The sequence below is a fragment of the Mustela lutreola genome, chromosome 4, assembly GCF_030435805.1.
Source record: "Mustela lutreola isolate mMusLut2 chromosome 4, mMusLut2.pri, whole genome shotgun sequence".
Taxonomy (NCBI): Eukaryota; Metazoa; Chordata; class Mammalia; order Carnivora; family Mustelidae; genus Mustela; species Mustela lutreola.
In genome coordinates, this window is record NC_081293.1 from 30,679,220 (window position 1) to 31,645,001 (window position 965,782).

Consider the following 965,782-nt stretch of genomic DNA (forward strand, 5'->3'; position numbering starts at 1 on the left):
GATGGTTCGTGGAGCTACTCTCCCAAGCAGGCCACTGTGCCCTTTTCCAGCTGTCTCTGCTGTCTTTTGATGGCAGGAATGAATATTCCTTTGCACCTGCAGAAATGGGAGAATGCTGGTGCGAGTGGAAGAAGGTATTTGCTGGATTTCCAACCCCCACTGCTACTCTGCCAACCCCCTAACCCTGACCTGGGAAGCCAGTATAGCCGAATGGCAGAAATGACATCTCTCCACGGGGCAAATGTCCAAATCAGGGTCATTTTCTTCTCGGTACAGCTAGCTTCAGTCTTCTCCGACAAGTGGGGTTGTTGCCATCTTGGTGGCAGAGGGGAGAAGACTGTACTCGATTTAGGGCTTTTATACACTCCTCCCTCCCCACTCCCAAGCTCTGTCTTCCAGGTCCCAGGCTCAGTAAAGCAGGCGGCTTGGAGTCCTGGGGCAGGGGGCTTGTTTTCACCAAGTATTGACAAAACAAGTCTGGTGGGCTGGGGGAAAGGTTTCTGCCGTCGGGGGGGGGGGGGATGGCGGGGAGGGGGAAAGCAGGTCTTTGGCCCCAGGGAAGGGGTCCAGGTGGCCAAATAAGATCTCCCTCCCCACTCTGGCCCAACTGCCTGGGCCGGCGTTCTGAGTACGGGAGTCTCAGTGTGCACATACTCGTGGTGTGTGTGTGTGTGTGTGTGTGTGTGTGTTTGCAACCGGCCAGGGCCAAGACTGGGCAGGTCGGGCCGTGGCCATCCTCCCATCCCCCGCGCAGTCCCCTGCCCGCGCCTGGCGCCTCGAAGGTTCCACCTTTGAAACTGTACGCGACTCGCTGCAGCCGCCGAGGGGTCGTCGGGAGGCGGGGGAGGGGGATGCTGGGGAAGGGCGGGGAGGAGTCTGGCTCTGGATGTGTGCTTTTCGATTGATGGATGACTGCCGGGTGGGAGCGAGCGTGGGGGTGTGAGTGTGTGATTGTGCGTGTGTGTGTGTGTGTGTGTGTGTGTGCGCGGGGTGCGTGCGCGCGCGGGGCCTGCCCATTTTCCTCCTCGCAGCAGTCAGTTGGGAGCTGGAGGGAGGGAGTGAGGGAGTGAGGGAGACGCAGCCAGCGAGAAACCGGAGAGGAGCCCAGCGCCCTCCGCCCAAGGCGCCCTCCCTCGGTTCGCACACAAGCGCCGTCGCTTGGAGGAGCGAGGTGCCTCCCGGCTCGTAAGGGCGCCGCGCACGAGCCTGCTCGGCGGCGCTGCCCCGGGACTGCACCTGGAGGCCGCCCCGGACGGGGATGGTAAGCGGCTGCCGCCGTCTGGCACACGAGAGGGACGCGGTGAGGGCACCATGGCGCTGACGCCCCGGAGGGGGCCCTCGGCGGGGCTCGTCCGGCCCGAGCTCTGGCTGCTGCTGTGGGCAGCCGCGTGGCGCCTGGGTGCCACCGCGTGCCCCGCCCTCTGCACCTGCACCGGCACCACGGTGGACTGCCACGGCACGGGGCTGCAGGCCATCCCAAAGAACATCCCGCGGAACACCGAGCGCCTGTGAGTATGGCCCCGTCCCCAGTGCGCAAGGAGCCCCCGAGGTTGCCCTCCTACCCAGACGCAGTTCGGGGCTGGGGTGGGGGCAGGACCGTTGGGGCCCCGGGCTCTGCAGCCAATAGAGGGGTCAGTGCCTGCCAGGGGCCTTCCGGAGCCAGGAGCCTGCAGCATCACTGTTTCCCTCTGCTGAGATTCAGAGGGCCCTGGTGGGGCTGTCAGCTCCTAGCCTCACACCTGCACCCTGCACTCAGCCCTGACAGGTCGTTCCCACTGCGCCAGCACTTTATTCCTCCAGGGTGCTGTGTATTGGTGCCAGAAAGCCTTCCTGGCACCCAGGGTGGGGAAACTCCTCACACTGCCAGGCACCACATCTCCTTTCGGGGGCATGATCTTGGGCAGTGTTCTGAGCAGCGCTTGTGGACTGGACTCTGAGGGCCAGCAGGCAGGTGATGGGCAGCCAGATGGAATGGAGTTGAAGTTTCCAGTCTTCCCCTTCCTCCCCATTGTTTGCCCCAGAGCCTTAAGAATTCTTCTCTTGCAGGTGTCAGGCATTGGTCCCCCAACTCACATCCAGCCGTCCCCAACCCAGGCAGACAATGGGACCTGAGGGATTTGGGTTTGGGGCCTGGGTTATGTTACATGGACACCAGGAAGGGGTGGATGTGATCCTGCCTGGGAGCCCCAGGATCATGCCGAGCGGTCAGGAGCCTGGAGTGGAGACACTGACCATGAAAAGTCATTAAAAAATAATTTTTCTTCTCTTATTCTCTCCCACTTCTAAATTCTGGAGGAAACTCGGCTCTTTCCAGACCCTCCGAGCTTTGTAGGGTGTGTGTGTGTGTGTGTGTGTGTGTGTGTTTGCCGTGTGTGTGTGTGTGTGTGTGTGTGTGTGTGTGTGTTTATGGACCAATATAATTTGCCTTCCTAGATTCTCCTGCAGAATGTACATCTGTGTGAATTCCTAGTATCTGTGGTGTCACCTCAGTAATGGGAGGTTGTGCGAGTCCCTGTATGTGATTTTTGGTCACATGCTGGGCCTTTGTGCTGCCTGCAGAGGTGACTGCCTCAGGAGATTTTTGAACTGGACTTCGGAGAAGGCTGCCGGCTCCTTTGAAACCTGCATGCTCCTTCCCACACTCCTGGGCGACTGCAGTGGCTCTCAGGAAAGGCATACAGATTTCGATAACTTGAGCACATTTTCATGGCTCCCAGCTGGCCAGAGGCAGAAATTTGACCCTGGGGAGAGCTGTCTCTTGGATCAAACTCTGTACCAAGGTCAGCAATTAGTGAGCACACATTTGCCCCAGACTCTTCTTGGCTGAGTCTGAAAAATTCCCGTGGAGGTTTCAGAGAATTTGCAATCTAGATGCAATCTAGATGGGAACGTGTGTGTGTGTGTGTGTGTGTGTGTGTGAGTACACTGTGTGTTGTGGGGCTGGGGAGAGATGCTAGTGTGGAGAGAGGGTGGACCAAGTCACATTTCCTGTGCATTATGCTGTGTGGCTGTAGAGAGGGACTGAGGGTCTGAAATCTGCCCAGAGGACCCCTGAGGCTGCAGGGTCATTTTCTATACCTGTTCACTCTGGATCTATTCTCTGTTCCTTTGCCCACAGGGTGTTTCTCCTGCAGTTGTTACCCTGGTAGCAGCCTATGTCTGAGACACAGCAGCCCCTTGCCTTTGCTTTTGGATCTGAATCTTGAAGTCATCTCATGCCTTGCTCTTTCTCTCCATCTTTAATTCTGAGGACAGTGTCTATTTTGATGTTCAGGAACTCATGAGCTCTCTTGCAATCAGAGTGGAATGGAAGTTAAATTTCCTGGTGCAAAAGAAAGAGGTCCAGCTGCCTAGGTTGCTGTGTGACCTTGGGCAAGTTACTTAACTTCTCTGAGCCTTAGTTGCTTTCCATGCAGAAAATGGGGGTGCTGATACTAAAGTCTCTGGTACTTGTGAGGACCAAAGATAATGTGTGAAAAGTGCCTAGTTCATGATGATGCTTATTGAGTGAGAGGCAGCATTATACTAGGATCAGGAGAAGATCCCATTTAATTCAGCAAACATTTACAGAGCTGGGAGCTGCCCTCAGTGCTGAGGCTCCAGCAGGGAGTGAGCAAGTCCCTGCCCTCAAGGGATGTACAGTTGAGAGGCCCAGACAGGGGACACCTAACTGCAAGCTTTTGGGAGAGGGCAAGGCTGGCAATGTGATGGGGCTGTGGTGGGGAGCATTGGGGTGGGAAGCACTTTTCTTGGGGGAAAGGTGCTTCTCAGAGGATGGGTCATTTTTTAGCACAGTTGGGGACCCAACAGTGGTTGGTAGGAGTGTGCTAAGCGGAGAGGGCAGACAGCCCAAACAGAGGGAATACATGAGCGAAAGGCCGGCAGGTGTGCCTGAGCCTGTCTGATGGGTGAACGGGCCAGCTGGCCGGGGCCGCAGTGGGCCGGGCCCAGTCCGATGTGATGGGGCTTGAGGCTGGGAAGGTTGGGAAGAATCAGGCAGTCTTTGCTCACTGGATTTTCCCTTTGGGGACTTCAGGGATGGAATCCACGGGTGAGTTATTGTGGGGGAGTCAGCGGAGACCTGGTCTTTGCTGTGGGCAGAACTTCTTGGGTGGGGAAAGAATGGAGAAAGCCGGGGGAGGCTGCCTTTGCAGCAGGCAGGCCTCTAAAGAGCCATTTGAGGAAGAAAAGAACACCCCGAAAAGAGGCCTTAGGGAGAGCTCAGGCAGACTCAGAATCACCGTAGCAAACCTCTCTCTCATCGATGTGGACGTTGTGCTGTCCTGGGGCCCAGAACAGCAGCCTCTGAGGCCGTGATATTTGGAGAGACTGCAGCTGTGCTTTCGCCTTTTGTCTCATGGGCAGTTTCTATGGCAGCCTGGGAGGCCCGGCAACTTTATGATCCTCTATCCCATGACTCTGGGCTTGGGCCTATCCCCCCAAGTGGGAAGGAATTGGTGTGCTGTGGGGACTTCTGGGAAGAAGCTGTGTGGCCCCAGGGCTGTTGAGGAAATTGGCTGAGCCAGAGGGGCTGTGGGGCTGGTGGGCTGGGCTGAGGAAGGGTTGCTGAATAATTCACTGCAGTGGAACAATTAAAACACAGAGTGAGGGTTAGGGGTGTGGTGGAGGAGGCCTGGAAGCTTCCTCTCTTTGTAGAATTCAGCCTCAGAGGGACCCAGCCTTGGCCACTATTAATTGTCTTTTCTGTCACTCAAGGACTTTGACTTTCAGTTGGATTTTTTTTTTTTTTTTTAAATTAAAAAAGTCTTTTAGGCTAAAGTATCCAGGAGAGTGTGGTAAGAGAGTATATAGTGTTGGGGGGGGACACTGCTTTTCCCTTCTGTCTCAAGCACTTGTATTCTAGGCTTGTGGGCACAGGGTGCAGAGATGGGAGAGGCCTGAGGATGGTGGTTTGGCCAGGAAAGGCCTTGGGGAAGGATCCCTGGCTTCCATTTGCTCCCCCAGCCCAGGATGGTCTGCTGTTCATCAGTTTTGGGGGTCCCTCTCTTGCCCCCTGGCCAGTTGGTCCACTGCCATAGCCCGCTGCCTGCTGCAGAGGCCTGGAAGGCCCTTGCCTTTTCCCAACTTGGCCCCCGAAACTGGAGGCCACATTCAATGGAGCTGGGTGGTCAGGCTTGGGACTTCCCAGAGCACCCCAGATGGATTGCCTGGAAGCCTGTTTGGAAAGCCTAAAAAGCCAAATCATGACTGGGTGGTGGTCCTGGGGAAGGGTCAGGGAAGACAGAAGCCACGTGTGTACCGTGGTCTCCTAGGGCAGAGCCCTGCACTGTGCTGGGGAGGCTTCTTCTGGGTGGGGCTTGTGTCTCCAGTAGCACGTGCCCTGGGCTTATCGCTGGCTTCTGCATGACTGGTGGCAAGCCCCAGGTGCCATCTCTCCATCTGCTGTGAGACTCAGTTTCCCCATCTTAAAAGGGGAGGATGACTGTGTTGTAGGTTGGTGGCGAGGATTCAGGGAGCCAGTGCATGTAGAGGGCCTGGTGGCATGCTTGGCCCTGGGCTGGTGTGTGGAAATGCTTCGTGATAAAACTAGGTAATGATGTTATGATTATTTTTGTTATCTGAGAAGCTCAAGCGAAGGTTTGAGAGTTCAGTGGGGCAGCAGAGAGTTTGGGAGGTAAGTACGGGAGAGTTGGCCGAAGTGCAAGCCTGCTCTCCGGGCGTCTGGCTGTGCAAGGTTCCCTTCCTTGTCCCCGCGCATCTTTGTCTCGGTCTCCCGTGTTTGTAAGAAGGAGCCAGGGGTGGCAGGCAGGGATTCTCTGCAGGGTGGGTGGTGTGATGGCATGGTGCTTGAGCCAGCCTGCCTGTGTTGTTAGCACGCCTCTGCCCCCAGCGGCTGGGGGGACCTTGGGCAAATTGTGGGTTTAATGAATTCATTCAACAGATAGCTGTCTATTGACTGTCTGCATGGAGCTGAGGGAACGGGGCTGGTCACAAACCCAAACTGCTGTCCCTCCCTGAGTTTTAGTCCAGCAAGGGAGGAAGTGATGAATGGCACAGTATGAGAATAAACGCATAATTGTAAAGCGGGGTCAGTGCCCCGGACGAACGTGTGACATCTCAGCACCCCTGTTTCCTTGCCCCGAAAGTGGGGATGATGACAGGACCTGCTGGTTGAAAGGACAGGCTGGTCGTGAGGACTGCCTACAGGCAGGGCTGGGAGCTGCACTTTGCATGGGCTTGGGGAACAGCAGCAGCGAAGGCCCTGTGAGTGGTAGTATTATTATTGTTATTAAGATGAAAGAATTGCAGGGACAGGAAAGGGGCTGGGGCACCACTCAGGGATGGATCCAGCCTGGCTCTTCTCCCTCTTCCTCCCCGTGCAACCCTGGAGCTCTGGATCCCCAGCGAACCCTGCCCCTGCCTCTGTCCGGGCTCTGAGGCAGGGGGGTGGCTGGCTGTTGGCGGCCCCGGCTGCCCAAGGCTGCCAGCAGGGGCGGCCGTGCTCTTTGGGGCCGGGTGAAGGGCGGTGGGGACCGGCAGCTCCTGCATTATTGGAAGCAGACGGGAGCTTGGCGGAGTTGCCGCCTCCCGTTCTGTGCCGGCATTAGCAGCTCGGCAGGGCTCTTGCTTAATGGGATTTTCTCCCCAAATGCTGTAATTATCGCCATACAAATACTTATTACTCAGAGCAGATGACGGCCGGGCCTTGGGCAGTAGCCAGGGAGCTGGGCTGTGCTTGGGGTGGGGGGGTGGGGGGGTGGAGAATTGGCTCCTCTTTTTGATGGAGTTTGCGACCCCCTCCTCTGCTTTCTGGAACCCAGCCTGTGGCGGACAAACAGCTGTTGGGCACCTGCTGGGTGTGTAGTGCGGAGAGAGGTCCAGAGCGTGGACCCACTCCCCAGGGAGCCTGCAGGCTGGTGCTCGAGAAAGGTCTGTCTGCAGAACAAATGTGTCAAGATGTCTCTAGGGAGGGAAAGCACAGCGGCTGCCCGCGCAGGCTTTGGTGTGAAAGTGGCCTCTTTTGAATTCTGCCTCCATCAATGACCACCTGAAAGATCCCAGCTGGCTCCCTAGTGACTCAGTTTCTTCATCTGTAAAGTGGAGCCAGCGATAGCACTTAACCATGCCCGGCTGGGAGTTCGAATGAAATACTGGGTGTAGAGTGGTTAGAATAATGTTGGCGCACAGAAGGGGCTCTGTCGGTGTTAGAGATGAGGAGATGGGCGTCCGGGTGGCAAGGAAGGGCTGGACCCCTGCACTGATGAGGCTTGAGGCCTGGACATGACCTCAGGAGGCACAGAGCTAAAGCGAGGGTGGGGGAATCTGAGGCATCAGGAAGTGTGTGCCATGCATTTGGGGAGGAAAATGAGGAACAGAGCCAGCTGGTGGGGTGCGCTTTTGTGTTGGTGAGTTCCGAGAGAGGAGATTCAAGTGAAGGGTTGGTACCGGGTCATGGGGCTGGGAAATAGGGGGCCATCCGAGGGAGTGTATGTGTATTTTTATAATTTCTTTCTTTCTTTTTTTTTCTTACTATTCAGTGATTTTTTTTTTAATCTCCAAAGTTGTGCAAACATCACCACAATCTAATTTTAGAATATTTTTTTTTTTTTAAAGATTTTATTTATTTATTTATTCATTTGACAGACAGAGATCACAAGTAGGCAGAGAGAGAGAGAGAGAGAGAGAGAGAGGAGGAAGCAGGCTCTCCGCGGAGCAGACAGCCCGATGCGGGGCTCGATCCCAGGACCCTGGGATCACGACCTGAGCCGAAGGCAGAGGCTTCAACCCACTGAGCCACCCAGGCGCCCCTAGAATATTTTTTTAATCACCCCAAAAGAATCCTTTGTGCTAGTTGTAACTTTTTATTATATTACAATTACAAATTTATAGAAAAGTTGCAACAAAAGTATTAGGAACTCCTATATATCTGTTGTTCAGATTCAATTGTCTATATTTTTCCCCATTTGCTTTATCATGTATTATACACATGCACAATTTTTGGGGAACTGTTTAAGATTAGGTTGGAGGGGTGCCTGGCTGGCTAGGTTGGTAGCGTGTACAAATCTTGATCTCGGGGTCATGAGTTCAAGCCCCATATTGGGCATTGGCATAGTGTTTACTTAAAAAAAAATTAAAATGAAAATAATTAGGGGTGCCTGGGTGGTCCAGTTGGTTAAGCATCTGACTTGGTTTCTATTCAGGTCATGATCTCATGGGATGGAGCCCCCCCCCCACCCCCGTGTTGGGCTCCGACTCAACAGGGGGTCTGATGGAGATTCTCTCCCTCTGCTCCTCCCCCTCACTTGGGCATGCATGCTCTCTCTTTCTCAAATAAATAAATCTTTAAAAAAAAAAAAAAAGAAGATTACATTGAAGATGTAAGTTTTTTCCTCTAAATAGTTTGGTGTGTGTTTTTCTGAGAAGAATAAGGCTATCAAAATCAGAAAATTGAACCTTGATACAGTACTGTTCATGTCTGCGTTTCATCAATTGTCTCAACAGTGTCTTCTGTGGTGATCAGAGGGTGGGATCACACATGACATTGACTTGTCACGGCTCTTTAATCTGCTTTAATCTGGCCTAGTAACTTGGCCTTTCTTTGTTTTTCTTGACCTCTCCATTTTTGAAGAATACAGACCACTTACTCTGTAGAATGTTGCTCAGTTTGGCTTCATCAGGTCTTCTCACCATCGCATTGAGGTTATGTCCTTTTGGCAGGAATGCTAAGTTAGCGATGTTCTGCCCTTCTCAGTGGGTCGTGTCGGAAGACACCTGAGGTCAATTTGTCCCAGTACTGGTGATTTTCATTTTGATCACTCAGTAAGTGGGTGTCTGCCAGGTTTCTCTGCTGAAAAGTGACTATTTTCCCCTTTATCATTGATAAGCCATTTGTGGGGGCGGGTACTCTGGGGCTATGTAAATATCCTGTTCTTCATTAGACTTTCACTGGTGTTAATATGTATTGTTGAGACATTTCTAACTTCTTTTCTTCTTGGTTTATTAGTTGGCATTCTACTGTAAGAAAGAACTTTCCTTTCTCCTCCATCTGTTTGTTAGTTTATTACAATAGGGACTCATGGATTACTGTTTTATTCTTTGGGTTTTAATTCGTTACTATCGCTATTTATTTTGCTGTTCAGAATGTCCCACATTTGGCTGGTGGGAGCCCCTTCATGCTGTCCCTGTGTCCTTTTGAAAAGACCCTTTGAGCACTTAGGCACAGGGGTTTTGAGTGGAGGGTGACAAGTGTAAAATAGTGTTTTAAGACATTCTGTTGCCTGGCTTTGGTGTGGAGGATGAACGGAGCAGGAAACCAGCTGGCAGTGGGGAGACCAGTTGGTTATGGTGACCGTGACTGTGGTTTCTGGCGTGTCTGTGACAACGGTTTTGCTGCCATCGCTATATTTTTATTCTTCAAAAATTTTGAAAACTTGTATTTTAAAATAATTTTAGACTTGCAGAGAAGTTGCAAAAATAGTACCAAGAGATTTGCCATATACCCTTCACGCAGCTTCCCCTAGTGTTCACGTCTTTCTTATCCATCGTGCAATGATCAAAACTAAGAAATTAACACGAGTCCAAGACTATTAACTGAACTGTGGACTTTTTTGGGATTTTACCAGCTTCTCCACTAATGTCTTTCTTCTATTCCGGGACCCAGTCCAGGATTCCACATGGTGCTTAGTTGTCATTTCCTCTTAATCTCCTTTAGTCTGTGACAATTCCTTAGTCTCCTCTTGCTTTTCATGACATGGACGCTTTTGCAAAGTACTGGTGAGTTACTTTGTAGCGTGCTCCTCACTTTGGCTTTGTCTAGTGTTTTTCTCCTGATTGAATCGAGGTTATGGATTTTTGGCAGGAATGTATGGGGATGGTGTGCCCTTCTCGGGACATCCCACTGGGGGGTCGGTGACACTGATATCTCTCATTGCTGGTGTTGTTAACCTTGACCTCTTGGTTATGATGGTGTTGAGCCAGTTTTCTTCCCTGTGACATTCTTGAATTTGCATCCACAGTTAATAACTATCTAGGGGAGATACATTGAGACTGCCATAACTTTTTTGTCCTCAAATTCTCACCTACTAATTTTAGCACCCATTAATGGATCTTGCCTGCAACCATTATTATCCAATTTTGAATTTCTATTTCCTTCACTCCTTCTACATTTATTAATTGGAATTCTTCTGTAGGGAAGAGCACTTTATTGCTTTTTAAGAAGCTGGTTCTTTTGGTGAGTACCTTGGGTTTTGAGTTCCCTGAGGGCAGGGGCTGTGTCTCATGTATCTTTGTATTCCCATTGCCTGGTGCATGGTAGGTGCTCACAAAAGGTGTGTTCCAAGAGTTGGGTTTTTTTTTTAAACATTTGGTAAGACATGTTATGTTTCTGACCTTTGCTTTAGAAAATATAGTCATGGGCACCTGGGTGGCTCAGTGGGTTAAAGCCTCTGCCTTCAGCTCAGGTCATGATCCCAGGGTCCTGGGATCCAGCCCCGCATCGAGCTCTCTGCTCAGCAGGGAGTATGCTTCCATCTCTCTCTCTCTCTGCCTGCCTCTCTGCCTACTTGTGATTTCTCTCTGTCAAATAAATAAATAAATAATCTTAAAAAAAAAAAAAGAAAATATAGTCATTGTGGATTGAATCATGGTCCCCAAAGATGTCTATGTTCCAATCCTGGGAGCCTGGGATTGTGTTGCCTTACATGGCACAAGGGCTTTGAGATGCAGTTGAGGACCTTGAGATGAGATGACCTTGCGTTATTGGGGCAGGCATGACGTCATCCCCAGGGTGACGTAAGAGAGAGGCGGGAGGGTCAACACTGGAGAGGGAGATGGAAGCAGTAACAATGGAAGCAGGAGATGGGAGTGGTGGCAGGAGGAGCCACGGGCCAAGAGTGGCCTCCAGAGCTGTAAGAGAATACGTCTGTGTTGTTTGAAGCCCCTGAGCGAGTAATTTGTCACATCAGTGGTAGGCCGTGGCCACAGTCCTCATGGAGTTCGGCTGCAGACGCTGAAGCAGGAAGAAGCAGAGAGAGCAGGGTGATGGGGCCCCAAGCCTCCAGCCTGAGAGAATGATTTTGTGAGTGGAGTGAACTTGGGGAGGGCCATTGAGCCTGGAGGAGAAGCCGTGAAGCTGGCTTCTCTCTCTTTTGTTTGAGTGACCAGTAATCAGGTATGTGGAAAAGATGACCCTAAGGCTAGGGATAGGGAATGGTTACTCTGTAGAGTATGTGGGCTGGAGAGACAGTTGGGAGGGCGTCCTGGGGAAGAGTGGGAACAGAAACTTCTACGGGTATAAGAGTTTCCTGGGGGGAAGGCGGGGTACCTAACTGGCTTGGTTAGTACAATGTGTGACTCTTATTCTCAGCATTGTGGGTATAGACATTACTCAAAAAACAAAAAAAAACAAAAAAAACAAAAACCTCCTTTTTTTTTTTTCCAAGATTTTATTTATTTATCTGTCAGGGAGAGTGCACAAGTAGGCAGAGTGGCAGGGAGAGGCAGAGAGAGAAGCAGGCTCCCTGCTGAGCGAGGAGCCTGATGTAGGACTCGATCCCAGGACCCCAGGATTATGACCCGAGCCGAAGGCAGCAGCTTAACCCACTGAGCCACCCAGGCGCCCCCCAAAAATAAAATCTTTAAAAAAACGAGAGAGAAAACTTCGTGGGAAGCTAGTATAAATGCAGATTCCCAGGCCCATCCCAGAGATGCTGATTCGGCAGATTTTTGGCAAAGGCAATCCAAGTGATGTGGAAACAGGAGGTGCCCAGAATACCGTGTGAGAAACACTGCTTCTGGCTGGGGTTCCCTGGTGAGGAAGGCACATACTTCGTGGACCCATGAGGACCACCTTCAGTTTCTGCCCATAGTAAGGTGGTCGGGGTACTGACTTCCAGTTATAAAACCAGTGAGTCCTGGGGAGGTGATGTACAGCACGGAGACTGTGGTTAACCAGCCTGTTATTGTGTATTACTGTGTATTACTGTGTATTTGAAAGTTGCTAAAAGAGTATATCTTTCAAGTCCTCATCAAGAGGAAAAAAACATAACTATATGAAGTGACAGATGTTAACTAGACTTACTGAGCTGATCATTTTGCAATCTATGCGGACCTCCAATCAATCTGTTGTACATCTGGAGCTAATGTAATGTTGTATGTCAGCTGTGTATCTCAATTAAAAAAGAAAGAGGGCAGGCCATAAGGAGGAGAAGGCGGAGAGGCTGGAGGAGCTCCTGGCCGTCTGTGGATCAGAACTTGGCCGGGGAGTTATTGCCCGTGCCAGAGAAGGAGCTCGTTGATGGGGAGGAGGCCGAGCCTGGGAGAGCAGCCAGGCTGTCTGAGGACGAGGGCCGAGACAGCTTCTGGACCCGTGGTGGTGGTGATGGTGGGTGGGTCACTGGCCATGCTGGGCAGCCAGTTTCCTGAGAGAAGTGGGAGGCAAAGACAGATGGGTGGGAGCGAGCCGGTGGTGAGGAAGTCTGTGGCAGGAGAGAACACGCGGGAGCTCCGGGGGGAGCCGGTGGACAGGAGCACCGAGGGGAGGAGGGTGATTTGGAAAGGAGGAGCCAGACACGTGGGGGTGGGGGAGGTGGGTCAGAGAATGAGAGAGGCAGTGAGGAATTGGGGTGGTGCCCCCCATCCGGGCCAGGCTCAGAGCGATGCTTTACCCTCCTCTACCCTTTTACTGCTCACCACGGTCCTGGGAGGAAGGTATTATCACCAGTCTGCTGATGAGGAGATGGTCAGAGAGGCGTATCATGGGCTGGGGGGCAAGATGGCTGGTGAGAGGTGCCCAGGCTCTGGGTGCTCCTCGAGGCTCTGAGACGTGGACATGTTTAGTTTTTAATTCGGACTACCACACCGCATATCTTAATAAGCCCTGGCTTCTTTTGTCCATTCATTTATTAAACATCTATAAAACCCCCATCAGGGCCGAGCACTGGAGCATAAAGGCAAACTGGCCACGACCGAGCTCAACCTGCACACGTTTCCGGGGTGGACCCACATGCAGGCCAGCATGGGGAGGGCTGTCCTGCTTCTAGGTGGGGGTTGATGAGCAGAGTTGGGTGGGTGCAGGGAGGTGGTGTTACAGATGGAGGTCGGGGTCAGGGAATTAGCTGGTGGATGACTTCTCAGGGGTCTGGAGTGGGGAGTGGTGGGGAGGGGGTGACAGGCAGTGGACACAGAGGCTTGGTGGGTGGCAGTGGGGTGCAGGCTGCAGGGTTGTGGTTTAGGGGTGGGCGTCAGACCTGGGAAGAGCAAGGCCAGGCCTTGGTAATGAAGAGACCTGAGGACAGTCTGGACCTCAGAACAGAATACAGCACGGAGCTGGGGTTAACACCTGCGCCCTGACCCCCTCCTACCCATCAGGATGGCTGCTCTCAAGAAACAGGAAGTAACAGTTGGTGGTGAGGTTGTGGGGACATCGGCACCCAGGTGTGCTGTTTCTGGGAATGCAAAATGGGGCAGCTCCTCTGAAGAACATTCTGATCCCTCCAAAAATGAAACAGAATTACCATATGATCTGGCAAGTCTGCTTCTGGGTGTACACCCAAAAGACTGAAAACGGGGTCTCAAATATTTGTATACCTGTGTTCCTTGCAGCATTGTTCACAAGGGCTAGCGGGGGTGGGGGGTGGGGGGGCGGGAGCAGCACCTGTGTCCGCCTGCAGTAAAAGGGCTAAACCCAGGGGGATGTGTGCACACACAGTGGGATACAATTCAGTCTTAAAAGAGGAAGGACATCCCGTCATATGCTACAGTGTGGGTGAAACTTGAAGGCATTATGCTGAATGAAATAAGCCAGTCATAGACAAATCCTGTATGATTCCACTGATCCGAGGTATCTAAAATAGTCACAGGGCACCTGGGTGGCTCAGTGAGTTAAGCATCTGCCTTTGGCTCAGGTCTTGATCCCAGGGTCCTGGATTGAGTCCTGCCCCTCCACCCAGCTTGTGCTCTCTCTTTCTCTCTCAAATAAACAAATAAAATCTTGTAAGGGCCTATTCAGCCAGAGCAGCCCCACCCCGGTTGAACTGCCATTTTGCTATAAAGCTTAAATTGACCTTGCCCCACCACCCACCCGCCAGGGGAACTTATTTAAAAGCAAGTCCGGGAAACCAGTCCCATGTAGCAAAGTCCAAGTACAAGGGTGGGTCAGGCCAGGTGGAGGTATTCAATCAGTGCTGGCGCAGACTGACTCCTAGCTACCAAGGAGTATGGGCCCCCGCCCTTTGGGAGCCTTTTGGCACCAGTCCTAACCAAGGTGTGATAGGCTGGTTCAAATGTCTACTAGGGTAAATTGTAATTCAGTTTGTCACCTAGCATCACTGTGGAGTTTTCTGTGTGTGTTACAATCTCATTGGCCACCTGTGTGTGGCCAGGCCCAACCACATGGCCTTTGCTCTATAAAAGTTAGTCTGGAAAGCAGGGAGGGGTTGGCCTCTCGGTAGGGGAGGCCCTGACTGGTCTGTTTGGCGTTCGGTCTGATTCCTGATGCTTGGCGCGAAATAAAGCTTTGCTTGACCTTCACTTTACTGTATCAGTCTCGCTCCTTTAATCACGGACCCATTATTGGGGTACCCAATTTTGGGGGGACCCAACAATCTTAAAAAAATAGTCCAGTTCACAGAGACAGAAGCAGAATGGTGGTTACCTGGGTCAAGGGGGAGGAATGGAGAGCTATTGCTTAATAGAAACAGAGTTTCGGTTTTTCAGGATGAAAAAAAAAATCTCTGGAGATCTGTTGTACAACAATGTGAATGTGCTTAATACTACTGAACCTAAAATGGTTAAAGTGGTAAATTTTGTTCTGTGTATTTTCTTGGAATTAGAATTAAAAAGGTAGGAAAGAAAGAGCTAGGCGCTGGAGTCCGACATGCCTGGGCTTGCCTCCTCTACCGACTTACTGGTGGGCTAATCTCGAACAAGTCCTTTAAATGTTTCATGCCTCGGTCTCCTCATGATGTGAGTCCAGGCTGAAAATAAACCTTGGAATCAGGTGCTATCACGAGGCTTCAATGAGTCGGCTTGGTTGTGACAGTATAGGTATTGTTAGAATTTGAACCAAGGCAACAAGACGGGTCCCCAGGAGCCAGGGGCAGAGCGGGACCAGTGGCAAGTCTGCCCTGGCCTGGGGGTCCCTGGGCCTTCACGATTTATTCCATTCTGGAGGGCAGTCCCAGCGCTGGGGTTGGTCCCAGGCCTGTGGGCTCTGCTGGGGCTGGGGAGGTTGGGGGAGCTTCCAGATCATGACCCACTGAGGACTGTGGGCAAGGCTCTGCCCGCTGATGGGAGTGTGGGCCGCCCTCCGGCTGCGAGACGCCAGCAGCAGCTGGGCTCAGGGGGCAGGACGGCTCCTTCAGCCTGTGTTTACTCTACATGTTCACTGTGTTCACTCTTACTGGGTTAGAGTGTCGGCCGGGAGCCGGCCAGAGGTGGCCTCTTCCTTCCTAGCCTGGTGGGACAGAGACTAGCCTTTAACAAAGGACATCCTATTGCACACGGCTCCAAATTCCAGTCCCAGCTCTGGGAGAGGAGCTGCGTGAACACAGAGGGGAGGCTGGCCCGGCACGGATGTTTCCATTGAAGTCCTGAAGGACAGTTGGGGTCAGTCAGGTGTGTGTGTTGGTGGGCAGGTGAGGAGGAGAAGACTGTTCAGGGTAGTTCTGGGCTGAGAGAGCAGCATGGGCAAAGGCTCTGTGGCAGGAGTGCTAGTGTGTTGAAGGAGGTAGAGGAGCAGAGCTGCAGAAACTCTGCGGGCTGGTATTTTCCTGTGAGAGCTACTAAGGAAAAATCCGTGTTTTAACCTTGAGCTGTGTGAGAAGTCACTGGGAAGATTTTCTTGGCGGATGTCCATTTGGGGAGAGCATTTTCTTTTTAATTGTTTTTTAATTATTTTTAAATTTATTTATTTACTTAAATATTTTTTTTATTTGTCACTTTAAAAATATTTTATTTTTAAGTAATCTCTACACCCAGCGTGGGGCTCAAACACATAACCCTGAGATCAAGAGTTGCATGCTCTACTGAGCCGGACAGGTGCCTCCGGATTTATTTATTTTTAAGTCAAAATGTAATTGACATACAGTGATAGATTAGTTTCAAGTGTACAACATAATGATTTGATGAGGGAGAGCATTTCCCTCCGATTGTTCCTTCCTTCCTTCTAGTAGGTGCCACGCCCACGGTAGAACCCAACGTGGGGTTTGAACCCATGACACTGAGATCCAGACCTGAGCTGAGATCAAAAGTCAGATGCTAAACCAACTGAGCCACCCAGGTGCCCAAAGGGAGAACATTCCTTCAATAGTGTATTTCTTTGCTTTGGGGGTCAGGGAAACTCGGAAAACCCCCTCAGCTTGTGCTGTTTGGAATATGTCCATTTTAATGCAAGTCTGTTCATGCTTTCAAGGACTACGTCCTGCCACATCTCTGAGGTGCCATGTACCGTGTTAGACCCTGAGGATATGATAGAAGAAACCAACACAATCCATGTCCTCTGCAGGGGCGGAGATAGCAGTCAAGGAAGCCCCCAGACCATATGAAATGGCCTCTGGCTCCTGCTGCCGGGGAGAGGCTAGGAGTATTCTAGGCAGAGGGGATGGCCTTTCAAAAGCCCTGCGACAGGAGGGAGTGAATCAGAATGGGGGCATGTGGGACAGGCCACATGGGGCTTGTAGTTCTTGGTGAGAAGATTTTTGTCTCAATTCCAAGAGCAATGGGGATTCATTGAAGGGCTTAAGTGGGGAGTGACACGATCAGATCTGCACCTTGAAAGGTGTGGCTGTGGCTAGGAGATCAGATTGGAGGGAAGATGGGGGAATGTGGGGTACCCAGGGGGGTGGCTCTACGGGACTCCAGCCCCATGGTCATGGGCATGCAGCTGGGTGGCCTGCAGGCCGGGGTGTTCAACCTGCCGTCCAGGGGCCCTGGCTGGGTAGGGAAATTCTCCCTCCCCTCTGATCTCCCTTCTGACTCTGCAGGTGCTCCTTGCCACGGATTTGGCCAGTGTAGGATTTCAAAGGACAGAGCCGAGGTGTACATTTCCCCAGCCCAGAGGCTTGTCTCAGCCCCAGTCAGAGCTGTGTGTTGATTTTTTTGGCGATCTAGCAGGAAGGGATTTGGGGGGTGGCCTGAGCCTCTCCGCTGCCATTGCAGACTTGGGACACTGTGGGAAGGTTCTGGTTCTTAGGGAACTGGCGTTAGAAGTGATGGAGCTCTATGGCACGAAGGGCTCGTGAGGCCCATGGGACCCCCAGAACACACAGTGAGCGACCCAGGCTGTTTATTCCTGCAGCTCTAGGAGCTCTGAGGGGTTCTTTCAGTGTATCCCCAAACACCCAGGTGCTGGGGATCAGATTTTTGTTTCCTGACAGGATTCAAGAAATCCTTGTGTGCTTTTGTTTTTATCTTGGTTACTTGGCCTCAGAGAATTTTCTCCAAAATCTTCCACCACTGAGGTTTTTCCTTCAGGTTAGGACCACACAGAAGCTGATAGAAATCAGTGCCATCTGCCACTAGATTGTATTTTCTCCAGGGAGAGAAGGATGGAGGAACACTCCTCACTTTTGGAAGAGAGAGAACTGTCTTTTTTTTTTTTAAAGATTTTATTTATTTATTTGACAGAGAGAAATTACAAGTAAGCAGAGAGGCAGGCAGAGAGAGGAGGAAGCAGGCTCCCTGCTGAGCAGAGAGCCCGATGCGGGACTCGATCCCAGGACCCTGAGATCATGACCTGAGCCGAAGGCAGCGGCTTTACCCACTGAGCCACCCAGGCGCCCGAGAGAGAACTGTCTTAGGCCATCTTCTCTGGGTTTTCCCATCCCAGGACCTGCAGGCCACCAGCTGCTGCCGGCCCCTCACTGCTTAGCGGGGCCTGGCCCGTCCAACACCAGCCCGAGCTTAGCCTGGGTCACCACCCTCCCGGTGGAGCCATGTCGTTGAGGGAAACCGCAGCTAGAGCAGGAGCTGTAAACTAATCTCAGTACGTAACACTCATGTGGAGAGCCCTTGTGTGGGCTTGTGTGTACCAGGCATTGGTCTCAGTGTTTCAGACGTACTAAGTCATGGGGATGCCTGGGTGGCTCAGTTGGTTAAGCATCTGACTCTTGGTTTCGGCTTGGATCGTGATCTCGGGGCCTTGAGATCAAGCCCCGTGTTGGGCTCCAGGCTCAGGGGTGGGGGGAGACTGCTTGAGGTTCTCTCTCCCTCTCCCCGCCCCTCTCTAAAATAAATAAATAAATCTTAAAAAAGGAAAAAAGAAAGTAATATTAAGTCATTTACACCACACCACACTTTTAAGAGGTGGGTACTGTTGTTATCCTCATTTTACAAATGGGGATACTGAGGCATAGAGCATTTAAGCTAAGAGCTAGTGATGGTGGAGCAGGAATCTGAAGCCGGACAGTTTGGTTCCAAAGGCCAAGCTCTTAGCCACTAAGAACACACATGACGCAGCTGGCTGGGGACCTCCTGATATTGTTGCTTAAGCAGAGCACAGGGCCTTAGAACAGGGCCCCAGGGTTTCCTACTCAAAGCCTCCACGTTGTTTCTCATGAGCACTTGGGGTGAGGGGTGGGCTTGAGAGTGTCATTGGCAGGAGGCATCACGATGGTGGGGGGTGGGGGGAAAGAACATGGAATCATACGGGCCTGGGTTTGATCCTAGGCCTACCCCTAGTTAGCTGTGTGGCCCTGGGCAATGGCTTCATCAGTTCTGTGCCTTAGTTTCCTCCTCAGCAAGGCAGAGTGAATACAACTCAACTCACTGTGAGGGTCAGGGAGGAGTGAGGAGAAGCGTGCTTGGAGTTGGGCCCAGAGCCTGCACCCGGTGGGTGCACAGTAGGGAGGAGTGGCAGATGTGGGCTTCGGCGACAAGAACCTCAGGGAGCCTGGGGAGCTGGGGATCAGGGTTCTTCCTGGAAACCACGCCTTGGGACCCCCCTGGAGGCTCACCCCACTTGGCTGCTCTGGCTGCGAAGGTCTTAAGGTCACAGCAGCTTCTCCCAGCTTCTTTTTTCCGGGCGGCTTGCCGGAGAGAGTATTTCCATGGCAACACCCAAGGACCACCTGTTGGAGGAATTAGGTGTCGGAGAAAAATGACCTCCTTGCCTCATTCCAGTGGCCTCTGCTGAAGGTTTGAGGGGAAGCGGTTGGTCCAAGTTGGAAACGCGATCCTGGTGAGGGGCTGCCCTGCTGATGGGGCAAGGGTGGGCTGCCCAGGGGAGGTCATTCTCTGGGCCCAAGTGGCTGCCTCCCAGGCTGCCTCCAGAGGGCGCTCCCCTGAGAGGAGGCCCTGAGCTCCAGCTTAGAGACCGAGGCTGATGGGGAGAGGCGGGGGCCGGGTGGGCTTGGGTGTCCGTGGACATTCTTGTCCGGAAGCAGCAGGGCCTCCTGAGAGAGAGGCTGTATTTGCCGCATTGTTCACCTGCCTGTCCCAGGTCTTCTCGTGCATGGGGGGTGGAGTGGGGAGCAGGAAGTGAGGAGGAGGGCAGGGAGCCACCTGACCGGCCTAAGGAACCGGTCTGGGGTCTGAGCAGTGGGGCCTGCGCCAAAGGGTAAGAAGAGAGGCATGTGGCAATGATGTCACCAGAAGTCCTTGTGAGCCCTCAGCCCCCCACCACCTCATGGGAATTCCATCCTCAGGGATTCCTGATTTCCATGTTGGGCCCTGCCTTGTTCAGACAAGTCTAAACATTTTCGTTTGCCTCAGTTTTGCTGCCTGTGAAATGAATAGTTATTGAAGTCAATTGTCTTATAAACTGTGCTTGACCCGAGAAAGAATGGGCCAGTTACTGTAAAGCTCATCAGCTTTTTCATGACTTGTGGCTGCATAATCCGTATCGAGAAATATAGTCCTCCCAAATATCCATCAAGCTTTGCGGAGTGTTGTTTATAATTGAATGATATCAAAACAGTTCAGGTGTCCTGTAGCCAGGGTTCAGGGAATGCCCCAGTAACGTGATATATTCGAATGCAGGGATAACTGATGGCCATTCAAAAAATCATCAGTGGGGAACGAACAGGGCATAACATTGTGGAAGGAGTCCATACCATGTATGTCTTACTCGTCCCGGCATCTTCAGAACCTTGCAAAATGTTTTGCAAACAATAAGTCTTCAACCAATATTTATTAAATTATTTCAACTATATAAAGATTGTGTGCAAAGGAAACAGGCTTGGATGAAACTATTCTAGAATGTTAACAGGGCTTCGTTCCGGGTGATGAATTTATGTGTGATTTGAATTTTTTTTCTTTATTATTCAGATAACTGAAACAAATTAAACAATGTGCATGTATTACTCTTACTTTTATTTTTATTTATGTATTTTATTAGAGAGAGAGCATGCATAGGTGGGGAAGGGGCAGAGGGTAAGGGGAGAAAGAACCCCAAGCAGGCTCCACGCCCAGCACAGAGCCTGAAAGGAGGCCTGATCCCAGGCCCTCAAGATCCTGACCTGAGCCAAAATCAAAGGCCAGACACCCAACCAACTGAGCCACCCAGGTGCTCTGTATTACTCTAATTTTTAAATGCAATAACTTGACTATTATGTTGGCTTATAAAAATACTGATGTAATTTTAAAAATTCAAGCAAGGGCTCCTGGGTGGCTCAGAAGGTTGGGCAACTGCCTTCACCTTGGATTCTGATCTTGGGGTACAGGGATTGGGCCCCATGTTGGGTTCCCTGCTCAGCAGGGCGTCTGCTTCTCCCTCTCCCTCTGCCTCTCTCCCTTCGCTCAGGTGCTCCCTCTCTCTTTCTTCCAAATGAATAAATAAAATCTTTTAAAAATTTCAAGCAGTACAGAAAAGCATAAAAAGGAAACTAAAACCACCATTTAGCAATTTTAGGCATTACTGTGTGGCAAACAGCCCCCAGGGAGCTTGCTCGGTGCACAGACCAGGATGGACATGTGTATGGATTTTTCCTGAGCGGGCTCATAGAATACAAGCTGGCTTGTGACCCTTTCACCGCAGACTGTATCATGGACATCTTGCCCTGTTAGTACAAGATGATTTGTGGCCTTTTAAACGACTGCGAAGTATCTGGTTTCTCAGATGTGCTGGAAGGTCCACTAAACGTTGCTCTGGTGACGTCCATTGCAGCTTAACATTCTTGTTCTTGTCATCAGTGCCAATGTGCCGTTATAATAAAAAAAATTAAAACAACTAAAAACTCCATGTGGTTCTGGGTTTGGCGATGAAGGTTTCAACAGGCTGGCCCAAGGAAACCGGCCCTGCTTGCAGAGGGAACCAGTCTGAAGGGTTTGTTGGTGATGTTCTCGAAGCTTGAAGCATAGTTATCGGCAAGGAGCAGATTAGGGTGCAGTGCAGGTGAGGCTTACAGGTGGCGGTTTCAGGAAAGAATCCTTCGTTCAAGAGAAAAGACCCACACATTGGAAAGATCCTGTCTTGGGTGCCTGGGTGGCTCAGTTGGTTAAGCGAGGGCCTGCTGCTGAGGTCACGATCCCAGGGTCCTGCATCGAGTCCCGCATTGGGCTCCCTGCTCTGCAGGGAGTCAGCTTCTCCCTCTGTCCCTCCTCTTACTTATTCTTACATCTCGATCTCTTTCTCTCAAATAAATAAATAAAATCTTTAAAACAAAACAGGAAAAAAAGGAAAGAAAGAGAAGAGCCTGTCTGATGTGGAGAAGACCTCCTCACAGGATTTAGGGTGGGGAGTGGCTCAGCCTGGGGCTTTCATCAGGGGCCCCCTCACCTTAGAGAGGGCTCAATCCTCTCTCTTCAAACAGAGATCCCATTTGAAAGAGATGCACAGGGAATGAGTTTTTCAGCTGCTCCTTGGGATCAGGAGATAGGCTCAGGGGAAGGGCAGAGAGAGTGATGGGTAAATGTGTGTCCTGCGTGTCAGTGGCCCAGCCTGCTGGAAGGAGTGTGGGCCCTCGGATCAGACGGCCAGATCTCTGCTCTGTCGTGTCCCAGCTGGTGACCTCTGGAAGACAACTGACTGCTCTGAGGCACAATGTCCTCATCGGTAACATAGCTGCTGACACGACTTTCTAGCCCCTCATGACGGTGGCCCCAGAGTCCTGTGTCTGGAATGTGTGGAAACTAAAATATGGGGTTTGTAGTGGGTGCAACTCTAGAACACCGTCTAAGCCCAACATACTCCCCAAATGCTTACAGGAGAGGGATCTTGGTGTTTTTCAAAGCAGCTGGGATTTGGGTTGCCCGGGGCTCGTAAGTGAGGAAGCTGTGGGGGAACAGGGTGTGTGTGTGCGCATGTGCATTGGGATGGGGATGCTTAGGTTGTTGCCAAGACCCTGAGTGACTGTGAGGTGGTGAGAAAGAGGAGGAGATGGCGTGGATGTGAACATGGAGCTGCCACAGGGAGACAGATCAGATGCGGAGGTGACAGCTGGGTGTGGGGCCAGGCCTGACGGAGCTTCTGCTGTGTGTGGCTCAGTGGAAGAGCTTTCTGGGGAGTGCTGTAGCTGCCTCCTGGAAGGACCTGTTTATCTGAGGCTGCACCAGCTCCCTAGGAAGAGAAGCGGCCTGACAGAGGCGAGTGAGCTTCCCTGGGAGGCTCAGCAGGGGCCCTATGGCCTCTAATGTGGCTCCATGGCCAAGTCTGTGGTTGGGGAAGGCTGAGGAGGACCACATATAGCCTTGGAAGGGAGAAAGGGCCAGAGGCCAGGGTGGTGTGGGCAGAGGATCCCCTGAAGCTCAGGCTTGGCCCTGGGGTCCAGACAGCGGGCCCCCTCCCTTCCTTGGCCCTGCCATCCTTCCCCTCGATGGAGGACTGTCCTCGTGGTGCCCTCCTGCCTGCGGGCCACCTTGTCTCCCTGTCTTCCTCTGCTTGCTTTCTCAGCCCCCTGTGATCTGGATTCACATGCCCCCAACCCTGCTTCCTGCAGTTCCTGACTCCCAGCCTGTCTCCTCCCTCAGCCCCCAGATATTCCGGGTGTTATCTCCTGGAATGTCCACTCCATCCCTCTGGCTGGGCACATCTGCCTTGTCTTTTAGGCCTCAGCTTGAACCCCATGTCCTCAGCCTCCTTAAAATGCATGGCCCACCCTGCTCTCTCCTGCTCAGACTCCCGACAACATGTAGGAGCTTTGGTGTCTGCAACGGGGCCCGTTCCCGGCACAGGCCATGCTCTTTACTGTTTAGGCCCTGTGCTAACCCAAGGAGATAGTCGCAATTATTACCCCCACTTTATAGATGGGGGATCTACCTGAATAACCTCCAATGGCTGGTTTCCAAATTCTTCCCTGCAGGAATGTCTTGTCTCTCCAATCAGCCTGAGCTCTTTCTGGGCAAAAGCCATGACTTTGGCTCGCACAGCTCTCCCAGCAGCAAGCCCGGGCCCTGTACATTTCCCTGGCTGGCTGGGCATCTGTTGCAAAGATGGGCCTTGGCTTGTTGGGCCTTGACATGGACTTGGGGGTCCCAGGCTTGGCTGGGAAACACCTGGCCCCACTAGTGAGAAGACAGGCTGGAGTTCCGTGGAAGGGAGTATGGAGCTGAGCCCTGGCCTGGGGGCCTGCCCCTGGCGTTTTACCATTCCATTCTCCTTTCCTCCACCAGGGAACTCAACGGGAACAACATCACTCGGATCCACAAGAACGACTTCGCGGGGCTCAAGCAGCTGCGGGTGCTGTGAGTATGGGCTGCTGTCCACGCTCCTTGCCTCCTTCCTGCCCCTCCCAGGCAGTGGTCCTGGCTATGGGTTGTAGGGCTCCTGCCTCTGGAGTCAGTCTTCAGATGCCCTGAGGAGTCTGGGGTGGAAGTGATGGAGAGGCCTGAGTCGGATCAGCCGCCACCTTGCACAGGGCTGAGGAGCTGCGCGTGGTGTAGGCCCCAGTGGTCGCCACCTGGCAGGACCAGGGCTGGGCTTACAGGGTGTCCTATCCTGGAATGAGGGAAGCCTGACTGACCGTGAGGAAGCTTTAGGCCTCTGGATTGGTCTGCTGGGGCCATCAACACAAAAGACCGCAGACTGGGGGCTTAAACACAGAAGTGTATTTTCTCGCAGTTCTTGAGGCTGGAAGTCTGATGTCAAGGCGCCATCCAGGCTATTCGTAGTGAGGCCTCTCTTCTGGGCCACCTTCTGGCTGTGTCCTCATGTGTGCACAGAGAGAGGTCTCTGGTGTCTTTTGTTCTTCTATGAGGATACCAGTCCTATCAGATTAGGGACCTACCATTCTGACCTCATTAAACATCAATTACCTCCCTAGTCTCCATCTCCAAATCACATTGGAGGTTAGGACCTCAGTGTACGAATTTTGGGGATGCATTTTAGTCCATGACTGTCTCCATAGTTCTTTTGACTCTGTGCCTCAGACAAACTCCCCAGTGAGGCTACAGTTCCTGCTGACTCGAGAGGGTAGGTGAGTGGGGACTGTTGAGGACAGAGGTGGCTCTCCTTGGGTGTCTGACAGTGGCAGATATTGGAGGTGGCAGGTGTGGCTCTACTGGGGTCAGTTGCCAGCAAAGGAGCCATCTGTAGCATTTCCCTTGTCGAGCTGGGCAGGGGTGAGGTGTGAGGAGGGGAAAGAGTGGATCCCTTCACCTCTCTCTGCCCTGCGGCTCTCAGACACATGCATACATTCTGACACATTCTATATCAGACAATCATAGGATCCTTACCCCGTACTCCCAGGGTAGTGCAAGTGTCCTGGGGCCTCAATTCTTTCAGAACTATTTTTCAGCTTGGAGGACCTTTGGTGGGGCTGGGGACTTTGTGTCTCCATCTTCTCCGGGGTCCTAGCTCTCAGTTGCTGGGCAGGGGTCTCTGCTGCTCCAGAACCCACCGACCCTTGACTCCTTCCGAATCTCCAGGAGTGTCTTCTGAGTCTGGGGGAAACCCTCCTTCGCTCCTGGCATCCCTCACTCACCTTGTCCTCCAGTCTGAGCTCCTCAATAGCTCAGGCTTCTGGAAACAAAGTGGAGGAAGAGAAGTGTGCGGTAACAGCTTCTGCCTCCTTCCCTAGGAGGGTGTGGGGTCCACATGGAACCTCAAGCCACCTGCTTAGGAGTGGAAGGGGGGAAAGGCAGGGAGAAAAATACACTCGACCATCTCAGAAAGTACCACGCAACAAGCAAACTGCCTGCCAGGCGGATGTTCTGGGCTGTAGGGACGTACAGTCTCATGGAGCCAGGTGGCTGAGTTGGCAGCAGATGGGGCCAGGCAGTGCAGGGGTGCAGGCAGAGGGGGTGTTGTCTGCCAACTGAAGAGTGTGTTTGCTACATGTGTGGGCTATGCCCACTTGGCACAACCTCCCCTCCCTCTGCTGTGGGCCCGTCCCCCTGCTCTGCCCCATGGACACGCGCCCTCTGGGCCAAACGAGGGTATGTGCCAGCAGCCCCAAGTCGCTCCTGCTGCCTGGGTTCCCGGCTTCCCGGAGCAAGGATGCCTTTGGAGCTGTGGCCTGGTGCTCTGGTGTCCTGGTACCCCGTGGCCCTGGTGGCTGCAGCGAGCTCCGCACAGGCTCAGGGCCTGGATGTGTGTCTTGCTGTCAGGCCTGGGGGTGCTGAGGATACCTGTTGGGAATCTGCAAGGTTGTGGGGGCAGCTGAGGCTGGGACCTGGGTGTGTGAGCGCCTGGGACCCTGCTCTCATTTCACTGCCTGCTGCCGGCTGCTGCTGAGAGTCCCCATCCAGCATCTTCCAGCTGTCCTTGTGTCTTTGCTTCCCCAGGCAGCTGATGGAGAACCAGATTGGAGTGGTGGAGCGGGGGGCTTTTGACGACATGAAGGAGCTGGAGAGGCTGTGAGTATCCACAGGTGCAGGCTGAGGGTGGCGGGGTGGCACTGAGGGGACAGGACGGCTGAGCCCAGCAGCAAGGACAGGGTGCGGGGAGAGCCTGGCATGCCCCCCTCCACCCCACCGCCTCCTGCTGGATGATGGGCGCCAGGGGCAGCCACAGCTAGGGAAGTGGTCACAGTGTCATCACGAGGTGACAGTGAGGACGTGGCTGGAGGGTGTCTGCACCCCACACTCTAAATGCCAGTCTCTTTGTTGTCTTTCCCTGATAATGCATTGTGGCAAAGACCCCACGCAGTACAGAGGAAGTGAAATTGCCTCCTATAATCTCAGAGCCCAGGCGTGACCACTGTCTGTGCTTCTGTGTGTGTGCAGTGGGGAAGAATGGGTATGCCAAGGGGACTGTCAGGGAGACTCAGCAGCCACCTGAGAAGCTGGGTTTTGGACGTTCAGGGCCACAGCACAGACACTGGAAGGTGATGTTTCTGACTTACATGTTGTCTCTAAACCCAGGGGTTTTGCATTTGAGAGTGGGTCTTGATCAAGTTTTGCATTTCAGGTTGGCAAAAATGAAAAAAAAAAAAAAAGGATTGTGGTATGAATGAGGTGGGAGAGGGACACCCATTCACTGGGGTCACTGGTCTCACTGTTCCGCTTTGGTTTGGCTCTCAAGAGGTGTCAAGAGTCCTAGAGTTCATGCCCTCTGAACCAGAAAGTCCATTTTACTTTAAGGCAGTTATCAGAGATGTGGCGAAAAAATGTATATATCCAGGATATTTTTTGCACATCTCTTAAACACAGCAACAAAAAAATGGAGAAAGCCATTCTGGTGGAGACATGGGTTATCAAGTCACATTTTTGAAGAATAGTTAAGGCCATTGGAATGTGCTCACAATATAATATTAAATGAAAAAGGCAGGAAGTGATGTTTATGTAAATCACATCAACTTCTGTGTATATAGAACACAGGAGGAGGAAAGTAATTGGAAAGATTAACCCCCATTGCACTGAGTGGTGGGATATCAGGTAACTTTAATTTTACTCTTTGTGCTTATCGTTTTTATGGATTTTCTTACAATGAGTTTATAATTATAACTATAGCTACAGTTGATTGCCTTATTCTGTGCCAGACACCAAGATAAGCTCTTTGCCCTACAATATCTCATTTAATCCTTAAAACAACGCTGTGGTCAGTGGTATTTTACAGAAGAGAAACAGAAGGGCACTGAAGTTAAGGCACTTGCATTATTAAGCGATTAAGAGGGGATTAGAACCCGGATCATTTTGCCTCCGAAGCCTGAGCTCTTAACGACTATGACCTTATACCTCACTTTTCTCTTTCACTTCAAAGAAAGTAGGGTATTAAACAAAGGGAGAAGACTATGGTTGTCGCCTTGCCTTCCTGCAGCCTGGAAGAAAATCAAGGCATGTCTTCTGCGTTCTTCACCCAGGCCCCAGAGTGAGCGATAAGGGGCCTGCCGTGAGAACAGAGGACTGGAGCTGTTTGTTTTCTTCCAAAGGCTCAGGACAAAGTACACATTCTTGACCGGGCTGTGAGGGCCTGATTGGGACCCGGACCAAACCCGCTCCTGCAGCTTCAGCTCTGGGTGCTGGAGGAGGAAAGGTGTGGGCGGTTGGGGCGGGGTTGTCAACACCCGATGGGGGTGCCCGCCTCATGTCTGCCGCTGCCTTTGGGAGGGGGCAGGGCCCTCCTTTTTGAGTCCAGACTTGTCACTGCAGACTTTGTCCCTTCTGTCCTGCTCCTATACCTTCCTTCCTGTGCAGGTGCCCCACAAGTTCCCAGCAGGTGGTTCTTCTTGAGGGGTGTGACCGCTGTGTCCTGGGGGGTTGTCACTGAGGCCGGCCAGCACCCTCTCCTCTGACTTGCTGGAGACCAGTGGTGGATCCATTAATCCTACACGTTGTGTAAAGCGGGCAGTCATACACACTGCACGTACTCTAAACATTCCCTTTTGAGCACAGACATGGAAGTGTGCATTTATCGACCCTCTTCCCCACCTCCCTGCCCCCCCCCCCAGGCTTTTCTTCTCAGTATGAGACTGGAGTTCTGTATTGCTTCTGTCACCTACACTACACACAAGTGATTTGCTTATGATTTTTGGTTTCTTTAAGGTAGAGGGACATGTTTATTTTTTTAAAGATTTTAAAAAATTTTTTAATTTATTTGACAGAGAGAGATCACAAGTCGGCAGAGAGGGAGGTAGAGAGAGAGGGGGAAGCAGGCTCCCCGCTGAGCAGAGAGCCCGATGTGGGGCTTTATCCTATGACCCGAGCCGAAGGCAGAGGCTTTAACCCACTGAGCCACCCAGGCACCCCATGTAGAGGGAGATGTTTAAAATGCCCTTAGAAGCAATCTGGATTAAGAATTCCGAATTCCGGGGCACCTGGGTGGCTCAGTGGGTTAAAGCCTCTGCCTTTGGCCCAGGTCATGATCCCAGGGTCCTGGGATCGAGCCCCGCATAGGGCTCTCTGCTCAGCAGGGAGCCTGCTTCCTCCTCTCTCTGCCTGCCTCTCTGCCTACTTGTAATCTCTGTCTGTCAAATAAATAAATAAAATCTTAAAAAAAAAAAAAAGAATTCCGAATTCCATTTTTTAAAAAAATTTTTAAAGATTGTATTTATTTATTTGAGAGAGAGATAGCACAAGCAGGGGAGAGGGAGAAGCAGACTCCACTCTGAGCAGGGAGCCCGATCCAGGGCTCAAACCCAGGACCCACAGATCATGACCTGAGCCGAAGGCAGATGCTTAACCGACTGAGCTGCCCAGGTGCCTCCGAGTTTTTTGGTGACCCTCCTGTCCTTGGCCCAGTGTTTTACTTAATTCAACAGCCCTTCAACAAACAGCTTTTGGTTTATTGACATTCTCGAAAGCCTCCAATTTGGTTTTGCTAGAGATGACTCTTTTCACATGAGTATTCTGTTCTCCTCTGTCATAGTTAATTACCTTGTAAAATTATAAGCGCCTCTGGTATAGGTAGGTTTGGGAACAGACATTCTGGTTCTTGTAAGCAGTTCCTGTAGGCCCAAGTACAGAGGTGGAAGTGTGCAGTCGTGCTGGCCGTGGGAGTGGGCGTGCCATGGGCACGGAGCGGGAGTGGCACTCTCAGCCGCCCTGCGCTGGCCGTGGGGGGCTGCTGTGAATTGTGGGGGAAAAGCGCTCTTCAGAACCAGGCTCTCGTACGTGGCCGTGACAAGGGAGAGTCACTCACCTCTGGGCATCCTGGCTTCCTCAGCGATCACAGAGACAGCTCAGTGGACTCGGTTAACATCCTGAGCACCTATTAAGAGCCAAGCCATATGGCAAGACGGTAGAGGTAAAAATTTCCTGCAGGTTGTTGAGAGAAAGAAACGGGAGGGTAGGTGTGTGAATGTGAGCCCTTGTTGTCATGCTCGAGAGAAAGACACCCACCTGTGCGTTCTGCTTTCCCTCCGATGGAGAGGTAGCGCCCCTACAGCACTCGTCTCTGTGCCTGGCACATGTGGAGGGCTAAGGACCGGTCACCACTACTGCCGTCTGTTCTTAGCTACCTGCCCCTCCTTCACAATGCTCGGGCCCTCCTTTGGTGTTCTTTGATTTTCTACTTTATACTGGCTCTTGAATTTTTTTCCCCTCTCCAGTGTTTGCAGAAATTGAAGCTGGAAAAATGAGAAAGTCTTGGGGGAAAACAAAACAAAATAAAAACCCATGATTCCCAGGCAGTGTAAATACAGAATTAATTTACTGGACAAGGTTAAGGAACTTGGGGTAATCTGATGTCCACTCCTGTGCTTTAAGGATTCTATTGGTGGTCTTTTTTTTTTTTTTTTTTTCCCCAAGGCAGTGATGTGTTTCCCTAGGAGCCTGACCCTTTGAGTAAACTTCTTCCAGCTGGTCTCCTTGTCTGCACCGTGCTGGAAAACGATGCTTTTCTCACATATCAGATGAAGGGTGACCTCCTAGGAGATAACCACAGGCCAGTTACTATTGGCCACAAACAATTATGTTTCTTCCTCCCTCCCAGCACAAGAAAGCTTTTGCCGAGTTGGTTTATCCTCGTCCAGTGGTGTTAAAGGACACAGTTGTGCGAGATCTGAACTGTGCTGTAGTCTGTAGGGCCGAGGCTGGGTTTTATTTTTTTAATTTTTAAAAAGATTTTATTTATTTATTTGACAGACAGAGATCACAAGTAGGCAGAGAGGCAGGCAGAGAGAGAGAGGAGGAAGCGGCTCCCTGCTGAGCTGAGAGCCCGATGTGGGGCTCGATCCCAGGACCCTGGGATCATGACCTGGGCCAAAGGCAGAGGCTTTAACCCACTGAGCCATCCAGGCACCCCAAGGTTGGGTTTTACACCAGAGCTTCTCCAGCCCTCAGGAGTGCCTGGATCGCTTGGGGATCCTGCTGAAATGGAGTCTGACTCCACTGGTCTAGGGGAGAGGCTGCGATATCGCCGCTCTTAGCAACTCCCAGGCAAAGCCCGTGCAGATGCCTGTGGACCACAGCGTGAGCACCAAGCTTCCATACTTGCAGGGGTCCCACCCCCGGTGGGCGGGAGTTCCGTTTTACGGTGTCCAAGAAAGAGCTGCTGACGTGTGGTTAGGTGTGGCTGCTTTCCTAGGACGAGACTGGGTTCTTTCCACATTGTATCTTCCCGTCCAGGTCACATTGCAGAACCAGGCTTCCCACTCCTGCCTGTGTGTATAAAACTGAGTAGTTGTTCCGTCCCCCAGTCTAGCAATTAGAAACGATGGACATACCAGTCATTAAAATTAAAGGGGTTGTTCTGTTGTCTGATGTGGAGAGACATCCGCAGATGGTTGGGTGAGGAAAATGCAGGTGGCCGAATCCGTTTTCTTCGATTATTTGACGTTTGTAAAGAATTAAGCATGCACTTTCATAAATAATAAAAAAAATCAATAGCGCTCTTTTCATTTTGAGAAAAAGACCTAAAGCAAATAATAAAAGAAAGTTAAGTTGCCCCTGAGTTAAATGTGGGTGAAAGCAAGGAAGAATCAGAACCGTGGGGCTAGTCCCACCCCTGCTCCCGTTTCAAGTGGAGTCCGGTGTTCCAGCTCACAAAGCCAGCATAGTATTTCAGTCAGTGCCTTATGAATTACAACGGGTCTCGCGCATGTAACGTGATAACGAGAGGAGCTTGGGCAGAAATCCCGGGAGGGGTCGACTGCCCACCACACATCGGGTCCTTGGCGGGGAGCTTCCCCGGGTGCTCAGTGCCCATCCTCCCCAAGTGTCGATGCCGAACTCCCACTCATAGAAACCGAGGCCCAGGGAAGCTCATTTTCCTAGGGGTAACAACACAGCGACCCTCTTCGGATTTGGACCCCACGCCCTCCCACTCTGAACCCAGGGCTTTCTGAAAAGTTTTTGTGTTTCCTGGATTGCAAGGCACCTTCCAACCCTTCCTTTCTTCTCTCTTTTAGACGACTGAACCGGAACCAGCTGCACATGTTACCAGAACTGCTGTTCCAGAATAACCAGGCTCTGTCAAGGCTGTGAGTGATGCGGCGACTGATGCTCTGGCTGTGGTCTTGTCCCTCACCCCGTGGGAAGGGCCGTGTCTGGCCAGGCCTTCCTGTAGGAAGGTGCTTCGCGGGGCGTTTCTCAGTGGTCATGCCCGCTGGGATCCAAGGCTCATTCAGTTCTCTGTGCTGCCTTTGACAGTGCGGGTGTGAGAATGTTCTTGGGAGGGGGTTCTTGTCAGCCATGATGCCAGAGGCTTTCCAGCCCGCACATCTGTCTCAGCCTTTGGTGTTCTGCCTTGGGTTGAATATTGATTCATTCAATGAAGCCCTTCTTAGACCTCTTTCTATTATCAGATTGGAGTCACGAGATCGGGAAGCTTATCAACCATGGCATAAGGTCATACTTTTATTTGCTGTAAATGTACTTCTTTCAAGCTTCAAGGGTAGTGTCTAATTCTGCTGCTCTATGGTTTGTTAAATGTGGCTGTGATTGTTCTACCATTTATTCCATTTTGGGCGTCTTGCTTTGGGCAGGACTTTAGAGATTCCCTAAGGAATCTCCTTTGCTGTTCCTTAGCATGGGGTCCTTCATTCTTTGCTTGGTTACCTCTAATGATGGAGAGTTCACTCCCTCTCCAGATAGTCAGTTACATTAATGGACAGATCTGCATATTAGAAATATTAAGTTTGAGCCCTAAATCTGTTTCCCAACAATTTACGTTTTTCTTAGCTTTGCTTTCTGTAAGCATGTAGAACAACTGTGTACTCTTGTTAGAGTTTAAAAAAAAAAACCCAACCCATTTATTTATTATTTATGCCAGAGAGAGAGCGAGTGTGTTGGGGGGTGGAAGGGGCTTAGGGAGAGGGAGAGAGAATCCCAAGAAGATTCCATACCGAGCTCAGAGCCCAGTCCCACAACCCTGTGATCATGACCTGAGCTGAGACCAGGAGTCAGACACTTAACCGACTGCGCTACCCAGGGGCCCCTCTTGTTAGATTTTTGAAGGGCTGTCTGGATTATGAATTTTGACTTGGGAGGTTTTTGAGTCCTTTTAGTTGTTGCCATTTACAACCTGAAAGACCACTGGTTGGGACCTTCAGCGTGGCCAGCCGAGCACTGTGTGCATGGTAGTGAGCCTGCTGGTCTTGCCTGGAAAAGCTTGTAGGGCAGCATAAAGGTGGAGAAAGGGGCAGCAAGTGACTTTGACAGGCCTGAGGCTGTGGGGCTGGGAGGGAGGCGGTACCCCAGTACTGCCCGAGTGCTGATAACATGATTGTGGGTTCCTGGAATCTGGATTCAGCACAGCCAGTTCTTTGCACATGTGTCACGATTTCCAGAGCTCTTGATGAGCCTAGTGGTCCCCAGGCAGCCCCTGTGTCCTTGGACCCGCCTTCAAGTTTTGTCTTGAAGTTGGAGAGGTGAAGTGACCTTCTCAGGCTCAGAATTCAAGTCCCTTTCGGACTCCCCGCTCAGTGCTCTTCATGGTTTCGTATTTTACTGGAGAAAAGTACTTCTGTGCTTTAACAAATTTAAATGACTGGATTTTATGTGTAAAGCATGACACCAGGAACTCCATTCAAGGAGTGGAAAAGCCACTGACGAGGACAGGAGTCTGCCTCACTCCTGCTCTTGGCACCCTATGGCGCTGGGAACCAGGGGAGGCAGTGGCCTCCAGAAACACCAGATGTTCTCACACCTGTGACCTGGGGCTGGCTCTCTTGGGGAGGAGGCCAGTCAGCAGTCAACAGAGGGACTTCCAGAAGGGCACGCCTGAGAGAAGGCTTGGTGGTTCTTTGGGGAGTATTTCCAGGCTCTAGAGCAGAACATTTCCCCAGTCCTACTGCTTTTTCTTTTTAGGCAATGGGTCCCTAACTCTTGGCAGGAGATGTTTCTTATCCAGGAGCATAGCCAGACCTGGTGGAGGGAAACTATTTTCTTTAGCTCTCCTGTTAATATTTCTGGAGCTCGGCTGCAGGGACAAGTGTGGCAGCCCGCAGGACTTTGGGGAGGACTCCTGTGCAGTGCCCCTGCTCAGGTCAGGCTGGGACTTGAGTTTAGGGCTGGGCCCAACCTGTTTTAGTGCCACCGGACGCCACTCCAAGTCAGGCCATCTCAAAAGTGCACGTCCTGGGGGAAATGGTTAAACAGACCCTTTTATTGATCTGGTTGTTTGTTCCTGGGTTTTTTACCTTTGTTGTTGTGCTGAGGAAGGATGCAGGAGCACCGGGTGCTCAAAGATTTATTTGCTGATATTCTTTGTCACAACTGCACCCTCAGTCTATTGACTTGAGCATCCGGCATTGCAAACGTCTCTGGTAACTGTCGCAGTCTGCTTGGTCTGGCCGAGGAACGCTTGGACACTCTGGGCTCTGGAAACAGAAACCCCCACAGGCTGGTGATGGGAAGGGTGGTGGGGAGTTGCAAGGGCACAACCAGCAGACTTACACGTTCCCAGGACAGGAAGTGAAGTATTGCTGGGACCAGACGGAGAAGTGAAGGGTGTTTCTAGTTCTTTCTGAATTTCTCATTCTTTTCCTGCTTCTCCCTGCAGACCAGTGTCCTGGGCTTATGGGCAGCATCTCAGTTCCGCCATGACTTTGCTTAGCCCCAGTGCTGACTCCCCTCGTACTTCCTGTGGCCTTGGAGTTAATCCCCGTGTCTCAGGTCCCAACTCCAGATTTCTAGGAAAAGAATCTGATTGGCTCACCTTTGGTCATCAGGTCATTCCTGGGCCAGGGAGGTGGGTTGGGGGTTTGTGGGATCGCCTGGTGCTGTCTTACTGGGGAGCCCACTCCTTTAGGAACTGGAGGGGGGCCACATTCCCTTAGGAGGCAGGGCCTGGTGGTTCTGTTGACCTCCCCTCTGCTTTGAGGGATCCGTTGCTAATCCTTCCCACCTGGAGCAAATCATGGGCTTTTAGCAGAGGCCATTATGCTAAGTCAGCATGAAGCAGGTTTGAGAGAGACCAAATGTGTAGGTGAGGTGCTCACAGAGTGGGTCAGACGGCACAGTCCATATTTGGGTTGACTTTGTGTGTGTGGCTGTCAGGGGCTAAAATCCTGGTACTGGCTACTCTTCAGGAATATTTCCCCTTTGTTGGGTTGGTCTGTCCATTGTGTTCCATATGTGGGACCTGAGGCCCAGAGATGTGACTTGCCTTGGACCACAGAGTGGTTTGGTGATGGGGCTGGAATTAGATACCAGACCTTCAGGATCTTTCCTGAAATCTCACATTTAGGGATCTAGCCTAAGGAAATAATAAAACATGAGCACAAACATGTTCATTGCAGCATGATTTAGAATTTTGAAATGTAGGATATTTCTTTTTTTTTTTTTAAGATTTTATTTATTTATTAGACAGAGAGGGAGATAGTATGAGCATGGAGGAGAGGGAGAGGAAGAAAGCAGGCTCTTTGCTTAGGGAGGCTGATGTAGGGTTCAATCCCAGCACCCTGAGTTCAAGACCTGAGCTGAAGGCAGACACATAACCGACTGAGCCAGGTGCCCTGAAATGTAGAATATTCCTTTATTGAAATATAGAATACTGAATATTGAAATGTATGTTCAGTGTTGGGGCAACAGTTCAGTAAATTATGATATAGCTGCTTGAGGAAATATTTATATCACCATCAAATGTGGTCTTTATGGAGGGTGTAGAGTATTGTAGACAAATGTTTGCATTACCAAAAACCAGGATGCAAAACTGTACTGATGATAAAATCACTAAATAAATCACTGTAAAGAAGGCATGGAAAAAGACCCTAAAATGCCAACAGGGGTTGTCTCTGGGTGACTTATTTCTTTTCTGGTTTTCCCACATGTTCTGTAAGAAGCATGTGTGACTTTTATGGTAGGAGACCTCCCAGCTTTTACAAGTGCTGGAAAGCCTCTGTGGTTGGAGTTAAAATGAGTGCTGGCCATGTGATGTTGGAGGGCTTCCTCCAACCCCGGGGAAACCTGCTTTGCTCTTTTGTCAGATAAAGAGAATTCTGGCTACCTTGTAGGCTGTTGCGGGGATTGGAGAAAGATGTAACCTACTCTTGTGGCAGGTGTAAACTTTGTGGCCAGTGATAGATGCTCAGGGAATGTGGGATGAATCCACGTGAGGACTGATTTGGCGGTGGCATCATGGTCTTCAAGTTGACCTCGCACTTGAGCGTTTGTCCATCTGTCTGTTTTCGTGTAGAACCATCTCGTCCCATGGCAGGGATCTCTCCCAACAGGTTTAAATGTTTTTTTTTTTTTTTCCTCCACAAGAGGCTGTGTTTCATGAGGCACACCTGCAGAGACACACCTAGGGGTTGTGGAGGGGGTGTGGTGTGCTTTCCTGCAGCCACGGGGTGACCTGGGACCGGCGTCACTCAGGCCCAGGAACTGCCAAAGGGAATGTGCCTTTTGTACTCTCGGGTACTTTCCTGGGCAAGCATGGAGCTGGTAGGTGATGTTGCCCTGAAATGTTTCTTAGGGCCCTGGAATCACTTGTGTGCTCTTTGCTTTTTTGGGGAGGCCCCCCCTTAAGGGTGAGCCCTGAGTTCCCGCTCAGCACCCTCACTCCCTAACCTCTTTAGAAGAGAGCACCCACCTACCCCTTGTCTGCGGGTAGAGGGAGTCAAAGCCTCTGCAGAAGTATGCCTATCCTGTGACATCTTCTTGCCGCCTGGGTCTCCCAGGACAGTCATGAAAGGTCTCAGGAACAACAGTTGTTACAGTAACTGTTAGGACAAATGGAAGGTCATTCTGTTCCAGGCTCATGGTGGGGGGGGGAGGGGGACAATCTTCAAACATGATCTGATTTCGTCATCAGAACATCTCTGTGGTCAGCATTTCCCTCATTTGACAGATGCAGACATGTGAGCTCAGAGGGTTGGAGACATGCCCAGGGTGCTGAGTCAATTTCAAACCCTGGTCTCTCGGATGCTAAAGCTCATCCTTCCCTACTGGTCATCCACCTCCCTTTTCCATCCACCATCTCCTTACCACACATCCACTTCTTGTTCTCGTCTACCGACTCACCTACCCACCCACCTACCTATCCTCCAACCCCATCAATCTGTCACATACCCACCCCCCGCTCATCTGCACTCCTACTTACCTATCTACAATACACCAGTCAACCCATCCATCTGCCCATCTATCTCTATTCCCTCTACCATCCCTCCTTCCACCCATTCTTCCATCGAACACACTCCCACCCCCCTACTCCATCTGCTTTCCCATCGATTCTCCCACTCGCTTACCCACAACCATCACCATCCCCAGCCAGCGCTCCACCCATTCAACTTCTACGGACCCATGTACCAATCAATCTACCTATAATCCTACGCATCCCCTGCCCCCGCCCACCCATTCATTTAATGGTTACTCAGGCCCTCCTGTGGGCTAGGCGCTGTTCTAGGTGCTGAGAACACACGGAGGGGGCTGTGTAGGGCAGAGGGCAGGCGCTGTCTCTCCGGGAGGGGAGGGTTATCATCAGCGCTTTCTTAGAGCGAGATTGAGATCGGCTTGTGTCTGACCAGCAGCAGGACGCAGTGGGTGGGGCGGACTCTCCCCTGGCTAGATCGCTGTCCCCTGCGGGGGTGGCTCCACTCTGGGGGCAGGTGGCCTGGGTTTGGGGCATGCTTCATTCCCTGACAGTCGATCACAGGAGAAAATGGAGATGTTTTGTGGATGCGTACAGGGCTCAGGCACGCTTGAACCTCATGGCTCCTCTTATATCAGCAAAACCCAGTCTCCACGCGCATTTGGGATGGAGAACAGTGAGGGTCAGACTCTGTGCCTCTGTCCTTCTGGATGTGGGGCGGGGTCTGTGCCGTGCCTTGCCTTCCCTTCCTCGTCCAGAAGCCACTTTCGGCAGCCCAGTTCCTCGGGGTTTCTTTTTAGCCTTGAAACCAATATGCGTCCGGACAAGATCAACCTTTTGTGTCTCTGCTGGACCTGGAAGGGGTGGGGGTGGGTGATTGAGGGCAGCCCAGGGCGCTTCTTTCCCCTTATTTATATCCCTGCTGTAAGGAGGAGCAGGATAGCTCATTAACAGGGCCCTGGTGTCTGGAGAGGCGTGGAGGTGATTTCCTGCAGGAGTCCTGTTGAAGAATGCCTGACCCCTCCGACCCCGTCTGGAGCTGGGTTTAATTAAACTGTCAGCACTGGTCAGAAGAACAAAGACTCCCTTCCAGTCCTGGTCCCCAGCCCCCATCGGAGGCGGGAGGGCATTCTCTGCTGAAATGAAGAGCTGTTAAAAATGGATCTGTCTTGCCTCTGAGGGAAATTACCCGAAGCAGGAAGGTGACCTCGCTGTTGTGACATGTCCACTCCAGGCGGCAGGTCTGTGGAAAACTGAGCAAGCCATGCTGCCTAGGACCCTAGTTGCGGGATAAGGAGGGCTCCAGGGGCTGTCCCTCACGGGCTGGGGCCTCCTTCCTGCCAGAACCCCTGCCGTAAGGTGCTGTCCCTTACTCCCTAGGCTTCATGGTCCCCAGGAAGGACCTTCACGAGCTTTGTCTCATGAGATAGTAAGTCTGTGAGGTGATTCTGGCATTAGTGATGGATAGAAACTTCCTTGGTTAGACAGTTTGAGAAGTTCTGGGTCAAATAGGGCTCTTTGTAGAGGAACTGTTCAGCCTCTCTAACCTGCTGTGTGCCTTATGAAGCACACGTATGGGGGTGGGGGTGGGGGGGCGTGTTGTTGCCCAAACAAGATCTTACGAGCCTGTGGAGCTCTGACAGTGAGGGGCAAGACCAGCTCAAACCTAGGTCCTTCTGACCCCAAACCCGTGCCCCTACCTCTCCCCGTTAGTGCTCTAATTAGTGCGAATGAGAGTTGTCTAGGGGAGTTTATTAAAATACAGGTTATCTTCAGAGACCCTGAGTTAGTTGCTTTGGAAGGGCCCAAGAATCTGCATTCTTATCAAGCCCCTCTTTATCTGGTTCACACTTAGAGCAGCCTTGCTCTCGGCACACTTTGAAGAGCCTTAGGTAGACACTCCTCTACGGTCAGAGCCCCCTTTTGCCCCTGCCCGGCTGGGTTCTGCTGGGGGCAGGGGCATTCTAACAAAGGCCCTCCCGAGGGCAGACACTTTGCCTCCCGCAGCCATACGGAGAACAATTTGGGGATTATGAGTTAGCAATTATGGAGCACTCTGAATTCTCAAAGTGCTTTCCAATCATTAAATCTGTGCCTGCTGTCAAGACTCAAGTGAAAAAGGCAAGCGTCCCACTGGGCTGGCCGGGAGCCTCTGCAGAAGAGGGCAGCCAGCCCGAGACTGACGTTCTGAGTGCCAGAGAGGGCTGATGCGCCCAGCATGGTTTAATGTCCTAAACGCAGAGCTGGCCGCTGGCTCTGACCCCGCAGCTTCAGAACCACACAGGCCTTCACAAACACACACAGCCAGGGCCTAGAGGAGGGCTGGAGGGAAGAGCCACCGATGGGTCAGACCCCAGGAGAATGCCCTGTGAAGACAGAGTGCTCTGCTGGGGACATTTTCCGGGGGCTCAAAGGAATGAAAGGTCCTCTCTTACAGCATTTACAAAAATCATCATGGAACGAACTGAATCCATAAGCATCAAGAAGATTCTGAACAGAGAAGAGTGCACACAGGACGGGGCTATTGTGAATAACTTTTAGGAGAGTGAGGACTGTTTTTAAGCCATTTCAGAAATTATATAAATAATTTTGCCATTCCAATAAAGAAAGATATGTTTTTTAAATTAAATAAGATATTTAAAAATACTTGAGCTATCATTCAAATATTTTTTTAAAGATTTTATTTATTTATTTGACAGAGAGAGATCACAAATAGGCAGGGAGGCAGGCAGAGAGAGGAGGAAGTAGGCTCCCCGCTGAGCAGAGAGTCCGATGCAGGGCTCCATCCCAGGACTCTGGGATCATGACCTGAGCCGAAGGCAGAGGCTTTAACCCACTGATCCACCCAGGCGCCCCTCATTCAAATATTCTTTAAAATTAGTTTAATATCAAAGCAATATATAACTGTTACAATAACAGTAATTGCCATTTGTTAAGCTTTTGTGCACCGAACACTTTTTGTGAATTTTCTCATTTTAATTGTCAAAGTCCTATGCAACTATTATCCTGTTTTACAGTGGGGAGAACTGAGGTACAGAGAGGTGAAGTAATAGATTGTGTAGCTATTGTTGGCGGATCCAGGCTTTGAATGTGGGCCATACTTTAACCCTCGATGCTATCCTGCCTTTCGTGATAGGAAACAGAAAAATAGGAAGAGGAAAGAGATTGCTCAGGAGTCTTCTGGGGAGGCAAGAAGTTCTGAGTTGGGCGCCCGGGTGGCTCAGTCATTTAAGTGTCTGACTTGAGTTCAGGTCATGATCTCAAGGTCCTGGCCGGGATCCAGTCCCCTGTGGGGCTTCCTGCTCAGCGGGGAGTCTGCTTCTCTCTCTGCTTCTCCCCCTGCTCGTGCTCTCTCTCTCTCAGATAAAATCAGATAAAATCTTAAAAAAAAAAAAAAGTTTTGACTCTGGTGTTGAAGGCTGTGGGAGACACGGGTGGGTGGAGAGGATGGAGTTGGCCTCTGAGCAGGGACACCACAATCTAGAGTGTTGTGTGGATCTCAGCAGAAGGCAGTGTAGATGATCTCTGTTTCCTAGAGTGAAGAGTCTGGAAAGGGTGATAGAAGGGGCCACAGAGGGTTCTTATGAGCAGAGCAACTGAGTAGAGAGTAAATATGATCTTTCCTCAACACCCCATTGTCTCAATGAAGGCCTCCCCTCTCCCCTCCCAATCTCTGTTCCTGAGACGCGAGGCACAGATGGGCCTCCATCCCTTCCTTGGCTTGCCTGAAATGCCACCTCCCGGTCACAGCTCCTCTCGTCCCCCCTCCCCAGGCAGAACTGATTCTTGGCTCTTCAGAGCTTTCTATTTTGTTCCTTTATAACTTGTGTGTGTGTGTGTGTGTGTGTGTGTGTGTGTGTTAAAATAAACATAAACTAATACTTGCCATTTTAACCGTGTCTAAGTGCGCGGTTCAGTGACGTTAACGATATGCTCCTGTGTTGGGAGTCGGTGCTGTCTGTGCCCCCTGCTTCCTTGTCATCCCCAGCCCGCTGAACAGTAACTCCCCTTTCCTGGACCTCCGCCAGCCCTCGTCACCTCTCTTTTACTTTCCGTCTCCATGCATGTGCGTTTTCTGAGTTGATCACGCATGTGGAAGCAGACGACATTTGCCCGCTGGGGGTGGCTTACTCACCCAGCCTGCTGTTCTCGGGGATGAAGGCCTGCCCGTCCTCGCTACCCCAGCACATGTGGCTTTAGCAGGGCCGGCAAGCCGTGTCTTTCTGGTGGCAGACATTGTCCCAAAGGCTTCTGCTCTTTATAGGGGGCCCAGAACTTCCATGCTCCCTTCTCTGATCCCAGGACCCGTGGTTTCACACTTGTGTGTCGTGTGTCAGCTTCATGGATTTGATAGACTCAGTCCTTGCTGGCCGATCTCTGTTCTACTTGACCAGTGGTTGACCTTGACCTGTGGCCCAGAAATATGAAGCCAGTTGTTCAAGGGCCTAGTGATGGTTTGTAGGAGAAGTGAATTCTACTGAGGGTAGGCTGGATGGAGTCTCTGGAGAAGCAGGCAGGCGTATCCCTCTGTTTGAAATGGAGTAGTTAAAGGGAGCCCCTGTTTCTGAGAGGCCATGAGAACTCGAGGGCAGAGGGAACCAAGGTGGAGGTGGAGATGGACGCGAGTCAGCAAGAAACTGTCCCCAGGTGATGCCTGGCAGGGCTTGACTGACTCCATTTTTTGTTAGGTTGGGCCAGACCGACCCTTGCATGAGCTGCCGAGACCCTCCCCTCCATGGAACTCTGTGGCTTCTGTGGTTCTGTTTACTACTTGGGATTCTAGCCAGCTGCCCACAGGGCTTGAGAAGCTCAGAGAAGAAACCCTGGGGTTCCTCAAGCTCTTTGCCGTGTGTGCAGTCAGGCCAAATGAGCTAACTCAATTATATTTTCTTTGATTTTTGGTTGGAATCATATATCAGTTTGGAGTAACACTGGCCATCTTTTGCTAAAAAGAAGATCAACTGGCAGTTGATTAATTGGCTCTTGAGTAATAATAAAAATATGGCAAGATAGGGGTGCCTGGGTGGCTCAGTGGGTTAAACCCTCTGCCTTCGGCTCAGGTCATGATCTCAGGGTCCTGGGATCAAGCCCCACATCGGGCTCTCTGCTCAGTGGGAAGCCTGCTTCCTCCTCTCTCCCTCTGCCTGCCTCTCTGCCTGCTTGTGATCTATCTGTCTGTCAAATAATAAATAAAATCTTTAAAAAATATGGAAAGAGATATTATTATTAAAGATATTTTATTACTATTATTTTTTAAAGATATTTTAATGGCCCAGACATTTCAAATGTTTGGGGGGGTGTGAAGTAGAAGTAGCAAAAGGCATTCTTTTGGCAAATGGCTGGGAACCATTGGCTTATACGTTTGGACCTATTCCTACGCCCCACGCCCCCCCACCCCATGCTGAAGGGCAAGGAGCCCCTGGTTGTTCTTCTCCGTGGTCAGTGTGGCTTTGGCCCTAGTATTGATACGAAGCTTCTTGGCAGAGTTTCAGTCTTTGTCCCAGGACAGCTCTGGGTCTCTTGCTCTTGGTGGGGAGTGGGGTGAGTGGTGCGTGGTCAGTAAAGGAGAGGCCGGGAGCTGATAAACCCATCCCCAATCTTTCCCAAATCTCTGGCTCTGTTCCCCATAATTCTGTGGGTTCCAGAGCTTTGCTGAAGAGATGCAGGCCTCTACCTGGCCAGTTGCGGGCACTGAGAAGTGAGCCGGCATGAGCAGACCCCGGTGTAGACCCTGGGTGAGAGAGTGGACTCTGGCCGGGGAAGGAGGAGGGTCAGAATTGGTCCTGATGAGAGCCAGGAAAGGTGTGCACTAACCTGAAAGGAAACGCTGGTCTTTTATGAAAAGTGGGCATCATGAAATGGACGCTGTATATTCTTAGACCACTTAACACTTTGCCAAAAAACTTCTTAGCAAACCTCTTGGAGTTGGTATATGGCATATTTTTTCCACCCCTTAAGGAGGCAACTGGAGATTGGCTAAAGGTTGCTGGCTCCCTGAGCTGATAAAGAGCATGGGTCCCCTCTCACCGTACTGCCTCATGGGTTTAATGAAGCTGCAACCACTTTTGCCTTTAAGGACTTTGACTTGTTTTGGGGATTTGTCCTCCCCCAGCAGGGACGTGTGAGGGGACACAGGCACAGCCACAGGCAGCTCTGCTCTCCTGTCTGGATTTGTTTCCTATGCTGCTGGGACAAACTGTCACACACTCAGTGGCTTTGAACAACACAGATGTGTTATTACACAGCTCTGGAGGTCGGGAATCTGAAACAGGTCTCGATGTGAGGCTAAAGTCAAGGTGTGGGCAGAGTTGTGTTTCTTCCAGAGGCTGGGGGTGAATCTCTTCCTTTTCTTTTCCAGCTTCTAGAGGTCAGGCACGTTCTTTGGCCAGTGGCTGCATCATTCTCTCCAACGACTTCAGCTGCCATGTCTCCCTGTCTCTCTTGAACCTTCTTTCCCTTGTAAGGCCCTTGTGATTACATAGGGTCCACCTGGATAAGCCAGGATAACCTCCCCGTCTCAAGATTTGTAACAATGCCATGTCTACAAAACCCCTTTTGCCATGTAAGGTCACATTCGGGGGCCGTAGGGGTAAGGACAAGGACAGCTTCGGGTGACATTATTCAGAATACTGCGCTGAGGCTTCCCTTTGGAGGACAGTATCTCTCAGTGACCAGAAGCGTGGCATAGCTCCTCCCTGCCTGGGATTATGGGATCATGGGCACGTACCATCGTAGTTCCAGAAGCTCTCCAGAGAAGTGCACCTCTGGGCAGTCTTCCTGGCCCTTCCAGGTCATGGTTAGGTTCATCAACATTGAGCCCTCTCTTTCCCTCTGATGATCATTTGGTTCCGATTAGCTGTGGGACTCTGGGTGAGTTACTTAACCTCTCTGCCTCTATTGCATCATCTGTAAAACGGGGAGGGGGATATTGTGAGAATTAGGGGTGTTTTGTACAGACCACCCAGTTCAAGTGCTGTGAATGCCATCATCACCCACACCGTCATCCTGCAAGCAGTGGAGGTGGTGGGTATGCATGACCCCTCCAACCATCTTACTTGGATGTAGAGAACGATCTGCTGTTCTAGAAGTCTTCTTGGGTTGCTTCAGGCAAGTGGGCTTCTCTGGCTCCCCTTTCCTCGTGGCCTCAGCGGGAGGTTCCCGGCTAGGCTCGGTGCGAGTGTCCTGATTGCCTTCTTGCTTGTCTCCTTGGCTCAGAGCAGGGCCTGTTTCCGTTCCAGCACCTGTGCTCTCCATGTGGCCAGAGCTTCCCACCTCCCTCTGCATCTTGTCGAAACTCCCTCTGGGTCTGGCAGGCAGCTTAGCCTGTTGCCCGAGAGTTTTACTCACGCAGCCATTTCTTTTCTCGGTTTTATAGGCTGAAAATGAGAGTGACTTCATACCAATGGAAGAATTATTTCTACAGCCTCTTTCTCTGAATGCCTTCCCCAGGAGCTCAGCTAACGGAGAGCGCTTTAGTAGATGAACTTGGCATGACTATCAACACGAATGATAATTCATGATGTTTAAATCTGTGATCTGTGATAGCGCAGGATTGAGGAGGGAAATGCTGGATACTGTTCAGTACCGTTTTCGTGAATTCTTAACCGGTGGTGATCTCTGCTTCATCTGCTCTTAACTTCCCTAACGTTGAGCCTCTTAGCATCAGCTGTTTGCCCAAGAACACACACGTGGCTTTGTTACTTTGGGATGTGAAGCCATCTTGGCCCCAGAAGTCCACAGGGGCCGTAGAGGTTGTCACATGCGAATGAAGGGCCGGATATTCCAGAAGTCTCCTCAGCTTTCACTGACGTATCTGTAGCTCGGTTCTGCTTCATTAAATTCAGGCTCTCATCTGCCCTTCCCAGTTCTAGTCTGTCCCGTCTTTTGTCAATGTGGCTTAAAACAAAAAACAAAAAACCCACCAAAAAACTGTGACTAAAATCACATCATATAAGTTTTGCCAACTTTACCATGTTTACGTGTACAGCTCCGCAGTGGTAATTGTTTTTATACTGTTACGATGGGGAGCTCTGGAACTTTTGCATCCTGGGGGTCTGTACCCATTAGCCAAGTCCTCCATGCCCCTCCCCCCAGGCCCCCGCAAGCACCATTCTGCTTTCTGTCTATGGATGTGACCACTCTGGGGGTCTCGCGGGCACGGACTCGTGCGATGTCCATCTTTCTGTGACTGGCTCATTTCGCTCAGCTTCATGTCCTCAGGGCTCATCCATGCTCCCATATGCGACAGGATTTCTGATTTTTCGGGCTGAAAGGTGTTCTGTCTCGTGTATCCACTCGTGTGTTGATGGACATTTTAGTTGTTTCCAGCCTTAGCCATTGTGAATAGAGCTGCGGTGAACACGGGTGCACAGATATCTCAAGATCCCGCTTTCCATTCTTTCGAGTATATTCCAGGAGTGGGATTGCTGGATCCTCTGGTAGTTCTGTTGTCAATTTTTTGAGGGGCAGATGCTGTTTTCTATAGAGATTTCACCAGTTTGCCAACACTTGTTATTTTCTGGTTTGTTTGTTTTTTTTTGTTTTTTGGGGGGTTTTTGATAGTTGCCATTCTAGTGGGTGTGAGACAATAGATCATTGTGGGTTTGATTTGCATTCCCCTGATGATTAATGATGTCGAGTATCTTTCCGTATGCTTGCTGGCCACATGTATATCATTGTTGGAGAAATGTCTTTGTATGTTCTGGGTATTTAACCTTTCGTCAGATGTATGGATTGCAAATGTTTTTTCCCATTCCATACATTTTCTTTTTGCTCAGTTGATTGTGTCCTACAGGCACAGAAATTTTTGATGTAGTCCCACATTTCTGTTTTTGTTTTTCTTGTCTGTGCTTTTGGTGTTCTGTTGAAGAAATTGCCACGTACAATTTTGTGAAGCATTTTTCCTGTTTTTTTTTTTTTTTTTCCCCGCCCTAGGAGTTTTAGGTCTTACATTTAAGTCTTCAATCCATTTAAAAAAAAATACTTTATTTATTTGAGAGAGAGTGAGGGAGAGAGAGCACAAGCAGGGTAAGGGCAGAGAAAGGGGGAGAAGCACACTCCCCGCTGAGCAGAGAGCCTGATGTAGGACTTGATCCCAGGACCCCAGGACCATGATCTGAGCAGAAGGCAGATCCTTAACCATCTGAGCCACCCAACCACCCCAGTCTTTGATCCATTTTGAGTTAATTTTTATATATGGTGAAAGATAAGGGCCTGACTTCATTCTTTTGTGTGTGGCCATCCAGTTTTCTGAGTACAATTTGATGAAGACACTGTCCTTTCACCATTGGATGGTCTTGGCACCCTTGTTGAAGATCATTTGACCATACAAGTGAGGGTGTATTTCTGGGCTCTCCATTCTATTCCTTTGGTCTATTTGTCTGTCTTTATGCTAATACCACACCATTTGATCACCATGGCTTTTTTTTTTTTTTTTTAAAGATTTTATTTATTTATTTGACAGACAGAGATCACAAGTAGGCAGAGAGGCAGACAGAGAGAGAGGGTTAAGCAGACACCCTGCCAAGCAGAGAGCCTGATGTGGGGCTGGATCCCAGGACCCTGAGATCATGACCTGAGCCAAAGGCAGCGGCTTAACCCACTGAGCCACCCAGGCGCCCCAATCACTATGGCTTTATAATATGCTTTGAAATCAGGAAGTAAGAGTCCTTCAACTTTGTTCTTTTTCAAAATCACTTGGGGTCCAGTGATGGCTTTTTACTTGGAAGCACAAGGGACCTGTCACAACAGAAAAGAGGCTACAGAAACTTAGATCTCTGGATTCAAACAGGACAAAAATCATTTGCTCCAGCCTCCACTTAAACACTTCAGTGATGGGGCGCTCACAAGACAGTGGGTCTTGTGGCGAGTAGCTCTGATGATTCAGAATTCTCACACTAACCTTGACCTGTTTTCCTGGCATGTTCACCCAGTGACCTTGGTGTTGCTCTCTAGAGTTCTACTCAGAGCAGGGATGTAGGTTTATCTTCATTATCTTCAAGGGACCGTGCAAGACTTACATGAGAGGCTCTAGGGCTGAAGCTATCTTTAAGTGACAGTCTGTTATATAGAATCTTTCTAAAGTTCAGGGTGATTCTCAGAATCTTTGTTGGCCTCCTCGTTCTAACCCATTTTTCTCTCCTAGGACCTCCTCGTCTTCCTGGTCCTGTTTGAACTGGTCTGTTGGGTGGGCTACTCAGCAGCTCCCTTGAGAAGTTTAGGACCTTAGATGCTGGAAGCAGACATAATTTAACAAAGTAGGATCCTTTAGGGGGGCGTAATTTCCCCGTCTTCCTCTCAGGAAGCCAGCCCTTACCAGACCTTCCTGTCTGTAATCAGGGTTTCTTGGCATAGACCAGTAAGGAGGTGGGGGTACCAGAGGGCCGGAGAGAGAGTAGTCTGAGGGGGCCTGGGGACTTCTTGGCAGAGTGTGACAGAAACGAGCATTGGATTGAGAGCCAGGACGCTTGTGTTCTAGATCTGGGTCTGTCCCCCTCTGGCTGTGACACCTTGGACAAGTCATCAGCATCTCTGCACACTGCTGTTTGTCATGTTTATTAATGGACTGAGTGAGCACACAGAAGGGATGTTCAGCAGATGTGCTGGTGGCACAAAACAGCAAAGGGACAAGCGTTGTAGCCAAGGCGACAGAAGACTGAAAAAAGAACTCTATGAACGGGGCTGGAATCAATGAGGTGCAATTAAATACTGAGAAATATGAAGACAACTTTGAAAGTGCTAAAACGGGGAGACCTGGTTTGGGAGCACTTGTTAGGAAAAGGTGACTTTAAGATGTGGATGTGACTTTAAGATGAGGATGAGCTGAGTGTGGGAAGGTGGCCTTACGAGGGAATGTGGTCACAGGCTGAATTAATGGAGGCAAGGTGTCCTCTCTGGGGGAGGGGATAGACCTGTTCTAGTCTGTGCTGATGCGCACATGTGGAGAATGGGACCCGTACTGTAATCTGGAATCTCTCTGCAGGGAGAACACCACATGTGTTCTGGACAAGGTTGGCTAACACTGGGAGCCTCTGGAAAACATTTCACGGGAGATGTAGTCAAGCAGCCTGAGGCTATTTGGTGTGAAGAAAACAAATGTAGAGGAACTCAGAGCAATTTTCTAATCTATCTGGGCTGTTCTGAGAACAAGGGAGCTGACTGGTTGCAGAAGCAGAAGTGGGTCCAGTGGGTGGAAGGCGGGCAAGTGGATTTTGTTCTGGGCGAGGCAGGCTTGTCAAGAGCTGGCTGCAGACGGCTGGGCGACTCTGCTTTCTGCCTCATCCCTGGAAGAGTTTGAGGGAGAGCGGAATTGGCCTCTGCTAGGACCATGTGCCCAAGATGCCGTGAGCCTGGGTTTTGCAGTCGTGGCGGCTTGTGGATCTAGGGCCCTCGAACCAGCTTCACGGGGGTGGCCAGTGAGCGGGGGAGTGGCTGGCTCCAAGGGGTGCTTGGACAGGTGATCTGCTCGCAGACACGAAACTGGCCAGCGGTGGAGGCCTGGGAGTCTCCTAGCCTGAGCCTCGGTGCTGGGAGGCCATCCTTCGCAGCAAAGGGTTTCCAGCAAATTCCATAACAGAATATTTACCAGACCTCGGGTTCTAGCTGGCCCATATGTTGTAGTCAGTCCTGGCACAATACCTTTACCGCTTTGGAAACGGTATTGCCCTGTGAGAAGTCACAGAAAGGTTGCCCTCAGGAAGAGTCTGGTCCTGGTGGTGCTCAGAGGAGCCGCACTCCCGGTCCCCTCTGCCCAGCCAGATGAGCAGTGACTCATTCCCCCCTTTGAAGTCGGTGTGCTATCTCCAGAGCCCTGGTGTTTGCACCCTCTGCTCCTTCAACAAAGGCCCTTCTGTCAGCAGATCTCAGGGGCCAAGCAGGGAAGGGTCAGAAAAGGACAGTATTGACTGAATACCAATAAGGAGGGGAAGTGTGTTCATGGAGGATGAGGGGCGCCAGGCAACTGGGGGCAGGGGGTGGGGTGGGGGGCTTGTGCTGTGCAAACAGAGCCAGAATGCCCTTTGGTGGGTTTGTTTTACTCAAGGCCCTGGGGCAGGGGTGGTGGGGGAGGGGAGGGGAGCGAGGGAGGAAACAGTTCCCGATGCTCAGCCCCGGGCTGGGGAGGGGCCGGCCTGAGCGCCTCGGGCTAACAAAGAGGCAGTGTGGGCTGGTGACAGTTAGGGGAAAACTCGGGGCAACTAATGGGGTAGTAATGGCTGGGGAGGAACCTGGGAAAAGCTGGTACAAGGAGAGCTGGCCCATAAATTCTGGTGGCGTGACATCCCCCTTGGCAGGGAGACAGGGGCCACTCTTTCCCCTCCCCAGTGCCAACGCCAGAGATGTTCCTGCTCCCAGGGAGGAGGCCATAGTGAGGGATGGCTGGGAGGGGCCCAGCGAGCTGGGGTTTCATGGCCCAAGGGGGCCTTGGGAAAGGATGGACAGGAAGGGAAGAGCGTTCCCTGCGGAAGCCCAGGCCCCAGGCTGAGGGCCAGAAAGGAGTGCAAAGAAGAGAGGTCCGATGGCCACCTCTCTATGCGTGGTAGAGGGCGATGTACCCAGCCGAGGCTCCGCCCCGTATTGGTGCCACCCCAGGGCACCCACTTGTGGGTCCCCCAGGCAGATCCCCAGGAGTCCCCAGCTGGCCAGGGGGCACCACAGGCCCTTGTCTTTGGCCGACCTCTGCTGTGGAGGAGGACCCAAGACATCAGGGCCCTAGCTCACCAGCCCCATAACTCTGCCCGTCATTTCTAGAAGAATCTTTTGGATGCGTCCGCTCTCAAGGGGGCTTTTGGAGGAAGCCATATAGCAGTTGATATTTGGACTTTTAGGGTCTCCCTGAGGTTCCCCCAAACAACCAGGGCCATCCCGGAGTCCTGAATGGTGGCTCGCTGGTGGAGGTTTTAGTTCTTCGTCCGTCACACAGCAACCAGTTTTCAATCACATTAATATTCTTTTACTAGAAAACAAAACTTTTTAGCAAACTTTTTAGCAAAACTTTTTAGCAAGCAAAACTTTTTTGTTTGGATGTGTGACCAGCTCTGCTCTTCATAACACTTAGGAAATGTAGAAGAAAGAAGAGAGGGCCCTGGGTGGGGGGTGGGGGCGAATCTGCCCCAGGTGCGGGTCTGGGGCATTAGTAAAGGGGCATCACGTCGAGAGCCTCCCTTCCTTGGTGCTCGGCTGTGGGTAGGAATCCTTAATGCAAGTCCTGCTCGATGTTTGCAAAGCAACAACTGGTTCTCGGCTCCTGAGTGCTTGGTCTTGCTGCCTGGCTGAGAGGCAACCCTCCTTTTGAGTGTCACTTTGCCCAGCATGGCAGTGGGGATTCTGGGTCTAGCTTTCCTGGATGGATGGATGGATGGATGGATGGATGGATTCATTCACCCAAAGAACTTATTACAAATCTGCTGTGCACTGTGATTTGTTGGGCTCGAGGAATATCAGGGTGAATTATCTACGGTCTAGGGCTTGGCTGGAGCTTGACTGTTGGTTCTGTGTTTGCACATCAGGGCCCTAGTTCACCAGCCCCAAAACTCTGCCTGTGGGCTTAGCTGTGAGAGTTTGATGGTCAGTTTGTAGCCTGGCTTTTTTCCTCTCAGTGCTCATGAAATGGAAAAGAAAGAAAGAAAGGAAGAAAGAAAGAAAGAAAGGTGAAAGAAAACTAATAGAAGTGAAAAATCATATTTAGTGGGGACAAATGTACATGCATCAGTTATACCATTGTTCAGACATGAATTTCCCCACATTGTATTGAAATGTCACTACACCTGGGCATTTCCCATTTCCCTTCTTCTAAAGGCATCTGGAAGACACAACCCAGTTTCCTACAGTCATCAGCTCCACTGATAGGAAACAAGGGGTAAGAAATCATTGCTGATAGGTACTTACAGTAAACTGTGGAAGCAGAGGCTGGACCTCATTTATCGATGATTTTTAATAGCATCTTTCACAGCCAGATGGACACAGCACAAGACCTCTGCTGTCCCTACGGGAAAGCTGTGGTCTTTTGAACATTGACCACAGACTGCAAATGGCTCGGTCCCCCACGGTTCCCTGCAGGGGTGCGGCCCTTGCTGGTGAGCGCCATCTGTTGATGGAGGGGTGCACGGGCACTGGTGACCCAGGGCCCCTGTGAGAAGCCCTATGTGGCTTCCGTTTGCATGTGTATATATCCTCTGGCTGCCAAAATAACCAGAGCTGGGGGTCAGACATAACGTGGAAGTTAGGAGTTTGGACTCTGGAATCCAACAGCCCTGTTGCTACCGAACGGAACTGGGCAAATTGCTTCAGCTTGTGTGGACTCCGTTTTCTCCCCTGAGAAGAGGGCATAATAAAGACATCTCAGATTGCTGAGCAGGAATTAAATAAGATGATGCCAAGGGTGGGGCTGGGATTCTGGCCCACATTCTGCGTGTGGTGAACCACCACGAAACACTGAGCTTGTATTTTCCTTCATAGTTAAGCCCTAGCTCCTTGCCCAGTAGGAAAAGAAGGAAAAGTCACATTTCCATTACCCAGTAATCAGCCTCTTATTATCATTTTATTTTTATTTTTAAAAAAATTTATTTATTTATTTATTTATTTATTTGACAGAGATCACAAGTAGGCAGAGAGGCAGGGAGAGAGAGAAGGGGGAAAGCAGGCTCCCTGCTGAGCAGAGAGCCCAATGCGGGGGCTCGATCCCAGAACCCTGGGATCATGACCTGAGCCGAAGGCAGAGGCTTTAACCCACTGAGTCACCCAGGCACCCTTATCATTTTATACCTAGAATTTGTCAGAGCAAAATATTCCAAAGGTGTTTTGTTGTTGTTGTCTATTTGTAATTTGCTTTTTTTTTTTTTTCTCCCTAAACAAAGAAAACTGGGCAACCAAAGGTGGCTGAAATTCTGGAAATTCATTCTGGATGGTAAACATGTTGGAGTCTTTCAAGCAAGATGGCAGTGAGCCATGAAAACAGTCCCTCTCTCCAAAATGGTTCTGTTAATCACTAATGTTTCCTGACTGAGCTGTGTGGTAAAGAATTCCCTCTATTATTTAGGAGGAGAAAACCATTATTTTTAAAGAAATAAAATAGAAATGTGATGGTTTTTAATGCTGGCTCTGGGAACGGCAGCTTCACCAGCAAAATGGTTCCTTTTCCTCCTATGAGACTCCGCCGGCGTCCACGTGGCCCAGATGAACGGACGCCGCTCATCATAGCTCATTTAACTCGGAGAGCGTTGGGCGTGGTTGAGGTACAGGCCTGGGCAGGTGCCTGTTTGGGCTCTAACATGGAGGACTAGGCCCTGTTCAATGTGTTCCAGTCCTTGTCCCCGTTGTGAACATTAACTCACACCCAGGAGGTCCTGGGGTGACACGCGCCCCCCCCCCCATGTGACAGAGGCCACAGCCCCCAGGCATGTCCCAGCATGCCCTGAGGACACAGTGTTGCCTCTTTTTCACCAAGAATGTGCCTCCGAGTCTTGAAATTAGGGACTCTGTGAACATGGGAGCGTCATTCCTTTCTGCTCAGTTCGCAGCCTTGGCAGCCCTACAGGGCGAGCATCCTACCAGTCAGTGCTCCGCCGGAAGCCCCACAGAGATGGCTGGTTTGTATTTTCATCTGAGGGCGAGATGGGTTTTCTCAGAGCATGGTTTTACTAGTCAGTCCCTAGTCTTTATCACTAATGCGGAATACAGACACCGAGGCTTCAGGCTAGCAAGCCCTGGGGTCCCACCCAGCATGGGTGCCCCCGGGGAGCCCAGGAATTCAGGAGCCCACACGGGGGTCTGGAGTGTCCATCCTCTTCTTGAACCCCACCCAGGGCCTGCTGGGTCAGTTCATGAGGGGTTTTTCTGAAGGGTGGACGAAATAGGATTGCCTAAAGGGAACCTCTCTAGAGGAAGACCCATTCCCAAGTCATTGCCCTTATTTAGAAAGAGGGGGCCTTGGGGCGTCTGGGTGGCTCAGTTGTGAAGCGTCTGCCTTCATTTCAGGTCATGATCCCAGGGTCCTGGAACTGAGCCCCGCATCAGGCTCTCTGCTCAGTGGGAAGCCTGCTTCTCTCTCTCCCACTCCCCCTGCAGAGGCGCTCTGGATCCCAGGGTCTGGTGAGAGCTGCAGAGGCTGAAGGGGTCTTCAGCTGAGGTAACTGCGGCACCCCTCCTGGGTATACCTCTGCTCCAGTTTTGGGTTTGGGACCTCAGGGTTGCCCCGCAGGAGACTACCACCCCCTGGGCATCGACACTGTTGGTCCAGTTCCCAGGGTCTCATCCTTGCTGATTCCAGTTTGCCCCACGATCTCTGCTTTCTCACTCCCTGCCTCCTGAGGGGATCCTACGTCAAGGCTCAGGCTGTGGGGGTTGCCAGAGAGGGCTTTGGAGTCAAGTTCCCTGGCTGCCACTGGTAGCCACGTGGCTGTGGACCAGCGGTGTAACCGCCCAGCCTGTGTCCTCTGTGAGCTGGGGATATGAACAGGCCTCCAGTGTGGGGTGATGGGAAGATGAGGTGGCCGTGCCTGGGTCTCTGTGAATGGCAGCTCTGGTGTGAGCGGTGGCTGTTCCGTGGCCCTGGCCCTTCAGGTCCACTGCTGTCTTTGAGGGGTGTCCCTTCTAGGGCGGAGGCTGGAATGGGCTGGCCCCTTGTCTTGCTCTCCCAGGGAGAAGCTGATAGGGTCATACGGTGCGTGGCCACTGGCCTTCGTTTGCCAGAACAGCACGTCAGTGGGCTCACCTGTCATCTTCCATCTAGTGAAGACGCAGGGGCATACAGAAGGGCTGGGAAGGGAACAAAATCCAGAGTAAGTTATTTGGGCTGCATGCTCCCAGCATGCTTCGCCGTCCTGTGTAGCTGCTGTTCTGAGAAGTTCATGCCTGGGAGTCGGCACACCCCAGGGCCTCGTGCTGGCTCTTCTGGGGTCTGATCCTCAATCTTTCATTTGTAACCCTGGTCAAAGATTTCTCTGCTGGCCTCATTCCAGTCTCTGGGGAGCGGAGCCGTGAGAAAAGAAAGGAGGTGATCTCTGCTTTCTAGAGCTGATAGGTCCTGTTGGGGATGGGCGTCAGCAGGACCTGGAGAAAAAGAGTTTTATTCAGAACTTCTGCCTGTTGGCCGGCAGTGCGGGACAGAACTGCGCCACTGAGGGCTGAGACAGCCACCGGTCTGGCACTCCAGTTGGGAACGATGAGGGTGACGAAGGCAAGGGCTGTAGTTCGCTGGGAGCTAAAACGGGGGCCCTGGAGCTGAGGGCGGGCTGGGATGCTCGAGTCCAGCCCTTCGCCTTCCTGTTCACTCGAGCTGCACTGTCTGACTCTGTGTCTGGGGGCCCAGCCTCGGGAGGTCAGATCTGCAACACCTGAGATCTTGTCCCACCTTCCCCAGCACTTCAGGATGCCCAGAGCCCTCCTGCTTCGGGACGTCCTTGGCCGTGGCGTCTTCTGACTCTAGTGTTTGGCTGCTGCCTGTCTTCTCCCTGCATCTGTGGTTGGGAGTTGGTCTTGTTCCTCTGGCCTGCCCCACCCCCCCGCCCCTCCTCTAACATGTGCTCGGGGCTCCTGTCTCTGCTCCTGGCACTCTCTGCCAACAGGATGGCCGAGCCCGGTCCCAGCTGTGATGTTACCCAGCTGAGATGTTGCTGGCCTTGAGTGTCCTGTACTCTAGGATCCCCTGTGCGGAACAGGAGCCACACTGTTCCTCCCTCCCTGCCCTCTTGGGGATGGGCAACAACATCAAGCCCCAGAAGCCATGGCAGAATGGCTGGAGAGAAAAGACATTACTCCAAGTTCAGTGAGTTCATGTTGCAGAAGCTGCCTTGGGTTTCCATCAGAAGGAATTTTTTTTTTTTTTTTTAAAGATTTTATTTATTTATTTGTCAAAGAGAGAGCGAGAGGGAGCACAAGCAGACAGAGTGGAAGACAGAGTCAGAGGGAGAAGCAGGCTCCCTGCGGAGCAAGGAGCCCGATGTGGGACTCGATCCCAGGATGCTGGGATCATGACCTGAGCCGAAGGCAGCTGCTTAACCAACTGAGCCACCCAGGCGTCCCCAGAAGGAATTTTTTAGACGAGCAGGACTTGGGTGAATTTAAAACAAATTGTGATCTTCTTTTCCTAGCACGCAGGCAAGCGTTATTTCACAATTAGTAGTCTTTACAACACAGTAGAATTCACCAGAAAGTTCCTGGTTTTGAAAGAAGATCTCTGGGACCCTCATCAAAGCCCCTTGCATCTGTGGGGAGCCCGGGGGCTGTGATGCCATACCCAGGAAGTCCAGCCCCGCCCCGGATGTCTGTGCTTTGAGAGGTGGATGGTGAAGGGCCCGGGTCAGCCCCCGGACCTCCTCAGTCACTCGGTTCTCCATTTCCACTGGGACAGAGGGGTTACTCCAGAACCCAGAAAGTGGCCTTGATAGCAACTGCTGGGTACTGAGCTCCTGCCGTGTGCCTGTGCTGCTGTGAATCCTAACACTCTCTGAGGGCATTCAGAGGGGAAAGAGAATGTCACTTCTGCAGGCAAAAGGTGACATAGGGCTCACCAGAACAGAAGTCTGAATGCTTTGGGCCAGCTCCGGGAAGCAAGGACAACTGGGGACTAGCAAGGAGGGCTGCTCCGGGGAAAAGAGGGGCAGGGAGTCTGCTCAAAGGGGCTTTTGTCCCATGAAGAGGCAGCCCCAGGTGGGTGAGTTCCAGCTCACCTGGGAGACTTCCTGCAGCTCAGGGTTAGGGTGGGGAGGTGGGCATAGGAGGCCCAAATACCCTCATGGCTTGACTTTCCCTCCAGACTCTGCCTACAGAAGTGGGAGTTCCCTGTCCTACCCAGGGGCGCAGAGAAAAAAGGCTGCCCTTTCCCAATCTGTGTGTGCTTTTCCCAGGGGCCATTGTTCCCAGTTGCCAGGAAACTGGGGCCTTCAGGTGTCACCCGGGAGACTGGCGCCTGGGTATTTGGGTTTAGGTCAGGCACAATAACGCCTGCAGAATGAAATGGCGTCCCCGGGACCTCCTCAGTCATTTGTCACGCAATTGCGGTTCTCAACGACAGTGGAGACACGGGGGTTTGGGGGAGGAGGTGGGTGGGGTCTGGATGGGGCCAGGGGCACGAGATGGGGCAGGCTAATGATCCCCCCCCCAGAGCAGAGCAAACATACCCCTTTGAGGAGAGGAAGTGAGGCCGCCCCAGACTTCAGAAGGCCTGTGAAGGGTCTGATGAAGGTCCGGGACTGCCCGCTGGGAGCTGGGGGCTCGCCAGACCTCAGGCCTGATGATGCTCCCGGAAATCGTCAACAACTGAATGGGGGGACCTCTGCTCCCCGGCCCGGGTAGCCCAGGGGCACCGCTCAGCAAGAGACTATCCAAAGCCAATACCAAGGACACTAGGCTGTCCAAAAATGATAGCAAATCAGAGACCCAGCTGTGGGCAGGGGCCGTGGGAAACCTGGGGGTAGGACAGGGACATCACGTCATAGCAGGCCCACGACAGGCCAGATCCTCCCCCAACCCTCATGCACAGCTTCTCACAGAGGCGGTTTAGAGGGCCCAAAGAGGAGCTCTGATATGTGTGATCAGCTTGCCACATAGCCCTCTTCCCACTTTGATTTTATTGTATTTGTTTGGATTTTTAGTTGTGTCAAAATATACAGAACATAAAGCTTCCCGTCTTAACCATCTGAAAGCACGCAGCGGGGCGGGGTCTGGTGCATTCACACCGCCTTGCGACCAGTCTCTAGAGCTTTTTCATCTTAAAACTGACGCTCTGTCCCCACTAAACGACAACTCTCCATTTCCCCCACAGCCGTTGGCAACCGCCCCTCTACCTTCTGTTGCTGAGAATTTGACTACTTGCGATGCCTCCTAGAAGGGGACTCATGCAGAGCTTGGCTTTTCTGTGACTGGCTTCTCTCACTTTAGCATAAGGCCCATAAGGTTCACCCACATTGTAGTGGGTTGGTGGGTTGCTTCCATTCTTTGGCTCTTGTGAACTTGCTCCGAACTTACCTCTCCTTCATGTTGAAGCTCACTCTGACTTCTTTTTATGACTTAGGGACATTGGCAGGTGACTGTTGGCCTTGCTCCTTATCCAAATACTCCAGGCTTCCCGAAAGCAGGACCGCCAGTGATTCCTTTCATGCTTACCAAAGATACTTGTCTTTGGCTGTTTCCTTGTACTTGATGGCTTCATGTCTTCATTCAGGCAGGGAAGGGGGAGGAGGCCTGGGAGATGGAGTGCTGGCCCGGCCAAATGCTGGGGATGTTGGCAGGGGGACAAGGCCCAGCGTCTCAGGTGCATGGCTCCCCAGCATACTGGCAGGTACTGGGGAGCCTGGTAATAACTCAGCCCCCTTTAGGTAGGGGAATGCACAATGAACAGCTGAGTGTATGTCCAGTGAGGGAGGATTTGGTATTTTGCAGTTTTGTCCAATGATAGTTTGGAGTTTAAAGATAGGAACAGGGGAGGGGGGATGGGCTGGTTACTGGATTGGTAGCCTGGGGTGGGAGGCAAGGTGGAGCTCACATGGATAATTCAAGTACAAGGTCTTGCTTGGCTGTGGGACTGTGGCACAGGCATCTGTTGTAGGGTGGCAGCTGGGGAGGTGGCCCGAGGCTTAGGGAACCTACTCTCAGGAGTCCAGGCTGGGCTGGGGCATCCTGGGAAATGAGGGGGTCAGCTTCAGAACCCCTAAGAAGGCAACTAAAGAAGATGTGCTACAAATCTCAATCCTTTTGCTGTGGTGAAGGGAGGCACTGAGACTATAGGGGTGCCCTGAGACAGCTGCCTGAGAATTGGGTTTCCCCAAGTACACAGAGGGGCCCGACTGGAGTCTGCAGAAGGCAGGGAAGCCAGAGCCCCAGTTCACGGTGCTTAGAACCTGACCTATGAGGAGAGTGGATGCCCTGGGGGCCGGGGCCGGGAGCCAGGATGGGTATGCAGTCCTAGGGCTAAATGGAGCAATTATCCCGGGTTTCAATTTTGCTTAAAAGTTTGGGGGGGGTGGGCATTTAGGAGATTAAAAATGGTTTGGTGTATTACATTTAGATAATGGTTAAAGAAATGGCCTTATGGGCCAGGGTGGGCTCCGCATCCCTGCTCTGCCATTTGCAAGATGTGTGACTCCCAGGTGTGTTGCTTGACCTCTGTTGGCCTTCGAGCCCTCATCTGTGACCCCAGGGTGCTAACAGAGCCTTCCTCACAGGCTTCTTTCAGCCCGTGAGCTGATACCTATAAAGAGGTCAGAAAAGCACCTGTAACAAGGCAAGTTCTTCATAGATAGTGGCTGTTCTTATCCTGACCATTGGTAGAACCAAACCTGGGCCGTTAAGGAGAATGCAAAATGGACTGGAACGTGTGACATAGAGCAGAAGGCCTCCAAGAAGTTATGTGCTAGGAGCGGCTGTCCTTGGCTTTTGGGGTATTTGTGGGGAGCTGCTGGGGAAATGCCGCGGGCTCCCAGAGGGCAGAACTCGGTCCATTGTTCACAGGGGCTCTCCAGAGCCTGGCTCAGAGTGGGGTGGCCACAGATGCTTGCTACATACAGGGATGGTGCCATCGGCCTGCATCTGGCCCTACTGGCAGGGGCCTGGGCCTGCATGCCCAGGGCGGCTGCTCAGCTCTCCTGCCCCATGCAGGGTGAGGTGGGTGGCCAGGAGACACCTTGTTTGCATTTTCCTGGCCACCAGAGGCAATCAACACGCAGGTGGTACTGGCTGAGATTAGCCGCCTTAGTGTGCCTTCCTGGGAGGGCAGTGTGTGTGTGCTGAGAGGTGTTGGCAGAAGGAAAGAAGACAGCAATGTCCTTAGACACCCAGACTCTGGGTAGAATGACACTGCTGCCCCCACCGATCACAGTAACGTGCTGATGTGTTTCCATGCGCTCCCTGTGTTCCAAATGCTTGACATACATCGACTCATTTAATCCTCCCGATTGCCCTCCAAAGTAAACGCAGTTATCCTCGTTGTACAGGTGGGGAAACTGAGGCACAGAATGGTTAAGTAACCAGCTGAAGATCAAACAGCTAGAAAGTAGAAGAGCCAGAATTTGAACCCAGGCATCTGGCCCCAGGATTCCTGTTCCTTCCCATTATATTAGGTTTCTCTTTATTTCTTTAATCTTCTTAACACTTCTCTAAAGTTGGGATCATTTCCCCTGGTCTTTCTACTGAGAACAATAAGCCCACAGAGTAACTGGTAACTGGCCTCTGAGGTCCCCCAGGTGGGTGGGGTGTGGGCTCCAGCGTGGGCTCTTTCTGTGGGATTCCGGAGCCCTGTCTGCATGGCCCCTCCCGGTGGCACCCGGACCCCAGCACCCACGCCGCTTGCTCCGTGAGCAACATGCGATCACCCCCTTACCTCCTAGTCTCCCAGTCAGTGGCCAAGGAGACCCGTTTCCTGGTTCCAGCTACTCTGGAGAATGTGGGACTCAGTTGGGGCCAGGGGTTGGGTACTCTTTGAGCTTCATTCATGGGATGTTTTCTGGAAGTTTCCATCTCACAGGTGAGAACTCACCCTCTTGTATTTTCTGGGCTCTTCCCAAATGGCCTGTTATTTCAGTCTTTTCCAGAAGTGTACTGTGCTCAGTAAGCAGCTAAATGGGATTTGGTGGGAAACCTTTGCCAGACTGTTTTTGCACGTATGATAAAATGTGTATAACATAAAAGTGACCCTTTTAACTATGCTAAGTATACAGTTCAGTGACAGAAGTATCTTCACACTGGGGCAGCCGTCACCACTGTCCATCTCCAGGACTTACTCCACCTTCCCCAGGTGACATCTGTGCCCAGTACAGTCTAACTACTCCCCATTCCCCCCACACCCCCAGGTCCTGGCAGCCTCCATTCCACTGTGTGTGACTACCCCAGTGCCTCTCGGAAGTGGAATCGCCCGGTATTTGTGTTTCTGTGACTGGCTGATCTCACTCCGCATAGTGTCCTCCAGGTTTGTCCACGATGCCATGTGGGACACGACTGCCTCCCCTTAGGGCTGAGGAATATTCCGTCGTGTGCTTCTACCACGTTTTGCTTATCTGTCCGTCTGATGACGGGTACTTGGATTATGTCCACCTGCGCTGCTTGCATCACGCTGCTCTGAACATGGGTATACAGATCTGTGCGAGTCCCTGCTTTCAGTTGGTCTGTGTCTGTGCCCAGAAATGAAAGTGCTGGATCAAATGGTAATTCTGTGTTTCATTTTTTGAGGAACTGCCATACTGCCAGACTTTTTTATACATAAAAAACCCATGCATCGAGGACGTGTCCGATTTAGGATTTAGAAGCTTCACTTATCTGGCCCATTTGGGTGCTGTCCAGACACTCTCCCTTTTCCCCAGTGTCCCCTCTCCCTGGACCTGTGTCCTTGCGCAGGTGGGAGAGGGACACCTCTGCCAGGAGTTTGTTTCCTTCCGAATTTCCCTCTTGTTATCTTCCCCGCTTTGGGGATCTAGGGGCCAGGCCAGGTGGGTGTGCGTACTGGCCTCAGGGCCTGGGTGAGGAGAGAAATGGCCTTCTTCCTGGCTAAGGGTCTGCTTGGGGGACAGGGGGAAGTGTCTGGGCTGCCTCTGGTGGTAAAGGGATATGTGTGGGCTTCATAGGTGGGAATCTTGGGCATGGGGAGCAGAGCTCTGTTACCTTCTTCTTGTGCCGTGCCCAGTGCCTGAGGTGGTGCCAGCCGGGCAGAGATGAGGAGACGAAGAGGGCAGAGAAGGCTCCAGTGGCAGTGGCTCAGGGTTCCCTTTTCAGCAGGCTGGGGAGCTGGGCTGCTGCCTCTCCCAGGGAAGGGGAGAGAAGCGATGCTGGAGGGGCAGGGAGGCGGCCCTACCTTCCCCGAAACGCAGTATGAATCAGTCACAGGACTCCTGGTTTAGACCATTTTGCAGCTCACATGCTTCTGCTCAGAATAAGGATCCTGGAAGATTTAGCTCTGATAAGCCACGTTCAGTAAAAGTGAGCCTCTGTGGGTCTTATCTGAGAGCCAGGGGCTGTGCTAAGTACTTTTCAAGGGTTACTGGACTTAATCCTCACAACACTTGTATTAGTCCCATTTTATGTAAGTAAAAATTGAGGCACAGATGAGTTAAGCAGTTTTCCCAAAGACACACAGCTGGTAAGCAGAGAAGCTGGGACTGAATGGAGACCATTCAAGCCCATGGACTGGACTTGAAGCTACTTCCCTACAGCGCTGCACCTTGACAGATAGAACGGCTAGCTTTTATCCTCTCCCAGGATTTTGGGGGGGGGGGCGGGGCGGCAATGCTGAGTTATTTGGGGTATATATTTAAGGAATAGGGAAAGAATGGGGCTTTTAGCTTTTTCTGCTGCCAGAAGGCTAGAAAGACTGAACGTCATTGGGTATAATTTCAAGTGAGATCTCTTCTTCCTCTGGCAGGATCTGGTGGAGGCTGAAATTCATCACAGCAAACACATCTCTCCTTTCCTCTTCATCTTGCTCTTGCACAAACAAGAAACTGCAGTCACGGTTCCAGCTGGGCATCCTCTGTCTCTTAGCAACCGCCATCAGCCCTGGGCTCTGGGCTCCAGGCTCCAGGCGTGCCTTTCTTTGCTATAATACTTTCTGTGGATCCTGCACACATAATGCACGTTGTAGGCTCCCTCTTGGAGGCCGAGCGGGGAGGGGAGGGTCTGCTGGGAAGTTAGGAGGAAGAGGTGAGCTGGTGGACTCTCACTCCCGGCTCTTTGCTGAGGAGTGTGTGTGTGTGTGTGCACGTGTGCATGTGGAGCCCAAGCAGCCTGGGCTGCCGGAGGCCGGCATTGTGCCAGGTGAGAGGCAAACACTCCTGGTTCTCCTGCTGCGCCCATCTTTCCAATTACACATGTCTGTTCAAAAGGCTTGTTTCTTAAATGCGGTGAAGAGCTCCCTGGGATTCTGGCTCAGGCTTTGCGTGGAAGGGGAGCGCTGGGACCCTGGGACCGTAGAGGTCTTCAGAGAGAGGGAGGTGTGGACGAAGGACGGAGAAGAGATCCAAGGCCAAGGCTGAGGCTGTCTTCTCTGTGGGAGGTGGGAGGTGGAGGGCCTGGCCTCCTGCAGGGTGGACAGCACCTGACGTTCCATGGTGGCTTCCGAGGGCCTTATTTGCTGGCATTGTTTAGGAAGCTGGTATGGAGCTGTGTCTGTCCAGGGCCATTGCTTGTCAGTTCGTTGCAAATCTTTGTCTCTGGGTTTCCATCTCTCATCATGGAGGAGCTACTGCTTTAGTTCTTCGTGAGCTTGAAGGAACCCAAGAGAGGTTCTAATCCACAGTCCATGTATACAGATGCAGAAACAGAGGCCCATAGACGTGGCATGACTTATTCAATCTCTTAGCAGGCTGGGAACAGGGCTGGGAGCTGGACCCCAGACTCAGATTTCTACCTGGGTGCATGGTATTTTGTAAAGAGCCACTTGCAGACAGAAAAGGGAACCAGTAGAGCTCACTGGATTCGTCTTTGTACCCAGAGGACACCGTTTCTGATTAGTCCCCTGGTTTTCAGCCCTGCAGTGACCCTGCTGGGGAGAGACTGGAGTCTGCCTCTTAAAGACCGTGAGTTGCAGACGCTGGTATCTTGCAGGGTCTAGAATGACAGGGCCTAACGGGGGTGCTGCACGGGGCAGCGCTACGATTTCCCTGCCGGTGGGTCTGGATGCTTTACAAAAACCTCAGACCGGAGACCACCTTAAAAACCTCTAAAGCCTGAGGAGGGGGTAGAGGGAGGCAGCACATTGGATCTGGAACCAGGTGACTTCTGTGGACACTCAGGGAGCAAGCGGGCCAGGAAGCTTCAGGGAGGGTCGCAGACCTTGGGTCCCAGGCTTGCCTCTGTCCCATTTTGCCATGGGCCTTGAGCAAGTCTCACTTGTGCCTGGGACGCTGGGTCTTCCAGAAAGACCTTCCAGATCTAACCGTCTGTGAGCTCCCAGGCAGGCAGCCCACTCACAGGCACTCATTCTTCCGTTCCACAGATGTTTGCTGGGTGGGTGCCTGTGCCTGGCAGCAAGCCGGGTGTTGGGGGCCGGGGGAACACCCCCGCTCCGGCTGTGAGGTGGCATGCTCAGACAGCCTGGTGTCAGCGAGACAAAACCCTCAGGCATCTGTGTGCCCTGCATTGGGAGAGCCAGCCTCTGGCCCTAGGGTGTCTTCATCAGACAGAATCAGTTAGTCCCCATCCTCATCTGGAACCCGGTGACGGCCAGTTCACACCCTGTCGTTGTCAGTGGCTCCTGAAACCTCCCTGGGGATGAGTGAGCTGTGAGCGCGTGGAAGCAGTGAGCAGTCTATCCAAACTCATCGTTCCCCTAGACGTTCAGGTAGTGTCCTTCCCTCCGAGATGCCCATATCACACGTGGGACTTGATACGTGTGTGCCAACGAACAGCCCTTGGCACATCCATGGTCCTTTATGGTTTGAGAAACGACGCTCCCAGCAGGGGCACTGAATTTCTGCACCCATAAGACATTCCCCATCTAAGCGGAACAAAACCCTTGTGTCTTAAAGTTCTTGAAAATGTAAAACCTGGTTCAAAACATAGATTAGGACAAAGGCCTATACAATGAAAAGAAATCTGTCCCAGTCCAGACCTCCTGGTCCCCTTCCCAGATGCAGCTACTGAAACAGCCTCGTGGAGACGTCCAGAAATATTCTGTGCATGGAAAAACAGATGTACTTCTCTCCTACTTCTCTCTCTCTTTCCGCCCAGAGCTCGGGGGTGCTGAGTATCAGCGCATGTAGAGCTGCTGTTCTTTTCCTTGGCACTGTGAACTCTCATTGTGTATTCATGGAGGGTCACTGAACTGTGTTCTTTTTGCTTCGTAAACAAAACGAAAAGAAAAATCCTTGTCTGTCTGTCTGTTGCCCTTATGGATAGGTCTACAGGACACACTCCTAGCAGTGGAAGTGCTAATTCAAAATGCGTTTTATTTTATGATGGCTCTTGCCAAATTGCTATCCAGGAAGGCTGTACCATCGCCACAGTGCATGAGGATCTCTGATTTTTCATACTCTTTGGGTATCGTTAAGGTTTTCATTTTTGCCAGTTTGATGGGCTAAAAAAGTCTTGTTTTAATGTTTATTTCTTTAATTATAAGTGTGGTTGGACATCCTTTTTTCATGTTTTTAAGGCTGTTTGTATTTCTTTTCTGTTAAACCTCCTGTTTGAGTCCTTTGCCCATTTTTCTATTTTGACTGCCTTCTGTATAAGAGTACACTGAAGCTCAGAGAGGTTAATTCAATTATCTTAGGTCACACAGCAGGTGCATGGCAGAGCCGGGACCAGAACTCACACTTCTGATTTCAGATCTAGTGGTTCTTCTAGTGCCCAGGCTGTCTTCCTATGTGAGAGCTGGAGGAGCCTTACCCTGTGTCCCTGGGAGGGGGATGGATCTCATGCGGGGCCTTCTCAGGAATATCTTTGGCCCTGAGAGGAATGTGGGGGTCTTGGAGAGGGTTTCCAAGCATAAGCCCTCTCAGGTTGGACCTTGACTCTTAAAGTGCTTCTAGGTCCTGTTTCTCTCCAGTAGGCAGTGTGGGCGCATGTGTGGTTGTTCGCTTCCAGGCGGTTAAAGGTTTCTCCTGCCAGCCTCCTCAAAGGCCCCTCCCCGACCCGAAGACATCCAGCTGGCACTATTGTTTGTAGCCGTGAATTATTGATAAGGCATGAAATGGCCTCAGCCTTGGAATAGCAGGGCTCTTGGGGGAGGGCAGCCGCTGTGCTGAGGAGGAGCTCAGGGCTGAAAAGCCCCTGTCCCTAGGGCCCAACCTTCCCAAGGCCAGGGGTCCCTCCCAATGTCAAAAGACTTCGAAGACCTCTCCTGCCTCCACTGCCCTGCCTGGTCATGAGTGGATTTGGAGCCTGTGTCATTTCAGAAAATACAGGGGCAAAGCTACTGTGAGTTTAATATCATTTTAATTTAAGTTATTTAAAAATTCATGAAGGTCATACATACTCACTTTAAAAATGTAGAGATCCCAGAACTGTGTCATAGGGAAAGTGAGATCCTGTGTGGTCTCATCCCTGAGGCTTCCATTGCAGAAATGCTTTTAAGTGAGTTTGTTTTTACTCATCCTGCTGGAGTCTGTGTACATGGGGAAGGCGCACTGTTTATTTAGGCGACACCGTTTGACGGAGGGCTTCAGGCCTCCTTGGCGTGTGTCCTAGGCTGCCCGAGGGCTGGCAAACCTCTGGATGAGAACGAAGCTTTAGGGCTTTGCTTTGACGCGTAAGTATTTCTGGTGTTTTCATGGCCAGTGGTTAACTCCTCAGGAAGGGGACCTCAGGACTAAGTTTCTCCTGGAAACTGGGGTCGGCACGTAGTAGGTTCTTGTTGTGGATTGTCCAGGCATAGCTGTTCCAGAGGAATCTATTTGTCTCGTCTCCCCATGGGTTACATTCTTTGTCAAACGAAGGGAGAGCCCCTCGTTTCCGCTTTGCTGGGTGGGTGGCTCACAGATTACATTCCACAGAACTTTTGAAGGAATCCATTCCTTTTGCTAGAATGTGGCCTGCTGAAGAGTGATGTCAAGTTATTAGGGAGAAGGAGCCTCATGTCCCTGACTTTGCCACAGTCCCTTCAGGGAGGACAGACAGAACGTTGGTTTTGGAGGGTCATTTCTTTGGGAAAGAGGGAGCAAACAAGGCTGGGGAGAGACGACCAGCTCTGTGAGGTGGTGCAAACGTCACGCCATTCCCGGGCTCAATTTCTTCATCTGTGTAAAGGGAGATAACGGGCCTCCGAGGGGTGTAGTGTGGCTTTACCGGAGGGTGTCACACCAGGAGGTGTGACACCGGCTTCAGTAAACGTTATTAGCTGAGTTCCATTCCTGGATGAAGTGGCTGTAGCCCCTGTGGACAAGGACCAGCTTTGAAGTTCTAGGAGGTGCTAGAGGGGGTGACTCTTGAGACAGAGACAGATAAAATAGACTTTGGGGAGAGCTGTGAGCGGGTAAGATACAGACTGAGAGATGGTTTGAGGAGCCCCAAAATAAGGCAGCTCCAGGCCTGACCAGGTTTGCTGGGCTTGCAAAGCAGCTGTCAGACAAGGTGGTCCCAGGGAGTGTCTCCGGCAACGGGTCTGCATCTGTTGAATGAGGGGGCACCCCTGCTGCTGTGCGGGGTACCAGCCTCCCTGAGCTCCTCATGGATGCTGTCCTCGTGCTTCTCTGGGCTTGTTCCTGTTGTTCCCCTGGCCCAGAACATGTGCTCCCTGGAGAGGGGCACCATATACTCTTACAGACACACTGACACACATCATGTGACAGTTCCTGTCATCCTCTGGGCCTCATCGGAGACACTGCTTACTCAGCGAAGCCTTTTCTCATCACCTCATGGGCTGGGTGGGGGGGGTCCCCTGCCATGTGTTCCCTCAACACTCCTGACTTAACCTCTTTGCAACATGCATCAGGCTTGGACACTTGTCATCCTCTGTCCAGTGTCTGTGGCTCCTGAAGGATGGACTGAAGATCTATTGTCCTCAGTGTCCCCAACATCCAGTGTGGTCCTTGCTCTCTAATGGACATCCAGTAGATGTTTGTGGAATGAGTGTTCTGGGACTCTTCCCTGTCAGTAACTGTTCACCTGAAAACAGGGATTCACATGCCCACAGTGGAGTCGTGGGAGTCTGTCTGCACCTACCTTGTGACTGCTTAGACCCATTTTCCTTCTTTTTTTTTTTGTAAGATTAAAAAAATTTTTTTTGTTTGAGAGAGAGAGAGAAGGTTAGTGAGAGTGAGCATGAGCAGGGAGGAGGGGGAGCCTGACATTGGACTCCATCCCATGGGATTATGACCTGAGCTGAAGGCAGACGCTCAACCAACTGAGCCACCCAGGCGTCCCCAGACCCATTTTCCTTATTGATTAGGGTCCTTCCGTGTGTAGCGGCCTCTCAGGAATGTAGTCGGCTCTTTCCTTATGAGGGAGGATGGTTTAGAAGGCTCTGGAATCAGAGTACCTGGGTTCAAATCTCGGTTCCATAAGTTACTCCTGGGTGACCACGGCCAGGGCTTCATCTTACTCTCTCTGTCACATGGGTACGATAACCCCGCCCCCCATCACCTGTCTTACAAGAGTGTTGCGTAACTTAAATGAGGTAATCCAGGCATCTGGCAATTATCATGTAGTGAGTGCTTAATAAATAGAATTTATTCGTCATATCACTGCACGTGCATTCACCCTGTCAAGAATCTGGTGTCTGTGAGGCAGTAGCGTTGACCAGGGCTCTAGCTGATCAGGCAGGAATGGGTGTCAAAATGGAACTCAGGAGAGGGCTGCACACCCAGAAGGTCCTGTGCTAGAAGGCAGAAGGGAACGTGGATTTAGTGGAAAGGCAAGGGTGGCCCTGAAGGATCATACCACTTTCAGTCTGGGGGTATTCTGGTGTAGACCTAGGATTTGGATTCAAATCTCCACTACTTGAAAATTCAGCATTATTGGGGCAAGTAACTTCGTCATCTGAGCCTCAGTGTTCTCATCTGCAAATGGGTTGATGATAGTAACCTCCTAGAACAACAGGCACGTATGAAAGCACACGTAAGGATGCCTACACTGGCTGCAGTCCTGGGATGGGGTCAGTAAATGCTTAAGAGCAAGATGGCGGGGACTCCAGGAGCAGGGTGGACAGACCTGCCTTGTCCTGGCGAGAGATCGTGTAAGTCTGAAGAAAGGCGGGGTGAGCTGCGTGCGCTCAGCGTGGCTTTGCAGGGTGACACCACTTATTGTGTAATTATGGAGCAACTTGCATGAAAATGAAAATACGGGTCCAGATGGCAGGCCTTCCATGCTGTTGAGAGGCAGAGCTAATGAACTTAACAAATCACTGATAATTAATTTTCAAAAGCCAAAGGAAATGGGAGAGCGATGAATAGGTCTACAGAAGGAGAGAATGTAGAGCAGTGCCAACTGTCAGCCGGGAGAAAGGTGTGAGATGCTGGCACTCCCGGGCCGGTGACACAGATCTTGATGGCTCATAGATGCAGTGGGAAGGAGGGGAGAGGAGCCTTGCAGGTAATGAAGTTGGGACAACAAGCTACAAGCCAGGGACTGGATCGGCCCTGTTTCAGATACGCAGCTTCTCCCGTTGGGTGATGGTGGGAAGTTGGGAGGTCGGGCCAGAGTCAGGTGCTGGGAGGCTTTATGTTAGCACCAGGGAACAATGAAAGACAACTGTAATGCTACTTAGGATCTCCGGAGCACTTGTTGGGTGCCAGGCATTCAGAAGGACAAATGAACAGGTAGGGGCACAGCCTGTGAAAATGCCATGCCAGGGAAGCCTGTGCCTCTGTTTGGAGCTCCCCTTTGGACATGGTGTGGAGCACAAAGAATTGCAGATGTGGGTTCTGGCTCCGGTGCTCTGAGATGAGTCATTGCACGCTCCCAGATTTGTGTACCTTTCACTCTAAAATGTGAGTAGTGGATTTGAATCAGCAGGGGACGGATTTTAGAAGCAGCAACCTGTTCAGTCAAAATAAATCTCGCAGGGAACCCGAGATATATAGCAGACACTGGCGGGGAGGGCAGGGGCCCAGGCCACTCCCTTGCTGCCCCTCCGCCTCAGGCCCTGCTCCAACATCGCGTGGGATACAGCTGGACGGTCACCCATGATTTCTGGGGTTTCCTTGGCTCTCGTTGGCAGAGGTTCTGTGACTCCAGCATCTCCGTCCTTGGAGGTCACACTGAAATTGTAGATTAACAAGGGCCTGGCACGCAGTCCTGGGCTGGAGTCTGGCTCTGTACTTACTAGCTGTGCAACCCTAGGCAACTAGCTTAACCCCTCTGGGTCTCATTTGGCTCAACTGTAAAATGGAAATAAGACTTCATTACATTGGTTATAAGGATTTTAAAAGGATTAAAGGTCGTAATGTATGTAAAGCTCTTAGCTCCGTGTCTGGTGCCTAGTAAGGGATCGACTCCAAAAGGGTCTTACTGAGAAACGACTATGAAATGCTAAGTACTCTTGTATATACAGATGATTTTCTTTCTTTCTTTTTTTTCTTCCTTTTTTTTAACCTTTAAGACAAGAATTAGGACTGGGGAAGATAGAACAATGTGTGGGCGTCAGGCCAGGTGGGAACAAAACGACCTGTCTGGCCGATGGGGCTGAATGTTTGGGTCCCTTTGTCTGCCTCCCTGGCTGCCCACACAGAGCAGGCGGGGCGTCAGCCGGGCCCCTCCCAGCTGCTCCTGGGCCACCTCCAGCCGGTCCTCTGGGGGTCAGATGACAAAGCCAGGCGCCATCTCAGAGTCCTTCTGGCCACTCCCAGTGACCTCTGCACCCGCCTGCCGCACACCACCTTCTGTTCACGGCCCGTCAGCCGGCTTTCTCCCTGACTGCGCTTGGATTTGAGCCTTTGTCAATTCATGTTTCCAGATTAATTAGCGAGGCCCCATGTCAGATGCTCACTGAAACCCAGATGTCGGCTTGGTTCCTCTCATCAAATCATTTTGTACCAGTAATTGAAGAACACAGAGGCGGTGGTTAGGTTGGTCAGGAGCGGCTCCCTTCTCCCTCTCCTGTTTCAATTAAAAGATAAACAGACTTCCCCATCCCTCCGAGGATCACGAAAAGGGGATTTGCCTGCCATCTCGTGTAATAATAAAGATGGTGACGAGCGGATGCCCTGACCTTCACGTGGAAGGTCAGGTTCCCCAGAGAAGTTTCCTGTGGATTTACAAGAAGGTGGCAGGGGCAGTGGGGAAGGGGAGCTCTTTCTAATGTTAACTGGAGCCAGAAAGCCTTTCCCAGGTAGGAAACTGGTGCTCTAGCAGAGCAGATGTGGGTCTAGCCCAGTGCCTGCCCGTAACCAACACGGAGTGGCGTCCTTCCAGCCTCTGGGGGACTCTGTGTCTGTCTGGGAAGTGGGATTTATTTCCATTTCTCTCTGAGCCGTATGTTGTGAATGTGTGTGAATATTTTTTTTAAACTACCATTTATTGAGCACTTCCTGTATCCCAGTCATCATGGTAACGCCTTAGGTCTATTATCTCTTTGAATTTTTACAGCAACACTGAAGTCAGATTTTGTTTTCCTCATTTTTCCAATGAGGAAGCTGGTGCAGAGGAAGTCGCCCAAGGTCACAAGGTCACATAGCCAGTGTGCAACAGAGCTGGAGTTCAAATCCCTAAGCACATGGCTTCTAGCTGCAAAGTGTAGGTAGCTGTCGTAGCAAAGATTAGGCACCTTACCTTGCTCCTCAAGTAACGTGTGTTCTCCTGGCAGAAGAGAGGAGTGCAGGTTTTGGTCATAGCCTTGCCTTTCTAAGTTGAATGTCAAAACCCACAGTGATGGCTTTGGAGTGAGAGGAACGCTTTGAACGATGGCGCAGGATGACACGATCTTCTGTTAGCTTGGGGTGGGGTCTGATGTCCCACAAGGCTGCCGAGAGCTGTTGAGAGCTGGGAGCAGGCCCTGAGCTCCGTTGCTTTCTGGGAACCCCAGCCCCACTGCACTGAGAAACGGAGATTGGAGTCAAGAAGGTTTTGGATTCCTTGGCAAGTTGATGGATATTCGAAAAATGAAGTTTTAGACCCAGCTCACTCAGCTTGTGCTCTTGGCGATTTATGGTGCCTCTTTGAGCCTCAGTTTCTCCATCAGCAAAATGGGTCTAAAACTGGTTTACCCTATGGAGTCCTTATGAAACTGCACTGAGTGCTGTGTAATATTCAGGCCCTCAGGAAATGTTAGGGTACCATGATATGCCCAGGTACCTCAAAACTTCTAGATTTAACAAAGTGGCATCTTGAATATTACATGCAAGAACTTGGGGGTAGCCATTCTCAAACATTAAAGAGATAAGAGCCTGTTTGTTAAAAATGTGGATTTTAGAGCCTTTCCCCAGATATTATGATTTAGACTCTGAGGCTAGAACCAGACATCTGCATCTTCCTTTTTTTTTTTTTTTTTTTTTTTTTTTTAATTTGTCAGAGAGAGAGATTTTGTTTATTTGTCAGAGAGTGTGCATAAGCAGGGGGAGCACAGGCAGAGGGAGAAGCAGGCTCTCTGCTGAGCAAGGAGCCTGATGCAGGATCCCAGAGTCCTGGAATCATGACATGAGCCAAAGGAAAATCCTTAACTGAGCCACCCAGATGTCTCCAGAAATCTGCATTTTAACAGACACTCCTAGAGGTTCTGAAGTACATTTATAAAACTTCCAAATGTCAGAACCAGCAGAGGTCTTTAAGGTAGTCTCCCTTCATTTTTATAGATAAGAAAAAGAGTGACTTTTTTTTTCAAGGAGGGCTGGGAATGGAGCATGGTTTGGTGATTTTTCTTTTTAAGATTTTATTTATTTATTTATTTATTTATTTATTTATTTATAGCATGAGAGCGGGGGTGAGGTGGAGGGAGAGAAAGAGGGAGGGAGAGAATCCCAAGTACACCCCCGTGTGGAGCCTAATGTGGGGCCCGATCCCAAAATCAAGAGTTAGATGTTCAACCGTGTAAGGCACCCAGGTGCCCCAGTTTGCTGATTTTTCAAACTAATTGCTGGTAACTGAGGGGTGACATGCATGTGGGTGATATGACCAAAGCCTCATGGCTCTTTCTCAGATTCAGCCACTATAGGGATTTAATATACTTCTCAGATTCTGCCCCTCCAATTTAGGTGCCCTGCCACGAGGTGGCAGTAGTGTGCTCCAGCCCCTTGAAGGTTAAACTACTGGAAATAGTCACATCCTGTTTTTGTTGTTGTGGTTATTGTTAAACACAAAGATAAATAGTTTTATTAAATTAGCTCAGTGCAAGCAAACATCAATTAGCTATTGAAGTGGAAAGTATGTTGATAAGCAAGAAAATTGTTAGAGGTGAGAAGCTGTCTTTATGATTTTTAAATAGACGTTGTTCCCCATCTTTCCTCTCCCTGTATTTGATTCCTTTTGTGCCTAGTTTGTTTGTTTGTTCGTTTTTAAAGATTTTATTTATTTATTTGACAGACAGAGAACACAAGTAGACAGAGGCAGGCAGATAGAGAGGAAGGGAAGCAGGCCCCCTGCTGAGCAGAGAGCCCGATGTTGGGACTCGATCCCAGAACCCTGAGATCATGACCTGAGCCAAAGGCAGCGGCTCAACCCACTGAGCCACCCAGGCACCCCTGTGCCTATATAGTTTTTTGCACACTCTGTTTGTGTGTTTTATTCTCAGACCTGCCAGGGTGGGTTCCTTGGTATCAGAGCCTCTTTACTTTTCTTCATGCCAAGTGTTTTTCTTTCAAACTGGTCTCTCAGAGGCAGAGATAAAGTTGCTTCTCTGTGTGTGGCTCCAAGTTCATCTTCTCTCTCCCTGGGAAGCACGGCACTGGCGTGTGTCTGCTGCCTGCAAGGGGAGAGAGGACCCCGGCACCTCCCTGGGTGCTGACTGTGGACCAAGTTCCAAGCCTTGTGTCTTCATGTTACTCTGTGACAACATGAGGCAGAGTGTGCTGTCACTTTCCAGACGGGGGGGTAAGCTGGGGCCAGCCAGAATCCCAAGTCTGCTCATTCCAGAGGCCACCAATTCTCTTGTCTCCGTGGTACGCCTGTCACAGAAGGGACAAGGGTTTCGTGAGGCCCCCGTATGCTTACAGGGTAAGGCCAGGTGCCCTGGGGTGGGGCCTAGGCCTAGTGCAGGCTCTTGGCAGGCACCCTGCCTTCTCCACTCCTTGGCAGTGCTCGGGAACCCCCTAGCCTGCACCTGAGAGGAGGCAGGAACACCTGGGCCTTCCCCCCGCCCCCGCCCCGGGGAGTCCAGCTGCCACTGCAGCTGCGTTCTTGAGTGTTAATTGGGCAGGGTGCCCAGCCCCAGGTCCCACTGTCTCCAGAATGAGTGAGCCAGGGAGATACCCTCACTTGTAAGGGAGTGGGGGCAGGCTCCCGGTCAGCAACACTGCGGGGAGGGGCCAGGAGGCCATGCTGGGCCTGGGGGCAGTGGGTGCATGTTTGTGGGTGGTCTCCACTCTTCCAGGCTCTGTCAGGTGGGGAAGGGGTGTTGACCCAGGCCTCAGGACAGCTCGTGGCAGGGAGGAACCTGGAATGTTTGCAGTGGGCTTCCTTCCAGCAGTTCAGGAAGACATCCTCTCCGGTGGGGGTGGTGTGGTGATGAATGGTTATTTCTCCCCCTTCTCCTGGTTCTTCATCATCATCATAGTCGAAGACTTTTTTTAGTACTGGCCCTAACCCAGGCCAGCTAATGACTCTCTATACATCATCTAATTGTATTCTTACAACAGCCCTGTGAAGTATATTTTGTTGAGTCTTCTTTCACATTCAAGCTCAGAGAGGTCAGGCAACTTGCCCAAGGTCACACAGCAAGGGAGTTGACACAGCCAAGGCTTGAATGCAAATTTCATTCCAAAGTCTGTGCTAGGTCCACTCACCCTTGATACCCACACTCTCCTGACAAGGAGAGAGCCCGCTGCTCTCATTGGTAGGCAGCTTTCCCCAGCTGCCCAGCTCTCCTCAACTCCATAGTCCTTCTGGGAGGAGTAGATGTTTCTTCACAAACTTGGAATCTGACACAGGCTTCTTCTCTGAACCTGGCTCCTTAGAAGGAAGAGCAGAAAAATACTATTTCCATGGTGCTATGGGAGAATGGGGTGGTTCATAGGTGAATTAGATTTCTAGGGGAGAGGTCCCAGCACACCTGGGTGCCCAGTAATGGGTCTTGCTTATTGGCTCTCCCCTAATCAATGACCTGAATCACTGACATGACATTGACATGACACCCGCAGAAGGATAGGAGAGACTCCAGGGACAGGATTTGTAAAGGTTTTTCAGGCCCAGGACTGGGGGTCAGGGAGGCCATAGGGGAGCTGAGGAAGGAAGCCTCCTTCCCTAGCATGTGTTGCCAGGCTCCAAGCTCTCGCCTGGAAGGTTTGCCAGACCCACAGGCACCCGGCATCGGCCCGTGAAGGGTCAGTGAAGAAACTGGCGCGATGTCAGCCAATGACTAGTAGGCTGGGGGGTGGTCCCCAGAGCTGCTGAGAAAGGGGGTCATGACGATGAAGAACCGGGAGAAGGGGAGAAAGGAGGACGAGGCTTATTCTGCATTCTCCAGAAGGAGGATCAGCACTGGCAGGTCGGCGGAGGTCGAGTCCGGGGAAGAGCGGCCCGAGAGAGGATGCTGGGCCTCCTGCAGTATGGAGAACTCTGGCCCTGGGGGTGATCAGGCAGAGCCTGGTGGGTAGCCTGCCAGCGCCCCCCACCCCGCCGCCAGGAAAGCCAGGAAGGGGCTCCTGAGCCCGACTAGCCCCCACACCCTGTGATCCAGGTATTTCCTCCCAGTCTGAACAGCCTCTGATGGCCCGATGGGTCAGTCATTTGCTGTTTGCTGAGGACCTAGTCCGTATGCAGGCATTCAGTGGTGACGAGGTCCACACGGTCCCTGTTCCCAGGCCGTGTGCAGCTGACAAGCCTGCCTGTCAAGCAGAACGTCCGAACAGTAGGAAAATCCCCTGTGTCGGGGCCTCCTGGGTGCTAAGGGGTTTCGATGCCTTTTCTTATTTAATCTTCTCAAAAGTCTATGAGGTTGGAATTGTTTGTTAATATCTGCATCTCATAGAGGAGGAAACCGAGGCTCAGACTAGCCAGGGGTGGGGGAGGAGGCAGGGAGACCGAGCCTCTGTGGGCCTCTTTCTGGGCCAAGGCAGGACTCCTGGGGTCCAGGCTTAGTTCTCCCAGGGCCTTTGCTGTCCTTAGGGGAATATTTGGGACTGTCCAATAGTGATCCTTTCTCTGCTTCTGGGCTCTCTTGGGCCTCCGTTGGGCGGGCCCCAGAGTTGGAGGCCCTGGCCTTGGCCCAACGCACCCTGTGTCCAGCCCGCTTCGTTCTGTGGGGCACTTGTGGCCTTGGCTGCCCCCACGTTGACCCTGAAGAGTGTGGTGAATTGCTCTTCCTACCTGTCCCATTGGTCCCTGGCGTATAGTCATATTGCGAAGTGGTCAAGAATTCTCAGGGCAGGGGTGCCTGGGTGGCTCAGTGGGTTAAAGCCTCTGCCTTCAGCTCAGGTCATGATCCTGGGGTCCTGGAATCGAGCCCCACATCGGGCTCTTTGCTCAGTGGGGAGCCTGCTTCCTCCTCTCTCTCTGCCTGCTTCTCTGCCTACTTGTGATCTCTGTCTGTCAAATAAATAAATAAAATCTTTAAAAAAAAAAAAAAGAGGGACGCCTGGGTGGCTCAGTTGGTTGGACGACTGCCTTCGGCTCAGGTCATGATCCTGGAGTCCCGGGATCGAGTCCCGCATTGGACTCCCAGCTCCATGGGGAGTCTGCTTCTCTCTCTGACCTTCTCCTCGCTCATGCTCTCTCTCACTATCTCTCTCTCAAGTAAATAAATAAAATCTTGAAAAAATAAAAAAGAATTCTCGGGACAGATGGTGCTCCTCTTCTGGGTCACTCATCCTCCTCTCCTGTCCTGGGGGGAAGGTCCCTGGTGTCCTGAAGCCCTGGAGGGGTGGGTGTGGCTTCAGGCAGGGAGGGCCTAGAATGCTGGTGGGGGGTGGGGGGATCCTCCACCCCGCACTGGGCCTCACAGCCGTCCTCTGCCTCGCCCTGGTGGAGAGGGCAGGTAGCTAGTGAGTCTCTTCTTGTATCTGTGGCCAGGTCTCTGTATCGCCTTGTCCCACTGTTGGGATAACCCATAAAACCCACCTCAAAAGTCCTCAAAGGCAAATTTTCAGAGAAGCCGATTTAGATAGAAAATCCTTTGAAATTACAAAGCGGCACAAATCTCTAAGGTGTCCTCATTAGCCCTTTTTGCAGACGATTAAAAAATAAAAGACTCTCAGGGACCCAGAAGGGACAACTAAAAGTTGTTACTGCTTTCCCAAGATGCTTTTCAGGGCTTCCGTCCTCCGATTTCTGGATTCTGAGGGAATTCAGTTATTTATTCAAAGGTTACCCACAGATCACAGGCTCTGGAGTCTGACAGGCCTGGGCGGCTGGCTGCATGATTTTGTTCCCATCCCGGTGATGAAGTTCTAGAACCTAGGTGAGGTTTGGTGGGCTGAGGTCCGGAGCCGATGACCAAGAAAGAATTCTTGAGACATCTTTGGTGCAAAATGGTGGTTTATTAAAGCACGGGGACAGGCCCCGTGGGCAGGAAGAGCTGCTGCCCCGGGTTGTGAGGGATGGCAGGTTCTGTACCCTGCGGTTGGGGGAAGGTGAGGAGAAGGGAGGTGTCAGTGGAGTTTTCATATGCTAAAGAGGGCCTACAAAGTGCCAGGATGTTCCAGGCCTGCCGGAGGCCTTGCCCTTGCTGCTGGATCAATGTTGTCTTTAGACCAGCCATTAACATTAAGATAGTTGGGAGACTTTTTGGTGGGGTCTCACAATCCTGCTATCAATCGTCTTTGTTAGTGAGATTTAGAACATTTGTAAGCCAAGGGAGACTCCTGTCTAGCAGGATTGTGAGCTCTGCAAGTTAACTATTTGCTTATTGTTCATGGCAGTCAGGGCTGCCTGAGCAATGCTACACTTATGGAGGGGAAAGGGTGAAGAGGGGGTGCAAGGTGCCAGCTCCTGCTTTGTCCTCAGCCAGCCTCCTGCTCCCTCATCACCGGGACTTTTCTAAAGCTCGGTCTCCTCACTGGTGGAGTGGGGCTGGTGTGGCCTCACCGTGTGGCTGTGAGGACTGAAGGCAGATCACGCTGCCACAGCTCAACACAGGCTGGCACAGGCCCATTAACACGGATTGCATGTCCCAACCCCCTGTTGTGTCCTGTGGCCCGGGGGCAGGAGGCTCAGGTGACAGCATGGCTTCTGCTGAGCTCTGAATTCGTATCTGCCCAGCCTCGAGGCTGGGGATATAGAAAGGGGAGCTCAGGGTCTGTGGTGAAGGATGGACTAGAAAACTGCGAGCTGGTGCAGAGGGATGAGACCCAGGGGACACTTTGTGCAGGAGCGGTGGGGGCCCAGCTCCCTGGGGGAGGAGGATCCACTGCTGGGCTCTGAGCGCGGTGGGCGTGGGCTCGGCCTGCAGAGAGGTGAAGAAAAGGGGAAGGGCAGAAGGAATGGCCTGTGCAAGGACAGGTGGCAAGAGCGGAGCACGAGGCCTTCGAGAACCTACCACTGGAGCCCAGCCTTCCCTTCAGGGTGTGAGTGTGAGCTGTGAGCAGAAAGACATGAGTTCAGCCAGGACATGTCATTCTGCCGAGGCGTTTGGATTTCATTCCAAAAATGGTGGGGAGCCTCTGGCAGATTTTAGGCGGCAGAGAGGCATGAATTCCCTCACAAACACAGCATCCTGTGGTCCCAAAGCACCCGAATCTTCTTTTCATGGGGTGTTAAGTTGATTATGATGAGTAGCGGGGCGGAGGGCCATCTGTGTAGGATGTGAGCGCAGACGTAAGTGTGCGTTCATGGAAATGAGTTAACGTTCCCAGGTGAGCCACAGCCTGCTCCTGCGGAAAGAGCCCCGTGTGTCTGACGCCAGGCACTTCAGAGAATAGGCCTTATCAAAGCAAAACATTTGGTTATAAATATTTATAAATATGTGTTGGACTGAATTGCGCTTTGGTTCATTCACCATTTATGTCTATAAATATTTGAGAGGCTGCTTGGCATCGTGGAACGACGCAGTCTTTGCAGAGGCGGACAGATGGGGAGCATCTGCTTTCTCCCTCCGCGGCAGGACCAGCTGGATGACCCTGGCCTTGTCACTTCACCTCTCAGAGCCACATTTTCCACGGCAAGATTAGCACCCAGTGTCCACAAGTGGAAATTAGAGTCAACCCTGTGGCGAGCCCAGCATGTGCCGATGACGCGGCGGGCAGCTGCAGAAGCAGCGTATGATTGTACATTTGTCTCCAGTGTTTACAACCTGAACCCTCAGCTGGAGGGCTGTCAGTGATCGTCTGGTTCAGCTTCAGCATTCCTTGGGGTTTCAGTCCGTTTTGGCCTTCATGTGTCCCTACCGATATTACTGCCAGCCCTCTTTTTGAAAATGATTTTTAGGTGAATTTTTCATAATACAAAAAGAATATTTATAATGTGTTATAAATAATGTATACGTTAATGGCGAAGCATCCTAATAAAATGAGTATCCAAGAATTCACCAACTTATTTAAGCAGAAGAGCATTAGGATGCTGTTGGAAGGCCCCCTACTCCCCCCCACCCTGCCGCAGCCTCCCAGGACCAGAGGGGGAACCGCTCGCTGATTTTTGTGCTTGTAATTTTCTTGATTTTCTTTATATTATTAAGACATGTGTATATAAGCGTTACTTTAAGTTTTGCTGACTCTTTAAGTTTTTCTAAAAGGAACCCAGCGATGTACATTCTTCTACAATCAGGTTTTTCCTTTTTCTTTCTCTCTCTCTCTCTCTCCTTTTTTTTTTTTTAACTTAGCACTATGTCTCTGAAGTTCACCCATGATGGCATGGGCGGCTGCAGCTCATGCATTGTCACCACTGTATACATTTCCACAGCTCATCCATTTTCTTGCCAGTACATGTTTGACTTGTTTCCAGGTTTTTTGGCTGCAGAGAGTGCGGCTGACAAAGTCCTCACGTGTGCTTCCCGCTGCCCATTGGGGAGAGTTTCTCAGGTGAATTCCTGGGAGTGGGGTTGCTAGGATGCAGGCATAAGTCAACTTAACTGTCTCTTTGCAAATGGTTTTACAGAATGGTTGTACCAGTCTGTCTGTGCGTTTTCACCCTGTGTCATTCTCAGAGGAGTCTCCTGGGACTGTGACTGTTCTGACCACACACGAGTGAGGGGCTAAGCCATACCTTTGTCGGGTTGCCATAGAATATCCTCGGTGCCGGGGTGCCTGGGTGGCTCAGTGGATTGGGGCCTCTGCCTTGGCTCAGGTCATGATCCCAAGGTCCTGGGATCGAGAATCGGGCTTTCTGCTCAGCGGGGAGCCTGCTTCCTCCTCTTTGTGCCTGCCTCTCTCCTACTTGTGATCTCTGTCTGTCAAATGAATAAATAAAATCTTTAAAAAAAAAAAAAAGATTCTCGGTGCCTTCTCCCCAGGCATGATTCTCAGATGGGAAGAGAATGAGCCAGCAAATATCTTCTCGGTAAAATTTACTAGCAGGGGTTGTTGAATGGACAGCGGATCCACGAGCAAGCGATTGATGCTTTTCTGTGCTTCATTTGGGGCCGGTCTGGGAGGTCGATCACTGTCTGACCTGATGGCTGCTGGGGTGGGTATCTGAGCAGACTGGGCTGAGCACACTGCTCTCTTCCTCCCAGGTTCTGGCCCAGCCTATCTGACAGAGGTCTGCAGGCGGAGAGGAGGCCGGAGGTGTTTCCATGTCTTCCTGAGCAGAGAGGACAGAGCTGTGTTTGAAGCCTGGCTCATCTTGGCTGGGGAAGCTTTGTCAGTGATGTTTCTTGTTCATGTGTTGCGGAAGGAAAATGAAAGATGACTGATCAGGCACAAAAGCTGTGGGGACCGCACATGCCAGCTCCGCCCCTCCACCCTCCTCCGAGCTCTCGGGAAGCGGGAGGCAGAGCTCAGCCAACATTGACTTTGAAATGTTAATTTCCAGACTCCAACCTTTCACGCCTTCCTCTCAGTGTGACAAGGCTAACAGCGCAAAGAGGGAAAAAGGCAGAATTAGAGAAGAGATGCCGAGAACGGCAGGGGCCCACAGCTTCTCACTGGAAAGGGTGCCTGCCAGGATGCTTCCAGAACTTTCTTCTGATCTGGGCCCTCAGTAGGCAGTTCTCCTCCCCCAGCATCTCAGAGGCAGTCCTCTGTTCTGCTTTTTTCCTTTAAGTACCTCTTGAGAGAGTAGCTGTGGCTGCAAATGACCTCAGGCTAGTCAGTGTTCATTACCCATAGCAATCCAGCATTATTATTACCAAAGTGACAGAACCCATTACATTTATTGAGACTTACTATGAGCCAGGAACTGTGCTAAGTTCTTTAGAAACATCCTTTCATTTACTCCTTCCAGTAACCCTGTGAGCTTGTCATTTTTATCTCAGGTTTAAAGATGAGGACACTGAGGTTCAGAGGAGTAAAGGAACCTGCTCTCGTACTTGACCCAGGACCCACTCAGAGCAAGACCGCTAAGTTCAGTGCGGCTCTTAGTCATCGCCTGGGTCCCTTACTCCATTTTTGACCTTTCCTGATCACCCTGTGGAGTGGTTGTTCCGTGTTGTTACTGGGGAAGTGGATTTGGCTCTGTGCTGGGGACACGGGTGGGGGTGACCCAGAGCCCACACTCCTGAGGAGCTCTCCATTCCGTGGAGGAAAGGGATGAGTTAGAGATGCAAAAACTCAAGTTTATTGCATAAGCCAGGCTCTGAGCCAGATGCCTTCCATGAATGATTTCATTCACGCCTCAGTTCCATTCTCCCCATTTTACAGATGAGGCGAGGAGCTTTAGTGGCTTGGTTACAATGACGAAATTGGCAGAGCTGCGGTGTGAACCCAGGCAGCCAAGGAGAGCCTGCCTGCCTTCTTACCCCTACTTCCTCTGCTTCTTACCTTCCAGAAAGTGCTTCAGGCAGGTACCTGCCAGGTGCTGATCCAGTCCCAGGGGAGGGCACAGCCCCTGGTTGTGGAGAGGGGCTGGATGGAAAGAGGAGGAGGAGGGTGGACATCCCAGAGGACTTCCTGAAGGAGGGATCTCCTGGGCCTCTGTGGGAGGAGGGCAGGACCCCAGGGCGGGGAAGGCCCAGGCACAACTGTGCCTCACTTAGGATCTTGTTTCCTCCCAAACCTTCAGGCAACGGCCTCTAGCTCTGCCCTCCTATTAGCAATCTGCACTTCTTCCGTGTGGGTGAAACGTGAGTGGGGTACTCGGGGCTCCCTCTGCAGGGGTTGGGACCTCTCTGAGCCCAGCCTGGCTTCTGCTTTATTCTGAGTGCAGGCCCTGCTGGCGGGCTCCCTATCCGCCCTGGCTCACCCCACTCTTAGTTGGGATGGCAGCACAAGGGATAGGACAGGGCCTTCCAGTCTTGGAGGGGGAGCGTCAGCAGGACTGGGGTGGGGGGCAAGCTCTCCCAGCCAGCCCCTGGCAGAGGTGGCTTCCTCATCCTTTCCTTTGTTTCTTTAGTCTTTCCTGCAGCTCTTGATTGTTCCTCTTTGGGCAGTGAAGAGCTACGCTGTAGGGAATAAGATCTGGCCCAAGGCCAAATGGGCTTGAACATCAAGGGGAATCAGCAGCCCTGTAGGGGTTGTGTGGTATAGTTAGAGGTGAGGTATCCAGAGAGAGGAGACACCCAGGGAACAGAGGTGGCATCCTTGGCAAGCTGCCCTGCCCTCCCTGGGGAAAGGCTGTGGGGTCATCTTAACAAAGGAGGTTGAGTCTTCACAAACCAAGCAGAGTTAAAATAACCCACTGCCCTGCGTTTTACAGCACACTGTGGTGGAACACAGGCCCGTGTCATTCCCTGCTTCCCCACAGCCCGAGGTGGGCTGCTGGAGCAGCGGGTTCCCCGATGTGATGATGGGACGGTGAGGATGTGACGGGCTTTGTCTTTGTTGCTGACACCTTTCTGATGGTGTTTACTGCTTTGTGACTTCTGGCTTCGGTCTGTGTCCTTGGCAATCCCCACAGAAGACTCTGAGGGCTCCGTCTGGCCTTGCGACTGAGGGCTCCAAGTGGAGTCATTGTTGTTCAGGAAGTTTAGGTGATTGTCCCCCTCACCCCACCCCAGCCCGGCCCCAGTGCTAGGTGGACTGTGGGCATTGACATCGTCAGCAGCTCTTCTGCAGGCTTCTGCGGCCCTCAGAGATCTTTCTGGAGCGTGTTCCAGCAGACGTGGCATTTGTCTCCCAGAGAACATTATGCCTCATGGTTCCTCACGCAGGTGTTTCACTGGCAGCCCTCCTCTGGCTCGGTTCCCAAAATGTGAACTCCCCTGGGTCTGCAGCCCTCAGAGGAGCTCGTCAGGGCTCTGGCCTGGAGCCCTGGCCTGTTCGCCCAGGGGTGGAGCGGCACGGCTTGAAGATCACAGCCTTGGAGTTGAAGGACCCTCGGCTGTGGTTTCGCCTGTAGTGAATCGGTTGACCTGGGAGAGTTCAAAAAGCCTCTTTCCCCTCAGTTTCCCTGTTTATAAGTAAAGTAAGAGGGGAAAGAAGCCCCCCTGACAGCATTATTGTGAAGACTAAATGCAATGACACTTGCACCGTGTCCAGCAATAAATACTCACTACCCATTACCTTCCTTCCCTCGTTTGGAATCAAGCAGACCTGAGTTTAAATCAGATGAGGCCTGATCAGGGGCTTAAATGATGATACCAGGGTGTTTCATTCATTCATTCATTCACACATCTGTCCATCCATCTATCTCTTCTCTCTTTGTCTCTGTGCCCCTCCCCCCAAGTCTCTTCTACACTGTCCACCTTCTCAGCTCTCCCTGCATTCATGCTTCAAGGTGGCCACAGGAGCTCCAGCCTTCAGCTCCAATCCACCAGGAAAGAGTGTTAGCCTCTGTCCCAAAAGTCTCACACCATTCTCTTGGCTCTGATGGATTCTATGGCCATCTTGAACCAGCCACCGTGGCCAGAAAGATGATGGGGGCAGGGCTTGGAGCTGGGAGTGGAGTCACAGCTACCTGACCATGAGCGCAGAGCAGGGGGTGGCAGATCCCCCCCTCCCCAAAAATGGGTTTATCCCTGGGAAGTAGAGTGAGCCGATGCTGCAGAGGACAATAAGCAGAGCAAAACCAGTGGATGTCCATTATGGGTTCATTTACGGGACCGGGGATCCAACAGACTCTCCTTTGGTGGAGGCCTTCAGTACAGATTCTGGGTACCAGTTGCTTCTCTGGCTGGCTTTGTCTGGCTTTGTCTCTTGGGTTCTCGGCCATGGGCAGGGGCTAACCTGGTGCTATAGCTTAAGAGAGAGAAGCCAGAGCCTCCCCTAGGGGCCCGGGGAGCAACAGCTCAAGAGTCCTGGCCCCATTTTCACCTTGAGTTCGTTAATTCAGACCCTCTGGAGCTGCTCTGGGGTCCTGTGATTTATCTGCACCTGGTTAGTCAGTCATCTAGAAGATTCTGACCCCTGTTTGATCTACCGTTCTCTTCTGCCTGCTTTAGAAAACTGTGTGGGAGTTGAGAGTGCTTTAATATGTCTTCTGTAAAGACAGGTGGTAAGTCGTGTTCCCCGCTGTCATCACACCACAGTCCCTGGAGGCCTCTGTGATGGAGGGGAAGTGCTGCCTACCGCTGACTTTCCAAGGATGGCCTCAGTTCCTTTTCATCGGGTTTATGCCTGGTGGCTGCTCTGGGCCTTCCCAGACATGTGAAGGATGTCCCTTCTCCAGATGCAAGAGCTTAAACATGGCCATGTAGCTGTCCTAGACGTGTGTGTGTGTGTGTGTGTGTGTGTGTGTGTGTGTGTGTGGTGTTGGGCTGGGGTTTTGAACCCCTTCCTCTTCTTTATCATGGCTGTTCTTTGTCTTGGGAAATGCCTGCATCTGTGCTCATGGAGTGTGGGGCAAAGCCTTTAGGCTTCAGAGGTGAACAGTTCTGATCTGAGCAGTTGTTACATTTATTTTTGTCTGTTGACAAAAGTTTTATACTTGAAGGAAGAAGCAGCTCCCCTCCTATCTTTCCTATTTATAATTAACTGGCCCCTTGGGCAGCCCGGCAGCCTGGGAGAGCAGGCTGCCCCTCTCTGCTTGGTGGAGTCTTGGCCAGATCTTCGTCAAGTGGGTGGGGGTAGGCAGGGGCTGTGCATTTATTGTGTTATTCTGCTGATCGTCAAAGTGGCTCATCCAGTGCTTGGTCTAAGCCCGGCCGGGGAGCTTGGTAGGTTCCTTCCTCATGGATGGCGGCAGGGGCCAGAGGTGGGGTTTGGTGGGCGGATGAAATGGGCACCAAGGATAAGGAGTTCCAGGAGTGGCACAGCATGCTTGGCTAATGGTGGAGACTTGAAATCTATCTGGGGCTGAGGGAAGCCTTTATGGAGGAAGTAGCCTTTGAGATGGATGTGACATTCGGTACGCAAGGGCCTTCAGGAGGAAGGGAACTGTATAGGCAAAAGCAAAGAGGAGGAGAGGTATGCAGGTTCTAGAGAGAGTGAGTCTACATCTGGGCCTATGTTGGGCTTGTAAGTGCGCCTGGGGGCTTATGATAGCAGGGCTTGAATCTCAGACAGAAGGACCTGGAACACCTCAGTAGGGAGAGGGGTGTTACTGAAGGGCTTTGAGTGATATACGCATTTGCGTATGTGGGGTGCGTACATGGAAATTCAGGGGGTAAAGTCTAACAACAGCTAATATTAATAGAACACTGACTCCGTGCCACATATTGTTCTTAGTGACTTAGTTGTGCCATCTTATGAATCAAGTTGCTCTTCTGTTCAGAACCCTATAAGATGGCTTGCTGCTTCCTTCTGTGTGATATCCTAAATCCTTAGCTGGCTATCACTCTCCCCCTTTCTTACCCCAGCCTTCCTGACATCCTTGCTTTTCCGTGAACACTATGTAAACTTCAGCCTCAGGACATTTGCATGGGCTGTTCCCTCTGCCTAGAACAATCTTCCTTCCAGATATCCACGCATCTAGTTCCCTTCCTTTTAGCAGCCAGGAATGGCTGGGCCTGCCCTGCTCCCAGCTGTCTGCATAACTTGCTCTGGACACACCCTCTTGTCAGTTGGTTGTGACTGGGTGACAGACACTTAGGGACTGTGTGAGGTTTCTGGGGGCTTTGTGTTTAATGGCATCCTTGTTAGAAGGAACTCCGATCCTGGAGGGCTTGTTAACCCGGGACATGGCCCTCTGAAGAAATCACTGTCTAACTAGGTTTGGAATTTCCAGTGTTCTGTTCAGTTGTGCTAAAACGAACATTTCAAGGAGAAAAAGAAAAAGAGTACAGCTGTTGTAAAAATTAAGCAGCTGTGTGGAAGCTTGTTAAAATCATGACAGAGGGGCCCAGGAGGTGGTTTCTACGGAGTCCGGTGATGCCTTGGTTTTTGGTTCCCGGCCCCACAGGGAGAGTTGCTTGTCTGCTACAGACCGGGGCAGTGTTCTGGGGCCTCTAGGCCTGTCGGTCGCCTCTACCCCAGGGCAGCTCGATCCTCCCAGCCTTGTGTCCCGCTGCAGGCAGAGAGGATGTGCAGCTGCCTGTTTGTGTGTTGGGGGAGACAGAAAGGAGGAGAAAGGATGTCCCTCTCAGTCTCCCCTGGCCCCCCGTGTCCCCTGCTCCCTGTCCTGAACCCCAGCACACACCATGCTCCCTGTGGGAGAGCTCGCGGTTCCTGCTCTGCCCGTGTGCTTGGCACCAACTGCGGTCCTGGGACTTGCACCCACTATTCTCCGGCCCAGCGCTGCCCCCCCACGGTATGTGGAGTAGCAGTTAGTCTCCGTCGCTCCTGATCACAGTCAGAGCTGTCAGTGCTGGAGCTCCGATCAGGGACCGGGCCAGGGCCAGATTTTCACCTGCGGGCTCTCCCGGCATCTGTCCGTCATAGTGGACATGTAGGAACAAGTCCTGGAGCCCTGAGCAGACTGCAGCGGTCCCAGGGCTGGGGAATAAGGAGTGGGTGTACAGACCCAGGTTGGGGAGCCTGGAACCTGTACCCCCCCAGACACTGTGTAACGGTTTCCTGACTCAGTGGCTGGCCGCATTGCCATGCCTCCCACTGGAGCAGGCTTGCCATCCGCAGAAACTCAGAACCTCTCCACCTGAGCTCTTGCCGAGCTGGGCCTCTTCCGCCCTCCTGTTCGAGAGCAGAGGGACAGTGGCACCATGTCACACATGGTCTGTGATGGTCTCTGATGGTGCGGTGGGTGCCAGCCTGGCTCTGGGGCCCTCAGCTTTGGGTTTCCCCACAGTGTCCTAAACCAGGGCCTCCCAGGCTGGAAGGAGTGTCAAGTCCCCTGGGGGTCTCCTGTATATGCAGAGCTTGAACCAGCAGGTCCAGGAGGGGCTTGCTGCTCTGTCTTTCCCAGGCGATTGGACCCTCTTGCTCCAAGGACCACACATGGCGAGACAGCAGTTGAGCCCACAGTAAATAAACAGTTCAACCCAAGAGCATGGAAAGCACCTTGAGGGCAGGGTCGCAGCTGGGGCAGGTACAGTTAGTGTTTTCTAAGACCCTTGATGTCCCTGAGTTATGATAGTCCAGGACAGTTCCAACAGTTAGCAGACAGCATGAACTGAAGAGAGAGGCTTGGTTTTATTGGTTGTGACTCAAGCATCCCTGATATGCAAAGTCATAAACACCCTGAAGCAGGGCGGTGCTGTCCGGGCCTGGGGCCCTGCACAAAGGCTCACCGTGAGGCCAGCCACAAGTCCCGGCTACTACCCAAGGCTGGGCAGCGCTGGTGGTGTAGACCACATTACACGCCTGTAAGACGAGAGCAGGATCTGGACCTGAACGTTCTGACTGCAAAGGCCCTACGATGCCATAATGCTTCCTGGAGGCATGGCAGGTGGGGGTGTGGAAAGAGCACTAGCTAACCAGCTGGGTGACTTTGGAGAAGGCCCTTGACCTCTCTGAGTTTCTTACATTGGTCAGAGGAGAGAGTTGAACGAGGTCATGTTTAAATTCCCTTCAGGTCTTATTCTTTTGAGTATGCAGTCTCTGCTGGGGGTTTCCTTGGCTCGGATGGCAATCGGATGGCAAGAGAAAGTTCCAGAAGCAGAGACAGAGTCACAGCTTTGTGCTCTCTGAGAGCCTGTCCTGGGGTCGAGGGGGGAGCAGTGCTTGGGTTGTCCCAAGAGGAGAGCTCCAAACCAATAGCAGGAGGATGTGGGCAGTCTCCCTCTCTTTTATTTTCTGTGCCCCAAATGGGACCATTTGGGACTCCCTCCCACCTCAATCTGGTCACCCTGTAGAGACTTCTGTGTGTTCCTTTGGGGTTTACCCTCTGCTCGCAGCTCTGCATGGCCCTCAGAGCGCACCTAGGGATGCTGGTGACATTATGGCCCCTGCTGCCAGCAGGATGGGGTGCAGCTTCGGGGGACCATGCAGATATCACTGCCCCTCCTCATAGCCCATGAGGCTGCTGGCCCTCCCCTGTCCCCTGCCTCCCAGCTCAGTGAGTTGTACAGGGACATGTTCGTGTCAAGCCTGTTTCTGAGGGTGAGTCTCTCTGTGCCACATCGATCCACGGGCCTGGAGGAAGAGTCCCCCTGACGCTCAAACACTCTCGATACAAATCGTGTGACATGGTGTCACTTGTTGTCAGTGAGGGAGATGCTTGGATTCAATATTGTGTCTTGTAGGGTGACGGAAGTGAGAAAATGTGTTCTCTGGCCACACTCTAAGTATATATTGTCAGAGGAATTTCAGTACAGACAAGACATTTAATTATTAAATGGCTTTTCAACGTGAGGCTCAAATGGAGCTTTCTAATTAGCTGTCAGTGCTGTCAGAGCCAGGCCGGGGGTGCCTGGGGCCGCTTGTCTTCTGATTTCATGTATGATTTCCATCTCCTGGCAGGCAGCCGCTGTTGGGCCACTGCCTGGCTGTGTGGCTTCCCTCAGGCCAGACGCTTGCCAGAGTCTCCTTCTCCTCCTGGGGCTGCCTTTCCCCCTTCTGGGTCAGGGCAGCTGCTCAAGGGCCATTGAACTAAATTTGCTTGAAAAGGAAAAGCAGAACAAATGACTGACCGAAAGTGCCTCCGCCCTGAAGACCTAACACATGTATGCAGATAGAGGGCCAGGGCCTGGAGAAAAGGCAGGGGTGGAAAGGGGCCGAGCCAGCGGTCGCTGGGGGCAAACAGACGGACAGACACCTGAGTAGATGCACAACAGATCCGGTAACATTGGACCTCTGCCCCTGGAGAGTCTCATGACCTTTCTGCCATTCTTGCTTTTGGAAACTCTCCGGGGGCAGTGGCCGCATGCTGCTGTTGTTGAACCTGCTGCTCTGGGGGTCCCCTGGGCGCCTGGGAGATCTGACCCCTCCCGCCCTCCTCTGACTTCAGCCTTCCCCTTCCCGAGGTAACCTGCAAATCAAGACTGCTCACCCGGACCCCTGTCCCCAGCCCCACCTCTCACTCCCAACCGCCTGATGTAGGTTCAGTCCCAGCAGATCCCAGGACCTCCCTGCCAGCCTGTGTTTCTGTTAATGTCATAAGAGCCGATGACCTCGAGGTACTGCGAGCTGGGTGCTAGGCTAAGTGCGTCACGCACATGAGCTTATTCTGTCCTGTAGCAGCCCCACGTGAGGGGCTACGGTTGTTCCTGTTTCACTTCTCGGGAAATACGGGACCAGAGAGGCTAGCTGTCTTGTCCAGGGCCACACAGCTGGAGAGCTCCAGAGCCACACTGATCTGTTGCCCTAGACATTTCCACATCTGGGGGAAGCCAGATGGCCCCCCTCCCTCCTTGGCCCTCCCCTTTCGGGCGCCAGGCATCACCTGCCTGGCCATCACTCCAATCGGTCCATTCTTGGTTTTGAAACTTCAGTGGTTTTCTTTGCATTGGCTCAGGTCTACCTTCCTTTTGCTGGCTTTCAGGGGCCCCTTGGCACCAGGCCCCTTCCAGGCTTGTTTCTCGCCATACACCCCGACAGACCCACTTTTCAGCTCTGTCCCAACACACCCTCAGCACCATGGGCGTGGTTCATCTTCTGCCTGTCTGAATCCTCATGTTCCCCTCAACACTCACCTGACTTCCAGTCACCCTCCCAAGCCTCTCCAGCCCAGGGGCGTTCTTCTACATGACTTCCTTCCATAGTTAGCTCCTTTGTGTAGCCGTCCCTGTGGGGGCTGGGTGACTGTTACACGCTTGTCCCATTGACTCGGGGGCCTGTCTGTCTCTGAGGATCCCATCTTTCTCTCTCTGTGTCAGGGTCCTGACTCTGACCGTCAGGGCTCTGTCCCTCTCTCACTGAAGGTCCTGTCTCTTTCTCTGTCAGAGATCTGTCTTTCTCTCTCACTCAGGATTGTCTCTCTCTCTCTCAGAATCTAGTCTCTCTCTCTCTCTCAGGATCCTGTCTCTCTCTCTCTCTCTCTCTTTCTCAGGGTTCCCCCTCCCCCCGGGTTTTTTGTCACTCAGGGTCCTGTCTCAGTCAGGGTCTGAGGTGGTAGAATGGACTTCACGGTTAATACTTCAGCTCTGGAGTAAGAATATCAGAGTTGGAAACCCAGCCTCCACTTTCTAGCGGTGCAGCTTTCTCTGAGTTACCACATTCCTAAGTAAGCCTCATTTCCCCAGTTCTGAACTGAGGAGTGTGATAGCACTGCTCTACACTGTGGTGTAGAGCGCAGAGAGAGTTCCAGAACTCTCAGCTATCAGGATCACTCATCACTGTTAGTTTCGTCAGTGAGCTCCATGAGGACATGCCTGCTTGTACTCCTCACACAGTCCAGTCACTGTGTTAATGTGGAAAGCACTCTGGGAATAGTCGTTCATTCCAGCTGTCACAAGGCGACTGGATTTGCCAGACATTTGATAGCTGGTAGTGTGATCAGAATTTTGCAGATTGAACTATATAATCTGGGCTTCCTGGTTCACCTGAAATGGTAATATCAAAACAATAACTTAACAAAATTGTTATGCTGGTGATTGTAGAGGTATATGTGGGAATGGCAGAGATGACAAGGCCCATGGCTGCCTGTGGACAGTGTGTGGCTGGGGATGGGCTTCCCTGAATGCTGGAAACAAGGAGAAATTTAATGTTTTCCTGAGGTGCACTGGATTGCAGACAAGACCACATAGCCAAGTGCTAAAAGACTATAAAGTCGTCTTCAGTGTTCAGACTGGGGTAAATCAGGGAAGACTTCCTAGAGGGGTCTCCTTGAGATGCACAGGCTTTTTTTTTTTTAAGATACCCATTTATCATACATTTTAGACTGTTTTATTTTGTACCAGTACCCATATGCTTTTCACCTCCACAGTTTCAGTTACCCATGGTCAATTCTGGGCCAGAAGCAGGCGATCCTCTGAAGTATGGTCAGAAAGTCCGTGGCGACCTAACGCTATGTCCCAGTGCCTATGTGGTTCACTTCACTCCATCTCATGTCATCTCTGTGCTTTTAACAGCTCATTTCTCCTCCCAACAGAAGAGTCACCAAGATCCTAATTCTCGCCTCTAACCCTGACCCCACCCCCACAACCCTAATGAACTGACATTTTAGTGTACTGAGTTGGAAATGCTTTCTCTGAAAAATTATTGCCCTGGTGACCCAGGAGTAAATTATTTCGTGGTGAGTCCGACACACTCCCACGAACCCTGACCTTGCAGAGCAGATGTAAAACATGACCTTGAATTTCTTCAGAGACAGTGAAGTGTTGAGGCGCTCCTTGCTCGCCTGTCTCTTCTTTCTGAGGCTCAACAGGTCAGCAGCTTCAAGGACCAGAGGTGACCGTAGTATTTGATGTGTGAGGTGTGCATGAGGGATGCCCCTGAGGGAGAGGGCGGCCATGCAAGGTGGGGAGCTGGCGGAGCCCGACTGCAGGCACCTGCCTGTTCTCATTTCACGGTCCCAGTAGCCTGAAGAGTGGGGATGGCGATCCCCTTTTAGAGAGGAGAAAACGGAGCTTTGGATATTGCAGATCTCAAGAGAGGGGCAGGAAGGCTGTTAAGTTCAACAGAGTGATGGGTGGGTGGTTTACATGTGCCTAATGTCTAAATGGGGACAAAGCTGCCCAGGAGGGGCTCATTGGTGGCTCTCATTCAGTACAGTACTAAATGGGATTTAATTTTTCTGCTTCTATGAGTCTTTTCACATCGGTGCATTTCTAAATCATACCACGTGTCCTGAGGCTTGGAAGAGAAAATGTGTTCACAAGAACAAGACCCTGCTGGCCACCGGGCCGGGCTGGTGGGGGGCTGGTAGGGGGCTGGTGGTGGACCATGGCCACCGTAAGGTGGTGGGACAGCTCTGCAAGAGGCAGGAGGCACGGGTGTGGAGCTGCTGACATTTCATTCTGGCCCCTCCTGCTCTGTGAAGCCTTTTTAGCTTGGCTGCTGGAAGCTTGGAGCTGATAATGAGGAGGGAGTATAAATGGCAGCGGGATCCCAGCTTCAATCAGAGCTGTTAAAAATAAGCCTGGCGAGCCTCTGCCAGAGGTGAGCTCAGAGAGTGGAGGGGAGGGCCTGAGGAGTTGGGGGGATCCTGTCAGATAAGGGTGAGGGTGTGGGGGCTGGGAGAAGAGGACAGGAAGGTATCAAGGCTAGTTTCTGGCAAGTGGTAATTGGGGTTGGGAATCAGAGATGGAGAAGGAGGAAATACTTGTTTTCTTTCCTCGGCTGTTCTGTGATCGAGAAAAAAAAGTGACATCTCAAATTTTATTTGGAAAGGGAAATGCAGAAGGCAGCTGGCTAGCTCGCTGGGCTCTGTCCACAGCTCGCTGTTTTGTCTGCTGGGATAAAATCATAGAGGCTGGAGAGGGACCAGCTGCCAAGCTCACTCGGGGAGAGGCTTGCTTTCCCTGTGCGGCTGCTGAGAACGAGGCGAAGGGCCAGTGTTGTCAGAAAGGCAGACTTTCAGACCACCCTATGTTGTGAACCAGACCCCAGAGGACCTGTGTGCGCACTACAGCTTGAGCAACATTGCGTTAGATATAGCCCTGGTTTATTAGGTGGGGACACTGAGGCCCCGAGGGACCAAGGGACTTGCCCAAGGTCACACAGTGCAAGAAACAAAGCCTCTGCCTCAGGGTGCAGAGCATTACCCCCTGTCAGCTTCCCAACAGTGCCCCGTCCGTTAGAGTGCTGGGCACAAGTGCAAGTTCAACAAGGATGGCTGTCGTTTCTCTCCCTGCCGCAGTTGGGATGGCTTGTCTCTGTCCTGGGCACTAGTTCCAGGAACTATTTGGCATTGACGGGTGAACTCCAGCTCTTCTCATTAAGACTCTCACTGGCACTTAACTCAGCCCCTGCCCCTCTTCATCTGAGGCATGCTCACTTCTCCTCTCTTGTCTCAGAGCTGGCATCCGAAGATGTGAAGTGTGACAGGGGTGTGGTGGGCCTAGAGAGCCCCAAGCAGAGGGACCTTCCTTGGGAAACGTGGTTAGTGCAGGACTAGCATTAAGGTGTGATGACGCCAGCAGCTGGACCCCAGCTGGAAAGCACAGATGGAGTTTAATTCATTCTTGCTTGGTTTGGTTTGGGTTTGATTTGGTTTGGGTTTGGTTTGGGGGCTTTTTTGGTAGTTGGGGCAGGGGCAGAGAATTAAAGTTGGAATAATTTATTTCTTGAGATCATTTGCTTGTATTTATTTAAATTCCTTAAATTGTAAAAGTGCTTTCCTCCCTCCAAGGGGCTGGGGGCTGGACCAATAAAATGATTTAAACAAGCTTTAATTAATTCCATAAAATCCGGAGGTATCTGTGCCCCCTCTCATTTTGCCATACGTTCTTGCAGTCCACAAATTATTAGACTGTGATTTTCTACTTAAGCCGTGTGCTTGGTCTTTATCACACTTATGGACAAGAGATATAGTAACTTCTGATCTTAGTGTAACTGTTCCCTGCTCCACATAGCTGCATTTTCCTTCTGAAGGACATTGAACCAGGTGCTTGAACTTGACATTGCATCTTTTTTTAGGGTGGAAATATCTCCTGCCTTTTAAACCAGGGCCCACATGGCCTTATGCAATCGTCACTTAATAAGGCTGAGACATCATTAGGAGCACAGCATTCAGCCAGTTTTGGAGCTGTGCGGTTGATGCAGGTGTGGTGGAACCAGATGGATGTGCAAAGTCACTCTACAGTTGTGCAGGCTGTGCACTGTCCTAGGGCGTCATCTCTAAGGGATACCAGTCACATTATAAATGTAGACTTGTATATTTATTTTGATAGTTTCCAAGTAAATAAAAGTGTTTTGAGGAAGGGGCACCTTTCTCCAATTCCCACAAAGGTCCCCTGTGGCCTGGCAGTGGTCCTGAAGGTTCTGGCTTTAGGACTAGCCCCAGAACTTGCTGCCTACAGTTATTCCCACAGATTAACATGCTTTGGGAACTTTCTGAAAATCCTCATCTTTGGAGTTATCAGCTTCTCTGGCATTCACTCTCATTTTAACATCATTGTTTGTGTCTTCTCACCCTCCCTTGTTACCTGCGTTAAGAGAGAGTCTGGGATGTGAAGGAAGCTTATCCACTCCCCATCTCAAGACTATGCTTCCTGCTGTGGTCAAACCCAATGTCAAAGCCTACAGATCCTCCATCTGATGTTTCTGCAGATAGAATGCTGGGTGCTGCACAACTCTGCTGGTCTTCTCCCCCAAGGTGATTTCTGTGCCAGTTGGGAGGATTGAGTTTGAGTCTATATAAAGAAAACTAAAAAAAAAAAAAAAAAATTTTTTTTTATATTAAAAAGGGGGCTTAAACTAAGTATAGAAGTTTCTCTCTCACATCAAAGCATGGTAGTTCCAGAACCAGCTGGGATTCAAGGTCCCAAGGTCCTCCTACCTTTCGCTTCAACATCCTTAGGCTTTGTCTTCCCTCCTTAAGGTCACCTCATGGCTCGACGAGGCTGTTGGAGCTCCAGTCATCTCATATGGGTTCTAGGCAGAAAAAAGAAGGAAAGAGGGGAAGAAAGGATAAAAGGGGATCTCTAGCAATGAAAAGCTTCCAGAAAATCTCTTCATAGAGATTTTCTGGAAGCTTTTCATTTAGCAACCTCTGCTTACCTCTTCTTGACCATACCTACATGCAAGAGAAGCCAGAAATGTACTCTTTTATCTGGGCAAATTGTTAGCCAAATAAAATCACAGTTCTAGTAGAAGGGACAGGGAAAAATGGATGCTGGCAGCCTTTGTCACATCTTGCTGCTTCTCCTCTTTTCCTTTCCATGAGCCTCATAAGCACTGTCCCAGCAGCACAGGTCACATCTTCTGACTATTGCACTGTCCTCTTCTCACCTCACTTAATGCTTCCTTTCTCCCTGCTGTGGCTCTGTCCTCCGCCACCTCTCCCACGAATCGAGGGAGGCAGTGTTGTGTAGTTAAGACCTGGACTGAGACAGACATGGTCCAGGGGTCATTTTGGCTCCGCATCTCTGGGATCTTGGACAAGTATTTTTTGCTATCAATCTTATTTTTGGGTTGTGCCCTTGGCATGGCTTTTAGAGGTCTCATCAGTCAGTAACATATCTCTTTCCTCCTGGACAATTCTCATTTGGTCAGCAAACACTTATGGAACATCTAAGATGAACCAGGCTCCCTTCTAGTCTTGAAGTATTTGGCCAACAATGCCGACGAGGATCCCTACCTCCGGGAGCTGATGTTCCATTCTGCTGGGTGAGGCCCTGAGGCCTTTGGCTGCTCTTGTGCTCCTGGAAGTGGCATCTGAGTGGGTATATGTGTCCCTAGGCCTGGACCTTCCACAGGCAGTCCTATAGATTCTGGGCCTTTTAGGTACTTGACCAAGGAAATGACCCAATTAAAAACAATGACTTTCGAATGGTTTTGTTCTCATAGTCACGAATGGGCCCATTTGGACAGGCTGACCTATGCAAGTGCTCGGAGATGAATGTGTTTCTTTCTCAGGCAGCTCATTTGCTTCTGACAGGGGCTTTCTGCAGACAAGGCAGGATGCGTCATCTTTTCACAGTTGTATCCCTTTGAGAATCGGAGGCAATGGGCACAGAGGCCAAAACGTGCACACAATCCCAGGAGATGTGCAGATTTTGCACGGCCCCTCTTTGGTCCACTGGGGCCTCCGTGGCCTCTGGGTCAGAGGGTCAGAGCCCTGCTGACACTCTAAGAAGTGACTCCCTGCTGGAGATGGCTCACCTCTCCAGCAGGCAGGTGAGATTTCGTTGTGTGGCTGGCACTCTTTGCTCCTTGTGGGTGGCCTTGAACCAGCAAAGACCTGGGCTAAATGTCAGTAGACGAGGCAGTCATTAAGAGAGAAGTGTCTTTTCAGCTGTAGTTGTCCTATGCCCTTCACCAGCAAGCCTTCTCGCTCCCATCATCTCTGGGTCCGCTCCTATAACATAAAGGAGTTCAATCAAGTCATTCGAAGGCCCCCTGTGCACCCAGATGACCCGTGAGACCGGCAGGGGCACTGGGACTGTGGGCTCCGGCAGCAGACTGCGGGGCGTCCAGGTCCTGCCTATGCACCTGCTGGCTCTGTGCCCTTCAGCTGATTCATTGGCTTCTCTTAGCCCCACTCGTCTCGCCTGCAAGACGAAGATAAACGGCGGCCCCAGCATTACTGTAAAAAAGCTAGAAACTTGACTCTCCTACAAATAGAAAATAGTTGTGTGCCAAAGGTTTATTTACGTCATTAATGAGAAAGCCAGCAGGCTGGTAAAGTTGTCTCAAGGAGAATTTCAGGCACTGAGCGCTTATACGCAGTGAAAGAGAACGTGGAAGTAAAATGACAGCCAGAGATACAGAGCTGGTTAGTGTCCTACGGGGCAGTAACTAACCCTGGAGGTTATCTTCCCTGCCCGGCGGTAATAATTTGCTACTCTGCCACACAAAAGTCTCCCACGTCGCGGGTAACTTCACAGAGTAGAGTCCCTAATTGGTAGTAGTGAGATGAACAAAGGTTAAGTTCCCTAGGGAGCCTGGCAGGCTTCATGGGAAGATATCAAGAGAAGCTCCTTTCCAGGGAGAGGATGGTGGAAATGACGCAGGGGATGTGTCTGAACAGGCCCACAGTCATGGGTTTTCTGATGCAGCTGGCAAGTCCATGTTAAATGGGGAAAAAAAAATCAAAATAAATCCGTGCTTTGAATTTATAGTGTTTGCCTTCTGCAAGGGACAGATGCTGAGTTCTGGGGATAGGGGATAGAATCTCATCAAACTGGAGTGTCCTTTTGGGACCAAAGTAGGGGAGGTAGGTGTCTTCTCGGCTTAGGGAAATGACCTCAAACACATCATAAAGGGGTTTTCTGCCCCTTGCACCACCTCTGACATTGAACAGCCCTCCTCCCATCACAGCGAGTTATTTCCATCTATGATGGGGGCACATGTGCTGGGGTTGGAGCAGGAAAGAGCTCTGTGTTCAGAACCAGGGCCCCTGGGGGTCTTCTGCCCTTCCTCAGCACCAGCAGGGGGCCAGCCTCCATGGACAGGGGCTTTGGGGCCAGCCGTACTCCGGACCAACTGGATGACCCTGGGATCCCAACTGAACCTATTCTGTAAGTGGTAACAGAGAAGGCACCAAGTCGTGGGAGACGTAAGCACTCTGTGGAGAGTAGTGCTGTGGGCCTGTACTCCCCTCATCCTGGAGCTGCTGTCTGGGCCTCAGCTTCCTCATCCTAAAAACCCTCCCTCCCTGGTTGTTAAGAAGGTTCAACTCTTGCTTTCACTGCCCCCTGCCGCACCCCGTTCATAATTCATTCATCTCCCAGCAGCCGGTCTTGAAGGTGTCAGTGGGACCTGGCCTGTCTCCTACCTAACAGCTTCTAACCCACATAGAGTCCTGCTTCATGTCCTGCCACACTCTCGAGGCCCTTGTTGGCCGGTCCCTGCCTCCGTTCTAGCCACGCCTCCTCCCTTGCTCATGGCACACTGGCCACACTGGCCACACTGGGCTCCTTTCTGTCCCCTGACACTTCCTTCCTCTCTCATTGTCTTTCCCCTGCGGCTCCCTCTGCCCGGAATGCTCTTCCCCAGGACTGTCTGGCTCCCTCTTTCTCACCACTTGGCTTCCCTTTGGACAAACAGGGCAGCCCTCCCTGACCACACTGGCCACTAGAACCTCTTCCTTCCCAGTCACTCCTTAGCAGGGTGCCCTGTGCTAGTTCCCATGTGGCACTCATCCATCTTGGAAATCAGCCTGAAGGTCTTCGGTTGTGCTCTTTTTTTTTAGTATATGTGCTGCCGAAGCGAGCACTTCGGTTGTGCTCTTTAGCGTCTCTCTCTCCCCAACCCAAATGGAAAGCCATGGAATCATGGACCTCTTCTGTCTTGGTTGCTGCTCCGACAGAGCCCCCAGCCCACCGGCTGGCACTTCCAGGGGCTGTATGACTCTGGGATGCCGATGACTAACACACGCAGCAATTACCGAGGGCCGGTCGGGACCGATCTGAACACTTTACACATATTCATTCATCGGATCCTCAATGAAGCCCCTGAGCTCGATGGAATTATTATTTCTTATTCCCAGTCTAAGGAAGAAGAAAGTTAAGGCACAGAGAGGTTAGGCTACAAGGTCAGAGTCACCCAGCTAGTAAGGGGCAGAGTGAGGATTCAAACCCAGACAGTCTGGCTCCAGAGTCTCTGTTCTTAGCTTACATGGAAAGTGCTTGTTGGACTTGTGGTACGCAAGAGAGAACATGAAAGGTGCACCCAGCACGCCACTGTTTCCCAGAGGCCCCCCACCCTTCCACGACAATCTCCTCTCCCTACTGGCTCTGGCCCCCAGCCTACCACTAGCCCTCAGGTCCTTCTCTTTGTAAAAGCCTTCCCTCTCCAGCCACGAGTGAGGACAGCAGCGCCCCCCACATGTACACACACGTGCATGCGCGCATGCGCGCACACACACGCACACACCTGCATGCACACCCTGGGACTTGATTCTGTCTGGAAGAAGCGGAGGTAGCCCGGGCTCCATTCCCACCTCTGCAGGGTGATTACTCACACAGGGTGTGTCCCTGAGGGCGGGTCACCTGCAGGCTTCACACTCATCATTGGAGCCTCACACCTCCAGCCAGGGGCAAATTACCCCAGCAGCCCTGCTGGCCAAGGAGAGAGGCTGGGGTTTGGGGGGGGCAGGTGTTTGAGCCCAGAGCCTAGGGCCCCAGCAGGCTCACAGGCTGGTTCTTTTCATTTGCACCTCAGCGGCTGTCAGCCTTGACACAGGCTCGCCTCTGGCTACTGTGAAAAGCCAAGTCCCTGCCTCTGAGCCTCAGCCTCAGTCAGGGGGTCTCGGCCCCGCCATCTCTTTCTGTCTGGCTCTCTTTGTCTCCTTCTCTGAGCTGCTCTCTCCTCCATTCTCTTTTCGCCCATTTCTCTTTGTTGGTCTCTCATCTCCGTGTCTCTCATTCTGTGTCTGGGTTCCTTACCTTCCCACCAGGGGGTTTTGCCTTGTTCCTTGAGCCTGGGGGTGGGTTCTGCAGCTTTGGGGCTGTGGCCCATCAGGTCTCCTTGGGGTCTTCCTCTGGGGTGCCTCCCAAGGGTGTGCTGGTGGACTCAGAGGCGTTGCCTGGGATTCTGGCTTCGGTTCAAGCCTCTGCTGCTCATGTGTTAAATACACTTGGTCTGGCCTCTACCCTCCCTCAGTCTCTGGACCCTCCCCATGGCAGCTCCTGAGTCTGAGGGGAGTGTACTTGTGCAGAAACATTGGCACCAGAGTCACCACAAAGGTATGAGGGATGGGGCGCCTGGGTTGCTCAGTCGGTTAAGCGTATGCCTTTGGCTCAGAATGTGATCCCGGGGGCCTAGAATCAAGCCCCTGCTCAGCAGGGATCCTGCTTCTCCCTCTGACCCTCACCCACTCGTGCTCTCTCTCAATTTGTCTCACACACTCTCTCTCAAATAAATAAATAAAATCTTTTTAAAAAGTTATGATAGATGTGGTCACCATCTGATCCTGTCACCTATGGCATTGGCCTCCAGGCTCTGCTCCTGACTTCTGAAAGTACCCTCTTACCCCCTCCCCTTTCTTTCTTTCTTTCTCCCTCCCACCAAAAATGTCTCAGGACAGGCCCCCATCAGTAGGAGACAGAGTGGCACATACACACAGGTAAACAGGCAGGTGTCTTTGCTTAACCATGGAATTTAATAATAAACTTTTACCTATGCTATAAATAGCTCTTTTCCTGTATAGTAAGTTTAGCTGAATAGAAAAAGTAAATTCAAGAGACCAGAAAAGCCCTTTCTGCTACAAGCATCTTCTTTACATTCCTAAAATGGAGCAGATGTCACCAGGGATGAAGGAATCCTCCTCTTTTAAAAATACACATACTTCATGGACATCAAGGCTGTCAGTCATTCACACTCTAGTGTGAACTAATTTTTTTTCTTTTCTTTTTTTTTAAAAAAGATTTTGTTTATTTATATGACAGACAGAGATGACAAGTAGGCAGAGAGGCACACAGAGAGAGAGGGGAAACAGGCCCTCTGCTAAGCAGAGAGCCTGATGTGGGGCTCGATCCCAGGACCCTGGGATCATGAACAGAGCCGAAGACAGAGGCTTTAACCCACTGAGCCACCTAGGTGCCCCTGAACTACTTTTCTTGATACTCAACTAGTTTCAGTAATCCTGGTAGATTGGAAATCCTGAGAAAGAAGGGATTGGAGAAGCAAACAGCATCGTAAGGGGAGGTACACTGAGTGGAGGAGGACAAGACGAGTAGTCTGAGGGGAAGAGAGGACAGGGTTAAAGATCACATGTGTAGAAGGATGTTCTGTTGTGGCTACACACTGGAATGGGTAAGATGGTCTTTCAAAAATCCCAATGCCCAGGCTCTACCCCAACCAATGAAATCAGAATCTCTGAGATGGGGTCCAGGCATTAGTATTTTTTAAAGCTCCCCAGAGTCTAATGTGCAGCCAAGTTTAAGCAGTAGTGCTCTATCCAGTGCTTCACAACTTACCTGTGCATACAAGTCACCTTATTAAATGCAGAGTTCTGATTCTGTTCCTCTGAGGCACTTGTTCTCCAAAAAAGGGCAAAGGTCTGGGATGGGGTCTGAGATTCTGCCTTTCTTCCAATGCCAATATTGTGCATCTCTGAGCACACTGTGAGTAATAGGGCTGTAGTTTTTACTGCGTATTTTCCAATGTGGCTTTGTTCTCAAACAATGACAGATGAAAAATGGGAAATATTGGCTGTGTGCTGATCCACACAATCTCTCTGGCGCAGAGCTCTGGCAAACGTGGGTTGGAGCACAGGGTTGGGCTGGAGGCCCTGGGCTCTGCAAGCTGGGATGTTACTGTCTCCTGGCTAGATGCTCTACACAGGAACCAAAAGCCGTGATTGGCAAGCTCAGGCTGGCATGCAGTGAACTTGGCATTCCGTGGTGGCGTGGCTGTGGCCACTTGTAGATGTGACCTAAATGTTGGTCTGTCTCCTCATGTTAGTCTGCCTTTCTCCAGGGGTGAAGGCAGAGGACAGATGTGTCCTTCCCAACAGCTGTGCTGTCCTTACTGACAGCCAGAGACTCAAGATATGCAATGTGAAACAGCAGATGCCTTTGTGAAGCATGGAGGAATGGGTAGGTGATGAGGAGAGTGAAACAGGGGCAGGGTGAGAGGGCCGGGGACACACCTATCCGCACTGACTGTGACTGAAGCCCCTCATCACAGGATTCCAAAGTGTGCCTCCCTGTCTTTCAACCACAAGGGGGGTTGGAAGGAGTGACTTAGGAATCTAGTTGTAAGAAGTCCCTCAACCACGCTCATCCCAGCCTGAGGCTGACATTCTGCTCTCCCCACGGCATGACTGCTCAGGGAAAAATACTTGAACCTCCTGCCATTTGTAAAAATGAGATATGTCTAAAAGTTACTATGCAGGGGCGCCTGGGTGGCTCAGTCGTTAAGCATCTGCCTTCGGCTCAGGTCATGATCCCAGAGTCCTGGGATCTAGTCCCACACTGGGCTCCCTGCTCTACAGGAAGCCTGCTTCTCCCTCTCCACTCCTTCTGCTTGTGTTCCCTGTCTCGCTCTGTCTTTCTCTGTCAAATAAATAAATAAAATATTTAAAAAAAAAAAAAAAAGTTACTATGCAGTCATCTCAGTTCTAAAACAGAGGGCCCTGAACGTAATTTAACCTTTTTTTGATGACTCAATGTCAACATTATGAGTGTTCATTATCACACTCTGCTTTTTAGATTTTCACCTCCTTCCCCCAAGTTCATCAAATGTCACTGCTGACATGTATTTGCATCTAGATGCCTCCCGCCCACCTGTCCATCACTTTGATGATTCCAACGTGCTAAGCCAGTGTAACATAGTGGGAGAACTGTGGGGTCTGCAGTCGGAAAGTTACTTTGCCTCAGTTACATTGTCTGGAAAATAGGTATGGTGATAATTTTTTAAACTGACTTTATTTTTTAGAGCAGTTTTAGATATGTAGCAAAATTGACTAGAAAACACAGAGAGTTCCCATACCCTCTACACATGCCCAACCTCCCCACTGTCAACAGTCAGCACAGCCAAGTGGTGGGGGTATTTATCTTAGAAAGTTGCTTTAAAGATTGGGTAAAATAATATATATAAAACATATAAAATACCTACCACAGTGCCAGGCACATAGGAAATGTGCCCAATATATGTAGTTATCATTATCATCATTATCATTAATTATAATTGTGTGTTATACAAGAGTCAGTGATGACCGTTAGGGTCCTAAGGATTAAAGTTTGGTGGGAGGATCTGAGGGAAGGTGTTTGGGGACAGAGCCAGTTTTCAGCACCTCTCTGTGCTTAGGTTTGTGTCTGGGCAATGGGAGGTCTGACTTCTGGAGAAATGGGGCAGGATCAAACATAACCCCTATCTGGAAGTAGCTTCCCTGTGTGGATTGGGCTTAGCACATTCTCTAAGAGTGGGTCCCTTGCAACTCATAATGATGCTTACCTGACCCTCTCTGTGTATGCTAAAAGTCCTGTGGGCTTTTTGGGAAAAAAAGCTCAATAGACAAGGTCTAGTGTGTGGGCCAGATGGGTAAGGTTGAAATTGGATGGGACCAAAATGTGTCTTCAGTCCTGACCAGAAGAGCAGCCAAGAGGGGTCAGGACCATGGACAGCTCCTCCAGACCAGGGCTCCTAGGACCATAGACAGCTCTTCCGGGCGAGGGCTCCTCCTAGCTCCTGGGCTTTCCCTCCTGGTGGCCCCTTGTGGATAACTGTCAGCAACTAAAGACCATCCTCGCCCTGTAACCAGCCAGCGCTCTGTTTTTCTGCCTGCCTGGGAAGTGGTTAGGGGTCTTATATTCTTTGGGCGCCTCTGTGTGTCTATGTGGAAGGGACATTAGGGGAGGTTGACCTCTCTTTTGCCATCCCATTCCCTCAAGCTCCCCTTTTCTTCTGAACAACTCCAGAGGCCAAGACTTACAGTGCAGAGTATACTGCAAGAAATGGGGAGACATTGGGTGTTGCCTTTGGTTTAAAAAAAAAAAAAAAAAAAAAAAGGTGGTCAGGAAATAGAGGACTGGTAATGGCCCTGGGACTTGGTGAAACTCTGTTGGTTTCCTTCGTTCACTGCTCCTGCCACAGGCTTCAGATAGAATCAGGTATCTGTTGTGGCCTTAGCTCCGCATCACATTGGTCAGGGCCTCTATCTTCTCCATGGGGAAGCTCAGACTGGCCACTTGGTCATTGGCACCTAATGGAGTCCCCTCCCTCGGCACAGCCTGGATTCTAGTTGCCCCAGCCTTGTTGCCCCCTCCCTAGTTCTTCCCCTTCCCAAACCACACTCAATCCCACCCATCCCACTCCCAAGTCCTTACCTGGGAGAACCCAAAGAGTGTGCGCCTCAGGTTTTTGGTGAGCTTAACTGAGGAAAATGATACAGGGGAGGGATGGCCCGCATGTTGTGCCATGTGTGTATCCCTCAAAGTAGTCTAAATTCCACCTTGGGTTAGGCTAGTCCAGTGGAAGGCTTTGTATTAGATAGTGTGGGGCTAATTAGTCTGCAAAACGGCTTCTCCTAAGCTCTGGTACAAGACCGGGAGTGTAAGTAATTGTCCTGTGAAACACATCACTATGTCAGAAGCAGACCGATTTAAAACAAATGTCGTTTTGCTAAAAGCCAATTTGCCAAAAGTCAATTCACGGAATGGCCAATTTGTCAAATGACCAATTCATCACCTTGACTTACTTCCTTTAACTGTTTGGCGTGCGTTGACCGGTTTGCATTTTGTCATTATTAGAGTATGTGCAGGACTGCTCCATTTGTCTCTACCCCTGCTCCTGGTGTTTGAACTATGGTGAAACCTCCCCTAGTCTCTTCCTGTGGCTGCAGAGCAGGGAGGTGGGGCAGGGACAATCCAACTGATTCTAAGAGGCCGCTGGGAAGACAAATGGGAAACCACCCAGCTAAAACCACATTGATAAAGGAAACAGTGAAATTTAGCAAGCTGACCTCTTGGAGAATCGGCTGATCTGTAACTTGGCTTCTTGGGAAGTGATGGAGAAGCGAGTGACCTAGCACACTTGGGCCTCCTTTGGAGATGCTGATGAGGGTCTTGCTTTTCCATCCTTTGGCCACCTCTCTGGGGAGACTGGCGGGAGGCCTCGATGCTTGGTTTTGGAACCAGGAAAGGCCATGCCTCTCCCAAGCTTGTTTTCGTCTGCAGGTTCATAAAGTGCACAGCACTTCCGTCTCCACATTCCCCGCGGTCGGGGAAAGCCAGGGCCCCTGTGTAAGTAGATGCAAAGGCTTTTACAGAGTGTATTTCTCTCTTGTTTTATTTGTTTATTTATTTAAAAGATTTTATTTATTTATTTGACAGAGATCACAGGTAGGTAGAGAGGCAGGCAGAGAGAGAGGGAGGAAGCATGCTTCTCGCTGAGCAGAAAGCCTGATGCGGGGCTCAATCCCAGGACCCTGGGATCATGACCCGAGCCGAAGGCAGAGGTTTAACCCACTGAGCCACCCAGGCACCCCTCTCTCTCTTGTTTTATATATGTCTACCCATTTCTGTCTGTCTCTTTGTCCTTTTTTTTTTTTTTTCCACCTCTTCTGGTTTCTGTTACCTTACTCCATTTAATAATGTATCCTTCAAACTGCCTTAGCACCTTCTTGAAACAAGGCAGAAAAAGAATCCAGACCTGTTCTGAAGGCAGTTCTGTGGGTCCATTTCCCCCCACTCCTACCCTGAGCTCCCCAAGATCCTTGTTCCTCCAGAAGCAGCATCTTAGCTCACCTGAGGTCTGATCCTGGGGCAGATCACAGACCCCCTATCTTCAGGAAGATATGGAACCAAAACATGCATTGCTGTGTCTTCCTTGGGTGATGCAGCATCTTAGCCCAGCACAGACTCCTCACATGCCCACCGAGACTGCTTTCCCACGTCGGTGTCTGTTTGCAGTTAGTTCTAGTCCCTCCTCACTCTGGGGTGGGCATTGTTCCTGCCCCACCATCCCCTCAGTCTGCATATCCCCCCCACTTAGAATCATAAGCTCCAATTCTTCTGGAACTTGTCACCCTGGCAGCTTTTCTCCCCCAGTTGCCTCCTCCAGTGAGGGGTCAGGGATACCCTGCACTGGCGTCGGTTGTACGCCTACAAAGCACCAGGGACTGAGAGTGGCATTGCATATGTTATCTTGAAAACCTTGTCACTGAAGTGTAACATACAAACAGCAAGCTGCAGCTATCCATGTGTGTGTCACGTATTTTCATATCTATATTTCTATATATCATCTGTATATCATATCATATCTATATTTCATGTCTATGAAATAGCTTGAGCTTTCACAAGCAAAACACTTGAGCTTTCACAAGCAAACACACCTATGTGCCCAGCACAGGGTCAAGAACTAAAACATCTGGAGTCCCCAGAATCTTCCAGTCCCTCTTTCTGGTTGTTGATCTTCCCCACCCCCAAGGGTAACCATGATTCTGACTTCTAACAACATCGGCTAGTCTTGTGCTTTATATAAAAGGCATGTGTGGTTTATAATCCTTACCACAACTCAACAAGAGGGAGCTGTTTTTAACCCCCGTGCACTCATGAGCCACCAGGCTCAGAGAGGTGGAGTAACTTGTCTAGGAGCACACAGGCAGTAAATGGTGCCAGAGCTTGGAGTCGAGCCTAGGGTTGTCTGGCTCCAGACCTCACATTCTTTCTTCTAGATCTTGACTCTTTCTCCTGCACTTGTGCTCCCCCCCCCCCCACCACCACCACTGTGTGTCATGTCTGGGAATGCCTGAGGTTATTGGTTCTTCCAGCCTGTAGGTATCCAGGACAAGAGCTTTGTCTGCCCCATGCATCTCTGCTCGGGCTCAGTAGAATGCCTGGTGATTCCTTGGGGGTCAGTGTGTGATGGTTGTGTATAGGGAAGGCCTTGCCCTGGCATTCAGATTAGAAGGGGCCTGCATCCCCCTCGCCTTCTTTACCCTCTTGCCATTACTTTGTTCTTGCCTTGGTTGCTGGGACCCATGCCCGCTGGTTCTGTTTCCTGCTTGTCCCCAAGCTACTCACTTCTGAATGGGATGCCAGCCTCGGAGCAGCTTGTCCTTGGCAGGGCTCTGAGGTTGCTTTCTGGGGTGTGAGCATCTCATCCGAGATCTCTGTTGTGGGAATTGATTGCAGTGATGCTCAGCGGCTGCATAACAAACAGCCCGGTTGGAGGAGAAGTTACCCAGGCTGATTTTATGGTGCAGTCATCCAGGGCTGCATAATGTCTCTTCCTAATGAGGTTTCTGCAACATTAACTCTGCAGGGCTGGAGGGAGGGGCGCAGCCCCCAGAGAGTGTGTGGCTTCAGGGCTGACGGCACCTGGCCCGTAGTGTTCAGATCAGCCCATTTCTCCTGCAAAGCTCAAACCCCGCCATCCATGATGTCAGCCTTTAAAACCATCCACAGGAGTGTGGATATCAAGGGTTCCCTGGGAAGAACCTGGGTATTCAACGCTTGTTAAAAATCTCAAGACCTCACAGAGCATGTGTGAGCTTTAATTCTGTGAATCTTAAAACCAGCGTGGGAGGGGGACGGGGCGCCTGGGTGGCTCAGTCAGTTGAGCACCCGACTCTCGGTTTTGGCTCAGGTCCTGATCTCAGGGCTGTGGGATCCAGCCTGCTTCAGGCTCTGTGCTGGGTGTGGAGTCTGCTAAAGATTCTCTTCCTCTCCCTCCCTTCTGCCCCTTTCTCTTGGGAACACGTGCCTGTGTGTGCCTATGGCACTCTCTCTCAAATAAATAAAATCTTAAAAAAAAAAAAAAGGCTCAGGACGGGGAGAGGAGAGGTAGGAGAGGGGATCGCCCAGCAATAATTCCCAGGGCTGAAGCCTTGCCGGCGGTGCCATTGTCACCTACTGTGCGTGACACTCCTCTCGGTAATTTCACACACTTCTGTTTATTTACTCTTCTTACAAGCTTATGTTACAGATGAGAAAACTGAGGCACAAAGAAGTTTGTGTTTGAATCCAGGTCGCCTGGCTCTCTCCTCCCAGACTGGCTTCCGCCTGGCCAGCTCCTCACCATCACTGAGCGCCCCCAGAGCCCCGGGATACTGGTCTATCTCTTGGCCCTGCCCTTTGCTGGTTTGATTCTGCTGATTAGGAGAGTAGAGGAAAGAGGGGTCAGGAGGGCACACAAGGATTAGCAGGGGAACTGGCTACTTAGGAGGGCAGTCAGCCCACAAGCAGGAGGCAAAGGCAGCTCCCTTGGTCTTTTCTTTGTCTTGACAACAGCAGGGGCACTTGGCCAAGGCCAGAGGAAACTAGTTCCACCTTCACCCCCCTCCCCCACCGTGTGCCCCTTTGGCATTGGTCCCTGGTCACTTCTGCCCCGTCTTCTTTCCTCCTGTTCAAACTTGACTTCTGGAGACAATGAAACAAATTCATTCACATTGAGATCAGCCCTGAGAAAGTTTGCATCTCCTGGGAGTACCTGAGATTTCTAAGCAGACAAAGCCCTGCTCCCTATGTTGAGGTAGCTGAGGTCTTTGAGGTTGTTAAGGTCATCGAGGTCAGAGGATGAAGCAGCATAGTTTAGGTCCTTGCCACCAAATGCCTCTAAAAGACCGACCTTGAAGGTCAGCCAGAGATAGGTGCACACATAGGCAGACCACCTACCAGGTAGACCTGGGGCACCTGAATGTCATCCCAGGGGCTTGGGAGAGCCAACAGAGAGGGGCAATTGCAGGACTAACTTCCCTCCTGGTGGGGAGGGGTAGAGTTTGAGGGCAAGCTTGAAGGACAGGCAGAGACAAGGTGGGAGTTTCCTGCCAGATCCCAGGAGCACCTCAGAGGAGGGTGAGCACCCCAGTATCCCACCCAGGAGGCCCTGCCACCCTCTATCCTGACAGTATACACTGCAGTGGGTGCATCCTGCAGCGAGTGGGGTACAGAGGAGACCAGGGGGCTCAGTCTCCCAGGAGCAGCGACTCCTGTGCTGATTCCAGCCACAGCCCAGTTCTCCCCAAGGCCCCCAGGCAGTGTCCCCTTGCCCTGCAAACTCCACCAAGAAAGCAAGGAAGGCTGTGGGGCCGGGGTGGTTGACACTCTCCCCACTCCTGTGGGGGCCTCCTCTTGGCCCATGGTTAGAGCGGGCGGGGGCAAACCAAAAGGGATCAGCCAGAGGCTGCTGCTTTTCCCTCTGCTCACTGCAGGAAGGTCAAGTCCAAGTGCGGGGTGGGGGGCGGGGGAGTTGTGGTGGAGGGGGGTGGGAGGGGGCGTGCCCCAAGCATAGGGGCTGGTGCCTCTGCCCCTCGCTTTGAAATGCTGGCTGGGAGCAGGTTAGCCCTAGTTGAGGATTAGAGAATGTTCTCTGCGTCCTTCCAGGGGCTGCTCGAACTTGAATATGCATATGAATGACCTGGCCGGCTTGCTGAAATGCAGATTCTTGATGCCGTGGGGCCGGAAATCCCGGATTTCTAACAGAGTCCCTGGGGGCACAGCTGTGGCCAACCCAGGCACTGAGCTGCCCAGGGTGGGATGTGGGCATGAACCAGGGGGTAACGGGGGGACTCCTCACTAGCAGTAGCTGTGGGAGCCAGCCCCCACTCCCCAAGCCCCGCAGTCACACACCCATTTTGCTGGGAGGGTGGTGTTGTTGGATGGGGAGCCTGAGGGGCTGGGAGCTGACTGTAGGTCTCATCCCCAATTGCCAAGGGGGCTGAGGGCAGAACTGGTCTCAAGTCTCAGCCTCTGGATTTCCTGTCCTGGATTTTCCAACCCTGACCTCCCCACCCCTCCCTCCAGTGCCAGGTGTGGCAGCTGATGGCTCCAGGCCTGGCTGAGAGCCCTGCACACAGCCTCAGTGACGCCCCAAGCCCGTGATGACTCCTGCTTCACAGCCAAGGAGCCTCTAGGGGTTGGGAAACTTGTGTGAGTCCCCACAATGGGTCCATGGCTGGCTGTCCATTCCCAGGCTCAGGTCCTTCCCTGACAGTCTCCCAACAAGGAAGACCTGGGTGAGGTGACCTGTTTCCTTCCCCTCTAGGCTGCTAATTGGGTGGGCTTTGGGCCACCAGTCAGGCTCTGAGGGCAAGGGGACAGGCCCGGGCTGCCTGGAGCTTCCTTGTGGCTTGAGAGGCAGACAGAGCGGGTCCTAAGCTCTGCAGTGGGGTTGGCAAGCTGGCGGCAGGGATCTTGGGGCCGAGTCTGGCCTTGGCTGGTGCCCAGCAGTCCCCAACTGGGGAGGCCGGTCTGCCAGCAGGGCCCAATCTGGTTAGAGCGTGAAGGGGGATTAGCAACAAGAACATGGGGTCCTGACCTCGGCTTCCTAGGCCCTGCTTTCCCCAGCCCTGGCAGAAGCTGGAGGGATTGGCAGAGTATGTGGGAGGAGGAGGCCACTGGGATAGCACCCAAGTCAGGGTGTGGGCCTGGCTGACCCCTTCTCTTCACAGAAAGGGGCCAGGCCTGGGTCTCTGGGGGTGTTCCCAGACCGGGTGGTGCTGCAGTTGGCGGACGGTTGCCTCTCAGTGCCCTTGATATTGGGTGGTGGGGTTCAGACTGTGAGGCTCTTGGCCTCAGGACTCTCAACTGGAGCTCCCCACCCAGCCCAGGTGGACTCTTAGCGACTCCAGCTCCCTCTCTATCTTGTGGGGTCCCACCGGAGTCACCTTCCTCCAATGCTGCCCAGGCCTCCTGGCTCATGTTGCTGGCGCCAGCTCAGAACTAGCCAAGGGTGTTCAGTTACTAAGGCTCCATGAGGGTACGTGAAGGGAAGGACAGGGTTGATAGGAAAACAAGAGTGACCAGTGCTTCTCCAGCACCTCCTCTCTGTTTCTGAGCTCCTGCTAGGTCTGCTGAGGCCACGTTAGCCAGCTCCGCTCTCAGTCACTCTTCCTTGTTTTGGCCAGAAAAATGCAGATGGATCACAGTGAGAGAACATACATCTAATATGGGAAACAAAAACAGAAGAAAAATTATTAAATTTCTTTACTACCTAGAGCCCACTGATAAGTTCTAAAGCAGAGTGACATTCCTCTAAGGACTTAACCGCCTCGATGTTAAGACTTTGCAAAGGGCAAAAGGCAATCTTAGCCTGACCCCCACCCCCCTCAAGCTCCCGAAAGTCTACCTTAACTAAAAATTCCTTTGGAATCTTCCCAAGGTACATGTTGGCAACCATCCCCCAAGCATATGACCCACTGATATACATCTGAAGGGTTTCATGACCAAGGTTTTATTAAGACAGTAATAAATGACCTTTTCCCAACAATAGCTAGCCCCCTGAAAACCTTGTTTCCACAATTTCTTAGAGACTTACACCGTTCCTAAGCCCCTCACAACTTGAAAGTATATAATGGGTCACTCCTCATGACCCTGGGGCAGCTCTTCCTGCCCATGGGTCCTGTCCCCTTGCTTTAATAAAATCACTCTTTTCTCACCAAAGACATCTCAAGAATTCTTTCTTGGCTGTCAGCTTTGAACCCTAATAACATCTTTCCTACATCACATCCGCATTAGTTCAGTTCAGTTAAAAATTAGTGAGCTCCTGAAATGTTCTAGGTCCGGAGATACTGTAGGGAGCACAGGAGACAGTTCTTTCAAGAGAGAATGGTCTGGGGCAAAAAAGACAGAGAGAGAGAGAGATGATGATGATGGTCTGGAGTGAGAGAAAGATGTTAACCCAAAGTCAGTATTATTATTTGGTATACTAATATTTCATTATAAACCTGGATTAGAGCTAAGAAGGAAAAGCATGGGGTCTTAGGAGTCTGAAGCAGAGGGAGCAGTCAGGGGAAGTGTCTATAGACTGAGATATGAAGGATGAGTAGGAGTTTACTGGGTAAAGGGTAGAGGAAGAATATTCTAGGCAGAGGAGTAGCAACTGCAAAGGTCCTGTGGCAGGAGGGATTTGAGGAACTGAAGGAATGACCGCATAAGTGGAGTAATAGGCAGGGATGACAGACCACAGCACCTGTCACATCAGATCCTGCAAAGTCAGTGCCACTTCTCATCCCCACCCCATTTTGCAGATGAGAACACCAAGGCCAGAGAGTTTAAAGTGACTTGCCCGAGACCATGTGATTCAAGTGGCTAAGCCAGGGCTTACTGAACCCATCTCTATGATGACATTCTGCTGTGGGCTTTCTCCTGTCCACACGCTGCCTCTCAGTGTGTGCTTCCTGGGCCAGCAGTATCCGTATCGCCGGGGAGCTTGTCAAAGCCCAAGACCTCATCCTCACCCTTAGAATCTGGCCCCAGGCCTCTATTTATCTCCCCAGACTGACTCTTGTCTGGTTGCTATGTCCTTGCTCTCCAGTCTGCCTTTCACTGTCCTGCCTGGGACTTCCTTCCGTGCGCCTATCTGCCCCGTGGCTCTGCCCCCTCTGCTTCCCCCTGCCCAGGGTCCGGCCACCAGAGGCTCCCAGTCTGGGTTTGTCTCTCCAGCTCCGGCACCCTCCCTGTCTCAGTGTATCTCATTCTGCCCTGACCATGTTCACCTTTGGGTCTGTGACAAGGTCACCTGTGGGATGAAGGTAGAGCAAAAACACAAGATGTAGGCAAAATGGAGGGAGAAACATTACTTCAAAGAGGACTGGGAAAGACAAGACAATTTTTGACATAGGAGGTCAACTGGGGCAAAAAAACCTTGAGAATAGCTTTGTTTGGGTCTGAGCAGTGGCCAAGGCCTTGGAGGCCAGGGCAGGCTTCTGGTGCCCCCTAGTGAGCAAACTGGGGACAACAGTCAGACCCTCGGGAAAGGGACCGGCCCACTATGTTGGACCAGGGACAGAAGCCTGCTTTCTTAAGTACTGCCAGGGAGGTCCTAGGACAGAAGCGAAATCGCAAGAACTCATCTTCTCCAAACTCATGGGTGTTGTTTTTGGGCTTTTTTGGTTGTACTTTTTTAAAGATTTAAAAAATTTTTTATTTGACAGAGACCACAAGTAGGCAGAGAGCCAGGCAGAGAGAGAGGGGAAACAGGCTCCCCACTGAGCAGAGAGCCTGATGCCGGGCTCCATCCCAGGACCCTGGGATCATGACCTGAGCCAAAGACAGAGGCTTTAACCCACTGAGCCACCCAGGCGCCCCCACCACCATGTGATGTTTTTATCTCCGTTTTATAAGTAGAGACACTTAAGGACTCAGCACCTACCTTCCAGGGGCCCAGGTGATTAGTGGCACCAGTGGGCTTGGAACCCAGATCCACTCCTCCCAGAGTTCTGGCTCTTTCCAGCACCTCCTGTGCCTCAGGCATACTGCCTTTCCCCCAGGCTTTTAAGGCCCACCCTTTCCTCAGGTCTAGAGGCTGGCTTCTTCCGGGGTCCCAAGTTCCCTTAAGTTCCCTTTCTTTCCTGTGGGAGGGGCTTGCTCCTGGGGGCTGGCCCTGGGCCCCTCTGCACCCACCCCTGCACCTGCACCTGCACCCTCACCTCCTGGATGGGCTCTTGGTGTCACCTCTCCTACCTGCCCTGGGGGCAGCATGTTTCCTCCGTAAGCTCTGGGGCTCCCGAGCAGTGTCTAAAAGGCCATTGGATCAAATACCTCTCTGCTGGAAGCTGTCCCCTTCTCTGGCCTGTTGCTGGCACTTTCTACTCTAGGCAAACCTCCCCACTCCTGGGTGGTGCCAGCCTCGATTAGGCCTCCTGCCTTCGCACGGACTATTCTGCCCCTTCCTTCCCTACTTAGCTCCCTGTGTGAGTCCTTATAGAATTGCATTTCCTGAATTGTACTTTGATGCAATACTAATATAAGAACCAGACACTTGAAACCCATTTATTATAAGGGTCTAGTATCATTGATTAGGCCACACTGTCATTTTTTATAAGGATTCCTGGAGAATTCTTGTCTCATCTTAGTACCCTGAGCAGCTCTCCTCCTAAGAAACTGAATTTATACGTATACTGGGGACACTGCTAAGGGAGGAGTCCCCACCCCCTGTTCCATCAGCTCTCAGAGAGCCCAGAGCCCGTGCTCTGCCCCGGACCTGGCAGATGTGCATGGGTGACATCCTGCCTTGTTCTTCGTCTCTGCCATTGATTTTTCTTCTCTTTGCCCCACTTTTCACTCTTGCTTTCTTGCTGTTTTGTAAATCCCTATAAGCCACTTTAAAGCCTTTCTGAAACAAGGTTGGCTTAAATCAATAAACTAATCGATACAAATAAAAAACCTTCCTTGTAGGGTGGTGGTGGGGATTAAACAAGATAGTGGATGTGAGTAGCCAGCCCAGAGTTCCCTCCCAGGCTTGGCTGGAGGGTCAGCGGCCAGCTGGGGCCCAGATGACTGTCCCGCTGGAGTTGCCCACCTCCTGTGCGCCCTCCATAGTCCTGACTCTATAGAAGTCTCCAGGCCCCTGCCCCTCCCTGCCTTGTCTTGCCCTCACCATCCATGCTTTGTTCTCCCTGGCTCCCTGTGGGGAGGAGAAAGTGGATGGCTGTGTCTGTCTTCTCTTATCCTGCCTTTCTCAGAAAGTGTGCTGTCAGCGATGGGCTCCCCTTCCCTCCCGGGGATCTCAGATGCTCTAGGAACCAAATTTGCTGTGTGGGAGCAGTGTGGCTTGCCGTGGCTTGGGGTAGTCAGCATGTGGTGGGATTGTGTTGGGGGTGGGGGGAGGAAGAGATTTTCTGGCTCAGTCTGTGCGTTTGACAGACAAGAAAACTGAGGCCCAAAGTGCATAGCGATGGGGCCACATTGTGAGCATACTTGGGCTCATTCACATCAAGTCTGAGTGTGACCCTGCCTTCCTCAGAGGTTCTCAGGGGCCGTTGTCAGAGCAGTCAGAGCAGGCTCTCCAGCACCGCATCCAGGCCTCTCTTTTGGACCATCCCCCCAAAGTAGTCCTGCGTTAGTCATTGACTGTTGAACTTTGAAACACAGTGGCTGAAAAGAACAGCAAACATGTACTGTCTCACAGTTTCGGTAGGTGGCTGGAAGGTCTTGGACAAGGTTGCCGGTAAGACGTTGACTGGGGCTGTAGCTTAGTCAATTCCGGTTACTGTAACAGAAATACCATAAATTGAGTAGTTTATAAACAGGCACTATTTGTTCCTCACCGTCGTGGAGATTGGGAAGTCCCGGGTCGTGGTGCCTACAGGCTGGCGTTGGGGAGGTCCCACTTCCTGGCTCATTGCTGTGCCCTCCCGTCTCAGACCTCTCTGGGGAAGCCGTTCATCCTGTTCACGGGGGCTCCACCCCAGGACCTAAGCACTCCCCGAGGCCCCACTTCCCAACACCATCACACTGAGCGTTAGGATTTCAGGGTCTGAATTCGGGGGGGGGGGGGCGCGCATCAGTGCAGAGTCCAGAAGCTTGACTGGGGCTGGGTAATCTGTTTCCTTGATGACTGATGGACATTGCTGGAAGCCAGTGCTGGCCATTGGCAGGAGGCTGCTGGTTCTCTCCATGTGGTTTTCTCCAGAGAGCTGCTTGAGTGTCGTTGACACAGCGGCTGTCTTCTCAAGAGAGTGTGAGGAGGGAACCCGTGTGACTGTGTGCCTGCGAGCCCCTGCGAGCGATCTCTCATTTCCCTGTGTGGCCCGCGCAGCCCTTGCTCCCAAGTCAGAAGTTTATGCATCAGACCACCCTGCCTAGCGCGAACATCTACTTAAGAAGAGGGAGAGATCAAGGTCACGAAATAGGGGGACAGTAGGCCCAGGCCAGTACAGGGTGTACCTTCCTTGGAGCAATTACCTGCATGATGGAAACTGGGCAGGGGACAGAGCCACCAAGGTGCTGTCTCCAGGCAAGGAAGAGGTGACAACAGGATTAGCAGATAAGGAACGGCTCAAGAGCTCTCCTGTCCTCTCAAGACTGAGGAGCTGCTGGGAATTGTGGAGAAAGGGGGAAGCGGTTGTGCTGGCTGGGGGTGCTGGCAGCAGGGTGGCAGGTAGCACAGGGTGGGGACACCAGGGGCAGCTGGCCAGGTAATGTGGGGTGGGGGTGCGGGGGCAGTTCTGGGAGCAGCCTGTTGATAGAGTGTGGAGAGTGTCTCCGGGAACAGGGACAGACTAAACAGAGGTGCCTGAGATGCTTGCAGACAGCTGAGATCACAGCCCCTTGGAAGGAGCCAGAAGACCCACCTGTTGGGTGGGGGAAGGAGAGGAAGGTGGGCACCAGCGTCTCCCAAAACCCACTGCCACCTGGCCGGAGGTGGGAGTCCAGTGTGAAGTGACTGTTGCATTAAGGGACAGAGAAAGCCAGCTGTAGTGAAGTAGGGCCCGAGCTGTAATGGAAAATGATATCGTTTTGGAGGAGAAAGTGTCTGTGTCACAGGCTTGAGATGCTTTCCTTCCAGGAGGGAGAGAACAGGGCGCAGGCTGCTACTGCTGATGAAGGCTTCAGACCACAGGTGCCTGGGGCCACTTAGGGGCTGGGGGAAGAGGAGAGGCTAGGGTTTGCAGGGGAGAGAGATCACAGGCTATCCTGAGGGGACAGGGTTGGGGGACCTGGGAGACTGTCTTTGCCAGGCTCCTATCTGCACTTGGCTCACAAGGATGCTGTGGCTCAGGAGGGAAAGGGGCCCGACCTCCAGATGCACAGCCAGGAGGCCAGGGCGCTGGGATCAGAGTGGCCTTTCTGAGTTCAGGGACTGTGCACTCTGCTACATCGTGCTTCTGTTTCAGTCTCTCAACAGGAAGACCCGGATGGTGGGGTGGTGCCCTCACAGCCCAGGGTCTGTGTGCCGGGGGGCCCTGTAGGCCATGTTCTTGGGGCTGGCAGGGAAACCTAAGGCCTGTGGGGTGAATGGCTGAAAGGAAGGTCATGGTCAAAACCTTGTAGGCCTAGCCCAGTAAGGGCTGAGGGTCTGTGGAATTACCCAGCATTGGATCCCATGTCAGGTCAGCCCCCAGCTGTCCAGCTCAAGGACCCTGAGGGCACATTTGAGGTTGGCTCTCCTGTACACCGCCTGGGACCCATCCTGCTTTAACCTTGGGCGGATTAGCTCACTTCTTGGAGCTCAACGCTCTCCTCTGCAGAATAGGGGAGGGTGTCCATACCCCGACTTCTAGTTCCTGCTCCTGGGGCAGCTGTGCAAAGGGTTAGCTCTGTGACCTTCACTGCCTGGGTTCGGGTTCTGGAGCCACCACTCGCCAGCTGTGTTCCCTTGGATTTCTCTGGGCCTCCCTTTTCTCCTTCGGAAAAGGGGAAAGTAAGAGTATTTGCTCCGTGGTTAGTACCACAGTCAAGTGAGTTTCCGTATGTGACATGCTAGGCAGTGCTGGCCTGGGGGACATGCTTGGGACATAGTGACAGCTGAGCCCACCACTGTGGCAAGCAAAAGCTGCCCTGAAAAAGGGCCTTTGTGAAAGTCTATAGGAAGGATGTTGAGAGGGGAAGGGAGAGGCTGGTGGGCAGGTGCCTGAGGCCCTGTCTTCCCGTGGGGCCAGAGGAGGTGTCCAGAAGCTGCTCTGGGCTTGCAGGGGCCAGGAATTTTCAGTCCCTGCGGTTCATCCTCCCTCCCGTCAGGGCATTGATAATGTGGAGACTAATGTCCTCGGTGACCCCTGCTATCCGGGCTGTGGGACAGGGAGGCAGCCCCGTGACCCCCACCAGCATGAGGGAGAGGCTGCATGGGGCCGACTCCAGCGTGGGCTCAGACTCTCGGAGGTGGTTCGACAGACGGCAGGCCTGAGAGCACGGGACCCAGGCCGGACTTCATGACCTGATTCTGCCACATACTGGCCGGGTTCCCAGCGGTGCCTTCCTCCCAAGTCCTCGTTCCTTATCAGTGAAACAGAGAGTGGGTCATGGGTGGGTTACCGCAGGTGTCAGGTAGCTAGGAGCTCATCAAGGAACCCCTCCTGTGCCTGCTCCTTCCTAGCGCTGGTTGATGCCCTGGGAGCTGAGCTGGCCTCTGGGGGGGTCTGTGGGCAGGGCTGGGGTCTGGCGAAGTCAGTCATGGCTGCCCCAGGCTCGTCCCTCCAGCTGCAACCACCTCTGTGCAGAGAGGGGAGGTAGTGGGGGACAGACCTCCCTCCAGAGCAGGGTGCCTCTCTCCAGCTCCATCTTTCCCTCCTTCCTTCCTTCCTTCAACAGATGCTCCCCGAGCAGGCCTTTGGGTGCCCAGCACTCTTCTGGATGCGGGAGCACCATCGGGCCATCCCGGCCTCCCTGACTCATCGGGGGCACTCCAGAGAAATCTCTTCTGACCAGTGTTTTTCTCCCTCTGGCTTTATCCTCTCAGGGACCTGAGTGAGAACACAATCCAGGCCATCCCCAGAAAAGCTTTTCGTGGAGCTACAGACCTCAAAAATCTGTGAGTCCAGGCCTGGGAGGGACAAGGGTATCGGGGCTGGAGGGCTGCCCCTCGCAGGGTCCCCGTGCCTCTCCCCAAGCCCTGCGGTCCAGGCAGCTCAGGAGCTGGTATGGGCCCTGAGACGGCTGGTGCCAGCAGGGTCTTTTGGAACAGTCTGGGGTCGAAGGAAACAGGCAGCCTTTGGGGATTGGGTAGAAAGGAGTGCCATGAACTGTGGGTGTTTAGGTGAAGTTCATGGTCCATTTGAACAGCACAGTCCGCATGCACTTGCCCTTGAGTAGACTGAGAGAGAGCCAGGTGTGAGTTCCTCTTCCAGGTACGTACTGTGGAAGTGGCCGCCAGTCCGTTAACTTCCCTGAGCTTCAGTATATCATTCTGTAAAATGGGATGATCATATTTACCTCCCAGGCTTGTTCAAGTGCTATTTAAATGTGATGGTGTCTTCCTACTACTCACATTTATCCTGGTGCACGCTTATCACCTCCCCGAGCTCTGACTGCGGCAGGAATGGCAAATGCCCAGCATGCTTGTCACTGCCTGCCCCCACGTCTCTGGTAGACAACTGAGCACTGCCTTCTTTCCCAGGGACCCAGTCACAGCTTCAGTTTATTCCAAAAGTGGCATTCCAAGTGGCCACGGCTTGGCTACCGCTGCCCTTAGGAGACGTTGTCTCCTCGTCCAGGGGCCAGCACTTTCCGGTGGTCTCCAAAATGGGCCGGGGGGCAGGCGCCTGCTCCCCGGAGGATATCCAAAGTCAGGTGGAGGAATAGGATATAACTTTTTAAATATTGATTATTTTTTTTTAAGATTTTATTTATTTATTTAACAGAGGCGAGAAAGGGAACACAAGCACAAGCAGGGGGAGTGGGAGAGGAGAAGCAGGCTCCCCACTGAGCAGGGAGCCCCATACAGGGCTCGATCCCAGGACCCTGGGATCATGACACCCAGAGCCCCTATATTTATTGTTTTAACGAAATAAGAAAGAATATAAGCTTTTGTTAGTATTTGCTACTTAGATCTACGCCTATATCCTGAACAAAGGACTGGGTGGGGCCAGGGCTCTTTGTTTTAAATTAACGGAGCCCTTGATCAAAACGTGGGGACGCCCCTGCCCTAGGCAGCATGGTTTCCTGCACAACTTTCTTTTGCTTCACAGACAGCTGGACAAGAACCAGATCAACTGCATTGAGGAAGGGGCCTTCCGGGCCCTGCGGGGGCTGGAGGTGCTGTAAGTGAAACCAGGGAAGAGTGGAGGGGCTGGAGAGCCTGGCAACGCGGGAGCTGGGCTGGGCACCTGGATTGGGGCTGGGAGCAGCCCACGGGGTGGGAAACCCCCCCCCCCCCCCCCCCACCGATGCTGTGCCAGCCCCACAGCAGAGGCCACACTCTCTGCTCTCCTGGGCTCTGCACCCAGGGTGATGGGGACACCTGCTTACACTATAGGGTCATGCCTGTAGTGTAAGATCCAGGCTTACCCTGCTCATGACCAAGCCCAGGGCAGTGTCTGTGTCTTCCAGGACTTTCTGACACAAGAGGTATAAAGGCCTCCCTGCCTGCCTCTGTGCAAGCCCGCACTTGCGGGCAGGCAGCCTCTCCCTCCTCGCCCTCCTGCTCCCTGTCCCGGCTGCCTTATCACCACTGTCCCAGCTCAGGCCTTCCTCAGAGGGTAGCTCTGTGTTTCCCGCTCCTCCTGGGGTGGATTCCCCAGGATCCAGCCCGGTGCTGGCTCCCCTGGAAGGTGGACCATGGATCTGGGTGTGAGAGCCCGAGGGCTGGGCTGGCCTACTGCCCAGACGCCCGGTGACTCTGGTTTCCCCCCAACCAGGACCCTGAACAACAACAACATCACCACCATCCCTGTGTCCAGCTTCAACCACATGCCCAAGCTGCGGACCTTGTGAGTCAGCCCCTGGGCAGCTGAGTCGGGGCTGGGGGTGGCCGGGAAGGGGGTGGAGAAAGAGCTCCCTCTTCTTCTTTGTATTCTCAGAGGTGGGTCATCCACTCAGGCTGGGGGGGGGGGGGTGTCGGAGTCCAAGGGAGAGGGAAGTGACCTAAAATGGATGTTGAATGTCATTTCTACTTGATTTTTCCTCCGAAAACAAGTGACTTGTTTTTGTGTTTAAAAATGACTTATGTGCTTTTGGGCAGCGGGTCTGTGTGAGCTCAGGGAGATGAATCATTTCTGGTCACACTCAGGCCAGCGGCTGCCCCAAACAAGCTGGGAGGGAGGCAGTGGCCGCCGGAAGCATCTTGCTGCTGCCAGTGACCCCTCGTGAGCCTGAGCGGGCGGCTGGGGCTACATGTAGCACCCCTTCCCTGGCAGGGGGTTCCCACTGTGGGGCTGGGGCCCCAGGCGGGTGGGTTGCGAGCTGCCCTCTCCCCCGACAGCCGCCTGCACTCCAATCACCTGTTCTGCGACTGCCACCTGGCCTGGCTCTCACAGTGGCTGAGGCAGCGGCCAACCATCGGGCTCTTCACACAGTGCTCGGGGCCCGCCAGCCTGCGTGGCCTCAATGTGGCTGAGGTCCAGAAGAGCGAGTTCAGCTGCTCAGGTGGGTGCCAGCCCTGCTGGGACTCTCCACGGCCCAACCCCTGCCTTCTGCTCCCCACCCCACCCCACATGTCTTGCTCCCTCCCCTGACCGCCATCACCCTGCGCTAACATCTGGTCCACCCATGACCTCCTCTCTTGGCCCATCACTTTCTTTCTTTTTTTTTTTTTTTAAAGATTTTATTTATTTGACAGAGAGAGAGATCACAAGTTGACAGAGAGGCAGGCAGAGAGAGGGGGGAAGCAGGCTCCCCACTGAGCAGAGAGCCCGATGCGGGGCTCAATCCCAGGACCCTGGGACCATGACCTGAGCCGAAGGCAGCGGCTTAACCCACTGAGCCACCCAGGCGCCCCCGGCCCATCACTTTCTGCTCATCGCCTCCTGTCCTTACCCACCACCCCTGAACTGCCCACATCTCCTGTCCTCGCCCATCACCTCCTGTCCCCTTCCATCACCTCCCATCGCAAAAAACATGTCTGAGAATGTTCAAGACAGCCTTTTTTCATATTAGCCCAGAGTTGGCGACAACCCAAATGTCCACCAGCAAGGGACTAGATAGACTAATTACGGTCTGTCCGTACGACAGAATACTGCTCAGCAGTGACAGAGGCAAGCTGCTGAGATGCACAACAACGTGGGTTAATGTCAGAGTTTTTGCAGTGAGGCCTGCAAAGATCAGCAGGCCAGATCTTTGGTGGCAGGTCTCAGAATAGCAGCTGCCTTGGAATAGGGGTGTAAGGGAGCCCTCTTGGGGAATAGAAATGTTCTGTGTCTGGGGACAGTTTGGTGGGTGCACCTCTGAGAACTTCAGCCGCTGTACACTGAAGATGGTAACAAGTGTGTTATACTTCAATTTAAAAAACTTATATCAGCCTCTATGCTTTATCCTGGTTTTGTCACCTATCAGTGTTGTGTGGTTTTCCACAAACTAATTAATATCAAGGACTCAGTTTTCTTAGCTGTAAAATGGCCACGATGGGTTAAATGAGGTACTGCGTGTATAACCCTTCCCACAGCATGTGGCCCAGAACGATAAACGGGGTCCCTGCCATTCTCTGGTGACCAGTGAGGAGACTGAGGCTCCAGAGTGTTAGGTGACACAGACTAGAACCTGGAGCTTCAGAGCGTGGGCCAGGATTTCCTCAGGTGTGAACCACACTCTCAGGCAGCACAGTTAGGTTCAGATTCAAGCTTGGCAAACATTCAGCCAGCACGTGCTGTGTGCGGGGCGCCCGCAGAGTTGCATGGTCGTTCTCAGTGATCTCCTCCGGTTTATCGGGATGCAGAGAAACACTGTCTGCCCTGTCCCCACCCGTGACGCCATGTCTGGGGGTGGAGGCACGGGCATGGGATGCCCCCAGGTCACCGCCCACCGTTTTCTCAGGCCAAGGGGAGGCAGGCCGATCGCTTTCCTGCACCCTCTCCTCGGGCTCCTGCCCAGCCATGTGCACCTGCGGCAATGGCATTGTGGACTGTCGCGGCAAGGGCCTCACCGCCATCCCTGCCAACCTGCCTGAGACCATGACAGAAATGTGAGTATGGGCCAGGGCGGGTGCTGGGATGTGGGCCCTGGGGCCGGACTGGGCTCTGGTGGCCCAGTGAACAGCTCGCCTGACGCCCCTCCCTATACACGGAGGAGAGACAACTGGCCTCGGCTGGCCGGAGCCCTCCACCCAAAGCTGGGCAGCTCCAGAGAGTTGGGAGGGGGTGTCCCTCTGGGGTCCCATTTGTCCAGCCCCGCGGGGTGAGCCTGCTGGAGTCGGTTTCTCAGTAGTAGCCTGATTTGTGGGCTCCTTTCGATCACAAAATCTGGGGTCATGGGACTCAAATATAGCAGCTCCTTTCCTCTGCCCATGCCAACCTGTCTGCTCCAGATGGAGGATGGGAGCAGGGGCAACGGGTCTGGTTTGGGCAGGTAAGTCTGGGAGGTGACAGTCAGGACCCCGGGTTTCCTCTGTGTTCTCGCTCTGCAGCCGACTGGAGCTGAATGGGATCAAGTCCATCCCCCCAGGAGCCTTCTCTCCCTACAGAAAGCTGCGGAGGATGTGAGTGTCTCCTGCTGCTTCTTGGGAGTCAGCCTGGGGCAGGGGGCAGGGTCTAGGGCTGGCAGGCCACGGCCATGGCGCCATGGCGCAGGTCTTGACTCCGCCTCCAGCTTCTTCTGTGAGCATGGAGGGTGGTGGCGGCGTGACCTCCTCACAGTGTCAGCGTGAGGCCCACGCCGGGGTTAGGGGTGTGGGGGTGTGTGGGGGGGGGTTGTTGAGCCCGAATCCGGCAGGTGATCAGAGCTGACTGTCATCCTCCTATCTCAGCGGGGCACTCCTAGGAGCAGTTGCCGATGTGAGAGGAGATGTAGGGCACAGCTGGGGCGCGGGGTAAAGTTTCCTCAAGAACAGACCAAGGCTGGATGGCCCAGCCCGAGCACGAGCCTCAGCCTGCACAGGGAAACAGTGGCCAGGGGCTTTTCAGGTGGATGGCAGAACTGGCCTCTTATTTCTCTAATGTCAAAGAAATGCCTGCCCTCCTGTGGCACATGGGAGGAGGGGCCAAGCAGGGCTTGGTGGCTGCCAAGGGATTCAGCCATCTTCCCTCCTGCTCACCTTGTAGAGACCTGAGCAACAACCAGATTGCAGAGATCGCGCCCGACGCTTTCCAGGGCCTCCGCTCCCTGAACTCGCTGTGAGTAGCCATGCCAAGTCTCCCAGGGTCCAGGGTGCCCCCGCCCCTGTGCCAGGGCCCCTCTGGAGGGGGAGGCTGTGTCCAGCTCCCCCTTCCTCACTGGTGGACACTCTGCAACTGGGAAGAGGGAGAGGGAATCCAGGCAGAGCTGTTGCCCCTGGCAACTCTGATGGCCCTCCTGCCAGGAAAGGGATTTTCCCAGCATTCTTTGCAGCACTCACCTGTCATGGCCCAGCCTTCGTGTTGGCCCTGCCTCCCCACTGAGGCCCAGGGTTCTGTGCTCCTAAACCCTACTCAGCTTCCCGATAAGGGCTGCCACTCTCAGCTCCAGTTGTGACATCGGCCACACCTTGTGCCTTTCATCCCAAGTGTGCTCCCAAGTTGTGGCGGGAGACAAGAAAAAAGCATTTTCTTCCACCTCTCCCCATTTCCCTTCCCTGGAGGGTTTACTTGGGGGGCGGGTGTTGTCCATGAATCTACAAAATGCCACACAACGTCAAACATTCTCTTGGAAATGTTACTTCATCTCTTTTCCCAGTGCCCTTGCTCGCACCCTCCAGGTTCACCAAGCCCCTCGCTGTCTGAGGTGCACAGCACTTGTCTATACAGAGTACACTCAGGGCACCCTGTAGTTGGGTGAGCCCCCATTGTGAGGAGCCTTCTGTTACTCTGAGGAGTGAGTGTTTCTGCTTATCCCTGGCAGCACTGGACACATGCCTTGCATAGATTAGGGTTCTGGGAAGTGAAATAGGACAGAGCTTCCCCTTGGGGCCTGTAGGAGGCTGCCAGCTCAGTCCCTCTGTGTGTACCCTCTTCTCTTGGAGTGGAGCATGAGTTAGTGGGTGGGGCCAATTGTGAATGGCACTCCTTAAGTTGTGCAGTGCACAACCTACACAGCTGTACCTGACAGCTTGGTGATGGGTCTCTCTCATTGGCTGAGGAGATCAGATTTTGGAGGTAGCCTGCCAAAATGCAGGGCTCTTCATCTGAGAAGTGAATGACACCTTCCTAAATTGGAACATGACAATGACCCATTTAAGTGGGTTCCTGTTGCTCACAAAGACATCTCCCCACTATATGGGAACTTGTGTGCTAATAGACCTCACTGACAGTGTCCACCTTGGCAGAGACTGACCTGGTCTCCCTGCTTCAGCCCCTGCCCCCTCCACTCTGATCTTTCCAAATGCAAATCCGATCCTGTCTCAGAGGCTTCCTGGTGCTCCCTGCCCAGCAAAACCCAAGCTATTATTCCATTTGTTTCTTCTACTCAAGCCACACCGAGCCCCCCTCCAACACCACTTCCAGGCCAGCCAGGATCCCATTGTGGGGATTTTGCTTCTGCCATGCCCTCCTCCAGAAAGGATCTTGAAGCACATACTGTTTTTACACAGGCTGAGTTGTTTCCAGGGTGGCTTGTGGGGGCTGCTTGCAATATTGGAATTGGAGTACACCCTGTCCCCAAGCCCCGTTGATACTTCTCCCTCTGCCTGAACCCATTCCTGCCTGCATGGCTTTGTGGAACCTTTGCTTTTTTCCTAATCACACACGGAATTCCTGCTTAACACAGAGAACTAAGGTGAAGAAACCCACTTGCACCCCCACTGCCTAGACCTCTGCACAGCTAAACTTTGACCTGTTTTTTTCTGGTGTGTTATCTGTTGCTTGATGTCAGAGCTCATTCTGTGTATAATGTCTGGCACTCGTGGTTTTTTCTTGTAATTCTCTGGAAATATGCACATTATCCTTCCCATGGGATTGTCTCCTCTTTGAATGTCTCCTTTTATATCCAGGGCCAGATTATTCCTGTGAAGTTTCCCAAAGGGCTCCTTTGCAGGCTTCTGTGGGTTCCATGCATGAGACAGAGAGTGGGTATTGGGGGAATGCTCAGCAGTAGTGGGGGTCATGGCTGCCCCAACCCATAGGGTACCTTTCGGAAACTACAAAAGGAGGCTCCTATCTTAACACACTTTACTGCCACCTGCTGGCCACTTGTTAGAGCCGACCTAAACCCCTGCACTGTGCCCTGTGAATTGTTTAGAGGTGGTGCCATTATGTGGGGGCCCCTTGCAAAGTCATGCCCACCTGGTGGCTGTCCTCTTACTCTCTCTTTCTGCTGCCTTTTGTCTCCAGGGTCCTGTATGGGAACAAGATCACAGACCTCCCCCGGGGTGTGTTTGGAGGCCTGTACACCCTACAGCTCCTGTAAGGATCCATCCGCTGGTGACCTTGGGTGATGCGCAGGGAGGGGGCTGGTATTCCTCTGGCCTCTCAGACTAGCCTTGCCAGCCTCTTTGGGGTTTGGGACTCAATGAGGTGAGGAGCTTGGATGATGGCAGAGCTGGGGGTGCCACGAGGGACTTCGGGGCTCTGCGAGTCCAGGGAGGGAAGGGGGTCAGGTTCAGAGCTGATCGCAGGACGCTGGAGCTTAGAGGCTCCTGAGAGGCAGCCTGTGTTCCCGAAGAGATCAGCAGGCCTGGGGACAGGATTGTCTCCTACAGGGGGACACCCCAGCTCAGGCTCCGTGAAGCACGAGAGTTCAGGCAGGGGTTCCATCCCAGGATCCCAGAGGAGCAGAACCCAAATGGTCCATCTCAGATGCCTGGCAACCCAGCAGACTCTGGAAAGGAGGGGAGCCTCCAAAATGCCTTTGGGAGGTGGCTTGACCATTGTGCTCCCTGCTTCCCAAGAACCTTGTGAGCACTCGTAGCAGTTCCTTGAAAGGGAGAGGAGCAGGAGGGCAGGACAGTCCCTTGCACAGAGAGGGCAATTGATTGAAGTTCTCAGCTTCCTGTATGCAGTGGACATCTGGAGGGCTAGCCGCCCTGTGCCTGCTCCTGGGCACTTCTCCTCGACACAGTCATGCTTGGTGCCAGGGAGGTGCCCGAGGCAAGCTGATGCAGCCAATTCTGCACCTCTTCCCCCCACCACCACTTGGCCCTGGTCTGCCCACAGGCTCTTGAATGCCAACAAGATCAACTGTGTCCGGCCCGATGCCTTCCAGGATCTGCAGAACCTGTCACTTCTCTCCCTGTATGACAACAAGATCCAGAGCCTCGCCAAGGGCACCTTCACCTCCCTGCGGGCCATCCAGACCCTGTGAGTGCCCTCTTGCCCTCTCCCCTCAGGCCCAGCAGGAAGACCTAGGGAGAAGGGACAGACTCTGGGGACAGGCAGCTGTCTTGCCCTGTGCCTTTTGCTCACCAGGAGTGGTCTCTTATACAGGAAAGAGCACAGACTTAGGGTTGGATAGTCCCGAGTTCAACTCCTGACTGTGCCTCTTACTAGCTGTGTGACCCTGGTCAAGTTAATCAGCTTCTCTGGGCCTCAGTTCACTCATTTATAAAATGAGGATACTCTTTTCTTCGTAGGGTTGTTAGGAGACAAAAGGGGACGTTTGTACAGAGCTGAGTTCATTATAAGTGCTTCTTAAATGCATGCTTAATGGGCATTTATTATAAATTTTGTTGCAGCCATTGTTTATCTGCCAGATAGTGCTCTCCATCAGATAATATCCGCATCGGGGAGGCAGCACAGGTGTGAAACAGGTCAAATAAAAGGCACAGCTCCTACTCCCTGGGGACCCTGTGCATCAGCAAGGATGTGAGCCACAAAGACAAACTTGTTAAAGCCCACACACGCCCGTCTGCCGCCCCTCTCCTGCTAGTTAACTTATGGCAGGGAGAGGACGATGGAGCACAACAGGGAAATCTTGCCAAATATGTGAAATCAGAAGTTATAGGGAGACACGGGCAAGGTGGAAGGTTCTATACAGCTGGCGGGATGTCCAAGGGAAAAGCATGAAAGAGGTTTCGTTGCTGGGGACCGCCACACAGGAGAGCCTGGAGGGATAGGGACCAGGACGGAGGGTCTCCCTCTGTGGGTGGAAGCAGAGTGAACACATTGCATGGATGGCCTTCCTGGAGGTGGCTTCCGTCTTTGGTGGGATCTCAGAGAGCGCTTCTGCCTGCCAGACACCAGGCCTGAGATCCTGGCCACTGCCGGCGGGTACTAGTGGGGACAGAGCTGGGGCAGAACCTTGGAACAGGAAGTCTTCCTGCAGGCGAGACAGAAACAGTGGGACCCTGAGAACAACAGCAGTCGCTACTGATTGTCGAGCCCTGACCCAGTGCCAGGCTGCGGCTCACTCCATGTGTTATCTTCCTGAACTCTCACAGTGGCCGGTGGCCGGAGAGTCTGTCGTCCCAACTTTACTGCTGAGGAAACTGAGGCAGGAAGTCATGGGACTCACTCTAGGTCACACAACACTCACAGAGCAGGTATTTGGTCTCAGGTACCTCTTCACCATCCCTGAGAAGTTAGTTAGCTTTGCCCTCGACTGTGCTTTTTCCATCAGAATAGACCTCGTTAAGGCAGGAGAGCAGAACTGGACTTTCATGAACAACTATTACGTATTAACAACCAGAGTACAGTTTGGAAGAAGAATAAAGGAAACACAGACCCAGGAATAATCAGATACTCTAAATACAGGTTTGGAGGGTTAAACGCCCTGACTGAGTCACGGGGTCAGGCCTGAGTGGATTTAAACAACCCACACCCTGCTTGATCTCTCTGAGATCTGTGGCCGAGTGCCTGGGACCCACTCCTGACTTTGCTGCTGTTTTCCTTGTTCCAAGAGATTTTTCAAAGTGTTGTTCTTTTTTTTTTTTTTTAACAGCTTTAATGAGGTATAGCTTATATACCATAAAATCCACCTGTTCTAAGCATCCATGATTTTTTGTAGATTTCCAGTTGTCCCATGATCACCCCGGTCACATTTTAGAAAGTTTCCCTCACCACCCCCAACTCCCTTGTGTCCCTTTTACAGTCAGTCCCGAGTTGCTGCTGATCCCCTGGCAACCCATACTCTAATTTCTCTCTCTGTAGTTTGTTTTTACTGAACATTTCATAAAAACGGAGTCATCATGGGGCACATGGGTGGCTCAGTCAGTTGAATATCTGAAGATTGATTTCGGCTCAGGTCACGATCCCAAGGTCATGAGATCCAGCCCCAAGTTGGGCTCCGCAGTGGGTGTGGAGCCTGCTTAAGATTCTCTCTCTCTCGAGGCTCCTGGGTGGCTCAGTGGGTTTAACCTCTGCCTTCGGCTTGTGTCACGATCCCAGGGTTCTAGGATGGAGCCCTGCATCAGGCTCTCTGCTCAGCAGGGAGCCTGCTTCCCTCCTCCCTCTCTGCCTGCCTCTCTGCCTACTTGTGATCTCTGTCTGTGTCAAATAAATAAATAAATAAGGTCTTAAAAAAAAAAAAAGATTCTCTCTCTCCGTCTGCCCCTCCCTATCCCACCCATGCTAGCTCTCTCTCTCAAAAAAAAAAAAGGAATCATCATGATATGTCATGTTTTGTGACTGACTTCATATTTTTGAGGTCCATTTGCACCTCAGTGTAGGTATCAGTGCTTGGTTCCTTTTTATGGCCAAGTGATTTCCCACTGAATGGATCGACCACATTGTGTTTATCCTTCCTAGTTGATGGCTATTGGATTTGCACTTTGGGATCATTATGAGCAACGCTGCTGTGAATATTTGCTTACAAATCCTTATGTGGACAAATGTCTTCGTTTCTCTTGGCCTTTCTGGGTCTCATCGGAAATGTATGTTTCACTTTTTAAGAAATTGTCAGTTTTCCAAAGCGGAGGTAAATCCTATTTTACATCCCTACCAGCGGTGTTTTATGAGGATTTCAGTTTCTCTGCATCCTTGCCCATCCTTGGTATCACTTGTCTTTTTCATTATGGCCACTCTAATCGGTGTGAAGTGGTGTCTCATGGTGGGTCTAATTTGACTAGTGATGTTGAGCACTAGCCCCAGAAGGTTTCTAGCTGGGACGTCTTAATGCGTATTTCAATCTTCCCTTCTGCCTTCTACTCTCACAAATGGTCATGGAGGGAACAGCATGGCCCCACGTGCAGCTCATTTCTGGGTGTGCCTTTAGCATGATGCTATTTTCCCAGGCAGGTATTTTTTTCCTTCTTCCTGAGCATTTTCCCTTCTCAGCTCCCTGCTCTTTAGGATGGTTAAAAATTCCAATTTGTGTCAAATACCTAAGCCACTTGTCTCTGTGAGTGGTTCAAGTTTGTATAAATTGGCTTTGACACAAATAACCTGTTCTTAGAAAGGATATATTCTACCCCACACCCACTGAACATTTTAATACATGCCTGAACAACATAATTGCATTGATTTTAAACAGAGTTCTCTACTGAGATTGTGATAAAGGGAAGCAATTAGTTCAGGCAGAGGCCTGGCAGTGCGGCCTGAGCCAATGTGGCTGGGCGGCTGGGCGGATCCCGGAGCAGGGCACGAATCCTCATGTATTTTCAGTCATTAACGGACTTTGCCTTGGGGTGTCAGCAAACGTATCTTCTCTGTGCAAACTGACGGTTTAAATGGGGAGACAAATGTCCAGTGAGATGCAGAAGGGGTGGAGGTGGGGCTGGATTACCTGGCGATGCTGACAGGAGCCTGGACTCAGGCAGGAAAGTGAGGGCGAGCCCAGGGGAGTGGCAGGGACATCTGGGCAGAGAAGGCTCCGACCAGGTAGCCCAAGTAGGAAGCAGAGCCCAGGAGGCGACAAATAGGAGCAAGCACGGCCAGGTCAGAGCTGAGCTGGTGCAGACCCTGGGCAGAGCTCATGCCTCTGTTTGCACAGCCCTAGACCCCCATCAGGGCCCTGAGCTGAGGCCAATAAGTAGATGGCCTACCCTGGCGGCATTCAGTGGAGAAAAGCGGCCATCCATGGCGAGTCCTCGAGCTGGCCCCTGCTCTGTCTCTGTACTTGCACGCAGAAACGTTGGCTCTCAGGTACAGGTGCTAGAATATTATTTCCTGTGTCCGTTTAGAAAGCAGGGCCTGCCCAGGGCTGTGATGGCCACGACACAAGCCGGCAAGCGGGCTGCTGGCAGTTCAGATGTGGTTGGTCTGAGCCTTATTGCGGGGGGGAGGGCCCACGAATGGGAAAACCACCCATGTGGTCGCTGAGAGCACCCCGGGTTCCTACAGTCAGCATCGCCTGCCGGCTGTCCCCTCCCACATTTATCCTGCTGGTCGCACAGGCAGCCTGGCAGAATATGAGTGGTTGCCCAATAAGTAGCTGTTCAGCCATGTTTTGGGGCCCCATTCCCTTCCTGACAAAGGCTATGGAGAGAAGTTGCTGTTGCCCAAGGCTGCCGGGAGAGGACGACCCACGACAAAGTCCTCTGGGCACCGACAGTCCTGGACTCTAATACCCGTTCTGTCCCCTCACCCGTAGAAGGCTGGCGTGGTCCGGCCAGTCCCCAGGTCACTCTTGCCTCCGCTCGTGTCCGTGAAGTGTGCTGGGGGGTGGGTGCAGGTGGGTAGAGGGACAGAGGACAGAGTGAGGCTTGCGGGGGGTTCAGCAGGGACAGCGGGAAGCTCCAGAGCCTGTGGAGAGCCTTCCCCGCTGCCAGGTTCTGGCAAGGCTTCTCCGTAGTTGGTGGGCGAATCCAGGCGGTGGCCCAAGGCCATGCGTTTCAAGCCACCAGCGAGCAGCGACCTCCAGGCCGAGGTCAGCACGGTTTGCTGCCCTGTCTCTGATCCCCGCTCTGCCCCCCACCCCCGGGACAGGCACCTGGCGCAGAACCCTTTCATCTGTGACTGTAACCTCAAGTGGCTGGCGGACTTCCTGCGCACCAACCCCATCGAGACGAGCGGAGCCCGCTGCGCCAGCCCCCGGCGCCTCGCCAACAAGCGCATCGGGCAGATCAAGAGCAAGAAGTTCCGCTGCTCAGGTAGACGTCCGTCCACCCTGCCCCCTCCCCCCCCCCCCGCCCAGTCTCTCCACCGGCCGGCCTGTCTTCAGTCTGCTTAGGGACCCGTGATGATTTCTGAATGGCCCCAACGGTGTGTCCTTGGCCACTCCAGACCCTCGCTAGAGGGTCCCAAATCGTAGCCCCAGATCTGAGTGGTCGGCCAGCCCCACCCCATCTTGCACGGAGGCTTAGGGAAGACCAGGGCTGGCCGAAGGTCCCTGAGGGAGGCCTGCCCAGTCAAGGACCCGGGTTCCTCTGCTCCCAGGTCAATTTGCTTTCATGTACTGCTTTCAGACTCAGGAAGCCTGGGACCTCTCCTCGGTGAGAGAACTGCCTCCTCCAGGCTCTGGGGGCAGCAGAAACTGGCTGGGGGCAGTGTGGGTCAGCTTCTGAGCCTGGATCCTGGTCAGGGACATGGTGCCTCGCAGCCCCATCCTTGTCTTGGGCCACTGACCATGAACGTTCTTGTGTTTTTGGTGCTCCCTGAGAGGTTCAGCTGGGGCAGATACTGTCCCCAGCCTCAGCCCAGCCAGGGAGCATCCGTGCTCTTCTCCAGCTGGGGGCTGGGCAGGTGGGCTCTGGAGCCCAGATTTGGGACCCCAGTGTTTTTCCTGGGGTGCCCTCACCTGGACAGTGGGTTTGGAGCCTGGGCTCTTCTGCAAGTCCTAGAGGATGGCAGCTTCATGGTGTTTCTGCTTCTCTCCCCAGCCAAAGAGCAGTACTTCATTCCAGGTAGGAGAGTGGGGGGGACTGAGGCCAGTCAGGGGGGGCCGATGACAGTGGGTGGGCAGGGGCAGCAGGCTGGGGGGGGGCCGGGGAGGCCCTGCCCCGGGCTGCTCAGCCCCCAGCCCCTGCCCTGTCCCTGCAGGCACGGAGGACTACCAGCTGAACAGTGAGTGCAACAGCGATGCCGTCTGTCCCCACAAGTGCCGCTGTGAGGCCAGCCTGGCTGAGTGCTCCAGCCTGAAGCTCACCAAGATCCCCGAGCGCATCCCCCAGTCCACAGCTGAACTGTGAGGCCCCCTGCCCTCTGCACACCACCCCTGCCTGCCCCCAGCCCCACTAACCCCCCTGGATCTGCTCTGGGTTTCTCTCTGATCCAGCTCTGTCGGGGAGTGCGGAAGACCCCAGCGTGGCAGCTGTGGGTGTGGCAGGGAGTGGCTCCCCAACCCCCGCCGCCCCCCACAGCCCCTCTGCTCCCAATCACAGCCTCAGACCCTCAAAGAAATCTTGGGCCCACGGGCAGGTCGGGCAGGTTGGCAGCCTGAACTGGGGGAGCTATTCTCAGTCATGCTTTTGCCTTCTTCTGGGGGATAGGATTCCATCAGATCAAGTTGGCTCTCAAGCCATCCTTCAGCTGTTTTCTTTCTTTAAAAATGTAAATTTGTGCTCACGTGTGTGTGCACATCCGTGAATAGCTACACATGCCTGTCATTTGTGTAGGTACATTTTCATGGCATTTTTAACGTTAGAAATACTCCCCGAGTATGCCCATCCATCCTTCCTTTGAAATAGGATCCGTTTGCCTTGCCACATAAATTCTGGGAACCCTGTCTGAGTCCCAAATAGTCTCAATTTAGAAGATACTCTCATGTCTGTCATTTATGAATGTGTGAGTTCTCTTCATGGCCTCTTACAGACGATTAAACAACAATGAGATTTCCGTCCTGGAGGCCACCGGGATATTTAAAAAACTCACTCATCTGAAGAAGATGTGAGTTACCCATTGGCGGGAGATGGCAGTGAGGACTCCGGCTGGGGAGGGAGAAGGCGGATACTGGGTGTGGGGGTGCTCCCAGCGGGGAGGCAGGGCTCCTGCGCAGGGGGCCGGTGCTGGAAGGCGGGGCCGGGGGGCGGGGATCCCCAGCTCCATCATTGCACTGCTGCCTCCCGTCCAGCAATCTGAGCAACAACAAGGTGTCGGAAATCGAAGATGGGGCCTTTGAGGGCGCAGCCTCTGTGAGCGAGCTGCACCTGACCGCCAACCAGCTGGAGTCCATCCGGAGCGGCATGTTCCGAGGTCTGGATGGCCTGAGGACCCTGTGAGTGTGCAGTCCAGGGAGCAGGGCCGGTCTGCTCCAGGCAAACCAAAGCCAGAGTGTGGGCGTCTGCGCGGAGAGGATGAGAGACTCCCTCTTCCCCTAACCCCAGCTTGCAGCGGCCGAGGGACAGCTGGGGACCCTGCCTGCGGTGGGGCCGGTGATCAGATGTCACCTGGGGGGGGAGGGTCGATGCCCGGTGAAGGGGTGAGCGGCGGTGGGCCCCACTGGGGGTTCCCCTCTAGCTGCCCTCCAATTAGGCTGCAAGAGCTCCCCTGTGTGTTCGTTCAGGAGCGGACAGCAGGGATGGAGGTGAGAGGGCTGGGTGGCCCCAAGGGGCACATGGCTGAGGTGACTCAGCCAGCACAGATGGAGGAGCAGGGAGGGCCCATCATCTCTGAAATTCTAGGCTCCTGTGACCCAGAGCCTGGCCAGAGCTGACCAGACATTAGGACTCAGTAGGATCCTGGGGTCATCCCTCCCTCAGGGAGCACCCTCTCTCCACCCAGACAGCGCCAGCCCTTCTGTTGACCATGTAGACCTTCCGAGTGTGCAGCAGACTGTGCTGTCCGGTCGGGTTTCCTATGTTGACTGAAGTGTCCCACGTCCACACTATCCAGTCAGTAGCCACGGGTAGCTCTGGAGTTCCTGACGTGTGGCTAGCGCCACTAAGACACAAAATTCTGAATTTCATTTCATCTTAATCATCAACAGTTCCATGCGGCTAATGGCTACCACGCTGGGCAGCACATCTCCTGACGCCGCCTGGCTGGGTTTCCATCCCCCCCGGCCCGGCTGTAGGGCTAGCGATCTGTTTCCCGAGCACATACCGTGGGATTCATGTAAAGGAAATGAATACATGGAGGGATTTCCTGTGGCTTTCTGTGTTTTCCTGTTGGCTTGTTTTAAAAAATGGGGATTCCTTTTGTGTTGTGTTTCGCCACTTGCTTTCGTCACGTGTGAATCGGGTGGGGCTGCTTTCCCAGGCTGTGCTTCCAGGGCTGCCCCGCTTGTCCTCACCCTGGCCAGGTCGTCCTTGAATGAGGGTGTTGTGGGCTCTTCAGTGCTCGGGGTCCCCGTGAGGGAGGCTTGGAGGGGAACGGAGGAGAGGGGCAGAGGGGTGCTGGGGCAGAGCTGGGGCAGAGCAGCACACAGGAGCCACAGTGCAGGCACGGGAGAAAGGCCAGAACCCCGCCACCACACACAAATGACCGCTACCACCTTTCCGGTCTCAAGCACCCCTATGTACGATGGCATTCATACACACCCATACACCGCACACGGGATGCTTCCATGTAGCTATTTCTGAACAGAACCCTAGAATCCATTTTATTCAGTGACCTGCTTTGTCCTTAAACACAACGCGAGCACCTGTACGTATCATTAAAATTTCCTTGACAACATTATTTTAAAGGACTATATATTATGTAATTATTGGAAATTTGGGCTATTTTAATTTTTGTTATAAGCAATATTGTGATTGATATCTTTATCACGAAATTCTGTGCCCCTCCAAGATTCTTCCCTTTTTTTTTTTTTTTTAATTTATTTATTTGACAGAGAAGATCACAAGTAGGCAGAAAGGCAGGCAGAGAGAGAGGAAGGGAAGCAGGCTCCCTGCTTTTCAGAGAGCCTGATGCAGGGCTCGATCCCAGGACCCTGGGATCATGACCTGAGCCAAAGGCAGAGGCTTTAACCCACTGAGCCACCCAGACGCCCCAGGATTCTTCCCTTTTGATAAATTCCTAGAAGAAGCCTGGCTGGAAGAAAGCATGAAGGGCCCTTTCAGGGTCTTTGGTACCTGTCACTTCCAGGGAGGCCCCGAATCACTCTCCTGCCAGCCCAAGAGTCAAAGTGCCCGTTCCCCCACAATGACCCTGGGCATTATTATTATATTTTTTTTTATTTTGCTATTTGTCAGGCAAAGACTCAATGTGCTTATGTGTTCTTAATGACTTGTAAGTTTAAACATTTTTTATCAATCTTCATAAGCCATTTTAATTTCTTTTGTAAGTTACCTATCCTGGGTCAAGCTTGGTTTTGTTTGTGGGGGTGGGGGATTAAACCAGGTTTTTGAGGGTGAACAGGGACTTTCACAGACATACGTGAGGAAAGGAGTCATTCTAGAAGGAAACCGTAGCCAGGGAGGGGCATGGTGATGCAGGCCTGGATGGCACGCCCGCAGGCCAGACGAGTGCAGGTGTGTCGCTCTCTATGGAAGTGGGCAGATGCTTGTCCAAGGCTGTGTCAGACGGGCTCCCCCAGGTCACAGTAAAGAGAGGAGACGTTATTCTTTGGGCAGTCAGGGCACCCCTGGGGCTTCAGGCTGGACAGGAACACAACCAGGTGTAGGTTTTAAGCAAATGTCCCTGGAGGTGAATGTGGAGCTGGCCTGGGGGTGCCTTGGGCACCCAGGGAGTGAAGGCGGTGACAGGATGGACAGGGGAGCATCTGGGGGGGAGGGTCCGGAGGGGAGCACAGGTGCAGGGGGTCCTGGTGCTGCAGTCCTCCATCTGGGCTCACTGCCTTGAGAGGAGACTTTGTGGGGGGGGCTTGGTGGGGGGGCACAGTGCGGGCGCCTCGATGGCGGCAGGGCACAGTGGGGGCTGCCCCCTTCCCGCCCCCCAGGATGCTGAGGAACAACCGCATCAGCTGCATCCACAATGACAGCTTCACGGGCCTGCGCAACGTCCGCCTCCTCTCGCTCTATGACAACCAGATCGCCACCATCTCGCCCGGGGCCTTCGACACCCTCCAAGCCCTCTCCACGCTGTAAGTCCGGCAGGGAGGGAGGGCGGGCGGGCCTGGGGCTCTGGCAGCAGCGTCCGCTCCCTGGCGGCCACCCGCCCTCCTGATGGTTGTTACTCACTGAGGGCGGTGTCGGGCGCTTGTGGTCCCTGGGGTCCCACTGTGTCCGGGTGCCATGTCTTCATAAGTGCTGGCCATCTGGGAGGGATCCCCGGGTGGCTGCGTGGCTGCGTGGCCTGTCCGTGGAGGCGCGAGAGGGCTCTGCAGGGAAACCGTGCCTGGCAGGGTGTGTTGCTGGTCACACGGCCGCCTCTTCCAGAAACCTTCTGGCCAACCCTTTCAACTGCAACTGCCAGCTGGCCTGGCTGGGCGACTGGCTGCGGAGGAGGAAGATCGTGACCGGGAACCCGCGGTGCCAGAACCCAGACTTCCTGCGGCAGATCCCCCTACAGGACGTGGCCTTCCCGGACTTCAGGTGTGAGGAGGGTAAGCTGTGGGCTCCTGGGCAGGAGGGGAGAGGCGGACTGGCAGCCCTGGAGAGGAGGGCTCCAGTGTGTTGGTGGGGGGAGCAGGGAGACCCCCCCTCTTCATCCTGCACCAACCCCTGCCTGGCAGCGGCTTCGTGGGATCTTAAAAACAATAATATCCTTATTGTTTTAAAAATGGGGAACTATGGATAAAAGAAGAAAATAAACATTACCTATTATTCCATCACTCAGAAAAAAATCACAGTTCACCTGTTAGTGTGTTTTTTAATAGAAGTATGCCTCACGCAGGGACGATCTGCCTCCTGGCTGTGCCTCAGCGCTCCAGGCTCACAGCTTCCCCATGTCCGTGAGGGGCAGTGGGACGTTCCCGGGCCCACCTCCTCCCCGTGGGAAACCTGGTCACTTCTCACAGCCGTGTCTGGGTGAGCCTGGCGCGGGACTTGATCCTAGACTTGATCCTGGGGCTCTAGGATCATGACATGAGCCATGGGCAGACATTTAACCAATTGAGCTCCCCAGGTGGTCCCTCTTTTTACTTTTCTTATTACAAAGGGAGGCATCATCATTTCCTTCAAAAGCAACCACAGACAATCCAAAAGAGTAAAAAGATCACAAATATGTCCCCCCTCCTGCTTCCCAGCCCTGAATGACTCCTGTCACTATTCGCTGTGTGACCTTCCTGAGCTTTGCTCTGTGTGTGTGTGCGTGTGTGTGCAAACACACCTGACACACCTAGGGTCATATAGTGCCGTCTGTGCAGACATTTGTGACATGAAATTCGTTGTCTGGAGAGTGTCGGGATTTAACCACCCCTGCTGCTTGGTGTTCGGACAGAGCTCTGCTCTCATGCCGCACTCTGCCTGGTGGGACATCCTGACAGACAGCTCTCTTCAACTCACCCCCACAGGAGAACTTCCTCGAGGTGAAAGATGTGATGTTTTGCTGGGAGGTAGAACGAGGCCACTGAGCAGGCAGGCTCTGGTGGCGGCCGGCTTCCATTCCTGTCCTGTGCCACCGCTTCCAGGCTAGGGGGACATTGGGCACGTTACCTTACCCCTCTGCCCTCAGTTTCCTCATCTCTAAATTGGGTTCGTAGCACACCTGCCAGAGAGCTGGCTTGAGGACTCAGGGAATTCATCCTTATTGCACGGTGCCTGCCCACAGCCAGCCTCCCCACTGTCACGGTCACCTGGTGCCCTCAGCCACTCCTGCCGTGGTGTCCTTATTAGTCGTCCTGCCCCAGTCAGAAGAAGGGAAGGCAGGCAGAGGCCTCTCAGCAGTATTTCCCGAATGAATGGATGAATACATGAAGGACGTGTGACAGGAGCCTGTTCTGCATCGGCAGGATGTGGGGGTGGACCCTGCGATGCCTCTGAGCAGCCTTCAGAGGTGAGCAGGTTAGGGACCCTCTCCAGGCCTCAGTAAAGTACACATCCATTCATGTGTTCACTCAGCTGGTCTGCTTTGAGGGCCACTGTGGGCCAGGCTCTGCTCCAGGGGCTGGGCTCCTTCTGGGAGCAAAGAAAAGGAAAGAGACAAGCTTCTGTCCTTGGTACATGCGTTCTAGGGGAGTTAGTGGCCTGTTAGTGCATGTTAAAGAGATGATGGTCAGCATCGTGTCTGGCACACAGTAGGTGCTCAAGAAACGGTGTGTTGCCATCCTCCTTCTCTGCTGTGCCTTCGTCCACCTTGGATCTGAGGCAGGAGATTGACCCAAGACCCATCTCAACCTCAGAACAGGTCCGGGGGCTTTGTTCCTGGGGGGAAAGGGGTGTAGCTAAGAGGAGACTTCCTGGAGCCTGGGAGACTGTCGGAGAATGTCTTCCCAGGCACCGTGGAGCGGGGCTCCAGCCACACGAGGCCCTAAGAAGGCCTGTCCCCTCACTGACGTGGCTTCGGGCCTTCTTCCCCAGGCCAGGAGGAGGGGGGCTGCCTGCCCCGCCCCCAGTGCCCCCAGGAATGTTCCTGCCTGGACACGGTGGTCCGATGTAGCAACAAGCACCTCCAGGCCCTGCCCAAGGGCATCCCCAAGAACGTCACGGAACTGTGAGTAGCCCCAGGCCTGGCGTCGGGGGTACAAGATGACAGAGAATGGGGCGCCTGGGTGGCTCAGTGGGTTAAAGCCTCTGCCTTCGGCTCAGGTCATGATCCCAGCGTCCTGGGATCGAGCCCCGCATCGGGCTCTCTGCTCAGCAGGGAGCCTGCTTCCTCCTCTCTCTCTGCTTACTTGTAATCTCTGTCTGTCAAATAAATAAATAAAATCTTAAAAAAAAAAAAAAAAAAAAAAAAAAAAAAAAAAAAGATGACAGAGAATGGACAGTGGTTGACAAAGGCTTGGAGTTAGGGTGTTGCAGGAGACACGGGTTCCAAGAAGGCTATGAGCTTTGGGGTGACAGCCCCTGTAGTCACCCGCCAGCCTGAGTCACCCACAGTGGCTGCTTTCTCACTCTCAGCTGATGCCTGCTGTTCAAATAAGAAGTAACGTGTGTTTTCCCCTTCACATCACCTCTTCAGCGTCCCCTTCTGCGATGAAAGCTCCCACAGATGTGTATTTTTGCTGGCCATATGCTATTCTACCCTATGACTCTACTATGATCTACATAACAAACCCCCTTTGCTGGAGAGTTGTTTCCAATGTTTTACTAGATTGTATTATTATAAATAGTGCCAAGGCGACTATCACTTCAGTGAAGCTGCTAGTTAAAGAATAATGCATTGTTAGGACTCTTGCTGCCTTTTGCATTAACAGCCTTCCAGAAAAGTCCTTGCCTTTGCACCCCCTACTGGCCGGGTGTGGAAATAGCCTTCCTCCCACCACTACCTCCCCACCCCTACCCCATCAATTCTGGGCATCATGATGCTAAATTCTTTGTTGACTTGGATGTGGTATCTGACCTTGCGCGGGGGTATAGATGTCTGTGTGTGTGACACACAGAGATGGAGAACTGGGCTTCTTCAACAGACACCCGCAAATAAGAGGCTATGGTCCCTCCCCTGGGATTGGTCCCTCCAGGCTGTGCTTTTCTTCCCCTGCAGGGAGCATATGAGGTTCTCATTTGTGTTTCTGTCTTTACCAGTGGGGCAGGCTCTTTCCTCCCAAGCACATCAACCACTGCTGTCCTTGTCCTGTGGCCTGCCACCCTGTCCTTTGCCCAGTTTTCTATCATCCCGTTAGTGACCTGCTTTCTCCTTGGTGCCTCATAGCAACCTTGAGCATAATGGGACGGGGGGACAGCCTGCTTTCTTTGATAGAGGTTGCTGGAGTGCGGAGGCTGGGAAGGTCACTCGACTTCTCTAAGCCTTCATTTTCCCAGCTGTCAAATGGGGCCACTGGGATATATTGATAATGGGTGTATTGAGTCATTGAGAGGGTTGCATGAGATGGGTGGGAAGTCACTTGTATGACACAGTGATGGGTCAGAGAGCAGCATAACCAAGGCCCTGGTTTTGCTGCTCTCTGGATCTTTGGAGGTTGGGGGCAGGCCATCCTGAGGGCTGTGGTTGGTGGGGGTCCAGAGCAGGGAGCCCAGCTGTGAGTTCAGCTCCTGGTCTTTGGGCCGCTGCTTAGCAAGGATGGCTGGGGGCAGGTAGGTGACCTTCACAGCATCTTCAATCCCAAGCACCATCCCACAGACAAGGGGAAGCTTCAGGAGTGTTAGGATTTCTGGTGGCCTTGGCTTTGAGAACCACAACTTGGGAGGTGGTGTATATAGTGGGTCCCAGCAGGGAGACCAAGGTGGGGGGAACAGACAGAGACAGCTGCAGGAGCCCAGGCGTGGGCGATTGTGTGCAGTCAGGGGAGATGTGAGTCTGGAACACGGCAAATGAGCAGCGACCAGTAGGCGGGAGAGTCAGCGGCCCTGGGGCACTGTTGAGTGAGTTGGAGCATCACCATCAGGGTCCTGAGCCTAGGTGGGTAGGACATGGGTCTGATGCTGATGGAGTCAGAGGAGGCCAGTTTGGGTGGAAAAGCACTGAGCTCCGGTTTGGGCCTGTCTGGGTCTGGGGCTTCCATAGGACCAGCCTCACACACTTTGCCGGCAGGAGCAGAGGGGCCCTGCTAGCTGGTGAGGGGCCTGGCAAGTGGGCCTGGGAGGGACCAATGTGCAGATCAGGACTGTCTGGCCAGGAAAACCACGGGGCAGAGTGGGGATGGGTGAGGAGCCCAGCAGTGAGCCCCCGGGGGGTACCCACCAACAGGGAGGAGGCTGAGAGGGTGAGGCTGGGGAAGGAAGGAAGCCGAGGGAGGCTTTGTGTCTCAGGTCTTTTACCAAGTTCTTTGGCTGGCACCTACCCACGTGCTTAAGAGAGTGCATGTTTTCTCCGGATAGCGATTCTGGACCAGTTGTGTGGCCTGCGTGGAGGGGAGGAGCGGAGCAGAGTGGAGCGGAGCAGAGCCGGCAAGCCTGCTGGGGCAGGGAGGCTTCCCAGCGCCCACTAACGGTTGTGTTCTCTCCCGTAGCTACTTGGACGGGAATCAGTTCACACTGGTTCCGGGACAGCTGTCCACCTTCAAGTACCTGCAGCTTGTGTGAGTATCCAGGCCTCTCAAGGATCCCAGGCCTGCCTCAGAGGCCCCTGGTATCTAACCCTCTGGCTCCAGGTTTCCTGGGATTCCCTACCACCCAACTTTGGGCTGATCAGGTTTTGAATTTTGCCCCTTCCCGCCTAGAAGGTCCTTGCATAGAGCTGTGTTGCCACCTAGTGGTCATACTTGGGAATGGCATGTTCCCGGCTCCCTTGGGTTGGACCCTGTCCACTTCTACCCAGCGCATCACCCCAAGCCTCCCTCTGGGCTGAGAATGATTGCTAATGAGGGTCATCCTGGCAAAGGAGAGAGCCAAAGCAGAAGAGGCTGATGGGAAACTTCTCAGTTCCACCAAGGTCCCCAGGCCAAACATGAAATATGGCAGCTACAAATTCACAAATTCACATCTGTGACTCTTTTTCTTTAGGCTAACATCTTTTTCTGTTATTTCACCCCACGAAAGTACATGAGATAAGCCTCAGAATAACTTCAGTTCCTTTTAGCTTTCCAGCCTAATTAACACTTCATCTCAGTTGTCCTGGTCTGCTCATTGGCCAGATTCTCCCCCAAAAGAAGTCCAGAGAGATGGCCTTCCATCTCAGTCGGGCTTGGAGCGGAGCTCCGCAGGTGCAGTAAATAAACCAGGGGTCCCTAGAGGACTGTTTGTCACGGGTCCACAGCTAGATAAGAAACTTGCACCAGAAGGTAAATCAATGTCTTGCTTCCTTCACTGATAAAGTGTTACTGTGACAAACCTATTAGCTAAACTACATCGTGTGTTTCAGTGTCCTAAGTGATATGGGCTTTGGCAGAAGTTTCTGGTTGTAGGACATTTGGTTCAGGGACCGGCTACTCTGAGTAGCACTGTGGCTTCCAGGATCTTGAAGCTCTGGTGTATCTGTCTTTGCTAAAGACCTAGCAGATGTGTTTTGACTTTTCCCATGGTGGGAAGGAGACAGAGGGCAGTGGTTTGGTGGCTGGTGACAGAGTAGCAAAGACATAGACAACCTTTCTCTGCTCTGATTTGGGGCAGCTGCACTGGTGGCTCAGATACACCTGGGGGTAGGGAGGGAGAGAGGACCGATGTGCAACCAATCCTTGCCCATCACAAGGAGGGGCCCCCCAGTGTGCTGAGTGCTCAGGGGAAGAACCTCAGTGGTTCCTAAGAACAAGGGGCTGGTCTTGAATGAGATTAGCTAGAAGAACGTTCACGAAGGCAAGTTGAAGGCAGGGCATATGGTTTCATGTTACAAATATTTCCTGAACCAAGAGAGGCATGAAGTGAGGAGATATGAAGGCCCCTAAGCCATGGCCCTCCCCCTAAAAGTGGTAGTCTGGGGGGCATGCAGAGGGAGACTTGGGGCACACAAAGTCATGGGACTGATGAGTGTTCCAACAGAGGGAAATGCACATTAGGGCTGTGGCTCAAAGTGGTGGTGGAGGGGGGCGGCAGGTGGTGATGGACTCAGTGTGGGGGGCTGGGGCGGAGGCAGAGCTCACCAGTGGGCAGAGGAAACAGGGGCAAGAGAATTTCAGGAAGGGTAGCAAATCCACGCCAGGCACACGGGAGCCAGTGAGGGAGAGGTGGACCAGAACCCAGAGCACTTAGCAGGTGTCTGGGCCAATTTTTTAGGCAAGTGGGGGCCACTGCAGGATTTGGCAGGGAAGTGACTTAGTCAGACTTGTGTCTAGAAGGATGGTGGTGGTGCCCTTCCATGTGGAAGATGGGTTGAAAGGGGGGCAAAGCTGCAGGTACGAGAGGAGGTAGCACCTGAGCCAGAAGCTGGGAGAGAGATGGCTCAAGTGAGCAGAAGGGGAGAGGAGGCTGAGAGAGAGGGGGTAGTGGGGTTGCGGGGCTGGTGTTTCTGGGTGGGTGGGGGAAGACGCCAAGATGTGGACTGTACTTTGAGTGTCTCTGGAGGGGAGTTCACAAGCCAGGCTGCTGGCCCCACAGAGGAGAGCACTGTTGCCTGTGGTGGGGAGGGAAGCCTAGAGCATCCATCTCTGTCCCCTGAGGCTCCCAGAGTGGACTACCGGGAAAGGGTCTGAAGGCAGGGTTGGCTGGGAAAGAAGCTTCACTCAGAGACTGAGGAGGCGTGGCCAAGGAGGTGGAGGGAAGTGTGGGAAGTCCGGGGTCTGAGGAAGGAAAGATGGGGAGGCGAGAAGTTTGAGAAGAGGGGTGTCAGCTGTGACCCTGGACGGGCTTCATCTGAGACCGCGTGTCTTCATTTGAAAAACGGTGGTTACTGTCTCCCCACCGGATTGGGGCTGGGCTAGGAAGGAGCTAGCTAAGTACTAGCAAGAGGAGAAAGCACAGAACCCACTAGATCTGGTAGTTCAGAGGCAGCCCGTCTCCTCGGTGGGAGCATTTCCAGGAAGGAAGGGGGCAGAAGCCTGGGGTGGGGGTAAGGAAATGGAGACAGGCAGCCCTAGAGATGGAGTGGGTATTCAGGGAGCAGAACAGAGCGCTGTAGCTAGTTGTGCACCCAATGCCCCTCTCTACCACTCCTCAACACCCCCCCCAACCTGGCCGAGAGAGGGCCGCCATGGACAGAGTGGGGGAGGGGAGGAGCCCATAGCTGAGAGCAGGCTAGAATTCTTCCTTTCTAAACAATGTATTTTTGTCTTCCAGGGACTTGAGTAACAACAAGATCAGCTCCTTAAGCAATTCCTCCTTCACCAACATGAGCCAGCTCACCACCCTGTGAGTCCCAGGGCAGGGAGGTAGAGGGAGGGCACAAGCGCTCTGGCCACTGAGATGTCCCCCGAGCCCCACTGGCACCCATGGCATCATCCCCGGGGAGTGTGCCTGGGGCCTGCCAGCTGGAAAGAAATGAACTAAATTTTTTTATTTAAGGGAAATGTAGTATTTACACAGAAAAATGCAAAAAATATAAATGTACCATTTAACAAATAGTCATAAAGCTGGCCCATATGTGAATACCTAAGGCAAAAAAATAGAATGCAGCACCCCAAAATTTCCCCCATCCCTTCCTGATCCTTCCCCCTCTCTCCCATCTCCAGACTCTGCCTCGCCTGACCTTTATGGCAATCACTTTTTGATTTTCTTTACAGTCTTGCCATCTACCTATGTAGTCCATACAAGGAAGTTTCATTTTGCCCATTTTTGAACCTTATATGGAGCCAAGACCCAGGAAAAATGGACAGGGTCATGACCCAGCCAGACCCCCCCTGGAGCAGAATGTGGGCTCGAGGCCATGAAATGGTGGTTCTAGTTTCCGCACCTGTGCTTATTTGCCATGGGGTCTAACATCAACCGGGTGCCCTGTCAGAGCCTTCCTGAGCTGGTGCTGAAGCTGCTGTCAGCTGGGCTGATTCTGCCCCCTCGGGGACATTTGGTCACATTGGAAACACTTTGGGGGGGCGGGTCATGGCTGGAGGGGGCCAGGGAGAGCCACTGGCCAGGGTTTTGCTGCTAAACACCAACAAAGAGTTGTCCATAGTGCCGGGGCTGGACAGTCCTGCTCTCAGTGATTCCGGCCCTTGTAAGGGGACACAGAGCCCGTCCCTGGGACAGGAGCATCTCCTCACTCTCATTATTTTAGAAAAGCCAGTTATACGTACTGAAAGCCCCCAGGTGGCTACAGCCTGACTTATGTTCCCATCCATGGAACCATCACCGCAATCCATGCAGTGACCTCTTCCATCACCCCCAGAAGTCTCCTCACACCCTGTGACAGCCCTTCCTCTGCCGCTCCTTCCCCCAGCACTGCCCACCCAGACTTCTATGGACGAGTGTGAACCACCTGGAGTTTTACGTGAAGGGACTCCTCCCACAGTCCTCTCTCTTGTTTGGCTTCTCCAGCCAGCATAGTTCCTCTGACCTTCCTCCCTGTCCCTGCACGGGGTCGCTCCCTGCTCCTGGTCAGTGAGCGGTGGTCTCTCACTGTATGGTTTCATATCTGTCACACCGCTGACAGACATGTGGGGCTGTCGTGAGAGTTGTTTCCTTTACTGCTCTTTCGTTCATTTGGAAGCCTTGGGGGAGAGTGGTGTAGCCTGTGGACCCAGGAAGCTGAGAAGGCGACTTAAAAAGCCAGCTTAGGGACTTAATTTTAGCATCCTGGGGAAGTTCTCTCTCCCTGTAGGGCCTCAGTCCCCATATTTATGATGGAGGGGGTGCAGTCATAGCCCCTTGCCAACACCGTCACAAGTTCTTCTTTGTCCTTTTTTTTTTTTTTTTTTTTTAACACTTTATTTATTTATTTGAGAGAGGGAGAGGGAGAGAACAGAGGGAGAAACAGACTCCCTGCTGAGCAGGGAGCCTGATGCAGGGGTCCATCCCAGGGCCCTGAGATCAGGACCTGAGCCTAAGGCAGAGGCTTAACCCACTGAGCCACCCAGGTGCCCCCATCACAGCTTCTTAATAGCACATCACTAGGTGGGCCCGGACTTCACCTGTCTTCTCCAGGAGTGAGGCTGGGACTGGTCAGGGGACAACGTAACAGGGACACCAACTCCGGCCATCACTGGGGCAGCCTCGGCAGGGGAGTGTGCCCAGTGTCCTCACTGAAGGCTCATGGGGAGCCGGGCACAGCACGGTGAAGACTTCACCTGGGTCATTTCCCCTTACCCGCAGGAAAGCCCTACCAAGTTGTCATCGTTTTTGTCCCTGCTCTGCAGCTAAGGGAACTGAAGGAGGCATAGAAGGGCTGGGGCACGTGGCCAGGTCACAGGACTTACTAGCCTGGGGCTCAGCCTGTGCTCCCTCCCATGCTCAGGCCTCCCTTATTTTGCGGCTGAGCAACACCCCACCCCCTGCAGCCAGCCTGCAGGGGCCGGGTCCCTAAGTTGGCGCCGTCCCCTCCCTGTCCGGTCTCTCCTTCCTCACTCCCACCAACCCCTGGTCCCTCATCCTCCTCTTCTCACAGGATCCTGAGCTACAACGCCCTCCAGTGCATCCCTCCACTGGCCTTCCAGGGGCTGCGCTCCCTGCGCCTGCTGTGAGTCTCCCCGCTCTTCATTCTGCCATGAAAATCCAGCCCACGGTGGAGGGTGGGGAGGACTGTGACCCACTGGTGGGCAGACATGTCTCCATGTGTGTGGCCCCAGCAGGGCCGATAGTGTCCCGAGATAGCAGGCCTGCCCATGCTCATTCAAGCCCCTCGGAGGCTGAAGAACGAATGGGAAACTGAGAATTGGGGGGTTGTGATCTGCCCCACATTGTGTTTGGGGGAGCAGTGTGTGTGGGGAATGCCATCGAACATAAGGTGGCCCCTTGTTTGCCTGTGAGTTTCCGGTTCAGGTGGAGAATGTTCACAAGAGATTTGTGAACCTTTTCTAAGAATTCCCACTGGGAGGTTTTTGCCCTGTGATCAAAGTCCACCGTCATGCCTGTTAGGAGGGCCCCTTGACGATTCGTGCATGGGACCCACCCCCGGCAGCCGAGCCTGGGGCACGGGGACATTCTTTACCCTCAACCTGTGGCTGGCCATGGTAACCTGTTCACCCAGGAGGAGCCTACGCTTCAGGCTCGCCGGCCAAGGGTGGGCGGGCACGGGGCCGCGCACGTTCCATTGGCCGTGTAAACAGAAATAGAGCCTTGAGTTATTTCTGCTGGCAAAAATAAGCCCTCCAGGAGGGCTGGGCCATGGGGTCGTCACATTGGGTTATGAGGGGCTTCCTCTCCCTTGCCAGTGACTAGCGGGGCCAGGTCTCTGAGCTGAGGGCCGTCTCCCTCTGGCCATGACAGACCCATGGAGGAGCACGACACATGCCTCCATCGGTTCTCGGATCTCTGTCCCTGGGTGAGGCACCGACAGCCTCTTCTCTCCTCAGGTCCCTGCATGGCAATGACATCTCCACCCTCCAAGAGGGCATCTTCACAGACGTGACCTCCTTATCTCACCTGTAAGTAACTTCGGGCCAATTCTCGAGGCCTTTTTGGATTTCCACAGAGCTTGGATTCCGAGGGAGACCCCTCCCCCCACCTCCTGAGCTGGCAGAGTTGATGGCTTTTACCCTGAAGCTAGTCAAGCTCCTGAACTTCAAGCAGCCCCCATCTCAGACCCTTCCATGTTGTTTCCTCAGTCTCCGCAGAGGGTCTTGAGGACTCTTCTTCCTAAGCAGTCCTACGAGGAGTAATGCCCTTATGGACTGCGTCAGCTGACCTAATCCTCACAGCCTTCCCTCAACGTGGGTACAATGATCCCCATTTTACACATGAGGAAACAGGCCCAGAAAATGGAAGAAGTTTGCCCAAAGCTGCACAGCTGATAGGGGCCAGAGTCTTCTGGCTCGGAAGCCCGTGCTCTTAAGCATGGCTCCTCTCTGGAGCCTCTGACTTCCCAGGGTGGGGGAAGAGCTCTGGACGTTCACTACCCCCCAAGAAGTGCTTTATTCGATGGAGGATTGCTTCCAGAGCCATTTAGCGGGCAGGACCACGTGGGCTTGTAAAAGGCAGGATGTTCAGTTCCTCAAAAGGCTAAATGTGGAATTACCCTGTGACCCAGTAAATCCACTCCTAAGCGTCTTTCCCAGATAATCGGAAGCAGATTCTCACGACAGAAAACTCGTACACCCGGCACATAGCTGTATCCTTCACACGGTAGTCAAAAAGCAGAAGCAACTTGAGTTGTTGGACCAAAGGTGGTGTCCACATACAATGGGGTGTTTTCCAGCTGTAAGAAAGAAAGAGGGAAGGAAAGCCTGGCTCCATTACCAACACGGCCAGGCCTTAGTGACATGCTGAGGGAAGTAGGCCCGACATGAAAGGACAGATGTGGTCTGATTCTGCTGACGTGGGGTACAGAATGGTCGACTCCCCAGCTAGAGGCAGGGAAAGGAGGCTTCTGGGTGCCGGGAGCAGGAGCACGTGGCGAAGTCTTGTTCAGTGGGTAGGGAGTTCGTGACGAAGCACTTTAGAGCCTGAGAGTGGTGAGCGTTGCACAATATTGTGCTCATGGATGCCCCTGAACTGTACACTTAAAATGGCCCAAATGGCAAATTTTGCGTTGTGTGTATTTTTACCACAACTGAAAAAAAAAGAAAGAAAAAGTAGCGGGGCCATGATAGGCCCATCCTGCTTCTGGGGGTGGGTCTGGGTGCTGAGCTCTCGGTCCCAGGTCCCAGCTCCAGGCCGAGGCAGGGATCAGGCCAGGAGCACGGCAGCCAGGGCGCCGGGGGTTCCTGGGACCCAGACTCACGTGCACACTGGAGCCCTGACGCACTCCCTCAAAGAGCCCTCTGGAGCCCTCAGGCATTTAAGGCTCATTCTTCCCGTAATCTCACTGGGTTTTCTCCGTTGAGAAGACTCGCCTTTTCTTCATGCTCGTCTCTGAAATCGTAGTGTATCATAGTGTAGGGAATGAAACCATTACCTACAGTAAATGATCTATTTAAAATGATAATATTTCTTCTCACTTCCTGAAGCATTGTTACATCAGTAGTGCGTTAACCTTAGACTTGAGGAAATAAATAGTAATATGTACTGTTTATCGAGGGCCAGTACTTAACTGTGTGTAAATACTTTATCTGTGGTGTTTCATTTACTCCAAGACTGAAGTGAGAAGTAGGTATTGTGCTCACCAGTTCTACGAGTTTTGTTTATTTTTTAAAGATTTTATTTATTTATTTGACAGACAGAGATCACAAGTAGGCAGAGAGGCAGAGGAAGGGAAGCAGGCTCCCCGCTGAGCAGAGAGCCCTATGCGGGGCTCGATCCCAGCATCCTGGGACCATGACCTGAGCTGAAGACAGAGGCTTTAACCCACTGAGCTACCCAAGCGCCCCCAGTTCTGCGAGTTTGACGGGGACTGATTGAGCCCACAGCGAGGATTCCAGTGCCGGTCTGGACTCTGTGAGAAGAGTGCAGTGACTGACTTGTGATGTCTGCCATGGGATGAAAGGGAAAAAGGGCTCTAGGTTCTAGGTGGTAGGATTTATTATTTTCATTTTACATTTATTTACTTACATTTATTATTTGCATTTATTTACATATGTTGTTTATATTTTCCACTCAGGCCCAGGTTCAGAAAAATGAAGCAGCTTCCCTAGGTCATAAAGCTAGGAAATGACAGAGACAGGATTGGAACTTAGGTGAATCTGATTCCAAAGCTATTTATTTATTCTGTATTGCCTCAATAAATTATAACCTCAGTGAGCCAAGTGCTGAAGAATTTACTACCACCAACTTTCTGCCTTCTGTGACATTAGGGATATTATAAAGCACATTTAAAGGCAGCAGGGACTAACTTTGGGGAAGTCTGAGGAGCTTCACAGAGGGGGTGACATGGATGCCGCCATCAGAAAGGGACTAGCTAGGGATTTGCCATTGGAGAAAACAGGGAAAGACATTCTAGGAGGAGGGAACAGCATGTACAAGGGCAAGATGGCAAGAAAGTAGATGATCTATTCAGGGATGTGTCCAACATAGGATAATAGGGGGTTGGTTGGGAGAAGAGTGTGGGGTGGGAAGAGATGAATCTGGAAAGAGGCATTGGAATTCCATTGTGAAGGACCTTTTGTGCCATGCTAAGGAGCGTGGACTTTATGTTAAAAATAGAAGGAAATAGTGGAACAGTAGAGTTGTAGAAAGGTCCTGGAAAGCCATGGTGACGTGTGGGGGCCGGCTGGCATGGGACGAAGCAGGAGGGAGCCTGGCTAGAGACAGACGGTGGCTCTAGACAAAAGCCAGGCAGGGGCCACATTGGTCATTGCTCATGATGACTCCCGTTCAACAGGGCCTTGTTTCCATTAGTATTTGGTGGTTAGTGGTTAGCGGTTGCTCATTTTTTGCCGAAGTTTGGTATCCTGAGGACCTAAATTAGAGATGCTCCTCTCCAGAGTGTATCTATGCTTGTCCTAGCGGGCACCAGGGCAGGAGTCGCCCAAGAGGTGGCATCCAGTGTCCCTGGCTCCTGGAGGTGCCCTTTGTTCCTATTATGACTCTGGCCTGGGCCTCTCCTCTTGACTAGCTCTATGTGGTGGGGAGGGGCTGGTAGGCAGAGGGTGCGGTGGAGGCTCAGGTCCACCATATTTAAACCTCTTGAACTCAAGAAGATCAGGACTTATGGTGTTAGGGCCTTGTTTTGCCATCAACTTGCAGTGGGATCTCTGACAATTCATTCCTCTCTTTGGGCCTCTTTCCTCGTGTGTACAAAGGTTATTTCCAAGGTCCACTATGGTCCATATACCATAATGATTGTGAACGCTCATCACCATCCTGGGTTCCAATACCGTGCACACTTCTCTATTGTTGTTAACTTTTATCTTCACTTTGCAGTTAGCTCATCTTTCCTCCACTTGTCTGTCTATCCGTCCATCCATCCATCCAACCATCTCCTCATCAGTGAATATTTACTGTGTGCCAGTCCCTGAGCCAGTGCTCCCAACATCATTCTTCATCTCTCTAATCTGGCGTTTTGTTGTCTCTGATTTACTGTGTGTCAGGAAGCTAGATTCCGAATTCATTAAGAATTCAGTGTGAAGGGGTACCTAGGTGGCTCAGTGGGTTAAGCCTCTGCCTTCAGCTCAGGTCATGATCTCAGGGTCCTGGGATCAAGCCCTGCATCGGGCTCTCTGCTTAGTGGGGAGCCTGCTCTCCGCCCCCCGCCTGCCTCTCTGCCTACTTGTGCTCTCTGTCAAATAAATAAATAAAATCTTTAAAAAAAAAAAAAGAAGAATTCAGTGTGAAAAGTAAATACAGACTGATGAACTAGATCATGGCATGCCCACAGGACAGCATAGCAAGTAGAGCATTATGGCACTGTAATTTACTATTTGATGAAAACACAGCATAAGGAAGACCCGACACTCGGATTTCGTGGACACACATGTGTGACCTGGAAGGGAATACACAAAAATTAAATTAGTTACATTTATGGGACAATGGAGGATTCTTTTCTTTGTGAATTTGCTTTGAGAGCTCTGTGCATTCCTCATGCTTTGGGGCAGGGTCAGGGTTAGGCTGCTTCATGGACACTCCTGGGCTGCCTGCTGGTGTCAGGAAGCTTCAGGGCAGGAGAAGAAGACAGTGCAGGGCATGAGGAATTTGCCGGGGAAGAGAAAGGGCAGAGGAGGTATGGCTTGAGTGGAGACAATTCTGAAGTTCTAGTACGTGCTAAATCTGGGAAACAGCCATGGGACAGCTATTTTGGCCGCAGTTACGTTAGCCAAAGCCCAGCAGGGCCTTGGTGTGGACACACCGAGCATCTGCTGTTTCAGCGATTTCCAGGTTACACCGACGATCAACAACATGGGATTATTTATACCCTGGCGAGGGTGTAAACCTGAATCACAGCCCTTCTGGCTTGACAGGCAGCCCTGCCTACTGTCCCCACCACTGTGCCTCGGCTGGGCCAGTGTTTCTCCACTCCACCCTGAGTTCTCAGTCACTTTGGATGGGAAAAATAGCCCCGGGCGAAAGTGAAGGGGTCTCAAACCCCCAGCCTGCGGGTGGCGGAGAGGGTGAGTGGTTGAAACCAGGTGTGGTTCAGAGGTGCTCTGTAGACAAAGAAAACGCGGGTGTCAACCCTGACTTAACTTTTGGATAGCAGTATTGACTTCGGGAGTTTTTATTATTCTTCACTGTTATTTTTATGTAAAGAGTCAGAAGGGGACGCTTAGACTGGAGGTGCACATGGGGCGCCTGGCTGGCTCAGTGCATGGAGATCGTGACTCTTGATCCCGGGGCTGAGGGTTGAGCCCCACTTTGGCTGTGGAGATTACTTTATAAATAATGACAAACCTGAAGAAAAGATTTGTGGTGCACTTTTGCTGCCCTTTATGGGGGTAGGGTGGACATAGGGGGAATCGGCATTGTGACAATCCTGACCTGTCAAGGTCTCCACATTCACAGTGGCTTCAGTCTCTGGAGCATTTTCTCTAAATGAGCTAGCTACAGGACTGAAAGAAGAAGTCATTCGTAATAAACTTTCAGCTCATGGCTCATTAGCAGACCACACTCTTGCAAGTGCACTGCAAAAGAAATTTTTTTAAAGTCTGTATTGACATTTTGAATAACGTAATCACATTACTTTGCACTTTTTATGTTAAAAATATTAATCTGGTTAACATGAACATTTTAAATATAGCACAATTTTTGTATTCCTGTTATTCACAAAAAGTCTTTTTTTAAAATTTTAATCACACATAGCTTCAGAAAAATCAGAGCCTCTGAGCTTCCTCAACCTCTGGCAGCCCTGGCCCTGTTCAGTGGAGAGAGGAAGGTGTCACCCCTTGTCCCATTAGCCAGGATGGATGCTGTCAGCACATCAGGACAGAAAAAATGAAACACACGTCGAGGTTGAACTGGCCGTCTTTTCCATGCTGCGTTATTCCCTTGGTGCCCATCTTAGGTTATTTGTGCTTGTCTTCCTGCTCCCCTCCAGATTGCAAGCTCTTTATCGAGTCGTAAAGTGAGCCCCAGAGAGGGGACTTGGCTTGCATAAGGTCAGCGGGCAGGGAGCAGCCGCGCTGGGGCCCGAGGCCAAGTCTTGCCCAGCCGCCTTGTCACACTGTGCAGTCATCCGCTGGCCTATTTTGGAGGAATTCCTGCTCAGAGCTGCTGCTGTTTTCATCAGACCAAACACACCTCGGGGAGCCGCTTCCTCTCTATGACCCAGAAACAGGTGGAAAAGGGCAGTGCAGCTGTTATTTAATAATGTGCCCATTCTCATTATCATCCCACAGCCTTATACTTACAAAATAGTGTTGATATCAATGAACGGCAGGCCCAAAGCTCTGATTTTTCTCTTTGCTGGACCCAGGAGCTCTGGCCCCTGCATTCTCCCAAAGCCGGCTCTCGCTCCTCTCTAAATCTCCCACTGTTCGTCAGGGAGGTGTTGAGTGTGGCGGCTAGTTGGTGAACACTGCAGGGCTGGGGGTGCGGGGTTGGGTCGGGGTGAGGGGGCAGGCCTGGCCTGATGCTGCTGCCGGCCAGCACAAGCTGGTACTTGTTTGGGAGGCAGCTCTGAACATCCTGCCTGAGCTTCCTCTGTGACCCGAAGCCCACTTCTAGGCACCTGTTCTAGAGAAATGCTCACGCCATTGGAAACCACCAGAATGTCTGGCAGTAGGGAAATTGCTCAGTAAGCTGTGAGCTATCCATTCCTTTGGGATGCTATGAAGTGCTTTGATAAAATGAGGGGGGTCCCTTTGTGCCGACCTGGGAAGATCTCCAAGACGTGCCACTTAATGACAAGAAGCTGCCCGGTGATGATCCAGGAGGTGTATATACTTTGAGCCCTAGGTGTTGGGGGATGGGGATCCAGGAGGGCACGTGATGTAGTGAGCACTGGCTATTACAGAAGACTGATGAATCACAGACCGGGACCTCTGAAACCAATAACACATTATATGTTAATTAATTGAATTAAAATAATTTTTTTAAAAAGAACCCTAAGTGTAACTCTGGGAGAAACTGGAAGGCTACAGGCCTGGGTGTGGTGACCTTGTGACACGGGTCGTTCTGTGCTTTTGGTAGTGATGGGTTGGGGGGGTGGGTGGGCAGCCTTTCTTTGCATCGTGAATGTATTGTAGTTTCTTTCTATTGCAAACAGTGCCGTGATTAGTACCGCTGCGCAGATGACTTTACACATCCAGGCAGGTGTATCTGTGAGAGAAACTCCCAAAAACAGAATCGCTAGGTCAAAAGGCCATTGCATGGGTGATTTGACAGACATCACAAAACCCCCTGTGTCACAGTTAACGCCATTTTTCTCTTCCACCAGTCACAGGAATGGACCTTTTTGAAGAAAATTAAGGGGATGTTCACGTAAGATAAAATGAACCATTTTAATGTGTACAATTCAGTGGCATTTAGTACGTACACCACGAGGTGGGGACTTTGTTTGCAGTACTTGGAAGGGGCTTACACTGAGAATGCATTTGTGACTCCTTGTTTAATTAAAAATGAAAAGAAAAATGAGAGAGTATGGGCTTCAGAGTCAGAGGGCCCTGGGTCTGGAGCTGGGGGCTGCCCTTCACTGTTGTGTGACCCCAGGGAATTTACTCCACGTGAGGCTCCGTTCCCCCTGTTGGAGACGGAGAAGAAAGCTCACACCGTGGGGCTAATGAGAAGATTCGATGTGGGGGCCGTGGGAAGGCAGCTGGTTCCTCTCAGCAGGAAATGGTGGCTCCTCCCCCCCCCCCCCATGCAACTCTGGAGGTGGCCCTATTCTCAACAGCCCTGGTTCAAATCCCACCTCCCCCTTACCTCTGTGCCATTGTAGGCAAGTGCCCAACCTTTTTGAGCCTGTTTCAACATATGCCATGAGAAGAGCAGGCTGTGGGGAGGACTGAGAAGATAACACACACGGGGGCACCTGGGTGGCTCTGTCCGTTAGTTGTCTGCCTTGGGCTCGGGTCATGATCCCAAGATCCTAGGATCGAGTCCCGCCTCAGGCTCCCTACTCGGCAGGGATTCTGCTTCTCCCTCTCCCCCTGCTTGTGCTCTCTCTGTCAAAGAAATAAACGAAATCTTAAAAAAAAAAAAAAAAAGAAAAGAAAAAAGAAGAGAACACATAGGAAGTTTTTAGAGCAGCGCCGGCTGCGCAGTAAAGGCTCACGCCATGGGGACCATTAGGATTTTTGGCAGCCCCTGGCTGAGTGCCTGGCAAGCTCAGTGCCTGCTGGGTGAAGGACCCCATTCGGGATGACTGCTGCCCTCTGCTCTCTGATGCAGGGCCATTGGGGCCAACCCTCTGTACTGCGACTGCCACCTCCGCTGGTTGTCCGGCTGGGTGAAGACAGGCTATAAGGAACCGGGCATTGCCCGCTGTGCGGGGCCCCCAGACATGGAGGGCAAGCTGCTCCTCACCACGCCTGCCAAGAAGTTTGAATGCCAAGGTGAGCCCAGGAGCATGAGAGCAGGGGCTGGGGCGGGGCTGTAGGTACACGGTTGCGTCCCCACCACCTGCTGCCAGGGGCCTACAGGACCTGTCTAATTCTGGCAAGGCCTTCCAGGGTCTCCTGTGTCCCCATGGTGACCAGCTGAGTGGGGGGTCAGGTGGCAGGAATGATGGGCCTGCTGCTTGTTAGCATGGCTACCTTCTTTCTATTCTTGATGTCCAGCGAACGAGAAAAGCTGCGTCGAACAGCTCAGGCTGTGAGGGCCTTAATCCCTCTCCCTGGGGTTATGTAAGGAAAATAAAAATAGTAGCAGCGTTTCCCGACACTCCCAGCCTCTCAGCAGCAGGAGGGCTCAGGGCTCCCTTTGGTAGAAATTGTGCTTGGCCCTGATCCCCCCCCCCAAGCCACTGGACCCCACTGTCACTCTCCTGACATTTGCAGAAACACAGGGCCCGAGAGTGATTGGAGACTCCACACACTTTGCCCTGAAGCTGCCTCACCTGGGGTGTCTGGAAATTCTCCTTCAGAGGTGGATTGGCTGATTGACTGATGGCCCGGGAGCTCAGCTGAGCCGAGAGGGGGCTGAGGGCTGCCCCAGGTCCAGCTGTGTGCCCCGGGGGCCAGCAGGGGGCCCAGCCCCTGCGCTCTGCAAGCTCACAGCCCTCCATCGGAAATGAAACTGACAGCCCTGGGTTAATGGTCACCTGGCGTGCAGGCTGCTGTCACGGGGGTAACCTTTCAGAGGTCCCTGATCTGTGGCTTGGCTGTTGGCAGCAAAACATTGATTCAGTATTTAACTAATGGTTATTAGGTGGTATTGGTAAGTTAAGAACACTTTTTGTTGAAATATAACATTCATAACATCAAGGGACACACATCATAAGTGTGTGTGGGGGGGGTGTCCCTGGATTTTCTCAGACTGAACACACCAGGGAAATAGCACCCAGAGGAAGGAACAGAATCCCAGTACCTGGGAAATCCACTCATGCTTCCTTCCAGTGAAAAGTGTTTGTCTCTTAAGGCTCACGCCTCTTCAGCAGGACCAATATTTCTCCATTTCTAGAAAGAGACCGGAGTGGAAACCTGAGTTTTATTCTTGTGAGGTCCTCATTCCCCTCACAGGTGGTGCCCCTGGCAGCCTGGCTGCTGGCTCTTGGCCCACTTCCAAGTTCAGGGAAGAGGACCCGTGAGTCCTGCAGGGGCTGGAGAAGGTCCTGCCTGTGGTGTCGGGACAGTCTCTCCCACCCCCTTTCAGCCTTGGAGAGAAACAACTTGAAGGCAAATGTACTTTTTCCTCCTGAGCATAGTCCCTTGCAGACCCGTGCCCCTCCCTGCCGAGGTGGCGGCCTGCAGACTCCTGCTCCTTGGGATGGGGCTGGGGTGGGGAGCCAGAGCCCACCTCGGTCATTGTGATTGTGACGCCCTCACACTGATGGCTTTGCCCTGACCACTATGTGGGGGCTCCATGGGCATCCAGCACCCGCCCATTGAGTACATTCCAATTAGCATATTTAGTCCTCATGGCCCCCGAGGAAGGTGCTGCAACTAACCTCACTTTATAGAGGCTGAGGGGAGGCGGGCTGAGAAAGGAGGGCGTGAACGTGACCCAGAGGAAATAGAGAGAGGGCCCAACATTTCCCTGGGGAGAGGACTTCCGCCGCTCTCCCTGAGGGCTGTCCTGCCCTCCTCTCCCTTCTGCTCTAACACCTCCCCCCCCTCCCGCCTCAGGTCCCCCAACCCTGGCTGTCCAGGCCAAGTGTGATCCCTGCTTGTCCAGCCCGTGCCAGAACGAGGGCACCTGCCATAATGACCCCCTCGAGGGCTACAGGTGCGCCTGCTCCAGCGGCTATAAGGTGAGGGGAGGCTGGGCCCGGGGAGGAGGAGGGCTGTTCTTTCCAGGAAAGACGGGGTTGGGCTGGCTTGTTCACCGCTTTGCCCACCGTGTCCAGGGCAGGCGCATGAGGGAGTGTTTAATCAATGACTCAGCATGTGAACGAGTGAATGAATGAAGGAAGGAAGGAAGAGGTCACTCCTGGGCCAGGGTGGCTTGCTGCTGCGGGGCTGGCTGTTTCTGTTGGCTCACAGCAATCCCGGGGTCTTTCTGAGGTCCTCATCACTCACTTTGCCCCCCCCCCCCAGGGCCGAAACTGTGAGGTGTCCCTGGACAGCTGCTCCAGCAGCCCCTGTGGCAACGGAGGGACCTGCCACCCACAGGAGGACGACGATGCTGGCTTCATGTGAGTTGCCTGGGGGGCGGGGGGTGCCAGAACCTGGTGGGAGGGGTGCTGACGGTTCTAGCACCCAAGCCTGGGTGCCCTCCCTCCTCCAAGTGAGATGACCCCACGCTCCCTGTGTTAGAGGAGGAGGTGGGGCTGTGCTGGGGAGGGCAGCTAGAGACCCCTCCATGCCAGGCTGGACCCCTGTTGCCCGGAGAGATGGGGGCCTGCTGAGTCTCAGCAGCACGGAGGACTGGGGCTCAGAGCTGTGGGGCATGCCCATCCCTGCCCCAGGCCTCTCCCTGCTCATGCCAGGGGCCAGAGGGTCTTCTGATGGTCCTGGTAATCCGTGGCCAAGGGCATATGTGGTGGCAATGCTGACAGGCAGTGCAGGGGTGTTTTAAACCCCCTTAATCTCCACTAACTCCCAAGGCCTCTGACCTGGAGTCAAACAGCTGCTTGCTGTGCCCATGTTGCCTGAAGGCAGGGCCCCTCACCCACTGCTTGGTATTAGGCTGCCTGTAAGACAGGTGGGGAGGCCTTCCCAGAGGTGGGGCAAGTCCCAGGCCATCCGTGGCCTCTCCCCATGATCTGGGTCCCACTGGTCACACCTGGGTAGCCAATGCCCACCCTGCCTTGGACTTGGTGAAGGGCCAGCCCTCCTGACTCTTGTCTGACCTTCCCATGTAAGCGCCCCCACCACGGATTTCCCCCAGGCCCCTTCAAGGAGTCCCCCACCTCCCCAGAGCTCTCCTGGAGTTTTTCCAGAGGAATATATAGTGTTTAGTTGCTGAAAATAAACTGTCAAGTGAACAAATCTTCTCTCTGGAAAATGATATTGAATCTGCTTGGCAAGAATGGCCAGACCTGCCTTTGCAAACCCGAATGGCCAGATGTAAAAAATAAAACACTAAACAGGCTCTCACAGGTCGTCACCTTGGAAACAGCATCCTTACAACGGTCTCCCTCCTCCTCTGGGCTTTGGCAACTGCTCCATCCAGCCTACCCACCCCTCACACCCTCTAGACTCTTGGGGAGGGGTGTTCTATGGAGCTTGGGGGGCTGAGAGGACCCCTCTGCAGAGGGCGGGTGCAGCTGGGGTAGCCCCCTCCAAACTGGAACTCTGAGCTTCTTACCTTTGTGCACATTCACCCGCGCCAAACAGATGTTTAAACTACATCTCCTCTTGTATGTTCTTAGAGTGAGTGACAGCCAGCATTTTTCAGTGTTAGTTGAACTGTTTATTATAAAAGAGTTAATTTCCAGGATACTGTAAATATGAACCTTTAAAAATCTCCCTTTTTAGTTCACTTTTATCATTTTCCAGTGGAATCTGATAAACACAGCAATTTGATCTCATTTTTTAAAAAATCACCCCAACAAGCTCATTTAACAGCATAAACCCGTTATTTCCTTCCTTTCCTCCTCGAACTAGTATTTCGATTTTACTCCTCACCCCCACCTCCATTTCTCTTCCAATGTCTATGTTCTGATGCTCGAGTCTGTTCGTAAGCCCGCTGCCCTACTTCTTTGCCACCCATGTGGGGATATAAGTTTATAGATTTTTGTTTCTTGTCACCATCAACCTCTGAAAAGTATCCTTTGCAGAGTTGTCATTACAATTGTCAACAATTGTAATGACATTATTAGCAACAATGGAAACCCAACTCTACAAACTTTGGTAATTGTTACACATGAAGGAAAATGTTACAACTTGTAGTGAGCTAGGTGGGGCATTTTGTGTGTGCTTTTCTTCTAACTGGTTCCTGTGTCCCAGGGTGAATGGGACAGAATGAGAGAAGGCTCAGCATCCAACATGTTCCTTTTAAAATCTATGTAGACAGCTAGAAATGTTGGAAAGTTTGTGCACATAAATCACTGGGATTAGAAGTTTTATTGTAGCATGTCACTCAATTATTTGAAACCCTTCCGAGTTTATATGCCCAAACCCCAGACTGATCTGTCATCAAAAGTTATTTTTAATGCTCGATCAGCTGACCATTCAGTGATTTTTTTTTTTTTTCTTTTTTAAATACACAGAACTGGAAAGTCTTACAAAAGTGTTTGTCCAGTCGGGAAACCTCTGCCTTCTTAATTGTCCCTTTATTTGGTGCGTGGGGGTTTTAGGCTCCAGCAGTTCCAGCTCACACTCAGGCTGGGGAGGTGTGTGTGTGTTTCAGAAGCTCTGGAGTAGGTCTTTTCAGGCAACAGTTCAAGTTCTGTGCAGAACTTGAAGGATCTGGAAAATTCTCAGACCTCTCTGACCCACCTATCACTTGGAAGACCCCGGGTGCTCCCTGGGGGAAGTCTCCATGAGCCGACTCCTGCTCCCCCTCCAGCCCTGTTCTCACCTCATCCCTGATGTATGAGCTAAGTGTCCCTGGCCTCTGCCCACCCTTCCCAGCCTCCGTGTGGCACCATCCCAGGACTTCCCCACTCTCGTGTGGTTGCCTATCTCCTCGTTGTCTCTCCAACTAGATTGTGAGTAAGTTCTCAGAGTCCAGGGCTGTTTGATTCACTCTAACCTCAGCACCTAGTGAGGGCCTGGCCCGAGATGGGGACCAGAGCTCTGGGATGAGAATAGTCCCCAGGAGACACGGGCTTCCACCGGCGCCTCAGGAAGGCTGCTGGCCTGACTCGGGCCCACCTGGTGCGCTCTCCTCACCCGCTGCCCTCAGGTGTTCCTGTCCCACCGGCTTTGAAGGACCAACTTGTGAGGTGAATACGGACGACTGTGGGGAGCACACCTGTGCCAATGGGGGTGTGTGTGTGGACGGCGTGGGCAACCACAGCTGCAGGTGCCCCCTGCAGTACACCGGTAAGCGCGGTGGGTTTCACGTCCTGAGCCTGTTCCTGGCGGTGGAAGGGCCGCGGCAGGTTTCTGCTGGCCCAGCTGCCTGGCAGAGCATGGCAGCAGCTTCTCTCCTCCTTCCTCCTTCCCCAGGAAGGGCCTGTGAGCAGCTGGTGGACTTCTGCTCCCCAGATTTGAACCCATGTCAGCATGAGGCCCAGTGTGTGGCTACTCCAGACGGGCCCAGGTCAGTGTTGCCGGGTTTCAGGGCCAGACAAGGGCATGGGCCTTGAAGTCCCCTCATCTCTGTTCTCCCCGTTTTAGTTCCTTCCTTGTCAAGTGGGTTTGGTCCTGGCTACACAGGGTCCCTGTGAGTCAGTGTGGGGACAGGGTAGTGGTGGATGCCTTGACTGCTCTGAGCCTGTCTTCCCCTCTGCGAAGTGGGCCTCCCCCCAGCCCCGGTGGCTTCCTCCTGGGGTGGTTGTGAGGGACAGATGAGCAAACGCGTGGAAAGCGCTTCGCTCCAAGACTGACATCTGGTAGGTGCTCTGTAAAGGGCTCTTAGCTTTCCAGATCCACTATTTCTCCTCCCCCAAATACAAAATGCACAAAACTCTGAAAGGCAAAAGCCCACTTGATAGCAAAATCTGGTCTGACCAGAACATATTTGGTAATAAAACCTGACTCGCAGGGTTACAAAGCTACTTAGGGTCACTATTCTTGCCATGTAGTTTGAACGTACGTAGAATTTGCTGCAGAAATGTGAACATGTTTAACTAAGGAGCTGCCCCAGATCCCATCGCTGTGTTACATAATGCTTTAGGCCTTGTATAACCTTTCCCAAATCCCAAAACTTCAGAATTGCAAAACCTGTCTGGATAAGAGGTCTTTGACTGTTGTCACCTTCCTTGTTACTGGCTTACATGGAAGTGCATGGTCACAAGAAGAAGATTACATGAAGGTCATGGGCTTTTAAAATGTTTCCAGCTGCAGTTTTGTAAACACAGTCCCGTTTCTGGGACCCGTTCCACCAGTCAGGACAGCACAGGTGGCCAGGGTTGAAAGCCTGCGGCTGAGGGACCAAACCCCAGGGACTCAGGCGAGGGTGGGGAGTGGCGCCTCCCACGGAGCTCACGGTCCAGCAGGGGCCACCCACAGACAGGGGCAGGAAGCAAGAGAGCGGGGTTCCTGAGGCCTGGTCTGAGACCGAGGGGGTGCCCGGGAGCTGAAGCTGCCGCACTTGCCGGTGAGCTGCTGGGGTGGAGTTGGCACAGCAGACCGATCAGCAGTGGTAGACCAAGGGGTTCACCGGCTGCTCAGATGAGGGGCTGGACCTCAGGTAGTGGACTAAAGCAGGACTGACCCCCACCCTCCCCTTTGGAGGGAGGACGGGCCTCACTGCGCTGTGCCTGGGACTCAGCGGGCATTCAGTACACTCACTGAGTGAGTGAGTGGGCAGAGGCTTAGCTACCGCAGCATTGTTCAGACTGCAGCACAAGCCCTAGTCGTGGCCTGTGAGCCAAACAGTGGGTCAAGATGAACATTAAAAACTAAAATAGAGGGGTATCTGGTGGCTCAGGTTGTGATCTCGGGCTTAGTGCTCAGGGCGGAGTCTGCTTGTCCCTCTCCCTATGCTTTTCCCCCTGCTCGTGCTCTCTCTCAGGAATAAAAACAACAACAACCAACAACAACAAAAACTAAAATAGAGAAACTATCTGAAAATCATGCCATTTTATGTAGTAAGGAGTAGTATTATGGTGTAAACTGGCTTTAGGGGTGTGTGTGTGTGTGTGTGTGTGTGTGTGTGTACATATATGTACCCATATGTATTATTTGGGTAGAAAAGTATTTAAGAGCTTGAAAAACAGAATAAAAAATATTCAGGCAGGAGCAGAGCATCTGCCTGCCAGGTTGTGTGATTGAGCTGTGGATTTTGCAGTTTAGTTTGGAGGAGTTTCCCATAGGGATCTCTTGATGGCAGCTGGGAGGGCTTCCTGGAGGAGGTGTGGAGTTGCCCAGGTTGGACTGAGGCAGGGAGAGAGAAGAGGATGTGCGAGAATCAATAGGCATGAAAGCAGGGAAGTGCTGGTGGGGTGGGGATTGCTGCCAGTAGAGACAGGTCTGACCACAGGGTGGGCCTAATTGGGGGTGGGTGCAGAGCAGGGGGTGTCTTGCAAGGCTGTGACTGAAGTTAGGTGGAGTGTGCTCTGTCTGTGACAGGCAGATGGCTGCTTTCCAGGTGATGGGAGCAGCACAGTAGAGCTGGGGGCTGGGGACTGGCCTGGCATCCCTGAGCAGGGGTGCTAGGTTTGCTGGAGCAGGGCTAGGAGGCTGGTCCAGTGGATTCAGGGATGCTGAAGAGAGCTAGTTGAGCCCTACGATGCAGGGCCTTGTTCTGCTGAGCAGGTTGAGAGGGGCTGAACTTTGGCCTTGGATGTGCTGTCAGTGGTCAGGGTGGGTCCTCCGTGATGAGCTCCCCTTCTCCTGCCACTGGATAGCCAACCTCCCAGTCCAGAATCTGCCCCCACACAGAAGCCCACACAAGCTCTCTTCCTGTACCAGAAAAGGGTCCCAGGATGCGCTGGGGGACATCTTTCTCTCTAGGGCTCTGTTTGACCTCCTGGTTGTCCCACAAATGCATGGGCCTTAAGGTTCTCGGTCACACCCATGGCCCCCAGGCCCCACAGGCTTCTGAGGGACTGACTGCCCCCCTAATCCTCTCCCTCACCCGTTTGCCCCCCACTCCTGTTCACCCCTCCACCCATCCCCCCAACCCCGTTCGCCTCCCAGGTGTGAGTGTGCACCAGGTTATGCAGGTGACAGCTGCAGTGAGAACGAGGATGACTGCAGGGACCACCGCTGCCAGCACGGGGCCCAGTGTGTGGACGAAGTCAACAGCTACTCCTGCCTCTGTGCTGAGGGCTACAGGTGAGTGGCCCCAGGGCACCGTGAGCGACTGAGGCCTCCTAGCTTCCAGCCCCAGAGCTGGCCGGAGCGCCCAAGCACAGCTGGTGGGAGGGAGGAAGGGTCTGAGCCTGGAAGTTGGATCCTGGGGGTCTGACCGTGGCTATGCCTCCCCAGGTGTGTGACCTTGGGGAAGTTCCCCAGTCACTGAGATCATAAGCACAGGGTCCCTAAACTGTTTGGTGGAGGGACTGGGAAGTGGGTACAGAGTACTGGCCAGCGTCTGCCACATATCTGTCCAGTGAGCCAGTGAAGACCCGTCCTGGCATAAAGGTGGCTTCTCTGAAAGGTTGGGGTGGGGCATCCCTCCCCTCCTTCGGGCCAGCTACCTCCCATGCTCTCCTTGAGTCTTGTATTTTTTTTTTTAAAGGTTTTATTGAGCTATAATTCACTCAGTTTCTGTATATAATTCAGTGGCTTGTAGTATACTATCAGGATTGAGCATCTATTAACCATAATCAACACTTCCATTACTCCAGGAAGAAACTCTGTTCCTATCTGTCACCCTCCACCCCAGTCTCTGCTCCAGGCAGCCAATAATCTATTACTTGTGTCTATAGAGTTGCTTGTCTGGGATGTTTCCTGTAAGTGGGATCACACCATCTGTGGTCTTCTGTGACTGGCTTCTTTCCCTTGGCATCATGGTTTTGGGCTTCATCTGCGTGGCAGCATGCATTAGAACTGCATTCCTTTTTGTGGCCGACTAGTATTCCATTGTATGGACAGATCCGTTCCTCCACGGAGAGACCTTTCAGTCATTTCCGCTCTCCGAGGCCATGAGGCCTGGTGCTGGGGATGTAGCGTGGGTCAGAACTCCCTGCTGGTGGTCCTGTCCCCTTTTATTTCTTTAGTCATTTGAGTCTTCTCTTGCTTGTTTTTTCTCCTGTGGCAATAGTAAATTTGCTGGCAGACCTGACTGCCCTGAGCTGTGAGTGCTTCTCAAACTTTAATGTACACACGACCTTATTAAGCAGATTCAGGTTTTCTGTTCTGACAGATGCCCAAGGGAGAGCGATGATGCTGTTCCAGGGACCACCCTTGTTTCTCACCTTGTTCTCAGTATCCTTCTGGCTCCTAGTTCTCTTGGGAAAAGTGTTCGTTAGGAGCATCTTCTGTTTCCCATGAGGTTCAGTATTTCTCTCCAGGACCATGGGAGACCTTTTACTCGGCCTTCTCTGACCTGTATCTTTCCCCTTTCAGTGGGCAGTTCTGTGAGGTACCTTCCCCTGCTCCCGCCCCCAGAAGCCCCTGTGAGGGGACTGAGTGCCAGAATGGGGCCAACTGTGTGGACCAGGGCAGCGGGCCCGTGTGCCAGTGCCTCCCAGGCTTTGGCGGCCCTGAGTGTGAGAAGCTGCTCAGTGTCAACTTTGTGGATCGGGACACCTACCTGCAGTTCACGGACCTGCAGAACTGGCCCCGAGCCAACATCACGCTGCAGGTGCGTCGTGCCCAGGGTGCCCGGTCAGAGAAGGGAGTCGGGCAGGTCAGAGCAGTGAGGGGCATCCCTACCTGGGAGAACTGGGAGGAGCCTGTGTTAATTAAAACTCTTTGGATGTGGGTAAAGCAGATGTGGGAAGGTTACTGGGTCACAAAAGCAATCTCCGAGCAGGGAAGGAGGGAACAGGGGAAGGGGTCTCGGGGTCCTCTCCCGCCGCCCTGTCTCGCCTGCTCCTCAGCACCAGTCTCCAGCACTGCACACTCTCCATATGGCTGCAACACAGCCAGAGTTGGCTCTGGGCTTCAGCTCTGGCCTTGTATTTTTAGCCTCCTGGCCCTGGGGCCCTTACTTTGCCATTCCATGTCTTGAATTTCATCTCCCAAGGTCAGTTTGTGGAGGCCTAAAAGCACATCCCACTTGAACGGCACTGTTTGCCCAGCAGTTCTTGGGGACGGAGAAGAGGGAATGGTGCACGATGAAATGATCCAAGTCCACGTGTCCTCCTTGGCCAGCTCTCTTCCTCCAGCTGCACTCCCCACCCCAGCAGCCACGTCTTTCTCCTTTGCTCCCAGAGCCCCTAAGCCTCCCAACATGCTCACTGTGCTCCCCCATTTCATCACCTCGCTCACATCCCACCCACGTTCACTGTCTACACTACAAGAACACAGCTAGCCTAACTGCTTGATAAAATGAATTCCCCCACATCCTCCGGCACCTCCAGAGGTGGGTCTGCCCTGCTGCCCCGTTGTAGGCTCCGCCCTGCCAGCTGGTTGGACAGCAGTCACCGACCTCAGGGAAGATTCTGATTGGCCTGCCTTCAGTCACTTGCCTGTCTCTGGCCCAGCCATGAAGTCCAGCCAGATGGGGTGCTATGCTGGGTCCAGCCTGGGCCCTGTGCCAGCCCTATGCGACCAGGGAGTCGCTTTACCACTACACAGAGAAGTGGTGGGGGAAGCGGGACAAGGCAGGATCATGGCCCCTACAGCACTGTAGAGCTCTCCCTCCCAAGACAGCTCCAGCTTTTGCACACATGGCTCCGGAGACAGGTACTACCTCATGAATGGCTCCTTCCAGCTTGGGGTGGTCATGGCTGTTAAAAGCCTTCATTTACTTGTCCTCTTGGTGGCTCCCAGAGGTCCACAGAACGGGCTACCTCACGTCCATTGGACTTTCCTCTCTGGGCAGGTGCCCTTAGGTCTCTTACCTGCCCCTCCTAGCATAGTTTCCAGGCCTCAGCTGGTCCATCTGCCTCTCCTACTGGCAGTGGATGGCATGTGAACCAGGGGCTACTAGCTTCTGTCAGCATCCCTTGGAGGATGTGTCCCCTGGGTAGGCTGGGTTGTCAGGGGCCACCACTCTGCACATAGCACTCGTCTTCCAAATGTGGATCCCCCATCTGCCCCACCTCCCTGGGCCACTGCTATGTGGGAGAGAAAGTGCCCTTGCCCCATAGGTCTCCACGGCAGAGGACAACGGGATCTTGCTGTACAATGGGGACAATGACCACATTGCAGTGGAGCTATACCAGGGTCATGTGCGTGTCAGCTATGACCCAGGCAGCTACCCCAGCTCTGCCATCTACAGGTAAGGCTCCATCATGCCCAATGCCCTCCCTCAGGGTCTCCTGGTTCAAGAGAAGGCAGTTATTGGGACCACCAGAATTGTGCTGCTCCAGTGGGAAGGGCCTTTGAACCATCTAGTGCGGCCCCAGCTTGGAGCTGAGGCCTGAGCAGTGGGCTCACCCTTCCCTATCCCATCTCCTCCTCACTGGGGTTTCTTTAGAAGGGAGAGAGAGATGGTAAGTCGGAAACCCCTGTCCCAAACTGCTCAGCTTTGCCCAGGGAGTTCCAAGGAGGGAAGCAGGAGGGACTAGGCCCTAGGCCACAGTCTACACACCCTCCTCCTTTAGACATGTTATTCCTCGGGAAGCAGCTGTGTACCAGTGGCCTTTCTGGGGAAGGGCCCAGGCAGAGATGGGCCAAACTGAAGCCCATTACCTGGGGGGGGGGGGGCACCCCATCTTCTTCCAGTGCCGAGACAATCAATGATGGGCAGTTCCATACCGTTGAGCTGGTCACGTTTGACCAGATGGTGAATCTCTCCATCGATGGAGGCAGTCCCATGACCATGGACAATTTTGGCAAACACTACACGCTGAACAGCGAGGCCCCCCTCTATGTGGGAGGTAAGGACCTGGGGCCCAGGGAGAGGCTGAGGCTCACTTAGGTGATGGCGACAGCCATTCCAGGTGGGGCCTCCGTTGCTCTCTGGCCTAAGGCTTGCCAGGAGGGCTGGTGCCCAGGTCATTGGACTGGGGGGTATTCCAGCCCACTGGTGGATGGCCCTTCCCATCTGGAGTCTAGGCTGACCGAGGACAGGTACCTTGGGTTTGGCCTGAGGCCTGGCCTTAAGGGGAGCTGGAGCTTTCCCAGTTGTTTTAAAGAGGGAACCTTTCCTCTTGGCTTTGGACCAGCAGGAGCTTGTCAAGTGTTCAGGGTCCTCGGAGCTCTCCGCGGCCCAGAGCTGCTGCATGAGGCTCCAGCACAGAGTCCCCGCATCAGCTGGGGTGCTCCAGCTGGCTTTCCATGCTTTGTACCTGCAGACATTTCCAGGTCCAGACAAGTCAGGTTTCTGCAATAGTGGGGTTTTCTCAGTGCTGTGGAGGGCCTTGGTGAGACTCTTGAGCAGGAGGGGAGGAGAGAACTCTGAGTTCTTATTCCAGCTCTGTGGTTTATTAGTTGTACAACTTAGGGCAAGTCACTGAGTACCAGATGGGGTTTAGCCATTCTGACCTCAGAGGGTTGCTGTGACGACCACAAAAACAGGTGACAAAGCTCTAGACCCAGGTCCTCTGGCTGCTCTTTGAGTAAGGAGTAAGAGCTGGTGTCCCACAGTGCAGGAAGGAGCCTTGGGCGAGGGCAGCCTGAGCTTAGGCACCCGGGGCTCTTTGTCAGCTGGCTACTACAGGCTTGGCGCCCCTGGGCTCTAGTCATATAGGGCGCAGGTTTTCTTTTTCTTCTGGGAAAGGAGTCTGGACCCTCCAAGGTGGCAAAGGACCTTGGCCCAGGGTTGCAGAGACCGAAGGACAGAGGCTGAGGGCAGAGGGAACCCTGTGCAGATGCCCAGCGGACCTCAGTGGTGAGTGCCAGGCATGGTCTGAGCCTGCCTCAGCCCAGCTCTGTCCCCTCCTGCCCACCCCCGGCCCCCCAGGGATGCCCGTGGATGTGAACTCCGCCGCCTTCCGCCTGTGGCAGATCCTCAATGGCACCAGCTTCCATGGCTGCATCCGAAACCTCTACATCAACAACGAGCTGCAGGACTTCACCAAGACACGGATGAAGCCAGGCGTGGTGCCGGGCTGTGAGCCCTGCCGGAAGCTCTACTGCCTCCATGGCATCTGCCAGCCCAATGCCACCCCGGGGCCCGTGTGCCATTGTGAGGCTGGCTGGGGGGGCCTACACTGTGACCAACCAGCGGACGGGCCCTGCCATGGCCACAAGTGAGCCCTCACCCCCTGCCCCACCTGCAGGTTCCTTTCCCTTGCCCGCCAGCTCCTCTCCCCAGGGTGAGGGCTGCTGTATGGACTGTATTCTTAAACCCCTCCAAACTGGAACATGTGGCCCAACAAATGATTTTGATTTTTTCTAGTTTTCAGTTTTTATTAATAGGAAGAAGGCCCTAGGGGTGGCCAAGGGTGACAGAATCCCATTTTGCTCCCTTTTGTTCTTGGGTACAATATAACATCTCCTGACACCATGATTGGGATTGTGGGGTGCCCTAGGACTGGACTGGCTGCAACCTATTCTCATCGTACCTTTTCTCCATCCCCTCTAGGTGTGTCCACGGGAAGTGTGTGCCCCTCGACGCTCTTTCCTACAACTGCCAGTGCCAGGATGGGTACTCAGGGGCTCTGTGCAACCAGGCTGGGGCACTTGTGGACCCCTGTGGGGGCCTGCGGTGCCTCCACGGCCACTGCCAGGCCTCGGCCACCAAGGGGGCACACTGCGTGTGTGACCCTGGCTTTTCGGGCGAGCTATGTGAGCAAGGTCAGGGGCCCCCTCCTGACATGCCCTCTCCACAACTTGCAGTAGTGACTTGACTTTTCCTCCTCCAAACCTGGCATCCCCTTCTGTGCCCCCTCCCCTCTCCTGCACCCTGGACTGCTCTTGGGCTGTAGTACCTCTGGGCTTTGAGCCCCACCACCAGACACACGGCCCAGCTTGCCCTGAAGCCCCCTTACCCAGGGCATGTACCCCCTTACCCATGACCCCTGTAGCTGAGGGTCTCCTCTTACAGAAGAGACTGCCCAGGGTAACAGCTCCTGCCCAGACCTCCACATCTTGGCCCTGTTACCTTGGGCCCCTGGAAGCAGCAGAAGTCTGAGGGTTGGCAACTCTTTCCCAGGCCCTCCCTGGCCCCTATGACCAAGATGCTTCTGCTGGAATAGAGACTGCTGAGGCTGGGCAGAGGGAAGTCCAGAATGCAAGCACCTTCAGGGTCCTGCAGACCCCCTGCTCCTGGCACAGTTTCCTTCTCTATTTTTGCCTTCCCAGCTGCCAGCCTCCCCTTGCACGGAGCCCACTTACCTGGCAGCCCACGCTGTCCTGGAGGGTCCTGGCAGCTAGAAAGTTCTTCCTTCCGACTCACTGGACTGTGGGCCCAGGAGGAAGACCGTGCATGTGCATGTCTGGTGGGGATGGAGGTGGAGTCTGAGCGCTGGAGGATCTGGTCCTTGGAGGCTGCCTCTCCTCCTCCACTAGCCCTCCCCATGGGCCGGCCTTGGCCCACGGGTGGGCCCTGAGGCTCTCTCTTGGTGTCTGTCCTATCCAGAGTCCGAGTGCCGGGGGGACCCTGTCCGGGACTTTCACCAGGTCCAGAGGGGCTATGCCATCTGCCAGACCACGCGCCCGCTGTCGTGGGTGGAGTGCCGGGGCTCATGCCCAGGTCAGGGCTGCTGCCAGGGCCTGCGGCTGAAGCGGAGGAAGTTCACCTTTGAGTGCAGCGACGGGACCTCTTTTGCGGAGGAGGTGGAGAAGCCCACCAAGTGTGGCTGTGCTGTCTGCGCGTAGTGCCTGGCTGGACAGGGAGGGGTGAGGTGGGCAAGGGGACACGGCAGCAGCAGAGCCCCATGGCCTGCAGCCGGGCTGGGGGTGTGGTCCAGTGGAGCGGCTCCTGGGCTGACCTCCCAGAGTAACAGCACTGGGGGCGGGATGGGTGGGCGGGGCCCGGGCTGCAGGCTGCCCTCTCCAGAAGTGCCTTGCACAAATAGGCGCTTAATAAATATTTGTTGAATGAATGTGTGCTTGAGGTCAGGCCAAGAGTGCAGAATGATGACACCCCCTGCTTGCTTACTACTTGGGTCTGAAGAAGGGACCGGCCCCTTCCCAAACCAGCTTTTCCTTCTCACCTGTAGCCCATACTGGCCTCAGAAGGCCCTTGCCCCCTGCGGATGACCTTGAAGCCTCCCCTGGGGTAGCCAGCCTGGCTCTCTGCTCTGCTTGCTGCTGCAGCATTCGCTAGCAGTAGGCCAGGCGGCAGAGGGGAAGGGCCCCTCCTGCTGGCCAGGAAGGGACTGACCCTTGCCCCCTGGGCTGAGGAGCCCTGAAGCCACTGCTCCATGGGGAAGGAGGCTGGGGAGGAAGGTGGGTCTTAGGACCAGACTTCTAAATCCTAAAGTTAGGGGTTGACCACAGTAGCTTCAAGGAAGGTGGAGGCAGTTTCCCCTGGGTCTGTTTGGGGTGGTGATCCCACCAGAGAGAATGGGGGTGGGGAAGTGAAGGGGAGGTTAGTTCTTGGCTCCAACTGAATAACCACCCCATCCAGACACTGACCACCAAAGGGGTATTGGTGCTGTGCTCTCCCAGCCCCTAGCCAGGGAGGGGTCTGCTCTCATGGACACAGGGCTCAGATCCCTCACAGTGCAGACCAGTAGGGAGCAGCAGTCCAGGCACCATGAAACCTCTGCTGCCTCTGTGACTCTGGGCCTCCATCTCCTCAGCCATCAGATGGTGAGGTGGTTTGACTGAACATAGGTAGGAGCAATGTAGACCCTCCCACTGTGGCTCCAGAAGGGAGGCTGGAGGAGCCAGAAGATCCACTGTCATTAATCGCATCAACAGGTATTTACCTGCCTAAGGGCTGCTGGTACGGGGCTGCTCTACTGGACAGATACGAACGAATGTAGTGCATCCCAGGAGTAAACAGGATGCCTGGGAAGAGAGGAGCCAAAGGCTCCAACCACCAACCACAGACACTGGCCCAGGCTAGAGCTGCTCACCTAGGCATTTGCAAGGAAGGACTCTTTGAAGAGTCACTGAATGGCCACGTGACTACAAATCCTTCTTTTCCATGCAGAAAACACAAAAAGCTTATCTTTAAATAGCAAACTGCCTAGAAGATAGGTCACTCTCCTGCCCAGATGTCTCCCCAAGAGTGTGTGGCCCCAGGGGACCGCAGTGGGCAAGGGGAGTGAGCATGTCCCTTTCCTGACCCCTTCCCTCTATAACCAGAAGACAGGGTTGGGGGAGCAGGCTGTGGTGTGGCTGAGGTGGTCTTGTGCCCATATCCTCAGTCACCACGGGGCGGGGAGTGGGAGGGGAGGAGGGAGCTCTGGATGCTGAACAGCAGAGGGCTGGAGCCCCTTACAACTGGGGAAACCTGGCATGTTCCACTACACTGGGACTCTGGCCAGTGAGTTTGAGTTCCAGAAGTCCCCTAATGCAAAGGGGATCTGTCCTGCCCAAGTGCAGAGGTGTTCTCATGGCCAGCTCGGCTTTTCGCCAGGGACAGGGCTCTACTGTAGTTCTGAGCAAGGCTGCAGCGCCCCTCCCCTCCATGCACAGCAGTGGGGGCTTTGAGAGGCTTCTCCTAGGTCTGCATGTCATCCCTCTGTTACCTACAGTTTCTGGGCCCCTGGGGTACTGCGGCGAGCAGCTCTAGCACAAGGCAGGTGCTGATCTATGGATGAAAGCTCAAGTGTAGCTAGCTCACTTTGTGCGGAAGACAGGCATTCTGGGAGCACCGGCCCTGAGACACTTACCTGCCTTTGGCCATCACTGTTCCCCATCGACCTGGAGTAGATGAGGCTCCCTGGGCTTGAGGGGCACCGACCGACAGCAGCCTCTTCACCTGCAGATAGGTGATGGCTGCCAGGAGTCCTGCACTCCCACATGCCAGGGGGTTGGGGGGTCTGTTCACAGGGAGTACCTTGTGAGCTGGCCATGGCCCTCACCCACCCCGTGACACCCCACATCCCAGCCTGGCCCCATGCTCACCCTCTGTCAAGCTGGAAGGCTGGGCTCTGCCACAGGAGTGCAGGCAGCAGGGGGCCGAGCTCCATGGCCCAGATCCACATTCCCTCAGCTTACCCACCAACCTGCAAGTTGCTAAGGAGCCGGATCAGCACTCCACTTGCCTGTTCGCACTGAGGCCCAGAAGGCTCTGGCCAGATCATCTCTGCTAAACCACCTCCATACCTGGTCACCCCTTCAGTAAAGACCTTCGATCGCTTTGATGTCGCCACTGACTCTCTCCATTAAATACGCGCTGAAGAGACACAAGCAGGACAAGTCCTGGGGTTGCTGCTGCCACTGCTGGCCACAGCAGCCCTGGCTTCCTGTGAAGGTGTTAGGAAAAGGCCAGACTCGTCTCCTTTTTGCCTGCTATTAGCCTAACCATGAAAGTATCTCTTTATACAGAATACTTAACAGATTCTAATATATATATTTGTATTTCATTTTGTTACAGTATTTTTATATGTTAAAGTCAATATCTGGTGTCTCGTTTTGCTTTTCAGATGCGGTGTGGTTGTGACATTTTGTTTAGGGGTTTCTGCAGTCTTGTCACTCTTTTAGAGAGACAGGTTTAGAACAGGCCTGTGAGAGAGCCACACCCACCCTTTCCCTAGAATTGTTCTAGAACGTGCTGGATATTGTCTGTTGTCTTCCATGTGAACACGACATTGATTCACTCAGGTTCTGCCTTGTTGATCTCTTTTTCTGCACCACAGATGAGCCCGGGGCTGCTGACATGGCTGCCTCCCAGGGCTTGGGGGTTTCTGAGCTGTCCACACACTGGCCATAATCCAGAGATGGCCCTCAGATGTAGCACATATAGGACATCTGCCCTTGGAACTCTCTGGTCTTCCTGAAGTGGCAGAGGAGATGGGTTCCTCCTGAAGGAGGAAGGGGAGTCCCGGGGGATGGCTGGGTCAGAGCTCCCTGGGGATGTCAGGATAGGCAGACCCAGGCATGGCACAGCAGACACAGAGACGTGGAGAGGCTGCTCAGCCTTGTTTCCCACACCCATATTTTGTGTTTGCCAACAGAGCCACACCCACATTTGACCTGGCTCTGAAGGTTTCAGTTCATCAGGGCTACAGATTAGAAAGCAATGTGGCTTCTGAAACTGTCCTATAAGGTTAACCTGTCACCATGAACCAGGGGTTCACAGGGATCAGCAGAGAAAGAAGGCAAACATACTTCTATGGTAGTTCCACTATGATTTCAGACTGCAAAATTGCTATTAGGAGTTTTGTAGGATGTATGATATGAGCATCTAGGGGAGACCCAGCCCTGGTAGTCAGGTGGGGCAAGGCCCCTACCACCAAGGGAACCCAGCTGGCCCTCCTCTGTTGCCACAACTACAGACTGATTTCCCACTAGATCATCATGATGGTTGCCCAAGTCATACCTTAACAGCACGTGGTCACCTTGAAAGTGGGCAGTGATGGTTAACAGCAGTGCCTGCAAAGCAATTAGCCATTTGGGAAGCAATGTAATGACCTGGGTATAGGAGAGAAAATGGGTTAAAATACGGTTGTAAGCTCAAGTGTCTGGACAGTGGGTTACCTAAGTAAGTCAATCGGCTACATGCCTGTCTGGCCCATTGTTTGTATCACTTCTGATAAAGAGACCTATTTCCCTACTGTTAAAGAAAAAAGGGATTGTGGTGACCTTAAAGTCACACTTTCCAATCTACTGAGCTCCAGTGGATTCTTACCATGCACTAACCTTACCAGATCTTCACTATCATTTTCTAAAAGAGAAGCCAGAAACCCAAATTTTATGTCAACACCCATAGTGTATAATTTTTTAAACACTAGGCTAAGTAAAACACATCTGTGAGCCACCAGTTTACAACTTCTGAGTTAAAGTGAAGTAAGGAGCAAATTTAACAGTTCAAAGGAAATCCCCAGCCAAGGAAATGGGCATAGCAGGGCTTGGCTGGGGAGTGGAAGCAACAGAAAGAATGAATGACCATGCTTCCAACTAGCATTGCCTAGTTTTCCTGAGATCGGCGCTAATGCGTCCCTATTGTCCTGATGCCCTGCGCTCTCAAGAGAGAATTCTCCAGATGATCCCTCACCCCCAGCCAGTCAGTCTGCACCTCTGAGATACAGTCTAGATATTCTACCGTAGGATCAATATGGGAGGAAAAGAAGTCTCTTTTAACAATGGAAAGTCCTAACACGGAACAGGAGGTCTCTCCTAATCCAGGCTGAGAGGTAGCCCGATTGTCAGCTGCAGGGTTATGTTTACTGGATATAGTTCTGTGTGTCAGTGGCCACCATCCTCTAATTTATTAATGAAATCATGGCTGATTCCACAGGAATCACTGTCCCCTGGATGCTTACATGGACCCCGCTCAAGCAGAACTGAAAGAATACAGTGGAACAGGTCACAAGGCTAGGAAATGCAGGAATTTCCTGCCAGCTTTCTGCCAGGCCCCAAATGGACTCTAGAGAATGGGGGCAGCCCTCCTCGGGGGCTGTACGGATCACCCCCAAATTTAACAGTGGCTTACCTGGCTCAGCTGCTCTCTGCCCCTAGGATGAAGCACGGGCACCTTTCCAAGTCTGCGGTGGGAATTCCCAAGGATTCATCCATGGTGTTCTCTTGCCCCTGAAGTTAGGCATACCTCACAAAATGGCCACAGATCTACCAAACAGTGCTCCGTTAAGTCCCAACACCGGGGTTGAGGCAAAAGTACAAAGAAGTATTGCTTTTTGTTCCTTCTGGCAACTTCTCAACTTCGCCAGAGGCTGCAAGTGTAATACTGGGCTTCCATGCATTCTGTTCCCTCTCCAGTAACTACACAAACACACTTTAATATCAAAGAAGTTTAATACGCTGCAATAAAATAAGCGCCTAGAAAAAGCTCATGGAATAGATGTCAATGTTAGAGAAATCCCTCCCACACATCCTCTAGTTCCATACCCCATCCCTCAAACCCAAACAAGAAAATCTGAAACAACAAAGGAAATCCTTCCAAGCTTGGATTTCAGTGAGGGCCCCTTTACCAGTAACAAGAACACAGTTTCCTATATGGCCTAATAGGAAAGTAAAACACAGAAGCACAAAAAAATCCACAGATTCCAATATTTAAGAGACGTGGTACATATTCAAAGTTAAAATAACTCCAACTTTTATAGCTATACATATTGTTTTAAAGCAACTTAATATATTTTTAAATTTCATATATACACTCTCAAAGGTTCTTCAGGTGAGGTATGTAAACATTGTCTAATGAAAATTTTTCAATGTTTCAAACCAACAAATTCACAGCATACATTGAATTTTCATCCATTAAAGACACAGTATTTTCCTACACTCACTAACATCATGGAAATCCAGGCCCAAGAGATACACGCTGATCATCCAGATTACCATCTGCAGAGTTTCTCAATTCACTGCTTTTGGAAAGACCACCTTCGCATAGGTTAGGAGCACACGCTTGGTACTGGACAGGGGCTAGGCCCTCCGGAGACTCTCTCCTTGGGCATCTGGATCACTGGCTAAGACTCACAAGACAGCAAAAAGGAGCACATCTGAACAACTACAAGATTGACCTCGGCAATGACAACACTGGGAGGAACCAGAAAGACCTTAAAGGAACGGTAGAGATTCATCTTAGAGCTCCCTGGATCCACAGCCGGATCAGCAGCCCCTGCCCTAATCTCATTCTGAAGGGTTGTGGCCTAAAAAGAATAAAAACCCAACACGGCACCTGAGCTTCAGTTAAATTGCATGGGCCTCCTATGCCCCCCTGGCCCCTGAAAGGCATTGACTCTAGCCTGAAGTAGGACCCTGGGCTGTGCTTTTCATACAGGTTGGGGTTGAATTTCTTAGTATCATAATGCATATGGGAAAATAATGCCATGAGTTCACAAAGACGACCAGTGCCTCCACACAGGCACTGGCCAGTGACCTTGGAGGAGCTCAATTTTGAAAACTACTTGTTCCCTGAGGGTAAACAGCAGGCTTCTATTGAGATTAAGTGAGGCTAATAAGGGGATTATTTATTACAAGGTAATAATACTTGGGGAGCCTCAGGCCATAGTTCTATTTTACTCCCACATAATCTACAATGCCCCCTCCCCGCCCTCCCACCACCACGAGTAGTCACCTTCCCAATGACACAATATAGGTCAGTTTCTTTCCTCTTGCTTGCTTTCAGGCTCAGCAATGGAAAGTTTTATCCTAACGCACCCACTTCAATCTAAAAAAACACTAGTGAAAAATTCCAAACACCATCATAAATACAAAAGAGAAGACATATCCAAAAAGTCTAAAAAACTACATTATTCTATTCATGGTTATTTGGGTGTGGGGTATTTTTCATAAAGTTTAGGATGGTCACAGGAGAGGCTGCTAAACAGCTCAGAAAGCTGCGGAACTGGACACGCTGGAAGCCATGGAAGAGGGACTGCCTGCCTCGCTCAGCTCTAAAGGGTTTTTACCCCAGACATTTCAAACCCAGGCACAGAGGAGGACCCCAGGAAATGGGCTTAATCTTCAAAGGCAGGGCAGAAAGACTCAAAGGACTTTTAGCTGGCAATTTAAATTCCTAACATAAAAAATTCTTATGTTTACAGCCAAATGAGCTTTGCCTCAACTAGATTCTAGAAGCCCTACAAATTCATGGAAAAATGATCATTTTTCAATCTCCATGCCCAAATTTTGATGTGTCTGGTGCTGGCAGATTTCTCATCCATTGCTAGAGTTGTATGACAAGAAGCAGCGTGCAGACAAACAGAAGCAACAATTCAAGTATAGCCACCTCTCCGGCAAAGGCAAGAGGTCTTAGCAAGAGCTGTTCTACCCCCACCCTATCCTCTGAGACAAGGGCCAACGCAGAGCCCAGAATAAATGTTATTTCCTAGGATCTTATTGCTTATGCGCAACACATCAGAAAGAACACCTGGAAATCTGCTCTGCAGATCTGGGAACTGACCAGTTTATCATATATAATATACATACATATATGTATGTATGTATAATATATATAACATATAACATAACCAGAAGAGAAGAGGGGGCAGTTAAAGCTTGGATTGATATAGCATTACAGATCAAATGCCCCAAACAGCTCTCAACCTGCTGGTTTCTGTTCTTTCTCCATGTGTGAACTGTGTTATGAAAGTAAGTCCACTGCTCAAAATATATCCTTCTACAATACTACAGTGCAGACCAACACCACTCAGAACGTGAATCTGTATACAGCACACATAATAAATATTTTTAAAAACTATTTACAACATTACTTCTTGTGAACATTAGATGAGAGCAAAATCTATTTCCTCCTGCAAAGGTTAAAAAAGTGTTGACTGTTTAGTTCAGTGCTAAATTCCCTGGCACCTAGTTACCCTTTCACATTTCATCTTAAAATCAGATTTGCTTACAAATAGTAACTTAGAAAAAACATTCTCCAGCATTACTGTTCAAGTGTCCTCCTCATTTGTTAGAAAAAAGAGAGGCCATTAGAAAACATGCAAATTACAATTCAACTGGAGGACAAACCCCCCCGTGTGCCCAGTCCCAAGCACTCTGCGGTCCCAGAGCCTCGGTTCTCAGTCCAGCCGCTGGGCGGAACAAGAATCACAACTCAACAGAGGTGCCCAGGAATGGGGCACAGGGAAGAGGAACATGATCATAAAGCCATCAGTTCCTTTACATCTAGGGGTGCTGTGAATCACAGACCAAGACTCCTGAGAAGTAAAAAGCTGCACACATCTTAGAACAGACGGTCTCATTCTGTAACCACGGGTTGCGGGTGGGACTGGCCCACGTCTGCACAGATGCTTGCTGAGACAGGGAGGAGGAGAGTTGAGGTGCCCGTGAGTGCTGCCAAGGTGCAGAAGGAAACACGCTTATCTCCCATGGTTAATGACTGTGAATAGGTGTGTGTCTTTCACAAACATGAGAAAGACTAAAACCTATCTTAATGCTTTCTTTAGGCAGCCAGTGGTTTCTCCATATCCCACAGGTATGGGTTTGGATTTCCTTGGGGTTACAACTAAGGCTCATTTCCCTCTACAGGCTGTTGGACAGTCGGAAGATATTAACTGCGTATGCAAAATGTGGGCTGCTTCAGGCGAGCCCTGGTGCCATGCCTGGCACAGCCATACCGGTGGTAGGAGACCCACTTTGTTCTGGGATGGGATGGCAGTGGGGGGAAGCACTCAGGTTCCCAATCCACATTGCATATGCCCAAACAGAGGGAAGGTTTCAAGGCTGCACCCTCTGCCTTCACGATGTTGTTTGGGGGTTTAATGGATGAGCACGGTAATTGGGGAAGATGAGTGGCTAGAAAGAACACTTTTTTGGAAAGCCCTTTTGACAGTTAATTTTTTGTTGTTAAAATAAATATTTTCTATAGAAGCATTTGAACAGGAAAATATCACTATTTACACAGTGAAATAAATTCCACGGTGTGGTGTATAACTAACTATGTATTATATAACGTATTTGAAACCATAGTCCATATCACAGTCTCCTAGAACACTGGTGAAACTAATAGCCTTAAGCTACAGCGGCTCTAAAACAAATCCCTGTGGTATAAATATACAAAATTATGCGCATCTTGTCTGTAGAGCATCTTTCCCACACACACACCTCCCAAATACTACATACAGCTTCAGCAGTGAGAAGCATGAAGTGCAGATTGTAGAAAACAAGTGGGCTGAAAAGCTGATAAACTGAGGAGCATCCGGACCCAACCGCTAAATTCTAGAAGGAAAAAAAAGAGTTACGGAGAGAAAGACGCTTCTAGAATGACACGTCTGTGGTCAATGACGTGCTCAGGAGACGGGAGACCGTTTCCAAGAAGACACCTCCTGGAAGGGGGCTGGGTGGCCTAAGCAGAGAGGGAAGAGGTGAGATGTCTAGGACGGCTCCCCCAAATGAGCCGAGCCAGGCCGGAGGGCTCTGAGCTGCTTCAGGCTACAGCTGCTGGTGTGCCAACCAGGGCCATCAACATGCTGGTGTTTCTAGGAGAGCGAAGAACGGCTAGGCTGGATTCGAGGTTCAAACAGGCCCAGGCCGGCCAGTTATATTCACAAATAGTGACCGAAGCTTGGGGAGCGAGCTTGCAAATATACTGTACACAGAAAAGAAAAGGAGAGCGCTGGGGCTGAAAGGAGCCCACTAGGGCTGGCCAGGAGAGGCACTATTTCGGCTTCAGGTCCATTACTAAATTTGTTTGCCACAGAGGAAGACTTAAAAGACGTTGTACTTCTAGTTTTAACTACTTATCCTACTAGATGAGATCATGATTCAACAAATACTCAATCAACGAAGGGGAATATGTTTTCTTTAGCGCACAAGCATTGCTCACAAAGTAGCGTGCGAGAACGGCTGTGTGCCGAGACGGCGTGGCAAGATGCTCCCCGCCGTCTGAAAGGACAGAAACGGTGCGAGGCTGGAATGCAGGAAAAACGTTTGTGCCTAACTGCACAACTGACCTCAAATGACACACTACAAGGGCCAGGAAACCTTTTTTGTAAATAGCCAGGTGGTGGATATTTTATATTTTAGGCTGTGTCAGCTACACAGTAAGTCCCGGTTATTTATTTTTTTAACACAATCCTTTTTTTTAAAAAGGTAAAATGCATTCCTCCAACCTCTGGTATATTATAAAACCTTAAACACCTGTTTTTTGCTGCTGTTGTTGGCTGTTTCATAGGCAACCTGTTCTTTCACATACCTTGCCTACTGCTGAGTACCTTGTGTGACGTGGACTGGTCTCAGGTAGGGGAGAAAGCCTCTGTGCATCACTGTGCTTGCCAGGTGGGCATAACCACACAGCTGCCCCACTGAACCCCGAAGACAAGGATGTCACCTGAGCACCGAGCAGTACACCACCAGTGCTCTGGGAAAGGGAAGTTCAGGCAGATGGGAGGTAATGGAAGGAACTGACCAGTGCTGGCTCAATTCCAAGAGCAAAAGCATGAGCAAGCATACTATCTGCAGAAATGCCCCAGGTGGTCTTCTGGGTCCCCCGGCACAACAGGGCAAAGCCCGAAGTCGGAAGCAGCATCAGAGAGCTCTGGGTTTCTGCCTGAGTATGACTTAATATCGTTCAAGGAGAGAGGTCAGACCTTCAAGTCTTCCAATCTGTCCACTGTAGAACAGCAGTTTGTTCTGACATTTCAAGGGATGAACTTTATTGAAGGTTGCTTCAAAAGGCTTTCCACAATTCTGCTTGTTTTAAATACAATAATCTTTTGATTTTCATTTCTTCCCTGAAAAGGATTTGGGAGCAAGCTGGGGAAGAATGCTTACTGCTGAGCGTGTGAGGACTGCCTTCCCAATGAGATATACATAGACACGATTTCATACTTGTAGGAAAAAATTCCAGCATTTCAGTGGACATCAAGCCATAAGAAAACAAAAATTAATAGCTGAGAAGTCAAAATAATAATTAACCGTTTCAAAATAATTGAAATCATCACTGTTCTGGGGCCACTAACAGAAATTTTTTCACTAGCCCGATATTCAACTTAATTTGCAGAATAGTACAGAAGCTTGTCCTTGACTTGTTGGGGAGAGGAAAGACCAACAGCTTGGAGGCCGACTGGATTTTACCCAAAGACACAATGGACAATTTTGCAGTCATACTCAGGTTCTAATGTGCTCCAATTTCCTATTCTTTCCTAAAAGCATGTTCAAAGCAAGCCCCTATTTTTTTTTTATTTGTTGGTTTGCCTTTAATGAAGTTATTTTGAAAGGAGAGCATGTGACTAAAAAACTATCAGTACTGATACATTTTTATTCTCCTAGAAGTTGGTCAAAAACATTATATAATGAGTACTTTGGGTTAGTGACTGCACTTTGTTTTCCTTCTGTGAAAAGGCCTTTTCCGTATTTTCCCTAAACATGGGGCTCAGAAAACTGAGCCTCTAACTAAAGTATTCTCAATTAATTTTGAAAACAAACAAACAAACAAAACCCAAATCTTGGCTTGTCTGAGGAACACTCAAGATGTGAAGCCAGAGTCAGGTCTTAAGATAAGGACAGAGTGAAATGAGAGGCCTGGGCTGCAGGGAGAACTCTGAAGCCCTCCTCACCTGTGGGGCCTGACTCTGGAGGCTGCCGGAGGCCTCACTGTGGGCAGCTTGGACAAGGCAGATGTGAGGCTGCAGCAGCTCAGGTGTTAGGAGATGTATTCAGTGTGCTGTAACAACACACCATGTCTCTTTTGCAGCAAGGAGAAAGAAAGAAATATAAAAGGAAGAACAAAACTGAGGGAAGATAAGGAGGAAAAAGAAGAAAAGAAAAGAAGGACGGGGAGGCAAAAGAAAGATTGAAAGATCAACCATGCAAAGTTTGTTCTTGAAAAAGGATTATTTTCTTAAGCAAGGAAGGTTGGCAAATTTTTTTCTGAAAAGCCCAGACAGTAAATCTTTCCAGCTTTGCAGACCATATGGTCTCTGTTGTAGATACTCTGCTGTGCTGGAAAGCAGCTATGAAAGATACATAAACAAACGGGCATGGCTATGTTCCAATAAACTTTTATTTACAAAAGAGCGACCAGCCCATATTCTACAGACCCTTGATAGGGTGTCTGTAAAAAAGATGGCTTGTGTGGGCTGACAGGAAACCAAAAGGAACGGGGGTGGTTCCTGGACCCAGCACCCTGGGAAATTCCAAAATAGTCCCAGGTGTGGTGACAAGCCACCAGACTCATGGAGGGTGATGTCTGCATTGTGTCGCATGCTGTCCTTTCTTACTTAGCTCTCAGGTCCTTCAATCAGCAAGACACCGCCCAGAGAGGAAAGTAACAGCTACAGCCCTTACTACACAATCCATCACAAGGCAGGAAAGAGACCAAACTTCAGTTCAAAGCAACTGTCTTGAAGTGACATGTTCCACTGATATCCTACATGAACATTGAGAAGTGCACAGAGGAGCCCATCAGGAGCACCACATCTGTGAAGGGATGCGACATGCACCTCTCCTATCCATACTACCTCAAGAACCAAACCCACAGCCCAAGATTATTGTTTTCAGAGAAGGGTTGTGTAGAAATCTTTACTGAAATACAGATGTGACAGAACTGGCTTACCTATGGGCCCCAAGGATCTAGCAACTACAGACTGACAGACAGTAGTGACGTTCCTGTGCAGGAAGCCTTAAGAGCAGAATAAAGGGTGGCTGCCTCCATGTGTGCTGTAGCTTGCTTGGGGTCTGAGGGAGCGCTGTGGTGAGGCTCTGGGCCCTGACTAGGGAGGGTCTGCATGTTGTCCTCCCAAACCCAGGGAGCCTTAGGGGCCAGGAAGTGGGAGCCAGAAGATGGGATCTCCCAAAGAGAGCCCAGCTCTGGGGAGCTAAGGTAGAGCTTCTGAGACTGCTTCCCTGGAGCTCTCCCAGAAGCTCAGAGGTAATACCAGCGTTCTCTGGTCAGCAACTTCAGCTCTGGTGCTGGGTCAGTCATGGTGCTAGCCCCAGGAGCAGAATTCTTTTGTGATTTGGAATCTGGAATGTGGGACAGACTGCCTTTGCATCTGGTGGCCAGCCATACTGTGACGACAGCTATAAAGAGGACGTCTTTGCAAGACAGGGAAAACCAGGGGAGACTTGAGTCAGCTGCAGGTCTGGCTTGGAGGTGTCTAGGAGCAGCTAGACAACATCAGTTGTAAGTGTAAAAGGGCATTTCAGAGCCAGCCCTCAAGTTCATTTGTTCCCCCTTCTGCTATTAGCAAAATTAACTGACTCAGCAAAAATGAGATTCAACAAATATAAAAATACCTCTAAACTTTTAAGTGTTCTAATTATGTAGACTCTCAGTCTATTGAAGTGTTGTCACTACTCTAAAATGTTAAGCTGATTTTAAAGATGACCACTGCAGTGTATATATATATAAAAAAATGCATACACATTGATACCTTTTCTCAACTGCTGCCTAAAATGACAGAAAAGGCTATTATCTTGAAACACGCTTTTAAAAATGAAAAAGAACTTAGGAAGGTAATGGAATGTGTTATAAGCCTGGAACTGGATGGGTTGCAGCTGCTCACTGCCTCATACCTCTCCCGAACCTCATCCAAGCAGCGCTACAAGGCATCTATCTGCGTGCCGCTAAGGGGGGCACCTCGAGTCAGCACATGTGGCCTCAGCAAACCTCGGCTGTTGAAGTCACCACAAAAACAGGATCCAGTGACGACTATATGAGAATATTTCTTAATAACTTCAAAACCACTTTCAAAGATTAACCGAACCTACTCAAAACATACTAATGCTTCTGTGCAACTTAATGCTGAGAAAGGGCTGCCCAACATACACACTCAGCAGTTTCATTCATATAGGTAGCTCTTGAATGGCCAAAGTCAAAGATATTAAAACAAAAAGAAAAGAGACTCATGGGATAGAGGAGACATAAAGGGAAAGAAAGTCAAGGCTTCATTGAAGATAGTCTATGAAATTCAACACAATTCTCAATTTCCCATGAATCGAACTTTCTCTCCAGTCCTATCCAGTCAGCAGAAGTTCTCATTATATACAGCAAACCTTTAACAGAATGGGTAGAAGCCCTGTTTTATCATGAGTTGATGGAACTATGCATGAAAAAAGTCCATCTGGGTTTACCTAAACAATCTAAATGGAAACGTTTTAGTAAAAAGGACAGAGGAGCCCCTGTCCATACAAGCCTACTTCTGTGACAGAGCACAGCAGAGGAGCTTTCACAACCAAGCCTGTTTTGCAGAGTGGCCCAGTGGAAATGCTGAGCACACACTGCATTGTAATGGAGCAAAGTTACAGGCACCAAGGTAAAACTAATGCAACCACCTCAGGCGTCATTCGGGAAAGGCAAACAACATTAGTTACAAACACTGCAGCTCTCACCTTTGAGCCAAAGAACAGAACCTGCTGTGAGAGAGGCAAGAGTGATACTCCAAGTGTTAAGTACCAGTACGGTGCTCATCAGTCAGAATGCTAACACCCACTCGAAACACGAAACACGTACATTCACATTGGGACAAGCCAACTGAACATCAGCTCCAGGTGGGAGGAGGGATGTGGGCCCCGCTACAAGATGCTGAGCTGCTTCCTCCAACTGCAAGGTTGCTCTGACCTTCACGTGACTCTGTGCTGTTTAGACCTTTCTGAGTCTGGCGCCAAACTGGTGTTACGGATCCTCATGTAGAGACCCTGGGCCACATTTGAACCATCTGGCCTGTGCTACTTATGCAGCTCATGAACACCCTAGCACACTGCATGGGGAAGAAAGAATTTTACTGTACTGGGGCTGGGAAACATCTGTGGCTGATAACCACAGGCAAATGCACCCAAATGTACATGAACACAAACTCCTAAACTTTTCTATTACTGGAAATAACAACTTGGCTTTCTTCGAATATGGAAATATTCAGGGTAAGAAAGAAGATTAGAACAGTCACTCTCATCCTAATTGTCAAGTTACAGTTACAAGATGAAAAAAAAAAAATCCTACATTTCCCCCCTGCTGAAGTCAGGTAAAAGCCTTATTCGAATGTCAGCAAGCTTGCAAGGCCAAAAATGAAAAGGATGGTAAGAATCAGTAATGTAAATCACCTGGGGGATGTAAATAATTTTTAGAGGTCCTAACCCAATAGTAACACCTTGTGACCCATCTTTTGTCCCATGGGCGCATCATTTAGAATACATTTTTTTAAATGACATAAAGTCAAAAGTGGGAGGAGTGACCAATAATGAATCTGATTTTTTTAAAAAGGAGTAACAGAAATACTCATCTATCATAATAATTATAAATTCCCTCTGCAATCTCCACATACCATAAAAATGATTTGGTTTAGCTTTCGAATATCATTTAAACAAACAAACAAGACGGAGAGGGAAGTTCACTGCTTGGGTTTGCAAAGAGGAGCATCTGCTCATGGACAGACGCTGCAGGGCGGCTGCTGAAAAGCTACTTTTCTGTGCATGACGGTGATCTTCTTGGCTACAAGTGCTTGTGCATCAAGTATAAAATACAAGCCTTTATCACATAGATCAGCTTTTTAGCTTTCGTAAATTTAAAAACAAAAAGGATAAATAAGGCACTGTACTTTTAAAAACTAAAACTGCTTGGTTCCAAGTTTAAAACCCAAGGAACAATCAGAATATAATATATAACTTCCCTTACTCAGCCTCAGAGAAAGACTCTGCAAGTTCCCTTCCCCATCTGAGATGCATTTTCTGGCATCTTCAGTTGTGGTGTTCTCTGTTACCTGCAGCTTTGAAAGGCTGGATAAGCTTATAAAAGCAGAGTTAGTTAATGCACAATGCAGGGTTACTTCTGCAGGACAGTTTTAACTCGTGGCTGCCAGCCTTCCGATCACTTTGCATCCAGCCGTCTCCGTTTGCTGTGAGAAGAGTCCAGCTTTGCCTTTAGTTTTCGCTTTCTCTGGGCTGCACTGCTCTCCGGGGTTTTTGTCAAGGGTCTGGCCCGAGTCTTCCCGCTGCTCTGCTTCCTGCTGGCAGCTTTCTGCGGCCTGGAAGAGCACTCACCTGCCCCCTTTTGCTTTGCAGGTTTCATCCCTGCCTCCGAGGCAGGGGGCTGTGTGGGTCTTTTGTTTGTATTCTCTTTTTCCCTTCTAGAGGGAGGGCAGTTCTTCCCAGGAGACTTTTTAGGGATCTTCACTTTATTCTCTTTTAAGGATGTCTTTCTGGGCAGTTGGCTGATTCTGTCCCTTGCAGCTGGCTTCTTGGCAGCAGGCGTTTTGGTGGTTCCATCAGGATGCTTGTCTTTGCTGGCTTTCACCACCGGTCCCTTGTCCTTCCTGTCCTGAGTGCTGCCGCCTTCTGTCCTCTTGCGTTTATTCTGCACTTCTGCTTTCGGCAAGACTTCAGTCATCTGCTTCCCTTTCCTTCCCTTCATTCCGTCGGTGCTCTTGGGCTTAATAGGAAACCCATCCGCGTCCACCTGCAGAGCAAGCTTGGGGGACATCAGAGGGTTGATGCATACACTCTTACAACTCTGTTTACTTTCCACAGCCTGCCCAAACGGGCTTTCCATTTTCTCACTCTTGATCAAACATTGCTGGGCTCTCAGCTTTCCTCGAATATTGGAGTATTTTCTGAGGATCCGGGTACTGGCTGGGGTAGGTGAGTTTGTGGGAGGATGGCTACTTCGTCTTTCCTTGACTTCCTCTACGCTGTCTTCAGAACCGGGGCCGAGGCTGACATCACTGGTGTCCTCTGACTCCACCTGGTCAGGATTTTCTCGAAATTTGGCCCAGAGCTTCTGTGTTTTCCAATTGTTCCTAGCAGGAGTAGCTCCAGGAAATTTCTTCAAGTGCTTTTTTAAGCGCTCAGCCTGTAGTGAACTGGGGTACAGGCTGGAAGGAGAGTACTTCTGAAGAGGATGCTTGACAGGGGGGATGTCTCCTGGAAGACGAGTGTTGAGCTTCTTCACGATCACCAGAGACCGGGTTTCAGTAGTCTCTAAGAACCATTTGCAAACATTAGATAATTTAAAGTTTGTCATAAACAGCATCTGAACAGGAGAAAACTTTTGAACCTCCAATGAACCCCTACATTTCCGTGACCTTTTCTTGCTTTTCCAAATCTCCTTCAGTTTATCTGACTTGTTCCTTGATCTTGGTGTTGGCTGGGCTTCTTTCTCCAACTGGATCCAGCCCTTCTGAACTCTCATGTACTGGGCATTGAAGTTGGCAATAAGCTCTTGGTTCTCCTCCTCTGCACACCATTCCACAAACTTTGGCTGGTCGTCCACCACGGGGTCCACATCCTCCTCATCTAAGGGATCTCCACTCTCCGAAGCTTCATCTTCCTTTGGCATTGGGTTTCCTTGTGCTGCTTCCTTTTCTGAAGTCACTCTTGCAGTGTCTGAGGAGTCCAGAGAATGAGCATGTCTTAGGTTGTAGGTTGAAGAGGTCAGTCTTGTAAGCCTCGGTACCCATTTTGGGGGCCCAGCAGCATCACCACTTCCACTACCTGACAAGCCCAGTGCACTGGACGGCAGGTCACTTTCACCATCTTTACACTGGGTGTTTTCAGTGCCGACCTCATTCACAACCTCCTCCAGATCTTGTGTGGGAATTGGTTCTGGCTTCTCTTTTGATTGTTCTGGGAAAGTACAAGGAATACTTTCGGAGGGGTCATGAGCATTTTTCTCCCCTAACTTAGACTGAACATAGATTTCCAGTCTCTCTCCAGGCAGGGGTTGGCCCACTGTGGTTATGGGATCATTGCTGGGGAAAATATCTCCTTCTTCCCCCTTGACTTCTTTTGCCAGCATGTTTTTAAAAGTCTGCCTGGTGATGATCCCACCTCCTTCACCCTCCTGCTCAGTGTCTTTCTCAGAGGGATTTTCATCAACACCTGGGTTTTCAGTGTCCTCCAGACCTTTTGTATGGAAGCCGTCAGCCAGAAGGCCCTCAGATGCTGTCTCCCCAGGGCACCCTTCTTTTTTAGAACGTTTCATACCAGGATTTTTAGAAATCTTGATCTCAGGACAAGGAGAGGAAGAATCTGAACTTTGACTTCTCAGGCACCTATCCGCAGAGGGAGGATCTGAAAGCTGACTCCTTAGGCACCTGTCAGAGGCCTCAGGGAGTTTTTTACTTTTTTTCTTCTTGTCCACATTCTCTTCAGGTGAATCAATGTTTTGATCGGACGTATCTTTTTCTGAACAAAGTTTTACATCACTGCTCTGTCCCTCTGATTTTCCTGTACCAACTGCTGCCTCACTGTCCTCAATTTCTCTGGGGTTTTCATTAGTGAAAGTGCTGCTTTCCTTCAAGGGTGGGCAGGTATCCAGCTCCTGAGTGTCTTCTTCAGTCTTGGCCTCAGTACTGATGCTTTGGTTGTCTTCAGCTTTTCCCAGGCTCAGGGGAGGCTCCAAACCCACCGGCGGACTTTGACTTTCTAAGCCCAGAGGACCCTCCTCTCTGCTGACTATTTCAGGAGAAGAATGAGGCCTAGAAACCACATTGCCACTGCCTCCCTCAGAAATACTCTCAGCAGAGGAAACCAGGTGACCGTCTTGGATGACAGTCCCCTCCTTGATATCCAGCAGTTGGACTGGTTGCTGATCTTGTTCAGGGGAAGCCACCCCACTTGCTGTGGGAGTTGAGACCATGGAGCTACCTTCTGGCGTGTCCTCTTCGGGAAGATGAGCTGGGAGAGGCGATGCCAAGCTGGAGGCTGTCATTTCCTCTGACCTGGGAGAGCTGCTCGGATTTGGTTTATTTGTCATGGGGCAAACCTCAGGCTCCTGAGATTCCTTTTCAGAGGAAGCTTCTCTTTCTCCTTCCTTGAGGGAGGTTATTTCTTTACTTGGTTCTTCATGGTCGTCTTCTCTGGGACACTGCACATCCACAGCAGGTCCAGGGACGGAAAGTATGAGGGTCTGCTTGGCAGTGACCACTGCCTCTGGCTCCACTGTTGAACAGCTCGCTTTTTCTTGAGAGTGTAAATTTCTGGCCAGCGTGCGAACAGTTGGCAGCTCACAACAATCACCATTGAAGAAGTATCCTCGAGTACTCTTCCTGGCTGTTTTCCGAGAAGATAATATTGATCTTTGATTCTCCAAGTGGCACTCTGTTATCGGCTGACTGATATAAACGACATCACACTGGTTATCATAATCGTTTATCCTCAGTCCTGATGCCCTCTTACTCTTCCGAGCTGTCTTAATGGAGGTTGATATCATCTTGGTTCGCGAATGTCCATTAGATGCTTTGTGGACAGCTGGCATGGGGCTGGAAGCTAACCAACCATCTTTGGGATGATCAAACTGACCTTTATCACTGGGATGTAAATGATAACTCACCTTATTTCTTCCTAGTGAGTGAAGATGGTTCTCTTGCTTTGGCCTTGAATCTTGTTCACTGGACTCTAACTCCTGGCGCAGAGGTGTTTTTGAGCTACAGAGTAAAGCATTCTCTTTGTCAGCAGTTCTAGGTGAATTCCCAGTAAACCCTGAGTCCCAAGCCTCTTCTGATAAAGCTTTGAATGAATTTCTTTGAGAAACAATACAGCTGTTGCTCTCCTCACTATTCTCAGGTGCCACTTTCACTGCAATCAGACTTTCTACTAAAGCTGAGCTCTGCATATGGTCTTCCCCATCCTCACATATTTTCACATTTGTGTCTTGCTCCTGTCCAGTGGTTTGCCCCTCCAAGCTCTTAGAGGTGTGGTGGAAGCTTATCGAGGAAGAATTAGATGCGGCGAGGTATCCCAGAGTGGAACTATCCGTTGAACTACCAGAATTAGGTTTAGTGGTTGGATGTTCAGAGGAAGTTTTCTGGATAATAGTCAAGGCATTCTCTCTTCCATCTGCAGAGTTTATCTCAGGAGGAGGCTCCTTCAGGGCCTGTTCTGTTAAGTGTGGAGGGCTGTGCGGGTCTGATGAGTCTACGAACAAATCTACAGAAGGAGGAGACTTCCTATCGAGACACGCAGCATCCTTTTCCTTTTGTCTGGCGCCTAGCTGGGCACAGCCAGCGTTGCACGTGGATGCATCCATCGCTCCAGAATCAGGCCGCAGGTCCTCAGTGCCCGGCTGGGATTCAGTGTACAGATCGTTCAGGACGCGGATGAACTGCTTCTGGTGATGAGTGCACAGTTTTACCATAAACTTCTCCAGTGGGGACTTCGACTGATTGTTAGAATCTACTGCTATCGCCTCTGCTGAGTTCTCACTAGATGGACAAAGAGAAAGGAGAAATTAGTATGGTCATTTTCTGAAGAACATTTTTACATTATGAAATTCACCAGATGTTACTCATGCTATAAAGAGAGTGAACAGACACTCTAAAACTGCTTCTAAGCGCCCATACAAATTTCATTTAATAAGTATTTTCCTAATTAAAATATAAGGCCAGTCCTGATATATTCCCAAATTTTAGTAACATCCTTCATACTTTTAAAGTGATCATTCATAATAATTTTTATCTTATAGAGAAGAAATATCATTGATAAGAATTTTTCCGAAAATAAAATTTTGGCCACATTATTAACTCTAGTCAGTTAACATACATTTTCGTTTTAGTAGTCCTGTTATTAAATAGTCATTGATTTATAAGTCCACCACACTGACAAAAATTCAGACGCACTACATCGCAAACTTTGGACTTAAAGAAATTGTAGTTTTAACATGGTTTCTCAGCATGACTAATTGGCTGGACTTATAATTCTGCAAACAGTAATGCAGGAACTTTTCTGCCCCCTTCCTGGGGCAATGAGAATTAAGATCTGTAATTTCACATTTCAGACACAATGACAGATGGAGTTAGAAGCAATTGCTGATTCCTAGGCTCTAAACAAGGAAACCGGAAATCCCACTGTAAACTGCAAGGTTCTGTCACTGCAAGGAGGCAGCCGGATGTCTTCTCAGTCAAGCCCCGCCTGCTACATTCTCCTACCTTCAACAAGCATTTTACAGTACTTCACAAGACGTCATTCGACATCAGACAACCACTTCTGTAAGTTATGCAGGACAACTCTGAAGTTTAACCTGGACAGTGGGCGGTGGCGGGCAAGGATGATCCTACACTCAAAATAAGCTAAAAGCAAGTCCCACTCAGACAGCTGAGGGTTGTCAAGGGCTACTGAGTGTTTCTAGATGTCTTGGTTTTACTAAATTCAAGCAGTTGGAGAGCTCCAATTTTCTGGGGGTTTTTTGGTTTGTTGTTTTTTAAACAATTCATTTGAGAGAGAGTGCAAGCGAGCCCAAGCCAGGGAGAAGGACAGAGGGAGAGGGAAAAGTGGGTTCCTTACTGAGTAGGGAGCCTGACCCAGGGCTTGATCCCAGGACGCCAAGATCATGGACCAGAGCTGAAGGCAGAGGCTTAACTGACTGAGACACTCAGGGACGCCATCCAGTTTTCTGGAGTTTTATGCAACTTGTCAATCTCTATCTTCCTGAGTCTCCCTAAGGAGACGATTATCTGACTATGAAACCATCGGGGCACTGAGGGCAGTTTAGTAAACATGTGTTAAACAGATGTTACTTGATAGTATCTTCCAGCTAATTCTCCTTTTTCTTCAATCTCTGACTTTATCTCCCAGCCATGAGGTGACTTTCCAGGAAAGCTTACCTTAGACAGCCGTCCCTGGCCTCCTGCCTTCCTCATCCCCTGTTGCTATGTCTGTCAGATGGTACCAACAGCATAATATGTGTAACAGGATACAGTATTGTAAGACAGTAGCAAGTGTTCTGCCACTTACTAGTTGTGTAACCTTGGCCAGAACACTTAACTATTTTTGGTCTTAACAGAGGTGCCTCCTCTTCCACTTAGGATTAGTACAAAGGAAAACCTACAAAGTTATCAGTTACCATTGACCAATGTGTCAGCCAGTCACATTAAACATACTTGAATAAAAAATAACTCAGAGATGTGCATTAATGCTTTCTCACAACCTAAAGTGAATTTTCCACATAAAGTTTACACTTCAAGTACCAAACATTTAAAATTCTAAAAAGTGGGACGCCTGGGTGGCTCAGTTGGTTAAGCGGCTGCCTTCGGCTCAGGTCATGATCCCAGCCTCCTGGGATCGAGTCCCACATCGGGCTCCTTGCTCCGCGGGGAGCCTGCTTCTGCCTCTGCCTTCCACTCTACTCTGCCTTCCACTCTGTCTGCCTGTGCTCGCTCTCGCTCACTCTCTCTCTCTCTCTCTGACAAATAAATAAATAAATAAATCTTAAAAAAAAAAAAAAAAAAAGAAAATCTTAAAAAAAAATAAAATAAAATTCTAAAAAGTATTTTTGATGGAAGTCTTTTAAAATTATCCTCCTCTGTACATAGTTTTTTCTTTCTTAATGACTCAGGGTTTTTACCATGTTCACTATTATTAAAGTTTAGCTGTTGTGGTTTATTTATTTTTTTTGAGAGAGAAAGAGAGAGAGGGCATGTGTGAATGGGGTGGGGAGGGGGCAGTGTGAGAGAATTTTTTTTTTTAAAGATTTTATTTATTTATTTAACAGAGAGGGGGGGGGACACAGGCTTTATTTATTTATTTAACAGAGAGGGGGGGGGACACAGGCGAGGGGAGTGGGAGAGGGAGAGGTAGGCTTCCCGCTGAGCAGGAGCCTGATATGCGACTCAATCCCAGGACCCTGGGATCATGAACCGAGCCAAAGGCAGACGCTTAATGACTGAGCCACCCAGGCACCCCAAGAGAGAGAGAATCTTAAGCAGCCTCCACACCCAGTGTGGAGCTGGACACAGGGCTCGACCTCATGCCCTGAGATCATGACCTGAGCTGAAATCAAAACATGGATGCTTAACCTACTGAGCCACCTACATGTGCCATAGCTGTTAGTTTTATTATACTGAACTAAAATACATAGATAGCTTTGGGCGCTATTCGATTAAGTAAATCTGACTCCCTTAATACAAAAAAGTCACACTGGCAGTCTGTATGTTATTAAATCTTTCTTATAATTGGCTGCAAAATAGCAGCTGTGTTTCTTACTTCAAGTCCTAGACTGGTACTTTAGATAAAAATAAAGATTCTGAATGAAGGCTTCAGGAACAGTTTTATGAGTAAAGTACATGGATTTTCTAACAATTTCACTGCTCAATGCTCTTTATTTTTCAGTTTTTGAAGGTGTTCCTGATGTCTCTGAGAGAGGTGACTATAAAGTGGGATATCACTGCCTTTTCAATGCATCAAAAAGTGCATGTTAGCAATACATGAAAAAAGGTAAAAAAAGGGTTGATCAAGGTTTACAAAAAAGATAAAGAAATATCCTGGTATCTTACTACAGAAAAAACTAGAGATAAATGTTTCCCTCTAACTTAAGAAGCATAATTATCACCAAAGTGTGAAAATCTGGACACTGTTCCATGCCTATGGCTTTGCTCTGGAAAGTCGGTTTTAGTATTTGGGGTTAACAATATGCTTACAGATTAATGAAATCAAGATGTATACGCAATAAGAGGACAGAATGCTCTGAAAGAAACTGAGAAAGTACTTTCTTCTAAAGTGATGCTCACACGGAATAAAAAACTGAGTAATACTTAATCCACAGGTGAGATCTAACCTCTTTTATGGTCATAAGACATGTGCTACTGTTCTATATTTTAATAATTTAATAGTGCTTCAGTATTTTAATTAGCCTCAACTAAGTAAGATTTCCAAAGGGCCATGAAACCACCCCTGAAGCAATGGTTGTGGCAATATGGCTGAGCTAGTCCCAGAAGACAGACAACTACAGGTAAGTATGAATCTGTTTCACAGCACTACGGAAAGGGTAAATGGGGTCTTCACAACCAAGGCACACGTACTGCAGAAACATCAGTACCCACCAAACCTAGAACAGCAGTACAGCATTCGGGTGCTGAAAAACAGCATCAGAGAGGGAGTCCAGGAGGCAAGAAGATTAAAACTGTAAATGGCAACCTTGCATAAAAGAGACATTAACAAAGGGTCATCTGTAGGTGCGTTTTCCTGGCAAAAAGGATCAGGGAGAACATACTGGTGAACCACAGGTCATCAGAGCAAGAAGTAGGGAGCTCTTCATCAGTTAGTTCCTGGGCCACCTCAAAACAAACTCCACCTGGAGTGACTGCACCTTTTCCTGAAATCCTAAGCCATAGGGGTTTGCAAACTACATTGGCAATCATAAGGAATCATGTATATTTATTCTATACATCTTGTATCTTGTCTCTTTTACTGACTTGTCTTTGTCTTAGCTTTCCAAGCAAATGTAAGCTACCTGAGCTACTTGAGATGTAAGGAACAGGCAGGGATCACATTTCATGCTCTTCTGTTTTTTCTGAGCAAAAATGAGGGGAGAGAAAAAGCATCAAGAATGCTTCCTGGGTTTTCTTCCTGGGCAGCTTCATTTGCTGAGATAGGAACACAGGAAATGAAGCAGAGGGCTGGAGATTGTTACAATAGGTATGTGTCTCATGAGTTCCTTTTCTTACACACAGAGTTGAGGTATATCTAAAATTCTGAATCTGAGATGTTCTGGAAGGCAACTGGACCGGTAGCTTCACTTGGATCTGAAAACCTTCACATTAATACTAACCTTTGTCCAAGTGTCATTAAATGGCCTTGTTTTAATAGCTAACTTTAAACTACAGTAATAAAATCGCTTTTGACTGTGCCTCTAACGTGTCAAGCTTCCTACCTTTTCTCTAAAAATTTTTCAGTAAGATCTTAGGTTTAGATGAATTTTAATCTCAGATGATTTGAATGTTTAATTTTAAGCTAACCTCAACTTCTTGAAATTTAATACTATTACAATTTTTTCATTTATTTTTTATTTTTATTTTTTTAAAAAGATTTTATTTATTTAATTGACAGAGAGAGAGAGACCACAAGTAGGCAGAGAGGCAGACAGAGAGCGAGCGGGATGCAGGCCCCCTGCTGAGCAGAGAGCCGATGCGGGACTCGATCCCAGGACCCTGGGATCATGACCTGAGCCAAGCAGGGGCTTAACCCACTGAGCCACCCAGGCGCCCCTTCATTTTTTTTAAAAGGGGGTGCAGTTTTAAAAAAACTGGCTAGTTTCTGCCTGGTTTTAAACAGTTAGTCTTTACCTTTGCTTCTAGTTATTCCGTTTTTTCCTATAGTCTCAAGCCTTTGAAAGAGCCCAAATATGCATTTGCCCTGATTTAGAACACTCTCAGGCACTAAGAAGGTAAGTAAGAGAGGGTCCAGCTTCTTTCCTGCAGCCCATTCCCTCAACTCGACTGAAGGGGGAGCACTGTAGTACCTCAGTGACTACAGCTGGTAGGATGGATGTCCCTCACACCTGACCAGGTAAGATCTTTATAAGAACAATAATTCATCACAGATTTCAAAATCGCTCATTTGATTTCATGTTCTTCCTGCTTAACAACAGGAGTCTGTAACAGTTAAGTAAATGATTTATCAATCAGAAATACTTCACCACTAGAGAGCTGTAAGCTCCCAGGGACTGGGAAACGGGAGGTAGGGTGTATAAAGAGAGGGAAACTTGACTTCCAACTGCCTGGATTAGTTCTGAGTGCCTCCTTGGAGAGAAATCCCCAGCTCAATGCCTAAGTCTTAAGGGTGTGGTCAAAGGATAAGATAATATTCATAACAACTCTGAAAGGTACAGTTTAAGAGTGAGGTGTTGTTTCACAACCCTATCTATAATGATTTACTCAATGATGTTTTTCCAGATCAGAGGTTAGACACAGCTGAACTCGCCTACTTGGTCAATACTGCAATACTTAAGTCCCCAAAGAAAAGCATTCCTATGGTTAATGTAAATGGTGGACTGTCAATGCTTATCTTAGGGTAAAAGAATAAAATGAGGGGCGCCTGGGTAGCTCAGTCAGTTAAGTTTCTGCCTTCAGCTCAGGTATGATCCAAGGGTCCTACTTCTCCCCTTCCCTCTGCTGCTCCCCATTTCTATGCTCTGTCAAACAAATAAAAATAAATTTTAAAAATAATCAAATAAATTAAAAGAAATAAAATTAGAAGAGGGATGGCAGAGAGTTGAAAGGACAATTTTAAGAGTCTAGACTCTGGGATTGATGGTTTTAGGTAGTCTCTCGAATATCTACTAACTTCCAACAAAACTCATGATGGCAAATGCACCATCAATGATGACCGAAATACAAAAGATCAATGAAGACACTGCATGATGTCTGGATCATCAGAGAAGGGCAGTCCTGGGAAAACGGAAAGGGAGAGAAAGCTCGAGACAACCCCTGACAGAGCAGACAAAATAGTTAAGAGATGTAGATTAATTTGGCTTGATTTTTCTACTTAAATATAAGAAAACATAAAAATGCATCATCAGTTCCCCTCAAGGCAAGAAGAGGCGTATTTTTTGCTAGACAATAATCTGAAATTATGTTCCCTAATTCCTTATTTTCTGGTCTTTCAAGGGCGTGGATAGGTCAGCTGACAAGTCCTTGCTCTGCACTGGGAAATGTATCTACCCTTGGCTGGCTGTTTCACATGTGCGGGTCACATACTTGGATACAGGAATATTCCAAGTACTACGACAACATCCACAGTGTGTACGTCTGTGTGTGGAGTGGAGAAGGTGGGCAGTATGGAATATGGTGATTTTCCAAAAGCCATAGATAGTTTAGTTGAACTTCTAAACTACGAAACGGCCAAGTTTTCCTTCCACATAACTGAACTAGGAGAAACCATAAAAGGGTACAGTAGATAAAGGTAACAAAGAAATGTGAGAAATAAGATCATAAGATCACAGAACAGAAAGTGACCTCTTAAAATCAGGCAGTTTAATACCTGACTTGCAGGTGGCTGAAATCCAAAATAGAATTTAAATGGATTTGGGTTTAGAAAAAGCACTTCTCAAAACTGCGGTTAAGGAGAATGATCATTCCCTTAGAAATGAAAAACACAGAGGAGGGGTGTGTGTGTATTTTCAAACCCTGGGTGATTGCTGATAGCATCTTGTTCAGGTGCAAAGCAGAAAAATAGTGAAGAACTACTGGTCTAAAACAAGACATGCAATCCCTTAGTAAGAGCTTTCTAAGTCTACTGTGTTCCTAGCCAAGTTTACTAGAAGCAGGGCAGAACAAAGATTCCAAAAACTATGAATAATCTAAACTGGGGGAAAGGAGAAATGCATCAGGGGCTGCTTACCGAGCATGAAGCCATAATATGCTAGTCTTTCTGTATCTTGGGCTTAATACCTATGATAAAAGTCTATTATTCAGAGTAGATCTCAAGAGGATAGAAGCCTTTTAAGGCTTGTAGCTCCTATTTCTTTTCAACTTAACCAAATTGTCAAATTTCTTAAATTACAATAAAAATATAAATACAAAGGAAATTCTTATTTAACATATTGTCACCCTATAGGCAAATGTACCCCGGTAGCCAAAATATAATCAAAAGGTTACTTGGTGAATAGAAGTCAGAACAAGGGGTCATAAGCACCACAGTCCAATGCCTTTGTCTCCTTTCTAGGAATATAATGAGTTCACAGATGTTTCTGCCAAACCATTTATAGCTGATAGTTTTTTTTTTTTTTTCTACCAGATTGATTTTGTTTTTATCATCTCAGGAAAGACTATGCATTTAAGATCAAATACATGAACTCTCGATGTTAATTTACATAAAAGGAGGGAAGGTTCATAGGCTATGAAAGACACAGGATTTTGGACTGGAGGACATAAATTAAAAAGTGATAGTTCCTGGAAGTGAGGGAAGAAATATCCCTAACTGATATTGCTAAATACTGGTTTGGTGAGAGCATTAACCTAAATTACTCATCTAATGAGTACTTTAAGAATTCTTAGAAAACACTTTTAAAATAGACTTTAGGAAATAATATAATAATTTCAGATCAAGAGGACAGACAGACCTCTGTCTCAGGCTACTTTGAACTGAAAACAAAAAAAAGTGTTATCACTGGCCTGAGTTATAAAGCTAGAGTGGAGAGAGATAGTAAAAGCCTAACTGACATTTTAGGAGGTCAGGATTACATGAGAGCTCGTGACAAGCCAGCTGACTGACCTATTTCTCTTTTTGATTTTAGTCAGAGGATTAAAATCTACGTTGCTTTTTGGGGGAAAACTGCCCTTTCATTCCCAGTTTAAATGACCAGGACAATGATGGGACTAGAAAAATGCCACTGCTTATGCAGAAACCAGGTGCTCATTCCCCACATGAGAGGAAATAAACTGTATTGTGGGGCTCTTTCAAATCCCCTCATCATTGGACAAGGGGAAAGAAACATTTGTCAAGGCCCAGGAGAAGCCAAGAACTGTGTATGGCTTCCCTGGCACCCAGACAAGACTCCATTAGGAGGGGGTGTATTTCCTCTGTAGTAAGAGTGGTAACAACAACCATCAACTCAATACCCATACCACCACTTTGCAAGGCAGTGTGTATGGACAAGGGGCTTTAAAGGAGGCATGGGGGGCTGACACAGAAACAAACAAGAGGACACTTAACAGCTCACATGACAGATCCCAGCAACAAAAATGTTTTTTCCTCTCCAGAAACAGGGTGGTATGTTTTTGACAGATACTCTCTTTCTTTTTGGGTGAAAGGAAGTGGGAGACTAGCAGATTATAATAAGCAGCAGATAAATATTTGATAGTATCCTGAAGTTTCGTGATTGTTAGGGGATCTTCTAGATCCTAACTTTTCTCATGTTCTCTTGAGGTTCTTAATCTCCACTCTCGAAACCATACAAATCTGCAGTGTAAGCCTTAAAAGTGGAAAATTCTACTTTTGTCATATAGTAAATCATGAAGGCATTCCTAATTAACTGTAATCACTTGAAGACTAGATCACTTTAAAACCTTAAAAAGGGATTCTTAATTTAATGTCACTTAATTCATGAGGTGAATATTAGAGGAGGTAAAATATTTAAAAATTTAAAGTACAGGGATAAGCAAAGCATTTTTGGATCTACCATTCTGGGATCCAGTCCTGGAATTAAGTCCTTTACATCATTCTCCACTCCACCTCTCTGGAAACTCAAGTCTAAGTTGGGAGATGTGCTGGAGTGGGATGAACTAAAGCAGAATCATCTGTATATTCAAGTCTTTGCTCAGGAATCATCTGTAGATTCAAGTCTTTGCTCAGGAACTTGAAGACAAAATGTAACTAAATGTACACACACATACAACATACTCAACTTAGGTATTTTACCTCACTCCCTATCCTAAGTTTCCCTGTTTCCTCTTGCTTCCCATCACTATCCAGCTCAACTAAACAGACCCAACTTTCCTTGGGGAATACTGTATTTTAAGCTCTCTGCCACTAGTTTCTCCTCATTTTAGAGTTTGCTTCACATTACCCAACTGCCATCTTCTTAAAGTCCAAATGCGATCTTAACTTTTCTTTTTTTTTAAAGTAGGCTCCGGGGGTGCCTGGGCTCAGTGGGCTAAAGCCTCTGCTTTCAGCTTAGAGCCTGCTTCTTCCTCTCTCTGCCTGCCTCTCTGCCTACTTGCCATCTCTCTGTCAAATAAATAAAAACCTTTTTAAAAAGTAAAAAATAAAGTAGGCTCAATGCCCAGCGTGGAGCCCAAAACAGGGTCTGTTACTCATGACCCTCAGATCAAGACCTGATCTTAGATCAAGAGTCAGGCACTTAATTGACTGAGCCACCCGTGCACCCGATTTTACCTTTTTTGGGTGTGTGTGTGTGTGTGTTGTGTGTGTGTGTGCATAAAACCCATAAAACCTGTCAACTTCCCACTGCTCATACTCCATCCTCCTTAGCACCTTCTCCCTGGGGGCTGTGTCAGAATTTCTTACTCTACTCCCATGGTTTGTTTCTACCTTTTATTAAATAGCACTTATGTGGCGTTGTAGCATTATGGCTGACAAGGCTATCTTCGCCACTAGTTTCTGAACCTTCTCTAGGTACAGGACAGGACTTTGTCCTTTTTAATTCAACAGCTTCACTGCCTAACACATGGGACTCAGATAATTTCAGGTGTAAGTAAGCAATAAATAACCTAACCAAATAAATTACTATGTAGTGAAAATAATTTCCCTAAGACATTTTTCAAGGGAACATATAACAACATAGGAAAAAAGAATAATCTTCCAATGAACATGAATTCAAATCAATGAGGCAGGGAAAGGAAGAAGGGAGTTTTGAAGATCAGACAGTAAAAGGTGTAGGTTCTTAACTGAAGGCACATAGGAGGTTGCTAGCATGCTCTCCAAGGTACCAGAATAACTGGGATGAAAAGGTATGGTTTACATTAGAGCTTTGACTGCAAACCAGAACAAGAAATATCTTTTACAAAGTGACAAAGTACACATCTCAGTTTGCATTATCTATGATGACACACACATTTCAATGAAACAGTATTTATCCTTATTACATGCTATGTGCTTTTTCTCTTTTCTTTTTAAAATGTTGGTTAGGCCCCACTAAGCAGTTTACAACTAAGGGTTGCAACTGGTTGATCTAGTTTGAAAAACTGGTCTACAAAGACTTACCAATTCCTAGCACCTCATAAGAATCTGCTATCCTGGTTATTTTCTTCTTAATTCATCTTTATCTAGCTAATGCTACACTGCCAGGTTCTCCTAGCAAAATGTTTCTAGTCGATTTAATAGATGCTGGAATGAACACCTCTAAACTGTGCTGGCTATGATCTGTTTGAAATGCTCAGAACCTCGATAAGAGTATAGCTAAAATCACTAAATCACTGGCAGAAGAGTCCCCAAATTCTTTCACTGGAAAACGAATGGTCTGGTGATTAAACACATGCATGCACACATGACCACTCTCACACTTGGCTCTTATATTTTGTTATTCAAACTACCACCACGTAAAAAGAGAAGTCTTCAAAGCACGTAAAACTTCAACCTTGACTATACAAAAAACCCAGTGTGCAACAGAAATGCAGATGAATTCCACCCAACTTTGTAATTTTTAATCTTAAACATCTTCTACTTTCTAAACAACTATTAGTGTAGTCTTTGAAAAGAAACAAAGAATGACTAATAGTTTGGTAATACACCTGTGGAACAGGACCAAGAAATGCAGAAAAGCAGCATTCCAGGTTTTAATCACAGTTCCAACGCTTTTAGGTCTCTGACTGCAGTGTCCCTAATACAAACTCACCTGCCTCTTCCAAAGTTCTAATCAAAACAAATGACTCCCTCTACAACTTTCAATCTGATTTTCTCACCTTCCCTATACCTCACACTAAATTAACTCTTGCCAGATGCTTTCACTCCTGTCATTTTTTGAATATCTGCAAAGAGCCCAGCACAGCACTAAGTATCTTTACATACAGAATCTCATTTGAGCCTCACAGCAAATCTCTGAGGCAGGTGGGTATAAGCTTCCTTTTACAGGTAAGAAACCCAGGCTCAGAAAGTTTCAATAACTTGCTCAAGATCACGTACAAAGAAATTAGAAGGGCTGGTTTTTTTTTTTTTTTTAAGAGTTATTTATTTGTTTATTTGACAGACAGAGATCACAAGTAGGCTGAGTGGCAGGCAGAGAGAGAAGGAAGCAGGCTCCCTGCTGAGCTGAGAGCCCGACTAGGGGCTCGAGCCCAGGACGCTGAGATCATGACCTGAGCCAAAGGCAGAGGCTTTAACCTACTGAGCCACCCAGGCGCCCCAGAAGGGCTGGGATTTTAAACGAGACCCATCAAATTCTCTTTTTTTTTTTACGTCTTTATTTTTATTTTTTAAAATATTATTTATTTATTTGACAGGGAGCGATCACAAGTCGGCAGAGAGGCAGGCAGAGAGAGAGGGGGAAGCAGGCTCCCCACTGAGCAGAGAGCCCAATGCAGGGCTCGATCCCAGGACCCTGGGATCATGACCTGAGCTGAAGGCAGAGACTTAACCCACTCAGCCACCCAGGTGCCCCCAAATTCTGTCTCTTAAACCTGGGATAGTCTCTCCTCTCCTCTCTATGCCTTACCTACTCTTCAAGATTCATTTCCTCTACAACAACCCCAACTTCTATTTAACAATAAAGTTTATAAGCTTCTAATATAATTTCTTAACTGGTAATTTCATAAGATAGATTTAATGAAGTTATAAGTGAACATAAAAGAAAATTATTATATTAAACCTCTCATTCTAAGTTTGAATCATGAGTGCCAAAGTGGTACAGAGGTAAGTATAATGGCTTGGAATCATGAGTATTAAAGGAAAACTCATACTATGTCAGGAGTCCCTTAAACTCCTCACATTCCATGTTTTTCATATTAAAAAATGAAAGATTAGAATGGGACAGTATTTAATCAATAAGGGGGAGCTAATCAGAAGTCCCTGTGGTTAAAACAATGTGAATATACCTAGCATTACTGAACTGGATACTTAAAAATGGTTGAGATGGTAAATTTTATGTCTCTGCTACAACTAGAAAAAGATCTACTGAATAAACTTTAAAAATATGAAAAGAAAAAAGAAAAACAAAACAAAACAAAAAACCTCCTGTTACATTTTGAAAATATACAGCATGTACAGGCCTCACGCTTATAAACTGATTCAGTGGATCTGATATAGGACCCAGGCATCTGCATTCTTTTTTTTTTTTTAAGATTATTTATTTATTGATTTGACAGAGATCACATGTAGGCAGAGAGGCAGGCAGAGAGAGAGGAGGGGAGAGAGGAAGGGAAGCAGGCTTCCTGCTGAGCAGAGAGCCCTACACAGGGCTCGATCCCAGGATCCCGGGATCATGACCTGAGCCAAAGGCAGAGGCTTTAACCCACTAAGCCACCCAGGCATCTGCATTCTTAACTGAGACTCATTCCATCCAGTGATCCACCCAAGACTCTTTGTTGCTCCAACATTAAAGACAGAACTAGCCTGCACACAACTGAAATAGACATTATAAATAACATACTTTAAAATTAACATACCTTATAATTTTTAGAGAAGTATCATCACATTCATACAGTTCATAATAAAAACTTTAAAAAGCAGACTTGTTTTATATAAAAGCCAACTAAAAAATGAGACCCAAATCTATTTGTTTTTCCTTTAGAAAATGCTACAATGCAAAGGGGAGACCTAAGGTTTATACCTTATTATTCAATAAAGGCTTCCTACTTTATTTCCCAATGTTAGAACAGATACAGTTATAGTGTATTTGTTTCACATTTAATAGGAGATTGCATTTAATAGACTCAGGGGTGAAATGAGGCCTAAATGGCATTCAGGCTGCTACTATGATTTTCCAGATGAAAACATGAGTGATCTAGCTAGAAAATCAACTTGACAGAATTTTAAAGTACCAAATAATCCCTTATGGCTCCACACTGCTGATTAAATAAGGCTGGCCAAGAGTATAATTAACATCTTGAAACTACTAGTCAATAAACAATAGTGTTTTTACATGCCTATAAAAAAAGCTTCAGATTCAAGACTTAATCCTTTTGAGTTTTATATATATTTTTGCTGACTTCCCAGATTCATTCCTTCCAAGCTGCACTCCAACCAAATCATGACTTGAACTATTAACTATTCTTCTAGAACACTTCTTTTCCACTAATGTCTGAAAAAAGCCTTTCTACTTCAATTGTAAATACAGCTTGGTACATTTCTAGCTTGATACATCATTTCCTCCAAAAACAGCAAAAAGTCCAATAACTTGTAAATTGAATAGGATTAATAAAATCCTGTGCTAAATGCTTACCAGTAGAAGCAGATGATGACGTGTACACTCAGAATACAAGAACCATTCATTATCTACCGCACTACTTAGTAAATTCTATTAAGAAAAAAAGATTTTGCACTCTTTTCAGCAACAAAATCTACCACCAAATGATGTAGGTATGTTTTTACATTTCAATACAAGTGAATGGTGAGAGAAAGGGGCAGTTCTTGAGGAAACTCCAAGAACTATACAACTCGAGAAATGGCAGAAAGCTAACCCATTTTCCATTTTCTCACTCCATTTCCCTTATGCAATTTCCCTGACTTTGACACCTTGTTAACACAGAAAGTCTTTGGATTAATTCCAAAGTATCAACAAAATCAGAGAAGAAAATTCTGGATTAGCAGGAGTAAGTCCTTTTTAAAGTTATAATAACTGGAAAATAAGTATCAATTCAAAAACGGACCATTAAAATGAATTATTTATGAGATGCCAAATTATAAACCTACTATATTGATCCGGCCACCAGTTTAGAATGGATTAATGGCAAGAACAAGTAATTATAGCTTTGAAATTTACAAAGTAGCAATAATTAGGTTTCCAGAAAAATGTTCTATGAACACATGGCATGACTGAATAAGGGGGAACAAAGGAAGCCAATTAACAAGCCTACAGTACCAACAAAATTTCCAAAATTATAAACACTGAACCAAAGGCATAAATAGATAGCCAAAGAAATGAGACAAAAATACTAACTAAAAGATAATCTGGAGCAACTACCAACAACAGCCTCACTTTTTAATATAAAATGCCATTAGAAATGATCAGAAATCACTTCAATGAACACTAATTACACATCTATCAATTAATTACATACATCAAAAGTTTGAAAAAGCTTCCTCTAATACTTTGCTAAACCATTTCTAATCTTTATCACCGTAATTCAGCTATTCCCCTTACCACTTTTCAACAGGAATCACTTTATAATCCAAAACTTCTTTATATACCTAGTTTCTAAAAACCACAATTGAGCAACATATAGGCTGCTCTTTATTTGTCCAGGTAAAAGAAAATGCCAGTACCTTCCCAAGAATCAGAACAACTATAATAACCTCAACTACTTGACAGTGTTGCTTTCATATCTGTGCTTCAAGAAAAGAGCAAACAAAACTCAGTAAGTCATTATTTTAGCAAGCAACTAAGCTTAAAGTTTTACTCTGTGGAAATTATGATTTTTCAGAAAATAATTACATAAGCCCAGCAAACAGGTATTACGAAAATATCAATACATATCTTGTCTAGCTAAAAAAAACTTTTTAAAGAGGATAATGCAAACAAGGAAAACCGAGGTAGAGAGCACCAAATTAGTAAAGGCACAGGGTTATAAGGCAGTGTGGCACCCAAATACTGAAGCACAATTTGAAAACAGCAACTTCTAGTTATCTAAGAGGTCATCTGGAGAGACTTCACCATTAAAAAATTACCAATGTCGATTACCACATACATTTACAATACACCCAGAAATCTCACCCCTTCTGTGGATTTTTAAAAAATGCACTGAAATCTTAAGAAGTAGAAACCAAGCTTTTAAAACAGCTTTTCACAACAAAATTTATTAGAAGAATAGTGGTTTTGAAAAGTCTAGCATCCAGTGAGAACTACCATACACAACATTACAGCTGGGAATGTTTCTCCAAAATGTCATGGTCAAATAATACAATGGAACCATTAAATCTTACACATGCACGAAAGAACTAGCGCTTCTGACATACAATGCAAAAAAAAGGGGACCACATGGATTAAAGTTTTAAGTACTCATCACATACATTAAGACACAGCTTATTTTAGTCCAGTCAAAAATCAGAACTGCATTAAAAAATTTAATGTAGTGCAATCAAACCAAAAAACTTAATTTGTGATCATAAGTGCTCTACTACATAAACATTGATCATAGCAAGAAACAAAAAGTTCAAATCACACAGTACAAAAAAAATCTGTAAATAAATATAAACTACAGTACAAGAGAAATATTAAATTATACAATTCCGTCAAACTGTAAACAGTATATTGAAATGAGGTCCATAAGAGTAAAGGGGGTTCCTGTTTTGTCGCATGACACTTGAACTTCTAGAAATCTGAAAGATGCCATTTTCCATTATCTTCAAAGGCTATGGGTTTTATATATGGAGAGTTCCTTTTAGATGTAAGATATCAAATATTAAAGCAGAGGAATAATCTATTTTGTTAACCACAGATAGTACTGTAGAAAACAAATGGAGTCATTAAAGAAAAAAGACCTCTAGGAGACAAGTCTTAACAGTAAAGATGCAAAGGCTAAAACACTGAAATTAGAACTTCACATCATTAAAAACTTGTCACCGAGGACTTCAAGGCTACAAAACATACTGACAAAATTGTCTGCTGATATGCAGACCTAGACCTCTGCTAATTTTTTGACATTTACATACTCATGTTACAACACCAACTTTGGCAGAATCACTACTAATAAACTCAGAGCACTACTGGCCCAATGGTTCCATCACAGTGGCCAGTGCACAGAATTTTCTAAAGACATTGCATAAACTAGAATGTAGAGGTCAGACACCCAAGGACCAGTGCTTGAATTTAGTAGTAGTGTGGTGAAGAAGCAAGAGCCACATCGAGGAGTAACCGCATCTGTTACAGTTTACAGAAGCAGCAAGGAATGTCATTTAATTGTGCTGGCTATTAGTGGCATTTAAAAACATATTTCTGTGTGTGTGTGTGTGTGTGTGTGTGTGTGTTTTATACGTGTGCTGGTTATACGCTTATGCACATTTTGTTTCTTAAATACACTGTTAACAGGAACCCCCACATTATCTGCTCAGTAGTAATAACTGAATATATAGAATGCCACTATAAGAGTGTGAGGCACCGTGTGCTGGAGAGTTATATGCAGCTTTAAAATCTGTTTGGCTGAGTTATACCTGGATACCTGAACTGAGTTTTTAAGTTGACATTCATCAAGGATGTGCTACCAGCACGTTGAAATAAAAGCAAAACAGAAAAATACAAGTCACTGTTAGGTTTAAGAATAGCATCAAAGTACCTGAATTGAGTGAGAATAGTGTGTAAACTGTCCCTGAGGGTTTTTAAACAGTGTGTACAAGCTGGATTCCTAAGAACATTAGTTTTATTTAACAGTGTGGACTGATAAAATACCAATGTCTGACAGTTTAAAGAGGAGGTTATAAAGAATTATATGCAAACACTCCAAATGTATATTTTATACATTTCGTCTCAAAGCAGCAATAAGCTGCTGTAAAGTATACATCCCATCAGCACAAGCAACATGTGGGAGTCAGATAAAGGTTTCTATCTTAGCCTGGTTTTCCGACAGCACAGCATATCAATATCCAATGACTATTATCTTTCCTATTATCAGAATGTAACTAATTTCGACTAGCAATATAGGATTAGACTTTTAATCAAACACTTTGCTATTACATACTAAAATTCCTTAAACTTACTAATGCTGGTATACTAACCTAGTTAATTATCCCCCCCTCATTTTAGAAATATACCCTTCCACAACTTAAAAACATTAAGATCCATTTTCAGTCCTCTGATGTAAAAAGCATGTCAGTGAATTAATATTAAAAATTTACACAGTAAAAAGGCTTGAATTTCAGCCAAAGATTCTAAATACTGCTCATTCCCTGAAGACTTAAAGGGAGAGAGAATCCCTACCCATTTTCCTAGTGATTTATTTTTCTAAAATGTTCTGACACAATTTTTCATGTTGGGGAATTTTCCCCTCACCTCCTCTCAAATTCCAAATTCTTAAGCCTGAAATGCTTAATGAAATGGGAAACATGAGGCAATCATTTGGAATTGCTTGAAAGGTACAGAAAGTTGTCTTTTTTTTTTTTAATAAGATAAGAATTATTTATATAAATGTGATCTGACCCCGTGTAATGTAGTTATGTTTTATATTTTTAAATAATCGTGCTAAACTTACAGTACCTAAGACTCTGAAGATAAATTAAGACTTTAGTGTTGTAACAGAAAAAGTGCTGAATTATCCCTTTTCTAGTACTTTAAACATTTCGGACAAGTGCTTTCCTAGTGACAGTAAAGTTTACTATATACCCTTCCACCAAGCAGGAAAAAAAAAGTTACCTGGATGAAAGAAAAGACTTTTAGGAGTGTAGCACCGGGTATTTACCAAATAACAGATGTTTTTTTTCACTTACTCTGAGGGGGTAAAAATATTCTAGATTGAAATTCTATTTGGCTATTGAATGTTAAAAATCCCTGCTCTACTGTGTCAGTGTCCTGTGGCCAACCCCCCACCCCCCTCCCCCAGTCCCCTTACACACTATCCACTGAGAATCTAATCTCTAAAGAGATTATTTTAAAATTTATGTTTTCAGGACATACCTGAGAAAGGGTGCAATTATGCAGAACAAGGAACCCAAGACTGCACTAATACTGGTTAGAGGTTCATATATTCTTTCCCAAGACAAATCTAAAAAGTCTAAGAGGTATGGATCTTCAAATACGTCTTACTGCTTTAGATTTTTTTGGTATGTGTGTAGGGTCATTTCCAGTGTTGAAAAGATCACCTTGAGTCTGTTCAAAGATAGTTCAAGATGGGGTAAATAGTTCATTTCCAAAGTCAAACTATAAGGATTAAATATTATGATTATAATATTTGCTACATCCAATAAATCGATGATTAACTAAAAGTGCTTGTTTTTTAGTGTTTATCAATACAGCTCTAAATGAACTGGAAACCTTAAAATTACCCCCCAAATAGTTGCAGAATTAACTCATTAACTCATGTTTTATTGTCAAATCAACATTAATTAGCCTTGATTCTCATTTTCAAACTATCTAAAAGATTTTTCTATCAAAATGAAGGTGGCCCAACTTCACCACATTATCTATCCTGTGACTCAATGTTAGTATCGTAGTACAGAATCTTTAGCCTCTTCTCAAGTCTACATACTTTTCCCCTCCTATTCCTTACCAACCCCCCCCCCCCATTCTCCTTCATAACATTTAGGGCACACAGCTACAGGGCTAATGTCTGCTTTTTCAAAAGGCAACTGTGAGTTTATCTGGGAACAAGAGAGAGGACAAGCAGAGAATTTCCTCGATTTTCCCTTCAGTCACCATGTTCACAAATCCTGTAAGTCTCCAGGACAGAATGAATCAAAAACAAAAACAAACAAACAAAAAACTAGGATGATTTTGGAGGTCTGCATTCCTTGTACCAGAATTATACGTCTTTCCTTTTCAGCAGAGTTGGAAAGCAATCAATTTTTTAAGTCCCTATATAGCTTTAATAGTCTCCTAAATGGACCATTTGGCTAAAGCCATTAAGTTTCTAATAACTCTGGCCCGACCACAGTATTAATGAAGACCTAATTACAATGGAAAGGTAACAAGGAAAACAATTTTTGTTATCTTCAATGAAGGTCAAAATTTAACCTATAACTTTCAATGTCTTCCATAAAAGATTAAGTGGAGCAATTCAGTCTATTGTCATATTCTACCACCAATGACAGCAACCTGAATATATAGAAAAGGATGGCTCATACAAAACCACCTCTAGCATTTAAAGAAAGAATAATTACAAAAGAAAAAATACATGGTTTCAAAATTAAATCTACAGGGACAATAGCTGTTAAAGAAAATGACACCCACCAGTCATTTATCCTCCATAACTACTCAAAATAGTTTCAGGTTCTGACACTGGGCTGACTCATTAATTTGTTTTGTAAAAATAACTAAATGAATCCAAGCTTCACTATTACTCTTCACTATTGTGTAAGAGAATCACAAAGGCTTAGAACCAGGCCTTGCACCATGTGCTTACTTGGGCAGGGGGAGAACACACAGCTCACTAGCAGCTCAAAGGTTGCTAAGTACTGCCTAATGACAAAAGGTAGTTATGATATGGGCCTTTGCAGGTAGTAATTTTTAGTCTAATTTAGAGTTCTCTCCAGAAAATTGGGAACTAAACGTCTCATTGTGCCTTATTGTTTTACTATCTGATCCCATATAGCTCATATATATAGCTCAGGTAAAATGTTGGGGAATGAAAATGCCAATTGGATGAGGTAATGGTTTATAAGATAACCAGAGTTCTAAAAGCACTTCAATATTGTAAAGTAAAAGTGTACCACATAAAGCTAATACACACTTCACACTTGTTGAGCTTGCTCACCAGAACTGAATAGTAATTAACTTCACATAAGGACCCCTATTATCACACAAAGCCTTACTCATATTCATGATCTGCTGCAGCAAAGGTTTATCAAGCAACACCTAAACTTCAGAGTAACAACAAACTTAGTATTAAAAAGTATTATACACAAATATAAATTATGTTTCTTGAAAGAGAGACCTTGTCCTTCATGGTATTTGGGGAGCAGAAAAAAGTGTATAGCTCATCACATAGTTCAGAGTCACTTGAAAGCCTACTGAACTTAGTAATATAGTACATTACATTACTGTCAAGTTTCATGACCCAACTCTCTGAAAAATAAGAAAGCTAACAATAAAAATACAAACCAGATATCCTTCCACAGGATCATTAAGTATTTTTGACTTTACAGTGCCATATCTACTCTATAATATCCATGTTCTCTCATTTAAAAACAAACAAACAAACAAACCCGCAAGAACTGATTTTCAACACATTATCTCCTAACATTAGTGTGAGTAATGTCATCATCTGCCTACTGGAAAATGAGAGGAAAAAAGGCTTTTGTGACAAAGACAGCTGTGAACTATACCTTCCAATACCATAAAAATGGTCAACTGTTGTTTGGGCCATGCAAAACTCTGATTAGCAGAAATTAAGCATGCGAATAGACCAATCTCTATTACACATTGATGAGGATGTCCCCAAACTAGAATATCTACACTGAAAGTGCCAATACAGAACAGTGGCAAATCAAGAGAAAAATCAAATATTGAAAGATCACTGCGGCACCAAGACTGCCAGCCAGCCATGTGATGAGCCACCTCCAAGAAATACATGGTATAATGGAATTCTGAACACAAAATTTAACATTAAAAGTGCACCTGAATATTACCAACTAACTTTACAAAACCTACAATAAGGTAAAATATATATCTTTTGAAATATTCAGCAGCTTTCTGTTTTTTTTTTTTAAGTTTTTTTTTTTTTTTTTTTTTTCTGAGAGGCTCATGAAATTTAAAAGGGACCACTATCTAATTTCAACCATGCTTCACAAAACAATAATGGCTATTTTATATTGCAGTTACCAATGTAATGCAATTAGTGCTTTAAAATAATCTACACTCAAAAAAGAAATAAAAAAAAAAAAAAAAAAAAAGAGAGACCGACCGACCTTTGGAGGAAATATGCTTATTCAAAAGCTTCTTGGAAAAGAAAATTTACCTGAATATCAAGTCATGACTGATCTCAAGTGTAATGTTTAAAAGCTTCACAGACATGAATATTACAATCTTCAGGTCTCAGGACTTTTAATCTGAGAAAGTTTAGAGTTTGGTTTGTTTTTAAATTCACTTTCTAACCAAAACAAATAATAGAAGTACTCAAATTTTCACTATTTACAAGTCTCAGCCTACAATCTGAAATGACACAATACAAGTTCTCTTATTTAAACTGCAGCATTAAAGGGTAGGCACACCATTCTTCTGCTGCTCGATTGTCATCCACTGAAACACACATAGAAAATATTTATGTTAGTAAAATGATCACTCCATGTACACTACAATGACAAAATTTACATTAACTCAACTCATACATCACTTTAGAGACTACCACACAGGATTTAACCTCTCTGAACAGTAAAACTACAAAAGTTGAACTTTTAGGGCCAGATTTTTAAATGGGCCTTTAATGATGCCTTTCTGAGAGGGGATAAAAGCAAGCACAAATTAATTGCTCAAAGGACCTTTCTGCAGCAATTTGGGCTACCAAATACCCCAAACATCAGGCAAAAAGATACCATGTTTGCAATTAATTGTGTGTGTCAAATTACTGAGTGTGGAACAAAGGAGGCATTCCTTCACAAGCTTAGCCCTTTGCTTTCAGCAAACTTTCTACAACTTCCTTCAACTGCAGATGAAAACCATTTATTTCATAAAATATTTTTATTGCAACTTCTAGCTAGGCTAGAAAATATTGCAGAGTCATATACTGCTCTGAACCTAAGCTGCATTTTCTGTTGAGACTAGAAAGCTAAGAGAAAACAGGCTCAGTCATCCACAGATTAAACTGCTACACAAAATAACCAAACCAAAAGAGGAACCCAAGCCCAGGCTATGTCAAGAATGAGCAGTGCATGTATTTCAATAACAGCAATGGTGTGCCTAACCTTTGAAAACATAGGCTGCGGAGGGAAAACTATCCTTAACCTAATTAACTGCTCCAAAGTTGCTAGGCAAGAATTTATGCCTTGGGAATATCTGGACCTACTTCTCTTCAAACTCTTAGTATCTATCTGAAATCATCAGCCTCAATTTAATACTCCAAGTCTTATTTTATTTTACACAAAAACTCCAATGACTTTTTGTTTGATTTTGGTTAAGCATTTAGAAGGGCCTGACCACCTTTCTCAGCACATTAGATAGGGTATATGTGATGTGGATTTTGTTTTTGTACCAAAAGTAATTTTAATTTGGTCACAAGGCAAAATTAAATTTCATGGGCTTTATCTGGCAAAAAATTATAGGAAATAAATATTCTGAATTTGATTACTGTAATTTGAAAAGCCCATCTCAAAAAAAGTTTAGATGCTTTTCAAGGAGTGCTTATATAAACATGATCTGGAAAGTCCTGAACTGTGTGCTAAACAACCATAAAAATCACCTAAATATCAGAAAAAGTTAAGAAGGGGATAGAATACAGGATGCCAAAAAGGAAGGAAGGGAGGAAGGGAGGGAGGGAAATGTTGAAAGCAACAAATTAAATAAAAACTAAAAAACAACACTTCCCCCCTGATCTAGTATCTGGATTAATTAAAAAAGAAATTCTACTGAGCTCAATTGCTGATTGAACTATCATTAGATATGAAATGCAACCTAAATCATATTAGGTTACCTTGGGGTTCTTTTTTTCTCTCACCACAAACATGTATCCTTCATTCGTGTGGATATTTGGGCAGACTACTGAGGCTGTAAAAATCTAGATACCATTTTTGCAATATTATAATTACTTAAACACACTTCTTTCCTTACTTCTCCCTTTTCCCAATAAAAAGATTCTTGACATTTTAAACTAGTTGCTGCATGATATCCAGTTGTTAGTACATGATCAAATCTGTAAAAGGTTTTAAGAATACAAAGAAACTTAGTTTGTTAAAATGAGGCATCCTCTATTGTTTTATGTAATGTACCCTGACTGCTCCTGAGTAAGAACGGAGCTCGTCCTCCATGAGATAAGGCTATATCCTCACTTGTTGGTGAGACCAAATTCTACCCTTAGAAAATACCAAATAAAATTACAGCAAAGGTAGTGTTACAAAGTAATTAACCGAAGCATTTCTGAAGGTAGTGTGTGCACATTTTCCACCTCCTCTCCTACTGGGTGAGCACTAAACAGATTGCTGGTTTGTTAAGTAAATTTAATAGAAGAAAATCATAAAATGTAAATTGACCTAAATAATTACGTATCACTGAATAACCAGATTTTTTTTAATTCAAAGGTTCATTGCTCCTAGGACTTTTTTCTTTAGTTTAATCCTTCAATTAGGTGAAACGTAGAAGAGTAACATGAATGATTTTATAAGATGGCTTTCCAATTTGTAATGATAAAGCTCCCAGTATGACAGAGGTGGTTTCTAAAAGGGGGCTTTTTTCCTTTTCTTTTTTTTTTTTAAATAAAGGCAAATATAACTTAAAAAAAGAAAAGCATGCAGGCTCTACAGGCAAGGAGTCCACTTCCATGTATCTGTTCTCTGTGAGGTAACTCAATTCTCTTTTGTAGAGAAACATGCAAAAAGGCCAAACAATATCCCGAGCCATACTGCACATGAAAATTTTAAAATACGCAACATTCAGAATGCACCTTTCACCTCTGTATACACAAGTCAATGCAAATTCTGCAAAGAAACAAGTGTCACAGTGAATGAAGTTAGGTGTAAGCAATGATAGCTGAACAATGCAGTAGTGCTCACCCAGTTTGTACAGTAATTGGCACTCTACAGTATTCCTACTCATTTTTTGATTCATTTGCACTTTGTGCTGCCTCTCCCTGGGGATCTAATTCAATCTTTACAGAAACATCTGGCCCCTCCGACCTCATTAATTTCATCTTTTTCTTTGGAGGGTTTTTCAAAGTGCCCAGCCTCTCCTTTACTTTGTACTCCAGTGTACTGTGGGGAATCCCATAAATACTCTGAGCTTTGGAAACACTCATTTTTCCACTCATAACCACTGAGATTGCTTCCTCCAGTATCTCACTGTTGTACTGTCTGTAACGCCCTCTTTTCTTCCGAGGCTGCTTGGAGCCAGGGTCTCCTTCTTGATCCGATGTGGGATATGGCTGTCCAGAGGTAGACTGCTCAGCATCTGAGCCCCAAGAATCGGGTCCAGCATCTAACATGCTTTTTCTATTTTGTTTTGGAAGAATAGCCCTTAACTTTTTACTAAGCGCGCTCTCCGTTTGTGAACCCATTACCAAAGAGCTATAGCTGTACTGATCACCAGTGCGAGACTCCCAAGAAAGATCCATTCCTCGAACTTGTGGTATCTTTAAATCTACAGGTGATGCATGGCTCGCATCCTTTTTTCCATCTTGTTTTGCTTGAAGTGCCATTTTTGGAAAGGCAGAGTTTTCTGCAAGAAAAGGAAGGTCACTGATGTTGCTGAGTGCACCATTTCCCCTGAACTTCATACGGCTGAGGTTGAACTCATAATGTGGTTTTGCCCAAGAGGCTTCCCTGGATAATATTAAGTGTTGTCCATGATTCTGTAATCCAGATGGCCCAAGGCTGGCAGCTGTGGACAATTGGTTTCTGCTCAGTAGTTCTTCACTAATCTGCAGGGATCGAGCCAATGGAACTTTGAGTGATGTGGAGTGTCCAAAACCTTCCCTGGTTCCATCCTGTAAGCTTCTTGGAGGTACCCCATCACCACTCCGAAGTCCGTCTGGGCGGTACTGGCTGGGTCTCCCAGGTCGCCTAATTGGATGGAAGGAAACTGATGTGAGCAGGACTTGCACAGGTAGGGAGGGATGGGTGAGGGGACCACTCCTTTATTAGAAGGCCTTGCTTGGGTAACATCACTTTGTGTTATTTATTTATTTTTCTCTAAAATTAAAAAAAAAATTGTCTCGGCAGTTAGTTTTAGAACTTGTTCACAAAAAAAGAAAAAGGAAAAAAGAAAAAAAACCAGGAGCTTTTTGGGCAAAGAAAAATTAAACCTGTCAGCTGGTCTCTGGTTGGGTTCACAAATTTTCGGAGAAAAAGTTTCGCGCAACTGTCTGAAAATAGCACCTTAATTATTAATTACAAAGTAATCATCAAGTCTCCAAAGATCTACACAGAATTGTGTTACCAATGTGACGTTACCACTAAACAAGTACAGTAATAAAAGAGTAAGCCAAATTATTTATTTTAATGCAACATATTCAACATTCATGACAACCAGCTATAAAACTGGAACCATTTACAGTGGTGGAACCCATAGATAACTGCTCATTTATCCCACAAACAAGTTGATGTTCATTATCAAAAACCAAACATGTTCAAATAACATTGCTTATTTTGCTTGGGAAAAAAAAATATGGCTACCAGCCCCAAGGAGGGGGGGGGACCCAAACCAAAACAAAAATACCTATCGCATTATAACTTACCACACTTCTTCATTTTAAAACACTGTTAGTTGCAGACACGAGTACCACTAATTTTCCATTTGAAGTAATCTTTAAAGAAACTGCCCTTTATTTTCCCCAAACTTTATTCCTTAAGTTCTACTCAAAGTAATTACTGTCAGAGGTATACAAGCAATTTATAGCAGTTTTCTTTAGTTAAAAGTGTCTCTTCTTAAAATATTAAGCATCAATTTTGAAATTTTAAGTGGATGGCTTTCAAATAATTTTAAAAAGTCAACTACTTACACAAAGTTAATACATAAGGTTTCCATTTTCGCAGTAGATAAATACTATCAATGATAAAACTGGCGACTGGTAAAGCATGCCCAAGGGTAATAATTACATTTACTAGGCACAAAAGTGGAACTCTGAAGAAATAATAATAAACCAGCTATGTTCTCCAAAAGTCTACAGGGATTCTTGTGCTGTTATCAGTAAATAACATAATAAAGATAACAATGAATATTCAACTAAAAGATGGGCAGTCTTATAGGTGCTTTTGTCTTCCAGAAAACATACCACACAAAAAACACTTTCCATTCAGAGGGGTAAACCACAGCAACTTCAACCATATTATGCATGGAACTTGGTGGCCAAGTTTAAAGTAAATCTTAAGCAAGGGATTCATTTATGCACACCACTTAGGATTCTCCTACATGTGTCCTTAATCACACAATTCAAGTTTTCTGATATATAAACGGAACCCAATGATTTGGGACCATAATGAGTTGTATCTAATATAAACTATAGTGAAAAGAAGGGCTTAAGAAAAAAAAATTAGTAAACTATGCAAATTGCATTAAATCAGTAAGTTACTTTTAGACTGAATAGAGGAGGAGAGAAAAAAGAAAAATGATGGAATTTTAGAGAAAATAAAGGCAGCATTTTAGGAGTCAGTAAAGGAATTCTTCAATTTGAAGGTGATTAAGAGTAAGTTGAAAAAGATTAGCCATTTAGTGTGTACATATTCCTTTAACATCTAAGTAACTTTCCTACGTTGGTACTCTGAAAGTTAAATAAACCTACATATTAACTAATTTAACTTACCAAAGTTACTTTTCATATATGAAGTTGATTTTTGGTTACAATACAATTTTATGGAAATCCTTCCTAATATGGTATTTAAATGTCTTCATTAACACCTGACTTTTCTAAATGGCTTCTATGTACATGCAGAGAGAATTTAGACAATCCTTACACTATAAAATTAGATGGTCAGAAAATTCACTTTAATTTGCTAAGAGTTATCAAAACTGAGCATGTAATAATCTCTTGGTACCATACGATGGTTATCCCAACATCTATAGTTTTAACCACTTTAAAAACAAAAAATACATACAATTACATTTTCTGAACTGCCACAGTATTAAAACTGCAGTTCAAATCAACAAATGAAACCAAATGAAACCAAATGAAACCAAAACAAACAAGAAAAAAATGAAGAGCTCCCACATACCCACACACTCCATTAGAGATACCCAGTTAAGTACTGGAGCCCAATTTTCATTCAACAACTTCAGCACACATAATACTGCCTTACATCTGAACCCTGGAGTTATTTAGGTTGGGTTTCCCACTCTCAAACATTCAACAACAAAAAGGCCAAAAACATTCTTGCCATATTTTTATTCACTCACTACTTGAAGTGACTGGGCAAAACTCATCTACCGTAGTCAATTCTGGACTTCACAGATTGAGCTTTTACTTGAGAGATGGACCAAGTAATTTACTAAAGGCCCACTTACAAGAGTGTTACTTTGAAGACTTAATTTTTAAAACATACAATGGAGATTAGTACCAATCTTTGATAAATTGCCCCCCTATAAAACTGTGGACGGCTACAAATATTTTCCCTTACCCGTTCCCTTGAGTACTGGAGCAGCCTGGAGAATGGCTCAGGGAAGTGCTGCCAGCACACGGACTTTTCTTAGTGGACAGATCAAGTACACCGTCTGTAGAGACACAAACACACACCTGAGGATATTAAAAACTAGGAACAAATGTGGACTGAACAGACCAAAAATGACAAAGCAACAGGCCCAGTCAACCATGCAGATACACTAGCCATATATGAAGTTATGAAGTCAATTCATTAAAGAATCAGGACTATTTTCCCTCCTAAGTGACATACATTTAGCAAAGCTTGAGCTAGTATCTCCAAGGGTTAAATATTTTATTAGTAGAGCAAAAGAAAAGGTATAGCACATTACTGAACATGTTAGGATATAGTGAGGTAACAGAAATCGCATTTTACATTGTATTAAGTTCTGTAACAGAATTGTTAGACTCCATTTTCTAAATTCACCTTCATCAAAGCATGTGAGTTTTAATGCCACGTCATATAAATGATAAAACCAAATTCCTTAAGAGCTAAGTCTACTCAAAACACTGTAAGTATATAAAAGTTGGACTTAGAAAATTTTATAACACAAATCATTTTAAAATATGTTTATATGATTAAATTACATGTATATACAAAATAGTCTATAAAATGAATCAGATATTAACTGTTTATAAATTTCATGTGTCCTAATTACTTTTTAGACACATCTGCAAAAAAACTCTGTATATGGACAATCTTTTGGAAAAAATCTGCAGAAACTCTTGGTATCTATAAAAGCAAGGTTTTTCAATTAATAAGCCATTACAAACTAGTGAGCAAATTTTAGGGAAAGAATGAAACAGTCTTGATACTGATGACAATCTAGACGTTTTGGCCATATTTTTTTTTTAACTGAAGCTAGACCACATAACAAATTCACACTATAAAACAAAAAATTAGAAGACCTTCTTTTCCCACAAAGACTTTTTTCCCGAACAGACATGTCTAAAAAGGAAAATTCATCATCTGGACAACTTTTAAAGCTGCCATTCTGTCTAAAATTAACGAAGCAAGCTAATACTCCATGCCTCTGATTTTCAGTTGGTCAGCAGAGAGGACCTTCTATCCAGTTATGTTAAAAACTGCCCCAATATAGAATCTACATAGGACTTGTGTCTGAGGACACTGTCACTGCTGATTTCATGGTGTTAGAAATAAATACGTGAGTTTGTAAACCAAAAATCCCACACTCATACAGAGTAAGTGCTGTCCTTTAGAGTTACTAATATTTCTAAAAATATAACTGTAAACTTATAGAACCAAGTGTCCTTTTAGACATCTTAACCCAATGAGACATCTAACAAGTAAATACACTGCTTAAAATATTTCCAACCAAAGACACTATTATTTAAGACATCCAAGTCTGTCTAATCAAACAGGCAATGTCTTTTAAGTCTACTTAAATATACTAAATATACTGTGATTTCATTGGAAACGCTTGAAAATTCATTTGGGAAGTATCATTTCTAAAATTTTGTTTCACTTAAAGACTATGCACTATAATCCCGTCATCTAGCTTCAATTTCTGTTGACAAGAGCGTACCATTAGTACAACATATCTCTTAAGCATAGCACCAACTAGAAGTTAAATTAGACTAGGTGGTATCTTTTTTGTTAATCTCCACCATTAATACTTTAAATACAACCTCTACACTGTCATTCTCCTCAACTGAAGTTTTTAAGGCAATATTCTGAGCAAAGAGTTTTTTAATGAAAGCTACCTATCTTTGGTAAAGATAATCTTCAACAGAAATAAAAAGCACAGAAAAGCACAATTTGGCTTTTGGTAACTGAAAGTAAAAGTACACTGACTGATGTGAACATATGACAATGAGGAGTTCTACCAGGAAAATCTCTCAGAATTTTAAGATTGTGATTGCTATTCATTACCCATAACGAATTTAAAAAAGAAACAAACTACTAATTCAAAAATACATTCTTTAATAAACAACTGAAGCTAGTCCATTAAGTATAAATCCTTCTTAAATTACTTACAATAAGCAAAAGAAAGTCCTTGCAGAGATTTTTACAATGCATTAAACTTTTTGCAAAATGAACTTGTATTTCTCACCAATAAATCTACACATCTCATAACTTTCTGCACACTCTTAAGAGATTTCTATGACAAGGAAGTCTTATTAGAATAGATATCACCAACGGCAGAATTCAAATACTCATTTCATCTTCGTGAAATTAAAGGTAAAATGAGATCATAAAGCAACAAAAATATTAAATCTATTTAAGAGAGTAAACTTTTCATAAATTCAAGAAATATGTGCTAAGCAAAACTGGGAAGTTCTTAACCTTTCCCCTGAATCAGGATCCTCATCAATTAAAATTAACTTTTGGAAATATTCTAAGGTTAGCTCATAATACATCATATACAAGTATGGATGTGTTTGTGTATTTATAAAATACTGAATACACTGAACCACCAGGTGTGTCTAATGTCTTCCTCATTGTATCTAATCCCAGATGTTTTTCTTTTTTTAAATGCAAACAAGGAGCGCCTCGGTGGCTCAGTGGGTTAAAGCCTCTGCCTTTGACTCAGGTCATGATCCCAGAGTTCTGGGATCAAGCCCCACATCAGCTCTCTGCTCTGCGGGGAGCCTGCTTCCTCCTCTCTCTCTGCCTGCCTCTCTGCCTACTTGTGATCTCTGTCTGTCAAATAAATAAATAAATAAATAATAAACTTAAAAAAAAAAAAAAAGCAAACAATACATAGTCTTGCCTTATAATTTCATTTGCACGTATAACTTCTGCCGAATAAGACATACTTATTTCTCAGGTGCTAATCCTACAACACTGATGGATTGGGGAAAACTTAATTTTTCATAGGGGTTTTAAAAACAAGGGATATGGCAAAGGTTTGGAGGCATAAAATATTCATATAAATATCAAGAAAATAAAAGATTGCAATGGGGTGCCTGGCTGGCTCAGTGGTTAAGCATCTGCCTTCGGCTCAGGTCATGATCCCAGGGTCCTGGGATCGAGCCCCGTATCGGGCTCCCTGCTCAGCGGGAAGCCTGCTTCTTCATCTCCCATTCCCCATTTGTGTTCCCTCTCTTGCTGTGTCTCTCTCTGTCAAATAAATAAATAAAATCTTAAAAAAAAAATCAACAACAACTGTAACCACCTAATTTTCCTGGGTGGTACATTAATCATGACTACGAACTATTGATACATAACGTAGCCATTTTATCTGTACTTCTTCTCTATAATTGCAGAGTCAGGAATAATTTAAGAATCACATGAGTTTTTATCCTATTATTGTTATTGGTGCCCTAATTGCCAATAATTTTTTTTCTCCCCAAATTAAAGTATTCTGAGTGGACAGAGGAGACCTTGACATCAAACCATACCTTGTTCGCTAGGTTCTGACTGAGACTTTCTGACAGTAAGGTCCAGAGGTGAGTCTTGGTCAGCCATGAGAAGTTTGCTGAGCACAGGGTTCTGAGTAGTTGCAGCCGTGGGAGAGGTGGTGACTGGAGATGCTTTCGGCAGGCTTTGGTTCTTTGTGCTATTGGGCTGGCTGGGGTCCTGAGTAGAGCTATTTTTTGAGGTATATTCAGCAGCAAATTGTTGGATCATTCGCTGCATGATCTCACGGGCCACTAGGGGAATATTGGGGTCGGAGACCCAGGGACTGTCTGTAAACAAAGATTTATTTACTTTTAAATTGGGACAATGTACTTAAAAAAAAAAAAAGACAGCTTTCAAGCAAACATAAAATTTCATTTTATCTTTTTTCTTATAATGCAATACCCTAAAAGTAATATTCCCTCTCAGAATTATATTTTTAATCTCTAAGCTTGAGTTTCAGATTTTTAAAAATAAAATTTTCATAAAATCATTTCTAAACACCACCTCCTCAATATTATGAAATTAAATAAAGGGACAACAAATAGTGTATCTTATGGGCAAGAATCACTTACCTGATACAGAAATCTCAAAACCTTCTTTTATGAGATAATTTTATGAGATAATTACCCCTCTGTTTACCACCTATAGATCATTTTTGGTTTCTCCTAGACCTTTCCTCAATTCTTCCTGAATTGTTGAAGAATGGATTACTTAGTTCATGAGTGTTTAATTTACCTTCTGTTCAAAACTGAACGCATATCAAAATTATAAAAGGAGATACCTAATATAAGATCCATGGTAGACTGGGGCAATAGCCTCCCATTTTCAGGATCATTAGAATCACTTTGAGGGCTTATAAAAACAGACTGCGGGATCCTATCCCCAGAGTCACTCATTCAGCAGTTCTAGGGTGAGCTCAAGGACTGGCATTTCTAGTAAGTTTTTAGATGCAACTGGTTGAGGGACCACAATTTTAGAACCCCTAGGCTAGGAGTCTAGGGGTTCTAATCTCATATATTTCAAATCTCAAAAGCTTAAGTTCATATATTTTCCATGAGTTCCTTAAATATACTCTACCAATCATTAAACAGAACAGCTAGTGAAATAATGAAATAAACACCTAAGTTATCAATTTCTAATCAATGTTAATCAATGTTAATTTTAAAACATAAATTCATTAAATCATAGAAATTTTAGCACCGGAAGGGACACCTTGAAGGTCAAATAGGGGAAAATCAAAGGGAAAATGTTTGGTATGACTATGTCATCACATCTCCACCGTTACCATACTCTCAGGGAGACTAAGCTTGTCAAGAGCAGAAATTATGTTTGTTTATCTCTGTACACTCAGCACCTAATCTTGCCTGATATAAAGAATGCATTCATATTAGTTGAGTAATAAATGGATCAGTTCAATCAATCAATCCTCATCAGGTTTTGTTTTTCTTTAGACAAATGAAGCTAATGTTCTAAAGAATTAAGTGGCCTCTTCAAATTTGTATAGATGGTTAGTGGTATAGACCCCTGATTAAAACTCTCCCTGTGATCTCTATTTCCCCACCACACTTCAGAGGTTTTAGAAGACAGTCCTCAGAAAACCTGAGTTTCCTTGGTCTTTTAAAGATTTAACTATAGAGGGTAAATTACTTTACCCATAATACAGCTGGAGCTGGAAGGGAAATAGGTTGCTTTATAAATTTAGAGAAAAATGACTTATTACAATTAAAATCTAAAATCTCTACAGTAAACACACACACACACACACCATCAAAACCTCATGGTACTCCTAAGAACAATTTTTGTTTCCCTGAATGATACCATTCAATACCAGAAGATAGTCTAAAATCAGAATATTTAATACTCTGAAGTCTAATGAGGTCTGCTTTACCAACAGTAACATTTCTGTTCTACTAACAAGTATTTCTAACCCTACGTTTCTTCTCCATAGAGTATGCCTCACGGTTTAATTGAGGTGTTCAATTAGGTAAAGTTCAGAAATTACTGCAGCCACTGATGAGTTCCTTAAATGTTTTAATAAATATTTAGCCACACACTGTTTAAATCTCTCTATCTACTAAATATTCATATTCATATTCAGTTAACTTTCCACTTAAGATCCATCCTCCAAATGAAAGACGGCATATAATTTCAAGTTTTAATATATTGGTGTATCTTCCTATCCCCAGTAACACTCAAAGAACAAAGTGTCCAAATAGGAAGCAAAATGAATTTATGAGATATCTGGTCAATCAGATTCATAAATGTAATTAATAGATTTGTAAAGAGTCAAGAGATTTTAGAATAAAGACCATAAACTGCTATCTCTGAGCTTTAAAAGGCTGCAGTCTGTCTTGCCTCTTTTTTGAATGAAGAACATAATCATAAAGCACAATTCACATTCACAGATTGATGACCTCTCTGGCATGTGAATTTTTACATCTTTTGAAGTTTCCTGAACACATTTCATTCTTTCACTTACTTAAAACACAATTTCTATAAACCTAGATATGCCTTGAGGGACATGCACAACTGAGTCAAATAAAAACAACAAATAAAATTAAAATTAAAACGACAGTAAAACAAGTAAATGCTACATCGCCAGCCACCTGTGTGTTCTAAAAAAAATGCAAATCTGGGGTGCCTGGGTGGTTCAGAGTCAGCTGATTGATCATCTGACTCTTCCTCCCCCAACCCCACTCTTGTGTGCATGCATGTGCCCATGTGCTCTCTCTCAAAATTTTAAACTTAAAAATAAAAATTTTAAAAATTAAAAAAACTCAGGAAAGTGTCAAGTTTTCTAACACAAGTGACAAAGCAAGCTGAAAAGAATATGATAATGACAGCTTTAGAAGGTATACTGTTCATAAGCTGGAATTTATTAGAGTCCACACTACAAAAGCCTACTTTTATTACATCTATGTTCCTACTTAGCTTACAGTACCTTTCCATGCTCAATTATTTTAAAACAAAATTTTGGGGGTGGCCGGGTGGCTCAGTCAGTTAAGCATCCAACTTCTGATTTCAGCTCAAGTCATGATCTCATGGATCTTAAGCTGGGGATAAAGCTTGCTTAAGATGTTCTTTCTCCCTCTGCCCTTCCTCCTTCCTCCCGAGGAAAAAAACAAACAAACAAAAAACATTCATTTGCAATACTTAGTAACAACTAAATCCAAATCTCTGAACTATTTATTTAAAAAAAAATCCCCTTCAGACTAAATTGCCTGTCATTCTCTTCAAGTCAGCACATTTTTGGTATAACCTGAAGAGTACTCATGGTCACCTTTGAGACATTTTCATGAAGATTAATATACTATCTAAAAATAATAATATTGGGACGCCTGGGTGGCTCAGTTGGTTAAGCAGCTGCCTTCGGCTCAGGTCATGATCCCAGCATCCTGGGATCGAGTCCCGCATCGGGCTCCTTGCTCGGCAGGGAGCCTGCTTCTCCCTCTGCCTCTGCCTGCCATTCTGTCTGCCTGTACTCGCTCTCTCTCCCTCTCTCTCTGACAAATAAATAAATAAAATCTTTAAAAAAAAAATAAATAAAATAAAAATAATAATATTAATGCATAAAACAAGGAGGAAGGGACTTCCAATAACAAAGCAATATTCCTTTTTTCTGAGCATCAGGCACTAGTATACAAATACAAAACTTTACATACAATTTCAGAGGATTCTCATCTCTTAAAGTCTACCCTAAGAATGACTCTGAGGTAAAAATTCCCTCATATGCCCAAAAGTTTAATGTTTAAGTAAGAAAACTTTTAAGAACTTTAAGTTATTCCTACATGACAAAGGGATAGGACTAGCAGAGAAAGTAGCTAGAAGTTTCTTTCAGAATATGCTTATGATTGACTTTATTAACTCCCTGTAAGCAAAGAGTACATGAAAAGTTCTTTCTCCACGTATATTAGGGACAGGAGTTCCTCTTTTCAAATAATGAAGTTTGCTGCAGAATTAGACCCATGACTCAGTACGCATCCTAATGTAGAGAACAACAGAGGAACTGTAAAGATGTTTTATTTTATTAATAAACTGACAGAACTGATCTATCATTTATACTTTAAATGTGAATTACTTTAATAAAACAATCAAATGTTTGTAAAACTAGTCAATTACTATTTTGAACATAATTTTAGAATTCAGCGTACTTTAAAGGAAAGATAAAGTGGGCATGGGATCCTCAGTTGGGAGCTTTAGGTCAGAGGGTACTTGAGAGGAAGAAAAGAGAAGTGAGGATGGAAGGGAAAAAAGTGCCACAGAAAACAAAAATCTTCACTCCTTAATTTTATATGAGGTCTGACTTCATACTCCATTTTGAAAATATTGACCACATTAAGCAGAACATCAGCTATTCTCCAACGTAAACAACGTATTAAAATAGCATTTATCAGACTTTCAACCAATATACAGGGAAAAATCACCCTTCTAACTCTGGAGGGAATTCCCAGAAGAACGAGAGGTGTAAACTGGAATGTATAAATCATTGAGTTTGCTGGAAGATTCAATAAGGAATATTCAGGATTGTGAGGAGTTTGTAGGAAATTTTTTTTAGAACCTCTCATAGTAACCTCCATCTTGGAACTAGAGGAAAGACGTAACTAAGGAATACAAATTCATTCAGAGTTTCCTGAAGGTAAATACTTCATTAGAATGGAAAATGGAGAGAAACTTTCTGAAGATCTTAGCTGATGACAATTGTGCTTTGTGGGCAAAGAAAAGAAATGTCTACAATAATTTCAAGGAGAAAGAAAAATGGAAAAATCTAAGAGATGGAGCTATTATATACCATCTTATATGGGGTATAATTTTTACTATATAATAATGAGTTTCTTTCTCCAATTTTAGTAATTCAATGAAATTTTAGTAAAACAAGACTGTACCAAGGAAAGATGCTTGCAAATCTAATTTTAAGATATAACTTCACATCTTTTTTCCAAATAAATTTCACTCAGAAATTACTAAAATTTTATACAGTTGGTTTTATGGTTATTTGTAATTAAAATTATAACCATGTAAGAATATTTGTCTGGGGGCACCTGGGTGGCTCAGTGGGTTAAAGCCTCTGCCTTCAGCTCAGGTCATGACCCCCGAAGTCCTGGGATGGAGCCCCACATCGGGCTCTCCGCTCAGTGGGGAGCCTGCTTCCTCCTCTCTGCCTGTCTCTCTGCCTACTTGTGATCTCTGCATCAAAAAAAATAAAATCTGAAAAAAAAAAAAAAAAAAAAAAAAAAAAGAATATTTGTCTGATAAAATATTGTACTCCTGAAACCTTAGAATTTTCAGATGTTCATAATACTTACGGAAACTATTTATTTAACTAACAAAAACTTATATGACACCATCACTTCAAAATGAAAATGAGGGAGAGGGGTTGCCTTACCCATTCCAAATTTAACTTGACCAAAAAAATATGAAGTGTATATCATCAATAAAGAAAAATGTTTTAAAGTGACTTTTTAAAAAATGACATTAAAATTAAGGAAATTAATATAAGACAAGCAGATACTAAATGTCATTCTTCACTAGAACCAACCTTTTCTATAAAAGACTGCATTGAGGAACTCTTCTGCTTGTCTCTCGAATCGAATGATTTTTGCTTGCTCTTGTTTAAGCAGAGCTTCTTGCCCAGCTCCCGAAGCTGGTTCATCCAGACCGACTAAGTGTCCCTGTAAAAATATTTGGTGAAATATTTGCAGAGAAATCTTTCCCCATTCAGTATCAAAAGCACAGATGCAAAATCAAAGACAAATGTTAGTAACAGATAAGACAAATCAGTTTAATACAATTAAAATATTTTAAAAACTTCAAATCAGAATAAAATTTATCTCCACAGAAGTATAAAAGCAAAGTGAATGTAAAAATACACTTTGGTGGTTTTTATTTATTTTATGAATTGTTTAAAATTTACAGGTAAACTCTAATACTACTAAAGGAAAATTTTTCTTGAGCATTCAAATTTATCAGTTCTTATTATACTATATAGCAATAGTTCACACACAATTCAACTCAGACAAAAAGATTCCTTAAACACTAAATATTATTTGAGAATCATGTTTGCTCTCCAAGTTCAAGATGTTTTTTCCAGACACAAAACAAACATTTTTAAAAAAGCCTTAAGAAGGGAAAACTCAAAGAGAAAGTTATCTAAATTTATAATTCTGTCCCTAGAATACTATTTCATAAACTACAGCTTTCAAATATTTAGAGTTGTGAAATTAATAGGTTAAAACTGGCTCCAGAAAAGATAACTCAAAAATAAGAGTACACTGCATGTTCTAAAGGTAAACATTTCTATTTATGCTTAAAAATGTTTACAGTATAAAAATTTAAGTCCTGATCACAAAGTTTCAAAATGCTGAACTAGATTCATCCCAAACATTCCCGGAATCTGTTCTCAGACTGCAGGAGCACTAGACTAGGTTATTAATCCTTTGCACTTATTTTCACTCTTGTAGCTAATAAACAGAGAACTATGATAATAGAAAATAAAATTGTAAAGAAAAGCAAAGTACATGTTTTAAGTGTTCCTTAAGTTCCAGCATATGTAAATTATTGCAATGTATCACCATGTGCATTTACTTATGTCATGGAAAACTAAATGTACTCTAAATAAGAAAATAAGGACATGCCTTGACACAATGAAAAGTAAATAGTAAGCAAGACACTGAAGACTATTTTAATTCACAGTTTTCTTAAAGATTTCAAATACACCCAATGATATTTGAAACCAGCTTTTTATGATTCCCCCAACATCCAAACTGTGTTGACACCACATTTAGCATCAATCATACATTACAAATAGTTTCACATAAAGAACTCTCTTGCATAAATCAAACTAAAATCATCCCACATAATTTCTGTATTACACATACTAAGTCTGCCACATAAAGAAAATATTGTTATAAATCATTATAAAAACATTATAGTTTTATTTGCCAACATTTTCTTTTTATTAACTTTTGAAAATGAATCATAAAATAATGTGATTTTGATACAGATTTAACATCTAAAAGGTATTAGGAATAGGTATTAAAGAGTCCAATAAAATCCTCAATTGCATTATACTTTAATGCCATTTCATTGTTTAGTGCCTTTTAAAAAATGAGACATTACATGGCATGAACTGTACTTAACTCCTTAGTGTTCAGTTAGACCTTGAGCAGAGTACCTACGTTTATTTTTCATGTTTAGAACACTTGTATTATCTTAAAGAGAGAAGATGTTAGTTGAAGGATGAATTGTACACAGGGTAGTTCCAGTGAATGATTCTACATACATGTTTACAAAAATTTTGTATTTTTCCCCCAAGTTTTAATTTAAATTCCTGCTCATTAATATGCAATTAATATAATTAATTAATATGCAATTAATATAATTAATATACAATATTCGTTTCAGGTGTAGAATTTAGTGATTCAACACTTACAAACACCACCTGGTCTCATCAAAAAATATGGAACACCTCATGAATCTGCGGGTCACCCGTACACAGGGCCATGCTAATCTTCTCTGTATTGTTCCAATTTTAGTGTATGTGCTGCCCAAGCGAGCACAGAATATCTACATTTCAACCATGTTTAATGTTGCATTCAGGCTACTGTTTTATTTAAATCAACTCACAGCAACTAACAGCACTCAGTAAAGGAGGTGCTACCTGTTTTTTCTTCAATTAAACAGTTTTAACCAATTTAATCGACCTGGACACTGAAACATATAGATAACTTTCAACTTGTTCACATTAATTAGTCACACCTATTTGTTTTGTTTTTTAAAGGTTTTACTGAGATGTAATGCATATACCATATGATTCGCCCATTTTAGTGTAAAATTAAATTTTTTTTTGGTAGGTTCACAGAGATGTGGGACCATCACCATAATAAATTTTAGAACACTTCTGTACCCCAGAAGTAAACCCGTAAATTAACAGTTAGCTACTCCCCATTCTCCCATTTGCCCAACCCTGGGCAACCACTTTATTACTTTTTGTTTCTACAGACCTGCTTATTCTAGGCATTTCATATAAATGGAATTGGGCAATATCCGTGTGTGTGTGTGTGTGACTTCTTCCTCCTAGAATGTTTTCAAGGTTCACCATGTTGTAGCATGTACCAGTACTTCTTTCCTTTCTAGCTCCAAACAATATCCCATTGTATGGCAATAGCCCGTTTTACCCAATCATCCGTTAAGAACCATTTGGGTTTCTACTTTTTGGCTATTACGATATAAATAACACTGCCTTTAATATTTGTGGGCAAATTTTTGTGTGGATGTGTATTTTCATTTCCTTGGATATGTATTTCAGAGCGGAATTTCTGGATCATGTCTTAATTATGTTTACCATTCTGAGGAAGTTAAAAAAAAAAAAAACAACTATCTTCCAAAGCGGGTACACCATTTCATATTCTCAACAGCAATGAGGGTTCTGACTTCTCCACATACTCATGAACACTTGTTATCTTTTCATTACATCTATTCTAGTACACAAGAAGTGGTGTCTCATGGTTCAAATTTATTTCCCGAATGACTACTGATGCTGAACATCTAACTGCATTTAAATACCTTCTTTGGAGAAATGTCTATTCATATGTTTTGCCCAGTGTTTAATTGGGCTATCTACCTTTTTAATGTTGAGTTTTAAGACTTATTTATATTCTGGATTTAAGACCATTATCAGATGTAAGATTTGCAAATATTTTCTGCCATCAGTGAGCTTATCATTTCATTGATGCTACTAACTGTCAGCAGTATAAAAGCTAAAAAAAATTTTTTAAGGATTGATTTAATTAATTAATTATAGAGAGCACAAGCAGGGGAGCAGCAGGGAGAGGGAGGGGGAGAAACAGGGAGCCTGATGCCGTACATGATCCCAGCACTCTGGGATCATGACCTAAGCTGAAGACAGATGCTTAACTAAGCCACCCAGGCACCCCCAAAATGATTTAATTTTAATACATTTCAATTTATCTTTCTTTCTTTCTTTTTTTGGTCATTTGTGCTTTGGTATTGTATCTAAAAAACTGGTGGCTAACCCAAGGTCATGAAGATTTACTCTTACGTTCTAAATGTTGTATAGTTTTAGAACTTACTTTTAGGTATACGATCCATTTCAAGTAAACTTTTGTGTATGGTATTAGAAGATGTCCAAATTCTTTTGTCAAGAATCACTAGCCGTGGGTGCCTGGGTGGCTCAGTTGGTTACGTGTCTGCCTTTGGCTCAGGTTATGATCCCAAGGTCCTGGGATCAAGTCTCACACTGGTCTCCCTGCTCAGCTGGCAGTCTGCTTCCCCCTCTCCCCCTGCCTCTCTCCCCTGCCTGTACTCTTTCTCACTCACTCCCTACAAAACAAAACATCTTTGAAAAGAAATGAATTACTAGCCATAAATCTTATTTCTGGATACCGAATTCTATTCTACTGATTTACATTTCTCATCTGTAAGCCAGTAACACAGTACGTTGATCACAGTAGTTTTGTAGACAGTTTTGAAGCTGTGAAGTTTAAGTCCTCTCTTCTGGCTCGTCATGCATCTCTTGAATTTCCATATGAATTTTAAGATCAATTTCTCAATTTTAAGATCAATTTCTCAATCAAGCAGAGGTCTTGATAGAGAATGCAATGAATCTGCAAGCTATTTTGGGAAGCAATGCTATCTTTTTAACATTAAGTGTGTTCCAATTCATGAACATTGAGAGATCTTTCAGTTTTTTCAGACCTTCTTTATTTCAACATTTTTTTAAAATTTACGGTGTATAAGTCTTAAACATCTTAAAATTATTCTTAAGTGGGGCACCTGGGTGGCTCAGTGGGTTAAGCCTCTGCCTTCGGCTTAGGTCACGATCTCAAAGTCCTGGGATCAAGCCCTGAATTGGGCTCTCTGCTCAGCAGGGAGCCTGCTCTCCACCCCCCCCCCCGACCCCCTGCTCCCGCCTGCCTCTCTGACTACTTGTGATCTGTCAAACAAATAAAATCTTAAAAAATTATTCTTAAGTGTTTTATTTTTTTTGGATGCTACTGTAAATGGAACTGTTTTAATTTTCACGTTCAGATTATTCGTTGCTATTTGTCTAGAAATATCACCATTTTTTTAAATGCGGTATTCTACAACCTTGCTGAACTTACTAACTCTAATAGTGTTCTGTAGATTCTTTAGGATTTTCCATATACAACATCATGTCATCTACAAATACACTTTTTGTAATCTGGGTAACTTCAGTTTCTTTTTTTTATTGCCTAATTGCCAAGGCTAGAGCCTCAGGTACCATACTGCACAGAAGTACTAAGAATGGACAACCCTGTCTTGTTCTAATCTTTGGGGGAAAACTGTTCAGCTTTCCACCATAGCTCTGTACTTTCCTAAAGTCAAGCTAAGGAATTTCTCTTCTATTACTAGTTTCTGGCATGTTTTTATCAGAAAAAGGTGCTGAATCTGGTCACTTTTGGGGGGGGGCATCCACTGTAATGATCATATGATTCCTATCACTTATCCCATTAATGTGCATTGTACTACATTAATTGATTTTGTGATGTAAACCAACCTTGCATTCCTGAGATAAATCTCACTTGGTAAGGGTGTGTAACAGTTTTCATATGTTCCTTGATTTGGTTTGCTAATATTTTGCTGAGAATTTTATTGGTGTTGTTAGTATAAATAAGTGATACTCATCTGATATGTTCTTTTCTTGTGACTTCTCTGTCTGGTTTTGGTATTCAAGTAATACTAGCCTCATAAAATGAGTAAGTCTTCCTCTATATTTTAGATAAGCTTGTGAAGAACTGGTATTAATTCTTTTAAAAATATCTGAAAGAAATCACCAGTGAAGATATCTGGCCATGGGCTTTTCTTTGATCGAAGTTTTAAAATTATAAATTTGATCTCTTTACTTGTTCTAGGTTGCATTAGTTTCCTAGGGCTACTGTATGACCACAAACAGAATGGCTTAGGAACCACAAAAACTTCTTCTCTCACAGCTCTGGAATCTAGAAATCTCCAATCAAGGTGTCAACAGAGCCATGTTCCTTCTGAAGACTCTATGAATGAATCCTTCCCTGCTTTCTCCTAGGTTCTGGTAGTTTCCAACTATCTGGCATTTCCTGGCTTGTGACAGCATAAATCCAATTTCTACTTCCATCTTTACATGGCCTTCTTCCCTGTGTGTGTCTCAATCTCCAAATCTCTCTTCTTATAAAGATACCAGTCATTGGATTTAGTACCCACTCTAATCCAGTATAACTTCATTTTAATCTGATTAATTTGCAAAGATCCTATTTCCAAATAAGGTCATGTTTAGAAGTACCAGGGATGAGAATTTCAACATATCTTTTTTGGGGGTGGTTGGGGTGGAGACGACATTTCAACCCATAACACAGCTTGGTTCAGATTTTCCATTTCTCCTTAGGTCAGTTTCAGTAGTTTGTGTCTTTCTAGACATTTGCTTATTTCATCGAAATTATCTAATCTGCTAATATAGACATTATTCCTTAAATTCTTTCTATTTCTAGTAATTTCCTCTATCATTTGTGATTTAGTAATTCTAGTCTTTTTTTCTTGACCAGCCCTAGATAAAACCTTTATCAATTTTGTTAGATCTTTTCAAAGAGCCAATCTTTGATTTTGTTGATTTCTCTATTTTCCCATAATATTTCATCGATTTCTGCTCTAATCATTATTATTTCCTTCTTTCCACTTTCTTTGGATTTAGTATGCTCTTCTTTTTCTAGTCTTTTAAGGAAGGGTATTGACTGAAATCTTAAATATAGGCCTCTGCAGCTATAAATTCTGGTCTAGGTGCTATTGGCTACATCTCCTAAGTTCTGGTATGTTTTGGCTTTGTTTTAATTTATCTCAAAATATTTTCTAATTTTCTTTGTGATTTCTTCTTTGATCTACTGATTATCAGAAGTGGTATTTAATTTCCACATGTCTGTGAATTCTCATTATTTCTCTATAACTGATTTCTGGTATCATTCCTCTGTAGTGGGAAAACATTTTATATGATTGTAATCCTTTAATTTTTTAAGACAAGTAGGAAGTTTTTCCTGGAGAATATTCAATGTACAGTTGAGAAGAATGCGTATTTGTTCTTTTTTGGTTGGAGTGTTCTACATAAATATCATGTTAGGTCTAGTTGATATATAGTGTTGTTCAAGTCTTTCTTCTTTGTTGATCTTGTGCCTAGATGCTTTATCCATTATTGAAAGTGCACTATTAATATATCCAACTATTGCTGTAGAACGATTTCTCCCCTCACTTCTGTCACATTCCACTTCATGCGTTTGGGGGCTCTGTTGTTATGCAAGGATGTAATTATGTCTTCCTCATAGATTTACCTTTTTATCATTAAAAAATGTCCTTCTTTACCTTGAGGTCCACTGAACTCTACATCACTAGCACTGTGCAGCCTCTGATGTGACTTCTCAGGGGATGCAGTCTTGAGCATGCAGTCTCCCTGTCCACCAGGAATGACTGTGGGTTCAGTCAGACTCTCTGGCAGTTTCTTTCTCAGGTTTTCCCTTTACAAGCTTCTTGCTGATCTGCCTGCAGTGGTATCACACATCCAGCTGTTAGCCTCTACTAATTGTTTCACTGGTGTGTTTCTGCAATACCATGGTACATGAAATGTACTACTCTCTATTCCAATAAAAGCAGGCTCTCTTTGCCAGTCTTTGAGGCTTACTCCAATCCCAGGAAGGCTCTTTTGGCTATCTTTTTTTTTTTTTTTTTTCTGGTTCTCTCTTTTCTGGTGAAAATTCTAACTGGTCTGCCATTTCACTTGTTGCAACTAGAACCATTTACCTAACAGCGTCCTATTAATTGTTCACCACAAAAATCTTCATCATTTTCAACAACTTTTTGTAAGCTCTATTCCAAATGAAGTCAGTTCCCTTAACTTGGTCTCAAAGCCTGCCTTTCCCTTTGGAAGAAGCTTTGCGCCAATACACAGAAAAGGGGGACTGGGACAATGACCCACTTCTCTCAGAGTGACATCTGTGCTTTATGAAGGGGGTGCTGGATGACTTGCCTCTCCTGGCACAGAACTTCCGCCTTATGAATGATGCCTGGCCCAAATCTCAGTATTCTCAACCTGTTGCGCCTGGAGTAGATGTCCTACTCTGGGTAAAGGATGAATGAATGAAGGGAGTGCTAGGCTTTTTGACCTCAGCTGCATGAAAGCAAGCAGCTGCAACACGAAGCTAAGAGGTACGGTACGAGAGAAGCCCACAGTGTGCTCCTCCTTCTCACAACAGCACTTCCCTCAAACTGAGCTCAGTAAGGTGTGTGGGAGTGGGTCACGGGTCAAATGCCAGAGTCCCATTGTTCCTACTGATATTTAGATATTTTTGAACAAATGATTCTCCATTTGCTGTATGCCCTTAAGATAGTTATTTCCAGAGTTTAAATGGTTGTTTTAAATGGTTGTTTTCACCAGTCAAATGGTTATTTTGCTTATTATTATCCAGAATAATAACCAAAGAGGAAAAATGTAACACAGTATCACATAATTTTTTCGACTGCATCTGATTAGCAAGTTAAAAATTTATTAATTATCTTTTACTACCTTTTTTGGGAATGGCAATGAAACAAATATCCAAAAGATGTTTTCAAATAAGTTTATACTTTTCCCTACAACTTAAGAGTTGCTATCTCTTTGTACTACTAGAAATGATCAAAGGAAATTCTTTAGGCTAAAGGGAAGGAATACTATAAAACACTTCTGAGGGAAATTAAAGAAGATACAAAGATGATATAAACTATGATCATAAACTTGGAAGACTCAATGTTGCTAATATGGTAATTTTCTCAAAATTGCTCTACAGGTTCAATGGAATCCTAACCAAAATCCTAAAAAAGCTTTTTCAAAAACTGATATATTGATTCTAAAATTTATGTAGAAAGACCTAGATTAGCAGAACAAGCCTGAGAAGGAAAAACAAAGCTGGAGAACCTGTACTATTTGATTTTCAGACATAAAGATCCACTAATCAAGACACTGTGGTATTGGTATAAAAATAGACCTATAGTTCTATGCCAAGTAACAGAGCCCAGAAACATACTGACAGATATATTGTCAACTGACACAACAAAATACCAAGGAATTTAATAGGGGGAAAGAATGTCTTCCCAACAAATGGTGTCAGAACAACTGGATTATCTTACAAAAAATAATAAACCTCAACATTTAAATTAAGTCACACCATAGAGAAAAATTAATTAGAAATGGGTCCGATATCAAAATATAAGAGTCACCACTAACAAGCTTCTAAAAACAAGCCTGAGATTTTCTTGAACAGGACATAAAGAACATGAATTTTAAAAGAAAAAAATGACAAAAAGTCTTATATAGAATGTAGAAAGGACTATTACCACTTAGTAAGTTTTGAAAAACAAACAAAAGATTCAAGCAAATGTTCCACATACGGTATGTATAAAGACGTCCAACGTCCCTAATCACGGAAATGAAAATTAAAATCACAGTAAGACACCATTACAGACCCACCAGAATGTTTAAAGTTAAAAACAGACTAACAATATCAGATGTTGGCGAAATGGAGAACATTATTAGAACTCTCATACATTGCTGATGGAATCACAAAATTGCTGAATTAATCTGGTGAACCATATGGTAGTATAAGGTTAAATATACAATTAGAATACTACCAAGGTAATTCTGATTCTAGGTATTTATCCAAGACAGATGAAAATATATATCCAAAGGCTTATACATTAAGTCTAACAGTCAAAATCTGGAAACAATTCAGAAGTCCATAAAAAGGTGAATGGATAAACAAACTGTTGCAGATATATGCTATGGAGACCTACTCAGCAATAAAAAGGAATAAGAGTATATATAAAAATATATCAAAAAATTATACTAAATGAAAGCAGTCAAACAAAAAAGACAACATACTGTATGACTCCTATTATATAAAATTCTATCTAGAAAAGGTAAAACTTGAGTGACTGAGCTGGAGGGTCCAGGAAAGGGACTGACTACAAAGGGACATGAGAAAGCTTTTCAGGGTGAGGGAAATGTCCTGATCTTGACTGTGCTGGTAGTTATACAACTGTATACATTTACCAAAATCTATTAATCTGAAATCTTAAATGGATTAATTTTGCTATATGAATATTACCTCACAAAAATCATTAAAAACAGGTTTACGGTATTAAAGATACAAGACATTGAACATATCACTGATTTCTGGCACTTGAAATCAAACAAATAATGCTCACTGACATTTTTAGAGTCATGAAGAAATGTGACACTTATTTTCAAAACCTCATATAAACATCCTTCTCAAGCAAGCACATTTTTAGGTTGAAAACCAGTATTTTTTACTTGCCATCTACTTTTTGCATAGTAATCTGGATATACTGTCAGTCACCATGAACTGTTGGCTTTTCACTATTTTTGCTGTATCTTACTTAAGATATAAAGCAGGATAAGGAGGCTGAGTCTTGCCCAAAAGCTGGTCTCTGTTAAGAAGATTGTATACAGACTAGCCAAACTTTTGAGGAGTTTGGCTAACTCCCCCCAAAAGGGGATATGTGTATCACCAAAAGAACCAGAACCCCCCAACCAAAAAAACCCCAATACTGGAGCAGGGAAAAGACAAGATGAATGTAGACTATCTTGCTGTACCATAAAGTATTAAAGCTCAAAAAATTATGGGGACATGTCAGAAGGACATAGTCGGTGGGCTGGAAAATCTGGGAATTTTGACTTCAAACTGACAGAGGGAATGGGAAAGCTCTTCTTCACAGCCTAAAAAAAACGAAAAAATGTACAGGAATAATAGAAAAATAACAATTTTCAAGCCGTCAGAAAAATGGCTGATTCCAGCAAGAAATTACCACCAATACCAAAACTAAAGTGGATGAAAGTTTAGTAAAGAAGAAAGAATTACGTAATCTCAAAGTATCTCTTCACAAATTATATTAATTACAAGGAAAAAAAGAACCACTTCCGTGGAGAAACCTAGTGAACATCAATCCTGTCAATGATCAAAGTAAGTAACACCTACCAAACTAACATTGTGGGGAGCCTGGGTGGTTCAGTGGGTTAAAGCTTCTGCCTTCAGCGCAGGTCATGATCTCAGGGTCCTGGGATTGAGCCCCGCATCGGGATTTCTGCTCAATGGGGAACCTGCTTCTCACTCTCTCTCTGCCTGTCTCTTCTGCCTACTTGTGATCTCTGCCTGTAAATAAATAAATAAAATCTTGAAATAAACTAACATTGTGGGGCGCCTGGGAGGCTCAGTCGTTAAGCATTTGGCTTTGGCTCAGGTCATGATCTCAGGGTCCTGGGATAGAGCCCCACATAGGACTCCCCGCTCAGAGGGAAGCCTGCATTTCCCTCATCCACTCCCCCTCCTTGTGTTCCTCTCTCGCTTTGTCTCTGTCAAATAAGTAATTAAAATCTTAAAAAATAAATTGAAAAAATAAACTAACATTGTGTGCTTCATGATGTAATGCACTGACAAAGATACAACAGCACTTATTTAATACCCTGCTATAAGATCATCACATGAATTTAATCATGAAGAAACATCACAAAACCTAAACTGAAAGATAATCCACAAAACAAATGACCTGTACTCTTCCAGTATGTCAGTGTCATTAAAAATAAGTAAATCTGGAAAAAAAAAAAGTAAATCTTGAAAAATAAAATAAGAGGAAAACAGGAAAGGAGACAAACCATATGAGATTCTTAACTATAGGAAACAAACTAAGGGTTGCTGGAGGGGATAGGGATGGTGGGGTGGGGTAACTGGGTAATGGGCATTAAGGAGGGCACTTGATGTAATGAGCATTGGGTGTTCCACGCAACTGATGAATCACCAAATTCTACCCCTGAAACTAACAGTATATGTTAACTAAATTGAATTTTTAAAAATTAAGATAAATAATAAATCAGTCTGAAGAACCACTCTAGATTAAAGGAGACTGAAGAATAGAAAATCAAATTCAATTAGTGAATTAATTTTGGAAACTATAAAGTCAATGGGACAACTGGTAAAATCTGAATGAGAGTCACAGATTAAATACCGTATTAAAGTTAACTTGACTGATTTTTGGTAAATGTACTGTGTAGTTTAGTAGGTGGATACCCTTATTCTTAGGAAACAGGGAAGTGTATAAGGAAATATGGAGGAAGAGACAGGTATGAGGGGTATGAAGTCTGTAACTTCTGATATGGTTCAGGAAGACTTTTTATGTATTAATTCAGAGAGAAAGACTGAAAATGAGTATTAAGGCAAATGTGGCAAAATGTTAACAACTGGTAAATCTAGGTGAAGGGTACTTAAAAGTTTTTATACTATTCTTGGGGCACTCAGGCGGCTCAGTTGGTTAAGCGTCTGGCTTTGGCTTAGGTCATGATCTCCTAGGGTCCAACTACTCAGTGAGGGAATCTGTTTCTCCCTCCCTCTTGCCACCCCCCTCACTGTTTGTGCCTTCTCTCTCCCCCACTTTCCCTCAAATAAATAAAATCTTAAAAAAAAAAAAAAAAGGTTTTTATACTATTCTTACAACTTTTCGATAAATGTGGAATTATTTCTGGGGCATGTGGGGAGCTCAGCTAGCTAAGCATCCAACTCTTGATCTCACCTCAGGATCATGCATTCAACCCACACTGTGGTCCACACTGGGCATGGAGCCTACTTAAGAGAACATTTTTTTAAAAGTGAAGTTATTTCAAAGGAAAAAGGTAAAAAAGGCAATGTGGACAAATGCTAAGCCATATTTCTCTCCCATAGCCAAGCTCTCCCTTGTCTCTCCCATCCTCTCCTTCATAAGCCCAGCTCTCTCGCCATTAAATTGTATTTGCTTATGTTATGAGCTGCTACAATACAAAGAAGAAAAGCAAAGAGAATAAGAAGATATGGAAGTTAAGAGCTTTCGGGCTTCTCTTAATATCTCAACAACTTGAAGAAGACATTCAAAAGAGAGGAAGACATTTGCTACCAAGGGCCACATAGTAAATATTTTAGTATTTGAAGGACATATACAGTCTCTATTGCATCTCCCCCACCCCTTTTTTAAATAAACCAACTCTTTAGCCTGTGGTTATTACAAAAACAGGCTATGGGCTAGACTTGGAGACATACCATAGTTTGCTGACCCCTGACCCAATTATTAGATTTCTCCAAAAACTGTAACAAATGTAGTTCCACTAGTCCCTGAAATAACAAGGATATTACCAAATAAATAAAGGAACAAATGTATGTCAGCATGGAAGTTCGTTCTTAGGGCAATAGTTAATAAAATTAAACTTTAAACAAAATATAAAGATTAACATTTCCTTAAGTTTGTTTCATAACTCTGACATTTGTCACCTTACAGGTTTTGGTATTTTGGAGGGTAAGAATGAGGAAGGACACTTACATAGTTGCTGATTTTCTTTATGAGAAATAACACTTCAGGAAAGGAAACTGAATAAATAATGACAAATTTCACTTGGGAAAGACAGGATAGCCTAGAGTTCAGGAATACTGATACAAAACTGAGGGGGTAACATTTTAGGACCATCCCTATCTAAATTCAAGACCATTCCTTGCTCTCTACAGGTGTTCTCCAAATTTAAATGGTTTTTTAAAAAATCATACAATATGGTATAAAAAACCTAGGAATTAGAAGATGTGCATGCATGCAAAGTTTTGTAATAATTATGTTAGCAAGCTCACCCTAGTAGATCATGGGCCTATAGCTGCAGCCATGTCTGCTACCTATGGCTTACTGACATTTCAAGCAATGAACTAAAAAGAGCTGACAAGATGCAACTCACTGATTTAAATGCCACTCTCCTACATCTTATTATTTTAAATGCCAGCAAGTCTAAGGAAAATGGCTCCACCATTTTCAATGCTCATACTCTTTAAGGTCAGTTATCTAAAAAGAAACCTTACTTCATGTAAATTATTGCTTTTTACACTAATAAAATAAAAAATGTTGTGCTTAATACAATTCTTACTATATGTCAATTTTGTTAAGCAAATCATCAAGCTAAAGAATAGGAAAAAACAAAGTCTGAAGTTTGACTACACACCAGGAATTAAATATGGTATTCAAAATATACAACAAACCTACCATGAATGATTCTTATCTGTATATCTAATTGTTACTACTTTTCATGGAAATTAAGCCTAAAATATAAGTGGCAAATGACTATTATTACCACTACACTTAATTCACCAGTTATCTATAGTCAGCATTTGCAGTTATAGCTTTCCTTCCCTTATACCTGTACAGTAATTAAAAATATTAAAAGACAAATGTAAACCAAATCCACAGTCAATACCAAAAGTTTCTTGTATCCTTCCACTGGCTGAAAATTAAAAATTTATACTATCCCCATTCTCATCCACAATTCAATCAGAAAACTTCTGAATTTCAATCAGTTCTCCATTATGACTATGGATGTCCCCAGATGCCCAAGACCATTATAAACAGAAGGATATCCAACTGAATATTTGGGGCAGTAATATAAAAGCCTAGCTAAGGGTAATTTTGCCTTTTTCTGAACTCTTACAGCACATTATCTATACTACTCTGACAGTACTAGTGTTATAACCTGTATTATAATTATTTATGTGTGGGGACACCTAAGTGGTTCAGTTGGTTAAACATCTGCCTTCGGCCCAGGTCATGATCCCAGGACACTGAGATTGAGTTCCACATCTGGCTCCTTGCTCAGCAGGGCCTTCTTCTCCCTCTGTCTGCCACTCTCCCTGATTCTGCACACGCTCTCTCTTTCTGACAAATAAAAATCTTTAAAAAAACAATTATTTTTGTGTGTGTATATATTTCTTACCTCACCACCTCCAGTAGACTATAAATTTCTTGAAAATAGAATCTGAAGCTAAGACTACTTTTTAATCATTAACAGTACCTTTATTTCAACCATAGTAGCTGGAATTTTTGGCAAAAATAAAATACATAGCTCCTGATTTTAACTTTAGAAATAAGGAACTGACAAAATTTTTTGAAAGAGGGGCACCTGTGTGGCTCAGTGGGTTAAGCCTCTGCCTTCCGCTCAGGTCATGATCTCAGGGTCCTGGGATCTAGCCCTGTATCAGGCTCTCTGCTCAGCAGGCAGCCTTCTTCCCCCCCTCTCTCTGCCTGCTTCTCTGCCTGCTTGTGATATCTCTCTGTCAAATAAATGAATAAAATCCTTAAAAACAATTTTTTGAAAGAAAAAAGCAGACTAATATTGTTAAGATGTCAATACTACCTAAACTATCTATAGATTTAAAACATAACTATTATCAAAATCCCAAAGGCATTTTTTTTTTTTTTCAGAAATACAAAAATCCATCCTAAAATTCCTATGGAAACTCAAGGGACTCCAAAGAGCCAAAATAATTTTGAAAAAGAAGAAAGTTGGAGGTATCGCACTTCCTAATTTCAAAACCTAATATAAAGCTACAGTAATCAAAACAATATGGTACTAGGACGCCTGGGTGGCTCAGTTGCTTAAGTGTATGTGTTTGGCTCAGGTCATGATCCCAGAGTCCTGGGACTGAGTCCCATGTAGGGCTCCTTGCTTGGTGGGGAGCCTGCTTCTTCCTTGGCCTGCCACTCCCTCCTGCTTGTGTGCTCTTTGACAAACAGAAACAACAACCAAAACAACCCCCAAAACAAAAAACCAGTATGGTACTGGCATAAAGACAGACACATAAAATAATGGAATAAAAGAGAGTGCCTGGGTGGCTTAGCCAGTTAAATGTCTACCTCTGGCTCAGGTCACGATGTCAGGGTCCTGAGACTGAGTCCCGCGTCAGGCTCCCTGCTCAGTGGAGAGTCTGCTTCTCCCTCTCCTGCGCTCACATGGGCTCTCTCAAATAGATAAAATTTAAAAAAAAAAAAAAAAAAAAGCATGTGTCCAGATATAAATGACAGAGTGCCACTTAGTGGGAGAAAAAGACTCTTCTGTTCAACAAATGGTATAGGGAAAATGGGCTACACACATGCAAAAGCATGAAAATAAATTCTTCCTTTATAGCATACACAAATATTAACCTGAAATGGATCAATGACTTAAAACTATAAAATGACTTAAAACCCTTAGAAGAAAATATAGAGGAAAGGCTTCGTAACAATGGATTTGGTAATGATCTTTAAAATGAAACCAAAAGAACAGGCAAAAAAAAGGTAAAAATAGATAAACTGGACATCAAATTCAAAAAGCTTCCGTGCATCAAGGGTGTAAAAACGTAACCAACAAAACAGGAGAAAATACTTGTAAATCAATTCTGATAAGGACTTAATATTTAGAAAGAACGTCTACAACTCAACAACAACAAAAACCCAATTTGATTTTAAAATGGGCAAAAAAAGACTTGATAGATATTTCCCCAAAGAACATGTATAAATGGCCAACAAATACATGAAGAGATGCTCAACGTTACTGAACATAAGGGAATGCAAATCAAAACTACAATGAGATACCACTTCACATCCATTAGAACAGCTACTATAAAAAAACAACAAATAAACAGGAAATAACTAGTGTTAGGATGTGGAAACATTAGAATTTTTATGCACTACTGGTAAGATTGTAAGATGTTGCAGCCAATGTGGAAGAAGAGTTTGGTGGTCCCTCAAAAAATTAAAAACAGAACTACCACATGATCCAGCAATTCCACTTTTGGTATATACCCAAAAGAATTGAAAGCACAGTCTTTTTTTTTTTTTTTTTTTTTTTTAAAGATTTTATTTATTTGTCAGAGACAGAGAGAGCGAGCGAGCACAGGCAGACAGAGAGGCAGGCAGAGGCAGAGGGAGAAGCAGGCTCTCTGCCGAGCAAGGAGCCCGATGTGGGACTCGATCCCAGGACCCTGGGATCATGACCCGAGCCGAAGGCAGCTGCTTAACCAACTGAGCCACCCAGGCGTCCCGAAAGCACAGTCTTGAAGAAATATTTGTACACTAATGTTCACAGTGGCATTATTTACAAAAGGTGAAATCATCCAAGTGTCTACTACTGGTGGAACAAACCCACATGTCCATTGTAGGATGAGAAGAGAAAATGTGGTATATATATACACAACAGGATATTACACTGACTTTAAAAAGAAGGAATTTCTGACAAAAGCGGCAACACAGGAAACCTTGAGGACATTATATTAAGTAAAATAAATAAGCCAGTCAGGGAATGACAAATATCTCTTGATTTCACTTATGAGGTACCCACAGTAGTTAAACTCAGGCACAAAAAGTAAATAGCGATTGCGAGGGGCTGGGAGAAGGGGAAATGGGGAGTTATTTAATGGACATAGCTGCAACTGTAAGATCAAACAAATTCTGGTGTTTGGCTGCAACAAAACAAAACAAAACAAAAAACTGTGAATATACTTAACACTACTGAATTAACACTTAAAAATGGCTAAGACAGTAAACATTATATTAATGTACATTTTAGCAAAATATAAAATAAAAAGAAATACAAAAGGCACAATCTAAATGCTTAGGACAGAAATCTGATAAAGAATAGGGGAAGTGTGTCAGGTTTTGCACTAAGCACAGGGTCTGCTCCAGGTTCTCTCCCTCCTCCTTCGCCCCTCCCCTCAAATAAACGAATAAATAAATAAATAAAATCTTGAAAAAGGGGGGGGAGGGAGAGAAGCAGAACAAATATGCTCTAAGAGGTGAAAAAACACAAAGAAAGCCTAATATGCAAATACCAGTTCCTAAGAATTGAAAGGAAAAAAGAAGACATACCTACACCAACAGCCAGAAAGAAAAACTGACTCAGCACAAGACACTCAAATGAAACACTGAGGGGAGCTCCATCTAAAATGACTCTTTCTAACCTAAATTTTTGTAAAACCAGGAACATTCTAAATTTGCCTGGGGCTTTGATAAATTTTAAAAATCTTCTCCTCAAATAAACCAAACCAAACCTCAAGCAATATTTCAAAATAGATTTTTCAGAGAATCATAATATTTTAGAGTTGGAAAGTAACTCAAGATCTATTTAAATACCTGAAAAATACCTGTGTTTTTACACTGACAAAATGTAAATGACACTGACAAAAATAAGATTAAAAAAAAATTTAGACTTCATTTAGTGATTTAGTAATTTCCTACTTAAAAATGCATTGCTGGGGGGCGCCTGGGTGGCTCAGTGGGTTCAATCCTCTGCTTTCAGCTCAGGTCATGATCCCAGGGTCCTGGAATCGAGCCCCTCATCGGGCTCTCTGCTTAGCGGGAAGCCTGCTTTCCCCTCTCTCTCTGCCTATGTGTGATCTCTCTCTGTCAAATAAATAAATAAAAATCTTAAAAAAAAAGGCATTGCTGGGAAAGAGAACAAAACTGGAGACATCACACCTCCTGATTACAAATGATATCACAAACGCACAGTAATCAAAACAGTATGGTATTGGCATAAAAACAGATACACAGATCAGTGGAACAGAACAGAAAGCCCAGAAATAAACCCATGCATATACAGGCAATTAATTTACAACAAAGGAGCCAAGAATGTACCACAGGGAAAGGCCAGTCTCTCCAATAAATGGTGCTGGGAAGACTGAACAGCCCACATTACAAATAAATGATACTAGACCACTGTCTTAGACCATACATACAAATCTCAAAACAGATTAAAGACTTGTACATAAGTCCTAAAACTGTGTAACTCCCAGAAGAAAATATAGGCAGTAAAGTCCCTTGACATCAGTCTTTGGGATGATTTTTTAGATTTAACACCAAGAGCAAAGGTAACAAAAGCAAAAACAAACAACAACAACAACAAAAAAACCCAAAACAACAACAACAAAAACCAAACAAACCAAAAAACTGTATCAAATAGGCTTCATCAAACTATAAAGCTTCTGCTCAGAAAGGAAACTATCAACTAAGTAAAAAGGCAACTGGATGAATGGGAGAAAATATTTGCAAATCACGTATCTGTAAGGGATAAGAAATCGATTAAAAATGGGCAGAGGATCTGAAAAGACATTTCTCCCATGACATACGGATGGACAACAGGTACCTGAAAAGATGCTAAACATCAAGAACCATGAGGGAAATGCAAATCACAACTACAAGGAGGTATCACCTCACACCTGCGAGAATGACTATTATCAAAAAGGCAAAAAACAAATGTTGGTGAGAATGTGGAGAAAAGGGGATCCTTATGCACTGCTGGTAGGAATGTAAACTGTACAACCACTATGGAATACAGTATGGACATTCCCCCAAAAATAAAAAATAGAACTATATGATCCAGCAATTCCACTTCTGGGTATGTACCCAAAGAAAATAAAAAAACTAACTTGAAAAGATTTATGCACCCCTATGTTCATTATATGGAAGCAACGTGGGTTGCTTTATCCATTTCATCCATCAACCTAGGTTGACCTGGGTTGACGGATGAAACAGATAAAGAAAATGTGGTCTAGGGATGCCTGGGTGGCGCACTTGGTTAAGCACTTGGTTAACAGTTCAGATAGTGATCTTGGGCTCATGGGATTGAGCCCCATGTCAGAATTCATGCTCAGCGCAGGGTCCGCTTAAGACTTTCTCACCCTCTCCCTCTGCCCCTCCCCACCATGCTCAAGTTCTCTCTCAAATAAATAAATGTTTATTAAAAAAAAAGAAGAAGAAAAGAAAAGAATATGGTCTATTTATCTACACACAATGGAAAAGGGACAAAATTCCAATTCGATTTATAAATCCTGGGAAGGTAATGTACAGCATGTATTATCTATAGTTAATAATACTGTATTGCATATTTGCAAGTTGCTAAGAGAGCAAATCCTAAAAGTCCTGATCAAAAGAAAAAAATTGTAACTATGTGTGGTGATGAATTTTAACTATGTAATTGTGTGGTGATCATTTTGCAATATATATAAATACTGAATCATTGTTATATATAAAACTAATGTTATATATCAATTATATCTCCAATTTAAAAAAAATAAAAACAACAATGAAATAGTTAAAAAATGTCACTGTCAGAAGAGACAATTTTACTAATTTTCAAAGTATCTTTTTTTCTGCTCGTGTAACTAGAAAACTGCAAGTAGACATTCAAATGAGGAGTACAGTTACTACCTATTTCTCCCTTATTGTTTTTTAAACATCACCTTCATATCTGAGAACTCCTCACTTTTCTTTGACCTCACTGTGAGTTATCCAGGGTTCTTATACTTAGGTATTCTTGCCTCACTTATTTCCTGCCAACTGTTAACTTCTATAATTACACTGACTGTATTCTTATTTCAAAAGGAATCTCCCATTATTATTTAGTAACTAATTTGTCAATTTTTTTTTTTTTTTAAGATGTTATTTATTGGGCACCTGGGTGGCTCAGTGGGTTAAAGCCGCTGCCTTCGGCTCAGGTCATGGTCTCAGGGTCCTGGGATCGAGTCCCACATTGGGCTCTCTGCTCAGCAGGGAGCCTACTTCCTCCTCTCTCTTTCTCTCTCTTTCTCTCTCTCTCTGCCTGCCTCTCCATCTACTTGTGATCTCTCTCTGTCAAATAAATAAATAAAATCTTTAAAAAAAAAAAAAAGATGTTATTTATTCATTTGTCAGAGAGAAAGAGCGAGCAAGCAAATACACATGTGTGAGAGGGGCAGGGGGAGAAGCAAGCTCTCCACTGAGCTAAGAGAGCAATGTAGGACTGGGCTCTCCAATGAGCAAGGAGTGCAATGCAGGACTTGATTCAAGAACCCTGGGATCATGAGCTGAGCCAAAGGCAGACACTTAACTGACTAAGCCACCCAGGCATACCTTTGTTGATTTTCTTACAATCTTGCCTTCTTCAACTGTTCCCACCTTTTAATAACCTTAACCTCTTCCTTTATTCCAGATCCTTTTCTTCCAAGGGTATAAACATTACATAAGTTTTCTCCTGCTCCCCACAAAACCTTTACTTAAACCAACTGCCCATTCTTCCTCTGGTCCTGTTCTCTCCTCTCATTCCTGTCAGTGACAACTTTTCAAACTAGTAAACTATTATCCATTTTTTAACTCCCACAACATCTACTTATTCATTAACCCTGTCAGACTTATAGTGTGGCTCCTACAGCCAATATTCTTGAGAAGCTATTCTCTCAAACCTCACTGCAGTATGTTTGGGGGTCGGGTCCCTGTCAACACATTTAGGGCCCATTTGGGGAAACTGCATAGGAGCTCATATTGGTACAACAAACACAACTCATACTCATCACACAGTAGGGGCCAGGGAGGTATCTGATCCAAGATGGGCAACTCATTCATTCTATGATTCTATCTTCCTTTCTTTTTTTTTTTTTTTTTTTTTTTTTTTTTTTTTAAAGATTTTATTTATTTATTTGACAGAGATCACAAGTAGGCAGAGAGGCGGGCAGAGAGAGAGAGGAGGAAGCAGGCTCTCCGCTGAGCAGAGAGCCCGATGCGGGACTCGATCCCAGGACCCCTGAGATCATGACCCGAGCCGAAGGCAGCGGCTCAACCCACTGAGCCACCCAGGCGCCCCTCTATCTTCCTTTCAATCTGATTCTTCTACTTCCTAAAATGAAGGTCTTCAGCTCTGAGTATTTTGCATTTTATCCCTCATCAAAGATTGATCTGCTCAAGTATTCCAATCACCACATGTATTCAGAAACCCTACAAATACGTATTCAGCTCAGACCTCTTATTTCAACTCCTTGCCTATTGGACATTTCCAATTAAATGTTTGCTTTCACAACAAACTGCTTTCGCTAATAACCTCATTATCCTTGCTATAAAAATTGGCCAGCACACCTTTCCCCTTCTCAGTTCTCAACTTCTATTAATTCACCATGCTAAGTCATCCTGGCTTGGAAAGCTTAATGTCAGTATCATTTCTCTCACCCTTATTTATAAACTCACTAATCACTAAGTTTCAACACTTCTTTATTCTAGATTCCTTACATACACATCTTCCTTATGTATCTTCACAGCAACAACGCTAATTCAGGCTCATTTGCTGTTCATTACAAGAGCTTTCTCTAATTTTCTCATTATAAATTCCTCTGCATTACAACCTAAAAATGACTACCAAACCAAGCACTCTAAACACAGAGCCTTTTAGGGTTCAGGATGCGTTCTATTTCCTTGAAGTGTCATCCACTTCCCCTCTCAAGTGTTTTAGTACTTAAATTTTTTTGTATTACTATCTTTTAGAATATTATATAGTAGAATGAAGGGGATTTTACTCTCAATGTTTCCTACCTAGTTAACTCTCCCTAATTTAAATCTCCTTTAATTGCATTAGTTGAATTATCCATGGTCTCACCAACAGTCCATAAGGAAGAATCAGTGTTTTACTTCTTTGGTATACCCTCTGGCCTACCACAGATCCAAACACTTAATAAATGTGCCAAATGATTAATCTGTTGGTTCACTCTGACCACGTAAAATTTAACACAAGAGAGATAACCACTGACTACTGGTTTATTGAGGCCTTTTGTTTTAGGGAAAAATCTATAGATGAGTAGGAGTTCAAAAAAAATCACTTTGATATTTAACGGGATCCTGGACTGAGCACTGATATACTGAGTCAAATGGGTTTCCTTAATCTTTTAAAATAATCTATCTAAAAGGCCTCTGAAGTACAAGGTTAAGTCTCACAATTTAAACCCAAAGAGTTAATGGAGCAATTAATTCATCATGTACTAACTTGTGGCATCCATTTAACTCTGCCCTGTGTCTATTTAAATCTCATAAATAAGTAACCTTTAAAGCTCTCATATTTGTTTCTTTCTCATCCCTAATAGATATGCACTATATTTTTTTCCCAATGTTCCTTTCATATAGTAAATACTATGAATATTTAATGATCTGTGGTACTCTGGGACAAGATGACAGACAAGTTATATCAAGTACCAGTGAGTATACCCAAACTAATATATTGAACATAAATACGTGTTGTGGAATACTATGAGAAAACGGTAAGAAGATTCATCATTTGCTCTTACTGTAAACTTTCAATGTGCTAAAGTAGCAATAAAAGTAAAATGTTAAAAGGATGTATCTAAACTTCTAATTGTGAGAGGGGGCTGGAGAGATAAGAAGAATAAAACACTGCTTTCAGAGGAAATTATAAAATGTTCAGAATAAATGCAACATGACAGACTAATGATAAATATGAAAAGAATCTCATTACGTGATTCCTCAGCTAGCTGGGCAATGAAGGGTATCTGTGTGATCTGGCTCTAAACTTATCTCTGTTTAAATCCAAAAATAAATGTTCTGCTCCACCTATGACATGCCCCTCTCACCTCTGCCTATGTATTTTTCAAAAATGCAGCTCAAGACCTGCCTTCTTAAACACTGTCCTAAAATGCTAGTCAAATACTAAACTTATTAACAGTTTTATAACAAATTTCCTTAGAGCACAATTATTTTAGATTTTGGTATAACATCTTATCTCCCATTATCCCTAGTTAGTAAAATATCCATGCTCTTTACTCTACAAGCGCTATCTCTACTGTACTTCAGCAAAACAAGCATAGCTACACCATAGATTTGTCACTTAGAGTTAGTCCACTTTTAGGGACAATAAGTACTGAAAGCAATGTTTTATTCTTCTTATCTCTCCAACCCCCTCTCACAATACTCAACTGACTCTTCATACTATCAACACAATTAATAAAAGCCTCAGATGGTTTTTAGTAGATACAGAAATACAGATGTATATGTACATATATTTAAGTAAAAATATGTATTTCCTAGCTCAGGCAACCAAGGAGACCAAGACATAATAATCCTCTAGTATCAGTAAAGATACCTAGAGCCTCGACCTTGCTTTCTTATACAATTTTCTAAATAGAAGAAACTAAAGTTCCTTGGGGAAATCCAGAGCTGAGACAGAGAAAGCAAAAGTAGTCTGGGATATTTTCTGGTACCAAAAGAGAAAAGAAGTGCTATTTAAAAAAAAAAAAATTATAGAAACATGTTAAAAAAAGATGAGGAACCAACTTGAAAGAACTCTTAATGGCCAAATCTAGGACACTGAACTATAAAAATGATTGTAATGAATTATAATCCATAGAGTAAGAATCCATGATTCCATATTGATAGGTAAATAAATACATAAATATAGAGGAGAAGGGAAAGGTCTTCCTTAGAGTAGAATTCCAACTAAGAGAAGCAGAATAATAGAAAATCATCATTTGGTAAACACTAGGTAGTAATTTTTCAAGCAACAATCACCAATGGATGCCAAAATTAGTACACGATGAGGAACTAGTATGATGAAAAAGATATTTACAAAATCTCAAAGTACCTCTCCACAAGATACCTATTAAATCTGAAAGTGGAAAAAAATAAAAACCTTACAATAGAGAAAACTGGCAGACATCACCTTAACTAACTGATCGAGGAAAACATCACCAGATGCTTCCCAATAGGGTGCACTAAGGATTATACGTTTTTCTGTGGAATTCTTGCCAAAAATGCATAACCTAAAAGTCAATCATGAGGAATCATCAGACAAACCTAAACTGAAGCAACACTGTATAAACCAATGTCAGTATTCTTCAAAATTTATGAAAGGCAAAGCAAAAAATACTATTCCAAACTAAAGGAGACCAAGAATATATGACAATTAAATACAAAGTGTGATCCTAGATTGGATCCTAGACCAGAAACATAACGTTACTGAGATCACTGACTAACTGTGAAAGGTTTATAGATTAAATAATATGGCATCAATGTTAATTTCTTGATTTTTATAACTGTATTGTGGTTATATAAGATGGTAACATTTGGGGGACACCTGGGTGGCTCAGTTGGTAAAGCAGCTGCCTTCAGCTCAGGTCATGATCCCAGCGTCCTGGGATCGAGTCCCACATCGGGCTCTTTGCTCAGCAGGGAGCCTGCTTCTCCCTCTGCCTCTGCCTGCCATTCTGTCTGCCTGTGCTCTCTCTCTTCCCCCCCCTCTCTCTGATAAATAAATAAAATTAAAAAAAAAAAAAGATGGTAACATTTGGAAAGTTTGGGCAAAGGGTATACATTAGCTCTTTTTACTGTTTTTGCAACTTTTGTAAGTCTAAAATTATTTTTAAAAAGAAGCTAAAAAAAAGTATAAAAGCCTGATGAGTTTGTACATATATAATAGATAACTGTGTGTATATGCTTGTCACGTGTAAGCACTCAAAAATTAGCTATTAATATAATTCAAGTATAGTAAACCTTATTTAGTAAAGTTACTCATTTAGTAAATATTTTATAGAGTGCCCAGTATGTGTCCAACAGAAAAGAAAGAAAGCAGCCAGTGAGGCACGTACTCACTAGTAGATTCCTAGGCATAGCTGAGATTGGCTATTTCAAATACACTCATGTCCATTTACACTGTTTCTCTTCTCTCTTTCAAACTGAGTCATTCCAAGTTCTAGTTTAATTCCTGCTATTAATGACCCTGTTCCTAGTTATCAAAATGCATGTATTCTAAAAACATGGATCAAATTCAAGCCATATGATGTTGCCTATAATAGTCTCTCAAATCCTTCAAATTCCTTATTTTTAAAACTGGGATACCCTTAACCAACTTTATACAATTCTTGTGAGGATTTAAATAGGAACAAGTAAAAGTAACTGGCACATAGTAGATATTCAAAAAATGTTACTTTCATATCCCTTAAAAATTTCATTTTCTAACCACTATAGAATCTTGAAGGGTAGATCAACAATTGTTTTACTTATCTCCAGGTGAATCCCTGTTCTATTTTCCAAAGAGATTACTCTGTATTTTTTCCTATATATTTTATAAAGTAAATATAAAAAAATGGTATGCATTTACTCTATCCATTTTAACAGCTCCTGTATATACTCAAAAGTCCAAAAGAAAAAACATGCATAACCTCTATTTCTTTCCCAACTATCAGACCAATATTTCTAACAGCTTTTCCAAATATCTGGATATCTCATCATGCCACCTTCAAACTCAAGATTCCACTATTATGCTCTATGCTGCCACCTCTTGGCTATTACCATACTCTGCAGAGATTTCCTCCTCTTGGATTCTTAAAGCCAGCCTTAAAAAGCACAAGCTTCAACCCACTGGATATATTTACTTCCACATTCTAGTTCTTTTCAGATGAGATGCTCCAAGTGCCTTCAAAAAGTTTTAGTTCAATCACTTTAAGTCTAACACAATTAGAGATACATAGCTGACAATTTACATCTTCTAATAAGCTTTCTACTTTTCCTATTTTCCGCTATAGATGTTATGGCTGTGTCTGAAAAAAATAAATGCCAAAGATAAATAGTGAAGTGACTAATGGAAAATATCAGCTTTCCAAGAACTAGCTAACTTGCCAAATGGAAATATTCTTTCTAATTAGAAAAGCAACTAGAAATTGAGGAATAAAAATAATAACAGCTGTTTTAAATGCTACATGGTTCCATGCCTTGATATTTCTGTCTTCTAAAAATACTCATACAATAGTTTACCACATATAGCAATGGAAAACTCAATTATATTACAAGAATATATTGTACTCAATTACTAAACACAGAAGGGCTTTTTCCCAACCCTACACTAAAAAAGGTAATTAATAGCTGCTCCTTCTATTCCACCAAAATGCCTCTTAAATGACTTGTTCAATAGCCACAACATGCATGCTTATGCATGCACACACACAGTTAGTTTAAAGTGATCAATTTCAACTTCACTGATACTTAATTTATGGTCTTTCTCAAACCACACTGAATTTCAAAACACTGTTCACATTAATTCAGTGATAAGAGACCATCCTGGATAGTCAAAATAACAACTTTTCATGTAGTAAGCTAGAAAAGGAAACCACACTGAAAAGCTCTTAAGTTGGCTTTCAGATTTTAAAGCAACTTGCTAACAATGGTAAATAATGGTACAGTGGTTACAAGGAGGGGTAACAAAGAATACACAACATGGTTCAGTGTTCAGAGGTTGACAATGTACTTCAGAACATAAGACACAAACACGGAAAACAAGGAACAAAAGGCGGCAGACTTTTAATTGACAAATAATTGTTATAGATACTACAACAGTGTGAAGGGTTGAAACAGCAGTAAGAGCAGAAGTATACCACTGATATGGATAGGAGGGTGAACACTTAAACTAAGAATAAGGGCAGAGGAATTTAAGCTATAAAGAACAATTGGTATGCAATGCTACAGTCTAAGTAGCAAAAGCATGTTGTTTACTATGAATGACTGCACCAGTTTATCTGAAAGAAAACTGTACAGAAGACTTGTGGGGTATCATTAAAAAGAGGGCAGCAGCAGAAGGACAAGTGGACTGACCTGTGGAGAGTACTGAGGCAGAGAACATTAGGCTAATGAATCCAGAATACAATGAAAAAAGTCACTGGAAACGGAGCATGGGATAATGTTTCCACACTATTTGAGGGATAGGGGGGGGGGGAGGAGTTTAAACTTGTAGCAGTGTTTAAAAGACTGAAGAAAACTAAAAGAGACCAATCATGTTATTTCAGTAGTCTAGAAATAATGTTAACGATATGAACTACAGTAATGACTATGGGGAAAAAAAAGAATGAAACTCCATATGAGGGAAGAATTTATGGAATCTGGTCAATGATTCTGTTAGAAGCGTACAAGGCAGGGTGAGGAATTAAAAACATTTCCGAAGCTTTAAAACGGGGAACAGGGGGGTGCCTGGGTGGTTAAGTGTCTGCCTTCAGCTCAGGTCATGATCCCAGGGTCCCTGGACTGAATCCCACACTGGGCTCCCTACTCAGTGGGGAGTCTGCTTCTCCCTCCACCCCATCCCCTGCTCCCTCTCGGTCGCACTCTGACAAATAAATAAGAAATAAATAAAACAGGGAACGCAAACACCTGGGTGGCTCAGTCGGTTAAGCATCTGACTCTTGGTATTAGCTCAGGTTTTGATCTCAGGGTTATGAGGGCAAGCCCACCACTGGGATCCACGCTAGACGTGTAGCCTACTTAAAAAAATAAAATAAAATAAAACAAAACAGGGAACAGAAGTACCATTAAAAAAAAAAAAAAGTAAGATAGGAAACCATTATTAATAAATATTCTCAACAACTGAAATGTTTCTAAACCAAAACTCATTAATATTTAACACAGAGCAATAAAAACAGAAACCCAAAGGTATAGCCTATTTTTACAATTAAACAGCATTCATGCTCAAATAGTATAAAGTAACATCTTATACTAAAGCATAAACGATAGTTTGTCATAAAGCTATATGAACTGTAACTACTTGACCCATATCCATGTTACTGCTTTTAGAACAAATGACTCCCCATTGCTTGAATTATCGTGTACTTCATATTTAAAATAAACCAACAGTTTGAGATCTAACTAATTATTCTGCCCAGTGAACTATACCAATAAAGTAATGCATGCTGGGATACAGATTTCTCAATAGGCTAATCAACATACTAGAAACAGTCTAAATACCAAAACTAAGTTACTATCAAATCTTTTATAAATAAATAGGGAATCATGCCTTCCTTTTCCTATAAATCTTCCAACAAAGTAATCAAATTTTGAAAAAATAAAAACTATAAAACACCACTCTAGGGAAGTTCCACAAGTTTTTTGGTTACCTTTACTTTATCTCTTCTCAAGCAACAGAATAGACAATTTTCATCAAAAGTCCAATCGGAAATGTTTTCAGGTTCACAGTCTGCAAAAATAGTTGGAATACTAAATTAACAGACAAGAAAAGGAATTTTTTAGGAAACAAATGAGAATATAAAAAATATTTATTTTAACAACAAGAACAAAAACCCTAAATAGTAGACGGTTTCTTTATTTGTCTTAAAATTCTTAATAACTGCTCACTAGTATATGTATCTTATTAATACATGTATTTGCATTATCAACACAAAAGGATGCTTACAAGAATACAGCTTTAACTCACATAAAATTGAATAAAAAGGAGATGGAGGCTTAAATCACAAAAATATCATGTATGTCACGAGGAAGAATTTGAAATACCAAAAGAAAAAAAAAAAGAATTTGAATACCTTTAAATAAACTGAGATCTTTTAATAATGCAGGTCCAAACAGCCCTTCAAGAATACTTTCAAACCCTGAAAGGATAAGAAAAAATCCAAATTACAATAATACTCCCTATGGAATGTAATATCAATCTGTTGCTGAAAAAATGATAGTGTATTCTGCCAGTTCTCAAGGATCCCCAGGTTATTGAAAGGATGCTGAGGAAAGAGTGTCAATGACAAATTTAAAAGAAGCATTTGCAGTTCTGTCCATAATTAACATTCAATACATATTCAAAGCACATTCAAGAACAATACAAAACAGACACCACTAGAAATAACCAAAGAATGAATGGAAATTCATGGGTTCTCTTTTATCATTTTACAAAAATCCCAATACCTCCCTACATAAATGCCCAAACTCCATTTTTCAAAAGGCACCTTTCCCAATAAAAGGTCAAATTGTTTCAAATTTCCACAGCATTCTACATTAATCTAAATAGCATGTTTCTGAATATCAACTGAGTTCATAGGTTTTTCAAGCTAAGTTTTTGAAGAAGCAAAATCCTCACTGAGAACACCTTTATCACTAAAGAAAAAGGTCACAACATAGTATTTTAGAAGAACAACGATGTTGTAATTACTTCACATTGCCACAGTAACTACTTGCTGGTTCTTTTATGAAGGTAGAACCCACTAGCTATACACACAAAAAATTCATATATACCTATACATAAATATTTAAAATATTATCACTTTTTACCAGTATATAAAAACTTTTCTCATTTATTACCTCAAACACTGCTGATCAACTCAATGAAAATAATTTAAAAATCTTGGCCATCTTGCTGTTTCCTATGGTTCATGAAGAGAAAAAGGAGTGAAAAGAAGAAAGGAATCAGACTGTACCTTTATATAACATAAAAGAAATAATGGGTTAAGAGTAGTGGTTCCCCAACTATGGACCTCCCTGGGAGCTCAAACAGTTACAAGGGGTCCATGAATCCATAAAAACTTAAAGCATGAGCTTCAGAAAGAATATGTCTTGTACACTCAGTATACATAGTACTTCTCAAATGCATAAAAATGCTACTGTAATTAAGAAAATACAAAAAGTGTTACTGAATTTCTAGTATATATTATGTATTTTGTGGCACTAAGTATTCTGTCACATAGTCTACTATCACTTACAGGTTTATAATTTAAAAACAAAAAAGTTACAATGGAATATTACTTAGCCAGCAAAAAGAATGAAATCTTGCCATTTGCAAGGATGTGGGTGCTTTTTACTACACTAAGTGAAAAAAGTCAGTCAGAGAAAGACAAGTATCCTATGATCTCACTCATGTGGAATTTAAGAAAACAGATGAACATATGGGAAGGAGGGAGGGAAAAGGAGAGAGGGAAATAAACCATAAAATCTTAAAGAGAGAGAACAAATGGAAGGTTGATGGAGTGATATGGGTGAGGGGGATGGGAAAGATGGATGAAGGGTATTAAGGAGGGCACATTTTGTGATGAGCTCTGGGTGTTATATGTAAGTGATAAATCACTGAATTCTATTCCAGATACCAATACTGGACTGTATGTTACCTGAATAAAACTTAAATTAAAAAAAATAATAATAAGTACTCTTATTGTCAAAATAAAGGGAGACCCACTAATTTAAAATACTATACCCAGGTGGATACATGAAGTCCACACACACAGTTAGCATTTCTCTATCACAATCACCATAAAGGGTTCTGAAGACAAAGGGGTAGAAGGATGGTCCTTAGAAAGAGTATTTTATTTCATTAAATAACACAGGAGAGCCTGGAAAGCTCAGTCAGTGGAGCATGAGACTCTTGATCTCAGGTTTGTAGGCTTGAGGCCCTCGCTGGGTGTAAAGATTTCTTAGAAATAAGATCATTAAAAAAAATTTTAAGACTGAAATTTAAGAATAATAATGCAGTGTAAAGGAATTTTGTTTTTTTTTTTGGGGGGGGGGGTGTCCACAGTATTAAAACCACTGTTTTCAATAGAGTAATCTGCAGAGTCTGCATTATCAACACTGTAGTTAGAGCTAATTTTTCTATACTATTTTCTAGACTCTCGATTTTTCATTTGTTGTCAAGAAGCTATTGTTTTTCAACTCTCTTTAATTTCTTCCCATCAAAGTTATTCCAAAGACATTAACAAAATCAAGCTACCCATTCAACCAAATTAGAGTTATCTGTGCCTTTTACTATCTACCTATTATAATCAGAACTTTTCCCACTGATTTACTATGGCCTCTCCTCCCCATATTAGGGAGGAGAAAGGGTAGAACTGGGGGTTTAGAGGTTAGGTAGATGTGGTAAGAGAAGGAAAAAGGAATTGCTAGATCCTAGCTATCTTGGGCCTACAAACTAGATATTCTCAACACTGGTTGTTGCTTTTTTTTTTTCTTCCCTTAAGTGAATCCTATAGTCGGTCTCCAACTGTAAAACCCTATTATTCAAATACTAAGGAAAGCATTTTAATAACCTGAAGTACCAAGCACACAATGCAATTAGCTAAAGGAGATTACAGGTGGCTCTTGTCCCAAAGAGCATATCTACTACGCTTTCACTTGGATTTGTTTGAAATTATAACAAATTCCAAACTTGTATACTAAGCATAAATTCTTGAAAAGGAAAAAAAAGTAAATATATCAAGAATACTCAGAACCAAAAAAGGGCAAAAGCTTTGAGAAAGAAATTTATAAAAATTACAAAAGATAACAGAATCTGAAATAAGAAAATAAAAAAACTTCATCAATAACGCATAGACACTAACAAAAACTGAACCATGTATCAAAAAACTACGAAAGGGTAAAGGCCAAAAGGAATCAAACAAGAAAAAATCTGGTGCTTTAACTAAATTCTGATCAAAATGCTGTAAACAGGTCACCCCTATTTTGTTCATATCTATAACATATGTTAAACCTTACAAATATTATCAATTAGAAACTGTAAAGCCCTATTTTGCTACCCTCTATTAGCTGAATTTAATGCTATTCTGTTTTATGAAGTATTGAATTAAGCAGCTGCATAGCAACACGAAATGCCTCATGTGCTATGCTTGACATTAACAAAAAGCAAGTAAGGGAAGAACAAATGTATTCAAAATTTATACCATGATCTCACAGAAAAGCCATGAGATCAATAATAAAATGCCAAGGAAAATTAAATAAATACTGAAAAAGACAGCCATGTCATTATGTTCAAACACTAGGGCTTAAAAAGCATCTTTATGTAATATATCACATATAAAGAAATATTAATAATCTTGAAGGACCTATTTAGTGTCTCAAGAATTCCTATCCAATATCACAAATGGTCTCAATTTGGTCTCTCGTCTTTTCCTCATCACAACCTTCACTATGTTTTCAAACTATTCCTAAAACACTGCTTTTTGACAATGTTACTATCCATTCAGAGAAACTCTACTCTGTTTAAAAAATAAATCCCAAAATCTTAAGTTCAACAATCAAAGCTGCTTATAATTTAGTTCCAAGCTACCATAAGCAGCCTTATGTCCCAGAACTTCGCACTCATTCTCATAGCTCCAATCACATTGGTATGCTGATTTATTTAGTCATCACTTATACCTCCTAGTATTTTTTCAAGCCTTTCCATTTCACCTCGGCCCATATAAATTATCTCCCTCAAGGCACTCTTCAGTTTGTTCAACAAATACCTATTTGTTTACTCAATATATACTAACTGACAGCCTACACCCAGGACAGTGGCAGGCACTGAGTAAGCAATGGTGAACAGACATTGTAGCCCTCATGAAGCTTGGGTTTCTAGTTTTCTGATCCTCAGAATTCATTTATCACTCTCCCCTTTTAAATGTCAATTGTTTATGTTTTGTTTTCTGTACATGCAAAGCCTTATCTATGCAAGTATTCTGTCAAATAAAATTTGTAATAGGTAAGCCCTTTTCTCCTTTTCTTTTCATACATTTATATCTGATCTGCTCAAGTAGATTTAATGCTCTGGGAAGGCTGGGTAAGTCTTCCTGTTTCCCACATTTAAAAATATATATTTTATTTATTTATCTGACAGAGAGAGAACACGAGTAGGGAGAGGGGCAGGCAGAGGGAGGGGAAGAAGTAGGCTTCCCGCCAGGCAGATAGCCTGATGCGGGGCTCGATCCCAGGACCTCAGGATCCATGACCTAAGCCGAAAGCAGATGCTTAACCGACTGAGCCACTCAGGAGCCTCCAGCCACATATTTTTTCTTATATCAGGACTCTACATGCCTAGTTTTAAGCTTCTGATTAAATAATCATATAGCTCTCAAAAACAAAAAATAGAAGATTAAAAATTTTCACATATTCCCTCTTCGATCTAAATCACACTTGCTACCTCTTTATTTGTAACCAAAAGGGGAAAAGCAGGTTATGAAAAATAGCAGGACAGGAACGTATCAAGTCCAGAGCCAACTTCAGTAAGCAATATAGTCTGTACTTAAGAAATACAGAAAATATTATGGATGGAATGAAAAAAGGGTTCCATGAGTCTTGGGAAGAACCTTTCGTCTGAGGAAACCAGAATAACTGGAGATTAACAATTTGAAAAACAAAAAGGTACTCAAGGAAAAGGAGGAGCACATCAGAAAATTAGCAATTTTTACATCAAGGTCCTTGGGTATCTTGTAAAACTTGGTGTTTGGTGTAAGAGCTCACTCCCCAACAAAGCATAATCTTTTTTTTTTTTTTAAACATGTAGATTTCTGTCTGGTAAAAGTGATCACCCCTTTGACAACAATTTGTTGTTTTTTTGTTTTGTTCTTTGTTTTTTAAAGATTTTATTTATTTTTTTGACAGAGACAGATCACAAGTAGGCAGAGAGGCAGGCAGAGAGAGAGGGGGAAGCAGGCTCCCTGCTGAGCAGAGAGCCCGATGTAGGGCTCAATCCCAGGACCATAGGATTATGACCTGAGCCGAAGGCAGAGGCTTTAACCCACTGAGCCACCCAGGCACCCCAAAAGCATAATCTTTTATAAAATACCAGTTCAGAGGTGCTTGCTGGTAACAATCATCAACTCATACCCTGGTAAAATGGAGACTGACAGTGTCTGGAGTTCTTTGCTTAAAACTCAGGTGTAGGGACGCCTGGGTGGCTCAGTTGGTTAAGCAGCTGCCTTCGGCTCAGGTCATGATCCCAGTGTCCTGGGATCGAGTCCCACATCGGGCTCCTTGCTCCGCAGGGAGCCTGCTTCTCCCTCTGACTCTGCCTTCCACTCTGTCTGCCTGTGCTCGCTCTCGCTCGCTCTCTCTGACAAATAAATAAAATCTTTAAAAAAAAAAAAAAAAAAAAAAAAAAAAAAAACTCAGGTGTAGAAGTTGCCACGACCACACTGAACCATAAGGGAGCCACCAAACAATTGAAAAGCACCAGATTATATAATCTTTTATATTTTATCCAAGGTAATATAAGGTAAAGAATCCCTTTTTTAATGATATTGCAGCTTTCCCAGTGTATCATTTAACCAAAGAAATGTGGATGGACTTCCATACATAATAAAAATCAGGCTCCTTTTTCATAATTTAAAGCAATCTGCCCAGTGCTGGACAACTACGTTCACTAAGAGTTCTTCCTTTCTCCCTGAGCATCTGCTGCTGGTTCATGCACTCTGAAGAGCCCGTTTGGTGGCCCACTTATCACCCTCCAAATTACCCAGCACAAGAACTGATGGAAAAACCTGACCAAATACAATGAAGAGATAATCTAATTACAACTAATGGCCCAAAATGAAATAGAATTAATGAAGAAAAAAATAAAAACCATTTCTATTGAGACAGGAAAGAAAAGCATCTTAAAAAGAGCATGCTACTTTGAAAAACATAGATAATATGTGCTTAGGAGAGAAGGAAAAAAAGAAAAACAAAACTGTCAAAATAACCAAACAGAGGTATTATGTAGAAAAATTAGTGATTTAAAAACTAAAGAAATGTCCTCATAATGTATAATGAACCTGAAGACACAGAAATCGTGAGGTGGTCAAGACATTTAATAATGTAAAACACAATTTCCAGAGCAAGGAAACAAATCAAAGAATATAAATTTTTAAAAAGTTTTTTTAAAAAGGAAAGCAGAAGGAGAACAAGAAGAAAACTTTGCAATGTTGGATACTATCTTGAGTCTTCATATCAAATGGGCTCTGAGAAATATAAAGGCAGAATATTCAGGGGGTGGGGAAAGCATGTATACATAATGCTTTCCCGGTAAAGTATTTCAATTTCAAGAATAAAGTTTAAAACCTCCAAATACGGGGCGCCTGGGTGGCTCAGTGGGTTAAGCCACTGCCTTCGGCTCAGGTCATGATCTCAGGGTCCTGGGATCAAGTCCTGAATCGGGCTCTCTGCTCCGCAGGGAGCCTGCTTCCCTTCCTCTCTCTCTCTCTCTCTCTGCCTGCCTCTCTACCTACTTGTGATCAATCTCTCTCTCTGTCAAATAAATAAATAATCTTTTTTAAAAAAAAGCTCCAAATACAGAAAAAATTTTCCTTTTACTTAGAATAAGAGAAAAGAGATTTAGACTGCCAGTCATTTCATCAGTAAAAGTAATGGAGGTATATTTACAAAATTCTGATTGTAAAACAAAAACAGAACACTTTTTTAGTCAGTCTATTATTCAAAGATATGGGTAAAAGAAAATTACTAGATATGCTCTGATTTGAAAAGCAGGACAACATTCACTCTGGGTAAGAGTTACTTAAAGGAAGTTGTTCAGCAAATAAAAAATGATTCAGACCAAGGACCTCCTAAGAAAACAATGTTTATATAAAAAATTATGCAAGCAATATACCAATAAAATTAATAGTCCAGTGTAAGTAACTGTTACTAACACAGGGGTTCAGTTTACTATAACAGATAAAAAAAAGAACTCTTTAAATAGATGAACACAATATAATTTCTAAAATGAATTACTTAGGAATAACATCCCAAATTACTACAACAAAATTTTAGGCGAAGAAGAATACGATATGCTTAAGTATGTTAAAATCAAGTGTGTATAGGGATAAGGGAGCAATTTATAAGTCATTAACCTTTGATGTTAAGGAAATGCAGGCTTAAGATAAATTTGCTTAAAATGTATGAGTAGGCGGGGCGCCTGGGTGGCTCAATGGGTTAAGCCGCTGCCTTCGGCTCAGGTCATGATCTCAGGGTCCCGCATCGGGCTCTCTGCTCAGCAGGGAGCCTGCTTCCTTCTCTCTCTCTCTGCCTGCCTCTCAGTGTACTTGTAATTTCTCTCTGTCAAATAAATAAATAAAATCTTTAAAAAAAAATGTATGAGTAAAGCTGAAGAATTTCTAAACCATTGGAGGAAATAAAGAATAACAAAAAAGGTCAACTATTAAAGTAAATATTAAATTAAACAAAAAGCAAGCATACTGGGACACCTGAGTGGCTTAGTGGGCTAAGCCTCTGCCTTCGGCTTGGGTCATGATCTCAGAGTCCTGGGATCAAGCCCCACATCAGACTCTCTGTTCCCTCCCAGCCCCCCAACGCCTACCTCTCTGCCTACTTGTGATCTCTGTCAAATAAATAAAATCTTTAAAAAAAAAAAAAAAAAAAAAAGCAAGCATACTAAACAAGAAACACAAGAAACAATTTCAGGGATAATACCAAACAGATACATATTACAATAAATACTGACTAGATTAAGTGAAAGGTTGTCACATAGGATATAGCAATATGCAGTTTATAATGACCATAAAGTGAAAAAGAAATGTTGAAACTGAAGAGGCAGGCAAAGAGAAAAACATAAGAAAAAAAAAAGCAGTGAACTAGTTGGCAATAACAATATCGACAAAGAAGAATTCAAGGATAAAAGCATAAAACAAAATAATGATGAATTTTTATTATTACTAGAAAAGGGTTTGTTTTTTGGTTTTTTTCTAAGATTTATTGGGGGAGAGAGAGAGCACAAATGAGTGCATGGGGCTTGGGGAAAGGAAGCTCCAGCAGACTCCTACTGAGCGAGGAGCCTAATGCGGGGCTCAATCCCACGACCCTAAGATCAGGACCTGAGCAGAAATCAAGAGTTGGACGCTTAACCACTGAGCCACCCAGGCACCGCAGGGGTAATCTGTTTCATGAGTAAAATGGACCACTAATTTTTCTCAAAATATCTCTATCTGCGCTTGGTATCTTACTTCATAGAAAGAACTGAGATACACTCTATTTTTTGGAAGAGGTGACAGACACTCTCTTCTGTAAAAGCTGAGCCAAACCCACATCTAAAACCATCGAGGTGTTTTGAAAGAAGAGCTCTATAAAATTTATTTAATAGTTACAGAACCATTCAAGCTTTTCATTTCCTTCTTGAATCGGTTTTGGAGAATTACATTTTTCTTTAATTTCAAAATTATTGGCATAAGATTTTTGATAGTATTCTCCTTCATCATTTTTGTACTTGTAAAATATACATAATATAAAATTAACCACTGTAGCCATTAAGTGTACCACTAAATATATTTATAGTTTTTACATCATCCATCTGTAGAACTTTTTTCATCTGCAAAACTGAAACACTATTAAACAATTACTCCCTATTCCCTCTACCCCAGCCCTGCCAACCACCATTCTATTTTCTATCTCTGTGAAATGCAACTACTCTATGTACCTCTGAAGTAGATCTCATGGTATTTGTCATTTTGTGACTGGCTTGTTTCACCTCATAATGTCTTCAAGGTTCATGGATACTGCACCATGAGACAGGATTCCCTTCCCCTTTAAGGCTGCGTAATAGTTCACTGATACACAAATTACATTTTCTTAATCTGTTCATCCATCTATGGACACTTCAGATGCTTTCAACTTTTGCTATTGCAAATAATGCTATAAATCTCTTAACTTTTAAATCTTTTATGTTATTTCTAGTTAGCCTTCATTTTTGTAATATTATTTGTGTCTTTTATTCCTTGCTCAATCTTACCAGATTATTTTCTTATTCCCTATTGCCCACCTCTGACTTTTTTTGATCTTCTCTATCCTATCTTTGCTTTCTGGTTCATTAATTTTCACTCTAAGTTTCATTATCTTTATGGGTTTATTCTGTTGTTTTTTTTCCTAATTAATGACAGAAGCTTGGTTCATTTTTTATCAGGATTTTTTTTCTTATATTTATTTTCAGGTTTTCCTGTTTTTTTTTTTTAAATAAAATATTAAGTATAAGAATGGATTTAGAGAACTAAACCTTTATTTTGTATTAAGAAGTAATCTAGTGGGGCACCTGGGTGGCTCAGTTGTTAAGCATCTACCTTGGGCTCAGGTCATGATCTCAGCATCCTGGCACAGAGCCCCACACTGGGCTCCCTGCTCAGCCGGAAGCCTCCTTCTCCCTCTCCCACTTCCCCTGCTTGTGTTCCCTCTCTCACTGTGTCTCTCTCTATGTCCAATAAATAAAAAAAATTTTTTAAAGAAGTAATCTAGCATAAATACAATGTACTATATATATATCCATACAACAGAATATTATAATATGGATGAATGGACTTCAAAACACTATGCTAAGTGAAAAAGGTCAGAAATAAAAGACCACAATACTATATGATTCCATTTATATGAAATGTCCAGAAAAGATAAATCTATATAAACAGAAAGGAGATTAGTGGTTTCCTACAGGTAGGAGTGAAAATAGCAATGACTGCAAAAGAACACCACATTTCTTTCTGAAGTGATAGAAACATTATAAAATTTGAAGTTCGTGATTGCTGCACAACTCTGTAAATACAATAAAAATCACTTAAAAATGGGTGAATTATAAGATTGTAAATTATTTCTCAGTAAAGCCGTTAAAATAAGTAAGCATGTTTTGTAATGTTTTAAGAAAATGCTGCCCAGGGGCACCTGGGTTGCTCAACCAGTTAAACATCTGCCTTTAGTTCAAGTCATGATTCCAGGGTCCTAGGAACATGCCCCATTATCTAGGGAAGCCTGCTTGTCCCTCTCCCACTGCCCCTCCTCCCCGCCCCCCACCACTTGTGCTCCTTCTCTCTGTCAAATAAGTAATAAAATTGTTAAAAAACAAAAAGAAAGAAAATGCCTATTACAGAGATAACCTTGTAATTCTAATTTAAAATGTACAAGTGAGGGGCACCTGGGTGGCTCAGTGGGTTAAGCCTCTGCCTTCCACTCAGGTCATGATCTCAGGGTCCTGGGATCGAGCCTCGAATCGGGCTCTCTCCTCAGCAGGGAACCTGCTTTCCTTCCTCTCTCTCTGCCTGCTTCTCTGCCTACTTGTCATCTCTGTCTGTCAAATAAATAAATAAATAAATAAAATCTTTTTAAAAAAAAAAAATGTACAAGTGAACAGCTGGTTTAGACATGTGGTTTTAGGCTGAAATCTTACTAAGTTTGCATACTGTATTTATATACTTGTACAACTTAAGAACAATCAGGTTTATAACTATAAATTATTAGATTCATTAGATTTACTTAAGTACTTAGGGAGATTTTGTAAAATATTTAAAGAGAAAATATAAAAATTATAATTCATAGTAACAGATTGAAACTTTTTAAAAAGTTAAATTAGGGCACATGGGTGGCTCAGTTGGTTAAGCGACTGCCTTCAGCTTAGGTCATGATCCTGGGATCAAGTCCCTCATTAGGCTCCCTGATTGGCAGGGAGTCTGCTTCTCCCTCTGACCCTCCCTCTTCTCATGCTCTTTCTCATTCTCTCTCTCATAATAAATAAATAAAATCTTTAAAAATAAATAAAATAAAAAGTTAAACTAAAATATTACAAGCTTAAAATTAGAGTAAGATCTGTATTTTAAGAAAACTAGGTTTTATATTTGTAACTTTAAAGTGAACATTAAATTAGGAATCAAAGTATGCATTATCTTTTATATACAAAGCCAACCTAAAAGAGTATTTTTTAAATCTCACATTTAATAACAAGAACCAATCAAGTGTTATTACAGAGCCCAGCAGTGTGGGAATAAAGGATGTATTTAAAATATATGCCCTGCCATTAAGATTTACACACATGTCTGCTACCATGCATATACTGATAACTCCAATCTCTTATCTCTTGTCCCAGACCTTATTTCTAACTGCCTGCTTCATTCACATCATCACCAAGATATCCCAAATACCTCAAAAGTCCAAATCAAAATAATTTCATTCCTTTTACCTCATCTCAGTGATTCCTTCTGTATTCCTTACCAGGAAAATAACATCCCTAAACCCTTCACCCTAAATCATTCAGATTACAAATCTAAGTCTGTCTGATTTCATTCTTTCCCTAAGTCAATCATCAACTCTTCTAGTCAGTGAGTTCTACTCATTCTAATTCAGAAAAACCCATCCAAATCTGTTCTCTCTTTTCTACCCCTAAATTCAGGTCTTCACCATTTTTTAACCTTAAAATTACACGTTGTTCACGTTATCATTAATTGAGTCCTTAGCTGGCATAAAGCAAGCCCTGTATCAGGTACTTCACACGCACTATAATCAATCTTCAGAGGAACACTGTAAATTACTACCTAGTACAGGTAAGAAAGCTAAACATTGAAGCAGCTAATTTTTTCATATAACTACAAAGAGGCAGAGCCTAGTTTTAAAACTCAGGCTCTTTGGAATTAATCCATTGCCCACTAGTGACCTCTTCTAACTTTTCATTAATTTTACTATATCAGCATCCCCTATATGACCATTTTCAACACAATCCATCCTTCACACTGCTGCCAAAATTCTTCCATCGTTTCTCTGTTTTAAAAACCTTTGATGGGGCGCCTGGGTGGCTCAGTGGGTTACAGCCTCTACCTTCTGCTCGGGTCACGATCCCAGGATCCTGGGATCGAGCCTCAAATCGGGCTCTCTGCTCTGCAGGGAGTCTGCTTCCTCCTCTCTCTCTCTCTCTCTCTCTCTCTGCCTGCCTCTCTCTACTTGTGATCTCTGTCAAATAAATAAAATCTTTAAAAAATAAATAAATAAATAAATAAAAACCTTTGATGGTTTCCAATAATACTAGTGAAGACTTCAAATTCCTGAATGATATCCAATAGAACTGAGGGCCTGTCTAGTCAAACTACCTTTTCAATCTCCCATGACACCATTTTCTGTCTATATACACTGTGCTCTAGTTAGACTGATTTATCAATCACTATATACATGTCAATGCTTCCATGCCTTTTAGGCACAGGAAGTCCTCTGCCTAGAATGTTCTCCTGCCACCCTCAATCTAGTTTGTTTTAAGGCCTCCTTTATCTCATCCCTCAAGCCCTAGGCAAAGCTAGGAACATCCTCATCAGTGCAGCTTATATTACTACTTATAAACTATATTATTATTATTATTTTTTTTTGGCATTCTATCCACCAGACTGAGCCAAGAACTGGAGTCTATTATGTTTCTCTTAATATCAGCCTGTTCCTTAAACTGCAGTCAATGTTTGTTGAATGAATGCAAACACGCTCTTCTTAATGCCTATACTCTGACTCCATTTTGTGTCTGGCATGTTGAAGCCCCGAAGAAATAATTAAATAAAAACAGAAGGGTAACTGATATTGGATGGGAAAAAAGGATGATTTTTCTACTTGAGCTCAACTAAGTTCCCTGTATCTATGAACTAAAACCAGAACATAATTAATGGCTTGCTCTGCTGGTCATGAAGAGAGATGACAGAAGACTTTTTTTTTTTTTTTTTTTTTTTTTTTTTGTACAAAGCTGCAATCACAGCAAAGACAGAAATAAATTGAGAAAGATGAGGTCCTAAAAAAATAATGGTATTAATATAGTAAAAGAATATGTATTGAGTAGCTACAACATCACCGAAATAATTTCATAATTATATTTACATACATAATGCCATAAGTGAGAATCCAAGATGTTAAGTAACCAAAAGCACAAAGGTAGTAAGTAGCTAGGTTAGATGAATTTAATTCTTTGGAAATCCAAAGGCAGTTTGGGTTCATTTTTTTCTGTTATATCAAACTGTCTTGGGTAGAGTAATTATGCTAAAAAGAAGCCATTTAAATGCAAATCTGAAGTTGATTAGGAATGAGTCAATTACACCAGGAGTTCACAATCTGAAGGCCACAATTCCTTAGAGGAACTCCATCATTACAAGGTCAGTAAATCCATTTGAGCACTGTTTGTAAATTAAATAAAAATGTGCTTGTATACAGCCTCTATTTGTCCAAATGCCATTTTGCTGTAAACAAAATACACATTTCCTTAAAAAGGATTACTGAATTCATAATAACCTTCTGTTATTACGTATTTTCTCAAACATTAAAAATATAATAGAAGGTGGGAGACTGGCAATTTCTTTTGCCTCTTTTTTTTTTTTTTAATTAAATGAAGTAAAGAGGTTTTCTATTGTTTTTGAGCCTCCTTTTCTTGGTGGACTATATAAATATTGAGTGTCTACTAAGAATCAGACGCTAGAAATGCAGCTGTGAATAGTACAGACAATAGTTCTTATCATGGAACTTTTAAATCCTGACTCGGAAGACAAATGATATAAATGATGAGGAGGATCATGAGGATGTATGATAAGGGTAAGTAAAGCAGTAATGGTTGAAGAAGAAAATAGCAGAGTTAAGGGGATAACAGCTAAGTCTGATAAACCCTGATAGTTAACAGTAAGAAATGTTAACTTAGGGGCTTAGGAAGGAGAATCTTTAGAGAGGTCAGGAAAAAACTTTAAGCGCCAACATTTTTGAGCACTAAATGAAGTGAGGGAGCAAGCCTCACAGATAACCAAGATAGGAACATTCTAGGCAGAGGGAACAGTGCTGAAGCAGCATATAGTATGAGCTATGGTATATCTGAGAAGGAGCAAGAAAGTGGATACAGTTTCAGCAAAGGGAATAAGATAGAAGTAGGAGATGAAGTCAGAAATCTAGAGGCAAGATCCTATAGACCATGGTGAGAATTTTGAATTAAACAGAAATCAAGTAGTTTTACATTTGGGTACTGGTGGAGGTGTAACATGATCAGATTTATATTAAGATTCCCAGGTGGATGCACCTGGGTGGATAACTGATTATGAGGAAAACATACTTTAAGATTTTTAAAAATTTATCCATTTGTGAGAAAGAAAGGGAGAAAGGGAGACCACTGGTGCACCTGAGCACACACAAGCAGGGGGAGTGGCAGGCAAAGGAAGAAGCAGGCTCCCTGCTGAGCAAAGAGCCTGATGAAATAAATGCAGGACTTGATGCCAGGACCCTGGGATCATGACCTGAGCCAAAGCAGATGCTTAACTGACTGACCCACCCAGGCGTCCCAAGAGGAGAACATTATTAAAGGACTATTATAACTACAGCTTTGGCAAGAGATAATGGTGGCTTGAACTAGTATGGGAGTCATAAAGTAGAGAGTAGTGGCTGGACATAGAGTATATTTTGAAGATAAAACCAATTTGCTTTGATGATGTACTAGATGTGGAAAGGGAAGGAACAGTGTTAAAGACAATACCTGGGCTTCTGGTTTGAGAACTGGATTAATGGTAATGTAACTTTCTAAGATAGAGAGTACTAAAGGAAAAAAAACTTGAGCGGAGAGAAATCTAGTTCAGTTTTGGACATGGTAAATCTGACATGCCTTTTAGAAATCAAAGAGGGTATGTGCAGGAGGCAACTGGATAGGTGGGTTTGAATTTAAAAGGATACACTGGCATCAAGGATATAAAACTGGAAATCATTAAAGTACAGACAGTATTTAAGGTCTTAGAACTAGACGAGATCACATTCGGTTAATGAGGGCAGATAAAATGAAAAGAGGAAAGAGGACTGGACACTGAAGTTTTCCAATGTTTACCAATTAGGACAAAAAACAGACTGAAAAAATGACCAGGTCTTATTTATGGTTCTATTTCCAGCATCTGGCAAACAAGTCAGTTGTAAAGACTCAACAAATATTACAGTTGATCTGAACTAGCATATGGCATGTAATTAAAATAAATACATATTCTACCTCTCAACCTCACATACAAGATCATCTTGAAAGGGAACCACATCTTTTTCAATATAATCAAACACATTTTTTTAAATATCTCTAATATCTATGTTTAAAAAAATCACTATAACACATCTCCAAGAGACCTTGATATATGGCAGTACAAAAGATCAAACTTTAATCTGGTCCCTATTGAAATAAGTTTCCACATGTTTTAGAAAATTTTAAATTACACCCAAAGTTCGAGTTAGCCTTCAGATTTTTTATACACATTTACATACAAAGTAAATTTTTAATAATGTTCAATGATTACCTACTGCCTGGAGAATAAAATCCAAACTATTAAGTGTGGCTTTTAAGATCATTCCAGTTATGAACCATTCCTCAACATTCTCTCCCAATTTCCTTCAAGCACACTCAACTGTTCTGTTTCTTGAATCAACTTGCTTTTGCTTAATTCCTCTCCCTCACCCCGTTCCTTCATCTAAAAAGCCTTCTCTCAAATCTCACTAGTCTTGATCCTGCTTTGTCTTCAAGGTCATAGATCAAAAGCTCTTCCCAACTGTTATCTTTCCTTTCAATTGACTCCCCAAACCTTCATTTTATCTGTCCTGAATTTTCCACATGAATGCATATGTTTTATGTATCCAACTGAATTCTATACTTTGTTATAATGTAATAGAATGAACACTAGTACTTAGGGAGTAACAAACTAGTGATTAACAGCAAGGACTGTGGCGCCAAATAACCTAGGTTCAAATTTCTGACTTTGCCTTTTAACAGTTCTATAGTCTTAGGTAAATAGTCTTATTTATTCCTCACTTTCCTTGGCTATAAAATGTATTGATCTTTAAAAATTAAGGTAATTCTGGGGCACCAGGGTGGCTCAGTCGGCTAAGCCTCTGCCTTTGGCCCAGGTCATGATCTCAGGGTCCTGGGATGGAGGCCCACATCAAGCTAACTGCTCAGCAAGGCGCCTGCTTCCCCTCCCCCACCTCTGCCTGCCTGTCTACTTGTGATCTCTGCCAAATAAATAAATAAAATCTTTTTTAAAAATCTAGGGTAATTCAATATTTTCAAACTGTCTGAAATAGTATCTAAAACTATAATGTAAGCACTGTATTATGAAGTGTTTGAGGAAGAAGGTTGTGTTTGGCAATTCCTGTTCTTTTCCTTCTGATTTAAAAGACAACTACATCTAACAGTAAGTTGATGTTGGGGGTGTGAAAATTAACAAGGAAAACTGGAAAATAAAATGCCACATTTCTACCCAGGAGGATGGGCAGCTAATTGTACTTGGGAAGTGGGGGAAAGTAAGATTACAGATACTACTTAGACGGTGATGAAGTTAAAGAGGGTATTAAAATTAATGTTAACCGGGTGCCTGGGTGGCTCAGTTGGTTAAGCAACTGCCTTCGGCTCAGGTCATGATCCTGGAGTCCCAGGATTGAGTCCCACATCTGGCTCCCTGCTTGACAGGGAGTCTACTTCCCCCACTGATCTTTCTCCACTCATGCTCTCTCCCTCTCTCTCTCAAATAATAAATAAAATCTTTAAAAAAAAATGTTAATCATCATAGCCTATGTATGAGTAAACTTTCTAAACTACTGGGAAAAGGGAGGGAATTTGTCAATGTAACCAGAGACAGGAAGAGGTGGGGTGAAAGCAATAGCAAAGCACAAGAAAAAAGATGGCAGATAAGTTAAACAGAAAAAAAGACTGCAAAGGTTGAACTTTTATCAAGAGAAGGGTTTTCAAAGGACACCAGGGTAGTCCAGTCAGTTAAGAGTTTGCTTCAGCTCTGGTCATGATCCAAGGGTCCTAGGATCGAATCCCACATCAGGCTTCTTGCCCGGGGGGGAGCTTGCTTCTCCTTCTGCTAGCTACTCCCCCTGCTTGTTCACTCTCTCTCTCTCTCTCTCTGACAAATAAATAAAATCTTAAAAAAAAAAAAAAAAAAGGGAGAGAGAAATGTATTCAATTTTATGATTTGTCATGATGTGAATCCTGAATCTTTATATTAACTCTTTTTCCTTTGGAAAAAAAATTTATGTTAATGGGCACATAATATACAAAAATGTAATTTAAGACAACAACAGAATAAAGGAACAGAACCACACAGGGGGGAAATATTTTGTATATTATTGTAACTTAAGTTGTTATTAATCTGAAATAGAATTTTATAAATTAAGATATTAATTATATATTCCCAGGGCAAGCACTAAGAAAATCACTATAAAACTGTCCAGTAAAAAAATAAAAAAGGGAATTAAAATGTTACACTAGAAAATACTTATATAACACAAAAGAAGGTAAAAATGGAGGGCCTTAAGAACAAACTGATATATGACATGTAGAAAGCAAATAGCAAAACGACAAAGATCCTTAACAGTAATTACATTAAATGTAAATAATTGGGTTAAACTCTCCAATTAAAAGGCAGAGATAGAATGGATAAAAGAAACATGATCCAACTAAATGCTGTCTACATGAGACTCACTTTAGCTCTGAGGACAGCGGCTGAAAGTGAAAGAAAAGAGAATACATAAAAATAGCAACTGAAAGAGAAATTAAGAGTGTATACACTGATATCAGACAAAATACATGTTAAAACTTGTTACAATAGACAGACACATAATGAAAGAGTCATCTATCAAGAGTTGACAATTAAAAACACAAATGCACCTAACAGAGTCTCAGAATACGAAGCAAAAAAACAACAGAACTGAAGGGAGAAACAGCTCAACAATAATTGTAGACTTCAGCACCTCACTTGCAATAAAGAATCAAACAATTAGGTAAAAGATACAAAGGAAAGAGGACTTAACACCATGAATCAACTAGACCTAAAAGACATACAAAGAACATTGCACCCCAAAAAAGCAGAATATACATTTGTCTCAAGTACACATGGGACATTCTCCATGGTAGGCCATATGTTAGGTCGCCAAAAACAATTATCAATGAATTTAAAAAGTTGAAAATCCTAGAAAGTAACTTCTTCAGCAATAATGCAATGCAATTAGAAAGGATGGGTCAATTGGAAATTTCACAAGTATGTGGAAATTAAACAACACATTCTTAATCAATGAGTCAAAAAAAGTAATCACAATGGAAATTGGAAAATACACTGAAAAGAAATAAAAATAGCCACAACATACCAAAACATATGGGATGCTGCAAAAGCAGTACTGAAGGAAATCTACAACTGTGAACATCTACATTAAAAAAGAATTATCAAAAATATATAACCTGGGCGCCTGGGTGGCTCAGTGGGTTAAGCCGCTGCCTTCGGCTCAGGTCATGATCTCAGGGTCCTGGGATCGAGTCCCGCATCGGGCTCTCTGCTCAGCGGGGAGTCCGCTTCCTCCTCTCTCTCTCTCTGCCTGCCTCTCTGCCTACTTGTGATCTCTGTCTGTCAAATAAATAAAATCTTTAAAAAAAAAAAAAAATATATATATATATATATATAACCTTACAGTTTAAGGAACTAGAAAAAGATGAAGAAATTAAATACAAAGCAAGCAGAAGAAAGGCAATAATAAAAGGCAGAAGTTTTAAAAAGAAAATTAAAAAATCAGAGAAACCAAAACTTCTTTGTCAAGATTAACAATACTGACAAACCGTTAGAGTGACCAAGAAATAGAAGAGAGAAGACTCAATTTCCTAAAACCTGGAACATAAGTAGGGATACCACTACTGACTTTACAGAAATATAAAAAAAAAATCACAAGACAATACTATGAACAACTGTATGCCAACAAATAGATAACACAGATAAAATGGACAAATTCCTACAAACTACCAAAGATGACTCAATAATAAATAAAAAATCTGGTAAATCATAATGAGATTAGAACAGAAAAAAAAAAAAAAAACAAAAAAAAACCCCCAAAACAAAACCCCAAAACCTTGACAAAGAAAGGCCAAGACCCATATGGCTTCAATGATTCTCCCAAATATTTAAAGAAGAATTAATTCCAATGCTCTTCACTCTTCAAAAAATGGAAGAAAAAAGAATACTTCCTGATTCACTGCATAAGTTGGTACTTCCCTGATACCACAGAAAAAGACTTCACAAGAAAACTACAGACCACAATGTCTCATGAACATAGATCTAAGAATCCTCAACAAAAAACACTAGCAAACCAAACTCAGCAGCGTATTAAGAGGACTATACAACATGGATTTATCCCAGGAATACATGGTGGCTCAATTGATTTTTTAAAAAATCAATCACCACAGTAACAGAGTGAAGGGGGGGATAAATAACATGATCACCTCAACTGACACAGAAAAAAACATCTGACAAATTCCAACACACTTTCATGCTAACACTCAATGGAGCTTTCACAACCTGATAAAGGGCATCTATGAAAAACTCACAATGAACATACTTAATGGTAAAAGACTGAAAAGCTTCCCATTAAGATGAAGAACAAGACAAGGATGTTCATTCTCAACACTTTTGGAAGTTCTAGCCAGGCAATTAGGTAAATAAAAGGCATCCAAATTGAAAGGAAGAAGTAATATCTCTTTTCACAGACAGGATCTTACACACAGAAAATCCTAAAGAATCCACACAAAAACTATACTAAACCTAATAAACAAGTTCAGTAAAGTTGCAGGATACATGAGAAACATCCAAAAATCAGTTGTATTTCTACACACTAACAATGAACAATCTGAAATTAAGGAAAGAGTATCAAAAAGAATAAAATACTTAGGAATAAATTTAACCAAGGAGGTAAAAGACTTGCACATTAAAAACTACAAAACATGAAATGTTGGAAGAAACTAAAGACCTAAATCAATGGAAAGATCCCATGTTCTTGGATTTGAAAACCTACTATTGTTTAGATGGCAATACCCCCGCCACACACACCCTATAAAACTGATCTATAGATTTAATGCATTATCTATCTTGTGTTTTTTACAGAAACTGATAGGCTGATCCTGAAATTCAAATGGAATCGCAAGGGAGCCCAAATAGCCAAAACAGTTTGGTTTTGAAGAAAGCTGAAAAAAATGAAAACAAAGCTGGAGGATTCACATATCCTGATTTCAAAAATTATTACAAAGCCACTGTGTTGGCACAGAAATAGACATATAGACCAACAGAACAGAACTCAGTGTCCAGATATAAACCACATATCAATGGTCAATTTATTTCTGACAAGGATGTTAGGACTATTCAGTGGGGGAAAGAATCGCCTTTTCAACAAACAATGCAGGGACTACTGACAGCCACGTGCAAAAGTCTGAAGTTGGACTCTTACCTCATACCATACATTAAAAACTCCAAAAATACCAAAGATCTAAATACAAGAGAGAAAATGATAAAATTTAAAGAAGAAAACATAGGGGTAAATCTATGTGACTATGGATGTAGCAATGGATTCTTACATGACATCAAAAGCACAAGCAACAAAAATTTCAAAATTTTAAACTTCATTAAAATTAAAAGCTTCTACTACTATTCAAAGAATGTTATGAAGTGAAAAAACCCACAAAGGAGGAGAAAGTTTTTGAAATCATATGTTTAATAAGGGTCTAATATGTAGAATATGTGAAGAATTCTTAAAACTCAACAAAACTCCAAATAACCCAGGACGCCTGGGTGGCTTGGTTGGTTAAGCTGCTGCCTTTGGCTCAGGTCATGACACCAGGGTCCTGAGATCGAGTCCCACACATTGGGCTCCTTGCTCGGCAGGGAGCCAGCTTCTCTCTCCACCTCTGCCTGACACTCTGCCTACTTGTGAGCGCACGCAGGCTCGCTTACGCACGCACTCTCTCTCTCTGACAAATAAAAAAACAAAATCTTAAAAACAAAACAAACCAAAAAAAACTTCCAAATAACCCAATTTAAAAAAATAGGCAAAGGACTTGAATTCATGTTTCTCCAAAGAAGATTTACAAATGGCCAACAAGTACAGGAAATGATGCTCAATATCATTAGTCACTAGGGAAATGCAAATCAAAACGAGATACCACTTCATACTCACTAGGATAGTTATTTAAAAAACAAAAAAAGGAAAAGTAAGAAGCGTTGGTGAAGATATGGAGAGACTGGATTCTGACACACTTGATAGGGATGCAAAATAATGCAGATGCTGTGGAAAAGAGTCTGGTGGTTCCCCAAAAAGTTAAAAGAGAATTACCATGTCTCCTAACAATTCCACTCCCAAGCACAAATATAAGAGAATGAAAACAGGTGTTCAAAAATCTGTATACGAATGTTCAGACATGCATTACTCATAAGAGCCAAAAAGCAGAAATATCCAAATGTCATCAGCTGGTGAATGATCATACAAAATGGGGCATAAGTATACAACGGAATAATATTCAGTGAAAAAAGGGAATTATTATGGCCAGAATGTTTGTCCCCTCCATTCATATGCTCAAAGTTCTAACTGCCTATATAAATGTATAACTTAATTAAGGATAATTAGGGTTTTAAGAGAAAAGGGGCCTGATCCAATAGGATTAGTGTCTAATAAAAAGAGACAGCAGAGAGAGCTCCCCGCTCCTTCATACTCCAGCATAATGGAAAAGCCATGTGAAGACACAGTGAAAAGATGGGCATCTCAAGTCAGGAAAAGAGTACACATCAGAAATGACCCTGCTGAACACTGATCTGGGGCTTCCAGCCTCCAGAACTATAAGAAGGTCAGTATCTGTTTTAAGCCATCCAAAGCTTTGTTATGGCAGCCTGTGCTAATACAGGAATGAAATACTGATAATGTACTATAACATGGAATCTCAAAAATATAATGCTAAATTAAAGTAGCCAGACACAAAAGGCCTTATATGATGGTTTAGTTTTATTTTATTTAAATTCAATTAACATATAGTCTACTATTAGTTTCAGAGGCAGTGATAAGTGATTCATCAGTCTTATTTAATAGCCAGTGCTCACTGCATCAAGTACCCTCCTTAATGTCCATCACCTAGTTATTACCCCCTCCATCCTCCACCCACCCACCCCACCCCAGCAACCCTCAGTTTGTTTCCTATAGTTAAGAGTCTGCTGCGGTTTGTCTCCCTCTCTAATTTCATCTTATTTTTTATTCCCTCCCTTTCCCTATGATCCTCTATTTTGTTTCTTAAATTTTGTTTTCTTAAATTCCGCATGTGAGTAAAATCACAATAATTGTCTTCCTCTGTTTGACTTCGTTTGCTTAGCATAATACCCTCTAGTTCTATCCATGTCACTACAAATATAAGATTTCATTTTTTGATGACTAATATTTCATTGTATGTACGACAAATTCTACTGTAATTTTTAAAAAGTGAGGGAACCCTGGATGGCTCAGTTAAATGTCTGCCTTCAGCTCAGGTCATGTTCTCAGGATGCTGCGATTGAGCCCCTCATAGGGCTCCTTGCTCAGCAGGGAGCCTTGCTTCTCCCTCTCCCTCTGCCTCTCCTCACTGCTTACACATGTGTGCTCTCTGTCAAATAAATAAATAAAATCTTTCCCAAAAATGAATATTCATGCAACCTGGATGACTTTCATAGCATTATGGTGAGTTAGTGAATCCAGTCTCAAATGGTATAATTCTATGATTCCATTTCTGTGACATTCTCAAAAAGACAAAACTATAGTGAAGAACAGATGAGAGGTTGCCAGAGGTTTGGGGAGGGGTGATTACAACAGAAGAGCACAAGGGAGCTGTTTGGGGTAATGAACTATTCTGTATCTTGACTGAGGTGGTGCCTATGCAAATTTACACACGTAGTACAATTCCCACAACTGTACACAAAAATGTCAATTTTTCTACCTGATAATCTGAAAATAAAATTGTGTTACAAAAAATACACTGGTCTGTTCTGCACGTGGAAAGGATCTTTAATCAATGCTTGATTTTTAAACATCAGGTACTGACCATCTGGAAAGTATTAATTCACTGAGTTATGTGCGATCTTCCAAATGACATATTTCATTGTACAATATCTCACAAAAAATGTTTCTTAGCATCACCACCAATCTCAACAGAAAGTTTTTTTTTAAGTGACGTTGTCAGCCTCATGGTGGAGGATAAAACATATTCTAATATTTCAAATTTTCTCTTGAAATCTGGAATGTTATCACTAGCAACAAATACTGTTACACTTTTTTCCTTGATGTGACAGGCTCACTTCATTTTTGAAAAAATGTCTGTCAAATACTGAAGTCTGAAAAACCACAGTCAGAAATTCCTCAAAGTTGTGTTCCATGAAAAAATTATCTAGTTTAGCTCACAACTGAGTCACATAAGTGCTTTATGCATACTTGCTCTTTCATCACACACAGCACTACCAAAATGTACTTGGGGAGAAGACTTAGTAAAAGCAGCATTTCTCAAGGCCTCATCAAGGGCATTTTTTTCTTTACTTGTGTGTGACAGTGAAAAACTACAGAGACTACTATAATAGTTTGGTGCCACTAACTTGATCCGTGCACCAGCAGTTTAGCCACCATACTCCTGAATTAAAGTACAGATATCAATACAGTGTAAAGGGCAAATAACATCTTAGTGTTAAGTATGCAAATAGTTTTGACCAAGCAGATTTCAGAAAGTCTCAGGAACCATTGGTGGCAGAGAAGGTCACACTTTGAGAACTGCAATGATCAAATCAATCCATCTTTGCACAGTTTTCTTGCCCTATTTATTATAGTTGGAATAACAGTTATGTTTTCAGAATACTGTAACATTTCTTTAGTTCTCAGTATGCTGAAGAAAAAAATATAAGGTGATTTCGCTAGAGGACTGGTTTAAAAATTGGAAACAAATGGGCACTTTTGACTAGAGAAGTGTAAACAGTAGCATAATTCAGCATTTAGTCTAATTATTACAAATGATCAGAGAGATGCAGAATGGACAGTTTACAAATGGTTCCCAAGACTAGATAAACAGACCAGGAAAATTTCTGCAGAAAAGCAGTAGAAGTTGTGCAGAAGAGAAACTAGTACTTTGAGTAAGTGCAAATTAATACATTTTAAAGGAAAAAAAACAAAGTATATTTATTTACACAATGACTGACCCTGGGTAATCAGTGAGTACTAGGTATCATTGTATAATCTTCTCTGAATCTATAATTACTAAAAATAACCGTGTTACTACAGTTAAAAGAGCACACCAAAACTCCTGGATGTCTTTGGGAAGACTATTCTACATTAAATAATATCCTTACTACATAGTGATAAATTCATTCTTGAAATTATGTATGTATGTCTTTCAAGAAGAGCAAATACAAAGGACTAGAATATATGACAGTCTTTAAAATCATTAAGAGAAACATATAATATCAAGAAATATTTTAACGAAGCATTCCTTTTGACAAAAATACAGAATAAACTTTAAAAATACCACACAGTACAAGTGTAAATAGAACCCAATCAAGCCAAATTCTCAACTCGAATGCCTTTTAAGAAACACTTAACATTCTAATGCTAAAAGAGAAACAAATGACCAGTCAAGAAACTATTAAAAATATAATTTTAGGGCACCTGGGTGGCTCAGTGGGTTAAAGCCTCTGCTTTTGGCTCAAGTCATGATCCCAGGGTCCTGGGATCAAGTCCCACATCAGGCTCTCTGCTCAGCAGGGAGCCTGCTTCCCTTCTTCTCTCTCTGCCTGCCTCTCTGCCTACTTGTGATCTATCAAATAAATAAATAAAATCTTTTTTAAAAAATGTAATTTTAGAAAGATTTATAATTATATACTAAGTTCAAAACATACTGAGTCCAACTTGGAAAGCTTTACATAACTGTACGGAGAGTCAAATGAAAAATGATATTCTAAGTAACTCTAAAGCATTTTACATCCTTAAACAAGGCAGTATTTAAGAAAGTTTCCTCCAAAGGCCTATAAAGATTTATAGGAAACTTCTAGTTGCTCAGTGATAGATCTATAGATAGGACCAAACTATTCAGGGAAACATGTCAAAATAATTTAAAAGTCCTGTTATTATAAACTCCTAGATAAAATACATGGATACTTTATTTATAATGAATAAAATCTGTGTAAGGCCTACATTTCCCTTTCTCTCTCCTGCTCTCAAAAAAACATTCTCTCTCAATGCATAGCTAAACTCAAAAGGTTGGCAGAAAGTCCTTAAGTGCTAAAAATGAATGAGAATCTGGAAGACAGAGCTGAGTGTGCTGACACACAGAATAGGTGATGGTGATTAAGTATGGGTAACCTAGGAACTTGGGTTTTAACACTGATGCAGGGACAAGAGAAGAGAGGCCTTAAGGTAACTAACGGAGTTGAAACTGAGGACGCTTAAGCACTGCTACTCAAAGTGTGGTCCATGTCAACATCTGGCAACTTGTTCCCTAGAAATAAAATTCCTTAGATCCTAAACCAGATCTACTGAATCAGAATCTCTGCAAACAGTGCTCAGGGATCTTCTTCTCCTCCTAGGTAGAGACACTAGAAGGATCTCCCTAGAAAAACTGAATCCCATGCTTGTGACTTGCGTGCTCAGGGATCATCTTCTCCTCCTAGGTAGAGAGACTAGAAGGGATCTCCCTAGAAAAACTGAATCCCATGCTTGTGACTTGCATAGGCTGGAATTCAAACACACTACTTCAGCAGTTTTCAGACATTTTCATTCCAGGATCACTCTATACTCAAAAATTATTGAGGACTTGCAACTCTTGATCTCAAGAGCTGTGAGTTCAAGCCCCACACTGGGTACAGAGTTTACTTAAAATAAAAACAAATTAAAACAAAAATTTAAAACTTCAAGAACACAGACAAGACTCACACTCTTACCTATCAGAGTAATGATTTGATAACCCCTGGAAAACTCCACTAAAGAGAGAGAAAAGAATTAAATGGCAAATAACATCTCAGTATTATTATGAAAATACTCGGACCTCCAGGACCCCCCCAGGAGTCTCTGGACCACACTTTGAGAACCACTGCACTGTCTGAATTACCTAGGAATCCCCTAATTATAAAATTAACATAAAACTGGTTCCTTAGAGGTGAACCATGAGAGACTATGGACTCTGAAAAACAATCTGAGGGGAATGAAGTGGTGGGGGGGTGGGAGGTTGGGGGTACCAGGTGGTGGGTATTATAGAGGGCACAGATTGCATGGAGCACTGGGTGTGGTGCAAAAACAATGAATACTGTTATGCTGAAAATAAATAAATTTAATTAAAAAAAAAAAACTGGTTCCTTAGGTTACTGAAAGGGCGGGGGGGGGTGGTGCACAGCTAGAAGAAACAAATGCAGACCTTCCCTAGAGAAAAGTTCTCAGGATCTGCCCACACAAGATTGGGGGGGGGGATATATCAAACACAAGCCCACCCACAATGAAAACAAACAAACATAAAATCAGAGAAAAGAATTTATCAAAAGAATAAGCAGACAGTAAACAGAAGGATGAAAACCCCAAGAACTTAAAATGTTATGACGGTTTTTAAAAGTTATTACAAACGAAATAATCATAGTGTGTATATATATATGTATTTGACTACTTTATATGTGAGCTACGTATACTACTGTTTTAAAATTTAAAGATACATCTAATAAAGGACTTATGCAAAATATGCAAAGAACTTCTAAAACTCAACAATTAGAAAATGAGACACCTGATTTAAAAATGGACAAAAGACCTGGACACCCCACCAAAGAAATATGGATGGAAGTAAGCATATGAAAAAATACAGATAGCAAGAATGCATATGAAAAGATGTTCAACATCACAATGTCATTATAGAACTGCAAATTAAAACAAGATACCACTACACACCTATTAAAAGGGCCAAAATCAGGACCACTAACACAAAATGCTGTGGAGGCTGTGGAGCAAATCATTTATTGCTAAGAGGAATGTAAAACGTACAGCCAGGGATTGTGGAAAGGGAAGGAGGAATGAACAATCACTGCACAGAAGATCTTAAAGCACTAAAACAATTCTGTATGTCACTACAACGGTGGAGACATGTGTCAAACCCATAGAATGTACAACACAGGGGCGCCTGGGTGGCTCAGTGGGTTAAAGCCTGTGTCTTCAAATCAGGTCATGATCCGAGGGTTCTGGAATCGAGCCCCGAATCGCATCGGGCTATCTGCTCAGCAGGGAGCCTGCTTCCTCCTCTCTCGGCCTGCTTCTCTGCCTACTTGTGATCTCTGTCTGTCAAATAAATAAATAAAATCTTAAAAATTAAAAAAGAATGTACAACACACAGAGTGAACCACAATGTAAACCATGGACTTTGAGTGATGATAATGATGGATCAATGTAGGTTCATCCATGTAATAAAAGTACCACCGTGGTACCATGGTGTGGATAGTAGGGCAGTTATGCTTATATGGGAACTCTGTAATTTCCCTGCTCAATTTTGCTGTGAATCCAAAACTACTCTAAAAAATAAAGTTTATTAATTAAACTCATACACACACACACACACACACACCAGTTACCAAGTTTTGGTGTTAATCCATGAAAAATATCCACAATTATTTGAGAGACTATTAAAATGTTTTCCCCTTTCCAACTATCTTTCTATATATGAGGCTGGATTTTCTTCATATACTTCAACCAAAATAATATTATGCAACAGCTGAACGAAAAGTAGGTATACTGAGACAGCTATCTTCTATTAACCCAGATGTTAAAGAAATCTGTAAAATATAAAAACAATGATTTTTCACTAAAATGCTGCTTAACATGTAATGAGCTGTTTGCTGTTATTTTAAAATAAATTAATACAATAACTCTTTGAAAAGCTCAGTAAGTTTTAAGGGATTTTAAGTGTTAAGGGATCTCAAGACCAGAAAGTTTGAAAACTGCTTCTTTAAGGCATCAAAGCTCAAAAGGAAGAGAGAGGTCAGTACATTATTATGCTATCCAAAGAAACACACTACCTTGAAAAAGACTGAATTACCAAACACCAAAATGTGGTAACATTTAATGTGTAACAGATTAGATAGTTTTTAAGAGAACATTCCTATCTAAGAATCTGTAAAATATCATGGCACCACAAATACTGGCTACTATTCTCAACTGAAATACTACTGCTTTGTATCGCAACATGAATTTGAGGGGCACCTGGGTGGTTCAGTGGGTTAAAGTCTCTGCCTTCCGCTCAGGTCATGATCCCAGGGTCCTGGGATGGAGCCCTGCCTGAATCAGGCTTTCTGCTCAGTAGGGAGCCTGCTTCCCCCCTCCCTCCCTCTCAGCCTGCCTCTCTGCCTATTTGTGATCTGTCTGTCAAATAAATAAAATCTTTAACAACAACAACAAAGAATGAATTTGGTCAATGCTATACACCATATTAGGAAACAACAAATATATGCCATTTTATATTTCATGTTAAGTACTCTAATAATAGCAGCTAACATTCATTAAGCTGTATTCTAAAACTTGCCATTATTTTACATACTCTTCACAACTCTGAGATAAGTACTATTACTATCCCCAATTTATAGAGTCAGATACTGAGGACAAAGAGCTAAAAAGAGAGAGAGAGAGAGAGAAAGCTGGCATTCAAATTTAAGTATTATCTTCTTAGAGAACAGTAAACAAACCTTCTCTATAAAAAGACCAGATGGTAAATATTCTAGTTGTTGCAGGCCATATACAGTCTTTGTTCCTTTTTTTTTTTTTAAATCATCCTTAGTTCTTGAGCCTTAAACAGACCACAGCCCAGATAGCATTTCTCAACAGGTTCTCTGAAAGAATTAACCCCAAATGCCCTATAGCATCCTTGTATGTAACAAATTTGCTGTTCTTTCTAGGTGGAGAATGGGATTCACCCATTAATATAATCTTCAGGAGAATCAGGAGAATTTAGATGGTTAAATAATAGTCTGTGTCCCGTGGTTTACCTGCATTCAATTAAAAAAGAAAAAAGTACTAACTGTTACATTTTCTCCATCTGGAAAAATAAGGAAAAATTTCAAAAACTGTATTTGATGGCTCACTAATTCTAACAAAGAGAAGCAGAACTAAATCTCACAGTGTTGTTTCACCTTTATATGGTCCTCATTGAGAATACTGATAACCTTAAAAAACAAAACAAAACAAAAAAACTGATAACCTAAAAAAGATGGCCTTAAAATACATTTTCCTCAATGCTTGAAGGTCATCTACCAACATCATCACCTTGTAGAGTCTGATTATACCCTCAAGGAAAAACAAATGATATAAAACACTTGGCAAAGTTGTATTATTTCAAACCGACACCTATAAAGGTCACTGAGGATATTAAAGAGGAATCTGAACTAAAAAGCTACACTGCCTTTTGGGGACAATGACAATTTAAGCCAAATAGAGCATAACCAATACCTGAATTTAAAAAAAAAAAAAAAAAGTCAACTTCTTAAGGATTTGCAACATTAATAGTCAAGCAACTGAAAGCAACATTTATCAAACAGAATACATGGAGCACCCAGAACACCAACAGCCCACAATTCCAAATCAGTACTTCTTGGAATATGTCAGAGACATAAACAGAATCATAAGGATGAAATACTGATAGATACTTCTGAACTTAAATAATTATGACATTCCAAAAAGTCTCACATAAAAACCAGCACAATTTAAGAACACCTCAAGATATAATTTCTAGGGCTTTTATAATGAGAACTTGCAGCCTCACAAGTTGACTTTATTTTCTATTATGAAAATAACTCTAATTCTTAAAGCTATGGAAATATCCATTAGCCATAACCTCCACACAGATGACTTGAAATAAGCTTCTGGTCCTTTGCTTGAATCCTCACTCTCCATTCTTAACTACAATAAAATCACAGGGGCCTGAAACTACTGTAGCATTGTCTGTCAACTACACTTCAATTAAATCAATCTAATCAATCAATCAGCATGAGGGATAATAAAAAGGGAAGCAGAATTCTACAGCGGTTTAAAACACAACACAGACTCTGCAACCTAAACGTGTGAGTATAAGTCCTAATTAATTCTCCCTTTTCTAGCTCTGTGACCTCGGATAAATGCCTTAATTTCTCAGTGACTCTTCAGTGTAACAGGCATGGTAATAACACTTTCTTTTAAAAAAGATTTTATTTATTTATTTGAAAGAAAGAAAGACAGCGAGAGAGGGAACACAAGCAGGAGGAGGGGGAGAGAGAGAAGCAGATCTCCCCCTGACGAGGGAGGCCGATGCAGGGCTCGATCCCAGGACCCTGGGATCATGACCTGAGCTGAAGGCCGATGCCCAACGACGGAGCCACCCAGGCATCCTGGTAATAACACTCCTACCTCATAAAGTTTTTATGAGGCCTAAGTGAGTTAGTATTTGAAAAATTAGAACAGTATCTCACATAAAGTAGGTACTATATACACATCCTACATGGAAAAACAAAACAAATACACAACAGAGAAACAAGTCAAGGAGAACTCACATAGTTAATGAACATTAAAGACTGACAATAAATGCCTTCTCATGGCTGCTGTCTCATATCCTGTGGGTTTTTTTTTTTTTTTTTTTAAGATTTTTATTTATTTGACAGAGAGAGCACGCGAGCACAAGTAGAGCAGCACGCAGAGGGAGAGGGAGAAGCAGGCTCTTCACTGAGCAGAGAGCCTAATGCGGGGCTCGATCCCAGGACCCCAGGATCCCAGGATCATGACCTAAGCTAAAGGCACCCACTCAACCGACTGACCACCCAGGTGTCCCTAACCTTGGTTCTTAATATTCAGCAGTACTATATTCACAATAAGTACCTACTATGTGAAAGATATGCAAAACAAAATTATTTATTTTCTCCTCCAATCCTGCTCTACCCACAGCCTCTACTATCTTGGATAAGACAGCTCTGCACCAAGCTGCTTGAACCCAAAACTTTATAATCCTCATCTTCTTTCTCTTACTCTCCACATTAAATTATGCTAGATCTATCAATCCTAACCAGTTTTGTATCAATCTAATATATTCACACTCCTAACCACTTCTCCCTTCCTCAATGACAACCAGTACAAGCAACCTTCACCTCGCGCATGGACCAATGCAACAGCTTCCATCTTGACATCAGTGCAAATACTCCTGCTCCTCCTGCCCCCCACCCATTCTTTTTTTTTTTTAAAGATTTTATTTATTTGACAGAGAGAGAGATAACAAAAGTAGGCAGAGGCAGGCACAGAGAGAGGGGACGCAGGCTCCCTGCTGAGCAGGCTTCTATCCCAGGACCCTGAGACCATGACCTGAGCATAAGGCAGAGGTTTAACCCACTGAGCCACCCAGGTGCCCTCCCCACCCATTCATGACACAGCAGTGTGTTACCGTGTTAAAACTAAACCAGGCCATCACCCTTTATCAAACACTTGTAATATTCCTTATTTTAATTATAAAATTTTACCTTTCCCTCAATTTTGCTCTGTACCTTAAACTCTAAAAAAGGTCTTAATTTAAAAAAAAAAATGAAAAGGTTTAAACTGCCAAAATGCAGCTGAGCTTTCCTCAAAGTATTAAGTATGCTATAGAGGAAAACAGACCATTAGAGACATATCCCACACCCAATATATGCATACACACGCACACAAAACAAAGTACCATATTCTATACACCTTATATGATCCATCTGCTATTACTTTACTTGATTGAATCTGATTTTTTCTTAGAGAATACAGGAGAGACCTGGGTCTTTCCTATTTCATCAGTCAGGAGTTATATGCCTTCCTTTTCAATTTTTAATGATGCTAATAACACTGATCAGTGAATTCATGGTATCAACTTGATCCCACCATTATAGCCAACAATCACCTTTCACCTAATAATTTTAGCAAACATCAAGTATATGCCTAGTTCTATTAGCATGCTGTGGGCACAAAATGGTGACTTCTCTAAAATTTTCATTCTTTCTTTACTTATTACCTGGAATTCTTCAAGAAAGAGAGATTTCTACCATCAACTACTTGGCTACCTTAAAACATGTCACAATGAAATGCAGTGTAAGTGCTTCTTCTCTCCATGCAAAAGTTTTCAGAACAATGAAGTGACAACCTTGAAACCTCCAAAAGTGATCAATAGTTACTCTGTTTTATAAAGTATCATTATGGATGTCTAGATTTTAATTTTAATATAGTTTAATATATTGGAGTAATTCTTTTTATATTCAAATTTTCCATCTTAGGCCAGTGGAAATACCTTAGACGGCCTCTATGAACTTTTGACACTTCAAATATCTTAGCCAACCTGACAGGCCAAAGATTTTAACCTGCAGTTTAAATTTGCAATTCCTCCATTTTAATTAAGATCAGACAATTTCCGTATATTTACTGATCTCTGAATTCCCTATTTTCTTTTTTAAAAATTTTTATTTATTTGAGAGTGTGCATGCATAGGAGGAAGGGGGAGGGACAGAGAGAGGAAAAAGCAGGCTCCCTACCCAGCAGGCTCCATGCCAGAACCTGGCAGATGATCCCAAGACCCCTCCCTGCCCTACAGAAAGGACTTTACACTTCAATATGATTGAGGGGGGAGAAAAAAAAAAAAAAGCCTAACCTTCTCCTAATTCTTTTATGGTTTCTTTATTTTTTTATTTATTTTAGTGTTTACATCTTTGACCCAGCAAGATATAATTAGCTGCTTCTAAGACTGTCTATTCCACTAGAATTTGGCGTGTTCTCAGGCAAGGACTATCTTACTCATTTTGTTACCAGACTAAGCATCTTGCCTGTGGACCCATGTGTTTTCATATACAGAGTTAGAGGCAGGTGGTGGTAATGATTAACAGCCACAAAATCCTTTCTGTTCTTAAACTAGAGCAACTTATCCCTACTGAACTGTCCGTACTTCAGGAGAAAGGCTGGAAGAGAGAGAAAAACTGTGTTGTACTTTATACTAGATGATATGTGCACTGCTCTGACATCTCACTACAACTTTAAGAGATGAGGAATGGGGGTGGGGCACAGAAAGTGAATACAGGATTCAGCTTCCAAGAAGTGATGTCTGAATGGGCTCAAAAAGAAGAAGTAGGTATTAAATAAAGAGACTGAGCCAGTAGTCTAGTCATACAAGTACAGGACATCCCAAAGAGTACAGAAAGTGGGGGTACATGATAATTTGCAGAATTACAAGAAGTTTATGGGCTCCTGAGTGGCTCGGTTGGTTAAGCATCTGATTCTTGATTTCAGCTCAAGTCATGATCTCAGGGTTCTCAGACTGAGCCCTGCATCGGGCTCCAGTGTGGAGCCTGCTTGAGATTCTCTCTCCCCCTCGCCCTCTACCCATTCACCCCCACACTCTCTCCATCTCTAAAAAACAATAATTTTTAAAAAATTATAAGAAATTTATTATGACTGCCTAGACCTGTGCTTGGCATGTAAGAAATACTATATAAATAAACATTTGCTCATATTATGCTGATTATTGGGAAATGCAGATAAATCAGATAAAATCGTTAAGATACAGGCTAAGATGCTCCTGGAAAGCCAGCTAAAGTTTAAATTTTATCCTGAAGACAATGGGAGCAATCAAAGACTTTTGACAAGTGTTTCTTTTTGACAAGAGTGCAAGTGTTAGAAAAATTACACTGACAGTGTGAATCAAAGACTGGATGAAATACAGACAGGCAAGAATCATAAAGAATCTTGAAGGCAAAAATGATTAAAAAAAAAAAAAAAAAAAAAAAACTTTCAGGGGTGCCTGGGTGGCTCAGTTGGTTAAGCGTCTGACTCTGGATTTCAACTCAGGTGATGATCTCAGGGTTGTGGGATTAAGCCCCACATCAGGCTATGTGCTGGGCATGGAGCCTGCTTAAAATTCTCTCCCTCCCTATATCCCTCCCCCCCATTAAAGAAAAAACAAAACACAAAAAACCTCTATAAAGAGAGGGAAATCTGCAAACCTCTTGCAAGACCTAAAAAGTCAGCACACTGACTTTTACTAAAAGTTATCAGGTATCTAATAGCATGTATAAAGATATAAACATGTAATAGTATATTCTTGGACTGCCTGTAATGCGTTCCATTTCGGTAAAGACATATCTAGTTAAGCAAATCATTTTCAACAAAATCATTTCAGAATCATAAAATGCCCCATGTTCTCTTTTCCACAAGCAAGAAGGACTGATGAAAGCTCTTGAAAGTCTCTCAGAAGTCTGGGTTTCCAAAGACTCCATGATGTAACACCAAAAGCTAAATTACGGCTGTCGCTTCTGCTGATATACTGGCACAGCATCTCTAAAATGTCTGCAGGCTCATCAATACTTTTTACTGACGCTACAATAATGGTGTGAGCCACACGTGCTCTAACAGAGTTCACATCTAATCCCAGCTATGTGGATTAACAGACGTGGGATGTGAGTTAGCTACACAGAATGTGGGACAACTTCTGGAGGGCAAACTATAGAGCCAATTTACTGGCAGTTCTCATCTTAGGTGTTTTAGAGGTCAGAAGGATTGCTTTTATGTGGCATGGACTACTTGGGTCCACTGGGGACTCCACCAAAAGTGATGTGAATTGAAGACCATGGTTCCACTCTGAACTCTATGGAGTGCAGGTACTGTGACTGAAGTTACCGAATTGGTTATTTTTAAAGCTGTTGTTCTTCCCCACCTACAAGGAATCATTTCATCGTTCAGTGAGAAAACCACTGTAAAGAAAGTCTACTTAGAAAAAGTCTAAATAAAGTGACCTTTTTCTACTGATTCTTTAGAAAAATCTGAGTCTAAAAAACCCCATGTTACAATAAATCCTAAATAGATATTTCTATCTTTACACTTATTGAAGAACAAATATCAATTATATAGTTATACATTACTTATACAAAAAATTCTCACAAATCAACAAAAAGATTAACTCAGTTTTTTTTAAATGGGCAAAAGACTTAGATCCTTCTAAGAACATATATGAAAGCCCGATAGCATATGATAGATCCTTCTAAGAACATATATGAAAGCCCGATAGCATATGAAAAGTAATCTTTAGTCCTCAGGGAAATTAAAATACCACAATGAAACAATGAAATACCACTTCACAAATGCTAGAATAGTCAAAATCGCAAAGAGTGACAAACACCAAATATTTGTGAAGATGCAGAATAAGTGATCCCTCCATACACTGTTAGAGAGTAATGTAAAGTGGAGATAACACCTCTTTGGAGAGTTGTTTGGCAGTTTCTTATGTTGTGTGAATGTACATCTCTACCCTGTAACCTGGTAACTCCATTCCTAGGTATTCACCCAAGGGAAATGAAAACAGACTTATATAAAAATTTTTATGGAGTAGCCATATTTATAACCATAAACTGGGAACAACTCAAATGTCCATCAGCAATGAACAGATAAAACAAACTGTAGTGTTTCCACACAATGGAATGCTATTCAACAATAAAAAAGAATGAACTTATGTCCAAAATAGGCAGATCTCTACAAACGAAACAAATTTGTCATTGTCCACTGTCGGGGAATGGAAAGAGAGGGGGACAAGACAAGGAGTGACTGCTAACTGGTATGGGTTCTCATCTGTAAATGGAATATAATGATACCCACTGGGGTGAAGAAAATGGTCTAAAATCTGATTATATTAATGGCTGCACAACTCTGAATATAGTAAAAATCACTGACTTTTATACTTTAAATGGGCATACTGTTTGCTATATTATTTCAGTAAATCTACTTAAAAAAGAATGAACTACTAATAACATAACACACACAAACACTATGTGGAAGCAAAGGAAGCCAGACACAAAACAGTACATACTGTATGATTCCTTTAATAAGAAATGCAGACGCTGGCAAAACAAACTTATGGTGACAGAAACAGTTACTGCAGTAATGAGCAACTGGCTGGAACAGAAAAGAAGTAAACCTTCTATGAGGCTGGAAATGTCCTATACCTCGTTTTGGATGGCGATCCAGGGGTGTAAAGACTTCTAAATTTTAATTGTATCTCAATTAGCAAAAAAAAAAAAAAAAAAAAAAAAAAAAAAAAAAAAAAAATCACTCCTATTTGAACTTGGAAAGAAAAGAGGCTAAAAAACTAAGAGTATATGACAAATAATGTCTTCACCCTTCCCCAGTAGGAGTGGATTGTACAGATATCCAATTATGGAAATATACAGAGCTTCAGTACACTTTTCTTCCCATAAATTTTAATAGTAACTTCATCTGGTGCTCCACACCCCTCTAATTTTCACATAGCAGTTTCCTTAACTTTTAAAAAATACTCGCAGAATATTCCAGAGCCAAAACTAAGCCTTGTTAAATCATGTTTAAGTGCCACCAAGTGGCAAGAAAGAAATGTATTTACATACACCAGATCCTAAGAGGAAAACCAAGGTCTACTTTTTCTTTTTCTGTTTTCTGAAAACATATTCTGATACCCTGTCTAGAAGAATCCTCTCTACCTACCACCTTTCTCTTCCTTCCCCAGTTAACTCATATTCACTTTCACCTCTCAAATGAAAATTTTCTTAGAAATTCTCTGCCCACCTCTAGAAACACAATTACACACACACACACACACACACACACACACTCCTTTCAGAGCTCTTATCTTGTGTAGTTAGAGGTTCTCCATATGATTAATGTCCCTTTTTTCCCATTAGAGTCTAAGTGCCACACGCAACAGGAACAGTCTACTAGAATAAGTTAAAAACACAATTCAACCAAACCACCTAAACAGAGATTGTCCCCAAAGCAAAGATATCCCTGCCTGAGAAATCCATTACAAGTCAATATACATTTATTTGACAGAGATATTTATTTTGGATCAATACCTGTGAGTCACTGAATATCTACTTCCTTCTTATCTTGGCTCTCAGAGTATACGTTTTCCATTGAGTCATTGGTTTCTATGCTTATCCCACCTGTTGATCCCTTAACTGAGCACATGTATTCTCATCTTCAATTTCTGTTGTGTATTTTACTATGTTTCTCCTGTATTTTCCAAGATGCTAAACTTTTAGACATTAAACAATTTTCATAAACTACTGTCAAGACCATATCTAATGGTATTAATAGCTGTAGAAACAACCCTAACTTTTATGGACAGGGGTTTCAGTTCAGAATGCAAAGTGACATTACCACCCAAAAGCTCAGAACAGTTCTTCCAACATTCAAGTAAACAAAATATCAACACAGAAAGAATGAAATGCCGAGAGAAAAAAAATAAATAAAAATAAAAATAAACAATAGGCAAGCTGGAGATGAAAACAGCATCATGAAGGGCGGCAAATAACATTTTATAGATACTTTAAATAAAAGCAAAAACATTTATAGAAATCTACTACGTCAACTAGATAAGAACTATACTTTAGCAAATGTCCACAGGAAATACAAAAGAAGGTCTTCCAGCAAAATTTGAGTATTTTTCAACAATCCTTTGAAGCAGTTTAAAGAAACTGTGTAACATCAATCTACACTTTCTTGAAAGGGTGGAGAAGGCACACTCAGAAAAACCCGGATGGCCATGCTGTGCCAATTACACACTGCAGGCCTCCTAAAGCAATAACAAAGCAACTGAACTTTCTGAATCAATTCTCTAAGAATCAATTCTCTAAGAACCAATTCTGAATACGTGAAAATTCCCGAGTTTGGAGGAGAAAAAGGACCCAGAAATCTTTCTTCTAAGAACAACCATCTCCTCCCTTTCCTCCCCTATTAAAACATTATTATTACTTTCACCACTGGCAATGTCATAATCATCACTGCAAGAAATCAGTTCAAGATCAAATGTAAATGGAAATTTCCTTAAAAATAAGAGGCTCAACCTCAGTCATAAAGGAAATGTTAACGGAAACAATACTGAGAGTATTTTTGACCTATCAAATTTGCAAAAATCCACAAATCAGATACACTACTACATTAGTAAGGCTGTGGGAATATAAACATTTTCCTATTGGGTACTCTCCTACAATAATAGAGGAACTACAAAGTTCTATCACCCAGGTAGAGGGCAATTTGGCAATATCTAGAAAAATTACAAATATATTTTACCCCTTAACTCAGCAGTACCATTTCTGGGAATGTATCCTACAGATATCAGCACACATACAAAAAACTTATGTACAATATTATTCACTGAAGGGGCACCTGGGTGGCTCAGTGGGTTAAGCCTCTGCCTTCTGCTCAGATCATCACCTCAAGATCCTGGGATCGAGTCCAGCATCGGCCTCTCTCCTCAGCAGTGGGCCTGCTCCCCTCCTCCACTGCCCCTAGCCTACCTCCTCACCTACTTGGGATCTCTCTCCCTGTCAAATAAATAAATAAAATCTTTTAAAAATATATTTTTCACTGAAGGATGGTTAGCAACAAGTGAAAACTCCAATGTTCAGTAACCATCAAGTTAAATATATTTCAGCATATCCGCACAATGGAATACAATGCAACTGTGAAAAGGAATGAGAATGCTCTCTACATACTGCCACAGAAAGGTAACTAAAACATATAAAGTGAAAAAAAGCAAAGCACAAAGTATTTTCTATATACTGTTGTATGTAAGAAAACAAAAAAGTAAAAAAAAAAATTAACATCTGCTTTTACTTTCATAAAGAAATGCTGAAAGAATATATAATAAAAATGGTTAGAGAAAGTAAAACTATAGTAGATGGAACATGGCAGGGCAATACTTGTCATTACATACTTAGTATGTGAGTTCTGAATTGAGAAAATATTACTAAACTTAATATAAGGTATCTCTGTCAAAAATATTTATAATGAAAATTATGGGGTGTTCAGCTGGCTGAGTCGGTATAGCATGCTACGCTTCATCTGGGGGGGGTTCATAAGTTTAAGACCCACATTAAGTTGTGTATAGCTTATTTTGAGTAAATAAATAGAGATTGATAATTTATTTTTTAAAATCTGGGATGCCTGGGTGGCTCAGTTAAGCATCTGCCTTCAGCTCAGGTCATGATCCCAGGGTCCTGGAATTGAGTCCCACCTTGGGCTCCTTGCTCAGCGGGGAGCCTGCTTCTCTCTCTGCCTGCTGCTGCCCCTGTTTATATTCTTGCCCTCTCTTGCTCTCTCTCTGGCAAATAAATAAATAAAATATTTTTAAAAATAATAACTGTATTACATGCAACATTATTAGCTAAAGATAGGAACAATAAGTGAAGAAAAGTTTAACCAAACTTTGGAGGTATTATCTGATTCTCCCAGTTTGCAGAAAATGAACAAGAAAGGGCCCAGAAATACTGTTCAAACTACTCTTAAGTTTTTTTTAGTATCACTAAAATACTAACAATTCCCACCTTGATAACCAGTTGCCTTCAGACATATTCTTTCTTCCATATTCAAGCTACTAGAACGTATTTACTCTGTGTGTTTCTCTTTAATTATTACCACTCCTGATTCTCACATGGCACTGTGCTATATGGGAGTCAAACACGTTGAGAAATATAGCTGTACATCATAAGGACAACGGCTTCAGCTAAACCACAACTACAGACTATAAAATGTAGAGGTCAAAAAATCAATCACAAAGTACCATCTCACATCATTATGGACACAATAAAATTCTAACAAAATATATTTTCAAATGCCAAACTATACATTCCAAAGGCATCCCAAATCCCCATAAAAGCCATTTTTAAAATGTAAAGGGTATTCACAGGAAAAACTTATGGCCAGCATTTTATTTTAAGATGAACTGAGAAGGGGCACCTGGGTGGCTCAGTGGGTTAAGCCGCTGCCTTCGGCTCAGGTCATGATCCCAGAGTCCTGGGATCGAGTCCCGCATCGGGCTCTCTGCTCAGCAGGGAGCCTGCTTCCTCCTCTCTCTCTGCCTGCCTCTCTGTCTACTTGTAATCTCTGTCTGTCAAATAAATAAAATCTTAAAAAAAAAAAAAAAAAAAGATGAACTGAGAAGCATCTGGCTGGCTCAATCAGGAGAGCATTCAACTCAGTCCTGGTGTCATGAGTTCAAGCCCCATGTTGGGTACAGAGATTACTTATATAAACAAAACAAAACAAAAAGATGGGATTAATAAAAAAAATTTTGTAAGTACCAAATATGGTCTATATTAGTTTTCTAGAGCTGCTGAATTTTACCACATACTGCCACAAACTAGATGGCTTACAACAGAAATATATTCTCTTGCAGTTTTGGAGACTGACGAGGCAGAAATCAAGGTGTTGGCAGGGCTATTCTCTCTCCTTCTTCTAGAGAAGACTCCTTCTTTGCCTCTTTGTACCTTCTGGTGGTTGTGAGCAATCCTTGGCATTCCTCCCATTTGGACCTATGTCCAAATTTCCCCTTTCTATAAAAAACACCAGTTATTGGATTAGGTCCCACTTTAATCTAGTATGATCTCATCTTAACTTGAACCCAACTATAAAGACCCTATTTCCAAGTAAAGTCATATTCAAAGATACTGCAAGTTAGGACTTCAACATCTTTTTGCAGAGAACACAATTCAACTCAACACAGTCCTTATCAATCAACTTCAAAAGCAGATCTAGATTCATACATGGAATATTTATAGATTTTGCCTAACCTGAACCCATGTTTCTTTCTTAAGGAATAGCATCTGATTTTTTTTTTTTTTTTTTGAAGAATCAATATGTTCCTCCCTTAAGCCTCAAGAAAAGGCTGACCTTAAGCCTCTCCCCAAAACCAGGCACATATCCTTGGTCAGGTCAGAGGATCACACTCCTCTAGCCTTACAGTGACTAGTTCAGGGATGGACCACACAACCCAGGCCTGGCCTTCCATCCACCAATTTGACTGGTACTATACAGGGAAACACAGGTGGACTCTTAAGAATTACTTAAGTTTAGAGAGCTGCTACTGATCATCTTTACCATCATACCTGATGAAGGAAACCAAAACTGAAAAAGAATGCTTAGAGAGCATCTGGGTAGCTCAGTGGGCTAAGCCACTACCTTCCATTCAGGTCATGATCCTAGCATCCTGGGATGGAGCCCCACATCAGGCTCCCTGCTCAGTGGGTGTATGCTTCTCCCACCCCCTGCTATTGTGCTCTGCTTGCACTTGCTCTCTTTCACACAAAATCTGAAAAGGAGGGATGCCTGAGCGGCTCAGTTGGTTAAGCCGCTGCCTTCGGCTCAGGTCATGATCCCAAGGTCCTGGGATCGAGTCCTGCATCAGGCTCTTTGCTCGGCAGGGAGCCTGCTTCTCTCACTGCCTCTGCCTGCCTGCCTCTCTGCCTGCTTGTGTGTACTCTATCTCTGGCAAATAAATAAAATCTTAAAAAAAAAAAAAATCAGAAAAGGAATGCTCAGAAAGGGAGATAAGAATACATTCCTAATGACATCAAACCTTTGATTCCAGTTACATTAAAATCCTACCTACAGCTTTATCCTGTGAACTTCCCAGTTCATAACCCTACAAAATGACCTTCTGACTTATTAATTAATTAGAACTGGTTTTCTGAACTTCCAATAGAAAGAGTCCTGACAGATATAGAACACAGCAAAATACCATAGGATTGAAAAAAGGGCTTCATTTTTTTTTCAGGTTATTTTCTCTAACTGCAAAGAGACAGGAAGAGCCAATAGAAAAAAATAGTTTGTATACATTTCCATTCCCTACCCACCAGGGCATCTCCCAAGAAGAGTTTTAGAATTTAAAAGTTACAAACAAATTTATCATGCTTGTTAAATAAAGTATGGATATGTGAGCTCCTTATAGCAAAACCTGAACAATATAAAGAACTCTCATGGGGCACCTGGGTGGCTCCAACGTTAAGTGGCTGCCTTTGGCTGGGGTCAAAGTATCAGATTCCCTGCTCAGCAGGGAGTTTGGTCTCCTTCTACCACTCCCCCTGCTTGTGTTCCCTCTCCCGATGTCTCAAACTAATTTAAAACAAAGCAAAACTTAAAAAAAAAACCTCCCAGAATTATAAAAACCCAAGTACCAATATCTAAAAAGCAAACAAACAAACAAAAAGATTAGTAAAATCTTTTCCTCCTTAATGCCACTGCACATCATCACCATCCCTAAAGCTCAGGTCAGTCATAGATCAATGTGATGACAAAGTCATACTGAAGTATCTCTTTTTCTCTCCATATCACTGCTTAGACAACATTTGTGACAGTCTTGTCCTTTAATATGGCTATCACTGTCCATGTTTTCTTTGCTTCTATCTCAAGCAAACTGTGTCACACACATATTATGTTAATATTTGTTCCCAGGTTACTGGAAAAATCATCAACACCTTATATTCTTATATAATCTAAACACTCTCTTCACCTAGAGCCCACCTCCAAATTTTACACATTTATCTATGGGAAATTTCCAGCCCTTTCCTATCACTTTTGCTGATAATTTCAGAAATTTCAAAAACACACATTCTGAGCAAAAAGAAAAAAAATTACATTTTGAAATAAGACAAAATTTAAAAATATGTTTCCTCTATTAAAGGCTGGGTATCACTAGCGACTCAACACAACTCACAAACACAGAAAACTAGTTCTTTATATCTCATATAATAAATACAGTGGTTCTCAAAGGGGCAAATTCTCCCACCCAATCTCCTTCAAAAAATCACTGTGTTAAAGCCATTAAGTGTACACCATACTGTGTCCGAAATATCTACTTCTCAAAAATAAGGGAGAAAAAACTTATGCGGGGGGGAATTAAAAACATAACTTACATGTTTATAACTATGTGAAAGCATACAGACTCTGAAGTCAGACAACCCCAAATTCAAACCACCAGTTCCATCACATTTGTTAATTATTTAATCATTAAACCTTTTTTTATGATTTTATTTATTTGACAGAAGGATACAGAGAACCAAGGAGCACAAGCAGGGAGAATGACAAAAGGAGAGAAAGAAGCAGGTTCCCTGCAGAGCAGGGAGCTTGAGGCAGGGCCTAATCCCAGCCCCTGGGATCATCACCTAAACCAAAAGCCAATGCTTAACCAACTGAGCCACCCAGGTACCCCGTCATTAGACTAATTATTTCTTCATAGTACCCCAAAAAAGTGTACCACACTCTTTGCAGGTTAACTGTATATATTAAGTGAGAAAAACAGCTGTTGGGCACATACTGTGTGCTTGACAAATACCTATTACCACAAATATTCACGTGAAAATTGATGCTTTCTATTTGGGCCCCAATTCTTCATCCCTCTATATGTAGTCCTTTTGTCAGGTTAAGTTTTTAATACCCTCCCCACCATGACTTGGGCTCAGTTGTGTAACCTGCTTTAGCCAATGAAATATTAGCAGACATTACACAAGTAGTAGGTTAAAAAAGTGCTTCCTTCTTTCTGTTTTCTACCTTTCCACAAATCTTTACTGGGCATCCACTTTGTGCCAGTCACTCTGTCTAGTACTCAAAATATAAAGAAAAACGTGACATGATCGCTGAATTCAAGGGTCTCTCAAACTAGAAGAGGTATGATTAGAGAAAGAAAGGGAAGGAAATAAAGAAGTATAGTAATACTTGCACACTAGAAAAAGTGACTTGTATTTTGTGGTAAGAGGACTTGAGGTATTAGGGTGGAGAAAGGGCAGGATATAGAAGTTGAAACTAAAGTAGTAGGCTGGATCAGATATCTTGGAGTGTCTTACATAATGGTTAAAGCAACCTTATCTTTTATGTCTGTCATTTTCAAACTTCAATGTGTCCAAGAATCACCTGAGACATGTTAGAAATAGGATTCCCATGCCATCCCTAAGATTTGGAATCAGCAGATCTGGAGTAGGACTCCAAATTTTCAATTTACTATCCAAACATACTTTTAAACTGTAGGAAATGGAAGAAAAACACGACTGGCTGCTTGGATAAGCACAAAGATTTGGAAGACAACCAAGAGCTGAGACAGGATTGTACAACAGGGTTCATCTCCTACATGAGGCTCCTTCAAAACTAGATGTAGATTTTTCATGTAATGTATAAAAACCACATAGAGGGGTGTCTGGGTGGCTCAGCATCTACCTTTGGGTCAGGTCATGATCCCAAGATCCTGGGATCAAGTCCCACACTGGGCTCCCTACTCAGCGGGGAGTCTTTCTCCCTCTGTACCCACCTCCTGCTTATACTCTCACTCACTTTCTCTCAAATAAATAAAATCTTAAAACAAAAAAACAAAAACAGAGTCAAGCAAAATGAAGACAAAGAGGAACATGTTCCAAACAAAACAACAGGTAAAACCTCAGAAAAAAGCTTAAACAGAGATAAGTAATATTTATGTGATAGAGATTTCAAAGTAATAGTCATAGACACTCACTGAACTGGGGAGAAGAAAGAACACAGTGAGAACATAAATGAAAAGAAGAAAATAGAAATTACAGAGCTTAAGAATACAAATAGTTGAAGTAAAAAATATACCAGAAGGACTCAACAGCAAACTAAATGAAGCAAAGGTATGGAAAACTCAATCTGAAGACAAAGCAGTGTAACTCACCAACCAGAGCAGCAAAAAGGGGAAAAAAAATAAAAAAAGCAAAAAGTAAATGGCACAAGTGACTTATGGAATAAAAATCAAATGGACTAACATTCACATCACAGAGCTCCCAGAAGAAGAAATAAAGGGGCAGAAATTTTAGTTAATGAAATCATGGCTGTAAATAAACTTCCCTAACCTGGGGAAGGAAATTAACATCCACATCCAGGAAACTCAGGGAATTCCAAATGAGAGAAACTGAAAGAGACCCACACCAAGACCTATTACAATTGAAATGTCAAAAGTTAAAGCAAAAAAGAGAAATTATTACAAGCAGCAAAAAACATACAGGCAACTCCCAGCAGATTTCTCAGCAGAAACTTTACAGACTAGAAGAAAGCAGCATGATGTATTAAAAGTGCTGAAAGAAAAAACTTTGAACCAAGAATACTCTACCCAGCAAAGTTACCGTTCAGAAATAAAGGAGAGATTAAGAGTTTTTCAGACAAGCCAAAGCTAATGGAGTTTACCACTCAACTGGCCTTATAGGAATTGCTAAAGGAATTTCTTTAAACTGAAATGAACAGGTGCTAATGAATAACAAGAACACATATGAAAGGATAAATCTCACTGGAAAGGCAAATATATAATAAATGTAATGGACTAATCACTTTTAAAGCTAATACAAAGATTAAAAGGCAGAACCTGTGAAAAGAACTACTACTGCAATAATTAAAAGATAAACAAGGAAAAAAAAAAGATGTAAAATGTGACATCAAAAATAAAATGTTGGGGGAACCTGGGTGGCTCAGTAGGTTGAGTGTCCTGACTCTTGATTTTGGCTCAGGTCATGATCTCAGGGTTGTGAGATCGAGTCCACTATCAGGCTCTGAGCTCAACAAGAAGTCTCGTCCCTCTCCGTCTTCTCTTCCCCCCACTACTTGTGTATGCCCTCACTCAAACAAGCAAATAAAACCTTTTAAAAAAATGTTCGAGAGGAACAGAAATACTGAGCTTTAAAATGAGATCAAGGGATGCCTGGGTGGTTCAGTTGGTTAAGCAGCTGCCTTTGGCTCAGGTCATGATCCCAGCGTCCTGGGATCGAGTCCCACATCAGGCTCCTTGCTCGGCAGGGAGCCTGCTTCTCCCTCTGCCTGCCATTCTGTCTGCCTGTGCTCGCTCTCTCTGATAAATAAAATCTTAAAAAAAAATAAAATAAAATAAAATAAAATGAGATCAAACTTAAGCTATCAATTTAAAATAGACTTGTAAGTTATTATATGCAAGCCTCATGGTAACTTCAAAGCAAAATCTTATAGTAAATGCACAAGATATAAAGAGAAATGAATATAAGCATATCCCTAAAGACATGAAACCACAAGAGAGCCAGAGAAGAAAAAAGGAACAGAGAAGAACTACAAAAATAGCCAGAAAATGACTAACAAAATGTTAACAAGCACATAACCTATTGGTAACTGCTTTAAATATAAATGGACTAAATTCTCCTATCAAAAGACAAAGAGTGGCTGAATGGGGGAGGAAACCCATCTCTAAACTATGGACAAGAGATTTACTTCAGACACACACACACACACACAGAGAGAGAGAGAGAAAACGAAGAGATGGAACAAGATACTCTATGCAAAAGGAAACCAAAAAAAGCGGAGTAGTTATACTTACATCAGACAAAGCACTTTAAAACAAAGACTGTGCTAAGAGACAAAGAAGAATGCTACAGAATGATAAAAGGTTCAATCCAATAGGAAGATAAACATTTTAAATATTTATGGACTTTGACTGCCTGGCTGGTTCAGTTTAGTGTCTGTCTCTCTCTCTCTCTCTCTCTCTCTCTCTCGGTTTCAGCTAAAGTCATAATCTCAGGGTCCTGAGATTAAGCCCCACATGCAGCTCCTCACGCAGCGTAGTATGTGATTCTCACCTTCCCCCCTTCCCCCTCCCCCAACTCATGCACAAACCCTCTCTCTAAATAAAATCTTTTTTAAAAAATTGATGAGCTCAACATAGGAGCACCTAAATATATAAAGCAAATACTAACACACTTAAATGGAAAAATAAACAGCAACACAATGACAGGGGACTTTAATAACCTACTTATATCAATGGATGACAGATCATTCACACAAAATCAATAAGGAAACCCTAGTCTGAAAACAAACATTAGACCAGATGGGCTTAACAGATTTTTAAAGAACATACCATCCAAAAGCAACAAAATATACATTTTTTATTAAATATTTTTATTTATTTATTTGACAGAGAGAGGAAGAGATATCACAAGTAGGCAGAGAAGCAGGCAAGTAGGGGGGAGAAGCAGGTCCCATGCTGAGCAGAGAGGCCGATGCGGGGCTCAATCCCAGGACCCTGAGAACATGACCTGAGTCAAAGGCAGAGGCTTAACCCACTGAGCCACCCAGGCACCCCAACAAAATATACATTCTTTTCAAGTACAAACAGATCCAAGATAGATTACATAACACATCATTTCCCAACATAAACCACAAAACAATTCCTAACAAATTTAAGAGCACTGAAATCATATCAAGCAACATTTCCAACCACATGGTATATCAGGAACTAATTACACAAGAAAACTGGAAAATTCACAAAAATGTGGAAATTAAACCATATGCTACTGAACAACAAATAGGTCAAAGAAGAAAATCAAGGGGCGCCTGGGTGGCTCAGTGGGTTAAGCCGCTGCCTTCTGCTCAGGTCATGATCTCAGGGTCCTGGGATCGAGTCCCGCATCAGGCTCTCTGCTCAGCAGGGAGCCTGCTTCCTCCTCTCTCTCTCTGCCTACCTCTCTGCCTACTTGTGATCTCTCTCTGTCAAATAAATAAATAAAATCTTAAAAAAAAAAAGAAGAAGAAGAAAATCAAGAGGAATTGGGGCACCTGGGTGGCTCAGTCAGTTAAGCATCTGCCTTCAGCTCAGGTCACGATCCCAGAGTCCAGCCCCACCCTGGGCTCCCTGCTCAGTTAGGAGTCTGCTTCTCCTTTCCCTCTGCCCCTCTCCCTTTTAGTATGCACATGTGCACATGCTTTCTCTCTCTCTCTCTCAAATAAATAAATTGTTTTTTAAAAAAAGAAATTAAAAAATACCTTGAGAAAGAGGAAATGAAAATGTAATAAACCAAAATTTATGGGATGCAGTAAAAGAAATTTTAAGAGGGAAGTTCACAGTGACAAATGCCTACTTCAAGAAACAAGAAAACAACCTACTGTACACTCAAAAGAAGATAAAGAGAACAAAACCCACAGTTAGTAGAAGGAAGGAATTAACAGAGATTGGAGCTGATAGAGACTAAAAAGACACCAGAAGGAAAACAAAAACCAATGCAATGAAGAGCTGGTTCTTTGAAAAGATAAGCAAAACTGACAAACCCTCAGCTAGCTAGACTCACCAAGAAAAAGAGAGAACTCAAATAAAATCAGAAAGAGAGAGATGAAAGAGATGTTATAACTGATACCACAGAAACACAATAAGAGAAGGCTGTAAACAATTATGCGCCAGCAAACTAGAGCACCTAGAAGAAATGGGTAAATTTCTATAAACAAAACCTACCCAAACTGAATCGTGATGAAATAAAAAATATATATGAACAGACTGATTACTAGTAGGGAAACCTAATCAGTAATCAATAACCTCCCAATGAACAAAGTCCAAGACTACAGAGTTTCACTGGTGAATTCTACCAAACATGCAAAAAACAATTACTACCAATCTTTCTCAATCTCCTCCAAAGACAGAAAAGGAGGGAACTCTTCTAAACTCATTTTAGGATACCAGCACTACCCTAATAACCAAAGCCAAGCAAGGATCCACAAGGAAAGAAAACTACAAGCTAATTACCCTGACGCACATAGATGAAAAAATCCTTAAAAAAATAATAGCAAACCCAATCCAATAATACACTGAATCATTCACCATGATCAAATGTGACTTCAGTTTTGCAAGGACAGCTCAACATCTATAAAATCAGTCAATGTGACATACTACAACAGTTAACAAAATGAAGGATAAAAACCATATGATCATCTCTACAGATGCAGGGGAAACATTTGACAAAACTCAACACCCATTTATGATAAAAACTCTCAACAAAGCAGGCTTAGAGGGAACATGCCTCACCATAACAGAAGCTATATATGACAAGCCACCTACTAATTTCATACTCAATGATGAAAAGCTGAAAGCTTTTTTTTCTAAGACCAGGAACAAGACAAAGATACCCAGTCACTGTTATCACTTTTATTCAACACAGTATTAGAAATCCTAGCCAGAACAATTAAGCAAAAAAAATAAAGGGTCAATTGGAAAGGAAAAATAAAACTATCACTATTTGCAGATGACACGATGTTACACAGACAGAACCCTGAATATTCCATAAAAAAACTATCTGAATAAATGAATTTGGTAAGGTTGCAGGATACAAATACACAAAAATCTGTTGCATTTGAATAAAAAAAAAAGAACTACCAAAAAGAAATGAAAACAATCCCATTTCCAACTGTACCAAAAAGAATAAAATACTTAAGAATAAATTTAACCAAAAGGATGAAATACCTATATCCTAAAAACAAGACATTAATGAAGGAAACTGAAGCAAGACACAAACAGAAATCTAGTCCATTCTCCTAACTGGAAAAATTACTATTGTTAAAATGTCCACAATACCCTAGTCAATATACAGAATATACAGATTCAATGCGATCCTTACCAAAATTCCAATAGCATTTTTCACAGCAACAGACTAATCCTTAAATGTGTATGGAAGTATAAAAAACCCTTAAGAGCCAAAGCAATCCTGAGAAAGAATACAGCTGGAGACATCATGCTCCTTGATTTCAAACTATACTACAAAGCTTTTAGTGATTAAGACAGTACTGTATTGGCATAAAAACAGACACAGATCAGAGGAACAGGAGAGCCCAGAAATAAACCTATGCATATACAATCAGTTAATTTGTGACAAGGAGCCAAGAACATACAACAGGGAGAGGACAGTCTCATCAGTAATTATTAGAAAAACTGGATGGCCTCATGCAAAAAATCAAACTTGACACCATCCTACACCATACACAAAAATTAACTCAAAATGGATTAAAGATCCGTATATCAGATCTGAACCACAAAACTCCTAGAAGTAAACACAGGCAATAAGCTCCTTGACATCAGACTTGGTAATCATTTTTTTTTTAACCAGACACCAAGAGCAAAACAACAAAAGCAAAAATAAACAAGTTGGACTACATCAAACTAAAATGCCTCTGCACAGCAAAGGATACCATCAACAAAGCGAAAAGACAACTTACTGAATGGGAGAAAATATTTGCAAATACGTGTCTGAAAACGGGCTAATATCCAAAATTCATAAAGAACTCACAAAAGCAAAAAATCCCCCTAAATAATCCAATTAGAAAACGGACAGAAAATCTGGAGAGACATTCTTCCAAAGAAGATATATAGATGGCTAACCGTTATATGAAAAGATGTTCTACATCATTAATCATCAGGGAAATGCAAATCCCCAATCAGCTATCACTTCATACCCATTAGAATAGCTATTACCAACTAGAAATGTAGAAAGTATTGGCAAGGATGGGGAGAAAAGGAAACTCCTGTGCACCGTTGGTGGAAATGTAAACTGGTGCAGCCACCATGGAAAAAGTATGGGGTGGGAGGAGAAACCACATTTACATAATATGAAACATACAGACACAATTATCATTAGCTGAATGAGGCAAACTTTCTCCCACCACAGCTGCATCTTCTTCATGAGAAAAATGAGTTAACGTATTTTTACATGAGTTTAGGGAGCTACTGCCCATTCTTTACATATCCTGCTTTGTCCTAAAGATAAATAAATGACCCTTATTCTCACAAACATTTTGTAAGGAAACCATCTTTGAATACATTATTTTAGTTCTTGTACCCCAATATATACAGTATTTCCGAATATCATGTCACCTTTTCTGTCTGAAATGCAGGAGTCTATTCAACAATAAAAATCAACACAACAGTTTTTCTCAAAATATCGTTAATTAGAAGGCTCTCTAAAACCTTCTTATTTTACAGATATGGAAACCAAGATGCAGCGATTAAGTATGTTTACTCAAACCACACAGATAGAGTCATACGTGTACTAGAACCAGTGCTCCTCCCCCAAGGTTTTTCCTACTGCACACACTGCCTAAGATCGGTCTATTTTTTCTAAGACAAAGTATTTGGTAGTGCTGTTGGCAAAAAGCATACAAACAAGTATTTTTGCCACCCTATCCTACAGAATGTAGCAATAAATGTGGTAATGTGTAAATTGCCATCACCCACACCATTACACAAAGAAGCTGTAAATATATAAAAGTTCTGAACAGACCAAATACAATGCAATTTAAATTCCAGAGTGTAGAGTCATCATTCTTTATTACAAAAATATTTAAAAGAAACTATGTTATAATTTTAAGATTACATCTAAAAAACAAATTCTGTGACTCAGCTTCAAGATTTTTTTCAAGGGATCTATTATTTATTAAGCAAAGATGAAGGTCTTTGTTTCTTAGTCAATTCTCACAACCCTCCTAAACAGTATTTACTACTAATACTATTTCATATAACAATGAACTAAAATTAGTTCTCTCTACATCTCACAGCTGGTAAAGTGTGAAAATAAAATTCGTCCCCAGGTCTGCCTGATCCAAAGTCACATTTTTGTTGTTATATTCAAGTGCTTCCAGAATAGGCCTTAAAATGTGATGAACAACTGGAGAAGTGATGAGAGGAATAAACTTGTGAATTCAAAATATATTTAACAACCCCTTCCATCCTATCAAGATACAATCTTTAAAGGGTTAGTTACTCTTTGGTACTATCTGACAAGCATGCAAATTCATGTCTAAAATTATTTTTGTACATCACGCATTTCTCTGGAAGTAAAAATGTTTCTCATGTAATCTGGTGTTTTAAAAAGAAAAGACTCAATGGTTAACTTCAAGAATGGTTGCAACTTTTAATTTTTTAAAATTCATAAATGGACAAAAGACAGAAGAGACAAAACTATTTGCATTATATCAAAATAAAATTGTTTTCTAGATTTAAAATAAGCAATGATGCAAACAGAGCAAAAAAACATTCACTAGAAAGGAAAAAGACTTCACTGAACATGTATGCTTCACTACTGAACTGTCTAGTTAGTATCAATCTTTTAACTATGACCACGATTATTTCAACTTCTGAAGTCATTCTTATCTCCATGGGCTTCTGAAGATACCTGTTTTCCCCTGGACTAAAATACAGGTATCTCCCACTTTTCAGAAGCTTGCATTACACCATCTTGCTTTTATGAAAAACAGCAAAAAGTGAAACAGCGGTCAGCATCTGTTTCACAGCAAGCTGGTACAGAGGGAGTGTGCACCCTGAGCAGCTAGAGTGGAACCACCAAGTTCCTTCCCTTAAACTACACTCAGCATCAAGCCACCCTAAGTTTGAATTTTTATCTGTGAGCTGCTGTACTTTATCTCAACTTATTTCTTGCATTCATTAACAAGATGAGTCCCGGTATCAGAAAAACCTAGGACAGCTTATTTCTTGGGTCTGGGAATGAGCAGAATATTCTCCATATAAATAATAGGTTACTGCTTCTTTGCTCTATACCATTTCAGCTCACTGAAGGTTTCATAGGAACGCTCTACTTTCAGGTAAGAGAGGGAAACCTGCATATGCATACATTCATTTTAAAAGTTAATTCAGTTTCCTTCTTAATTTGATGCATTTCCAAACATATATCATTTTACACACACAAAAAGAAAAAAAAAGAAACATAAGAGATGGAGCTGTATAGAGCTGAGAAGAAAGATGAGTGAAAACTGCATCATGAAAAAACAATTTACTCATTCCTAAAAGAACATTCTTGGCAGAATCCTAGGCTGCATTACTGGACCAAATACCTGAAGATTCTGCATATTCTGCCATCTGAGCGCAAATATCCTTTAAGCATCAAGTTTTAAAGTGTACTACTTATTTCATACTCCAGTCAAACATAACAGCAACAGTACCATTAATATTACTGCTTATACTTCTGTTCTTGAGTCACAAAAATCAGACACTGATAGCAACACAATTTGACAACAGATCCTTCCTTTCTGGTTTTCCTTTTTTTTTTTTTTTTTTTTAATTTGACAGAGATCACAAGTAGGCAGAGAGGCAGGCAGAGAAAGAGAGGAGGAAGCAGGCTCCCCGCTGAGCAGAGAGCCAGATGCAGGGCTTGAGCCCAGGACTCTGGGATCATGACCCAAGCCGAAGCCAGAGGCCTTAACCCGCTGAGCCACCCAGGTGCCCCTCTGGTTTTCCTTTTTTAAGATTTTATTTATTTATTTGACAGAAAGAGATATCACAAGTGGGTAGAGAGGTAGGCGGGGGGGGGGGGGGGAGCGGAGAGCCTGAAGCAGGGCTCGACCCCTCATGCTCTGAGCTGAAAGGAGAAGCTTAACGGACTGAGCCACTCAGGTGCCCCTCCTTTTTTTTTCTTAATACAGCAAATATTTTTACCTGCAAGTGGATATTCATATTCCTCAAAACAGCGGATTTCATCTGGATTACTTGTTAAACAGTATCTGACAAAATATGGATTAGGTATTTTTACCTAAACATCTTTATACAGTTTTAAAAATAACTGTTCAATGTCTGAGAGGTAATAAACATTAACCACTTAACAAGAGCACACTTATCATTTTTTTCCAAAGTAAAGCTTAAATCCTTAGAAAAGGAGAGAAAAGAAAGGTAAAAAATGTCTGGGTCATCAACATCTCTCATCCCGTCTTTGCCACAATTTCAGTTTATTTATTTTTTTAACCAATGTACCTACGTTAGAATAACTTCTGCATTAATACACATTTTCTTGACTTTAAAAAAAAGATTTATTTGAGAGAAAGTGCAAGCGGGGCAGTATGGCAGACGGAGAAGCAGACTCCCTGCTGAGCAGGGAGCCAGATGTGGGACTGGATCCCAGGATGCTGGGATCATGACCTGAGCTGAAGGCAGATGCTTAACTGACTGAGCCACCCGTGCGTCCCATTTCCTTGCGTTTAAAAGATCGAAATCTGTAGATAATTTAATCTTCTTAGTAGTTTAACAGTCTTGATCAACCAACTCACTCAAGGTTAGACTGTAAACTATGTGGCCTACTGTCTTAACAGAAAAATTAAGTCCCTCCGTTTTATAGCTCCTGACAACTCCTACCTAGCTTTCTCACCTAATACGGAAAATTCTAATTTCTCTTCTCTGTCTCTTGTCCCTTTATGAAGGTACTCTTGCCTTGCACCAATAAAATGTACTAATCTTTGATATAAAGATATGTTAAGATTAAACAGAAGTTCTTTGCCTAAGGAGAAAGGGACCAAAAGGAGCATGATTTAGATAAGATTATATGTTTGTAGCCATAGCAATGGGTCTTGAAACGGTTTTCAGCAGATATACATGTGGATTTGTGACACTCGGCATGTCTATTTTAACATGCCAAAATCTATTTTAATAAACCCAAGCAGTTATATATAGTAATACACACAAGAAAATTGGTTGTACAAGTCTCGCATGGAAAATAACTTTATCACTTCAACCGTACTTCTTTTAAAAAAGTCAATAAAGCAAAAATTCTAGTACCTCCTAAAAAATTGTTGGAAATTAACCCATGTTACTTATTTTTATTCTGACATTTTCTCTTTCTAGAATAGAAACCAATCTAGATAAAGTAGCTAACACAGTATCATAAAAATATTACTGCCATAGGCAATTTACCAATAGGTAAATAAGTAAAATTTTAGTACACTGGCCATTGAACATAGGTGATATGTTAAGCAAATCATTTTAGAAGATGTGTCAGTTGTATTAAACACTCACAGAAAAATAACCAGCTTAAAGGGTTTTTTAAAAATTCCCAAAGATTAATGGACTGTTTAATGCCTGCCCATAATTAAAGTATCACTGTACCGTGATCAGGATAAGCTAATCAATACTCATTTATACAACTGAACTTTCTCCACTTCCTTACTAGCTGAATGAAAATTCACATAACCTAACACTTGTGATGAAATTATTTATATCATTAATCATTCACTTAAAAAGCCTCATTTCAACAAGCACATAGACAAACATATATGTTCCTCTCATGTTTTTATTCTTAGTAAAGGCAAGGAACTTCACATTTTATTTTGATGGGAATTTCTCCCCATTACTTTTGTCACAATCTTCCTATATCTATTACTAGAAGCATTTTATCAAGATCAGTGATGTCTGAATTACCAAACAGCATATTTTCCTTAAAGATTCCTTTTAAGTATTCTCTACATCCATCGTGGGGCTCGAACTTACAACCCCACGATCAACAGTCGCATGCACTTCCAACTGAGCCAACCAGGTGCCCCCAAAACTGTGTATTATTTTTAAAATTTGCCAAATCGCTCCTTCCTTTTCTCAGTAGTCACACACAACTCAACTTCCCTTTTAAACACACATTTAAAAATACTTATTGCCAACTACACCAAATCTAAGTCACAGAATGTTAAAACTGAGAAGGCATTTGGCTAAAGTCCAAGAATCCTAAATCCTGACCCCTAGTCTGCTTTACTCTGCTTGCCCCTCCACCCTCCCCCCCCCCCCCAACCTCTGAGCTCTCTGAGGATATGAATAGAAGAAAAGGCCAGGCACCTACACACTGTTATTAAAAGGCTTTTGTTAACAAACTTCAAAGTGCCTTGGACTAGGTCAGTCCACATGGAAGGCTCATCAAGCTTAAAGCCCAGAATGAGTATCACTTAGACAGCCTTTGCTCTGTCAGCCTATGCTCAATTCTCAGCCAATGATTAGAAGAAAGGCCAGTCTAGCAACATACGAAGAAAAACTAAGCCAGTGGAAATATTCAGCTCAGAAACCTACTTAGCTCTGAATACCACCCACAAAACTAAAAAACCAAGAAGAATGAAGAAAGCCAAACAGGATGATAATGCTAAAGAGAAAGGGGCAAGGCATTCCAGGATAGAGAATTGAAAGAGTAATTATGTTACTTACGATTTATGGTAAGATAATGGGGAGAGAAAGCAAAATTCTTTAATATAAATAAAATAAGCAATTAGAAGTTATAAACAAAGAAAAAGGAGCAATGTGATAGAACCAAATAGAAAAGTCTAAAAAGAGGGCATATGCTTGAATGTTTAAGATTAAAGAGCACAGGCTTTTGAATTCCACTCCTGGGTCTACCACTCTTTAGCTCAGTGATCATGAATGAAATCTTTAATCTTCCCAAATCTGTTTCTCCACCTGTATAACAGATAGTAACATCAAAGGGATATCGTTTGGCACTGCGGAAAAGCTCAGTATCTGTTAGCTTTTTAAAGAATTAGTAAAACAACAAAAACTTGTCTTCTCCACAGAGAATTTATTTCTTTAAATTTACAATGGGGATAGGTGTTGGCAAGGAGACCATACTATATGAAAGTCTGCCAAGAGAGATTCAATAGTAAATATAATGCCTGGGATTTTTATCAAAATAATCCAGTGGGAATAAAATATTGGCCATTAGTTCTCATTCTTTCTATTTTCACGTATGTTTGAAATTTTCCAAAATGAAAGATTTTTTTAAATTCCTTTCTCTTTAATTAATACGGTTGAAAAAATAAGTCCTAGCATCCTTTATACCTTTGAGAAATCATGAATTTAAAAAGAGAGAATAGAGGTACAGAGACAAATGCCTACAAATGACCTAGAAAATATGCCTACATTGATTGTGAGGAAGGAAAGTATCCAGGCAGGAGCCTACGAATTCCCATACAATGGAGACAATTTAAAAAAAAAAAAAAAAATGAAAAACCAGCATGCATCAAAGTGCCCATAAACATGTCTCAGTTTAACAAAGTCAACAATTCTTCTACATACATTGTACACTTATTTTTGAAATTCATATAAACCAATATTTATGTATGTATGTAATCTCTACACCCAACATGGGGCTCAAACTCATGAGCCCAAGATCAAGAATCACGCGCTCCTGACTCAGCCAGCCAGATACCCCTAAACCATTAATTCTAAACATATGAGCAGAGCATGCTTGTATTAAATTAGATGTAGGGGTACCTGGGTGGCTCAGTCAGTTAAACGTCTGCCTTGGGCTGAGGTCATGATCCCAGGCTCCTGGGATCCCGTGCTCAGTGGGGCACCTGCTTCTCTCTTTACGTCTCTGCCCACTGCTCTACCTACGTGTGCTCTCTCTGCCAAATAAATAAATAAAATCTTCTCTAAAAATAAATAAATAAATTACATGTGAATTCAGTTATAAAAAAAAATACATACATTTCACATTTTCACAAATAAGATTTTCTTTCACCAAGCAAAATATACCTTATAAGTCCTTTTAAAATTAGTTTTTCTGGGTGCCTGGGTGGCTCAGTGGGTTAAGCCACTGCCTTCGGCTCAGGTCATGATCTCAGGGTCCTGGGATCGAGTCCCGCATCGGGCTCTCTGCTCAGCAGGGAGCCTGCTTCCTCCTCTCTCTCTCTCTGCCTGCCTCTCTGCCTGCTTGTGATCTCTCTCTCTGTCAAATAAATAAATTAAAAAAAATAAAAATAAAAATAAAATAAAATTAGTTTTTCTTCCTGTTCACAATATGAGTTTAGAAGAGGGAGAACAGGCTTTTACTTTCTGGAAACCTCTAAAAAGCCAACTAGCTAGTAAGAGAAATATACACAATAATCACTTATTAATGATGATAAAATGACTGATATTATGCTAACAGTAAAATCAAGTAACAGTCACAGACTACCTAGTATTACTAATGAGAATGAAAATGCTCATCACACAACAGTTTTCCATTAACAGCAGCTTTCATAAGTTAATACTAGTGTTCACATCTTCTAACCTAAACATAAGTACGGATGTGCTAATATATTTAACAGTGGTGGAAAACTACTATGTAACTTCATACAGCAATTGCAGGAAGTTAAATAAAAAGTTTGCTCTGGAAGAGTTCAATTCTGTGTTTTACTTTTACCTGATAAGTTAGGTAAATATTTCAAATGTTAAAAATATCACACAATTATTTCTATGGATAAGAGGAAGCATTTATGGTAAGGGAAATCCCCTGATTGCTTCAATAAAAGTTATTACTCAATGTCTCCCAAATGACCAATTATTTTTTTAAATAATCATCTTATATTCCTACATTCCTAAATAAAGGCAATAAAACAGTGCACGTGGGGCACCTGGGTGGCTCAGTGGGTTAAAGCCTCTGCCTTCGGCTCAGGTCATGATCCCAGGGTCCTGGGATCGAGCCCCCAAATTGGGCTCTCTGCTCCGCGGAGAGCCTGCTTCCTCCTCTCTCTCTGTTTGCCTGCCTCTCTGCCTACTTGTGATCTGTCAAATAAATAAATTAAAAAATCTTTAAAAAAAAAAAAAAAACAGTGCAAGTGAAAGGGGTTTTTTTTTTTTTTAAGTATAAAATGTTCTGGGCGCCTGGGTGGCTCAGTGGGTTAAAGCCTCTGCCTTCGGCTCAGGTCATGATCCCAGGGTCCTGAGATCGAGCCCCAAATTGGGCTCTCTGCTCCGCGGAGAGCCTGCTTCCTCCTCTCTCTCTGTTTGCCTGCCTCTCTGCCTACTTGTGATCTGTCAAATAAATAAATTAAAAAATCTTTAAAAAAAAAAAAACAGTGCAAGTGAAAGGGTTTTTTTTTTTTTTTTAAGTATAAAATGTTCTGGGCGCCTGGGTGGCTCAGTGGGTTAAAGCCTCTGCCTTCAGCTCAGGTCATGATCCCAGGGTCCTGAGATCGAGCCCCAAATTGGGCTCTCTGCTCAGCAGGGAGCCTATTTCCTCCTCTCTCTCTGACTGCCTCTCTGCCTACTTGTGATCGCTCTCTCTGTCAAATAAATAAATAAATTTTTTAAAAAAAGTATAAAATGTTCTATGTAGATATAAGATGGTGACATCAGTAATTTAGATTTTCCCAAAGCTTTCTATATGTCAAGTTTTGGACAATTTGTTTACTCCCCTACCTTATTACACTCACCAAAAACCTTATAAGACAACTTTGTTTCTACAGGATCCAGGTCAAACTTCCTAAAACAAACAAACAAACAAACAAACAAAAACAGACACACACAAAGAACTGTGATGGACTAACTTCCTAACTTCTAATGATTTAGAAGTTATAATACTCCCTTACTTCAAATGGTAAAGTACAATTACAAGTTTTTGAATACAACTGAGAGATACAACTGAGTACTTTCTTCCTATTTAGTATAAAACATCTCACACATATTGTTTCCAAATACCAAAACTTCAAATAGAAGTCCATAAATTACTGTTACATACTTTTTTTCTTGTAGCCATTCCCTATGACTTATCCTGCTCTTACATTCAAAAATACAAATTACCCAAAACTAGATTATAAGAACTTCATTATCATTCAGTTACTCAACAAACACTGGCTTTACACATGTAACTTCCTTGGACCACATAACATTCAGAAAAATGATTATGTGATAAATCAAAAGAACACATATTTGTCTCTAACAAAAGAATGTGGAACAAAAGGAAAAAATATATAAAAAATCATTATAAGGGGTCAACCATACAGCCTTCCTAATATACCCCTCATAATCCATTAAGGATTCTCAGACTAATTCTCCCACCTACCTCCTAAGAGTCTCAATTTCATCCTTAAGACATTATTACACCTGATATGTAACACCAAATCTAATTCAAAAATCTGAGAAACTCACAAGAATCAAGTCTTTTAAAACAATATAGTTTAGCACCAGAAAATAAATTCACACAGTAACTTGTAATGAGTAAATATAAACTATCAAGTATCTGAGTTTCATAAAATGCAACCAAAAGATACAATCTTAAATTTCAAAAATACTATTATATAAATTTCTCTCACTACTCAAATCTGGATGAGTCAGACAAAATGTCTACATAAAGGTATCCCTCTGTACTCAAACTTTTGTTACTTACTATTCAAAACTCAAGCACAGAACAGATTTAAATAATGTGGTTTGCCACGTTATCTGAATCTGACATATGAACGCTCACTACAGAAAGGCAGAATTTCAAAGATCTGGATAGCGAAGTCTATCTGTGCTGTGACACACAACTCTATCATTAGGTGTCCCTGGCTGGCTCAGTCAGTAGAGTATGCAACTCTAGATCTTGGGGTTGTGAGTTCAAGCCCTGTGATGGGTGGAGAGACTACTTTAAAACAACAACAATACTGGGGTGCCTGGGTGGCTCAGTGGGCTCAGCCTCTGCCTTCGGGTCAGGTCATGATCACAGAGTTCTGGGATTGAGCCCTGCATGGGGCTCTCTGCTCAGCAGGGAGCCTACTTCCTCCTCTCTCTCTGCCTGCTTCTCTGCCTACTTGTGATCTCCATCTGTCAAATAAATAAATAAAATCTTAAAAACAAACAAACAAAAAAAACACAACACAGGAGCACCTGGGAGCTCAGTCGGTTAAGCTTCCAACTTTTGGTTCTGGCTCAGGTCATTGAGATCAAGTCCTGCATGGGGCTCTGTGCTTATCACAGAGTCTCCTTGAGATTCTCTCCCCCTCCCTCTGCAAAACTCCGCATGCTCTCTCTAAATACAGCATTTTTTTAAAAACTACAATATTCATAATTCATATAAAAGATATTAAAGCAAGCCCTTCCAGTTATTCTAGTTCTCTCCTATCAATCCACTACTATACACATTACTCCCTTTACAAGGTATTTTAAAGTTTCCTTCTGGTCTGTAATTATTTTTAAATTGAGAGTTTAAGAAAAATATTTGTAAATCATACACTGATGTGGGTCTAGTGACCAAAATATACTCTCACATCTCAACAATAAAAAACCAAATAACTCAGGGGCGCTCAGTAGGTTGAAGCCTCTTCAGCTCAGGTCATAGTCTCAGGGTCCTGGGATCGAGCCCCACATCGGGCTCTCTGCTCAGTGGGAAACCTGCTTCTCCCTCTCTCTCTGCCTGCCTCTCTGCCTACTTGTAATCTCTGTCTATGAAATAAATAAATAAATAATCTTTAAAAAAAAAAAAAAAAAACTCAACTTTAAAATTAGCTAGGGATCTGAATACACATTTCTCCAAAGATACACAAATAGCCAAAAAACATGTGAGAAAGTGCTCAACATCACTGGTCATTAGGAAAATGAAAATAAAAACCACCATGAGATACCACTTCAGACCTACCCAGTAAAACAGCTACCATCAAAAAGACATCAATATCAAATGTTGGCAAGGGGGTAAAGAAAATGGAATCTTCCTTCATTGCTGGTGGGAATATAAAATACTGCAGCTGCTTTGGAAAACAGTTTGGCATTTCCTCAAAAACTTAAGTTATCATGTGACCCAGCAATTTCTCTTAAGTATATACATCCAAGAAAAGTGAAAACAAATGTTCATAGCAACATAATCCCAACAGGCAAAAAGGGAAACAATCCAAATGCCCATCAACTAATGGATAAACAAAACACAGTATGTCTATACAATGCAGTATTATTTAGCCATGAAAACACTAAGTGCTGATAAATGCTACATGAATGAATCTTGAAAACATGCTAAGAAGGCAGACACAAAAGATGATGTATTGTATGATTACATCTATTTGAAATACTGAAGGTTGACAAATCCACAGGAACAGAAAGCAGACTGGGGATGCCAATGGCCGGGTGCAGACGGAATGGGAAATGACTGCTAACAGGTTTGGGGTTTCTTTTTCTGGCAATGAAAGTGTTCTGGAATTATACAGTGATGTTTGGATATAGCGAATAAACTAAAATCACTGAACTGTATATTTTAAAAGGGTGAATTTTATGGCACATAAACTATATTTCAACTGAGAAAAGAAAAACTTTAGGGTATCGTTCACTGTACTTGGGATACTTCCTGCATGCAAGAGACAATACAATGAACTTAAGTTCACATTGGAATTATCCCCAAAACAATGTGCAGCTGTAAGGAGCAGTAAAAGAATTTTTTAAATGTACGCAGAGTAATTTAGAGGGTAGTGATGGTGGTTAAGTTTTTAACCTGAAACAACAAAAACAACAGCTTTGTTTATTCACATCTACCCAATATCCAGATTCCATACAGCAGATGGGTAGACATAAAGAAAGAAAGAAGAGATTCTGAGGCGTATCAAAACAAATCAAACCCCTTTGCTGGGCTTCTTAGCCCGTTTGCAAAACAGGAAAAAAAAAACCCAATCTCATTATTTAACATATACTTTTATTTGCCACAAAAGATACTTTCCAGCTGTTTCCAAATACCAAATGCAACCTCTAAGGATCAAAATTTGTCAATATTAAGGATGTTCAAAGAATATATATGCCACTGATTTTAGGCAATTCCAAAAATACATTTTGTGCAATGGAATATAGTATAGCCTCTGGTGAGTTAACCTAAAAGAGATACTGTTTTTGGATAACAACATCATTCCTGTCAAGACTATGTGAAAAACAGTATGTGTCAATGTTGAGTTCCACAATGAAATCGTCAAATAAAGGAAACATTCCTCTCCTAAGGAGAGAAATGCACTGGAAACCCCAATATGGCTAACAAAGAAGCCCCACTTTTTTAACCTGTGTTAGAAAATCCTACAGCCTGGGGCACCTGGGTGGCTCAGTGGGTTAAGCCTCTGCCTTCGGCTCAGGTCAGGGTCCTGGGGTCGAGCCCTGCATCAGGCTCTCTGCTTGGTGGGGGCCCTGCTTACCTCCCCCCTGCCTGCCTCTCTGCCTACTTGTGATCTCTGCCTGCCAAATAAATAAATAAAATCTTTAAAAAAAGAAAGAAAGAAAATCCTACAGCCTATCTTTGCAAACCTATCATCTATCCATCTCCTACAAGAATCATGGTCTGCAGTTTAAACAGTTTCAACTCATTCTTGTCCTTTGCCACTTTTGCTTAGTTGTTTCTCATGACAGGAATGCCTCTTTCGTATTCATCAAAATGAAGCAAAAATCTGCCTCCTTGTTCATGAAGCCTTCCTACATCATTTCAAGGGTTTTCTTTCACTTCTAAACATGCCTAGCACTTGCTTGCACCACAGTAAGGCACATTTTGCCTTGTACTATAAATGAATACACTGTATCTTCTCGAAGTACTAAAAGTTCTTGAAGGTTAGCATAGCTTTTGTCTGCCCACAATGCCAGGTACAAATTTAAATGAAGTACTTACCTAACTGCCTTTCCTTTCTAAAAACACCACTAATAAAAGTAGCTAAATAATTAGATGGATGCTCTGAAGTGGCAAGTCTCCACAGACACTAAACACCTAATCCTCACTAAAAGAAATTACAGGCCATCCAGTATAGCCATAAGGCGGGGGGGGGGGGGGGGGGGCATTATTCAGAGGCTTCCTAGAAGTGCTCTGGCTACAAGCACATTGGAGGGAATCAGGGCAATTTGAAATAACTCTGTGTTAAGTCAAAAAGACTTACTGTGCTCTCCTTTTTCTGCCAAAATGAGTACGCTGAAATCAACACAATTTTCCCTACCTTGGGAAGAGCTTTTTGAGAATACAGCAAGGATGAGGAGCAGCCAAGCAATAGGTCACATCACACCAAGATCCAGAACCTCGATCTTCCTGGAATATGGACCGCCAGAGTCCCAGAGGACACCTCAATAATCACCGGGGTACCAAACACCCATATTGATCACAATCACTGCCTGAAACTGCTACTGACTACAATTCAACTAAAATATAATAATGGAAACACAAACACCTCCACAATCCTGATGCACCCCACCACACAGTCCCCCAAAATAGAATTAAATTTTGGAAATAAATGAGAATTCATTTTTAACCCAAAGACTGCTATAAATTAAGTATCATTTAGAAACCAAATGACCCTAAAGTACTAAGATAATCAGTCAACAGAATCAAATAGGTTAACTGTTCAGAACCAATCTCATTAAAATAAATGAGGAATTATTACGTTTGCTAGGGACAAACAACATAGTTGCCTTTTGCATTTTATCAATCACTACTAGCCTTTTTAAGTATAGAAAGTTAACACTACTACTGATTTATTTAGAACTTTCCTCTTAAAGGAATTACATGTAACAAAAGAGAAAATAGGAAACCAAATTGATTTTAGCTGCAAGACTATCAACTATGTATTACTGATCTGCACTCTGAATTTCCTGAACTTTCCTAACTTCGAAGTGGAAATTTGGAGTTAAAAGTGTGCTAAAGAAACTGATAACCAGATTAAAATCCCCCTTCACAAAACAAATCAAAATTTGATATTCAATTCAGTTATTTACAGAATTTTGTTAGTCATCAAGGGAAAGGGGGGGCACCACCCTGTCAAGCAGCAGTAACTTACTACTAACACTAGCAATGACTGATAAAAAGGGGGCCTGAGGCAGAAGGCAAGGATTCAAAGCAAACAGAATTAGAATAAGATAAACAACTCATTAAAACCATCTGAACTAAAGTAAGAGCAATTTAGGAAACCTACAGGGTTACAGTCAATTTCAAACCTTTTAAAAACTAAAAAGCCTTACCAAAAAAGCCAATCTCAAAAAAAGGTGAGCCAAATACAAGAACTAAAAATTCTTCAAATTTCAGGATTTTATGTTCTTAATTCTGAAAGCTCGTTAATTTCACACTGTGCAAAACGTGCACACCTTCATAAACTCTTTCATATGATGGTTACAACTAATAATTCAAAAAGAGCTTAATCTGATGTAACATTTTAGCAAATGTAGGGTAGATTTGAAAAAAATACAAGCTGAGACAGAGTAAATGATAACTGATAGCCAAAAGGCTTTCTGGAAGGCAGAGCTGAGCCTGGATTGGCAGGAGGGAAATTTTAAAATTTATCCACAAGTCAACTTACACCAAAAATTGTTTCATGCCTTTATTACTTACACAAGCATGTTTTAAAAATGTACTTTAAACCTGTGGACAACCAAAATGATACCAGATACCTTAAGGCAAGATACCTTGTTGTCTATGTTAATTTTGATGTTACAGTCTTAATCCTTAACAAAATTCACATATATTTTCAAAATGAAACACTGCAAAAATGGAAAGGCTTATATTCTCTAGGTAAAGGTTACCTTATGTTTCACTTACTTAAAGTTTCAGTTTTGCTTTTTAACCTATTACAGAAGACATCTCTTGTGGGACATTGTAAAGGGCATACCCTCCTGTCAAGCCAGAAAGCTCAAACACAAAGACACAGAGCTAACCAAGTGCTGTAATTCTTCCAAACTGAGCCTCTCCACACCCCCTCCACCCTTCCCCCCAACAGATATGTCTATTAAATCAGTGTCTGTTCTCCCCCTCGCACAACAAAGAGAACTTCTCACCGCATGAAATTGCCGCTGAATGGACACCAGAAAGCAGGATTTGCATAATTCCTTCCAACGAAACCCAGTCGGGAAGGAGGGGATGAGGGGCCCAAGCGTACGGATAGAAATCTCCTAGATTCGGCTGGGGAAGACCTGGTTCCTAAGAATATTCCCTACCGGGAGGGGGGGGTGAGGAAGGGGGAAAGGGGCTGGAATTCTACGCCTCCCCAAGACTGGGCCTGGGGGACGGAGGAGCAGGAGAAAGCATTTCCCCACAGAGCAGCAGCACCGAAGCAAAGATGGGGAAATAACAATGCTGGGGGACAGGAGAGTCAGACACAAGGATGGACTGGGGCTAGGGGGCGGCGGGCGGAGCGGAGACACCACACGGGCCACTTACTTTTTGGAGGGGGGTTAAATATATGAGTTAAGCCCTTATGGTCCCGCCGGCCGCCGCACAGAGGGAAACGGGACCTTGGGAGAGAAAAACAGACAAAACACACAGTGTGAGAGGCGCAGCTCGGCCGCCCGGCCCCTCCCGGGGCGCCCCCGTCCACACTCCCTCCTGCCCGTGGGGAAAAAGCCACCCGAGGCCGGTAGGCTGGGAGGATTGGGGGCGGGGGGGGGGGGTTCGAGGCTCTCGGCGAGGCGGCGGCTCCGACAAATCCCCCGAGAGGGGACAAGAAGGACCCCACGCTCCGGTTTCTCGGTCGGACCCAGTTCCACCCCCCCATCCTCCCCGCCGCGCACACACCGAACACAAATACGCACACACCGACCCGAGCGTCGAGGATTAACTCCCCGGCCGCCGCTGCCGCCGCCAGCAGAGGAAGTGCAGCCGCTGCCCCCCGCGGCCATGACACCCTACTTGGCTCGGTCAGGCGGACCCGGGGCCTGTGACAGCTCCGGCTCCCTCCGCCCCCATCTCCACCTCACGCCTCGCACACGCCCGAGCGCCGGGCGTCCGCCCGCCCGCCGCCGCGCGTGCACGCGGGGATTGGGGCGCGCGTCGCCGCGCGTGGGGGAGGGGAGGCGCGGGAGGGGGAAGGCTCCGGGCTGAAGGGGCTGAGGAGGTCCCCCCACTCCCGCCCCCAGCTCCCCGGAACCGGAGGCGGCGCCCCCGGTCAAGTGGCAGCACCGCGGGGCGAGTCTCCACAATAAGCCGGCGGCTACGCGGGGCCGCCAGGCTGGGGGGGTGGGAAGGGAAGCGGGGGTAAGGAAGGGGCACGCGCTCCCGCCCAAGAGCCCGCCCCGGGGAAGGCGCGCGGAGGGGAGGGGCCGACGCGCGTGCTCAGGCCTGACCGGGGAGAGCCCGCCCGGAGGTTGCGCGCGCCCGCACTCCGGGGGGTGGGGGAGGGGGACGCCCGAGCCAAAGAGGGCGGGCGGGCCGGAGCAGCAATTGCCTCTGCCCCGGCTCCCTCCCTTGTCCGGGGCAGGCGGTGGCGGGGCGGCCCGAGGGCCGGAAGCGGCCGGGGGAGGGTCTCACCTACACAGTGAATGAGCTTGTGGCGCCACGAGTCCAGTTCTTGCCGAAAGCCGCGTCTCTCAACGGAGCATTGCTGCCGCCTACACACCCTCGCCATCTTCTGCCGCCCGCCCGGCCCTGCCTCCTCCGCGGCCCCGCGCACGCCCAGCCGCGTCGCCCGGGGCCGCGCACGCACCCGCGGCCTGGGCGTCGCACCTCCCGCCGGGGGTGGCGCGGGGGCAGGGCCGGCCTCACCTCGCGGTGGCCCCGGCGTCGTCCCGGGGGCTGCCTGGGCGTGCGCCGGCCCCGCGCTTGTCGCGGAGAGGTAGCTCGACCGCGCTTTCTCGTCCGCGGCCGCCGCCAGCTCTGGCCGCCCGGGAAGGCGCCTTCGCGGGGCAGGAGCTCGCCTGGACCCCCGATCCTGCGCCGCCTTCGCACTGTGCTCCAAGACCACCGCTGCCCCTTCCTTTCCCTTCCCGGGACTTTTTGTGTCTTAAACTAGCCCCATGTATCACTTCTATCCTGCGTATCTCCCCCCACCAACTGTTGCGAGTTCCGTGGTAATAATCGCTTTTCTGAACTCAGCCGAACCTGCTGCTTTCGGGAGACAGTTTGTAAGAAGCAGAGTTCAATACCCGATGCCCATGGAGGCACTAAGCTCCAAAGTTTTAAAAACCGGGTAGGCTGTAGTTTATTAAGTAATGGGAAGACTTGGTCAACGTCCGTAAACCCAGTAAAAATTGAATCAGACGTTTTAAATAAAAACTACGAGGTTTCTACTAACAAGGCTGATCATAGGCGAAATTCTCAAGGTGGCACATTCGGAACCCCTCCTGTTTGTGTAGTAAGAGGTTTAAGAAAAGTGTGCTAAAGTGAGAATGGTATTTCAAAAGAAGGCTAGGTTAACAATACTTAGAGTGTTGGAAAATGGCGTAATTCCGTATTTCAGGAAAGACTCGAGAAATATTTTCAGTGACGAAGGAGATTTTCAGGTGAAAACCTGGGTAATTAAATCACCCTGCGTACGTAGGGCACTACCTCTACCCGTTTAAACATTATTCTGAGCTTAATTGCCTGACTGCTATTTGGGAGGGAAAGAAAAAAGAAAATGGAACGAAAAGAGAAAGGAGGGGCGGGAGAGTGAAGAATAAATGGAAAATAGATCCCTCTTTAGTACCCTGGGGTTCTGGCCTCTTCCTCACATTTGGGGTTTAAGATTAAGGACGGTGCATTCCTGCTTTTAGATATTTGAATTTAAATGTGAAGACTTAATCTTAATTACTGTAGTAGGTAAAACAAAGTCACTAAATACTTGGCAGGCAAGAATTCCATTGGTGGGGCGCCTGGGTGGCTCAGTGGGTTAAGCCGCTGCCTTCGGCTCAGGTCATGATCTCGGGGTCCTGGGATCAAGTCCCGCATCGGGCTCTCTGCTCAGCAGGGAGCCTGCTTCCTCCTCTCTCTCTGCCTGCCTCTCTGCCTACTTGTGATCTCTCTCTGTCAAATAAATAAATAAAATCTTTAAAAAAAAAAAAAAAAAAAGAATTCCATTGGTGTATTGATTTCTGTCTTTTCAAAGTAGAGGCCCTGGTCTCTCAACCAGGCACTTGTGGAATGCCCTCTCTATCCAGAGATAGATATGGAGATGGAGTAGGTGGGCCTCTTGGGTAGAACTGGTTTGAAATGTACAAGTAGGAAGGCACCTCTGCTCCCCAAATCTAACACCAATGATTATTCCACAATTCTCAGAAGTCCACCATATTTCACCTGCTAAAGAGAACTGTCAAATGAACAAACTATTAAGTCAGGAAGTACTGAATTTCTGCATACACAAAACTATCCTGAGTACTGAGGGGAAAGGACAAACGTGAAATGAAGGACGGCTCAGGACACCCACCCTGCCACATGTAATGGCAGGCCGTTTTCTGTCTTCAATCTGAATCTTCTTTTCTTTGCCACTAGGTGGCAGGTTTGAGTCTTGCAGCTTTTAACCAATTTTCTATGGTTTTTGCAGGAGCTATGCTTCATAAAGTTTCAAATAAATGAATGACATGTAACTTTAAAATGAGTTAATGAATGTGCTTTCCAATTACCCATATAATCTTCTTGAAATGATCAAGCCAAAGGTAATACTTCCTCAACATAATCTCTTAAAGTCTCAGACATGTAGATTAAAAGGATCCTAGAGACTTCAGAGATTGACTCTAATTTGAAGTATGGAATTACAAGCCCAGACAAGTAAAGTGACTTGACCAAAGTTGCATAGCTGCTCAGTAGAAAGAGGACAATAAAAGCCAGCAGCCAGATTTCCCAGTTCCCAGTTCATTGTTATTTCCATTACTCCACTTTGAATTGCAATTATTGCTTTACTTATTTTAAGTTGGGAACCAATATACAGTTGACTTCTCACAAAGGCTTATTTGTAAGAAGGGATGAGGGAACAATAGAAGTAATTATCATTTACTGAGTATTTACTATTTGTCTAACATGGCAATTTTATTTCATTCCATCTGAATAACAATGCCAAAAAGCTGGTATGATTTTTACTTACTTTTTATATTTTCCGGATTAGAGATTCAAGAGTCAGAGGAGTTAAGTGACTTTGTCCAAAGCCACAAAGTTACCAAATGGCAAAATCAGAATTCTAAGATCTCTCTGACTCCAAAACCCTCTAATTGTCCTACAAGTAGAAGCAGAATACCACACGCAGAGGATTCATTTAATTCCATGTGAGAGGTTATGTTCCACTGCACAGTTGAGCAGTTGACAAAAATGTTGACCTCCTGTCATATGTCAGGCAGTCCTAGGCATCTAGGACACATAAATATCTAAGACATAATTTCTGAACTCTAACTCTTTTGGCTACCCTGGGATAGGGTAGTTGGAAGTTCTTTCACATTCTGGGGAGGATTGAGCATTACAATACAGTGGCTAAGAGAGTAGAATCTGAAGACACAGAGAGATTGATTAGAATCTTCATTCCATCCCTTAGAACCCATGTGGACTTGACAAATTAACTTTCCTGGTCATCAGTTTCCTCATGTGACAAAGAAGATAAGAGTCTATAAGATGTAGATTGTGTGAAGATGGAATGAAACAATCATGGACAGTGGCTGTCACATTGTTAGCATGAAATGACCATCAGGCTCCCATGATGAGGCTCCCATCTGCTTGTCCTGACTGCAGGGTGACAGGAAACCATGATGCTTGTACAGTTTGGGATGAATATGTAACAGGGTGAAGAAATAACAGCAATGACCTTGGCCTTTGAAAACAACATTCTCTGAGTCACGTTCTGTAGTTCTTGCAATGGGCAGATGATAGGGAAACACAGAGCACAGAAAATGACAATCAGAGAATGGGGGTAGCCTCTATGAACCATAGGACTGGCTGGTCAGGATTATATCAAGCTTGCATCTGATTAGCTGGAGATGGCATATAATAAGGGAAAGGACATCAGAGAAATGGGAGGATGAAATGGATTGGAGCCTTTTCAAGAAAGAAGTCTCCTGTTGGGAGACCTGTTAAAAAACATGGTCAACTTCTCATGAATTCCAATAAGTGACACTTTTAAAACCACTTTTCATGGATTATGTCTTCTATTCCTTACAACAACCCAGTCAAGCATCCCCATTTGATAACCGAGCATGAACGGCTAATTTGCCTAACTATAGGTTATGCCTAACTATGATTTGGCTTCACACCCAGGCAATCTGGGTGGCTCAGTCACTTAAGTGTTTGCCTTCAGCTCGAGTCATGATCCGAGGATCCCGGGATCGAGCCCCAAGTCTCGAGCCCCAACTTCTCCCTCTGCCCCTCCCCCTGCTCATGCTCATTCCCTCGCTCTCTTGGTCTCTCTCTCTCTCAAATGCATAAATAAAATCTTAAAAAAAAACATCCAGGCAGTCTGGTTGCAGAGCCGGCTCTTTAATCTTTGCATTATTTTGCTTCCTGCGCTGAGCAGGGAACCTAGAGTGAGAGACAAGACCCAGCAGACAGAAAGGAAACTGGGACACTTGGTAGAACTGCTTCTGTAGGGGCTCTTTGTGCTTTAGTAAGACTTTCCAAGTTCCTCTCTTTTCAGTCTGCCTGTGTAGCCAGAAAACTTTATGACTTTCTGTGTGTAAGTGACTTTTTTTTAAGTTGTATTGAGATATATTTCATATACTATAAAATTTACCTGTCAGTGGTTTTTAGTATATTTACAGAGTTGTGCAACCAGCACCGCAATCACGATTAGAACATTCTCATCAGCCCCCAAGAAACCCCAGGTGTATTAGCAGTTACTTCCCATTCCCCCCTCTCCTCAAACCCTGGCAACAACGAATCTACTTTCTGTCTCTGTGAATCTTCTTCTTCTGGACATTTCAGGTAAATGGAATCATACAACTAGTGGTCTTTTGCGACTGGTCGCTTTCACTGAGCATACTGTTTGCAAGGTTCATCTACGTTGTAGTATGGATCAACACTTACTTCCTTTTTGTTGCCCAATAACATTACATCATATGGATATACAGCATTTTGTTTATCCATTCCAATTGATGAATGCTTAATCGATTTCATTTTTTGGCTATTACAGGTAATGCTGCAATGAATATTTCTAAACACATTTTTGTGTAAACATGTGTTTTCATGTTTGTTTTAAATTTGAATATGCATTTTTGCCTATCTATTCTGAAATACTTTCAGATTATAGAAAAGTTGCAAAAACTTCTATATTCCTCTGTCACAAATTCCCTAATTGTTAATAACTTACCACATCTATTTTTGCTCTCTATGTATCTATATACAGGGTTTTGTTCTTGTTGTTGAGTCTTTTTATGAACAATCTGATAGAAAACTATAGACTTGACTCCTACCATCCCTAAATATCCAGTGTGAATGTCTATAAAGCAAAGACACTCTCCTTCATAATCACCATATAACCCTCCATTACATCCGGAGATCAACACTGATGCAGTACAGGCCCTATGAAAATTGTACTCTCCGTTACCAACGATGTCTCTGTCCCTTTTCTGGTCCAGAATCCTAACCAGAAAGTTACGCTGAATTTAATACATACATTCTCAGTCTCTTTGATTTGGGTACAATGCCTCAGTCTTTTCTTGGTGTGTGTGTGTGTGTGTTTTGTTTTGTTTTTAGTGACCTTGACACTACTAAAAAGAACAGGCCTCTCATTCTGTAGAATGATCATCAACTGGGTCTATGCAGTGTTCCTTATGACTAGACTCAGGTCATACATTTTGACAAGAAAAACACAGAAATGAGGCTGGGGTCTCTGAGCATCTCATCAAGGGTTCATGATGTTAACTCTTCATATTATTGTGATGAAAATTTTGCTCATCTGGTCAAGTGGTTTTTTTTTTTTTTTCTCTTAAAGATTTTTATTTATTTAAAAATCACGACAGATCACGAGTAGCCAGAGAGGCAAACAGAGAGAGAGGAGGAAGCAGGTTCCCCACTGAGCAGAAAGCCGGATGCGGGGCGCTATCCCAGGACCCTGGGATCTTGACCTGAGCCGAAGGCAGAGGCTTTAACCCACTGAGCCACCCAGGCGCCCCCAAGTGGTTTTCTCCACCATAAAATCACCATTGCTTCCTTTATACTTGATAAATATTTTGTAGGGAGGTATTCTGAGATTATGCCAATGTTCTGTCCCTTGCCCTACCTACCTGCCAGCCTTAATATCAATGAATCATTGCCTGAATTGCTTGTCACAATGATCATGGTCAAAAAGTGATTTTCTTACTTCATCATTTCTTCTGTATTTAGTTTACATTCGAAGAGTTTTTTCCTCTTCCTCATTTACTTGTTTATTCGTTACTTATGGACCCATTATTTCCTATTTCATTCAGTCAGTTGTAATGTATTGCTGTAGTTATTGTCATCATTCCAGATTTGGCCAGTGGGAGTCACTTCGAGCTGACTTTTATCCTGTTGGCATACCCCCATCATTCTATAAAAAATTTCCTCACTTTATGGTACAGCTAGGTGTTCTAGGCTCATTTTGTATTTTCTCTGCCTCAGCTCTAGAATGAGTCCTGGTTACTTTTAGTGGAGGATAGTATTTAGATATCAAGATTTGGGCTCAGTGTGTTCACTCCTACTGGGGTGTCATGGCTACTAGGCCTTTGCAGCAGTCAGAGCTAGGAAATACATGTGTCTATATATATACATATATAGACACATACACCTATATTTATATTTGTATATTTCTAAATATACTTATACACCATGAGTTTATGCTGATCAATTTGATTCCAATCCAGCACCTCTGAATATCTGCAAGCCTTTCCCTGTTACACACTTATAAATCCCCCTTTGACAGTGAGAATCCAGGTTCCCATATTTTTTCATATTGACTTCAGTATATTTATTTGCTTAACCCCCACTGTATTTAACAACCTCCTGCCTCCTCGTCCTGCTATCTCCAGAAACCCTTCTCAAGAGTGTCATCTTCTGGCTACCCAAATATCGTCATCTACATGACGCACCACCATCCAGTGGATGTCAATTCTCCGCACATCGAATGACATACATTCTATGACTTTCTAGTTCCAAAAGGAACTCTAGAAACTTTCCAAGATCTATAAAGAAAAATAAAGATCAATGAATAATTACAACGTTGGTTTTGAAAAAGAAGAGCAGGGGTGCCTCGGTGGCTCAGTTGGTTAAGCATCCAGCATCGGACTTGATTTCTGCTCAGGTCATGATCTCAGGGTCAGAGATAGAACCCACATGAGACTCTGTAACTGGATGTGGAGCCCACTTAAGATTCTCCCTCTCCCTCTGCCCCTGCCCCCCACACTGCATGCATGCACGTGTGCGCTCTCTAACAATAAAAAATTTCTTAAAAAAGAAAAAGAACAGCAAAGATGAGTATGGTCAACACAGAAATATGCAGCTTAAATCCTCCTTCATGGTAAACTCACAGTTTGCCTTGTAGGGAATGTGATCACTACACAGTCTCCTGCTGTCAACAGCTTCAGGGTTAGCCTCAGCTGCTCAGAGCTATCTTGCCCAAGGTCACATCTTTCTGGGGCTGCCAGGATATGGTGACTAAGGGCTAGGAGGCTATAGCCTGGTCATTTCTGCCTGATGTTGGACACTGACAGTTAACACTTGTTCCAAAGTACTTCACGGGACTGAGGCTGAGGCTTTGTCGACTGAGGCTTTGTCGACTTGCATCTTAGATCACTTTCTCTACCCAATTCTGCTCCCCGCCCCACCATTTCCACTCACAGGGTGCTAATCCCTAATAAACCTTTGCATCCCAAAGTTCATCTCCAATTCTGCTTCCAGGGAATCTGACATGTGACAAGGAGAGATTAATTGTACTAGATATTATAAAATAAGGCCATAGTAATAAAATTACCATGGTGCTAGCATAGGAAGAAGGAGATGATAGAAAATAGTATCTTTGGGGCCACTACGTTAAGAAAAAATTTAAGTTTATTAGATATTTTCCCAAATGACAATGGAATTAATTAACTAAGATATAAAGAGTTTTCAGAGGTTGTAGGAATAAAACTTAAATATCTTTAGCATTGGGACCCCTGGGAGGCTCAGTTGGTTAAGCATCTGCCTTCAGCACAGGTCATGATCCTGGAGTCAGTGGGGGCAGGGATGGGTGTGTGCAGGGAGTACTGAACTCAGTGGGGAGCCTGCTTCTCCCTCTGCCTGCCACTCTCCCTGCTTATGGGAGCTCTCTCTGATAAATAAATAAATAAATAAAATCTTAAAATATCTTTAGCATTTTTTTTTAAGGAGTAAGTGAGCCTTTTCTTCTAGAAGCCCTCAGAATCATATTCTATGTTGATCTTTATACTGATCTATTTACCTGAACATATGGTATTTCATTCATCTGGTTCTCAGGAAAAAAACAAACAAACAGTTCACTGTTGTCTTTGTTAGGTGACTATAGGGGAAAGGAAAAAAAAAAAAAAAGAAGAATCACCAGAAAGGAGTTATTTATAACTAGGTAGCAAATGAAGGTTGTTTCCATGGAAAATTTGTTTCAATTTTTAAGCCTGAAAAGGTATAAAACGCTTCTGAGTTAAGCAAAATGAGAAGTGTTTAAAACCAAAGGAAGTCTTCAAAGAAAAGTTTAAGTAAAAAGAAAGTTTGGTAAAATCACAGAATACTTAAATATTCTTGCTGAGCTTTGCCAAAATGTACATTTCAAAATTAATATCTGACAAAGATAACCCCTCATTACTGAGCAGCCACTCTAATCTGTTCGCATGTCATCTTTGGAAGATTGGTTATGGGCGCCTGGGTGGCCCAGTGGGTTAAGCCGCTGCCTTCGGCTCAGGTCATGATCTCAGGGTCCTGGGATCGAGTGCCGCATCGGGCTCTCTGCTCAGCCGGGAGCCTGCTTCCTCCTCTCTCTCTCTGCCTACTCTGTCAAATAAATAAATAAAATCTTAAAAAAAAAAAAAAAAGAAAAGAAAAAAGAAAGATTGGTTATACAGAGCCTGCTGTGTACCAGCTACCCAAGAATGGATGGCTTGTTCTGGTCAATGAACTGATTGTGAGCACAAGGGAGACACATGACTTCTAGGCCAGGTTATTTTCATGGGTCTGAAGATGCAGGTGCAGAGTCATTAGCGATGTAAATTATCTTCGAGGATAGAAGCAGAAGAAATAAATTGGGGCATAGAATTCACATCTACTCACTCCTTATACAATGGTCTTTCAATGCTGGCCTCCAAAAATACTAGATATGATATGATATAATATAGTATGATATGATATGATATGATATATATGATATGGTACCATACTAGGTTATTATATATTTTTAAGATTTTCTTAATTTTTGTGAGAGAGAGAGCTAGTACATGAGCATGAGCAGGGGAGGGAGGTGTTGAAGAGAAGGAGATTCCCTGCTGAGCAAGGAGCCCCATGCAGGACTCATGCCAGGACCCTGGGATCATGACCTGAGCCGAAGGCAGACGCTTAACCAACTGAGCCACCCAGGTGCCCCATACTAGGTTATTATAAAAAGTCGTTTCAGGGCACCTGGGTGGCTCAGTTGGTTAAGCGTCTGCCTTCAGCTTAGTTCATAATCTTGGGTCCTGGGACGGAGCCCCACATCAGGCTTCCTGCTCAGTGGGGAGCCTGCTTCTCCCTCTTCCTCTGCCTGCTGCTCCCCCTGCTTATGCTCTCTCTCTGACAAATAAATAAATGAAAAAAAAATTTTTTTTAAAGTAGTTTCGGGGCATCTGGGTGGCTCAGTGGGTTAAAGCCTCTGCTTTCAGCTCAGGTCATGATCTCAGGGTCTGGGATCAAGCCCCGCATCGGGTTCTCTACTCCGCAAGCAAGGAGCCTGCTTCTCCATCTCTCTCTGCCTGCCTCTCTGCCTACTGATCTCTATCAAATAAATAAATAAATAATCTTAAAAAAAAAAAAAGTAGTTTCATCAGTGCAGGTGAATCTTAATTATTTCTTGAAGATAATTAACAGTCCCACACACAAGCCACGATACAGATTTCTTAAATGCCTATCAATTTAGGGGGGAAATATCAGAGTAACTTATATGAATCTGTGGAATAATGATATTGTTTGTTGAGTGAGGACTCCAAGTCTTGAGCTAAGCACTTTACCTAGCCTTATTTTATTTCATACTTAAAACAATTCCACAAAATAAGTAATATTCTTAAATCTCATTTTAGAGTTGGGAAAAACAAAGCACAGAGTTTAAATCTCTTACTCAAATTCACACAACAGGTAGACGGAAAACTTTGAACTCAGGAGATTCTAGTAATTTGGTTTTTATCCTTTTCACCGTCTCACAGATGAAGGTAAATGCTAGTGTGGTTTTTGAATGTAATTAAAAGATAGCCAAATTTCCTTTTACTTTGTCTATATCAATTTAAACACCATGCTATTGGCATTTAACAAATGCTTACCCACTGAGTCTTTGAGGTTCTACATCATTTAATTAGGATCTGGGATCCTTGTTTCTTCAGAGGATTAAAGCTCCTGGGCTAACTAATACAGTTATTCTTGAAAGATGATAACAGCATTAGAACATAATTAGTAATTCCACTAACCAATCCACACTCTTTTTCTTAAATCCTATTAATATTCTCTTATTTGTGATTTCTCATGGAAATGTCTTAAGTTCAAGCACTGTCATTTGTCACTACAGCCATGTTATGCTGAATGTCTTACACAATTACATATGTTTATGACTTCTTATTTTCCCTACAGCACAGGCCTGTAATTTCTTCTCAAGCGTTGTCTTATTGAACTAATAGCAGTTCTTTTCAAATCAATTGAAATGCAGAAGTAACAAATTCTGAAGCATGCACTGTAGGAGCCTTGAAACGCTGTAGATAAACCGGTACAGCATAAAACAAAGGACAACTCCTCTGCTCGTGGAATGGGTGACATTTCACATAAGGAGAAGGAGAATAAATATACTCAAGTGATGAATGACATCTTGATCTTTTCCACACATTCACTTAAAAAAAAAAATATATATATATATATATATATATATAATCTCCACTAGTTGCTTGCAGTTGATGTAACCTTAGCATAAAAAATTCCCTGTTATAACTCTTCTTGAAAATTACTCTGTAACATCTCTCTGAAGATGTTACACTCCGTAACATCTTTCAGAGTCTCCTTGACAGATGCTTTCCTAGATGCAGTGCTAATGATGTCAATAAACTCTAAGGGTTCCAGAAAGGGATGTTGCTGCACAGATGCTTCCATATTGTGTGACACTTCCAATTCTAGCAAACTCGATTGGTCAGTTCTTTGATCTATCACCCTTTCAGACACTTCAGGACCATGTCATCATTATACTTCTGAAATCAATTGGAAATCTCCTTTGATAATGCTTTATGATTTTCAACAAAGCACTGATTTTTCCAGCCCTCATTTTTTTTTTTTAAGATTTTATTTATTTATTTATTTGTCAGAGAGAAAGAGAGAGAGAGCACACAAGTAGACAGAGGCAGGCAGATAGAGAGGAAGGGAAGCAGGCCCCCTGCTGAGCAGAGAGCCCGATGTGGGACTCCATTCCAGGACCCTGGGATCATGACCTCAGCCGAAGGCAGGGGCCCAGCCCACTGAGCCACCCAAGTGTCCCCAGCTCTCATTTTCTATTTCTTCAAAAGGAGAAGGTTGGCTAAGTATTTCCAACTTTCCTTAGAGCTTGAGTTCTCTTTAGTTATTAGGATTCATCAATGTCAAGTGCTTGAAAGTTTCGAATGATTTCATATTTGCATATTTCATAAAATACCTCAACATGGAAAAAATAATTTTAAATTTGTGAGTAAATACCATGGCAGATTATGTAAAATAAGTAGACTCAACTTTGAATGAACCCACACATCTTAATTCGGTGTAATTAATATTATAGTAATAGCTTGTTCTTCTGTTGGGTCCCCCCATATTGGGTACCCCAATAATGGGTCCGTGATTAAAGGAGCGAGACTGATACAAAGTGAAGGTCAAGCAAACCTTTACTTCACGCCAATCATCAAGAATCAGACCAACCGTCAAACGGACCAACGGACCGGTCGGGGATGCCCCTTACAGAGGACGACCACTCCCTGCTTTCCAGACTAACTTTTATAGAGCAAAGGCCATGTGGTTGGGCCTGGCCACACACATGTGGCTAATTGAATTACAATTCACCCCACAGTAGCCATGGAAACTAGCCCATCACCTTGGTAGCTAGGAGACAGTATGCGCCCCCACCGATTGAATATCTCCACCTGGCCTGACCCACCCTTGTACTTGGACTTTGTTATGAGGGACTGGTTTCCCGGACTTGCTTTTAAATAAGATCCCCTGGTGGGGGGCAAGGTCAATTTAAGTTTTACAACAAAATGGCAGTTCAACTGGGGTGGGGCCGCTCGGGCTGAATAGGCCCTTACACTTCATTTGTGTATCTCAGCTTCAGAGCTTAAGATATTAGGAGTTTTCTAGGAAGGAGACAGTATATGTAGGAAATTTATGTGTACCTCTTGTTGAAAGCACTGCCAACAACTTCAAAATTTGGCATATACCTTAAGGGGATATGAAGACTAGATGTCTTCATTTGACTCCTGAAACAACCAATGTCTTCCTACAACCCCATATATATGCTAAAATCTCTTGCTGTTCCTGCACTGGGATCTTCTGTCCCAGGGCCAATCCTGGATTCTCAGCCTCCTGCTACAGTCATCAACTGTCTCCAGGGCAAACGTATCCTTGGTACCATTCAGTACTCCCTCTAAGGCCATCAACTGTTACCTATTTTGGTGCAGTCCCCCACCTGTGTGCACCCCCCAACCCCAGATACTGTGTTATGCTTTCTTTTCAAATTCATATCAGAATCTTTAGTCAAATATATACTTTGCCTTGTTTACTATGAATTTCTGGGCGATAAATTAGTGAATCAACTTTCAAATGCATATTTTACCTTATTTACTCTTAATGTCCCACATGGTCCAGAGATCATTTTTCAAAGAAAAGGAAAAAGAGGGGCATCAGGTTGACTCAGTTGATAGAGCATGTGGCTCTTGATCTCAGGGTCATGAGTTTGAACCCCAAGTTGGGCAGAGAGCTAACTTTAAAAAATAAAAATAAGCAGTTTTTGTGACTGACTTCCATCAATATGGGAGCCCTGACACTATAAAACATTAATGTTAATACATCGCATGGGATTGCAATAAACAAAATCTTCAAGTAGTCCATAGTAAAACGTATGCTAAAACCAGGATGCAATAGCAAGAAGCTTGGAGATTGTACTGCCCTGAAGGTAAATATATCAGTATATCAGTTGATCAAAGACAAAACCTTTGGCTAGTTCCACAGAGACTTGAACCTTGAACCTCAGATTCCTAAACAAGGAAAGATCTTTGAAAAAAGCTATAGTTCCCAAGATGGTGGTTCCTGTAGGCTCCTAGTAGAAGCATAAAAATATCCACAGTTTAGGCCTGTAGGATCCCCAAAGATAAATACATATAATCTCAGCCATTGCCAAACGTCAGAGAAAATAAACCACTATGACCTACAATCGGAACAACAGGCAGATTTAGACTTCCATGGTCTTCAGATACTGGAATTATAAAATCAAAATATAGAATACCTTTGCATGAAATTTTAAATTGAATTGCAAAAGTGGTCAAGCCATTAAGAGACCGGCTACCAAAAGTGGGAATTTTTGAAATAGAATTAGAGTGTACTTGGGGTAAGCATCTGTCTGCCTTTGGCTCAGGTCATCATCTCAGTGCCCTGGGATCCAGACCCCTGATGGGCTCCCTGCTCAGCCAGGAGCCTGCTTCTTTCTCTCCCTCTGCAACCCTGCCCTCCTGCTCTCTTGCACTCTCTCAAATAAATAAAAATCCTGATTTTTTAAATAAATCCTGATTATTTGAGAGAGAGCGAGAGCATGAGCTGGGGGAGAGGCAGATGGAGAGGGAGAGAGGAAGACTTCCAGCTGAGCAGGGAGCCTGACACAGAGCTCAGTCCAGGACCTGAGCCGAAGGCAGACGCTTAACTGACTAAGCCACCAGGTGCCCCTCAAACAAACAAAATCTTAAAAAAAAAAAAAAAAAAAAAAAAAGGGATGCCTAGGTGGTTCAGTTGGTTAAGCGGCTGCCTTCAGCTCAGGTCGTGATCCCAGTATCCTGGGATCGAGTCCCACATCGGGCTCCTTGCTTGGCAGGGAGCCTGCTTCTCCCTCTGCCTCTGGCTGCCATTCTGTCTGCCTGTGCTCGCTCTCTCTCTCCCTCTCTCTCGGGCAAATAAATAAACAAAATCTTTAAAAAAAAAAATAGAGTGTTCATGAAAATATATATTAAGACATTTTAAAATTTCTTAAAGCCATTGGTTAAATAGCAGATTAAGCACAGATGTTAAGGATGCAATGGAAGTTGAATCTAAACAAATCACCCAAAATGTCATCCAAGAAAAGGGTATGAACATTTTGAAAGTGGGACTGAGAAACATGGAAAATAGAATAACAAAGCTAATTTATGGATTTCCGGGCGATAAATTAGTGAGAACAGAGAAGAAATCGCTGGTAACTTAATAGATAATAATGTTCCACTTCCGAAAAAAAGATATAGATCCATAAACACCCAAAACATTTATCACAAGCTTGTAAGTAAAACATTCTACACCTACTTTATATAAACTCTAGGACACAAAGGAATACTTTACAAGCAACTTAGGAGAAAAAAATAATTGGAAATGAATGACCACCTGACTGAAGATTGTCCAGCAACAATTCAGGTTAGAAAACAAATTGATCAACATCTTCCAAGTGCCAAAAGAATCTATTAATTTGGAATTAGAAAATGATGAAGGATAATTGGAAGGCCGGCCCAGACAGACAAGGGCCCCCACCCTGAAAATAAATCACCCTTAAAAGGATTTTACACTGTAAGGGCCTATTTAGTTAGAGCGATTCCATCTGGGTTAAACAGTGATTTTGTTGCAGTAAAACTTAAACTGACCCTGCCCCACTCCCCCAAGGTAACTTACTTAAAAGCAAGCCCAGGAAACGAGTCCCAGGTAACAAAGCCCAAATACAAGGGTGGGTCATGCCAGAGGGAGACATCCAATCAGTGGGGGGGTGCATACTGTCTCCCTAGCTACCAAGGAGTATGGGCCCTGCCCTTTGGGCACCTTCTGGGCGCCAATTCTGACCAAGGTGATAGGCTAGTTCAAATAGCTACTATGGGGTGAATTGTAATTCAATTGGCCACCTGTGTGTGACCTAACATGACTGTGAGGCTTTCTCTGTGTGTTACAATCTCATTGGCCACCTGTGTGTGGCCAGGGCCAACCACATGACCTTTGCTCTATAAGAGTTAGTCTGTAAGGCAGGGAGGGGTCACCTTTTTGTAAGAGACTGCCCTGACTGTTCAATTTGATTCTCAATGCTTGGCATGAAATAAAGCTTTGCTTGACCTTTGCTTTGTATCAGTCTCGCTCCTTTAATCAAGGACCCACTATTGGGGGACCTTACAACACTACCTAAAAGGAGCCCTCCACCCTTTCCCACATGATAGATAGATGATAAAAACCTGATTGAATGACCGGTGCTTAATCAGAGAAAAGCCATCCAATAAGCCCATAAAAACCCCTAGACTTAGAAACTCCAATTGTAACCCTCTTGGGTCCTCCTCTGTCTTCAAGAGTTTTGTACTCTCATTCAATGTACTTTACTACTGTTCAATAAAACCTTGCTTTGCTGCCCGCCTGGTCTTCATTTTTCAGAGCAGCAGGACCAAGAACCTTGGGCACGAAGGAGAAGGAAATCCTGTAACAAAAACATTGACCCACTCTGAATTTGTGAAATTATCTTTCAAGAATGAAGGCAGGGTGACCTGGATGGCTCAGTCAGTTGGGCGCTGGACTCTTGATTTTGGCTCAGGTCATGATCTCGAGAGTCCTGGAGTCCAGCCCCATCTTTGGCTTCTGCTGGTGCCCCTTTCCCTGCTTGTGAGCATGTGCACTCTCTCTCAGATATTAAAAAAGAATGAGGGCAGAACAAATCTGTTTTGAGATTAATATTTGGGAAAATCTGCCACAGATCTTCACCAAAAGGATTTTTTTTTTTTTTTTGAACCAAAAGAACTGTAAAAAGATGACTTCAGAAAGAAAAAAAAAATCTTGGAACAAAGGCTTGAGATCTGGTGAGTAATAGCAAGGAAACTGGTGAACTTGTGGGTAACATTAAATAAACATTATTTATATGAAATAAAAATGTTATGATGTATCATTTGTGTGTTTTAAAGGACTAAATGAAAATACCGAATAATAAGTTATGAGTTAGGAGTAGAGGGTTTAAAGGTGTTCTAAAGACTGTAATTCAGCAGAGGAACAGATAATGAACTATAGACTTGTTGGTATAAGCAGGCATGATAAACTTTTCAAGAATAACTAGTAAACGAATGGGAATAGTATGTAGACCTTAAAATTTGTAGAGAGGTAAAATGAAATAAAAAAAATGACACTTTTAATTTTTGTAAAGAGAAAGCAAAACAGCAAATCATTGAAAAAGCAAACAAACTTTTAATTTTTGTAAAGAAAAAATGAAAAAGCAAATCATTGAAAAAGCATATACACAGCAAAAAGACGATAGAAACGAATTCTAATATGTGCTTAGACTAAAATTCCAGTTAAAATTCAGAGATTGTCAGATTGTTATAAAAAAGAATGTCCAGACTTTCTAGGGCTGTCCATAAATGAATAATGGGTACTCTTCTTACTCTCTCACCATATACAACTATGAAATTTCCAAAATACATGAAGCAGTTATTTGTAGGCATTGAGCAGTAGCACTGATTTGTGGTCCTTAAGAAAATGGAAATATGTGAGGTAAGCTCCATATTCAACCCCATGTTCTGCCTGGGCACCTCGCTAAACCATGGGGCAGGAGGTAGAGCTTCAGCAGAACAAGAGGCAGGGTTCTAGACTATTGCAGTGACTGTAATGAGTGAGGCAGGTTAGAAGAAAGGAAAGATCTGCACCAAAAAGCAGCTCCAAAGTTATGCAAAGGGATTCCTTTAATGGATGTCCCCGTCTTTGACTGAATGCTAAGTTGCACGTGCTGGAGTAAACATCCAGGAGACCTGGGAGAAAAAAACAGCCCCTAGTGGATTCTAAGAACAGAGACTCACAGAGTCCTAGAGATCAGAGTTCTAAGTAAAGAAAGTAGATGTTGCTGTTTAACTCTGGGCTTTGAGTTTGGATCTCAAATCTCTCATGCCTAAGGAACAGGGCTCCTTTCGCTGTAGAATAAGGGAACTCTGGATTAGCCCTAAAAAGTAAAAAAAAAAAAAAAAAGAAAGAAAAAGGAAAAGAAAGAAACTCCAACAAGATCAGGCTAATCCAAATTAAAAATTAATTTACTTCTAGAAAAAGAAAAGTCCTAACATGTTTTAAAGGAAGACAACCAAATCTAGCTCTACAATAGAGTGTCCACAATGTACAACATTCAGTAAAACTTAAAAAGTTGCAAAACTCTACTGTGAGGGATCGTTTCTATAGTTCGTTACTAGAGAAGTTTCTCTGAACGTGTAGAGTTCCTGAAACCAGGAGGAGGAGGAGGCACAGAGTCCCCTTTCCCGAGCGTGAAGCGGACCCTGGGTATTCTTTTTGCAACTGCGCTTGGTCACTGATGATCAGTCTTCTTCAAAGAAGCTAGAGGGAATGGATGCTGTCTGAGCAAAAAACAAAACAAACAAACAAAAAACCCCTTATTAGTTGTGAGAGGGAGGGGAATATGATAAGTCACCAGGGAGGAGACAAATAATAGAAACCTATTTAAAGATGGCAGAGATCTTTAAAGATCTTATTTATTTGTTTGCTTGTTTGTCTATGTGACAGCAAAAGAGCACACACGTGGGGAGAGGGAGAAGCAGGCTCCCTGTCCTGACGACAGAGATTTTTAAAGGACATCAGAATCGGGGTGCTTGGGTGGCTCAGTCAGATAGATGAAGCATCTGCCTCCAGCTCAGGTCACGATCCCAGGGTCCTAGGATCCAGCCCCGCATTGGGCTCCCAACTTCCCTGTCTCCTCCTGCTGCTCCCCCAGTTTGTACTCTCTCTGTCAAATTAGTAAATAAAACCTTTAAAAAAATAATAAAGGACCTCAGAATAGCTATTATAAGTACGTGAACTCCTTGGGAGTATAAACCATGCCTTCTCCCAAGGAGGCAGTATAGACTAAAGGCTAAGAGTATAAGCTCTGGCATCAAGCATCTATACCTGGGTTCAAATCTCAGATCTGTCATTTGATACTTACGTAAAATTTGGAAAGGTATTTAAGTCATTCAAGCCCTGGTGACTTAACCTTAAAATGGGAAAAAGAGTATCTTTTTCCTAAAGTTATCCAGGATTAAGTGAGATAATGTATAAGGAGTATCTAACACATGAGTAAGCGCTCTGTAAATGTTATCTATTATTATATATACCATAGCACAGACTGGCTTATTCTGCATGTTTAATATTTTGAATAAAGAAAGGAATGCATGACCTCAGAAGTCATCATCAAGCCCAGTGGCATTCAAATCTGGTCTGAATGTTAGAAACCAGCTAGGGTAGGATTACTGCACATTATGTTGTCAAATCCACTCAAGGCATCAGGCAGGTGACCAAATGGAGAAGGGGTAACCAACACCTGTGGTCTGGCCTCTTGCAATGAGAAAACAGCCGAGAGCACGAGACGAATTGAGCCTACTCAACTGTCTGGAGCCACTTTTGGGAGAACTGAGGGCCAAATGTGCCCCACCTGGCTGGAAGCACCTGGTGTATCTGCTGCTCTCTGTTACTGATTAACAGTAGGCATCCCTTTTGCCACACCCTCTTGCTCAAACACAATTAAATTTTTAAATAGCATGACTTTAGGAAGAACTGGACAAAGTGCAGGTAGGAGGTCATGGATCAGGTGGGAATTGGCGGGGTATAGGTAGCAATGATAGTTGGGAATCAGAAAACACTTTGTACCCATGTACTTTGACAAAGAATCAGATCCGAGTTCTGCCCCTAGAGTGGAAGAAGATAGGGAGACTTCAGAACTAGGTGTGAAAAACTGTTAAAATCCCACACTCAGGATTAAAACCAACTCACATGGAATCTGAACTTTTTGTGTTACAAACTCTAGCCCTTATGGAATCTCCTTTGGTCCTGCCCAAGAGAGGTCAACCTCAGAAGCAGAGTAGGATTGTGAGGAGGGCACTAGAGATGCAAGTAGGGACTTCAGGTTTAGTCTGGGCTTTAACACTAGCTCTCTGTGTACGTTTTCTGACCTTCTAGGCCTTTTCCAAAGTGTCTCCCCAGCATTTTATTTTATTTTTTAAAAAAGATTTTATTATTTATTTATTTATTTGGCAGAGAGGATCACAAGTAGGCAGAGGGGCAGGAAGAGAGAAAGGGGAAAGCAGGCTTCTCACCGAGCAGAGAGCCCAATGCGGGACTCAATCCCAGGACCCTGGGATCGTGACCCGAACCCAAGGCAGAGGCTTTAACCCACTGAGCCACCCAGGCGCCCCTCCCCAGCATTTTAACAGGTGTTATTGAAAAAAGGGATCTGGTTAACCAATATCTCTCAGACTATCATATGTGAACCACCAGTGATAAATGAGTTGACTCTAGGAGGTTCTTGGTTGAAATTAACATTTTTCTGTTCTAATTAATTTTGGCAAATGACCTAAATTTTCCATTGAGAGTAGTGATATCTAATGCTCTTTAGAATGTATTTTTGGGGCCCCTGGGTGGCTGAGTCATTGTCTGCCTTCAGCTCAGGTCATGATCCCAGGGTCCTTGGATGGATCCCTGCATAGGGCTCCCTGCTCAGTGGGAGGCCTGCTTCTCCCTCTCCCACTCCCCCTGCTTGTGTTCTCTCTTGCTGTCTCTCTCTCTCTCTCTCTGTCAAATAAATAAATAAAATTTTTTAAAAGTAATTTTTAAAAGATGAGTAGGTTAAAAGAAGAATGCTAAGTTAATAACAGTACAAACTGCAGATATGGCCAAAGGCATGAAGATGGTGTGCAAATGACTGAAATTTGATAAAAGTTTTGCTGGGCCAAACTGAACTGGTTTATATATTGCAAGACTTTTCAGAGATTATGTCATCTTGATGAAAATTTTGCCTCTTCAAGAAGGGATTTGGCATCAAGTATTTCTTTAATTCATTTGACTATAGACTCTCTACTTCCTTGAAAGTAGCCGAGTATCTTGTTGAACTCTTTATCTGGAGATTTCATTTTGGGAAATGCTGATGATAAATGCTGAGGTGGCTTTTAGATCTGACCTTAGGACCTTGGCTCCTTCTCCTCCCCTACGTTTGATGTTAAGTGTTAGGAGACAGTTCAGGGATGGAGCTGGAAATGGGTGTTGAAGGAGATTTATAGAATGGCAAAAAGCATATTAGCTTCTAAATGCAATGTAGTATCCTGGATTGGATCCTGGGACTTAAAAAGGCATTCGCTGGAAAGAACTTTTGAAATCAGTTTAGTTTAGTTAATACTAGTTAAAACTAGCAACATACAGTCTGGAGTTTCATCAACAATAATGTGCTAAGGTTGGTTTCTTAGTTTGACAATGTACTGTGTCATATAAGATGTTAACAGTAGGAGAATATAGGAGCTGTGTCAGCAGGTTGTGGATGGAGCTATGGGGTCTAGTAGGCAAAGCCACCAAGCCTGGTAACATTTCCTACTCCTTCGCCTGGTCTTGTGCTGATCAGCATGAGAGAACAAGGGCTAAGCTAAACTCAAGAGCAGTCACAAGAAGAAACTCAAGAGGCACCATACCCTTGGTTAGGCACTTTTAACCAAGAAGTTAGGTGCTTCTGTTGGTACAAAATTGACCCAGAAAGAAGGCCCTCCTCTCCCACATTCTGTTCTGGTTACTCAGCCCTCCCAGTCACAGCATAGTCCCTACAACATTCTTCAACTTTAAATTAAATTTAGGGCCAAAGTCCCCTTGGGGCCGGAGAAGGTAAAATTTTCTAGATTAAGGATGTGAGCATGCTCACCTATCTGATTGGAGAGCTGCAGTCAGATTGGGCCATAAAATCGTCAGTGGGTGTTGGTGGACAAGGCAGGTGGATGGCTGAGAGAGGCCATGGTTCTGTAACTCTGCAAACCTTCCCCAGACCCTATGTCTAGGAGATAAATGGGTGGAGAAAAGAGAGAGGTAATCGCTTACTTCCATGTGCAGACAGACCCTGGCATTTATTACAGGCTTATCACCAAAGTCTACAAGTTATTATATTTTATAACAAAGAGTTATTACTGGGAGAGCAGGAAAACTAGACCTAAGGGGAACAGAAAGGGAGATAAGCATCAATAGAAACCACAAACCCATTTTGTGAGGGGCCTCTCTTAAGTGCCTTTCTTGGAGAATCTTGGTCCACCTAAAATATTAACACAGAATCTTCAAGATAAAATTTCTCGTCATCGATACAAATGATCGTAAATATATATGATGCATGTGATTGTTCTCAGTGTAGCTCAATGCAGTGGGAAGGAAGGAAAAGGACAGTGGGAAGACCTGGCTTGAACAATGCACTTGACTGGGAAGTAAGCGGTAGCTGTACTCAGAATCACATGTAGGGAAGATTTCACTCTTTTCCAACTGTTTAAAGAAATGCTATTGCTTGGGACACCTGGGTGGCTCAGTTGGTTAAGCAGCTGCCTTCGGCTCAGGTCATGATCCCAGCGTCCTAGGATTGAGTCCCACATCGGGCTCCTTGCTCAGCAGGGAGCCTGCTTCTCCCTCTGCCTCTGCCTGCCACTCCGTCTGCCTGTGCTTGCTCTCTCCCCCTCTCTTTCTCTGATAAATAAATAAAATCTTAAAAAAAAAAAAAAAAAGAAAAGAAATGCTATTGCTTTCTATATTAATTTGTTTCTAGCTGTTTAACCAAACCCACTTATTAATTTCAATGCTTTTAACCCATTCTTTTTAGTTTCCTAGGACTAAAACTGTATCATCTACAAATAATGATTTTTCTCTCTTCCTTTTGATGTTCATTCCTCTTATTTTACTTCATACCTTACTGCATGGGGAAGAATTTTCAAAACAGTAGATGATGATTGATAGTAACGGTCCCCATCATTATCATTATGATCATTATTTTGAAAGAGTGCCTCTCATGTTTCCCCTTTAATTTTATTTGCTTTGGTGAACTGTACTTCATCCTATCTTACCATTTTCCCTACATAGTGATTCATCTCTTCTCTTCTCTACCAGTTGGGCTCCCACCCATTCTACAAAGATCATATGAAACCTTTTACTCTTATGAAGTCTTTGTATACAAAAGTATGTGTGCATAAACACCCAGCTAATCTCAATATCATTTTTGTGTAGTTCACAAAGGACTCTCATATACAGATTCTCACTAGATGCTTTTGACAGACTATGGAGTAAGCATTGCTAGGACTGTTCCACAGAAGGAAATTCAATCTGTGTGGCTGAGCAAGTAGCCCAAGAACTTACAATTAAATTGACTACAGTTTTGCATTTCAGGGGAAAGATATTTTTATCTCAAGGAATTTCAAGAGTTGAGACAGTCCAAAGTGTCACATCTAACTTACAAGATAAGGTATTGAAAAGCATCTTTCAACAGGTGAAGGGAGGAATGGAAGAGGCAGAAGTGTTGGGGCCCGGCCTGCCACAGAAGGCACCCAGGGGATGTTTGTAACGCGGCCTGAAGAGGAGGGCTGTCGGGCCTGGGGTTGGTGGTGGAAGGAGGGCTTCCTGGAGGAGATGATCCAGAAAACCGAGGCCCAGAGAGGTCAGGAGCCCCGGGTCCCATAGCTGGTCACTAGCCCTTGGCTCTCCGCAAGGTGCCTACTCACCCTCGTAGATGGTGCGTCCGTGACAGGACACAGTGAGGACGTGAGGCTCATGATAACTTGATGAAGATTTTTTAAATTAAAGCATTTAACAAGTGAAAAAAAAAAAAAAAAAAAGAAAAGCATCTTTCACTTTTCCACCTGCCCCCCCCCCCCATACCCCAGTGTGGTTCAGGCTCTACTGCACTGGCTTAGAGCTCCTGGCTCCCGCTGAGCTCACACAGTCGTTGTCTCTCTCCAGAGTGGTTTTGATCATCTGCGAGGACCTCTTCAGCCATGATGACATGTTCTCCAACATCTATAAGATCCAGGAGATTGCAGATGGACTGTGCCTGGAGGCAGAGGGGAAGACAGTCAGTAGGACAGAGGGTAACCTTGGTGACTCGCTGGTTGGTGGAGATTCCTCTGCTGAAGGCTGGGAGGGTACTGAAAGCTCAGTCATCCTTGGTGTTGAGACTGTCATGAACCATCCCTTGCAAGAAACCGACTTCTACAGAAAGTACATCAAAGATTACACGAAATCAACCAAAGACAAACTTGAAGAACAGAGGACAGAAATGACAGGGGCTGCAGAACAAATCAAGCACATCCTTGCTAATTTAAAAAACTACCAGTTCTTTATTGGTGAAAACGTGAATCCAGACGGCATGGCTCTTGCTGGACTACTGCGAAGATGGTGACACCCCAAATATGATTTTCTTGAACATGGTTTAGGAATGGAAAAACGGGGGCATCTGGGTGGCTGAGTCAGTTCAGCATCCAACTCTTGATCTCAACTCAGGTCTCAATATTAGGGTCGTGAATTCAAGCCCCACACTGGGCTCCACGATGGTCATGAAGCCTACTTTAAAAAAAAAAAAAAATTATGGGGCGATTGTGTGGTTTTGTCTCTTAAGCCTCTGCCTTCAGCTCAGGCCATGATCCCAGGGTCCTGGGATCTAGCCCCACATCAGGCTCTGCTAGACGGGGATTCTGCTTCTCCCTTTCCCATTCCCCCTGCTTGTGCTCTTCCCCTCTCTCCATCTGTCAAATAAATAAAATCTTTAAAGAAGAAGAAGAAGAAGAAGAAGTAGAAGAAGAAGAAGAAGGAGAAGAAGAAAAGGGATGAATCGACGCCGAGGACAGGCATCTCAACCTCTTTTCGGAGCAGCAGTTTCTCACATGGGATGGCTTAAGGACAGCTCCATTGAGATGGCCCCCAGGAACCCCAGACTGTAGAATTCAACTTCTCGCTTTTTCTCCCCAAACCTGCTCTTTCTCCTCCTTTCTCTGTTTGGGTAGATAGCGCTACCGCCACAGTGACCTGGCGGTATTAATCTCTGACATAATTTGTTCCCTCTTCCCACCTCTCCTTCCACATACAATCTCTGTATCTTATTTATACTGACTCCGAAATATGTCTCAAGTTCGTGCACTTCCTGACTACCACAGCCCTAGTCTGGGCAACTGTCATCCCTCGCCCATTGGTGCCCATTGGTGCAGAGCCTCCTAATCAATCTCCTAGCATCTATCTGTTCACTTAGAAATTCTTCCTGTCGCAAGTAACAGGATACCCTACTTAAAACGGACTTGATCCCCCCCGCCCCATTACAAGAAATCTAGAGATAGGCACTTGTGGTTTTGCTTCAGTCCATCTCTGTCTGGGTTGTCATATATATATATATATATATTTTTTTAAGATTTTATTTATTTATTTGACAGACAGAGATCAGAAGTAGGCAGAGAGGCAGGCAGGGAGAGAGGAGAAAGCAGGCTTCCCGCTGAGCAGAGAGCCTGAGTTGGGGCTGGATCCCAGGACCCTGAGATCATGACCTGAGCCAAAGGCAGAGGCTTAACCCACTGAGCCACCCAGGTGCCCCTGTCATCGCTATTAATCTTGGCTTTTTCCCCTTTGGTTTATCTTAAGAGATAAGGCATTGCATCAGTGTTCAAGGGCAGAGAGAAAGCAGAAAGGCAGCACCCAAACTTCTCATAAACACAGCTAAAATTTTCCCAGAATTCTTTGGGAGATGTTCCCTTATCTCTTTAGCTAGAATTGGGTTCCTGACTCCCATCACCATACTTAGCTGCAAGGACGGCTGAGAACAATAGAAACAGGGTGGCTCAGAGCTGGGGCCTGCCCATTTTTATATGGGTCCTTGAGCTATCAACAGGTTTTATGTTTTTAAGTTTTATGTTTGTCAAAAAAAAAAAAAATGACTACCTAACAAAAGCCGTATGGCCCAGGAAGCATAAAGTATTTATTATCTGATTCTTTACTGGGAAAGGTGGCTGACCTCTGAATGAGATCAAATATAATTTCCTAAAATGTAAACCTCATTCGATCATTGTTCCGTTTAAAAATCCTTCAGGGTATCCCAAGGATGAAGTGGATTTTAGCCTTACCCTTAACAAGCCCTGTGAGGCTCTGCCTGATTTTGCTTACTCTTCTAATCTTATTTGTACCTTATACTATATCTAGTATGTCCACCATACTAGACTATTTTTTTGTAGGTTCCTGTATAAGTTTTCTATTATTCTTATTAAAAATTACCACAAACTTCATGGTTTAAAACAACATAAATATATAATCTTACAGTCCTGGAGGTCAGACGTTCAAAATGGGTTTTTCTGTACTAAAATTAAAGAGTTAACAGGGCTGTGTTCCTTCTGGATGCTCTCCGGGAGAACCTCTAGAAAAGTTTCCTTGCCGGGATGCCTGGGTGGCTCAGTTGGTTGAGCAGTTGCCTTCGGCTCGGGTCATGATCCCGGGGTCCTGGGATGGAGTCCCACATCGGGCTCCTTGCTCAGCAGGGAGCCTGCTTCTCCCTCTGCCTCTGCCTGCCTGTGCTCGCTTTCTCGCTCTCCCTCTCTCTGACAAATAAATTGATAAAATCTTAAAAAAAAAAAAAAGAAAGAAAGAAAGAAAAAAAAAGTTTCCTTGCCTTGTCCAGCTTCTAGAGGCTGCCGGCTTTCCTTAGTCCATGGCCTCGTTCTCCATTTGCAAAGCCAGCACTGCAGCATTTTCAAGTCTCTCTCTGACTTTGATCCGCCACGTCCCTCTTTTAAATAAAAAGGACTCTGTGATTACACTGGGCCACGCAGACAGTCCAGGATAATGTCTCCATCTCAAGAGCCTTAATTTACTCACATCTGTGAGTCAGTCCCTTTTTGTCAGGTAAGGTTCCCTCTTCACAGATGCTGGGGATTCGGATGCGATCTTTGGGGGCAATTATTCCACCTACGACAAGGCTTCACACTGTCCAGCTGGAGTCTTTACATTTGCTCTTCTCTCCCCCTGAGAGAGCGTTTCCCTTGGCCCGGCTAAACCCGGATTACCCTTTAGTCCCAGTCGAGGTGACACTTCCTCTGGGAGGTGTTCCTGGACCTCATCGACATGTGTTTTCAGCGCTCAGTGCTTCTCCACCTTAGCAATGATCACGCTATTTTCAATGGCTCGGTTAGGGATCGGTCTCTCCTCCACAGCCCCACAACACCACCTAAGGGCAAAAACCACGTTAGTTTTCCTTGGTGCTGTACCCTCAGCATGGTGTCTGGTACACAGTAGGTACTTAACACATATTTGTTGAATGAGTGAATAAATCAACAAATGAACTTCTAAGAGAAAAAGAACTCTGAAATGCCAAGGTTCTAGGCTTTTCCTTCAGGGCCAGCAGGACCACAGAGGACTAAAAGAATGACCTGGTCCTCTGGATTTCTCCTCGGCCCTTAGTAACAATGTCAGATGGCAAGATTAGAGTCAAAGCTTTTTTAGCCAAATAGCCAAAGCTATTTCCCAACTAGAATAGTCCAGTCAGACTTCCGTCACCAAACGACCGGAGAAGTTTGAGTCATCACCAATTTATAACCCAGCCTCATTTACCCATTCAGCCTTCACCACACTCGTCTTCTCCCACATACAGCACTACTTAACCACTGTTCCAGAGCTCCTTACCCTTCCCGAGATCCCTAGATTAACCCCAGAAGCCATAATTATCACCTGCAGGGCCATTCAAATGACCCTGATATTTCCCTATTTGCTCTTTCTTGAAGGAGTCAGGGAGGCAGTCACTGAAACCAGCCCTTTGGCTCTGGGCACCTTTTGCCGTGTCCTCTGATCTTAGTATTTCAGAGTCTTTATCAAATGCCTGCTTGCATAGATACTAACCACAGTAAAAGAGCCAGGCGTGGATGGACAAATACGACAGACTGATGAGGGGGCGGCTAAACTCTGAAAGGTTTCATGCAGACCAGTGACTCTCGGCCCTAGCTGGATGTACTGATCCTTTGAACTGACACTTAAGCCAACGCCAGTATCTAGGTCCCACACAGATCAGCTAACTCAGAAACTCTGGAGGACAGCCTCAGCAGTTGTCATTGTTGTTTTTAAGGTCGCCCCCACCCCGCTGCCTCCACCCCGGAGTAGAGTGACGAACTGTCCCAGTCTCCCCAAGGCTTCAGGATTTCCAGTGCTAAAAACAGGACCAAAAAATATACATAAATCAACAAAAAAATAAATAAAAACAGGACAGCCCCGAGCAATTCAAGTTGGTCACACTTTCAGGTGATGCTAATGTGCATACCAGTCTGAGAACCACTGAGACTATTTCTGTGAGTCGAGGGGGAGTATTATGGTTGCGCTATGATTTTCCCCAGCCCGTATCATGATGGTAAGAGCAATGAGCAAAGAAGATCTTGATTTGAGTCCTGGTGTTGTCACTTTTCAAGGGACCTCTGACAAGTAACCTAATCTCTCTGAAACTTGATTTCTTCATCTGCAAAATGGTTAACAGTAGGACCTACTTAACTGAACCAGCCCTGGTTCTAGATTGCAAACAACAGACACCACTTCTAGTTCACTTAACCAGAAAAGGAACTTATTAGAAGGAACTGGATAGTTCAGACACTCAATGGAAAGGCAAGCCCACACTTAGCGAAGTTCTGGTTAAGACACCACCAGGTGCTGCTGTCCTTGACTCAATGCTACCACAATTTCATGAATAATTTCTAATTGGCCCAGAGACTTTGCAGTCATTCTCTCAAGAGTCAGTGTTCCAGGCTGAGCATTTAATTGGCTGCACTAAGACATACTGTGTACCCTTAACTGCTTGAGGTTAGGGAGAGGGCCACTTAAAATATATTTAAGGAAGGCCTGTGAAAGCCCTTTAAAGGGTAAAACCCTATACTTAGGGGTTCTCCATTCTGGCTGTAAGTAAGATTACACAGGGAGCTTTTAAAAGATCAGAATCTTAAGGGTGGTTAAAGGGAAGTCTTCATTTTGATATACTCTATGATCCTTAATCTCATGGAGTCTGAGAACTATTGTTCCAGGGGAACACCTAGTCCTTCTCTGTATTGAAAAAGATTAGGGGGAGATCAGAGTAATTCTTTTCCTTCTACTGTTCCTGAGACAAGATAAGAGTGTTTTGAAAATGAATCCTCTGTGAAATGCAAACAATAGCCTAGTATCATAAACACAAAGAAATTATTTTACAGTGCGCATTTGTCTAGTGATAGATCAAGTCTAGTTATAAATGAAAATGATGGTCATGACTTCAGGAAATACAGGTTTGCCTCTGATTCTCTGATGTTTATCCTTTGTCTTCTGTTTTCCTTTCCTGGTTAATTTGCCCAAGATGTATTTTGGGAATCTGATAGAGATTGCTCTATGTTCCGGGAAGCTTGGCTACCTGATAGGAACTCTGAGCCTGCTAAGGAAGAAAGCAATTCTCCCCTACAGAACCAGCCATGGCCTCAGGTGCCTCCCAGAATCTCCCGTTGGAGGTGCCGCCAAGATGGACTCAAGTTCTCTCTGAAGACACCTGGGCCCGGGCCCAGGCCCAGGCCCAGGATGAGTTTCTAAGTGGACGAAACTCACCCACACACCTGGGGTTCATTGGTTCATATACCAGGGGATTAAAAGTGTATACAACTTATTCTAGTGGATATGATTACATGATATCAAATAGAAGAGGTAAAGAGAGAATGAGAACTGTCAAAAACCCAGAAATAGTGACATTACAAGCACCAGATCAGTAAAATGGTATTTAATAAGAGCTAATTGTGCAGATATGAACAGTTTGCAAATTGGGAGCTTTTAAATACGAAACATAGGAAGTTCAGAGTTACTGAAGTTATAGGATGGCTTATAGAATGAAAATGAGGAAGTTGTTAACCCTGACAGTGACTGGTTATTACAATGGGGAGTTTCCAGACGGTAAGGGATAGGTGAGAAGTGATTATTTTATGCCATTTTTAGGAAGCTGATCTGAGTTTCTATTATGATTATCAGACACATTTATAAGAAATAAACTGTTTCACTTCAGTTTGTGAATAAGCTAGATTTAGTTTTGCTTATTTGGCTCAAGGAATTCTCAAGTTTGGTCTCCATTTTGTATTTACCTTAGGAGAACAAAAGGAGTTGGATGTTCTTTTAGAAGTAGCTCTTAAACCATAGTACAATAAACAGTTAAATTGTCTTTCTCTATTCTGAGAAAATATATTTCTCCTGATGTATTTAGGACTAGCTGTTTCAAATCAGTATATTCCTTTTTTTTTTTTTCAAATCAGTATATTCCTTCCTCTGAGAGCTACTGAGGAAACACTGGCAAATCATTTATGTTTAGACTACCCCCCCATCCCCCCCCACCCCCCCTCATACCCCTCCCTCACTCCAGGCTGATCACAAGCTACCTTTACCAAATCTCATCCCTAGTATAATTCTTGTTAGAATTAATAATTTAAAAAAACTAATCTCGTAGACTTAGATTGTGATTTCCCTAAGGAATTTGAAAGCATGCTTTGTCTCCTCAAAAATATTTATCATCAAATTTGTTCAGAGGAAGATTGCTTTTGGTGAGTATTTCCACAGGTAGCTAATCCCAGGCATTTCATCTTGACTCTTTAGATCGTATATAGATTTATTTAGATTTAGATACAAAACTTCCTGAGTATTAGTTAATTTTAATTGTACCGTCATTGGGAACTTTGTGCTTCAGGTAAACTGTCTTCTGGTTGTAGTTTTGAAAACTTTTATTATAAAAAGACCGTTTTTATTGTTGAAAATTTGGCGAAGAGAAAGGATGAACGAAGCAAACGAACCACTAACTCCACCATTAACAAAAAACCCCCATACTTAAAATTTAGGGTGAATTTCTCTTTTTTTTTCTTAACTGAGACAGTGCTATATATTTGATTTTATATTCTGATGATTTCAACTGTTAGGAAAAGTTCTAAGAGATTTTGAAATGGAGGCAAGAAGAGGAAAGAAAAATGATACCTTCGTGTCCTGTTCACTACTTTCTGCACTGAGAGGTAGAGATGCAAATTACTCTGGCTCATAGATATGCAAATTTCTCAGGTGGGTGGAGGGATAGATTTCCAAATCCCTAAGTAGATAGAGTCAGTTTTGTATCTTATTTGTAAATTCATTAAAGTATTCCTGATTGACCTGCTTCTGTGGGATTATTTGAATTCTTGTTTGAACTGATTTTAACACCTTACTGGTTCCCTCATTAATGAATGAGTGAAATTCAATCTTTATTGAATAATGCTCTTTATATTTATGTGAGAGTCATTATTTTATCTTTTAAAAAAAATTATCCTAACAACATTGTATCATACACATTTTTCCATTAACATTTATGAATATGCGTTTGGATGACTCTATGGCATGGCATCATGTGAATTTAAGACATTTTCTTCACTTTCTGATGTCCAAATGTTCATTACTGTTGCCACGTTTTCAATATTTATACTGCTTACAATTTTTCTCTTAAATAGTAAAAGAATGTAATGAACATCTTTGTCTCCAAATCCTTGTCCACGTTAAAATTTTTCCCTTAGGATAGATTGCTAGAAATAGATCTACTGAGCTGAAAGGTGTTAATACTTTCAGTTTTCTTTTTTTAAAAAAGATTTTATTTATTTGACAGAGAGAATGATCACAAATAGGCAGAACAGCAGGCAGTGGGTGGGGGGCGGGTTGCAGGCTCCCTGCTGAGCAGAGAGCTCCATGCAGGGCTCGATCCCAGGACCCTGGCATCATAACCTGAGCCAAAGGCAGAGGCTTAACCCACTGAGCCACCCAGGAGCCCCAAGGTCTCTTGAAAGATACTGTCAAACTGCTTTCTTGTAAGAGATGCTTCTACCAGTAACGGTAAGACTACTCATTAAAGTCTCACCAACATTTAAGATTATCACTAAAAAGCTTTGGGAAGGTAGTAACAAATGGTAATCTTCTTTAAGTTAAAATAGTTTTTTAGGGGCACCTAGCAAGCTCAGTCAGTACAGCATGTGACTTTTGAGCTCAGGGTGGTGAGTTCAAGTCCCACTTTGGTGCAGAGATTACTTAAAAATAAAACCTTAAAGTAATTCACTTTTAAATTTTATTTAAAATTTTATTTGAGAGCGAGCACTGAGGGAGAAGGAGAAGCAGACTCTCCTCTGAGCAGGGAGCCGGATGTGAGGCTCTATCCTACCACCCCGAGATCATGACCTGAGCTGAAGGCAGACGCTTTGCCTGAGCCACCCAGTTGTGCCCCTTAATTTTATTTTTAATTGTGCCAAAGACACATAAAACTTTCCATCTTAGCCATTATTATTGTCACGGGATTTCTTCTCCTTTTGTGCCTGTGGTTCTTGGTCAAGCCGCTTTAAAGAATGAAGAGGTAGACCAGAGAGGTGGGCAGCAAAGCAAAGTTCATTGAGTGATAGTAAAGTTTATTTATTTATTAAAATTTTATTTATTCCTTTGACAGAGACAGATCAGAAGTAGGCAGAGAGGAAGGCAGAGAGAGGAGGAAGCAGGCTCCCTGCCGAGCAGAGAGCCCGATGCGGGACTCGATCCCAGGACCCTGAGATCATGACCTGAGTCGAAGGTAGAGGCTTTAACCCACTGAGCCACCCAGGCGCCCTGATAGTAAAGTTTATTGAACAACAAAAGCACAAAGCTCCTGAACAGGGAGGCAACCCAAAAAAGTTGCCACCAAGCTTTTTTTTTTTTTTTTTTAAGATTTTATTTATTTATTTGACAGAGAGAGAGAGACCGCGCGATCACAAGCAGGCAGAGCAGGGGAAGCAGGCTCCCTGCTTACCTGAGCGGAAGGCAGAGGAGCAACCCACTGAGCCACCCAGGCGCCCCTAGCCATCAAACTTTTTAAGTCTAAGGGTTTTTATGGGCTTTTTGGTGGGTGGTTTTAATCTGATTAACCTTCTCCGCTAGTGTCATCCAATCAGGTTTTTGTCATCTATTAGGTGGGAAAAGGGGTGGGGGGGCTCCTTCCAGAATGGTATAAAATTAAGGCTGGTTTTTCTCCCGGCATGTTGGGGGCAGGGGGGAGGGCTTGTCCCTGCCTGCCTTTCTTCCATCTAGTCTTCATCATTTTGTTGTATGGTCCAGGAGTGTTAAGTATATTCGCAGTGTTATGCAGCAGATCTCCAAAACCTTTCCATCCTGCCGAATGAAACTTTATACCCATTGAACCCATATCCCCTCCCTTTAATCCCTGTAACCACTCTACTTTCTGTTTCTATGGATTTGACTACTTTAGATATCTCATGTAGGTGGAATCATTCAGTATTTGTCTTTTTGCGACTGGCTTATCTCATTTAGCATAATGTCCTTAAGGTTCATCCACATGGTAACAGGACCGGATTTCCCTCCCTTTGAAGGCTAAGTATTCTGTTACCTGTATATACCACAGTTTGTTTATCCATTCATCTATCAATACGTAGTTGGGATGCTTCCACCTCTTAGCTGTTGTGAAATAATGTTGCTATTAAACATGGGTGTGGGGGCACCTGAGTGGCTCAGTGCATTACAGCCTCTGCCTTTGGCTCAGGTCCTGGTCTCAGGGCCCTAGAATCAAGCCCCGCCTTGGGCTCTCTGCTCAGCGGGGAGCCTGCTCCGCCCCCCACCTTGCCTCTCTGCCTACTTGTGATCTCTGTCTGTCAAATAAATAAATAAATAAAATCTTTAAAAAAACAAACATGGGTGTGCAAATGTCTTTTTGAGAACCTACTTGCAATTCTTTAGGATATATATCCATAAGTGTGATTGCTGGGTGATGCGGCTTTCCATTTTTAATTTCTTTTTTTTTTTTTTTTTTAAAGATTTTATTTATTCATCAGAGAGAGAAAGGGAGAGAGAGTGAGCACAGGCAGACAGAATGGCAGGCAGAGGCAGAGGGAGAAGCAGGCTCCCTGCTGAGCAAGGAGCCCAATGTGGGACTCGATCCCAGGACGCCGGGATCATGACCCGAGCCGAAGGCAGCTGCTTAACCAACTGAGCCACCCAGGCGTCCCTCCATTTTTAATTTCTTAAGGTACTGCTATACCATTTTCTGTAGTGGCTGCATCGTTTTTCAGTCGCACCAACGTTTCGGTTTTTTTTCTTTAAAGATTTTATTTATTTGTCAAAGAGAGAGAGAGAAAACACAGCAGGGGGAAACAGTAGGCAGAGGGAAAAGCAGGATCTCTGCTTAGCAAGAAGCCCCATCCCATGACCCTGAGATCATTACCTGAGTTGAAGGCAGCTGCTTAACGGACTGAGCCACCCAGGTGCCCCCGACCAATGTTTCATAATGGAGCCAATTTCTCCATATCCCTGGGAATACTTTTTTTTAGTAGGCATCTTAATGAGTGTGAGGTCGTATTTTATTGTGGTTTTGATTTGCATTTCTTTAATGATTAGTGATGTTGAGCCACCCAGGTGCCCCTGATGTAGTTCTGTTCAGACAAACAGTATCTTGTTTTATCCCTACATACTTCTCCTATGAGGTTGAATTATTTCAGTGTTGACACTGGTATCACATTTTACCCAAATGTTGGGTTCTAAAAGTTAACTGATAAGACAAAAAGACAATATTCTGTTCTATTCTATATCAGTCTATTTAAAAAAAAAAATACTGATTGCCCTGTAAATTGATCTCAAACCCCCTAATGGATCATAACCCATGGTTTGAAAACACTGTCTTAAATCATCCATAAAATATTAATTGTATCGTCTGTAGCTGATATTATCAGTTCCTCTTACTCATTATCAGTGTTTCTCTGTGCATCATAATTAATTCTACAGTTTGTTTCTTGAAAACAAAGCCATGCCAAGTCTGCATTGCCTGTGACACACACTCATTGCGGGGAACAAGAGAGTGAACCGCTTTCTTTTTTTCTTGAGGGTTTGCAATCGGATATGCATAAACCAAACTTAACTGTGATTTGAATCTACTGAATTGGCTACTTCTAATTACAAATATAAAAATCATACTTTGTATCCTTTGATGGTTTAATCTTTTGGAGACACCTAGGTTTTTCTTATCCCTTTTGTATAAGCTTCACATGTTATACACCTTAACTTACTGGGAGACTGAGTGTAAATACAGACAACAGTCAGACTGCATGGGACCATAGACTTCTGTCTCAGAGCCCCTGCAGCAGCCCATCCAGGCCACCAAACCACAACCTCTCTAGTAACCTGCCCACAACATCAGAACTTGATCAATGACTGTTGCTTTCCCCATTTTTTAGCTTCCGCTTTCCAATTTCCAACTCAGGATCAGCTTGAGAAAACCAAACATCTGCCTCCCCTCCCCCCAACTAATCACATAAGATGCTCTGCATCTAGTTAGCCTGCATCCGCATTCTCTGGGTCCAAAACCTCCAATCAAAGCACATCTGAGGGGCATCTGGGTGGCTCAGTGGGTTAAAGCCTCTGCCTTCCGCTCGGGTCATGATCCCAGGGTTCTGGGATCGAGCCCCACGTCGGGCTCTCTGCTCGGCAGGGAGCCTGCTTCCTCCTCTCTCTCTCTGCCTGCTTCTCTGCCTACTTGTGATCTCTGTCCGTCAAACAAACAAATAAATAAATAAATAAAAGCAGAGATCCTACCTCCATGCATCCATAAGGCTTTCTCACTCCCCTGTAGGCTTTCAGTCTCTGCCCAAAGCGTGTGTGGGTGGTGACTCCCTGGATCAGGAGCTCTGAGTTCTTACAGGAGTAGGTCTTTATTTCCGTACTACCTTTGTTGCAAGTTCTTTCCACACTTGGTTGTTTATCTTTAATTTTTTATGTTATGATTTTACTTATGATGCTTTTAATATGTATAATTTAAATTTTTATGTCATCAGATCACCTCAGCTCCTTAGTAGTAAGACTTTCTACTGCTCTTTTGCTTGACAAATCCTTCCTGGAACCTTGGGGGATAAACTGATATATCACTTCTGCTCCTTGGGGGATAAACTGATGTATCACTTCTGCTCCTTCCCCAAGCTCGCCAAAATACAATAGGAGAAAATAAGGGCATAATCTCCCCCTTCCCCAGGAAACAGAGCAAAGAGAATAAATGAGCCCTCTTCTCCAACCCAGCTCTTTCCAACCCCAGAATTTACCCTCCTATGAAGTGAGAGCCAGGATTCTGTTTTCAAGGCAGAAGATTGGAAGTGTCTTGCTTGAATAATAATGATAATAATAATAATAATAATAGCTAATGTTTATTTAGTGCTTACTATGCACCAGATATTGTTTTATATACATTAACTCATTTAATCCTCACCTAAACTCAGAAGCAGGCACTAGCGTCATTCCCATTTTACAGATAAAGAAACTGAGGCCCAGAGAAATTGGGAATGTAGCAAATGAGTGGTAGACCTTGTATTTGACCCTAAGTCATCTGGCCTCGATTGTCTACTGCCTCTTTTAAAATTTTTTTTTTTTTTTTAAAGATTTTATTTATTTATTTGACAGAGAGAAATTACAAGTACACTGAGAGTCAGACAGAGAGAGAGAGAGAAGGAAGCAGGCTCCCTGCCGAGCAGAGAGCCCGATGCGGGACTCGATCCCAGGACCCTGAGATCATGACCTGAGCCGAAGGCAGCGGCTTAACCCACTGAGCCACCCAGGCGCCCTAAAATTTTTTTTTTTAAGATTTTATTTATGTATTTGACACAGAGAGAGAGATCACAAGTAGGCAGAGCAGCAGGCAGAGACACAGGAGAAGCAGGCTCCCTGCTGAGCAGAGAGCCCGATGAGGAGCTCTATGAGGAGCTCGATCCCACGACCCTGAGATCATGACCTGAGCCGAAGGCAGAGGCTTTAACCCACTGAGCCACCCAGGTGCCCCTCCTTTCTCTTTTCTTAACTTCCACCAGTTTGTTTCCGCTGGAGCGCCTCATGCCACTGTTCTAGAAGGGTCTCAATAAATGCTCTTCTGCGCCTTGCTTTTTTCACTGAACGATGTGCCTTAGAAATCACGTCCTATCAGTTCATGGAGATCTTCCGCATTGTATTTACCATGTGACGCCCTTTGTTTCGTGGAAGTATCGTGGGTTATTCAAACACTCTTGTGTATGGGGGAGTTTGATCTTGCAACCATACACAATACAGCTGTGGACAACTTTGTCCCCAGCTAGGTTCACCCTGGTGGAGGCGTATGTTCTGGGGACCCACCCAGGGCGGCACTGCTAGGCTAAAAGGTAAGCCTGTAAGTACTTTGTCAGATTTTGCCAAATTCCCTTCTAAAAGGTTGTACTGATTGTGATTTCTTTTCTTTTTCTTAAGATTTTATTTACTTATTTGAGAGAGAGAGAGAGAGAATGAATGAGCGGGGGTGGGGAGCAGGGACTGGGTAGAAGGGCAGAGAGAAGCAGACTCCCCGCTGAGCAGGGAGCCAGATCTGGGGTTGGATCCCAGGACCCTGGGATCAGGACCTGAGCCAAAAGCAGATGCTTACCCAACTGAGCCACCCAGGCACCCCCTCATTTTGATTTGTACCTAGCAATCTATGACAGTACCTGTTTCCCCACAGCCTTACCAATAGAATGGACTGTCACAAGTTTTTTTTTTTTTCCCTCCCAAGTTTTGCCAATCTGGTAAGTGAGAAGTGGTATATGAGTGTAGTTTCAATTCTCATTTCTCTAATTATGAGTGAGATTGAACATCTTTATTTTAAAGACCATTTTTGTACTTCTGTGTGAATTGTCTGTTCGTACCTATTCCCTTCATTTTTTTCTGTTGAGGTTTTGGTCTTCTTCAGTTTCAGAGTTCAAAATAAGCGGGTGAGAATAGCCCTTTATCAGTCATGTGTGTTGCAAATATTTTCTCCTAGTGTACCAGTTACCTTTTTACTTTGTGGCATTGTTTTTACCTTTCAAAAATTATTTGTACATAGTCACGTTTATCAATCTTTTATTACTCTTGGATCTTTAATTTGAAAACTTTTCCCCATTTTTCAAAAATCTTCGTGATGCCATTTCACTCTGACAAGAGCCCTACGTGAGGACCTGTTTTTGCTAAGGGAAAGAGATCTAAAGAGGATTTTTTTGCTTCTATGAAGAGAGGTGAAGGGCAGAAACAATCGTTCAGTATTGGTTTTGCCGCGAGAGGTCCTGGAGGCAGTTTGCACCCCGGAGCAGAGAGAGCGGCCCCGTTTCGCTTCTCCCCTCGCTGGCTTGCTTCCTCCCCCTTGCCTCCTCCCAGGCGCAGCACTGAGGACCCCAGCATCAGGCTGGGCAGGAGCTCGTGTCTGTGAGTGTCTGTGCCCTACCTCCATCTATTTTGTGCATCTGTTAGCAAGATGTGCCCTGAGGTATCAGAAGAGCCTAGAAGAGGTTATTTTTTGGGTCTGGGCATGCTCAACATTTTTTCTGTGTCACGGTAAGTGTTTTCTTTGGTTTATTTTATTTTGGCTTACAAAAGATTTCATAGGAATATTCTACTTGCAGAAATGGGGGAAACCTGTACTTGGATTTAAAAAGAATTTACCTATATTTTCTTCTATTAACTTAGGTGGGTTTTTTTTTGTTTTTGTTTTTGTTTTTCCATTTAGGTCTTCGATCAGTTTGGAGTTTATTCTTGTGCATGGAATAAGGTATGGATATAATTTTATCTTTTTCCAAAAGGCTACTCATTTGCCTCTTTTATTTACCCCAGTGATTTCAGATGCCACTTTTGTAGTATACAAATTTCCTTATCTACTAGGGTTTCTTTCTGGGATTTCTGTTCGGTTTCAGTGTCAGTCTGTTTGGCCATCTGTACCAGTTTGCTTTAAATGTAGAGGCTTTATTGCATGTTTTAATGTTCGGTAGGGTTAGGTCCTCACTGTACTTATTTTTATTTATTTATTTATTTTATAGAGATCACAAGTAGGTAGAGGCCGGTGGGGGGGGGGGCGGTGGTGGAAGCACACTCCCTGCTGAGCAGAGAGCTGGATGTAGGGCTCTCGATCCCAGGACCCTGAGACCACGACCTGAGCTGAAGGTAGACGCTCAACCCACTGAGCCAGCCAGGTGCCCCTGTACTTCATTTTCACCATTTTTTTTGGTGATTCTTTCTGGTTTGTTTTTCTATATGAATTTTATTATCAACTGTTGTTATTTTTATTGGGAGTATATTAACTTTATAAATTAATTTAGGAAGGATTTATACCTTTACACTGTGTTGTCATAGAAAATGTTTTATTGGGTGCCTGGGTGGCTTAGTGGGTTAAAGTCTCTGCGTTTGGCTCAGGTCCTGAGTCCTGCATCGGGCTCTCTGCTCAACAGGAAGCCTGCTTCCTCCTCTCTCTCTGCCTGTCTCTGATCTCTCTCTCTCTGTCAAATAAATAAATAAATAAAAATCTTAAAAAAAAAAAAAAAAGAAAATGTTTTATCATTCAATTGAGTGTATTTTTTGTATCTCTCAGAAATATTGTAAAGTTTCACTCATACAAGTTTTTTACATTTCTTGTTAAATTTACCTCTATATACTTAATTGTTTGCTACTGTCAGTGGGGTTTTCTTTTCTGTTATATCCTCTAGGTGGTTGTTATTAATGCATGTGAAGGCTCTTGATCTGTGTGTGTTAATTTTATATCTTGTTATATCCCAGAATTCTTCTACCAATTGGATTAATTTTATTCTTGATTCTCAAGGTCTTACCAGGTACACTATCGTGTCATCTGCAATATAGATGTTTTTACCTTTTCTTCACCAACTTTTACACCTCTCTATTTTTCCAAAGGAAGATATACCTTTTATCTAGGTTTTAAAATTTTATTTGCATAGAGCTTTGCAAATTAATCTCTTATGATTATTATTTCTTTATTTTCTCTCATGATTTTTAAAATTTCTTCTGTTTCCATGGTATATCTCTCATCGTTTTTTATTTTGTACATCTGTGCTTTCTCCCTTTTTTCTTGATCAAGTTAGAGAATGATTTGTCTATTTTGTTAAATTATTCAGGAAACCAGGATTTTGATTTATTTATTTATTTATTTACTTTTTAAAGATTTTATTTATTTATCAGAGAGAGAGAGGGGGAGAGAGCAAGCACAGGCAGACAGAATGGCAGGCAGAGGCAGAGGGAGAAGCAGGCTCCCTGCTGAGCAAGGAGCCCAATGTGGGACTTGATCCCAGGACGCTGGGATCATGACCTGAGCCGAAGGCAGCCGCTTAACCAACTGAGCCACCCAGGCGTCCCCAGGATTTTGATTTATTAATTAGATTTTCTACTTTTCTATTCCTTGACTCTTTAAGTTTCTACTCTTATCTTATTATTTCCTACCTTGGGCTTTCTTTTGGTTTATTTTGTTGTTCTTTTCCTATTTTCCCCTTCTTGTCTTTTGAGCTAATAATTTAATTAATTTTCATTCTTTTGTTTTTAATTGATGAAAGTATTTTGTTGTACTGTGAATTTACTTAGATCATAGTCTTACTGTACCCCATAGATTCTGATGTGGAGTATTTTCATTAATCATTGTTTTAGAAATTCCATAATTAAAGTTTGTATTTCCTCTTCTTAAAAATTAAGATATAATTGGCATATGTATATATATATATGTATACCACATGCATATGTATACCACATAAATTTAGTTCACATAAATGATCACCTCAATACATTTAGTTAACATCCATCACCACACAGCATTACAAAATAATTTTTTCTTGTTTCATTTCCTCTTAAACTGAAATTTGTTTAAATATACAATTTAAAAATTTTATAAATTAAAATATTTAAGAATCCTACAATTTTTTAAAAAATGATTTTATTTATTTATTTGACATACAGGAATCACAAGTAGGCAGAGAGGCAGGCAGAGAGAGGGGGAGGCAGCCTTCCTGCTGAGCAGAGAGCCCGACTCAGGGTTTGATCTCAGGACCCTGGGATCATGACCTGAGTGGAAGTCGGAGGCTTTAACCCACTGAGCCGCCCAGGCACCTCCTAAAATTTTTTTAGTTAATTTTTTCTAGTCTTATTGTATTGTGATCAGAGAATGTTGTCTATAAAATAGCCACCTGATAGAACTTACTGAAGTTTTTCTCATGACCTAATAAAGAATACATTATTAAGAATTTTTTAAAAAAGATTTTATTTATTTATTTGACAGACAGAGATTACAAGTAGGCAGAGAGGCAGGCAGAGAGAGAGAGAGAGAGAGGAGGAAGCAGGCTCCCTGCCCAGCAGAGAGCCCGACGCGGGACTCGATCCCAGGACCCTGAGATCATGACCCGAGCCGAAGGCAGAGGCTTATCCCACTGAGCCACCCAGGCGCCCATTATTAAGAATTTTTTTAAAAGATTTTATTTATTCATTTCTCAGAGACAGAGAGAGCACAAGTGGGGGAGAGGCAGGCAGAGGGAGAAGCAGGCTCCCCGCTGAGCAAAGAGCCCCATGTGCGACTCAAGCCCAAGACCCTGGATTCATGACCTGAGCCGAAGGCAGATTATTAACCAACTGAGCCACCCTGGTGTCCCCCATTTTTAAGAAAATTTTTTGACATATATCTGCAAGACCATCGGTTTTAACGGCCTCTTTTAATCCCTACCTGTTGACTCTGAGACAATCAACATTTCCCCTTTTTTCCTCCTTGTCCCATCTTTTGATTGCATGATTTCTGCTTTGTCACAATGTCTAACACTTGTACTAGGGTCTTCTACCCTCATTTCTACCTTTGTTTTAGTCTTTGATCTGCAGTGATCTGTACTAAAATACCACCAGCCCTTTGTGTTTTTGTATACATATATGTATGTATGTATGTATGCAATCTCTGTACCCAATGTGGGGCTTAAACTCAGGACCCTGAGATCAAAAGTCACGTGCTCTACCACCTGAGCCAGCCAGAGCCCCCCACTAGCCCTTTGTTAAAATTTTCCAAGTCATCTCTTTGTTGGATGAAGCTTAACCCCTAAAATATACCTCAGAAAAGGTCCTAAATTCCAAAAAATGTTTGTCTTGACACTTGAAAAAGTGTTTGGCTTCCATGGATCACACTTTTTTTCCATTCAGTTTCTAGAAAATGCCACTCCATTTTTGCTTTCCTTTTATGCTGCTTTTGAGAAGTCTGGTGCTCATCTCATTCTTTTACACTAGCAAATTATGTCCTTTTGTCTCTGGAGGATTTCAGAATGTTTTTATCTTTACAGTCTGACAGTTTTGCCAAGATAGGTCTCAGAGTCTATCATTTTAAGTTCATTTTCTCAGGTAGTTGGCAGGTTTTTCAATATGTAGATTCAGGTGTTTGTGATTTCTGAAATGTTTTTTGGATTATAGTTTTAAATGCTGGTTCTGTTCCATTGCTTTGTTTTCTTTTTTAAAGACTCCAATTATATAAATTACGGTCCTTTGTATTTCTTGTAGTTCTATGCTTTTCCTTTAGCTTATTTTCGTTTTCATGTTTGTTTTCCTGTCTTCCTTTCCAGCCAGGCTTTTGACTTTTTTATGTATCTATGCACCGGTGTAGCCATCACCCAGGTCCTGTTCCAGCATCGCAGACACGCCGTCATTCTGCCATCCGTCAATACTTCCTTCTGTCAGTCAATCCTCCCTCTTCGGAGGCAAGCCCTTTTCTGACTTCTGTCCTTTTTAGTCTTGCTCTTTCTTGGTATTCATCTAATGAAGTCGAGTGTGTAAACTTCAGTGTTTGGCTTCATTTACTCAATATTACGTATATAAGGTACAATGTATATAGTACTATGTCTATAAAATGTTTTATTTTATTGTTGACAACAGATATCCCCTGAACACCTGTTGTGTGTGCCGGGCTTTGTAACAACAGTCTTGAACAACGGCTGCAGCTAATTGTGTGCTCTTTCTGATGCCCAGCATGGGTGGCATTCTCCATACAGGGAAATATAGAACCAGACCCCAGGAATGCTTTTTATCATCATTCCCGCAGGCTTGCTGAAACTAGATAAATAGGCGGCAGGATGGTGCCTGGGTCAGAAGGGAAACTGCCTTTTAATTATGCATCTCGTAAAACAGTGTTTCAACACTTTAGCCTCAGAAATCACCTGAAAGGCTTATCTAAAAACGGTTTATGGTGGGGAAAAAAAAAAAAAAAAGTTTGTGGGGAGCACACCGAAGTGTTCAGCATGATTTGTTCTGGAGGTTTTCGTTTTTTTCTTGGATCTCAGGAAGCATTTCCATGCACTCTGCAATCCACACACTAGTCCTCCCGGTCGTATAACTTATAGCTCATTCTGCCCTGGGCGCGCTGAGGAGCCCCTAGAGGCTGCGTGAGTTTTACAGTAACAATTAGGAACGGACTAATTCCAGAAAATGTTCCAAGTGAAAGTCCCTCCCAATTCATGAACCAAAATTCTATCCTTTCTAAGAAAAATGAAATGGTTCTTAAAATTGGCTAAGTTTATAAATTTTGGAGGAGAATTATGATTTAGCAGGTATGAAAAGGACCCCGTCCACAGCCAACGGAAACACAGTAGCTGGACTGGGGGCTCCTTTACCAGAACTAGCCCAGCAGTGCGCAGTGCCACCTAGTGGTTACACTGCACCAGAAGGCTCCCTCTTCTGCAAGCCCGGGACCACAGAGAAGGGTCTGGACAAAAGCGGGTAAGGAACTCCTTTGGAATGGTCAGGGACCCCTGGGTGTCTCAGTTGGTTAAGCGTCTGCCTTCCGATGGGGTCATGATTTCAGGGTTCTGGGATGGAGCCCTGCTCATCAGGGAGCCCGCTTCTTCCCCTACCCCTCCTTGCCTTGTGCTCTCTCTCTCAAACAAACAAAATCTTAAAAAAAAAAAAAAAAAAAGCACCCCTTTGGAATGATTTATATCAAAGTCCATTGGCAACAACTATACATTTCCAACCTGTGTGTTTTCTGAGGTCTTGTTTTTCCTCACCTAGGGTTTCCTCTTCTATATATGATAAAGGCAACCTGGTGAACCTGAGGTTCCCTTTCTGGACAGTGTTTCTTTCTTTATGTGGATCAAGATCCCCTCCTAAAGCTTCCGGGGTCCTTCCTCTTTCTCTGCTTGTAAGTGAAGAAGAAAATAAAACAAAGGCTTTATTTTGAAGTGAGAATTTTGTTCTTAGTGAATTCATGCTGTTGGCCAAAGTGTAGGTTGCTTACGGACTGCACGATGAGGTTCTAAAGCTGCATGCTCAGGGAAAATACGATAATGTTGTTTTTTTTCTCCTGCTAATTCCCCTGCCCCCCCCCCCGAATTGTGAAGATTACATTATAGAATATTTGGAAAGGGGAAGCAGGAGCATTGCTCCAAACACTCAGCCCTGTGAGTGGGCTTCCAGGTGCTACAGCTGCTGATCCGTGTTGTTTCACACCTCATTCAGGTGTTACCTTCTGCAGCTGGTGATAAAATATCTTTTGCTTGGAGATGCAGTCAATGAAGCAAAAAAAGTAAGGTGTGAAAGTGCAATTGACTAATTGATTATTTAAAATGGTTCCTTTGTCAGAGTGACCAAGAGGGCTCAGTGTCCAGTAGTGTTAGATATTAGCAATATTTCCCATTTTTGCCATTTGGGGGAATAATGATAACGGTTAAGTGTGTGATTTTTGTACTACCTCTGAGGATGAACATTTCATAAGTTAATTGGCTGTTTATAGTTCTCTATCAATTTTTGTAACTATCTTTTGCCCATTTCTTGATTAGATTTTTTTTAAGATTTAATTTTTTTTTAAATGGAATCTGTACACCCAACATGGGGCTCGAACTTATAACTCCAAGATCAAGATTTCCATGCTTTATGGCATGAGCCAACCCGGCACCCCTCTGTTAGTTTTTTATATATTTCTTTCTTACTGTATTGGTGGTATCCCTTTGTCACATCTTGTAAGCTTCTCTCTCACTCTATTCATTTCTCTTTTGGGTTTGTTTATGTGTTTAAATATCTATGTGGTTGAGTACATCAATTTTCTCTCTCTCTCTTTTTTAAAAGATTTTATCTATTTATTTGACACAGAGAGAGAGAGTACAAGTAGGCAGAGAGGCAGGCAGAGAGAGAGGGGGAAGCAGGCTCCCCACTGAGCAGAGAGCCCAACACGGAGCTCGATCCCAGGACCCCAAGATCATGACCTGAGCTGAAGGCAGAGGCCTAACTTACTGAGCCACCCAGGGGCCCCTCAGTTTTCTCTTTATGGCTTCTCAGTTCCAGTCTTTTTTAATTTTATTTAATTAATTAATTTATTTATTTAAAGATTTTACCTATCCATTTGACAGAGAGAGACCACAAGTAGGCAGAGAGGCAGGCAGAGAGAGAGAGGAGGAAGCAGGCTCCCCGACGAGCAGAGAGCCTGATGCGGGACCCGATCCCAGGACCCCGAGATCATGACCCGAGCCAAAGGCAGCGGCTTAACCCACTGAGCCACCCAGGAGCCCCCAGTCTTTTTTTAAAAGGCTAAACTAATCTTGAAGTTAAACAAATGTTATCTTTTATTTTTCCTATTTTAATAGGAAATGGTTCTATTTTTATGTATAAAAATCTCTGTGAAATTTATTGTTGTTTATAGTGTGAGACAAGGTTCTAACTATTTTCTTCCAGATGGAGAGCCACTCTATCCCCCACCTTTTTCAGAGTGTAAAAATTACCGCAATCTTTTTGGCAAGTAATTTGGTCATAGCTACTTAAATTTAAAATGCACATACCCTTTTTTTTTCTTTCAATTAAAAAAATTTTTTTAAACATATAATGTATTATTAGCCCCAGGGGTACAGGTCTATGAATCGCCAGGTTTACACCCTTCACAGCACTCATCTAGCACATACCCTTCCCAGTGTCCATAACCCCACCACCCTCTCCCTGCCCCCCTCCTCCCAGCCACCCTGTTTGTTTTGTGACATTAAGAGTCTCTTATGGTTTGTCTCCCTCCCAGTCCCATCTTGTTTCATTTATTCTTTTCCTACTCCCCAAACCCCTTATGTTGCATCTCCACTTCCACATATCAGGGAGATCATATGATAGTTGAAGAGAGGACACATCTCCAAACTCATTCTATGAGGCTAGGCTTGTCCTGATACCAAAGCCAGACAAAGACACCACAAGAAAAGAAAACCGTAGGCCAATATCTCTGATGAATGTAAATGTAAAAACCTCCAATAGGTACTAGCAAACTGAATCCAATAGCACATTAAAAGTATCATACACCATGACCAAGTGAAATTTATCCCTTAAATACAAGGAGGTTTAACATATGAAAAATCAATTAAAATGATGCATCAGACTAATAAGATAACGGATAAAAAGCATATGATCATCTCCATGCAGAAAAAGCATTTGACAAAATTCAACATCATAGGAATGGAAGGAAGGTGCTTTAACGTAATAAAGATGAAAACTCCACAGCTAACATCATCTTTGACCATGAAAGACTGAAAGCTTTTCCTCCAAGGTCAAGAACAAGGCAAGGATGCCCATTCTTGTCATCTCTTTCTAACATAATACTGCAAGCGCCAGTAGAACAATTAGGCAAGGAAAAGACAAGGCATCCAATCACAAAAGACCACAAATAGCTAAATCAGCCTTGAGTAAGAAGAACAAAACTGGAGGCATTACATTTTCTGATGCAAAATACATTATAAAACTGCTGTAATCAAAGTAATATGGTAATGGCATAAAGATAGACATATAGACCAATGGGATCGAATAGAGAGTCCCGAAATAAATCAATGCACATATGGTCAACTGATCTTTGACGGTGATGGCAAGAGTACACAATGGGGAAAGGACAGTCTGTATAGCAAATGGTATTGGGAAAGCTGGATGTCCATATGCAAAAAAATGAAATGAAACTCTTGTACCATATATATACAAACATCAATTCAAAATTAAATGTAAGACCTGAAGCTGCAAAAATCCTGGGAGAAAACATAGGGTAAAAATTTCATGAAATTGGTCCAGGCAATGATTTCATGGATGTGACACCAAAAGCACAGGCAACAAAAGCAAAAATAGACTATGTCATACTGAAACACTTCTGCACAGCAACGGAAAAAACAGTCTACAGAATGGGAGTAAATATTGGCCATACATCTTTTAAGAGAATAATTTCCAAAATACATAAGGAACTACTACAGCTCAGCAATAACAACAAAACTAATAACTCAAGTAAAAAATGGGCTAAGGACTTGAATAGACATTTCTCAAAAAAAATCATACAAACGACCAACGGGTATGTGAAAAAAATGCTCACTGTCATTAATCATCAGGGAAATGCAAATCAGAACCACAATGAGAGATCACCTCACACTTGTTAGGATGGCTATTATCAAACCCCACCAAAACAAACCAAAAACCCCAAAAGACAAATGTCGGTGAGGATGCAGAGAAATTGGAATCTCTGTACACTATTGTTTGAAATGCAAAATGGTGCAGCTGCTATAGAAAACAGTATGGAGTTTCCTTAAAAAACTAAAACTAGAATTAATCTTATGATCCAGCAATCCCACTACCGGGCATTTATACAAAAGAATTAAAATCAGGATCTTGAAGAGCTCATGTTCATTGCAGCACTATTCATAGTAGCCGAGATTAGAAACAGCTTAAATATCCATCAGTGGATGAATGGATAAGGAAAATGTGGTAGATACATACAATGGAATGTTAATCAGCCTTGAGAAAGAAGGAAATCGTGCCATATGTGGTAACACTGATGAATCTTCAGGGCAATGTGCTAAATGAAATAAGGCAGTCACAGAAAGACACATACTATGTGATTTCATATATGTGAGGTATCTAAAATAGTCAAACTCAAAGAAGCAAAAAATAGCACTGTGGTTGTCAGGGTCTGGGGTAGGGAAAATGGGACATTACTAGACAACAGGCCTTAAGTTTCAGTTAAGCAAAATGAATAAGTTCTGGAGATCTGCTGTACATCTTGTACCTATATTCAACAGTACCATATTGTACACTTAAAAATATGTTAGGAAGGTAGATCTCATGTTGAGTGTTCTTTTGCAATAAAATTAAGAATAAGTAAAGAAATAGAAATGCACATGCCCTTTGATCACCAATCTTCTAGAAACATATTTTATAGAAATAAAAGCAGTAATATATAACAGCCTGTAAGGATATATGCTGTGTCATTTATAATGGTTAAAAAATACAGAGTCACCATGAATGTACAGGGGTAATGTTAGAATAAATTATGGTAAATCCGTACTATGAAATATTCTGAATTCTTTTCTTTTTCTTTCTTTTTTTTTTAGTGTGGACTTAATGTCCAATGTGGGGCTTGAACTCACACCCCCAAGATCAGGGGTTGCATGCTCTACCGACAGAGCCAGCCAGGTACCCCTGAAGTTATTCTAAGAATGCTGTTGATGTCTATATGTATTGATTTAGAAGTATGTCAAGTACATGAAATATTGTTATATGCAAAAAGCAAGTCACACCATTTTTAAAGCATTTTTTAATATGTGTACATTAGGAAAAAAACACAAAATAATATGCATCATAAGGTCATTAGTGGTTTCCTTGAGGAGAAAGAATTTCAAAAAGGTCAGAATATAGGGGGTGAAGATTATGAGTGTTTATTTTATAGAGGTATTTTTTGAAATATGACAAATCAAATAAAAAAGAAGTCACGTTGCTAACTGGTTAATTATCCAGAGCGGAGAGAACTTGTTGAGCCTGTGGGGAGTAGAGGGCCCACGTGTTCCCTTCAAGAGGGCCAGAGGAAGACAGGAGGGATGTCTCCACGCACTGCAAGGTTGATAGGTTTGAGGAGGAACAGATGTGTACCCTGTCAGAGTAGAGCTAGAAAAAGTGGACAGGAATTTCAGGAGGCTGACTTTAGCACAACATAATAAAAGTTCTTAATCACTAGAAGTGTCCAAAAATTGCACTTGACCTTAACCAAAAGGCTGAGAAGGAATACAAGTGTCCAAAAATGGAAGCATCTGTCACATGGAGTTTGAGTTTTCCATTGCTAGAGATTTTCAAATTAGGATTAGGTGACATCTTGTCATGTGTGCTGTAGAAGGAATTTTTAAATTCGACTGGGGTGTTGGACTAGATAATTTTGAACATATTTCTAGTGCTAGAATTCTACGATTTTGTCACCTGGGAAAGCTTTATTAAAAAATAGTATCATAAGTGCCTGATAACTCAGAAATGACTCTCATATACAAAATGCTAGATACAGAAGGTGATTAAAAAATGTGATTCATTAATTCTAGATGTGACACTTTGACAAAGTGAGGAAAAAATTGATTAACCAGTAAATAGTGATGGGATCATTAGAAATTAAGTATATAAAACTGGGTTCCTTCCTCATTCTTTACCAACATATTCCATACAGATTTAATTGTTAAAAAAGTTCTAATTGTTAAAAAAAAAAAAAAAAAGTTGAGTCAGAAAATAAGGGTGGCTTATGGGGTTAAGCCTGGATGGCTCAGTGGGTTAAGCATCTGCTTTTGGCTCAGGTCATGATCCTGGGGTCCTGGGATAGAGCCCCACATTGGGCTCCCTGCTCAGCGGGGAGCCTGCTTCTCCCTCTCCCTCTGACCCCCCACTCGTGCTTTCTCTCTCTAGTGCTCCCCCTTTCTCAAATAAATAAATAAAATCTTTAAAAAAAAGAAAAAGAAAATGGGAATGCATTGTTTTGATTTTGATTATCTAAGAGTTGGAAGCCATTTGAAACAAAATATAAGATCCAGAAAGGACAAATTAAGTAATTTATAAATTCTACCCATTAAAAATGTTTCTATCGAACAAAATATTATTATTAAGTCAAAAGATACCCAGCAAATCAGAAAATATTTGCAGGTAAAGAGCTAATTTCCTTAATATGGAAACATTTCTTTTTTTTTTTTTTAAGATTTTATTTATTTGACAGAGCGAGAGATCACAAGTAGGCAGAGACGCAGGCAGAGAGAGAGGGGGAAGCAGGCTCCCTGTTGAGCAGAGAGCGCGATGCGGGGCTCGATCCAAGGACCCCCGAGATCATGACCTGAGCCGAAGGCAGAGGCTTAACCCACTGAGCCACCCAGGTGCCCCACCCTATGCAACTGTTAATTGAGATCGCCCTATAGGCCATGATACAGAAGGTATTCGATACACTAAATTTTATTTTTTAATCATTTTTCTTTTTTTTAATTTTTAAAATGAAAACTCAATTATTTAACGTCTAATGGATTATTAGTTCCAGAGGTAGAGAGGTCAGTGATTCCTGGGTGTTATTATAATACCTGGTGCTCATTACATCACGGGTCCTTCTTAAACCCAGTTACCCCTTCCCCTCACCTCCCTCTGCTCCAGCTACCCTCATTTTGTTTCCTATGATTGAGAGTCTCTTATGGTTTGTCAAGACACTAGAATTTTAAAAAGCAGGGTGCATGGGGCACGTGGGTGGCTCAGTGGGTTAAAGCGTCTGCCTTCGGCTCAGGTCATGATCCTGGGGTCCTGGGATGGAGCCCCACATTGGGCTCTCTGCTCAGCAGGGAGCCTGCTTCCTCCTCTCTCTCTCTCTCTCTCTGCCTGCCTCTCTGCATCCTTGTAATCTCTGCCTGTCAAATAAATAAATAAATAATCTTAAAAAAAAAAAAAAAGCAGTGTGCAAAAGTGCATGTTTTCTATGAAGTCATTTTAGGGTGTGTGCGGGTGTGTACGTGCATTTGTGTATGTTTGTGTAACTTCTGGGAGGATACAAAAGGCAGTGAAGAACAGTGATCCCTGAGAAAGAGGAAACAAATGAGGTGAGCCCTACAAGTGCCCTGCAGGCTGGGGAGATCAAGGCAACTCAGGCCACCGAACAGAGAGCTGGGAGGAAAGAGTGCAAAGACAGGGGTCTCTGGGCATAAGCAGAGAGGCCCTTTGAATACGGGGTTGGGTACTGATCAGTGCATCCAGGTGGGGAAACTAACTCCCCACCGGAGGCAGGGAAAGTACCACCTGAAATGATTCGAGCTAAGAGTACCTGCGGCTCACACAGGCCGGGAACAGTGTCTGTTCCCGCAGCCAGACCGGAGAAGTTCAAGATTCACAGGACCTCGGGTAGTGTACATAGAAGCGTCTTGCCCTCTAGTGGGGATACTTAGCTCTAGGCTGGGCATTGTTCCAGAACTACCTAACAAATCTTTTTTTTTTTTTTTTAAGAGTTTATTTATTTATTAGAGAGAGAAAAAACACAAGCAGGAGGAGAGGGCAGAAGGAGAAGCGGGCTCCCCACAGAGCAGGGAGCCAGATGTGTGACTCGATCTCAGGACCCTGGGATCATGACCCAAGCTGAAAGCAGATGCTTAACCGACTGAGCCACCCAGGCGCCCGAAGAACTACCTAACAAATCTCAAAAGCACGATCTGAAAGGACTGAAGTATTTCCAAGTGACTCAGGTAAGCCTCAGAACAAATCTCAAGAATATTTATAGTCATATAAAAATATTCAGCACCCAGCAAGGTAAAGTACAAAATGTCTCGCGTCCAAAAATGTTGCCAGGCATGCAGAAAGCCTGGAACGTACAACCTATAATGAGATAAGTCAACCAAATGGAACTAATTAAAACTGACACCGATGTTAGGAAGGACATTAAGGCAGTTATAACTGTATTCTGTATGTTCATGAAGTTAAATATATACATATTCCATACACTTGACTCTTACCAGTTATATGATTTGCAAATATCTTCTTCCATTCTGTGGCGAGTTTTTTGTTTTTGTTTTTGTTTTTTTACTTTCCTGATACGGTCTTTGAAGCACTAATGTTTGGTGGTGCCCAGTTTATTTTTTTGTTCATGCTTTTTGTATCATGTCTAGGAAATCATTGCCTAATCCAAAGTCATGCAAGTTTACATTCCTGTTTTCTTCTAAGAGTCTTGAAACTCTGTATCTTTGATCTACCTTGAGTTAAATTTTGTATACTGTATAAAGTAGGGGTCCGATGGTGTCCTTTTATACGTGGGTGTCCAGTTGTCTCAGCATGATTTGTTGAAAAGACTATTATTTCCTCAATGTATGGTCCTGGCACCCTTGTTGAAAATCGATTGTCCATAGATGTGAGAGTTCTTTTTCCGAGTTCCCAATTTTATTCCCTTTATTTATAGGTCTATCCTTATGTTTGTACCAGACTGCCTTGATTATTGTAGCTTTGTAGTAAGGTTTGAAATCAGGAAGTATGAGTCCTGCCAGTTTGTTCTTTTTATTTTTTTTAAGATTGAAAATAAAGAATTGGGGGGCTCTTGAAATTTCATATGGATTTTAGGATCAGCGTGTCAGTTTCTGCAAAAACCCAGTTGGGATTTAGATAGAGATCGCTTTGGATCCATAGATCAATTTGGAGATTATTGCTTTCTTTACAATGTTAAGTTTCTGACCTATGAGCATGAGCTACCTTTCCATTTATTTAGGTCTTTAATTTCTTTTTTTTTAAATTTTATTTATTTATTTGTCAGAGAGAGAGAGAGAGAGAATGCACAAGCAGGGGTAGATGCAGGCAGAGGGAGAGGAAGGCTCCCTGCTGAGCAAGGAGCCTGGTGCAGGACTCAATTCCAGGATCCTGGGATCGTGACCGAGCAAAGGCAGAGGCTTAGCTGACTGAGCCACCCAGGCAACCCTAGGTCTTTAATTTCTTTCAGAATGTTTTGTGTTTGCAGAATAAAGTTTTATACTTCTTTTGTTAATTATTTGCATGTGGAAGACAGAGAGCAAGCAAGTGCACAAGAAGGGGGAGCAGCAGGCAGAGGGAGAAGCCACCCAGGCATCTCTGTTTGTTAATTTTTTTAAAAATAAAATTTATTTATTTATTTATTTGAGAGCGAGTGCACAAGTAGGGTGGAAAGGCAGAGGGAGAGGGAGAAACTGGCTCCCCACTAAGCAAGGAGCCTGATGTGGGGCTTGATCCCAGCATCCTGGAATCATTACCTGAGCCAACGGCAGATACTTAACCATCTGAGCCACTCAGGAATTCCAACTTAACTATGTATTTCTTGAATGCTATATGCAACTAATGAATCATTGAATACTACTTCAAAAACAAATGTTGTACTATATGTTGGCTAACTGAATTAAAAAAAAGTATTTCTTTTTCTACAGTTTATATTTCCCTTCAGTTTCTCCGAATCTACGTAGACATGAATATTTTGATGGTTTTTGGATTTTTTTCCTTATTTAAGATAATTTCCACCTTTACTCCAAAGTTATATGAGTAGTCCCCTGAATTTTCTTCTACCAGATTTTTTAAAAAATCTTTGCATCTCTGGTACATTAGGAATTCATTTCCATATAGAACATGGAATAAGGAGTCTAGTTTTATTTTCTTTCAGATGAAGAGTAATTAAGTCAGCCATGATAATCATACTTTCTCTACTGAATTAAAGTACCAGCTTTGTCATTAAGTTTGGGATATATGTTTAGATTTGTTTTTTTATCTTGCTATGCCATTCATTCATTGATTTGGGGGGACACGCTAGGGAGAAGTAGATTAAATTATTCATGAGTCTGTATGGAAGATACAAAGTCTGAGAAATCAGAGAAAGACCAAGAAATTCATGAAATAAAATTATAAGTAGAGAGACACTAGATGCTAAAAATTTCTTTTTTTTTTTTTTAAAGATTTTATCCATTCATTTGACAGAGAGAGATCACAAGTAGGCATAGAGGCAGGCAGAGAGAGAGAGAGAGAGAGAGGAGGAAGCAGGCTCCCTGCTGAGCAGAGAGCCCGATGCGGGACTCGATCCCAGGACCCTGAGATCATGACCTGAGCTGAAGGCAGCGGCTTAACCCACTGAGCCACCCAGGTGCCCTAAAAATTTCTTTAAAAAAAAAATATTTTATTTATTTATTTGACAGAGAGAGATCACAAGTAGACAGAGAGGCAAGCAGAGAGAGAGAGAGAGAGAGAGAGGGAAGCAGGCTCCCTGCTGAGCAGAGAGCCCGATGCGGGACTCGATCCCAGGACCCTGAGATCATGACCTAAGCCGAAGGCAGCAGCTTAACCCACTGAGCCACCCAGGTGCCCTAGATGCTAAACATTTCTATAGAGCTGTTCTGATCAAAAGGAATGGATGAATAAATAGATACAAATTGAATTTAAAAACTTTCTTCAGGGACGCCTGGGTGGCTCAGTTGGTTGGACGACTGCCTTCGGCTCAGGTCATGATCCTGGAGTCCCGGGATCGAGTCCCGCATCGGGCTCCCAGCTCCATGGGGAGTCTGCTTCGCTCTCTGACCTTCTCCTCGTTCATGCTCTCTCTCACTGTCTCTCTCTCAAATAAATAAATAAAATCTTTAAAAAAAAAAAAAAAAAAAGCAATTTAAAAAAAAAAAAAAAAACTTTCTTCAGTAATGTTTCATCCCTCAATAAAACAACAATTTTATCTTCTACTTTAAAAAACTTTTTAGTTTATTTACTTATTTGAGAGAGAGCACACAAGAAGGGGAAGAACAGAGGGGGAGGAAGAAAGAATCTCAAGCAGACTCCATGCTGGGCGTGGAGCTCAGTGCAGAGGTCAGTCCCATGGCCCTGAGATCATGACCTGAGCTGAAACCAAGAGTCAGCGACCAACCAACTGAGCCGTGGTGCCCCTTATCTTCTACTTTTTATCTGTATGGCACAAAAGTCACCTGGAAATCCCCAATTTACCAGTTTTCCAGCGACATTTACTTGCTTTTATTCTGTCTCTTCCTAGCTCCCTCCTGCACTTCTGCCTCATGGTTGTTCCTAGAATATTTTTATGGGCCATTTCTTCTCTGGAAGTCTCCAGCCTCCCGCCCTTTTGCCCTCCTTTCTCTGACCTCACTGCTCAGTGCTCTCTCTTCCCCCTTCACTATACTACAACATTAAAATTTTGCCTTTTTTCTTTGGCTTTTTAAAATTATTACTAAAATATATTCTTTGTTTCAGGGGTACAGATCTGTGATTCATCAGTTTCCCACAATACCCAGCACTCACCATAGCACATGCCCTTTCCAATGTCTGTCACCCAGGCATCCCCTCCCTCCCACTCTCCTCCTCTCTAGCAACCCTCGGTTTGTTTCCTGAGATTAAGAGTCTCTTATGGTTTGTCTCCCTTTCTAGTTTCATCTTGTTTTGTTTTTTCCTCTCATTTAATATGATCCTCTGCCTTGTTTCTCAAATTCCACGTATCAGTGAGATCATATGATAATTGTCTTTCTCTCATTGACTTATTTCACTTAGCATAATAGCCTCTAGTTCCATCCACATCATTGCAAAGGCAAGATTTCATTTTTTGATGGATGCATAATATTCCTGTGTGTGTGTGTGTGTGTGTGTGTGTGTATCTCACATCTTCTTTATCCATTCATCTGTTGATGGACATCTGGGCTCTTTCCATAGTTTGGCTATGGTGGACATTGCTGCTATAAACATTTGGGTGCACATGCCCCTTTGGATCACTACATTTGTATCTTTAGGGTAAATACCCAGTAGTGCAATTGCTGGGTTGTAGGGTGGCTCTATTTTCAACTTTTTGTGGAACCTCCATACTGTTTTCCAGAGTGGCTGCATCAGCTTACATTCCCAACAACAGTGTAGGAGGGTTCCCTTTTCTCCGCATCCTCGCTGACACCCACTGTTTCCTGACTTGTTAATTTTAGCCATTCTGACTGGTGTGAGGTGGTATCTCATGGTAGCTTAGATTTGTATTTCCCTGATGCCAAGAGATGATGAGCACTTTTTCATGTGTCTGTTGGCCATCTGGATGTCTTCTTTGCAGAAATGTCTGTTCATGTCCTCTGCCCATTTCTTGATTGGATTATTTGTTCCTTGGGTATTGGGTTAGATAAGTTCTTTATAGATTTTGGATACTAGCTCTTTATCTGATATGTCATTCCAAAAGCTTCTCCCACTCTTTGGGTTATCTTTTGGTTATTTCCTTTGTTGTGCAAAAGCTTTATATCCTGGTGAAGTCCCAGTAGTTCATTTTGCTCTTGCTTCTCTTGCCTTTTGTGATATTTCTAGGAAGAAGTTGCTGTGGCTGAGGTAGAAGAGGTTGCGGCTGCCTGTGTTCTTTTCAAGGATTTTGATGGCTTCCTTTCTCACATTTAGGTCTTTCATCCATTTTGAGTCTATTTTTATGTGCAGTGTAAGGAAATGGTCCAGTTTCATGCTTCTGAAGGTAGCCATCCAATTTTCCCAACACCATTTGTTGAAAAGACTGTTTTTTTTTAAAGATTTTATTTATTTATTTGACACACACACACACACACAGATCACAAGTAGGCAGAGAGGCAGGCAGAGAGAAAGGGGGAAGCAGGCTCCCTGCTGAGCAGAGAGCCCAATGAGGGGCTCAATCCCAGGACCCTGAGATCATGACCTGAGCCAAAAGCAGAGGCTTAACCCACTGAGCCACCCAGTCCCCCCAAGACTGTTTTGTTTTGTTTTTCCCCATCCAGCATTCTTTCCTGCTTTGTCACAGATTAGTTGACCATAGAGTTGAGGGTCCATTTCTGGGCTCTCTATTCTGTTCCATTGATCTAAGTATCTGTTTTTGTGCCTGAACCATACTGTCATGGTGATTACAGTTTTGTAATAGAGCTTGAAGTCTGGAATTGTGATGCTGCCAACTTTGGTTTTCTTTTTCAATATTCCTGTGGCTATTTGGTGTCTTTTCTCTTTCCATAAAAATTTCAGGATTAATTTGTTCCACTTCTGTGAAAAAAGCTGATGGCATTTTGATAGAGATTGCATTGAATTTGTAGATTGCTCAAGGTAGCATAGACATTTTCACAATATTTGTTCTTGCAATCCATGAGCATGGAATATTTTTCCATTTCTTTCTGTCTTTCTCAATTTCCTCCATGAGTAGTCTATAATTTCTGAGTACAGATCCTTTGCCTCTTTGGTTGTATTTATTCCTAAGTATTTCATGGTTTTGGGTACAGTTGTAAGTGGGATTGTCTCCTTTCTTGTCTTGTTGTTGGTATATAGAAATACAACTGATTTCTGTGCATTGATTTTATATTCTGCCACTTTACTGAATTCTTGTATGAGTTCTGGCAGTTTTGGGATGAGTCTTTGGGTTTTCCACATAAAATATCATGTCATTCTTCTTTGCTGTTTCAGATGCCTTTTATTTCTTTTTGTTGTCTGATTGCTGAGGCTAGGACTTCTAGTACTATGTTGCACAGCAGTGGTGATAGCAGACATCCCTGCCATGTTCCTGACCTTAGCAGAAAAGCTCTAAGTTTTTCCCCCACTGGGATTATTTGCTGTGGGTTTTTCATAGATGGCTTTTATGATGTTGAGATATATTCCCTCTATTCCTACAGTGTGAAGAGTTTAATCAAGAAAGGATGCTGTAGGGATGCCTGGGTGGCTCAGTTGGTGAAGCCACTGCCTTTGGCTTGGGTCTTGATCCCAGGGTCCTGGGATTGAGTCCCACATTGGGCTCCTTGCTTGGCAGGGAGTCTGCTTCTCCCTCTGCCTCTGCCTGCTACTCTGTCTGCCTGTGCTCCCGCTCTCTCTCTGACAAATAAATAAATAAATAAATTATTAAAAAAAAAATAAAGGATACTGTACTTTGTCAAATGCTTTTCTGCATCTATTGAGAGGATCAGATGGTTCTTGTCCTTTTATTTTTATTTTTAATTTTTTTTAAAGATTGTATTTATTTGTTTGACAGACAGATCACAAGTAGGCAGAGAGGCAGGCAGAGAGAGAGGAGGAAGCAGGCTCCCTGCTGAGCAGAGAGCCCAATGTGGGGCTCGATCCCAGGACCCTGGGATCATGACCTGAGCCAAAGGCAGAGGCTTTAATCCACTGAGCCACCCAGGCGCCACTCTTGTCCTTTTTATTAATTAGTGTATCAAATTGATTCATTGGCAGATGTTGAACCAAAAATATGCAGGGAATGATCACATTTTGGTGCTGGTTGAGACGTGATTTGTGACCCAGAAGTTATCTATTCTGGAGAATGTTCCATGTGCACTAGAGAAGAATGTATAGTCTGTTGCTTTGGGATGAAATGTTCTTTTTTTTTTTAAAGATTTTATTTATTTGACAGAGAGAGGTCACAAGTAGGCATAGAGGCAGGCAGAGAAAGAGAGAGGGAAGCAGTCTACCCGCTGAGCCGAGAGCCCAATTCAAGACTCGATCCCAGGACCCTGAGATCATGACCTGAGCCAAAGGCAGAGGCTTAACCCACTGAGCCACCCAGGTGGCTGGGATGTTCTGAATATATTTGTGATGTCCATCTGGTCCAGTGTGTCATTTAAGCCCTTATTTCTTTGTTGGTCTTTTGCTTAGATGATCTGTCCACTGTCCAGTGAGGGTGGTGTTAAAGTCCCCTACTATTATTGTATTATTGTCAATGTGTTTCTTTGATGTTGTTATTAATTGGCTTATATAATTGTCTGCTCCCATGTTGGGGACATAAATATTTTAAATTGTTAGGTCTTCTTGTTGGATAGACCCTTTAAGTATGATATAGTGTCCTGCTTCATCTCTTACTATAGTCTTTGGTTTAAAATCTAATTTGTGTGATATAAGGATTGCCACCCCAGCTTTCTTTTGATGTCCATTAACATGATAAATGGTTTTTTGCCCTCTCACTTTAAATCTGGAGGTGCTTGGGTCTAAAATGAGTCTCTTGCAGACAACATATTTATGGATCTTGCTTTTTTATACAATCTGAAACCCTGTGTCTTTTGGTTGGGGCATTTAGCCCATTTACATTCATGGTAACAATTGAAAGATATGAACGTAGTGACATTGTATTGCCTGGGAGGTGATTGTTACTGTACATTGTCTCTGTTCCTTTCTGGTCTATGTTACTTTTGGGTTCTTTCTTTGCTTAGAGACCCCTTTCAATATTTTTTTGTAGGGCTGGCTTGGTTCTTGCAAATTCTCTTAGTTTCGGTTTGTCCTTGAAGCTTTATAACATTCCCTCTATTTTCAATAACAGCCTAGCTGGATAAAGCATTCTTTTTGTTTGTTTGTTTATTTGTTTTGTTTCTACCATTGTAGGTTACAGGCCCCTTGTCCTCAGCTGCTTTCAGGATTTTCTCTTTGTTTCTGAGATTTGTAAGTTTTACTTATAAATTATTAGGTGTTGGGGTGGGTTCTCTGTCACTCCTGGATTTTGATACCTGTTTCCTTCCCCAAATTAGGGAAGTCTTCCACTATAATTTGCTCCAATATATCTTCTGCCCCCTGGTGATACCCCCTGGTATCACTTATCTTTCAGATTCTCCCCTCATGATCCAGTGCCTCTATTTTTTATTGCACCTCAAGAGCCGTTTTTATTTTGACTTTGTTAGATTTTAGTTCTTTATTTCTCCAGAAAGGGATTCTCTGGTGTCTTCTATGCTTTTTTCAAGCCCAGCTAGTACCTTTATTTGTTATTCTGAACTCTATTTCTGACATCTTACTAATGTCCATATTGATTCGGTCCCTGGCAATTGATACTGCCTTTTGTTTTATTTTTTAAGGTGAGTTTTTCCATTTTGTCATTTTGTTGAGAGAAGAATAGATGGATGAGAGAACAAAATGCTAAAAGGGTAACAATGAACCCAGAGAAATATACACTAAACAAATCAGAGGAGACCTGAAAGGGGGGTGGGTGGGGGGAGGAAGGGAAAAAAAGATTATGATCAGGCTGATAACTAGAACAGAGACATTCACTAGATTTTCGGTGTATTTGATGTGTTAGAAGAAACTGCATCCCAAAATTTTAGAGAAAGGAAAAAATAGTCTATATAAAAATAACATTAAATACAATGAAGGGATGGAATATGAGTATAAAAATGAAAATTAAAAAAAGATTTAAAAAAAGGAATTGATAAGAAGTTGGTTGAAAAAAGAAAGAAGAAAAATTGGAAAAAAAGAGAGAGAGAAACAGAGAGATAGAGACTGTGATCAGGCAGGTGAATAAAACAGAGCTATACACTAGATTTTATTTTTGGTCTGTTAGAAGAAACTGCATTCCAAAATTTTAAAGAAAGAAAAATATATATATATACACATACAAAATAATGTTAAATACAATGAAGGGATAGAATATGACTGTAAAATGAAAATTTAAGAAGATTTAAAAAAGGAATTGATAAGATGTTGGCTGAAAAGGAAAGTATAATTAAAAAAAGAATGAAGAAAGAAAATTTAAGAAAGTAATGTTGAAAGACTAAGGAATCATGGGGGGAAAGCCATGAATTCTATGTGCTGTATTCCCATACTGCTGGAATTTTGCAGTTCTCATTGATTGGTAAACTTGGTCTTGATTGGATGTTCTCACTGATCTTCTGAGGGAGGGTCTGTCTGTTGCTTTGATTGTATTTGCCTAAGGCGGAATTGCACCACCCTTGCCAGGGGCCAGGTTAAGTAACCTGCTCTGATTTGCTCTCTGTAGCTTTTGTTCCCAGAAAGCTTTCCACACAGCTTTAGAGGATGAGAACGAAGATGGCAGCCTCCCAATCTCCGGCCCCAGAGCTCGGGTCCTACTCCTCAGTGCACCCTTAGAGAAAAGCAGTCAATCATTCCTGTCCCTCTGCTCTCTGGCTGCACTATGTGGCTGCACTCTGTACTCTCCAGCCTGTCTGTGTCCAGGTGTTTCTATCTTAGGCACATGGTCCCATTTAGAGTCTCCAAACCCAGCAGATTCCTGCAGCACACTTTCTTGCCTTTCCTCCTGGGGGAGGAAGGGGAGTCTCCCCAGATACGCTGCTTGTTGGGCACTTGCTCAGAAAGCAGGGCCCCAACTGTGCCACGTATCCCGGTTTCTGGTAACCCCAAGTTGAACATCCCCTCCTCAGCTCCGTCTCTGCAGTCAGCTTCCCCACTCAGATACCTGGGAGCTCTGCCACACTCAGGCGCCCCTGGTCTTCCTGTGACCCCAAAGGTCCTCAGAGCACACTGTCCCAGCGACGGTTCCACCCCCTGCTTAGCTGCCAGAGCGATATCCCTCAGTGGAGCAGACTTCCTTAAAGGATTGTGTGCTCCACTGCTCTATCGCTTGGCAGGAGCCGGCTGACAGAGACTCCCTCCCCCCACCATCTATCTTCCCATATATTACCTTGGATTCACTTCTCTGCACATCCTGCCTTCCAGAAAGTCACTTTTCTGTTCATAGAGTTGCTGCTTTTCTTTTCTTCGATCTCCTTTTGAGTTCTCAGGTGTTCAGAATGGTTTGATAACTATCTAGCTGAATTCCTGGGACCAGAGGAAATTTAGGACTCTGACTCCTCCGCCATCTTGGATTCTCCCCATCTTTCTTTTTTTATTTTAAAGAATTTTTTTTTTTTAATTTGACAGAGAGAGTGAGATCACAAGTAGGCAGAGAGGCAGACAGAGAGAGAGAGGGAATCAGGCTCCCTGCTGAGCAGAGAGTCCGATGTGGGGCTCAATCCCAGAACCCTGAGACCATGACCCGAGCTGAAAGCAGAGGCTTAACCCTATGAGCCACCCAGGCACCCCTCTCCCCATCTTTCTTTATTGGAAGAGCAATACTGTATTACTCATCTCACTCTAACCAGGGCCAGCTTTGAACTCTAGATTGCTATGACCATGAGGGTCTAGAAATTGTGTGGCAAAGCAAAGACAGCTCACTTCCTGAGGATTCCTGCCTCCAGCTGTTTAAAGCAACAACTTTCTCTCCCTCCTCCCTGGGTATAGTTCTCAGAGTTGTGATCACAGCTTATATACACACACTTTCCCTTGATGTTAGTTCATCAAACATATACACATATCAATTTGATGTTTTTTTTATGTCGTTTTCTCATCATGAGTCTTATCTTTAAAAACTGTATGATTCCATCTTGTAGAGATGACATAATTAACAATAGTTTCTCTAGTTTTGAACATTTAAGACACTCTTACTATTTTTGTTGGGGGAATATTTGTCACAAAATACTTTTAAATAACTAAATCTCTCTCTTTGTCAAATTACTTTCTATATGTAAACTCCTGGGAATATGCAGAATGGGGAATGACTAGTTTATGTTTTCATTACCCTTGATATAACCCTAGTTTGTTTCTTTGACTTGGGGAAAAACTGTTTTAAAATGTTTTAAGATAAAGCTCTTAAAGTTCTTTTTCTTTCAAATTATTTTCCTAAAAGTAAACCCCCCAAATGTGCAGAATAGGAGGAGAAGAGGAATTTACTCTCTTTATTTTTATTGCCCTTAATATATATTATCACATTTTATACAATATGACTCTAGTAACATTAACTGATTTCAAGATTTACTATAAAGTTACAGTAACAAAGACAATGTGGCATTGGTTTAAAGAGACAATCAATGAACAGAATAGAGTCCAGACTTCTACATATACGGACTATTGATTTTTTACAAAAGTGCAAGAACAATTCACTGGAAAAAGGGTAGTCATTTCAACAAACGTTGCTAGGACAACCTTGAATATCTTCATGAAAAAAATGAACTTCAAATCATATACAAAAATTAACTCCAAATGTATCATAGATCAAGATGCAAAACCTTTAGTTATCAAACTTCTAGAGGAAAACTTTTAACCCTGGAGTTGGGCAAAGATTTCTTAGAAATGACACCAAAAGTGCAGCCATAAGAGAACAAATAGGTAAATGTGGACTTCATCAAAGTCTAAAATCTCTGCTCTTAGTAAGAGATAGTTAGGAGAGGGAAAATGTAAGTCACAGATTAGGAGGAAATGCCCTTCTAAAAAGATTTTTATTTATTTATTATTTAATTTATTTTTTAAAAGTAAGCTCTACTCCCAGCATGAGGCCTGAACTCACTACCCTGAGATCAAGAGTTGCATACTCGACCAACTGAGGCACCCAGGCACCCCTAGGAGGAAATACTTTTAAATCAAATATCTGATAAGGGACTTGTGCCCAGAATATATAAAGAACTCTCAAAACTTGAGCCCAGAAATAAACCCACAATTATACGGTCAATTAATCTTCAAAAAGGCAAGAATATGCAATGGAAAAAAGTTTCTTCAACAAATACTGTTGGGAAAACTGGACAGCTACCTGCAAAAGAATGAAACTGGACCACTTTCTTGTACCATACACAAAAATAGACTCAAAATGGATTAAGGACCTAAGTGTGAGACCTGAAACCATAGAAATCCTAGAAGAAAACACAGCAGTAATTTTTTTTTTACATTGGCTGTAGCAACATTTTTCTAGATATGTCTCTTGAGGCAAGGGAAATAAAAGCAAAAATAAACTATTGGGTTAAATATACTACATCAAAATAGAAATCTTCTGCACAGGAAAGAAAGCAATCAACAAAACTAAAAGACAAGCTATGGAATAGAAGAAGAAGATATTTGCAGATGACATATCCAATGAAAGTTAGTATCCAAAATATATAACGAACACCAAACCCCACAAATAATCCAATTAAAAATGGGCAGAGGACATGAGTAGACATTTCTCCAAAACAAACAGATGGCCAATAGACACACGAAGAAATGCTCAACATCACTAAGCATCAGGGAAATGCAAATCAAAACCACAATGAGATATCATGTCACACTTGTCAGAATGGCTAAATTCAAAACCATAAAAATGTTGGCAAGGATGTGGAGAAAAGTAACCCTCTCTCACTGTTAATGGGAATGCAAACTAATGCAGCCACTATGGAATGCAGTATGGAAGGTCCTCCAGTAATTAAAAAAGAACTACCATACGGTCCAGTAAATCCACTACTGGGTATTTACTGAAAGAATATGAAAACACTAATTCAAAAAGATAGATGCAGCCTTATGTTTATTACAGCATTATGTATAGTGTCCAAATTATGGAAGCAACCCAAGTGTCCACTGATAGATGGGTAAAGAAGAAGTGGTATATATGTGTACACACACACACACACACAGGAATATTACTCAGCCATAAAAAAGAATGAAATCTTGTCATTTGCAAGAACATGGATGGTTCTAGGTAGTATAATGCTAAGTGAAGTAAGTCAGTCAGAGAAAGACAAATACCATATGACTTCACTCAAAAATGGAATTTAAGAAACAAAACAAATGAACAAAGAAAAAAAGAGACAATCAAAAAAGAGACTCTTAACCATAGAGAACAAACTGATGGTTACCAGAAGAGAGGTGGGTGGGGGGATGGGTGAAATAGGTGAAGGGACCAAAGGAAACTCTGAGGGTTCATTATCTTGGTCGTAGTTTTGATTTCACAGGTATAGCTATATGATAAAACTTACCAAACTATTCCTTTACATTAAGTTATTTCTTTAAATGGATGGAATGCTTTCTTTATATTTTTGTACTATCTCCTAATAAAAATAAGTATTCTATGTATTTAAACATTACTAATTATTTCTCATATGTTTAAGAAATAGCATCAATTAGGACAACAAATTTCTCTCTTAGTTTCAATATTTTTGGAAATTTACATCTCTGGAAAATTTAAACTTTTTTTTAAAAAGATTTTATTTATTTATTTGACAGACGGAGATCACAAGCAGGCAGAGAGGCAGGCAGAGAGAGAGGCTGAGCAGAGAGTCCGATGCGGGGCTCGATCCCAGGACCCTGAGATCATGACCCAAGCCGAAGGCAGTGGCTTAACCCACTGAGCCACCCAGGCGCCCTGAAAATTTAAACATTTATGTCTGTATAGATGGATGGATGGATGGATTTGGATCTCTGCTGGTGCAAAGCCCAAAGTGGCCCTTGAGCTCATGACCTGAGATCAAGACCTGGGCTGAGATCCAAATTTGGCTGCTTAACTCAACTGAACCATGCTAGTGCCCTGAACAGTTTAAACTTCTAGTAGTTAGTCTTTCAAAGCCTGGATCTGAACCCTGGCACTGCTACTCATTAGCTCTCATGTTGAGCAAGTCATTTATCTTTTGTGTGACTCAATTCTGCCCTTGGTATAAAGAGGTAGTTAGGTCTACCTCTTAGGACTAGTTTGAGGATCAAAGAATAATATATATGAATGTTCTTTACACCCTATTAATGGCAAATCATGTGTAAGAGTTTTGTAAGTTTCATTGCTGGATGACCTAGTTCACACCTTAGGCCTTGAGAGATTATATCAGAATGAAGATAATTCCTTTTTCATTTTCTAATGGCGGGGGGAGGGAGTTGCAGAGAAGTTGGGGTAGGATGCTACAATGAGGTGAGATTTTGAGGCTGGTGACACTGACCACACTCATAAACTCGTGGTTTACAGTTTTAAAAATGTGTTTAGGGGTGCCTGGGTGGCTCAGTTGGTTAAGTGTTTGCCTTCGGCTCAGGTCATGATATTTGGGTCCTGGGATTGAGCCCCACATTAGGCTCCCTGCTCAGCAGGAAGTCTACTTCTCCTTCTCCCTCTGCTTGCCACACCCCCTGCTGTGCTCTATCAAATAAATAAATAGAATCTTTAAAAAAATATGTTTAATTTACTGTTCTGCGAAAGCCCAAGGTGTGAGAATCAATGACCTAGATTTTAGGATACAAAGAATGCAAAGAACAGGAGGACAAAGTCAGGCCTACGTGCACGCACGCACACCCAAGTGTCAAAGTCTAAGAAGGAAGTGCCCCAGTGGAAAGAATGGGTCTTAGTAATGGTCTCATTTCTTCCCCTCTGAGTTCATCTTGAATGTGACAAGGAGGGCAAAGTCAGAACTCATAAAATTTCTTTCACCCTTTTGGCCGCAGATAGTTTTTCTGAATCCTGCACCATGCACCTGGAGTTGGGGCTGTGACAGTCTGTCCCTGTTTGGGGATTTGAACTAGCCCTTGACCCAGAAGAGCCACTTCTGTTCAATCTAGACACTGGGCCAGATGCTGAAAACTTGGATCCTTCTACCCAAACCAAACAGAAGATTCCAAATGGAGGCTTTAGATGGGGCATCATAAGGATGTGAGAGGATCCTGGGGGGAGAAATAATGAAGGTCCTTGGAAGGGTATGGGAAATGACTGTCGCGCCCAACAGCAGGGAGAGGTATTTGTTGTTGTTGTTTTAATTTCTTTTCAGCATAACAGTACTCATTGTTTTTGCACCACACCCAGTGCTCCATGCAATATGTGCCCTCCTTAATACCCATCACCTGGCTCCCCCAACCTTCCACCCCCTGCCCCTTCAAAACCCTCAGGTTGCTTTTCAGAGTCCATAGTTTCTCATGGTTCACCTCCCCTTCCAATTTCCCTCAACTCCCTTCTCCTCTCCATCTCCCCATGTCCTCCATGTTATTTGTTATGCTCCACAAATAAGTGAAACCATATGATAATTGACTCTCTCTGCTTGGCTTATTTCACTCAGCATAATCTCTTCTGGCCCCGTCCATGTTGCTACGAAAGTTGGGTATTCATCCTTTCTGATGGAGGCATAATATTCCATAGTGTATATGGACCACATCTTCCTTATCCATTCGTCTGTTGAAGGGCATCTTGGTTCTTTCCACAGTTTAGCGACCGTGGCCATTGCTGCTATAAACATTGGGGTACAGATGGCCCTTCTTTTCACTACATCTGTATCTTTGGGGTAATACCCAGGAGAGCAATTGCAGGGTCATAGGGAAGCTGGGAGAGGTGTTTTGATTTTAATGCAGCCCCTGGTAACTTAGTTGCCCCAGAAAGAAAAGCCAAGACAAGGACATGGGTGCAGGTGGCTTCCTGGGGAAAAGGGCAGGCCTAGGGAGTCTGGCCAAGGAAGGAAGGCAAGCCAAGCCGGTTGTGTGGGTCCCCATTGTGGACAACTGGGCTTCGATGCCAATGGTAACAACTTCTGAGAATATACCTCAAACCGACCATCTGAGGGTTGAAGGGGAGAAGCATTTGTAAGTCTTCCTCCATTGAGTTCCACCCAGCATTGGCAGAGGGCTGCCCCAAGGGGTTGCAACAGCCTTGCCCCTCTGTGTTGCACATGAGCTAGTGCTGAGCCCGCTCCTGTAGGCACCCCCACCCACCTCATCAGAGGATCCCTGTGGGGTCCGGGAAGAGGCATGGCCAGGCAGGCCAAAGCCTGTGTGAAATTGTGCCCCCAAACAAGGTCGGGATGGAAGGTATGAGCAAGAGGGTGTAAGGCTGTCCATACAAGGGCCCAACACTTAGCCCATTACTGAACAAACTTACGTTCCACAAAATCAAGCAGTACAAATAAAAGAGCTGTGGGGAAAATAGGGTTAGAGGCTGATCACTCCTGATCAACACACGTCTGTAAGTGGAAAGCTACTGCAAATGGTAGTATGCCCATCAGGGGCGAACTTGGATTGCCCGGGCATCTCCGTGTGGCTGGAGCCATCACAGTGGATATTTCAAATGGGCAGCATGACGGGGTGGGAAAATGCTGGAGGAGCTTTACTTAGGGCTGGCCTGGCAGGTGTGGGAGAGTACAGAGGGCAGTGGGCTCTGAGTGCTGCTCAGTGGGCCCAGGAGACGGTGCCTGGAGCCAGAGAAAAGGGCTCTGGGTGTGAGAGCTCATTTTAAATTCCCCTAACCTATAGCTGAAAGGGCTTGTGCCATCAGTGCAGCAGCTGGACTGAGGCTTCCTGCTTTCCTGATGATGCTTATGATTTTCCTCCGGCAATGAGTGACTCCCTTACAGAAATGCACTTTCTAGCGGAATGAGAGTGTTTCAGGTCTCGCTGTATGGCCAACTGTGGTGCATCCTGGCCAAATATTGGCCTGTTGCAGGGCACCTGTCGGGGTCGGGGCATTTTATGTCTTATGTCATCTAATCCTCCTCAGACCCTGTGCACTCCGTGCCGTTGGCCATGAGGTCAGGTGGGAAGAGGGCTTAGGGAGCTGCGAGATCTGCAGAGCAGTGGAGTAAGACTAGGAATGGTGGAATAGCAATTCTTATAGTCCTAACTATCTTCTATTATCTACTTCTTCCTTTTTAAGATTTTATTTATTTATTGGTTAGAAAGAGAGAGAGAGAACACATAAGTGGGGAACAGGGGGTGAAGCGGACAGAAGGAGAAGCAGGTTCCTCGCTGAGTAGGAAGCCAGATTCGGGGCTTGATCCCAGGACTCTGGAATCATGACCTGAGCCAAAGGCAGACGTCCCATGACTGAGCCTACCCAGGCATCCCTCTTCTACTACCTTCCAACGTAAATCAATGAACAATAAGGGAACAACTGGACTGCTAGAACATAGTTAAATTTACAAACATACAAATGTACAATATAAGCAAATATACAAAATATATATAGAAAGAAGAGATTAGGGACCTTTGGCTCAGATCATGATTGCAAGGTTCTGGGATCGAACCCCTCATTAGGCTCCTTGCACAGTGGAGAGCCTGCTTCTCCCTCTCCTTCTGCTGCTCTCTCTGCTTGTTCTCTCTCTCGCTCTCAAATAAATAGAAAATGTATATTTTTTTTAAAAAAAGAAGAGATTAAAGAAAATCATTGTAGCAGATCATTGTAGTGATCAAGCAAGGATCAACACCTGCGCTCTCTGAAGTGTGTGAGTAAGACCATCGGGAAGTCAGTCACCTCTCTTCCTTGGTGCTGCCTGCAGAACTGGCAGCCGTTCCCCCTTGGCATCATGGCCGCCCTTGAACCCCTGGTGAAGCTCAAGATTGTTAAAAAGAGGACCAAGAAGTTCATCTGGTACCCATCAGACCAATAGGTCAAAATTAAGCACAATGGTTGGAAATCCAGGGACATTGACCATAGGGTCCATAGAAGATTCAAGGGCCAGTTCTTGATGCTCAGCACTGGTTATGAGAGCAACAAAGCAACAAGAAAACAAAGCACGTGCTACCCTGTGGCTTCTGGAAGTTCCTAGTCCACGGGTTCCTAGTCCATGGGTGTCGAGGAGCTTGATGGTCTGCGGACGTGCAAAAAATCTTCCTGTGCAGAGATTGCTCACAATGTTGTCTCCAACAACCACAAAGCCAGTGTGCAAAGAGCAGCCCAGCCCTGAGTCGCCCAGCCCAATCCCAGGCTGCACAGTGAAGAAAACGAATAGACAGACTGCTTCTGTGCACATCGTACTTGTGTCAGTAAAACCATACAATGACCAAAAAAAGAAAAAGAAGTCAATCACAAGAGCACAGACAGTATACAGAAGAGAAAATCCAAATTGTAAGTAAGTGGCAAAATTTCAACCATCCCAGTAATCAAGGACATGAATTGGGAATAAAAACAAAGTGCAGTTTGCATCCCTAAACGTGGAAATTCTTTGGAAACACAAAACCCAACAGAAATGAGACTGGAGAAATAGTCATTCCTGGTGGCACTGAGAATTTGTAGAATTGTGTGAAATGTAACAATATATATCAAGGGTGATAAAAATGTAAGCTCCTCTTTCTCTATTTTGCATATTCCCAGGGATTTACTTTCAGAAAATAAATTGATAGGGGGTACCTGTCTGGCTCAATCAGTACAACACGTAAGTAACTCTTGACCTCAGAGTTAAAAAAAATAAAAAAATTCAAACTGTTAGAAAATGATTTGACAGAGAGATACTTAAAAGTATCTTATAACCAATTTCCCCAGTTAAAAAAAGAGGTGGAAATGTTTTAAGTGTTCAAAGCTAGAGAAATGATTGTCAGTAATGTTATCTCTATATGATGGAATTATACAGTTTTTTTTTAAGATAAGACGATGAGAAAAAGATTTACAAAACATCAAATTGATGTGTGTACGTTTGATGAACGAACATCAAAGGAAAGTAGAACACAAATTAGTGAGTGCATAAGCCGTGATCACAGATCTGAGAATTAGGCCCAGGGAGGAGGGAGGGAAAGTTGTTGCTTTAAAAAGCTGGAGGCAGGGTGCCTGGATGGCTCAGTTGTTGGGCGTCTGACTTTGGTTCGGTCATGATCCCAGGGTCATGGGTTCAGTCATGATCCCAGGGTCGTGGGATCGGGCTCCCTGCTCCGTGGGGGAGCCTGCTTCTCCCTCTTTCACTTCCCCTGCTTGTGTTCCCTCTATCACCATGTATCTCTCTGTCAAATAAATAAATAAATAAAATCTTTAAAGCTGGAGGCAGGTCTGGAAGTGCAATTAAACCCATTTTGCTGATTAAAAAGAAGAAGAAGAAGACGCTGGAGGCAGAAATTCTCAGGAAGTGAGCTGTCTCTGCTTTGCCACACACTTTCTAGACCCTCGTGGTCATAGCAATCTAGAGCTTGGCTGGCCTGGGTTAGAGCGAGATGAGTAATACGGCATTGCTCTTCCAATAAAGAGAGACAAAATTTTAATTTTGTAGGGCAAGTGAAGGGGGAAGAGAGAGCAATAGGCAGAAGCTGGTGGAGATGAGCAGTGAGGTCAGAGAGGGAAAGGTGAGCAAAAGGCGGAAGGCTGGAGACTTCCAGAGAAGAAATGGCTCATGGAAATGTTGTAGGAGCGCCTGTGAGGCAACAGTGCAGGGGCGAGGGAGTTAACGAGAAGCAAAAGACGTGGCAAAACAAAAATGTTTCCAGTGAACTGATGAATTTATGATAATCAGGAGGCTGACCTTTAGGTCGTACAGATAAAGGATGGAATGTAAGATAAAGTATTAAAGACAGCTACTATATCAGAGTAATAGAACATAACTGTAAGCTTTCACATTTAGTTAGTATTTATTCATCTGTTCTTGGCGTAAAATACTTTAAAAAATTTATTTATTTATTTTAGAGAGAGAGGGAGAGAGAGAATGAGAGAAAGAGAGAGAGAGAATGTGCCTGAGGGGTGGGGCTGAGGGAGAGGAAGAAAGGGTCCTGAGCAGACTCTGCGGATTGGGGAGCCCGATGTGAGGCTCGATCCCATAACCCTGAGATCATGACCTGAGCTGAAACCAATAGTGGGGCACTCAATCACCCAAGCACCACCATACATAAAAAAAAAAAAAAAAAAGATTAGCATTATAGAAACTTTTAGCATCTAATATATCAAGGCTATAGAAGAATTTCTTCCCATGAATTTCTGTTTTTTTTTTTTTTAAAGTTTTTATTTATTTGTCAGAGAGAGAGAGAGAGAGAGTATAAGCAGGGGGAGCAGCAGGCAGAGGGAGAAGCAGACTCTCCACTGAGCAAAGAGCCCGATGTGGGGCTTGATCCCAGGACCCAGGGATCACGACATGAGCCAAAGGCAGATGCTTAACTGACTGAGCCACCCTGGCATCCCTTCCCATGAATTTCTTAGCCATTCCCTCACTTCTCAGAACTTGATTCTTCCTTGCAGATTTTTAGGTGCTTTTATCCTGTTCTCCCCAGCACACCGTCCACTCAAAGCAAGGAAAAAGTACTCTCAGAAATAAATCTAAGTATATGTTCTAAGACTACAGGACAAAGTTGCGATTTTTACCTCAGCAGAGAAAATGGTTGGCATGACTGGCTCTTCATCTGGAAGAAAACAAAGCCAGACTCTCTACTTCATGCCCTGTACAAAAATAAACTCAAAAGGGAGCAAAGGAGCAAATGTTACAAAAAGAAACTTTTGAAGAGATTGTAGAAGACGATTTGTCAAACCTCTGAGGTGAAGGTGGCTACTCTCTTATGTAAGGTAGACTCCAAAGCCATAAAAATGATTTATATGGAAAAATAAATGCAGGTAAATGTCATTCGCTGGTGGTGGACTGTGGAAATCATTTGCATACATTTTAATCTTTTTTTTTTTTAAGATTTTATTTATTTGTCAGAGAGAGAGAGCAAGAGCGAGCATAGGCACACAGAGCGGCAGGCAGAGTCAGAGTCAGAGGGTGAAGCAGGCTCCCCGCGGAGCAAGGGGAAAAGATACTAGGCTGTTTTCTCTGCTTGTTCTGCAGATCTCTTCTCCACCCTGTTTGCCCGCATCTGTGTCCTGGGAGATGCCCTGTGGGCTGTGTCACTTGGAATCCTTGCTGGCTGCCTTGCCCTTTGATCTGGCAGGAGATTGGTGGGCTGAACGAGAGAAAAGCTGGGATGTGTCCCCTTTTGGGGATTTGTGTCTGGCCGAAGCTAAGGGCTTCCATCTCCATAGCTCTCAGAGGAGAGTGTTCCCTCCATGGTTCAGTACTCACTGGGCTTACTGGGTAACACTAGTTCCCTGTCTGGTCTCTTTGGCTCTCAGAGGCAGCAACAGATTCCTGCTGTTTGGTCTCTGGGTGCCTCGATGGCTTTTTATCTTGTATTTACCCTTTTCATCCTGCCTGCAGCTCCGTGACTAGTGCCTTCATGACAGTCTTTTCATTAGAACCATCTGAGGTGAATTCTGTTTCCTTCTGGGATCCTAATAGATACAGATATGAACCAGCAATACACAGAAAAGGGAATGCAAATCATCAATAAAGATATGACAACATCCTTAACCTCACTTGTACTCAGGGAAATTCAAATTTAAGTAAAAATGGGGGCACCTGGGTGGCACAGTCAGTTAAGTGTCCTGACTCTTGGTTTCAGCTGAGCTTCTGATCTCAGGGTTCTGGGATCAGCCCCGTGTAGGGCTCTGGGCTCAATGCAGAGTCTGCTTAACTTTCTCTCTCCCTCTCCTTCTGCCCACCCCCCAACTCTATCTCTTTCTCAAATACAAAAATAAATCTTTTCTTTAAAATATTTTTATTTATTTATTTGAGAGAGAGAGAGAACAAGAGAAAGCATGAGTGGGGGGAAGGACAAAGGGAGAGAGAGAAGCAGACTCCCAGCTGAGCAGAGAGCCAGACATAGGGCTCCACTCCGGGAACCCCGGGATCATGACCTGAGCTGAAGGCAGACATTTAATGGACTGAGCCACCTAGGTGCCCCAATAAGTAAATCTTTGAAAAAAATTAAGAAGCAATGAAGTGGAATTTCTCACCCATTCACAGGGGTCAAAAATAAGATCACTAATGATAATATAAGGGAAAGGTGACTTTCATTCATTGCTAGTTGAATGTATAACTTGTTATAGACATCTAAGGAAGTAATTTGGCAATGTATATAAAAATAAAATACACATATCTTTTGACTCTTTGGGGGCAATTTGTCCTACTAAAACAAAAGTTCTAGGAAGCAAGAGTCTGTGAACGAGCATGTTTATTGGAGAAACTTCATGTGTACAAAAAAAGGGGACTTAACCTGAAGGCCCACAAATAAAAGAGTAACTAAAAACATGATAATTATCCAATAAGGCGTTAGATTGGCAGCCATTAAGGCAATTGGGGCTGGATTTATTGACTTGCCGGGATATTATGAAAAAAGCAAATTGCAGAGTATAATGTATAGTTTGAGTACCATTGATGGTTCAATGTTCCTCAAGATCCCCCCTTTTTCCTTCAGTAACAGAACCTCTCAGTTTTAACCAGGAACATGACTGACCCACTAAAGACTCTATTTCCAAGCTTCTTTTGCAGATAGTTGTGTGCATGGATCTAAATTACGGGAAATGGGGGCGCCTGGGTGGCCCAGTGGGTTAAGCCGCTGCCTTCGGCTCAGGTCATGATCTCAGGGTCCTGGGATTGAGTCCCGCGTCGGGCTCTCTGCTCGGCAGGGAGCCTGCTTCCCTTTCTCTCTCTCTCTGCCTGCCTCTCCATCTACTTGTGATTTCTGTCTGTCAAATAAATAAATAAAATCTTTAAAAAAAAATAAATTACGGGAAATGATTCGAAGTGATCTGTGCATCTTTGAAAGTCTGTTCTTTAAGGGGAAGGCATGCCCTCCTGCCACCATGCTTTCCCTTTCCCTTTCCTATTGACCAGAATATAGACATCATATGAACCACCCTGGGAAATGTGATTGATGTGACCCCCAAGGATGGTGGAGCTGCAAGATGGAAAGAGACAGGATTCTAAGTTGACCTCAGAGCACAGAACCTTCTCACCAGTTTCAGACCAGCTACCTCGGGACTGTTGTGCGAAAGAGAAGTAAACTTCAGCTTGTTGAAGCCACAGATATATCGGTCTATAGCAGAATCTGAAGGCTAATTCAGAGCCATTTAATTTTTGTTAACAGACATTGTAAAATACTTGCATATAGGGGTATATGGAGCTTGGAGAAAGATGTGGATGTATACATACCAAATCATGACCTTGGTTACACAGGGGGTGGGTTGGGATGGAATCAGGATTCTGCATTTTGTCTCCACTGAAGGACAGAATAGTCTTATAACTGTGTTCTAGGCACGTTTTTTATGTTGCAAAGAGACTCCCTCAGATTGAGCATAAGGATGAAGAGAGTCACATAGAATCTCAAATCAGGAACCCAAGTATAGATGGGCTCATGGAAAATGGAAAGTAGTCAGGAGCCATGGTTGGTTTTTAGTTCCTTCTGTGAACTTCTCTGTCTTTCCCCTTCTGCCCGTAGTCTAGAATCAACTGTACCTTGGTAATGTCAAGATCGAGATAGGTGGTTCTCCAAGTGTGGTGCCTGGGCTAGCAGCATAAAGTCAACCGAAGCCTGTTAGAAATGCATGTTCTGGGGCGCCTGGGTGGCTCAGTCTGTTTTAGTGTCTGCCTTCACCTCAGGTCATGATCCCAGGGTCCTGGGATCGAGCCCCATGTTTGGTTCCCTGCTCAACGGGGAGCCTGCCTCTCCCTTTGCCTGTTGCTCTCCCTGCTTGCTCTCTCTCTCTTTCTCTGACTTGTAATAAATAAAATCTTAAAAAAAAAAAAAAAGAAATGCATATTCTTGGGCCAACCCTAGACTACTGAATCAGAAACTCCACCAGGCCCAGCAACCTGTATTTTTTTTTTTAAGATTTTATTTATTTATTTGACAGAGATCACAAGTAGGCAGAGAGGCAGACAGAGAGAGAGGAGGAAGCAGGCTCCCCGCTGAGCAGAGAGCCTGATGAGGGGCTCAATCCCAGGACACTGGGATCATGACTGGAGCCGAAGGCAGAGGCTCTAACCCACTGAGCCACCCAGGCACCTCCAGCAACCTGTATTTTGATAAGCTCTTGAGGTAAGCCTTGTGAACATCAAGGTAGGAGAACCACTGCTCTAAGTGATGTTCCAGCTCCAATACCCTCTCAATTGGCAGTTGGTATTGCTTTATTTAAGAGAGAAAGACTCTAGTGAATTTGGTTTATCTTCTTTTTTTTTTTCTGGGCCAGGCCAGTCACTGGCTAGCAAATGGATAAGGTCAGTGGTCTATTCTTATTCTAATTAGTCTTTTCTAATTAGTCTTTGCAAGAGAGCAGGCTCATAATTTAACTGTTTCCCTGTTACTGTACCTTTAGAGAGTACACATATTTTTGCTGTTTTCAATGCTACTGCAATGAATATCTTCACATGCTCACCCCCTCACATGCACACATTCTCAGAATCAAAAAGAATGTACAACCTGATGGTCTTATGTCATTTCCCACTTCTTTTAGTGGTATAAGATTGTACTAGTATACTAACATTAAAGGTCATAATTAAATTATGTTTGGTTTTGGGATAACTTAGCAGCACCATGTTTACTTGTTTGTTTATTTTTAAAGATTTTATTTTTTTGACAGAGAGCAAGACAAAGCAGAAGCGAGGGGAGGAGCAGAGGCAGAGGGAGAATCAGACTCCCCACTGGGCAGGGAGCCCGATGCAGGGCTTGATCTCAGGACACCATGATCATGACCTGAGTTGAAGGCAGATGCTTAACCTGCTGAGCCAATCGAATGCCCCAACAACATCAATTTAAAAACAAAACAATGCATACCTTGTTTTATAAAGGGAGGGGAACTTTGTGGCAAGTGTCAGATCGGAGGCTTGAAAGGTTCATTTCAGAGAGGTCTGCCTGTGTTGTGAGTGGCAAATTTGTGTGAAGCACAAAAGTGAAGGGAGGAGAAATAATTCATTAAGCAGCCCCACGTAGGGATGATGGCGGGGGTCTCAGGAAGAATGCAAGGCAAGGGCGGGGAGTCAGGGAAACTTCTGAGTGTTGGGGCAAGTGTCCCCCATCAGAGCCACCAGATGGGCCGGCTAAACCATGCCTGAAGGAATCACGAGACATCTGGTAGCTTATCGGTTAAAAAGTTCATTTATGTATGCTTTATAGATTTATAACTTGCTTACTTAAAATAATAATAATAATTATTAATATCATCATTATTGGATTGAGGCAGTGTGTTTGTATACATGTTCAGTAACTTTCTTTTTCTGGAGAACATATGGGATGTGAGGTGGGGAAAAAAGAAAAAAGATGGGAGATAATTTTAACTTCGTGTAGATCATGAGGTTATTATATTTGAGCACTAATTTAGCTCTCTGTAAATGAAAGAACGGGAAACCAGTTCTGAAGCAAGTGAGGGTCCAGAATCCGAGGCAAGCCTGCAGGTTGTTAATCATTGTGCCAAAGTTTGGAATGCTGTTGCTTTAATTTGCGTTTCTTTGTCGACTAGCAATGACAAGCCTTGTTACCCTTCTGTGTCTGTTTACTCTTACCTCCCTCAGAGCAATTGTCTTAATTTCCTTTGGTTTTACCAACTGGGTTCTCTTTTTCTTTCCTTTTCCTAGCTAGAATGAGACCTTTTTATTAATCCTGTCATATTTGTAGTAAATATTTTTGATCTGATGGCTTTTTATCACTTAGCATCGTGGTTTTTTTTTTTTTTAAGATTTTATTTATGTACTTGACAGACAGAGATCACAAGCAGGCAGAGAGGCAGGCAGAGAGAGAGGAGGAAGCAGGCTCCCCGCTGAGCAAAGAGCCCGATGTGGGGCTCGATCCCAGAACCCTGGGATCACGACCCGAGCCAAAGGCAGAGGCTTTAACCCACTGAGCCACCCAGGCGCCCCTGTTTTTTTTTTTTTTTTTAAAGATTTATTTATTTATTTGACAGACAGAGATAAGTAGGCAGAGAGGCAGGCAGAGAGAGAGGGGGAAGCAGGCTCCCTGCTGAGCAGAGAACCCGATGTGGGGCTCTATCCCAGGACCTTGGGATCATGACCTGAGCCGAAGGCAGAGGCTTTAACCCACTGAGCCACCCAGGCACCCCAGCATCGTGTTTTCAAAGATCATTTATATTGTAGCACATAGCAGTAGTTCATTTTTTTATCGCCAAGTAATCCTCCATGTGGATAAAAACACATTTTATTCATTCATTCATCAGTTGATGGACGTTTGGGTTGTTTTCACTTTTTTTGGCTATTATGAATAATGCTGCTATGAAATCTGTGTACGGTTTTTATGTGGAGATAGGTTTTCATTTGTCTTGGGTGTGTACTTAGGAGTAGTTGAACCAGATTGTGAAGTTTGTAAAATACAGAATTGTATAAGGTCAAAGTCATTTATAATGCTCCCTGACATCCACCACCTCCCAGTGAGCCAAGTAGTTTAATATTTTGGAGCATATTTTTTTGTTTCCCAAGCATGTCCATACATACCCCTTTCTCTTCTGCTTTCTGTCACTATAGATTAGATGGACTCTCTTAGGGTTTCATGTAAATGGAATCATATAGTACGTACTCTTGTGTCTGCCTTCTTTCATTCAGCATGCTTTCTGAGGTTTCTTCATATTTTGTGTACCCAGGTGCCCGAGGATAACTTTTCTAGTGCAAGAATATATATCACAATTTTTTATCTGATGGACATTTGGGTTGTCTCCACCTCAAGTTATTATGAATAAAGCTGCTGTGAACATTCCTGTACAAGTCACTGTGTGAAGATGGGTTTTCATTGATCTAGGAAGTGGAATGTTTAGCTCTTACGTTTGTTTAACTTCATAAGAAACTACCATACTGTTTCTCAAAATGGTTGAAACCATTTCACATTCCCTCCAGATATAAATATATATATATTTTACATTCCCTCCAGATAATATATATAAATATATATTTATTACATAATATATATATATTAATTCCTTCCAGATAAATATATATTACTTTCCCTCCAAATAGAAATATATATATATGTATATATATATATACATATATATATTATTCTTTTTTTAGTAAGCTCTAGGCCAAATGTGGGGCTTGAACTCGTGACCCTGAGATCATGAGTTGCGTACCCTATTGACTGAGCCAGCTAGGTACCGTTTGGTAATACTGATTAAAGCCAAATTCTTACTTTCAAGCAGGTCACCATCCCCAGGATGGAGCCCGGTCTACCCCTTCCAGACTTTTGCTTCCCTATGGATGAGTGATAGCCCAAGTTTCCAGGAGGAGGAGGGAGGGAAGGGCAGGGAAGTTGTGGAGCCCCATGAGTTACACGCACTCCCCCTTGGGGGCATGGCCGGGGAGATGATGGCACCATGGGGAAGTAGCCCCCGATTCTTAGCTTTGTTCAGCAAGTGCTAAACAAAGGAAAACACTAAAAGAACATTGAAAAGGAAGTAGATAGGGAGGGCCATTGTCCCCTGAGTGAATGACCCTTTATGCTTGTCTTTTACAGGGTGGGAATCCTCAGCCACTTTCTGTTTTCATTACTTGTCCGAGAAATGTGTGTTGAAACTCATTTGCTTCCTCCCTCAGCCCTTTGCCATACATCCCAGCCAAAGAGAAACCAGCAGCTCTGCTGTCAGAAGAGGAAGGCAAAGTGATGGGGACTGTCCCTGGACAATAAAAACTCCCATAAAACTAGTTTAAAGTTGACACAGCCCCACGCATCCAGACTCACTGAGTCTAGAGGGTTTGGGTCTTCCAACTGTTAGGCAAAAGGGCCAGAGGCAGGGGTTGGATACCCTTAGTCCCTCAGCGTTCTGCTGTCTTATTAAGTCATCCCGAGGTTGCTGAGGTGGACACCAGGTGCTGCTAGAGCCCCCTGCGGAAGGATTTGTTGCGGCCAGCTGCAGGAAGTGCTGGCAGCAGACAGCCCGCACCCCTGTCAGAGATGGCCTTGGCTGCTGAGAGCTCGATGGCCTTGGCTGCTGAGAGCTGCCTGCCCAGGCTGGCTCACCAGGACTGGAGTGGCGGGAGTGTGACTCCGCAGAGTTCCGGAACTTCAGTTAGCTGAAGCTGTCTGAGACCTTGACCTCTCTGTCTCCCCACTCCGGTTCCCTCCCTCCCTTCCACGGATGGTAGTCCCACCAGCACCTCTGCATAAGCATTCTGCCCACTGAGGTCCATCTCAGAGTCTGCTTCCTGGAGAACACACCTGGGACAATGATTTAGTACAAAGGAAGCTGTGAACTTGTATGAGCCTATTTGTGTCACAATTCGATATATACTTCCAAATGCATGGAATATTTGTGGAAACTTACAGAAGAAGACTGTTAGCAACAGCTACCTCCAGGAACTAGGACGGGCTTCTTTTAGAGCCGGGAGGTGTTCATTTTATATTCTTTATCATAAGCATGAATTACTTTTTTTTTTAAATAATAGAAAACCCTCCAATTTTAAGTAACATCAGATTGCCTCACACATAGTTGTCATGGCTACCATTTTGAGAACACCTCCGTACTGTGTAAGTTAGCATGCGTTCTCTAATGCTCACAACAGTGCAGAGAGGTGGGTGTTGTTATCATCCCATTTTACAGACAAGGGAGCTGAGCTTCAGAGGTGCCAAATGATTGGTCCAGAAGCAGCGGTTCCCAAGCAGTGAAGCTGGAACTGACAAGGATTCTAACTCCAGTGTTGAGGATGTTTCTAGACTTGGTCAGGGTGTGTGTCTTTCTGTCAGTTCAAATGGTGCCCTCTGTTCTGAATGGAGAGTGTGTGGTGTGGGGGAAACAGCAACAAACTGACTGTCAAGACTAAGCTTCTGGTCTTGTTGCTGTTACTAGTGACCTCTGAGTTATTTATCGTTTATGTGCTGCACTTACCTAGAAAAATCCAAAAGTCATTTTGGTGTAGAAGCAAGATCAAGGGGCACCTTGGTAGCTCAGTCATTAAGTGTCTGCCTTCAGCCCAGGTCACGATCCCAGGGTCCTGGGATTGAACCCCAAATTGGGCTCCCTGCTCGGTGGGAAGTCTGCTTCTCCCTCTCCCACTCACCCACTTGTATTCCATCTCTCTCTCTCTCTCTCTCTCTGTGTCAAATAAATAAAATCTTTAAAAAAAAATAAGCAAGATCAAAAGGCTGTTAAGTTTGACAGAGTTGGATCCTCCTAGGTACTGTGTGATTTTTAACAAGTCACTGAACCTCTCTGAGCCACAATTCTCTATTTTTTAAAAAATTTTTATTTATTTATTATTTGATATATATAGAGAGATAAACAGTGAGAAAGGGAACACAGCAGGGTGAGTGGGAGAGGGAGAAGCAGGCTTCCAGCTGACCAGGGAGCCTGATGCAGGGCTTGATCTCAGGACCCTGAGATTATGATCTGAGCTGAAGGCAAATGCTTAAGGACTGAGCCACCCAGGTGACCCAATTTTCTATTCTTTAAAGTAGAGAAAATGGACTCTAAGACTCAGAGTTGTTATGAGGGTTAAATGACATAATGGAACAGTACTTACTATATTCTAGGCACTCAAGAAATCATTCCTTCCTCCTTGGAATGTAACCTTTTGTTGTTGTTGTTGTTGTTTTTTAAAGTTTTTATTTATTTATTTGACAGAGAGAAAGAGATCACAAGTAGGCAGAGCAGTAGGCATAGAGAAAGGGGGGCAGGCTCCCTGCCTGATGCGGGGCTCGATCCCAGGACCCTGAGACCATGACCTGAGCTGAAGGCAGAGGCTTAACCCACTGAGCCACCCAGGTGCCCCTAACCTTTGGTTTTTGAAATAAAGACAGCTGTGCCTCATTTTAGCATAAGTAAAAATACTCAATTTGCTAAAGAAGATATATTTAATGCATGTGAAAGGACTGGTTTGGGATTCTTTTATGGACCAGCCAAAGAAAGGAACCCTTTTTCTCATGACCATTGTTTTATCCCTACAAGCTCCCCACGACTGAAAGATATCCAATACATAAGGACTCTCCTGGGTGGGAAGTGGGAAAGTAAGAGACCCTCCTTGGAAAGTGTGAAGGGGAAAAAAAATCAATCCCTAGACCTGGGAAGAGTGGTGCTGTGGTGGATTTTGTGGTGGCCTCCCAGAAGGTAGGTCCCTGTGTTGACCTCTGAAAGCTGTGAATGTGACCGAATACAAAGAAAGGATCTTCGAAGATGTAATGTCAAGATGAGATTATCCTGGATTATCTGGGTGGAGCCTGAACCCAATGACAAGTGTCCTCATAAGAGACACAAAGGGGAGACACAAGGGGAAGGGGAGAAGTCCAGGATGAGACTGCACTTTGGGTTATACAGCCATCAACAATGCCTGATGCCACCAGATGCTGGATGGGGAGGGAGGAGGGGAGGATTCTCCACCAGGCCTTCAGAGGGAGTGTGGCTCTGCCAAAACCTCAATTTTCCGCTCTGCCCCCACCTAGATTTTGGACTCTTGACCCCACCTGTGAAAGAAAAAATTCCTTTTGTTTCAGGCCATCGAGTTCGTAGCCATTTGTCCCAGGAGCCACAGGAAACCAATACAGGTGCCACAAGACAATCTGAGTGCCAACTGTGGGAAAAGAATCAAGATTACATGACATCAAAGAAGGACTCATTGGATTAAGTGCTTAGTGACTAGGCAATAGGAATATAGACCTAAGAGATGACGTGCGAGCCTTCTGAGACAAGGGCACACAGAGAGGGAAGTGGGTCTGTTCGGGGCAGGAAGCAAGAGAGGCCGTGCTGACGAAGGGAGAGATATCTGCCATTTCAGATTCTGCCCCAATAATGGTGAAATGGATGTCTCAAACGCTGGGGAATTGGGTAGAGAGACACAGAGGGTGAGAACGTTTATGTTAGAGCAACAAAAAATAAAAAATATAAAAGGAGATGGTCAAGAGGCAGGACAGGCTTTCTTCTAAGGAGCCAGGAAGCAAGTACTGGGAGGTACTGACCTCTCAGAACCCAAGGTCTGAGAAGGATGCCACAGGCCTCTACTGAGGGATCTCTGAGAGAAATGCATCAAAAGGAAGGGTGTGAACACAGCCTGTGCCCAACAACAGGGGACTGGCTGAAAACACAGTGACACAATAGGACATAATGTAATCACTAGGGTTAAGGCTGGAGATTCACAGTCACCGAAATGAAAGATGTTCAAGGCATATTATCCAGTGCGGAAAGCAAGCGATAAAACAGGAAGTACAAAGTTACCCCTTTGCTTGTGTATAAAATGGAGATGAAGATAAGAGTACTTACTTCGTGGGGAGGTACAAGGATTTAATTAATCAGTACACACAGAGTACTGAGCAGGGCACGGAGCGTGTAGATGTCACGCGGTATCGTTACTCTCATTGCTTCTTCCAGGTCTTCAGGTCCACAGTTCGGACCCTTGAGGGTCAGATATGTTTTGGAACTTGGAATTTCTCAGATTTTACAAAAGTGCCTAATTATGGGAAACCCTCAGTGTGTCTGAGGCAGCAACTTACAATCAAACCCACGAAAATTTCTGCAGCGGAACCTGAATATTCCCTCTAAGAGGGATGAATATATAAGTTGTGTCACATCAGTTTGGGTTGGGTTGTGTAGCCAAATAAGTTTGCTGCAAACTTAGACAACAAAAACACAAGCAAAACAACCTTGTGCTTTTTCCCAAAGTTTTCTCTTCCTGGAACTATAGGGAAGGGTCTCTGGGCATGTGTTCTATACAGGCATCAGAAGAGCCCGTGAGCATTGCATTGCTAGAATCTTCCTGCGGACTGACGAGAATGTAGCTTGTTTTTATCTTTGCCTTTTGACTTTGTTATATGTTAAATTTTTCTGCAGTGAGTATTCATTACCTTTTTTGAGTGAGGGCGCCTATAGCTCCCTGAATTTTAATCAATCCAGATAGATTATTTAAATTTTATCTGTCCAGATAAATTTAAAATGGGGGAATATTGTATCGCTCCATGGAAACCCAAAAGGTTCTCAATCAGCATCAAATTAATAAATTTCATTTTTGGCCCTAAGGAAATATTTCTCTAGGAAGACAGGATCAATGAAAGACATGGAATGGGATTTTCAGGTCTTTTTCTTGTGTCTTTAAGCCAGTCCCAACAGTCAATGGCCTGGAAGATCAAGCCCCCCCAGGAACTTTTTTTTTTTTTTAAGATTTTATTTATTTATTTGACAGAGAGAGAAATCACAAGTAAGCAGAGAGGTAGGCAGAGAGAGAAGGGGAAGAAGGCTCGTCGCTGAGCAGAGAGCCCGATGCGGGGCTCGATCCCGAGACCCTGGGATCATGACCTGAGCCGAACAAAGGCAGCGGCTTTAACCTACTGAGTCACCCAGGCGCCCCTGGAAAACTTTTTTAAAAAAATATTTTATTTATCCATTTGAGAGAGAGAGCGCAGAAGCACATAAGCAGAGAGAGCAGCAGGGGGAGAGGGAGAAGCACGCCTCTCGTCCATCAGGAAGCCTGATGCGGGGCTCAATCCCGGGACCCTGGGGTCATGACCTGAGCTGAAGGCTATCGCTTAATCAACTGAGCCACTCAAGGGCCCCAAGCCCCCTAGAAACTTGATAACGTTTTACCTGCTCTTTCCTGATACGGATGTATTAGTTTTATGTTAAAAGGTAAAGTCACAATAATAACCACAAGCTGGAAAAAGAAATATTGAGAATGTGGGGAAAGGAGGGCCGTCTGTGTGGACAGTGTCAATGGAAAGGAAGAAGAAGAAACAGGTGAGGCAGACTTTTCTGACCTTGGGGACTGCTGGTGACCAAGGCAAGTGGTGGGGGGAGAAGCAGGTAGAGAGACAGCCAGTAAGAAGCAGAAAACACTGAACTGTTTCAAGAACTAGGAAGGAGAAGTCGTTGAGCAAAGCTGTGGTCAAGTGAAGACGAGAGAGGCAGCTGCTGGAGGCTGAATTTGCAGGCCAGGCAAAATGCAGGCCCCAAAGGGGAAGTGTCCCTGTCGAAAGGTCTGTGGACACCCTGCTGAGTTCCACGGGCAGTGAAACAAGGGGCCCTTTTGTGCTCAGTGCCTCTGGCACTTGAACAATTGGAGGGAGGGAAATTACAATTTCAGGAGGAAATTTTTTTTTTTTAAGATTTTATTTATTTATTTGACAGACAGATCACAAGTAGGCAAGAGGCAGGCAGAGAGAGAGGAGGAAGCGGACTCCCTGCTGAGCAGAAAGCCTGATGCGGGGCTTGATCCCAGGATCCTGGGATCATGACCTGAGCTGAAGGCAGAGGCTTTAATCCACTGAGCCACCCAGGCGCCCCAGCAGGAGGAAATTTTAATGTGGGTCTATATAGTTTTGAGTGACTGTGAAGTTCTTAGAATGATGAAAACCCAAAATAATATTAAAAGGATATATGCACATATTATTTTAAAATATATAAATTATTTCTCTATATTATAAAATAATATTATCATACGGGGTTGGCTGATAGCTGAGGGACTTCTGCCAGTTGACCAGACTTGGAAAGGGAAGTGGGCCTAAGCCAGTGGGAGTCATAGAAGAAGAGGGGTAGTAGGAACTTGCAGAAAACCTAAATAGAAATGGGGCTTTTAATTAGGCAAGTCATGGTGTGGACCTAATGACACTGAAGGGTAGAAAGTGTCAGGTGAGGAGGACATCATGTACCCACAAAACTCATAGCTGCATGCTATGTGACTAAAGCCCTACTCTCAGGACCCAAGTCCAACCGCTAATGGAAGGAGATAGAGGAGCGAGGGTCCCAGAGGAGAAAGATCCTCCCTCCAGAGAAGGTTTCAAGAGCAACAGACCCCTCACAACTCATAGAGGGCTCCCCAATGTGCAGCCCTCCCAACAAAGTCAGCAGACTGCCTGGGAGAGGAAGTGCATATTTCTTTTTCTTTCTTTTTTTTTTTTTTAAAAGATTTTATTTATTTATTTGACAGAGAGAGATCACAAGTAGTCAGAGGCAGGCAGAGAGAGAGAGGGAAGCAGGCTCCCCACTGAGTAGAGAGCCCAATGCAGGCCTTGATTTTAGGACCCTGAGATCATGACCTGGAGTGAGCCGAAGACAGAGGCTTAACCCACTGAGCCACCCAGGCACCCGAAGTTCATATTTCTTGCCCAGTTACCAAGGTTAGCATGGCCCACGTGAGAATCTGGGCCTACATGGCCACTCTTTTGAAGCCTTGGACTGCCTGAGAGGCAAGACTGAGTAAAGGAGGTTAGAGCAGCCCCTCAAAAAGGGCTGGGGTGCATGTGTGTGACACGCAATAGGGCAGAGGTTCTTAAACTAGGCCATGTGGAACCCTGGGCCTAAGTACTTTACAGCGAAATCAGAAGTCTTTGCTGCATTTGCAGATAGAATAGGCTCCTTTTAAAAAAATATTGTTTATTTATTGCTTTAAAATTAATATATTTTTTATCAGAAGAATTAAAAGAAGTTATCTACAAATATATTTTACTACAAATATATTTTAGCTATATTTATGAATAATAGTTAACTGTCATTATTATTTAATTAATATTTCTTGAGTGCTTACCGAGATAAAGCACCATTCTTAACCCTTTTCAGATTTTTTTTGAAAGATTTTATTTATTTATTCGACAGAGAGATAGAGATTACAAGTAAGCAGACAGAGGGAGAGGGAGAAGCAGGCCTCCCGCTGAGTAAGGAGCCCGGATGCGGGGCTCGATCCTAGGACCCTGAGACCATGACCCGAGCCGAAGGCAGATGCCCAACGACTGAGCCACCCAGGTGCCCCCCCTTTTCAGATTTTGAAGCATGTGATTTTCATAATAACCTTATGAGATAGAAATATTCTTATTCCTATTTAACAGTAAAAGAAACTGAGGAACAGAGAGGTAAAAAAATTTGTCCAAAGTCACACAGTAATAGGTAGGGAACTGGAATTCAAACCTAGATCTGACTATGTAGCCTAAAGTTTTAGACAATATGTACACTGTATTATATACAGTTTTACATTAAGGTTTTTCATTAAATATTATATTGTATTTCCTACATCACAAAAAAGAATTTACTTTTTGTGTTTGTGCCTTATAAATTTTCATAATTATTTTGTTCCCTGTCACCATTTGTTTACCCTAAAATCAAAGAGAAGAAAATATCTGATTTAGTTTAAACCTATATGTTTATTTGGTGTATCTGTATATACATTACATATTTATTTAATATATCAATCTTTTAAGGTGTCCAAAAAAGGAAAGTGCTGCCCAAGAGCTCCATCCCATGACTAAAAACAAACAAACATATCTTAACAAATTTAAAAGAATAGAAGTTGTATAAAGTATGCAGTCAGACCACAATGGAATTACACTAGAACGAATAACAGAAAGATAGTTGGAAATTCCAAAATACTTGGAGATTAAAAAACACACTTCCAAAAGATATATGAGTCAAAAAAGAAGTCTCAAGGAAAATTAAAAAAATATTTTGAACTAAATGAAAATAAAAATATAACATCAAAATTTGCAGGATGCAGTGAAGCTGCTTAGAGAGAAATATACAGCATTATATGTACATTAGAAAAGAAAGATCTAAAATCATTAATGTAAGCTTCTACTTTAGGAAACTAAAGAAAAAAGAGGAATAAAAGCCTAAATCAAGAGGAGGGAAATAAATAATAATTGGAGCAGAAATAAATAAACTGAAAACAGGAAAAAATAAAGAAAAACCAATGAAACCAAAAGCTAGTTATTTGGAAAAACAACAAATAAAAATGATAAACCTCTTGCCAGGCTAAATGAGAAAAAAGGAGAAAAGACACAAATAACAAATATCAGAAATGAAAGAAGAGTCATCTCCCCTGGACATCAAAAGGATAATAAAAAAGTATTATGAACAAACTCTATGCGCACAAAATTGACAACTTAGATGAAATGAACTAATCTTCTGAAAGATAAAAACTACTAAGCTTACAAAAGGAGACACAGATAACCTGAATAGACCTCTATCCAGCAATGAAATTGAATCAATAATCAGTAACATTCCAAAGTAGAAAAGCACCAGGCCCAGATGGGTTTATGGGTGAATTCTACCAAACATTTCAATAAGAAATGGTATCAATTCTCTATAATCTCTTCCAGAAAATAGAAGCAGAGGAAACAGTTCTTTACTTTTCACTTTCATATCAGTTTGCATTTATTCCATTTAGAAGAAACACTTCTTAACTCATTCTGTGAGGGCAGCTTTACCCTATTACCAAGACTGGATAAATACATTACCAGAAAGGAAGACCCAGGGTGCCTGTGTGGCTTAGTGGGTTAAAGCCTCTGCCCTCAGCTCAGGTCATGATCCCAGGGTCCTGGGATTGAGACCCACACTGGTCTCTCTGCTCCATGGAGAGCCTGCTTCCTCTTCTCTCTCTGCCTTTCCTCTCTGCCTACTTATGATCTCTGTCTATCAAATAAATAAATAAAATCTTAAAAAAAAAAAAAAAGGAAAACCCAGGACTGATTATCTCTCATGAATATAGATGCAAAAATCCTCAACAAAATAACAAATCAAATCCAACAACATACTAAAAGAATTATACATCACAACCAAATGGGATTTGTTCCAGGTATTACAAGGCTATGTCAATATTCAAAAATCAATGAATGTCGGGAGGAGTCAAGATGGCGGAGAAGTAGCAAGCTAAGACTGCTTCAGCTAGCCGGAGATCAACTAGATAGCTTATCTAAAGATTGCAAACACCTGAAAATCCATCGGCAGATCGAAGAGAAGAAGAACAGCAATTCTGGAAACAGAAAAACAACCACTTTCTGAAACGTGTATTCTTTTTTTAAAAATTCTTTTCTTTTCTTTTCTTTTTTTTTTTTTTTCTTTCTTCCTTTTTGAACCTCTTTTTATCCCCTTTCTCCCCACTCACGATTTTGGATCTCTTCTAATTTGGTTAAAGCATATTTTCCTGGGGTTGTTGCCACCCTTTTAGTATTTTACTTGCCCCTTCATTTACTCTTATCTGGACAAAATGACAAGACGTAAAAATTCAACACAAAAAAAAGAACAAGAGGCAGTACCGAAGGCTAGGGACCTAATCAATACAGACATCGGTAATATGTCAGATCTAGAGTTCAGAATGACAATTCTCAAGGTTCTAGCCGGGCTCGAAAAAGGCATGGAAGATATTAGAGAAACCCTCTCGAGAGATATAAAAGCCCTTTCTGGAGAAATAAAAGAACTAAAATCTAACCAAGGTGAAATCAAAAAAGCTATTAATGAGGTGCAATCAAAAATGGAGGCTCTAACTGCTAGGATAAATGAGGCAGAAGAAAGAATTAGTGATATAGAAGACCAAATGACAGAGAATAAAGAAGCTGAGCAAAAGAGGGACAAACAGCTACTGGACCACGAGGGGAGAATTCGAGAGATAAGTGACACCATAAGACGAAACAACATTAGAATAATTGGGATTCCAGAAGAAGAAGAAAGTGAGAGGGGAGCAGAAGGTATACTGGAGAGAATTATTGGGGAGAATTTCCCCAATATGGCAAAGGGAACGAGCATCAAAATTCAGGAGGTTCAGAGAACGCCCCTCAAAATCAATAAGAATAGGCCCACACCCCGTCACCTAATAGTAAAATTTACAAGTCTCAATGACAAAGAGAAAATCCTGAAAGCAGCCCGGGAAAAGAAGTCAGTAACATACAATGGTAAAAATATTAGATTGGCAGCTGACTTATCCACAGAGACCTGGCAGGCCAGAAAGAGCTGGCATGATATTTTCAGAGCACTAAACGAGAAAAACATGCAGCCAAGAATACTATATCCAGCTAGGCTATCATTGAAAATAGAAGGAGAGATTAAAAGCTTCCAGGACAAACAACAACTGAAAGAATTTGCAAATACCAAACCAGCTCTACAGGAAATATTGAAAGGGGTCCTCTAAGCAAAGAGAGAGCCTACAAGTGGTAGATCAGAAAGGAACAGAGACCATATACAGTAACAGTCACCTTACAGGCAATACAATGGCACTAAATTCATATCTCTCAATAGTTACCCTGAATGTGAATGGGCTAAATGCCCCTGTCAAAAGACACAGGGTATCAGAATGGATAAAAAAACAAAACCCATCTATATGTTGCCTCCAAGAAACACATTTTAAGCCCGAAGACACCTCCAGATTTAAAGTGAGGGGGTGGAAAAGAATTTACCATGCTAATGGACATCAGAAGAAAGCAGGAGTGGCAATCCTTATATCAGATCAATTAGATTTTAAGCCAAAGACTATAATAAGAGATGAGGAAGGACACTATATCATACTCAAAGGGTCTGTCCAACAAGAAGATTTAACAATTTTAAATATCTATGCCCCCAATGTGGGAGCAGCCAACTATATATACCAATTAATAACAAAATCAAAGAAACACATCAACAATAATACAATAATAGTAGGGGACTTTAACACTCCCCTCACTGAAATGGACAGGTCATCCAAGCAAAAGATCAGCAAGGAAATAAAGGCCTTAAATGACACACTGGACCAGATGGACATCACTGATATATTCAGAATATTTCATCCCAAAGCAACAGAATACACATTCTTCTCTAGTGCACATGGAACATTCTCCAGAATAGATCACATCCTCGGTCCTAAATCAGGACTCAACCGGTATCAAAAGATTGGGATCATTCCCTGCATATTTTCAGACCACAATGCTCTAAAGATAGAACTCAACCACAAAAGGAAGTTTGGAAAGAACCCAAATACATGGAGACTAAACAGTATCCTTCTAAAGAATGAATGGGTCAACCGGGAAATTAAAGAAGAATTGAAAAAAATCATGGAAACAAATGATAATGAAAATACAACGGTTCAAAATCTGTGGGACACAACAAAGGCAGTCCTGAGAGGAAAATATATAGCGGTACAAGCCTTTCTCAAGAAACAAGAAAGGTCTCAGGTACACAACCTAACCCTACACCTAAAGGAGCTGGAGAAAGAACAAGAAAGAAACCCTAAGCCCAGCAGGAGAAGAGAAATCATAAAGATCAGAGCAGAAATCAATGAAATAGAAACCAAAAAAACAATAGAACAAATCAACGAAACTAGGAGCTGGTTCTTTGAAATAATTAATAAAATTGATAAACCCCTGGCCCGACTTATCAAAAAGAAAAGAGAAAGGACCCAAATAAATAAAATCATGAATGAAAGAGGAGAGATCACAACTAACACCAAAGAAATACAAACTATTATAAGAACATACTATGAGCAACTCTACGGCAATAAATTTGACAATCTGGAAGAAATGGATGCATTCCTAGAAACATATAAACTACCACAACTGAGCCAGGAAGAAATAGAAAGCCTGAACAGACCCATAACCAGTAAGGAGATTGAAACAGTCATTAAAAATCTCCAAACAAACAAAAGCCCAGGGCCAGACGGCTTCCCGGAGGAATTCTACCAAACATTTAAAGAAGAACTAATTCCTATTCTCCTGAAACTGTTCCAAAAAATAGAAATGGAAGGAAAACTTCCAAACTCATTTTATGAGGCCAGCATCACCTTGATCCCAAAACCAGACAAGGATCCCACCAAAAAAGAGAGCTATAGACCGATATCCTTGATGAACACAGATGCGAAAATACTCAACAAAATACTAGCCAATAGGATTCAACAGTACATTAAAAGGATTATTCACCACGACCAAGTGGGATTTATTCCAGGGCTGCAAGGTTGGTTCAACATCCGCAAATCAGTCAATGTGATACAACACATCAATAAAAGAAAGAACAAGAACCATATGATACTCTCAATAGATGCTGAAAAAGCATTTGACAAAGTACAACATCCCTTCCTGATCAAAACTCTTCAAAGTGTAGGGATAGAGGGCACATACCTCAATATCATCAAAGCCATCTATGAAAAACCCACCGCAAATATCATTCTCAATGGAGAAAAACTGAAAGCTTTTCCGCTAAGGTCAGGAACACGGCAGGGATGTCCATTATCACCACTGCTATTCAACATCGTACTAGAGGTCCTAGCCTCAGCAATCAGACAACAAAAGGAAATTAAAGGCATCCAAATCGGCAAAGAAGAAGTCAAATTATCACTCTTCGCAGATGATATGATACTATATGTGGAAAACCCAAAAGACTCCACTCCAAAACTGCTAGAACTTATACAGGAATTCAGTAAAGTGTCAGGATATAAAATCAATGCACAGAAATCAGTTGCATTTCTCTACACCAACAGCAAGACAGAAGAAAGAGATATTAAGGAGTCAATCCCATTTACAATTGCATCCAAAACCATAAGATACCTAGGAATAAACCTAACCAAAGAGACACAGAATCTATACTCAGAAAACTAAAAAGTACTCATGAAAGAAATTGAGGAAGACACAAAGAAATGGAAAAATGTTCCATGCTCCTGGATTGGAAGAATAAATATTGTGAAAATGTCTATGCTACCTAAAGCAATCTACACATTTAATGCAATTCCTATCAAAGTACCATCCATCTTTTTCAAAGAAATGGAACAAATAATGCTAAAATTTATATGGAACCAGAAAAGACCTCGAATAGCCAAAGGGATATTGAAAAAGAAAGCCAACGTTGGTGGCATCACAATTCCGGACTTCAGGCTCTATTACAAAGCTGTCATCATCAAGACAGCATGGTACTGGCACAAAAACAGACACATAGATCAATGGAACAGAATAGAGAGCCCAGAAATAGACCCTCAAATCTATGGTCAACTAATCTTCGACAAAGCAGGAAAGAATGTCCAATGGAAAAAAGACAGCCTTTTCAATAAATGGTGCTGGGAAAATTGGACAGCCACATGCAGAAAAATGAAATTGGACCATTCCCTTACACCACACACAAAAATAGACTCAAAATGGATGAAGGACCTCAATGTACGAAAGGAATCCATCAAAATCCTTGAGGAGAACACGGGCAGCAACCTCTTCGACCTCTGCTGCAGCAACATCTTCCTAGGAACAACGCAAAAGGCAAGGGAAGCAAGGGAAAAAATGAACTACTGGGATTTCATCAAGATCAAAAGCTTTTGCACAGCAAAGGAAACAGTTAACAAAATCAAAAGACAACTGACAGAATGGGAGAAGATATTTGCAAACGACATATCAGATAAAGGACTAGTGTCCAGAATCTATAAAGAACTTAGCAAACTCAACACCCAAAGAACAAATAATCCAATCAAGAAATGGGCAGAGGACATGAACAGACATTTCTGCAAAGAAGACATCCAGATGGTCAACAGACACATGAAAAAGTGCTCCATATCACTCGGCATCAGGGAAATACAAATCAAAACCACAATGAGATATCACCTCACACCAGTCAGAATGGCTAAAATCAACAAGTCAGGAAATGACAGATGCTGGCGAGGATGCGGAGAAAGGGGAACCCTCCTACACTGTTGGTGGGAATGCAAGCTGGTGCAGCCACTCTGGAAAACAGCATGGAGGTTCCTCAAAATGTTGAAAATAGAACTGCCCTATGACCCAGCAATTGCACTATTGGGTATTTACCCTAAAGATACAAATGTAGTGATCCAAAGGGGCACATGCACCCGAATGTTTATAGCAGCAATGTCCACAATAGCCAAACTATGGAAAGAACCTAGATGTCCATAAACAGATGAATGGATCAAGAAGATGTGGTATATATACACAATGGAATACTATGCAGCCATCAAAAGAAATGAAATCTTGCCATTTGCAACAACATGGATGGAACTTGAGCGTATCATGCTTAGCGAAATAAGTCAAGCAGAGAAAGACAACTATCATATGATCTCCCTGATATGAGGAAGTGGTGATACAACATGGAGGCTTAAGTGGGTAGAAGAAGAATCAATGAAACAAGATGGGATTGGGAGGGAGACAAACCATAAGTGACTCTTAATCTCACAAAACAAACTGAGGGTTGCCGGGGGGAGGGGGTTTGGGAGAAGGGGGTGGGATTATGGACATTGGGGAGGGTATGTGATTTGGTGAGTGCTGTGAAGTGTGTAAACCTGGTGATTCACAGACCTGTACCCCTGGGGATAAAAATATATGTTTATAAAAAATAAAAAATTAAAAAGAAAAGAAAAGAAAAGAAAATGGGCAAAAGATATGGACAGACACTTCTCCAATGAAGACATACAAATGGCTATCAGACACATGAAAAAATGTTCATCATCACTAGCCGTCAGGGAGATTAAATTAAAACTACATGGAGATATCACCTTACACCAGTTAGAGTGGCCAAAATTAGCAAGACAGGAAACAAGTGTGTTGGAGAGGATGTGGAAAAAGGGGAACCCTCTTACACTGTTGGTGGGAATGCATGTTGGTGCAGCATCTTTGGAGAACAGTGTGGAGATTCCTCAAGAAATTAAAAATAGAACTTCCCTATGACCCTGCCATTGCACTCCTGGGTATTTACCCCAAAGATACAGATGTTGTGAAAAGAAGGGCCATCTGTACCCCAATGTTTATAGCAGCAATGGCCACGGTCGCCAAACTGTGGAAAGAACCAATATGCCCTTCAATGGACGGAATGGATAAGGAAGATGTGGTCCATATACACTATGGAGTATTATGCCTCCATCAGAAAGGAGGAATGCCCAACTTTTGTAGCAACATGGATGGGACTGGGAGAGATTATGCTGAGTGAAATAAGTCAAGCAGAGAGAGTCAATTATCATATGGTTTCACTTATTTGTGGAGTCTAACAAATAGCATGGAGGACATGGGGAGTTAGAGAGGAGAAGGGACTTGGGGGATATTGGAAGGGGAGGTGAACCATGAGAGACTATGGACTCTGAAAAACAATCTGAGGGATTTTAAGTGGCGGGGGGGTGGGAGGTTGGGGTATGGGGTACCAGGTGGTGGGTATTATAGAGGGCATGGATTGCATGGAGCACTGGGTGTGGTGAAAAAATAATGAATACTGTTATGCTGAAATAAATTAAAAAAAAAATCAATGAATGTCATCCATCTCATGAATAGGCTAAAAAATAACAAAATCCAATACCTATTTAGTATAAAAATTCTCCAGAAATCAAGACCGAAGGAGCACTTCCTCAGAAACTTATAGCTTGAATCATTCTTAATGTGAGAGAACCCATGCTTTCCCTCTGTGACTGGGAACAAGGCAAGATGTCCTCTCTCACCACTGCTATTCAAAATCACACTAGAGGAGCACCTGTCTGGCTCAGTCCATAGAGCACGAGACTCTAGATCTTGGGATTGTGAGAGGAAGCCCCAGGGTTGGTGTAGAGATTCCTTAAAAATAAAATCTTAAAACAAAACAAAAACAAAACTGTACTGGAAGTCCTGGCTAATACAAAAAGACAAAAAAATGAGACAAAAAGTATGCAGATTGTCAAGGAAGAAATAAAACCATCTTTGCTTACAGATGACAAGATTGTCTATGTAGAAAACCCCAAGGACTTAACCAAACAAACAAATGAACAAACCTTCCCGGGAGTAGTAAACTATGATGGCAAGATTGCAAGATGACAAGGTTAATATACAAAAGTCCATCGCTTTCCCAAATAGTAGCAATGAACAATTGGAATTCAAAATTTAAAAATAGTATCTTCTACATTAGGACTAGGAAAAAAGAGAAACACTTAATAACAAAATATACACAGATCTATATGAGGAACACTACAAAACTCTAATGAAGGAAATCAAAGATCTAAAAAAATGGAGGAATATTCCAAGTTCATGGCTAGAGAGTCTCCATATTGTTCAAAGTCAATTCTTCCCAAGTTGATCTAAGAATTGATATAATCCCAATCGAAATCCCAGGAAATTATTTTGTCTATATCAACAAACTGATCCTAAAGTTTATATAGAAAACCAGAAGATCCAAAACAGCTAACTCAATGCTGAAGAAGAACAAAGTTAGATGTCTGGCACTACACAACTTTAAGACTTACAATAAAGCCATAGTAATCAAGACAGTGGTAAGGACAAAAAAATAGACAAAAAGATCAATGAAACAGAATAGAGAGTCCAGACATACAGCCACACAAATGATCTTTCTGACAAAGGATAAAAGTCAAGTCAGGGAAAAAGGATAGTCTTTTCAAAAAACGGTGCTGGAAAATTGGACAAACATAGGCAAAAAAGGGAAGAAAGAAAGAAAGAAAGAGAGGGAGGGAGGGAAATAAATAAATAAATAAATATAAAGAGAAAGAAGAATTTAGACACAGATCTTATAGCTTTCACAGAAATGAACCCAAAATGAATTACAGACCTAACTGTAAAACACAAAACTATAAAATTTCTAGAAGATAATATAGGAGAAAATCTAGGTCGCCATGGGTTTGGCTCTCACTTTTCAGATACAATACCAAAATCATAATCCATGAAAGAAAAAATTGATCAATGGGCTTTATTAAAAGAAAAAATTTTATTTCTGTGAAAGACAATGTTCAGAGAACGAAAATACAAGCCACAGAATGGGAGAAAATATCTGCAAAACACATGTCTGATAAAGACCTTGAATACAAAATACACAAAGAACACTTAAAACCCAACAATAAGGAAAGAAATAATCTGGTTAAAAAGTGGGCAAAATATCTTTAACAGTCACCTCACCAAAGAAGAGATACAGATGGCAAACAAGTTTATGAAAAGATAGTCAACATCATATTAATGCATCATAACTAATGCAAGAGGTTAATGATAAGATGAAATTGCATAGGAGTGAATATAGAAAGAGAGTATATGAAAACTCTCTGAACTGTCTGCTTGATTTTTTTGTAAACTTAAAACTGTCCTAAAATATAAAGGTCTATTTACTGAAAAACATAAATGTCTGAGAGTAACAAAAACAAATAAAAAAAGAATATAGGGGAAGGGAGGGCTTACCTTACTAAACGTGGCAGAGACAAACTAGGTTCACACTCAATATCCAGCAACGTTTAGTTTAGTCTTTAAGACTTCATTTCTCTGCTTCCCTTACAGACATAGGTATAAATACATTTTTTAGTTGGGACTTCCAGAAAAGCCATAAAAATGAAATCAGACAGCTGGCATGTACCCTTCTGGCTCTTCCCCATTCTGTTTCCTGCCTGGAAAAAGGGGATCTATGGCTAGAGCTTCAGCAGCTGTCCTGGAGCACAAGGAGATCATGAGGTTGAAAGTCACGGCTGAGAGTGGCTGAGCAGAATGGGTTCTTGATGAACATGGCGCTACTATGTGAACCCTGGCCTTATTATACGAGACTTCATTTATGTGATAGAAATAAACTTATTTCTCATTTAAGCTTCTATTATTTGCTATCCATGTTACTAGTTGAACACAATTTCTACCTTGTATACCAGATAATAAAGCTTGTATAGCTTTACAGCAACCGTATGTATAGCATAGGAATAAATGATACAAGTAGAATAATAATAATAAAGAGTCCAGAAACAAATTTGAACAAGAACTTAATATGAATAAAGATAACATTTCATTTACAAGGAAAAAGATGGATTACTTAATATATGGTGTTGGCAGAACCGACTATCCATCTGGAAGAAAATATGATGATACTTCTACCCCATATCATATGCAAAAATAAACTCCAGATGGACTAAAAGTCTAAATGTGAAAAATAAAAATATTAGATGCAAATGTAAGGAATTATTTTTAAAATTATAAAGTAAAGAAGACTTTCTGATGCAAAAGATAAAACTTAGAAACCCTAAGGGTCACCACCTAAGAGGAAGAGGAGGAGAGAGAATCTCAAGCAGGCACACACTCAGCCCAGAGCCTGATGCAGGGCTCGATCTCACAACCCTGAAAGTGACCTGAGCAGAAGTCAAGGGTTGGTCAGGTGCTTAACCTACTGAGCTACCCAAGCACCTCGTCATATATCATCTTTTAAAAATGAGCATGTTTTTATACAGCAAAAAAAACTATAAACAAAATCGGAAGACTAAATACTTAATATATACATGACAAAGGGGGAATGTTGCTAATGTACCTTAACTCCTACACACAAAAAAAGGCAATTAAAAACTTAACAAAGCATATTAACAGGTAACTTCCAGAAAAAAGGTGTAAATCATCAATGATATGAAAACATTCTTAACTTCACTGGTATTCAAGGAATGCAATTAGCACAAAAAAGTATAGCATTTTGATCTATCACATTAGCAAAAATAAAAAATATATTGGTGAGACCACCCATGTGAATATGGAATGTGAATTTCTACAACATGTCTGGAAAATGTTATAATAATATATATTAAAAATGCACATAGTCCTTAATCCAGAAATACTACTTTGTATAATCTATTCTACAGAAAAAAAAAATAGTACATAAAGAAATATATTCAAGAAAATTTGTTGTAGCATGACTTTGTAGGGGCAAAAAGATGCACCTGAAGAAAAAGAACTTAATGGGAACCCCCATCAGTATAGGAGAGTGGATATATGGGGTGTTATGCAACTTAAAAGAAATGAGTACATATATATGTATATATGCATTGACCTAGTCACATGTCTGGACCAATGGACTTTTTCCCATTTCTTAAACAACCATTTGAGGACTGTGTTTACCTAAGCAACAGAAGAAACAATTTTTATTTTATTATATAAGAAGTAACCCATGGAAAATTGAGCTAATTGGGACCATATTTCTGATTTATCCCTGTGATGTTTCAGCATTCCCAGAGTGATACTTCAAGCAACTGTCTAGCTGATTATCTTTTTATCAGGCTCGAAATGTAATGGGTTTAGCTTCCGGCGACAGAGGAGCACCTCCTGTGGGTCCAACCTTCCCACAGATGACATAACAAATAGAAACACTAACAAGTACCTACAGGCATGGACGAATGCGAAGCAGGCAGACACTGGAGGGGAGTCAACATTTAGACCGGAACAGTTCTGAGTTTCTCAGTTTTGCATCTTTTGGCCAGAGCACAGTCCCCACTTTTGCCCTGCGGGGCAGCTCAAATTCAGATAGATCACATGCAGTCCAACGGTCTTGAGGAATCAAAGCAGCTGGAAAGTAAGCGGGGGTTATCTCAGAAAGAAAGGAAAGGGAGGGGAGCTCCCAACTCTGCCCAAAGCTCTGCTAACTCCTGAACTATAACTGTGCAGGGCAGACTCTAATTAAAAGGCTGAAATGGCCAGAATTGATTTTAAAAAAAAAAAAAAGAACGAAAAATTTAATCATGTGCAGGTTACCTTGGAGATATAAGTGAAGTATCAAGATGTGGGTAGGTTGAAGGTTAAATGGATGGAAAATTATGCTATGTAAACAGTAAGCACAGAATGGTAAGATAGCTTTTTTAGTATCAGATAAAGCAGATGTCAACCCGAGAGGATCACCATAAATAGATAAAAGATTTTACAGAGTATTGGGGTGCCTGGGTGGCTCAGTCCATTAAGCGACTGACTTTTGATCTCAGCTCAGGCCTTGATTTCAGTTTCCTGAGTTCAGGCCCCACACTGGGCTTCCAACTGGGCACAGAGCCTACTTTAAACAAACTAACAAAAAAAGTATTTAGGGGCATGTAGGTGGCTCAGTTGGTTGGGTGTCTACCTTTGGCTCAGGTCATAATCCCAGAATCCTGGGACTGAGATCCATGTCAGTCTCCCTGCTCAGCGGGGAGTCTGCTTGTCCCTCTCCTTCTGTCCCTCCCCCTGTTCATGCTCTCTCTCTGTCTCAAACGAATAAATAAATGAAATTTTTTTTAAAAAAGTATTTAAGGAGTATTTAATAGAGTTAAAAGGCTTAATTCATTAGAGAGATGTAACAGTCTAAATGTGTATGTGCCTAATAAAGCCTTAAAATGGAGGTTCTGGAACATGAAAGAAAAATTGACAGAATTAAGAGAATAATTAGAAAATAATTTCCCAGCCACAGCTGGACATTTGAAAGTAGATCTCTCTGCAATTGATAGAACTTGATAAAAATTAGTAAAGACATAGAAGATCAGAATAGCACTATGAGAATTGGTCTTGATCTAATTGATAATACACCCCAAAACTGCAGAATACATGTTCTTTTCAAATGCATCTTATACACTCATCAAGATAGATTATAAGCTGGGTCATGAAATGAATCTCAATAAATTAAAAAAGTTGAAGTCATACAGAATCTCCTTTCTGACCATAATGGAATTAAATTAGAAATCAGTAATAATAAGAGATATATATATATTTAAAAAAAAACCAAATATTTGGAGATTGACTCACTTTTTTAAAAGATTTTATTTTTTGAGTTGACTCACTTTAAAAAAAAAAAGATTTTATTTATTTAACAGACAGAGATCACAAGTAGGCAGAGAGAGGCAGGCAGAGAGACAGAGAGAAGTAGGCTCCCTGCCGAGCAGAGAGTCTGATGTGGGGCTGGATCCCAAGACCCTGGGATTATGACCCAAGCCGAAGGCAGAGGCCCAACCCTCTGAGCCACCAAGGCACCCCAACTGACTCACTTTTAAATAACCCATGGTTCAAACAAGAAACCACAGGGAACATTAGAAAATATTTTGAATTATAAAATATATTTCTAAAATAATACAATAATAAAATTATAAAATAATTTATAAAATTATAAAAATAATAAAAATAAATATAAAATACAACATATCAAAACTTGGGAGATGCAACTAAAGCATTGAATTTGGGGAAATTTATAGCTTTACATTTTTATATTAGAAAAGATAATAGGAATAAAATTAATCACCAAAGTTTCAATCTTAGGAAGCTAGATAAGAGCAAAGTGAACTCAAAGTAAGTGGAAGGAAGGAAAAAATAATGAGCAAAAAGCAACAAAGTAAAAAACAAACCATGGAAAAATTAACCAAAACCTGGTTCTTCGGAAAAATAAATGACATTTAATAAACAACCATCTAGACTGAGAAAGAAAGAGAGAAAAGTCACAAATTTATAGTATCAGGACTAAAAGAGGGACTATCATTCCATATCCTCTAGAATTTAAAAGGATAATAAGGAAATATTATGAATTACTTCATATTAGTAAAATTTTAAAACTTACATTAAGTGGACAAATTACTTGAAAAGTACACCTTACTAATACGAGCACAGATAAAATGCAAAATCTAAATAGCCCTATGTCTATTGAGAAAACTGATATGGCAAAACCTTCTCACAAAGAACAATTTAGGCCTGGATAGTTTTAACTGTTAATTCTATCAAACACTTAAGAAAGAAATAATGCCAAGTTTTCTGTACTAGAAAACAATAAAGTGAATACTCTCAAACATGTTTTATGAGGCCAGATTAACCCTGATACCAAAAACTCATAAAAGATATTACAAAAACAAAATTACACAGATGCAAAAATCCTTAACAAGATATTAGTGAATTGACAACATATAAGAAGGCTGATGTATCATGATCATATTGGGTTTATCCTAGGCATTCAAGACTGATTTAACCTTTTAGGAGCTTATGGTAGATTTAGGGGAAAGAACTGCAAAGTTAAAGCATCAAACCATGGAAAGAATTTCTACATTTACTTTTTTTTTTTTTTTTTACTGATAGTTAAAAACATAAGTGGTCAGATATAGCTTCAAAAATCTCCAAGAAATGAAAATCCCACCAGATTAGGAATTAAGGCCAGAATTCTGGTCCTGGTATCACCTCCAACTCAATGGATAATGTTAGAAAGATCATTTAGCCTGTCTTGGTTTTAGTTTACACATGGGTCCAATAATGACCTTTTAGGGTCTTTCCCAACTGTAACACCTTGAGAGTCTATAAGGCCAAGTCCTAAAATTTTTTATCACAGCTGCCTAGACTTTCTGCTTCATCACCTCAGAAGGCGGAAGTAGAAAATGTGTAAGATATGCTTTCATGCACAGATGAAGCACCATCTGCATGTGGCTTGAAGTGCTGAGGGTTCAAGGGAGACCCCTCCCCACCTTGAAAGCACCCATGTGTTCTGAGGAGGTACTTTTAATGAACTTCCTGCAAGCATCCGAGCTATCATGGTGCTATGTATGGAAAGACCATGGAACTTGAACTCAGACTGAGCTGGGTTTGAGCTCCAGTTCTGCTACCTGCTGAATGATCCTGGAAAAATGTTCCAACATCTCTGAATCTCAGTTTCTTCTTCTGCAAAGTGGAGCTAATATGTGGGATGCAGAATTATTGTGGGGGATAAATTGCAAGAGCATTAGGAAATTTGTGGTTACAGTCAGGTCTCAGTAACTGCTAGGTTCCATTCACATATTGGTCAAGAATTAGGTTGGGCTACACGTGGCAGGACATGTAAATATCCAAGTCTCAGATAAGACAGAGTTGTATGTGTTTCTTTTTCATGTAAAAGAGTTCCGGGGGGGGGGGAGGGTGCGGAGGGACACCTGGGGCTTGTTTGGGTGCTCCGTGGTCACTAGGGAACTAGGGAACTAGTGATAGACTCTGCTCATCTTTCTGCTCCATTGTCCTTAGTGTGTGGCTTCTGTTCACACAATCGCCTCAGAGTCTAAGAGGGCTGTTGGCTCTCCAGTCATCTCTTTCACTTTCCTGGCAGGCATTAAAAGAGGGAGAGAGGCAAAGGGAAACTAAAAAAAGAGAGGGTGGAAGGGTTAAGCAGCCTCTAAAGAACTTCTCTAGAGAGTCAGTGACTTCCATTCACAACTGGATTCCTCTAGGCTCTAAGAGAAGCTGGGGAATGGAATCCTGTGGCTCCAAACGGGATTCTGTTACTAAGAAACATGGGGAAAATGGATATTGGGTGGGCAACCAGCAGTCTTTGCAACACTGCTTTTCCTTGTTACTAAGGTTAATTTTGGGTTGGGGAACCAGCACAGAATGGCTGGCATGGTCTTTGAATCATAATGCGTGGCAAGGGAGGCAGCTTTTGTGTAACCGATGGATTTCAATTCAAATCTAGTTTTGACACTTACTAACCAAGTGACCGTGGGTCAGGCAAATTACCTTATTGGAACCTCAGTTTCTTCACCTGGAAAATGGGCTGACAATAATATGGCTGCCTCACTGGTTTGAGTTAAACATTCATGAAAGCTGAGTAAGTGACAACACTGAATAGTAGCCACACAGCAGATTCCTAAGAATATTTTGTTCTGAAGAACTTGAGATTCAGGGCCATTGCTTAAAGGGGTCCAATGAGGAGTCCTTGGGTTATGGCATAAGGAGTGGCCATTTTGGTTGACTAGGGCAGGAGGTTTCCCTCTTGCAAGAAGGTAGGCTTCTAGGTTCTGTCTGCAAAGCTACCTGATGCTAAAAAGCTATAATTGTCCCCAGATAGTCTGCATTGGGCCCACTGTGTTGGGCTGAGACTGTCTTGAGCGGGTAGAAAGGAAAGCAGATTTTATAACTCTAGAGTGTTGACAAGGCTAAACCAGGTCCTTGGTACCCTGGAACTCTTTCTCCCTGCCTCTACCTGTGATGGCCTCTTGGCCTATCCCCTATCATTCGGTCTACACACACCCCACCCTATGTGTATGAATGTGCGGAGTCTTTCTGAACTGAGCAAAGCAAGGAATGAGTGCCTCAGGTGAAGGTTGTGGGGCCCTGGGCAGGTCACTTGATCTGTGTGATTCGTCTTCACCTATAAAATGGGCAGGTTGGCTTTGATGATTTAAACGCAAACAATGCTCGTTGAACACCTGTTGTGTGTTGGAGCCTATGCCAGGGACTGGGACACAGTGGAGGAAGAGACAGAGCCTGCCCCTGAGAGGCTGAAGGTCTGATGGGACATACATAGGATAGTGAGCAGGGAGGTGGGGCCTGCCAGTGCCCTTTCCTGATGCAGGCGCTTCAGGAGCGCCTTCAGGAGCTGGAACTCCCAGCAGAGCAGGGGGATCTTGCAGATGACAGAGCTGTTATCTGCCTACCTGCAGTGGGAGGTGAGGCCAGTACTGGCTTGTGACTTGTGTTGTTCTTCAAATCACAGCTGGCTGTGCTTTAAGCCTTCACCACATCATCCAGTGGGCAGAAGCATGGACTGCAGAGCCCGGCTGTTGGGGTTCAGAACTTGGCTCTCTGCAATGCACTGGCTGTATGCCCTTGGGTTAAGGTATTTAACTTTTTTATCTATAAAATGTGCATGCCATTTGCATCTTCCTCATATGACAGTTAAGAGAATTAAGATGAGGGCGCCTGGGTGGCTCATTGGGTTAAGTCTTTGCCTTCGGCTCAGGTCAAGACCTCAGGGTCCTGGGATCAAGCCCCACATCGGACTCTCTACTCAGCCAGGAGCCTGCTTCCTCCTCTCTCTCTGCCTGCCTTTCTGTCTACTTGTGATCTCTGTCAAATAAATAAATAAAATCTTTTTAAAAAAAGCTTCAACGTAAAAAATAATATACTCTATTTATTAAAAAAAAAAAGGAGAGAGAATTAAGATGAATTAAGAGTATACTGCTGCAGAATACTCCTCCATCTCTACCCTTTGTCCTGATAATTGAGGTCTTGACAACCAAGAAAAAAGGCTCTGTCTGGTCCTCAGTCCTGAGAGATTATGAAAGAACATCTTGAAGATGTAAGAAACAGGGATTTCTTCCCTACTCCTCATCCCTCTGTTCTTTAGATGACCTATATTCATCTTCCTGGCCTTTCCTGTTTACCAAGACAACAAGAGGGTAGGGCAGCAGTCATGTTCAAGTTCTCCATTCTGCCTGGAACCCACCTGCGGGCCAACCCGTGCTGGAGGGATTGACTGCAGAGCTTGCCTCTAGACCCAATGCCCACGTGCCAGAGCAGGGATTTTCAGAGGAACAGTCACCCTGCCTTCCATCTTCTGCAAAAACTGTCAAATGGAGATGTAAAAACAGACACCACTTCCTCCAATCCAGCCCCACCTGCTGTATAAGGGACCTGGCTGGAATTGCCAGTATTGGGGACTGGCTGACACCTCACCGAGGGAATGTTGGCTTCTGAGTCCTCTTCCCAGCCAAATCCCAGAGGTCCATGCTGTGGAACAGTGGGAGCATTCAGAATTTGGACTCCTGACCCAGCACCAGAGACCTTACCCACAACTGACGGATGCCCGCTAAGAGTTGTAAGAAGTCTAGAAATATTCCTTCAGTTCAAAGTCGTCCAGATTTTCTTGGTTAGGAGGCAAGGAAGGGCTTTCACCCCCTAACATCCAGAGCTGCATTCAGATAGGACTCACAAGAGAAATACAGACCGGCCAGGGCCCCAGGCTTGTGAAGAGTGAGGGAAGGTGCCAGAGAGGTAGACAGTGTTCAGGCAAAGTTCTCTGAAGAGGAGGGTAATCCTCAGAGCCCTAGCATTTTCTGAGCTGGGATGCCTTCATTGTGCACATGAGGAAAAGGAGGACTTATGGAGTCATTTGTGTTAGATCTCATTCTCCCAGACTCCTCAGAGACCCACATGACTGACTCCCTTCTCAGAATTCTCTTCCTTGGCCTCCTGCTTATTTTGGTCTGCCTCTTCTCTTGTCTTTCTGGTTATTTCAGTCTCCTGTGGCCCCTGAGCATGGTCCTTCCCTCAGGTTCTGCCCTTGAGACCAGGCTTTTGCTCTTCTCCCCTTCACGCCTCTCCCCCATCCACTCATGCAGCTTCAACCCCAAGGAGGTCGACCCTGGTCAGTCGTAGGCCCTCACCTCTTGTGCAAGGACAGAGGTCCAAAGACACCCCACAGGTCCCGCAAACTCAACATTTCCAGACTTCAGCTCATCATTTTCCTTATTGTTGATGGCTTTTATTATGGACAGCCCATTTTTGACATCTCATATTCCCCTCCTTCAAGTTCAGTGATTTTCAGTGCCTGAAAATTCCCTATCCTTCAGTCTCAAATTAAAGGCTTTCCAGGCCATATTCGTTAATTCACTCATCGAAATACTTTCTGAGTATATTAATATTCTCTATGCCAGAGTTGGCTCCAAGTGCTAGAGGTTCCATGGTGAAAAAGACAAGCCCGGATCCTGCCTCTGAGGGACTTAAAATTGCATGGAGGGGACACAAATTAACATAAGTAATTGCAGAAACATAGCTATATAATTTCTACTAAAAAATAGTACAGGGCTGCGACAATGCCTGATGGCGGGGAGGGGGGGCGGAGTGGAGAGAGTGGGAGGGAGAAGGTGTAGCTAATCTGATCTGGAGGCCAGAGAAGGCCTGAACATGGAAAATAGGTGTGAGGTATAGCAGGATTGATCTCATCTCCTCTTTCAGAATTCCAGGTCTGTAGTAGGCTAAGTAATGGTTCATCAAAGATGTCCACGTCCTTACCCTTATCATCCATGAATATGTCATGTCACATGGCAAATGAGATTAAGGTTGTAGATGGTCTTAGGGTTGTTGGTCTCCCTTAAAAAAGGGAGATCTTCCTGGATTATCCAGGTGGGATCAATGTCCTTAAAGTGGAAGAGGGAGGAAATAAAAAAGTCAGAGAGAGAGAGAGAGAGAGAGAGAGAGAGAGATGTGATATCCTAAGCTGGGTCAAAGAGATTTTATGTGGCTGGGTTTAATTAAGGTTTTTGGAAGGGGGGCATAAACCAAGTAAAGTGGGTAGTCTCTAGAAGCTGAAAAAGGCAAGGAAATGCATTCTCTTCTAGAACCTCTAGAAAGGAACACAGCCCTGCTGACACCTTGATTTTAGCCCAGTGTGACTCCTCTTGGACTTCTGAAATCCAGAGCAGGAAGAGAATAAATTTGTGTTATTTTAAGATGTTAAGTTTGCTGTAATTTTTTATGGCAGCTGTAAAAAATTATAATTATAGGCCTGAGCCCTGATAGTTCCATTTCTAAATCCACTTCATTTATTTCCACCTCCGTCTGAACCCGGTCTTTCCCTCCTCTCTGCTCTCCGGACCCATCTTCTGGATCCTGCATTTTTGAGGACTCCAAGGGTCCAGGGCTGTTTAGATCAGATATAGAGGCAGGCAGAGGCAGGAGAGCAAAAAGCAGGCAGGTGAGTACAAGGGTCCACGGAGAGCTCTGGTTCTGGACTCAGGCCTGCTGGAAGCTCAGGGAGCATTTATTCCCTATGTGCATATGAGCAAGGGAGCAAGGTGCTTGGCATGTTTCTTCATCTCAAACATGAAGACATGATAGGTGCCACCTCAAAGGCCTAAAAGGCAGTAACTGTATCATGCATTTGTCACAGGAGATTATCCTTTGTGCCATCAGGAGACCAGGTCCAAGGAATTACAGAAAAATCACTGGAGGGTAATTAAGGGCAACGCTAAGCACCCAGGGCCAGGTTCTTCTTCCTCTTCCTGCCCCCTCCCCTTTCCTGCCAGGGTGGCCGCTCAGGGAGAAAGCTCCAGGGGATGGGGAGATAGCTGTGCCAGCTGTGTTCAGATACACCCCTGACCCAGGTCACAGAGGTCCGGCAGCTCCACCTTCTCCCTCCCTCTCCCCCATTCGCCTTGGACTTCGCCTTGGACTGCCCTTTGGCGCCCAGTCAGGCCGGTTTCGCCTGGAGTGGGACGCACGTGGCGCGAAGCCCCCTTGGCAGTGCGGGGAGCCAGCCGGCGGCTCGGCCCGGGTGGGGTGGGGGTTCTCACTTCCCCTCCCCAACGGCCACGGGTGCAGGTGCCGCGGGCAGTGCCCCGCAGGCGGGGCGGGTCCTGTGGACACGCCCCCGCGGCCGGTCCTCGCAGCCGGTCGGGAGGAAGCGCCAGAGCCGCGGCTGGTGCTGCGCGGAGCCCGGCGCCGCTGCCGCCCCGCGCCCCGGGACGCCGCCGGGCCCGGCCCCGCGCGCGCAGCGAGCGGGGCAGGTGAACTGCGCCCGGCGCCATGGCAGCCTCAGGTGCGTAGGCGGGCCCGGGCCCCCTCCCGAGCCTCCCCGCTGGCGCGCCCTCTCGCCCACCGCCGCGGCCCGAGCACCCGGCCGCTCCCTGCTCTGCGTCTTCCGCGCGGGATCTGTGCGCTTCTGCTCTTTCCCTCGTTCCCGCTTCCCCGGCACAAACCCAGCTTTCCCACGTGCCCCTTCCCAGCCTGTGGCGCGATTCTCTCCTGCCCCCGCCTGCGCCTCCCCTGTCCCCCGTCTTCTAAGTCTCCTTTCCTCTCTCCGACTGGCTCTAGTTGCTTCTTAGAGTTGTTTCCCTTGTTCCTCCAACTCCGTGAACCCGAGTCCCGTGGAAACAAGGCGGAGAGAGCCCACTTGCCCACTTCTGGGAAATGCCTCTCTTAGGGCCCCATTGGGCCAATAGGGGGCGCTCAGGCAGTCAGGAGGGCGGCCCTTGGGCCACCTTCCCAGGCCACCTTCCTCTAACCCTGGCTTTGTTTTCCATCTAGAATTTCCATAGAAATCTAGGAACACCGTTCCGTTATCTTTAGTTCTCTTATGTCTTTTGCAGAATTTTGAGGAGTGGGGAAAAGTGAAGTCCACTGGGTAATCTACCCATCGAAAGGTGCCAGGAGTCTCTTTTGATTCGTCTTGGGTTCTTCTCTGGTTCATGGGTTGTACACTCGCCAAAGTTACTCACTCTCTGAGATCCCGGACAAACCATGTGATAATGATGATAACAGAGACAACTGAGGACCACTTACTATGCACTAGGATAGTTATCGTGCACCCACCTGTGTTCTCAGTGGTGACCAGGACAGCCTGGTCTCTGCTCGCAGGGAGTTAGTTTACAGTCCTGTGCAAGAAGGCGATGAGTAAACAGGGAATTGCTAGGTGAGAAGATGAGGGTTACTGTATTTGCAAGTGGGGTTGCTTGTATTTTCCTCACCCATTTTATGATGTTTTAGTAGAGATAACATGTATAAACAGGATGTAAACCTCTTGAAAACTAAAATCTAGTCAGCCGGGAGAAGATACTGTGCTTGAAGGATGTGGGCAGATGCTAGAATGAAGAGCCAGCTGTCCCCGTATCCCTTGAGGTCTATCTAGCCTTCTCATGGTGCATTGGAAGCTGGGGCAGGGTGGGGGTGGGTGGGTTTGGGGGATTATTGGGGGTGAGAGCTATGGGGTGGGGGTAGAGAAGGTCAATGGTAAGAGTTCTATTAGATTTGGTAATACAGGCTCCTTCTTTAAAGGGAGTGGGAAAATGGCTAGCTTTAGCCTTGTGGCTCTCCAGGGGGGCTCCAGAGGTTAGAAGAAGCTGTATTGTGGTAACAGTAGTCTCAGAGTCCACACGTTCCCTTCAAAAGCTGAAATAGAGTTATGTAGAGGAAATTCATTCATTCAATAATTATTTATTGTGTGCCTACCGTTTCTAGGCAGTGTTGTAGGTATCAGGTGTATATTCAACAGTCAGAACAAACATAAGCCTCTTACCCAGGGAGCTTATGGAATGTGGGGGAAAGCAGGCAATATGCTTGATAAGGCAATTCATGATATGTTAAGTGCATTGGGAAAACAGTAGAGGGAATAGAAGGGGCAGAGGAGGTTGGGTTTAAATTTTATCTTTTTATTTTTTTAAAAGATTTTATTTATTTTTATGAGAGAGAGAGAGCAAGCAAGCACAAGTGGAGGGGAGGGGCAGAGGGGGAAGCAGGCTCCCTGCTGAGCAGGGAGCCCAATGTGGGACTCAGTCCCAGGATTCTTGAGATCATGACTTGAGCTGAAGGCAGATGCTTAACAGACTGAGCCACCCATGTGGCCTGGGTTTATAATTTTAAAGGAGGCGACCAGATTAGGCCTTATGGAGAAAGGGCCATTTGAGTAAAGATCTGAAAGGTCATGTAGGGGAACAGTGTTCCATTCAGAGGAACAGTAAATGGGTGTATATGGTGTATTTAAGGAACAAGGAGCAGGTGGTGGAATAAGTAGGTGATTGGGGGGAAGTAGGAGATGAGGTCAGTGAAGCTCCCACCTCTTTCCATGGCTGAGAACAGGCCCTGGGCTGTTACGTGCAAGAAATAGCAAGCTGGAAGAGCCTTTGGCTAGAGGAAACAGAGAAAACCACCTTCGTCTAGGGTCCTGTGTGCATGACTCCAGAAGGGCATGGCGGAAGGGGCTAGAAGAGTGTGCTCCTATTCACATGGGGACTCTAGTTCAGTGGCCAGACCTGGGGCTATTTATAGGCTCTGTAGTGGCTTCTGCTGATGTCAGTAATGGTTAGGGCTGTCAAACCCTGCTTCTCTCAGCATGCACTGCGGTGAGACACCACTTCAGGTCCTACAAGTGGGAGTTGGGCCTCTGAAGTCCCGGGGGCTCTCTGAGGTCTGGAGGTGCAAGGACTCATGGTGGCCGTGAGAATACCTCTTGCAAGATAGGATAGGGTGCGGCGTCACCTGGGCCATTCATTCATGCGATCTTTGGCTCCTCGTCTTCCTCCTCTCTCTACCTCTCTTCCCCCTCCTCCTCCTTTCCTTTATTTAAACCGTTTTATTCAGATATAATTCACATACCATACACTCTTCCCATTTAAAGAATACAATTTTAAAAAACCCCCAAACAACCAAAAGTGTACAATTCAGTGTTTGTTTGTTTTTAGTATCTTCACAGGTGCAAACATCACTATGGTCCATTTTAGAACATTTTTATCACCTTAGAAAGAAACTCATTTTGAGAAATGCGTGAAGAGGGGTGCACATTTTAAAAAAGAGAGAAACTTTCTTTGCTTTGGCTATCACGCTCTGTTCCCTCCTCCTGCTACATCTGTGTCTGTAGATTTCCCGACTCAGGACTTCCATATGAATGCGATCACACAGTCTGTGGTCTTCTGTGTTTTCTTTCATATAACATAGCGTTTCCAAGGTTCATCGAGTTGTAGCATGTGTCAGCACTTCATTTCTTTTTAAGGCTGAATCGTGTGGTCTTCATATTTCCTTCTGCTGAAGGGAAAGCATTTGGATTTTACTTTTTCGAAAGACATCTTTGTTTATTGAAATCAAGGAGAATCTTGGCTCCTTGTTTTTGAAAGAGTGTGGGAAGCAAGATGAAATGAAACGGAATGAGCCTACCCTGGCTCCTGATGGCATCTATTGCATTTACGCATGGCAGAGAGGAGACGAAGAAGGCATAAGTGACTTCCCCAAGTGACTGAGTCTGTGGCTGGGTGAAGACCAGAATCCTTTCCTCCGTGTGTCAGCCTTCAGATCTTTGAAGAAAGCTTGCATACTTTTTCTTGCCCTTTTTTTTTTTTTTTAATTGAAGGTACATTTAATTTTTTGTGATAGTAACTCCCATCTGATTCTTGAGTTCTCTCAGTACTCCCATCAAGTCTTTAAACTTGAAAGCTTCAGAGTCTGGAAGCTCCTTCTGTGAGTCCTTACCAGACCCCTCCCCATCCTGATCACCTTCCCTAGCTCACAACCCTTTTCAGTAGGGTGCTCGGGAAAGATGACCGGGGAACTGGAGTCACTTGCAGACTAAAGAAATGGTCTGGGCTGGGTATTTTGAAAAGCTGCCTGCCACTTCCTCCCTTTTCTTTTCTCAGATGGATTCTGAATCTTTCTAAGGAAGCTCTTTTTCAGTCACTGTCTTTCTTAACCACTGCTGTCGCTGTTGCTGCAAGCCTCTCTCCCCCGCCTCCCACCCCACTCCACCCACGCCCACTGCTACCCACATTGCTTTCTCCTATAGCCCAGGCTGTTCTTAAAGCTCTACAAGGACAAAGACCCATCCTCATTTCTGTTTGGGATTTATGGACACCTCTTGGTTCATGGATTTCATTTCTCTCTTTTTTATAAAAGATTTTATTCATTTATTTGTTTGAGAAAACAGGGTGACAGCATGAGCAGGGGGGAGAGGGAGAGGGAGAAGCAGACTCCCTGCTGAGCTGGGACCCAGACTCGGGGCTCTATCTCAGGACCCTGGGATCATGACCTGAGCAGAAGGCAGAGGCTTAATGGACTGAGCCACCCAGGCGCCCACATGGATTTCATTTTTCTTTTTCTTTCTTCTTCTTCCTTTTTTTTTTTTTTAACATTTTAAAAATTTATATTCAGTTAATTAACATATAATGTATTATTGGTTTCAGAGGTACAGGTCTGTGATTCTTCAGTCTTTTTTTTTTTTTTTTTTTAAAGAATTTCTTTATTTACTTGACAGAGAGAGATCACAAGTAGGCAGAGAGAGAGAGGAGGAAGCAGGCTTCCTGCTGAGCAGAGAGCCTGATGCCGGACTCAATCCCAGGACCCTGGGATCATGACCTGAGCCGAAGGCAGTGGCTTAACCCACTGAGCCACTCAGGCACCCCTGTGATTCTTCAGTCTTATATAACACCCAGTGCTCATTACATCACATGTCCTCCTCAATAGTTATCCCATCCCCTATCCCTCTCCCCTCCAGCAACCCTCAGTTTGTTTCCTATGATTAAGAGTCTCTTATGGTTTGTCTCCCTCTCCGGTTTTGTCTTGTTTTATTTTTTTTCTCTCTTCCCCTACGATCCTCTGTTTTGTTTCTTAAATTCCACGTATCCGTGAGATCAGAGATTTCATTTTTCTTAATAAACAAACAAACTGGGAGAATTGATTTGGCACGTGTGAGGAAATGACCTGTGGATACAGGTAGGGATTTATCCTTCACGAAAGGGGTGTCCCCGCACAAGAGAGAGTTGCTGACAAAGTGTTTGGTCCTGTGATGTTATTTAGCATATCATGGAGGAACTTTAACTTCCACTTTGGAACTTTTTTTAGAATTTCCCCAGCTTTCAGTTTCAGCAGTGAAGCAAAATTCAAGAAGGTGATAGATTTCCTTGTCCTCATTTACACTGAGGCAAAATTTGCTTAGACTTAGTGTACTGGTCTCAAGTCATGGCACAAGTGGGTGACCAGGTAGCTTGTCATATTAATGAGTCTGAGGCACTAAACACTTTGTTTTCAAGTACTTTTGCTCAAAGGAGTGTGTGTGTGTGTGGGGGGGGTCGAGTGTCAAATTGAACACCAGAACCCCAGGAATGAGACATTTTCCATGATTTCCATACAGAAGAGGTTAACCCCATAAGTGTTTTTTAATTTAAATTGTATTTTAAAATTTTTATTTTAGAAGTTTTAGATTTATTGGAAAACTGAAGATGTTAGAGTTCTCATATATCCCATAGCCAGTTTCCGTCATTATTAATATTTGCGCTCCCTTTGATGACTAGAGGTCTTTGACACCCAGCAGATACTACGTTGCCCTGGTAACAGAGGAACAGGTCGTGTTGAGGCAGGATTCAGGATGAAATGAACACTCACTCCCTCCCTGATCCCAGAACTTGTCATTTGAAATTGTTGGTTGACTTTGCTTTGGGGCACTGTCTCCTCATAAAAGTGGCATCTATCATGGCCACATGTTGGAGCATTCTAAAGTTGCTACTTGCTTTTCCTGCTAAGTCAGTTATTGTTCCAAGATCTGAGTTGCTTTCTTAAGAGTACTTATTATGCTCTCGGAAATACTCTTCTCTCTTCCTTATTTCTCTACCATCCACTGAAAACGTTACCAGTAGCTTCATCACTAATGTGTGGGACCACAGCCCGCCTTCCCCAAGATCTTAATCTCCTTCCAGCCCATTTGTAAAAAATTGTTGACATGATTTTGCTAGTATATTTGTCAGTATAGGTGGGGGGTGTTGGTAAAAAGCCTCTGCTTTTTACTTTTGCATTTTTAAAAAAATATTATTTATTTATTTATTTGACAAGAGATCACAAGTAGGGAGAGTGGCAGGCAGAGAGAGAGGGGGAGGCAGGCTCCCCACTGAGCAGAGAGCCAGACACGGGGCTTGATCCCAGGACCCTGAGATCATTACCTGAGCCGAAGGCAGAGGCTTTAACCCACTGAGCCACCCAGGCACCCCTATTTGTATGATTCTTGACCGAATCCCTGATGGGAAGCAGCAGGTGGACTGGTGGGAGGACTGGACAAGAGACCAGGGGACACCCTGAGGTTCAGTCCTGGCTTCGTGACTAGTTTGCTAGGTGTGAGTTTAAGCGAGTCCCTTCATCTTCCCTGATGAAACGTTTCTTTTATCTGTAAATGAGGAGTTTGGGCCAGGTGATCCCCCAAAGCTCTTTTTAACTCACTGCTTCTCTAAGGCTTTGGACTCTGTTTCTGGCATTTATGTCTTATGAGAGGAAGAAAGCCTATGTCCATGGTGAGGGACACCCTACTGATGGTATTTTTTTTTTAAGATTTTACTTATTTATTTATTTGAGAGAGAGAGAGAGAGAGCATGGGTGGGGAGGGTCAGAGGGGGAAGTAGACTCCTTGCAGAGCAGGGAGCCCCATGCGGGACTTGATCCTGGGACTCCAGGATCATGACCTGAGCTGAAGGCAGTCGTTTAATCGACCTGAGGCACCCAGGCGCCCTTCCCCACCAATGGTATTATGTATATCAAAGCATTAAATCACCCACAGCTGCTGCTTACATTTATGCCTTCTTTCTATTAATGTGAGGAGGAGGACACCAGCTACCAATCATTGAAGGCTTACCACATGTCAAGTGCTGTGCTTAGCACTTTATATGAAATATCTAATTTAATTCTCACAAATCACTGATAAATATTGCCATTATATTTCTATTTCCAGGATAAGTCAACTGAGGTTTAGACTATTAGAGTAACATGCCTAAGGTGACAAAGCTAACAATTCACAGAGCCAGGATGCCAACTCTGGCCACCTGATTCTGTACCTGTGCTTCTAACCACTGTATTTGGGAAAGAGCCATGTTCTGGGGCCAAACTGTCTGAGTTCAAATTCTGACTCTGTTGGGACGCTTGGGTGGCTCAGTGGGTTAGGCCTCTCTGCCTTCGGCTCAGGTCATGGTCTCAGGATCCTGGGATCGAGCCCGGCATCAGGCTCTCTGCTCAGCGGGGAGCATGCTTCCCCCACCTCTCCCTACCTGCCTCTCTGCCTACTTGTGTTCTCTCTCTGTCAAATAAATAAATAAAATCTTAAAAAAAAAAATTCTGACTCTGTCACCACGGGTAAAATACATAAGCTGCCACACCTTTGTTTTCTCGTCTTTAAAAGGGAGGCTACTAGTATTCTCTATCTTGTAAGGTTGCTGCCATGATTAAAGGAGTTTACTAGGCAATGTGCTTGGAAGGGCGTCTGGAACACAGGAAGCCCTACATAAAGTGCTTGCTCTTGGTGTCGTCATCGTTGTCATCATCATCCGTCATCATCTTATCTGGCGTCAGCTGTAGGTGGAAGAGCATGGCAGCAGAAGCGACAGCTTATGGAAAGTTCTAGAAATGGCGAGGCGACTCGGGGCAGAGACAGGGACCTGTCTAGGTCCGGCTGGAACGCAGCCCGGAAGTAGGGGAGAGGTATGACGGCTCCGGTAGGGACAGACTATGAAAGATGGTGGGGCCAGGACCCCGTCTGCATGCTTGATCGCGCAGGGCGTGGGAGCCCTAGGAAGAGCAGGTGTATCACCGTGCTTCTCCGCCTCGTTCTCACTCAGGGGCGGTTGGAAGATGCGACATCCTCATCGTGTACAGCCCGGATGCCGAGGAGTGGTGCCAGTACCTCCAGGACCTCTTTCTGGCCAGCCGGCAGGTGCGCAGCCAGAAGATGCTGACTTACAGGCTGAGCTCCGACACCTCCTTCTCGGCCAAGGACCTGAACTTCTTCCTCGGCGCCCGCTGTGTCGTGGTGCTCCTGTCCGCCGAGATGGCGCAGTGCTTCTGCCGGCCGGCCCTGCTGCCCCCGCTGCAGAGAGCCTTCCACCCGCCCCACCGCGTGGTGCGGCTGCTGTGCGGGGTGCAGGACAGCGAGGAGTTCCTGGACTACTTTCCCGACTGGGCGCACTGGCAGGAGCTCACCTGTGACGACGAGCCTGAGACCTACGTGGCAGCGGTGAAGAAGGCCATTTCCGAAGGTAAGGTTGTCTTCTCAAGGAAAGCTAACCAAGCCTTAAAAAAAAAAAAAAAAGGCTCATCCAGGCCCCAGGCATTTTAGGTGAGACAGCTTTCCTGCCTGTGAGCTGCTTCCAGTTTATCATCAGGGACCTTAGGACTGTTGCGGAAAACGTGTCACTTTGGACAACATGTTTAGAGAGAAATACCCTTCTTCTCTATTTCCCACTAGCTGAGCTTCTGTCTTTTGTCCTGTTTCTCCTTTTAAAGTGGGAAGGTTCTGGTCCCCTTGGCCAGGGCTCATGACTTCATTGGCCCCAGGAAGTGTGACCTACACTCTGATGAACAGTAGCGGAAGGCGTGTTCTGGGATGGAGGCATGTCACAGCTCTTCCTCTTTTGCTTTCTATTTTTGCCTCAGTGTGGGCTCTGAGTGGGCTCTGTGTTTATCTCTGTTCTCTTGCTATTTGAGGTCTTACATACCTAATGCCAGCCAAGAAGCCTGGACAGTTATGGGTTGATTTAACAGGGCTCAGTTATCCCTGCTGGGACTCATCCAACCTGTCTCCTCTGATGGGCTGAATCAAGAATTCACTAATTCCCAGTAACCTCACAAAGCTGATATAGCTTCCTCGGTACTTTTATCCAGCAATAGGCTGCTCTAAACCAATAAATAGGGCCAGATCTCTTAGCCTAGTGGGATCCTGGCTAATTTGTGATATAAATGACAAGCATTAATATAAAACATGTCTCACCTGGATAAGAAATTCTTCTAGGGTTTGCTTTTCCTTACTTCAGAGGATCACAGTGATAGAAAATGCACATAATCCCGTCCTACATGATTGTTCCTCGTCGCCTTGAGGGAGTTTTGATTTGCCTAAACTTATAAAGAACTGAAGCACAAGTAGCTATTTCTGCAGATGGGCTTCTGTCCCTGCTGGTCCCTTACGATCTTGTGGACAGGTCACTGTGACCCACCAGCCCATCATTCAGGGCTCCGTGGACTTATTGTCCCTGTGCTATCTTCTCATGCTGCATGACCTAACAGATTGCTCTTTAAAATATTCCTGTTATTAAAAAAAAATACATGATAGGAAGGATGCTTTTAATATCGTTTCAAAGAGCCTAATGTTTAGATGTGTGGATAAATCGATCGCCTATAATCATTTACTATTTACTAAGGACTCTGGCTCTGTATGCTCTGAGCCTTCAACTTCAAATGTTTCCGAAAGAATGAAGTGTTCCACAGTGTTTCTGTTCTGTGGTGCTTCTGTTCTGGGAACAAATAACCTGTCATCAGAAAGAGATTATTTTAATGGGAGATTAAAATAAGCTTCTCGGTGGAAACTCTGCCGTTCCGCATCAGTGGATAGGTAGGGACAGATGGAGTTCTAGGAAAGAGAAGGAAGAGTGGTGGCTTATGGCTCTGTGGTGTTAGACTTGTGGGCTTTGGGATCTGAGGGGTCTGTGTGTGCCAGGATGGCTTGCTTTTCAGGTATACATAGCCATGGCCCTTGGTCGACCCAGTAATGTGGTGCTGTATCTCTGGTTTTTACACTGGGCAAGCTTCTTGAACAAACTCCAGACTCAAGAGTCTGGCAGTATGCCAGAGAGAGCATTGAGCAGGGATAGGGACACTCCATGGCGCTAACTAGGTGCCCAGTATTGGGCAAGTCACTTACCCTCTCCGGGTTTCCATTTCCTTCCCTGTAAGAGGCCAGAATGAGACTTGATCTGAGATACTTTCCAGGGTTGATAACCGATGATTCCCCAAGGCCAGAGAGTCTCGAACATTTCTGAAGCATCACCTTCTCATCACCATTTCACACATGCTTTGACTCCCAGGAAGCTTAGGGTTAAAACAATGTTTAAGAACAGTACTATCCTAAACTAGGTTTCTGATATGATTATGCCCTGAGTTATATTCTCTATAACTTGTGACAACTTATTCTGATACTTCTCTGGTACACATGAGGTTTTCCTAAGGTTCCTCAAAATAAAAGCAAAAAATTAAATTTTCATATATCCCACTACAACAAGATGCCCTTCTCTTATAAAATTAAATACATAAATACATGAGACTTGTATCTTCAACTTTCTGTGTTAAGAAAGAAAATCCCAGTAGGAAATGTAATGGGAAATTGATAATGGGGTTGAATTAATAGTAGGGATAGTAATTATGGAGTTACTGATTGTAGGGTTGTTGAAAGTTATAGGGACACAAATTTCTGGAAATCTTTCTAATGGAGCGTGCAAAGGTGGAACAGATTGCCTTTGGAGTTGGTGAGTTCCACACCCCTGGGAGTATGTGAGTGGAGACCGTCGATGTGCCCTAAAGGGATTCAGCTTTGGAGTCATGAGTGGGCCATGTGACCTTCACAGCCTCTTGACCACAAAATTCCCTTACATGAAATTCCTCTTTTTCAGCAAGAACACATTTCTTCTTCTTTTTTTTTTTTTAATTTTTAAAAAAGATTTTATTTATTTATTTGACAGAGAGAGATCACAATTAGGCAGAGAGACAGGCAGAGAAGGAGGGAGAAGCAGGCTTCCCGCTGAGCTGAGAGCCCAATGTGGGGCTCGATCCCAGGACCCTGAGATCATGACCTGATCTGAAGGCAGAGGCTTAACTGCTGAACCACCAAAGCGCCCCTCTTTTTTTTTTTTTTTAAGATTTTATTTATTTATTGGGGGGGAGGCACAGAGAGAGGAGAATGAATCCCAAGCAAATTCTGCACTGAGCACAGAGCCTAGCACGGGGCTCGATCCCACAAACCTGAGATCATGACCTGAGCTAAAATCAACAGTCAAACACTTAACAGACTAAGCCACCCAGCCAGGCTCCCTAGAAACACATTTATATTGTAAATATTGTCTTCCTCCTGTACCAGGTCTCCCTGGGGGTTCTAATTTTCCCCTGAAGAAATAGTGGTCACATTTCTCCTATGACCTCAGCAGAAGGTAAATGTAAAAAAAAGACCTCAAGTTACAATCCCTGTAATCCTTAAAAATGGTAAAGCTCCCAGCATGTTTGTGTGTGTGTGTATATATGTATATTTTCTTAACACTGAAGTACCTTTTGGAAAAACATGACTACTCATGAAGATATACACTGAGACTATTTGAAATTTAGGCTAAGTTTTAGAATATTTAAAACTTAAAGATTAAAACTTTAGAGAGCAGAGCTGGTAATAAGATAATTATTCCAGAAGCTTAGAGTAAATGGTGTTATAGGTAGTCAATTATACTTCTTTTGCTGCTGCATTATCTAAACAAGTGATTCTCAAACTTTCCTGTGTTCAGGAGGACCTGGGGATTTTGTCAGTATGCACATTCTGACTTGGTAGGTCTGGGTGGGGCCTAAGAGTTAGTATTTCTTTCTTCTTCTTCTTCTTCTTCTTCTTTTTTTTTTTTTTTTTTAAGTTTTTATTTATTTTAGAGAGAGAATGTGAGAGAGAGATCACGAGCAGGGCAGAGGGGCAGAGAGAGTAGCAGACTCCCTGCTAAACACGGAGCCTGACGCAGGACTTGATCCCAGGACCGTGGGATCGTGACCTGAGCTGAAGGCAGGTGCTTAACCAACTGAGCCACCCAGGCACCCAAGATTCCACATTTCTAACAAGTTCCCAGATGATGCTGATGCTGCTGGTCAAGGGTCCACTGGGTATGTGAGCAAGGGTCTAAGCCCCTCTTCCTTTGCCAGGTCGGTGGTCAGGTCCCTCTGTAGTGCATGGACCATTTTCTCCAATCTCCACTTTTCTGGAAGTAGAGGCACCATCACATCCAGGTGACTGCTTGATACCTGTCAGTTTAGGTATAAAATTCGGCCACTGTTTGGTGCTTAGGCCAAAAGATTTCAGAGCCAAGTTCCTGAGTTCTCTTCCTCTGCCCCTACTCACAGATTCGATGTGTGAGCTCTGGCAACTTCTAGTCTCAGCTTTCCAGATGTAAGTGGTCCTGACATTAGAGAAAGATTATACTTCCATCACGATCCTTACTGCTTTTTCGTTTGATAGGCCTGCTGATCATAATTACCATTCCACTAAAAAGTGTTTTCGAGGTTTTATTTTATTTCCCACCTCCTTTCCAAATTTGTCAGCTACCTTAAAATTGAGCAGATGTTTTAATTAGAGTCTTTAGTGTGTTGGAGCAGGCAGTTTGCTTCCTAGGATCTTCATCTGTAAAATGATGGGGTTGGACCACATGATTTGGAAGGTTTCTTCCAGCCCCCAGCACTGTAATATATCATTATAAGTTTTCCGAGAAGATGGCAAATTACTCAGAACACTGGAATTGATTCTGTTTAGTTGCAAAATGTCTGCAGTGACATATACCCAGTGCACAGAACACTGAACTATTGTTCTGGATTTTTTTTTTTTTAATTTGTTGGGTGATTATTTTAAAATAAGGAAGTGAGAAAAACCCAGGTACAGCATAGAAATTATTTCCTCTTTTTAGTGGAGCTGTATTCTTTGCTGCAAATCTCCCTGGAATACAAAAATAGATTGTTAGTCTGTGTGGGAAAAGACTTGTTAGGTGGTGCTGAGTTTGGTTTCCAAAGTTCTCATCATTGTGTGTGTGTGTGTGTGTGTGTGTGTGTGTGTGTAGGGGGAAGAGAAGCAGTAAACCTTATTCTTCTAATATTATTCAGTATTATACTGGCGATCCCACCTGTTTCTTTATATGCATTGTTTTCCCTCTGTCTCCCCTGTCCCCCATCATGCTTGTACTTCAGCAATTCCAGGTGGTACCCAGAATTATAGTGTATTTTGCCTTTTGTTCCCATGGGGAACATTTAGAGGCATATGCGCATATCTGGCCTTCCTTTGAATGTTCTAATCTGAATATTCTACTGGAGTTTAGAAGAAAGATACTTAAAAATGCTTTCAGCTCATCATATGGATTCCAAAATCTTTTCCTAAATATAAAAAGGAATATTTTTTTTCTGAAATGAAGTAAACGTGTATTCATCATGTTTAAAAAATTTTTAAAAAATACCTTAAGATTATTCTTCACTTTTCCCCTTTTACAAATAATGTTGCAGCATATCTTCCTGCAGCTTTGTGCCTAAATCTTTGTGGGTCTATGGATTTCCCTGCTCCTCTCTCTGTAGACTCCTGGGACAGAGCGGCATCACTGCTCTGGGTGTCTTCCTACCTGTCTCCCTATGACCTGAATCCGTGGCCTCTCTTACTACAGGTTTTTGTTGTGCTTTAATTTTTTTTCTTTCCCTTTATGCCTGATTAAGTCCATTATTTACATGTACAGTTTTTCTCGTAGAGATACACATGTGGAGAAATGCTTTTTTGACAGTTATTAGGAGTAACGCAGAGGGCACTTTATGTGCATTTATTCTCCTTCTCTCCCCTGCCATGACCCTGCGTGGGTGGATAGTTTTATTGCCATTTCTCAGACAAGAAAACTAAGGTTCAGAGAGTGTAAATGACTTGCACAGAGACGGGAACAGCTCTCTTTGGAACTGAGGGCCTTCGGACTCTAGAATGCTCTCCACGTTGCCTTGCTTTCTCCTAAGTCTCCTTTCACTGCCCTTGTTTTCCATGGGGAGACAGGAGGGATGAAGAAAGCTCATGGAAGAAGCAGTATCAGGGATGAGGAAGCTTCCCTGAGTTCTCTAGACCACTTTGTTTCAAGGGCCAGTGAGTGGGCTCCTGCCCCAGACATACTGAACCAGACTCTCAGGGGGTTAGTCCCAGGAAAGTGAATTTCCACAAGCCTTGCCCGTTGCTTCTGAGGCACAGCCGTGTTCTGGGGGCTCTGCTCTTTGCCTGGTGCCCTGTCCCTCAGCCTTCTGCTTAGAGGAGCAGGCGGCAGCTCAGGGCCCTGTGATGAGGCGGGTCACGGGGCAGAGGTCCCAGGGGCTTGGAGCTTGGCCACACGCATGACTCGCTTCCACGTCACAGGGAGCAGCCCTCAGAGAAGGGGGGAGGGTCAGACCCTTGTAGCAAAGGGGAAGTCACTGCACCCTCCCTGCTCTCCTTCATGCGGTGGCCATACTGATGGTAAGTCATTCACTTCTGGGGCTTCTGTGGTTCCCTGCAGAGGCTGAGGGGAGAATCTGACCTTTGGCCTCTTGAATCGGACTAAATTTTGTTCTGCTGCTCTCCTGCCTAAAGGCTGTGGGTGTTTGGATCTGCTCTTTCTCTGCTGTGGCTTAACCACTCTGCAGTGGGCTCCTGAAGCCTCCCGAAATGTCCCCCTGCAAGGAGACTTTCTTCAGTACCCTCATTCCCTTTCCGCAATAATCTTTGACTCGGGGAAGAAGGTGCCCGGCTGGGGTAGCTGACTGACATCCACCCTGCTGTTCGCTAAAAAGTCACAGCGTGACTCAGGGTCCTTTGGGTTTCCCTTGCCAGGTGCCCTGCCCGCCCTGTAGAATAAGGTAAGTTCACCCTGGGAGCTGCGCCTGAAACAATTAACAAGGGCGAGTCGACGTGGGGGCCCTTGGAACTTTCCCCCCCTGAGGCCTCTGAGGTCCCCACGATTATGAATTTTCCCACAGAGCCGTGAGCCCCAGGTGGCGCGGTACAATTGGCTGCCCCTGCAGCTTCGTCAGCGGCTCCGGAGGAGGCTGCCTCCTCCCAGTTCATTAGCTTTCCTGTCGCCCCTGGAGGAAGGTATCTGCAAGTCCCTTTGTCAGCTGTGGTTGGTTGGTTGGTGAGATGCAGTGAAGAGGGAGTGATGAATGTTCAAGTTTCCTCTTCTGGGAAAATATCCTTCACACCTGTCTTTGTCTCGATTTTTCTATCACACGCTGGGATGGAAATACTATATATAGGAGTTTCTCTGGTTACTTTCTTACCCTGTTATTTCGGTATGTTTTTGATCTTGCTTCTTCTGGGACTGTTGGTGGTAGAAAATACTAGAACTCAGGAGAACCTGACACAGGTTTTACCCTTTTCTATAGACATTCTTTCATTTGGTCCATGCAGTTTCCCTGTAAGGAAGATTTTATTTTTATGCCCATTTTAAAGATGAGGAAAACAAGGCCTAGGCAGGTACAGTGACTTATCCAAAGTCATGCAGCTGCTTGTCCATAAAATGTCAGGACAAGGACCTCCTGCTATCCAATCCAAGGCCTACTCATGGCCTTATCTATATACCACAACCAGATTTTCATCTGATATATATTCCCTGGGCATCTACCATTTCCAATGTCCTGTGCTGGGATAGAGCAGGGAAAAGACAGATGTAGTCACTGCTGTAATGGGGGCTACGTTCTAGAGCAGTGCTGTCCAAAAAAGGTACAATGTGAGCCACATGTGGTATTTAAGGTTTTCTTGTAGCTGCAGAAAAAGAAAAAAGTAAAAAGAAATTTTAATAATATGGCTTACTTTTTTTCTTTTTCTTTTTTAAAAAAGATTTTATTTATTTATTTGACAGAGAGAGAGATCACAAGTAGGCAGAGAGGCAGGCAGAGAGAGGGAAACAAGCTCCCCACTGAGCAGAGAGCCTGATTCGGTGCTCAATCCCAGGACCCTGAGACCATGACCTGAGCCAAAGGCAGAGGCTTAACCCACTGAGCCACCCAGGTGCCCCTAATATGGCTTACTTAAGCCAATATATCTAAAATATTGTCATTTCAACATATAATCAATATGAATAGTATCAATGAGATATTTTACATCTTTTTTTTTTTTTTTTAATACCAAGTCTTTGAAATCTGGTACGTAGTTTACACTTCGAGAACACACTGCAAATGTTCAACAGCCAGCTGTGGCCAGTGGCTACCATACTGGACAGTGTAGATCAAGAACGGTGCTTACTTTTTGGAGAATTGGAACCCTATCAGTTAAAATTTAATACGTTAAATGTCATGTGTGTTAACAATATGCCTATCCTGGTTTTTCCATTCATTCATGTATTTGGTCAATAAGTCATTTAGAAAGTTTTGAATGAACATCTGTCTGCCAGGTGCTGGCCTATATATAATACCTCTTTATCTTTTTATTTCCTTTCTTCCCTTTCTATATTTTGTTAGCTGTTTAGCTGTATTCCCAGGCTCTAGAAGTTCAGTGTCAGTTGAGACAGTATTAGCTTTGATTAACAACAGATTTCTGTCCTTGAAATGATCAGGTTATCATCCGGACCAGTGAGACTGAGTTCCTGGCTACCTAAGTGAAGACAATCGAACCAGGGTGTTTGTAGATATATAATTTAAAAAAAAAGTTACATTTATACCAATATATGCATAGAGAGCTTTTTTTCTTGGAAGGATACACAAGAAATTTTTTTAAAGAAGATTTTATTTATTTATTTATTTATTTATTTGATAGAGAGAGATCACAAGCAGGCAGAGAGTGGGGGAAACAGGCTCCCTGCTGAGCAGAGAGCCCGATGCGGGGCTTGAACCCAGGACCCCGAGACCACGATCTGAGCCAAAGGCAGAGGCTTAACCCACTGAGCCACCCAGGTGCCCCAAGAAATTTTTTTTTTAAAGACCTTTTATTTATTTATTTGACAGAGAGGTCACACATAGGCAGAGAGGCAGACAGAGAGAAAGGAGGAAGCAGGCTCCTTCCTGAGCAGAGAGTCTGAAGTGGGGCTCGATCCCAAGACCCTGAGATCATGACCTGAACCGAAGGCAGAGGCTTAACCCGCTGAGCCTCCCAGGGGCCCCAAGAAATTTTTGGTAGTAGTTGCTTTTGGGTGGATGGAAGGCTTTTTGTCTTAGACGTTTCTCTGCCGTTTCCCTTTATCTACTATGTTCATGTTTTACTTTCAGTTAGGAATTTTAAAAGAGAGAAATGATGGAGTTGTGGGGAATTCCAGGATCCAGAGGAAGGAGTTGGGTTTGTACCCAGCTAATCCAAGTAGGTTGAATTCAGGTTAAATTCGTTTATATGAACTCCTTGGCCTTTTTCTCAGAGTCATGGGACTGATCTTCTGGGTAAGGGGGAGAGATAGGGCATTGGTTTGTTTACAGTTGTGATATCTGTACCTTAAATCACTCCATGTGGGCTAAAGCCTGCTGCTTATCATTAAGTCATATTTTTACACTTGTCAAATCAGATCTGGATTGATGGCCTCTTAGGGTGCTACATATTGTCTTTATGATGAGAAGTAAGAAAACATGGGTGTATATTTCACGGACTCTGACACTAACTGCTTTTGCCTCCTTGGGCACGTCACTTGGACGAGTCACCCTATATCTGTTCTTATCCTTTTCAAAAAGCTGGGAGGTAAGTGCTATGGTCAGTGCTGTGATTTGTGTAAGACTGATGAATCACAGACCTGTACCCTTGAAACAAATAATACATTGTATGTTAATAAAAAAGAAAAAAGAGAGAACTCTCAGGGTGATAGAAATGCTCTATATACTTGATTGCAGTGGTAGTTCCATGACTATGTATCTTTGTTAAAACTCACAGAACTGTGTATACCAAAAGTATGAATTTTACTGTGTGTAAATTACACCTTAATAAACCTGACTTGGGAAAAATTAAAAATAAAATAAAAATAAAATAATAAAAAGCTGGGGCGACTGCAGGTTAACATCTGAGACTTTTACAGCCAATGAAATCCATGTGTTTCCACTGTGTGTGGTTGAACATGGCTTACTTTGCATTGCTGAGTCTTAATCTGACAGTTTTCAAAATTCCATCAAGGTATAGTGTTTTATTTCAGCGAACAAGTTGTCGTTCACAATAGTATTTTAGACAGAACCTTAAACGACATCATAATAGCTTTCAGTTTTATGGATGTTACTCCAAGTTGAGTCTTAGGAGAATATAACATGATGCTGTGGGAATGAAAAAATGCATGTATTTAATATTTTACACATACTGCTTATTATGGTCCATGTGTGGATTTATGAATGTGGCTCTATAGGAAAATAATGGGGTGGGGGGGAAATGGAGGCAAATATGCGTGACAGAATAGGTCTGTTAATTTCCCGATTATTACAGGATGTTTTGACAGCTTTTCAATTTAGTTTCCACTGCCATTCACATGACTGAGAGTGTGTCCGAGATGACCAAGGAAATAGGATGATTTATGCTATACATGACTCTATCTGCCTGTTGGAGAAATTACTGGAACCACAGGAGGCTTGTCATATGGACTTTTGAGAGGAAGACTTCCTGTTTTAGCTATTTTGCTATAGTTTAGGCAAAAAGTGGTTGATTGGTTTTCCAAGACACCCAAGAAATGAGCAAAATCTAATTGATAAAATTGCCTTTTCTGTGGGGAAAAAGCGCTTGGAAGCTATTTTAGTTTCACTGTGTTTATGTTTTTAAAGAAAACACTGCTGATATCTTAAGCATGACAAATAGAATATCAATTCCCTATCACTCAATTCATGGGGGTTGGATGGATGTCTGCATGCATGGGTGCTTTCATGGATGGTTGTCTATTTTCCTTACTCTTGGTAGGGAAACTTACTTTTTTTTTTTTTAAAGATTTTGTTTACTTACTTGACAGATAGAGATCACAGGTAGACAGAGAGGCAGACAGAGAGAGATGGGGAAGCAGGTTCCTGGCTGAGCAGAGAGCCCGACTCGAGGCTCGATCCCAGGACCCTGAGATCATGACCTGAGCCAAAAGTAGAGGCTTTAACCCACTGAACCACCCAGGTGCCCCATCTTACTTACTTTTGAATGCTTCTGTTAGAGAGGAAGCTATCCCTCTCATGAGTATCCTCCTTAGACGTCTGTGCTGCTGGTGTCATTTGGATCATCAACCATTTCCCTAGAGCAGGTTTGTCTTGCGTCATGTAGTAGGGATGTAGCTACAGAGAAACTTGAAGCTGATTCAAAGCAAGACAGGGTGATAGAGTACATCTTTTTTATTGGGTCCATACGTAAAAACAGACCATGTATGACATCCTGTTCCCCAAAAGAATCAGTACGCTGTTATAGAAACTAACAATCAGAATCGTTTGCTCCATGAGGGGGTATGGGTGTGTCCCTCTGTAGCAGAGATTAAATTGGATGTGTCCTCTTTAAAGGAGATCATTAAAGTGAAGATATCTGAAGAGTTCAAAAGAGACCTCTAGATTTGGCTTAGTCATTTTGGAAATTCCTTGGTACTTTTTCTTCTGGGTTTATGCCTTCTGCGTATGTGTATCTTCCCTATCGCTCTTACAAGGCTAGACTTATAGCAGCTTCTTATTTAAAAGAATTCTGGTTGAACATACATATTTTGTCTGCCAAGTTGCCAGTTTCACAAACAGCCTGCTGGCTCTCTCTCGAACATCTGATAACACAGGAAGTAGAGGGGAGGCTGATGATGAAATGAAAGTGCTCTAATTTTAAAAGTGGACTAAATAAGTTTCCTTTTACATGTACAGCTAATGTCTGAGGCCATAATTGTAGTTAAAGCTTGCAGAAAGGCAGACACCCATCAAAGCTAGCAGACAGAAGAATATTCATGCTAGCTGCTGACCGCCCCCCACTTTTTTTTGAGCATGTAAAATGTGGGGAAACATTTCTTGTGCAGGATACAGATTTAGCATTCCTGACGAAGTCAACCTGTTACTTGTTATGGAACAGATTCCCCCTTTCATTTTCTAGAACTTTGTGAATATCATTTCTCAAAGCATTTCTCTGTGTCGCCAGAGGTCTCCGGCTGTAATTGTGAAGTGTTTCTGTGTTAGAAGCTTTTCAGGAAAAATGTTAATACTGAAAGAATTGTGCACTCATTTGGCTGCCTGAATGTTTATTTTTGTTTTGTATTCACTTGGAAATCAGAGTCCCAGGGTTTGTAGAAACCCTTCATTTAGCATCATTTCACCCCAGGCACTTTTATGGGCTGGGGTGTTCATGTGGTTATAACTTGTCCATACTCTGGAAATAAGAGTCTCTGATGGGAGAATAGGGACAGAGCCTCTGAGTTCACAGGATCAAAATATAGAATATTAATATTAGAATATTATATATTCTAATAATATTAGAATATATAATATTCTAATATAATATTAGAATGGGATGATATGGCCTATTCCCTTTACTTTAAAATGAATAAAGAGGGACCCAGAGGAATTCGAGGACTTACTAATGTTACACAGTTAGTGGCAGAAATGAGACTTAATTTATGTTTATATTTAAAAATATTTATTGAGTTTATAGAGTGGTTGTCATGGGAGTTGCACTCTGCAAGGTCCTGAGAAGATGTGATGAAAAAGTCAACTTGATTCCTGCCCTTGCAAAGAGTCTGTGTTTAGGAGAGGGCCATTAAACCACTGTTTGTCCCATTAATTACCTAATGCCAGGTATGTCCAGCGTTATGAGGCAGAAGTCTGAGAGCTCCTTTTGAATAAAAAGGGGACCTGAGATATCTTGACTGCTTCTTTGATAGTTCCTCAATGCATCCATTACGGAAAGAATGAGTTTCCTGAGCAAAGAATGAGTTTCCTGAGCGTCCACCTTGGAAAAGAGAAGGAAGGCTGTGTCTTCCAATGATGGCAGAAGTTATGCAGTTGGTAGGACACTCGGGTGGCTCAGTCAGTTAAGCTTTTTTTATTTCATCTCAGATCATGATCTCAGGGTCCTGAGACTGAGCCTTGCATCAGGCTCTGCACTGGGTGTGGGACGTGCTTAAGATTCCCTCTCCCTCTCCGTCGGCTCCTACCCACTCCTCTCTCTTTTCCTGACTTTAAAAAAAAAAAAAGCTATGTGTATGGTTGCCTAATGATAACACAGAGCCCAGTTAACCATGGCTTTCAGGCAGGTTAGTCATTTTTCTCAGAGTAATGGTTAGACTGTCTAAAATTCTACAGTAGCTTTATTCAAGCACTCCGTTTTAAAATGAGCGCTTTGTTTCTTTCCTTAAATTTGAAGACAGCAGTGATGTTAGGGGTTCTACTTCATCTAAATGTGTGTTGGTTGGAAGGGTGGGCTAAAGATAAGTTGGAAATTAGTAAGGATCAATATAAAATTCAGCACAGGGTTCAAGAAAATAATTGAACAGTTGTGCAAAACAGAGTGAAGGAATAAATATTTTAAGAATAACATTTGTAAGAAGATGTAGTAGTTTTAGTTGGAGGCGAGCTAAACGTGGTCGACAGAGCAACGCCACCTTCCAAAAACAGTAAATGCCACAAGAAGGTTTATGAACAGGAGGACTAGGGTCGGAGAAGAGGCTATTCATCTATCCTGGGTTAGTCAGCTTCCCTGGAGGCGTGTTTACTGTTTTCATGGGAGGCACGTACAGATATTCATCTGTCCATCCATCCATTATCATCCCCCGTCAGGAGAGTGGGGATACCCAGTGCCTGGCAGTGCTGCTCATGTATCAGACCCTCAGGAAACTGTGAAATGACCAAACGGAGTGAAGGAGAGAATTTCACATTCTGTCACATGATAAACCATTAAAGGAAATAAGTTTGTGGAGAAAAGAAGTTTCACTGGAGCCATGGAAACTGCCTTCCGAGTTTTGAAGTTTCTGTCCCGTGGGAGGCAGGGGGTGAGACTTTTCTGTTTCCATGGTGGGAAGGGGCAAGGAGCCATCAAGGGAAGTTGCAGTGATGGCAGTGACACGAGTTTAGTTCATAATCCGAAGACAGGTGATGTTGGGAAAAGGTCAAAATGGATATTCTTTTTTTAAGATTTTATTTATTTATTTGATGGACAGAGATCACAAGTAGGCAGAGAGGCAGGCAGAGAGAGAGAGAAGGGGAAGCAGGCTCCCTGCTGAGCAGAGAGCCCAATACGGGGCTCGATCCCAGGATCCTGAGATCATAACCTGAGCTGAAGGCAGAGGTTTTAACCCACCGAGCCACCCAGGTGCCCCCAAAGTGGATATTCTTTTTTTAAAATAATTTTTTAAATAAACATATAATGTATTATTAGTCCCAGGGGTATGGGTGTGTGAATCACCAGGTTTACACATTTCACAGCACTCACCACAGCACATACCCGCCCAATGTCCATAACCCAACCACCCTCCCCCTACCCCCCTCTCCCCCGGCAACCCTCAGTTTGTTTTGTGAGATTAAGAGTCTTATGATTTGTCTCCCTCCCGATCCCATCTTGTTTCATTTATTCTTTTCCTACACCCCAAACCCCCCACATTGCATCTCTACTTTCTCATATCAGGGAGATCATATGATAGTTGTCTTTCTCTGACTGACTTATTTTGCTAAGCATAATACCCTCTAGTTCCATCCACATCATAGCAAATGGCAAGATTTCATTTCTTTTGATGGCTGCATAGTATTCCATTGTATATATATATACACCACCTATTCTTTATCCATTCATCTGTTGATGGACATCTAGGTTCTTTACATAGTTTGGCTATTGTGGACATTGCTGCTATAAACATTTGGGTGCACGTGCCCCTTTGGATCACTACATTTGTATCTTTAGGGTAAATACCCAGTAGTATTTACCCTACTTTGGGTAGGATAAATTGCTGGGTCGTAGGCTTGCTCTATTTTCAACTTTTTGAGGAACTTCCATGCTGTTTTCCAGAGTGGTTGCACCAGCTTGCATTCCCACCAACAGTGTAGGAGGGTTCCCCTTTCTCTGCATCCTCGCCAGCATCTGTCATTTCTTGACTTGTTAATTTTAGCCATTCTGACTGGTGTGAGTTGGTATCTCATTGTGGTTTTGATGTGTATTTCCCTGAGGCTGAGTGATGTGGAGCACTTTTTCATGTGTCTTTTGGCCATCTGGATGTCTTCTTTGCAGAAATGTCTGTTCATGTCCTCTGCCCATTTCTTGATTGGATTATTTGTTCTTTGGCTGTTGAGTTTGATAAGTTCTTTATAGATTTTGATTATTAACCCTTTATCTGATATGTCGTTTACAAATATCTTCTCCCATTCTGTCAGTTGTTTTTGGTTTTGTTAACGTTTCCAAAGTGGAAATTCTTAAGCAAAGGTCAAAATTTTGTAGTAAATACTAAAAAAAAGAAAAAAAGTAAATAAATAAAAATTTAAAAATTGGGCTTTATTTTGGAAAGCAAAACTAAACATTAAGAAAGTAAGTTAATTTGATCATATGACACAGTTTTGATTTTAAGTTCAGCTATATGCTAATTATTAAGCCACACAAAGACTGAACCAGCTGTTGCTGGGTTTTATGTAAGAGGGATTAAATATAAATTTCTGACAGTTTGATGCTAGCACAAGATAACCTTCCTTAGTTCATATTTGACTTTTTAAAAACGGTTGTATTGGGGTGCCTGGGTGGCTCAGTGGGTTAAAGCCTCTGCCTTTGGCTCAGGTCATGATCCTAGGGTCCTGGGATCAAGCCCCACATCGGGCTCTCTACTCAGCAGGAAGCCTGCTTCCTCCTCTCTGCCTACTTGTGATCTCTCTCTGTCAAATAAATAAATGAAATCTTAAAAAAAATAAAAACAGTTGTATTGAAATATGATTGACTTTTACCATTTTCAAAGTTTCCTCTCAGTCATTATGTATTCTTATAATTCACTTTTGATTATTAGGCAGCATTCCTGTGGACTTTTCCTGTCAGTTGGTACCCTTACCCATGGGCAGTAGCTTTACATGTGATTCAGTTTTCCAACATTACTTTCATCAACCTCATAAATTTCTGCATCTTTTGCAAAATCTTGAATAACCTGATACAAGCAAATCACATTGCATTCATGGTTTGTAATAGAGAAATCCTAAATCTGAATGAGAACAAGCAATAAAAACATGACTTAATGGATGAGAATATACACCATGATTAAGCAAGCAGAGATGTTTAAGTGGAGACCAATTTTGTAAATGATCATTTTGTTAGTAAATACTTTTATGTTATGAAAAATTGAATTTTCTATGTTACCATAGCTATGGAGACTTGAGATAGGAATACTGGGAAGATGATAAGGCTGTCAGTTAGAAGCCTCTAACAAGCTTTGTTCCACCAAGCAGATAACTGAGGGAATGAATATTCTGGCACATTTGTAACCCATTCCATTGCTAGACTAGTTGGGAACCTTTGCTATTGATGACAGAATCTTGAGTCACAACAGTCTTGGTTGGTGTGAACACTGGCCCCAAGCCAATGCATGATGTCTAACAGTTTATTTGCAATTAGGTCCCAAACCTCATCTCTCCCCCCATTTCCACCCCTACTAGAAAACAAACTGGATTATTCCATTGTAGCATGGCAGAGAGAGAAAGTCCTGGCTTACTGGTTTCCAGGAAAAAGAGCTGGGGGTTTGAGATGGTTTGTTGCTCTTTGTGAATCTGCAAGGTGTCACGACTGCTTTAAGATGCAGTCTTGAACTGCCCTTCTGGATAGTGGTCAGACTGGACGAAGCGGCAGCCCTTCTTGTATTGTACACGGACTCTGTGTTACCCATCTGGAGTAGCTGTTGGCAGAAGGTGGGTGTGTGGAGAGTTAGGTTGGGGGGGGGCTGGTATACAGAAAGAACAGATAAGCCAGCTCTCTTCGTTTAAGGCCGACTTAGAAAGGTGTGGGTATTACTCTAGACTTGTTTGTAAGGAGAGAACCCCAAGTTGGACAAAAGGGAAATTAACAAAGAGGAAGGTCAGGAGTGCAGTTGGTCCTGAGAAATAATCTAGAACTAAGGACTTGAACTCTGCATTACCTCTTCACCTCTCCTTCCTGTGTCTCTCTGCATATTGGTGTCATTTTCTCTTTCTTTTTTTCTCTTAGAGAGAGCGCACGTGAGCGAGAGCATGGGTGCGTGCACAGGGGTGGGGGGAGGGGCAGAGGGAGAAAGAGGATCTTAAGCGGGTTCACCCCCTAGGTGGGCCCCTAGGACATTATTTTCTGAGTCCTCTCCAAGGAGAATTCTATCCCCTAGGAGCTGTCCTACCTTACTCTTTCCAGTCCCAACTCTGAAGAGGAACTGCTCCTTATTCTCTCTGGTCCAAAATTTAAAAATCCCCACAGTAGCGTCTAATTTGTTGAATTTGGGCTGGGTGCCTAACTCTAGGCCAGTTAACTGTGGCCAGGGGATTGGAGGACTGTGAATGGTCCATACTGATAGTCTGGATGGTGGAGTTTCTAAAAGCTTGGCAGCTTCCATTCAGACCACTGTCGTATTCTTTTTTTTTAAAGATTTTATTTATTTATTTGAAGAGAGAGAGAAGTGAGAGAGAGCATGAGCGAGGAGAAGGTCAGAGAGAGAAGCAGACTCCCCATGGAGCTGGGAGCCCGATGTGGGACTCTATCCCAGGACTCCAGGATCATGACCTCAGCTGAAGGCAGTCGTCCAACCAACTGAGCCACCCAGGCGTCCCCACTGTTGTATTCTTGCGGAACAGCAATTAAAAAACTGCCCTGAGGCAGCTGGGATCATGCTTGTGCCTGAGGGGTAGGAGTAAGCAGGGATGTGTCGTCCCAGAATGACAATATTGGGGGCGACAGTGAGACTGAGGCTCAGCACTGTCAAATGACTTGCCCAGGGATACCCAGCCAGTTAGGGACAAAAGCCCAGGCCTCTAGCACTGAACTCAGAGTTCTAGCCACTGCAGTTTATCGTCTCCCCCCAAGAAGAAAACGCCAGGCCAAGATGGCGACCTTCAAATGTCTGAAAGACAGTTATGTGGAAAGGAGGAAGGTGTTTGGTGATGTTCCAGAGGCAGATAAGGATTCATGGATGGCAGTGACTGACAAGCAGAATTCTGCTAGACTGAAGGAAGAAGGTTAACGCCTGGGCGGGTGTAAGGGCGGAGTGGGCTGATGGAGGAGGTAGTACCCAGAGGCCCTGTCCCGGGAAGCCTTCAGGCTACAGTTGGATAAAATCTGCCAAAGATGCTGAAGTATTCCCTGAAGTCCCTTCCAGACCAGAGGCAGTGTCAGTGACACACCGGGCCCTGGACTATGCTGCTTTTTACTGTTTTCCTCCAGCATCTGCCAGTTGTGCTAAGTGCTGTGCTGACCATTTTCCAGGGATCATCTCCTCTAACCTTCACTCATAAGAGAGACTTTTGTCATCTCTTTCTGCTCATGAGACACAGAGACACTGCTATTTTCCCAGTGGCACATGGGACTTCAGGTTTGCTCCCCAACTTCTAGCCTTTTCCAGGTCGGTGGCTTCTCAAAAACGATTTGTTTCCAGCCCCACGTGCACCGTGTCTCCTTCAGGAGCTCTCAAAGTGTGGTTCTCCAAATACCTGTGTCAGAACCATATGTTTTTGGTTTTGATGCAGAACCAAATGTTTTGAACCTCATGTTTTTATAAATACTCGTGTTCCCCATATATTTGAACCCTACATTATTTGTTTATATTCATGTACCTGGGCCCTCCCTGTGACCCAATGAGCCAGAATATCTGGGTGGAATGGACTGGGAATATGTATGAATGCTAATGATTCTGGTGGGTACTAAAGTTTGACAACCACTGGTCTAGAGCTTTCCGGGGAAGGGCTGGAGGGGAGATCAGATGCTGAAAATGCTCATATTTCTCTAAACAGCTGAAACTTTGCTTTGAAGACCATGGGGAGACATTGATGGTCTGAATGTTGGTGTCTGGCATGATTGGGATTCATCTTCTAGTAAGTTCAGTCTGGCAGCTCTGTGGGCAGGGCTGGAGGCTAGAGACTGGGCAGGAAAAGAGGGCAGCTTCCAGGGGAGAGGGGATGTGGGCCTGAGCTGAACAGAGGCAGTGGGAATAGAGAAGAAGGGACATTCTGGAGGGTGGAAAGCAGGCATATCCAGAGGCAAGTAGCTTAGTGTGTGAATTCAGGACACAGGAATGAAAGATGTCTGCATGCGGACATTCGAAAGTAAGGAAGCACTTTCAGCAGGTGATTAGTTGACAACTTTATGGAAGACATGGCACTGAAATAGACTGTTGGTTCTGAGGAGGAATTCGTGAGAACAGGACGGACTAAATCCTAGGATGAGGGAACTCTATGCACAAGGCAGAGGGGTATAAGCATAGGATGTGTTTGAATTTGGGCTAAGAAGTGGTTGGGGAGGGACAGTGGAGGAAAAGGATTATAAAGATCAACTTGAATCAGCGGGGCTAAGGCATTTCAATGTCAATATAAAGAGCCTTGTGCCTTTTGTCTCAGCTTTTTGCTCTTGGGGCAGCAATATGACCAAAATGACATTTGGAGAGATGGTTCCGCCCCACTAAAGGACCGACCCTAGGTGTTTGTTTGTTTTTAATTAAAGCACAGTTGACACACCATGTAGCATTAGTTTCAGGTGTAGGGCCTAGTAATTGGACAAGTCTGTCTGTCATCCGTGCTCACCACAAATGTAGCTGTCATCTGTCACCATACAATGTTATTACGGTACCATTGACTCTATTCCCAATGCTGTGCCCTTCCTCCCTGTGACTTCTTCCTCCCATAACTGGAAGGCACTCCCCTTCACCCATTTTCTCCATCCCCCCCAACCCCTGCCCTCTGGCCACCATCAGTTTGCTTTCTGTATTTATTATAGATTTGTTTCTCCTTTTTGTTCGCTTATTCCTTCATTGAGGGCCTACCCTAGTTGCTGAGGCAGGCTTTTCCCCAGAGTCGGTTTTGTGTAGAGCCAAATGTAAATAGATTCTACTTAAAGGAGAAATGGGACCCCTATTGCAACGTGATGTGCGGATGAAATATCCGTGCATTTCCTTCCATAGGCTCTTATGAGTGTTGTACTGAGATGGAGTCAAGCGCTAGTTTCCTCCGACATCTTGTCTTCGTTCTGTGACTCTTATCACCAACCCGCCTTTACTATGAGTGGTTACGCCCCCTAGAGATCTCAGGTGGTCTGTTTATAAAAGGCCTCATCTCTGCTGTGGGTGGGGATGGTGGCTGGCTGGAATGAGCAAAGACCGAGAGGTGCCTTCTTGCCTCTTGAACAAAGAGTGGAAACGCTAAGGGGTGTTGGGGTGGGGTGGGGTTGTTCCTAAATGTGCAATAGCTTCCTGGCACACAGACGTACAGAGACGTGGTCAGGGTTTGAAATAGTCCTGGCCAGCAGCCACGTCGTGCTGGGGAGTGAATAACTTGAAAGCTGTGGGTGCTCTTAATGGATACTGTAGAGTGCCATTTTGTTCCTAGAAGGGGGTGTGGGGTACGGGGAAGCCCTGTCTTTTTTTTTTCTCTCTTCTTTACCCCATGGCCCAAGTCGCTTTTCCTTAGATTCTAGTATCCTTGTTTTCCTTTTTCTCTGGATTCCTGTGGGACTCATTTGCCAGGACATCCAGAAGTCATGCTCATTTATCTAATCGCTTCTTGAATTTCAGCTTGCTTCTGCCACCAGTAAATTCCTTAGGAGTAGATCCCATGACTCTCATTCCATATGATTCTCCATTGTGCCTAGCACCATGTGGGCACACAGGGATCTCAGTAAGTACTCTTTGCTTGGTTGGCTGTTTGGTTGAAGTGTTGGAGCACAGATCTTAACAGTCTCTTTTTAGCTGAAGGAGTGTTACGACGATTAAATTACTCTCTCAGTGGGGTCACAATTATTAGTTGTCACAAATATGCATTGACTACCTACATGCTGAATTGTTGAGGGGGAAAAATGCTTTCAGAGCACTCATGATCTAAATAAGGACTCAAATGGAGTTTCACCATTTGCTTCAGGTTATCCTGCTGCCCTCCCATCAATACAGAGTTATTGAGTGCACGGTGAATTTGGGGAGGGCTTGTGCTCCAACAGATGCTGGAAAGGCATTACAGAATCTGAGAAAAACACAAGTCCTATTGCCAAGAATTCTCCTGAGCCAAGCCAGCCAGTGGGAATTCATCTGTTAAAGGTCACTTTGGGCATCTGGGATTTACTATTTATTCTCCCCCACCTTTTTTTTTAAGTAGGCGCCACACCCAATATGGGGCTTGAACTCCCAACTCTTGAGATCAAGAGTCTGATGCTCTCATGACTGAGCCACACAGGTGCCCCTGGGACTTACTGTTTAACAGGACTGAGCGCACAATTTAGCCTGCCAGTCTCCTCACGACCCAGCCTCTGTTGTCCGAGCTAGCTTCCTAATGCCTTCCTGCTGCATCGGAGGAAGACTTGTATGCAGGAAAGGTGGTTGAGAGGGAAATCAGTGTTGGCGCCAGGTGGGTGGGAGTTCTAGTCTCTCTGAGCTCTCAGAGGCTCCGCTTCATTACCTGTAAAATGGGTGGAAATGTGCACCTCAGGGGACTCTCAGAAAATGTGTCTGAGAGGATGACTGGAAACACATGGCTCCCTCTGCCCCCATCCCCCAGCCTGCCTCAGCCGGGCTCACCTCATCTCTGGGTCAGCGTCTATTTGTTCCCGCACTTTCTATTCTCATGGCCACTGCTTTACTTTTAAGTCCTGATCATTTGTTGTCACAGAAACTGTATCTTTTATGTTATGGTCATTTTTTAAAAATTATTTTTTAAAAAGATTTTATTTATTTGTTTGACAGAGAGAGAGAGATCACAAGTAGGCAGAGAGCGAGAGAGGAAGCAGGCTCCCTGCCGAGCAGAGAGCTCGATGCGGGGCTCCATCCCAGGACCCTGGGATCATGACCCGAGCCAAAGGCAGAGGCTTAACCCACTGAGCCACCCAGGTGCCCCCATTTTTTTTTGTTATTTTTGTTAAAGATATTTATTTACTTGACAGACCGAGATCACAAGTAGGCAGAGAGGCAGGCAGAGAGAGAGAGGAAGGGAAGCAGGCTTCCTGCCAAGCACAGAGCCCGATACGGGACTCGATCCCAGAACCCTGGGATCATGACCTGAGCCAAAGGCAGAGGCTTTAACCCACCGAGCCACCCAGGCACCCCTATTTTAAATTTTTAAAAAATATTTCTTTTTTTAAAAATTATTTAAATTCCACTAGCCAACTAGTACATATTTCATTTCAGATGTAGTGTTCAGTAATTTATTAGTTGCGTATAATACCTGGTGCTCAGCCCATCTCGTGTGCCCCCCTTAATGCCCATTACCCAATTTATTTTTTAAGTTTTAGAAATCTCTTAAAAATGATAAAGATCATACATGTTTGTTATAAAGCATGTTTCTAACAATCAGAAGTCTACAGAGGAAAAAGCAAAACTTTCTGTCTACTTCCCCAAATCTTCATTTGCTTCTGTAGAGGTAACTGCCATAGCAGCTTGGTGTATATCTTTTTTAGAACCTTTTTATAAACTTATCAAACCCACATGGGCCTTTTTTCATTATAGATAGAACCATTATATACATACTTTTCTCCAGCTTGATTTTTCAATCAAATGATCCTTTTCTGTGAATTTACAACATATATACACATGGTAATATTTTTTATAAAGTAGATTATTGTGTACATTTTATTTTGCAGATAGTCTTTTATCTTAGTTCATAGATTAATTGGGCTTCTTGTTTCCATCTCATGCCTCTCCACCAAAATGCCAAAATGGTTTTCCTAAAAACCCAAATGGGGGATTCGTTTTTTTTTTTTAGATTAACATATTAAGTATTATTAGCCCCAGGGGTAAGGTCTGTGAATCGCCAGGTTTACACACTTCACAGCACTCACCATAGCACATACCCTCCCCAATGTGCATAGCCCCCTCACTTTCCCCCCATCGCTAAGCATAATAGCCTCTAGTTCCATCCACGTCGTCGCAAATGGTAAGATTTCATTTCTTTTGATGGCTGCATAGTAGTCCAGTGTGTGTGTGTGTGTGTGTGTGTGTGTATCACCTCTTCTTTATCCATTCATCTATTAATGGACATCTAGGTTCTTTCCATAGTTTGGCTATTGTGGACATTGCTGCTATAAACAATTGGGTGCACGTGCCCCTTCGGATCACTACATTTGTATCTTTAGGGTAAATACCCAGTAGTGCAATTGCTGGGTCGTAGGCTTGCTCTATTTTCAACTTTTTGAGGAACCTCCATGCTGTTTTCCAGAGTGGTTGCACCAGCTTGCATTCCCACCAACAGTGTAGGAGGATTCCTTTTCTCTGCATCCTTGCCAGCATCTGTCATTTCCTGACTTGTTAATTTTAACCATTCTGACTGGGTTGAGGTGATATCTCATTGTGGTTTTGATTTGTATTACCCTGATGCCGAGTGATGTGGAGCACTTTTTCATGTGTCTGTTGGCCATCTGGATGTCTTCTTTGCAGAAATGTCTGTTCATGTCCTCTGCCCATTTCTTGATTGGATTATTTGTTCTTTGGCTGTTAAGTTTGATAAGTTCTTTATAGATTTTGGATACTAACACTTTATCTGATATGTGGTTTACAAATATCTTCTCCCATTCTGTCCCTTGTCTTTTGGTTTTGTTAACTGTTTCCTTTGCTATGCAAAAGCTTTTGATCTTGATGAAATTTCAATAGTTCCCAAATGGGGGAGCCTTTGATGATAAAATAAAGTCCCGACTCCTTAATATGACAGTTAAAAGCCCTCTACTATCTTGCCCCAGCTGATTGGCGGTTCCTTTGGCGTATTCCTTCAATTTTTGTTGCTGTTCATGGCAGAAGCTTTTTGTCCTTTGGAAAAAACCTTTGTACACCCCAATGTATTAAACAGCTTTTTCTTAACCTTCTTTCCTAGAGGAAATGAATTTCACGCGTTTATTAACTCTTTGTTGACATGTCTTGAGTGATTCTACATGGCCTACTTCAGACATCGAAATTTGGAGAGCCAGTTTTTAAGAGCTTAGTTTTGTTTGTTTTCTGTCCTTTTGCCTGGTGAACATATTAGGTATTCTCTTATTGCTGACCTTTTTTCTTTGCCCTGGAGTTATTATTATGTTTAGATGAACATGATCCAAAGACTGTGAGGCCTTGAGGATGGGAACAGGCAGACCAAGTAGATGATGGTTGTATTCACAAGCTAAGCTAGAAAGCAAGCTGCAAAACAAAATGTGTCCAGGTGGGCTGTCTCCTGTATCTTGCTCAGAGCCTGGTGCACAGTGAATGCTTGAAAAACTTTTCATCCCTAGAACACATGTCAGGTGTGAAAATTTCATCTGGGATTGGGGCAGGGGGGCGATGAAGTTATTTCCATGGCAAGGGGCCCATCAGTGTGGCCTATCATTTGCCGTCAGTCTAACTTAGGAAGATGCCTCAGGGAATGTGTGCAGGTGACGATGGCCATCTCCTTTCTTGCTGCACCACAACCTGGCAGCTTCTGCTTCTCCTTGGTGCAGGGACCTGAACAGAATGGGGGAGACTGGGAATATCCTTTTGTTGCTTAATTCACACTAGTGATAGGTTTGTGTATCTCAAGTTTGATGACCATGGAATGACCACTCGATAACCACACGGGGATCATTTTAGATTCAATGTCGGTCATCTAAGAAACTCTGAAAAAAATCAAGACGTAAATAGCTCAGAAGCTGAATTTGCGGCTTTTGTGGATATATTTATTTATACTTTTCAAAAGCAGTAAGTCTGCAGCTTAACATACTCAAAATGACATTCTTTGCTTCCTCTGACCACAGAAGCCACACATCTACGTCATTACCAGGAGGTTGTGTTGAGGAGGTTGTGATCTTCCTACTGATCTTTCAAAAAAGCAAAAACAAATGAAAAGCCAAGAACTCCGGTGTCAGTTGCAATGCATGTATCGGCTGGGTTCCTCAGCTCTCACCAAAGGATTTTTACCTTATTCGCGGCTTGTCTTGTTACTTGGCAACATGGTAGGTCTGTCAGAGGGTGTCACCTCAAATGCTCTGATCTCTGATTTCTGTAATCATATTTAGGTTTTCCTTTTTTTGTGTTCCTCGGCACATTCTTTTCTAATATGGAGTGTATCTGGTTGGCTCTTGGCCAGGCATCTGGAACGTACCCATTCTGTCTTAAATTATGCCAGTTGTGCCTCGAAGTTTTTCAAAAGATTGAGGACACAGGTTCATTGGTCTTTGAATGCATTGGGATTTTTTTTTTTAAATTTTATTTATTTATTTGACAGATAGAGATCACAAGTAAATGGAGAGGCAGGCAAAGAGAGAGAGGAGGAAGCAGGCTCCCTTTTGAGCAGAGAGGCTGATGTGGGGCTCGATCCCAGGAACCTGGGAATATGACCTGAGCTGAAGGCAGAGGCTTTAACTCACTAAGCCACCCAGGTGCCCCGAATGCATTGGGATTTTTAAGTTATTATTATTTCTTTATAGTTTTCCAGGTAGTTCAGTAGCATGTATCTCCTCACTCCTCCCTCAGCACAGCCTAAACTCCTCCTCCCATGGTCTTCGTATATACTGTGCAGAGTGCCTGATCCCAGATCAGATTTTCTTAAAGGATCAAGGTAATTTTTCTCACTGAGCTGGGATCAGACTCAGCATTGGCCTTACTCGGGGTTCTAGGCATCCATCCCCATTCCCCTGGAGTTGAAATTTGAGATGAAACCAGCATCCCATTTCTGTTCTAGCACTTTTCCTACACATCTTATCTTAATATGTAATATTTTTTACTTCTAGGCATATAAAATATTTTAGCATCTATTTGAAAGTTAACTCCTGGGGTACCTGGGTGGCTCAGTGGGTTAAGCCTCTGCCTTCAGCTCAGGTTATGATCTCAGGGTCCTGGGGACGAGCCCTGCATCAGGCTCCCTGTTCAGCGGGGATCCTGCTTCCCCCTCTGCCTCTGCCTGCTTCTCTGCCTGCTTGTGATCTCTCTCTGTGTGTCAAATAAGTAAATAAAATCTTTAAAATAAATAAATAAAATCTTTAAAAAAAAGAAAGTTAAATCCCTATTTCTCTCTTGCTCAGGTTGCCTAACTAGCTATGTCATTGGTATTACATGAGAAAGACTGGCCTTTCTTTGCCTCTCTCATCTGACTGTTCATTTGGGGGAGGCTTCTTTATCATTTCGGGTAGAATTCAGCCAGATCTCCTAAGTATCAAAGTTGCCTCATTTTTAGATTCAAGAAAAGACACAGAATTTTCAGAAATCTTAAAATGAATGTCCTCTGGTGAGTTCTACTATGTCTTAGTACCTAAAACAACAACAACAACAACAACAACGACAAAACAAAACAAAAAAAACCCAAACAACGATTAACCATCAGCCTAGTTTCTGGTATCCAGGCTGGGGTCATTAAAATGAGTGGCACAGTCATGAGATGGGCATCACCTCCCATATATAGATACAAACTTGAATGTTCATTTTGAGAAAATGTGTTAAGATTTCCATGACATGCTGGCTTAAAGTGACTGCCATACAATGGAGTTAGAAAACTGAAGATCTTGAGGTCCTGGACAAAGTCTCACTCATCTTTATGAGATGGAGTTCTCAGCATATGTTGACATCTCATGCTCAATAAATATTTGATGAATGAGTCAATGAATGATTGGAGAATCATACTTATGGTTTGGCTTTAAAGAAATAAGATCAAATTATTTGGCTCATGGAAAAGGACTTAATTTTACTGTCTCGACTGCCAGTCCATCTGAGTTGCCCACCGTCTGGGACTCTAAGTAGTAAAAGAGTAAGATGGATAGCACTGATGGGAAGGATACTTACTAATTTGTTAGTGGAGCTAGTGTCATAAGTAAACTTTTTTTTTTTTTTTTTTTTTGTCTTAGTAAAATTTTAGAAAGGTCTCTTTTCTTACCTTTTTCTAAATCTGAAATATATTTCTGACATCTACAAATATTCAGGGCTTTTGTGGTACTGTACTCTAGAATAAGAAAAAAAATAGGCCTCTTGGGTGGGGATTATCTTATTATCTCTAGCTTACTCTCCAGTACCTTTGCATTCTCCCACATGGCCTTGAACCACGTTCCCAATTGAGTATCTCCTCTAGTCAACATGTGAATCCTAAAAATCTCAAATTTTCCAATTGCACATTGAATAGTCAAGCCAAACAACATTTTATTTATACATGATACACATGTCTCTTTGGAAAGTAGCAGAATTTTCTGCCAAAGCTCATGGTTCTTATCTTGGGACATCTTTCAAGGAATGATTGTCACATGAGTGAAGCCTTGTTTTGATTTTAACAATTCTCAGCTTAGGGCTGCATCCCTGAGACTTCAATGTACAACCATCAGTTGAGGTAGAAAGCATATGGTGCTTAGTGTCTAGAAACCATTTCAAATGCCTGTTCTTAGAACCTTGTTGCAGTCTGTTTAAACGTACTTTTTCAAGATAGATTTTTAATGTTTATTTTCTGAATAGCTCGGATTTGCAACTGAAGAGAAAAACAGCTCTTGGAAAAAAAAAAAAGATTATATTAGAGAGGGAAAAGTTGTATCTAATGCTGTGTGATGGTTGCTATGGTGATGATTGAATGTAAATTTCAGTTTATGTAAAATCCTGCTAAGGTTTTGATTGGAGACCTGAGGTGAGGCTTGGTGTCAGTTGGTGAAGTGGCTAAAAAGCATCCATTAATGAGGGGAGGGGGAGGGAAAGATGGGATTACACAGCTCTTTCCCCACCCAGGTATCATTTTGTCACAGACTAATCTCATAATAGTGACTAAAGCAAGACAACACTGGAACATGGAACAAAAAATGGTGCTTCCCTTCTCCCTTGACAGTTTCTTCCTAGAGGAGCTCTTCCTGGGAGAGAAGGCAGCTCTTGCAATGTTAAGCTCCAATGTGCCTGTTTCATTGGTCTTAAGTAGGTTTTTGGTTGTGGGAAAGGTGATTCGAACACCAGATACAAGAGCTGGGCTGAGTGACCTTTGTAGACCTTCTAGCCTCAATTTCCAGTGTTTGAGTATGTGTACATAGCAGCAAGAAGGGGGAAAAATAGCGGAAAGGTTAATCACATCATGTTACCCTAAAGCTTTCAGGCATTAGAATTGTAAATCTACCTGGAAAGCAGGCTTTTTTGCCTCTTCAGTTAAGCAATTTAATCTAAGAAGGAACAGTCATGGATCTGTGAGTAACCAACCTGATTACAAACTAGCATTTGTTTCTTTGAGTCTTACTCTTCAGCCTACCTACTTAACTCTTTACTATCTATGTGTAGTTGCTCTAAGAGTATCCCCCTCCATTTATTTATTTATGATCTATAATTATGTGTGTATATTTTTTAAAGAGGATAAACTTGAGAAAGCATACCAGTTGCTTTCCATTCATCCCACCTGTAACAACAGGATCTTCAGGTCTCTGGGCAAAATGCCGAGTTATCACTGCCCACCTGGCTAATTTCAGACCCAAATAATGAAGACTGGTATAGTTGATCTGGGCTATAGGCATTCAGGATAATTTTCAGTGTACTGATTGCGGTTGCTGCTGTGCAGATTCTAAGTAAAATTGGGAAATAACTGAATTTGCCTTTTGAGAAACTTCTGGCTCTTTTTCCTTTTTCCTGCTCTACTGTGACTCTACTCAGCAGTCCCCTTCATATCCAAAGTCACCCATTCTGACTGGGGAAACACCCTTGTAGAGATCCTCTTTTTGCTCAACTAGAAATGCTCCGGTTTCCAGAACAGTCTTTCTCTTCAGCATTCTCTCAAACCTTGTCAGAATCCTCTCTCCAAAATGAGAAGATAACCGAATTAATGGTTCTTCTCTAATGATCGTCATCAGAGGAGTGGCTAGTAGATTTTCAGAGCCTCTGGTTTTAGATTTCCTGTCCAGTTTTTCTCTAACCTTGAGGCAAATACAGACATCAAGTTTATTAGGGGTTCAGTTATTTCTCCCCCCTACAAATTCATTTGTTGAAATCCTGCCTCCTAGTAGCTCAGAATATGATTCCTTTGGAGATAGGGTCTTTTTAGGAAGTATTTAATGTTAAAGTAAGGGCAGTAGGATGAGCTCTAATCCAAGATGACTGCTGTCTTCACAAGAAGAGGAGATTAGGACCCGGATGTGTGCATTCACAGAGTAAAGACCAAGTGAGGTAGCTGTGTTCTGAGTTGCCAGGTGACGGAGAAGTTTGTTCGAGGTGGAAGTTGCTGGCAGGCAGGAGGGATGGACATTATGGTGGAATTTCCAACATCCTTCCGCCCTGGATGATTAGCGGAGCTGGTGAGTGGATGGCATTCCCCCGGTGACAGGTGATAGCGTTGGAGCGGTCAGAGGGAAGGGAAGAGTTTATATTCCATGCTTGGGGGAATCTTTCTTTTTCCTCTGGGCCTTGTTGTGGCTGGAGTGAACTTGCAGACACTGCACCTGTTGTGCTTCCAACTTGAGAATGAGGCTTATGTGGCAGGATGATAGGATAGAGAAATGGGAAGAACCTGGGGCCTTGATGGTGTCAATGAACTCTTGTGACAGCCAGCCCTCAAATGTGCCCTGACTGCAAGACTTCCTGCTCTGAGAGATCAAGGTCCTTATCTGCTGAAGGCTTTTGAGTTGGGATTTCCTTTACTTGCAGCCGACCATCTTAATATTAAAACTGTGCAGGGGTTGGGCTGAAGACAAGGATGAGCTTCTTTCCCAGATAATTTGAAATTCCCATTAGTAAAGTAGACAAGAATGTCCCTTTGCCACTGTAAGTATTCAAGTACAGGTTCACTATGATTTTTAAAAAATCTTTTACTGAGTAGAATTTTGCTCTAAACGATTCTTTAGTGTGTTTCAGACGCCATGATCTAAGATTCAAAAATAATTCTCACTAAGGTGTGAGCTGAACCTTTCCTCAGGACATTTGCATTATCCCCAGTGTGATAACGCAGATGAAGTTTTTATTAGTAGCATGTGGAGGTGGGGGAGGTTTTTGTGCATGAGAACCTTCCAGGTGCTCCTTGCCCAGTTCAGATGAGCGAACATTCTTCTCTGCCCCTCATGGGGCCTGTGTCTGCCACCCCCAGGTTTGGAAGATTGTTGAACCCTGACCAAAGGGGAAATAAGCTATATTGTGACTATTGGATTTGCAAAACACAACATACAGAGGGCCTACAGTGTGTGGAGAGGAAAAGTGAAAAAGAGCAGGATCTGGTGCCCTGAGAGCTTCTGGAGGGAGGGGCCCAGGGGCTGAGGGGCATGGCGGGAGTGGTGGACACAGGGCTGCAAGGATTATGGGGAAATATTTTTCTCTTTGTTGGAACCCCTTTTGACGTCCACCTTTCATCATTTGTATTATAAAAATAACAGTTTTGTTATTTTAAAATATAATGTTGTAATAGAATGTTGACTGTGCTTTAAAAGCGCCACAATTTCTCCATTTGATTTTATGACCCTGGTTCACAAATGTCCTCATTTGCAAATGAGGAGATTTGCAAACACTCCTGCCTTCTCCTCCGAGAAGTGTGAATCACTTGGGTAGATTTTTTTTTTTTTATTATTCTGATCCCAATGTTGATTAGGTTTCTAGTGGTTCCTGTAGTTAAATATAAAATCACGGTGCAAACTGTATTTTGCTCTCATGCCTGTGATTCTGAGGCAGGAAGCGTGCCCTCCTGCTATATATCTCGTACGTACTTACCCAGACTGGGCTTGTTGGGGAAGGGTGTTTCCAGAAGGTCAGAGGATCACGTGGCAGGTGGGATGTCACCCAGAGTGTCAGGGCTGGACAGGGCCCCTGAAATCACATTGTGTCATCCACACTGTCTTAACACAAAGGCGGACAACTGGGAGTAGGAATGTGACTCACCAGGGACAGGTGGTTAATGGATCATTGACCTGAGAGGGTCGAAGTGTGAGAATGCCCAGGTTTTGCTTCAACGTATCAGTTTTCAAGCATTTCGATTTACGAGGAAACCAAATCTGATTGATTTTTCAGTTGGTAAGAGGGATCAATGCAAAGGCAATCAATGCAATGCAAGAGGCAGAGATGTTGTGGAGAAGATAATTACTAAGCCTGTAAATATGTTTACGTGTAGTGGCGGGGGAAGACGGCCCAGCCAACATTTCTCCCTGGTGGCAGGAATTCTTTGTCCTAGACATCAGCTATGTCTGGTGTCAGGTTGGCCCTCGTGCTTCCTCAGCTCCAGCTAGGGACCCGGAGGGGAGAAAGAAGCCGCCTTTAGAGCTGGGCTCGGTGCTCCCATTGGAAGCCATGTAAGCACGAGGCTGGCCTGTTTACTGCCGGGAAGCTTTCTTTCCTTTCACTTCCCGGAGTGACCCTCCCTTGCCTCAGTTGGAAAGGCCCACTTCAGCTTGATTGGGAAGGTTCAACGAGTTCCTTTATTTTGTGCCCTTGGCCTTCCAACCTCTGACTTAACAAGGCGGCTTGTGTTGGATTCCAGCTCCAACACAGAAAGTTAACGTTTCCTGAAAAAGTCCCAGTAAAATGGAAACTTAGATACAGTTTGATCAGCTCTGTCAAGCTGTTAATTATTAAACAAAATCAATATTTTTTAGTTTAATTTTGACTCTTTTCGGTTAGAAAAACTGAAGGTCATTCCTTTATAGACAACCCTTACACCCGAAGGAAAAAAAATCCCAGTGTGTGTTTTCGGTCTCCTTCTGGGAAATGGCAGGTTGGCAAAAAGTCCTCTGAGGCGGTGGTGGAAGTCCTAAGAGTGTTTTCCTGCTTGTCTGGGGGCACCAAGGCCTGAGAGCAGGAAGGCTGTTGAGGCCCAGGGTAGCTGAACTGAGCTTTTGCAGCATAAGTGCTCCAGGTCATAGCCAGCCCCAAGAAGTGGGCAGGTGTAGGGGCCAGAAGCCAGTAGTAGCCAGGCAATGACCACTAGCAGAAAGCTGGCCAAGGCTTTAAGTAAAAAATTAATTTGTCCCAGAAACAAAGGCAAGCAAAGAGTCCCCCAGCTGGTGCTCGGAATGGACGTAGGGCTGCAGAGTCCTGTCTCTCTGATCTCAGGGTTGGTCCTGTTCAGCAGGGAGGTGTGCTGAGCGCCCTGTCTTTAAGAGGCAGACAGCTAGCCGGGGACAGGCTGACAACACTGTAGACAAACCATGGCAAATGGAACAAAAGAGGATGTGCATGTGGCTCAGAGTGGATTCTGGCCCACCACCACCTCCCCTTGGCCTCCCCTCCAGGAAACAGCCAGATAGGGAAGTCCCTGGGACCTTTCATTTGTAGACAGACTGGTTTGGTTGTTTAAATTGTGATACTGCCTAACTATGGCTCTAGGCTTCTGTCCCTTAGCCCTGTAGTAGACTCACAAGACTCAAATGCAAGTACGCAACCATGGGGCTATTTTCATGTCCTGATTGCTAATAGAAGGGCTTCATGATTACTAGTAAATGTAGAGAAATGACAGCCGCCTCTTAGGAAGCACTCACTGTGAGTCAGGCACAGTGCACAACAGTAACAATCCTGAGAGGCTGGGATTGTAATTTCCATGGGGCAAGTAAGGAAAATGAAGCTTTGAAAGGTTGCACAATTTGCCTAATGTAACCAGCTGGTAAGAGCTGAGATTCAACCTAGATGTTCTGGATCCGGAGTCCAGCTCTCTTAAGGACTACCCTATGGGTGGCTGCCCTGAAAATGGGCCTGGCAGACCTCCAGCTGAGTGGAATTGACCACGCACCCCAGGGCTACAATCTGAACCCAAACCAGCATTTGCCCAAGGTTCTGGCAACACTCCTGCTCCCAGCTAGCGGCTGAGCTTGGTGGGGCTACTGCAGCAGGCTGGCTCCCGGGAGATGTGGGACTCCTCCAGGGGCCACCTGCAGCTTGAGAACTCCTTGAGAGAGGCTTGTGGAACTTGCTTAGACAGCTAGGTGGTCTAGGCCGCTTGCAGTCGTCCTTCCTTCCCTCTCTTCTTTATCTGGCCTCAGACCATGGGATGATTTCTCCGGCTTTCCTCCCCATTTTCTGCCCCAGGTACTTTCCCTGATATAATTCTTACATATTTAATTCCACCTCAGTGTTTGCTTTTCAGAAGACCTGGACCAACACCGTGTGTGTACCATGTCGAATTCCCAGGGCAGCTTGGCTCAGCCTGCGAGCGTGAACTGGAGAGTCAGACAATTTCCTGCTTCTCTCCAGATCCTGCCCTAAAAGCCCCATGACCCAAAGCCCAGTGTTGGTCCTCCCTGTTGTAGTTTCTCCCTGGTAATTACTTAGGTGATCAGTCTTATCTTATTCATCGATTCATCCATTCATGGAAGAAGCATTCATAGATTTCACTATGTTCTAGGCTCTGGGGATCAAAAGACGAATGTCAGGGAATCTGGCCTCGAAGGAATCACAGTGAAAGAGCGATTTGGTCAACACATCAACAATACTAATTGCTAAGGACTCTCCAGGGCTTGCTCTCTGTCAGATGTTCTTTGGGCGTTGTATATGAATCAACTCATGATGTACTTACGACTATTGTGGGAGATCTATGGTATGATGATTTCTGTTCACACAAGGGGCAGCTGAGGCAGACAGAAGGAAGTGGCAGAGCTTGGGTCTGGACGCAGGCAGAAAGCTCTCGGACTTATTGATTGCTCTGCTCCATGGCTCCTGACCGTGCTGCTTGTTCTAACAGTGTGTGACCATACCTGGGGATGCAGGCTTCCACTGCAACAGAAAATCCCCTCGGCTGCCACCATGGTGAGAACCATCTCACTAGATGATCTAGTGCGCTCGGACACCTCTTTTGTTGTGGAGATTCAACGCTTGCTGCCCAGTGTCTGGGAGTAGCCTGATCTCTGTTGTTTCCTGTCCCCTTGGCTACCAGGAGCATCCCTGGGCCTGGGCCGTCTGACCCTCACTTCCTGGGTCTGGCTCTGGACAGATGCAGCGGTACACTCCTGCCCATTTCTACAGGGGCACTTGTCTTGCAGAACTCTCATTCGGTAAATGAGTAACAACAAAAATAACAAATACTTAACTTTGTCAGGCACTTTTCAGTTTTCCAAAGGCTTCTGCATTTGTCACTTAATCCCAATGAGCCTGTGCAGCAGGTCGGGCAGGTATAAATAATCTCATTTTAAAGGAGAGGAAATTGAAGCTTAGGAAAGTCATGATTACCCAGTCAGTGGTAGCGGTGGGACTTGAATCTAGGCCCCTGTGGTTTTGCTGACTGCACTCTTCCAGAACCCCACCAACAGCTGCATTTATATTGCTAGAAAATAGGATATAATAGCTGTAGAGCCTTGCCTTTAGTGGAGCAGGTTTTAATTGCTAGGGTGGGAGGCAATCAGCAGCCCCTGGGTTAAAGGAGTTTCTATTTTGGCCCATAATTATTTAAGCAATTTGGAATGCCATCGTGTTTTTTTTTTGTTTGTTTGTTTTGTTGTTGTTTTTTATTTTTTAAGGCAGTCGCTGAGGAGAAGCCTGTCCCCCGCCCGATTTGACTCTTCTGTGAGTCCAGATGCTGCCTTTCAGATTGAGGAGGGAAAGTTACGCTTCCTAAGAACGGAAAGTGAAACTGACCAGTCCAGTTTCCTGTTCTAGCTGGGTAGAATGCTAACGGTCAGCAACAGTGGGAAAAGTAAACGTCACCTTAGCCTTTCTTGTGTGATAGCGGAGTGGTAGAGAGGAAAAACAAAAGGAGTTTTCTTCACAATGTCCTAAGCTCATTTCTATTACCAAGGGGTGTCTGGGTGGCTCAGTCAGTTAAGCGACTGACTTCAGCTCAGGTCATGATCTTGGGGTCCTGGGATCTGGCCTGGAGTCCACTTCCTGCTCAGCAGGGAGTCCCTCTGCCTCCTCACCCCCTCCTGCTCTCTCCACCCCCCTTCTCAAAAAAAAAAAAAGAAAAAAGAAAAAAGAAAAGAAAAAAAAAAGAAAGAAAGAAAGAGTTGCCTTTGGTGTCTCAGTTCTTGGCCAGGTGAAAATAAACTGCATTTTTGTGGCCAGCCCTAGACAAAGCCGGCTTTTCTATCCTCACACCAGTAAATCCAGACGTCAATGTCTGTTTAGATTAGAATTGATTCCTGAACCAGGAAACTCAGAAGAGGCTGTTTAAAGAGTAGTTATTAATGGCCTCATTACAAGCCTGTGTCCTGCCATTTGAACGAAATTTACATAGAGAGAGGAAGCACATTTATAAGTATCGGAAAGAGATGAAGAAAGAGGAAATCTTCACAGGGGCTGTGGTACCTCCTGCTTGGTTAGCAACACTGGGGTTTCCTGAACGGTGAAACAGGGGCCTGCAGGCCTGCAGCCCCGAGAGTCCTGGTGGAGACCCTTGTCCCTAGTGGTGGCTTTTGGAACGCAGGTATGGACAGTGCTTCTTAAGGATCTTGATAAACTTAGCCCATGAAAACTGTGCTGGGAGCATCCCCAGAGACATGCTGGGTCCAGGGTAAACGTGGCTTTCTGCAACCCTTCCCAGATTTATGTCAGAGACTGGTTGAGGGCACTTCTGTCTTTGGCCAGGAAGCAGCTCACCTAGAGGAATTATTTCTCCAGTGGGGTCCTCTTTCTTGAGATCAGCCATTCCTTCAGCCAGGGAACTGGTTAGGGGATGGGAACCTTGAGTTCTAAATGTGGCTCTACCATTAAACCCGCTGCTGGTGACGGAGGGCAAGTCAGTTCACGTCCTGGTGTGCTCCGTTTTGCCGTCTGCAAAGTGGGAGATAGTCACATCGGTCATGGGTACCTGAGGCCGTTGAGAGGAAGAAGTGAGAACAAATTAAGCCTTTCTGAGGCACCAAGTGGTGTGAAAACTCCAAATAACCCCTGGCTTCTTGGGTGGGAGTGGAGAAGTTTGGCTCACTTACTCAGGGAAGTTTCCAGAAGGTTGAACCTGGAAGAGGGCAGGAGCGGCCAAGCAAGTCTGGGGGGGCATGAGTCCTGTTGTCAAGGTCTCTTTCGTTGTCATGGCAACCTCAGCTGTGGGGCTATTTTTATGCAAGCTGAAGAGCAGGTCAGGTAGGGTACTGTTGGGGAGGGGAAGGGAAGAGCCCTCATCTTTTGCTTTAAAACAAAACAAAACTAACACTTTGAATAGTTCACTTAGAGCACTGGGTGAGGGTTAGATAGAGATCTGAGAGACCCGAGGTCTCCTCTCCTCCTGCACAGAAGCTTCCTTGTCCTGAACTTCAGGTCCCTGGAGGAGGGCCAGAGCAATTACCCGGTGAAGGAAGGAGGAAGGATTCCTTGTCCATGTGAGTTGGTGGTAACGACTGGCGTTGAGGTATGCGGAGTCCCGATCCAGAGCCCTCTAGCTAGCACTACGGATCCACTGATGTGTGATGAAACTGGGTAGCCTCAGGAACCTGCAGCTGGCACAGAACATCGGGATGGCAAAGCAGGTTGGATGTGACAGGTGAGCTGGCGAGTGTTGGGAAACTCAGCGGCACCCACTACATCAGGCAGCGAGCCCGGGCTTGCAGGAGGAGGGGGCGCCTTCTTGCCCCTCCTTTCTGTTCCTTTCTCCTTGTTTCCAGGGAGGCAGAGTGGCCACCACGGGGCTATCTGAGTTGAGGATATGCCTATAGGACTCTGCCTTACCTTTTTGGCATCATGGGGATGATGATGGTGAGGAAGGTGACAAGGACAATGACTGATGTCACTTTAGTGAACACACACTAACACTGCTAAATGATTCCCCCCGCCCTCGTGACTTTAATGCCAGTAAGATACGTGGCGGGTAAGGCATTCCTCTGACTCTCCTACTGTCATTCGGACTGATGACTCTATGTGCCTTTGCCGGGAGTTGGTGACTTGCGGCTTTGGTGTACTTGTTACTGTGTTGGGAGTTTTTTTTTAAGTGAAAGGGGTTCATTGGACAGGAAATTCAGTACCCATTAACTGAGGTGGGTAAACAAGGCAGGAGAAAGACCCATGGGTGTTGACTAAAATGAATAAGCAGTCTTGATGTTTGCCAGGAAGCGGGGAGGGGGGGAGTGGGTATTGAAACTCAAAACCTGAGTCCCACCATTGCAGGCCTCTCACTTCACCCCAGAACCCATATGCTCTCGCAGGGAGAGCAAAATCTCCCTCATCTGGATCCACACTTTTGGAATTTGGGGATGAGGCCAGGCCTGAGGTCTCCTTTCGTGCTTTCTAAGGATACAATAATAACCACGACACTGATTTTCTGAGCTAATGTCTTAGAAACCAGATACATGGTAGGAGAAATGTTTAGTCTACTTGAAAATCAATTCTTTAAGCATTGTGTGAACCATGCTTGTGGTCCACTTTCAGACATCGGGTTAATTATAGCATCTCGTTTGCTCATGTAAGCAGAGCAGGATGTTGGCTTGGTAACAGTTTGTTAGCCACTGGTTTATGTTGTTACATATTTGGAGGCACTGTTTGCTTAGGGTGTGATGGCTGGTCAGCCACTCCCCTTCTCGATTCTGACTAAGATTTACAGAAGAGCTGACATATTCTGCTTGTGTCTCTGGAATTAGTCCAGAGAACAAGCAAAGTCCTTCCACTTTTAGAAAAACGAAGCAGTATTTTCAGTCTATATTTTATAGGCTTTCCCTTTCTCATGAAGTGTTTGCTGACAGGTCTTTGATATACAACTAAAGTCCTTGAATGGCATTCAAGCATCCTCGCTGACCCTCAGGTTCCCCTATCCCTCTCACCCTATATACAAGGTGCTCCCACATTGCTTCCTGTGGCTCAAATTGATGTCAAGCCTTTGTGCCTTTAACCATGCCTTTACCTCTGCCGGGAAAGTTGCTCTGACCCCCTCATCAGCATTCTCTGTGTCTTTCAAGGCCTTACTTGCCATTTCTTTGGGGGATGTCCTTCCTACTTTGATCCTATGGTGGTCATAAACTATATTTTGTTTATAAATTCCTGCTTATCCCTCATAATTTTTTTTCCAAGTTATTCCTGTTCTCTTTTGTCTCTGGAAGTTGAGAGAAGTTCTCCCGGGTTTCTGGCCTATGTGGTCCCCCCCACTGTCAGGGAGGCCAGAAATGTTCTCACCCCTACATTTCTTGGAGGTCCTAGGATAGGCTTTGAATCTTGGTTATTCATGGATAGGCAATGAATATATGTTGAAGGAATGAGCTATGATTTATTTTATTAAATTAAATGGAAATGTACCTTTTTCACTAGGGTAATCTCAGCCTCCAAGTGCTATTCGACTTAGTTAAAGTAAGTTAACTTGCTGCCTTCATCCTTCAGGAAGTTGTTCTCAACTTCCTAAACTTCTGTTCTATTTTTCGTGTGGCAGCACTTTTAAACGCTTGGAAACTTAACTTACATCACTGAGGCGAAGTCAGGGTCTTATCACACAGGCTGGTGCTTGCTGGTAAGGGATTTGATAGTTGTCTCAGGTTTTCCATGTGGAGCCTCCTGTTTCTAATTCAGCTGTCAGCTGCTTCTTCTTCTGCTGCTTCTTCTTTTCTTCTTCTTCTTCTTTTAAGATTTTATTTATTTGAGGCAGATGAGAGAGAGCAGGAGCAGGGAAGGGGTGGGGACAGGGAGCAATAGAGGGAGAAGGAGAGGGAGAAGCAGACTCTCTGCTGATGTGGGGCTCCCTCCTGCAGACACTTAACCAATTGAGCTACCCAGGCACCCCCTCAGTGGTAAGCTTCTTGAGGCCAAGACTATAGAGGACACACTCTTGGCACTCCCCAGTGTGTCCCATGTCAGACATATTCAGTAGATATTTGCTAGGTGATTTGGAAACCCAGACTTCAGAACATTTTATGTCTGGCTTTCAGGTATCTTTGTTATATAGTTTCATCATGGTGGCTTGGTTAGGATGGGTGAGAATCATAATACCTGAGAAGTTTCATCCTGAGTGGGAAAGCCACTGGAAGTTTCTCCAGACTTCAAGCAACTCTCTGTATTCCTGCCTCATCTGTGTGATGGTTAAATTTGGGTCCCTGACCTAGAATGCAAATACAGAGGGAACATGGCCCCTTTCTTTCATGGACCCTGCCACTAGGTTGCTTGGCTATTCATTTCTATTTTATTCTAAGAAATCTTTGACTCTTCTTCACTCTTTCTTTTATCACCTACACTGGAAATCTTGGATGCAACTGATGATCACTTATTTCATTCCAGCCCATAGATATATGTTCCCCAGTGACCACAACTGGACTGGCTCCAGTGAGCATTTCTGTCTCATTCCTTTTGGGTCTAGGTTGGCGGAAAGTTGTTTCGTCTCTGCTAAAAATGTGCCTCCTTAATTTCTTTCTTTTTCACTTTCTTTTTCCTTTTCACCTAAAACTTCAAGAAAATAACTCAATATATTTATGCTATAGGCCTTCTTCTTCCCTTCCTCCCTTCACTTTCCCTTACTTAAAAAATCACTAATAAATTTAGCTTAACGTAATGGAAACTGTATAGCATAATTCAGCATTCCTCAAACTTTGGTCAGTTGAGAACCATCAACATGGTTTTTGGTTTATCTTTCTCAAAAGACTTATTTATTTATTTATTTATTTAAAAACAATTTTATTGAGATATAATTCATATGCCATGCAGTTCACCCATTTAAAGTGTAAAATTCAATCTTTTCAGTATATTACCAGTTTTTATTGTTTTAATTTTTATTTATTTTTTAAAAAGGTTTTATTTATTTATTTGACAGAGATCACAAGTAGGCAGAGAGACAAGCAGAGAAAGAGGAGGAAGCAGGCTCCCTGCCAAGCAGAGAGCCTGACGAGGGACTTGATTCCAGGACCCTGAGATCATGATCTGAGCTGAAGGCAGAGGCTTTAACCCACTGAGCCACCCAGGCGTCCCAACTTCCTTAAATTTCTATGTCCCAGTTTTCTCATCTGGGAAATGGGAAGAATCATATCAATGCCTTAGTTGTGATAGAATAGAATCACATATGTTAAGGGTTTTGCCTGGGTCCTGGCAGATAGTAAATGCTCAACAAATGTGGTTGTTTTAATGAATGATCCTTATTTACAGTTTTCTCGGAGCTAAGCATTAACTTACAAGAGAAGTTAGCTTGTGTATTCTGAAAAAACTCTCCAAGACCAGCAAACACCATCCTCCGTCCCTGTACAGGCTGTCAAAAAGCCGTGGTCCTGACTGACTGACAGACCGTGTGCAGGAAAAAGACAGCAAACTTACTGGTCTGAAAACTCAACTGGACAGGAAGAGAATACAGCCTAGGGTCAGGCCCCTTGAGCTCACAGGACCCCGCTGGATCCATGGGTGTTAAGTGTCGCGTGATTTAAACCCCATCCTTGGCATGTGCCCGTTGGCCCAGGTGGTGGGTCACAGCACATCTAACCTGGGGCATCTTGGCTCAGACTGAGGCAGCCCCACTAGGCATTGGCGAGCTAAAGGCTCAGTCGCATCTCCTTACGTGGCCACCACAGCCCACACCAGGAACAGCGAGTGACAGCTGCTTCCTGCCCTGGACCCGGCCACGAACCAGCAGGGCCTGGACCGCTGGGGACCAGTTCCCGCGGGCTTGCTTCCTTCCCTCCTTCAGGCACAGGGTTTCCATCTATAAAATAAGGATAAGATATTAGTTCCAATCTCCCAGCGTTGTCGCAAGTATTAAATGAGATTAAGACTATCAAGCAGTCCCCACAGTATTCAGTAACAGATAACTTCTACTGTTACTATTAGTAGGGAAGGGTCTGTCACCAACATTGTCACCGAGCATGCGTGGCTCCACGGGGTGTGGTGGCCGTCCCCGCGCACACTCATGCGTTGCATTCACAATCTGCAGTTTGTTGACCCAGACAATATAGAGACGCCCTCATAAAGGATAAAAATTACGAACCCTTAGTGTTGACAGATTATTCTGCTGTTCTTAAATATGTATAAACATATTCATCTCCTTATGTTTGCTGTTCCTTCCCAACTCGGAAAGCAAAACATGAGCAAGATACTGATGTCGGTGTGAAATGAATAAAAGGCAGGCGGACCGGGCTTCTTTCGCTGGGTGAGGCTGGCTTATTGCCGCAGCACCGCGAGCTTGGCTTGAGGCTGCGATGCTCGCTCTGTCCACTGAGGGAGCTTGCTGCGACTCCCCTGGGTTATCCTGGGGTTTGGATCTCCCATCACATTTCTCTGCATGAAGTAGTGTACGGGGAAGCCTTCTGGTGTTCGTGGGGCTCAGACGCCTCCAGTGCATATCGCTCTGCCGCCTCTCTTCTTCCCTCATTGGCCCCTGACCTCCCGTGCAACCCTGTATAGCTGCAGACCCACACGCACACGCAGGCACCACAGTCTTTTGGCAGGACCCAATTATAACATGGCCATCCTGAGAATCTGGAATGTCTTTGCATCTTACTTCAGAGGCACTGATTCTCATAAGGACTGAATGAAAAGCCTGAGCACAAATTCTCATAAGGATGATATCTGAGGCCTTTTGGCAGATGCCAGTTTGAGAAACGTGGATTCACGTCTGGCCTAAATCTCTAGAGTATCTGGAGAAGACTCCAAAATGAAACACAATATTTAAAAAGAGTAACAGGCAAGCCCAGGCCCTGGATGAGAGTGTAATAGGAGTTAAGAAAAACGGTCACTGAATTATCTGTCAGAGAGGGCAAAGTGTGAAATGCACATGTTAGCCTCTTCTTGTCTAATAGGAGAAAACAGGCAAGTTCTCTCAAGAGACAAACTTTTCAGGGCACCTGGGTGGCTCAGTGGGTTAAAGCCTCTGCCTTCAGTTCAGGTCATGATCTCAGGCTCCTGGCATTGACCCCGCATCAAGCGGTCTGCTCAACAGGGAGCCTCCTTCCCTTTCTCTCTCTCTGCCTGCTTCTCTGCCTTGTGATCTCTGTCTTTCAAATAAATAAATAAAATCTTAAAAAAGAGAGAGAGAGAGAGAGAGAGGAACTTCTCCTGCCTCTGAATCCAATGAGTATTTGCCACATGAATCCTTTATAGATGAGACTCCAGGGAGCCAGAGGCACCAAGAAAGTCTTTGTCTATAATTTCTCTAGAGTTCCTGTGGACCTCATAAAAGCTGAGGAAATACTGTTCAATTTTAAAGCAGTGAGGATACTGTTGGTGCCTTAATAATACTTCACAGTGTGTGTGTGTGGGGAGGTCCTCAGGGTTTTCAGAGCACCTTCTCTCAAACATTTCTTATTTGAGACCCAGGACAGCGCCCTACCCCAAGGTGGGGAGGGTGGTAAGGGGTCTGCATCCTGCAGTGGCCACGCGTGGTGCCGTCTCTCTCTGTCAGGTGGGTTTCAAGGGTGCTCTCATCTTGCTTAGAATTTCCTCCAAGGAAACCTTGGGTTTGCTCTTCCCTGGAAGGTAGTAGTGGGTAAGTGGTAGTGGTGTCAGCGCCTCCAGAGTCGGCCTCAGGATGGATGGCATCCTGCCTGACTTGCTGAAATGAATTCACTGCTGGGAGCGAATTCATTTCAGGTGACTGAATGGATAGATCTACTGGAAGGAACTGTTTATATAGCCCATCTGAACACTGACGAGTATCTGCCAAGTGCCACACTCTTAGGGTCAATCTCATTTGTGCCAAGCTAGTGACACGATTCGGCACAAGATTCAGTGGCTGCTTTCTCTTTACCCTACCCTACCCCCAGTATCTGGGTGCTTTCTCCCTGTGTAAACTCATAGAACATATGAAAGATGGGCAGGTAGGAAGGCAGGAAAAATAGGGGGAGGGAGCGAAGAAGGGTCATGCACAAGCCAAGCACAGATTTTGTTCTGACCTTTTATATGCATTTCTCTTAATATAGTTGCTACCCTACACTAGAAGATATATGGTTTTATATCTTGCTGTGTTGCTTGACATAATGTCATAAGCTTGTATTTTAAAACTCTTTGAAAATAATATTTTGTAGAAAGATTTTATTTATTTGTGAGAGAGAGAGAGTGGGCGGGCACAAGCAGGGGAAGCAGCAGGCAGAGCCAGAAGCAGATTCCATGCTGAGCAAGGAGTCTGATGCAGAACTCAATCCCAGGACTCTGAGATCATGACCTGAGCTGAAGGCTGATGCTTAACCCACTGAGCCACCAGGCATCCGAAAATAATATTTTTAAGTATTCTTTCATCAGACAGTGAAGTTGTTTTCCACTTTTCACGGATGCAGAGAATGAATTAGTAGACGCCTTGGTTCATTATCTTTGTCTACATTTTGAACATTTATTTTCCTACTTAAGAGAAATTTGCAGTAGAATTATATACCAAAGGATGCAAACATTTTATTTTATTTTTTATTTTATTTTTTTTAAAGATTTTATTTATTTATTTGACAGACAGAGAACACAAGTAGACAGAGGCAGGCAGATAGAGAGGAAGGGAAGCAGGCCCCCTGCTGAGCAGAGAGCCCAATGTGGGACTCGATCCCAGGACACTGAGATCATGACCTGAGCCGAAGGCAGCGGCTTAACCCACTGAGCCACCCAGGCGCCCTACAAACATTTTAAAGACTTTCTCTTTCTCTGTATATGGACACATGCCTTTCCAGAAAGGTCTTACCAATTTATACTTCCCTCAGCATCAAACGAGAGTAAGTATCTGTCTTCCCTCACCTTCATACATTTCCTAATTTAAAAAGGTAGACTAGTGATATGTTATTTTTATGTGCATTTTCATGATAATTAGTGCTAATGAAGATCTTTTTTTAGATTGGGAAGTAATTTGTATTTCTTCTTCTGTGAATTATCTACTTATTTGGTGTTTTTAAAGAGATTTCTATGATCTCTTCATATAGTAAGGAGATTATCCCCTTGACATATGTATTTATTTCAAATTTTAAACCAGTTTATGATATGCCATTGGATTTTTTGGTAACAACTTTATTGAGGTATAATTCACATAATGTTGTACAAGTTACCCAGTTTTTTCAAAATTTTATTTAAATTCTATTAACACAAAAAAACAACCCTCCAAAACCCAAAAAATAACAAAAAATAATTTTTATTGACATATGAGCATTAATAGTTTCAGAGGTAGAGTTCAGTGATTCATCAGTTGGATATCACACCCAGTGCTCATTCCATCAAACAAGTTACCCGTTTAAAGTGTACAATTCAGTGGATTTTTTAGGATATTCACAGACTTGTGCAGCTATCACCACCGTTAATTCTAGAATATTTTCATACCCTCCAAAAAGAAACAGCATACACTTTAGCTATCATACCCCAAGCCCTACTTCCCCACCAAGGCCCCAGCCATAGGCAACCACTAATCTACTTTTTGTCTCTATAGATTTGCCTCCTATGGACATTATTATATATTTGGAATCACACAATGTGTGGTCTTTTGTGGCTGGCTTTTTTCATTCAGCATCATGTTTTCAATGTTCAATATTTTATTCCTTTTTATGACTGAATAATATACCATGTTTTGTCTATCCATTCATTAGCTGAGGGACGTTTGGGTTGTTTTCACCCTTGGCTATTATGGCTAACGCTGCCAAAGCAATACAATTTAGATTTTAGTTTTATAAAACTTTGTTTACTAAAGTTTTAAATTCATACCAACCCTATTGCTTGCTTAGATTGTATTTCATTAGTTGTTTAAGATGAACAAATCTTTTCCCAAACCAATGATAACATTTGCAGTTTTTAATTTTTTTAAAGGATTTTATTTATTTATTGAAGAGAGAGAGAAAGAGTGAGAGAGAAAATGAGCAGGGCAAAGAACAGAGGCAGAGGGAGAAGCAGGTGCCCCTCTGAGCAGGGAGCCCTATGGGGCTCCATCCCAGGACCCCGGGATCATGACATGAGCCAAAGGCAGCTGCCTAATCGACTGAGCCACCCAGATGCCCCTCATCTTTTTAATTTTTAATTTTTTTTATCTTTAAAATTTTTAAGATCTGTTTTTTTTTTTCTTCACTTTAGTTTATTTTTCACTTTAAATCAAAGCTTTATTTTGGAGTATATGAGAGTTAGGAAGCATCTAAATAGTCCTTCTGTCCCTTCATCCCCACCCCAAATAGCTAATTTTTCCAGCACTATCTGCTGAGTCATTCTTCTCACCAACGATTTTCTTTATTCTACACTGATTTCTAATGCTTTCTTTATCACATATTAAGTTTTTATGAGACTAAAGCTTGATTTGGGGGTTATCCCTTGTACTGAATTGCTGTTTAATTTTTTATAAATGTAATATAAAATGGGATTAAATTTTATTGTTTCTTGAATATTAGTAAGAGGCATAAAACCTATATAAAGGGAATTTTCCTAGATAGGAAAATTGGTTATTATAAAGAAGAACATTGTTGCAAATATAATTTAAAATGCAGCGCAAGAAGAGAGGTATGTGGCTTATGCTCTGAATTTTATTTGAAAACTGAAACTTTTTCTTCCATGATTATTGATTTTGTCAGATTTTCTGCTTGTTTTGAGATAATTTTGGTAATTCATATTTTTCTATAAAAATTGTATTGAAATTTTAAAAATTCATAGCATGAAGTTTTCACATCAGTATGTTTCTAAAATTCTTCTCCTTATTTGTCACTATCATGTCTTTCTCATTGGTTTACTTATATTTTCTCTATACTTTCCTTGATATATTTATTAGAGCTTTGACTCTTTGGCAAGCTGACTAATAATAGATCAGTAATTTGGGAAAAATGAAGAGTTTTTCTTTTTTAAAGCAAAGGAAGACTGTACAATGGGTCTGTTCCAAGGAGCTTATACCTGTAAAATAACTTAGAATAGGGAATTGGCAAAAGTTGATGCCTAGCACCGGACCATTCAGGGTAGTGTCTAAACAATTCTGGGGGAATTCCAGGGAACTTTGTGCAGTTTTAAGTAACTGATGGGGTGTTTTAAGTCAATGAGGTAATTTTCTTATCCAGGAAGAACCTCAGAAATGGAAAAAAAAAAAAAAAAAACAACGGGATGGTTCAGGCATCTAATAAGAAAATATTAATGCTTGATGTGATATTATATTCAGAAGAAGAATGCTAATTATCACTGATCTTTTTGGTTCTTTCCTAAATAGTCTTCCTCACTGGGTGGTTGTTGCTTGGGTGGCATGTACAGCTCTGTTCGTGGGGATGTGTCCTGGCTGTTGTAGGAGTCACGCATCAAGGAGAGAAGGCAGCAGAGAAGGAGAAAATGGCCACCTCTGTTAACATGGCTGGACAGCAGTGAGGCAGGCAGCTGCTGCACTTAGCCTTTGAGGGGGATAATTAGCACTGATAGAGGAGTCAGTAGGACTGGAAAGGAAAGGAGAGCTATAGCATATTGATGGCTCTGCCTACTGAAAACCAGCATCAGCCCTCCTTGGAACATCCAGGGTTTTTGACCTTGTCTCTTAGCCCTAAATTCTGCTGGGATTCCTATTGCACAAGCAAGGTCAGAGACCTGGCTGCTTCTGCCAGGCCTTGTGGGATAGTGAGTCATGGGGGAAATCCCAGAGATGGGAAGAGCAGCAGGAGTGTGTCTCCCGCCCATCACAGTCTGGGACCATGCAGAGGCAACTGTCAGTACAGATGTCAGGCTCTAGAATGAGACTACTCTCTCAGGCTGTGGGGTTTTTAAGCTGCATAACTGGGAGGCCTGGGTCCTCTCCCCAGCCTGAGCAGGTCCTGGAGGTCCTTGCCTCACAGTTACAGCGGTAAGACATGATGGTGCCTTGCCCCCTCAGCCCAGCTCCCTCACCATAGCCTTCATTGTCATGGGAGCATGGCCTGTCCCCTGGTATGACCTGAGGTCTAATCTGCAAGTCTGGGGGTGCAGCTTTCTGGGGGCCTGAGGCACCACGCCAACATTTTACTAGGACTGAGTGCTGTGGGCTCTGCCAGAGGCCACCTCCTTCTTGGGAGTCCAGCCTGCAGGAATCAGCCAAGAGAACCCCTGCCTCTCACTAGACCTGCCCTTTTAGATCGTGGACTCTCCAAAGGCAGGCTTGATGCCTCATTCATCTTCATGTCCCCTCAGTGCCTGACATGTTGGGCTGGATCTGTAAGTGGTTTAGGAGTGAGGAAGAGGCAGCCCAAGAAAGGAACTGGATGAACCTTCCTTCCCTTAATGATTCTTAACCATTTTGTCCTTCTTGGGAGATCTGATGAAAGCTTTGGACTATCTCCAGAGAAGTATAAACAAGCATTGCACGTGCATGTGCGCACACACACACACACACACACAGAATCTTGCACACAGCCTATCAATTGATGAACCCTGGTTAAGAGCCCCTGCCTCAGAGTTCTGGTAGGTTCCACTTACATCACCTCAGCATCATCTCATTCTGTGCCATGCCCCACACATCTGCCCACCCCCTTCACTTGCTCTGAACCCGTGCACAGTATAGGTGTTGGCTGGGATACCGATCTGGAACCCAGTTACTTTGATCCAAGATTTGTTGAGAATGATTGCTTTTCACAGTTGCTCCAAAGTGGTGCCATGGTCTAGCCATGACCCCAAGGAATAATGGCTTCCTGCACAGCACAGGTTTTACTTGATGTTCAAAAGATGACCTTTAAGTGGACAGCCCATGCTTGACCCCACCTGAAGAGAAGGGGCCTTCTTCCCTCGCAGCCACCAAAGCCAGCAGTGCAGGAAGCCTGGAGGTAAAGCTTCCAGAAACCTACTGGTTGAAACTAGACTTGCCAGCCTTGGGCAACATCCTGTTTCAGACTTTCTGGCCTTCTCCACAGTCTTCCTCTTGCTGTCGCCCTACCCTTGTGCCCTAACGGGTAATTGACTTTTTCCCAGTAGGTTGTCTTTCACGGTTTCCTGAGTCACTCCCTCCAGCTTGTATTTATTTGACATTCAGAGCCATTTCCTATTTGGTAATATTTGGGGCTTTCATGGGGTGGAACATGTCCATCAGTTCTCCTTCCTTGTGTTCCCATTCAGCGATGTCCTTTGTCCCGTAGATTCTGGCTGTGATTCAGTCACTGACACTGAGACTGAGGACGAGAAGGTCCCTTCCTACTCGAAGCATCAGAACCTGCCACAGCAGACTTCACCTGGGAACCTGATGGTGGTGCAGCCGGACCGTATTCGCTGTGGGGTAGGTGCTCCTGGGGCTGGTGGATCCATGGCAGTGCACAGCCTTTTCAGTGGTTGCTTCTGTGGCAGTAAAGGGAGTGTAATCTTAGCCTTCCCTCAGGGATTCTCTTGTAGATTAGCTGCCCTGGGATTCCCAGTACCTGGGCCCTTGAGCACACCTCACTCCTTTAAATAAGAGAAAGGCGAGGGGCGCCTGGGTGGCTCAGTGGGTTAAAGCCTCTGCCTTTGGCTCAGGTCATGATCCCAGGGTCCTGGGATCGAGCCCCGCATCGGGCTCTCTGCTCAGCGAGGAGCCTCTTTCCCCCGTCTCTCTGCCTGCCTCTTTGCCTACTTGTGATCTCTCTGTCAAATAAATAAATAAGATCTTTAAAAAAGAGAGAGAGAGGCGAGCTCAGGAAAGTGTGTGTCATCCCTCTAAGACTTAAGTTCATAGATCAGAAATATAGATGTGTGGCAGCTTACCAGACATTTATGCTAACCCTGGAGGGAGAGGGCTGGATCTGTTCCTGCCAGCCTAGGGCTGGAAGGAAAGGGGGGGGGGGTGCATTTTGAAAGCTTGCTTCTCCATCAGCTGACCACTGTGGATGCTTTGAAATTTGCTGGCTGCAACGTGCCAGTATTGTTTGCCAAAAGGGCTAAGATAAAAGCCAGAGTGTAATGTGACTAACATTTTCAGGATGGGACCTATGTTAACAGGTGACTTGAATGTGATGGCCCAATTGATGCACCACTGTAATGCAAATTCTTCCATAGAACTGGTAGTTTTTTATTATCTTTTGTTTCTTGATGAAAATGTGTGATTTTATTAGTTCAGAGCAGCAGAATGCTTTCCTGTGGCTACAAGCTCATAAACATGCTGGGTTTAGATTGCACAGTAAGAAAGGATCATTGTATGTGGCCTGCCTGGCAAGAGATCATCGAGGGAGCAAGGTGAAATAGAATTCAGGTTGTTCCATGCCTGGGGAAAATCAGCCCTCCAGTAAGGTATTTGTGTCCATTCAAGAAGAGTATAAGAAGCAGACCCCAGGAGGGGTCCTCCAGGCTGACGCCTGCCACATCGTAAGGTCCATGTGTCACCCAGGGGTCTTGGTAAAATTCAGTCTTTGATAGTTCAGTGGGTCCAGGAGGGGCCTTATATTCTGCATTTCAAACCGCTTCCAAGGCTGTGTCAGCCTGCCGGCTTCCCATGGAGCAGTCAGGCTCATGTCCGAATAGTGCTTCTCAGACTATCGGTGAAGACCCCTTTTATTTCGTTCTACAAAATTCCCAATTCTGCCATACACCAGTGCTTTTAAAAGTGCCATAAAAGAGAAATGCTATAAATGAAATAAAAAGAGGTACAAGCTGTCGGATTTTAAATTATTACATTAGGTCCAACAGACATAAGATTACTCCCATCAAACTGCTGTAAAGCTTGATAAATGTTCACTCTTGGTCTTTGCAACTCGTCCCTTTGGGACCCGTGGCGGTCGGGCCCAGAGCTGGACTGCAGACCCCTCCGTGCTAGCGCTGGGGCTTGGGGAGCCAGGATACCCTCTGCCCAGCACCCTGACAGGGCACAGGAGGGGGCGGGGACACTAACTGGCCTCCTGCTCCAGGTGGAAACCACTGTCTACGTCATCGTGAGATGTAAGTTGGATGAGAGGGTGACAACAGAAGCAGAATTTTCTCCTGAGGATTCTCCCTCCGTCCGGGTGGAAGCCAAGCTGGAGAATGAATACACCGTTTCTGTGAAGGCTCCCAGTAAGTAGCCCCGTCTACCTCCAGAAATTAGGCGTCCTGTTCAGGAAGAGGTCCACTCTTGCTTTCTTTTTCTTGCCCTGTCTTTATTCAGCAGCTGAGAAAAGTGACAGCCAGGATTTGGATTTTGTTGTCATGTTCTATTTAAAGGAAAAGGAAGTCGCAGAAACATGCATGTGCGATGGGGGAAAAATGGATATTATAAAATTTTTATCTGTAAGAAGTTAACATATTAAAATTTTTTGAGGGCTACCCGGGTGACTCAGTTGGTTAAGCGTCTGCCTTCAGCTCAGGTCATGATCCCAGGGTTCTGGGATCGAGCCCCACGTCAGCTCCTTGTTCAGCAGAAGAATCTGCTCTGCTTCTCCCTTTACCTCTGTCCCTTAACTTTACTTGTGCACTGTCTCTCACTCACTCTCTCTTTCAAATAAATAAAATCTTAAAAAATTTTTTTTGAAATTAGAGAAAAATAGAAAAAAGTCATCACACTACTACCCTGTCTTTTGGCCTTTGTTCACAATTTTAAAAACAGAGTTGTTTTCAATATTTATTCTCTCAGCATCCTTTTGCCCCTTGCTGTTTTTTTTTTCCCCTAAAGATTTTATTTATTTATTTAACAGAGAGAGAGAGTTCACAAGTAGACAGAAAGGCAGGCAGAGGGTGAAGGGTAAGCAGGCTCCCCACTGAGCAGAGATTCCTATTGTGGGGCTCGATCCCAGGACCCTGAGACCAAGACCTGAGACCAAGACCTGAGACCAAGACCTGAGACCATGACCTGAGCCGAAGGCAAAGGCCCAACCCACTGAGCCACCCAGGCGCCCCTTGCCCCTTGATGTTACATGGACCTTGTAACTTTCCATTTTATAATATATTTTTTCTATCATAAAACTTATGTGAGCTCAATACTGAAAAGTTAAAGAATGCAGGGGCACCTGGGTGGCTCAGTGGGTTAAAGCCTCTTCTGTCAGCTTGGGTCATGATCTCAGGGTCCAGGGATGGAGCCCCGCATTGCGCTCTCTGCTTCCTCCTCTCTCTCTGACTGCCACTCTGCCTACTTGTGATCTCTGTCTGTCGAGTAAATTTAAAAAAAAAAAAAAAATTGAAAAAAAAAAGAATAAAAGAGAAAATAACGGAAAGTAAATAAATGTAGCCAAGGTAAAGGAAAATAAATAGAAAATTGCCTTTATGCCCCAAAGGAAATCAGTGATTTCTGTAAATTTTCTGCGTCTATATACATAGCTTCGTATAGTCTCATAGGCCACTTTTGTTACCTGGAAGATACCTATGAGTATTTGCTCACATTAGTAAGTATTCTTTTACAACATAATTCTTCATGGTTCCAAACTAATCCATTGTATAGATGTATCATAATTTATAAAACCAGTTCCTTGTGTTGAACTTGTATCTTATAATTCATCTTGTTTAAAGCTGCATCATACTCCCTTGAAAAGAAAGTATCATCTTTTAATTTTTCGTTTCCTCATTGTTATGTATTTGTGTCATTTCTGATTTCTTATTGTCTTCTTTTGTTTTAAATTCTGATATATCAAATATCTTTATGCTTGCATGGATTGAGGAGTATTTCCTCAAGATGGAACCCTTGAAATGTGGTGCATTTTGAAGGATCCTGGAAAACAGGGCTTCCTTGCTTTAGGAAATAGTACTCCTATCTATCAAGTTTGCTGTGTCATGGCCAACCCTAGGCATTATCATTTTTAAATATCTTTGCTAATTGGATATCTTTTGAAAGAGTAGCCCATTATTTTAATTTGCATTTCTTTGATTACTAACGAAGCTATTTTTCCATGTTCTCTACTTGTTGCATTTCCTCTTTTGTGAATCGAATCTTTGTGGTTGGTGTATTTTTAATTTTTCTTTCCCCCTCAAAACCCCTTCCTGTGGTGGAGGAGAGCTAAAGAGCACAGAGTCATGACAGCCACAGAGCCAGTGAATCAATTCTCCCAGTCCAGGGCTATGAAAGCACTGAATTCCTCCGGCCAGGATCTTTTCCCACCTTGCGGCCACCGCTGACCTTTGTAGAAAGTGTTTTATTTATTTATTTTTTTAAAAAGATTTTATTTATTTATTTATTTGACAGACAGAGATCTCAAGTATGTGAAGAGGCAGACAGAGAGAGAGAGAGAGAGGAGGAAGCAGGCTTCCCGCTGAGCAGAGAGCCTGATGCGGGGCTCGATCCCAGGACGGGGCTCCATCCCAGGACCCTGGGACCGTGACCTGAGCCAAAGGCAGAGGCTTTATAACCCACTGAGCCACCCAGGTGCCCCTGTAGAAAGTGTTTTAAACTCAACTCTTCTTGTTTGTCTTGGTCCTGGGCCTACTGTAGCTACCAAAACAGATGAAAATCTTCCAAAAATGAAATTGCCAAACCAACGGGGACATTTCCTCTGACTCTGGGCCTCTCAGATGCCAGTCTCCTCACTTCCTACTTCTACCCTTCCCCTTACTTCTCTATCCCGCACCTACCTCCCAAATCTTTCTTCCAGCCCCCAGTTAATTTCTTTACCATTAAGGTGAATCCACGGATAGTTTCCCCTGGCCCTTGTTCTTCCTAGGCACCTTCGTGGTTTTTTTGTTTTCTTGTTTTTGTTTTTTTTTTCTTCTCTTCAGGCCTCTCCTCTGGAAATGTTTCCTTGAAGATCTATTCCGGGGATTTAGTGGTGTGTGAAACTGTGATCAGTTATTATACTGACATGGAAGAGATTGGGAATTTATTGTCCAATGCAGCAAATCCAGTGGAGTTTATGTGTCAGGTAAGGATGTGGAAAGGAAACCTGCATTTTCTGGACATGTAGTTTCTGCTCGTGGTTCTTTGGCTTCGAATCTGCTGGATGGAAGATGGCTGGATTTAAAATCTGACCTTCCTCACTTTTGTGTTCAGGCCTTTAAAATTGTGCCCTACAACACGGAGACCCTTGATAAACTGCTCACTGAGTCTCTGAAGAACAACATCCCTGCGAGTGGACTGCACCTCTTTGGAATTAACCAACTGGAAGAAGAAGATATGATGACAAGTAAGTCAGAAATTCAGACCAGCTGCGGGGTGATTCTAGTTTGTGAGTTTCAACATCCAATCCCCCGGTGCTTGGACCCTTTTGGTTCCCTCTCCACAGCTCATTCTTTGAGAATGGTTCCTTCACTGACAAGCTAGAGTGATTTCTAAATTGTAGATCTGAATACTTCAGCCCCTTGCTAAAAACCCTTTGTGGTTCCCATTTGCCTTCTCGATAAAGCCCAAACTCCTTAGCATGTTTGCAAGCCTTCCCAAGAGGTTCCCACTGCATTTCTGCCCTCATCCCTACGCTGTCCCTGGGCTCTGCTCTACAGAAAGTCTGCACTTCTTTCATCTCATGAGACTTCTGCCCTGCCTCTTGCTGCCTGAACTCTGTGGGAATTCAGTTTCCTCCTGTCCTCCTTGGTTGCTCTGCACCTGGCTAACATCTCGTCATTTCCGAACAGCGGCCTAGGTAGCACTTCCTCAGGAAGACCTCTCGGATCCTTCGGTGGGTTCTGTCTACATGCTGTGGGCTCCCCTAGCATGTCGGGTGTCCTCTGTGTTAGTTCTCAGCTGTGTCTGTCTTCTCTGCAGGCTGTCAGCTCCGTGAGGGCTGAGGCAGTGCCTGGGTGGCTAATTGTAGGCTGGAAACAAACATTTGTTCAGTGAGGGAGGAGCAGTCTCCTGTGCGCATGTGACAGGCTGGATAACGGCTCCTGTGGGGGATGGTGCCTGGTGGGCTGACAGGAAGACTGGTAGGGCGCTCTTTCTTCACGTGTGTGATGGAGACTGGTTGCCCCCTGCCCCATGTCCCATCCTTCCCTAGCCAAGAGAGCCGTAAGAATGGGGTTATATTACCCTCAGGTCCTTCTCCTGGGGTCATTCTTGTGTTGTCTCTCCCCATTTTTCTACTGTGGAATGTTCTTGCATTACTTCCTGCAGTGTTGATATTCTCTGTTCTTACACTTGAGGCTCAGGAAGCGTATTTATAGCCTGTCAATGTGGGGTCCTGGGGACATGTTCAGACTTTCGTCCCAAGGATCATTTCCTGATGAATAGGAAGCTGGGTTTGTTTTACTAAGAAAAATCTGCATGTGCGTGTGTGTGTGTGCATAGTAGTATATATAAGTCTGTTTGTCTATCACTGTTGGGTTTAGAAATCAACTTTTAGGGCGCCTGGGTGGCTCAATGGGTTAAAGCCTCTACATTTGGTTCGGGTCATGATCTCGGGGTCCTGGGATCGAGTCCGGTGTTGGGCTTTCTGCTTGGCGGGGAGCCTGCTTCCTCCTCTCTCTCTGCCTGCCTCTCTGCCTACTTGTGATCTTTCTCTGTGTGTCAAATAAATAAATAAAATCTTAAAAAAAAAAAAAAGAAATCAACTTTTATGAAAACAAAAGAAGGACTTGTCCCAAACTCCACAATGCAAACACGTCTATTTTCTTGGTAGAGTTTAGCTTGCTAAATCCAGATATTAGTAGGTGGAGGAGGTCACGAGGATCCAGTGACCTGAAGGAGTACTTTGTTTCTCCTGAATCAAAAGGTTCACGGATATCCTGCGGTTCAGGTGTGTTAATACCAACACTCAAAACCTGTCCTAAACAAAGAACTCACTGAATACCACCATCTTATTAATCCTCCTAGCCCTTTTGAAATAGTTTGGAAATATCTTCTAGTTCAAAACTAAGGGCCACGGAAAGGCTAATTAACATACCTAGGATGACTCGGCATACTTTATGAAATTTGGAATAAGAGCTAAGAAGATGGACTTAATTTTTTTAAATCAACACAAAGCAATTGTGTAAAAATGCTGTGACATTTGCAGAGAAGGTCAAGACATCATTCCTGTTGTACTTTGTGGCTGCTACTTAAGCTTTTAGAAAATCAGCACATTTTGAATTAGTATTATTTTTCAGGATTCTTTGATCTTTTTAGAGAAAAAGGTGGATTATTAATTATTAGATTTTCTAGTTAATTAACATATCATTTCTTCCATCATCCGAGGGCAGAATCTTCAGCTGTTCCTCAAAAGAAACTGTCAGATGTTAGGTCAATCAACCCAGAAGTAATGATTGAGTGCCTGCTGGATGCCATGGTAGGCTTGCCAGCTTTGTCTCCATGAACAAGGGTGCCCATGCCTTCATTCTTATTTGTCCATTGTCTTCCTGAACAATTTTCAGATCAGAGGGATGAAGAGTTGCCCACCTTGTTGCATTTTGCTGCGAAGTATGGGCTCAAGAACCTCACTGCCTTGTTGCTCACCTGCCCGGGAGCCCTACAGGCATACAGTGTGGCCAACAAGCATGGCCACTATCCCAACACCATTGCTGAGAAACATGGCTTCAGGGACCTGCGGCAGTTCATCGATGAGTATGTGGTAAGGTCAAGGTGGGAGAGGTCCCAGGAATGAAAATGCACTCTGTGGTCCTAGGGCCTACCTGTTCAGTAGAGATACGTGCCTCTTCTCTGGCAGGGCCAGTTTGTGTGGGCTTAAGAGATGCTCCCTGGAGTCCCATGGACCTGGGTCCACATTCCTGCACCAACATTTGTTGGCCATGTGACTTTGGACATATCACGTACCCTCTCTCTTTTAGTTTCCTGAAGTGCAGAAGGAAGGTAATGCTAGTTCTGCTCATAGGGTGGTTTTCAGGATAAAAGGAAATAATGGATGTAAAGCATTGAGGTCCACCCAGAGAGATTTGCAGAGACATTTAAAGACTGAATATGCTGCAGATTGATGCTGATCCCTCTTGCCCAGCCCCACCCCATTCCCCAAGGCACTTTGGTGGGCTGCTCCCAGCTGCCTTGCCGCCATCATGTGCAGGTGAACTGTTGGGATTGGTTCTTAGCAGAGACCACAACAAAGCTCTGCACTTGAGGCTTCCCGTCAGGCCAATTGGGAGGTCCCCTGTTATGCTAATGGCCTGTCTCTCTTTCTGAGCCTCTGCTGATCCTAAGAGAGATATGCCCTGTTTCTTGGCTCACCTGGTTTTGGACCTCCAGATCCTCCTTAATCATCGACTTCTGGGAACATCTTCGAGTTCTCATCCACTGTCTAGTCTTTGCTCCATGCCCCAGTATTACTTCTCTTGTCTTAGAGACCCCCATCCTTCCTGACTCTTCCCTTTTCTGGTTTTCCTTCATAGTGGGGACTCTCAGTCTCTTGCGTGGGGCAGAGACCTCAAAGGAACCATAAAGACAATCTAATCTTGCTCTGTATCTCCATAAAGGAGTGAGCCTACACCTCCCCCAGAAACTTAATTTCATGCTGTTATTTCACAGTCTGCAAGGCAGTGACTCACTAAGGCATGGAGGGGGGGCTCTCCACAGTTTGGGGGTTGCATAAGTGTGTTGAACAAGTAGAATAGCCTGCGTGTCGTTTTGGGCACCTTTGACATAAATGACGCTAAAAAGTATTCACCGTCCAGGAGTATTTATTCTGCTTTACTTTGAAGTCACAAACGTGTAAAATGCAGCGCATCATTTCCACGCCAGTAGTTTTTATTGGGGACATACTGTGTTCACAGTCATGACTCCTAGTTATTGAATCTATTTGATTGGCAAATGCCATGTTTTACTTAATGCTCACTGCAGCCCTTGGAAGTTGACAGTATTGTTGTCTGTCTTTAACAAACAAGAAGATGGGGCTTAGGAAGGCAGAATAATTGTGCCCGGGTTGCACTCTAGCAAGGGTGGAGATGGGACAGGAACCTAGTTTGATGCCCGTTCTGGGGCTTGTTCTTTTGTTCTACGTAACAGGGAAGTGGAACGATGCCTTTTTGGTTTGCACCAAAATTAATTGGGTTCCCGTTTCTCATACCTTCTTTGCTCTCTAGCCGTAATCACCTTCAGCCAATGCATCTTCAGCATTGCTACCAAAAGGTCCCTGCATGTTTTTATGACCTCTAAGGACTGTCCCGTTTCCTCTTTCCACCACATTGAAACCAAATGCCAGACCTTGAGTCTCCCAACATCTCACAGCCGTCACCTGGGCCAGTCGTTCAGTCGCATCAAGAAACCAGCAGGTTCTGTCAACAGCAGATGAGCTCCCTCGAGGTGGTGTGATGAAAATGAGGATTTTTGTGGGTATTGCTGAAATAAGGTTGTGAAACACCAAAATTTCTTACCAGGAAAAGTTGTGCAGAGTTTCAGAGAAGCCGGCTTTCTGCCTTTGCCACCACAGGGAGGCAGAAGGATGGGCAGTCTGTCTGACTGCAGGGCCTTTCAGCTAAGGCTGTCTCTCCTCTGGACACACTGTGTATGAAACCAAGGCAAGCACTTGGCAGCAGCCTGCTGGAAGGAACAGGGACTAGGGAGTGAGCTTCTGAGGGCCATCTGACTACATATCAGGGCAAGAACAACTTAGCGGCCACCATTTCATTCGGATGTCTGTGTTGTTACAAGGGTTACCACCTTGGAGATCATTGATTTCCTTTGGAGGAACCAGGGTGTAGTAGAGAGGTCAGAAGGCAGGACTGCATGCCCTTAAGTAAGGTGCTAGTTTTTTCTGAGCTGTGGTTTTCTCATGGGTGAACTAGTGAATATTGCAACTTTCTCAGGCAGCTGTGGAAAGAATGACATGAGGTAATGTATAGGCAAACACCTGGCATCGCACCTGACTCTTAGTAGGTGGTCTTGAGGAAGCCCTTAATTTGTACCCTCAGCTCCTCAGACGTTTACTGCCCATCTCTTGTGTGCATGACTCTGTGTTTAGCATTGGGAGAAGACACAAAGATTAAAACAAAGCACACAAGACAAACAGACTTGGAGTCTGGCCTCCAGGAGCTTGCGGGCTGGTGGGACAGCTGAACGCTGACCCGTGTGAACCTTTCCTCTTTGCCTGTCCCAAGTGCACGAAGGCTTCCCTCTTCCCAGAAGGCCAGAGTGTCTCCAGGTGCCTGTGAGTCCCGTCTTCTCTTTCAGGAAACTGTGGACATGCTGAAGAGTCACATCAAAGAGGAACTGATGCAAGGGGAGGAGGCTGATGCCGTGTACGAGTCCATGGCCCATCTCTCCACAGACCTGCTCATGAAATGCTCCCTCAACCCCGGCTGTGACGAGGAGCTCTACGAGTCCATGGCTGCCTTTGTGCCTGCTGCCACCGAAGACCTCTGTAAGTAGCACAGCCCAGCCTCCATCCTTCTGCTGAGCCATGGCTTTCTTCCTTCTCATGGACGGCAGGGGGGAAGTCCCTGCTTACCCCCGCTCCACCCCAAACAGACGAAGATCCTGTTTTGCACAAAGTCATGGCTGTCATCATGGGCTGTGACAAGCACACTCCTTCTCCAAACTTCCTTTGCTGGGCCTGATGAGTGATGGGAGAGTGCAGGCAAGGGCTGGAGATCAGAGTCGATGGAGGCATTGACTTGGGATCTGAGGGGCGAAGTCTGTGGCTCTTAGCCCTGTCAGTCCCAATGGGCCCTTTTCTGTGGTGAACATTGCATGATGTTCTCTTTGGTACCCTGATGTGCCATTCATAAATAATCTAACCTACCTATGCATGAAAATTTAGAAATCAAATATGTGCCCTGATTGAAATATAAGTTAAAGGAGAGGGAGGGTTCAGATTGCCTGTGCATGAGGACATCATGAAAGGGTCAGCTGCAGGCACCCACACCCAGAATCACTGCCAACGTTACGGCATCAAATGCTGAGCGACCGACGTGAGTCTCTTGTATCCGCGACTCATGTACCTCCGGCAACATTGGCACCCGCGCCTGGGTTTTCTTATGTAGTAAGTGATTCTTCACACTCTCCATTTTCATAGTAATTGAATTCCTGGAAAATTCCATGCATTCTAAAACCATGCAGAAATACAAGTTGTAGTTATATGTGAAGTAGTTTAGTTTCTAGGCACAGAAATTTATAAGCAGATTTTTTTTATTACCTAGCTCTAATAGATTCATATATACTAAACTTATTTCTAAAATGTCACATCTTTTTTTTTTAATAATTCTTTTATAAACTTATAATATATTATTAGCCCCAGGGGTATAGGTCTGTGAATCGCCAGGTTTACACACTTGACAGCACTTACCATAGCACAAACCCTCCCCAATGTCCATAACCCAACCACCCTCTCCCTAGACCCCTCCCCCCGGCAACCCTCAGTTTGTTTTGTGAGATTAAGTGTTTCTTATAGTTTTGTCTCCCTCCCTATCCCATCTTGTTTCATTTTTTCTTTTCCTACCCCTTAGACACCCCATATTGCCTCTCAACTTCCTCATGTCAGGGAGATCATATGATAGTTGTCTTTCTCCGATTGACTTATTTTGCTAAGCATAATACCCTCTAGTTCCATCCACATTATAGCGAATGGCAAGATTTCATTTCTTTTGATGGCTGCATAGTATTCCATGGTATATATATACCACGTCTTTATCCATTCATCTGTTGATGGACATCTAGGTTCTTTCCATAGTTTGGCTATTGTGGACGTTGCTGCTACAAACATTTGGGTGCACGTGCCCCTTTGGATCACTACATTTGTATCTTTAGGGTAAATACCCAGTAGTGCAGTTGCTGGGTCGTAGGGTAGCTCTATTTTCAACTTTTTGAGGAACCTCCATGCTGTTTTCCAGAGTGGTCGCACCAGCTTGCATTCCCACCAACAGTGTGGGAGGGTACCCCTTTCTCCGCATCTTCACTAGCATCTGTCATTTCCTGACTTGTTAATTTTAGCCATTCTGACTAGTGTGAGGTGGTATCTCATTGTGGTTTTGATTTGCTAAAATGTCACATCTGTAGGACAGGATTTTTCTTGTAAATTGTTTTAACAAATTTTGCCCATTTGGGGGGTTAACTTGTTTTTCCAATTGTAAAAGTAATACATTCTTATAAAAGCTTAAAAGAAGAATGTTATAACAGTTATTAAAAGTCTTTATGACTCCACCCAAAACCAACTTCTGTAGCACTCCTAACGGTTTGTTGGGGATATTTGTCCATATTTTTCTTTGTACCTACTGATATTAAATTAAGAAATACATATGCGTATGTACATTTGTACAGATCTGTACAAATGCATGTATATATGTTAATGTATATCATAAGCAGTTTTTTAAAAAAAAAGATTTTATTTATTTATTTATTTGATAGACAGAGATCACAAGTAGGCAGAGAGGCAGGCAGAAAGAGAGAGAGGAGGAAGCAGGCTCTCCGCGGAGCAGACAGCCCGATGCAGGGCTCGATCCCAGGACCCTGGGATCATGACCTGAGCCGAAGGCAGAGGCTTTAACCCACTGAGCCACCCAGGCGCCCCTAGGCAGTTTTTTTTAACCTATATGTATGGCTAGGGAAATCCTTAGAAGTCACGAGGGGCACAAAACACTTCATAGTCTAGTACAGTGCCTTCCATGGGCAGAGTGTCTGCGTCTCTTCTGCTTCTGCTAAATGCCGGTATGTAGTCTCCCCTTAGCTAAGGTCTCACCTTCCCATGGACAGCTGGCCCACAAGCCGAGGATCCTCCCTCTGACCCATCTTCGGAAGGTCAGTGCTAGCTTAATGGTATGTCACAATGCCTACGTCATTTATCTCATATGTCAGTGTTTTATCATCTTCTGTCATCATAAGAAGGGTAAATACAATAAAATATTTTGAGACAGAGAGAAACTAGGTTCATATAAACTTTTTTTCCATAAACCTTTTGTTGCAGCATATTGTTAGAGTTGTTCTATTTTATTCTTAGTTATTATTCATCTCCTAATGTGCCTAGTTATAAATTAGGAACTTCATCATAAGTATGTGCGTATAGGAAAAAATACAGCGTATGTAGGGCTTGGTAGTATCTGTGGTTTCAGGCATCTGCTGGGGGGGCTTAGCATGTAGCCCCCTCGAAGGATAAGGGGAACTTCTGAGCTATCCCTCCCTCCATCTTGGTGACAACCTAAAACCCCTCTTAGATTTTCCAAGCCTCCCCTAGAGGGCAGTGCCGCTGCCCTTCAGAACCACTGGTCTAAATAATGTTGGACTTCAGTGCACAGTGTTGGAGCAGGAGGACCTGCCATGGGCCCTCAAAGAACCTTCTTTATATGTCACTACCATTTGCTATGAAACGCTAAGCACTCTGAAACACGGCCTAAAACTTAGGCTTCCTTCCCTCTGGGCTATTCAACAGATTCAAGAAAGGCGAGACAAATACCCATCAGTGTATCAGCTTTATTGACAGGGCTTTCTGGGACAGTCTGGATCGAGTATTGCCAGCTTTCAGCTGAGAAGAAGATGGAGGGGCTCTGGGTGCACGGGAAGGGGGGTGGGCTTGTGTTTCCCACCCATGAATGGAAGAGCAGGTGCCAAGAAGCTGCCTTGGAGTGGAGGGGTGTGGCCAGAGGCAGACCCCGACACCAGCAGGGCCCTTGACGTGGCAGCCCCAGCACCTGGAAGCTGTGGTCCAGTCATTGTGAGGTGCTTGCTAGTTCAACTGGCTGCCTCTTGAAGAGTGGGGAGAATGCGGGAAAGCTCGGTAGAGGCTCCCTTCCTGCACCTGATGGGGAGGACTGGACATGATGGTAGAAGCTCTTCCTGGATGAGCCACCACCTGCCCGGGGCGGGGGGGCGGGGCGGTGAGGAGAGAGGGCATCATCCCCCCATCCACATCCTCTATCTCACTGAATCCTTTAAGCCACATAAGAATGCTTTGATGAGGGGCGCCTGGGTGGCTCAGTTGGTTGGACGACTGCCTTCGGCTCAGGTCATGATCCTGGAGTCCCGGGATCGAGTCCCGCATCGGGCTCCCAGCTCCATTGGGAGTCTGCTTCTCCCTCTGACCTTCTCCTCGCTCATGCTCTCTCTCACTGTCTCTCTCTCAAATAAATAAATAAAATCTTAAAAAAAAAAAAAAAGAATGCTTTGATGAACCTGCCCTTTATAAATGAGAAAACTGCAGCACAAAGAGGTTGAACAACAGTCCCAGGGTCTCTCAGTGGCTAAGTGACAGAGCTCACCTTTGAGCTCAGATCTCTGTCTCTAGGGCCATATTCTTTATTCTTGGTCAGAAGTCTCCATCAAATGCCATAAGTGTTAGTCCTGGTTTCTTCTGAAGAAGTCATCTAGCCACTATAGCCCCGGCCGTGAGGTTAGCTCACCAAGTGGCCTGTGGTGATCTCAGCACTTGACTTCTATCTGTCTCTCCAACAAGCATTTCTGGAGCATCTCCTGTGTTTTAGCTGCTTGCCACTTCCAGGTGTTGGGGTGATGAGAAGGGCCAATATACTTTCCAATCTAGACCAGAGACCCATTCACAAAAGAACATTTGAAGGACAGTCAGTACCTACTTGGGAGGCCCAAGATTGTGTATCAACATTTCTGCCTTGTGTCCTTACTGTGGGGCAGTTGAAAGGTTAAAGAATGCCCCCACTTCACTACCTGTTTTGTGTTGACACAGAGGCTTAACACTTGTTTTCCCCCTGGACACTCCAGCCCCGTGAAAGCTGCGGGTTTTGCTAAAGGCAGCCACAGCAAGGGCAGTGACCTCTCCAGCTCTCCCCAGGGCAGCAGGGGACTAGGGAGAGAGCCTGGTTTGTGGCTGTTGGTGACATGTAAAGTTACAGGGGGTTGGGGGGTTCTACTTGCCCTGGAGCTAGAAGGAGACCACCAATAGGCAGGCTACAGAATTTGGTTGCTTTGTGGCTGGGGAAAAGAAGATCACTGAATTTTTCATTTGCCAGATCGTATAAACTCTGAATTTTCTGATGCTAGACCTGATTCGGTTTATGTTTCTCTCTCTGTGGTTTAATCTTGGTAAGGACCACTTACCTATTGGCCCAGGAGGAGCAGCAACTTGGACCTAGGGAGGAACTGTTCCTTTTATTACCCGTGACCCTCCAGGAGAGAAGGCAGTCTAGTTCATTAAAATGCGGGACAAACTGATTAATCTCAGACACATATTTGCAACACCACTGGGCACAGTAATAGCTTGCAACATCTGCCAGGCCTTTCCAGTAAGCAGACTGCTTTCATCTCATCTGTTATTTTGTCCAAGCATCCTCGGACTTGGTGGATAGAATTAGCTCTATTTCACAGGGAAGAAAACTAAGGCTCCAAAATGCAGTAGCTTGTGCCAGTCCCACTGAGGGAAAACTGGGTCAAGAATCTGGGTCTGCACATTCCCGGGGACAAGTCTGTCTGCTGCCCCGGAGGAACAGAGGACTCTCCTGGCCTACCCTCCTAAGATCTGCATTTTCCAGCCCCGGGAGAGACACTTAGACAGGAGCTCTTTCTAAATGTCCTAAGAGCCATGTTGATCAATGTCCCACCTTCGCTACCATTGAACCCTAGAGGCTGAAAGTAAATGTAGTAAGGAGTGTAGGCTATGTTCATTCCTGCATTTGTTCCCAGGACGAGCATTACGGAGGGCAGGTTTCAGGCGAGCTCTTTACTGCTTCTTTGGAGGTCACCCAGTGGTGTCAGGATAAATCTGCCTCTTTTCTGCCTTGAGTTTTGGAAAAGGGGTAGGAATGAGGTCCCCACAAGCACTAAGTAGGAAGGTTGGGAGGGAAAGGCCCTTGTTGAATGAAGCGGGGTGTGGGCATGCTGTTGGCTTCTGACACTGAGATTTTATGGTTCCGCTCCAGGCTCTCCTTCCTTTGAACTTGCGGGGGCATATACACACGCGTGCACAAGCATGCACACCCACACACTCACACCCTTGACGCTCGCTGTCTTTAGTTTAGCTATGCTGCCACCAGGTGGTAGCTCCCGGTCTTTGTTACCAGACCTTCAACTTCTCTCCCGGTTCTCTGGAGAATTTTTTGTTCAAGACAGATTTAAACCATCAGCTTCCTAACTTTACTATATAAGAAATAAATCTCCTTGTTAGAGGTAAGTGTATTCAGATGCTAAATAGAAATGAAGGCTGACCCCAACCCAGTGGGGCCCAGGGAGGCTGAAGGCACTGGCTGAGTTCTGATGCTTCTCTTCCTCCCGGTGTGCGAGAACTGTGTCGGGGTTGTAGGCCCTTGGTGAAGGCACGCGGGACTGACTGTGTTAAAAGCTAATAAGATAAAATCTCCACCACCAGCAGTGACCCTGCTCCCCTCCGGACCTGGAGAGCCATGGGTCACACTCTCCTGGGGGCACGGCAAGCAGATGGCTTCGCACTCTGGTTCTGGACCTGCTTCTCTGGTTACCGCCTTCCACCTCAGTTAGGAAGCCCGCATCATCCACAGTGATGTGCGAGAGCTCTGGAAAATAGAAAGTCCTCTTGGGTTTTGTGGGGTGGAGTGGTTTTGCTGACCTTCCAGTGCAAAGACTTTCCTGAAAGATGTGGCGAGACACCTAGTAGACGGCCTGAGTGCAGGACGTGTCGGGTGGGAGCCGCCCCTCCCGGCTGCCCTCTCCTACCCTGTCTCCTCTCATCTCCGCGTGCTGTTCCCGCTGCCTGGATTGCAGCCCGGACACCTCCCTGTCCATATTCATGTGTTTGTTCCTCCCTAATTTGTCCCTTTTCACGGTCATTCCTTCAGCAGTATTTCTCAAACCTCTCGTGTGTTTTAGCCACTGTGCGGGGTGATGGGGAGTCAGTAAACAAGCCGGCATGATCCCTGCCTCCCAGAGCTGTCCTTCTAGCAGAGAGCTGGGCATGAAACAAAAACACCACGATGCTAAATCTAGAACTGCAAACCCCCCACGGTGGCCCGAGGGGGCAGCTACGGATGTGGAGAGTGAGGGGAGGAGGGTGTGTGACTTAGCAAGTCGTGGAGCGCCCCCCCGCACCCCTGCATGCCCACCGCGAACTCTGCTCGTGGGTGGATTCCTGCCCAGCAGAGGGTCTGTGGACTGACACAGAGTGCTGTACGGAGGCACTCGACTGCATAAGATATCCTCCCGACTTCTTGTTTCTCTTAGCCTGTTCGTCCCCAGCTCCTCCTGCGTCGTGACCCATGCCTCCTTAGCCCGTCATTTCAGATTGCTCTTTCCCTTCCCTCTGTGTCTGTCTCCCTCTCTGTCCCTCTCTCCCCGGTGTGTGTGACCGCCACTCCCTCTCCCTATCTCTCTCCCTCCCATCACTTCTCCGTCAGGGTATGGGGAAGTTGGACGGCCTTGCCGATGTCGCCCATGAAAGCACGTTATCCCCCCCTGGCTGGTAGAACCAGCCAGGTTTGTCGAATGCTTTCCCAGCCTACTTCTTGCCCTAAGGCTCTTTTTTGGCTATAAAAATACTGGGTGAAAAGATAATTCTCTTGGCCTGCCTTCACGCTTTGAGAGCCTTTCCAGGAGAATGGCCTCTCGGCATCTGACATTTTACTATAGTAGATACTGATTGGGTTTTATATTAAATTAACAACACAAAATCTGGATGAGTTTCCACTGCAGCTAAATGATCTAGATTTATGTCCCCTGAGGAGTATCCTATGGGCTTCCTTGAAAATTCATTATTGCTCTCAACTCATTCCTTAATTAAACACCTGCCTAAGCTTTCTCTCATCTGTTCAAGCTCTTTTCTTCCCAGGCATGGGCTCTTCCTGACTGCCATCACTCCTTTCTGATTGTGCCAAATGAGGTACAGCGTAATAATGCTGCTGGCTCTTCCCCGGGGACTTTGGCCCCTTCATCTCCTTGTTATATGTGTATCTTTTTCCTTCTGTCTCTGCTGAAGTGAAAGAACTTTGTCCTTTCTCCTTAGACCAGCATGTTTCTGGGCTTTTTAGTTTATTTTTAACGGACAGGTGGTGATGGTTAAGTGCTTGGAATCGGAAATACAAACCTTGAGCATCCAGAAATGGAGGATTCCTTTACAAAATGTTTTTTGTCTGGAACCACACTTGCAGGTCTTCACCTGAGGAATTTAGGGTATATCTCAGTCAATCTTGTGGCCCTCACTATATGCCTGATTTGTATGTGCACAAGGGGTTGTCACCTTTAGAGTTGGAGAGAGTCTCAGTACTCACGAACTTCCAACAACTGGACACTTTCTTTATTATTACAAAGGTAGGGTCTATTATTACTAGGACTTACTCCCTAATACAGATATGGCAAATAGTGCCTGAAAAATAATTTCATGTGCCAGTGTCTGTTTGTTGGTATCAAGTGCCTGAGGGGCTGGGCTGAGGATCCTGAGACCAGAAAGAATGCCATGACTGCTGAGTGTTTGCCTTGAGTGTATGGAATCGGAGGCCAATGTATGTATTTGCTGTTCTTGGTCTAACTCAAGGACACTTATGTTCAATCCAGTATCAAAAGAATCATTTTACTTAAAATATAAGCAGAACGAAAGTCATTTTTAGGTAACTTCATTTGAGGCAGTGTGCAATGCCTACGTCTGGCCAGGGCTGCTGAGTCCCCATGTGGCCATGATGGACTTGCTTGAGGTGGCCCTAATCCCTGGGTTGTATTGCCCTTGGCAGCCTCATATGGGGAGGAAATTTGGGGCAGGAAACTTATGCTGATCCTTGGTTCCCTCTGTGGTAGGCAGAGTGAGAGCCCCTGAATCTATGAATGGGCTAGAAGACCTGGCGGAGGAGGAGGAAAGTTGCAGCTGGGATTAAGGTTGCTACTCAGCTGGCCTTGACATAAAGGGAATGTCCTGAATGATGGGGGGTGGGCTCACAGTAGTCACAGGGGTCCTTAGAAGTGAAAGAAGGAAGCAGCAAACAGACCACAGATGGTGCCACGAGAACAACTCAGTCCAGATAAGTGTGCTGCCTGGCACTGCTGGCCTCAAGAGTAGAGGAAGAGAGCCTCGAGCTGAGGAGTAGAGAAAGGCAGCCTCTGGATGCTGGAAGGGGCAAGGAGGCAGGTCCTCCCCTAGAGCTCCTGGAAAAGATGGCAGTCTTCTCAAAACGTTGGTTTCAGCCCAGTGAGACCCATTTCAGATTTTCAAACTACAGAACTATAAGGTAATAAATTTATGCTCTTCTCAGCCACTGTGTTTGTGGTGAATTTTTTATAGCAACAACAGAAAACTAGTACACTAGCTGCCTCAATATAATAATGGCATCCATTAATATTTAGTGCCTCGCACTGTTGCTAAATATTTCATAAGCTTTGTCTCCCTCAGCCCCTACATTTTTCCTATGTGGTGGGTAGCAGCATTCTTTATCCCCACTTTACAGACATATACAGCTGTGTGATCTCAAGTATCTTGCCCAAGAACACAGAGCTAGTAAGAGTCAGAGCCGGGCCTTGAGCCTGGTTCTCTTGGATACCAGCGTCCATGCAGGTAACCACCACCTCTGACTGTGATGCCGACCTGCCTTGGTCACTCAGTCAATAGTGTCCTCACCTCTGTTGCTTGTCTGGCTTCAGTTGCTGCTCTCCTCTGACTTATGATGGTCTCCTGAGTGTGGATGATTCCCTTGGCTCCAGCCCTTGTCAGGGTCTTGACTGGGGATACCCAGGCTTTCTCCTGTGTCTTAAAACCACCCTCCTGCACCCTGCACCCGTCCTATTCTTCTGGCCATGCCTCTGGTTTAGCCTCTGGCTTTAAGATCAGCCTCTACTACCATCCTGGCAGCATAGGATGGAACCAGAAGGCACTGAAGAGCTACTAGAATTTCCATGTTCATTGCTGAGCCCACAAATAAAGAACATGATGGGCCTCAGGAAAGCACAGGATAAATGGGCACGGGACCTCCAGCTCAGGTCTGGACTGCATGGGCAGAGCCTTGGCAAAGGAGGAGAGAGGCCTGCAGCTCTGTCCGTCTCGGACTTGATGTTCCAGAGCCAGGGTCCAGAAAATGCCCGGCAAGCCTTGTGTGTGAGTCAGATTTCCACACATAAATCTATTACAAAACATTGGCATTTGTTATCTTAAGATTTCCCCTATGCTCTAAGTATATTCAAATAGAAAAATGTTTTATGGGTGTAATAGATGTAATTCTTCTCTAGGAAATGTAATACATATGATATTTGAGAATATGTGTGGAAATTCAGATATTACTGAATTTAAGCATTTATTACTCTGATGGAGATTTGACTTCAAACAAAGTTACTGTGAAGAATAAATATAGGGGCACCTGGGAGGCACAGTTGGTTAAGCATCCACCTCTTGGTTTTGGCTCAGGTTGTGATCTCAGGGTTGTGAGACTGAGTCCTGCATCAGGCTCTGCACTCAGTGGGGAGTCTGCTTAAGACTCTTTTTCCTACTCCCTCTGCCCCTCCCCTGCAACATAAAGCAATAAATCTTTTTTAAAAAGAAAAAAGAAGAAGCATAAATTGAGCATAAACTGTTCTCTGCTTAGGACATTAGCCTGGGAATGGAATTTAATAATAAAGACAACAGTAATAATAGTAGTAGTAATAACTGCTTGCCTTACTTAGCACTTTTCTCTAGGCTAGGCACTGTGCTAAGCATTTGGCCGCCTTCTCACGTAATACTCATGGCAAATCTATGAGATACGTACTACTCTTATCACCGTTTTACAGACAGGAAGAGAGAAGCTGAGAGGATTTAAAGAACTTGACCCAAGAAAATCATGGGCAAAGTGTTAATGTAACAGCTATCATTTCCCCTTCTGTTCGAGAATTTGACCTTCGCTTGACTTTCCAGCTCTGTTACCCTGGAAACGTGATAAGAGCCAAATGTCAACTATGTTTCTAGGCAACATTGCTTATGATAAAAGTGACCCCTAATTGGTTGGTAAATTGCATCTGGAACTGGGAGGAGCTATGTGTGCACTATGAGGACCCGGAAGGGATGGCATACTTTGGGCTTCCCTGAGAGCAGTGACTCTGGCCTGCTCGTGGAGACCCTGGAAGGCTGCCTGGGGAGTGGCCATGAGTAATGTCACTCCTGTGGGCTGGGAGGCTTTTCACTAGGGTGGCCCCTCCACCTGCCTGACCCGGATCTCCTCTCCTTGCCCACGAACTCCTGGACTGGCAACTGCCCTCGAGGAGGAATGCTGCCTGGTGCCGACCTGCTGGCCTGCGTCCTGCGTCCTCCTGAGCAGATTGGTGCCACCATGGCCCCTGGTCATCTTGGGAGACTGAACCAACAGATGGATCTAAGAAGTCTGCTTGGTGTCAGACTGGTGGGTGTCTTAGTCCTTTGTCCAGGAGTGGAAGAATCAAAATTGGAGCCTTGCATTTTGACCCTAGTGTCCAAGCCTCTCCTCACCCTTCCAGCATGGCTCAGGGAGAAGAAATGACTCTAGTAAGGTCACAGGACTTATATTTAGCAGGTCTAGTTAAGGTGTGATTACAAAGGAAAAAGATCTGTCACGGGTGGCCCATTTAGCTCCACCTGGGTCACAGTACCCAATGTGCATGGCTCACAGGTGTCTCTGGAAGGTGACATAGTCCATAGGTGAACAGGAAAGGGTCAATGTAGGTCATCCCTGGGGGCCGTGCTTCTTTAGTTTTCCCATTGCATTTCCTCCTCTGCTTTTCAAATCTCCTCCCCTCCTCTTCTTTCTCCCCTCCCCTTTTTTTTAAAGAAGCCCTTTTTATTTTTAACTATTTTTAGACTTAGAAATTGCAGAAATGCCAGTGTTCCTGTATCCCTTTCATCCAGGTTTTCCAGATACTAGCTCTTGTATAACCGCAATGTAACTACTAAAACCAGATCAGTGTTGGTGCAGTACCACCAACAGACCTCTAGGCCTTGTTCACGTCATACTAGTTTTCCCTGCCCTGTAGGAGGGATGCTAGACGCTGATGGGATCTCAGATGCTGAGACTACAGAACATCTCCCAACGCATGTGTTTATTTCTCCTTAGTCTCCTCCAATGTGTAAGTGTCCCTCAGTCATTCTTTGTCTTGAATGCTAATCATTTATTTTGTAGACTGCCCCTCGGTTTGGGTTGGTTACCTGTTTTCTGTGAGTACACTGAGGTTGTAAATTTTTGGAAGAATACCATAGAAATGGTGTTGTGTCCTCCTCAGTGCATTGTATCAAGGGATCTTGATGTTGATATGTTTTATTAATAGTACTCATTGTTTTTTCCTTTTTAATGCTTTCATCCACAAAACCCCCAGCATATTAGGATGGGGGTCATCATACTGGGGGCAGAAGCCTGTACCCTTGTGACATTAGCACACCAGGTCCAGCCAGGCCTGGTCATGCTGCAGCCAGTTTCTTCCACATTTTATTTTTCTAAGACTCTTTGTAGCTTCTTTAATTGTGCATCGACCTCTTGGATGTAGAAATCAGTTCTCAAATTGAACTTTGTTAGTAAAAATAGCTAGGCTGTTGGGTGACTGTGTTACCATTGTCAAGGGGAATGGTTGGTTGTGAAGCTTACACTCTGGTGTTGCCAGCCTGGGGGTTTGGTTATTGGTGATTGAAATTGTCCTGGTCCTCGACTGTGGGGTTTAAGAAACGAAACAGAGGATCATAGGGGAAGGAAGGGAAAAATAAAATAAGATAAAAACAAAGAAGGAGACAAAGTATAAGAGACTCTTAACTATGGGGAAAAAAACCTGAAGGTTGCTGGAGGGGAGGGTAACTGGGTGACAGACATTAAGGAGGGCACGTGATGTAATGAGCACTGGGTGTTGTATGCAACTGATGAATCACTGACCTCTACCTCTGAGATTAATAATACATGTTAATTAGTTGAATTTAGAGAAAAAAGAAAGAAAAGAAATTGTCCTGGTGCTGCTTTACCCAGGTTTTTGGAGATGCTGGAGTCTGAGGGGGCTGTGATTTCCTAGAGGGTGCAGCACCAGGCCTGCGGAATTTCTCCCTCCCCTCATCTCTAGGGTGTCTGATCCAAGCAAATCTTTACTTTGGGATGGATTCCTCTGTGTTTTCTTGCTGTGTGAATGAGGAGTTTCAAAAGTAGGCTGGGTCAGGGTCAGGTGGCTAGGAGGGTGCGGTTTGGGGTAGGGGTGTTTAGAGGCAGAGTAACACAGTGTCTTTGGCATACACCTTTCGTCCCACCTTTCTAATTCCATGGGGGAAATAAAACCACAGTTCAGTGAGTTGAACAGCAAATTTCAAATAAGTAAAATTATCTGGACTCGAATTTTTTTTTAAGATTATTTATTTATTTATCTGACAGAGAGATAGAGAGCACACAAGTAGGCAGGGTGGCGGATAAAGGAGAGGGAGAAGCAGGCTCTCCGCTGAGCAGGGAGCCCAATGCGGGGCTCAGTCCCAAGACCCTGAGATCATGACCTGAGCCGAAGGCAGGCACTTAACTGAATGAGCCACCCAGGCCCCCCTTATGAATTTTTTTTTTTTTTAAGATTTTTACTTATTGGGGCACCTGGGTGGCTCAGTGGGTTAAAGCCTCTGCCTTCGGCTCAGGTTATGATCTCAGCCTCCTGGGATGAGCCCCCCACCCCCATAGGGCTCTCTGCTCATCAGGGAGCCTTGCTTTTGCCTCTCTCTCTGCCTGCCTCTCTGCCTACTTGTGATCTCTATCTGTCAAATAAATTAAAAAAATCTTTAAAAAAAAAAGATTTTTACTTATTTATTTGACAGAGAGAGAGCATGTGCAGAGGATGAGGAACAAGGGGAGAGGGAGAAGCAGGCTCCCCCGCTGAGCAGGGATCCTGATGTGGAGCTCAATCCAGGGATCCTGGGGTCCATGAGCTGAGTCGAAGGCAGATACTTAACTGACTGAGCCACCTGGGCGCCTTTGGCCTTGTATTTTTTTAAAAAGTGAATTATGTGTCAGTTCTTATCACAAACTTAAGTTTTAAAATTAAAACACCTCCAGGTATGTTTCAGAATCAGTTCCATCACCCTGATGTCTCTGTGGCTTACGTTATAGAACTCAGTGGTGACAGGAGAGTTTCCTTACTTGGAACTGCAGAGCTTTGGACTAGAGAGTGTCAAGGTCCATTACAGCCCATGTGATGTCTCCGCCGTGTCAGGAAACAATAAACCAAAAAGGTAGAAAAAAGTAATTGGTTTTTCTTCTTCTTTTTTTGCATAACATTTAAGGTAACATAAACATGACCCAAGTACTTTATTTCTTTATCCTATTTTTTTCAGTAGATTAAAAAACTCAACTCTAAAAGGGTGAATGGTGAAAAATCCTTCTCCAGTCCTTGTCCCTAATCTTTTGAGTTCTGGGAAACCGCTGATCTTAATTTTTTCCATCTACTTCTAGAGCTGCTTTTTGCATATATAAGCAAATACAAAAATAGAATCTTATTCTCCCTTTCTTGGAGGCAATAGTTACTATATTGATTTTCTAAAATGTTTTATTTGTTAAAGATTCTGATCTATCAAGAGTATTTCTTCCTTTCTTTCTTTTTGTCTCAGAGTTTTAAAAAATTACATATCATAACCTGCCCCGAACCCCCTCTGGAGTCTAATTTTCTTCCTTCCCTCTCCAGAGGTAACCATTACCATGAATTCAATGTTTATCCTTCCCAGCATGTATTGTTTTATAGGCCTTAAAACTTTATATAAACCATATCATACTGAAAACACCAGTCTGCAGATTTTTCATTCAATTTTATGTTTTTTTATGGTCATATAATTTATATTTTGATTATCACAGAAGTATGAAACTAAGAGCTGTGATATGTAATAATGTAATGTCTGGTCCCTAGAAAGTTTAAAATCTGTCATTTTTCATAATTAAAAAAATCAGTTAATCTGATAATTGACAGGTGAGCCACAATTTATTTTTTTAATAACCTGAAATTATTTTTGCTTCTAAAATCTAATTGTATATATTTGATTTAATTATCTGGATCTTTAAAAAAAAAGTGTTAATAAAGTTTTTCTCATTTATGAAAGCTCCAAAAGCCACCATAGATAATTTGGAAGACAAAGGTATGTATAAAATAGAAAATAAAATGTCCATAATCTATACTACTTCAGAAATAGCCACTATATGCATTTTGGCATATTCCTTTCTAGTCTTTTTTCCTAGGAATATACAAATATTTTGTTTCGGGACACCTGGGTGGCTCAGTCAGTTGAGCATCTGCCTTCCACTCAGGTCATGGTCCTGGGGTTCTGGAATTGAGTCCCACATCAGGCTCCCTGCTCTGTGGGGAGCCTGCTTTTCCCTCTGCCTCTGCCTCTGCTCTCTCTCTCTCTGTCATGAAAAAAAAATCTAAAAAAAAAAAAAATAAATATTTTGTTTCAAAACAAGGATTATGTCATATGACATTTATCATCCTTAACATTACTTCATGACCAGGACCTCTTTTCAGGGACTGTTCTTGGGAAATGTGACATAAATAGTTGCTTTGAAGTCTTCATACAACCACCAGATTTTATTTAGCTGGTCCCCAAAGATCAAAGTGGTAAGCAAATGGCATATCTATGTATATTGATTAAATTCAAACCATTTTTTCTCCAAGTTTACTATTTCAACTTCAGTCTACATATTTTGCCTAAGTCCTCATTGTGTGATATGACTCAGTGATATGACTCAGTGAAAGTGCAATCTTTGACAATATCAAGGCTCTACTTTTAATATAAGGCTGAAATTTTGCTCCCCAAAAGCATACTTCAGATACTTCAGAGTCATAAAGTAATAGGCCCTGTTGGTTATTTGGGTTATAGTAGAAAGCTACTGTGAGACCTGAATGGTTTTCATACACAGTTTTGGTCTTTGTGGGTTCTTGTTTAATAATGAAAACTAAAGATCAGTGTGTTTCCTCCTTATAAATAATCATGTCCCTGGGTGACCTAGAAATAGAATTCTTCTGCTATGCTGTTGAGATGGCACTACGGTGCTAGGAGTGGCTCCAACATCTTCTTTTTAATTGTTGCATACAGTTCCATTGTTTGAGTAAACCAGTTTTATCTGTTCTTTGTTACTTCTGCTTCCCATTGGTGTTTGGTTGTTATAAACAATGCTATATTATCCATTTAAAAATTAAGCCCAGGGGCGCCTGGTTGGCTCAGTGAGTTAAGCCTCTGCCTTTAGCTCGGGTTGTGATCCCAGGGTCCTGGGATCAAGCCCCGCATCGGGCTTTCTGCTCTGCAGGGAGCCTGCTTCCTCCTCTCTCTGCCTGCTTCTCTGCCTACTTGTGATCTCTGTCTGTCAAATAAATAAATAAAATCTTAAAAAAAAAATTAAGCCCATTGTTTCAAATGAAGACGAGCATAATATCTATACCTTTTGAGTCTTGTGGTCTAGGAAAGGGCCTGACAGTTGTGAATGTTGCTCTCCTCTATACCTCACACTCACAGGGGGTTCTTACTAAGTAGATAGATCGTTGGACAGATGGGTGGACGCATGCATGCGTGGGTGGGAAGATGGATGGATTTGTGAATTCTTGGATCTCTTGATTCGTCGAATCTTGTACATCCATCTGTAAAATCTCCTTGCCTATGTGAAAGAACAATATCTAAACTCTTAGTTTCCTTCTCTTATAGATGTTGAAATGCTTCAAGCCGGTACATCTAATCCAATCCCTGGAGATGGTTTCTCTCGGACCACTAAGGACTCTATGATCCGCAAGTTTTTAGAAGGTAATTCGCAACTGTGAGCAGGGAAACAAAAAGAGGGAAAGAGAAGCAAACGTAAGAACATTGGCTGGTTTCATGTGACAGTTGCTCCATTCATGGAATGGGCTGCCACGTACCTGGCATATGGCGTGATTGAAGGCACTCCATCCCTGTGAGCTGCCCATCAGCCTGTCACAGTAGGCCAGGAAGGAGTTCATACCACTGGAGCCACTCATGTGGGTAATAAGCTGCATCCAACTAGACCTATTTTAAAATGCATGGGCTTATTTTTATTTGACTAAAGCTTATTGATTACTAACTATGAGCTACTCACTGCTCTGGATGTTGGACCAGAGGGCACAGAGAAGAATGAAATGTGATCAAGTGCCCTCAGGAGACAACTTTCTGGAGAAGGTGGAGAACACAAAGGAGTGGATGCAAACATTGTTAAGTTGAGCCTATCTTGCGTCATGGTTAAGAACATGAACTCTGATCTGTATTTAGTTCCCCCTTCAGCTGGCTGGAAAACCTTGGATAAACTTTCAACTCCTCTGGGCCTCCGTGTCCTCAGGTGAATGTTGTGAGAATTAAATGATGTATTGTCTAGGGGGCCTCAGAGCAGGGCTAGGCATAGAGCAAGCAACGAAGGTTTATGATTGTTGTTGTTATTGTCATTATTATTATCATGGAAGGTCAGAGAGGGAAGGTGTTCAGTTGTGTTGCTGATTTCTTAACTCTGTCCAATCATTTACAGTTAATGGGAGTGGGGTCTGTTGATGAAGTAGGCATAGAAAGCAGGATGCTAAGAGGATGGGGTTCAGGATGGGAGAAGCAGTTTTGACAGTGAAGAGGAAAGAACAGTTCTGAGTAGTGGTAAGTAAACCATAGCCTGGCTAGCTGCCTGTTTTTATAAAAAAGTTTTATTGGAACACTTTATATCCATTCACTTATTATTGTCTATGGCTGTTCTCATGCTGTAAAAGCAGAAGGGAACAGGCACCTTGGGAATCACTGTCACTAGTAGGGTAGCCACCTGCTCCCCCAGGATGCCTCATTTTGTTAACATCAGACAAGCCTCTCCAGAATTTCTTCATGCCCTTGTACAAGATGTTCAAAGATGAACAGGTGGGAACTTCTCCACTAGTTGGAAACTTTCTCGAAGGGAGAACATTAGAACTCAGAGCCCCTGGATAAGTTGGGACCCCTGGTCAATGAGTCTTCTGGATCCAGGACACAGGGAAGCCAAGAGTGGTCTCCCCACAGCTCAGAAAAGAGGCAACTAAAAAGCTTCTGATAAATCACTGAATTGGAAATCTTGTAGGAAGAAGGCCCAAGCTTTATGCATTTCTGTATCTCAAACAGGCATTTAATAAAGATCTATTGATAGCAGCGTGGTGCTGGGGAGAAGAAGGAAATGAGAGGAGAACCCCTACTATGTGTAGGCACTGAGCTGGGTGCTTTTCCTCTACTGTCTCATTTTGTCCTCACAGTACATTGTGAATAGGTCTCAGAGGGAAATCAGGCTCAGAGAGGGTATATGAGGTGCCCGAGGTCACACAGCTCACGTGGATGAGGGGCGATGCATATGGTCGGGTCTGCCAAGATTCTCAAACCCACTGCAATCGGGTCCCAGCACAGAGTATCGCACCAGGAAGTGGGCAGCAAAAACCTTATGGCTGTGGGACCCCAGGGACAGAGGGGGAGAGGCAAGCATCTTTCTGATTGATGGATGGCAGAGTGGGGGGCAAAGGTTGCAAAAAAACCCATAGAGCATGGAGGTTGAGACAGGTTCTGGAGCCAGCTTTCCTGGATGCCAACTAGCTTTACGTAACTATGGGCCTATTATTTAAATCCCCAAGGGCCCAGCTTCTTCAATTGCGAAACAAGAGTGATTATAGTTCTTCCACAGTATCGTTAACACCGTCTAAGGTGACAATGCGGGTAATATACTTGGAACAGCACTTGGCACAGAGAAGTCCACAGCAAGCATTTGCTGTGGTCATTTTATTGCTGGAACCATTGTTGACGACAACTCCTGGCTGCCCTCATGCTGCTGCCCAGGCACCAGAGGGTGGTTCCAAGGGTCCTTTGGCTTTGGGGGCTATGCTCCCTTTTCTCTAGTCCCAGTAGGACGAATAACTGAATGCCAGCAGTAAAATTAAGATGATAGAGCCTAGTGCTCACTCCCTTTCACTTAATTGATGGTGATATCAGTGTTTTCTCAGTTGCTTCGCGTGGGGTTCTCAGTAGCACATACAGGAGACGGTACAGGGGAAGATCTTTGCTGAAGGGCAGTACTGGGCAAATAAGTTATGGTCACTCACTCTGTTCTTATGACTGTCAATCACCCAGTTTGTTTGGTCATTGCTTTCCGGCACTTTTCTCTGTGTTTCCAGGTAACAGCATGGGAATGGCCGGTTTGGAGCAGGAGCTGCACCACGGAGGTCCAGAAGAAGATGTGTATCACACGGTGGATGACGATGAGGCCTTTACTGTGGACCTGGCCAACAGACCCCCTGTGCCGGTGCCCAGGCCTGAGGCCGGTGCCCCTAGCACTCACCACCTGCCTGACAATGAGCCATACATTTCTAAAGGCAAGTGTGGCAGGGAGTGATGGTCAGTGGGCTCTTTGGGGCTACTTGACGAGAATTCCCCTCATCCTCTTAGCTTCTGAACCACTATGCTGAGACTGTGCTTATCTGAATGGTCTCTAACCAGCCCTAGGAGATGGGGTTAGAGCTCAGGGCAGATTCTGGAGCTGGCCCACGGGCCATGGTCAGGGTCACTTCTGGCTTTCCCAGACATATTCACGTGCCGTATGAAGATAGACCTCTACTCCAGATGGCAAGAATGCTGGTATATTTTTATCTCCTCAAACTATTAAACTATTATTAATTTTTAATAGTTGACATTTATTGAAATCTACCAAGAGTACTCCATCTGGAACATGTCATTTCATCTTTACAGTAATGTATTAGGTAAAGGCTGTTATCATCTCCATTGTACAGTTGAGGAAGACAGAGACCTACTGGGGTGACTATTACCTTGTAGCAGAGTCAGGATTTGAACTCAGGACATGAGATTCCACAGTCCTGGCTTTCAGCCACTATGCTAGGCTGTCTACCTACATACACTAATACAAACTGGTGAGAGCCAGGTCTGACTTCTTCACAGTGGTCCCCGGGATGCCAGTTAGATGCTGACGCATTGTCAGTTTCGCTCTCTTTTAAGACTCAATTGTGTTGAGAGGATTACAGATGCTGTAAGAGCTAGGAATTGGCAGATCTATGCACCTGACCTCCATTCCCTTGTTAATAGCATTAAGAAGTTGTGGGAGGTGTGACAAAAGGAGATCACGAATTGGGAAAGTAACCCTCAACCAGAGCTTCAGGTACAGGGTGACCAGCTACATATGAAATTCAGACAAACAGCAAGTAATTTCTATCTCAAATATTGCATTTTTTTTTCAGTTTTGATTTTGAGTCGCACTTCCTTTTATTCTCCAGTTTCAAGGTGCTCCAGGCCCAGCCCATGTTCTTGTCCACGTTACCCTTTTCTTTAACGACCCATCATACCCTCTGGCTGGCTTTGTCTTTCTGGCATCAAGATCCTGTCTGTTTGGGATGCCTTTATTCCATAATCCCTCTAGTTTTGGCACCTTTGCTGCCTCCTACGGGAGGTGTGTTTTACAGAACTGCATACAGTGGCCCAAAATGTGAGCCACCGTTTCCATTTTTGCATAAGATTTTGGTCATTTTTCCAGTAAATATCTAAAATATTTTGAAGCCTCTTAGAAAGAAATCTGATTTGGCTTTTACCTAGAATATTCTTTATTTCATAGTTTTCGCAGAAAAAAGTCAAGAGCGGCCTGGGAATTTTTACGTTTCCTCAGAGAGCATCCGGAAAGGTAAGTCCCATGTGCTCAGCTTCCTTTCGTATGACCTGAACTTCCAGGTGGCGAGAGCATTCGTGTTTCAATAATTCGCAGGTGTAACGACTCCTCAGCCCTGAAACACAGAGAGGTCCAGGGGACACCTTGCATGGTCTGTACTGATGGTGAGGGGAGAGGAGTAGAGATTGGGGCACCTTAGAATAGCGTACAGATTGATCATACCGAGAATACAAACATACTAGAATGTATCTGTGACAGCACACAAAACAGTGTAAATAGTGAGATTGGTGCCAACAGGATGAAAGTGGGTGGCTTGGTCCCCAGGCTTTATCTAAGGATACAGCCTTACCTGCTATTTACTTACACCAGCTGTACTGGCTAGGCAACACTTTCATTCATCTTTTATTTAAGAGACATTTTGCTTGCGGTTGGGTAACATTTTTCTTCCCTTTTTTTCCTCCTCAAAAGACTTTTTCGGGAAGTATGAGGAGATATGCCCTCCTTTTTTTCTTAATTAACTTCTGTGTACTAAAGAGAGACACTCCATGTTATCCCATCGAGGATTCTTATGAAAAGGAGACACGACACCATCTAAGCTTTGGAAGGCATCCCAAGGAGTTAGGTAGCAGGAGAGTGGAATTGATGGGCATATGCTTTTTGCTTTCTCCCCACACCCCTTTCATCACAATTAAAGACAGCCTCGAAGAAGGCAAGTCTGGGAGAAAGGTTTGTAGGTGTGTATAGACAGATGAGTGAATGGCTGGGAAGAACGACAGATGAACTTCTTTGAAGTCCTCTCTCATTTTCCTTCTTGCTCTCTCCCTGAATCACAATGTCCAGAGGGGGTTCTGCTAGAGAAATTCAGATTCAGAGATAGCCCTGTGTGAAATGAGCAGTAAAATGTCAGGTCATCCTCATAAGCCCCAGTGGCCCGATCACGTCTGCAGGGAACTCATTCTCCACGGAACTTAATGGACTCACAGCTGGAGAAAGATAGGGGTTGCCTTCATATTTTCTGAGAATCTCCAAAGCAGAGAACCATGACTTCGTCATGTGGAGGAGAGGTTGGCAGAGGAACAACCCAAGGAGAACCACTTAATTTATACCTGGTGACACTGGAGATAGATCCTGGTTCCATTGACATTCCAGTCTTCTTGGGTATTTCATGTCCATGGGTCCACAGTCATGGTGCCCATGCAGTTTGGAGGCATGGAGGAAAGTAAAGGGCCGGAGCATCCTGCTTTCCTGTATTTTCTCCTTCTCTGAATTTCCTGTATTTTCTCTTCTGGGCGTGGATTTTAGTCTAAAGCAGCAGTTCTCAACCACTGTGCTGCCTCTCAGAGGATACTTGCAATGTCTGGGATATTTTTGGTTGTCACAGCTGAGGCAGGGGAGGCTGTTGGCTTCTAGTGGGTAGAGGGGATGGCCTGGGATGAGGCTATATCCTACAGCATATAAGATGCCCCCGCCCCAACAAAGAACTCTCCAGTCCAAGGTGTCAATAGTGTCGAAACTGAGAAATTTAGTCTCAATGGCTAATGGCTAATGGCTTCTTGGTCATTCAGGTTTGGGGGTTCTGTTGACTTGCCCAGTGGGTGCTGTTCCTGCCTCCTAAAATGCTGTGGCCTTGTCTACTTTAGTATAACAGGCTTTGAAGTCATTAGCTGCTCCCCCCCTCCCTGATTCGTTGTCCTATGCCCCCCTTCTTCATTCCACATGGAATCGTTCTCTTGAGATGCATCCTCCTGAGCCTGTGACCAGCCTCGTTAACCCCACTTGCCTGCCTGCCCTCCCTGATCGGGGAGCTGTCATCCTGAGTTTTGCCATCCTTTGCAGAGCCTCTCGTCCGACCATGGAGGGACAGGCCTCAGTCAAGTATATATGACCCTTTTGCTGGGATGAAAACACCAGGCCAGCGGCAGCTGATCACCCTCCAGGAGCAGGTGAAGCTGGGCATCGTCAACGTGGACGAGGCTGTGCTCCACTTCAAAGAGTGGCAGCTCAACCAGAAGAAGCGGTCGGAGTCCTTCCGCTTCCAGCAGGTAACCGGCTTTGTCTGGTGGGTTTCAGGTCCTTTTCATCACTGGGCAAAGGGGAGGATGGGGTCAGCGCTGTCTTGTGTGCTGCTGTAATGGAGCCCCTGTGGCCAAGCCCAGGATGGGTGTTTTGAGTGTCATTGTGAATCCATGCGTGTATATGTCTGTCCTCTGTCATCTGTACCCACACGGCCCCCAGGCTGAGAACTGGATGGCTTTGCCAGTTGTCGTGAGTCTAGGGATCAGGAACAAAGACTTACCTGTCAACCCTAATTTTTCAGCTGCCCCTTCCCTCTGCATGTGGTCCTATACTTTGGCTTTCTGGCCTTTTTTCTTTTCAGAACCTTTCTCTCTACTCCTAGTGCCAGCTCTCTCACAGAACCGTCACACCTTTGAAGTCAGAGAAGCTGGACTGTTCCCAAGAAATAGAACTAAGACAACAAAACAAGTCACAGACCAAAAATCACCCACATTAGAGCATGCTCACACACAAACAGTATTTCTGTAGGCACATATACAAAAGCAGAGCCAGAGGTCAGGAGATGGTACCTCAGGGCCATCGCTAGGGTGACCATTCAGGAGTCTGGGATTGGAGGATGGGGCTCCTGGAGGAGACTCCTGTTTTGTTCTTTTTTTTTTTTTTTCTTTTAAAGATTTTATTTATTTATTTGACAGAGATCACAAGTAGGCAGAGAGGCAGGCAGAGAGAAAGTGAGAGAGGGAAGCAGGCTCCCTGCTGAGCAAAGAGCCCGATGTGGGACTCAATCCCAGGACCCTGAGATCATGACCTGAGCCAAAGGCAGCGGCTTAACCCACTGAGCTACCCAGGCGCCCTCCTGTTTTGTTTTTTAAATATTATTTATTTATTTATTTGAGAGCGTGTGAGCAGGGGGAGCGATAGGCTGAGGGAGAAGCAGACTCCTTGCTGAGCAGGGAGCCCAACACAGGGCTCGATCGATCCAGGGGTCCTGAGATCATGACCTGAGCTGAAGGTAGATGCTTAACCGACTCAGCCACCCAGGCACCCAAGACTCGTGTTATTTTTGTAAGAATCTATATAACTCCATACGTGTACTTCATGCACAATTTAAAGCAATTGGAAGAACTCAGACTTGACCTTAGGAAGCATATCCATGGTCCAGCCCTTTCGTATTAGAAAGAAGAAGCTGTGCCTAGGGCGTTAGGGGACAGGTCCAAGACCCCTCACCTGGGAAGTGGAGGGAAAGGCAGGATCAGAATGGTTGCTTTTTCTCTCCATCTCCCCATGGTGCTTCCCAGAAGGTGTATATTCTGTCCTCTGTCCTCAGAAGACCTGACACACCTGCTTTTGGGGGGCCAGCACTCACCTACTGCAGAGATGGAGTCCTGTCTCCCTAGCATGGGAGTAGTGAGTCATCGAGCAGCATTTGTCCAGCTGGGCCAACAGTCTACTGACAATGCTCAGCACTGAATGACCTAACCTCTTCTGTTGCTCAGAGTGTGTATTGCAAGAGGAGTAGCATTGTTCCCATTTTACAGATAACTGAGGCTTGGATAGTAGTGAGGCAGAGGAGCCCTTTCTCACACCAGGGTCTATATGCTCCCTTCACTACACTTTATGCCTTCTTAGTGCTCCCTGAAAGAGGGTCCCCTGCTCTGCTAGCCGACCTCCCTCCTCCTGGAGATCTGACAGTGAGGTGGTGCTCCAGTGCCGACAGGAACCCGGGGTCCTCCTCTTTTAGGAGATGCAGGGAAGCTGCGGTCCTATGGGAATAGCCTGGCTTTGGGCCAACAACGTTTTTCTTCCTCCTGGCCAGTCCCTGGCCCACGGAGCATGGTAGTTAAGAGCAGTCAGGGTTCCGGGGCCTGGCAGCCCAAGTCACATCCTTGTTCTGGTACTCGGGGCTGGATGACCTCGGCCTTTCCGTACCTCTGTTTCCCATCTCACATGTGAAGGGAGAACATTGGACAAAGTAAACCACATAAAGGACTCAGCATACCAGGCACTCAGTAAATGCAAAGCAGATGTTAGCTGTCTCTGTCTGTATCCAAGAGGCTTCTGCTGGTCCCTTCAACGTGCCTAGAACTCTTGGGTATGGTTGACAACGGGGGCTCATATTTGCCATGGCAGGCAATCCCAGCCCGTGGGAGCTGACCCTACTCTGTGCCCTTGAGAGCCTCTGGATATTTCTAGAGCATCCCCCATCCCAGGACTGGTGGTTGTGAAGACTGTTCTGGGGGCTGCCCCCATCTTCCCTTTCCTCTATGCCTCTGTCCACTTGTCTGTCTCCTTCACTTCCCCTCCTGTGAGTGGGCACCACCCAGGTTCCCTTCAGGTCCTTCTCTGTGCAGGTGGTGTTGAGTCCGTGTCCCCTTTCCGGTCCCACCTGTGGACCGGTGCAGCCACCAGCTGGGTGTGTCCTGCTGAGGCGCTCACGACTTGCAGCATGTCCAGCAACAAACCATACCTTGGGGCTGCTTCCCTCTCCTGGCTCCCCATTTCTGTTCACCGCACTGTTACCTTCCAGACTCTGAGGTTGAGACATTCCATCCCTTGGGCTCTTCTCCCTCACTGCCCTGTCTCCAGCCAGCTGCATGTGTTGCTTGGACTTGTTCTGTGATGTCCTTCCTCTTGCATTGGCTCCTTCCTTCCTATGCCCTCCGGTGCCAGCTTCTGGCACCTTCGTGGGGCCTGCCACATAGTCTCTAGGTGGTGGATTTCCTTGCTGCCGACTCCTCCCACCTCCACTCTGTCAGACCTTAAACCTGTGCCCAGCCCACACCTTCCCGTGTTTCCCTGCTGCTTCCTGGACCCAGCTCAGTCTCAGCTGTAGTCACAGTCCAAACACCCCTCCCACGCTGGCCTCCTTTGGCTCCTTCAGGGGACCTTTCTGGATGTCTAGATATTAGTCCCTGGGCATTTTCTCTCAGATGTTCAGATACTTTGAGGTAGTTGTTACTAAAATAGCAACAAATTACAGCCCTCACATGTCTATTCAACCTTTGCTCAATGACTGATAGACTTGACTGCCTGCTCTCGGAAAGCTATAAGGCCTGGTGTCTTGGCCTTTAAGAGTGCACAGTCTCTCTGAAGATTCAACACACACACACACCCCAAGGCCACACACATGCACAGATGAGCTGGGCCAGGCCGCATATCTCAGGGCCAGGTGGCATCTATGGTCACTAAGGCCTGGGGCGGTCTGGAGAGCCTTAAGGCAGAAGGTGGACCTTGACCCAGACCTGGAATGAACTGATGGGGAGGAATCATCGCCCTTCATATTCAAAGGGTCTCAGAGACAGATGGGTGCATGGAGTATTTCCAAACACTACAGGACTGGCTTGGTAAAGGAGCCTACAAGGAGGAGGGCAGGGGGTTTTAAGGCTGGGAAGAAGGTGGGAACCAGAGCGAAGGGGAGACTCTTTGTTGTAGGAAAGGGGTCTGCTCTTCAGGCACAACTTCTACGAGTACTTGAGTTTCTCTAGGGGGCCGATGGCAAATGCACTCAGTCTCATTTGCATGTTGGAGATGTTATTGCAATGGAATGTATCTTGCAAACAGCATAAAATCTGAAAGAAACTCTCAATGCCCAGAGGGTATTATTTCTCCTATATACTTTGAAAATGAACTGAATTTTTTTCCAGGAAAATCTTAAACGGCTGAGAGACAGCATCACCCGAAGACAAAGGGAGAAGCAAAAATCAGGGAAGCAAGCAGGTATGTAGCTTTTGGGGTTGCTGCATTGTGGGGTCTGCTGGCACCTGTTGTTTCTAACTCTCCTTTCTGCTGTGGCTGGAATGGGCAGAATGCTTGCCCAGTGCCTATCACCCTGTTTACAGTTCTGGGTATCCCACTGTACTCTGAGGTTCTTTTGGGCAATGGCTTTGTCTTTTTTTTTTTTTTTTTTCACTGCAAGAGGGCATGTGGGGTGTGAGAGGACAGAGGGAGAGGGAGAGAGAGTCCTAAGCAGGCTCCACACTCAGTGCAGAGTGTGGTGCAGAGCTCCATCCCACGACCCTGAGATCATGATCTGAGCCAAATCCAAGAGTCAGATGCTTAACCAACTGAGCCACCCAGGGGCCCCTGTCTTGTTTATTCTGTGTCTCTAGTACCTGGCCCATAAGACATGTCACCAAGGAAATGAAAAGATTAACCTCTGCATCTCTCGTCCTCTCACTCAAAGAGGAGGATAAAACTTTCTCCCCAGGCACCTGTCTCTCCCCGCTTGGCATTTAGGAAGACATGTTTTTTGAGCAGAGAAAGGAGAAAATCCCATGCATATAGTATGGGATTGCTATGCGGATCTGCATAGTAATCTTCAGGTCAGACCATAGGTTCTAGGTAGAAAAAGGGATGAGGTGCTTTTTAAAACTAGAATGCATAAACCCAAAGACAGAAGCCTTGATTAAATGAAACATTTCATACTTAGACACAGAGGCAGCCTCAAAAACAGCTGTGATTTGGTGGTACGTGAGTGTTTGAAGTCCCAAGAGTTGTAGTGTTGGAATTACAGGCATTGGGCAGCGGGGGTCCAAACTGAGCCCACTGGGTGTTCTCACACCTTTACCACCCAGACAATGGAGACGCGGAAGCAAGACACACACACATGGTGGAGAGTCAAAGGGGACCAGAGTGGGCCTTGTGGCATTCAGGGTTGGGGTCAAGTTGCTAGCTGCTGCTTTCCCCAACTAGCTGGGAACCAGACAAGATAAGTGCCCCGACTGAGCCTCAGTCCTCATCTACAAAGTGGCACAAATAAAAATGCCTCCCCCATGAGAGTTTTGTGAGGATTGAACAAGTTAGGGGACAGCTGGGGCCTCGTGCAGATGCCTGTCACGTGGACACACCCTACGGACCACACACCTGCACAGCAGCTGGCGTCCTCTCAGTCAGGTCCCCCCAGGGAGCATGCGCTGGGCTGAGACTCGCCATCCAGGGTCCAGTCCTGGACTCCTGGGTTTTGGAACATTATACAAAGTTCACCCAAAGCTAATCAGCTCTGAATAAGTGATACCTGTCAGTGTCGTTACACTAGAATGGTCAAGGTCTACATTTTTTCAAAGGAACATGGTTAAATGCCCTCGCTTTCCTTCCCCTCTACTCTTCAAGAGGAAGACCCTCTGGCTAGGTTTGAGGGGGAGGTGTTAAGTATTTTACTTTTACATTAGGGGCTTTGATTAATGTCATAACTAGTAGAAAATCAAACCATATCTAATTTGACACTAGACCGGAACAACTGGCGACCACATTCCCCCATAGGAAGAATGTTCGACCCATTAGCCCCAAGAATTTCCTTTCATGTTCACTTTTTTTTTTTTTTTAAAGATTTATTTATTTATTTGAGAGAGAGAGAGCACAGTGGGGAAAGACAAAAAGAGAGCCCCAAGCAGACTGTGCTCCATGCAAAGTCCGACTTGGGGCTTGATCTCACAATCTGAGATCAGGACCTGAGTCGAAACCAGGAGTCAGACACTTAACTGACTGTGCCACCCAGGCTCCCCTTGTTTTTGTTTTTTATTGTGGTAAAATACCCATAACATAACATTTATCCTTGATCCTAAATGTACAATTCAGTGGTGTTAAATACACCCATATCATGCAACCATTACCATGATCCATTTCTAAAACGTTTTCTTCCCCAACAAGGATTTGAGAGCAAAGAGCTGATGTGGGAGATGATCCCGGGGAACACAGGGGGAGTGGGGAAGTGAGAGAGGAAGAGAGAGGGGACCAGCAAAATGCAGTTACCACTGTGGAGACTGGAGCTTCTTGTCCCAGGAGACACTGGGATTCAATGGACAGCACCATGGGAGGGGCCAAAAAGTGGGGGCATTTATACGCCAGCTCCCATGTCTGGGGGAAGCCCCTTGGGGGAGGGGTGCTTGTCATCTAGTTTCCAGAGAAAGCCTCAGGCAGTTTGGAAGTTGGACCCTATGCTCCATGTTATATTCACTGCATAGCCCCAGGGCTGCTTGTGTGTGCTTGTGGAAGTACAGGGTAGACATCTGGGGTGGGGTAGGGGAATGCAGGGGAAGAGATTAGGATTGTGACAGGTTTAGGGCAACCTACTCTGCTTTGACCATTGCATCTCCTTTAAAAAAAAGAAATCTGTTTTCCACATTGAGCTTCTGTTTTTATCAGAGGAAAGAGTTCTGCTTTCCCGGGCACCTGCATGGCTCAGTTGGTTAAGCATCTGCCTTCGGCTCAGGTCATGATCCCCGGGTCCTGGGGTCAAGCCCCACATCAGGCTCCCGGCTCATCAGGAAGCCTGCTTCTCCCTCTGCCCCTCCCTGTGTTTGTTCTCTCAATCTCTCTCTCTCTTTCTGTCTCTCAAATAAATAAATAGAATCTTAAAAAGAAAAGAAAAGAACTCTACTTCCTCCCCACCCTTGCCAAAAGAAAAAGAAAAAAGAAAAGCATTTAGAAACCAGTGACACAGGGTAACATCGATCTGTAGGAAAATTAGGGCTGACAAATGGCATTTCTGCTTAAAGGACCTTTTCTAGGAACGGAGCCCATTCTAAACATAAGGGCTGTCTCTGTTTATTTAGAAATCTCATTTGCCTTAGGAAAGAAAAGCGGTAACTATTTTCCTTTGATTTGGGTTAGAATACCAAGGATAATTAAAAAGTAAGATTCTGTTCTTAATAACGTGCTAGTCTTTCTTCAGCCTTGGGGAGTTGTTTTATTCTTGCTGGGATGGTGTAGAACATGGATGGTGTAACTCAGAGGGGCTGGCACGGCCCGTGGCTTGTTGGACACCCCAATGAAGACAGTCTGTGTTTGTGTTCTGGGTGTGTGGGGGGCTCATCTGTGGCAGGACGGGGAGGAGCAGGCCAGGTGCCAGGCAGCCTGGGCTCCTGTCCCTCCACTCCAATCACTGCATCCCTTTATGATCCAGGACAATCCCTTAAACCACTCTGTGCCTCAGTTTCCTCACCCATGGCTGTACCTGACTTATCAAGTTCACAGGGAAGAAGTGAAGTTCGGAGCAGGTATAATGACCCATGTGGACACGCTCTGGGAAAAGTACTGTGCAATATAGTACTGGTTGCTATTCCTGCCATTGTTTCTTTCTTCCAAGAATATCAGGCTTTTTTTTTTTTTTTTTAAAGATTTTATTTATTTATTTGACAGAGAGAAATCACAAGTACACTGAGAGGCAGGCAGAGAGAGAGAGAGAGAGAAGGAAGCAGGCTCCCTGCTGAGCAGACAGCCCGATGCGGGGCTTGATCCCAGGACCCTGAGATCATGACCTGAGCCGAAGGCAGCGGCTTAACCCACTGAGCCACCCAGGCGCCCCGAATATCAGGCTTTGATAGACTGGCTCTACTTGATTTTTTGAACTTCTGACTCCTATTTTTTTTTTCCTGTGTATTTTACTTTCCTTCCTCCTAGAACCGGTTGAGGGTGGGAAATCGCTGCCTTGAAGTGAATTAAGCAGATAAGAACCTCCCTTTAAGAGAGTGTTGTTAAAAAAAAAAAAAATACCAGGTCAAAGCTGAAGAAAAAAAAATAATAAAAGGCTGATACCCATTTGGGCCCCAAGACGCTCTGGGCCCACACCCAGGTGCAGAACAGCCGGCGGGTCTCTGCCCACGTGGTTCCAGGCTCAGGAGGCTGCTTGCCCAGCGCCGTGGTAATGAGGAGAGCCTGAGGGTGTGGGAAGGATCTGTGTCACACTGAGACCTAGAAAGCTGGTTTAATACTAGGACCAAACACTGCCCTTGGAACTCGTCTCCAGGATGAGGCATGTGTGAGGTCCATGCAAACCACAGTCCAGCTTTGTGGACTCCTCTGTGTGGAGTGTTTCCCACAGGCTCAGTCTACCCTGTCCTCGAACTTCCTCTTTCCTATGGCTGTCATTTCCCTATTCGCGGTTCTTAGGCAGATTCTGGCTTTGGTTCGAGGAGCCACCTCTGCTCCTGGACTCCCTGAACCCCTGGCCACACCCATCCCACCGCAGAGGAGACGCGGAGGAGGATGTGGGGCCCTGGAGATAAGAGCACCTGGCTGGAAAGTACACGGAGCTCACACCTCTCCCAGAGGCCCTGTGCCCGGACTTGGGAACGATCAGGGCATCACGGGAGCCCTGTGACGCCAGCTCACCTGGTGTTCACACTCTCCCGGGGAGGAAGTGGGCAATGGGCCCTCACAGATATTTTGTTCTGCTCAGTCTACCCAGGGTGGAAATCTAGGGAGGACTGAAGATCAACTACTGGGCGGGCTAAGCCAGTCAAGAGACCAGTTTAATGCTGTGCAGAGCGAAGGAATAATCTCTTCCTAAGTCTGTCGGGTCCAAAGTCACTGATCAGCCTCACAAGTCTCAGAACCTTTTATGGGGCTGATGGACTCACTTCCATTAGCCCTCTGGGCCGTTGTTGTCAGCTGCAGACTGCGCACCTAGCACCCATCATTTGTTGAGGGATTCAGAGGCCATATGAGTAGTGGTTAGGAGCCTGGACTCCAAGCCTGGGTTCAAGTCCCATCTGTCCCACTTACCAGCCATGTGCTACTCCACTTCTCTGGAACTAGTTTCCGTTGGGAATGGTGATAATACTGTTTACTTCGTGGGTGTTGGGAAGCTCCTAGAACTCTGCTGGTGCATAGGATAACCAGCTATTAGGGTCAACAGTGCTCATGGGCCCTCCCTCTGAAAGGGAAGTACTCTACATCCCACAGCTGGAAAGTGGTTGAGCTGCAGCCCCAGACCTCTCCCCAGGCTCAGGCTCTCTGCCTGATGTGGAAGCATTAGTCTTGCTTTCTCCCATGCCTCCACCCCTCTCCTCTATCACGTAGTGATGGCCACACAGGAGTCTGTGAAGTTTCAGTGTTGAATTGGGCAGGCCCCCCTCCCACACTCTCTCCCTTCCTTTCCCTCCCCAACAGGCACCCACCAGGTTCGGGCCAGGGAGCCGGGCGGAGAGGGAGCAGACGAGCAGTTTGTCTGGTGGCAGGTGCCTCGAAGCTTATCTCTTTTTCTTCTAATTCCAGACTTGGAGATCACCGTCCCAATTCGGCACTCACAGCACCTGCCTGGGAAAGTGGAGTTTGGAGTCTATGAGAGCGGCCCCAGGAAAAGTGCCTTTCCCCCAAGGACGGAGCTAAGGCGAGGAGACTGGAAAACAGATAGTACCTCCAGCACAGCAAGTGAGCGGGGGAGGGGGTGTGCCTTCACATCTGCATTCTCAGCGGTGCCTTTGGGCTTTGGGAACAGTCTGTTGTGAGCCCAGCAAACCCCAGCTGGAGCTTGATTTGGGTTTGGGGGTGTAAGAAATGGGGGACATTTAGCCTGTGCAGTTTACCTTTTTTCAGAGAACCAAAGATCTTTTACATCATTATGCCCTAAAGCCAGGTTTGTGTAATAATTTATTATACTGTTCCTTTTATAACTAGAAAAACCTAGTAATGACACTAGTTAATATTTACTGAGCATTTACTATATGCTAAGCCTCTTCTATATATTCTCTGATTTAATTCTCACAATAGCTCTATGGCATAGGCACCATGACCTGTGTTTACTGAGGAGGAAACAGGAGTCCTCATGCCTTGCCCCAAGTTAAATAGCTAATAAGTGGTGGTTTTAGGATTTGAACTTGGGCAGCCTGGATCCGAGGCCCAGACCCTCAACCACTGTCCCTTCTGCTTCCTCAGCTGTGGTAAGGAGAAGGAAAGGGTGCGAAGTCAGAAACATGAGAAAATGATGGACTCACATTTGAGAATTCCAACCTTATAGAGGATTGAGGATCCAATTAGGAAATGTGGGAGACATTTTGGCTAAAAAGCTTGATGGAGTCTGATTGCAACAGACAACACCTGCTTATGGACATGCAGGAGGCGGGGGCTTTGGTTCCATATCTAGGGTGGCGGTAGCGCACCTCAGGCACACCGGCTTCAGCAAAATAGATGGTGTTTCCCTTCTTTTGCACAGTTGAGCATTTTCAAAAGAGCTAGGAAAACAAGGAAAGAATAGGAGACTCGGGACTGAATTTCAGGACTCGTGGCTTCCTAAATGTCAGGCAGAAAACCTCCAAATGGATATGAGGGTAGGAAGATCATCTAAACCCAGGGGTTCTTGATCTTTTCTGCATCAGGGACCATTTGGGAATCTGATCTGTGCTCTGGATGTTCTTCCCAGAGAAATGCATGGGAGCGTGTATGTACACACACACGGGGTTGCCCATCCATGGCCTTACGTCAAGAACCCCGCCCCTGTCTCCCTTCTTACTTTATGGATTGCGCAGGTATAATCCAGAGCAGGAAAGAGTTTTGTGCAAGGTCACACAGTCGGTGAAGCCAGGGTGGGAGCAGGCCCCAATCTTCTCTCGGCTTTTTTTTTTTTTTTTTTAATGACAGATAGAGATCACAAGTAGGCTGAGAGGCAGGCAGAGAGAGAGGAGGAAGCAGGCTCCCTGTGGAGCAGAGAGCCTGATGTGGGGCTCGATCCCAGGACCCTGGGATCATGACCGGAGCTGAACGCAGAGGTTTAACCCACTGAGCCACCCCGGTGCCCTCGGCTTTTCATTCCTGCCACTGCTACCTGTTGAAACAGACCCAAAGCCTATCACGTGACCACGGGGGACGCTTCGACCCCGGGTAGAAGAGAAAACTCCTCCTTCCATAATGGGGCGTGGTAATGTGTATCCAAAGCCCTCCTGAGGCAATTTAGAGAATTCTGACAAGTTCCGAAATGGGAGAGCTTTTCCCAGTGTTGGCAGCTGGCTGAGGAAGCACCAGGCAGGTGGCCCATCTCTCAGATGAGAGGTGGAGGAGCACAGTGGTGCAGATCCTCTGTGCATTCCGGGGTGGAGAGGAGGGGAAATTTAACAAGACAAATGGGAAGTACTCATTTCAGGTTCAGATTAACTTAAATGATGTTATGTGTATGTTTTACTTTAAGGTAAAGATGGAATGGAAAGCATAAAGTGTGCTTTTTACTTTGTGCAACAGTTTATGGCCCAGGGATGGCTACCTTGTAGATGGTTAGAGAATGTTATGAAATGCCAGACCAGCGGATTTTACTCCAGTCCCTGCTATACAGTTTCAGTTATCTATTGCTGTGTAACAAACTCCCGTGAAACACAGTGGCTTGAAATGCACCTTTATTTATACTTGATACTGCACTTGGGCAAGACTCCGTGCAGCTGGTTTAACTCCACTCCACGTGGGTGAGTTGGGGTCACTCACTCCTGCGTGTGTCCTCAGCTGTAAGCCCAGCATGGATGGGACCATCCTAGATGCTCTGTCATCCTTTGGGACCTTTCCCCTTATGGCCTCTAAGTCAGTAGCCTGAACTCCTTATACTTATATGGTAACACAGTCCAGAAAGGGAACATTCCAGGAGGATAGACCCTGATGTGCAGGTGCTTATCGTACTTTGCCTTGCATCGCACTCACAAATGTCATATTGATCAGAGCAGCTGTCATCTCTTGGGAACCACAGAAGAACAGTTGCAGGTTAAATCTGGTCATAGCCAAGATTTTAGTTAAGATATTAATGTTATGTTTAACAGAACACACATTTTATTACAGAAAGACTTTTAACCTTTTCATAGATTGTCGGGTCCATGGTTTTTAAGGGTCATATTGTATCTGGTCACTTTTCCCCCCTCATTCATTTATCCACCAAATATCTGAGGGTTGCTCTATGCATTCTGAGTGAGACTATACACTGGAGACATAAAGATGAAAAAGAAACGGAGACCACCTTCAGGGCCTTGTAGTGGAGTAGAGAAAACATAAAACTAGCATGAGCTAGATGCTTGTCTGTTCTTTCTTCTTGGTGACACAGGCTGGGAAGAGGAAGGCACTGCCGCCCCTCCCACCCCGGGCTAGAGGGGTGATGACAGGGGCCAGAGCCTCCTACGAACCATGCAGTCCAGAGGGGATGTGGGTAAGAAAGTCAGCCTGGGGAGGGGAGAGAGGGCCAGGACAGATGAACTGGGGAGCCAAGGTTCAACGCCAAACTTGGGAGTTCAAGATTTAGGAATACCCAGGGAAGGCACAATGAGAACTGATGAGTGTGAATTTCTAGGGTCCTGGAGCCAGTGCCTGGACAGCTTTCTGTTCTCTCTCAGTGGACAACTTTCAGAAGGAGGCTGGTTTGTTGTGAGGGAGTGGCATGAAGAATGGTGAAGGACAGGAGGCTTGGCTCCACAGGACTGGGAGGGGTTGCTTCCACTGGGGGAATCTGGAAAGGTTTCCATAGCATTTGCCCTGAGCATTGCAGCCTGAGGTTTTAGCCTTGTGGCTAAGGGTAGGATGGGGACATTCTGGCCAAGTGGACACTTCTATGTACAGGTGACTGACTAGAAAGGAAAAGGTCACATGTTCCTTAAAAAGCAAACTCTGAATCCCCTGGCTTATTAAGTATTTTGATATATTATTTTAAATGTAAACATCTATTTCTAAGAAATAATCCAAAATTATAATCTTAACTTGCTCTATTTCAACACACATCTGAATTAATTAGGTCAAAATTGAGGCCATAATGAAGTTGGAACTAAGACTATTTCCTTATTAACTAATATGATGAGGGGCTGTTTTAAGGGAAATTCAGTAAACCCAAGATCTGACAATACTGCTAGTGGCGACAGTGGTAAATTAAAGTCAGGTTTTTTTGTCTTAGTTGACTGACTGTTGTTCTTTTTTTTTGCTCCTGGATCATCACATATTTGAGCTTGTTCTAATTCTCCTTGTCCAGTATGGTTGCCACTTGCCAAATATGGTTATTTAAATTGAAGTTAATTAAAACCATTCCTGATATACACAAGCTACCGTATTGGATAGTATACAATAGAATATTTCCAGAAAGTTCTATTGGATAGAGCTGTCCTCATAAGATAGGTAGGTGATACATTCCCAATTCAAAAACCTTGAGCTCCTAAACTCACACAATCATAGTTCCTACTGTGAGCATAAATTATGCTTTGGAGTTTGTATTTTGTCTGTGTCAAACTGGCCCCTTATTAGAAGGTATATGTGTGTGTGTGTGTGTGTGTGTGTGTGTGTGTGTCTGTGAGTGTGTTTGTGTGTGTGAGTACATGCTTGCTGTAATTCCTAAATAAGTAAAACACTTCAACAACAAGATGTTTGCAGATTTTAGAAATACCACTGAACAAGTAAGAAAGAGAGCATCTCTGCTTCCTTGTCTGACAAACCAGATCACTAGGATCAGATAAGATTTTCACAGGGATTAAGTGCAGTCATGTTTTTAAAGCATGTAATGTGTGGTAAGCCTTCAGTAAATGGCGCTGATAAAGCGAAGAAAAAAGAGGTAATAAGAAGGTGAACCATTTCATTTTATGCTGAAAGAAAATCTAAACACTAATAAAATGATATAAGATGGCAGCATTTTGAAGATCCCGTATTCACAGCTTCTGTATTGTTTCTATCAGTAAAAAAAAGTAAGTGCTAGAGTCCTGCATTTTATTTTAGCCTGAGAGATTCCACAGTCCAGCTAATTTTGTCTGTACCCTTCAGGCAGTGCGAGTAACCGATCCAGCACCCGGAGCCTCCTCAGCGTGAGCAGTGGGATGGAGGGAGACAATGAGGTGAGAGCGGCCCGCCCCCCATTTTCCTTGTCTGAGGGGTCACGCCACTGCAGGAAATAGAAATCCAGATGAAAGAAGCCAGACACGGAAGGTCACATACTGTAGGATTCCATTTATGTGAAATATCCAGAAGAGGTAGAATCTTAGAGACAGAATACCGATTTGGTGGTTACCAGAGGTTGGGGGGAGGGGGACATGGGGAGTACAGTGTTTCCTTTTGGGATGATGAAAATGTTTTGAGACTAGATAGAGGTGGTGGTTGTATAATATTGTGAATGTACTAAGTGCTACTGAATTGTTCACTTTAAAATGGTTAATTTTGGGGTGGCTGGGTGGCTCAGTGGGTTAAGCCTCTGCCTTTGGCTCAGGTCATAATCCCAGGGTCCTGGGATTGAGCCCTGCATCAGGCTCCCTGCCTGGATGGAAATGTTGGATGGCTGGAATGGAAAGGCTCCCTGCTCAGAGCCTGCTCCCCACCCCCACGAACCCCCACCTGCCTCTCTGCCTACGTGTGATCTCTCTCTCTCTCTGTCAAATACATTAAAAAATAATAATAAAAAAAATAAATAAAGTGGTTAATTTTATGTTAGGTGAATTCTACCTCAATGAAAAGGGAGAGAGGGAAGGAAAGAAAGAAGGGAGGGAGGGAAAGAGGGAGGAAAGGAGAGAAATCGATACTCTATCTGACTGGTTAAGCCAAGAGGGCATCTCTGAGAAGAAGCAGGACTATCAGGGAATCTGGGTTGAGATCACATATGGGGCCTGGATCAGAAGCCGTGAGAAATGGTGGAGCAAGGCCACTGCTCCGTGTATCCCCAGGGCCACATGCTCTTTCTTCTCTTCTTCCTGGACATACCTGCTTTCTTCTCTCACTGTACACTGGCCTTTTCTGCTCCTCTGCATGCATGGTGGCAAATAGTCCCCTGAGAGCCACTAGGCCTCGTAGGAGAGGGTGAGCTACTCCCTTAGACTGAAGTGTGTATTCTGATCCAGGGACGAGTGGCTGGGATGAACAGGAGGGGGTCACTGGGTGGGCTACCCCTCCAGTGAGCAGCTACTGTTAATGACCCCATGACTGAGAACCACTCATGGTTCCGCTGTCTCGAAAAGGGACTTGGGTTTAAAAACAAAATTTCTCCAGCTCTCTCTGGCTGGACAGAGCAGGCTTCTCAAACTTTAATATGCGTGCGAATCACCTAGGCTCCTGTGAATATGCAGGTTCTCATCAAGCAGGTCTGAGGAGGAGTGGAGAGCCAGCATTTCTCACAAGCTCTCAGGAGATGCTAATTTGATGGCCCACAGGGGGCACTCTGAGGAACAAGGGCCATTAATGATAATTTGGGCTCCATTGTCTCCTCAGGGAGTGTAGGCCTCAATGGAAAGCTGACCTGGTTTGCTAGGTTCATTTTCAGTTTGCGGATAACCTTTAGCCAAAGCCTGAGGAGGACTGAGAGGCTTTTGGGAAATGGTGTCCAATTATGCCTGTTGCCTAATGTAACTTTCCCTTTTCTTTCTTGTCCTTTTTTGCTGTAGGATAATGAAGTCCCTGAGGTTCCCAGAAGTCGTAGCCCGGGCCCCCCACAAGTGGAAGGAACACCCGCCGTGCCCCTTGAAAGGCCCCCCAGAGTACCTCCCCGAGCTGCCTCACAGAGGTAACATTGATGCCGAGAAGAAACGTTTTCCTCACTCTCTGAATTCTAGCAGGTGGAGAGTAGGATTTGGGGACCTCTAAGATGACCTCAGAATGAGTCCAGAGTGAACTGAAATGCCTACTTTTGATGCGTTTCGACAGGGACTCTCTGTTAATATGATGCTTTATTCAAGTGCAAATACTTAAAAAAATTTTTTTTTTAAGATTTTATTTATTTATTTGACAGAGATCACAAGTAGGCAGAGAGGCAGGCAGAGAGAAAGGAGGAAGCAGACTTTCTGCGGAGCAGAAAGCCTGATGTGGGGCTCGATCCCAGGACTCTGGGATCATGACCTGAGTGAGCCGAAGGCAGAGGCTTTAACCCGCTTAGCCACCCACGTGCCCCAAGTGCAGATACTTTAAGTAGCAAGTACAATATTTTATCAATGAAGTATGTTGGCAAACACCAACTTTTTGAGTAATTTGTACGTTTGCTTAGAATTCAGCTTCCTCATAACTAATTCCCTTGGCTGTATTGTGGGGACAGTACCTTTTGGGGACCAGGAGGTAAGGAGTTGGGGATGAAAATGGAGGTGGGATGCATAGCTCAGTGTGGTGGGGAGCATGGTTCTAGTGCCACACTACCTGGGGACAGTGTCCAGAAGTCACTTGTGACTTGGGTGAATTATTTCACTTTCATGTAACTCAATTCTTCATCTGTAAAATGGGGATAGCAGGAGAATGTCCTCACAGAGTCATAAGGGTGGTATCTGGGCCCATAGTAAAAGCTCAGTAGAATGAATGACTTTTCTCATCCAGGAGAAGAATGAGCATATGAAAAAAAAAAAAAAAAAAAAGAATGAGCATATGGAGGTTTGGAGATGGGCATTAGACAGACAAGCTGGAAGTGTTTGCCGGGCTCCAGTATCTGTCTTTGTTCATAATGGTTGTCTGGCCTCTGGTAGGAACCTTTTCAAGGTCTTGTGGAGTAACAGGAAAAGTGGTCAAAACTAGCTTGTGCATCTACCCATGCAGAAAGGGCCCTCGGGAATGAAAGCCTAGGCTTGTCTTAGGTGTTTATTTCTTTGATGTCTAAAGTATAATGTGGGGGGGAAATGATTTAAAGGTGGAAGTTTTTTTTGTTTGTTTTTTTTTTCAACCAGGGTCGTTTCTTTTTTTTTTTCTTTTTTTTTTTTTTAATGTTAAAACTTAAATGAATCTTGTCCGTGTAATTTGTTGAGAAAGTGCAACAAGGAGGCTTTTCTTCTGGTTTTCTGGAAAGAGAAGCTGACTTCGAGCTAGGCGTCTGTCCACTTTTCCCTTTGCTGTTCACCTCTCCTGCGTGTGCTCCCAGTAACATTCATATTCACGTACGGACACCTGTTACACAGACCTCCCCCATCCCTGTAATCATAAGCGGTGTCAGGTTTACCAGCATGTTTCCTTGGTGTAGACTAGAGGTCACATGGTAGAATGTTAGTCCTGGAAGATCTGTAACGATAATCTGGTCCAGTCCCCTGAATTGGCATAATGTGCTGTTTCTTGGAAATTATTATACAGTTGATGGTTGGGGAGGGGTATTTACGGCGAACTATAGTAATAATTGCTAATCTGTATTGAGTGTGTACTATGTACTAGGTATTATGTTTGACACACTGAATGCTTTATCTCAGTTCCTTCCACAACTCTCAGTGATATTGAAGATTATCCTATTTTGCAAATGCACACACTAGGGCTTGGCCTGGATTGAGACGTGTTCTGTGTGGCACATCTGGGTGTGCCTGACTGGAGGCTGCAGTGTCAGTCATTTGGTGACATCTGTTCCAGAAGGTCAAGGTGTCATTAGGAGGAGATCCAAGACCTAAGACCTTTTATTACTGAAGATTGAGGAGTTTGGAGGCAGTTGCTAATTGCACCAAGATGAAAATAGTTGTCAAGTTTGAAAACTATAGCTGTAGGACTTTTGTTAATGGGAGAGAAAAAGAGAACAACCAGGGAAACAGGTTCCAGAAATCAAAGGCTAGAAATTGGGATGCATATAAGTGTGTAAAAAGAGATGGCTGATGAAATTTGGGGGGGAGTCTAGAAGCATGTTGTGATAAAAATGGGAGCAAAAAGGAGGAAAACACTTTTATTAAAGAAATGGTGTTTGCAAAGAAATCTGTAATTGATAGAGCTTGGCATTTGGGTTCCTTTTTGATGTGAAGAAAGACTTGCAAATATGCAGTTGTTTTGTAAGTATGTATGCAATTCGCATAATAAAATGAGGAGATGTTTGAACAAATAATAAAGCCAATAAATGGCTTCCATGCTTGACCCTCTGGCAGACAGGAGGCGAGGCTGACCTTGGAGTTCTCCTCTCCACTTCCAGATCTGGGAATCAGTAACTGGTCTTTACCTGTGTCTCCCGAACGCCTTTGCTCTCACACAGCTCTGGGGGTGCAGTGCTTGTCGGCCGCTCCCAGTCCTGGTCCCTTCCTCTGCTCACTCCGCCTGCTGTCCCCAGAACTTGAGCTGTCAGTGAGGACTCCAAGCTTCCACGTCTACCTCAGTCCTCTGTTTCCTACTCTTTGCTGGTGACCTCGACCCAGATGCCCCACAGATATCTCAAACATAGCTGGGGCAAAACTGAATTCATCCCACCTGCCATTCTCTGCCCCAAACTGTCTTCTTCTGGTAAGTTCCTAGCCTGTGATAATGGCACGGTTCTGCACCAAACCCAGGCGCCACCCACCATCCCTGCCTCCCGGGCAGCTCCCACAGAGTGTGTCTCCAGACTCTGTCCGTTCTGCTGCCCTTTCAGCTCTCAGATCCTCCCCCTCTCCATCTGCCAGTGCCTGTGTTCATCCTCGGAGACTCACACTTACCGCCCTCCTCTACATTGTGACCAGAGTGCGCTTTCTAGATCAGAAATTGCTGATGATGTCACTTCCTGGCGTGAAAGCCTTCACATTTAATGCTGTAGTTTATAGCGTGCTCTGGCCCTGTCCAGCCTCAAGTCCCACCTTCTCCTGTATTCACTGATGTTCCACCCCCCCATTCCCAGAGAGCCGTGCCATTTAGAACTGTGTCTTTGCCCAATCTGTGCCTTTTGCCTGGAATGCTGTCTCCCTACTCCCTTCCAACCTCTGCTTAGAAGATTCCTGTACACCCTTTAGGACTCAGTCTAGTCATCACCTTTTTTATGAAGCCTTCCCTAATGTTCCTGTGCCTTCTTTTGGTTCTCCAAATACTTCTGTTAGATTTCCTTCCATGTTATGGCCCTTGTGTACATATCTGTTTCAAGTGGATGGTGAGCCTTAAAAGCATAGAAACTGTTTTTGATTAAAACATTTTTTTTCTACTGTCCCCAGGCCCAGTGTGTAGCACAGTAACTGGAACATAGTAGGAACTTAATAAATATTTATCATGTAAGTGAACTAATGGATGGATAGAAAGATTGGTACTGTTTGTGTTAGACTACACATCTCTTAAAAAGTTAGCCGTCAGGTCATCTGCCACAGGGCAGGTGGGTCATAGATTAGTGGAAAGAGGCTTCACACTGCCAACCTTCAAGTTCTCAATGTATTTCAAAGTCAGGGAAGGTGGATGGTGACAAGAACAGAAGCAGATGCATGATATCTTTGCATAGCATTTCCTTTGAGGGCCATTAGTCCTTAGAGAATAGACAGCTGACAATATCACACTCTTCACAGGTGAGGTCCTGCCACTTGACCCAAAAAGCCCCCCAAAAAACAAAAACAAGAAACCCAAATCTTAATGAGCCATTGCTGCTTTTTTTAAAAACATATTTTGCCATTCACTAGCGATTTATCAAGCACTAACAATTTGTGCACTCCCCTTTAAGGCAAAGCCAAGGTCCTGTAAAATCAGAACACATTTCCGGAGGCCTCCTGCAGTGCCAGAAGCTAATCCTTTAGATGCAGACTTGTAAAGAGGTCTGTGGGGTCCCTAGGAGGGGCTGGAGTGGTCAGGGAGTGAGGGTACTTGGGACAGAAGCTATTTACTAATAGGGAAGTTTAAAAGTATTTTCAACAATGTTATGAGGATACAAAAGCAGACCAGCTAAATAACAGTCCTGCTTTAAAAGAACATTAACCAACATCAAGATTTCTGGGTTCTGGAACCAAACTCATCAGCCACAAGACCTTACACTCAACAGAGAGGAGAAAGCAGCCAGTTCTTAAGTGTCTTGGGCACTTTTGTTTCCAACTTCGGCTTCCCAGTGTCCTGGAGAGGCTGTCTCCCCACACACCACCCCTTGATTCTGATTACTTCCATGGTTCTGTTATGTCTACCATCAGAAATCCATTTCCCTGAGAGAGGACTTCCAATCCTAGGTTGGGACCGTTCATTAGAATAAAATACAGAAATAATTTGCTTGTAGGCCCACCCAGCTTCAGAATGGGACAGCAGAGAGAGGATAAGGTGCCATCAGGAAATCATGACTATCTTCATTGGTGGGTGATAAATTGCAAGGCTCACGGAGCATACATGGGAAAAAGACTAAGAACAGATCTTTATTCATAATAATAAAATTACTAGCTTTACTTCTTGAGTGCCTACTCTAAGCCACAAACTGTGCTACGTACTTTCCAGTTGTTATCTCCAAACCTCATGCAACACTCCAGTGTATATACCTGTAGGTACTTCTGTTGGGCAGATGGGAAACATGTGCAGAGAAGTTGAACTTGTCCTTCAGCTGTTTGTGTGGTTGCCTTTGCTCTATGTTCCCACAGGTTCTGAATTTCCTTTATCAAAACAGTGCAGTTTACTGATTGTTCCCATTGACTGTTTTGTCCATTACTTTCTTAGCACTCTGAGGGCAGGATCCATGTCAGCTGTACTCACTGCTATATCCTATGCCCAGGAGAAGACACATAGTAGATAAATGGTTTTGAGGGGGAGTGAAGGAGGGGAAGGAGGAAGGTAAGAAGGAAGGAAGGAAGCGAGCAAATAAAGAATCCAGGAAGCCAAGAAGCCTAAGCTTACTCAGGTAATAAGTAGAATTTCCTGACTTTCCTCCAGCTTTCTCCTGTAAGCTCCGGTTCATAGGGCCGATTGGGGAGGCAGAAGGAGATGGTCCGTTTGTCTTTTCTGGAGGAAGAGGCAACTACACAAAACCATCTACTTCCGGAGGTCACAGCAGGGCTTTCTGAGGATGTTTGTGGCAGGTCCCTGCCTTGTTCCTCAGATAGCCCTTCCTTTTTTCTTCAACTCTTTTGTCGTTTCCTTGACCTAAATGTTTCAAAGAACGTTTAGTAAATATTTGATCATTGATTCATTCGGTCTTCAACTACGCAACTCCAGGATAGCACAGTTCAATTACAGCACCTGACAAAGCTCTCTTTCTTGACTTATTGACTTGCTTCCGAGAGAATCAAATATTGGCTTTATGGCACACATGTGGAAACACCAGCCACAATTGTTGGACCTCTCTGTAAATAGACTCACCCAGGTCTATCTGGAATGGCATTTAGGATTGTTTAAAAACCATTCAGAATAACATGAAGGGGGGCTTCTAGGAAAAGCAAATGTGGAGTTGGGATAAGACACTTAGTGACTCCATGAGGAAGTAGTTGTGAGAAGCACAGAATTCTTTTTTTTTTTTTTTTTTTAAGCACAGAATTCTTTTTTTTTTTTTTTTTTTTAAAGATCTTATTTATTTATCAGAGAGAGAGAGAGGGGAGAGAGCGAGCACAGGCAGACAGAATGGCAGGCAGAGGCAGAGGGAGAAGCAGGCTCCCCGCCGAGCAAGGAGCCTGATGTGGGACTCGATCCCAGGACGCTGGGATCATGACCTGAGCCAAAGGCAGCTGCTTAACCAACTGAGCCACCCAGGCGTCCCTAAGCACAGAATTTTTAATTCTTCTCTCAAGGGACCACCTCTTACAGTATGTAAGAGGCTGCATATTTGGCTGCATATTTGTATCACTGATGTCTTAAAATATAGGCTTTATCATTATCATTACAATAATTATTATTATTTTAAAGATTTTATTTATCTGAGAGAGAGGGTAAGAGAGAGAGAGAGATCATGAGCAGTGGGGAGGGAGAAGCAGACTCCCCGCTGGGCAGGGAGCCCGACTTGATCCCAGGACCCTGGGATCATGACTTGAACCACAGGTAGATGCTTAACTGACTGAGCCACCCAGGCACCCAAGACTTTATTATTATTTAGGTATGATTAGATCAACAGATCAGGAAACAACTGTTCTTGAGAAGATAGTTTGTTGTCCTCCTAGATCCCAAAAGGAGGGGGCCACATTATGCCATGGGGACCTGCTGGGGAAGTATCAGGTTTAGTCCCGGAGAAAGGTGGTGGAGTGGGGAACATGGACCTGAGCTTTTGTTGTGGTTTCTGCAGGAGGGTGCAAGGAAGGTAGGGTAAGCTGATTTAGGATTAGCTAGTTTGAGTAATTTCAATGGACTCTGGGACAAAGGTTCCTAGTTGTCTGGCACCTGGTGCTCTTGTGATTAGGGCAGGTGGGTAGTGGCCCAAATGGGAGAACACATAAAGGGAGTGGCTGGGGTATAGATGGGGACTGGGTGGTTTGCATATGAACGGTGTACTCATCAGTGAGTTGCTATCCTTAGAAATGAGTTTGCCATGGAGGGGCAGTCCCTCCAGGGGTTAGCCAGGCTCCAAGTATCGAAGCATCAGAAAATAAAAGACATGGTTACTATAACTTCTTGCGGGAGGGACACTATTAAAGATTTGTGATGCTTGAGCCTTATCCTCTAGAAGTTAGGAAGGAATGGGTCTAGGAAAGAGCTTGGGCATTAGTATTTCTTAAAGGTCCCCTGGTGATTCTAAGGTGCTGCCAAGGTTGCGATGTACAACCGGCAGGTAGGCCGCTCAGCGGTCCATGTGGTTTCACTAATTACAGAACATGTTCTTTGCATAGTCTACCAAGTTTGCAACCAACCATTGTTGCTTAAGAATGAGTTAATCCATTTAAAAAGTTGCTTCATCTTTTATTTCAGGCCTCCAACCAGGGAGACCTTCCATCCTCCTCCTCCTGTTCCACCCAGAGGTCGCTGATTCCACCTCCTAAAACCTGCCGATGTCCGGACTTGGTGACTTGCAATTTCAGCCCATTAATGATGTCTTCGCATTGAGTTTCACGGCGGGACTGCTGACCTTAAGACCTCCTCTCGTGACTGATGTTGTTGTGGCCCAGCTGGTTTGGGCTTTCCTTGGAGAAGATATTATTAAGGCATGAAGAAGTAAAGGCCTTTATTCACCATCACCAAGTATATTGATCCATATCCTTGTTTGCCAAAAGGATAAAGACTTAATTGGAATATTTACCTCAAATCTGGCATGTCAGAAGCCTGAAAAGATGGGTCAGAAGTGTACTTTACAAGTGATTTTACCGAAATGCACTTATATTAGGACTTACTTATTTGCTAGTCCAGACTAACTTCTAGAAGTGGTTATGATTTAAGACTTACAATATTTGTGTAAGGAGATATATCCTGCTTTTTAAATGATTCTTCAACTTTTCTATAGAATCAGGAGGGTGTCTAAATGCCAGACCTGGTCACATAGAACAAACTGAAAAAGACTTTAGAGATGGATTAGTCCTAACTCCTTTTCTGTGGAAGGCAAATCCGAGGTTCCACAGAAACTAAGAGTTTATAATTGGTTAGAGGAAGAGATGTGTTCAGTAGAATCTGGGTCTCTTAATTTCAGTCACCACACTTCAATCTCTAGATAGCCAATCGCTCTCCCTCAAGAAATGCCCACGTGTAGAAATTTGGTCACCAACTGATGATTGACCTTCCAGAAATATCCTTCTTCCATATTTCCCAGGCATGGGATTATCAAGTATTTTTTTCAACTTGTGCATTTATACTTCGATATGCTTTCAAAATAGTATTTTTGCCAAGGAACATCTGTAAATGGTTGGGAACCAGAAGCTTGGGATACCAATGACCACATTATTGTTCTGCAGCCTTCATAGGTCTTATTAGTTCTGACCATAAGGAGAAAGAAAGATCCTTGACTCTTTCTCTGCCAAGAGATCAAAAGAGAAAGGAGGAATGTAAAATAGAAACAGTTATCTATTTCCTTATTATTACCAGTAGACTTGGAATATCTGTGCAGAGAATAGAGAGCCATTAATATGTCATAATTGTCATATGTCACTAATATGTCATTAATTTTGAGTCACTGGCACAGAAATCTACCTTTAAAGCACAAATCCTTAATTTGATACTTAAACATACAGTAAAGTTAGTATCAGACATATTTCTTTAAAAAACATCAGAAATCTGGTGATTGTTCATGAAATTATTCTCTATCCCACACAGATATATACAAGCCCAGTATTAGTGATCTATTTAAGTACAGTTTTATTGTGTCCTTTTCTAATGATTCAGGGTTGTTGTTGTGGGTTGTTTTCCAGTTTCATTCATCGGTCCAGCAAACCAGGACTCATATTGAAATTAATAGCTTATGGGTCGTGGGTCTTTTTTCTGACATAAAATACACTATTGGCTGTGGCCATTAAAAGAGTGTTTTGCAAATCACCTACCAAAATGCCTGGCACACTGTAGCCATTCTGCAGTGGTTCCTTTAACCTCCTTCTCACTTATTTGGGAGAAGGAGGATAATGTGGGGTAGGGGGAGAACAAGAAATTATAACATTGGTATGGTTGTCCTTCCTATTATTTATAGATGATCTCTTAAGCACATTTAATTTTGAGAAAAGCTACACTTTTTTAAATATTCAGTATCTCTAGGCCCCTTCTTAGAGGCCAAATTTAGATTTTTGTACATTCTCTGATTAATAAGTATTTAGGTCAATAACACGGCAAAACTTACTGCCAGCTCATGGTGTTAGCATCTTCGTATGCACATCACTGTTTGTGCAATATTGGAATATTTGATTATATTTTCTTCTTCTGTGAGAGTAGTAGAAAACATAAAATTGAAAATGCTGTTTAGAAACTTGGGTCTGACAAATGTGATACACTTGAGACATGGGTGAAAATGGTCAGGTGTTCACTGCATATCCAAACTGCTCCATGTTGTAAAGAATGGCTCCAACAATGAGGTAAAATTCTTCATTTCCTGGAAACAGAAGTACCCATTATAACATAAACTTATTCAACTTCCACACAACTTTCATACACATTTTTAGGAATACATTATGTAACAAAACCATGTATTTCAGTACAGTGAGGATCAGAAACGAAATTGTAAGTAGATATCCAAAGACACTGTTAAAAAAGTTCTCTGTATGAGGCTCTGGGAGACAACTCAGTGGCCGCCATCCTTCCCCAAGATTTTATGAGCTGGTTCAATAGAAAGAAGCTATTCATTATAGTCATGGTCATTGCCTTTGTTTCTAACTGTACAAGGCCTACTGTCCTTCAGCTTCTAGGCCAGTATTCTTCCTTCATCTCGTATTAAAACCTGTGAGAAGACAACCCAACAATATAAGCAACAAAGCACGAAGACTGAGACTATAAGAGGTTGGTGTTGCAATCAAATAATTTAACTTGACATATTTAATGGTGTGAATAATCCCTAATGCTTTGCCATAATTAGGCAAAATGATAGTATGTAAATTACCTCAGTGAGTAGTTTTACAAGTCAAGCTAAGTACTTATTCTCCCCTCCACTCTTGCTTTGTTACTAAAAAAGGGAGGTTCTAGCCTTTCCTGTATCACTTCACTAGCTGGGATTTTTAGATCCCGCTCCCATATGCACCGGGGAATGAGATGGTTTTCTGTGGTCCTCTTTCAGAGACTAGTGTGTGGTTTTGCAGCTGATTGGCTGAGGAAGCATTAATAACAGATTTGTCTCAGTCTGAGAACCAACTGTTTTAAGTCATTGCTTCCCAAAGAAAGAACTTAAGAACAATTACAGAGTTTTTTCCATGCCTAGGGCATTTCAGGTAGAACAGAAAAGAGAGGTACACAGCAAGGAATAGCAACGGAAGGACTGTCCCACCCCAGAAGTAAATAACTAGAAAGACAAACATAACGAAGCCGAAAGAAGAAACAGACTTTCAAAGAAAAGGTGATCTGAAACTAGCCCTTCTACAACGCTTGTCTTGAGCAGCCATAAGGCAAGTAGATCTCCCCCACTTGCCCACCAGAGTCTTAAAAGTTCATATAGAGAGGCCTTAACTGGGTTCAGTCACATATACTGTCCAGATGGTCTCAACAACATCTTACTCACTCAAGGCTATGTTCGTGGAGCAGCTCCCATTTTGGAAATGGTAGACAGAGTATATTTTCAAAAACAGGGAAGGGGGTGAGGATCCTCTAACTGCTAGGGTACAGTGTAAGGGTCGAGACTGGCGGTCACACTCTCTCAATTACCTTCTCCAACAGTACCTGATATTGGAAATCAGAAGATATACATTGTTATTTATAGACCAAGACTTTTGAAGATCATGTTCATTAGAAATGAAAATAAAAGATTGAAATGGTGGGTTTCTGGATCATTTACTGGTCATAAGCCCTTTAACTAACTGAGTCTTATGAGGACTACCGTAAAAAGGCTGTACAGCCATTGCGGGGGGTTCCCTTTCACTAGCATGTTTTCTCCCATTCATTTTGGTGTCAGGGAATGGGGTCATTAATCTAGATGAAGAAACTGGTGGAATTAGATATATCAATGTTTTTTACTCCCTAGTCTTACAGAACAGCCCTGTTTTTTTTTTTTTTTTAAGATTTTATTTATTTTTGAGAGAGACACAAAGAGGCAGAGACAGACACAGAGACAGAGAGTGCATGAGATGGGGGAAAAGGCAGAGGGAGAACAGACTCCCTGCTGAACAGGGAGCCCACTACAGGACTCAATCTCAGGACCCCAAGATCGTGATCAGGGCTGAAGGCAGACACTTAACCCACTGAGCCACCCAGATCCCGCAACAGCCCTGATTTTGATGGTGCTTCTGAGTCTTATCTTTTAGGGTAAAGTTGTCAGTTTCCAAAGATATTTGAAGCCACATTCCTGAAGCCATTTATCATCATCATTTCCTATACCTACCAGAATTCCTGGCACATAGCAGAGCTTGGTGAATAGTTGTTGAGTTAATGACCTTATATGCTCTTCCCACCATTAAACTTTTCCAAATACTCCACCAAAATAGGGGTTCCTCTTTTCTACTTGTCCATTGCTCTTACTGCCTCTGGAACATTTGCACAGCTGGTCACATTTTGTGCAGATCTTTTTTTGTACACTGACCTGCCTGTTCTCTGTTGCATGTGTAATTTCCTGGTTTTAAGTCTACACTCCCTACATGGATGCTTTAAATGCTTCTTGTGTCCTCCCCACCCCCGAGCAGTTGCCAACCCAGTGCTCCCCACAACACCCAGTGGATGCTTGCAGCTTCAGATCTGTGGAGACTGGTAATGGATGTTCAAGCAAGAAGCGACTCATCCATCTTAATTCAGCACTTACACTGCTTGTTCTTCAATTGTGCATCATCACTCGATTCAAAAGCAGTGATTATTCATTCACGGAGCATTTACTGAGCTTTCACTATGAGCGAGTCACTTTGCTAGGTGCTCTAGGGGATTTACAAAGATGTATAAGACGCCTCCTCTGATTTCTATGCAATTACTGGTGTACGATTCATTCAGCAATTAATCACATACTGCCTTGTGATGTCTCCTAGACTGGCTAGAAAGTATTGTGTAAATCCTCTATGCAGTTTGACTTTTCACTTATTTATGTCTTCATTCAGTCAGCAGATAGTTTGAGTGTCTATATGTGATGAACGCTATTCCAGCAGCTGGGACAGGTACAAAGATGAACAAATGATCATCCTTGCCATCACTGAAGGTCAGAATGTAGGGGCGCCTGGCTGGCTCAGTCGGTTGAGTGTCTGCCTTCGGCTCAGGTCATGATCCCAGAGTCCTGGGATCAAGCCCCGCACCCAGCTCCCTGATCAGTGGGGATCCTGCTTCTCCCTCTCCCTCTTTCGCTCCCCCTGCTTGTACTCTTTCTCTTTCTCTCCCTCTAAAATAAATAAAATCTTTAAAATAAACAATATATTCACATTCCTGAAAACTCTACTGGACTAATAATTGTTAAAGTTGTTTTTTTTTTTTTTTTGAAGGTGAGAATGTAGTACAGAAGAAGAGATGAAGGGTGGTAACTATGGCATAACATATTGAAAGCTTTTGGAGTGCCAGAGAAGGGATGCTCAACTTTTTTTTTTTTTAATATTTTATTTATTTATTTGACAGATAGAGATCACAGGTAGGCAGAGAGAGAGAGAGAGAGAGGAAGAAGCAGGATCCCTGCTGAGCAGAGAGTCCAATGTGGGGCTCGATCCCAGGACCCTGGGACCATGACCGGAGCCGAAGGCAGAGGCTTTAACCCACTGAGCCACCCAGGCGCCCCGGGATGCTCAACTTTTTGAGGGGGGAGTCATAAAAGGTTTCACAGAAGAGATGATAATTCACTTAGGCCTGGAAGGAGAGTATCTAGTAATTGTCCACTTTTTTGTATTCTAGGCAAAGGCAAGTATTTAAAAAAAAAAAAAAAAAACCATGGTATTTTGGGGAAATATTGGGATGAAGCCAGGACAGAGATTAGTGGCAGTTGGAGTCTGATAAATTGGGGTCTGATTGTGCAGTTGCCTGTTAACAGGGCTGTCCTTTAGCAAGAACCCCCCCCCCATTATATACATAGCACATGGTCATTGTAAAAAACATCCAAATATTAACAGGTATGTACAAAAAAGAAACTTACCTGGTGTGAATGGCTTACATCATCAACTTTCAGATTGTTTTCCCTGGGTAGAAATTAGGACCACTTAAAATGATATTCTATTCCAGGCACTGGGTGGCTCAGTCAGTTAAGCGTCCAACTTCTGATTTCAGCTCAGGTCATGATATCAGGGTCTCAAGATCAAGTCCCGCATCAGGCTCCATACTCAGCATAAGTATTGAGTTCTCTCTCCCTCTGCCTCTGCCCCTGCTCACCCTCTGTTTCTCTCAAAATAAGTAAATAAAATTTTTAAAAGTGATTATATCTATTTTGTCAGCATTTTCATTTAAAAGTATCTTTTGAGGCACCTGGGTGGACAGTTGGTTTTGGATCAGGTCATGATCTCAGGGTCATGAGATCGACCCCTGCGTTGGGCTGTGTGCTCAGCACAGAATCTGCTTCAGATTCTCTCTCCCTCTCCCTCTACTCCTCTTGCATGCACATGCTCTCTCTCTAAAATAAATAATCTTAAAAAAAAAAAAAGTAGATCTTAATATCACTGCATGCCAGTACATACAGGTCTATTTCGTTTTTAAAAATGACTGTAGAGGTGGAGGTCCACTAGTAGGAAGAAAGACTGATTCTGGAAACATTGCTTGGGACTGACTACTCTTTCAGCAAACTGCTTAACCTCTCTGTGCTTCCATTATCATACCTGTAAAATGAACATATTAATAGGACCTGTTACATTGAGTTTTTCTGAGTATTAAATGAGTCAACAGGTGTAAAGGGCTCAGAATAGTGCCTGGCAGATGAAAGTTTTAGCTGTGTTTCTATGATTTATTTAAACAAAATTCAAGGAGTGTTTTAAAATAATTAAAAAAAAAAGATTAATTCTAGACAGAGGGTACACGAGCAGGGGGAAGGATGGGGAACGATGGAGAGAATCTCCAGTAGACTCTCGTGGATCAAGGAGCTGGATACAGGCTGGATCCTAACACCCTGAGGTCATGATACCAGCTGAAATCAAGAGTAGGATCCTTAACGGACTGAGCCACCCAGTTACTCCTCAGGGAGTGTTTTAAACAAGAGAGTGATATAATCAGGTTTCTTTTTAGAAAGACCACTCTGGCACTTGTTGGAGAGGATAAATGGGGAGGGAAGATTGGTGGCAGGGATCCTGTTAGATTGTTGCAATCAGCCAGATTGGCTGTTACTGGCAGAAGAAAGGAAAAATAGATTTTGAGGCATTTCTAAGATCAAATCCTACTTGTTGACAAATCCACTTGTTGACTTATGATGGTTGAAAAGGGACTGCCCGACTACAGGTTCCAGCATTTTGGTGCCATATTTACACGACAAGCATTTTTAAAGTTCCTGCTACGGGCCTGGCACTGTTCTGGACACAGGATCTCTGCTTAGGAGAAGAGATCGGGTTCCAAGAGGAGTTTAAATCTGTGGACAGGTGACCAACGGTATAATCGAAAAGATAAATGAGTAAGAATTTCAACAAGGTCGATTAGTACGGGCCCGATAAATAGTCAAGTGACTCTAAAACACGTATCCACTCCTGTACGGGTCTAACAATCTCCCTGGACGATGAGAGGCGCGCGTGATTCATTCATGGCGGTGGACGGGAGCCTGCAAAGCGTTATCTGATCTGATCCCCCAAGCTCCAGAGGCTGCGGGTCCCAACCCATTTCACAGCCGAGGAAATCGAGGCCAGGAAAACGTAAAACGTTTTGGCCAAGGTCACAGAGCTCCCAGCGCCCGGACGCGGCCCGAAACGCGCGCGGGTCAGGTACCCGCGCGGAGCTCCAGGCCGAGGCCGTGGGTGCGCGCCGCCGCTCCCGAGCCCCGGGGACGGGCGGCCCGGAGGCCCCAGCGGGCGCAGCTAGAGCAGGGGGCCCCGGGCGGCCACGGCTCGCGGCTCCCGGGGGGCGGGGGCGGCCGGCGGCGGTTGCGGGCCCTCGTCGCGAGGCACTTCCGGCGTGTGCCGGGGTGGCCGGATGACGTGGCTGAGTCAGAGGAAGAGGCTGAGAGGCGCCGGGGGGCGGGAGAGGCTCGGGAGCGGGCGGTGACGGCGGCGGCGCGGAGGAGCCAGCGGCTGGGCCCGGGCCCCGTGCGTCTGTCCGCGCCCCGTGGATGCGAATCGGCCGCAGCGGAGGCGGCGGCGGCGGAGGAGGAGGAGGAGTCGGTGCGCCGGCGCCGTGCCGGTGGGAGCGCGGAGGATGAGGCCGCTGCCGGGCGCTCCCGGCGTGGCGGCGGCCGCCGCGCTGTTGCTGCTGCTGCTGCCCCGGGCCCGGGCGGACGAGCACGAGCACACGGTGAGAGGCTCCCCCGGCCGGAGTGGCCGCCCCCCCCCCCCCACCCCCGGCCGGCCCGCCGCCCAGTCCGGCTTGGCGCGGCCTGGAGGGCTGGGCGGCCCCGGCGGAGCGCCGCGGCCGCGGAGGACGCCTTCCGGTTGGGCCTGGCGGAGCAGGAACCCCGGGAGCTGGGAGGAGACGTTTGTGGGCGCTCCCGGGGCAGGACTCCTCTCCCCAGCGCCTGGGCCTCCTTGTCCAACCCGCACCTAAATGGCGCCACGCTGGAGGGTCTGGGGACCGGGGGCCGGGGGCCGGGGCGGGGCCGTGGTGGGGGTCGGCGCTCACTTCCCCGGGGAGGGGCCGGCCGCCGGCAGCGGGGCTCGGGGCTGGTGCCCCCGGGGAAGAGAGCTGCGCTCTGGCTACCGGGGGCTACGACACAGCGGAAGATGGATGCATCACGATTACCCGTCATACACTAACCAGGAAATATCCGCCGCTCCTTGGTCCTCACCGGCCTTTATTTTCTCTCCTGCCCAAACGGGATCAAGCCCCTGGCATGGGGACGGCACCGATAAACTTGGGGTGAAGAGCAGGTTACACGTGTACGTGCATGCACTCAGTGTGCACGCAGTCGCTTCTGGGCCTTGCTTGTAACTTTCTGCGCACCCTTTCCAGCCCCTAGATGAGGCTCCCATCCCGGGGGTCCCCGGGCAGCTTCTGGCTGTAGGGGGTCTTGAAGTTCCCAGGGTTCCTGTGGGCCGAGAACAGTCCCTTTCGCGTTCGGCTTAAAAAGTGATTGGTTGTTTATTTAATTGGCATTTTCACATCAAAGCCTGGATGTTAACGACTCTTCAAATGACTTTCACTGAGGGCTGTAACTCGATGGTTTTCGGAGTGGTAGGTGCGAACCAGGCAGGGAAGTCTTGTAAACGGAGATGTTGCTTAGCGAGTAATTTTTTTTTTTTTTTAAATATCGTAACTCATTAATGACGTGATTTTTCGTGAGAGGTTGTGTACGTACTAGATCTGAAAGATTTGGGTGAGTCTTGCTGTCATTCCTGATAAGTGAGGAAGTGAAGCGATCGTCCTTATTTATTCGGTGACCCTACTTTAGATTTTATTTGTCATCAACCAGACTTTTTCTCTAGTTCCTGGGTTGGCTGTGCTTTTATTTTACCGAATGGAAGCTCTAAGCTTTTGGCTGTTTTACCTTCAGTCACAGCCAGAAACTTAGTGTGTGTGTGTGTGTGTGTGTGTGTGTGTGTATTTTTTGGAGGCACGAATCTGAAATCAGTGATATGTTTTCGTGCTATATTTGTGACTTCACCTTAAGATAATTTTGTTCATAGTTCAAACAGTAAAATTAAAGAACTCTTTCCTGTTGTTTTCTCTGTCAGGTAAAATCTGAAAGTGTAAGAACATGTTCATTTGCAGTGGGCATCCTTTTAGTCAGTTGTATTGTCACTAATATTTTTCCAGTTTTTTGAACACTCAAGGAAAGTTACCAGATAAAACTCACAGCCCTTTCTTGGCATACAGGCATACAAGTTTAAGATTAGTATTCTTCTTTTTGATCTTGTGTTTTATATAGACCGTTATAAATAGGGAAAACTATTAATATTTCACAAATTTGAGGCATATAGAAAGGACTGACTTTAATTTATAGATGTAAAGTATAAACACAGATTGCACTGAAATTTTATTGCCGGGAACATTTCAATTTTTTATACCAGTAATAGAATGTAAAATATATGAGAAATGCTTTTTGAGAGGATATAGTATGTGTGGGATAATTGCTGGGCAGAAAGATTTAGAATCCATTTCATTTTATTTGTGTCTAGATTGAACTGGTCTCACTTGGTTATACTTTATTTATTAAAGGTTTTATTTATTTGACAGAGAGAGAGAGACACAGCGAGAGACGGAACACAAGCAGGGGGAGTGGGAGAGGGAGATGGAGGCTTCCTGCCAAGAAGGGAGCCTGATGTGGATCTCCATCCCAGGACCTTGGGATCATGAGTTGAGCCGAAGGCAGACACTTAATGACTTAGCCGCCCAGGTGCCCCATTTTGCTTTTAAAAAGCAAAAATGTTGTAGGAAGAATAACATTAAGCCATAAGTGTAAGATTTAAATAAGTGTCTTTTTTTTTCTATTAGCCAAAATTTTTACTTTTCCCAAGTTTCTTTAAAATATTTTTTGGAAACTAGGCATTCACCTTAGTCAGGTAAAAGTACTGAAAAGGTTATGGTCAAGTGGATTTTTTCCCCAAGAGCATGGAAGTAGCTAATGAAGAAAGAATGATATTGAAGGAGGAGAAAAATTGCCAAGGGAATGGTATTGAGTAGGTATGTAATAAAAACTTGGGGGTGTTGAATTATGAATTAGAGAGCAATTCTCAGAAGTTAGTTTGCCCTTTAGATTAACTTTCTGTGAAGATAGTTTCCAGAAAGAAATAATAACTAATAGGACTGTTGTTGGCAACATGTGCTGGGCACTGTTCTAAGTACTTTACATATATTAACTCTTATTTTAAATATAAATAACCTGTGAGATAGATAATATATACCCTTTAAAAAAAAAGATTTTATTTATTTATTTGACAGAGATCACAAGTAGGCAGATAGGCAGGCAGAGAGTGGGGGCGGGGAAGCAGGCTCCCCACTGAGCAGAGAGCCTCAGTGATGCTGGATCCCAGAACCCTGAGATCATGACCTGAGTCAAAGGCAGAGGCTTAACCTACTGAACCACCCAGGTGCTCCATACCCTTTTTATAGATAGGGAAACCAACACTAGAGAGGTTAAGTTATTTGTCTGAGGCCACACAACCAGTGGGGAAGGAGGTAGGATTTGAACTCTGTCTGAATTAATAGCCTTTTACACTTTCATAGAATATGCTCTGCAGCCCTTCATTGTAAAAATAGGACAGTAAAACACTTGGTATTAAATTGAGTAGTTCTCTGTATTGATAATATTTTTAACTTCTTTTTTTTATTTTTTTAAAGATTTTATTTTTATTTATTTACAGACAGAGATCACAAGTAGGCAGAGAGGCAGGCAGAGAGAGAGGAGGAAGCAGGCTCCCTGCTGAGCAGAGAGCCCGATATGGGGCTCGATCCCAGGACCCTGGGATCATGACCTGAGCCGAAGGCAGAGGCCTTAACCCACTGAGCCACCCAGGCGCCCCTATTTTTAACTTCTTAAAGAAATTTTTGGGTAAGTCTAGCTCCATTAATGGGTTGTTACTGAAGAAATGTTTGGATAGCATTAAGGAAGGATAGGGCCCATTTAATGGGCATTTGACCTGTGCACTCACATACTATGTGCAAGCATTGGATACTTTGCTTGATTTGATGCTCTTCTGTCACCATCTAGAAATTTTTAATTTTTTTTTTTTTTTTTTAAAGTAACCTGTACATCCATCATGGGGCTTGAACTCATAACCCTGAGGTCAAGAGTCACATACTCCACTGACTGAGCCAGCCAGGAACTCCTTAATAAATGTTGAACAAGGAGACCTTCATTTTTATTTTTTTTAAGATTTTATTTATTTGTCAGAGAGAGAGAGGCCACAAGCAGGGGCAGTGGCAGGCAGAGGGAGCCCGATGCCAGACATGATCCCAGGATATCACTATCGTGACCTGAGCTGAAGGCAGGTGCTTAACCAACTGAGCCACCCAGGCGTCCTTTTTATGCACTTTTTAATGCAGAGCTCTTATAATGTTCTTACAAGGATAATGAGAAGGAAATACGCTGTTGACTTCTAGAGGCTATATAGTAACATCTAGAATATATAAAGATGTGTCCTTTCACCTTTCTACACTAGAATCATAAATGGATTGCAGGACATATTGTTTGGAGTAAAAAAATAACGAGCGCTTTCATGAAACATAGCCCTTAATATGTGATTAAGGGCCATAAAAAAGACTTTTTAGAGTGAGTCAAGGATGTAGAAGGTGTGGTTTATGCTTATTTGGTTTTCTGAAACTCGGAGAACTTAGAAACATCTGTAGTTAGAGTACTGTGTCTCCCAAGATTCCAAAGGACTCTGTTAAAAAGATTTCAAATTGAGAATCAGAATTTTAGAACTCCGAAGTCTTGAGATCATTTAATCCAACACACTCATTTTCCCCATGACCTGAAGAGGCCTACTGACTCTCTAGTCCTTGGTTTTTCTATTTGCCTTGTAGCAATAGTATGTAAGGATGTCAGCACCAAAAACCAATAATGCAGGGCACCAGAATCTTAATGCATTTTATGGTTTGTACTAGTCTTGAAGTTTTATGGGTTCTGTTTCCTTAGGGTCACAAAGTCATTTTTTTTTTCTTTCTTTTAGTCTGTTAATATACCCCAGTTCTGTGCTTGGCACAGTGGTATTTCATCAGTGCTTGTTCAGTGACTGGAGTAATTAGGGAGCTACTAGGAACAAGAACATGTGGTGTTGGAAGCGAGAAACCCTATTGCTTAAAGCACAGTGAACCAATCGAGACCATTGTTCATTTAAGATGCATAGTGTTTGGGATTCCTTTTGTGACTTAGGGCTCTAATTAGGCTAAACTCCCCATTTCTTCATGGCCCATTGTAGCTCTGGTAGATAATGTTAGAAGGATCTGATCTGTGTGTAGTTTACAATCAGCCTCTGCTATAAACAGTTATACCACTGAGTGATTTTAGGAATAGTTTGTTTGCTTTCCTTTGGCAAATAGCAGCCTTTTGTCTTTGTTTTTAAGAGAATAGCCCCAAGAGGGGCGCCTGGGTGGCTCAGTAGTTAAGCAGCTCAGTAGTTAAGCGTTAGCCTTCTGCCCAGGTCAAGATCCCAGGGTCCTGGGATGTGCCATTGCACTCCCCACCATCAGGCTCCCTGCTGGGCAGGAAGTCTGCTTCTCCCTTTTCCACTCTTCCTGCTTGTATTCCTTCTTGTGCTGTGTGTGTGTGTCTCTCTGTCTGGCGAATAAATAAATAAATAACAATCTTAAAAAAAAAAAGTATAGGAACTCTTAAAACTTATTTGAAGATTTATAGAGAACAAATTCTTTACTACAGGTGAAGTTGTGAGTACTTTAATATAGATCAGTTTTAGGAAATGCCATAATTCGTTGTCCTATTTTCAGCTGTACTCTATGGTAGACTCAAAGTTTATTTAGGTACAAAGCTATTTTAAGAGAGAGGGAGAGAGCACAGTTATCTCAAGGGACTATCCCAAAATATACTTCTATATTTTATCATTTATTTGTATTAAAATTGTGCTGTGTTTTAAATAAATAAGACATTGAAATTATGATTTCTGAAACACTTTCAGAACTAGATTTTTGCTTTCTCAGATACATAATTTTAAAACATGCATCTTTTACTTCATCCCATGAAAGTAGTGGCATTTGGGTGCTTATTCTGAGCCATTAGTGCTTTGCCTGTATATATAAATTCTTATTTCTTTATTCAGATTTTACATGAATACAACAGTAACTCTATCTCCTAAAGTGTTCCTCCCGAGAAAAAGTAATTCATGGTCTCTATCAAGAAGGGAAACCTCTGTGTCTCCCCTTTTCCAGCACATAAACAGTATTTAAGTAAGAGAGGCCTAACATTGGTGACATCTTGAGAATAAAGGTCATGCCTTTGGAAATTAGAGCACAAGTAGCTTCCTAGGAAGGTTTTTTCTTGGGGGCAGATTAAAGGTTCAAATGGAAAAGTTGTTCGCTATTCAGTACTGTCTTTAGTTGCTTTGTACAACTGTACTTTTTTCATATTTTCTTCATTTAGTTTTTGCTTTTTAGCTAATGAAACTGACTAGGGATTAGAAAAAATGTAGTCCCAAATTTGTAAGCATGATACTAGTTAGTTATATTATCTTGGACAAATTATTTAACATCTCTGTTCTTTAGTTTGTGTGTGTAAAATGGGGAAATACTAGGATCTATCTTAAAAATTTTGCGAGGATTAAATATTCATGTAAAGACCATAGAACTATGCCTAACCATAGTATGTGTTTATTAAGTGTTAGCTAATGATACTGTCAGAAAAGATGGTGAGATCATGTTAGGGATTGGTCTGTAAAGGCTTTACCTCATCAGAATTGAAGGGTTTGAGAAAGGAGGAATTTGAGTGGTTTTGAAGGATAAGTAGAGCGTGGCTAAGTGGAGAGAAGGAGGGCATTATAGATTTGGGAGAATGGCATGAGAAACAAGGTAGGAAAGGAAATGAAGGGAAGACCGTATTATAAGCCATTTTGGCTAGAGTGGACAGCTCAGAAATTCATTTTAACAGTGAGAACTGGAAAATGAAAGGAACGGTGAGGTGAAGAAAGCAGCTAGTCTGAATTGGTCTCCTCTCATTCGGCTGCTTCCCAGGAAGGCCTCATGGAAGGAGCCACCGCCGTGCTCAGAGATCCCCTCATTCACTGCTGTGCTTCCTTGGCTTTTTCTCCCCTTTTTCTGGTTATGTTCTGCAGGGAAGTTATAAAACTCAATCTTTCTCAGTGTCATTGGCCAACTCAGAGTTCTTCCAAGGAAAGGATTTAAAAGAGCTTGTTAGGACTTCATGGAATGTTTTGAAAGTGAATGAGGTTAGCCTTTTAGCCATGAGTAGAGAGATACCTGTTGCTCTCTTCCCGCAGAGTGGTGGAGGTCAGGGACTGTCTCAGCAGCTTTACGGAAAGATTTTTTTTTTCCTTTTTAAAAAGTTGTTCTAAGTCTTTCGATATTTTCTAATTTCAAGATATTTTTAAGACACATTTTCTGTCTTGAAAAAGAACTCTTCTCTTGGGAGCACTTACTGTCAGGGATAATCAAGAACTGCAATGAAAAGTAATATTTTAAATTCATTATGTTGACCAGGATAGTGTAAAAGAAAAGGGGCATTTTTGACTTAATGTTAACCCTGACCACACCCCCTGTATGTGTCTGTGTCTGTATATGTATGAAGATGTGTGTATTAAATATGTACATATATTTCTAATTATTATTTCAGTCCTCTTCCCAAAAGGACTCTGTGGCTACAGAATGGTGTAGGTTTTGTGACCGTGCAGTTTCTGTCATGTCATGACAAGCCTCCTGCCCTGTTCAGGTTTCATGAAAGGCTAAAATAAGTGACTTCAGAATGTGTAGATGAACATACACTGTGACCCTTCAGTTATATTAATCTTATGTTTCAGTTTGTATAAAATAAACGAAAGCCCTATTTTAACAAGTATTTATGTTCAAGTTTTTGTCTGTTTTTAAAGGAAGTATGAGTATTGGAATTTATAGAAAGTGTTCTTGTGCTTATTTTTACAAGTAACATTTAAACATTGCTGCGTTCTCAGCAGGATTAATGACAAGGTCCTTAGTGATGGGTCCTCTTGTTCATTCAAATCTTAAATGGAAAAAAAATCTTAAGAAAATCTGTTGATTTTTCTTTCCTCCTTCCATGTCCATATTAGCGCGGTGAATAATGTTGTTTCTGGGCTCATCATTATTTGATGTGCTATTGGATGTTCGTGTGCTGTTGGACTATGTTTATACAATACCTTCTCTAAAACAAAGTGTATTTTGTTACCTCCTCTTACTTTTTTCTCTAAAAGGGTACTGTTGCAAGCAGTGCCACATATCAGTATACATACTTCAAGCTTTTTTTAAGTCAGTTGCTAATGAACTTTACATTTCACCATTTGTCAGTGTTTTCCCATTGTATTTATTAAATGTTTTTTGTGTACATTACACTATGTGGAGAGCTTTCTGCCTAGCAAGCAGGTCTTGTTTCTAATACCAGTTCTGGTTAGTTGATAATTGATTGGTTTAGCTCACTGCTTTGAGAATTCTTATGCTATAACCATACATATTTAGCAGAAGGGAGTACCTTGATTGATTGGTGCTGTGTGACTGTGAGCGACGGATGGAAGAGTGGTGGCATGCATAGCTGAGTGGGGATATATGGATATATTAGACCTTTGATTCATTCCTTCATATGTGAAGATTATATACAATTGTTTTTCTGAATTCACTTGAAACCACTTATGATTGTCTGTATTTTTATTCATTCTGACTCTTCTCTACCAAGGCAGAATTAATCATTCCTTTATTGTTGCTAGAGTAGCCCTTTTCTACCTTAATTTTAACATATTCATTGTTAAGCATTTACTTGTCTGGCTCCACTATGGATTGTGAACTTCTTAAAGGAAAGGACAGTATTTTATTTATCTGTACATTAACCCTTAAACCACATGGGTTTGAACTGCATATGTCCACTTACATGCAGTGTTTTTTTCCCATAAATACAGTACAGTATGATAAAATGTATTTTCCTTATAATTTTTTTTAACATTTTCTCTTCTCTAACTTACTTTATTGTAAGAATATGGTATGTAATACATATAACATAGTAAAATGTGTTAATTGACTGTTTATGTTTATGTTGCCAGTAAGGCTTCTGGTAAACAGTAGGTTGTTATTTTGGGGGAGTCAGAAGTTACATAATGGATTTTTGACTGTGGGGTGTGTTGGTAACACTAACCCTGCATTGTTCTGGGGTCAGTTGTGTATCCTTAACACCACTATGCGTGGTATGTGTCTCATATATTCAAAAAGTAGGATAGTTTATTATTTTCTTAATGATCTGAATGATATTTTATATGAACAATGAGATATTTATTATATTTGAAGAAGAGGTGATTAGATCTAAGTCATAGGGTACTGGTGGTGTGAATCAAAAGGAAGAGGTAGAGGCTCTGGGTAAGAGTAGACAAGTCAGTATTTTTTGGAATACAGAGGAACTTGGGGTTTGAGTCTCCTGTTTGAGAGAATGGTGGTACCATTAGAAAAACAAAGAGGAAAGAAAGGCTAGATTTGGTTGGGATGAGTATGGTTTTGGAGTGATTGGATTTTGATCAAAAACATTTGTATAATTTAAATGGAGCACTGGAGATAAGAATTTGGTAGTTTGGTTAGTTGGGTAGCTTCCTCTGTTACATGCTCGGTAGCACCTTACTTTATTATAATTGTTCAGTGTCAATCTTTCCAGTTATCTGAGCTCCAGTAGCACAGGGAACATGTGTGGTTCAAAGCTGTATCCTCAGTTACAAACATAATTTATTGGTATGTGGCAGGCACTCTTTAAGTAATTGTTCAGTGCCTTAACTTCTATACTACTAGTTGACATAAATTGTATCCAGTGTTGTCTTCAATTTATATTGCTGATTAGGATTACTAGTTTTAAAATTATTTGGGTAATTGCTTTTCATAGAATCATTGGAATTTTGAACTTGAGATCTTAGAAATCTTTAGTACATCCCCAGTGCTGGAAAGGTGAAGTCACCTACCCAAAGTCATTGAACTGCACTCCAGATTTAGCTACATACAGTATTTACTGATGGGGAGAACCATAGTTTTTTATTCAAAGAGATATGCATACAGTGTATGTCTTTCAGGCTATATGTATGTCTCCCAGCGGGGCTGGGAATAGCATGATGGCTTGAATGGACTGTGGGGATTCCATAGTGTGGCTTTCTCTTCCTTTTGTTCAGTCATTTCTCTCCTTTCTAGTACTTTGACCAGTGGCCATGGAAAAAATTAGAAAGTAGATGAAATTTTATTTGTGTTTGCTGGCAACATTAGATTTTTTTTTTTTTTTTAAGTTTCTAATGATTAACATGGGTTTCGGGTAAGCTATTGATTTTCTTTCTTCCTTCCATGACCATATTAGCTCGGTGAATAATGTTGTTTCTGGGTTTATCATTATTTGATGTGCTATTGGACTTTTGTGTGCTATTGGACTGTGTTCATATAATACCTTCTCTAAAACAAAGTTTAAGAAGAATCTGCCTGAGACCACAATCAGAAGATAAAATTTTTAAATTCGCTAAGTGTCAGGGCACCTGTGTAGCTTAGTTGTTCAAGCATCTGACTCTTGAACCCAGCTCAGGTCTTGATCTCAGGGTCTTGATCTCTGATTTTGACTTTATTATAAAATTCACCAAGTGTCTGTTTTAAGGTGTGGACATTGGTCATCAGATTAAAGTAAACTTAAAGTATTTTATTTTATAGGTTCCCAGAGACAGTATACTTTTGTTTAGCACAAATAACAAATATTCCCTTAATTTGAATTAGATTTAAGAAAAAAAGTATTATGATATGCTTTTTTTTGTTTCAGTATCAAGATAAAGAGGAAGTCGTTTTATGGATGAATACTGTTGGGCCCTACCATAATCGCCAAGAGACATATAAGTACTTTTCACTTCCATTCTGTGTGGGGTCAAAAAAAAGTATCAGTCATTACCATGAAACTCTGGGAGAAGCACTTCAAGGAGTTGAATTGGAATTTAGTGGTCTGGATATTAAATTCAAAGGTAAGTAAACCTTAGTAGTCCTTGTAATACAAGTTAGATTGTAGATAAGGGTTTCTCATTTTAGGCCTTATTGACATTGGAGCCAGATAATTCTTTTTTTGTGGGAGGCTGTCCTGTACATTCTAGGATGTTTAGCAGAGTTCTTGGCTTCCATCCAGTAGATGCCAGTAGCACCCTCCAGTTGTGACAACCAAAACTGTCTTCAGGCATTGCTAATTGATCTTAGAGAACCACAGCTCTAGACTCTAAAAAATGTTTAATCTACAAGTTAAATGTATTGCATTTAGAAAAGTATGTTAGTAGCAAAGATTTATTTGGAATATTTGTAAAATAATAAATAATTGTTAATAAAATTCTATTTCCCTACGCTATTTCTTTCTGAAAAGTGATTTCTGGTAAACTCTCTAGTGACTGGATGTATGTGATCAGGAAAGGCCTTCATAGATTCACAATTTTTGGAGGTGCAGGGATATAGTGGGGTATATGGGATACTTGAGGGGAGGGAGGTTGGGAGAAGGGGGTGGGATTATGGACATTGGGGAGGGTATGTGCTTTGGTGAGTGCTGTGAAGTGTGTAAACCTGGTGATTCACAGACCTGTACCCCTGGGGATAAAAATATATGTTTATATAAAATATAAAAAATAAAAAATTAAAATATCTTGTGTAAAGCCTCAAATCCAAACTGTACCTTTGGCTCAGAATGTATTAATCAGTATGTATTAATTTTACTCCCTCAGTTCTTATAGGGTAGTGTGGTTTTAAATTTTAAGTCAGGGACGCTTGCGTGGCTCAGTCGATTAAGCATCTGCCTTCAGCTCAGGTCATGATCCCAGGGTCATGGGATCAAGTCCCTCATGAGGCTCCTTGCTTAGCGAGGAACCTGCTTCTCCCCCCTGCCTGCTTCTCCCTCTGCCCACTGCTCCCCCTGCTTGTCCTCCCCCCCTCTCTTTTTCTGACAAATAAAAACTTAAAAAGAATTTTGGGTCAAAGACTTGTTAAAATTGGAAGAAATACTCATCTGTTTATTATGCTGGCATCTATTTTATCAGGCCCTTTAAGTATGTTTAAACTTTTAATTTTCCTCTGTGAAATTTGCCAGAGAGTGTATTTCCTGCATAGACATTTTTAACTCAGTGAGCAGAAGCCTGAGTAATTGAATTTTTACAGGATCTTTGATGAGGCATCTTGATTTTTGAATAGAGCTTGGATCTTGTAATCAGGAGCTTTGAATTTTAATCCTATTTCTTTTACTGTATTGATTTTACTGAAGTTCTTTACTCTAATTTTGACTTCATTGTCTGCAAACGTAAAATACTGACTTCTGGTATTTTTGCACTTTATTAGTTTTTTTATTTTTGCACTTTTGAGAGGAGGATATAATTGAGAGATTTTACTTATTTAGAGATTTTATTTATTTGAGAGGGAGCACCAGTGAGGGAGAGAGCATCGGGTGGAGTTGAGCTGAGGGAGAAGGAGAAGCAGACTCCCTGCTGAGCAAGGAGACCAATGTGGGGCTTGATCCCAAGGTCCCTAGATCACCAACCTGAGCCTAAGGCAGGGGCTTAACTGACTGAGCCACCCAGCCTCCCTGATTTGAGATGTTTTAAAAAAATATTTTAAAGATGTTTAGTTTTGGGTGGTTAAGTTTTATTCTTGTGTTTAGAGTATTTTTTTTGTTACTGTTGTTCAAAATCGATATATGTATTTGCGTTCTTCTCCCCCTTTCCACTCCTCCACTATATTCTTTGAGGCTTAATTATAAAATTAAGTTGTAAATTTAAACCACAGGGGCCTGGCCTGTAACTTTATGAATTACTGTAAACATGCCCTGAGGCCTGTGTTTTAATTTAATCAGGTAACCTAAATATTTAATTGCAAGTTAGGAGAAACTTAAGACTAGATTGTGGGATCTTTGAAAATCTCAATCCTGTATTTATTCACTTAAATTTCTCCTTTTTCATGTTTGGTGCACATTTCTAATTTATTAGAGAGGAACCAGAGAGAGCAGATAGGTAAAAACTCTGAGTTCTACTTTGTTTGCTACCATGGACAGATTTCGTAGCGTTTTGAAATCCTCGCCCTATTTACTAAAGAAGAATAGTCATTCAGCTATCTTCACCTTTCTTTTTTTATTAATTCCTTGAGGCTGATATGGAAAGATTGGATAGAGAGAAACAGTTTTCATGGGCTATAAAAGTGGGGTTTACTTTACTTTCTGACTGAGCACCTGAAGATGAAAAGAACAAGAACTAGCCAGGTGTTATTCCCCAAGAGTTGGCGGTTCCTTGGAATCTTGTCAGCTCTGTCCCTCCAACACGGATGTGCTAAGGGAGCTGCTAAATTAAATGGTCGAGATGAAAAAGTAAATGCTGATTAGAGTTCTCTTTCTGCTGTAGTCCCTTGCTTGCCCTGTTCAAAGACATAGTTGATCATGCTTTGAAGAATGTTTTATGAGGTTTCCTGGTTCTTTGTACTATCATAGAATTTTAAAGGTTGGATGCACCTTAGAGATTGTGTCATCTGATTTCCCCCTAGTGAGGCCCAGAGATGAAATGTTTGCCCAAGTCATATTACAGCATATTAGTAATGCCACAGAAAGTAGAACCTTTTGTCCCTATGTGAATTATAGAAATATTCATATTGTTAATTTTTCATCTCTCAAGTATTTGATTTTTAAAGATTCTTCTGAGGACATAAGAAAATAAAATTTTGGAAATATTTTGAAATTAGGAAATACTGTACACACACACACATGCACGTAGGTATACAAACACCTTTTTTTAAATTTAGTAGATTCTGTCAGGCTAAATGGATTGGTATTTCATAAAATGAAGGTCACTAAATAGACTTTTAGGGAGCTAGTAATAGTTTTAAGTCTAATGTAGGATGCCTCTTACTTGAGATTTTATGCACAACCTTTTCCCTCACAATAATGTTATATACTTCCACTAGACAAAATACTAAATTCAGCACATTTAGAGAAAATTAAAAAGGCAGAATTAAATGGGGTATCTTTCAGCCAGGCCTGAATTCGTGATCTTCTGATTTTAGAGGGTACTTCTTGGAACTTGACCATTGTGGAGCGGAAAAAACAAGTCTGAGAGAATTGCAGCATCCTCGTGCTGCCTCTGCCTACCTGTGTTGTCGTGGACAAATTATTCTACCTCTTTGATCTTATTGTCCTCACTTCTGAAGTGAGGGAAAGTATCTGTTTGATAGAATTGTTTGATTTAAGTGAGGTAATTTATGTAGAACATTTATCAAAGTTCCTCATACATAGTTTACATTTTAAAAATGGTCATTGATATGGATACTAAATAGCACATAACGTAGGTCTGTAGTTCTGACTTAATTTGGTACTAGCAATTATGAAACATTAAATTAGTTTACTGATTGTAGGATTTGATTTATCCTCAAGTTGTTGCACTAGCCTGCTGGGTACTGTAGTTAGTTATGCCAGGCAGGCATGTGACATTCTTGCTCACTCTCCTATTCTTAGTTATTAAGACATTGGAAGCTCTCAAATTGTGTAGCACGGCAATTTGTGCCTATCTGTTCTTTAGATAACTGGCTCATTGTGATCTTTAGATGATCTGGAATAGTAGTTCCTAACCAGGGGAGGTCTCTGTCCACTCCCCTTCTCCTTATGTGAGAACTCTTGCAGAATAATGAAGGATATTATTGAAAAATTGATGGCTTCTAAAGGAGTCTTTCCTCCCATTTGTTTTATTGATCTTTTGAATTTTCTTTTGTTTGAATATCCTAACTTAACAGAGGGATGAAATTGTTTTATAAGTATTTCTTCTACTTCTCTGGAGTAAAATGATAAGTAAGAGTACTACAGGTAGAGAGAAATGCCAGGAGCTGGTTAGAGTCCTACATGTTTTGAATTCAGTGATTCTCTTTCTTGATGATTTTCATCCTCAATGTTATAAGATGTATTTTCAAATGGGGACTTGGAGCCCAGAGGTAAGTAACTTATCCAAAGATTCACAGATGGAAAGTGGCAGAATAAGGATTTGAACCTAGGGAACACAGTGCTAGAGTTTGAGCTTTTTTTTTTTTTTTTTAAGATTTTATTTATTTGAAAGACAGAGATCACAAGTAGGCAGAGAGATAGGCAGAGGGAGAGGAAGGGAAGCAGGCTCCCTGCTGAGCAGAGAGCCCGATGCGGGACTTGATACCAGGACCCTGGGATCATGACCTGAGCCGAAGGCAGAGGCTTTAACCCACTGAGCCACCCAGGCGCCCCTAGAGTTTGAGCTTTTAACCACTATGCAGTATGTCCTTCCAGATATCCATCTGGTGGTAAATGCCTGATTGCCAAAGAGTGGGGAAAGGGCTGGGGAAGTGGCAGGTTCTTTCATTAAGCCTAAAGATTTTTATTTAAGTTGATCCCCCCACCCTATTTTCAGTCCCTGGATTCTACTCTCCCTGCCGTCCCAAATTCTGCAGCCTCTGTGGTGGAGTTCTCTAGGGGAAGGTGCCTCTGTTCTACTGTAAGGGGTAGTTGAGGTTCTTCATCTGGCTTTGTAATGATTGGAGAAGGGGACTTGGGCATCCAGGCCTTCCGTAAACATATTTTTATACAGTTCCCCTATGTCTTCAGCCCTCCATCTGTTCTCTGCTTTTTGATGTGTGTCTCAAGTGTCTCTTGGGTTCTGTGACACCAAACCCCTTTCTTATGTTATGGTTTCCTCTGCTTTGCCATCTTCTGTTCGTTTTCAATTTTCCAAATGTACGTTGAGATTTTTTCTTACTGTCTTCTTTTTGTCCTTGTGTACTACATCCCTTTCATTCCTTTGTTGACATTTTAATGGAGTTTCAGGAGGGAAGAGACACATACTTGTGGTTAATCTGCCTTGTTTAATTGGAAGTCTGGAAGCTCAGTGCCATATTTTGTTCTCCTGGTTTCAACCGAAGTGTTTTAGCCAGGCCAAATAATTTGAATCTTGTACTGAATCTTGAATCTAGATGTTTTGTATTCTTGGTGTTAGCAGTTCCTTAAACCTTGTGCTACCTGCAAATTTGAATAGCGTGGGCTTTTTATAAATTCTTATTCAAGCCATTGATAACATTGTTCTACTCCAGATGTCTTTCCTTCCCCCCAAAGGATGTGTATGTATGTATTTTTTTCTGATTTTGATGTGATATAGGATTGGTGTACAAAATTTAGAAACTACAGAGAAATATGAAGAAGAAAATAAAAATGCTCTGGATGTGATTACCATCAACATTTCTTCCATCTTTCCTTCTTTCTTTACATTCATCCACATATTTAGAATATTTTAAAATTGGGTTAATGCTGTATATATGATTTTAAAAATTTGTAACACATAGTGTTTAGTATTTGTCAGATACTAACTACTTACTAACTCTTAATAAGTTATATGTAAATTAGTTTTTACTCTTCTTATTTTAACATCTATGAGCTTATCTTCATATTGTTAATTACTTTTAAAAAATGTGTTTATGTAGTATTCTGCAACTTGGATATTGTAATTTCCCCCATTTCCCAGTTAGAAGATATTCTGATTATTTTCCTTCCTTCCTTCTTCCCTCATCTCCCTTCCCTTCTTCTTTCCTGTCTTTTCCTTTCCTTTCTCTTTCCTCCCTTCCTTCCTTCTCCTTTTTTTTCCTGTTGGAAATAATGCATTTGGCTACCCTAGCACATGGGTATTTTAATGCATCTCTGAGTCTTTTATTAGGATAAATTCTTTGAAGTGGAATTACTGAATCAAAGGATATAAACATTTTTAAGGCAGTTCTTGATGTGTATTGCCAATTAGTCATCTAGAAGAATTGTACTGTTTCTATTGCAGATAGGTTGGTCAGTTAATCAATACTCATATATATGCTTAACATGACTATACCAGATTTTCCAGTCCATTTTTTTGATCATTCAGCAGTTTTAAAATGCTCACTGCCTTCCAGCAGCGTGGTAGGCTCTGGATGTACAAAGTTGAACCAGAAGCTATGGCTTCAGGGGTCCACGGGTTCTCTGAAATTGTACACTTAGTTTTTTGTGAATGGGGGACATTTTGGGAGGGACAGGAAGATATTACTTTCTTTGGATTCTCATAGGGATATGTGGCCCAAGGAAGCTTAGCAGTGTGAATGTATTGACACTTTTAATCCTTAAAACAACTCTAGGAAGGAGATACCATAGATGTTATCTCTGTTTTATGGCTGAGGGTTCTGAGGTTCACAGAAGCTAAATGAATTTTATTCACATAGCTAATCCATAGTAGAACCCAGGCTAAAACTCAAGTTTCTGCCTTTTTTTTTTTTTTTTTTAAATAAATTTGTCTATAGTGACTTCATGAAAAACTGTCCAGTGCTGTTGAATTTAAAGTAGAGCATTTGTGATTTCCATTTTGGTAATGCTATCAAAAGAGGAAGCTAATAAAGCTAGGTGTGATATGTTCTTAGAGAACTCAAATAATACCACATTCTTTTTTCAGTGTTTTCACTGTCTGTTCAGTTTCTAGTCTGGAGTGTTAATTGTGAATAGATGACAGACTTATTGGTAGGTAGTTGGTAGGTAGTTTCCAGGAGCTGCACTTGCTTTCTGCTTGAAAAATCTGTATAAAACAGTTGTCACTTTATACCTCCGGTTTTGTATTTTTCCCCTGTGTAATGTTTTTACATTGGTGAAGTGTTAGTGGTATCCTCTTCAGAATTCATAGGTGTGTATTTCATCTGAGAAAGATATGTCCTTTTATAATTTAATAGCAGTGATTTATGGCGCTAGAGTTTTCAGATTGTTTTCCAGCTCTGTAGAATGCTGAATAATGATTGGGCATATTCAGGCACATTACATTAGTTATCTTCAGAGCGGATCCCTCCTGAGAGAAAAGCTGTTTTAGTTAAGCAACCAGACTGTTCAATTATTTGTGATGTTTGTATTTGCCCACATGCCTGCAAGGGGAATTTCATTAACATATGATCAACCAAGATCCTTTTTCTAGCCTGCCATAAAGATAGGTTTTTCCATTGACCACGTTTCTTTCCTAGATTTTACATCAGTGAAAGATACTCTTCAAGACCTCTTTGTGAATCATTTTGAGATAACTCTGCTCAGAAATTTCATTTGTTTATATTGGCATTTTCTCCCCCCCAATACACATATATACACATACACACATACACACATGCAGACACCCTAATCATACACACATGCATGTTACGTACGTACTGTAATATACTTCGTGTTTTCCTTTGCCGAATAAGTGGGAAATCATCTTAAAATTTGCTAAATTTTTTATTTGTTTAGCGCCTGTAGAATGGGCATAGCTAGGGATGAAAATAATGCAGTTATTATAGACATGGCTCTTAAGACCTGATGATCTTTTGAAGAAGTAAGATACTGGTATGAGGTTGTAAGTGGTGTAGACCTAGGTACCAAAGGAAGATATGGAGAGAAAGCCATAGGACTTAGGAGAAAGGGACAGGCTGTGGGGTTTGAGAGGTGTGAGAGGTGGGGAATCAGGGATTTCTCTGGAGGAGAGGGTAGGGGGATGGGTTGTATTTTAGGGTGGACATTTGTGGTGGACTTTCCAGCATAGGCAAAAAAAAAAAAATCCAGAGGCCAGGAGAGCACAGGATGCGTGGCATCTGCAGGTAGTGGAGTGTGGCTGGAATATAAGGAGAGAGAATGAGAGATGGTTGGGTAAGAGAGAGCTGAACACAGTTCACACTGTGAGGATTCTTAAAAGTTTTGTGCAGGTCAGTGCTGTATTGTGGATCTCAGAACTTCATACGTAACACTGCCTCATTGTTAATGGCAATTGTCGGTGACTGTCTAATTTTAGCAGCAAGGGATTTGGTGGCTTTGCAGAGTTTTGCTATGAGGTCTCCCACAGCTGTTTGTTGCTACCGAAGCCTGGACCGCTCTGTGGTTCTCTTTCATCTCTCGTTGCTGTAGTTGCCTCCTGTCCTTTGTGCATTATCACACTCCATGGAAATCCTATCTGGGGACCTCTTGGTACCAATTTTCCTAGCTCCTGCTGGAAGAGCCCTTTATAGCCATCTCATGGCCGAATCCTCCCTCCCTTCTCTTCTCAACCTCAGTTTTTGCCATGAAAATCCTAAATTTCTCCCTGCCTAAAAGGGCCATTGATAAAAAGGAAATCTGTATGGGAGCCATGTTGTTGGAAACAAGAAAACCGTGATCTTCTCCTACTTTGGGAGTAGGAGTATTTCCCTATTCCTCCTTTATGGGACTTTAGTGTTTCCATCTTGGTGTTGTGGTTTTGGGATACCCACTCTGAGCTGAGCTATATTATGGAGAAACTTTCTTTCTTGTTGACGGTTAGGGAGACAAGTTGTTAGTGTCTGGAGTTATAACTCAGATTGCTATTTGTCATGGAAATAATGCTGTAGCTGGCCCCTAATCATGGTTCAGGTATAGTGCACATTTAAGAAGTTTTAATCAACATTTAAGAAATTTAAAATTGTTTCTTGGGGGGCAATTGTATTTCAAATTCTAAATAACCAATAATACAGTACAGGAGAACTTTTAAACAACTGTGCTTTCTTTTTTTGTTGTTGTTAAGATTTATCTTTTGTTCTAATTGTGTAAGTCATATACAAAAAATAATTTCAGTGGACGTCTAGAGTGTTTGCAGGTTTTTTGGATTTTGTTTTGTTCAGAAACTAATGATCATAAGCACATTTTTTTCCATTGAGAAATAAAGACATATATCAGTGTATAAGCTTAAGGCATATAGTGTGATGGTTTGATTTACATATTGTAAAATGATCACAAATAGGTAGAAAGAAGAAAAGAGTGAAGAAAAAGATTTTCTCCTTGTGATGAGAACTTTTAGGTTTTACTCTTGAAGACCTTCCTATATATCATGTCGCAGTGTTAGCTGGAGTCATCATGTTGTACTTTGGATCCCTAGTGCTTATTTATAAGTACGTTTTTGAGAGATTTATAGGTTAGAGACTATCTGAACAATATTGTGGTAGCAGTATTTTTGAAAGCAGTCAAGAGTTTAAATGAATCATCTCTAGGGGACTTTTGGGTAATTTATAAACAGTGACACCTGCTAGATAGAGATTTATATTTTAATCTTTCTAATTATGAAGAGTCACTGGGATTCCTCATAGAATCTATGGCCTCTAGTGACTTATATCTCTAAGAATATTAAAATGAATTTGTATCTCAGAGATATTATAGCTAGAAATCGTTCTATTTAGGATCATAGTTTTGAGTTTTTGTATATGTTAAGTGAAAACTTTCTTATGTGTCTTAAGCTTTTTTATTTTTGTGTTTTTTTTTTAAGCCCGGTTACTCATGTAAAATTATTTCATCAGTGTTCTTCTATAAAAGGGAAAAAATTACATACTAAACCCTCATATACTTATTACCCAGATTCAGCAATTATGAATATAGATTTTAACTTCAGGAGATGTTGGCTTTTTCTTCCTATAACTATCCTACAAACCAATATGCTAATTTGCAATTTTTACCTTATACAGATGATGTGATGCCAGCCACTTACTGTGAAATTGACTTAGATAAAGAAAAGAGAGATGCATTTGTGTATGCTATCAAAAATCACTACTGGTACCAGATGTACATAGATGACTTACCAATATGGGGTAGGTATTATATTGTGTGTTATAATTAAAGTTTGGGAATATTTGCATAATAAACATGACTTATGTAATGAGTCTTAAGGTGTTTGATTGTACTCTGAATCAGTAAATGTGTTTTTGGTATTTTCCACAGAATGATTTTATGGTCCCCTATTACTTGAAGTGGTTTTAACATTGCCAAACCTTGTATGAAACTCCCTCAAAATACGACCTTTATGTAGTATAACTTTTCAGATTCAAGGAATTAAAAGGTATTTTGAACAGAAATATCCTCCCTTCTCCCTTTTGTTTTTTGTATCTTATTTTGACTTATTCTACCAAATACAACCAAAGGAACTAAATAGGATTTTGAAGTTTTATTTTGGCTTTCTCTCATGGGGAACTGGTAGTATGGTTTTTAGATAAGATAGTCTCCTGAATTGTTTCAGTATTTCCTATGTTATTTTCCAAAACACTATATGTTTAACATTTTTTTCATGGGTTTTTAAGATTTTTATTTTTTAAGTCATTTCTACACCCAACATGGGGTCAGACTTAAAACCCCAAGATCAAGAGTCGCATGCCCTACTGCCCCTCTGAGTCAGCCAGGTCCCCCTAAAAATTTTTATTGTTTTAGCTCTTATCTGTATTAATGGAGAGGAATTATGGTGTAGTTAATACAAACCTGTGTAAAATCCGAACTTTGTATTGGACTTGATAAATTATTTTAGATTTTTTAAGGATATATTTACATGTAACCTTGCAGGAGAACAATATTAGGGAAAGGAATTACATTTATGTACTGTTGAGCTGAGTTAGCAAGTTAGTATAAAGTAAGTGAATATTCTAAAAGGGGCAAAAAAAAAAAACAAAAACCCCCAAAAAATACCCAACCTGGGTAGTTGTGTACTTACTGCAGTTGGCAGGGCATTTGGGGATCACAGTTGCTCTTTGTCCCTTTGTTTCTCATATGGGTGACAGCTTGCAAGACACAGGGCTCTGCCAGATGTGTACTAGTGACTGGGTAGGTCCCAGAGCTGGTTTGGCTGCTTGAAGATGGTGAACTTGTTAAGAATCTGATTAAATTGTTTTTAAATGCAAAACACCGTGAGCTATCAGACAGTGTGTTTGATCATATTATTCTCTTAGTTTTGTTTTATTTTTTCCTTTGGACACCTGTTCTTATCTACAATGAATATTTTAATTCTTAAAATTGTTAGCAGACTACTATATTTGTGAGCAGCAACCTGAAATACTGAAAATATCAGACCAGAGTTTAATGTAGTGCGAAGATGAAATTTGTAAGAAAGTCAATCTCAAGATATAATTGTATGCATCATTGCTACTCTGTTGCATGTTAATTAGGTATAAATAGTAAGCATTTAATATAAATGACTGTAATTAATATTACATTAACACCGACATTTCTGTGATCAGCACGGGTAGCAAGAAGACGTGCTGAATATTCACTCAAGATTTCTGAGCCTGTAGTTCAAGAGAACCCGTTAGTTAGGGTCTCCTCTTTTTTTGGTGAGAGAGCAGGTTCCTCCCGTGCTCTTTTCCATTGCTTTTGGGTTTCTTCTCCGGAACCTTAGGGTTTTTTCAGTTTTTTCTGTGGGTCACCTTAGCAACATGGCAACTGTGCTTTCCTGTCCTAAAATAAATCTTTCTTAGCCCTGGGATTCTAGGGTCTGCCATGTTTAGGAGAGTACATTTGGGTGTCCGAGAATGTCTGCACTATGGGAATTTTTGGCAGAAGGAAAATTCTTATTTGGCTTTTTTGGGGGTAAGTGTTTCCATGTCTTTTAAAAGCCCCGTAGAGAATAGCTTCTTACTAGGTGTAATTGTGTCTCCACTCCCAGAGTTTTCACTGTAGATAGGTAAATAAACCTTGGTGAAATTAATTATTAGAAAGATTTCATTCTCCCTCTGCAACCCCAAACACAGTGATTAACTGTATTCCTTGAATTTGTATCAGTTTGAGAGAAATTATTTTTACTAACTTTGGTTAATAAGCAAATAAACTGAAGAGGAAGAAATGATCTTTTCTTCCCCTAATACTTTAATGAGATGCATTGACCAAAGAGGGAAGGCCCTAAGGAGTCGCTTTTAGTGGATGCGTCTCTTGGGAAGTCTGTAGGTTTGGTAGATAGATAGACATAGATAACTAGCTGACAGTATGAGGGTACAAGGGGTAGATCTCAACTACCACCTGTTGTCCTGACACTGTTTGGGTGTTCTTTCAGTATCCCAAACTATGATCAAAATTATCGTTTTAGGGACGCCTGGGTGGCTCAGTTGGTTAAGCAGCTGCCTTCGGCTCAGGTCATGATCCCAGCGTCCTGGGATCGAGTCCCACATCGGGCTCCTTGCTGAGCAGGGAGCCTGCCTCTCCCTCTGCCTCTGCCTGCCATTCTGTCTGCCTGTGCTCGCTCTCTCCCCACCCTCTCTCTGATAAATAAATAAAAAATCTTTAAAAAAAAAAAAAAAAAAAAAAAAACAAAATTATCGTTTTAGGGGTGGCTGGGTGGCTCAGTTGGTTAAGTGTCTTCATTTGGCTCAGGTCATGATCCTAGGGTCCTGTATCAAGCCCTGTGTTGGGGTCTCTGCTCAGCGGGCAGTTTGCTCCCCACTCTCCTTCTACCCCTCCCCTCCTGCTTGTGCGCGCGCTCTCTCTCTCTCATAAATAAATAAAAAATCTTCAAAAAAACCCACCAAAACCAAAATGATCATTTTAAACTAGTGCCTCATTAACATTTGTCCTCAATGCTCCTTTTGTTTTGGTGATATCCCAAGGATAGGTCCAGTACTTGAAGCATAAAGAGGAGGCATTTTAAGTTTTGTTATTGATATACACATATGTGCAGCTTACTTAGGAAAGTGTAGATCTCAGGCTGTTAGAGAAAGTACTGGATTGGGTCTCTGGAGAACTTGGTTTTAATTTTAGTTTGACTACTACTAACTGGGTGACCGTGGCAGATGTTGACTATACTTCCCTGAAATTTTCAGGAATTAGGAAGTAATACGGTGATAATTAGTACAATGAAGGTGATACTCATGACAAAACATGAACTTTGAGGACTAAATTAGTGATGGATTTTGCTGACTGTTCATGGCATGACCATGGTTTATGTTTGCCAAGTAGTTATTTTTTTAAATTTAATTTTATCTTTTCAGTGTTTCAAGATTCATTGTTTATGCACCATACCCAGTGCTCCATGCAGTACGTGCCCTCCTTAATACCCGCCACCAGGCCCACCCATCCCCTGATCCCCCCTCCCTTTTCAGAACCCTCAGTTTGTTTCTCAGAGTCCACAGTCTCTCATGCTTCGTCTTCCCCTCTGATTGCCCCCAATTCACCTTTCTTTTCCTTCTCCTAATGTCTTCCATGTTACTCCTTACGCTCCACAAGTCAGTGAAACCATATGATAATTAACTTTCTCTGCTTGACTTATTTCACTCAGTGTAATCTCCTCTAGTCTTGTCCATGTTGATTTACAAAAGTTGGGTATTCATCCTTTCTGATGGAGGCATAATACTCCACTGTATATATGGACCATATCTTCTTTACCCATTTGTCTGTTGAAGGTCTGCCAAGTAGTTAATAAAGAGTAGAAGTCTAGCCTGTACTTGTGCCTTTTCTAATGATGAAGAATATGCTTGTTTATAAAAACTTTTTTAATGGGCTTTTAGCTTCTAACATATTTTAAACATTAAGCGATATTACCTTGTATAAAGTGTTATTTCTTTTGTAGGTATTGTTGGTGAAGCAGATGAAAATGGAGAAGATTACTATCTTTGGACCTATAAAAAACTCGAAATAGGTTTTAATGGCAATCGAATTGTTGATGTTAATCTAACTAGTGAAGGAAAGGTGAAACTGGTTCCCAATACTAAAATCCAGATGTCATATTCAGTAAGTATTAAAATGTATAGAAGAAGTGTTTGTGACCTAATAGCAACAGTTAAGTGTGTTTTACTACTTTAATAAATGAAAATAAGGTAAAACAAAATATTATTAAAACTGTATTTCCTTAATGTATATAAGTAAGCCTTCTAAAAGCAGGGAGATTTGCCTCAGGTCTGTATTACAGAATTTCGGCATTTGCAGGACTTACCATTGGCTACAGCAAAGTTTACCATTGCAACTGAGCAGTTAGAGCTAAGCTTGCCATGTCTTTTCATGGTTACATTTTTAGATTGCAGCATACCTTGTTGTTTCTCTTTCCTTTTTACTGTTGCAGATAGAGATGATGCTGTATTGAAAATTGCTGGATGGGTATAGTTTACCATGTTTTGCTTTATCAGTTGGAATAAGATACTCCTGCAGAGTAAGAGCTTCTCAGAGCTCTTTGCAACTGTCAAGTTAATTCTGTTCCATTAGGATTAAAAATAGTGGAAAGAAGAAAAATCTGATGTAGGTAGCCTCTCTCTTTGCCAGTTTTTTCCCTGATAACTGGAATGAATCCATTGCTAGTAGCCAGTTTTTGAAAGTTTTTTTTTCACTCATGCATATGTAACTAGTGCAAATGATATTTATGTAACTGAACTTCTAAAGAAGTTTGATAATTGTAGTAAAACTAACTCGATCTAAAGTCAAAAATGGATAGATTCTTATTTTAATTGGGCTAGTTAATTCGTTCTTAACGTATTTATCAGGTCAAAGTATACAAGTCAGCAATAGTTAATAGTCTTTGAAAACTGGAGTGATCCCTCTAGGTAAAGTTGGAAGTTCTGTTAATACACAGAGAAGAAAGTTGGTTAGTTTTTTATCTTAGATGTTTCAGCTTCTCAAATTGGCAGTAGCTTTCTACAATTTCTCTAGCTTCTTGTTCTAAGTGTCCAGATCTTTACTAATTTTGCTCAAGGTTTTGTTATAAGCTTATTAATTTGTTTACTGGCATTTACTTTTAAGTGAAAAAAATTTTTTTCAGGTGAAATGGAAAAAGTCAGATGTAAAATTTGAAGATCGATTTGACAAATATCTTGATCCATCGTTTTTTCAACACAGGGTAGGTAAATTGTGTATTTTGAGACATTGATTATGTGCTCGGTCAGTTTAACAAACACTAACAAGCATCTACCATATTCGGGGCACTGTGCTAAGGCTGTGGAGTTCAGACACATTGGACTTGTGATTTCACATGTAAACTTAGAGTCCTAGGATGATAAGAGAGTTTTAGGGGAGCAGTCAAAAGCCCCCTTCATCATGCCTATGCTTTAAACCAATTTTGAGTAACACAGGAAAGATGAAACAAACCAAAAGCCAGAATTTTACTTTTATTATTAATGATGCTGATACTGAAAAATGTGACTTATTTTGTGGGCAGGTGGCCATGTTAATATTGAAACTCAGAATTAGACTGACTTCTTGTGCTCAGTGCTGGGCTACTTCAAGCTTCTGTATGTGAGCACCTGCCCTTGGGAGACTTACAATGTGCAGAAACAGAGCAGAATGTGTGCTTCTAGAAAGGAAGGGATGAGAGTGGAGCGCGACCAGAAACTTTTGCTGGTAGAAGTCTTTTCACATAAAAAGGAACATCAGGACTGGGAAGAAATGCCCCCACTTCCCACCAGCAGATTCAAATGGAGCTCAGCTCCTACGTCCCCTGGCATTGTTGCTGATTTTGTACAGGTGGTAGCTTTGGTTCTTTATAGGAAAAAAATGGATTTTATTTTAGTGGTTTCCTCCTTCAAGGATAGAGATGAGAGGACATCGGAGGATAATGGAGTATAAGGGGATATATCCATTCTTCTGACTTTCTTCCTGACTTGCATCTTCTGTCTTCTGATCTGATCTTTTGGACTGGAATTCTGAAGTTTATTGGTAATCTAAATTTTTGTGGTCTAGTATTCTTATCATTGCTGCCAGACTTCACTGGAACCTCTCACTACTTCTAATTTTCCTCTGGGTCCTAGCATGTTACTCCTGGAGCTAAAATTTCCTCCCCAACCTCCTCCACTTCCCCTACCAGCAGAGTGTTCTCTTCAGATGTCGTGTTCATGCAGTCTTGACCATGGTTGAGGTATAGGCACAAATAACTTAAATGTTTAGATAGTACTCGAAAATACGAGGGCTCTCAACTAACATTTTCTGTTGGAACATGTGAGTGTGAGCCTGCCTTGTTTCTCATGCCATTGGGTGTTGATAACTTGAGGGAAAGGCTGCCATTTGGCATTTTCACTAGTAGAACAAGGTCCCATATTTCTCCTTTCAGCAGTTATTAACTGAACACCTGCTATGTGTCAAGCACGGTACTAAGTGGACTACATTTAGAGAATGAAGTTCAAGATTTGCATTCTCTTGGAGCTTACCCTTCTAGTAGGGGGAGACACGTAATAGACATACTAAGTTAAGGGTATAGTGTGTTCAAAGATACGTCCTTCAAGAAAGAGCAGTGGACCAAGAGTGCCACAGGCGAGGCTAGTTGTAGTTTGACTGTGGTGCTCAGAGTAAGCCCCTGAGATGGACTTTGGAGTCAAAACTTGAAGGAGTTGATGGAAATCAGGAATATGGATATGGGGGGCAGCGGAAGAGTATTCCAGGCAGGGGCAATACCTTTGAAAAGTCTGTTAGGTGGGAATGTGCTTGGGGAGCTTGAGGAATAGCAAGGAGGCCAGTGTGGCTGGAGGAGGGGTGGATGAGGTCAGAGAGCAGTGGGAGCTAGACCATCCGTGGCTGCTGGGGAGGCTTTGAATGCAGAGAGTGCCTGGTAGTGTTTTCCGCAGGGAATGACAAATCGCACTTCTTTTTTAAAAGGATCGCTCAGCTTATTATGTTGAAAAGAGGCCATGTCGGGGAAGGGGAGAAGCAGGGAGACCAAGAGGCTGTTGCAGCAGTGCAGTGAGAGGGGAAGTGGCTCAGACCAAGGTGTAGTGGGGGAGTTGGTGAGAAGGTGTCAGACTGTGAGCATATTGTGAAGGGGAGAGCCGGGTGGGATTTCCTGGTGGAGAGCAAGATAAAGAAAGGTTGACAAGAACTCTACAGAGTTTTTGGCCTGAGCAACTATTAGTTAGAGCCACCATCACTGAGGCAGAGAGTCCATATTTGGAGAAGGTGCAGAGGGGAAGCTCAGAGTACAGTTGGGGACATGTTCGTTTTGAAGTGTCTTAAGACATCCAAATGGAGATACTTAGCACCGAGCCCAGTATATGAGTCGCCAGTTCAGGAGAGGGGTCTGGGCTGGAGATACGGATTGTGCAGCCATTGGCATAAAAATGGTATTTAATAAAGCTATGAGATTGGATGCAGTTACCAAGGAAGAGTATAAATAGAGTATACAGTAGAAATAGAAGGGACTAAGGACTGAGCACTTGGGGGTGGTAAGAAAAGATTTGGGAGAGTAGGTGAAACCAGTTCAGGCTCTGGGGAGATCCCAGTAAGGTAGGAACGGAAAGCTTTTGTGGTGTTCTGGAAGCCAAGAGAAGAAAGTGTGTCATGGAGGAGAGGGAGATTAGTTCTGCATTGTTGCTGCTGGGTCAGGTAAGGTGAAAGTGACTTTCAAGATTCATTTGGAGTCATCCATAAACTTGACAAAGAGCAGTTTGGGGGTAGTGGTGGGGCAGGATCTGAACAGAGCTGGTATAAGAGCATGGAGGAGAGGAGTTGGAGACTACAAGTTTGGCAGCTAAGGGGAGCAGAGAAATGATGTGGTAGGAAGTAGGAAGGATGGAATTGGAAGGTTTTATTTTGAGATGTAAGGAACACTTTTATACGTGGAAGGGTTCAGCAGCGAGTGCAAAACTGACAGTGCAGAAAAGAGAGAGGAGAATTACTGCAGCCAGTTCCATAAGTAGGCGGGAGGGGCAGGGTCTACTGGTTGACAGTAGGGATGGTTTCTAATACTACCAACACAGGCTCAAGAGCATGAGCTGGACATACAGTGTTGCTGCACCCACGTAACCATGGGCACAACACTTGGTTCCTCAGCTTTCTGCCTCCTCCATAGTGGAGCACAGATCGTAGTACTGTGCACTGTTGGGATATTCCATTCGATAGTGCACATAAAGGCCTTAGTTCCTATTTGACACATAGCTGGTGCTTAATGAGTGGCACCACTCAGGTATGTATTTCTCCAATGTCCTGCTTTTGGGTTAGCAACACTAGGGGGTGCTGGAGTCAGCAGTTCTTAAGATTAGTAAGCCTTTTGTGATATCTGGTTTCTTCATTATTTTTAAGAAATACTTCCCTTGATATAATAATTTTGAAATCATAACAGCATTTTGTAATTTTTGGAATAAAAGGATATTATAAAAATGTCAGGTTAATGGTAGTACCTTATAATGGGTATTGGTTTAAAGTTTATGTCTCAGATTAGAAAATAGGAGGGAGCTTTGTTAGAAAGTTTTGCATTTTAGGTGTATCTTTCTTATTATTAAATAGTAACTATATAAAACTACTTTTCAGAAATTTGACAAATTGAGAGAAGCTAAGAAACATAAATATAATTTTTTCTCATCTTTTTTTGGATCATTAATTTCTCAGGGTGAGAACAAAATCAAATCTTTGGGAAAGTCTATAATTACAGAATGCTTTTATAAATCTTGAATGATACTTTAATGATAAACTTAAATCTTATATAACCCTTTTTTGTAAATATTTCAGAATATAATGCAGTCGTCATTTCCTTTGTAACTTCAGTAGGTAGTCAATAAATAAATTATTAAATATAGGAAAAAATGATTTTATAAAGAGGCAGAGGCAATTGGCTATCTCTTGTTTTTCAGGGAGAGTCACAGAGTTTGTCCCTTGCCAGAAGCCTCAGGGTGGGAACAGAGCTAGGGCTGCCCTTCACCCTAGTGCATATACTTAGCATATTAACTCAAGTTAAATCTTCTGCATATGTACCTGTAGTTTAGAGTAGGAGTACATCTGTGAATAATGGAATATGTAAATGAGAGGTTTTATGGAGATAAGAAGATAGGAAGAATGAAGGAACAAAAGATCATGCACACACTTTGAAAGATGATAATACAACAGTTTACAACTTGTAAATTTTCCATGTGCTTTACATTTATTATCTTATTTGAACCATATAATCACTCCAGAGCGTAGATACCATTGTACATGGGGACCTTTGGCAATTGCAGATGGCTGGGTAAAGGTGCAAATTCAGGGGTGCTAAATGAGATGGGGGGATAGCACCTCAGGGAATGAAAGAGATGTAGAGTCTAGCAGAAAGACTGATTTAAGAGTGGAACAACTTCTGGGAGATTGACAGAAGGAATGGGAGGCTAGGAGAAAAATGCAGAAAAATAAATGAAATTGGGGCCTTGCTGAGAGAAGAGAAATTTTGGAACTATCCTTCAGGAACTTTTGAGAATTAAAATATAGAAGAATTTGAAGTCAGATGCACTGAGTTCTGAGATGCACTCAGAGATCGTGTACCTTGTGATTATAAATCAGAATCTGGACATAATTCTATGACATACGGGTGAGTGAATCAAAATCAAGAGTCTTGGGAACACTGGGACATGATGGGATACCTCATTGTTCTCTCTACCATGGAGAGCTCATGTAGAAGGGAGCAGATAAGGGTGGGAATAGGATAGAGAAGATGAACTGGATGGAGGAAGTGAAGCATAGCATTCCAGAGGGTGGCTCAGATCCATGGCAGTCAACTATGATGGTTCAGTCTTTGGAATTTTGAAGAGTTTTCCAGGTTGTTGCTCAGTTAGAGGGAAAGAAAGTAACATTTATTGAATATTTACTGCTCTGTGCCAGTCATGGTATCATTCTTTTTATATGTGTTATGAAGCCATACAAATCAGGATAGTATTATTGTCCTCCTTTTTGATATAGGAAAGCTGGAGTCACATAGCTAGAAATTGGCAGAGTCTAGGTTAAAACCCAGGCCTGTTTGACTTCAGATTCCGTGTTCTTTGTGTATGGTGCTAAATAGCATATGCCGTGTGGTCCAATTGTATTTTATTTGTACAATAAAATTGATTGGGAAAATATATGTGTACAATAATCATGTTTTTAATGCATCTGAAATTTACTGTAAAGAAAACCAGTCTTTTTGCATAGTGACTACTCAGCCCAGTGTGTCTTAAGTTTGGATATTTATATAAAAGTTAAAAAAAAAAACTTTTTTTTTTGCACTAACATGCTGCTGTTATCATGAAACCTATGAAGTTTGTGACTGATACTTAATGTTCGTGATATTTTATTTTCTGTCATTTTAGATTCATTGGTTTTCAATTTTCAACTCTTTCATGATGGTTATCTTCTTGGTGGGCTTAGTTTCAATGATTTTAATGAGAACTTTAAGAAAAGATTATGCCCGGTACAGTAAAGAAGAAGAAATGGATGATATGGTAAGCAAACATTTTACGTTGTATTTATAAAAATGATTTAACTCAGTGTTATTTTGAATGTTGGAATGTAGTTTACATGAGTTTCAGAATTCAGCATTTTTGGGTTTTAGAAAGGTGTAAAACTCCCTAAAGGATCTCTAATCATATATATTAATGTTTCTACATGGTTTGATTACCAGCCCCATAATCAAATATTTGTTTTTTTCAGCAAAACATACGAATGTTCACCTTAAGTGAGATAAATAAACAATACAAATAACCTCTTCTTCACTCTCAAGTTTTGCCACCAAATAACAATGTGGCAGGCTTCTGAAATGAACTTTCAGTTTTCAGAGCTTTTGATTTCAGAATTGCAGCAAGGAAGTTGTAGAGCTATACTGACATCTTTCTAATACTGTTAAATACTGCATAAAATTTAGGGAGTGGGTGAAAGGTTTAGTTTGTATTTAGTTTAGTAGGGTCAGAGGGGGGTCTTGTTTTCTAAATTCTTCTATGGTATTACAGGTAGTGTTGTAAATAAGTGAAAGTGTGTTCTATAGAATTAGAACTATATATTTTTTAAGACTTTATTTATTTGCCAAAGAGAGACACAGCGAGAGAGGGAACACAAGCAGGGGGAGTGGGAAAGGGGAGAGGAGCCTGGGATCATGACCTGAGCCACCCAGGAGCCCCCCCTTCTGTAGAATATTAATGGCTGTTGTATGTAGATATGCCCTCTCATTAAGTAAGTTTGGAAAGGAGTTAGATTAAAATTTTAATATGCAAATGTGCATTGTGAAGTATCACAGTGTAAAATGTAGAAAGCACATTTGGTGCTTCTCAAACACATCTGACCAGGATTACCCCCAGCCCCTAAAAGGCCAGATTATTTTAAGGGACTGATACTTGTCAAGAACTACTATTTTAGATACTTGCTTTTTCAAGTTGAAAAGGAAAAATTGAATACTTTTAAAAAAGTGCTATGGAGGGCGCCTTCGTGGCTCAGTGGGTTAAAGCCTCTGCCTTCAGCTCAGGTCATGATCCCAGGGTCCTGGGATCAAGCCCCACATGGGGCTCTCTGCTCTGCAGGGAGCCTGCTTCCTCTTCTCTCTCTCTGCCTACCTCTCTGCCTACTTGTGATCTGTGTCTGTCAAATAAATAAGTAAAATCTTTTTTTAAGAAGTGCTATAGATAGTTAAATAATATTTAATAGATACTATATATAACTTTGATATTTTCCTCATATATTTTCTTAGAATCCAGAATATAAAGGACTTTTCTGCATCTTTAGGGCATCTAGTACTGGTTTCAATCTTCTTTTTTTTCTTTTGTTCTCCACCTGGCCCCTCATTATATTTGTGCCACAGGTGTGATGTAAATGTTCAGGGAACCAGTGTGCTCCTCTCTTATTTTGAGCATTTCTTTTTGCTCCTAGACCTTTTCTTTTTTCCATTCTTTGATATTTTCTGAGCACAACTAGGAGCCACCTTCCTGAGGCCCAGTAAATGCCATAATACTTTATAAGTTATTAAGACAGTGATTATTTTAAATTTGAAATGTCTTTTCTAGATATTTTAAAACCCTTTAAATAGGTATAAATGTGGAGGCAGGGAACTTTTTTTTTTTTTAAGATTTTATTTAATTTGACAGAGAGATCACAAATAGGCAGAGAGGCAGACAGAGAAGGGGAAGCAGGCTCCCCGCTGAGCAGAAAGCCCGAGGTGGGGCTCGATCCCAGGATCCTGAGATTAGGAACTGAGCTGAACACAGAGGCTTAACCCTCTGAGCCACCCAGGCTCCCCAAGGGAGGGAACTTTCAACTGGAGTTGTAACTTTTCACCTACTTTATGTATTTTAATTTCATTCTGAATGGTTTTCTTTTCTCTCTGCATATATATGTATATAGGATAGAGACCTAGGAGATGAGTATGGATGGAAGCAGGTACATGGAGATGTATTTAGACCTTCAAGTCACCCACTGATATTTTCTTCTCTCATTGGTTCTGGATGTCAGATATTTGCTGTGTCTCTTATTGTTATTATTGTTGCAATGATAGAAGATTTATATACAGAGTAAGTACATGTATTTAACTTTGTTTTTTCTTGTTCTTAAACATTTTAAGTCGATCAAAATTAAATATTTGCTTATTTCAATTATCTTAGAATTTAAATAGCATGAATCTTATTATTGCAGATAAATTAAATAATGGATAGTTATCCTGAGCTAGGAGTATATTTTTCTGTCACATGCTAAAACTTACTAGCCTAACTGAACATTTTGGTTGGTTTCAAAGGTTATGTTTCATTAGAGGTATGAGCAGAGTTACTTATCAGCCATTGCTGTTTGACGAAATGAATAGGCATTTTCTTGAAAACTGAAGGTACAATTAGAGCTTTATGAGACACACAAGGAGTTCACAGTTATTGAATTAGTACTTCATGTTTATCTTCTAAACTGGGAGACTCTCTACAGAGCAGAAGAGAAATAATAAATAATATTTAGGAAATATTTAATATTTGTTAATTTTAATATTTAACTATTAAATAATAATTAATAGGAAAAAGGGTAGTAGAAAAGGCACATGATGTTAGAAAACTAATTGGATGACTTATCTTACCTTTACATAGTGTCTAGTACATTTTCTTCTTTGAGAACAGAATTGGTTGCAAGAAAAGTTTTTGGATTATTAGAAAAAGTTGTACATTCACAAAGATCTCATCGTCTTGAATGGTCCTATAACCTGTGCTCAGAGAGCCACAACCTCAGCGAAGCAGACACACTCTGAGCCTGGGTGGCTGGGGTTCTCACTCAGGCACTTTAGACACTGCCCCATGAAGTTCTCTCTCAGCATGACAGTTGTTTCCAGTTACATTTCATAATGCATTCTTTCTTAGATATGCCTGGATTTGGTGGACAAACAGTAAATTGTTGCTGAAAGAATAGCTCTTGATTTTTATGTTAAATATTTAACATTAATAAATTACTCTTTCTTCCTCTAGACCAGAAGCTCCTTGAGAGCAAGGATTTGGTCTTAATTTATCTTTGAATTCTCAAAATACCTACTTAAACATGTGAAAGTTACTCAGTGCTTGTGAGCCGGTGAATGTATTAATGAGTAAGGCTATTTCTCTATAGTTTTTTTTTCTTTCTTTCTTTTTTAAAAAATTTACTTGACAGACAGAGATCACCAGTAGGCAGAGAGGCAGGTAAGCAGGCTCCCTGCTGAGCAGAGAACCCAATGCGGGGCTCGATCCCAGGGCCCTGAAGGCAGAGACTTTAACCCACTGAGCCACCCAGGTGCCCCTTCTTTGTAGTTTCTGTTATATTTCTTTATAGGCTTTGCAATTTATTTACTGAATAAGCTTTTTTTTTTTAATTTTTTTATTTTTTATAAATATATATTTTTATCCCCAGGGGTACAGGTCTGTGAATCACCAGGTTTACACACTTCACAGCACTCACCAAAGCACATACCCTCCCCAATGTCCATAATCCCACCCCCTTCTCCCAAACCCCCTCCCCCCAGCAACCCTCAGTTTGTTTTGTGAGATTAAGAGTCACTTATGGTTTGTCTCCCTCCCAATCCCATCTTGTTTCATTGATTCTTCTCCTACCCACTTAAGCCCCCATGTTGCATCACCACTTCCTCATATCAGGGAGATCATATGATAGTTGTCTTTCTCTGCTTGACTTATTTCGCTAAGCATGATACGCTCTAGTTCCATCCATGTTGTCGCAAATGGCAAGATTTCATTTCTTTTGTTGGCTGCATAGTATTCCATTGTGCATATATACCACATCTTCTTGATCCATTCATCTGTTGATGGACATCTAGGTTCTTTCCATAGTTTGGCTATTGTGGACATTGCTATAAACATTCGGGTACACGTGCCCCTTTGGATCACTACGTTTGTATCTTTAGGGTAAATACCCAATAGTGCAATTGCTGGGTCATAGGGCAGTTCTATTTTCAACATTTTGAGGAACCTCCATGCTGTTTTCCAGAGTGGCTGCACCAGCTTGCATTCCCACCAACAGTGTAGGAGGGTTCCCCTTTCTCCGCACCCTCGCCAGCATCTGTCATTTCCTGACTTGTTGATTTTAGCCATTCTGACTGGTGTGAGGTGATATTTCATTGTGGTTTTGATTTGTATTTCCCTGATGCCGAGTGATATGGAGCACTTTTTCATGTGTCTGTTGGCCATCTGGATGTCTTTGCAGAAATGTCTGTTCATGTCCTCTGCCCATTTCTTGATTGGATTATTTGTTCTTTGGGTGTTGAGTTTGCTAAGTTCTTTATAGATTCTGGACACTAGTCCTTTATCTGATATATTGTTTGCAACTATCTTCTCCCATTCTGTCAGTTGTCTTTTGATTTTGTTAACTGTTTCCTTTGCTGTCAAAAAGCTTTTGATCTTGATGAAATCCCAATAGTTCATTTTTGCCCTTGCTTCCCTTGCCTTTGGCGTTGTTCCTAGGAAGATGTTGCTGCGGCTGAGGTCAAAGAGGTTGCTGCCTGTGTTCTCCTCAAGGATTTTGATGGATTCCTTTCGCACATTGAGGTCCTTCATCCATTTTGAGTCTATTTTTGTGTGTGGTGTAAGGAAATGGTCCAATTTCATTTTTCTGCATGTGGCTGTCCAATTTTCCCAGCACCATTTATTGAAGAGGCTGTCTTTTTTCCATTGGACATTCTTTCCTGCTTTGTCGAAGATGAGTTGGCCGTAGAGTTGAGGGTCTATTTCTGGGCTCTCTATTCTGTTCCATTGATCTATGTGTCTGTTTTTGTGCCAGTACCATGCTGTCTTGATGATGACAGCTTTGTAATAGAGCTTAAAGTCCGGAATTGTGATGCCACCAACGTTGGCTTTCTTTTTCAATATCCCTTTGGCTATTTGAGGTCTTTTCTGGTTCCATATAAATTTTAGAATTATTTGTTCCATTTCTTTGAAAAAGATGGATGGTACTTTGATAGGAATTGCATTAAATGTGTAGATTGCTTTAGGTAGCATAGACATTTTCACAATATTTATTCTTCCAATCCAGGAGCATGGAACATTTTTCCATTTCTTTGTGTCTTCCTCAATTTCTTTCATGAGTACTTTATAGTTCTCTGAGTATAGATTCTGTGCCTCTTTGGTTAGGTTTATTCCTAGGTATCTTATGGTTTTGGGTGCAATTGTAAATGGGATTGACTCCTTAATTTCTCTTTCTTCTGTCTTGCTGTTGGTGTAGAGAAATGCAACTGATTTCTGTGCATTGATTTTATATCCTGACACTTTACTGAATAGCAGTGGTGATAATGGACATCCCTGCCGTGTTCCTGACCTTAGCGGAAAAGCTTTCAGTTTTTCTCCTTTGAGAATGATATTTGCGGTGGGTTTTTCATAGATGGCTTTGATGATATTGAGGTATGTGCCCTCTATCCCTACACTTTGAAGAGTTTTGATCAGGAAGGGATGCTGTACTTTGTCAAATGCTTTTTCAGCATCTATTGAGAGTATCATATGGTTCTTGTTCTTTCTTTTATTGATGTGTTGTATCACATTGACTGATTTGCAGATGTTGAACCAACCTTGCAGCCCTGGAATAAATCCCATTTGGTCGTGGTGAATAATCCTTTTAATGTACTGTTGAATCCTATTGGCTAGTATTTTGTTGAGTATTTTCGCATCTGTGTTCATCAAGGATATTGGTCTATAGCTCTCTTTTTTGATGGGATCCTTGTCTGGTTTTGGGATCATATTTACTGAATAAGCTTTAAAATAATTGTCCAAAACCTAAATTTCAGTGTTTTGGTGGGTAGTTCATTTTTTTGGATATAGTATATTTCAGGGGAACTAAATCCCAAGTTCAAGAAAAATAGTTCAAATCTGCTGTAAAGGCATGCTTTACCTTAAATACTGGATTAAATTTGTTACTTGGGCATTGACATTGACTGTACAGTCACTAGTCTTCAGAATTACTAGTGGTCAACCTCTCCTAGAATTCAGATTCTTGCCTTGTTCCTTCTCAGATGTCAGGGTTACAGTTTTGACAATTCATTTTTTAATGCAGAAGCTCTTTTGCTTATACTTTAGAAATAACTTTAGAAATAAGAAACTTTCTAATAAATGGCATTAGCTGGCAAGTCATGCACTGTTATTTTAGTCTGCCATTATTAATGGCCTTTCTGTGTTGTTGCTTATTTGAAGTGAGCATACTTAATCATATCATTAGTATTAAGCCTGTGAGTATTATTTTTATATCAAAGTGACTAACATTGTTGAGGTTCTATTACGTGCTTCATACACATTAGCTGTTTTAATTTTCATGCCAATCATGTGGAGGGGCTGCTGTTCTCTCCATTCTCCACATGAGAAAAGTAAAGTTCAGAGAGGTTAAGTAATTTGAGATCATACAACTGTTTGTAGGGGTATTAGTAAGCTGGGATTTGAACCTAGGCAGCTTCACTCCACAACTCGTTTCCTAATTTGGTCTGCTGTGGAAGTGAAAATAGAGATAATAAAAATGCAAAGTAGTAAGAAAATAAAAAACCTTGCACATGACATTTGTAAGACTCACTCCAGAGTCAGAATGATTCTAAAACATAAAAGGCAGATAATGTAACATGTGAACATTATTTTGTGTTGGTGATGACCGTAACAATCAGAGAAGAAAAAATAATTAGTTAAATAGAGAATCAGTATCAGTGTAGAGACCTGTGAGCATGATATTAACTCCTGAGAAGCCATAGTGTGGGAGAAGCTGTGGGTAAGTCTGGAAAAATACTGCTGCTTTCTTACTTTGGGTGGGCAGTGGTGAGCTGGCAAGTGTAAGCAGCTCCTGAGATGTTTCCCGCCTCGAGTCTTAGAGATGTGAACGAGTAGGCGGTTCCCTATGTCAGCAGATTCAGTGTAGATGAAGATGGTGTATTTTGGGTGGAAAATGCCCATAGAATATTCATAAACGAAGAGATGAAGGGTATGTGTGATTTTTAAAACTGTGACTGATAAAATTCATTTAATGCAGTGTCTCTGGGGATTGCAAGCTTAAATCCCTGCTAGGCATTTTGGACTCTCAGTCACACCAGCATTCCTTTTGAACCCTCTTTGCTGATACTAAAAGCTTCTGACTGGTAATGGACAGGTCTTAAACTAAAGCAGCCTTTTAGTTTTCAGCATGGCTAGGCCCGTGTCAGTCTTCACACACCCAGTTCCAAAGAGAGAATGGGTCAGATTTTTTAATGATAATCTGAAAGGAGACAGTATTTGAAGTGTTTGAATTGCTGAAAAGACAAATTTTGCTTTTAAAAACTTTGAGACCAACAATCTTTTAACTTTTTTCTTTTCTTTTCTTTTCTTTTTAAGGTAGGATCTGTACTCAACATGGGATTCAAACTTAGGACCCTCAAACCCAGAGTCACGTGTTCTATTGATTGAGTCCATTAAGTGCCCTGAGACTTAACGATTTGAAACATGGGAATGATATATTCTTAAATTACTGCCACATTTATATTTAGCTATATATTGGCAGAAATTAAACACTATAATATTTTAACTATTAGGTATCATACCCACTTTAAGAAGTTGAGTGTAGCTGTTTGGGCGGAGGAGTGCTACATATTTCAAAACTATATGAAATCTTTGTATTCTACATAGGTATACAGTGAAATACAATAATTTTTTTAATTTGGAAGGTGGTTAATTTATGAAAATTGTGTATCTTCCCAGTACACACATGAGTGTGATGTTCTTGTAAATTCTCTTTAAAAGAATATTCTTTAGCTCAGACTGGGGAGATTATATGTTCTTTCTACAGACATTATTTTACCTTCCTAGTTATGCAGAGTTTCAAAATTAGTCTTTACTATTAGTGGTTTAAGTACATTTCTATATTATGGCAAATGATAGTCACTTGTCATCTTAATATTTGTCTTTGCAATTAGGCATTTAAAATATTTTGTTCAGGGGTCCCTGGGTGGTGGCTCAGTGGATTAAGCCTCTGCCTTCAGCTTAGATCATGGTCTCAGGGTCCTGGGATTGAGCCCTGCATCAGGCTCTGCTCAGCAGGGAGCCTGCTTCCCCCCCACCCCCTCCTGCCTCTCTGCCTACTTGTGATCTCTCTCTCTCTGTCAAGTAAAGAAATAAAATCTTAAAAAAAAAAATAAAATATTTTATTCAGTTTTATTTAACAGGAGAGTTGGTCTAAATTCTCTAGATGTCATTAGTGGAAGATGAAGTTAGAAATTGTTGATCTGAGGGGTGCCTGGATAGCTCATTCAGTTAAGTGTCTGACTCTTAATTTCAGTTTGGTTTATGGTCTCAGGGTCGTGAGATGGAGCCCTGAGTTGGGCTCTGCCCTGGGTGTGGAGACTGCTTAAGATTCTTTTTCTCCTTCTGTCCCTCCCTCCCTGCTCTCTCCCTCTCCAAAAAAAAAAGGAAGGAAGGAAGAAAAAATTGTTGATTTGGGTTAATGTTGATTTGTGGACCTATGGATTTTTAAAAAATAATTTTTAATAGTATAAGGAAAATGGGATAGGAAGTCTCAGTGTTATACTATTTAAAGTAATATCACTAATATAGACTATATAACTTCTACTTTATTTTTCATTTCTATCAGTGGGCAAGAATCTTAAGCAATTAAATTATAAAGGGAAATATTCTAATTATTTTTCTTAACAGCTGAATATTCCTATCCGTATGATGTGATTGGTTTACAGGGTTGCAAAACAATTTTAGTGCCAGCTTCTAATATTTTTGCCAAAGAAATACGAAGAATTTGTTTAGACTATATTATGAAATTTAACTGCAGATTAAAAAAATGAGTATCAGCTTGTGCAATATTAACTAGAAATTCATTCACCAGGCAACCTTTGGAGATTTTTTACAGTCCAGGATGATATTTTTTGTGTTCCTGTTAAATTTATCTTTGAAATTAAACTAATGTTAATGTGATAGACTCGGTGATATTTTCTTTAAATTGCTGGCTTTAACTTACCACATATGTTGTTTCGCCTTTTTAGGAGGGGATCAATGCTTAGTACAGCCATATTTGTCTATGCTGCTACATCTCCAGTGAATGGTTATTTTGGAGGAAGTCTGTATGCCAGACAAGGAGGTAACTTACAAGTTATCACTTTGTATTTTTAATTCTAGATGCTAATATTTTACTACTAGGTATTTGGAATTTAAAAGGGACAGATCAGCCATTGTAAAAGACTTTGTTATCCTGTTTCACATAATCTCCACCAAACCTGCTCTGTGGTCTATCTTTTATGGAATCCCTGCATTTTGTTTCTGAAAATTATGAATAATTAATAAGATTTTCTCCATTGTCTGCTGTGAAGTTAGCCCTGAGGAACACATGGGAAAGAGTATGTGTTCAAGTTATTGATACTATTTTGCTTTGAGGTGCCTAACTCCCTAGATGTGCTCCATGGGAGGCTTCCATGCAGACTGCATAGCATTACAGCTGGATATAAAGGCACATTTAATGGCTATGGTTAAAGTGTCTGGACTGGAAGGAGAGTAGGAAGGAGAGCTCTTTATTTCTGTTGACTCTTAAATATTTATCAAAGGATCCTGCACAAAGATTTCTGTTATTCTGTGTCATAATCTTGCCAAGAGCATTTCATCTTAAATACACCCTTCCTTCTTTCCTATTGTCATCTGCAAATGATGGGGGATAAACAGATGATACAAAGGTACTGCTCCTTGGTGTTTCTTTCTTTGATGGCACTCGAGGGTCTTCAGGTTATTTTTGTTTTCCCTGTGACTAGGATCAGAAAAGTACTGGAAGTAGTAGATTTGCATATTTCAGTTTATGAATGAAGGGCTGTTGAAAGACCTTAAAATTGTATTCCTAAGGATAGAGACTTTCTTGTGTGATTTTCCCAACTCATCCTAAGCAATCAGCATTAAGGAATCCTGCCTTTTGGCAACTAGACTTATAGGTTATTGGCACTCAGAGCATACATAGGATCATTTAAAATTCCTCCAGTTATCCTGGTTTACCGTTGCTTTTTTTATTGGTCCTCCGAGACTTAATGTGGTATGTACCTTCAGTATAAATAGTTCTTCAGATTGCCTGAGGGAGCATCATTATGGATTAATTATTTTAGTTATCTGTTCAGTGTCTGTATTTTACCTTCAGATATGGGAAACAGGTCTTATATGGGGCTACCATCCTTAGGAACTAAGGATGCCAAAGTTAACTTCTGCTTTGAATATGACCTGGAAACTAGTTAAGCTGTGGCCTCCAGAAAAATCTCCATAGCAGAAACAAATTGTTTAAAACAGGAAATTTATTCGTACTTGGACATAAATTGATTACAAGTTAAGAACACAGCCAAACTTAACTCTTTTTTTTTTATTATTTTGGAGATAAAGAGAGTGCACAGGTCGGGTGGTGGTTGGGGGAGGGGCAGAGAGAGGGGGAGAGAGAGAATCTTAAGCAGGCTCCATACCCAGCATGGAGCCTGACATGGGGCTCTATCTCATGACCCTCAGATCATGACTTGAGCTGAAATCAAGAGTTGGATGCTTAACTCACTAGCCACCCAGGTGCCCCTAAAGGTTATTATCTGATTGACAGCCCCTTGGAAGGTCTGGTCATATACTAATATTTTTGTCTGAGTGATCCCTAAATACCAGGTCAATGTTAGAGATCAACCCAGAAAGTCAAGAATTTTTTAGAGTTATCTCAAGGTTATCTTGAAACTCAAGGTCTCCATGTTGTCCTCAAGGTACTGGATAATCCTCCAGACCCAATTTAAAGCTAGAGGTAGCCTGGAACTTGACCAAAATATCCAAGGGTGTGGTGAGCAGCAGGGAACACAATGCAGATGTCTGGGCTTCTAACTGTACCCAGTGGAATGTGTGATTCTTTTTTATTTTGGAGGGAAAGAAGTAATAGGATTGAATATGAAATTTATAAATACATATGTGAATCCAAGAAGATAATGAAAAGTATAGGAAAAGAGAGTGCTAGAAAAGAGTTAGAATTAAAGAGGAAAATAATACTGTAATTGCTACCCTTTTTGTGTTGTTCAAATGCTAAATACTGAGTCTTTATGTGGAAAGGAGGGGCTCTTGAAACTTACCTGAGAAAGAAATAAAATAGAGTTGAAAGTTCAGAATCAAGGAATTTTTCTGGAGGAATGTCAAAGTTTGGGATAGTAATTCTATGAGATAGATGTTTAAAAGAGCTTTACATAGGACAAAACAGAAGTTAGGGTATTGCTTGTTTTGCTTATCATACTTCCTATTTAGGTCCCTATTGGTTTTGGTTGTGGGATTGAATTCTAATAGTGATCCAGTAGGAAATTTTTGTGTTTTGTTCCTGAGCGGTATGCAGGTGTTTCCTTGGTAGTGCTCTTGCTTGTACACTCTGCTATACTGGAAAGATAGCTCTGTGTTACTCTCTTGATCAATACAAACGTCATCTAGAATTTTTTATTGCAGAGTTTAAAATTGACATAGTTTCCTTTCTTTGATTATTTAAGTAACATGCTCACTGAACAGAATTTTGGCAATACAGAGAGATACAAAGAAATAGTGAAACTGGGGTGCCTGAGTGGCTGAGTTGGTTAAGTGTGTCCAACTCTTGGTTTCAGCTCAGGTCTTGATCTCAGGGTCGTGAATTCAAGACCCGAATTTTGTTTTATTGTTTTAAGATTTTATTTATTTATTCGAGATAGAACAAGAGAGCGATAGAGCGCAAGCACAGGGAGCAGCAGGCAGAGGGAGAAGCAGACTCCCTCCCAATCAGGGAGCTGGATGTGGGGTTCCATCCCTGGACTCCAGAATCATGACCTGAGCCGAAGGCAGACGCTTAACTGACTGAACCACTCAGCACCCCTCAAGACCTGAATTTTAAAAAAGAAGGAAAGAAAGAAAGAAAAGAAATAGTGAAACTTATAAGTCTATAGTTTTAATGACTGAGAGAGAGCTCGTGAGATGCACACTGTTGTTCCCCCACTTTTTAAAAAGATTTTATTTATTTATTTGAGAAAGTGAGGGAGAGAGAACATAAGCAGAGGTAGAGGAGCAGAGGGAGAGGGAGAAGCAGACTCCCTGCTCAGCAGGGAGCCTGATGTGGGGCTCCATCCCAGGACCCTGGATCATGACTTGAGCCAAAGGCAGACGCCTAACCAACTGAGCCACCCAGGTGCCCTATTTTTTCCCTTTTGAAACAAATAAATGTAAATATATGCTTATAATCATAATTACAGCTAGAAGTAAATTTAGAGACCCCTTACACCATTTTTTTTTTTTTCCTTTTTAAAGCTTACATGAAACTCTAATATGTAAAACTGTTGAAAATGGACTTGTTCTTGTTGAAGCAGGACTTGGGGCTCTTCCTTCACCAGTGACTTCATGGGCACCTCTAGGAAGCTCCTGGACTCCCAGTACTAGTTTGGAAACATCTTTTTAGGCCATCTTGTAGACTGGCAAGATTGAGTGACTTACCAAAGTTCACAGCAGTCCAGTGGTGGGGTCAGGACAGAACACTGAAATATTTTACCATAGTCCGTTGTTCTTTTCCAGTATACCCACTTCAAAAGCTATATTTTCACCGGACATACTTGCATAGCTAGACTGGTCTTTATTAGCCATTGTTCTTTTTTTTTTTTTTTTTTAAATATTTTATTTATTTATTTGACAGACAGAGATCACAAGTAGGCAGAGAGGCAGGCAGAGAGAGAGGAGGAAGCAGGCTCCCTGCTGAGCAGAGAGCCCGATGCGGGGCTTGATCCCAGGACCCTGGGATCATGACCTGAGCTGAAGGCAGAGGCTTTAACCCACTGAGCCACCCAGGCGCCCCTATTAGCCATTGTTCTAAAACAATTATTAGAGTGGCAGATTTTAAGATCTTTATATTAGAATTTTATTTATTTATTTATTTAAGATTTTATTTATTTATTTGGCAGAGACACAGTGAGAAAGGGAACACAAGCAGGGGGAGTGGGAGCAGGGAGCCTGATGTGGGGGCTCGATCCCAGGACCCTGGGACCATGACCTGAGCCGAAGGCAGACACTTAACTGACTGAGCCACCCAGGTGCCTGTACATTAGAATTTTAAATAAATAATTTGATGCTAAAAACAGTTGGGTACCTTATAAACATCAATATATGACTCTCCCCCTCCCCACCTCTGATTTTCATTGTTTCCTTTCTCTTTCAGGAAGGAGATGGATAAAGCAGATGTTTATTGGGGCATTTCTTATCCCAGCTATGGTGTGTGGCACTGCCTTCTTCATCAATTTTATAGCCATTTATTACCATGCTTCAAGAGCCATTCCTTTTGGGACAATGGTAAGTTGCTTGAATCTTACTTTGAAACTGGAAAAATGCAAATGTTCGGATATGAGGCCTGCTGTCTCTCTGAAGTAACTCTTACTAAGAAGAGGTTTGGTATTTGCAGCCAGTCCCTGCTCAGTCCTGGAAAGTTAGGTGAAGAAGATTTTTTTCTTCATTCTGTGAGCCAGTAAAGTGAAAGTCCAACTTAAAAGTATGACAGGAGAATACTATACCTTTTATCAGAGATGGGAGAAACTGGTGACTACATTGTAGAAGAATAAAGAAAGGAGTGTATTTTAAGGTGATAGGTGGGTGCGTTGGTTGAATTAGGTAGTGAATCTTCTCCAGAACACGTTTTCTTTTTTCAGTAGCAGTGTACTTATTTTTAGAATCTCATTAAACATTTATATTGATAATATGTGTTACTTTGGACATTAATATCCTATCTCATTATTTTACCTTTAATTACAGACTTGGAAATATTTTAGATTTTTTAACTACAGTAAAACTGTAACACAGATATATACCAGTGCTTTACAGAGGTAACTCACAGTTTCCAAATTTCTCCTGTTGTTACCTTTTTACTAGAAACAGAGTTTTTGGCCTGGAGTAGACTTTAGTTTTAATGTACAGGGTAGAAACATGTGTTGCCCATATACACATGTGTGCAAGGTGCAGGATGGTTACTGCTTTTCAGAGAGGCTGTGTAATTTGGTCAAGATCATACAGATCATGGCAGCACTGTAACTGGACTCTTTCTGAATTTTAATCTTATTTTGGTTTTCTTTTAGCTATGTGGGAGTTATCAAATGCTTTCACAAAAGTTCCAGATGATTTTGCTTTATAATCCAGGTTTTTCAAAGACATTGGATATATACTTTTACTGAATCTTTGATACTTCTTAATTAGGGATATTTTTGAAAATTGCCTCAAAATTGAAGAAGTTTTTTTGTTTGTTTGTTTGTTTGCTTGGGGTTTTTTTTGTTGTTGTTTTTTACAAGCCAAAGTGAGTGATAGGGTAAAGTAATTAATTATATTCAGAACTGGAAAATAATTTACTTAATAGTACTTCCAGGCCATCAGAAAGTATCTATAAGGAGTTAGGGACTTCTTAAAGATGATGTGCTGAATTAATTACTTTCATAGTGTTTTAAAAATGAAAATTCAGATTCTGCTATAATTTTCCTCATTGAATTGATGTGGTGAAAATGATATTTTAAAGTTGCTTCATTTTACTAAAATTATAAATTTTACCACTCTTAAATGCAGTTTTAAATGTTAATAGTCAATGTAATTTGCCTTTAGATAACTTAATAACTACTAGAATATAGTTCCAGGCTCCATACTAAGCCAGAGAAGGTTTATAAAATTGGTCTGTGGCATATAAAAGAATGGCTCTTGGTGTTTAGCAGGCTCCTAGAATACCATGTTCTTAAGTTGCATTCTAATTTGGAGTGAAGGAATGCTAAGTGAAAGATACTCCCATTGCCCTCAAGTTTTAATCAGATGTGTGCACTAACATTTTTTTTCTCCTTTTAAAAGTATCAAAATTTGTTTAGAACATGAAACTTAAGAACTTGAGTTAATGTTTGACCTAGTTGTTCATTAAGTGTTTAACTACCGAAACTCGTATTTTTAGTTATTTGACTTACTGACATTATGAAGGAAGTGGTTGTATTGTCTCATTAATTCAACGGTTCTCAACCCTGCGTACACATTAGAATCCTTGGGAATTTTAATAATTTCAGTGCTCACGGCTTCATCCTAAGCCAATTAAAAATTATATTTTTTAATTTTTTAAAGATTTTCTTTAAATCCAATCACTGGTGTTTACCTGATTCTAGTTCCCAGCATCTGTGGATGGATCTGTCAGCTGAGAGGCTCCCAGAGCATACGTTTCTGAGAAGCTGGATGCCCCTACTTAACTGAACTTCTGGTTTGCAAATCAGTCTTCAGATATTCTTATTTGATCTTCCCCAAGGCTTAGCTGTTTCAGTCCTCCATTCCTTCGATCACTTGGACATCGAACCATTTCTTTGGGTGATCTTGTCTCTAGTACTCTGTTTTCTCAGATATTCCACAGTGAAAGTTTAAGCCAACCTTGGTAAAAGTGACTTTAGGCTTCTGACTTGCCCTGTCGAGGCACCTGAATAATAGGGATTTTGCCCACTGGGATCTCGAATTTTATTGGAATACTACTCTTATCATCAAGACTAGCCCAAGATAAGACTGAAAGTGGGCAAGGTTTATCTTCAGACTCCAGCTTCTTTGCTCAAGTGTACCAAATTACACATAAAAGCTGTTAAATCCAAGTCAGATTAAACTTGAACAATTATCAATTTTCTTAGCTTAATAAAGATAAAAGTAGAGGGTGGTGGTAATAATCTGAGCTGATATCTACTGCCCTAGGTTTAAGGAATGGTGCCTAAAGTCAAGAGAGTATTACAAGAAGACTAAAGAGAGCATTTAAATGAAATCTGGGGTCATGGACTCTCCAGAGACTCTCCAGAAGTTGGAGTGTTCTGGCCAGAGGTCTGTCCTGGCTACAGGGGAGAGCATGTACTAGAAATCAGATTGATTCTGAGAAGATAAAACCTTCTTTTTGGGGGACCTTATTCAAGAATGATTTAGGTGTTATACCCAGAGTTTTTGGTCCTGTGAGAGTTTCTTGGGAATGAGGAGGGATTTCTCAGGATGTTCTGAAAACAAGTTTTAAGGCATGAAATCTGTGGGCTGTAAATCTCAGATCCTAGGTTTGATGTTATTATAGGGTTTCAAGGGACAAAGGAGCAGTTGCAGAGTTTTAAAACTCAAAGTTACAGAATAGCATAGGAACTAATAACCTTATCTCTAGTCTAGTATTAAGCTCAGCATGTACTGATAAATCCTTGACTTATTGTACTTTATTGTTTTTTCTCTCCGTGGTTAGAATAGTTGGTAGAGAAGAAACAGCAGTCATGGGTGAACCGTGTTGTATCTGTCATCTTCAGGTCTGTTTTATTTTGGGTGGGGGACATCTTGAACATTATCAGAAATATGCCATCGGTTTTAGAAAATCATATTTCACAAATATTTAGGGAAATGCTCTTTCATGATCCAAGTCTTGGACCATAACTGGGAAAATGGCTTTAACAATTGGAGGCTCTCAAAAATGAAATTCATGATATGTGATCAGAATACCACAGTGAGGAAATAGTGGAGGCCAAGATTTTATGATCTCTCAAAGTTTGTGAGAATACAGTATACCTAAGTGTAAAAGAATAATAAAGATCTGTAAAAATAGTGTTAGAAAAACTCTGTTAACCAACCTGAACTTCTGACAAATGCTAAGACAAGAATTTGTAAAGATACTTTCATAGCAAGACCACAGGCTCATTACATAGGATCAGTGACATAACAGAGTGAAAGAAGAATGGCTCTAAGCCAGTCTTTCTCTTTCTATTCATTAAAAAATAGCCTTTAAACAAGAAAAAACAAGAGGAAAATAGTCCCTGATAAGGGGATAGTGAAGCCTAAGACAGATAAGGAGATTGATTGATGGTACAGGAGTAGCCAGCTACCTTAGCTGTTTAGTCTGCTGCTTATGTAAGTGACTAGATATACTGAAGATCATGCTGATAAGTAGTGTTTGAAATAACTGTGTAAGGGAACAGAAGCACTATGTAACTGGACATAAGCAAACTTACTTTTCCAGAGGGAAAGGAAAAAAGTGAATTCTGCCTTACAAAATGTGAACTTGATAAAGCACGAGATTTTAGAATATTATTAAAATTTATCTTTTAAATCACAGAAATAATGAACATTAAGAGCTATTATGGGTTTATTAAAACGAAAATGCTAGAACAACTTCATTTCCCTTTTTGGTAGGTTTTAGTAGAGAAGAATAAAGGAATATAAAGTATTGATCTTGGACAAGATAGAGAAATGTAGGTGAACAGTACAGTCAGGTTGATGTGTAATGAAATAATTATATAATTAAAGAATTGGGATGATATTCCTGATAATATGTTACATACTCTTTTCCGGTAGACTTTTGACTTTGGCCAGTTCAAATAATTGTTAATGATTTGTATAAAGGCATTATGATTTGATGATTAAGTTGAAAAAGAATGTGAGATTGGGTGTGTCAACTACAGTAAAAAAAAAAAAAAAAAGTAAAGAAGAAACCACTAAACTTTTCCACAGTGGTTTCATCATTTTACATTCCCACTAGTATTGTATAAGAGTTCCAGTTGCTCCACATGATCTCTAGCACTTTGATGTGGTCAGTCTTTTTAGTTTTAGTCATTCAAGTGGATACATACTGTTGTCTCATTGTGGTTTTAATATGCATGTTCCTAAATACTAATCATATTGAAGATACTTTTATGTGCTTATTTGTCATCTCTTTATATTTTAATGAATGTTGTAATCTTCGGCTTGTTTTTAGTAGGTTATCTTGTTGAGTAGAAAAGTTCTTTGTTTATTGTCTGTAATAGTCCTTTGCCTTATAGTTATTTTGGAAATATATTCTCCCATTTTGTGGCTTGACTTTTCATTCTCTTGAGTATCTTTTGAAGAGCAAAAGTAATTAAGTCTAATTAATTTTTTTTTCTTTATAGTTTGTACTTTTCTGTCCTTTGCCAAAGTAGAGATCAATAAGCTTTTCTCCTGTATTTTCTTCTGGAAATTTTATAGTTTGGACTCTTAAGTATGATCTATTTAAGATCAGTGGTTTTATTTTTAGTTAGTTTTGTTTATTGTATGAGTTAAGAATTAAGGGTTTTATTTTGTTTTGCTTATGGTTATTTAGTTTCAACACCATTTGTTGAAAAAGTTATGCTTTCTTCACTGAATTGACTTAGTATTTTTGTCATTTAATGTGGATCTATTTTTGAACTTTCTGTTCTCTTTCATGGATTAATTTGTCATGTTTTTCTGCCAGTGTCACACTGTCTTGATTACTATAGATTTATAATAAGTTTTGAAATCAGTTCTTTTTCAACTTTGTTTTGGTATTTTCAAGTTCTTCTTATTTCCATGTAGAGTTTAGAATGACCTTGTCAGTTTCTTAAAAAAAACAAAAACAAAAAAACCTACTGAGATTTTGCTTGGGATTGTATTGAATCTATAGATCAATTTGGGAAGAATTGACATATTAACAATATTGAGGTTTTTTTTTTTTAAGATTTTATTTATTTATTTGACAGATAGAGATCACAAGTAGGCAGAGAAGCAGGTAGAGAGAGAGGAGGAAGCAGGCTCCCTGCTGAGCAGAGAGCCCGATGTGGGGCTCGATCCCAGGACCCTGGGATCATGACCTGAGCCGAAAGCAGAGGCTTTAACCCACTGAGCCACCCAGGTGCCCTGATGCCCTTCATGTTGATGAAATCCTTCTGCTCCTAATTTGCTGAGAGTGGTTTTTTGTTTGTTTGATTGTTTGTTTGTTTTGAATGGTGGTTGGATTTTGCACTGGCTTTCTCTACATCTTTTGAGATAATCATTAACTCATTTTTTAGTCTGGTCATATGGTCAATTAATATTGATTTTTGAATCATAAACTGATTTTTCATTCCTTTGATAAACCTCAATTTGTTATGATGTACTTACCTATTTTGTATGTCGCTGGATTCAATTTGCTAAAATTTGTTGGGTATTGTGTCTATATTTATGAAAGCTACTGGTCTGTAGTTTTCTTTTTTCCTGGTTTTGGTATCAGGATGATGTTGGGTTCATCAGATACATTTTTTTTTTTTTAAAGATTTATTTATTTATTTATTTGATAGACAGAGATCACAAGCAGGCAGAGAGCCAGGCAGAGAGAAAGAGGAGGAAGCAGGCTCACCACTTGAGCAGAGAGCCCAATGCGGGGCTCGATCCCAGGACCCTGAGATCATGCCCTGAGCCGAAGGCAGAGGCTTTAACCTACTGAGCCACCCAGGTGCCCCCATCAGATACATTTTTAACCTCAAATCCAGTGTTTCTCTGTTAGAGTACTAAGGTCCAAAAAGTGGAGTGAGAAGTTACTTACTAGCATATTGAAAATAATCTCATAAAATAGACTTCTTACGGGCATTTGTGTTTGATTTATAGATCATTTGCCCGGATTAGTAGATCTTATTGTTGAAATGCTTAAACTGAAGCTCAGTAATTTTTATACAGATTTAAAGGCATAAAATGTATGAGGTAGAAAAAGAGTGATAAAAATTGTCCAGTCTGAGCAGATGTTGAAGAAACACATAATGACCGATAAGACAGTATATTTCCTGAGAATCAACTTACCTGAAAGCAGTTACTGTCTGTCACAATAAATAAAGTGCATATTTTTAACATTCCAAAATAGCCCATCTCCGAATGCATTTTCCCTTTCCATTCCATTCACACCATGGATTTCGTAAAAGGCTGGTCTAGAAGCAGAACTAGAATAAGAACTAGCCAAATTCTTTGTTTGTGACTGAGATTGGGAAGAGCTGACAAGTTGGTTCATCTTTGGGGTATTAACTACTGATAGGCAGTACTTGTTTCTAACTTGCTTTTATTGTAGATGGTGGAGGTGCTCAACCTGGAGTAAGTCTTTCCTCCCTCCATTTCCTGCTTTTACTGTTGGTCTAGGAAAGGAGGCTAGGGGAGAGACCTATATTGGTTTGAGTTCCGGAATTTTCACAGTGTATTAGACTAATGTTTTTTTTAACTTTTAGCCACTAAATTTCATTTTACTTATTTATTTTTTTAAAGGATTCTTATTTATTTATTTGGCAGAGAGAGAGAGAGAAGGCACAAGCAGGGTGACCTGGAGAGGGAGAAGCAGGCTTTCCATTGAGCAGAGAGCCTGATGTGAGGCTTAAACCCAGGACCCTGGGATCATGATCTGAGCTGAAGGCAGATGCTTAACCAATTGAGTCACCCAGGCGCCCCTACTAAATTTCATTTTAAAATGAAACTTTGTGGAAGCCAAATATAGAAAACAGATATAAGCATGAATCTTTTAGTATTAATAAATTTTGCAAATTCAGTATTTTAACATTCTCAACTTAATGAGGAGCAATAAAGTTGTGATGAATACAGATCTGATATAAAGGGGTATGAATAAGAGTTCAGTCATGTCTTCTTCAGTAACCAATTTATTTGGTTGAATGTCAGTCTTGAGAAGAATTCTGACATCATGGATGATTTAATTCATACGACTTTTTTTTTTTTTTAATAGCTTGCCTTAAAATCTCAGAGTACTTCAAGTAAACTCATCCAGAACTTGAACATAAAGGAAGAGGAAATTGGTTCCACAGTTCAGTCTCTAACAGTTTCTAACAAACTGCTCACATTCTTTTTATCATGTATAAGAAAACAGACAAGAAAAGGGGGGAAATTGGACGAATACCAAACAGTTGATAATGTCTTTATGAGACTTTTTATTGATTATTATTATGCTTTGAATGAGCACACAGGCAATATATGCTCTCACATCATTTGCCACTTACTTGCCTGTCACACACATGTGCTGTAGTGCATTTGCTTGTACAACTTTGGGTGAACAAATGAGTGCAGACCTGAAATGGATTGGGGGTGGGGAGAAAAAAAGACCAGTGTAGCATCACGAACCTTCTTAATCAATGACTCATTTATAAGAAGTCCAAATCTGTACTCAGAGTTGTTGGCAGGAGAAACTATTCTCAGATTTGTATGAAAATGAGCTAGCCTGGTTATGATAGCTTCAGTGTGTTAATACTTGGTACAGAAATCATTTGGATCTATATTTTTTTTTAACCACACTTAATTTTTTAAAAACCCTGTTTTCAAAAGAATATTCAAATTAATTTCTTGTGGAATTTCTAAAGCTCTTCAGCAGGACCTGAGGGGTTTGTAGAACAATTTGAAAACCATTTCCTAGACCATGTCATTCCTCATAGGAATATTTTCTTCAGCTTCTCTTCGTTTCTTGTTTGAAATTAGAGTTCTGGTAAATTCAGAGGGAAATATATAGAACTCTGTTACGATGTGTTAACACGTACGGGTCTTGTATACTTAATGATATAGCAAATCTCAATAAGAAAGCAGTCAACAGCAAGAATTGAGACAGAATTCATCCACCAGATATGCATGAGACAATGTAAAATTTGCAGTATTTTGAACGATTAATATATCTCAAAGCAGCTTATTTTCCATGTTTCACATTCTTATTATAGGAGTATAAATTCATATTATTAATAGGCCTAAACTGAGATACCAATAATTTGAGTTCCTAAACTTGATCTTTAAAATGGAATTCCAGGACTCTCTTAACTCTCATACATTTATTCAAGTTTTATCTGGAAGAAAGATGATGACCTTTGGCTTGTTTAATACACACAAGCACATGCACACACACACACACACACACAAGTATATAATGAAGATGTGGTTTCACTCATGTTGCTTCAAAATAGACTCTCTTGTATAATAACTGGATTTTCTACCCCAACGCTTCTTCATTTTTCTTAGTTTCTTCACAATTTTCTTTCAACTTTTCTCACTTTTACTTTTTATTAGAACCCTAAAATGTATAATAGAAAGTTATCTCAGAGGCAGTTCAGTCCTCCCATTTTACAAGAGTTCAGAGTGAAGTGGTCTTAACCATATCCTGGCTGGCGAAGAGCTTGAGTGTGTGTCCTTGAGTACCCAGATTTATATAAGGAAAAAAGGCACAGAAATAATTATTTTCCTAACTGACTGCTTTGGTTCTAGAATTTCTATGTGGTTTTCCCTGTAACGTTAGACTTCGAACTGCTGATGGGTAGAAAAATACTCCTACCGTTTTAATATTGACCCGCCTGTGCATAAACAGAGCTATGCTTGTGTGAAATAAGGCAGTGTGGAATAGAAACATGCACGGTCTCTGAGACAGGGAGATCAGAACTGAGGTTTTGGTGTGGCCGCCTCCTAGCTGTGTGGGCATGGGACGTTACTTAGCCTCTCTTCATTTTCTTCATATGTAGAGTTGGGAAATAACATGCAAAGCTTCCTGAGCTCAATAAAATGCAGCCAAATAGATAAGTTGGTTATAACGAGAAAAGATAAAGGATATGTTAGAAGCATGACAGCTGAAAGTAACATCAGGAGATTAAAAAGGACCGCAGCAGAGAGCACTGGCAGAACGGGGCACAGGAGCAGCTGTTGCAGGCGAGAAGCAGTTTGGCTTGTATTTAGTTCAATTCTAATACTTTAAGGCACATTCTTTGCCTCTTTTCATTAGTGTATATCTTATACAATTTTAACCTATATTGAACTTAAACATTTTCTTTTGTGGTCAAATTGTGTTTAAATTTTTAAGTGTCCCCTTTATTTTTATTAATGTTATTCTGAGTAATCATACACATTTTAATTTAATTTACAGGTGGCCGTTTGTTGCATCTGTTTTTTTGTTATTCTTCCTCTAAATCTTGTTGGTACAATACTTGGCCGAAATCTGTCAGGTCAGCCCAACTTTCCTTGTCGTGTCAATGCTGTGCCTCGTCCCATACCGGAGAAAAAATGGTAAAGAGAATGATAAATCTTATGTCATTGTTTCTCACAATATAGAAATTCAATATAGAAAGGCAATTATGTATATGTAACTTGTAGAATTGGCATGTATTTATAAGAAAGACTATCTTAAGTTTGAACTTAAGAATTCGTCTTTTTACTTTTTCCTTTGACCTATATTGTTAGTAGTAGTAATCAATTATATCCTTATTTCACTTTCTGAACATTGGTGTGATTTACAGATAAGTTAAATGCTTTGATAAGTATACTAGTGCATCTAGGTGGGTGGGAACTAAAGCTACAACAGTTTTATTATTGTATATAGGACAAAATTGACCTGCTGCCTATTTTTTTTTTTTTAAGATTTTATTTATTTATTTGACAGAGATCACAAGTAGGCAGAGAGGCAGGTAGAGAGAGGGGAGGAAGCAGGCTCCCTGCTGAGCAGAGAGCCCAATTCAGGGTCTCAATCCCAGGACCCTGGGATCATGACCTGAGCCAAAGGCAGAGGCTTTAACCCACCAAGCCACCCAGGCACCCCCTTGCTGCCTATTTTTGAAAGAAGTTCTGTTGGAACATATCAATGCCTGTTCATTCACATATTATTGGTGACTGCTTTCACACTGTGGCATCAGACAGAGACCGTGTTGCCGTCACAACCTGAAATAATTACTGTCTGAACCCTCACAGAAAAAGTTTGGCAACCTTGGCTTATAATTTAATTTTCCTTTCCAGATATTTTATTATTCTAAATAAACTGACACACATTTATAGCTACATATATCATACGGGTTGAGGGATGAATTAGGACTAAGACCAGTTAAAATTTCCTGGCTTAATATTCTTTGTCTTTACTTCTGGGAGAGTACAGAATCTCTCAAATACATTCTGTCACATCGTATGCACAAAATGTGTTCTTGAGGTCCTCCTAGAATTCCAGATTAATCCTGACAAAAGATGATGAGTATTTCTGTGAAATGGCTGAAGACATTCTTTAATTGCAGCAGAATGTACGTAGTTTACAATTTCTTTGACCAATCAACTTTGAAAGTATGATTCTTGACGGGTTTTTAACTTGAGGGAATTTGTATTTTTTCAAATTCCAGACATAAAATGGAATGTCATTAATGTATTTCTATGTTTTGTAATTCAAATTTAAACAAAATGTGAACTCATATAAATATATTGCCTTTTAAAGTTAGTAAATTAAATGTTTTAGAGCTGATTTATGCTATTCTGCTTTCTTCATTTTCCTAATTCTTACTAGTGGACAAAAGTAGAACAATCTTACCATATATACATTTATTACATTCTCCCTTTCATAAGAATTGTTGTACATTAAACTCTACATATCCATAATAAGGGATATATATTGAAAAGCCTCTGTTCCTAGATATTTTACCTTATTAATAGACATAGTTTGCATTCAGATACTTACATACACAGTCTTTTGTAGAGTTGGAGGTCATTAATAGGAGTGGAGGCTGAATAAAAACAGCGCTTTTAAAGGAGGGTGATCTGTTTTAGTCTTAGGATTGTCCAGGTTCCATTTTTTCCTTAGATTGGTGATTGTGAGAAATTCTGTAGTTTGTTTTTTAAAGTCCATTTTCTCTTTCAAATCAAGATTACACTCGAGGTCACTAGGGCTGGTGAAGGAGAGGAAGGAACAACACCTGACCTTGGAAACCCTGGGTAACAGTTAGTTGGAGGAAAGCTCATGTGTATCTTTATTTTCCATATATAATTACATGGGATCCAAAATCTGTATACTAGATCTGGCTTTCATTGATTGTGTTATCTTGGGCAGATTATTTTTAACCTCTGTGGATCTTGGATTCCTATAAAGGGAGGAAAGAAAACTGGATTAAATGGTTTTTAAAGTTTTGTTTTTTCAGCATTCATATTCCCAGTTTCTTCTCAGTTTTGTTTTGCTTTTTTTTAGGGAGGAAGAGAGCAAGAGAGTATGTGTGTATGTGTGTGCATGTGCACACATGTGCGGGGCGGTGAGCAGAGGGAGAGAGAGAATCTTAAGCAGGCCCAGCAAGGGGCCTAATGTGGGACCTCGATCTCATGACCCTGAGTTCTGATCTGAGCCAAAACCAAGAGGCAGACTCTTAACTGACTGAGCCACCCAGGCACTCCCCTCTTCTTGGTTTTTTAGTTTGTTTATCCCAGAGATAGTAGTTTAGTGTCTTTTATGTGCCTGATACTGTGCTGGGCACTGGGAATACCTAGAGGAATAGCTTCTGCCTGCCAGAGTTTCTAAACTAGTGAGGTGTGATATGGGTGTGATCACACAGTTCCGCATGGTGCGGTAAGTGCTGCACAGGGTTATGATCAGGAGGCAGGGCAAGTATCGGGGAAGGACCCACCTCTTTCTGGGGGACTTAAGAAGGATTTTACAGGGAGAACACTGGAGTCAGTGCTTGCAGGAGAAGTATGACAAGAAAAGGCATTCCAGGTGGAGAATTACCAATTGCCTTGTTTGTTGAGTGAATGAGTGAGGTTTGAATTTTATTTTTTATTCACTCTGGCTCTAGCGTAACCCAGATCTCTTAACACCTTAATTGTATAATTCACAGGCAGAGAAATTATTGAACCAAGGAAAGCATGACCACAGTTTGGGAAACATTATTTCAGATAGGGCTCTAAAGACTTTACTTTTCCTGTGGCTTTCTATAAATAAGTGCCTGTAAAGTCTTTAGAAGTTTTTGAGAGATGTAGAACAGGAGCAAATATCTAGAGTTTTTCCTGAGTTCTGTCGGTAGAAAGAATTTCTATTCCCCAAATTCTTATCCCGGCCTCTTATGCCAGAAAGAACTTTGACTAAAACCTATGGCTGATTTGAATCCTACCTCTGCATTAGAACCTGTTTGAATTTTTTTTTTTTCTTTTTACTGGTTTGTTTCTATCCCTTGGGTTATTTTTAAGTACCAAGCATCTGCTTTCTGTTACCTGGATTGATATAGTGTAATGTGAAAATCATACTAGAAGTTTATTGCCAATTTTAATATTTTCCAGGTTCATGGAGCCTGCAGTTATTGTTTGCCTGGGAGGAATTTTACCTTTTGGCTCAATCTTTATTGAAATGTAAGTTGTGGCAATGCATTTATGTTTTGAGGGATATAATTATAATAAGAGAATTTAGGAGTTGGAGTAGGTGTAGAATCATCAGATGGGAAGGCATCTAACAGAGAATAGTCTGATAATTTCATGGCTCCCGGAAAGGGATCTAACATAATTATCTAACATAATCTACCTAAAAGCAGTTTTCTGCTGTGGTCTCAAATATGCAGGTAAAATTTATGTTTTATGTTATGTTCTAGAGCCTTCTTACCTAACAGGAGAGCTTAGAAATCAAAGAATGAATGCTAAATGAATGCTAAAGAGTACTAAACCTGGTTTTCTGGGTTTTATTATATTTTGAAAGTGTTTCTGAGGGTCTGGGGAACTAGGTAAACCATTACCTACCAGTCATTCTAGATCTTGACATCTTTGGATACATGTATTCCAAGTCTCCTTCCATAGAAGTCTTCAGGAGTGCTGGAGAATGTGTATGTGTTTGGGGGTGGGAGGTACGCACCTGGGGCCCAGGTACCGTGCATCATACCTGCATCCCTGGCACTACCGCAAAATATAAGTCTTTTCTTTTCTCAGCTTGTATTCCAGTGTTCCTTGATGAGAATGCTCTGGCATTTTAGGCAGGACACTTCCTTTGTATGGGACTTTCTCAAGAACTGCCGTCATAATCCTCTGGTTCTTAACCACAAAATGCCAGTCATTGTGACTACTCAGAACTCCCTTACACATTTCCAGATGCCTCACTGCTGATTGTCTCCCGTACAGTGGACACCTTCTTAACAGACAGGATGGGATCTGATAATTGGTTAATTGAAAGTTGGATCATGTAAGGGAATTACAGAAGAAAAAAAAAAAAAGATTCATACATAACATTTTATTTTAACTTAAAACAGCTAATGGTACATCTTTCACTCATGTTTTTAAAAATGTAGAGCCAAAGTCTTTGATTTATATCTAGTCAATGTTTCCATCATTTTCCCTTTGACATTCATAACATATCTTCTGTGTTTCCAGTGTTTCTAAAGTAGAACAAGAACATTAAGACCTTTCTTAAGCATTCTAAGTGCAGAATCCTTCTAGATTTATACATTTCTCCGCCAGACTTTAATCGTCGTTTCACCCACACCTAATTTCATGTTGTTGTTTTTTTTTAAGTGACTCACCTTGTTAAATTTCTCCAAAACATTCAACATAATGTTCGTAGGAATCATGCATCCTTTTTGCTTTTACATTTATCAGTGTATGTCATATTCAATTACATCAAATAATTATACTAACAAGCACAATTGACATAGATTTGGACCACCCCTGGTAGTCACCTGCCAACTGTGAGTGTGCTGTGGGTATTAATCAGTACCATAGAGGGACTGGAGTGTGTGTCACTCTAGCTTGTGGTTTAATAAAGCCTGTTCAGGAACCTCTTCAGTACTTATAGGCTCATATACTGCTTTGTATCCTCACCCTGACTTGAGCTCTATTTTCCTGTCTTACCCCTATTCTCAGTACCTTCAAGATCACATCTCTTCCTGCTTTCTCAAGTACTCCATTCCATTAGATAGCCTCTCTGCTGTATCCTTAAGTTCTCTTCTGTTTTGACCACCCTCAAGCCCATTTTCCTCTTGGTAGCCACACTGATCTTTTTAAGGTGTTCATCTGATCACGTCCCTTCTTTACTAAAGACTTTTTCATTTTCATTGAGGTAAGGTTCCAACCCCATGACATAGCCAGCGAGGACCTTCATAACACATCTCTTCTCCATCCACATCTCTTAGCTCTCAGCCCTTCACTTGAAGTTCTAGCCATATTCAGTAACTTTGAGTTTTTCTAAATACAGTGAATTCCCTTATTTGTAAGCTTTGCCTTTGCTGTTCCTATTCCTGGAGCATTCTTCTGGCTCCCCTTACTCCCACATGCCTTATTTGATTCTTCTCGCTACCCCTTCTCGCCAGAGCCCTACCTAAACAAACCAGTAAGATGCCCCCTTAGGTGCATTGATAAAGCACTTGTCACAGAGCATTATGACTACCTCCTTACTGGTGATCCCCCCTTAGAGTAATGTCCTTGAGGGTAGAAGAGAGACTGTCATCGTCACGATTCTGTTTTCACTGCTTCTCGGACATGTGGTAGGGTCTCTAAATATCTGTGGAAAGAATAAATGACAAATGAATGAGCTAAACAGAAGAGAACAAGAGAAAGCAAAGAGGCTAAAAGAAAAGACCCTTTTCTGCTGATGATTTGGGGAATGGAATTAGTGTGAGGGTCTTGTTCTTCATATAAAATGTTAATGCCATCTCTTACTGTCGTCTGGAAACAGCAAGAAACTTCTTCAAGCTTTCTTTTTCTAATTTTATTTTCCTAATTTTGTACATTATTACTCTATCAAGCCTACTTTTTAAAATTTACTAGGGTGTTTTATAAAATATAAAATACATTGCTTGAGTAGTGTTGCAGCTACAAAAAAAAAAATGAAAGGATGAGGGAATTGCCTTTATTATAAAGATAGGAATTTTTAGCTATTTTTCTTTGCCACATTTTACTCCTTTAAGCATCTAATTTATTCAGTTTGCTTAGAGATGAATGCCCTACTAAAAAATCTGTTCTTGAAAGATTATCCAAGAAAATATTTTTGAGAGATTTTTGGAGGATTTAATAGATAAAAAAGAGTAAGAGAGTTGGAAGTTACTTGAAAGAAAATAATAATTGAAATTCGAGTATGACAAAAGTGAGAACTAAGACGTGAGCTATAGCAAAAGCGGGTGATCTTCAAGAATAAAGGCTAGAAACTGTGTTTATTGCATTTTGTTTAGGTATTTCATCTTCACGTCTTTCTGGGCATATAAGATATATTATGTGTATGGCTTCATGATGCTGGTGCTGGTCATCCTCTGCATCGTGACTGTCTGTGTGACCATTGTGTGCACGTACTTTCTACTAAATGCAGAGGATTATAGGTGGTAAGTACTTATATTGGGGAGGAACCTCAGGGGATGATCCTATTTTCAAGTAAGATGCCATTCGAAATGTATTAAGTAGAGTAAAAGATCTGTATAGAAATTCTGGTCCTTAGGATGGGAATTATTTTTAGTTACAAATTAAAGATTTTGGAGGAAAAGTAATAACAGCCAAAAAAAGTTTTTGTACTCATAGTGGTCAGTGTGTTATATATTTTTACAAGGTGCTTGATGTGGTAAGAACTTTATGAGGACATTGCTACATTTTGAACAAAAGGCAGTTCTGAAGAAGGAAGTGTTTTATTTAAGGTCACTTATAATAGGGCATCTGACAAAATTCAGGATCTCTCCTTCCAGTTCTTAGGCTTTCTCCTTGTAGATATATTTAAATGCCATCTACCTGCATTTTTAAAAAGATTTATTTGTTTCACAGAGAGGGAAAGAGAGCAAGCTTGAGTGTGGTGGGTTTGGGTGGGGTGTGCGGAGGGGGGAGATCTTAAGCAGGCTCTACACCCAGCATAGAGCCCCATACAGGATTTGATCTCATGACCCGAGATCATGACCTGAGCTGAAATCAAGAGTTGGCTGCTTAACCAGCTATGCCACTCAAACCCCCACATGCATTTGTTTTTAAATACACAGGATTTTCAAGGATGTTTTTATAAAATTCTTGGGTTTAAAATCTGTTTCAGCGCTGTTTATTCAAAAGAGTTACCTCTTTTTCAGGCAATGGACAAGTTTTCTCTCTGCTGCATCAACTGCGATCTATGTTTACATGTATTCCTTTTACTACTATTTTTTCAAAACAAAGTAAGTGGAGACATTTCCTCATTTTGTATTTAGGAAACTGTTGTCATTTAAATACCAGAATTTAAGAATAAAAGGTAGAGCCTAGGGGACGTAGTCATTGGTATCCTCCTAAGCACTGTACGGTGACAGATGGTGGCTCCCCTTGCGTGGGCACAGCATAATGTATAGACTTGTCCAGTCAGAGCTGTCTTGTCACTGTGTGTACACCTGCAACTAATGTAACATCGTGTGTCAACTAACTATACTTCAGTTTTTAAAAATAAATGTAGAATCTAAGGCCCTCTTTGATAGTAAAAATGGATATACTATATATATATTTTTTTTTTTCGTCTTATTTCAGGATGTATGGCTTATTTCAAACATCATTTTACTTTGGATATATGGCGGTATTTAGCACAGCCTTGGGGATAATGTGTGGTAAGTTCTGAAATTTTGGGAATATCATGTGTAAATCTTCGAGATTTTTAGAATCAGAAAAATACAGTAATTGAAAATTACATTCCGTTGCTTGGTCAGAAACAACAAAATAATCTCAAGAGTCTGATTTCAGTCCTTTTGACTATTCCTCAAAAATTCATCATTGATTCTTTTTTAATGTTTTGTTCCTAATCTGTATTACACTGTTTTCTATACCACAATTAGTTTCTTTTTCATGTTGAAATTTGGCCGTTTTTTAACTTAGTCTTTTTGGAAAAGATAATGTAAACAAGTTAAGGTTTGATTCTTGTTTGGAAGTTTCTAAGACTGTTCACAGAGATAACCGTGTCTAAGAGGCATTGTTCGGGTTATAAGTACACACTTGGATATCTGTAGACTGGGTTTAAGTTCTGGCTGTGCCACGTGTATGCTCTGCACCTTGATCCAGTTCTCCAAGCTCTTCAAACTATATAAAATAAGATAATGCCACAATTTGGGGGGTTTGTCCCAGTCTTCCATTAAGTAGAAGAAGTAATATTTATCATCATATAATAGAGTGTCTGGCATGTGTGAAATACCTAGAAAAGAAGTTTTAGAAGCAACCTGATCAAGGGAAAGGGCATCGACCTGAGAGCCTGAGAGACCTGGATTAAATTCCCCTACTGTTTTTTGTGTGGGTGGCTATGAGAAGTCATACTGACCTCTCTAAATCTCATTTTCTCATCTGTAAAATGGGCATATCTTTCAGAAGAGTTATTTGTCATAGTATCGTGTGTAAAGCACAAGTATAATGCAGGTCTGTTATCAGGTGCTAAGAGAGACTCAGGTTTTATGGGAGACACGGCAGGGAGTGGGAAGAGTGGGGTTGTTAGTTCTAGGTAGGAATCCTGGTGACCCAACTCACCAGGTTACTCCAGCCAAATTATTTAACCTTTCTTCCTCAACATTCACATTTGCGAAACATAGTAACACCTACCTCACAGGGTTGTATGGAGGCTTCAGTGACTAGATGTGGGTAAACAGGTAGATGGCGGATGCCATGAGCCATGGCTGCCGCGGTTCCTCTGCTGAAGAGGGCTAACAGTGCCTGCGCTTCTCTTCTGGGATTGTGTCTCTGAGTCTATAGTTTGTTTAAGTTCCGATACCATGTGTTTTCACCTCAGAACAACTTGATGACACTGAGTTTAAGCAGAGGTACCTTAAGGAAAATGCATACAAGTAACTTAACTTTTCTTCTGATTCAGGTTTCTGCTTGATGAATGAGGCTAATTCCCTGGTTCCCCCATAGGAGTAATGCCAGGCTTAAGGACTAATGAATGACTGTGGACACATTTCTAGATAGTTCATGATTCAGACCCTTCTCCTTTCTCTGTTATTTGCCATTGACTTTTTTTTTTTTTTTAAGATTTTATTTATTTATTTGACAGAGATCACAAGTAGGCAGAGAGGCAGGCAGAGGGAGAGGGGGGAGGAAGCAGGCTTCCCACTAAGCAGAGATTCTGATGTGGGGCTTGATCCCAGGCAGAGGCAGAGGCTTTAACCCACTTAGCCACCCAGGCTCCCTGACTTTTTTTTTTTTTTTTTTGGTAGTTCCATCTTTGGCTCTAAGGAGGTCAATACAATAAGGGAAATAGAATAATCTTGTTGAAAGCTAGGTTCTGGTATGGCATTTGTGGCCCTTTGGGGTACAAGATTGCTTTTTACCTCCATCAAAAGAATACATTCCATAGATAGGTGGTTACCAGAGGCAGGGGGCGTAGGAGTATGGGCAAAAATGGGTGAAGGTGGTTAGAAGGTTCAAACTTCCAGTTATAAGATGAGTGAGTTCTAGGCATGTATGGCGACTACAGTTAACAATATTGTATATTTGAAAGTTGCTGAGAGATTAGATATTAAAAGTTCTCAGATGAAAATCATAACTCTGTGCTATGTGAGGTGATGGATGTTAATTAAATTTATTGTGGTGGTTATTTTATAATATATACATATATCAAGTTATTATGTTGTACACCTTAACCTAAAACAAATGTTTTATGTCAGTTAAAATCTGTCCCATTTATATATACCGTGCATGATCGTGCATGTGCATGCACACACACACAATATTGACTGTAAAGTAGTAAAACTGATTCCACAAGCTATAAGCGGAGACAGTTCTCTATATTATGATCACATATTTTATTTGTAGCTGCTGTGATAACCATCCTTACCCTGTGATAATTAGTTAACCAACTTTGAGGGAAAGAGGGCTAGAATCTGCAGGTTAAAACTAGATTTGTATCACAAGGGAACATCCTTGTGTATCTCTAGGCAGTCAGAAGTTTGCTTTAGTATTGTTATTAGCCTGCCTTCCTTCAGAATGTTGCTTCTCCAACTCTTCTTTATTTAATGGGAGATACTTCTTTTTTTTTTCTTTGTTTCTTTAATATTTATTTATTTGACACACAGAGAGAGATCACAAGTTGGCAGAGAGGTAGGCAGAGAGACAGGGGAAGCAGGCTCCCCGCTGAGAAGAGAGCCCGATGCGGGGCTCGATCCCAGGACCCTGAGACCATGACCTGAGCCAAAGGCAGAGGCTTAACCCACTGAGCCACCCAGGCGCACCAGTGGGAGATATTTCTTGATTATTGCCAGCATTCAGTGATGTGTAGAACCATGAGATTATGCAGAGGGTTAAATTTTTTTTCTTGACTCTATATGTGATCTTAGGAAGACCTAGAGAGATAATATCTTGACATTTACAAAGAAAATGAAATGAATTTAGTTAATTTTTTTAGTGCTTTTTCTGTTGAAATTTCATCTTGCTGCCTGAAAATCTTGGCACATTCACAGTTCCTTGCTATCCTGGCAGTGTCCCAGCATGTATTCTTTAATGGGTGTGTGTGCCTTCAGTGCTAATCTGTTTTGGCGGGGGTAAGGAGGGAGGAAGTAGTTCAGATGAACTGATTAAAATGTCATCATAATACAGAATTGTACATGCTCCTCAGGTTATATTGCTAAAATGCTTTTTTTTTTTTTTAAATCAGTGATTGAAAGAAAAATATTTATTGGTTTTTTTAATGCAGGAAAAAGAAATATGTTAAGGTGGAAATAATTAGATTGTTACAGTTTTCCTATTTTGATCATATTATTTTAGCTTTAAGGAAATTAAAAGTTTATCTGTTATTCTCAAGACAGTTACATTTCTAGGGAGCGTACTTAGTATTTTCCTTTTATAAAGTCATATCTTTATCTGCTTATTCTTGAGATAACTCATATGATCAGGAAAAATGATTCTCTAGGTTGATACTGTTTGGCTTTTAAGCATCACTCTGCTCAGAGGGGTACAATGTTTTCTAAGTCTGGAATATTAGATTTGGTTATTGGATTGGTATGATACTAGCCCAGTTAAATTTTTGTTTCTTGTTAAAATTTTATAGATTTCTCTTATGTTCTAAGAATTTAGGTTCCTATTTACAAATTGAATGGTCTTTTTCCTTACTTTATAAGGACTTTTCAACTATTTCAGAATGATATCACAATTTCCAAGTGTAATTGTAATATAACTACTTCATATTATAATAAACATCTATTAATTGCAAAAATAATTAGAAATAGGTTTGCTTTGTTGCTTGGTGGGTTTTAAGAATACTTTGAGGGGGGGCGCCTGGGTGGCTCAGTGGGTTAAGCCGCTGCCTTCGGCTCAGGTCGTAATCCCGGGGTCCTGGGATCGAGCCCCGCATCGGGCTCTCTGCTCAGCAGGGAGCCTGCTTCCTCCTCTCTCTCTGCCTGCCTCTCTGCCTGCTTGTGATCTCTCTCTGTCAAATAAATGAATAAAATCTTTAAAAAAAAAAAAAAAAAAAAAAGAATACTTTGAGGGGCGCCTGGGTGACTCAATCTGTTGGGCATCTGCCTTCGGCTCAGTTCATGATCCTGGAGTCTGGGATCAAGACCCAAGTCAGGCTCTTGCTCAGCAGGGAGCCTACTTCTCCCTCTGCCTTTGCCTGTAGCTTCCCCTGCTTGTGCTCTCTCTTTCTTCTCTCTCTGTCATATAAATAAATAAAATCTTTAAAAAAAAGAATACATTTAGTATTTAATTATGGGAGATTTTCAAATATATGCAGAAAGAGGGACAACTATATATATGGATATATATATAAAATGAAAAGTAAGTATATATACTGAGTCCTCATGTACCACCTAATACCAGTAATTATCAACACATGGCCAATCTTGTCTTATTCATAATCCCATCTCATCCCTCTTTTTATTCTCATATGAATCACGAGTCTTTTTTAACTGTAAATATTTCAGTACATATATATGTGTGTGTACATGTATAATAACTATAACATAGTTATGTAATAATTATATACTTACATAATAATATTTGTAATGATATATAATAATCATATTTCAGTATATACATGTATCTAATTCCTTCATATGTTCAAATATTCAGTTAGTATTCACATTTACCCCACCAATTTCCATGTCTTTTTTTTTTTTTTTTTTAAAGATTTTATGTATTCATTTGACAGAGAGAAATCACAAGTAGATGGAGAAGCAGGCAGAGAGAGAGAGGGAAGCAGGCTCCCCGCCGAGCAGAGAGCCCGATGCGGGACTCAATCCCAGGACCCCGAGATCATGACCCGAGCCGAAGGCAGCGGCTTTAACCCACTGAGCCACCCAGGCGCCTCAATTTCCATGTCTTTTTAAATATAGTTTGTTTACATCAGGATCTAATTAAGGTCCATGCATTGCTTGGTTAAAATGTTGGGGTTTTTTTTGTTTTTTTGTTGTTGTTGTTGTTTTGTTTTTTAAGTAGGCTCCATGCCCATTGTGGAGCCCAACATGGGACTTGATCCTGAGATCAAGAGTCGGACACTTAACCAGATGAGCCACACAGCCCCCTGGTTAAAATGTTTCTTAGGACTCTTTTAATCTACTGATGTTTCCTCTCTTTTCCCTTACAATTTCTGTAAGAAATTTGAGTTTTTGTTTGTTTGTTTTAACTTTTATAGAGTTTCCCACACTCTGAATTTTCCTGAGGTGTCATTTAATGTTTCTCCATGTGTTTCTCCCCATATTTCCTGTAAAGGAGTAGTTAGAGCTATAGGCCTAATCATACTCAGTAATACTTGTCCAATAGTACTTAATAGGGGCTCATAAATTTATCAGGAGTTACTGATTCTTTCTGTGAAGTTAGCAGCCATTGTTAATTATTGCCTCATTCAAATAATGCTTTGGTGGTTATAATATTCAAATTCTGTCGTTCCTTTTATATTTCTGGAGTGCTTCTATAAGGATAAACTTCTTTTCATCAACTATTTGGTACCTTGAGGTACAGTTCATATATAGGAAAGGCAGAGTAGACTTCTTTCTTTCCTTGTATACACCAGTTGGGTGAATAGAAGTTAGTTCAAAAGGTGACTAATTAGGGGTGTGTGTGTTTTGTGTGTATCATTATTAACTTATGGAAGATTTACTTTTAGGCTCGGATAGTAAATTTCTAAATCCAATGGAGAATCTTCTCTTTGGCTTGATTGACTACCTGTCTTGTTCTGAGGATTCCTTAGTATAATTTGCAGTGAAGAGCTATCCAGTTCATTAATACACTCAGCAAGTATTTACTGAGTACCTTATCGTGTGCCAAGTACTCTCTAGGGTATAGAAAATAAATACCTCATTTAACAAAACAGACAAATTCCTCGCTTTCTGGTGTTCTGAGCCTCATTTGAGGCTAATTATTCAAAACATTTCACAACTCCTGACGTACTGAGCTGTCTCTCTCATCCACTTCCTCAAATATGTCTTCCTTTTTACCAACTACAGAGCTTCTACAATTTAAAGATAAAAATTCTGCCAGAAAATGCCTCTTTAGAGCTTCAAATGCGATTGTGCCATGGTTCTCAGTCCTTTTCTGAGAGAATCCCATCACATCTTACTTCCATTAGGTATCATATGATTTGGAGAACATGTTAAAATGGTTTAAATGACCTAGAATAATTTATGCTCAAATTTTTTAAATACATATTTTTTCATTTAACAAATTTTTTGTCATTATCAAATTACTCTTGCTTTGTACGTGATGTATTTTAATTCATATAGTTATTATACATGTAGTATAGTTCTAATTCTAAAAATATCACATTGGGTCTAACTTGGTATGTGACAGTAATAGGTGATTGCAAAACAAGTGATACAGTTTAGTAAGTTTAGAGTGAACACTAACATAAAAGATGTTATCTTGAAAAAAGAGTAACTTTCCAGAGCAGAGAGCATTTAATATTTGTAAATGATGGATATTGCCTTATATGTATTAGTTTCAAAACATTTTATTTTATCTTTGCAGGAGCAATTGGTTACATGGGAACAAGTGCCTTTGTCCGAAAAATCTATACTAATGTGAAAATTGACTAGAGACCTAAGAAAACCTGGAACTTCGGATCAATTTCTCTTTCATGGGGTGGAACTTGCACAGCAAAAAAAAAAAAGCGCAAGAAGAGATTTGGGCTTTCACACTGGGTACTCTGTGGGTCTCTCTTTCGTGGATGGCTTAAAGTAACATCTATTTCCATTGATCCTAGGTTCTTACTGACTGCTTTCTCCAACTGTTCACAGCAAATGCTTGGATTTTATGCAGTAGGCATTACTACAGTACATGGCTAATCTTCCCAAAAACTAGCTTATTAAAGATGAAATAGACCAGCTCTCTTCAGTGAAGAGGACAAATAGTTTATTTAAAGCATTTGTTCCAATAAAATAAATAGAGGGAAACTTGGATGCTAAAATTACATGAATAGAATCTTCCTGGCACTTAGTGTTTCTACGTTATTGAAAAATGATGTTCCAGAAAGATTACTCTTTTCTCTTATTTTTACTGCCATCGTCAACCTATTGTGGGACATTTTTATATATTGAATCTGGGTTCTTTTGACCTGTTTCTCCCCCCCCCCCAATCCAACTGCATCCTTTTTTTAAAAAAAGAGAGAATTTAAAAATATTAAAATCCTGCATGTAATATATCTGCTGTCATCTTAGTTGGACCAACTTCCCATTTATTTATCGTAAAACTATTCAGTTCCATCTTAATTCCATCCAAAGAAGATACAGTCTGAAGATAGAGGTGTACTCTCTACAATGCAATTTACTGTACAGTTAGAAAGCAAAGTGTTAAATGGAGAAGATATTTGTTTTTATTAAACATTTTGAGATTTAGATAAACTACATTTTAACTGAATGTCTAAAGTGATTATCTTTTTCCTTCCCCCAAGTTAGTCTTACATCTTTTTTGGGTTTGAATGAAGGTTTTACATAAGAAATTATTAAAAACAAGGGGGTGGGTAATAAATGTATATAACATTAAATAATGTAACGTAGGTGTAGATTCTCAAATGCATTTGGATGTACAGATTGACTACGGAGTACTTTTTTCTGATGATGATTGGTGTAGAAATGTGTGAATTTGAGTGGCTTTTTACATCTTGCCCTCCACTGCATGAAACATTGGGGTTTCTTCAAAATGTGTGTGTCATACTTCCTTTGGGAGGGGGATTGTTTTCTTCTGTTTCTTTTCTGAGTCTCCTACAGGAGCTAAATTTGTAATTTAGAAACATTTAATTTTGTTAATCCTGTCTGGGGCACTTAAGTAACATCTAAAGCATTACTGCTTTAGAATGTTAAAATAAACTTTCCTGACCAAATTGTTTTGTGAAAATAGATGTGTTTGCAATTTGAAGGTATCTTTTCAAAAGGCAATATTACTGAATGCAATTTTTTAAATATACTGTAAACTGTGCTTTTCTAATACAGGAGACCCACACCTTAGAATCTCCAGACTTGCTTACATCTAGATTATCCAGTAGAGTCACAAAGTAAATGATAAGCCTTTAGAATTACATTGTGGCACAAAATCTGTTCAGGTTGGTGGACTGTGTCAAGTGGGGATGGGGTAAAAGTGGTTAGCTTGCTATTGGATGAGCTAATAAAGGTTACAGTTTTCTAAGAGAAGTGATTTAGTTTTGAATACGTCTTTCTGGAGCTATCCATAATGTGAAGTTTTCCTAGAACCATTGAGTTTCTAGTTTAATAGTTTGCTATGCAAATGACCACCGAAAACAATACTGTATATTGGTATTTTTAGAAAGACTCAGAACCGCTGTATTTAAACTTTAATGTGAAACTCATGCCATTTATAGTTAAATAAGCTGTTTTCATTACAAAAATATGTTTCTGTAAATTGACTCTGTGTCCTATAATGTGGTATATAAGGACTATTAAGAGTGAAAAGTTTAATTTCTTACCACTTAAGTATGGCTCACATGAACAAACAGGAGTTTGATCAGAAGCTGTAGGTAAATCCTTCTTCAAGCCAAAATGTTGTATTAAATGCAGTCTGTGGCTCTTCCATTTTCTCTTCCTTCTCACCTGCCTTTAAGATCTTACAAGAAACTGAATGTCAGTATTTAGTGGCTTATGTAAAGTAATTACAACATAAAGTCTATCTAATGGAGTATCAGTTGGGCAGCAAGCTTTTGTCTTAGTAAAATGAAATCTGTTTCTCATGAATTTTGCAGGTAAGGTAAGGGTTTTAAAAAACGTGTGCTTCAGGTGCTTTCAGGTATACCAATTCCTTTTACTAAATTGAGTTCTATTTCAAGTCCTTTGGAATCCTCAGTGAACAAAAGTTTTCTAATTTCCAAATATGTTGTGTCATTAAAGTGAATATAAATTGCCTTGAAAGTGCTTAGAAAATATATATTGATTATGCCTTCATGAAGTGGCTGGCCATGTGTGTGTCTTGAAGAAGACTTAATCCACAAACAGTTTAGCTCCCTAGCTCTGGGTTATAGAGTAGTAAAATAAAATACTTAAGTTAGTTAAAGGGTGAGGTTCTTCCACTCCTTAATGCTGTGTGTCTGTCATCCATTTGTTAACATTACTTGCTCAACTTATCAACTGATGCTTTGAACACTACCAAAAACTAAGGATAAACTTTCTCCTTGTATCTGTAAGCATGCTTCTACTAAAATTTAGCTACAGTATTAACTGGCATCATTATTCATCTATCCTAGTACAAGGGTAGGATAAAGTGGAAATGGAATGGCTGGAACTATGGTAAAGCATTCTTTGGTATATCATGTTGGGCTCCTAATTTGTACTAAGTTTGACCACGAATCAAGCCCCATCCTCTTAGAATCCATTATACTGTGCTGATATCTGAACCTAATGAATGGTATGGTTGGGTGTTTTTCATTGACAGTGGACAGATCTCTTTATAAGGGTGGTTGCTGCAGATTCTAGTTTTTCCAAAATCCAGTTTATTTAGGATTTACCCACAAATTGTATTCAGTTTGTTAAAGCTTGTGTTTCCTAAATGTTTACAAACCACCTTCTGCCAAATGTCTTGCAAATAATATTCCTTTGAGTAATTTCCTTGAATTTTTACAAATGTAAAGAAAAGAAATGTATTAATGTAATTTGTTCAAGAAAAGCTGCATACCGAAGGGCTTCTGTATATAAATTCTGGGAAAGAAAAGCCTATTTGTAATCTATACACTGCAGGTCCATCTGGGTTTTAAGTTTAGGTTTCAGCATGTCGTAGTGCTTCAGTCTATTGATTTATTGGAACATGTAATAAATAGGAGCAGTGACGTATGAAAATGCAAGTACTCATGAATGTTTTATGTCTTCATAAAAATTCGATGGCTATGAAGCTGTATTTTCGCAATCAAGATGTTAAAGAGATCAGAGCAGTGAAAATTTATAAAGATTGTTTGGAAGTGTCTACAGAAATAGACTACATTTAGAGGTGGGGTAGATCAGAAAACATAAAGCTGCAGAAATTTTAAAAGGTTTAAATTCAATATGAGGAGTAATTCTAGTTCTCTCTTAGGAGCCTTTTCTGAAAGCTGTCTGAGTTGACATTCTTATTAGAGCTGTAGGCAGAATTGTGCAAAGACAAAAGGAAAAATTAAGTTTTTATTTTACTGTATCAAGAGATGGAAACAGAAACTGTTGTGAGGGTGAACTAGGCTTGCAGGTAATTGACGGACAAGGCAGTATTTTATGTGTTTACCCCAGTTCCTCATTTTAGGACATTTGAAAGTTAACAAATGTTCAAAGTAAGATCTTCAGGCAAGGAAAAAATAACATAGAATTCCGTTTTGAAGGACAGGAGAGTATACGCAGAAAAGCGGTCGCATGTGGGCTTTTCGTCTGTGTCATATTTGAACCTATAAATCTCCACAGAGCACGGGCAGTTGTTACCAGTGGGAAGGAAACTGTTACTGATTGATGATTACTTCCATTTTGTACCCACCTTTGGTTTCTGTAGATCGTATTCCAACTGGCTTTTTAGTAATAGATATCCAGTATATACTGTATCAAATACATTTGAGGTTCTAATCTAGACTGTTAATCTAACTGAAGTTGGATTTTTAAAATAATAAAAAGTTAAATGTACTTTCCTTGGATGCTTTATTTCTTTCCTTTTTGAAACAAGTGAACCAGGCCTAAGGAATCACCCATTATTACTGGTATGCATATGAAGTGATTACTGATAGCATTTCACAGTTAAACAGGAACCTGCAGACTTTTACTGTGAAGGGCAGGTAGGAAATATTTGAGGCATTGAGGGCCAGATGCAACTGCTCTAACACTGTAGCACAGCAGCGGAAGTAGATAGGACATAAACCAGCGAACATGGCTGTTTGCTATTGGATATACAGATTGACTGTCGAACAATAAAAATAACAGCCAATGGGCTACAGTTTGCTGACCCCTGAAATGAAGGATTTAAAAATTAAGATTCGATTTTTCACCTAACTGCTTATTTTGGAAAAAAAAAAAATTTAAATATACAGAAAGTTGAAAGAATGGTACAGTGTATAAGGTTTGTCTTTACAAGATTATTTTTCTCTTCTATTATCATTCTTTTGACTTCTGTGTACAAGCTCTGACTCCTACACTCAAACCCTTCTATCCCCAGGCCTGTTGTTATGATTAATCCTACATTGTCTAGCCAAAGTAGTGCCACCCATGTTCCCTCACAACCCTTCTGTGAAGCTGATAGGGTAGACTACTACATATTCTAGGAAAGAAGCTAGAGCAGCCAAAGAGTATATTATTTTAGGCTGGAAAGAATCAATATGAGATTAGGGTCCTCTCGACCACTCTCACTGTGAAATGCAAATACCACAATTCTAGCCTGTGGAGCAGATAATATAGGGAAAGATCGCATTGAAGATGAGTGTTTTATTCCAACAGAAGAGGTTATTTTTATTGTGCTACATCAAAATCAGTAATTTCCCCAGGTCTATTGGTACTTCTCTTTTTCATCTCCTGCTTTAACTAGTTATTTCAGTCCTTGTCAACCCTCTTAGTTCTTCCCCTAATTTTAGCTACCTCGGTCAATACAAATACTTGACAATTGCTGTTGGCCAAATAGTTTCACTTAGTACAAATGTGGATTGCTTTTGATCTCTAATGGACAGTTTCTGTGTGGATGGAAAATTAAGAGTCTGAGGGACTATTATATAGCCAGCTTTTGGATTTCAAAGTGAGAACTGTTTTCTTAAACTGTTAATCTACAGTTTAACGTTAGAATAGGGGGGAATGTGCCTCCAGTAGGAGTGTGGGGTCAGTGCTAATATAGTCTACAAATGTATTTAAGTCATTTTCAAAATTTTGCATGTTTAAGGTGTTAAGTTTCAAATTTAAAAAGTGGAGGAAATGGTTATATGGAGAAGTTGGATATAAGTCATTTTAACTGCCAATGTCCTGATTATTCTTAGTGGCTCAGTCTAAGCTACTAAGATTATGGTACTTAACTTTGAAGGTCATTGATGGGAAGGGAGGGCCTAGAGAGTGAAATATGGAAGGTTCCATATTGGAACTTGGTTCCAAGTTGGGAGTTGGTTATAGGTGAATGGAGTAGGACATACATACATAGGTAAGTGTCGTAAGTGTGGTCAGCTTGAGGGTTACAGTAGGTGTTGGCATGAGGATGCAGGCTGTGTGGTTATCAAGGTGTCCCCAGCAGAAACATGGAGGTGTGAAGCAGCAAGGCTCTGTTAGGATGATGGCAAGGTGTTTAATGCAACAGGAGTGGAGAGTGGACAGAGGTGGAAGGAGCCAAGACTGGAAGTGTGGAAGGAAGACCTGACAGTACATAGTGAGGTGCAGTGTGTTGGAGGAGCTCAGACAAAGGTTTTGGAGAAGAGCTACAAGGGGTTTTGAACAGCTGTTCAAAGATTATAACATATTTTTTAATAACCTTCTCTAAGGAACTCAAAGTGCCTTCTCAGTGGTAACGTAAACAAAGGAATGAGCTACCAGATAAGAGTGCCTGCTTTATTCTAGAGGTTCTTCTCCCTACCCTGGAGGAAATGGCGATGATGTGTAGTGGTCTGGAATGGCAAAATGAGGAGAAAGTGGCCTGTGTGGAGTAGCTGGCCACTTGGAGGGGTTGCACAGGGGTTTGAGAGCTGCTGCAAGAGAACCGGCCTGCTTTGGGTATCTGGAAATGGATGGATAGACATCTGACTAAACGGGAGGGCTGGGGGGAAGCTTGTATCCACTTGGTAGTTTTTCCACAGTGGGGGAGGAAACCACAAAAATTATGAATAATTATGGATGTAATGGGACTATGCTGAGCCGCTTTAGAGCATAAAGCCTTTTACTCTAAATCTACCTCTAGTATTCCCATGGGATTTAAATTTAAAAATACATATTTTAAAAATTATATGGGTCAAGATTAAGGTTCAATATAAAACTAGTGTGTGAAATCAGTAATTGTAGAACTCATAAAAATTATTGGGGCACCTGGGTGGCTCAGTGGGTTAAAGCCTCTGCTTTCAGCTCAGGTCATGATCCCAGGGTCCTGGGATCGAGCCCCACATCGGGCTCTCTGCTCTGCAGGGTGCCTGATTCCTCCTCCTCTCTCTCTCTGCCTCTCTGCCTACTTCTGATCTTTGTCAAGTAAATAAATAAAATCTTTTTTAAAAACCACATATTTAAAAAATTACATGGGTCAAGATTAGGGTTCAGTATAAAACTAGTGTGTGAAATCAGTAATTGTAGAACTGATAAAAATTATTAACCATCCCTTTTCAGTTGTTCCTATCTAACCTCTCAATACGATAATCCAAATGTTTGTTGCTGTTTGTTGATGGAGAGCCAAAGTAGCATGAAAACAAGGCTTCTGACATAAAACTGTGCAGCTTGCTCATTCAGGAGCACCACTGTCTTCAAAATATTTGGACAAAGACTGTTGGTGAGAAGACCTGGCAGCTACTCACCAGGTGGGGATTAGAGGCAACAAAGGCTCACAACCTCAGGGCTTATACAGGAGGTCTCCTATAATGTCCTACTTTCTAGAGGAATTCCCTGCTAATGAGGAAGCCAGTTGGCTGTTTACCTAGTGCCATCTGGAGACCTGGAAGTGTCACAGAAGTTTGTTAGGCTTTTTAGATGTTGACTTTGTGGACTTGCCTACTGACAGGTGGTGACCTTCACTGGGTTCAGTGCAGGGAACGATGGCGTTGGGTTTGACTCCTTCCAGCATTCAGGCAGAAATGCCATTCAACCCCTTCCCACCCTATTGCCTGTTTAATGGCCACTTGGCCTCTTCACTGCCATTTGGTGGCATCCACTCCCCCCAGACTTCTTTCTCCTACTTAGGAGTTCCAAATCAGATCTTCTTGCCCAATCTAGCTCCATTCTGCATGTGCCCGTTTGATGATGAAACAGGGTCAACTTGGATTTCTAAGGGTGAAGACAAAATACCCCCGACACTACCTTCCAGTAGTTGTTTTAAACCTTTACTGGTTTGAAGGACTTGTTATCCTAGTTAATAGATAGGACATTACCATAATCCAAGAAATTAGAGTCTTGTATATAAAGCCCAACTCTAGTTTGTCATTAGTGGCCGTGAAGTCATGTGGAAACCTAAAAGCAAATTTAGTTCATATTTTGCTTAAATATTTTAAATGAAAAAATATTCTACTGGGTGGGATGCTGAAAAATCTCTACACATTGATGTGTTTTACTTCTTGATTAGGGTAATTTTGCTTGCATAAAAAGGTCTTTGAAATGCCTCATGGTAATAGAACTTTTTATGTCTATAAGTCAAAATGGCTCAGTTCTGACAATTTTTACATTTAAGGTACAATGTGGGAGTGGGTTTCAAATACTCCTGATTATTCTTCTAAATTATTTGGTCATATGTTTTTAATTGGCAAAAAATAACCAGACTTCAAAAATTGGTCATTTTTATTCCATCCAAGTTACTGGTGAGTGGCATATTTAATAAAAACATGTCTTTAATTTAACACAAATAGCACATACAGCTGTTCATTTGTCAATCTTTTTGCCTGCACGAAGCATCTTAAAACAGTTTTGCTGAAGGATAGGGTCACCAAGAGGGGAAATCTGTCATTTTAAATAATTCTTCCCCTAAGGCAATCGCATCACCAGCCACTAGGTTAGGTGAGGTGGGTGCTGGCACAAAGGTCCTTCATGGCTAGACGAGGGATATTGAGAAAGCTGAGAGAATCGTGATCTTTTGTTTTTTTCTGAGCTGAAAGCTACCAGCGAGAAGATTAACTTCATTCCTATGGAGAAACGATTGTCCGAAAGCACAGAGCCAGTTGGTAACGACGCGGGCCGCTCACACCGGGCTCCTGGTTCCGAGAGCTCCGAGCCACAACCGCTGCTGCCAGCCTTCGCCCACGTGTGCATCAGGGAGTTGTAAAGTGAGTCATGCCGACAAAACAAGGCGGGAAGTCCAGCCTTGATCTTCAGGAGCAGCGTTCTCGGGGGCCGGAGCCAGAGAAGGCGCCCGGACAAGGGCGCCCTCGACTCGGTGGGAGCCCTGCGGGCCCCCGGTCCTTGCCTGGAGCATCTTCACCTCGCTCCCGTTCCTCCGAAGTTGCGGAGGTGCCGGGAAGAGGAGGGGCCTCGCCTCGGGCGCCCGAGTGATTGGCTGCCTGGGGCCCCTGGCGAGGGCTGTGTGGTCCAGCCCGGGTGGAGAGGGGCGGAGCGGCCACTGCTCCAACCACCGCCACCACCGCCACAGTCGCAGCCGCTGCAGCCTCGGCCGCCGGGCAAGTAGCTCCGAGCCGCGGCTTCCTGAGCGCCCCGACGCGGACCGCGGCGCCGCGCTCTGCTCGCCCCGCGCCCGAGCCATGCGCGGCCGCCGTGCGTAATCGCCGCGCCGCCACCGACCTGACCCTCGCGCGCGTTCCCTGACCCGAGAGGAGCTTCCCGGACACGCAGCTCCCGCGGGCTCCGTCGGCCCCTAGCAACCATGCCCCGGGCGACTGCTCTCGGGGTCCCGGTGCCACTGTTGCCGCCTCTCCTGCTGCTGCTAGCGCCGCTGCCCCGCGGCGCCGGGGGGCTCGCGGAGCTCTCGGACGCCGCCCCGGACTATTCGGCGCTGGAAGGCGAGGAGGGCGCGGAGCAGCAGCTGGAGCATTACCACGACCCGTGCAAAGCCGGTAGGTGCCGCCGCCGCCGCCGCCGGGGAAGTCCGGCAGAAGTTTGCCTTTGAAATGCAAATGAGTGGTGGGCAAGCGGGCGCTGCCTTCTGTGGGGCGGGTCTCCCTCCCTCCCCCGAGGTTCCCCGGCTCCCCGGGAAGACAATGCCACTCCGGCTGGGACGTCCCGGCCGCGGGCCTGCGGCGCGCCCCGGGTGGCAGCCTCGGGAGCGTTCCCCCTGCGGAGGAGGGCGGGCGCCCGGGCCGTCTGACAGCCAGGTGCTCCGCACGAGCGGCCGCCGAAGGCGCGGGGCAGGGCGCGCCCCTCCCGGGCTCGGAGGGAGCCCTGGCCCCGGCTCCCCGCGTTTGCAAGTTGTGCGCAAAGTTTCCCGAAATCTCACGCCTGCTCTTGGGAAGAGAAGAACAAAACCCGAAAAGCGGCGCGGCGGGCACAGGGAAGGTGGTAGCTGAGGGAGAATGCGAGTGACGCGAGTTGCCGCAAAGTTCCCGATAGCCCCCTCAGCGTGGTCCCCGCCTGGGGGTCGCGGAGATGGAAGCCGGCAGGTGCTCTAATCCCTCAGGAAGCGGCGCCGGGACGCACGGGTCTTTCTGGCGCACATTCGGCCCGGGCGCCGCGGCTCCCTTCCCGGAGCCACCAGCGGGCTCGGGTGTCCCGAGGGGCGTGGCCTCCGTGCCCGCGCGCTCCGGGCAGCAGCGCCTCGGGGGCCCGGGCGCAGGTTCCGGAGAGCTCACGAGTGCGGCGAGCTCCGGCCGGGACCCAGGCGAGGATGGGCTGGGAGGCCCGCCTCACCCCTCCTAGCCCGCGGCCGGCGGCCCGCAGAGACGAACAGACGGAGGGGAGAGCACGGCCTCCCTCCTCTCCCCGTGCTGTGGCCGGCTGGGTCTGGGGGAGCGCCGTGGCCGGTACCCCCACTTCTTCACTCTCTGGAGACCTCTGCTAGCCTCAGTTCCCTCATCTCTAAATTGGGGACAGTAATTATAGGAAGTCTCATGATGTGTGGGAAAATTCTCTGCGAATGGAGTGATGAGATAGATGGTCCTGTAATGATCTGGGTCTTCCCTGCAGCGGCTATGGGCAAAGTTGGGGGTCGGACAGATCAGAATTGGCCGAAGTCTGGGGAACACCAAGTCACTAGGAGGCGGGAGGACCCAGAGGCCTCCCTGAGAATCTTGTGAAGGTTGAAGTTCAAGCCAGGCTTGAGGGGCCTGGTCTTACCCTGCAGGAATAGTCCTCCAGAATACCCACCAATTACTGTACCTGGTGGGGCTTCTGAGTTAGGAGGGGCAGGAATATTGGTTCCTGGGTCATTTGAGAGAACGTCAGCGGGTAGCATGTCCCAACTGAGGCATCCCAGTTCGTCATGGGACCCAGCCCATGACCAGGGAGAGATCTCTGGAGCACTGTTGGAATGGTGGGTGGCCTTGCCTGGAAAAGACAGACACCGAGGCTGTGAAAACCGGGCGGGGGCTAAAGGGGTTGAATCAACCATCGATGAACCTGTCAGATCCTGGACTCTACAGTTGTGTGCTGGGGCCTTTGGGCAGCCATGTGGGCAGCTGGGGCCTGGACTCGGGAAGCCATCAGTGTGTTGAGGTATGGACCGAGACCTCTGGTATGTGGGATGCTGAAAATCCAGGTGAAAGAGACATAGGGCTGTCTGGGAGAGCCCTCCCGGCTCCCAGGCTCAACCTTGTGGAATAACCGGGTGGCAGGTTTGCCTCTTGAAGCCTCCTTTTTGTCCAATAATTTTGTAGAAAATGCTAGATAACCAGGGCATGTGTGTGCTGTGACTATTCACCCGCAGGATACAATTGGCGGGCTGGGCTGGGGAGTAGAGGATCTTGGGAGCTTGCTTTCGGCCCTCTCCAGGCATGTTCCTTGGCCATCCTTGATCTTCCTGCGGCTGGGGCCTCTCCTCCAGCTGTGCTCATTCTAAGAATGGCCAGCAGAGGGCGATGGCAAGGGAGACCTGGGGAAAAGGTCACCTCTCAGGATGTCCCTCCTTCTGGGAATTCCCTGAGCCAGGAAAAGTCTTCTAGAAGGACAAAAAGTTCACCAGGGCACTGAGATCTCAGTGGAAGGACATGCCTCACGGCTCAGGGGGAACACTGCATTTCCTGGTTCCACATTTAAATCAAATGTTCAGGGCAGCCTGTCATCCTACGGAAGTCAAGTCCTAACTTCTGGCTCGTCTGCCAAGAAGGAGGGCTTCAGGGCTCTGAAACCTGCTGTTTCTTGAGTGGGGGCCAGTACGTTATGCTGCAGACACAGTTCAGGGAGGAGAGGCTTGAATCTGATCCTGGCCTCGTGGAGCTGTGTTAACCTCGGACAGATTGCCTCCTCTCTGGGTCTCCGTTGCTCATCTGCAGGATAAGTGGTTAGACTTGTTAGGGTTGCAAACTGACAGGCTGAGGAAGCTGGTTCTCTTGGTCCATGTCCATCAGCTTTCTTGTCCTGTGCTCACTTAACACCCTGCGGGCATTTGAATATATGGGCCTGGCTCCTTCCTACTTAGTGTTCTGTGGTTCTATGACCTTTGCTTCCAGCTCAGCCTCTCAGAGGCTGACCAGACTGGTAAGAGTTCCACCATTTACAGTTTTACTATTTACTATTTCACCACTTTTACCATTAAAAAATTTTTATTTATTTATTTATTTATTTTTAGGATTTTACTGTTTGCGATTTTTCTCATTTCCTCTGCTGTTTACATTCTGTGTGGCCTTGGGTGAGACACTTCAGTTCTCTGTGCTTTAGTGTCCTTGTTTATAAATGAGGATGATTCCTGATAGATTAGAGTGCTTAAAACAGTGCCTGCTATATATGTAGGTTCTTTACAAACAGGTTTTCTAGAAACTTGAAAGAACACCTTCAAGTGGACCTTTGAAGCAAGTTTTAAACTAGAACAAATTTACTAATAAGCAATCTACTTCATGCTGTAAGAAGAGATGCTTTTCAAATCGGATGCTGGTGGAGTGGGAGTGAGTGTGTGCAAGCCCTCCTGGCCTGGGACTGCTGAGGTACACTGGTCTTTCTGGGCACGGTCTCTGCCTGGCAGTCTGCAGCTCTGCCATTTTGTTTTTCATCTGATACTGTAAGTGCAGCCAAGGCTTCTCTGAAAGCAGTCTTTGCAAAGCTTTTAAGAGCTTCTCCTGCCTGTTTGCTCTCACCCACAATTTTTTAGCTGGGTTCAGGACCAGAAGGCCTGGGTCCTTATCCCTTTTACTCCCTGTGAGGCCTTGAGCAAGTCACTTCACCTCTCCATGCCTCAGTCTTCTCATCTGCAGAATGGAGATGGGAATAAACCACTTACCTGTGGCGAGTTGTAGCCGGATTCCTCAGACAAAGACTTGCGTGTCGATGGTTTGAGAGGTGATCCCAAGAAGCGGGAAGAGTAGAACAGGGAAGGAGGAAGTCCAACGAAGGAAGTGAACTGAAGTAGCTGCTTTTGTCGGTGGAGTTTTGCACCCACCAGAACCTCTGCAAAGCTTCCAGAAAGTCTCGTAGAATTTCTTGCCCGTACAATAGGGAGCTGGTGCATTTCTCCAAAGGCTGCTGTCCTTCACTGTTTGCTCCCTGGTCTTTGGATGGCTGTGTGAAAAACCACCCACACTCAGTGGTATAGAACGACGACCATTTTTTTTTTTTTTGTCTCTCCTCTGCAGTGTCTGAGCCTCTGCTGGCAAGGTTTGCAGGTGGTGGTGATTGGGGCAGTGGTCAGGATAGGGGGTTACCTGTCAGGGGGTTACCTGGAATCATCTGGAGCCTTGTTCAGTCACATCTGGCTCAGGGGAGGGCAGCCGGTATTTACAACTTTATTTTCATTCCTGCTTGTTCTGGTGTCCTTACTGATAGGCAGGTGCTGATCTGATGGAGTCAAAATATTTCAGGGGTGAATGGAAATGGACGTTTATTTTCCCACTTCTCCAGGCAGGAGCGGCATCTGGCTCATCTCTCTTTCTAATCTGTCACCCCTGAAGTGCACTTGGGCAGGGCCTGAGGTGGTTAAGAGCACAGGCTTTGACACCTGATGGACCTCGATTCAAAATCTGCCGCCCTTGTGCAGGGCTTTGTGACCTGGAGTGAGTTACTTAGCCTCTCTGAGCCTCTATTTCCTCACTTGGAAAGAATGGCTAACATTCCCCGTTCAGGGGTTGCTGAAAGGGTTAAATGATTCCGTGTTTGTCAAGTGCTTTGCACAGCTTCGGCCTCGGGCATGTGCTCAGTGACCAACGTGTTCGTGTTCATCGTTAGAGCACCGAGCAAGTGCTCCTTGTTGACACACTGTAGAGGAACTCGAATTCTTGTAATAGAGGAATAATTGAGTTCATGTTAGAGATTCTTAAATTCAGGCCTGAAAATTATTGGCAAACAGTGTCTCCCAGGTACTTGAAGGGTGAATGTTATGGTGTGTGAGTTAGAGCTCACTAAACACCAAAAAAAATAGGTGAAGGTGGATGGGCCAGGGCTGGGTTGGGGGAGGAGATGCAGGGTCTCAGCCCCTGAGTAAGTGTCATACCGAGACACAGCAACTCAAGCAAGCAGAGCCAGTGTGGTCTGCAGAGGCCCAACAGAGCCCCGCGGTCCCAGCAGCGGTCAAGACTCACATGGGGGCGGGCAGCGTCTGGGAGAGGAGAGGCCTGGAAGGGGAACAACACGTTGGCCCCTTTGGGATGAGCATGATCCCAGAGCTGAGTGATAGCAGGAACGCCACCCCATACGTCTTTACCCAGCCCAGGAGTAAACAGGCAGCTGTGGCAGTTCCCATTTTGCTCATGGGGAAACTGAGCTTCGTGTCCAGACCTTCTGCCTGACGTTGATGGTCCTGTGACTTCCGGTGTTGTCTTTGTAGACGGAGCTCAGGTTTCGCACACAAAGTCCTCCATGGTATCGTCTAACGTGGAACCCTGACTCAGACATCAGTGGAGCCCCTTGTTCTCTTCCTTCTCTTTGCCAGTCCAACAGTGACCAGTGTCCCACACCCTCCTTTGGGAGTGACATGTATGTTGGCAGCAAATCCTTTAATCCTCTGTCCAGTGGGACAGAGAGGAGGCCAGGAGCTGAACCACAGAGGCATCCACAGCAGCCCTGGGCACCCACCAAGCTCAGGGCTGGGCACTGCCTCCTCAGCAAGAAGATGCTGCTGATTGATAGAAGCAGGGTGTGGGCAGGCCAACAGGTTGTCCCATTCAGCAGCATCTCCCGTGGTCAGTTCGGGACCTTCTGCTTCTCACTGCTTCTCTGGCCACTCTCCAGCCACGAACCAGCCTGGGCAGGCTCCTCCCCAGCCTGCTGGGTCTGCACCCAAACTTGGGAGCAAATGGAATCCCTCAATAAATCTTGCAATAATCCTGTGGCCCTGGAAGAACCCGTCATGCACAAAAAGTGTGTGGATTAGGTTGAGTCCCAGAACAGCACCGCCTTCCATGCCGTGAGAGACCTGGGGGCTAAGTGTGCAGGCTGGAGAGACAGAGCGCCTGACTTCAGATCCTGGCTCTACAACTTTGTGGCTGTGGGACCCCAAACAACTTGCTTCAGCCCTCTGAATCTGTTTCCTCGACTATAAAATGTGGATACTAATATCTACCATGTAGAGTTGTTATGAAGATTACACGAATTAATACAGATAAAGCCTTAGAATAGTGCCTGGAACGTGGTAAATATTCAGTAAATATTATTGTTTTTATTACTATCAACCCACAGAAATTCAACAAGGTTTCCAAGTGGCAGGAAACCAAGTAACTGAACAACAGAAGCCCGATGGTTTTTCCAGAGTTTGGTGTTTCCTGACGACACGGATGCTAATCATCCTCTGTATCTAAACACCTTGATGTGAAAACAGATCTGCCATGAATGTCGCTGGCTTCCTTGGTATTATGCTGAGGCAGGGGTGGAGGGGTGGTTCCGTGCCCTGCAAGCCAGACAGGTGTGTAAGCCCCACTGGGAAGCCAGCCCCTGACTATCTGGAGATGTGTGACTGGTGTTGGGCCAGAACCTCCATTCAGCCAACGGCTCCCCCCTCCCCCCAGCCACTCCTCTTTCTAAGAGCATTCATTCCTCAGGGAACCCAGGTGGCTCAGTTGGTAACCGGCTGCCTTTGGCTTGGGTCATGGTCACAGGGTCCTGGGATCAAGCCCCATGGACTCCTTGCTCAGCAGGGAGTCTGCTTCCCCTCAGCTCTGCTCCTCCCCATCTCCCCCCACCCCCTGGCTCATGCTCTCTCTCTCTCTCAAAAATAATGAGATAGAAACTTTAATAAATAAATAAATAAATAAATAAATAAAAAGCATTCATTCCTCCAAGTTGCAAATTGCTGAGGTGCGAGTAGGATTTGATCCCGCATCACCTTTGATGGTGGCACAGTCCTTCTGCCATGGACACCTAGGATGTAACTTCACTGATGCCCAAACGTTTACCTTCTTACCCCTCACCATGATTTTCAGAAGGAGAGCTACGATATTAACCTTCACAGTAGTTACAGCACTGCCTTAAAGCTTTGGGCCATACCTGATGCTTTTTAAAGTTGTTTTCCGTCTCCTCTGTCCACTGGTCTCCGATAGCCAGGAGATGATCTGAACACTCACGGGAGTTGGTCTGGCCTCTTACGATCTGTGGTCCTGGGAGATGTGGTCCAGGTGTCACACAGGGGAGAGGCGAGGCCAGGGCATGCATGGGACGCTGAACTCTTACACGGTGAGGCAAGGACTTCCAGCCTCTGTTGTCTTCCCTAAGCATAGGGCCTCTCCAGACCTGGAGCCACTTCCCTTCTCCTGGATCCCTCCACATGGTCAACAAGCACCTCTGTGCTGCCCAGACTGAAGGTCACGTTGGTGAACTTGCTCCCAGAGCACCATAGCCCATCGCCTCCTCCCTATCTTTCTCTCTATCCTTGGCTAGGACTCCAACAAGGATGAGACAGTTCTGGCCTTCAAAGTACTCTTAGTCCCAAAGCATCGGGGAGAATGATACAAAGTGTTGAATGGCATCTGTCCCCTCTCTGTTCCTCCATCCCTTTCCCTGAAGGCCCAGAGCAGTGCCTGGTATCCAGTTGGTCGTGGATGGTGGGTCCAGTCTCTCTCTCCACCCCGGAGGGAGAGGACTTAGATGGCTGATCTTTCCCAAGGAGGCTGTGGGTGAGTGGCCATCTGGGAGACAGAGCAGATCAGTGAAAAGTCATGTTTAAGAGACTGCTTTTGGCCTCAGGCAGCCCGTGACATGAAACCTGCCTCTGTCCTCACTATGTGGGTGTTTTTGACGAAGTTTCCTTACCTCTCTGGACCCGTTTCCTCATGTGGAAAATGGGAATGATGTGAAAACCCATCAAATAGGTGTGTTGGAGGATGAAATGAGGCAGTGAACACAAGTGTTTCGCAAGCAGTTATTAACTGTTAGCTCTTCTCTTTGCTATGGTTACTATTACTCCTGCTATTGTTCCCCATTTAAGATTTTCTCTCCAAGTGACAATCTCTCTGCGGCCTGTGTATGCTTATCTCTCCCTTTCAGGGCTACGGAGAGTTCTCTTGGGACCCATAGCACGAGGCAAGTGACAATTTCTTGCTCCATAGCTCTCTTGCTCTCATCCATGAAGCAGAGGGGGGATGACAGATAAACCCAATGCATATAAGCAGGTTTCTCATGGTATCCTCTTAGCCTGCTCATAATACAGTTCTGCCTGGATGCAAACATAGCAACAGGAACCGAGCTTTCCTGCTGATTGGTTACAGACCTATCTACGATCACGCCACCCTCTAACCACTTCTGTCAATTACCAATAAATATTCTCAAGCTCGCCCGCACGAGCACTTGAGTGTTGACGTTTAGCCCCAGTCTTTGCCCGTTCCGCCAGCTGGGTCAATTATCTCCAGGTTCATCCTGCAATTTGCCCCAAGCCTCCTCCCCTTCCTCCCACCTGGGTTACTGGCTTTGAGTCCATGTGAGTCCTGCCTGAGCCAGGAGCTCCTGCCTTTCCCACAGGAGCAGGCTACCTTCCACCCAACTCTTTTTCATGTTCCTGGGTCAGTTCTCCTCCTTCCTGAACGGGCCCTGGTTTGCCATCCTCTCACCCCGGGCTCAGGCAGAGTCAGCTCGGCATCTGAGGGCTGGGCTCTGTGGTGGGAGGTAACACGTGGTACCAGAGTCCATCCAGGTGCTGCAACCAGAAAGACCCTGGGACCATCCGTATATCTGTCTCTTCCTTCCCCTCTCGTGCAGTCTGACCCAAGCCCTGCCAGTCCCCTTCCCTCCGTCTCCACTGCCACCGTTTGGTCTAAGGTGGCCCCTCCGCTGGGCTGATTGCGGCAGTGCCTGATCCCATCACCCTGCTGCCCCTCTTGCTTCCTGCCATCACTTTTCTGCTTTGTAGGCAGAGCGTGCCTCTTGGAATGCAAGTTTGATCGTGTTTATAAAATCAGATCTGCTTAGGATCCTCCGCTTACATATCGCTTCCCCCCACCCCTACGCTCCAAGGCCTTCCTGGGCCCTGATTTCCATCAGGACTCCTCCATCTAATCTCTCATCACCTTTGTTCGCCTGCATGGCACTTTCGCTGTCCGTTGCTGGATATAGCCAGTGGTGTGATTATTTATTTCCTCAATGTCTGTCTCCGTGTGTGACAATGAGCTCCAAGGCACAGAAGGCATAGGAATTAGAACCTTTGGTTTCCCAGTCATCAGCACAGTGCCTGGCACAAGGTGGGAGCTCAGGTGGTATTTGCCAAATGAAAACCTGAGCAAATGAGATACCAGAGGAGTTTGGAAAAGGTAGCCATCACCATGAGAAAATCAAGGAAGCCTTCCTGGTAAGCCCCGATCTTAGCCTAGAAGGATGGATGGGATTTGAAGAAGCTGGGGTGCACGTTAATGGAACTGAGTCAAGGTGAAGTAGCAGGAGTGCATTTGATGCGTCTAGAACTGGGGGATCGTTTCTGGTTTCCTTTGCAGAGTAGCAGAAACAAGACTGAAAGAAGCTTGGAACAGTGGATGTCAAGCTAAGATGTTTGAAACATGTCCCTTAAGAAATGGGGAGCTATTGATATTTCTTGAGCAGAGGACTATTATAATGAAGACATATAAGGTTTAGGATCTGTAGAAGCAGGAAATAGGAGGACCACCAGGAGGTCTAGGCCTGGGAACATGAGCACACTTGGGCTACGTCCTCAGGGATGGAAAGGAAGAGAAGATGGGAGGGAGATTGTGGGTCTGTGTGTGACGGAGGTCCCAAGCTGAGCTGCATCTCAAGATCAGAGCTGAAGCATGAATGAGTTCAGTAAGCATTGGGTTGTCTTGGAGGTGGGCAGGAAAGGGAGATTACTTTTTTTTTTTTTAAGATTTTATTTATTTATTTGACAGACAGAGATCACAAGTAGGTAGAGAAGCAGGCAGAGAGAGAGGAGGAAGCAGGCTCCCTGCTGAGCAGAGAGCCTGATCCGGGGCTCGATCCCAGAACCCTGGGATCATGACCTGAGCCAAAGGCAGAGGTTTTAACCCACTGAGCCACCAGGCGCCCCAAGGGAGATTACTTTTTAACATAAAATAGTTTTCTTAATTACACAGCTAATACACATCCACCAGAGAACATTTAGAAAATAGAAAGGGCAAGCAAGACTAAAAATTTCCAGTAATTCCACAGTCTAGAAGTAATTTTGAACAGTTGGTTGTATATTCTTCCAAACAGGTCTTATGCATGTTTATGTTTTTTCTTTAAATGCTGTACATACTGCTCTGAGCCAGCTGGTGTTTCATTTTCACTTAGTAGCATGACCCTCTTTCCGTGATCGTAAAGCGGCTTGTGTAATAAATGTACTTCTGTGACGTTGATTTTTTTTTTAAGATTTTATTTATGTATTTGACAGAGAGAAAGAAATCACAAGTAGGCAAAGAGGCAGTCAGAGAGAGAGGGGGAAGCAGGCTTCCTGCTGAGCAGAGAGCCCTATGCAGGGCTCGATCCCAGGACTCTAGGATCATGACCTGAGCCAAAGGCAGAGACTTAACCCACTGAGCCACCCAGGTGCCCCTCTATGACATTGATTTATGTTGCTCTGTACATTATTGTATAGATGCTCCATGGTTTGTTTAATCAATCCCCTATTGTTGGGCATAGAGATGTCCCCCAATCTTCTCTTTTGCTCTTATACACAATGATGCTGGAGTCATTGTTGCTAGATTTTTCTGTCATTTAACAGGATTTCTTTGGAAAAGATCCCTACATGTAGAATTGCTGAGGCAGACGTGTGAAATCTTTTAGGGCTTCTGATTCTTCTTTTCAAATTGCCCTGCACATTTTTTTCATTCCTTTCAACTTCCATGAAGATTAGCATTCTGTAGTCTAGTTTTAAAAATCTTTGCTGGTTGGATAAGAGAAGAATAATTTGTGAGTTCTTCAATTTGCTTTTATATTGTAATTATATGTTCTTTACAAAAGATTTTGAACTTCTAACAACTTATTTTGACCATTTATATTTCTTTTGCTATGTGCATTTCCTGTTTATGCTGTTTATTTCCTCTAGTTTACTTCTTATTTATGAGCTTTCTCCACCGTTCTGTTCCTCCTCATTTTTTTAATTGGATGGTCATTTTTTAACATTCTGTAGAAACTGTTACATTTTAGGAACTTCAACCTTTTATCTGTCATATTTGTCATGAGCAATTTTTGGAGACAATATTTTTAAAAAGTTGAAGGTTTTTTCTGTACCATATCATTTATTTCTTTCATGGTGATTTGCGCTGCTGTATCAGTTAAGATTTTGGGTTTGCTAGTAGTGGACTCATATTAATTGGCTATGTCTGTCGGGGTCCAGTTGGGAGACTGAAATCACACCGGTAATTTGAGGAATTTATTCAAAAATTTAATATAAAGAATTATAAACTAGCGAAAGGGAAGTGGCTACTGGAGAACTCGAAGGGAAATAGAACCAACAGACATGGGGAGCAATCCCTAGGGAAGGAGTAAACCTGGGAGAGGCCGCCTTCCCCACCCAGAAGAAACTTCTACCTTCATAGGAGAGGGTGTGACGATGGCTCACCAGAAGTTGTCGAAGCTCACTGAGGTGCTACAGATAACGACTGATGAGTGGGGAGTTGCCCATGGGAGTGTGGGCCAAACTCTGAAGGAAGGACACCGTGGTTCTCCTGAACATTGCTGGCAGCCACTCTGGAGGAACCAGAAAGATGAGACCACTGGAACCAGGAAGATAAACCCCTTCCTTGGGCACTATTCCTCTGGTTCCCTCTACGGATAAAGCCTGATGTCATGCCAGCTGGCAGAGGAGTAATAGTTTGAGGGTGCAGCTCCAGCATCATAAAGCATGACCAAAAAGGGTCCATTTAGAGCTGAGAAACAATATATTGGTAGCTGGAACATGGCTTACATAAGCTAGATGTTTCTTTCTCACATCAGAGTCTGGAGGTTCTGAAATGCAAGGCCAGCCAGTAAGCTTCTGCTCCAGGAAATCCTCCAGGATACAGTCTCCTTACAGCTCACCCCTCCGTTCTCCCAAGCTTGAGGCCCGTGTGCTCATGGCCCAAGATGGAAGCCAGAGCTCAAGCCATCACAAACATAGCCTAGACATGGCAGACATGGAAAAGAAAGAGAGACCAAGAAAGTATGAAAAGAACGTTCACAGGAGATGGCGTTCGCCATGCCACCTTCTACTATCTCATGGTCATGTGGCCACAGATAGGTATGTGGGAGTCAGGCAGATGTTCCTTCCAGAAGGCCTGGAACTGAAAAGGAGAGATTCTGTTATTATGGAAGAAAGGAGAAGAAGTTTTGGTGGGCCACAAGCGATCCCTGCCATAGTAGACTAAACTTGCTGGACCTTTATGAAGAAAATTTAATCACAGTGATGATAAGCTCATTACTATTACTGAATATTAAACGGATACACAAGGTAAGATTTTAGAGTAAAATCCTGTAGACTGTTAGAGCTAGAAGGAACCGCTGACATTACTTATTCTAAGTTTTTCACATTTCCTGTGAGAATCCTGAGGGCCTGGAGACAGGGGGACAGTAACTTGTCCAAGGTCACATGGACCACTATGGCCTGGAGGTGGGCAGCTATGGCCTGGGGGTGGATGCCAGGTCTCCTTTACTCTGGGCCTGCGTATCTTCCCACTCACTGCATTACGTAGGATCTCCAGTGCGCCTTTGTCTTCAGAATGAGTCTAGCATAATTGCCCTGGTAACTTGTGGCCCTATGAAGGATCATTCCACAGTGGAGATTTTAGGGCTTATGAGATAATGCCTGGTCCTGGGATCAGCCACATAAGATGCAAAATTATAGCCCAAGAAGCTTCTGGCTCTTAGGAGCTAAACTGTACCCTCTCTCCAACACTGAGTGGAGGCCTGTGAGCTCCGGCTGGGAACACAGCGAGTATGAGATCTCAGTCAGTCATATTCCACTGGAGTGAAGCCATGAAAGTGTGCTCTTAGGCCAAAGTAGTCAATCCCCTTACCAGTCTGAATGCCATCCTCCTGTTTAGCTATGGAAATAATGGAAGGATTTTTCTTAGAACAAGGCGAGCCAGGGTCTCAGCGGGAAACAGTTTACCCCAGAGGTTTCAGTGGAAGAGATTCAGGAAGAGACTACTTACAGAGGCAGAGTTAAGGAACAAAGAAGAGCTGGAAGCACCCAGAGGCCAGCAAGCCACCCCTGTGGCTGAAGGGACACCTGCTATGGGAGACACGGCATGAAACGGGGGGAGGGAGAAGGGAAGACATGCTTGTGTCTCTCCCTCCTCTTCTGTCTTGTCTGCTGGGGTCTCCTGCTGTTTGAATGCCCGCAGAAGCCAGAGAGCAGGGGGCCGTCGAGGATTCAGTCCATAGGATCGGCCTTCCTGGGCAGGGCGGAGAGGGGTGGAGAGGAGGTATAAAATAAATAATTGTAATCATAGCTCAGGACTTGCTGCACATATTCCTATACATGGATGGAAGCGCTTGCAGTATCTTTAAAACATACAGTTCCAAATGGCCAATGTGTGGCACCCAGGATGCCGCTTCTCCCCCATGCCAAAGGCAGACATAGCTAATTGACCATGGTGCTCTTTTCTGTGGGCCCAAGTCACCTCACAGTGCTCCAAGAAATATGCCTAATTGAGGGGGCTTGGTGCATGAGATGAAACCTATTCTGAGCTATAAAACTTAAATAACCTTGCAAATACAGCCAACCTTCCTGCTCTTGCCAGTCTAGTGGATAATCCTTTCTTTCTGGGAAATAGGCGAGCAGGTGTTTCTTAAACCAAGCGAGTCCTGCGTGGAAAGCACAGATGTGGCCTGGCTCGCAATGTGCTGGGGTAGCCACAGTGTGATGGAGAGGCAGGAGGCCATATCTGCCTCGAGCTAGGTGGCCACCAGCCCAGGCACCAGCCGGACTCTGTTGGCTCATCTGTGAAACAGGATGGTGCCAACCAAGGCAGAAGGCAGGGCTGGGTGTTCTCTTGTGGTGGAACTAGGCTTCGGAGCTCAGCCCTCTCTATGTGGTGCTCTCCTCGGTCCTGACCGACCTTTATCACGGAGAGCCCTGTGGAGTCTAAGGCCGGCTGTGTTTCTGCTCTGTGCGCCCAGACAGCTGAGTTCAGGCTATAAGTGACTCTGAATAGAAAATCCTTAGCTGGAACCAATAGATAATAGGCTCTGAACGTTGCCAGCCTAGCATAGGGTGTAGATGGCAAATAGGTCCCAGCTCTATCAATTCGTGCTGGGCCCTCTGCAGCACTGTGTGGGGATGGACGGGAGGGCCACGATGAGGGAGATCTGCCCTGCAGGGAGAGGAGCACATGTTTGTCTCGTGTTTGCCATCCCTGGTGTAAGTGGAAAGAGCACTGGTGGAGAGTCAGGAGACACGGCTTCTGGATGTGATATTTTGAGCACGTCGTCTGACCTTCCCGGATCTGTTTCCTCACATGGAGGACATTACTTAGATGACTTTTTTTTTTTTTTTAAAGATTTTATTTATTTATTTGACAAAGATCACAAGTAGGCAGAGAGGCAGGCAGAGAGAGAGAGAGAGAGAGGAGGAAGCAGGCTCCCTGCTGAGCAGAGAGCCCGATGCGGGACTCGATCCCAGGACCCTGAGATCATGACCTGAGCCGAAGGCAGCGGCTTAACCCACTGAGCCACCCAGGCGCCCCTACTTAGATGACTTTTAAACTCTCTCCAGCTTAGAAGTTCCATGATTCAGATGAGGTTTTTTTTAAAGCATGTGAAAGTTGCAATGAATCTGATCCAATTAAAACATTTCCAACTCCCCAGTCCTCTCTGCCATATGCTTGAGTAACGAAGCTATCTGTGCCTCGTGAGGGCCATTTCCCGAAGCTGGAGCAGCTGGACACCCGGAGACAGAAGGCCTCCCATACTAAACAGACCCTACTCTTTAATCTCTACTAAAAGATCCAGGAGGCGTGATTCACATCTCGCCCGGTTTCCTCTCTTCTGTCCTCCGAGAGCCCGAACCTCTCCCCTCGTGCTCTGCAAATGCGCCTGAATGCAGAGTCCTGAAATTTAGGTTCATGGTTTCAAAGTTCATGGTCCTGAGAATAAACAAAAAAACTATTGTGGTTGCATAGAGCTGTGGACCCCATTAACACCACCCCATGAATATTTATAGCGTGAAACTACAAAAGAACATAGAGGCCATATTGTATTTCCTAGAACTTTCTTTCCATGGGGTCCTTTCTCTGTGGGTCACTTTAATGTAAGCTTTGCTTATTTAGTTGCACACTTTAAGCCGATTAACTTTTTACTTAAAAAAAAAAAAAAAGAAAACCCAAAACCAAAAAAAAAAAAACCCTCCCTGTTTGTTTGTACATACACTCCCTTGACAAAGATTCACAGAAAACTGCTTTAAACCTGTTAAATCCCTCTGCTGGAAACTTGAAGTGAACTAAATGTGTCTCTGGGTAGGATTTCCCTGTCACTGTCCCGGCCTTGGGCCCTCGCACCCTACCTGCCTCAGCCTGTTTGCCGAGAGGAATTCCCATGTCAGAATGCGCCCTATTTAGTTCCTCTGGTAATCTCAGCTTCTCTCTAGGCGACTCTTAAACGGAGCATTAGCGCAATCCTTCCCTGTGTGGTTTGTCATCGGGATGACAAAGGACAGGCCCTGGGGGGTGGATACAGAAACTGTAGGGAAATCAAACATTAGCGCTGGAGGGACCTCAAAGGCTGTGGAAGTAGTTCTCCAAACTTCAGGGAGCATGAGTCACCTGTGTGATGGGGGGTTGGGGGGGTCATGAGACCAGGGGGTCTGGTCCTGTCCCCAGAGATTCTGATTTCATAGGCCTGGGGGTCATTCTATCAACATTCTCCGTAGACACTTCGACCCCAAGTGGTTCGTGAATTGTGATTTGGGAAGCGCCGAGCTGGTTCAGCTCTCTCCTTGTTTGGGTGAAGAAAATGCCATCAAAGGGAAAATTTATTTGACACAGAGCATCCAGACCCCCTCTTTCTGAATATAGGGATGCCTGGACCTCCACACTGCTTTAATCTGGGCTGGCGTGTCCTGAGATGCAGCACTGCAGTGGAACAGGGGTGATGAGGTCCCTATGAGGGAAGCTGAATGAAAAATAGATCACCTCTTAGCTCAGGCCCAAGTTGTATATGAAGGTGAGGAAAGGGCCTGGTTGGTAAATGGGAGGGGAGGGGGAGGTAAGCACCTGTGGGAGGTCACTCCCATAGGACAAAAGATCCTGGTCTCTGTTGGTTTGGGAGTGAGCCCCAGGATGGAGTGAGCCCTGCAGCCATCGTGGACTGGGAAGGTCAGGGACATCCCCAAGCTGGGTCAGCCCCCCTGGGCTTCCCACTCTCAGGGTGCCAGGAAACAGATCCCAGGGAGGGTATGGCTGGTGAGAAAGGGTGATGGCAGAGTCAAAGGTGTCCTCTCCTCCCCTGACTGGCTGGGCTTCTGCCTGACTCACGGGCTTCCAGCTCTGTAAGACCCAAACCAAGAACCACATAACACCCGGAGGATTCCCACCCCACCCCCCACCAGACTTTCAGAATCTCGGGTGGGAAGGGGTGTGTAGGAGTACCCTGGCTAACCCCTCCAACACTTGTGTTCCCTCAAAATGCCTTGCTGGGCTGTGAAGCCTTTGTCAGGCCAGCAGCTCCTCTGGAAACAGGTCTCTTGCTGCTGACCATGGTATCAGTTCCCACCTAGATCATCTCCACCACGGGATCAGCCCCCAGTTTGAGAGACGGGGTCCTGTGTGAGGTGGTGGACTGAACTCCAAGTTTAGAGCCAAAAGGTCTGATTTCAAGGCCCACCCACTTCTCACAGGTTGTTAATGTGGCCTAGTTGTTAACTCCCCTAAGCCTTACTTTCCCCCATAAAATGAGGCTCACGATTCTGGTTCTGCCTTCCCCTGTGACTTTAACAGGGAGTGTGCATGCCTTCAGTTGTCACTTATGAGCGTGTTCTGAAGGCTCAGCACATAGCAGGTTCTGAGTTAGGGTCTGGGGTAAGTGGTGGGGAGGGGTGAGTAGTGGGGAGGATCTGGAGTGAGTGGTAGAGAGGAGAAGAGACTCACAGGGAACTGTAAAGGGCTGTACCAAAGTGAGGGGCTGCTTTTGACCAGCTCCACTGTGGGTGCTCTAACAGCCCTAGATTCTGTTCCTGGGGTCTGGGCCTTTTTTCCCCCTGCCCAGCCCCTTACTTCCCATGACCTCACATCCTGCCTTGCTCTTGCTGTCATTGGCAGTCCCATGAATAGGTCCCCCACATCAAGCAGGCTGCCATCATCGGATCCCTTCTGCTCCTGTCCTGACACTGCTTTGCTGCTTCTCACCACAGGGCCTTTGCTCATGCTGCTTCTTTGGCCAGCATGTCCTTTGTTCCTGTTGTCCACTTGACAAACTTCTGCTCATAAGTCATCCTCCTACTCAAGTGTCATCCCCTCTCTGAGGCCTTTCCTGATTCTACCCCGAGGCTAAATTAGTCCCTCTGTAGTCTTTCCTCCCTCACAGAGCATCATGGATCATTTCAAGGCGAAGATGGACAGCAGTTGAGAGTGGACTTGAGAGGTGGCCCAGAACAAATTGCCTAATCACCTGAGCCGGCTTTTCTCATCTGAAGAATGAGTGTGATGATGTGTATTGCATGGAGTTGGCTGTCAGCAGGGTTAAAGGAGTGTAAGAGCTTGGTATCTGGCTGGTGCTCAAGAATGATCAATCCCTTTATCTTCAGTGCCTTGCTCCTGGTGAAGAACTGAAGCACCAGATTTGGGAGAAAAGGAGAGAGCTGTCCCAAGATAAAGGGGGATGCGTTGGAAGGACATGAACTCTGTGTCACTGGAAGTGTGTGAGGCCATTCAGTGGGTAGGTTGGACCTGAGGACCAGTAGAGCCCCTTCTAGGCCTCACAGTCTATAATTCCTGGAGGATTGCTGAGCCGTCTCCAGAACAGTCTCCAAAACGTTTTCCTTAGGTCACGATTCAGTGAATATATATTCCAGGGCAAACCACGTTGGGAAAGGCTGAATTTTCTTTCTCTTGGAGACTCATGATATTTGTTAGGGTTGTAAAGGCTCTGAGAAGTTCTGCAGTAAGGAAAGATATTTAATGCCACATTTCTTATTTAGAATGTGAAACCTCGGGAAGAGTGGCTTGGTCAGGGAGAAATCTGGCTTGGGAATCTAGGAGGCCTTGGTTAACTTAAAACATCTGGGAAGACTTCCCGATGGTATGACCTTGACAAAGTCTTCTCTCCTCTCTGGTCCTTCATTTGAGGTTGATGTATAGAATTCATTTGTCCTGGTACCTGAGACAAGAGTGCTGTTTCTGTTGTAGATGGGAAAAGACAGGCAGGGCAAGATGCTGTGAGAATCCCGGGATGGGAGCCTTTTCCTGCAAGGCTGACTTGTGGTCATTGTGTGAAGCCTTGAGGGTCAGGCATACACCCAGGATCATATGGGGGAACATAACATTATAGATACTCCTCATAATTATTATACTACTGTGCTGGAGCTGGTTCTTATCCACAAGCTTGTGAGGGCCCATAGTATGCTCCTTTTCCCAGCACCACATTCTGCCACCTTGAAATCAGCCATGGTGGGAGTTACACAGGGAAATCAGCAAACGCTACAAACCAGGGCTCTCCCCTCCCCTAGCCAATCCTTAATTCTTAGCACATCACTAATTAGCTATAATTAGAAGGTATTTCTTTAAAATTAGTCTCCCTTTTATCTTTGCAAATTTCTCACATAATAGCTTTAAAGCTATATCCAACTACTTTAAAGATTTCTATTTTTGGATTCCAAAAAGCATTTTTCCTATTGTATTTCATAATCTATTCCCCACATGGTTCCTAGCCAGAGCTTCCTAACAAAACACCACCACCTTGTGACAACTCCCTAAATTGCAGGTTGGAGTTCAGTGGGGTGGACCAAGAAGGAAGCCCATGGCTTTTTCACTGATGTGCATTTTAGATGTTTCCTCTGGCCTGTCCTCAGGTTCTATATTTCTGTGAAGAATTACCCTACTTGACCTCGCCGTTACAGCCTTGACAAGCAGTAAAAGAGGTTCAGTGGGGCCTATGTCCCCCAGGGCATGATGGATTGAAGCAAAATCTCTAGTGCCTTGGGTTCTTGCCTCTCAGACTTGAGTGTGCCTGCGCTCTCCCTGGGACTCTTGTTAACATACGACTTCTGATGCAGCCGGTCTGGTGTGGGTCCCGTGATCTTGTATTTCTAAGGAGCTCAGAGACAGTGATGCTGCTGCTTGTCTATGGATTACGTTTTAGTAGCCAGGGTTGGTGGGGGAAAGAGAAAGTTTACCCCAGTGATAGGAATCTTTCCCCGAGCTTCTCTTAGGAGATTGCCAGGGGCCGTGTTTTTGCCTTTTGGTCAGAATTCAGTAGCTGTGTGTTTCGAATGCATAGGCTTAGCTCATTTATTTCTAAATGTTGTTTGGCCAATTTGTTGATTTAATTTTTAAATTTTAGTTTTTTGTGTGTGTGTTTTTTTTTTTTTGTTTTTTTTTTTTTTTACTTATTTGGAATTTATTTTGGTGTAGTGTAAGTTCAAAGCCAACCTGGTAGTTCCTCAAGCAGTTAACCTCTTTGTCTCAACACAATTCATTGGTTAGTCCCCATCTTTCTACAAATTTATGAGCCTGCTTCTCATATATGACTTTTCTTATATAACCTAGGGATTGGTTCCAGACTATTCCATGTTTCAGGGTTGTTGTAGCTTTATAACAGATTTATAACATGTATTTTTATATCATATATATTATAACATATAACATTAATTAGTCCAATGAAGCCAGTCTTTCTTTAGTACTCTTTCTTCACTGTTATCACTTAATTATGCAGATGAACTTTAATATCATTTTGTCAATAATAAAAGCATTCTTGGGATTTTGATTGAAGTCTAGTAAACCTACACATTACTTTGAAAAGAATGAGCATTTCAGCAACATAGTATGTTTTTCTTTTCATGTCAAGTGACTTTTTATAGCTTTTAGTAGGATTTTACATTCTTGACATAGTATCGCACTTTTTGTATCGAGGTTATTGCTAGATATGTGTTGCTTTTTGCTGCTATTTTAAATATTATTTATTTTATATCATATTATTTATTTCATATGATATACATTTTTATTTTACATTATTTATATTGTATTCAGAATATAGCCATTAGCCACACATAGTAATTTAAATTTTAATTACAAGAAAATAAAATGTGGGCGCCTGGGTGGCTCAGTGGGTTAAGCCGCTGCCTTCGGCTCAGGTCATGATCTCAGAGTCCTGGGATCGAGTCCCGCATCGGGCTCCCTGCTCAGCAGAGAGCCTGCTTCCCTCTCTCTCTCTCTGCCTGCTTCTCCATCTACTTGTGATTTCTCTCTGTCAAATAAATAAATAAATAATCTTTAAAAAAAAAAAAGAAAAGAAAAGAAAAGAAAATGTAAAATTCAGTTCCGCGGGTGCATCAGCCACAAGTGCTCAGTAACCACATGTAGTTATTGGCTAACATAGTAAAGAGCTCTACCACCATTGCAGAAAGTACTAGTGCACAGTTGTGAGTCCTAATTGTTGATCCATCACTTTTTCTTATGTGTTGTGACAGTGTCTTATTTTATTTGGGAACACTTTTTGGTTTATAACTTTAGATTTCTAGGAAGAGCAGCCACTTATATACCAGACTTCTGGTTTCTTTTCTGCTGCAGTATTACCCAGATTTTCCTCCTAAAGATAAAAGCATCTGATGGCAAACATACCCCCCTGAGGGTTGCCACTCCCACACTTGCTCGTGGCAGACATCACTAATCGATCACAGCATTCTTTGTTGTTCCCTGAACTATTGTTGTTTTCAAAACTTATACCTTAGTGCCCTGCTCTTTCCTGGCTCTTGAGCAGGAACAGGACACAGTGGCAGACAATGAGGTGTCTTCCCCATGTGTACTCTCTGGGGGAGGGCTCTGATTCCACCTCCTATGAGTAGTTCTCCAGTCATCTTTCCTCCATGACCCTCCATGGCTCCATTCAGGGGAGAGTCTGTCTTTTCTTTTCCCTTATTCTCATTGGCTGTATCTGAGGCAATCTTTTTCAGCTTGGGGGCCCAAGGATCATTTGGGGTCATTTAAGGCTCAAACAGTTGCAGTCTCCTGCAGGCTGTGCTAGTGGTTCTTCTGGCACAATACTTTTCTGAAATGTTAGTCATCTTCCTGTTTGATTCAGCTGCACGTGGGGTGGTCACAACATGGTTGTTTTCTAGATATGCCTGTCTCTCTGGATTTAGTTGCTGGCACCTGACATTTGCTAGGCCTCTGTGAGGGAACCATGCTTTTGGTCTCCTATCCCTCCCCATTCTTATCCCACTGAAAGAATGTACTGGGAACCATCTTGACTGGTCTTTGCCATAAAGTTGAATGGTTTATTTTTTCTTACACAGATTTCTTGGACAATTTACATACTGTATAATTCACCGTTGTAAGTGTACAATTCAATGATTTTAGTAAATTCATAGCTGTGTAACCATCACCATATTCAATTACAGAACATTTTTACCACATGGAAAAGCTCCCTTGTGCTCATTTATAGTCATATCTCAGTCCTGCACCCAACCCTAGCAATCGCTAATCTTTCTAGCTCTATAAATTAGCCTTTTGTAGACATTTAATATAAATGGAATCATGTAATATATAGTCTTTGGTATCTTATGATAAGATTACACTTAACTTTTTAGGAAACTGCCAAATGATTTTCCATAGGGAGTATACCATCTTATCTTCCAACTAGCAATGGATTAGGGTTCCCATTTCTCCACACCACTAAGCTAAATTTTAATTAGCCTTTGTTACTTGAATGCCCTCTCAGTTCTACTTTTATTGCTTAGTGTTGAATTTCTGGACTCTCTCTGTGCCTTTTCATTTCCACTATAAACTGCCCAGTTCTCTGTAAAACCCCTTTCTTTCTTGTAATACCTTATCAAACACAGCTAATAACCACTAAGGTGTGCTACTAACATTCTGACTCTCAATCCCTTCACTTAAAACCATAACTCATTCAGCTTATCACCTGCCTTCCAAGTGAATCTGCCCATATTTTTACCAGGCCACCCCATCACTGCATAACATAGGTCACCTCCTTCCAGGCTTCAGTGACAGTTTCCTTGACACCCACTGCCTTGCCCAAACACAGTGGATTTTTGTTACAGAAGCACACTACTCCTGATAGCAATTGCTGTATTTGTCAGGATAAAGACGTTGTGTTCTAGTAACAAATAGCCCCAAATCTCAGAGACTTGTAAAACTAGCAGTTTTCATTCTCCTCATTCATGCTACATATGCAACCCGATCGGCTATATCTCAGCCCCACATCATATTTATTCTAGAACCCAGGCTGATAGAGTCATCCCTATGTGGAATGGTGCTTGTCTTTTGGGAAAGGGAAGAGAGGGTATGTGAATCGTGCACTAACTCTTGAAGCTTTCTCTCCCGTTTATTTATCAGAGCAGGTGAAGTGGCTAATTCCGACATTAATGGAGCAAAGAAATATAATCTTCCCCCAGGGTAGGGCAGCAAATATTGTGAACAATAGTATCATTTATCACATTATGCTTTTCTTTTATATCCTGGGGACTCTGGAGAAGAAAGAAACAGCTGTCTCTATGTGGTGGTTTTGCCCAGAGCTGCTTAGAGCTGGAGTAAGACAGGGTGCCCTTTCAAAATACCCGACAGTAGGCCTTGATCTTCATGGTGTTTGAGTCCAGCCCTGTGGCTCTGATACACAGAATTATTCTATGCCGTTCTTCTGTCTCTACCAGCTCTATGTGTTAGGTTCAGGGAGAGATATGATTGGATGTATTGTTATTTCTAGAGTTTGCTCCCCAATGTCCCATGTCCTCTGGGGCATTAATAAATCAATATTTTTCTGATATCCAGCTTAAATGGACCCATTTATTTTTTAAAAATTTTTTAAATTTTTTTCTCCAGCTGTCTTTTGGGGAGACATTGCCTTAGATGAAGAGGATCTGAAGTTATTTCACATCGACAAAGCCAGAGACTGGATCAAGCAGTCGGGAGAGGAAGGGGGACATAGCACAGGTAAGTACTGTGTCCCCCGTTTTTTTTTTCTCTGGGGAGCAGGGTCAGGGACTCTGGCAAGGGTGGATGTGGACCCCGAGACTTTGGTATTTGACCTGTCAGTCCCAAGCCCACCTGTCTGGGGAAAACCAGAGGGGTCGCTCTTTCTGCACTGTGGGCTGTGGAACTGGAGCCTCCAGACTTGCTGATCCTTGTATGAGAATCTCCACTTGCTTCTTTATCTGGAGGCTCAGGCTCCAGCTCAGAGGGTTCAGGCTTGAGCCCAAGCTGTCAGGAGTGGGATCACTCTGGGCTCTCAGCACTTCTCAGGGTTGGAGATAATTACTACCCAGGCTCCAAGTTGGTAATGTTAATAAGGCAAGGCTCTGGGAAAGATGTTTGCTTGGGGCACTGTGCATTGTTTTGCAAACAAACCAGAAGTCCAATGGGCTTCAGACTTTGAGTACTCGGCTCCCTCCTTACCTCCATCCTGGGGGAAATTCTAGTGAGACTGGTCTCTTGAGTTCTTACCCCCTTCTCTCCCAGCTGGGCTCAGACACCTCAGCTCTGGGGAACCCCCATTCTTAGCAGGAGCAAAAGGGGCTGCACTATGAGGCGGAAGGCTGGTGGGGCTTACCCTGACTGGCTTTTTGGTGACCAGGGCTCACATGTGCCCAAGGCTACAACTGCCACTTCTCCCTGTATTTATTTATTTGACAGACAGAGATCACAAACAGAGAGGCAGGCAGAGAGAGGGCGGGGGGAAGCAGGGACCCAGGACCCTGAGATCATGACCTGAGCCAAAGGCAGAGGCTTTGACCAACTGAGCCACCCAGGTGCCCCTCTTTCCTTTCCTTTGAGACTTTTAAAAAACTTATTATGCTAAGAACACAAGAGATTTACTCTCTATACATTTTTAAGTGCACAAATAATATTATAAACCATAGGCTCAGTGTGGCATGGCGGATCTCCACAACTTATTCCTCTTGCATAACTGAAGCCTTGTACCCTTGTTGGGCGGCCCTGTCATGGCAAGTGCAGTACTGGAAAAAGAAGAGTAAGACGGGATCCCTGCCAGCAGGGAGACTATTCATGTCAGGCAGACAGGGTTTAGACCTAGACAAGCTCTTTAACATCTCTAAGGGTCAGTTTTCCTGTCTGCAAAATGGGGATGAAACCATCACTCATGCCACAGGGGGTTGGAAGGACCAAGTCCCAGGGTAATGGGCCAGCCTGGTGCCTGGCTCGCAGCCAGTTGTCAGGCAATGGCAGATATTATCACTGAGGTGCTCCTCTCTAGTGGAATGAGACAGACAGATGAAGAGATAAACCGATTCCTCATGGCCAGGGCTGTAATGAACCGAGAGAAGAGTGTGGGGACGAAGGCCAGGTGGGCGAGCCAGGAAAGGCACTGTGGGAATGGATGCTCTTGCCTTGTGTCTTGAAGGAAGAGAATGAGTTCTTGAAGTCAAGAATTGAGAAAAGAACATTTCAGGCTGTGGAGAAGCCACATGGGGAGAATAACAGGGCCCATCTTTCCTCAGGGAGCCGCAGAAAGGTGTGAGCCACTAGATGGTGGCTCTTTGGGGTAGGCTGTGGTAGAGAGCCATGGAGACCCCAAGGAGAGGCTGGGAGCTGCCAGGTGGAGGCCAGCTCCTGGAGAGCTGCCTGCCCAGAAGTTTCTCTCAGGATGCTGCAGTGAAGGGAAGCTTAACAGCTTTGCCTTGACCTCCCTCACAGCACTCCTCCAAGGCTAACATGCTCAGCCTCTGGTCTAAGAACTTGAGTCTTCTCTTTCCTTCTTCCCTGTGAACTCAGAGAGGGCAGGGTCTATCTCACATTTGTCTTTGGATCCCTTGGAAGTGTCCCAGGCCCCTGTATCTACAAGGCATTGGCCAACATAGGTGCAGAGAAAGAAGGAAGGAGTTGGCAGAGAGCGGCAGAGCCTGGAACCATCTCCTGTGGCCTAAATGATCAAGGCTTTGCTTCCAGAAGTGTGGGCAAAGCACTGATTGTAGTCACGGGCTTTAAAATCAGACTGTCTGGGTTTGGATCCTTGAGCTGGGTCTCAGTTTCTTCATCTATCAAATGAGAATAGTGATGTTACTAGGACAAAAAGAACACGTATAAAGTGTTTAGCACAGTGCCTGGCTAATCATAAGTGCTCAATAAACATCAATTCTGCCACCTCCTCATTAGTAGTAGTAGTACTATTTGCAGAGCACACTGACCTGAGGGGTTTAGACTAACGTGGACAGTGGGGGAAATTCGCTGTGTGTGGGAAGGAACGTCGGCAGCTTGGGTTTGAGGCCTTTGTAACATATACCTACCTGGTGTTTCCTCCTTCCCAAGCTTAGAATGTTGTTTCCTTCTTTCTTTCTTTTTTTTCTGGTACCCTTTTATGGCAAAGTGATTTTTATCCTGATCACTTTTCTCTGTGGGCCAATAGTACTTCGCTTCCATCTAGAATCATTATTTTATTTTCAGAATGGGAATATTTTTTATTGTTTTTGTTGATGAAACTAATACCCCGTTTTTTTTTTAAAGTCCAATAGCTTAAAATTGTACAAAGTAAAAATCTCCCGTTCTCCCAGCCCCAGGGATCCGTGTCATTATCTGTTCACTGGATTCCTTCCAGCCTCACTGGGCTCAGGCTGTGTGCATACAGATATTTTGGAAACATAGAAGGGATTTTTCTCAACACTGTCTGGTGCAACCTGCGTCTTTCAGTTACCACCACCTTGTAGACATCTTTTCATGGGATACATTGTGGTCTATCACACTTAATGCACAACTCTGCCATAATTCATCAAATTAGTCCCATACAGACGGACACGGAGAGGGTTTCCCTTTCCTTCCTGTAATTTCTTTCTGTTAGAAACAACGGTGCTGTGAACAACTTTGAGCATTGATCCTTAAACATTTGCTTTGATTAAAAATAAATAAATAAAAAGGAACCACATCTTTACTCCGTCTTCCTGCTTCCAAATGTGTGGAGGGATGTGCTCTTAGATTTAGGTTATTTCATTTTTCAAGCTTTGGTTAGTGCCCTTGTGTTTTAGGGGAGGGAAGGAGGTTCAAGCGGGGGGGTGGGGGGTGGGGGGGTGGGGCTGAATCCCTGGAGGGAGATCCGAGTGGAAAGGGCACAGAACCCTGCAGTGTAGCCCCAGAGGCCTTCTTTTCCTGGTTCCTCCTGTGAGTTTGGAGCTGCTTTCTTGACTTCAGAATGGAACAATCTCATTGGCCTGGATGTGACCAAGGTGACCTCATTCCCTAGGGGTGCCCAATGTCCTAAATCCAGTGAGTGGCAGAACCAGGACTAGAACCAGCTTTCCCAGCTCCCATGTGTCCTCCACTAGACCAACATGTCCACCATGTTGCCAGTTAGAAGGAACAGAGAACCTCATATGTGTGTGTAATTGTTCCTTTGCCATCACTTGGAGGGTAGGCTGGAGCCTCTCTGGGCCAAAGGGTGAGCAAAGACTTTGTGCCTGGGTTGGTTTATGAGCCCACATGGGGGCCTGCACTGGCCCCAGAAGAAAGCTGCTGGGACCCCAACCAGGGAGCCGCTCATCATTCACTTAGAGGAATCAGTCTCCCTGCCTCTGGTCCCTCCTTCCCCATCCTGCCTTCAGGTGATCTTCCTGGCCCTGACCTTGCAACCCCTTGGAGTGGGTAGAGTAATGTCGCCTCAGACTCATGTCTACCTGGAACCTCAGAAAGTGACCTTGTTTGGAGCTAGAGGATTTGCAGATGGAATTAGTTAAGGGTCTTGAGATGAGCCCTCCATCTAGTGATGGGAGTCTTTAGAAGAAGAGGGGAGCCCACAGCCATGGCGAGGAGGAAGAGGGAGTGTGAAGAGGGCGGTGGAGACTGGAGTGAAGCATCTAGGAGCCTGGGGACGGCCAGGATTGCCCGAGCCACTCCTGGTTAGCAGGAGGCAAGGAGTACTCCTTCCCTGGAGCCTTCAGAGGAAGTGGGACTGTGACAATACCCTAATTTCAGACGGCTAGCCCCCAGAACTGGGAGAGGATGGCTTTCTGTTGTTTCAAGCCACCTACTTTGTGGTTCTTTGTTAGAGCAGTCCTCAGAGACCCACACAACAGCTATGTCTCATAAAACCCTCCGTGGATCCCTATCCCTTAGCAGAGACATTCCTGAGTCTGACCTTGGTCTGCGTTGTCCATGCTCTGTCTACAACCTGGATCTCCAGCCCTGTTCCCTCTCCTTTCCTCCAGCCAAACAGAATGACATCGTGTCTGTACAAGCCTCAACTTTCCCTCTGTTCAGCCTTTTGTTCCAACTGTGCCCTCTGCTCCAGGTCCCCATTCTGTGAAGAAAGAAGGGAAAGCCAGTGACCCCACCAGAACCCTGTAGCTGGCGTGCTCTCATGATGCAACTTACTCAGCACAGCTGCCAGCTTGGAAGGCCACCTGGGTTGACAGCACTATGAAAATGGGCTTCATGTTGCGCTTGAGGTGGAAAGAGCTATATTTTCTCCCCATTTTCTGACAGGCCCCTGGCCCCACCATGGGAGCTCCCAGAGGAAGTGGCAGCAGCATCTGGGCTGTGTGCGGAGTAAGGAGGCAAGAGCGCATTCTTCACGGAGAGAAAGTCCTTCTGTGTGCATTTTATTTGCAGATAGAAGAATGGGAGCTCTGAGCAGGCATGGGCCAAGCTGTTCTATGAATGGGACCCTTGAATTAACATTGCCGAGTTTCCTAAAGCAGCTAATCGGATTAGCTGTGTAGTGAAGGAAGTACTTAGCGGGACACACACACAGACACACACGCAGGCACGCACACACTCTCCGACCGCCTTGCATCGTCTTCAGTGGGATGGAGCAGAGCCCGAGAGCCCCGTTTCTGAGTTTGGAGACACCTCTTCTGCTAAACACACAAGGTGGAGGGCAACGTGGTTGATGTTTTGGACTTTCGTTTGTTTGTATCTTCCCCAAAGAGTCCAGGAAGCCAGGGTTGCACGTTCCCATCTTCGCAAATGTCTGGAAACCTAGAGAGGAAGTCTCGCCTTGCCATTACCTCCATCCGGATGATGGCTCTGATTTCTTGGGCTTTGTCATGAGAACTTGGAAAGGGGAGATGGTTGTAATGACTTATTGGCTCTGAGGGCAACTGATGGCCCCGTCTTGTCTGTTCTGAGCCACTGGGCCATGTCCAGCTCTATTTAAGAAGCCAATTTGCTTCTAAACCTCAGTTCCTAAATTCCTGCTATCTGTTTGAGCATTTGGGTGTCTGCCTGAGCCCAGTGGTTTGGGCTCCTGAGTTCAAAAGAATGAAGTAGCAGGCATGAAAGACGTAGGTTGGGATGCCTTGCCTCCCTTCTCTGGGCCTCCTCTCCCAATCCTGAGGACCCTTCCACCTGGCGGATTCTTCAAGCTCTTAGAGTTCCTTTTCTCACTCTGCCCATGACTTGGAACGGCACACGTTGCCATCACCTGACCTCACCATGCCCACTGAAGAGCCACATGAGATGTTCTTCTTATGGGGACCTCCGGACCTTGCAGAACTGCAGTGTAGAAAGGCTTGGATGTTGGAGACAGGTGGGCCTCAGTTTTTCTCTCTGGCTCTGTATTGATTAGCTGAGGGGCGCAGGGTGACTCGTCCCTTATCTGTAAAATGGGTTATTAGTGCCTGTCTAGCAGTGGGATTGAAAGGTGATAGGAAAAGCACTTAGGCTAGGGCCTGACCCCTGGTAGGTGGCCCGTAATCATAGCCTCTGGGGCTGCCCCTGGGCTGCCCCTTCTGTCTTCTCTTTTCTCTTGTCCACCTCTGTGTCTCTGACTTCACATCCCCCCGCAAGCCCCAGAATTCTCTGTCATTGCTCTGTGTGCTCTGCACATCCTCCCTGCGGTCTCTGGAGCTGGGCCATCCTTGGGACATCTCTGTCAGTTCCCTAGCCTTCTCCGGTCCTCCTGTGTCAAACTCTAGGATTGCACTGTTGGCCAGAGAGAGACCTGAAAATGGATTGGATGCTAGTAGTGAGGACAAAGAGAATGATACTAGCGAGCATTTGCTATATGCTGCGAATGTCTTACGGACTCTAAACATGTGATCTCATTTAACCTTCACACAATGGTTCTAGGCGGTGGGCATTCTTGGCATAGACACGAAGGCTAGCGTTCAGAGAGGTGTGTAACTAACTCTAATACAAGGGATTATTGGCCAAACCCAGATTAGGACTTAACTTTCAGGTCAAAGGCCCTCCTTTTAGCCTCTACACTCCACTGCTTCTGGAAACAGCTGCTGACCTCACCACTGATGCTGTCCCCTTGAACTGGGGAGACTGGGTCTCCCCATCAGCACCCTTGAGAGCTGAGGGGGAAAGACGTGGAAGAGTTCTGTATACCATCGGGGCTGCACCTCAGCGTGCCCTCAGTGGTCTCCGGTCATGGTCACTGTGTGCCTTGCCACATCCCCCAGCCTATCCCAGCCGTGACTCATCTTAGGTCTTGTCTCGTCTTCTTTCGTTCTGCCGTCAGGCTCTGCTCGAGAAAGGTGCCAGACAAAACACCTGTGGTCTGCGGATGGGGCCACCAGTCTCAGGAGTGCTTGGTGGCCTCTGCGCCTCCCTGCTCCTCTGCTCCCCCCAGAGGTCAGCTGGGGTTAGGACTGTTTGCTTGAATGCAGGATGCACTGAATGTGGGATACCAGCCGTGTGGAAGAGATGCTTAGGGAGTGATGCCCGGAGTGATGTCCTCGGGCTCGGCAAGCCCTGACCACCTTGCAGGAAGTGTCCAAAAAAGGCATCATTTAGCCATGTGGCTGAAAGCTTATCTTTGTGGTGCCCCTCACATAAATTCGCAGAGGGAGAATGTGGTTCTTAAGTCTTTTCCATGCCCAAGAGGGAGTGCCAGCATTCCTGCTCACTCCTCCAGGGCTCCTTTTATCCCTTCTCCCCCGGAGACCTGCAGCCCCTCCCCGCCCCCAGCTGACCGCTCCCATCATCCCTGCCCTCCTCTGAGAATTCTCCTTGCCTCCTGGGGTAGAACTTGATCTTTACTTGCTGAACTCCTACTCTGGCGTGTGTCTGCCTCACAGCTCTCCTGACCCTCTGACACCAACGTTCCGTCCCTCCCTCCTTCAGGTAGCAGATGCTAATGGGGGACCCCTTCTGTGCTCAGTACCAAGGATGCCCACTTTCTCTTCTGGCATTCAAGAGATGGTGCGTTAATGATGGATGTGATTATGGCCATGTTTTAGGGTATGGGAGGAATGGGGCAGCCTAGAGTGGGGGGAACTGAGATCCAAAGCCCCTGCTGGTGTGGGGCAGCCACCGATCTCCCAGAGGAGGTGTGGTCCAGTAGGCAGAGGGAAGGCCCCAGGTGACAGCTGTCATCCAGGCAGGAGTTGGTGTTGGGGATCCAGCCTGGGGCACAGGGCCTGCCAGGGGGCAAAGCAGGGCCACCAGGAGGGCAAGAGTGGAGACCCAGGCAAATAGCATCAGAAGGACCTTTAGTCGAACTCGTAGGAAGTTCTCATTTTGTGCTGTGAGCTTGGGAGGACAAGGCAAGGACCCCCCAATCCTTCTGGGGCATAAATATTAGGGAGGATGATAAGCTGGAGACTTGGCCCGAGAGAATAAAATGAAGACAAGGGTCAGAAATTAGGCAGGAGCACACAGATCCAAACCGGGTCAAAGGTAAAGTGCTGCCGAGACCCTCCCATGTTGAGCCTAAACTCTCCACATCTACCCCCACCCCCACCCCTGACCTAGGACAGGGCTGGCCACAGTGTAGGGCGGGACTGACCCCACAGACTAGAGTTAACAGCCGAGAAGGGGAGGGCAGTGGGGCAGGAGTTGGGCAAGGCCTGGCAGTTATTCTGCCCATAAAGTCTTCAATTTAGTAAGATGATTTGAGATGATGAAAAGGCATCTGATAAAATGCACATCTGTTCTTTGGGAAGAAAAAAAGAATGCAACATAAGGATTCTATCATCTCATTCCCTGGGGCCTCATTCAGAGGCTGACTTATAACTTGGATTGAAGCCAGAGTTCGCTGTGAACTTGAAGTGTTGGGAAAAGTAAATTCACCTTTCGGCTGATTTTTGTTATGACTGCATTTCTCAGAATTTGGGGACACTGGGCGGGCCGTCCACTTGGAGCCACAGTGGGGTATGGGGCTGGGTGAGGGAGGAGCAGTGACCACCCTCGGGCCCTCATTCAGGGAGCCACAATCCGGGGCCCCTCATGAGCCTTGAATGCAGGAGCCTGAGTCAAAATTGGGAGATCTGCTTGAGAAGCCAGGACAAATAAGATTTAACACCTGGTATTGTAGGCAAAGTTCTCTCCGTTTCACTTTACAGAATCCCCCTCAAGATAGCTCAAGTGAAGGGGCGCCTGGGTGGCTCAGTGGGTTAAGCCGCTGCCTTCGGGTCCCAGGGTCCTGGGATCGAGCCCCGCGTCGGGCTCTCTGCTCAGCAGGGAGCCTGCTTCCCTCTCTCTCTCTGCCTGCCTCTCCATCTACTTGTGATTTCTCTCTGTCAAATAAATAAATAAAATCTTTAAAAAAAAAAGATAGCTCAAGTGAAGAATTTACTTAAGAATATATTCTCAGGGGGGCATCTGGGTGGCTCAGGTCATGATCTCAGGGTCCTGGGATTGAGCCCCGAGTTGGGCTCTCTGCTCAGCCAGGAACCTGCTTCCCACTCTCTCTCTGCCTGCCTCTCTACCTACTTGTGATCTCTCTCTCTCTGTGTCAAATAAATAAATGAATAATCTTAAAAAAAAAAAAAAAAGAATATATTCTCAGGGCCACCTATAGACTGAAATAGAGAAGAGCCAGCCTCTTGGGAACTGGAGTAGGAATTGGAGAGAAAGGAGCAGAGCTGGCACCTCTTCTCAGGGACCACAGAGTGCCTTATTTTTGCGTTTGCCTCTTCTTGTACCTGACCCATTGTGGCCGCCATGCCTGAGTTTCCATCATGATCCTCAACTCAAGTGTCCTCTGCTGGATGCCTTCAGTGCCTCCCTAGGCAAGGGACTGTGGAAGTCCTAAGAGTAGAAGGAGTCTCCCAAGGAGAGAGTATAACGTGAGTTGACCAGAGAGCTGACAGAGCCCCAGGGAGGTAGGTGGAGGCACCAAAGCTATGATGGAAACAGGTGAGTCTGTGTCCGTCACTCCAGAGAACAATGAATGATGGAGCAGCCTTCCCTTTGAGGAGGTGATGAGTGAAACCCTCAGGAGTGGAGCTGTGGAGGCAGCCCCTTTTGGGTTAACTTGATCTTGGTGACCTCACACCCACTTTGCCATTGATATTATTTCCATGAGGAAATACTTTATGAGTTCCCATCAGCCATCTTAATACATGGGCTCTGGGAGCACACCCTCACGGGAGCGGGGGATTGCCAGTAGCAGAGGAGGACCCAGTCATTGTCCCTCAGTTTGGCTATCAGAAAGGCTGTGCCTTACCTCCCCAGACATCATTCTTTGGTTCTTCATAATCTGATTCTGTTTCTTACTGCCCTTTAACTGGGTATGTCTTTGTTTGTATTTATTGGATGGAATTCTATGTTGCCTGTTTTTAACTTAAGTAGTAGATCTTGGGGCACCTGGGTGACTCAGTGGGTCACTCACCTTTAGCTTGAGTCATGATCTCAGGGTCCTGGGATTGAGCCCCACATTGGGCTCTCTGCTCAGCAGGGAGCCTGCTTCCTCCTCTCTCTGTCTCTCTCTCTCTGCCTGACTTTCTGCCTACTTGTGATCTCTCTCTCTGTCAAATAAATAAATAAAATAAAATCTTTTTTTTAAAGTGGATCTTAAATAGTAGATCTCTAGAGCAGAACAAAATGAAATAACTCATCCTTGCTTATTTATGCTGCCTTCCAATCGCTCGTTCTAGTATCAGTGACCTAGACATAAAAAATATTCCCCATACTGACTTAAGAGAACCTGGTGGTGAATCCTTTTGGATAAAATAAAGGATGCTTGTATCCAACAAAAAATCACCCCCCAAATATTTTTAAGTTAGTATTTTGTTTTCTTAAAGCTACGCACCTTTGCTTTTGTAATTGGCCCTTCTAGATTTTGTCACAGTGGGAAAATGACCTCTGTCGCAAATGTACTTTTTACTCAAGTGTCTTCTTCTTGGGTGTGATAATGAACTCAGTTGTTTTGGACAAAAGGCCACAGCCCTTCAAAGTTAGCTGCTGTGACAGACCTTAGCCATGTCACTTTGCTTCATGGGACTTTACTTTGCTTATCTATAGAATGAAGGGTTGCATTCTAAGCTTCCTAAGGGCCACAAAGGCATCTCTTGGTTCTTTTGCCAATGATAATCTGGAAATGTATGTAGACTTAATGTGTGCTCTCTGCTGCATGCACCGCTGCTTAGAGAACCACAGGACCTTTGACTCCTCCTTCAGCTGATGACTCCTGGAACTTCAGAATGTTCTGCTCAAATTGTATCGAACCTGAGATGCTCCAGTGGGCTCCCCTAGGCATGGGCAGAAACCTGGCTGTTGCCTCCCTACATCCTTTCTTAGAAAACAGCAACACACAACAATGGGCAGGAGAGAGGTCAAGAGAGCCGTGACGGTCTCCCACGGCAAAGCCACCAAGCACTAGTGACAAGTGGGTGGGCCCAGAGAGCTGGAGATGCAGCCTCAGGGGCAGCTGGCGGTCCTGCCAGTGTGTTTGTGATGAGACTCCTGTTTCCTCGGCATTGTGCTAACCTGTGGCTGATGTGCAGGATGGCCGGTGCAAAATCCCATTTCTCTGGGGGCAGTTTATAGCGAGGTCTGCAGGTCATTATTTCTGTGGTTTCCAAGGAGGTCCAGGGAGAGGAGGTGATGATGGTGGCGGAGCTGCCAGGGAATTCTCCTCCTATGTTCTGGTCATCTTATTTCTCTTCGGTGTCCTTTAATGAGCTTGTTTGCCCGCAAACAGTGAGTGAAAAGCCCCAGCTGGCCTTGGCACTGAGCCTCTAATTCGCTTCCGCTACTTCTTGCTTTCTGCTTCCCAGGTTTTCTGCTGCCCTCCTGCACTCCTAGACCTGGGCTGCCATTGCCCGAGGAAGGAGCTCCTGTCTCTTCTGACGTTGGCACCCCCTAGAGGCATGGCTTTCCCATTCCCTCAGCTGCCCAGAGGTCCTAAGCCTTCAGCCTATCAGCCAAATCTGGTCTGCAGATGTGTTTTGTTTGTTTTGTAGTGCTCACATTTTTAAACTTGCTGCCAACATTTGAAAAAAATCAGATTTCTCATAAAAATCCGGAACTAACTCTGGCTTCTCTTGAAAAGTTGGGAGATCTGGCCACGCTGATCCAGAATTTCCACGTGGCAACAATCAATGGAGTTGCATAAGGATGGGTTGACCTGCGGAGGAGCACGCGCTCTGTGGCTTGCCACAGACCCCACTAGCCCTCTTCATCTCTCCAGGCTAGGCTTTTGCACTCTGATGTGTTGCTTGCCTGGCCCCCCAGCTCTGACATCTGAGTTTGCATACTGGCCAGTGGGTAAAGGACACCATCCTTGGGCCCCAAATCAGCTCTCATGGCATTGACCATGCCGCTTCTCTCTTCTCCGCCAAGGAAGGAGTGTCCCAGAGCTTCAGCTGTTGCCTGGCAATGTGAAAGAAGATCCTTCTTTTGGAGACTCTTTTCTTGAACTTTCAGTCTCTGGCACCTCCTTGCAATACAGCGTGCCTTGTCTGGGGCTCTGCATGGCACTGAGGAAGAAACACAGGAAAGGGCAGACAGGGCACACTCAGGGCCTTGGAGGGCATGTTTTATGGCCCAGCAAATGCCCTGGCATCAGAACAGGGTCTTTGTGCCCTAGTGAGTCATTGAGATGGAACCATTAATAGATATTAACTGCTCTGAAGCAAAGGGGCCATTACACTTCACCGACAAATGCCTTCACCTAGAAAAACCCTAGTCACCTTAACTTCTGTTTAGCTGTATCATGTCCTAACGGTGAAGCCATTGCCCTGCAACTCTCCTTGAACCGAGCTGACTTCTCCCCAGAAAGGTCAAAGACAGGCCACAGTGCTCTGTGATCCTTTCTGCTTTTCTTCTCCAGTTCCCTGGAGAGGGCTTGGGTTGGTCTTCCTCTGTTTTCTTGAGTTCCCTGCTACTCCTTCTGCGATCCAATCTGTGGGGCTTGCTCTTTAAGACATCTATAAACCTTTACCGGTCATTTGATCATCTGTGCAAAAGCCATGTGATAAAACCCTTCTAAGATTGTTCTATGAGGACACACATGTGCCTCTTCTGAACTTCTTACTGCGCAGTGAGACTCCTACCCCTCGTGTCTAGGTAACCCTTTCTTCAGCCTCTGGGGTTTCCCCTTCATTCGCTGCTCCTGTCACACAGTAAGGGACAGAGCCCAGAGGCAAAGACCAAGAGCTGGGGGTTAGACCTCCCAGCTCTGCTGCATGCCGGCTGCTGACCCCAGATCAAGTACTTTACTTCGGGGAACTTGGTTTCCTCACCTGTAATGGGGACAATAGCAAATCCTCACCCCCTGCAGGTGCAGTGAATATTGGTTGGGATAACGCATGCCAACATTCGCCAGTCCCGTCCCGTTCAACTCGGATGGACGTATTTGTTAAGCATGTGTCACGAAAAGGAGAGGTCATAAAGCATGGAGGAGGGGATACTTCCTGGAGGAGGCAGAGCTGGGCCTGGGTATTTTGACGAGGGCTGTAGCTGGAAGGATTGTGCGCTACAGGGGGAAGGCAGAGGTTGAATGCTGTCATTCAGGGGGAGCTTGGCAGGGAGAATGGAGTGGTGCGGGGTGGCTGGCGGGCTGGTGGGACATGGCAGGTGAGGGAGAGAAGTTGGGATGATGCATTGGGAGCACACTCTGGTGGGACTTGGGCTGAAGTGTCCCCCCATAGGCTGGCCCCATGGCCAGCAATGTCTTTGCCCCTTACCATCCTCCTTTCCCTCGAACTCTTCCACCCCTTCTCTGGGAAGCCCCCGCATGCCCTGATCGCTTCCTTTCCTGCCAGGCGGGGCAGTGAGCTCTGTGAACTAGCATGTGTCTGTGTGTTCCTAGTACCTAGTCCTGTGATGGTCACCGAAGTGGCTGCACGAACAACTCTTCACAAAGGGAAAATTCCATTTCCCCCAGACTCAGCATAATTGTTACCATTAACCTCATTACTTTGCCACTTAAATTGTTGGGAAAATGATATCTCATTTTGCTTTTATTTTCATTTCTCGGGGGTAAACGTCTGTATAATTACCTACCGGTTAGATTTTTCTTCTGTGGCGTGTTCACCAACTTCCTTTATCCAATGTCTACTGGATACAGTGTTTTTCTCATTGAGTTGCTTGGACTATTTGTATAATAAGGATTGTACCCACTGTCACCGTCAGTCTAGACATCTTCCCCTGTCTGGGTGATTTGTTTCCAATTTAAGGCATTTATCTTTCTGATACACAAATGTTTGAAAGTTTTTAAAGTTGAATGTGTCAAACCAAATTTTTCTTTTTCTTATGCTAATGAACATATAAAAATTTTCCTTCTATAACTTTGGGAAATAATATTTTTTCTAATGTTTTCCTATGGTTGGTTTGTTTACACTTCACTCTTTCTATCCATTTGGGTTTTCTCTGAGGTTAGGTTCGATACCCTTCCCCCTAATTTCTAAATAATAAGCTCAACACCGTCTACCGCATCTTCTTTCCTGGTGGTTTGGCGATATTTTCCTTTATCATGTAGTGTGTGTTTTGTGTTCCATTCACTTATGTGTCTTGTCATGTTAGTTTCTTCGTGTGTTTAATATTTGATGGGCTGCGTTATTCCTCATCGCCCTTGCTCTGGGTTTTTTGTTTTTGTTTTTGTTTTTTTTTTAAAGTCTTAGATAATCTCACTTGTTTATTCTTCTAGGTGAGTCTAGGAATCACATTTCTACAAAAATCTAAGAGGACCCCAAGAAAATCTTCTTAGAATTTGCATCATGTTTGCATTAAATTCTTAACTTCCTTTGGAGAAACTGACTCATTTATATCATTTACTCACTCCATCCAGGAACATAGAATTATTCTTCCTCACTTACTATTATCTTTACAGATTGCAATAAAGTGTGTAATTCTCCCAGTGCAGTGAGACACATTTCCTGTTAAACTTACCCCAGGTCTCTTGCGTTGACTATTCTGTTGGGTCATCTGAAACGTTCCTCTCCAATGGCCTATTTTGGCATGATGACTGTGGAAGGGAGTGCCTTGATCACATCTCAGACCAGACTTGGGCTTTCCTCTACCTGCTTCTCTTAGCCATCTGTGCCCCAAACATAGCAGTGTTTGGAGTGCCATCACCTAACGAGCTCACTTAAGCACCCTCCTCTCCATTGCTATGGTCTGCCCGCTTGAGGATGTCTTCACTTCTTCTTTGGAGTCCCAACTCCATGTCCTCTGGTCTCCCTTGCCTCCCTCCCTCCCTGTTTGCCAGGCCCGTCACAGGCCTGGGATGCATCATGGAAGATGGAGCTGGTGTTTTAGAGGGTGTCATGGAGGCAGGCAGTTAACACACAAGCACCTTGTTGATCATCTGAATTTTTACCCCCGTGTCTCTCTAGTGCCCCACCACTGACATACCTGACCACTCCCTGCTTTAGAAGCACGCCTTCAGAAGCTTCTAGAAATCTATGCATGGGAGAAGCCTCCAAATCACCCCATGTTATAAAAGCCTCACTGGAGCCTGGGATTGCATCTGAGTTTTGCCTCTTTCTGGCTGTGTGACTGAGGATGACTTAGAGTCAATGGTGATCATAGTAATCGTGGGAGTAGCTAACTCTGAGTGCTGGTTTGGGGCCAGCCTTGTTCTATGCCTTGCGGGTATTCGCTCTCTTAATCTTCATAACAACCCTAGGAGGTGAATCCTCTTACCCTCACTTTATGGATGAGGAATCTGAAAGAGCAAAGCGTTCAATGACTTGTTCAAGTTCACACAGCTAGGATGTGGTGAAGTAAAGGCTGTATCCGAAGCCCTCTGGCCCTGGCACTTACGCTGCAGGCTCATCTTGCACCCCCCCCCCACCCCGATTTCCCGGAACCTCAGGCAAACAGAGATCAGGTAGGCGGGAGGTAGGCTGTTACATTCGTGCAGACCTCCCCAGGCACTGCCGTTCCCTGGTACTGTCCTCTCCCTCTGAGACCCTGGGCTCCGATGTGGGACCTGCTTGGCCAGTAGAACCCTAGAGAGCGTGATGGAAGCAGGGGCTTGTACAAAGCAGTGGCACACTGGGACGTATCGTTTTGGAATGCTGCCTCTTGGAAGCATCCTGCCAGGAGAGCCATGCTGTTAGGAAGCCCAAGAGGACTGGAAATAGAGGCCACATGGAAGAGAGCCGAGTCCCCAGACATGCAGCTGCACACGAGCCATGTACAGTCCTCCCCCAGCCCTCTGAATTCTCCCCGCTAAGGCCCCAGACGCTATGGAGCAGACAAGCCAACGCCACTGGTTCTCTGTCCCCAATTCCTGGCCCACAGACTCAGAAGCAAGCATAAAATGATGATTTTAAGCCACTCTGTTGAGAGGGATAGTTTGCTATGCAGCAATAAATGATGGAAACAGCCTTCGGAGAAGCCAAGGCCAGGCTGGGTGTGAAAGGCCTTGGGCCACGTGTGTGAGAGTCCCCAGAGCCCAGGCTCAGGAGAACACTGGAGGCTTGAAGCCAGGTGAGCAGCAGCGAGCACTTCGAGATCACACCTAGGCTAAAGGTCTGGCCTCATTCTAACAAAAATCAGGGACCAGGAAAAACGCAGGAGCCAGCATTCAGGGTAGGAGGAGGGTCCAATGCCAAGCCGAGTGGCTGTCTGGATAGAGGCTCTGGAAAGAGAGCAGCTCTAATTTGCGTGATGAAGAAGCCGTCCATGAGCTGGCCCCTGGAGCCAAGCAAGTCCTGAGGCCTCATCAGCCAGTGCTCGAACACGGGTGGGAGCCAGGTGACTGGCTGGAGAAGGGAGGGCCGGATCTGGGAATCGAGTACCTAGCACTACCTGAGGGAAGAAGGTTCTGACTGGCCCTCTCACTCCTCAGCCATGAGCTTTCCTTGCCTTCCATCTTGCTAAGGTGCGGACTCATGACTTTTTCCTTCCATGGTCAGAACAGAAAAGCAGAAAATACCACAGACCCACAACATTTTCATCTGCAGAAACACAGCTCTGTTTCTTGCAACTATGTTCCCTGTTCCCAGCAGAGAAAGGTTTTCCTGGCAGCCGCCTCTGTGTGTGTGTGTGTGTGTGCGCGCGCGCGCGCATACATGTGTATACGCACGTGTGTGTGCAAATGTGCATGACAAAGTCAGAGCACATGTCATAACCAAGTGTGTGCTATAATCTAGCTCTTTTTGGGTGGGGATCCCTTTGTTTCCTGATTATAAAAGTAATCACAATTTGGAAGTTTCAAAAGGTATGTAGGAAAAGAAAATTCACCCAAACGTCACCGACCAGAGATCATCACGATGAGCCTTGTGGGTATTTCCATCCCCGTCTTTTCTCCGCCATTTTTTTTGTGATGCTTTTCCAGGAGAGATGGGATCATACCCAGTTCTACTGGAATCACCCTGGGCATTATTTCCTTACCCGTTTTTTGATTTACAATATGAACATTTTTCCCACTTGGTAAACTCTCTTCTAAAACAGTTTTTGAGGTTACATAGTGTTCCATTACATAGTAATTCATTTTACTACCCTCCCCCAATTGGGGGTGTAGTTAGCACAGTTTTTATTGTAAAAATGTGGAGATAAAACAGTCTTTGTCTTTATTGTCAATCAGTTCCTTTGTGCCCATATCCAGAAGTCATATTCTTGGGTCAAAGTCATTTTATTGCCTGTTTTGATACATCTTGCTAAATTACCTCATAAATGTTACCAATTTATATTCCTGCCCCACCAGCAGTGTATAAGAATTCCCTTTTTATTATACACTTGCTGATATTAAATCATTTCATTAACGAAAGCTGGCAATGATCTTTTAACTCATTTTCCCTTTCCCTTCTGTAGCATTTGAAATCTGGCATAGATATAAAATTTACTTGGCACCAAATTGCTGAGGATTGCACATTGATTACCATAGTGGTTGGTTGACTAGTTCATTCCCAAATCAACCTGTTAAGGGGTCTTGGCACCCCCCTTTTTTAATCTAATGAATAATGAAAACCTCCGCCGAGCAGGTGTTTCTTATACTGACGGAGGCAGGCAGCTATGTCATCTGTCAGCCTGGCCTGAGATGTTCACTCAGACCACATTCACACAGGTGTGGGCTAGAGGGCAGAGGAACACGGGTTCTGGAGTCAGATGGGCCAGACCAGTAATGCAGATCCCATCACTTAGCCGCTGGGTGACCTCCAACAACTTACTGCTGACCCTCTGTTTTCTCTTCTGTAAAAGAGGAATAATGTTACTTACTCATGGGATTGCTGTGCATATTACATCTGACCAAAGGGCATGGCAAATTAAGACCGTTAAAGGCATGGTTGTGAGGATCAGAAAGGCTTACAGGAGCTGGCCATGCATTCCTCAGGCCCTCCTGCCATGCTGCCTGCTCTCAGCCCTGGCTCCAGCCAGCAAGACTCAGTTTTACTTGCTGGATTTTTGTTTGCTAGTTTCTGCTTTGGTTGTGTTTTGGTTTTGTTTTTTCGCTGGAGTGCTCTCCCCAGATGGAGGAGAGTCTGGGTCTCAGCTCAAATGCCATCCCTGGGCTCTCATCCCCCATTGCTCTTTCATAAAACTGTTCTGATTTCTTCAAAGTGCTTCATCCCTCTGTGGAATGATGTCATTGTTTATTGTTGATTTTTATGCTTTGCACGAGAACCATGAAGGCCCCATAAAGGCATGCCCTGGTTGTCCTGTCTTTAGGAGCCCAGCCCCGTGCGGCCCAAAGCAGACCCTCAACCAGGATTTATTGAAGAGACTAGTAATAAAGCGATTTTTAGGATCTTGTGCTAGAGATTTTAAAATTATTATTATTAGAGTAAAGCAAAGCAGTTTCATGATAGATTTACCCACCTCTGGTGCGTCATAGCTGTAAATACAGGTGTATTAAAAGTGAGTAAATGGAGGGGATGCCCAGGTGGCTCAGTCAGTTAAGCATCTGCCTTGGCTCCTGTCGTGATCCTGGGGTCCTGAGATCAAACCCCATGTCAGGCTCCCTTCTAAGTGGGGAATCTGCTTCTCCCTTTCCCTCTGCTGCTACCCCTGTTTGTGTTCTTTAGCTCACATTCTCTCTCAAATAAATTTTTTTTTTTTTAAACGAAATAAAAGTCAGTAAATGGAGAGTATAGGTTGCCTGGCAGGGTTACTTCAGTGTGTGATGTATATTAAAGCATTTGACACCAGACTGTCTGGAGAGAATCTCAACCTTTCTACCCAATGGCTGTGTGTGTCCAATGATATCTTAACTACCCTAAGCCTCAGTTACCCTGCATGTTAAATGGGAATGATACCTACCTCAAAGGGTTGGCTTGAGGATTAAATTGATTTATGTCTGTATAGTACCTGAAAATAATCAACACTTTAAAAATGGTAGTTATTCAGCATAGAGGTTCCTCAGAAAGTTGAAAATAGAGCTACTCTATGAGCCAGCAATTGCACTACTGGGTATTTACCCTAAAAATACAAATGTAGTGATCCGAAGGGGCACATGCACCCGAATGTTTATAGCAGCAATGTCCACAATAGCCAAACTATGGAAAGAATCTAGATGTCCATCAACAGATGAATGGATAAAGAAGAGGTGGTATATATATACAATGGAATACTATGCAGCCATCAAAAGAAATGAAATCTTGCCATTTGCAACGACCTGGATGGAACTAGAGGATATTATGCTGAGCGAAATAAGTCAATCAGAGAAAGACAATTATCATATGATCTACCTGATATGAAGAATTTGAGAGGCAACGTGGGGGGTTTGGGGTTTAGGGAAGGAAAAAAATGAAACAAGATGGGATAGGGAGGGAGACAAACCATAAGAGATTCTTAATCTCACAAAACAAACTGAGGTTTGCTGGGGGGAGGTGGGTAGGGAGAAGGTGGTTTGGGTTATGGACATTGGGGAAGGTGTGTGCTATGGTGAGTGCTGTGAAGTGTGTAAACCTGGCGATTCACAGACCTGTACCCCTGGGCTAATAATACATTATATGTTAATAAAAAATAAAAAAATTTTTAAAATCATAGTTATTCTTGTGTTTAAGAAAAGCAAGGACTACGTAATGTTAGATTCTATGAATGAGGGATAGAAGGAATAACTGATATCAAGTTTTGTCTATAAAACCATATTAATGAATATTAATTCATAGTCATTATGCATGAACATATATTCAAATGATCAGTATTGATATTTGGGACAAGGCTCTGTCCTCCTGGGCTTTGGAAGAGCCCATCTCTTTTTGCCTAGATGTCTTTGGATGTATATAGTTAATATTTCATTAATTATGGTGGAGGAGTGTTGTGTATACATCAATGTCTCGTATGATGCATATAATTAAGCTACTTTTTGTTGGGAGCGGAAGAAAATTGGGCTTTCCCAAAGAAAAGCAGCTTGCTCCCAAAGTTGCTAACAGATTGCTTCTTAATTGAACTTGGGAGGTGAATTATATGGTGAATTAGAAAAAAGAACAACTCTGAATTTAGTGAATTGTTCTATAAAGGAAACTGTGGGATTGAATTGCAAATGCTGGATAGAAACATTTCAGCCTGGCCCCATGCATCACGGGCCGTTGACCTCTGCTGTGTTTCAGTGAGAGCGTGAACAGCCCTGTAGCTCTCTTTTCAAGGCCTGGAGGGCATTCTTTCCCAGAGACCAGCTGTAAGCCTGGGTTTCTTATGCAAAGGAGACGTTTGAATAAGCCCCTGTGACTAATGAAATCTACAAGGTCTCTGCATATCCTCTCACCCCGAAGAGTAATTAACCAAAGATCAAATACGGGCGTATATATGTATTTTTTTTTTCAAATATTTTTTGTCTTGCAGTTACACCCAAGGAAAAATATAGCCCCACACCCTGAAATATGCTCCCTCCGCCCTTTGCCCCAATCTTTGTCTCGGGCAGGCTATATTTTTCTTCCTGTTCCATGGTGCCTGGGGCTGCTGTTCCAGCCACTGTCACACCTGCCTTACTCACTTGCTAGCTTTTACTGGAAGAGAGCAACATTTTTCATTGATACAGATGTGAGAAAGGAGTTTTGTTGTTGTTGTTGTTGTTGTTTAGTGTTTGATGTGTTTCCAGCTCCACATCTTCATTCCTGGGGAGCTTGGGAAGGAAGAGTTTAGTTGTAAGAAAATTTAAGATAAGGCTTCCTCTTACAGGTTCTCTGAGTCGAGAATCACAAGCTTGGCTGTACCTTAGACTCCCCTCAGGAGCTTTTGAAAATCCTGAGGCCCAGCCCAGGCCCAGACTGATTCAATAAGAACCTCTGAATGGGTGGGTCCCGGTCTCCGGGCTGGTTTGTCTAAAAAGCTTCCCAGGTGATCCCAAATTGCAGTGAAGGTTGAGAACCATTGTCCCAAGAATATCTGCTTCCCTTTCTCCATAAAAGCTGATGAAAACCATTTGTTCCATCTGTTAGGCTGAGTTAGAAAAGATTGAGTTATCTTTTTAAGAACTGTCTACCTGACTCGTCCATCCGTCCATCAGTCCATTCATCCGTCCATCCCGTATTTTACTGAGTGTCTGCTATCTGCCGGGCGCAGTGTTCATTGTTGGACAAGACAAGGGCCCTTTCATCAAGATGCTAAAAACTAGAAACCAAACTGAAGGATCCTCTGAATGGACAGGAGAGGTCCACACCTTGCGGTTTGGGACGTGAATCAGCCCGAGCCCTGCACGAGCACACAGAGTGCTGCTAACCTGGGAGGAACTGTGGGACAGTGTCTTAGAGGAAGTGGTGTCCCTGCGGAAATTTAAAGCACCACTAGGATCCGGCCAGCGGAGAGGTGGGTGTGGCTGAGGAAAATAGAAATGAAGGTGCTATAGGTGAGAATGGGTGGCTGAATAGGACAGCAGGGAAGTAGCAGGAAGCCCCAGGGCACCAGGCAGGAGAGGCCTCAGGGAATTAGAACTCATCCCAAGGGCAGTGGGGAGCCTCAGGAAGGGTTTCATCAGGGAGAGCGACCCTGGCACTGAACTTGTTCTTTCTGGTCCCGAAGCTGAGTGGAAGGAGTAAAGATTTGGAGAGTCGGATAAGACACCCCCCACCCCCGCCTTCATCCATCTCCCTTGCTAACCATCTCTGTTCCCTCGAGACAGGCAAGTCGATTCACCTTTTGGAGCCTTGTGTCCTCCCTGGAAAATGCGGATGGTTATGGCTGTTTTGTCATTGTGTCTTTGTGAGGCGACAATCATTAAACACAATACAACGAGGGCATTTAGCCCTATTCTTAGTGCGTGTTCGGCTCCATCACTGGACTTGGTAAACACTGATCCTTTCCCCCCTCTAGCTACTAAGGGGCCCGTTCTTGCCTCAACATCAGAGCTCGAGCTCCTTTTATAGCTCTGAGCACCAGGGGGCCGAGTGGGTCAGAAGTCCTCCACCCCGGCCCTCCTCTGCCACAGCCTACAGCTAACCCTAAACCCAGGCTGTGCCCGGGGGTCCTTCAGCTTTCGTTCCTTCGCCTCCCTCCACCCCTTTCTCAGGGGCCAAGCACATCTAAACTGACCGACCTTCTCTGCGGGGCTGCTGCTGTGTGGAGTTTCCTTCCGAAAGCCAGCCTCTGAGTCCTCTCCTGTCCACTGCTAGTAACCCTGGTCACATTCAAACTGGTGCCGTTCCAGAGCCCTCTCGTGTTCTCTGGCTCCCGCCTGGATCCCTCGGAATAAAAGCCAAATCCTGGAAATGGCACCACACAAGCCAACCCTCCAGACTCTCCACTGCCCTCTGGCCACACTACCTACTACTGTCTCTCTCATCTGCTCCATTCCAGTCATACCTCCTCCCTACCACCAAGCCCGCACTCCCACCCCAGGGCCTTTGCACCCCTTGTTTTTCCCAGTTTGAAATGTTCTTCCCCAGTCTTCGGTAGACTCTCTCCTTCACACTCTCCAGGTTTCTGCTTTTCCGTCTCCCACGAAACAGCAACCCCTTAACCCTAGACTTCCCCCTTTTCCCCCTCACCCTCATTTATTTTCTTTGTAGCGCCTCTCAGCAACTGACTTAAATATTTAGTCGCCTATTTGCTTATTGTTTTCTCCCCTCCCTTCCATCAGAATATAATTTCCATGAGGTCAGGGTAGAGTTTGTTCTGTGTTGTATCCTGAGCAGCAGAAACAGCATCTGGCCTGTAGCAGGTGTTGGATAAATATTTGTTGAATGAGTTAGTGCCTAAACAAACCCATTACCTCATTTGGTCTTCAAAACAAACAGCCCATTTGACAGATGAAAAATACAAACGCCCAAGGTCTTAGCCGCAGTTACGCAGCAGAGACGGAGCTTTTCCCGGAGCTCTGGCTTCAGGCTCCCCCTCGCTCCTCACATGCCACATTCCTCTGCCGGCCTGTGATTTTCACACCATCGGGATTTCCCCTGACCTTCAGCCCGAGAGGAAATGATACCGCAGCTGGAAGAATACCCAGAGGGCTGGGAGCTGGCAGCCAACCCCCCCGGCAGCTGCAGGGAGTGTGTGAGCGGATTCCGAGTTGGCCAGAGAGGCCACAGAACGAGCAGGATGAAGGCCCGCAAAAATGTCAGCGCGCGCCTGGTCCGCCGCCAGGGTCGCCGGCAGGAGAGGGAAAGAGGCGGGCTGTGTGGTGGAGGCCCGGCTGCGGGGCCTCAGGGCCGGCTCCCAGGGTTGTGCTGGGCCAGGTCATTGGGTCACCTGTTTGGGACCTTACCTTGAGCATTGCTGGAAGCCTGTGGGCTGTGGAGCACAGGGAAGATCCTCAGGCTTCTGACCGGGAGACGGTGTCCTGAGCACGACCCTGGGCCACTCATTTTGTGACTTGATTTTCTCCTCTGTAAAATGGGGTTACACTCCCTCTGCCACAGAATGTTTAATGAGGGAGAAACAGCTCCATGAGCTGCAGATTTCTAAACAGACGCAAGAAATTATTTTTGTATAAGTTGATTATACTGTAGGTGCTTGGATGTGGTTTCATATGTACAATAGTCTCTTCTGGACATGGGCTCTGTCCTCAGATCTGCTCCCTGGTGTCACAGCCCACCCAGTTGTTCAACCCCCAAATGTGGGAGTCACTGGGGACCTCTCTCAGTCCCTCGTATCTAATCCATCAGGCTCCCTGCTTCCCTGCATGCAACTATATTCCTCATATCCCTGTGGATCTGGCCTCCCTCGCTGCCTGGTTCCCCCTTGCCTACCACCATGAGCCCCTCCGTGGGGCAAGCTCATTCCCAGTCCAGATTCTTTCCTGGTCCTGGCCCAGACCTCTGCGTCCATGGTCAGGGAAGGCCCCTTTTGAGCACTCTACCTTATCCTGCATCCAATCTTCAGATTTTCTGAACCCACGATGACTTTGTCCTTTTGTTCTCTTACCTTGCGTTTCTCGTCCCGCTGCCCATTTGACCCATCTGTCTTGTCTTAGCTCACTGCTGAGTCCCCCGGCTCCTGGAACCGCACTCAGGTCCAGCTCACCGTAGGTCTAACACTCATGGCTGGTTGACCGCCTTCCTGGTGGGGACAGATGTGAACCAGGTTTATACACAAGGGCTACTCGCAAATAAAGACAAGCATGCCTGTCTTTGACTGAGGCCGTGTTTGCAGAGTCTGATATATAAAGTCAACAGAACAATTTCTAAAATGAGACTCACCCCAAAGAGAAAACCCAAATGCCTACTTAAGCCAAGGCAGTAGCTGACCACATCACGTATTTAAAAGCAGTGTTGAGGCTCCTCGCTGCATTCAGAAGCTGGTGTCCTGTTTACATGCGATGCGGGCTTCCTAATTGGGGTAAGCGCAAGGAAGCTGACTTCCAGGTTGACTTTGGGATTTGCCTCCTAACTTTGTATATTTGACTCCAAGTACCCTTGAACTGACGGAGGAGAGTAATACATTTCTAACTGGTGAATTATGTGCGTGGTATGAAAAAGCGGGTTCTTTTCCGCCCTTGCATCTAGAACGGTGCCCCGCCCGTGATGGGCTCTCAATCAACCCGTGTTGTCAAATCTTTCCTGCTCTGCCAGGGATCCTGGTCATCCCCCAGGGGATCAAGTTTGCTCCCGAGCTCCTGGTGCTCCTACAAAGAAGGTTGATGCATCCTCACTTTTCTTTCTCGTTCCTTTAGGTGGACTGGAGGAACAGCCATTTGAGGGCTGGGAGAATGCAACAGCTGCCAACACCAGCAGTGAGGAAGCTAGCAAGGGTAATGTCAGGCCCTCCCAGGCCTTTGGGTCTTTTACTTATTTTTTTTTTCCCATTTCAGCTGTGATAAATTTCAAATAATATAAAATTTCCATTTTAACCATTTTAATGTGGATAACTTAGTGACATTAAGTGCATTCACAGTGTTGTATGACCATCCCACTATTTCATTCCAGAAAAATTTTTGTTCCATAAAATTTTCATCACCCCAAAGGAGACCCCACAGCCACTAAGAAGTCACTCCCCTTTTCCCCCTGCCCCTGGCTTTGCAAACCTCTTAAAAATTTTTTTTACCTTTGTTGTGAGGTGTGCGTAACCTAACGTTAACTGTGGTCTAAAGTGTTTAGCTACCAAGCGGATTACCTTTGTTGTGAGGTGTACGTAACCTAACGTTAACTGTGGTCTAAAAATTTTTTTTATTTGAGAGTGAGCAGGCAGAGGAGCAGAAGGAGAGGGAAAAGCAGACTCTGCTGAGCAGGGAGTCCGATCCGGGGCTCGATCCCAGGACTCTGAGATCAGGACCTGAGTGGATGGCAGATGCTTCACCAACTGAACCACCCAGGTGCCCCAGCTTTGGGAACCTCTTATTCCACTTTTTACTTGCTATCTTAGTGGACTAGGAGCACCAAAGTCTCTGGGCACGGGGGAGTGTGTCCTTTTGTTGAGGACGGACTGGCTGAGGGTGGTGTTTGGCTACTTAGGGACGGAATGGTCTTCAGTCTGGCTTTGACCTTTCTCACGGCTGCTTAGCTTGTGAGTTGCAACCCCCAAGGGTTGACAGGAGGGATCATGGAGCTTTGGGGACTAGACATCTGAACAAGAACAAGAACAAGTGGGCGTGGGAGGCAAGGAGGGAAAATAAAGCTAGGATGGGAGCTGTGGAGAAGGTGTAGCTCAGAGACCTTGTGAGAGGCTGGGGGAGGGGGCTGGTGAGGTTGTGCCCGCCTGTGGGCAGGGACACTCATCAGTAGGTGCCTGCCTGGAAGTCTGTCTGTCTACATACTGACGCTCACACGTGTGCGCCTTCCCGGGATTGCGAGGAGGGCGTCTCACTGGAAGCATCTCCATGTGGAGGAGTTTTTCCCGCTCAGAAGCCATGCTGGCTGAGAGAAGCTGCTGGGTGGGCTTCTGTCTGGCCAGCACCCTGCAGGAATCAGGGCTTGCTGCTGCCGATGACGCTTCTTCTACATAAAATAAATGCAGGGCAGAGGGAATAAATTTTGTTTATTGAAGTAGAGTTGACACACAGTGTCAAAAGAAATAATTTCTAGAATCTTCTGATCTACAGTCAGATGGGTTATCCATCCCACCACTGGCCCTGTCAAAAGGAATAATTTTTACATGCCAGAATCCTTGTTTTCAAGGATGCCTATTTAGGGATAAAGTAGAAATCATTATTTGCTTTATGTTTTCGCTTTAATGAATGCTATTTTATATTTTATACATACATATGCATATATATCATTTCACACAAATGCATACATGTAACGGTACCATCATATCCTTTCTTAATTTTTTTTTAAATTCGTTTCCCTTTAATTGGGCTACCTTCCTTCCTTCTCTTCCCACATCTCGCTCCTCTGCCCTTCCCCAAGTAACCCCGGCTGATGGTTCTGTGGGCACCCTTCGTATTTTCCTCCATGCACGTGTGTTCACACAGACACTTCTGTAGGGATGTAAACACACATGCAAATATAAGCTTCATCATTTTACAAAACGGGATCCTATTCAATACGTGCTTTTTATGAATCCTGCTTTTCTCACTCAGCAGTATGTCATGGGAAAATCCCTGAATAACGCACTGGTGATAGCTTCGGTTTATTCTTCTGAATATTTTGCAAAATATTCCTGGCGTGGATGGGCCATAATTGAGCCAATGGTTCCCTTATCTATTAACATTCACTCCCTGTCAAGTTTTTGCCATCACGAGCAATGCCACAGTAGACGTTCCCAAACCTAAATCCTACGCATTTGGGATGTTTTTTAACAGGTGTTCCTGGAGTGGGCTTAAAGCTGCTCACATTTCCAGAGTGACTTGTGAGTGTGCCCCTCTTACCCCATCCTCTCCAGCACTACGTGCTCTCTGTTTTTGATAATGTAAATAGGAGTTTATTATTATTGAATTTGGATTTCCCTGCCTGCTGCTGACTCCCAGCCTCTTTTCCTGCCTTTGCCAGTGACATAGGGGTGCACTTCTGTGATCTGCCTCTTCCTGTCTTTGCCCATTTTTCTGTTGGGTTGCTGATCCTCCCCACTTACCAGTTTGGCCTCTTTCAGACAAAGGCAGATCCATCAGCTCCCACGTCGCACCCCCTCCTTTGTCAAATGTACATTTGTTTCTCCCTCTCATAGCATGTTGCTGGGACCGTGTGCAGGGCTTCCTTGAAAATCTGTGGTTTCCTGCTTTGCTTTTTCAAAGTATTTTGACTTGTGCTTTCTCAGATTCCCCAGACATCTCGTAATCTCCATGGCACTCTGATTTGGCCACGGATGACCAGCACGTTGTGCCGACAATGGAGCCTAGGAGGTGGGACCGAAACTAGAGGGGTTTGCTAGCACCGCAGTAATGTAGATGCCACACCTGATTTTTCCTTCCTAAGTGATTTATCGTTGCCTAAAACCATTCCCAATCTTAGTGACTTCAGACAGTGATTTGCTATCTTTCACGATCCTGTGGGTTGACTGGATTCCGTGGGGTGTTTCTTTGGCTGACATCAGCTGGGTCACTCACTTGACTGCATTCATCTAGCAGCTGGCCTGGGCTGGCCTGGGTGGTCCAAAAAAAAAGCTGTAGTCACATGGGCCTCCATGTGGCTCTTCTCGCCACATGGGTTTTCATCTAGCTGTCTAACTTGCCATTTTTTACAATATGGCGGCTAGCTTCTCAGAGGGAAGAGCCAGAAGCCACCAGTCTCTTTAAGGCCTGAACTCAAGAGTACCCAGAATGCTCCTTCTGCCATAGTCTATTGGTCAGACAAGCCAAAAGGGCTGCTCAGCTTCAAGAGGAAGAAAAGAGATTCCACCCCTTAATGCGAATAGCATCATGAGCTCATGGAGAGGAGAGCTGTGGCCATGCTTAGAGACCAACTCCAGCCTTCTCTCACTGCCTCTTACCTGCCCACCAGCAATGGACAGGGTCAGGGTTCGTAGTATTGCCTCCTTTGTTGGTGTAAAATGACCCAACCAAATAAACTTGGACCATCAGACGCACGTGGGTTTGTACTTCAGCTTAGCCACTTAGTAGTTAGGACCTCAGGTAAGTATTCACATGAGGTTTGGAGAGAATTAGAAATATTTATGCAAAGTGCATAGCCAGGTGTCTGGAATTTAAGAGGTACTCAGTGACTGTAGCTTCTCCACTTTTTCCTCTTTACCTCCACCTCCAAGAATAATGTTATGCAGCCCTGGAAGGACACCCTCCACCTCTGGACTGGGATTCCACAGCTGTGCAGCAGCTGCACAGAAACACAAATAAGGGAGACCGGAAGGAATATGGCTGCCGCAGCTCATTACCATGCCGCCTCTGGTAGGTTGCCTTGTGCCTGGCACCTGCACAGAAACACGAGATCTCCTTGGGTTTTTTAAGGAGGACAGTGAAAGCACTGCCCTAGCCACCATGCCTCACATCCCTACAGTGGGCTAAATCCTAGTCTGCAGACCGTCCAGTGACCCCGGTTTTTTTTGAAAGAGAGTCAAGGCTAGGCCAAGTTTCTCCACACCATATTGCAGCAGCAGACAGACACATCTTTAAGCATCTCGGGCAAGCCTGATGGGGAAGGAGACCCTTGGCACCCTCAGAGGTGAGCCGCAGGCAGGCCGTTCTAGCCTGTCCCTCCAGCCTTCCCTCCATCTGATCCATCTCTCCAGGGCCCTATCAGGCGCCAGCATGGGTGCTGCTTGTTTTGTTTGAATTAAAGATAAGACAAGTTGTGTCAATCTCAGATTCCCCTTTCATCACAACCCGACCCCCTCCCAACACCCCCAGAAAAAGAGACCGCCCAAGCAGGAGAAAGGATCTGAGGGAAGTCCCCCTCCCACCACGGCCCCCTGGCTTCAGCAGCAGGCTTATTTCCTGGCATTATGTGGCTCCCCTCAGCCCTGACGGCAGGGATTTGTGCTCCCAGCTCTGGGAAGGGCGGGGAGGTGGGGGGCGGCTCAGAGAATTGCTCACTCAGCATCCCCCTGGCAGACCGTTTGGTCCGAGGAGTCTCCCTCCCCTGGAGATGAGCGCTCAGCCTGCATTTCAGGGCTGCTAATGGGATTAATGAAATGGAGTGTGTAACTGCTCCTCCAATGAAGCTGTTGACTGTTACGATAGAGCCCGATTTCCAGAACCATCTTCATAGATGAGAATGGACCTTTTACTCCCAGTAACAGTTCTTAAGGGCTTTGTGCTGCAGGAAATCACAGTGGAATCTTGTTTGCACTGTTGGCACTTACAAAGCACTGCCCAGCACGCAAACCCCTGAATGTCACTAATGTCAGTAATGGGTGTTACCACTGAACCTAATTTTAGGCATTCTTTCTAGCCCGTCCCCAAATGCAGACCTGGCTAGCGATTACTGAAGCTCGCTTGGAACCCTCACCATGGCAGGCGTTTGACATTCATTACCTGGTTCAGTGCCCACAACACCAGCAAGCGGCAGGAAGGAAGATTCCAAAGGCAAGAAGAGTGCCTTATCCAAGGCCACACAAGTAGCAAATGGCAGCATTTATCTTGAACCTAAGTCTCATCAGACCCTAAACAATCCCCTGCTCTTAACCTTATCTATGGTTCTCAAACGTCCCTGTGCTTTGGAACTACCTGGTAGCTTTAAAAACTATCATGCCTGGGTTCCACTCTTGTTTGATTGAGTGGCAATCTCGGGGTAGGGGGCGGACACCAGAATTTTTAAAAAGCTCCCCAGCCGATTCACATGTGCAGCCAGGTTCGAAAACTGTCATGGGGAATAATTCAGTCTCCACTTTCACAGAGGGCCTCCTCAGGGAGGAGGAGCCTCTCCAGGTTTGCAGGCCAGCTGCTATGTTGCCCACCACCCTGGGGTGGGGGGTGTTGTGGACGGCTGGACTCTCAGGATGTTTGCTCCCAGTGTGGGGCTGACCAGTCAAATCATGGAAAATTCCCAGTGCCTCACTTGAGAAGGCTGGGGTGGGCCTGGTTCTGTTTATGACACGCCTGTGCCTTCCGCTGGAGATGGAACCTTGAAGAGCTGTGGCCGCAGAGGACAGGGTCTGCTCCCCGAGCCAGAGAATTTAAATGGACTTTATCCCCCATCACCCCTTGCCTTCCCCCCGCAGCGTGTTAAATCCTTTCAGATGCCCCTGAGCTCCTCTTCAAATGTAGGACTCTTGGCCATAATCAATAATTACATCCTTCTCTGTGGACTCTGATTCCAGATAGTAGTAATCCAAGAAAATCCAATAATGACAGTTGCATTAAGATCCTTCTTCCAGGCTCAGCAGAACATCTGTTTAGACATATTTTTAATCTGCAAATGCTTCCTGTGTTGAGTCCTCGGCAAATTAAATTTCTCACTGGACCGAGGGGGGAGCTGTCATTCAATAACCCATCTCTGGAAATTACAGCCCCGTCTCCTTCCAGGTGCACTTCAGATTTTCCCACGCTGACTCGGCCGCAGCCCAGCCCTTGCCAGAGCGGCCCACGTGCGGACGCAGCCCAGCTTGTCTGAGAAACATGGGCTGTCTCAGCACTGGTCCCTCGACTAGGGGACTATTTCTGCCCATTCTCCAAAGAAGAGTTGGCGGCAGAAGAAAATTAAGAGACTTGTTGAAAACCCTCTGGGAAATGAATAATAAACTTCCACTTGCTACATCGCTGCCTGTGATTACTTCAGACATGATGATTCTCAGGGTTTAAACATTAAGGGCCTTAGGGCTGCCAACATTTTGGAGGCGTTTCCGCCACGGAATTGTTTGGACTGTTGGGCTGTTTATTTTTAGAATAACTCTTCCATTCTTTAATTAATTCATTCAGACTGCAAAAGCAGTGCATACTTACCAGCAAGTAGGTGCTGTTCTGGGTGTGCCTGGAGTACTGAGCAGGCCTGCCGGGATGGGTGCCCTCCCTGGGGAGCTTCCCTGCCGATGGGGGCAGCTCACATTTGAATGCATTTGGATGCAATTTGTTGTCTGGTGTTGGCATAGCTGCAAAGGCCCAGCAGGTAATGTGGCGGGGGTGTGTGTGGGCTATATAGGACAATGGGAAGTGGGGGAGAGGCTCCCACAACCAGGACAACATATGCTGTACCTATGGTGAGCAGGTACTACTGAACTCGAAGGGGTTGTAAATGATGGAGGGAACGTGGGCCCAGTGTTGCCACATCTTTCTGTCTTTAAAGAAAAACTAGAAAATCTGGATCCTGATGTGAAATCCCTTGATTTGTAAAAGTTGGCTTCTAAAATGATATTAAAACAACAACAACCAAAAAAAAAAAAAAAAAACCCATATTGTGGGCCAAAAGTGTCCAGGCCAACCAAAGCACATCTGTGGGTTGGGTTTATCCCAAAAGTTGCAAGTGTATGACTTCTGATCTAGAAATTTTACCAGTAAAACAATTATTTTCATGTTTAAAAGGTATTACATGACAGGCTTCTTGTTCGTATGACCAATTGAATTAGTAGGAACCCCCATACAAAAACAGAACTGCTGAAAATAATATATAACCTTCCCAACATCCCAAATAAAAGATACAGAGTTAAGAACAAAGGATAGAAAGAGAAATTTCCATGATTAGAAGAGAAGAGGGAACACAAATCCACAGAATTAAGCTTCAGATGGTGGCAAGAATGTGTAGAGGGCATTCAAATTGGGCTAAGATTTGGGGGACGGGGGCTGGTGTCTTCATGCCTATAAATATAGGAGAGATGGCCTTGGTCCATGTGAAGCATGAGATATTGCATAAAATGAACACCCTCAAAGGGCTTCATACTCATTAAAAAAGAGAGAGAGAGTAAAAAAAATATTCTGCCCAATGGTTAAGAGGAGTGGCAAGAAATCTTGTTCTCTTTCCTAAGCTCTAAGTGTGGGTAAAAATATATCATCTATGAGAAACTGAATCTGAAATCCTGTTCCCCATGTTGGTATAAGTTCTCAAATTACATTTCCTAAATATGGAAACCCTAAACTTAGAAATAACATAAAAACTGATCTAGGACCCTAAAATCCCCACAGCACCAAAAAAAAAAAAAAGGCTCACAGTCATAATTGATGGCATATGGGGCTCTTTTAGAAAGGAATGATCTCCCCTAAAAATGAGATTTAAATAAAAACATTAGGAACACAAAAAGTTAATCCATTGAGGAGAATCAGCAGAGACAATAAATTGGAGAATTGGTACCCAGAGATATAAGAATAATAGGACAATCTAAAGGAGTAAATAAGTATATATAACAAAGGAACCAATGGAAGAATTTGAAACTATAGTAGAGAGGAAAAAAGAATTGACAGATTTAGAAGCCATTAGGGCTTTTAGAAATGATAAATATATTGTTAAAATTGAAATTGGATAGTATATTGAACACAAATGAAGAGAGAATTAATGAATTAGAAAATAGATCTGAGGAAACCACACAAATTTCACCATTGAGAGACAAAGAAAATATGGAAGAAGGGAAAGAGACACAATGGGTAAAGTGAGACTGTTAAGCACATAATCAGTAGAAATCCTTGAAAATGAGAGAAATTTCATAGGGATACTGGGAAAGAAGAGGCAGTGGTCAAACAGATGAGGAATTAGAATTTTCCACGGTTGAAGGAAGAATTGTACTGGGTCTCAAGCAGAAAATTCATATAAATCCATATTTAGACAATTATAATCATGCTGAGAAAGACAAAAAACAAAAGGAGAACAGAACAAAAGATAAGACTGATAACAGGTGAAGGAATGACCATCAAACTATAAGGATATCTCCTGTTGTTAATAATGAAGACTGAAGTATACTGGAATACTGTCTTTGAAGAAAAACATCTGTCAACTTGGGATTTTGTACATTCCCAGCTAGACTTAATTTCTAGAGTGTGGATAAAATAAACTGAGTGAAGATGAAATAGATTGAGGATAAAATAAACTGAGAGTTTATTGTCATCATCAAAGAATAATAAAGAATGCATTTCTAGGAAGGAGATTTGGAATGCAAGAAGTAGCAGTAAGCAAGGAAATGGTAAATATGAAGGCAGATATAAATCTGTCTTAAAAACAAATCATTGGTAAATAGCAATTTATTTGGGATCTTAAAAGCAAGTAAACAGTAATGTGAAACAGCAAAAGGTCTCTTTGTAAATTAAAATGCCTTGAGATCCTTGTATTCTCAGAATGAGAATGGAGATTCTGATTTCTTCAGGTCTATCTTGTAGTTTGTGAATTCTTTGTACTTTCTTAAGTCCAGTTTGAATGTTAAAAATTAGAATCAATGCTAAAGACTAGAAAGGAGATAATGGAAATAAAAACTAAATACGGAAAATATCTTATTCCTACAAAAGCAGTCAAGGAGAAACAAAAGAAGCAAAGAAAAAAAATAGCAAATAATGCACACACACACACGAGGAAGGAAATAATGCCAGGTATGTCAGTTATAAAATAACTATAATTCACCTGTTAAAAGAGAGATTCTTGGATTGAACAACAAGAAAAAAATGTAGATATTTGGTGTTCATAACAGATATACTTAAAATGTAATTATAATTATATGCAAAAATCCTCAACAAAATATCAAATCAAAACCATCCACATGTAAAAAATAATTATACACCATGATCAAGTGGAATTTATTCCAGATATGCAAGGCTGGTTTGACATTTGAAAATCAATCAGTGTAACCTTACCATATCAATAAACTAAAAAAGAAAAATCCCATGATCACATCAACTGAGCATTTATTTTTTTTTTTTTTAAGATTTTATTTATTAATTTGACAGAGAGAAATCACAAGTAGACGGAGAGGCAGCCAGAGAGAGAGGGAAGCAGGCTCTCCACTGAGCAGAGAGCCCGATGCGGGACTCGATCCCAGGACTCTGAGATCATGACCTGAGCCGAAGGCAGCGGCTTAACCCACTGAGCCACCCAGGCGCCCCATCAACTGAGCATTTAAATGAAAAAAAAAAAAAAAAAAAGCATTTAACAAAATCTAACATTTATAATAAAAACACAGCAAGTTAGGAATAGAGAGAAATAATCTTAACTTGATAATGAGCATCTGCCTAAAACCTATAGCTGGGCACCTAGGTGGCTCAGTTGGTTAACCATCTGCCTTCAGCTCACATCATGATCCCAGAGTCCCGGAATCAAGTTCCACACCACACTCCCTGTTCAGTGGGTAGTCTGCTTATGTTCTCTTTCACTTGCTCTCTCTTTCAAATAAATAAGATCTTAAAAAATAAATAAATAAAAACAAACAAAACAAAGCAAAAACCTACAGCTTACATCTTACTTAATAGTGAAAGACTGACTACTTCCCCTAAAACCAGGAACAAGGCAAAGACGTCTGCTGTCATACTCTTATTCAACATAGTTTTGGAAGTTACAGACACTGCATTGACACAAGAAAGATAAATTAAAGGCATGAAAATCAGAACGGAAAAAATAAAACTGTTTCTATTTCCAAATGACTTGTTTGCTATGTAGATGATCCTAATGAATCTAAAAAACAACAACAACAACAAAAAAAAAAAAAAAAAAAAAAAACTTAGGGCGCCTGGATGGCTCAGTGGATTAAGCCACTGCCTTCGGCTCAGGTCATGATCTCAGGGTCCTGGGATTGAGTCCCGCATAGGGCTCTCTGCTCAGCAGGGAGCCTGCTTCCCTCTCTCTCTCTCTGCCTGCCTCTCTGCCTACTGTGACCTCTGTCAAATAAATAAATAAATAAAATCTTAAACCAAAACAAAACAGAAAAACCTTAGAACTAGTAAGTGAATTTAGCATGGCAGATACAAGGCCCAAACCCCCAAATTGCTTACATTTCTATATACTAAGAATAATTATGCATAAATAAAAATTTAAAACACAATACAATTTATAAGTACCCAAAGAAAATGAAATTCCTATACATTTTTAAAAAACATGTACAATATTTATATACTAAAAATCACACAAGACTGATGAAAGAAATCAAGAAAGACCTACATGAATGCAGAGACATAGTATGTCCAGGGATTGGAAGACTGAGTATGGTAAAGATAAAGTTATCTCCAAACTGATCTATTGTTTTAATGTAATTCCTATCAAAATCCCAGCATGTTTTTTTTGTAGGCAGAGACAACTTTATTCTAAAATCTATATGGACAGCCATAGACTCTATATGGAAACATAACTAAAACAGTCATAGAAAAGAAGTCTAAAATGGGAGTAATCCCTCTCCCAGTTACTAAGGCTTACTATATAACTGCAGTAATCAAGACCATGTCCTCTTAGCAGAGGGATAAACACATAGTTCAATGGAACACAATACAGAACCCAGAAATCAACTCATTTACCATTTACCATCAACTACCAATCCAGCAATTCCACTATTTATCTCAGAGAAATAAAAGTTTATTTCCACACAAAATCTTGTATATGAATGTTCATAGCAGCTTTATTTGTAATACCAGGAAACAGCCCAGATATCCTTTCGCAGGCGAATGGTTAAAACAAGTGGTGGTACCTGAATACCATGGAATATGACTCAGCAATAGAAGGAAACTATTGATACATAAAACAACCCTGATGAATCTCCAAGGAATTGTGCCAAATAAGAAAAGCCAATTCCCAAAGGTGATACACTGTTAAATTCCATTTATGTAATATTCTTCAAATGAAAAATTTTCTAAATGGAGAACAGATTAGTGGTTGAGAGTTTAGGGATGGAGGAGAGGAGAGGGGCAGGGATGTAGAGAGGAGAGGGGCAAGGATGTGGATAGGATTATAAAATGCCAACATGAAGGATTCTTATGGTAATGCAACTGGTCAGTATCTTGAAAGTGTGGTAAACAAACCAATACATGTGATAAAATTCCATACAACTACACACACACACACACACACACACACACACACACACACAAGTATACATGATGCTGGGGAAATCTGAATGCAATCAGTGGAGTACAGTAATGTCCATATCCCAGTTGTGATATTGTACTATAGTTTTATAAAATGTTACTATTGGGAGAAATGGAGTACAGGGTACACAAAATCTCTCTATTATTTCTTACAACTGCATGTGAATCTATAAGTATATCAATAAAAATTTCAATTTACAAAAACTATTTCATATATAATTAAAAAATTGAATCTCAACCATAAGACCATTGCAAAGTTTGTGTTATTATTGTGGGAAATGTAATTTACTCACAGAATAATGCCTGTTGAATAACTCATTTAAAAAAACATAATTACATAAAAAGATCAAAAATAAATGAGTGGGAAAAAGCTCTATGAGGCAAAGAGTAATCAAAATTTAACTGACATAGTAATATTCATATCAGCCAAAATAATCTTTATTATGGATAAACACTGTTACAGATAAAGAGGGTCATTAATGATGAAAGAAATAATTTACTGGGAACATTTAAATAATTCAACTGGGAACATTTAACAGTCCTTCACTTGTATTACTTAAACAACATAGCCTTGAACAATGCAAAACAGAAATTAAGAATAAAGGAGAAAATGGCAGTCCACAATGTTAGTTGTCAGGGTTGTTTAAGGCACTTTTCTCAGTAACTGATACACCAAGGAGCCAAAATAGTTGTAAGTAGAATATGTGAATAACATATGTAGCATCCTTTAACCATCAATTATAGAAATGAATACACATTATCCAAGGACATTTGGGACATTTATAAAAACCAATCATGTACTGGGCTGCAAACGAAGATTCAGAATACCAAAGAATTGATACCTTGGAGCATAGGCTAGTCATCTACAGCCAGGAGGCCAAATCCAACCTACCATCTGTTTTTGCAAATAAGCTGTTATTGGAACACAGCCATACCCAATCATTTACATATTGTTTATTGCTGCTGTCACACTACAGTGGCAGAGCTGGTTGGTTGCAACAGAGAATGTATTAACTACAAAACTTCAAATATTTACTATTGTTCTTTTTCAGAAAAAGTTTGCTGACCCCCACCGTGGAGAATGGGTCCTTGGAACACAAAGCAATGTTAGAAATCAGTAACACCCACAGAGAAACAAATATTTAGGAATTTTGAAAATCACACTTTTAAATAACTAAAAGATCAAAGAAGAAAGTCTAAATGGAGCTAACAGAATATATCAATGTCTAACATTGATATATACATGTCAAATGATAGAATGCTGCTAAAGAGGAACTCAGAGAAATTTTAGCCTAAAAATATCAACAGTAGAATATAAGAAAAATTGAAAATTATGTGCCGAATGTTCAACTCAAGAAGCCAGAAGAGGATGGCTAACTGATTTGTTACAAGAGTGCCAAGACAGTTCTATGGGGGAAAAACTAATCTTTTCAACAAATGATGCTGGAAACACTAGATATTCACAGGCAAAAGAATAAAACTAGACCCCTACCTCACACCATATATAAAAATTAACTCAAAATGATTAAAGACTTAAATATAAGCACCAAAACTATAGAACTGTAGATATAAATAGATATAACATAGTTATAAACATAGATATAAATCTCTGTGAGGTTGGATTAGGCTGTAATTTCTAAAATATGGCACAAAAACCATAAGAAACAAAAATGGATAAATTGGACTTTATCAAAATGTAAAACTTTTATGGTTCCAAGGATACTATTGTAAAAATGAAAAGATAACCTACAGAATAAGAGAAAATATTTGTAAGTCATATGTCTGATAAGGGTCCGGTGTCCAGAATATACAAAGAATAATTATAACAGTAAAAAGATAACCCAATTAAGAAATAGGCAGAGGATTTGAATACACATTTCTTCAAAGAAGATATGCAAATGACTCATAAGAACATAAAGAGATGTTTGGCATCAGTAGTCACTAGGAAAATGCAAATCAAAAGCACACTGAGATGCCAGTTCACCCATTAGGATGGCTATAATCAACAAGCTTGACAATAACAAGTGTTGACAAGTATATGGAGACATTGGAACCCTGATGCATTGCTGATGGGAATGTAAATGATGCTTTGGAGAGCAGCCTGCTAGTTCTTCAAAAGGTTGTTAAATGTAAAGTTCTTGAATGACCCAACAATTCCAGTCTGTGGTGCATACCCAGGAGAACAGGAAACATATGTTCACACACAAATGTATACATTAATGCCCATACTAGTATTATTCGTGATAGCCAAAAAGCAGAAACAACCCAAATGTCCATCATCTGAGAAATGGATAAACAAAATGTGGTAGATACATGCAATGGAATATTATCCAGCCATAAAATATAATAATGTACTAATACATGGTATGATACCAATGAACCTTGAAAACATGCTAAGGAAAAGAAACCAGACACAAAATACCACATATCAGCTGATTCCATTTGTGTGAGATGTCCAGAATAGGCACATCCACAGAAACAGAAAGTAGATGACTAATGGCCAAGGACTGGGGCAGGGGCTAGAAATGGGAAGTGACTGCTAATGTGTTTCTTTTTGGGGCGATGAAAATGTTGTGGAGTTCTGTAGTGCTGATGGTTGCACAACTTTGTGAATATACTAAAAACCACTAAATTGTATACTTTAAAAGAATGTCTATTACGGTGTGTGAGTTATATCTCCAGTTTTTTAAAAAAGAAAAGAAGATAGAAAGGAAAGATTGGAATAAAATAAGTGCAAATGGAAGGAAGTAATAAAAGAAATAAAATTAATGAATAATAAAAAATGAAATGGATAAAAAAAATCAAAAGCTGATTTTGAGGGAAAAGATACAGAAACTGAAGAGAAAATGTTCCAAGTGAGAATAATGAGGGAATCTACATAAGTAGGCTGAAAACAAAAGCTTATGTTGTCTGAGTGATGGACAAAATGAATGTGGATTTGATGATTAGGGCGCCACAGGTTCAAGCGATTCTACCCCACCTGTCTGTCTCTACTATTTCCGGGGCCCCACCGTGGACTCCAAACCTTCAAAGGGCCTCCACTTCTTTTCCACCTCCCTCTCTTAAAGGTCTAGCTGTGCCAAGAGATCGGGAAGAGCTGGGGGATTTTATGAGGCGCTGCTTTTTCCAGAGGCTCATCTTGCAAAGAGTATCTGAACCATTGCAAGCTGGTTCACTTTGTCAGACTGGCTAAATGATTTTCCACATTTGCAGCATTGATGGGTATTTGGTCAGGGCTGGAGATTGGCTCAGTAAGTTCCCTCCGATATTCCCAGAGAAGAGAGCGCATCCCTGACTCGACTCCATCCCAAAGGATGCCTTGTTTGGTCCCTGCTTGATTCTCTCCAGCTTCCATGGAGCCCCACAGGGTGTGCAAAGCTTCCAGGAAGCCAGCCTGCTTCCGTTGTAGCCCCGGCACCCTTCCTGACACCCAGGGGTTCCATACCCCGAGCAGACCGAATACCCCCTTTAGAACTAATGTTCTTTGTGGATTCATGGATAGTATAGTCTTAACCATGATGGACAGAAGGAACTAAAGGCAGAGTAAATGGCAGCGTGCCTCTCTTGCAGATGGCGAGGACAATGCCATGCTCCTGCACAGCCCCCGGACCTCGGATGCCCGAGCTGAGACCTTTTCTCCACGCGTCCGAAGAGCCACAACCTCGAGGACAGAGAGAATATGGCCTGGAGGGGTCATCCCCTACGTCATCGGTGGGAACTTCACTGGTCAGTAGTCCCAGAGGAGACCTCCTTTGGGGCTGTGTCCTCCCTGGGGGGTGGAGCAGAGCCTGGGACACGGCTGTCCTACCTGCTGGCGCTCCATTATGCCTGTGGTCTCTGCTGGGACTGTGTCCTCAGTGGTGATCACCTAGTCCCCAGGCCTTCATGCAGGGGGTGACACATGATCCTGGTCTTGAAAGAGGGACAGGGTTTGCACAATGGGTAGGTAAGCAAAGCCCTCCAGGCCAAAGCCACACAGGGTGGCTGACCTGTCTTCTGCCTGGGTGGGCACCCACACCGGTCGCATCCCCGCAGCAATATGCAAGGTAAGCAGAGTGGGCCCTTAGATGTGGCTAGTCCCGGCTAGTACTGCTTGCCGGCAGTACACCCTGTGGGAAGGTACTTAACCTTGCCAGGTTAAGTCCCTCTTCTGTAAGTGGGGATGATAATATTTTTTAGCTCATAGGGTTGTTTTGAGAACTAAACGAGTTAATTTAGATGAAGCACTTGACTAGTACCTGGCACATAGTAATTAGTAATTATTTGCTATTGGTATTATTATCTTTAAAATACGTAGGTCAGCCAGTGGCGTCCCATCACTACTAGTGAAACTGAAACTGCTGACCATGGCCTCCAAGGTCAGCCCTTGCCCCCTGTTCCACCCAGCCTCCTGCCCTGCTCCTGCTCTCTTCTCCCCAGTTCCTGCGTGTTGACATTACAGGTACCTTTCCCTTCTGGAACATGCCCAGCTCATTCCTGCTTTAACACACCTGCACCTGCCCTCCATCCGCCTAGAACACTCTTTCCCCAGACCTTCTCGTGGTTTCTTCTTATCACTGCATCTCAGATCAGATGACACATCCCCAGAAAGGCCTCTTTGCCTCCCTGATACCCCCAATATCCCACTGGCTACTTGTTCTCAGCACCCCACTTTCTAGTCTGTACAGTACTCCCCATTACCTGAAATGCGTTGACTTTTGTTCCCTGGTGCTTAACCGCGCTCTTTGAGATGCGGTGTGCTTTTCTGACCAAAGATTTACACAACCTTCATCAAAGTTAGCTAATTTTATATAGAGAATTCTCTTAACGTGGTGGTTTTTCTTGTTCTCTAATTAGTGGGATTGCTATTTTGGTGAGTGATTGAGCTATAAATGATTTGAACTAAAAATATCAAGATGTAAAAAAAAAAGTGGACAGCTAGGCTAGGTTATTCTTTATTCTGTCTGTTTGTTTTGGGGACAATATGACATCACACCCAGGTCTTCCAGACTATGATGGAAGCCTCCCCAGTGCTCTGCTTGTTTTTGGCAACAAGGTCATTCTAGAACTCAGACACCATCCCCGATTGTTTTTTGTAGTCCCCAAACACTATTTTTCTAGATCCTTCTCATTGTTTCTAGGAAAATCAAAATACTGTTCTTTATCTCAGATTGAGATAAAGAACAGATTGATGTGTTCTTTTAGAGAACATATATTGACTGGAAGTAACTATCAGCCAGTTTACTACTCTGTTCTTCTCCCAGACAGTTTACTTACTGTTCTATTTCTCAACACATTTCCACTCAAGGAAATATGAAGATGTGCTCAGAGAAAGCATGAAATTCACCTGTTTTCAAAGGGCTTGTAGAAAAGGACACTCAAGGAGCCACCAGAAAACACTGTGGCCCCCGGCAAAAGTAGCATGAACGTACCTGAAAACAAACTTTTGAGAGCATACGGACCCATACTCCTGTAGATAGAAAATAAAATGAAGCCTCAGAATGCAATGCTGGTGAGCTACTTCAAAAGCCTTAAATTTTCCAGTTGAATAATCTGGGTAAGCTTTTTTTGTTTTAAGTTTAGCTGAAAGTACTCTCCATTCAAAGGAAAAGCCGGAGAGTCTGGGATATTCTGAAAATCTACTTTTATCCTCTTTTCCCTTCACGAACTCTTCCTCCCTGAGTTTGGGCAATTCAGGAAATTTATATTCCTCACAAGGGAAATCCTTATTCCTAGCGCATTTCTAGTCTGGGGGACCAATTCTCATTGGAAAAAGCGTCATTGTGAGTCAGCATGGCGTATGGCCTCTGAGGGAGGCAAAGACTCATCAGGACAGTGATGAGACCTGCCCTGTCGTTTCAGGAAGCCAGAGGGCCATTTTCAAGCAGGCCATGAGACACTGGGAGAAGCACACCTGTGTGACCTTCGTAGAAAGGACTGATGAGGAGAGCTTCATTGTATTCAGTTACAGAACCTGTGGGTAAGTAGGCACCTGCAAGGCCACTTCAGTGGAACCTGAGCCAGACAAATCTGATGGCTCCTGAGAATTGAATTTTCTCTGTAAAACCAAATATTTCCAAGGAGCTGTGATCAATAGCAACATAGGGTTTGTCAGAAACTCCCCTTGCCCCCAATGAACTCATAATCCCAGGACAAAGTAGGCCGGTCAAGAAGAAGATTCTAGAAAGACAAGGGGTCTGGATCTCCTGTCATGGGAGCAGTTGAAGGAATTGGGGTGTTTCATAAGGAGAAGTGAGATTCTAAACCAGTTGGAGGCCCGGGATCGTACTGAGAGTCTGACAAAGCTATGGCTTCCTCATGATGGATATACGTTTATGCAAAATTCTGCATGTAATTTTATGGGCTCCCTGGGCTAAGAGACTTCCTCCAGAAAACATAACAAATAATAAGGTGCCTGGATTATGACCAAATTTAGCCGTTATGCCAGGAAATATAAGTGTGATGTCCTCTCCTACTGAAAGAAAAAGTTTCCCATACTGGTTCATATACTTCAACCCAACTACATGGGATATGCATGAAATGACTACTGAAGAGAATGACCCAGAAAGGTTACAGGCAAAAGGAAAGAAGGCACACAGGCAAATGCTAACAAAAAGAATGTTAGGATCGTAATTTTAGTTACAGAGAAGGCCTTTTTTGTTTCATTCTTGTTTTGTTTCATTTTTAAAGTAGGGGAGTGTTTTAAAAAAAAAAAAAAAAAAAAAGGTGAGACACTTTATATTGAGAAGGAGTCCAAGCTACAGTGAGAATATAACCGTCATAAATCTTTATGCACCAAACAGTGCAGCATTAAGAGTCATAAAACCAGCCCCAGGGAATTCAAGGGGAAATTGACAGAAACACCAGCAGCAGGCGACTTTATTTCATTTCTGTCCACCCAAGAAGATCAATGTTGAGGTGACCAAAAAATGAGTAGAGATTTGTAGCGGACTGGAGAAATAGAATAGAGTTGGTCCTATGGATCTATCAGATTCTGCAATCTGATAACAGATCTTTTCTTCTTATGCGCGTGTTGAACATTTATAGACATTGTCCATCTGTTAAGCATGAAACACACCTCGATGGATTCTCAAAGGCAGAAAGAGCATTAACATGTTCTCTGATTGCAAAGCAATGAGACTGGACATCATGACAAAGAGTAGAGTAAATACCCGTGCATTACCTAGTAAGTTAAAAGCTCCATTTTTTGGGGCGCCTGGGTGGCTCAGTGGGTTAAGCCGCTGCCTTCGGCTCAGGTCATGATCTCAGAGTCCTGGGATCGAGTCCCGCATCAGGCTCTCTGCTCAGCGGAGAGCCTGCTTCCCTCTCTCTCTCTCTGCCTGCCTCTCCATCTACTTGTGATTTCTCTCTGTCAAATAAATAAATAAAATCTTTAAAAAAAAAAAAAAAAAAAAAAGCTCCATTTTTTGTTTGTACAACTCTTAGGTCACAAAGGAATCAGGATGAATATTATAACTTATCCAGGCAATAAAAGCCCTACAATTCTAAGTTAGAGAGATATGGCTAAAGCTGTATGTGTGTGTGTGTGTCCCAATAGCCCACATCAGATTTAACAATGATAATTCTAGAAGCATTTCTAGACTCAGGAACAAGTCAAAGATATTCATGATCACCACAATTATTTTACACGTTTTGGAAAATGCTAGCTAATATAATTAGATAAGAGAAGGAAATACACACAGTAAGTATTGGCAGGAGTAAGGCAGTGTTTGCATGGTTTGAAGTTAGTGCAACATGTACCCCAAAACCCAGAAAAACAATTGAGAAACTTAGAAACAAAAGGAGACCCTGATGAGGTGACTGATTACAAATGTAACAAGAAAATTAATTACTTTTCTTTATAATGAAATAATTTGATACACTTTTGTAATGAGAAAAGTATCACTTTAATAGAAACATAATAAATAATACATCTAAGAATAAACTTAACGAAAATGCAAAAATATGCCAGACCTATAGGAAGAAAATGCTAAAACTCTAAGGAAACTTAAAAAAAAAGTAAAAATGGAAATGCATACCACTCCCTGTATAGGGATACTTAACATAGTAAAGATGTCACAACTCCTTGAAATAACCTATAAATGCATGCCATTGTGATGCAAATATCTACATTTATACATATGTAGGTATATGTGTATTTATGTTTTAGAAATTTAACAAATGATACTAAAGTTTATCTGGAGGAATGACCATGTAGAAATAGCCAACAGAGGAGAGAGACAGAGACAGAGGCAGAGGGAGAGAGAGGGAGAGAGAGGAGGTGGAAAGAGGCACAGAGAGAGAAACAGTAACAACAGGGACAGAGGGACAGAAGTAGTGTGGGATTATGGGAAGAGGTCTGATGGTCTAGTCAAACATCTAGGGTTTAAAATGCAAGTGAAGATGATAATAATTAAGATCACTTAGAACATAACAAAAGAGTTTAAAGTGAATATGCCTATACACAGATTTAGGTAGCATTTTAAATGAGTATTACTTAAATGAGCTATATTGGTCATTTGGATATTTTAACAGTGGGGTAGAGAGCTCATTGTGAAAAAAACAAAGCTGGAGGGGGCACCTGGGTGGCTCAGTGGGTTGGGCCTTGGCCTTCGGCTCAGGTCCTGGTCTCAGGGTCCTGGGATTGAGCCCCGAATCTCATCAGGCTCTCTCCTCAGTGGGGAGTCTGCTTTCCCCACTCTTTCTCTCTCTCTGCCTCCCTCTCTGCCTACTTGTGATCTCTGTCAAATACATAAATAAAACTTAAAAAAAAAATAGAAAATCTGGATTCCTACCTCACTTCTTACATCAAAATGATTCTAGCTGGATCAAAGATGTAAACATTTTTAAAAGGATAAAGAAAAGAAAAAAAAGAAATTTAAAAAGTATTAGAGAGAAACAAGAGTGAAGTTTACTTATAATCTTGGCCTAGAGATGGCCTTTCTAAGCAGGGCAAAAAAAAAATGAAGTCATTACATACACTGAAATTTTAAAATTGTCTATGGTGAAAACAAAACCAAAACAACACATAAACAAACAAACAAAAAGCCAAATAAGAAATAAAGTGAAAAAAAAAATATTGTCAATATATTTGGCAATCAAAAGACTCATTTCAGGGGGGTTGAGAGAAGGGGTGTGGGGTTATGGACATTGGGGAGGGTAAGTGCTTTGGTGAGTGCTGTGAAGTGTGTAAACCTGGCGATTCACAGACCTGTACCACTGGGGATAAAAATATATGTTTATAAAAAATAAAAAGTTTAAAAAAAAAAGACTCATTTCCTTAATTCATAAAGGGTTCTTACAAATCAATAATAAAAAGATGGACAACCCAAAAGAATATAGGGAAAAGATGTGATCACAAAGTTCACAAGAAAGAGAAATACAAATGTCTTATAAAACATGGAAAGCTATCCAATCTCGATATGGTGAAATGCCATGTTTCACCTATCCAGCTGACCAAAAAAAATTTGATAAAACCAGTGTTGTCCAGGTTGTGGGGAAATAGGGCTTTTTAATATATTATTAGTGGGCATGTAAGTAGACACATTTGGGGATTGCAATTTGATAATATCTATCGAAATCTCAAATGCATATACCCTTTTATCTATCAGTCCCAATGCTAAGACTTTACCCTGACATGAACAAGAGTCCAACCATTTCTTGGTTTCCTTATTATTATTTGTTTGTTTGTTTTCTCTTCCTCTCCCATGAGGCTTTGTTTAAATAGCAAAAATTGGAATCAGCCTAAATGTATACCTATTAGGAGCCTGATTAAATAAAAGTTAATTGTACTTTAAAAAGAATGAAGGAGGTCTTTATGCACTATTATAAAAAGATCTCTAAATTAAGGAGGAAAAAATATAAAAAATGAAGGACAATGTACATAATGCATTTTGTAATTTTAAAAAATGTATACTAATTTTTATGAAGGATGTCTGAGACACTGTTAACAATGGTTATCTTTGGATGAAGAGATTAGAGGGGATGAGAGACAATACTTCAATCTTCTGAACATATATATTTTTTATTTTTTATTTATTTATTTTTTTAAAGGATTTATTTATTTATTTCACAGACAAATCACAAGGAGGCAGAGAGGCAGACAGAGAGAGGAGTAAGCAGGCTCCCCGCTGAGCAGAGAGCCCGATGTGGGCTCGATCCCAGGACCCCAGGATCATGACCTGAGCCGAAGGCAGAGGCTTTAACCCACTGAGCCACCCAGGCGCCCCTGAACATATATATTTTTTAAAGATTAATTTATTTATTTGAGAGAAAGAGAGAGAGTGGGGGAGGGGTAAGGGCAGAGGGAAAGAGAGAATCTCAAGCAGACTCCCTGATGAGTGTGGGACCTGACGTGAACTTACCTGACGTGAACTTACCTGACGTGATCTTACGATGCTGAGATCACAACCTGAGCTGAAACCAAGAGTCACTTTACTTAACCAGCTGAACCACCCAATTGCCCCAACTGTATTTTTTTTTTAATGTTTGATAGAGGTTTTCTGGGTGGTAAAGGCAGTAGGACTGTGGGCCATTTTAATTTCTTATATCTTTCTATATTAGGAATAATATATAATAATATATTAGGAATAAATGTTATTTGAAAAAAATAATTGTGCCCAGAAGAGGAATCATCATTTCTAAGGCTCCTCTGATAAGGATATCAAGACTCATCCTTCACAGAAACTCAGCTTACTCCATTCATTATCTCTTTTCCTTGTCATCAGAGATGATCCAGCAGAGACTTGGGGGTGCAGGGGTTGGAAAGGGTGTGGTCTTTATTTTGGGAATCTAGGCCTTATCTTTCCTTGGGTTCTCAAGTAGATCCATGACCACCAAAAAGGTGAACCATTTTTGGGGGGTATTTCTGTATTGGGAGGGAACTCAGACAATGAGAGTGCTTTCAGCACACATAGATACATATGTGCGTGCACGTACACACACACACACACACACACGCACAAACACACACACACACACATTGGGGAGGGTATTAGACTCTTCCTATTCTCTGACCTGCTAACCTGGGTATTTCTGCAACTGTCCAGCTGTTGTTCCTATGTTGGGCGCCGAGGAGGAGGCCCACAGGCCATATCCATTGGGAAAAACTGTGACAAGTTTGGCATTGTGGCGCACGAGTTGGGCCATGTGGTTGGGTTCTGGCATGAACACACCCGGCCAGATAGAGACCAGCATGTCACCATCATCAGAGAGAACATCCAGCCAGGTAAGGAGCCAGTATGGAGTCCAGAAGCCACTGACCAGGAAGCTGGCATCCACCAGGGCAGGCAGCTGTGAAGGGGAGGGGTTTCCGGGAGCCGACCAATGCTCATTTGTTCTGTAAGGAGGCAGCAACCCTATTGTGCAGGCGTTTGTCACCAGCATTGCCAGTGTCCTCTGTGGTCCTTCTTGGGAGGAAGCCCCAGCTTGTAGGTTACAGCAGAAACAAAATGACTTTTTACGTTGTAAAGGACCATGAAATCCAGCTCCATTTCCCAACAGGAACAGAGTGGACCAGAACACTATTGGTAGCATCAAAGCCGAGAAGCCAAAAGAGGAGTTCTCCTGGTAGCTTTTCTAAGAGCCCCTTTTGCTGACTTCAGCAGCCCATCTTTTTGAAACAAATACAATTAGGACATGAGTACATGTAAATGCAGTATTTCTGCCTGCAGAATTTCTGCCTGCCCCAAGGCAGATAGGGTATCTAGATTTAAAACAAAACAAAACAAAACAAAACAAAACCCTTAAAAACCAGAAAACAAAACCCAGAAATTCTCATATGAAATAATTTTATATAGAAGTTCATAATGAACTTGAAAGTAGCACTGAGTCATCTGGTTGCCTTAAATGCTTTTGAGAATCCGAATAGTGAATTCTTGGGGATCGAATTTAGCTCTCTGATTTTTCTTCTTTTCTTTCCGTAGCAAGATCAGAGATCTGTTTTTTAAGTTTTTGAGCAATCAGATCAATAATGAACCTGTCTACAAACGTAGAGTAAGGGTTTCCAGTGGCACCTGGGGAGGGGCTGTTGGGGAGTGGGGTTGGGAGAACACAGGGCTGTTGGAAGTTTCAAATTTCCAGTCTGTTAAAGACAAGGGGGACAACCGCAGCCTTGCTGTTTGATTGGGCCAACTGAAGCTCTCAGAAGTGGCTATGGGGCCTCCTCCTCCCCCTCTGCCTCCTTTCAGGGACTTGCCTTGTTTTCAAAGGCCTTAACAGAGTGTTGTGTCACAGGTCAGGAGTATAATTTCTTAAAAATGGAAGCTGGGGAAGTGAGCTCTCTGGGAGAAACCTACGACTTTGACAGCATCATGCACTACGCCCGGAACACCTTCTCAAGGTCGGAATCTGTGCTTCTGCCTCATCTGTGTTTTATTGTGCCTGCCGCGGGCTTGGGTCGGATGCCTGGAGGTGTGCTGAGAGTGGGTCTCTGCATGCTCTTTGCACAGTTGGCCTGTCTGTCCTTGAAATACAGTGGCCTCCGGGCTGCCATGAAATACAATCTAATCAGGTTCCCGCTAATAAGATTGAATCCTGTCGCGAAGCTGGCGTTCCATCACGCCCTAATGGCACAAGCAGCAAACTGGAAAGGGGAAATTATCGAGAGGTTGGCCAGGATAATAACTTAGGGGCTCTGGGTAAAATATCCAGGGGGCGGGGGAGTCTTCCAAAGCATGTCCTTGGTGTAAGCCTGGTGACGCTTACCGCTTCTCTCCAAGAGGTGTGCTTTATTGGAAGCTAGACCAGAGGAGGGCTGGGAGTGTCGTAAATCATGGATTCATTTTTGAGAGGAAGAAAATGAGACTCCAGCCGGCTCGAGGGCACACAGGTAGCTGGGGTCAGAGTGAGAACAAAGATCCAGGTTTCCTGCCTGCTGGTCACGCTCGATGGTAGCCCGTGTACCCAAGGATGGCCAGACTGGTGATTTATGGCTGGCATCAGTGGGATCTGTTCTAATGAGTTATTGCTGTGCCGGACTGGATGTTAAGTATTGCCAGTACTGCCCTTGCTTCTAGACCATATGAGTGTTTTGTATAGAGAAGTTTTCTCTCTCTGGTCCCAGTGTTGTGGGTCTTTCTGAAACCTTCGAGTTAGAGGAGACACAGGGTAAATATTTTCTCTCGGCACTTTTTTTTTTTTTTTTTTTTTTGGTCAGTTACCTCTTAAAACTAGCTTGTTTGCTTTTTATTTATCTATTTGATCACGGAGGGGGAAAAAAAGATTTGAAATGGGTTCAAGTATATACATAGGACAAGAAACAAATAAATGAGGGAACTTCAGGGTGGGTGAGGGGAGAGTAAGGGTAGAGAGCTACGCTGAAGCTTGGAATCAGCTGGCTATTGGGAATACATGCCATGAAGTCATGTACACTTTGGTGGGATCGGCAGCAAATCTCGCCGTGCGCTTCTTAGCAGTTATAGCAAAGATGGAAATAATTTCACGAGTCCCTGTGTCCATAAAGATCAATGGAAGCCATTCTTTCGGGTGACATAGCGCTCTTGGGAGTGAACAGGGAACTGGGCACCCAGGGCTTGTTGGCTCTTGGGTAGGGCTGCTGGAAGTCTGCTGTTGATGAGGTCACAGGACTGGGGGAGAGATCCTCCAAACCTCCCCACCCCAAGCTCTCCATTGCAGGGGGAGCTTGGTGCCGTCCCTCTGAGCACACAGCTGATTTAGCTGTCATCTCCACCCTGCGTGCAGCCAGGCGGGATCTCTCTGGAGCTCTGGTGGGTGGAGTTGTGTCCAAGTCAGCATCTTTGAACACCTGGCATGCGACTGACTGACCCTGTTCTTATTACTCTTCTCCTGGCTCTTTATCAGAGGACACAGGGGGCACCATGTAATGAAGAGACCCCTGAAATGAGAATCAAAGACTGGGTTCCAATCCTAGTGCTCTCACACACGGTGCTATTGAGGGATATGTAGACAGTAACTGGGGATAGCTTTGTGCTGGATCATATCGCCACCTCCCTGGACATCAGTTTCCTCGTGAGAGGGTGGGACTAGATGTTCTCTGAGCCCCTCCCAGCTCAGACATTTCCTATTGTGCTTTCTGAATCTGGTGCAGACAGGTGAGGCACCGACAGATTGGGTTGCCTTCATTGCCATGTGGACGTTCGAGGCTTCCTCTTGCATGTTGGGAAGCAGAGACTTTGAAGGACCTTCCTGGGGACCTTTGGGGAGGGTGTCTCAGGAAACAAGGGGATAGGCAGGATGTTAGCCCACCCTGCAGGGGTCAGAGCAGGATGCTTGAGTGTGGAGGCTGGGCTGACTCTCGGGTTTGGGAAATGGTGTAGGAAATATGGGGTCACACCACATCAGCTCTGGGGTTGCAGGCTGCTAAATAGAGACAAAGTGTTGATTCTGTAGAGAACCACTGTCAAGTTGGTCCAAATGAGCAGGTTATTCCTTGGATCTTGTCTCCATAGCTGTCCTAACTCTCCATATTGCTTTATCATTTGTCTGTTAATAATTCTTGTGCATTCATCTAAACTCCTCTCTCTCCCTAGACTAAGATCTTTGAGGGGATCCTCTTTTAATTCCCAGCACCATATGAAGCCTAGAACACGATAGATGTTTAATAAATACTTCTTTTTTTAAAAGATTTATTTACTTACTTACTTACTTACTTATTTGAGAGAGAAAGAGCACAAGCAGGCAGAGAGGCAGGCAGCCGCAGAGTTGAGAAGCAGGCTCCCCGCTGAGCAAGAAGCCCGACATGGGACTCGATCTCAGGACTCTGGGATCATGTCCTGAGCTGAAGGCAGCCGTTTAACTGATTGAGCCACCCAGGTGTCCCTCAATAAATATTTCTTAAATAAATGAATGAATCAATCAAAGGAGCCTGGGAGATCCAAAATGCTGGGGACTAGGTGAAGGAAGAAACTTCCATTATCTTCAGGCATTTCTGTCCACATACCAGAGACATGGTGGTCACGTCATAAGGAGAATCTACATAGCATCTCCTGTGTTGGGGGGTTGGGGATAAATTACTTCCAATGGGCTCCAGAAACTGCACTGCTTCCTTGGCACCTACCGTGTGCCATTTACTAGGAGAAGCTCTGAAACCAGAGGCCAGGGCCAGAATGCCGCTAGTGGCTTCTGGCATCAGCATTTCTTTCTTTCTTTCTTTCTTTTTTGTTTGTTTGTTTGTTTTGTTTTGTTTTGTTTTGTCTTTTTGGTTTGTTTGGTTTTGTTGTAGGCTCCACGCCCAGTATGGAGCCCAGCATGGGGCTTGAACTCACAACCCCAAGATCAAGACCTGAGCTGAGATCGGGAGTCAGACACATAACTGACTGAGCCACCCAGGTGCCCCATGGTTTTATTTCTCCACCCAGCGTGGGGCTCAAACTCACAACCCTGAGATCAAGAGTTGCGTGCTCCACCGACTGAACCAGCCAGGCATCCCCTTTTCTTGTTTTTCTTTTAAGAAAAAAAAAAAAAAAAATCTTTAGTTTTTTTCCTGTGATCTGTAATTCGTAACACCATCCCTTTTGCCCCTCAAGGAGATAACCCTCATTAACACTGTTGTCAACATGGTGCCGCTTATCGGCACAGACCAGTGGAAGCCCATAGACCGAACCCCTGAAATAATAGCTCACCACCAAGCGTACCCAGAATCCCTCAGAGGGAGACATGGGCGAGGGAGCAGCCTATGGGCATGATGGGCCGCCACATAGGAGTCCAGCAGCTCCCCTGAAGTCCTTGAAGGGAAGTGGCCATCTCCTTCTGCCACCATGATGTCATCAGTGTCACGGAACAGTCTATCCTCAAACCAATGGGTCACAGCAACCACTTATTTTTGTGACATTGTGGGTCATTCTGGCTCATTCTCTGGTTTTGCCTGGGATCATTTCCATGGCAATAGTCGTGTGGCCGTGCCACTGGGCTGGGAAGTCCAGGATGGCTGGTCCCATGTGTGGTTGTTGTGCTGCCTATCCGGCGGGGGGGGCCCCTCAGTTCTCCTCCCTGGGGCCTCTCATTCTCAACAGGCTAGACTGGACTCCTCACTGCATTGGGACTCAGAGCTCCTGTAGGACAAGCTGGGAGGCTGCAGGACTCTTAAGACCCAGGCTCTGGAACCTGCAGGACATCATTTCCATTGGCCAAGCAAGGTGCAAGGCCCAGAATATGGACAATAGGAGGCGCCATTCATTATTTTGACAGCTACATGCTTACCCCTGCCTCAGAGTTTGGAATGATTTTTGGCAAATCTATTTTGTGGCAAGTGGATCCCTTCACTGTCCTTTCTGCCAGTTTTCTGCATGGATTTTCAGGAAACTCATTTGTTCAGTGGGACATGGATCAATAGCCTCCTTACTGATGGTCTTTCCTGGCCCACTTTTTGTCAAGTTTCACAGTCCCTAACTCCCTAATTCCATGTCGTTACTCCCTGGAGCCAGCCTGCACATCGTCTGAGTTTGTTAAAGAGTAGAGAATGGCCCATCAAGCATTTACTGGTAGGAAAACCCATCTTTGTGTGTCTTTACGATTGATCTGTCTCCTTCCAGCTTCAGTTTCTAGTTTCTTTCTTTTTTTTTTTTAAAGATTTTATTTATTTTCTGACAGAGATCACAAGTAGGCAGAGAGGCCGGCAGAGAGACAGGGGGAAGTAGATTCCCTGCTAAGCAGAGAGCCCGATGTGGGGCTCCATCCCAGGACCCCGGGATCACGACCCGAGCCAAAGGCAGAGGCTTTAACCCATTGAGCCACCCAGGCGCCCCCAGTTTCTAGTTTCTTGCCGGCCTTCTCTCCTCCCCCGTGGTTGGACCCGGGCTCTGGGGAGTGATATCTCTGCAGGTTTCATTAGACAGGTGTCCAGGAGCTGAGGATGCACTTCCGTGGTCCAGGGACCTCTTTGTTTGGAGAGCTCAGAGCCAACAGCTTTGTTCCCTAAAGCATCTGCCCAACCTTTTCTTAGTTTAGCAGAATGTCAATGCTAAGAGTTGTCCTACCTAAGAGGGATGTCACTGCAGTGGTTCATGCAAGGGACGCCTCTTGCGGTAATTATCTTCCAGAGCCCACTGCCTTGCTGGCAGCTCAGGGGAAAGTTGGGGAGGGAGTCTCAGCCCCCTAGTGCTGTCCGAGCGTGAGCTGATGTTTTTCCTGCTGTTTTGGTGTCTGAAGTCGCCCTCATGGGAAACACTGGCTGGAAGGAGGGGGATGTGGGAGATGGGCTCCAGGCCTGCCTGCGTCCCAGGGCTGGCTGGCCATTACTAGCTCTGGACTCTGGAAGAGATGCTTAAGCTCTGCAGGCTTTTTCTCACCTGTGGGGAGGAAACTCTAATAAGAATGGCACCCACACATCACGTTCCTGGCAGAGTCACCTGTGTGTGGGGGCTTTAGCGGGGTTGGCTGGCCTGGGTTGCTGAGAGATTGTGAGGAGCTTTACATTTTGTGCAGCGAAATTTCTTCCCTCAGGGGAATCAAGAAAATAATTACAAATGGGCATATTTTATGTTAGGGCAGAAGTGCCTCTTTTTAGATTTAGTAGGTGATTGAATTTAGAATTTTATGGGGAGTCATTACTTGAGGTTTAAAACTTGGCAAAGTTGGGGCAACTTTCAAGGTAGTACAGAATTTCAGCTAATACATAGGTAATGTGGATTTTCACATTTCCTTTGGGGGTACATTGCTTTGCAAGATTTTTTGAAGACACTGCCTTACCTTGGTTACATAATTTAATTCAAAAAGCATTTCTTGACCTGTTATGCTCCAGTCCCTGATAACATAGAGATGAAGGTCTTGGTGTCTCTGCTTGAGGAACTTACTATTGAGCAGAGAAGACAAATACCTTCATCCTTCAAAAAAGATAATAGAGTATGAGACAAAGAGACGAGACAAATAAGGCCCAGATGTAGCCCAGAGAAAGGAACTAGTAACTCGAGATGGTTTGGATAAAAAAGGTTCAAGAAGACTTTTAAGAGGGAAAGCCATCTACTGGGGTTTTGGCGAATGAACAGGAGTTTGCTGGTGGACAAGAAGATGGGCAGCATGAGTAAGGGCACATTTGGGGCTAGCAGCAGTTTGGTGTTGCTTCAGACACCAAGTGGGGTAGAGGGGTCAGAAGTGGCTGGAGAGGAAGGCAGAGGCCAGTGGGCCAAGAGCCTGGGGATCCAGGTGGTGACTGGAGATCAGTGGAGGCTTCTGAGCAGAGAGGATGCAAGCCTGCACTCAAATTTCTGGACATTCCCATTGTCGTGTTAAAGGGGCCCCACAGAGGTGGCTGAGTCTACGGGAGGGAGGCCAGTTGAGAAGCTGCTAGGAAGAAGTCAGGAAGGGGATGCTGTCTGAGCTGAGGCAGTGGTCTGGAATGAGGGGGAGGGCATGGATCGAGGCATGATGGAAGGTGCCATGGCACCTTTGGATTGAGTCTTGGGAGACAGGGTTCATGGGTTGAGTGTGGATGTCAGACCCAGAGGATAGTGTGGTCACTGGGAAGGGTAACTGGGCATCTGGAGCTTAGCAGGTGATTCTGGGGCTCAGAATCAGAGAGTTTTCTGTATACCTTTCCATGGCAGGGGAAAACCCAGAGAAGCCAGTGGAGCAGGAGAAGAAGAAGAAGGCAGAACCTCCAGGGAGAGCCCAGAGAGGGAAACGGGAAGTAGATGGATGTCCCCTTGCTGCTCAGAGATGTCGGTGCCCTGGGAGCCAGGGGAAGAGAGTCTGAGGAAGGAAGGAGCAGCTGATGTCAGTGCTGTCAGGGAGGGTGTGTGAGGGGTGACAGGTGTCCATCGGGGTCATCAGTCAGTTGGTGGCTGTGGACCTTTGTAGGACAGTCTGGTTGCAGTTGCATTGAGGAGTGAATGGGAGGTGGGCAGTCAGACAGAATGGAGATAGTTCTTTCTGGAAACCTGGTTAACAAGGGAGGGAAGACACAGGTAACTGGAGAAGGAGCTGGTTCGGAAGAAGGCCCTCCCTTCCAGAGAGGCCCTGCGTCAGGGGTCTGGAGGCAGAAAAGGAGGCTCGGACAGGGGTCTACCAGGCCCATGTCATGGAGGTCCAAGACTGTGCTCAGCCCGGCAGCCTGCCGTCTGCTCCTCTCTTATGGTCAATTTCCATTTCCTTCATGTGGGAATAGAATAAGATGTTAGAACTGGAAGGGACTGCCAGGACTGTCGGGGCCAGTCTCTTACTGTCAGAGAAGTAAACTGAGGCTCAAGGAAGGGATGGGGCTTGTCCAAGTTCACCCAGGTGGCAGAGCCAGGCCGTACATGGAAATATTTAGACCAGGGCCCTCACAGCTACCCTTTGCTCTCTGCAATCATCCCCATTGCTAAAAAGGCCCCCAAACCCTGATTCCCATGATTCACAAACTCGTCAACCAGCACTAACTTTTGAGCCCCTGAGAGCCTCGCACTGTGCTGGTTCCCAGGCTCTCTGTGGAGCCTCTCCAAGATTTATCCATGCTCAGTGGTTCCCGCTGCACAACTCCAGGGGGCTCCACACATACCAAGGTCTTTCCGAATGGTACTCCCCAAAGTTGTACGATGTGGCGGCCCGGGGGCCGGGACCCATCAGGGGCTTCGTGGCAATACTCAGTGCCCATCCATAAGGAAGCCCCCAGGCCAGTGGACTAGGGTAGATCAGCAAACGTGGCAGAGTCATTCTCCCATCGGAAGTGAGTAGGCAGCGCATGAAATAGAAAGCCCACATGCCAGGATGAGTAAAGCAAATCTTTTCAGTCATACGGGTCTGTGGAGAGGCAGCCCAGGGGCCAGGGACGTCGAGGCAGCTGTGGGCAGGGAAATAAAGACTGTACATCCCAGCGCGGCCAGCCAGCCAGCCTTGACCTACCTATCTTTCTCCTTTCTCTCTCTCTTTTCTTCCCACAGAGGAGTTTTCTTAGACACCATCCTCCCCCGCCGAGACGACAATGGCATCAGGCCAACCATTGGCCAGCGCGTGCGGCTCAGTCAGGGAGACATCGCTCAAGCCAGGAAGCTGTACAAATGCCCAGGTAACTGAGTCCTCGGGAGTCCCGGGGCCATGTGGGCACCCTCGGAGTGTGACTTGACCACGCTTTGCAAGCTCGCCTCTTTGCTGGGAAAGCAGCTCGGGGGACCTGACGAGGCTGCTGTAATTTCTGGCGTGCTGCTCTCAGGAAGGTTCCAGACAGCATAGGAGGCCCAAACTGGGGAGGTGATTGCCAGGAGTGACACAAAGAATAGGTCTGGGAGCTCACAGCTTTGTCTGTGGGAACCTTTGGAATTCTCTGGCCCAGCCCTGATAGCCCGAAGAGGAAGAAGGCCTAGAGGAATAGCAGCAGTGACCATGGGCCTGGCGCAGTGCGTAACTCTGAATGCCCCTCACTTCCTATGGGAGTGAGAGATGTGGGTTTGTTGGAATAAAAACCAAGGGTTTTGCAGAAAGACCTTGAATGAAGGAGTTCTTAGGGAGGGGGGGTCAACCTCCCACATCCTCAGAGCTGTAAATGAGGTTGTTTCTATGGCCTTGGGGCTTCCCTAGCCATGCGACGTGCTGGTCATTGGCTAGAAATCGGCCATCGGAGCCTGGACAGTACCCTGGGGTCTGAGGAGTCTGCTTCCGTGCCCAGCCACAAGCCCCTCCCCTTGAAAGTGCCCTCTTTGCCTTCCATCCCCTTGGCTTTAGCATCACACCCCACCCCACCCCCCACCTCCCCAACCTGCTGTCCTGGGAGTGAGCTCACTTTGACCCCTTTAAGCTGTTGAACTTCAGTGCAAAGCATCTGTTACAGCAGCCCGGGTTTACCACTGATGGAAGAGAATACAATTAAGTAGTTTGGGGAGGAAGAAGGAAATTCATGACCCACAGGTCCAGTAACATTTTTTAGACCCTAGACCAGACACACAGCTGGATCATGGGACAGCATATTTGAAAAAGGGGCCATCCTAGAAAATGTAGGCTATCATATCACCCTACTAAGTGGGATCACAGAGCATGCAAAGGACTCTGTGGGGTTTGGTCCATCACAAAACTCTAGGAAACATGTCCATCCAGCTATTAGTCATGTGGGGGCGTGTTCGGGCTGCAGTGCAGGACGCACATATCATATAACCTAGCTGAATTGAAAGAGAAACATTATAGCATTCTCTGGGAAATGCCATAGTATTTATTTAGTTATAATGTATATGCCTCTTACATCCCCAAAGGATTGGAGGCAGCTGGTAAATACCATGGAGCCATAGAGTAATGTATCTGTTCTTGCAGAATGTTGATGATTATTCGAAAATAATTTCCATGGAACCCTTGGGGGTGTTGACTGCTGGGCATAATCCTCGTGATGCCTGGCAGTTGTTCAGTAACATGATATCGAAGCCCCAACATCCAGGATTTCCTGAGGCTGATGACGGGCCGCTCTCCAGCTATTCCTTCCTGCAGCTTTAAAACTGCAGCTTCCAGTAATTTCAATTAGTAGCTAAGAGCAGGGTTGTTGCCCAGTGGAGGTTGAATTGCATGTAGGCAGATACGGGTAAGGATGCTTGTTTCCCACACTCTGGGGGTGACCCATGGGAAATATTTTTCACATATGTAAGGACTAGTTTCTAGACTTGCAACCAGGCAACCCTCCAATATTCAAGGGCAGAATAGCTTCCCATACCTCTGGTCATCTTGGAGTTTTCTTGAGTGTTTATTTGGTAGCTCATTCAGAGATAGGCAGCAGAAAAAGAAGAGGCAAGATTCAACCCAATGAGTTTCTCATGAAATGGGTTTCCGAGTGTTTTCTTTGTCTTGTTGCTTCACCTACTTGTACTTTTCTGTGCTCGCTGCCTCAGATGTTAGTCATAATGACAACGGCCACTGTGTGTGGCATGCTCACTGTGTGCCAAGCACTGAGTGGATCCATGTCATTAACCCTTCAGGAAGCTCCGGCCCATTTTACAGACAAGAAAACTAAGGCCCAGCAAGTCTGGGAAACTTGCACCCCACTCGAGTCCATGCTCAATCCTGAGAGCCTCAGGAACCTCAGCAACCCCTAGGTATTGCTCTTTGGTGCCCAGACCCTATTTTCACTTCTATCAGCCAGAAGAAAATCATCAGTCTGACTGACACGCTTCTCACAGAGGCATCCCGGGGGCTTTGGCTGGTCACAGGGTGTTGACGGGGCCTGGCACAGGGAGCTTCTGGGATAGGGAGCGTGTCTGCCTGAATCACAGTTGTTGTTTTACTTGTGCAGCATGTGGGGAGACCCTGCAGGACACAACAGGAAACTTTTCTGCACCTGGTTTCCCAAATGGCTACCCTTCTTACTCCCACTGTGTCTGGAGGATATCGGTCACGCCAGGGGAAAAGGTACGTGTGAAACCACCTCAGGAAGTGACATAGCTTTCTTTGAGGTGTGGGGGTTGTACTATTATTGACAGTAGTGAAAACAGCTGCGATGCTATGAGCACCACTGTGCGCCAGCTTGCTTATTTCTGGACTTCCGACTGGTGTCATACAAATAGAGGCTAGAAGCAAAATGTCCATGTGAATTATAAATCAAGCTCACAGTTTGGAAAACAAAGTAGACTCTAGCCTTTCTCCTTAATAAGGACACCATCAGAATGCCTTGGAAGGTGAGGATCCAATTGAGAATTCCTTGACATGTCAGAGTGTTGCTCTGGGAGGTAGCAATGTAGGGAGAGCTGGCCCCCAACCCACAGCTGGCTCTTCCTTCTCTTCTCAGCACCCCCATTTCATCTCAGGAGCACCCATGGTGACACCCCAGCCTACTCTCCCAAACACTCTGCACTCCCTCCTTGCAAACAGTTATTCCTCCAGTAGGAGCAGATTGGTTAGATATGCTGTCTACCTTTGGGAGGGTGGGTTCCAGGACCGAGGTCTCTGCATGATCTAGAAATAGGCTCAGGACCATTTGGACAGGAACTCCAGGGTCCTGGGCACTTGCAGTGAGGTCTAGGAGCTATGCAAGCTCTGGGTGAGCACGATCCTTTGGGTCTGAAGGTTCTGCGATTCCCTCCAGATTCCCTCTAGAGTTGAGCCAGGGCAGCAGCATCTTTTGTCGTGGTCCAAGGGTGTTAAGTTCTCAATCCTCTGGCATCTCTTCATATCCATCATATGGATAAGGAATTTGAGGCCCAGACACTTAAAAAATTGCCCAAATTCACAATAAAATATAGAACTGGAACTTGGGGCTTCTTCACTCCTAAAACGTGTGTGTGTGTGTGTGTGTGTGTGTGTGTGTGTGTGTGTGTGAGTTTTCACACCTCCCTTCAAATCCAAGAGTTCTTCAGACTAGACACTGCCATCTTTGAGATGCCCTCTCTGTCCCTTGGGTCAGGCTTCCTACAGTCATACCTGCCGTAGCTTGCCTCACAATAACATGATTGCTGATTTATCTGGTTGTCTACCTTCTAGACCCTAACCTCATTGAGGACAGAGACTATTCAGCTGGAGGTTTCCAGCACCCAACAGAGCCCATGGCACAAAGTCACACAAAAAGTCTTTGTTGAGGGCACCTGGGTGGCTCAGTGGGTTAAGCCGCTGCCTTTGGCTCAGGTCATGATCTCAGGGTCCTGGGATCGAGTCCCACATCGGGCTTTCTGCTCAGCAGGGAGCCTGCTTCCTCCTCTCTCTCTCTGCCTGCCTCTATGCCTGCTTGTGATCTCTCTCTCTCTGTCAAATAAATATATAAATTAAATCTTAAAAAAAAAAAAAAGTCTTTTTTGAATGGGCATGTGAATGGATGAGAGGCCAAGTGACAAACCTGCAGCTGGGGGTGCCATGGGGTGATGGATTTCCGGAGGCCTGAAGCCAACCTTCGAGTAGTCCTAATTCATAACTGTTAATAATGTCCACTTAAATGTTTTCTCTGGCCTCGGTGCTATTCTCAGCATATTATGCAGTTTATCTCTTTTAATCCTCAGAACCTCATGTGATAGGAGCTATTAGCACATTAATTTTTCTGATTAAAAAATGGATTTGCCTGAGGCTACTCAGTTTGTTGCGAAGTTGGGATCTGAGTGTAGGTGAGAGCCTGGATGCTTACCCATCATCCTGTATTATTTCACAAAAGGGTCAGGTGAAAAGGCATCTGAACATGCATTCACGTGCACGTGCTCACGTAACGTGTGCTCACACACAACGCCCATGCGCGACTCTTATTCTGGCTCTAAGTATTTATGACACTGTGCTTGTCATCCAGAGCCTGAGAGACTCCAGGCTTGTCCCCTTTGCATTCGTGCGCTGTCTCTGTGCCTGCTGGAGGCAGTAATGAGAGGAAGGCAGGAAGAAGGAGGAGGAAGAGGAAGTGATCCAGCAGTCCCCAAATCGTTGAATTGTCCTACCTAGCAGAGGCTATGGGATATGCAGAAAATCCCTCCAGCCTTAATTATTATTGCTAACTGGGGGGGGCAGGGAGAATATACATCATTGAGATTCCTGTACCAATGATTTCCATTTTGGCTTCACCAGCCTTCCCTGAGCTGCTAGTAATTAGCAAACTTGATCGATTCGAGTGTCACTTCTTGCTTGTCACCTCTTTTCCTATGGTCTTTATGGTTCCCTAATGTATTTAAAATAATCAGTCTGAATGATTATCCCATTCATTTAGATCATGAATGTGTTACTAAGGAAGTTGTAATAACATTTCCTTTCTGAAAATTTGAAAAGCCAAAGAATTATATTGCAACCAGCTAGTCAGTATGACTGAGCTCTTCTGCCCAAACGTGAACACTGTGGGAGCTACAAATGAAAGATAATTTATTATCCCTGTCTTCAAGAGACTTAGAGTTTAGGTAGGGTTCCCCCTTACCTTTAGGGAATCTGATTTCATTGAAGGAAGAGTATTTGCTTGGCCCAGTATTAGTTTTTACATTTTTACTAATCAGCAAGCAGGGTTGAGAACCACTTGTCTAGTTTGAAAGAATTTTGACCTCTCTCTCTCTCTCTCTCTCTCTCTCTCACACACACACACACACACACACTGTACAACACAGGAGCACAGGAGGGGAGCTGGCCTATTATATTCTCCCTCTTCATTTCATAGATGATCAGAAGGCTTTGTGGAAGAAGGTATTAATTGTCCTGAGACCTGAACACCGGGTGGGATTGGCCCAAAGGAGGGGTGGACACGCTTAACGCTAATTAGGACAGGCAGCTTGTGAAAAGTGCTTAGTGTGTAGGTTTGTGGAGCACTCAGTGTGGCTTGATTTTTAAGACTGCATTTATCGAGTGCCTATCGTGTGTCAGAGCACGATACGCTCAATATACAGTTTCTCCGGCCGCCCATCAATAACCCAGTGGTGTGCGTGTTGTTTCACAGATAAGGAAACTAAATATCACTCAGCCAAGTGGGCAAGTGAGAGGTAGAGCTAGTAAGTGGTAGAGCTAGTAAGTGGTTGATCTAGTAAGTGATAGTAGGATCTCAGAGCTAGTAAGTGGTAGAGCTCAGAAATCCAGATCTGCTTGACTCTTAAAGACGCCTGCTCTGCAGTCACCATAAGGGGCCAAGGAGAGGGTCCCAAGGAGGGAAAGGCCGTGTCTATTTGGGCAGTCAGAAAGGGTCTCAGGGCAGAGGCAGGGGATGCTGGAGCTAGACCTGGGGAAGCGTCCATTAGCGGGATCCCTCAGGGCACACAAGGAAATAAGTTCACATAGGACGGATGCTGGAGGCTCTGGGAGGTAAGTAGAGAGTTTAATTTATGAGATGGGGCAGGGGGAGCCATGGAAGTTCTCTGAGCATAGGAAGAGTTTGATGAACATAAGATGTCAGAGCAAGATAGATCTAGAAGCCCAAGTGCTCAGAAGGGGCCAGGACGTGGCAGGAGTGATGTAGACAGCGCTGCTGAAGGGACACCAGACTGGCCTGCAACAGGGACACAGACATCTTAAGGGAAAGAGGTCTGTCAGCTTCGGGGATAAACAATAGGGGTGAAGCAGACATGACAGCATAGGGCTGCACCCCCATGACTGGTGTCACCTGCGCACAGGGGAGCTGGAAGGGAAATGCTGCTGCACTAAGGGACCATCACAGTCACCGGGGAGCAGGGAGGGCGGGAGCCAGCAGAGGCCAGAGGGCAGCGGAGAGAGGACAGGTGTGTTGAAGCCCAGAGAGGTGTTCAAAGCAGGGGAGGCATGGAGAATGGGACAAACGAATAACAGCCCTTTCAGTCTGGCTGGGAAGGCCCTGGAACTTTGACCTACAGCCTTCCAGCCTGGGGCTTTGCTTAGAGACCCGAGGGACCTGGTTGCAATAGTGGGGCAGGGCTGCCTTTATGGGGTCCCTGGTGAGTGAAGAGAGCAGAGAAATGATGGAGCAGAGAGACAGGCCGAGCCTGGCAGACATGGCATGGGTACCCTACATGGTGGGGCTGGATGGAATGAGGAAGGAGGGATGCCTGAACTCTGCTTTGGGCCATCTGCCAGGGATGCCCCAAGCTGGAAGGGTAGCAGGTTTATGGGAAGAGTACCCGTGTGCCAAGTCCACAGGGCCACCCACCTGCCTCCACTCTTTGTGGACAAGGACATCCATGGAATGGCCTCAGCATGTCCAGAAGAACTGAAACCTTCCTTTTTAGTCCATCTGAACCCCCAAGCTCCCCAGACTTCACTCCCCATTCCAGAACCACCCAGCATGACCTACACTCTCCTTGCCTGAGCTCATGTCAGTCCCTCTCGCCAAAATGCGCTCCTGCCCTGTGTCTCTTCCCACTAGGTCCCTATTCCCCTTAGGTTAAATGCCACCTCTTCTGAGATGTATCCTGGCAGCCTCTAGTTCTCCCTCCCTGGAGCTGCAGGATTCCCTTCCTGTGCGTCCCTCTCTTTTCCACATTTATTCCAGAGTGTTCTGTCTAACTGGCCTGAACCCTCTGTGTTCTCTGAACTCCCTAAAAGCAAGAGCCCTCTCTTGCTGATCTTTCGATGTCAGTTGGCCAACACAGACGGGCACACAGTAGGTGGTCAGCTAACAATGGTGTGATGAACGAAAGAAGGAACGAATGCAGGAATGAACGAACACACAGACTGACTCTAGGAAAGCTTTCGGCTACACCCCATCCCAGAAGAGTGAGGTCATGGCCGAGGGGGAACAGTGATCACGGTGGTTGCTCAGATGCACCCAGGCTAACCCTAGGCCTTTGGAATGATGGATGATGTTATAAGATCTTTCTGTATCTCTGAACTTCACTGACCCCTACCTCCTTCTAAATCCCCAGTCTCAGTGCGTCCCAGCCCGTCATTTTAATGTATTCTGTTTCCTATAAACCACCGAGTGACTTCAAAAGCTCCAGGACAGAACCAGGGGACTCATCTCCTCTGTTTACTCCCCATCCTGCTCAAGGTTTATTATTTCATGTCACGAGGTTTCCTGTGAGCGTGTCTTTGCGAGGACGCTCCCACTGTGGTCTGAGAGCTCTGTATGCTAAGAGGTAATGTGAGAACACGGGCATGCGAGATGGGTCTTCAAGAGTCCTCGGGCTCTGCTGCCAAAACTCACTTTACGGTCACTCTTTACAGATTGTCCTGAACTTCACATCCATGGATTTGTTTAAAAGCCGCCTGTGCTGGTATGACTATGTGGAGGTCCGGGATGGTTACTGGAGAAAAGCCCCCTTACTGGGTAAGTTGACTTTAGAAGGCCTTGGGAGAGGGTGATGGGCTGTTCCATGGGATGCCATTAACACGCGGAAGGGCCCATCCCGACAGCGGACACAGGAAGCTCACAAGGGTCGGTGTCGTTGTAAAACTCCGAGCACTCCATTTGGCAGCACGTGTTAAAAGCTTTTAAGACCGAGACTGCCCTTCAACCCGGCAATTCTGCTTCTTGGAATGTATCCTAAGGAACCAATTAAGGAAGCGTGCAAAGTTCTAGCTGTGGGGGTATTCACTGGAGCAGGAAAAATGGAAAACAGTTTACATGTTCAACAGTAGGGGTTCGCTGAAAAAACTGGGATACAACTTTCCAGGGGAAAACTATCCAGCCACTAAAAATAAAGTTGGAGGTGCCTGCTTATTGATACAGAAAGGGGTTCCTGTATGTCATTACACAAAAAGGTGTTACGAAAGACAACATGAGGTTGACTTCCATTTTAATAAAAATACTGTTATATGTATATTTTGAGGCTTTGCAAACTCAGGTGCCCTCAGAAATAAGGCATACGTGAGGACGAGGGGATTGGATAATAAATGAAGGAGTGGTGGGGAGTGTGGCCAAGTGAATATCCTGACCAGAATTACTCAAAACAAAACTACTTAAAACATGTACAGGTTGGATTCCACTGGAAGAAACCATTCTATGATCTACAGTACAAATATCAAGTAGAATCATGAATATAAATAAATAACATATAGTGGTTATTTCAGAATGACGGAGATTTTGTTGTTGTTGTTGTTTTGTTTGTTGTTTTTTGTTTTAGTTTATTCTGGGGGCTCCTGGGTGGCTAAGTCGGTTAGGCATCTGATTCTTGACTTTGGTTCATGTCATGATCTCGGGGGCATGAGATCCAGCCCTACGTCAGGCTCTGCCCTCAGCGTGGAGTCTGCTCAAGGATTCTCCCTCTCCCTCTGTACCTTTCTCCTGTACCCTGCATACTTTCTCTCTCTCTTAAGAATTTTTTAATTCTTTTTTCCTTGTTTAGCTATATTTTCTAATTTTTCTACAATAACTGTGTACCCTTTCTGGTAGATGCATAGTGCATAAACTCATACGTGACAAGGCAGCTTGGACCTTTCCACAAGAGGCAGTGGGCAGGTGGCACAAGGAGAAAAGTCCGTTCATTCAGGATTGGTCACCAATTTGCAATCTCCCATGGGTGACCTGAAAAGATGAAAGTATAGAGAATTAATGGCACAGTGTCCTGGAAATGGACATAGGGACTCATTTGGCTAAAGAATAGCAATGGGGGAGCCAGGAAGAGATGTAGATTTATAAGGAGCCAGATGGAAGGGTTTTGGCTGTTAGTGGATCGTCCTCATTTTTAGAGCAATAGCAGGGTGGGCTTCCAGGTTGATAAATCTGAGCCTTCACTGAGGTCTTTGTCCCTGGCATATCCTCACAAGGGCAGAAAACCCGCTCTGGTTATTCTTTGACTGTCTGGCCTGGGAGTGAGCTGCTGTTGGGACAGCAGATGAAAGACGGAATCAGGAGGAGATGGGGAGAGTTAACCGGGGGAGAGTTCCGTAGCCAGACCACGCGTGCCTTCGAGTCAGATTCTGGATAGGTCAGAAGAGATTGGGACAGAGGGTCTGGGTGGCCCCGAGTGGGCTGGCAAATACTAAGCTCTGTCTGGCCACAGGGACTCAGCCACGTCAGCTTTCATTGGGAAGATCACATAAACCCCTTCCGTCCAGAAGACCATGAGTCTCAATTCCTAGAGGTCCAAACAGAAAGGAATCTGTGTGCACTGGTGCTTAAGAAAGCCGCCATGGCAGGCTCTGAGAGTGGGTGCCAGGTTACCACCACCATCGGTGGCATCGGTGGGCTAGTCTGCCATCTAGGTAGGCAAGCCGAGCACAGCCAGGAGCGTGCACGCTATAGGACAAAGGGGATTGGTTACCCGACGGCAGGGCGGCGGCTGCCGGCCCTGGATTTCTGCTTCCTGTCTCAGGCAAGCAGACACAGCGCATGCTCGCAGCCAGCAGGAGGCCCGGCCTCCAAGGTAGTACCGACTGGGTGTGGCAAAAAGACTGAGGGCTGTGTTCTGGGATAGCAGAGGTTCCTGAACCTGGTTCCTGAACCCGAGACGGCTGGGAGGATTTCTGTGAATACAGATCCCTGGGAGACCACCGCATCAGAATCCCCATGAGCTGGGTCAGGGAGTGATCCTGCTTCCCCGTCAATGTAGGTGCATGGGGACCTGTTTAGCACCACATAGAAAGGGGACGGCAGGGGTGCTCATCAAACAGCCGCAGCTGGTTACCTTTGAGAAAGGAGAGGAGGCACAGGTAGTCGGCAGCTTGGAGGTTTGGTTTGTATACTTTTGGATCATTCTACATTTTTTTACAAGAATGCATTCAGGTAGTATTTTCTAATTAAACTAATACAAGGGGTTGTGTGGGGTGGGGGAGTTTCCATGACAGCACGGAATCATGAACCCCTCGACAAGGCAGGGATCAGAGTCCCTAAGCCCACACCTTCACCAGGAAAGTGCAGAGTCCACACTCTTCGAACGTGGACCAACTCGCTAAGTCCGCACAGCCAGTTAGGGGCTGAGATCAGACCAGAACTCCGATGGCCTCGTCATGAGGAGTGGGGACTGCTGCCTCTGAGAAGGGTATCCCAGTAGTAGGACCGTCAGATAAAATGCATGATTCACTGTTTAGCTGAAATTCCAATGCGTCTGGCCTTCCCGTATTTTTGTTTGCAAAATCTGGCAACCCTAACGCCCCCCAGAGGAATGTGGTAGACCCAAAGGGCTCAGGGAAGGAAGCTCTCTGTTAACTGAGGTTCCCCAGAGAGGGCCAAGACACGCTCTCGAGACTGGGCACAGCCAGAGGCATTTCCAGGGATTCCCTTTTCTTGAACCTGAAACAAGAACTTTCTCACTGCAGATCCTGGCATTTCTGACTACACTTCCATTGATGAGATGGGGCTTTTGCCATTCGTTGTTGTTGGTGATGGTTTGCTTTGTTTGGGTTTGGGGGGGGCGGGTTGGGGCTCATATTTTACACACTTTTGTACTGTGTGTGTGTGTGTGTGTGTGTGTGTGTCCGCGTGCCGCAGCCAAGGCATGGCCCAGTGCCTGTAACCGTCATTCTTCGTTTGCGGGAATTCTCCTTTGCCAACGACTTGGCCCTGCTCTGATGTTTCCAAATGCAGTTGTTAGTGCACTTTTGTGTTTGGAACAAGTGCATTGTGTGGGCCGAGCTGGTCCCTGGGAGGGGTCAGTGCCATGAAATCTGCTGGGAGGAGGCAGGTCAATGCCCCTTTGGCAGGAGGGAGAGCGGATTAGGGCTGATTGTGAAAGTATGCATCTTGCTCTGAAAAACTGTGCATTGCATATTTTCCCAGGGCAGTGTGTGAAAATCCAGGCATAATGGACACATAACTTTTTATGAATGAACCCTTTATGACTCCCCACGGAGTCCACTTGTAGTGTCCTCATCTGCATTTCCTCTTCTTGATATCCTTATTAAACTCCTCCTCGAAAGCCAGGAACCAGCATCAGTTCGGGGATTTGCCACCTTTTCTCTAGTCCCGCTTCTGCCCAGCCTGTTCGTTCTCTTGGAAGGGGGCTGTTGGAGACCCACTTTTTCACAAAGTGATTAAAGAGAAGTGTAAGTAGAATGAGAATAGTTCACCATTGGTTAAATTGGTTTTTCAGTTTCAGGGGTCACTCATGAGATTGCACCTGAAGTGGGGAGGAATGGGGGTGGCCTACAGAGAGAATTTATCAGTACTCTTAAGTACTGTCATGTTAATTGGATTCCCCTCCCTTATTTCTGGTGGAGGAATTACTCAAACAATGCACTCTTGTATGCAGAACTGTCTTTGAGCACTCTGTACCACCACAGTACACACAAAGCCCCTCTCCCAACTTTTCCCTGAAGTGGGGAGGGAAGTTCAGAAAGGCCAGGCTGGCTGATCAGAGTTGCATGGCCCCACTACTGGGGCTCCCTGGGCCGGGGGCCATCTCCCAAGTGAGCAGGAACGTTGGTGGGAGTCAAAGAGCCAAGGCTGGCATCGCCACAAGCTCGCTGTATGGCTGGAGGCTTTTGACCTTCCTTCCTGTCTGTGTCCAAACGGGGAATGATGTGTACATTCCCAGAGACCAGATTTCCTGTCTATTCATCCAAAAGCGGACCGTGTCCAGAATTGCACCTCGAATACTGAAGTTTCCTTTTGATGATGGTGACAGTGGTGATGAATTAGGAGGTGAAATTGATGGTGAAGGTCAAGATCCCAGACTGCTGAGGTTCAAATCCCACTTCACTTACAACTTAGACTGTAACTCAAAGTGAATGCAGCTCAACTCAAATTCTACAATCCTTGGTTTTCTCATAACCTAGATTATGGATAGTACCTAATTTGGGGGTAGCAGAATGCAGTTATATAATGTCTGTAGGGTACCTAGGACAATGTCAAGCTCAAAAGCAAAAGGCTTTCCTTAGAACCATTATGGTGGAGATGGGAGTGTTGAGAAAACGGGACAAAATAGAAGGTTTTAGTTAAGAATACACAGCGATTGGAGTAATCTGTAATTTATCCCAGCCAGTCTGTGTTTGCCAAGGCAGTAACTCCTCCCTCCTCCAGAGCAGTGAGCCGACCAGGGTTGTCCTGTGGTCTGGTGGTGGTGGGTGGTTCGTCTCATCTGGTTCGGTTCTTAGGCAGCAAGGCAGGCATGGGAAGTCGCTCTGTTTTTTGCAAACAGTCTCCAGTGGCTGTGACAGCTGGGGTTTTAAAAGGAGAAATTTTGGACTTGAAACTCAGTTTGGCTAAGAAGGAATTCCTTTTGTGATCCCACGTTGTTGAACGGCTGTTCAGCAAGCCTCTCTCCTCACTGGTAAGCAGTACTTCCCCACGTTTCCGTGGTGTCTTCCAAGAATTAATTGACACTAATTGGCATGCCGGAGTAACCATTACGGAAAATTTATGGGCTTCTGATGGATTGTTCCTTGCCAAACTCTCGGCAGAAGTTTCAGCTCATCTCACTTAATGTGAAGCTCACCAGAGCCAGAGAGCTGCAGGTGGCCAGAATCGGAAGGAAGCAGAAGGAGATTAGCAGCTTCTACCTCACGTCTCCGCAAAGAATGTATCCACAGTTGGCCATCAGGAAATGGCCACAGTGGCCTTTATTCCTCCCTGAACCTCACTCCTCCTATTTCTCAGAAGGGAAAGGAGAATTATAACTTCAAGTGGTGTTGGTGATAAAGGAGTGCCCACCAAATAACTGTTGAATAGACATAAGAAACATTGAGATATGAGTCACATATAATACAACTCACTGTCTAAAGTATTTACGTCAATGGCTTTTTGTATGTTCAGGGTTGTGCAACCAGCCATCATCATAGTCAGTTTCAGAACATCTTCATCACCCCAAAAGAAAATACATCCCTACTCATCAAGAGTCCCTCCCCATTTCCCCAACATTAAATGGATTTTTGAGTGACTCCACAGTCAGAGCTTGAGAGAACCATGACCACCAGTCCAAGTAGACCTTGACTGGTCTGTGTTGTGAACTGATAGTACAGCTCAGCTCGTGTCCCACCCCACCCCCATTCCTATCCTGCCATGGCTGCCATCTTTTTTTAAATTAATTTTTTATTTTTTATTAACATATAATTATTATTATTAGCTCCAGCGGTACAGGTATGTTAATCGCCAGGTTTACACACTTCACAGCACTCACCATATCACATACCCTCCCCAATGTCCATAACCCAACCACCTTCTCCCTGAGCAACCCTCAGTTTGTTTTGTGAGATTAAGAGTCCCTATGGTTTGTCCCCCTCCCGATCCCATCTTGTTTCATGTTTTCCTTCCCTACCTCCCAAGCCCCCCATGTTGCCACTCAAATTCTTCATATCAGGGAGATCATATGATAATTGTCCTTCTCTGATTGACTTATTTTGCTTAGCATAATACCCTCTAGTTCCATCCAGGTCATTGCAAATGGCAAGATTTCATTTCTTTTGATGGCTGCATAGTTTTCCATTGTATATGTATACCACATCTTCTTTATCCATTCATCTTTTTAGGGCATCTAGGTCCTTTCCATAGTTTGGCTATTGTGGACATTGCGGCTGTAAACATTCAGGTGCATGTTCCCCTTTGGATCACTACATTTGTATCTTTAGGGTAAATACCCAGTAGTGTGATCACAGGGTCATAGGGTAGCTCTATTTTCAACTTTTTGAGGAACCTCCATGCTGTTTTCCAGAGTGGCTGCACCAGCTTGCATTCCCACCACCAGTGTAGGAGGGTTCCCCTTTCTCCACATCCTTGCCAACACTTGTTTCCTGACTTGTTAATTTTAGCCATTTTGACTGGTGTGAGGTGGTATCTCATTGTGTTTTTGTTTTGTTTTGTTTTAAGATTTTATTTATTTACTTGACAGACAGAGATAACAAGTAGGCAGAGAGGCATGCAGAGAGAAGGGGGGAAGCAGGGTCCCAGCTGAGCAGAGAGCCCGATGTGGGGCTTGATCCCAGGACCCCGAGATCACAACCCGAGCCAAAGGCAGAGGCTTAACCCACTGAGCCACCCAGGTGCCCCTCATTATGGTTTTGATTTGTATTTCCCTGACGCCAAGTGATGTGGAGCACTTTTTCATGTGTCTATTGGCCATCTGGATGTCTTCTTTGCAGAAATGTCTGTTCGTGTCCTCTGCCCGTTTCTTGATTGGATTATTTGTTCTTTGGGAGTTGAGTTTGATAACTTCTTTATAGATTTTGGATACTAGCCCTTTATGTGATATGTCATTTGCAATTATCTTCTCCCATTCTGTCAGTGCCTCTTTGTTTTGTTGACTGTTTCCTTTGCTGTGCAAAAGCTTTTGATCTTGATGAAGTCCCAATAATTCATTTTTGCCCTTGCTTCCCTTGCCTTTGACAAGGTTTTTAGGAAGAAGTTGCTGTGGCTGAGGTCTAAGAGGTTGCTGCATGGCTGCCACCTTTAGACGGCATTAGGAATTATAGGGTCAAAGATTCCTATATACCAGGAAAGGCATGACCTTTGGCCTCTTCCTCTGTAGAAGATCCAAATTTCAGACTTAGACCCAAGTGTCTGAGGAATATATGGTTATTTCTGTTTGTTTTTTTTTTTTTTCAATAACAGAATTTCAACAGCAATTATATACCTTTCTGTCAGGTAGTGGGAAGTTAACTTCAATTAGATTGTGTTTTCTTCCTTCCACGTGGGGGTCCGATAAGGGATTGACTTTGTCCCAAGGCATGGTGGCAGGGGAGGCGTCCATTTTGCCATCCCAGGTGGCTTTACGGTGTGTCCTCCTGCCTGGTCTCTAGCCCTCTGTCTGAGCAAAGAATCATAAGTGGCTGCTGGGCCTCCTTCTTATCTCAACTCCAGGCCAGTTCAGATCGGTGCCAGGTCCACATCTCCCTAGAAGACATACAGTGGGTGATGTCCTGTGGCTCCGCACACCCTCTGGACTACGGGAAAGTCACCTCCATACCCCTCCGCTTGAAGAGCTCTGCATGCCTGTCTCCCGCCTAATGTCTGGATGAATGTGTCGATGCTTCTATTCTGACCCCAGGTGGGACATGGGGATCTAAGGTCTTGTTGCCCCTCCAGGCTCTGCCCAGGAAGTGGGGGCACAGTTCTGTCCTTCTCCCAGATCCTTTTTTAATTTTTATTTATTTTTATTACTTTTTAAAGATTTTATTTAAATTCAAGTTAGTTAACATATAATACATTATTAGTTTCAGGTGGAGAATTTAGTGATTCATCGGTGGCATACAATACCCAGTGCTCATGCCATCAATTACTGTCCTTAATGCCCATCATCCAGTTACCCCATCCCCCTACCCACCTCCCCTCCAACAACCCTCAGTTTATTCCCTATAGTTATGAGTCTCTTTTTTTTTTTACTTTTTTTAAAGATTTATTTATTTATTTGATAGAGATCACAAGTAGGCAGAGATACAGGCAGAGAGAGGGGAGAAGCAGACCCCCTGCTGAGCAGAGAGCCCGATGTGGGGCTTGATCCCAGGACCCTGAGATCACGACCTGAGCGGAAGGCAGAGGCTTTGACCCACTGAGCCACCCAGGCGCCCCCGGTTATGAGTCTCTTAATGTTTCCCTCCCTCTCTCTTTTTATCTTCCCTTCCCCCATGTTCATCTGTTTTGTTTCTTAAGTTCCACATGTGGAGTGAAATCATATGGTATTTGTCTTTCTCTGATTTATTTTGCTCAGCATAATACCCTTCAGTTCCATCCACATTATTGCAAATGGCAAGATTTTTTTCCTTTTTTTTTTAAGATTTTTTATTTTTATTTATTTGACAGAGATCACAAGTAGGCCTCTCTAGGCAGGCAGAGAGAGAGAGGGAAGCAGGCTCCCTACTGAGCAGAGAGCCCGACGCGGGGCTCGATCCCAGAACCCTGGAACCATGCATGACCTGAGCCGAAGGCAGAGGCCTTAACCCACTGAGCCACCCAGGTGCCCCAGATTTCTTTCTTTTTTGATTCTTGTGCAATATATATATGTGTGTGTGTGTGTGTGTATATATATATATATATATATATATATATATATATATACATATATACATATGACAGCTTCTTTATTCATTCATCTGTCAGTGGACATTGGGGCTCTTTCTGATGAAGTTCTAGAACCTAGGTGAGGTTTGGTGGGCTGAGGTCCGGAGCCGATGACCAAGAAAGAATTCTTGAGACATCTTTGGTGCAAAATGGTGGTTTATTAAAGCACGGGGACAGGCCCCGTGGGCAGGAAGAGCTGCTGCCCCGGGTTGTGAGGGATGGCAGGTTCTGTACCCTGCGGTTGGGGGAAGGTGAGGGGAAGGGAGGTGTCAGTGGAGTTTTCATATGCTAAAGAGGGCCTACAAGGTGCCAGGATGTTCCAGGCCTGCCGGAGGCCTTGCCCTTGCTGCTGGATCAATGTTGTCTTTAGACCAGCCATTAACATTAAGATAGTTGGGAGACTTTTTGGTGGGGTCTCACAATCCTGCTATCAATCGTCTTTGTTAGTGAGATTTAGAACATTTGTAAGCCAAGGGAGACTCCTGTCTAGCAGGATTGTGAGCTCTGCAAGTTAACTATTTGCTTATTGTTCATGGCAGTCAGGGCTGCCTGAGCGATGCTACACTTATGGAGGGGAAAGGGTGAAGAGGGGGTGCAAGGCGCCAGCTCCTGCTTTGTCCTCAGCCAGCCTCCTGCTCCTTCATCATTTCCATAGTTTGGCTATTGCAGACATTGATGTTATAAACATTGGGGTGCAGGTGCCCCTTCAAATCATTATTTTTGTATCGTTTGTATAAATATCCAGTAGTGTGACTGCTGGGTCATAGAGTAGTTCTATTTTCAACTTTTTGAGGAATTTCCGTACTGTTTTCCAGAGTGGCTACACCAGGTAGCATTCCCACCAATGGTGTAAGAGGGTTCCCCATTCTCCACATCACTGCTAACATCTGTTATTTCCTGAGTGGTTAATTTTAGCCATTTTAAGTGCTGTAAGGTGGTGTCTCACTGTGGTTTTGATTTGTATTTCCCTGATTCTGTGTGATGTTAAGCATTTTTTCACGTGTCTGTCGGCCATTTGTATGTCTTCTTTGGAGAAATGTCTGTTCATGTCTTCTGCCCATTTCTTGACTGGATTGTTTTTTGGGGGGGTGTCGAGTTCAATAAGTTCTTTATAGATTTTTGGGTACTAGCCCTTTATCTGATGTGCCATTTGCAGATATCTTTTTCCATTCTGTATGTTGCCTTTTAGTTTTATTGATTTTTTTCCTTTGCTGTGCAGAAGCTTTTGATCTTGATGAAGTCCCAGTAGTTCATTTTTGCTTTTGTGTCCTTCTCACAGATCTGTTTTAAACCCACTTGGGGTCTCTATCATCTTTTTCCATCAAGGGCCTTACCTCAGGGTGGGACGGTATACGGGGTCCTTCTAGAAGGTCCATCATCCCTTCTCTAATCCTCTCTCTCTCTGGTTCCTGCACTCATTCATCCTAGCAATCTTTCTAAGACTACAAGGGTGAAAATGGAAAATGTGCTCTTCCTCACTGAGTGTTCTTCCAAACAAAGTTCTTCCAAACTTTGTGATTGTGACTAGGCTTATGAAATTCAAGAGCCTACAAGATTTGATTTTTTTTTTTTTTTATCATATGTTCTCTGGCATCCCTTTTCTGAGGCAAGAGAAGCAGAATGTCTTCCCAAAGGCATGCCACCCGCAGAAGAAGGGCATGTATCTAGTAGGAAATACCGCGGGGGGGGATCGTCCATCGCTGTTTCAGACCATTACCCACCACACCTGTACCAGACCCACATGGCAGAGGAGGGCGTGTCTGGGCTACACTCTGAGTTCTTCGATTGACTGGTGTCTGGAATCCTCTAGAAGTCGGTCCTTTATTCCTCTTTGCGTGACAGGGTGAATCGCCACAGCCAAGCTCCTGCTCACAGGGTGCCACATTGAAAAAATGCCGCTCCCTCTCTCTGTAATGAGTTTCTCGCTGTCTGCTAGCAGCCTGACCTGTCTTTTCCGTTCCCAGGTAGGTTTTGTGGCAATAAAGTCCCGGAGCCCCTCACCTCCACGGACAGCCGGCTCTGGGTGGAGTTCCGGAGCAGCAGCAGCATCTTGGGCAAGGGTTTCTTCGCAGTGTACGAAGGTTGGTTCATGATGAGAGAAACCCACAGGGGAGCTTTGGCTGTTCTCTGACCTTCCCACGCAGCCCCCATCCCTCTTGCACCCAGGCCTGCATGGCAGCTGCCAGAGCCCCGGGGGTCGGGGCACCCACCACAGGGGCTGGGCCAAGGCATCCCCCCGGGGCCCCCTCCTCCACATGCTGGAAGCAGAGAGGGCAGCTGTGCTTCCCTCAGAACAGGTGTCATCATCTACCTGTCACCACCCCGCTGAACCCCATTTCAGTGCAGCTGGGGGGCCCATCCAGGGTAGTGAACCCGAGGACATGAAAGCAACCTCTGAATCTGTGCGAGCCCAAGCAAAGGACCCAACCACTCTGGGCCTCTGTTCAGAAAAGATCAGGATATTTACAACCGCATTTCTTGAAAGGGCCTCTGAGGCCACCATGGGGTTGAGTTGAGGAAACAAATAGGTCTGGGCTCTAGGCAGCTGCCACCAGCACATTTCTGCTAAAGTTCATTCCACATATTTGGTAAATTGTAATTATGGAAAGGCCAAGGTTTTGTTTCTATAAATGAAATAACGTGTGTGTGTGTGTGTGTGTGTGTGTGCGCGTCCCCCTCTGTGTCAGTGGTCCCCTGGCCTCTACATTAGAATCCCTCGGGGAACTCAGACATCACTGTTACTTGGAGCTCCCCCAGACCTCCTTGCGTCAGAACTTCTAGGGATGCATCCCCTGCTTCCACAGCTCAGACTATTTCCCAGGTGATTGTGATGTACAACATTGATGGGGAACCACTGCCTTACATGGTTATTTTCTCTATATGGAAAAAATCCCAAGTTGCCAACAGATCAAATTGTGCCTTTCCCGAGGCACAGTGCCGGTTAGGTGGAGATGAAAATGTTGCCACGTGGAGCCACCTAGTGGTGATCCGTGGGTCACTCATTTCCTTCCCAAGGTCTGACCAGGAACCCCATTCCTCCTTTCCTGGCTCTCTTCCTAAAGCTACGTGTGGGGGAGACATTAACAAAGACGCTGGTCAGATTCAATCTCCCAACTATCCCGATGACTACAGACCTTCCAAGGAATGTGTTTGGAGGATTACGGTTTCAGAAGGGTTTCACGTGGGACTTACCTTCCAAGCTTTTGAGGTGAGTACCGCTCGGGTTTTCCCAAGGATGAAGTAACTGTCAACTTCTTCTAGACGCTCTCTGCTCCATAAAGATGGGTTTCCATTGAGTGGGTTGCAAACAAGAACCTGAGAGACCATTTCAAGCTCACGAGGCATCGTACCTGGACATTTGGCTTCAACGTCTTTGCAAACTTTGAAATTGCATCCACCTCCTTTCCAACAGCCAACCAGGGGTGGGGGGGAGGTGGCGCGGGGGTAGAGGGGACTGAAGGTCTAGGAGCGGATTTCAGGAAGTTGCATAGAACCGGTCTTCCATGTGTATCGTCTCTTAGTCTGCACAGTTTGGTTCTCCCTGGGCTTCCACAAGTAAGGGACAGCTTGGAGAACCCAGGACACACTTGGGTCCCTCTGCCTCCTGGTTAGATCTTTGAGAGTGTTGCTTAGGTTCCCTTCTCACATAAAAAAGCCTTAAAGCCAGACCATCCATCACCTTCCACGTTGCCTCTTTTCTCTGTTTAGATCGAAAGGCATGACAGCTGTGCCTACGACTACCTGGAGATCCGCGATGGCCCCACGGAGGATAGCGCCCTGATTGGCCATTTTTGTGGCTATGAGAAGCCAGAAGATGTGAGATCGAGCTCCCACAGAATGTGGATGAAGTTTGTGTCCGACGGCTCTATCAATAAAGCGGGCTTTGCAGCCAATTTTTTCAAGGGTATGAATTAGCAGCTTGTTTCCGTTTTTAGTCACAGGAGGAGGTATTGCCCCCCTGGCTTAAGAATCACAAAACCCATATGGAACCTTAGCACAAACAAGGCTCCCTGCAGGGAGAAGGCAGTGACCCATTTTCAAGTTGCCTCTTACTGAGTTCACCACTGATTCATGAGCAGGCACGGCTTGGGCAGCTACAGGGCAGAAAGTTCTGCCACCGTGGTTGGAAACTAGATTTAATAAGTTTACCCTTAGTAAACCTCAGGGAAACTGAGTGTTGATAATAAATATTCATGTAGTCACTCTTGTTAATTGAGCACCTACTGTGTATCAGAAACTGCAAGGTGCTTGGTGGACATGATGTCACTTAATTCCCAAAATAACCCTTTGAGTTGGGTTTGGATCACATTTGATTAGGATTGAGAAGGGTTGCTTGGGGGTCACTCAGATCATTAAGAGGCAGGTCAAGAAGCCCAGTGCAGTCTAACTCCTGAGCTCAAACCCCTTTGGCAGTGTTGCCTTGCAGTCCCTGATGTAGGCCCGAGAGGCAGCCTCCCTCCTCAGCTGCTGACGTACCAGCCCCCGGTGTACAAACCTCCCTTTGAGTGGCAAGGAGAGTGAGGGGTTCAGGGAACAAATTTCCATGTGGTCTTGGGGACCTGCTGTGTTGCAGAGTCTTGATGAAAGTGACCCAGAATGGCATGGGAAGCACAGCGTGCCTGGTCCCTGCAGAAGGGGCTTCTCAGGACTCCTCTGTTGGGGGCAGGTCTTCCTTCCCTGCTCTCTGGGCCCTGGAAGCCCCTAAGACCACATTGTAAAGGGGGGCCCAGGTATTCCCCAGCACACTGTGATCAGGTGCCTGGTGGCACACTAGCAGCCACTGAATAGTGTTATCTAAGCCACGTCTGAGCTCTGTAGCTCAGTAGCACCACTCACCTTTGGGAGGAACCGCTTTCCCCTCCTTCCCTCCTCTCCAGGAACTCTTGGCTGTGCCGGTCCAGAAATCCTGGTCCTTCTCTTACTCCCACTCTCCACATATGCCCCCTCTTTAGCCCTTTGTCCCAGGTTCTACGTAAGTGCGTGGGTGTCAGAGGAACCCATCTGGAGCCGTGTGGGCCTGAGCAACTCTTGGTCTTTACTGAAACTCCAGGTTTGCTCTCTGTAAAACAAGGGGAAGCAATCTGCCCATTTTACCTAACCCGTTGTGAAGCCCCCCAAAATGATGGCTGCGGGGACACTTTCCAAGCTGAAAAGGGCCCCACAGATGTGTGGGGCATCTTCTTTGATCTCGAGGCATCTGGGAGAGCGAAACCCAAGCAGAAACAGAACAAGAATCATAAGACTGTGGATAACTGGAGGAAAAAATGTGGTCCCTTCCTTCCAAGCAAAGAAGCCAGGCTGCAGCAGGTCAGCTTGTGGTTGAGATGCCCGGAAACTTAGTCTATGCGACCCACCCCACCCCCCGCCCCGGCCCAGACCACACATGACCTAGCACCAGCGACGCTTGCTGGGTGGCCTGAAGCAAGTGACCCGAAGTCTCTGAACCCCAAATCGTCTGCTTCTAGAAATGACATACGAGGCTATTGTAGAGCTGTCGGGAGAAAACCAAACCATGTAGGTAAATGCACATTGTCTAATGGCTAGTCCCAGGAACTGTCTTTGCTAAAGAAGGAGTCTTGGAGGTGGTTATTGTTACCTTTGGCAAAAAGGAAGTGACGATTTCTTCTTGCAGTTGCCATGTATCAGTTTCTTGTGGCTGCTATAACAAGTTACTATCATTGTGGAGGCTTAGAACAATAGAACTTTCTCGTCTTCCAGTTCTGGAGGTCAGATTTCCTTGCCTCTTCCCGTGTCTAGAGGAGGCCTCCGCATTTCTTGGCTCGGATGCCCCTCCATCTTCAAGCCAGGGCTGGCCGGTTGAGTCTGTCTCCTGCAGCGTCACACACCTCTGTTTCCATGGCTGCACCTCTCTCTCTCTGCCCCTGACTGTCCTCCTCCTTCTCTCAGTCATAAGGACCCGTGAGCTGACAGTGGGCCCACCCCCAGATCCCAGGATAATCTATTTCAAGATCCTTGATTTAATCAAATTTGTGAAGTCCTTTTTGCCAAGTAAGCTCATGGATTCACAGGTTCCAGGGACTAGAATGTGGACGGCTGCCGGAGGCCTGATTTTGCTTAGCACGTGTCACGCATGATCAGAAAGATTTATTCTAATTCTGTCCCTCTCCTCTGACATCCATCCTCTGCTCTGTCAAATTAGGTGTTGCGGAGTTAGTAATCCCGTGGCACCGACCCACCCACACCTCATTCCTGGTGCTGCTGCTAATTGGCGGTGCATGGTTTTGAGAGTACCGGCTAACGCTGGACATAAGGGCAACCAGTCCAGAAAAAAAAAAAAAAAAAAAAAAAAGGATGCCCTGTTGAATTTGAACTTAAAATGAAGAATGATCTTTTAGTTTAAGCATGTCTCAAATATTGCACACGTGGTTAAGAAATGATAAGACACAATCATCTTAAATTCAAATGTAGTCAAGCCTGTTGGGTGTCTTTGTGGCAACCCTACCAGTGAGGCCGCAGTGAGGTGCACGTCCCTCAGGGCAGCTACACCGGCGTGCAAGGCACTGAGTCAGCTTGCTCTGGGTACCCACAAGACCCAGCTGCCTTTGCAGTTTGGAAGACCCCTCCTCCTCCCTCCGCCACAGTCAGCATTCATTCAGCGGTCGTCAAGCCATGTGTCAGGTGCTGTGCTAGGCGCTGGGGACACAGAGGAAAGCACAGTCCTTGTCCTCAAGAGCTCAGGCCAGTGAAAGAGGACTACAGGCAAATGTCGGTGGCCTGGCTGCAGACATGCGACCTCAGAGGCCCTCAGCCTGGGGGCGGGGCTGCATTGCCCAGCCTCAGACTCCAAGGGCATTTCAATTCTCATCTTGCAAATGTCTCCTTAGATGCCCATGAAGGCATTACCCGAGGCTCACCTACACTAACTTAATGCACAGGCCTGGCTTGACATCCCTTTTACGTCAGAGAGCTTGACCCTGAATCCTAAAAGAGGAACCAGGACTGGTGGAAGCTTTGGGGGACCTTTTAGAGGGGAGAGAAAGGACTGTATTGAGTGTGCCAGAAACCACGTGAGTGCTCTCACGTTCTCTTCAGAACAGCCCCATTCAGAACAGTCGGCATTAGTATTACCCCGCCTTTGACAGTTGAGGAAACAGAAGTTCTGAGGGGGCAGAGCAGGAACAGACCCAGGATCTGAAGGGTCCCCCCGTGCCTTCTTCCCACAAGAGACCCGCCATCACAGGCAAGTCAAGTGAAGGGGGAGTTGAATTTCTCTTTAGTGTTTGTGATTTGATTCTCAGCCTGGTCGCCTTTCTGCCCTCCGGACGCCGTGGAAACATGGGGAAAAGGGCCTTGGACGTGGCACCCCAGGTTTGGATTTTTGTCCTGCCTTCATCCCTCACAGGCGTCTGCGGTCATTTTCCTTTCAGAGACTGGGTCGGACCCGCTCCGTGCTCCACTGTGCTCCCAGTGCCTGGCCCGTGCCGGGCTCAGTAGGTACTCCCTGCGCCGGGAATGAATACATGAAAGAGGAAATGAGGCTCAGGTTCCTCACTTGTGGGTTGGGCTTCCTGCTGATTTCTCTGCCTCCTTTTCCGGGTTCCCAGGAGGAGGAATAAGGCGAGACCGCATTTTAGAGCAGTGCTGTCCCACCGAAATAAGAGGCGTCACAAAGGTGAGCCCCCGATGTCATTTCCAACTGGCTAGCAGCCACCTTTCTCCTTCCCCACCAAAAGAAACAGGTGGAATTATTTGAATGTATCTTATTTAACCCAATCTATCAATTTTATGATCATTTACCATCACACACAAGACTGTCATTTTAATAGGTAATTCATATACACAACCTTAGTGGCATATTTTATGGGCTTCTTCATTCTAAGTCTTGGAAATCCGGTGCCTTTTTACACTGCCAGCGCACCTGAAATTGGACAAGCTGCATTGCGAGTGCTGGACAGCCACACGGGCTGAAAGCGGCCACGTTGGTCAGTTACAGGCCTCAGGACCGGACACAGCCAGCTTCCTCTGCCCAATCTTTTTCCAGAAAAGCCATTGGTAGACTGTCATGGGAACACACAGTGCCCAGGGCGTATGTCAGGACTTCTCCCATGAAAGAAACTGGAAGAGGAACTACAAAGTCCATGCAGAAGAGTTGGACCAAGAGAAAGAAAGTCCTGCCTTGGTGCCAGTTAGCAGGAGGCTCTGCCCGGAGCCCAGCTGGCGCGTGGCACTGGCCGCCGTGCCAGTTGGCCTCCGCACCCCCCTCCCGGTGCCAGATGGCAGTCTCTCTCAGAGCCCGCGGGCCTGGCAGCAGGCAGCGCTCGTCTCCGCTTACTTCAGGAGATGGCGGCATTTGAGGGTTGGCCATTTTGGTCATATGATTTCCACAGTGACCCCCACACCCCTCTGTCCCAGTGCCAGCGGACCCCCATGGGGTGTTGACAAGGGGGACCGGATTCCTTCAGGTGTTTCTTCAAAAGCTTAGGGATGTGTCCTGCCATCTCATTCCTTAACTCTCTCTGCAAACAATTGTTGCCATCTTACCTGAGCCATCTCATTATCTAAACACGGAATGGTTCCTTCTCTTACTAATACCACTTGAAGAAGGCAGAGAAGAAAGAGCTATGACTCGGCAAGGCTGAGCCCTGCCTTTTCAGCTTTTTCTCCTACCTCTCACCATCTCCCAGATTTTTCTAGGAGGCTTGGCTTTGACCATTGTGGCCCAGAGCAAGCATGAATCTGTGGGCTTGGAACAGATGCTGCTTCCTCACTGTGGAGGTGATTCCAAGGATACCCAGGCTCCCACTGAGGGCAGGGCCCCTCATACACTTCCACGCCATCCATCCAAGTTGAAGTAGGGTTGAAAATGGCCAAGCATCCCACGGCTCTTGCTGGGAGAAGCTCAGATGTGACTCTACCACTTTCACCCACCTTCCTGGGGCAAATAAATGTCCTACCCTTCTAGTTCCCTGGAGGAACTATATTCCCTTTGCCTTAGTCCCCAAACCAGTCTACCGTCCTCTCTCCCTGCACATGGGTAAGATGGCCCCTGGACATTTGTTCATCTGGGGTCTTCCCTTTCTTACCTATGACAAACGTGTGTCCTTCCCATAGTCATATCACCTTCTGGCATCAGAGTCTCCCTCTGGCCCCGACATGATCGGTGTTTATCTTGGTGTATTTTGATGGGCTTTTCCCATCATTCTTTTCTACCCTCCCCCTGCACCCACCTGCCAGTTTCTTCACTCTGCTGTGCTGCCTTTCTGCCCATCTCTTTTCTTCTCCACTGGCCCATCTTTGACACATTGTCCTTCTTTCTGTTTCTGCCTTGTCCCTCTCCCCTCCTCTCGTACTACTGCGCTCTCACCTGATTCAGGTATGCCCAGGTAACCCTATCCCTTTCACTGCCCTCATCATTGTGTCTCTCCACCCACTGGGATTTTGAAAGCAACCCCACTGTTGTCTGTAGTGAGATCTGTTGTGTATTGGATGTCATTTTCAGCTCCGACCATGCTAAAAGCAGATACTATTCTAATTTTTAAAGCAGGAAGAAGGCTCAGAGAGGTTAAATCATCCAATCTGTTGGGGGCATGATCCAGTATGGATCCAACCGAGGTCTGTCTGGCTCACCCTAGAAGCCTGGACTCTCCATTTCTCCTTATTATTGATTCTCCCCTCTCCTCCTATTCTTTCTAGCAAATGCCAAAGAAAGCACTTTGCCTCTTGTAAAGCAATAAGTAATTGGAGGATTGTTACTATTTTAGCATACTCCATATTTACATTTATTTGAGGCCATGAACAAGTTCAACCCCCTGCCTAGAGCATGTCTCCTATACTCAGTTCCCCTACTGGCCAGTTCATTTAAGCTTTGGCTGAGCCCAACAACACACCACTCTTAGAATCACCCAAGTTTACTGTCCACTGTGTGTGACGATGGGACATTCACTTGCCTTTCTTTACCCAGTGAAGGGTGAGCAGGTAGACGAGTATGATGTGCCCCATAGCTGAGGAAGGCTGGAAGGAAACGGGTCTGTTTGAGTGGGGAAAGGGCAGTGCAGAGGGAGCCAGCCTGGTTGCAGGGTTTGCTTGTGCTGCAGGGCCACTGGGTTAGACGTTGCAAGGGGCCAGAATTTTGACAATTCACATTTCAAAGGATGAGAAATACTTTTGGAAAACAGGGAGAGTCCTAGGTCTCATTGATTTCAAGCAGGGTCTGCAAAGCCATCCATAAGAAATGTTAATGAAAGGGTCATGGCGTAAGGGCAGGACTGGGGGGTCTTTCCTGGACTTCACCAACTCTAAGATGTCCCGATTTCTCTCATTTTATGTGTAATGTAGGCTTTTGAAGATTCTGTGGCCAACCCTGTGCTCGCTGTATTCCTGCCTTCTGTGCTGTTAGGAACCAATGCCACCCCTTCCCTTTCTTCCTCCCACATCGGGCTTTTTCGGTTTTGTCTTATTTTGGAAGATACCTCAGGGTTTTGTTGTTCCTTTGCTTGGCTCTCTGGCTTGGTGAGGCCACAGTGTCTCCTCTCAGGGGTAGATGACCCAAGCTTGGCAACAGAAAATGATTAGTTTCTCCTTTTATTTCTGATCCTCTTCTTGGAGATGCCCATGGCCCGGGTTTTTCTTTCCTCCAGGGATGCACGGACTGACATTTCCGGGCAGGTTCTCCAGTGACCCCGGGTTCCTTCTCAGGACAACTCTCCTGGCATCCCACCTGCTGTTTTCAATTGCCCCCAACATATAACTACGCACTTGTCAGCGCTGAATCCCGTCCAAGTCCCCTGCTAACTCAGTCTCACTGTGGCCCCTTCCTGTACTTTCTCCTGGGAGTTCTGGCTAACCTAAGAGCTCAGCATTTTCTGTAACCTTGAAGGTCTCCCTGAGCACACTGTTTCAGATTATTTCTGAAATACTAAATCACAAGTCCTGATTCTATCTCTAGAGAATACTTCTACATCTTCATCTAGAAATGGGCCCCTTTGTTCTTACCCTTCGCTTAATGTCCCTATGAAGTTCCATATTTGGGGAGAATCCCAGTTCCATGGCATTAAAACTGATGACGTTTTTGGTGTGGGATTTTTAAAAAATCACCTTGTATTCCCTGACTGAACCCTTCAAAGAACAAAATCAGGGGCACCTGGGTGCCTCAGTGGGTTAAAGCCTCTGCCTTCAACTCAGGTCATGATCCCAGGGTCCTGGGATGGAGCCCCGCATCAGGCTCTCTGCTCAGCGGGGAGCCTGCTTCCCTTCCTCTCTCTCTGCCTACCTCTCTGCCTACCTGTGATCTCTGTCTGTCAAATAAATAAATAAAATCTTAAAAAAAAAAAATCAAAGAACAAAATCATCCAGGCCTGATCTCCTCCAGAGGGGCCCTGCTTCTGGCTAACAAGATACTCTTCTGTTCTCAAGACCTCCGTGTTGGCTAGAGCTGCTTCTGGTTTCTGAGACATTGACGTGAGGCTCCTGGGGAGGGGGTCATCAAAAGCTGTTCTTGTTCTCAGAGGACATTTTCCGGGGACTCTGTGATGGGGAATGGGATGGGGAGCAGACCAGGGGGCTTGGTGATGATCTAGTCTGGTCCCCTTCCTCTCCAACAGAGGTGGACGAGTGTTCCTGGCCAGATCACGGCGGGTGTGAGCAGGGCTGTGTGAACACTCTGGGCAGCTACAAGTGCTCCTGTGATCCTGGCTACGAGCTGGCCGCCGACAAGAAGACGTGTGAAGGTTGGTGTTGGATCTGCAAGGCAAGAATGGGAAGGGGTCAGGGACAAGTCTCAGGAGATGTGGGGAGGTGAGGGGGCTGTGGGCTGTGGGCGAGGTGATGGGATCCATGGTGGGGGATGCCCCTGGCTCTCGGAAGGAAGAACAACCCCATCGAGTCACCAATGTGAGAGGGCTGCCCAGATTATAAGAATTCCACCCCAGACACGGCAGCCGGAGCCACGGTCTAGTTTCTTCTGCGGCTGAGAAACATTCACACAATTATTCAGATAAAAAATAAAAGCAAAGGAAAATGGCAGGCACTTTCACGGGATGCAACTAATAGCCCATTTCACTCATTCCGTTTCTACGGGGATGGTGTTCCGTCTCCCTCGCCCACCCGCGTGACACTGCTTGTTCACGGAAGCAGGAGAGGTGCGTAGCTTGCTGCAAACATTCCTCAGTCACCTTTGGTCCAAGTCACTTGGTCCCCAACTCTGCCACTGAGTGACCGGTAAGCACACAAGCATGGGCATCATTTCACAAAGCGGCAAAGACTTGTGCTCAGCCTCATCCCTCCAGTTCCTCCGTGGAAACAGACTAGAGGGAAAGATGCTGGATTAATCAGTTCAGGTTATCAAACTTTTTTTTTTTTTTTTTTTTTTTTTTTTTTAAAGAACAGCAGGGCTCATCGCTGCTTGGGGGAAATCGCAGTCACTTGGAACTAAAACCAAATGAATTTTCCTCCTGTTTCTCCCGTGCAGTGGCCTGTGGTGGTTTTATTACCAAGCTGAACGGGACCATCACCAGCCCGGGGTGGCCGAAGGAGTACCCCACCAACAAGAACTGCGTCTGGCAGGTGGTGGCCCCTGCCCAGTACAGGATCTCCCTTCAGTTTGAAGTGTTTGAGCTGGAAGGCAATGACGTATGCTCCTGCGCTCTAGCTGACTGTGTCGGGCGGTGGCTCGGGACTGCAAAGCCGTGAGGGGCTCGGCGGGCAGGGAGGTTGCGTCTTACAGTCGGGGGCTGAATCCAAGGAGAAGCAGGACCAGAGCGAAGGAGGCAGGCCTTGGGAGTGGGAGGTGGTCAAGACAAGTATGTCCCCTTGAGGTAGGAGTCTGGGGATTAGTGTCCAGCTGAGGGGAACAGCCGGGGTGAGATGCAGCTGGGGACCGGGATGGTAGGAATGGCCTGTCCCCTCCCTTGGGCAGTGGTTGTGGGATGACAAGTCAGCCAAGGCCCAGGTAGAGCTCCCCCACCCCCAGAGTGCTCTGCGTGAGTGCCCCCATGTCTACACCTTGGGCCAGAGGGATCCCAGTAGGAGTTGACAGGACACTCCCCCGGAACCTGGCGGAGGGTGTGGCTGTCAGAAAGGGGTCCTGTAGGGACTCTGGGCTGGAGCCGTGGGAGCACCGGAGGGCTCCCCACCACGCTGTCTTATAGGTCTGCAAGTATGACTTTGTGGAGGTTCGCAGCGGCCTGTCCCCTGATGCCAGGCTGCACGGCAAGTTCTGTGGCTCCGAGATGCCCGAGGTCATCACCTCCAAGAGCAACAACATGCGTGTGGAGTTCAAGTCAGACAACACGGTCTCCAAGCGTGGCTTCAGAGCCCACTTCTTCTCAGGTGTGCGGGTCTGGAAGCGAGGTCACGGACTGCAGGGGACAGGTCTGGGCAGGCTCTCAGCCTCTGGGGCACCCGCCTACTCCTCTCAGCACAGTCCTTCCTGGCCTCTAACTAGCTTATGGTCCCTGTGCTTAAGTGCTGGATGGGCTTCACCTCCTTATTCTTTAAGGAGTCTTCGTTGTCCTCATGAAACTAAAGCACACAGTGTTCGGTGACACATTATCACCAGGTATGGCTAGGGCAGGGAGATGTCAGTGAGCCCCGGAGCGATCCCGGAGTCGAGGGCTGGGGAGGGAGGCCTGTGTTCGACTGTCACCAGAAGGAGCTGGCTTGAGCTACAAAAACCTCAGTGACAACAACAGCTAGAACTTGAGCTGGGACAGCAGAGCAAATACAAGCTAACGCTTACTCTGAGCTGGACGCCCACATACCAATTCAGTTCCTCCTCCCAATAGTCCTATGAGGTGAGGACACATACTGACTCCATTTTACAGGTGAGGCAACTGAGGCCAGAAGTCAAGAACGGCCCAAAGGCACAAGACCTGGGAGTGGTGTAGCACGATGGGTGTTGGGCCGTCTTGCCCGGGGCCCACATGCTTCCCTCCTCCACAGGCCAGAGGGGGCGTGGGGTCAGGAAGAAGGAGCCCAGGCTTCTGCATCATGCAAGCTGCTCAATCACTGAGTGGCCATGAGCACTTTCGTGTCCTCAGCCTCAGTCTCCTTATCTGTAAAATGGGGACAGAGTCACCTGGCTCCTCAGGTTGTATGAGAACAGACTTAGATGCTATATGAAATTGCTTCGGGGAGTGCCCATCACATAAATATTCAATTCACGGCAGTTACTTGTATTATTGTTCCTAGGACTATTCTTAATATTAGCCTCTCCTTTAAGGAGCTCCTTGTTGGGGCAGGCAGTAGGATTAAAGGACACAGAGATTTGTTCAAGTGTTTTAGGAGTACAGGAAATTCAGCACACGGCAGGACCAAGGACCACCCAGCAGATGCTGCCCCCGCCCACCCCTGGGCAATCGGGGAGCCTCCCTGGTGGAGGCTACCTTTGAGTGGAGCTCCAAGGTGCAAGGGGATTGCCCTGAGAGCCTGTCGCTCTCCGCAGACAAGGACGAGTGTGCCAAGGACAACGGCGGGTGCCAGCACGAGTGTGTCAACACGTCCGGGAGCTACCTGTGCCGCTGCAGAAACGGGTACTGGCTCCATGAGAACGGGCACGACTGCAAGGAAGGTGAGGCCGCACCGCACCTGGGAGGCCAGGCTGACCTTGGCCTCCAGAGAGTACGTGTGTGTGAGAGTGCGAGCGAGGGGCCTTTCCCTGCTTTCCCTCCTCCCCAGGGCAGCTCCCTCCTTCTGGAGGCTTCGGTGCCCTCAGGTACCCTCCTGGGGTTACTGTTACAAAGCGGGTACACCCCCAGGCTCCAGAATCTGACTACCTAGGGTTAAATCCTGACTCTGCGACTTACCGGCTGTGTGACCGTGGGCAGGTTCTTTACCTCCCTGAGCTTCCATTTCTTCTGTTTAAAAGGGACTAAACAGACCCTCTTCTTAAAGGAGTGTGAGGAGTAAATGAAAGCATGCCTACAAAGAATTTCAGACAATCTGGGCACCTCTGTAGAGACCCTGACATGTCAATAAATATCAACCATCTATTTCATAATATTTGTTTTCATACACAGCTCTAATAGTAAAATAGAATTCTAAAAAGATTGCTTCCTGCTTCATTTACCATTGGGAGTTCAAGGCCAGATGCCTTTGAATGTCCAATCATTCTGGAAAGAGCCTCCCTCTGTTCTCACCTTACCCTGTGAAGGGAGTTTGAGCATCTCTAATAAGCACACAGGTCTCTAAGGTCTTGGCTCAGTATAGGGCCCTGCAGAGGAGGTTGTTGGGAGGGAAGTAGTAAAGACTTCAGGCCCCCCTGCTCTAGGATAAGCCTTTCCAAGGTAGGAGATCTGACGGGGGTGCACAGCATATGGTCAGGCTGGCCTGGGGTGTTACAGAATGAGCTGAGACAGCTTCAGAAGCAGGGTGCGGCCACCCCCCAACCCCAGCCCTGTGACATAGACATGGGTGGTCGTGGGTTGGTATAAGGCTTGCCTCCTGTGGCGTGGGGGAGGCCAGGAGGGACTAAGGCCCCGCCATCCAAACACTGGCTGCCTTCCTATGGGCTCCTCCAGGAGTGGGACAGGGGTGTAGCAGCAAATGTCCCAGATGCTGAGCCCCTACCCCTGTTGGCATTTGTCCTCTGTGTAGCTGCAGGGCCGAGGCTGCTGCCTGCCCCCTCCCCTTCCTCCTCCCCCTGACCAGCCCTCCACTGCCCCCACTGGCGCTGGCACCTCCTCCTGCAGCCGCAGGGCAGCTTTGGGATGTGGTGAGGGTGATGGGGCTGATGAGGCCCTCAGCTCCCTCTATTTCCTGTCTTTATACCAAAGGCGGCCCGAGTTAAGTCCCGATCCCACCCCTTACCATCGAGTCACTCTGCATCTCTAAAGTTATTTTCTCATTTGCAAAGTGTTAAGGAGCGGATTAGGGAATGCATTCAAAATGCTTAGCGTCATGCCCAGCACACCTTCGGGCTGTTGACTGAGACACTGCCCACTGAGCAAGTCATGGGAACCCTCTTTGCTAACAGCACCATAGCCAAGGCAACATCTGTGTCCTTTAAATGAAGCTGCTTCAAAAATCTACAACAAATATATGTGGGAGGCATGGTGATGAAGGCCTCTGTTGGCACTTGCTAAGCCTTTTGAATGCATTGTCTCATTTAGTCCATATATCCCCCTACGACGTGGGTACCCTTTTTACAAATAAGGACACCGAGACTTAGGTAAGTGGCCAAGTCCCACGGCTTGCAGGCGATGCACCCAAGTCCTTTTGACCTCAGTGCCTGTGGTCTCAACCACTAGCTACCCTCTTTCCAAGGATACCCATGACGTGAATAGGAATAGTAGGGAAAACAAGCCACTGGAGCGCCTCCAGGAAGGCAGCAAATCCAAATAAACTCTCTAGCCAGAGGACACTTGACTCAGGCTGACCCCTGCCCCCACATTTGATAATGACCCCATCACGAATGAGAGATGGAGGCTCCCCCTGGAGGGCCTCTGGGGCTGCCCACCAGTGACCTGCTTCTCTCCGCATGTGTCCCCGCACCCCCCTCCAGCCGGCTGTGCCCATAGGATCAGCAGTGCGGAGGGGACCCTGGCAAGCCCCAACTGGCCTGACAAGTACCCCAGCCGGAGGGAGTGTACCTGGAACATCTCTTCCACTGCGGGCCACCGGGTGAAACTTGTGAGTTATTTTCATAGTTGTCGGGCAACACAGACTTTGGTTTCAGACCCACAGTGGGGGGATTGCATCTCTGCTCTGCCCCTTCCCGGCTCTGAAACTTGAGAAAGTTGAAATTCAACCCTTCCAGGACTTGGTTTCATTATCTGGAAAATGGTGTTGCTGATGAAGCCTTCCTCGTGGGGCCGCTGCACAGGGATGGGGGGGGGGGCAAGGAAATCTCTCTAAATAGCACCTATTCGAAGTGGTACCTGTTGGAGGGGGCGTTCCCTGCACAGATCGAAAAAGCTGACATTCAGTTGTTTCCAGCTGTAATTTTTGATGGAACAATACATTCTCAAGGGGGAAAAAAAAAGTAAACAGTTCAGAGCATTGGAAAGTGGAACTCAAAAGCTTCTAGACCCCCCATGCCCACTTCAGAAATGAAATCTCTGAACTTTTTTTGGTAAATTCTACCAGACATTTCCTATGCAAATATAATAATGTACTTACAAGCATGGGAAAAATATATATCCTTTTTCTTGCCCAGACTTCTTGAATGGACTCTTATCATTCATCTTCCTCTGTAACTTACATTTAAAAAAATTAACAATAGGAGGTTAGGTTATTCATGTGTATTCTCTCTTGAATTAAAATATTAAAGTCTCTCGTGCATATGATTGTCGGTGCGCACACTGTGCTCGGTTATTTCAGAGGAGAACTTGAGTCTCTGGTCCAAGTCTTGTTTCTCAGCCCCCAGAGGCTCCCGGATCCTGGAGTATAAAGCAAACCCTCTCGCCAGCCGGAGGAGGTAAACCCCAGACAGACGGTTTCTAACTGGTTCTTCTGACTCTGGCGATTTGTAAGCTCTCCAGAAAGCATATGGATGTTCCTCTGAAGTATGGGCCAAAAATGCAGGGAGAATGGAAGGGAACAAAGGAGAACGTGATAATAAGCAGACGATGGCCCGGGGACTTGCCAGGGTGTTTACTGGTGGGTAAGGGCGGTGCGGAGGTCAATGCGCGCCCACAATAGAGCGCAGGTGCTGGGGTCTGTCTGTGCCAGGCCCTGGGCAGCGAGGGGTGGCAAAGGCAGAGCCCGTGACCACAGGGTGCTCACAGAAGGCACCTCATATGCACAGCTGCCCATGTGGGAAGTGCTGTCGGTGGCTTTCCTGGGTGTGAGAACCGCCTTGTATCTGGGGGGTTGGGGAACCCCCCCCCGGAGTGCGCTGATGTAGTGCGCCCCCCAACGCTGCCCTCTGCTGGAGAAGGTTCGCAATGGCAACATACAGCTCCGGTTTCTGCGGGGGAATGGCGCCCCCTGGAGGTGGGAACGCGCAGCCTGTGCAGTGGGAAATAGCGCTTCTGTCCCAGCACCACAAGATTTTTGTAGTTGCCCAACGTCTTCCCCTTCTTTACAGCTAAGGAACTAAGGCAATTGATCACTGGGGCCAGAGTTAGGCCAGATCTCAAATTTATATGACGTTCATACGTATTTGTGCTAGTTAAAAAAAAAAAAAAAACTTCCTTGGGAAGTGCATGGTGGATGTCTTGATCATGTTCTTTTTGCTACCAGAATATGTGAATTGAATACTTTCCCAAAAGCTGGTGTTTCACTGTATGGGGGGCAGCAACAGGGTGTTCCATGGGTGTCCCTCCCGTTGCATCACCCACCCTGATGCTGCTGGTCTCGCCTCCTGCTTCTGCCCACTGTGTCTATACCACCCCCAATCCCAGCTCCCCTTCTATAAGGTGTGAAGAGCTTTGCCTGTTTCTACTGTTTGTTATTCCTGTGAAAGTCCACACTGCTAATGATCCCTCTCTACCAACATCCCTGTCCTGTCTTTCCAGCAACTCTCTTATGAATTCAGACTCCCCTCACCCCCCACTAATGTCTTCTCTTCCTGCTCTGTCCTTTGGTTCAAGCCTTCATCTAACCCTGTCTCCTCTCACTTGTCCCATCTGCCTGGCAGCTGTGGGCAGGCCGTCAGTCATTCAGCTGCCCGGTCCCTAAGAAGCTCTGCATTTGGAGTTGTGAAGCTTGGTGTATGGCCTGGAATGGAGGGGCTCCCCTGGTCAGCTTTGGGGGACAGGGAGGAGGTGGGCAGTATAGCCTGGTGAAGGTTAGAAGTGTGGGCTGGAATCAGGCTGGCTGGGGACTAAGTCCAGTTCCAGCCTCCCCTAGCTTGGAGGAATACTCTTGGGCAAGATATTTCTCTAAGACTCAGTTTTCCCCTTCTGCACGTTGGGTCTAATACTAACTCTCCCTCTTAGTCCCAGAATTAAGTGAGAAAATGCTCATGAATATTTGGCGCAGGAAAAAAACTCTCTTCAAATGCCAGCCACTATGAGGATATGGACGAGGAACAGTGTGCATTTCACACAGCCTTGTCCCATCATTTGTACTGAAGGATTGCACAGCATAGCACAAAGGTGGAGGGCGGGGGCTCTGCAGCTGGACCTCCAGCCCTACCAGTGGGTGACCTTGGGCAAGTCACCTGACTGCTCTGACCTCAGTTTCCTCATCTGTAAAGTGGGGATGGTAGAAGTAGACACAGCACAGGGATGTGAGGATGATATGGTTATATTTGTAAAGCACTTTTAACAGCTCCTGACCCAGAGGGAGTACCTGATCTTTGCTGCTATCCCCATTAAGTGAGAAAGATCCTTGTGATGGGACAGAGGAGCCCAGCCATCTCAGCTGCAAAGTGCCCAAGCAACAGTAGCTCCTGTGATTACCGCGTAGGGTTGTTTGGGAACCAGAAGAGAGTGTCCCATGCACCCCGTCCTCTCCCAGTCTCCGGAGAGGTGGCCCTTGGCCCAGCTGAGTGCGAGGCCCCGCTTCCCTTCTGCTCTTCCATCCCCAGACATTTAACGAGTTTGAGATCGAGCAGCACCAAGAATGTGCTTACGACCACCTGGAGCTGTACGACGGGCCTGACAACCAGGCCCCCCTCCTTGGCCGCTTCTGCGGCAGCAAGAAACCGGACCCTGTGGTGGCTTCAGGCAGCAGCCTGTTTCTCAGGTTCTATTCAGATGCGTCTGTGCAGAGGAAAGGCTTCCAGGCAACTCACAGCACAGGTACAGCCTGCTTGGACCCACGGGGCTAGGCCTAGATGGCCACCGAGGCAGGGAGACAAACACCTTTCCTGCTGACACTAGGGGGTGGGAGGTGCGCGGTCACGTGTCCCTGTAACAGTGAAACTGTAGGGGGAAGAGTTGTTTTCTTTGAATGTCCTTAATCGACATTTAAAGTGGGCAACCCTTTGTTGGGGCCACCCTTCTTTCCTCTCGCCCTCCCTCTCTCCCATCCTCTTTCCCAAACATATTGGTAAGCTTGCTGGTCCATGAAATCCCAAAGTCTGGGAGCTGAGGGGCAGAGAGCAGCCCCTGTCATCTCCTAAGGGCCAGTTCTGGAAAATGGAAAATGTTTCTACTACCCATTATTTTCCTTCCACTTAACATGTCACATCTCGGGGATTCGAAATTTCCCAAAGACAGCTCAGACCTGGAGGAAATTCTCAGCAAGAGCACGTGGGGTTGAGAGTCGGCAGGCAGGCAGGACTGGACCACACAGAAGCCACACCATGGGGAGCTCGGCTCCTTGGAGGCGTGGAGCACATTGAGGACAGGCAGTGGAGGAACTTGCCTTCAGAATTTCTGCCAGTTTCTAATTGGCGCTCACTCTCCTTTATCCGTTTCTATTATGTGGTCTCTAGTGGCCTAGACGAGATAGCGTGGGACCCAGGCCAACCAGAGTTATAGTCCTAGTCACAAACTCAGAAGCCAGCATTGCAGAATACAAGCCCAAAGTATGAGGCTCACCTCACTCGTGACACCCCCAGGAGCCTCAAAGTCAGTCTATTCTCACCACTGTCAGATGCTGGAGGAAGTCAGTCTCTAATCTGAGGTTTCTGGATTTGAGAGTGACTGGTGGTTCGGATGTGCTTTGGGTGCCTTCTGTTGGCAGCAGTTACAAATTACAGTAAGCAGCTGGGGCTGGAGATCCCCCAGGTGCTTCTAGAACTTCCAGTTAACTAGGTGGTAGAGATCCAACCAGCCAGTTTTTTCCAGTAGCTTGCTTAGGAATTCCCCGGAGGCCTTATGTGACCCAATCCTGCAACATAGGACCTTGGCTGCGAAGAGCCAATTTGGACCCCCCCCCCCCTCAGCAAGCCCTAAAACTCAGACCTATCGGCCTCTGTTTATGCCTCTGTAAAATGGGATGAGGAAACCTGCCAGACTTTCCTACAGGGCACATGCAAGGTCCCGTAGAGAAAGCGGACTGGCAGGGTTGAAGAGAGAAGGCCCGGGCCAGGAAGCAGGTGGGGGTGGCCCACGGGTCTCTGTGCCAAGGGGACGGGGCGGCTGTCTCTCTGCTCCAGAGTGCGGGGGCAGGCTGAAGGCTGAAGTGCAGACCAAAGAGCTGTATTCCCACGCCCAGTTTGGGGACAACAACTACCCGAGCCATGCCCACTGCGACTGGGTGATCGTGGCCGAGGACGGCTACGGCGTCGAGCTGATCTTCCGGACCTTTGAGGTGGAGGAGGAGGCCGACTGTGGGTACGACTACATGGAGGCCTACGACGGCTATGACAGCACCGCGCCTAGGCTCGGCCGCTTCTGCGGCTCTGGGGTGAGTGCACAGGGTGCCTGAGACACCCCAGGTGCCAGACCGGGGGTGGGGGTGGGGGGCAGGGGGCGGCCCCTGCTGCTGGAGCGCATTGGGGAAGGGGAAAGGGGTCCAGAGAGGAGGCAGGGAGTAACCTGGGAGCCCATCAGGAGGGTCCCTGACTGATGCAGGCCCTGTCAGAGCGCCTTCCTTGAGGCTTTTCCACCTGTGTTTGCAAAGGGCTCCCTATCCCACCCCACCTACATTTTGATTGGGCTTTGAGGCTTTTAAACTTGTTTTAAATCATGCTTTTGTATATCTCATGTCTTCACAAGTCTCTCCCCAGGCAATCCAAATGCATGAGGGAATGATGAGTCTTACTGGAAACACACACTTGGGCTCCGGGTCCTCATCATTTTTCTCATTGTCACCTCTCTCCTCAGCCCCCTGCCCCGGACAGGGCAGGCCTGGGTTGGTCACTGTTTCCCTGCACCTCATCTAGAAGCTGGCACCTGGGGCAAGTGTGTGAACGGGCCGGTATGGGATCCTGGTCAGGCTCTGCCTGAGCCACACTGGGCGCCGCTCCCACTGGGCCCCTGTCCTCTCCTTGTCTCGGTCCGGAGCTGTTCACACAAGCTTCTTTGCTGTCAGCTGAATTTACATCAGCTCATTTTGGAGTCAAGATTGCCTCTCGTGCTGATCCGAACCTCAAAATGGCGTTTATATCGGTCTCTGAATAATTTCCTATCATCTTCCCTCGCCTTCCCGAAAAGAAAGGATGACAAAGTGTGACCTGACCAACGCCATGCCTTTGATAAAGTCTTTCAAAGACTGTGGGGCCTACGTGCAGAGGAAAACTTTGGAGAGTCCCAACCAGTGAGTTGTGTGGGAAGCCCAGTTAGGTCCCACTGTGCCCTGGAAGACAGCAGCCAGAGCCTGGCTCCCCTTCGTTGAGCCCTTGGCGACACCTCTGTGACAAATACAGAGGCTCCGTGCCGTGTTTCACTCCTGGACAGGGTCTGGGCCGCAAGCATGGGTTTTGGTGTTTGGTCTGCTGGGAGATCTATCCCAGGAGTGACCTCACGGTCAGAAAGACCTGAGCTGGGGTCCTGATTAGCTGTGTGATCTCGAGTTTCAGTTTTCGTAAGTGTAAAATGGAGATAACACCCCCCTGGTCAGGTTTACATGAGGTAAGATCTGAAAGCGGTTGGAATAGTCCCCAGCCCATCTGTGCCCTTCATAACCCATAGAGTCCATATAAGCTGTGGGTCTAGGACTGTCTTTGAAATCATAGGGCCTGGGGAGCTCTTTTCTGGAGCAGAAAAGGCAATGTTTTCCTTTGAAAAGGAGCTTGTGTCAGTGTCTTTCAGAGTCTCTGGTACCTGGGACGCCCTGTGGCAGCACAGACCTGCCCGTGTTCTCATGTAACCTCTGTCTCATCCTCCGTATTTAAAACTCCAGCCACAGCCAACTGACCTGATGTCCCCCTGGTTTTCTTCTGCCCTCTCCTCAGCCACTGGAAGAGATCTACTCTGCAGGAGATTCTCTGATGATTCAGTTCCACACGGATGACACCATCAACAAGAAAGGCTTTCATGCCCGATACACCAGCACCAAGTTCCAGGATGCCTTGCACATGAAGAAATGACATCAATGTTCATGAAAGATGGGAACTGAGAATGTGTTTTATGACAATAGCACCTTGTGAATCTGCCCTAAACCAATGTAGAGTTGTTGTGCTTTTTGTTTTTTGTTTTTTTTTCTTCTCAAACAAGAACTCAAAATCTAGTCTTGGAGGTATGTATCTGGTAAGGTTCCGCCAAGAAGGAGAAGGGAAGATGTTTGATTCTGGTCATAATGTTATCAATCATGGACTTTGAGAGAAGATTAAGGTTTTGAAATCACCTGCCACTCAAGCTATGCCTGGTCATACTCATTCTCCTGTCCCTTTCTCCTGTGGGGCAAGATGCCCGCCCTTGGGTTGGTCATGCCTCTATTTCTAGACATGCTTTGCCAGGTGCCAGGCAATGTGACTGTGTCCTGGAGACTCAGGCTGTCTTCTGTCCACACTGAGCAGTGAGGATAAATGCTGGGCCATGGCTGTTTTGTGACTCACAGCTTTGGCTGGAGACTTTCGCTTTCTGTCTGCCAGGGACATGTCAACCAGGAACCCTGAGAATACAGATCTCAGGCCTGGAAAAGAACTTGCAGGAGGCAGTGCACAGAGGGACCTGGAGTGTGAGCATCACTTTCACCACACTGGCAGACTTCAAGCCTTCTCTCTAAGTCTCCTTGCCACTTTGGGCTTCCCCCTTGGGAGGCTAAAGTAGCCACTGTGAACTCTAACAACATATCTGCTGGTGAGACTCCCCAGTGTGCTGAGAAGAAAACATCCTGGCTTCTCCTGACACCCCTCCTGGCTGACTTCAGAAGACCCCCACCATGGACTTGGAAGACCATTTCCTCCTCCAGAGTTGGAGATACTTGCTGTGGTTGACCTTGACTTCTAGACAACTGATTCAAACTGCGTTTGCAAGACGTGCAAAGACAGCCCATGAAGGACGAGTTCAGGTCCCCGTGGGGCAAACACTGTTGAAAACAGAATTGTAAGTCATGTAGGACTCATGCATCATCTGTGGGAACAGTCAACCTGTGACTAACTTCTGTCACCAGTCAGGCTGCGAAGTGCATGGGTAACTTCGCTCAGGCCAACTGGTACTCAACCCCCAGCTTGCAATCAGAATTCACCACACTTGGCACTTGTTCTAGAGGAAGTGTAGAGGATGTTGTTTACATAATTTTAGAACCTCCACGTGTACTTTTAAGCAGTGAGGTAGTTTTGAATGGCATTTCATTAAGGCATCTATGGGCATTATGAGCTAAAAGCTGTGGTATGTTAGCTTTAAAAGAGTATTTATGTTGGAATAATTTTTAAATAATGTTTACATAACTCTAAGTCCTGTGGGGTTGGTATTGAGCACAGGACGGCACACGAGAGTGTTTCCCATGTAAGACCCGAGATAGCTCCCGAGCACCAGAATTCCTCTGGGATGATACGACGTCATTGTAAACAAAGTATTTGTGAAAGCTTAAAAGTTATATTTTTTGAAGATCAGAATGTGCCCTCAGAGGACTCTGTCTAATTAAAATGATGGCTGGGAGTAAAACAAAGGATAATACAAAGAAACGTAGAAGAAATGCATGGAAATATTTTTTTCCTTAAAACAGAGAAAAATTCAAAATATTATTATTAATAATAATATATGTGTGTATATATGTATGTATGTAAAGGACCAGCTGTCAGAGCCTTAATCGACGCAGTGTGACCAGTGCCGACCCGCTGACCGTAGCTTCATCATGCGGGCCTTCCTGGAGCAGCCCTGCGTTTTATGCATGTCGTTCCCCAGTCCCTCTCTGGGCCCTGGATGGAGATTCGGTCCGTGTTCTCACATCCAGACACCTCCTAGACCCTGCCCCGGCGGCACTCGGGCTCAGCTACGGGAGCCCCTTGTCTTGTGGTCCAACCTGCCCGCTAAGGTGGATCCCAGCTCTCAGAGTATTGTATTTTTCTGGGGTTTTACTTTGTCTCATCGTATGTGCCCACATTGAAGCTGAAACCAGAATACATAGGTGGCTACGAGAGGTCTTGCTCCAGTGACAGAAAAATCCTGTCTTCTAACATTTTAGACATCTGAATAGAATCAACGAATTCTGTGGAAAAGTGGGAGAGAGTCAGAAACGGAGTTGGCTCTGCCTCAAGGTTGGCCACCCTCGTGGAACAATGGTACTTATTTTTATCTCTGTAGTAAGAATATTTTCAAAAACACCCAACTTGGCCAGCTTGAAACAATGGGACGCTTATGAAAACGTTTAGTGAGGCCTTCTGCGAGTGACATCAGACAAGACAAGCCCTGATTCAGCTGGGGCTGGCCAGCCCGCTCCCCAGGAAGCTCGCACGGGGACTAATGCCTTGGCTTGGGAACAGAAGGTCCCCTCCGCAGGAAAACCCAGGCCCACTGCTGAAGGTTCTCTCAGGGGACCTTGTACCAACCTGCTTTGTCCTATAATTGGGTGCTAGGCCTTGGGGATGTCACGTTCACAGAATTACCTTGGTAACCTGATGAAATACTTGGAGTCCGGGTCATCGGCCTGGTCCAGTTCTGGTGTGATCTGGTCTGGCAGAAGCTAGAACCTGAATCCCAGGGCAGGGTGAGGGTCTGGAACTAACGTTAGCTTGTGGAGTTTCTCCAAACGGACATGAGGAGGCTGTGTACTGATTCACTCTAAAACCATTTTCCTTAAGTTTTGTCTTACTCATGAAACCCTCAGCCTGTATAAATTGTTTGTAAAACCCTAGTACCTAGCGAATTCTCACGGGGATTTGCCACTGATCTGGTCCAATCGAAGAGTCTCAAATAACTTGCAGTATTGTTGTTCAGTTTTCGAACAAATGTTCCCTTGGCTTCGGCTTCCTTGTTTTTCAAGTTTTTTTGGTAGTTCGGACTTCTGAAAAATAATCTCAAATGCCTAAAAGTTTTCTTTTTAAAAAAGAAAAACTGTTTAGAGTGCTATCTATAAATATGTTGTACTTTTTATTTTGTTTAATTTTGCATTTCATGAACTGTTAGTTTCAAAGAGAAAGTGGAGGGGAGCTAACATATCTGTCTAGAAAGAATTGTTTCATTAAAGAATGTGGATTTATGGATGTGTCCTGGGTTTGTATCACTAGTCCAGACAAGAGTGGTCCTCTTGGCAATAACTTCCTCTAATGCCACCAGACTTGAGGATAGAAAAAGGGGTCATCTTCTCATTGGTTTTCTACTCTCTGGTGAGTACCCAGTGCCTGGTCCAGAACAGAGCTTCCTATTGGACCCAGAAAGTCATGAGCAAAGCTGAAGACGGTTTCAAAGTCATGCCCTTTCTTGCATCCAAACAAGTTGGAAATCTGACAGCATGCTTGTTGTGGACTGGTTGCTATGGTGACCGAGCTTGAGGTGGTAGACTCCACCTATTTGTGCCTCAGCACCTCTTTCTACTCATCTCCACCTGCCTCTGTGCCTGAGGACCACAGCTGGCATCTAAAACTAAAGATCAGACCTCCTATAATTTGGCTCTCTCTTCTCTCTCTTTCTGGGCTCTGGCAGCCACTCCTATGCCCCACTCAGGCCTAGGGCTGGTCATGACACCAGCTTGTGGAATCCTGGGGCACTTTGTTATCTCCCAAGGAGGACCCTTATAAGTAGTCCTTGGAAGAAGTCCTCGTCAAATACAGCAAATCTGTATCTCACTTATTTCCTGTGATACAGGCTCATTTTTAACCCAAGACAGAAGTTCCATCGAATCAAGGACAGTCTTCTCACGTTGACCAGCTGAGGAGACCGTGGGGGTGTGTTTAGGATTTTGTGGGTCCTATCAGGGAATGGTAATAAGGAACTGTGTATTTTTTTTTAAGATTTTATTTATTTATTTGTCAGAGAGGGAGAGAGAGAGCGAGAACTAGAGCAAGCACGAGCAGGCGGGTGTGGGGCGGCAGAGGGAGAAGTAAGCTCCCCGCTGAGCAGAGAGCCCAATGTGGGACTCGATCCCAGGACCCCAGGATCATGACCTGAGCCAAAGGCAGACGCTTAACTGACTGAGCCACCCAGGCGTCCCACTCAACTTGATCTTAATGCAAAACAATCTAAATGCAAAACTCTTTCGCAACTGTTTTGTGCTGTGTGTGGAGGGTCAAGGTTTTAGGACTTTCTTTCTTGCTGTTACCAGTACCTCAAGGGTGAGCCCCCATGGGACAGGGGTATGAATGCTTGATGGATCAGTCAGGGTAAGGGAGTTGAGGCAAGCAACCCCCAGATATCAGGAATTACACGGGAAAGGCTGACTTCTTTATTCTTACTACATGTGCATTTCTGGCATCTGAAAGCTCTTCCACATTACCCTTGGTCAGGATGGGGTGATGGGGCCGCTGCTACCCGGAGCTTTGCTGATTTCTCTGGCCAAGGGAAATTGACAGATCATGCACTGTCTTTGACCACTGCCAGTGAGGGCCACATCGCTTCCACTCCCATGTCCTTGGCCAGAGCAGCCCATACGGCTACTCTCAACTGGGAGTCAAGAAATAGAAGTATCTGGTGGACCACATTAATGACTCTCACATGTGACATTCATAGATAGAGATATGACCAGAATCTTTCTGTGTGTTTTAACATTTTACTTCATCGCTATTTCCTTACTGATGTTTTAGATACAGATTTTAAACAATCAAGAGTAAGGCCATTTATCATTCAGAATGTTCCAGGTTTTTTTTTTTTTTTTTTTTAAAGATTTTATTTATTTATTTGTCAGAGAGAGAGCGAGCGAGAGTGAGCACAGGCAGACAAAGTGGAAGGCAGAGTCAGAGGGAAAAGCAGGTTCCCCGTGGAGCAAGGAGCCCGATGTGGGACTCGATCCCAGGACGCTGGGATCATGACCTGAGCCGAAGGCAGCTGCTTAACCAACTGAGCCACCCAGGTGTCCCATGTTCCAGGTTTTTAAACTAACCGGTTATTGCCTGGCAAACCATTCTATGTGAGGATACAAATGATGAGAGCGTCTCAGCTTCGGTGGCCATGATCTCTCACCCACAAAAGGACATGCCTTCTACAGTTTCTGAGAAGATAATTCCCAGGCCTAACACTGCCAGAGGAGGAGATGAGCTCCACTCATCTCATCCATTCCCTCGTGTTTTGAGTAATGGTGCCATGTTCCTTTGGCCAAACCAACCACCTAGTTTCAGTGGAAGGGAGTGGCCTCCTGGGGCACATACCCAAGCCAGACCAATCAGATCATCTGCCTGGAATTGAAGTTTTGATCAAGGGGCAAAATTTTGATCACGGGGCAAAGGGGCTGAGATGTGTTGGAGCTCATTTTCCCTGGGAAGAAAACCTGAGAAGACAGTGGAGGGTCTCTGCTGTGGAAGCCTGAGGAGCACCCTCGCTCTGCCTTCCCAGAGCCTCCTTCCCTGTCTTCTCTTCTTTCTGTGAGCTCTGCTCTACCCAGCCAATAAAGCCCCCTTCTTCTTAAGTTAGTCACAGTCCATTGGATGCCTGTGACCCAAGAACCACAACTGGCCTGGACACTTGGCCAGTGCACCACTGACTAGAGGTCTTAGCAATTCTCCTAAAGGAACAATTAGAAGGAGGGATGATAGTCAGTGGATGTTGACAATTTTGACAAAGAGTCAAAAAGGACCTCACTGGCCTTACCCACCATAGACAGCCTAGCCAGAGGGGGCGGGGACCATGAACTAGAGTCCCTCGGTGCAGCTCTCTGGTCCAGGTGGGAGTCAATGCCCACCAAGTGAAGTTAGAGGTGCACCCTGTTCCAGTTGTACTGATTTCACTAGCCTGGTCATTGTAAACCTTATTAGCCCCACTTTACAGATTGAGACTGAGACTGGAAGAAGTTACTTTACTTGCCTAAGACCATGAAGCTTCCATAATGGCAGCTAAGGGGTTAAACACAGGCCTGTCTGAACTGTTGTCTCCATGATATCCAGACACCAGGACGCCAACGGAGGTGTCCCTGTGGAGTCTTGGGACGTGAAAGCCCCGTGAAACACCGGCCATGTGGGTTTTGCTCAGTCTGGTCTCCTCAGGCCTGGATCCCTGCGCCCCAAATCCATTTTCCCAGTATCACCTGCCTGAACACACAGGGTCCCGTGCCCTCTGTGAGCTGAGCCCCAAACCGGGGCGTCAGCTTCCTTCTGCACATTTTGCTCTGCTGTCAAATCTGACTGCCTCTAGCTCCACAGGAAGTCACAAACCCATTCACTGCTCTCCATTTCCACTGTCCCCCTGTCCCAGGGCGGCCTCCACCAGCGCTCACCGGCCGGTGACCAGCCAGGCAGCCCTTGTCATCTGGGCTTCCCAGGGAAGCCAGGTCATCTGCGCCAACATCACCTAGCTCCTGCTCTGCTCCCACTTTGACTCCTGAAAGCCGTGTCACCGCCCCACAACAGAAGTCTCTCTGTGCCCTGCCATGCTCACCGGTCAGGCCCCAGCTCAGTCTGTCCCTTGTCGTCGTTGTTGTTGTTAAGACCTTCTGTCTGTTTCCAGTGCAGTTAACATGCCCTGTTATAGTACAATGTAACAATTCAGTGATTCTGTACATGACTCAGTTCTCCTCAGGATAAGTGTGTTCTGAATCCCCCTCACCAGTGTCACCCCTCCCCCAACTCCCCCTCCGGTAACCACCAGTTTCTTCTCCAGCGTTAAGGCTGTTTTTTTCATTTGTCTCTTTTTTCCTTTGTTTGTTTTGTTTCTTAAACTCCACACATGTAACTCACGCTGCCTTATTCCTTCCGAGGGCACTCCCTTGGTTTATGCTGCTTCAGAAACTCCTTCTGGGCCTCCTTCCGGGCTGTGCCCATGGTCATGATGCCAGGGTCCTGGGATCGAGCCCAGCATCGGACTCCCTGCTTGGTGGGCAGGAAGGCTGCTTCTCCCTCTCCCATTCCCACAGCTTGTGTTCCCTCTCTCGCTGTCTCTCTCTGTCTGTCAAATAAATAAATAAATAAATAAATAAAATCTGTAAAAAAAAAAAAAGAAAGAAAGATTTGTTGAACCATAATGAATGCATTCATTTAAGTGATCAGATTTATCGGTTGGAATTCTGTTGTTTTGTTGGCATGGGACTCCAGTTCCTTCACTGTTTTAAAGAAAAAAACTCCTAACAATGGCCTCATAAAAACTAGAAAGCCGTCCTTGTCAGTGGCTTCCTCCAGCTCTATGAGGGTCCCCGCTCAAAATGTGAGAACAGAAAGGGGGTGAGGCCAGACATGCCGCCAGGCCGCTCACGGACCAAGGAGTGTGTTCGCTGGGGCAGCCACAGCCCCTGCCCCGGACACAGAGCAGGCTCCAACACCCGTCACGCGGCCAACCTCTGTGTTGACACCGTTGGCACACTCTACCCATGGCTGCAGGGACAGCGGTCCACGAGGAGGAGGGAGCGGCCAGCCTCAGAGTGGGGATCCCATTGTTTTCTAAAGGGCTGCTGGCCGCAGAAGCCACTGAGCTCTCGAGCCAGCCGTGGGTTCTTTGCTGAGATGGGGGTGTAGCTGAGGAAGGAGCCTGGAAAGTAAGAGGAGAAAAAGAAAACAAAGGGGATGGGTGATGGGGCCATCCACAGTGGCCTTGAAGCAGGACACCATCTCCCTGCGGGATGGGCAGACGACTCGGCTACTCCCCTGCCCATAAATGGCCAGAGCTCCCATGGGGCCACCCCTTTGCCCCGCTACCCTGGCTCTCCCAGGCTGTTGCTCCTACAAATGGGAAGCACAAGCCAGCAACACCAAGAACAGAGCTCGCCGAGGGTGCTGCTGGAGAAGGTTCTTGGGAGGCCATCAGAAATGGTGAGTAGGCTAGCATCTTTTCTCACCCTAACCTTCCCTTCTTGCTATTAAGAAATGACTCCCAGGCATTGAAAGCTCACATCTCATGCAGATATGACTGTCCCGTCGGTGTTAGGACTTCAGGGGACTTGGGATTTTTTTAAAAATTATTTTCCTATATGCAAAATACTAATCATTAAAACAATTCTCATCTAATATTTGCTGCTCTCACCATTTATTTTACTATTAAGGTTTTGTGTTTAAAACCCCTACAAACAGCAAGGGTGCTATGTAGATGTTTCGGCTAACTTCATTTCCCGGGTGAAGCAGGGGGTGTCATCCCCGCCTTTGTCCTCATCTGCTCAGTCCGCCTACTGTCACCGATCAGCAATGGTTAGACACTCAGAAGTTGCACTGGAAATGTTCTGATTTCCTTCCTGGCTTGTGACATGTATTTGGGCATGACTCAATCAAATGAAGTTTGCTGAGTTAGAACAGGCTTCTGGGAATTTTTTTATTAAAGAGATTACTAAAAGGAGTTGAATTCCGGCATTGGAGTTAGGAAGATCCGTGATCTAACCAGACCCAGACCACTTACCAGCAACCTCTCTTGCTCTCAGTCCCCACACCCATGAGGTAGGGATGATAGGGTTTCTTTCACAGGGTGGTTGTGCCTGTGGGGTCTGCCCTACAGCATCCCCTCAATAACAGTAATTATCCTGCCTCTCCCTTCTTCCCCTCATGAATGGGAAGCTCATAATGAGGGACACTTGGCCACTGAGGTCTTCAGGTGCCTTTAGAACCATTATGTAGATATTATATAGTGCGTAGACTAGCAAGAAATGTAGCAACTTCCAGTACTCGGAATGTTGCTCATCTAGGTACACAATTCCATCTATGAGAACTTCCCAGTGGCTTCTTTGTGCCTTGCTCCGTGCTGGCCAGACCATGAAGAACATGACATCATGTGACAACCCCCCCACCCCACCGTGGATTTTACAGTTCTGAAGGAGCTATCAATGATGTTTTTCCCTTTGGGCTTCTGGGCAGGGCAGGTTGACATTATCCCTGTTTGAAGCCTAGGAAGATAGATTTGCTGTGAGGGAATGGAGACCAGAGACTCTGACTCACTTTTCCAAGGCCACACAATTCCTAAGTGACTGAGTCTGGACTGGGATCCACCTCAGGTGACTCCAAGCCCCGGGCTGCCTCACCCCTCCCGGCAGCCTCTCTAAAGGACACTGCCTCGGATTCTCCCCACCCAAACTGATGTGATGTTTTTCTCTCCACGAGAGCACTGGAGCATTATTTCTACAAAATATGAATGTCTTTCTGAAATTGGCCAAAATCTTTGTCATCCCAATATTGATAAACAGCACATGCAATGGTCCATTTGTTGCTGCTCTTCTCCTTCTGCTGTCCCCCCAAAGGGAGCTTTGTCTTGGGTTTGCTGACATCAGTACCCAGTATTCACTGATGAGATAAGGCTCTGGGCAGCTGTGTCCCATACAGTAGCCACCAAGTGTCCTTGCAGCATCTGTGGGCTTGGTTGGTGTTAGTGCAAAGGGCAGCGGTTGGGTCCCTTGAGTAAGACGCCCCGGACCTAAGGTGGCCTAGATATTCCTCTTGCTCTAGCATTGTCCTAGAAGAGTGTCTATCTTGTTGTCAGGGAAGAGCAGCGTGGAAAGACTGGTATGGGCTAGCCCAAACTCCAGTGACAGAAGATGGGGACGGGCAAGAAGAAGGAGCCAGCGGAGGCTCTGCAGAAGCTAACAATTTGGTGTCCCATGGAGCTCGCGATCTTGATATTGACTCCATATCTGGGGGAGAGTTGAGGCTGGGTGCTGAGTGAGGGGAGGGAACAGAACGTGACTCTCTCCTCTGTTGTCCTAAGCAGCTCTGTCCCAGCCTGGAAGCTTTGTCTCCAACCCAGCAGGCACAGAAGCCTTGTCCTGCTCACACCCTCTCTCCTGGGGAGGGGGTTTGGAGCAGGTGTTCTTGTCAGAACTTGCCCCTCGTGGCCTTTACTTCCTACCCAAGCAGAAAGTACCAACTACTTCTAAGCTCACACCATTCCGTCCCTCAAAAGAGTTCTGGGGGAAAAACAAAACTTTCAGCCCTTTGCTGAATTTCTAATGTGGTCTTTGCTGCCCTCTGGGTTGGGACCCATCAGGCAATCACTGGCTGGCTCCTTTACGGGACCCTGGCTGGGGTTCTGAGAAGGGGAGAGGAGCCAGGATTGGGAGCAGAGGTGGGGGTTTGATTGATCCTGTGGAATTGGTGAATTTTCCTGAGACCCACCAGGGTGGGTGACAGTCAGTAGTGGGGTCAGTCTCCTGACCGACTGGCCATTCCCGGAGCATTAATGTTTCCTTCTCTCCTCCAGAGTTTCTCACTGAACTTCACGCTGCTGGCCAACACGGTAAGTGCTGCGGGCTCCCCATCACTGGGCAAGTGGACCGAGGTGCCTGCAGGGGTGAGGAGAGGCGGGCAGAGCTCCCTCACTTGGACCTCAAGCTGAGGGATGAACTGCAGGTTTTCAGACCCTTACAAGAAGTTGTGGGGAGAGGTGTTGAGACAAAGTTCTTTAATTATAAAAATCACAAACATTGGGGCTCCTGGGTGGCTCAGTGGGTTAAGCCGCTGCCTTCAGCTCAGGTCATGATCCCAGAGTTCTGGGATCGAGTCCCACATCAGGCTCTCTGCTCAGCAGGGAGCCTGCTTCCTCCTCTCTCTGCCTGCCTCTCTGCCTACATGTAATCTCTCTCTGTCAAATAAATAAATAAAATCTTAAAAAAAAATCACAAACATTTTGAAAGTAAAATAGGAAAAAAAAAAATCACAACATCTAAATTCCGATCAGCAGAAAACATTGGTGTCGCTCCTTCTAGTCCTGCTTGAGTTTACGTATATTCTGACTTTACCTATATTTTGACATTTGTTGTCTCTTGCACCACGTGTTCTTACTCTGCATGTGATTTTATATAGACTTTATGATGAATATTTTCCATCAGCCCTTTTAACCATAACTGAGAATGGTCACATGATATTCGTTCAAGTGAACTGTTTCTTTAATTGATTAGCCACAGTCAAGAATCATTTGGTGATAAATCGAGTTACAGCTAAATCCTTGTCTGCATTTAAGGTGATTTCCTTAGTCTGTGTTCTAGAAGGGGCGTTGTTGGGTCAACAAGAATGAACGGTTTATGGCTCTCGAGTATGGCATTTACCTCCAAGTCCGACAGAGACTGTGAGTTGAGGAAGGCATATAGTTTCGGTCCACAGCGGATCTTCTGTCTTCTGTGCCCACGTTGCGTGCAGATAATACAGCGGGGGGCTGTTCTCCGACCCGCAGTGTTGTTATGATTGAGACGGACATTTTCCCGGCCTGGTTTTTCAGTACGTTTGGTGGCCGTGCCAAATTTTTCTGATAAGTTACATTGTTCTTCAAAGAGAATAAACTGAATCTACCTGGTAAGAGGATGCGTGAGCCAGCTATCCTTTCTACCGTAACCGGAGGGGCGGGGGGCATAGTCCTGGAGAGCCGGGGAAAGGGGCCACCTCCTGACTCACTGCCGGCCTCTGGCGCCCACTACTGGCCGCCCTGGATCTCTGTCCCATCCACTCTGCCCTCCCAGTAGGGCCCTGCCTTCAGAATCTGTCTTGCTTGGGCTCGCTGTTTCACCCTCTCACTGTGGCCCTCACACAACTCCCTCCAAGCCCCAGCCCTCTCGTACCTGTCAAAACCCTTGATATGGTCCCAGCTGGAACATTCCCCCTGGCTGCTTGAACTTAGATCTGTAGAGACCCCAGGTTCTGTCTTATTCTGGTTTGGCCTACCCTGTGAGGGTAACTCAGAGAAGCTTGGGGCCACGGAGGTGTGTGAGAGCGAGAGGGGAGCCCGTAAATGTTAGTCATCACCGTGTGTAATGCCTTCTCTGTTCATAGCCCATTTCTCTGAGAACTGTCCCCTCCCCTCTTTGGACCCATGTAGGGCAACCAGCCATCCCAGTTTGGGACTGTCTGGTGTTAGCAGTGCACATCCTATATCCTGGGCCAGTTCTCTGGATGGTTGGTCACCCTATCTGGCAGTTATGTTCTACTACATATCCCTTCCCTTGGGGACACCTGGGTGGCTCAGTAGGTGGGAGGGGCCTGCTCTTGATTTCAGCTTCCATCATGATCTCAGGCTTCTGAGATCGAGGCCTGGGTCAGGCTCCACACTCAGCAGGGACCCTGCTTCAGGATTCTCTCTCTCCCTCTGCCCCTCTCCCTGCTTGCTTGTTGTGCTCTCTCTCGCTCTCTCTCTCTCAAATAAATAAATGAAACTTAGAAAAAAATAATAAATAACCCTTCCTTTTTGGTGCAGCTGAATGACTAGAAGGCCAGTGCCCAGTGAAGTAGGTGAGAGGGGAATACGGGGCTCATTAGAGCCTATCTGCAGGGGGGTTTGGAACAAGGATACATATGCAAGTCAGTCTCTGCTGAGCCATACCGAACTATCAAGTACAAAAACTGGGTCACGGATGGCAGTGTAGCCCAGCGGTAAAGAGCACGGACCCTGGATCTTCCAGTTAGGGCATTTAGGCATTACAGCTTAATGTTGGGTGGGCTGTTTGTATAATGTGCATTGTGTGGTTTTATTTTTTTAAGATGTATTTTTTTTTTCCCCACACAGACTTCCTCCCCACCTGCTACAAGTGGGAAAGAAGCAGTAAGTATGTCACATAGAGCCTCGGTTTGGTCACTTGTAAAATGGGAATAATAATGCTCTAGGCATTTCCTAACCTTGTTTCAAGGAGTAAAGTTCAAATATGTGAACTGTCACCAGACACAGAATTTGGCTCAACAATTATTCTTAGAACCAACTCAGCTCAAAAATGAGGGCGAGCATGCAGAAATCACAAGCAATTTTCCCAAAGTGTTAAGCAGAAAAAGCTAGACATGAAACCATACATATTTTTCATGGCCATCTAGGTGATCCTGGAAAACAAAAACAAAACTAATCTACAGTGACAGAATTCAGGATAGTGGCCACACAGGCCTTTACTGGGAGTATAGGGACAGCTTCTGGGGTCCCTACCAGTCTTCATCTGTGTGCTGGTTAGCTACGTGGGTTCCACATGTCAAGTCGTCCAGCTGTATATTTATGATTTGTGTACTTCTTTGTAGGTATGTTACATACGAGAGTTGAGCATTTATAGGGATTCTGCAGATTATCTTTGATATTTCCAGGTAATCTGAAATTAATTGCTTAATGCATGTAGTGCAAATAAATGTATACATTTACATCAAAATGATGTGGGATATAGCTTTTTACTTTTTGCCAAACTGATAGGTTAAAATAGTATCTAATCATTTTGAATTGTTTCTCAGCTTTCACTATGTTGATGAGACATCTGTATTTCTGTTTGTAGGAATGGCCTGTTCATATCCTTTGCCCATTTTTCCTCCTGGATTATCATCCTTCTCCCATTGATTTAAACTATATAAATAAAGTCCTATGACATGAGTCATTTGTCATGTATATTGCAAACACCTTTTTCTACATTATTTTATTAATCTTTTGATTTTGTATATGACACTTAGAGGCTATACAGGTTTTTGTTTTGTTTTATTTTTAATCAACCTAACTTTCCCTTTATTCCTGGAGAACCTGACTCTGCCCTTCTCTGTATGGCAGGACTGTGGGCCCTCGCTTGGATTAGCTGCAGGCATCCCATCCCTGGTGGCCACAGCCCTGCTGGTGTCCCTACTATTCATGCTGATCCGCCGAAGAAGAAGCAGCAATGATTCCTCTGAGGTGATTAGCAAGCTCCTTTGGGTCTGGTTGTGTTGGCAGGAGTCAGTATTTCAGTGAACTTGCTTTGGGCTGAGGGTGTCAGGATCCACATCTGTTTCCTGGGGGACATGATGGTGGATATTCCTGCCCCTCAATTTCTATCTCAGACTCATGATACTATACTCTGGGCAGAGCTGATCTGTCACCCAACCTTCACTTTAGGAAATCTGTGGCAATAAGGATGGTATTTGGGGTGGCAGAAAGTAACTGTGGAGAGGGACAGGTGTTGCCATGGCAAATGCACACCTGTACTGTGGGTATGTTTTCTGAAGTCAAGGACAGAAGGGCCTAAGCTTTGTAAAGAGAGTGGGGACAATCTCAGGAAAGGTAGGAGACAAACAGATGCTGAGGGGTCTATGGTAGGAATAGGCTCTGTTTATCTTTGCCCTTTTTCTATATCAGAACACACATCAGCCCTCAGGGAATCTACCAACCCCACCCCACCCCTCCAAATGCTGGTTTGCTCTGGAGACCAGGCTCAGAATTCAAAGGCCACCCAGACAATACCCAAGAAGTTTCTGTGGTTATAATACAACCGTGTTGTGTGGACTCTGGGTTCTAATTCCATCCTCTGTGAACAGTCCTGATTGTTCTCAACACTGATAAGCATTAATGGGAGACAGACCACCTGGCCTCTACACCTGGTTCTGCCACTTTATGACTTATGTGACTCTGAACAAGTGACTTCACATTTTCTGGGCCTTGGTTAGTTCTACTCCAAAACAGAAGTCATAAAAACTACCCTCCCTATTTTAGGAGGTTGTGAGGATGGACTGAGATCATGGTTGTTAAGATGTGTTGACAAGCTGTTAAATTTAAACACAGTAAGGTGTATTGTGGTTGGTGGTGGTGTCATTTATTTAAATCATAGTTTCTTAACTTTTGGTGCACTTTAACATGCATCTAGGAGGCTACCAATACTAATACTATAACTACAAATACCAATCACCAAAACCAATTAAATTGGTATCTCTGGACAAAAGGGCTGTGGCATGAGGGATTTTAAATGTCTACTATAGTAGAGAGAATAGTATAATGAACCCAATTATCAAAATGTGGCCAATCTTGTTTGATCTCTACTCCTACACACTTCTCTCCACTGTCAATCCTGGATTATTTATGAAGTTAACTTACAGTGGTATCTCTCATTTATGGATTTTTTTTTGGGGGGGATGGTTATTATCCCTTTGGTTACTTTATTTTTAAAGTGTTCTAGTGATTCTTATGTGCATGCAGGTTTAAGAACCATTGATTTTAATCATTGTCATAGGGAAATGCTGTGACCCTTCATTTCTTCTTCATTTTTTAAATTCTTTTTATCAACTTAGGAAATTGAGAGGCCATGTGAAATTTCAGAAATCTATGACAATCCCAAGATTGCTGAGGTAAGCACTCTTGGTTAAAATCACTGTGTATCAACGCGGTGCCTGGTGGCTCAGTTGGTTAAGTGTCCAACTCTTGATTTGGGCTCAAGTCATGATCTCAGGGTTGGTCATAAGATCAAGCCCCACACTGGGCTCCAGGCTCATCGGGGAGTCTGCTTGAGATTCTCTCTCTGTGTCTCCATCTCTCCCTCCCCACTGTGCTCTCTGTCTCTCTCTCAAATAAACCTTTTCTTTAATCACTGTATGTCATTAATCACTGTATGTCATTAATACATGAAAGCTAAGGGTTTTTAAACCTTCCATGTATGGAAGAAGTACAATGTGGACTCATGTGGAAAAGAGCCAACCCAATGAAGCTTGGGCACAAAGGAGGTTCTCAGTATATTTTTATTGGCTGGATAGGAATTCAAGGTTGATGTAATATTAGAAAATCAATTTAATATTATTTATTTCACTGACAAATTAAAACAGAAAAATTGTGTGACCATCTCAATAGGAGAAGAGAGTCTAAAAAAATTAAACAGCCACTTGTGATGTGAACTCTTAGCGAGTTGAAAATGGAATAGGAACCTCCTTAACTGGAAAGAAGGCATTTTTTTAAAAAAGTTACAGCAAACATCATACTTAAAGGTAAAATGAATTCTCTTTAAGATCAGAAACAAGGATGCTCAATTCAATACAGAATAGAATTCCATTCAATACTGTACTTCAGGTCCTAGTCAATGCAGTAGATTAAGAAAAAGAAGTAGAAATTAACTCAATAAAGGAAATCCTTTCACAATGTGGATGTATACTAAAAAAATCACATCATATTCTTTAAGCATCTTATAATCTTGTTTTGTCAATTATACCTCAGTACAGATTAAAATACAAAGAAAAAGAAGAAGAAAGTATAAAAATGGGAAAGAAGAAACAAAACTGTTATTATTTGCAGATGATATGATTATCCAAATAGAAAAGCCAAATTTATCTACAGATAAATTATTAAAATTAAGGAGAGATTTTAACAAGTTTCCTGGATATGATAAAGTACTTTGTATTCTAAAAATCAATAACAATCACCTACAAAAAGTAATTTTAAAAAATACCACTTTGTAGTGGTATTAAAAATAAGTAGAATGCTAAAGAATAAGTCTAAGAAAAGCTGTAACCCCTTTGTAGAGAATAATAAAACTTCAGTAAAATATATTAAATAAGACCTAAATAATGGGAGTTACATACCAAGCTCCTGGATATGAAGACTAAAGAGCATAAAGATGTCAAACAACCTCAAAGCAATCTATATGATAAATGTAATTCCAATATAAATCCCAACAGATTTTTTTTCATGGACCTCTATAAGATGCTCCTAAAATCTTTATGGAAGAAAGCAGAAAAAAATTTTAAAAGTAGTAATAAATAGAACAAACAGAAAACAAATAGGAAGATGGTACATTTAAACCCAACCATGACTTCATTAACTATAAATGGTCTAACTACCCCAACTAAGAGGTAGAGATATAAAAATTTAAAATAAATTTTTTTTATCAGTTTGGATATAAAAACAAGATCCAACTGTATGCTGCCTGCAAAAACTCACTTTAAATATAAAGAACTAATAGATTAAAGGTAAAAGGAATGAAAAAGGAACACCAGCTAAGGTTAAGCAGAAGAGAGTTGAGTGGCCAGAAAAAAATCTGCCAAGGCATTGAACTTGGCAATTGTAGGCCTCCTCTCATTCGTTCTCTGTCTCTCAAGAATTATATCCTTCCTTGCCTGATGTCCAGCATCTTGAAAACTATTGTTTTAATTTTTTGTTTTTTTTCTGATTTTGGTTATTTCAGGTGGGAGGGTAATCTGGTTGCTGTTGCCCCATTTGGGTCAGAAGCAGAAGTCTTTGCTCTATTTTTGAAAAACCTGTTTGTTTTCTCAAGAATCCTAGGAGGTCACCCACACATGAGAAGAATCTGATGGGAGCAGAAGGAGCCCATGTATATGTGAAGACTGTAGCAGGAAGCGAGGAGCCCATGCCTGACACTTACCGTCCCACCGTCGAAATGGAGAGAAGGAGGGGATTGTGGTGGCTTATGCCCAGGTTGAGCCTGGAATGATACAGTTCGATCAAGGAGCAGAATCTAGAGCTGGAACAGAGCTGAAAACCCAGGGATTTGTGCTCAGAGTGATAAGAGATGCCAAGCTGCTTCTTAACCAATCCAAATTTCCTTTGAAGATCTGGAAAACTTTTGGGTTGGTTTGTCTCTGTAGGTGACAGAGCTAAGGGTTCATTCCAACACTCAGATCTTGTTTTTTTTTTTTTTTTTTTTTTTTTAGACTTTTTTTTTTAAAAAATATTTTATTTATTTATTTGAACAGAGAGAGATCACAAGTAGGCAGAGAGGCAGGCAGAGTGAGAGGGGGAAGCAGGCTCCCTGCTGAGCAGAGAGCCCGATGCGGGACTCGATCCCAGGACCCTGAGATCATGACCCGAGCTGAAGGCAGCAGCTTAACCCACTGAGCCACCCAGGTGCCCAGATCTTGTTGTTTAATAAGCAGTGAATCACCAAGTGAGGTCCAGAAGGAGCCTGTGGATTTTAGTCTTGTCCCATGCTTTCCTTTATGATTTGGGGGAAAGGGTTTGATTTCTGTGTGTCTTGCTTTATCATCTTTTTTCCACATCTTTTTTCTCAAAAAACAAAAACAAAAACAAACAAACAAAAAACAAAACCCTGGAATCCATCACACCTGGCTTCCATGGGAAGGATTGCCAGGGCTAGTATGGTGCAAGTTGGGCTATAAATAAAACATAAAGGGGATGTATGAGAGGAAGCAATTTCTTATTTTTGAATGTCTCAAGGTAGAAATCATGTGGAGACATCTGTTCCCTGACCACAGGGGTAGCACATAGCTGGACGATTCATTGCTCCCATTTGAGTCTGTGATCAGACAGTACTTAAGGAAGGTGATTCTACAACAGACTCTGTGTGTGTGTGTGTGTGTGTGTGTGTGTGTGTGTGTGTGTGTGTTTTGAGGGAAAACAAGGTGGAGTGAAAGCAAGTGTTGTTCCAAGAGATTATTAGAAATGAAGGCTATATCTACTTGTGGGAGTGGAAAGAAAGGCCTCCACTGCACTCTCCAGGAAAAGAGAGCAAGAAGACTCATGAGTGAATGAACACAGAATCAGAAGGGTGGGCTAAGTAGTAATTTGCTTGCCATCTGAGGAAAGTCTGTGGACAGCTGTAGCTGGCTCAGGTCAGGCCTTCACCATGGCTTCCAGGAGTCCTGGTGAACAAGCAGGGTCTCCTAATGGAAGAACTTGGGTCCATAGTGTCTCAGGATCCATCCACCAACTCCACTTTGATGTGCTGTGGAGGCACTTCCTTCTTACTCAGGGCCTCTGATTGCTCATGAACATGTCCCCTCTTCTTCAAATAATTAAGTACACAAACCCGATGAATTACTGCCACCTACCAACATGTGCTTTCAAAGCTGCTTCCCTTACCCTGGGTGTCCTAAGATGAAAAGATCAAGAAAGAGCATCTCCCTGAGAGAGAAAAGGCCACTAAGATCCAGAGAGAGACTCAGAGACAGAAAACAGGGAAGATATTCCTTTGGCATTTAGGAAACTGCACTTCTGAGTGAAAGCAGTGGGAATACATCCTGTGTGTGGCCTTGTACTAGGACACCTAGAGCACAGCTCCACTGTGATCAGAGGAGTAGACTTTGACCTGAGCGCAGTGAGTCTGGAGTTAAGACCCCATCCTCCAAAAGCTCCAGAAGGGACCTAGAACCCCTTCTGGAATCTCTGATCTTCTCATTAAAACTGTTTCTCTCCTCAAGATAAATCTTCAACTCTTCATTCTTTCATTTTGTTACATTTTTGTTTAGAATATTTTATGGTATTTGAGTGAAAAAGAAGACTCCACCATCTCTTGTTTCCTTCTGTTTTTATTCCAAATATACAGTATCTCAGCTACCCTGTGGGAAAAGTGGGCTTTGATGAGCTTCTCTGGAAATAAGCCACCCATTTCAATATCATTTCTATGGAAAAATGCACTGTGAATTCTAAGCCCCAGTCATACAAATGGCCTACTAGAGCATAACCCATTGCCAGGTGCTGCCTTATCATGTTTTCAAAACTATTTCTAAAGGCAATCTGTATTTCAATAAGGCTTAAAGAATCTCATATTTTTCTAAGGCATCTTTACTATAATATGAAGCATAATCTACTTAACCTAAAAAAAAAAAAAAAAAAAAAAAGGCTGAAAAAAAGTTGACAACTTTTTCTAGGCATTTCTTTCCCATGGTTCAATGTAATCCAATCCCAGATGTGCAAAAATTTCTTCTTCACTTTCTGCTTTGAGAAATATTTTCTGAAAGTATAAAAAGAAATATGTGCATTTAGATATTTTTAAACATCTTGATGCTGACATAGTGAGTTTTACTTGTAAATTGTCTTGGCAGAATAAATTGTTACCAAAACATAATTCCCTGCTTCTGACTATAAAAAGTCATCTAACTGGCTTCTTTTCTTTAGATCTTAACTAACTTCTGTAATTTTTATATTTTCTAACCCCAAAATATGGTATTTCATAGATTAAGGTAAATTTTTGACAACTTTACATATTTAGTTACAAGCAGTTGGTATTTTTTCTATGGATCTGTAGTTCTTAACTACAGTTGTTCATTAGAACCACCTGATGAGACTTCTAAAAAAACACTGAAGCCTGAGCTACACCCCGGTCCAGTGAAATGAGAATCTCAGAAGAGGTCCTATGACCAGTCTATTTAAAGGCTCTGGGTAATTCTCATGTGCAGCCAAAATGAGGCACTCCTGTTCCAGGTAATGAGGATAAGCAAGAAGCAATTATAAGATACCTGTATATGTTGGGTTCTCCCTCTGGCCTTCCTCACCTGCCCCACCCCAAACCCCACCAGGCTTCCAGCCCATGATCTCTTTTAGACCAAGCACCACTTCTCTGTCATTCCTTCTTGCCTATAGCACAGCGTAGGGCATGCAAGATATACTCCGTTATATTAGACTATTTAGAATGTGTTCATTTGTAAGTATTCTTAAATTGTGTTATGTGAATGTGCCTCCACTCACATGCTTGACAGGTGAGGCTTTCCTGCCAATCTACAGTCCTCTCATCTGACAGCATTCACTTTGACTTTTCTTTGGAAAACCACCACTCCCTGCTCTTGGTCCACGAGGACCAGGTGTGGAGCTAATTCCATCTCAGCGTGATCCAAGCCTGACCAATCAGAGCCACACAGTAAAGGGTTCAAGGTAGGGCACACAGCCTAGGCCTGGCCAGTGAATATCAACTAGGACTATTGCCAGAACTATTAAGAAAGAGGTTCTTCTCTGTCAAGCTGGAAGGATGAGAATCGTGGGAAGACCATGCCTGAGAAGGAAACCAACACTGAGGGAAACCTGCATTAGCAGCTGGATGCAGCCAACCTGAAGTCAGTATTGCCCCCAGATGCTGCAATTATAAGCCAAGACCCTTTTTTTGCTATGCCATCTTAGAGTGGGTTTTTGACTTTTAATTGAGATAGCTTCTAAATAATACAGCTCAGCTAGACTGTAAGCTCCTAGAGTGTCAAGATCATTACTTTTAGTTATTTTGTGTCTTATTCCCCTCTGAGCTTAGTTTAGTGTCCCTGACCACTGTAAAAACAGTAGACTTTGGCATGCAGATTTAACAGATGAATATTTAACTCTTCATAATTCATAGAGTAATTTATCATTTTGCTGAGGCATGAATTTGGATCATGACCAATGTACATCTAGCATACCGAGTGAGTTCCATAACTGGTGAGTGAGCCCAGCTGACTGCTTGTCTACATCTCAGGGCAGCTCTGTTGCTCTCTCTCTTGCAGTGCTCTCATTAATGACCTACATGATAACTTAAAATGCTACTACTCATTGCACTTAAGGGGTACTTGAGTGGTATTTATGATTTGGGTGAATCCTTGGTTTCCTTTGGAATTATTCACTAAAGATACAAAGATATATCAAACTCAGCTAATGTTCACTGCTGAACTGGTTCTCAGGGCCCAACAAGCTCATCATCTTTGAGCCCAAAGCCCTTGAGGTACATTACAGGCCAGGTGGGGAGCTTGCTCCCATCAGGATTCTTCTAGCTGTCCTCAACTGTGATCTGGTAGAACAGGACACTCAGGGCAAAGGAAATTGAACCCGGACACTAAAATCAGTTCACGAAAAGTGCTCAGAGAGCTAACCATTGGGATGATGATCAAAGAAGCCCATCTTGGGTAGACAACTCTACCTTTGTCTTGTCATATAACGCATGGTTATCCAGGATCATCTTGCGCTCATGCGTGGCATAGCGTCGGAGGTCTCTCTCAAACTGCTGGATGAGATAAAATTAAAATAAATGACTATCGAGCCTAGAATGTCTTTGATATTATGTGTTTAGAGATATCTAACTCTCTACAGTGAGATATCTATTTATCTCCACTAAACATTCTCAAAGCAATTTTCTCCCTGAGGGCAAGGTTCTGTGATGACAGAGCTCTGCGATTGTCCCTCCACACCAGAATGTAAGCTCCCTGAAAATAGGAGCCTGGCTTGTTCATAACCATATTCTCTTCTCTAATAGTGCCTGGCACATAGAAGATGTACAGCAAATGTTTGTCAAATGAATAAATAAATGTTGGGAGGGTTGTCTCCAGGATAATAGCTGGCCCCAAGTAAATGCTGGATGAATAGTAGTTTTGGTTTTGGTTTGTTTTTGGAATATCACTATTGTCAGAGAGGATGAGGAGTCAGGAGACCCAAATTACATCCTGGATTTTGTCCCTATTTGGCTGTGCATCTTTTGGCAAGTCACCCAGCTTCTCTGATCTTGATTTGTTGAACAGGAGGATGAAGGAAGGTTCCCTCTCACTCAGTCTCTCAGATGAGATTCTGTAAAACTGATGGTTTGAGCCACTTGTCCCAGAATAGCATGTCCTATGGTCAAGGGTGGGCTCTAAGGCTGCAGGGAGTGAAAGCTGAAACCTGAGATAGAGGACAGTTGCCATTCATGTTGTTTTACCTGAGAGCAGCACAGATCTAGAAATGTTGATCCTCCCCGTGAGAGGAGGAAAGCGTGGAATAATGGCGCCCTCTAGTGGGAGGAGCCATCTCCTACTTTAGGAAAGCTGGCTGCTGTGGGGACCTTCCCCATCACCACCCCATGTGTAAGAAAACAGACTTTCGAAACAGAAGTCTTTGATAATGTGCCACAGGGGGAGCCAGGGTTGTGGACAAACAGGGTGAAGCAGATTCTGGATGCAGCAGCTGCTGGTCTGTGAAAATATGACGGTGTTGTTTGGCACTGAGCTTCCTCCCAGCCCTGGGACACTATCTTCATGGCCCCACCCCTGCTGCCCCCCCCAGGATTTAGAGCAATGGCTGCTCACAATGTGTTGGGAAAGGTTGGGGAGGATGGGGGTAATGAGGACAGTGAGAGACTGTCCTCAGCTCCCCAGTTATGTGTGCTGACAGTTGTATTCCTGGACTCCTCTGCTAAAACCTCAGAACATTTCCCCATAGGCTGTAAGAAATGATAATGTCTTTTATTTGGAGAATAAAAATATTTACTGAACACATATTTAGTGAGCATCTGCTATGTGCCAGGTATGCTCTCTGTGCTTAGACCATAACACATCTACCCTGGTGGAGCTTGGATTTGAGCAGAGGACACAGAAAAGACACAAGAACGGAATAAATAAATTATAGGATATGCTGAAAGGTAAGTGCTGTGTACAGGGCAGGCTTCACTGAGAAGGTGGGGTTTTGAGCAAGCAATTGAAAAACGTAAAGGAATTAGCCAAGTAGACTCTGGGGGGGAGAGCTTTCCAGGCAGACAAACAGCTAGAACACAGCCTTAGCGAGAAGTAAGCCTGGCCCCTGAGAGCAGTAGAAGAGGAGTTCAGAGGCATTAAGAGGGTGAGAGGATCCTGCAGGGTCTTACGAGTCACTATAGGATCTTCCACGTTTACTCTGAATTAAATGGGGAGTCTCTGCAAGGTTTTGGACAGGGGAGTAACCTGATCTGATTTATAACAGGATCACTTAGCTGTACTGGGCGAGGACCAGTCAGGACGGCCAGGGCTATAAACCAGGCAATGATATCCTTCTTAATATTTCTGGAGAGTTTACCTTATGCCAGACACTGGCCTGAATTCTTGCTTTATATTAATCTTCTGATGTGCTCTTTTGCTGTTAATACTTAATAACTTCTACAAGAGTCTGAAAGACTCTTTAAGTACCTCAAAGGGAACAGTTTCAAGTACACAGTTGGACTCAGAACTGTGCTGAGAAGAGGGCATTGTCTCGTTAAATGCTCATTACAATCCTGTAAGGCTAGAGTTGTTATTAGCCTGTTTTTCAGATGAAGAAAGGACGCCTAGAGAGCTTAAGTCATTTACCACACAACCAATGATAGAGCTAGGACCTAGACTCCTGCATCCCAAAGCTCAGGCACTTTACCTGAGACAGTTCTGCCTTTTGCTTTAAAGTCTCTTTAGCTTCTCACAATGACCCTGTGAAACAGGCATGGCAAGGACAATGTCTTGTGTTTCAGATAAAGAAAGGCTGAACATTGAGCAGGGGTAATGGTATCAGGCTTGCTGTGTCATTGGTCACAACAGACTTCAGAGATGGATCCAGAGCTGCTGCATATAGCTGTGCAGGTTGTGTACTGCAAAACTCTCAAGGGCACCATTCACAGTTAGAGGCCCCAAATTAAGGTGAGATTAATAGATGAAATGTGTGGAGAATAATTCCTAGGCTCTGAAACCTCTGGGTAAAAAGGTGAAAATGAATTTCTCACCTAAAGAATTTTAGACTAGAACTAATTCTGGTTGCCCACCAACAGGTATCAACCTGGAGACAAAACACACTATGTTTAGTGACTGCATAAATAGGGCATAAAGATAAAAACATGAGTAGCTACCATACGCTGGGCACATGCCACATTTAAACCCATGCAGCCTCTCTTTTAACCCAAATGGTGACATTGGAGGTGGGCACCACTGTTACTCACCACAGAGATGGCACAATTGGGGCTTAAAGAGGTTAAATCATTTAAAGTGGCCCAGTGAAAAGCTTAGTGTTCTATCAACACCTGCAGAACCAATAGCAGTAATTTCAAGGACTCTGAGAGAAGAGACTAGAGTGTGCTGGAAATACACCCATCTTCAAAACTTTTTTTTTCTTTTTTAAGATTTTATTTATTTATTTAACAGACGGAGATCACAAGTAGGCAGAGAAGCAGGCAGAGAGAGAGAGGAGGAAGCAGGCTCCCTGCTGAGCAGAGAGCCCGACACAGGGCTTGATCCCAGGACCCTGGGATCATGACCTGAGCTGAAGGCAGAGGCTTTAACCCATGAGCCACCCAGGCACCCCTACACCCATCTTCAAACAAAATGGACAAGAGGAAACCATTTCTGCCAGTGATTCCTAAGTGGCTTGATCTTGTGTAACCTTGGACTTCCTTTTGGAACTCCCCTTTCTCAACAGACTCTATGTTCCCAAAGATTCAGGTCAACAAGCTGCATTTATGATATATTGTTCCATCAGTTTTTCCAGCTTTCATGAATGAAAAATGTCAGCCAATATTTTTGGTGAGAGTAAGAAATTCTAGGGCCAAGACCCTCTGTTGAAATAACTGCAACTCAAGCAAAGGCACTGGGCACTTAACTCAAGGTTGAGGACAATTAATCTGTGTTATGTCATTCATCTACACAAAACCCTCTAAAGGCACACGTCACCAAAGTCATAGCTAGTTACCCGGGGACACTGATAGAAGGGAGGGGTGCTTACATCAGAGGGGGGAGCTCAAGCTGATAAGAATCAAATCAGGGGCACCACTGTTGTGAATATAACATGGTGGGATTGAGAGCTGCCACTTGGCCAGCACTGACCATGTGGCCCATGTGGTACTGAGGGCTTTGCCAGCTTTATCTCACCTATTCCTACAGCCCCTCAGCAAGAGGTGGTTGAGGTCCCTAGGACCTGATGGAAAAACCAAGTCTTCAAGGACACAGGGAACTCATTAGAAATCCCCCAGCTGGTAGGAGGGAGAGCAGTGCTTCATGACCAGCTCTGGGAGAAGCCAAACCTGTACGCTCAGCCACCTTGCTGCTTTCTCTGCATCGGTCCTCACACTCTAGCTACATCAGAAATATGAAATATGTGCAAGGCTTTTTTCAAACACAGATTCCTGGGCGCCATCCCCAAAGTTTCTGATTCAGGAGATCGGATAGGGATGGTGGGGTGGGGGCAGGGTGGGAGATGGGGGGGGGATTTACATATCTCACCTGCTCCCAGGTGAGCAGCTGCCAGCCCTGGGCCACACTGTTCTAAATTAATTAGTCTCACTTGACTGCATGCAGGTAGAATGCCCGGATCTGGAGGTTTCTGGGCACTTCTCCCTGTTACCCTGCCTCCACTGCCGCTGTCTTTCTCCTGGGCCCCAGTAGACCCAGCCCATATCTTTTGGACCCACAGAGCACTTACCCGTGAGCCAGTCCAGCCCAGCAGGGCAAAGGCACGGCGCTCGTAGGGGCACATGACCAGGTCCACGCGGATGGCCTTCCAGGTCTTCCCCTCCTGCTGGCTGCACTTGCCACTGTCCACTCTCTGATGGTGCAATTTTAAAATCAGAAAGCATTTTTGAAAATGATCTAAAGCATCCACCTTCCTGCTAGGCAACTTTAACTTTTCAAATGTCGACTCCACAAGGTCACAGTATAAAAGTAATCCCTGAAAACAAACAGAAAGACATTAGGAGACTCCCCGGTGGACAGGGTCTGCCATTTTATACTGGGCTCTTAAAGAATGCTCTCAACAGAAGCTTCACAGATTTGAGCAGAACGTGGCCATGTTTTGTCCTTGCTGTGTGTGAGTCCACTTGACCACAATGGGAGAGGAAGCCAGGAACTGGGTGTATTATCCTCTCTCTGCTGCAGAGGAATTTAGCAATTAGGCCAAAGCTCCAGAGAACCCTTCTCCTTACTTCTGAATTACAAGTCAGTGCTCAGAAACTTGCCTTATCCCTTTGAGGACAAAGACTGTCACTCTGTCCGCCTTGGAGAGTGGCATAATGTTAGTGATGGTTATTTCACCTACTGCTCCTGAGTCAGAAAGATAGGAAGTGATTCTAAGATGGGCCCAGCGATGCCCCAATTTGTCTGCTTGGTGGACAGGCAGGGAGATGGCAGTAATAAATGCTAAATCTAAGTGTCAACTAAAAAACCAAATAACCTTGAAAGAATTCAATCATAGCTATTAAGGTATGTGATTTGTTGTCCTTAGGTCAGATGTTCTCAAATTTTATCATCAGAAGCATCTGGAAAGTTTGTCACAGCAGAGTTTGTAGGGCCCTGTGCCCAGAGTCATTCCGTGGAGGGAAGGAGGGAGGGCGAGACTCTGCATCTCTAACACGTTCCCAGGGTGCTGCTAGTCCAGGGACCACAGTTTGAGCACTACTGGTTCCGTTCATTTTGTTATAAGGAATGCTTTGCATTTCTTCTGCAGCCCTCCAAGAGACATTGTTTCGGTTCAGCCAAACGTTGAAGGGGATCCTTTTTCTGACCTCAAAAGAGGGAACTCTAGTCCTTCAGTGGCTCCCCCAGGAACCCTATTAGGAAGAATACAGCGTTTGGACGGGACTGAGAGGGAAGCACTGATGTCCGGGAGACCCTCTGGGGAAGGTGGCAAATGTTGCCCTAGGGTGATCTAATCACCAGCTGAGGAAAACACAATTCTGCTTTTTAATGAAACTTACATAAATTAGTACATTACAGCAGCCTTTCTTGTAAATTTGAATCATGTACCTTTGAAGAGTGAGCTATTAAAATATTCACAAGCCTTTCTTTAAAGTTAAATTTGCAAAAATACCCACCTCCGGCCAAAATCCACAAAACTGGCTTTCTAATAATTGTAAGCTGTGTTTGCACTTCTGCCACACTGGCTGGTCCTAGACAATGGGCCATCCTTGGGAAGGGTTTGCTTTGAATCTTGCAAGGCATTTGGGAAGGCATGCCTGGAATACAATGCTGCTGTCTGCTTATTTAGGCACTTCCCTTCTGCGTCTGCTGCAGGGCACCGTTGTCAAACACACACACACACAGACTCACTCACTCACTCACTCCGTGCTCTATGTTCTACTGTTTCTTTCCTTGTTGCCCCCGATTTCCCCTTCGGTAACTTCTTTCCTTCCTTTTTTTTTTTTTTTTTAAGATTTTATTTACTTATTTGAGACAGAAATCACAAGCAGACAGAGAGAGAGGGGAAGCAGGCTCCCCGCTGAGCAGAGAGCCTGATGCGGGGCTCGATCCCACGACCCTGGGATCATGACCTGAGCTGAAGGCAGAGGCTTTAACCCACTGAGCCACCCAGGCGCCCCACTTCTTTCCTTCTTTGAAAATTCCTTTGAAGTTTCGGGCTCTGGCTGTCGATGGGAACATTTCCTACCAGCATGTTCTTTACTTCCTACTGGAAACTGACTCCTGACAAAGAAGGAGAGGGAGGCCTTCCCCTGTTCCTTCCTCCCTCCCTCCCTGGGGTACCGTAGGAGAGGAGCGCTCAGCTCCCAAGGTTCCACTTCTCACAAAGAGGGAGTCCCCGTGGCCCCAAGTTTAGTATCAGGTTCGCCAGCAGAGCAGGGAGGGTTGAGAGGCCAGAGGGTGATGCCCTCCCCTTATGTGAGGGCCACGATCCATCCGCCCTTGTGTTCTAATTCCCTGCACCCCCTTCTCAGAAGACTCTACATCCCCTATTAGAAATCTGTTTCTCAGCAGGAGTGAATATATTCTTTTCCCTAAAGAGTGTAAATACTTTCAATCTCTCAGCCTTCCGGGAGGATAGACCATCAGAGGAGTGAGAGGCCCACCCACCAGGGCCCAACCCCCGCCCCTCCCCCCAGCAGTCCTCCCCTCCTTGGGCTGAGCTGTGCTGGCCAGGGAGATTTCAGGCTGAAGGAGCCTTGGCCATGTGGACGCCCATCCACAGAACAGTGCTCCAAGCTCCTTTTCCTCCCTCTCCCGGCACTGACCCAGGGCTCTTCTAGAAGGCTCGCATTCAGAGTCAGCTGACCAGCCCTGCCAAGCTGTTCTTCACAGTCAAGGAACGTAACGCGTAATGTAACGTGACGTGATGTAACGTAACGCGTGCGTGCTGTGTGAGTATGCGCATGCGTAGGCGTGCGTGGGCGATCACCCGGATAATCTGGAAAATGCGAGTTGGGGTAAGAACGTCTGTGGCGTGAGGAGCGAGGTTGAGGTGGAAGTTACGCACGCAGAGTTCCCAGCCAGGGTGGGAGGGACAGGTCCCAGGCTGTGAGGATGCGGGCAGACCTGGGACACCCAGCTGGCCCTCAGTGTCGGCTTCCGGAGGCCTGTTTGTCCGCGAGGGAAGAGCAGCTGCGCCCACTCACTTCCGGGTCCCCTCACCTGGCGCCGGGCCTGGCTCTCAGCAGAGCGCAGGGGACAATTGCGCAGGCGTGATCCCGCTGACAGCCTGTGTTTAGCAGGCGTTCGCCCTTACTAGTCACTGTGTCGGGTGCTTTATCGGATTCTCCGTTAATCCTCCCCGTGAATGAAATGGCAGAGCCTTGATATCCCTGTTTCGTCGATGAGGAAGGGTTGAGCAAAGCGCCCCAGGTCATGCAGCCGGTAAACTTTGAACGTCCTAAATAAAACCCACAGGCTTAATGTTGGCCTCCACCCGCTGGCCCATCTCTTTGCTTGGAGGGCAGACCTATGACTGCCTCAAACGGAGGAAAGGCAAGAGGAGGGAAGGCGTCTTGTCCCCATGTCCCCATTCCTCCATCCTTGTCTTAGTCCGGGACAGCCTCAGGGCATGGGGAGTGTGGTGTGCCTAAAAACCGAGGCTGAGGGGCACCTGGGCGACTCAGTGGGTTAAAGCCTCTGCCTTAAGCTCAGGTCGTAATGCTTCCCCCTCTCTCTGTGCCTGCCTTTCTGCCTGCTTGTGATCTCTGTCAAATAAAATCTTATTTATTTATAAATAAATAAATAAGTAAATAAAAACCAAGGCTGAATAGGTCCTCACAGGGAATGCTGGCCTTGCAGTCCCCACCCAGGGCCTTAGTGCACTGTCTATGCAGTGTACTTAGTGTACTATCTATGAGAAAGTCCCACCTTTCCTGCTCAAGTAGAGCAGAGGGGCCCGTGTAGGTGGGGCTGACTCTTCTCATGCTGCCTTCTCCTGGTTTGGCCCAGGAGGATCACTCTCAGGGTCCCTGGATCCACTCTTCTGAGAAGGACAGAGGGGGCTGGGGATCTGGTTCCTACGTTGGGTCCTCCCTTCTTGTGATACTAGTTCCAGGGTGTTGTGTTTCTGGCTCTTATTTTCACTTGATCTGAGGTTTCTCTCTTTCTGCCATATCAGGGAGCATGGCCCACACCCAGCAGGGGCCAGCTTGCTCAGGAAGGATGCAGCTGGGCCAGAAAAACACCAGCCCTAGGTTTGTCAGCCCACCAGTCCTGTAGGTCCCTGGGGTGGAGCCCTCTGGTCTCTTTGGAAAGTAGAGTTCTCACTGGAGTGGGGCACCAGTCAGGGCCCAGGAGGCTCTCCCTGCTGCCCATCCTTCACCTCCTCTGCTGGGCAATAGGTAGCCTAGGAGAAGTCTCATCTCCTCAGTGGGTTGGTGCTTCTGAGCTCATCTTTTCATGAGTTTCTTTTTTCCCATCTCAGGACAAAGTCAAGGTAGTTGTTGAACAGAAGAGAGTTCCAGGCACCAGCGACACCTCCTGGCTGCTTCTATCCCAATCCCAGCAGTCCTGCCCGATGCCTAAACTGGGCTGGCCATCTCATACCTCCCAGGTCTGTACCTGCTCTCCATTTGTTTCAGAGATGTAATGCTCCTGAACGTCCAATACAGAGACATTCACACCCTTGGCCCCGTTGGAAACAAGGCAAGTGTGTATATGCAAGATTGATATTCACAACATGGACTCTAGGACCCCAGGCAGATAAGTCTCATCGGGTGTCATGCATGCTATTGTGTAAGCTGTTGCAAATCATTGACAATCAGATAGTCATTACAAAATTATGAGGTAAACAGTATGCAAAATTCAGTTGTGTTAATGGACTGCTTGAGTGTCCAAACATCCACTTTTGATCCTTCTTCTTACCTTCCTTTCCCATAAGTTTATCACTTTCGGTAAAAGTTGTTCCTCGTCTTCATCTGTTGACCCGGGGCTGGTAATTAAAAAATCTACATCATGCCCAATCTTCTTACCTCTGAACAAAAAAAAAGTATAAAATGGAAATGAATTAGTTTTTAAGCTCCGAATTTTAGCTCCCAAACAAAGTCACCTTTGTTTTTGTGTCCTGTGCTCAAGGTTGGAGCACCACAAAATGCTCATGATAAATTTTTTAAAAATATCCTTGTTGTACAATTCTACTCTTCGTAGAATAACTTTATGACAGAAAAAAAATCCCACATAGTGCGTACGGGATGACATATGTGTGGGTAAAAAATAGCAAAGGAAATGATTTCTTCTGCACTCACCCCCACGTCCATATAGAGACAAGAATGGCGACGAGCAAACCAAGAACTGTGATACAAGAGAGGGCTCTCAGAATTAGGACATTGACTGAAGGCATTTTCTTAGATTTGATCTTCCTCTCCCACTTGCTCCCTCACTTCAGACTTAGCTTGCCAGGATGGCCAAAAGCAAGCAGGTAAGAGGGCCACAGGGAGAGCTGGAGGAGTGGTGGGGTGGGAGGCAAGGAATCTCTTTCAGGAAGGAGGCCTCAACATCCAACGAGGCACACGTTTTTGTGAAGAATTTGTTCATTCTACTCATTGATTTGGCCAGTATTTCTTGAGTACCTGCTTTATGCCAGGCTCCTGGTTCTCACAGAGCACTAACATCTACAAACTAAGTGAGGGAAAGAATGTACACAAACAAGTTACTTGGCAGGTAGCCCTGAGGTAGTCTGTCGGGTCGAGCCTGGAGGAGGGGGTGGTACCTCAATTGAGTCTTAAAAGATGAGAAGTCAGCCAGGTGACAATTTGAGGAAAGCTAGTCCAAGCAGAAGGGACCGACGAGCGAGTCATAGAGGCATGAAACAGCTCTGTGTTTGCAAAGACAAGGCATTTGGGGTTGCTGGGGTGGGAACGTGAGGTACAAAAGATGAGACCACAGAGACAGGCTGGTACCAGATCACCAAAGGCCTTTGTGCCATGCTCAGAAGCCTGAACTTCTGAATATAGGGAGCCACTGAAGGTGTTAGAGCAGGAGAGGCAAAAGGAGCTCTCATTATCTACCTCCGGAATCCTCCTGTCATGGTGACGAAGGCTTCAGGCAGAAATGCCCAGACGGCCTCTTTAACCAGCATGCCAACTGCCTCTGCTTCTGCTCTGGTCACACAGCTGACAAGATCTTCATAATAGAGGAATCCTGAGGGGCCATTGAACAGGTCAATGGAGAGAGTGACACATGACATGACCAGCCCTCTGTGGGAGGGGATTCTGCCCCCAGATAGCGCAAACATGACCACAGGCATCACCAAACTCTTTCCCCAGAGACGAGTGTGTTCTCTATACTCTTGGTTGTGAATTTTTCATGGTAATGATGACTCTGCTTTCTGACTTGTAAGAAAGAGACTTAAAATTGCCTGACGGAGAAAGAGCCTATATTTCATATCCACCTGGAAAGCAAGCTGTAGGACTTCTTACTGAAGAACCAGCCTTCTTGACCAATAAACTGTGTCCTATGAATCTTGAAAGATAATGCATATAGATTTAGGAGGGGAAGATTCAGAGTTGGAAAGTGGTGGATGGAAGTTCAGACACAGTTGTGATAATGATTTGGTTAGTCCCACAGGCCCATGGAGGGAGCTTCCTCCAAAAATTAAAAATAGAATGAGTATGTGATCCAGCAGTCCTGCTTCTAGGAATACATGTGAAGGAAATGAAAATGCTATGTCAAAGGGATTTGCGCAGGCCATGTTCACAGCAGTGTTACAATAGCTAAGACTGCTGTCTTAGGAAACAACCTAAATATCCAACAGTGGATGGATAAAGGAGTTGTGCGGGTGTATGTTTGTATGAATATTATTCAACCATGGAGGTGAGGATATCCTGCCATTTGCAACTACATGGATGTATCTTGAGGACATAATGTTAAGTGAAATAAGTCAAGAGAAAGACAAATATTCTATAATCTCACTTAAATGTGAAATCTAAAACCAAAAACTTGTAGAAGAGAAATCAGATTTGTGGTTATCGGAGATGAGGGTGAGTGGTGGAGGAATTGCAAGAAGGTGGTCAAAAAAGTATGAACTTCCAGTTACAAGAGAAATAAGTACCAGGGATGTAATATACTACAGGATGGCTGTACTCAATGCTGCTGGATGTGGCTTGCTCTCTTTGATTGCAGTTATATCGTATTTGTATTACATGTTGAAAGTAAATGTTTAAAACACGTACATCTTTTTGGGCCTTTGCATTTCTTCATTTAAAAAAGTGTACCACAGCCCTCCATAGATGGAAACACCCAAGCCACCACCTTCAACCTGTAGGAAGTCCTGCCAGCCTTCAGCTGTCTCACCATAGTCTTGTCTTCTCAAACTGGTAGGTCCTGAGCAGTTAGATCAACCATCTGCCTAGATTTGCACACTTTCCCTTCTATTTACTGGTGTCTTGTAGTTTCTAAAGCAGATCCACATTTGTGCCAGCAATGACTCTTGGTTTGCTCAAATATTTTTTACTCCTCAATCTTTATATCCATTTTCTTCCCTTGACTCTGCTCCCACACCTTTTCCCCAAGGGAGACAGCAAGGACCAAACGTCTAGAGCCAGTTCAGTATGAACCAGATCAACAGGGCAACCCCGTGTGATGCTTGGATGCAGGAATGACGGGCTCTCTTGTGGAGAGTCTTTGCCCTGTGCCAGGATTGGTGCTAAGGGCTTTGCCAGCATGATCTGATTTATTCCCCATTTACTAGCAATGTTACCCCCCTTTTATAGACATGGTAGCTTAGGCTTAGAAACTTGAACAGGCTTGCTCAAGATCATGCAGCCGCCCAGTGTTGGAGCCAGGATTTGGATCCAGGTGTGTCTGATTCCAAAAGCTTGTGCTTTTAACCAAGTACAAAAAAAAGAGAGCAAACAAGTGACCCAGGTACCAGCATTGGAGTTGAAGTTCAGCTGACTTAGCTCTACCACCACCTGATGAGCCCCTGACCACAGCAGGAGATCTGTAGGCAGGACAGTTTACCTGCTTTCTGCATTGGTGTGAATTTCAGGGTTTTGTCCAGCTTTATTTTATTCAGAGTTCTGTAACCCATTCTGAACCATTTCTCGGAAGTCTTCAGTCCCACTCCAAATACAGAAGTAAAGAGCTGAAACAGAGGGAAAGGCATGCCTTTAGTTTTTGAAATGATCACTATGACAATGAAGCAACACTTTTCAAGGTCAAGGGATTAGGAAAACACATAAGGAAATTTCTGACCCAGTTTCTCCTGAATATGACAAGCAGGTGGGTGATGGTAACTTTGGACAGAGCTTTAAGTTTCAGGAGGGTCCTCTCCTGACACGTGTTATGAAAGGGAACAGAAGTGAGGAGGCGGGGCATGGCTTCTGCCCAGGCTTCTGTGTACTCTGATGGTTGCTTGCCTGTGCAGTCCATGAGTGACAGCAGCTTCCTCTGTTGGGCATTCCTTCTTGGCCCAGGGTCCTTACACTCACTCATGCTCTGCATATTTTAAGAGAGATGCTCATGTAGGTTGTATGCATTCCTGACCATCGCCCAGCTGATAGCCCAAACTTGAATCCAAGCTGCCTGTACTCTAAGCTTTGGCTCCCGCCTACAAGCACCTTTAGGCCTGTGCCTCACCCCAGAACCGAAGGGCTGGGCAGAAATCTCTGTCACCTGCAACTCCAGGATGGGGCACACTGGGGGGGTAATAGGCCCTGCTTCAAGGGAGAGTAGGATGCAGTGAGGAGCTTCTGACACAGGTGTGCTCTTTACCAGCAGATTTGTTTTGTCCCACGGTCCCAGTGTCCCCATGATATTTGTACCTATGAGTGATAGATGCCAGAAGATAATTTGTACCTCAGCATAGCAGTAAGCTCATACATCCGTATTTATCTGGGCATCTGCTTCCTAGACCACAATATGGACTGATTGTGTCCCCCTCCATCCATTAGTTGAAGCCCTAATGCCCTGGTGGTGGTATTTGGAGATGAGGCCTTAGGGAGGTGATTAGGTTTAGATGAGGTCATGACAGTAGGGCCCTCATGAGGGGACTAGTGCCTTAATAAGAAGAGGCACCACAAGGGTGCTAAGCATCTGCCTTCAGCTCAGGTCATGATCCCTTGGTCCTGGGATCAAGGCCCACATTGGGCTCCCTGTTCAGCAGGAAGTCTGCTTCTCTCTCTCCTACTCCCCCTGCTTGTGTTCCCTCTGTCGCTGTGTCTCTCTCAAATAAATGAACAAGTAATCTTTTTTTTTTTTTTCCAAAAAGAGGCCCACGGGACTTCCTCTCCATGTGTGTCTTGTGAGGGCGCGTTGAGAAGGTGGCCATCTGCAAGCCAGGAAGAGAGCCCTAACCTGAACCTGACCATGCTGGCACTCGCTCTCAGGCTTCCAGGCTCCAGACTCTAAGAAAAGTAATATTTGTTATTTAATCCACCCAGCCTGTGGCGTTTTGTCATGGTAACCCAAGCTGATACAACCACTTAGAATAAGTAATAGGATTAACTGAAAAAACATTTTCTTCTTCTTTTTTTTTTTTTAAGATTTTATTTATTTATTTGACAGACAGAGATCCCAAGTAGGCAGAGAGGCAGGCAGAGAGAGAGGAGGAAGCTGGCTCCCAGCTGAGCAGAGAGCCTTATGTGGGGCTTGATCCTAGGACCCTGGGATCATGACCTGAGCCAAAGGCAGAGGTCTTAACCCACTGAGCCACCCAGGTGCCCTGAAAAAACATTTTCAAGGGGTGCCTGGGTGGCTCAGTGGGTTAAGCCTCTGCCTTTGGCTCAGGTATGATCTCAGGGTCCTGGAATCGAGCCCTGCGTCGGGCTCTCTGCTCTGCGGGGAGAGTGCTTTCTCCTCTCTCTGCCTGCCTCTCTGCCTACTTGTGATCTCTGTCAAATAAATAAAATCTTAAAAAAAAAAACCATTTTCAATAAATACATCTAAAATTACTTACTTTGAAGGACTGATATCGTTCATCATTTAACACAGCTTTAACTTCAGAACTTTCTCCATCTTCAATAATTTCCTGCATGGACAGTGGAAAAATATTTTATAGTAGTGATGGTGAAAAAATCAGAGAGTCAAGGGCTCTCAAACTCCCAGATATAGTAGCTTGATTGTTCAGGAAAATGTATCCCTGTTCCCTCAGAATGTTTCCCTAGCAAATCTTGACAAAATAAAGAGACTTCCTGTAAGTTTAGAAATCTCAGCTCATTCTGAGTACTTCTTTATAGTTGTCAGGGATGAAGGCACAGAAGGATCGGAGTCCAATTCCACAGAAACCAAACCAAAATGTTCACCAATAGTATGCCTAAATGTCTGTAATAATTTTCTCTTCAGTGGCTATGAACTAGCTGAGACAAAATTAACCTGAGCAGGTTAATTTTGGAACCATTGAAAAACCTATCCAAATTCAAGCTCTTAGAACGTCTAGCTCTAAATAGAATTGAGATGATTTTCCTTGAATACTTTACCTTGCACTTAACTTTATTGAAACTTACTTGTGGATGGCCAGCTTTGCTAGGGAATCCTTAAACATTATTATTACGTAAATAATCCCCCATTCCTGGCTCTCTTGTTGGAACACACAGGGAGAGATGCAGAATCAGGTAAACTGCCTGGTCACTCCCACCACCATTCTGGAGGGCAGCATCCTGTAAGAGGAACTGCGGTCCTTTCCACAGCCTGTGTTTGAAGACGGACCATCCCCTGCTGTCCAGCTTTTAGGACACTTGAGTCTTTTACTGTGATCAATGATAGTATGGGAAAGTTCTGTTTCCACTAGCTTTGCCCCATGTGGCCCCAGCTGTGAAAATACTGGAGTATGGAGTCTGTCCATCTCTCTGTCTGTCTATCTATCCATCCATCTATCCGTCTGTCCATCCCACATCTACACAGTTGACAGGAAAATCTGTTAACTGCATTTACTTCCCCCTCTTCCCTACATATTAGGAAATAGGACAAATCACATTTCACCCTTACCTCTATGACACACTTCACTTTGTCCTCCAGGCAGGGAATTCCTTCTGTGTCCTTCATACTGATGATTGTGAATGGCAGGGATTTAAGTACAGAAGCTGCTCTCATAAATGCCAGGCAGAAGACTTCATTTTCTCTGAACTCATAGTTTTCAGCCAGTACCTCAAAGGCATCCTAAAGAATGAAACCAGGTAAGCAAACCACCATCTGTTTCCGGCCCCTGGACTCGCTAGCAGTCACCTGCAAATGCCTCTTGCTCTTGAGTGTCGAAATACCTCCTGAAGGTTGAGATTGGCTCTCGCATATCTTTGCACCCCTACCTTTTAATGAAAGGAGTTGAATTGAAAAGACAGCTCAAAAACAAACAAACAAACAAAAAACAAACAAACAAACAGAGCGCCTCCTAAGGAAACTTTGCGTTCACTGCCATTAGATAATTAGGTATTCAGGAATGATTTAAGCAAAGCCCAATCTCATGCTCACTGCATCCTACTAGTCATTACTAGTCAGAAGCTGCCCTCTTTCCCTGGAGACTTCCACACCAGCCTGTGGCCAGGATTCTGCCTTGGTCACTGGACCCTTTCATCTCTTAGCTTGTATTTAAAACACAGTCCTCACCTACCATGGGCATATTGAATGAAAGAAGGGGTGTGATCAGAGTGCCACAGACCCAGGGCAGGTTGTCTGTAGTAGGGCGTATTTGCATTTCAGTAGCTGTAGCTGTGTGGCATCCTGCTCTCAGGCCCAGTACTGCCGTTCCTTGGTCTTCCTTGTACAGGTGGGGCTGGAAGTCTAGACACGAGAATTTTGTGTTTGATAGACTAACTGCATGTTTTAACCACTTGACTACTTTCTCTAGGCTGGGAGACAAACAGCTGTGGGCGTGTTAGGGTCATTTGAAACACAATTGCCATACTTCAGGGCTGGGTGGGGCTTTAGAGACAATCTAGCTGATTTATAGTTAAATGGATATGGCTCAGAAAGAAGTGACTTGCCCAAGATCAGAAAGGTGAGAATCCAGATCTGCTGTCTCTGTGTTTGGCTGCCCAGGAGGGGCTGTGTATGCATTATTGTTGTTTCTTTGGAACTTGCGCTATGTTTTAGACTAATTACAGTATTCGGTTTTTCAAATACTTGGTTTGACAACTGTTGTGCCCCAAAGTGTCAATTCTCAATAAATAGTAATTTAAAATCATCTCTAAAAAATATACATATATTTCCAAATGTATTTGTCCATTTCTAGGACAGAAGTAGATCCATTTTTGACAAAAAGAGGAGTTAGAGATCAGGCAAAGGGGGTAAGTGAGTGTGGGGAAAACATTCCTAGATTTTTCAGATTTCATTATTGGATTTGTAAATCTGTGGAAAGAAGCTGCATGCCCTTCATTTGCCCTGGATGTTATAAAGCGCCTTACCGTGAAGATTTGGTTATAGTTGTTTAAAGTGGTTCTTCTCTGACATGCGTATTGAGAGATCTTTTTTATAACAAGTGGTGGAGTCTTCTGGAGCTCTGGGTTGGGATTAGCTGAATAGTCTCTTTTCACCTAAACAAATGCATAAACATCTATTTTTAATAACAATTGATAGTAATAATAATAGATATTATGAAGAAAAAAATTAACAGCAGTTTGATGGCAGTTGTCTCTGGAGAGATGATAAAATTATTGGAGAGTCAACGTTTATGGTATGCATATCTCTAATATTCAGATTTGCTATTGTTAACATGTAATATTTTTGCATCAGAAAAATAAACATAAAAAGAACAATCAATTAAGTACCATTTTCCTTTTCCATGAACTTAAATAGTCATGGTCTGAAACTTCCAGACAGTTCTAACATGAATAGTGAAGGACTTGGAATTAAGGGTCCAACTTTCCTTATTTTTTTCCTTATGAATGATAATAGTAAGAAAAACAAAACAAAACAGGTGCCCTCTGCTCTTCTGGCTACCAGAACATCAAGGCTTCCACATTTTGAAATATTTGTGTATAGTCTTATTCATAAAACTGGCTACCATTTATTGGGTGCTGTATTTCTTTTTCTTTCTTCTTTTTTTTTTTTTTAATTTGATAGAGATCCCAAGTAGGCAGAGATGCAGGCAGAGAGAGAGGAGGAAGCAGGCTCTCCGCAGAGCAGAGAGCCCAATGCAGGGCTCGATCCCAGGACTCTCGAATCATGACCCGGGCCAAAGATAGAGGCTTTAATCCACTGAGCCACCCAGGCACCCCTATTGGGTGCTGTAGATCAGGCTCTGTGGTAAGTGCTTTGCCTTATGTGACTCTAGTTCTCATAACCATTTTGTCAGGCAGGTCTTACTGCTATCTTATATTGTAGAGGAGGAAAAGGAAGCTCAGAATAGGTAAGTCACTTTCCCGTGGTCACACAGGGAATAAGCAGAAAACCTGGATCTAACCCAGGTCTGTTGATTACTACAGCCCATGTTCCTAATCCTCAAGTGAAGGGCAAAGAAAATCACAACCATAACACTTACAAGCTGGTGTTTCCCTGTCGTCTCCACTGGTGTTCCTGCTGCCATGGATTCTATCAGCCAGGAGACATCAAGGAGTTCGAGCTGTGAGCTGACTTTATGATTCTGTCCCTGCAGCCACTCCAGGACCTCTGAGCCCGAGTTGTTTTCTGCCACAATGTGGGTGATGGAATCACTGTAGAAGGCAAGGCAGCATTAAGGGCTGAAGGGAATTTCAAGTGAGGAGTGTTCCTCTTACCTCAGGGTGTTTGGAACATTCTGTCTAATGAAGAAAAATGCATACTAGACCTGACCATAGGCACAGAGAATTTAGGCCTCCATGGAAGGGATTCTGTATTAATTAGTGTAGCCATAGTGGTGGTCTATGTTACATTAAGAAAACATTAACAAGATTGTGGTCTTTGGAAAACCAAAGTCCAGAGAAGTTGGAAGATAAGAAATTGTTAGTAAAAAAGCACTCTTTGTGTGGCTTTGGTGGGCCATTTCATTTTTATTTGTAGAGGGCTTCAGCCTGATGCCTTTCCATCTGACCCGCAATGAGAAATACATTTTATATCATGACCTAAATAGAAAGAGATACATGTAGATATGTTTGTAACATCCCATTAAATGGATCTCACAACACATTAACAGATGGTAACCAGCTTTGAGGAAATACTGCTTTCCAAGTTTGTCAAAGCTCAGGCTAGTGGTGGAGGATAGGTGGGAAGCTTTCCCCCAGTAACCACTGAGCCTGTACCATGTTTCAGCGCGATCCTGGTATCTTTCATCCATCATCTCATTTAATACTCCCAAAGCTCCTCAAGAAAGTGTTAACATTATTCATACTTCAAAAATGGGGAAACTGAACAACAGAGTTTACGTGAAAATCTGAAGGTCACACAGCTAGTAAATGGTATTGATCCTTTTTGATGGTCTCTTTCTGGGTCAAGTATATTATTTCTGGTTTTCAATAAGTTGTCACAGTCAGCATCATATCATTGGATCCAATGTTTTTTAAGGCTTTTTCCATTCAAATAATCTATGAATCTGGGAGATAGTAAGATGCATGTCTAGGCATCCAAGAGAAAAACAGAATTCTTTTCTGTTGCCCACTTCTCTTCTTTGACTTCCTCTTTCTCTTTCTCCTTTTTTGAATTGACTCTTGGATTCATTGGGTGTTTTTTGGTTCACTGTTATATTCACAGCTCTAGGTTCCTTGTGATGGTGTGGCAGGAAGTTGGATACCAAAGAAGAAAAGGGAAGTTTCTGGATATTAGTATCTTATGTGAAGCAGTCAGTTAATAATATGACAAGACATGAGGCTTGGACAACATCTGCAAGTGGTATGCAGAGAAGGAGAAGAGCTGATGTGAGCTGGGAGAGGCATGATGGCTTTGTGGAAGGAGGGGTTTGTGTCTAGTCTGGATGGATGGGGAGGAATAGGGGCCTGGAAGGCAGAACTTCAGGCCCTCCTGGAAGAAAAGATTCAGAGACCAGAAGGAAAGTAAGAGAATTGGCTGGACCAGAGTGAAGAGTTTATGTTGGGAAGTAGTTGTATACATGGCTGAGTCAGTTAGGACAACCATGTTATAGAAGGTCTTAGAAGCCTGGTTGAGGAGGTTGCATTTCATTTTCTGGGGTTGTGGAACCAGTGAAGGATTTCGTGAGCGGATCATGCATAGCCTCAGTATGTCATTTTAAAAGGCTAATCTGGGGGCACCTGGGTGGCTTAGTTGTTAAGCATCTGCCTTCCGCTCAGGTCATGATCCCAGGGTCCTGGGATCGAGCCCCACATTGGGCTCTCCACTCAGCGTGAAGCCTGCTTCTCCCTCCCCAACTCCCCCTGTTTGTGTCTCTCTCCCTGTCAAATAAATAAATTTAAAAAAAAAATCTTAAAAAAAAAAAAAGAAAGAAAAAGAAAAAGGCTAATCTGGTTCACACAGTAATTTGGAGGGGAGAGTGATGGGTGGGAAGGGTTGGGAGCTGCTTAGAATGAAATCAGGAGGGGTGCCTGGGTGGCTTGGTTAAGCAACTGCCTTTGGCTCAGGTCACGATCCCAGGGTCCTGGGGTCGAGCCCCGTGTTGGGCTTCTTGCTTAGCGTGGATCCTGCTTCTCCTTCTCCCTTTGCCTGCTACTCTGCCTGCTTGTGCTCTCTCTGTCAAATAAATAAAATTGTTTAAAAAAAAAAGAAGAAGAAGAAGCAGAATTAAATCATGACCACATGTGAGATGATTCTAACCGAGTCCAGCTCCTGTAGCACCAGGAAGGAAGGCAGAGGAGACATAGGAGGGGCCTCTGGCATTAGTTCCCCTCTAACAGCTGAAGTAGAGAGAAAATACTACTTTCCTCTATCACAGTACAGTAAAAGTGCTTTTGGTAGAAATAGGGATTTAAGAAGTCTGTTTGGGTGGGGAGTGGAAATGAAATTTGTTTCAGGCATGCTGCATGTGAAGGGCGGCAAGAGGTCCTAGTGAGAATGTCCGGTTGTTGGTGGGGATGTGAGGCTGGCCTGGGAGAGAACTGGGGCTGGAGGCCAGAGCGGAGCCATCTGGATGGCAGGAGGCACAGGGGCCAAAGCAGAAGTTCTTCATGGTGAAACCACATCTGTCAAGAATTGGGGGAGACAGCTCACTGCATCTTGTTCTAGGTCCTCATCATTCCAAAAGTGACTCTTAATAAGCTTCTTGAAAAGTTTTTTATGTGCAGACTTTAAGAAGACAACAGAAGGATTAATAGAGCTACACAGGAAGTGTGATTCCATCTAGACTTCTGACCTTTGGAGGAAACTTTATTATTATATTATCGTTAATTATAGCATTTGTATTATAATTAGTATTAAGGTTCTGTCTTAACTTCAGGGTAGAAGGATATGCTGAGGGGGAGCTCTGGGGCTCAGCTTCCAAATTCAAGCCCCTTCCCATCCACTCTCCTGCTATCCCCACCCCCACTGTGGCTATCCCTGGGGTAGTGTGGCAGTGTCTGAGCTCACACTATTGGATGAGGACCACATAATTTTTCACAGCATTCATCTAAGCACATTTCCAAATAAACCAGCCATACACCCTATGGAAGAAGACTCTGATTGAACTTGCAACCCCGTCTCGCTAAGCAATTAGCAAACAAAACCAAACAGCAACAACGGGGGCGATAATAGAGCACACACACAAAATCGAACAGGACCCCTTCTGCCATCCACACAGGGCTACCCAGAGTTCAGCACTGCTTATGCCTGGTTCCCACACAGTAAACACAGAAACTGAAAGTCAGCATTTAGGAAATTTCATTGTAATTTAGCACTATCAAAGTAGCTTCTTATAGGTTGTTTTTTGATGAAAGCATTGATCATTAAAAGTTTTTGAAAACTGGTCCTTTACCACAAGTAACTTAAGAAACATGGTCTGGAGAATAATCTGCTCTAGCCAGTCTCCATCCCCTGTCTTCTTGAGTTGCCTGAGTTGGGCTCCCAGGGACCAGCTGCATCTAGCCTATGATGTGCTTCCTGCCCCAGGCTCATCCTGCGCCCTTTGCAGACCATGCACAGTCTCTGTGCCTTTGCTCACTTTCAGTTCTGAGCCCTTAGCAACAGCACTAAGGAAAGCCACTGCCTCCCATGTGTTCTGCCGACAATTTCTTAGTGTCGTGTTGTGGTGGCTTTTTGTCTGTTTGCTGCCAGGGTAATTTTCTCTGTGCTCTGACCATGCCAGTGTTGGAAATATTAATAATATGGGAATATCACTATGTGCCAGACCCTATGGCAGGTGTATCTCATGCATTCTCTCATCTAACAGTCAGTAACACTATGAGAAAAGAGACCTTGAATACATTAAAAGTTCACCCAGCTGATAACTGCTGAAGCAGGGATTCAGTCCCCATTCTGTGCTAATCCACAGCCTATGTGCGGGGCTACACCGAGCTGCCCCCTGTGACTTTGTGCTTCTTCCACAGCGGTGGAGAGTGCTGCACCTTTCTGCAGAAGGAAGAACATCTGGAAGGGAATCATCATCATCAAAAACCCTGATTCTCTCCAAAACGCAGAAACAGAGGTCAAGTAACACTTTCTGTTGACCATACTGTCCCTGCTGCTGCCACATGAAATTTGTTATTGGTATTTTCTGTCCAATAGCATGTAGACTTCAGTGAGACTACAGGACATGGACAGCTGTCCCAGGAAATCTGAAAGAATAGTTGCCCTAGCTACACACCAAGATGGAGAAGCCACACGGAGGCTGTCAGGTTCTCTGAGCTCTGAATTTTAGGTGAATTTTACCTAAACCTCACAGAGAGGCAAAAGTGGAGCCCTGGTGATCATCTTCCAAATTTAGGCCCCTCGCCATCCACTCTTACCTCCCCTGCCCCACCACTGCTCTCTCTTCACTGGGGATGTCTCTGGACCCATCCCTGCCTCTAGCAGAGTAGCCAGAATGCCTGGGGACGTGTGGGGATGCTACATAATGATCCACCAACAATATAACATACAGGTGTACCCAGAAGAAAAGACCAGAGAATATTCCACAATACTCCAGACTGTTAGGAAAAAATACAAACACACACACACACACACGTTTATTCTTTATTCTTTTTTTTTTTTTTAAAGATTTTTTCTTTATTTATCTGACAGAGATCACAAGTAGGCAGAGAGGCAGGCAGAGAGAGAGGAGGAAGCAGGCTCCCCGCAGAGCAGAGAGCCCGATGTGGGGCTCGATCCCAGGACCCTGGGATCATGACCCGAGCCGAAGGCAGAGGCTTAACCCACTGAGCCACCCAGGTGCCCCTACACACGTTTATTCTTACTAAGTCTTCGCAAGTCTTACGAGGTGGGCAATATCATTTCAGATGAGAAAACCAAGGCTTGTGGAGGCTCTGTGAAGCCAGGATTCAAACCCAGCTGTGCATGACTCAAGCAAACTCTTAACGTTCTACTAGACTGTGGTTAGACCCCTGAGTGAGGTGTTGTTTTAAGTTTTTTTTTTCCCTATATTTTTCCACTTTCTGTCATGAATTATCTATCATCACTTTCTACTTAGGGGGAAAAATACACATGATGTCATTTTTAAGGGCGAAATCTGGGTCTAGGGCTGAGGTGGTACCTGCCTTGGCCCTGGAGTCCTCAGTTCTTTCCTTATACTAAAAGAGGACAGTACCCCGGGCAGCAGCCACAAACTTCTCCCAAAGACCCCAGGGTGCTGTGGAGATGACTGTTCCTGAAATGTCAGTGGATTTCTTTAAGTGCACCTAGTTTGTTCTTTCTTTTTCTTTCTTTCTTTCTCTCTTTCTTTCTTTCTTTAAGATTTTATTTATTTATTTGAGAGAGAGAGTGAGAAAGAGAGAGCAGGAGAGGAGAGAACCTCAGAGGGAGAAGCAGACTCCCCACTGAGCAGAGAGCCCAACTTGGGGCTTGATCCCTGGACTCTGATCCTGGGACCCTGGGATTATGGCCTGAGCTACATTTATCTGACTGAGCCATCCAGGTGCCCCAAGTGCACCTAGTTTCTTAGCCAGGGCCAATTACTGATGTCTTGGATTAGGTTTAAGAGGGCTTGAATCAATTATAACAATTCTGAAGTAGGATTTGTCCCTCAGCTTCTCATAGTGAAAACAAGTCTTCTCTTTCAACTAGTGCTCAACTGAAATGTGCTGGGCTTGGCCCTTGGTGTCCCTGAGGGCAGGGACAATGTTATAATCTGCTTAATTATTGTCTAGATGATAATTATACCTGGTGCCCAGCACATGGCCAGATTCAGAGCAACAGTGAATAGATAGACCATTGGTGGAATGAATGAATAAATGGATTAATCAGTAGCTCTAAGGGAAATAAACTCTAGTGTCTACCAGAGACACCCAAGAAGCTGGGTTAAAATCCAGGTGCCTGGACTCTATTAGCAGATTCAAATTCAGTAAGTCTTACCTAGAGCCTAGGAATATGCTCCTTTGGTAATTCTCATGTAGTCAGTTCTAGTTATTCATTGGTGCATAACCAGCTCTCCCAAAATGGCTTAAAAAGAGCACCAATTTTATTATACCTCATAATTTTGTGGGTCAAGAATTCAGGCAGCTGTTGGGTATGGTGACCATGGGAGTGTGACCCACCAAATGACTCAGTGTGCCTGCACATTGGTGAGGATGGCAGGGAGAATGGGTTCGTGCATCTGTCAACCTAAACACCTTCATGTGTCCTCTCTCAGAGGGACTCAAACATCTTATGTGAGGCTGTGAGATCCAGGGAACAGCAGAAGCCCCAGGGCCCCTTATGACCCAGCATCAAAAGTCATATAGTGTACTCTATTGGTTGAAGTAGTCACAAGCCCTCCCAAATGCAAGGGAACAGAGACTAGTCCTTGCCTCTTCTTGGGAGCAACCGTATTTCCAAACTACCCCACAGCCCAAGAAGTATACTTTGAGAAGTGCTGCCGTAGAGAAAAGTCTTGAATGGCCCCCACACTGCACCTAGGGCTCAATGGCAGCCATGTTTCCAATATAGTACTCATTCCTCTGTAGGTATGTGAGATAGTTTTAGCAGGTACATAGCAGAACACTAAAAAGGCATATGTATTTATACCTACACATTAAAATTATGCATATTAAACCCATGGTTTTTTTGGGTTTCACGGTTTTTATATGATTCCTTAGACAAGGTTAAGTTATTTTTAACAATTCATCTTAGAGACAATTGAAGGAGATGTAGTAAGTATATAATAGCACATGCGGTAAAAGATAGTATAAAAATTGTGATTGTGGCATTCAGATATCCAGAAAGCCCTGAGTTAATAGAATTAATTCACCCATTTTGGTTCTGCCTTTTTTTTTTTCTTCTGATAACTGTATCTTCACTGTTCCTGTCTTTCTTTTCCTAGTTGGTCCTTCCTCACAGTACAATTAGAAAAATTCTTCATGAAGAAAGAGACAGCCACTTTTCTTTGCCTGGAGACAGACTGACCCCCTATCTGACTTCTCCAGCCTTCCCGGATGGTCACCTGCTTTTATCTTTGTCTTTAAAATGTTTTTTTCCCCCTAGAGAGGTCATCCCCAATTCTTCCCATCTGATGTAGGGCTTATCCTGTAAATGGTAATTTTAAATACTAATTTATAGTTAAACTGAGCTGTTTACTATTTAAAAACCCTCCTGCCTCCCTTAGCAACTGATCTGTTTCAGAGTCCCTGACATAGAAAAATAAAGAGTTTTATTTGGTTTTATCTCACACTTAAACTACCACCAGTAGGTAGGTTTCTATTTCCAGCTCTGACATACCTAAAAACAAAGGGTCTTGCCTTGATTTTTTTTTTTGGTTCCACCTTGAATGAGATTATGAACATTAACTGAGAATCCACAGATTTTGAAATGTGAAGTAATTTGGACCGGAGAAGGACTAGAACTTACAATGCATGTTCTCAAATTTATAAAGTCTTTATTATTTTGCTGATTACAAAAGTAATACTGGTGCATCACAGAAAAAAATTTTAATTACAAAAACTAATCTTGGTAATCACAAGTTCCCTTGGCTGGTTTTGTATTCACCAGATAAATCATTCTTGGAGCAAATATTTCCTGAAGCTACTCTGTAGAAGAAAAATGTCAAAGGTCTGAGGGTAAGCTCTACAGGATGGCCCCCATGATGCCCTTGCCCTTGTGGAGCCAGTGAGGAGGAATTGGATGAGGTTAGTATTAAAGCCAAGTGGCAGAGCTGGGGCCAGCCCTGTACCATGGATTACATCCAGGTACTGGGAAGGAAGTTCTGTCCTCTGGGAGGGTTTCTAGGGGTCTTAGGTCTTGGACTCAGGGAAGTGTAGGGAGAAGGGATTCAAGGTTGGGTTGCATCTTGCATCAGACAGTATGTTCCAAAGATATCCTTGTGGGTGAATTAAGGAGATTTGAGCAGGACAAAAGTATCATCCACTGGGTTTCTACTGCTCCAACAGTGGAACTGAGCCAGTGTTAGGCTGCTGAGGGGAGGCACCCTGGGTGCGACCCTTTCTAGCCATAGCTCTTTCTTCTTCTACATCAGCGGTTTAGGTCAAGACATAGTGGATTCACTATTGTGTTCATAGAGGAGGGTCGATGACAGAGTTTTAAAATAGCTCAAAGTACTGAAACCAGGAATGAAATAAGAACATGACAGGCACTAGATTCTCATCCTCCTCTGGCTTGACCTAGATAATTTGAGGATTATGAAGTTGCTCTAAAATTTAGAATGTTCGTCATGGAATAAAGTTCATTACCATTTTCATGAATGTGCAAAATGCCCGAAATCACTTGACATCTCCCCTGATTTCTATTTTAAAACCCAACTTCCTATGGGCCATTGACCAGCATGTCTTCTGAAATATAACATTAATATAACATATAATATAAGTGAAACCAATTCCAAATATAAGGATACAGGGCACATATGCTGGAGAATGAAATAGCTCCAGATAGGTCAGTGGGTTCAGATACACCATTTCTAAGCTATGGGTTCAGATCCAGCTAAAGTAGGTGTCAGATTTCTTCCTCATATGTAATCCTCCTGGCAGCCAAGAATGTACTAGAAACTATGGAGATTGCTAACTCTTTTCAGAGCATATATATGTTTTTAGCTCCTCTTTTTTTGAATCTTATATATTAGAAAAGGAAGGGATAGTCTTCGTTATTGAGAAGTTTCCTTTCTTTTAGATATCAACTTTCTTCATTTTTATTTAAAATATATACTTATTGTAAAAAAAATTGTAAAACACAGAATAAAAGCAACCATAATCCCTTCCTAATAACCCCTTCCTTATAAAAATAACCACTTAAATTATTTTGATAGGTTTGTTAGGTTTCCTGTCTTTGTTATGTTTGTTTTTATCATTTGACCCAGTCCATATTGTGGAGACAGAATCCTCTCTTATGGTTTTGCTGTAAGGGTCAGTGGATCCAGCTTATTAACAATAGGACGATCACACTTTACATCTGTGTAACTGTTTTTTAACTTACCAGAGCACACTGATGTCCATCATCACATTTGGTGATTATCTCAGATAGAACAAACCATTTTTCAGGAAGCTAAGTTCATAGAGTGGGGAGAGAGTCTGGCTCCACACTTCATGGCTGGGAAGGGTCAGAGCCAGAATTAGGGATCTCTAGACTTCTGATCTCAAAACTTTTCCCTACCACAATTTCTAGTGCCCTTTCCAATGAAAGACTATGTATTTGTGCACAGAAATTCCGTTTGAGAGCTGGGACTTCTACTTCCTGTGGTTTCTTTTTGAGCCATCACACACATTTGTATTTAATGTGTCTTCTGGGCTGTCAGCCTGGGAGCTTTGCCACCATCATATACATGGGAGCCGTTTGCTCACCATGCACCACTTTTCCTCTGTAGCTCGAGCCCTGGGCTTGGTCCTTGGCAGCGGGTATCAGATGCACAGAGCTGCCTCTCTGGCTCTGTGGCCAAAAGAAGAAACTTGCCTCCTGTGTCTCTCCAAGTACCTGCCTCAGCCACCGTGTCTATACTTGTAACTGCGCCTGTAACTAGTCAGCCCTTGCTGGAGGTGTGGACGAGAGCTTTTCAACTGAGAGCTTTCTATGTAAGTGGTACCTTGACCATCTGGCTCTCGCTTTCCTGTCTGGCCCTTGTCAGATTTCTTTACCACAAAAAGCAGTTCCATATTTGCTGAGGCTTTTCATTTCTTCTTTTTACATTTCCTTTTTTAAAATTCTGGGTTTGAGCCTCTTTACCTACATCATCTTTTCTTCCCCTAATTCCAACATTTTATGTAAGTCTGTAAGATTAGGTAGACTTAACAGTTAGGTGAAATCTGCAGTTCCACAGAAGGGATGTTATGATTTGGCGCTTAACATCCTAAATGAGATAGGGGTTAAAATGAAAACAGGCAGAGGTGGGGAAAGGAGAACACACCAAGAAAAACCAGATGGAGGGAGAGACCATGGGAGACCCGGGAATTTCTGATTAGGGCATTTTAGTAAAAAAAATAAATAAATAAAATGTTACTGTGATTTTGAATCGTCATATGAATTATGAATATTTTGCAAAGCATTCATATCTTATTATTGACTTTTGACACGTTTGTCTAGCAATTTGAAGTTGGCATTTCTTCAGCAGGAAATTCTTGTTAATTTTTTTTTTAATATCAAAGACTATTTTTAAAATAAAAAAAATTATTTTCACATAGAATTCTCACAGTTTTTCCTGAGAAGGTTGCGGTCAGTCTCTTCCTTGGACAATCAAAGCCAGCCAGTTGCTTTGATTATCCTTTATCCGTTGCAAGCCCCTGGCTGTGTTCTGTGAAGAGCTAATTTAACAGTTAGAAAAACAACAAGACTAATTGCTGGGATGAGTGGGGTTGTGCATGAATGAGTCTAGGGGACCCAAGAGGTGGCTTCAGTTGCCCTTTTGTCTGTGCTCTGACCTCGTCACTCTCAGCATCATGACTACCAGTCCTGGACAGAGCTGTCCTTGAATCTTTAACCAGTGCTCCTCACTCTGCGAACCCCACTGGGACAGCTCATTGGAAAAGCATAATCAAGGCCACATTTGGGTGCCTGTGGAGAGCCAGCAACAGTCTCTCATCCTAGCCCATCACAGACACTGGTCACCTCAGTACAGCCAGGGATTTAGTTTAATTGCCAAGAACCCAAACCATTCTTTCTGCCTCAGAGTAGCTGAAATTTTTTTATTGAACTTAGTGGGGTTTTGTCCAGTTTAGTTTACTCAGTTTAGTCAGGAACAAAATTGAGTGGTTTCAGCATTAAATTTTCCAATTAAGTTTCTATCATCATCTCTGGAAAACTCATCTCATAATGGTGAAAGGCAAAACAAAACAACCAAACAAACAAAAACCCCCCAAACCCTATATTTTGGTGCCAACTAGTTTTAGTATAATTGTATCAGTCCCCACTCATGTTATTGCCCTTAATTAGTTGGCTCAAATATGTTCTTTGATTTCAAACCCATTTTCCCAGTGGGAGTATAATCTTTTCTGTATTGGGAAGAAGACATAATTTCCTTGGGTTCCACAGAAACTGTTCATAAAAGCCCTGCTTATTCACAAAGTGAAATCAGTGATGTCCTACCTGAGCTCATCTTCAACCCTGAATCCTTTCCTTCGTGCCAGCTCCATGAGGAAGGCTCGACGGGTGGTTCCCATTTTCTTCTCCAAAATATAGAGGACCAAATCCTGAAATTTGATGTCATGAGAAGGACAGACCATCGAGGCACCCATTTGCCTGGGCTGCTTCTTCCGAGGACCCAAGTGGACCATTTGCAAAGGATTCGTGGGAAGAGGCATCTGAGGCTTCTGTCTGTGCCATCAAGCAGTGTCTCCAGAAGTGAGGGAGAGCCTGCTCTCCTTCATGAAGAGGTCTGATGTCATTGTACTAGAAGATTCTCATTCAGGGCAAGGTTTCCTGGGCTCTGCCCTGCTGACAGCTTCCTGCTGAAGAGCAATGAAGAATGTTTATCTCGGTCTAGCTCATTTGTTCAATGTGGAAATCATAATGGAAACAGTAAATTAACTTTGCTTTCCTGTGCATTATCTTACCAGATCCTCAGAATAACCTCATGAGGAAGGTAGGGAAGCATCTTGACTCCCATGTTAGCATCTGTCTATCCATTTATTAGTCATTCATTCAGTCATTCATTTAGGCCTCTCTTGTCTTTATTTTTTATTCCTTTTTGCATTCTTGCTTATATTCTCTTCCAACTTGCTTGCATTCTCTTAGGCAGTCATTATAATACATTGGATTTCTATAGTTTCCATGGGTGTTACATGTTTTGTATAGTTGTTTTGATTTTACGTAAGTGGCACTGTTAAATTTCTCATTCTGCTGATCACTTTTTCACTCAAAAAAGTGGATCAGATCACTCCACATTATTCTGTGTTCTAATCTGTTACCTCTAATTGCTCCACAGTAGTTCATTATGGACATTTTAGCTATGTTGGGGCATTTTGTAAGTGAGGAAACCAAGGCTCAGTCAGCTTACTCAAGATCACAGAGTAAGAGGCAGAACCAGGTCTTAAACTCAGGTCTTCAGACTCCAAATGTTACATATTTTAGTTTTCTCAGTGAACTAAGGTTGCCTGGAGAATAGTCTATTATGTAGCTTTAATATTGATCTTTTGGGATGGAATGGGATGACCTTCAGATAAGAATTACTGCCATAAAAAGACATTTTCATAACTTATATGCAAAGTCAAACTAGTGTCTCTCATCAATATACTTTATAGATCTCATTTCTTACATCTACTATGTGGTCAAGGCAAGCACCTACAAGCCTTAGCTGATTGAATCCTCATAATACCACCGTCTGGTAGGTACTAGCATCCCCACTGAGGTAAACACCTTTGTGAAGGTTGTAGAGCGAGTATATAGTTATAGGTAGGAAATGATCAAGCTAGAACTTAAACTCAGATTTGTCTGCTTTTAATGCCTGTGCTCTTAACTACGAAGAAACATTTCTCTGTGCATGTCTTCTCCAATAAAACCAAAGTTTTGGTCACCCATTTGCTATATTATTTGAGACTTATGCTACCTCCAAAAGTGTATAGGCTCCTCACCACAACACTAGGGAAGAGTGATGTGACAGTTGCCTTTAAGCATTTGCAAAGTTGTGTTGTCCAAGAGAGCCAGATCAAAAATCTCAGGTGGAACTTACAGAGTAGTAGATTTTAAATCTCTGAAAACATGAACTTTTTATTAACTAGAGCTGTCTAAAAATGTAGGGAGATTGCATTATACAGTGGGATATTACAGGTTGTGACAAACGTTCAAATGGGATCCAAACAGTTGTGCATTGAGATGTTACAGAGGGACTTAGACATCTGGTAAGGACCTTTAATGTCATTCTAGTATTCTGTGATTGTTTACTAAAGACAAAAATCTGGGCCCTGGAACCCACTTTGGACCTCACCATTAGGTGTCTGGTTACTGATGTGCTGAGCACTCTGTGTGGGAACACAGCCTTAACTACCAAGCGGCCCCACAGCATGGAGAAGCAAGACTCTTGTAAGAGCCTGGGGTTTTTATGTCCATCCCCATGGCATGGACAGAGAAGGAATGGGTGTCACCTAAATGGCAGAGGAGATGGGATACAAGCACAGAGACATGGCCGAGAGCTCAAGTCTGATGGCAGGTTGCTGGCCCAAATCCCTTGTCCATCTCTTTGAGCTGTGACCTTGACCACCTTGCTTCCTTCCCCAAGCCTCAGGGTTTCCCCTCATAACACAAGGGCTAACTGAGATAACCCACACAGCCTGCTGAGCAGAGTGCTTGGCACAGAGGAAGCACTTCAAATAACTGTCAGTTGGTAGTAATTTGGTGTTTTGTTTTTAGAGAAGAGCCAGTTGGATCTGAAATCAGATCTTTGTTTTATAAAACTACAAAATTATCAAAAGATGGTGTTAACCAATATTTTACTTAGTCTGCATTGAATCACTGGTATTGAGAAAATTACCACAAAAATTTAAAATGTGATGATGGCTGTCTGGTTATCAGGCTATTGTCTCTCAGTCCTGAATCTACTCTTTTTATGTTGGGGTCTATGAGGTTGAGGCTGGGAGTGCGCTAATGCCATTTCTCCTGGTAAGCTCGCTCTGTGCTAGGCTCCACCAGTAGGGGGCACTAGAGGGACACAGCCAGGCTTGGCAGAAGGGGCAGGTCTTGATCCTTTTGGTTGGCTTGAGGATAACTCCTGGTCTTCTCAGTAATGGTTTTTCACTCTGGCCACAGCTGCTGGTTCCACTCTGCAACATTTTAAAAAAACGATTTAAGTTATTTATTTTGAGAGAGAAAGAGAGAATGAGAGCATGAGCAGGGGGAGGGGCAGAGGGAGAAACACACTCCCTGCTGAATGGGAAGCCAACCTGGGGCTTGATCCCAGGACCCCTGAGATCATTACCTGAGCCAAAATTGAGTGCATTGCATAACGAAGCCACTCAGACCTTTTTTTTTTCTTTCCTTTCCTTTTCTTTTCTTTCTTTCTTTCTTTCTTTTTTTTTTTTTTGGTACAACCAGGCATATCTTCATGTCCTTCAGAGATACTAACACCAGCTAGACACATGTCATTTTCAGGGGTCTGAGTCTTCCTGTGACGTACAGGGCAGCATCCCCTCCTCAGAGATCTGTTGTCACAGCTCCATGGAGACTCCCTGCTCCACGTGTGAGATTCCAGTAATCTCAACTTGGCCTCTTTGTCCCCACATTCCTAGAAACAGGCCGTGCTCCCTGCAGTCACTCTCTGACTTATCTCAATGTCCTTTTGCTTTTCAGTCTTCAAACCTGCCTGTCAAACTAGTCCCTTATATTAAATTCTTTTTGTTGAAATACCTAGTATGTTTTCCTTTTTCGTAACTGGACCCCGACTGATACACTGTTCAATTAAAGTGAGGCATAGGAGATGAAGACCCACCTACACTTCTGGAGCATCTTTCTAGAAGGAACTCTGACCAAAAAAAATCTTTAAGACATCCTAATCCTCCGAACCAGCATTTTCATTTTGTTAGGAAAGACAAATAAATATGAATGCACTAAGATGTTCATTGCAACCCTTTGCAGAGAAAACTTAAAACAACATAAATGTCCAATCACAGTGGGGGTGGGGGTGATAAAGTATAAGAGGATATTGTGTAGCCACTAAAATCACGTTATGAGAAAATACTTTAAAACATGGGTAGGGTGCCTGTGTGGCTCAGTGGGTTAAAGCCTCTGCCTTTGGCTCAGGTCATGATCTCAGGGTCCTGGGATCGAGTCCTGCATCGGGCTCTCTGCTCAGCAGGGAGCCTGCTTCCTCCTCTCTCTTTCTCTGCCTGCCTCTCTGCCTACTTGTGATCTCTCTCTGTCAAATAAATAAATAAAGTCTTAAAAACAGATATGGAGACTCTCCAACCACAACCTAAAAAAAATAATGGGTAAATGGGGGTGCCTGCGTGGCTCAGCCATTAAGCATCTTTCTTCAGCTCAGGTCATGATCCCAGGGCCCTGGGATGGAGCCCCACATCGGGCTCCCTGCTCAGCAGGAAGCCTGCTTCTCCCTCTCCCACTTCCCTTGCTTGTGTTCCCTCTCTCGCTGTGGCTCTCTCTGTCAACTAAATAACAAATCTTAAAAAGAAAATAAAACATAGGTAAATGTTTGCAATCTGATCATTGTAAAATCAGCATACAAAATTGGAGTTACTATGTGGCATCAATTTTGACAGAGAAGACTAGGAAAATAAATGGCCAGCCTGATATAATGGTAGATATCGCTGGTTGTGAGTTTATGCAATTTCTGTTTTCGTTTTGTGCTTTTCTGTATTTTACAAATTTTCTGTAATAAACGTAAATCATATTTTCCACCACAAAAACAAAGGACTTAAAAAAATTACCTTGCGTTAACACCATGTGGCTTTAGTGGAAGCTGTGATTCAAAGGTAGTGAGGTGGCTCTGAGTAGGGTAAATCACAGGTAAACATGTTTTCTCATAATTATAGCACAGGGCTGAGTGACAAACCCCTTTATATTTTACGTGAAAGTCCTGTCTCACTGCCAGGCAAGACTCCACTGAGGAATGGGAGGGGCTGTGTAATTCCGCCTGGTTTATGTAACTTAGTGAAGCTGACTCTAGGGAGGAAATCTGTGGCTTCTAGGTCCTTTTTCCTGCCTCTGGGGGTCCTTTTCAGTGGTATCACGTGACCTGTGCTAGGATGACAGTTATGAGAGCTGCAGCCATTATTGTGGCTTAGGGAAGGGAGGTGTGAAACTCCTTAGCCTCACCTTGAAACGGGTCTGAGTATACTGACGTCTCATTGTTATTTCAGGAATTAAACTGAATTGTGCTCATAGTAAAAGTGCCTGGAAAATCATGAACTACTGTACAAAGGTCAATTGTTCTTGTTATTCTCATTGGCACTGCAGCTAATGGCAGGAATTCATTAATTTCCTCTTACTGAGCCATCATTTTCTGGAGCTGTTTGCACCAGATGTTGAGCACACCCTTGGTCCGGTATATGGGTCAATCAGCCCCAAATCTCTGTGGCTTAGCACAACAAAAGTTTATTTTCTCTCATGCTACTTTTTGGTAGAGGGTTTTTCTTCACTCAAGACTCGGGCTGATGGAAGCTTTTCATCGTTTTATACCTGTACTGTCTGGACAATGAAATTTTCTTAGTCGCCATGGCAGAGAAGAGGGTGCTGGGGGGTCTTGCATTAGCAAATAAGTTCTTTGTCTCAAAAATGGTACATATGACTGCTGGTCATAGCCCATTGGTCAGAACTAATGACATGGTCCTACCTCAATGCATCAGGGTTTGGAAATGCAGGGGAGCACTGGCAATTTGGATTTGGGGGGGAGCATTCCTGTTTCTACTATGCACAGGATCAAACTAAGTGTTCATTGATGGTTCTGGAGATGCCCAGTCAATGGGATGTTACTGCATCTACACTAAAGCCATGGCAGAGATTAAGGAGGACCAGAGCCTTGTACTTCCTAGAGGAGAAGCTCAAGAGAAGGACCACACTGTCCAGTAGTCAGACTATTCTTGGACCTCCTAAGAATTCTAAGCTATTGGTATTGTTCTGGGAACAAGAAGATCTGATCTCTCTGAAATTACCTCCATACCAACTGTTCCACCTTTCAAGCAGTGTATTAGAGAAGAAAGTCCTTTATCACATGTCAAAGTCTATCCTAAATTTGGGTCAGGTGCCCTCCCTGCTCGAAATCTACTGTGCCTCTTCCCATGAGAGCGTGGGTCACTCTGTATTGCAGTGCTCTAATCCCCTGTGTGTACCTCCTGTTGGGGCAGGACTCATGTAGGTTGTATTCACATCAGAATTCCCAGCTCCTAACACAACACCTTGTATAGTAGACACCAATTAAAGGAGAAGAAGCTAGAGACCAAATGTAAGTTGATATTATTACTACTATTATTAAGCTTCTGTGCTGTTTGGGTAACTGTGATGTGAATCTTCTGCCATGACCACCCTTTTCCACCCTACCCATTCCTGATTAAATGTCTCTTCAGTATGAGCAAGTATAATACATTTCTTAAGGAGCCAGACTACCTGAATTCAACACCCAGAGATTTATGAACTGTGTGACCTTGGGCACGTTACTAAACCTCTCTATGGCTCAATTCCCTCATCTGTGCAATGGGGATTATAATGATTTCTATCTTGTAGGTGGTCAGGAGGACTAAATAACCACTTCAAAGAGTATTGGCATGCAAAAAGTCTTCAGAAGTATTCACTGTTCCTGTAACAGCCCAGCCTTCTTGTTCCCCTTCCCTCCTCTGTCCATTTCTGTCCTTCCCCTGAATCCCTGTACACTTGAGAGGTATTTTCTCAGAGTACTTCCCACTGGCCTTTTGATGTCCCTAGACTCCACCAAAGGTGGTATCAGATCTCAGAGAGACTAAAGGAGTGCTTGCCATATTCCCAACATGGGTTCCGAGGAACACTAGTCTCATGAAGTGTTCTAGGCCAAACAAAAAGTTCTGTAGTGAATTAAGTTTAAGAAAGCCGGACAAACTTTATACAATATGTGTTAGAAGGTGAGCATTTTTGAGAAAACCTTGCGATCAAGAAACCTTTTCAATTTTGTTTAGCTCCATGTATTCCCAACTCACTTGTGTTTTTGTTTGTTTGTTCTCTAGAACACTTGCAGCATCTTGTTGAACACAAGTGTTGATGACTACATATGCACTAAGTCTGGGGGCCTGGAGTTAGGCCTGGTAACCACCTACCACTCACAAGGTATGTGATCTTGGGCAAGTTGCTTAACCCATGGGATTCTCAGCTTCCGATTTATAAAATGACAATTATGGTACCAATTTTATTGCACTGTAAGTGAGGAATAAGAGAACATAAACATGTCGCCTGGCCCACTGGGGCTAGTCCCTATTCTACTCTTGCTTTCACCCTGCGTCTCCCAGGGGCTGGTGGACATGGTTGGTGCTTGGCTTGGGTAGGCAGGGCCAGACTGCTGGAAGGAACACACCTGGTCATTGCCTGCCGTTGTCACACCCCTAGGCAATGCTGTCCTTCTTAGCTTAATGTTGACTTGTTCCTCCATTTTGGATAATACTTGGTCTCCTTATGATCCTTCTTAGAGACCTTTATGAGTGTGAGTGTATGGGGTGGGAAAGAAGGAGAGGGTGGTTTGGTGGAAAAGTGGACCTCTTCTCCTCAACATTATTTTTATCCCTAGCGGTCCCGTTGCTCTGTTTTTGTAATTTAGAATAAGTCAGTTTGTGAGAGAAAACTTCTGCTTCCGGTCGTTTTATTTTCTTTTATATATCAGATATCTTGTATCACCTACTCATTTCAGCTGTAGGACTGGGAACTCTGCCATCCCCAAATGTGCGGCAGGGTTTTGTTTTGGTTTGGTTTTTTACCGAGCACCAGTTTCCTCTGCCACCTCAACAGCTGTGCTTGGTTCTTGGCAGCAGATGTCTTCTGGAGCTTCGAAGAGCCTCCTTGGAAAAATTTGTAGCGCTCCTTGAATGATAAAAGTCTTAGACAATGTGCCCCTGAGAAGCAATCTGTAGCTTAGTTAGTACAAGGAAACTCCATATTTCAGTTACGATTTAGGATTTCACCTTTGTCTACAAGGTGAGAAAGGATGGAAAGAACAAGGAAATTGGTGGAAACAGCAGCTTATTTGTCTTAGTATTTATTCAGAAATGTTTATTAAACTCCAGCTGTGCACAAGATGGTGCGTGAAAGCATGAGTAACCAGCGTGGAGAGATAAAGCACAGGTGCTTGCCTCAATGGAGAGTTTAAAGGAGAGTTGGAATTTTATTTGCAAAGAATTGGGAGCCATTTGCGCAAAGGCAGAATGCAACAAAATGGTGCCTTAGGAAAATTAGTCAGGCAATAATGAGTGGATGGATGGAAGGGAAGAAATTAGGAGACATCGTGATAATCTAGGCATGAGGTAATCAAAGACTGAACTGGGGAAGCCTAAGGAAGTCTGAACAGAACCTGAAGGGGGAGCCACAGGAGCTGATGACTGCACCGTTGGCCACTGGATGGGGTGACCTGGGTTACTAATGGCCCCTGGACACCTGGTGAGAAGTCCTGTGGTACTGCCAGTCCCCAGATGATTTCCAAGTCTTTATCTCCAGCCCATTCCTCTCTCTTGAGTGCCAGGCCCACTTAGGTTCCTCTTACAGGTCTTACTTAAAGTGCCTAAAACAGAACTACGAGCCCACACTCCCCAAGCTGCTCCTTCATCTCTTCCCCAGATCCTTTTAATCATCTCCTTGTCACTTGATGGTGTTTCTGAGATAACCAGTAACATCGCTGTCCCTTCTGCATGACACACCAGCAATAAGGACAGGGGGTACATAAGCACCCAGGATGAATGTTAGACAGCTGACTGGCAAAGTTCCAGAACATTTAGCCTTTGGCTTTTGTCAGCAGGCACTGGCTGGCTCCACCATGCCACCATGACACCATCTGAGTCACTAGATGAGCTTCATTTCTGTAAACAGGAGAATGGAGCTTGGTTCTTTAGCTCCTACCTTTGGGACACTTAAAAGGTCATTGAGAACTTTTACGGTATCATCACATTATGATGATAGAGTAGTCATCATGGTCCTCTGGAAAGGTGTCAGGCTTTATGAAGGTCTTCAGTGGCCATCCTCATGCTCATTCTTCAGAGAACCTGGTGGACATTGAAACTGCCCCTCTTATAGTCTCCTGCTGGCAGAATTCAAGGAAGAGAGGGGAGGGGCCAGAACGAGGCTCACAGAGGACAGAGCCTGCCATTCCAGAGTGAGGAGGGAGATGCCAGATCTCTGAGAGCACTGAATGCTGACGCTGAAGTCGGCACCAGGAAGCTGGAAGAGCTTCTGAGCAGGACAGTGGTGGGAGCAAGTGAGCCCAGCAGTGAGGTGTAAAGCATCAGAGGGGACTCCTCAGACATGTGGAGATCCAGAGCTCCGACTCCAGTTATGAAACCACTGCAGTCAGTCAGTAGAGAGCTGATGAAGGCTGAAACTGGGGCCATTCATTCATTCATTCACCAATATTTATTGCTTGGTTACTCTGTTCCAGGAACTCTTCTACTCAATAAAAGAACAGAGTCAATAAGCTGAAGTATCCCTGATCTCGTGGGATTTACATTCTATTAAAGAGAAATAGACAATACATACAATTAATAATTAACTAGAGTAGGCCAGATGGTGGTAAGTGCTATGGAAATACTCGAGTCGATACAGGGGGCAGTACTGGTGGCAGTTTCATCTAGGACTATTAGAAGGCCTCACTGAGGAGGTGACATTTGGGCAAAGACTTGAAAGAAGCTAATGGCAGTGGGGCTGGGGACGGAGGGCAAATAGGACAGAAGGAGGCAAATCAGGAAGGAACAACTTTGAAAAGAAAGAATCTGGGGTCATTTAGACAGTGAACTGGAGGACAATAGGATCACAGCCAAAACTGTGAATGGGTAGAATTAAACCAAATTTGAAGTGTGTTTGGCCTTTATGTTTTGAAAAGAGTCAGTTGAAGAGTTCAGTTATTCTTTATCAGATTTTATGGGGCCAATTCTATGCTTTAACAGTATTTATAAATCTAGGGATTTAAGATGGTCTCAGATCAGAGGAGTGGGGAAGCAGAGGCTGATGTTAACAGAATGCTTCAAATTCCCAGATGCTCCTCATCCCTTAGGAATAGACTGTCCCTCCCTCCTGCTGTAAACATTACTACGGTCACAGATGTCCCTGCCATGGCTGTTTGCTATGCTGCCCCCTTTCAGGTCTGAGGCACATGTTTCCTCCCCTGCAGGGAGTGCTTCGAGCTGGTGGCTCACTGCCAAAGGGAGCCACCTGGCCTAAAGGCAGAACCTTCCCCCGGGACAGCCACATCGTTACTGGTGGTGGGGTGCAGGGCCAGTTATGAAGGCCAGACCATCTTGTTTCAAGGGATGACAACTCTGAAGTCATCCCCATTGCCCCCAGCTCCAGAGCATACTATGGGATCAGCTGAGGCCTGGGTTCTGTCTGCACTGTGGAACAACTGTCCCCCCCTCTTGGGTCATTTCCTTCACCCCCAACAGCTGTTGATCCCACTGGTATCCCTGACAGGCTTCCTGCACACAAACCCTCATTTCAGGATCTTACAAACTTGTCCTAAGAACACGCATTTGACACTTAACCTATTTTGATTGTCTTCTAACCACCTTTCTTTAAGGTAAGCAGTGCTTATCTTCCTACCAAGGTTATAACTTTCTCCACAATCAGGAGACCACCCTTGACGTCTTTGTATATCCCAAGGGGTGTAGAACTTGTCCTTGTGGGAAGGTGACAGTCCCTAATGACAGGCTTAAGAAGCTTTCTTCTTCCATCCAGAGAAGCCAGTGAGAAGTGGTGCACAGAAGAGAATAGCTCGGGACCACAAATGTTTGTGCCAAACCATTTCTCTAAAGCTGGTTTTGCTGGGGATGCAGCCAAAACCCTTTTATTCCCTGCCAGGAAGTGAAAGTCTTTTATCACCACCTGGGAGGAAAAAGGGGTTCAACCGCTCAGGCTTAGTAGAAACAATCTCACATTGGTGAATAGGGGATAAAACTCAGTTCTGGGTGCAACAACTTTGAGAAATTTATACTGAATGTATATTTCTCAAAGAGAATAGGGAGAGAGGCAGGCACTCACTTTTGCCATGTTAACCTTTTTTCATGAAAGTTTGTGAGCAATTGTTTACTTTCTAAAAATAACAGAAAATTTTATATTCAATATTTTTAAATTATGGAGACTATAGTTCAGCTTTGAGTTATATGCTAAGTGATGTGATTATATTTGACCAAAGTGTTTTAACTTGTATAAACTTGATGCTCAGTTGTGATGCAAAAGAGCCTGTTTCCTTTCAAAAATTTTCTGGGGTGGCAGGATACTTAGTCTCAGAGGAAATAAACCTTTGTCTGAGCTCTACTGAAAAAGGGCAGAAGAGAGTCCGACCTAGAGGCTGGAGCTCTCCTCAGCTTGGGGGGAGGACACAGGGAGAGAATAGGGAGAGTTCCAGAAAAAATCCAGGAAAAGCCCGGCAGCTCTGAGAGGAAAATTCACTAAATTATAGATGTTAAATTAAGAGTCTCCTGGGATACCGGGGCATGGTATAGTGGATGTCTTGGTCAGTTTGGGCTGCTTATAAATAAAAATAACATAGACTGGACAGCTTAAAAAAAATCAGAAATTAATTTCTCACAGTTCTGGCCAGAAAGTCTGATATCAAGGTGCTGACCAATACAGTTCCTGGTGAAAACCCAGTTCCTGGTTTGCGGATGGCTGGCTTCTCACTGTACCTTCACATGGCAGAGAGATCTTTAATATTTTTTCTTATAAGGATACTAGTCCCCTTCATGAGGGCTCCACCCACATGACCTAATGGCCACCCAGAGGCCCCCACTTCCAAATACTACCATATCAGGTATTAGGGCTTTAGCATGTGAATTTTGGGGAGACACATTCAGTCCACAACAATGGGTAAAAAATAAAAGTAAAACCAAAAAAACACTGTTTACTTGTTACATGCAAACATTGCTACATAAATATTCGTTCTCTACTGAGAACTTTGGTTCGTATCCCTGACTACAGTAGAACTACCTGAGGTTTTTTTGTTTTTGTTTTTTTTAAAGATTTACTTATTTATTTTAGAGAGTGGGGAGGGTCATGGGAGAGTCTTAAAGCAGAGTCTGCATTGAACATGGAGCCCAACATGGGGCTCGATCTCATGACCCTGAGATTATGACCTGAGGTAAAATTATGTCCAACTCTTAACTGATTGTGCTACCAAGGTGCTGCAAACTATCTGAGTTTTTAAAACATCAGGAACCAGGTTCCATCCCAGGATAATGGAGGCTGAATCTTAGAAGGTGGTGGTAGGCAGACCATCCATGGTTTTCACCAAGCACCACAGCTACCCTGCTGTGCTGCCAAGGCTGAGGCAACTGCTGGTTTAGGATTTCACTGTGGATGACTGCCATTGCTAACTCTACTTTGTCTGCCTTCATAGAAAGCTGAAAAGATATGGAGACATAGCTCTTTTCTTACTCCCTTTTGATATTTGAACTTGTTAAATGAAATCACTACTTTTTTTTTTTTTTTTTTAGTTGACATATAATCTATTATTTGTTTCAGGGGTACAGGTCTGTGATTCATCAGTCTTACACAGTACACAGCACTCACCATAGCACATACCCTCCCTGATGTCTATTACCCAGCCTCTCCATTCCTCCATCACCTCCACTGCAGCAACCCTCAGTTTGTTTCCTGAGATTAAGAGTCTGTTTTGGTTTGTCTCCCTCTCTGGTTTCATTTTGTTTCATTTTTTTCCTTTTTTCCCCTACGATCTGCTGCCTTGTTACTTAAATTCCATAAAGCAGTGAGATCCTGTGATAATTGTCTTTCCTAGATTAATTTATTCCCTTAGCATAATATCCTATACTTCCAACCACATCATTGCAAATGGCAAGATTTCATTTTTTTTTCTTTTTCTTTTTTTTTTTTTTAAAGATTTTATTTATTTATCAGAGAGAGAGGGAGAGAGCGAGCACAGGCAGACAGAATGGCAGACAGAGGCAGAGGGAGAAGCAGGCTCCCTGCTGAGCAAGGAGCCCGATGTGGGACTCGATCCCAGGACGCTGGGATCATGACCCGAGCTGAAGGCAGCTGCTCAACCAACTGAGCCACCCAGGCGTCCCAAGATTTCATTTTTTGATGGCTGAGTAGTATTCCATTGTATATATACACCACATCTTCTTTAGCCATTCATCTGTCGATGGACATCTGGGCTCTTCCATAGTTTGGCTATTGTGGACATTGCTGCTAAAAACATTGGGGTGCAGGTGCCGCTTCAGATCACTACATTTGCATCTTTAGGGTAAATACCCAGTAGTGCAATTGCTGTGTCATAGGGTAGCCCTATTATCAACTTTTTGAGGAACCTTCATTCTATTTCCCAGAGTGGCTGCACCAGCTTGCATTCCCACCAACAGTGTAGGAGAGGTCCCCTTTCTCCTCATGCTCACCAACATCTGTTGTGAAATCATTACTTTTAATGTTTTCCTCAACATTCCTTACGACTTAAACTTGCTTCACCCAGCACTTACCAGGCAGTATCAAGCAGGGCTTTGGGAGAAGGCATTCTTGTCATTTGAGTCATAGTTCCACTTTGTCAGCACCCCGTGAGCCAGTGGCCACATGCTTCTCCCCTAGACCCAGGCGCCATCTTGTTCTGGAGTTATCCAAGCAGAAAGAGAGTTACTTAATGGGACAATTTAGATTGGGCTGAGATGGCCAGATGGGACTAAACTTGAGTTCTTTACCCACATTCCAGCAAGAAGAAAATCTGCTCTTCTCTTGTCAAAATAACAAAGTTCAAATTCTCTCTGTACGCACAAGGTGTTGCACCCTGACACATTGAGCTTATAAATCCATTTGCATATGCCCCTGGGTATATACACATCCACACACTGTAAGACAAGGAAAGGCGAGGCCCTGTGAACAGGTTCCTTGAACAGGCCAGCAGTGGGCAGCACCTGGCATCAGGGAAGGTAGGCCAGCTTCTTGAAAGCAAATCCTGACACAGACGTATATGAAATGCTGCAGAATGAACATCAGTGGTGCTGTTAACATCAGTGGTGCTGTTAACAGGCCAATTTGCCAGGAGCTCCCCCAGCTGGTTAGTGATCTGGTCAGGTACAATTGAGCCTCATTTCTAAGGACTTGCCCCATGCATGGAAGTTCTAGTTGTTTCCACTTGGTGTCAGCATTTTCTGTCTTAGTAGGTTTCTGGGTAAAAATTAAGCCAAGTTCTATTAAAAAAAAAGTCTAGAGCATTTGGTTGTGAATAAACTACTTCACTTAAAAAAATGTTTCACATGCATCCCCTGGTTTCACAACTCTTGCAATGCGAGGGGGTAACTGATGCTTGGGAAAACGACGGATGCTCAGCCTACCAACAGCCTCTGAGACTCAGCCTCCCTTGGCTTGGGATGGAGCCTGGTCCTTGAAGTTCTAAAAACTCAGATAGTTATATGGCAATGTACAGTTGTAGCAAGCAAGCAGGATTTTTGGTTTTGCTTTTGTTTTTGTCCATTGTTCTGGACCAAATATTTGTATTTTCCTGAAACTTGCTCCTTCACTTCCTGCTTTGTAGTTTCTTTTTTTCTCTATGCAGGGCAAGGGCAGCATCTTCTTTATCCACAAAGGCCAGCATGGGATTATCCCATCCATTCATTGGCTTAGCAAATTTTAGGGATCTCCATTGTGTCACATGGGTTCCTCCTTTTACGGAGCTTTTGGGATTTCGGATGGCAACCTAAAAGGGCAGAGGAAGCTGCTGGAGGCAGGGGTTCTGTAGGAAAAGAGGTGGGTTCTGGTTTTGAGCCCGGATTGCCGCTTAGCAGCTGTGTGGCCTTGGACTGGCAACTTAACTTCTCTGAGCCACAGTCCCCTCATACATAAAACGTGAATATTATACAGTTTCTTTCAGTTTACCAGGAAAGTTAAGTGTTACTTATATTCACAGGTACTCACTGAATGTCTGTTGAGCATATAGGCAGGGGTTGCTCTGGCCTTGACCTCCTCCAGCTCTGGTGCTGAGCGACAGCAAGGGTTGGAGCCAAGTAGAGGTTCACCATCCACCCTTGGTGACAGGTAATTGGCGGAAATCCTCCAATGTGCATTTAAATTTTTATAGATCTTGCACATCTGCAAATTTCTCTCCATTTAGGATGTACTAATTTACACTTAGGTTTGCAACAGAGAGGTGGGAATGGACCCATTTTCTCATCCTCTTAACCCCCAGTGTCCTTATCAGACTTTGGGGATCTTTGCCAATTGGGCATGCAGGAAAACGTATCTCAGTGGAGTTTTTATTTGTATTTTCCTTAATATGAGTGAGTTCATGCATCTTTTCCATCTCTTTAAGAGCTCTAATTCTGCAAAACATCCATTTATGTCTTGTGCCCATTTTTCCACTGGGTGTGTTGTTTTTTTCTTTTTTTTTTTTTTTTTAAGATTTTATTTATTTATTTGACAGAGAGAAATCACAAGTAGATGGAGAGGCAGGCAGAGAGAGAGAGAGGAGGAAGCAGGCTCCCTGCCGAGCAGAGAGCCCGATGCGGGACTCGATCCCAGGATCCTGAGATCATGACCTGAGCCGAAGGCAGCGGCTTAACCCACTGAGCCACCCAGGCGCCCCGTGTTGTTTTTTTCTTATTGATTTTGGGACTTGGTTACCTATTGCAAAACTAGCCATTTCCTGCATATAGGTTGCAAATACTTGCCCATATTTGTTCTCTGACTTTTGATTTGGCTAATGGTGGTGCTTTTTAAACATACAGATTTTTTTATATTACCAATATATTGATCTTCTCTTTTATGACTTTTACATTTTGTGTCAGATTTGGAAAGCCCTTTCCCACACTGAGACTCTGAAAGGAAAACAAAATTCATGGTCTCCTTTAGTTTTTTTATAGTTTTATTTTCATGGTTACATCTTTAATCTGCTTGGAATTTATTTTTGTGTAAAAGTGGGATACTGGATCCAAGTTTCTTTCCCCCAAGTAGCTTCCTAGTTGTCCTAGATTCTTTTATTAAATAATCCATATTTTCTCCACTGATTTGAAACCTACTTAAGTTTTGAAAGAAGGTCAGAGACTTCTAAATTTGGCAGCAGGAGGATATCCAAGCTGCAAGACTTTAGATGAGGCTTGTAGCTCTTTCTGAATTTTGTCTCTTATCGTTCGGAAAAAGAAGAAATACAGGTCCATTGTTCTGAAAATGTAGTTCAACAACCAAATGTGTGGGAGAATGGAAAGAACACAGACTCCCAGGTCAGAAAACCTGACTTCACTTCTGTTGAGTAATGGTGGGCCAGTAATTTAACTGCTCCGTGCCTCAGTTTCCTCCTCTGTAAAATGGGTCTAATAATAGCATCTATGTCATACTATCTTGTGAAGTTCACATGCATTAATATATGTGAAAGAGCTTTATAAACGATACCGATCTGTGGGCACATTTGTTATTTGAAGTTTTACAAGTTGGTACAGCATTGCCGGTTAATTTAGGCAACACAGATCTAGAATTTTCAGTTTATTAACCTCTGGAAATCCTTCCAACTTCTTTAGAGATGGTTAGCTTCTTTCTCCTTACTGGGGAGTGTTGTGGGTTTGCTGCTTTTTTGCTTATTAGTCTGTTTTCTGACAGCATTTGAGTAGAGGAAGGAAGAGAAGACTAGGAAGTTAGATCATCCATTGGGTTTTGAGGGAGAAGGAGGTGAATCAGCAGGAGTAGGGAGGAGACCTTGGTGGAGGAAGGGAGAACCAGAAGGAGAGTGAATGCATTTATTTGCAACCTTGTAAATATGATCATTTCCTAGAAAATGTTAAAAACTTGCTGCTTTAAATTTACTTTGCAACAAAGTTTTTTGGGCAGTGCAGAATAAAGGCTGAGCATCAGGTAGTATAGTGCTTAGTCAGAGTCCCTTGTCTTCTTAGGGTACCCAGCTTCCTCATCTCTGAAGTAGCGATACTCATAAATGCAGGCCTCATTCTCACGTGAGACTAGGTTGAAGACTGGAGTAGGCAATTGAGGAAGAAGTGTAAATATATGATGGTGGCTTGTGTTTGCCCCCCGGGGAATGCAGTCTGCATCAGTCTGCATCATCTGCAACCAGTCCTGCTGGAGACAGGTGTGCCTTGGGTCTCGGCAGTGACCCTTCCCCATTCCTGGGGACAAATGCCCCTCCCCATTTTGAAACCAGCAGAAGTCTGGGCAGAGGAAAATGCCACTGCTGTTCTGCCAAGTTTGCAAGAAAGGATGTGGGACAATGACTCCATTATCACAAGGGGAAGAGAGATTGCCTAGGAGGACAGGGTTTGCGGGTATTGGATGGGGACTTGGTAGGAGTTGGTGGGGGATGCGGGCGAGGTCCATGAGACCAACAGCAGGAGTTGGCAGTGGCGGAGGTAAGGGGCTGGTCCATGAGACCAGCAGCAGAAGAGCCAGGAGAGAATGAAACTACTGTTTGCGTAGCAGGTGTGGGGCACTTAAGGAAGAAAAATATCACTGTGATTTGAGTTGTTGGAACCAGAGAAACCTGTTCTTCGAAATGCACTCGGAATGCTGTGAACCTGGCTATACCCATGCCTGCATTGATCAGTTACAATGACTTAGCAGTGGCTAAGGCAGATCTCAGTTCCCAGCATGCAGAGCTCTTCCACACACCTTATTACAGATGCTTCCAGCCCCGGGGGAAGGGTGACTTGAAAATTCCTTCCAGGCTTTTGCTTCAGCAGCACATATACTAAAACGGGAATGATACAGAGAGGAGTAGCATTGCCCCCACACAAGGATGACTTGCAAATTTGTGATGCCTTCCGTATTTTTGAGAACACAAATGCTGCAAGGCTCCAAGGACAAAATTCCTTCCATGTTTAGCACATTTTAAATGTATTTTGTTGTGTTCTAAAAATTTGAAAACAGGTCACCTAGAACACCCAATTCATAGTTGGCCCAGGTGCTGTAACGAATTACAGTATTTTCTCTGTGTCAGTCATTATAAATAAGTGAATTCTCAGGAAGTGTATTGGAAACCACCAGAGGATGTTTGTACTTTTTTGTGAGATCACATTGTTACATTTTCACCATGAATTTTTGGTTAATTCTATACCAGCTTAGGGAATTGTGCCTGGGTCTATGCATGTGTACTCTCGTTCATAAAAACCCTCCAGCAGGGCCAGCTCCACAGGCGTGTGGTCACCGAGGGCCTCACCCTCAAAAGAGCCCTCTACTTGGTTCAATATTCTGCTGTCACTGTCTTGAAATTCTTAATAATTTTTGAGCAAGGAGCTTCACATTTTCATTTTGTACCAGATCCCACAAAAGATACAGTCAGTCCTGCTCACTATGAAATATTGGACTTTGTTCAGAAGGGCAAGTAAGGTTATTTTTTAAAATTTTAATTAGGTCTTTATCAGTTTTTTTTTTTTTTTTTTTTTTTTTTTTTAATGCCTGCCATTCAGAGAAAGAGGAACTCTCCTACACTGTTGGTGGGAATGCAAAATGGTGCAGCCACTCTGGAAAACAAAACAGAGGTTCCTCAAGAAGTTAAAAATAGGACTACTGTAAGACCCAGCAATTACACTACTAGGTATTTATCCAAAGGATACAAATGTAGTGATTCCAAGGGGCACCTATACCCCAATATTTATGGCAGCAATGTCTACAATAGCCAAACATGGAAAAAGCCCAGATGTCCATCGATAGATGAATGGATAAAGATGGTGTGGTATAGGGGCACCTGGGTGGCTCAGTGGGTTAGGCCGCTGCCTTCGGCTCAGGTCGTGATCTCAGGGTTCTGGGATCGAGTCCCGCATCGGGCTCTCTGCTCAGCAGGGAGCCTGCTTCCTCCTCTCTCTCTGCCTGCCTCTCTGCCTACTTGTGATCTCTCTCTGTCAAATAAATAAATAAAATTTAAAAAAAAAAAGATGGTGTGGTATATGTGTATGTATATGTATATATGCACACACACACACACACACACATATACATACAATGGAATATTACTCAACCACCAAAAAGAACGAAATCTTCCCATTTGCAATGATGTCATGGAACTTTCACTTATGCTAAGTGAAATAGATCAGTCAAGGAAAGATGACTACCATATGACTTCACTCGTATGTGGAATTTAAGAAACGAAGCAGATGGATGTGAGGGAAGGGAAGGAAGAATAAAATAAGATGAAAACAGAGAGGGAGGCAAACCATTAAGAGGCTCTTAACTATAGGGAACAAACAGGGTTGCTGGAAGGGAGGTGGGTTGGGGGATGGGGCAACTGGGTGATGAGCATTAATGAGGGCCCTTGATGGAATGAGCACTGGGTGTTATATGCAACTGATAAATCATTAAATTCTACTTCTGAAACTAATAATACAGCATATGTTAATTTAAAAAAAAAAAACACCTACCCTTCAGGGATGTAGAAGTTTATGTGGCAATGTTTATGGGGGAAAAGTACTTCATCATGTCAGCGTATAGACAAAAGTATTAATCTTGAAAAAAACAACAGCAAATAAATAGTTGTGAAAGGAATAAAAACGTAGTTGAAATAATGTCTTTGGTTCAGGAGCATTAATTTCAACCACGTCATCCCCTCTACCTAGAGGAAATGAGAGAAAAATAAAGAGGCAGAACAGAGAAGGTCAAGGTATAGCAAAGAGTGGAAGCAAGGGTGGGAGAGTGAAATGAATCAAGTTTTGAGCCCAAGAGTCTTCTTTTGATGCAAAAGAGCAATTTGCATGATCACCCTTTCTGATGAGTGCATTATCTGATGCTGTTGACTTCTCAGGGAGACAGACTCTGTGCTCTCTCCACTGTGTGGTTTAAAAACTTTGGTGTGTCCAGATTTTCTTTGCAGTGGACGAGCGTCCTCATCTTGGTGACTGCTAGACTCAAAGTAAAACAGCTGCTCGGTGGCTTTGACACCTCTCTCTCCGTGCTTGCAGGTGCCTTACTGTTTTGCCTGAGCCTGTAATAAGAAAGTTAAAAAATAAGTTAGCCTCTTTTCTTATACTCTGCAAATACATACCTCTCTCCCTGAATTCTCAACGTTACTATATTATATTTTTGGTCCCGGCTATTTCTTTCACCAACTTTCTCTTAAACTGATACATGTTCACCCAAGAGATGATTCTGTTGCTTTAAGAAAGAAAAAAATGTCACACTTGGTTGGTCTGAAAATGTAGCACCTGGCACCCATATTTAGAAATGTTCAGACACACACACACTTACCAGCCTTTCGCACTGAAGTGTGCAAAGCATCACAGGAAGCTCATTGAGTTCAATCATTTATTTGTAAGTTGGTTGTTTGGAACTTGAAAGCACTTTTTCCCATAGAAGCAAAGCTATAAATGGGGCTTTGGTCCCCAGGCTTAAAAGACTGTTGCAGAAATGTCTGCTATGGAGACACAGTAATTGAGCCAAAGGGAAGAGCTAAAGTGCTAAAGAAGTAAAGCCTGTTTCCTTTGAGTGCTTCCCTGGAAGAGGGATGGGTTTCATGTAAGGAGGCAGTGGAAGCAGCTGGAGGCTTCCAAGGAGCCTGGGGGTCCCATCAGTGACCCAGACCCTTGGTTGCTCCACTTCAAAGCCCGGGTGCTCTTCCTCCCCCGTGCAGGGGTGTACCACACAGTGCTTTGGTGGCACTCCCATGTGTGGATCTATTTGTGGCTTAGAATGGAAAGGAGAGCAAGAGAGAAGGGGAAATTTTCTGGAGGTATCTGGAGTTTTGGAAAAAGAGAGCAAATGAAGCTGGGTGACCTTGTGGTGCCAGAGCTCATATTGTTCCCTTAGAAGAGAAAGTCCCTCTTTGCTCCTCTCCACAAGCTTCCTATTCGTATGGAAAGCTCCAGCCCACAGGTCCTCTTCTCTGGGGAGCTGTCCCTGTTTTCCGAACTCCCCACTAGCTCTCAGTGCAGCGTATATCTATCTATCTCTGTGAAAGCATACTTCACATTGTTCATAATTATTTCTCTGTATGTCTCCCCCACTTGATTAGGAACCCTTTAAAGAAAAAATAATTTAAATTCATTTTTAAAAATTTCAGGAACCTACTCAAGAATGTGTGTCTCCTTTGTCTATGTTGGAAGCAAACTATGAACAGTAAGGATTGGGAACTAGGGGAACTAGTGGGAACATCATCCCACTGCAGGGGAAGATTGGAGACTGTGAGGAAGAAGTCTCAGATCAGAACCTACCCGTAGGTTCTTGGTTCTCTCCCCACATACCAAGACCTTCACTAGTCCAGAACCACTTGCCTCTTATCCATGATGTATAGAAGAAAGACACCTTGAGGTGGGTTGGGGACATAGATACTAAGTGTAAGCTCCTGCTTTATAAGCCATGGGGGCTATATTTTGCGGGTCTCTGGTAGCCATTCTCCCTTCTTCCAATGACAGCCCCTGACTTTTGTGTGGGGATCAAGGGTGGGCCTCTGACCCAGCTTCAAGATGGAAGATGGGTATCACTTCCCCCTTGCCTTGGTGTTGGCTCTAGGGATGGAGATGTGGCCAAAATATTCCACATGGGGGGATGGACCTCTCATTTTTCAGGGTGCTGTCACCATCCCATTGTACTTGAAACTGAGGTTGGAGCAGCTAGAGTGATGGTGTGTTGGTAAAAGTTTAATAATTAGCTTTCAAACAAAAACCTGAACAGTCCTGTTTTTTAGTTTCTGCCAACTCCTGTGGTGTAAATACTTTGACCGTGGCTGCTTTCAAACTCCAACAGTGTCATTGAACATGGAGTTAGGAAGAGATGTACCGTGGCCGACTGCTACGTCGTCTTCCCACCTTAGAGACAGATGCTGTAGGGGTGTGTAATCTCAAGAGCACAGAGATTAGTAAAATATATTAAAATAATCAGAAAGAGATAAGTTTTGAATATCTACTGCCTTTGCTTTAAATATAACTTATTTAAAGCTTATTTAATTTATTTTTCAAATAATGGCTACATTAACAATAGGTTCACAACATTTCTGAAAATTTAATGGTCTTCCAAGAGCTGGGATGAGCTAGATCCAGCAACCCACTGAGCCAGAGCCACCTGGGCACCTTGCATGTTAGTTACTACATTATTCTTAGATGATTACATCATTTCTAATTCTGCACTATTGTAAATAACTCTACACTCAGGAAAAATTTCTAAAATTTTACTTTATTCTTTTGAGCATCTTTACATTTTAAGATCCAAATTGCCTTCTGGGATGTTTCTTTCGATCTGTAATCCTTCCTGCCACAAGGGTACCCATTTAATAGTGCCTTTGACAAACTTGAAGCTGATCACTTCTTAAAAGCTGAACCAATTTGATAGATTCAAAAGATGGTACTTATACTCGCTTTAATTCATTTCTTTGCTTTAGCGAGACTGTGAGCTTCCTTATCAGCTATTTGCCCCTCTTCTTTTGAGAGCTAACCTTTTGTGCCCTCTGCTCACTTTCTACTGGGCGGTTAGCCATTTATTGATTGATTTGACAGATTTCTTTAAATAGTAACATTATAGAACATTTGTGATGATTTCTTTATATAACATGGCTTTCTATAAATATTTGTTACATTTTACATGAGGGGTCCTCTGACTTACAGAAGAGAAAAATATTGAGGATTTCCTGGATGGCTTAGTGGGTGAAGCATCTGCCTTCAGCTCAAGTCATGATCCCATGACTTGAGATCTTGGTCTTGGGATCAAGTCTCACATTGGGCTTCTCTGCTCAGTGGGGAGCTTGCTTCTCTCCCTCCCTCTGCCTGCCGCTCCCCCTGCTTCTGCTATCTCTCTCTCTGTCAAACAAATAAATTAAATATTTTTTTAAAAATGTTGAAATCACAGGAGACAGGAAGTCATGCTCTGGGAGGATGATAGTGATGTATTGAGTTTTCTCATTACAACTCTAAGGCTAGCAAAGGCGTTCTTGGTTGTTCCCAGTCTGTCAATCCCTGATACACCATTTCTTAAAAGGGAATTTGAATTCTTCCATTCAGGTAACCTGAGGTTGGAGCTGTGAAGATTCATTTAAGCCATTTCACTTTGGGAACAAAATTATTAAGTTAAAAAATTGTAAATAGAATAAATAAAGAGAAAAGCATGTACATTTTTCATAAGCAATCTGATTCCCTGCTCTAATTCAAAATGTCTTGCCCACAGACATCTTTGCAAAACGGAACACTGTTCATCAGTTGGGAATAAGGTAGTCTTCATTATTTCTGCTATTGCTTTTTTTCTGGTTTGTGGTCTTTCTCTAAAGTGGACTTTTGCAAGTCAGTTCACCTTCTGGGCCTTGATTTCTTCGTCTTTGGAATGCTAGATAAAATACAGGACATGATGCAGTATTCGGGACATGCTTTTACTAAAAAAGTATCTGTTGGCCATCTGCAATGATCTGGGCATTCTGTGGTTTTTTTTTTTTTTTTTTTGGCTGAATCTGGTAACTCCCTCTCTAAGGCCTATTCCAGATTTGACAAACTATGATTTGACAAACTCCCTCTCTAAGGCCTATTGCAGATTTGTCAAACTATATTTGACAAACCAGATTTGACAAACAAGGCCCTCTGTAAGGCCTTGAAATGTAACCAAATTTATAGGCACTTTGCAATCTGGCTAATCTGGATCCTACACTACAGTGGAATACCACTGTCCAGAGAACCATCCCAGGGCCAGCAGGAAAGGAGATGTTGGTGAGGCATGGGGAGGCCAGGGCTCTGGGTGCAGACAGGTAAGACATGCAGTGGGAAGAAGAGCAATAATGTGCAAGAGACTGTAGGACTGACAACCACTGATCTTTTTCCTTCGCTCCATCATTTAGCCTTTTCGAGAATGTCATCTAGTTGAAACCATACAAGATGTAGCCTTCTCAGACTGGCATCTTTCCCTTGGGGATTTCAGGTGCATTTCAGGTCCCTCGGTACATTTTCATAGCTTAACATCATTTCAGAAATCCTCATACATATGTTATTACTCAGAGTCAAAGGAGTGAGTGGAATTTGAGATTTCTTTGCACTTATTTTCGTTCTTAGAAAATATTTTATTGAGGATGTACAGAGGACTCGGTCCAAGAATCAAGATAATCCTCTTCTCTGGGATATGTTACCACTTACATTCATTTGTTTCTGTTTATTTTTATAGGTAATATTTGCCTTTTTCACAATGTTTGCCATACTTTTGTTTTTGGGACATGTCAAACCTAGTTTAAAAGTTGAAATACCTGGGCGCCTGGGTGGCTCAGTGGGTTAAGCCGCTGCCTTCGGCTCAGGTCATGATCTCGGGGTCCTGGGATCGAGTCCTGCATCGGGCTCTCTGCTCAGCGGGGAGCCTGCTTCCCTCTCTCTCTCTCTCTGCCTGCCTCTCCATCTACTTGTGATTTCTCTCTGTCAAATAAATAGATAAAATCTTTAAAAAAAAAAAAAGTTGAAATACCATAAAAAGATTCAGAAAGTCTAATCCTTATCACTTCTGCTGTTTCCAGCTCCCTTTTGCCTCCTGTTGGTGACTATTTTCATTAGCAGCTCGTTTATCCTTCCCGGGTTTATGTTTATTTTTACAGTAAGTGTGTGTCTATAAACTTTCTCTATCTTCTTGATAAAAACAAAAACAAAAGCAACTGACCCTGCCCAGACCTTGAGAACCCTGGAGCTCACACCTTTTTGTATGGTTATGCTGAACTCTCCCATAAAGATGGGTCAAAATTTATTCAGCTAGGCCCCACTAATAGCCATTTAGGTTTCCCGATGTTTCGCTGTTGCAAGTAAAACAGTAATAACTGTGTGCAGATGTGGCCTGGGGTGGGGGGTGGCGGGCATGCACGTGCATCTGCAGGGGAAGGCCCTAAAGGTGAGGTGGCTGAGTCGGAAGGTCAATTCATGCAGTTTTGTTAGGCATGGCCAGCGCCCTCTGTAAAGACTGTCACGTGCTGTCAGCAAAGGGTGCCCGTGTCCTCAGAGCACCCTGCCATCAGACTTTTAGATTTTTGTCTGACACGTGAGCTGTCTCTTCATCCTGGTGATCATCTTTCTTTTCAGAGGAGTGTGAGCGAGCATCTTCTCATTCGTTCAGAGACCTCTTGCCATTCATGGTCATGGTTTTTGATCACCTTGTGTCTTGGTTTTTCTTTGTTCCCATCTCAGTTTGCAGGAGCTCTTTATCTAGTAGAGATGTATATCTCTCTGATTTCTGTACATAGTATTAATATTAGTATTATCTCTAGACATCTCTGTATTTGTTATCTGTGATGCATAATACAGTTCTTTACTCCCAATTTGTTCTTTGTCTTTTGATGCTGCTTATGATGTTTTTTTTAAAAATTTATAATTTTTTTATTAATATATAATGTATTATTAGGCCCAAGAGTATAGGTCTGTGAATCGCCAGGTTTACACACTTCACAGTACTCACCATAGCACATTCCTTCCCCAACGTCCATAACCCCACCAACCTCCCTACCCCCATCCCCTCAGCAACCCTCAGTTTGTTTGTGAGATTGTTGCTTATGATGTTTTTTACACCATGAAAAATTTCTTTATGTTTCTCTGTTAAATTTATCAATCTTTTATTGCTTCTAGATTTAAAGTCAGAAGGTTGTCAAATTTAACTGTATTTTCTTCATTCTTACACTTAGCTCTGATCCACTGGGAGTTGTTTTTGGTAGGTGGTTTGAGGTTTGAATCTAGTTTTATCTTTTGGCATCATATTGAATTTATATATTAATTGGAGATAATGGACACCTTCATGATATTGAGTCATTCTACCCAAGAATATGAAATGTCTCCCCATCTGCTCAAGTCTGCTTTTGTTTTGCAACCCTTTAAACCCAGGTGGACTGCCTGGATTGATTGGAGGACTATGAACTAGTTAAGGTTCACTTTACAAAAGATAACAGAAAATAATAATCAGTCAGAGCATCTGCTACCAAGGACTTCTGGCCTCTGGAAGCTCAAATCGCTGGAGGCTGTGAGCCTTACCTTGGCTCTCCATACCTCTGATGCTCCTGTTCCTTGCACAGAGCACTCTGCATCCCCACTCTTGCCTGTTCTCTGGCTTCTTCACAGCCCTGAATGATGGAAACAACCGGGCCTCCTAATTGCCACAGATTCTTGGTGTCTGCTTCCTGCCCTGTTGCTGGCTGGTGGCTGGGCTGTGTGACTGATGAGGAGAAAAGAGTGTTTGAAGACCCCCAAAGGGATGCTCCCCTACTGGGACATAGTGAGAAATAAGATGGATCTGAAGGTGAGACTGGGTCACAGAAGAGCATGAATGACGTTCAGACTCGGTTCTAGGAGAACAGCCTCTGAATCCTTAAGAAGAGTCATCAGCTGGGAATGTGGGCTGGGAACAAGAATGAGGGTGGATCTGGCTACCAAGGAGTCCTAGGAGGCTGAGTGGTAATCCTGGTGAGGACTCAGGCTGGCATGAGGCCGAGGTGACCTTGTGCATACTACAAAGGAGAATCTGGTTAGCAGATTGGCTGGAGGCCAATGGCCCAGGAGTTGTCCATCCTGACAACAGGCTACTCTAATGTCCCTGCCAACCAGGGACCTGGACGATACAAGAGAAAAGGCTGTTAAGGTCCAAGCTGGTCTCCTAGTGAAACAGATCTTGTCCTCCAGGCCAATTTGACATACAGAATTTTGAGTTTACTGAATGGGTATAATAGGGAAGGGATTCCTCTCACAAAAAGTGAAGCCTTGAGCTGCAAGGAGCCCGTGTGCATTTGCTCAGGTTACCCATGTGCTCTCATCTTTCTTCGCCCTTCCTTCTTCCCTTCTTTCTCCCTTCCTGACTCTACTCCCCACAAAGGAGGAAAACAGACTGTCTGCATCTGCCACACTTCCTTTTCTCTCTCTGCCTTTTCTGGCCTCTTCTGCTATTTTTTTGCTCTCGAGGCCAGGCTTCCTCCCTCAGCTTCCTCCCGACCTGCCTCTGTCTGGGCTGTCCATGAGCACTGCCCAGTTAACCAGGCATAGGCCTGACCAGCAGCGACTTTGGCCTGCAGTGTCAGAAAACTGCCAGGGCCACTGTGGCTATAGGACATCCACCTCATCCCAGCCCACGGAAGAGAACCAGCACAAGAGAAGGAAAAAGAGTGAATGGTTTGGGCATTGGGGGGCTGGGCTTAGGGAGCAGGAAGACGAGGTGGGCTTAGGTAAGTTATGTCACCTTTCTGAGGCTCAGACTTCACATTATGAATGATAATAGTAGTCCCCCCTCAGAATTGCTGTGAGGCTGACTACCATGGGAGTAGGTTATGGTTAGGAACACAGAACCCAGCTGCTTGGGAGGCTCAGTTGGTTAAGCACCTGACTCTTTAGGTTTTGGCTCAGGTCATGATCTCGGGGGGATGAGATCCAGCCCCATGTCAGGCTCCACGCTTAGTGGGGAGTCAGCTTGAGAGCCTCTCTCCTTCTCCTTCTGCCCTTCCCCTTGCTTGCATGCGCAAGCTCTGACTCTCTAAAATAAATAAATCTTTAAACAAAAAAACACCATACTACATAGTGCCAACATCACCACTTGCCTACTTTGGCAGTGTGTCTAAACCAGCCCTAGCAGGAGAAAAGCCATCAGCAGGTGGATGGCAGAGCAGAATGGCTGAATTTTCAGTTCTGGTGAAGACTGGTACTACTTCCAAGGCTCTGTAACCTGTCACAACCACCTAGTCCCTCACTGGGAAGCAATCTAGTAAAGACCATCTCAGGCTTCTCTTCTGGAAACTGTTCAGGTGTTTCCCCTGGTGGAATCCAGTTTCTGTGCATATGGGCCAGTGTCCCCTGGTGGAATCCAGTTTCTGTGCATATGGGCCAGTGTCCAAGATGCCAAGTCAGAAGGAGCCTGAGTTCTCCTTGAATCCCTTTTCTGTTCTCTAAAGATGAGAAGTTGAGGTCAGGGAGACTAAGTGATTCACCCGAGGTCATGGATAAGTTGGTGCCTCTGTTGCAGAGCTGGACCCTCTGCTGAATCACAGACCTCTCTTGTGATGGGAAAGCCCTGTGATTCTCAGCTTTGACTACAGAAACAGGCATGGGTTTGAGTCCCAGCTCCTCCATGTATGAGTGGTGAAACTCTGAGCCCGTTACCTTACCTTCCTACAAATCAGTTTCTTCCCATGTGAAGTGTCATCATATGGAAACATGGAAAGCATTCAGTAGCATGTTGTTGTTTGTTGTCATTCACAGATGCAAGGAAAGACCCAAGAGAAACTAGGGTTGATGGGGTCTCATCTCCAAGCTCCAGTATAGTGCATCTTCTTACTCTCAAGTCTCAGCATCTCATAGACTAACTGAGACCTAGGCAGTCCTGGCTTTGCCCCATAATTCTAGACCATATCTTCTTTTATTTATTTTTGTTAAATGTTTAATACCTACAGTAGGTATCTATATACCTGCCACTCAACGTAAGAAGTAGGACACCACCATTGCCTTTGAAGCCCTGTGTACTCCAGCACTCACCTGATGACCACTCACCTGATTTTTACATTGATCATTCCCTCCCTCTGACCATATGCGTGTGTGTCTTAAATAATGTATTAGTTACTTTCACATGTCTTTAGCCTTACTATAACTGGAATCATGATGTGTGATCTTCTTTAACTTGCCTTTATTGAACAAATTATTTTTGTTATTTATCCGTACTGATGCAATTACACTTCAGTCATTGTCACTGTTGAATAGGACTCCATAGCATCAATATGCCACAATTAAAGTATTCTTTCTCCTGTTGATGGGCAATTGGGTTATTTCCAGTGTTTTTAAATTTTCTGTTAGAAATGGTGCTTCTGGGACGCCTGGGTGGCTCAGTTGGTTGGATGACTGCCTTTGGCTCGGGTCATGATCCTGGAGTCCCGGGATCGAGTCCCGCATTGGGCTCCTAGCTCCATGGGGAGTCTGCTTCTCTCTCTGACCTTCTCCTCGTTCATGCTCTCTCTCACTGTCTCTCTCTCAAGTAAAAAAAAAAAAAAATCTTTAGAAATGGTGCTTCCAAAACAATTTGCACATGACCTTGGTGTACATGGTATATTTGTACTGCTTTGTTATGTCTATGACCCAAATTACTTTAGTGCTACCAGCCTGTTTCCAGAGTGATTGTACCTATGTGAATTTTATCAACAGTATAGAGAGTTCCAAATTTTCTCTAAGGTTGGGATAATCTACTTTTCATCTGTTCATCTAGACATTAATTTTCATGTCCACTGTGCTGTGTAAATTGAGACAGAGTGTTTATTATGGTAGGTTATTCTCCATGTGCTGTGGAAACCATGTCACGTGGCTTCACTCTTTTTATGAGTCCTTAGCTGACTTGGCATCCTCGATCTCCAGGCTTGCACTAGTCTTCTTGGGAAGCTGGTTATAGCTGCCAAGCAGTCACGACAACCTGGAACATTATGGCGGTCACACTACGCACCACACATTTTGCTACTGGCAAAATGTCCAGTCTGGAAAAGCAGACTCTCATTTTTATTATGTCAGACTAAATACAGTAAAAAAGAAGAAAGAAGTGGCTGTAAAAAGAAAAAGCAGAAGTGTAACTCTTGCCCTTGCTCTTTTTCTCTGGGGAAATAAGAAGTTGCCAGTCCAGGTGCGAAGCAGATTTGTTGGTTGAGAGAAAAGTCAAGTGGCTGACAGTGTGCACTTTACAGTAATTTGGAAGAAACGGGTTGGTTATCATCATCCCATTCAGTGAGGCTCGATTTTCTTGATCCTTGATGACATTGTAACCCTTCCCTTCACCCTTCCCATCTACTAGTTTCTTCCAGTTAAGAACTATGGCGACAGGTGGGTGAGGCTCTAGAACTCCTTCCAGACACACTCCAAGATATCCAGGGTTGAAAACTGAGCTTCTGGTTTGGGGAAAATAAACAACTGGAAGGGGCAGGTGCTTGCATTGTTCTCATGAAAGATTGCTCTCTCGCTGGCCTGGCCAATTCAGTGGCTTGGCCAAGGAGAAGGGCCCCACCCTCTAATAGCTCTGAAGATTCTGTGCCTGAACATCCATCTGGTCTAACTAGAAATTGAGAGGCAGTACCTGAATGTGAATAATCCAGACTGACCTAGAGAAATACAGAACCTCTGTTTGATCCAAGAAGAGGGGAAGAAATTCATTTACCACTTCTACCTCTGCCAGAGCCTCTGATGCCTCCCCACCCCCACCTTCCCCTTCTCCTCATCCCTCCCCCTACCCCACCTACTTCAGGCCTCTCCTTTTGTCTCTGCCTCCCGTTTCCTCCTCTATCTTCAGCCAAGCCTGGGGTAACAGGAGAGGTGACTTGGAGTCTCTACTGTGTCCTTCCTCACAGTACGGGGTGAGGTGAGCGGGGCTTTCTTTCTGGCCACAGGGACGTGTGCCCAGACATAAAAGGAACCATCCCTCTCATTTTCCTCCTCCCTGACCTTAAACTGCCTTCTGCTCTCTAAATGACAGTACAGAAATGCCATTTCCGTATCACAGTTCTTTAAGTGGAAACGTTTATCCATGGATTTATGCAAATGAGCAGAAAGTCCCAAAGAGACCTTTTGATGGAATTGATTATTCTGCTTTCCTTTAAGCCCAGGAATGTACTGGGGACAGAACGGACACCTGCTGAAAACAGGACTATATGTGTTTGAGACAACAGGAAGTAGTGACCAGCCAGAAGCCAGCCCTGGTCTGGTTACAAATCTGGTTATAAAAGAAAGCAGCTGCAAAGAAATTTGCATGTCCAATAGGTTTCACTATTAAAGTTTACACAACGTGGAGTAATCAGCCAAGCTGGCTGGCTACCCAGATCACATGATTATGTAGAAACATGAAACTTGACTATGTGCTCGAGCAAGTTTTACTTCTCCCTAGTGTAGGGTGTTTGCCAGCAGCCTGCACTCTCGGAAATCAGACTCAAGTGACTGGGACCCTTAAGATCAAAGGCGTGCCATGCTTCTCCCTAGGAGGGCCAGAGACTGCTGACGTGACCACTGATGGTTATTCGTGGCCCTCATAATTAACAAGAAGAATGGACAAGCTTAATAAAATAACTGTCCCTGCCAGTCAGAAGTTGAGGTAAGATTTTCCTCATCTAATACTTCTCCTTCTTCTTCTCTCTCTCTCTTTTTTTTTTTTAAATGCTCCTACTGCATCTGAGAAATACTGAAATCCTGGAATACTTTGCTAGTTTTAAGGCAGTGGGTGGCAATTGCTATAGGGAAGTAGATTAAGTTTTTAAAGAAATATGTAGGAACAAGTGGGCTTATTCTAACTGGCTTTTACCATTGAAGGGTTAAGGTAGAAAATTCTGGAAAGACAGTTAAAAAAAAAAAAAAAGCCAAGGGCTGAGCTTTCAGAGTCTGAATACAACAAACTAGCCTAAGGAAGAGTTTGTCTGATCTGAATCCTTAACCATTTTATTGTGGGTTACTATTGAATGTTTAATTTAAGGAACGTTGTAACCATTTGTGTTCATTATAGTTGTACTATCTCTTATTTATTTTGTGGGTGTACATCACAAATGCTTGGGGACATGAGGTCTGTTCTTCTAGTGTTCTTATGTCAGTATAACAATTATCTATAAAAAGCCACTTAGAAAGAAAAAACTGGAAGTGGCCCAAGGAACAAGAATCAAAAAACTCCTCTGAGCTATGGAAAAGACCATGTCCCAAATTTTGATTTTGAAAATCTTTTTGTCTCATTGTAACAGCATCATAGTTTATGGAGACTGGAACTTTTAAATGTTCAGTGAGTGTTTTATATTCCAACTACCATTTGAACTTCAGTCTTATGAAAGACTGAATGTGACACGTGTAGCAAGTACATTTTCACAAATAATAAGGAGCTGGAGAATTAGATGTTTTACGGCAAAATGTAAGAGAAATTAGTCTGGAATTGGCACCAGGACTGCCCTTCACAGTGAGAATATGGGTCTTGTACCTGGTAGATGCTTGGTAAATGGTGGTTTGAAATGAACTGCTGATCTGGGATGGGAAGGCTCCGTCGGCGAGGTCAGCCATTTCAAGGGCGTCTTGGTGAATGCTGTGGTGTGACCACCAATGGGACAAGCAGGCACCTCAGTCTTTCCCTTGGTCTGGAGTCGTTACACCTCCTGGGAGGGGGGCATGTGAATCAATGAAAGTAATAAGTGACTGAATGAGTATAAGAAAGGAATTGGAGTAGCTGGGAAAGGTTTCATGGAGAAGATGCTTCTAGAGCTAGGTCTGAGAGGTGGGTGAGACAAAAGTCTGTGAGAATTGGAGGAAACGCAATGAGCTGGGAGGAAGGAAATAGAGAAACTGACACTTGGGGCTGGCCTTGATTTCAGTTCATTGTTGGGATGATGAAAGTGTTCTGTTCAACAGAGACTATGGAGTAGAACTCCAAAAGGCCCTGATAAGGTAGGATGTGTAGGGTAGGGCTGGCTCACAAAGGACGGTGCAGGCTCTATCCATGGGGGGGTCAGAGAATGGTTTACAGGGTTAGAGATGTCATGCCAGCAAGCTTTCTAAAGGGTGAGAGGATGGCCTGACTAGAGGGTCAGGGAGCTAGGGGCAGAGAAACTCTGTAATGCGGGCATTTGGCATTACAGGCCTAGATTTGGGACACACCAGTGAGAAGGGAAAGGAAAGGAGCAGTAGGAAAGACATGCGAAAGCAAATAACAAGGCATGGATATTATGACTTCTCTCAAATGAGTAAGGGGGTTTTAAAAAATCCTTTCCAAACATTCCATAACCTAGAGCTATAGGAAGCCTTCCCCTTTTAGGAAGTCCAAATGGGAATTTAAATAAAGAAATGCAATAGAACTTGAATCACTTTATGATCTTCCCCCCAACCCCCACCCCTGACCAACCCCTTGTGGACAAAGTCCAGCTTAATCACAGAGTGGTTAGTAGGCAAGATGCAACTATAGATGATAGGGTAGGAAACCAAAATTATATTGTGGATAATCATATACCACATTCATCTGCTTAGGCAGAAGGAACTTTTTTTTTTCCACTTGGTTGCTCAGTTGTCCTTACAGAATTGGCCTGTTTTGGTAAAATGTGCACTGTTGACGTGGAACTTTTCAAAGAAATGAAATTGTAAACACAATGGACTTGAAGCACCATCTTAAATCTTTTTTGTAATTAGATGGGATGGTATGGAATAGGGAAATGAAGTCCTTGATCCCTCTGGTTTGTGTCCTCTGTTCTGACCAGTTAACGCCAGTTCAGAAGGAGGTTGCCAAACTGCAGTTATTTGGCACCAGGTGCTAGTAGAAGTGAAGAGCTGTGTTTATATCCTTAGAACCTATCAAAATTGATGAGGATTTGCTTAAATTTTTAGCCACAAAAATAGAGAGATAGTGAGTGTCCATCAAGGATACATCGTGATTCTGCTATAGTAATAATTATTAGCTTAAAAATTGTAGTCGTTAATATCATTGTTATTCTTTCTTATTAATTCTGTAGATATACAACTGATATCCTAAACATTGATCCTTGAAAAGTTTATGTTCATTTTAGTTCTTCTTTTTAGTTCTTTTGGTTATGTTACTTATTGATTGTGATACCTGTGGCATTCAGCTTTGCAAGGACTGTAGACATGACGAACACCCCTCCTCCGCCTTATTCTAAGTGGCTAACACAACTGTGGAGCACAGCAGGGCCCTGTCTTGGGGGTGTAGGTCTCACAGATAGGATGCTTGGAGATCTAATTTCACAGGCTCTGGGACGTGACTTCTCTTCTCAGGTCTTGGAATCCTCTGTTGGAATTTCCAGTTACTTGATTTTTCAAATTCAGTTCTTCAAAAATAAATTCTCTGAGGTGTCTGGCTGGTTCCAGGGGTAGAGCATATGACTCTTGATCTCAGGGGTGTGAGTTTGAGTCCCATGTTTGGGTGTAGAAATTACTTAAAAAAAAAAAATTCACCTTCTTTTCACCTTTCAGCCCTAGCTCCATCTCTGATATTCCCTGTTTCTGTCAGTGGTATCGTCATCAGCCCTAACCCTGGTTCATCCCTGTCTGCACCTCCATTCACCTACCACACCCTGTAGTCTATTCTTTTCTTTTCTTTTATGTTGCTTCCATATAGTCTACATATGGCTTTTCTATCACATTATCCTGGATAGGTCCTTATCTCCGCTGTGTCCCCCATCTTCAAATGAGGAGTTTGGACCAATTTCCAAAGCCTTATCTATTCTAATCCTGTGTGATCCTTCAGACATGAAAATCATTCTCTGACCCCACTGTTTAGAGATGGGCCACTTTTATCCCAAGACCCCCAGGAAATATTTCCTGATTGAATCATCAGTCTCTGGAAGCTGTCCATTCCTAAACAGTGGGGCCAGAGAATACAACTAGACAGCAGCCAATGAAGTCACCTAGAAAGTTGCTGTGATATATTTAGAAGGACAATGCAGTTGGAGTCCCAAAGGGTCGAATTTCTATGGCCAGTTAGTAGCTTTGGGTCCGGAGGAAGTCACTCAGCTTCTATAAGCTTCAGTTTCCTCAACTGTCAAATGAAACTAGAGATGCCTTCCTTGCAGGCTCATTATGAAGACCATGTTGAAGGGCCCAGAATGAAATTTGCCTCACGGTCAGTATAACAAGTAAATATAAATAGGAAATGCAATAACCAGTATCAACCCACACATCATGAGTGACCATTTGGTGTCTCTCTTCTGACTCATGGTAATGGCTCCAACCCCCTTTAACTGGAATGGCGAGCAAAGCAGGAAGCTGCCCAGGGGCTCATGGAGCAACTCTTGAATATCTATGTGTCTGGGAGCATATCTCTTCTCATTCTTTGTAAGTTTAGGGCAGAGGCCAGTGCTGATATGGGAGGGTGAAAAGAAGGCACAGGATCTAATGGTAGAAATAAGACAGACTTTCCAGGAAGTACTTCTCTTCACACTGCTCCCCTGTCTTATGTCAGCTGAGAATCTGCTCAACTGGGACACCCTGTGTGAATGGAATCCTCAAATAAGACCTCTTTCTCCTTGTGGGCAAGCTGACTGGAATCACATTACTAGAATTTGTTTAGTGTTTGTAGCTTTCAGGATCATTGGCTAAGAAAACTCAAGACCCTTTACCTCACCCATGCTGGGCATGGTTGTGCCAGGAAAACCCTAAGTTAGAGTCCACACATCCAAGGCACTCTCTCTCCTGAATCCAGTGGTTGCCTGTGTGCTATAGCTGAATGACTCCATTCTTTTCATGCAATTGGCCTCCCAGTGGGCTGCGATACATTTAACTAGGTTCTTTGTTTTGTTTTGTTTTTAAGATTTTATTTATTTGACAGAGAGAGAGATCACAAGCAGGCAGGGAGGCAGGCAGAGAGAGGAGGAAGCAGGCTCTCTGCAGAGCAGAGAGCCCGATGCGGGGCTCCATCCCAGGACCCTGGGATCATGACCTGAGCCGAAGGCAGAGGCTTTAACCCACTGAGCCACCTAGGTGCTCCTTAACTAGGCTTTTAAGAACCAAACCACGATTGTGTTGCAGCCAGGCCTCCTACATCAGTGGATTAGAGGAGTCTCGGCTGGTACCAGACGCTTCAGGGCACACATTTACATATAGTCTCTTGATTTTCCCCCACAGAGGACCAATCTTGTCTGTTTGGTGGAAAGTCTACTGTTTGGCTCATTTTCAGAGAGGATATTAGTATTGCCCTCATGCAGTGGCAGCAAAGAATCTAAGCTTGTCAAAGAATATGAATAAGAAAAATTGAATGAGGATGTCTGGGTGGCTCAGTTGGTTAAGCATCTGTCTTCATTTGGCTCAGGTTGTGATCCCAGGGTCCTGGGATTGAGTCTCACATCGGAATCTTTGCTCAGCAGGGAGCCTGCTTCTCCCTCTCTGCCTGCTGCTCCCTCCTAGTTGTGTGCTCTCTCTCTCTCTGTCAAATCAATAGTCAATAAATAATCTTTAAAAAAAAAAAGAAGAAAAATGGAATGATAGCTTGCTGCAGGGAAACAGAGCTCTCTATGATTATTAGTAACCCCCTAGAAGCATGCTTCTGCTGCCCTCCCCAAAAGCATGGCTGCATCATTTAGATCAGTGCTTCCCACCAGGGGCACTTTTGCCCTCCGGAGGATAGAGGGGGGTGCTACTGGCACTGAGGAGGTAGACACCAAGGGTGCTGGTGAACATCTTGCATTTACAGAGCAGTGCTCACAGCAAAGAACTACCTGTCCCCAAACCTCTAGTGCTACTATTGAGAAACTGATTCAGACCAAGTAAATGAATTCTGTCTGGAACTAGAAGCACTTCTTCATTTATACGTTCTTACAAAGACAGTATGTAGTTGATGTTTAAAATATGTAATATGTATCTTTTCAATTGATGGGCCTCTGCTCACTGGGCTGATTTTCCTCTATCTGGGATGGTTTGGGTAAGGTGTTGCCAAGGAGAAGGGCTTGAGGTGTTGGGCCTATATTTCAATGAGTTGGGTTTTTGTTTTGTTTTGTTTTAAATTAGTGTCAAGCGAAACTAGATTCCATAAACTATGTGAACGACTTGGATATATGTTTTTCTCTCCTTGGTACAGAAATGAGAGCAGGAAAGATCTCCAGACATAAGGTCATCTTGGAATAGTCTCTGTTTCTACCTCTGTAACCAGACTGGGTACACCATGAGTGGAGATCCTTAGAGTTGGGGTAAAAAGCAAATTAAGTGATAACATAGCTGTTAGGCTGTCCAGGGGCTTATGGATCTGATCCTATGGCCAAACTCTGGGCAGAGGTGAATATGCTATGCTTGTCCTAGAGCAGAATGTGTTGTCCTGAGGTCCATGGGCAGAGCATTATGGGATAAAAGATCGACGGGTTGGGGGAGATGATCTGTATCTGTCCACCCCTTAAGGTCTTCTCAGTCCCATGTGAAGATCCTGCCATGGATTCTGTGTGACACGGATCGGAATAACTCTGCCATCACCTATGATAGGTTCTGCTGCTGCTGCAGTGTTCATCCTTTCCTGCCTGGTCTCTCCCTGGGGCCACTGGTGCATATTTTGTGTTGTTTGGGTGTTGAAGAGGCAACTTCTCAAAAAAAAGAGTTTATGCCAGCTCTATTGTAAATTTATCCTATATCCGCCTCCCACAATTCTTTAAGTTCATGTTGATCTTTTCCAGAGGTGAACAGTTTGCCTAATTCTCTTATGCTATTGAGAACAGTGAGAGGCTATGTTTGGGAGAGGTCCAGACTGGCATGGGGCTGCTGTATGTGATAATGTCAGATGCTCAAGGTTCCTGGGTGACCCTAGATCCTGCTTCTGCGCCAAAGGGGCAGCAATGCCCTTGTCCCCTGTAGCCAAGGAAACCATGTGAGTCAGCTTAACTAGACTCTGTCTCTGTAGACTAGTGTATGCATTGTTTCTCTTGCTTTGTCCTTCCCATCTGCCAGCACCCCCTCCTTAAATCTCACTGACTTGGGATCATTCTGCTTCTTTCACGTGATCCTGTGTCTCTCTATTCGCTCAGGGTTGTTGATGTCTAAGCCTCAGGGACAGCTTTAGTATTCTCACTGCACGTACTTGCTGGAGTCCCAGGGCCCCCAGGGTCCAGCACAGGATCAGAGGTTCAGAGGATGGCACATCTGTTGCTCCAGAAGTGGGCCCCACCTGCTGATTGGATAGAATTCCAGCCCTCGTGTGAGTCTCGCCTCCAGATCAATGGAGTGGTGAACCCTGAAGTGGGAGCCTGACTTGCAGGCTTCTGGGTCCCAGGGCTTCAAGGCTCCCAGCACTCTGCAAGGAGGGGTTTTTGTGCTGCACTCTGATGCTAGAGCACACACGGCCGGCAGTGCAAACCCTCTCTCAGGGAGCCCTACCTCAGATCCATAGTTTCTGTGTGTGCATGAGCCTCCCTATTGGCCCGAGTGTTCTTCTCCACGGTTCTACACACATCCACGAGCAGGCTAGTCTACCTTTCCAGCCTGTACCTTGTTCTCCATCTGAGGGATGGCTGCTCCCACGGAGCTCCTGCAAGTCCCTGCCCCTCTGGGCTGGACCCACATTCTCCTGCCAGTCCTGCCTCACCTTCCTTTTTGAAAGGGTGTGTGTGGGCATCTCCACCTGCAGGCTTATTTTCGACTGGATGTTTTTCCAACCCTTCAACAGCACTCTGGTCTAGACCCCCAAGGAGGCCATTTCCCCAGTTCCGCAGGCCTTGGTTTCAGCGCTCTCTGAACTCAAAAGCCAGAAGGGAGCAGCTTATGGAGTAGGTTGCTTCTCCTTGATGAGCCACACCTCTCTGGTGTGGCCACTTTCCTGAGAAAGGATCGCATCACCCCAGGGGCATCCTTGTCTCCCAGCAAGCTAGCTTTCAGTTTTATGCCCATGGAGCCATAGAGGGGGTGTGCAGCCAAGATCCCTGAGCTCCTGAGAAGGGTGGTCATGCAGCCACACAGGACCCATGCTCTCAGAGCCCCCTACTTGGTTGAACGCTCTGCTCTTGCTGTCCTATAAGTCTTAATAATTTTGGACAAGGGGCCCTGCCTTTTCATTTTACACTGGGCCCTAGTGTTGGCCATAGGTTCCCTGAGTCTGCTCTCCCTGCTCAAAGTAAGGACACAGACATCAGTGGAATTTCCTGCCCAGATCACAGAGATTTCCTGGCAAGGACCTGAGAGGCCTTCTCTTTAGCTCCTTTATTTTGGAGGCAAGAAGGCTAAGGTCCAGAGAGGGGAAGTTCCTATCCAAGCCCACACCAACAGAGCCCACTCTAGAACCACATCTCCCTGTTTGCCTGGGAGGAGAGGGGAGAGCATCCACCCCCCCCTCCGATATTATTAACCCTGTGTCACTTACTGGCCAATCAGCTCAGTCTAGCTTAGTGTATATTCTATATTTTCACTAGGCATTTTTTTTTTTTAAACTAAAAGGCAACTAATTTGCTGGTGAGAAACACCAGTGAAGCCCCGCAGAGCCATGCCCATCAGGATTTCAGGCTTTGATGTGTTTCCCAGTCCAGACTTGAATTCCATGCTGACCCAGGCACGTCTGGTGTCTACGGATACGTGTTTTTCAAAGAACGCTCCCACAATAGTTTATGTCATCTGAGAGCGAGTTGTAATTATAAAGAGAGGAGTTGGTCTTACACATAGACTGAGCATAGAGGACTAGTGTGGTATAATTGAAGAAGGGCTCAGAAAGGTGTTTTTGCTGTACTGGAAAGATGATCTTTGAAGTCAGGCAAGCCTGGGTTAGAATACTTCTCTGTACTTCCTACCTCTTGGTCTTTGAGAAGGTCACTTAATCCCTTTTCACCTCAGTTTTTCCATCTGGAAAATAATATCCTATATTATTAAAACAATATGTAACATAATAGGGGTGTTGAAGCAGGGAATGTATTAGACAGAGGGGAAGAGCTCAGTGGATGCTTCCTTCCCCCAAATTGTGTCATTAGAGAGGCATCACGTGGGATAAGGCAGTGTGTCTCAGAGTCGTGGTTCAAAATTAAACCTCGCTAAGGGTAATAGTCCAAGGCATCAAGGCAGTGTCTGTCCCCAGCGTCCCTGTGGCTGGAGGGCAGATTGCTGGGCCCTTCTCTCCCACACAGAGGTGGCTCGGCCAGCAGTTGCTGGGCTGAGAGAAAGGAGCACTGTTCAAGAAGAAACTGGCGATAAGGAGGGGAAAGGTCAGAGGAGGGAGACCATCGCTAAGCCGAGGGAGCTGGGGCTTGGAGGTCTGTGGCTAAGAGTGCTCCCTGGAGGGTGCAGACCTGAGCTCAAAGGTGGAAAGAAGTGTTCCTCCCCATCCAATTTGTTGTTTTTGTTATTGACTTTTTAACTTCACTAAGTTCAAAGTATAAAAAGCTGAAGGTAGACGAATCATCTCTTAAGCACGTGAGACTTGCGGAATGTGCACAGTCAATCCCCCACAGGAAGGAGACAGTCATTTTATTCTAGTGCAAATCACTGTGATAGAGTAAAATACAAACAGGAGAAATATACTTTCAAAAAGAAAATGCCAAATGTAATACAAAATCCTTGAAAAACTGGCACCTTGATGTCTGTGTGACTATTTTGCCTTTTACACTGTCTTTATAGCCTTTTCAGGGTCAAAGTTCTTTTTTTTTTTTTTCTTTGCAATAGAAGGTCTTTTCATTTCCTATCATCTCCATATTAAAAAATGATCACATTTGCAAACTAGTTACAGAAGACTGGGCCTAATATACCTGATAAATGCTGAAAACAGCCTCTCAGCATGATTAAAACAAGAGCAATTTAGGCAAATACCTCCAAATACAATAGGGGAAAATCTGCTTTCAAACTGCTAATGAGGGGCACCTGGGTGGCTCAGTCTGTTTAGCATCTGCCTTCAGTTCAGGTCGTGATCCCAGGGTCCTGGGATTGAGTCCTGCTGAGCAAGGAGCTTGTTTTTCCCTCTGCCTCTCTGCCCACCACTCCCCCTGCTTGTGTGCTCGCTCTCTTTCTGACAAATAAATAAAATCTTTAAAAAACAAAAAAAAGAAAAGAAAAGAAAAGAAAGAAGCTGCTACTGACCATTTTACATGCATGAGGTTTCCTTTTGGGGTGATGCAAACCTTTGGCAACTAGACAGTGATGGTGGTTGTGAGTGTTGTGAACTTCCTGAAGGTTGCTGCCTTATACACTTTGAAGTGGCTGAAATGGTGAATTTTACATTAGGTGTATCTTATTGCAATAAGAAAACTGATAATGAAGTTATTTCCCATACCTACCATAAAATATTATATTTCGGGGACCCACGATCATATTTTTGTTTGACAAATTAGATACGGTTTCAAAGTGTTTTTTAATGTATTATGAATAAGCATTTCTGGATGGTTTTTAAAAATTGCAATGATTCTTTCCACTTCAATCCCTACACCTGATAGTCCCCAATATCTCTTTTTACTCAGATCTCAGTGAAATGAGCTTAACTGAGTAATTTTTTCAAGGTATTGGAAATACTGTTCCTCAAAATCACTCTTTACTCCCTGAAAATATCGTTGCTTTTAGCTATTGAAATGGATGCCCAGAAAAGTGGGTGGCAATATTATATTCTACCACGTAGACATGCATTTTCCCCCCATTAAGGTTGATCTTTAAAGGAACAAGCCCAAATTCTATTTTTTAAAAAATTTTATTTATTTACTCGACAGAGATCACAAGTAGGCAGAGAGGCGGGGGAGGGGTGCGGGCAGTAGGAAGCAAGCTCCCTCTGAGCAGAGAGTCTGACATGGGGCTAGATCCCAGGACCCTGAGACCATGACCTGAGTCGAAAGCAGAGTCTTTAACCCACTGAGCAACCCAGGTGCTCCACAAGCTCAAATTCTGAAAAACACATTCCTTCTCTAGTATCACGTAGGCTTACCTTTTCAGCATTTTCTGAATCGTGATTAAAATTACGCATCATATCGTCTTACAAATTTATTGTTTGGGAGTCATCAGTTCCACATGGTAATTTTCATGCTGGTGAAGGAGAGACCATGAACATAGCAAAATTTCCACCGTGTACGCCGTGTTAGAACCAAGAGCGTACCAAAGCTGAGCACCATGACAGGATTAAATAACATGACCTCTGGGGACTCTCCCAAACTGATAGTCTGTCATCTGTGGATACAGGAGCCTCCTGGAACTTTTTGGGGTTTTGTAATTTGCTTGTGTATCATTTTGGGAAAGAGATATCACTTTACTTAACCCGTCCCTGCTCCACGACTGGCTGAGCGCAGGGACCAGCAAGTCTGCCTCGAGGCCCAGAGGAAGGAAAGGGCTGCATCCTTGGAGGCCCCGAAAACCAGGGAGAGGGAAGAGCTGTGACAGATTCTACTGTCACACTAAGTGGAAAATCTTCTAAGAACTTTTTAAAACTAGTTTAGCATCTTTTCTTTGCCATCTCAGCACTCTCAGGATGCGGCATCCCACGCCTAGCTGTCTCTGATAGAAGAGAGAGTGCCAGGATTTTTTTTTTTTTTTAAGGATTCAGGGTATCAGTAGGATCATCCCTACTCCTGCTTATGCCAAGTCAGCCCAGTTTGTGTCTTCTTATAACCCAGACCAGCAGTTCAGACATGCCAAAGACAACCACAAAATACTTGCAGATCTCTGTAGGAAAAAGAAGGAAAGAGATGGTAGAGTGTTTGGGGAAACTTGAAGTTACTTTCTCTAGTTATTGGGCAGTTAAGAAGTCTGACAGTGAGGTGCTCACAGGCAGGGGCACGCAGTACTCCACTCCAGAGCTCCTAGGTGATTCTGACTAGGGTGCTAAGAAGGGATGCATGGGGACATGGTGTTCAGGTCTCTCTCCATGAGTCCAGCCACTCTGCTTCTCGACAGGTCCCAGACCCCAGAGGGCCCCTGACCACATTCCCACCCTCCCCTAACCTGTCTGCACTACTCTTTCCCTTCCTCTTTGTTCTCTGCCCCTCCCTAAAGACAGAAAAGATCCCTAGGAGCCTGTGTTGCCCTCTGGCAACAAGTCAACTCTTGGGGACCAGCAGCAGGGCAGTAGTGGGGCACATGTGTCCCCAGTAAAATCTGCTTCATTGGTAGCAGAATTGGAGGTCTTCTTGCAACGAGCGGCGCAGAGGTCCAGGTTCGAACCTGTAAATAAACGACCCTTGCTACTTGGCTTTGACTCATGTCTCTGGTGGTCTTTTAAGGTGGGGGTAATATTCAGTTGGCATTTCATTCTCTAGGGACAGAGAGACAGAAGTGCCCAAAGAGGCACGCTGAAGCCCGTCACCTGCCTGGGGAAGGCGTCAAGCTGAAATCAGCCAGCACAGGTTATCCAGGGCTGGGTGGGAGCTTGGGCCCTGGGATCAAAAGCCCTGGTTTGAATCCCAGCTCTCATTTACTAAGTGTAGGACCTGGGGCAAATTACTTAACTTCTCTGAGCAAATATTTTCTCACTTAAAAAACTGAGATCATCACAGCAATGTGAATATACAATGTGTATGTGAATACACTGGGGATCTAGACACTTAGAGGTAATTAAGATGATACATTTTATTTTTTCATCACAGTAAACAATGAGGATAATAAAAGGACCCAAGTCACAGCGTTGTGAGGGTTAACTGAGGTAGTGCATGCAAAGCACCTGGCTCATAACACATGCTCACTAAACACTGGCTTCTCCTGCCATTGTGGAGTCTGACCACCTGCACGGCTCCCCAGGCTGGGACTGTAACCATGGGCTGTGCGTTATGGCCCAAGAAGGTAGAACAGTCTCTGCCATGGAAAAGCTGAGCCTCCAGCAGGACCCTCAAGCAGTGTGTGGAAAGGGAAGGGGAACAGGGTGTGATGGAAAGAACTGGGGGAATCTTTACCTAATCAATCTTGGGGCAAGGCAACATTTCTCTTAGAACTTAGTTTCCTCCCTTATAACAAGAGGGGATTGACCCAGGATATTCCTAAAGTCTCTTCCACTGCCCAATAACTGTGACTACCTTAATGATAGGCAAACCTAGGAGTCAGGGTTCCCAAGCTATGTAGTCTGAAACAAGTATCATGATCTCTCTGGGCCTAGGGGTCTATATTTGTGAAATGGGGCAGGGGTGCTAACTCAGCCTTGGGAGGCTTCCTCTACCATGGAAGGGGCTGCCAAAACTTCTGTGCCATCTCCAGCTCGGACTCACTTTCTAGAAGGAAGAAGCCCGCTGGGCTGCTGAATTTACAAATCTAAATATAGCACCCATGATGCCAGAAGTGTTATAAATCCAGCATATATAGAAATAGAATACAGAGCTGTGGAAGACCTGGGCATCCATGTAATCTGGTCATCTCAGTTTACAAGAGAAAATGAGGCACTGAGTGACAGCAAGAATTGCTGTGATGGGCACAGCCAGGAATCAGCAGCAACTGGAGTAGAATCCACCCCTTTGGACTCCGGTCCTACACGGCCTCCTTCCTGTGCCCAAGAAATTATCTGGAAGGGGGAAGGAGCCCCTTAAGCTGGGCCTTGGGCTGAGGGGATGGAATGAGAACAATTGTGGGTTCATAGCATTGGGTTAATTAGGTGTAAAAATGGCTGGTTGCGTCCAAATTGTGAAGGCCTTTGAATGCCAAGCAAATGAGTTCATACTTTATCATGCGGGAATTGGGGAGACCTTGAAGTGGGGCATCTTGGGGCACCATGATGAAGAAGGGCAATTTAAGAAAATGCATTTAGAGGAAGGGAGAAATGGAGGGAGACCAGTGGGGCAGCCACGGGCATCATCATTGCCACGGGATCACAGTGGCTGTGACCGCAGGGGCAGGCATGAAGAGACAGACAGATAAGGTCATCTAGAGGTGAACTGATACAACTGATGATGGGAGATGAACAGTCAGACAGAAACAAAAGGGTCCAAAAAAAGCCCAGAGGTTTCAAGCCTGAGGATCCAAGGGTACCAGATTATAAATTCTGTTGTCTTCTTATTCTCTTCCTTATCAGAAACCTTCAACTTTTTATAATATGCTTGTGTTGAAATTTTAACAGCAAAAAATAAAATGTACTATAGAAACGATGAGTAGCATCCTAAGAAGAAATTCTGAGTCAATGATAGATCATTTAAACAGCTTAGAAAGGCGAAAGACAAAGGATCAGCAGACCCGATGATGATGGTTATGTTTTTAAAAATTCATTCATTGTGTACAGTAGTTAAGAGAGCAGATGTTTTCTTCTCTTCTATATGTATATTAAAAAAAATGTTAGAGAGATTGCTACTCCAGAATGATTTTAGGAACATATATTTTGGAGGTACTGGCCCGTTGTGTGGAGAGCACAGATTTCTAAGGTACCAAACCAAGTAGATGTAGCTAATTCACAGGAAAGAGCCAGCCATCAGTAGAGTGCCAGGAGCTCCCAATGAGTGAGTAACTTTGAGCCAACAGAAAAGGGCAGGATTATTCATTCCCGAGACCCAAGGAGCTTCTGCAGGCTCTTGAGGAGGGTGTGGCCTGGTGCAAGCTGGGGTTTAGGAATGGGAACTGAGAAGGGCCCGACAAGCCCTCACACACAGAGGACCAGCCCCACTGATACTGAAAACATAAAACTCCAGCCCCATCCTTGGTTAAGATTTGGAGAGGAAGAAGGAAGGATTTATCTGCTGTTTTTGTTTGCAAAGAGTCTCTTTTGTCCTGAGACCCTCCTTTAATCCATTCCTAAATCCAGATTAAGCAAGGATTTTCCTCTGATGAACACGGCTTTGCATTCCACCTTTCCTGGAGAGATGGAAGTGCAAAACCCCTCTAAAACCTGCCTTTCACAATCCTCTGTGAATGCATTAAGGAGCTAAAAGGAAAGTAAGATGTTTTCTGATCCTTTTATTTTTTTTTCTAATAAATTTCAAAAAACAGACTTCTTGGAGATAGTACCACCCTTTAAGTCATCTCCTGTGTTTAATAAAAATTATTGGAAAGGTATAGTTTTCGGTGATTTGGCCAAACTATCCATGTGCAGCTGCCTTCCCAGTGGTCCTTTGGTGCTGATGGAGCCTTGCATCCAGTCCACCAGTCTACCCTTCCTGCATCTGTTCTGTCCTTCCACATCCTGGGGCTGCTCTCAGCCTGCAGACACCTTTCTGAAGGGCAGTCAGCATCTGTGGATTCCTCTCCTCATGCTGTCTTAGCTGGTGCATCTTCCCTGCACAATCTACAAATGATAACACTGCCAGTGGTCCTCGACCTTGGCCACACATCAGAATCACCTGAGAGCCAACCACCATGGGGCGGGGGGAGGTTTGGGTATGAAGAGTATTAAAAGCACCCTAACTGACTCTAATGTGTAGCCAAAATCAAGACGCTCTCCTCCTCATCATCCTCCAAGAAGAAGATGTATAGACACTGCCCATTGATGTAATCTCTGACCTTCAATTCAAAAAAAATACTCAGTGAAAAAGGCTGGGCTGTTTGTGTTCAGCTCTTAGAGCTGGAGTCCCCACTCTGATGCCAGGTTGCCAGGCAGACAGATAGAAAGTAACTCTGTATCAGATTTGTATTGATCTGAGCATCCACGAAGGTAAAAACCTGGTCGTCAGCACCCACGGCTCATTCTTTCTGCTCTCTCTCCCTATTAAGAGCAGACATCACACCACTGACTAAAACTCCTATTTGCGTATGGTAGTTTCCTGGGGAGAGAGAGTGTCTGTGTAAGCCTTCAGCATCCCATTATGGAGTAAAGATATTTCAGGCAAGGAGTCAGGTGGGAAAATTCCTTGGAGGTTGGGGGTGGGGAGGGGGGGATTTCTCTTATGCTCTTTGCAATTAAGCCTGGCCTAGAAGCAGATAAACCCGCTTTACTTCTTTTAATAAAGGTTCTCTCAGCCTCCTGTGTGCATGAGAATCACCAGTCCCTAGAAGTTTGTAAAATGCAGATTGCTGGGCCCCACCTGGGATTTTTATTTCATTGAGATGGTTGAGGGTCCAGCAATCTGAATTTTTGTTTTTAATTTAATTTAATTTTTTGGCAACCACAGTACTTTTGATTAAAATGCTCTCTTCTTACCCTTGAATACAGCTGAGTATATGGAAGCATTTGTTAGTACTAAAGGTAGCCTAAGAACCCAAAATAATTCATCTTTTTGCAAAGGTATTTTTGTAGGTTAGAGATCAAAATGCCACCCATGTCAGGGCCCATAAATACCCCATTATATGCAGAACTGTGATTAGTGGGTGAGTCTCACATGTTGGTACCAATCAGCCATGCCAGGCTGGGGGCTGTTCTCAGCCAACCCTTCCCGCCACCACCCATCACCCTCCCCCCCAAAACCCACAAAACAACAACAATAACAGAGACACCCCATAACCAAACCCAGTCCTGGAACACCTTTGGGCCTTGAGATCAATCCCGGTGGGAAGGCTCCCCCTTCCCCTCCCTAACGCACATCACTGAAAGGAGTTTTGTTCCTGGTCCAAACCAGCCCCCCGGGGTCTTCTGCAAGAAGAGCCGCTACAGTGAACTGAAAAGACCCGATGAATTGAAACGGCCTGCGTGGGCAAGCACTTTACATTTATTATCTATTCTCTTCACAGCAACCCTGAGAGGTAAATATCTTCATTTACAGGTGCTAGTGTGGCGTAGTCTTCAGGCCATCCTTGAGAAAACAACTGTTTTAGAGAGTAACCTGGCTTTGAAGGAACGGGCAGGAAGCGGAGAGGGACTCTCTCCTGCCCCTTGGACCCAACCCCCTAATCCAAGGCCCCCAGAAACAAGGCCTCCAGCAGATCTTCTTGATCCACACTCTTGATCCTGGTCTGCTCAGGTCAGGTCTGGTTCTTCTCTCTCCCCTCCCTCAAGTATAGGGGTCCTGACATTTCACTGCTCCCTGTCATACCCACCCAGATTGGAGTTTTGGCTCATTAAAAGCCCCTCTGTTTGCAGGGGGAGGAAAGGTACAGGTAAAGACTTGGTGACTAAGTAGACAAAGCCTCAAGATCATGCTCACTTACGAAAATGTTTGAGATACGAGTGGATAATGCAGATTATGAAATGCCATGTATGATCTTAATTATGTAAAATCTATACCTACTATACATGTGTAGCAAAACATTGGAAGGCTGTTCAATTAAATGTTAATAGCAGAAGTTGGAATTAAGAGTGACATTTTAAGTATTATTTCCAAAGTTTGATACAATGAACACCTGTGACCTGTAGCCACCATAATTGTATCATACAAAAATAGTTTCACTGCCCCGAAAATCCCCTGTTCCACCTATTCATCTTTCCCTTCCTCCTCCCCAACTCATGACAGCAACTGATCTTTCTATTGTTTCCATAGTTTTTGCCTTTTCCAGATTCCAGTTGGAATCATACAATATGTAGCCCTTTCAGCCTTTCAGGATCGATTCACTTAGCATATATTACATTTTTTATCAGGAATGAAGTTACAAAATTAAAAACTCTACAACCTGGGTAACCAGCTACTACTTAACTTACGTGGGACTCCAAACAAAAAAAGGTCACATTCCTTTTCGCCATTCAAAATACAGTACCCCTAATCCCACTTTTACTGGATTTCCTGCCACTGGCATTCTGCGAGTCCCCAGGCTGCTTACACATCTCACACTGCCCCATCCTGGCTCTTGCTTGTCTCCAGATCCATGAACCCATGTTCCTGGAGCCATTTCCCTTAACTCCTCCCACCACTTCCCCATCCCCCAGCTGTGGTGCAGCTGGCATCCTTCAGCCTCCATGTAGATTTCTAAGGCTCTTTCCACCTTTGGCCACAGACCCTTTCCTCATTTCCGCACAACCCAACAGAGTTACTAACATGTAGTAAGTATCTGCTGAGATTTGGAGAATAACAGAAGGAAGCACAACACAGAGAATGATTTATATTTGTTACTGGACAAGGATTTGCACAGCATCCTGGATCTATCTTTGTCTTCCAAGCTTTGTTCCCAGCCATAGACCATTCCAAGAGCCCGCCCACCTCTAGACTGTAGAAATCCTTCTAGAGGTCGACCTGTGGAGGGACCAACAACCAGAAGGCCCCAGGAAGATGGGAAACATCCAGGTAGCAAAGCCCAAGTCTTGCCCACCACCTGTTCATCTTCCTTGCTTCCTCTCCTAGAGAAGTCTTTTCAGGCTGAGTGACAGCCCATTTCCCACAGACAGGGATATGGTCATGTCTTAGTCCTAACGTCACCAAATGGTCCTGACCATATAGCTCTGCACCAAGCAGGCCCAGTCCGTTTTTCCATTGTTGCAAAGGAAGGGGGGGTCATGTTCACCCTTCACCACCACCCCCACCTTTCATCACCACTCTGCTGCTTCAGCAGACTGTGGCTCAAGAAAGCACATGAGTCTAAAATGAATAAAAATATACAGGTAGTGGGTAGTCCAAATCCACATGGAGGAAACTCAAGAGACCCACAAAGGAGGCACAGCCCAGGAAAACCAACGCCCCAGTGAGGTTGTTGAACTGACTGCTCAGCTTCACTGTCTGGAACTTTGCACTGGCATTCTGGAGAACTTGAGTTTTCCCAAAGCATCAATTTGCTTAACTCAGGTGCAACTGAAAGGCCCACAGCACAAAAAGGCGTGGAGGGTGGTTCTCCTGACCGGTGAAGTCTGCCCCACGCAAATGGTTGGAAATGCAAATTATCCGACCCACTCTGGACCTACCCAATCAGAACATCTGGGGGCGGGGCCCACCTTCTGCCTATCAATAGCCCTTGGGCAGATGCAGTTGAAGTTGAGAAGGGCCCTCTTTGGAGGCGAAAAGTTGCTGGTTACTTTCAAATAACTATTTGTCCAACTCAGAACACAAGAGATCTAAATCTTTTAAGATCCAGGCTTAGCCTGGGGCATGGTACTTTAGGGTGTTGTTAAAAGCTAAGCTTGTTGACATTAATACAAAAGATTCAAAAAAAATTTTAAATCTGTAACAAAGGAGTGAATGTATAATTTTATTTGGTTTCTACGAGTAATAATAATTACAATTATTTGTGTGATCTGCTCACCATTTTAAAATGCTCAAGTGCCAGGCTGCTTAAAAATATGTTTTAAAGTCTTTTTTTCCCCCCAATTTTTTCCCCAAATTCAAGTTAGTTCTAGTTTAAGGGGTAGAATTTACTGATTCATCAGTTGCATATAACACCCAGTGCTCCTCCCATCAAGTGTCCTCCTTAATCCCCAACATCCAGTTACCCCATCTCCCATCCACCTCCCCTCCAGCAACCCTCAGTTTGTTTCCTATAGTTTAAAATCTCTTATGATTTGCCTCCCTTATTTTATTCTTCCTTCCCTTCCCTTATGTTTGTCTGCTTTGTTTCTTAATTCCATGTATGAGTGAAATTATATGGTGTCTTTCTCCGATCAGCTTATTTCACTTAGCACAATACCCTCTAGTTCCATTCACATCATTGCAAATGGAAAGATTTCATTCTTTTAGATGGCTGAGTAATATTCCATTGCATATATATACCACATCTTCTTTATTCATTCATCTGTTTATGAATACCTCGGCTCTTTTCATAGTTGGCAATTGTGGACATTGATGCTGTAATCATTGGGGTGCACGTGTATCCCTTTGAATTATTATGTTTATATCCTCTGGATAAATACCTAATAGTGTGGTTGCTGGGTCATAGAGTAGCTCTATTTTTAATTTTTTTTTTAAGTTTTTATTTATTTATTTGACAGAGAGAAAGATCACAAGTAGGCAGAGAGGCAGGCAGAGAGAGAGGAGGAAGCAGGCTCCCTGCTGAGCAGAGAGCCCAATGTGGGGCTCAATCCCAGGACCCTGATATCATGACCTGAGCCGAAGGCAGAGGCTTAACCCACTGAGTAACCCAGCCACCCCTATTTTTAACTTTTTGAGAAACCTCCATATTGTCTTCCACAGTGGCTGCACCAGCTTCCATTCCCACCAACAATGTAAGAGGGTTCCCTTTTTCCACACCCTTGACAACATTTGATGTTTCCTGAGATGTTAATTTTAGCCATTCTGACTGGTGTGAGGTTATATCTCATTGTGATTGTGATTTTGATTTGTATTTCTCTGATAATGAGTGATGTTGAGCATTTTTTCATGTGTCTATTGGCCATTTGTATGTTTTCTTTGGAAAAATGTGTGTTCATGTCTTCTGCTCATTTCTTGACTGGATTATTTATTTTGGGGGTCTTGAGTTTGATAAATTCTTTATAGATTTCGGATATTAGTCCTTTATCTGATATGTCATTTGCAGATACCTTCTCCCATTCCATGGGTTGCCTATTAGTTTTGTTGACTGTTCCCTTTGCTATGCAGAAGCTTTTTATCTTGATGAAATCCTAATAGTTTATTTTTGCTTTTGTTTCTCTTGCCTTTGGAGATGTGTCTAGTAAGAAGTTGCTGTGGCTGAGGTCAAAGCGGTTGCTGCCTGTGTTCTCCTCGAAGATTTTGTTGGATTACTGTCTAACATTTAGGTCTTTCGACCATTTTTACTTTATTTTTGTGTATGATGTGAGAAAGTAGTCCAGTTTCATTCTTCTACATGTGGCTGTCCAGTATTCCCAACACTGTTTGTTGAAAAGACTGTCTTTTTTCCATTGGATATTCTTTCCTGTTTTGTTGACGTTTGGTTATTCCTATAGTTATGGGTCCATTTATGGGTTCTATGTGTCTGTTTTTTGCTAGTACCATGCCATCTTCATGATTACAGCTTTGTCATACAGCTTGGAGTCCAGAATTGTGATGCCTCCTGCTTTGCTTTTCTTTTCAATTTTCCTTTAGCTATTCAGGGTCTTTTCTGGTTCCATACAAACTTTAGAATTGTTTGTTCTAGCTCTGTGAAAAATGCTGATGGTATTTCAGTAGAGATTGCCATATTAGTATTTCTTAAAACATATATGAGATAAGTTTTGTTCTTCATTTTATTTTGTTACGTGAACATGGCTGTGTCTTCACAATTTTAAAAATTAAATTGTGATCCTGTATCCTTCTGCCATCCATGGAAGGAGATCTCTTAAAGGACTATTCAAAAAGAAGCTGCTTTATGCTTATTTTCCACCTACACCTGACGTACCACAGTGAGACAGCTGGTATTTAAATCTGGGAATAGTCCAGCTGTGTATTCCTTTCGCATATGCTTTATGTTGTAGTAGCGCAAAAAAGTGCTCCAAAGTGGGACAGTTGATGCCAGAGAGGAGGAAAGCTGTGCATTAGACAGTGTTTGAATAGTTGATAAAATGAAATGAGAGTATCATCACATCTTGGTTTGGGGGATACTGTGTTTTTCCAGGTCACAGAAGCTGGGTGGCTATAACTGAGCAGTCCATGGGCATAAGAATTTGTGTGAACGAGAGGCAGAGGGAAAAGAAAAATTTTGCATACAAAGTGTATAGTTTATGAACCAATTCAACAATGTGCCATAATTACATATTATAATTATAATTATTTTAATAGCCTATAGTGGAAAGAAATTTAGGAAAGGCCAAGAAGCATCAAGTACCAAGTTGAGCAAAATTACATCAGGCTCTTGCAACAGTTTACATCTGTTTATCTCCACTTGCAGCAAAACTGCTTATACAGATCAGCCCCCGGGCTCCCCCTTACTCTGTGTCTGGTTCTTGACAAACTTCAGAGAACATCCTTTACTCTGGCTCGTTTTGTCCTTGAACCTGGTTAAGGATTAATTCAGCCTGAAGCTGTTCTGTTCAGTTACAGTCAGCTTATAGCCAGAGTTGCCATCTGCTCTGCACTGGAAATTATTAAATTGCCTCCCAGTCAAACCATTCCAACTCCTCTCTCCTTCTCTCCATGCCCAGCCCTCTTTTCCATTTTCCCTCATTCCTCTGTCTCAGAGATTCCCTAGAGTTCTACAGGAAAAGGAGATAGGAGTTGGGCCTAGGATATATGTGAACAAAATCTGGAATCCTGTGGCATTCTGAGGCAACTCAGAGGTCCAGCTCTAGGGAGCCTCGGTGTGTCTCAGATGGGCAGGTGGTCCCCCTTCTCCCTCATCCATCCTCTCTGCTGCTGAGCCTGGGGCTTTGCTGAGTTCTCACAGGAATGGAATTAGTGAGCACAGCCTACCTAACTGGGGATACAAAATGTGGTCTCATTTCCTCATTTCTCATTTCCAGATAACCACTTGGCACCGACCTCTTCCCACATCCCGACCTGGGCCCCTCAGTGGATCCCCCAGTTTTGTAGGCAATGCCCGAAGATGCAGCCTAAAGTTGTCCTAAAAGAAATTTCTCTTATCCTTCTGCACAACCCTCCAGCCTGTCTTCCCTTTGCGCTTTGCTCCTTCAAGTCAATGGAACACACCTTTCCCCACAGCCGGCCGAGGCCATGGTGCAATGACAAACCGGATACCACTGAACATTCGGGGGGCAATGGAGAGGAATTCTCTCACGGCAAATGGCTAGTGATGGTGGCAGTTAGGGCTCTACTTAGAGCTGGAACTCAGACCCAGCCTCAGGTTCCAGCCAACACGCCACTCTTGCATCCCTCCCCACCTGCCCACCAATGAATATCCCTCAGGTTTGTCTGTGCTCTCAATATTAGCTCCTGTCATTTGACCTGGAAGGGGTGGGAGCTCCCCAGAATCCCCAGTGCAAGTTCCCATTCTTTATTTGAGAATCTTCCTTTTCCCAAAATGGTTGAGGGTAGGAGGGACGATCCCTACACAGTAAATCTCACCCCACCCCTTGGTGCCCAACACCTCTCAGTAAACAACTGCAGTGGATCATCAGCCTTGATGAGTCTTAAATTAACACTTAGCAGTAGACACCATGCAGAGCTCCTCCAGCAAGCTTCCGCTCATGCTCTAACCTGCTCTACCCACACTGCAGGACTTCGCAACAAATGCGTCCTAAATCCATGAAGAGCCAGAGAATATTCCTCCAGATTCCCTCCAGTCAACAGGGTTTCATAGACCTCCACCAAGCTTAATTGTGCCCAATCTTCATATTGCCTGTAACACAATGCCTAGCTCCCAGAATTAGAGAAATCTGTGATCAGGTTTATAGGAAATCACAATTTTCTCCAAGAACAATGGCTATATGCAAAATTTACATTTTGTTAAGTATAAGGCCCAGTCAAATGGTTTCTTCAGAAAAAAGGAAAGGCTTGCCTGAAAAGTGACTTCAACTGTCTTACTCTTTGAGGACAGAACTGTGTGAAATTATATATACATAATTTATGTATATATATAAATAAGAAATATATATTTTATATATTTATATACATCATTATTTATATACAACATAAAATATAAACATATATTTTGCACATAATGTAGAACGTATTTTTACATGTAAATATATTTAAATATAAGTAATATATTTATATGTTTTTTAAAGTCAGAAAGTTATCATGAAGGAAAAAAACCATGGCCCTATACTCTGACCCTGTTAACATTTTTCTCTACATATGTATATAAAACAGATAATAGAAATGATATCTGTACAAGCTATGAACATTCAAATAATATAGAAAAATCTTCATTATAATAAGAAAGTCTCTTTTTTACAAAACGGAAGCCCCCATCCCCAGTCGAGCCTTCTGCTTTCACTCCACACCCAGCTCTGATGACATGTAGAGGCTGAAATCTATTCCTTGACTGCTTGCCAGGCTGTGTGCCCCGCCACTGTGCAGGTGTCCACCCAGAAGAAAGGGGTACCTTTTCCTAATTCATATGAGAATGCTCTGTTGCCTTTGAAAACAGTCTTTGAATAACTGCTTGCATATCCCTCTAAAAAGCTACACGTGTACTGGCTTATAGGAATATACGTGTCCTTTCTCATTCCACAGAAAAAATATGTGGTACACACATTGTTCTGAACTTCACTTCCTTTCTTCCTTTTTTTTCTTTTTTCTCCTTTACCATTTTTTTAAAACTTAATCTGTGTTGGAGATTTTTATGTGTCAGCAATGCAGGTGTGTGTTTCTTTTTTTTTCTTTCTTTTTGTTTTTTAAGGGCCTATGGCATTCCATTGTATGGCTTTATCAGTTTGTGTAACTAGTTCCCTTTTAATGATTGATGGGCATTTAGGTTGTTTCCAGGTTTTTTAGTGGGAAGGCAGGAAGGGTTAGGGCTATTAGGCAAAATGCTTATATGTACATAATGGTATGGTTTTATGACCATGTTTATAAGGGCAAGTTCCTAGCAGCAGAATTTCTGAGTCAAAAGGCATGGAGGTTTTAAAATTTAATAGATATTGATTGTAACAATGTGCATTCCCAAGAATATCTGTATTTTTGTACTCCCATCTACCCAGGGTATTATCGAGTTACGTTCTGCCAGTCTGATGAGCCAAACATACCGCACTGTTGTTTCAATTTAGATTTCTTTAGATATAAGTAATGTTAAATATCTTTTTATTAGTCTGTTAGTCACTCACACTTTTCTGTTCGCCATGTGTTTGCATCTTTTGCCCATTTCCTATTGAATTATTAATAATATTTTGCAGAGTCATAAGATTTGTCAATCAGAACATGAGTCATTATTATTATTGTGTCGTAAATATTTCTTCTGGTGCGTCATTTATCTTTTGATTTTGTGCATATTATTTTTTGTTCTACAGGGTTTCCAAATGTACATGCAGTCAGATTCATTAATCATTTTCTTTATGGCTTCTGTGTATGTACAACTTTTTTGTGACAGTTTTCCCGGATTCTACCTAGTGAAGTTAACAAACAAACAAAAAAAATTCGTGGACCTGATTTTAGCCCACATAAGGTCACTCCATTTTGCAATGTGAATCGTCTAAGGACACTCAGTGGTGAACAGTGAGGTTTTTCAGAGGGTTTTGCCTCATGTGTGTCCTCAGAATAGACAGATCTGAAAATCAAAATGTCTCTTCTGAGCCTGGCCCAGACATCCAATAGACAGGGACGGGGATAGGGATAGGGATATGCCCAATGACCATGTTCCTTATAGAATACTTACCCTCAGACAAACCATAAGTCGCTCTTAATCTCACAAAACAAACTGGGGGTTGCTAGGGGGAGGAGAGGTATGGAGAGGGTGGTTGTTATGGACATTGGGAGGGAACGTGCTATGGTGAGTGCTGTGAAATGTGTAAGACTGATGATTCAGAGACCTGTACCCCTGGGGCAAATAATACATTACATGTTAATAAAAATAATTAATAAAAAAAGAATACTTTCCCTTTACTCAAGTAGCAAACAGCCAATTTGATTAAATATAATACCATTCCCACTGTTTGGGGGTTTATTATAGGTCTTTAGTTCTCTTTTTGTATTCCAGGATAGAAGACTTTTTCTAAATTGACCTACTTATTAGTATTTTATGTTTAATTTTGCTTCTTGTAGGCAGCTTCAAAAGATGGTCCACGATATCAAGAACAATGAAGGTGGAATAATGAACAAAATCAAAAAGTAAGTTAAACTTCATAGCACTATATAAGCACTCATTTATATAAATCACACATTATTCCAGCCTGTGCTAGGTGGAAGAGAACAAAGTTCTTTGTTACCCAAGTGAGGAGTTGCAACCTCTTTAACATGTAACCCTTTCTTACTCATGGCAGGAGTCCATGGTGGTAAGATCCATCTTCAGGAAACATGGCAAATGAATGGGGTCATCCTCAGGGAACTTTGCTTTTCCCTCTCACTGCAGTAAAAGTGAGCTGTCCCCCTCAAAGTGCCAGCAAATGTCAACAAAGACCTTTCTAGAAACAGGACAATCAGCTTCTATAACTATTTAGTTAAAGTCCACTAGGACACGCTTGGAGAAATCCAAAAGAGAAGTTCTAAGAACACAATCCATGCTATACCTGTTTTCCATATTTCAATTTTTTGCTTTTTCAATTATAGCCTAAAATTGTGTTTTCAGTTGGCACTTAGAGAGGAAAAGCTAGAATTTCAAATCTTCCTGCACATCAAAAACTCTTAAGCTTTTAAAAAAAAAAAAGATAAAAATCGTGCATACCTGTATTTGCCACTCAAAATCTAAGTAAAGAGGAAGGAGGAAATAGTATCCCATTAAGCTTTTAAATTCTTTTATTTAGAAAATGAAAGTAGTAGTAGATTCACCAGGAAAAAAAAAATCAAACCATTCAGAATTGCATGAAGGAAAAATCTCCCAGTTCTCCACATCCCCAACCTCAACCAACTCCAGGGAAACAAACATTGTCATGAGTGAGTCTGATATATATATATATATATATATATATATATATATATATATATATATATCTGTATGTATGTGATACAGTACATGCCTGTACACACATACATTTTCATCATGAATGGCGTCACACTTCATAAACCATTCTACCAACGTGATTTTGCTTAGTGGTTTTACTTAATGCTAGATCATGGACATCTTTGATAGTATGTAAAAATAAGGCATATTCCATTTTGAGCAGATGATTAATAGTCTGCTATAAATATATTATCATTCATTTAACCAGCTATGCATCAGTGAACACTTTTTAAAGGGAAGGAGATGTGGGAGTTTAAACTGGCATATTCTTGGGGGAGCAATTTGATAAGTTCACTAAAAATTTTGTGGCCATTTCTTTCAGCTTAACTGTCATAAGTAACATTTCAATAAGTAATTTTTATAGATTTTGAGTGTACCAGAAAGCTAAATTCCTAAAATGAAATTTAGAAATGGAAAAATTTGTGCCCTTGAAATTTTTATTGATATTACCAAATTGCTTGTCAGCAATTTTGTACCATTAATAGTATATAAAATTTCATTTTCCTATGCCTTCGGAACAAAGAGTCTTCATTCTTTTTGGTCTTTGTTAAACTTGAAAGTAAGAAATCATGTTTTATGGTTTTTTAGACTACAAAATGCAAATGAGTCTCAATATGTATAAGTCATTATCATAAAATAGTTAAAATGGTCTTCTGCTTGTGGGGCATCTACTAGAGGAAAATTTGTCCTCATGTTCTGTCCCGTGGAGGAGTGAGGTATGTGATTATTCTCATTTAATATTTCTGACACATGCAAAATCTCATTGAGATGAGGGAGCCCTGCTAGTCATTGTTTTAATCGCTAGGGATTCTAGATTAATTATCCCCATTGTCAGTTTTACAATACACAGTTTTCTCAAAATATGAAGCCACTGTGTAAAATGTCTCTCTCTTCCCTGGTCAGGCATACTCACAGTAGCCATGGAGCTCAAAGTTTTTCAGACAGTTCCTATTTCATTATGCTCATTGTTCCCAAAATACATTTTGATTTGAAAAACCATGTTTCCTCTCAGCTTGGAAAATATGGCTGCCATAGTCGTTACCCTGGGTGAAGTCAGTGGGCCTTTGGTTCTGAGTGACCCGCTGTTAACACTCTTGCTCGTTGCCAGGCAACAGGTGCTACCTTGAAAGGAGGAAGCACGGTTGAACACACTGGTTTCCTAACAGAAGACCGTGACAGAGTTGTTGCTGGTCCATGGCCAAATGAGAAAATAAGGACCTTGAAGTGTTGGGGGTTGACATGCAGCTGCCGGCTGCTAAGTAAGACCCAAACCACAGCTTTTATTCCTGGTTGGTGTTCAGTGACCACCAGCCCCTTCCTGAGTCTGTTCTTTATCCTGAGATGATAACATTTTGGGTATTAAAATACCTTTTCTTTTCTCTTATGAAATAGTGGCAATAATGGGTAATGGATGGTTCGTGCTTTTTGAAATTTTACTGGTCCAATTACAGACCCGGCACCGTGATTCCTTGTTTGTTTTTGTGCTTTTTTCCCCCCCATAACACTGTGGCTAATCTTTCTATCTGGATCTCATCAGAAGTCTAATTATAATATCTCCCCAGCTCACGCTGGCTTGCTGTGAGAATTGAATGAAATAATCGACCTAAGAACCTTTGGGGAAACAAAAAGCAAAATTTCTATGCAAATATAAATATTGTTATTTTTGAAACATTACAATTCTCATTTGTTGGGCTAATTTTTCGTAATCAGACATGAATTTCTATATTGCTTTTTTTCCACAAGAAATGAAATATGCTTTGCATGTAATGGTTAACTTATTCCCTGCTTCTAAAAAGGGACATGATGTTTTAGTAAATAAAGGCTACTAGATATAGGTTTTATTTATATATACCTTAAATTTCATTAAGCAAATCATTCTTAAATAAAATGGGCTACTCTTATTAAGAATAATAATTTACTAGAAAACTTAGCCATTTCAAATAATAGAATGAGAGGTGTTGTAGAACTTAAGTAAGCCTAAAAATTGGGATACATTTTTAAAATGTAATTTTAATTTTCTTCTTTTGGTGATGGGGGAAGGATTGTGAATATTCAAACATTTTATATATGCATAAAGATACTAAAGTAGTTTTGAGAGTGCTTGAAACAGTTCAGTGTCTAAATAAGCTGAATATCATAATCTCCAACCTGGAGACCCTCACTACTCATTTATTTGGCACTTTTCAGTAGTGCCAAAATAATCTCAGTCAACCTACAACCCAAGTGCTCTGTTACAGCTAATATTTTTTTGATATTTAAAGCATTTATTAAGTTATTTATTCAAATAGAATCTATCTTCTCTTATCACCCTATCAACCAATCAGCATTTCTCTTCCTTGAACCTCTAAACTCTGTGCTTGCTTGTATTCTGACCTCTCAGAACCCTTCCACCACTGGACTTCACCGTTGCTGAGTGACAGCCCCATTACACACTGGAGAAATGGGGGAGATGGGAGACCTCTGGTTAATGGCTTCACTCCATTTACAATACATTTAGTCTTTCAATGAGATGGGTCCAAAAGAAGCCAATATTCTATTAGTTATCTCTCTGTTACCTCTATATCTGCTTCTGTTTGGGGCCTTGACAGCAGTCGTCCTGACAACAGTGTCCTGACCATTTGTCTAATGGTTGTTATCTATAGGCTGAAAGTCAAAGCGCCTCCAAGTGTTCCTCAAAGAGATTATGCCTCAGGTAAGAGTATTTCTAAAATACTTGGACTCTTGACTAATTTCATGTTCATATTTACTTCCTGAAAAGGGAACTATGTTCTAATCATTTGAAAATAAGAGTGCCCACCCTAATTTAAAAATTTTAAGGCATTTGACTATAGTGGAGCTGTAGTATTCCATCCATCCATCTATCCATCCATCCATCCATCCATCCATCCACTCATCTATTTATCAAACATTTATTAAGTATCTTCCATGTGCTGGGCAAATACACGGTTTTAGGTAGAGACACAGCGCTAAACAGGACAGATATAGTCTCCACACTCACAGTGTTTACAGTGAAGAAAAAAGATACAATAGTACAAAAGCAATTAGAGTTCAGGGTGATGGGGAAGCACAAAGTTCTATGAAAGTCCATCAGCAATGTCTTATCTAATCTGAGGTCAAGAGTGTGGAGGAAGTGGGGAAGGGAAGGCTTCCTGGATAGAGAATTATGAAAATGGATACTTGAAGGTCACTGGGGGTTGGGGTGGGAGGAGGATAATCTAGTGATGGTGCATGGTTACTCCGTCCTCTCTGACGTCTCCTCCACCCAGTCCAACTAGGATCAATTTTGTCAGCGGAGGGTAGTCTTGAGATTGGTGTTGTTTATGGCAGTGGTGAGCAAAATAAATTATCTAATATACTGCCCTTCTCTAGAAGAAATTCCTTGGGAAGATAGGCCTAAAATCTCTTTCTACTGGCTTAAATATAAAGATTTCCTGGACATGAACAGACCTATAGAGCCCTTAATGAAAACCACAGGTCTACAGACATCATTGAAGTCTCTTCCTCTATCCCTGACAGCTAAAACCAAATCACAACCTTAAAGGATGCTTACTGTTGTTTTTTTTCTGTCACTGATCAAGATAGCAATAAATCAGACAGTTGAGTTCCTCCTAGGCACTAATTAAATCTTATCACACTAAGAAATGCGGACCAACATATCAAGTCTAGTGACTGACCTGTTGGACTACTTTCTAGAAGTAGCTAGGTTACAGAGTACTTACTGACCTCATCTTGCCAGTCACCAAGTCTCAACAGTTGACCAGGAGACTCCTTTGCAATGAAAAAAAAAATTAAAATAAATAAAAAAATAAAGACCCTGTTCTGATCTTTAAAATCTACCTGATCAAAGCCAAGGGGGGAAAAAAACCTCAAGTGAGCTGCTTAGTTAACCAAAGAGAAGAAATTCCTCCTTCTCTCCCAAGTTCTAAAAAGGAAAAGAAAGCAGACAACATCTGCTTAGTACCCTGAGTTTTGATAGGAAAATTATGGAATCATGGAATCCCAGGTCTAAAAGGAGCCCCAGAGGTTCGGCAGCCTGACCTCCAACCCAGCGCTCACCCCTGACCCCACCACAGCCACACACCAAAAATGAAACCCATGTTCTGTTTGGACATTTCCTGTGATGACTTCCCAAGCCCCTCTGGTCCTGTCAAAAACAGACAGCCCTGGCAGGACAGAGATGCAGTCCATTTCCTGGTGGCTTCCTAAGTCTGTCCTCATGGCCACACAGCACAAGTTTTTAAACATTCAAGAAAGCAGAGATCGAGTTGTTCTGTGCAACTCCAAGGATAAAATTAAGAAATTAGGTCATTTGAATAGTTTCTTCTCTGGAATCATTATCTCCAGGTGTTTCTGCTGTTTTACATGTTCTTTGACTCATTTGACAAATATGACACAGTACATCCTGTGTGACACTCACTCTACTAGATACGGAGTGGGGAACAAAATATAGCCTCTGACCTTCAGGTGCTTCATTACTAGTGGGGGACCCAATAATAAATGAGGATGCCGATGGGTCACTATCTGCCTGAGGTCCCACTGTTGTGGAGGGAAAGCCCCACCAGCCGTTCCACACCCCTCAGTGGCCAGAACTGAACAAGGCCTCTCTCCTTGGACCCTGGGGCCCTACTACCCAGGGGTGGTTGGAAAAAGCACAGGGAATGCATAGCAAACCTCCATCCACTAACAAAGTGAGCTATAACATTGCTTTGCACTTGCCCTCATGTCCTTACGGAAGCCAGCATTCACTTGGTTTTTTTTTTTTTTTTGTCTCCCTGTCTCCACTCTGATTGGTGGTACCAGCAAGGCTGACACTGGGAGAGCGGCATTCACCACCAGCCCCGCCTCATGGAACTAAGACTAGAGGAATGAAACTTGGACTTGAAGGTATTGGAAAGTCTGGAAAGTCCATAAAGACCACTCACCCCTGGCTTCTTGTGTGAGGGCTAAGTGGAGACCAGACAGGCTAAGGGGCCACCCAAGGTCATACGGCCAGGTGACATAGACATGTATGTCTGTATGGACAGCATGTATGACCGGTCATGTATGTCTGTATGGCCGGTCATACAGATAGGCCATGAGGCTGCCCAAGGTCATACAGCCAAACCAGGACTCCACCCCCCCCCCCCCCCCTTAACAGGGCTCTGAGAAGGGATGAGGGGACATGCAAACAAAAGGACTTTTTAAAATGTGAAGTATTTAGATGCAAATCCCCTCTCTTAGCCAGCTCAGATCCACTCCTCAAGGGGTCACATCCCCTTCTCCTCTTGGGGCACCCAGGGTGACTGTCCATGGGCTGCCTCCCCCGTGGCCTCTGTAGTTCTGCTTTCTCTTCCTCCCCTGCATCTGCCTCCACCACCACATCTAACCCAGGCTCCTTCCTTCTCTCCTTCCTGCATCGCACTGTACCCATCCCACGGCTTCCCCACATCCTTCCACCAGCTCGGTAAGAGGAGAAGCTGGCAGGCCTAGTGGCCCAGAGCATGGCCTCCAGAGCTGAATCGGGGCCACAACTGTGTGTGTGTCAGACAGACAGCGTGGAGGGTGCCCCACAATGTCCAGAGTCCCTGGTGCTGCTCGTGACCCAGAACAGAAAGGCTCCGTGCCCACCCTTGCCTTCACCGCTTCACTCAAGCTCTCACCATTGACTCTTTGACTGACTTTCCAACCATCCCTTCCCATTCCCAAGCCCCCCAGTCTGATTCGGCCTTTGTCTCTTCATGCCTGAACTGCTCAAACACCATCCTCATCGACCTTCCTGCCTCCAGCTTGTCACTGGGGCCTACAGTGGCCTTAGTGGCTGGAGCACCCCTTTGGCTGGCAGCAACCTGGCTTTATTTTCTCCTCAGACTCTCCAGAACAGCATTTTCTTTCCAGCATATCTATGCCTTATGGCTATGCCTTATGGATACACCTTCCAGCCATCAGTTAAGCCCTGCTTCTGGGGCTGACACACAGGCCCTAGCCTTAGGGGATGGAAGGGGGACACCCTCCTTCATCTTCATTCTCTCATTTGGATTCTGGCCATTCTTCAAGGCCTGGCTCAATCCCTCCTTCACCACACAGCCTCATGCAACCCCTCAGCTTTTGCTGAGTGCACCGTTCGCAGAACTTTCCCAGCACCTGTCCATGATTCCAGGTGTTGAGACATTTGTCAGGAAAGCCTACACTGCCCTGGATTGTCCTCGGTGTGATACACAGCTGTTCTTCTAGACTCCAGGTTTATTACCACCATGGCTGGGTGAGATCTTGGACTTTGGGGTCCTCTAGTCTTGGTTAGAATCCCAGCTTTGGCCCCTAAACCCTGTGAACCTAGAAATTTTTTATAACTTCCCTTGAAAGATTGGAGATAAGAGTGCTGATCTATCCTTCAGGCTATTATTAAAGTAGATTAATAGTGACCAGCAGCATCCACGGAGCTCTTACTCAATGGGTGATGTCAGATGGCTTTCTCACTTTCCCTGGGCTATTTCATTTCATTCTGATGAAGCCCTATGACACAGGCTTTACTTATCCTATCCATTTCAGTGGTGAGAAAACAGATGCTCAGAGGTTAAGCAATTTACCTGTTCATGCTGCTAGCAAGTAGAAGAATCAGGATTTTGACTGGCAGGCTGACCCCAGAGCCCAAGCTCCAAACCCTGGAGTGGACACTGATGTGGGGCCACTGTGGCATTTCCACGTGCCTCACAGTGCCAGCTGCTGGGCCCACAGGTTGGGGGAGGCACATGAATTACAAAGCCTGAGCCTGGCAAGGGGAGGAGCCCCTCTCTTGTGTGGCATGGGATTGTGACTCTGTAAGTGGAACATAAGCCCCAAACCAGGTACACGACCAATGGAAAGGCTCTCCCTCATAAGGAGGCCCAACCAGCATCTCAGCTTCCTGCCAGGGGCATGCAACCTTCCTTCCAAAGTGAAACTGCCTTTCCCATACTAAACTTGCCCTTACCCTCCTGAAAGTGCCACCCTCTATATTAGAGGCTCTCTTGGGCCCGTTTCTTTATGGTAGCCGTACTGTGTGGTTGCCATTAGAGGGAAATAGAATGGTGTTGCTATGAGGGTTTATTAAGACATTGTCAATACCCAAGACAACACTACCATTAACACAGCATTTGCTGCGTGCCAGGTTTTGGGAAGCACTCATGGGTATTGTATTACTGGATTCTCATAAACACATGAGATATTCTTACCCTGGTTTCATAGTTGAGAAATTGAGCTTTAAACAGCTAAAGTCCTGGTCCTCTGCCAAGCAGGTAGTAAAGAGCAGAGCCAGAATTTGAACTGGGAGAGACTGGTTCTAAAACCATAACCCACCCACTTTAGGAGGTCCTGAGATGCTGGACCACCACCCCATACTTTGGCTCTAGTACTTTGGAGCATACTGCATTTTAGTTTGGAAAATGGCCTGCAGGCCATGACTTCAAGAGCAGGATGTTGTGAGTTGCTGGTAGGACCAGGAGATGGGTGTAGCTCGGGGAGAGAAGGGTGCTATCTAGCAACCTCTCCCACGTGGTGATGCTTTTTTCTCTTCTCTGCCTCAGTCTCTACAATGCCTGGATTGGGCCACTCTAGTTTCTCTTTTATGTGAAGGCTCAGTAGAGGGCCAGGCAGTTTACATGGGATTTCAGCTATAGTGACCAACACAGACAGCCTGGCTTCCAGCCCGCCCCCTCACTCACCAGCCATGTGGCCTCAGACACGTTTTGCCACATCTCTTAGCTTCCGTTTCCTTGACTATAAAATTGAGATCTTGACGGCACCTACCACAAAGCTCTGTTTTGAGGATAATTGGCAAAATACACTTATCCTAACCCTGAGCACATAGGAAGTGTTTAATAAATGGAATCTATTATTAGTATCCTAATACTCATTCCTTCAACTCATCTGTTGCTTCATACTTTTATTACTGCATGGATTACAAATGCCAAATACCATTCAGATACAAAGATAAATTAAATAGGCCTTGTTTTTCAGTACAGAGAGGCACAAAAAATGATCATAGCACAGGGCAGAATGGACCACCCGTGTCATCAAGGTGCCAGCAGCCCCTAAGACGGCCCAGAGGAAGGAGTCATAATTAGAACCCGAGGGACTGGGGAAGACCCTATGGCAGAGGTATAACAGGGATTTCCATGCAAAGAAGGAAGACAGGCTGGGGAAATAGCCCAGGCAGAGCAGAGAATGATCAAAAGTACAGGCTGGGAGGAACACACTGCCGAGTATCACTGTGAGTGAACACGGAAGATGGCAAGAGGAGTCGTGGGAGGGACAGGAAGGGGAGGCGTCAAAATGTGTGGACTCAGAGCCTTGACTTTACTCCATAGGGAGCTGCTGAGGATTCTTGAGGAAAGGAGCTGCATGCTCAAACTTTATTTTAAGGAAATCACTAGAAATAGTATGAAGTGTGTGTTGGAGAGGAAAGATAATTGGGACAGGAAAAGTAGTTAGCTTCTGCAAGTACTTTTCAGGAGTGACGGGCCAGAAAATGGGCCTCAGTTCCCTGAGAGAAGACTCAGCAAACACAGCTCAATGAGGTAGGGAGGTGTGTTTTATAAAGGTATTTTATAAAGGTTTCTATTTTAAAGGCTGAAACAAAAACATCTTGCCACCATAAGTGCTGATCTTCGGTTATACCCAAACTTAAGGTATTAGAAACATATCTACCTCGGTACTAGGTGTTAGTATATTGAGAAGAGGACTTATTGACCTAGTCTTCTAAGGTTTCTGGCAAAGCCCCGGTGATTGCAGCATACTCTAATTTGATATAAGTTAGCCTAGATCACTACTTAACAAGAATTATTTCCTGTGAATGTCAAAGTTTGACCTATTATTTGGCTCATAAAGTAAAGCTCCTTCTTAGTGCCTATCATGTTGTTTCCAAGAGAGGGCACTGTTGCTGCTATAACCCAAGATCTGGCCACGCTGCTCTAAACCCTTCCTTTGGGCCCCCATTTTTTCTCTACAGTTCCTTTCCCTTTTTCTCTTCGGAGTCCCCCTAGAGATGGAGTCCTTGGTCTGCCATTGCAGGGGCTAGAAATGGCAAGAAAAGGTTCTACCAAGGCTCTGGAGGGTTCAGGGACCAACCACTGGGCCCCCTCCCGTGGCTGCTCAATGGGCTAGGAGAAGAGCTGGGAGCTTTCCTGGATGGGTCGCAGGAGCCACTCTGCCATCTGGACCAGTGCCTGGTTGATCTGTAGAGCTGAACGAATTGTAGTTACCCTCTAATGTCAGTTTATGTGATGGGGTGGATGCTAAGCTTCTCAAACTCTAAATGTGTTTTGGAGAAAAGGGAATCAGATGTTCTCCTTGACTGTCCATAATTCAGATCTATTTTATTCTTCAAGAACCTAAGCTCCTTGACACCGTTATTTCCATTTTCATCCTGCCTGGGGATCCTGCCAAGGACAGTGCCTACACTCTGGAGTTCAGAGGCAGTGAGGTAGCATGGTGCTGGAGCCCACAGCATGCCCTTCGAAGTCAAACTGCAGGGTTCAACTCCTGGCTTTATTATTTGCTATCTGACCTTGGGCAAATGACTTATTTTCGCTGGGCCTCAGCTTCCTCATAAGATCTCTAAGAGACTACTCTGAAAATATTGCCTGGCATGTAGTTTTAAAGCACCAGATAAATCTTTTCAGTAAAAAAGTGAAATTTAGGGCCACAGAGAATCCCAGAAGTGATCTGTCACCTTACAGATCTTGAGATTGAGGCCCAGAGAAGTTAGCTGTCTTGATCGCTCTCTGACTAGTTAGGAGCAGAGCCTGCATGGGAATTTTGGTCTATTGTGACTCCCTCTCCAGTACTCTTTCTACTACATCTGCGTACTGATTCATAGAAATCCTGAGAAGCAACATGATATGAATTGCAGGTGTCTCCAGGGTTATTCTAAAGTCCCCAAAATGCTCCTTAACAAAGACAAATGAGGTTCAGATGTACCATGTCTCTGCCGCAGTGGGACTTACCTTTATGATTTGAGAACTGATTTTTTTTTCTAAAGAGGAGTTGAAAGCGAATGAACACGAGATAAGTCTAGTAACTGTTCAAAGCCAAGTGAACAAGACCAGGGAGCCCAAAGGCAAGGAAGGCAGCTGCAGGCTAGTAGTGGACACGGTGGGGCTGGCCAGCTGAGATTTACGCTTGTTCCTTCTGCTTCCCACATGCCATTGCAGAGAACCCTGCTGATGAAGAGGAGCAGTGGTCTGATGACTTTGTGAGTATTTGTTCCTGGGAGCAGGAGGGAGGGTGTTGTTTCCACTGGGATCCGTGGGAGACCTTTGCAAGGGCTTGTTTTTGAAGGACATGCTGCTGGTCACCTGTGCATCACAGCAGGGAGATGGCTGACCTGGAAGGGCCACCAACAGATAAACAAGGCGGCAAGAACCCCATAGTGGCTGACTTGACCTGGCACCAACGTGTACCAGGCTAAGTGCTTCATCCACATTACCTCCCCTAATCCTCCCCAGAGCCCTACGTGTAGGCACTCTTATCCCCATCTTCAGTGCTGCCGTTTGGAGTTCTCACCAGCACAGCCAAAACAAATGTGAAGTGTTTTAAAATAATTCTGTATCAGTTAACAAAGGTCTCTGCCCTGAATTCCCCAGTGCCCCATCATTGCCTGGGACTTATCTAGGAGCCCTAAAGAGTGAATGCCTGGCACATTAGGGGACCCCTGGCCACTCTTAGGTCAGGATCTGAGCCATGCTCATTGTCAAACATTTTGAATATCAGCCCTGTTCATTTTACTGGGAATGAAACTAAGGCATGGAGAGTTTCAGTGACTTGTAGTTTCCAGGTTCAAACCCAGGCCCTCAAATCTCAAAGCCAGGCTTTTCGACTCCAAGGGGCTTGTGACCAAGCCCTCTTGTGACCAAGAGGACCATGGCAGATGCTGGGGACAACAGAGTGACCCCAAAAGGGTGATGAGTCAGAGTCAGCCGTCACCCTCTTCACAGTGGCTCTGCAACCCACAGGGCCTCTGGCTCACTTCTCTCTTGGGTCAAGCTTTAGAGGGACAAGACATCCTAAGAACTTTTTACAAAACAATTATTCCTCATTTATATCAAATTCATCCAGAATGCTAGTCTGCTCCACACCACGTGTGTTTTATCTGGACAGGATCCAAGAGGGCCTCCACACAGCCACATACCCCAGTGTACAGATAAGGAAACACCAAGACTAGGAAAATGAAAAGGACTTCCCCGTGGCCATTCAGTTACTCAGTGGCCCAGTGGAATAAGCGCTCAGGATTCCTGTCCCCTGAGTTGGAGCCCAACTCCACACGGGTTCACCACCTGGAGTTATTCAGAGTATTATGAGGCAGGAGTGCCTCCCTTCTCTGCCTCTCTCCTTTCTGCAGAGAAAACTGTAGAAAGAGGAACTGAAAAGGCCTTTCTGCAGGTCCCTTGGGTGTGGAGTTCCTCCCAGGGTCTGGCAGCCGTGGAGCCCTCAGAGCACTGCAGCGGCGCCCCCTCCTGGTGGCCCACACCTAACCCCAGCTGAAGCAAACTTGAGAGCTGGTCTGCATCCACAGACAGGCAGTGAAAATTGAGCTTCCTGCCTAGATAAAAAGAGCACATGTGGGGACTTAGAAAACACAAATAAAATCAGCCTGGAGAGGAGGGGATGACTTGTGTCCCAAAGTCAAACAACCAAAGTTAGAGTCCCAGCTGTCATAAGGATTGGGTAAACCTTCCTTCACAATTATTTTGACCTTACTGGATTCCTATTGTACACAGAACAAAATCCAGGCCTGTGGCCTCCAGGCCAGATAAGATCTGGCCCCTGCAGACCTGTCCAGCCTTCCTTGCATCCCCTTGGCAGGGCCTTGTCTGTTATGGCCCAGATGCGCAGGTCTGCCTTTAGTCCTACAACAAGAGGTCAAGGTCATGCCTGCTCAGTGATTTCAGACTCATGGACCTTGGGCTGGTGAAGGAAGAAGGGGAGAGAAGAGAAACTAAAGAGCATCCCCAGCTTTCCTCACTTGTTCTGCTCCTTCTTGTCCTTCAGGCTTGGCTTCACTGTCTCCTTCTCAGGAAGGCCTTTTCTGCACCTGAGGTAGAGTCCCTTTTCCCATTGCTCTCTGTCTCAGGACCCTGAACATTTCCTCAAGTGAATCTGTCATGAGTGACAGCTATTTTACGGTTGATATTGTACTTATTATCTGTTATTCACTATTTATTTACTGCTGGTTTCTCCTGCTAAAATTCTATGAAGGCAGGGACTGTGCCCAGAGTCAAGCACAATGGCTGGCACACAGTAGGTGCTCAATAAATATTAACTGATTGATTGAATGAATGAACGGACAATATGAGAAAGTTTTTGCCTGATTACACGTTCCCTTCTTCAAACTTTTCATCCCACGTCAGCATCGGGCTGCCAGGAGCGTCTGACAGGGAGTCGCTCTTCCTCTACCTTCTCTGCCTCCTTGGCCAGCCTGGTTCTTTCATTCAGGGTGCTCTGCCCAAGGGACTGTGAGGACCTCCATGTCCTCCCCAGATGCACCCTGCTCCCCAGCCTCCAGGTAATCAGGTCTAGGAAGGCCTGTGCCTGCTCCACAGATACAGACCCAAAATAGGAGGCCCAAACTAGCTCCCATCCAGGCACGTGCGTCTGGGTTCCTACTGTTTCTTTCACTTTCCAGATGGTTATTAAAGCAATCTTTTCTCAGCCCATTCACTGATGTCTCCCTGGAATGTCACAACAAGAGGGATCGGGTCCTGTCACTGACAAGGGTAAGGAGAGTGAGTCCCAGGGGCCTCAGGCTCTGTGGAAGGAACCTTGTCAAGCCAGGCTCTCACCATGGGCCACTCTTTCACTCTCACGGCACCTCCCAGGCCGGCTGTTCAAGAACAGCTCTGGCTTCTCCAGAGCACAGACCACAGAGTATCCTCTCCTACTCCACTCCTCATGCCTCAGTTTCTCTGAGGGCTTAAACAGACTCTTATAGGATTGTGGTAAGGGATACATGAGGTAGGCAGTGCATGCAAATGTCGGTTATGATAGTAATGATAATTGCCATTATTCTATTCAACCGAATTTCGTATTCACAGTCAGGAAGGATTACTGAGCCTTCCAATCTGTTGTTATCGAAAAAGGGGTTTGGGAAAGTCCCCCTCTACAAGGCTTTTCTCACCGCGCCCCTCCCTCTCCCTTCCTGACTCTTTGGGTTTAGGACAAGGACCTCCTCTTCCCTCCCAGTGCTCCTCCACCACCTTGGGGAAACCTCTCTTTTCAACTGCCTTTCTCTGTGCCCCTCCTGCTGTTCACCCCACTCCTCCCCTTTCCCCCTTGCCCCACAGACGGAGCAGGGGAGCAGCTCGCACTCCCTCTCGCATCCTTCATTGTAAACACACTGCCTTCCTGGCCTGCCCGTGCTGGGCCTGCTTCTGCCCCGAGGAGACAGCAGTAGAACCAACTTGGGGCTCCTGTGGCACCACACCTGCGGCGGTGTAGGACTGCAGGGGAAGGGGGCCAGCGGAAGGCAGGTGCACCGCGCATTCACTGGCAAATCCTGCACGGATAATGCAGGGTGTCAGGCAGCATGCGCAGAGGACTTCTTCCATCCTGGATCAACTGTTTCCTGCATGTGAATACATGCAAGTGTGGCGTCTAGCTAAGGTATCTCTGAACAAAAGCATGAGAAGCTAGGAGCGGTGCCCCTGGGGAGGAACTGAGAGGCCAGGAAGGAGACTTTATTTACATCCTTTTGAGCTGTTACTGTGCCAGTGTATTTTCAACATACATTGAATATTCAATATTTGATAATTTCAATGTAGACTTAAATATAATTTATATTAAAAAAAAAAAAAAAGAAGAGAATGGAGTCTGGGTCAGATGAAAAGCCTCACCCCTGCAGCTTACCAACCCTGTTAAAAAACAAACAGACCTCATCTCAAAGGTATCTGTATGCTCTGTGTCTCCCCTTATTGATCTTTTCCCTCAACCCTCAGCATCCGTGGCCAATGAAACTTATTGGTCATTCTATTCTAGTATATTGTATTCTCTTCTATTGTATTCTAGTATATTGTATCGGGTCCTTTTTCTGTCCTCTAAAAAATGTATTTTATCTCTGACTGCTCTTCTTTGCAGACACACAGAGTTTCAGCCACCCGTCCTGTTAAATGGCCCACATGCTCCCCCAGGATAGTGGTTCAGGTGATAAATTCTGGAGCCAGAAAGACTTGGCCTCAACCCCAGCTTTGCCTCTGATGGCTGCCCAGCCTTGCTTAGCCAACCTTTCCAAGCCTCGCTCTCTGGTCCCTATGCTGGGGGAGCAGCTCCCACCTCCTAAAGCCAGAGCTGGGCTGATGATGGAGCCTGGATGGGGCACTGAGCCTGGGGTCTGCCCTTGCAGGACAGTGACTATGAACACCCAGATGAGCACTCGGACTCAGAGATGTACGTGCTGCCCGCTGAGGAAACCGGGGACGACAGTTACGAGCCACCACCCGGCGAGCAGGAGACAAGAACCGTCCACCCAGCCCTGCCCTTCGCCAGGGGCGAGTACATAGGTGAGGCAGCCCCCCAGACCCTGGGCGCTCAGCCTGCCAGGCAGGGGAATGGAGACAAGCAGCCTGGCAGGTCGGTGGGCGCCTCCCACTCTCACCACCCCACACTGGTCATCTGGTCACTCAGAAACCATGGCGCCCCAAATGGAAAACTTGCCTGTTCAAGGGGGGAAAAGTCCTCTTCCTAAATCGCCAATGTTGAAAATAGATAAAAGATAAAAGGAACACACCCTGATGACTATTTCCACCACCAGATAGTCTCCAGATAGCCCCATGAGAAATCAACCCTGAGATCAGTCTTACTGCTTTTTCGTCTTGTTGCACACAAGGCTCTGGAATTTCTCTTGAGGTTTCTGTACAGAACAAGGGTGATCTTCAAGGATCCCAGTATCTGCTGTTGCCCCTCCTTCCTCATGCCCATCCCCTCACAGGCAGGTCACACACTGAGCATAGACTATTAGACTATGGCTTTTTAACGGGGGGCTTAGAGTGAGAGTAAGGAGCTCTAAGTCTGGAATTAGCTGTAGGTTAATGGGCACAGCTCCCGTGAAGCCTCCAGGCCTGAGTGTGGTTTTTAATGTCCCCCAAGGAGAAGCCTGTGTTCTGGGTAACAAAGCTCAGCAGGGGTGGGGGGGGGTAGAGCGTGTCCATGATGATGAGGGTGATGCTAGCGTTTGTACCATGTCCCTATGTGTAAAGGGCTCCACATCTGTTATCATTGTCATTAACTGCCTCCTCACAAGGCACCAAGCATGGCCCCTTGCTTCACGCCACAATCCACCTACTGAGCACCTACTGTGTGCCAGAGCTATGCTGAGCCCTGAGCATTCAGCAGCAAGCAAGACAGACATACTCCCAGAGTTTTATATTTACAGTAGTGGCCTACTTCACACTCTCAGGAATCTTATGGAAGAGGTATTCATCCTCACTTTACAAAGGAAGAAAGTGAGGTCAGGAAGAGTGAACTGATGGGGCCCAGTGCTTGCAAGTGGCAGGGCGAGGATGGATGCTGGGCTTCCCAGCCCCCAACATCCATGCTTTCACCGCTCCACCTCGCACACAGCCCACCGTATTTGTGACCTTGTTCAAACATTACAGCCCTGGGAAGGAAGCGGCTGCAGTGGGCCCATGTTACAGGCTAGGAAACTACCATGTGGGTGGCGTGGCAGCTCATTCAAGGCCATGCTCTTCAAAGCTTATCTTCTGTGTTTTGTGGCTTCTGATGGGCTTCAGTCTTACATTTAAAAAACCCAGTAAACTCCAGGAGCTGCCAGTAAAACTAGAAAACCTGACAGAGTTATGGGCACAGCAAAGCAGATGCCCTAGACCTAAGCATAGCACCAGCACCCAGAAAGAGGCTTCCGAGGAGGCATCCAACGGGAAGTGAACCATACTTTCAGCAAGGCAGGAACGGCCCCAGGGGGAGAACAGGTGGGGATGTGACAGGTGGCACAGCAGGTGCAAGAAGCTAAGGATGGTGGGGGAGGGGGGTAGTTGTGCGGAAGCCAGTGTGAGCACCTAGGCTGTTCCCAGGATGGGGACACGCCAGGTTATTCCTATGCTGAGATCTTCCTGCAATGTGTCGGTCTGAGTCTGTGCTCAGATTCCACTGCACAGACTCCCTGTTGTCTTGCCCCCCTCCCCCACACCATGTCACATCCGTATATTGGTCCTGTTTGTTAGGCATCCACTCTCCCAGACACACCGCTCCCCCCACCCCGCCCTCACTGCTTTCTTCCTACTCCCTACCAAATCCCTCTAAGGTGGATATTACCCTCCTCACTTTAAAAATGAGGAATATGAGTCCTGGAGAGGCTGAGCCACAAATAACCAGCCCAAACAAGTGCAGCCAGTGAGAGGCAGAGCAGGGGACCCAACTCAGGGCCATTCAGCTTGGGAGCCTGCACTGGTTCCCTGACACCTGCTCAGGACACAGTCCCCAACAAGGGGTAACTCGGGCTCTCCATGAGCTGAGGGAAATCATTGAGGGGAAGAACATGGAGGTTCACTCAGATGAGTAGTTGCAACTCTGAAGACACCTTAGAATAACCTGGGAAACTTTGAGACCTATAGTGCCAGGACCCTCCCCACAAGTTCAAGCTAGTATGTCTGGGGCGGGGCCCGGGCCTTGGCATTTTCTTATAAAGTTCCCCAGGTGGTTCCAACATGTAAGGAGGATTGAGAGTCCATCCCTGTCCTTAAGTGTTCATAGAACAGAGTGAAGCTTCGAGGAGCACACCCTCTGAGGCCACTCTGCTGCCATGGGCTTCCATCCACTCTGCTGGGCAGCATGCTGGGCAGTCGGCGCTCCTGAGCCAGTGGGTCTCCATCACTCCCCTGGGAGGATGTTTTTGATGAGGACATTCTTTTGGTTTTTATAATGTTAGTCAATGGGAAGCTGATTTTTTGCCTGAATGTCATTATATACTTCTAAGGAATGCTCAGATTAATCATTGGTGACTACAGAGATGCCACGGGTGGTTTCATACTTTGGCCCAGGGAATGATCCAGAGTCCCTTTCATCTTACACTTTGTGGTTGTTCCTTTCAAGACAATCGGTCAAGCCAGAGGCAGTCTCCGCCCTTCAGCAAGACACTTCCCAGTAAGCCCGACTGGCCTTCGGCAAAAGCAAGAGCCAGAGTGGCCTCCACTCTGCCGGCGCTGACTTCTCTTCAGAAACCTCAAGTCCCACCCAAACCTAAAGAACTTGAGGATGAGGTAACGTAAATCTATCCCAAAGGCTTCCCAGTCCAAGGGGAAAGCAGTATGCAGGGCAGAGAGGGAAGGGGCCGGAGAAAGGGGGAGGAGAGATGAGGGCAGGAGCCCAGGTGGTCTGGCCGCCTCCTCCATGCCCCTCTCTCTGCCCAAGACTAACCACCTACCCCTCAAATTCTGCACTGGTAAACAGAAAGGAGGTTTTTCTCTCAAAGAAGGCATATATGGCCTTATTTTAAGCATTTTCATTTCCAGAGGGTATGGGTAATATCAGTGCTGGATCTGTGCACCTCTTATTAGCCTCCCTCTCTCTCCTTGGTTTCCTGTGAACTTTCTCCTTCCTCCGTAAGGGATTTCCCTATCATTATACTCCTTTTCTGCCTTGCTTTCTTTCCTCCACCTTCTTTGCTCTCCACTTCACATTTCTCCTGCAAGATAGAGATGTGCAATGGGACAAATATGGAGACCCCTAGTGGTAGGGAGGCCCTGCGCAGCCTGTGGAGGAACATGGCCCCTCACTTCCCTTTGGCACCTCTTGCTTCTCACTCCCTTTTCCCTGAGCACCTGCTCTCCAGGGACCCATCCTAGCCGACTGTCCTGTACTCCACTCTGGGTTTATCTCGTCATCTCCCCTCTGTCAGCACCTGTGTTTTATGGGTCTCATTCCCTGTGGAATAGCTCCTGTTTGAAAAGGCACGAAAAACCCATTCAGACTGTTGTAGGAAAGCCTGATGAGGCCTAATACCTAGTACCTTACTTGCATTTTAAATAAGGCAAGCCCTCAAACTTAGCCATTACAAGCCTACAAATATAATGGTCTCAGAATTAAAATAACAATAAAGATGACCCCCCCCTTTTCTTTTACAGATTTTGTTTATTTACTTGAGGGAAGGAGAATGAGAGGATCATGTGAGAAGGGGGAGGGTCAGAGCAAGAAGCAGACTCCCCGCTGAGCAGGGCTCCAGGATCACAACCCGAGCCTAAGGCAGCCGCCCAATCAACTGAGCCACCCAAGTGCCCAATAAAGGCAACTCTTAAACCATCCCTGAACATAATATTACAGCAGCTTTTGAAGAAATAACTTGTGGGTTTTTTGTTTTTTTTTTTAAGATTTTGTTTGTTTGTGTGAGAGAGAGAGAGAGCACAAGAGGGGGAGGGAAGGGCAGAGGGAGAGGGAAAAGCAGGCTCTCCGCTGAGCATGGAGCCAGACATGGGGCTCTATCCGGGGACCCCAGGATCATGACCTCAGCTGAAAGCAGACTTTTTTTTTTTTTTTTTTTTTTCATTTTATTTGATTTCTTTTTAGTGTTCCAGAATTCATTGTTTATGCACCACATCCAGTGCTCCATGCAATACATGCCCTCCATAATACCCACCACCAGACTCACCCAACCCCCAACCGCCCCCCACAATACCTTCATTTTGTTTCTCAGTGTCTGCAGTCTCTCAGGTTTGTCTCCCCCTCCAATTTCCCCCAACTCATTTGTCCTCTCCATCTCCCTATGTCCTTCGTCTTAATCCTTTTGTTCCACAAGTAAGTGAAACCATATGATAATTGACTCTCTCTGCTTGACTTATTTCACTTAGCATAATCTCTCCCAGTCCCGTCCATGTTGCTTCAAAAGTTAAGTTTTCATCCTTTCTGATGGAGGCATAATACTCCATAGTGTATATGGACCATATCTTCTTTATCCGTTTGCCCGTTGAAGGGCATCTTGGTTCTTTCCACAGTTTGGAGACTGTGGCCATTGCTGCTATGAACATTGGGGTACAGATGGCCCGTCTTTTCACTACATCAGTATCTTTGGGGTAAATACCCAGTAGTGCAATTTCAGGGTCATAGGGAATCTCTATTTTTAATTTCTTAAGGAATCTCCACAATGTTTTCCAAAGTGGCTGCATCAGCTTGCATTCCCACCAACAGTGTAAGAGGGTTCCCCTTTCTCCACACCCTCTCCAATACATGTTGTTTACTATCTTGTTAATTTTGGCCATTCTAACTGGTGTAAGGTGGTATCAATGTGGTTTTCATTTGAATCTCCCTGATAGCTAATGATGATGAATATTTTTTCATGTGTCTGTTAGCCATTTGTATGTTGTCTTTGGAGAAGTGTCTATTCACGTCTTCTGCCTCTTAACCTGCTGACCCACCCACGTGCCCCAGAAATAACTTGTTTCTAAATGCCAAAGGTGATAAAACCTATAATATATAAATATGTCGTAAAATGACCCACATTTCCACCTTAATATAATTTGTAGGCCAGCAGGAGATGGAAAAGAGAAACTTAAATGAGATAGAGGGAGCGTTTAGGCCCAAAATCCCACTTTGACCCTTACTAGCTGTGTGACTTTGGGCAAGCCAGATAACCTCTCTGAGCCTCAGTTTTTAATCTCTTCAGGTTATTTTTAAGGATTTAGTAAGAGAACATATATATAAAACACTAAATACAGTGCCTCATACACGGAAGATTTGGTGTGTCATATGTTCCTTCCTAGCATATTCTAGATTCTTTACAAAATCCCATTTTCTAGTTGCTTCTGAAAACAGAAAGGCTGGCAATACAGGGCCATCCTGGCCTCAAAGCAGCTGAGCCTCATGGCAACCCTCCAGCTTAGCTGTGAATCCCTGACTTTTATTTGCACTGGTCATAGTCCCTTCCACTCATATGAGATGTGCACAAAGCCTTCCTCTGCATTTGTCCCTAAAGCTGTTCCCTGCCTGCCTCCATAAGTGGTTTCCTGTATGACTTCTACTCTAGTGCTAGTTTAAGTCAGAAAGTCAGCTGACAGAAAAAGGATTGTTGGCCAGTCCTCTCTGTCTGTCTGAGAGGTGATGCTGACCTTTTGGGGTAAGAAGGGGCTGGCAGGAAGAAGCTGAGTAGGAAAAAGGACACGGGGACCGGCTGTTAGGGGCTTTTTGTGAATTCTTTCAGCATTTGGCAAATCTGTATGAAGTTATAAATTCAGACACAGAATACAAATGAATACAGTGTGTTATATAAGGCTCTCCATTTCTGTGAAGAGCTAAGAGTGGACCCCCATGATGAGAGGCAGAGTTTTGCTAATAGCAGCCTTGTGGAGGTGGCTCAGGCAAGTCTGTACCAGTGGGAAAGGAGAAGTATGGAGGAGGCTGCATTCTGGAATGGGCAGATGGGCAGTCAAGATAAGAAAGAGGTTAAAAAAGAAAAAAAAAATAGGCCAACATTAAGATCTTGCGGAACCATTAGATAGAAAAAGAAGAAATCAAGACAAGCATAAATAACTAAAAATATTTAGCTCTGCTGTACAGGTTCTAGGAAAAGTATGGGGGTATAGACTAACCAGAGAGTTGGGGAAGGAGCAGCACCTAAGAGGAAGGAGCATCTGTGCTGTAGGGACAAGCATGGTGGGCACTTGATGGGTACTGGGAATCAATTGATGTTCTGAGGATTTGTGTTTATCCCATTAAGCCCTCCCAAGAACCCTATGAAATAGGTACTGCCATCCCCATTTTACAGATAAGGAAATGGTACAGATGAGGTGCAAAGGGGTTGAAAACTTATCCAAGGTCACAGAGGCCAGGTTTGGAGGTAAAGAAAGAGATGAGAAATAGGAATTAAATGAAGGGAGGTAGAAATAAGATAGAAAGAGAAGGGGAAGGCAAGAAGGTCCTAGAATGTAGTGGCTGAGAGTGTGGATCCTTGAACTGACTCTTGAACCCCAACTCTTCTACATTTTGCGATGAGGATGTGAGCAAGCTACTCCACTTCTCTGTGCCTTGGGTTCTTCAAGATTCTTCATCTTAATATGGAGCTGACAGTAGCACCTACCTTACTGGGTTGTTGTAAGGATTGAGTGAAATAACACATGGGAAGTACTCAGGTGAGCACTTGCCAATTAGTGCTCAATAAATGTTTGGGCTCTGTTTCTCTAGAATCCACCTGGCCTACCCACCAAGGTGAGTTGCAAAAACCACATTTGGAATCTGATTATCTCCTTTGCTTCCTAGCAATATAAAATCACTTCCTCCCCCAATTTATGGTCAACTGATTATTGACAAAGTTGCCAAGACTATTCAGTGGGAAGAGAATCATTTTTAAACAGATTGTGCCAGGGTAACTGTATATTCACATGCAAAAATATGAGGGTGGGCACGTCTCCCACCAAAGACAAAAACTAGCCAAAAATAGATCCTAGATCTAAATGTAAGAGCTAAAACTATAACATTTTAGAAGAGAATGAACATATAAATCTCTGTGACCTTGTATTAGACAAGGGTGTTTTAGATACGGAACCAAGGAACAACAGTAATTGTTGTTAAAAAGTAGTTAAAATGGGGGGCACCTGGATGGTTCAATAGGTTAAGTCTCTGCCTTCGGCTCCGGTCGTGATCACAGGGTTGTGGGATCGAGCCCCACATCGGACACTCTGCTCACGGGGGAGCCTGTTTCCCCCTCTCTCTCTCTGCCTGCCTCTCTGCCTACTTGTGATCTTTGTCTATCAAATAAACAAATAAAATCTTTTTTTAAAAAAGTAGTTAAAATGGGCTTCACAATGTCAAACATTTTTTGCTGCAAGCGACACCCCCAAAGATGTAAGAAGACAGCCTGCAGAATGGGAGAAAAGTTTCACAAATTATATATCTGATAAGAGGTTTCTGTCTAGAGCATGAAAGAATTCTTCCAACCTAATAATAAAAAAGACAACCCAATTAAAAATGGGCGGAGAAGTCAAATAGACTTTTTTCTAAAGAAAATATAAGAAGGCCCAAGAAGCATACAAAAACATGCTTAACATCATCAACCACCAGGGGAATGCAAATCAAAACCATACTTAGACACCACTTCCTGTCTCAGGATAGTGATATTTAAAAGACAAACAATAGCAGGTGTCAGTGAGGATGTGGAGAAATTGGAGCCTTCGTATGCTGCTGGTAGGAATGGAAGAGGGAGCAGACACTTTGGAACAACAGTTTGGCCGTTCCTCAGACTTAAACGGAAGCTACCATGTGACCCAGCAATTCCATCACGAGGTATATTCCCAAGAGAGATTTACATCTACACAAAAACATGTACCTGAATGTCCCTGGCGCCATTGTTCATGATAGCCCCAAAGTGAGAACAACCCGAATGTCTACCACCTGATGAACAGACCAAGAAAACGCGGTACATTCATAGACGGGGAATGTTGTTTGTCCACACAAGTGAATGACATACCGACATGCTCTGTGGTTGAACTTGAAATTATTATGCTAGATGAAAGAAGTCACTATGTATTATGTGATTCCATTTCTATGCAACACCCAGATTGGGCAAATCTTAGAGAAGATTAGTGGTTGACTAGGCTGGGGAAGGGGTAGATGAGGAGTGACTCAAGGTACTGGGCTCCTTTTTGGGGTAACAAAAATGTTCTAAACTTAGACTGTGGTGATGCTTGCACACTCTGAGAGTACCAGACCCACCAAATTATACACTTCACATAGGAATTTAATTGTGTCTTAATTCGATCTCAAAAAAGGTATTTTAAAAAACCACTCCTTGGGGCACCTGGGTAGCTCAGTCAGTTAAGCACCTGCTTTCAGCTCAGGTCATGATCTCAGGCTCCTGGGATCAGCCCTACATCAGGCTCCTTGCTCAGCAGAGTCTGCTTCTCCCTCTGCCTTCTGCTCTCTCTGCTTGTGCGCTCCGTGTGTGTATGTGTGTGTGTGTGTGTGTATCTAATAAATAAATAAAATCTTTAAAAAACAAAACAAAACACTCCTTTCCAGACTATAAGCCTGGATTGGACAGCTTCCTCTTGATTCACGTCTGTACTTCTTCCAGGTTGATTATGTGGTCCCTGTGGATGATGAAGATGAGAACTACATTCACCCCACAGAAGACTGTTCACTCCCAGCTGAAAAAGGCAAGAATTTGTAGTTTTAAGCATCTGAATGCTGTAGCAGTTGAGGGAGGGGCACAAGAGACTATTGGGTAGGGAGCAGCAGGGGGTGCACAAATTCTACCCCCCACCCCCCGCTAACCCACCACCTTCATGGTGGAGTCTTCTGACCCATCCCTGACAGACTCATCTCATTCACACCCTTCTTCCTCCACCCACTCCCGTGCTCTAATACTACCATCTCAAGTTCCAAAAGCATCTAGGTTCTTATTTAACTGTTCTCACTTAGGAGGGATTTCCTTTAAAACTTAATCCTCACAGAGCCAGAGGCCACCATGTTGGCCTCAAAACTATGGCACAGGAACGATGTGCACAGAGGGCGGAAGATGTGAGAGAGCGAAAGGCGCTCTGTGTCCTGACAATGGAATTGTAATGCTGTCTCAGGCGAAGGGAGACTTTTTGTTGGTAAGCCCTTCGTGGAATAACAAATGGGAAGACAAATGATTTCTGAAGGCCGGTGCCACGTACCCTCAGACTGGGAGTGGAGTAGGTCAATTTCATTCCGGATGGAGTTACTGTGGAGAAAGGACACCTCTTTGAGTGGCATTACTCATCTCATGGACTGGACTCTGAAGCAGTCATACTCTGTTTTTACTCTGCTGATTAGTGGCAGCCCTCTCCCGCCTCCCCAGATAGCACCAGCAGCTTCGAGACCCACCTGAACTCCTCTGCCACCCATCAGCATGAAACCATAAGTAGATATTACATTGTTCCTCGCTCCAAAACCCCAGAAAATGCAAGAGAAGTGCTGTGTGTTGCATATGGCAGGAGAGGTGGGAATTTGGTCTTCTCTTGTTGAAGAAAACAAAACCTCTTTCATCTCCTAGACCATCGGTTTGGCTGCCAAAATTGCAAAGCCAGTGTTCACTTTAACAAAATCCCTATCTTAAATAATTTGATTATCCTTTCAATCATTAATATGTTTGTTCTAAAGATGTTTCCTCTGAGAAGTCTTTTATCATGGATTATCTATTTATTAAGTGTATTTCCCATTCTTTACAAATTTCCTGGTCCCCCCATTTCCATGGTGCATTTTTCCCTAAGTGTGAATCTTCCACAATGAACTGTATCTGTGATTGTTATATGTATGTGTATGTTTGTGTGTTTAAGCTCCCATGGTGAACAGATCTGTCAAGCCAAATAACTCCTCAAAGCCAGCCTCTCCTCCAGGGACAGCTTCAGGTAAAGTACACGCATGATTTGGTGAAATGATTATGTTTGGGGGCTTGGTTTTTCAGTCTTTTCCAAATAAGAGAAACAACTTAAACCAAATATTAAGAAATAATCACTTGTCTTTCTGAATTTCTTAATAAATTGTGACAGAAAGTCTTGTCCTCCTCCTCCATTGTCTGGTGGCCCCTATGTTAAAAGGCCCCTCCCACCCCCACTTAGCTCTCTGTGAGCTAGTCCTGGTTTTCCTGCTACCTCACTGGGCATTTTGCTGGCTTCTCCTCCTTTTACCCCTGAGCTGACTGTGGGGGTCTATATCACTTGATCCTCAGTCCTCCACTCTTCTTTCAGAATAATGTGGTGGTGAAGAGCTTGAGTTCTGGAGCAGACAGACCTGGGTTGGAATCCCAGTGCTCCCAGTTGCCAGGTGTACCACTTTGGGCCTGCCCTTTGCCTCTCCACTCTTCAGATTTTCTCCTCTGTACATGGAGATAAGAGTCCCTGCCCTGCAACAGGAGAATTCTGGAATTGTGCATGGGAGAGCTTTCATGCAATGCCTGGCACAGCAGGTGCTAGAGAAAGAATATTATCTTTCATGTCCTTGGGCTTCATCCGTTCTTCCGGTTTCACTTGTGTAAGCCAATAACTCTCTGGTGTCCAACTTTGACCTAATTTCTCTTCCGAACAACTTGACATTCCCATGGCCTCAGGCTCAGTGCATTCATGGCATCCCTCCCCATAGACCAGGCCTAGTCCTCTGTGCCTGTCAGCCAGCAGGCCACGTATCTGAGGGCCTGTGTTCTTCCCAAAGCCTCTGCTATGTCCTTTCCCTGAATCTGCTTTTCCATTTTAGTTGCCACCACCCTAATCTAGGCTTTAAAGACGCAGACAGTGCCTAGATAGACAGGAAAGTGCCAAGGCTTCTGTCTGTCGGAGCAGCGCACCATGGCACCGGCCTCTGGTTCATGGATGTGGCTTTGGCTCCTTGACGGCTCCTGAGGTGCTTGCCAAGGATTTCACAGTGGATTAGGTGCAGGGACACTCTCACCTCTGCTCTGTGCTCCACACGGAGAAGCGCAGTCTCAGGACCGCACAGACTCCAGAGCCGGAGGGGTCCAGGCTGAGTATTCTCTACTTTTCTTGTCTCCTAAAAACATGGAGAAGAAAGTTGCACCTGGGCCTTGGAGGGGAGGGAATTAAGCTGAGTAAACATAGGAATCTCACTCCTAAGGTGATAGCTCTTCACATCATTTTTTGAATCCTTTGTTTGGCATGACTTGATTCATGACCAGTCTGGCGGAGGGCCCTGGACACATCCCAGGGGACAGTTGTGTCTTTCTTTCCACCTAGAGCTTTACCCTAACTCAGGGTGTCTCAACCTCCGCACAGCTGGCCTTTGGGACTAGATGGTTCTTTGTCATGCTGGCTTCTGTGCCCTTGCAATGTTTAGCAGCACCCTTGGCTTCCCCTGACCCCTAGATGCCAATACCGACCCCTCCCCAGCAGGGATAAGTAGAGATGTCTCCAGACTTTGCCAGATGTCCCCTGGGGCGGTGGGGGAGGGGAGGGGCAGGTACAAAATCCTTCCAGTTAAGAACCACTGGTCTAAACAAACTGAAAAGATTAAAAAGTTTTGGTGATTTATCTCTTAGTGTGATTTGGAAGAAAGTTGTGCAGCCCCTGGCTGATTTATTTGTAGCTTTTGTCAGAAGAGTGTAGACAGGGCAGGGATTTCTGAACTTCCTCTAAGGAGGTAGCATTTAAAAAGTGTTTTCTCTCATTTCCTAAAACAGGGGAGGAGTTTGGGAATTTACAATCCCCTGCTAATATGCAAGTTGAATTTTACCTATAAGCCGAACTGTTCTGAAGTAGTTAAATTAAATCTCTATTTGGTTAGAGCTCACACAGTCCTTGAGAGGAGGGACACTCCAGCTGGTGTGCAAGCCCCACTAATAATAATAGAGTTTCTAGAACAGCTAGAAGAGAGTGAAATCCCAAGGGCTTCCTGTGCCAGCATTGAGATTGTTAAGGATGAGGAAACTCACCAACACTATATGTAAAACTGAAGAGAGGTGATCCATGAAAAACAAAGAGTAGGTCATCTTCCTAGTTGAGAAACTTGGGTAAGTAAGTACCAGCAGTGCCAACATTAGCATCATTTTTGCTCAGTACAATTAAAACAAAGCTGATTTTTCTCTTTTATTATGCTTTTGGACACCTCTCCCTTTATCACATGCTCAATTTCTCCCTTGGAGTATTCCGGCCAAGAATTTGGCTTTGCCAGAAAACAAGGATCCTGGTCACAAAGAGGGGACCAGGTTGTCCTACCCCAGTCATGCCACTGGGTCTAACTTCTGGCCCAGAGCAGCAGAGACGGTCTCCAGCCTATGAGATAAGATAGTCTTTCTCCATCTTTCCATGGGCATCCACAAAAGCACCTCTCTGTTTCACTAATCTTTCCCCACATAAAGCAGAAACAACAAGTGAACCTGACTTGCCAAATCACACCCCAGAGTAACTTTAGGAGGAACTGGCTGGAGAGGAAGTGTCCACCTGGCTTTCAGCTCAGCTAGCCTTGCTCTTCAACCCTAGCCCTGCCATTTAACCTCTCTGAGCCTCTGCTCCTTCCACGGGATGTTAGGTGACGCTTCGAGATGGCACATTCAAAGTACCTGGCACAGAGCTCGGCACCTGGAGACACAGTGGTTGTTGATAAGATGCTAAAACATAAATAGCGATAATCTCATTTACCGAGATGCTTTATGGGTTATAATTTACATATTGTGAAGCACACTCATTTTACATATATAATGCAGTTTTTTGTTTTTTGTTTGTTTTTTTTTTTATAAATCATTACATTTACAGAGTTTTTTCACCATCACTACAATCCAGTTTTAGAAAATTTCCATCCCCACCCCAACTCCCAAAGATCCTTTGCGCCTGTTTTTGGTGAATATTCTTCCACCCGCAGCCCCAGGCAACCACTGATCTGCTTCTTGTTGCTATAGATTTGCCTTTTCTGGAACCTCATATAGATGGAGGCATACAGTATTAAGCCTTCTCCATCTGGCTCCTTTCACTTAGCATAATGTTGTGGGTTTTTTTTTTTTTTTTTTAAGATTTTATTTATTTACTTGAGAGAGAGAGAGCATGAGAGGGGAGAGGGTCAGAGGGAGAAGTAGACTCCCAGCTAAGCGGGAAGCCCAACGCAGGACTCTCTCCTGGCACTCCAGGATCATGACCTGAGCCGAAGGCAATTGCTTAACCAACTGAGCCAGCCAGGCGCCCTCACTTAACATAATGTTTTTAACCTCAAATACTTTCAGTCCCTTTCCAGTAATGTTAGCTTATTTTAGCTAATTCTTTACATTTTCAAACTTCTCCTGTTGTCCTGCAACAGGAACTCTGAGTTAGGTGAAGTAGATGGTTGTGTCCCCATTTCACAGAGAGGGTTCAGTGGCTTGTAAGAAGCCACCCAGCCAGTTTGGTGGGCAAAGAAATACCTAGAACCTCATCTTCCTGATGAGAAACCATGGGTTTTCCACCTGTGCTTGGATTACCTTCTCAGAATAGAACGGCATGCTCCCCGCCCCAACCCCCGATCACAGAAGTGATTTATGGGCAAGGAAGGGGGAAGGAACATGGTGGCAGACGGGAGATATGAAGGGAAGGGGAAGCTTAGGAGTGAAGTCAGGCAGTAAATATGACAACAACAACGTACCCAGGCCAGATGAGCCCATAGCATTGAAAAAAAGGGGAAACCCCTGGGAGGAAATTCTGACTTGGGCCTTCTTTCTACTTCCTTATTTTTCAGACAAGGGTGGGTTTTTTCCCCCCTTCCCTGAAATCTTCCATCAAAATCTGTGAGTAGCCAAGGGTATTTTAATAGGGTCAAGCAGGTATTAAGAATGTGAAGAACAGCATCCGTTTGGTCCACTGGCCGATGAAACACAGCTGGATGCACACTCCTGATGACGTTTCAGTTGATCGTCACGTAAAATATGAAAAATTCCCAACATAGTGTCTTTTTCAAAATGTTTCTAAAATGCTTTCCAAAGTCACATCAAGGTCAGGTAACATCTAAGTGTGAGTCCTGTGGAGGGGCCGTTCCTTCACGGGGTGCTGTGGAGGTGACATGGCACTCTTGGCTGTTCTTCGAACTTATGAGCATCCACGGAAATCAGCCCCGTGTAAGAACCGAATGTAGAAGGCGAGTGGATAGGCCCTGAGTGAAGCCCTCAAGGCCTCTCTCTGATAAAGTACAGGAAAATGAGCTTTATGGCCTCAATTTTTACTGTTCTTGAGGCCCTTCTCTTTTGTTTGGGACAGGTGGTCCCGTCAGATGCGGTTGCATGTCGTGTGCATGTCCTCGGGTTATAAATCCCAAAGGGCAGAGCTCTCCCACAGCCCCTAACACGGTGCTCTTCACATACCAGGTTCTCAGAAATTCTTAGTAACTATTTCTTCCATGCTCACTTATATGTGCTTTATCTTGCAAACTAAAATAAGGGGCACCTGGGTGGCTCAGTGGGTTAAAGCCTCTGCCTTCGGCTCAGATCGTGATCCTGGGGTCGTGGAATTGAGCCCTGCATCCGGCTCTCTGCTCAGCAGGGAGCCTGCTTCCCCCCTCTCTGCCTGCCTCTCTGCCTACTTGTGACCTCTGTCTGTCAAATAAATCTTTTAAAAAATTTATAAAAAAAAATAAAATAAGACATACTGAGTGTAGGTCTAACCTCTGTTTACAGAGTATCCCCTGTAGGTCCAATAGGAATTGTAGACTTAGAAATGTAGTAGGTTCTTAATACAATATATATTCAGTTTGATATAATTCAATAAAGAGCCTTTGGCTCACAGAGCTGTAATGTCCAGGCAGGTGAGCATCAGCCTGAGGAGGCAGGCAGGAGACGCCGAGGGGAGTTGGCATCGTGTCTGGCTCTCCCCCTCGAGGCCTGCTCTGTCTCAGCCATGAAGCTCTACCAGCCTCTCAGTTCCTCCCTCATGATTGTCTGCTTTCTGTCTTAAGTAGCCAGTGGGAAAGTGAGTTACTGGACAAGGCCCGCTGGGTCCCTTCTTTGACTTGGAAGATGAGATTTGGGCAGTAGCTTTTCATTTGTCTCAGTCTGCCTATCTATCTGTGCAATGGGCCGAGGCCCTGAGAATTCAGAGGTGAACAAACAGCCTCCGGTTGTGAGGTTAGGTGCATAGACTGTAACTCAGTGTGATTAAGCAAAAGCAGTGCCTGTAGGCAGGGAGGGAGTGGTGGGTCTGTGTCTCTCCGTCTCTAGGCACCGCTGGTGTGCACATCTGTGCAGCGTACACAGATGCAAGTGTGTGCTCTTGGTTCCTTCTGGTAGGAACTCTATGGACTTTCACTGAACTTGCAGAATCAGGGGGCTGCACACTTGTCCCATGGGGGATAAAGAGAAAGTCATTTAGAAATGTTAAGCTGGGGGGCGCCTGGGTGGCTCGGTGGGTTAAAGCCTCTGCCTTCCGCTCAGGTCATGATCCCAGGGTCCTGGGGTCGAGCCCCGCATCGGGCTCTCTGCTCTGTGGATAAGCCTGCTTCCTCCTCTCTGTCTCTGCCTGCCTCTCTGCCTACTTGTGATATCTCTCTCTGTCAAATAAGTAAATAATTTAAAAAAAAAAAAAAAAAAAAGAAAGAAAAAGAAATGTTAAGCTGGGGTCCCTAATTCACATCCTGGTTCCAAGCTTATAAATTGACATTATTTAAATATGTCATCATCTTGGCCTACGGATTTTCCCCAATAGCATCAATATAACCACATAGACATGCTTAACTAAAAGAAACCAAAAATGTGCCTGTATTTCTGAGCTTCTCAGGAAGGCCACCCTCACTGTGACCGTCGGCCCCGCAAACAGGAGCTGAGGACTGACCTGTGTGTATGTTTGTGCAGGTCGTAACAGTGGGGCCTGGGATGCGAAGTCACCTTCTCCTGCTGCGCCATCCCCGCTGCCCAGGGCTGGGTGAGTACTGGCTGTGCAGGGTCAGCCCTGTGAGGTGTGAGTGGGTGGTCCCCACTCCTGTCGTGGGCAGGCCGGCCTGCCTGGAATCCACCAACGGGTCCTGCCTGAAAACCTGGGCGGGCAGCGGGTGCTTTTCCACTATTTCCACCCAGAAGAACACACCTGCCCAAGCTCAGATACGCTTGCACCTCGTGCCACAGCAGGTGTGTTCCTAAAGAGTGTGGAAAGGAAGGCCTGCTGTCCTGTTCTCCTCCACCACCACCCTGGCTTAAGGTGGACGAGGGGGTCCCCTGCTGAAATGAAGACTAGCAGTCTTTCCTCCCCTAAATTGTTAGTTAAATCTTGAGTTCCGTCGTGCAGAAGCTCCAGCACTTGAATAATTTTGAGACCCACAAGCAGGTTTCATCTTTACTTTCTCCTCCTCCACTTCTCTTTCAAGTAGTTAATGATCTGTAAACAAACACACATACACCCACAACATGCACCCGATGGTTTGATCCAAGCCACACAGCCAAGCTTCCTTCCCAAGGTGAAATAAGAGAACTGTTCTTTCTTATTGAATTTAAAAGAGCTTTGTAAACTGTTAGGCGAGGCAGTAAGTTAATATCACAAACAGTGACCCATAGTTTTATATGGATTCAATAGGATATTTTAAAAGCCCACTTAAATATGTGCAAAGCCGGCCTGCATAATTATTATCTTAATTCTACTTCTGCATAAAGCAAAGACATTTTTGAAAGATTTATTGATTTATTTTAGAGAGAGAGTGTGTGTCATGGGGAGGGACAGAGAAAGAGAGAAACTTAAGCAGACTCCGCACTGGGCTTGGAGCCCGAGGCAGGGCTTGATCTCACAACCCTGAGATCACGACCAAGATCACAACTCTGAGATCACGACCTGAGCCAAAAGCAAAAGTTGGACGCTTAGCCAGCTAAGCCATCCAGGCAGCCCAAAGCAAAGACATTCTTAAGTTCAAGGGTTTATTAACCAAAAGTTCTTGTTGGCTCAGTTTTATCACTTTGGGCAAGTTACTTAATCTCTCTGAGCCTCAATTCCCTAATCTCTGAAACGTAACAATTAATATCTATTTTTAGAGGCCACTGTGAGGTTTAAATAACAGATGAAAAACCTAACCCAGTGCCAGGCACTTCGGAATTATTAGTGTTCTTACCCCAGTCTTCCAGCTCTCAGCCAAAAACAAAGCAAGTGAGAGAGAAGGTGAGAGAGTCTTTAAAAAAAATACAGAGGAGAAAGCATACACCATTAAAATATTAGATTACAGTCTCTATCGGAACCAAGACAAACCAGAACTTAGCTCAGAAAACCCCTTCAGGACCACAGATCCCAGTGGTTTTCACACTTGAGTTGGCCTTGGATTTTTCTGTTCGGGATGAAACCCTGGGCAGATGTCTAGTAGAGAACAGTCACTTGAGGCAGGGCAACAGTTGGCAGGAAGGGTGCTGGGGACAGCCTCCCCTGCGGGCCGTCCTCCTGTCTCCACCTGTGGCCCAGGCATTAGCCCAAGGGTCCTGCTGGAGACTGGGATGGCTCTGCATACGCCGCCTCGGAAAATACTGATGCTAGTCTTCATCTTATAGACAAGGAAACTTAAAGCTCCAACAAGCTTCCTAGGTGAAAGAGGCCTGAGGTCAGAGTAATCAGGAGCAGCACTGGAAGAAGAATTCAGTTTTCTGGCCCCCCGACAGCTCTCCCTCCTGTTTACCCCAGTTAACTCTCTGCCTTCTGCCAGTGGACTCTATCTGCAGCTAGGAGGATCATGGCTAGATCCTGTCCCCCCGCCCCCCACCCCCCCGCCCTTCAAGGACAGTCTTCCAACACACTTGTACCACGTTCATGACACTAGTTTAAATTCAAGAGTAAAATGGTATGTAGTCAGCTCCGCTTCATCTCTATTATGTTTTAACAAAGCCCATCTTTTTATCCCCCCAGGAAAAAACCAGCTACACCACTGAAGACAGTAAGTTCATTTTGCATTTAAATGTGTTTTATATTTCCTGCAATGCTGATGCTTATTCCCTTATTTAAAGTTGACAATGCTTCCAGCTAAGGTGAACACAGCAATTTTAGCAACTGAAGTTGCCGCCCAGACAGTCTGAGAGAAATTCTGCATTCTTGGTTAGCCGGGGAAGGTGCTGCATGGGGAGGCGCTCATCCTCACTTGACCCAATGTGGCTTCGCGGAGTGTGAGCCGCAGATCCAAGGTGGAAGCCAGGCTCCCTGCCTCCCTTGACATCTGCCTTCCCTGCTTTCCATCTGCTGGCCTGGGAGCTAACGGTGCCTGCCTGCTTTCCATCTGCTGGCCTGGGAGCTAATGGTGTATCAGGCGCACATAGGCCTGCTAAACTCGGATTCTGGCTGGAGTGCAGGGAATCTGGGCCAGCCCACTGTTTGAGGAAGCCCACCTTGACCTAGTACCGACCCCCAGCCTGATATCTACAGTCACTTAGCAAGCACCGAGGGGTAGCCTGAAGACCAAAGTGCAAGACCAACGGGCCAGCAGCTCCACGGCGGGCCACAGTTTCCATCAACCCTGTTGACGGAGCAGGGAAGTTCCTATACCAGGATGACACTGATCCTTCCATGACCTACTTCTAGTCCACTCTCACCTAATGCAAAGGTCGGGCTGAGAACTGTGTGGGTTTTGTTGTTGTTGTTGTTGTGATTGAAAGAATAGCTATGCATCAAAGAAATGTCCTCCTAAATATTCATCTTATTAATAGTGCTTTGACATTCATTTCCACTTCCCACTTGTATGGAATATCCTTGTCTTTTTTTTTTTTTTTTAATAGATTCCAGTTGCCTCTCCACAGAATGTCTCAAGTGTTTGTGAAGGTAAATCTGTATTACCCTGAAGGATGAGTATGTTCTCTTAAAGTTATTTGTATTAAGGATTTGTGTGTAAGTGTATTTGTAAATTGTTTTCACTATTCATAAGGCAATTGTATGTATGAAACTCAGTTTTCTAAACAAAATGGCCTTTACTTTGCAATGAGTAGTAAGAACATGAGCTTTCAGCCCAGTGTCTGTGGGGCAAAGCTATAGTCTACATGCCCAAACCTGCCTGTTTGTAGATGTACAACTTTCCAGAAATAGTGCTGTGGCCATAAACACGAAGCCTTATTCAGAGCTATATACATATCTTAAAACTAATAGCTTAGTTAAGGTAATAAAATTTTTAAAAATTTATTTGAAGAAGTTCTTTTGCTAAGTTTTTAAAAATAATGATTACTGAATTCAAATATATGTTTTAGTACACCTTCAAATGTTTTCCTTTGTCCTATCATAGCCTAAAAATCTTATATATACTTTTAATTAGAATTTTCCCATATTAAAAAAAAAACTTGTATTTGAAAAATACTCGAGGGGAAGAAAAAACAGAAAGAAGTAAGAATTATCCATATTTTCAACACTTAAAACACTATATAGAAGTGTGAGTCCTGAACCCATCTAATTCACAACTGAAACTAACCGGTGTTAAAGCTAAGTGAGAGTTCCCCCATTTCCTGAGTTCACGTGGCACATCTCCATAAGATGTCCTAGTTTCTCTGGTGATGGATGGCAGACATCTCCTGAATGTGTCCTACAACTCGCCTGTCTGCTTTAACTGCTCCACTTGGGGAGTTTTTTACATGTTTCCCCCATCTTTTTTCCCCCAGGATATTTCTAAGGTATCCCCCCGCTTTCTGCTGTCTTCCTTCCTTTCTTCTGCCTGTCCTTTGAGGCTTCTGCCTTGCTGTCCTTCCATTCCTTAGAGTGTCCCATGCCTGCTGAGCGTGGAGCTCAAGTAATAGTGGAGTCTTAGGGTGAGCGTCTGTAGGAAGTAAGCTCCACCCTGGGCAGACTCTATTGGCTTCGGAGGCCTTTGAAAACCAGCAGGGAAATGAGCTCCTGGCATGTCGGGTGTCCTTGTTGCCAAAGGGCTCCTAGGGCACGAGCTTGGCATGCCATCTGTTTTGTGACTTGTTTCAAGAACAGAGGCAACCATCATCCAAACCCAGTGTAGGTAAGCAGGCTCTTCTCACCCAGGAGGGAGGGAAGGAGAGAAGGATGGAAGGACGGATGGACAGAAGGAAGGAAGGGAGGAAGAAGCCTCCAGGACTGGAGAAGCAAAGCTGGGTGATCAAATCTCAGCAGGCTGTGGGAACCAATGTGTTTACCGTTTCTCCTTCTGAAATTACCAAGCTGTAAAGTCATGAACAAAAAATCTCACATGGCTCCTCAAAGTAACTTGCCATAAACTTCAAACATCCTTCAGGGATGCAAGACTTCTGAATATCACTGCATTACAAGAAACCCCGAAGTCTATCTTACCATTTCTTTGAATCTTTGAATTCATAGTACATTTATTCCTTTTGGGTTTCTGTAATGGAAGTCTGTAATTTTTCAAAATGAGTAGATTATTTGCAAACTCTGATATTTTGCCACTTAATTGTAAAAATTGCTGGCATGTTGTAACACCTATGGGGGGGTGGACATCGGCATGGTTTGAACTGGCTTGTCTTTGGCCACTGCCTATACTCACACACTTAAAGGTCCGCCCCATAGGCTCAGACCCATGGATATTGCCAGAGAAGGGGAAGGTGTGTTTGTAACACTGCTGGGTAAAAGTCCTCATCCTAATCATGCAGACCCATCACCAGATAGACAGGTGCATAAACAGAAGGTGTCCTGGTAAAAGACATGTTCATGGGAAGACAGCAGACCAAATCCGGTTCTTCTCAGTTGATGTTGCTGGGTTTGGACATGGAGATAAACATTTCAATCTAGCCTAATATGAGCATCTTCTTAATGCAGAAAGGCCTATACCTGCTGAACGCCATCGAACATCTAGTCACAGACAAGAAAATATGCAGTCATCAGTGTTTCCTCCTCCTCAGAAGTAAGAATCCTTTCCTTTAAAAATAAGCTTCCCTAACACCTGTATTGTCACACTGCATAGTGACGTTGGCTTGTGGGGCTTGGTAAAGATCTGACATTTCACTGCATTGCAATTGCATACTTTAAATTTTAACTTAATTTACATTCAATTAATTAACATATAGTATATTATTAGTATCAGTATTATTAGTATCAGAGGTCAGTGACTCATCAGTTGTGTATATACCCAGTGCTCATTAAATTTTAAAAAGTGTCAAATAGGGAAAAAACTTTAAAGGAACTACTTAGACACTTTAAAAGAACTGCTTAGACCTAATATTTGAGTTAATTATTGGCCTTAACTAGAATCCAGCAGTTTAATCAAGTCTCTTCCTTTTATAAAACCAAAGGGGACAGTTTTACTTACTTTGAAGGTTTTGATGCCATTTCATATCTTTAGATGTTTTACTGGTCATTTATGTTGACTCCTTTGTGGTGCCTCTACTCCAAACATCTTCAATGCAAGCAAAGCGTCATGCTTATTCATCTTGTGCTTTGCCCTTTAGCTAATCTGAAATTCTTCCTTTCAGACAAATCCATCACAAACCCGTACCCCTGCCAAGTAAGTACAGTGAAGCCACGGAAAGCACTATTGGGTGGTGGGTAAGGCTGGATCCACGTGTCTGAGCAGCATGTCCAGCTGGAGGACGCTCGTTCCTCTCTGGTTTGTTTCCTCTTCTGGTAAATGGAGCCAGGAATATTGATGTCATGGTTATTTTCAAAAGTAAATAAATTTGAGATAATTTTTACTTTCTCCTTTTTTAGTATTGATTGAATATTTCACCAATCATTCTGGTCATCTTTAACATTTAATTTTTTAATAAAAGCAATACAGCTGTTTTCAAAATAAGAAGATTAAGTACCTGGTACAGTGCTTTGAATATAGAAGGTCTTCAGTAAATGATAGCTATTTAGATCAGTGCTCAAGTCATGCTAAGGGGTCTGCACGTCCTACACATCGGGGCCTTCCTTACCCGCTGGCTGACTCCATCCCTTTTTCTCTACTTTTCCCTCCATAGTTCAAACACAGTGACCCCCCCTGTGTATCCCTCAGACATTCTAGGCCCTTGCATGTTGCTATTCCTCTGACCTGGAACATTCTTTCCTGAGATAGCCAAATACCTCCTCCTTCCCTTCCTGCAGATTTTACCCAAGTGTCACATCAGAGGCCTTCCTCACTGAGCAATTTAAACATATTGCTTGTCCAAGGCTAGTCCCCAGTCCCTTCCCTGCTTATTTTTCTCCAGTACTTACTACTCTGTAATATTGTATATATATTTACTTAGGTCTTTATTGTCTATTTCACTCCATTAAAATTTAAACTCCAGGAGTGCAGGGCATTTTGCTGTTTTGTTTGACTGTGACTGCTATATATCTGTCCCTAGTGTTTTGATCTATGGCAGGCATGAAATGATGAATGAATGAATGAATGAATGAATAAATGCCATTAAGTATTTTCTCTATTTCATGTGGCTCCACTTACAGACTCTAAACTCCTTGAGGAAGTTTATGCCATAAGGCAGCAGTTCTCAAATGTTTTGGTCTCAGGACCATGTTCACACTCTTAAAATCATTGCAGACCCAAAGAACTTTGGTTCACTTGTTTCTATTAATACTTAATGTATTAATTAAAAGCAGGCAATTAAAACATATTTATTAATCAATTTTTAATTAAAACCTTTATTTTTTCATTTAAAAATATTGAACTCATTACATGTTAACATAACTAATGTATTTTTTATGCAAATGACTGTATTTTCCAAACAAAAGCACTTTATTGGGAAGAGTGGCCTTGTCTTACATTTTTTAAAATCTCTTTAATATCCAGAGTAACAGAGATGGATGGATTCTCTCATATCTGTTTCTGTATTCAAGCTGTTGCAATGTCTTCATGGCTGAAATATAGGAAGAAAATGGGGCTTCACAGAGATATGGATTTGGAAAAGACCTCACAACCTCCATGGAAGAATCCCAGGGGTTCTGGGGGCCCCAGACCATGCTTTGAGAACCACTGCTATTAGGGATTTTTTGGGTGTTTGTGTGATTTTTCAGTGCACGTGTCCCTTGCAGCACCAAGCACAGTGTTCAAGTATAGGCACACCAACTGCTCAAGATACAGTGAAGACCCACTGATTTTTCAAATCCCTTACAGGGTTTCCAGAAGGCGGAAGCTCAACTGTGGATGGCCTACTTTCCTCTAACCCCCATTTGTCAGAACAGGTATGAATGAACTCTTATTGTTACCATTAAACTGCAGGAAAGGGAGTATCTTCTGATACCTTCTGATGAGCAATTTGGGGTGAAGCTTGAAGACAGACTATGTTTTAAGTCAGCTTGCGAGTTGTCATTCGCTGATGGGTACAGAATGCATTTTGCTTTCAGGGATTAAACCCCTGCACCATATATTCCAATTTGTATTCTGGATGCCCTAAGAACAGTTTGTGCTTTTTCAAAACTAGCAAAGAAGTGTGTTGTTTTTATTGTTCTTCCGTGCACATAGATTCTATTTAAACTGTGTAATTTTCTCAGAATAGATCTGTGGAGGCATATGATATTAAAACACATAAAGCAGCACAGTTTTTAAAAAGACAGAGAAAGAACTCTGGGTGCCCTTGGGCAAGTCTCTCTAAGCTTTCTCAACTATCTAAAGGGTAAGTATATGTATCCTTCTTGCCTTCAGAGTAGTTAAAAGAATCCAATAAGGTATATTTGATGAAAACGCTTCAGAAATTAGGAAGCACTCCACAAAGCAGCAGCAGTAAGATCATGACAGACAGGGAGCTTATTGCTTATTTAGGAGAAAGATGTAAATGGCTCAGGAATCTAGAGGATTGATTGATTGATTGATTGATAACAATGCTCAAGTACTAAGGTTAGCAGCTAAGGCCAGATGAGAAAAAAGTCAATTATATAATCCTGTGGTTGATCAAAGGAAGCAGAAAACTCATTTTCAAATTGCTGGTCCAAATATAGTTAGGTCTGTCTTGGTAATGCAAAATGGGACTTTGTTTTCAGTGCACAGAGGGTACCATGTTATTGAAGGCACATCTCAGGCTTAGCAATGCCCTCCATTTTGCAGGAAGCGGATATTCACTGCAAGCCATGGTACGCTGGTGCCTGCGATCGGAAATCTGCAGAAGAGGCTTTATACAGATCAAACAAGGTTTGACCATTTTTAAGTCCCATATTCTGCTCTCAGCCTGTAATAGGCACAGCTGTCATCCCAATAATTTGCTGACTAAAGAATTGCAACCATTGTGGATGCAGGGATTTTTGAAATTTACTTATTCAATAGCAATTTCTATCCTCTGCTCTCTCTCAAGCATCTCCCTCTTTGTTCTTCAGTCTCATTTCTACTTGTCATTTCTTCGCCAGGATCCATAGGCTCCACTGTTCTCCACTGTTCTCCAATCAGTGGGAGAAGAAGGCTCCCCGGGGAGCTCTCTGTAAAGCTTGGTGCTACATGAGATCCATTCAGGAGTGAGAAGTAACAGGCTATTTTGGATCAATGCATGGGTTAAAAGTTCAAGGTCAAGATGGCAAAAAGTACCTGGAAGTAAATTTTTGGAGAGGCCAAGCCCAATCATGTAGGAACACTAGGAGCAGTTTGGAAAAGTCAAAGTTAAAATGCCATCTCTCTTTCTTTCTCTTTCCTCCTTCCATTTTTCTTTACTTGCACCCTCCTTTGTCAGAATATATAACATTTACATCCTGGTTTTTGCTACCTTTGCTTTAGTCCTAGCTCTGCAATTACATATGTTAAATGCTTTCCCATCAATCCCTTTGCTAGCTTCCCCAGTTAACTTATTTAGTTTTGACAAAGCTCACCTTATAATAGATTCTAAGGAAGGACTATATTTACATTATTCCCTGAGTTCTTGCACATTCAAAGCTGTTCATAATCTGATAACCTAGAGGATATCTTGGCTGGTTATAAAATCCTTGAGTTTTTAAAAGTGTTGTCCACTAGATTGCCTTGTTTTATAGGATACTTTTGAAAAGTCTGATGCAAATGTTATTTTTTTGACCTTATGTATAATTTCATATTTTAATCAGAAGGCTCTTTTGTTTTTAAAGTCTATTCATTTTCCAGAATGTGTCCCTGACTTTACTTTCAAGTCAGGGATGGAAAGTAGATGGAACCCCTTTCAATATGTAGACTTAAGTTTTCTCTTATTTCCAGAATATTTTCTTAAATTCCAGTCTTAAAAAATAATTCTGGGGCATCTGGGTGGCTCAGAGGATTAAGCCTCTGCCTTCAGCTCAGGTCATGGTCTCAGGGTGCTGGGATCGAGAACTGTGTCAGACTCTGGGCTCAGCAGGGAACACGTTTCCCCCTCTCTCTCTGCCTGGCTCTCTGCCTACTCGTGATCTCTCTGTGTGTGTCAAATAAAGAAATAAAAAAAAAATTTTTTAAAGTAATTCTGTTCTATTATTTTATTTTTCTTCCCTAAGGACTTAAATTACATGCATTTTGGGCCTTTTTTGTCTTTCTTTCATTCCAACCACTCTGACTTAATTGTATTTTTTTAAAAATTTCCTCTTTTTCCCTCCTGTCTGGGTTGCTTCCATGCCTTGCTTCAGTCATTTATCATATCTTCATTTAAAGATATTGTCCCTTGGGCATCTTGTAATTTCTTCATTTCGGATAGGTTTGCCTTTCTCTTCAATTTCCTTCCTGAGTTTGATGAACTTTTGTTGCATTTCTTCTTTCTGCTTTTTGTCCATTTTTTGTTCATATTTGGATTTATGGTTCTAGAACATTTAATTTATTTTTTAAGTTTTTAAATTCATTTACTCATTTTAAGTAATCTCTACACCCAACATGAGTCTCAAACTCATGACCCCAAGATCAAGAGTCACATGCTCTTCTGACTGAGCCAGCTAGGCACCTCTAGAATATTTTATAAACTATTTATTTAAATTGGTATATTAGGGGCGCCTGGGTGGCTCAGTGGGTTAAGCCGCTGCCTTCGGCTCAGGTCATGATCTCAGGGTCCTGGGATCGAGTCCCGCATCAGGCTCTCTGCTCGGCAGGGAGTCTGCTTCCTCCTCTCTCTCTCTCTGCCTGCCTCTCTGCCTACTTGTGATCTCTCTCTGTCAAATAAATAAATAAAATCTTTATAAAAAATAAATAAATAAATAAATAAATAAATAAATAAATTGGTATATTATATTACAGGGTTTTTTTCGGATTCGATGTAAGTTTTAGGGAAGAGAATTTTTACCAGCTGAAATGTTTTGATTTCCAATTTCAGCTTTCTTCTCATAGTACTTTTGAATGGAATTTGTTTCATTTCGATAATGTATTTTTTTTATTCATAGATTACTTGTAGACATGGTTCCTAGTTCAAGAATGCTCTCTATATTTAATCTTACTGTGTCCCTTCACACATTTCTAAATATATTAACATAGCATCTTATTTCATGCATCAAAAAGTGAGAATTTACTTCACTCAGGATTTTCTAAAAGTGTATATTTTACTGAAGTATTTTCTTTGAAAATAATAAACTGTAATCTATAATAAAAATCACATAGCTCAGTAATTACCTTTTGAATATAATATAGGTATAAACTAATTTATAACCTGTGAAAACCTAAGTAAAACTCACCATAATTGTGTTTTTCTTTTAATAAACAGGATGGATCATTTCTTATTCGGAAGAGCTCTGGCCATGATTCCAAACAGCCATATACACTAGTTGTATTCTTTAATAAGCGAGTATATAATATCCCTGTGCGGTTTATTGAAGCAACAAAGCAGTATGCTTTGGGCAGAAAGAAAAATGGTGAAGAGGTCAGTAACTTCTCTTTTAATCCAACTCTGTAACTATGTATTGAGCACAATAGTATCATAGCATATTTAGGTACTAGAGATGAGGAGAAATGATACAAGAGTATTTCATACAAGGCATGCATACATGTCATGAAAAGAAAAGAGTACAAGATAAAATACTGTGTTCAGGCAGCATATTCTATGAAAAAATAGAAAGGAAGAAAGACTTGTATGACATAAAGGCTGTGTCTTAGTGCCTTTATCCTGACTCAGTGCAGTCTGATTTGGCATTTGGGTTCAGCGAAACATAGAAATCAAAGTTGAAGTGTCAAGTAGAATCACTGTCAGTGTCTAGAGCTCCTAAGTCAAGAACTGGGATCTCAACTCAAGTACCAATAGATGATCAGGGAAGGATCAGAGGAGGTGCAGAAACTTTTGTTGAAATATTAGACTATAGCCCTTGGACCAGAACGAGCTTTTGGGCCTATACCAAGAGAAAAGCATCAGAGAAGGTCTTGAATACTAACCACATATGAAATCCAACTCCTCTTTAATCTGGACCAAAATCAATACTTAACATATCTCTGTTTAACCAGCTTTTTTAATATAAGAAAGCCCTGAAATATGGGCTGGAACAATCCATAAGTGGTCAGAAAGGGACTGAAACTTGTTCTGGCCTTGAAAGATAGACTGAGTTTGAATAGGTAGAATGAAAATTAAAGATGAGAATGAGAAAAGTGGAAAGAGAAATCTAAGCAGAGAAAACAGCATTTAAAAAATTCAAGTTAATATTTATTTTCAGTACTCTTTCAAAAAGAACTACACTTATTCCAAACCCAGCACTTGTTAGAAAGCATTTGAATTATTACAGAGTATTGTAATTGCTGGTGTTTGTCTTGTCCACTAGATGAGATCAGGAACTAGACTAGGTATTGCTCATCTCTGTATTTCCAGAAGCATAGCAGAAGGGCTGCCTTCAGTGGCTACTTGGTTAGTTCTTATTAAGTGAAGGAATTTATTTGTTTGAGTGATTACAGGCAGGAGAATTGCATTTGTAAAACAAACTGGTAAGGTCTCTGTCAATGAGTGTATTTTCCATTTTGCTTTTTTAAATTGTGGTTTTAAAAAATCTCATATCTTAAAACTTACCATATTAACCATTTTAAGTGTATAGTTTAGTATTTAAACTATACCTTAATTTTTTTTTTTTACAACACTGTAAAACAGATCTCCATAACTTTTCATCCTCCATATCTGAAATTCTATGCTCATTGAAAACAGCTCCCTGGGGCACCTGAATGGCTCAGTGGGTTAAGCCGCTGCCTTCGGCTCAGGTCATGATCTCAGGGTCCTGGGATCGAGTCCTGCGTTGGGCTCTCTGCTCAGCAGGGAGTCTGCTTCTCTCTCTCTCTCTTTCTCTCCCTCTCTCTGCCTGCCTCTCTGTCTACTTGTGATCTCTCTGTCAAATAAATAAATAAATAAATCTTTGAAAAAAAAAAGAAAAGAAAAGAAAACAGCTCCCTTTTTCTACTCTCTCCCAGTCCCTGGCAATCACCATTTTACTTTCTATTTCTATGAATTTGACTACTTTAGATATCTCATATAAATGGCATCATACCATGCTTGTCCTTTTGTGACTGGCTTATTCCCTGCAGCATTATATCCTCAAGGCTTATCCATATTGTGTAGTATGTGACAGGATTTCTTTCCTTTTTGAGGCTTCATAGCATTGCATTGTACTGTACACCACATTCTGTCGATAGATATTTGGCTATTGTTGATGACTATTGTAAATAGTGCTGCTCTGCTCACAGGTGTGAAAATGTTCTTTTGAGACCCTTGCTTTCAGTTCTTCTGGGTATATATCCAGAAGTGGGATTGTTAGATCATATGATAGTTCTATCTTAAAATTTTGAGGAACTGCCATATTGTTTTCCATAATGATTGCCTCATTTTACAATCCTACCAACAGTGCACAAGGGTTCCAACTCTTCCACATGCCCACCAACACTTGTTATTTTCTGGGATTTTTAAATAGCAGCTAACCGAATCGGTAAAAGGAGATATTTCATTGTAGTTTTGATTTGCATTTCTCTGATGATTAGTGATTTTGACCATCTTTTCAAATGTTTGTTGGCATTTGTATATCATCTCTGGAGAAATGTCTGTTTGACTCCTTGGCCCATTTTTACATTGGGTTATTTGATCTTTTGGTTTTGTGTTGTAGGAGTTCTTTATATATTCTAGATACTAATCCTAATTCTGGATAGATGATTTGCAAATGTTTTCCCCCATTCCATGGACTGACTTTTCATTCTATTCATTGTGACATTGATGAACAGAGGTTTTTAAATTTAATGTAGTACAATTTATCTGTCTTTGTTTTTGTTGCCTGTGCTTTTGGTGTCATACCCAAGGAATCATTGCCAGATACAATCTCATAAAGATTTTCCCCTGTTTTCTTCTAGGAGTTTTAGAGTTTGGGGTTTTATTTTGCTTTTAATAAAGTCTAAGATAATTAGAAAATGCAAAACTCTTGAATCTGAAAACACAAAACATGGATCAAGACTAAACTTGGGTTTTAAAATATAGATTGCATTATCATTTAACACCAGTTAAACTTGAACAGAACTGTCTCCTTTCCCATGCTCACAAAAGCCTTCATTCTCACTGAAACCTTCATCTGACAAATCTTTTAAATAAATGCTCTTCAGTAGTAGTCAGTGTAATAGATAGTGGTGATCTTTGTAGGACAGAGTTACTTTGGATGGATGGTTTCATCCTAAGCTTCCCCAGGAAGGGGTCCAGTACTTCTAGAAGAAGCTTAAGGGTGGGAGAAGGAGCTGTCTATTTAGAAGTTCTGAAATTCTCATAAATTTTGAGCTGCCATAGGGATTCTGGACTCTTTTGTCCTGCTAAGGAAACTCTGGTAAAAAGAGATTCCTCTTGGCCTAAAGAGTCTTCATCCCTACCATCGGATGAATAGAACAGAACTTCACCCTACTTCCTACATATCCAGCCTATAGATACCAAAACAGTTATTATAATGGTATCTGGAAGTACAGACAGAATCCATTAAAACTTTTACTTATCTATAATAAAAAGGTTATTTTTTCCATACAGTGAATATCTGAATGGAAAATGAAAGCTCGGGTTACATGATATCAAAATGTTGATATTATGAAAAGTCTGTTTGCCTGTATTTGTGTTTGGGTGTATATGGGTAGAAAAAGAAACCAATTGATTAACTGTTGAACTATTTTATGCAGTTGTTTTGGCATTATGTAGATATGATATTAAGGAATTTTATAGCTTTGATATCTCTTTATTTTATGGACCATAAGATTTTGAGTTATCACGAACAGGTTGTTTTTCTGTCCATATGAATATCTCAAATACAATGAATTACTGTAGACTTAAAAAAAAAAAAGCACTAAGGAAACTACAACTGTGCTCAATTCCACATTAAATATGCCTCAACTCTGCTTCCTGCTTCACATATTTCAACTCAACTCAACTCAACTCCCTGTTCAAACATTTCAATCTGCAAACACTCCAACAAAAAAAATACAAATACTCAAAAATATCCAGGAACTGGAATGACAGAATAAGATGTTTGTTTGTGTAAGTATAGCAACTCTCTACTGTGTTTCCTGGGTTCTGAAAGCACTTTTTTGCTTGGAATCCACTTCAAAGAGGCCATGGTATTTCATTTCCTAGTTCTTCAATCCATCAATTTAACTTCCAACTGCATTCAGTTTAACAACATACTATTCCAAGCAAACAGGATGAATGTCTTTATGAATGTCATGAAAGAATTTCATTGGCAATTGCTAAAGGGCTGAATGATTGAAGAGCAAGTTCAGAAATAAAGAGTAAAGATACTTGAAGGTCCTTGTCTCTCAGCTCTCCTCCCTAACCTAATAATATTCAGGGAGTCAATTATCTAAAATACAACTGGTATTTCATTTGAAAAAGGTGACCAGTATTCTGAATACTTTATTTAGTATATAGATATTTGGAAGCTATCCAAATAATTAATTAAAAGGCTTAAAAAAACTTTTATTCTAAATATTTGTCTTTATATGAAAAATTAAAAGAATATATCAATTGTTGATAATTGCTAAATTTATGGCAGTCTTGCAAAACACTGCTTTTTAAAAAATGACTCTAAATGTATTTATTTAAGATTATGAGCTTATAGCACTTTCATATAATCAATGCATTTCATTTCCTTTCCTGTGTTATATTGTGTTATACTTATTTTCTCTTTCATTTAAAATTTTGAAAATTCTTCAAGAGAATATTTGTGATAACCTTAAATTAAAATCCATAAACAATAGGAATTAGCACACAGGAAAATAAATACATATGGTAAGAGCGCAGCATGGATTCCATTATTAATTAACTCTAAACTAATTAATAATTAGCTCTGGGAACTGGAGCAAAAATGAAAATATGAATTTATAAAGCTTTATTTATTCAAAAAGGAAAACAAAAACAAAACAAGTATCAATTAGTCTGGGAAATAACTTTTCTGACACTAAATTCTAGGATTAATTTATTACATCAGTTCTTGCATCTAAGACTTGTACAACATAAGAGATAATCTATGTTTTGTAAAAAACAGAGAAATTTAGTGTGTGACAGTTTTACACTTGTTACTGAATAAAAAGTCATTAAAATATTACATCATAACTCAATGGAGTAATTTTTCTAAGTGGTTACACTAATTGAGGCTGCCATTGTTTTTAATTTAGCTGAACATAAGCAAGGCCCGAGTTGGTCACCTCAAGGATTACAGCCTTTGTTAAATTAGACTATTTTGGGTAGAATGTCAGCTGAGACCTAGTAATGTTGACTAACTTGAGAAAGTGGGAGAAGATTGGAGGAGCAGAGCTTGAAGTTAACATAAGTTCCAGTGTTTAATTCATCTATGTTTTCTTGCTCTAGTACTTTGGAAGTGTTGCTGAAATTATCAAGAATCATCAACATAGCCCCCTGGTTCTTATCGACAATCAGAATAATACAAAAGATTCGACAAGACTGAAATATGCAGTTAAAGTTTCATAGATCTTTTTGAAAAGGGTCAACATCATTGCTTCAGACATTTTCCTTATTTCTGTTTTTGAGAAAAAGTCCCTAAACTTCTTATTTTGGATTCTGAATCATCCAGTGATAGTATAGAAGATGGAGGCAGCTTCTGAGGTGGTCATCCATTTCTTTATAAGAAGCTCACACGGACTTGTTCTATTGCCTGACCTGATGAACTGTGAATATTTGGTGAGATTGAGTTATCATGCTACTAATATTCTCCAAATAAACATCTTTATTTAAAAGAAATAGGTGTAAAGTCTTTTTAGTCATGTAAGAAAATAACACTCTATTTTCAAATATAAGAAAATCATATTCTTGAATTAAAACAAAGCTGCTGGAAATTTGGGCCAGCACAATTGTCACTTGTGTACTAATGTAATATCTACTGCCCATGCTTGACAATTATGTCTTGGTTGAAATTGTAATATGTAGAAAATAAAATATAGGTAATGTGCAATATTTATAAGTACTGATTAAGGGGGATGTCCATTTTGTGAGTGGGAAACTGCAACTAAGCTGTGGGAAATGTACATACCCAGCCATGGAAGATGTATATAGAGATGAACTTTCTAGAAGATCTTGTCCACAATTACTGTTGTTAGTTTTGCTTATTAAAAATGGTTCTACTCTCTTTGATCTGCATGTCTATTAAGTGGGTCCTTGATACAAGGTTCTAAGGGGGATGAGAGCAAAACTAGGGAAAAATCCCTCAGAACAAGAGCAGAAAAGCAGACATTGATGAACACTAAGGAATGAAAGACATACCATTATGAGCAGTCATATCCAAGGTCTTAGATCATCCTAGAAATGTAATATAGTTTGTCATATCAAAGCCTTTCATTCTACTCTGTACCTTAAACAGGCCCTTAAATGATAAATCAACTCATTAAGATAAATCAGATAATTAAGTGAAGAATATACTTGATTACAGAATAAGATAGCAAAATCTGAAAAGATTTCGAAAGGCTAGAAGGCAGTATTTCAGAGTAACGAACACACAGACCCACTTATAAAGATAATTGTATTTCTAGCCTCTAGAACTGAGAGACAATGAATTTCTGGGGGTTTTTTCCTTTTTTTTATTTTTATTTTTTTTATTTATTTGACAGACAGAGATCGTAAGTAGGTGGAGAGGCAGGCAGAGAGAGAGGAGGAAGCAGGCTCCCTGCTGAGCAGAGAGTCCGATGCGGGGCTCGATCCCAGGACCTGGGATCATGACCCAAGCCAAAGGCAGAGGCTTTAACCCACTGAGCCACCCAGGCGCCCCAATTTCTGGGGTTTTTTTAAAGCCATTCCATGTACGATACTTTGTTATGGTAGCCCTAGGAACATAGTACAATCCATATACATTTTTGACAGTGAAATCAAATACAAATGGGTTTTTGGAAATTTTGTATGGAAAGGTCTTTTTTTTTTTTCCTTTTAGGAAAACAATGGAATCATTTAAAATGTTAGATGACTCACAATTGAACGAAAACTGGGTTTATCTTTTGTAAAGTAAAGCATCCATTTGTAGTTAAAGTATGAGGTTTCTGTTTCAATTTTTCTCAGTGTTATAAGGAATTATTTTCTACTTGAAGAAATTCCCACTAATTCCTTCTGCTACCACAGTGATCCTGGCTCCATAATAACGTTTTTGCATTCATCCCCTCTCTCTGCTCCCAGGTAGCCTATTCCAACTAAGTGAAGGAGAATAGCCATGAGATAATACTAATCCAGATGACTGACATTCAGCTCTGCTAGGGTCAGTTTCTTGGAGCAGAGGCTGGGAGAATTTCTGGGAGATAAGCCAGTCTCTGTTGAGGGATCCACTTCTCCCCTAAGCTGGAGAAACACCCTATCCAAGACAGCAGTCTTTTCCTCCTTACCTGTTATAAGAGGATGACCCTACCTACTTCTCTAAAACCTTCCTAAGCTACTCTGTGAAACTAGAAAAGCTTTCAAAAGCTCTCAAAGGCCCTGTCCGTGATCCGCAGTGTTTGACCAGCAGGTGGTTTGGCATAGGAAGATGTTCAGGCGAGCTAGGTGGTAGAATAAATTCACTAGTCAAGGAGAAGTACATCACGTAGCAGCTCAAGGAATCTAACCACTACAGTTCCTGTTTTATGTTTAAAGGGTGTTCCAAACTCCATTGCAGCTGCAGTGGGAGGAGGAATGTTCCTTTGTTCAATTGACAACAGAGATGGGAAGAGGAGGCCAGTGGCCACCAGAAGCCTGAAGTGTGCTATGACGAGTCAGCCAAAGCAATGGTCCACACGCCCTCCATTCTGGGAGCTAAACCCATCCCACTGCAGCTGTGACGGGCTTGCCGAAAAGGGAGGCCCAGAGAATAGAATGTAGAGATGTGAACAAGACATGATCTTCAGCCAGACTGAGTTCCTGTCTTTCAAAATGGCCCTAAGATGCCGAATAACTCAGCCGCTGTTTCCAGGCAGCGTCGCAAGGAAACCACTGAAACACCTGCCTCCCAGCAAGGCTGGTTGCACTGAGTGCCCTTGGCACTCAGCAGCTGTGTCTAACCATGAGGTGAGGAGGCAGCGGCTTCAGAGTTAGGTTGGGGTACCCTAGTCCTACCATTTATCAGGTTGTTATAGGGCATGTTCTTACTGTTCTAAGCCTCAGTGTATACATTTGTAAAATGATATCTGTCTGGTAATGATACAAGAATCAAGATAAGCTAGTAAATGTTAAATACCTAGCATTTAGTTGTGCCTAATAAATATTAATTTCTAGTCCACTAACAATATCTCCTTTACAGATAAAATGTAGTCCATGGGCAATCCTTCAAAGAAACCCATCTATAAGTATTTTTGAATGTTTAATAATTTTAATTTTGTCTCAGGAAAATCCCATATATTTCTCTATGCCCATGGTTATTAATCTTTTGATTATTATAAAATTCTTTGAGAATTTGATAAGCGCTAAGGGTGTTTGCCCATAGCACTTATCAGAACGTGGTAATGCATACACACAAACTCTACTCAAATTTCATGAGATACATGGTCCCCTAGGGTCTGTCCATGGACCACAGGTCCAAGGATACAAGGCTAAGGACAGTTGCCCTACATCTTAAAATGTGAAGCATCAAAATGCATATATTTTTCTACTAAGGACCTGAAAGTAACTCTTCCGTGAGCCAAGAAGCATGAGGCTACTTTGGTTTAGTGCAAGGGCTTAAGAGTGTGTTGCCTTAATCTCTGTTTGTAATCCGTGCTTCACCAGTAATAGATAGTGTGAACTTCGCCAAGTTATGTGTCTTGGTTTCCTCATAAAATGGAGGTGGTAATGCAACCAACCTTATGGCGTTGTTAAATGAGTGTGTTAAATATAGTAAAACTTGGAAATGTTAATTATTATTCTTTAATTCAACCCGCCATCATTTACTGAGCCTTGTCTATGTCTGTCCATATGTATGTCAGGCACATGAAACACACAAGTAATCTCAAGTCCTTGAAGGTAACTAAACAGCCATCCAAATATCTCCTAATATCAGAGTCAACACTTTATAAAAATATCAAACAGAACCTTTATCCAGGATGGTAATTGTGCTTAAAATAATGGTACACAATTAAAATAACCCTTCAAATAAATAATGTTAAGTGGAATAAAAGTCCCTACTTAAAAGAACTTGCCTGTTCTCTTAAGTGCAGTGTGCCCCCCACATTTTCCCCCTAGACAAATGTAGAACTTCTAAATTTTGTCTGTTATCTTTTTCCTACCTATAAATGGGCCCACTTAGGCCTAGGTTTTAATCCTGCTGGCTCTGTCCTTCACTAGCTGTATCATCTTGAACAAAGTGCTCGGTGAACTTGTTTTTTTTATTTACCTTGTAGAGTTTTTATAAGACTAATATATACAGATACCTAGACATAGTAGGTTCCTACAAATACCTCACTTGTAAGTCTAGAGGCAAAAGACAATTTGAAGATTATTGCAGGAAAGCTGTTGTGAGAAGATATGGGGCTAACCTCTGGTAGGTGACCAGGGCCCCATAAAGAAACAGATATAAGGGAAATGTCTAAGAGGCACTAAGACTAAACGACTAAGAGGGAATGGTGACTGGCCACATATGGGATATAGGGTGAAATATGAGTCCACACTGATTCCATTGATTCAAGGCTGGATAACTGGAAGCCTGAAACTGCCTCTGACTGAGAGAAAAAAGTCTGAAGGGAGAGCTGACCTGTATTACATCCTTGACCTCATGGTTCTAAGAGTCTCAAAGGCAGTTCATTGACTAGGATATCAGAACAAGTCGGAAGACTTAAATTCATGTATAGACTCATTAATAGGAAAATGTATTGTATTGTATTGTATTGTATTGTATTGTATTGTATTGTATTGGCTTGGTAAGAAACCTTAGAAAATATCCAGGAAGCTGGGGCATTAGAGGAACTGCATTAAATGTTAACATGATACTGGTGGTTTTACATTTTTGTTTGGTTTTCAGGATGACATAAGGAAATAGTGTTTTATGAAGATTGTTCTGAAAAGGTACACAAAACTGAAAGGCTGGAGGCAGACAGACTGGACTTTGGATTAACTGAGGCCTGGAGTAGTGAGGCTCCAGATTAGTATGGTGGGAGCAAGAAGGGAAAGGGAGGAGAACCCAGAAAAGGACACTCCAGGACTTGGAGGTCAGCACAATGTGTTTGAGATTCATCCACATCATTATGTGTATCATAGTTGTTGTTGTTTTTTAAGTTGAGTAGTATGCTAGCATACGGATATATATCAGTTTGTTTTTCTGTACACTCATTGATGGAGTTTGATTGTTTCTGGCTTTTGAAGGATGGCAGTTGCTATGAACGGTTGTGTGGAAGTCTTTATGTGAACATCTGTTTTCATCCCTCTTAGGTAAATACCTAGGAGTGATAATCCTGGGTCACACGGAATATGTATATTTAACTTTGTAAAAACCTCCAAAATGTTTCCAAAGTAAATGTCCCACTTTACACTGACATCAGTAGTATATGAGAGTTCTGTTGGTCCACACTCTAATCAGCACAATACTATCAGTATTTTAATCATCCTAGTAGGTATGTAAGTAGTATTTCACTGTGGCTTTGTGTTTTATTGAGGACTAATGATATTGAACACCCTGTCATGTGTATATATCTTCCTTCTTTGAAATGTCTGTTCAAATCTTTGGCCCATAAAAAAAATTGGGTTGTCTTCTTTTTATTAAATTATAAGAATGTATTATATATTCTGGATGTAAGTTCCTTGATAAATAATATGTATTATAAATATATTATTTTGCTTCCCTGGAGTGAACCCTATTTGATCGTGATATATGACCTGTTTTATATATTGCTGATTTGATTTGCTTTTTTTTTTTTTAATTTTTACATGCGTTCACTAGGGATGTCGATTTGCTTTGCTTTTTTTTTTTTTATTTGATTTTTACATGCATTCACTAGGGATGTCAGTCTGTAGTGTTCTTTTCTTATATTGTCTGTCAGGTTTTAGTATCAGGGGAATGATGGACTCATAAAATAACATGAAAAATGTTCCCTTTTCTGCTTTCTGAAAGGATTTGTAAAGCACTGATATTACTGCTTCCTTATATGTTTGATGGAATTCACCAACAAGGCCTAGATATAGGCTGGTGTTCTCTTTGTGTGAAAGTTTTTAATTATGAATTCAATTATTTAAATGGATACAGGCTATTGAGACTTTCTATTTTTTCTATGTGTTTTGTTAATTAATGTCTTTTAAATAATTTATCTAATTCAAATAGAATGTTTAATTTACATAAGGTTGATAGTAATATTCTCATATAATCCTTTTAAAATCTGTAGGGTCTGGATTAATATCCCCTCTTTCAGTTCTGATGTTGGTAATATGTATTTTCTTATTTACTTTAGTCCAGCTAAAGATCATTTTTATGATCTTTCCAAAAATCCAAATTTTAGTTTCATTAATTCTATTATTTGTCTGTTTTCTATTCATTCATTTCCACAGATGCCTTTATTATTCCTTCTTTCTACGTATTTTGGGTTTAATTTTCTCTTCTTTATATGTTTTCTAAAGATGGGAACTTATATAAATAAGTTTAAAACATTATTGTTTTCTGATATAACTATTTAAATTTTTTAAAAATGATTTTATTTATTTATTTGAGAGAGAGAGTGAGCATGAGAGGAGAGAGGTCAGCGGGAGAAGCAGACTCCCTGCCGAGCAGGGAGTCCGATGTGGAACTCAATCCCAGGATCCAGGGCCTGAGCCGGAGGCAGTCGCTTAACCAACTGAGCCACCCAGGCGCCCCTGATATAACTATTTAAAGCTGAAAGTTTCCCTCCAAGCACAGCTTTAGAATATCTCACAAATTTTAATATAGTTTTCTCAGTTTTATTCACTTCGAACATTTTCAGATTTTGTGATTTCTTTTCTTTAAACCATTGGTTGATCAGAAAAGTGCTATTTTTTTTTTTTTTTTTTTTAAAGATTTTATTTATTTATTTGACAGAGAGAGATCACAGGTAGGTAGAGAGGCTGGCAGAGAGAGAGAGAGAGAGAGAAGCAGGCTCCCCGCCGAGCAGAGAGCCCGATGTGGGACTCGATCCCAGGACCCCGAGATCATGACCTGAGCCGAAGGCAGCGGCTTAAACCACTGAGCCACCCAGGCGCCCCAGAAAAGTGCTATTTAATTCCTGAATATCTGACGATTTTCCAAATCTTTTTCTGAGATTGATTTCTGATTGAATTCTGTTGCAGACAGAAAATATAGTCTATATGAACTCAATTATTTTAAATTTATTAAAAATTGGAATGATCCAGTGGATGTCCCCTATATACATATAAAGGTAGAGGGTGGAGTGTTATAAAATTTCATTTAGCTCAGGGCACCTGGATGGCTCAGTGGGTTAAGCCTCTGCCTTTGGCTCAGATCATGATCTCAGGGTCATGGGATCAAGCCCCACATCAGGCTCTTTGCTCAGCAGGGAGTCTGCTTCTGCCTGCCTCTATGCCTGCTTGTGATCTCTGTCAAATAAATAAATAAAATCTTTAAAAATTTTTTTCATTTAGCTCAAGTTGATTGGTAATGTTTCTTATGTCTTTTATGTCCTTAGTGGTCTGATTTTTTTTTTTTTTTTTTTTTTTTTTTTTTTTTTTTTTTTGCCACCTGTTCTATCAATTACTGAGAGTGTTGAAATATCTAACAGTACTTGTGGATTTGTGGATTTCTCTCTGTAATTCTGTTCATCTTTGCTTCATACATTTTGAAGCTTTGGTATTATGCACATAGAACTTAAGAATTGTTATATCTTCTTAATGAACAGATCTCTTTATCCTAAGTGTTTCTTTTTATCCCTAGCATTATTTTTTGCTTTCAAATCTACATATTTTTATTCTCATTCATAATTTCTGACTTCTAATGGGAGTGTTTTCACCATTTACATTTAATACAGTTATTGATGATTGGGTTTAAATCTATTTTCTTTATTAACATAATCCCATCTGTTTTTCCTCCCTTTTTCTCTGGCTTCTGGTGGGTTGAAGTTTTTCAAATCAAGTCTATCTTCACTATTGAATTACTAGCTATATATCTCTTTATTCTTTTTAATGGTTGTTCTGGGGTTTACAAAATACATCTTTTACTTACAATTTATCTTCAATACAATACAAATACAATACAATAGTGTATCTCCATTTCTCCTTCTGTGACTTTGTACTATTGTTATACATTTTACTTCTACAGGTTATAAATACCATGATGTTATTTTTTGCCTTAAATGATGAATTCTCCTTAAAAGAACCTAAACAAAGCAGGGAATGTCTTTTAATACTTATTCATTTACTAACATTTCCAGTGCTCTTAATTCCTTTGTGTAGATCAAATATCCATCAGGCATTATTTTCCTGTCACCTGAAGCATTTTTCTTAATATTTAAGATAGTCCAATTTTGCTGGTGAGGACTTGTCTTAGATTTCTCTTGTGTGAAATTGTCTTTGTTTTATCTTCATTTTTGAAGAATAATTTTTCTAAAGAATTCAAGAATGACTTTTCCCCTTAATACCTTGTAGCTATCATTCCACTGTCTTCTGGCTTGTGTAGCTTCTGATGATAAGTATGCTATAATTCTTCTCTTTGATTCTTAGCACATAATATGTGCTTTTTCTTCTCTGGCCACTCTAAACATTTTCTCTTTATCACTTGTGATTATGAAAATGTGATTATGGTGTGTCTTAGTGTGATGTGTCTTTATTCTTTTCCTGCCTGAGCTTCATGTTGCTTCTTAGATTTAGTTTTCATCAAATTTAGGAAAAAACCCCATTACTCCTGCAGATATTTTGCCTGTCCTCTTCCTTCTCCTCCCCTTCTGGGACTCCAGGAACACAAATGTCATTACTTGACATTACCTAACAGCAGCAGCCATGGAGATGTGCTGCTTGAATTTCCCCATCAAGAAAAAACTGGGCATTCAACTTGAGGAATGCAATTAGACGACAGCCTTCAGCTGTTAGTGCTTTTAGAATCTACCTTGGGTTTTGAGCATCCATGCTCTTCCTAGACAGTCTTCACTCTGGTCATTTCTCCCCAACAGGGAACTCTAATGGGAAGTCTTTGACCGAATACACTCATTGAGTTGGCTGATTTTATCATCAATGCATGGCAGACTGAAGCTTTCTATACCCAATCCTACTTCCATTCACAAATCCTGTTTTCCCACCAGTATCTGTACTATGGTTTCAAGGTTTTTCTTACTCAATTTTGTTCCCTCCCCTTTTAATTTTTCCCAGGCATTACTGTTCAATAAGCCTCTTGCATTCCAAACTCAGCATCTGCTCCTCAGAAAACCCAACTAACAAGGTTAGTACTGGAGTAGTCCAAAAAAGTAGGCAGTAAGATAGGTCTTTGGACCAGATTACTAACCACCCAGCTCGTAGTGAGGACCTCATCCTGGGGGTATTTGAGGCATGGACCATCCCTGGTATAAAGTGGCAACCCAGTTGCTAATCTCCTGCAGAGAAAGAAGAAAACACTTAAGACCAAACTCAGGATTTAATAGAGTTGCTGAGTTGCAAAGAAAATTTAATTCTGAACCAAGACAGGTATGTTATGCCAGTGTGAGAGTCCTAGTTCAGAAAACCTAACACCCTGACAGGCAGGATGAGTATATCTGGTGATGAATGGTGATTTTTCCCAAAAGTGGATTAGGGATGCCCAGTGACACTCTTCAGTGTTTCTCAGCCACACAGCAGGTCCAGTTCTAGCCTGTGGCATCATCCCACTGAAGTTTTCTGCCACCCTACAGGCCAATTTCTGCTAACTGGCTCTAGCCAACCAGTGCTTATAAGCAAATTTCTCTCAGCCACCTAGTAGGCTCCAGCTTGACCACACCCTTTAGTGAGTTTCTCTGCCACTCAGTGGGGCAACTACCTGTGGACCAGCCTAAGGCTGCCCTTGCCTTCCAGTTTCTGTAACACTCAGCAGATTGTTTACAACAGAGGAGCTCTTGCTGACCAGCATCCACCAATGAGTTTCAGAGCTTCTGAATTGACTACCGCTACAGACAAGCTAAAGTCTGCACCATCTAGCTGAATGTGCTATTGGTGGCTACAACCCCTTCAGTAAGGTCTGAATCTCAGACTAGGGATCCAGGGAGCCCTATTCTAAATGCTGAGTTTCTTCCTTGTTTATTCTTTTTCACTCCTAAAAATAATAGTTATTCCTACATTTGCCATTTCTGTGTTCCTTAGCAACAGGCTTTCTCCTTCTAATGGTTAAACAACTTTTACTAGGTGCTAATTTTAATGGCATTATCAATATATAATTCACATACTATAAAATTCACCCACTTAAAACTATATGATTCAATGGGTTTTATTATACTGAAAGTTGTAGAATCATTACCACAATCTGCTAGAACATTCTCACCTCATAAATTCCATTCCTTTAAGCAGTCTATTCTCCATCAGTCCCCATCACAATTAACTTCTAATCTATTGTGTCTCTATACACTTGCATACTCTTGACATTTCATATGAATTGAATCATACAATAAATATGTGGTCCTTTGTAACTGGCTTTTTTCATGTAGTACATTTTTGAGGTTCATCCAGATTACAGCATATACCAATTCTCCATTTCTCTTTATCTCTAATAATATATACTACAGACATACCACATTTTTTTTCATTCATTGGTTGATGGACATTTGAGTTGTTTCTACTTTTTGGCTGTTACGGATAATACTGCTCTAAACATTTGTGTACAAGTTTTTAGGTCAGCATATGTCCTCATTCTTTTATCTATATCTAGAAATGGAATTGCTGTGTCATATGGTAACCAGGTTTAACAGTTTCAGAAATGCCCAACCATTTGCCAAAGCATGACTTCACATTCTGACAGACATCTGAGAGTTTCAGTTTTGCACATATCACCAACACTTATTGTCTTTTTGATTACATCGATTTTAAAAGGTGTGAATTACTATCTCATTGTGGTTTTGATTTGCATTTCCCTAGTACCTAAAGATGTTAAGCATATTCTCATATGATTTTGTTATTTTTATATTTTCTTTGAGAAGTATCTATACAAATCCTTTGACCATTTTCTGATGTAATTGTCTTTTTATTATTGAGTTATGATCATTTTAATATATTTTGGGTACAATTCCCATATTAGGTAAGTGGCTTGAAAATATTTCTTCCATTCTTTGGGTTGTTTTTTCACTTTCTTGAGTTCTTTGAAACCCAATTTTTTCATTTTAATGAATTCTAATTTTCTTTAAAAAACCTTATTTTTCTTTGATTTCTGTGCTCTTGGTGTCTTTTAAGAAACTCTTTTCTAACCCAAGATCATAGAGATTTACACCTATGTTTCTTTTAGAGTTTTATCTCTAATATATAGGTCTTTTTTTTTTTTTAAGATTTTATTTATTTGACAGAGATTACAAGTAGGCAGAGAGGCAGGCAGAGAGAGAGGGGGAAGCAGGCTTCCTGCAGAGCAAAGAGCCCCAATGTGGGGCTCGATCCCAAGACCCTGGGATCATGACCTGAGCCGAAGGCAGAGGCTTTAACCCACTGAGCCACTCAGGCGCCCCTATAGGTCTTTCATCCATTTTGAATTAACTTTTATATATGATGTGAGGTAGTGTACAAATGCATTCTTTTGCACGTGGATGTCCAGTTGTCACAGCAACAGTTGTTAAAAGACTGTTCTTTCCATATTTAAATGTCTTGGCATTCTTGTCGAAAGTCAATTGACTATTAATGTATGAATTTATTTCCAGACTCTCAGTTCTATTCCATTGATCTACATGTCTATTATGTCAGGACTCAATGGTCTTGATTAGAGTAGCTTTGTACAACTTTCTTCTTCTCTTCAAAATTGTTTTCGCTATTGGTTATTGTGAATCCTCTGCATTTCTATATGAATTTTTAGAAGCAGTTTGTCAATTTTTTGCAAACAAAGGCAGCTAGAATTCTGAAAGGGATTGTGTTGAACCTGTGGTCAATTTGGGAAGTCTTTCAATCTTAACAATATTAAGTCTTTGGGTCCACAAACATCAGTTGTCTCTACATTTATTTAAGTCTTTAACTTTTTTCTTTTTCTTTTTTTTTTTTTTTTAAGATTTTATTTATTTACTTGAGAGAGAGACAGTGAGAGAGAGCATGAACGAGGAGAAGGTCAGAGAGAGAAGCAGACTCCCCATGGAGCTGGGAGCCTGATGCGGGACTCGATCCCGGGACTCCAGGATCATGACCTGAGCCGAAGGCAGTCGTCTAACCAACTGAGCCACCCAGGCATCCCAAGTCTAACTTTTTTCAACAATGATTTGTAGTTTCAGTATAAAAGTCTTGCATTTTTTTTTTTTTTGGTCAGATTTATTTTTGCCCTTTAGCTGACACTCTAAATGGAATCTTTTTCCCTCAATTTAGGATTGTTTATTGCTAAAATCTAAAATCAAGTAGAACTGGTTTTTCTACTGATCTTGTATATCTGCACCCTTACTGATCTCATGTATAGATTATGAAAAAAATTTAGTGGATTCCTTAGGATTTTTCACATACAAATCCCATCATTTCATATTATAGATATTTTTAATTCTTCCTTTCCTTTTTTTTTTTTCTTGTATTTGCCTAATTGCCCTGACTAGAATGGCTAGTATAATGTTTAGTGAAAGTGGTGAGAGGACATCTTTTCTTGTTCTTGATCTTAAGGGGAAGGTTTTTAGTCTTTAACCTTTAAATTTGACATTAGCAGTAGCCCTGAAGATAAAATCCCCATTCCTGGTAATAGATAGAACAGAACTGACCTCAACCACAAAGAATTGTAATCATTTGTTTTGACTAGTCTGGTGGCTTTCTGGAAGACTGGCTCTTGTCTGCCTTGCGTGGAACTAAAGCTGCTACCTAGGGGCAATGTTGAAACATTAAAAGGCAAATGTTTTGGTTACTGTTGCCTGAGTAAGAGATAACAATTGAGGTAAGCAAGAGACTGACCTTTGAAAAGCTAGGGAGGACAGGCTGGGGAATGAATGATGTCCATAGGGCTTTGTAAAGTTACAACATGTTTCTGGGAATCTAGAAGACCACATGCACAGTCAGGGTTGTGTGTGTCCTAAGGAGAGCCCTGAGAAGGCCTCATGCTGTCATTTCTGACTGACCTGGAGGTTCTGCCAAAGTAGAAAGTGGAGGCTAAGGCATAGTTGTAAACTGCCTGGCTGACTGTTGGAGGAGGTGTACCACAAAAACACACAGAGTCCCTGGCAAACACTAGATTTTTCCATTCTGGGTGTATAGGGAACTCTACCCAATCATTTGCTGGCCATTAAGCTAACATAACAGATACTGTAGTGACCACACATGACAAAGAATACAGACTTCACACAATTAGTTCAGAAAAGTTACTAGACAAACAACTACAAGAAGCAACAACAAACCCTGGGACAGAATGGGGTTGGGGGAGAAGCTGATTTTCAGAATTGCCACATTATAACCCTTTAAATGTTCTGTTTTCAACAAAAAATTACAAAGTATGCAAAGAAAAACTATGGCTCATACACAGGGCGAAAAGCAGTCAATGGAAATCCTAGGAAAGCCCAGGCACTGGATTTTCTAACCACAGACTTTAATGAAACCATGTTTAAATAATGAAAGGAAAGTATGTCTCAACTGAATAAAGAATATAAATAGATAGAAGTAGTAAAAAGAACTTTTAATTCTAGAACTTTTAATTATAGAGTTGAAAAGGATAATAACAGAAATGAAAATTTCACTTGAGGGGCTCAGCAACAGATCTGCGCAAGCAGAAGAGAGAATCTATAAACTTAAAGATAGATCAATTAACATTGTCCAGTTTGAGGAACAGGAAAAAAAAATTAAGAAAAATGAACAGAGCCTAAGATAATAGGGCCAACAAGCGTAACAGCATATATATAATGGGAGTTCCAGGGAGAGAGAAGAAAAAGAAAGCATTAAAAATAATTATTTGAAGAAAACTTCCCAAACCTGATGAAAAATATTAACCTACAAATCCGTGAAACTTCAGAAACTCCAAGTTCTCAAAGATATGTATACTCAGACATATTATAATCAAACTATTAAAAAAAAAAACAAACAAGGGAGAATCTTGAAAGCAGCAAGAGAGAAGTGACTCATCACATACGAGGGGTCCTCAATAACATTAACAGCTGACTTCTCTACAGAAACTATGGGGGCCAGCAGTGAGGACATAGTCAAGGTGCTAAATGGGAAAAAACTACCAACCAATTTTATAGTCAGCAAAACTACCCTTCAAAAAGGTAGGGAAATAATTCAGACATTCCCAGATAAACATTACTAGCAGAACTGTCCTACAAAGAATTGCCAAAGGGCGTCCTTTAGGCTGAAAGGACACTAGATAGTAATTCCAACCCACACAAAGCCAGACAGAACTGATAATGGTAATTATAAAATAAGTAAATGTGTTTATTTATAACTTTTCCCCTCAGTTTAAAAGTGCATAAAGCAATAATTGATGGGCAACTAACTTATAATGATATAATTTTTGATAAAAGCAGAAGTGGAGGAATGAAGTCTAGAGCAAAATTTTTAGTACTGAAATTACTAAACTAGATGAAATAGATCAGCTCAATCTCTTCTAATAAAAATTTTCTATGCTTTAAATTGTCTATTTCTTTTTTTTTTCATTTGTTATTTTGATGTCATATCTAAGAAGACAAAGGTCACAATATTTACTTCCACGAGTTTTATAGTTTTGCCTACATTTTGGCTCATGATCCATTTTTACATTTTTAGTTAACTTTTGCACACGTAGTGTGAGGAAGACTTTTTTTTTCCCCCCACTTTACTTTTCCCATCCGTGCTTCAGATTTTGTAATCTCTCTCCATCTGTCTTCAGGTTTGCTGATTCTTCTGCCGGCTCAAATGTACTGTTAAGCCTCCCTAGCAAAAGTTCCACTTTGGTTACTGAAATTTCCAACTCCACAATTTTCATTCCATTCTTACTTCCCATCTTTTTTTTCATTTGATGAGTCACTGTCAACATACTTTCTTTTAATTCTTTAAACTTGGTTTCCTTTAGGTCTTTGAACATATCTACATTTGCTGCATAACACTTACCCTGTATCTGGTACCCCCTGAAGGAAGTTTCTATTGCCCACTTTTGCCCGTCACACTTTCCTGTTTCTTTGAACATCTCATAATTTTGCATTGAAAACAGGACATTTTAGATAATATATTGTAGGATCTCTCCATGGTAGTTCTCCTGTCCACTCTGGGCTTATTTTTAGTTAGTGACTTGGCTGGACTAGTTCATGAAGTCTGTGCCTCTGATGTCACTGTTCAACTTGTTTCTCCCTCATTTTTATCTTCAAGTCTGACTTCCTAGGGGTTGCTTCTGAGTCAACATCATTTAATGATTAGTCACTAATTAATAAGAGGTTGTGTTTACGCCCCCTTAATTAGAGAGATTTACACTGTGTGGGGCTTGGCATTTTTTCACTGTTTAGGGAGTTTCCAAGTTTTGTCCTACATTCTGTCAGGTATTTGTAACTAAGACATTCCCCCTCTGGTTGCTCCTATGTGGCTATAGCCTTCAACCCCCACACATTATTTCTGATCACAAGGTACGTCTTTAGTTTTACCCACTCTCTTCGTCTCCCTTATCTTGTCTGTAAGCTTTCTGGCTATATTTATTGGCATCACCAGCAATTGTTAGCCTCTATTCATTGGTAGCTGATTGTCCTTTAGTTTTCAAGCATATTCAGGGGTACAAACTGCTCCAGTCTGTTCCAGTTGAAGTTAGGTCCCTAGTAATGGGAAGTGTGCTGTCAAGTCTTTGAAGCTCACTCAAACCTCCCTTTAAACAGAACCCCTTTGCCTTTGTGCTATGGAGCATTGGGGTGGGGGGTGGGAAGTAGGGTATAGCTTGGGAACCCACCTCTTATTGAACGTCTCCCAGATCCTCCCTACAGAGCAGCTGTGTCAGGGGTTAGAGGAGGGCATAGGGGAGAATCCTTTATCACCTCCCAGTATGGATCTTCTCTAGCCCAGAAACAGAGGACAGAATCTGCTAACGTTCAACCAGCTGCAGAATGTATGCAGAATAGCTCTTCTGTCCCCAGAAAGCTGGGGCAGATTTAAGCTGCCATTTGGATGCCAAGCCCACCAGAGCAGGTCTCTTGCAACATGGTTGTGTGGGAAAGTGGACTTGCACTGTAAGAGTAGCTGTCCTGTCCAGATTCTCCTTATACTACAGGATTTGGGAGTCCTACAATGGCTAACCAGCAGCCACCTCCCACTTGATTTAAGCCTTCTGTGGAACACCTGTGTGGTACATGGGATCTACAAATAGGGATATATTTAATCTTACACCCAGACAAACTGTTTATCACCCAGTTAGGTTTTGTGGTGTTTCCTTTGACAGCTTTACATAACTTTTAAATATATTATTTTGTGGCTCTTAATATAAATGGGTCTTCTTTTGTTGTTTGCCAAATGATTAAGTGTTCAGGAAAGCTAATTTTCAGTGTACCTCTTTGGATTTTCAAAATACTGAAATCAAGTCATTTGCAAATAGTGTTTTGATTTCTATCCAAGTTTTTCATTTTGTTTTCCTATCTTTTTACGTTAGCAATAACTTATGAAGTAACTGATGACAGCAGGCACCTTAAATGAAAGAAGCAGTTTCAGTCACAACCCCAAACATTACCTTCACTTTTTGTTAAAGGACTCTTAAGTATTAGGGAAGAACTCTTCTAACATATTAAAAATGACTTTACTAGGAATGAGTATTTTTTTTGGTAAGTACATTCTTAACATTGACTAAAATTACAATTTTTGAAATTGATGTACCTAATATAGTATTTTTCCTCACTATTTACTCAAATATTTCCACTATCACAATGATGGAATGTACTTTAAAATAAAGATTTTTAAATTTGGGGCACTTAACACAAGTTCAAAAGATAGAAAAAAAATAATTCAAAGAAGACTTTGTTAAACACCTCTTCCAAGTTATTGACTACTTTTCAATTATCCAATTAAAAGCATACTTAAATCAACGAACAACAAAAATCAACCAAACTGATCCTATTTCAACTCTGCATTACAGGAAGATTTTTCTGCTACTGCTACATTCTTAAAGAGCAACAAATAAAATGTCCTGATCATTCCTCCAGCAAGTTTCACTAGATAAGATCCTAAATGAAGTCAAGGCACAGTGCTGAAAACAAGAATCCTAACAAATTGCTATGTAATGATAAGGGGACATAAACAAAGTTAAATAAAAAAATTAATGAAAAACATCAGTAAATTAGCTGCATGGAATTAATACTGTTTTCACCTCGCCTCCATTTTCCCCAATCCCAAGAACTTTTACTACTTTTCTTAACAGCTATTTTAAATCACTTAGTAACTAGTATCTGTTTCTCATCTAACCTGAACAGAAATTCCCACAGCACCTGTTTCACTTTTAATCCCTCCATAAAATACATTTGCACACAAATGACCCATCTAATTTACCCACTAATCCTTTTCATTACCTTTACACTCTCTTCGCTTTTAAACACATCTACACTGGTAACTTATCAGCATATTTTAGTTTTTCTACTTTGTAAGTTTTATATAGCTGGTATGTATCACAAAAGAAAAAAAAACTGCATCAAACTTATTTTTAACTTAAAAAAATCCCGTTCTAAGAGCAGACTTTGAGAGAACTAAACCAAGTGTTAGTAAACAAGGTGGTGGGTCAAATTCAGCCCATGGCTCATTTTTTAAAATGAAGTTTTATTAAACCATAGGCATACTCATTGACTTATGTACTGTTTAGGGCTACTTCTCCATTATAGAATTAAGACATTATGACAGAGACTAAATGGCCTAGAAAGCCCAAGTTATTTACTAACTTAACTTACCCTTTAATGATAATCTTTACTGATAAACTTTGCTGACCCCCAACAAAATCAGTTTTTCATTAAAAAATTATATATATATATATACACACACAAATATATATGTATTTTATATATATATATATATATGTATGTATGCATGTATGTATGTATAAACATTTCAATCTACTGAGTGCTTAGTAAGATAGAAAGGTAAACTTTTTAAAAATTAAACTATTTTTTTAACTGAAAGCCAAATAGAGAGGCCCATTTCCAATGGAGATGGACAAATAGAGGAAAAAATGAAAACACATTCCTGACCAAGAAGCTGGATTGCAAAAATAAAACTCTTCCAGTTGTAGTAACAACCTCAAACTACTTTAGAGAACCATCTTTCGTTCAGTTTCAGCCAGGAGGAGGAAAAAAAAGGATGGAGGGTTTTGGCTCTGGATTTTTCACTCTGGCAATAAGGAGGCCCCAAGCAGGTTTGCCTTCTTTAGAATAACCTAATGAATCAGAAAAGGTACTAACCAAGGTACCTGGGACATGAAGCTTTTAAAAATGGCTTTTAAAATCTTAAGGCGAAAAGTATGTATTAAAACATTAAATCTATTTTTACTGGTATGGCTATTCTGAAATGTATTTTTATAATGCTGCAAACTTTGGCAAGATTGTTGCTTCTCTCTCTTTTCATGGAAGGCAAGGAATTATGATAAATCTACCCTTAACAGCAGAGCATTTCAATTTTATTGCTGTTAGGGTCCTAAAGAGCATTAACCTCTCTGTAACTTTCCTTAGCAGCATAACTACAATAACCTCATAATAAATGTTACCCTTCTCAAACAAAATTTCAAAATTTCTCCTATGATTTTGGGGAGAAAACCCCCACTTTATTTTACACAGTTCCCTAGCATTTAAAGAAAAAAAAGTTTTTGATATATAAATATTTCCCATTAGAATAAAATCCCCTTTTGATTTTAGTACAGTAAAAAAAAATGTGTAAACACAAACTTAAGATAAATTTAATTGATGAAAATATTCATTACAGAAATTAACATTGCTTACCATTCTTTAAACACCATATACATTATTAATATATACTGTATATTTCCAATCAACTCCATTCTTAGGCTCAATTTAAGAAACACAATTTTAACAGGTTTTATACAAAAAATACTTCACTAGGAAAGTAGACAAACTGCACAAAAAAAGTACATGTGTATAATGTGCATAGCAAGATAGCTTGAAGCATCTATGTATGGCTTTCTTTAAAATAAAACTTTTGGGGAAATGGGCCCATTTGGGACCTACTGTTACAGTTGACATATGTAAACTGTTTCACATCTTTTAGGCACTTGCTAACAATAGTGTTCAATCCCTGAAAAATGAATTTACCCAAAAAAAAAAAAAAAATTCTACATCTAAAATAAAAACCAAGAAAATAACATGGGTAAAGTCTTACATATTCCTTTTAAATTAAACAACAGTTTTATTAGTGCATGCACAGAACTAAATTGAAGGAAAATAAACCTTTTATGTCAAAAATCTTCTGTGCAAAATTTACATAACAAACTGAAAGGTACAAAAATATGTACAAGTTTAAATTCTTTCTTATATACAGAAAAGAAGCCCTGAAGTTTTCAATTAATGAAAATGTTTTAACACTTATAGTAACAATATAACAAAAATTATACAGTAATTTGTAATATAAGAACTCCATTATTCAATAATCCAACAAAATTTGATCCAAACTTACACGGTGAAGTTTCAGTCGATGATTCTGTTGTTGTCCTGAAAATATCCCTTTTAAAACTCTACCTGCTGGGTATATCCCCTAGGAATCTGTAACTGAAGTTTTATGTCCTGCCACTGAGTCCACTATTAATGCGTCTTCATTTCAACTGCCAACAATCAGTAAAATAATCTGCTTTGGGTTGTCAGCGAGACCAAAAAGGTGCTAACAAAAATGGTTTGTCCCAATGTGTACGTACATATTCAGACACGTATAGTAATTAAAGAGCAAAAATCTGATTTACTTTGCTAATCTTGCTTCAAAATATTGTTTCTGTAGAGTGATTCTTAATTTTCAAGAAAAGCCATTCCCTTGGAAGTGCTTCTATGTTCCACTTTTTAAATGGATGAAAACCAAGATAAAAATTGGCCATTTGGTTTATGGGGGACAAACAATTTAAATCAAATAAGCATAGTTCTGTGCAAAAGAATCACTGGAGATTATCATCAAATTCAGAAAAGTGTTCAAGTTCTTTAATCAGACTTTAAACGGGACCAAGAGAGTTTAATTCTTTGGAGGCTGCCCATCTACAAATGCCTGACATAGCCATTTAGAAAAAGAAAATCACCTTGGGAAGGTATTCCAATTCCTGATTTGGGACACAGCGCAGAGAAAAAAGAGATTTACTTGTGAAAAACTCTGTTCAAGCATTATGTGGTGTATCTGTGCTCTCAGAGGAGCCTAATACCCTTCAAAAAGAACTATATTTAGCAGATGTAAAGTTAATTTCTTTACTCAAACTCTTGGTGTCTTCCCAAATGAGGAGAAACTCCTTCAGCTCCATGGTGAAAGAGCCTCCTCCATCTTCAGAGAAGCTACACCTACCAGATTCGTAAGGCTGGTGAAGGAGGGAGGGGATGCAGCTGTCAGCCATGCCCCTCTACTAAGAGTCCCTATATAACTAAATTGGGAAAACTGTTTTATCAAAATTTTCTTTAGCCCTAACTTCCCAAGAACACATTTTTAAAAATTAAATCAAGGTACATCTGTGCTGCAATTAGTTTCTTGCTAAACTTATGTGTGCAGTGATAGCATTTTCAAATACCACACATAAAACTTTTTTAGTCTCCCATGGAAATTCAGCCAACTTTCAGATGCTCAATTTTAGGTACTATACTGAAGTAGAAAACGTCTGCCTTAAGGTAATTCAACCCATGTTTTCTCCTAAGATAATTTTACTTTTCTTTTCCTTGGTAACTACAGTAAATTATTCTAACATATTCCAGTCACGAGTGGCTTCCATTAGATGTCTCTGCCCATGACCAGCCCAAGCATCCTGATTGTCAAATACTCTACCACAAAACCAACAGTTAAATTTAGCTTTCAGAACATTTTCAGAGGTAGTCTTCACGATCTGATAATTGTTTTTGCTTGTCTTTTTGAGTGTTAATTTTAGCACAAATCTTTCTTTCACAGAACTAACAGGTTTCAATGTTTTATGTCTTTTGGAAAAATCACCATAAATTGTTTTCGAGGCATTATCACACACTGGCTTCAGTAAAGCACTGATAGTTCTTTTCGACAATGAAACCTTAAGTACACGTCCATTAAATTTAGCAATAGTTTTCATCACACTTACTACTTCTGGTGCATCTGCATCAGGATGATTCAAAACCACAACTGGTTGGTTTCTCCTAGGACATTTCACAAGCTGTTTGGAACTAAAGGGGAAAAGCCGCAAAGTTCTGACTGTATCTCTTGAAAGCCTTGGTCTGCTAAAATCAAATGATTCACGGGCATCTTCAGGTTTAGACTTTTCTTTACACTTTCTATGTAATGTTGCTTTTTTTCTTGGAGGTTCTTCGTAACTATTCCTACACTTCCGTTTACAGTTTCTGTTTCTAGATACAAAGGCAGTTTCAGAATCTTTACTTCTTGCATGAGATTTTACTCTTGAAAATTTTTTTTTCGAAGTCTTTTTTCTATTGAAGCTTCTCTCGATTGTACAATTTGTTTTACACCTTAATACCCTGGTGTCTGAACGGTCAGTGAAACATAATGGTTCCTCAGAAGATTCTGGGCATGTTGCGGTAGAAGTTATCACAATTTCATTTGCTGGCATCATATCATCTAGTAAGAAGGGTAAGGCATCTCTAGAAGATTCTGGCTCTCTCTGCTCTCCTCCTGTAGTCTGATTAGATGGTACCTTGTCTTTCTGCAATGAGGATGCAGAGGTGCTTACAGACAGATTGTTAGCAGCAGTCACATTTAAAACAGGGTTAAAAATTTTCAGCAATATTTTCTGTGGTGTTCCTTCAGGTTTCTTTGGCTGTATGTTTTGATAATATGTACGATTTTGGACTAATTTAGGCTTAAGCAGCTCAGTCTTATTTGGCATCATACACTTTAAAAAAACAGCTTGTTTGCCATCAGGCAAGAGGGTATAAAGAGGTGGTTTTGGAAAAATCTCATTCTGCTGTTTTACGGAGTCCAAGATATTCAACTTGGTGCCCTGATGCTCAGGTACTGTATTAGGAGTAGGAACAGCTTTCGCTGAAGAATTTGCTGTTTTGATGATGTAGGGTCCTTTTAATGGCAAAGTATTTTCTGAGCTACTTTTCATGCTCAAACAACTGCCAATGCTGGAACAAAGTGCAGGTGTCAGACAATTACTGTTTCGCTCTACCTTTAAAAAAGGTATTCTGCAAGGCTCCTTAGCTGTAGTTCCACAAGCCTGAGCACTCTCAGTTTTGACAGTGGAAACACCTTCCAGTTTCCCATTATTAAATGTTAAGATCATCCCAGGTTTCTTGTTTAAAAGAAGAGAAGCAGGTACACCTTGTGTATTAACCAATGGAAGTGGCCTTCCTGAAACAACATGTAATCCAGGCTTGTTAGCAATGTGCAATGGTACAAAAAAGCCTTTTGGAGTCTGAACAAATATAGCCTTTTTTGGTTCTGAATTCAGAAGTGGACTCTGCCTATATAAAGAACCTAAATTTTGTGTAGTGGCTCGCAGTTTATCTTTTACGAGCTGCTGTGTTATTATTGCATCTGACTGAGTCTTAAGTAATGTGCCAATACCTGAAATTCTAGGTGTCTTTTCTGAATCTCTCACATCTTGTGATATTGACAGATTTTGTATTTCTTTTCCACTATATTTTAAATTCAGATCATTGGTAGGCACATTAATCCCTATACTACCAGATGGCATAGAGAAAATGCCTTGTACTTTGAAGTCTTTTGAAGAGTCAACTATTTTGCCTTCTCCCTCAAGTTTCTGAAATGACTGGTCACAATGAAGTGGCAGACCTTTATCTGGGGTGTTACTATTACTAGAGTCTTGTTTTACCTCAGATTTTGTTTTTAATCCATCCTGAAGTAACTGGTTTACTTCAGGCGGCAAAAATTCTGATGCCTGTTGACTCTGGAGAGAGAAAACAGAGGTGATTCTAGGCATCATAGGTGACTCAACATTAGAAATGTTATCCCACTTAGATTTCTCAGTCAAGCTCTCTAAATTTTTATTTTCATTAGTGTATAAGTTCTGTCCGTCGCTGTTTTGTCCTTTTTCTAAAACACACTGTTCTTCAATTTCAGCTTGCATTTTTAAAGTTCCATCTTTAGTATTCAAAAGGCTAATAGATGCTAACATGCTATCTGGATTTGAGCTCTCTTTCCTCACTAGAGACAAAACTGATTCACTTATTGGTTGCTGAACAACTGTCTTGCTTGATGAAGGTTCTTTTTGAGGGTTTTCACACATTCCTGTTCCTGAAAATCTACGCCGTTTATTAGAATTATTTACTTTTGAGTAATTATGAAAGGGCAATGATCCTTGGTTGGAAGATTCAACAGGTAACTCAGAGTTGACATAATTAATGCAGTAGTTATGCATATCCCCACTGTTAGATGCATTTTGTTTGGTAGTACAGTTGACTTTATCTGGACTTCTAATGGCAGCACCTGACATCTCAGGGTGACTCTGAGTAATATAACTTCCCCACAGGTCAATATTATCTTTTGTTTCAGCTTTTGTGGTCAAATTCACTGATGCTGAAACCAATTCTGATGCTGACAAAGACGACACATTTTTTTCATCATCCATTGTTTGAAGCACATTACTTGTTTGAGATAGCAAAGCCATTTCTTTTTCTGACATTATTTTCCCTGAAAGTATAGAAGATGAACATGAAAATGGGGTAGTTGCTTTCATGTAAACGGTGTCACTTAATTCAGTTGTTACTCCTGCTAAAAATCCAGTAGTGTCCAAAGTCCGGGGCTGCAAATTGGCAGTACTCTCCTTTGCAGCATCTGACTGTGAGCCTGGTGAATATAAATTCTGTTTATTGGTAGGTAACAATTTTATTACTATATGTTGTTTTCCATCCACCATCTTAAAGCCCATAAAATCAGCACTGTAGTTAGCAGGAATTGTTATTCTATTATTTTTCACCATTAACACTGTAGGTCCTTGTACAGCAGTCTTCAAGAAACCTAGAGTAGAATTTGATCCCTCTTCAACTCTATTATATTGCCCAGTGGACAGAAGAGTTGGCTTTTCTGACTCTGACTCAGCAGGTTTATCATTATTCTCACAGTGTGGTCTTTCATCCTTTTCTTCATTTAAATGCTCTTGAACAAGATGGCTCTGGTCTTCAGATTTAGCCTGTGTTTTGTTCACTTTTTTGAGCACTTGAGTGTTTTTTTCTATACTTCTGTCACTTCCGTTGTTGATCTTTTTGCGTTTCCAGAACGTCTTCCTTGATGCATCTATTCTGTATCTCTTCAGTATCAGCTTAAGTCCTGCTGAAGTCTTTGCCAACCTCTTTTCGTATTTGTCTTTTTCCAGTTTTTCTTTCGCATATAAGTGTTCTTTGTGCAAAGTTATAACATGTCTTACCAGGTGCTCTCTCCTAGTAGCACCATAGCTACAATATTGACAAGTGAAGGGAAATGTACCAGAATGAACATGAAGGTGCTTCTGAAGCTCTCCTTTGGTAAAACATACATGATGGCACTTACCACATTTATAATGGATTTCATTATGTCTATGAATGTGCTGAACAAATGTGCCAACATCCTGGGTGGAGAATCTGCACTTTTCACACTGAAAACTACCATTTACACAATGTGTGGATGCAAAATGCTTTGTCAAGTCTAATAAAGTATATACACTCTCATTGTTACAAATGTCACATTTTACTAAAGTGCTTCTATGTGTCCATCTGTGTTGTTTAAATATCTGGAAGTCATTTGCTGAAAAACTGCACATTTCACAAGGATAGGAAGGTAATTCACCATGGTGCCACATTTGAAAGTGTTTCTGCAAATCATTTGGACTATATCGAGTGCTATCTCGGCATTTTAAACAGTTGAAATTGAGTATTTTTGCAGACATTTTTAAACCCTCCTCTTCAACTCTCTCAGACTTATGGAGCAACATACACTCCTCTACACAGCTTACAGTCTTTACACTGATAGATTTTCTTGCAGTCTGTGGTTGACGCTGAAATAATTTTCTGTATTTGTCAACTTCATGTTTCAAAAAGATTTCATTTGGAATATGTATCTTCGGCAAATCAATTTTCACATTTTTTAGTTCATAATGAAAACTACTTTGTGCAATTTTTGGCCTAGGTACTGATCTGATAGTGTCCACTATCTCATTTTTCACATCGTAATTTTTTAAAGTAGTTTGTTTTTCATCAAAAAATAAGGGTTTCTGTTCAGATGGCATGATTTTACAAAAAAATCCCAACTTCTTTTTTCTCTAAAAACTGAAGTTACTTGTAATTTAAACAGGAAACAATACTGTGCCAAGACATCTTCAAAATACCAGAATTTTTCCCACATTAACTCACCTAAAATCAAACAAAGAATTGAATTTTCGTAAGTATCAGTAAATTTCATATTTTAAAGTTCATTTTGATACAAAATAGGAATGCTGATCAAACACATACATAAAAGATATAAAAGACCTGTTAAGTATTTTAAGAATAGCTTACCAAGAAGTAATAGCTTGAAGTAGAAATAACACTAATCTGCAAGTCGGGAAATACAAGTTTTACTTCTGTCTCTGCTCTGTGACATTGGGGCAAGCTTCAAGTTCTCTGAACCTCAGTTTTGTCATCTAAAGAAAACCACAACTGGATAAGCACCCTCAAGCTCTAGATTTTTATATTAAGTTGATATGACAATATTTAAGTGAGATTTTAAAATATCTTAATGAGAACCATAAAAATTTAAGTTCCAATTACACATGTGTCTCCAGTTACACGCATGAACTATTAACTCTCTCACCTCCTTAGCTGACCCTCTGACTATTACCTTTGTGAGAAAATCAACAGGCTTCTTCTCCAGATTCTCTATTTCCTTAGTGTTTCAGAGATAATTTAGATCTAAGATGTTTCATTTATCTAACAATAGTGACAGAAGACATTATCTGCTCTTTCAAGTTATCATTACTAACTGGTTAAAAAAAAAAAAAAAGGGAAAGAAAGAAAGAAAAAGAAAAGGAATAGCACATTTTGCTGGGGTACTATTAAAGTCTACCTACTATCTTTTTGGTTCCTAACCATTTTGGCTCTTTGGCTTTTTGTCCCTAGAACTCAGGCAGAAGGCAGCAAGGAAAGCTCCTGGCATATGAGAATGCACCCATTACTACCTGCCTCCATTAATTCCAACACTTACTGGTTTGGGTTACTCTAGACAAGTCTCAATCTCTGTCTTCGTTTCTTCATCTATAAGGTGAAAAAAAAAATTAGTACCTTTTCTATATTTCACAGGGTTATTGTAAATATTAAATGAGAAAGCATATGAACAATATTCTATAAAGTACAATATAAATTGTACTTATCATTACTGTATGTGATTACCATGAAATGACACAGGATCGGTTAAACTACAAAAGAATAAAAAATACGATAAGTAATAAGATGTGATGATATATTGCTGAGACTGGAATCTGAATACTAAAGTTCAGAAATATCAAAATGTGTATTAGAAGAATTACCTTTTCTTACTTTTGTGATCTTAAATATGTATGTACGAATAATAGACAAAATCAGATAAGCTAAAGAAAATAAAGTATAAATCACACTGAGCTTCATCTGTAATGTATAGTCAAAGGTCTCAGCTTTAAATTTCAATTAATCTAGGGGCACCTGGCTGGCTCAGCTGGTAAAGCATGTGACTCTTGATCTTGGGTTTTGAGTTCCAGCCCCACGTTGGGCAGAGATTACGTAAATAAATAAAAACATGAAAAAAAAAATTCCAATGAATCTAAGTAATGAGATACTGTTTCAGAAATCCTTTATTAAAGGAATACAATTAAAAGTTAAATTACATATTAAGAGATTCTTTTAATATCTCTAACACTCAGTAATTCTGGTTGGGTCTAAAAAACACATTCTTTGATAGTCTTTAAATACACACACACACACACACACACACACACACATCCACACATACACTAAACTGATAATGAATTCATTAACAGGGTACCAGTTTACTGAATATATTTTTAGTAGTGAAAAATCACAATTTCATTATTCAGTGCCACACACTGTGCTCTGACTCATACCATTTTCTCAGAGTTCCTCTGCAAAGGGTGGTACAATGCTCAGGAACTGCACAAAATATGGAATGCTTCACAAAATTGCGTGTCATTCCTTGCACAGCGCCATGTTAATCTTCTCTGTATTATTCCAATTTTAGTATATGGGCTGCCAAAGCATATACTGGCTTTACACACTATGTCTAATTCAGTAAAATATTAAAATTTTTACTTAAAATGTTTTATTCCAATTACTTAAAGCAAAATATAAATACTTTTCTTCAGAAGTAAGGAAAACTAAATAAATGGCTAGAATAAAATTCAATGACAGCTGCTGCTGGATACTCCATACCAACTGAGAAGAACCCCTACAGAGCGTCACATTCTCAACAGTAACAAGCATCATAACCTCCAATGAAGACTTCACCATACCAGAATCTGAGGGTGAGGTTCAAAGAGGTGAAACTTTTAAGCACACCTGCAACGGTTCTCCACTCGCCTGAATACCATATTGTGGTCATTCTGGATTATCCATACTCAAGCTTTTCTACTATACACATGATCAAAAAACTGTATCATGGGTTTTCTTACAAAAGGGAAACTGCTTCTTGTAGTAATATTACATGTGTTCAAAAATATATTTCTAATGCTAGAAACAGACTGATAATATTTCTAAATATCAACTCCATTTCAAAATATCTACACAATTTAAAATTTTTCTTGTAAGAAAACACATACCCCAGAGTCTAACAACCAGAGGCTGAGTTGGGACTCGTTAGCACCAGCTGTTGGGAAAAATATGAAGAGGAAATTATTTCTGGACAAAGATAAATCTTCCTATATTCACGCCTATCTTCTGTTTAACAGTTCTGTCCTTTGTCCACAGTAAGTAAATTATCTCTAAGTTGTCAGGGAAAAAGTACATTAACTCCCCCATCCCTTTCACTAAAAAACTGAAAAAATCTTGGTTCATTCTTTAAGAATTCATCTCAACTACCAAGGCCATCAAAAGTTAAGCTGGCAGAAACATCACTAGCTGCAGCAGCTCAACAAAGAGAAAATAATCTGAACAGAGAAACCCTTCCCATCCCCCATCCAACAATGAAAAACAGTAACTACAAAAAAGTTTCTACTACCGGAAAAAGGAGGAAGCTTAGGGGATAAAAATAAAGTACTAGTTGGCAATTTCAGTAAGACCTGAAATAATATACTAAAAAAGAAGAAAACTAAGAACATACTGCCATGAAAGAGAGAACAAAGGAGATGGAAGAGAAATAATGATTTTCAAAACAAGAAAAAAGTAACATTTGAGTTTTCGGGTTTTTTTTAAAGACCCGAATTTTCAAAATCAAAGGTTCCTCAAATGCCAGTCAAAATTATTAGTTAGAAAAGAACATAAGACTCAATGTTTACAGTTTATCCTCATCAAATTTTTGAGTTTAAATAAAAATGAAATACTACCAAAAAAAAAAAAAATGTAGTGAAGTAGAGTTACCTAAAAGGGTATTTTTCAACAGCAATGCCAACTTTAATCAGAAATCAATATTAATCAGACATTTTTGGGACGCCTGTGTGGCTCAGTCGGTTAAGCATCTGCCTTCAGCTCAGGTCGTGATCCCAGGATCCTGGGATGGAGTCCCACATCTAGCTCCTTGCTCAGCGGAGAGTCTGCTTCTCCCTCTCCCTCTGCCTGCCATTCCCCCTGCTTGTGCTCTCTCTCTGACAATTAAATAAATAAAATCTTTAATAAAAAATAAAATCAGACATTTTACTCAGAGTGACCTTTATAGAGTTCTGAGGAAAACAGAATAACCCAAGAATCAATTCTCTACACAGGAAAATTCAAATGTAAAGGAAAAACACAATTTTAGATGTATAAAGATTTAGAGACTATACTACATATGTACTCTTCTGGAATAAAGTTTCAAGTAAATAAGCAAAATCAAATTTCAATCAGAAAAGAAGAACTTAAAAAAGGAAAAATGTGTTATAGAAGAAATATGTCAACAATAAAATCTATGAAATAGAAATAAAAGTAAATATTTTGTTAATACAGTTAAGAAATGCAGAAAAGACTGGAATAAGAGAACACTTATGACGCAACAAATATGTAAGAGGTCCTTAAAAAAAAATTAACAATAGGAAACAGGAGACATGAAAATAGCTACAAATTTCTAGATGCTGGAAAGCAGATACATTAGTAAATGACCCTGCAAACACAAGAAAACTTAATCCCAGACAGACTGGGTAATGCTAAAAACTAACCTATTTTAGTTCTGAATCTTCGAATCTACAAGTACCAAGTAACTACGAAAAAAAAGAGGAGAAAGCTAAAACAAAGAGAAATTTGGAGAAAGCTGCTTGAGTTCTGGTTTGATGCTAAGATTCCCTTCCCCACTCTGTAAGAAAGGTTACTGCTATTTCCCCACCAAAGCAGATGCTTGCAGGTTTATTCTCTACAGAAAGTACACAGACTCTCTTAAACAGGGGATACCAGACACAGCTGAGAGTGGGTACCATACCAAAAGCCAGAGGGTTAAATGACCATATATGGATGAGACACAAACCCCACCCCAAGCCCACTATTCCCCCTTCTACACTGGACCCTAGACTTACACAGTGCTACTAAAAATATGGTCTGCTGATGGTCCATGAAACATTCCTCACCAGTTCACGACAACATATGTACAGAAACTGAGAGTTAAGCATTTAGAAACCACTATAGCAACTTTACAGAGTTAAGTTTCTATCTGTTGAATCAAACAATAAAAATGTTGACTTGTATTTTATATGCCTTCATTTTTAAAATTTCATTTTCTGAAATACACAAAATAAAAATCTGTACATGACCAGGAAGAAAGTATGTAACTTCCAATTTACTTCTAGAAATGTATCCTAAAGGTTATAAGCAGGTTCAATGAAGCACTGCTTACAGAAATCACAAAATCAAAAATAACAAAATGTCCACCAATAAATAATGGTATTTTCGTTCAGTGGAATATTATTCAATTTAAAAAACAATGTAAACCTGTATTTATTAATTGGAAGATATTCAAGATGCATTTAATAAAAAAAGTAAACAGCAGACTTATTAGGAGTTAATTTGTTCAAATACTGAAAAGTAGGGCCCATACAAACTCATAGTAAAATCAAGATTAGGGACACCTAGGTGGCTCAGTTGGTTAAGCAACTGCCTTCAGCTCAGGTCATGATCCTGGAGCCCTGGGATCAAGTCCCACATCGGGCTCCCTGCTCAGCGGGGAGGCTGCTTCTCCCTCTGACCCTCCCCCTTCTCATGCTCTCTCTCTCAATTTCTCTTTCAAGTAAATAAAATCTTTTCTAAAAAAAGGAGTCAAGAGTACACATTTAAAAGTGTTTATCATGATTACTGGTCATCCTTAGGTGTTTCTTAATATGCTGTCCTTGGATCACTACAGCCTCCACACTGGCAAACTTATCACAGCACAAGCAAACAGCTTACATTTGGATGTGACGAAAATGACCTTCTGCCTCTAGACTATACTGTTATGAAACTTTATCAAAAAAAGGCATGAAACCATGAAAATTCTGAAATTCTCAAGCAGAGCAAGTGAATTCTGTGGTAAACCAACTGAGTTTTTTCTGAACAACCTGATGTAAATCAGTAAAACTGATGCTAGCAAAAAGTTGAGGAATGTTGACACTAAAGGTGGAAATCAAAACAAAATAGGCATCATTCAACATTGTACATGGTACCCAGTACATCAGTACTGCATCAGTACACAGATAACCAATCACACCCATGCAGAGAGGACTGTACAATAGCCAGAAAGTTACTGGCAAACATTATACTCAGAGAATAAAAAATTATGCTATGTTACTCATGGTATATAAATTCATGCTATTGAGAGGTCTTTTTTTTTTTTTTTTAATTTAACAGTTAATCTGTGAGCCTTGAGGATACCTTAAAAAGTAAGTAAAGGACGCTGGCACCACCAGAGTAAGTTATGAGTGCAGTGTTCTTATACAAATATAAAGCTGTTATGTTTCCTGATCTTAGTACATCATTAAAAGAAAAAATTTTAAATAAAAAGAAATTAAAATTTCTTTAAAAAGATAAATAGCAAAAACTATAACACTGATCTAAATTTGACAATTATTTTTCTATTAGGTGTCCCCTGCTTTATGAAAGTTTGCTTTTCAAAAGTTTGCATTATACCACTTCACTTACAAACCTACAGTAGTATGTTTTTTGCTAACCAAAAGAAATCCAAAGAGGGTTTCTGTTTTTTAAAAAAACAACAACAACACTAAAACAAACAAAAAAGCAAAATCAGTGTTCAGCCTCTGTTTTGCAGCAATCTGTTACAGAGGCAGCTGCAGCCCAAGCAGTGAGAATGGCTCCGCCAAGCTCCTTCCCCAGGAACTACAGGTCAGTATGTCAGCATCAGGAGGCCAGAGCTTCAAACTGTGTCTGTGAGCATCTGTGCTTTATCTCAATTATTCTGGCCTCCCAGCAAGATGTGCCTCCTAACGTACCAGAAAAGCCTAAGACTAAGGTTATTTTGGGGGTCTGAGAATACTCAAAAACTTTCCACATGAATTAGTGCTAACTGCTTCTTTGCTTTATACCATTTGAACTTATAAAAGGTTTCCTAAGAATGCTCTATTTTCAGATAGTGGGGGAAATCTTTATAGTACAGAAAGAAATGAACAGCAAGGAAAATGCTGAACTATTTTTACATCAGCTAAGTATATTACTCTTCAATAAAGTACTGGTTTTCATCTGACAAAACTTTATTCAGATTTTTTTTTGATGCTATCTTTAATAGTTTTAATACTGACATTATATAGAATATATAAAATGAATTGGAGTAATTTCCACCATTTCATCTCTGGAATAGTTCACTAAACATGAGAACTGCCTACTCCTTAAAATTAAACAACTGTACCAAAATACCATATAGGCCTAATACCTCTTTGGATTTTAGCCCTTACAAAACTCTGAAAGGTCTTCCATGATTTCTGGGCTCTTGGGGGTTTCTACTGCTTCAATTATTTTTCTCAATTCATATTTTCCCTGAAAATAACCAATTTCCTTCACATTGTCTAAGTATACTCCCTTATACCTCACTTTTAACAACCTATTGTACAGAAATAAAAGCACAACATATGTAACAGTATCCCTTAAACATCCATGCGTAGGAGAATGATTAAGTAAATTATGGAACATTTACCCACTTGAAAACATTAAAAACAAGAAGGTTTATGTATTAGATTGACTTAGATTTTATTGTGAATTTTTGTTTTGTTTTATTTTAAAATAAGGAAGTTACAGATGAAAACATGTAATACATTTCTCTATAAGGAGGAAAGATCCTCATTTTCATGTCAGGAGCAAAGATACTATAGGGCTATGTTTGTATAGGCATAGACAAATCTACAGAAAGTTACCTCTCAATCTAAATTAAGTAAGTTAGATTTCTTAACAATAAGTTAAATTTCTTAGGGAATGACAGCACAGCAAAGCAAAAGACAAACGTATCCAAACAGCTGGGGGAGAAATCATCAACTCTCCTAAGTACTCTAAGTGAAACCAAGAGGACAATGTTACTACCGCCAAGTCTTTACTAAGGCTTGTGTCTACTCTTGCCCTTGAATTCTAAGAAATCTTATATCCTTAAAATAATTCCTCCTTTTACAGCTCATGATGACTTAAACTACTTTAAGCTAGTTCTATTACTTGTAACCAGACTCTTAAGACATTAAGTTGAAAGATCAATGTTGACTGCCTTTAATTCACAAAAAGGTAGGTTTCGTGATGATCGTTTAAAGAGCAGTAGACTTAAACTTGCACAAAAGGAGCAAAGGCTACCTAGAGCAGAAAAAAAGAGTAATATTGGAAGAAAAGCATTTTTCTCCCATGGCACTGTGGGATCTAGATGACAGAGAAAACGTATAATGGGGAGGTTAAGTGAGAACAGACTACAGAGGACAGATTTGAACTTGAAATGAAAGGTAACCAGGAGCCATGGTGAGTTCATGAGCAGAGAGAAGTTATAAAAGCAGTATTTTAGAAATATTATTAGAATGGTACTAGAAAGCAAGATATATTGGAAACAATAAAAATAGAAGTCAGAAAATTTAGAGGACTAACTGACAAATCCAAATAGAAAGTGAGGAACCAGAGAACTGGCAATGTTAACATAGGTTAGGAATTGCAGAGAAATTTTAAAAAGATGATTCCCAAAGTGAAATGCCAAGGATAAGAAACAACTGAATAGAGTACAGTAAATCAAAAAGCACCATTCCTAGAGTTTCATTTGCTTTCTACAACAGATTACAAAGCAAAGACATTCTATAGTCTTCAGCTTTATTGAAATGATATAAAAAGAATCTATATGCTCTTTATTAAATTCTTGTTGCTTAAGCATTGAAGAACTAAAAAAACTCTGATTTTAGCTTCCCCTAATTTGTAACTCAGCATGTAGCTCTATAACCTAACGTCACATCACAAAGACCGAAGGACTAATATAATTAGCCATTATTTTGTATAACAATTTCATTCCTTGAGTCATCGAATTCTTTTCTACAGAGATAACTGAATTCAAAACACTCATATGAATATATAACTAGAAATAAAACAAAAGAAGCATGCAGCAAGAAGAGCTTACTGAAAAAACCTAAGGTTCTGCCTAAGAGGGATCTAGAAGAAAATTACAAAAAAACCTAAAACTTCGTTTAAAAGCAGAAACTTATAGTGCCTTCAAAATAATAATCTTTTCATAACGTGAAACACATTCTGGGCTTACTTTTTTTGGTAGCTGCTTCAAGTTTTTAAAAAGTTTATCTGTAGGGGTAATATTTATCATATTTTAAGTGAAAGAATACATTTTGTAGAATTAATAGATATAATAAAAGGCAGCTCTCGCCAAATCATGGCCTAATAAGCAACTTAAACACAGAAAAGAGAAATGAAGAGCTAAATATGCTAATGTAATTAAGGACAGATACAGAGAGATTCAAAATGCTAGGATACATGTGAGCCATGTACCACTCAGGTAGGCTGGTAACACTGATTGGTATATAATTATGAAGGAGTCCCAGATCAAAGGTCCCAAATCAAAAGTTAAAATATAGAAGCAGTTCCTGGTTCAGGTTAATCTTCTTTCTTATTACTGACACAATGACTACATATATAGTGTACAGTGCCCAATATTTAAAGATGTTTTCCACTCCCCTACACATACACCTTTATTCACTTTTTTATCCTATTTCCTTTCACCAGGCTTGTCATCCCCTTTTATCTTCTCAATACTGGTTGAACTTCCTTTCTAAATCTATCTCCTATAGGGACATGAAACCTGCAATACACACAAATCTCTCCCTTCTCTGAATATCCATTTAAAGTACAACCATTGCTCACCATTTCATTATGCTGTTTTATAGTCACAACGTTTCATTTTTAAGTTTTACCTCCCAAGGTAATTCATAATCTTCTTAAAGACAAGTTCTATTTTATATTTTTCATTTATCCCTCACAAAAACCAAGACGATTGGTACACAGGGTCCTAACACACTCTTGACGCATTTATTCTTTTACTTGCAACCAAAATATCTGACTTCCGTGACTTTAGATTAAATTACTTTATAGCAAATGCTACAGGTCATGTAAAATTTTTTGCTGTGATGGAATTTGACTTCACACACACACATGCACGCACTCTATCAGCCCTTCAGAAATCACATTTTCAGTATGTGGAAACTGGGAGAAAAATCAGAAGTAATCCACCCAAAGTAAAACAGAAACCACTCAATTTAGTATGGGAAGGAGAAAGATTATTTCATCTCTTGTGCTTTTCTTCTGTCATTCTGCTGTGGCAATGATGTAGATCAGGCAGATTTTACTTAAGATTTTGGAACCCACAGTGCGGGGAATAGAAAAATTTATGGCTATCTGACTGGGGCAACACGCATCAACATGCTTCCCATTTACCCTCAGCGTCCCACAATAATACAAACTATTCAATTTTTCTCTGGCCCCCAAAATCACCTGTCTCTGACAGAAGCAAATTCTACTTCCCAGGCTTCCCCACATTAGTAATATAGCACCACAATCCATACAGTTACTCATCTCAGAAGTCAAGGAATCATCCTGCATCCTCTTTCCCCTACTCCCACGCTAATCCATAAGCAAGACCTGTCAATTCCATCCCCAAAAAACATCTTGAATTCTTCTTCTCTCCATCTCTACTGTCATCATCTCAGTCCACTGTCATCTGTAACTTGGATTAAAATAACCTTCTAAATGGCATTCACACTTCCCTCTTGCCCACCAACTTCCTCCGAATCCATTCTCCACACAGGAAAAAACGTGATCTTATTATAAAATAGATCACTATGCTCCCTGCTTTAAAATCTGCAGTGGCTTCCCAAAGCACTTAAAATAAAATTTAATCTCTGCCAAGGCTTACAAGGAGCAGTGACATCTGGTACTGTAACCTCCTTTTTAAACTTCACCTCACACCACTCTCCTCATCTGTAACTATAACTCCAGCAAGCTACCACAGATAGTCTCTCAGTTCCTCAAATACTCTTTTCCTATCTCGGGCCTTTGCACCTGCTATTCCCTGCTTGAACTGTTCCTTCTATTCTTCAAATGGCTAGATCTTTCCCATCTTTTAGGTCTCAGCTCAAATATCATCACCTCAAGAAAGGCCTTCCCCAACCTATAAAGCATCACTTCTCAAACAGAAAAAAATTATTCCCTATCTAAACCTCTTGTATTTCTTTTTTGTAACACTCTGGGAATATTTTATGTATTTGCCAGTTTATTTTCTATCTGTCTCCACCACTGGAACAAGGAACACATCTGTCATGTTTTTTGCTGTATCACCAACATCTGGCATAATGTTGACCATGTAGCTAGCACCAAATCTGTGCCAGTCTCTCTTCGAAACACTGAAAATACAGCAATGAATAAGACAGACAAAAATCCCTCACCTCATGGACATTACACTCTGCTAGTTATTTAGGTGATAAAGTAAGTAAATTATTTAATATATTCAAACATCCCAAGTGCTACAGAGAAAAATAAAGCAGAGAAAAACAGGCAGAACTAGAGAGTTGCAATTAATGTAAAGTCAGGTAGCCCTCATTTGAAAAAGTCTTATTTGAGCCAAGATCCTAAGAAGTGGAGGCAGAAAGCATTCCAAGAGAAGAAAATAGTAAGTGCTAACACTGAGTGTAGAGTGTGCCTAACATGTTCAGAGACTAGAAAGAATGTCAGTATGACTGAAACAGAAAACACTAGAGGGAAAGCAGTAGGAGATGAAGTCAAAGCAATGGAACTGGAACAAGGCCTGAGGGACACCAAAAAGACTCTGGTTTTACTATAAATGAGATGGGAAGCTACTGGAGAACTTGGGGTAGAGAAATAACATAAGCTGAATGATTTTTTTAGAGATCAATTTGGCTGCAATGTTAAGAACAGAGTATCTGGGAAGGAGGTAAGAGTGAAAGCCAGAAGACCAGCTCAGAGATAATTATACTACAAATGTCAGGAGAGAGATATGGTGACATGAGACAATGGTGGTGACTTTGGTGGAGACAATGAGGCATGGTTAGATGGTGGATATGCTGTGATGACCTAGCCAAAAGATATGCTGACAGACTAAATCTGGTCTGTGAAGAGAGAGGGTATGTTAAGGATTAACTCTTAAAGTCCTAACATCAGCAACCGGAAGAAATGAATTGCTATTTATTAATATAGAAAGACTATGTGAAAACACTAAGTATAAAAAGTATATCAAGAGTTCAGTTTTAGCCATACAGAATTTGAGAGATCTAGTTGATATTTAAGTGAAAATGTGGATGTGTAGCTGAACAGAGAAGACACAGACCTTGGGGTAAAATAAAATTTTTGGAGTCACTGGGGTGTGTATATATTTATGTATTCAGAACTGAATAAAATCACCAAGGAATAAGTACACACGGAGAGAAGTCTAAGGGCTAGGCCTCAAGATACTACAACATTTAGAGTAAAAAGAGAAGAAAAAAACCAACTAGTAAGAATGGAAGGAATGACCAGTGAGTAAGTTAGGAGAGTGGTATCCTGAAATCAAAGTAAAGAGTTTCCCGGATCAGGGACTGATCAACTCTGTCAAGCAAGATCAGGAGTGAGAACTGACCACTGGATTTAATGTCAAGACCACTGGTGACATAGACTAGCCCTGTAGAAGGGCTGACTAGCACAGATTTAAGAGGAAATGGGAAGAAAGGAAGTGGAGATGAATACAGACAACTCTTTTAAGGAGTTTTAGTATAAAAAAACCAAGACAAAAACTGAAGTAGTGTTATTTTCTTGTTTTGTTTTTTAAAACTGGGAGAAATTACACTGAAAAACTGATGATGAAGGAGAAAAAACAGAGCAGCAGTAGTAATGTCCTTCCCAGGATGAGAAGGCGTAGGATCTACTGAACAAGTGGAAGAGGTGAACTTAGAAAGTAATAAAATAATTGATCTATAGTTACTATAGAGGAGGATAATGGGAAAATGTGAGCATGAGAAGCTGTCGAATGAAATGCCTCATTAAGTCTATGATAGGTGGTCCACAGCCAACAGCCTGTGGGCCAAATGTAGCCTGCTGCCGTTTTTTGTAAATTAAGTATCATTAGAACATAGCCACATTCATTCATTTACATATTGCCTATGGCTGCTATCATGTTACAATAGCATCGGATAGGCCCAAAGAAACCACCTTGCCCACAAAACCTAAAATATATACTATCTGGCCATTTACAGCAAAAGTTTGCCAAACCTGGTAAATAGGAATGTTCCAAATGTTAACTCTTTTGAGTTGAAGATCAGCTAACTGGTTATTGAATAAAGAAGGTTAAGTAGACAACAGCATTTAATGGAAGAATTAACCTACATATCATTCCTAGTATCTGGAGCTCAAAACAAGTATTATTATGAGTAATCAAACATTAATTTCATTCTTTATCTCTCTCAGAATGTTTTTATATCTACTGCAACATTAGTTTTGAACTGGCTATATCTCTACAGGAAGGATATGGTTTTGACAGTTACTATGAGATCTCTCAAAAAAAGGGGACAAATAAAAAGAAAAAAACTAATTTTATATATATTATATGCATATAACATATAAAACAGAACAGCACTGTAGGTTAATGACTGTTTTTTCTTTTTTAAATTTCAAGGCAGAGAAATATAACAAGATCTTTTCCACAAGTAAATTTCCATCACTCGATTACACTTAATTTGTATCTTAGCATCACAAAAAGTGGCATCACACTTAAAAGAAATATAAACATTTTATTCAAAGAAATCCCTACCTTATCAGAAAAGAAAATGTGTTTGGCTTTCCAAATGCCTCACACATGAATTTACCTATAATACTCAACCTTGTATCTCAGTACCTTTCACTCCCCCAAAATACATTTGTTACAGTCAAACCAACCTCCGCACCATCTTGATCAGCCCTCAGTCATTTTCAACTCCATCCTTTCCCCAATTATTCCATGCCTAACAAAACTTGATTCGTAAGTTAAAACCCATTTGCTGTGATACCTCCTTCAAGAAACCTGCCAGTCCCTCACTAATTTCTTTTCTATCAGAACTCAGACTTAAAATCCATACCATACAATCATGCATTCATTTATCTGCTGTTTGTATTATTTCATATATGTTAATCTGGGTTCCTTAAATAAACTATAAGCCCTCTGAAGGCAAAGAATTCCTTTTATTCTTTCATATTACTAAAATGCTGGCACAGAACTAATTACTCTGAACACACACTTATTGATTGGTGTAACCTAAATCTATAAAAACGTGCTACATTAAAGGAAGTCCACCATCCACTCAGCTAGAAGGTAAAATGCTTGACTATCCAGACAGTTGCACATACTTGTACATTGCAGACACTCAACAAATGTTTGTATGTTGAATGAAGGACTGAATATATACATGAATGATGAGCGATGGGAATCTTTCATAAGGTGGAAGAAAAGGGGAAATTGTGGATGGATATGATCAATGTGAAGCTACAGATTCTAAATGGATTAGGGCCAAATATCCATTAGAACATTTTCTGCTGCAATCCAATTCAAACTATTTTATATACAAAATTTTGGCACAGAGGATGGGGAAGGACACCATGGTAACTGACAGAATCAAAAGAAAACCACAGATACTCTTAACCATTGTCTCTAGAACTGAAACTGGCATGCTATTGCCACCCGTCTCCCATTTCCATATGGCTTCACTTTTTCCTACTACAGATGGGGTCCTCATACATGTGGGGAAGAAATGTCACTAACACCCTACCCCATTAGTAACTTTAGAGAAAAGGGAGGATCTTTCTCTTAGGATTCATACATCAATTCCAAAGAAGGATTCTTAATTATCAAGATTCTGCTTAACAGGCCATCACTATTTCAATAGGGATGACTAGGCTTGGGTTATAAGACTATATGATTGGCCTACTAACCACTCATAATAGGGGAGAGATGGCTCCCCAAACGAAGAGATACTGAGTTGATAAAATTAATATGCAGCTGACCCTTGAACAAGACAGCTTTGAACCACGCAGGTCCACTTGCACACAGATTTTTTTGATACAGTATAGTACTATAAATATATTTTTCTCTTCCTTATGATTTTAATAACATTTGCTCTTCTCTAGACTACTTTACTATCATGTTATTAAGAACACAGTATCTAATATATATAACAACATGTTAATCAAATATTCATGATATCAGTAAGTCTTCCAGTCAACAGAGGGATTATAGTAATTAAGTTTTAAAGAAGTCAAAAGATGGGGCGCCTGGGTGGCTCAGTGGGTTAAGCCGCTGCCTTCGGCTCAGGTCATGATCTCAGGGTCCTGGGATCGAGTCCCACATCAGGCTCTCTGCTCAGCAGGGAGCCTGCTTCCTCCTCTCTCTCTCTGCCTGCCTCTCTGCCTACTTGTGATCTCCCTCTGTCAAATAAATAAATAAAATCTTAAAAAAAAAAAAAAATAAATAAAAAAAAAATAAAGAAGTCAAAAGAATACATGCAGATTTTCAACTGCGTAGGGGGTCAGTTTCCCTAATCCCTGTGTTGTTCAAGGTCAACAAATACATATTTCTTTTTCTACCAGCTATAACCTTTTTTTTTTTTAAAGATTTTATTTATTTATTTGACAGAGAGAAATCACAACTAGATGGAGAGGCAGGCAGAGAGAGAGAGAGAGAGGGAAGCAGGCCCCTGCTGAGCAGAGAGCCCGATGCGAGACTCGATCCCAGGACCCTGAGATCATGACCTGAGCCGAAGGCAGCGGCTTAACCCACTGAGCCACCCAGGAGCCCATACCAGCTATAACCTTTTAACAACTCAATTTTAATTAGGAATCAGTGATGATTTTACCACACTGTGAAATTATTTGAATTTCTGTGAAACCAGTATTTTTTAGCTATTACCATTTCTTGAAATGAGACCCAGGTGAAACCTACTTAATTATCCTAAGCGTCAAGTCATGCAACTTCATTCTGATATTCTGATATCTGTTTCATGCAGTCAAACCAATAGTGATTTTAAAATTTAGTCAGACTTTGCTCACAATTTTTAAGATGGAATAATCCAAATCATTTTGGTCAGTCATCATAGAGCAGCCTCTTGTTTACTTCATTACTTGAAGTTTTCATTCTTCATCATATTACTTTTTCTGAGAGTTGGATCAAACACAGTAAAGAAAATTCTTAGCTCTCAGCATTTACTTTATTCAGGAACAACACAGTACCCATGTGAACCTAACTCGGTAAGAGGGCAAACAGATATTATGTAGGAAGCAATTACATATATAAATGAACACAGGTAAGTAGCCAGTATCTAAACTTTGCCACTCTCTACTCACTGTACTTAGTTGTTAGACATTAACTTCTAATAAAATAAAACATTCCTGACTTTGTGAAAAATGACCCTGAAAACAAAGCCATCTACTAGAAAAACTAATGGCAAAACATTGTTATGATTACTGAAGTAATAACTTAAGTTGGTTTAGTCTACTTCAGCTATTTCAGTAGTTATGTAAATAATCTTATTTCTAATTTAGGGTTATATTTATGGGTATACTTACTGTATTTGGTGAGAGGAATTATATGATAACTGTGGTATCCCAGTACCTATCCAAAAAAACAGTAAGAGACACTTGTGTTTCAAGGGTAGATAAACCATGTTTTTGTACAAGGATACAATATTTTCCACTAAGTATGCAAACAAAGCTTTCCTTATAATACCATGGATTTGATGGCAGATTTTTTTTTTTCCTTCTTTCTGTTCACACCAGAATATTCAAAAGATTGCCTTCAGGAAACCAGTCATAACTCCACAGTGATTCCCAAGTACCTTTTCTGATTCATAATGTAGATGCCATTAATCATAATATAAATATTATTTCAGCTTTTCTTTAGGTGCATTACTTTGCACTTATTAGAGCAAAACACAAACACTGTTCTGGTCATTTATACAACTTCAAAACATCTTCCTACCATATGTAACTCCATCTTTCATTACCCAGAAGACTTTAATGCTGTCTTAATATTTAGAAGAATATAGTTAAAATTATCATTACCTCAATAATGGAGTATTAAATAATATACTACAAAACCAAAAAGACTTTTGCTTACATTAAATAAAACCTGTAAGTATTTTACGTAGGCCAAAAATAAAACTATAAGAAACTTATGTATACATTAAGTATTTTACTTTATTTTGTCCAATATCAAAACATATTAACTTACTACTTAATAGACTACATACGGTAATACTTCAATCTTTACCATACCTCCTTCTTCAAGGAACAAAAGGCACGCAATTTAATGCTTGGACAAAGCCACAATCAGGAACAGTGATCAAAAGAGACGATATCTGGAAATGAAGACCAAGATTTTAAAACTGACTGTAAAACCTGTTGTAAGAATGTTTTTATACTCTTGATTCAATTATGCTTCATATTATGTGTTTAAATTTAAGAGGAAAAAGAAAACCTTCTCCACTTCTGGCCCATAACCCATCATTGCTACTCCATGATAACATAACATAAATTTATAAAAATCACAAAACTCAAAGTTTAGAAGGGAGGTTAGGCTCAATCTAGTTCACTTTCTTTGTTTATTTCAAGATCAGGAAAATGAATCTTGCCCAAAAAATCACAAACCTAGAACAATCTAGATCTGATTCCAAGCAAGATATCCTACTACCACTACCACCACACTACCTCTTTATACTCACTTGTGCTTTCTAACATCCCATGAAAATTGCTTACCATGTAAAGCCAACACCCCCATACAGAACTAAAACTTTCAGAGCCTACACACCTGGAATCCGATAATAAAAATTTCAACTTCACCACAATTCTTTCCTTCTCCTTATAGTGCTTTATCACAAAACTTCTGGTAGAGTCCCTGAAGATAACTGAGCAAGACTCAAAACTTTCATCATCCCCTCCCCTCCCACAAAAGGTTGTATTAAGTGATCTAAAGCAGACAATACTTCCATAAGAACAATTCCAAACAGAAAAGTAACAATAAAAGTACATTAAAGGACATGTTTAAAGTACATTCTGGAGTCAAATTGTGTATTTATACTAAAATATATCTTCTGGAATGCTTCAAGATACAAAAACTTGGAACCACATAACACTATAAAGAAAGAACAGAATAGGATTTAAAGTGTGATAATAATTTCTAAAAAAAAAAAAAACTCAACCATTTAAAAGTTCATACATATTGATGCACAGATAGGTATTCACTGTGGTTGTATATTCTTTTACCCTTCCATAAAAACAGATATAACATTTTGAACTGACATTGATTCTTACTTTCACTGCAACAATAAGGAATAGTCTGGATGTGCAAAACAGGTCAGATACCTGCATTTTTTCCCTCCCTCCCCTTTTGTTAACAATTTTCTACACTTGGGGCTCATCTTATTTATAAGAATTTTAACAAAAATGAACGTGGTCTACTATGCTTACCATCCTCATGAAATGCTAATGGCCTGAAAAATGTTAACCCAATGCAATGTCTTCCTTTATAAGTATCAGAAACATACAGTTTTGCTAAAAGATAATAAATTCATTTCTATGGATTTGCAGCTAAAACTTTGAAAAATGTCAGGTTATTTCACTCCCTCAACTTAAATGGTTTCTATCTGTTCAACCTGAGAATACTAACTTTAAGGTACACTCAAATCAGATCCCTGGCTGCATAAAAAAACAAAAAAACAGTAAACTAAACCTAACACAGTCACTCAAGTTAATGAAATTCCTATCCTGATGTACAGTTTAGTGTCTTTTTCACCACTGCTATAACCAAAGTTCAGCATTCTTACGAATTCCTTAAATATTGACTTATTTTATTTTTCTGGTGTTTTTTAGACTTTTGATATCCAAACATACCCAACGAATGTTTTGGCTACAATAGCTCACAAATACTAAACGCCCCCCCCCCCCGAATTAAGCAAAACTGAACCTAAACTTTTGTATTCTGAACCTTAAAGCTACCCTGTATTGTTGGTCTACTTAAAAGAGTTACAACATTTCACCTTATATACATTCACCCTATATATTCTCCATTACCATATCCATCTAGGAAGAGACTGTCTACTTGACAATGAGGACACCATGTTAAGAACAGCCTCAAAATGGACCCTACAAGTGAGAAAGCCAGTTACAAAGAAATCCATCGGCCACTGGGTGTGGTTGGGGTCTGCAAGAAGGGCGCCTTTGGCCAACTCTGTGGAGGAGGGAGCGCGCGCCAGAGAGCTGAGCGTAGATGCAAGAAAAGACCTCCAATGACCAAAGACTGGACCCACAATGGGGACGCCGTCGAGTCGGACACCCGTGGGCCCGCGAATCTACGGCTCGAGGGGTGCGGTCGCAGCAGTACCCATGCTGTCTCCACCAGCCCCGGAATGCGCCGAGTGGGTGCTTCGAGCGCCGCGCGCCCCGCTCCGTCCCAAACACCGCGCCCGATCCGCCCCTTCCTCCGGGGTCCGGCTCCCCTCGGGCGCGCGGAGGCACACGGTCGCCGCGCTACCGCTCCAGCTCCTAGGCTGTGGGAGAAGCAAAGTTCAAAAGGCCCGAGCGTAGTGCAAACCCAGCTAAGAAGAGGAAGGTTAGCTCTAGCAGCCTGCAGGAGCGCTGAGTAAAAGAGGCGACTTCTCTAGAAAAACTTTGCGGCAAGTTAGGCGGAAGCGCTGAATAGCCGGGACTATTTAGCAGGCGCTTCCTATCACAAGAGGCGGAACTCTGAGCCGGTTCAGGGGACCCTGACACCCCCCACAAACTCGCATTTTGCCCCCTGGCTGGCCATCTAGAAGTCCCGGCATCCTAACAAGTCTGGGCGGCCCCGCTCATAGGGAATACCTGTCGTGGTCCCCATTGCCTGTGAGTCCCTGATGGCGGCCATTACGCTTCCATCCGGGTATTGCCGAAAAGCCGATCGCGGCGCTACCGGGAGCGCACGCTGCGGCGGAGGGATCTGCCGGGCTGTACCTGAGGCGAGCGGAAGAGGACGGAGGCCGGCAGGGTCCGAGCCTCAGCCTGCGAGACTAGGCCATTGAGCTGGACTCGCTGCTGACCTCTCAAATTAGCGCGCTTCCCCGGTGCCGGCCACGCCAATGACTCACTCTCCCGCTGTGCTCTTCAAAAGCTGGAGAGATTCTACTGCCAACCTTATGGTAGACAAACCTCTACTCTGTGCTCTTCAGGGTAGACAACAGAAGCAGGAACTGTGGTCTTGGCAAGCCTTAACTTAATGGGAATGGTCTCAACCCTGAGATTTTAATCATTTCCGGTTTTGCAAATGGCGGCTCCCCACCCCCCTCGTTGCTTTTGACTCCCAGGTTTTAGCAGCAATTGCAACCCACATCAATGAAGGGAGGTGTCCCTAGTTCCTCAGGAAGACCTACTGAACTCCAAACGTGTACACATTTAAGAAGTGATCTGCAAACTGTCGTTAAAACAAGGGAAGCTTTTATCCCCATCAAAGGAATCCCGCAACATCAGAACTGGGCTGGACCAAGAGGTCAATTAGTACTAAGATTGGGTTTCTCCCAAAGACTAGTATGGCTTCCCTTCTCTCTTGTAGAGTGTTTCTGGAAGTCAACCTATTAATCTCACTTTTTAACATATTACATACTTTCATATGTATAAATATGGCAAAACTGTGTTAAAAAAATCAACTGGGGTGGAACTACAATAGAATTGTCTTCATTTTTTGTGTATTTCTTGTTTTCTTAGGAAGTATATATGGTGTTTTGAAATGAGATAAAAATTTAATGTTTATCCTAAACGTGTTTTATTGTCCTAAGAATATGCTTTTGAAAATGTCAACCTTTAGCCAAACACAACACTTTCTGCATTCTTTAATGAAAAGCACACTGACAAATCCTCACTGTCCTTGGGGAGCTTTCTTAACACTATGTCTACTGGTCTACACCATGCTTCCTGGAAAAGGCAAATGAGCAGTAATCCACATTTGATGTACTCCTATATCTTGTACTCATATGCCTATATAAAATACACAAGGAGAAATCTTCTGTAAATACCAAAAGGGAGGCTATTAGAAAATAAAATAAAATAACATGTTTACAAAATGGATTTTATTTTGCATTAAGCTTCATCCCCCTCTCTCTGGTCTTCCTTTGCATGAAGGTCACACACATATGTGCATTTCAGAGTAAAGAGAGGATAAGAGCTTTTTTTGGTATTTTTTTTAATAGCAAAAAAGAAGATAGTTGGGAATGTGAGAAGAATTGTTTGGTTTGTGTTTGATGTAATGTTTATTTTTTGGTTTTTGGGTTAAGAAACTGCACCCCTCTCCTCCACAGTATTTGCATTATAACTTCACTTTTATTTATACATGTATGTTTATCTAAAAACATTACAAATCTGCATATATGATGTGGAAGAATTGGAGTGTGTGGGTTTTTTTCTTAAGTGAAGAAGGTATTATTCAACCACAAACTTCTCTCTTCCCTCTTTTTCTTTCTCCACGTATATCACACAACCTCTATTCACTTTTTTGCCCTCTTTTTGGAATTTGAACATTAGATTAGCACAGAAAAAGGGAATGAAATGGAAAGGAAAGAAAGAAGATGTTAAAAGAGAGAAAAAGAAAAAATACAAAGGAGAGAAAATGGAATCATAGATTAAGAAGATATTTTATACTTGAGAAGGATAATTAGTGGAGATAGGGCACCTAATTTAATCCTTTAAATAGTTGATTTCTGTGAACATGTGAATCTACTATTTACTAATTGAGGACATTTAATCTCCGAGCTTCACAGAATTATGCAATGCACAGCTAACAGATGATAGATTATAGAGAGTAATCAACCCCTTTGTACCCACAGTGTAAATAAATGGTAGAAGTGATAATGGTGGTAATAGTCAAAAGTTTCCATCTTGATTACAAACCTCTTTCTCCTTTTCAAAATATAATTCATGGTCTTTGTATCATGAAGCAGATCACTTCAAGACAGGGAAATTTTCTCCTAAAAAGAATATGTAAGTGTGAATTACATTTCACTCTAAGGATTCACACCTCTGAATCATAGGTAACACCATATCACAATAAAGTTACAAGCCTATATATACATATGTAATATTTGTAATATTTATTATATATTTACATAAATATATATTTATAAAAACAGCATACTTTTAGTCATAGCTTGGTATATCATAAGCATTATATGATATTCTATAGATGATAACAGTTACAATTATAATTAAAGAATTAAATGATTTAATTTGAAGAGTAAGTTTCCCTGAAAAATGACTCTCTCCTTTTTGCTGATCTCTCAACTCAAGTCCCAACTTTCTATTTCCAATAATATAACCAAATATATTGGAACTGGAAAAATAAAGATATGAAGAGCCTGGTAATCTAGATTAAAATGATCCCCCTTCTTGGTCAAGAATATTATAGGTTGATTACTCTCTTCAAGCTATTGAACAATTGTTAGTTGAACATGAGCTTCAAGAACTGGCCTTACCATTGGGGAGTGTATGTGAAATGGTGAGTGCTGTGAAGGATGTAAGCCTGACGATTCACAGATCTGTACCCCGGGGGCAAATAATACATTATATGTTAATTAAAATAATTAATAATAAAAAAGAACAGTTCTTACCAACATCCTCTGTATGGATGTTACTTCATATTCATTCAGCAGACATGTTCTTGAATACCTATTATCTGCCAGAAATTGTGCTAGTAATAAATAAGATGTGATCCCTCAAGGAGTAACTAGTTTGATAGGAGATTCGTAATATCTAAAAGATTTCATGATTCAACAGAGCAATTCCAAAAATGGAATGGAAAGGAAAGGAAATGGACACTGTAACTGGTGATGAGAAAAATCTTTTTAGGATGGGCACCCCTGCCAGTTTCCTCTCAACTCAGACTTCCTAGATGATTAAGACTTTAGATATGTTGCTCTTTTTATTAAGTTGTTATTAAAGATGTAGTCACTTTAGTGACTTAGTTCTTTCAGTGGATACTATATTCAACTATGAAGAACATTAAACTATATAAACTATATTGGCCTTCCCTAAATAATTTAGGGAATTATTTATTTCTCCAGTCACAAATTCTTTATAAGAATTCCTATATCCTGAGGGCAAGAGAACAGATGGCACAGATAATTGAAGTCCTTAGAAAAAAAAAAGAGGGGGATGCCAGGGTGGCTCAATTAGTTAAGCATCTGTCGTCAGTTCAGGTGTCGATCCTGGGGTCCTGAGATAGAGCTCCGTGTAAGGCCCCCTGCTCAGCAGGGAGTCTGCGTCTCCTTCTCCCTCTGCCCCTCCCCCCAAGCCCCTCCCCCTCTCATGTTTGCTCTCTTTCTCAAATAAATCACTAAAATCTTTTTCAAAAAGGAAGAAAAAGAGGAGATGTAATCCTTGTTAAGTATATTTCTTTTAAGAACATATCTGGTACACATATATGTTATATATTCGTTTTTATACTCTTTCATATGTAGAGTACATTTCATTATTCAACATTTTAAAAGAATAAAAAGTATAAGGCTTGTGTGTGCATGCTCTGTGTGTGTGTGTTATTTGATACAGATTAAATACCACCTAAATTAACTTGATTCTTTTGGAAATTTTTTTGAAAGGTAACTAATTTCTGTGAGACCAGTGATGTTAATATCAATAAATTACACTTAAGAACTTGTAAGAGTAGATCATTTTGGCTCATTACTGTAAAGTTTCCAAGTTGCAACCACCTGCAAATTTTTCTAACTTCACCCTTCAAACAGAAACAAAAACCTAGATTTTCCTGTTTTAAATAATCATATTCCTTAACGCTGCTATATATAATATCTCAGAAGTCCTAAAGTTATGTTAATGCTGATGTTCATAGTTTGTTAATGTTGTTTGTTGGAGAGTGGGAGGTAAGGGGATATATAGGTCCCTGCAGTATATCCTAGAATGCCTGCTGGAGTAAATGAGAAACAATTATGAAATAGGAAAGAACCGACAACTCATTTCATTTAGTTTCACATGACTTGTCGCTGTTGACATTAAGATATTTCAAGGCAGTGAGGCAATCCTAGAGCACCATGATAGACCAGAATTTAAGAGTATACTATAGCAATGGGAAGAGCATGGCTTGTTCAAGAAGATAGTATTAAATGCAAGGAGGAAGGGAAAGCTCTATTCTAAAACTTTATAGATATATATAGAAAGGTTTCAATTGGAAGCCGAAAACATAGAGGACAACATGTAAATGAATATAAAGGTACACAAAAACACAGCTAGGATTGATGTGAGATTAGATCCAGAATGTCTCAGAGAGGCGGAGGAAACAGGTGATACTTCACAATATAAATAAGAGTAGCTCAGAGTTCAATAAACATTTTTTAATGTCTTCTAAGTGCTATAGCATACAAATACTTGCCTCTGTTGGCAGACATGAGGTTTACCAATGTTGAATAAAGGGATCACACAACTCAGTTTGCAAAAAAAAAAAAAAAAAAAAAAAAAAAAAGCCCTGGTTTATACCTGTTTTCCCTAGCTCTTATTTTTTCAGTCAAAAGTATCTCAATTTGGATGATAATTGGATCACTGTACTGATAAAGGAAAACTGGTGGAAATCTTATCTGTTAAGAGTAAATAATCTCATCAACGTTTGACCTGCCTTGTTCTTGCTCAGAAAAACCAAAGAATTCTTTAATAGAAAGAAAGAAAGAAAGAAAGAAAGAAAGAAAGAAAGAAAGAAAGGCAGTAGCAGGAATTATTGTGGTGAACTTAAGGCTAATCAGCAAAAAGGAAATAGTTGTTCATGATGTAATACACTGAGTGGGTAGGCAACAGTGCTCAGCAGTGGCTTTGGGCACCTGGTTTCTCAGCTCTGGGGTTCTTCCATTCCTCTTACCTTAATTCACACAACAAGGGACACCCACTACCCACTAGTGGGAACGCATTAACTAGGGCCTGGTTTTCAACCTGACCTGAATACATACTACCTGAAAGAGGAATATTAAGTTCCCAAGACTCGTGAGAAGAAAAATTAACAGGAAGAAAGGTATAAACCAAATAACATGTACCATCTGAAAAAGAATAATTTAAAAAGACTAGACTTTAGAATAAACATGCTAACTATATTTAAAGATATGAGGGAAGCTAGTATACAAAACAAGAATAAGAAATCATTGAAAAATGGAGAAAGAAGCAAAAAAACTTCTGGCTTATCAGGGAGAAAACTCTCTTCCAATAAACTTCTTATATTTCATTGGCCTAGACTGACTAACATACTCCCCTTCAGAACAAAGGGAATGACAAAGGAAAATGTAATTGTTGTGATTGATTTAAACCAGTCATGATATATACTCTAGGATTGGGTAAATTGCCACCTGAGAAAAACAGTAGAATTCTGTAGTTAAATATTACAATAAAAATCCCTTAGCATTATATTTCTACATTTTCCAAAGTAAAGTATTTTTTAAAGTCAGCATGAAGTAAAGAGAGAGAAATTGAAGGAGAGCCCATAACCAGCCACTTTAATAGAGTTCCTAACAGGTGAGGAAACCTGGAGGGACAACTGGACCACAAGAAAAGGGAGACACTGTCCTCACAGACAGTTTTGCATTTACCAAATAAATCAGCTGAGAGTAAGAGACGCATCCATGGAGCACAGGTCTTAACTACTCTTATCACCAACATGGCCAATGTTCTTCAAATCCAGAAAACCAAAGATATGCAACTTGACTTTCAGGACAGAAGGCACAGATCCATAGGTTTAAATGAAAAAGATGCCTGTATGAAGTTATACCACTGCCTTTTTTCCTCTCAGGTGAAATGAAAGAATTCAAGAAAATACTCACAGGGATCAATATTTAGGGATCTGCCAATAAAACTCTAGAACTCCACAGTAAAGCCTGAGAGTTAATAATGAATCCAATCAATGTTTAATTAATTGCCTCACTTTTAAACATAAACTGTGGAGAGGCAAGAATAACCTGGAATTCAAGAAAAATCTCTAAAAAATATAGACTTTTTTTGTAAAACAACAACAACAAGAAAGTAACTCTGAAGAAAGTTGGTGCAGCAACCAGAAGAAAGCAAAACAAAACAAAAACAATTATAATATCACCAGATAGGTAAGAAAAGATATTGCATCTATGAAAGAAGAACAGAAATACTGTTGAGAAAGGGATATCCTAAGACTAAGAAGGCGCTCTTGAAAATTTAAAGTATGCTGTAAAACAGTTAATAAACAGTTTTGAAAATAAAGTTGTAAAAAATGTCTCCCTAAAATGGGAAAAAAATCAGAATTAAAAAACAGAAAACATAAAAAAATTAAAGTCTAACATCTAATTAATAGGAGCTCTAGAAAATAAAAAAAGAAGAAAAATAAGAAAGAATTATTAAATAAATAATACAATAAAATATCCCAGAACTGAAGGACATGAATTTCCATCCTGAATTTACTCACTGAATGCCCACAACAATGACACACCAAGATATATCACTGTAAAATTCAGGATATAAAAAGCCTAAAATCTTTCTGAGAGAAAAAGCAGGTCACATGCAAAGAATTGTGAGTAAAAATAGAATCAGCGTTCTCAACAATAACACAAATAGCTAGTCCACAGTGGAGTGGACTTTGAATTCTAAATACCTTTAACATTTTTTTCCAACACAGGGTTCTATAATCAGTCAAACTATCAATTAAACATAAGAATGGGATCAAGATAGTTTCACAAAGGCAAATTCTCCAAAATTTACCTCTCTTTTACTCTTTACCAAGAAAGTAATGCTTCACTAAAATAATTCTCCTTCACAGTAAAGAGTAAGACATAGAAACTAGGAAACAGGAGAAAGAACAAGAAAATTCAGGAAGTCCCAAGAACAAAACAAAGAGGCAACCCACAGAATGGGAGAAGATATTTGCAAATGACACTACAGACAAAGGGCTGATATCCAAGATCTATAAAGAACTTATTAAACTCAACACCCAAAAAACAAATACTCAAGTCAAAAAATGGGCAGAAGACATGAGCAGACACTTCTTAAAAGAAGACATACAAATGGCTAACAGCCACGTGAAAAAATGGTCAGCATCTTTAGCCATCAGGGAGATCCAAATCAAAACCACAGTGAGACACCACCTTACACCAGTTAGAATGGCAAAAATTGACAAGGCAAGAAACAAGTGTTGGAGAGGTTGTGAAGAAAGGGGAACCCTCTTACACTGTTGGTAGGAATGCAAGCTGGTACAGCTACTTTGGAAAACAGTGTGAATGTTCTTCAAAAAATTATAAATAGAGCCACCCTATAGCCCAGCAATTACACCACTGGGTATTTACCCAAAAGATACAGCAATGTTCATAATAGCCAAACTGTGGAAAGAGCCAAGGTGCCCTTCAACAGACAAATGGATAAAAGAGATGTGGTGCATATACACAATGGAATATTACTCGGCCATCAAAAATGATGAATACCCAACTTTTGTATCAACATGGTTAGGACTGGAGAAGATTATGCTAAGTGAAATAAGTGAAGCAGAGAAAGTCAATTATCATATGGTTTCACTTATTTGTGGAACATAAGGAATAGCTTGGCAGGCATTAGGAGAAGGAAGGGGAGAATGAAGATGGGGGGAGGGGGAACAAACCATGAGCAACTATGGACTCCAAGAAACAAACTGAGGGTTTTAGAAGGGAGGTGGGTGAGGGGATGGGTGAGCCTGGTGATGGGTATTAAGGAGGACATGGATTGCTTGGAGCACTAGATATCACATGCAAACAATGAATCATGGAATCCTACATCAAAAACTAATGATGTACTTTATGGTAACTAACACAACATAATAAAAAAAAATATCATCCATTGGTTCTATGGTGAGCTGTGATAGTCTCATCTTACTCTGGAACAGAGGACCTACAATCTGTAATATAAAATCTTGTTCACACCATCTGCTGGGATAGGCTCAGAAAGACAGCTTCAAAATAACTAAACAGAGAAGAGAGAGAAGAGAGGAGGGGAATAACAAAAGATAAACTTCCCACTGATTTAAACTAAATTCCATAAAGTAACATAATACTATGACATTAACCTACAAAATCAAATTTTAGAATGCAAATTCACTCTGGAAGAAAATGAAATGCCTTACAAAGGTAAATGAAGAAATGATATTATTAAAAAGAACAGGCAGGGGCATATGGATGACTCAGTCAGTTAAACGTCCAACTTCAGGTCAGGCTGTGATCTCAGGGTTTTGGGATCCAGCCTCGCATCAGGCATCAGAGTGGGGCTCTACACTCAGTGGGGGGTCTGCTTGAGGTTCTCTCACCCTCTCTCTTTGTCCCTCCTGCTTATGCTCTCTCTCTCTCTCTCTCAAGTAAAAAAACAAATCTTAAAAAAAAATTCAATGAGAAAATCCTGGAACAGCCACTGAAATAATGTTAGCCTGGATAAAGTCTACAGTGGCTACAACAAAAAAGAGAATAAATGTGAAGATAGGCCTGAAGAATTTTCCCAAAATGCAGCAAAGGGAGATAAATACATTAAAACACATGAAAGAGAAGTTAACACACATGGAGATAGATTGTCTCCAACAGGGATGCCTTGGTGGCTCAGTGGGATAAGCACCTCCCTTCAGCTTAGGTCATGATCCCAGAGTCCTAGGATCAAGTCTCACGGGGGCTCCCTGTTCAGAAGAGAGCTTCCCTCTGCCTGTAGCTCCCCCCTGCTTATTCTCTCTCTGTCAAATAAATAAATAAAATCGCCAACACACATCTATTGGAAAAGCACCAGAAGTATGCAAATGTATTAATTGTGGAAAAATAGCATTTGAACAGACAAAAGGTAACCTTTTTTAAAAAATTAAAGATATCTAACAGTCCTTCACTTTAAAATATACTACAAGCGGTCAGTAGGATAAATAAAAACTTACCTAGGCACACCACAGTGAAATTTAAGAATGTCAAAAATACATAGAAATTTGTTTAAAAATTTTCGGCTAGAAAATACTGATTAAATATAAATGACAGACTAAAACCAAACTTTTCTGATTCTATAGTAGATGTCATAAGACAATAGCTTAATCTTTTGAAATGTTAAGAGACATTGACTATCAACCAACAGCTTCATAACTAGGGAAACTATTATAATGAGGGCAAAATAAAGATAACTGCTATCATATGAAGATTAAGCTAATTTATTCCCTTAAAGTAGTTTTCAAAGAATGAACTTTAGCCAGAAGGTAAGTAAACCTGGAGAGAAGGTATGAGATTTAATAAAAACGGTGAGTTCTGAAGCTTATAAAATATGTCTGTAAATTAACGAACTCTTCAAAAAAGCACATTTTCTTATTTTTGGGAAAAAATTAATTATTTATTTATTATTATTTATTTGTTATTAAATTTATATAACAATTACTGGATTTGGAGTTGGATTGGTGTTCAATGAATAGGTCATGTTGCAATCAGAAGATGGAAATATTGAGTAATTATAGACATGGTAAGAAAATATGTATGTACTTTAAAAATGAAGATGACTGTTAAAAGAATAGACAAATATGCTATAGTTTCCCAACCAAGAAAGAAATAAAAAGACAGTAAATTTTTTTCAATCCAAAATAAAAAAAAAAAGAGAGAAAGAGATACAATGGTAAAAGTTGATGAATAGATAATGAAAGCACTAGGGTAAACAAAAATAAGTCCAAATATATCAATAATAATTTCAGTAGAGTAAGCTTAAATATTGGAAGACATATTATCAGAAAAAATCATAAATATAAATTCAATCTCTATGCTGCTTACAAGAGAAAACTTACAACCATAAAGTCTGAAAGTAAAGAATAGGAAGATACACCAAGAAAACACTAAAGGAAGATAGGTTAAAAATATCGCAACCAAAATAGAATTTAAAGATAGAAGAGTCACTACATATTTACAGTAAAAGGAACAACCAACCAAGAAGGTATCACAATCCTGAGTCACTACATATTTAAGAGTCACTACATATTTACAGTAAAAGGAACAACCAACCAAGAAGGTATCACAATCCTGAACTTACTTATAACTAACAACACAAAATTAGAATTTATGAAGCAAAAACTAACAATTAAAAGAAAAACATTGAGTCAGAGAAGGACAAATACTGTACAATTTCACTCACATGCAGAATTTAAGAAACAAAACAGATAAACATGGGGGAAGGGAAGGAAAAATGAAATAAGACGAAAACTGAGAAGAAGGCAAACCATAAGAGATGCTGAACTCTAAGAAACAAACTGAGGGTTGTGGAAGAGGTGGTGGATGGGGGAAAGGGATGATCAGGTGATGGGCATTAAGGAGGGCACTCGATGTAATGAGCCCTGTATTATATGTAACTAATGAATCACTAAATTCTACCTATGAAACTTATAAAAAACAGGAAAAAATAACACCAAGGTACAAAACAAATAAAAAGAGAAAAGAAAAACATTGAGAAATCCACAATCATAGAGGGAGGTTTTAATACATCTCTATCAGAAACCAATATGGCAAGCAGGGCCTGGGTGACTCAGTGGGTTAAGCTTCTGCTTTCAGCTCAGTTCGGGATCCTAGGGTCCTGGGATTAAGTCCCACACTGGGTTCCTTGCTCAGCATGGGGTCTGCTTCTCCCTCTGTCTGCTTCTCCCCCTGCCCGTGCTCACTCTCTCTCTCTCTCTCTGACAAATAAATAAAAATCTTTAAAAAACTGATAGGACACACGGAAAAAAAAATTTAATAAAGATATCAGCAGGCTTGATCTAATTTATATATTCCTGCACTTAAAAGCTAAGAATAGACAAATAGAGTGTTTACAAAACTTAAACACAATTTAAGACACAAAGAAACTCTTAACACATTTCCTAGAATCAACACCATACAATCTAATGATCCCAAAACCAGGACAAAATGGCCCTATAAACAGGATTGCATTTCACTTCACATAGTATTGAAATATGGATATCAGGATGAGTACTTTCTTTAAAAGTTTCAAGCTCAGTGGAATTTTGAAAACAGGAACATTAAACATATATCATATGTTATAAAACACCATGCAAAACACAATTTAAAAATATGTAAATATATATTATTTAAAAACATATTAAACCTGCCTATCATTTGGATATAAATCTTTGAGTATTAACTGATAATAATCTATTGAAAAAATACCTAAACACTATTCCCAAATGGATAGAATTTGATTTAAAATGAAAAACAGAAAATGAAATAATGTTTAATGATCTTTAGAAAGTGAAATCTTAAAAACAATGTGTTTGTAGATGGCTTTCATGATATTGAGGTATATTCCCTGTATCCCTATACCGTGAAGAGTTTTGATCAAGAAAGAATGCTATACTTTGTCAGTGCTGTTTCTGCATCTTTTGAGAGTATCATATGGGTCTTGTTCTTTCTTTTATTAATGTATTGTATCACATTGATCGATTTGTGGATGTTGAACCAACCTTGCAGCCCTGGAATAAATCCCACTTGGTTGGTGAATAATCCTTTTACTATACTGTTGGATCCTCTTAGCTAGTATTTTGATGAGAATTTTTGCATCCATGTTCATTAGGGATATTGGTCTGTAATTCTCCTTTTTGATAGGGCCTTTGTCTGGTGTTGGGATCAAGGTAATGCTGGCCCTCTAAAATGAGTTTGGAATTTTCCTTCCATTTCTATTTTTTGGAACAGTTTCAGAAAAATAAGTATTAATTCTTCTTTGAATGTGTGGTAGAATTCCCCTGGGAAGCCATCTGGTCCTGGGCTCTTCTTTGTTGGGAGATTTTTGATTACTGCTTCAATTTCCTTACTGGTTATGGATCTGTTCAGGTTTTCTATTTCTTCCTGGTTCAGTTTTGTAGTTTGTACCCTCTAGGAATGCATCCATTTCTTCCAGATTGTCTAATTTGCTGGCATATAATTGCTCATAATATATTCTTATAACTATTTGTATTTCTTTGGTGTTGGTTATGATCTCTCCTCTTTCATTCATGATTTTATTAACTTGGGTCCTTTCTCTTTTCTTTTTGATAAGTCTGGCCAGGGGTTTATCAATCTTATTAATTCTTTCAAAGAACCAGCTCCTGGTTTCTTTGATCTGTTCTACTGTTCTTTTAGTTTCTATTTCATTGACTTATGCTCTGATCTTTATTATTTCTCTTCTCTTGCTGGGTTTAGACTTTCTTTGCTGTTCTTTCTCCAGCTCCCATAGGTGTAGGGCTAGGTTGTGTATTTGAGATCTTTATTGTTTCTTGAGAAAGTCTTTTATTGCTGTATACTTTCCTCTCAGGACTGCCTTGCTGTATCCCAAAGATTTTGGACAGTTGTGTTTTCATTTTTATTTTTTTCCATGAATCTTAAAAATTCTTCTTTAATTTTCTGGTTGACACATTCATTCTTTAGTAGGATGCTCTTTAACCTCCATGTATTTGAGTTCTTTCCAACTTTCCTCTTGTGGTTGAGTTCTAATTTCAAAGTTTCTAGTTTCAAAGCATTGTAGTCTGAAAATATGCAGGGAATGGTGCCAATCTTTTGGTATCATTTGAGACCTGATTTGTGACCCAGGATATAATCTCTTCTGGAGAGTGTACCTTGTGCACTAGAGAAGAATGTGTATTCTGTTGCTTTGTATTCTGCCCACCTTGTCCAGTGTGTCATTTAAAGCCTTTATTTCCTTGTTGATCTTTTGCTTGGATGATCTGTCCATTTCAATGAGCAGGGTGTTAAAGTCCCCTACTATTATTGTATTATTGTCTATGTGTTTCTTTTTTTTTAAGATTTAATTTATTTATTTGAGAGAGAGACAGTGAGAGAGAGCATGAGGGAAAAGAAGGTCAGAGAGAGAAGCAGACTCCCCGTGGAGCTGGGAGCCCAATGCAGGACTCGATCCCAGGACTCCGGGATCATGACCTGAGCTGAAGGCAGTCATCCAACCAACTGAGCCACCCAGGCGTCCCTGTCTATGTGTTTCTTTGATTTTGTTATTAATTGGCTTATATAATTGGCTGTTTCCATATTAGGGGCATAGATATTCAAAATTGGTATATCTTCTTGTTGGACAGACACTTTAAGTATGAAAAATAGTGTCCTTCCTTATCTCTTATTATAGTCCTTGGTTTAAAATCTAATTTGTCTGATATAAGGATTGCTACCCTAGGTTTCTTTTGATGTCCATTAGCATGGTCAATGGTTTTCCACCTCCTCACTTTAAATCTGGAGGTGTCTTTGGGTCTAAGTTGAGTCTCTTGCAGACAGCGTATCAATGAGTTTTTTTTTTTAATCCATTCTGATATCCTGTGTCTTTTGATTGGGACATTTAGCCCATTTACATTCAGGGTAACTATTGAAAGGTATGAATTTAGTGACATTGTATTGCCTGTAAGGTGACTGTTACTGTATATTGTCTCTGTTCCTTTCTGGTCTATGTTATTACTAGGCTCTCTTACTTTGCTGAGTGAAGCCCTTTCAATATTTTCCATAGGGGCTGATTTGGTGTTTGCAAATTCTTTAAGTTTTGTTTGTCCTGGAAGCTTTTTTTTTCTTTAAAGATTTTATTTATTTATTTGACAGAGAGAGAGATAACAAGTAGGTAGAGGCAGGCAGAGAGAGAGGCAGAAGCAGGCTTCCCACTGAGCAGGGAGCCCGATGTGGAGCTCAATCCCAGGATCCTGAGATCATGACCTGGGCCAAAGGCAGACGCTTAACCATCTGAGCCACTCAGGCGCTCCTGCCCTAGAATCTTTTTATCTTCTCTTCTATTTTCAAAGACAGCCTAGCTGGATATAGTATTCTCTTTTTTTTAAAGATTTTATTTATTTATTTGACAGACAGAGATCACAAGTAGGCAGAGAAGCAGGCAGAGAGAGAGGAAGGGAAACAGGATCCCTGCCGAGCAGAGAGTGTGATGTGGGGCTTGATCCCAGGATCCTGAGATCATAACCTGAGCCAAAGGCAGAAGCTTAACCCACTGAGCCACCAGGTGCCCCATGGATATAGTATTCTTGGCTGCATATTTTTCTCTTTTAGTGTTCTGAATATATCATGCCAGTCCTTTCTGGCCTGTCAGGTCTTTGTGACTAGGTCTTTTGCTAATCTAATAATTCTACCATTGTAGGTTACAGACCTCTTTTCCTGAGCTGCTTTCAGGATTTTCTCTTTGTCTCTGAGACTTGTACCTTTTACTATTAGATGATGGGGTGCTGACCTATTTTTATTGATTTTGAGGGGTTTTTCTGTGCCTCCTGGATTTTGATGCCTGTCTCCTTCCCCATATTAGGGAAGTTCTCCAGTATAATTTGCTCCAGTATTCATTCTGCTCTCCTCTCTCTTTCTTCTTCTTCTGGGATCCCAATTATTCTAATATTGATTCATCTTATGGTATAACTTATCTCTTGATTCTCCCCTCGTGATGCAATAGTTGTTTATCTCTCTCTTTCTCAGCTTCTTTATTCTCCATCATTTGATCTTCTTTATCACTAATGCTCTCTTCTGCCTCATTTGTCGTAGCTGTCAGAGTTTCCATTCTTGGTTGCATCTCATTAATAGCTTTTTAAATTTCAACTTGGTTAGATTTTAGTTCTTGTATTTCACCAGAAAGGGATTCTTCCATGCTTTTTTCAAGCCCAGCTAGTATCTTTATAATCATCATTCTGAACTCTAGTTCCAACATCTTACTAATGCCCATATTGATTAAGTCCCTTCTTGTTCTTCCTGTTGCTTCTTGTTCTATTTTTTTTTCAAAGTAAGCTTTTCCATTTTGTCATTTTGTCCAGGGAAGAACAGATGAGTGAGAGAACAAAATGCTAAAAGGGTAACAATGACCCCAGAAAAATATACACTAAAAAAATCAGAAGAGACCTGAAAGTGGGGGAAAAGAAAGTGGAAAAAAAAAAAAGAAAGAAGAATATGATCAGGCTGGTGAATAGAACAGAGCCACACACTTGATTTTGGATGTATTTTGGTATGCTAGAGGAAACTGGCTTCCAAATTTTAAACAAACAAACAAACAATATATATATATGTATATATTTACACAAATAAGGGTAAATATGATGAAGGCATGGACTATGACTGTAGAGAAGCAGGCTTCCTATGGAGAAGAAAGCCCATCACGGGGCTCCATCCCAGGACCCCGGGACCACAACCTGGGCCAAAGGCAGATGCCTAATGACTAAGCAACCTAGGCACCCCTAAAAGATTTTTAAAAAGGAATTGATAAGATAAGAAGTTGGTTGAAAAAAGAAAAAAAATTTTTTTTAAAAAGGAGAGAATGTGTTCAGGCAGGGGACTAGAACAAAGTCATACACTAGATTTAGGGTGTTTTTTGATCTGTTAGAAGAAACTGTATCCCAAAATTTTACAGAAAGAAAAACTTATATATATACCAAAAATAAGGTTAAATACAATGAAGGGATAGAATATGAGTGTAAAAATGAAAATTAAAAAAGATTAAAAAAAAAGAATTGATAAGATAAGATGTTGGTTAAAATAGGAAAGAAGAAAACTTAAAAAAATAGAAAAAAAATAAATAAAATTTTAAAAATTAACTTTGAAGACTAAAGAATCATGGGGAAACAGCCATGAATTCTATGTTTTGTATTCCCCTAGCAGTGGAGTTTTGCAGTTCTCATTGATCGGTGGACTTGGTCTTGGCTGGATGTTCTTGTTGATCTCCTGGGGGAGGGTCCTATTGAGTTGAGTCTGGAGTATCTTTGCCGAAGGCAGAATTGCATCACCCTTGCCAGGGGCCAGGCTAAGCAATCTGCTTGGTCTTGCTCTCGGGAACATTTGTTCCCTGAACGCTTTCTGTACAGCTTTGGGAGATGGGAATGAAGATGACGGCCTCCCAGTCTCTGGCCCAGAGGAGCTGAGAACTCGGGGTCCCCCCTCCTAAGTGCACCCTCAGAGAAAAGCATAAATCCCTCCCATCTCCCTCATCTCTGGCCGCACTCTGTGCTCACCCAGCCTGTGATGCTCAGTCTCTCTGGTACACAACCCCATTTGGAGTTTTCAAATCCAGCAGATTCCTTTGGGGGAGGCAGGGGAGTCTCCCCAGATCTGCCACTTGTGGGTCCCTGATGGGACTGTGCCGCGGATCATGGCTTATGGCAACCCTGAGCTAAGAGCCCACTGCTCGGCTCTGTCTTTGCAGCCAACTTCCCCACTCTAATACCTGGGAGCTCTGCCACACTCAGGAACTCCCAGTATTTTTGTGGCCCTGAGGGTCCTGAGACCACACTGTCCCATTGGGGCTTCTAACCCCCCACTCTCCACTCCCACCCCTCAGCGGAGCAGACCTCTAAAAGTTATGATTGTGTGCTCCGCTGGTCTATCCTTTGCTAGGAGCTGGCTGATGGAGGCTTTATCCCCCCACCATCTATCTTCAATATATCGCCTCAGATTCACTTCTCCACATGTCCTACCTCCCAGAAAGTGGTCGCTTTTCCATTCATAGAATTGATGCTATTCTTTTCTTCAATCTCCTGTTGAATTTATAGGTGTTCAGAATAGTTTGGTAACTATCTAGCTGAATTCCTGGGACTAGATGAAATTTAGGTCTCAGACTCCTCTACCATCTTTTTCCTTCCATCTCAGAAGAGTTGTGTTTTGATAGAATCATGTTTCAATGGCCAGCTTTTCTGAAATAAATACCAATGTTTTCATAAAGTAATACTGTCTGACTTCAGAGAAAATAGATTGTTGAATTCATATAATTTAACATCTTCTGAAACTTTTTTTGTATATATGTGGAGAAAAATATCTCCTAGTACTAAGTCCTGAAAAATGCTACTTGGATTTCAAAAACGTCTTTAAAATATTGCTAATCTGGTGGAAAAGTAAGAAACTCAACTGGAGACCAGGGAAAATATGATTCCCCAGGGACAAGCACGTAGCAGAGCCAGCAACTATTGTCAGGGCATCTGCCATTACATGCCTGCCAAGAATTGGTGTTTTTATGTAGTTGGTGTCCTAGGAAGAGAGAGTTCATTTTAAACATTTTAATGAAATGTTTTTTCTAATATAGAGAAATGGAAAAATCACAGATGTATAGTGCAATGAATTTTCTCCAAGCAAAAACACCCAGGTGATCAACACAGAAATTAGAAAAAAAATTGTCAGCATCCAAGAGACTCCCTCAGGACCTCCCTCATACTCCACACTCTCTCCCCTCCCAAGAGGTAATCACTTTCTTGACTTATAGTCACCATAAATTAGTTTAGCTTGTTTTGTAATCTTATATAAATGATATTATACAGTATGATATGCTTGTATTTATTCATTCAATATGTCACCCATCTTCTTGTGTAGTGATAATAAGCTTTAAATAACTGTGAAATATTACAGTGTATGAATATATCATGTTATATTCATCCTTCTTGCTAATGGACAGGTGGACAGCTTCCAATATGGAATAATCATAAATAAGGTTGCTATAAACATTCTTATACATGTATAAATGTGCATACATTTATGTTGGCTATATACCCAGGAATGGACTGGCTACATCACATGATTGTGTATATTTATTTTTAGCATACTTGGTCAAATCATCACTCAATAATTCTATTAATTTGTTTTCCAACTAGGAATGTATGAGAGTACTAGTGGTTTCATATGTACACTATTTGTCATTGTGGGTGGATTTGTATTCTGCTCTTTAATAATGAGATTGAGCATCTTTACATACATTCATTGGCTAGCTGGATTCTCTTCAATGAGATGTCTAAGTCTTTGCCCACTTTTTAATTTTTTTGAATTACTTACTGATTTATAGGTGTTCTTTATATACAGTACTTTGGATAAGAGTTCTTTGTAGATTAAATGTGTTGTAAATATATTCTCTTCCTTCATGGATTGTTTTCAATCTCTCTTTCCCCACAGCTTTATTGAAGTGCAATTGATATACAAAAAATTGCACACAATGTACGTATACAATTCAGTGCATTTGGACATTATGTGTACACTCATGTTACTATCACCAAAATCAAAGTAATAAACATATCCATCACCTTCAAGGGTTTCCCCATGTCTTTTTGTGATTTCTTTTATTTTATTTTAAGAACACTTAACATGAGATCTACTCCCAACACACTTTTAATACCATATTGTTAACTATAGCCACCGTGCTGTATGGCAGATCCCTGGAACTTACCCATCTTGCGTAACTATATAGCTTTGTACTCATTGAACAACTCCCTTCCCTCATCCCATAGTAACCACCATTCTGTTTAACTCTATATGTTTGACTGTTTTAGATGTCTCTTAAAAGAGGAATGAGGCAGTATTTGTCCTTCTGTGACTGATTTATTTGACTTAGCATAATGTCTTACAGTTTCATTCATGTTATTTAAAATGGTAGGATTTCCTTTAGTCATATCTTTTGATGAATAGAACTTTTAAATTTTAATGTAGTCCGACTTACTGATATTTCCTTTTAGAGTTAGTGTTTTTTCATGTTGTTTAAGAACTATGTGAGGATGTAGAGAAAGGGGAACAGTAGTGCACTGTTGTTGGAAGTGTAAATTTGTGTAGCCACTGTGGAAAGTGGTATGGAGGCTGCCCCAAAAATGAAATACAGAACTACCATGTGAACCAGCAATTCCTCTTCTGAGCATTTATCTGAAAGAAATGAAAACATTAACTCAAAAAGATATCTTCACCCTCACGTTCATTGCATCATTATTTACGATAGCCAAGACATGGAAACAATCTAAGTGTCCATTAATGGATGAATGAATAAAGAAAATGTGATATTTTATATCACATTATATATAATATAATATATATATAATGGAATATTATTCAGCCATTAAAAAGAAGGAAGTCTTGCCATTTGTGACAACGTGAATGAACTTTGAGGGCATTATGCTAAATGAAGTAACACAGACAGAGAAAAACAAATACTGTATGATCTCATTTACATGTATAATTAAAACAAATCCATCAAAATCATAGATATGAACAATGTATTGTGATTCTCAGAGATGGGGGTTTGGGTGAAATAGGTAAAAGTGATGAAAGGGTGCAAACTTCCAGTTAAAAGATAAATAAGCTATAGGGACGTAATATACAGCACAGTGACTGTAGCTAATAATACTGTATTGTATATTCAAAAGTTTCTAAGATAGTAGATCCTAAAAGTTTTCATCAAAAGAAAAAAATTTATAACTATGTGTAGTAATAAATGTTAATTATCTGTATTGTGGTGATCATTTCACAATATATACATATATCAAATCATTATATTGTATACCTGAAACTAACATAATGTTATGTCAATTATATCTCAATTTTTTTAATGAAAGAATTGTGTCCCCACCAAAGCAAGAAAATGATTTTCATATATTACCTTCTAGAAGTGTTATTGCTCACTTTTCACATTTAAAAGTAGAAGTTGCTTCATTTGTTTGACATGGAGATATCCAATTTGCCCAACATTACTTATTGAAAAGACATACCTTCCATTACTCTTCTATAGAATATATTTTTTTCATAAATCAAGTGTCCACATGAATGTAGTCAATTTCAGACTATCTTCTGGCCAATTGATCTATTTCTCTACACTTACATCAAGAGAACACTGTCCTTTTTTTATTCTTAAGTTGGCTCTATACCCAGTGTGGAGCCCAGTGCAGAGCTTGAACTCACAACCCTGAGATCAAGACCTGAGCTGAGATCGAGAGTTAGATGCTTAACTGACTGAGCCACCCAGGCATCCCAAACCCTGTTTTAATTACTGTAACTTTATATTAGTTTTGATATATGAAGAGAAATTCTTTCCACCTTTCCCTTCTTATTCTTACAAATTCTTGTGGATTCTCATGGTCCTTTGTGAATTTAAATCTACCATGTATTGGGGTCTTTTTGTCCTTCCTTTTCTGTGTTCTCTGTTTTCCTTTTCTTTTCTTCTTTTGAATCAATTAATTTTTTTTCTGTCTTTGATCAACTTGGCATTTATTTATTTTTGTCCTCATTTAAGTGTTTTACCTATAGCTTATTTTATTCACCCTTGACTTATTAATGTCTATTTTATATTAGTACTTTATCCTTCTCCTGGACAATGAGTAGAGAACATTTTATCTTAATTGATTCAAATTTCTTGCTTTCTAATGTCCTGCAACTCCAAGATTCTATCTGGGATCCTTTTCCTTCTGCCTAAAAGAAATATCCTTTATTATGTCTGTGAAGTGGATTTGCTGGTGACAATATATTTTCAGAGGTCTTTTTTTCTGAAGATATATTTTTTTCACCTTCTTTTTGCTTGATATGGAATTCTAGGTTGGCCATTATTCTCTTGCACTGTGTTGAAATTATCTTTATGTGGTCTCTAGTCACCATTGTTCAAATATCTCTCTAATTTTTGTTCCATTGAAAATAACGTCTTAAAATCTTTGTAAGAAAATAATTTTGCTTGAAAAAATTTTCCTTTTGTCTTGGACTTCAGCAGTTTTGTTCTTACGTGTTTAGTATGATTTTCTTATATTATTTATCCTGTTTGTGGGTTTTTTTTTAAATGTGAAAAAACCCTCAGTTTTGGAAATTTTTCATATTTTAGTTATTTATAAATGCCAGAAATTACCTAAAGCTTAGCAGAAAAAAACAAGACACATTTATAATCTTATACGGTTTGTGTAGGTGAAGAATCTGGAAGCAGTTCAACCAAATGTTTCTGGCATAGAGTCTCACATGTGATAGTAGTCAGGATGCCTGCCAGTACTGCAGACATTTGAAAGTTTGACTAGGGATAAAGGTCTATTCCCAGGGTGTCTTACTCTGATGTTTGGTGAGTAAATAATGCTAATTATTACCGGGTGATCTGAATGCAATGTCACATGGACCTGTCCATAGTGTTAGTTATGTGCCCTTCCTGGCATGGCAGCTGACTTCCACTAACGCAAGTGATCCAAGAGAATACAAGATGGAAGGCACATTGTGTTTCATGATAGTCTCAGAAGTCACACTTCCTCATTTCTACGATATCCTATTGGCTGTATATTCAACTATATTCAATGTGGGAGGGGACTACACAAGTTAATACAGGAGACAAGAATCACTGGAGGCCATCTTGGTGGCTGGATACCACGTTCTACCCTCTCTCCCTCTCCTATGCAATACACACTTATCCTCCAAAGATTCATCCAATTACAGCATGAGTTCAAATTCCAAAATTCTATACCTAGATCAGGTCCAGATGAATATGAGTCTCCTTGAACATATGTCCTTAATAAAATCCCATTGAGTGCTGTTCCTTTTCATCTGAAGCTATGTGAACTAAAGAGACAAGTTATTTGCCCCTTCCATACCAAATATAGAATGGTTGGTACAGCAGAGGCTAAGTGTTATGAATGTTCTTGTCCAGAAAGGAGAAAAGGTCACAACACATGGTCCACAGCAATTCGGAAACCTGACGGAGCCAAGTTTAAAAATTCTCTGATTAGAACTCATTTCTACTCCTACAAAGAAATGGTTCTCTATATCTCCTCCCTCAGGGCTCTTACCTCCTCTATTTGAGTTTTCCTTTCTTTTTTTATAAAACATACCACCGTTTTTGGTTGCATGATTTTCTCAACTTGCTTCTTGCTTCTGGAAGTTTCAGAATCTAAAGCCTCTTTTCCTTGTTACTGTCCCTGATTCTTTAAGTCCAAATCAGTGGTGTTTCTGCTAATACAAATATCTTTATAACTTTGTGGATGCTCTTGGAGTTTACTCTACTAGACAAAGGGACACACCACAAATCTCTTTGAGGTAAGCCCTTCCTTACCTTGGGCTTCTGCTGATACTGCTAAGGAGAAACACACTTAAGCTTCGTATAATCCCTATTCTCTGAATGTCACTAAGACATCACCTTGGATCATTTTGACACCTTCCAAAGGACTTTACAGTAATACTTTTTTAAAAACAGATTTTATTTATTTATTTGAGAGACAGCGAGCATTATCAGGGGGAGGAGCAGAGGAAAAGGGACAAACAGGCTCCCCACCCAGCAGGACTTGATCCCAGGACCCCAAGACCAAGACCTGAGCCAAATTCAGACACCCAACTGACTGAGCCATCTAGGCACCTCTTACAGTAATACTTTTAACTTCATTATTAGATCGTGTTTTCTGAAAGTGCCTTGGGTTTGAATTTTGCTTGGAAGCATTTCTTAATTTTAGCATTATGTGTCATTTGGAGAGGTTGGGAATTTTTAATTCACTGATTTCTGACCCTCCTCAACCCACTTTTCAAAACAGTTTACCTTTGGCTTATGTCTCCACTTTTATATTTTAGTATAAGAAAAAAAAGAAGAAATAAGGCAGTCTTAGTATTTGGCCTGGAATTTCTCCTTAGCTAGATCACCCAGCTTATCTGATATGTTTCCTAACTCCCATGTTACTTCATGCACTTGTTTGCTAAACTTTGTTTCCACACAACTTGGATCCACTTTTTTTCAACATTCGGTAGACTTCAGCTCACTCTTAGTTAAGTCCTCACCTGCTCATTCCATGAAGGCCATCAGGCTTCTACTAACAGACATAAAAAGGCTCTTCCCACTTTCCCTAACCCAGGTACCACTGACTGCCTCATTCCAAACCCACTCCATATTTTATGTTGCCATTATAGCAAAACTCCACTTCCGGGCCTCAGCAATCTATATGTGTTGTTTGTTTCTGCATAGCAAATTACCCCAAACTTAGTGGCATTATTCAATTAATATTTATGATCTTGTATAGTCCATGTGGGTGGGAAATCTGGAAGTGACCTAGCTTGATGGTTTTAACTCAAGGTCTCTCCTAAGGTTAAATATAAGATGTCAGCTAGGAATGTATTTATCTGAAAGTTTAATGAGGCCTGGAAGATCTGCTTCCAATGTAGCTTACTCATGTCTACCAAGTGTATACTGCTATTGCTGGCAGTGAACCTCAGTCCCTTGACACATATGCCACCAAGGGACTGCTGGAATATCTTCATGACATGGTAGTTTCTCTGAGAAAGTGATCTGAGAGAGATTTGTGGAGCATAACAAATAGCATGGAGGACAAGGGGAGTTATAGAGGAGAAGGGAGTTGGGGGAAATTGGAAGGGGAGGTGAACCATGAGAGACTATGGACTCTGAAAAACAATCTGAGGGGTTCGAAGCGGCAGGGGGTGGGAGGTTGGGGGAACCAGGTGGTGGGTATTAGAGAGGGTATGGATTGCAAAAACAAGGAATACTGTTATGCTGGAAAAAAAAAAAAAAAAAAAAACAAGAGAGAGCAAGAGAGAAAGCACAGGTCTTTTATGGTCTTGCCTTGGAAGTCTTACTCGAACATTTCCACAATCTTATTGGTTATTCAGATCAGCCCTCTACAATGTGGGAGGAGAATACCAGAAGGTAGAAATCAGTGGAGATTACTCTGAGGCTAGGAAACACTTTTCACCTTGTGAAAAATCTCAGCCATGATCTCTCCGAGGACTGTTTCTGTCCCATTCTCTTGCCCCTCTTTCTGGAATTACAACTACAATTATACATATATTAGACAATATATAATACTTTTCTACTTTATTTACTATATCTCTTATACTCTTATATACATTTATACCCTTTTTCGTCTCTGTATCTCATTTTTAAAAAGATTTTATTTTTCAGTAATCTCTACACCCAATGTGGGGCTTGAGTTTACAACCCCAAGATCAAGAGTTGCATGCTGTACCAGCTGAGCTGGCCAGACATCCCTCCATACCTCACTCTTTCCTCACAGTTTACTAATTCATTTATGAATTCTTTTCTTCTTTTAAATGACTCAAATGTTTTTATTATTTATTTTTTCTTATTACTTTCATGATTATATAGCTTTCAATCAATCATTTAGTGTTCACCACAGAAATTACATTACGCCCTCTAGACTGATTAGAGTCTCTCTGAAATTAGTAATTTTACCTCTTCACAAACAACAAAAGCACTTTTCACATTTTAAATCCATGTACTCTCCAAGTGTGTCCTTTTGTTGTGCTAGTTTTCATTCTTTATATACTTAAAATTTTATTTATTTATTTATTTATTTGTTTGTTTGTTTGTTTATTTATTTTTAAGTAGGCCCTATGCACAGCAAGGAGCCTGATGCAGGGCTCAATCTCAGAACCATGAGATCAAGACCTGAGCTGAGATCAAGAGTCCAATATTGGCTCAATCCACTGAGCCACCCAGGTGTCTCTGTATATATTTTAAACCCCAAGAATTATTATTGTCATTTTATAAAGTCAACATTCATTTTTGTAGAGCCACATATTTATCCTCCTCAGAACTATTTCCACATTTTTATTGTTCTATTTGAGCCATTTTTCTTTTTCTCTAAACACCTCCCTTCAGTATTTCTTTTGGTGAAAGTCTGCCTGCAATATATTCTCTCAGTTTGGGGGAAGAAAGGCTAAAAAGTCTTTATTTTGGTTTAATTTTGTTACTTTACTTTTGAAGGATACTTTTAAAAAAGATTTTATTTATTTATTTGACAGGCAGAGATCACAAGTAGGCAGAGAGCCAGGCAGAGAGAAAGGGGGAAGCAGACTCCCCATTGATCAGGGAGCCTGATGTGGGGTTCAATCCCAGGACCCTGGGATTATGACCTGAGCGGAAGGCAGAGGCTTTAAGCCACTGAGGCACCCTAGAACCCCGGATACTTTTTAAAAAGATTTTAATTATTTATTTGGCAGACAGTGAGAGAGGCGACACAAGCAGGGGGAGCAGCAGGGGGAGAGGGAGAAGCAGGATACCTATAGAGCAGGAAGAGCCCATTGTGGGACTCGATCCCAGGACCCTGGGATCCTGACCTGAGACAAAGGTAGACGACTGAGCCACCCAGGTGCCCCTTGAAAGATACTTTTGCTGGTTATAGAATTCGAGCTTCATAGATAGTTTCTTTCAGCAGCTTAAGGTTTCAATCTATTGCCTTCTGACTTCCATTGATGTCACTGAAAAGTCATTTGCTACTCCTTTGAAAATAACATCTTATTTTTCTCAGGTTGCTTTTAGAATTCTTTATGGGGGTGGTGGTAAAACAAGAGCAGTAACAATGGTAACAACAGCAAAAGGTATCCATACATGTCCTAACTTTGATGCAAATACTTCTAAATTTAATCATTAATATGTTTTGGGGGGATTTCTCATTGACATCATTTACAATATTAAGGGGTTATAAAGGGTTTACACTTTGCTAAAGGGTTGTTTTTTAAAATCATGAATAGATTCTGAATATCATCAGTTTCTCTCATTCATTGACTATTTAATGGTTGTATTTTTAATTTGATGTGTTAGTATGATGAGTTACATTGATAGAATTTTTAGTTGTTAAACCATTGTTGAATGTCTGATGTAAATTTGGCCTGGATATATTTTTTACTATGCTGTTTGATTCAGTTTGTTGATATAGTGTATTTACATCCATGCTTACAAGTAAATTTGGCTATAATTTCTTTCATTGACTTTGTATGGCCTCGTGAATATTGAATAGTTTCCTCTTTTTTAAAAGTAATGTTTTCAACAGTTTGTATAAGACAGTGATGAGTTTTTCTTGGAACTTTGCTAGAAGTACTTTAAACCTACCTAGAAATGTCATCTTTATTGTAGAGAGAAGAAATTTGAATACTGATTATGACTTTTGAATGATTATTTGACTAGATTTTTTAAGCTTGTTGGATTTGTGTTTTTCTAGAAAATAATATATTTCATGCAGCTTTTACAAATTTTTGAATATAGCCATTCAATTTACTCTTCTAGGACTTGAACTCCATCAGAGCTATTTTCTTCATTTGATCCTTTATGTTGGCCTCCCCTCTGTTTCTTTACCTATTTATATTGATCTATTTATTATTTTTAAAAACCTTCTGGTGGTATTATTTTCTTTCTTATTGTTTTGTTTGTTAAATAATTAAATCCCACTTTCATATTTATTATTTTCTTTTACATTCTCTGGGCTTAGGCTATATTATTCTTAGCTTTGTGAATTAAATGTTCACTATATTTGTTTTGATGTACCTTGTATTCTAATATGTAAAGACCATAAATTTCCCTCTAAGCTCCTCTTAGCTAGCTGCATCTCACTATTTATTTATAAGTAATGATTTCATTGCCTTCCATTTTTAAAAATTTCATAATTTTCATTTTGATTTCTTATTTGGACCTTGGGTTGTTTAGAAGTGAGGATTTTGTTTCCCAAGTTAATTTTTAAACTATCTTTTTGCATTCATTTCTAATTTCACTTCATGTTGGTCAGAGAACATTGTTTCTATATTATCAGTTTTTAAAGATAATTATCTTTATCAGAAAACAGAGTAAGCTTAATAAAATGTCTGATAATTAAGATAATTAAGTTATTAAATAAAAAGATGTGAATTTCATTTTAAAAAATCAGCTTTATTCTGTTTATAAGAGAAATATGATATATATATCTGAAATACCACAATGAAAAGTTAAATGTGAATAGTAATAAATATACCAGTAAAAATATTTTTAGTAAAAATATTATATTTTAATAATATTTAAAGTATATTTTAATATTTATTCATTTTAATTATATTAATTATTAATAAATAATTAAATATTAATATTGAACTAATTTAATATTAATTTCAATTTTTATTATATTTTACTATTTTATATATTTAATATAAATATTAATATCAGACAAAATAGAGTTTAATGTGAAATTATTTTTTTAAAAGATTTTATTTATTGGGGCGCCTGGGTGGCTCAGTGGGTTGGGCCGCTGCCTTCGGCTCGGGTCGTGGTCTCGGGGTCCTGGGATCGAGTCCCGCGTCGAGCTCTCTGCTCGGCGGGGAGCCTGCTTCCTCCTCTCTCTCCCTGCCTCTCCATCTACTTGTGATCTCTCTCTCTGTCAAATAAATAGATAAAATCTTTAAAAAAAAAAAAGATTTTATTTATTTATTTGACAGAAAGAGATCACAAGTATGCAGAGAAGCGGGGGCCGGGGGTTGGTGGGGAGCAGGCTCTCCGCTGAGCAGAGAGCCAGACACGGTGCTCGATCCCAGGACCCTGAGATCATGACCTGAGCCAAAGGCAGAGGCTTAACCCTCTGAGCCACCCAGGAACCCCTAATGTGAAATTATTAACAACAAAAGAAATAGTTTCTTAATGAAAAAGGCAATAATCCATCATCAAAATCACAACATTTGCTTTGTTCAGCTTTATAACTCCACATGCATATAGAAAAACTGTTGTTATTGAGGGGAAGAATAGGCAAACCACGGATAAAGATTTAACATAGTCTGTTTCAGAAACTGATTGCTCAGCCAGGAAAAAAAGGTTATAAAAATGCTGATCTAAATTTATATGTAAATTTAAGTAAATATATGTAATCCTTTGAATCCAACATAGAAAATATGTATTTTCCAAGCATGCACAAAATATTTACAAAAATTACATATTGAGACACACAGAATCTTCAACACTTTTATATTTATTTCATTCCTCCCAAATGACAAAAAACACATGATTTTACTTCCCTTCCTCCTTTCCTATATATAGTACCTACCAGTTTCAGTTGCTATGACTGAAAAACCTACCTCAAAGCATAATGTTATAAAATAACCAATTTTTATGTTTATGAATATTGTGGTACAGAGGAGTTGGCTTGCTTCTGCTCTATAATGTCTCATATCTCAGTTGCAAGACTCAAAGCCTGGGCACTAGCATCATCTGATGGTTCATTTATTCAGAAGTCTGGGGGTGGACGCTGGCTGGGAGCTGCATTGCCTTTCTACATTGGCTTCTTCATACAGCCTCTCTTTGTCAACTAGTTTGGGCTCCCTCACTGCAAGGTGCCTGGTTTTACCAAAGTGAAGTTCCCAGATAGAGAGCTAGGATAAAGCTCTGTCCTTATGACCGACTCTCAGAAGTCGTATAGCGTTATTTCCATGCACTCTATTGGTCAGAGCAGTCACAAGCCTGCTCACCTTCAAAGGGAGGGAAAATAAATTACACCTCTTGATGAAGAATGAGAAGTTTCTGGAAAAGCATGTGGAACTGAACGCATTCCTATGTCCATTTTTGGAAAACACAATCTGACATCAATGCCAGAGTGCTACTGAAAAGCATTTTACAAATAGTTAATTAATAATAAATTTTACTAAATATATGTCCACCTTTTTTTCTTGGATTTCACTAAATATATTTACTAAATATATGTCCACTTTTCCCCCTTGGATTTCACTGCCTTCTCTTTGTAGAAGAGATCCTTTGGCGGTTTGCTCAGAGGATCTATGGGTGATCAATTTTTGAGTCATTGAAATGTCTTAAAACGCTCTTTTTTCACCACTGAATTTGGAAGATGCTTTGAGTAACTATAGAATGCTGAGTTCAAAATCCTTTTTCTTAACATGTTGAACATACTCGTTTTTCTCGATTTCAGTATTGTTGATGAAAATCTGACTTCAATGACTCTCATCCCTTTTGTAGGTTATCTCTGATAACTTTTTGGACAACTTTTTGGACTTCTTTTCCAAGCTTTATTGAGTTGTAATTGACAAGTCAAATTGTATATAGTGTACAACATGATGTTTTGACATATGTATACATTGTGAATTGTTTACTACAAGGAAGCTGTTAACAACTTCATCACCTCAAATAATAGTTGCCTTTTTTCCCCTGCAAGCACAATTAAGATCTACTCTCCTTCTTGATTCTCTAAAATTTCACTACAATTTGTTCAACCTTCACCATACTATTTTCCATGTTTCTCATTTATTCTACTAGGAAGGATGCTTTCAATTTAAGGATTTGTGTCTTTTATCTGTTATTTCTTTCCCTCTATTCCCTGTATTCTCTCCTCCTGGGATTCATGGATGTTAATGCTTTTGGATTCATCCTTTATATGTCTCAATATTTCATTTAAACATTCCATCATCCCAGTATAACCTAGTGTTTAAAAGACTCTGGAACCAGCCCCTGGTTTCAAAGCCTGGCTCTCCTAATTACTAGATGTGTGAACTTGGGTGAGTTATAATACTTTCTGTCCCATATATTTCTCATCAGTATGATGGAATAATCCTAGTGCGGTCCTGAGAGTCTTTTTATGAGAATTATGTGAGTTTTAGATCTGTAAATAGTTTGGAACGATGCTTTGAAGATAGTAAGCCCTATATATAACGATCTATTTTTCTTATATTATTATCTTTCCCTCCTGCTGTCCCATGGACCAACTCACTACACCAGTCTTTAGCTATGTCTACTCTCTGTTCAGCCCATGTATTGAGCTTTTATTCTCAGCAGTTATATTTCTCATTTCTAAAAATCTTTATTTTTTGAAAAGTCATTTGTTCTTGCTTTATGTATCAAATACCTTCCTATTTGAGAATATTAATTTTACATATTAGTTATTAGTTGTTTGACTGAGTGTGAGTTTTCCTTTTTGGTTTTTTCTCTCAGAGTTTATATTCCTTAAGTAGCTTGTGGTAATTTACTATGAACTCATCCTCACAGTTATGATTTCCTGCTAGTTCTCAATGCAGCCTTCTTGGTAGGAGAGATGAAAGCAAGTTGCTCAGGGTTATTTTCTGTGTTATACAAAATGCCATGGGGTGAAGATGGGCTGCTGGTTTTGGTATCTGAGCTCCCTACGTCTGGTTGCTCTTCACTCTTACCCAGTAACATCAGACATTTCCTTCGTCTCAAGACCTGCTCCTGGAGAGTAAACACCCCTACTGTAGCACCTGGCTTTTCACTGTATTTTATTACTCCATATTATTGTATTTGTTCCCTATTCTGGATCCAGGACACATAGTAAATGCTTGTTAGTGTTTATTAAATGCACAGAGAAAGGAAAAATGGAAATTTAATTAAAATTTAAAACTTGCCAGGGTGCCTGGGTGGCTCAGTGGGTTAAAGCCTCTGCCTTCCGCTCAGGTCATGATCCCAGGGTCCTGGGATCGAGCCCTGAATCGGGCTCTCTGCTCAGTGGAGAGCCTGCTTCCTCCTCTCTCTCTGCCTGCTTCTCTGGTTACTTGTGATCTCTGTCTGTCAAATAAATTAAAAAAAAAAAAACCTGCTATTGCTTGTTTTGAGACTTTAAGGCAAGTTACTTTAGCACACATTTATTACATGTCTCTGCTAAACATTTTGTATACATTATCTAGTTTAATAATATTCACAGTTCTATGAAGGGAATTGTATTCATTAGGGTATAGGTTCAGTTCCTGTTATAGAGACCCAGGATACAGCATATATATACTTGATAGGAATTTATTTCTCCCTTATGTAACAACGTAGATTTAAGTAATCCATGACTGGTAGGGTGACTTACAGTGTCAGGGAACCAAACTCCTTCTGTCTCATTGCTCGGTCATTTTGAGTTTGCTACCCTTGGTTTATGGCCTAACATGACTCATCACTGTATCTTGATTCTGATCAGTAGGAATGGGTGTGGTAGAAGGAAAGGGCACCACTTTTCCTTTTAAAGGCATGCCTTGAGATCCACACCCATCTTTTATGCTCATGTGTCATTGGTCAGAACTATGTCACATGACCTAACTGCAAAGGGTCTGAACATTTATTTTTAGAAGTCCTATGCCCTACTACATTTGAGAGTCCTGGTACTATAGAAGATTGGTAAGAATGAAGATTTGGGACCAGTATTGTTTATATTTTTTAATGAATCTAAGGATACAAAAATCCACTTCAAATTAAATTGTGACAATACTTTCTTTTCTTATTGATGAAGTTCTAGAACCTAGGTGAGGTTCAGTGGGGTGAGGTCCGGAGCCGATGACCAAGAAAGAATCCTTGAGAGATCTTTGGTGCAAAATGGTGGTTTATTAAAGCACAGGGACAGGACCCGTGGGCAGAAAGAGCTGCCTTGGGGATGTGAGGAGTGGCTGGTTATATACGTAGGAGTTGGGTAGGTGAGGACAAAGGGGTGTTCAGAAGGGTTATTGGGGTAAAGAAGACTGTCGGGATATTGAAGTCCTGGTTACAATCAAGCCAAGGCCACTTTCCCTCTAATGAGGCACTAACATAAAGACAATTGGGAGTCTCCTGGTGGAATGTTACATTCCTGCTATCAAGCATCCTTGTTAATGAGATTTAGGTTTAGAAGAAATTTAACTTTACTTTTCCTTCTACCTCAGCCTCCTTCAGTTTTTATGGAGGGGAGGGTGACATTAGGGTTTGAGGAACTGAGTTATGTGTCTTTGGAATTTGGGCTATTGATAAGGTAACTTCTTTGTTGTAAATCTCAAGGACATTTGTAAACCAAGGGAGACTCCTGCCTTGCAGGATTGTGATCTCTGTAAGTTTACTATTTGTTTTTCTTTATTTTATTTTATTTTATTTTAATTTATTTGACAGAGATCACAAGTAGGCAGAGAGGCAGGTGGGGGGGGGTGAGAAGCAGGCTCCCTGCTGAGCAAAGAGCCCGATGCGGAGCTAGATCCCAGGACCCTGAGATCATGACCTGAGCCGAAGGCAGAGGCCTTAACCCACTGAGCCACCCAGGCGCCCCAACTATTTGTTTTTCTTTTAGGGCAGTCAGGGGTGCCCGAGGAATGGGACACATATTACCGAGGGGAGCAGGTAGAGAGGGGGTGCAAGGTACCAGCTTTTGCTTTGTCCTCAGCCAGCCTCCTGCTCCCTCATCATTATCACTTAGAATTTCTGTTGTGTATTTATTGAAACATAACTTTTTGATTAATTTAGACATGAGCTGAATTATATATCACTTCTGTCCATGTATAAAAAAGGATATGCAAGCAAAATAAATCATTTAAGATACTTAAATTTTTTCTTCACATTCAGAGTCTATTTTCAATCACCTTAACTCAGAAGCATATGTATCTGAATTTTTCTACACAGCATTATCCTCTGTACCATAAAGAATGTTTGTGATGTAGCATTCCTTTAAAAAGTGCCTCACTATTTGGGGTGCCTTGGGTGTCTCAGTTGGTTAAGTGTCTGACTCTTGATTTCAGATCATGTTTCTATCTCAAGGCTGTGAATTCAAGTCCTGCACTGGGGTCTATGCTGGGTGTGGACCTTATTTGAAAAAAATAAATGAGTAAAAGTGCCTCACTATTGTCTCTAGTATTGTCTTAAAAACCAGCAACACTCATTCTGTAGAGTTTGATGGTGACTATGACTAAGAGAAGCTAGTAACTTAGTACTCATTCTGGATAGTCGTGGGTCTAACTAAAAATTGGGGTCTTACAGATATAGAAAAAGAGGGGAATGGATATTAGGGGACAACTAGCAGTGTCAGCAGCATGGGCATCACTTCCATACTATATATACAAGGTAAATGAAACCCAGGGAATGGACTAATTTGCCCAATGACACACAATTATTAAGTCACGGAGCCAGAGTCAAGCCTAGGTGTATCCAGTTTTACAAGGCTACTCTAAAACACAAATATGGAATTGACAAGGCTTTGAGGACACTGGCATACTCATCTACTGTGTTGTGGGCGTGTAAATCAGTATCACATTTCAGGGAATGTGATTTAGTAAAAAAAAAAAAAAAACATTACATGCACTTCTCTTTAGACCCAGCACTTCCAGGAATTTGGTTATAGAAATATCAGTACAAAAGTACAAAGATATGCATTTAAGGTCTGCATTAGTGGGGCACTTCTACAGGATTTAAATTAGACACTGGTACTGTAAATAAGGACAGGGTGATGGTGGCAGGTAGGTTTAAATTTCAGAGCCAGCAGAGGTTAATACTGTCTTTCATGCAAGCCAGTGAGTCTCCAACCAGCAGTCGCAGCAGCTAAGTCCCCACTAGACCAGTGCTATGGTGGGATTTTTCTGAATTCATCTTAGCAGATACTCTCCAAGCTAGCTTCTTCGGCCATCCCAGAGATTCTGTGAGTTGCCCAGTATTTTCCAGTGAATTCCTTTTCTCCTTAAATTGTTAAACTTATTTCTACTGAGTGTAACTAAGAACTGTAACTGATACACTGGCCTCATTTCTTTTCCTGTAAATTGCCTACTTGTTATTGCCTTAGGACCTTTGCTCCTCATTTTCCCTCCGCCCTGACCTCACAGGACTGGTTCCTTTGTACCCCTCAGCATTTAGGCAAATATCACCTTGTAGAAATAGCTGAGATCCCCCACCTAAATAAGTTCTACACCCACACTTTTAATTCTTTATCAAATATCCATTTTTCTTTTCTTTTTTAAAAAAGATTTATTTATTTCAGAGGGAGAAAGAGCATGAGAGGGGAGAGGATCAGAGGGAGAAACAGACTCCCCACTGAGCAGGGAGCCTGATATGGGACTAGATCCTGGGACTCCAGGATCATGAACTGAGCCAAAGGCAGTTGCCAAACCAACTGAACCACCCAGACACCCACATTTTTATTTTCTTCACAGAATTTACTAGGTGAAATTATTTAGCTCACATATATTTGTTTTCTTGTTTGTTTCTTCTCTGCCCCACAAAAAGAAACTGCAGAAATTACCTTGCCTGGGGGCGCCTGGGTGGCTGAGTGGGTGCCATCGGCTCAGGTCATGGTCCCAGGATCCTGGGATTGAGCCTCACATTGGGCTCTCTGCTCAGCAGGGAGCCTGCTTCCCCCTCTCTCTCTGCCTGCCTCTCTGCCTACTTGTGATCTCTGTCAAATAAATAAATAAATAAATAAATAAATCTTTAAAAAAAAAATTATTTTGCCTGGGGAAGTGCCTGGCACATGGCATGAGCACAATATTTGCAAAATGAATGAAAGAAGTTTATACTTTTGTCTTAAAATTGGGAGCATCCTTTGAATATTCGTCAACAGGAAATTGGTTAAATAAACTGGGGCACACCATGCAATAGGATATTATGTACCTATTAAAAAGATGGGGTACATTTTCTATATCTTAACGTGGAAAGGATTCCACAACACTGCTAAGTAAAACAGTCAAATGTAAATAAAAGTAAATATAAGGTGATATTTCGTATGTGTAAAATGCCTAGAAATAATATGGGAAGATACTAAACAAATTGTTAAGAATAGTTAACTTAGTATAATGGGAAGTCTAGGGTAGAAAGAGACCCCCCCACCTCTTGCCTAATTATTGAAACAATCATGCATGCATAGAGTCTTTCTTTTGGTTTCAAATAAATTGTCCAAAAAATAATTTATTAGAAAAATATTAAGGTTTGATATCCTTTGTAATGAAAGGAAAAGTTGAACACACAACTACTGAAAGGGCGGAAATGATTCGGGGGGGTCTCAAAAACTCCCAGAAACAGAGATGTAAAATTTTTCAGATCTCTTTCTACCCGTCTCTTGCCTCAGTTTCTCTATGCCTCTCAGCTTCACTCTATCTCAGTGCTATACTTCTGTTATCCAAGTCTCATGCTGGGGATGGTGGCTAAACACTGGAGAAAGCCGCCCTCTTCAGATTTATCAAAGACTTCTTAGAACCATCATAGAGCCTGTGCACTTACCTGCAAGTCTGTCATAGGTGAAAGAGGAAGTAGTAAGGGGGATGGTTTGTGAAAAACCACCTACCTGACATTCAAACTGCTGCTCTGAACTCTCTTGCCTCCACAGAACACATTTAGAATAATGTAAATGACGCAAGATTCCAGTGTTGGATACACATGGTGAGAACTTTTTCCTCTCATTAGGGTAATTGACTCTGTCTTCTAGATCACCCATGTCCTTATCTTCCCCACAATCTGTAGGCAACAGCTCATCTTTGAGCATTGTTGAGAAGCCTTCCACAAAAAATTTGGGAGTCATATGTAACTCTGAAGAGGGATTGCCAATAGCTGCAGTACTGTATCATTTTTTTATAGTCTTGGTTAAATCTCAATCACATTTATTTATATCATTGATATTTTTACAAAATATTTTTGCCAAATCAGTTAGTCCCATCAAAATCCACAGGGTAATATTTTAAACTGTTGATATATTAGAAGAGACTACCTGCTGGTTTGTTTTATTTCAGTGTCTTAAAAGAATAAAGGATTATTGCTTTCTCAAAGCAACTCAAATGTCAATCAACTGATGAATTGATAAACAAAAGGGCATATCCACACAACGGAATATTATTTGGCCATAAAAAGGAATAAAGTATTAATACATGCTACCTTAGAAACATTATGTAAAGTGAAAAAAGCCAGGCACAAAGGACCACATATTGTATGATTTCATTGATATGAAAAGCCTAGAATAGGGAAATCTATAAAAAGAGAAAGTACTTACTAGTTGCTTAGGTCTTGGATGGGGAGAAGAAATGGGGAATTCAAGGACAACATCTAAGCAGTGTGGGGTATTTTCATGGCAAGGAAAATGTTCTAAATTGATGTGGGAGCTAGATGCATGATTCTGTGAAGACATTGAAGGACAATGAATTGTACACTTTAAATGACTGAATTTTATAGCATGCTCATCATCCAGCAATAAAGCTGCTTTTAAAATACATTTTAAAAAATGTATTACTGGGGCACCTGGGTGGCTCAGTGGGTTAAAGCCTCTGACTTCGGCTCAGGTCATGATCCCAGGGTCCTGGGATCAGGCCCCACATTGGGCTCTCTGCTCTGCGGGGAGCCTGCTTCCTCCACTCTCTCTGCCTGCCTCTCTGCCTAGTTGTGATTTCTCTCTGTCAAATAAATAAAATATTTTTTAAAAATGTATTCCTATAAAATATAGAAAGAACTTACAAAACTCAATGCCCAAAAAACAAATAATCCAATTAAAGAATGGGCAGACGACATGAACAGAAATTTTTCCAAAGAAGACATACAGATGGCCAACGGACACATGAAAAGACGCTCAACATCACTCATCATCAGGGAGAAAAGCAAATCAAAACTACAATGAGGTATCACCTCACAACTATCAGAAGGGCTAAAATCAACAACACAAGAAACAAGGTGTTGGTGAGGGTGTGGAGAAAAAGGAACCCTCATGCACTGTTAGTGGGAATGCAAACTGGTACAGCTACTGTGGAAAACAGTATGGAGGTTCCTCAAAAATTTAAAAATAGAACTACCCTATGATCCAGCCATGGCACTACTGGGTATTTAGCCAAAGAAAACAAGAAAACTAATTTAAAAGGATACACGCATCTCCATTTTTATAGTAGCATTATTTACAATAGCCAAGATATGGAAGCAGCCCAAGTGTCCATTGATTAATGGTTGGATAAAGAGGATGTGCTATCTATATAAGCAATGGAATATTATTCAACCGTAAAAAAGAGTTAAATCTTGCCATTTGCAATGACATGGATGGAGCTAGAGAGTATTATGCCAAGAGAAATAAGTCAATCAGAGAAAGACAAATACCATGTGATTTCACTCCCGTATGTGGAATTTATGAAACAAACAAAAAGAGAGGGGCAAACCAAGGAACAGATGCTTAACTACAGAGAATGAACTGATGGTTACCAGAAGGGAAGTTGGTGGGAGGGATGAGTAAAAGGTGAAAGGGACTAAGACTACACTTACTTTGATGAGCACTGAGTAATATACTGAATTTTTGGATCACTATTGTAAATCTGAAACTAATATAACACTGTATTCTAACTATCCTGGAATTAAAATTAAAAAGTACATAGTGTGTTTAAACAGCAAAACAATATGTATCCATAGATAATTGGCAGCACTGTATTTCAGTAAAAATTTTATTTAGAATAATTTTATTTAGAAAAATTTTATTTTAGAAAAATTTTATTTAGTAAAATTTTATTTAGAAAAATATGGTCCATGGGCCATAGTTTGCAGACTTCTGTTCTAGAGTAGTAAAATCTTTTCACTGGGTACTGACTTACTAGGAAAAAAAGTATTGCCTTTTCTAGCCTCTCTTGTAGAAGTTTGTGTACAGCTTCCGGGAATTGCCTTTAAATGGAAAAGGTGTGCTACTCTCTACATATCTCCATCCTTCTGTTCACTTGAAGACTAGAGCTCTAGCCACCATCCTGGACCAGGAAATGACTTTGGAAAATGGAAATCACGCACAGTGGAGCAATAAGGTAGCAGGAGCGTGGCATTCTCACCCCATAAATCACTGTTCTAACCCCAAGCTAATTTCAACTGAAAGAAAAATTATATCATATAAAAAGAAAAATAAATAACTTTTATTTTGGTGCTTTCTGTTACTCTGTGCTCACAGCTAAACTTAGCTCCTACTACTAAAGTCTCAAGGAATTAAAAACCAACTCTGCTTCCTAAAGGGACTCAAGTAGATATTAGGGAGATTGAATATCCAGTTCTGTAGACATTATCACCTAACTCCACGTGTGTGTTTTCTTTTTTTTTTCTTTTTTAAAGATTTTATGTATTTATTTCACAGAGAGAAAAAGAGATCACAAATAGACAGAGAGGCAGGCAGAGCTAGGGGGAAGCAGGCTCCCTGCTGAGCAGAGAGCCCGATGTGGGACTCGATCCCAGGACCCTGAGATCATGACCTGAGCTGAAGGCAGAGGCTTTAATCCACTGAGCCACCCAGGTGCCCCCATGTATGTGTTTTCTTAACAGCATTTCATTCCTACACTTGCTCTTAGCCTAAAGGCAAAGAATTGATTGTAGCACTTCATTCTGATTTTACCAGCCTTTTGATCTAGTGTCTTGCAACTACTTGGGTTCATATCTGTAAGAAAGATCAGGAAGATACATTCTCTGACTAGCCAATCCTTTGTAACTTTTTAAAAAAAAAATGTCAAACACTGTAATTACAGGCAGCACCATATCCAACAGTTCCACTGTTTATTAAATCCCCATTCATCCAAGTCATGATCACGGTAGTCTATTGTGGGGTTCTTTATGGGTCCAGTAATGGGAACATTAGCTTGTCAATTCCTCTGCTCTACAGGACAGAAACCAAACTAAACCAAACCAAAACAAAACCACCAGCACAGGCCTCTCATGGGGTTCAACTTTACCTTGACACGATTAAAATAATGTCTGAAGAGCTTATGTTTACTTTTGTTCATAATGTTTACTTTCACTTTTACTTTTGTTCATAAAAAGATACAGGACTTCCGTGTCACAAATGTGTATCTTCTCCCTAAGGATGTGAGGCATGAAACAGCTAATATTTTCAAGACTCCCCCCCACTTAATAAAGTATCTCTGTGTTTCAGAGTCACCCTGGTACGTATCGAATGCTTGTGTCCCCTTAAAATTCATATGTTGAATCCCTAACCCCTGAATGTTGCTATATTGGGAGAGGAGGCCTTTGAAGATTTACGGTTAAATAAGGTCACAAGGGTGGGTCCCTGATCCTATAAAATTAGTGTCTTTATAAGAAAAAACATCAGAGATACCTCTGATCCCTCTCTCCTCACCCAGGCAGGTGAGGACACAGCAAGAAGATGGCCATCTGCAAGCTAGGAAAAGAGTTCTCACCAGAAATTAAATTGGCCAAACCCTTGATCTTGGACTTCTTAAGAAAATAAAGTTTTGTAGTTAAAGCTACCCAGTCTGTGATACAATGTTATGGCAGTCTGAGCACACTATACACACTCCTAAAGGATGGTGTGGAA

The 965,782-nt window shown here is 43.7% G+C and overlaps 9 protein-coding genes, 2 long non-coding RNA genes, 4 other non-coding genes and 1 pseudogene across 40 annotated transcripts; 10 read left to right on the top strand and 6 right to left on the bottom strand.

Annotated features, from left to right (window-relative positions):
- Positions 1–997: 997 nt before the first annotated feature.
- Positions 998–169,244, top strand: SLIT1 (slit guidance ligand 1). Its single transcript, XM_059169308.1, has 37 exons — positions 998–1,508; positions 23,509–23,580; positions 25,621–25,692; positions 31,125–31,196; positions 115,168–115,239; positions 116,396–116,467; positions 117,065–117,136; positions 117,628–117,791; positions 119,175–119,322; positions 119,764–119,835; positions 120,398–120,469; positions 122,600–122,671; positions 123,422–123,565; positions 128,069–128,232; positions 128,962–128,985; positions 129,122–129,266; positions 129,893–129,967; positions 130,152–130,295; positions 132,921–133,064; positions 133,360–133,526; positions 135,442–135,574; positions 137,991–138,059; positions 140,689–140,760; positions 142,949–143,020; positions 143,856–143,927; positions 151,702–151,865; positions 153,597–153,721; positions 154,008–154,105; positions 156,763–156,902; positions 157,029–157,122; positions 159,666–159,803; positions 161,040–161,277; positions 162,731–162,861; positions 163,308–163,462; positions 164,488–164,776; positions 165,112–165,323; positions 166,108–169,244. Exons 1-37 carry the CDS (start codon positions 1,312–1,314, stop codon positions 166,344–166,346), a joined length of 4,605 nt encoding a protein of 1,534 aa, XP_059025291.1. The 5' UTR covers positions 998–1,311; the 3' UTR covers positions 166,347–169,244.
- A 2,138-nt stretch (positions 169,245–171,382) lies between these two features.
- Positions 171,383–316,784, bottom strand: LCOR (ligand dependent nuclear receptor corepressor). 8 transcript variants are annotated; one of them, XM_059169303.1, is made up of 8 exons: positions 316,656–316,784; positions 315,566–315,639; positions 250,640–250,705; positions 250,217–250,296; positions 222,214–222,346; positions 216,677–216,964; positions 213,291–213,384; positions 171,383–186,205 (listed from the first exon to the last, which is right to left on the bottom strand). In XM_059169303.1, exons 6-8 carry the CDS (start codon positions 216,912–216,914, stop codon positions 181,873–181,875), a joined length of 4,665 nt encoding a protein of 1,554 aa, XP_059025286.1. In that variant the 5' UTR covers positions 216,915–216,964; positions 222,214–222,346; positions 250,217–250,296; positions 250,640–250,705; positions 315,566–315,639; positions 316,656–316,784; the 3' UTR covers positions 171,383–181,872. The 8 variants fall into 8 exon arrangements, with proteins under 8 accessions (XP_059025286.1, XP_059025287.1, XP_059025283.1 ...); XM_059169304.1 differs by having other exon boundaries at positions 316,652–316,710; XM_059169300.1 differs by lacking the exon at positions 316,656–316,784 and adding an exon at positions 315,941–316,624.
- On the bottom strand, positions 224,128–224,233 carry LOC131830928 (U6 spliceosomal RNA). The gene has a single exon (XR_009353460.1). It is a non-coding gene; the product is annotated as a U6 spliceosomal RNA (small nuclear RNA).
- A 16,822-nt stretch (positions 316,785–333,606) lies between the features above and the next one.
- Positions 333,607–333,814, top strand: LOC131830861 (small nucleolar RNA U3). The gene has a single exon (XR_009353421.1). It is a non-coding gene; the product is annotated as a small nucleolar RNA U3 (small nucleolar RNA).
- A 3,305-nt stretch (positions 333,815–337,119) lies between these two features.
- Positions 337,120–339,663, top strand: LOC131830090 (translationally-controlled tumor protein-like; annotated as a pseudogene).
- Positions 339,664–353,231: 13,568 nt separating this feature from the next.
- On the top strand, positions 353,232–381,305 carry LOC131830285 (uncharacterized). The gene is made up of 4 exons (XR_009353099.1): positions 353,232–353,579; positions 353,748–353,789; positions 366,251–366,486; positions 380,699–381,305. It is a non-coding gene; the product is annotated as an uncharacterized LOC131830285 (long non-coding RNA).
- Positions 381,306–421,265: 39,960 nt separating this feature from the next.
- Positions 421,266–534,344, top strand: PIK3AP1 (phosphoinositide-3-kinase adaptor protein 1). 3 transcript variants are annotated; one of them, XM_059169312.1, is made up of 17 exons: positions 421,266–421,400; positions 428,935–429,351; positions 476,613–476,749; positions 478,347–478,491; positions 481,117–481,259; positions 481,388–481,520; positions 483,679–483,875; positions 486,422–486,611; positions 502,731–502,826; positions 505,199–505,396; positions 506,644–506,709; positions 508,531–508,736; positions 512,355–512,427; positions 517,705–517,860; positions 522,193–522,263; positions 523,797–523,915; positions 530,881–534,344. In XM_059169312.1, exons 1-17 carry the CDS (start codon positions 421,388–421,390, stop codon positions 530,936–530,938), a joined length of 2,418 nt encoding a protein of 805 aa, XP_059025295.1. In that variant the 5' UTR covers positions 421,266–421,387; the 3' UTR covers positions 530,939–534,344. The 3 variants fall into 3 exon arrangements, with proteins under 3 accessions (XP_059025295.1, XP_059025296.1, XP_059025297.1); XM_059169313.1 differs by lacking the exons at positions 421,266–421,400; positions 428,935–429,351 and adding an exon at positions 435,212–435,347; XM_059169314.1 differs by lacking the exons at positions 421,266–421,400; positions 428,935–429,351 and adding an exon at positions 458,075–458,105.
- A 4,402-nt stretch (positions 534,345–538,746) lies between these two features.
- On the top strand, positions 538,747–609,551 carry TM9SF3 (transmembrane 9 superfamily member 3). The gene is made up of 15 exons (XM_059169315.1): positions 538,747–538,905; positions 549,005–549,200; positions 558,691–558,813; positions 562,545–562,705; positions 563,724–563,801; positions 568,978–569,109; positions 570,995–571,161; positions 578,094–578,188; positions 582,257–582,387; positions 591,719–591,858; positions 594,868–594,936; positions 597,735–597,881; positions 598,605–598,688; positions 599,029–599,105; positions 605,440–609,551. The coding sequence occupies exons 1-15, from the start codon at positions 538,810–538,812 to the stop codon at positions 605,505–605,507; spliced, it is 1,764 nt and encodes a 587-aa protein (XP_059025298.1). The 5' UTR covers positions 538,747–538,809; the 3' UTR covers positions 605,508–609,551.
- A 4,740-nt stretch (positions 609,552–614,291) lies between these two features.
- On the top strand, positions 614,292–734,444 carry TLL2 (tolloid like 2). Its single transcript, XM_059169311.1, has 21 exons — positions 614,292–614,587; positions 637,013–637,123; positions 661,308–661,385; positions 676,011–676,166; positions 678,282–678,399; positions 683,468–683,646; positions 684,654–684,759; positions 692,255–692,379; positions 694,579–694,694; positions 699,861–699,963; positions 710,529–710,645; positions 711,627–711,772; positions 712,273–712,468; positions 720,126–720,251; positions 720,992–721,152; positions 721,671–721,851; positions 722,966–723,091; positions 725,024–725,151; positions 727,997–728,210; positions 729,515–729,765; positions 731,255–734,444. The coding sequence occupies exons 1-21, from the start codon at positions 614,398–614,400 to the stop codon at positions 731,387–731,389; spliced, it is 3,063 nt and encodes a 1,020-aa protein (XP_059025294.1). The 5' UTR covers positions 614,292–614,397; the 3' UTR covers positions 731,390–734,444.
- Positions 734,445–738,735: 4,291 nt separating this feature from the next.
- OPALIN (oligodendrocytic myelin paranodal and inner loop protein) lies at positions 738,736–748,618 on the top strand. 2 transcript variants are annotated; one of them, XM_059169317.1, is made up of 7 exons: positions 738,736–739,129; positions 741,495–741,530; positions 743,787–743,822; positions 744,281–744,343; positions 744,792–744,911; positions 746,279–746,335; positions 748,249–748,618. In XM_059169317.1, exons 5-7 carry the CDS (start codon positions 744,870–744,872, stop codon positions 748,423–748,425), a joined length of 276 nt encoding a protein of 91 aa, XP_059025300.1. In that variant the 5' UTR covers positions 738,736–739,129; positions 741,495–741,530; positions 743,787–743,822; positions 744,281–744,343; positions 744,792–744,869; the 3' UTR covers positions 748,426–748,618. The 2 variants fall into 2 exon arrangements, with proteins under 2 accessions (XP_059025300.1, XP_059025299.1); XM_059169316.1 differs by lacking the exon at positions 744,281–744,343 and having other exon boundaries at positions 738,737–739,129.
- Positions 748,619–750,243: 1,625 nt separating this feature from the next.
- Positions 750,244–781,364, bottom strand: DNTT (DNA nucleotidylexotransferase). The gene is made up of 11 exons (XM_059169333.1): positions 781,067–781,364; positions 770,037–770,208; positions 768,961–769,089; positions 767,549–767,719; positions 766,521–766,592; positions 764,585–764,708; positions 762,631–762,763; positions 761,489–761,597; positions 756,849–757,094; positions 752,608–752,691; positions 750,244–750,684 (listed from the first exon to the last, which is right to left on the bottom strand). The coding sequence occupies exons 1-11, from the start codon at positions 781,279–781,281 to the stop codon at positions 750,598–750,600; spliced, it is 1,542 nt and encodes a 513-aa protein (XP_059025316.1). The 5' UTR covers positions 781,282–781,364; the 3' UTR covers positions 750,244–750,597.
- Positions 761,049–899,883, top strand: BLNK (B cell linker). 12 transcript variants are annotated; one of them, XM_059169323.1, is made up of 20 exons: positions 761,049–761,177; positions 787,621–787,720; positions 836,166–836,231; positions 839,649–839,752; positions 841,861–841,944; positions 847,227–847,267; positions 851,146–851,211; positions 851,411–851,567; positions 854,116–854,282; positions 860,081–860,162; positions 861,309–861,380; positions 867,284–867,353; positions 869,304–869,331; positions 870,164–870,206; positions 872,169–872,253; positions 872,822–872,853; positions 874,444–874,511; positions 875,371–875,454; positions 877,934–878,089; positions 883,022–883,801. In XM_059169323.1, exons 3-20 carry the CDS (start codon positions 836,179–836,181, stop codon positions 883,139–883,141), a joined length of 1,512 nt encoding a protein of 503 aa, XP_059025306.1. In that variant the 5' UTR covers positions 761,049–761,177; positions 787,621–787,720; positions 836,166–836,178; the 3' UTR covers positions 883,142–883,801. The 12 variants fall into 12 exon arrangements, with proteins under 12 accessions (XP_059025306.1, XP_059025310.1, XP_059025313.1 ...); XM_059169327.1 differs by having other exon boundaries at positions 839,703–839,752; XM_059169330.1 differs by lacking the exon at positions 841,861–841,944 and having other exon boundaries at positions 839,703–839,752.
- LOC131830953 (U6 spliceosomal RNA) lies at positions 798,259–798,361 on the top strand. The gene has a single exon (XR_009353483.1). It is a non-coding gene; the product is annotated as a U6 spliceosomal RNA (small nuclear RNA).
- A 1,630-nt stretch (positions 899,884–901,513) lies between the features above and the next one.
- Positions 901,514–910,484, bottom strand: ZNF518A (zinc finger protein 518A). 2 transcript variants are annotated; one of them, XM_059169318.1, is made up of 3 exons: positions 908,939–910,484; positions 908,254–908,378; positions 901,514–908,109 (listed from the first exon to the last, which is right to left on the bottom strand). In XM_059169318.1, the coding sequence occupies exon 3, from the start codon at positions 907,983–907,985 to the stop codon at positions 903,513–903,515; it is 4,473 nt and encodes a 1,490-aa protein (XP_059025301.1). In that variant the 5' UTR covers positions 907,986–908,109; positions 908,254–908,378; positions 908,939–910,484; the 3' UTR covers positions 901,514–903,512. The 2 variants fall into 2 exon arrangements, with proteins under 2 accessions (XP_059025301.1, XP_059025302.1); XM_059169319.1 differs by lacking the exon at positions 908,254–908,378.
- On the bottom strand, positions 909,882–909,984 carry LOC131830963 (U6 spliceosomal RNA). The gene has a single exon (XR_009353491.1). It is a non-coding gene; the product is annotated as a U6 spliceosomal RNA (small nuclear RNA).
- Positions 910,485–910,556: 72 nt separating the features above from the next.
- Positions 910,557–927,576, bottom strand: LOC131828607 (uncharacterized). Of its 4 annotated transcripts, none has more exons than XR_009352509.1 (5): positions 927,214–927,576; positions 924,631–924,713; positions 923,923–923,968; positions 923,407–923,511; positions 910,557–910,588 (listed from the first exon to the last, which is right to left on the bottom strand). It is a non-coding gene; the product is annotated as an uncharacterized LOC131828607 (long non-coding RNA). The 4 variants fall into 4 exon arrangements; XR_009352511.1 differs by lacking the exon at positions 927,214–927,576 and adding an exon at positions 926,425–927,153; XR_009352508.1 differs by lacking the exon at positions 927,214–927,576 and having other exon boundaries at positions 924,631–927,149.
- Between the last annotated feature and the right edge of the window lie 38,206 nt (positions 927,577–965,782).

Excerpts from the sequence above, each read along its gene's own strand:
- LCOR (XM_059169300.1), bottom strand. The coding sequence starts at position 316,023 with ATGGCCGCGGGGGGCAGCGGCTGCACTTCCTCTGCTGGCGGCGGCAGC. Across the intron at positions 315,640-315,940 it reads AATCCTCGACGCTCGGGTCG|GTCCCGTTTCCCTCTGTGCG; the intron begins GTGTGTGCGTAT and ends TTCTCTCCCAAG. Across the intron at positions 250,706-315,565 it reads ATTTAACCCCCCTCCAAAAA|GGTTTGAAAGTATTCTTGAA; the intron begins GTAAGTGGCCCG and ends TTATCCTTTCAG.
- OPALIN (XM_059169316.1), top strand. The coding sequence starts at position 738,884 with ATGGGTGATGGGGCCATCCACAGTGGCCTTGAAGCAGGACACCATCTC. Across the intron at positions 739,130-741,494 it reads TTGGGAGGCCATCAGAAATG|AGTTTCTCACTGAACTTCAC; the intron begins GTGAGTAGGCTA and ends TCTCTCCTCCAG. Across the intron at positions 743,823-744,791 it reads CTACAAGTGGGAAAGAAGCA|GACTGTGGGCCCTCGCTTGG; the intron begins GTAAGTATGTCA and ends TCTGTATGGCAG.
- TM9SF3 (XM_059169315.1), top strand. The coding sequence starts at position 538,810 with ATGAGGCCGCTGCCGGGCGCTCCCGGCGTGGCGGCGGCCGCCGCGCTG. Across the intron at positions 558,814-562,544 it reads AGATGACTTACCAATATGGG|GTATTGTTGGTGAAGCAGAT; the intron begins GTAGGTATTATA and ends TTTCTTTTGTAG. Across the intron at positions 563,802-568,977 it reads CATCGTTTTTTCAACACAGG|ATTCATTGGTTTTCAATTTT; the intron begins GTAGGTAAATTG and ends CTGTCATTTTAG.
- PIK3AP1 (XM_059169312.1), top strand. Across the intron at positions 481,260-481,387 it reads CAGTGGAGTTTATGTGTCAG|GCCTTTAAAATTGTGCCCTA; the intron begins GTAAGGATGTGG and ends TTTTGTGTTCAG. Across the intron at positions 483,876-486,421 it reads AGTTCATCGATGAGTATGTG|GAAACTGTGGACATGCTGAA; the intron begins GTAAGGTCAAGG and ends CTTCTCTTTCAG.
- BLNK (XM_059169321.1), top strand. The coding sequence starts at position 811,497 with ATGGACAAGCTTAATAAAATAACTGTCCCTGCCAGTCAGAAGTTGAG. Across the intron at positions 841,945-847,226 it reads AATGAAACTTGGACTTGAAG|AGAACCCTGCTGATGAAGAG; the intron begins GTATTGGAAAGT and ends ATGCCATTGCAG. Across the intron at positions 870,207-872,168 it reads TGTCTCAAGTGTTTGTGAAG|AAAGGCCTATACCTGCTGAA; the intron begins GTAAATCTGTAT and ends TTCTTAATGCAG.
- SLIT1 (XM_059169308.1), top strand. The coding sequence starts at position 1,312 with ATGGCGCTGACGCCCCGGAGGGGGCCCTCGGCGGGGCTCGTCCGGCCC. Across the intron at positions 1,509-23,508 it reads CCGCGGAACACCGAGCGCCT|GGAACTCAACGGGAACAACA; the intron begins GTGAGTATGGCC and ends TTCCTCCACCAG. Across the intron at positions 128,233-128,961 it reads CAAGAAGTTCCGCTGCTCAG|CCAAAGAGCAGTACTTCATT; the intron begins GTAGACGTCCGT and ends TTCTCTCCCCAG.
- DNTT (XM_059169333.1), bottom strand. The coding sequence starts at position 781,281 with ATGCCTCTTCCCACGAATCCTTTGCAAATGGTCCACTTGGGTCCTCGG. Across the intron at positions 762,764-764,584 it reads CACACCAATGCAGAAAGCAG|GATTCCTCTATTATGAAGAT; the intron begins GTAAACTGTCCT and ends ATGGCCCCTCAG. Across the intron at positions 750,685-752,607 it reads CGTTATATGACAAGACAAAG|AAAATATTTCTCAAAGCAGA; the intron begins GTAGAGTTGTCT and ends TTATACTTTCAG.
- TLL2 (XM_059169311.1), top strand. The coding sequence starts at position 614,398 with ATGCCCCGGGCGACTGCTCTCGGGGTCCCGGTGCCACTGTTGCCGCCT. Across the intron at positions 676,167-678,281 it reads CATCGGTGGGAACTTCACTG|GAAGCCAGAGGGCCATTTTC; the intron begins GTCAGTAGTCCC and ends CTGTCGTTTCAG. Across the intron at positions 684,760-692,254 it reads GCCCGGAACACCTTCTCAAG|AGGAGTTTTCTTAGACACCA; the intron begins GTCGGAATCTGT and ends TTCTTCCCACAG.
- ZNF518A (XM_059169319.1), bottom strand. The coding sequence starts at position 907,985 with ATGCCATCTGAACAGAAACCCTTATTTTTTGATGAAAAACAAACTACT.